This window comes from Thermobia domestica, chromosome 7 (assembly GCF_964235325.1).
Source record: "Thermobia domestica chromosome 7, izTheDome1.hap1.1, whole genome shotgun sequence".
Taxonomy (NCBI): Eukaryota; Metazoa; Arthropoda; class Insecta; order Zygentoma; family Lepismatidae; genus Thermobia; species Thermobia domestica.
The window spans coordinates 108730282-109883714 of NC_137460.1; the positions used below are offsets into that span (position 1 = coordinate 108730282).

General features: G+C 35.2%; 10 protein-coding genes, 1 long non-coding RNA gene and 1 other non-coding gene across 16 annotated transcripts; 4 read left to right on the forward strand and 8 right to left on the reverse strand.

The window, feature by feature from the left end:
• Positions 1–59554: 59554 nt before the first annotated feature.
• LOC145690326 (protein phosphatase 1 regulatory subunit 14B) lies at positions 59555–472768 on the reverse strand. Of its 2 annotated transcripts, none has more exons than XM_081765111.1 (5): positions 472360–472768; positions 294953–295228; positions 109873–109956; positions 80031–80072; positions 59555–63155 (listed from the first exon to the last, which is right to left on the reverse strand). In XM_081765111.1, the coding sequence occupies exons 1-5, from the start codon at positions 472435–472437 to the stop codon at positions 63114–63116; spliced, it is 522 nt and encodes a 173-aa protein (XP_081621237.1). In that variant the 5' UTR covers positions 472438–472768; the 3' UTR covers positions 59555–63113. The 2 variants fall into 2 exon arrangements, with proteins under 2 accessions (XP_081621237.1, XP_081621238.1); XM_081765112.1 differs by lacking the exon at positions 472360–472768 and adding an exon at positions 320555–320879.
• LOC145690324 (uncharacterized) lies at positions 348682–617018 on the forward strand. Of its 2 annotated transcripts, none has more exons than XM_081765108.1 (11): positions 348682–349215; positions 353777–353946; positions 359210–359334; positions 539280–539414; positions 567839–568231; positions 572227–572320; positions 582671–582795; positions 590422–590687; positions 599065–599212; positions 606783–606923; positions 609919–617018. In XM_081765108.1, the coding sequence occupies exons 1-11, from the start codon at positions 348919–348921 to the stop codon at positions 610050–610052; spliced, it is 2028 nt and encodes a 675-aa protein (XP_081621234.1). In that variant the 5' UTR covers positions 348682–348918; the 3' UTR covers positions 610053–617018. The 2 variants fall into 2 exon arrangements, with proteins under 2 accessions (XP_081621234.1, XP_081621235.1); XM_081765109.1 differs by having other exon boundaries at positions 348684–349215; positions 572227–572284.
• Positions 478577–478650, forward strand: TRNAQ-UUG (transfer RNA glutamine (anticodon UUG)). The gene has a single exon. It is a non-coding gene; the product is annotated as a tRNA-Gln (tRNA).
• Positions 617019–620512: 3494 nt separating the features above from the next.
• LOC145690327 (uncharacterized) lies at positions 620513–628690 on the forward strand. The gene is made up of 2 exons (XM_081765113.1): positions 620513–620843; positions 627936–628690. The coding sequence occupies exons 1-2, from the start codon at positions 620841–620843 to the stop codon at positions 628674–628676; spliced, it is 744 nt and encodes a 247-aa protein (XP_081621239.1). The 5' UTR covers positions 620513–620840; the 3' UTR covers positions 628677–628690.
• Positions 628691–643675: 14985 nt separating this feature from the next.
• LOC145690328 (uncharacterized) lies at positions 643676–648126 on the forward strand. Its single transcript, XM_081765114.1, has 2 exons — positions 643676–644120; positions 647211–648126. The coding sequence occupies exons 1-2, from the start codon at positions 644058–644060 to the stop codon at positions 647937–647939; spliced, it is 792 nt and encodes a 263-aa protein (XP_081621240.1). The 5' UTR covers positions 643676–644057; the 3' UTR covers positions 647940–648126.
• Positions 648127–671733: 23607 nt separating this feature from the next.
• LOC145688919 (uncharacterized) lies at positions 671734–675194 on the reverse strand. Its single transcript, XR_014132018.1, has 2 exons — positions 674927–675194; positions 671734–672555 (listed from the first exon to the last, which is right to left on the reverse strand). It is a non-coding gene; the product is annotated as an uncharacterized LOC145688919 (long non-coding RNA).
• A 27862-nt stretch (positions 675195–703056) lies between these two features.
• On the reverse strand, positions 703057–922678 carry LOC145690330 (heat shock cognate 71 kDa protein-like). 2 transcript variants are annotated; one of them, XM_081765115.1, is made up of 7 exons: positions 922487–922678; positions 898584–898804; positions 876002–876360; positions 785551–786308; positions 781395–781606; positions 770423–770781; positions 703057–706048 (listed from the first exon to the last, which is right to left on the reverse strand). In XM_081765115.1, the coding sequence occupies exons 2-7, from the start codon at positions 898795–898797 to the stop codon at positions 704780–704782; spliced, it is 3171 nt and encodes a 1056-aa protein (XP_081621241.1). In that variant the 5' UTR covers positions 898798–898804; positions 922487–922678; the 3' UTR covers positions 703057–704779. The 2 variants fall into 2 exon arrangements, with proteins under 2 accessions (XP_081621241.1, XP_081621242.1); XM_081765116.1 differs by lacking the exon at positions 703057–706048 and adding an exon at positions 748378–751064.
• LOC145688802 (heat shock 70 kDa protein cognate 4-like) lies at positions 710031–711052 on the reverse strand. Its single transcript, XM_081762976.1, has 2 exons — positions 710919–711052; positions 710031–710886 (listed from the first exon to the last, which is right to left on the reverse strand). The coding sequence occupies exons 1-2, from the start codon at positions 711050–711052 to the stop codon at positions 710031–710033; spliced, it is 990 nt and encodes a 329-aa protein (XP_081619102.1).
• LOC145688803 (heat shock cognate 71 kDa protein-like) lies at positions 730329–737683 on the reverse strand. The gene is given in 3 exon segments (XM_081762978.1): positions 730329–731585; positions 731588–732733; positions 737615–737683. Coding segments are annotated over 3 exon segments (1362 nt in total). The 3' UTR covers positions 730329–731438.
• A 26148-nt stretch (positions 922679–948826) lies between the features above and the next one.
• LOC145689280 (heat shock-related 70 kDa protein 2-like) lies at positions 948827–949252 on the reverse strand. The gene has a single exon (XM_081763420.1). The coding sequence runs from the start codon at positions 949250–949252 to the stop codon at positions 948827–948829; it is 426 nt and encodes a 141-aa protein (XP_081619546.1).
• A 30566-nt stretch (positions 949253–979818) lies between these two features.
• On the reverse strand, positions 979819–1108174 carry LOC145690331 (heat shock 70 kDa protein cognate 4-like). 2 transcript variants are annotated; one of them, XM_081765117.1, is made up of 3 exons: positions 1107958–1108174; positions 1094737–1095095; positions 979819–981757 (listed from the first exon to the last, which is right to left on the reverse strand). In XM_081765117.1, exons 1-3 carry the CDS (start codon positions 1108163–1108165, stop codon positions 980414–980416), a joined length of 1911 nt encoding a protein of 636 aa, XP_081621243.1. In that variant the 5' UTR covers positions 1108166–1108174; the 3' UTR covers positions 979819–980413. The 2 variants fall into 2 exon arrangements, with proteins under 2 accessions (XP_081621243.1, XP_081621245.1); XM_081765119.1 differs by lacking the exon at positions 979819–981757 and adding an exon at positions 1006086–1007914.
• Positions 1002157–1005354, reverse strand: LOC145688804 (heat shock 70 kDa protein cognate 4-like). Its single transcript, XM_081762979.1, is given in 3 exon segments — positions 1002157–1003396; positions 1003399–1003999; positions 1005199–1005354. Coding segments are annotated over 3 exon segments (1458 nt in total). The 3' UTR covers positions 1002157–1002695.
• Positions 1108175–1153433: the final 45259 nt, after the last annotated feature.

Below are 1153433 nucleotides of genomic sequence, written 5' to 3' on the forward strand. Positions count from 1 at the left end.
AATAAGACATTACTTTCATGATGGAATTGCAGTATGTATTAAAAAAAAAAACTTTAGAATTTAAAACCTATTCTTTTGACAGACATATATATAGTCATTGTTATAAAAGTTTAATTTTTGTAAATATTAATCTACTGGGTATGGTGTGAGAACTGCGATATGTCATATCTTGGAGAAATAGGAAAGAGAATGAAAGAAAGGATAAAACAATATAAAGATGTTGTAAGGAGGGAGAAAGATACCAATGCCATATACAAACATTTTAAGGAGACTAATCACGGAATTAAATGGGATAAGACAGAAGTATTGGAGATTGAGAAAAGAATGATAATAAAGAAGTGGAAAGAAGCAGATTGGATAAAGAAGGTAGGAAGAAATAAACTGATGAACTGGACAAAGGGCTTACCTATTAATGAATTATGGCAAAGAATTTTGGGTAACGTGGGCAAGAAGAAAATAAAAAAGGCCATTATAAACCCTGAAATCAAATAAATATACAAGTAAAGGAATCTTACATAAACAAAAAAATCTAATAGCAAACCCATTTGGTGGGATCGTCATTGTAAAAAAAAAAAAAAAAAAAAAAAAAAAATTAAAAATAAAAAAAAAGTCAACAATAGTCTCAACGCTTTTAAAATATATTACAGGTAATTAATCATATAAAACGTCAGAGTTGGCAATCATTCTGTAACTCTCTTTCCGAACAAACGCCCTCCTTCAAAATTTGGAAGAAATTTGAAAATTATCACGCAGGCCTGGATACGCAATTTCATTTTTATGATTTATATATTCCACCAACAATTAACACCATGCACAGTTAATAATGATCGGCTTTTAATGTCTGCATACCTATTTAGTAATCCTAATTAAGAATTGGATAAGGACTTTACCATGGATGAATTGAAAATAATTCTTAACAATATTCATCGAAATACTACTCCTGGGATGATTGGCATACTCCAAATTCAGGATTGCAATTATTTCTTAATTACTATATATGGAAATGAAATGAAATCTTTGAGTTTTACGTCCCACGGTTATGCCGGCTAGGCTAAAGGAGACGGTGATAATGAGTAATGAATGAAATGGTGGAATGAAGAAAGTGGGAGGAAACGGGAGAACCCCGAGAAAACCCACGCACACGGTGTTTGTCCACCACAAAGCTTACTTGGCGGGAGCAGGGTTTGAACCCGAGACCCCTAGCACCAGAGGTGAACGCTCTACCACTGAGCCACCGCGGCCCTCCTACTATATATGGAATACAGGTATCATACCATCAGAGTGGAAAAAAAAAGGTTTTAGTGTTGACAATTCCAAATAACAGAAAAACAATAAATATGACAGAAAATTTTCTACCGATTGTTTTATTATCCTCGGGCTATAAATTATTTGAACATTTACTACTCAACCGATTAATTTGGTTCTTAGAATACAATCAAAACTTTACGTTTAATATCACTCGTTTCAGAAAAAAAAATCTACTTATGATGCTCTAGCTTTGCTAATCATGAATATTTATAAGGTTTTTTTTCACAAGAAGTTCGCTTTTAGTAACATCATTTGATATCAAAGGAGCATATGATAATGTATTAGATATTCTTTTACAAAAAATGTTTCACCTCAAAATTCCTGGAAAAATGTTACATGTCATTCATAATACTCCTATTAATCGTAAAGTTTTTATAAAAATAAAAAATTCTTACACTTTGCAACGAGAAACTTCTTTAGGACTTCTACAAAATAGCAAACTCAGTCCTATATTATTCAATATATACACCGTTGACTTCTTTCTCGAAAATTGGAATTATAGTTCTCTAATTGGCTTTGCGGATGACCTAATCATCAGTACTCCTGCTTCTGACAGAAAAATGTCTACCAAAAATTTAAAATAATATCCACAGAATCAATACTTGGATCCAGAATAATGGTCTTGGAATAAAATGAAATTTATAACCTTTACTCGGAAAAGAAATATCCCTAAATGTTATCTACAATATAATAATATTAAGCTCAGTCAGAAAATGTCTTTAAATATTTAGGACTGTATCTAGGTCGAAAACTTAATTGGAATCAACATATTCATCATCTAATATAGAATTCAGACAAATACTTACGGCTGTTCAAATGCCTGCAGCAAAAAATGGGGTATTAACTCCTTTACGTTAGTCACACTTCTCAAACAAGGATGTCTGGCCAAAATAACTTATGGGAGTACTTTTTGTAATAACATTTGTAAACATTATAATAAGTTGAAACATTTTTTTTATAATTTAGCTAAAGTAATTTTCTCACAGTCATGATTTTGTCCAAAATTAGCTCTACTGAGAGAGACAGACTGTATTCCGTTACAAATACTACTACTTAAACTAGCATATAAGTTTATAATTAACAGCAGCAAATCGAAATCTCCAATTGTATACAAACTCCAGGAATTAGAATTCATCTTACATCAAAGGAAAATCCCTTATACTAGAAATAAACAATGGATTGTATAAGCATTTCTTAATATTAAAGATAAAAAATCTTATATACACAAAGTGCCGTCTCTTCCCTACTATGTTCGGCAATATCATGTTAATTTGGTCAATATGAAAACCATAATACCTGCTTATATCAAAATTGAAAATGTAGAACTCAAAAATAAAGTCTATCAAAATATCTGGAAGAACCATATTCAACAATTCAATCATGATTATACTTTTATATATACTGATGCATCCAAATATTTTAATGTCAATGTTGAGCAGCTATATACATTTCAGATAGTTCACTAACGATGAAATATCAATTACCTAAATATATGTCGATTTTTGACGGAGAAGCATTCGCTATTAGACAAGCTCTAATTTATACATATTACATATATATAACCAAAGATATCATTTGTACAGATTCATTAAATGTATTAATTTCCCCTCTACAACTCATTGGAATAACAGAACAACATGGAATTGACTAAATATTAAATATCTATATTCTCTCATGACAACAGAATTACCAAGTCATTTTTGCATTCATGAAGATCCATGTAAACATCGAAAATAGCAATATAATAAACAATGCTTTTAAAAAGGCATGTAATGAAGGAACTAAAATAGATTTTAAATTATCTCCCAGAAACCTCTATTATGACAAAGTAGATAAATCGAACTCAAAACTATCTATTTGGAGAAATAAAAATTAACCATTTTCAGGACAATTATATTGGAATGTCTCCAACAACAACAACAAACCTCGTAAATTCATTCAAAATTGGACAAGACGGAAGATAGTTCTTTATTACAGATTACTTTTGAGCACAGCATTAACACGTTTAAAACTATATCAAATCAGAAAAAAGAGACATATCATTGTTGGTGTGACAAAGGTATTGGAACAATCAATCATTTAATCTTCGAATGTGATCTCATCAATCTTCAAACTACAAAACATTTATGGTTATACTTCTTTGTCATATAAATGCATATTGGCTTCCTGCAACTGGGAAGCAATACTTATAATCAAGTTTTTATTAGACACTAGAATCAATTTCTATATATAAAAAATTATAATATTTTTCAAAAACTTCTCATCGTTAAACCTAATTATAATTTCAAATCAAATATTCAACAGAGGATTATCAGAAATAACTTATATACATACACATACAATAATTTAATTATCTCCTCTTCATAATTTTTTGTTTCAATGAAGTAATATAAAAATTACAATAAAGCAAAGTTCACTAAACGTCAATGTTATAATTTCATATCAGGTTTGATAAAGGAAATCTCAGTAAAGAATGGTTCGATGTCTGAATACGTAAATTAAGATCATCTACGGTGATTTCAATTTATATTACTTCAACCGCTTCTTGAATCATCCTAGTGATATATTTTTTTCAGTAATACCACTCTAACAATTCTTTTAATTGCATTTTTAGCACTCATGGACGATGTCTGGTGCACTTGAAGAACGCTAGTAATAGTGTGAAAGAAAAGGAAGAAACGGATTACTTCAGCAGATTATAGGAAAATGCTAATTGTTTTAATTACTAAGAAGGGTAGTTAAAACTTTTGAACGTTAAATGAAATACAAATAATGGTAATAGTATACATGAGAACGTCGTGATCTGCGTTTGTTCTGTGTTCTATTACCACTTCTACATGAAATACCATAAATTTTCTACGTAGTGCAATAGTAAGAAGTATTTATGTGCACAAGACATGCGATATGCGTTAAATCCCCCCCCCCCTTACACACACATAGTCATAGATAAAGTACAAGGGCAATACACATGCAGATATAAAGTACAGGTACGTTCTGTTTTATTTTCGTATCAGTCGATAAGTAAATCAAAGTCGCTTTGTTACCCCCTTGGTAAGTTCGTAGATACTCAATGAATAATCCCTGAAAGTATGAGCGTCCAGCTTCTTCGGGAACTGACGCGGTTTTACGTATACTATATCCCAAATAATTTTGAAGTGAAATAGAACTGTAATAGTTTTCTTTGTAAAAGTTATTTTACTTGTTTATCGTAACTGTAATTTAAGATGGTCTTTGAAATTACGAAGCTCTAGCAAGTGAATCCGTTCCGGGTTCTCGTTAACAAAATCCGACGATTTCCTACGAAATTTAAATCTTTATTGGAGCTTTGTCAAAACTTTAAGTGATGATGATCACGCATTATCTGACGCAAAATAAGTTGATGGCCTTGCAAGTCTTATCAATTTTTCTATTTAAGATGTTTCATGCTGATAAGGTCAATGATTGTAGTGAAGATGCCTTTTGTTAACTAGAAAATACTTACATATTTCATCGTGCCATATTGCTCTTGAGAATATTGTACTGGAACTGTCTTCTGTTTATTAAGATTCAGGTATATTTGTTTATGCATAGAATAAAGCAATTAAGAGAATCGAAAAGATGAATGTTACTAAAGATTATACTACAAAATATAATGAATGTTTGTCTTGTCTTCTTCACTATGAACAGTAATAATTTTTTGCACCAGGTTTTTTTTTTTTTTCTTTTTTTCACCCAACTGTGCTTCTAATGCTAAGTATTAAATATTTAGTAAGCTTATATATCCTTCTAACAGTGTTGTAGGTTGAAAGCTGGAAGCTGTATATTTTGAATGAAATATATCCTTTTTGTCTCTAATTTTATTGTTGTTCCCATTTTATCAGTAAGACCCTTGTCCAAATTCAATTCAGATTTCTTGAAGTAATTGTAACTGTCTAATTCATATATAGCTCCTTGAATGTTACTATTTTGAAGTAGCGGTTCATGGTCTGTAGAAGCACCGGTTGCAATGTTGCAATATCAAAGGTATGTAGTTACGCGCAAGTGTTCCTCTCCCCCCGCATTCTTGAGTCTTATCCAAAAAATATTCAGGAAGTATGAAGAAGAAACTCCTTTTAAGCTCCATTTGTATATTTATTAATTTAAGTATATTCTCTAATATTGATTTAATATATAAGTTATTTCCTTTTTTTTCAAACAGCCACTATCAATGTACGATTATACACTATTTATATATACAAAACTTCTACGTTCATGCTATGGAACAAGAGATAAATCGAATATATAGCATGTGCTATAAGCCATGAAAGATATCGTTAACCCAAAAAGGAGAAAAAAGCAAGAAAATTGCACATATTCATGCACGCAGTTAAACAAAATTATTTAATTAAGTAAACTATGCATTATTTTAAAATGGAAGTCTTTCTTCGTTCTTTTCGAGCTTCAACTTTTTCTATGACTTCATTGAAATCTGAAATGCTGCTCGCCAAGTTTTTCTGAGTAGAAAGCATCGCTACTGCAAGTATTTTCCGCGTTATTTTCTTTAAGGTACAGAAACACCTCTCTCCTCCGACAATATGCATTTTGTTAGCATTTCTTTGTCTGAATATAAGGGACAAAAAGTTCATTTTCAGTAACTACGTATTTTTGTCTGCTGTTCTATTATAAAGAAGCATGAAATATAAGATTTTTTTCCTTCGAAAATGAAAAAAAAAATAATAGTTTAACATTCCAGCAATTTAGGCTAAAGAAGACAGATGAGTATTGAAAGTGAATGATTTGAGATTAATTTTTTTTTTGTTCTCCGCCGGAAATTGAACACGGGATCATATGCACGAGCGACACACAGCTAGGAATTAGACCAGTGTTAAGACATTCTCTTCTTCGAGTCTCAAACGACCCCCCCCCCCCTCAGAATAGGATATTTTTTATTTTAAAAATAAAATCTATCCCAAGAATTTTAACCTTTGTATTATAAATGTAAAATAAAATCTATTGACTTCGAACGACCGCCCTCCCCCAAACATTCAGCCTGGATCCGCCCCTGCTACCACCAGACACGTATTTGTTCTTTGCGAGTTTCTGTTTGGTGAATAACTTCTTTCTTCCAAGCGTCTATATCTCACTTAACCTATCAATTGAGTCAAGCGCTGTCAAGCGGAGGAATTCGTAACTACTAGAGAAGCTGACTATATACCAGTTGTGAACGAAGTAGCAACTGGAAGAGCGCAATACGGGAGGATAGCAGCGATGCAAGAATAAATCCACTCCCTAATGTTAAGAGATAGGAACTCGCTGCTATATGCTCAACGCTTGCTGCCACTGGATTTGTATATCATTCTTTCTTTCAGTTTTTTTTTTTTTAATTTATTTTTTTAGATGCATCAATATGCTTTTGCGCTCAAGAGCAAAGGTTTATTTTTTACTGATACACTACTTTAATACTTAAAAATATCTTTAGTATTAAAAAATATCCGGTTTCAAACCATGCAACATATAGTAACAGCCACCGCTGCTATTTTGGATCTATATTTGATACTATCTTACATTATACCTAAGTATAATGTATCATGGTCCGTGATATTGTTGAACCACCTGTATATTTATGTTCATACTTAGAGTCAAAAGACAATCGAAAATTATTGTAAATCATTATTATATTTTAGGGTTTAGTTTGAAAAGTGTAATATTTTGTGAAAAAAAATAGTAATATAGGAGTAGTTGTTTCCATAAAAATTACATATAACAATATTTTATTATTATTGCATATTTTGTCCTTATTATTACATTATGTGGGTTCAAAAGCGTATATTTTGTAGTTCTTATAGGTTTTGTATTATTTTCAAGGGAATTTAGACGTAGGGAATCTTTGGAAGGAAATTCTTAAAATTTAATTCTGTAATTTCTTCAAAATTTCATTCTGAAATTCGGCCATGATGTCTTTTTGGCACATCCCTTTGTTTAGGTAGAAATTATTTCTCATTGGAGCAAAGAAATCTCAGTTTGGTTTGAGGCTCATTCCAAATTTTACCATTGGTTCGGCTTCTTTTGATGTGTCGAGATTTAGGTGCTATCCTTTTGTTGCGTCACCGAAGAACCAATTAGTTCTCTTCTTCTTGGTATTCTTTGTTTTTTACCTTAAGTCGTGTTGGAGATCGGACATACAATTCAATTTCTCGTCGAAATTGTGCAGAATGTGGAAAGTTGTGTCAAGGTCTATGATTATTATTGTGACAGGTGTTAAATGGTCTCTAATTTGACAAAATAAGAAATTTTTGCGGTGATGCACTGCTCAATGGACGGTAAAGTGAAGAGTTAAACAAATCAGCATCGCTGTATAGTGGCTGTCGAAGATAGGCTTGAAAATGGATATTTCTTGTTTTCGGATTTGGATATAATAGTGAGATCCAATTTATGTGAATACGGATTAAAGTCATTAAATATAATATTTTCTTGCCTAATTTTAGGTAGTCATCAAGTGAAATCGGAAAAGAACATTCATTATTAGTGGTATAAGTGAATTTAAACCAAAATATTGGTGCAAAGACATAAATTAATCTTATGTATGTGATGCTCACGGTAAAGCCGACAAAAAAACATCTCATCGGACTGGTCTGGATATCACAATTTTCTTCTAGAGGGTTAGCCCGTTCTATATATTTTTATCGTTAATATTATAAGTGGTTTAACGAGTGTTCTTTTTGTTTAATGGTTTAATTTCAGTGTTTCATGTAAAATGTTAATTAGCTTTATACTTAAATACTACTATTAAACAATAGATTACTTCTTAAGATGGCGGACGAAAAAATAAATACGCTGTCTTACAAAATGGATCAATCTGTTGCTATGGAAATCCAAATTCCACCTGATATAAATAATCAGGAAATGTCTGAAGTACATTCAATAACATCTGAAACTGTCACAGAAAAAGATGATATTTCAAATTATATTAATACAAAAGATCAAACAGAGGTTTATGCAAGTAATAAACAGTACAATGATATAAAATATGTAGAAAAAATATATACAAATCTTATCATACTGCACCATACATTGTATACATAAAGTCAAGTATAGATGATCTAGGGAAAAAACATTTTATGGTACTCAGTCGAAAATTTTATTTAGCAGACATACAAGGAATAACTGCATTTAATGTAATAGATAGAAATTTGATTAAACTCACATTTAAATCAGGGCCAGAAGCAAAAATGTTTTTAGACCATATCATTCTAAAACAGAACCAATGGGAAGCATTTATCCCAAATCATATTTTGTTTTCAACTGGGATAGTAAAAGATGTAGATCCTGATGTTACTATGGATGACCTATTAAAAGACATTAAAAGTGAAGTTCCTTTTATCTCAGCACGTAGGATATTTCGCTTTGACCATAAGAAAGGTAGAATTCCTACCCGATCTGTTGTACTTACTTTTGGCTCCCAACAACTCCCCAAATGCATTAAAATATATTATTTATCCATTCCTGTGGAAACTTACATACCAGATATTAGACAGTGTAAAAATGGGTGCTGGAAATTTGGGCATATTCTCCGTTCTTGCAAATTAAAACACAAACTACGCAAAAAGTGTGATCAGCCGCATGAGACAAAAAATTGTAAAAACACGCCAAAGTGTATCAACTGTGGAGCTTCTCATGAAGCAGATTCTGAGCAATGTGAGGAGAGGAAAAGACAAAAGCAGATTATGCAACTCTTGGCTCTACAAAAAATTTCGTTTAATGAAGCAAATAACAAAATAGGTAAATTATTAACTTATTCTTCTCAAATTCAATCCACTTCAGTCATGATACAAAACAAAGCTCACTTACAGAAAGAATTCCTTAAGCTTAACGCAAGTATAACTTCAAATAGTAATAATCAGTTGATGAACTCACAAATGAAGAAACCCTCTTTTCATAATGAATACGAAACTCCTTCGGAAAAAAGGAAGGGATTAGATCAGAAATCAAGGAGCTTCTCTATCCCAAATACTTCGCGTGGGATTCAATCATCACACTCCCTTAATTCTTTGAAATCCTTTCAAAATCTCCAGAAGGATAACTCCAGTGAAAGTGAGTCATTATTAACCCGTAAGACACGAAATAAAATGGATACTATTTGGAATACAGGGAACGATCATTCTAAAAATCTAAAAGACTCAGACGGGCATCTAGTTAGTTTTAATACAACTATAAAATCCTTGGAAAATAAGACTAACTCTTCTTTTTTCTGCTCAAGAAATCAATCTTACAAGTTCTGGCAAAACGGAAAATATTACTGATTTTAGATCAAAATTACAAATTGTTACTTGTAATATAAACTGGAATACATATCAATCTGTATTTGAACAAATAAGCGAATCTATGGATGTAACACAAAATAGTGACTTAGGAAATAATATTAATGTTTTTCATAATATGATCAAAAAACTGTACCAACATTAAAGAAAACTTCTCATAACAATCAACAATTCACAACAAATAAAGATGAAAAATCCAATTTCAATTACAAGATATGGTGGAATATAGAATGTCAAAGAGCTATAAATGCAGGTCAAAGATCACTCAAATTATTTTTACAAAATAAATCTAAAGAAAATTTCATAATATATAAGAAACAAAGCTATAGTTTAAAAAACCATATTATATTACAAAAGGAAAAGTTAAGAACAATTTTGTAAATAATATTTCATTTACTACTCCCAAGTATAAAATTTGGAAAATTTTTAAACATCAAAACATGAATCATCAGAATTCACAGACATATACAGAAGTTTGTAATACTGAACAAAAATGGATTATTGAATTTCATCATCAATTAACCCCGCCAAATGTGAATAACTCAAGAATAAATTTTATGCAATATATATTTAGCAAGGAATCTTCTACTCTTGAATCAGACTTTTCTTATGTGGAACTTAACAATGTATTCAAAATTTACATACCAATAGTTCTCCTGAAATTGATGGAATATATTATAAGACTCATAAACATCTATCAGAAAATGGAAGGACAACACTTTTAGGAATATTTAATAACATCTGGAAAACTGGCCATGTACCACCTCAATGGAAAAAAATACTTATTATTCCTATCATTAAAAATAAAAGACATATAGGAATTGCAGATAATTACAGACCTATTGCGTTACTTCCATGCTCGCTCAAAATATTTGAAAATTTGATCTTACATAGATTATTATGTTTTTTAGAGTATCATCAAATCTTACCTCAAAACATTACAGGATTTTGCAAAGCTTCCTCAACAAGTGATGCAATTGGACCCGTTATCCTGGATATATATCAAGCGTATCTGGAAAGGAAGTTTGTCATGGATGGCCATCAGCATTGACCTAAAAAAGCATATGAGACTATATGAGTTATTTTAGATCTTCTTGTTGAAAAGATGTATAAAATCAAGATATCCACTAAGTTCATTAGATTTATTCATAATTTACTTATAAATAGAAGAATATCTATTAAAATAAATAAAACCTATAGTAAATCTCGAACAACATCCCTTGGGCTACTTCAAGGTAGTAAGCTGAGCCCCATCCTTTTCAACATTTACATTTTGGATTTAATTTTAGAGATATCAAAAGACATTAAAATATTTTCGTATGCTGATGGCATAGAGGTACTTTTGGCCATTAATGATCTAAATAAAGGAAAAAATAAACTTGAACACATCCTAACCAAATTGATCAAATGGTCAATTAATAATAGGATAGAGATAAATTGGAATAAAACCATATTTTGTTTTTTACGAGGAAAAAACAATACACAATTCCAGAACTCATAATAGAAAGACATACTCTTTATCATAATAATCACTTTAAGTATCTTGGACTTTACTTAGACACAAGACTTAATTGGAATTAATTGGACACCACTTATCTTATTTAATGACAAATTTAAATATATATCAAAACATACTTAAAAGTTTAAGCTCCAAGTGTTGAGGAATGAATCCTATTTGTCTTCAAAAAATTATTACACAATGTATCATAAATAAAACTTTATATGGAAGTATTTTTTACACTGAGAAAATGAATTACTTTTATCAGAAATTAACAAATTTCATTTATGATATGCTCAAAATCATACTATCTCAACCTAAATTCTGTCCAAAAAATGTTATTTTTGAAGAAACTGGAACGATTCCTCTACAATACCAAATATGTAAACAAGGGGAAAACTTTATCTTATCCAGAATGGCAAAATCAAAAAAATATCATCATTCACAAATTATACCAAATCCATTATAAAGTTGGAAATAGAAGAAAGAACAATCTACCATGGATTTATCAAGCTTTTATCACTATTAAAAGATATGAAGGAATAATATTTAAGATACCTTCTTTACCTTGTTATATGATTGATTATTTTAGTAATTTAATACAAATAAACCTCATCACGCCGAAATATTTTACATCTAACAATATAGAAAAAACAAACAAAAAAATCAACAAAAATATTTGGAATATGCACTTGGATCAATTTTCATCTAATTGTACCTTACTCTTCACGGACGCATCAATATATAAAGGAAAAAATGTTGGTGCAGCAATATCAATTCCTAATTTAAACATCTTTAAAAAAATATAAACTTCCAAAAACATTTACAATTTTCGAAGGAGAGGCTTTTGCAATACGACAAGTTCTTATCTAAATTAAACTCTAAAACTATATTGTTCATGTATATGTTCAGATGCTCTCACACGGGAGAGTCCCACAAGTTATCGCTAAAGTCTGATTACCACTAGCACATCTGATAGAGCATCATGAGAAATGAAAATGAGCAAAATTTAAGGTGCTATAGACGAGAAGGATAGGAGCTATGGGGCTTCAAAATTTGAATATCCAAAAAATTATATAATGGATTATGGACGTTTAAAGTAAATATCTTAAAACCGTTAAAGCAATTAAAACAAAAGTTGCACAATATAATGAGAACACAATGCCCTATCGAAAACCGCAAAAAGTGTTGCCATAGGTGAAGCAGTGTTGCCAACTCAGCACAAACTTTTTTTTTAATAGCACCATATACAAGTGTGCACAGATTTGAAATGCACTATTATCACTAAACAAAACAGTGAAGTGTAGTGATACAGTGCTGCACACAATTGGAGCTACGTGTGCTGAAAGTGTACAATGGAGAAGTATTATATGTGGCAACAGATGGTAATAAAGGAATCTGGGTCTCATACTACGAATTTAGTTCAAATGCGTAACACAGATAGTATAACATAACAAAATGTCAGCAGTGTCACAAAATATTGATGGATTTGAAAAGCGAAATTGAGTGATGTCATTTTTACGTCCTGTGTCAGCTCCGAATCTATGTAGGAGTGTAAAGTGGGATCCGAATCACTACGAAAGAGAAAGATTACAATGAAATGTAAGGTGAAAAGTACAACAAAATATCCGAGGCGGGATTGGAACCCGCGATGCCTAATATGTTGTTTGTTTAGCCTTCTAGACCACACGGCTATCCTGGCCGACTACACAGAGAAAAATCCGTTCTCCGGACAGCGGTATATTGTGCAAATACACGGTATCCTCTTGCTTACTACAGAAATCAGTACAGAGCATACGTAATCCGTATGCTACATAGGCACTGCCCTTAGGTGTTACATTATGCTGTTGCAGGATGTCTGACATCTAAGAGTTTTCCGTATATCACATACATATACTTATGTTACCTTCGTCGGCTATATGTTATATACGTCCATTTGTATGTAGGATTCTGATCGCCTTCATTGTTTATACAGAAAGTAAGTATAGATGGAACACTTATACAGAAAGCAGTGGCGTATTTACGATTTTGTTTCGGGAGGGGCTTTGCTAACTTTCGGGGGGGCTTTGCCTGAAAATGTGAAAATTCCTCAAGATATTTCATATACTTGACTATAGTAAGTAAGATTTCGGGGGGGAGAAACCCCGGATGCCCCCCCCTAAATACGCCACTGACAGAAAGTATTATAAAACATGCGTTTTCAGTTATACGTCTGCTGTATGTTAAGTCCAAAAACTACAGGAATTACGCATGTAACCTATCTTTTCAAGTACGCCACCTACATTTTTATTCTCAGTGTAGAAACGAAATGAGGTAGTAATAAAATAATTATATTTCCAATGTGAATATGGTAATATTACAGTGTACGAACATAATCATATGGTATGTAGGAAAGGAAGTAAAAGAATATGTCACTTATCACGAAAGACAGAAACCGAGAAAGTACTCTTCCAAATATTGATAAGATAATCGAGAACCAGTTCACAGAATTACAAAACACGTGTTTCTTTCCTCGCGAGTCTGCTTATTCATCGGGGATTATGCAGAAGTATAATGCAAAATCCTACTTGTTTCTAGTGCATTTCTTTATTACCCTCTGTTGCCACATACCTTCTCTATTGTACATTTTCAGTACATGTAGCTCCAATACTGTGCAACACTGTACCACTATACTTCACGGTTATGTTTAGTGATAATAGTGCATTTCAAATCTGTGCACACTTGTATATGGTGCTATTTCAAACAAAATATTTTTATGCTGAGTTGGCAACACTGCTTCACCTATGGCAACACTTTTTGCGGTTTTCGATAGGGCATTGTGTTCTCATCATCTTGTGCAACTTTTGTTTTGATTGCTTTAACGGTTTTCAAGACATTTGCTTTAAACGTACATAATTCCATGATATAATTTTTTGGATATTCAAATTTTGAAGCCCTGTAGTAGCTCCTATCCTTCTCATCCATAGCACCTTAAAGTTTGCTCATCTTCATTTCTCGTGATGCTCTATGAGATGTGCTATGTGACAATCAGATTTTAGCGACAACTTGGTGGGACCCTCCCATGTCAATGTTACAAAAAACTAACTGGACTATCAAAACTACCTGGCTTCTACTCAATATTAAAATTTTATACAAACAATTACAAGGAATAGGGTATACAATTAAGTTTTTATATACAAAATCACACTCCAACATAAATTACCACGATGAAAGACCTGACTGCGAAGTCCGTATGTGACGAAGGACAACATGCTTTGATTAAAATGTCATTTAAACCTCAAAACAATTGTTTGTCTACAACAATCTCAATCAATAAATGAATGGAAAATAGTTAATCGACAAGGTCCAGGCAAATTCTACTGGCAGATCATGGATATAAATACACCTGAACCTTGGAACATCATTCATAACTAGACAAGATATCAAGTTATCCTGTTTTACCGACTACTCTTTAATACTGCACTAACATCCCATAAATTATACCAAGTAAATAAAATTTAAATTAATCTATGTTGGTGCAAAAAAATATATTGGATCTATTGACCACATAATTTTTGCTTGTGAAAACAAGAAAAAAGGAAGGAAATTTATAATGGATACAGTCTCTAGAAATCTTGGATAAAGAGATGGCGCTGTAAACCTAAGTATTGGGGAGCATTTGCTCTAAGTTTTTCTTCAATTTTTTACTATTTACAATTTATTACTTTTGACAATTTTGTTATTTAATACAATTTCAATACAATGTCTTTCTATTTTAATATCTACTTGCGCCGCTTATCTCACCTTATTACATTGAAAGTGTGATAAACAAGTCTATTTAAAACAGGCAACTTCGGTCATTTTAGCACGTGCCATTTTAATACAAATATTTAATTCAAATAACTTTTATTCAAAACAAACTTTAGTGAAACAGTCCACATGGCTCTACGGCTGAGACTATAAATCTCTCGTAAGGGAGAAAAATGAAAAGTGAAATCTTGGATACGGACCTTACTGGCAACAAAATCTTGTTTACAAAATCTTCTGGCAACAAATAATTGGAAAATCATTCACACCATTATAGAATTTCTACAATTAAATGAAATTCAAATATATATAAAATTCAAATATGAAATTCAAATTCAAATGTATATATAAAACACGGATAAATCTGATGAAGCATTTAGCGAAAACTCATAATTAGAAGATTTAATTTAAAATTTACCAAAATATGAAAAATTATTAATTTATTTCAGACCAGTCCGTATAATCAAATGTGATTTTTAAAAAAATCTTTTCTATATCCAAGTCAGATAAAATTTTAAAATAAAATAACTTTATGTATATCAACAGAGACCAACAAATTCAGAGAAGACCTTCCAATAATTTGGTTTCAAGGATTATACGGAATCTCATTGACAAGGAATTTTCACTCAGATCTTGAACTATTAAGACAGAATATACAACTCATATCAAGTAAACCAAGTAAAGTATAATAGGGAATAGTTTCAAGGCTCCCTAAAATAATACTTAAACCCTACGTCTGGGTTAAAGAAAGAACAGAAAGATAGGCTTGAAGATGAACGCTTCTCTTTAGATTTTTTTGAGAGCACAGTACCGGGGTTTCTAGATTGAAGATCTGAGCAAGAATTTAAGGTAAAAGCTTTTCCTGTTCTCTATCTAGTCAAATGTGATGTGAAGATATACGAAGAAGTCGGCAGTAAAGTTAATCATTGCATGGAAGCTTTAGGCTGTTACACTTTACCTCTCCACATGAAACAAAAATTTGTGGTTTAGTCCACGAGTCCTACGTGGATGAGTCGGGGGAAGGGGTTTTAAACAAAATGATTTGATTGTCGTAATAGACAGGTTTGTACTCCTTGTGAGTGCACGTCTCCTCTCAGTATTATTTAGTAACATTCCGATAATGTAATTCAACAGGAAAAATACTTCACCAGAAACTAGTTTATTCTGATGTAACAAAGATACTGCTCCTAACGTACATAAAAATTTAAAAACTTATTTGGACTTATAGCAGTAAATCCGAATGAAAATATTTAAGATTCCCAATTACGTACCATATTTACTCTGAAAACCTGGTGCAGGTATGCATTGTGGGTGCATCATGGTATCTTCTGGCAACAGAATTTCTTTTGGATAGCTCGTGAACATTATCCAATCCTGTTTAAAGAGAATATAACTAAAACATTTAATACCGTATTTATTAATTTCGTCTGGAATATATATATATATATATATATATATATAAATTTCTTCGGTCTGATCCGAAATGTTGACATTACTTACGTCTTTGTAACTCAGGTGTGATGTGGGGGCTAGGAATGTTATATGAGTGACAAATTTTCTCTTGTAATAGGTTAAGTTAGTTTAGATTAGATTAGGTTAGAGTAGGTTGGTTTAGGTGTAGGTTAAGTTTACTATGTGTTTATATATACTGCTTTTCCTGTGTCAAACTATGTGATGAAAATATAAAATAAAAGACATAGCAAAATGAAGATGCTCCGTGCATAGAGTGCAGGTAGATAAAATGTGTGAAAATCCTGCCGCCGGAGTCACTGTATAAAGACACGAGGTAAAATAAAGTACAGTAAGCATGAAAAGATCTAGCCCACCAATCAGCTGCTAAGTAGTTGTATAAAAAAAATTGATTACGTATACTGATGTCGGTTTAATGTTAGTCTATTATTAGTAATATTCATTTACAACACGTTTTATTATTATTATTATTATTATTATTATTATTATTATTATTATTATTATTATTATTATTATTATTATTATTATTATTATTATTATTATTCCTCGAAAATGTCATGATTCAATTAAAGATTTTGGTTACATTAGAAGAATGAAACATTAAATACATGTTGCCAGATTTCCTGTAAACAACCAAATCAAATATCAACCTGTGGAACCATCAAAATAAATTATATATATATTTTTTAAATTTTCCCTTCAATACTGTTCAAGATGTAAAAAAAATGAAAATGAAGTCTTTGAGTTTTACGCCCCACGGTTATGCCGGTTAGGCTAAAGGAGACGGTGATGATGAGTAATGAATGAAATGGTGGAATGAAGAAAGTAGGAGGAAACGGGAGAAGCCCGAGAAAACCCACGCACACGGTGTTTGTCCACCACAAAGTTCATTTGGCGGGGGCTGGGATCGAACCCGGGACCCCAAGCACCAGAGGTGAACGCTCTACCACTGAGCCACCGCGGCCCAGTGTTCAAGATGTAGCTGTAGCATTTGTATAAACTCATAAAATGCTTCTTTAATAAAATGTAGAAGTTGTAATCTGACAATTTTCCTTTCATGTAGAGTTGGGAATTTAAAAATATGTATTAATCTAGAAAATATATACAGTAAAACCTAGATATGTAGTCAAGGTGCAAAATATATGAGCAGTATCAGAGGTATTTTAACTTTCAGTGGAAAGTGAGATTTCACAAGTTTCAAGTATAAAAGTTTTCTTGGTGCGACCGACGTAAGAGACCACCGAATACTGTAAAAATATTTGTTTCAGTTTTAGTTTTCGTTTCTTTTACTTTATTTTTTTTCTTTCCCTTGCGCTAACATTCTAGTTAGAAGTTTTTTTTTTTGGGGGGGGGGGCATTACACACACAAATTTCAGTTCAGTAGTCATCATTGCCAACTCAACTAGGAGGTTGACATCCTGTGTCGGTGGTTTGTGGTTCGCAACCTTTCTCACGACGGGTTGCGGATAACAGACTGCAGGCATGGATGCCGGACTTCGAGTTGTGATGGAAGATACTCTGGAACCATCTTCTTTGGGCTAAAATTTGAGTTCCATTTTCCGGCGACTCTTGGTCTGGTGAATGAATTAGTGATTGTTGGTAGCATGCCTGCACGGGGTCCAGTAGGTGTTGCGGCTACCAGTCAGTAATACATTTTCATAGTCCATAGTCCATAGTCCACAGTCCATATATAACTTGTTTTGTACTTTATTTGTAATGCGTCTTACATAAGAAACATATAAAGACGTTTTTGATAAGCCTAACTCCTTAAAAGTCAATATTAAAAGGACAGTGTGTATGTTACATAAAGTTTTACCAGTTTCCATTACTGTTGTATGTAATGACTGTCGACATTTACACTATTACTGTTACTGAGTTATAGATGGAATGACAATGAATATGATATTATGAATACATCGTATTTCTTTTCACAGCGATTTAGGTGTAACATGTTGAAGGAGATTGGTATCGTTCTTTTGTAAATCTCAAAATGTGTTTTTTTTTTTTTTTTTAAATAAATAATTCTAGGAATTATCTATGATATTTTGGTACTATAGCTTGCTTTTGTCAACGTTAGTTAATAACCTATGCACTGATAGGTTTTAATAGGTAAAACATCTTATCAGCAAATCTAAAGATGTTAGCGCATCGCATTCCCTCATGACGTTCAGCATATCGCTACTTTATTCTGCTCTGCTGTAAATCTCGGTATTTTTGAGATTACGTTTATCGTCCAAAAGGCGATCATCCCTCCACTGCATTTTTGAAAACTTTGTTCTTATATTATAAGTACTTTTCATTAAATTACAAACCAGTTCAAACTGTGTTGCTGTGTTACACAAGCTCTTTCAATGAAATTACAAATAATTTTAAACTGTATATCTTCACGATGTAAAATTTGGAATAAAAAATACAATGCACTTTCAATTATCTAGCTACGTTGTAAGATTTTAAAATAAAATTAAAAATAGTTTTAAACTAATGTTACAATGTGAGTTTTTCAGTGAAATTACAAATAATTTTAAGTTATCCTATAGCACTATAAAATTGTTTTTAGTAAGCTAGCTATTTTTTTAAAAAATATATTTAGTTTTTTTTATAAAAATTAAAAATCATATTAAATTACAACCCGCCCCTTAGGCCTCTATGGAGTATTTTACCTTTTAATGTCTATAGGTAAATAGTAGGATTTAAATTAAATGATAGTGAAACCAATCAGCACGAAGATACGAAAGGGATCAGATATAAATTTGCAAAAAGCCCAACTTTATTTGATCCTATTATTTGTGACGTCTGTAGTAAATGAAACAAGAAAACACACTTAGTTAAGCAAAAAGAATCTACTTGACTGAATTAAAGAAGACTGAGTATCGAAAACTATAGACAAGTTCAGAGTATCCATTAAAGTATAGTACATAGATTGAATAAAAAGTGGTGGCAACACTGTTCTCACGTCAGAGAACTGTGTTTCAGTACTGCAAGAATTTGGTAGGAGATAAGGGAATGTGAGGCGATGAAACGTGACGAATGGTAACGATTCTGTGTTTTTTAGTCCAAAGCAACAGTGCCGTAAAGTAGAGGAGGAAAGTGGAAGTACCATAACAATGTTTCAGCAATAACAGATAAAGATAAAGATTGAAGTGGCAGTGCACAACAATGTTTTCGGAGACTTCGTGACAACCTTCTCGTCAAAATAAAGGAATCGCTTCGCGGGAAGCATTACGATATAAGAGATACTAGTATCTGTGCCATATGGCGATCCTGTAGGAACATCGACAAAGGTTGACGCACTGACAGTGTACGACGTCTTCCACGCGTGCGGCAGAAGGTGATAGAGATAGGAGGCGATTACAATGAAGGAATGTAACTCTTCTGTGCATAAAGCCAGGTGCGAACCCATTGCCCTTTATCCAGCCCTTGTATACACATCTTTCCTCTATCTTGCTATCCACTCAGAAATTTCGAATTGATTGACTTATTTTGTTCTATAGATGTTCAGTGCCTAAATTTACCCTTTCAATATTTGTGCATAATTCTTTTCTAAATTACTTACAAAACTTCATGACGAGAAGAATCTTTCACTTTCGCTTGTGAGTGTACCACGCATAAGATAATAGATACTGTCCACAGAACATACATTTTTGACTCGAATAAGACATTATTATGGATAAAGCTAAGTCAGAATTTGAAATAAAAACATTAGACTTAAAAGAAGAAGAAGAATGAACATAACTACGTAAGTCATTTGTGACTTTTAGAAATCTGTCAAATGATTGTTATTCTGTGCTGCATTATTTAAAAAAAAAAATGTATATTTTATGCAACAATATAACTTTATTTATTTGTTTAGTGTATTTACATAATGCAGTGTGATATATCAGCCTATCGTAGAAGTATAACTAAAATAATAAAATCAACCAAGTTTTATATATGAGGATGCATTATAGTATATGATGCAAAATGTTGCGTCAAAGCCCTATTGATAAACTTTCTATTACACATAACATGGCTGAGAATTCAGGTCGTTAAACATGAATAGTGGTTCCTTGTTTGTGTAATAATTTTACTCAGTGTTGTTTGTAAACAATATACATTCCTTAATATATATTTTTCTATTATTATAATTTCCAAGAAAAATGTCAACAACGTCATATTGGAACTATGTTGATTGTTTTTCCAGTGATGGGACAGTGAAAGAGTAGACAAAGTATAATAATAAAGTTAAATACATATTTTAAAAAAATGTTGTAAGTTTCAACTTGCAAGATCATGAAATCGAAAGGATCAGAAGGACAATGATCCTGTTGGTGCAAATAACTCCTTTTAATGCTAAAACTCTACGTTAAAAAACATTAATCATGTGTAACTTAAAACCAGTGCTAGATGTTTTAATCCAGTGATGGTCGGTTGGCATGCTTGAGCGGTCTGAGGCAGTAGGCTAGAGATCCCAAACCATTCCTGTTGCGAGTTTCAATCTCGCTCAGGGCACAGATATGGTCTTTCACCATCATCATTCATTTCTCGTAGTCTTCTTTACCATAAAGGGTACAAGGACCTAGGAACAAAGAAAGGCCAAAAATTACGCCGACATTATCTCCGACTTAGAAGGGAGAGAACGTGTGAAACATCAATGCTCCGTTCCGCTCGCTTCTTCTGCCTAAAGTACAACTTATTATATAGGAAACAAAAATATCCCGAAATGGGGATACTCTAACTGCTTTGTATTCCCAAATTACTTGCCAACCAGTGGTTTGAACTAATACATAAGCAATCTACAGTGCCACATTTTGGCTTCACGAAAATATACCTCACTGAACCGAGGAAATAATATATGCCTAACATGAAATATTTTCTAGCGTATAAAACTAAAGTGTGTCTAGGATTGCCAGAAACTTGAAAAACTCCCGGAGAAGCCGCAAGCTGTTATTACACCACTCAGCAGAAGCTATTTCATACGCTTGGGAATGATAAGATTAAACACATTTTAGTGGCTGTAGAACTAGTGACAAGATACATCGTCACAAAAATCATAAATTCAATAACGATAGAAAATGTGGAAAAATTCTTAGAAGAAGAAGAAATCTTACGCTTTGGAGCTTTTCAAAATCTTTATTTGGATCCACACCCCGTGCATAAGGCACGATCTCTTCAGAAATTAGCAGAGAAATATAATTTTAAATATAATTTTTCACCAATCTTTATCTATTTTAATACCAGCCTAGTAGAATCAGTAAACAAAACCATTCAAAATTCCTTTAAAATCTGTCCAGGAAAAGCAGACTGAATGGCAACGTTGGCTACCACACATAACGTTTACAGTAAACAGGTATGTACAGATAGAAACCAGCCTCTCGGCGTTTTTTTTTTTTTTTTTTTTTTTTAATTATGATTCCAGGACTCTTGTGGACTGCCAACTTGGAACATCTCCTCAAACACAGATGGAGAGAGGGACTCCATGGGAAAAATTAAGGACGTTGTTAAAACAAATCTTGAAATGTCTTTCAAGCAACAGAAGAGGAATTATGATAAGCGTTATAAACAAACATACCCTTCGGAGCAGGAAATTCTCTACTTCCCTTTCAGACGAAAAGGACAAGCAAAAGAATTTTTTTTTTTTTTTTCAAAATCTTTTTCACCGTCCAGCGAAAATAATTTCTAAACTAAATTCTAACCTTTACAGAGTCCAACTACCTGACACGTTCAAGACTAGAATTCAAGATGTTTTCGTCGAGCACACTAAACCATTTTTCCAAGAATAAAGAAAGTAAGAGAAAAATAAAAAATAATGGAGTACTTACTACTGAATGTATCTTCTCATTCCCTACTTGATACATTATAGAAGACTTTATGATCCGCTATCAACAAATTGCAAACTAAGCATTTTCTTCTTTCTTTCTTTATAGGAAGAGTACCATCGGTAAATCACCTTCAATATCAGCATTCGTTGTTCTGCTTACTCTCTTCACTGGATTAAATACAAATGAACTTGTTTTTAAACAATTGGGATTTTCTATTGAAATATTTAAAAAATTATAAATTATGAGAATATTGAATTTATTTCTTATCGCCTACACCTAAACTTCAGTGCCGTGAAATCAAAAACTGAATCATGCTCAGATTACGAACAAGTAATACAGATTCTCCACGAAAAGAAAGCCCAATTTATACAAAAAGTTATTTTCCTTATATGAAGTCTAAAGTTAAAATTGACAATTCCTCAAATACAAACTCAGAACGATTATTTAAATTCACAGAGACAGGAAATTAAAGAGAACTACTGCCAGTTAACCTCCAGTTAGTAGAAAACTTTACTATAGCTATAGAAAAACTAATTACGCAGACACACCATGAAATTGTCCAACTTATGTGTACAACAGCAACTAACGAGCGTTTCCTCATAACCATACTAAATTTTCAAATCTTATAACAATATTTCGACCTCATAATTCAAAATCTGTTTCAAAACAAAGTCAATGATGTCCTAATTAAACCTGCCTAGGCTTATATAATTATACAAAATAGTCCGAATCTACGAAGTTCTCTTATTGAAACAGATTTAGGTTTCTTCTATCAATGTTCTCAAATTTCGTGATCTTTGATCCAACCAGCGTTAACTTAGACATAATCATCCAGATACCAGTAATACAAAATAAAAATTGCCATCTTTTATATAAAATATATAACAACGGATTTCTCACCAAGACGGTATGCTTAAAAATTAAAACACCAGACTTTGCTAAATAGACCAGTGCCATTCAACCTGGGGTACGCGTACCCGTGGGGGTACGTAATCCTAAAATAAGCCTATTTCCAATGTTAATTGAATGATCATAGTTGAAGAAAATTTTGAAATTTCCCATCTTATTTTTTTTCAGATGTACTGTTTACCCCCTGTAAATAGTCTTTTAATTGGCACAATGATTGTCCTTTTGTTGGGCCTTTATTTGTCCCCCTTTTTAATCAACAGAACATGTGTATTAAGCTTAATAAGTTCATTTAATAAGTTTTTCGATTTAATTTGTTTTAAACAGCTTCAGCGGTACACAATTGGATGGCGAACTGTGTCTAGGGGTACGCGAGAAAAAAAGATTGAATAGCACTGATCTAGACTATCTTTGGTATCTATGAACTGTATATGCCACTTTGTGAAAAACATCAAATGTTCGAAATCTGCAAAACCCAGACACAGGCACATTCTCAATACACTGACTATCTTTATGATTTAATCTTCAAGAATTCAACTTCCAGTTGTCATATTAAATCTTCACTATCAAAAACGGAGAAATATTACTCATATACATCCACTGAATTATTATTAACTACAAGAAAATCTGTTATAATATCTCGACAATACAACCACATTATGGTGACGAATACCATCAATTCCTCGTTCACACACTTCTTCTCTTACGAGTAGTTCGAATTCGTCAAGACGGACACTTTAAATTTGCCCATCAGCAGTAACGTAGCATGAAGTTTTGAAATGGATAGGCTGAAATTAGATTCGTAGCTAGAGGGTGGCTAGGAGGGGCCCGATCCCCTGAAACTTGCAATTTTTGTTGTATGTATATATGAGTGTAAAGTGAATTTAAGTCCCCCCCCCCAAAAAAAAAACTTTCCCGCCCTTATTTAAACGATCACGTTTTAGTGTTCTGACTACGCTGTAATGCTTGATAGAAATATGCTAATTCATGCAATATATTTTTCATACAATGCAAGAAGAGTGGTTCTGCTTCATATTTCCCTTACACATACAATTTCCTTACATATGCAATACTCAAATATCACACATACCCTGTATTACTGTTTCAAAGAAACAAATAAAAACGGATAGCTATAGGACGATCTTAACTGTAACTTCCCCAAATCATAGACAAACTTAAGCACTTCACCCACAACAACACATATCAGCATACTAATGGAAAACAGTGGAACAGTAGCTTACAGTCAATTGATGATTTTTACAGAAAAAGCTATTTTTAGATTGAAAGTATGAAAAAAAAAGAAACTATAAATCATCTAAGGTCTCCTTCAGTATCGATCTTCGAAAAACTTGCGGATAGCAACGCAACGCAAAAAATACAACATAACTTCAATGTCAATTATCAAAAATTAAAATGTAAATTTTTCGCTGTGATAACGCAAACCAGTACGCAATAAGGTCCCTGATGAATTAATACTATTCATAATAACATAACATTTTTATTCTCTCTGTCTCTCCCTCTCTCTTTTCTTTCTTTTTTATTTTCTTGGTCAAAACTCGTTACTGAATGTGAGCTTCTAAATTTTTCATAGTCTCTGTTCTATAGTTTCTTACAAGACCGCATCCTGTCGCTTTTGTTTCGCCAAACACCCGAAAGACTAGCCTTTCGTCAACATTCGTCCACTTTCGTTGCATCATGTTGAATTTGTATATAGCTCAAGAAGTTTTCGTCTGCTGAGGGTGGCGGGAAAGTGATTGTCACCGCCCCATTCTCTTAATTCCATGAAAGAAGCGGAAGGCTATAAGTGAAAAAGTTTGTAAACAGAACGCTGCAGCCTAGTTGTTGCGCATCTAATCCTACATTTCCCCACTCCCTTCTCAGCGACGATGATGTTTTCCAGTGTTGCAATCTGGAGGGAGCGGAATGGTCTGAGGATTTTCTACGACATTTGAGTGTAAATGCTGTATATTGACTGCACTAAATTTTTAATGCATTTTAATATTTCTCTTTGAATATTAAATGAATTAAGCATGATTAGGGGTATTCCTTACCGACGTAATATATGAATTAAAAGGTGGAAAACTTCGCAATGAATCTTAATGAAAAATAAATAAATAAATGATAACAGAAATCACCTTCTAAATGTTTTCCATTTCTCCTTCAGTTTCACTCTCCCACTCATCTGAGTCTGTATCGGCCGATGAATCTGAGTCTGAATCGGTTTCGCCAAATCTAATTATCAGTTCATCTAAACACTCATTCATAAGTCCGTCTCTTTCAAAGTAAGAATCTTCAATTTTTTTCACGTGTTCACAACATTTTACTCATTTCTGTGGTGAATATTCATTAAATAACTTTCCCAGTAATTCTTTCTTTTCATCCAGTGAATCGGAAATGCATTGCCTTGCTTTGCTCTTGATTCCCCCCCCCCACACACACACACATACAAGTTCAACAGGATTTAAGTCTGCGTCGTAAGGTGGAAGTCTTATTATAGTGTGCCTCGCGTTTATAAATTTCTTGTGAATCGCGTATTGTTTCACATAAGGTACATTTTGAATTCTTAAGAAAAATTGTCTTCTGTTCATTCTCCACAATGTATTTACTCTATTCTCCGCTTCAATTTCGGTTTCGTTTATAGGTTTGTCTGTCGCTGATAGCCACTGTATCATGTCGCTTTTAAGTGAAGACATAGATAGTCTTTTATTGATTTAAACATTGTGATAACTGGCATTATCAACGACAACAACGCTGTTTTCGGGAAGATTAGGAAGTAGTTTTTTATCGATCCATTTTGAAAAATTTCTACTGTTCATGTCATCATAATAATCTCCACTTTTTTGCTTAGATTTGAACAATAATAGAGCATTATTAACAAACCCAAATTCCCCTCCTGCATGGACAATAATAAGACGAGGCCCTTTTCCAACAGTTTCTGTTGCACCTATTTCACTCTTACTTTGCCAATACGCCGGTACTGAATGTGATGCGTGAATGTAGGTTTCATCTCAGGCCGGGCCCGTGAATTAATAATGCGAGGCCCGACTCGAGTTAGCATTTAGACCCGACCCAAGGGCGCTGATTTCTCTCTAAAGTTGGGGGGGCATTCAGATGCAGAAGGTATATACATGAGGATTTTAAGACAAATTGCATTCAAATTATGCCAAATAATGTATATTCATAAATACAATAGGGGGCCCACATGACCTTTGGGACCTCGAACCTATAACTAGGGTGATAATTAAACCAAATATTTTAATTGCAACTATGCCAAATATTTTGATCCGCACTTCTGGAAGAGGAACTAGCTGAAATAAAAGAAATCGTTGAACAAAGTTTTCTATACTAGTTGTCAGTTGTTATAGTTTTTTTTTAACACAAGTTGTATCTTCGGCCTTGGAAGTTGAATAATTATTCATTCTTACTCAGAAGGATGGGGGGCGCAAAATGTTAAACATTATAACACTTGAGACATAGTTTGTACTAACAATAGACTGAAAGCAGCTTATTTGTTGTCTTATATTGACAAAAATACTTTTGTCAACTCGTCTCATTGAAGTAAGACAGAAATATTTCCCTTTCAGAAAGATGCGCCCCCCGTTCTGTATTCGCCCCTGGTTCAGTATCGTAATGTTCTAGTAGGCTCGGCTGTCAGTTCAATCTTTAATGTGGAATGCAGAAAATTAAGCCATTTGCCTTTTGGTTTCTCTTCGTTATAAAGCTTAATAACGAACATACGCAGAATATACTACCATAGAATACGAACCGCCGCATTTTCAAAAGCGGGATTAAATGAAATGGACCACTGATATGAGAATTACGAGTCGATACTGTAGGTATAACGCTACACGGTAATATTTCTCATTTATTTTAGCAGATGATATTTGTTGTAGCATAAGTTTGCTGAGTTAGTATCACTGGTACTTTCAATGCCAGATCAGTGGATGGAAGAGTAGTGGGGAGGGTGGTGGAATACGAAGTGCTCCTCAGCGATCTGCGCATCTTGGTTTGAAACTTGTCGAGTTATAGCCGCCGATGGCCTTCAATGCGTGCGTTCTTGCAGAAGCTTCGCTTCAACTCACTTGATGTTTAAACAGCGTATTATAAAATAAATCCATTTTAATAAAATGAATTGTATCAATATCCAAAAGCAACATTTGAGGCTGATGTATAAATAAATGGATAGGCTAAGGCTTATAGCCTTAATGGACACTCGTCCCTGCCAATCAATCATTCCACTAACTTTATAATAGATAGAACTTTGCCTGGTAACTTAAAATAAAGAAAACATACGTAATTTTTACCAGTTTTTGTCAATATAATATTTCGGGTTGCTCCTTAAACAGATAAAAGAATGTAAAAGGTCAAGCAATACTCTTTAGCTACTTTGTGATGTTCTGTAGTTAGAATGTTCAGAATAATTGGCCTTTATTGCAGTTTATGTGCTAAAAACAGAGACGAAAAATCTGTAGCTGCTGAGATTTAAATCTATAAAAAGACAGAAGATTAATATTGCACTTCGAATATCCTTTCAGTGGTTCAGAAGGAAAGAAGCTGTTTAGAACACAGCCTAAGAATTGAAGTAACGATTACAGAATACAAGTCACACCTTTTTCGTGATATTAATCGATTTCAGCTATTCAAGTTTGGGTGTTTCCTGATCCCTAATCTTTTTATGGAAACTCTTTACTCAAAGCTCTGGAAAAAATTGTAGCAGTATAAAACTGCATACTTCTATGGATACAGATAATTATCTTATGAATGAATTGGAATTATTTCATCACTGTGATTGCTTGACGCTATCTTTAAACACGGTGCAAAATATTTTGTTTCTTACGTTCTATATTTCATCTGAATGACTTCTTACATTCAATATTATCGCACACAATGGGGTAATTTGTGACTATAGTACTATCAGATTTAATGAAATTGAAAAACTTCAATGAGCACTTTTTGTTTTTGACAACCAATCATTAACGTGAAGTTTGCAGTCCAATTTTTATTCATCAAGAAGCTGTAATCTGCAATGCCAATATATTCTTCAAGTTCAATCATCAGCGCTAGCATCAAATTTGTTCTGCTACTATTGAAAAGTCACTTACCTCTCAAATTGAAAAATTTCCTTACACTTAGTTCTCACACAACCTTTTCTCTTCCGTTGTTGGTAAATGCCTCATCAAAAATATTCATAAACAGCATTTAGGAGTCCTGGAGACATTTCTTAGCAAATACTAGTAGATGAATGATCGTCGTTATAGGTTTTAAATATAAAAAAGTTTAAGTTTATCGAAATATATTTAAAAATTATAATGTTTATCCAAATGCGTTGAATTTTACTTTTGCGTACTTATAAATGAATGAAATTAAATATTTATTTTAACGTATTAAGCTTAAGCTCTGTGGATTACAGAAGCTGATAATGAATGTAAGTGAATGATGAGAGAACTTATGAAATGAAAGAAATTGGAAAAAACGGGAAAATTCTAAGGAAACTCACAGATATGAAATTATGTACTACAAACTCTTATAGTCTGAAATGGTTCCAGAAAACTTTTGAACTAAGAGTGAACAACTAATAACCAGACCAAGTTTTTTTTTTTTTTTTTTTTTTTTTTGGTATTTATTGTCAGTATCATTTTCTTTCATTTTAAAAAGCCCAACGATATATTCATTTATTTAACAAGCTTCTAGATATGGTTTACAGAACCAATTTAAAGTAGAATCATTAAATATCTACAATAGTAACTGCACTTGTCTGTTGGTTCTGAGAAAGTGTTAGCGGACAAAGTATCTACTTTACACATATCTTTGATTTATGTATGTGGTCATGTATAATAGTTTCCACAGAATCTAGTTAACATCTTGACATATATTTTCTGATAAATATAAGACGATCTTCTTTCATTAGGGCTTCAGTTTTCTTGATCATCGCATTATTTCCTGCTCTTGAAGGCCCTCGTATCTTTCTTCCTCTCTCATGCTCATACGATCATATTTAAAATATATATTTCTCAGCAACAACATTATATGATGGACAATTCTTGTAATATATAACTAAAGCCCGGAATAATGGCAAAACCATAAATGCCGTTTATTGCAATTTTCATATTTTCAGGAAGAATGCAATTTTACAATTTAGAAACAATTTTTTGGCATTTTCCATTTTCTTTTCCTCTTTTCTTCATCCACCCATATGTAACAGCATAGCAAAAATTTGGCACGCTCTTACCTGGTCAAGTGATCGTAGTATCTGATAATAACTGCAGTCTATTGTCGCTGGAATGTGGCAAGTGGAGGGAGATGCTAGTACGTCTTCAGTTCTTGGAATTTTGAATGACAAAGATAAACGAAGATACTTATTAAAAAAAAAAAAATAGCCATATATAGGCAGTTACTGTGAGTTGCTGGCGTGTGTGATACATAGCTGCTGTTGGTGTGCATTTCAGTATTTCAAGATGCCCTTCTAGGAAAGAGAAGATGAAAAAAAAATGAGTGTGTTTGTGTTTTCTGAGATAATTCTGTACTGTTCCGCAAATTATGTGAAACTGTTATCTTCTCTGAAAAGTATTATTTTGTCAGTTATCATATAAGTACTGCAAAACCCAAATCTGCAAGAACAAGCAAATCAACTGGTAAAAATATTCAGAATCTTTTTGGAATATTCACGAATCCCGCTTCGCGTACTACCAGTTTTGCGAATGATCTGTGTAAAGTAGTAATTAACGTAGACATTTCGTTATGAAAATTAGAAAATATTTTCTTGAGAAATACACAAAACAAAAAGTCCCAAATATATTGTCTTTGAGAAAGACTCACGTTGATAGCGCATACAGCAGAACTACTGATGATATTCGTAAAGTGTCGAGGACAAAAATATGTGGATTTCAGGTGCTGAAATATACGATATTCTAGGCCGTACCATTGCTAATGTTGTAATTGAAACTTTGGAAGGGGTAAAAGCCACACAGACTAATTTGAATGTGTAATAAGTTCTGAAAAAAAGAAAAAAAGAGAGAGAAAGAAATGTATTGGCAGGAAATGTCACAAAAGTATACACATGCAGATAAGTTAGAGAGTATGTGGATTGTAAGGTAAAAACAAGAGGTTGTCAAGATAAAGAAGATGTATCGAAGATTCTGATTATATGTCTTGAGGACAAAGAGTAATTAAGTATATGAATGTGTAAGATTCAAAGAGAAGTCTGTTAAGAAGTATTAAGAATAAAAGTGCGATTCCAAGTGAGAATTAGGTTTGATGATTTATATGTTGTGAACACAGAAGTTCTAATTACTTAAGCAGTACTATTCTTGAAAGTTCAAGTTAAGTATAATTTAAACCTACTGACACTAGCCAAATTCTCCTTTAACTCTTATAAAGTAACAAAATGGTAGGGAAATTGCATAACTGTTTACAAAATCGCTGACTATTCTGTTGCCAGAATGCGTAAAACGCGATAGAGTTCTTCTTTTTGTCACAGACGAAGCTGAATATATGAAGATCGCAGCAAAAGTACTTAAGGTTTTATTTCCAAGTGTGCTGTATGTCACTTGTTGTGCACAAGCACTACATAGATTTGCAGAGAAAGTACGTTTTTATTTTCCCGGCGTTAATCTTCTAATGTCAAATGTGAAAGAGGTTTTTTCTGAAAGCTGCCTCGCAAACCAGTGTCTTTCTTGAGTTAGCTCTTGAACTTCTGCTCCATTAAAGCCCGTCTTAACGAGACGGGGTACATGGATTACAACTGTTTTCTTTTACGCTAAGAACTTCAAATCCACTTAAAAAAAATCATTGATACTTATGATGAGGATGATGCGTCTTCAATTAAGATTGCTCTAAGTTTACTTAAGAAGAATTCCTGAAAAAGAGGTTAGCTTTCATTGCAACACATTTTTCAAAGTTGGGAGATGGTATTACCAACTTTTTAAAAGAAAAAAGAAAGAAAAAGGAAAAGAGAACAGATTTTTATCTAGTTCTATGAATACCTTCAATGATCTGCCAATGATATGAGTGTTGTGCCTGGTGAAAATGGCACTCACATTAAGCGAAAGTCTGATTATTTTAATTGCTAATCCAGAAGTAGAAAAATTGAAGAACATTGCTAGTGTTAATGGAAAATGATGCTGATGTAACTGTTGACAATGACATGAATCCTTTCTAAATTATTTGTTCCTAGTATACTCCAATGACATGACATCTGTAGATGTGGAAAAATTATATTCACATCTGTAGATGTGGAAAAATCATTTTCACATCTAAAATGTCATTCTTTCTGACAGAAGACAGGTTCTTTCCTTACAAAATTTTAAGAACTTGTTGATAATCAAAAAGAACAAACATATGAAATAACTTTTTTAAGTGAAAACAAACTGCTAGTGTAGTGCAAAACAACTTGGTGTGATAGTGCTATTGCTTTCATAATTTTGTTTCATTGTTACCACTGAAAATTGATGAATGGATAGTTAGATGTCGTCTCTGACGGGTTGCAAGTTTCCAGAAATTTTGGATTGTTTACTATCCGCAAAATGAAACATTTTATTTCTTAGGATCCATAGTTTTTATTCTATTAATAAACCAATTATTGGCTATTATTGTTTATAAATATTTTACTACCTATTTTTTCTTCAAAAGTTCTTGTTTGTTTATTTTGTTCTGTCATTTTACCTACTATTCTTGGGTTTTTGTTTCGCAATTTTGCTATTAATTCTGAGCTTATTATTTTGTTGTTGATTCCAAGCTCTATATATAACATATAGTTCTTCAAGATTGTCCATATCTGCACTTCCACTTGTTCAAAGATCTAGAAAAACAAAAGGCTTTGTTACAATACAATCTCATTTGGCACCTGAAGCACAGAGGTTAGTACTACTAAAAGCAGAATTTTGTATTTTTATGTGAATGTAAACTATATGCATATGGGAATTTTTTGAATGCTTCTCTATATATTTGGAAAAAGAAGACTGATATGACATTCTTACGTTAAAAGGAAAAAATGGGAATATCTCTTTTAGATGTCAGGGAAAACATCAAGACAGAAAAAAAAATGAATGGAAATCAGGAAAATACAAAAAAAACAAGCAAAAATAAAAAATAAAAACAAAGAAGAAAGAAAAGAATGAGTATTTCCAGTTCTCTAATCATCAATATTGCATCAAAAGATTGTCTTTGAAATACGAAGTGACACCTACCTTGCAAATTCATGTTATGTGTAAAATACATATCAATGCACAGAAGAATATACATTGTAGATCAAGGGAAATATACAAACAAGAATTAAGTAACATATCAGAGAGTCAAAAAATAGGAACACAAGAATTTCAAGGTAACCAAAACTCTTATTAGAAATGTGACATGGCGTTAAAGAAAAGTGCAGATTTTATATAATGCTAAAAGACAAGTTGAAAGAACTTGAAGCATACCACATTCTTACAAAGAAATCCATCATAACTTTGGACCAGAGCAATCTACTAAAAAATTGCCATTATATCAGAGTGAGATATACAAAGCTTACAGTAGATTACATTTAATGCAATAGAAAATTCATCAAAGTAATGTTTACGGTAATTACTTTTACTATAGGATACACTGACCACTAATTAAGAAAGGAATTTGGTTTGGTTAAAGTTTAACATGCCTTTTCAGCCCCAACCTATACAGGATGAAAGGAAGAAATTGACAATATGAAGAAAAATATAAACTGGCAACGTTGATTTACTTGACGAAAATAAATCCAAATGTTTATACAGTGAAACTTTGTAACGTTAATTCTTCCGTTACATTCCCTGGTTCCAAATATATTGAATATTTATAAAGTACACGAGATTACAATGAATCACACAATACAGTTATGCACTTTTGGATATAGATATATATATTTTTCAACATATACCGTATTTGTCACACTAAAATAATATACATCCAATTCTAACAATATGGTTCTTCGTTCTATCTTTTTCTAGTTACCTTAACAACAAGATAAACAAGTTGTCATAGCAACAAAAACAAAAAAATATATCGATATAATACAAAATATTTTAAATTTTTTCTTTATATATTTTCTTCTTCTTCTTCTTAACCGCTTGTGTTCTTTTAAATGGTACTTTTGCCCGTAAATAGTAACAATACTTAGAAGTACATGCAAAATATACATTATCGATTTAACTTGGATTCAATGGACCTCTTATTAAACGAAAATTTGTCTTAAACGGAAATATTTCTCGGTCCCATGAATTTAGAGGTGAAACACGTGTTAAATTCCCTTCAATAAACAAAAACTATGTTACGCGGAGACCGTAAATCAAAATAAGCCTTTTAACGGAAAATTTCCAGTTCCGAAAAGGAGAATTTAGAGAGTTTTTAGACATCCTATTAGAGAGCAGGTGTATATATAATAAACTACGTTGTCAGAGAAATAGACAGTGATGTACAAATCGAAACAAACATATCGGATATAGATGCCTTACTTGAGAATTATACGGAGAGTCTAAAAGAAAATAAAGTGGAGCAAGATTACTTGAGTTGGAAAAAGAATGTAGACTAAAGTCTTATCAAGATACTGTCAAAAGTTTGAAGGAATTATAACAATTTGCCTTAGTTGAAATAACACTGATCAGTATGGTTTCTCAGGATAGAGTGTTTGCGGAAAGTCGAGCAACCAATCAGTAATGTGTACAGAAAATCATCCTTCACTATTGGATAAAATAAAGTTAACGTAACGTCATTATTTTTTTCTATTGATTCTAAGGTTTGCGTGTTTTAATTCATAGTAGTAATAAATGTTGTAAATTAAAGAAGGCGCGTACAGTATCATATTTTATCTCAGTATGTCCATTATATGCGTTTAAACCTTCGTTAACCTTATCTTTAGTGGAAATTTTTACGAGACCCTTTCAATTCAGCTAAAGGCAAATTTTACTGTATACGCATCAAATATACATCGCACACATGTAAACTATAAACGCTTGGAAAGTATCTTTAACGGAAATTTTGCAAGTCCTGTTCGATTCAGCGAAAGAGATATTTTACTGTACATACGCCAGAAAAATATCGCACATATGTAAACAATAAGCGCTTTCGCTGTATGCTTTATCAAGTAGAGAGGAAACTAAGTAGAAAGCAAGTAGGAAAATTGCTGTTAAGAGTTCAGTTGGGGTGCACCATCATAATTCTATGTGTTGTCTTTATGAAACTATGAAACTGTATCCGCATTTTCTTTGTAACACAAGTGAAATTCTCTTAGAATATACAATATTGGAAATCAAATACCCCAAAACAGTAATTGATAATGGTGGTCCTCAGGCCGGAAACTGCCCGCGAATAAAAATGAAATAAATAAATAAATGTATTTTTTTTAATTCCATTCAGAATTGGAAGAGTGTATCTGGCGATTATAATACCCTTGTGTACCTGAATCAAGATTTGACTTTTTGAGTATTGTTGTTGTTGTCTGATTGGTTTGATTTGAATTTAGTACCCTTTTCAGCAATCGATCTGATGAAGAAACTTAACCAACTTAACTAATGATCGTTTTTTCATAGGCCCTCAATGGCTCGTTGAGACTTACATGAAAAGATTTTAATTAGGTAACAGTTTTTGTGCAATCTCAAAGAACTGATTAGCATAGATAAATGGTTAGTGCATTAAATTTTAACACAGAAGATCCAGACTCAAATCCCAGCAATTTCAAACTTTTTAAGACGCTCGAATTTCAATTTCAATCCATACTCAGTGTAATAAGCAGGCTAATAATCCCGTGAAGAAAGAAAGAGATGTTGGAATGACGGAGAATCGAAGTGGAACCATGAATGCAAACGAAGATTTACAAACTTATTCCCTTCAATCGTTTCAGATTTGATATTTTTAGTTTATTTCATCCATTATGTACATATGTATGATCAGTGTCTTTTCTTTCTTCTGATATGCAATATGTAGGAAATAATACATTATACATACAATGAGTTATAACGTTTTTGAATATGACACTCATTGGACAACACGCTCCAAACACACAGATTAATCTTAAGGTGGAGAAATGTTTCGTGCATCAACTGAACAGAAGTCTGTTCCAGTGTTCCGGCCACGTAATATATTTCTGCTGCTAAAATGAGTGAGTGACAAGACGCTGTGTATTCTTTTGTTTTTTTGTGTTTAGAGTATTGTTGTTTCCATTTTTTCTATTAAAGTGTTATTATTATTATTATTATTATTATTATTATTATTATTATTATTATTATTATTATTATTATTATTATTATTATTTTACTATTTTATGTATACAAATACACAAGTTTTGGATATCACAAAAATAAATATGCTAGAGAAAAATAAAGTTACGAAAAAGATTATTATGATTCTTAAAAGAATACAACTTTATCCTTCTACAGATTTTCTAACTGGTAACTGATTTTGACTGTGAGCTTATGAAGCTTTTAAAGTATTGATGAATCTGTAATACCACTAAGAAATGCTGAACTCAAATTATGCAGTCCACGAAGTCAACTATTCTTTTATGACGAAAGCACAATATATATATCTTAACTTAATTTCATACAAATATTTGTTTCCAAACTCATATTACAGCAAATTGTTACTCTGATACTGTCGAATCTATACTGAGGTCCGCTTTTTTTTCATTCTTTCAATGCACAACACAAGGGAGTAGGAAAATTAATATTTCTGAGTCAATATCATGAAACTTCTTGATGTTATTTATGAACCTTTTACCAGAGCTTGATACAACTGTAGAAAGATGAAAGGCCAGAAAAGAGAGCGCTGATTAACTCCTGTGGTTTTGCTACTAATTTTGCAAGGGTCCATCGAAAATCTTTGTTTCCATATGTATTAAAAAAGAAAAGCGTGCATGGACTTTTCGGCTTCAATTCTATAGCCAGTCTCCAGTAATATGCTGTGTAGTTTGTAGTGAATTGCTTTCTGCTTTTGAAAGCCTAAAGGACATCTAAAGTAATCATCTAGTTTCTGAGAGGTCATTTATCACTGAATTATAACTAGGCTATATGTGTATTCCAAAGTGAATCGTTCTATGTAAAAGAAACACAATAATATTTGCTTTTGTCACAGAAATTGTTCACTTCGGTATTTAAGTTATAATCATTAGATGAATCACATTTTAATATCCAATTTGTTTCTTTTCACTCCATTTCTATGATTTACATACCAATCTGCGAGCGATACTGCTTTGTTGCTTTGAAAAATTTTCTGTTGAATTAAACTTCATGTATAGCTCATTCTGACATGATTCCAAACTTTTGTTTAGATTGCTCTAGTTCAAATTTAATGTAGACTTTTTGTAAGAATATGATATGTTTCAAGAACAGCTGTATCAATTTATGTTTTAGCCTCATGTGAAATCTGTATTTTTTGCAATCCTATATCACTTTCTAATAAATATTTTGATAGTGCTGAAATTGTTGTCTTCTTAGTTTTTGACTCCCTGATATGCTTCTTAATTCTAGTTTGTATATTCCCTTTGGTCCACCATATATATAATTTTATGTGCATTGCTTACACTCTAGAATCCAATATCTTTTTCCAATTAGTATCTTTGCTTGTCTGAAAGTGAGTTTTCATATTGAAAAGGGGAAACTAAACTAGGTGTGACTTAGTACTTCAAAAACAATTTCTTTAATGCATTATTGACTATGGAAAAATTGAACTACCTGTTCTGTTTTCTTTTTTGTATTTCCTAATTTCTATTCGTTCTCTTGTTTAATTTGTCTTGGTATGTTTTCCCTGTCACTGAAAAGCATTTTCTTATTTTTTTCTTTCTGTTATTTATTATTCTTTTAATATTGGTATACCATGCCTATTTGCTTTGTCCAAATGTACAAGGATTCAAAACATTTATGTAGAATACATTTACACAGAAACAGAAATTTGAATGCCTTTAGCACAGTCAGTTGTGATTGTATTGCAACAAATTCTTTCTATTTGCCAGATTTTTCAACGAGTGAAAATGCATATATGGATTAATTGGAATACATACCAGCTATCTGCTTCCACTTTCTTCAAGACAAATGTCAATAGTAAGCTGATGAAAAAATGCATGGTGTAATGACAACAATTGTCCATGGTATTTTAAATATGGATGCACGAGTATCATAGGTGAGGAAAGGTTTGGGGACCCCAAAAATTGGTTAGATTAGAGTCCCGTTCAGCACCGAGACTATATGAAACGTGGTGCTGAAGCTTGACGTGGAATTCGATGCCCATGAGCTTTCGCCGAAGACGCGTAGGAGACCCTCAAGAGGAACGCCTGATGAGATGATCAAAAAAGTTGAAGCACTAACCAAAAAAGATCGTCATAGAAATCAAGAGGTTCACCTGAGTGAGACTCTGTGGAAACTATTGCAAATGGACAGCCTTATGTCAAAGATATCTTCATCTGCTAACACCTTTTCAACAGTAATAGATAATACATTACCACAACAATTGGTGGACCTACGTAACCAAGACAAAGATTTCTTTCTCACCGAATTGTGACAACAGATAAGATTTTGAGTCCCTCACTTTGATTCGGAAAGCAAATAATAAAGATCAAAGAACTAGCAACATTGTGATTCCTGCTACTAAAACTGACCAAGATGATGTTATCTTATTTTAAGATCTAAAAACCACACGATTACTGGAGAATATTACGGAGCCTTCCCAGCAAAGCTGTGAGATATAAGTAAAAATTTCAGACGAAAAATTCTTTTCAAAATATTGTTCACACTTCACGACAATGCATGTGGCTGCATTCCATTTTGTTTTCATAATAGCACGCTTGTGTAACTACATTATTTTGCCATATCTTTTATATTTCCCACATATTGCATCTTTGTATTTCTTCCTTTTCTTGGAAACTGCGGTGCCTCAGTGTATTGTAGTGTTTCTCTCGTGTATGGGGTTCTTGGTTCGATCCCACTTCGTGCCAAGTGAGATTTGTGGTGTACAAATATCGTGTGCGTAGGTTTACTAGGGATTCTCCCCGTTTCCTTTCACTTTCTTCATTCCATCATTTCATTCATTCTCATCATTACTGTCTCCTTTAGCATACATGGCATTAACCATGGGGCGTAAAACTGAAAGGTTTCATTTCATTTTTCTTTCTTTTCTGCAAAATAAACCAATTCTTAAAGGCTAATCATTTTCAAGATAACATTCATTATATTAGTACAGAGTTGTGGTTAAAAGAACAGTATGATATATTTTACAAAGGAGTCATTCATTATTGCTTACACCAGTAAAAAAATGTGTTACTGTAAATAGTGAATAAGTAGATATCACATAACCTTTCTACCAAGTTGCAAGATTCTAAGATATTTGGAACAAGGAGCATCGAAACTTTTTGAACTCTCTCTCCAATTTCTATTTTATCGACTTATTGAAACGTTAAAATGACTTAAAAAAAAAAAGTTATTCCGTGGATTGAATTTAATTTCCCAGAGCTGCCAAGAATTTCAGTGAATATACTAAATGTCTGAAGTTAAGTTCTATATGTGGACTTTGGTAATGCACTTCTTACTATCACTTCTCTAGTTTATTAAATCCAAGATATTTATTTTTTACTTTATTTATTTATTTATTTATTTTTATTTTATTTATTTATTTATTTATTTTTTTTTTTAGCCTATTTTGTACTATGTTTCTGTATTATAATTTTAAATCATCTTGATATAGAAAATAATATGAAATGCTTCTAAAAAGACGCCGTGTAGATTATTAAGTATATACAATTATCCATCCTTTAAAAAAAATCCTATCACCAACAATTGTTTCCACCTTACCTATACCCCTATCAGAAGAAAACATTTGTTAGTATTGAAAATTTTAGGTGAATTGAAGTTAGGAATAGAAAAGTAAGCAAAAATCCTTGATAAACTATTTTTTTAGTTTTGTATTTCCTAATCTTAATTTCTTAAATTTATTCGCGCATGTTAATTTCTAAATTTTTCTTGTTGGTCATAGGAGAAAAGAGCTTACCCTGTTAACTCTGTTTTACTGATCTAGAAGTTTTCGTCAAAGCTAGATTGGTCAAATGAAAGTGAGACTCTGTTTTATTTCTGTAATAGTTTATTTGATGGAATATGTGAATGTACTGGAGAGATAAATAGGTTACATGTTAACTGTACATAATTATCTTTCCTGGTTCAAGCAAGCGAGTGAATCGGTTGGTTATGGATACCGTAAGCCAAGAACGTCCTTTTTTGACTGTGAAACCAGTCTTCAACATCGTCATGGGTTTCAGCATTGTTGGCGATACGCTGGCACTTCAAAGCTTTCTTTTTTAGTGGTTCGAAGATGTGATAATAGCAGAATGGCACATCGAGGCTGTATAAGGAATTATAAAGAAACTCCCAGCAAAAGCGCCGTAACTCATTTTGACACATTGTTTAAAGAGTTACTACATCATCTGAACATTACACTGTGTGACAGATACTCAATCGTATGCAATATTGCTGAAATTAATACATGTTGTAGTTTTTCGAGATTCCAATCAAAAGTACCAATAGCTACAAAGATCAGAAAGCAATGAGAACTATTTAAGTTCATCTTTTAAAGTCTTCCATTCATTTAGGTATGTTGTGGAGCATAATACTTTGACTCATTGTTTTACACAAAAACAGTAGAAATTATTTATACACAATCGTGGGATTTTAGCAACATTCAGGAATTGTATTTGTTCCTTGACAATCACGAATACATTTTGTTATTGTAATATACCACAGTTTTCATTGTGGTCTTCCGTCATTTAATTACAGGGTTAATTGATTTCATTTACATATTGTAAACTCCAGAGTTTCTCGAACTTGATTTTGATTATGTAATAAATTTATTTTGTTATATTAGTTCAGGGAAATCTTAAAATTTCATATGATTATAATCCTCTTCTTTAAGAATAAATTTATGTATGCTTATTTCTTCAGTAAAATAATATCATTTTTCAGACAGGCTATTTCAACTATGCCACCTTTCAATTGTCAATTACCACATTATACTGTTTTAGTCAGTTTAACACTACAGTTCTATAGATATTGTAAAAAAATAATGTATCATGATGTTTAAATGGGAAAAAACATTCAATTTTATATTTATTTTAGATAATGTAGGATAGAAACGCTCGTAAACCAAGTATAATTTTATTGAAAGCTTGCTAACATACCATTTATTACCATTATTTAGAAAAATAATGGACATTTGTATTAAGACCTCACCAGCTTTCGCTAGACTTGGAAGCAGTAAAAAAAAAAAAAAAAAAAAAAAAAAGCAATAGTTTGTTTCATATTACATGTGTACATTTAAATAAAAAAAGACATCAAATTACTTACAAAGAGTGAAAAAATTATTTAACTGCATCAGGATTTGAACCCGGGATCAGCGGTATACCGTGCCGATGCGTTAACCACTACGCCACTCAGTCTGCTTACCAGAACCACCAAACATTCCTTTATTCCTGCAGTCGGTGCTCACCACTCAGATTACATGGTTAGTATTACAGCTTAGCTGCTGTGCTTGGACAATCCAGTGACCATATATTGAGAACACTTGTTGTAGGCTGTGGTACAAGTCATGTGATCTGAGTGGAGAGCACCGACTGCAGGAGTAAGAGAATGTTTGGTGGTTCTGGTAAGCAGACTGAGTGGCGTAGTGGTTAACGCAACGGCACAGTATACCGCTGATTCCGGGTTCGAATTCCGGCCCAGTCAAATCACTTTTTCATTCTTTGTTAAACTATTGAATTCACACCTACAGAGGATTTGGTGTGTAAAAATAAGTTTAAATCGGTTATTTCCTCCTTTCATTGACATAACACATCAAATTCTTACGATTTACTGATCAACTATGGCGGTGCAATAATTGTCAAAAGTCTTTTATAGTGATATCTCCATAGAACTTACAAGTAAGTGTCCTTCCCTCACTATTCTTATTTTAATTAAGTAAATAAATTAAGAATTGGAAATAGTCGAATAACAAAATAGAGGATGATAACTAGGGAAGGTCATTGTATCTATGTGCACAAGAAATTTTATGAAAGCTCGGAGCTTTTTAAAAACATTAGGCCGATTCGCTGAAAAAAAAAAAAAAAAAAAAAAAAAAAACAATGTATGGAGATCATTTGATGAGCAAAGAAATAAAAACTTTAAACTAGAAACTTGTAGCCGAATTTGAATCATCAGAATAGAAGAAATGTATGTTTATTCTAGAATTACCAAATGAAAATGTCTCAGCTGTCAAAAATGTAGAGAGCGCATTAAACCAAACAATTAATGCTGACGATAGATGTATGTTACAGATTGAAAAGGTCTCCAAATCAAACGAAATCTTAAGTTTGTCACATATTATTAAATTCCAAGTTCTCGTGAAGAAGAAAGATAAATCTAAATTTAAATTGTGGTGATTCAGGTTTATGTTATACTGGGATTATATATATATATATTGCAAGTAGAAGATACATTTTTTTTTAAGTATAGCTAAGAATGTTAAAAAAAAAAAAAAACATGAATTCTGATTTTCTATTGTTAAGAATTGGTCAGAAAATATTAAACTTAAGAAAATGCGAATGATACAATAACATTTTACTTTAAGATATAAGAAAACTAAGTAAAATAAAAAGATATGAAAATAAAATAGAATTCATGTTATTATCAAAATATTAGGTGATTTATATTCAAGTTCTCCTGACGCAAACTATGATATTATAGTGATGGCTTAGCCTTGATAAAAGGCACAAGTGTATGATAATGGCATTTTTTTTTTTTTTTTTTTTTTAGACAAGAAAAAGATCACGAAAAGAAGATGGTGTTTCAATAGCAACACAGAATAATACTTGAACATACAAAATCGATGTCAATATACAAAATATTAAAGTGATTTTTTTCTTAAAATGTTAGTAGAATACAGGTCTATTTAGCAGTCGATTATTTTTCACGCAGTTCTCCAATAAAAAATATTAATCTATTAATAAAACTTGAGGAAATAATTAAATCTCACCAAGATGGGTGAGTTTACCTGTAAATTTTAATCTTAATTTGTTTCGTAAGGTAGAACAGTGTATTTTAATTCTTGCTAGTTTTATACCATAATCTATAATTTGCATAAAAGAATTGATATGATTAAAAGGTTAGACCTAACAACAAGAAATCTTTGTAAAATCTGAACATATTTACGAAAAATTCTAGATTGTTTTGTACCTGAAGATTTGCAGCGTCCAGCTCTTTATCCATCTGTAAAACCTTAAATCACAAAGTGCAACTAGATTACAGTGCATAATCACTCTAAAGTTTGTAAACGTGGGTGAGTAGGCTCATCCTAACTTTAGAGAGATGTGAGTCTCATTAAATCTCAGAGAACAGATCAGCATGAAAAATATTTCTACCCAACTTATATTTCATTGATTTCTATCTGCGTAAAAAAATAAATAAATAAATAAAATAAAGTTAAATTTTAAAAGTAAAATATCTTCTTCTTCACTTTATCGACATCAAAAGTTGCCGGAAACTATCGGGTTCCTGAACATTGCGGGGTTTTATGTCACAGTTGCGGTTAGCAAGGAGCCAGTTAACTTTTTTTTTTTTTTTTTTTTAATAATTTAAAGTAATATACACTTGACTAATTTTTTTAAAGCTATTGTCCACTCCGATGTCCTATTGTCCGCTCTTCAGAAGATGGCGATGTTTAAAATATTTTTTTTCTTAGTTATTGTTTATTTGGAAAAGTGTAACACTTTTGAACTCCATTTATCCTCGGACCAATCTTACAAGAGAGGTAGGCGAGTTTGCCATGAAAGTGAGTCGATAGAGCTAATTGGGCTGTATAACATGTTGTAAATGAAAAACTGATCTCCATTGGATTTTCAAGAAAATCGCTCTTCAGCACTTCCCGCAAATTTCGAAAACTAGAGAAATATTCAACACTCCATATTAAAGCGCCACACTTTTGCGAGCCACAGTGAATTTGATTGCTATCCACATAACGGTTAATGAAATAAACTAATTTTTAAAATTTATGTAGACTATGATAGGAAACAAACTATTGGTTTATTGTTAACAGATACTCATATAAGGGTAAAAAAGGTGGACACGTCGCAAATGATTGTGGTATTTCGGAGAAAATGTTCAATATAATTAGATAAAGCATATTTCAAGTAATGTGCGCCAAAGACTACTAGATGATGCTGCATTACCAGACTGCAGTTGATGTTGATTTTATTGAATCAGTATTGCACTCCATGATGCATTGTAGTTTGGAATTATGCATTCGTTAAAGCTGATCACAGATTATATGGCTATATTCCGTTCCAATCACCTGTTAAATTTTAATTGATTTTGAGTATAAAAGTTATATTAATTGCAATACCATTTTATTTACCAAATGCTCTTGGTGCAAGGACAATTTCTCTCTCTCTCTTTCTCTCTCTCTCTCTATTTATTTATTTATTTATCATTAGACTAAATTATGCTTTTATTACTGCGAAAATTATGAAATAGACAAATTGAATAAGACAAATTGAGAATCTAATAATAAATCAACTGTTTGTTTCCAAACATAGTCTATATACATTTTAAGTTCACTTATTTTTAAACTGTCAGACAAACAAATATCAATGAAATTTGCTATGATTCGCAACGGCAAGAAGTGCTTCATTTTGCAGTGTTGGAAATTTCTCTAGTTTTCGACATTTGCGGGAAGTGTATGAGAAGCGATTTTCTCAAAAAGTCCAATCGAGATAAGTTTTTTTTTCTTTTACAGTATGTTATACACTTCAATTAGCCCTATCAAATCTTCGAATTAGTTTAACTTACCTTTGTACGAGCTCACCTACTTCTCTTGTTAGAAAAAATCCTTGTAGGAAGATAGATATTGTTAGTTTATGTTCTAAATGAAAATCAAAATGCAATCGCCGCGTTCAATGATTGTTGAATACAAAACTGTAAACAATTGCTGTGAAGTTGCGCTTTTTACCTTTTTCCCCTTCCCTCCTTATGTTTGATTTCTCATCCTTTGCTATATCAAAGAGAAAACCTTTAATTCTGACAGCAACAAGTCAACTACCGAAACACCAGCTACGTTTTATTGGGTCTTGGAAAGCAAATGTTTCTGGCTCTTATTTCAATATGTATAATTGCACTAATTGTAAAATTAATGTAAATGTTAAAAGAAAATATTTCCCTTTTTTGTGCTTATAATGTATACGCTTGTGGATGATTTCAGTCAAGTTTAGCTTATTTTCAACGACCATCCTTACTTGAAATTATATTATTTTAACAGGCAAACGATTGAATTAGCTCAATTGTTTGCTGCCGGTACTGATTTCAATAAGCGTTTCTGTAATATCTAAAAGCATTTACCACTTATGTTGGTGAATCCATGAGTAAATCACGTATGTCTTAACTTCTCTTCAGTTATTTAAACTAAATTGTAATAATAAATTTAATTAAAATTATTTATTTCATTATTATTTCAAAGTACTTTATTTTAAAATAGGTGTTTAAATTCATTACACAAATAATTTTAGAAAACACCAATTTCAGTTTTGTATGTATTTATAATTAGAAATGATAATGGCAACCATGCACTGTATGTGATAATATAAAATGTTCCTGCTTAAACTTTTTGAAATTTTTATAATTAATTTTTTGCTTTTATATTAATATATGTGATACTATTTATGTGTTATATTAATCAAATATGCAATAAATTGATATTTGATAAAGCACAAACTATTTACAACTTTCTTACAAGGCTGTCTATAACCCTTATTACAAATTAACTAGAAATGTTACAGTTTCGGAAGTATATCACTTCCTTTTTCAGATCCGAAACTGTAACATTTCTAGTTAATTTATAATAAAGATTATAGACAGCCTTGTAAGAAAGTTATAATTAGTTTGTGTTTAAGATGGACACAAGGCATTTTTATCATAATATCCTTGATAAAGCATATAAACAATGTCAAATACATCTTTATCATTATATTAATGAAAGGGGGAAAGCAACCGATTTAAACTTATTTAACACACCAAATCCTCAGTAGGTGCTAATTCAATATTAAACAAAGATTGAAAAAAAGTGCATGACAGGCCTGCGATTTGAACCTGGGATCTTTGGCATACCGTACAGATGACTTAACCACTATGCTGTGGAAGAGCACCGAAGACTGGAAGAGTGTATGCCTGTTCTCGGAGTGCATTGAGAAGGATTGTGGTTAACGTATTGGCACGGTATGTCGAAGATCTCAGGTTAGAGTTTCGGTCCAGTCATGTACTTTTTCACTCTTTCTGTATTACACTTTTTATCATATTAACACAGTGGGTCCTCATTGAGTTTAGCAGTGTGTATTATAGTTGCAAGTCCACCCCTGTCTCACCCTATGTCTTGCCCATTCGGGGAAACCATATTTATTTCACTATTTCGTCTCTCAACATCCTCATCGGCATCCTCCAATCAATGGTATTCCCTCATCGTTATCAAACATACAAAAAAAAAAAAAAAAAAAATGAAAGGTTTGCTGGAAAAGCGGCTTATGTTACAAATGAACAGAAACGGTTTTGCATGTATTATATATAAGTTGATACCATCTTTAAACTTTTTTTTTTTTTCTGTGGAATATTCTTAAACTTACCTAATTTGCTACGTAAAATTTGTAGGATCACACACTGTTACTTGTTTTGAAAACTTTAACTGCTTATACAGAGTGTTTCAAAACAACACCGAAAACGTTTGGGAGGTGATTCCTGCCGCCAAAATAAGACAAAAAGTATAGACCAATCTGGGTGCAGAAATTGGTCATTTCGGAGTTATAGGCTACCGAAAACATGAAAGAATGAAATTTAAAGGTCCATAGTGCCAACACTATGGGACCTACCATAGTCGGGTCAAGACTTCACCTAGGAACTAACATGTGCGCTATTCAAAAATACATGTTCCAGAATCCTGCGGTACTCACGCAACAATTTTTATAGAGGGAGTTTGGCTACGGGCATATAATTTGAAGCACTCTCACCAACTGTCTATATATATATATATATATACATTATAACGAAGTAGCAAAAGTGAAGTACATCCTTCAGTCAAAAAGGAAAAAGTCAAAAGCAAAAATCTTGCCACTGTAGAATGTAGAATCCTCTACTCCCAATACCTTCCCAGTGTCCACTCTGTACAAGAAACTAATAAATCTTGTTTACCCCTACTTACCACTTTACCTGAAACCGATTCCTCCGACCTACTGTAAGTTGCTTTATCAAAGGACTCCTACTATAACCTCTACACCTTCATGATAAGAAGTAGTCCCTTTAAAGATTCGATACCTCTACCAGGAATACTTATATGTAAAACTTGTTTTATATATGATACTAGTTCAACTCTTCAACAACATTCGATAGATAACGTACACTTTGTGTCATCGCTGTAGTTGCGATTCTCTCAACGTTGCTTACATCCTTAAATGTGCCCACTGTTCAGCCTTTTATATTGGCGAAACTCTTTAATGCTTTTTTCGATTCAGATTAGCAATCTGAAATTCATGCAGCACTCAAATTCGCCATCCACATGTCCTACAATACATAACTCATCGTAGCAGTACGTTTGATCCGACCGTCCGCGTAAATATCCTCAAAGTCCTTCTCTCAGATTTTTAAGGGATGGGAGCCACTAATATTACCATATTGTCCGCTAACTCTCGCTCCTCCACTCTTCTCGCTCCTACACACACACTTCCATTTTCAATATACTTTTTATTTTGTTAATTGTTTATTATTATTTTCAATTATCCCTCCACTTACTCTTCATTCTGAGTTATGTCTCATTTATTATTTATTTATTATCATTATTATTTATCTTTGTTCAATTTTTAATTTTTATTTTCAGTTCTTTTTCGCTATATTACACAAAGCTTTTTCTAATTTATTATCCCTTCACTGCTCGCATTTTTGCCGATCCCAAACGTTTCAGCATTCTTGCCAATTTGATGTCGAGAACATAATCCAAACAACCCCTGCGGGGCTTCTAACCCGTTCCTACTACTACTACATTAGCTGTGGATCTATATAGTACAAGAGCAAACGTACTACTACTACTACTACATTTGCTGTGGATCTATATAGTACAAGGGCAAACTTATTTTAATGAAATTTTTTTAAGAAATGATCGTTAAATCACTTTTTGAATATTATTTTTAATCTTATTTTAACGAAAGAAGTGTTATAAACATTTTTAAAAGTAGTAAAAAAAAAGTGTCCGTAGGCAGGATTCGAACCCTCGCCAAAAAACATTTTCGTTAGTAGCATGTTACGCAAGACCACTCGGCTACCACAGCCGACAACAACTTCCGTTTATTTTGTGCTATATGTAGATCATGTCTTGTGATATCGCATCTGTATCGACCAATCAGATCAGAGGATATGCTGAAACGTTTGGGATCCGCAAATATGCTCACTGCTCTGCACTTTTTACCGATCTACCCGTCCCGTTTGTCTTTTGTCTTCTACTAAACTATTCTCACTTTCAACCTAGGAACATTATCACGTGACAATGACTCTGCTTTTCAACATGGTGCCCAGCTGTAGGCTTCAAAACCTTTTCTCTCTGTTCTTTTAAGTTTGCCGTTTCTTTTATTTTCTCCCTCCTTCCCCTTCCTATCTAACGAAGAATCTAGCGAAAGTACTTTTTAAAGTATGTTAAATTATGTTTAAACTATTTTCTGTAAGCAACGGATTTGAGATGTGTAACTCGTGATTCGTTTCCAAAGGAGCAATGGACTATTATTCATGCAGCGTAACACTCAGTTGCGTCAACGGAGATGAAAGAAGAAATCTTCACTGGTCTCACTGCTGCCTAGATATTCAATAAAGATTAAATCGGGATATTGACTAGGCCAGGTAATGTTTTCATCTTAATGTTCCTCAAACCACTTTTGAATAGGTCTTGCTGTGTGTATTAATATACTCATTTTGGAGGACTACTTCGTTGTTAGGGAGGAACATCCATATCATACGAAACGTCTTGTCACCAACAATGTCTGCATATAATTGTTCCTCCTTTGAAAATATTAATAGAATCAACTTTACGCCATGAAACTGTAGATCATACCAACGCAGAGTCACCACCATGTTTAACTCTAGAAAGTACGTGTACTTTGCACTTTTGCCATGTACTCTTGTTTGTACCTGATCTACATGGTCCTTGTTGAGAATTTTTTAAATATAAATTTATCCTCGCCAAAATAGCTGGTCATTATTATTTTAAGTTCATCCTTCGATTAAACGATTATTTGTTATTAAATGTTTATATTATCTATTTAATTGCGATCTTTTTTTTTTTTTTTTTTTTTTTTTTTTTTTTTTTTTTTTTACTTTCGAATGGCGATAGGGGAGAAGAAAATACGGTGTTTGTGAAAAAATAAAACGAATACGAGATTTCAAAATGTTTACAAGTTTTTACAAGTTTTATGGCACCTACATACCAAGAAAGTGACTCTTCGAGATGCATGTCCGTTCGCTCGTCCTAATGTACACTCTCCTAGAGGCCATACCAATCAACACATCAGCACTAAATTTCAAATTCAAGTTTTTTAAATAAGATTTTTCAGAGGAGATTTTCTAATTTTCTTTGTACTCCCAAAAACAAAGGTAGTTTACAGAAAGTGTTTTTTTTTTTTTTTTTTAAGTTGTTTTCTCGGAAACGGTTCAAACGATTTTTTGTTCATAAATCAATAGTTCATTAATAACCTTATAATATACTATAAACCATTTCCTGGGAAAAATCCAGCAAGGGTAGTTTACGCTTTAGAATGAGCTTTCCTCGGACGATTTTCGTAAAAATGACTGAAACAATGTTCATATTTCATAAATAAATCTTTTATTAACAAACCTTTAATGTAGTATAAATCATTTTTCATATTTTAAAAAATTACAAGTGGTAGTTTTTGGCAAAAATTCATCGCTATATCAATGAGATGTATGGTCAAATGCTATAAGTGAAAGCAAAGTTCGAAAAATGGCTGAGATTGTTTAAGGAAGAGCAGAATAATTTTAATCATGAGTTTAACTTTCTCACTTACTTTAATATTGGTGTTCACAGAGTTTAACATGTTGTATAGATGTTCAACTGACCATCATTTGTATATCAATATAAATCAATCGTACAGTCTTTGAATCAATAGCATTATTGTATACTGTAATTCTGGAGATTTTAAAATTTCGTTTTCAAAAGATTGTCTCCTTTTGTTTACCTACGCTTCCTCTTGTTTACCTATGTCTTGATAATGCTGATAAAATTGTCAGAGAAAATTCGACAAGCAGTGATTTTTTTTTAAGTTATCCGTAACAGGATAACGATCTTTTCGAGTTTATCTATAAGAGCTGTTCGACTAAAATTATAACGGATTGGAGAATTTGATTGAGCTAGATAAACATTGATACAAATATCAACATTTTATGGATTTATGTTACCTCGGAAATTATCAATGGGTTGCATACAATAATAGTAATTTTATCAAAAAAACTTAGCAGATAGCCTTACCAAAAGAATGGTTTAGTTCTACATGACGTATAATTTTTCTACATTTTTATATATTATATTTACTTTATATTTCTCCTTTATTTAGATTTGTCTTAAAACTTTCTTTATCTCGATGACACTGATAATTTCACTACCGAAAATATTTGAGTAAAAAACTGTTAATACTGTTTCAAAGTAAGTGAAGAATCATTCAAGATTTATTTAATGTATTATAATTTGCCCGACTCTCATCGTTTAATTGATACTATAAAGGTAAGGTAACTAAGAAAGTTCTGTCGCTTTTTGTGGAGGTATATGTTCAATTGGCCTTCACACCGTGATATGAATGCGAATGGAGATAAGGCGAAGGTCAGTTGTTGATGTGAGTACATCCAACATACTACCTGGTTGTGGCAATTCAGTTACACCGTGAACTTGCGTAAGGACAGAGTGAAAATGGGACCTCCACTGAACATCATAAGGGCGTATATGCTGTACGAGTTTAATCTGGGGTCAAATGCCGCTGCAGAGGGGCGGAAGATATGCCAGGCTAGGTGAGGGTGAGGGTGGGGTGACTACACGAACGGTGCAGCGGTGATTTTACAAGTTCAAGGACGGTGACGAAACACTCGAAGATGCACCACGTGCTGGAAGACCAATACGTATACAAAATGAAGATCTTCAAGTAGCAATTGAGGCGTATAGTGTCCAAACATGTGAGGAATTGGGACTACAATTCAGTGTGAATGGATAAACCATTAAGCAGCACCTCCACCAACTTGAGAAGCACTACAAGTTGGGTCGATGGGTCCCACATTATTTGACTCAGGACGAAAAGGCAACGCGAGCAGACACCTGTGTTTCTTTGCTGTCTTGTCTGAGGAAGGAGCCATTTCTGGACAGGGTATTGAATGTGATGAGAAGTAGGTCCAGTACGAAGTTCCACGGCGCCGTCATCACTGGTTAGCATTCCATGACCCGGTTCCAAAACAGCCGAAACCAGCACTGCACCAGAAGGTCCTCCTGTGTGTTTGGTGGACTGTTCGCGGCATCGTGCATCGGGAACTGCTATCAGCTGGTCAGAGCATCAACGCAACTGTGTACTGTTAGCAGTTGAGCCGTGTTCAAGAAAAACTCAAAACTCTGGAACCAGCACTTCTGAATCGCAAAGGGGTACTCTTGTTACAGGACAACGATAAACCCTTCGTGGCTAGAATGACCCGGGACACCATTCTACGCCACGGATGGGAAACACATTGCTCGGTCCGATTATCACCCTTTCCATTCCTTACACAATCACCTTAGAGGACGACAGTTCAAATCCCTAGTAGAGGTGCAAAATGCACTTGATACCTTCTTCGCTTCACGGCCCACCATGTTCTGCTACGATGGCCTTCTAGAACGTTCGCAGAAGGTCGTAGATGATGGTGGGGACTATATTTGATCCTCCAGGTACGTCTTAGGTGACATATCGATGTTCGAAGGTGGTGGGTGAAAAAGCGACAGAACTTTCTTGGTTACCTTTATAGTAATCGAAACTGGATTGCCTCAGCGTAAAATAGGATCTAATAGCAGTTTCGTTTCTGCTGCGACGAACCTTCGGATTCCTTACGCCATATTCTAGTTGTGACGCAGTTAGTGAATCATCAAAATAATCGTTCAAAACAAAGAAATTCATATAGTACTCTCAAGATTTTTTTTTTTTTTTTTAATATGCAACTGTGCCGAAATTATGTGTGAATATATCCATAACATTACGAGGAAAATCGAAAAGTCTTTGAGACTACTTATTTATTGCCAGATTACAAATCATACACGGAAAACAAGATATACACATTATTATACGCAATATTCTATTTTTCCACATTATCACCACATCTGTTAAAGTACAAGTCTCGCCATACCACAAATTTCTCAATGCCCGCTTCGTAGAAGGCGATCGACTGATCATGGAACTAACGACAAGCAATGCTCTGAGCTTCAGTGTCGTTAGTAAAACCCCTGTCCTACCAGCAATTTCTTCAATGGACCAAGCAGATGGTAATCACTAGGGGCAAGGTCTGGGATGTAAGGGGGATACTCCATATTTTCCCATCCCCAAGAGTAAAGTTTGACGATTGTTTTGTTCACCACGTGCGGTTTTGTGTTGTCATGGAAGAAAACAACATCGTCAACATCCTGATTACCTTGACATCCATTTTCAAATTCTTTTCACCACCATCGTACATTTCGCACTGCTAAATACTTGTCCTCGTACACCGACTCAAGTTCCCTGTGGATATCTGTATCTGTGTCTTTATTGCACCATAGAAAACAAATAACACTTCGCTGTTCACATGTCGCGGACGTCCTAATGACTACGACCATCTTTGGCAATTGATAACAGCGCCATTCAGTCGAAGAAATCGGAAATTACACTTAAACGGCTTAAAAAAAAAAAAAAAAAAAGCTTCTATATCTTGTATTAAAATGTATTAGACGCTCAAAAGCAAAATAGGCGCCAAGAGATTTCGATTTTCCCACGTATATAAACGCGTCGAATTGAGATCCTTTTTTAAGTAGTCATTTTTCTTGAAATAAAACAGTATTAACCGGATGTGACTTGATGATAAGCGTACATGCCAATAGGCCTCTCGTAGTACTTTGTGTTTTAGTCGGTGTTTTTTCATTTAGTATATGTTATGCATCAGACCTCTCGAAGACTAATTGTTATTAGCATACAGAAGTACGAACAGACTAAATTCTTCGTTTTTGGTGTTTGGAAAGAGAAAATAGCGATAATATGTATTTAGATACAGAATTGTACTACCATTACGCACTTGTGAGTGAAAATATACATGGCCTCCTATTCTGCTTAATCCTTTTCTATATTACTTTTGTAATGTCATCTTTTGACCCAGGTAGCGACAATTTATTTATAGGGGAAAGGTACCAGACTTGACATCTAGAGTTAGGGATGACATGTGTTTTTATACGTTAATATAATTACTTATGTCTGAATGTAACGTAGAGCCGCTTCAATACTTTTCAAAGTTTTAAGAGGGTTCAGCGTCTCTTACAAAGCTCAGCTATGGGAATAATAATGAGTTTCGTGCCTATAATATAATAGCCTTCGAAACTGCAGCAACAACCTTCATTTCCTTTTATAAAAGCTTATATTGTGTTTCATGAACAGTATGAAGTTATTAAAGCTGAAGCACAAGCTTAAGGGGCAACATCGACTTTACCGTCGTTTAATTTTAAATTTTCGCTAAAATATTTCCAGGTCCAAATTATGTTTTAAGGTAATCATCGTGTACAACCACACATTGTTGTACACATTGCATTTATTGTCCGTAACATTATACGTTTGATTTTGTCACATTTTATATGTATTTGCGATAGTGAATTTATATTTTTTTACATTATTACGTAATTCACCGTTAAGTTCGAGCTTAGTTCCTTATTTTGTGTTTATTCACACAACACTTCATTGATACTATCTTAACCTAAAATTAAAATGATTTATTGCTCATTTTTACTGTAAAAGGACAGAAATAACTAAAAAAGCATTCATTTATATTAGAGAGGATTTCAAATGCGGTTTTCTATAATAGCTGTTTAGAAACTATAGTCTGTTTCATCAGCGTTTAAACTCATTTCCAATCCAGGTATATATATGCATATTTGAAAATTCATTTACATGTTTCTATATTTGCTCATGTATTTTATTGTCTTTAAATATTGGAAGTAATGATCTTTTGTTTTAAGAAAGTATTCCATTCAAACATTAGAATGAGCTATTTTATAATGTGATGTATAGTCAAATTTGCGTTTTTATTTAACCAAGGTACACTCATGTCCAAAATTATTGTCACATGTCTATAAATATGTTGTTGTACGAATATAATTTGATAACGAATTCGCTGGTATTTCTTATAATGTTAGTATGGATATAATCGGCAAAGACATGTATATGGCAAATTTCATGTCAAAAGAGCAGTAAATAAGAACAATAAAACGAAAATAAAACTTTCTTGTCCATTTAGCAACATTTTGTTTTACTCATTCTAATTTTCGTATTTATAATTCTTTTCCTATGAAATTTACCGCAAATATACATTTCCCGTTTATACACATAGTATCAGTATTAAAAGTACCCTGAAAAATCATTATCAAATTATATTCTTACAAGAAGACAGTTATAGAAATGTAACAATAATTTTGGACATGAGTGTACATTTATTATGTTTAAGATAAATTTAAAAGCAATGTAGTTTCAGGTGCAAATAACTCGTTTAATTATTCCTTAAGAATTTTTTCGATTAATGAAAGCCTTAAGCACAGTTTGCTCAACGACGTGCGAAAAAGTACTTTTTAAATTTCTTATATTGGTAAGTTTCAAATAGCAGTGTTCAATAATAGTTTTCAGAATATTGCCTATGAAAGACTAACATTGTTGAAAATTGATGTTTTAAAATGTAATCGCAAACATGTAAAATGTTGTAAAGTCGGTGGATTAGAATCTTTCCACAGTGGAAGTGTTGCAGCGGTTTTGTTGTAATATGGACTCTATTTCGTGGTTCTTAGAGGTGAAAAATTTGGTGGAGTGAATTCACAAACACAGTATTCCATACGAAGTTAGGTATTGCATGGAATAATACTTTCTGTACAATTTATAAAACCTGTTCTGTGTAGAAGTTTCAGTAGTGGTGAGTGAATTTTACTCTATTCCGTTCAAATAATGCTTTTCCCCACCTGTGGGCACGTTCATCCATTCATAACGTATGATGCCAACGACTTTTCCTGGAGAGGGGGGGATAATTTATAGACAATTCTGTAATATATCTTCTAACATGTAGCGGCATCCATCTAACACGTACCACATTTTCATTTTACACGTTTGGTTGATAGGGAACTATTTTATATTTGCACGATTTTTTTACCTTATGGTATTATGGTTTGACATATGTATAGTTTAGTCAATTTCTTCATAGATTTCATCAGTCAATGAAAGAAATTTTAAACATAGGTATTTCTTTATTTGAGATATTTCTTTACTTGATTTTCCAGAATTATATCATTCGTGTGTCACTACTCTAGCTTTCTTGTAGTAAAGATCTTCGCAATTACCAGGCTGTAAGATAAAAGCGTGATGTTTAAATTTTATGGTCTTTGTAATTTAAATTTAGCTAGGTAGGATTAAGTTAGCTTTAAGAATATGAATGTCGTATGTGTGTCGTGTCACTGAATCAAAAGTGTAGGTTGCCTTTCGCAAAATGAGCACGTGATCATGTCCTAAGAATTAATATAATAAAGTGCATGTTTTCCCTCTGCAGATTAAGAATAATTATGCTGCTTGGCAGGTCCGCAACCAGCCACAGAGGTTTGGGGGGGGGGGGGGGCATGTCATTAAACATTCTCTTCCCAATAGCTAAATTGTGTTTTTTGTATTAATAATAGCATTTTGTGTTAAGATTTGGAGGGGTTACGAAAAGTTTAGGGAGGGGCAGACCCCCTTTGGTTGCGAGCCTGCTGCTTGGTGATACGGTACACAATTAGACTTGTAACGACATTTGTATCTGGCTTGTTCACAATAAAGCAAGGTCAAAGTTTAAAAATAAATACACTGATGTAGAGTTCGTGTATGTGTAAACATATTATTCTTTTGTTTTATTACTCATGAAGAAATATCGTTTAATGTAAAAGCAAAATCTTTTGTAAATACCAGATTTTTGGATTAATGTTTCCAGAAGTTCATTGTTTGACAATACAAAATCAGAATTCATTACTAGTTATTTAGACATTTTACACTATCGCTAATACAGAATAACAGTAAGAGATGGAAGAGGGTGCGTTATACAGCAAAGATCTTTTAGCATCCACCAAATCCAAAATTCAGTAATAATTAACCATATTAAATTTTGGCTTTTATCTAAAGGTAGATTACAGATTTTCAGTCAAGCAGCTGCATCATCATCCCTATTTATCCTAGGATCATGGTTCGTACATCATTCTCTTCAGAATAGGACAACCTTTCAAACAGTACCATTTTCATTTCCCTATCATGTCCCTGAGGCGGGAAATTTTGAGAGAAATCGGGATTTTTCTTAATATTTTTTCCAAATTTTGAGCCCCTCTGCACCCCCTCTATGTTAACGCACAGACCTCAAAATCAACTGAAAAATTGTAAGGGGTACTAAATGTGTGTACAAGCTTCTATCTTGAATAATAAGAGCGGGGGAAAAAATATTTACCAATGAGCCCCACAATGCCCCAGATTACTCGATAAGACGCGAATGTAATATAAAATTTTCCTGAGATATCCCTAATTATCCTAGGGCCATGGTTTGTACATCACTCTTTCAGAATAGAACAGACTTTCAAACGGTACCATTTACATGTCTCAACGTATCAGTTGGGAAAATCGCGAAAAAAGAGATTTTTTTTAAAAAAAACAACTTTTTTTTACTGTTTTGCTCCTCTGGACCCCCTGTTTTAACGCAGAGATCTGAAGAAAAAATCTGAAAAGTACTAAGGTGGTGCACTGAATGTATGTACAAAATTTCAATCTTTAAGTTATGATGGCATTACACCCTATGTCTCGACCCCGAAAGATGTGAAACCATACATAACATGTTCTACAATGCCTCCAGGCTTGAAAAAAAAAAAAAAAAAAAAAAAAAAAAAAAAAAAAAAAGTAAAAAGCTTTTTGTTCTTTTTCTTTTTTTAATCGAATAATGAAGACACTACTCAATATACTAAAAATAGCATATATGATTTAAAAGGGTTAAGAGCCATGAAAAGTATAGAAAAACAAGCAAACGCAGTAATAATAAAAGTGCTAAGGTAAAATTAATAACAATGGAATATTAATCTTTCGTCGCGGCTACGCGGCAAGGGTAAGGAAAGACCCAAGTTAGCATTAAAGATAAAAAGTCAAAATACTTGTCGGGATCGTCAATTGAACTGAAAGCGAAAAATGCGTTAAGGGACAATAGATAGGGGACAGACACATAGGAGAAAGCAAGAAATAAGTATGAACACTAGGAGGACAATCAAATGTAGGTAAGACATGGAGGTGACGAAAAAACATAAAAACTTGAGAGATCGTTCGGTGGTCACCTCCAAGCAGTGTTGGAAAGTCTGCTGGTAGGGTAAAGTTAGCTCGAAGCTGAGCGTGAAGTGGACAATCCATAAGCAAATGTTCAATACTTTGTCTAGCTCCAGAGAACGCACACAATGATGAGTCTTCACCACGAAGTAGAAATACATGTGATAAGTGCGAAGTCGAGTTAGAATTAGTTTCTAGCGCTGAGATCTTGAGCTGCGGGTCCAGTCACCAAGTGCAAATTTAAGTACATGTAATTTATTGTTGACAGCCTTGTCTCATTCAAGTTGCCAGCGCTGATAAAACTGAATAGTGAATAGAGAACGCAGATCGTGCTGAATGTGGGGAGATGAAGCTCTCTTCCTTCATGGGCACAACTTCCGGTGCACAGTTTACCTCTTCATTATCAGTTATGCAAACATGGCTTGGAACTCAGCCGAGTTGGTTGTATCTCACATCCCTGTGCTAATAATCTATGACATGATAGGAGGATTTGCTGAACGAAAGGATGTTTACTTTGCGCATCAAGGAGGCTACTCTGAGCACGTCGAGTTTCACAATAAATTAAGATCCGCGTATATGACATGCAGACATATGACGAAGTTTGTAAAAATGCAACCAGTTCTTCAATGAATATTGAAGAAAAAGTGAGTAATTTAAAATCAAAAGTACATATAATTGAAAAAAAAAAAAAAAAGCATCTTTGGAACCATCAGTAAAAAGACAGTGGTCTTGAAACTGCTGTAAGAGGGAGCAGTACTCTTGTTGAAATTCGTGAGGGCTGGTTCTTGGCTTCTTGTACCGGGCCAGGTAAAGTATCTTCCATAGGGGTATTGGTAGAAAACCCAATTGACATGGGAGAACTACGGCAAGGTAATCCAAAAGTACCAGATCATGAATTCCAATAGGCCTGATAGCGTTGGGTATTGTTGATACAGGTGAAGGCTTGTCCGTACAATGCTGTTTCAATATATTTGAATTTTATTATTTTAACAGTATTATTATTATTATTAAATTACTCTAAGAATCCTTATAATGAAAATTTTTAAGGTCTTCAACAAATAAAATGTCAAATTTTATTATTTTCTTTTATCAGAAATGGTAGTTCTAGTGGTACTGGGTGTATATAAAGTTTACGATTGATGATAACATAAGAAATTTTGTTTCAGTATTCCATGTCGAAGTAAAATAATTTAATATTTTATTCATCTCATACCTTTTTAATACGCTAATAATTATTTACGTACTTTCGAGATATACCTAAAGGGCAATGTGAACATACGGAGATTTGGAATCTGTTGATACTCACTTTCAAAATTCAAAATTGTCAGATTGCGGATATTTATTTATTTATTTTTATTTTTTATTGATTTTTTTTAAAGATTTCTTTTCGCACTGGAAAAGAACTCTTTTCTTTTATTTATCCCTAGAAATTATTCCATTTTATTTTTATTTATTTATCATATGCTTCAAATTATCATGAATTTTCACTTTTTCTTTTTGGTTCGTTGTTTCCACATGATCTGAGGGTTCGGGTTTCTCTTATCTGTGGCTTGATGTAGATAATTCATTTAACTGTGAATTACTTAATAATAAACTTTAACCGAAGCTCTGGAGACCGAAGTAAGGAGGAGGAATCTGTCCCAAGAACGTCGTTGAACTACAGATTTGAGTTTTACTTTCTGATGTGAAAATACATGGCGCATTACTACATGCACAACAGAACAAGCTCATCTGTTTCGTATTAACCCTTGGACTACCAACGAGGGGGAGGGGGGAGTGGACTTCATGCCCACCACAGTATATTTTTTTGTAATTACTCTTCTAATCATTTCTTTAAAATTGTAAGAAAATATATTATTGCTCAACATGTTTAGCTAAAGCGAGTACTCTACGGTGGTTCAAATTGAACATTAATGTGTCTTATAAAATTTGCAAAAAATACCTCTCCCCCCCCCTTCCCGTTGGTAGATGTGACTGACATTTAGAAGTGTCACTCCTAGATGGCAGTATAATAAACAGCTATCTCGTCTTTCCTGAATTTGGCGGTTAGTCTTATCCTGTATACTATTTATTTGGAATTTCACGTTAGTGTGACTCATAAATTTGCTATAAGTTGTGGGCACAAAGTACCCCCCCCCCCTCCTCCCGTTGGTAGGAGATGCGGCCGACATTTAGAAGTGTCACTCCTAGATGGCAGCATAATAAATGGCTGTTACTCTTATTCTGTGTACTGTTCACTTCAGTATCTGTAGATTTTTGTGAGAGTTTCTAATTTGTTTCATTTAAGAGAGAGATTTAATCCTAACAGGTGAGCACAAAATGACCCCCCCCCCTCCTTGGCAGTCCACGTTACAAAAAAAAAAAAAAAAAAAAAAAAAAAAACCTAGGCAGTGCGAGAGTTAAGACAGTGCATAATGCATTTTCGCGATCCAAGCACTAAAAGAAACTGAGCATCATAGATTTATTTTATTTGGATGCGATTATTTGTCATATGTTTATTTATTCACAATTTATTTTATTTATTTATTATATAAAATTTATTTATTTACAACATTTCAGTCCATTATTTTCACTTGCACTTTTATTTTATTATTTATTTATTTATTTATTTATTCCCATGTTAGTTTAGGAAGTAACACAATCTTTTGACCAAAAAGCACAGAAGTTCTTAGCCACAGGACTTTGCCGAAAAAAAAAATCTAACAAAAACAAAATGACAGATTATGGAACAAAAAATGGTGCATATGTGGCTTCATAATGTTATTTTCGAATAACAATAAACACTTTTTAGACAACCTGGTATATTTTCTTGAACAGAATATTGAGGTGTCACTATCTTCTTCTGTTCACCAATATGAATGATTACTTCCTTGTATTAATCAATAAGAATTATTTTAAAAAGGACAAATAAAATAATATAAAAGTATTTTTTTGATTCTTTCTTCGTATTTTATTTTACTTTCACATGGTACATACAAAGACATGATAACACTACAGACAACACACTATGGATTCAACCATTGGATACAAATTAAAGATTACTATTATTTAAGAAAAAAATAATAAACACAAGATTAAAAATTAATAACTACCTGTACAATACAGATAAACGCCAGATATTAACATAAAATCTTCTTGGCAAGACACATGATTTTTTTTTTAATTATTCATAGTTTATATATATGTTTTTAATATACGTAGCCAGAAAAAAGAAACGAAAAATTCGTTCCTGACTCGTTTCTTTTCATTTGTAATAATATAACACAATGAAAGATCTTCCTATATATGTTATCCAGTATGTAATGTATATATGTATATACATGTGTGTGTGTGTGTGTTTCTGTGAGTGTATAAAATGGTCAACAAATGCGATCTGACATGTTTAGTCTTCCTTTAATTTTAATGTGCTAGTCATGGATAAGTAAGGCTCAAACGTTTCATTAAAAACTTTTTTTTTAATCCTTGTTAGCAAAGAATCTGCAATACTATTCTTAATTAATATGTTTTTTTTTATTTTCTGATTGTTTTACTTATTTTAATCCTTGTCCGGCAGTAAGCATCAAGCATATATATATATATATATATATATATATATATATATATATATATATATATATATATACAAAAAAAGATCGTTTTAGAGGAAAAATGCGTGGTTAGTTTTAAGCTATTGCTGCCAAAACCAGAAGCTCTAGTGTTAAAATTTCTTTTTAGTAGTTCCAGTATCAATGCATGTGATACAACAACAAGAACAAATCACAAGCAAGTAAATATGTTTCCAACAAATTATTACGGTGTAAGATAACATGACATAGCAGCATATTACTAAACACGATTCATTTCATTGACAGTGTAATTTAATAATAGTCCTTGACGACTTTGCTATCTCACAAGTGAATACAGTGTTCGAGCCTTTACTTATCCCTAACCAATAACACCCTATATTTCCTACCCGAAATTTCCACCTTCCTTTAAAAAAAATAAACACAATATGCACTGAGATCAACGATAAAAAATAATAAACAAAGTGAATCGAATTTTGTTAAGGGAGGGAACCAAACTAATACCGTCACATTTATATTATTTAATTAATAAAACGATTAATTTATTGTTAATAATATCTTTAAGACATTTAAAAACAGAAAGAGGAAAAACACTTCATACATTCATTCATACTTCACAATATTGGCAGCAAAAGTCAAATGAGTGTTACATGTATATATATTTGTCTAAGTAAATATATATATGTGTGTGTGTGTGTTTATTTCTAATACTTTTCAACAACCTAAGAATAGTTTCTTCTTTAAATCAGGCAGTTATGTGCTTTGTATAGTTTTTTTTTGTTTTCTCAGTTTAAAAATTCTTTTAAAGCTCGGAACATAGTTTTTTGAATAAAAAGATTTAACATATAGAGTATGTAGCATAACGAACAACTATGCATGCTGGAGCACAGACTTATAACACGCTACAAATTGATTCTGTTTCATTAGGCCTAACATAGTCTACGAAGATCGAGAAAAAAATATATATCTAATGGATACAATCAGCACATAAAACCCGCAAGTTGAGCTTTCTTTTTACTATAGTTTTCTGCTTCTTTCTAATAATCTCGGTTCAAAACTTATACAATTAACAATAATACCTGAGCCAATGTATTAATGCAAAATACACTGACTTACATTATATCAATACTTATGTCTATACCTTACAACAAAAATTTATTACAAAACGTTCTCATTTTCTGCAATTTCTCTTAGTTTAGTTTTCGAAATATATAACCAGTTGCTACTTAGAGTGTTCAACACAAATGTATTATTATTATTATTCACTATTACATGAACTCGCAACAATAAACAAAATTCTACCAACAATGTACATTCAACAAGTTATTTATAGAATCGAGACAGACAGAGAGATAGAGAATCACAAATTCCAAAGCTAGATAAAACATTTGCTTTTCTTTGTATTTGCTACTTCTTCCTTTCATTTTGAAGAAGCATTAGGTCAATGTTGTTGTGACATCATCAAATCCTACTCTTATGTGAGTGTAAGAGCAATTTGCAAGTACTTAAGTTTATCAGGTCGCAGTTGAGTAACTGTTGAAAAAAGGGACTCGAAATAATAGTAATTTATCTATTTTATTTTATAAAAGATAATATTACTACAATTTTTGTTATGTTCTACTGCAAAAGACTTAAATTATACACGTTTCAGAGACATACATACATATATATATATATATATATATATATATATATATATATATATATATATATATATATATATATATATATATTAATAAAGGAAAAATGAGAATATATTTAAAAGTTGTATTGAATTACGAGCATAATTAAAAACAAATATTTCAATTCAAGATCTAACAAATCTGCTTTATTCTAGAATCATATATGAAAAAGAAACTTTCTGATAAGGTAATTAAAATTTAAATTGAACTTCGAAAGTCGTCGTTAGTTAACACAGTAATTTCAGATTCAGAAATAGAACAGAACATGAGAAGTTACAAATTAAAAAACACTTTTATACATTTATGGATAAATGGAAGATACTTAATTTGACTTCTAAAGAAAATATAGGTTATATTGTTTGAAAAAAAAAAAAAAAGAAGAAGAAGAAGAAGAGAATTTGAGTACAAATTTAAATATCGTCTGCAAGGAATAATGGTCCCTCTATGAAAAAGAAAAATGGTCTATCGAAAAACTGCGTAATCTCTTAATAAGCACATCATAAATTATACCTTTTCAATATTTTTTTCTCCTCAACAACAAATTTTTAAAAAGCATTACAAAGATAGTCAATACAGAATTTTTTTTAAAAAAGCAGGATTTGTATTTAAAGGAAAGGACGGTTTGGTACACAATATGTTAATTACGGAATAAAACAACTCCCTACGACAGGAAACGGCATCTATTTGTTGTATCTATATGTGGTAATTTTTTCTTTTCTTTTAAAAAACAAGAATTGTTAATTTTTTCGGACTAGCTACATTTTTTTCGACTACCCACACCATTCTCAAACTAAAAAATAAAGAACTTTAAAAAAATTCTCGCGTAATAAGTTCTTAACACAACACAAATTAAATATGTGCAACTTTTATGTATATAATATATGTATTTGTAGAATATATATTATCTACTCACATGATATTTTAGCTGCAAGAGTCTTTAGAAACACCATATTTTTTTAAAAAAAATCCAACAAGATCTTTAAAGAAAACCCTTGCAGCAGCTCACCTTTTCTAATTTTTGTAAACAAAGAAATCGTCACAATTTTTTATTATCATTTTTAGGAGCATTCCCTCCCCTATAACATATTAGAAAAAAAAGAACTTATTTTCTTCCGGTTGTTTTGTTGTTGTTGTTTTTCAAAACAAACAATTCTTTGAATATGGACGTCAATGAGTGTATATCCCTGACGCTCTCATGTGTTTTCGTTTCTCTCCAACAGATGGCACGGGTTGGTGTTCTTCATAGAGTCTTAGCTCGTTCCAGTAAATCTTCAACAAATTTCTGAAACAAGAAACATTTCAATAAATTTTCAAAAATTATGGAAAGTATTATTATTATTATTATCATTATCATTATTATTATTATTATTATTATTATTATTATTATTATTATTATTATTATTATTATTATTATTATTTATGTATGAAACATTCATTTATTAAAAAAAAAATACACAACCATGACCAAAATCTTGGATACGCGCACGGTCTTATCTCTGTATCTAGAAGTATTTTTTAAATGATTAAATATGTATAAATCTACGTATTGATAAATGTCGATGTATATGAAAAGTAAAATAGTTAACATTTACCTATAGTCATATTTATGTAGCCTGAAGGGCTCTCTAGTTGAGTTTTTGAGTGAATAAATATTAATTACATATCTACGCTTACACTCTAACATAATATCGCAATTTACCTGCAACTTTTATTTTTGATGCAGATCAAAAATTTTGTTGAAATATTGGAATTCGTAATTACATAATATCAAAATAATTTGTATTCTTACTGTGATTATGTCGCAACGAATGTCAAAAATATTCTAATAATACTGTACCTTATTAAATCCAAGACAAGGTTTCTTTCTAAGTCGTAATTTATTTCGTTCTCAAAAATATTGAGTCGTTTTGCTTTGGCGACATATGATGTGGAGCTTTTATTTACTAAAGAGAACCTCGCCTACCGTTTTAGCCTTGAATATTCGTAGATTCAGTCGACCCTTCCAGTGAGAAAGATTACCGATTTGATTTTTATAGTATGTTCTGGAAATATACCCAGTATGCGCTGAAGATGTAACTCTTTAAAAGCCTTTGTTAAAAAAATGGGGTTGTCTTGGATTCAGAAATATACGATATATCTAGTCACCTGCTCATGTGTAAAACGAATATTTAGTGGTCGTTGCTATACCAGTTATTTAGCACTGTGTGTTCATTTATTGTACATTTAGGTCAAAGACTCAAAGTATAAACGAAATATTTCAAAAGAAGAAAATGGAATTTTGTATCGAACAAAGAATTCATCATCTACATACTTTTAGATTTTTTCTTTAAAAACTGTACTGGAGAGTAACACGAAAATCTGCAATAAACTATGATATAAACTATTCTGAAATATATAATTAGAAAACTTCTTTTTTATTATTTTTAAAATAATAAAATAATGTGATATGGTCATAATGATCACGATAAAATATGATCAATCTACTTTTTTAAAATTTTTTCTTAATTTCTTGAAAACACGAAATGCACAAATTATAACGAAGTTAACAAACTAAGTAATGGAAAATATCGAAAGAATTTGACAAGTAATGAAATCGAAAAGAATGATGTTCGCAACGTATCTTAGCGATATGATTTTCCTGATGCTTTTGAAAGATGTAATTAATGACACTACAACACTAAAACAGGTGATAAGTTTTGAGTACCAAATATGGTATTATACATGAATATATGAAGTGTACGGAAGAAGCAAAACAAAGGAAGATAATAGTGAAAGGTATTTACGACGCAATATATAAATAAATAAATAAATAAATAAATAAATATACGTTGTAGGTTACTTAACAAAAGTAAAGAAGATTTATCAAACGTTTTGTAAACTGTTGTCTAGTCTACAATAGGAAACGTGAAATCGACACTAGAAAAACTAAGACATGATCGAGTCATAGATATGCTAATATAAAGAAGGAATAAAGAAAGCATACTATTTCATTTTTTTTTAACGAAGAACTTTCTCAAAGAATAATCAAAGAGAGACGGAGTTTCTTTTCTTTTTTTTTTAAAAAAAAAAAAAAGTAAAAGAAAACATATAGTCAACTTTAAACCACATGATAGCACGTCGAGAGCGAAAAAACATACTATGAGCAAGCCTGAAGAAATGAAGCCTGTGCTATGAAGTGTTGTTAAATCTTTAGGTTAAAGAATCAAAAAACTTTTTTTGTGTGCGTGTGTGTGTATTTTTACCACTTTATTTCTGAGTTTCAACGAAAGTATTCTTTTAAAACTATTTCCTACTTTTTACTTATGCAGTACTACAACCTGATTCATTTCATGACTTGATTCCTGAATGTGTTTCGATAAACCAGAAGTATTGTTTGTGGCATTTCCAACATATTTCTTCATTCGGTGATGTATACATCATCTGTGATCGTGCATCGTAATTGATTCATGTGTTTTATACTTATGACTGACAGGAGTATTAGAACCGGGACTAAAGAATATGTTAGGGACGAGAGGAACAATACTTGTAGTATATCTAAACATCTACAAGATTCATAAGGTACTAAAGTGGTACTTCATAAATCAAGAACATACTATTCAAATGAAGAACACCCACAAATAATACAGGTACAAATTGCGAGCGATGATAAAAGTCAACATATAACAAAAATAAAATAAAAAGCTTCAATAATTCAGTTTTTGATAGAGTGTTTTTGCATGTGATACCTACTTCGACTTTTTTTTTTAATCCTTTTCACCTTCCCACATGTTTTTACCTTTATAACCTTTCTCAAATGTAAGTAAGTGGAAGGTAAGGACCATGTTTCTCGAAAGTACTACTTAATTTTTGGAACCTTTGCGATGAGTATGAAACTTTCTACTTTATTTTTGTTTTTTTATACCTAGAAATAATGTTTGTAAAATTAAATGCAGAACAAGGTTGCTTATAAAAAAACTGGGATTTCAAGCTCAGAAATTTTGTTATAAAACAAATGACAAAATTCACAATGGTTTGATACTATAAAACAAGGAATACACATACCATCAGACTCTTTCCGCGTATTCAAGGTCATTCACGGCATTATTTTAGTTTCTGACGTATCACTATGTATATGGTATTGAGTTGGTTGGAGGGGGCTATACCCCTTTTATTTTACCTAATCCCATCTTATCTTGCTAATCCTTTGAGAATGTCCTTCGATAAAGAATGATACAAAAATTTTTCTCTATGGTATCCTCAATCATTTATACATCAATTGTTTATATATATTTTTAACGAATAACTTAAAAAATGAACATCCTCGAAAAATAGAACATTTTTAGAGAGTGGAGCCAGACAGTACTTGCAAAATGCAAGTAGATAAACTAATAACGGTTTCCAGACCATCTCATACAAGGGAGAAATCTAGGTGCATACTGTCATATTTGTCACACTAAATTTCTGCACTACTAAAGTTTTTCAATACAAGAATTACTTTATTTAACAGCATTTCCTAGATATCTACCTCACTTTCTAAATTTTTTGATAAGCTTCATTGTCTTTAAATTGATTACTAAAATTCAAAAAAGTGTGAGTGAGCTCAGTAAATAATAATTCTCATTTTGGAAGCTTGATAGATTAAGTTTTGTTTTGATTTGGGATCGTAAAGGTGTTCTTTTGGTGGATGTCAAATGGCACTACGATCAATGCAAATCATTGTGATTTCCACCTTTTCCCTAAGCTGTAAGAGTTTCTGGGCGGTAAACGTTGTGGAAGTGCTGAAGAGTCGGAGAATCCAGTTACCACTTGGCTTAATGATCTATCAGAAGAAGAGTATAACATGGGAATTCTGAAGCTCGTGAACAGATACAATAAATGTTTCAATGAAGGTGGTGATTATGTAGAGAAGTGACGGAAGCTTCGGGTACGTAACAGAAGTGTTTTCTCCTATACATATTATGTTTTTTATCTTGTATAACTAAACGGTCTTTATTTGCTGGATGACCCTCGTACCTATACACCATAATATTTCATACTATGTTCGCATGTGTAGGAAGCTCATCAACGTCTACCACCGGATAGATTCTATCAGTCGTGATTTAATGAAATTTCCTCATTTCACTACTTCCAGACCCAAATTTGATGGCCAATTACTCAACAACCAATAGTATGCATACCATAATATTTCATGTACGTACTAAGCTACAGGAGGGTCTATTACTTGCCAAATTTGGTCAAAATCAGATTAGTATCGTCGATAGTGTACCACCCAAACTCGAATGGCCAATAACTCAGGAATCAAAGAACTGCACACCATACCAAGTCAGGTCAAATTCGAACGAATTTCGTTGATCGCATAAGATTTTTTTTTAAAATTTACTTACTTTTTTTAATCAAGTGAACGTAAAATAGCACAATAGTTCAAAGTAAAGTTAGTGCAGCTGTGTCCATGAAGTTTAATGGACATACTGAAGTTGTAATTTATCGGACTTGTAATAACCGATATTCTGGTGAAGTTTTTGACTATTAATATAGTAAATTAAACATTTAATATGCCCTATGAAGCTCTCATCGGTAGAGCATATCTGTAGCTTACATTGAACTACTGTGCCATTTTTGAAAAAAAAAAAAAAAAAAGTTCCAAGATTATATATATATATATATATATATATATGAATGGATCCTGGATTTTCTGACGGAAGATGCACCAATAACTACCGAGATAAAAGTGACATGTGATAGTTCTTTATCCCTGACAATGCTGATACATAGAATGGATGAGAATGGCGGTATGTTACAGAGGGGTCACAAGCGGCATATAAAAAAAAAAGTTCCTCTCTCCTGGTTTCTGTTTCCTTCCCTACTTGAAAAATGTTATATTGTTTTGCTTGGTGAATACTTTTCCTTCAACCTACAGAAAATCGACTTAAACTATTGCTTTGCAACACTCGGCTTTCTTTTAAGCCCCAAGCGGAAACATGATGACAAAGTTTCGGAAAGTGTTGCTAAACTAGCCATATATATACATATATATATATATATATATATATATATATATATATATATATATATATATATATATATATATATATATATACATACATATATGTATGTATATACATGTATGTATATATATATATATATGTATGTATGTATATATATATATATATATACATATATATATATATACATACATACATATATATATATATACATACATACATACATACATACATATATGTATGTATATATATATATATATATATATATATATATATATATATATATATATACATATATACATATATATATATATACATATATACATACATATATATACATATATACATACATATACAGACTGTTCCATAATTCGTGTTATTTTCTACAGCGCTGGGAGAAGATGAAGTTTATACATTATTAATGTAAAATTTGGCACTCTTATTGAGAAATATCTGAATTTTTCGAATTTCTAAAGAAAATAAGAGAAAATTGCTGCTTAGCCCCCCTTTCAAGGGTGTAAACACGAAAGTTCATTTTCCTTATGGGAGATTCAATGTTAAATTTTAGAAGCAGTTTTCTCCAGTAATTATTCGTGAAGATTTCGGAGCAAATGAGTTGCATTTGTTACAAAATGCAAAAACACTCATTTACAAAGCTAGTAAAGCCGTCTCGAACATTATTTTGCGAAGGTCCCCTTTTGGGGGCCAAGGGGCGTAAAAAGGTGGTGGGTGATATGTTACCAAAATCTCAAAATTTATTTTCGGAATGCCAGTAAGCGTGAGATTAATTACAAATGTCACAGAATTAATGCTCCAATGTCCTTACATGTAAGAGTGACTGATAATGGGGCTACAGCCCCCTTTCAAAAATAAAAAAAATCACCATAAATATCCTTAGTAGGGACACACGAGAAGAAGGTATTTTATTAAAAATTAATGCAAAATTAGGCGTCATTGTATCAAAAGAGTATGCGTTTTTCAAATATGGAATGTTATTTTGATAACGCACCGCCTTAGGGGGCCACAGGGGGCGAAGCACTCGATGATGGATATTTATAAAAATTCTAAATTTTGTTCCCGAAATGCCAGTGAGCATCAGATTTTTCACTACTGTCACAGAATTAATATTCTAATACTTCTTGCATGTGCCGGTGACTTATATGGGGCTATAGCCCCCTCTAAAAAAATCACCATAAATATCCTTTGTAGAGACATACGAAAAGAAGGTACTTTTTGTCAATTAATGTGTAATTTGGCGTCGTTCTAGCACAAAGGTATGAGTTTTTCACATCTGAAATGTTATTTTAGTAACCACTGCCTTAGGGAGGCACAGGAGGCGAAGCATCAGATGATAGACCTTTATAAAAATTCCAAATTTTGTTCCGGAAATGCTAGTGAGGGTCAGATTAATCACAAATGTCACAGAATTAATATTCCGACTCCTTGCATGTGTCAGTGACTGATATGGGGCTACAGCCTCCCTTCCAAAAATCATATTAAAAATTCACCATAAATATCCTTAGCAGGAACATACCGGAAGAAACTATTCTTTTTTTAATCAATTAAGTTAAATTTGGTGTTATTGTGCTAAAAAGGTATGTCTTTTAATATGGGATGTTACTTTGGCACCGCACCGCCTTAGGGGGCAAAGGGGGCGAAACATAAAATGATGAATGATTATAAAAATTCCAAATTTTATTCTGGAAATGCCAGTGAGCATCAGATTAATCATAAATTTCGCAGGATTAATATTCCGATGTTTTTTGCATGTGGCAGTGATTGATATGGGGCTACAGCCCCCTTCCAAAAAATCACATAAAAATTAGCCATAAATATTTTAGCAGGGACATCCAAGAAACCATTATTTCTTGTCAAATTAATGTAAAATATTTTGTTATCTTAGTAAAAAGGTACGCGTTTTTGAAATATAGAATGTTATTTTGGTGACACCGGATTAGGAGGGCACAGGGCGCGCAGCATAAGCATTTGAATCTTTATAAAAAAAATATCCAAATTTTATTCTGGAGGTGTGAATGAGTATCAGATTAATCACAAATGACACAGAATTAAGATTCCGATGCTCCTTGCATGTGCCAGTGATTGATGTGGGGCTACAGCCCCCTTCCACAAATCACGATAAATATCCTTAACAGGGACACACCGGAAGAAGCTATTTTTTAAATCAAGTAATGTGAAATTTGGCGCTGGCTTTTTTTTTTAATTCGGTATAATTTTGATAACGCACCACCTTTAGCGGCAAATGGGGCGAAGCATAAGATTGTGGATCTTTATGAAAATTCCAAATTTTATTTTGAAAATGCTAATGAGCGTGAGATTAGTCACAAATGTCACAGAATTAATATTCCGATGCTCTTTGCATGTCCCAGTGACTTATATGGGCTACAGCCGCCTTCCAAAAATCACAAAAATTCACAATAAATATGTCATAATTAATATGTAAGTTGTCATTGTTGCAAAACAAAAAAAAAATATACAATAAACCTGGAAATTACTGTAAATGAATAACTTCTGTCAGTGTAACTGATTGTGCATATAGCTTTGTTGTTATGGTGTCACTGGAATATAGTCAAAGAATTTTATATTTTTAAAAATCAATCAGGGCTGTTTTTATAACAGAAAATCTCACACACAAATCACCTACGTATTTTCTACGCACTTAAGCAGAACCATCTCGAAATAGAACACAAAATGACAATGGAAAACGTAGCAGGAAAAAAAATCTTAATGAAAAGTAAGATCTTAAAAATTAAAAGTGAGCTTTAAGTTTCAATATTGTTTGCTTTATTCGTAAAAAGAAAAAGCATGTATTTTCATTACTTCTTACACAATAACCGTATTATCCAACTTTCCATATAACAACTTACTCGTATGTACTGCAGACGTAATACACACGGACACACGGTTGTAGTAGAAACAAATGTTTCCCGAGGAATAAGAATCAGTTGTCCTTTGTTAAAAACAATTCTTTTTGGCTCTACTATCACTAATTGTTTAAAAATATCATTAACCTAAGTGTAAAACCCATAAAATCAACTTACTTTTATTCGGCATGCCCTCCTGAATGAGCAAGACATAAATTAATGCGATTTGCTAAAGAAACTGTGAACACCTTCTCCAACATATTTGGAGTGATCATCTCTATACTGTGGACAATCCTCTGTTTCAAGTCCTCTACACTGTTACATGATTTTTGGTAGACAATTTGTTTTAGGAATCCCCACAAGAAAAAATCGCATGGTGTAAGATCCGGACTTCTTGGTGGCCATTCGACACTTGACCCCATCGAAATAATCCGTTCCCCAAATTTCTCTCTCAAAAGATTTATAGTCGTATTTGAGCGATGCGCTGGCGCTCCATCTTGTATAAACCATAATTCATCACTTTGACCTAAATTTAAACGATCAAGTTCAGCAAATACTTTTTCTCTTAGTAGCTTTTGGTATGATGACGTTGTTACATTTTCATCAAAAAAGAAAGGTCCTATCACCTCAGTCGCAGTTATACCACACCAAACCATTATTCCTCGTTTGTCCATTGACACTTCTGATCGCACGTTCGGCTGTATCGATGACCAATATCTTGCATGTGATGAGAACACAAAACCACTTAAGAAGAATTTTGCTTCATCGGAAAACATCACTTGAAATAAGAACATAGGGTTTTCATTTAACTTCTCGATAAACCAGTCACAGAAATAAACACGATCACCATAATCACTTGCACACAATTCAGAAACCATTCGGACCTTGTATGGTTTTACCTTCAAGTTTCTTAAAATTCTTTGTAGCGTAGTTTTCTTAATATTTAAGCCTAAGCTTCGACGAGCAAGGGATTTCCGCGGTGAACTAGTAACAGATAACAACACCTGTCTTTTTGTTTCTTCTGTAGATACACTTGGAGATCTTCCTGCACTTTTTCTAGATGCAAGATGGGCAGTGTGAAAACAATTGCTGCGGAACTGTGTGCACAAACGGTGAATTTGCATATCGTGTACTTTTAATCCGAGTTCTTTAACTATACGGGATCTTGTTGCTCTTGCAGATTTTTCTGATAAAATGTACCATTCAATTACATTACAACGCTGATCCTGAGTTAAAGACTGCATGATCGAAGGATACTACAGTATGAATGCACTCTTAAAGTATACTGGAAACGACAAGTAATTATCAAATGATTAAGCCAGTCTATCCCCGAGATTCACCTAGTATGTAATGTCCATTTCCGAAGAAGTCAATCTAACCCAAGTGTTGATTACAAACACGAAATCCTATTGAACTGTCAACACGTTAACTCGTAAATCGTTGGTGTATTGCGATAAGAAAAGGTCTGAAACTGTTGTCAGCACACATGAACAAGAAGTTGAGTCAGGAATTAGAGGGTGTTTTATAAACAAAAGTTTGTTGACATTGCTTAAAATCAGCTTACAGTGGGACGCCAACAAATGATTCGGACGTGTTCCAGTGCTTCTTAAACACACATCTCTTAGCATGGAATTCTGAATAGGCCAGAGAGAAGCATGGAAGATAATAAAACAAAGTGGTGTGGTTCTTTAAATGATTTTGGGACCGGGAAGGGGGAATTGAATCACTAAAGTGGTCGCTGGCACATGGAGGTAGCTTCTAAGCATTAATTTTGGTATATTTCCAAATATTTTGACACTCACGGGAAGTAACGAAAAGTTTGAATTTTTCTTACTGCCTATCTTCCCCAATTTGGAGGTTTGGCGTAATAAAACTAGAAACGCATGTATGAAAGGGGAGGAAGAAGAGGAATGCTATCATATTTTCTATCTAAAACTGCTAATTTACAGCAAAATTCGTATAAATATAGAGCAAACTGCTTTCCGCATTTTACATTAAAACTCCAGTTAGGCCAATCAAATTTTGAGTTGACGCCACTAAAAGAGATCAATATATGACCATTATCATATTGTCGCTTTAGCTCTTTTCCTAAACAAACATTTTTCGACAATAATGCCAAATTTCACTTTAATAATGAAGAATATTTACCTTCTGCCAGTAGGTCTTTGCGTATAAGGAGATTCATCATAAATTTCTATTGTTTTATGAAAGGGGATTGTAGCCTAATATCAGTCACTGGTACAGTCCGCAGCAAAAAAACCTGCAACATGAGCATCTATGTTTATTGTGAAACGACGAAGTCTTTTGCTCCAAAATAAGTGTGCAGGGGAGGACGCCGACGTTTCTCCTGGCGTGATTCATGCCACTTAGACGTTATGTTGATTCCCTGTGCTGTTAGTCGTAGTTTAATAATAAACTTACATGCTCATGTTGCAGGTTCTTTGCTGCGGATTGTACATGGAAATAGCATAGGAGCATTAATTCTGTGCGCCTTGCAATTAATTTCATGCTCATTCGCACTACCAAAATAAAATTTGGATTTTTTTATACTTCTGCCCCTGTGCCCTCCAAAGCCAAAAATTACCAACCGCGCCCTTTGTCCCCTGTTATCAAAATAACATTTCAGATTTGGAAAATACATAACTTTTTATTACAATAACGCCAAATTTCACTTAATCGACCAATAGAAAAAATCTTCTTCTGGTATGTCCCTGTTACGGATATTTATCGTGATTTTTGGTGATTTGTGGAAGGTGGCTGTAGCACAACATCAATCACTGGCACATGCAAGGAGCATTAGAATATTAATTCTGTGACAGTGGTGAAAAATCTGACGCTCACTGGCATTTCCGGAACAAAATTTAGAATTTTTATAAATATCCATCATCCGAGTGTTTCGCCCCCTGTGGCCCCCTAAGGCGGTGCGTTATCAAAATAACATTCCAGATTTGAAAAACGCATACTCTTTTGATACAATGACACCTAATTTTACATTAATTAAAAAAATACCTTCTTCTCGTGTGTCCCTACTAAGGATATTTATGGTGATTTTTCTTATTTTTGAAAGGGGGATATAGCCCCATATAAGTCACTGGCACATGCAAGGAGCATTAGAATATTAATTCTGTGACAGTGGTGAAAAATCTGACGCTCACTGGCATTTCCGGAACAAAATTTAGAATTTTTATAAATATCCATCATCGAGTGCTTCTCCCCCTGTGGCCCCCTAAGGCGGTGCGTTATCAAAATAACATTCCAGATTTCAAAAACGCATACTCATTTGATACAATGACGTCAAATTTCACATTAATTAACAAAAATACCTTCTTCTCGTATGTCCCTACTAAGGATTTTTATGGTGATTTTTTTTATTTTTGAAAGGGGGCTGTAGCCCCATTATCAGTCACTCTTACATGTAAGGACATTGGAGCATTAATTCTGTGATTTGTAATTAATCTCACGCTTACTGGCATTCCGAAAATAAATTTTGGGATTTTGGTAACATATCACCCACCACCTTTTTACGGCCCTTGCCTCCCAAAAGGGGGACCTTCGCAAAATAATGTTTGAGACGGCTTTACTAGCTTTGTGAATAAGTGTTTTTGCATTTTGTAACAAATGCAACTCATTTGCTCCGAAATCTTTACGAATAATTATTGGAGAAAACTGCTTCTAAAATTTAACATTGAATCTCCCATAAGGAAAATGAACTTTCGTGTTTACCCCCCTAAAAGGGGAGCTAAACAGCAATTTTCTCTTATTTTCTTTAGAAATTCGAAAAATTCAGATATTTCTCAATAAGAGTGCCAAATTTTACATTAATAGTGTATAAACTTCATCTTCTCCCAGCGCTGTAGAAAATAACACGAATTATGGAACAGTCTGTATATACATATATACATACATATATATACATATATACATACATATATATATATACATATATACATACATATATATATATACATATATACATACATATATATATATACATATATACATACATATATATATATACATATATACATACATATATATATATACATATATACATACATATATATACATACATACATACATATATATACATATATACATACATATATACATACATATATACATACATATATACATACATATATATATATATATATATATATATATATATATATATATATATATATATATATATATATATATATATATATATATATATATATATATATATATATATATATATATATATACACAAGGGGGGAACCCAAAAGAAACCGGATTGAAAGAGCGCTGCCGTTCCTAAGCGTAGTAGAGAGTTCTCCTGCTAGGTGGGTCTAGTAGAGACCTTCCCAGATCAGTTGGCTAAGCGACGTCTGCGTAGGAGGTTAACGTTTGATCGTATTATTGTTTTTCTCAACTGTTCTCGTTTACCGCCTGCGAAATCGTTATGGCAGATTCAAAATAACAAGGAGTGTGTTCGCGTCCTACTTGGAAAATCGGAAACGAAAACTTACCAAATGCTTCAACAGGCTTTCAAGAAGGATACTATGAACCGCACACGTTTTTGAGTGGTGTGGGCTCTAAGTGTGGTGAGATGAGTGTTGAAGATCATGCTCGTTCTGGGTGCTCTTCATCATTTCGAAACGACGAAAACCTCGAACAAATCTGCCCCAAAATCAGCGAGGATCGTAGTTTCATGATCGATGAATTAACAGGCAGGAGTGAGTTGGAGCTCGTGCCAGCGTGAGGTTTTGCAAATGAAACATGTTGCCTCTAAATTTGTTTCTCGCCTGCTCACACAGCATCAAATCATTCGTCTGAATTTGAGTTAGGACTTAAAAAATCAGATTGAAAATGATCCAAACTTTTTCACCAACATGATGATATTTTCCGAGAATTAAACAAAATCTAAAAGGAAAGTGTTTTGATGATGTAGAGGCTGTAAAAAGAACTTTGCAGAGAGCATTGGACGATATAAAAGTTCCAGAGTTCCAGAGGTGCTTTAAACAGTGGGAAAGATGATGGGAGAAATGAATCGCATTTAATGCAGAGTACTTTGAAGGAGACAAAGAATTTTGTGAAAAAAATGTAATAAATTATTTTTTTAGAACGAAAGTCCGGTTCTTTTAGGTCCTCCCTAAATAAGTTGTATTTATTTTTCAAGCAACCCTCGTATGTGCGAGAGCACTTCTTAGAATCAGGGTGCACCCCAATCCCCTCCCCCTCATATTATATATATATATATATATATATATATATATATATATATATATATATATATATATATATATATATATATATAAAAATGGAAAGTGTTATGGCCCGTGCTAAATCGACTCTCATAATTCTTTTACTCCTGTTCTTTTCATTAAACTGTCCAGATGGCCATTTATCAACTTTTGGCTGCACGTGAGCGTTGCCCAACAAATACACTTTTTATATCTAAATAATATGAGACAAAAGTTTACTTTGCTCTTGAGACACATAACAGCTAACAGATACAGAATCGAGATACGCCCAAGAACTAGTAATGTGTCTATATCTCGCGAGGAGGAAAGAGTAATTGAAGGTGTGGTTTCATTCACTTGACTGAAGGAAAAATCGAGTACAGATTCCATATACTATTTACTTTCAATATTCCATTTCAAACAGATCTTTGCATATACAGTACATGTGAAAAATATGTTATCAAGTCAGTTGAGTGAAACTAAAACTGGCACTTTTATCTAAACACGATTGTCGCAGCATATTACTTTTACTTTTCCCTGGCTTTTCAGACATTTTATTAAAAAAAAAAAAAAAAAAAAGTTACCATGTTAAAAGTTAATTTTTACCGGTTACCATGAATCGGTCAGTATCAAATATGGAAGTAGATACGAATAAAGAAGAACAGCTGACTAGTTTTCGGAACCTGGATAGTATTATTGGTGAGGGCATGAAGTGTGGACGTGAAATATAAGTAAGGATAGGAATAGCAATAAATAGATTTAGGCAAGAGAAAACCCCTTGAATAAAGGAGTTAAGAAATTGATTGATATAATGTTTATATACAGCCAATCATTGAATATTGTACTCTATGGGGCAGAAATCTCATGGACACTACACAAAGCAACGAAGAAAGACTGAAGACAACCTAAATATGAGTGTGAAGTACAATAAAGAAAACAATAATGGAGAACGTAATAACGGAGGATGATGAGTTAGCTGGGTCGAGCGGAAAAACAAATGTGTCACGAACAGTAGGAGAGAAAAGGACAAATATTAAATTAGTTAGAAATAGGAAGAGAAATTGGTTGAAAAGGGCGCATATCATGAAGAACATTCTACAATGCACGGTGGCAGGAAAAAGAGGGAGACTACCAAAGAGATTAGCAGCTGATGGACGGTACGAAAACAGAAAATTACAACCTTCAAAATGAAGAAGTTAAGCTGAGGGCCATGGTGGATGGAAAATTTTGAGTTTGTGCCAACTGACCTGTCACTAATGGAAGAATATCTACGATGGTGATGATGACAACACCTATAAATTCATATGAAATTCCTTTCGATTATTTCATTTCCGTGTCAAATATACTGGAAATGTATCCTTAATTTATCTTTCAATACTTCTGTCTAATGATTTAATTACATGATTTATTTTTTTCTCCACTGGCTGAAAACAACAACTCCAAATATTAAAAAGAAATTTTACTAAGCAGAAAAGGATAATAGCTAATAATCTTTTTTTTTAAAAAAAAAAACTATTTTTATCGTTAAAAAAATGTATCTCACGAAAAATCTGCATTCTCTCGAAATTTCTTTCTTTGCATGTAGACATAAATGTATTCACTCAGACAATAAATGTCGTGCAGTAAGTTTGTGCCAGAGGAGTTTAAAAACATTCAACATGCTTCTTTTAAACAGAGTCGATCTGCAAGATGCTGTACAAAGTTTTGTATTTGTTCGTGTCAGTGTAAAACAAATAATATGCTAAAGTATCGAGTTCTTTATTTGAGAAATCGAAGAATGGCGATGCCTTACAAGTATTGAACATTTCAAGAACCCATTCCTAGTAACAAAACTTATATTTTCTGACAGGTGAATTGGTATGTACTCAAACATACAAAGGAATTCTATGTTTTCTATAGCTTCGGCAAATAAAATAGGAACGACAGGATCAGTCGAAAAATCGGATATACTAAGAAAAATCCTGAACATTATCGTTATTTTCAGGCACCAGCTTATTAAAATTTTCATTAAGTGGTGAAGAGTTTAGGAAAGACAGCTTGAGATAGTCAAGAGGCTAACGATTTGTACTAATTTCTTTACACAGTGAAAACAGGATACTCGCACCTAGCATCAAACTTCAGGGGAAGGAAACCAATGTTCCGTAGACCAATGTTTTGGACCAATATTCAGTACAATTTTCAGGGGTGGGGAAAGTTGAAGGAAATTTTTTTTCCTCTCTTTGACTGGAGATAAAGTATGTTCACATAAAAATATAGAATTTATATCTTTTTTCTAAATATATTTTTAGTGTTTGTAAAATTATTCGCGTAAGTACTAAAATATGCGTTATTTGAGTACTTTTCTTCTGCTCTTATTTGAATATTCGTTTTCTATATTCGAATAAATTAATTGTTTCTCGAATAATTGCTCCTTATCCGAATAACTGAAATGAAAAATAATATATTTAAGTTTTAGTTCCACGATTATGTTTTATAAGCTAAAGGAGACGATTTAAAGCCCGATGAAAATGAATAAAATATTCGATGGAAGGAAAGTGTGGGAGGAAACTATAAAATTCCGAGAAAACCCACGAACACGATGCTGTCAACAAACTCACTAGGCCTTGGATCGAACAAGGAGCCCCTAGCATCCGAGGTGAACGCTCCATTACTGAGCAACCGTGCGCCTCTTTACCCAAATAACAATTTGAACAATTATTCTTTATTCGTATAATTATTCGAACACTTATTATTTAACTAAATAATTATTAGAACGATTATTCTTTATTTCAACAACTATTCTTTATCCAAATAATTATTCGAACAAATATTCTTTTTTCAAACAATTATTCAAAAGACTATACGAATAAACATTGGAATAATCATTCGAACGATTATTATTTACCCAAGTAATTATTCGAACGATTATTATTTATCCAAGTAATTATTCGAACGATTATTATTTATCAAAGTAATTATTCGAACGATTATTATTTATCCAAGTAATTATTCGAACGATTATTATTTATCCAAGTAATTATTCGAACAACTATTTTTGATCCAAATAAATATTCGAACGATTGCCCTTGATCCAAATAAATATACGAACGATTATCCTTGATCCAAATAAATATACGAACGATTATTCTTTACCCGAATAATTATTCGAACAACTATTCTTTATCCAAATTATTTTTGAAAGATTATTCTTTAACGGAATAATTATTCGAAGTTATTCAGATAACGAATATTCAGCTTTTAACAGCGCTAATGTTTATATACTCTATTTCAAATTGTTCTTATTTAATAAGACCGAAGTATCGCCAACTTCTTCATTTAAACATATCATATAATGTTTCAGATGCAAAATTATATTTCTGTTACTAGATTAACGACATTATCAATCATACTGAACAGTAATTCAAAACATACAGTGGTGCTCTTTGTAACTAACATTGTTCTCTTTCCCTCTGAAGTTTGCTAGTGATATCTGAAGTTTTTGTGTTTGTCTTTTTCAATGCTATTCTGGGCCCAGGCTCCTGTGGCCCGTGCGTAAATACGGACTTAAAAGACAGTCCTTTCAGACATTTGTAAGTCATGTTTTATTGCTTGATGTTTTCCTGATTATAAATTAATATGTTAGTTTATCAAGTACCGCTTTCGATCTTTTCATATGATGGGAATGAATAATGGTTATTAACGCACGCATTTATAGCCAATAAATCATTACTTGATTAAACAGTTAATAAATAACTAATTATCGTTCATTTACCGCTTTTAACTTGTTGACATTCTTTAGCTACTCAAAATAACTTTGCGTATCTGGAAGCTACATATTTACAACATACTTTGTGATACAAAATGTTAAAGTTTTAACTAGAAAAAGTTAACAATGTCTTTGTAGCAGTTTGTGGTGAAATAGGCTTAAGAACATGAATCAATGAATGTAGAGTTATTTAAACAAGGAAACAAGGAACAATAAAAGTTTACCGCTTTGGTTATCTGCTGCGCAAATGACAGGTATGTGAGCAATGAATGACAAGCTATACTATGTATAAAATGCTGGACACGCGTTGTTAAAATTACTAACCTTCACGTCTAGTGGTGACTTCTTAGCGTCTGCCAGAAGTTCCTGCAAAGAAAAAAAGAAATTAAACCATTAACAACAAAACAATACAGTTATTGGTCTTCAGTTCTAACACTAAATCTGCACGATATATGTAGTGTAAAATTGAATTCGTGAGAATACAATACATTACACGATGAATAAAGTTTTAATTGCTTTTTTTCTTCTTAAAGTAAACAGAAAGAACATGGTTTTCGAGCTGCTTATTATTTGCAGAGACATTAATATTCAATCACAGATTCATTCGTATTTGCCTTACATTCAGAATGGACTGTCCAAATTAAATAGCCGGTAGTACAGAAATTGACACAGCGTCACATCATTTTGTCGGAGAGGGAGTGTTATTACCACACTAACAAAAATGTATTATTCCTATGTGCGATCAAAACTGGAATATGTATTGTATTGTATTAATTTCGTCCTTTTTTTTCATACATTTAGCACAGTATTACAGTGCATATGAAGTGGACAAGTCATGTATATATAAACCCAAAGTAAAAAGAACAATAATAATGAAAATTACACACACCAGATTAATACATATGCCTAACATCTTACATGATATTATTATTATACCTTACATTTTGCATTACATAATTATTAAAAATAAAGTTAAAGTAACTAATTATTACTTGCAGTGTATTTAGAAATCTTCAAACAATTACCTAATGCTAAAAACAAGTAATGACACTGGTTTACTGTACTTCATGTAAAATTTTTATTCAGTTAGCAATTCATGTATTCCTCTACCAAGTAAAAGCAGTTGTAATAAATATTTCTAGAGTTCTTTTTTAAATCTAGCAACAGAATCCTGAGTCTTTATATCTTTGATAAGTTTATTGTAAAGCATCATACCCGCGTATTTACACAGTTTTTCACATAATATTGTTCTGTGCTCTACAATAGAAAAGTTTTGTTTGTTTTTTGTATCATGATCATGATGTTCTATTCGCGTAAGGATACCTTGTAGGTGTCTCTTTACAAATGATTTAAAATAAACAAACATGGTTCTGGAAGTATATGAAGTTTTTTTTTTTTTTTTTTTTTTTTTAAATATTGGTTTGCATTAATCTTTTGGTTTAGCAGTTGCCATCATTATTATTATTCGTTTCTGTATTATAAAAATTACTTTGGATTTCCCCAAAATATAATGCCACCTGTTAAATTCGACTGGAATAATCCAAAGTAAGTTTTTAAAATAGACTCAAAACATTTTTAAGTACTTTAATTGCAAAATAAACAATTATTTGCACATCCCAAGAGAGATTTTTAACTATTAAAATTCCTGAGAACTTATTTCAGTTTACATAGTCTATTTCGTTATTTTCAATTACAATGTTCACAGGCTGTGTATGTTTATTGCGCATGTGATGAAAATTGATTGCTTATGTCTTTTCAATATTTAAGCTTATTTTCTTTAATCCACTGAGACAGTTTACAAAGGATTTCGTTTACACTACCTTCAACATCCTCATTTGTTTTACCTTTTACTATAATATTAGCGCCATCTGCATAAAGGGATGCTTCTGCTGGAGCAATATTACTTGGTTAATAAATATCAAAAATAATAACGACCCTAATACGAATCCTTGTGGCACTCCACACAGTATTTCTTGTTTCCCGTTATGTAGTATGTAGTTTGGTTTGTATCTCTCTTATTATATGTAATTTCTACTACTTGCTACCGATTCTTCAGATACGATTTAAACCATTTGGACGCAATGCCTCTTATTCCATTATCTTGTAGGTTTGAGAGAAGATTTCTATGTGACACTAAGCCAAATGCTTTGGAAAGATAAAGGAAAACATCTATACATTTCTCCTTACTATCTAAACTTTTATGTACAATTTCTACGAAGTTATATATTGTGGTTTCCATTGATTTCCCTTTTAGGAAGCCATATTGCTCGTATGTTATTAGTTCGTGTTTAAGCAAAAAGGGTGCTAGAAGGACACTCATTGTGGTTTCCAAGATTTTTGAGAAAGTTGAGAGAAGTGAAATAGGTCTACAATTTTCTAATGCTGATTTGTCGTCTTTTTTATATACTGGTTTTACTTTTGCCAGTTTTAATATACTAGGGAATTCTCCACTTGATTACGACATATTTATGAGGAAACACAGGGGGTCAGCAATATATTTAATGTTTTTCTTTACAATACTTGGCGGTATGTTATTGTGATTTGGAACCCATCACAACAGCAATACCGACACAAAATGGAAAAAGTGCAATCTAAATTTATCAAATACTTGGCATACAAGAGAACTGGAATCCATCCATCTTATGACAATTATCTACACTTGAACTTCCGTATCATAGACAACTTCTGTATCCCTACACTTGAACAAAGGCAAACTGTGAAAAATCTTATTTTTCTCCATAAAAAGTACAAGAACGAGTTTACTGTAAGGATCTCATATAGACACTAAATTTTCATGCCCCGACACTTAAAACCCGTGTTGACAACTCTGGCCTGTTCTTCTGCGAAAAAGCAAGGACCAATGTATTATTGAAATCACTAACCTAGAGAATATGCTGTTCTTATAACAAAATATGTATCGAACACAAAGAAATTGACATCTGTAATATGAACTATAATATGTTCAAGGAAATTATTGTAAAATTATTTTGTAATACACCAACACTATAATTGGGCTTATGCTTGTTGTGTTGATGACAAATAAATAAATAAATAAATTATATTATTTGAAGGTATTTAGCTAGGTAGTTCTAAATGAATTGTGTCAAAAAGGAAAACTTTCTTGACTTAGGTAACTTTCAAAAATTAATCTACACTAAACCATACCCCATGCATAGCTGTAGGATTAATAATTTCTGCTACATAACTATTGAACAATCTCCTTATTCTGTTTTACAGCATCAATTATCTCAATGTGTTTGTAAGTAAATTGTTTCTTGGTTAATATCCAAAGTTTTTATACTTGACCCTTAGCTTCTTCAGAACTAAACACATTTATTTATAGATGTGTGTGGCTATAAGCATCCCACATGTCTATAACCACATGATTTTAACTGAAACCTAAAATACAATTTTGAAATATTCTTAAAATAAAAAGCGCTGTTTTAGTTTGGGGTTTGATTACAGAATACAGTCGCGATGTCCCGGCAGGTGCACACCCTGAAATTGTTGTTCGGAGGAGTCCAATACTGCAAGCCACAACGTCTATGTAGTATTGGACGGGTATTATTCTGGACCCGAAAGGACGATAAGTAACTGTAAAACACTTCTACCTATATTTTCAGAAAAAAATGATACAACTAGATTGTTTCTTATAAGAGAAAGAGTACAGATGGAAGTGTACGATCAAATTTTCATGCTGCATCAGTCGTCTCCCTGTTAAATACGTATAATTTTATTGAGAAAGTGTACAAACGTATGTTGGAGTTGAGAAGTTTTATTTGGGGAGGGTCCGAACCCGGTTGACTCCCCTCCTCCATAGCTCCCGACAATAACTTCAGGTTAGCCAATCGTACACGCACCTTAAAAAGTTACTACAAAGATCCAGAAGTTACGTATACAAATTATTTTGTACATTGTTGAAGAAAAATAATGTAAATATATTTCAGGGAAATTAATTCATTTTATTTTCGTTCATAAATACATGTGTCTCAGGGAAGGGCATCGTAAGTCCACCTGTGCTAGACACAAATACACAAATTCTGTCTCGTCCCGTCGAAATCTCTTTCAATAGAAACAAAAACATTTTTTTTTCGAGACGAAACATTAGATTCAGTCGGTTTCGTGCGCACAGAGGCGTAGCTAGAACAGTAAAACAGGGGGACCGAGATAATTTGGGGTGCTGACCTGTTTCACTTTACATTCATAATTTCTTTGTACCCCTATGACAACAGGATAGCATTTTTTTCTTAACTCTGTTACCTTCTCTCGAGGAAACAACGGGATAGAAAAGCAGTATTAATATTTTAAATTGGATTCTTTATTCCGCCCAACAACAAATCACTATTTTTTTTTTTCAAAGACAAAAGTTACAAGAATTCCTCCACTGCTTATTTGAACATATATTTATCTAAAGAAACAACTTCAAGTTTCAGGAGGCTGAAGATGATCACAAGGGAGGGGGTGGAGAGCTCAATCCCTCCTCTGGCCACCTCCTAGCTACGCACATGCGTGCACATCACTACTCAGTATGTTTTGGCTTGCATTAAAATTAACTACAACTTAACAAAAGCTATTACAATTGAGGCTCACAGTCAATATACTCCCTATTGTTAATAGATTACTCGAAAGAAAAAGAGTACAAATTATTTCATGATCGCATGATGCTTCGACCGACCGACCACCTGATGGATATTGATTCTAAGAATTGGAGAGAAAAGGAGATCAGCATTTCTGTCGGTTCAGTGACACGCGTCTATCCTCCAACACATGTCTAGACTCAGAACAAGGAGCGGAAGAGAGACGGATTCTAATGTCACGCACAATAAAAGCTCTCTACACGCATGATATCGATGCGAAAATACCTTCAATTCTTACAGGCTTTAAATAAATGACTTCAACTTTAGTATCTATTTGAGTTTCACTTACATAAAATTATTATGGTTATTGATCGTAACTTTAATACTAAATTTCCCAAGACGATCTGTTCCAAGGTGGATTCTATCCCATTTACCTAATTTAAGGCCAATAAGCCAGTAGAGAAGGGTTTCGAAGATCACTCTCTTTCTCCTGTGATTTGAATACAGTACATTAAAATTTGGACGTCAAAATTGGAATGGATGGATAGACTGAGAAGTAGGATTTGCGATGCTGTGTATACAAACACCGAGAAACTAATAGCTTCACTACGCGATATTTCCCTGCACAAGTTAATATTCCTTAGGAATAATGCACTCTATTTTCCTATAGGAGTTAAATAATTAGGTCATTGACAAGAGTTCCGATGTAAGTACTCGATTCAAATTCGATATCCAACAGTCCTGATGTAAGTACTCAATTCAAAATCAATATCCAACAAAGTTCCGATTTAAGTACTCGATTAAAAATCGATATTCAACAGAGTCCCGATGAAGGTACTCAATTTAAAGTCGATATCCAGATATCTGCTTTACAAGTTAATATCAGCTTGCCTTTTGAGTTTTGAAAATACTGAAATTTATAAAAGGGAACTTTTATACATAGCGAACTAAATATCCATAATTAATCATTTTAATGATCTCTATTGGTAATAAGAGGGCATGATGGCTCAGTGGTAAAGCGTTCAACTCTGGTGTGATAGGTTTGCTGATGTGACCCCAAGCTATGTGGGTTTATGGAGGACAAAATCGTGTCTATGGGCTTTCTCGGGTTTCCTTCGTTCCCACCCACATTCTCACTCCAATTCCTTCCATAAACTTTCACTTTTATTAATCAACCATTTACTTTGCCCTACAGGGTATATATATATATATATATATATATATATATATATATATATATATATATATATATATATATAATCAGGATATGATCAAGGGAGGGGCTAAACCATAGTTTGCCGCTTTATCCAGTGTAAAACAGGATTGAAGTCCATTTCATCCATACCTGAGGGTCAAAGGGACGCCATAGGCCGTATAACCCCACTTGAATCACCCCTTATATATATATATATATATATATATATATATATATATATATATATATATATATATATATATATATATATATATATATATACATGTTGTTTCCTCCTTGCCTTCGGCTCGTTCACAAACTGCTTGCACAGTAGCGACATCTCTTGGTATCAGTAGGAGGCAGCACAGGTAGCAACAATTATTAATCTCCCCGAACTATTGGAAATTAGTGTGAAAAAAATTAAAGGAAATCTTTGAGTTTTACGTCCTACGGTTATGCCGGTTAGGCTAAAGGAGACGATGATGATGAGTAATAAATGAAATGGTGGAATGAAGAAAGTGGGAGGAAACGGGAAACCGCGAGGAGACCCACGCACACGGTGTTTGTCCACCACAAAGTTCACTTGGCGGGGACTGGGATCGAACCCGGGACCCCAAGCACCAGAGGTGAATGCTCTACCACTGAACTACCGCGGCCCCTGGAAATTAGTATGACTGGCAAACAAGAGTATTGCATTTATAATACGGATTAAGAATATATGTATAAAATATTCTCTTAGGTGCTTATGCAATCCGTAAATCTTAAGTGTTTTGAAGTTTGCATATCATCCGTACAGACCGATCCATTTCTTTTATTATTTATAATAAGGACATGTTCGTCTGCTTCCCAAGTGTAATCATTCTAGGATTTGCTGATGCAGTGGCGGATCCAGGGGGAGGGACGATTGCCTCCTTCCCAGAAGAGGAAACTTTCTTATTTTGTATATATAAATAAAACCCATCCCAGAGTTTGGACCTCTTAAAGGTAGCTCTAAGTAGCAGTATTCCAAGCCACCTCCCTTCCCCTAGAAGTCCGTCCTGGATCCACCCCTGTGCTGATGAGGCATAGCGAAAAATTCTCGATAATGGCATTGGAATTTGTCTATCTGATCATTTTCTTTAAATTCAAGTTTAAAATTTCCTTTTCAATAGTCAAGTTACCTGAGATGCCGATCTACAATTTATGATAAAGATCATGAATTAACGCTAGTAATAGAATCCAGATCTTAAAAACGGAAATTGGGCTGAAACGTCATCGCAAGCGTCACCAATCTACAGAGTTCTAATTCTTCTACTGTACGTACTAAACTTGAGCTAAAAGTATACATGGATCATATCCTTTTATGTAAATAAGTCTGCATAACAAACAGGTATTAATGGTCACATGCAAGCAAGGCATATATGGGAGAAATATGAAAAAATACTAAATGAAAAATAAACTTTTGACCCCTCCTGAGTAACTCCTAGTCGAAAATTGAAAAAAAAAAAAAAGTACGCGTTTAGATCTGATGAACTTCTGTGTACAAAATATGGTGGCTCTAGGCTTCTGATAAAAGTTGATTACAAACATATATATATATATATATATATATATATATATATATATATATATATATATATATATATATATATATATATATATATATATATAATTATAGATTGATTCCCTTATGAAGATTTTGAGCATGGCGAATGGCTCATATTAAATTGAAGCCAGCTGTATTTACTTCTGTTTCCTGCTAACAAAAGCGAAAGAATTATTCTAAGTAAATAGTGATCGTGTGCTTTCATATAAGACAGATATTATTAGTAGCAGTATGGTTGGACAGCTTTACAAAGAGAGAAAAAAAAAATGTGTATTCGCACGTTATAATCATCTTTCTACAACTGATTCATAACAAGCAGCGATTGAATAAAAGACATGTTATCCCTCTTCATTACAGGAAAGAAAAGAACACAATTTTCCAACAAATGTAGCATCAACTAAAGCGAACACTTTACCTCTTTGTTTCTACTTGGTGGATTTATCGGTTTTTCTGCAATGTTGCCAGCTTATTATAAAACATTTGTCAGAAATTTTGTAATGACGAGGTTTTGATTAAATATTAGTAGAAAACTTTTCTCGATAAATTTGATGTCTTTGCAGTACCATGGTTAAAATTTATGTTTTCACAGGGTGATTGCAACTTCAGAAACTTTTGGCATTGCAACTTATTATATAGGATGGGTGGGAATTAATTCCCTATTGAAAAAAAAATAACTCTTTTAATACTTCACCTAAACAAAAAGCATCTTGTTCCTTATAATGGTAGATGATATGTCATTGTAAGTATTGGTGGCGATTTTGGCATAATGTCTAACCTTGCTTAAGTGGGCTCAGCTGGTATCCCGGTACAAAATATGGCAGTACGTGGCACAGAGATGGTGACGAAGTATAAAAGAACCTCGTGCCTCAGTAGACGCAAACGCCACAAGGAATTGCCATTCGAAGCTAATGGACACAGATTCTGCAGTATATATTAGGAGACTCGGTCGTCCTTCAACAGCCAGGACGGACGAAAATATGCAAATGGTTCAGGAAATGTTTACTCGAAGTTAGAAATTGTAAAAACAGGCATCTCGGGAAAGTGGTTTAACCTGATACACAACCTGAACTGTTCTGAAGGAACAGTTGAATTTTCGTGTATGGAAACCACATTATTGCCATGAATTATCGCCAGAAGGCTGTGATCACCGGTTGGGTGATTATGCTTACTTAGCATGAAGACTGGTCCGATCTTTTCGGTAATAGCATGTGCCAAATTAAGCCGTGTTCATATCAGGGAGTTCGTTAACAGGTACAATTCTCATTATTGAACAAGAGGATCCAAGAGTGATGTTTCAAAAAGGCAACATTGTCCAAAGGTTACAGTGATGCGGCATAACACGAAAGTTGTGGATCCATATGTAACTCGGATCACAATGAATGCAGAATGGTATCTTGCTATATTTGAAGATTTCACGGTATTGTATCCACGCAAGACAATTACAACGACCTAATCTTTACGCAAAATGAGGCCCCGCTTCATTTCGTGCGTCCTATCCGTGCATGGCTAAACAGCCAGTTTCCAGAACGCTGGTTAAGACATCGTGATCTCCTTGAATGGCCAGCAAGGATTTCTGACTTAATACCCTGCGACTACTACTTATGAGGATGGGCGAAAGAGGCACTTTATCGCACAAAACTCATAGATGAATTGGAAGAGCGAATTCGCCAAGTTCTCTCAAACGTACAATTTGAGTATCTGTAAAAGTCTATCAGACACTTCTCCAGCCATTTACGAAAACTGGTGGAAAATGGTAATGCTTAAGTGAAATTTTAGTAATTTATAACAATTCGACTATTGCAAGGAGCAAAATGCTTTTTGTTTCATGAAAATTAGTAAAGTATTTAAAAATGTTATAAACAATTTTCAATGAGTTAATATTTGCCCACCTCGTATATGATATCACTAGGATCAGAAAGATGATAATAGTGACGGATCTTATTATGAAAATAACGAGAAAGTATACGTGAGTGAACATCATGTGCTAATAATGAGGAAGAAAACGTCGTTTATGTTGAAAATTACAGGCAAGATTGTGGTCGACAAGAATGATCCTCTAAAATTATATAAACCTCTGTACATTGTTCTGAACAATGTGTTTTTAAAACGGTAAATACTTGAAGTTTAGTGTTCCTAATTAGCACAAAGACAATATGAGACGTGTACTTACAGAATAGCATGACATTCGAAGCGCATGAGCTCCTGCCGGGAGCAGAACCTGAATATTCCGTTTTAAAGGCACGTATGCTAACAATATAGTCACGTATTAGTTTAATAGTTTAAAAAGAAGGCGTGTTTGCTTTATAATTTACACCTCTCCCTCTCCCTCTCCAAGTTCTGATTTTAGGGCTCAGGTGGGAACGGCGGAGGAAAGAAACTTCCTAAAACTTTAGTTATTCGAAAGCTCAAATCAGCGTTCGAGATCTCATTAAAATACTCCTCTTTCTTGCATACTAGTCAGAAAGATGAATTATTTCCAGACAAATTTTTATTAAGAATATGCTCTTCAGTCCCCTTGTCGAGCCCGCTGAACTAATTTCAAGGTCACGTTGTATTATTGCAAACGGGGCAAATGCATTCAAGTTCCGTCATCGAGCTCGTTGAACATTGTACTTTATCTGTATGTATAAGTAGTGCGAGTGTCGCTTTTCTTTTGTTCGTTTTGTGTTCGGGAGAATGGCTGGACGTCCAGAGAAGCGGGAAGCTGCATCGTACTTACACAAAGGTACGTCTATTCATTATAAAACCTATTTTAGGGAATACATTTCGCTTCTTTCTTATCAAGAAATGTCTGGTGTGTATTATTAGTATGAAATTTCATTAATATGAACTAAAGTTTGTAAATATAAGACGTCATTGTTGGCGTGTTCATCCGGCTGAACAATCGTACACAACTGATAAAATTCTGGCTAATCCTTGTACTACTGCGTCGTATTTCATTTTTATTGTTACTTCCTAGAAACATTGAACAATTGTTTGTATAATTGTTTAGGCTTGTAGTCAGGGTTGGGTGCTTAACTAGCTGGAATTGTTGCTGTACTTATTTAATGTTGTATGAATTATTTTAAATGTTAATTTGGCGTTTCTTTTCAACAAATTAACTCTAGAACTTGACAATTCTGGTTAATTAAAGAGAAAACTTGTTTCGATTTCTATTTCAGGTCGAGGCCTTGACCAAGATGATGTACTTCAAATCATTGATGAAAGCGATATTGACGCTTATGAAAGTGATGTATCGAGAATGAAAGAGTTAGTATTTAAGTATTAAGCTCTGAAGAGGAAGAGGAAAAAATAATGTTGCTCCACATTTTTTTAATTTTTGAATTTAGGCAGCATTCATTGAGGGGATGAGTGTACCCAGCTTATTAATATTTGTAATTTACCAGTTTAGTAATTTGTATGTATGACTGAGTTGGGGGGGCGTATGGGGACATCAGCATTGAGGCCGTATGTCCATGTCACGATCGACACGGCTGCTCGCACAAGTACTGTATCAATAGAAGAGCAAAGGAAAGCTAAAACGAATATATCAAAAACAAAAAGTGCTGCCAAATTAAAAACAAAAAATAATGATAAAAGAATAAATATATGGAATAAAAATAGATAACAAGAACAATAAATATAGAAAAAAACAAAAAGATAGAAAAATAGCTAAAAGCGTAGCAGCAATTAAAAGAATAGACTAGAAAGCACAGAGAATGTAAGCAACCTCAGAAGCATGAAAAAAATGAAGTACCAAGCTAACAATACCATCATCAACCACCAAAGCGCGGGTAAAGGTACAAAGCAATCCGTGACGTTCTCTGAGATCTGAATATTCAGGACATTCCACAAGAATGTGCTGAATACTCAGTGGGACAATACACTCCTCACAATATGGACGGCTCAAACCACGCAACAAATACTCATGTGTCAGGTGAGAATGTCCGATACGAAAACACGTCAGAAGACACTTCATCTAGATGAATAGAGTGAGAAGATGTATCTCACTTTCCTAGGAGCGGCTTAACTGCGTACATTTTCATTAGGCTGGTCCCAAACTGCTTGCCAATGAGTGCGTATCAAGGTGGAAAAATGAGTAAAGATCGCAGTAAGGAAGAATATGCTCCAATGCAACTTCAACCAAGGCGGCGTTCTTGGCGATTGTGGCAGCACGTTCGTTTCCCCGGATGCCAACATGACCCGGCACCCAAGAGATAACGATGACACAGTCCTGGTGTTAGAGCTGATGGCTGGATCTCAGAAGAATGACTTCAAAGAAAGGCGTGCTTAATGAAGACTTGTGGAGGCCCCTAATTATGCTCTGAGAATCGATGCAAACCAGCTCACGACGGAACGAGAGCGTAAGAGCATGTTCACAGGCAAGCATAATGGCAGTAAATTAAGCAGTATATACGGAACACATGCGATGTAAGCTATATTCTGAGTTGCTCTCATCAATGACAAAGGCACAGCCAACAGAATTTCCCTCTTTAAACAATCCGTATAGAACACATTAAAATTAGGGTACTGTTCTAAGAGTGGTGTAAACTGTTGCTGGTACAGCTGGGAATTAGTATGCTGCTTGGGGTGTGAAGACAAACGTAATTCAAACCGTGGTGATCGAAGCAGCCTTGTTGGGACAACAAAAATTGAAGCAACGAAAGAGAGGGCCACACAAATTCGTCAAAAAGGAGACTCTCACACACATGGATATACCATGGACGGACCATGTGTACAGCGACGACGTGCAGCATAGAGGTCGTAAATCCGGCCATCACACAAGAAAATCTACAGAGGTGATTAGAAATACAGAGCACGTGTTGGCTTCAACACAAGGGCTGGCAACAGGACTGGTACGAAGCGCGCCAGTAGCTAGTCGAATATCCAGGTAAAGAACTCTTTCTAGTTGTTTCACCAGAGAAGAGCGAGTGGACATATAAACAATAAACAAGGGTGTTCAAAATCAACAGGTCCCAAATGTATCTAGTGCAATATTATACTGCATTCAGGAAAACAGGAACTATTTCTATGATTTCTATGGAAAGTGAACCGGATAATGGAGTGCAGAAAGGGAAATGAAATGGAATGAACTAATAGTTCACAAATTATCAATATAAACACATTATAAATATTGTACAGATCAGGGGCGGATCCAGGGGTTCGATCGCCCCCCCAGAAGACGAAATTTTGTTATATATATATATATATATAACCCATCCCAAAGTTCGGAGCACTTAAAAGTTGGGGTATAACCTCCCACCGCCCCCTCAGAAGTAAGTCCTGGATCCGCCCCTGGTACACATTATATATTAGTTTAACATAGTCAACATACATAACTGAATGTACGATAAATATAAAAATAAATTTACTCAAAATTTAAGAAGGTGAATCTTACTGTTCTTCCAAAAATAAGTATCCGATTATGGACAGAAATGTAGTGCCTTGTTACAAATGTTCAGCCGGCTGAACAGGCCCCCCACCACACCCCGTCAACCCTACCCCAACGAAACTGTCATTTATGTGTTTCATAGCACCCCAATTTCATAATATATAAAACTCCTATCTCTGCGATTCCAACTAACAGCTTGGGACTGAAGAGGATATTATATATAGCTACGTCTGTATTCTTGGAATAAAATTCCCTTGGCCCTCTCCGCTTGTCTAGTGACTAGTGCATTCAGTGCATGTGGTCCCGGATTCGATTACCGAAAAGCATTAAAAATCTGGATGCACTATGAGGTTCGAATTCCATCTTAAAACTATAGGTCCACGTCTTGCAGCCTCGGTTTTGAATGGAACACTACGCTTCAAACAATAATGAATTCTCCAATTTTACGACACATTAAACGTAAAGACGGAAATTTTTGATCCATACATAGGCTAGTAAAATGAAAAAAAGAGAGAAGAAGAACTACAACTATTAGATCAGGATGTTGAAGAAATAATTAGCAGATAAAAAAGATTCAGTAATATGCTCCGATTATTTAGCAGTAAAGAACATTTAGATTACGTGAATCTTGTTTTGACTCACAAAAGTTGAATACGGAACTTTACACTATGCCTTATGTAATATAATTATGTTACAGTTGGTATCACTGATTTTCCTGTCTCACGTGGCATCGCGGCACCACTTTTACGTGAAGCCTTTCAGCTGGGCAATGAAATCTCGCAACTGTTTGCAGCACACGTGATCGCTGCAGTTGTGATAATGCGGTGTTCAATTCTCACACTCCGCTTCCCTCCGAACACACACACAGACTCACAATTTTACAGACCAGTTGAACTCTACCGTACCAACTACTTTCCGCAGATTTACCAAAAAAAAAAAAATTCTCATGGAGCCCCTGTCGCTATGCAACTCATTCTCACTACTCTGTATTCAGGGACGCAATGCTTAAGGATATCTCGAGCCCAAGACACTCAAAAATATGGATTAACATCTCTTCTTACAATTCCCCTAATCATACTGCTGCACTCTATCAGCTAAATCAACATCGTTGGTATCCTATGTGGTCACACTATGGAAGGTTTCCTATAGCCGCATGGCTAGCGTGGAGCACAGTATATCTCCGGTTAATGTAGGTTCGGGCTAGATTTCCGGGAAAAGATTTAGCAGATCGCGGAGAAATAATATTGTTCGGTGGGTGGTGGGGATTGAAGTCCGGTCATTTTATAAATGCTTTTCAGTAAGCTACCCCGAATATTGGCTTTTATAATACAGTAATTATTTTCTAAAGACTATCCATCTTATATATAAAAGAGAACGTACAAATCCTTTGTTCCCTCATCACGCTAATACGGCTGAACCAATTTCTTTCATTTTTGGGGGGTTATTAGGATTTGGACCCTAGATGGTTTTTATCATATCACTTTAATTTTTAATTACCAGTGTCTTGAGATAATTGACCATTCAAGTGTCCATAACGTACAAATCCTTTGTTAGTTCATCATAGGTAAAAATAAACGTATTTATATGCAACCCGCATGACCGTGTCACTCGGCGGGTTAACATAAATGACAGGCGATATAATGTTAACATTTACTGCAAGCATATTTCACGGGTATTAAACACATGAGATATGGAGTTGTGCATTTAAATTTTCATTTCAACCCAGCGAAGCGGGTAATATATGCTAGTTATTGTATAAATATAATGAATAAATACTTTTGTTTAAAGCAAATAGTACGTAAAAAATCGGAAGTTATAGTTTTTACGAGCGTTGGCTTCGCATTCAGGAGGTCGCGGGTTCGATTCCCGCTGTCGTCCATCCTGACAGGTTTTCCAGGGTTTTCCTCAGCCCTACCAGGCAAAGGCCGGGATGGTACCTACTAAACAGGCCCTGGCCGATACCTTCCCAAATCCTTTCCATTGTTATTGTTGTTGTTAGATATCCAGTATAAAATGGCCTCGGAGCTTTTATCTGGTGATTGTTAAATAAATAAATAAATAAATAAATAAAAATAAATACTAAATTTAAATATCATTGAACAGGACGAAAATCTAATCCTAGACCCCTACAATGTAAGGTTTTCAATACAACTAGAAGCAAAAGTACTATCACGACATTGTTGTTAAATTATGATCAAAATGTTACACAAGGAACATGGTTGATATTAAAACATGTGGGTTTCTTTTCTTTTCTTTCTTTTTCTTTTTCTTTTTTTTTTTTTTTAGTTTAACGCCCCTCGATTATGCTCTAAGATAAAAGAAGACGGTGATGATGACAATGAACGAACTGGAAGAGTGAAGAACGTGGGAGGAAACGGGATTTTCATTTGGTTTTCAGTTTAGTGTCCCTTTCAGCAGCGAGGCTCTATGAAACTGGACCACAGCTTAATGTGGGTTCCGAACCACAAACTCCCGCTGGGAATTAAACCCGGCTCTTCCACGCCAAAGGCTTGTACGCTAACCGTTTTAGTTCGGGAGAAAACTTATGCACATAATGATTGTCAACCACAATAAATCATTACGGGAGCTCAAATCAAACAAGGGACCTAACGCACCAGAAGTGAACGCTCTATCACTGAGCCAGATTGGCCCTTACAACTGGGTTTCGTTTCATATTACGGGACAATACTGAATTCGAAAGAAAAATATTAGTTTCGGTTTCAATTGAAGTATAAGGACGGAGACGGAACTTTTCTTGTAGCACTGAATCCAGAAAAAAAAAAAAAAAAAATCACACTTTCGGTTTCATTATTAGGACGAAGACAGAACTTTTCATGGAACATTTAAGTCACATCAAAACAGCATTCCTCTTCATAATTCACAGTTTTGGAACTGATACCTTTCAACAGAAAGACGGACATAGCCTTTCTATAAGTTTTTCCATAGCTATACATAGCGCAGTTTGGAAGGCTAATAAACCATGATTAAGCGTTATTAAAGCCTGTTAAATTATTTCGAATCAATACTATTTTAAAGGTTATTTATTTATTATATTATTGTAGACTGTAATTTAACAACAATATTAGAAAGTCTATCTGCGAATCCTTGACATTTCACCGCAAAAATCAATGTGATGCTATAGATACCCGTATTACCTTACTGAAATGTTTAACAAGGGAAAGGACGTTGAAATATTTACAACATGAGAGACCTACATTGTCCTTATTGAACCTTTAGAACTGCTTATTCTAAATGAATTTATCAAATTTGCGTAGTACCCGCTGGTCAAGTTCCTTGAGTGAGTGCCTTATGTCCCTTTCATATTATCCGGCGATTTTCCGGATCCGGTTCCGGCGAATTGCCGGACGAGGTAGAAAGACATTGCAAGCAATGAAGCTCTTCACATATGTGCGGCGGTCACCGGACATTCATCCGGCGAGCAAAAACAGCCGGATCTCCCTGCTAGAATCCGGCGCGGCAAATCGCCGTGGATAGCCAAGCGGAACATTACAAGCAATGACGCTGTTTACATATACGCGGCAAACTACCGGATGGGTGTTGGGGGAGGAAGCAAGTGTTGCCAGGAAAGAGCAGAAAGTGGCTGCTATAATATGGGAGCGTGTGGTTTTGTGTGTTATGTGGAGTGTGTGTGTGTATGTGGTTATGTTCTAGCCCAGTACATCTGGAGTAATTAACCAAACTTGTATATACAATATATGGGGAAAGATGACATGTAAAATTAATTGAAAACGACCAATACTACCGAAGTGTCGAAATCAATATAAATTATTATTTTTCTATGTAATAGAAGATTAGGAGATGTCCGGGTAGCACTGGACAAATGAGCTTCTATAAATTTGTGGTGAGCCAAAATTGAAATATACACTATCAAATATTTCAGCAATACAGTCTTTTGCTATATATTTATGTACTATTTTGCTACGCAAAGCAAGAGAGAATTCATGATGTGATATTTGATAAATATACCGTACTTTATATATTTTATGATTATCTGGCTGTAATTTCTTGAATAGTCCTCTGAATTCAGAGACTAGAGCAGTGCTTTAAAGAGAGTTGACTCAATAGTCGGACCGCTTAAAACAAAAGAATAAACCCGAAATAGTATAATAATAATAATAATAATAATAATAATAATAATAATAATAATAATAATAATAATAATAATAATAATCTAATATAAATAAAATAAAGAGTTTATGTGTCTGTCTGTCTTTGTGCGGCCTAGGGACCATACGAGTGGACCGAAAGTTACCAAAATTTGGTCACGGATACCTTGGTCCAGGCTCCAGATCAAACCGATGCGCTTTTTTCAAAATTCGAACCAGGAGGTCTCAGGGGGGCGTTTACCAGGACATGTAAAAGTAGTAGAAAATGACCGATATTAGTGTGAAATCCATAGTTTTCGCGGTCGCTGAGATCAATGGTAACACTACCATTAGCGATGACTTCAGCCACCATTTGTATGCGGGCCGGGGATCACCAGAGGAAGGGGGGATTTCGAGACATGTAAAAATAATCGAAAATGACCGATATTAATGTCAAATCCATAGCTTTCGGGGTCACTGAGCTCAATGGTGAAACTCAAGATAGCGTTTACTTTCACATTTAGTCCCCATCAGCTAAGAAACTTGGGCCAGGAGATCACTAAGACATGTAAAAAATAATCCACAATGACCGATATTAGTGTGAAATTCACAGTTTTCGCGGTCTGAGATAAATGGTGATACTTTCATTAGGATGATTTTCAAATTCAGCCACCATTGTATGCGGGCCGGGGGTCACCGGGCTGGAGAATTGCGAGACAGGTAAAAATAATCGAAAATGACCAATATTAGTGTCAAATCAATAGTTTTCGCTGTCGCTGAGATGAATGGTGATTCTCGCAAGGCGTTGACTTCCAAATACAGCCCCCGTCGACTGGGAGCCAGAGGCGTTGTTTTTTCAAAATTGGAACCAGAGGATCACAGAGGCGTTTACTTTCTATGTAAAAGTAGTAGAAAATGACAGATGTTAGTGTCACATTCATAGTTTTTGCGGTATCGGCTGAAGACCAGAGGCGATTTTTTCACAATTCGAACCAGGGAGGGGTCTCAGGGGGCGTTTACCGGGACATGTAAAAGTAGTAGAAAATGACCAATATTTGTGTCGAAGTAATTAAAGAATTTTCCTTCGTCTTCCCTTAATTGTGGAAACAGTATAGAAAAATCTCCTTCAAGATACCGCTTCTCTAAAAAAGGGTGAACCCATATGTGTCTCTGACTTTTTTTCTGCCTGTGTCTTAACAAGGCGAGTAGAAAACACATTTTGCGTCTGTCCATTACAACCACCACAACACGACAAGAGTCACTTAGTTTTGTTTCTTCAGTTGCACAGCAACCCTGCTCGCATATTTTTCATCCACGGCAAAACGCCGGATAATATGAAAGGGGCCGAAACCGGATCCGGCAAATCGCCGGATAATGTGAAAGAGGCATTAGCCACACGGGTTCTATTACCGGTGTGGGAAAGCCTTGAAATTTGAACGTTTTTAGGGCATTTAAGTCTTCTACCTTAAACTGTAGACCCACATCTCGTGTAGCTTCGTGCTGAAAAGGGACACTAAACTCCAACTAACTAACCTATCAGGTTCTTTTTCTTACAACTATGACCTGATGGTACACGGGGTCTCGGGTTCAATCTCCGGTCGGAGAAACTTAAAATTTGAATGCATTGCAGTGCTTCGGATCCAACTTTAAACAGAAGGTCCCATTTCATATTACCTCGATAATGAAAACAAACGTTATACTTCAATCAATTACAAATAATTCTTTTACATTAACTTTCTTTTATACAATAATCGTGAACATTGTCAGCAAAGAGCTGCCAATCATGACACTAGTAAAAGCACCCCAGCATAGATAAATTTCTAACTGTGCTTTTAATACTAATTTGAGGATTCTGAATTCAATCCGTCCAATGAGACCACAAGAAAAGTTATCTAAAAGTTGGTGTCTTTGAAGTACTTCTTATGCCAATAGTAAAATGGCCATGCTTCGATACATTTCAAATTGCGCTTTTTTTTTTCTTATACTAATTTGAGGATCTGAATCCAATGAAAGTATTTTCAAACATATCCGTTCATAGAGTCACGGGAAAAATTTACCTTAAAATTGGGGATATTTATATTTTATTTATATTTCAAATTTGAATTAGCTTTCTAAGCGCAACATAGTCAGGTATGTTTATTTTTAGTTCCATTTGATTTAGCCTCCTCACATTAGTATAAAAAATGCAATTAGAAATTTATTCCAAATTAGTAAAAAAAAAAAAAAAAAAGTGCAATTAGAAATTGATCCAAGCTTAAGCATGATTGTTAGTTTTCTGCTTCAATTCCAGAAAAAAAAAAAACTCCTGCGCGTTAGATAAGCCCGTTTCTCTAAGAGTAGAACTGGTTGCATACGATAAAGGCTTACATCGATTTTAAAATCGGAAAAACTATCTTTCCCAGTTCAGCGACTAAAACAAGTTGAGCAAAGTCAGCGGGGTTCCATTATTCCCAAGACATTTAACACATTCTGACCCTTCTTTTAAGCCACTAGACGGATCTTGGTCAAACCTTGCCATGTACGGTACTTATTTCGATTTTTGAACAGTTTTATTATTATTATTATTTACCACGTTTTGTTGTCAATATGTAAAATGTGTCATATTCGGCAAACATGAAAACAAAAAATAAAATAAAATAATAACATCTGTTGAAAAGATGCATAATTAATTTCTACAGATATAAAACATTACACTGCAGATGCTGTAAGATACGATTTTTCAATTTCTTTCAGAATTACAGAGTACATATCGTAACCAGGTAACACGAGTGTGATCACTTAAAATTTATTATATATATATATATATATATATATATATATAAAATAGTGTTTCCGCTTCCTAATATGTCTCAACCTGCAACAAACATTTTTTTTTTTTTAATGAGTTCCAGATCTTCAACTGGCTGATTTTTTCCTACATTAGCAAGCCATTAAGGTTTGCCCATGACACGAGAGAAAATTTTTGTAACGTGATAAGGAATCCAACGAAACAAAGCTCTTCCAACAGAAACTAATACATTTTCCGATTAAGAAAATCAATGTCACGATCACGACAATTTCTCGAGATGAGATGAGGAAAAAAATGGGGGGGGGGCACGGTGGCTCCGTAGTAAAGCGCTCACCTATGGTGTGGATGTTCCCTGGTTTGATCGCACACAATATGATTTTTTTTGGTGGACAACACTGTGTTCGTGGGATTTCTTGGGAGTTCTCCCACTTCGCCTTACAATTTCATTTCAACTGTTTCAATACTCAATCATTTCTACTAATCATCCGTCTTCTTTTGCCTACATAATATAATCGTGGAACTTTCTACAGATTTCTTTTAACTTTCATTTTTCAAGATGAGACATCTTCAACCCTTATTGTTTATTGAAAATCAGCATCCATTTTTAGCACAGATGACGCTATATGAAATGTAGATCTAAAATTAAAGAAGGAATCCAAATCACTGAAATACGTTCAAATAGCAATGCTTTTCCACCGGGAACACGTACATCATAAACGTGTTCTCTAAATACTACATCAGCGGGGAAGCCCTAAATTATTGAGTAAACAGGAACTCTACAAGACAGACATTCATGGATGCTTCTGAAGCTATAAAATTGGTTTCATGTTTCTTTTTGCGGCACCGCAGACTTGGGTATGTGACCTTAAACACAAGTATTCTCATCGGGATTCAAACCCAAGGACTTGCATACCTAAGGCGGGGGACTACAACTACTAAACTTCAAGGTGTTCAAAGTATAAAATAAACTATATAGAAACATACATATACCAGACGCAAAAGTTATTTAGACAATAGGGGGCACAGTTCCTAAATATTTAATAGACTTGTCGGATAGATGACGCTAGTGTTAAAACTAACTATATTTCTCAAGTAGTATTATTCTGAGAAACTGTTAAGATATCAGTTGTTGTACACATACTTTTAAAAAAAAAAATATTTGAAACAATTACATTTTTCCAAAATAAACATTTTTTCAGCCCATAGCTCCACTTATTAGCCGTTATCACATTGTTTTATAGTAACTATGTACAGGATAGCTCAATAAAATATTTGAAGCCTGTAACTAGCTCATTTGGATTGCTTCATGGTAGAAATGTACATAAAATGTTATTAGAAACTGTGGTGTAAAATCACAGAAACATTTCTGAACTAGATAATTTTTATTGGATGTTATTATTACGAAAGAATTGGTAGAATGAGAATATGCGAAGAAAGTAGACAATCCCGGCAATACACAGGGACTATGATGTCTACCATATACTCACATGGACTGAGATCGAACCTAGGACTCTTCACACCAGACATAAGCGCTCTACCACTGAGCCACACAAGTTAATCGGAGAAATCTGTTCAAAAATCTAGTCTCACACAGCCCACAGCCTTTTAACGTACAAGCTAGCATCATACTAAATTGTTTTAACAAAGGTTTGTTTTGTATTTGAAACCAACTAACGTACTCGTTTATTGTTTTAGAACCTTGTTAACCTCTTGATTAGTAGAAGTCAGTGCTATCAACATTAATATCAACAACCCTTTTCCCGAGAACTTTATCATATCTCCCCCTACATAGCAATTCGTGAACTGTTCCACCCCCATCCCTCTTAACAGTCTACCCTTGGCCGGGTATCGATCGAGGGTTAGCTAAATCGGCACACATATACACGTATATATATACATACAGACACACGTGTCGCTCTCCTCTCAAAACCCCTTAGAACTCAAGCACAAACACCCGCAGTTTTTCCACTCCACATACACTCAACTACGAAAAAAATGAATGAAAACGAAATGGTTGGAGAGGGATATTTTCAGACCGCAAGCACAGCCGGAAACTCTTTAAACAATAAAAGCCGCTTTCATTCCCAGTAGGTTTAGCAATAATTAAAGCTTCAAGCTATTAGCACCCCACGGGAAATGAAGCCCGTTCCTAAGGGATTTGTCTCTGCCGAATATAAATATTTTCAATATTCCATATTATTTTATTTTATTAAAAAACAATTATTTTAAAAACTAGATGTAAAACATTTTAAATTACCAGAGGAAAATAGGATTATAAATATAATAAAATAGTACGCAAATATTTTGTCTATGGTGTTGTTTTGTTAAGACTTTTCTTACAGTATAATACAGTACAAAGAATATTATCTTATTGTGCGCTGCAGACGAATTAATGGTTGATCTTCAGCTCAGCATTCCTCTCTTGACCAATCCGTTTAAGAGCTGCATTGTCAACATTGTGATGTAGGAGTCGGGATTCAGCCTATATGCTTGTGTCACAATATTTACCATTTAAAATCAACTTTCTCATTGTAGGTTTGGCAACAACGCTCATTGGTTTACGCTCATTGGCTCACGCTTGTGAGCTCATTGGTTTACGTGGAGCGCCAATTCAGCTGAGGTGTAGTATAGTATAGATAGAACAATTTGTCAGTTTTTCTTTTAAGCATTCGACTGACAATAAAAGACTGCAAACTTGTAAGTACTCTTGTCATTGCACTGGCAAGTCACTTCGGGTGCGTTAAGGTTGATGTTGCCCACAACACGAGAAGTATATTTTCAAATTTGAGACAAGATGATAAACATGATACACTATAAATTGATAAAGTAATTGTATGAACAGAATGAAAAGATTTCTCAATGTTGAAAAATATGCAAGTCACTATACAATACACCCCAATAATAAATATGGTTTAAATGTTGTTATATCGCACCTTTAGTGGACCTCTTGGGATGTGGAAGTATTCTGATAATTTATAGATCAAAATTAAGAACAAAATATCACGGCATACATCTTCTACATACGTTTACAAAACAAAACAAAAAAACAACTTTTCGAGAATCGAGACTAAATGAACTTTTTCCGAGAAACGAGACTAGAAGAAACTTCTACAAAATTAATGAGACGATACGAGAAAACTATTTCTTGTTTCGTAAGCATGTCTGCAGTTAGTTATGGTCTGCAAATACAAGTCAACCACTTTGATATCGCCCATCACTTGTTGTCTTTTCTGCCCATCCTTTCTTTCTTTCCACCACACTTTCTATCAGGTCTCAGGATAAAATTTGTTCTCAAATAATGCCCTAAATAGTTTCTTATTTTCAATTGCTTTCGATATATTCTTTTTTCAATATTCCTAACATTTTCCTAGTTTATAACACACTAAAATACAAATTGCTGGCATGGGCGGACCTATGGAGGCATAGGGGGTCATTGCCTCCAACTTTTTGACAAAATACAAAAATGATACTTGTAAGATCCTTCAATTCTGATTTGTATTAACCGTGCTCCCCCCCCCAACTGAGAAAATGTCTGCCCCCCTAGCAACCAATTCCTAACTCCGCCTATGTTACGAGCAAAGCAACGTTTATTATAAAATAATAAATGTGTGACAGTTTTGCCAACTAACTCGTCGACTATGTCTGTTGAAACCAATATCTTCAGTTAGTTGGCGAAACTGTCACACAGTTATTATTTTATAATAAACGTTGCTTTGCTCAGCAATTTGTATTTGTATTTAAGTTATTCAATATAGCAAAGCTAGTATGAATCAGTTATTTTCCTATTGTTTCTCCGTTTGCGTCAGTTTGTTTTTACCATTCTTCTTTATACTTACCGTTCAAAAATGTATAACTGTTTTTCGTATAGTTATAAGTCATACTATAAAAGTAACAAAGAAAGTTTTGTCGCTTTTTGTCGAGGTCTGTGTTCAATTGGCCCTTACACCGTGAGTTGAATGCGAATGGGGATAAGGCGAAGATCAGCTCTTGGTGTGGGTATATTCAACATACCACCTCGTTGTGGCAGTTCAGTTACACCGTGAACTTAAGTAAGGACAGAGTGAACATGGGACCTCCACAGAGCGTCATAAGGGCGTATTTGCTGTACGAGTTCAAACTGGGGTCAAACACCGCTGCAGCGAGGCGGAAGATACGCCAGGACTTTGGTGAGGGTGTCGTGACTAACTACACGGAAAGTTCAGCGGTGGTTTAACAAGTTTAAGGACAGTGATAAAACACTCGAAGACGCACTACATGCCGGAAGACAAACACATGTACAAAATGAAGATCTTCAGGCAGCAATTGAGGCGAACAGTGGCCAGGCAAGTGAGGAACTGGAACTACAATTCAGTGTGAGTGAAGAAACCATTCGGCAGCACCTTCATCAACTTGGGAAGCACTAAAAGTTGGGTCGATGGGTCCCACGTGAGTTGACTCGGAAGGCAAGGCGAGCAGATACCTGTGTTTTTCTTTCTCGTCTGAGAAAGGAGCCATTTCTGGACAGGGTATTCACATATGATGAGAAATGGGTCCTATACGAAGCTCCAAGGCGCCGTCATCATTGGTTAGCATACATGAACTGGTTCCAAAACAGCTGAAACCAGTACTGCACCAGAAGAAGGTTCTCATGTGTGTTTGGTGGACTGTTCGCGGCATCGTGCATCGGGAATTGATACCAGCTGGTCAGAGCATTATGCAACTGTGTACTGTCAGCAGTTGAGCCCTGTGCAAGAAAAACTCAAAACTCTGGAGCCAGCACTTATGAATCGCAAAGCGATCCTCCTGTTAGGACAACGGTAAGCCCCGCTTAGCTAGGATGACCCGAGACATCATTTTACGCCTTGGCTGGGAAACACTATTGCATCCGTCATATTTTCCTTACATTGCAACGTCCGATTATCACCTGTTCCATTCCTTGGACGATTACTTAGAGTACGCCAGTTCAAATCCCTAGTAGAGGTGCAAAGTGCACTTGATACCTTCTTCGCTTCACAGCGGCCCACCAAGTTCTATCGCGATGGAACCCATGCCCTCCATAACGGCAGAATGTCGTCGATGCTGATGGGGACTACTTTTGATCTTTCAGTACGTCTCAGCAGACATATCGATTTTCGAAGGTGGTGGGTGAAAAACCGACAGCACTTTCTTGGTTACCTTTATACTAGCATTTAATGAACAGTTTTTACATGTTTTTACTTAATGACCCGTAGAAGAACACTTTTTTTAAAGAAGTTTCTCTCGGCATTCTAATTCCTGCTTTTAGCCTACTCCGCTAGTGTAATTCTTAGCCTGCGCGACTTTGGTGTACAGGATCGCGGATTTGATTTTCGGTGGGAAAGTATTACGATGATTCGAATTTCACCTTAAACTATATGTCCACGTTCCGTATAGTCTTGGTGCTAAAAAGGACGCTCCATCCAACCAACCTACAAGTACTTTTGTGTTAATATTTGCATACTGCATAGGTAACGAAAACTTGTCATCTTTTCCATTGAATTTCAATGTTTACACTGGCCAGAGTTCTGTTTGTTCCAATGACGACTGCTTTTAAATTTTTACCATTTTTCTCTCTTATTTTCTAGTTTGGTAAGTAACGAAATTTAGTAAAGAAATTTGAATATTGTAACTTTATATTCAAGGATTAAGTCTCCGCAAACTTCAATACAAAAATATCGATAAGTCTAGGCGTGAACATTTGAACAAGTCTCAATTTTCGAATGTGTGTTAAAATGGCCAGTTTTTCTGCCCGAGTCTTTTGCCTGCTATAGATTAAAATCAGGCGTAATTACATTTGACTTCTAGCATTTACTTTTATTATTATTATTAGGGGTCTATTATTATTATTATTATTATTATTATTATTATTATTATTATTATTATTATTATTATTATTATTATTAGCTTGCTCTTCAACTACCCAAAACTCGATACAATATTTATGCAATTTTATCCAAGTATTTCGTTATCCAGAATACATCAAAGTAGGTGCGAGCCCAAAGAATACACATTAAATATATTTTTTTCACCCTGCATCCATGAACAAAACAAGAGAGGATGTAGTATAGTAACTAAACCAGGCGCGCACCCAGAAATTTCTATTGGGAGAGGACAAAGTTTTGGGGGAGGAAGTCCAACACAAAATACTACAAGCCGCTACGTCTATGTAGTACCGAATGAGCATTATTCTGAACCCCAAAACAGGATAAGTATTGTAAATTACTTGCACCTATATTTAAAAATAATGATAGAACTACATTATTATAAGAAAAAAAATACAGATGATCAAATTTTCATACTACATCAATGTTAAAGTATAGTTTTATTGAGAAAGTGTACAAATGTGTGTTGAATTACGAACATTTCTTGGGGGGTCCGGACCCGGTAAACCTTCCGTGGGTGCACCCCTGAACCAGGCCCGTATCCAGGGGGGTCTAGCCCCCCAAAATTTTCGCTGCCCCCCTAAAATTTTCCCTGTAGGCTAGCAAATGAACTATAATATGGTGATGAACTATAATATAATTAGATCGCCCCCCCCCTAACTTCGGCCGGGCCCCCTTACCTTTTTCGGCCTGCCCTGAACTACGGCATATCTATACCAAATACACGCAACTAGGTTATTAAGTAGCTAAACACGCGGTTAACACAAAGAAATGCTAAAATCTAAACATGGTTAATGTCCTTGTTCTATTTTGAAATAAGTAAATCAATGAGGCTTTTAAAGTTGCAATTAAATCGGGACAACAGTTTTAAATTAAAAGATTGCTGGCACAATTTAACATCCGATAGCGATGGGAGCGACATCTATTAGTGCGACTTAATTATGAGGAATCAGCACGGGGTCTGTCATTTGCACCTTTATACCTTTGATTAAAATAACTGTCTGTTAATAGACATAGAAGTCCTTTTTGCTCGAAGTTTGTTTATTTTGTCCTTCTTCATCAATGGTCACAGAAATTACAGACACGAGTTTCTGTCCGGACCGTAAAAAGTTCACTGGCCAGTAAACGAAGATTTAGAGAGGAAAAAGTACAATAGATGGTAGCACAAAACTGTCTAATGTCGCATCGTTAAGTTCGAACTGGACAAGTTCTGCCGCCATTAGCTAGCTACATTCTCAAAAAGAAATGCAAGAAAATAAACAAAAAAAAAAAGAAAACGCAACTTATCCTTTCGTTGTAACTAATATTGATTTTGGCTCAGGTCCATTATCTAAATAGCGGAATTTAAGAAGAAAAAAAAAATGAAATGTATAAAGAAACCTCGTTGATGCTGGTAAGTCAATATATATAGCTCTGTGTGTGTATATATAGAATGACTTAAAATGTGTGTTTTTATACAACTCAATTACCACCGTTACAAACAAAAGTATCGCTTTCTTTGAACACAATTTTCAGACCAAATTAACAGTAAGACTGTTTTATGAGAAAATGTTTCGTAGCAGACGTAACACTTTCAAGAAGAGTAAGGATTTTCTTGGATGAGAAATATGTATGGTGTGTACAGAGCTCTTAGCTCAGAAGTTTAATAGTGGGGAAAGGGAAGATGTACCTTTCGGATAGACAAGATGATGAGAAATACAAGGGTAGTATAGTAACAGTCCAGATTGGATTGTGTTTACATAGGGATAAATCCAACTGCCTGACGTTTGTTTCTATAACCATGAACTTTGGAAATCTTAACGGTGTGTTGCGACAATATTCCCAATCACTATTTATATAGGATTATTATTATTTACAATAAACTGAAATTTTGTATGTTTACTGATTTCTTCTTTAGATCTACTTAAATGTCACTTGCGTTTTGAAAACGAATTTTCATTATACAGAATGTTACTTAACTACAGCAACAAGCTTTAAAAATAAGATTTCTCACAAGAAAATAAGAAAAAGAACTGCATATGAACCTAACAGGAAGCATAATCTCAGCGCTAGGGCTGTCAAAAAGCGTGGGCAAAAAAATAAATTGCAACACGCGTTATTTTGAACACGAGGAACATTAGAATAATGGTCCATATCGGCGTAAATAAATCACACATACACCATCCAAAAATGCACATTTCAGTGACTGTATGCAACGGTTTTCCTATAGGGCATAATTCCCAGATTTCATTGAATCAAAACGGAGGCACCTCCAGAGTCTGCCGTAGAACTGATAATTCAGTTCGTGATGAATAGCAATGTTGTCGGGTTCATGTAAATAAAACTTTAATCATAATAATTTCAGTTCCTTTTTCATTGTTTTCAGGAACTGCAAAATGTAGACAGGTCCTTAACACACCTTTTGATGCACTGAAACATCAGCACTGTTGCCAATTCAGAATGTTAATTTATGAAAAGCACGTTTTCCCTAGTAACCCCTTACAGAGGCCTCATCCGATTAGTTATCGGTGGAAATGAAAAATTCTTTTTCCCATTCTATGGTTTCCAAACTACTCCAACTATACAAACTGAAAATTTAACGACAGAACATCTATACGTATGAGTTATGAGTCAATTTACGTGTCTTGTAAAAAGAAATTGATTTACACTTTCGGTTACATCTAACAACACTGTGTGGTTCCTAGTGTTCTTCGATCGTTGCTTCCTAGTTTAAAAACATATGCATGAACAAGGCTCCATTTTGGTATAACCATTATTTGTGTACCGCTTCCGGTTCAAAAGTTCTACTATCCCAAACGCCGGGTTGCATTGTATATTGGACACCCTGTATAATTTAAGGCCAAGCCACGAAAGCCTACAGGTTGGATTTGTATTATTGTGATGCCTGATTTTCAGAACTGGTGTCTGGATCAGAAGAAAATTTTTCGAGCCTTCTATGTATGTATTATCAAACATGCGAAGCACTGATAGTTTCTTTACGAATAGACTCAGCTGCTTTTTGACATCACTCAGAAAAAAATCCGAACTATAAAACTTACATCATCAAGCCATACGACAGGAGTAATAATTATTAATTACCTTGAGAAATGAAGGGAATGGGGAGGTTGATGGTATTGTAAACTGTCACCAGCAGTCTACAGCTACACTTTAACTTGGTGAATAATTTGGTTCAGCGTTAATTGTCAAGTACCTCGAGAGACTTCTGTAATTAGGCATAGATCAGATGACGGCGTTTTCCACCACCAACAGTTTTTCTCTATTGCTGCTAGACAAAGAGGATGAAATAAGTACAGCGGTTGCTAGGAGACAATGTAATTAGCACAGCTTCTTTTTCTTTAAGCATGACAAACTACTGGAGGAAAAAAAAATCCCGGGATAGAAAATTATATCCAGGATTTGATATATAAAAAGGTCGTATTGAACAGAGTAGAATCTTGGAAGTTGCTGACGTCACGACATAGAAACTTCAGCTAAACTCTTCTCTGGGGATATCAGATAATAAAGCGAGAAGTTAGAAATAAGACTATTAAAAGGAAAAAGGAATCGAACTTTCCGTTTATTGTTTAGAACTTCTTGGAACTTAATAAAGAGCGTCACAATAAGTGATGGCACAATTAATTACCTTGGAAAAATAAGTAAGAAGAGAGGAGATAACGTGATAACATGAGGTGATGTAAGTATCAAGATAGCTAGCTGTATATATACGATCTGTGGGTATCGAATAGCAAGAATCGAATGTCGATACAGAATAACAAATACAAGTGGGATCCTATTTTAGTTCTGTTAACTTTCCAGTGTGTTTGAATGTACTCTGTTTGCTTTAACATCCATTTTTTTTTTTTTTTAACTCCGACTATTATTAGCGATTAAACTCGACTAATATTACAGTTTAGCAACCAATCAAAATTACTAGAATATCAGAATTTTGTTTCCCAGAAGGACCTATTTTATGGAGATTCAGTTTTATATTAACAGTAAATTTAAAAAAAAAAAAATAAAATCCAACACCTGCTGCTTTGTACGGAGTTTACTATTTAAAATTCAATTATTTTTTGTATTATGGAACGGAAAAACCAGACCTGTTTTCAACTCAAAGCATCAACTTTCCTAATAGATAATAGGAAATTTTGAATATGGTATTTCAACTAACAGATAGTGTCACAAGCACCAAGCACAATTTAGTAATTGTTTTGCACTGATTTACTGATAAATAAAATTTGCATACTTACTTACCTATAAACTTTTTCAATAAATAAATAAATAAATATATAAATAAATAAATACATACATCTCACTCATGAGACCATGTTTGTGAAGAATTAATATGCACTGTATTACACTAAATAAAGCAATATATTTTGTTTTGGAACACATTAAAGAAGAGAGAACCTTATCTTCCTCCATTATCTTAATATGAACGAATTGATGATTCATAGACCAGTTAACAGATCGAATCGTCGCTCATAGGAGAGCTAACAGTTCCTGTCGCAAATAAGACTATCGCAAGTAGGAGAACACCTTCGTGAAATGTCTCATAATCATAAAGCTAAGAATTATTTATGTATTTTCGTGTTCCTTTTTATGTCTTGCCTAATTTTTTGCGACTAAAAAAATATTCTAATTTTGAGAAATAAAGAGAACTGATGAGTGTTTCAGAATCCTTACCTGAAGATGTTTCCGCCTTTGGTCATCGTCGTCCATATCCAAAAGCTGATCTAGATCAACTTCTACTTCTCTGGTGGGTGAGTCCTGAAATTATAACAAAATATACATGTAAATTAATCAATGATGAACAGCAAATACCGAACTGTAAAGTAATGCAAGAGTACATTTATTGTAACACTATATTCTGTATGCACTATTCCGTAATTGCAGTGTTTTACGCACCACTCTCGCTTTATTACTTGGCTCTATATGTATATTAGGCAGAGGTGGCGTATACGTCTACCTACTAACTGGGTTCGACACCCGGTGGGGACAGGATTTTTTCTTTTTTTTTTCGTTCTACTTGCGTTCCAATGTGTCTGAGGTGTTCACCCAAACGCTATAAAGTGGATGCCTGAAAGGAAAGGGCAGTTTTTGGCGGCTGAAGTGTGATTCCGACTAAAAACACCTCTGTATGTACCGAAATGTAGAACCTTACTCTTACATAACAATTGGGCTCTTGTACTTTTTCTTTTCATCTACAAACATACTTTTCTTAGACATTTTCTAATAATAATAATAATAATAATAATAATAATAATAATAATAATAATAATAATAATAATAATAATAATAATAATAATAATAATAAAATAAATGAAACTTAAATTAAGGTTACTTTTAAAACGATAAAAGAAAAAATGAAAGAAATGTATTTGAAAAAAATATGTAAAAAGCTAATACTCTAACGTTCCAATCATGGAGAATACGTATGCCAATTGAGCCCCCCCCCCCAACTTTAGAAAATTGAAACAATGACTAGGTCATTCGTTTGTACTACGTTTGTACCGTTTGTACCGAAAATATTTTCGTTTGTACCATTTTCTTTATAGGGTTACTTGAGAGGTCAACTGGGGGGCTATCTTGGCGCCAAGATAGCCCCCCGCACTGGACCTCTCAAGTAACCCTATAAGCAAAATGGTACAAACGTAGTACAAACGAATGACCTAGTCATTATTTCAATTCTTAGTGGGGGCTATCTTATTCTAAAGTGGAGGCGGGGGGGGTTATCTTGCCATACGTTGGAGAATGGCAGTCTCCAGATGCTTTAGTTGACTGATATGTGGTGTATGGTCAATACATTCGCTGAGTCGCAGTTTATTCAATCGTTTTTAGATCCGAGTTCGTAATCTCGACGTTAAAGTAGTTCAACTAATATTTAACAATGCTAAGCATAGACATCGAAAATTCTGGTTCCCCAAGAATCGCACCTCAATTCATGGTTACTAAAGTTACTAAATCATTGACTACGTCAATATATGTTTTGTATTCTTTTATAGTTAATCCAAACCTATTTCCTCTCTTACAACTTCGTTATCTACCGAATCAGTGAATAGTAATCTAGTAGTGATACAGTAGCTTAGAATAATACTTTATTTGTTCCTTAATACTGCGATATTAATTGTAACATTATCAAGTACTAAGAACTTTGCCCTGTATACGAAGTAACAGGGAACATCCTACCATTATGACACGTACCATAAACTAAAGATAATCAAGATACTGAGATAATCAAGAGAGCTCTAAAGAAAATAAGGAACGTTTCAACGTATAGGAAAGGGAGTAGGAGACTATTGGACGTGTTACGCATGAAGAAAAAGAAGAAAGAAGAAAGGAGGAGGAAAAGCGAGAGGTGCTGATGGAAAGAAGAAGAGTGGTTTATAAGATGAGGTGCAGTGATTGTAATAGTTGTTATATTGGTGAAACGGGGGGGGGGGGACTAAAACAACATCAAGATCATGTGAGATTGGAAAAAGAAAGAAATGCCATTTTTAAACACGTGAGAAACACGGGGCATAATGTTAATTGGTGCGAGATTGAAGTGTTAGCACGGGAACAAAGGACGTTAATAAGAAAGTGGAAGGAGGCCAGGTTCATTGAAAAAGAGAAAAGCTGTGTTATGAATTGGAATACAGGACTTAAAATTGACGAACAGTAGAGCAAAGTTACTGGAAAGATTTAATTTGTAGCTTAGTTTTCCACTGGACCAGGGAGGGAAATGTATCTATGAGGCCTTATTCATAGTAGTTTTGAAGTATGCTTAGCGTCATACTAAAACCTTGACTACTGCAGGCAACATATGTTAGTCGAACGATTTAGTATTGCACTAAACACGCACCAGAACGACTCTGCATAAGGCCCATTGTGTTTAGTTTCATTTTTGTCAGCTTTTGTTATGATTGGCTGTATCTGTTTTGATCAGCCAATCAGCGTTCAGAACCATTTTCTGGAATTCTGTTATGCAACTCTCTCTTGTTTCCACAGTGTCTGACGAAGCCAATATGTTCAGTTAGTTGGCAAGACTGTCACACAGTTATTATTTTATAAATAAACGTTGCTTTGCTCAGCGATTTATATTTTAGTATAATTTATTCAATATAGCAAAGCTAGTATGAATCAATCAAAAACTAAATTTTAGCGCCCCTCTTGTCTTCGTCCCCTCTCCCGACTGTCCCCAGACATATTGTACTGTAATGTAGGTCAAGTAATTTAAAGTAACTGCCCCTCCCCCCACCCAAAAAAAAAAAAAATCTCGGCCTCTCCGTAGGGTTGCCAACTTTGGAAAATAATAATAATAATAATAATAATAAACGGCACTCCCTCAAAATTCCCTATGATATAGTTCTAAGTGTGAAGTACCTCTGTTCAGAGCCATCCATGGAAAGGAAATGTATTATCGTGAACAAAAGTGCATTAGCACCTGTATTCTACATATCCTTAATACATTTCCTAATAAGCTTAATAGATTCATTGTGCTATAAATGAGAAACTGAAATCGGCGTGGATCATTTTTATTGTATTTACAAATTACAAAAAAATAAAAACGATCATAACGGGGTTGATAAGAAGTTTGTACCGGTCATCGGCTTTAATCAAAATAACACAATATTTCCGGCCAGGCCGGTGAAAAACCGACCAGTTGGCAACCCTACCTCTCCTCTTGCCTTCCCCTCAAGCAATTTAAGCTGGCTCCGTTACTGATCGCAATTACTATACACAAAGTTGTGATTGGTAATGTTCTACTCTAATATAACAAAACTGTCAAAAATAACTCTGTAGAAGAAATGACATATTTTTGAACAATTTAACGTAAACGTGGAGGTGAAACTTGACACTAATTACGCAGGATATTTTGGTAGTAAACTTGGAGACCCATTACCTTATGTGACATTCTGAGATATGTATATAATTACGTCGGTTTTCAAAAGTTTAACGGGATTAGATCTATCCCTATATAAATGAAGCTTGTTACATAGAGTTCTAAAAGTGGCCATAAGGAAGATATATCAGACATTCGCTCGAAGTAGAGAAGATAGATAACCCATCAAAAATATGCTTTTGGAAAAAGGAAACTTGTATCCTCATTTCAGCGTAATAACAACCCGATCATCTCTCTTAATGACACTAAAATGACGTGATACAATATTTAGTTTGTAGGACTTGTGTACATAACCACCAAGTTTAATGGAGTCTTAATCACCAAAACTTTTGCACCATTTTGTTAACGCATCATCCGGCCATTATAGCTTATTTTTCAACAGAGAGTAAGAGTCTTTCATAGGAACGAAACGGGATATTCCTTTCTTCTGTTTTTTTTAATAAAAAATAATGTATTTAGAGATAAGCCTAATTAAAATGCCAAGCAACCAAAGTTGGCTGAACTGCTATGAAAATCATCTGAACTTCAGAAATAATAATGAGAAGACGAAGAAAAGGAGGAAATCAGAAGAAAATGAAGAAAGCATGGAGGCTCCAACACGACGCGACGAAGTGAAGTGTAAAAGATAGAAGACGTCAGATAAACGCTCGGGGATTGTGAGTTATTACACTTCCAACCCAACAGTAATAGTAAAAGCAGCCTGCGAGGTAAGCACCACACAAACACACTTTATATATATAAGAAATCTTCTCCATCTGGAAAACTCGCCATTATGAGCCGTTCGCCTAATGTTTAAAAAGTCACCATTTCACACGTAGCATACCTTTTACGAGTGCAATTTCAGTTGTTTCAAAGTATTTTATAGCAAGTTTACTTTTTTTTTTTTTTTTTCTAAATGTGAGATCGACATACAGATACGTCTTCACCTCTATTCTTTAATGCCATGTGACATCGAACAACAAATTATTAGCTCTTGTTTGTTTGTTATCTTGTTTGTCCGTCTAGTCTAGTACTTCTCATCGCCATACGTGAGTGAACACAAACAAGATCTAACAGTGATGTCAGACACCTTTCAGACCCTAATTATCTTCGAAGAAAAAGCAACATCACAAAAATTTCAATTTTATCGCTACAAGGTATAACTAATTCTTGTACACTGCTTTCTCAAGCTACACGGAGTTTTCTTCTTTTAGCGTGTAGTGATCTATAATATATCATATTGAAAAAAAAAATGAAATCTTTGAGTTTTACGTCCCACGATTATGTCGGTTAGGCTAAAGGAGACGGTGATGTTGAGAAATGACTGAAATGGTAGAATGAAGAAAGCGGGAGGAAACGGGAGAACTCCGAGGAAACCCATGCACACGGTGTTGTCCACCACAAAGTTCACTTGGCGCGAGCTGGGATCGGGTCAGGGACCTCAAGCACTAGAGGTGAGCGCTCTACCACCGAAGCCCCAATATATATCACATTGAGATTCTACGTCTACGTATATGTTTGTGGTCAATTGATTTCAACAATCAGCGAAAAAAAAAAAAACACAAGTTCTAGAAACGTGCTGTTTTCGCTTGGTCGATTCCAAATTGTGAAGATTTGCCAGTTCTCATTGATAAAAAAAAAAAAAAAAAAAAAAAAAAAAACTATATTGTTCTATTCAGAGTTTTAATAGTCTTTTTGAGCAAACATCATACAAACGCTGTCGCTAAGGCGTTGCTAAAGTGAAATCTTTGTATTTGGCAACCATTACAAGAGCTCTGCATAGTGGGTTGACGAATATTGCAGGCGCTTTGGTTTACTCTGAATGACAACCTATTGCATGCTGACAACTTCAAAGGGCAAAGAGTATCGCTTCCTGCAACAACAACAATAAAATCTTAGATCTGTAGCAATTCACTTCTTTTGTGAGTCCTTCTGTGCTCCTCTCGTCTCTGTAAAGAGACATCTGCAGATACTGAAGAAGTAGGAAGATCATTCATGTTCATATTCGAGTGATATGAATTACATTCAGCTCATGTTCAGCTCGTATGTTCAACTTACTGATGTGACTTCCCTCCCGAGCTGCCACTAAAGAACACGAAAAGTTTGAAATTACCATCATAGTATTTTCACATTTTTTAGCAGGTCACTTGCCACAACTGAGGACTTTCTATGCACTACGGATTTCGACTAACTACTACATCTTAATTCATGATTTTCTGTTTCAATACCGTACATTAACTGTAGCCTCTTTCGACCCTTCTCTCTTTTGCTGCCACCATATCTTCTAGCATGTCCCTGATAATACAGCTCCTTCTTACCCAATATCCAAACCGGTTTATCTTTTTCTTTCAGATAATATCTACACTTATTATTTTCTTCCCCACTATTTCTAACACATTCTCATTCATCCTCCGTTCGACTCAGCTAATTCTCTACATCCATATTTCGAAAGCTTCAACTTCTTTTCATCGCTTTTCTGTAATGTCTATGTTTCTGTCCCGTATAGCAGAATATTCTACACAAAGCAACTTATGACTTTCTAAATTCTATATTCAGGGATCCACAAAATAGAATTTCCTTTCTCCTAAATGCTTATTTTGTCATTCCTATCTTTGCTTTCATTTCACGTTCGCACTTCATGTCTTCACTAATAATAATAATAATAATAATAATACAGATATCGAAACCTAGTCACATGTTCTATTTGCTCACGTTCTACTTCTGTATTTGACACCGACCGACAAATTTGAACACATTATGGTAATTTGGATTCTACCTTACATTGTTTGTTCATGCCTCATATGGCCTCGGTGCTGAAGTTGGAAACCAAAAATGCGGTTCGGATTCAACCCATGATGTACTGCTAGAATTATTGGTAGGCATGCGCTCTACTTTTTTTTTTTTTTTTTTTTTAAATATAGCGTATACTCACCCTTATACCCTCCATTACACCTTTAAAGTAAGTATACACTGAACAATAAAAATATTAGGTAGTATCGCATATCGACAATGTGCAATACGGTATATACCCCTAGGCCCCTCAATTGCATCCTTGGACTATCTTAACACTGTAGATCTACAAACCAGGGCCGCACAGGGTCCACCGGGTTCGGACCAGTGTTTCTTCCAAACATGTTTTGGGGAGCACTGCCCTCCGGAGCTCTGACAGTGCCCCCCCCTCCCAGAGGGAACCAAAATAACACGTATATAATATAATAAATAGAATAGTACCAGCAGTGAACCCCCCCCCCCCCAGAATACTAAGTGTGTCCCCGGAACATTGTTTCTGAAAGAAGGCCTGGTCCGGACAACTCAAAAAAAAAAAAAAAAAAAAAAAAAACCTGTCAACATACATTTGTGCATTTTCTCAACAAAACTATACTTGTAAAATGAAAATTTGATCTTACACTTGATCTTTTTACTCTTTCTTTTATGAAAATCTATAATAGTTCTACCAATTTTGTGCAAATTTAGAAGGAAGTAGTTTACAATTACTTATTGTTTTTTCGGGTGCAGAAATATGTCGGTTTAATACTATATAGACGTAGTGGTTTGAAGTATTGGAACCCTCTAAAGCTTGAACCCCCAAACAAAAATTTCTGAGGGGGATAAAACTCATTTCAAGGGTACACATCTGTTATCGTGATTTTCATCAGAAGATTTGCTTCTTTCCTGGAGATCGTTCCACCTTAGCAATTAGTCATACTTGATTTTCCTGCGCGAGATGCTACGTGACTCTACCCTCTCAGTTGTCATAGTTGTTATCAGCTACAACCCCTAGGCGGTAAGACTTACACGATCTCATTTCAAGGGTATACATTTTAATCAGTTGTCAACTAGTTTACAAACCAGTCAACATGGACACCTTTAAAAGCACTACAGGGCTATATAGAACTGTCGCCACTTATGGACTGAAACAATTTCTTTTGCAATGGTATCTGGTTCAAACTTTGAAGTTGTGTGGTACATGCGGAGGCAATAGTAATATTTGTAAAAATGGGAATGGTAAGTTATTTTAGATCTCTTAACATATATTAGTATTTATGGAAAAAATGAAATGAAATGAAATCTTTGAGCTTTACGTTCCACGATTATGTTTGCTAGGCTAAAGAAGACGCTGATGATGGGAAATGAATGCAATGGTGGAATGAAGAAAGTGGGGAGAAACTGGAGAACCCCCCACACAGTGTTCATTTGGCGGGGGTTGGGATCGAACCCAGGACCTCAAGCACCAGAGGTGAACACTACTACTGAGCCATCGCGGCCCTTTGAGTATTTATGGAAGTTTGTCAACGCGAAGAAATATGAATTATACAGTATATTTTCCTTAAGGTTATTCAGAACGTCCAAACAGTTTGTGTCTAAAACGATAGATGGCGCCACCGTCACCAATGTTAACTTATACAACTAATAAAATTAAAACAATCAAATATAAAATAAACAGTTCAAAAATTAAGCAAAACCGGATATAATCTGGTTAATGGACGTTACAAAATCTAGGGAATGGTACGTGTCGATTTCAAATATTGTTATTAGTTTCATTGTTAGAGGCCACCATTGTTAAGTAAACAATCAACTTTATCTGCCGTACTTTCTACCAGAAACTGACCAAACTTTGCACACCCATTTAAGATTGAAATATCTAGGGAATGGTACGTGTGGATTCCACATATTGTTGTTAGTTTCATTGTTAGAGGCCACCATTGTTAAATAAACAATCAACTTTATCTGCCACACTTTCTACCACAAACTGACCAAACTTGGCACACCCATCGGATTAGCACAGAGATATCTACTGAATGATACCAGTCGATTTCACATATTGTTGTTAGTTTCATTGTTCGAGGCCTCCATTGTTAAATAAACAATCGGTGGATTTCTCCATTGTTAGATAAACAATCAACTTTATCTGCCATACTTTCTATCACAAACTAACCAAGCTTGGCACACTCATTTACGATTGAGATATCAATGGAATGGTACGTGTCGATTTCACCTATTGTTGTTACTTTCATTGTTAGAGGCCGCCATTGTTAAATGAACAATCAACTTTATCTGCCATACTCCCTACCAGAAACTGGCCAAACCTTGCACACACATTTAAGATTAAAATATCTAGGGAAAGATAAGTGTCGTTTTCTCATATTGTTGTTAGTTTCATTGTTGAAGATCAGCATTGTTAAATAAACATTCGTTGGATTTCTCTATTGTTAAATAAACGATTAACTTTATCTGTCATAATTTCTACCACAAACTAAGCAAACTTTTCACACTTATGAACGATCGAGATATCTATGGAATGGTATGTGTCGATTTCACATATTGTTGTTCTTTCATTGTTGAAGGCCACCATTGTTAAATAAACAATCTTTGGATTTCTAAATTGTTACATAAACAATCAACTTTATCTTACACTCTTTCTACCAAAAACTAATCAAATTTGGCGCACTCATTTACCATTGAGATATCTATGAAACGGTACGTGTCGATTTCACATATTGCTGATAGTTTCATTGTTAGAGGCCACCATTGTTAAATAAAAAATCAACTTTATGTGCCACACTTTTTAACAGAAACTGACCAAACTTTGCACACCCATTTAAGATTGAAATATCTAGGGAATGGTATGTGTCGATTTCACATATTGTTGTTAGTTTCATTGTTGAAGGCCACCATTGTTAAAGAAACAATCAAGTTTTTCTGCCACACTTTCTACAACAACCTAAACAAAATTTGCAGACTCATTTAAGATTAAGATATCTATGGAACGATATGGGTCGATTTCACATATTGCTGATAGTTTCATTGTTAGAGGCCACCATTGTTAAATAAACAATCAACTTTAACGGCCATACGTTCTACCACAAACTGACCAAACTTTGCACACCCATTTAAAGTTGAAATATCTAGGGAATGCTATGTGTCGATTTCACATATTGTTGTTAGTTTCATTATTGAAGGCCATCATTGTTATATAAACAATGGTTGGATTTCTCCATTATTAAATATACAGTAACTTTATCTGTAATATTTTCTACCACAAACTAACCAAACTCGGCACACTCATTTACGATTGAGATATCTATGGAATGGTGCGTGTTGATTTCACTTATTGTTGTTACTTTCATTGTTAGAGGCCACCATTGTTAAATGAACAATCAACTTTATCTGCCATACTTTCTACAACAAACTGGCCAAACTTGGCACACCCATTTAAGATTGAAATATCTAGGCAATGGTACGTGTGGATTCCACATATTGTTGTTAGTTTCATTGTTGAAGACCACCATTGTTAAATACACAATCGTTGGATTTCTCCATTATTAAATATACAGTCAACTTTATCTGTCATATTTTCTGCCACAAACTAACCAAACTTGGCACACTCATTTACGATTGAGATATCTAGGAAATAGTACGTGTTGATTCCACATGTTGTTAGTTTCATTGTTGAAGGCCACCATCGTTAGACAAAGAATCAACTTTATCTGCCGTACTTTCTACCAGAAAGTGAAGAAACTTTGCACACCCATTTAAGATTGAGATATTTAGGGAATGGTACGTGTGGATTCCACATAGTGTTGTTAGTTTCATTGTTGAAGGCCACCATTGTTAAATATACAATCAACTTTATCTGCCACCAACTGACCAAACTTGGCATACCCATCGGATTACAACTGAGATATCTAGGGAATGGTACCTGCCGATTTCACAAATTGTTGTTAGTTTCATTGTTATAGGCTACCATTGTTAAATAAACAACTTTGTCATACGTTCTACCAGAAACTGACGAAATTTTGCACACAAATTTAAGTTTTAAATATCTAGGGAATGCTACGTGTCGATTTCATGTATTGTTGTTAGTTTCGTTGCTGAAGACCACCATTGTTAAATACACAATCGATGGATTTCTAAATTGTTAAATAAACAAACAACTTTACCTGCCATACTTTCTACCACAAACTAACCAAACTTGGCACACTCATTTGCGATTAAGATGTCTATGGAATGGTACGTGTCGATTTCACATATTGTTGTTAGTTTTCTTGTTAGAGGAAACCATTATTAAATAAACAATCATCTTTATCAGCCATACTTTTTTAGCAGAAACTGGCCAAACTTTGCATACCCATTTAAGATTGAAATATCTATGGAATGGTATTTGTCGATTTCACATATTGTTTTTGTTTCATTGTTGAAGATCACCATTGTTAAATAAACAATCATTGGATTTCTTCTTTGTTAAATAAACAATCAACTTTATCTTACATACTTTCTACCACAAACTAACCAAACTTTGCACACCCATTTAAGATTGAAATATCTAGGAAATAGTACGTGTTGATTCCACATATTGTTGTTAGTTTCATTGTTGAAGGCCACCATCGTTAAACAAAGAATCAACTTTGCTATATTTTGTACCAGAAACTGACCAAACTTGGCACACCCATCGGATTACCACTGAGTTATCTATGAAATGGTACTTGTCGATTTCAGTTGTTGTTGTTAGTTTCATTGTTAGAGGCCACCATTGTTAAATAAACAATCAACTTTATCTGTCATACTTTCTACCAGAAACTAACGAAACTTTGCTTACCTATTTACGATTGAAATGTCTATGGAATGGTACATGCCGATTATCAAGGGCTAACAAGCCCTAGCCAAATTGTGTGTAATACGTCATTATGCTTGGGATCAAACGATAATTATTCGTGATCAAACGAGCTGGCCAAATTCCGATTGAATTTGTTTTCATAGTGGCTGTGGTGGAGGGGCTAACAAGTCATCGGTAAATGTTATTGTTCGGAAAATGGAATAGTGCAAAAAAATAAACATATTTCATTCAGAACTTTGTTGTGCCTGCTTTGTAACCAGTGTGAATTAGTTATGTGCCGCCAGATTTTTTTTTTTTTTTTGGTCTCAGGTGGAGCGGGATGGCCCCCTACAGCGTTCCTAGAATTACACTCTAAAAGCCCACAGTGTTCCTAGAGCTGCACTCTAAAATCCCCTCCCATATAACTGACCTTTGTTTCACAGCAGACACCTCACATTTGAACTCTGTTGAGATTCTGTGTAAGTTTGTCGGTTGTACGCACAAATTGAGAGTATAAACATGTATTAGGGAATGAGAAGTTCTCGAAATAAATTTGCAAGCTGAATATTTTTTCGCGACATAAGTGAAGAGTAATTGTATATCCTTGAAGAGTACCCTGGAGAGTAAGAAAACTCTAAGCAAAATAATCATTGAATAAATAGCAATGTAATCACAGTAATGTACATATGGCATGTTGTATTTCTACCAGATTGTCAGAGCACTAATTCTCTCATTTTTTGATGTGAGCGGTCTCGCTATCGAATCTCCAGAAGAACATTAAAAAAAAAAAGATGTATTTAGGTCTATTCCATTTTAAACAAACGAAATACGTTGCGTAAAAGAACTTTCCATGTTAAAATATTTGATGGGTAGAGTAGTTTGTGTGGGATTTGATTGTTATTGCATGTATCTATTGCATGCTGATTGGGTAGCTGGGAAGGCAGCCAAGATATTCATTCTGACGGTTGCAAGCCCGTGAAAATACAGAGCAACAGTTACTCCAAGGGAGTAGATAATAGATTTAAAAAAAAAAAACTACCGTGAGGGAGAGAGCCGAAAAGAGTTTATAGTATGAAATTTTGTCCGCAACTAGGGAAGTTCCGCCAGGAACGCAGGATCACCTGTATATGGCTCTCATTGTTGAGACACTAAAATTTTTCAATTAATCGTATACGGAAGATAAACATTAATAAACTATTTTTATTTATTTACTTATTCCTCGGGGGATAGTCTATCTCAGAAGATTACGATTAGCATAATTCTATGTTTCAGGGGTGCGCTTCCAATCCACCTCCCAGAGGCGGTTTTTGGGTGGGCGAACCGGACCTTGTCCTTAGATCCACACATTAATTAAAGTATATGTAACACACATGTACATATGTGTGTGTGTGTGCGTATGATATGTGTATATGTATGTATGCTAAATGTAAAATATTTTTGAACCAATGTTTCCAATCCAAATAATAGAGCCCCACGGCTCCAACTCGCCAAAAACAAATTCCGCCTGTGTCACCTTCTACACATCAGCGGCTATGCCCATAGTATATTCTATGATAACAATTGACTGAATGTGCTTTTCAAGTTTCTAGCTCATTTTCTTGGAAAGATAATGCGTAAGACTCTCTTAGTGTTGCAACGAGACGAGACAGGACTCTTTGAAGCGAGACACGATACAATACGAAACGTTTCGTAAAACGTCTTGTCTCGTGTCTCGAAAAATACAAACACAGTTTCTGAATTTGCTTAAAAAATTATTAACTCGGAATAAATTATTTGCCTTCGAAATGTATACCATCTTTTATTATTTCAAATGATCCAAATGATTCAACGTTTCAAACCCTACAAAGAACAGGGAATACCTAAAGCACTTTTTAAAAATGATTCTTACAAACAGCTTTCACTTCCATTTTTCAATCGATTCAAGTTTAATTATTTTGTGATAGTGCTCCAGATTCAAATACAATGTAAAGCGTTCATTGAGATCAGTGTTTCAGAAGATTTTATTCCGGGGGCTGGTGGAGATATCTACGTATAAAAATCCTTTAATAGAAGTACAAGTATGCGTAGAAGTGGCAATTTTATCAGTAACTAACTATTGTTTCATGGTCTTTCTCGTTCCGAACCAAGACAGAAACGTGTCAGCCTTTCTCGACACTGAGTTTCGAAAAAGATTCTGATTTGACAATAAAATTTATCTTTTTTATCCTTTTATGATGTTATTCGAAGATAAACCATTTTTTAAATGGGAAAGTTACATAGGCCTCCTTATTTGTTGAAGTGGCGCCAGGGGTTCTGAAAAAAGGATATCAGAATAAATGGGGAAATCTTGCCTTTCGTCTGTACTGACGGTATTGACAAATGTTCCTATCGAAGTAATTACGGGTTCAGTCGAAACTAAGCAGTCGTTGCTGAAGGATTGCAGTCGTGTTTTGTGTTGTGCTCTGTTAACCAAACTAGGTTAAAAGTTATAATTTTAACCACTTGGTTTAACAGCTCTTTTGTGGGCCTCAGCCTTTCTGGTGTTGCCACGAGACGAGACGGACACATCTTTTCTAGACGAGACGACACAGCCAGAAGTCTCGTCTTGTCTCGTTTCGTCTCGTGGCAACACTAGACTCTCTAGATATATCAGTGCAAGGTGTGACAACGTTCCTCACGGAGCACATGTTAGCTCTCAGCCTCTTTCTTTCACTGATGTTTGTTTACGTAGTAGATGAATATATAGAGAGTAACAAAAGGATGAGATATACAGATTCTCTTGAAACCACATTAAAATTGTAGCAGTATTTGGAGCTTGTTATAAATGGATTTACCGGGGAACTAAAATAATTCTGGGAACTGATCATACAGTATTGATATAAATAAACATGGAAACAAGTAAATACAAAGAACTGAAATCGTGAATTGTTTTCAAAATACAGAAATCTCGAAGGAATATCTGTTTAGGCGGCTTTAATTGTAAAGGAATTTTGAATAAATTTGCATCCCCTGAATTCTTATACATAAAAAATTGAAAGCTTTCTTTTAGCGTACGAATGAGATGCTTTAGGAAATTAGGTTAAGATAATTAAAATGATACTGTCCTTTGCAAAATTTAAGAGGAATACCATGATCGAAAAAGCATGAGTCAAACTATAAAGGTCAGTGGTAGCTTTTGCCATTTCTTACGACCACTATACGCACCTTATTGCGAAAAATTTATTCGTATTATAAAACCGATATCATTCAATAAATGTCAAATTTAACAGATCTTGAGAGATGAAATGACAAAAATTGTCATTACCTCTGTCGCATAAGATATTCTAGCTTTGTGACCCATGTTATTATATGACTTTCACGATAAGTGACAAGGAGAATATAAATCCCAAGTTCAAAACGTAACGAAAGAAACCGGCTGTTCGCGCTTCAAATTATGAAAAATGTACCAAAATGGTTGAAATTATGATTTTGCATTTCTTTACGAGAAAGAAGAATAAAAATAAAAATTGGAGCAATTCTAATCATGTATGTATAAGTCCACTATCTTCTTCAAGTTACTAAACTAACTTCAAGTGTTTCAACCATTTTTGACACATAACTCGAAAACTTTTAGAGATATTAGAGGCAAGAATACGTGGTTGATAATGAGCTTTTTAATTATGTCACAATACTTTTGAACTTTACCTTATGAGAAATGGCATATTCCAAAATTAATTCAGTACCACTCTAACCTGAATTTTACCAAATGATTAGCGAAAGTGATACGGTGTGCATCGTCCAGGAATTAATTCCCGGTGTGGCACTCAAACATTTCTGTATTGACCAAATATCGAGAGAAAAGTTGGGAAACTAAAAGATAGCGGACTTCAATCTAGACAGCCGGCGAAGTTGGGTGTGGTTGTCCTTACTACTAACATAAGCCCGCTGCAGGCTCAGATCACAAGGGACTGTTGCGCCAGGATTATCTATATATCTATCTATCTATCTATACATATTATATATATATATATATATATATATATATATATATATATTGGTGTTATTATTTTACCTTACATTCTCTCAGTAGCGTAAGTAAGGACGAATGGGCCTCCCCGCAAAAATGTTAAACGGACCCCCTCTTTCGACATTCATGAGTCACGTAAAATTTACAGAGAACAGTTTTGACTTTCTATGTTCTATCTAGTGAGTCACAACTTGCTCGTATGCAAAAAAATGCACATTATTATTATTATTATTATTATTATTATTATTATTATTATTATTATTATTATTATTATTATTATTATTATTATTATTATTATTATATTGTGCTATAGTTTTCGTCTATTCTGCTATACCAAATTCGAGAGTCTACGACATCCGACATTTTTAATGAGGTGTGGTCGTCCCACTTTTTGTTGTTTGGTTCGATGCTGGTTTCACTGTTCTTTTCCCATCTTTGAAATACATAAGCACGGCGGATCGCGAAAACTCGACAAGTCGCGTTGTTTCCGAAATGAAGCTCCCAGCCACTTAGTCACCCTGATATATCGTCGTCCTTCCCCATTCAAGGCACAAGCATCACACTGACTAATCGAGTGAGATTCTTGCCGTGTTTGGCGCGCGGTTGTGTTATGCCTTGTAGCTCTTATCTCAGCCCGATGATTTCGTTCAAAAAGTAGCGAGTGGTCATAATGTTTTCGCTGGTCAGTAAAAGTTTTGTTGGCATTTAATTTACTAAATAATCGCTCAGGTGTTACCGTCTTCATAGGTAAAAGTGAGATATAGTTGGAACATCACATAATTTTTAACATCTTAACATTATAAAGTTTAACTTCGAAACTGAAATGGGCCTCTTTCTGTTCTGGGCCTCTCAATGTTGCGGGCCCTGCAGGCCCTTTAGTTGCGCCACATCATTCTCTCTACTCAGAAGGATAGGGACAAATAGAAAAGTCAAAATTCATTTTGTCCATTTTTCATGCATCATACACTTCAGAAAAAAAATCATATAATACTGATATGTAAGAAAATATTAGTATTGTTTGTCTGTTTTCTGTATACAAAGAACCATTTAGGTTCTTTTTATCTCATATTCTGGTAATAATCAAAAAAAGAAAAGAGTTTCATGTGATAAACGTACGAAAGATAATTTGTCAACGCGATGTGAATGAAACCCGTTTTTCGTACAAAACTCTATTCCTACCTGCAAAAAGAAAAGATTTATGTTACTCATCAATGGTTGAGGTTTTGCCCTGCGGCTGAACAACACGGCTTGTATAAATAGACTCTGACTGACTGCAGGTGCACGAAAAAAAAAAAAAAAAAAAACTGTTGGATTCCTCTCCCCGCCCACTTCAAGTGTGGATATCCTGGACACATTCAAACTGAGCGGTACGATCTTTCAGTTCTTCCCAGTAGAGGTACCAGCAGTGATTGCTAAATGAAAAAGTGAGCATCTGGTGGCGAAAAGGCGAAGTGCTCGGACAAGGGGGAGTTCACAGGAACCTTAACGTCATAAATAATGAAGAGTTCGATTTTCATGTAGAATATTACAAATTATCTTGTATTGATAAATGGTAATCTCTTTAAAAATCGAAAATTTTTGAGACTCATATTGTGCATTAGCATTTGCTATGGATGACACGTTCATAACAGGCGTTTACTTTTTAATTATGAACAGAAGATACAGGGAGTCCATAAAGTCCTGCAGGAAAGTAAAACTCTATAACTTGGAAACTACGTAATGTATTAACAAATACTTTATGGTGTACTTACAGAAAGGTTGACAGAATGTAGGCGCAAATATTTTTAGAATAACCTCGATATATATGCCTAAAATCACTTTAACATAACGATTATTATTTAAAACCGTTGAGACAACGAATCATAAGCTATGCTGACAAAGATTGTTTGCAATTGTTTAAAAACCTTTTTCTTCTCTTACTTCCCAACACTAAACAGACACCATAAAAAGTACAAAGAACGAACAGAAAAACAAAGAAAACAGTTTCTTTCTAACCAGAAACAGTCTTTCAGAGATGTTTCTACGCTGACGCTCGACGGGATGAAAAAAATTAAACAAAAAATACATTTAAAAACGCTTTGCTGCCATATTTTTCTCGTTTTTTGCTTAACTGTGAAGAGACACACAGAAGGCTAGACAGAAGTACGAATATACAATAAAGAAAGGGTGAAATGAAACAGGAAGACGGAGGCGGTGACTCCAAGATAAAAGAAAAAAATAAACATAAAGAAGAGCAGGTGTACGGGATCTGAAGTTAAAATTGATATTGCTGGTGGAGGAACTAAGAAGGGAAAAAAATAGTGTGAAGGTCTCTAAGGAGAAAATATACAGGTTGAATACATAAATTAGGGTTGGGTGTAGCACAGGTGAACTATATATTGTCTTCGTCGTTTTCACCGTACGCGCAGGAGTACAGAGTTTGATCCCCAAGAACAAATAGTTTGGATATTAAGTTCAACTAGAGTAGCTTTTATCCCTTTCCACTCGGACAACTTTAAAAAAAAAAAAAAAAATCTCAAAATTATAAAAGAAATATGATTTCCTAAGTTAGTATGATCTACTAATTCGCATAAATATGAATTAGGTTTTTTAACTAGTGGTTTTCAGGGAAAAAAGTAACCTGCACAATTGTGTATATTCGGCCGACATAGTGAATATTGGTGATAGTATCTACGTGCACAATTGTGTAGGTCAGGGCTGAACGGGGTGCTGCGAAAAAATCTGATGGTTTCTAATTAACAATACTGCACTAATTACACATTTGTACTTTAAAAAAAAATCAACATATTGGAGTATATGCGCCAGTGAACAATCATTTCTAAACATCTCCTGCCAAAGCTTTTAAAAACACACTATAACATTTGATTTAGTATGGCAGCGATTTCTTAGCGTATGGACCCTTTTAAGTTTGTCCAAGAGGATCATCAATCCACGCCCCTTCCCTCAGACCCACCCACTGCGATTACTCGCATTGTTGCACACCAATGAAAACCGACAGATTATGTTACTGCGTGACGAGAAATTGATTATAAATGGATAACATCATCTTCAAAATCTAAGATTTAGTTTTCAATATTTTTGTTTAATGGCTGTTAAATGGCAGATGTATCCAGCGATGATTTTAAGACAATTTTTCTCCCAATTCATTATTTCGTCACACTACATTGTATGATGCTATTTCCCTACGTATCTTCTCGTCCAGATCTAACCTTTTGATTACATTCACATTCAAAAGATTTGTTTTAAAAAATTCAGTACAAATTTCAAATCAGAGAGGGAAGCAATTATATTTATGCACAAAGATCAGGAAATTTAGAGTTTAACTTACTTTTACCGAAGGCTGTTTAAAAAAAAAAAAAAAAAAAATGTGCATACGACCCCAAACTACAGGTATTCACACCGAGAAACAGTCCACACTCTCCTTCGCCAAAACCGAAAACAGTAATCACTTTCCAAGACAGAGATATCAGATGGGGAAACACAGTAGTCTAGTGGTTACAGCGTTGGACACATGTCTGCATGGTACCGGCTTCGATATCCGGCCGGTGCTCCACTCAGCGTCGTGAAGCAATCTGGAGAGTCACTGAAAACAAGACGTGACGGCCTCTAGGTCTAAAAAGCTTCTGATGCGCCTGTTAGGCTGATCGCCGGTAGGCTGGACGTAGTTCAGCCAGTCGCTAGCGGATGGCGCTGGAGTAAGCTTAGGCTCACAAAATGGGCTGTTACGCCGTTTTTTTTTTCTTTCTTTTTTCTATCAGATGGAAAAAGTAAAATGCAACCACTTTTAAAAAGATGGACACTGAAAATGTGTTAACACTTGTTTGGTGCATTTAACTTCCTATACAGGTAGGGAAGAATAAGAGTTAATTATTCTCTGACTGTACACGGAACGTTTTGATTCTGGCAACATAATAACGTGGTGAATTCAAAATATGCACTCAAATGGAATCATATATGAAAACACTGATATCTATTCTAATCAATAGCATATTTTGTTAATCGTTCTTTTGAATGGTGGTTTTATTATTTTTTTATTAATTATTTGTCTTAAAGATTGAAAATCCTAACAATTTACTAGATCTTAGTAAATTATTGATCTTAGTGTTGTTTGTGGCATGCCCTTTTAGCGGCAACAACGCAAATTATTATTTTTTATAATATATATAATAAATAAATACGAATACATGCATAAAACAACCAACAAGTCGAATGCAATATTGAACTAAGCGTCATTCATATTAACAGCTTAACAGTGAAATTTGCAGGCCATTACACAAAAGGCTGGAAATACCCATAAAAAGGTAGTAATCACAAAATTAATGTCTATATTTATGGGAAATATAGTGCTTATATTTCCATTTCTCTTCTCTTTAATTTCAGCTTTCATTATCGAGAGTAGTTACAAGCTTTTCGTCACTTGGAAAAAAAAAAAAAAAACTATAATTTACTACTTTTCTTTATGTGATAGAAATGCTACACAGAGTCCATTCCGATACCTCTTAAAAAGCCCGCTTTTTACTAGCCGCAATGAAATATCACAAAATGGCCATTGAAGGCCCAGCGATATTGACAATAAATTGCTTTTTTTAAAAAATATATACTGCAGCGGCTTCCAGGAACTAAAGGCTTCGAAAACTCGCTGCGCTTTCAACAGATCATCATAACTGTTGGATGTTGTTGGCGAACGAACAAAAGGACCAACCAAACAAATAAAATTGTCACGGAAGAAAGAAAATGCATGCAAACACAGAACAATGCCAACCTCTTTTTACGATGACGTAACGTTAATTAGACCATATAGAAGGAAAACAGATAAAACGTTACGTACAAGAACAAATCTTTTGTGATCGGCTACTGTATAGGCCCAAAAGTTGAAACACAGTACAGTACATAATTCAATACATGACAAATATTGCAATAAATAATTTCGGAAGAATGTAAATTTTAAAAAATCAGTTTTTTTTTCTTCTAAAACATTATTTAATACTAGCAAATGCCTCCAGATGTTACTGTGGGCAATAGTTTTAAATTCTTTCTTTTTGCGTTTCATACAATTTGTCCGAAAAAGGTTCGCATGCACGAAATCCGAATACCTCGTATGGGCATCTTAGTGAATCACACCCTTGTCCCTTTTTCTTCCCTTTTAGATCGAACGTCAAAAAAGCTCATTATCTTTAATGAAAATTCAAAACACCAAACTTCATATCTGTAACCTCTAGAGATTTCGAGAATACGAGACATCTTATTGTAATAATTGCAACTGTTATTTCACCCCTTCCAAGTCGAATTGCAAACACTTTTTCTTTCCCTTCTAGGCTAAATATATATTTTTAAAATGCTGAAACACGTCTTTAATTTTAAATATAAAGTCTAAATACTGATTTTTTTTTTGTCTCTAAACAAGAGATCCTGAGATATGGATATTTTTATTATAACAATTATAATCCCGCCCTTTTTCTTCCCTTTTAGCTCAAATATTAAAGACACACGTACATATATTTAATTATTTTAAAATATAAATACCAATTTTTATATCTCTACCCTTAAGAAATTCCACGTCGAATTTCCAAAAACTCTTACTTAGTGGTAGCTTATATCACAAATTCTATGTGTTGTTCAAATTTCCAATTTCTAGCTTAAAAAGTTTTGTCTAGGCATTGATTAGTCAGTCAGAACTTCTTTTGTTTACAGAGACCGAGCGAGCGAGAGAAGAAAGGATTTTCATGTCAAATCAGATCAACGAGATAATGAAACTCAAAATTCGTACAAATTCTTCAATAGCTGAAACAATATGAGCATGCCTACATCTTCTCTATCATACCTGTTCCAAATTTTTACCCTGCATTTCAATCCACACTTTTACTAATTTTTGGTACACCAAGTTCACACTGGGGTCAGGCAGATCTCAAGAATGCTTGGACGATTTTACACGACATTTCTGAAAAGAATTAATTATACTGTTTGATTGAAGCATGTCTTAGTACATGAAGATCACAATTAGGATTTTTTTTCTAGAATAGTCATAATCAGAAAGTAGTTCTATCATTGGTGCTCAGTTCCAACTGGAATTTTTACACCTTCATGTCTCTTTATTCTGTTGGGCTTCAATGTATCCCCACAATATCAATATCCTAATTAACTATATGCATGTTCTGACAAATAGGCTACGGAAATTCTTTATTAAAACCACGTAGTGAGACTTAACAATATTATGTTCTAGTACGTACGTAAGTACATCTGTTACTCCGTACGATAAATCCAGATGAGAATTTAATTCCGTTTTTTGCAACAGATAAGCTAGAGCGAGTTCATTAATGGAGTAAATCCATTAATTGATTAACGGATAACAGCGTCATTGTAACGGTGGTTATCTACATCCCATATTCTATACAGACAAACTATTTTTTTTTTAATGTTTCTTGTAATAGCTAGCTAGAGAGATTATATCGGCCGAGTTTATTAATGGAGTCAATTCGTTAACGTAATAACGGATAAAGGCAACTTTAACGGTGGTTATCTATAACCATATCCAATACATGTAAGCGAAGTTTTGATTTTTTTTATAAGGGACAGCTATATAAAGTGATTATCTCGGACAAGTGCATTAACAGAATCAATCCGTTAACTCTTAACGAGTAACGATAACTAACGCTGCCTATCTATATCTCATACATGGAAATAGTTCGCGGGATCCTTTTTACTGCCTTCACCAGTTTATTTATTTATTTTGTACGAATTGGCCTGGGATTTGGATGGTGTGAGTAAGGAAAATCCAGGAGCATTTGCACTCAGGTCTGAAAAATCTTACACTTTTGAACCAAGTGCGCGTGCCGGGAATCGAACCCGGGACTGCTCACACCAACAGCGAAAGCGTTAGCGACTAATTTACGTAGGGCCATACCACGAAACTCAATTTATGACACCAGCGGGCGCGATGGCTCAGTGGTAGAGCGTTCACCTCCGGTGCCTGGTTCCCTGGTTCAATCCCCGCTCGCGCAGTTTGGACTTTGTGGTGGACAAACACCGTTTTCTTCGGGTTCTCCCGTTTCCTCCCACTTTCTTCATTCCACCATTTCATTCATTTCCCATCATCACCGTCTCCTTTAGCCTAACCGGCATAATCGTGGGAGTAAAACTTAAAGTTTCATTTCATTTCAATTTATGACGCCGTTCGTTATATGTATAAATTACATGTTGTAACAATTTCTCATGCTTTGCGGTTAGCAACTAGAACAATTCTTAATTGTCGGTATCGTTCTAGTTCCATCTTTACGGAAGGAAATCGATTAAAGTACACAGTTTAGTTCTTATACAGTTTAAAATATACGTCGTACAGGTTTTTCTTCTTCTTTCTGAAGATGAAGCGAGAATGGTTCCGCAAGTTAGCAAGTGTGGAAAAAGCATGTAAGGTACGCACAAAATATCTCTATTTCTGAGAAACAAAACCACTATATCGCATCCTATTCTGTGGAAACTTAAGCAAACCTGAGTTATTAAACAACATCTTTTCCAACTCCTGTTTTATATTACCCTCCCTGAGGGAAGGAGGCAAGGTGGTCGAGTGCTCATTTTCAGTTCAAGAAATCACTGACTGACCAATTTTCAGTCCAAGAAATCACTGACTGACCAATTTTCAGTTCAAGAAATCACTGACTGACCAATTTTCAGTTCAAGAAATCACTGACTGACCAATTTTCAGTCCAAGAAATCACTGACTGACCAATTTTTAGTCTAAGAAATCACTGACTGGCCAATTTTCAGTCCAAGAAATCACTGACTGACCAATTTTCAGTCCAAGAAATCACTGACTGACCAATTTTCAGTCCAAGAAATCACTGACTGACCAATTTTCAGTCCAAGAAATCACTGACTGACCAATTTTCAGTCCAAGAAATCACTGACTGACCAATTTTCAGTCCAAGAAATCACTGACTGACCAATTTTTAGTCTAAGAAATCACTGACTGGCCAATTTTAGGCCACGTAAGTTTGTGGTGAACAACGTAGTTTTCCCTAGGTTTTCTCAGAGTTCTTCCTGTTCCCCTCCTACATTATCATTCCACAAATTATTTCATAATCATTCATGTATTTTCATGAGTTTCCTTTCGCCAACGTTACTATGGGACGTAAAATTGAAATTTCAAAGAAAACAAGACAATACATTAAATTTCCTGCTCTGGAATCTTCAGCAACGAACAAAACTATAAGTAAAACTGACAGTGATATGGAAATCCCTTGTCCCCTTAGGATGTACTGGATCTTGCGCTTTCATTCTCCAAAAGACCTTCACTATCGACTCACTAAAAAACCTGATAAAAAGACTTCTCTACTTAAAAAAAAAAAAAAAAAAAAACTATAAAGATCGAAATAGTAAGTTAGAAGCTTTTCTCTTCATCCTTGGCTGTTATCATCGGCATTTTCCACAATCAAATTGCTTTCTAGCAAAGGAAGGAGCGAACACCTTGTTTGTGATGAGATGAATGTTGACACAGGAATAAACGTCAGGGAACGTTCTCCTAAGAGTTGGCTGGTTCGAGTCATTTTCACACCCTGTTCTGTTGGTCCAAGTGCCTCAACAGATCGATTGTCATTGTTTGCACAGGGATTCTGTCGTCTTTTCCTACACATTGGTTGCCATGGGAACTGAACTCTGTTCTCTATGTCTAACCAACTCTTCACCATCACAACATTAGAAATGTTCTTTTTTTTCTTTTTCTACAAAGTTTATTTTTCCAGTTTCGCACCATTTTTTTTTCTGATTGTCCAAACTTTCTTCAACTATATTCAAGCGTAAGGAGTTTTAAGTAGATACAAGTGCTGATAAAATTATTCAAATCATTTTCATTATTAAAATCACTTATTTTCATTCTTTTTTTTTTTTTTCATTATTGAAATATTAGTTATTCGAATTACATACCTTTTATTATTAAAATACAATCTTAGACTGAAATCCGTACTTAATTCATCCTACAACTCCGTCCGAATTCCAAGTCAATTTTTCCTCTTCAACGTACTAGAAACTGGATTAACCAATTTCTGTCCCATGATATCGAATTTTCAAAATGATTTTAACACTAAATACTCTGGATTCTAAGGTTACATATTAATAAGTAATACATTTATCATTATTGTGTTTGAAGAAAAATTTAAATTACAGTAGAACCCCTCTTGTTTGCCCTTGGCTGGTCCTCCACTCCGGTTGATCCGACTGTGCTCGAGCCGAATTTGTCCCGACTCGTCGGTGACTCACGAGTTACCGCTTTGTCCGTTTTAGTGCTCTGTCATCTCTTGTATCGTTTGTTTCGTTGTGCGTATTTTTTGTACTGTACTGTGCAGTTTTTAGTGCATACTGTTTGTTGGTTTTATGACAGTGTTGTTCTGTGTTCGTTACAATACACTGTTTCTTCAACATGTCAGGAGTGAAGCAATAACTTTTTCAATGGTTTTACTGTAGAGAACAATACAGTTAGTTTTGAGTTCAGATATTGTTTATTGTACTGTACATCGGTATTTTTAGGTTCTTTTTTTTTTTCCTGATAATTCGCCCTTTTTGCGTTCCGACCATATCCCCTGTCCCAAAGGTAACGGATTAGAGGGGTTCTACTGTACTAATAAAATTAAAAATATAATAATCCGAATGTTTAGAAACTAAGAGAAGAAGCACGAGAGCAAAAAATTAGGAGCGAAAAATTACAGGAGGTGCTATAGTAAAACTTTCGACAACGAATCGAATGACAACGCATATAGGTGACCCGAGCGCTGGGACGGCATACTATATACTCAGGAGCGTAGCAAGACTGGGGATAGCTGATCCCCAACTAACCACAAGAAATTTAATTTCATTGTAGGGCTTGGGACTACCGGAGTTAAGAGTACATAGAAGGACCGAATAATGAGTAATGACAACTAAAATTCTCACACAGTAGAATAATTAAAACGGTCCTGGATCTAGGTATGTATGCTACGCCATAAATCATTTATTTGCTTCTTTTTCAGATTTAATTCACTTCTCTTGATCTTTGGTGCTAGCTACCACATTTCGCTCATGTGAGGGCTCATGCCTCCATATTGTTCTTTCCGTAGAAATTAAAAAAAAAAAAAAAAAAAACATTGTAAGCGTACTGTCTGTCTTTGTTCGCAGTTGTGTTACAATCCTGCATGTACTTTAGAAACTTCTGAATTACTTTCATTAGCAATTTTGACGTTTCGTGGTCGTAAATTTGGAGAGGTCTCTACTCCATTCAACCGTTTTATCAAGAAAATTATGAAACATGTATTCCCTTATTTACATCTATTCTCCTATATATGGAGTATTGCCTTGTATGGTTCGGAGACCTGGACATTACGGAAGCTAAAGAAATATTACAAAGCTTCGAAATATCCTTGGTGTTGGAGGAAGATGAAGAAGATAAAATAGGTGGAGATAGTAACAGACGAAGATTTCTTTAAAACGGATAGGAGGGAAGAGGACACTTGTAGCAAGCATTCTTTGTAGAATGACCAATTGCACTGGACAAATCTTGCGAAGAAATTATCTTTTATACCGCCATAGAAGGAAAGATAGAAGGAAAGCAAGGAGTAGGAAGAGTATAACTGATCGATGCTTTGAAAAATAGAAGAAAATATTCGGAGTTAAAAAAGGACGCTGAAGATGGAGAAACGTGGAAGAAACATTCCCAGACTCGACCCCCCCCCCAAATCAATGAGTTTTGAGGACTTGCCGATAGGTGGAACACTTAATATCTGTGCCCAATTCCATTCGGGTCGGTCTACTTCTTCCTGTGCTCTTGGAGTTGATTTTCAGATTTTTGGGCGGGAGCTTTCGCAGTAAATAAATTTTTAAAAATCATTTTCGTTTACTTCACTTCTAGTATCTGCCTGCCAAATTTGGTCGAAATCTGCTTGGATCATTACGATGTTTCTTATAACCTTGGATTATCATGCATGAAACCTCAATTTGCGATAAGGACATGCCAATATGGCAGAATAGTTAATGATGACTGTAATGTGATTTCTCGTATGCAGTAGTGCCCACAGGCGAGTTTTAGGGCACATGTTAGCCCATGAGATTATTTTTGGAGGGACTTAATTGAAAATTGTACAATCAAACTGGACAATGGTAAATTTGGAAGCTTGCGTTCAAGTCCTTCATGGGGGCGGGGAGGACATCCCTGGTCGTACATCGTAACTGATCTGTGTGATGAATGTAATCAAAAGAAAATGAGTCAAGCACCCTTTCAGGTATCGGAGTAAGTGGAGTGGAGTAGAATCTTTCCCTTTTATTTCTGTTAGTTTGAGATGTGGAAAAGTAGTGGGCGTTACGAAGCCCATATACTTCAGGAGAAATAATTTCACTCTTTCCAAAGTCTGTCTGCTGTTTCTAGAACTTTTCTGTAAGAAATTAACTTTTTTTGTTTATCCCACCTCTTGCACTCTCTTCATTTCTTTGTTTTCTTATACATTGCTTTTATGCAAAATATGTCTAGGTTTATCAGCAGAAGTTTAATACTTCAAAACTCATTATCAGTCCAAACTTTCATAAGAAAATGGGAGTAAACAGTAATAAGTTCTCTCTCTCTCTCTTTTTTTTTTTAAATTGTGTCTTGCCTTTTGATTAATTATCTTTTCCCGTGTTATGACTGTTTCACATTCTTCTTGGAACAGAAGTTATTAAGTTCTGTCGAGGATATACCATGAAAAATTCTGCTATTATATGGGTTACCAACCCCAAGCGTCATTTCTTATATAATGACTATCCTCCCAACTGCGGGAGGCGAGGGGAATTGGTTAAAACAAGAACCATATTGGAGATAATTTAACAGTCACTGCAAGGAAAAAAAAGACTCGCCATTTTATATTTTTAAAGAAAAAATAATAATTATAAAAGGCAAAATTAAAAAAAATTGAAGGTCATAACATCTGAGAAATTGGAAAAGTATTATGAAGTAATGTGGCAAGATTTTTAGTTAGTTATTTAGAAAATATGCTTTCTTGTTTCTCACACCGCTAAGACATAAATATAATGATTATATTTCTTTGCGTATTGAAGTTCAGCGTCCCTTTTCAGCACCAAGGCAATATAAGACGTGGACATATAGTATAAATAGAATTCGAACCACCATAATGCGTTCAAACTTCAGTGATGCTTCACCGGTAATCGAACCCCGGACTACATGCACTAAAAGCGCACCAGTAGAGAAAACTATAAAATGATTGCAATATGACGTTATACTATTTGAAGTTTGAGGATTTAATGTCCTCCAAATTTGAATGTTTTTTTTTTCTGTTACTGTTTCTTTGAAAATGAAATAAAAAAGTGAAAAACTTTTTAAAATTAATTGGTCAGTGTACACTGCGTCTTAAGAACTTTCAATTTGCGGGACGAAGTAGGTGTGACGGATAGAACAAGGGGGAAAAGAGGAAAGTAAGTAAGTATTATTCCAGAGTATAATTAGTATAATTTGGCAAAGAAGTAAGCGAAAGACCGTTATTACGTATTACGTATTAAACATTACTTCATTAGCTTTATATTTTATTATATATATATATATATATATATATATATATATATATATATATATATATATATATATATATATATATATATATATATATATCGGATGTTCTCAAATTAGCGCTCGGTTGTTTGTGGACGCCATTGTTAGAACACCCGATATGTATACAGTATATACTCCTTTTTCACCCTTTTGCGCACACAAGAGTTTTCTATACTACCTTTTAGAAACACTGCTGCCCCTACAAGTTCAGTATTTATATCAATTATATATAGACAAATTTTTATTCAGTTTTGTTCTTCAGTAGATGTTAATTTCCTATGCAAAGAACTTCAGTTTGCTGGCTTCCCAAATAAAACCAATTGTTTATTAGGATCTTTATTTGCCGTTTTATTTGGGAAGCCAGCAAACTGAAGATCCTAATAAATAACTGCTAAAGAAATTAAACACACACACACACACACACACACACACACACATATATACGTATACATAAAACCCTTTCTTGTGCTTCAGTTGACTTAACTGAAGGACACAGTTTCGTTTGCAAAATAGAATACAACGAAATATAATAGAAAATTTAATTCTGAATTTGTTAATTTAATTTTACAGTCTTTTGTTCTTCTTGTTTCAATAAATTCAAAAACTTGCAATTTTAGTTTCCAAACTAAAAGGAAGAGCATAGGCAAACAGTATCTATACAAAACACAAGAAAGCTGGTTGGCAGTGGTTCATTGCAATTCAATGAAATTCAATGCAATGCGTCAGCAGGTTGCATTAACATCTGGTTTGGCAATCGTTTTGTAAACAAAATGAAAGGCAAATGAAATCAAACTCAAAATTGCTGCTTCGGATGCTGGTAGTGGTGGGATGTACTACCAGCACAAGTCTTTTACAACAGCTGACAATAAACAAAAAGTGTTCGTGTTCATTTGAAATGAACTTTCAAATGAACAAAAAGAAATACACAACTTTTCTTTTTTTTTTTTTATCTCTATTGAAGACTGCAACAGAAATTGGTGCAATATATTTCCTGCTCATCTCAGATTCCTACTTCAGTAACTCCCCCCCCCCTCTTGATTTCTCCTGACTCAAATGAAGTTGAATGAGATAGGAACACAGCTAAAGAGGGACGAAATTTGCAATGAAAATACACTGATACGGTACCATTACATGTAGTTCTATTTCTATCATATCTCGTTATTCTGTCTCCCGTTCAATGTTTAAAGAAAAGAAGAAGAAGAAGTGAAGTTCGAGACTACAAAACTCCTACTCAGCATAAGTGATGAGTAACACATACTGTTCACTGTCTGTAATAATGACATGTCTTGTAAGGATTTTATTGAAAAGTGTGTATTAAGTAAAACAACCTGCAGATAAAACATATGCAGACATATGCTTGAATATACATATGTGTGATTATAACCAAATAAATACAGATATTTTAATAAGGTTTTTATGTAATATTTGATTTCAATTAGCTTAGAGTTTCATTTACGTCATCGAGAAACTTTGCGTTATCGAATTCTGCGTAGGTTTTGTAATGGTAGACTGATGTTACAGTTATTCCAGACAGAGAGAATACGATAGACAGGAATTCAATGTAAAAGCACACGAGCACCAATGACAAGACAACAATAGTGGCATCAGTGGACTGGGCAGCTAATGAGTGAACACTGGCTTTACTAACATGAATAAACAGATGACTAACGTTATCCGGAATTTCACAGTATTCTACACGAAGAGGAAGAAGAGGATAGGGGGAATGAATGTTGGAAATGATTCGGCCAAGGTTAGCGTAACGGAGATATTATATTCAGGATACGATGCGAGAGTTATTAAAAAAAAAAAAAAAAAAAAAAAGAGAGAGAGAGAGAGAGAGAGAGAGAGACGGTGAAATATTGAATTTGGGAGATGAACATTTTAACCAATGAAGCAAGGTTCACACGCTCAGACAGGAACGGAGCGAGCAAACTTGTAACTTCACGCTTTCCAAGCAGTAGTAACACATCATTCAGTACGTTCGTACGATGACTAATAAAACAACAATTTTTAGGCAAAATTTGATTTTATTTACCAACAAAGTCTCCTTCAAGAGTGATACATTCACTCCAACACTTCTCTAACATTTCGAGGCCTTTTTTTACAGAACAATTAATCTTTAGCTTCAAAATAGGCTTCAGATTCAGCAACCCCTTTTTTGGACATTGTTTTTATATCTACAAACAGGTAGTAGTCACTGGGAGCCAGATCCGGAGAGTACAATGGAGGGGAAAGGAATTCAAAGTACAATTCGTGCAATTTTGCCATTGTTGCGATCGACTTGTGTCACAGTGCATTGTCTTGATGAACGAATACTTTATCTTCTTCATTTGGGGTTGATTTTTTTATCTCACTTTCTTCCTTGAAACGCACCAAAAACGCCACATAATATTCACTATTGATAGTTCTTCCTTTCTCTAGACAATATACCGTGCACATCACACAATACGGAGGCCAAAACTTTACCAGCTGACATTTGCGTTTTTGGTCACTTTGGGTTGCTTTCGCCGGTTGCTATCCACTCAACTGACTGCCGATTTGACTATGGAGTGTAGTGATGGATACGTGTTTCATCCATTGGCACATACCGTATGAAAAACTTTTTATTGTGCTAAAAACAGCTCCAAAGAGCGCTTTGAATCGTCGACGCGTTATTATTTTTGGTCGAATGTAAGCAAACGCGATACACACTTGGAGCAGAGTTCGAATAACACTTGTCAAGATACTGCTATGCTTGAACGGTATTTTTCACCATTAAAAAGCAATACTTTATCAACACACGAAATTCAGATTTTTTTTCATTGTTTTGAAAAGTATAAAAGTTATGTAACTAAAACCACTGTAATCTGTGAAGTAAACATCAAAATAGCTGTGAAATTGTGACATGTATCATTTGAAGGTTAGTACTTCCTAATCATCATATGGATTTGTGAATAGTCGCAACATCTTATATGTCATCCTGCGAACTTCCTGAGTAATATGTTATGAAATTCAATACGTATATAAAAGAACATATATATGTCTGTCACCAGGTTTTTTGTATTGAGGAGTTACCCAGAACCATCAAATTTTCTACATAAATATTTTTTGCCAGATCTAATAGCATACGAAATAGTTTTCTTAGATTTTCGACTCAAAGAGGACTACGGGGGGAGGGGGTCACACGTCCTGGAGGTCCGTAAGAAGTATAGAAAATTTCAGAAGGGCCTCGAATTAGACAACTCAAACTACTCTGCTATGTTGCAGGTTGCATATTATCCAGTCTATGAGAAGAACTAAGACCTGCTAGTGTGAAGTAAAGCTAGTATTTCAACAATCTTATTGGACTAACAGGATTTTCTCCTTCCTTCCTCAATCCCCGAAAAGTTATGTAGGCTCTGCTGATATCTCCATATTCCTTATTTACCATTTAGTTATTAAGTATGCTATGTGCAATTATGAAGTCTTTCAGAAGAGCTATGTCCGTTTGTCCGTCCATCTCTCTGTCTGACAGGTATCAGCAAAATCAGTAAGAGATAACGAGAAATATCGTTTTCAATCGATTGAACGTCCTAAAAATGTCATATATTCTCTATTAACACTCTGTTCAAGCTGAAAGTGGTAGAAATCGATTATTTCCGATTTCAATGTTATTCGCAATAGAACTAAAACGGTAGTAGGTGGCGAAATAAAAATTTTTAAAAAAAAGTATTCAGCGTCCCGCAAACTCATGTACACCCTTATCCGGAAACGGAAGTATTAGAAATTTACACTATACACTACTACTTCCGGTTGCAATATTAATGTCCACAAAGCAAAATATCAACAAGAGATAGAGACAAATCGCTTTTTGTTACGGGTTCAGTTTCAAGAATGTGTTTCATCTTGACCTATATATTCCTCTATTCAAACTGGAATTGGTGAAAATCTAAGACTTCTAGTTTCAATACTGATCTCCATAGTGAAAATTAACGGTAATAGATAGCGATAAGCAGGCCTTTTTTCCTTTTATGAATTCAGTACCACAAGAATAAGTTCCATTTTTAACCTTGTCCATCTACTGCAACCAGACGTTATAGATCTATTACTTCCACTTTCAGAATTGGATTTGCCAGTTGTTTCAAAATGTGATATGTAGTTCACATTTTTATATCCGGAAGGGTGTGCCAGAACGTATAGTGAAAGGAAAACAAGGGAGGCAAACAAGACTACCATATACGCCAATGGTACAGATTAGACACTTCTTTTCCACTGTGGAACATTAACGGTTACGACAACGACAGCATCATGGACAAGCAGGGTTAATCACCGATATCTTGATCCTGCGTTGTATACAATTATACACACATTTAAGCGATACTACGTAAGTACAGCATATAAATAATATTAGAGTTGTTTTGATAAAAGGAAAAAAAAGTAAGTATTACTTGGTTGGTTTGGAACTTAAAGCCCGTTCAGCACAGAGGCTGTGAGACTTTGACATATAGGATACAATATGAGGAACAAGAAACATTGAAAATGATATACTGTATTATAAAATAATTTATTTGAAAGGTACAACAACGAAATTCCTAAACTTTTAAATAAATTATCGTAATGGTAAATCGGGAAGTCTCAAATTACATTTTTTCTTCAATGATAAGGATTTTTTAAAGATTATAACAATGAAAATTTTCACTCCTAAAAAGACATTATATTCTCAGATCTTAAAAACGCTAATCAACTTATATATAAAAGAATGAAATCTACTCTAGGTTAGTTATAATATAATATTTTAAGAAATCGAAAGAAATTTACATTTGTTCGTAATTAAGTTCTCACCAAAAATGCTTAACACCACATCATTTCCATAACGAGTTTCAAAATGTGTAACAGCTCTGCTCTTCCACTGAAAGAAGCCTTTTTTATTTCTTTCTTTTTTATTTTCTAGACCTCCACTGGTGCATTATAGTCTGGAATTCCCTGTGTTTAACTATTAATAGCCAGGTTTTTAAGTTCTTACGGAGAGTCTTTAAAAAAACTTTCTTTGGTTAGGTCTGACGCCAGTGTCTGTGGATGTGTCAAAGATAAACACATAGATATATGTGCCATCTTTGGCATCCAACCAAGAAAGCCCTTTCAACATGTGTATTTGTACTGCACAATGGGAAACAGGTGAATGTGAAAATGAAATAGAAACATCACCAGACTGGTTATTAGCCTGAGTTTTACTTAGATATTTCTTTACTTGTTACATTTAATTTTACACGAAGGTGATAATTGGTTATTTATTTTAACACAATAAGCATTATACCTAAGCACAGTGTTGAATATAAGATTATAGATGTATAATACGAAGATAGTTTTAATAGATTTAAGATTATCTGTGTCTAATATCCAGTTTGTAAAACTTCTGAACAATATATAAATTAATAGTAGAGAGATATTGCCAGACAATACCCGTCACCAGTGCAGCACAGTGTCAAAGTGATGAAACGTACAGTATTGCCCTGAATATACTGGATCCGGCAAAAAAAATCAGTGCACTGAGAAAAAATCTGGCAGCGTGCAGTTGAGAAAAAAAAAAAGTCACTTGGCCGACCCAGGACCGTAACAACGCCGGAAAATATGGCGCGTGTGAGTGCGTTCATCCAGTAATCTCCAAAGTTTTCAACACTTAAACAGGTCGGCAAGGTGATTTTTCTTTTCTCAGTGCAAGACCTGTTGCTCTATAGTTTGATACCCATCTATCCGGAACAGAATCATGTCGGCCAAGTTCGAACCGAATGCGAAATGACCGCTGAGTAGTAATCATATAACAACCATTACGAATATCCACAACAAACGCACGATATTCACCACGTCACGCCATTGCGACTACTGGAAATAGCACGTATACCGCTATCAATCGATACCTCCTCCACCACTGTGTCCCACCAAAATTCTCACAGCACTCTTTCTAAATACGGGAAGTCTTTGTAGTACCCCGTAGTAGAAAAGTTTCGTGAAATTCATACTCTTGTTATAATCACAGCCTAGCTCTTTACATTAAATTTATTATTATTATTATTATTATTATTATTATTATTGATAATAATAATAATAATAATAATAATAATAATAATAATAATAATAATAATAATAATAATAATAATAATAATAATAATAATAAAGGAAGAAGCAGTAGTAGACCCATATGCCACGCAATAGTGTAGAACTCCTTCATGGGACACCGCGTTATTTGGGTCATATTTACGTCACGACTTTTGTTTTGGTGGTCTGGGCCTGAATGTCGCTTCTCAGACCCGGTTTGACCAACTGGGCCGGACAAACCCGGAAGCAGACAAAATATCAGATCTGTAGCATTTACTGCAGAATTTCTTAGTTGATTAACGATGTACACTACTCAAGCTAGAACGTTTATTTGTTTTGTTCTCTGTCAGACAGTTTTTAGCCAAGATACAATGTCTTGAATATTTGAAATATAATGTCATGTTTATTCGGCTTCCCATACTGAAAAATAATACACGGAGGTTTTTGAACGTAAGACTATCCCAAAAAAGATATAATGAAACACTGTTTGGGCCCAGCAATATGTTCTTTTTTAATATTCTAAACGATAAATTTTACAAGTTAGTTTGTTTAAACTGTGACAATCCTACATAAGGAAGGAATGTAGTTGACATTTTTGTGGTTCTGACGTGATTATACTCTGAAATACCTCGTAGTTATCTTTCAGTGCAAGCTTTGATTTAGAAAGACAATTATAGATTTTGTGAAAAGACGGAGAGAGACGGGGGGGGGAGAAAGATAATCGTATTCGTTCGAATTACATTAATAGCTTAACCGGGTGCGGCAGATATTTGGAAATCCGCGGTTACAGGTGGCATAAGTATTCTTTACGTCATAGTTACAAATCTTTTCTTTTGCAGGTAAATACGGAACAACCTAGGCTAACCCAGGAAATGAAGAGACATGCTATCATCGTCTCCTTGGCTGCAAGCCACTCCAATTCAAAGATCGCTGCATTCCTCAATGTCGCCTGGTCATTCGTCTTCAAAGTTTGGAGAGAACTGGAGGCTGCCAGGAGTGACGTGGCCATAGCTTCTCCACAGGAAACGACATTGTCGTGTTCGAATATTATAAGGACATCGGAATTTGTCTATTCTCGCTACGTCGGCACATGCTAGGGGATACCAAATTGATGAAGCCTCCATCCGAGGTCTGGTTTATGAGAATCTTCGTTACAAGTCGTACGTGATGTGGTGAAGACAGTTATTGTCTGAAAGAACCAGGGCAAATCGACTGAACACAGCCAAGTGCGTACTGAACAAGCTGAAACATTCAGGAGCCCGGAATGCTCCGGCTTTTCTCTGATGAGAAAAAATTTTCTCCAGGACCAGAAGGTGAATCACAAAAATTGTCAGTGGCTGTGTAGAAGCCACGGAGAAGTTCCACGGTCAGGCGCACCAAATTACCAACCTCAGTGATTGTTCTAGGAGTCGTGAGCAGTAAGGCCGACGTGGTTGCTCCACATTTTTTTCGTCAAGGTGTAGAAGTGAACGCCGCTGCGTACACCGAGGTCGTGAAGTCCTGGATTACTGCTGTAGCACGTTGAAAGGCGTATGCTTTTCAGCAGAACTCCGCTCTATCCCACACAGTCCATAACACTCAAGAATGGCTGGCCGACAATTCTCATGATTATACCACTTTCAACATGTGCTCCCTAGATGTTGATCTAATGGACCATTAGTATGGGGTATGGTTGAGAAGGACTCCACACAGCACTATTTCACCTCTCAGGGCAGCTATTCCCAATACACATCTCACTAGTCCCTGCAAGTGGTTTCGACAGCATATACAAGCTGTTATTGCGGCTGACGGTGGTGTCATTGAATGAGTTCGTATATTGTGGATGTGATCATCTGTACAGAACAGCAAGTTAAAATGTAACGAATGCTTTCTATCTAGAGTCTGTTCCTTACTGTCTGCGGACGTGAATTGGTTCTCGAATACTTGCCGTACCTTGTACTTAGTGTGTATTCGTCGTCTCTGGGTCATGAATCTGACTCTTTGTGGGTCTCTTGGGTCACTGGATTTCTTCGTGACCCGTTCCATCACTGCAACGCAGTAAAATACGATCTGTATGACTCGCCCGCAACCGTTCCATGTTTTGTCATGCTCAAAGTAGAGAGAGAGAGAATAGGTAATGATAGTTCATCATGTTATTGTTAATTTCCATTAACACCTAAAATTTGTTATTGATGTGTTTTCCCCAGACTTCTATGGTTATTCAAGTCAATCTAAATATAACACCAGATGGAGAGTGCTGAATACGGTGTGACAACCATCAAAGGTGCAATAAAAACTAGGATTTAAATCAAACTGGATAAATCATAATAGATAAATCTTTCCTTATTTAATATTTTCAGTGTAACATTTTACGCTGGGTACGTTTTGATTATTATTTCCTAGGAGCACGATGGATCAGTGGTACAGCACTTCTATCTCGTGCGTGGAGTCCCTGGTTCGGGTCCCGGCCAAGTAAGTTTGTAATGGACAACATCGTGTCCGTGGGTTTTCTCGGAGTACTCCCGTTTCCTCCCACATTATCATTCCACCGATTCTTCCATCATTAGCTTGCCTTAATCATCTGTCTCCCTTAATTTACATGCCACTATGGGACAAACAAACATTTCATTTTTTTCAAAAATCATCTCAAAACTATATTCAGACCAATGTAGTAGTAATATACGTACACTCATGTCTAAAATGATTGTCGCATATCTATGACTGTTTTCTTGTAAGAATATAATTGTTAGTGATTTTGCGGGGTACTTTTAATACTGATACTATGTGTATAATCGGGAAATTTATATTTGTGGTAAATTTCATAGGAAAAGAATTATAAATACGAAAATTAGAATGAGTAAAACAAAAATGTTGCTAACTGGACAAGAACGTTTTATTTTCGTTTTATTGTTATTTACTGCTCTTTTGACACGAAATTTGCCACATACATTTCTTTGCCAATTATACATATACTAACATTATAAGAAATAGCGGGCGAATTAGTTATCAAATTGTATTCCTACAACCACATATTTATAGACATGCGACAATAATTTTGGGCATAAGTGTACGTTACTATAATCTGTGGTAAGGATAATACTAAAGCACTGGAACAATTTTGTCAGCCGGATTATTCGTTGAAATTTACAGTTTGTTTTCACATTTAACTCCAAAAGGTACAACTTTAAAGATACACTATTTAAATTCCTCATTCTTGAAACAAATGAGGAAAAGAAAAAAGAAAGAATGAAAACGTAATTACTGGACATGAGGGAATACGAATCCCAATCTCCCATTAGTTAAGACTTGATGATTATCATTAAAAAAACACAAAGATGGTGTTTGCTGGTAGTTCTATTGATACAGCAACCGCCTCACAATAGTGAAATAGGCCTATACCAAATTGCTGTAAAAAGCATTATTGATTTTTATGTATATCGAAAACCATTTGCATAATTGTTATAACACATCGATTTTTTTAAGTCGAATTATCAATCTCTTGTAACTTTGTTAGTAATTATTGAAAAGATGTCGTTTCTTCATCACAGTATTCAAACAGAGGTAAAAGTGTGAGGGAACGCCGTCCCCCCAGTTTGTAAAAAATTACAGCGGGTAAAGAAAGGCAGGGGGACGGTGTGACGTCATGCCACTACCTACCGTCCCTCTACCTTTCCACGTCCACTTTTATCCCTGCATTCAACACTACGAAACTTCCGATATGCATTGCCCATGCATGTCACTTGTATTATTACTATTGTAGTGGCACCCAACATTTTTATGTCCCTGATACAGTAGCGTTCTTAACACGTGACACCGAATAACAATTGTCGTATTAAAAGTTATAGTTTAATATACAGATTGCAAATACGTAATAATCTAAGTAGAGCCTTTTGAAAAAAGACAAAAACACAACACACAAAAACAAAACACAACAATAATTGGGTTGCTGATGACAGAATATGCCAAGGTATTTTCCTTTGCAACAGTGACGCCAGGAGCTTTAGATTATTGAAGCGGTGTAACAGGATTTTTGTTTTGTCTTTCTTTCAGTTTAACATCCCATGATTATGCTCTTTTAGGCTAAGGGAGACGATGATTAAACGAAGTGAATGATGATGGAAGCATTGGTGGAATGAGAAAGGAGGAGGAAACGGGAGTGCCCCGATAAAACCCACGACACAATGTTCTCCAGCACAAACTTACTTGGTCAGGATCGAACCAGGGATTCCACCCACCTGAGGTAAGCACTCTACCACTTAGCCACCGTGTTGCCCTCAGGATTTTTTTGTGTGTGTGTGTGTGAGAGAGAGAAAAGGATAATTTTATATTATATTTCAATTTAACATTTATGGAGAGCAGACGTAGCCACTAGGGAGATGCCCACTCAGGTGTCGTCACCATGGGCGGCGATTAGAGGGGGCAAAGGGGGGCAGTTGCCCCCCCCACTTTTTTGAAACGACCCATTAATGTATATAGTTCAATTTGCAAATATAAAGTTTTGATTGCCCATTAATTGAGTTCCTAAAATGTCTTTTCTTCTTTCTAATAGTAAGGAATATTTTGATTTGATTTGATTTCTTTGAGTTTAACATCCCGTTCAGCAGCGAAGCTATATGAGACGTTAGTCTACTGATCAACGCGGAATCCGAACCACATGATCTCCCGCCGGAATAAAACCCGGGTCTACCACGCCAAAGGCGCGTACACTAACCGCTTAGCCATCTCAGTAAGGAATATTAATTAAAAAGAAAGTACCGTAATAAGAACCCCTACCTTTTCCGTTGTTTTGCTCTGTAATATGCGAGCGAAGTGGTGTGTTTAGGAGTGTGCCATTGTATATACAATTACATTTAGTGAATTCAACATAATTTTAGGTTTTGGGATTACAGAGGTTGTTCAGTCTACATTTGGCCAATTTCGACTTACGTAAAAATTTAGAAAAATCCATGACGTCAGGTATTTCCCTTGGTTCCTAACAATAGCCCGACAGCGTAATTTCCACTGTAATAGGCTTCTCTGAAGATGTGGGAGGAGAATCTTGTCTCATTCCCTTTGCACAGCTTTCCAAAGTCCTTCCACAGTTGTCACACGCCGTTTTCTCTAAGCCCGCTTCAGCAATCCAAATCCGTAAAAACATGGTCGCGAGCTTTCATGATTCTTTCCAGCTTGAGTTGATGGTGTAACGTCCGGCTCACAGTCCCCAAAGACACGTCAAGTCGATTAGCCATACACCTTTGTGTTGGCGGATTTTCTTGCATTGCCATTTTGCGAAGATTCCTCTGCATGGTAAAGGTGGCCTTGGTGCATTCCCGCTTCCTAGGCAACTTCGTTGGTGATCCAAATGGTGGAGCTTCGTTGCCCTTGTACTGTTTAATAACATTTTTATTCCAGTTAAACTGATGCTGCAACCATTCTTCTTGCACTGTTTTCTAATGACAGAAACACTAAACTGGGCGTCATAGAGAGCCGCAACATAGCATTCCCAAAACCGGCTTAGTTTGGGCGGCATTTTGGTCACAGAGCGGAAACCCACACACTTGGAAACAAATTTAACATAACACTCACAACAATGGTTCTCTTTTGTGCGTTATTATCGTCCACGCGGAAAACAACTCCGTTCCCAGGAAGCCACTGCACAACACTGCAGGACGCCACGAACCAGGTCGGGTGAGTCCATTCTGCCCGGGAGGAAGGAACGAAATCGGCCAAAAGTAGGCTGAACAACCTCTGTATTTTGTATAACTGAAGTGTGGAGTGATTCTAATTATTGTTGTGTTTTGATGCGTTCCAAGAAAGTGAAAACTGTACCTAATCACAATGAGCACGTTTCGGGAAGTTGCAAAAGTAAATATTTCTTTAAGTGTCGTAGCATATGCTTGTAGTATTTGCTGTCTTTCATTTTCTAAGAGTAATAATAAACATTTAATGGTATGTGAGGAATTACAAATATAAGTGTTCATTGATCCCCAGTTCCAATATAACTTCTACAAAACAGGTCTCATTATTCATTACTATGATTTAATATAATCCTTTCTATTTATTTGTTTTGCAAATTTGTCATTAAATAATCTGATCACAAAATTTTCCCGACAGAATTTTAAGATGTTCATGAGTAAGGAATTAAATATTTTCTTACAGTTTCGTTGTTTAATATTACAAAGGGCTAGTACCTACTTGCGTTGCTTTTGTCAATTTACTTAATAAAATATGAAATACGATATACGGTATTTTAACTGAAAAAGATAGTATCCTATTAGATATACAACCTTTCGTTAAACAAAGTGTTAGAAGCAACCAGAGAAACTAACATTGATATACAAATATTTAAATCATGTCTTGCCCCCCCACTTTTAACGTCCAATCGCCGCCACTGGTCGTCACTATCCTGCAGATATTTGTATCGTACGGAATTTCATAGTTTTTATCTGTTAGTTTAAAAAGTACAGTCAGATTCAAGTCACACGGGCCACATTGTACATAATAAACGAGAATTACTAAAATTTGTCAAAATCAAATTATATACAATAATCGAATAGTAACTTACACATAAAATAGCATACTCAAAGAAAAAAATGAAGAATAAAAGAAAACATGCAGCAGTAAAAATAAATTTAAGATAATGAAAAAAGGTCGAAGGTGTAAAAGAGAGAAAGTTCAGTCCACCTTCATTCAAAGTAGCTAGAAGCACGTGAGCAATGACGCAATGTTGGCTTCTACAAAATATAATCCTCCCAGGCATGATCAAATTATCAAAAGATTATGACGGAATTACGACTAACCATGAAGCAATGACGACTTGCTTTTTCACCTTTAACACCCGTCCAGGGTGTGTTTAAATATCCTCTGTACGTGGTTTTAAATACAATGTGAATGCAACTTAATTTTCGTGTTATAAACCTTTAATAAAAGTGACCGTTTCCAAAACCAGTATCTAGGAGTTTTGGCGTTATGCCGACGACACGAACATTTATATTTAGTGACGTTTGTGACATCTGATTTCTGGCTCTCTCGCCCTCGTGTTACGTCTTTCCGAGATGATAATAATGTTAAAAGGGAGAGCTGAATATGCTTTAAAGTAATAGTGGTGAAAAACTAACAAAATAACATATATCCTAATGCAGTTTGTTTCGTAGTAAGATCTTGGGCATGAATTGATAGAATTTGGGTGTCTCTTTCTTAATATTTTTGCCTGAAGGTAATTCTAGACCAGCGGGATCACTAAGTCAATCAGGGAAAGTGGCTGGTTCTGGGCTGGGAGAGTGGCTAGTTCTCCTCTGGTTCAAAATCGTATTCAGAACTAGAATGAACGGACACAATAATTAGAGTTAAGAAAACAAGAACTGAATAATTATTTACGCATGACTTACTATACTCCCAAGTCACCCAAATTGGCGTATGGCATCAAACAATAAGCTCGCAGTGCGCTGTTACAAAACCTTCTGGGAGGAATCTAATCATTCATAATTGATTTTGTTCGTATTTGTGGACTATTATGAATGATTCGATTCGTCAGGTTTGGTAACAGCGCACTGCGAGATTATTGGCTCACGCCATACGTTAATTCGGGTGACGCGAAGTATAGTATTATGTGTGTATGTGTTAGAATGCGTGTCATTGTAAAGAGTAGTGTGCGGTATACAGCACATAAATAAATGGTGTTTTCTCAGCAAAATAAATACTATCAATTGTCATTGACGACGAACGGAATACTTTCAGCGCCATATTTATTTTTCATTTTACCGAAAATTACGCTCATCCTCAACCATCACATTTTGTTTAGCTGGATGTGACCCCCCCCCCTCTCTCTCTCTCTCTCTCTCACACACACACACAGACACACAATATTATATATATATATATATATATATATATATATATATATATATATATATATATATATATATATATATATATATATATGTGTGTGTGTGTGTGTGTGTGTGTGTGTGTCCCAGCAGTAACGTGCGCAGCAGAGATTGCGTGGGTCAATGTAAACGACTCATGACTCACTCTGACCCACGTCCTAACCTGATCCACCATGGGGGGGTCATGGTGGGTAGTTAGTCACAGTGAGTCAAGTCCTGTTGAACCTCGACCCACTGACCCACTCCATCTCTGGTACACAGGGAATGGATCGTGGAGGTATCCCCGAAATCCGTATTTTCCTGAAAATTTAGTCGCATTTTTGGGATGATTTTACAGATTGTTACCCTCCTCAAATTGGACCCCTCGAAAAGTTTTGGACATTCTCCCTCCCCTCCCCCATGAAATAAATTTCTGCGTACGCGCTTGTGTCTTAGTGAATACTATAGTTAAACAAAAATGACAGTTTAAAAGTTAATAATTTTGTGTATTATATCTCACTAACCACATTATGTATTGTCATCATGCTAGTGTCATAATGACTAGTTTGATTGAAGTATCAATTTTATCTTAATTACAGGGCATGATTATCGTACAGCATGAATTTTCAGATTTACAAAATATAATTTTACTCGATTTTCTCGAAAACTGCGCATCAGAATTCGCACTCGTATAATTTTGTTCAACTACATTAGATCTATCGATTGGTGCGTGTCTAATTTTTTTTTTATTTCTTCGTTATTTGAAAATAATATTATAGGATTCACATAGATAATCCCTTAACACGCCGCAATTATTTCACCAAGCACTCAGATTTCTTTAAAAGCCAACAAGCCATATTCTTCACGGAGATTGGTCGCCGTAAGATTTCTTGTAATTCTAAGAGAACCAGATCCTCCTGTGAGGACACTTAACTAAATTACGACCCCATTCAGAAGATATTGAGTGCTCCCGGACTATAATCCACTTAAATAAATCCAGTTCTTTTTTACTAAAACTGCCTTAAAACATTAATTAAAATCAGCAAAAGTCGTTGACACTATCAGGTTAGTCTTCACAAGATTTATACGTTTCCAGTTCTTGTTTTCTACTGTTAAGGTGCTTATAAAGGACTATTACCACATAAATCAAAGCAAGAAAGTAAGCGAGAACAAGAGATGTGTTCTACAGTAATTCACTGTGATCATCTTAGGTCAGAATATTCAGCTTGCATTTTCAATTCTTTGAGATAAACAGAAAACTTACGTACTTTATTGAACTGAAGCAAATGATATGACTTTATCGTAATAAAGCACCAGTTAGCAGTTCACATAATTTCACTGTTATCATTTGGACCAAGAGACAAAAGGAAAGAAATTCACATTGGTAAAAGAGTAAAGGTTTTGTAGAAGGTTCCATGATTATACCTTGCTGACATATAGCGAAATAGCTCTCAATAAGCTTCTGGAGGAAATATAACACTAACTTTTGACAAGCAAGTAGCATTGTCTTTCTTTCTTTCTCTCTCTCTCTCTCTCTCTCTCTCTCTCTCTCTCTCTCTCTCTCTCTCTCTCTCTCTCTTCCTACGAGGGGTTTTAGCCACTTCTACATCAATACCAGTGCTACAAACTGCTCGTGGATACTTCCGACCAGATTAGAACTCATAATTCGCCAGAATGCCATTAGATAAAGATGACAAACTATGCTAAGGGACAGCGTTTACGGCGTTTCAAGTGGAGCTCTGACTTGCAATTTTAAACGCTGTTAACAAATGAAAGTGATGCGATGTTGTCAGAGAGCGAGATGTATCTGTTAGCTGTTCACCTGCTTGTACTGTAATATCCGTGCTTAGCCACATCCTTTTACTACAAGGCAACGCCTTCATTTCAATCGTCCATGCCGTCAATCATGTTCCATACTTCAGCATCATACTGCTTACAACGAGTGCTTTTGTTTATCGTCCAATCAGTGAAACCTCCGATTCTAAAGAATCTAACTAAAGCCTTCGCCCCCGACGATGAGTCAAGTCCGAACTTAGAGCAGAGTGGAATTGTCAGTGGAACATCGAGATATTGGTGAATAAAGACATTGTCAGTAATTACTGTAACCTTTCTGTCCGTACAGAGTTATGTGGAACAATGGGGTACACGCACAGACCGTCCTATGTGGGTGTAATGAGCTGAAGCCTTTTAAATTGCCCTACCTGCACTATTTCTACGGTGGCGCTTGTCCCGTTGTTCACTCACAGGCCTGAATTATTCATAAATGCACATATACAAACCCTAGGCTAAAGTTTACCTTTGAAAATCCAATCTTACAACAAATGGAAATTCTTCCCCCTCAATCCTGATTTTGGCCAATACTAAAATACCCAATACCAGTACTAAGAGTCTCTGGTTCGATCTCAGGCCATATAAATTTGAGGTGAACAATATCGTGTCCATACTTTCTCAAGATCCATCCCCCATTTCCTACTACATTATCATTTAAACAATGCTTCTATAATGACTTACTTGTGCAATCCTCTCGTTTCAGCCTACAGCACATAAGGATGGGACGCCTAACTAAATGGACAGTTGTCTCAAAATTAACGCCTCCGAAGTAATAACTCTTCAAATTTTCTTCGGATTGTAACGAGACTTCGCATACATGTAATACGCTATATTACTAATGCGCATATTTTATAGTATTATTATTACCGGTATTAATAATAATAATAATAATAATAATAATATTTTACTACATAAATAATAACATTACAGATATTGTCCGAGAGAGAGAGGCAAGATTGTCCACAGACAGAAGTTTCACGTTTATTAGGTACTAGCAGCGTTCACCCCGCTTCGCTGCGGTCACCCCGGAACGCAATAAACTTTGTTACTTAGATAATTTTTACTTTTTCGCTTTCAAGTGATATGATAAAAACCATAGAAGATTGCAGTAAATGTTAACATTATATCGCCTGTCATTTATGTTAACCCGCCCCGCTTCGCTGCGGTCACCCCAACCCGCCCCGCTTCGCTGCGGTCATCCCGGAACGCAATAAACTTTGTTACTTAGATAATTTTTACTTTTTCGCTTTCAAGTGATTTATAGCGCCTGTCAGTTATGTTAACCCGCCGAGTCACAGGGTCATGCGGGTTGCATATAAATACGTTTATTTTTATACCTATGATGAACTAATAACAAAGGATTTGTACGTATGGACACCTGAATGGTCAATTATCTCAAGACACTGGTAATTGAAAATTAAAGTGATATGATAAAAACCATCTAGGGTCCACATCCTAACAACCCCCCAAAAATGAAAGAAATCGGTTCAGCCGTATTAGCGTGATGAGCGGACAAAGGATTTTTTTTACGTATTGACACCTGATTGGTCAATTATCTCAAGACACTGGTAATTGAAAATTAAAGTGATATGATAAAAACCATCTAGGGTCCAAATCCTAACAACCCCCCAAAAATGAAAGAAATCGGTTCAGCCGTATTAGCGTGATGAGCGGACAAAGGATTTTGTGCGTTCTCTTTTATATATATAGACTAGCAGCGTTCACCCCGCTTCGCTGCGGTCACCCCGGAACGCAATAAACTTTGTTACTTAGATAATTTTTACTTTTTCGCTTTCAAGTGATATGATAAAAACCATAGAAGATTGCAGTAAATGTTAACATTATATCGCCTGTCATTTATGTTAACCCGCCCCGCTTCGCTGCGGTCACCCCAACCCGCCCCGCTTCGCTGCGGTCATCCCGGAACGCAATAAACTTTGTTACTTAGATAATTTTTACTTTTTCGCTTTCAAGTGATTTATAGCGCCTGTCAGTTATGTTAACCCGCCGAGTCACAGGGTCATGCGGGTTGCATATAAATACGTTTATTTTTATACCTATGATGAACTAATAACAAAGGATTTGTACGTATGGACACCTGAATGGTCAATTATCTCAAGACACTGGTAATTGAAAATTAAAGTGATATGATAAAAACCATCTAGGGTCCACATCCTAACAACCCCCCAAAAATGAAAGAAATCGGTTCAGCCGTATTAGCGTGATGAGCGGACAAAGGATTTTTTTTACGTATTGACACCTGATTGGTCAATTATCTCAAGACACTGGTAATTGAAAATTAAAGTGATATGATAAAAACCATCTAGGGTCCAAATCCTAACAACCCCCCAAAAATGAAAGAAATCGGTTCAGCCGTATTAGCGTGATGAGCGGACAAAGGATTTTGTGCGTTCTCTTTTATATATATAGAAGATTAGCATGTAATTTATTAAAATGCACGTGTGTTTCAAACTCAGGAGGGTAATTTCCTCTGCTCTCCCCAAATGACGTCCTGAACATAAACAACATGATTAGTATACGAAAAGTTGCGAATAGATGGTTCCCACGCTCCGGAGACCCATAAAATGCTGAACTGGTATATGGAGAAAATACAACTGACATTAACAACAGTCGAAGAAGATCCAGAAGGAGAAACTCAGAGGTAGATAAACATCGAAGTGACAACTAGCAATACCAGTGACCCATGAAAATAGAGGCTTGAAGCTTTTCTTTGATAATTCCGCTATGAAGTTCCAAGGATATGAAGTGATCGTCCTGCCATCTATATGTATATAATCGATGCTGTGAAATGATGCAGAGGATCTCAGCTGTTGAGGCACTGAAACATGTTTCTTCATGGCGTAATGGTCTTCCACGGAGTCGAATCTTGTCTGCAGAGCTAGCTTTTGAGTTGAGTTGATTTTGAGTCTAACGGTCCTTTCAGTAGCGAGGTTATATGAGACGGAACCAACTGATTGATGTGGAATCCGAATCACATGAGTTCCGCCGGAAATCGAACTCGGATCAGAACTGGCTTTTATCTGAACCAGTTGGCACATGGTAAGTGATTGACATTTGGAATGGTGGAAATCCAAAAGGGCAAAAAAAAAAATAAAATAAAATAAAATAAATAAATAAATAAATAAAATAAAAATAAAATAAAATAAAAAGTAGCTGATATCACCCGTTGAAGTGCAGGCGAAAGAAGGTACTGTTTGATCTAGAATTTAATCTGTTCCATAATCCAAGATGTCGACCACAATTTCAGTACGCATGACCAGTTTGGACAATTGATCCCTTTTCATATTTTAATCTGGGTAGTTGTTTGTCCCTGCTCCTGCTCTACTCAAATGACGCCACTGGTTAGCCCGTTATGAAGGATGACTTTCTTTGGCGATCACATTACCTGGAAAATTGGGGAAGGAAAGGGAAACAGCCATGGAACCAATATGTTAGGTACTATCCAGGCATTTGCCTGGTATGAATGAGGAAAACTTTCCTCATGATGGCTGATCTGTAAAAGCTTTTACATTTTTCCGGCCGAGTGTCCTCACCGGAAATTGAACCCGGGAACGCTTGCACCAAAGGCAATGCTGGTGTTGAAGAACGTATGTGAAGAATGGGGGCGGATATGTGAAGCATACTTTGCGTTAAGTAACCCCAAGTCGGCTCGTCTGTAAATTGTTTTTACGTTAATGACATCTCTTAGCCACTTCGCATGTCATGTAAGAAGCAGTGCAGTGCAGTTAACGACAACTATTAAGAATTACTCGGATTGGCAGACTGAATAGTCCTCCTTTTATGATTAGGATTAAAAATATATACTTATTTTCGCCTAAATGCTTATGCAACCCATACATATGAACATTACCTTTGAAGTTTGCATATTATCATGACAGATAGTACATTAAAGCATCTTGCTTTTATAATAAGGATGTGATTTTATCTAATAACTCTCCTTCTGGATACGGATTTTATAGTCATCCTATATCTATTAAGCAGCACCGGAAACAATCGTGAACGAAAACACTTGCTGAGGCTGTAACATTACTAAAGCAGGTGGCTTTTCAAGGTGATTCATTTCATGTATTATATATAATGTATTTTTTTATTTATTTTTTTTCTTTTTCCTGTTACAGCAACTTCATGAGGGTAGCGGACGCACTCATATTCGAGATTCTGACTCACATGGGAAATATCTCACATAAAAACCATGACCCCGAATAAAAGGACAAAAGTGAACAAACTTTTTCTTCTTTTTTCATTTGAAATCAACATCAACATTACTCATCTTACAAGAGAACAACATTATCTATCTGTAAAAGTCAGTGCCTCAAATACAAAAGTTTACATACACAGGGTGATGTTTTTTAGCGCCAAAGAAACTTGAGGAAATTAATTTAATTAATCCTTACACCAAGAGATGAAGGAAAATAGTTGTAGTAACATGAGTGAATAAATGCGTCACTTCGGAGCTATAAGCCACGGGAAAGTGATCGGAACATAAGCCTGCCATATTTTTGTCATGAGAATACGGGACACCTTCGATTACCTCCTTCCCCCCCCCCCCCAAAGAAAACAACTTTACAACACAATACATTTTTTGGAAACATTCTCATTACATTATTTGACGTGGATACAAAGAAGCAACGAACAATCTATAGTACAATCTGTTCTCAGGAAACTTTATGCTTCTGGAGAACTCTTATGAGTGTTTAGCATTTACATGATTGTTTTTCTTTTTCTTTTCTCTTTTTGTCTGAAAATGCTACCAAAAGAATATCTTATTATTAAAGAATCTTGCAGATGAAGGAAAATCATGAACACAATGTCCTACATAGACACACTAGTGCGCATTCTGAAATAAGAAAATTAAATATTGTTCTTACAAATAATAATAATAATAATAATAATAATAATAATAATAATAATAATAATAATAATGAAGGTTTCACCCCCAAAAAATTAGTACATGAAATGTTACTCATATATTGTTCGGAATATATATATTTTTTTCTTAAACACTGAACGTTATATCTTCCTGATATTGATACCGATAAGCTGATATTGAGAGCAGAAATGGGACGGGACTATACGGGACATATGCCTGTCCCGACTAAATTGACGGGGATGCGGGACATACGGGTCCAAAAACGGGATGGCAGGCTTATCAGAACAACAAAATTAAGGATCATGGCTCTCAGCTAGTTGTATATGTATATTAAATAATGTGTGTGTGTGTCAGTGCGCTGAATATTGAACAGAATGGCGCAACCAAATTTAGTACACACATGGATGTTTACCCGATCTAATAGTGTACGAAGCAGTGTCCTTCGGTTCGGGGGAGAGGAAAAGTAAAAAAAATTGTTTTTTTCTTTGGTTACTTCTAAGAACGCCTTGCATGTATGTGCCCTCATTAATTCTTTGTTCTACGGAGTTACATAACAGTACAGGATAAACATCCGGGCAATGAAACAATTATTCTTTCGTTTTCTTCTCTTATCCAGGAGTCCAGGTAACAACGGGTGCTTACAGTTTATATATAATATATACGGAAGTGCTTAAAATTGCTTTGGATAGCACGAGATCTGGAAATCTGGTTCCAACAGAAGTGTACTATTAAATTCAGGTGTGACGAATTTCCAAACTCTCACCAAACTCTGCAATAATACAAGTTTCACTTCCGCAATGTGAAGTTCAGAACAAAGAAAAAAAGAAAGTAAAGTGAACATGAAGATTTATCAACACAGGTGGAATACCTTTTTTTTTTCTTTTCTACTTTAATATTCTTTGTGTACCTGTTCATCTTTGGTGGTAATATATTAAAAAAAAAAAATAGTTTCTATGAGATTAAGTCCGAGAAACCAAAGTATTTTCGATTTTCACCTAAAAGGGCATGTGCTTTTCGTTTAACTACAAAAAATAAATCAATTAATTAATGCCTAACACATCTTATCACTTGAGGGTGGTTTATAAAGACTGTAGCCGGCTAGTCATATTTTTAATTGAATGTTGTGTGGTCAGTACGACTATTTTTCTTTTAATACTGAAATTTGCTACCTCTTAATAGTAGCTCTCCAATTCTCTCACATTATTTGGATCAACACTTGTAAGCTCGCATCAGAAATCCAATCTGAAACTATGTGCTAAATATTAATCTGCACGGATGTACGTACAATATTGAAATATATTTCAGAATTGAAAACACAGACTGCGTTCGCGATCAAAGAAAAAGGTAATGTATTAACTTCTATTGTCTGCTTCGCACGTGCTTTTATTAAATCGAAATATTTTCCAACAAAGCGACGCATACTACAAACAGTAAAAACCAGGGGGAGAGGAGACTCCCCAAAACTTTAGTTACACCACTAGGGGAGGAGAGGCACCACCTAGCTAATCCATAGAGGCCTTGACAAATTTTATATGCATAAATTTTGTTTCACTGAAGTGTGTACTCCTTCTGTTTCAACAGTCATGTTTGTATACAAAATGAATCAAGCATATTGTACATATAGTATAACAAAACAAACTTAATAAATGCAGATGCAACATTTACATGAGTTCGTTAATTGGAGACGCCGCAAGCTAACAACGCTCAGTAAACACTTAATTAAATTTAAACACACAAATTACTAATATTTTCTATCGGAGTACTTAGCGAGAAATATATGAATATTTAAGTGGGATCTATTTCGCTTTTGCCTACAGAAATTCTTTAACAAAGTCCGTATTGAGTTTATCCTAATATTTATTTCCTCTTCTACTGCAGTCAAGAATGCAGTTTGTTTACAAACTATATTAGTTTTTTTCTACCAGGATCTTGTTAAAGCAGAAGGTTTATGACACACCTTAAAAAAAAAAAAAAAAAAAAAAGTATGTCATAAAAATATAAGTAATATGACTTCTTTTAACACTTCTACACGAAACAGGATTTTCGTTTTGTTTTTGTTTGTAAGCCTTGCGTGATAGGAGGCAGAAAGAATATACAAATACGTACTACCACTACTATGAATCACATACAAACGACCAAGGATCTTGCATTTTTGTAGCGATTCAACAGCAAGTCAAAGGATCTTTTGTGGACAACGATTTTTTTTTTTCCTTCAAAGCTACACAAGTCAACTGATGGAAGATTTACATAAACAAATATCATTTCAATAAAGAAATTCAAGTGGCTACGCCTACACACTAACACAAAGAATTTAAGGCTGCGGCTTGTTGACATGTTTTTCAATAAATTATATATATGCCATTTCTTTATTTCGGGTTTTGTTTATAGATCTAATTGTGTATCTTGTTTTACTCAAGCCTAGCCTGCAAAATACTCAGCTTATAGGATGAAATGACAACCACAACAAAACTTTGTGCAAAATAAATAAATAAATAAAATAAAATAAATTTATTATTACGTACCATTTACAAATAAAACTAAAATTGATAAGAAGAGTGGTACACTACTTCTGCTCGATTATGTATATCAGTACATCAAGTTCTATTGTACATCTAAATGTGTTTCAGAAAACTCCACAACATGGGAAACTGTCTTTATCCAATTAATGTTCGATTTACTGGAGTGGACGGGCTAGGGATATTAATTTCTGGAAGGAAGAAAATTCACATTATTACGAAGCACCAGTGGCGTATTTAGGGGGGGCTTCCGGGCTTAAGCCCCCCCCCCCCGAAATCTTACTTACTATAGTAAAGTATATGAAATATCTTGCAGAATTTTCACATTTTCAGGCAAAGCCCCCCCCAAAAGTTAGCAAAGCCCCTCCCGAAACAAAATCGTAAATACGCCACTGCGAAGCACTCAAACACAATTCTTTGAATGTGATAATCTAAGCAGCGATATCGAGTAAGCACTTGTATTTCGATATCGAGTATTTCTTCGATGGCCCAATTAACCAGCAATTGAGGCGTTTGATGCAATAAGGGCGTAAGTCTAAAATATGCATTTGGACAAAAACGATATTGAAAATTTTAGTTTTTTTTCTTTCTTTCTTTCTTACATAAAACAATGTAATATGCAGCATTTTATTCCGGTATTGAGTTGAAATTTTGACAGGAGGCTAAACAAACAAGATAAAAGGGCGAAACCTCGCTTACGCTCTTATTACATCGAACTCGTCAATTCTACGTCGATATGAATTAATCATGATTTCAACAAAATGGTGCAACCTCCACTATGTCATCACTCTTAGAGAGCACCTGAATGACGCTTTTGGAAATAGTTGGATAGAGCGAGTATCAACTTCCAGCGCCTCTCGATTGGCTTCCCAGAAGACCAGATCTCACGTCTACCGAGATTTTTTTCAGTGGAGAAATGTCAAGAAATATGTTTCCCAAGAGCGAGAACAGACAACCCAACAGTTAAAAGACGTTTTCGAGGCAACCTCCGTAATAGATCACCAAACCAACGCTTCGTAAAATACCTCACAGGACATAGTTGCCGCATCATTTGTGCCACGTAAAGGATCGTGTTCATATAGATCTTCCGAATACGTGACAGTGTCAGTCAGTGATGATTCCAAGGGTGACTCGGGGAGAAATTCGCCCTGAAGCCACGAAATTTCTCTCCGGGATTATATATCCTATCGTGGTCAATGAGGATCCCCCATATTTTCGTAATACTACTTTTCACCCACCACTGTATTGAAATTAACCCCCTCCCCGCGGGGAAAATCCTCCCAAATCATCACTGGTGTCAATGAATGACAATGGCAGTGATCAACTAAATCCGGTAAATGTGTGTGTCTATTATTCCTAGGCTTTTCGTATGGGATAATAAAGATATCTGGACCATCCTGTTTATCTGATTCAAATATTGACCTAAACAACGAATATTGACCAAAAAAAAAAAAAAAAAACTTTCCACTTAAAGCTTTCCAAATTTTCTTAAATATGTAATCAGAAAGAACTGAAGTACCATCTCATCCAAATACATTTTTCTAAACTGCCCATCTACTACTTTTTCACGTTTGGCCTTTCCTACTCGGTTTCCCCTCTATAGGCTTATTCTACAGAACAAAGGAAATAGTATAAATATTTTTAATTAGAAATTATTATTTTTAAAAAGAAAAAAAATATATGAAAAAGGAAACCAGTACTTTAAAAAGAAAGAAAGAAAAAATCATATCTTCTCAGCCGTATCATGGATAACGATGTAAAGTTTATTACGTCACTAAATGTGTAGCTCCGAACAAAGCAAAACGCAACACTTGGGTGAATAACTCTATGAATTTTATCATGAAGAACAACACGCACTTTTTTCTTCTTCTTTTTCTTCAAAAAATCCTTTGTTTTTTGTATAGGGGTATAAAAAAGAGAGAGAATTCAAATTATGCAAATTTCAGAGATAAAATTTACTTCCTGCTAAACACCAAGCTTACTCAAGTGCGATTTTTTTCTTTTTCAGTTCTCTGAAAATGCATATATTCATTCCCGCAGCCTGAATAATAAAAGAGCAGTTTGAAATTTAATCAAGACATGGCACGTGCCATATTATTATATATATATATATATATATATATATATATATATATATATATATATATATATATATATATATATATATATATATATATATATATATATATAAACATTAACCCCTTTCCTCATTCTTTCTTTGAAACTTGTTGCACACAAGTTTCCAATAAACTGAAACAGTGGAGAACTGATACGGAAGAAACGAAGGCAATCACAGATGCTCCCAAGCATAATACCATCTTCCCAACGAGCATTATTCTGTGACTTAGTTCCTTTTTCTTAACGTGGCTCACTTGCAAACTCTTATCACTAAAGGCTCGTAACTTCACGGTATTCGCAATGGGAGTTCTTGTTCCGCTGGATAAATTTACTCCTAAAATCCAATGTAGCGTTTTGTTATCTGCTACAAGATCACATTGCTTTTCCAGCTTGCTTCTTTTATGATCCGGTTATAAGTAAAATTGTTAGCATTTTTATTGCTTATAAATATTTTTAGAGAAAAAACAAACAAACAAAAAAAGCTGCAGACAACTGTAAAAACAGACGCAACAAGCGAGTATCTTATTAAGTTTCAAAGCTCCAAAGCTGTTTCTTAAAATGTTTCAAGGCTTATAAATGTAATGCAATAGCCAATTTACCATATACAACAATATTCAAATTAAGTCAGTGATAATTAGTATAAAATTGAACGATACCCTCTAGATCAACAACGGTTGTCAATTATTATTGTGTCACGATATAAACTCTTGTTTAGTGTACCCGCGTCACATAGCGTACGAGTTGGCAGCACTGATTCACATTCTCATTAATTACCAGTGATCATTTTTGAACATCTTTGTATTTTTTTTTAAAAACCTTTCGAATATTTGTTTTGTTCATTTATTTCCCTTAAGTTAATTGCTTATTTTTCACCTTTATTGTAGAACCTAACATTGCCTCGAAAGTTCCGCGACACACATGCCGGATCTCGCGGCACACCGATTGAGAACCACTGCTTTAGATTAACCCTTCAACGCTAGGAGACCAAGTACTACTATTTATATGCCCACCATATGGGCGGAATCTCGAGCACACCCTCATTAAATGCAGAATATTAAAAAAAAAAAAAAAAAAAGCATCTCCTACCTACCATTTATGGAGTGTTCTTTAGACCTTAAATAGAAACTACTTTAAAATATTGCTAGCAGAGCATTATTTAAATACCACCAGGAAGGTAGGGAAGTATAGATTGAAACGCTGATATGAGGGGCTAAAAACCAGCAATATTTGGATACACTTGAATTTAAAGATATGTCAAAAGAGGGGCATTGTCCCTGAACTTACTCTTTCTTCCTTCCCTCCAAAACGATATTAGCATCTCCTTTTATATTGCCTTCTCTGGATTTCAAAAACACACTTTTCCCTCTCAGAAAAAGTCTGAATTCAATTCTGACCTTTTAAGAAAATTGCAACAGACATGCGTCTATTCTTAATACGAATTTCGAATATGTTTACTGATAGCAATCAATTAATCAACAACAATAATAATAATAATAATAATAATAATAATAATAATAATAATAATAATAATATTGAGACGAATATTCGGACCCAAGAGGAACGGGAATGGGGAATGGCGGAAACTTCATAACGAGGAACTACATAATTTATATGGTTTACCCAACATTGTTAGGGTCGTCAAGTCTAGGGTTAGGTGCAGTGCCGGATTTAGCATTTTGGCGCCCCTAGGCCCAATAATTTTTCCGCCCCCTTGTCTGGTTAAAGTTACTTTTCTAAAAACCTTTATTAAAAAATTATATCAGGCCTATATGTTAATTGCTTAAACACCACTCCACGATGCAACTTTATCATTGCAAGTTTTTTGAGGAATTTACTTGGTTCTGAGCTTAACAAAATACCGTTAATGTATTAATAAAAGATTGGTTAACTGGTTTTGTTCAATTTAACCATTTGGGCAAATAAATTAAAAAAAAAACTCTGTAATACATTATAAAATAGTTTTAATCTCAGAAACACAGCTTACATGAAGTATTTTGATAACGTGACACAAAAACTGTGTTTCAAAGTAAAACTAGATATTTTGTAAGTACAAATGGTAAATTGTATTAGTATAAAAAATGACATTTTTGAGATCAATGTTGTAACGAAGTTGATGCATAATGTTGAAAAATAGTTTAACTTTAGCAACAATTATTTGTTCCAATGAACTTCAAAATCAGAATGCTTTATTAGCCTGATTTTTAAAAATTAATTAAAAAATATGTTAAGTTATGGCTATTTAGTTTTATTTCTAGATTTTAAAAAAAATTCTCTCGGCCGTGCGCCCCCTGGGAGCTTGCGCCTATAGGCCCGGGCCTACCGGGCCTATTGGGAAATCCGGCCCTGCTTCGGTGGGCGGGTCATGTAGCTAGAATGGAAGAAAGTAGAAACGCTTTCAAAGTCTTGACTGGAAGACCAATCGTAAAACGACCATTAGGAAGACCTAGGCGCAGATGGGAGGACAATGTTAAGATGGATCTCGCAGAGATAGGAATACAAAGTAGGAACTGGATCCAATTAGCTAAGGATAGAAGTCAGTGGAGAGCTTTTGTGAACGCAGCATTGAACCTCCGGGTTCCATAGGCCATAGAGTTAGTTAGTTAGTTAGTTAATAATAATAATAATAATAATAATAATAATAATAATAATAATATGCAAAGTATTAGACTGACGACGTGGATACATAACTCGTCTATCAGATATCGATATATTAGCCTGTTGCCAAATTCTCATATATTTTTTCAAATTTTGGATATGACTCAACACTTGCGAAAACTTAACATTGCTACCATTTTTTAAAAATACATACCAGATTAATTGTACAATCTGATATACGTGTTATAATGTATTAAAATTTACCTTTTCTGCTACAGCCTACCCTTTCCCTTCTTTCCTCCTTGCGCTCCCGGCAACGAGAGATTATTGTGAATAAATTCTACAATGCCAAGTGAAGAATAAAATTATTCGTAATTTAAAACATTATTTTGTAAAATACGATAAATTCTTCCCTTTTTGGCTACGACTCAAGCGATTGGGTTGAACCAGATTAAATCAAAAAATATGCATCAAGTACAATGTGACTAAATAAAATATATAAATGCATGCACAGAAGTCGTAAAGATGGTTATTATATTTGATATTTTATGTGATGGGATTCTATTCCTTACGCATATTACTATAAGGAATTTAAAGTATTTTCAGTATTCAGTAAAGGAATAACCTTTTATATTTGGTCTAGGAATTAATTCGTGCGGGTGGACAAGAGATGGCGCAACGAACGGAGCGTCCCAGAGTTCCGTGTATCCACACATGTGTTGCAAACCCCTGTCATCGCGTATCGTTCGTAGTATAGGGCAGTGGATTAAAGCGTAAACAACACCAGTTTGTAGTTAAGTGAACATGGCGCAATTTGTGCCTGATAAAGTGTTTTTGCGGGGTGTCCTGCTGCATTACTTTAACATGCAGAAAAGTGCGACTGAAAGTCATCGTATTTTGGTGGAAGTGTATGGTGACCATGCTCTAGCTGAGCGAACGTGTCAGAAGTGGTTTGCACGGTTTAGAAGTGGTGATTTCGGCTTGGCAGACCAAGAGCGAGCTGGACAGCCAAAAAAATTTCAAGACGAAGAATTGACAGCATTGCTCGAGCAGGATTCGTGTCAAACGCAGGAACAACTTGCAGCAGCATTAGGCGTTGATCAAACAACAGTCTCCAAACGCTTGAAAGCCATGGGAATGATTCAAAAGATGTCACATTGGGTTCCACATGAATTGAAAGACAGAGACGTTGAAAGACGAAAAACCATTTGCGAATTGCTGCTTCAACGACAGAGCAGAAAGGGGTTTCTGCATCGAATTATTACGGGTGATGAGAAGTGGATCCATTACGAGAACCCTAAACGAAAAAAGGCCTGGATGAAACCAGGTGAACCAGGTCCATCACAACCAAAACGAGATATTCACTGTGCAAAGGTTATGCTGTGCATATGGTGGGATATGAAAGGTGTGGTGTACTATGAGCTGCTGCAACCGGGTGAAACTATGAATGGAGAACGTTATCGACGACAATTAATGCGTTTGAAGCAAGCTCTGGCCAGAACACGACCAGAATGGGAGAACAGACATGATAAACTTATTGTTCAACATGATAACGCTCGCCCACATGTCGCAAAACCGGTCAAAACCTATTTAGAAAATGTCGGATGGGAAGTTTTACCCCACCCGCCTTATTCACCAGACGTTGCTCCTTCGGACTACTACTTGTTCGATTGCATGAACAACGATTTGATTGGACAGCGGTTTACTTCTTCAGAAGATATCGAAACATGGGTCTCTGACTGGATCGCTTCCAAGGATGAGGACTTCTTTCGCCACGGAATCCGTACATTGCCTGACAGATGGGCGAAAGTGGTTGCTAGCGATGGACAATATTTTTCTTAAGGTATTTATGTATTTTGTGTTTGTACTACAGCTTCAATGTGTGCGTACCAACCGCACGAATTAATTCCTAGACCAAATATATATATATATATATATATATATATATATATATATATATATATATATATTGATTGGCTACTTGACTGGAATTTAACGTTACTGTTACCACCGAGGCTATGTGAAACTGGATCTATAGTTTAACGTAAAATGGAACTAGAATGGAGTACTCTCACTAGAATCTATATCCCTAGAACCCCACACCAATAGTGAGATAACACCACGAGTTAAGTCTGCAGCAATTGATATCACTGCCGATTTAATATTGTTGTGTTAATGCGGAACACGATGGCCCAGTGGCAGAGCGCTCACACCTGATGCAAGGGGTCCCCAATTCAATCCCAGATCATGCGAGTTCATGGAGGACAACACTCTGATCATGGATTTTCCCGTTTCCTCCCGTATTCTAATTCCATCAATTATATCATAACCATTCACTCTTATTAATCGCCCGTGTTCTTAAGCCTAAAAGGTATAACCGTAGAACGTGAAATTCCATTACTTCTTTAATGTTGATAAAGTTATTCTGAACAATTGTTTATTACGGGAGTACAAAAATAAATAAATAAAAATGAAATCTTTCCATTTTACTTCCCACTGTTATATTTTGTAAATCAAAAGGGAAGTGAATGACTATGAAATGAACTGATAAAATGAGAATGTGGGAGAACCCAGAGAAAACCCACAAGCACTACGTATGTTCTCCAGTAGAATATGGGAACAATTCCTTTGAATAGTTCCTCCAGTCATTAATCATTCAGTATTATGTTTAAATACGAGAATTACAAACATTCGGGGAACATATTGCCGCACTTAAAATACCGTAATTATTCAAATTTTAACTATACTATCTGGAATACACCACAGAGCCACAAAATAAAGGAATAAGCAGAATGACGTAGTTAAAAATGTACATGGTAAAAGAAAAAATGTTTTAACACCTGAGCAATTTATAAAACGAAGTAAATACAGGAAAATAAGCAAGACTATCCATGGCTTTGGATTGATTATTTTAACAACAGAAACACTGACCAAAGCTTAAAACCCACTGTATTTTAAATTATAATATGTAACGGTTTCGGATACCTAATATATCCTTCTTCAGACACTATCGAACATAAATGAAAATTTCAGGTATTTTCATTTATGTTCGATAGTGTCTGAAGAAGGATATGTTAGGTATCCGAAACCGTTACATATTATAATTTAGAATACAGTGGGTTTTAAGCTTTGGTCAGTGTTTCTCTTGTTAAAAGAAAATAAGCCTATAAGCTCGTCAGTTGGCAACGACGTGGACATAATAGAGATAATATAAAGCCAGGATCAGTTGCGTCCCTGGAACAAAATAATTTTGCTATCGACTTTGATATTGGCACCCAAAATGCAGCTGCATGTACAGTAGTACGTGCCACTATGACGTCATCAAGTAGTACTACTGTATTGTCACATCACCGACCTATGTGTATGCTTGTCGCCCCCGTTAAATGTTACAGGACAGGAAGCCGGATGCTGTTGGTTGTGTCCTTGCGCTTGCGGTACATTTCCCTCAAGGAGAACAGGATCATAAAGACAGCGAAGAGATAGAAGACTGCATTACGTGAAGAATAACTAACTACAGTGAAGAACAAGAAAGAAAGAGAGAAAGAAAGAAAGAAAAATGAGAGTACATGGGACATACTGCACGACATTTTCAAATTTTATTTTCAATAAAGGATGCTTTTTCTTTTCCTTTTATGTCTACAATACATGACACATTCCTGTCTGTACTTAAGAGACAGCAGAAGTAGATATAGCTAGTACGCAATTACGCATTAAAGAGTTTGCATTGTTACTCAATGTAAACGAAAAAATATGTTAATGTAGCTGTACAGATGGCAGATTCGTGTTCATTTGAAAGTTTTAATTTATTATATTAGTAACCGAAAACTTCATAAGGAAATATTGATTGATTGATTGAGTTTTACGTCCCGTTCAGCAGCGAGGCTATATGAGACGTGGACCTACTGATTAACGTGGAATCCGAACCACATGAGCTCCCACCGGGAATCGAACCCGGGTCTCCCGCGCCAAAGGCGCGTACGCTAACCACTTAGCCACGGAGGAGCTCGTCCATAAGGAAATATATTATTAATATGATAAATTATAACTAAGACTCTTCGTTATGCTCACATCACTTTTTGAATTTTCGTGCGTAACTTGAAGACAATGACGAATGTCAAAAAAAAAAAAAAAAAAATGTAGAAAGTAAGCCACGTAGTATCCACGGCACCGTCATACTGTACGAAGTTCCACGGCACCGTCATCATTGGTTAGCATCCCATGAACCGGTTCCAAAACAGCTGAAACCAGCACTCCACCAGAAGAAGGTCCTCCTGTGTGTTTGGTGGACTGCTCGCGGTATTGTGCATCGGGAACTGCTATTAGCTGTGTACTGTCAGCAGTTTAGTCGTGTTCAAGAAAAACTCAAAACTCTGGAGCCAGCACTTTAGAATCGCAAAGGAGTCCTCCTGTTACAGGACAACGCTAAGCCTCACGTGGCTAAAATGACACGGGACACCATTCTACGCCTTGGATGGAAAACACTATTGCATCCGCCATACTCTCCGGACATTGCACCGTCCGATTATCACCTGTTCCTTCCTTGGAAAATTTCATTAGAGTACGCCAGTTCAAATCCCTAGTAGAGGTGCAAATGCACTTGATACTTTCTGAAAGTCTAAGATATGAGTCTAGTGATATTAAATTTATACGTTAAGATAAATAATATTAGAATTCTGAGGAATACTCACGTATAGTAACAGTTTACAAAAGAATCGACAAGCATTATCAGGAAGTGAAAAACTTACCTAAAATGAGAAGAGAGAGAAATTAATTAGACATAAGAAAATAGTGATCGATACAATGATTGTTATAAGTAATTTACTTTATTCAATATATTATATCTCAAAAAGAAATAAGGATAACTACTTATTAGTACAGTTATTAGTACAGTTAACTGAATAAAAATATTGATAATTAATGATAGGCATTAAAACGCATAAGAAGTATTATAATCATCGTACTATTTTATATTTACTATTTTATTTTATAATCATCGTATTATTTTATACAGTGGCGGATTCAAGGGGAGCTATTGGGGCTATAGCCCTTCCCCCTTGACGCTCAGGTATACAGTGGATAAAATGGGCTTCAATCCTGCTTTACGCTGGATAAAACAGCAAACTATGGTAAACCCTCCCTTGATCATATCCTGGACTAAGGAACTGTGCTCTATCTAAAAATACATGCTTCAGAATCCTGCAGTACTTCCACAACAATTTTTATAGAGGTAGTTAGTGAGTACTTCAGATTATATGCCAGTAACCAAACTGGCTGTACAAAAATCGTTACGTGACTATCTTAGGATTCTGACACATGAATTTTTGGATAGAGCACATATTAGTTCTTAAGGAAATTCTTGACCGGACTACAGTAGGCCCCATAGTTTTGGAGTTATGGACCCTTAAAGTTCATTTTTTCATATTTTCGGCAGCCTATAACTCCGAAAGGAAGCATTTGTGCACCCAGGTTGGTCTATACTTTTCGTCATATTTTGGTGTCAGGAATCGCCTCCCAAACGTTGTCGTGTTGTTTTGAAACACCCTGTATAGATATGTAGATGGCGGTAATGTGCTACTACAGTAGCGCCGTTGCGGCACGATAAGAACTATGTGTGTAGTCGACGGTGGTACGGGAGTGGCTGTTCGATTCTATAGTAGATTATGTATAGTAATTGTAGATTAGGAACACTCGTATGTTAGTAACCGATTTTGGTCAGTTTCAAAGGACTTTTGTTTACCGACGCTCCTTTATATATTTATTGCCTGTCCGTGTGTCCGTCCGGAAGAGAAAAAAAAAATCTCAGACCTACTTGATGGATCACAATCATTAATTTTGACCAGGATGTAGAAAGTCAAAAAGTGGGTATCGAGTTCGTCGATGGAAATGATCCATTCAGTTGATACTAAGATATGGACAATCAAAAATCAATCCCCCTTTCTAGTCCCTTTGGAGTAATTATAGATGTCATCCTTGCATGATAGATTACCCGCAGTATTGAGATAAGCGGGTTAGTATAGTGCTCAGGATGCAAAATACTAATATATCCGTGGAATGAAACTGAATTACGTTCTACTCGAGAAATCTTAAGAACAGTGGCGGATCTAGAAGGAAAAATCTGGGGGGGAGCTAGAACCCAGACTGTCAAGGTATATCATCAAAAATATTTGACTATAAATTTTCAAAAATATAAAAATAATAGCTTCAATTATTTACTGGGTCGGCCTAGCCCCCCCACGGCCCTGGGTTAGATCCTCCACTTCCTAAGACAAATATTTTAAATATCCATTCCTTTTAATGAATACTTCACTTTATTGGAAGGAAATGCTACATTTAAACGTAGGGTTGGTAAAATTTAGTTTGTTCAGTTTGGAAAAACCAACCAAACTCCTTCATGTGGTGTACATTCTAACACTGCAACTTGTTAGAACGAAATAAGGCGAACATGAGCATGTTTCAATGGACTTACCCGTTTTACCTAGACATAATCTGTAACTATTTTTCTCGATTCTGTAATATAACGCAATAATAATAATAATAATAATAATAATAATAATAATAATAATAATAATAATAATAATAATAATAATAATAATAATAATAATAATAATGTCTTGATTTATAGAGATAAGTGTTAGTTATGATCCATAGGTATATCTATTCTTCATATCTTCATTTGCAGTACTTCGCTGTAGTACGTGTATCTACCTGTATATACATATGTATATAGCATTACTTTCGGCTACTTTCAGTTTCAAAATATGAAACGTGATTCATTTACTTTCTTCCAAACAGAAGGCTACTCACTCAACCTTATAATTTTACGTTTTAATATGCTGGACATTCTGACTCACTCGGCTGCTACTTGCCGCCCACAGATCGGTGGAGCAAAACCATTCAACACGTAACCCAGTATTTAATAATGCATAATGGATATCTTCTACGTATCTTGCAATGACATAATTAGTACAGTTCGACGACAAATGTTGTTCCATCTTGTTAAACAGGGAAGTTTCGACACGATACGCAAGAATAAGATTAGAAGTTAACAAAAGAAAGTCAATGTCCGTAATTCAAAATGAAAGGGGAAGTTACAAAAGAAAGTAGGAGTAAGTATGAATGTCATATGCAATGTCCTATTATGAGAGAAAATACACATACTATAATTACTAATTATTTTAATATTTTCTTATGTACACCTTGTCTCAAAAAGGTTGAGCGCATTCTTTATTGGTGTTTTGAGGCAAAAATTTTCTAAGTCCAGCTTCGGGTATCTTCGGGAAAAAGTAAGCCAGGTTCGAACCTCCAAGCCAGCCTTTGCAAAAGGGTAAAAGTTTGCAGATGTGTTTTTCTTCTTTTAAATATAATAAGACTTGTTACCAAGTGTTTAAAAAAGCAACATTGATTGAAATACTAAATGATACAATATTTCGAAACGTTTTTATTAATGTGAGCACATGCTTGTTTGTCATTTAGCTCTCTATACGTAATGGAACATTTAAATACGTTAAAGAATCTTTCCATATGTAAAAGAATGCTCAAAATTAAGAAATAGAACATAATTATCGCCTGAGTACTAAAATAAAAGTCAAAGTAGAACAGAAACTGCGTTTGTAATGGATATGAATGTCATAATTATCATGAGATCCGTTATACATCGCTAGAAGCTTAGTTCTAGAAGTCCTTGTGTTAGCTCATTGGTAAGCTGTCGGATTTCAAATCATATGGTTGAGAGTTCGATTCTCGTCTGGGCCAATACTTTTTTTTAAAATTATATTTTCCGCAATGCATGAAAAATTATATAAAATAATTACATTAAAATATATAAGTTGTTTATATATAACATAATAATTGCAGAACATAGTAAGTATTATGTTTAAAATATAACATCTGAGATAATTTTCACAGTAGGTCGGTATTATATGAGAATGTTAAATAAGTTATGAAAATCGTTGAATAGCAATAAATAAGTTATGTAGTGTATTTATTTGCAGCTATTTGTCATACAGATTTAACTTCTCAATATTCTCATTACAGTATGTTATTTATATTCGTGAAATACAGTATATTCCTACGGATATAGAAAGTGTATAAACAGAGTATCCAAAGTCGTATCCTGCTTCAAGACACATAACTTTTCCCGATCCCCTTAACGTCACGGGAAGAAACACAAATTCTCTTTAGAACGGAATGTCGTTACTTAGAGTCTCATTCGAATACGTTGAATATGCTTTTGTGTATTCATCTCTCTCTCTCTCTCTCTCTCTCTCTCTCTCTTTCGCTTTGTTTATGTGTGTGTGTGTGTTGCGGAATATCCCAAGTTGAATACAACATTTGCAAAGTATATGAGCATCATTGTCATCGAATACCAGAAATTGAAAATCGTGTTTCTTCAGGTTAGGTTTGCGTGTTCATGTTAGTTCACTGGTAGAGTACGGACTTGCCACTGAAGAGGTCTTGAGTTCAAAGCCTACAGCTAATTATCATTCTTTTGCTAGTAGGATTGCATAGAAATGGGATACAAGGAGTGGTTTGCTTCTAGAAATATTTTCAGAGGCGTTTAGGTAGCCCTGAAAAGGGCTTTTTTCGGGAGTTAAGGCGGGGACATTAATATTGTGTCCAAGACCCTTCTGAATTTATTACACGCCCCATTCTTCTGGGCATGAAATCTATTACATGGGTGACAAATCTATCTCCTTCCCCTACCTCCAGCCATGCTTCGGAAACAAAATGCCACAGGTCATCCTGAGTTCTTGGTGGATCTGCCTCAGGCCAACTTTCCCTTAGAGTACGCTTCACTTCTGCCCACATATTTTCCATGAGATTGAGGTCTGCTCCACGAGGCGACCAGTCGATTAAATCAATCTCAGGGTGCCCTGCGAACCATTCATGAACCACACGGGAAGTATGTATTGGCGACTGGTATTGCTGGAACTGAATTACACCATCAGGCTGAAATACTCGTACAGATGGCACCATGATATTACTGATAATGTCTAAGTACTGAGCATTGTCCAGATGTCCTTCAATTCTATGAAGCTGTCCTGCTCCGCGACTGGAAATCCAACCCCAACATAAAATAGATACATGGCCACTGCGATTGCAAGCAGCCACATATCCATGGTCATATCGGATGCCTCTCGGACGATACACAAAACGGCGTCCCTCCTTTGATGTTGTGAATATGGATTCATCTGAGAAAACTACGTTTTCCCAATTGAGACCCACATTCGCCTGTGCAAACGCGAGACGGTAAATTTTGTGGTCGTCTGAGAGTTTTTCCTTCACGGCAGCAACACGGCCACGTAACCCAGCATGACGAAGCCTTCGTAGAGCTGTATGCTTACTACCAGGAAAGAGAGAAGCTTCCCTTAGCTGTCCAGACGTCCTTAGTGGGTCTAACCGGGCTTCGTTTACTAATCCCGCATCTTGGGCTTCGGTTGACACATGCGGACGACCAGGAGATCGTAAATTACCAGTCTGACCTGTAGCACCATATTTCCGAATCCATCGCCTTCCTGTAGAGGCCGGGACACCTACTCGCCTGCTAGCTGCAGTTGCAGAATAACCTTCCAACTCCCATAAAGTAATTACTGCTGTACGTCTATCCATAGTTACCAATGTTCTGAGCTGTGAGAAGGAAGCAATAGGTAAAAGCTAGTACCTGGCGTGTGATTGGTTACTTGCACGACACGCCTATTGTGGGGAACAGCGTTGCCAGATCTAGCATAATGATGCTAGATCTAGCATAATTTGCATGTCTCTAGCATCTAGCATCTTGCTTTTAGCATCCTGCCCAAATCTAGCACAATTTCAGCAAGTTATCAAAAAGCCGTAAAACCTGGAGAAGTTGGTCGTGGGAAGAAAAAGAACGGCAGAAATGTATCCTCTTCCATTGATTCATACACTCGGTAAACCATACAGGCAGTCTTATTTTCCGAAGTAAGTTCGGAACGGCTTTGGGCTTTTTTTTGTGGCTCCACCCAGGGTTTTCTAATCCTTTAACTCCGAGGCATGGGCGGAGCTGTGGGGGCCATTCTCCCCCCAACTTTTTGGCAACTTCACCATCTTTATTTCTGACTTCATGATCATATTTATTCCTGAAATGACAGCTCCGAGACCGACCAAAAATCTGCCCCCCCCCCCCCAGCAGACGATTCCCAACTCCGCTTATGCTGCGAAGTAATTTTCTTTCAAAATATGTAAACAAAAACTTTGCATTCATTTATACGATATATACGCCATTGAGTCTGACAACGACTGCAGTAATTTAGTTGAGTTAAAATTTTGGTGCGTGAAGTATTGAGTTCTATCCATGCATTCTTGCTCTCTGTGTATTTTAAGTTACGTTATCGTATCTCAACTTCCTTTTTTTAAAACTCCTGAATTAGTAATTATCAGGATCTAGCATAATTTGACCGAATCTAGCATAAGTTCGATCAGGTTTTGGAATAATTCCGAGCTGTGAGTCTGGCAACGCTGGTGGCGAACGACTTGATCAACGACTCGCGAAAGAAATCTGAAAATGGTGCGCCGTAATAATAATATTAAAAACAGTTTTTATAAAGAAATATTAATACATACGAAAAGCTGTTTAAAGAATGAATTGTTATACTGACTTTACACGTATAAAAACATATACCATATACCAAACAGATTGAGCGATATGATGATAGCTGTTTTGAGACGAACACTTTCGAAGTCCAACTTCGGGTATCTTCGGAAAACAGTAAACTAAAGCTGCTGGTTCGAACCTCCAAAGCCAACCTTAGTAATCGGGAAAAGATGTACAGATATGTTTTTCCTTCTGTTAAATATAATAAGACATGTTGAAATGGTATTAAGTGTAGAAAAAAGTAACATTGATTGAAATACTTAATGATACAATATTTCGAGACTATGTATTCACACTCTCGTTTCGTCATTGTGATTTCCATACGGAAAAGAGCATTTACGTATGAGCTCAGTTATATTTCAGAAGCAGATTCCGAAAAGCGGTCATGTTAGCTCAGTGGTACACCACCGAGTGTTTAAATCGTGAGTTCGATACCCGTTCAGGTGAGATTCTTTTATGATATTCTACTTTCCTCAATGCATGAAAATTATGTAAAATAGTTACATTACAATTCATCAGTTGTATATATATTTTCATACCATCAGTTGTATATATGAGTTGAATATATATATTCATATCATTTCACGACATAAGTAATTCTTATCTTTAAAATATAACATCTGAGGTATTCACAGAACGTCGGTGTGTTATGTGTGAATATTGAATACAAATTTAAAAAATCGTGTAATAGCAATAAATAAGTTATGTAATGTATTTATTTGCAGCTACTTTCATCGCAGATAACTTCTCAATATTCGCATTACAGCATTTAGGTCGAGCATATCGAAAATCGGATCGTGGTTCAAGGCAAAAAAACTAGCTAGCCCCAAACTGTCACGTAAGAAATTCACGAATCGCAAAAGTAAAGTGAAGAGATTGTGAGCGGTAATTCCTTAATCGCTCTCTCTCAACTCTCTCTTATCTGCATTTATACATATAAAAGTGTATGTATGTATGTTCCATCATAACTCATGTGTGCCTAGAGCAGGGTTTCTCAACCTGGGAGTCGCGGCTCCTAGGGGATCGCGAAGATAGGCGGAAGAGATAAATATAGTTAGAATCTAATACCAGAAATTATTTTTAAATATTATTTTTAATTTTGTTCTGATAGGCATACTTTTATTTTTTATACACACTGTAAAGAACAATAAAAAAATAAGCCTACTGAACATTTTCAAAGGGTGTAGAATTCGTGTTACTATTCGGTTCAAAGTCTCTTGTCGTCGCGAATTCTGTCGAGAAATTTGAAGCTTAAAATATACAAAACGATAATCATGCCTGCTGTTCTGTATGGTTGCGAAACATGGTCACTTACTCTGAGGGAAGAACATAGACTGAAAGTATTTGAGAACAAGATCCTTAGACGAATATTCGGACCCAAGAGGAACGGGAATGGGGAATGGCGGAAACTTCATAACGAGGAACTACATAATTTATACGGTTACCCAACATTGTTAGGGTCGTCAAGTCTAGGAGGCTTAGGTGGGCAGGTCATGTAGCTAGAATGGAAGAAAGTAGAAACGCTTTCAAAGTCTTGACAGGAAGACCAAACGGAAAACGACCATTAGAAAGACCTAGGCGCAGATGGGAGTAGAATATTAAGATGGATCTCGCTGAGATAAGAATACAAATTAGAAACTGGATCCAATTGGCTAAGGATAGAAGTCAGTGTAGAGCTTTTGTGAACGCGGCATTGAACCTCCGGGTTCCATAGGCCATAGAGTTAGTTAGTTAGTAGAGTTGTTTAAAAATGAATTTAAATCAAAGAGGTATGATATAAAACTAATGAGAACTGTATATAGAAATACTAGAAAAATACACATGAAACAAAACCTGCACATTGAAATACAATTAAAATTAAAACCTAATGAGATACCTAAGCATGGTGTAATTTCACTAGTGCAGCAATGCCCGGTTCAATCTTCATGACGAACATTATCAAGCCATTTTCAACTGATAAGCGATTTCTTATCTTTGTTTTAATGTTTACCATAAAAAAAAAAAAAACTTTCGCACAAGTACGATATAGCAAATGGAATTATTACTTTTAAAGCAGCAATCACCAGACCAGGATATTCTTCTCTCCTCATCAGGCAGAACTTGTCCAAGTCTTCGTTACAGAAAACCAGTTGCAAAGACTTGTCGCATGATCATTCTATTATTTGGTCAAGAAGTTGTGGGCTTAGATCGGATAGGTTAATGGCCTCTTCAATGAAGGAGTTTAACATCCATCTTGAACCAGCACCTTCGTCGTTGGGAATATAGATATTACAGTTACTGTATCCACTGTCAGTGCCGGACGCCTAAAAAAGGGGCCACACATTTCGGAGAAAGTGTGTTACTCATGTTAGGAAAGTGCATGTGCACATGTGTAAAATAGAAGGAAAACGTAATAAAATGTGCTCAAAATTAAGGAAAGGTAGGGTTTATTTTGAAAATGTTATTGAGCTTCGTGCCAACCATGGTGGCGCTTCGTAGCTAGTCTGTCGACGTCACTCATATATACGGTGACATCGTACTATACTCTCGCCCCGGGCAATGATTTTCCATGGCACTGTTCACTATAAACAAAAAAATGGATTCTACTATTATAGAAATAGGTATGTTAAAAATCCCACACAAGCTTATTATAAAACAAATTATAAAAGGGTCGCTGGCAAGAGCGTGTGATAAAAGTGGATCGTGATAGGAATTAGATTGAGAACCACTGGCCTAGAGTAATTTTAACCACATTTCTTATAGTTTCAAAAAGAGTGCTGTCGGGTTACCTATGGTGAATGGGAGGGGGATACATATAAAAGATTGCTAGAAAATGATCGATATTAGATTCATAGTTTTCGGGGTCGCTTAGATAAATAGTGAGACTTTCAATTTCGCTTAACTCCGATTAAGCTCTCATTAGTAGGGATGGGCACGAACGACTTCTCTTTGAAACTCGACTCGACTCGAAACAGACATCTTTGAGGTCTACTCTTGGACTCGGCGCGAAAAATATCTTCCAACTCGACTCGGATTAGAGTCAAGTCGAACCAAAACGAGCCAAATCCTGTGTGTAGTCCTACCTAGACAATACATAGACAATAATTATTCTATCATCAATTATACTACTGTTACTACAAATAATAATAATAATAATAATAATAATAATAATAATAATAATAATTATTATTATTATTATTATTATTATTATTATTATTATTATTATTATTATTATTATTATTATTATTATTATTATTATGACAACACCGTGTACAAACATGAACGATAGATGGTTAATAAAGGAATACTAAAAGCTAGTTGACTGCCGACGTCGGTAGTCATGAAGTCTACAAGGCAAGGACATCGTTCATTACCCTAAGCTGTAAGCGTCGGTGGAGTACAGATCGTCAACTATTAACCTCTCGCCAGAAATTGGTGGCCCCGCAGCGACGATCCGTGATGGCCCAAGTTCAATTTTGAAAACTTTACTACCAGCGGCAGAGACGCGATGAAACGCCAACGAACCACAAAAATTACTCTCCCAAAATATGTTAAAATGCCTATATGTGTGATTTGTTTATATTTAGGTGAATCAAAAAAACACAAAACAAATACGCCGGGGTGGACGCGAACTATCAATATTACGATTACTAGACACGTGTTCTTCTGACTTCCCCACGGAAACGATCATAAAAAGCTTGGTTGTTGAAGGATAAATCATTGACGTCTTAATTTAGCCAATCAGACAAACCCCTACATCTCGAGTTCTAGGAGGTGATACCGTGAACCGTTTCAGATTTATTGCTTTCTGGTGGAGTACTATCCATGCGCAAAATTTGAGCATAATAGCCGACATGCATCTTCGGTGCCTCTTATCTTTAGTACAATTTTAACCAGAGATGGTGTGGGTCAATGAAAATTTGATCCACGACCCACCATGACCCACTATCACCCACCACCCAAATGACCCATTGGCCCACTCTGACCCATCAACCATCGTGATCCACTCTGACCCACCACCAACTATGAACCACTCTGAACCATTGCGACCAACTCCGACCCACCAAAACCCATCGACATCAACTCTGACCGATAACCCACGTCCTCCTCTCCATTGACTAAAGAGATTACACTTGTAATAAAACAAGACTGTGAAATTATCACTTATCGGAGTTTGAATTTCTACCGTCATTGGCTCAAGCACCTCTTTGTTACAATACTGGTGGGTCTGACCTTTACGATATATAATGGCAAAGTGTTTCTCATTTTCCGAATTAAAATGAATTTAAACTTATCATATGTAATTATTTCTTTGTTGCCTTACAGACACATTCAGTAGAAAATAGGGTGAAATTTAAAAGTTTCGAATCAAGGAAAAGTAGACCAACGTAAAAAAAAAAAAAAAAAAAAAAGAAAGAAAGAAAAAAAATTGAAAATGCCCATGTAATTACGTTTAGAATACAAATTTTATGGCCATTTTCTCTAACTTTATGGCTTGATTGCCTTATGCTCGGAACGCTCCATATATTAAACACCAGCTTCACGATCCACTTTTATCACACGCTCTTGCCAGCGACCCTTTTATAATTTGTTTTATAATAAGCTTGTGTGGGATTTTTAACATACCTATTTCTATAATAGTAGAATCCATTTTTTTGTTTATAGTGAACAGTGCCATGGAAAATCATTGCCCGGGGCGAGAGTATAGTACGATGTCACCGTATATATGAGTGACGTCGACAGACTAGCTACGAAGCGCCACCATGGTTGGCACGAAGCTCAATAACATTTTCAAAATAAACCCTACCTTTCCTTAATTTTGAGCACATTTTATTACGTTTTCCTTCTATTTTACACATGTGCACATGCACTTTCCTATCAATTTTTTATGATACATATCCTTATTTCATATGTTACAAATGATTCAAAAATATTTTTTCAAGCAGTTAGCTCCTCTAGAATCTCACAGGCTGCATCCCAAAATCCAACTCCTACTATCCTATGACAATCCAAAAGTGACTGAACTTTTTTTATTAGGAACAAATGACAAAAGAGAAATGGAGATCTTGAAAGTAAAATGAAGAAAAGCTCGGTGCCGCCAATAACTACATATTTCTCCGCCCCTTCATTCCGAACTTAAAAATAAAACTTAATTCGAATATGGTTAATTAGTGTATTTATTACAGTTAAATTCCACTCACTACATGCTATAGCTACAACTATGTAACAAAAAATAACAACTGTGAAACATGTTCTGAATTACTATTACATTTCTTACGCAATTATTAAACATATTAGAATAGTAAAAGAGGATTGTTCGTGAAATAGTATATTTGCTCATGATTTTTAACTTTTTCATACGGAAAAAATTAAAACATTATTCAAGTTTTAAAATTTGCACTCTGCAAATATGTTGCCCTCTAGGCAATGGGACTAATGTGGACTAATGGGAAATGCTACACTGTTAGCGGCGCTGAAAACTTACGATTCGATTCTAATATCGGTTGATTTCGATATCTTTATGTCGCTACGTAACCACCCTGGGTGCTAATGGGAGCTTAATTGGACTTGAATTGAAAGTAGAGCTATTCACCTAAGCGACCACGAAACTATGGATTCGATACTAATATCGACCCGTTTCTAGCATTTTTGATATGTATCCCGACAGTACTCTTTTTCCAGACTGTAAGAAATATAGTTAAAATTGCTCTAGATATATTAGAATTATGTTGAAACACACACATAAATCCACTTTTATATTTTGTATAAATAGAGAGTGAGCGAGCGAGCGAGCGAGAGAGGGCGACTCAAGGCATCACCACTTCCACATTGCAAAAGCATATATCAGGAATTGAATTGAAAATCTATGAAAAAACTTTCTGCTGTGGCATGCTTCATAAGCACAATTCCAGTCTGCTCACGTGACCATTGGGGTTCATGAATTTTTTTGCGAGAGTTCCGACTTTGGATTCTCTGTTTATACCCTCTGTTTATACATCGAATAACTTTTCAAGAACATAAATGACATTCTGTATTATGAATGTTGAGAATTACTCTCTATATGACAAATAGCTGCAAATAAATACACTACATGATTTATTTATTGCTATTGAACGAGTTTCTTAACTTGTATTTACATCCTCATATATAATACCGACCTACTGTGAAAATTATCTCAGATGTTATATTTTAAACATAATAATTACTATGTTCTGCAATTATTGTGTTATATATAAACAACTTATGTATTTTAATGTAATTATTTTATATAATTTTTCATGCATTGCGGAAAATGTAATTTTAAAAAAAGTATTGGCCCAGACGAGAATCGAACTTTCAACCATATGATTTGAAATCCGACAGCTTACCAATGAGCTAACACAAGGACTTCTAGAACTAAGCTTCTAGCAACGTATAACAGATCTCAAGATGATTATGACATTCATATCCATTACAAACGCAGTTTCTGTTCTACTTTGACTTTTATTTTAGTACTCAGGCGATAATTATGTTCTATTTCTTAATTTTGAGCATTCTTTTACATATGGAAAGATTCTTTAACGTATTTAAATGTTCCATTACGTATAGAGAGCTAAATGACAAACAAGCATGTGCTCACATTAATAAAAACGTTTCGAAATATTGTATCATTTAGTATTTCAATCAATGTTGCTTTTTTAAACACTTGGTAACAAGTCTTATTATATTTAAAAGAAGAAAAACACATCTGCAAACTTTTACCCTTTTGCAAAGGCTGGCTTGGAGGTTCGAACCTGGCTTACTTTTTCCCGAAGATACCCGAAGCTGGACTTAGAAAATTTTTGCCTCAAAACACCAATAAAGAATGCGCTCAACCTTTTTGAGACAAGGTGTACATTTTTTTAGTAATAACCACAGAACTTTAATTTCATTCGGGGCAATTCGACGCATAACCATATTCAAAGTAACTACCGAGGCCAGACCTGTACAAAACACGATACTACTGGTGAAGAGTGGATTCGGTGCACCTATTGCCTCCGATGGGCATATGAATTATGTGCTGACCGATAAATGAAAGACATACGTATGAAATATTTGTAAAGAATAAATTATGCTCAATAGTAACTGTGCGTAAAAATAAGTAGACATTTTGAAATTAGAACTTTACGTAACAATAATAATATGTAATTAATAGTATGTAGGAATAAACAGTCCTTTTGCAATACACGTAAAATTATTGAAATTTCAATCTAATATTAGGTGTATATCCATTACCCGACACTAGGACATATTTTTTAATTATTTTTTTCTTTTAAAAAATTCAGCATCAAGAAAGAGTAATCACGAGATAAAAAGTAAGGGATTCTACATTCGCATTATCAAGAATTATATATTTAAATAATTTCCTGTAAAATAATTACAGTAATTTTAAAAAGTACCCGATATTCGACCAGCTTACCCTATATATACACAATCTCGTCAGTCAAGTTTTTCTACAAAAATCACAAGCTTTCTCGTAGATAAATCATTACCATTGTCGCCCTTGATGTGATATTCTGATTCGACTCCCAGTAGCATGGGCCCTCGAAGGGCGCGAAGCCCTGCTCACGAAAATGTGTACGTAATATAGCAAACTATGTACATTAAATACCAGACGTAATATAGCAACCATTGAGATGATTGAGATGAAAATTTTCTTAGGGCGCCTCTGCCCAGTAGTAATATTCGTGATTCAAATTCTACATGAATTAAGCTGCAGATCTATACTTTATATAGCTTTGGTTAGGACATTATTATTATTATTATTATTATTATTATTATTATTATTATTATTATTATTATTATTATTATTATTATTATTATTATTATGTCTATTATTATTATTATTATTATTATTATTATTATTATTATTATTATTATTATTATTATTATTATTATTATTATTATTATTATTATTCACTTTACAACCAAGAATTTTCGCCTTAAACTATCTGATTTGAATATACTAAATTTAATCCCTTACACTGCACAACCACTTCTGAACACAGAGAAGGAGAAAATCCATGTTTTGGTAATTGAATTTATCCACATATCTGTTCCGCGACTTGTTTTTTCGTGTTATTGATTCAGGCAGGTGTTGTAACACAAGCTGATTTTTACATTGGCTCTCTTTGTATTACACTGAGAAAAAAATTGTAGGTGGCATACTTAAAAAGATAGGTTACATGCGTAATTCCTGTAGTTTTTGGACTTAACGTACACCAGACGTATAACTGAAAACGCATGTTTTATAATACTTTCTGTATAAGTGTTCCATCTATACGTACTTTCTGTATGAAACAATGTAGGCGGTCAGGATCTCACATACAAATGGACGTATATAGCATATAGCTGACGAAGGTAACATAAGTATATACATGTGATATACGGAAAACTGTTAGATGTCATACATCCTGCAACGGCATGATGTAACATCAAACGGCAGTGCCTATGTATCATACGGATAACGTATGCTCCGTATTGATTTCTATAGTAAGCAAGAGGATACCGTATATTTGTACAATATACCGCTGTCCGGAGAACGGATTTTTCTCAGTGTAAAATGGCTTAAAAAGGCATTGGAGAAAATAGAAATCACGTAATGTTTCAGCCAGGTGTATGTATCGAAACAGCTGACACAAAGTTCAACACTGAGAAGCATTACATAATTATGATCATTATTACTGTTTATTTATTTATTTATTTATTTATTTATTAAGTGCTGACACTAAGTATTAAGACAAAAACTTTCAACCTTATCATCGAGATGCTGACCAGAAATAAATTGATTTCATACCTACGTACTTTCTTAGAACATTTTTTTTAAAAAAAGATATTTAAATTTCTTTTGTTTGTTATAATGCTAGAAGACAAACCAGTTATAGGCACTATATCAGCCGAAACTTCATGTGAGTTACAAGCTTAACTATTGATACATGTTTCAGTACAAAATGGCGAATGTGCTATATCTGGAATTACACATGTAAATAAATAAATAAATAAATAAATAAATGTATCTTTGATGCAATCAGCGAAATACAGATCTACGTAAAAACGTATTTAATTGAATATTATTATAGTAAACTACTTAAATCAGACTACTCACTTATGACAGTTTAATGCTTAAACTTCAGGCGAAAACTACTAAATTTCCCTGGAGCGGACAAAAAAATTGTTCTTCAATGATATTAACAAATCTTTATTGTGAAAGTACAGTACATACTGCATTTAAAACATAGCTATTAAACCGTGTTTTCATTTACTTTCTTATGCTTCAAAGTAACATTTAATAACAAAATCACGCCAGTAAAAAAAAAAAAAAAAAAATGGACATACTGTAGACAATATAAAATATGTAAAGTGAGAACTGAGCTACGTGATGATGTTCATACACGTCAAACCCACTGTGCATCGTATCGCGTAACGTGTCAACACGCTCACGCTAATTTAGACTCGAACTCGCAATTCTCGATTATATCCGTATTAGCTCAATCTCGCGCCCAATAACCACATTGTGCTCGAAGTTGCTGTATTCACGTAGAGTCAACTTCGGTAAACTTCAAATACTAAAGTTAACCCTAGAAAGACCAAGCGGGGTCAAATTTGCCCTGAGTTCTTTTTTATTTAGTTTATATGGATTAATATGCATTCAGGATTCGGTTTTTTGTTATTGTTGCTTTTGAGGAAAGGTTCACTTTCGCTTTTTTTTTCAACTGGAATATACTGCGTTGAATTATTATTATTTACAAAAAAAAAAAAAAAAAAAAAAATGTTGTATGAGCCGATTTGCCCCCCACCTGGTCACAGGTGCTACCTATCTTTGTTTTCCCCAAAATTCTTTTCATTTGTTTAATATATCTAAAACTTGCATTACTTTTTTTTTAATGTTACTTTTCTCCTTTATATAAACACTTAGGCTTTCATAGAACTTGTCGAGTGTTAGTTACAATACTGGTTTTCTGCATAGTACCATAAGAAATTTGTTATAATATATAAGTACTTTTACGCACTGTATTTAGCCTCCTCTTTTTTATATATAAGTAAAAAGCACAATTCCTTGAAAAGCTTCTTTTAAAAATTTAGTTCAATACGTTAACCCAAACAAATATACTCTCAAACCTACTTAAAACCGGCACTGGCAAATTTGACCCCCCCTTCCCTTGGTCCTTCACGTAACAAATGCGAGCACGGACTTTCTAGGGTTAATAGGAATGTTTATGTTTTCTGAAGTTACCACAACTATCAATAAATTCTCAGCAGCGCCGTAACTTAGATTTTTTTTCTGGGGGGCAAGCATTAATACGCGTATTTGGGTCCCCTAGAAAAGTTGTTTTTCTCATTTTTGGGCTCCCTCTTTCCATTTTTCTCTTACCCTTTATGCGCCCCCTGGATCCTGTGGGCCCTCCTGCACGACAAGGTCTACGGGGCCGTTAGTTACGTCCCCGGGCCCGTTCCACAAATAAATTAATTAAGGGGACAATATTGACAAATTTCAAAGCAATTCGAATACATATTATTTCTAGGGCCTCTAATACTAGAAGTTTTTTTTTTCATTGAAATGGGCCCTCGAGCCATTTTTGTTTTATTGACCTTTGTGGGCTGTTTTTTTGATGTTCCTGTACCTGTTTGATGCTTCATTTATAATTTCACGTTCGTATCGTATATGGAGTAAGAAATTGTCTTAAAATGGACCCCCCCGTTCTAATGCTTCCCTGGGGCGCTTGCACCCTGCCTCCCCCCACAAGTTATGGCCCTGATTCTCCACTAAGATTCCTTTCTACTTAGATTAAATAGTTTCCACTTCACGAAAAGTTGCGTTAACAAGAGCTTATTTCCAGATACTGATGTGCTTTAATATTAGATGAAAAGGAACTTTACTATATATATATATATAAAAAAACGCCATAGTAGGGCGTGACAAACCTCGATTTAATTCCTCCCCTATACCTTCAAAGACAGAGAGATCTAGCAACCTGGTCCTCCGGAGCCACTTACAGGTAAAACCGCTCCAACTTATACGAGCCATACACTGACGTATTTTTCCGCCGTAGCCATAAAATTTCTTGCGCTAGTCTTGTTAGCAGCTGTCAATACGTTAGTGTATGGGGCCTGGCGTACGTTTACGTACCGAATTTTCATACGCTGGAAAAGTCTGGCTGCTTTTAACTTCGAGCGTAAATACGGCGCGTAAAAACGGCTCAGATGAAAGGGTTTTCGAGCAGCAGGTGGTCTCTTGCCCTTTCCACGGCCTTCTCCCTGGTCTGGTCTTATTGTTTTCAGAAGAGAAAACCTGTTCTTGTGTTGTCCTCGCGAATCGTTGCTGAGGTTTGCTGGTAGACTCACCAGAAATCATCATTCCAATCTAGTTTCAGTCTTTCCATACAAGATACGATTTCGGCTAAACTAATATTACCTATTGCACAAAACGAGACATTATTTCCTAATTAAAATTCATAATTCATTTTGAGTGCACAGAGAAAAAGGTATTTAAATCCAATACTTCCTAATCTGAATTCGCAAATTATGAGAGCTCCTCCGTGGCTATATAGTCAGCGTACCCGTCCTCTGTGCGGGGCGCCCTGTTCGATTCTAGGCGGGAGCTCATGCAGTTCGGGTTCTACTTCTCATATAGGCTCGCTAAACTTATCGAACCTGATGCCTTTCGACTAGAAATTTAAGATTTAATTTAATATTTGGATTTTTTTTCACACAGGTAAAGGCGCATATAAAGATGAAGTCACACCTTCAGAGTTACCCACGTAGTGATACTGAAATGAAATCTTTGAGTTTAACTTCCCACGATTATGCCATTTAGACTAAAGAATACAATAATTAAGGCAAGTGAATGATGATGAGAGAATTGGTGGAATGAAATTTGGGAGGAAACGAGAGTACCCTGAAAAAAACCCACGGACATGATGTTGCCCACACAAACTTATTTGCACGGGGATTGAACCAGGGACCCCACGCACCAGAGATAAGTGCTTTAGCACTGAGCCGCTGTGGCCCTCTGTTGTGATTTAAAAAAAAAAAAAAAGCATGACTGTCAATAGCATTTGGCCAATTCTTGCCGAATTGAAAATTATCTATAAATCATATGTTGCTCCCACTATTGAGTATTGTTCTCCTATCTGGTCTATGGCCTGCCCTACTCATTTAAAAAATTAAATTCCGTAATTAATTTCTTTTTGGCCATTGTATCCTACCGAGTACCTCACCTCCGAACACTTCCAAAAAATAACGTTTTAAAATCCCTCAATATCAAACCTTCCCTAGTGAGAAACAAAATTTCTGACCTAATATTTTTCCAAAAAATTATAAATGGCCACATATCATATGAACAGTTATTAAGTCAGATCAATTTTCGCGTACCCGCGAGAACAACACGGTCTAGTGATCTCTTTTACACTCGAGCTGTGAGAGGTAATATTATCCAAAGGTCTCTTCTAAACAAAATTAGATCAGTATCTATAATCAGTTACCAGAAACTGTAGACGTCTTTTCAAGTGAGTATAATTTCAGATCATCTATAAATAAGCTATTTTTGTAATGTTGCTGTTGTCTTGTACCATCTTGACCTCAAATTGTTATTAAATTGTTATCAAATTGTTAAAATGTTTCAGAGTAAAATGGCCTAGTGCTGTATCTGTAAGTTTAAATAGTAGTAATCCTGACCTTGAACAAGATACTATCCGATATTTCCCTGATAACATGGAGCAAATCATTGAGTTTGAATATCGAAATGCGATGACGATTCTTGCTATTTTGACAATGTGCTGCTTGTTATTTTAAATACTTTCTCAACTTTACACGAATTTATAGCGAAATAGGTTCAGAAAGTAACTATTTTTTCACGCGATCTTGATATTACTCGTAAAAAAATTCAATAAACCATGATATATAATGTTTCTTTCTTCGTATATTGTTCCAAACCTCAGTTTGTGCAAATATTTAAATCTAATAATAATCCTATTTCATCATTAATGCTTATATACGAAGTCAAATAGCAAATCGTTGTACAGTTTTTTTTTTTCTGTATGGTTGCTTCCCAGCCGTAAAAGTCCTGGTTCAATTCGAGGTGCCGGCCATGTTGAATATTTTTCAACATTGTATTATATCTCATCATGATGGGGATATGTTGACGAACACTTACCTGAAAAGTACAATAGATGTAAGCCCAAAAGAGATCATAACTAAGACCAGAATTGAAAATTACACCCATTTACAGGAAATACACTCATAAATTTATATTAACTTATTAAAGCATTTCTCAATCTCAGTGTTGGGAGTACTATCAAACCTTCCTAGATAAATGTCAACTTAAGGTATATTGCCATAAAATATTATGTAACACTCAATACTTGTCATTTAAATAATTTATTTCACGAACAACTCAATCGTTTTACCATGTTTGTAACTAGTATATGCATCATTATTAGGAGAATTGACATAATTGACGCAATCTGCTACTTAATAGTGTATATTTTTCATAGACATTACATATTGAACATAGTACAAACTCATCTTCAAGACTGCTTCGTATGGATGTTCCCATATTGCAGGCTATTAATTAAACATTTATTTATGAAATATGAACTATCACCTAAGGCGTTTTTCAGAAATTCGAAAAAAAATTCTCCCTCAAGAGTAAACTACCCGTTGTGGATCTTTTCAGGGAAAATTAGTTACGTCATATTGTCCGGTTATTAATAAACCATTTATTTATCAATTACGAACAAAATTAACTGACTCGTGTTTGAGAAAATATCTCGAAAAAACTCATAGACAAGAGTAAACTAACCTTTTTGTATTTTTACCACAGGAATAACTTATGCCAAATAGTAAAAGTGGTAATGAAATATTGATGTACGAGAAGAATCGTTAGTCATTTTCGATAAAATCGCGTTTGTCTTTTTATTTTCATCTATCAGTGAACTTCCTTTATTTTGGGGGATAGGAAGAAAATTCGAAAACCTTCCCTTGGAAATCTGATAAAGGTATTAAGTTTAGAAATTTATCACTCGAATTTAAAGAAAATTATCCGATGTTGAGTTCGCCCTTACTACTACTCAATTGATTTGTATGTATATGTGGAAACCCTCAAGTTCGGGTGGATTTTACCCTCATGTCACATACCCGACAGCAAGAACGAAGAAAAAAGTCATTAAGTTTAAAACATTTTTTTAATACAGTAAATTACTAAAGACTACATTTAAAGAAAACATGAAAATAAACAGTGATAAATTGGCAATAAACGAAAACCAGAGTAGAACTGAATTTAACCTGACCCCGCATGCTAACACCGGGCGACGGTAATTTTGTCACCGGAAAATTCGTCACGGTAATTTCGTCACCGGTAATTTTGTCACCAAAATATTACCATATAGGTAATTTCGTCACCGAAAATAATGTCACGATAATTTTATCACCAGTGTCTTTTAGAACATAATACAAGTACAATGAATGAACTCGAAAAAGGTTTTGAAATTGTTTTCTTTAATCTTCAACTGCCAAAACTATGCAGCATAATCAAAATATATTATTATTATTAAATAAAGGGTTACATATTTTAGATATTGTATTTGAGACAAGAGATGAAAGTTTTCAGTAATTCTATCACAGAAATATTGTCATATAGGAAATTTTGTCACGGTTATTTCTTCACCTTTGTTGAATTAAATAGAGACAAAGCAAACGACCAAACAGCTTACGTTATTTTAATAAAACTTAGAAAACAATTCAGTTGGTGTTGAACTCTGCAAAATTGAAGTTTCTGTTACTCGAAGCAAGAACAAATACCAGTAGAAGAAAATAATGTCTGCTTGAGCAAATGTTAAAAGCACAGGCAATATGGGGCACTAATGGGTTCATTATTCACTACTTACAAATATTAAATTTCGCGAATATCAAAATTTCAGAACAGAAAATAATAAACAAATAGGGCCTATGGGAAGATACGCCAATCTGTTAATTTTCCCGCAGAATAGACGAAAATTTTCATCGTTCTAGTACCGTTCTCTGAGCCCAAACTCTTGGACCTTCCAAGTTAACAGTCATTTGAAAAGAGTGGCTTTTTTTTTTAGGAGCCATTAAAAGAATTATATTTCAACTCCAGTAAACATTGGCAAATTGTTATTGGATATATGTGGAGACCAAATTTCTATAAAGGAAGAAAAACGTATAAATATTTCCGGATGTTTCCTTTAAATATAGCCTTATGAAGCTATTAAAAAGTGAAACATGGATGGTGAACGCCAACTTTTCAATGGCGCCAAAAAAAAAGTGTATGTTATTTGAGGTGAGACTTCCTTTACTAGGTATACGCCCTAATGTAGACCAAGACACAAAATTCATATGAAGAACTGTTTCGTGCGGTGGTGCATCAGTGCAGTGAATTTAGTGAATATCCGGACCTGTAACTATGGTAATGGATTTTGATATAGCGTAAATGCTGGCTGTAAATGCAACTTTTGGAGATTCAATTCGTTTATAGCGTTACTTTTTTCACCTGACTCAGTCAACATGGAGGAAGGTCCAAGAGCTTGGACTCTTAGAACGGTACAAAAGCAATGAAATTTTTCGTCTATTTTGCGAGAAAATAAACAGATTTGCATTTCTTCCAATAGCAGATGTGCATCGATTAATACAAGTGACTTCGGAGGAAGAGCTGGAACTTCTGGACTATTTTGATAGCACTTACGTGTCAAACACGTATCGCCCTGTTAAAGCTCGGGCTGGGAATATTTGTTTGCGTAATGTGCCCCGTCTATATCCCCCAGACAATTGGGACGTTCACCAGGCTACCTTTAGCAGCAATTCTAGGATAATTAATATTTGTGAATTGTGGAACTAGAAGTTTCATCATCTAGTAGGAATGTCCCACGCAACTATTTGGAAGCTTATTCATGAAATTCAACAAGTTGAAGCAACGATTTCAGCTGTGCTTCATCAAGATGCTGTGGGGCAACCACCCAAACAGCAAACTAGAAGAGTGTTTCAGATCTTTTAGAAACGGCTCTAGTCTTTGTGCTTAACGTATAACACTGGAACTAAATGTTTCAAAAAAAATTGCTTGTTGTTTCCTATAGTAGAATAAACATGTAAACCATTTATTGCATTAATACAAGTTATATTTTATTTGCTAATTTTCCGTTCTGAAATTTTAATGTTGCCAAAACTTATATTTGTAAATAGTGATATATAAATCCATTACTGGCCCATTTTGCCTGTGCTTTTAACATTTGCTGAAACTGACATTATGTTATTTTACTGCTGTTTGTTCTTGCTTCGAGTATCCGAAACTTTGATTTTCCAGAGTCGAACACTAAATGAATTGTTTTTCAACTTTGATTAAGATAAGGTCAGCTGTTTCGGTCGTTTACTTTGTTTGTACTTAGTTCAACAAAGATGAAAAAATGACCATGACAAAATTTCCTGCATGCTAATATTTTGGTGACAAAATTACCGGTGACGAAAATTTCGGTGATGAAATTACCCAAGTCCGCTAACACCCAACCTTTCAATAAATAAATATTTAAATGATTTTTAACAACTAGATAAAAACTAAATGGCAAGATAAACTTTCAAATAAAAAAAAGGTAGGTAGAAGCAGCGGGGAGGATCCCTTCAACTTACAAAAGCCGAGGTAACAAGGATCAAACTATTTCTAAAGAATGGGGCTGGACAGCGGCGTAGCGAGCGTTACAAGATTGGGGGGGGGGAAGAAATGAAACTTGAAATTGCCAAGTCTTGATAAAAAAAAAAATGCCACACTTACCAACCCTGTGGAAAACTTTACAGCAACCTTATTTTCATATTCGTCCCATTTCATGCCCCATCTGAGATATGAATATGAATAACCCCCCGGTTTCGAGTCCAATTTCACAGCTCAATTCAGGATCATTATCATCACCCATGATGCATAACTGTTAATTTGACAACTCATGGTTATCATAGTTTAGGTAATCCCCGCCAGCCAATCCTTACGAGACGTGCGCAGTTTTTTTTTTCTGTCCTCCAGTCTCCTCCCACTTCGATATCATGATTTCGCATTCTGATGAAAAGTATTAAATACCGGCAGGAAAAATACAAATATTTAACCTCCCTTTTAGGCGCCCCACCAGTCACGCGCCCGGGGCACGTGAATTGCTTTCTTCCCCATAGTTGCGGCCCTGTGAACTACGTAACATGCAATGGTTACGTAATGCTTTGACTTATAAATACGTACTATAAAGAAAGGAAGAACTTCAATTTTTGTTCCGAAAGAAGCAACTACGGGATTAAAAATAAGGTAGGAATGACAACTCATCTGTATCAAAATGAAGTGAAAGACACGCCGGTCTATGCTTTCACCCAGCAGACGTATTGTTTGGCCCTCCAGAATGTGACTTTTGGAATCATGCACTTAGGTTTACAAAATGACTCGACTCATCCATTGTAGCTTCCCCCCATCGAACGCCTGAGAAACCTACTGTGGCCCCCCAGTGCCGTGCCATGGAAATCAGCGCCTGGGGCGAGAGTATACGACGGCGCCCACGGACAATATGAGTGAGGTCGAAATAGCAACCGCGAAGCGCCATCATGGTTTGCGCGAAGCGTAAGAAAATTTTCAAAACTAAACCTTGCTTTTCCTTGATTTTGAGCACTTTTTATTACTTTTTCCTTCCATTTTATACATGTGCGCATATATTTTCCTCGGGGCGAGAGTACACGATGGCGCCCCCGTACATATGAGTGAGATCGACATACCAACCGCGAAGCGCCACCATGGTTGACACGAAGCGTAAGAAAATTTTCAGAAATAAACCCTGATTTTCCTTGATTTTGAGCAATTTTTGTTACTTTTTCCCTTCCATTTTATATATGTGCACACATATTTTCCTAACATGAGCAACATTATAGAACCACCTCCTAAAGCAGAAAGAGGATTTAAGTACATACTAGTAATATTCCTCTAATTTTTCATTTCTTTCTTTTTTCTTTCGTTCTCTTCTTTTTCTATCCCAATTTTGCGCCCCCTTACTTCGGCGCCTGGGGCTGTCGCCCCGCTCTCCCCCTTATACAAGGCACTGGCTATACCATTCCCAAAACACACTTCTGTTCAGTTCTCCCTACTCGAAAAGCCCTGTGAATAGAAAGTCTTACTGCAAAACAGAACTGAAACAAAAAGTTTATACTAACCAGTCACTGCCTTGTTCTTGTTTTATTAATATCAATTCTTATTAGTTTCATTAATCTCCACAATATGCCTGTTGTCTTGTATACGCTCTTGTATCAAATGCTTTTGTTTCCAATACAACTGCTACCGAAAAGCCTCTTCTATCTGTCTTTGTTTTAATTTTGTACGCCACCTCTATTGTGCTTTTGTCAGTGGTACAATTTCTCGATTTTTTTTTTATTGAAGATTCTTCAAAATGTTTAGGAATATCAAATGAACAAAAGTGAAGTGTGATCACATGCAACAAGTAAAGGAGCTTTAAACGAATATGTCAATTTATTTCAAGATAGGAAACTACAAAAAATTTATGCCAAATCTATAAAAGAACTGATAAGTTACAGCAACTGGGTATCTAAGAAAATGTTAAACCAAATAAGTCAATTGAATAAAACGGCATTCTTCAAGTTGCCAACTAGGTATTTTAATTTGCCAACTTGTCAAGAAATTGGTAACTTTGAGGGGGAGGCTCCCCCCTTACCCCCCTTAACGACGCCCCTGGGGTTGGAGGTAGTTGTATAAGTTTTGTTTTTCCTTTCTGGTCTATTTTGAGCTGTGGATAACATAATAAAAATTGGTATCCCGTGAGGGGATAATTTATTCTATTTGTTACTACTATATTCTTCGTTAATTTTGTAAGAAAAAAAAAAAACGAAAGCTGCAACCATTAATAAATTATATTTTCTTTAAATTGAATTTATCATTCAGTAGCCCACTTTTTAACCACCAAAGTCAACAGTCTAAAACATTGTATAACAAAAAAAAATCAATCAATTATTCCACTATCGGAACACTCCTTTACTCCCTTATTCTTTGTAAACTGCAGTTCCAAACAATAGGCTTATTTCGGAAGGTAAGAGGAAACCACACATCAAGCTCGTTCAGATTGTATTGAATCATCATTGTGCTTGTTTAGAAATTTAAATGTTTGCAATTTACATCGTAAAAAATTGAATATAACTTTTTCCCTGTCCTGTGTCCTCCTCCTTCGAAGTACGATTCATATAAATATTTAGTGATCTCAGATCACTAAGTACAATGATCTAAGATTGTACCAAAACTAGGCCAAGTGGATTGAGCTGCTTGGACGTAATATAGATAAATGTTAATTTTTAATCCTCTTCGGCGTGGCTCCCAGTCTGTTTCTTCTATGCTTTCTTTTTATTTTTTTTTACTTAACAACACAATGTTTATAGCACCTGCACTTAAAACCATGGCCTCAGAGATCCATCTTGTTCAAGCAACTTGAGTAAAGTGGGAAACGACCATGTGCTCAAACAACAGGCAAGAGGAAGAGCGAAAAATGACCGCTTCTTTTTCTTCTTCTTTTACGCGCCTATTTTTACGCTAGGTGTATGGGCCAACTTACGGACCGAAATTTACGACATCATTTTACGGACCGAAAATGCGCGCTGAAAATACGCTAGTGTATGTTGGCCTTTACTCAAACGACTCAACCATCATGAAAACTTTTGTGTCGCCGTGTTTTTCTTTCACCCTCGGAAAGCCAAAAAGGCAAAAGTTTTGCAATTAAATCCTCTCGGGTTAACTTTAGATATTGCAGCTAATCAAGAGAGAAGATGGTATCCTCTCCCACTCTCTCTCTTCTTTCCAACACCGCCCATCCGCCCGCAAGATGGAAGACACAAAATTAATTAAACCATAGTTCTTTTCTCCTCGAACGCCCATCACTGCAGCAAGACATCTGACAACAGACATATTATACAAACGGAAACATAAGACATGTTGCCAGCATGCTATTACAGCAAGAATCCGCATTGCGCTGCCATCTATGAAGCTCAATGAATAACAAGACAGGCTCCATATATACAAGAAACATTATACGTACATTACACAAATGTTTACAAGTTTGAGCACGTAAGTTGAAGTAAACTCAAAATGCTATTTCGTGCATTTCAAGATAGAAATCTGTCCCTATGGGAAGCATTAGATCTCTATTTTCAATCACTGCACATTCTTCAGATGTCTTAAAAAAAAAAATGTCAAATGAGAGCAGTAATCACAATTAGACATGACAATGATAATAATAGGCACGACCTACAGTACGAACCACACGCAATGAGGAAAAATTTAATCAAAATGAAGGTGTCATTTAGGGAAGGGCAATCGCAACTCTAAAAACGTGAAACTCGATTTCTATCAGTGGAATATCCCTCCCTCCCTTCTTTCCAAAAGCAAAATCTGAAATCAGGACGACGCGGTGGCTCAGAGGTAGAGCGTTCACCTCTGTTGAATGGGGTTCTTGGTTCGATCCCAGCTAGCGCCCAAGTGAACTTTAGGGTGGACAAACACCGTGTGCATGGGTTTTATCAGGGTTCTCCTGTTTCCACCCACCTTCTTAATTCCACCATTTCCTTCATTTCTCGTCATCACCGTCTCCTTTAGCCTAGCCGGCATAGCCATGTGATGTAAAATTGAGAAAGATTTCATTTTTGAAATCAGGGGCGAATTGGCAAACTTAAGTCCACCTGGCTTAGCTATAAAGTTGGCCCACCTAGAAATTTCCACTTTCGTCTTTATAATGTTTACTCATCCAGGAATGTTGGCTCACTCGGCCGGATAACAGTGTGTCCGCCCCTGTCCGAATGCTTCAAAAAGTCCTCCCTTCTTGGCTAACATTATGCAGTACTCATATCATTTTTACTATCAGCGCATTGATTTACAGGCGGGACTACTTAAATGCCCTCTGCTATGTGAGGGTGAAATTAGTTCGATTTAAGTAAATCAAATAAGATTTACAAGTATTACATTATTTATTCATCAATTTGTATTCTATTACAAAAATAAAAATAATAGAAAAGCAAAAGAGAAATTTTAGCTGTATCCACGATCTAGATACGCGTAATATAGTGAATACACATTTTTTTCCTTGGGTGTAATATCCCACGAGTATGCACCAAGGCAAAGGAAGACGATAATGATGATAATGAATAAAATGATGGAATGAAGAAAGTGGATGGAAACGGGAGAATCCCGATAAAAAGCAAGCACACGGTATTTTCACGTAACATGTGTAACCGAACAATATGATGAAAACAGGTTCGCACATCTTCTATATAAATGATTAAGCACTGAGAATGTCACAGTGTACTTCGGTCGAAGCAAAAGCTTTACAGATGTACCGTATGGTGTCACTACTGTCAGTAGTAAACTGAAAATGGCTTATGGTTGCGCAGCATGGTGTCGCTACTGTCAGTAATAAGTGTAAATGATCCACAGTTGCTCCGTATCCCGTCACTACTGTCGGTAATATATGTAAATGGTCCATATTTACAATTGAATAGAGGTACCAGTGACCATAGCTGAGATCTGAATTTTTACCATTCCTTATGTTTAACAACAATGATAAGTTACATGGACAAGATTAAAAGTTCTTGGCCAGACAATAAAAAACTTTCAGGGATCAAAAATGCACTTACTTGGCTACATATTGTAGTCCCTTTTTAGTTAAGTGCATTATGTCCAACGTTTCTCCAGTGAGTAGATTCCATCCCTGAAATGCGATTCTGCTAGGTCTAGGCTCCTGTAACCTCTTCATTGACTCATATTTTCCGGGCAAAAATTCTTTAGATACGAGAATGCGTGGAAATTAGAGGATGCCAAATCCGGTGAATAGGGTGGATATTCCAAAAATTCGTACTTCAAATTCTGTTTTCCCATTACCAAAACCTTTTTTACTGAAAAATTGAATTCTTTAGAAAGTCTATAGTTAGCGATGCGAGCCTTCAAAGGTGACGAGAAGTCGGGAATCGGGTGCTCTCAAACATCAGAGGCTCTCCCCCTCGTTCTTAATCCCTTAGAGTCGGATGTGACACACAAACCCACAGCCGATCGTTCTATTGAGTACGGATATAGTATATAATCACATTTGGACAGAGAGGGCTTGGCTTATAAGCCTCATCGGAATTTAATTTGTCAAATAAGTCATTCAATAGCCAATCATAGGCTTGGATAACTTTCAGGAAGACCATTTTTTTTTTTTTTTGTACCTTTTAAAGAGTTAATGAAACAACGATACAGAAAAAAAGTCCATGAACTGTAAGTTAAATATCGCTTGAGATAGAATGTCCATACTATTTCATGGACCTTCTAGCAAACCAGATAAAAATAATACGATATAAAAAAAAGAACATTTTTGTAGAAGTGTTTCTTTTCTCTTGCAACAAAACAAGAAATTTTTAAAAGAAAATGAAAATAAACAAAATTTTGAAAAAATAAACTAGTTTAATCTATTTAAATCTATTAGAAAAGTGTCAATCATCCTAAACTTTAATTAATTTAAATATTTCAACTGAAGAAAGAAGATTTCTGTTTCTCATTTAACAGTGTGTGTAAATGTATGGATTCTGAAAGAGTTCACTGCACAAGAACACTGGAGGCGCCAAAGATGTTTTTTCCCCTCCTCATTGCTGCATTTTCTACGCTTCCCGGAATGTTGTAATCATCTCAGGATTCTAGGAATTCCATTGACAGCCAGAATGTTCAGCCCGTATATACGGAAAGACAAGGAAGCAAGCAATGTATGGAGTTAGAAATTCAATTACATGTTTAGAAACTATCAACTGGCAATCTCTTTAATGTGATTCATGATATGAACCTTTTTAAAACAATTTTATGTACAGTATTTGCTTTACTATAAACTCCCTTGAAACTAGACATATGCTCACTCCTTCGAATTTAATTTACTTTCGTATTAAGGCACACAGACAACGTTGAATACATTAATATTATTTAGATTAAGTCCTTCTAGATTGTACAGTCTTGTTACAAAAAAAACTGCCCCCTATCTTTTAAAGAGTTTCTATTCACAACCACAGAATCCTTGAAACAAATGCATTTCACAGAATGCATTTCTTTGCTACAGATCCTTCTATAAGTGTAAAATACCCAGAGCCGTTCACAAGTCGATTTTAAGAGAAGCAAGAAACTTTTTCTCCCTACGACTGCACTTTTTTTAAGGAACAAGAAACTTTCTCCCTACGACTGCACTTTTTCTCGATTTTAAGAGAAGCAAGAAACTTTCTCCCTACGACTGCACTTTTTTTAAGAGAAGCAAGAAATTTTCTCCCTACGACTGCACTTTTTTTAAGGAACAAGAAACTTTCTCCCTACGACTGCACTTTTTCTCGATTTTAAGAGCAGCAAGGAACTTTTCTCCCTACGACTGCGCTTTTTTTTCGATTTTAAGAGCAGCAAGGAACTTTTCTCCCTACGACTGCACTTTTTTTTCGATTTTAAGAGCAGCAAGGAACTTTTCTCCCTACGACTGCGCTTTTTTTTCGATTTTAAGAGCAGCAAGGAACTTTTCTCCCTACGACTGCACTTTTTTTTCGATTTTAAGAGCAGCAAGGAACTTTTCTCCCTACGACTGCGCTTTTTTTCGATTTTAAGAGCAGCAAGGAACTTTTCTCCCTACGACTGCACTTTTTAAAAGTAACTTTGCATTAACTTGATAATAAAAATACGGTTTAAGGCAATTATCTATTTTTTTTTTTAAAAAAAAGCAGTTTGGTTTATAAAAACCAAAAACTCTTGTATATATTTATCCTGTTTCCGTGTGTCCGTTCGTCCGTCTAGAAAACAAAAACTTTCAAGGGCTATTTGATAGATAACTACGAATTTTGGCCAGAATGTAGATAGGTCAAATGTTATGAATCGAGTCCATTGATGGAGATCATCCGTCCACCGGAAGTGGTATAAATCAACCATTTCCAGTTTTAACGGTGAACACTATAGAACAAAATCTGTAATATATAGCAAAAAGTGGTTTCTTGCAATCGATTAAGCATCCCAAGAATACATTTCATGTCTGTCCTTAACTTTCAGTTAGAACCGACAAATTTAAAATTTCCGGTTTCAATATTGATGTATAAAGAGCAAAAACTACAAGACATACTGAGAAGCGTTCTTGGCATCGACTTTGCATTCTAAGAATAAGTACCATGTTCTCTCTTATCCCTATATTCATACCGGAAGTGGCAGAAATAAGATTATTTCCGATTTGACCGTTGATCGTTACATTATAAAACCCACAGTGATTGATATCCCACTTTTAGCAATAAAGCTTGTCTCATTTAGCCTCATTACTGGTTATACAATATCCAACTCTTATCAATAAGCTCCACTACTTCAGTCTATTTTCTTCCTGCTAAATCAATGATTTTTCAAACCCAAATACTAGATAATTCAAATTTCACCATAAAATTTAGGATTGTATCTCAAACTATAGCCTGCGTATATATAAAAGAAAGAAAAGTTTGTAGCACTTATTTTTAATTTATTTTTGATATATTCATTTTAAAATTTCAATACAGTTTGTTACACATTTTTAATGGAAAGTGCTGGTTGATAATTGTAAAAAATTCTCTGGTTTAATTTAATGCTCTTTTCATGCTTTGGTCGTATCTTACAGTGTTGAATTCAGGTGTTCAAGGGGGGGGGGGGGCTGAGCCCCCTAGAATATCTATACATTTGCATTGAAATATTTGTTTCTGTTTATTTTTTTCGGAAATAGTCTTAAAAGAAAAAAGAAAGAAAGAAAGGAAATTAGTTTCTTCTTTTGTCCAACCTGTTCTAATAATAAACCGTTCTCGTATAAAGTGGAATTATTTTTTTAAAAAACTTGGAAACTAGATACAAACGCACACAAACTCTTTACAATGTTAGTTAGGAAAAAATGGCAATATGTTGATTATTGCAATCTAGAGCAGAGCTCCCCTTAAAATTTTATTGACCCTCCTTGTACGTAAGTCTGAATTCAACATTGATATTTTAGTCCGATATTTCTGCTCCTTGTCTCCTCCAATCTGAAGAGTTTACAATTCGTTTCGAAGAAAGTTAGTACCACTCCTATATGAGTGGCTGGCAGTAAAACAAATTTAAAACACATTTTTCCCGGGACAATTCCTGAACTGTGTGAAAAAAAATGTTGGAAAATTAAAACTTTGTGCGCTTCCTTTATAATATTAGGTTTCAGAGTATACTGGCAATACTTTTTAGTAGTAAAATGACCGAGAAGAGAATAAAATATATTAAATACCAACTCGAAAGTGTATGTTCTTCAAAACATTTTCAGTATACCAGCTTATCTGAGGTGTCATTTGTTCCCCCTTCTTTCATGTATACGGCTATGTTGTTCCAGTATTGCACATGTATCTTAAGAAATCGAAAATTTTAGGTAAAGATAATTTCAGTATTTTTTTTGGTCAAATATTCAAGACGATACCGAAACTTTCGAGACTGAGCCTAGTCTCGTCCCGGTATCACCTCTATTTATAAACGTCCGTCTTTATTTCGTCTCGAAATTTCGAGACGATACGATACCGAGACTAATCTTGGTTTCGATAACAACATCAATACCACCAAATCCTTGTTTAGCATCACCAGATAAATTAAGGGATGGCAGTGGTTTTTACTCATTCTCACCTAGATCACAAAACAATGAGGAAACAAGAAAGATAGCGCACACAAATATACTGCCATGTTACAGAAAGATTTCTCTTTGTTCATCATATTCATCAAAACGATATTAATCATTTTTTCACCCATCAACAATATTGCATGAACGTAATTACTAAGCTCTAGATAATAGCTGAACGAAAAAATAAAAGAGGTCGTACAGGAACAAATTATGTTGCCTTAAGCACATCTAATAAAGTAGATTTTACAATGAAGACTTAGGAAGAGGATAAAACAGAAGTAAACATCTTGAATCGAGTTATTTTTTTTTCTTCCCCATATTTTACCTTTTGTCTCAGATAATGTTATATTAAAGGATCCATGGACATTTTAACAATTCACTTTGCTACACACAGCCAACTGACGTCACAATTTAATATGATTAACATAATGAAGTCAGCAAACAAATAATACTCCCTTCCCACCTCCCAAAGGAACGTCCTTCAGTAGAAATGCAAACAGCACAGTGGAACCATCCCTCCTTCAGGTCCTCATTAGTATTTAAACACACTGACTTACATCCACTTTGTATAATAGCAATAATTCTTCTTGGTTGTCAAGAAATAAAAAAAGGAAAAGTAAGACATTTTTTTAATTTTTTATTTCTTTAGTTATATATGTATCAGTTTGTGTAACGAAATTAAAGGAACGACGAGAAGAACAAATAAAAGGATACCGCTAGACATGACAGTGTTAGCAGAGCATACATACGACGTTTATCCAACGAGATGAGTGAGTCTAAGTGTAAATGTGTATACTCTCTCAGTCTCTCCTTTTTAAATGAGACTTTACAAATGGTATAACAAAAGGTAATTGCATCCTGCACTAATAAAACAGGGTTTTTAAGAAAAGAAGACACGTGATATATTGTAAACAAACCTTTGTACCCAGAAGGTAAATTATATTTGTTCTTCAACTTTAGGTTATGGAGAGTAAAGAGGGGTCGCGGTGGCTCAGTGGTAGAGCGTTCTCATCTCGTGTATGAAATCCATGGTTCGATCCCAGCCCATGCCAAGTTATCTTTTTTGTGGGCAAACACCTTCTGTGTGAGTTTTTCAGAGTTCCCCAGTTTCCTTCCTTCTTCATTTCGCCATTATCATATATCTCATCACCCTAACTTCTTTTGCCTCGGTGCTTAATCGTAGGACGTTAAACAAAAAGGAGAGAAGTAAAGAAAAACACTATTCTTTATATAATTAGTAAAAGTTTTCACTAAAATGAACATTTTCAACATTTAAACACAATTAAGCTTTGAATATGTCGATTATGCCTGCTTTCACTTGAATTCTACTTCGGTGATGTGTCGAAAGCCAATTTCCGTTCTCGTCAATACTTAATATGATAGGTAGATCATACAAACTTTAAGAATAGCAGAATATATTTGAGAACAAATGAACACAATTACTCTTCTATTATTACGTAAATGCCTCATAGCTCTAGTATCCCAAATACTGTTCATGACATTGTACTTTGGAAGTTTTTTTTGTAATAAATAAATAAATAAATAAATAAGAAAATAATAATAATAATAATAATAATAATAATAATAATAATAATAATAATAATAATAATAATAATAATAATAATAATAATAATAATAATAGAGCAAAATAAATACATTAAAGTTTTTTGCTAAGTTCGCCCTCCTCTTTTTAAAATGTTAATGAATAGCTTAAATGCAATAAAGAACCTCAAAAATGTAGAAAGTAAGTCATCACCAAATGTTTTTATATGAACTAATAATTATTTTCAGTATATTTCGTATAGTGTATAAATGTGGGTGCCCAACTGAAAGAATGAGCGACTGATTGACTGATCAAGGCCCAGGACAAACCGCTTAAGCTAGAAACTTCAAACTGGACAGCGCATAGAATTTGTGACGTAAAGTACCACTAAGGAAGTAATTTAGGAAATTCGACGAGGAAGGGAGTGAGGGGGAAATGGGTCTAGAAATTATTAGGCTATACTAAAATGTCTATATTATATATATCCGTATTCCTGGAGGCCAGAGATATAAAATTTGGTATATGGACTTTGCATTTAAAATAATAATAAGACACGTGTTTCAGCATTTTTAAAAAAGATTTGGTTTACCAAAACTCGTTTATATATTTACTATGCCCATCTTTCCGTCTGTCCGGGAGACAAAAAATCTCCAGAACTACTTGACCAATCATCTCGAAATTGGTAAAAAAAATAAAATAAAATAAAAATAAAAAAAATAAATAAATAAAAATAAAGGTTCAAAAGTTAGGATTCGAAGTTCCTTTTTGGAGCCGATGCTCAAATCGAAAGCAGCAGAAATTTAACAATTTCCGGTTTTAACAATCGCTATATGGCAAAAAACGATAATAGATAGAGAGATGCGGTTTCTGCAATCTGCTAAGCGTATTCATCCTTAATTCTATACTGAAACCGGAAGTGGTCGAAACACACTTCAACTTCCAGGTTCAATATTTACATGGTGCAAAAAACATAACAAAAAGCGGGAAGATTTATTAGAATTGATTTAGCGTTCTAAAAATGGATATCTTATCTCTCAATCCTCTATGTGGTGGACAAACACCGTCTGCATGGGATTCCTCGATGTTCTCCCGTTTCCTCCCACTTTCTTCATTCCATCATCACAGTCTCCTTTAGCCTAACCGGCATAACCGTGGGACGTAAAACTCAAAAGATTTTATTTCATTTCAGTTCGAACCGGAAGTGCCAGAAAACAACTTCTGGTTTCAGCGTTGATCCCCTTAGAATAAAGACCGTACTAGATAGCGAGAAGCTATTTTCTGCAATCTATTAAGCGTCCGAGAAATATATTCATTCTCTACTATAATCTTTACTTAAACTGGAAGTGGTGCAAATTAACCACTTCCGGTTTTAACGTTTATCGTTATCGAGTTAAAAAAAATATTGAGAAGTGATTTTCTGCAATCAAATTAAGAGTTACAAGAATATATCCGATCTCTACGCTAATCTCTGTATCAAAACAAGAAGTGGCAGAAATCAATCACTTCCAGTTTCAACTTTGATCTGTACAGAATGGAAAGACTAAAGAATACCGATAGGCGGTATTCTGGAACCGATTTGATTAAATGGATCAGCAATACATTTCAATTTCAGTCCTTAAATCTCTATTAAACAGGAAATGGTAGAAATTTACTTTGACTTCCGGTTTCAGTATTGATCTACGTAGAGAAAAACGCTGTGAGAGAGAGCGAGAAATGGTTTTATAGAATCGATTTAGCGTCCTAAGAATAGGCGCCATCTTCTGCCATAACGCCCTATTCAAACCAAAATTGGAAGAAATCAACAACTTTTCGTTTTAACGTTGATTTTTATAGAGTGAAAACTAGTAGATAGCGAGAAGCGGTTTTCTGTATTCAATTAATCGCCCAAGGACTCTAATCTATCTACTAAAATCGAAAGTCTTATAAATTTGCTGCTACTTCCTGTTTAAATAATAATTGAAAAAATATCAGACCATCCAAACCAAACTCTTTCGCGTGGTGTACACGTAATAGTACTAGTTGCTTTTACATATTTGATTTAGAAAGAAAGAAAATGGATGAGGATCTAAATTATTATAGTAAGATGTCTATATTTCGGAATCTTTTACAGAGTCATGAAATTAAGTATTTGGACTTCTCATTTAAAATAATAAAATGCATGTTTCAGATATTGTGATATTTGATCAAGAAGAGAGGAAAAAACGGTTGAGAAGGAAAACAAACAGATTACAATTATTAATATAATATGTCTACACCTCAGAGAAATTATTTGCTGAAAAGAGTCTTTAAAAAGCAAATCAAATGGTAAGCACGCTTGCAACCATGGCGTGTGGTGATGAATTTGAATTTTGATTGCAATGCAGTGCTTCAGTGCAGACTGCAGACTCTACATAAAGAAGAGATTGTCAAGCTATATGCTTGAATTCACCCAATAAAATTCAGAAAGTCAGAGGAAAACCGAAGTTTTCAATCTGAAGTTTCAAACCGTTCATTTTACATACGAAGAATGGTTGGGCTTGTGACAAGAAACCCATTTTAAAACAGTCGAACTTTATCGTAGAAACAAAGAAAGAAGTGGATGAACATTTTCATGGGATATTCGAAGTTGTGTCTGTTTACTCAAACATATCCATTTGTTGATTATCCACTTACAATCCCTTGCATCTCAACAAAAAGATTTAAAACAAGGATAACTTGAGACAACTTTTGACGATTTTGTGAAGATTTATTAAAACCAACAGATGGTCTGCATCAACTTCTTAATTAAATTTTATTATGAATTCAGTCTAATGCTTAAAACTTCCCTTGTTTTCCTATTCCGTAATAAAATGTTATCAGCTCTGCATCAGTGTTTCAGTCTATGTCTTATTTAAAATTATCTCGTTAGATTATTGAAAATCTTACTCTGTTACAGCCAATTTCAGATATATTCCAGAGGAAAACTTAGTATATATTAGGAAAACTGTGTTGCATTTCAAATTTTAAATAATGACTATTTTGTAACATTGTAGCTTTTTTTTTAAGACTAAAACCAGATTACCGTTGTCTTTACGCTTTCCAAAAAAGTGGGAATAATTCCGGGAAAAGAAACTTCAAAATAGGTCGAGAAAAGCTAACAGTATTTATTAAGATTATTATTTCATGGCATAATAACATGAAAATTATTCAAGTTCCTACAATCAATTTATAAAATAGCATGTAGTTATTAATCAATCGAGGAGTAAAAACTGAACAGGAGAATCCCCCTTTCTAGCGCATTACTAAAGCTAAAAATTTAAACATTAACGATATACAGGGTGAGCCATAACTCATCTGACAAAAATACATTATTAACTAGGATACAAGGGGTACTAGGAAAGTTTTGCAATACGACACAATCGTGTGTCGCAGGAGTCGCTTTTTGGCGCCATGCTGATATATATTCATACTTGCACAGCAACCTGCGCCAAGTAGATGGGCTGAGTTCATTACCAGCGATATACTCTAAAGTGCTTGCTATGGAATCTTCGTCACGAAATGAGACACGAGCAGTTTTGCGGTAAAATTTCCCGTGTTGTTTAAACATAGACCACTGTTTAGAAGAAATGACTCTTGCACTGGATGATGTCTGTCCACACCGCACGACTATATTCAGGTGGTACACAGAATTCTAAAAAGGAAATGTCACTCAGGAGAATGCTGAGATGGCGGGAAAGCCATGAACGTCAGTTACGGAGGAAAACATTACTGCTGTGAGGAATATGTTTAACGAAGACAGGCGAATGTCCTACCAGCAGATTGAGGATACCTTAGGTCTAAATGCACCAGCAATTCGTTAGATTCTGCATGGTCATTTGCACATGAAAAGACTTTGTTTTGTCTATGTGGCGGGAGATGCTGCAAGTGTTTGATAAGGGACAGTCTCGATGTCTGAACAACATCGTGATAGGTGATGAGACTTGGCTTACTATTATGATGTGCCGACAAAGACTCAAAGTTTGGGTCTTTCATGAGGAGGATACACCTGTAACTGTCAGATAATCACGATCAGTAAAGAAAAAAAAGATGATAGCTGTATTTTTCATATCGAGCGGAATTGTGGAGATTGTAGTTTTGGATACACAAAACACAGTCACAGCTAAGTCGCGCCCTAAACAGTGCCCACCTAAAGTCATCGAATCTATAAAGAACCTATGACCAAATTCAAGAGTGGACACCTGGTTCCACCCATCATGACAATGCTCCAGCTCACCGCGAAAAAAAGCCTGCACCGAATATTTGACCATTATAGGACAAACTTCTTGAGCATCCTCCTTACAGTCTAGACCTCATCCCTGCGACTTTGCTGTTTCCGTATGTGAAAATTAAGCTGAAAGGGATGTAGTTTTCCAGTGGTGAAGATCTGAGGGCTTGGATGCCCTACTCTCTAGTGAAAAATAAATCTTCTAAGATAAATCATGTTGTAAAATCTAAAAATATTTCTTTCAAAATCTATCATATGGTAACCCTGGTAATTTTCTTTCAACTATCCTAATTTACATTTTGCCAAACTTTTTATCAACTGTCATGCCCAAATTAAAAAATAAATCACATCCACCATCTTAGGCAAAATGTGAATTTACATCTCACCCAATTTTCAATCTACCTAACGATCCTAAGATATACATATCCCGTGTATAGAAGATCCCATAGGTTTTTTTTTTTTTTTTTTTTTTTAAATGAGAAACAAGCCTCTTTATTCTTTGAGTTTGTGATGTTGCAGTGTGTTTTGACAAAAGCTGACTAATATGCCTATAGCTGAAGGTCTAACTAAGTGTTTCTTACATATCGAGCCTCAAAATGAACAAGTGTATATTCATTTTGAGGCAATGTTCATTTGTTAATTTTGGCACATAATGATTTCTTTAATGTATATGGTTTCTTGTATATTTAAAATAATTTATGTGCTAGTTACGGTATCTGAAATAAGCGTGTACATATGAAATAATTAGTAGTATTTTTTCTTTACAAGCTCTTCACTAAAGCAGACTACAGGTTAAAAAAATAAAATAAAATAAAACACTCAGATTTAGTATTTAGCGGGTATTTCTTGCTTTAATAAGATCGTAGGGCGGAATGTGAATTAGGCCAAATACTAATTCACATTTCACGTAAAATGGCGCATATGATTTTTATCTTAAAATGATGGCTGATAAATTGTTAGATGAATTGACGAGTAAATCGGTAATCCTAATATTAAAGGACACAATATTAGAGCCAAGAATATTTACAAAAAAACAATACAAATACCCTTCAATTGCAGATGTCTACACAATATTATTTATTTTCATTTTATTGTTCGAAAACAATAGAAAAAAATAAAGCGTATAAAGTAATTTCGTGGAAAAGCAGCCATGCAGTGATAAAGAACGAGAATGCAGGGAAATATATATTTTCCTATTCGTCTCCTAACCGTACTAGCCCCGTTGTCATGGCAACGAAGACTGGTTTCGAAGCTCTCTTCAGTTCACTAGCAAAAGAGGCTGCAATTAACGACTGGGCGACTCAAGAGTAGTTCTTCTCAACGAAAGGGAAAAAAGAAGAAAAAAACTACTTCCACTTGGTGAAGTGTCTGTCCTTGAGTTAAAATATCTCAAACTACACGAGTTGAGTTCCAGAAGGATTTAGTCAGTGGTCAACTATCCTTTGTTTAGACAAGTTTTATAATGTAATTTCAAAACAAAGTTTCGCTTATTCTTTTTTTTTTTTTTTTTTTTTTTTTTTTTAATTGACTACTTTGTTGTACGTACAAGATACTGCACCATTTTCATTCTTAGAATCCATTAAAAGACGTCAAGATTGCGTCACAACTACAACAAGAAATAAAGTGGAGGGAAAAGAACTGTCCGTACTTGGATATTTTAACATTAAATTTTTATATTTCAGTCAATGTTTGTAATCAGAACAAGTTACTGTAATGATTATTTGTTCGGGACAAGGACATACACAGGGAGTATGACCTGGGGATCTAGAATTTGTGAAATTTAGTCTAATTTTTAAGGGGCGATTTTACTAATTTTTAATATAATTTATCCTTATATTAAATTTGTCTCACTCCCAAACAAAAATACTTGGACTCCTCCCGAAATAAATTCCTGCGTACATGCCTACTTCAGGACCTCGTTAATTGTTCCAGTCGCGAGATTGATTCCCGGCTGGAAACTATTTTTAAAAAATCGTGGTAAGGAACTTTTAAAAATTTAAAGAATATACAAGTAGGAGACCTTTCATTCTACGTTTCGAAGCTAACCCTGATGCAGCCCCTTTTCCACATCCAGTAGTACATGAATGGAACCTAAACTCAAACTAAGCAATATGATTTTACCCGACCTTGACCCGAGGTCTCACTCTTCAGTTCTAATCTTCTATTTCATTGCTGCGAACAATTTTCGGCGGGCTATAGCTTCGAAATGACATATACAGTATATATGCATTGTTTTCCTGTTTTTCATATATACTTAGAACCGTAGCTGGGAGGGGGGTGGCGAACGGGACCATTGGCTCGGGCACTGATAGCAAGAGGGCGCCGAACGAGCAAGAAGAAAAAATGTTGGAAATGAGTAAACAACGCGTCGCCTCAAGAAAGTACTAGCGCCCTATTAAATCAATATTGTTATAGGTTCACAAAGAAGTAGATTTATTTTTAAAAAATCTTGCTTGCAATCCAAATGTTTCAATAAGAGTCACAACAAGGCACGTTTTTCTACCCAATCGGATTAATCACAACGGTGAGAATGAAGGTATGGAAATGAGAGGAGTGTCGACACACACGCAAGCTGTTGTTTGCAAGGGAATATTAAAAATGAAGGTAGGCTAAATAAGGGGAATAACATTTTCGAACTTGAAGCAGTTATAGAATAGGAAGATTCTACTTCGGTCCGGGAACGAAATTTCTAGCTACGGCTCTGTATATACTAAGGAACGTTAGAATGGTCATTAATAGGAAAAATTAGCACAAGTATCTTTAAAATCTTTCTCCCGATTTGAACCAAATATCATTTTCAAAATCAACTGAGTAAATGCCAAAATTTTGTTCCTGAACAACCTTAAATAATAAAAGACATTCATTCGAAAGAGTGAATGGATGTAAACAAAGCAATGACCATTTAGGAGATAGTTGTAACTTGTAACAACGCTTGTTCCAACATTCTCAACTGAAAAATAAATAGTAGTGTGCGAATTATTTTTGAATTGCCGCATTCATTACGTATGAGGAAAAACTAGTTTTATAAATGACTACTTACATTTTATGCAAGCCAAGTTTTCATGCTTTTTCTTCCCTTGTTACATACCTTTTTTTTTTCTTTTTTATCATAAGCACACAACATTGTTGGGTTCTTGACCTTCACTTACGGCGGATTGTTGTGGGAGTAATTTTTATTATTTTTATTTCTTTCTTTGAGGTGACTTTTCTTCTGTTGCAAATCCCACGTATCAAGTTTGCCGATGTTCTTTTGTTTAGCGATGGGAAAAATGGAAACTCCTCCACACTACCTTTCATCCAAGCGGACGGTTCTCCACAAACGAGATCATATCTCCAATTTCTGCGAACCGCGCCCAAACTTGACCTTGCAGTGCAGTTACTGTATACACACAAGGCATATAATAATAATTCCTTTGTTACTTGTTCTTCAAATGTGCATTTCTAATGCACATTCTCTTGGAAAATTTCTGGTAGCACTGTACTTTGTTCAAACGGCTATTTTGGGTTTTCATTTCATAAATCCAGATTTTGTAAATAAGTTTCTTTTTTAATTTATTGCGAAAATTATGCTACACTTTCTGCATGCTTCAGAATGCCACGTTTCTTCAAACACATTGCAAAGTTTTAAGTAATATACCTATTTAGTTGCGTATTGGTTCAAATCATGCAAACGGATGTCATCGACCTTCACATATTTTGGTCCGCACAACATATGTACGTTCGCTCAGTTACTTGTGAATAATTCCAAAATATTTTGGAAAAGTAGGCAATGGAAGGGGAGGGATAGAAGGATTAGATTAGTCAGCCCCTAGCGGGTATGCAATCACGCATAGAATATTTTCTTAATACAGTGAAACCTCTCTAAAGCGGACAGCCGTGGGGAATCAAAAATTGTCCGCTATAGAGAGGTGTTCGCCTTACAGAGGTTTCAATATTTTCTTATGTAAATTAATAAACAAGGTAATATGCAATTAGAAAAAAAAAACATTTTTGCATGAATCATGTATTTATGAATATTACCAAAATGTTACTGTATCTGCCTTATCTTGCGTCATCCAATTCCCTATGTTCGAGGCACAACATGGGAATAAGATGTTATAGTTCTCTGCACTTTACATTTATCGCTACTTACTACGTTTTCGGTGTGTTGCTTTAATTTGTGAGTTAATTGCAGTCCAGTAATGACTTTTTTTAAAGACAATATGCGTACCCGTGGTCAAAAATACCAAATTTGTCTTCTGCTTGGTTAGAGATTCCAGCGGGACAGTAGAATGACGTGTCATCCCAAACAGTGGGCAACTGTCAATCACTTTTGTTTCTGAAACAGGTTGGGTGGGAGTGGAATGCAAGCAAAGGATATAAGAGTGTTGTGAAACAAAGACCCTTCCTCAGAGTTGCTGGACAGACAGTTTAGGAGGCAAAATGTTGTTACATCCTCATTTTCTTCCTTGGTGACATAGTATGAATTACTAAAAGTGTATTTTTACTGTACTTTTCAACTTGTTTTTAGAGAAAGTGTCCGTAATGGGAGGTAAATAATACCTATAAAAGACAAAAAAGACTGTCCGCGTCCGTACTAGAGAGTGTCCGCTTTAGAGAGGTTTGCCAATATGTTTTTTCCTATTACGGTGTTTGGGGATTACAAAATATGTCAGTTATGGGAGGTGTCCGCTTTATAGAGGTGTCCGTTAGTAGAAGTTTCACTGTATAAACAATAACAGTGATAGAAAAGTTCAACAAGTTCTGGTGGAAAGGTATTATGATCGTGCATGTTTCAGAGAACACTTTGATTATCTGTATTAAGAGGAAAAATGCTAACAAAATTGTGTGTGCAAAATATTAATGCCGTCTAAGTCCAAAATTCAAACTAATAGCATTTTTCAAATTGTTATTGTACTAAAATAACCAAAATATTACAGATTTTACATTAAAAAAAAGACCTATCTTGATACATGTATTTTGAAAATTTGGACATAAATAAAACTGGGGTTTTCCCGCAATAAACTTGTAAAATGGCTGTTTTTATCTGAAAACCTTACATTTTTCTTTGTTTTTAATATAAACATTAGAAGAGTTCTCTAAAATATGTATGAATATAACTCATTTCCACCAGAACTTGTTCCATTTTTCTACTTCTGCTCTGCTATTATTGTTTATATTAACGAAAAACAAATTTCTATGTAAAGTTGCATATCCGTCAAGGACTGACTCCTCTTCTCTTTGTACCTCCCCTTCGAGTGTCTACTTTTCCAAAATATTTCGGGATTACTCATTATATGACAAAGAATTTACACATGTTACGCAAACAAAATCAGTGATGGTCACCTGACACCACTTTCTACAATTTACATGATTTGAAATAGAAAGAACCCACTCTATTTTCCAGTTTCAGTATTCCCTCAAGATTCAAAGTTGATTGATTTGTCTTTACATCTTTCTTCTTTCATTAGCAGCGAGACTGCATGGGACAAGGCCTATAGTTTAAAGTGGGATTTACACCACTGTAATATGTTTAGGGCTACCATATGAGAGGCTTAAAGGAAAAAAAAGACACTTCTAGACAGTATTATCCAAGAAACGGGATTTGGGGCTGTCTCGTCTTTAAATAAGACTGTGAAAGTGTCATCTCATCAAGAAAATTCTGTCTCGTCTCGCTTCGTGGACAACGCTACTTTTAGATTTCACAAAAAAATTTACATTATTCGAGAATTTTAAAATGACATAGCAAAAAATATAATAATTGTATATTATACAATTAAACTTGAACAATATCAGTTACGGAAATATTAAGTTTTTCTACTTCGCTCTTGTGCTTACAGTTGGATGTATAGCGCCTGGAAATTGAACACTGCAACAATATCAAAAATAATAATAATTGGCATAGGTATAACGGATCTTGGGCACGATGGCTGAGTGGTAGAATGCTCACCTCCGACACGATGGATCCTCGATTCGATCCCGGACCTTGTGAATTTGTGGAAGACAACAACGCGTCCGTGGACTTTCTTGAGGTTCTCCCGTTTTTTCTCCCATTACCATTTCATCAACTATTTCACAATCCTTCACTTTCATTACCCATCTGTCTCCTTCAGTATACAGGGCATACTCGCGGATCATAAAACCATAAATTGCATTTAACCTCCTTTTATTTCAGGTTGAAACGGTTATTTGTAGACACTCAAAAAAGAGGATATTTACTCATTTTCTTAAAATGCCACCAATTTTAGGCTCCCTAAATAGTACGTCTGGTAACAGTAATCTCAGGCATGCATATGTTAGCCATTATAGGCCAGAAAAGACACCAATTAGAGAGTTGTTCTATATATAGTGTACAAAATCAAACCTTTGTTTTACGTTTCACGCTTATGCTGGCTAGGCTAAAGGAGTCGGTGAGGATGAGAAATGAATGAAATGGTGGAATGAAGAAAGTGGTAGCAGACGGAAGAATCCCGAGAAAACCCACGCACACGGTGTTTGTCCACCACAAAGCCCACTTGGCGCGAGCTAATATCGAACCAAGGCTCCCATGCACCAGAGGTGAACGCCCTCTATATAGTGCACGATTCGAAAGGCAAAATTATGAGGGAAATAGTAAATGAGTTTTTACTTTATACTCTTATACAACACCGCAATTACGAAATTGTGGTTAAAGTTATTCGAAGGTATTGTTAAAATACTCAAATATGAAATTATTCGAATTTGAAACAAACATTCTCTGAATGGCCTAACTCCGAATACGATTACTGAAAACGAGCGCTCTAATCATAAGTTACAGGACTGAACATATTATTATTATTATTATTATTATTATTATTATTATTATTATTATTATTATTATTATTATTATTATTATTATTATTATTATTATTATAAATTTACACAACGTAAACTGACTTCATACTTGTGATTGAGGTTGTGTCGGTGGTTTGTGCTATCTACATGTGTCTGCAGTGTTAGAACTTCAAAATACTTCAGAAACGCTAACTTTATGTGAATCTCTTCCTGCATAAAATGTTTCACTTAAGAAATGTAGATGCTTGTAAAACCTTTGAAATACAAAGCAATTTATATTTTTAAAAATACAAGTGGGAGATATCAAATGTTTATATCGTATCTTTTCTTGAGAAAATAAATAGTTTTACGGTTAGCTGTGGAATACCACGATTCTGTATACTATATTTGAAATAATTCTTGTCACTGTCAGTGCATCATAAAAATCAATTTTTTGACATTTATTTATTTATTTTATTTATTTATTATTATTTTTTTTGGTGTTCTACGAATATCAAATACCTTTCAATTCAAAAGATTGACCTGAGAATTTCCACTACGAATTTTTTTCTACATTTATTTATTTATTTATTTATTTATTTATGAGTTTTATGTCCTGCATTATTTTCCTCCATAAGCTAAAGAGAACGGCTGAACATGCTCTTGAAAATCACTTTTCCAACCTCTGGCGCTAGATGGCGCAAGATGAACCAGATCAGTAATAGTCAGCATTAACAGACTTTTTTTTTTTAACTCCCAAATGCCCTCACAATACAGAATCAACCTTCCCTCGCCCTACCAGAATCGAACAAGGACTAGTGCATCCTATTTGTTCTTCCAGAATTTTCATTAATTGTTAGCTTTTCCGGCCAACAAGTAAACCTTGGTTACCCAAAAGTACCTGCTTATACAAGTGGATGGGTAACAGTACCCATACCACAATATAAGCGATGAGCTGTTTGCTGTTAACACAAATGCTATTCGTAGAGGTAAACAGAAGAGAACAATGTTGCATAACATCTCTACAAATGACGTGCACACACTGCAAACACACTAAGCATACATAGACACTATTACCAGCAAATATGCCTTGACATTGCTTACCCGACTGCCAGTTTTCAGTTCGTTCTCTTAGCAATATATACATCCTCAGGATATTGGAACACGCAATACTAAACGGATGTAATGGAGTAAACAACTATACTAGAAAATTCAAATAATTATGGTATATGCTTTGTTACATTCGCAAACCAGGGTGTCGCGTTTCTTTGGCAAATATGTTCAAACCAAGATTAAAAACAACACTGTTTGATGTCTTATTTCGGGAGATTACGAAAATTTTCCATTTTCAGTCAACTACGTGAACACAGACCGACTTTATAATCAATTAATAAAAAAAGAAAGAAAGAAAGAAAAGTTAATACACGGAGTACCTGAGTAATGAGGGAAGTATACATTAATTGCATTTGCTAAGAAACAAATTAAGAAGCAGACAGAAAAATGAACAAAACATTTACTAACGATGTACGTTCTCAGTTTATGCTATAGATGGTAATCAAAACGAGTTCTTCGAAAGTCATGAGAACAAGTGTACACAAAGCATGTTAGGGAGAGACAAAACATCTCTATTTCTAAGAAACAAAACTACTTCACTGCAGTATATTCTGTGCAAACCAAAGCCAACTTGAGTCACTATTAGACACCTTCCCAAAATCCATTTTTTTATTATCCTTACTGGTAGATGAGTAGAGTGGCTCTGTAGCAGAACGCTCACTGGAATGAGGGGTCCCTGATTTAATCTCACGCCAACTGAGTTTGTTGTGAAGAACATAGCATCCGTGATTTCTCACGTTTCCTCCCACATTCTTCTCCCACGAATTATTTCACAATTTTCACATTCATTAATCATTCATTTTTTCAGTATAATCGAGGGACGTAAAAGTATTTTTTTATGCTTTCGAAAGTTTCTGAAAATTTTGACTAATTAAGAATACTATTTACCAAATATCGCACTTTCTCGATCAAGCATTTTGTTTTTAGGCTGTATTAATAATTAAAGTGTAACTATTATTAGTATGCGTTTAAAAAACGAAAATCTATCAGTATAAGAGTTCCTGACTCACTACAAATAATACAAAATTTACAATTTTTCTAAATAACATTATTATTTAAACGGCGTGACAAACATCTTGGCATTTGAAGGCGGCGCTCCAAGTTCCCTTTAAATGCTGCTAGCAAATGAGAGGCCAGCGGTATTGCCACGTTTATTTTGTACACATCCACGTCTATCCCGTCACCTGATCGCGCTGTAGTTTGTCTGCTTAGCCAAAGCCACACGCCTTTACCACTTGGCAACGTCGCGTAAGAGCTTGCGTTTCATTCGTTTAGCTGAAATGCCAAGATGTTTGTCACAGGCTTTAGTTTTAATAACTGTATGTTAAAAGTATTGTGTTTATTACAAACTAAAAACAACTACTATTTAAAAAGTAGTTCACAGGAAACAAAAAACAATATGATACGTAACCAAATGCAGTTGAGTTCGTTCCTCTACTCGCTGCCTTAACTTATATTTTAGGGGCGTTACTATTCTGGCAACACTGTAATTTCCACGGATGGCAACACTAAAGCTCCTTTACGTTGATATTTTTTTGTTGTTATAGAATAACATTATCTATATTTGTGGTAAGTTGCATTTCATTATCTCATTTCACTTATGAGAAACAAGCAAAAGAAACATTATAAAATTTTGTATTAGTTTTAGTAAGGCAGGCTCTTAACGTCCAACGATTACGCCGTTTTGGCTAAGGAAGACAGGTGATTAATGCAAATGAATGATGGAAGAACTAGAGGAATGAGAATGTGGGAGGAAACGGGAGTACCCCGAGATAACCCCACAGATACAACGATAGGTCCACCACAAGCTTATTTACCTGGCCGTTGATTGAACCAGATGCCCCACGCACCACAGCTAAACGGTCTACCAATGAGCCGCTGTGCCCTACTACTCCATCGCAAATAATGACTAATTCAAACCTAAGCTATATTCAATACGAGAGCATTTCAAACAGCATCAACCAGTAAGCGAGATATTCAGCTCGTAATCAAAAATTCCCTATTGCTTCTTCCTAGCAGATTTATGACCCAGATGATTTAATAACATTTACCACGTTTAAAAGGCAACGATTTTGTTTTCAAACAAGCAATATTTGATCGATATCACACATTCAATTTTTAGATCCCAATATAAAACGTAGATTTATTAGCTACGTATATATACACTAAGGTGAACTTCCAATAACCCGCGTAGCATAAAATAAATGTTCTCCAATCCACAAAGAACCAATACAAAATATTCACCAAATGATGGAAATATAGACGAATATATACGAACATATGTCGTCAGGTGGTGTTTCTAATCAGCATGAGAGGAATTGTGTGTCCATGGAAAGCGATGGATTAATTTTCTTTTTCACTCACTCTCTCTCTCTCTCTCAACTCTGTGAGCGAGATGGGTCACATTGAAACTCAATTTGCAGACAGCTGAACAGTATAGAGAGAGAGATACGCACAGCAATCAAATTAAGTCTATCACGCCTGCGTATTCTGCCAGCGTATCCTATCTTATTCTTCCTCTTTCTCACAGAAATGTGACTCAATAACCAGCAATTTCGTACATACGTACTTGTTTTGATCATTTGTATACATGAATCAGGAATGGATATTATATTAACATCCGTATTTGATAAGACTAGCTGCATAAATACTAATGATGCACCATCTTGGTGGTTCTAACTGCATCCTATATTGTTTCTTATCTGTAAACTTCAGGAACTTAAATAGAGAACTCTGGTCTACATGACAAGTATCAGACGTTAACAATGACATCGAGGAAACGATCGTCAGGGGTAAAGCACTCATTACTGATGCGTAAGAGAGAAATGTAGTCACAGTTCATATGCAGGGATTGTAGATTTTCAGACTGAAAAAAACGGACACCCTATGAAAATTTATAGTATGGTCATAAGTTATACAATTCCTTCTTGTTGAAATATCAAAATTAGTTAGCTTAAATACTGTAACAGGTAAACACTTATCAAAAACAACTGACAGAGAATAAACAATTCATATTAGCTGAGCATCGATTTGTAATATAAAGTGGGATTTTTTTTTTAAATACCGGCATTGCACCAATGATATTAACTTACGTTTCAGCGAAAAAACCGAGACATTCGGAATTTCTAACAACTTTTGAAGAGACAAGTTATAAAAATCCGGGATTGTCCTGGCTAAACCGGGACGTCTGGAGGCCGTATTCATATGGGATTTATGCTCAAATACAATAATATGATTATTTGGTTTACCAAGAGTTTCTCTCACTTTATCGTCGATTTCATGTATTTCATCGTCGTTAAATGTATTTATTTATTTATTTATTGAACACAATAGGAGTACCCCTTATTGCCTGTTCGATGTCCATAACTGCATTCAACAACTACGTTACATCCATCAATTGTATTGATATCTCTTAACTCAAAAGCACAATAACGTCACGTACAGTATTATCATATAAAATTTAAATTGCTTAACCCATTGCTGCCCCTTGGCAACTTAAGTTGCCATGGCAATTTTTCGTCATAGCGCAAAAAACTCATGGATTGACATTGCTAGTTGTAATCGTAAAGTAACTTTGGGGTCTGTTTCGTTATAGAATTGTTACATTTTCTTTGTATAATATATTGATGCGGGATTAGCACTGTTTTTTGGGTACAATGTGTTTTAAAGAGAAAGACTCAACTGGATTGATTTGAAAGACTCCAGAAGGAAAGATTAAGGGTCTGTAAAGGAAGGATTGATTTGATTTTAATAGTTATGATTTTCCAGTGTATTTTCTCCTCGAAAAATTGTAACTTTTCAAAATGTTCCCTTTTTCTTGAATATGTTGCCTGTTGGAAAATTAAGTTGCCGGGCTAAAAAAACAAGAAAAACTAAATATTTTTCAAAAATATTTTAATATATATTTTAGAGTACTAGTAAGACCAAATAGGCAAAAAAAACTTTTCAAAATATAAGTGGGAAATTCTGGGCACTTATGGGTTAATATAGTCCGTAAAATGCTTTGCAATTAACATTGCTACTTTCTTCTTCTTCTTTTTTTTTTTTTTTTTTTTTTTAAGTAGGAACACATTCTCGTTAGCAAGTCTGTAAGCGCACACAACTTACTATTTTCATGATTTCTTTTTTTGTGAGGGGAGGTACCTTTATGTCAAGTGAACAGTGTGAGAGAAGTTTTATGTTGCACGAGAACTCTTGAGGGAAGAAAGAGACAAAGGTTTTTCTATTGTCACCTAAAGCCTCAAATTTCCGCTCGTTCCACCCATGGACTTCCGTTGGTTGCAGCTTCTCAATGGTAAAGACCCAAATCATGACGTCATTTTCATGTAATTTAATGACAGGGAAAAGAAAAGAAAAAAATGAGAGAGGTATTTTGTTACTGAACAAACAGCAAGGTGCTGAAAAGAGGAACGAATGTCTGTCATCAAATATCCGGTATGTTCACGAAGATTCATTTTCTTCACAATACGCTTAAAACATCTTAATTTCGTCTACGGTAGTAAACAAGTATTCGATATTTTCTGGAAATCCATTACATGAGCATATTGATAAACTAAGGTTTAGATTCGGAAAATTAGTTTATTTCCAATATAGCGCAAAACAATGAAAATTAATACTTAACATCCCAAGCAGACGAGAAATTAATGAAATTGCTGGAAACGGATGATTATGAAAGACTACTGGAATGAGGATGTGAGAGAAGTGAGAACCCGGAAAAAATACGGACACAATGTTGTCGAACTTACACGGCCTTACATTTTGAATTCCTACTTAATTCGACAGCGACACACACAAATCGAAGACGCTTAAAAATGGTTATGCACTTCATTGGGACTCATTGGTTGTTGAATGAGTTGGAGATTACAGTTTAGCATTCCGTTCGGCAGCGGCGCTATATGAGATGTGATCTTACGGCTTAAATTGAAATCTGAACCACTCGGAATTCGAATCGAGCTCTGGTCTCCCGCGCTGTAGACGCGTACGCTAACCAACAACATTGAGATTCGATCGCATGATGAGTTTTGACTCAAGGGTCTGACGCTGTTGTTGGGTCTTAATTCAGAACATCGATTCAAAAAGACGTTTTAAAAAAATGTCTACTCTTTCAACGGTATTTATCCTCTGACGTTATGTGAGCCTGCACAACCACGGGGTAATACGGGTTGCATCTACGCAAGGGGATACCAGAAACGGCAAGAAACGTGCATACGTCATCGCGTACAATTTCATCACCTGAAATCTGCTTCCCGAGCAGAAAAACGAGAAAAGGGCTTCGTACATGTTTAGATCTGGTAGTATCTATCTGTGTACACAATTTGGTGTGTTTCTAGGTTATTTTTTCTATGCCAAAAGATGGTGACATTATTTTATTTATTACAGTATACAGTAGAACCCCTCTCGTCCGCCCTCGGCTGGTCCGCCACTCCGGTTGATCCGACCATACTCGAGCCGAACTTGTCCCGACTCGTCGGTAACTCATAAGGCTCATTGTCGTTCACTGCCGTCGCGGCATTATTCTTTACTTGCTGTTACCGCTTGTCCGCTTTGGTGATCTGTCAACTCTTGTATCGTTTCTTTCGTTGTGCATGTTTAATGTACTGTACTGTGCAGCTTTTAGTGCTTACTGTTCGTTTGTTTTTACTGTAGAGAGCAGTACAGTGACTTCTGAGTTAAGATTGTAAAAAGTTTCTATTTTTCTGTATTTTCTGATAATCCGACCTTTTTTTGCGTTCCAATCATACTCACAGTCCCAAAAGGGACGGATTGGAGGGGTTCTACTGTATTAGTATAGATGATGTATCATAAAGCTCCTTATCCATATTAAACTACCCACTCCTGCAACAATCTAAATTAGGCATTACGGAAATTATGGAATTATTATTAACAGTGAATTTGGTCATATTTGTCGCAATACTACGACTGAATTGTTGAACTAATGTGGTAGAACTCCTCATAAGTTATTAATAGAGCAATTACAAAATCGTAAACGATCTATTTTATAAAGCAAAACAAAACATTAACTGACTCAAATCAAATCAAGAGCTAGGGGTGGGGCCGTCATTTTGAAAGAAACAATGCTATTGTTTGTTTTAAAGTGAGCACTAAACTAACAGAACAAAGGCATTCCGGGAGGAGGGTGTTAAAACCATTGAAGACAGACAAGCAGGCTGTTGGTTGATTCATAACAATGTTGACCTTGACGAGAGGTTTCATATAAACTTTACGGACAATGCTCTTTGTTTCTGATCATTCGTCATTTGAGTTTTCCCAACGACACGACATCAGCTGATTAAACACGGAAGGTCACCCATTACATTTCCTTTTTGTTTGAACAATTTAAACAGTGCCTCATTACTACAGAACAATTCCGTCAGCTGCCCTCTACTATTTTTAGACAAAGTTAGAAGAGAGAACACTTTCTACAAATTGAATTGTCAAAAATTAAATATCAAATTACAGTACTTATAAAATATCCAATATCCAGGTTTGAACAAAACAGCTGGCAACAGCCAATGTCAAATAAACGGGAGAGGAGGCAAGGTTGTAGTCTAGAAACTCACTAAACGCAGTCTTAACACTTTTGTTATTATTCTAGAACAGTCTTTTCACAATTAGTAGTCTGTAGAACAAATTTTAAAAAGGCCCCTGATATTATTTACACATAATTTATAAAAGATTTAAATAATGCCAAATGCTTCCTGTGTGTATGCACTGTTCATTGTATGCTTATAAAATAAAGATTTGGTAATTTAATTGTTAGTATTTCTAACTAGAACCACTATGTAATATCAAAATTTAAAGGCATAAAGACCTTGCCTTAATAATAATAATAATAATAATAATAATAATAATAATAATAATAATAATAATAATAATAATAATAATAATAAAAGTAGTCCACAACTCAAGTAATCGGGAACCACTGTTCTAGAATATTGTGGGAAATTTCTGTCTCTAAAGAATGTCAGGTCAGCATTCTATCACTGAGCCACTGCGGTCTTATGCACAAAATCTTAATGACGTACATAACTTGTAAATTCGTAAAAATTAGCAGCATATTCATTTCATTGTCAATATATCACACTTACTATTTTTTTTTTTTCAAAATAACTTTCTTTTATTTATTCGACATTTGTCTGACGTCTATAAGTCGCTGTGTCTATATGCTTCGAACTTGCCAAGGGCTGATGACCTCGTGACATTGTGTTTATGGAGATATATAACAACAATAACAAAAAAAAAAAGTATATATCGGGGAATGGAGTGGGGTCGGCGGACGAAAAGAGAAACACTTCTCCGTTATCTAGCGTGACTAAATGGATACATGAACCAAAAATTGACTTTCGTGTCACGTCAGTGAAACGATGACGATTCTTGTGTTCCTTAGTTCATGGCCACTTTGCAAGTGACTCATTCAGTTACTATCCGATTCTTTCGTGACCTTGCAGCTTGCACTCGCATCTCCGAGAATACTGCATATACTATATTATATATGTATAGTATATGCAGTATATGAATTTCTGGGCGATGACTCTTGACTTCTCCGTTACTTTTCTCGAAACTTGTCTAAATTGCCATTTATTCACAGTAATGCACAAATGTGCTTTATAACCAGGGCTATCTCATTGATTTGCGGGGGCTAGGGCGAAAGTATATTGCAGGGCCAATGCCGTAGTTGACAATTTCATGCTTTGTCCAAAATTTGAGTTTTTAATATCATGATAGTGATGCCCTACTATTAGTGCACTTCACGACGTTAGGGCTTAAGAGGATACACTCGTAAAAATTTCGCACAAAACGATGATGGTCTATAATCCCTAACTGAATTCTAAGAATGAATAAAAGAGTCTTGTCACGTTACAAGAACTTGTAGCTGTCAGCAGAAAAAAAAAAAAAAAACTTAAAACTACCATATTTCACCATGCTTGTAAGGGACACAACATTTTTTTCCATCCTGCAAGGAGTTGAACAACATGCAACTTTCTGGGACGTCTTGCTTGCTACCTGCTATCGCCCTCCCACTGACATAAAAGGAAAAACAGTTTCGCCGCTTCCGAAACAACGGATTCTTTTGGACAGGGAGGGGGAGTGCGCCAAAATACACGTTTTTACTGAGGAGGTTCATTGTTTGTCCACTAGAATGCAGTGCTGCATAAGTCGAAATACCTTTCTTGCTTTCAAGAAGTTCTAATATGTAAATAGTAAATAGAAATATCGGGTTTCAAGATTTTTTTTTTTTTTTTTTTAATGACAGTTACAAGTTCTTCTAACGTGACAACATGCCTTAAGAAATAGTAAGGTCTTTTACGTTTCGTGAAGGAACCAATTTTTCCTCCTATGGTTGCGGGATTCATTCAGTCCGAGGCCTGGGGTGATTGGCCTACTTGTTTCACCCATAGGACGGTTTTGTTCATAAGAGATGCAAATAAAGTAGATATATTCGCTATCTCAGACACGGGACAAATGGACTTTTATAGTCATATTGTGACGTAAGATTCAGACCTTTAAAATTCGGTGGCGCTGTTTAGTAACGTCGTTGATGTTGCTGCTAGTCGATGCGGTAACTCATGATGTACTCTTTCATCTATAAATCTGCTCGATTGCCTGACTACAGAAATTCTAATTTATATTTGTTGCCCTAAATTATGCGACTCGATCTGCTAATCCACTGGTAAATGAATGTCTCTCAAGCATTCCCCCCCCCCCCACAACTATTTATTTTGGGCTTGGATAACTCTTTTATATATAGTATTACCTTCCAGTGCTTCTTAATTATCTTTTACACCACCTTGTATGATGATGTTCCGCAGATGTATGTCTTGTTTCTCGATATCCAATCAATGATTATTTTTGTCCATCGATCGCAATTTCTTTTTACAATATGTTCGCCCATTTACACTCGAAATTCCTCTCTTGAATCGAAAATCGAAAAAAAAAAAAATACTCCGTATTCGATTAATCTGGTAAAGATTGTGTGTGTACAAAATTTGGTGACTGTAGATAAGTATTTTCTATGCACAAATTTGTTACAGCGATAATGTTCGAGATAAAATTACAATTTTCGATTTTCGGCCACTGGTAAATTATTATCGCTGCTTTTGAGTGGAACGATTTTTTTTTTTTTTTTTTTTTTTTTTGTTACGGCAGTACAAGAGTACTGTCCTAGTTTTGTAGAACCCACAATATTAGAGGGATATTTTCGTCCCTCGTCCGTGTGGTTCATATTTCTATCGTTATTAATATCTTAAACACACAGGCTAAATGAGACGTGGACTCATAGCAGGATCGAAAGCACTTATAAGCCTACACGGAAATCCAACTTGTGTGTTTTTACCAAAGGTAAGAATGCTAAGCATTAGCCCAGTTATCCTAGAGTCAAAAAACGCTAATGGTAAGATGATTAGATAAGATGATTATCAAGAAATCATCTTATAATTCATTCAAGGTAGTAATAATACGAAAGAAGCATGAGTATTTGATAGAGTGCACGCATTGCTTTTGTTAGTGACTAAAGATAGCAGACGCACTTGAATGAACGGAAATATTCATGATGTGTCTTTACTTGGAACAAATCCATCTGGCGTTCGTCTGATGAAAGAGGAGCCGGACTCGCTTTCTTTGTCTTGTTCTTTTATGACGGTGTGGCGGGATCTCGCCTTGCATTGCAATTGAAATGAATAACACAGATTGCTTTAGAAGTCATATGCTATCTAATGTTTTCATTAAGATGCCGTTTCTATACACCGGTTGTATAGACTGTAAGCATGTTTTCTAACTTCTGATGCGGCATCTTAATTTCCAGTACTTTCCAGATAAAAAGTATTGATACGTTGAAGTTATTTCAGTGATTGTGAAGACGAACTAGTAAATTTTACTGTTTGAAGACTTACTACTCATCACTTTATAGAAACACTAAAATTAGACTTTACAGACAAATTATTTTAGCTGTCCGATTGATTAAATCTCATGGCGATTATATCAACGAGAAAGAGTTTGACATTTTCTCTCTTTCCTTAATTTTTTCTCATATTTTTCAGTTTCCAAAACTGTGTCTGTGATAATCGAACACGGAATGGATGAAATGTATTATTCTAAAGCATTATCTAATTAACGTGGCCATCCCCCAAATGATCATATTTCCGTGAAATAATGGAAAATAAAAGAATAAATTTTTACTTTATTTCATAGAATGATCACTTGTAGAAGTTAGATTATTCTCTCAGAAAACAAGTAGCTAAAAATTTCAAATTTAACTGAATCAGTAAAACTGGAAGATGTGGGAGAAAGATTACTGTTTAAATTTGTTTAAACTCTTGGGTTTCAGTGCATGTATTGCAACAGAAAAAATGCAAATATACTGTCAGATACTAGAGCTTAAAGAAAATTTGTTTTACTTATTTCTCTCGGTTTCGTTCAAGTTAGGATTGCATGTTTGGGAAAGAACATTCTTGTTTTCTGCTAAGCATATGGAATATTTTTTTAAAAAATCTAAGAAAAAATCTTTACAAGAAACTTCAAATAAATAAATTCTCAAGGATTTGGCTTATTTAAGATTGCCTTATGTCGGAGGAATGTTCATTGATTGTAATGTGGCCATAGTCATTAAATTATTGTATGTGTTGTATACTTAATTCTTTATCCATCCCTTTATTCCAGTTCCTTTCCATACTAGATGCTTTTCCAAGCCTTCGGCTCGTCAGCAAATCGTCTGCATGCTAGCGACATCTCTTGGCGTCAGGTAGGAGGCACGAACAGCTAGCGACATCTATTAGCCAGACTGAACTATTAACAGTGCGGGTGACAGACTGATGCCTCTTGCGTTCATAATAAGGTTAAAGAACACCTAAATCTTTTCGTCTAGATGTTCATGCCAACTCGTAACTTTTAAATGTTTTGAAGTTTGCAAATTACTCACAGATTAATATGATTTTGCATTATCAATGCAGTACCTTTATGAACCACAGGGAAAAGAACTAGCCACCACACATTTATTCTACTGGCTTAGTTACATTGAGTTGATAAATTGATTTTGAGTTTAACGTCTCGTTCAGCAGCGAGACTATATGAGACGTGGATCTACTGATTAACGTGGAATATGAACCACATGAACTCCCACCGGGAATCGAACCTGGGTCTCCAACGCAAAAGGCGCGAACGCTAACCGCTTAGCCACGAAGAAGCTCTTACTTTGAGCCACGAAGGAGCTCAATGTTAGTTAGGATTAGAAAGTAAACTGTTTAGCTACATTGAGTAAATGGGCTAGGAAATACCCGGTTTAACTACGTTAGGTAAATGGGGTGGCAAGTATTCGGTTTAGCTATATTGAGTAAATGGGCAAGGAAATATCCGGTTTAGCTACGTTAGGCATAAGCGTGGGACGTAAAACTCTAAAATTTCATTTTTCATTTTTAAATTTAAATATTCACTACCAAAAAGTTGCCAGATTGAGATCGGTGATCACGAGTTTAGTCAGAAATCTCAACTCACTCGTTTTCACCATCAGGAGAGCGCTAGTTCCAGATCATGATGTAAACGGACTATTGATGGTGATGTTGAAATGATTATTATGGGGTGTGAAATTGACTAAATCCAGACAACATACTAGTGATGTAGATATGAAGTCGAAGTGATGTTTTGAGCGTGATTCGAGTGAATGCGATATCAGACTAGTAATGTGAGCGTGAGATTAAATAACCGTGACGTCAGCATGATATTGAGTGAGCCTTAGGAGGAGAGTGTGTGATGTCGGATTGATGGCGCGAGCGTGGATTAGTCCGAAGTGGACATCTTCAGTCACTAAATATAAACTAAAGAATATTCATTGCATTTCACTGACTTGCAAAAAGTACCATTAAAGACTAAGCCTTTCTTTTATGTTAAGCTTATTTCGCAGAACACAACTGCAACAAACTTTGTGCTATTAGTCAATAAGTTGCAACAAAACAAAGTAATGCGATTTGATTACAAAAATTTTCCAAAGTAGTGTGGTTATTACGTTGTAAAGCAATAAAGAATTTTTTTAAATTAGAAAATTCCTTGAAATTTCAACATCAAATGTACGTCAAAGACAAATTCAAAGAAAATCTACGTTCTTGTTCGAAAGTTTCTTCTTGGAGTCCTGTAGCTGCCAGCTAAAGGTTCATTAACTGCTCTCTTACTTTCGATCATTTCAGCTGCACTCTTTGTTCTTCTTCTTCTCTGCCTTTTTCTTTCTTCCATTTACTCCGCAGCGATGAATTATTCGATAAAGCCACATTACGTGAGAGCGAACCGACCCCCATGAAGACGCCCAAGAACGCCTCTTCTGTCGGACATTGAGACTCGGCCACTCGCCGCTGTCGTTGACATTGAAATTCAGAAAACAAAAGAAATATTTACATGTGATTTCTGTATGATTTTTTTTTCCAAAGAAATATTTAAAAAAAAAAAAATTGCTGACACGAAGGCACAGTAAATAAATCACGAATAGTTTCCATGTCGTCAAAGTAGGTCTTTAACCCGTAACTTCTACAAATACGCGCGCACACACACAAAATACACAATATACGTATGTATGTACAGTCATTATTACTTTATAAAGCAATAGATTTAGAGATAGCTGTTTCAACATGCACAACCAAGGTTAATGACCAACACAGAAAAGGATGATCAATAATAATAATAATAATAATAATAATAATAATAATAATAATAATAATAATAATAATAGACTATTTTAAGATTAAAACCGTAATGCTAAAACATATGTTTCAAGAAGTCTAACAAGTCTCATATACGTTATCGTCGATAAGAAAAAATATAGACCTACTAATAACGCATTTTTTCTATTCGTTATAGCTTAACATTATTACCACCTTACATGTTAGTTAAACATAGGAGCGTCACTTCGGAAGTGGGAGGAGGGATTTTCCACAAATATAAATACAGTTTCACGTTTTTGATTAGAATATTACTGTTACTACCTGAACTTGCGCTATTTACACACCACAGAGTACTAATATGAACGTGAATCTCCTTCCCACTTCTCACTATATCTGTACAAGTCCCTTTACGGATACAAATAAAGGACAGGAAGACTCTCAAAGGATGTGAATTGCTATAGACAAACATATAAATATAGTATTTTAATGTATAGAATGTTGGGGTAAGTTTGTGGCGAACTTGGATTAGTGATAGATGATATCAAACGCAAATATGTTTTTCTTATAATTCCATATTCGAGTACACCTCATTCTGGGTTCATAAGCCTTCGAAGTTGCCAGCTTGCAATAGGTTTTGTCATCCGGACTTACGCAAAGTGCCTGAAATGTGAAACCCACTATACGTAGCTCCTCTACTGATTGCCTTTCACAAGGGTATCAACCTTAACATCCTAGTGGCAATATTAAACTAATAGGGTCAAAAACGACGCCTAAAATGTGGAATAAAAAAAATTAACAAGTTTTTTTTTTTTTTTTTTTGGAAAGTCGAATCAAAACTGGCAAATCTGCACAAAATTTGGAATCGATCAGCGAAAACGGCACGTTTCTAGCACTTGTGGTTTTCGAGATCTCATTGTCGAAAGGATTGGCCTCAAACATATAAACTTTTCATGACCACAAATATATAAACCTAACATTTTATATATAGACAACAAACTGCTTCTGTAATATCTATAAAATCTAATACTCCCCACTTAATCTTAAGAGAAGTGTCCAATGCTTTTAGTCTTATCCCGATATTTTTCATTTTACTTCATCAAAATATTATTTTCTCCACTTGTTTCTTGTTATTTGTTCAACATTTATGCTCTTTTAATAGTTAGATTTGCTTTCCTAAAGTTTTATTGGTTTTCACTATAAAATGTATTGATAACTAATGTCATGGATTTGTGTTCATTATAAATAAATACAAGTTTTAATTGCAGGATGTTTTAATTCAACCAGATGATGAAATCAGATTGAAAATAGTAGGTACTAGAGTGGACGCTACAGGAATCGTAAGTATATCTCTTATTTTAAAAGCAAGTAAACGAGCGAAACACGTATTTAACGACAAAAGTACTTGCAGGTTTGCAGGAAAAAGAGAACACCCAGTGAATCACCATTTAATAACTAATAACCGGTTTACCATAACGATTTGAACATAGTGGGTTGTGCAATTTGTATTCAGTATTCTAATTGTTTCTATGTATTATTCGCTTATTTTGCAAACTATAAAATCTGATATCTCAAACAGTTCTCAAAATACAAGAAATAAATGTGCAGTTTGCAACGCTTCTTTAATGGGTTTTTAATTTCATTACTGCTTTATCAACTCTTAATTTTGTCGAATAGAATGTGCGTCGTTCGTCCGGCCATTTTCTAGCTACGTCACAATCTATACCGAGCGTAGCATATCGTATCACCCAGCATCTGTACGGAGATTACCTGCCCGAACAAATGCTTGTGATGTTCGTTGTGGTTACACCTGGTAGTAAGATGTGTACTGTATACAGGGTGTTCATTTTATTATGTAGCCAAAATCCACTTGTGAAATCCACAACTAAACAATAATAATAATAAAAAAAGTCCATATGGACATAAGGCGAAAAACGCGTTGTTTCAAAGTTACAAGATGCCGAAATCGAGAAAATTGTAACTTTGAGACTGCCTAGCTCGAAAACTCTGAGAGATACCAAAGGCGGTTAAAGAAATATTAGAGGAACTAGTACGATGTCTATCTTAATAACCATGTTTCAGAGTTGGGACATACCGGCGCAACGGATTTTATAGAGGGAGCTGCGATATAGGTTCCGCTCTTCCTCCCCTCTCTCTAAAATCATATGCGGCAGTACAACCTAACTCTGAAACATGGTTATTTAGATAGACAGCGTACTAGTTCCTCTAATATTTCTTTAACCGCCGTTGATATCTCTGAGTTTTCGAGCTACGCAGCCTCAAAAGTTAGAACTTTCTCGATTTCGGCCTCTCGTAACTTTGAAACAACGCGTTTTCGCATTATGTTCATAGGGACTTTTTTTATTGTTTAGGTGTGAGGATTTCAACAGTGGATTTTGGCTCAAAATAAATGAACACCCCGTATATTTGAATACCCACACAACAGGGGTGGCCAGCCTCTAAGTTTGAAGGCTATTTTTTTTTACGTCAAAAATTACTGGTGATCTACTTATCTGTTCAATAGTCCCGCTAGGGGAAATGATAGTGATCGATGCGGACAACATGACGCAGACCACTGCGGGCTGCTTCTCGAAAGGATTGGCCACAAATATATAAACTTTTCTTGACCACAAACATATAAACCTAGCATTTTAACATACAGATCGACGAAATGTAAGTTATTTATATCAAACTCAAGAAAGACAGTTGCATCATTGAGATCCCTAGTAGCTATATGGCTAGCGTACGCACCTTTTGCGTAGGACACCCAGGTTCGATTCTCGGTGGAAGCTTATGTGGTTCGGATCCCCGTTAAGCTATAGGTCCATGTCTCATTTGGTCTCGCTGCTGAACGGAACGCCAAGCTCAAATCTAATCCAATCGAATCAAACTGCACCCCTAATTCCTTGAAATGACGCCCTGATACCTGGCTCCTAGAAAGTACTCGTCCTACTCAAATGGATGTTGTGAACGTCACATTATCTGTGTTATAAGATGATTTGCATATTTAAATTTTTCGTGAAATTATGAATAATATTTCAATTTAATTAGGAATTTGCATATAAAGAATTTTGAGATTTAAATAATTACCAGTGGGAGCATATAACTTTTATTAACATTTCTAGTATATTTATGGTTTATTGTGTTATGTAAATGAATAGTAATGAACAACAGGGCAGGACTTAAGCGAGAAGCAATGAGAATTTGATATTAATTAATATTAACGTCTAAGAAGATAGCGAATTTTGTATTTTGATATGCTAGTTTGCATGGATAGAGGCAGAGAAAGCTTCCCAGAGAAAAAAAAACTCAAAGAAAGCATGTGTACTTAACGGAGCGTTGGACACCCAAGTTGAGAAGATTTTTGAAATCAATATAACCATATGAATAAGGATAGAAAACCTATGAGATTCAGATTTTGCTTAGATGTATTGCTAGTTGAATTTCTTAGTGTTGTTATAGGAAGTAGCATACACTATCACTACCGAGACACAGATCCTACGGAGGCAATACTTGAAAAATCATAAAACTTTTAGCATGTCTATGAGAGAAATCCGAATACAAAGAGGTGTTATTTTTTTTTAAACACGCCCATTTTTAGCGTGTTCGACTTTTGAAGCGTCGTTTTGCCAACGGAACATTCTCAGAGAAAGAGAAGTTGACTATTTTAAAATTATTGACGAGTCCACTTGAACTAGAGGGGAAGCTGTCTAGAACGTTGTTTGTAATGGTTCCATGACATCCGCTAGATGTCTCTGTAAAAATATAGTTATCGTCTGCACCGCTGATATGATTTGAATGATAATATGTGTTATGTTATGTAAATAAACTTTCTGGGTGTTCCCGTAGTGTTAGACATAAGTAGTTCGATATATATATTCTGTTTTGTCAAATTGGCTTGTACTAATACCAGTTTAGGCCGAGTTTGTGGTTGTGGAAGGTATGCAGGGAGACTAACACATACCTTTGTTTTTTTTTTAAATATAACCGAGAAGGCAATACTGTTACAAAAGAAAAGCGACCTTCCAATCAGTAATATTATGTTGTTTATCAGGTGTCAGGCTACTTCAGCCTTATCTAGAGTCATTCTAATTTGTTTGCATTTTGCATAGTTCATTTAATTTGTTTAATTAACACCATTAATTTGTTCAGAAACCAAATCCTTCAATGCATCCGTTTCTGTAATTCATCATATTCAATGTCACTTGTTCAAGCAGTTCCTGGTGTCGCCGATAGGTGGTGTCACCTGACAAAGGTGTTTAAGTAAACATGTCAAGTGACAGAGTTTAAATAATGTTGGTGTTTGTGTTAATATTTCTCGTAATTACGGCACAGTGTGTGTGCGTAACAGATACTAAATTGAAGCTTGATTATTAAGCAAGTTAACAAACATAGTGACAGACAACGATGCCATTGAAGTGATCGACAAAGTGGAAAAGAACATGAACAAGTGTGTTTTTTTAAAGTTATTTAGGTCACTGGAAACTCGCAGGTGAGGGATGCACCTTCACCCCTATTCCAGTGGAGCGGGCTACTTTGGTTCGGCCCAACCCAGCAGTTGAAAGAAACAATGAAACTGCAAAGGAATATAACAGTACTCGGGACAACCAAAGAGTTAGTTATTCCCAAATCGCGAGACAGTGCATATCAAGCACTGCAAGTCGTAATCGTGTTGACCGTCAGCTATTTGGAACTCTTACCATTCAGAGATGTGTGTACAAGAATAGTGCGTTAGTTACACACTGATATTCTGTGCGTGTGTGCTGTAGAATGGGCAATCATAGATAGTTTACTTTCAGTATTTCCTCGTTTTCTCCGGACTAACATTCTCGTGGTGGAATGGGAGAGTAGGAGATACCGCTTATATATATATATAAAAGGGTGTTTTCACAAAAATGATATGAGACAAAGTGCGACATATATCACCATTTACTAGTGGGAAGAGACAAAGCTTTACATCATATTTCGTAAAGTGCTTCGCACCAGTATCAATTTTGTGCCATGTTTACGTCACACGCTATAGCACTTGTTCACGCTACTAACAGTGAAATCGAAAGCGAGTAACATTCTGAGTGAAGAAAAAGCATTGCCGTGTTCTGTAGGAAATCTCCAATGCTATCGTATAGTATAGTTTAATTAAAACCCATTAAATACAAGAACTGAGCTATTTTTGCTTGTATTAAGTAGGCGGGTTTTGTGCAAGAGAACGTCATGAGAACTTTCGCCAAATAACAAATGTATTTTATAGTTGTATCACACCAAGGACTACCCAGTTGAACCGCCCCTGGTGTTTACTGAAATTCCATGGCAGAGGAAACCTGACGGTTAGCAGAACCTAGGAAGAGGATGGTCCACAACTTTGGAAGAAACTCGACCCGGAAGTGCATTCAAGCGTGAAACTAGAGACACTTCAAGAAAGAAGAGCGCGGCGTGATAAATACAAAAGTGCACAAACAATAATAATTGCGAGCTCAAAGTGTGAGAAAGAAATATTAAGAGAAATATTTTTTTTTCTTTTGCTCAGGTCTCTTAGCGAGACCACGCGCGCGAGTGCTTTTGTAAATATAATTTCTGTGTGCCTCTGGAATTGCGGAAGTGGTGCATTAAAGCAGGATTACCACTGGAATGTTGACTTCTTTTATTGTTGCAGTTGGCCGCAAGGTAATGTGTTACCCTTTTGTCTTTCTTGTTTGCTTTTCAGGCCAGAAGCTGGGTCTATCAATGGATCGTAATTGCGATGAGCATATTGTGGGTATCTTTCGCATACAGGATGGGTGTTAAAACCATATTAACCTGTAAATTAGAGTGTCATGCTTAACAGGAATCTTATTTACTTTTTTTCAAAATTTTAACTTTTATTCATTCTAAGACTCTACCGACTGACTAAATTCACTAAATTAACTTTGTGGCAGGAGGTTACAGTAATTTAAAGTCAATATCAGTTTAAATATTACGATTCCTCCCACATTTGCATTTTTGAATATTAATGTTTTGGTAATTTATTCAGATTATGCAAACTCACAGTCCTCCCGCTCACAAAGAAATTGGCTGCCTTGCGCGTGGGGCACGACACACACACCATCCTGGATGTATGTTTTGTTTTAGAAATGTCCTTTGCTAAAATTTGCTTTTGATAGTAAATCTTGTGGCAAGAGAAATAAAGTAAAGTCTTGTTTTCTTTTTCATTTTCTGGTCAGTAAAGAATGTTGCCACAAGAAATGAAAGATACCCAACGTTTTTACGATATTTAGTGCAAGCCAGACGCGGGTAGCAGTAGATGTGTTTTTCTTTTAGGTTGTCGCGCTGCCATCCAGAAAGTTTATTATTTCTGTGTGTATTATTGTTGTGTTATATGCATTTATTTTGTTGAAGTGTATTGCCAAATTTTAAACCTTTTTGGAGGGGAATAACATTTAGCGAATCAAGTTTAGGCATATTAGAGAACCTACTAGAGTTCATAATCACTTGATGGTAGTAACGCGAAGTCAAGCTAGAGCGATGGAAGGCTTTGTAGGCGACAACATTATTGACGATCAATTTGCGCAAATAATGGAATTTCCATCGGAGTCTCAGGACACCGGAAGCGATTCAGTAGGAAATGTAAACACCTCTCTCCAGGAAGTAGTTCCGCCTGGAGAAGGTACAGTTAATAATGAGAGGGCTAATGAATCGGAGCAGGTTAGGGAACCGGTTCCCAGCACCTCAGCGCAAGTCACATCTGTATCTGACCCGTGTCTCGCGTCTTTGTTTAGCATGTTAAAAGAAATGGCAGACAAACAAGAGAAATCATTAAATGACATTTCGAATAAGCTAGAGAAACAAGAAAAGAAGTTAGAAAAGCAAGAAAAGAAGCAGGACAAATCACTTCTAGAGATTGCGAATAAGCTTGAGAACCAAGAAAAGATTCATGAAAAGTCACTTTCGGAAATTTCAAGTAAATTAGAAACCCAAGAAAAGACGCATCAGAGAACCTTTTCGGAATTAGCAAGTAGGCAGGAGAACGCTAGCAGAACCATGCTAGATAGGTTAGAGGCTGTTCAAGAGCAGATCACTGCCAGTTTCCGGCATGAGATGCTCCAAAATGTGACAGAGCTAGAAGCAAGGATCGATTCCTCAGCGGAAGCTCTGGAATCCAAGATAACAGCATCCTGCCAGGAACTAAAGTCATCAGTTGAGGCAACAGAGAATAAAATTAGTGAATTAGAGGCTCACACTGAAAGCAGGATAGGCGAGATATCTGAGGTCCTTGGTTCAGACCTCGCTCAGGTCTCTCGAGATGTCAACCATTTACGTGGTGACATGGAGAGAGTGGGGGAGAATGTAGCCGCCGTTTCTACTGAAATAGAGTAAAAGCAACAGTAGATAGTTCGGTGGGCCACTTACAATCTAAGTTGCGTAGAGCAGAACTGAGATGGGAGGAACAGCTGGAACTGTTAAAGGAGTCGGTGCGAGAAAATGGTTCCAGCTGTCAAAACACAGCCTCTGTCTCGCATGAGAGAATCGCAACGCCGGTCGCTGGACCGAGCCATGCGGGACAGTTCCCTGAGCTTCCCAGGCGTGAGAACTCAGACGAGCAGGCTGCCCCTCCCCCTCAACACATAAACAACGTCAGCAGTAGCAATAGTAGTGTTGCGAATTGCCAGGTAGCGTCAGCCTTAGGGCTATTACATCGAGATCTGTCACTTCCTGTTTTTACAGGAGTTGAATCAGAAATACAGGCCCATAATTTTCTAGTAGAGCTAGATAATTATTTCGATTTAACGGGTGTACCAGAAGAGAGACGGTTGGCCTTTTCCTCCCACTGCTTCCGTGGCATCTCACGCCAGTGGATGCAGGTGACTTTGAAGAAATGCGCTAATTACCAAGATCTCAGACATTTCAAGAACGCCTATCTTAGCGAGGAGAAACTTGCTAATCTCCGCGCCTCCATTTTGACGTCACGTTTTGAGACACGGGGAAGCAAGAAACCGACAGAATACCTGTTGGAATTACTGCATACCAACAGTATTCTCGACCCCCCGTTACCGCCCCAGGTACTTTTGCGAGTTCTTCCACGGCAATTGCCATTCTCAATCTATAGATGTATTGTGTCATCTAAACCTCGATCTATAGATGAATTGTTGAACATTGTTGGTGAGCTGCAGTCCACCTATCAGCCACCAAGTAACAACAACAGTAGGAGGGGAATAAGTACACTTACTGTAGAAGAAGAAGAAGATGTAGGACGATCTTCCCCCCCCCCCACGAAACAGTAGGCCGAGTAATCCCACCAGAGACAGGAGGTTCCACAGGGACAATGGGCCTTATTATAATAGGGGTTCACGAAGAGGCAATGTAAACAGAAATGGAAATAATAATGGAAATTGGCGTTCGAGAAATTCCAGTGGTCAGGAGCGTGACACTGGAGATTCTCGAACGAGAAATCAAAACAATCGAGGACAACGACGTGGAAGGAATAGGGGTCGTGCACAAACTCGCAATAATAATAATAGAAATAGTGACTATGCTGCGGAGGTTAATGAGCTCCGAGTTCATAACGATAGGACTGAACAGTCCTCGAGACAAGTCTCGTCTCGTGGGAATTCACGTGCAAACAGCCCTGGAACTAGTCAACGCCACTGAGAACTGTCCGCATGTTCTCAGAGCGGTTACTTGAATACTGGAGTACTGAATATTCAGGATAAACCGGCGAAATGTATTTCTGAGGATATGCGTAATTGTGTTAGTGCATGTAACAATGTTTTAGAAGAAGAAAAAGAAGAAAGTAGTGAGACATTTGTAAAGACTTTAGAGAGACTTGAGAATGGGGATTGTGAAACTTGTAGACGTATAATTAGCACGACACATTTCGATCGTGAAGGAAATAACGACATTCGTCATCCCGAAATTATGCTTTTACAGAGAAATGGGGACAAAATTAAAATAAACAAAAAGTTGTTTGACGAGACGAATGCGATGTTTAGGAACCTTTTAGATAGTTCGACCGAAAAGCTACCCAATAACAATTTAGTAACACTTCCGGAGGTAGAAGTAGGTCTATTTAATAGCAAAATTCTGGCATTATTGGACAGTGGCGCGAGCATCTCGGCTATCTCACTCCAATGTTGGGAAGAAATACGTAAGCGAGACCCCCCACCAGCGTTCATTAAGTCAGCGAACATTAGAGTCAGTTCAGCGTTCGGTCGCGCCGTCGCTTCGATCATCGGCCAAGTATTGTTAGAGTTAGTGATTGCAGAAAAGGAGTACTATACTTCAGCAATAGTAGTGAAAGGGCTGAACCGTGAACTCATTTTGGGTTCACAGTTCTTTGTAGAAAGTAGAGCGATCCTAGATTATGAGAGAAACGTCCTTTCGCTTAACCATCCCCACCATATAGAAGTTTCTTTTCGAGACATCGAAATAGAGGAAGAAGATCTTTTCATAAGAAAATTATCCTGGGAGTTCGAAGAGGATGTGGTCGATTGTGAGAATCCCACTCTTGGTAGTATGTGCGTGTCGAGGAGAGGACCGCTGACTACAGAGCAGTTCGAGCGAGCGTCAGCAGGCGGAGGCCACCAGGGAGAGTTGGCTACCCTGCGCAGCCAGTTGGACGATGGGAAGTTCCCAACTGCAGCCGAACTTGCAAACGTCGTTTACTCGCCACAGGAATGGGCGAAGGTTCGAACCCAGGCTACCCCAGAAGAAATCAGAGATCATGTCGAAAAGTATACTGATTTGAGTGGGGAGGAAAAGCAAAAGTTGTACGACGTGCTCTACAAACATCGAAGCATATTTGACGAGAAGCCCGGTACTATTAGGGATTATCAGCATTCCATTGAAGTGACCGATGATCGAACCATGAAGACGAGGATGTATCTTTACCCTCTGTGACCTAGATCCGCCGCTAATAATACGTTTAGTTGATAGATGACGTGGGGATTAGTACAGAAGAATACCACTTCGTTTAAGAGTCCGCTGGTTGAGTGCGAAAGTAGAATGAATTATTGCACCACTGTAATAGAAGAAATTAGCCAGTAAAAATTAAGTTTCCTTGCACGATAGCATAGCGTAGAAAATTGAAGAAATCGTTAAGAGCTTGAAGCCGTAATGAGCTTCGCTTGTGTGCGTGCCTCTCAACCATCATGGTTGATGAGTAAGATAAACGTCAATAAAGTATATTTGAAAATTAAGTCATAGTAGCTCCTCACAAATGAATATCATTAACGCATTTTCGTCGGATATGCGCAAAGTTCAGTACGCAGTATTCGAGATAGCATTGCCGTAAGATAAACGATCCTGAGTTGAAGGAAGTATTAATGAAGAGAAACGTGTTCCACCTGAAGAAATACGTTCAGCGTGAAGCCACGCCTCCTCAGGACACAGCTGACCTGATGACGTAGGAAAGCCAGGAAATAAACACAGCACGTCATACAGGATGGAGAGCTGAAGAAGAAAGATACACTCCCAGACGCACCTCTTTACGTCTGGCTTCCAAGAGAGTAGTTGCGCGGAGTGTAATACTACAGTCAATAATGATATAACATAGAGAGATGAATTTTGTATAGAATTATGATGATAAAGTGATTATGATAGGTTAGGGATTATTTTTATGTGTTATTAGTGTTTAGTTTATTATCTTATGATTGTTAGGACATATTGATGTGTTTAGGGAAATCTTGTATGAAGTTAGTATATACGGAATATGTATGTGATTTACGTAAAGTAGATTAGTACAACTTCTGAGAAAATGCAACGATTAAGCGATTAACGGTTGCATTTCCTTAGGAGGGGAATAAATGTGAACGTCACATTATCTGTGTTATAAGATGATTTGCATATTTAAATTTTTCGTGAAATTATGAATAATATTTCAATTTAATTAGGAATTTGCATATAAAGAATTTTGAGATTTAAATAATTACCAGTGGGAGCATATAACTTTTATTAACATTTCTAGTATATTTATGGTTTATTGTGTTATGTAAATGAATAGTAATGAACAACAGGGCAGGACTTAAGCGAGAAGCAATGAGAATTTGATATTAATTAATATTAACGTCTAAGAAGATAGCGAATTTTGTATTTTGATATGCTAGTTTGCATGGATAGAGGCAGAGAAAGCTTCCCAGAGAAAAAAAAACTCAAAGAAAGCATGTGTACTTAACGGAGCGTTGGACACCCAAGTTGAGAAGATTTTTGAAATCAATATAACCATATGAATAAGGATAGAAAACCTATGAGATTCAGATTTTGCTTAGATGTATTGCTAGTTGAATTTCTTAGTGTTGTTATAGGAAGTAGCATACACTATCACTACCGAGACACAGATCCTACGGAGGCAATACTTGAAAAATCATAAAACTTTTAGCATGTCTATGAGAGAAATCCGAATACAAAGAGGTGTTATTTTTTTTAAACACGCCCATTTTTAGCGTGTTCGACTTTTGAAGCGTCGTTTTGCCAACGGAACATTCTCAGAGAAAGAGAAGTTGACTATTTTAAAATTATTGACGAGTCCACTTGAACTAGAGGGGAAGCTGTCTAGAACGTTGTTTGTAATGGTTCCATGACATCCGCTAGATGTCTCTGTAAAAATATAGTTATCGTCTGCACCGCTGATATGATTTGAATGATAATATGTGTTATGTTATGTAAATAAACTTTCTGGGTGTTCCCGTAGTGTTAGACATAAGTAGTTCGATATATATATTCTGTTTTGTCAAATTGGCTTGTACTAATACCAGTTTAGGCCGAGTTTGTGGTTGTGGAAGGTATGCAGGGAGACTAACACATACCTTTGTTTTTTTTTTAAATATAACCGAGAAGGCAATACTGTTACAAAAGAAAAGCGACCTTCCAATCAGTAATATTATGTTGTTTATCAGGTGTCAGGCTACTTCAGCCTTATCTAGAGTCATTCTAATTTGTTTGCATTTTGCATAGTTCATTTAATTTGTTTAATTAACACCATTAATTTGTTCAGAAACCAAATCCTTCAATGCATCCGTTTCTGTAATTCATCATATTCAATGTCACTTGTTCAAGCAGTTCCTGGTGTCGCCGATAGGTGGTGTCACCTGACAAAGGTGTTTAAGTAAACATGTCAAGTGACAGAGTTTAAATAATGTTGGTGTTTGTGTTAATATTTCTCGTAATTACGGCACAGTGTGTGTGCGTAACAGATACTAAATTGAAGCTTGATTATTAAGCAAGTTAACAAACATAGTGACAGACAACGATGCCATTGAAGTGATCGACAAAGTGGAAAAGAACATGAACAAGTGTGTTTTTTTTAAGTTATTTAGGTCACTGGAAACTCGCAGGTGAGGGATGCACCTTCACCCCTATTCCAGTGGAGCGGGCTACTTTGGTTCGGCCCAACCCAGCAGTTGAAAGAAACAATGAAACTGCAAAGGAATATAACAGTACTCGGGACAACCAAAGAGTTAGTTATTCCCAAATCGCGAGACAGTGCATATCAAGCACTGCAAGTCGTAATCGTGTTGACCGTCAGCTATTTGGAACTCTTACCATTCAGAGATGTGTGTACAAGAATAGTGCGTTAGTTACACACTGATATTCTGTGCGTGTGTGCTGTAGAATGGGCAATCATAGATAGTTTACTTTCAGTATTTCCTCGTTTTCTCCGGACTAACATTCTCGTGGTGGAATGGGAGAGTAGGAGATACCGCTTATATATATATATAAAAGGGTGTTTTCACAAAAATGATATGAGACAAAGTGCGACATATATCACCATTTACTAGTGGGAAGAGACAAAGCTTTACATCATATTTCGTAAAGTGCTTCGCACCAGTATCAATTTTGTGCCATGTTTACGTCACACGCTATAGCACTTGTTCACGCTACTAACAGTGAAATCGAAAGCGAGTAACATTCTGAGTGAAGAAAAAGCATTGCCGTGTTCTGTAGGAAATCTCCAATGCTATCGTATAGTATAGTTTAATTAAAACCCATTAAATACAAGAACTGAGCTATTTTTGCTTGTATTAAGTAGGCGGGTTTTGTGCAAGAGAACGTCATGAGAACTTTCGCCAAATAACAAATGTATTTTATAGTTGTATCACACCAAGGACTACCCAGTTGAACCGCCCCTGGTGTTTACTGAAATTCCATGGCAGAGGAAACCTGACGGTTAGCAGAACCTAGGAAGAGGATGGTCCACAACTTTGGAAGAAACTCGACCCGGAAGTGCATTCAAGCGTGAAACTAGAGACACTTCAAGAAAGAAGAGCGCGGCGTGATAAATACAAAAGTGCACAAACAATAATAATTGCGAGCTCAAAGTGTGAGAAAGAAATATTAAGAGAAATATTTTTTTTTCTTTTGCTCAGGTCTCTTAGCGAGACCACGCGCGCGAGTGCTTTTGTAAATATAATTTCTGTGTGCCTCTGGAATTACGGAAGTGGTGCATTAAAGCAGGATTACCACTGGAATGTTGACTTCTTTTATTGTTGCAGTTGGCCGCAAGGTAATGTGTTACCCTTTTGTCTTTCTTGTTTGCTTTTCAGGCCAGAAGCTGGGTCTATCAATGGATCGTAATTGCGATGAGCATATTGTGGGTATCTTTCGCATACAGGATGGGTGTTAAAACCATATTAACCTGTAAATTAGAGTGTCATGCTTAACAGGAATCTTATTTACTTTTTTTCAAAATTTTAACTTTTATTCATTCTAAGACTCTACCGACTGACTAAATTCACTAAATTAACTTTGTGGCAGGAGGTTACAGTAATTTAAAGTCAATATCAGTTTAAATATTACGATTCCTCCCACATTTGCATTTTTGAATATTAATGTTTTGGTAATTTATTCAGATTATGCAAACTCACAGTCCTCCCGCTCACAAAGTCTTATGAAAGTCTTTCAATGTGCTACGTTCTTCAATATTTTTTCTTCAATTTTCGTGATTAATACAGACACAATTACGAATAACGGAAATCTACAACGTAATCCATCTAGTACCTACTTAAAAATAAATAAATAAATAAATAAATAGACAGTCAGAAGTGGATTATAACAAACCAGAATTCCTAGGATACAGTTTATAATGTCATGTCATGAAATATATCAAAAGCAATTACTAATCTATTTAATAATGGCGAGGAAAATTTTTAATAGTGTTACTAAATCTAGCTTATTAAGTTATAGTTTTGAAAATCAATACATTTTGTAGCATCAGAACAGTGTTCGTAATGTAATCTCTAACATTTTTTAATACAGAAAAAAAGAATAGAATTTCCTAATATCTTTTGTGTTGTGTATAAAGAAAGGATTAAGTTAGCATGAATAAACATATACATGGAATTTGCCTGCATGAATTCTATGAATGTAATCTCTCTTTCTGTTGGATATTAATATTACATAACGAAGACTACAAACAGAAAAATTTGTATGAAGTATACATTTCATAAAAGAAAGTAATAACATCTTGAGAACAGCAATTCATGACAAATTGCAATACTTCTCGTAATGATAGAACAATTAAAATAAATCAAAAGTGACCTTCAAATGGACTCCTCAGCTGCTTGCGCGAGACAAGAAATCCCACACGCTAAACAGCTGACAAGAGCTCAACTTCTCTAGCTGCAGATGGCAATGCGGTAAGAGAGAATAAATATTGACACACCATTGAATGGGCGACTTTCCCACAAGAATAAACTCTTCACAAGTATTGCATATAAGGTTACGGACAGATTGAAAGAAAGAAATAAAAAAAAGAGAGAGAGAGAAGTACCCCAATAGCGAAACCAGTAACCAATCAGCATAAACGTCTCAATTCACTTTCATCTCTGCAAGTCATGCATGATTTGTTCCTTATTCCACAATCATTGGGAATAATTTCAAGGAATTAGCAATTTTTGTAATTTTCGTTTAAATAAAAGAAGAAAAAGGAAGAAAGAAAGATCAATGAATTGAGAGCAGTTAAGATGTGATAAGGTATAACCTTTCATATTCAATTTCTATATACATGTATTACCAGAATTTTAGCAATGAAATCGTGATACAGCATCTATTTCGTATATTTACGTACTAGATCCGCTTTCATCAAGCATACATAGGTTTTGCAGAATCTCTAAAAAGCATAACGAAAGTCAGTAAAATATTCAGTCACTACTTGTTTTACATAACTCTGTAATGAATATTGGTCCCATCCCAATCATGTTATACCTCTTACTATGCAACCGCTTTGCACTTCTTCAACACACTTCCGAACAGTGTCTCTTCCAGACATGTTTTTTTGGAGGGCATTGTCCCCCAGAGCTCTGAGAGTCCTCCTCCCTCCCGGAGGAGACTAAAATAATACGTCTATAACTTAATAAATCATACCGAAACCATATGAAAATAGTAGGTGTCCCTTCGAATACTGTGTGCGCCTCCCGGAACTTTTTTTTTTTTTCTGAAAGAAACACTGCTCCGGAAATCTTTAATGTTCAGTCAGTGCACAATATGCTAGTTTGAGGTGGTCACAAACAGTTTTAGTATTTTGTTAGTCCTTGGCATCAAAAGGTCTCTATGTAATAACACGAATTTTATCATAATAAATTACGCAAATCCACGCCTCATTAAGGGTAACAAACTTCCACCGACCACACGCGAGATGACGTTCATACAGCCTCCTGGAGTACCTTTTTCGCTCAGCCACAAAACACGGTTCCAGAGCGTAAACACTTCTCTTGCGAACGACCGCGAGGCGGAAATTCCTATGGTTGGCGCAACTGATTTTGCCTGCGATGTGCGGCATTTGCTGATCATCGTGCGCTGTGTGGCGTGATTTTTGAAAGTCACTACACCATACGCTGAACCACACAATAACGTCACGGGAAGCCGGCTTTCTAGCTGCTCTCGAAGGTGTGGTAAGCCTAGAACTCTATGCCGCATATTTCCCTATAATACGATTCACAGTGGCACGATCTACACGAAAATTACGCACCTGACATTTCTACCATGCGCGACGCCGTGAACGTAGCATCGGAAAGGGACACAATTAACCCTTCCCAGCATCTGTTTAGTTTTGGCGGCATCAAGACAACGCTCGACCACATGCTCTACTGCGTGAATAATAAGATACTGTTGCTTGACTTGCGGCACTCTCACGACGACAAATTATGCATCTGCGGTACAATTGCAAATTAACTTCGGCTTAATTTAAATGAATCAACCTCTGTATTCGAAAACAGATTATTGTGAGGCAGAGTTGAGAAATCTTGTGGACTGACTGACAATGATAGACGACTGCCAAATATTTGTCTCAATTATATTAATTTACAGTCTACGAAAATGACTGAAGTTTAGCGTTCCTTTCAGCAGCGAGACTGTATGAGACATTGCACTACAACTTACCGTGGGATCCCAACTGCATGAGCTCCCACCCGGAATGGAATATGGGTCTCCAACGCTGTAGGCGTGTAAGCGAACCATGTAGCCATGAGAGAGAGAGAGAGAGAGATTAGGTCTATGAAATGTTTCAAACCATCACATACCCTATCTCTACCCTAAAAATGGTACTTTCGTTTCAACTCTATATTAATAAATACATAATTTAAGTTTTATTTTAATTTGCGAGAATGTTACTTACAATACAGCTTCCCACCACAATGGACAATATTATTTCCAGTTTCCACTAATGGTACTTACCTATAAAAAAATGAAAAAAATGAATCAATAAAAGATTTCATAACACATATACAATTTAAACATATTATTATTATTATTATTATTATTATTATTATTATTATTATTATTATTATTATTATTAATAATAATAATAATAATAATAATAATAATAACAAGAATAATCAATTTTGATAATAAACTGGCAGTAACTCAAGATTTTGCATAACGGATGCTGTACTTAACGAATAAAAATAGTATAGTATTAGTAAGCTATAAATGTTCTTGCTAGTTTGGGTGTAATATTATTGTAAACAAATAAAGTAATATGCGTCTCTCGTGCTTCGGGAAATAATTCCCTTTGGTTATACTGTAGATAGCAGAGATATTCCCAAATGTTGCAGTTTAATTATTCTTATCCCTCTACACCAGACATGTCAAATTCAGTATGTCTCAAATGTGTCAAATAATCACTTAGTTGTTTACTTGAAAAATAGAAGGAACATACGGAAATCCGGGCAGTAGATGGACATAAGAGAGAATCGGATATCTGGAGACATGCTGCTCGCACTATAGCGATTTCCAGAACAAAGGTCAGATGAATATCTAGGATTGTCTGTTAACCTGGATCTCTCTAGGGATTCGTTCCGTTTCGTAAATGAGACAGGCTATTCATACTGATATGTACTACCGAACATTGAAATGACGTACGAAGCAAACCACGAGGCAAAAATTCAATTGAAACAGATATCCCCAAATTTTACAGGTATTTAACTCACCGGTTCCCCAAAACCCTAAATTTGCATCGTACATGATTTCCACGTTCGATAGTACGTACCAGTATGAACAAGGGGCGGAATGCGGTTTTGAAGAGTTGCAAAAGGTAACAATCTAGATGTAATTCACTTTTTGCCAGTGCATGCTCTATAGCAGTGGTTCTCAACCTTTTTTGACTGACGGCACACTTTACTGAGTGTCCAAGACATTGCGACACACTCGTTTGATATTATTATTATTATTATAAATAATAATGTCTATTATAATAGTGAAACTAATTAGTTTTTATAATGACTCTATAGTATATAGCACTTAGTATTATTGCTACCGCTGGAGATGTTGACTGGTACAGTCTGTCTCGATTTTAACTATTAGTAAATTCATTATTTTTTAAATTCTAAAATTTCGCGTAATATATATACCAGGGGATTGTGTAACACACCAGTGCCGCGACACAACGGTTGAGAACTACTGCTCTATAGAATTGAAGTCTTAGAAAAAACGCTGGTCGAACTTTTAGGGTTGTGCAATATTTTAATATTTTTCGATGTTGTAATATTCAAGATTTCGAAATAATGATCAGTTTTTGGTATTTGATACCGATTTTCTATATGCAATCGCACACTCTAGTCGTACTACCTGCTAGGTTCTAGGTTCTGCTCTTTCTGAACCACGTTGTGAATGTATACATTTCTATTATTCAAACTAATCTTCACTATTCGAATAACTATATTTGTTCGAATATTGAATATCGAATTTCTAAGAACATATTACTCTCACAAGATTATTATTTGAATTTCAACAGAGCTACTTACTGTCCAGCAAACTATTTAAGATATGTATTATTGTAAATTAAAGACATCTAAATTGCGATAGTCTATACAATAAATTTTAGAATTAAAAAAGAATAGCACGGTGATTAATTAATTAAACGAGCTACAATATATTAGCTTTCTTGTAACTAACTTGGAGAGTAAGTTGTGTAGGGTGGGAAAATGATGCCAACGATGTTGAGGTTAATGATGTTTTGAAAGGCAGGAAGCACTTTGACCCAAAAAGTCATTCGTGATGGGATGGATGGCTCATGCGTCATTGTTTGATATCTCATGATTTCCGTCAATCTATTTCCGGCGCGACGACACTGTTGACAGATGAGTGAAACGTCTGAAAAGGCACTAAACAATAACACGTAAGGAAATTACAGCATTTCTCTGTTATTTTTGTGGGAGTAGGTCGGTATTAAAAAACAGAGGATGCCAATTGAATGCTTTCCACGCATCCTCTTGTATTTATACGTAGAACACAAAACAATTAAACTATTTTGCAAGTTATTAAATATACTGTTTTTCATTCTCTCTCTCTCTCTCTCTCTCTCTCTTTTTTTTTTTTTTTTTTTTTTTTGTGCATTGACTTGAAAATGTTTACGTCACACACACTGCGAGAAGCACACTATGTATTAAATATCACTGTTCAAGTTAAATACTAGGATATCTTAAATATATTAGGATATCTTAAATATCTAGGACATATTAATTCAGATTTTATTTTTAATTCTGTAATTCGATCATTCTCTAAAATAAGTTTTTGGCTATGATCGGGGCTTCAAGTTTCGCCTATTCAAGATTCACCTAATGCCTCCTAGCTATGCAAACATCAATCAAAATGATGACACAGAATTAATTTTCTTATTAGGCGAAAGTTGATTTTTTTTTTAACTTGGTTTAGTTCGCATACGTTGGTAGCCCTGCACCTCATGAATAGTTAACATTTCCTCTTGAAACTATTTTCGCACTCCTATTAAATAAAGTATGTAGGTGAAAATTTTGACAAACCTAGCAATAATTAGTAGCTTAATGAAACTTGCAGGATAGTTTCGAGATCTCATTGTCGCATTGTCGACAAACATATAAACCTAGCACTTTAAAAAATATATAGAGAAATAATTTATAGTACATTAAAGAGAGAGAAATTAACCATCCCTGCCACGATGCCCTGCTGGGACATAAGCGATACAGTTGTGTTGGATCTCTCTCACTGCTGCTTCAGATGAAAAATGTCGTTGAAACAACGAGTTTTAAGGAGAGTTTATATTTTCGTAATTTAAGTTTCACATAATAAATAGTGCTTCTTTCAGAACAGTAAAGATGCTTATTATACTGAAAAAGTAAAAATACAAAGAAAGAAAGAACTTCGACAGATTCTTAAAAGTAACGTATAATTCGAGGGTAGTTCAACACTAAGATAACGCCAAAATGTCACTTTCATTCTGTTGTCTTTTAATTCCCAAAATGTTATTTTCCTGCAATTAATGCACATGTCTGAGTAAAACAATCTCGAACATGAACAATTGGATTAAGTACATGAAAGTTCTATACATTTTCAATACACCAGCTTCAGAAAGGAGTTTGGTGCTGGTCAAGGGCGGCATTTGGGGATGGAAGGAGGGGGCAATTGCCCCCTGAGTTTGAGAAATACATATGTTTTAATCATTTGTATACTAACATACTAATAAAAACGCGTAATTCTTGTATGAGTAGGGGATTTTGCCCCTCCCCCTCAAGCAAAATCTGAAATGACACTACTGGTGCTGGTATGCCCAAATAAGTAACTGGATAGCATTCTTCATTTTCTCTTCCAATCAATTGCTGGAATATATTGCTCTAGCCAAGTTTTCTTCTTATGGTATACCTTCAATACGTGTCGTCTGTTCGCACTTGCCCTTATGGGTAAAACTGAGGGATGAGTGGCTAATGTAAAATAAATCTTCTGTATATGAAATATCGACAGAAAGCCAGTGTGTTACCATCATGCGATGTATAAAAGTGTAATTGGAAATGTTACCCCGGATTCGTAGTAGATTTCTTGAATATACTTACAACTTGTTGCAATTAACTGTCTATTTCCCGAGTAATTTCTAATAAGTTTTCTTTCCTTCCTGGAATAGAGACCAAGTCGTGTAACTTCCTGAAAATTCATGTAAAAACAGTATCACATGATCCATCTTTCCTCTTGTATTTTCATGTATTTAAACATTTTGGCTGGTTGATGAAATCTGTCTTCTTTACGAAAGAGTTTTAAAAAATCAGAAAAATACGCTTGAAAGAAAGAGATTACAAGATTAAGCGACACAAGCCTATTCTATCATTTATACTTTATATCTACCTAACCTATAGAGATGTGTTATGTATCATACGAAAGGAAATTTTCTTACAAAATATTTTGTTATATAGGTCCAAGACAGTAGAATTGAACCTAGGGTAAGAAATCAAGTAAAACATGATTTTTCTATAGACTGAGGCGTCCAAATTAGCTATGGCAGCCAAATTGGGTAAAGCTTAAGGAGGATATCTGGGCACTTTTAACATATGTCTATACTTGATGGAAAGAAGCTGTCCTGAAAATTTCATTAAGTTACTAATTTTTTTCAGGGTTCAAACCCCTACATACTGGACTCAAAGTTTGCACTTAATCAAAAATTAACATTTCTAATGTCGATGCTAAAGATATACTATCTATGCATATACCGTAATTGTGCTTTACTGATTCTTGGTGCTTTGTTTAATTTTATTTTAAGATTTATGCAAACTCTCGTAGAATTTATGTTACTTAATTTTATGTTTTCCGTAATACATTTTTTAACTTCATGTAACACTTTCATACTTCGAAGTCAAACATAATATCTTGTCATATACTGTAATTGTGCTGATACTGTTTTAATATGTACTTTTATTTATTTATTTATTTATTAAGTTTAGAAACGACAATTTCCATAACAGCACGTCTTCAGGAAGTAATTACCATCAGTTTTAATACTGTATATCAGTTATAAGTTCTTTCGCTCCTTCCTCTTTCTCTTTCCAATATATTCTATCAGGTCAATCAGAATTCAGTTCCCCCTTCCTCAGCCAATATCCGAGACAGTCTCTCTTCTATGCCGTAGTTTGAACTTTTCCTAGAGGGGGGAAGGTTGGCAAAAAAACATGTTTTTTTCAACTGCAAAAAAAAACTTTTTTTTGTTTAAACCCGTTTTCTAAACCAGGTTTTTTTTGGTTTAAATGTTTTGCTCTACGTATTTATATTTACATATGGATAGATATAAGTTTGTTTCGCCTTGGTGTTATGCAACAACGGAGTTATGCTGGAAGGAAGGAGTCACATAAGCATAAAGCGTAATCCAAACTGCTTCTCGACTTACATCCGAGAGAAATTGTCCTCCATTTGGACTCGACACCAGGACTAATTAGCCAAAAATACCATGAGTCTGCCGAATCACTTACGAAGCACTCCTGAGAAAAATACGTTGTTCTGATCTTCACATACTTGTAATATAATCGTAGAGTCACTTCAGAAGGACAAAAAGATAAACAGTTCCACAAGTGAAATCATATATAAATTGGGAAACTCCCGCCTTAGCCATTGGAAAACCCCCGTTATTGCTTGGTATGTAAAATTTCAACGTAAACGTATCAGTACGTTACACCTGAGGGATTAAATTACAAATTTAGTATGAAGATATCATTCAATAAAATTAAAACTGAAAGTCCAATCCACACTAATGTTGGAAGCTACGTAGGCAGTCGATAAATTTTGCCAATTTCTATCAATATATTTAAGCAACCATGGTTTCTTTATATAACAGGCATTCAGGCAAGCAAAAATATGCAATTTGGTGTCGTTTCGTATGTTTAGGCTTTACATCCTTATGTAACACAGAGGTTATCAAGAAGACTTTCGCTTAAAGTGACACCCGAACCGCTACTTGGTTTACACTTGAAAGAAATAATGTGGTTCGACCGAGAATTGAAAATGAAACACCTTAATTAAAAGGTGAAATGGAGATAAAACTAATGCAGATGATTTGATGTGTGGAAACGTAATAATGAAGTTCACGCATTTTTTTTTTTAATCATGGTTTAAACCAGCCGACCCTGGAGGGAGGGCAAACATTAACAGAAAAATATGAAATTTAAGCCCCCCTAGCATTTAAAACCTTAATAAATACTTCATTAGTTCTAAGACCTCAACTGATGTTTTGCTAAAGTAAGACCCAGATTACATTTATGCTCCATCTTAGGGGAAATATATTTTGTTCAGTTCATGGACAGCATTAGTACCTTAAATTATTTTCAGATCTTTTGGAGATAGTTTAATTTGTGAAGCATAGAATGAGTCCACCATACTGAGGTTATAATATTGGACAACTTTTGCCTTTCCTAACCTTGCTTATATTTTATATTCGCATTTGATGTCTTCATTAACTTTTACAGGACCGATAGGGATTTCAACAAAATCGTAGACCTTACGTTGGCGGTCCTAGTATCCCTTCGAATTGTCACAAGGACATGAAAGATACCTCGTTATAAAGCTTATGGAACGCAAATTCGAACGACGCAACTTTTGTGCCTTCAGTGTGTATGACAATAGTGTTGCCAGAGCCACACAAACTTCGAAAATGTGTACTTTCCGATTTTTTTTTTAAATTTTATTTTCTTCTTTTACAGGTTGGACTGGAATCTGTGTCCCATAAGCTTTTCAACGAGGTATCGTTCATGTCTGTGACAATTGGGGGCATTGCTAGGGCTATCAACGTCAGTGTAGATGACAATATATATCTATCTATATCTATATATATATCTATATCTATATCTATATCTATCTATCTATATCTATATCTATATATCTATATATATATCTATATATATCTATATATATATATATATATATCTATATATATATATATATATATATATATATATATATATATATATATATATATATATATATATATATATATATATATATATGTACAGGATGATTCTCGTAAGTATGATGTTCCGAATTTTTTCTCCTTTGCTACTGTATCTTCGCCTTTCAATTTTTATGATTGTTTCGAATGTCTGGCGTACATGTGACTTTTTTTTTTTTTTTGGTATATGGCAAATAATAGTGCTGCCAATTGCCCACAATTTTCAAGTAATATGTTTATCTTGTATTTAAAAAAAAATATCACTAAAAAATGGTAAATTCAATACCCTTCCCATTCACCTCTCGCAAGCCCAATGGCTATAGGTATACATAGGATATCATTAGTTAGTATGTTCATTTATTTTTATTGATACCACTTTTTGTGCTTGTACCTCCTTTAGGGGCGGGGACAGTGTGTCCCACCCCCAAATGCTGAGGGGGAGGGGAACTAAAAAATCCAACTTTAATCCTATCCTTCCCCTCTGGGACCACTGATGTGGATTAAATACAAACCGTTGGAAAGTTTTATCCTTCTTGAAGAGATAGAATCACTCACTAAATCACTCTACGTTAATTAAGAGCCGAGCTATGGAGGTTTAAACTGTAGACTCAGCCCTTGAGGCGTTGGTCCTGAAAAGGTTAATAAACCAAAAAATTAAGTCTCTCGTTCTCCGTAATTGATTCATACTTCGCTATTTGATACTGATCGCTTCGTTTCAATCGCCACTATTTTTCTCTTTCTCGTGTTTAGTTTCATGCCATGTTCTCCGCAGCTCGAGAGAAAAAATAAATAAATAACTGACTATTCAAAGCTTTGTGCAGATTCAACGAGAATATTAAATCAGAATATGAAATTACTCTATCAGTAAATATCTCTGCGTTGAATTCTCGTTTTAGTTAAAACTCCACGAAGGGCTGCGGACACTGGTGCTAAAAGAGGCTTCTCTTAAAAGGAAGTTAGTTAATAAATTATATATGAGCAATTAATGGTTATAGCAACTCAAACACTGGTTGCAACTTTACATCTATACTATTGCAATCAGTTCGATTTTTTAAATTTTATTTTTATTACTTTTTCTTTTATTGCAGTTTGCAGACGCAGCTCGATTAACTTTTCACCATAAAAATGCAGAACATGAAACGCACACTGTGAAAGATAGCGAACCATAAATCATTTTAGTGTCATAAAAGATTTAAAAATGACTTTGCAGTATATATATATATATATATATATATATATATATATATATATATATATATATATATATATATATATATATTTTCACGTTCTCGCAGTACTATAGCAGACACTTTGCCGTCAGCCACTTGATTATCGCCATGCTTTAGCAGTATCTATGTTTTACTTATTCTCTGTTTACCGGTTTCTGTTAATTATATATAAACTTTACACGAGTACGAAGTCTTGACTGACTGATCAAAGTGCTTAAGCTAGGAAGTTGAAATTTGGACAAGGAATAGGAATTGTGATGTAAGGTCCCACTAAGAAAGGATTTTTTGGAGGAAAGAGGGAAGGGGGGAAAGAAGGATGGCTATTATTACCTTAAACTTATCTCGAAATCTCTGAAGGTTAGAAACATGAAATTTGATATATGGACTTTAGAAAGGAAGAAAAAGGGTTGGAGAAAAGGGGGAGACGGGAAGAAAGCCATATCTCGAAAAACTCTTTAAGATCAGGAATATGAGCAAATGCAGGAGTGAAGTACTCAGCTAGCCGAGGGATAGTTATGCATGGACTAACATGTTTGTTTCTTCTAGTTTGTATGTATTAGTTTTAATACTTTTGTTAATGTTACAGTGGCTCTACAGTAGAGCGCTCACCTCCGGTGTGTTGGGAGTCTGGTTTGATCCTAGTTCGTGCCAAGTAGGCTTTATAGTGGAGAAACTTGTGTGTGTGTGTGGATTTTATCGTGGTTCTCCCGTTTCCTCCCCTTTCTTCATTCCACAATTTCATATATTATCATCACTATTTCTTTTACAGTCTACCGTGTATAATCACGGGACGTAAAACTGAAAAAAATTTTTCAATCTTTAGTTTGTTCCCGATTATAGAAAGGTGAGCTATTCCAAAAATCAGAAGTTTTATAAAGGCATGATATTCATAACTGCTAGAATCTTCAGTGTGAATGTCATTCTATGTTAGTTTTGGTTTTATTTTTTACAATAATATTAACGTTCAAAGATGCAAAGATGAGGCATATCCTAGTATAATTGATCGATCTAATCGAGTCGAAAAAAATGATATGTCTGAGTATAAATTCTCATGCGTAGTTTTCGAGAAAGTACAGAAAAAAACCATTTTTGTACATCAAATTTGATGCTGTGCGATAGCGACGCCAGCCACTAAGGTCAAATTGGCATTCAAGTATACCATTATTAAGCTTTTTATGATGATACTAGAAAGACGACACTAAAAAGTTTGGTTATTGTAATAAACCAAAATTATGATTAACCAAAAGTTTAGTGAGATGTTTGATGATTATTGTCACGCACACTTTTCGGGAAAATAGAGAAAACACCATTATGGTGCCAGCCCACCCTTCTATAACACGTCACGAAAGATTTTATTGGATGACAATAGTAATAAAGTAAGTTTATCGCACTTTAAACGAAGTGATTTTGTGTTGTATTTCTGTTTTGTATATTTTAATACTGATCCTACTTCGTCCTCCTTTTTTTTTCTCCTTCTTGCACACGGCTTTGAGAACCTGGATGTCCAAGTCGCTGCTACACCGTGATAGTGCGTATGGACTCTCAAATTGCGTCTTTCGAATCCAGAGATGAAACTTTAAAAATACAAAGAAGCGATGGGCTAGTAAGTTGTCAAACATAGTTCAGTCAAGAGCAATGGGGTCGGTGGATTTATTCAGAGTCGGTTGTTTACAAAATGAGAGGAAATTGACTTTTCGTGACAAGATATTCAGACGAGACAGTACTTTCACGACGATACAACCTTAAATTTCATCTCATTGGCAACATTATTCAATTATCAGAAGTATGACCCCCTCCCCCTTTAGAAAAATATTCTAGTTACGCCAATACTGTAGCTACATCACATCACTGAAATTCAATATTACTGGCTAACTAATCAGCATCATATTGCTTTTGCGTTAATCATAAACAAAACACTACACTCTCACTTTCCCTTTACATATTCGATTCAGAAAACGTCTTATTGTGTGCCAAGGTTAAAATGTCTTTTTTCAAAATCCAGGAAGGTGTTAACACGAACCCAAGGTTTCATTTAAGAAAGTATATTGTTGACACGTTTACACATGACTTCAAGACTAGAGTATTGCCTCACGTTGTTTTAAAATTAGAATAATATCTTGCACAATAATTATTTCACGTAACATTTGTGTGTGCGTATATAACTTTATGGTTCAACTTGTTCGATATTCTGCTGGAAGGCAGATTCTAGTCTATTTATCTAATCTAGCTAGACAAAGCCAATGATTCGAGATACCATATACAGAGTAGAAAGGTTATACTTCTATAATATAACACGTTTGACTTTTTAACAACACTATCAACAAATCGAATAAATTAACCGAGATACGTAGTTCGAAAGACAACTTATTATACCACTAAATTTATGCAATCTCTTATTTATAGCATAGAGGAATCTGTCTGCTTACAGTGAGGTATTTTTGATGTATTATAACAAATCAAACATTTATCATAAATATTATACTGGGGAATTAGGGACGTCATTTAGGAAGGATAGGGGTAATTGTCGCCCAAAGTTTGAGAACCAAATGCTATTTAATTAATGTATACTAATAAATAATAATAATAATAATAATAATAATGAAATTCTTATGTCGGAGTACAATTTTAACACCCCCCTGACAAAATCTGAAATGACGCTACTGCTGGGAATGCTGCACAAAATATTTTCTCGTATTGGTTATTTCTTTGAACAGATCAATATGGGCAGCATTTACAGTATTCTAAATGTATAATTCTTTATATTATTAAAGTTATTTTTGTTTACAGTGAAATGAAATGGAACTTTTAATGGTTTGATTTCACTTCTTCAAATTCTAAATTAAAATGTCCCTTACTTGGTGAAAATCAAATTTTGTTATATACGTAATATTGATATTTAATAGTAAAATGTCATCAAGTAACATTACATTTATATGATATAATGAAAATTCATTTTGAAAAAGAAAAGGACATTTCATTAAACCTAAAGAAGAAAAAAATCAGTAAAATTACATATTAAAATTCCAGATAATTTCTGGCTAACCATCTAAATCACTGGGCTAGAAAACAAAGATGGCACATGTACTACAGAAGCATATTTGAATTTGAATTACTACGTACTCAAAATTCAGTATTTTTCCAGAAATCAATTTATAATTAATGCATTTTTTTTTTTAAAAAAAAAAAAAGCTTGTTTGATACACTTAGATATATCCTTCTTTCAACTTAAATTTTTCTGCACCAACAGTTCACATCACATCTGCCGGCTAACAGTAGTTGAATTCGTGCGTGAGAGGCCGTCACAAGTTGCTGCACGCGGATTATATATATATATATATATATATATATATATATATATATATATATATATATATATATATATATATATATATATAAATCCATTGCTGTTGGGTCAGAATTGGTGTGTCATACGTTTCAGTAGATGGGACATATTTATTAAAAGAAAAATTGTCGCAGATGATGATTCGGTCGATTTCGATGTTGCAGGTTCCCAGCATCTCCACTTCATAAATACAATATTATGTATACGTACATATATTGGTTCATCGAATATGGATTTATTTACTGTATGATATTTGAAAGTTTAAACACAAAGATAGTATTATATACAGAATGATGGCTTCAATTGTTTCAGAAAAAAAATAATCCAATGATTTCTACATCCAAGACAACAGAAAGAAATACATACATCCTACATTATACTGAATGCATATAAACTGACGTATCACTTTCACCACACCCATAACAGAAAATATATTTGAACTCAAGGATCGTTAAGGTCGAAGGACTGGGACACCTACATACCAAAAGAAGATTACAAACTTAATACATATTCTTAACCAGTTGCAAGAAAATTCATATAATTCTGTTATTTATCAAAATATCTATAAAAAAAACGAAAGCAAAATAACAGAATTTGAAGAATACAGTGCACATATATAAATTTCACAAAGTTTCTCAGCTGAAAATAGAATTCCCAAGTTTTTTATCAATCATTGTCATAATGATTTCTATGTTGTAAGAGGTTGTTTTCAAATTTCTAACTCTTGTTTTATAGCTGCTTTGAAAAATATGAAAAGGTACGGATTTTATTTCGAATGTCTCTGAAAATGAAAACTGCAGGTTGCATCTGCATGTTTCTTAATTAAATAAATGAATATATATACCCATGTGGTTCAGCTCATGGTTTATGTGACAACATTGAAGCTTGCTAGTGGCTGTAGTGTTAGAGTACACCACTTATGGCGCCGGAGATCCGGGTTCAATTCCCGGTGACAGCTCCTGTGGTTCGGATTTCACATTAAGCTGTAGGTTCACGTCTTATATAGCCACGGTACGAAAAGGTACGTCAAACTCTAAATCAATTACCCAAACAATGTGGCAACTGTCTTGATTCGGGTGTTGAATATTGTGCACATTTCCATAAATTTTGTCTTTTTATCTGTATTTCGGCATTAATAAAAATATCAGAATGGAGAATATTGCGAAAAGTTTGGTTTTCAAATTTCCGAGAAGTCATAGACCTATTTAAAACCCACTATTGCGTCGCCAGAAGAGAAAAATGTTACTGAAAGTCCACGTGTATGTAATTGATGGTGAAAATTCTATGAATTGTTAAGACTCAATTATGCAACCAGAGAGAGGATGTCTTAATCTTTTTACTCATGTTGATGTTGAAACTGAATCAAACGAAGAGGCGTACCATATCTTTCTATCAGACTGTTAAAAGATGCATAGTCTATGAACAAATATCCTTGACGATACGCTTGCAGAAGAAAGTTGGGTGGTCATGTTTCCCGTAAATACGGCGTAGATCATTTGTCTCCAAAGTGCCTCTGGGTGCTAATTATATCCGTGCATTTCTTGTTGTTATGAAATTTAGTTGAGTTTACTAGCAAAATGCATGTGTAACTAAATATTATTTTCGTCGTATTCACTTTTTACATTCAAAAAAACAGCATATGAAAACAATTCAGTGAAGTAATGAAGCCTTGAAGCATTAGTACAAAAAAAAAAAAAAAAAAAAAAGTTAAAATATATTCGTTCCCATGAATTTAACTAAGACATTGTGTGACTAGTGCATTCGTGTTATTTGGTTGCTAATAACCCGGTTGACACTGTTCGAGTCTGGCAATCACGATTTGCACGCATCCTTCGAGCATGTGCTGATCTGCAAGTTCGTTAAGTTCCTTTGCACGTGTTATGTCTGCCACCTTGCATGTCTTCCCTCTTATTGTTGCATTGTTTCTCTCTGAATGGAACGTTGCATCTTATACGTTTTTTTTTTTCTTGTTCTTTCTCATGATATTTAAAAACCAGGCAAATTCATATTTTGAAAGTTTTGAATGAAGCAGGCCTATGAGATTAAGTTAGTTATTGAATAGTCCTGTTAAAAATTATTCAAACACTGGCAGGTAACTTTGGAGCTTCAGACGAAAATCAGTGAATCCTAATTATTCTTCTACGCTGATTACAAATATATTGACTAGTTTTCGATACCTGTGTGATTATTAATGATGATGCATATGAAGTGTGAGCGTGAAATAAAAGCAAGTTTAGGAATGGCGGAAGAAGTCTTTAGGAGGAAGAAAATACTATACTTTGTGGAACCTTGACGAGTTGAGAAAAACTCATAAAATGGTTCGTGTGGATGAGTCAAACATGGAAATTAACCCCCCCCCCAAAAAAAAATATGAAAAACGACTGGAAGCTTTCGAAATGTGGGTGTGGAGAAGAATGGAGACAATTAGCTGTGTCGAGCGGAAAGTGAATGAGAGAGTGTTAGAAATGGTGGGAGAAAAAAAAAACAACTTTAGATATTTTTAAGAGTAGGAATAGAAACTGGTTGGGACATTGAGTAAGAAGAAACTGAATCATGAGAGAAGTTTTACAGTATGGTAGCAGGAAAGAGAGAAAGAGGGCGAAGGAGATCACAATTAATGAACGACATCAAAACAGAGAAATCGTACGTAAAGACAAAGAGGTTAGCAGAAGACCGTGGAGCATGGAAGCTTCTCAGTTGCAGCAAGTGACCTGCCAATAATGGCAGAATACCTATGAAAGAATCATTTTTATCACGTACAGTTAACTCATTTACCTACGCGACTGGGACAGCCGTACCCAGTGTTTCAAACATATAGTCAAAAAAGAATGACCCAATCCGATCTGCTTTGAATACTGGTGAAAACAATAATCTGGTAAATTGCAACAGAGTTTTCTCCTACTCCTACATATTAGGTTTAGCGTTATAAAGTAATTTGTTAAGGCACTGAATTCAGACAGAAATTGATTTAAGTACATATGTTCCATGTTTTCGTTTTTATCTGAGGCGAAATCAAAGGGAGACATTTTCGTAAGCACTCAGACAACAACATTGATGGAAAAATGTATAATTTGAAAGTCCAATGACAGAAAAAGATAAAAGTGGCCTGGAGAGGATTTAGAAATGTGATGAACAGTTTCTTGTGAAGTAGGAGACACCTTCAAGAACATTACAGACAGTGTGTTGGCAGCTTTTTCAAGACAGCTTGTAATATGAGCATTAAAGATCATCACCTGAATTTCTTGCCTGACTGCCTCGGTGATTTTAGGGATGAACATGGGAAACACTCCCATCAATATATCACGATGGTAGAATGCCGTTTTCAAGCAAAATAGAATGAAATGATGACAAAGTATTTACGGTCAGTTGAGGGGACATTAGTTTCCAGAACATACGAGTCAATCTAAGAGACGCAACTGCTAAGTAAGAGAAAACGTCCTTGTGTAACGGAGCTGTACAGTTTAAAATTACTGCATCCTCCTGTATTTTATTGCACTACATAATATTCTCAGTATTTGTATTAATTAACTGTTACACAGTATTTATGGTTTCTGTTTTGGCAAAGAGCAATAGTTTTCGGATCTTTTTGATTCATAACATACAAGTGCTATAAATTTTTCTGTTCAGTGAAGTAATAATAAGAATAGTAAATCCTGACGTGTTAGGTACAATCTACCGTCATATTTGTAATTACCAAGCCAAGATCATTAAAGGCCACTTCGTTTCATTAAAAGCCCTCACTCGTATTATACAGGGTGGGGCAAATAAAAGTGGCCCGCAGAACAGAGTTCCAGGGTACAAAGAAATGCAGCAAAGGAAAAGAAATAGTACACTAATCTGCTTATAGCAGATGTTGAAAATTACTACCATTCATCTCTTGAATGACCACACGAATGAAAATGACCACAATTTCGGGTGTTTGGACAAGTTTCGGATTTTTTTTTTCCTTGTTCACAACAGATCCTGTCGGACACCATTTTTTGACTAATCGTTGCACTGCACTCTTTGCTGCCACTTTGACACTATGAAATTCATGAGCAAACAACTGATCACACTCTTTCCACGAATTTATTTTCACGTAACTTTCCATAACGAACACCCTCTGCTGCACTGAGTACCATCTACACCTGTACTCACACTGTGAGTACCATGTCAATTCACACTGACATAGCTCGCACTAAGATCTGAACCGGTGGTGTGCGTACACGTGTGTGCGCGTCACATGATGTGGTCTCATGCATACATTTACGTCCAATCGTATCCACTTGTCCGGGCCACTTTTATTTGAGCCACCCTGTATATACATAAAGGCGTTATAGCCTCCCCCTTGACACTTAGGTATACACTGGATAAAATGGGCTTCAATCCTACTTTCTTTACACTGGATAAAGCGGCAAACTATGGTTTAGTCCCTCCCTTGATCAAATCCTGGATCCGCGGCTGTATTATATATATATATATATATATATATATATATATATATATATATATATATATATATATATATATATATATATATATAAAATCTTTTTCACAGCACAGTGTAATTTTTCTCCTAATATTCGAGCACCCAAATATTTGAATAGTGATTCGTTACCCAAAGGATTATTCATTATATTACTAACTATTTTAACGAATTTTAATCGTATTTTAATAGCACTAGTAGTTAGACATAACTATTTCGACTCATATCATCCACTGCGTAAACTACAATCCTCAGTAGACCACAGCGAGAACAATATAGAAAAAAAAAATCCATTAATCATAAACTAAAATTTAACAGTCTATCATGAAGCCCCGAAGGGCTTAAGCAGACAAATGGCGATTTTAAGCTGAAGTGTGATAGGTTAACATGTTACGAGTACCACTATTGCTGCTTTTCCTGATTGAGGTCTTGTTACTTTCTTCACTCAAGTAGGTCTCCATTCGTCCTTGCAACGCTGAGTGAACACACCATGGGCAATCGAATAATTACTTGAATTATAACAAATTCTTTGAATAACTAATCATTTTAACACACAACCATATGACTAACTAATGTTTCCCCATCTAAACATTGACCATATCACACACTACTTGGTTTCAGTGACCTCACGATAATAAATACAGCGTTGTTCATTACTTTTCATCATAAATCTTTTTCCTAGAAAGGTCTTTTTAGTTTTTTCGAATAATACAAACAACAGTTCGTGTTTAAACAACATTCACTTAAAAGGATCGTACCTGAGAGACATTCTTTCCCTATTACATAATTTCACTCAAGAATTTTAAAGCAGCTTTATGGCTTCGAAAAATTTTGGAGACATTTCAACGAACTATATAGGCGAACAACATTCAAAGTTTGATTTTCATATTATATATATAATCACGTTAATTAGTTAAAATATTTAACATTGTGGTTTGGAAAGGAGATAGGAGTTAAAATCCCTAACATTGTGCTTTGGAGAGGAGAAAGTAGTTTTAAAAATCTAACCAGGGCGTTATTTGAGGTAGGAAGGGGTCAATTCTCCCCTCCTTGTGTTTGAAGAGCATGTGCTTTTTAATAAATTATAAGAAATGTGAAACTCATGTTGGTAGGCAACCTCTTCTCCCTCCTTGCTTGAAAAAAAAAAAAAAAAAAAAAAACTTGAAATAATCTACTGTATCTAGCCTTGTGCTTTGGAAATGACAAAGGAATTAAAATATCTACCATTGTGTTTTGGAAAGGAGACGAAGTTAATGTAATTCTAGTTATTTTTGCATTTACTTCATTTTAGGATTCCTATTCGTGCTTTAATTTATGTTAAAGCCTGCGTTGTATATGCGAAAGGATTTGAAAACGTTCTTTTTCTTCTATCGAAAAGAAAACTTCTCACAATCAGTTAAAGTCTTTTTTAAGCCCAGAGAAGCGAAACAAAGGATCATGGTGGCGATTCGTCAATCAGCTTCAACTTATCCAATAAATTTCTCTCTATTTCGTGAGAAATACGGTACAACAACATCCTCTAACAAACTATGACACATCACAAGAAAGGGTAAAAGCAAAAATTTTGAATTGCGTGTAACGAGCAGACGCTTAGCCCGCATGCAATGCACGGATTACATATTTTATATATATATATATATATATATATATATATATATATATATATATATATATATATATATAGAGAGAGAGAGAGAGAGAGAGAGAGAGAGAGAGAGAGAGTCGAAAGTTAGTTACATTTAGTTATATTGAAAATATAATTTCTTTTTAATAACGAAAGATCTGTGGAACAAAGAACAAAGCCCTACCTAGTTCGTGGCAAGTACCTTCTAACAAAGAAATAAAATTCTATGAATCAGCCACGGTGATTTCATTGCACCTTATCTGCAACATGTTGGTCTGCAATGTGATACACGATACGGAATCAATTAAATGAATATGGCAGAGCGTTATTTCTAGCGAAAACTAAGTATGCCAACACGGACGTGACTAATCGCAAATGTTTGTAGAATGTCATTGAACGAAGTACTGTGGTATGTGTCATCTACCACAAACAATAAGAAAGAATATGGACATTCAATTGTTTAAGTATAAATACCAAACGATCCTTGACCCTTAGGGGAATTGCTACATTAAAGTGAATAGTAGGCATTATCTGGGAAATTTGGATTGCATTAGTGGTTAGTTGAGAAAATCACTGGCATTTCTGTCCATTCCAAGCTCTAGCAACTTAGCTTTCTTCCTACTGAGTTGACTGATTTGTATTTATGTTCTCTATCAGCACCAAGGCTATACGGGGCAAGACCTACAGCTTAAAAGGGATCAGAGCATCAATAATGCATCTGATGCTCTCACAGAGATTTGAACCCGAGATTTCATGTATCAAAGACACTACACTACAACAAGGAAAATAATTATGAATTTTTGGTGTCCCCAGGGGCGGATCCAGGACGGACTTCTGGGGGGGGCGGTCTGTAGCAATACTGCTACTTTTAAGAGCTCCAAACTTTTTATGGATGGGTTTATTTATATATAAAATAAGAAAGTTACCTCTTCTGGGGGGGGCGATCGCCCCGATCGCCCCCCCCCTGGATCCGCCCCTGGCCGTGTCCCGTGTGTCAGAGTACTTGTGCAGTACAGTACACCACCAAACTATCATAAATACTGATTTGGAAAAATCAAACATGGACCAACTTTGGTGAGAAAGTCGAAGCAGGTAGTTAAAATGTAAAGCTTAACTTTTTTTCTTTCTTTCATTTAAACAAGACATGAAGGAAAATAGTCTTTTTCAGAGAACATCTTTTTGACTGTACTAACACGTTAGTCGCCGTACGTAAAATCAACAAAAATATCTTTGAAGATAGTGAAGTAGACATATAACAGATGTACCGGTATTCATATGAAATATTTAGAAATACGCAAAAGAAGAAGAGAAGTTACTGGGGGAAATTTGAGAAAGTTAAGATTTAGGGGAATTGGATGCCAACAGTAGTTCCGAAATTTCCTCTTTACTTCGCTTCCAAAGCCACCACTGCTACGTGTTGGAAAGGCCATTTCATCACTTTTCAAATGCGTTTCACAACCTGTAGCTCCTCAAACAGCTAATAATAGGACCTATTTTAATATGAACACTTTTTTTTTCTTTTTTCAAATCACCTATACTAACATTTTTAAAAAAAGGCGTTGCCGCTCCCTCCCGGACATCCTGTAATTGGTGATGAATATTTTGTAGAGCTCCCTATTCTGTGCACCTTTCTTGATATTCTTCTTTTTAAATAAGCAAATGTATCTTAATTCAGTACAAATTACTTCCTTATGCCACATTTCATCAGGCACATTAATTAACAAGTACGTGTATGAATGACATTGAAACTCGAGTAACAATAATAGAAATTAACGTTTTTACGTTTCCTCAAAAAAAAAAAAAAAAAAAAAAAAGTTTATAGTTAATTTTGATTCTACTTGTAATATGCAATCCACGCATTGCTTCAAGGTTTACAGTAATATACGTAAAGCCCACATGTGATTCAACTTTCCATTTAATTTAAAACTTCTCATTATTTACTTTTAAAATAATGCGAAAGTAACGAAGGAAACTAATACACGTTGAAGTATAATTTTAGATGAAATTCTTGATGTCAATGCTACCTTTCTTCCTTTGTTACATCATAGAGTGGATGGGAGGTGCTCCTTTTCATTACATATTGTATATATATATATATATATATATATATATATATATATATATATATATATATATATATATATATATTATGATTATTTTTAAAAAAATGTTTCTCTTGTTGGCAAATCCATATCATCACATGGTCACGGTCGGTAAACAGGGCGTGTTGTGCCCACTCTATGTGTGACACTATACGACTATAGCAGATGCATGCACCTGGAACGGACATTATAAAAGAAACGGCGCGGCGGTGGGGAGAGAGAGAAACAAGTAGGAAGGGGGATTAGCACCAACAATCTCTCTCTGTTGTAGCAAAGCCTATCATTTTCACCACAGCTTACTATAGAATATTCCTACTGCACAACATAATTCGGTACAACGTTCCGTACATAACCTGTCGTTACTAGAGTATACTGCCCTTGTGCAGCCATACAGAATAATTTATAGTTTTTAATTTTTTCTCTTTTGTTAAAAAAATAAGTAAAAAAGAATATTAAGGTGGGATTTTCTGCTTGCTTGTCTCTTATATATAAACAGAAAGAAAAGTGATAGTAATGCTGCATTAAAGTTGTGTGCTGAAATATACATTTTTTCTTTCTTTTTTCTTTCTTTCTTTTTTTTTTTTTTGAGAACATCGACTGTTATAATCTAGAATATTTCTTGGCGCAGGAGACCTGGGTTCGATTCCCGGCGGGAGCTCATGTGGTTCGGATTCCACGTTAATCAGTAGGTCCACGTCTCATACAGCCTCGCTGCTGAACGGGACGTAAAACTCAAAATCAACTCAACTCAATCTAGAATATTTCTTAAGTTTCTAAATATATATAGTTCTTAAGTTTTAAATATATACAATTGCTAGCATAATTCTTGTTCTTCGTACAGAAAGAATATTTTTTATGGGAAATATATTCACATTTATTATGGTTTCAAAATATTTGTTAATGTAAATCAATTTCACTGGAAATGACGTAAGTGTTCATGCCGTTTTCTCCTTTAGAAGTACATCACATAAAACTTCATCTCATCGTCACCCTAAACTTAATAGGAAATATTTATATGAAGTTCCAAGGTTTTCGAAGCTATGACAGACGTGCCTACAAACCATCACGCAGTATTATCTCCCACAGAATGGGCCTCTCCCTCCTCCAGATAGCTGGAGAACAGAACCACGGAGTGTGCCAAGTACATCTACAGCTCACAGATGACGAGAAGAACCCTAGCAGAAGTAGTGTGACGTAGGTATGGGCTCGCCCACTTTTCGCATGAAGGTTTCAAATAGCACCACGGAATAGCACACGGATAACTACCCGGAGTAGCAGACGACATCTAAGTATAGACCACAACTCAAAAACCGAAAATGAACTTGACCGTGTCGTTGACCTTTCCCTGCTTCCCCTGTTTTAGGGTTCTTCTCGTCATCTGTGAGCTGTACATGTTCTTTTTCTTTTTTTAAAAAATATGGAAACATCAAATACTATATATGTTAAGTACGATCTCGGTATCTCCCTCTTCCTAAATGATCTCGATTCAATTGTTGTGTGCATCGTAGTTTCTTCATATCCGTTCCAATTGCTACGTCCTTTGTGACTTCGGACAGAATTACAGTTTCTAGAGCAGTATTCGCGATCTTAGCTTCAGGTAGCCATAAGACACCAAGGAGATGATATTTTCAGATAGTTTCATTTTTATTTATTTACTTTTAAAGATGGTTAGATCTCAAGGTATGGAAGCTTATGGTGAACAATATCGTATTCTTGAGTCACCTCGGAGATTTTTCCTTTCTTCCCATTACCAACTCCATATCAGTTTTTTTAATCTATTAATCAACTTATCAGGAGGACGCAATGATAATATCTGTCCGTTATTCCACACAGTAACTCTTAAACATTAATTTTCCAATTCTTTTATTTATTTATTTATTATTTTAGCAATAGATAACTAGAGCGAATATCTCGGCCGAGTTCGTTAATGGAGTCAATTCGTTAACTTGTTCACGGGTAACGATGATTGTAACGCCGACAATCCATAACCCATTTTCTTACAATTTGAAACAAAGGCGTATAATTGTAGAATGCTAGAAAAGTTACCCATCGCGCCGTAAGATGGCAGCAAAAGGTCCTCTAGCAGCTGTTATACTGTGTATATCGGACGAAATTAAAACTTCTAGGCATGATCATCTTTTAGCTTGCATGATTATCTTTAAACCTTTCTCTGAAAAGAACAGTTTGCTGAAATTAGATCAGACAAATTAACGAAAAAAAAGTATTTCGACGGCCTATTCCTATATTATTTTTAAACGTGTTTTAAAAACAGAGGATATTCTTAACAATTTACTCGAGTAATTCTTCAGTACAAAGTAATCAAAAGTTTAGGTCACTGATTGTCATACCGTCGATCGCGAGCTACTAGTAACTCGCGGGGACATTTTCGGTAGATCGCGTTAACGCTCCGGTTGGCTAACCTTGATTCATCCTCTTGATAGGCAATAAACAAATGTTTTTTTTTTTTTTCATTCAATGAATAAGCCATTTAATGAAGCTCTTGGAGAGAGCGAAAGAATCAAGATTGAGGGAAGAAACTAAAATAACAACCAATTTGGTTTCATGTCAGGAAGGTCGACAACAGATGCAATATTCGCGCTTAGGATGCTAATGGAAAGTACAGAGAATACCGGATGGGCCTCCATATGGTTTCTATCGATCTAGAGAAAGCATATGATAGAGCGCCACGGAATCTTTTTTTTTTTTTTTTTTTTTTTTGATGGGGACTGAAGAAAAAGTGTATTCCAAACACATACATCTGTATAATTCAAGGTATGTATGATGGACGTAAGACATGAGTGAGGAGCACGTATGTAATAACCGAAGAGTACACAGTTAAGGGGAACTTCATCAGGGATTTAATCTTAGCCCATATCTTTTTGCAGTTGTGATGGACGAGGATATTCAAGAGTTAGTTAGCACTTTTGAATATATGCTATTTGTGGAGGACATCATCCTGCTGAATCAGACCAAGGCAGTTGCATGAGAAATCAGGTATCTAAAGAGAAAAATTGGAGAGCAAAGGGCTTAGAATTAGTAAAACCAAGGCAGAATATTTACATGTCGTTTCAGGAAAAATGTAATTGAAAAAACAAGAATACGACTGGACGAAGATAAGTTGGTAATGAGTAAGTACCTAGGATCATACTGGAGGAATAAAAGATTATATGAATAGCACAATTAGCAGCAGTTAGATGAAGTGAAAAGAAGCAGCAGGGGTATTGTGTAATCGTAGGATATCAATACGACATAAAGGAACAGTTTACATAATAGTGAGACCTGCCATATTATACAGAGTGGAATGTTGGACGACGAAGAAGAGACGTACAGAAGATACATGTTACGAAAATGAAGATGCTGCTGTGGAAGTGTAGAGTGATGCGGAAGGATAGAATTAAGAATGAAATGATTCGAGGAACAGTAACAGCGAGGCCAGTAGAACAAAAACTGCCGGAAAGTAAACTGAGGTGGTTTGGGCATGTAAGAAGACTTTCGAAATATGTAGCTTATCAAGTGGATGCTATAGAACTGAATGGGAAACGAGGGTGAGGCTGACCAAAGAAAAAGTGGGGAGATTGTGTTAAGATCGATATGGTGCAGTGTGGTGTCACATTCGATATAACACAAGATAGAAATAAGAGGAAAAGCGAGAAGCGGGGAAAAGGTTTAGAAGAATAATAAGAATATAATAATTACATCATAGATCTGATTTTAATTAAATGCTCTACTTGTTTGAAAAAAACATTTCACTTCCTATTTTAACACAAAAACACTTTCGTTTACAAATCTTTAATGCTGTTCCTTGTACTACTTAGGATCACAACCTACCCTAACGAAGTGGTGATTCGTTCATGGAAACAAATAATCGAAAACAATTACGTATTACATTGAATTCTGATTAGTTCTATATAGATTTTGAGTGATACTAATGCCAAGACACACAAACATTTTGCCCTTCCCTCTTCTACATAATACTCTTCCTGAAACACGTGACCAGCCAACCACAACTTGTTCTCTATCTTGAAGATTCCCTCCCTCCCGTTGTTCATAACTTATATCCATAATTTAAGCAGCTGCCTTGCTGCGAGCAGGGGGGATAGCATACAGTGATTTAGTGGTTCATCCAACCACAGCTATTGCTATATCCTACAACAACAACTACTACTATTACTACTGTTACTACACGAATGTTTCGAAATTCCCCCATACATATATAAAAGCACTTTTTCTTTCTTCTTCTCTTTTTTTTAAGGGTCTTTGCCCAGAAGATAACCACAATTTAACGCATCTTTCTTTCTCAAATGATAACATGAAAAACGTTTAATGCTTATGTACGGCCACCCATCTTTTACGTATATTCACTCCACCCAAATTAAAGCAGGTCTGTAGGATGCACTGATGTTTTGAAGGTTCTTTTTGATATAGTTATGCCTACAAGCATGAGTACATATTGTATAAAATCAATCCCATTCCATTGTAACAAGTATGTTTTTTGTCTAACTGTAACTATACGCTGAATATACAGGGTGTTTCAAAACAACAACGACAACCCTTGGGAAGTGATTCCTGACACCAAAATAAGACGAAAAGTATAGACCAACTTGGGTGCACAAATGCTTCCTTTCGCTTGCCAAAAACATGAAAAAAATGAAATTTAAAGGTCCATAGCTTCAAAACTATGGGTCCTTCCGTACTCGGGTCAAGACTTTATCAAACTAGTATGTGCTCTATCCAAAAATACATGTTTCAGAATCCTAAGGTACTCATGCAACAATTTTTGTACAGGCAGTTTGGTTAAGGGCATATAATCTGCAGTACTCACTAACTACCTCTATAAAAATTGTTGCGGAAGTACTGTAGGATTCTGAAGCATGTATATTGGGATAGAACACATATTAGTTCCTTAGTCAAGTCTTGATCCGACTACGGTAGGCCCCATAGTTTTGAAGCTGTGCACCTTTAAAGTTCATTTATTCACATTTTTGGCAGCCTATAACTCCGAAAGGAAGCATTTGTGGACCCAGGTTGGTCTATACTTTTTGCCTTATCTTGGTGTCAGGAATCACTTCCCAAACGTTGTTGGTGTTGTTTTGAAACACCCTGTATACTACGATGATATATGTTATACAGTGTTATCAAAACAATTCATCAGAGTCAAGTGCATATATTGCACTGATGTTTTAAGTTTATCTTTTCCATTACGTCTAAGACAAGCAAATATATGCTTGGTTATAAAGAAAGTTGAACTTCTTTCCAGTGTCTTCGGGTCTTCACTATACTCCTAACCAGGGGTAAAAGTAGATCTGAAAAGGTAGGGGGATAGATGACGTCACGCCGTAACTCGTGCCTATGTTTGCACATTGTAACATTTTAGGAAGTGAGGGAACGCCACAGATATTTTTGTGGAAGTGGGGTAACGGCTTTCTCCCGGGTTCCCCCTCGATTTTACCTCTGCTCCTTTCATATTTTTGCAATTCAATTCGTTGCCGTCATGTAAGTTCTGAATAAAATTTCTAGTTTACCGTCTACGATTATACGCCAAAACTAAGGGATGCGCAATGAAGTAATAGAATATAAAAAAGGGGGAAACTCGAAGAAAACTCACGCACATAGTGTTTATCCACTTAGGTAATATCTGATGTTACCACAAATTTTCTGTTTTTGCTGGTGGTAATCAATATATTGCATGACCTCCCTCCATTTTCTTTTCTTAAAGAACACTTTCTTGGATCCAAGATGGTGGAATTCTAAAATGGCGACAAACTTGACCATGTGTTTGAAAACTTTGCGTTTATCCACAATGGCCATTTCGGAGTTTGTGCGGTCAACATATGCAAAACATCATCCATTCACAGCATCTGTTCCAGACTTTTGGATTATCCTATATTGTGTATAATTAAAATTAAAATTGAGGATGGGAAGTCTGAGGCAACGACACTAGTATTTACAAATGAATTGTATTATTGATTTAGTGCTTTTTTTTTTTTTTTAAATGATACATTTCCGACTTCCAAAATATAATTCTCAACCTTGCAAATTTACGCTAAAGTACTTTGATATTAGACTAGGAGAAATTTAGAATGTTCAATTGAATTTTGTTCTCTAATTTTTCCCAATACTTCGAAAAGTACGATAAAAAAAAAAAGTATCCTTGAAACTGTGAACACGTCGCAGCTGAGATAGCTTTTCATATCTCTGAGAGTATATTTTATTCTTGTTGGATCTCTATTTTTCATATATACGTAAGTTCTTTCATTTATTTTTCGCTTTTTCTTTTCTTTTTTTCTTTCTTTCTACCACGACCTTACCACTTTCCATTCAATTCCTTCTTTCGAACTACTATTTTTTTCAGCCATTCACTCATAAGTTTCCATTCCGCTGAATCGAAGGAGAGGAAGAGAAGACTCCATTCCACTGAGAACTGCGGTATCATTTCTTATATTCTCAGCCCGGAAGACAGTATAGCCACCTGGTTTCGCAACGGTAGATTTTGAAACCAGACCACTTTGAATGATTTTTTTTTCTTCCTTTTGATGCATGCAGCTGTTACTCGCATATGTACACTCCTACAATACGTATATAGCTGACTGGTGTTGGACCCCTGTTGGGTGGTGAAACAAAAATAAAAGAACATCGCTCACACGCACCGAAATAAGGTCACCATCATAGCAAGTGTGTGATAGCATCACACTCACTAGTCCATCTCACGGACGAATTGAACAATGGATATCCGGGAGGAAAGATCCACGCACTGTGCACCCAGATTTACTGATGATATCTACAGGTAAAGAGAGGAGTCTTGTTTCAAATGAATACACGTATAATATAATTACGGAACCTACTACAGCTTCAAAAGCCAACGAACAGTTTAGGGGTTTCTGCCTTGTGTTTACTTTTCCTTTGTATATATTTATACGCTGACAATGTCTATTCCAACAAATGTTGTCTAATGACAATAAATATTCTATTAACTCCTATTCTAAAAGTTTTAAGCAGACAGTTTTCATCTCTCTACTGTATTTGTATTGCTTCTGTTCATTACAGTATATTGAGTTTTTCAGCAAAAGATTAAATTTTCATACATATCTTCTAATGATTACTCACAACATATTCTCATAAAACAGCAAAAATTTTACAACTGACGATATACGAATAATATTCATTCAAGATTTTTTTTTATATAGGTATGATACCGGAATCTCTCGCATAGCCATCCATACTGTTTTATAATTCCATTTTGAAATCTGTGTTCCGATATTGGACTTACTAAATTTTGAAATTAATTATGGTAATTCAATTTTGTGACATGCGTATATTTTAAATAGTTAGTAATCAAATATAATGTAAGTAATCTTCATGTTTTATGTAACGCAAATTAATTTCGAAAAAAAAAGTGACATTTAACTTACTACGAAAGGAAAAAAAAAAATCTGTAAAATGAAAGCATTATAATTTCAGTTTATTGTTAAAGAATTAAAAGTAGAGACCATCGCACTAAACATTCTCGCTCCAATTTCTTAGATGTTTTTGAAAAAAAAAAAAAAAAAAAAAACGGAAAAAATCCTCAAGAGTAAACTATCCTTTGTGGATTTTTTTAAACGACAAATGAGTTGCCATATTGACAGGTTATTAAGAAACATTTATCTATGAAGTACAAATAAAATCGCTTGATTCACTTTAGGGAAAATCGCCCAGTAAATCTTTGATAAGGGCTCAGAAACGTGGAAATCTGTTGAAGTCTCGAATTTGATTTTTTCACTATCACCAGGGGTAAAAGTGAGGGGGAACGCGGGCGAACGAAGTTTTCCCATTCCAAAATAGGGTGGTCCAGCCAGTAATGGGCACAGGTCCAGTAATGAGCTCTAGCTATGGTTTTTCGATGAGAAGTTTTCTATTTCAACAAGTACACGGAAAGCAATGCTCGGAATTTGAACATTGATTAGTCAGTTCTGCCCCATCTTTTTATTTACCACGTCTGTCAATCGATTGTGTGTTGGTGCGAGAGAGAAGAAGGTGACCTGGAACAATTTACGTGTTTTGCTTGTTTTCGGAAATTTTTCAAGTTCGAAGAAGATTATTTCAGAAGAATATTAAAGTTACTATTGTTAAAGGTAGGTGAAATACATTGTTTAACTTTATTTATGAAAGTCTTAATATGTGATTAAACGTAGAATTTCAAGTGTAGAACCATTCGTGTGCCGTCTGACCTGGGGTGCTCATTACTGGATGGCAATTTTATCTCCTGACAAGTAATGAGCCCCCCATGCTCACTTCTGGTTCAAATGCTTGGCATGCTAATAAGGCACAGAATTGTTTGAAAATGCATCATAATGTGATCCTTATTTGCCTACGAAATATCAAGGAAATAACTTAACTCCTTCCAGTATTGGGCATGGGGATGCTCATTTCTGGTCGAGAGGTGCCCATTACTGGTTTTCACTTATATTGAAGACGCAGGAGTTTTCTATTTCGAAACTTTAGGCCTAGAATAATATAGGCTAAATGTTTTGTTTTCCTTATATTATCATTACTAATTGTGGGTAATAGCTTTTCGCATAGCGCTGCAAGACCCAACTCATAGTCATAAATTTTTCTGTATAAAATTCTTTTTTCTCTCGTTATTTTGTAGAGCATATTCATTACTATGGCTAATGTGCACAGAAAACTAAAAGATTAATTTGTTTTTAACTATTCATATCTTTAACTAGTTGTCATAAAGTGCCCATGTAATTGAAATAAGAATAGCTTTTATTAGTGTGTAAATAAATCCTAAATTGTTTTCTTAATTTTTTCCAGGATTATTTTGGATCCCCAACTTTGACGATGGAAGGCACTAAGAAACGTAAATCCTTAAATTACACCATTGAACAATTACAACCAGCGTTATCAGCTATCGATTTAGGAATGAGCTTTAAAAAACTTAGCACAGAATTTAATGTTCCTAGTGCAACATTACAGAGGAAATTAAGCAGCCTACCGAAAATCAGTTAGAAAGATGGGTCCTTCTACTATCCTTACACATGCTGAAGAGGGAGCTTTAGAAAAGTGGATTTTAAAAATGGCAATATTTGTGTTCCCAATCAGAAAAGAAGAACTTCTTGACATAGTTAAAAGTCTTAGATGACGATGGAAGAGAAAATCCTTTGAATAACAACAGACCTAGTTGTAAGGCGGCAGGTATATTTCCCTTTGGTGCAAATGCCGTAGATTATACGAAGTGCATGGATGTAAGACAAAATCTTCAGGAAAATACAGAACAGGAAACAGTTCGTGCCCAAGGACTGAAAGCACTCATTCCTTCACGAACTGGAGAGTAAAATTGATATGGAACTATTGGAGTAGTTATATGCAGAGAAGGAAAATACGGTACTGAATGGAAAGAACTTGTTCTAAGGACTTGTTGGTTGTGTGGAAATCATTCTACAATAACGTGAAGCGCCAAGAACAGAAAAATGAACAGTCGATACTTATGGTCCTGATCCTGATGTTCCAAGTTGTTCATCAATGCTAGTGTTGAAGAAATAACTACTAAAGAACAATCCGAAAGTTCCCCGAACACAGAAGATCCTATGCGTGTTAATATTGATAATAGGATGTCTCAAAGCAACAACGGAAAGTTCACATTCTCGGAAGACCAAGCGAGTGATGCCTTTGCAGTCCATCTTTGCTGGAAGGACTTGAAGAAAGAAACTTTCCAGAAAACAAAGGCGCATAGGAGAATTCCAATGCCCAGTGCTGCGAGTTCTGAGAAGTGGCAGCAATACTACAAAGAAAAAGAATAGAATAAAAAAGGTAAAAGTAAAAACCTGAAACTAAGAGTCATCCCAGTGTCATTTGCAATTCCGCAAATAAAGTGTTGATTGAAAGTGTAAAAGTTCGAGCCCTTTCTCAAAAGAAATCAAAGAAGTCGCTGACAGAAAGTGATTTCTCGTGTGAGCATTTACCAAGCCGGAGACACAGATCTCGAAATTGACCGTGTTGAAGTTAGTGGGCCAGATGAAGATACCGGAAACTTGGTTAATATTAATGACTTTGTAGTGGTTAGTGTTGACCGTGGACACTCCAAGCAAGCAATTGTTTCGTAGTGTAGGTAAATTCACGAGCATTGCAACCGTTAAAGATAACAACAACACAGGAAACACATCATTCCAATTTCAAGTAAAATTTCTGCCCTATGAGGCTGGTAATACGTTCAAATGGCCTTATCCTCAAGAAACAATAGAAGTGAAAGTTTGTGATATTGAATTTACTTTGAATCAGCAATTTATTGATAAAAGGCGTAAATGTGTGTTTGGAACGGAATTCCATGGGATTTACAATCATAAATAAAGCATCATTGATGATGCTCTTTTTCATACAATATTTTCAATAATTAGTTAATTCTATTTTATACAATTGTACTGTTCTTTCCTTTAGCTTTTTGATAAGGGAAAAACTTTGGCGAAGAAACTGAGAAATATCCAAGCCGAACCAGTTTTTTTCTACTCCACGCTATACTTAAATGAGTAATATTTTGTAAGCTCTAGTAAAACAATTTAGGAACCTTTACACAAATATATAAATCTACATTAAATTGAAAGGTGCTCATTACTGGCATTGCACGTGTCCATTACTGGTATATGCAGTGCCAATTACTGGACTTTTAGTAGTTCTTTGGCTTTAGTTTCTACTGTGTCCAAATTACTTTCAAGAAACAAATGTTAAATAGCTGATCATGAAGAGGGATCACCAATATATGCGCAAAATAACTTTTGTTGAAATACATTCAATATTTAGGTCTATAGAGCTAAATAATTTTACATCTTTCGAAAAAGTGCCCATTACTGGATGGGTCACCCTATATCAATGGCGTCCCTTCACTTTCTAAAAATTTACATTGGGCAAAGATAGGCACGGGGAACATTGTGATGTCATGCGTTCCTCTACCTTTCCAGATCCACTTTTAACCCTGACCATCACCATACTTTCTTTTCTACTGTCGAAGCTCGAAAGTAAGAAAAAAAAAAGATAAACCTGAGGCTGTCTCGTCTTAATAATAATAATAATAATAATAATAATAATAATAATAATAATAATAATAATAATAATAATAATCATATAGTGAAAGTACGCTTCTCGAAAAGTATATTTGTTTCTATTGTAAGAGCTCCGTCTTGTCTCATGGGCAACACTACTGTAGATCCACGTCTTAAATGGACTCAGTGCTGAAAAAAGACGAAAAGTAAAACGCCTACCATACAGGCCGGTAGCCAGAACAAAAATATAGGGGGGGGCGGTAGAAGTTAGGGAGTGGGGGATCCAACCATACTATAGTTCATTTGAAAGCCTATCGTGAAAATTCTTGGGAGGGCCAGTAAAAATTTAGGGAAGCCCGGCCTCCTAGACCCCCATGGATACAAGCTTGCTACCATGTTTATGCCATTATTCACGTGTTAGTTAATAGCATAGATAGTGACATCTGTTAGCATGACTGTTTATTATTTGGGTTTTCTTGTCCTTTCTTAGCCTCATTTTGGCACCTTTTCCCTTCCTTTTCTCCTACGAAAACCGTTTACTAAACCCCCTAATTCTGGATATTACAAAGTGCGTAAGCCCACACAGCAGTGCAATAACGTTAAAGATTAAGAACAATCTCCGTTAGAAAAGATATAAAATATCCAGAAAGTACTGTATTTCTGAGCATATGTTTTTCCTCGTGTTTTTTATTGTGCGAAAGAGATGTAATGCTCAATTCTTCTCTTCATTTCAGGCTTCAACAGATGTAAGATCTCAGTTGGTATCATTTTTTACCACGGTCTAATTTCAAAATCTCTTTCTACCCACGTAAACTTCGTGTTTTACCACACAACATTAATGATCATTTCAACTGAGTGACATAGAAAAAATAAGAAAGTCTTTCTCTAATCTCTTGTAGCTTTGAATAAAAAGAAAAAAATCACAATGATTTCTTTTTCTGTTCTCTCAAAAACTTTCTCAGATGAAGCCGAAAAAAAAGACAATGCTTTTCAATGATTAAGAATTTTTAAGTATAAAAGTAAATCTGTGACCAGACACGCGACGTTTCCTGTTTTTTTTTTTATTTTATTTTATTTTTTTATTGTTTTCTTTTCTTAACACATCGAAACATCTCACAAAGAAACTACACAAATCTTTTAGCATTTCCAGTTGTATATCTAACAAAATGTTCGTGTGTTTTTAAAAGAATTAACATGTTTTAGTTTTTGGATCTAAAAACCAGATGAAAATCAACTTATGACCAAACTTCCAGTCCGTTGTACACTACAGCCAGTGGTTCTCAACCGATGTGTCACGACGATGGTGTGGAACGCTGTCCCCTAACGCGAAATTTTAGAATTTAAAAAACATGAATTTAAAAGTAATTAGTTAAAATCGAGACAAACTGTACCAGTCAACATCTCCAGCTGTAGCAATAATGCTAAGTGCTATATACTATAGAGTCATTATAAAAACTAATTGGTTTCACTATTATAATAGATATTTATTATTATTATTATTATTATTATTATTATTATTATTATTATTATTATTATTATTATTATTATCTAACCACCGCCCTATACCCGAACTGATGTTTCGGTTCATGTTAAATCACCGAAATGAACCACATATTCAGCCAGTACTTGGACTGCCGATTACTGACGAAAACTAGATGACGTCGGTACAGCACAGTAGAATAATTTCAGATTTTGCCTGGGGAGGGGGGCAAGAGTACCCGCCGACATAAGAATTTTACGTTTTTTTAATTAGTTTATTAGTATACAATTCATTAAAAAACATGTTTCTCGAACTCAGGAAGAAGAGATGTTTCCCCCATGCCCAGCTCAAATGACACCCCTGGTAGTGCGGCGCTTATTCAGCATCAGTGTTAGTCAAATACTGAATTAACTGGTAAATGCGACGGCAAAGGTTACAATGTTTAGTATTAGGACACTTATTGGCCACTTTTCAATAATGTCCTTGATCACTGGAATATCGGCGTCAAGTCATTCCTACCCAATTGGTTGCTTAAAAATGTCTAAGAAAGAAATTGATAAAGAATACGCAAATCTACACTCGCTATAAATAGTAATTAGTACTTTTCTTCCTGTCGGTATGCAACACTATGTAGTACGGACCCTTTTGTTGAAGTTTTTAAACAAACGTGATTTCTCTGGTTTTTTTTTTTTTTTTTTTTTTTTTTTTTGTACTGAGTATATACAATACTACATTCTGCAAATGTGTACATTACTGATATCGCAAGATCGGAGATGTTAAAAGTATGGTAGTTGTATAATAATAATAATGTATTTGAACTTTTAATTTCTGTGGGATGTGAAACCTACGGTTAAACATGCGTTTCCGTTTGGAATCGATAGACTGGTCCCCCGTACTAAAGAACATTCTAACCATTTAACCACAAGAGCTTTATTGTATTATTATAAATTATCATCGTAGTACTGATAATATATTAATTTAAAAATCACATCGTACAGCAAATAAATGCTACTGTTAAAGAAATTTCACAACATACAATAGTTTCGGGTCAGGCTAATGACGTGGTTCAAACTATTGAAAAATACAGTTCTGGATAAACTGCACATTAAAAAATTTAAGCTCAAGTTCAATACATTAATGAAAATATAGGTATTTATAAAGAAAAGTTATGAGTAATACATTAATCACCATTAATGATTCTGTAAACTATCTTATCTATACGATAATATTAATGCATCTCAGACAAAAAGAAAAAAAAAGTTATCCATAGTGCCTCTGCGACACTGCATAAAAGAAATGTTATTTCATGCAATCTTTCTTCTTTCTCTCTTTTCTCATTCATTTTTATTCTATTCCTGTGCCTTTAAAATCTTCCTTATTCATCTTTTTCTGGAAGAGAAGAGAAAAAAAAATTCTGCTCGTAACAACAAAATTATTGATTCTCTTTGATGCTTTTCTTCCTTTCTCTCTCTTTCTCTCTTTTAGTCGACTCAGCGCTTTCTACGACTTTTCCTTCATATCACAACAAACACACTTGCTCCATCTGGATGCTGAGCGACGTGGGTGCAGAGCAGGTCCGGAATGCCAAATGGAATACAGCTTGCAAGGACAAATGGCTCACCTCGAGAGAGAGAGAGTGATAGTGCAAATGTCACTTATGCGTATCTAATAATACTTAGTGCAATTTTACTGACTGAAGAATACAACTCAAAATTTTTACAATTCTTCTAGGAACATTGCCTTGTTGAAGCGGAAATTCTCAACGTTGCCTGGGAAAATTTCCGAACAGCCTATTGCCTCTCGATTTGCCCAGAAAAAAAAAAACTGCATTTACGACCATGCCTTCCTAAAGTAAACTTCGGTAAAGTCGGTAGTAAGATACGGTTTTATCGAAAAGACCGAATGTATGAAATGATTTTTATTTTATTTGGTGGATTGATCTTATTCTACTCTAAGTACCCAGGGGAAAAAAATTCAAAATACTCTAAATAAATACCTTACAGTTACCTTGAAGTATGCCAAACCAATTGTGTGGAGAATTTTATATGCGACAAACGAACCTTGAATATGGGGACACAGGAACAAATAAGTATTGATTGTTACTTTTAGTTTCCCTTATCACAAGGAATTTGAGCGAGGACAGGAAGAATTTTCAGCTTTGTGTACACTTTGCACTTGTTTTTGGGCACTTATTCCTCCTGAATATCAATATTGTGTTTTTAATGAACTTTCACTTATAATTTTTTTTTTCACGTTCAGCAGAACAAAAATCAAAATAAATGATAAATCATATGAGAAAGATATTACCTGACAAACTTTTCTTTTTTTCTAATACACCAACCTTCCAGAGCACCTCAAGATTATCTTGCTTTGTTGCATTAATGAAGATCTATAACTAATGCCACTTATCTATTCTTTTAGAAGCTATTTTTCTTATTTTGAAAATCCAACTTGGCAATCACGTGATCGGATGACACATGTAGGATCATGTATTATTTACAGTCTTAGTCACGACGAGAATCAAGAATGAAACGAAAAGAAAAAATGAAGGTAAAAAAAAAGAATGAACAAATCGATAGCAAATCTGTCGCGCTGCCCTTTCCAACTAGTGAGAGTTTGGACACCATTATAATAAAAATAAAATTAAATAAAAAAAATTAAATTAAATTTAAAAAAAACTTCCCAGCACAACTTTAATTTCTGAACAAGAAAGGAAATGACGTTTCATTATAAACACTTAACGGTGTTGAGTACCTACACCATCTTAGTTTTCTTTTATTAGCTCACTGATTTAAATGGGGAAGAATTTTTCCAAGGGTGTAGTTTAGCGGAAGGAGCAAGTAGAGTTTATTCTCCAAACAATAACCTGCCTTCCCTAATAAGAATAAGTATTCGTCTGTTGTGTGTTTATTTTAACAGAGAGAAAAAAAAAGAACGTTTATAACAGATTATCAAAGAAAAGCACTTCATTATTTGTATTAAAGATGAACGTTGTTACTTTCATTTGCCAATTTCGAATTTATTAATTTATGTACTATTGCATAAAAATGTTCCGAATTTCTTCGAGGTTTTATTTATTTTACTGTTCATACGCATGTAAATGTAGTCACAGAAATGAACTTTATAATAAACAGTTTTTGTTTCCTTATGAATGAGTCATTGATGCATTTCCTGTAACCTGTGACTCCATTTTCACACACAATGTCAAAACCAACGTTTCAATAAGGTAGAGTATTTCACACATAATAATAATAATAATAATAATAATAATAATAATAATAATAATAATAATAATAATAATAATAATAATAATAATAATAATAATAATAATAATAATAATAATAATAATAAATATGTATATGTGGTGAGTTTTTAATGGTTTCACATACCTAAACAAGGTTTTTAGTATGAACACTCTGCTTCTCAGAAAGTTATGGGCCTTCTAGGAAAGCTTGCTGACTACAGCTCTGTATTTTTCTTTGAAACTAGCACGAATTTTAATGTTATGATTTTACTAATTATACAGGTAATTACTACTGATTACAAATTACAGATAATACGACCCATTTGGCTTACTACTGTATATAAAAATGGAAAGATAATATTAGTCCAATGCCCCACGAATTGTGGCGGTTTCTGACACGCCACTGAGTGAACATCAATGTAGTGGTAGGGAAGCTACGCGGATTCAGCCAACACCACCTCAAATCTAGGTGGTGTTGATTCAGCATTCCTTACAGCTTCAGTAATCGTGAGTTCGTGACCAGTGGACCAATCCTAGTCCCGCACTAAAAAAAATAAAAAAAAATAAAAAAAAAAGATAATAGTGCAGTTGCGGGTTTGAAAATCTGCTTAACGATGCAGTGTGGTATGGTTTATTACTCTGAATTATTGGGTAATGTTTTCCTTTAAATCATATTTGAACCATATATACAGGGTGGCCCAAAAGTAAGTATACAGTCCCGTACTGATCAGCTCACTGCATTTTATATAATTTATTATTGTTATCCATAGTTTCTTTATTATTTGTTCTTAATTTCTTTTTACTTATATCTTAAGCTAGGAACAGACGAAGCAAATAAACCTATAAGCTAAGAATATATATATATATATATATATATATATATATATATATCTTTTTCCCTGATTTCAATTCAGCCGGTAAAAGAATTCTGAATCATCGTAAATATCGTTTGGGAAGTTACAGTAACAGTACAGGCCTAGGATTGCTCCATTAGGGGGACTCCCAGATTTTCAGACTAAGAAGCCGAGATATCCTATGAAGATGTACAATAAAAATCAAGAACACCCTACGAAAATTTACAGCATAGTCATGGTTCCGCACCTGCCCTTTATTGAAATATCAGAATTAAATATCTAAAACCCCAATCATCAAAAGCAAATGAAAACAGATTATTTCTATCTGTTGAGTATCAATAATTATAATGGAAGCTTATATTATATATAACATTACACGAAATTAACTTTATTTTAAAGAAAAACCGGGACATTTGGAGTTTTGAACAACTTTTGGAAAGCCAGATAATGTAAGACCGAGATAGTCCCGGTCAAACCGGTATGTCTGGGTGCCCCTATCCACTGGCCACGAACTCATGGACACTAAAATTACAGGAAATGCTGAGTATGCATACTCCTCCACCATTACATTGATATTCGCACAATCATGTATGAAAAATCATCATAAATCATTGGGTTCACCCAGTATATTTACCATACGCCATGATTTATTTTACTGTATGGTACCTGGGAGGTTTAGTGGTACTTTCAAAAAAAACTGCAGAATCATGGTGACTGTATACCTCGAGTCAGACAACTTCTACACTTCTGTTAACAGCTCTTATATACTGTACATACAGATACCGACACAAAATATATATAGTTATGGAGTGCGCTACGAATTGACAACACATGTGTCGCATCGTGAAATTGTTCACATGTTTTGACATTGCAAATGCAGCACTGATGGTTACCAAATGAAGACTTATTGCGACACATGACAAGAATACGAACAAAACACACACACACACGCATATAGATACATACACAATAGCGTAGTATGTGCGGAATGGTAGGAGAAGGAAATGGATCAACATAAATATTAATGCCAACGTCAGAACAATGAAAAAAACAATAGATTTATTTAGTGGATACGTTGTAATATGGTCAGCACCTGAGGAATCTATTAGCCAGCATTTAAAATATTGCGACAACACGTGTGTATCAAATGCAATATTACAGGGAGACAATCACGGAAATATCATTTATGCTAATGCACTTTATTATCATAACTGAGTATATGTAATTCAGTATAGCGTGAGATGAAAATAGAGGGCTCGATTCTTTCTCCAAGCCTAATGGATAATGTATTGTTTATACTTATTGTACTGAATTTTGATATATGTAAAAATGTGTACATCCATAACCCCCATAGTTGTCAACGCTATTCAAAGCTTGAATCTTCATTTAATTAAAAATACAATATTCTATTATTATTATTATTATTATTATTATTATTATTATTATTATTATTATTATTATTATTATTATTATTATTATTGATAAGAGATGTTTCGTTTGGTTTGGCATTACTTTCCATTTTCCCGTATTCTACACCAGTGGTTCTCAACCGATGTGTTGCGACGCACTGGTGTATCACGCAGTCCCCTAAGGTCGCAAAATTTTAGACTTTATAAATAATGAAGAACTTAATAATAATTAGTTAAAATCGAGACAGATTGTACCAGCCAACACCACCTGCGGCACCAATAATGCTCAGTGCTACATAGAATCATTATAAAAACTATTAAGTTTCACTATTATAATAGATATTATTATTATTATTATTTATACCTAGGTAATAAAAATACCAGACAAGCACGTTGCGATGCACTGGACGTTTAGTAAAATGTGTCGTCCGTCAAAAAAGGTTGAGAACCACTGTTCTACACCACACTCATCCATTTCTTTATACATTATCTTCCTTAAATCTTCTGTATACTTCAAATGTATCCTTGCTATGGCTGCTTATCTTTCCTTCTATGAGCTACTTCGTTGCTAAGCGATTAGCGTACGCGCCTTTGGCGTGGGAGACCCCGTTCGATTCCCAGTGGGAGCTCATGTGGCTCGGATTTCATGTTAATCAGTAGGTCCCGTTTCATACAGCTTCGCTGCTGAAAGGGACGTTAAACTCAAAATCAAATCAACTCAATTCAACTCCTCCTTTCCGTACCCGATAACGTTATTCCTCCATGTTCCCTAACGGAAACTCGTGCTGGGTGTCCCTGGTTTGATTACAAGTCATGTGAGTTTATCGTGAACCACATTGTCTCCCTGGGTTTTCTCGAGGTTCTTCACTTTCCTCCCACATTATGATTCCACTAATTCTTTCATAAGCATTTACTTTCATTAATCATCCGTCGCTTTAGCATGAAAAGCATAACCATAAAACATAAAACTAAGAGATTTAACTCTTTCAAAATACTTGAAGACTCCTAGGATTCTTAATGTTAATAAATGTCTTTAACCATTATGAGTTTTTACAAAAATTTCCCACTGTTAGATCAGTGTTGGCATATTTCCAACATTTTATTTTTTTATATTTGGTTTTATGCGGATAAGAACATTCAACCGAGAGGGCAAACCATAGAAAAAGATAATTAGTACAAAATTCTTATCAATCTTGTTCAATGTCCTTCACGATTTACTAACAATGAGAAACTAGTGGAAGCCCTCTTGCGAGGAAGTTGGATATAAATATTCTAATTAATTTTAAAAATTACTTGAAAAAGTGTGCACGTGTGAGAGAGAGAGAAAGAGAAAGAAAGAAAGAGTGAGTGAGTGAGTGAGTGAGAAATAGTAAGTATGTATTAGCATGGAGAAAAACAAGATTGCCATTTCACGAGCTTCAGCCGACGATAATTACGGTTATTAAACTCACAATAAGCTATGCACGTTAAAGGTAAAAGCGAACGTAAAAAGAACCATTAGGCAGGTACGCCTCATCTCGCTCATTCATTTGTTTGTTACTCGTCAAAATTTTCTCTCCTGCACCATACCTTCAACTGGTTTCATTTTAGTTAACGTGCTTGTGGTTAAATGTAATCTGAAGTGTTAGTCTATATATGACAAATAGAAAGATTTAGCACCATTTAGTACTGTGATGGGAGTGCGGGAAGTTTATATATAAACTTGCGTCCTTATCAACAGAAGCGTCCGAATAATTCTTCGGATATTCGAATAATGAATTACTCAAATTTTAACGGCACGATTCCTTCCCGCCCTTGAACACGTGAATGAGACTATTTAACAAGTGATTGCGCTGGCTGTCACTAGCAATAAGATGGATCGGTTTGGATAAGACAGCAATAACAATAATATATTTTTGTGGATGATACAGCAGATGATTTTGACGTTGTATCTAAAAGTAACATCTGGAAATACAAAAATTGTACTCACTCTCGTTTAGTACTATAAATGAAATACATATACAACAATGAGATTCATTAACTGAAAGAAAGTAAACGAAACAAATCAGTAAAAAAAAAAAAAAAAAAAAAAAAAAAATCCAGGGGGAAAAAGTCCACTTCAAAATTTTTGCTCGCTTCTTGTACTCTTCTACTATTTTTGCTCAACAGCTGACTCCTAGGGATTTCCATAAGAACTTGTGTTTCTTTTCCCTTCTTTTCTTTCTTTTTCTAAAGAGACATCTTGGCACTCTGCTTAAGTTTACTGATATATTACCTATAATACGCAAAATACAATAAAACTATGTGAAACTGGCTTATGCATTAGTTCATTCTTTATTTATTGAAGTTCAGTGTTCTTTTCCAGCACTTAAGGCTACATGAGACGTGCACCAAACTTAAATTTCTTAAAGAGAAACAAAATTAACCCTTTAGTACACAAGCTAATATTGTTTCTATTTTTTTTTTTTTTTTTAAGTTTGACGTCTCGTTATGCACGTATTGATTAAATAAAGTGGTGGGATGAAGACAGTGAGAGTAAACGGGGAAACGGGTGGTATTCACCACAAAGTCTACTTGGAGCGAGTAGGGAAAATAAAATATTTCAGTTTAACATCCCACGATTATGCCCTTGAGGCTAAAGGAGACTAAGATTACAGCAAGTGAATGATGCAAGAATTGGTAGCATTTTAAAGTGGGAGGAAACCGAAGTACTCCGAGAAAACTCATGAACACGATGTTGTCCACCACAAACTTACTTGGCCGGGATCGAACCAGGGACCCCACGCACCAGAAGTAAGCGCTCTACCACTGAGCCACCATGTCCCGTAGCGCGAGTAGGGATCGAACAAGGAACCCCATGCACCAGAGGTCAGCACTCTACCATTAAGCCACCGTGGCGCCAAATTCGACTGCGCTGTAAAACACAAATAGTCAGAAATGCGTCAAACTGCAAATCTTCGCTCACAGACATGAACAGCAGTATGCTAGGGTGGAAGCGCTATATTTTATGAAGTAATGAATCAACAAATTCATAACCTACAAATAACGTGATGCGCTAGCGCTAATTAAGTGTGTACTTGCAACTAGTTTACCGGAGAAGACTCCTCAGTAGTCGCCTATGTTGCTTATTAAAGAAGCAAATCGTAGCATTTTATCAAACGTGTTGGAAAGAAAAATCAGTCAGTCCCAGAAGTTCTGCTTTAGTATACACCTGGGAGAAAAATAATGAATTTTCCTAAATATGACATACCACGCAATGTATATCAAGTGCATGTCTTGCTGAAAAATAATTATGAGATACAGTTAATTTCATAAGAAAGTTAAATCTCCAATATTGATTTCTGCACGACATAATTTTGCAGAACAACGTGAACCAAACTACTGGACTTTTACATGTAATTATGATTTTTCATGATTGATTTAATAATACAATGTCGCAACTAAAAACGTTACACATGTGTTCTCAAATATGGTTCCTTTCAATTACACACTATGAACACATTACAATAAAAAAAATCGTATATATAATAATTTTAACTAAATAAAATTCAACATAAATGAAAATTGGCGCATTTATTCTATGTATATTTCGGCACAGACAGAAGAAAATGTTTTATGTATTTAAAATATATCTCCTTCAAGTAACTCATCCATTAACCGCCAAACGAAAAATGTTCATTACATGGAAAGTTATCATTATGAATGCCATCAATGTTTATATCTTGTTCCAACTAATTAGACCTGCGTGCGTGTCTAATACAGAAGTGTAGCATTGGCTTTTTAATCTAGCTTTGGAGTTGATAAGAAAATGATGATGATTCTGATAACGAAAGAAACAGTAGTGACGCCGGCAATTTTCAAAGTGAATTTAGGCCATGAGAAGTAAATATCACCACCACACAAAACCAACTGTTTCCAAAAGTTCTTTTCTCTCTCTTTTTTTGAAGTCATTGTCTTCTCAACTTTTTCTTTTCTTTCGTTCATGTCAAACTTGCAGATTCATCCGTTCTAGATAAAGGATTGCTGTTCTTGCAGAGATGGAGAAGACGCCTTAACTCCCAAAAGATTCTGATCTCAGATTCTCATCTAGAGATGTGTTTCCCACTGTCTGACCTGCTTTTTTTCTTTTTCGTTCTCTCTTCGATGCTCTTCTTTCATCTCCGAAAGAAAAAAAAAGAAGAGGAATGAATGAACCGAGCATCTCACAGAAACAAAAGAAATTTAAAAAAATAAAAGAATATAAAATATAGTTGACTATCAAAAGAACTTTCACTTGAATCTTTCATATCAGACAAAAAAAGAACAGTGTTCAGAGGAGAGATTCCGAAGCATAAAAGTGTATATTTCGAAGAAGCACCTGCAGCGAGGTTAACAACTTAATAGGTGAAACTTATTAGCAGCCATTATGAATCCAACGAAATTAATCGAGGAAAACAAGGTTTTTTTTTTCCTAGCACTTCCTATTCCTTTTTTCTTTTTTTTTTTAAAAAAAAAATTGTTTCTTCTTTTGCCGCTGCACTTCAAAGCTTAAAAAAAGGAAAGAAAAGAAGAAAAAAAAACTTTCTGTGTGCTCTTGAAAAATCTCAAAATTTCGTGTAAAATTGTTCACTTATTACCTTTTATGGCAGGTATTGTAATATTGTACACGCGAAATAATTTACTCTCAAGTGGAACAAACAACAACAATTAAAACCACACACACACACACACAAACAAAAAACGTTAATAGGCTACTATGATGTAAGAAGGATAAGGAAGGAGACTTTTAAGCGAAAAGTGGAAGTAAACTTCACTTGTGAATCTGAATATTTACCATGAGAAATCAAGGACTCAAAAGTATACAGTATTGTACGATCTTGGAACGAAACAATCACCGATATTAGAAAATGAATTTCACTAATATCTGGGAATTCACTTTTAATTCAATTTAAAAAATTGAAATTTGGTAGTTCTTCAGATACTATAACTTGATGTTCTTCGAAATATATATTTTTATACTCAAAACTACATCTACCTCCCAACGCCACTTGACCAACAATATAACAAGATTTGGCATTGGACTCAAGTTGAACAAGGACATGTGCACACGGTGATTTACACCAGTGATTATTTCCAACTGTATATCGAAATTTCTTAACGGTATAAATAAATCTTTCTTGAAACTTTCAAGAATGCCATCTCCATTCTTAACCATTATTTCTTGTGTGCATCTTCGATATGTACGAACCGATATTCGGACAGAGAAGGAAATACATGCATACAGAGTGGACACAATAAGGAGAACATGAAATGGCTGACGGGTATGCTTCTTGTAGACCATCAGATTCACCTTTAAACGGCAAGGTTCCTTTCCTATAGTTATGTTACTTAAAAAGAAAGGCTGAACTTCTAACCGACGGCAAATTGGTTTCTCGGTGGGGTCCATATTGTGATGATTTCAGAAAATTTCTCCCGTGGAGAGTTTCGTAGTTCCGGGAAGGAAATTCCCTCCGGGGCCACCCCTTGAAATAGTCACTAAGTACTTACCTTGAATAGTGTTCGGATCGCAGATACACCGATCTGTTCCTGTCTCATTGTCTCAGTATTGAAAAGGAATGTTAAACTCTAATATTAATTAACATGTGTTCTCTAAAAGTTTCGTTTACTATACTTGGAGCACAATAAGTAACAAATTGATATTTGGAAGAGCACATTTGAGCTGGTGCCACTTCGTGAATATTCCTGGTGTGCTCCTTTTATCTTGCTGAACATTTCTTCTGAACAGGTGTCATAACGTGCAATTGTCCCTTTCTACAGATATTTTCCACTTGTAACTACCACAACAAAGTTTCTGATTGGTCAATTTTTCGGTGACCTTAATACAGCTTCATTCCTCATACAAATATCAACGTCACTTTGAACTGGAGATTTTATATATTGAAACAGAATGAATATAGCCTATGTGAAATTATCCCATACCAATCCATATCCATTCAAATGAAACAATCTTTAAATTAACGTTGCACGTTTATTCCCATTTAGGCCAGGATGCGAAATTTTCTGTAACCAGGACGCCACCCGCACAATTTTTTGTTGTTTTCGGATAATCAAACAACATCCTGATTTGGGTACTAGACTCAAACCTGAAATTTCATGCCACGCCTAAGACTAAAGAAAGAGGGTGGTTAATGATTAATGTTAATAATGGTTAATAACAGGAAAGAATGTGTGCGATGCGGAAGAAAACAGGAGAGCTACTGGAAAATTCACGAATACGATGTTGTCCACCATAAATTCTCAGGGCCTGGGATCAAAACATAACGGCAATAGGGGTGACCACTACCACGTACTATCTACCGCACGTACCCCTATCGAGTAAAAGGTAAGTAGATAAAATCAATCATAAAATCTACTGGAGCAGAAAACCTTGTTAAGTGTTTCTTGAGGAAGGCAACGAAAAGAAAAAAGATAAAAAGTGAGCTCCGTTTCACATTTTGAAATAAAGACAGATTTTCAAGCTATTTGAATTAAATATTGCATCCGAAAGTGAAACAACTCTCTCTCTCTCTTCTAGTTTCAATGTAGAGTACTTGTTATTGGGACAATGAATCTACAAAATAAGGATCATAACAATCACAAATATTGATACCTCTAACCATTTTCGCTAAAACCAGAATCGTTAAATCCAACACTTCCGTTTGAATATAGGGAGATTAATTTTCTTAGAACGCTCTATATATTGAGGAAAAAAAAAAAAAAAAAACTCGTTACTTCTTCCCGGTCTTTGGTCTGACACCCATGAATGGAACAGAGTGGAAATTTTTTTTAATGCTTTTAGAGAGTTCAAACGCATTAAGCAATCCGGATGCAGACGAGTAAAATCATTTGCACTACATGGAAATTTAACTAAATTAATAATATGAACGTTATAATTCACATACAGTTATAAGTGTGAAACCGTGTGAAAAGGAATTGAACATATTCATAACGTAAGAATGATGTTACGAAGCAGGTTCTTAGAGAAGTAGATAATGATAATTATGAATAGATTGCCCTGGCATATGATAGGATCTAATATATAGATTTCATTTCGTTCAACCAATGCCTTCCCCTGGATATTATTTTTTTCTTTCTTCCATTGCCTCAATAGTCACCTATATAGTTCACCGTCTATAATTTTAGTAATTAGAGCTGAGCAATATTTCGATATATTTACATTTGGCCGATATCGGATTTCAATACTTAAATCTGGATCCTATCCTTGATCCCAGTCATATTATTTTGTTAAAAATTATGACACTAATTCACTTGCTGAGTTAATTTTTTCTTGCCAATGTAGAGAGAACTTATATACATGTACTCAAGAGTGTCTGTTAGTCCTGTAGTTATCGTCAAAAGAAAACTTTCATCCATTTGATAAGATGGGATCATATATTTTGACCGTATAGTTTTAAAGTAGTTTTTACTCCTTATAACCAGATTGTTGCATCTACGTTTGTTTAATTTTAATTTATTGGTGATTCCATTTTGACACCAGATATAAGTATTTGACTTCTCGGAGAGGTAGGGGGGATAGAGTTACCAGACGTTCTCTTTTTCGGTCCAGAGACGATCTTTTAGAAAAATACGAAAATGTGTTCTTTTTGAGGTATACAAACAATTGTCTCAACTCCCAAGATTTGCAATATATACAGTATTATTGAAACACAAAATGTTTAGATTAAAGGTGAAGAAATTGAAACTTATACAACTTGACCTGAAACACTGTATTACTTTCGGTCTTGTAACAGTTCAGCTGTATAAATATATACCGTATTCTCTTTATGCCATTACGAAATTTGCTGTATAATATGAATATTTTTGTGGAATATAAATTGTCCTCTTTTCCTAAAGTGTGTTATATAGTAACACTGGGCGGGTAGATGTCTTTTTCGAAGGAAAAAAAAAAAATGTTATGCCCTGTACGAGAACATATGTAAACAGCAAGGAGTTGTTTTGATGTCGTGATAGTGAATCTTTTCGCTGATTTTTTTTCTTTAAATAATGTGCGGAAAATCCCTCATAAAAAGTGAAGCGTACAGTAGGGTAGTTTCTCAGGAGCGATTTCAGTGTAATAACTTATGTCTCTGCCATAACTACTCACTATCTATTAAATCCTCTCATATTTCATTTACAAAATTGAATGGGCTCTACAGTTGTGTGTTTTTTTTTTTCGGACGATATTTTGTTGTAGCTGGTAGTTTATCTTTTTTTTTTTTTTTTTTCCTTGCAGGCAATTTAATATCTGATTGTGACGTTGCTCAGTATACACCGCGGAAAACCATCCATTGTTTGTTTCTTTTTAATGGTTTCCCGCATTTGAGATACAGCATTCACGGAAGTTCATATAGAGCGAATGCACATATGAATGTGTATCCACACACATAAGAGGGAAGAAGTAAATAATGCGTACTGGGAATTAATTGTTGTGTAAAATACCAGTTCAAACATTAGGTGTTATCAGAACACATTTCATTTTTTTGTCCATCTAGCTGTAAATAAGAGGAAACTTAACTGTCGGCAGCATTGTGTAGTGAATTGTGTTCAAACAGAGATTTTGCGCTTTGTTCTCCCATGTTTACATTTGATAAGGTAACCTTCGAGCAACAGTGCTATTGTTATACAGAAAAAGTAACTCTTCCTATGTACTTAAAAAAAAAAAAAATCTTTGTGAGATTGTAGATAAATTATAGCCTTCTCAGAAGCGGTTTCCCACAATATGCAAACCTGTTAGCTTGTAGCTTACTTTTATCTATGGCTTAAGGTCCCCACTATCAGGTATGAATTAAAGGAAACAAATTCCCTTTCGTGTAAATTATTACCATATGAATCAGATCATCTGTATCATATGGCTTCTCGGATAAAAATATTGGGATTCCATTGAACAAATTGAGAGGACTCGCATTCTCGCCTCGAAAAGTGTATTTTGGTTTTTCATCTCTCTGACTGCTTTCAACCAAATTGCGCATTGTCATCAAGAAGACAGCACGTAGGATAGAGAAATATTCAATGTAACAGCACCATAGAAGTAAATGGGTCTTTAAATGGATCGGAACGAAGCCTACACCTTATGCAACCGTTTGTGCAAGTACATTGCGCAGTGTTTCATAACCTTTAGAAGTTTTCATTTAATTCGCTGTGTTCTTCGAATATCTGACAACTTTCTAAGCGTATTCATACATACATACTCACTTAATCTGCCAAGAAACAGCAGTGGGTAAAGAATTTCTTTCATAGAAAATATAGGAAAACTTTACTCACAAAATTAATTCCACAAACGTAAGTAGAACTACTTACTAATCAAATACGATAATAGGTCCACACAGTTTTTCTTACACTCCAGAAATTTGAGTGCAACATATGACGCAACACTCCAGAAATTTAAGGGCAATATATGACACCACACTCTAGAAATTTGAGTACAATACATGAAGCCATACTTCACAAATTTGAGTGCAATATAATATGACACCACAAGTATAGAGTACTCACAGCCTATTACTATACTACACGAAAGGTCTCGAAAATAACTATTAATTTACTTTGTAGCATTTTTACAAGCACTAAGGTATCTTGTCCAAAAATACCGTATTGCTCAATTATTGTGCTATTAAGCATGCATTTTAGCCAGTCTCATTGCTCGTATATTATTTGAATAATTTACTGAACACAACTGCATTGCTGGTTGCTACAAAAACTATACCAACAAAGTAGTTCACTATCAGCACGAGAGTTTCCCTGGCTATATGGTTAGCAGATCGGGTTCGATTCCTGGTTAAAGTTTATGTGCTTCGGATTTCACATTAGGCTGTAAGTTCACTTCTCATATAGTGCTGAAACGAGATACCACAGATTCAAAACCTACAGCAAACCCATTCCGGAGATAGTGGCTAGAGAACAATTTACCTGTCATAATAGTATGCGAGAACAGGGCAACGGAAAAGAAATATTTAGTTTCACTGCACATAGTATCTTTCAATCCGGATTCTCGTAAATTCAGAAATAGTTTAGAATCTTTATAATTAAGCCTACACAATGGAAAAGACAGACACACATGAAGAAAATTTATGGGTTTTAATACAGTAACATTGACAGACTGATGAATTTGTACTTACGTATTTTGTCAGCAGCAGCAAGGCCTAAACAGAGCAATAGCTACAGTTTAAATTGGGATTTGAATCATACTATCGATCCTCTTTTATAAGAAAGAAGAAGAAAACTCCGATTGAGTTGGCTTGCTACATAATTGAGGTCTAAACCTTTCGAATTAACTTTTTTTTTAATGCATCATAATAATATTTCTTAGAAGTCAAGACGTAAAGAGGGGACCACGGTGGCTCAGTGATAGAGCGTTCGCCTTTGATGTGTGAGGTCCCTGGTTCGAACCCAACTCGCGCAAAGTGGACTTTGTGGTGGAAAAATACCACGTATGAGGGTTTTCTCGGGGTTCTTCCATTTCCTCCTACTTTATTCATCCCACCATTGCATTCATTTCTCATATTTACCGTTTCCTTTAGCATAGCTGGCATAACTGTGGAACGTAAAACTGAAAGATTTGTTTTCAAGGTGTAAAGAATGACCATCAGAGTTGTCTTTCTTTTATAGTAATAAGCTAATAAGGTCAATGATGGAAAGCATAGTTTCACACTTATCTACGGGACTTAAGATGTAGTCGGCAGAAACGGTCATGAAGTCTAGTCATGATGATGTGACTGATCGGATTGCTAACACATACCTTGGCAATTGCATGGAGTGGGTAGCTGCAGTTGCTGATTTGATGTCACTTTTGAACAAATGAACAAAAACGACCTGCGAGAAGAGGAAAGCGGAGGAAAAGGCATATAAAAAAACGTCCTGGTCCTTTAGTTAAAAAATCTGGGAACTTCTTACTTAATCTATATAGGAATCACGATCGATTTAAGAATATGTAAACTAGCTTCATACACATTATCTTAGTGAACGCAATACCAATTGTAAAGAATATCAGAAGTCCGCAGATAAAAAATCGCAACATCTTACTTAATATTAGAAAAAAATTGCGAAACTAGTACTCCGCATTTCTGTAAATATTTGCCTGCTATAATTTCGTACTATGCAATTAGAGTTTCTACGTTATTACAAGTAGTGAACGATGATGTTCAAGTGGGTGCGATGTAAAAAGAGATCTGTTGCCAGCATACGATGTGAAAAAGTTTCAAAAGGACAGCCGCACAATAATGACCATAATGTAAACATCCGTCAAAAAATATTATCATCCGGTGCCATATATTTCAGAAGATATCTTTGGAAATAGCTGTAAGATATTATTCTCGCTCAACGCTGTTTGCGAAGAACGGTACGTGAAGATAAGAACACATTATCTTGTGTTTGCATCACATAGTGTCTTTTTGAAAAGTGAGATAAGAGAAGGAAATTATCGAGGTCTGCTAGCTTTTAAACACTGCTGAAGACAATAGATTAGCTTCACATTTGTTGATCAGTTTTTTTTTCCTTATTATAATGTTACAATCTGTAAAAGGTTTGCATATAATCTCCGAAAAGTCTAGTTTTTACTTGCTCTTTTAGCAAAAACTACAGAGAAAATATCCTAAAATTTGCGGTATACTTCCCATTGGTGTTAGAAAAAATTAAACCAAAACTCATATACAAACTGAACAATTGTTATTTTAAGTAATTAACACAAAAATGTGCTCTGTTTTTATATATAGGCTACACAATATATATTTCTAACTTGGGACTGCAAAATATCTAGTGTCAGCCGAAAAAAAAAAAGTTCGAAATGAAAAGTTAATATTTTGGAGGAGGAAATTTACCTGAGACAAAATCAGCCCCCTCCCCCCACACACACCTCTGGAGGTGGGGTAAGGGAGAACTTTGAAAACTTAAATGGAAACTTTTTTTATTCTATTGCAGATTGGAATTATGCGGGAGGGGGGGAAGAATAAGTAAATTCTTTTCAGTTCGCGATAGATGGTGTTGCAATCAATGAAAATTAGTTTCACTAACGTTTGGAGTCCCACGTTTCATTGTAGAATAAATGTGCGATAAACAGAGATTTTTTTAAAACCGAAATCTATCATAGATAGATAGATAGATATTAGATAATTCTGTAAACCAGGTTCTCAGTCAAAATCAAGTGAAAAATATTTCACTTGCTTATCCTTGGAATACCAATATCGGTTTCAAATGATAGACCCTCTGAAATATCGTAATATTTCTGAATGTAGAAATATTGCTGTGATGCACACGCCTGAAATGCCATGATTTGTTCTTTCATCTTCCCAGATATTTCTTTTAAAGTTACATTCCTTATTTGGAAAGCAATAAATTGATGATAATGCTTTTAGTTTTGCGTTTCCTCTGTCTGTCTCCTTTTTCACAGCACAAGAATCAAGATTTAGGATCAAAAAAGGTTGAAAAATGAAAATAGGGAAAGTGCACCCTGTTTGACAAGACTTGTTATAAAAAACAAATAAAAAGATGTGTAGGTAGATCAAGTTGTCTCATTTCTGACAGCAACCTGTCTTGCCTCCCACAACCCTTTCTTCTTCCGAACCATATGATCAGGATGTCAACTGACATACTAGTAGTACACTACTGACACCACATTCAATTGAATAAATTCTTACTACGATTCGTTGAATTACCTCAGTTGTTTTGAACTGCGTTCATTTGTTGTTTTTAAACTAGTTTCACTTACTTTCATTAGTACGGAGAGATGCAGTCGATAAAATCCTTGGTAGCCAACTACGATTACCACTACACGTTTCACCGAATTGCGCTGTCACGTTTGAATTATCTGAATTCATGCCGAATGCTGAGCAATCTTCCATGTCACCTATTACCGATACGAGTCAAGAAAACATTTAAGGTTATTTTTTAAAAATGACACTGTTTATCGCATATTTATTCTGCAATGAAATGTCCGGACTCCCAATTGAAGAAACATTATTGAAACTAGTTTTCATTGATTACGGCGCCATCTATCACGAGTCAAAAAGAAATTTCAAATTTAATTTACTTATATTTTCCGCAGAATCCAATTTGCAAAATAATAATAATAATAATAATAAAAATAATAATAATAACGGTTCCCTATTTAAGCTTCCAAAGTTGCCCTCCATCAGGCAGTTCATTTTACCACAGATGAATATCTAACTCCAAAATACAATATTAACTATGTATTTCAAACACGTTTTCCGGCCTAGCTTGTTTCACCAAATATTTTGCAGTCTCGAGTTGAAAAAACTGAACCTTATATATAAATTGGCCAGCCACTCTAGCACCCATATATTGCGTAAATGTTAATACATTGGCTTACAAGAAGAGAAGCACAATTCTAGTTTGCTTCAATTAACTCCATCTATGAATAACAATCCAAAATTTTTTAGAGAGGGGTAGGGTAAGTGGCAAAGTTTAAAAAAATGCTCCTTTCTTAGCCACACAAATCTAACTCTCAGTCAACCAATCTACTGAATGAAATTTGTACTCACCGCTGATTCATAGAGTTTCTGCAATTCGTCGTACAGCCACATCTCGACGGCCAACCTCTTCCGAATCAGACTCATTTGGTGCGTTCCATATTTCGCTGTCAAAAATTTCTCTCTTCGTTCTTTCACTTCACCTTTGTCGATAAAGTTCACGTGTAAACCGGATTTTGCAGGACTTCTCTCACTGCGCACGTCAGCCATTATACCATTAGGTGCACCTCCATTAGTTGAAGGATACGACGCCGAAACACCACACTCCATCGGAAACGGCTGTTTATTCTGTAATCAAACGAGAAAATGCGTCATTAAAACTTTTGTTACACTTCAATATACTAAAGAAAGAAAAAAATAATGAATTATTAATTTTCAGTCATTGTTCTTTTGTCGTATACTTTTGTTTGTCTATATATGCCTAGTAGAAAACACGACTCAAGCGTATAATCACAATGCAACTAAAACAAACACAAAGCAACTAAAACAAACACAAAATTCCAATAAAAAACATTTTAAAACATAAAAACTGAATGCTGAATACATAACACAAAAAATATAAAGAAACAAAAGAGAATAAAAGATTAAACTCTTGCGATACTGCAAACTGTGAGCCCCAGCTCTCTAAACCATTTTCAATCTGTAACATATTTTACTACGAATTCGAACCGGTGAACAACATAACAACGGTTAAAAAGAAGAAACTTTATTAGTGCGGTAGTTTCTTTTTCTTTTTCCTTTGACCTACGACTCTGTATTTAAACTTACTTTCCCATCTCCCTTACTATCGTCTGCACTTGATCTCGACCTGCAGATTGAGAAACCTTCATGTACGGTATTGTAAAGACTGTACCGTCCTATAGTTTTTTTTTTTTTTTTTTTTTTTTTTTTTTTTTATGTCCAGACTGGCAGAACGTTTAAGACTGTCTAAAAATCTTAATTTAGGTTTTGACGGATTCTTTACTCACCAAATTCTCATTTTTAACCGTGAAATTGGAATAATTGACGTCATCTAAAGTTTTAACTTTTGCATTTTTCACGTTTATGTATTGTTATCCGAAAAATGTATTTGACAAATACCCGAAAAGAAATTGAGATACAATATCGTGGTACATCAATTATTTATTGATTTTCGGGAAAGGCATACGACCCGCTTAGAAGAGAAACATTGTACCATATTCTTACAGAATTTGGAATACCGAAAAACGCTAGTTAGATTAAAATATAAGTGAATCCCAAATAAAGTCCGAGCAGGAAAATTCTTCTTCACGAGCTTTCAGGTCGAGAATGGCCTGAAACAAGGAGATGTGTTGTTGCCACTATTATTCAACTTTGTCCTGGAGTATGCTATAAGGAAAATCAAAGATAGCAACCAGGGACTAGAGCTTAGTGGTATTTACCAAGTTAAGGCGTATGATAATGGTGTAAATTTAATAGGGGATAATAGAACAATAGAAAGAAATGCAGAGATCTTATTAAACGCTTGCATGGACATGTATTTAAAAGTAAATGCTGAGGAAACTAAATACTTGGAAGTTCGTCCGGATCGTAATACTGCAAATTATGGATGCGTTGCAATATCAAATAATACTTTCGATAAAGTGGATCCTTTCAAATATCTAGGATCAATATTAACAGACGAAAACCATATTGACGAAGAAATTAAATGTCGACTAAAAGCAGGTATTTCGTATTATTATTCAGTCGAAAATCATTTGTCGTCGCGAATTCTGTCGAGGTATTTGAAGCTTAAAACATATAAAACGATAATCATGCCTATTGTTCTATAAGGTTGGGAAACATGGACGCTTTCTCTAGGCGATGAACGTAGACAAAGTATTTGAAAACAAGATCTTGAGACGAATATTCAGACAAAAGAGGAACTTCATAACGAGGAACTACAAAATTTATACCGTTTATCGAACATTATTGTTAGGGTCATCAAATCTAAGAGGTTCAGGTGGGTAGGCCATTTAGCCAGAATGCAAGAAAGTAGGAACGCTTTCAAAGTTTTAACTGGAAATCCAATCAGAAAATGATAATTAGGAAGACCTAGGAGCAGATCGGAGGACAATATGTTAGATGGATCTTGCAGATATAAAAACACACAGTACAAACTGGATCTAGTTGGTTTAAGGAGAACTTTTGTGAACACACCATTGAATCTTCGGATTCCATACGCCAAAGAGTTGTATGGAATTATTAGTTGTTTTGTATTGGTAGTTATGTATTGTTAGTTTTTTAATTATTATTTTCTTATTGTATATTTTCTTTATTATTCTTTTAGATTTTTCACCACTTCATTCAGTTATATACGTTGTATTGCGTAAATCAGTTTCATATGGTTTAATTTTTCTTTTAATAAGAAAGAAATATTTATTTCAGAATAGGTCTATTAACAAACGAACTGTAAATCTGATTTTAAAAAAATATATATATATTCTGAATTTTGCATTTAACGCATTTTATAGTATTGACGGACACTTATGAAACATAAACAAATAACTTGAAGCTATCAAGCCACGTGAGATAGACAGTCAACTTAAGTAAAGTTCTATAAAAAAGGAATTTTTCTATACCACGAAAGATAACATGAAATACCAAAATGCCACTGATAAAATTTTCTTATCTTAAACTCTTATTAAAAAAAAAAAGTACTACAGAAACACAGCACTGCTTTCTTTAGCGCATACGAAAGACTACTCCTATTATAAACTAAATCCCTTAACTTCTAGTATTTTCTGAGTTCTCTCTATGAGACGTTATGCTTCAAGACAGATTCTCTAGACCATTTAACACTACTAGGCGATGTCACTAAACAAAAAAGGGTAAACGGTGGACAGTGCTTTTCCTTACAGTTTAATAGAATACCAGGATTGCCTATAATTATGAATATGATTTTTCAAAGATTGCGGTTAAGAAACTAACTACATGATTTGAACATAAATACATTACTCTCATACTTTTCCTTACAAGAACTTTATTACTATCTGTTCTCCATGACGTGGTCCAGCAATGCACCATCCAAAATGGATACATGCCTATAGACCAGAGTTTCCTAACCTTTTTCAACTTGCGGCAGGCAGCCTAACAGACACTTGCTGGTAACCTGTGAAACTCTTCTGTGATAACTTCTCGTAGATCGGCCATATGTGATGTAGATACACTGTGTCCTTGAAAACACCCTATAAGCAAAAGACAGCTGCCTACAAATCGGGAGATGGAGCTGGCCACTCCACAGACCCACGTCGACCGATCCAGCGGTTCGGGAATGTTTCGTTCAGCCACTCTCCTGTCTGGCACACGTTAACGGTTCTAAGTCCAGTGACCGGTATCCTCACTCTCAGGCTACATAGTCTTGTCATATCGAAACTTTTTTGTCCAGAATTACAAATACTACAGCCAATCAAACATCATATACATAATTACGGGCCACTCTATATGTGAAAGAAAATTGGCAATTATAGAGCTGGAGTAATTGGAGAGACTGGGAATTAAGGTTACGTTAAAGTATAATATTCGAAAACTGGGTTATAATAGCTTAATTATGAAGATACTTATTTATACAGGGTCTACGTCAATCGATATTCCTCGGATAAAAGTAACTTTGATTTCTTACAGAGCTAAGAAATCGTACCTACAGCAGAAGTGATTAAATCATAAACACTACTTAGAAATCACTATCTTACTAGTTTACGGGACGTAAACCTACAATTTAACTTGGAATTGGAACCACATGAGGTCCAACCGGGAATTGAAGCAAGATTTTCCACTCGAATCAGGAAGTATGTAATGAAGTTCGGTTCAGAATGAAAAAGAAAAGGCGTTGTCATTAACTTACTCCAATTTCATAAACAAATTAAATAAATTAACTCTTATTTGATATCTCGAAGTAATAATAGGTTTACCCTGAGTTATGTCTACTATGCGTCTTATCATGTTCTTACGTTATCAAAGTTACTGAAAATAATTTATCATTTACTGATCGTAATAAACCAAATCACATATGACTGTCAGTTTTTTCAAGAAAGAAAAAAAAAACAAATCACACATGACTGTTAGTTTTCTTCTTTTTATTTTAAAGAAAAAATACGTCTTGGTCAAAGTTTCGATGTATTTCTGCCCACTCACGGAAAATTATAGCACAAGATGATTTAATAAATAATTCGAGAATATAACAACCATTTTAAAAGAAAAGTAGGTTTCAGAATAACTTTCGGCTGGTAACTATACAAGTTAAAAAATGGAAGAAGGGTTACTCAGCATTTTTTTTTTCCTTTGCTGGGAGGACAGAGAAGGGCACAATTAGTGATGTCCACGAGACGAGACTTCCTGAATCTCGTGAGCAACACTAGATCACCCAAGCAGAGGTGGATTTAGGTTTGGTGGGGCCCTAATCTATTCAAGGTAATGGAGCCCTTTATGTGTCCAGATGAACGTAGGCATCCTATATGCAGAAATGAAGAAACTAGTGATATTTTAGGAAGCGGGTTACGAGTAGCAGGAGGGACCCCATTACTTACATCATAGGACTTACACAACACGAAGCACTGTTGTTATATGCAGATTTAACTTATTTACTATTTCTCTTATATTTTGGAAACGTAAATCCAGTTTTTCCCTCATCTGAGGGGGAGGGGGGGAGAGAGTGGGGCCCTAAGCTAAAGCTTGTTTAGCTTATACGTAAATCCGGCACTGCACCCAAGTCTAAGATCCCAAACTCTGTTTTAGAGTTACATGAATCATAGAAGAAGAGTATCAATTGACACAATGATTGTGCATAATGAAGAGCAATCAACGTTTAAAGATACGCAAGTCATCACACAACATACTCCAATAGTATATAGACGCTGTGATATAACACGATTCGCGGCAAACCTCTCGTGACGCAGAAGGTTTCAGATAACTGTGGAGTGCAGGGGAGGAAAAGAGAAATCTCTGTATGAAACTCATATGTAAATCTCTCTCTTACTACCCCTTTACTTACAGGAATGTTGTATCATCCAAATTTAAAGAAAATCAAAAGATATGCCAAATAAAATAATAGAAATTACTGAAATTTAGATAAAAGTCGGTAGAGCTAAGATTAAAAAAATTAATATATATATAATTTCTATAATGCCATTCCTGTAAGTGTGAGTTCCTTATTTAAAGTCCTGTAGCCCCTTTCGGACTTTCTTTGATATGTGGACTTACGCATGAGTTATCTGCCACCTTGGTTTATCAAAGAATAGGTGTGTGATTACCTTACTAGTTTCGAACATCTGATATTAAAGAGCATGGAATCCAGCAAACCTGCAAGAAACAAACAAATTATTCTGGTACTTACCATACCAGCCGAAATTCCGTTAGGGAAGTTGATAACTCCATGTAGTTTAATAAACACTTTTATTATAAACACAGCACTTAATCACTTAAACCACAACACTTAATTGATATCGATATAAGATATGCTCACAGTTGAACTAAAATAATTAAAAAAAAAAAAACTCTTATGATTTTTTTTTATCACTAGTTCATAGTTAATAATATGTATTTGTATCTATTGCACAGTTCATCTTCTTTAATTTCCAGGTAGGTGTGTCCGTTACTTCAAAGCATTAATCACAATTTTAGTGTCTATTCTTTCATGTTGATAGTATTCTTTTAAAACGGTTTCCGTAGCATCCTAAGGTAGATTAAGTCCTTGGTACCTGATTATAACTGAGTCCACCACTGTGTAACCACTTCAAACTTGGTTATAGTTGCACTTCTATCTCTCTCTATATATATAGATATTTTAATGATTTGTTGCTGCATACGTAAGATGTGTGTATTCATTTCCAGTAGTGTCAGATTGGATCTTTAAATGCATATAGTCTAGAAAACTGACACAGTTTATTTAACTTATTTTGAACACCAATGGTGCAACTTATCGCACTTAATTAAGTTCACTTTGAAAATAAAGGTATGCACCTATCTTCCATTGCAACTAACACCGTTGAATTTATAGTGTTCTGGAAAATAACTATTTTCACACGAGCAGCAACTTCACCGACCCGATCTAAACGCCAACTGCCTTGTTCTTCTCCAGAATTTCGGTTTTGTAAAAGGGGTTTGACGCCCAAGAGTCGTGCTTCGCCTCAAAGCTACTGGCTTTTCAATAGAGATAACCTTTTCTATTGTCTATCTACCTGCTAACGGAACTTTGCAAGGAAGTATGCTGATTTTTATTTACATTGACTTTATACGTAAATAATTCACTTCTTATAGACTGTCACCTAATTTCGAATCAAGCACTAAAATCTGCATTCTTTGGCCTTTCATTAGATACCAAATATGTTATAGTCCCCTTCTGATATAACCTTAAAATTTTGCATTTAAAATAGGCCGGTTAATATGTTTTCCACCACCTGATATGTTCTTTTCTTATGTGTGTCTAGTCACTGGAGCCCTCTAGCGGAAAGAATTAACAATGTCACGGACAACCATAATAGTTCGGAGTTTTCTGCTTCCGCGTGACAATTGTACAAATTATTAATTATAGAATGAAATTAAACATACATCTACTTTACTTACAAGTATATACATATCTTTGCTACCATATACATATGTGGTATGGAGTTGTCATCCTCTATTAACTTTATTTAAAACAATTTCTTAGGGTAAGGATTCCCAGTTCCGTCTGTCCCCAGCAGAAAGCCAAAACTCCACCCTCCAATACCAGATAGTACTTGTTATTTTTTTTTTCCACGGCTGAAAGAAAGTTTTATGATACGATATACGGAAGGACGGAAAAGGTAAAACAAAACAATAAGGGTACGCGTAGCTTTCCAATACATAATTGACTCTTAAACACACTAATTCCTACATATTTTAATTATTATTAGTATTTGATATTACAAACTGCTTCATCTGGTAAACCTGGAACGAATTCACAGCCTGTTTTGCTAGATTCGCTACGCCAGCTCGAATTCTTGTGAAATCGGCGGTCAACCCAAGATTTTAACACATCATTGTCCTTCTGTTTTTATATCTATGTGTTAAATTTTGACAATAGACAAATATCCGACTTTCTGTCGCCTTTTCGGTAGTGTTACAACTCAGAGGGTTTTATGGTTTTTTAGTTCTATACAGTATTCTTATAGCTGCTTAACAGAAATAAAACAGTAGTTTTTAGTTTCAACTCACAATATAGTTGGCTAGGCTGATCAAGCATAGGTGACTGACCTTTTGGAGCTTAGTTGTCTTCTACAAGTTTTCCTTAAAAAAAATCTCTAACTCACTAGAGTCTATCTTTCTATATACGAAATCCAATATCTATAGTTACATTCTCGATATAAACTATAATATTACCAATACTTAGGAAATAAAAATAAATATGATTCTAAGTTAATTAATAATATAAATAATATTTGAAAATAAAGAAAACCATTTCCATTTTGATATGCAAATTAATAACATTTAAATATACTACTATATAAACTTTATTATGAAACTAATGTGAGGCTGCGTCGTACATGTCCCCCCTTTGAGTTATATATTAATGGAAAGGACAATTAATATATTACTCACAGATACAATACTTAAGAACTATAATAACTATGTAATGACTACTTGACAAATTAATATTCTTAACTTATTTTCAATAATAACATTGACAATACATATATATATATAGCATACTGACGATACAGAATTCTTGCTACATATGATCGTTTTAAGATATGTACATAGACATTGTTATTTCTCTCTCTTTTTCTTTTTTTTTCTTTTTTTTATATGAGGCAAGACTATCTCATGTCTGTTGCTCGGATGTGTTATCTTCCTTTTCTTTGTCTTCTCTCAGATGGTATTTCTTTAAGAGAAATGTATTTCTTTTTATTCTCTCTTTTCCTGTGGCTACATCACAAAGTGTGTAGACATTTTTATCTGTTTTATCTACGATACGGAACGGTCCTCCATAGATTAACATCAACTTTTTAGATATTCCCCCTAAAGCATCGGATTTAGGGAATAGTCTGATGAGTACCAAATCACCTAAATTGTACTCGATTGTCTTATGATGCTTGTCAAAATAAGCTTTACGGGATTCAGCCTTTTTCTTCAGATTTCTATGTGCTACTTCAATGTAGTACTTCATATCTTTTCGTTTATCCACGTCTGGGATGTCAAATAATTTAGCGATATCACTAGATTGTGACAATCCTAAATGGACTTCGTACGGGGCTAGACCCGAGCTGAGGTGCTTTGCTGAGTTTAGACACTTTTCCACTTTGTTTAAGTATTTTGGCCAATTCTTATGATTACTATTCGTGTACTTCTTTAACATGCGAATAGTGGCTTTGACAGCAGTTTCAGCCATCTCTCCTTGAGGATAATACACGCTACTCATAATGTGTTTTATTCCTAAACTCTGGAGGTGATTTTTCCATTGTTTCGAATGGAACTGTGATCCTCTGTCACTTAAAATGAACTCTGCATTTGGGCATAATTTCAGAAAGTCTGTTAACTTCTGAATGGCAACGTGTGTAGTAGCACGCTTGCAGGGATAAAGTCCAACTAATTTCGAAAATGCATCTAAAAATACTAGAATATATTGGAATCCACCACTGCCTTTTACAAGAGGCCCACAAAAATCGATACAGATCAGCTTCCCAGGTCTATCTGTAACTACAGAGTGTAATTTTCCTGTATAATAGCATGTTGGTGGATTGGCCTTTTGGCATAAATCACATGAACCGCAATATTTTCGTATACTGTGCCTCATTTTTGGCCATACAAAGTTTTCACTTAGCTGTGGCAACAATTTACTTGCTGACAGATGGCCATTCTGATCGTGATAATAATGGAGTAAGGGATACACCATTACTTCAGGGATACAAATACGTACTCCTATTGTATCACGTTTACAAAGTTTTCCATTTATTAACTCGTATGAGTGATGTTTCCCCTTGATGCATTTAGATGTGTCGTTTGATTCGACTTTTCGTTTTATGTTTCCATAGAATGTGTCAGAGGTCTGTAACTCTGACAACATTGCTATGAAGTTTCTCAGTTCACCTGGCAGTTCCTCTATGATGCCCATTAGAGATTCTTTTATTACAGGCTTAGCATCTATCTCAGAAGTAAAATTTCCATCAGGAGGATATCTTGAATGGAAATCTGCCAAGTTATCCGTGGACCGAACATGTTCAAAAATAAAATCTAAATTTGCCAAAGATAAAGACCACCTAACTAAACGTTGGTTCGTTAACCTGCAATACAAAATAAACTTCAAAGCCAAGTGATCGGACCTTATTTTAAATTTTCTTCCTATCAAATAATGCTTGAATTTTGAAACACCCTCTATTAGTGCCGCTAATTCTTTTTCCGTTGTATTATAATTTCTCTGTGCTGCATTGAACACTTTTGATGACATGCCTATTATTCGTTTGTCATTATTGTCATCAATTTGATAGAGATGACTAGAACAAGCTACATTACTGGCATCTACCTCTAAAATCATCTCCTTATTAGGAAGAGGCTTCTTGAGTACTATATCTTCTTGAAAAATCAATTTAATTTTCTCAAGAGCATCTTGATGTTCTTTGGTCCATTTGAATTTAGTATTCTTTTTAAGCAAGTTAAAGAGTGGGTGTAGTACTTCTGAATATTGGTGGCTAAAACATCTATAGAACCCTAAGTATCCAATCAACTTTCTCAACTCTTTTACGTTGCGTGGTGCTCGAAACTGCATTACATGTTCAATTTTCTGTGGATCTTTCCCAATTCCTTCATGTGATAATTCAAAACCCAAAATTTTTATTTTCGGCTTAGCAAACTCGCATTTCTTTAGGCGTAAAGTTACACCACCTTCTTTTAGCAAAGTTAATACTCTATCTATATGTAATAAGTGTTCTTCAAAGCTTGTAGAAGCAATAATTGTATCATCTACGTAATTATTACAATAGGGCCTTACTTCTTGTCCCAAAATTTGATCTAATGCTCTAATGCAAGAGGCTAGACTAGTCTTAGTTCCAAAGGGTAATTTCATAAAACAGTATGAAAGGCCTTCATACACAAAGCCAAGGAGTGTTTGGTCTTCTTCTCTGACTTTCACATTCAAGAAAAACTCCACTATATCTAGCTTAGTAAAGAAAGATTTATCACTTAATGATTGTAATATCTCAAGTGCTGGGAGAGGTTTATCTAATTCGCTTTTTATCACTTTTGATAATTTACGGCCATCCAAACATAAACGAATAGACCCATTCGTTTTCTCAACGACCACCAACGGATGATTATACTCACTAGGTGCTTTCTTGATAATATTAAAAGCTAGCCACCGATGAATTTCATTTTGTATCTGATTTTTGTACTTAAGAGGAAAAGGATACATTTTTGATTTTATTGGTGTAGGATCTGTAAGTTCTATCTTATGTTCATAATTTTTAATTGTTCCTGGCTTTTCGTCAAAAATGTCTATGTGTTTTATTAACACGGACGCTAATTTACCCCTTTGTTCATCAGTGAGATCTTTATAGTTATTTACATGTTCATAAATATCTTTCTCAGTGGCCTTTGTGTTGATTTTCTCCCATTCTTCGGGAGACAACACTCTTTCTTTCAGTTCTGTGGGAGTTGGGAATACTCTTTTACCCAACTGCAGTGTGGGGTCACTATCAAATAGCCTCGCCTTTGAATTCCCCAATCCTACCTTAGGAAACTGTATACTTTCTACATTCTTTCCTATCTCACTTTTCTCACTTAACTCACTAATAATGCCACTGTGCAATGATTCCTCTAATTGTCTAAGAACTAAATCATCACTCGATATTTCTTGATCTCTAAAGTTAACTTCAACATAGTGGGGTCTTTGTAATATCAACAGCGCTCTTGAATAATCTAGAATAGCGGCGGATTCTACGAAAAATTGAGATCCTAATATCACATCTTTATTTAATCCTTCTACAATAATGCCAACTGTATAATAAGTTTTCCCCTGTACAATAACCTCAAGAAGAGTTTGACCTTTGACCGTGGCTATCTTCTTACCGAACGCTGAAGTAACTTTTATGTTATTTGCTTTTAAAAATGGTGGTTGTGTTTGGCTACCTAGTATCGTTTCAAATAAGTTGTTATTTATTGCTGATATACTCGCTCCAGAATCTAACAATGCATTTACAGATTGAGCATAAATATTTACATTTATCTCTGGTAAAACTACTACATTGTTTCTCACAACTGGGTCGTCTTTTGTATCTAACAGATTATCAAAAATTCCATTTGCCTCATTAAATATTTCCCTCTCTAATTCTACCTTTCTACCATCTTTCAATAACAATGAAATAGTGTCTTTAGTATTACTTTCAAAATTTTGAGTACTATTTATTTCTTCGCATTTTACACATTTATTTTCATTCTCTTCAATACTTTTAACATATGTTTCATTATCGTCTGCCAAGTCAGAACTATTGTTTGCGAGCACACACAGGGCTTTATTCGTCTGTTGGATATCAGATGTTCTATTCACAAGTACTACATCCAACTTTCCCGCTGTATGTGCTGGAAAGCATCAGTTATTATAGTGAGGACCCCCTGTCACACTGGGTGCATTTTGGTTAGTTTGGTAACCTTGTCCTTCGCTATTATGATAGGTTTCTAGCAGTTGTATTTGTTGCTCCGGAATGTAGTTGTTTTGATTTCTACTTCCATTCCGTGTACTGTTGTTATTTCCCCTTCTCGAACCTCGCTGTCCCCTGTGGTTTTGTCTATTTTCAGGTGAAGGGTAGCGCTCATTACGGGGTGATTGACCTCCTTCCCTTCTCCCGTTATGACCTGAATTTGGGCTCTCATTACTATTGCCTCTATTGTCTCTCCGTTGCTGTCCTCGTGTGTAAGGGACATTCCTTCTATTATTCCTACGAGGATGTGTGTCTACCCTCTCAGAGGACAGTTGCAACATATTCATATTTCTACGAGGAGAAAATCTATCTCGGTCGTAATGAGTTGCCTGTACTTCGTTCACAATCGCGAGTAAATCTGTAAGAGATTGTGGTTTCGAAGCCACTAAGGTCCTAAATATATATACTGGAAGTTTTCTCGGTAAGAGTTTCAATAAGCAAGATTCGTCTACAGGAGGATCCAATATTGAATTTTGATGTAGGATGTTCAACAGAAAATCAGAAGGATTTTTATGAACCTTATTGTCGAATTGAACTGTTAACAAATTAGCTCTTAGTGTAGCCAATCGTTCCTGACTTAAGTACGTTTCTCTAAATTTAATCACAAACTCTTCATACGTAACAATTTTCTGACGCATGACTTTGAACCACGAAAGGGCTGGCCCTTTTAACGTTCTACTAATGAATGACAAACGTGCTTCATTCGGTACACCTGTTAATGCGAAGTAATTGTCTAAGTCTAGCAAAAAGTTATATGTTTGGGGTTCATCCTCTGTACCTTGATAATTTGGTAGACTTAGATCACGATGAATAAAAGGGTTGATGACTGTCGACAACTGTGCTGTCTGATTATCGAGTGGTGAAACAGAGGATGCAGGTAGTGCTATACTCGGCAAAATTGATTCATTAGGAATAGTACGTGAACATGAGGGCATAGCCTGTTCTGGTGGAATGCTAGTGTGTGAGGAGACTTCTATGCGATTTGACTCAATGATATTTAATCTGGCAGAAATCATTTCTTCTATGGCCTCTACTTTTCCAGTTATTCTCGAATCTACACTCTCAATAGTGTTTCTTAATTCATCCGTTACATTCGCGTGAACAGAAATTATGTCACTTAATTTTGTCTCTACTTCTGCCCGATTTCTTTCAACATGACCAATAATATTATCACCTTGCTCTTCTAAAGATCCTATCTTATTTCCTAGATCATTTCTAACTTCTTCTAAATTTCTAGCTGTCTGGTCTACATTTTCAGAAACTTGATTTACTGTTACATTTAATTGTTGTACGGTGTTCTCTATATCGTTATGTAGTTGTTGCTCTGTATTTTGTAGTGACCTACTCAGCCTAGATTCAAGCTCTTTCTGTGAATGTTCTAAATCCCTTCTTGTATTTCTCAGCTCTTCATTTGTATCTTCTAGCTTACTAGACAATGCACTAATTTTACTATCTAACTCCTGGTGAGTTTGTGCTAGTTTAGAGCCTAACTCTTGAACCTCTTTCCTAATCTCGGTTTTCAGTTCACGCTGTAACTCTTGTTGCGATTTATCAATTTTGTTATGCAATTCTTGCTGCATTCGCACCAAGAATTGCAACACTGGGTCTGATGAACTCCTAGTTGTGTCTCCTATCCCATCTGTCTCATTACCTACTTCTATGTTTTCGTCTCTCATTTGAATTTCATCTCCCTGATCTCCTACTTCTGTAACTGACATACTTTGTGCTTGTTTTAAATCTCTAACTTCTTCGTTCATCTTTCTGCTTTTCAACCTAGTCAAGACCATTAATCCTAATTAATCTAATAAATTGACTAATAAAAAGAAAAGAATCTCTATTTTATGAAAACGTTATCTCAATAAATTTATCTCCCCCCTTCAACTTTACAACTTCTCAAGTATTATAAATAAACACATTTCTACACACATTTTACTTTTATATCAATTATGTTTTGGAAAGCATTTGGGACAAAATAAATTCATTACACGATAATTTGACTAATCTTTAAGTAATCACACACTCGGTTATACGCTAGGATGTGAACAACAGTGCGTAACCTGCACACTTCTTGCCAAACACGTAGGGTGTTAAAACATTTAAGTAAAGAAATGATCAACGTGGTTAAGCTCTCACACATGGACGCCAAAATTATGTGATTGTACTGCGCCTTTGCCTGTAATCCTAGCATATAATATGGCTACTACGCTAGGTGCCAAACTAATGTGTAAAATAACTATGCACACAAGCGTAGTAATTGCCCTTACGCTGGGAAGCCAAAATAATGTGGAGTGCAGGGGAGGAAAAGAGAAATCTCTGTATGAAACTCATATGTAAATCTCTCTCTTACTACCCCTTTACTTACAGGAATGTTGTATCATCCAAATTTAAAGAAAATCAAAAGATATGCCAAATAAAATAATAGAAATTACTGAAATTTAGATAAAAGTCGGTAGAGCTAAGATTAAAAAAATTAATATATATATAATTTCTATAATGCCATTCCTGTAAGTGTGAGTTCCTTATTTAAAGTCCTGTAGCCCCTTTCGGACTTTCTTTGATATGTGGACTTACGCATGAGTTATCTGCCACCTTGGTTTATCAAAGAATAGGTGTGTGATTACCTTACTAGTTTCGAACATCTGATATTAAAGAGCATGGAATCCAGCAAACCTGCAAGAAACAAACAAATTATTCTGGTACTTACCATACCAGCCGAAATTCCGTTAGGGAAGTTGATAACTCCATGTAGTTTAATAAACACTTTTATTATAAACACAGCACTTAATCACTTAAACCACAACACTTAATTGATATCGATATAAGATATGCTCACAGTTGAACTAAAATAATTAAAAAAAAAAAAAACTCTTATGATTTTTTTTTATCACTAGTTCATAGTTAATAATATGTATTTGTATCTATTGCACAGTTCATCTTCTTTAATTTCCAGGTAGGTGTGTCCGTTACTTCAAAGCATTAATCACAATTTTAGTGTCTATTCTTTCATGTTGATAGTATTCTTTTAAAACGGTTTCCGTAGCATCCTAAGGTAGATTAAGTCCTTGGTACCTGATTATAACTGAGTCCACCACTGTGTAACCACTTCAAACTTGGTTATAGTTGCACTTCTATCTCTCTCTATATATATAGATATTTTAATGATTTGTTGCTGCATACGTAAGATGTGTGTATTCATTTCCAGTAGTGTCAGATTGGATCTTTAAATGCATATAGTCTAGAAAACTGACACAGTTTATTTAACTTATTTTGAACACCAATGGTGCAACTTATCGCACTTAATTAAGTTCACTTTGAAAATAAAGGTATGCACCTATCTTCCATTGCAACTAACACCGTTGAATTTATAGTGTTCTGGAAAATAACTATTTTCACACGAGCAGCAACTTCACCGACCCGATCTAAACGCCAACTGCCTTGTTCTTCTCCAGAATTTCGGTTTTGTAAAAGGGGTTTGACGCCCAAGAGTCGTGCTTCGCCTCAAAGCTACTGGCTTTTCAATAGAGATAACCTTTTCTATTGTCTATCTACCTGCTAACGGAACTTTGCAAGGAAGTATGCTGATTTTTATTTACATTGACTTTATACGTAAATAATTCACTTCTTATAGACTGTCACCTAATTTCGAATCAAGCACTAAAATCTGCATTCTTTGGCCTTTCATTAGATACCAAATATGTTATAGTCCCCTTCTGATATAACCTTAAAATTTTGCATTTAAAATAGGCCGGTTAATATGTTTTCCACCACCTGATATGTTCTTTTCTTATGTGTGTCTAGTCACTGGAGCCCTCTAGCGGAAAGAATTAACAATGTCACGGACAACCATAATAGTTCGGAGTTTTCTGCTTCCGCGTGACAATTGTACAAATTATTAATTATAGAATGAAATTAAACATACATCTACTTTACTTACAAGTATATACATATCTTTGCTACCATATACATATGTGGTATGGAGTTGTCATCCTCTATTAACTTTATTTAAAACAATTTCTTAGGGTAAGGATTCCCAGTTCCGTCTGTCCCCAGCAGAAAGCCAAAACTCCACCCTCCAATACCAGATAGTACTTGTTATTTTTTTTTTTCCACGGCTGAAAGAAAGTTTTATGATACGATATACGGAAGGACGGAAAAGGTAAAACAAAACAATAAGGGTACGCGTAGCTTTCCAATACATAATTGACTCTTAAACACACTAATTCCTACATATTTTAATTATTATTAGTATTTGATATTACAAACTGCTTCATCTGGTAAACCTGGAACGAATTCACAGCCTGTTTTGCTAGATTCGCTACGCCAGCTCGAATTCTTGTGAAATCGGCGGTCAACCCAAGATTTTAACACATCATTGTCCTTCTGTTTTTATATCTATGTGTTAAATTTTGACAATAGACAAATATCCGACTTTCTGTCGCCTTTTCGGTAGTGTTACAACTCAGAGGGTTTTATGGTTTTTTAGTTCTATACAGTATTCTTATAGCTGCTTAACAGAAATAAAACAGTAGTTTTTAGTTTCAACTCACAATATAGTTGGCTAGGCTGATCAAGCATAGGTGACTGACCTTTTGGAGCTTAGTTGTCTTCTACAAGTTTTCCTTAAAAAAAAATCTCTAACTCACTAGAGTCTATCTTTCTATATACGAAATCCAATATCTATAGTTACATTCTCGATATAAACTATAATATTACCAATACTTAGGAAATAAAAATAAATATGATTCTAAGTTAATTAATAATATAAATAATATTTGAAAATAAAGAAAACCATTTCCATTTTGATATGCAAATTAATAACATTTAAATATACTACTATATAAACTTTATTATGAAACTAATGTGAGGCTGCGTCGTACATAACTTCTATATTAAATTAAGAAACAAATGAGAGCATTTTGTGTGTGTGTGTGTGTGTGTGTGTGTACATAAAAGTAGAAAACAATATGAGAAAATTTATTTTCTCGTCTCGTCTTCAGGGCAATTCTAGACACAGTACTTCAACAAAACACAAATGTGTCTTGCGTAAAGTTCATGTAGTTTTCAACAAGGTATCACGTTGAAGTGTGTTTTCAGTTTATAGTATAGTTAATCCACGCAGTTTCGAGATTGTTTTTCAATGAGGGCAGCATTTTGTTAGTAGCAAAGTAGCATGCTGACGGAGTATCGTGAGGCAATTGAGACACTATGCGTACTTACCTACATTAAGAGTTGACTACTCCGGTCCAGTGGGCCAGATATAATATCAGCAATGATATTGATGTGTTGATCACCCTCGAAATTTACATTCGATTGCTATAGAAGGTATCTGCACATATATAACGACATATTTAATATTCATTATTATAATAAAAACTACCGTTGTATACCGTGATAATGATTTTATCTTAGAAAACAAGACTCCCAAATAGGCTCCATACTTAACTACATCCTCGATTCTAGGTTAAAATTAATAGTATCTTATCTCTCCTCCAGTTGAGAAGTGATATTTTATAATATTTCCATTCAATTGTTTTCTATTATCAGTCACTGACCGAAACAAATGAGGTCGAAATTGATTAATTACCTAATTTAAATTACGAAAACGTCTCCTATAGAATTTAAAACTATAATTTACTTTGCTACTAACAAAATAAAACAGTAAATCAAGATTAATGAGAGATTAAAAAGTATAACACTTTTTTTTTTAAAGTACTAAATTTGAGTTGGAGACTTTACATGGATAGGGTGGACGGTGAAAATATATATTCATCGTGTGGTCCCTAACAAAAGTGCACCTCTCCATCTCCTGGATGCCCTTGTGTTAAGTTCTATAACTGTTATGCAACGCTTTATTTTTAAATAATAATAATAATAATAATAATAATAATAATAATAATAATAATAATAATAATAATAATAATAATAATAATAATAATAATAAAGTATTGCTCGAACAAGCGTAGTGTGAAGGGTCAATGCGTTGCAATTCATCTAATTAATACTTAGCTTACAAGCATTCATTCACCAGTTCTTGTAGGGCCCCTCGCCTTAAGCTCGCTTCAAGCTTGGATTATAAATTTGAAACTATTAATCAATAATTCACAGGCTTTTGCGGGATGCTACCAGTAAATTGGTTATTTGGTATGCATTTCAAATGTTAAAAAAAAAAAAAAAAAAAAAAAAAAAAAAAACGTAGAAATTAAGTGCTGATTTTAACGTATTCACGGAAGAGAACAATTGAAGACCCAAAAAAAAAAAAAAAAAAGTTTTGAAATGATTAGTGTATGATCCTCATAATGAAAAAAAAAAAAAAAAAGTCAATGTATTCGGAACTAGAGCTACTATGTTCTTCGTCAAATGTATTTTCAGTGTAGTAATAGTTCATAATTTGTTAAGATATCTTCTTCCATTCATTACTAACAACATGTATATTATCTCTTTCACGTATTCTCTCCAAAAATGTTATATTCAAGAAACAAAGAATGAAATAAAATCGGTGATTAGTTCTGAACTTTGAAATAGGAATTCTGCTGAAGCTAGCTTCACATTATAGGAATACATTACAATAGTCTTACATGCATCATATAACTTAGTAAAATTTTGTTGTCAAGAGCATTTTATTTAAATTTCAATTGATGCTGTGACAAGAACAGCATTTTTTTTTCAAGTATCTATGGTGATTATTAAAAGTATCATTAGCCTCCTCGTTTGTATAGTGGCTAACACGCGCGTCTTTGTTATACGTAGTTCTGGGATCGATTCCCCTCAGTAGAACATTTAACGCTTTACGGTAGTTTGGAGCGCTGTAAATACGTGCTAGTGTTCAGAAATACAAAGAAACACTTTAGTTAAGTCTCACGTATCCTCGGTGCTGAAAAGGGATGCAGAACTCCAACAAAAGTATCATTTTACGATGATCGGAGTTTGGGTCGGGCGGACCGTACAAAGTTAAAAATAAAATAAATACCCAGCCCGTCAATAGACCTCGTAGTTTGACGCCCATGTAAACACCTTACAACCTCTACCTTTCAACATTGTTCTATTTCAAATAGGTGTTAAAAGCAACAGTCATATTATTTCTCTGACCTCTGGTTGCAAGAAGCAATTTTAACGATTTCACTTTCAATTGCAACAAGCAGCAACAAGTATCAACCACCCACTCCTCCTCCTTTCATTCTTACGGTTAATGGATTTTCCTCCCTATCACGTAAAGTACCGTTTCATTGCCTCGGTTTCTTTCAACATTCTCCAGCGAAAACAACAAAGAGCAAGCGTCACTTGCTTCTCCCCCTCTTCACTCGCATTCAGATACTTTCTTTTCTACGAATATAACTGACCTTGCTTACAAAAGAAGTTGAGTCATACACAAGATAATTCTTATTACACTTGTATATTATTTTTTGTTTACTACTCTGGTTATAGCCGGGTGCGTCAACCTTCTGAAATTCAGTAGAAAGCTCCTAACACTGAGTCAACTTCATATTTTATAGATTCGAAGTTGCATGCCTGAGCTGACGTGGAAGAAAAAAAGGCAAAAAGGTATACATTGTGAATTCATTAACCACCTTATTACATTAACTTACACAAAACACACACACTGTCTACAAACCAAGGAACTGGAAAGTTCATCGCCGAAGAAAACGAAAAGTTGTGCAATGGGAATTATGTCTTGTGCCATGAGAATCAAGTCAAAATTTAAACCTATTTCTGCTTTCAATCATTCCTCCGTCTTTCTGCTCCACCCAAAGGTCTCTTAGTATTCAACCACTTTTCTACTCCTTTTACTTTCTCGTTCACTTTGTTCCTATTTGTCACAGGATTCCAAAATGTATATTTTATATACAAAAAAAAAAAAAAAAAAAAAAAAACCTGCGGAAGTCACGGGTTACCCTTACAAACTAAAAACTAATCACTGTTAGTGAGGTGCTGTTAAAGCGTTCGTCGCCTCAGCGATGATTACAGGGGGTGACCCGGGACATATACAAGTATTTATTTATTTACGCGTATGTTTAACACAACAGGCATGATGCCCATGAATTAGTGTTCCGTATAATAAAGATCACTATATAACATATTTATACAAGGAAAATTTGAGATACACTCAATTTACATGCATTAATTCGTTTGTTTACTGGTCTCCATTCAAAACCTTGCACACTGGTACTGTTTTTCTATAAAACAATTTCACTCATTCCAAATATACCAATATATTCAACTACGGATTCTATATTATTGTAGGAAGCACTCATTTGCTATATAGGGAATTTATGTGGCACATGAGTGCGTGTCATCATGCAGTAAAATATACTGCTATTGCAAATTCTAGTTTTGGATGCTAGAACATGGAATATTATATTGTAATTTAACTCAAGAAATTCGATATCATTGTTCACGATCTTATGAAGAAATACTAAGTCCTGGAAACAACTCCTTAATTTCAATGTTAAAATATTGAAGTTTATTACAGAATATGACATATATGCACGACATATGTTTTTCTGTCCATTAATAACTATAGAAATTCATACTGAACACTTTCTATCGTTTCACAATATCTTTCAGTACTCGTGTTCTAAATAACACAAGCAGGCTCCAATTGAGATCTAACATAGCAATTAAAAGTGCCGATCGATTAAGACAACCTTATTAAAAGATCCTTATCAAAACAACAGATGAAGCTAGAAATTTTTGTACGCAGTATTAAGGACATTTTTGATATGATCTCACGTTCTGAGACGAATAACACTACTAAATCTTTAATCGTTTCAGGTCTATGAAGGTTTATTTCATCAGTCAATATTTTTCTTTTTGTAATTCAATTTGCAGTTATATGTTGTCACCAATTGACTATTTCAGCATATAATTCCAGATCTGTAAATAACGTATGATAATTTTCAATATATTAAGTTATATCATTAATCATTATAAGCAGTAACAAAGGTCCAAGGTTTGAGCCTTGTAGAACACCTGATATTGTATTAAACTTTTGAGTGATAAAGCTTTTGTAAACCACAGATTGTTTCCGATTACGTAAGTAAGAAGCCAAAAATATTAAGGACTTTTGAGATCTTAACCGATCATACTGCAGTGTCTAAGGCAAGAAGAAATCGAGCCATATCCTTATCTTCTTGGAATGGGACTACTGGATTGAGGAAAAATTATTTCTAGGGAATAATTTCTAATGCCATTTTCGATCCCAACATTAAGACTTTCTAGTTTATTTCACGCTAACTGCAACATTTAATTCTTTATAATTTTCTTCCTTCGTGAGTTTCAAGGGAACCGATTCATAATTACTGAAATTTATGCATATTTCGTAATGTTATTTTTTATACTGGACTCATTTGTAAATATATTTCATGAACACCAAGCCTTTAGAAACGGAAGGAAATTTCAAAAGTGGAAAGTGATGCGGATGTGGTCATTGTTATAGGAAAATCCTTCGCATAGCTTTATTCCTTGAAATATGGAAATGAAAGTGATTGATCTTCGTGTTTTCGTTTTTTAAAATAATAAACAACTGCTATTTATATTCTTTATACTATTCTTGCTTCGACATATTGTTTAGTGTTTGCGTTAACGCCCACGCTAAATATGTCAACGTGATACGTGCTAAAAGCAAAATGATATTTCATACCTAACGAGTTACGTAATCTCGGCTTCTGAGGGGAGTCAGCCCGGTAATAAATAAATAAAATAAAATCACAATTTTAAAGCTATATACAAGTTATGGGAAGATAAATGTCCTAAAAGTCTTTTACACAACATATTTTTAATCCGTACATCCCCATCTTACTTTAAGACAGTGGTTCTCAACCTAATTCCTATCACGACCCCCATTTTATCTCGTCCTCTTGCCTGCGACCCCCTTATAATTTCTGGTTTGTAATAAGTTTGTGTGGGATTTTTAATAGGGCTATACTTACTGCGGAGATCTCACGATATCCATCTATTTCAATAATAGTAGAATCGATTACTTGTATATACAGTTAACTACTATAATAGCGAATGGATTAAAACCAAATTTGGTCAGTTCATTCATATTACAAATATCGAATTCGATCCGTCATACTGTTTCAAAATGGAAACGTTTGAAAATTTTAAAACTTCACAACTCCCTTAATTTGGGGCCATATGTTAAAAAAAAAAAAATAAAAAAAAAAGTTATTGAGCATTTTAAACTACTTGATAATGTGCGTCACGAAAATTGAACCTTACATTGCAACATTAGTGAAATCACAAAATGCTCAAATAGGCCTATTTCATTAGCTTTCAATTTTAATAGTATTCCAATGTACAGGTTTTGTTGCATTTGCATTCTTCTGGTAGTTCAATACGAAGTTCTCATTAGTTTCATTTAAATTGATTTTTAAACAATTCCGCCCTGTTGAAAATGTTTAGTAGACCTTTTTTTTTTCGTTGTTTTCAACGTACTATAAAAATAAAAATATGCCTATCGGAGCAAAATTCAAAATAATATATTAAAATATTTTCCGGTATCGAATTCTAATTATATTTATCTCTTCCTCTTATCTTCGCGACCCCTAGGTTGACAAACCCTGCTTTAAGATAAACTTCCTTACTTCAAAGACGTAACGAAAAAAAAAAAAAGTGACTTGGGGCCTATATATATTCGGAATCCCGATTTTAAAGTGGAAAGGCTAACTTCCCAAACATGAAATTATACGTACGAGCTTCTCATGAAATATCTTCGCGGGTTATCTCTGACTCCCTGTACTCTTTAATTATCTTCATTTCATACTTAATAAGGGTGTTGAACTCACTCTCTTTCCTTCCTCAAGTGGGGTTGGAACACGACCTTCGAAATAACAGAAGGCTGTGGGTCGTAACGTGGCAAATCGCGCCATTGGCAAGAAGTTCCAAGTTTTTCTACCTACAATTCTGCAAAACAATTATTCACGAGTACCTTTACCTTAGTGGCGGCGCTTAGGGGAAGCCATATTGCTACACATAAGGGAAGAAATCTTACCTAACATACCGATTCTTGTATAGTTTTCTGAAGCTTTCTTCCCTTCGATTGTAGACTTTTCACCCCTCAAGAATCGCCACTGCACTGAGATACAATAGTGTGATTAAAAAATATCTACGTTCGTCAAAATAAATTTCTCTGATTCCGGAGTATCCTTTCCATAAAAAAACTAAAAAAGATTGTGGAATTAACAGTCTTGTGCCCTAGTGCTGCTCGCGAAATCTAGTTCATCTGCACCATTTGCAGTATTGGATCGTATGGACCATGGCGAATTCGGTTATTGAAAATTTCTGCGTGTCCCTTCCCTTTATGTCCTAAGCACGTAGGTATTTTGCTTAACAATTAATCCATCCCTGTTACGGAGAATACGCAAATACAGATCGGGTCCAGATACATAAATAGTACCCAAAACTAAACAAACACGAAGGCCTAATTAACCATCATTCCGCAAACACCGAACAATCATGTCCAAAATGATTGTCGCATAGCTATAACTGTCTTCTTGTAAGAATATAATTTGATGATGATTCTGCAGGGTACTTTTAATACTGATAATATGTGTATAATCGGGGAATGTAAATATGTGGTAAATTTCATACGAAAAGAATTATAAATATGAAAATTAGAATGAGTGAAACAAAATGTTGCTAAATGGATAAAGTTTTATCTCCATTTCATTATTCTTATTTACTGCTCTTTAAACATGAAATTTACCACATGTCTTTGCCGATTATACACATATTAACATTATAAGAAATATCGGGCGAATTCGTTACCAAATTATATTCGTACAGCATATTTATAGACATGCGACAATTTTCGACATGAGTGCACATATAAAGATATATAGCCTATACGAAAAAAATATAGAAGACAGGGAAATAAATTGATTTTTCTTATTTTAAAGGATGTTAAAATTTAGAAAAATATGTATTTGTTTATACAAAGTATATCAAACTTTCATCAGCCTGAGACGCCAATTTATTCTGGATTTTATTAACAATGGGAAAAGAAGTCTTCTAGAGCCTATATTTAACGGAACCATCCTGATATTCGCCTGGTGGATCTGAGGAAAAACTCAGGAAGAACTAGCCAGAGTGGTTTGAATCCGGGACCTACCCTTGCGAAACAAGAATGTATACCAAAGGAGGGCACAGCTTAAATAACACCAAGTTTTGTTTTCCTTTTAGGAACAAAACAATGGAAAACCACGTAACCTATGCGAAAAGTTATTGTCAGCCTACCCTCTTAAATAAGGAACAGTACAACTTGTATAACGAAATATTCAATTTAATGGTTTATCAGGAGCCCAAGAGTACAGTATCGCTGATACCAAGCAGAAGCGTCATTTCAGATTTTGCTTTGGGAGGGGGGCGGAAAGACCCTTTGATATAGGCAAAATTTTGTGCTTTTCACTTATTTACTACTATTTTGTTGATAAAATCCATATAAATCTCAAGCGAAAGGGAGCGATTGCCCCTCCCTTCCCCCTAAATGACACCCCTGATATCAAGCCTGGCGTCGATTATCAAATGAAATTATTATTGATCAGTCCCGAATTCTTCTCCCATGCCTCACAATCTTCCTTCTAAAATAATAATTTTCATCGTGGCAAAGATGGAATTGAATTTGCAGAAAATAATTTTAAAACTGCCAAAACATTTTGGCTAACACAAATTCTGACGCTTTGACTCGATTCCTAAAACATGGGCTCTAAACAAAACGGTAGCCAAGAGGGGGTTGGGTGTCATGATTATTCACGGACATAACAGTACACAATTTATTAAAAATCGTGTCTCTCCCAAACTCATGGGGAAGGAATTGCGTACTTAACCCCGTAAATGACGTCCCTGACAAGTACTTCGATTTTCTCAAAAGACTTCAAAATCAAGTAGGGCTGTAGTTTCACCACAGTATACGAATAATTATCACGATACCTTCAGTAAAATTCCATGCGATTTTATTATTTATTACAGACATTATGATTTCTTTCCACTTCGTTCATCTTCTTGAATTACGAACCGCAGATACACTGTTTGTTTTAGTTTTCCGCGAACAGGTGACCGGCATTGTAACATATCCGGTTGTCAGAACTGGCTGGAAAGAATAAGCCTTTGTTTACATCTCTCGTGAAGTATTACAGGAAATGTAAATTACAGAAGATTTATTAATAGAATGTAAAACTCCCATAGTACAAATGTAACTAGCAAATTAAATGGCTTAACGAACCCCATAGGCGTTCAACATAGCAGCTAAAACCCAGACATAAACTTTCCAACTACTAATTATCCATTTCCGCAAGAAACCCTTGTAGTATCCTCCCATTTTTTCAACCCATCCAAAGATTTGTTCTACAGTGGGCTTTTAGAAAAAGATACCAAATATGAACATATAAGTACGCGCATTGTCGTAAATAATTCTCAAAATCCTTACTTAGCATATAACTAGTTCACACACGTCTTTATTCTGGGCAAAAAATAACACATAATTCGGCAAATTCACATCCTTATAGTGTGCAATGAACGCAATTAAAGCCTTGATGAAGCACTTTCCGCCATATAAAGATTTAAAAAAAAAAAAAAAAAAAATTCTAACAAAGTATTTCGTATTTGGACCAGGTCGCTCTTTCGTTGTCGAACATTCTGCATTAATTTTTTCTGCAAGTTTTCCTTGGCCCAAACGGCTTAAGCTAAGATCAAAATGTTGCCCATAGCATAGTCCTTACAGCCTGTGACAGACACTTTCCATTTTATATATACATAATTTTAGTTTTTGAGGTTTCTATAATGTAAAATGGCTATATCTGGGACTGTTAATATCACATATCAAAACCTAAATACAGTAACTAAACGTATGATAATACTAAAGATATACTCATGTTAATTTAGGGCTACTACATAAAATTTCAGTATGCAAACTGAGGTCAAGTGAAACGTGACATTGTGCGTACGGAGTCTTTGCCCCCAACAGATCACTTACCGGCTGCAGATGAGAACCACTCACTTGCCTGCTCTCCCAACGTGAACCAAAGTCAAAAACACAAAACACAGTGATATAAAACTACACAGGTTTATATTTCTTTCAGCACAGCACAAATATACCGTAATAGAAGCACACAATACTGCTTAGCCAAGAAACTAAAAAAATATATGTTGGAACTTCAATTTATTTTTACTTTCGTTATTAGCTCACATCACTTATTTCACTACAGCAGCCGTAGCAACGAAAACTAACTTGCACAGGTCCTGCTATCTCCCCGCTTGCCCCGCAGAAACACGACGACTGCTGCAACCAGCGATCAGCGTTCTACTGTTGATTCGAATCGCAATCACAGACGTGATTATTGAGTCACTTTTCAGAGGAATCGGAACTGGAACGTGTTTTCGGGCACGGGAATGGCGCATCCGAAAGTTGCAATACTTTGACACTTTTTCTACTTCTTCCATTTATTACCGCAACTTTTCAACATATTGCGTGTCTCATTTTTTGGTTGCTGCTGTTCTTGCAAAACCGTTTAAATACAATGAGGTTTCGAAGAACAGGTAAAGGAATTTAATTACGAAGTTTGCTGCGTGCTTGTTACCCAATCTAATTTTTAACATTGTTTTATAAACAAAAAGACATTGAGAGTTGAGAGTTAAACAAGCAGGAGAATAATTCCTCTCAATAATTCCAAGACCGGAAGGAAGTTATGTGCACACGATACTAAACACGGTTTCGTCATCTTATCCGTTTTTTTTTTGTTTTTTTCAGTTTAGACTTTTAGAAGGAAATTGAATTCGTTCCTTAATTATTCGACTTCAATAAGTATCGGAAGTCTCCCAGAATGACTATGTCCATGTCCATCTGTCTGTTGACAAGTATTATTATTATTATTATTATTATTATTATTATTATTATTATTATTATTATTATTATTATTATTATTATTATTATTATTATTATTTTGTGTTCTGCCTTTTGGTAGGTTCTGGGACTAATGAGGTATTTTTTTTTTTAATTTTAAATTTGGGCCTGGAAATGTTTCTTCCAAGTTTCTCGATCTTCAGCTTCCTCTTTTAATTCCCAATTTTTTCTTCTATTTTTCAAATCATCGATCAGCTGTGTTCTTCTTCTTCCTACTCCTCGCTTTCCTTCTATAGCGGTATGAAAAATACAATTTCCTCGCAAGATGTGTTCAATGTAATTGGGTATGCGCCTTAGGCATGGAAGACTCGGGTTCCCTTCCCGGCGGGAGCTCATGTGGTTCGGATTCCACGTTAATCAGTAGGTCCACGTCTCATATAGCCTCGCTGCTGAAAGGGACGCTAAACTAAAAATCAACTCAACTCTAATTGGCCTTCCTATGAAAAGTGCTGGCTAGAAGTGTCCTTTTCCCTTCTTATCCGTTTTAAAACATCGTTGTTTGTTCTCTCTCTGTCCATTTTATCTTCTCCATTTTCCTCCAACACCACATTTCGAAACCCTCTAAATATTTCTTCTCTAACTTCCGTGCTATCCAATTCTCTGAACCACACAGTCCAGTGCTTGACCAAAACAGAACATAAATAGTAAGAAATAGTGAGAAGCGGTTAGAGATAGTGATGTTATTATAGTTTTACTCCAGATGTATGTGCATGTATATGATACTTTATGGCTTCTGTAACTACTAGGTGGATCTGAACCAAATTTGGTGTGCAAGCAGCCCATATTCTGAGGAATATTTGATGGCTGGCCTCGGCCAAGGACGGGCTCGGCTCGCTTTGAATTTGTTTTTCGGTAACTACTGGCCGAATCTGAACGAAATTTTGGTGAGCAAATAGCCCATGGTCTATTTGGTGGCCGAGTTCGACTAGGGACAGGCTCGACTCGACTTGTATGTGATATTTTAGTTTGTGATACTTTAGTTAGTATGTGATACTTTACTTTAGTTTTCTGTAACTACTGGCCGAATCTAAAGCAAATTTGGTGGACAACTAGCCCATCGTCTAAGAAATTAAGATCGTGCGAGCGGTCCCGGGTTCGATTTCCGGTGGGAGCACTCGGTCGAAAAAGTGTAAAACGCTTTTTCAAGCCAGTCATCCTGAATGAGGTTGTGCTGGGTTTTCTTCATTTACACAAGGCAAATGCCGGAATGGTACCTAACTTATAGGTCTCAGGCCGCTTCCTTCCTTCCCAATTCTTTTTTCCTTTCCCCGGATAGTGTGCTCGCTGAGGGACGTTATCTTTCAAACTTGAAGGACTAACGTGGTCATAGATGCCGAAAACCCAGAAATCTAAATACTAAATCCCTAAATTAAGATCGCTATATTTGATGGTTGAGCTCAGCCTTAAAACAGGTTCAACTCGGCTGGAGTCGGCTTGTGTGGTACATTATTTCTCAGTAACTACTGGCAGGCTCTGAATGAAATTTGGTGTCTGAATAGCTCGTTCTCCGAGGGATAAAAATCGCTATATTTGGTGCCTGATCTGGCCAGAGACAAGCTTGGCTCGGCAACAGAGGCTGTTTTCTACACCTCTGCACGCTGGAAGCTTCTGAGTTCGGTTCACTTCGGCTTGTTAGAAATAGATTCGGCGTCCCAGGAATACGTTTGATCTGTACTCTTTACCTATTTTACAACTGAAAGTGGTAGAAATCTATTATTAGTTCCAATTTCAATGTTGAGTTTTCATACAGCAAAAATGGTCAGGAGTAGCAGGAATTTACTTTTCTCAAATGGCTTCAGCGTCTCAAGAATAAGCTTCGTTTGCATCTTTATATCTGAATTCAGACAGGAAGTGGTAAGAATCTAGAATTTCCGGTTTTAATGCTGACTCCATCAAAGAACAAAAACCGTAATATGTTGTGAGAAACTATTTTTGATGCAGATTCGTCGTTTCAAGAACTGGTTCTATTCTACAACGTTCTCTCTCTTTTGAAACTGGAAATCATAGTTAATCTCTTCCGGTTTCAGTATTAAATCTCCACAGTTTAGAAATTTATCGTAGTTTCAAAATGGAAACGAAACACATTTATTTAATTATTTATCGTTTAGAATTTAATTTCGAAAATGGCGTGGCATAAGCTATGCTTCTCTGTAGGCAGAGATGTATAAGAACCGGAAAATTCAATGTAGAAATATGGAGGTGCGCTCCAACTTTCACAGATGTAGAAAACAAGGGTTCCATTAATTTTGAAGTGTTTGAGAGTTACAGAACAAATTCTTAAAATTTGAATAACTGGTGTAATAGGATCCACCACAAACAACTGGGGTAATAGGTCTGCTGATGCTCTGTCCAAAATGCCGAAAAGAGAGAATTATTGAAAAAGAAAGCCATCCTTCACCGAGGAATAACCCTGAATTTGGTTGGTGATGTTGAAGGCAATCTTTAATAAGATATTTTTGAGTTTATATTATTGAATGAGAATTTAATGTTTAAATGTTATTATAGATTTGATTGTTTCAAGATTGGATGATTGAATCATGTATATCCTGAGTGACAACTTGTATTTAACCTCACTATGTGTGTATTACAGTATTTCTCTGGTAACCTAAGCCTGGGAAGGGTGCCGGAGTAGCTCAGTGGTAGGATACTCACCTCTGGTGTATTGAGGTTCCTGATTCGATTCCAGCTCCTGCCAAGTGGTCTTTGTTGGGTACAAACACTCTCTTCATTTCGCTATTTCGTTCATTCTCATTATCACCGTCTCCATTAGCTCCGGAGCATAACTCGAGCGGTAAGCTTTTAAAAATCCATATATCCATCGAACAATGTCATCAAAGAGCGAAGAATAAATATCAGATCATATCTGGTCGATAAAGCAGGATTTTGGAAAGGCGAGTAATGGAAATCCAGACTGGATTAGCTTGGCGAAAAAAAAAAATAAAATAAAATAAAAAAAAAAAAATGCAATTGACGGGTACTCAAATTTGTACACCACATGAAAGGTATTGACATTGTTAAATAAATATTAGTTTATTTAGTCTCATTTTGTACTATTAAATGGGTCTATTTTGAACAACATAAAAATATATTGTATATTGTTAGTAATTTATTAAAAAAAAAAAACAGTGAATTTCGTTTGAACACTTTGCGGATGAACGACGGACTATGTCCGTGGTCGATCTAATGACCGGTAGAACGAATGACGAACACAGCACATCCTATGCTTTACATTTCTATTGCGAATGAATTACTGCCTAAGTTTGCAGAGTTTCTTCTGTACATATTTTATCGTCTCTTCTTTGTTCAAATTTGAGTCGATAGGTAACAGGGTTACATTTTTATGTCTCAGAAAATGTTTACTTGAAGATACTCGTACGTTGTATTCACGTCTGTGCAGTTTAGAATGGAACCGAGCAATTTATAAAGATGCTGAACAGTATTTGGAACTGATAAGATTCTAACAATAAGTGAAAGATATGGGGACACGGCACTAGTCCTAAACGGCACAAGACCTAAAAATCATTTTGCGGCACAAGTCATAAACGGCACAAGACCTAAAAATCATTTCGCGGCACAAGTCATAAACGGCACTAGTCCTAAAAGGCATAAGACCTAAAATTTATGACTAGTGCCTATATATATATTTTTTAGAACTTATGCCGTTTAGGTCTTGTGCCGTTTAGAACTTTATACCTCTCTTGCTGGATAAACTTCTTATGCTACAATATAGAGCTGATAACGAAATACTGTATACCTATATTTATGAAATATGAACAAAATCATCTAAGTTTTTGATACTATAGTATATATATCAAGAATAAACTACCCCTTTTCGAATTTCTCAGCGGAATGGCTTATAGAATAATTAATTAAGTACTTATTTATAAAATATGAACATTCTTCTCATAAAATATGAACATTAACTTCGATTTTCAGATTTCCTACAATAATTCTTTCTATTTTGAATATTTTTGTTTCCTATGTTCGGATATATTTGAGTGACTTCTTTAAGTTTCTCATGAGTTATTTGCTATCATACCGTGTTTTCTTTTTTTTTTCTTTTTTTTTAAATATATAAACCAGAGATTAATTTTGAGATCTCAAGGCTCAACAGTGCAGAGCGTTCTGGCAACAATGTTGGGATGTGTTGTTCCATCCTAACCTGCACCCACATTACCAAAATGCTGGCGCCACCTACGGGTATTAATATGCACATGCTGACGCATCGTGGCCTCGGGGACCACTGAAAATTTACGGGAAGCCTAGTTTCTCACCCTTCTTGGTTCATTATATCTAAAACATCGAAAAAAAATGTTTAGTTCGCTTTGTCTCACTGTACCTTTGCCACGGTTAGAGATGGAGTGGGTCAATGGATCGGTGGGTCAAGTTTTTTGAGTGGGTCGTGGGTCAACAGCATGTGATCCACTGTGACCCATCACCCACCGTGACCCACTGTGACCCACCACCCACCATTACCCACTGTAACTCACCACCCACCGTGACCCACTGCGACCCACCACCCACCGTGACCCACTGTGACTCACCACCCACCGTGGCCCACTGCGACCCACCACCCACCATGACCCACTGCGACACACCACCCATCGCGACCCACTGCGACACACCGACTCAGTATGATCTACCGACCCTCTCTGCTCACTGCATTGTAGAGAGTATCTTCTGAAGACTGGTAAATTTGTCTCCGTTTTTACTCTCAAGACCTTCATTTCCCTTTCTTTTCCACTTGTTTCTGTCTACTTACCTGAGGTGAGTATATCTAACCAAGTGAAAAAAGAACTTCGGACATTTTTGGATATTGATATTTTTAATAGTAATAATAGCAATAGGACTTACACTACAACTTGGCTTTCGAGACCTGTGAGCTTTTAGAGCTAACTACTGGAAAAAATACATTTTTGAATCACTGTAATATATAAATACATTTATAAAAAATTGAATGGAACTATGTGTGCCTGATCATCACTGTCAAATTGCAAGGTCAAATGAAATTACTTTTGGTATATAGTTAGGCCTTAATCCAAATTGGGATGTTATATTGCTTTTATTATAATGCATAATATCCTAAGGAGGTAGTGAGGATCCGAATTTTTGAAAAAAAAAAAATGAGTATCTCGCAAGCCGTTAAACTTACGGAGCTGAAATTCAGTGTATTAACTCTTTATTGAAAATAAACAGAATGTGTTCTAGCATTTTTTAAAATTCTCCTTTATGTCGGGGGGAGGGGCACTTTCTATATATGGAAAATTGGTAGTGAGTTGGTTTGTAAAAATGATCGAAAACGATCGATATTATTTCAGAAAAAAAATCAGAAACAAAAAATACAGTGCTTGGCTTCATATATCCATTGCTTTCTGCTATAATAATTGCTGAAGCTTATGTTTATTATATGGAGGGCTCACAATACAAGGCAATCAACCCATAAAGTTGTGAGAAAAATAGGCATAAAATTTGTACTGTAAGCTTAATTACACGGGAATTTGAAGTTTGGATTGTACGCATAATTGTATGGAAAATTTTACACTTTTTTCCCCTTTAAGTTGGTCTACTTACTTTGATTTGGAACTTTGAAATTTCATCCTTTTTTCCACTGAAAAGTATTGATAATTCAACAAGGAAATAATTATACTATGATAATTTAATTGAAATTCATCGTAATTTGGCACATGGCAAACATCAGTGTGGTAATTGAAGTTGAAGAAGGAGGGAAATTCCCATTCACCTCTGAATACTTTCCAGAAACTTCGTTCCGTTTCGCTTTCTAGACGGGGGAGGGAACTTGGTAATGGTATCAAACCTTCATGTGTAATTACAAAAATTAAATTTATAAACAAATAAGAAATCATCAGTTTATCAGGATTTAATTGATAATTTATTCAAAAGATTCCCTATCAAAGGCGTGGTAGATGAAGTTTCTGTTCTTCATGGGTCAACATTGCCAACTGACATGGTCGATATGGAAAAGATGTTGTATGTTGATAGAGAGATGATACTTCTTGCTGAGTATTTCAAAACTGACCGAGAAAAATCGTTATCAGACTTAAGTCTAACAAGTAGATTGTCGATGAGAAGTTGCAGAAATCGGGTAGAAGTATTATCAATTTCCACGACAGAGTGCGAACGGGGATTTTCCCTTATGAATTTACAGATGACTGATATTAGAAATAGATTAAGTGCTCAAACATTGTCTAACTTGTTGCTCATCAATGTTAATGGCCCACCGCTAGACAAGCTCAAAGTAGACAAGCTAGTTATTTCTTGGCTGAAGGATGGACATCATTCCACTGCGGATGAATTACCGCCAAAAAGTTACCAACAGGAAATAAATCCGATTTCAGATTTGTTTTAAGGTGGAAAATTACGAGTTACGGAAAATGTATACTTGTATTACTAATGGCTTATTTGTGTTATTCAACTTTGTACCTACTTTTTAGTAACTCTCTTCTTTGCTTTAGGTAAACTATTTTGAATAAATGTTCATAATAATTGCAATTATGCATATTTGTAACTTAAATTTAACGTGGTGTTTTAGTGATTACACAAATTACAATTATGAGCATACTTTATGGAGATGCTCTCACGTAGGGTACCCGAGCACTTTTATAAACTATGAACAACTGATTTTTCAAGTCTTTTGTGAGAAAAAATACTGTGAACTGAGAAACCATAACCTTTTCCATATTGTACAGGGGTATTTTCCTGCAAATATAAGTTTCTTGTGGAATGCGTTCAGAAATTAACGCTTGCAAGAATACTCTCTTAGTACATTTTAGGCACACACTAATTTTCCCCCTACCTCGAACTGTTTCAATTTCCTCACTGACAAACACTATACCATTTTATATCGTAAAGGTCAGATCCACCGTTATTGTAACAGAGTGGTGCCTGAGCGATTGATTAGAAATTCAAACTCCGATTAGTGACAATTTCACAGTCTTGTTTTATTACAAGTGTAAACTCTTTATTTAGTTCAGAAGAGGCCGTGGATCGTGTTCCGAGTTGATGACGATGGATTTTGGTGAGAGTAGGTCAAAGTGGATGAGAGTAGTTCATGGTGGGTGGTGGGTCAGAGTGGGTCACGGTGGGTGGTGAGTCAGAGTGGGTGGTGGGTCAGTGGGTCGTGGGTCACGGTGGGTCAGTGGGTCGTGGGTCAAGTTTTTATTGAACCACGCCAACTCTGGCCACGGTGAACAGACACCTAATGTTAAACGAGTTTTACCAAAAAGTACATCTGAACTATCGCATATCTAACAATCTAATCTGCACTAAACTAAACATAAGGTTGTATTTATTTGAACTGAACTTTGGGATGCAGTGAGATGTCTCATTGTGCCCTTTTTAGTTTATATAACTTCACCCCCTCCCCAACGTCAACTCAAGGTAATGTGTTTTACTGCAAACGTAACTGTGATCTTAACGATTAACTTCTCTATAGGATACTGTTTTTTTTTCTTTTTAAATAATGTACTATAATGTTGTGATTTAAATTGTGACATGGTAAAGCACATTGCTAATTATTTGCTTTGTGAAAGAACACACACACATATACATAAATTAGTTTATCTACATACGAAAATTGTTGAAACGTAGCTACAAGTAACCTTTTGCCATCGATCGCACATCTATTGGAAAAACAACGCTAGTTCTTCTTCTAGTTACAAATTTCAAATTATTCAAAAACATTGTAATCCCATTGTACCTCAGTGTTTCATTGAACCTCCTTTCCCCCAACTCTCAGAGGGAAATAAACCCGGTATTATGCGTACAGAAACATGAGCCTCACTCACTTGCCAAAAAAGAAGTGAGTATTTATACCATAAAATAATAAAGACTACTTCCAAATTATTGTTAAAACAATCTATAGTGCAATTCTATGAAAAGGGGGCGTTCCTTTATTCGTGATGGAATCGTTAAAATTGTTACGTCCCGGAGCAGAACCAAATAACTTATTTGTAATCGGAACTGGAACAACAAGTACCATATGCAGGAATGGAACAGCAGTCGGTCAGTGATGTCGGAGCAGATGGAACTTGCGCACGCGCAATGTAGTGAATCATAGGAATATGGCGCTCTCCCGCAATGCACGAGGATTACATGGAACTCCGGAAGATTTAGAAAACACCGGCATGCGTTTCCCAAGCTAAGTACATTGTGTTGAGCGTTCTACATTTTTTGTTCTTTGTATTCAGAATCCGTCCCTGATCTCTTGTAAGATAGGGAATCCATAGAACACAAAAGGAGGCATTATTGTAACATAAAAAGAAAGATAGAGACGCTAGATTTTTCACTCATTTGTTGCTTATCAAATATACTGTATAGGCAACAAAGTGATTCTCAATCTGTAACACGTGTGTCTTTTGTCATCAACAGAAGCTCGATGGAAGAGCCTTTTGCTTGCTACTAAGTTGTAAGACTGTTTATTTCAGGCTTTCTTTTATAAATTGTCCAGGAGAGCAGAATAAAAAAAAAATAAAAAATAAAAGACGAGAGGGCTGTTCTGAGGGATACTATTTACTAAAGGAGTCCCTACACAAGAGTCCTCCCTCGGAATTATAGCTAGTGACACAGACAGTAGTTCCAATGGTGGAAAACTGCAGGGTAGCCAATTGCCAATGTTGGCCCTACGTTGGGGTAATTGGTAGCTTATCAGAGCAGTTGCCGGACAACTCAAATGTCAACGTTGGCCCTACGCAATTGGCCGCTTAGCGTAGCATTTGCCAACCAATTCAAATGCCAACGTTGGCCCTACATGATTGGCCGCTTAATGGAGCATTTGCCTACCAACTGAAATGCCAACGTTGGCCCTACGTAATTGGCAACTTAGCGGAGCATTTGTCAACCAACTCAAATACTAACGTTGGCCCTACGTTGTAATTGGTCACTTAAGCCGAGCATTTGCCAACCAATTCAAATATCAACGTTAGCCCTACGTTGTAATTGGTCACTTTAGCCGAGCATTTGCCAACCAATTCAAATATCAACGTTGACCCTACGTTGTAATTGGCTGCTTTGCCGAATATTTGCTAACCAACTCAATTGGTAATCTAACCCCTCTCGAAGTAGTAAGACTTAGATTGTAAGTGTGAGGTTGCAACTGTTGAATAAATTACGGCAAATGTTTGATTGGCCAACGTACACTTAAAGTACGTTGGGTCAATATTTTCCAGCTTCACCAATTACCAACCATACCTAACATTAGCCATTGTACCAAGCGTGCTGCTCGGGTTAGCTTACAGTTTAACGTTCTCTCAGCACCGAGACTACATAAGACGTGAATCCACAGCTTAACGTGGGTATAAACTCGAACCGAAAATTGAATCTGGCTTTCCCATGGCAAAAGTGAATATGCTAACATAATCAAGAGGGGGAGAGTTCTAACCAGGGTTCAAATTCACATTTGTCCATCCTTTCTAGATTGTTAAGCCTTTCCTTAGTCTCATCAGACGAATAACTGGAAGGTATTAGATTTAAATGATAAGTTGACATCTTTCCTAAGATTCTTACAACGTCCCACTGATAATGTCTGTAAATTGAGTATAAAATCGTATCTGGAACTTCATATTAAGATAGCAGAACAGATGATGCCCCTATTAAACACCTCTGAATCAACCACTAGACTAATGGATCATAACAAAATGCGATAATGATTGATACTGACTGTCTTGTACTACATATACAATCTATAACTATTTAAAATAAGTACAGCTCATGACGTTGACTTGCGCTAAAATCTGACGCGCTAACCACTTCGTTACAGCAGAACATTCAAAATCATCATGATAGTACAAAAGTGAAGCTCGCAAATCAGAATAGTAATAATAATGCACCAAACAGTTCGACTAAATCCAGACTTGGAGAAACAAAATGATGATGTACTTGCTTGATATTTTAGGGACTTATAAATTTGAACAATTACGGAAAATGTGTATTCGATGCTATTTTTGTTCTTATGTCAATATAATAAACCCAAGCATTACTGATAAAAGAAAGGAAAGCATACAGTGTGTGACTCACATAAGTAAGAAAATCTTTGGATCAACTACGGGTTTGAAAGAATGTTTTACTTGTTATCAGGTCCTCCTATCTACGTTGCACTGCAATGTTTGTCAAGTTTCATACAGCTTTGTTCTTCATTGATCTTGCACAGGGCGTGTTCTTTAATAAATATTGTCCCAGTGAAGCCCTCTCAGATTCCCCCGGACAACATTTTCTGGAAGAAAATCTGATCTTAAAAATAATCAATAATCAGTCAAGTCTTCGTCCGCCTCATATAGTCTCAGTGCTGGAAAAGGTCGATCGATACATCTCAAACAGATAGGAAAAACTACGACACAGAAGAGTGAAAAAAAGAATTTCAGAAGAAATTAGTAACCTGATGAAGGAAAGAGAAATTAAAGATACATAATTACATTGGCAATCCGACTTCTTAAAATATAGTATGTATAACTTTGAAAAACTAGTACGAATATGCACCAGGAAATTCACAAGCGGTTCTCGTAAAAGCAATTAAAGCAGAGTTAATGCATGGCACAAACACCGAAAACTGTGGATAAATAGCTCAGAAGATTGAGCGGATGTGCAGCAAGTTATTCAAGCAATGAACCGGATGAAAGATAATATGAAGATGTTGAAGAAATAGTTGTGAGAAAATGTTATACACAATATTAGGAACATGAATCGAGGACAAACACTAGGAGACGATGGAAAGTGATAACGGAGGATGATACAGAATTGGAAAAGATCCCGACGCAGTTTTATTCTAAATGTCTAAAAACTGGCATTATTCCCGAGAAATATTTGGTCTAGGAATTAATTCGTGCGGGTGTACAAGAGATGGCGCAACGAACGGAGCGTCCCACAGTTCCGTGTATCCACACATGTGTTGCAAACCCCTGTCATCGCGTATCGTTCGTAGTATAGGGCAGTGGATTAAAGCGTCAACAACACCAGTTTGTAGTTAAGTGAACATGGCGCAATTTGTGCCTGATAAAGTGTTTTTGCGGGGTGTCCTGCTGCATTACTTTAACATGCAGAAAAGTGCGACTGAAAGTCATCGTATTTTGGTGGAAGTGTGTGGTGACCATGCTCTAGCTGAGCGAACGTGTCAGAAGTGGTTTGCACGGTTTAGAAGTGGTGATTTCGGCTTGGCAGACCAAGAGCGAGCTGGACAGCCAAAAAAATTTCAAGACGAAGAATTGACAGCATTGCTCGAGCAGGATTCGTGTCAAACGCAGGAACAACTTGCAGCAGCATTAGGCGTTGATCAAACAACAGTCTCCAAACGCTTGAAAGCCATGGGAATGATTCAAAAGATGTCACATTGGGTTCCACATGAATTGAAAGACAGAGACGTTGAAAGACGAAAAACCATTTGCGAATTGCTGCTTCAACGACAGAGCAGAAAGGGGTTTCTGCATCGAATTATTACGGGTGATGAGAAGTGGATCCATTACGAGAACCCTAAACGAAAAAAGGCCTGGGTGAAACCAGGTGAACCAGGTCCATCACAACCAAAACGAGATATTCACTGTGCAAAGGTTATGCTGTGCATATGGTGGGATATGAAAGGTGTGGTGTACTATGAGCTGCTGCAACCGGGTGAAACTATGAATGGAGAACGTTATCGACGACAATTAATGCGTTTGAAGCAAGCTCTGGCCAGAACACGACCAGAATGGGAGAACAGACATGATAAACTTATTATTCAACATGATAACGCTCGCCCACATGTCGCAAAACCGGTCAAAACCTATTTAGAAAATGTCGGATGGGAAGTTTTACCCCACCCGCCGTATTCACCAGACGTTGCTCCTTTGGACTACTACTTGTTCGATTGCATGAACAACGATTTGATTGGACAGCGGTTTACTTCTTCAGAAGATATCGAAACATGGGTCTCTGACTGGATCGCTTCCAAGGATGAGGATTTCTTTCGCCACGGAATCCGTACATTGCCTGACAGATGGGCGAAAGTGGTGGCTAGCGATGGACAATATTTTTCTTAAGGTATTTATGTATTTTGTGTTTGTACTACAGCTTCAATGTGTGCGTACCAACCGCACGAATTAATTCCTAGACCAAATAAATATTGTTTCATACAAAAAAGGCACAAAAAAGATTACGTAATTTCAGACCTGCATGTCTTTTTCTACCTTCAATATATAATAACCTATGTTCCAAAATGTTGACTTAGCGATTAGAAATGTATTTAGATGTAGCACAACCAAAATAACAAACTGAATTTAAACACAGTTGATTAGAGGAATCCTAACTTGTGAAATAAAGAAGACTGTGTCCGCGAACACATTATTGTTCTTACAGTAACTCTCAATATAGTTTCTCCTCCCAGTGATGATTTCAGCGGTAGCCCAGGCGGAATCTCCCCGAGTGACGAAATCCCCCCGGGGACATATCTCCGATCATGCTCAACATAGGTTACCAGTATTTTAGTAGAATTAATCTTAACTCCTTGTGTGTTGAAATTTCCCCTGGAGGAAATCTGAAATTGTCACTGCACTCCTACATTTGGTTAGGTCTATCCATCAACGGGCTATAGAAAAAATATACTCATCTTGTGACTCACATGACCCGCCAAACAATCTATTGGTTGGTTGGATTAGAGATCAACATTCGTTTCAAGGGTGAGACTATATGGACCTACAGTTTAATGTGGGAACCGAAGCATATCAATTCCCATCGGGAATCGAACTCAGGTCTCCCCGAGCCGAAGATGCGTACACCAATGTATAGCAACGAGGTAGTTCCCAAACAATATATTGTAATGGCCACCCGTAACGTGAGGTAGTAGTCCCCCATCCGAATTTTCAAAGGGTGTTCAGTTCTTGAAAATACATATCAAGATATAATTACTTGCTCTCTCACACTACAGTACTTTACACTGTAATAGTAACTTATAGCCTATTAAATATTATGTACTATAGTTAATTTACTTTTGTTAATAACGACAGTGTGCGTAAATAATTGATGTTTTATGTGATGCATTATGTGTAGCCGTGCATCAAAGTATGTGTGTGCATTTGCGATTGTATTTGTGCGTCCGTCTTCTCCCCTCTTCCTTTGGGGATCCTTGATTGTAACTACGCTATATCGCATACAAAATTAACCTACCTAAGCAAAATTGCAGATGTTTTAAGATTTTGGACAGGAAAACGATTAATTTCAAAAGGTTCAGCCCAGATAACGTGATTTCGTTATTATCCTCTCGCAACACTGAATGTATTGAAGAATGGGTTTCTCTTTTGGACCGGATGTCGGAATTAGACAGAAAGAACTGCCATGATATTGTCTAACAAGCATGTAAAGATTTTTGTCGCTTTTTAAAAATGAACAAGAACATTATTACGTCCAAAGCTTCTTTGTTCTTGCATTTAGTGAGAAGAAAACTTTCAGCTGGGCAATCAATTAAACTACGAAAGAGGGGTTCCACGACTGGAAAGACTCAATTAAGAACCAGGGGAAGAGAGTAATTGTATAATTTCGTTATGGCCTTACTGCGACGTAGCAGTCGCTACACAATCAAAATGAACTACGTTAAAAAAAAAAAAAAAAAACTTCGTCCTCATCTGGCTTTTCGCGATTGCTCATTTATTTTTAAATTTGTTACTATTGTCCTATTTTCCAGTTTATAAACGTAAATGTAAATAGGTGTTGTGTAAACTTTTATTCAGAGTTGACATGCAAAATGAGTAATTGCAAATAATGGTAACATATTCGAATTATAAAGGAAAACATGTTAGTTTGTGAATCATGGTAATTCCTAATAACAAATAGTCATCACGGTAATACGAGTTGATAGCTGCGCTGTCTGTTTACTGACGTCAATACATGTCACTAGTATATAGACAATTTGTCGCATTAGAACTCGTGACGATCCATTTCCATTTAAAAATATGGCTGCAAGATATAATAAATATGGTTGCAAGATATAATAAATATGGTTTCCATTTAATAAATATGGTAGCCATATTTAAATTTTAGCATTACTACATTAAGACGATTTATTGCAATTTAAACTTTCTTCTTTCAGTTTATTTTCAAAAGGGATAGTGTTGGTATCGAACGTGAATGTGTTTTGTTGTTTATTATTAGGACCAGCGTTATAACCCCTTGAGGATGCTAATCATTTGGTTATTTCTAAACTTAATTGCTATCCATCACATGTTGTATCAAAGATTCCATCAAACAAAATTCCATCAAGCTTTTCAGATTTACGTCCCACGATTATGCCATGTAGGCTAAAGGAGACGGTTTGATTTGATTTGATAATGAGTTTTAGCGTCCCTCTCAGCAGCGAAACTATATGGGACGTGGACCTACAGCTTAATGTGGGACCGAATCATCATGAACTTCCGTCGGGGAAACGAACCTAGGTATCTCATGCCATACGCGCGTACGCTAACCGCTTAGCCACGAGGGAGCTCTAAAGGAGAATGAAGAGAGTGGGAGGAAACGGGAGAACCCGAAACCACGCACACGGTATGTGTCCACCACTAAGCTGGCATCGAACCAGGTACCTCATGACCAGAGGTGATCTCTCTACCACTGAGCTACTGCAGTCTCCTCTATCAAACTGAAGATTGAACAAGTACTATGCTAAGTTGTAAGGTATGCAATTTTGAGGTTCCATAAACTTAATGCAACGTTTTATTTTCTATCAACATTACTTCAAAGGAAACAAGCAAAAAGCACTACACGGTGACATTGATACATTCATTTTCACTTTTGAATTAGAATATCAACTCCTATGACCTGCATTTTCCATTATCCAAATGGCGGCTGTTATGTAGCAAAAATATAGCTCGCAAAAAACTATTATTGCTAGTAGTATACTTACCTCTTAGGTTCTTAACACAGATTGTAATACATTTCAAAACTAGCTAAAGTACCCATTCTTCCCTCGGGGAGGATAGATTTATGGAATACAACACATATCGTCAATTTTGGACATGCTATTACTCATCTCTTTTTACCCTTAATACCGATGGGTACTAAACTTCGACTTAAACACCATTGTGACATGTCATTATTCATATCAGCGGATCTAAAAACTATGGATTGGACACTAATATCGGTCATTTTCTATTATTTTTACATATCAACCCCTACCTCCCCATCCCCTCCCTTCTCATCCCTCACCATGTCAATGAGGCTATGGACTTGGACTAAACAGCATCTGGAGTGTCACTATTCATCTCAGCGACCACAAAACTATGAGTTGAATACTAACATCGGTCATTTTCTATTACTTTTACATGTCACCCCTTCCACCCCACCTCATTCTTTCACATCCCATGTTGATGAGGCTCTGAATTTGGACTAAATAACATTGGGATTGTTATTATTCATCTCAGCGCCCAGAAAACTATGGGCTGGACACTATTAAAGGTAATTTTCGTTTATTTTATTATTATTATTATTATTATTATTATTATTATTATTATTATTATTATTATTATTATTATTATTATTATTATTATTATTATTATTATTATTATTTACATATTACTCCTTCACCCTTCTCCCCCTTCCCAAAAACTATGATAAAACTTAAGTTAGGCTAAGGTCGACGCATATGCCTAAAATAATCAAAATCAGTGCAGCTAGCCTAGGAGGAGCTAGCTGTCAAATGTCGTTACATTTGTTTTTATTTAGATATATAGGGCCTTATGCAGAGTCGTTCTGACGCGTGATTAGTGCGATATTAAACAGTTCGACTAACATATGTTCCTTACTCTAGTGAGGCCTTTAGTATGACACTAATCATACGTCAAAACGACTCTGCATAAGGCAGATAGATTCTAAGGTTTTTGATGCAATCCATATGCATCAAATGTTATTGCTTTACTTCGGTACCCTGGATCTTTCTACTTGCATGGAATATTCGGAAACAACACCAACTTTGGAAATGAATTCTTACATGAAAACGAAAATAATTATAGGCTAACAAGAGTGCACAAATGCTTCATTTCGGAGTTATGCCCACCGAAAACTGGTCGAAACAATATTAAATGGTTATTACCCGAGACCGGAACGTCGATGAAGGTCGGATTAGGGATGCGCACGAGACAAGATTTGAGGCTGTCTCGTCTCGAAAATGTACTGTAAAAGTGATGTCTCGACTCGAAAAATGTATATTTTTCTATTGGAGAACTGTGTCTCGACTCGAATTTTCTCAGGAAAATTCTGTCTCGACTCGTCTCGTGAGCATCCCTAGGTCGGATAAAAGACCGTAGTCATTATTTTGTGCCTAGATTCCATTTAATGTACCAGTTGATATGAAATATGAACCAGTTTTCAGTTTCTGATCCACCATCTGTTCATTTCTAGACAATTCCATGATTATTATTATTATTTTTTTTTTTTTCTGTTTCGAGGCTAAGCCTGTCCCCACCGTTGTTTCAAATCTCCTGATACTAATAGAATCTAGGCTCGAAATAAGTATTACGTTCTTTTCCCAACAATTTGTTCTCAAGCTATGACCTTTTTTAATATTCTTTCGATCAACTTTCGGTGGGCTGTAGCTCCGAAATGATGCATTTGTGCCTTACGTTGGTCTATATATCCCACATCCAGTGGAAGACTCAAGAGTGTTACAAGTCAAAAATACACATTTGTGATAACATGACTTTCCAAGTTTGTTATTCTATCAAAATAGCTCCCTGCAATACTGGTATTTCTGCCATCTATAGGTTAATTTACTTAGTTACGTTTCTGCGATAATACCATCAAGTAGAGCTCGCTTCTCTCTGTCTATTCTCTTTTGAGCGACGGTAACTCAAAATTTCCATTTTTTAAAAAAAAGTTGTAACAGCCTTTCATCAGGTATGCGATATTTATTTTATCATGTTTTCAAGTGAAGATTCCTTTCCCAAATTTTCTTGGTGTTGTTTACGGTGGGGTGCTGACTGCCACGGGTGCTGACTGCCACAGCCAATTATTGGTGCTGATTGCCACGACTGGCGCTGATTGCCAATATCAAGGTGCTGACTGCCACGATGGCGTGCTGACTGCCACGAGCCTGAGAGAAAGTTGCTAGACGTAACATTACCGGACGCCAAGAAGCATGAAAGAAACTATATGATCCTTAGGATCGTGTTGTTCAGACCAACACCTAACAAAGGTAAACAGGTCTCTGTATGTACACTCATGTCCAAAATTATTGTCACATGATTATAAATATGTTGTTCTAGTAATATAATTTGATAACGAATTCGCCCGGTATTTCTTATAATGTTAGTATGTGTATAATCGGCAAAGACAAGTATGTGGTAAATTTCATGTCAAAAGAGTAGTAAACAAGAACAATAAAAAGAAAATAAAATTTTCTTGTCCGTTTAGTTACATTTTATTTTACTTATTATGATTTTCGTATTTATAATTCTTTTCCTATGAAATTTATCACAAATATAAATTTCCTGATTATACACATAATATAAGTATTAAAAGTACTCTGCAAAATTATCAAATTATATTCTTACAAGAAGACAGTTATAGATATACGACAATAATTTTGGACATGAGTGTACTTTCAGTTTTGTCAGGGAGCGGTGCGTACAAAATTGGTACGATTTATGTGTTCTCACTTGAACTCTCTATGTCAGCATGAACTGTGTACAGCTGTCCAAATTGTTTCGAGCAGCTCTTGAAAGTTCCATCAAAAAAGCACTGCTGGCTGTACCTCACAAGGGAAGTCCAGGAGAAAGCACTCGCCTGCAGAGAAACTAAGCATGCCATTTGAAGTCCCAATTCATGCTGATTATAACAAGCTAATAAAATTCCTGTACGGTAGAGAACGGTTCGAGATATTCAACTTGGAAGTTTACCGGTATATGAGAAAATGAGGATATACGCATTTATACGCGTTAGGTACAACATAATTAGTAACGAATATTGACATACGAATTGAAAGCTATCGGAAGTAACAGAAAAAAGTGTATCGCAATAACTAACGGGTTTGTTAGATATAATTAGTCATTACATTGTTCACAATAATCATAGGTTAGAGATGAAAATTGATCACTGTTGTTCTTCTGTTTTATGAAGAAATGACACAGGGAAAATACTCCCTTGCACCATAAACATTTTATATGTGCAATTGTGTTGCATCCATCAAGAGAACAGTTCGCAGAACCAAAGCAAAAAGCAAATTCGACAAGTGATTCAAAAGTTATAGGCCTATAATTTGTTCGTAACCTGCCTTGCAGAACGCAAACTGAAACAACCCAATGTATCGCGGTGATCGGAAGTGATTCGTATGGACATGAACTTTATTTGATTGTTTCGTTGGTACATTATAACGTCCAGATGAAGAAGATTCATACTATGTATATACAAATCTCCTGCCATAATTTTTGATTGATCGGAATCAAAACACATCAAATGGTTGCACAAATCGTGTGCAATTCTTTGGTATCTTCTCAACCATTAGGTCTTTGCCATCCGTCATGCAACTTGTAATGGACAATTTGTCTGTGAATGGACCCCAGTGATCAAGCAATAGCAAGTTCAAACCATCAGGCTTCGCCATGGGTGAGAATACTTAACGCATTGAAACATGCATCTACTCATTTTCTCATATAAATTTCCAAGCTGAATATCTCGAAGAGTTCTCAACGTACAGGAGCTTTATTATCTGTTGTAATCAGCATGAATTGGTCCTTCAAATGACATGCTTATTTCTCTGCAGGCGAGTGCTTCTCCCAAACTTCCCTTGTCAGCTGGCTTCAGATCATCATATCCATTAAATAATACAATAAAACGATTAATATAAACAATGAAATGTGCAAAATTGTACATATAACAGAAAAACAATCCCTTTATAAACATCCAAGTGTATGTCGTTCCACTTAGTGAGCAACTTTGTAACTTATAGGATGCCACATAGATTTGCTGTGATGATTACTAAATTAAACCCTACTAAATTAATTAATAATTATAAATTTAGTATGAGGGATTAATTCCTCTCTTTCCAAATACAGTTTCTCCCAGGCTCGTGGCAGTCAACACGCCGTCGTGGCAGTCAGCACCTTCATATTTGCAATCAGCGACAGTCGTGGCAGTCAGCACCAATAATTGGCTGTGGCAGTCAGCACCCGTGGCAGTCAGCACCTATCCTTGTTTACAAACACATTGTATGTAAAATCTATGGAATTATCAGTTTGAACAATCTAATGATGAAATACGAGCAATGAAGAATGAGTAACGAATTTTATTGCTATTCGCCATTTCAAACTTCCATACAAGAAAAATTAGGTAGGCTACAGTACAACATTGGTGGAAAAGTTCGATCATGTCTAACCATTCTAACGGAACATTAATATTATAGGGAGAAAAAGGCTTGTAATCAACATACAAAGAAAATATACAGATTCAACACACAGAATCTATTCTCGCAAGAGAAGAGAGAGAGAAAGAAATAGAGGAGACACGCAGAGAAATATGTGAATATTCTTCCTCTGTGCGTGTACGTGCATGCTGTATTCTTCATTAAGAATGGACAACAATTGTCTGAATTCAATGTGCTTGTGCGTGGAAATAAGTCTCACATAGCACTGTTCTCAGCGACGGACAAAACTCGCTAGATAACTCTCATTAACAATACAACATCAATTAACTAATTATACGCTAGTTCAAGGTCATGAACTTTTTTTTTGTTAACCTTGAGGCGAATAGCCAAAAGGACTGGACAATTATCTATGACAATGCAAAGACAAAATCTTGCAGAAAGAAAGGAAAAAAATATGCCCTTCTTGGAAAGATACTATTATTACTCACACGCTGTATTCTGTTTTTATATTTTTAAAAAAAGACAATTATTTCATCAATACGCAAAATTGGATGTTTTCGAACTAAAAGTTTTTTCTAACAGCCTCTAGGCCCAGGAAATGAGTAATGATCGATTTACTTTTTTTTTTTTTTTTATTTTTATTAAGGAGATTTGGGATCAATTTCCTTTAACTTCCCAACTTTTCATATGTTTCTTTTTAAAACCTGAAATTGATACGGAGTGTTATGGCAGAGAAATGAAAATAAATCCGCCACCTTTCATAATCATCATCCGCCATCATTTTCATAAAATTTTACATTTAAAATGACTATATTATAACAAAAGCTTCTAGCCAGAACACTAAGACAGGGGAGGCCGAGATCATTTGGAGAAGGAAGATAACTTGAGTTTACCTTACATTTATATATCTATACAGTATATAAAACTCAGTGACAAAGGTAGCCGGGACCTAGGTCTGCCTCTGAAGATATAGAATCTCAATTAAGATTAAAAAGGAAAAGTGGGAGAAAATGATGACCTGATAAGTACAACAACTTTCAACCTACGTTTAATACAGTTTTAATTCTTGAATCAATTTGAAATATAGACAATTTATAATATTAAGTGAATTTTAAAATATGTAGATCATATGGAACATATTCGTCGCCATAGTAAAAATACCTCAATACATGCTGCTTGAGTTTAGGTGTCCTCCCCGCTAGCTAGCGCGTGCGCGTTTAGTGCACGTGGACCCGGTAGTAGGAGAAGAAAGAAAATAATAATTGCACATAATTTAATTTTATTAATAATCCTTCACCTTTAACCTAACTATACCTGTGGAACGAAAAAAAAAAAAAAAAAAAAACGGCCACGTAGCTGCGGTTTTATGGTTGCATCTGCATGTGTAACTAATGAATAAGAATAAGAAAGAATAATAAAAATGTTATGTGACGAAATTTATGTAACGAGTTTAATTCAACAAAACCCTGTCCATCCATTCGTCTGTCCGGAAGAGAAAAAATTTCAAGAGCTACTTAACAGATCACCACCAAATTTGATTAGGATATAGAGCAGGCCTGTCCATGAATTGGCTCCCGGAGCCAAAGCGTGAGCGTGCACGAGCGAAGATAACAACAGGTGAGCACAGGTGCTGCTAGCTTCGCTTCTTCCACTGCATCCGATAAGTGTTGCCAACCACACATGATGGCAAAAAACCTATGGCCAAGCCTGGCCAGAAATGCGCACGATGATAAGCATTGAGCAGACGCAAGCGTGAAATGTGCAGGTGTGCCCTCCCCCTCCCCATTTCGAAAGCAGTGACGCGAAAACACTGCAGGAAATAAAATTGGTACGTTTTTTGGTCGAGGAAGACGCATGATAGAGGTTACAGTTAGCGTTGAAGTAACTAACAAATGAACAAGAAAGAAAGAAAGAAAGAAACTAATATTAAACATGTCATCTTACAGACGTAAAAACGACTGCAAAAATCGGAAACGAATTGTTTCAGACCTTTTTAGCTTGCTTACACAATTCGTGACGTTGTATTACATTAGCACTCGGTCTGTAACTTGTCACTCGCTTCACGTTTGCTAAGTTGTAAACGCCTTTCGTTGCTAGATTGACAGCAGAACGACGGGAGGTTAAAAATAATAATAATAATAATAATAATAATAATAATAATAATAATAATAATAATAATAATAATAATAATAATAATAATAATAATAATAATAATAATAATAATAATAAATAATAAGAATGCGTATTATTATTATTATTATTATTATTATTATTATTATTATTATTATTATTATTATTATTATTATTATTATTATTATTATTATTATTATTATTCGGACCAAAGAGGGATGAAAATGGGGATTGGAGGAAATTCATAACTAGGAATTGCATAGTTTATACCGCTCACCTAACATTATTAGGGTTATTAAGTGTAGAAGGCTCAGGTGGGCAGGCCATGTAGCCAGAATGGAAGAAATTAGAAACGCTTTCATAATTTTAACTGAAAACCCAATTGGAAGAAGACCACTAGGAAGACCTAGGCGTAGATGGGAAGACAATATTAAGATGGATCTTGCAGAAATAAGAGTACAGAGTAGAAACTGGATCCAGTTGGCTAAGAACAGAAGTTAGTGGAAATATTTTGTAAACGCGGCATTGAACCTTCGGGTTCCATAGGCCATAGAGTTAGTTAGTTATTATTATCTAAAAGAAATGTTCAAATGTTGTTAAGAGACAATTACACAGAAGAACTGAGTTCCGACCAAACACTAATTTGCCGGAAGGAAATTCCAGTGCAGTCCAGCCTACTTTAAGCGTTATCCGTGCAACCCACGTTTCATGTTCAAGACATTGGGAATAATTGTTCGTATCATTCAGTTGGAACGTTTCCTTCCGAATTTACGCTATTACAGTAGACCTACGCTATTACAGTAGGCCTACGCTATTACAGTAAGCCTACAACATTGTGACTTTCAAAATCAGTCAGTAACTATCGGAGAAAGACAAGCGTGTAGCTTCAGTCGTTGAAATGATTTAACATTCTTTTTCACTTTTAACAAGCCACCGGCAAGCAACCAGCCAGGGACAATACATTTTTCCTTATTAAAAAGACACTCCTTGTAAAAAAAAAAAAAAAAAAAAAAAAAACCTAATTGCAGTCACTAACGGTCACTCTTAAAAATGGAAAATCTCTTTGGCTCTCTTAATATTTTGTTTGATTCTTTGCGATTAAAGTAACTTTAAAAGTGAAGTAAGAAATACTATTCTTCCTATTGATAGTGTAATAGTGGCTTCTAATCTCCACAACCAACCCCTTGCTAAGCCTATTCGTACACACATACATGCATAAGCTAATTTTCTGGAGATAATACTTAGATAATTACAAACAAGTGCTACAGTTTTTTTTCGTATCAACAGATTCTCTCTTTTCCTAAAAAGCGAAACAACATAATATAACAAACCCACACTCGGATATAACAAACCCACATCCTTCTTTAACAAAAGGAAAGAAAAAAGAAGAAAAGGAACGTACATAGTTTATCATTTGATTGCTGTTACAAGTTTGTATTGTCTATAGTTAACGGTTACCACATTGTAAAAAAACACTTTACACTAAATGGCAATCAGTTACCATACATACTTTTTTTTTTTTTTTTGGTAAGCTAGTGATTACCGCCAAGGTTGACAACACTTCCGCTCCTCTAAGGAAGAAACCCGAAGATCCACGAAGCACGAACAATGGTATTTGCCCGTAGAATGCTCGTGAGCGTTCACGAGGAGAGTTTCCACTATCTGCTCGCCGTGGGCAGGGCTGATATAGAGGGTAAAAGGATAGAAACTGAATTTGTTGTTTGTAGACGATATATAAACTGTAAGTTGTAGAAATCAACTATTTCCGTTGTTTACGTTGATCACTATAAAGCATGAACGATAATAGATAGCGAGAAGGAGGGGTAGAAAGGGATCTGAAAAGGTAGAGTGACGGTTAACGTCACGTCTTCCCCCGTCCGTACCTATCTTTGCCCATTGTATTTTTTTTATTAAGAAAATGGAGGCCATAGATATTATTTGGGAGTGGGGGAACGACGTTACCCCGCATTCCCTCTCATTTGCCGAGAAGTGATTTTTTAGAATCGATTTAGCCATCTAAGAATAGGTTTTTATCTTCTGACTAAATCCTCTATTCAAACTGCATATGACAGAAATAAAATACTTCTGGTTTTAACTTTCATCGTTATAGAGTAAAAACGTTAATAGATAGTGAGAAACGGTTTTCTGCAATTAATTAAGCGTTTCGAGAATATATTCCCTCTCACAGAAAATCAACCAGTTATTATTATTTTTTGCGTAGCATTGTAATTTCAAATTTGTAGATAATAATAATAATAAAAAAAAATCAAACAAATTATTGGTTGCTTGAAATAAGAATATGTTTCCACTAACTTTACATCTATGTTCCCAAAATGGATCTTCGTCTTCTTCTGTTAATCATAGCTGTTTCTTTGGTTGAAAAGATAGGGTCAAAAAATCAAGAGGTATGACAATTTCCAGCGTCGGATCCAGAATTTTCTGAGGGGGTGCATCATAACTATCAAAATAATCTGTCTCATTGAAACTCTCCAAAGTGACATGTGATAATATTTTTTACACCTGACAACGTTGATACATAGAAGGAGGAGGGGTATTTTTAAAGAGGGTTCCAAGTGATGTGCAGGAAAAATTGTTTTTCTCTCTTCCTGGCTTCTGTTTTCTTCCTTACTTGACAGATGTTATATTGCTTTGCTTGGTAAATCTTTTTTTCTTCAAGTTTCAGAAAATCGACCTAAACTATTGCTTTTGCAAAATTCCTCTTTCTTTTAAGACCTAAAGGAAAGTATGACGGCAGAAAGTTTCGCTATTTTCACTGCTAGCTTCTCATTTTAGATAGTGTATATTTACGACAAAGGGGGGAGGGGTCCACGTGCACCGATGCACTTCCCTAAATCCGGCCCTGACAGTCTCCTCTTTTGTCACATGCACAAACACAAATTTTTAATTTCCGAACAGTCGAGGGATATTCTGCATACGATTGGCAGTAGAGTATACCGTATGATTGACAATACTGGTAGGCCTACTTAATATGCTCCCACCACAAGTGGAATCGTCTGACGTGATTTTATGCAGTGAACAAAATACTATTAACGCATAGTTAACTAATCAATATTTTTGAGATAGTCTTCAATATTGCGCAATCGCATAATAGAATCCTAGATGTCATAATAGATCTTGAAGACGTATTATTTGATAATGGGGAGAATATTGACAGCACAAATTATTTCGCTTAGTCGTATTTTCTCGGTGCTAGATATGAAATTACACACAAAAATTTAGTACATCATCACTCTTCAATTTCAGCAATATTTGAAAAATGTGAATAAATAGTTGCAGCACTGAGTACGTACTTTTCCATAACACATTATCACACTCTAAGCACTTATTCACAATCAATTCAGAATACAACAAACATACAAATCTAAATGTACTTCTTTTCTTCTTCTTCTTTGTAAAGAGTAAAGTCTAAATTCTCTGGTTTTGTCACGAAGACACCAAAAACAAATAAAAGCAGCATCCAATAACATAGTGCATATTTCGAACTATATAAAGAACACTGTACAATAAAAAAAAAAAAAAAAAAACTGAAAGCACAATGAAGGACACCACCAAGGAAAACGCGAAGATACAATGCAAAATAAACAAACAAAATAAGTAAATGAATCATTATGCTTGATAGATATTAGTTATCTTTCAATCTTTCGCATTCACAACCACGAAGTAAAGACTGTACAAAAGTAGTCTGGAGTCTAGAATTCTCATCCTACCCGTACGGAGGTATATGAGAACATCTTTACACTATATTAGAATGAATGTGAGTTATTATATACTCCGCCATTTCCGGGCCAGATGCTTCCCTCAGATTCAAACTTGAATAATTGATCCGGATCCCACTTTAAGCAGTAGGTTCGTTTCATACAATCTCTGTGCTGAAAAAACAATATTATAATGAAATCAAACAATTAATTTTCCCATATTTTACAAGTATGAAACAATTTTAAGTATATATAAGGTATATTTCTGCCCTTTTGTTTATTTCATTAATTTAGACATGACGTTACACACTACTGAGCGTCACTATAATATCAATGCTAATGGTTCCGCCTACATGTAGCACGAGCATTACTCAGAGAAGTATTATCTACGAGGCAGTTTAAACTCTCCTGTAGATCACCCAATGTTTGCAGAATATCTTTGAAACACTTACTTTTGCTTTATTATTATTATTATTATTATTATTATTATTATTATTATTATTATTATTATTATTATTATTATTATTATTATTATTATTATTACATACAATTCATTTTCAAGGAGTCCCATTTGGATAAAAGTGAGAAAGAACTGAAAAATACATTTTTAGTTTTTTCCTAGATCCCCCAATGTATTGATATATATATATATATATATATATATATATATATATATATATATATATATATATATATATATATATATATATATATATATATATATATATATATATATATATATACAGGGTGTTTCAAAACAACCGACAACGTTTGGGAGATGATTCCTGACATCAAACTAAGACAAAAAGTATAGACCATTCTGAGTGCATAACTGCTTTCTTTCGGAGTTATAGGCTCCAGAAAACATGAAAAAAATGAACTTTAAAGATCAATAGTTCCAAAACTGTGGGACCTACCGTAGTCGGGTGAAGACTTCACTTAGGAACTAGTATGCATAATATCCAAATATCCAAATTTCAGAATCCTGTGGTATTTCTGCAACAATTTTTATAGAAGTAGTTGGAGAGTACTTCAAATTATATGCCCGTAGCCAGACTCCCTCTATAAAAATTGCTTCGTGAGTAGGCCTACCTTAGGATTCTGAAACATGTAATTTTGGATAGTGCACGTGTTAGTTCCAAAGTGAAGTCTTGATCCGACTACGGTAGGTCCCATAATTTTGGAGCTATTAACCTTTAAAGTTAATTTTTTCATGTTTTCGGCAGCCATTAACTCCGAAAGGAAACATTTGTGCACCTAGGTTGGTCTATACTCTTTTTTGTCTTATCTTGATGTTAGGAATCACCTCCCAAACGTTGTTGGTGTTGTTTTCAAACACTATATATATTTTTTTTAAAAAAAAAATGAAATTTGAAAGTTCATAGCTCCAAAACTATGAGATTTACCGTAACCGGGTCAAGACCACTTAGAAAAGTAAATGTTCGCTATCAAATAATACATGTTTCAGAATCCTAAGGCACTCACGCAACAATGTTTATAGAGGCAGTTTGGCTACGGGCATATAATTTGAAGTACTCACCAAGTGCCTGTATAAAAATTGTTGCGGAAGTACCGCAGGATTCTGAAATATTGATATTTGAATAGGACCCATACTAGTTCTCCTAAATAAAGTCATAAACCAACTACGGTACGTCCCATAATGTTGGAGCTATGAACCCTCAAAGTTCATTTTTTCATGTTTTCGGCAGCCTATAACTCTGTAAGGAAGTACTTGAGGTCAATACATTTCATCTTGTCGGTGTTGTTGTGAAACATCCTTTATATTGGATCTTTTCATCCAAAAAGGATGACAGAAAGCAATATTGCGACGATTGTTTCTACAGCTTCTTCATTCACTCAACAGAGAGCGCAGGAGCAGTCCGAGAGCGAGTAGACTACTTGCAGCTTTCTCTTTCTCTCAACAGATGGCAGAAGAAGGATCAGAGCTACCAGATAAACTTTGCAAGAGCGTACTAAACACAGAAAACACTTTATATACATCTAAATATTTCTAATCAATAAACAGCATACATTAATCTGTTCAGCAGCTATTTAATCTCTGTTTTTACTGTAATATTTGATTGACAAAAATAAATTATTTTAATGTGACATTTATATTTGGTGGCAACTCTGTAATTTACAGCAGAAAGCCATATTTGTTTTGATGTAAAGTTGTGTCTGTTCTAGTAAAAGTGCGCTTGCTTTATAACTGTGATAATTTGCCTGTAAAACGCTTATAGACAGTGAGATACTGTGACCTTGTCAAAATGAAGACATTACAGGGCATAATTATATTGGTTTTATTATATAATGTAACATACGCAACTGACGATACTGTACACAATGTGTCAGAACAGGTGTCCCATCAGGGAATTTCAAAACGGTTTGACTATCTAACCTGTGCAAGTAATTTTAAAATTAGTGAAAATATAATAATCAGAACCCAAGATTCTAAAGCAATGGGAGCAGAATTTCTTAATGAGAGAGAAGTAAACTCCAGAGATGATTGCTTAAAATGGTGTTGCGATACCGATAAATGCGATGTTATTGTTTTTGAAGAAAAGGTAATATACTGCGTTTTGTAAATAAAAATATACTCAAGTTTACTGTAGATCGGCACAAAGACAATAGATCTTTATTTCACAAAAGAGTTTGAAACAATAATGTCATGAAATACAAATTTAACTTACGGTATGCTTTACACTTTACTGAAAGCCCATGAAGTCGCGACAGATTAATTTGTTGGTGCAGATTAAAAATAGTCTGTCACTTTTCTTGCCTTAAATAACTCTCTAAAACGTTCTGGACGTTTATTAACCTACCGCATGCCTAAATAATTTTGTAGAGATTGATAATATGTATACAAACTGATGTGCCCTGTAAATGATTATGTGCTATCCTATTACTATTATGTGCAATTATTTCATCGCGAAATTCACTCATAATAGCTTAGAAATTGTTTCTTGCGGTAGGAGCTGCATTCATTGGTGCAAATTCACTTTACGAGAACTTTCCCTTACGGGTATAAATAGGCATCTGGACATATGCCATCATATACCATAAAAGCAAGGGCGCAAAAAACAAACTAGCCTTGTGCTAGGCGGCCACTAAAAGGGAAAATGCTACCTAACTAACTCTGACCAGGAGCACAGCAGAAGGCTCATGCAGGGAGCAGGCGCGTGAGCGACGAAGGGTGTGCGCATAAAGAAAAATAGTGTGAAAATTGCTTGATATTGCATAAAATTACATAAGTTAGAGAATATGTAATGGCTTTACACTTGTCACTCTGTACTTGTAAACATAAAATATAGGATTCTTACATCGTGCAGAAATTCTCTACCAATGGAAATGAAGAGCTCCTTCGTGTGTAAACGGTTAGCGTGCACACCTTTGGTGTAGGAGACCCGGGTTCCCGGTGGGAGCTCATGTGGTTCGGATTCCACGTTAATCAGTAGGCTCACGTCTCATGTAGCATCACTGCTGAAAGGGGCGTTAAAATCAACTCAACTCAATGGAAATCAATATGTTATACAGTCATCTTTTATATACGATCATTCATTTTAACCCTTTAGTACTTGAAATAGTTTCACTTTTGTACCATTTCACTCTTGTACCACACTTGTAAACAAGAAAAACGGTACTAATTTCCTATCTTATGAATAATTCTTTTGATAGTGAAATTTAATATCCTACACAATCCTCTTTCATATACACTCACTCATTTTAATCGTTGCATTAATCATTTTTATAATGGGCTATTCTTAATCAGTATCTTTTTATTAATGATGGTATAATAGTATAGTGTAAGACAATAAGTTTATATAACATAGTAATTAATTATATGTAGTACTGAAGGCTTCTGTGCCACCGAGTAGGTCCAGCATGTTAAGGTTTAGGTTAGCTTAAGGTAGGGTTGTTTAGTTCATGTGAAATTCGGTTAAGTTCGATATCCTTGGACCTACTCTGCGACACCTAACCCGTATTCCGTACTGAATTCTCTTGCTGCCGCTGACTGAATGTCTCAAAATCGATTTTAACTTATTAAATGCATCGTGATTTTTAAATTCTAAAATTTCGCGACACACCCTGTGGGACTCCGCGAAACTGGGTTAGTGAGGCTGTTTCTAGATCTGTTTTGTGAAACTTACCCCAAAGGATATTACGTTGTTATATGCTTTTTTTCCTCGCTAAGGTTCCGCTAATAGCAGGCACATGAAACTGTTTTCAACGTTATGTTCATAATGAATTGTGGGTGTGTTAAAATACCTTACCCACATTACTCCTACAATTAGTCTTGTTTCATTTCTTTCCTGTACTGGTCAATGCTATTCCCAAATATTTGTTATTTTTATGCTTTCTTTCTTCTTCACTAATTGTATATGCATCCAGGGACGGATTTAGGGGTGGGTGGGTGCAAAGGTGCATGTGCACCCCGCTTCGTTATAAATATTTATTACTTAAAGTGAGAAGCTAGCAGTGAAAATAGCAATACTTTCCGAAAATTTCTGCTGTCATGTGTCCGTTTGGACTTAAAACAAAGGTAAGTTTTGCAAAATCGATAGTTTAAGTCGATTTTCTAAAAGTTGAAAGAAGAGAATTCACCAAGAATAGACACTTAGCATTTCCAAGGGCATTTCCTCATTTACACCACAGATGCCGAAAGGCATTTAAAAAAATCCAATTCAATTCAAATATACTGGTAGTTATTGGTGCACCCCTGTCAGAAAATCCTGGATCCGACCCTGTATGTGGGGCCGCGGTGACTCAGTGGTAGAGCGTTCACCTCTGGTGTTTGGGGTCCCGGGTTCAAATCCTGCTCCCGCCAAGTGAACTTTGTGGTGGACAAACACCGTGTGCGTGGGTTTCCTCCCACTTTCTTCATTCCACCATTTCATTCATCTCTCATCATCACCGTCTCCTTTAGCCTAACCGGCATAACCGTGGAACGTAAAACTCAAAAATTTCATTTCATTTTTCCGACCCTGTATGCATCTAGATTGTGTAACTGCACAAAAAAACAAAAATAGCACCTTTAAACAGTGGCGTCGGAAAGGGGGGGGGCAGAGGAGCCGCCCTCCCAAAGAGGTTCGACAATGTATTTGGTACTTTGATGTTTGTAATTTTTTTATATATATTTTTGTTTGTATATTTTTTGTTGGTAATTTTTCTATATGTACCTATAACAGCACTGCCCCCCCCCCCCCAAACACGTCCGGCTACGCTATTGTCTTTAAACTATTTAAGTGTTGTACAATCCGTACTATTCAGAAATAACGGAAACAGTAATTTATGTTAACAAATATCTGCAGGGGCATTGTTTGGCTTTGGCATACTCTGATACACAAGGTTAACAATTTTGCCAACCAAGCATAAAGTTTTATTTCTTCAAATGACACTACATAAGGTAATTACATATTTCAAACCTGCATGCAAAAAGAAAATATATCACACTTGTCATGCAATGTTGCAAACTAGGGACACAGTATCACAAATATCCAAATTTTGGTTGCCTCTAATGATGCAAACGAGAGTGACAGGGCAATGCCATCCAAAGTACTGAAGTGTCTAGCACTATGATCATAATATGACGGATTTCGAATGAATACATTCAAAGTCACAAGGTATTAAAATTATGACTTTTTTCAAAACCATTTATTTCGACCTACGCTTAGATAAGTATGTCGCCCAGTTGCTAAATGGTTTTCAATAGATTTGAAGACCACAATACTGATATCTCAAACTGTTCTGGAAATACGATAAAAAGTGTTAAAATAATTGCAACACTGCTTAAAGTAATGCAGTTCTGAGAACGTATTATAGTTACACCTACCGAAAAAGTATTGTAATATTACAGAAGTAAAGTAAATAAAAATTGTTTTAGAAAGTTCCCATAAATACGCCATTTTGAGCAATATATGAAATTGTAATTTTTTATATATATATTCCGAATGGTTTGAGATATGAAATTGCTATAAATGGCATTGTGATCTTTATGTCTTGGAAAGCATGTACGTAATTCGATGTGATACTTATCTAAACATTTCTTCCCGGCGGGAGCTCATGTGGTTCGGATTCCACGTTAATCAGTAGGTCCACGTCTCATATAGCCTCGCTGCTGAATGGGATGTTAAGCTCAAAATCAACTCAGTTCAATTATCTAAATATTTCTTTAAAATGAAGTTTTTTGACAAAAAAAAAAAAAAAGTCCTTGTAACTTTGTTGATACTTGTTCGAAATACGTCATATGATGACTGTAGTATTGGACATGATAGTACTTTGGACTCTTTGGAGGTGCATTACTCCGTCCATCTCATTTCGTTATTTGATTGTTTTTCGATGTTTGTGATGCTGTAGCCTTCTTAGCCTGCATGGCAAGTGTGATACGGTATTATATGTTTTCCTTTTACATGTATATTTGAAATGTGTAATAATCTGATGCAGTATTATTGGAAAATATACAACTTTATGTTGAATTGGGAACACTGTTAATCTTGTGGTATCATAAAATATGTCACCCTGCCGATATTTGCACGGATTTATTTTTTATTTTTATTTATTTATTTTATTTATTTTTTATTTTTTATTTTATTTATTTATTTATTTATTTATTATTTTGTCTATTAGGTTATACTGACATAGAACCAATAAAACACAGTTGCAAGTTCAAGTTCTTCACTTCAAATGATAACATCGAGAAAATAAAAGAAACATGTGGTAATAAATCAATTCTAAACCTAAACAGTGACAGTCAACAGTGCTAAATAATTTTTCACTGTATATCAAAATCTAGTACTACCAATACAACAATAACACATATATCCATTGTCATTGATCATGACATCAATAAAATAAAGTAAAACAAAATATAAGTGTCCCAAAAAAAGGAACAATGGTAAATAAAGGGCAAAATACATAATAAATAGTATTACATTGATTTAGTTAATAATACCTAAATTGTAGTTAAAAAAAGAAATAAAGGGCTGTACACGACTTTAATAAAAACTAGATAAAAGTTTTCTTTTTCTTTTATTTTGCGTATAGTTGATTGTATTTATACATACATATATGTTTTTTATAGTTGATGTTATGCTTCTCATATTATGTTACATGTTACTATATTTTCAGAGTCCTGGTAGTTGTTATTTGTTCAACTGCGGCTCTTCAGATGATTTCAAATGCAAATTTACACAACATAGGAACTACACAAGTGCAGTATTGAGCATAAATCGCCACATTGCTGAGTTGGAAAAGCAGAGTACGTTAAGCAAACATGAAGAGGAACTGACGAGGTTAAGGTACGAATATTTGTGCTCTATTTAAATTGAGAGGATATCATGGACGCCCCCCTGACTCACGAAAACAACTTTAATTTCTTAAGATTTTTCTTAATACAAATAAAAAAATACTAAACGTAATATAACAACTAGGAAGATGCCTCCCAAGAAAATTTTCTTCTGGCACCCATGGAGGATATCGTTAATATATATAAGCTAGAATTTTTTCAGAGTTTGTCCACAAAGGTTGTTAATTACTAGAATTAAAATTACTACAAAGAGTATATAAAAATGAAATGTGTTACAGATTTTAGTTCTACGCAACTTGTAATGAATTAAATATTATTTTGTCCTTCTTATGCGTGAGCTTTATTTCGCCCACCTTTCTTGATGTGGGTATCGTCGGAAGACCGAAATTCTTTAGGATAAAAATTGCGTTTCTACTCCTCTTTGATTTGATTTTTCAAATTCTATACAGTTAAATACATCTTTACTTTATATTGTGTATTCGTATCAAATTTAAATTTAAAAAAGGTAAATATTCAAATCTTTGTAAAAATCTGTGTAAACAATTGAAGACCGGCTTAAGTACGAAATACCAACTGTCTGAATTTAATGAATTAGGCCAGGCTGTTTCCAAACACTAATCCAGTTTGGAAAATAAGTCCAAAACTTATTTTATTTTATGAGACATACACGTAGAACTTCCAGACATGGAAATATGAAAGACATGCGAATTGCATTCCGCAATTTTATATAAAAGGACCACCTACATTCACTCAATACACACTTCAGCTCTGGACTTGCCATTCGCATACAAGTTACGTAAGTGAAGAAGAAGCGGAGCCTTCGAGGTTTACTTCAACAACTACAAGGGTCACAATGTAAGTGCCTTTTCATTTTAACCTTTTCTGATAGTTTCAGATTCCTTGCTTCGTATCTCAAGCACAGCCTATATATACGTTGTATGGGAAAGTATTGAAATTAAAACCTCTTTATTATCAATCATGAGTTTCCTATTCTCTTAAAATCATGTTTGTCTCTATCTCTCGCAATGTTTTGTAAGAAATTAACCTAAGATTTAGATTGATGAGAACCTACAATAAAGGTTGTGAAAACGCTTAAAAAAATAATTAAGAAATCAGCATATAAGAGGAGTAAGAACTCAAGTTTTATCCTATGGAATTTCGGTCCTTCCGACTAGCGATCAGCAACAGTTGTGAGCGAAATACATAAGGAAAAGGAAATAAAATACACGCAACAAGAAAGGTGGTAAAAATTAAATTTTTGAAGACCTATATAATCTTTTGTAAGTTGGTGTTTGGAACATTATGCACAAATGGCTGCTCATAATTAATTAGAAAAAGAAGCTTTGTACTTACAGTGTTTATTTAAACTGCAAGTAATATAGCGACGCAACAATAATAATGGAAAAGTAGCGAAATATGATCGCTTACTCAGAGGGAAGGACGCAGATTGAGCGTATTTGAGAATAGAATCCTGAAGCGAATATTCGAACCCAAGAGGAACGGGAATGGCGGAAACTTCATAATGAAGAACCGCATAATTTATACTGTTTACCAAGCATTATTAGGATCATCAAGTTTAGGAGGCTCAGGTGGGCAGATCATGTAGCCGGATTGAAATACACCTAATCACACATACTGGCACATGTTCCATTATATAAAATTGGAGGTTCGGTGCGCAAATGAAGGAACTCCCACAATGAAGACGTAAGATCTCTTTCCATTAGCCATGCGTAAAAATTGCCCATTAAACTCAAGCTGTGCAGGAAACATCGTTTAAATGTCAATTAGACTATGCGGCATTGAAGAACATACGAACATTAGATTATATTTTAATAGGAGTCAATTCTAAACTTTTCAACAGCCCTTTTTCCAAATTACATATTATCATATTATCATCTTCATTATAAACATATACAATTCTTATAGTTCATCATATTAAACTCATTTTCATCTCCTTTTTCAAGTTCATAGCGTCTGTATTCAAAATTAGAATTAATATTCTCACCATATTTTTAAACATAATCAAAATTATTAGCTATCGATCATTCTGTTCTCTATAAAGCTGCACATCATCTGTGAACAAATATCAATATATTTGCAACAGCTCGCACTGATTTGATATTTCTAAGCAATTAAATATAAATACATACATAATTTTACAGATGGATTAGCTTTTGACGTACAATCCGAGGTTTTTACTTATTACAGCTTCACATTTTTAACTAAATTAGTAGTTACAAACACAAACTCATACTGTGAAACCATTTATGAAATTAAACTGTTAACTAACTTTTTTTTCCGATTCGAAAAAGTTATCCTTTCAAATTTTAATCTTAATATCACAAGATGCGGACCAGACACCCCATCACCAAATGAATTTTATGTAATGCGCTTCGGAACAGCTAGATAATAGCGGCGCATTACAGGATTGAAAGAAAGTAGGAACGCTTTCAAAATTTTAACTGGAAATCCAATCGGAAAACAACCATCAGGAAGACCAAGGCGCAGGTGGGATGATTTCGCAGAAAAGGAATACATAGTAGAAACTGGGTCCAGCTGGCTAAAAACAGAAGTCAGTGGAGAGCTTTTATGAACGTGGCATTAAACCTCGGAGTTCCATAGGCCATAGAGTTAGTTAGCTACGAAGTTTCTTTTTCAGTTATTATTCCAATTCTCGCATGGAATCTTTAGGCATCATCAGGTAATTAAAAAAAAAAAAAAAAAAAAAAAATTAAAAACTACACATTAGGATTCAGGAAAGTGTAGAAACTAATAACTTACATTATGAACGGAAGAAATAACAGATTTCTTTTTTCTCACAGTATATCTTCCAGAGATATGAATTCAATGATCTACGTAGAATTTTAGTTCCCTTAGCTCTGTTTTCCCTGGCAATGCTAAAAATCCGTGCATGTTTTCATTTTTGTGAAGAAGTTGTAATGTAATAGTGACAAGACAATATGTAATGCACTTTTCTGGCGATTGCAAATGCATTGGACGAAAAGTTTACTCAGTTGGAGCTGCACAAAAGTATGCCAGACCTTAATTCGGGAACTGCTCTTCCAGCACGAAGTTAGTATGTGACGACTGTATTGGCTGCCTTTGGTCCTTGTAACATGACTGTTCAAGTGTGATTTTTTTTTTTTTTTTTTTTTTTTAATCCTTACGTTATCTACTGTGAGATGAACATGAAAGAGGATAACCATAAATTCGCTTTCTTTCTTAACGATTTTCAAAATAACAGAAAACAAAGGTCAGTTCCAAAATTTGGGCTATTTAGTGGTGTAGTACTTCAACATTACATTCATCATTGGTTGGTACACATACACACGTAAAGAAATTTGGTTTATATGGCGTGATATTTTCTCAATATTGAGACGGAAAGAGATAGTAGATTTACTACTTTCGATTTAGTATGGAGAAGGAATACATTTTTGGAACATTTAATTGATTTCAGAAAACTGCTTCTTGCTTTTCTTTCTTCTTCTTCTTCTTCTTCTTTTTTTTAATACCATAACAATCAACATTGAAACTGGCAGTGGTATTGGTTGATTTCTGCCACTTCCGATTTGAATACAAGGTTAAAAGAGAAGATAGTACCTATTCTTAGAACGCTAAATCGATTCCAAAATCAGCTTGTCGCTCTCTCTTATCGTTTTTGCTCTAGATAGGGATTTCTATCACTTTTTGTTGTTAGTAGAGAGTTAATGATGAAGAGAGAATGTATTCTGGAGACGGTTAATCGATTGCAGAAAACCATTTCTTGCTATACCATTTTTAATCTATACTGACGAACTTTAAAACCGGAAATGGTGGATTTCTACCATTTCTGGTGGATGGATCACTTCCATCAGCCGAACTCGATTCCAAACTTTAGACCCTCTATATCGTGGTCAAAATTGATGGTTATCCAGCAAGTAGTTCTTGGGATTTTTTGTCTCCCGAATGGACAGCAAACATGGTAAATATATGTCAGAATTTTGGTAAACCAAACTCCGTAAAACCTAATTACAGTCAGTACCTCACAGAAGCAAAAACGTCATTATTTATAAGATATTATATTAGTACGTTGGCCATTGTATGATGTTATAGCTGTTTCTGGTCGCTACAATTAAATGGAAATATCAGTGAGAGTAGGTCGAACATGGAAACATTCAACAATGTTATACGACTCTGCAGTCTTCTCGACTTTAGGTTGAGAACAAACGGGAATTATAAATCGGCAGAGGTGTGGTAAATAAGTAGACTGTACAGTAGGGGTTAACAAATTTAAGAACGACAGTCAATCTCTTGAGGATACACGACATACGTGTGTCCACAAGCTATAGATAAGAAGGTGCTCTAGACTGCTGTTAAGGTTCATAATACTCGGACATGTAATACATTTGGAACAATATTGAATGGGGTAGAGACTATTCACTAAGACTCCTCCAGCTTGTGGAACTGTATAAAGTGAGATGGTAGGTTTCGCATAAGTTGAGTGCGGCTCAGAAAACGACACGAACTAAATGTTGTTTCTTTGTTACCTCGTAAGGGTAGGAGGCGTTTTGGTGAGAATCCTGACAGGCGATTAGAAGTGGGTGCCTTACGATGACGCCACCATTCATCATTGGTTGGTACCACATAAACCTACTCCCAAAGAACCAAAACCATAACTGCGACAGAAGATTATTCTCTGTGTTTGATGTACTGCTCGGAGAAGCGGGTACCACGAACTGCTACTTAGACGATCAATACAGCTGTGTCAGCAGTTGGAATGTCCGCACGAAGAACTGATAATCATGGAACCAGTTCTTGGGTATCGCAGAGAACTACTCTGCTTCAGAACCATCCAAAGATTCATATTGCTAAGGTCACCTCTGACACCGTCACCCAACTTAATTGTGAAACGCTAATGAATTCTTCATTTTTTCTGGACATTGCATAATCTGGCTACCATTACTTAGCTTTTTGCGTAGACGAAGGTTCCCGAATCATCGACGAACGACTACCACGCGATGAACGACTTCTTTCGTCCACATTCTGCTGTGTTTTACGATCGTGAAATCCACATTAGGTCGAGTGATTTGAGATATGTTATTAATGCTGATAGGGACTATTATGATTTTCCAGGTACATCTTATTTCATGCTATCCTCCTCCTCCTTTTGGGGTCAAAATCCGACAGAGTGGATTTTGGATATCGACGTAATGTTTGTTTTATATTATGTACATAACGTTTTAAGAGGTAGTATTTTATTCTTTCTTCGATTTCAGGCTTTCGGATCCGTCAATATTTCTTCATAGTACTGCTTCAACTACTGTAACAACGACTGTTGCACCGCCTCCGGTTGTCAAGGAGACAATCTTCCAGCCTTCAGCGATCCGTACTACTGCTCCTAGTAAGTACAATGTTTTTTTGAATAACATATTAAGATGAAGATGCATGATACTGATATGTTTGCTTTTTTTTATTTCATGTGAGTGTGTGTGTGTGTCGGGTAGCTATATGTACGTCGATCCTATTCAAGTTGGTCGTATAATACACACAAAATTACTTAAGAAACAAAATGTTTCGGTTTTTGAGATTGATAAAGTATTAAATTGCTAGAATACAAACTTAAATATTTCAGAGTGCACTGAAAAAAATGGACGTTGCATTGTCAGGAACTTGAACTTAGATATCCTGCTGGTTGGACAGTTTCTCTACCTCTAAATACATGGAGGTCGGGAATTCAACCCGGGTCTTCGCGTCTTACCATGCCGATACAATAACTACTACGCCAGATCAGATGAACAGTTTCGTAGCTCTTGTGCATGAACAGCTATGACAGTTGAATTGCATTTTTATGAAAAATGGGAGGAATCAGGTAATAGAAAAGTTTCGAACCTTTGTTGCTATGATAAGTTTGTTTTTTAAAACTTATTTCAGCATATTAAAATGGAATAAAGGGGCAAATAAACAACACTTTTAATTTAACCATTGCATTATATAAAATTTGTCTCCTTTGGGAGAAATTTGGAAGCACTTATATTTGTTTTTATAATTGTTGTAAATATCGAGAAAATAAGAGCTTCAGGTGTCTAATGATTTTAAATATATCTTAAAACCATACCAAATTATTTTTGTTTCCTCGAAATAATAACTTGGATTGGTCACTGAGAATCATGGCTTAGTGCAAGAAGTTCTTTCTCATGCCGAGAGATGGCGTTGGTGCCAGCTTCTTATGTGACGATGTTCGAAACGATCATTCATTCAGTTAAATATCTTCTTATAACTACGTTTAGTAGTCAGAAACTAAGAGTGATATCCGTATTTTGAAATTTTGTATTTGACAAATGTGAATGAAATTTCAACAGTTATAAAGAGGAATACGTATCTGGCTGTAAAATCCTAATTATTTTATAGGAAACTAGGTGAAATCCCCGTTCTTCGTACGGGGAGAGTAGTTTTCTGGAAAATATTTGAAACTACTTCCCTCCTCTCCCCTTAGGATACGCATTTTATAAATACCCCTAAGATATTTTGTTATTGACATATTCGAACTGCCTTTCTCTTTAAATACGTATTTCATAAAACTTAGATATTTTGTTTTTAACAAATTTCACCCTTTAATCAAAGCGACATAATAAAAACTCAGGTTGAGGTAAGTACTAACTGTGTTCCAGAATTAAATTCAAACGAGTCAGCCGTTTTCATGTAATGTGATCGCATACAGACAACGCTGATTTCAAATATCGAAAATAATTATAGAAATTGACCTCTTTTCCTTCTTAAAACAGGAATTTTGGAAACGCTGGGGCTCATTTTCCTATATTTCTTACGAAGAATTTAGTTACCGAGTTTCATTGTCCAAACTTGAAGGGTTCATGAGATACTCAATTTTTGGCTTAAATTTTGTCTCCGTATCTCCCTTAGGATACGCCCTTGAATAAAAGCGATTTGATAAAAACAGCTCGAGATAGATATTAACTGTGTTACAAAACATAGATATCCCCCCTAAACCAGAAAATTTCAATCCAGGAACATGTCCGCTTATTTTTAACGAGGAGTTCATATACCAAGTTTCATGTTCCTAATTTGAGGAGCTCGTAAGATATTACATTTTCCCCATAAATTACGATCCCAGGTTTCCCCCTAGGAGATCCATTTTAATCAAAGTTTTAAAAAATGCGTATAATGGTCCCAAATTTAATTTGAACAATACGAAATTATTTTTGTTTCATCAGAAAATTATCTTTCATTGATTGCTGAGAATCTTGGTTCAGTGCAAGAAGTTCTTTTTCATGCCGAGAGATGGCGTTTGTCCCAACTTCTTGTGTGACGATCTTCGAAACGATCATTCACTCAGTTAAATATCTTCTTATAATTATGTTAGTAATCAGAAACTAAGAGCAATATCCATATTCTGACATTTTATATTTGACAAATGTGAATGAAATTGTCTTAAAGGCAAATAAATTTCAACAATTATAAAGAGGAATACCTAATAATTTTGTAGGAAACTAGCTGAAATACTTGTTCTTCGTACGGGGAGAGTAGGTTTCTGGAAAATATTTTAAACCACTTTCCCCTTCCCCATTAGGATATGCATTTTATAAAAACTCATAAGATATTCTGCTTCTGAAATAAGTTTTGAACTGACAAATTTTGAATCCCCTTCCTTTTAGGGTTACACCCTTTAATTAAAACGACATAAAAAATCAGGTTGAGGTAAGTACTAACTATGTTCCAGAATTAATTTCAAACGAGTCAACCATTTTCATGTGTTGCAATCACAAACAACGCTGATTTTAAGTACCGAAGATAATTATAGAAATCGACCTCCTTTCCTTCTTAAAACAGGAATTTTGGAAACGCTGGGGCCGTTTCCGTTTTTTTTTTCTTTCTTTTTACGTTCTGGTTACCGATTTTCATTCCCCAAACTTGAAGAGCTCGTGAGATACTTCACTTTTGGCTTAAATTTTGATGTCTCTCCCGTGGCCTTCTTAGGATACCATGATAAAAACTTAGGTATGTTACAAAACACCAGATAACGTTGCTTTCAATGTGGCAAAATAATTGTATAGATAATGCTTTCCTTCGTCCCCCCCCTCCTGAACCGGGAAATTTCAAGAACGCCGGAACACGCGTTGTCCACTTATTTTAACGAGGAGTTTATATATCGAGTTTCATGTTCCTAGCGTGAGGGGCTACTGAGGTATTCAATTTTTCGCATAAATTTTGATTCCCAATCTGTCCCTTCCCTCCCGTTTGTTGATGCACTTTAATCAAAGTTATCAAGAGTTCTAAATATAATTTAAACCATACCAAATTATCTTTATTTCATCAAAAAAAATATATATATTGCATAGGTTGCTGTGAATCTTGGCTCAGTGCAAAAAGTTCTTTTCCATGCCGAGAGATGGCGTTGGTGCCAGCTTCATGTGTGACGATGTTCGGAACGTGATAGAAACCTAGTTCAAGGTAGTTGATAACTTTATTGAAAAATTAATTTCAAACGGTTCATCTGTTTTGCAGTGATTCGATCACAAGCAAGAGCAGTTCATTTCTGTATATTAAATTTAGGAAAAATCTTTTTTCATCTATCTATCATTGTTTTAAAAATTATTTTTCCAAATTTTGAGAACTTTCGAAAGTAGAAGTGTCAAAATATTACTATTCGAAAGATGTAGATTTTTAATATTTTGTATCAGTATGGGTTCCATAAGTTCTGTACATCACAGAGTAGGTATAATTTTCGGTGAATCGACTTCCGTTCAGCTGATTAGATGTTCTTTTTTTTTTTTTTTTTTTTTTTTTTTTTTTTTTTTTTTTAAAGAAAATAATTGTTATACTTTTAACATTATATATAGTGGAATACTTGAGCTTGAAAATAAATAAATGAAACGATAAGTAATGACATTTTACGCTGTTTTGCACATTATTTACTTATTTTTTTAAGTCATCTACTTTTATGTAAAACCAAAAGGAAAAATCTTTGGTTTAATAAGATATTTATTTCAAACATGTTTGAGGTTTTCAGCATAACTTTTCTGAACTAAGGTGCACCGCGTTAGAATTTCATTTGCATGAAGACAGATAAATTAATTACACTGTAATAAAAGGAAGATCATATAAATTTGTTTTTAGCGAAAAATGAGAACGTTGACCTTACTATCAGATTATTAATTTATTTTAAATTATTATTATTATTGAAACTAAAAGTACAAATTATACATATATGTACTTTTCGGTATATTGTGATTCCTGAATTTCCTTGGCCACTGCTTGTGGTGGAATGTAATATTCAGTTCACAAGCGATTTCATTAGAATAAAAAATACGTTTAAACTATTTTTAAATATATATACGTAACAGAAAGGAACTAACAGCTTGTCATTTTTTTACAAATGGATTCCTCTTATTCTTTTCATTCAACTTTCGGAACTACATGAAATACTGCTACACTGCACTTGTGGCGGGTCTGGGCTAGTGATAAACGTATTTGATTCACAATTAGGTCGTCACAGTTCAAATATGGTAACATAACGTCCTTTTCTTTCGGATTTCCTTCAGTTGCACCACGCAAATGCCATGATGATACCTTTAAATATACGTATGTCCGATCGACTTCCTTTTCCGTTATTGTCACTGTCGTTAAGTGTTATCTATTTTAGTGTAACAGGTTACAAAACCGGAGTTTGAAGTTCGTGCGAAATTTACCTGTTCGATTAATTGAAAGTTCTTAGAAGGTGTATTTTCTATTTGTGAGGCTAAGATGAGGTGAAGTAAGGATGAGGCCTCAACATAACTTCATCGCCGATGAAGTTAGGTTGAGGTGATAGATATTTTTGTAAGAGCGGTGAGAGGACAAAAGTTACTTTGAGGAATGAGGTAAGGTAAGGGTAAGGATTGAAGTTTTCATAAGAGTGAGGTTAGTTTCACAAGTTTGCTTTGAAGGATAAGGTGAGGTAAGGGCGATTGATTCAAATCTACGTAAAAGTGAGGTGAGATGAACTTGAAAGGTCGAAGTTTTCGTGAGGGCAGGGTAAGATAAGGTTGAGATAGAATAAGCACTTTGGTAGTGTTGTAAGTCCACCAAGAACAGAAAATAGAATTTTTTAAAAATATTTTATTAATGTGAATGATAATGTAGGTGGGATATTATGTATACTAAAGAACGTAATTCTACTTAATCTTTGTGATCTATAAATGTAAAATGTGATTTTGAGAAAATCTATAACATCCGAGAGGTGTAAAGTAAATGAACATCTAATAGGTAAATAGCCTCGTACGAACAAATTGTCAGAAGAAAAGTGACTATTAACAAGAACGTTGAGAAAGGCGAATGAGATGAATATTTAAAATATAAAGAAAGTGAAATCATCGGGACAGCATCCTAAAACTTGGACTGATGCGTCTCTTGCATTCTCCACCTCAAAAGCTTCAATGTACGAATGATCTCAAACAAAGGACCAGCAATGGAATCAAGTTTATAACCACTGACTCTTTTATTTAACCATTTTACGTTTGAAATTCAGTGAACTTTGATAGCAAAAGCGATATGCCGTGAGGAGATATTGCTCGTAATTAAAAAAGGCAAACCTGTACTAAAATCCTGAAACTTTGAAACTAACTAAATTTTAATAAATCTTGTAGTGTACATTGTGACTTGAGATCTCTTTCTAAAACCTGTTACAGTTCCTAATTAAATTAAAGAGCTACTATATCGGTCATAAATTTATCAAAATAGTAGAGACAAGTGTGTAAGACTTCAAAAGTGCAGGTTAATGCTACCAATATGACACAATCCAGGAACCAAATCATCGTCTACATAATGTTCATGTTGTTCAAAATATTTCATTTTTTTTTTCTTTCTTTCAAACTGCTTAAAGGGAATATTACCGTGTATTACTAGGAAGTAATTATATTTCTCTTCACACTTTCTCTTGTTCTTTGTGGAACAGATTTTGGGTGAATCACTTTCTTTCTCGTTGGATGAAAGTAAGTTATTTTATGTCCCGCAAAGGGCACCACGTCCTCGTAATGACATGTGATTTTGTTCAGTTTCACTTCTCAGAGTATTCCATAGTAGTTATTACTGTTAAAGAAAGAAGAAGAAAAAAAGGAAGTTAAAATTCATTGTATCAGCGTGTGTTCGACAGTTCTTGACATTTTTTGTAGTAGTATCAGAAGGCAGAGCTCATCATTGTTAACGTGTTGGGTCTCAATACTTGTCATTTTGCTATTTAAATCATTTGTATTATTACTGTGGACCAGCAGATGTTAGATAATGCTACAATATCATTAGCGTTTATACAATCGATAAATGTCATTGCACTGAAGAAGATGATATGCATGAATGTAATAAAATCTCATATGTAATTTTCAAGAAAATGGAGAAAAAACAATTCGTTTGTCAATTTAAAAAAATAGCAAAATGCCTGTTCTTCGCACAGGGACAATAGTTTCATTTTAGACATTAAGAGCACCAATCAACTTAGAGACCCCAAAAACTATGAATTCGACACTAATGTCGGCCATTTTCGATCATTTTTATATATCTCCCCCTCCTCGAACTTCCGGTGATGAATTTGGATTTAAACGGCATCGGAAGTGTCACTGTTCATCTTAGCGATCCCGAAAACTATGGATTCGACACTAATATCGGCCACTTTCGATCATTTTTTTAAATACCTCCCCCATTTCCCTCCCGTAAGTTACGCAATCAAAGTGAAATGCTAAAAAACATCCCAGGCTCGAACCTTCTCTATGTTGAATATTTGATCGAGATCGGTCGGGTGGTTGAAGAGTCACAAACATAGTCACTTTCATTTGTATGTATGTAGATAGTTGGTGCTGTACAAGAACCATTGAAGTGAAATAATATTGAAGGATATCCTCGTTAAGCTCTTTGTTATGATACTAGTAAAACGGCAGTTCATAATATGGTTAATGACATGTAATCTAAAATTATCTTTTATTGTTAAATTTTGACTTTCGTTTAACTAAAATATTGTTCAAATATAAGGCATATATATATATGTATATATATCAGTCGATTGATCATATTGAGCTTAACAGGATAACGTGCTTGGGGCAAATTCTTATGTGTAATTTTTGACAAATTTGAAAAAACAAACTTTTGTGATGCTAAAAAGTATGCCTTCATTGCCAGTGATAATTGGTAAGTTTTATTTTGGTGGAAGAAATTGCTATTTATTTATTTATTTATTTATTTATTCATGCACTGTACATATAACAAAATAGACTGCTAACTATCAAATTGTTGTTTGCTTTTCCTAACTGTACTTTACGCTCATAGTACGTCTAATTTATAAATTTCATAAATATTATGTTTATGTTTAACGTTCTACTATTATTTCAGCCCCCGCCAAGTAAACTTTGTGGTGGACAAACACCGTGTGCGTGGGTTTTCTCGGGGTTCTCCCGTTTCCTCCCACTTTCTTAATTCCACCATTTCATTCATCACTCATCATCACCGTCTCCTTTAGCCTAACCGGCATAACCGTGGGACGTAAAACTCAAATATTTCATTTAATTTTTTTCTACTATTATTCCTCTAGCTTTTTGGAGACGCCGATAAAGGCAAAATATTGTTTATGAAGTAGTGCTTAACAGTGTTCCTTTTCGTGGAGGTAGCTTCTAAATCTCAGTTCATTTTTCTTCGATAGAATAGTAAAATTTGATAAAATGCGAATATCTCAGGAAAACTATAGTGTATCGACGACAGTGCCCGTATGACGCGACTAAATTATAAGCACGTGAACTGATTATCGAGCAGTGACTAGATCTTTCACCTCCTATTATGTTGTATTTTATAAAAGTGACTTGCAATCGCAATACGTGATTACATTAGCTGTTAAGAAGAAATGCTGTTTGTAGTCTACGACCCCAGGAAAGTCGTGGAGATATTTGAAGACGGTTACAGGTTAGATTTTTCTTGTAAGTAAAAGAAAATGTGTTCATTTATGGTGTGACATCAGGGCTGGATTAACCCATCTGGAGGCCCGGAGCTAGAAAAAATATGTGGCCCCTGCTGACTTCACCTCATACATTTCTGTGAAAGTACACGAAAGTTAAGGAATATGTTTCATATTTTTGGTCATATTTTATTTTATGATAATGTTTGTATCTTCATGATTCTTTTTAGATATCCAGTTGAGATTTTGAACAGAATGGAGGCCCCTTGTCCACCTGGAGGCCCAGGGCTATAGCCCCCTAAGCTCCCCCTTAATCGGCCTTGCGTGACATATCGAAATGATAATTTTTTCTTAACAATTAATAGTTATTAAAGGTATCGTGTAGGTCTGTCATTGCACTGAAAATGATATTGTTTTATTTATTTTTATAATAATAGTAATAAAAACTTATAAAATAATAAATTCAGTTCACATAGGATTGTTAAAAAAAATTAGAATACCCTTTGATTTTTAGCAACAGAAGCGAAACGGAAAGGTTCGTGTACTTTTTCAAAAATCAATGAACTACTTACCCCACAAAATACCTCCGCAATGTGGCTGTCGTCTTGGGATCAAGTTTTGTATTATTATTATTATTATTATTATTATTATTATTATTATTATTCAAGTCAATAAGTTCTTGAAATTTTAATCATATATATCGTATATATAAAGTTTTCGTTATCTTTTACCATTTTGCTCTATCGTTTTGAAATTGAAATGGGAAATGATTTCCCACCACTTCCGGTTACAATGGAGGATAAGGACGGAGATGAAACCTATTCTTGGAACACTGAAACTAAACTGTTACTCACTAAGTCGTACCGCTTACTGCTTTTGTTCCGTGTGGACAGAGAGACGAATATAGATTCTCTATCAGATTAGTGTGGAAGTCTAATAGACTATCCAAGATGGCGTCCATTCAGTAGAAATGTTCTTAAAGTTAGGCTCCACTCTCGTATTTTTTGATAAGATACTGAGATATTTCATTTTTCTCTCCGCTTCCAAAATATTAAGGTTTCCTGGGATCTCTTACTTTGTATTTTGTTCAGTCTGTTCCAAAATTTAAAACATTATGCAAGCTTTGGAGTATAGACAGTAATGTTGTATGCCTCTAACCACAAGTATGCAGATGTCTCATCGTTGACACGTGCGTTCTAACGGATTGTCACAAAGTTACCCATTTATTCATCATATTAAAAATAACGTACTATGTCGAACAATTCCACCTTTTGGGTTAAAGGAAACAAACTATATTTATGTATAAAAAAAAATGCTAGGAAAAATCAACACTGGGATTCCTCTGTAACCAAATGATAATAGTTATCCCGGAATATAATAAAAATAAAATCAACGTACTTAATAATGGGCTACTTTCTTACGAATTAAAATTCGGTGAAAGTGAATTACTAACGTATTCATGTAGTGTTATTTGCAAGTAATTACAAATTACTAGGCACACTTTCGTTTATTTTTGTGACGGTGAAAAAGTGGTAATTTTCCGCTTCTCGTATTACAATGAAGGAGGGCTGGGCCTTAATTACTGTCTCTGACGAAGACTGTAACAAGCGTTGTAATACGCGTGTAGATTGTAGGTGTGTCCTTCAGAATAGCATGAATTTCTGTATCAGCATTTGTCAGTTGCCACTTCTTTCTCCTTTTCTCTTATTGTACGATTGTACAGCTACAGAGTGAATAACAACTAAGAATTCAGCTCAGATTGTAGGATGATTCAAAGGCGTCATTCGTTTCAAATAGGAGCGTGGTCGAGGATTTACCGAACTAAAGAGTTGTTACATACAAAGGATACATAAAATATTGCAACTAAATAATATTGAAAATTGTAAAACAGAAGTTAAATTTCGACCCAAATCTAAAGTATTAGCCTACTCTTTGCTTAATAGATGCATTGCTATCCAACAGAAAATTCATTATAATTTATCTAATTAAAGATAAACTAATTTGTGATGCTTTATTTTTTATTTTTGGAAAGTGCTATTATATTTGAGATTTAGATTTATGTAAATTGTTTACCCACTCGATGTGTCGTTTCTTTTCAAACATACAGTTTTTACATAGCCGTAACACTATCCTCTCCTGCTTTCTATCGCGTACATAACCATGCCTTAACGTTTCTTTGTAGTTGAAATCCTGGGCGAAAAGTCGAAAATTAAATGTAAAATCAAGTAAATAATAACGAAACATGGCATGGTATGTAAGAATCGGTTTCGATCCTCGGTAGGAGAATGTATGTTCTTATTCCAATCCTGTGTAAAAATTTACATCTACGTCTCATATAGTCTAGGGGCAGAGTTTCTCGAATTGTGGTCCGCGGACCACAAGTAGCCCTTCGAGATTAGTTTTATGTTCCTCTTAGAGTGAGTGTTAGTCCAAAAAAGACAAGTAAAGTAGAATTCAAATGATTTTTTTTTAATCACACACTTTAGTTGAGAATATAAAATAGATGTAGATTATGCAACTAATAAATTATACAGTTTAATAAGATAAAAATAACAATAGCCTATATATTCCTGTAGCCTTCATTTATTAAAAAACACTAATATGTATTAATATTAAGAAAAATGAAGGGAAATTTAATTAATACAATATTAGAAATATATAAAAGTATTGGTGTATGCTCAAAACATATATATATATATATATAGGGGATGCAAAGAGGTGGTTAGACTCTCAATAAAGTATTAAACAACCATGAACACTGTGATTTAAGATTTTATTTTTAGTATCAGTTGTGAATTAAGAAATCTCACTATTCTTACAAGTAAGGTTTCCCAGGTGATACACGCCGATTTTAATCAAACTTCACAGGTTTGTAGAACAGCAAAAAATAAGCGACACGTATTTTTTTATAGCGGCCCATATGCATATTTAGGCGGTATAATAGGGCTATCAAATTGGGACAACAAAGCATACTTTAGGTAATAGCGCGAAAACGAGAAGAGATAGCCAAACGTTGTAAAAGAGCAAGTTGTCATGACACGATAAGCATTTCAATAACACATAGCGCTTCCACGGGGATAACACACAACATCCGTAAATGGACCAATCAGGGATGAAAAGCAGTCACAGAACTTTATCTATTACGCGGAATCCAAATAATGTAGGTAAGAATAAAGAATGATAAAGAATAAGTGATACGTGTTTTTTCGTTTTTGCAAGATGAGACAAAAAACGTAAATAGACGCATCGTTATCTCAATATCAAAAGATTGGAGAACTGGGAATATGAAGATGTGAACGCCTGTATGGGAGGCAACCTGTCAATCAGTGTTGTAGAACTGGTTGCAGGTGACAGGTAGAATCCTGCTCGAGAGATAAATACCAAACCTGGTCTTGTTGTTCAATGGTTTATATGTTATATCTATTAGTAGTTAGTGATTGCGAACAGTTCAATACTCATGATCAGTAATTTAAAAGCCACTCAGCAGTAAACGAAATCACACCCTTCCTGTAAGAATCGGCCGTATAGGATAGTAATACAAACATTGATATTGTTTTGCAACAAGCCCCGTTGTAGGGATAAATAAGCCCTTTGCGGGATACTAAACAACATGAATTGCATGTTCTTCGGCTTTAGTTATGCCCAGTTTTTTGTCAATGACACTAGACCTGTTTTCTAGAAGTTTGTGTTCGGAATGCTACGTTTAGTTCTATCTATTAATACAACAGAGGAATGGTTTCCAATATTGACATGTAACAAATTCAAACGCATTTGAATGGCCAAGAACGGTATTTATGTACTGTTTTCGTAAATGTATATCGAACTGTTTTGTTAGTTAGTTGTAGGACTTTTAATTTTTGTTCAATGGAACTGTTTTGTTAGTTAGTTGTAGGACTTTTCATTTTCATTTGACGTGCCATACTTTATACTGTTTATATTTGTATATTTCGAAACAAATACATGTAGCCACGAATCATTTAATATCGTTTTAATACTGCTTATGTCAAGAAAGTTCTATTAGGCTCATGTCCGACTTCAATAAGAATCATTTGTATGACTAATATTTACTGCAATTGCTTATATTCGTTCCATACAATATTCGACATTACGCTACATTCTGTTAAATAGCAGCCGGCTATGGTTCAATATACAGCATATTACCGAAAATAGTGCTTGTGTAACACATTCATGTGTTTTGGTTTAAATGCATGTTCATATGCATGTGACTATGAATTGTCTATTTTTGTCAACCTGTTCAATTGTGTTCAACATGTTTAGTATCCCGCAAAGGGCCTATTTATCCCTACAACGGGGCTTGTTGCAAAACAATATCAATGTTTGTATTACTATCCTATACGGCCGATTCTTATAGGAAGGGTGTGATTTCGTTTACTGGCTGGGTGGCATTTAAATTACTGATCATGAGTATTGAACTGTTCGCAATCACCAACTACTAATAGATATAACATATAAACCATTGAACAACAAGACCAGGTTTGGTATTTATCTCTCGAGCAGGATTCTGCCTGTCATCTGCAACCAGTTCTACAAAACTGATGGACAGGTTGCCTCCCATACAGGCGTTCACATCTTCATATTCCCAGTTCTCCATCTTTCGACATTGAGATAACGATGCATCTATTTACGTTTTTTGTCTCATCTTGCAAAAACGAAAAAACACGTATCACTTATTCTTTATCATTCTTTATTCTTACCTACATTATTTGAATTCCGCGTAATAGATAAAGCTCTGTGACTGCTTTTCATCCCTGATTGGTCCATTTGCGGATGTTGTGTGTTATCCCCGTGAAAGCGCTATGTGTTATTGAAATGCTTATCGTGTCATGACAACTTGCTCTTTTACAACGTTTGGCTATTTCTTATCGTTTTCGCGCTATTACCTAAAGTATGCTTTGTTGTCCCAATTTGACAGCCCTATTATACCGCCTAAATATGCATATGGGCCGCTATAAAAAAATACGTGTCGCTTATTTTTTGCTGTTCTACAAACCTGTGAAGTTTGATTAAAATCGGCGTGTATCACCTGGGAAACCTTACTTGTTAGTGTAAGGACAATCTGAACGCTAAATACACTATTTGAACATTGCACTACATATCGGTTTATCAAGATCAGACGTGAAAATAAAAGCACAAAAATATCATATTGAATACTATTGTCGTCAAATGAAGAGTTACCAGAGTAAATTACATGTCCATTCTGGATAATGAGGTGTTACCATTTGTCCAGTTTCTGCGAGATAGTCGCATCCGAGAGTCTCAATATCAAGACGACAGCTGCACTGTTCACCGAGCCAGGATTGTGCGAGAATGATTCGCTGAACGTTAGGTTGACATCCTGCATCTCACCTGTTCCGCGAATTCGCCTGATCTCAACATTATCGAGAAAATTTGGGACATGTTGGAATGAGGCGTGAGGGGCCAGTTGTTCCAGGAATGAACCACATTAGACTTGAACGGCATCCTCTCCCACATTGACAACATGCCACAGAAAATCAAAGATGTAGTTCGCACCCGTAGTGATGTAACGTCTTATTGATCAATAAAGTACGCACTTCATTTTTTTTTTTTCGGAGTGCTTATATGAAATAGTAACAAGAGCGCTCAGAGAGTCCAGAACTACGCCAAGGGTCATGAAATCGAAGGGGAAAAATCCTAAATAAACGCAGTAGATACTTTGTATGTCCATACGTCAGTGGAATATATACGAGGGCCGTTCGGAAAGTAACCTCCGGTTGGTTAAAAAGGAAACGCCAAAGTAAGAAAGAAGATTTACTTCTTTACTCTATTTTTTCAACATACTTTCCATAAACATTCAAGCACTTACATGTATCATATCTCTGCACCAGCTTAGGAATTTCACCAGCAAAAAATTCTTCCGCCTGTGCCTTGAGCCACAGTATTTCCTGTAGCCTAACCTCTGTGTCACTATGTTATACAACTCAGTCCTAGAAATTTGTGAAAATTCATCGGAAAGCTCCGAAATTGTGAAACGTCGATTTTTCACGAACTTTTCCATCAATTTTCTGAACGAGTTCATCAGTGACCGAGAGTTGGCTTGCCACTCCTCTATTCGTCATGAATGTTTGTTCGTCTACTTTTAAATGATTGAATCCATTCATGAACAACTTCTTCACGCATCACACTTGGTCCATACACGGCACCAAGTTCCCGGTGAATAGCTGCTGCCAAATATTGTTTTGCAATAAGAAAACGTATAACAGCTCGCACCTCGCACGTGGCGCAGTTGGGGTTTTCTATTGCGGCACACATTTTGAGACGCTACAAAAGTGGAACTAGTGAGCAGAGATGGTAGTGCTGCCCTCACTGCTTCACGCACAGTGACCAATCGGAGGTTACTTTCCGAACGCGCCTAGCATATATATATAGGGTCGGATCCAGGATTTTCTGAGGGGGGTGCACCAAATAACAGCCAGTACATTTGAATTAAATTTAAGTTTTTTAAATGCCTTTAGGCATCTGTAGTGTGAAGTAGGAATTGTCCTGGAAATGGTCAGTGTCTGCCCTCGATGAATCCTCTTCCTTCAACCTTCAGAAAATTGACAGAAACTATTGATTTTGCAAAACTCACTGCTAGCTTTTCACTTTAGGTAGTGTATATTTACAACGAAGGGGGGAGGGTGCACGTGCACCTTTGCATCCCCCTAAATCCGGCCCTATATATATATATATATATATATATATATATATATATATATATATATATATATATATATATATATATCGGAAGTTAAAACAGTAATGATAGAGATTTAGTAATTATTGGGAATCTGGTCAGGGACTTCACAATTAAAAACATAAGAGAAAACTTATCAAATATAAATAAAGTGAAAGCATGCAAAAATAAATATTATTTTCATCTTACTGTTTTGTTTAATTTCGAAAAATAAAATTTTATTTTATAGTTTATTATTATTTATATTTTGAATTACATATGTATGGTGGCACCAAAATTATTTTTAAGTGCTTAGAGCCTTTGTGGTTCATAATCTAACCCGATAGGTCTATCAATCAAGGATGATATCCATAATTACTCCCGTAGCAATACATGATGTACCGATTTCTGATTTTCCATATCTTGGAATCAATTGGGTGGATCACGTCCATCAACGGGCTCGATTTCTAACCCTTTACATTTCGGCCAAAATTGATGGTGGTCCATCAAATAGTTCTTAAGAAGATTTTGTGTCTCCCGGACGGATACATGGACAAAGTAAATAATCTGAGGAGTTTTTTGGTAAACCAAACTCCTTAAAAACTAAGGCAACCCTTCTTATTTATTTTTCTTTTTGTTAAATACCTCCTTTCTTTCAATAAACAAAATGAACGCACAGAAAAAATTAATTATTTGATTCAATTTCTATCCATATTACCATACTTCCAAATTTATGATGATGATGATGAATGATATATGTGTATTGATCCAGATCGCTGTAGATTAATGTGAGAGCGTAATCCTTTAAATTGTAATTTTCCTAGAACTTCTTTCTGGGCAGTATGCAGTGAGTGGGTAAACTGGTTATTTTGTAAATTTGTGCTACTTTGAATCCACTTGTTCTGATCATCAATTCGCGGGTGTTGTTTTTTCTTTCTTGTTTAAAACTTTACACAGGTGTGGGTGTACTACTGATGATGGGTATTCTATTCAGCACATGGTACACTGTTATCAAAGGTCAGTAATAACCCACAAAAGTTATTTGGCCTTAGTGAGTTTCTTTCTGTTTTTACGTTTTCTTCTACACCAGAAAATGACTGCATGAAAGTAATGTGTAGTTGGATAGAAAGCGTCTCCACGTTCTGAACCGCTATAATCATGCTTAAAACATTTGTTCCGGGCCTTGTTTAGCATCTCCGCCCAACCACGATTTACGTTCCGCGTTTCAAAAGTTTCTTTCTGCTTCGTGCTGTATTACCTGTTTAGCCGGGGGGATTGCTAATAACCTGTACTTCATCATTAGCTGCTAGTGTAGAGGAAAGAATTTTGTAGCATTGGTTGAACATTTCAAGTTCTTTATTAATGACAGCGTTTATTCTTATTTCCAATTTCTCTGTCAGCATTACTCCAGTTCTAATCTAATTTTATTATTATTATTATTATTATTATTATTATTATTATTATTATTATTATTATTATTATTATTATTATTATTATTATTATTATTTTATAGGTCATACAAGAATGTACCATTTATCTCGGAACGCGAGAACTTTTAAACTAATATATAAATAACGAAGAAATTTTGTACGATGCAAATATCCACAGGGAGAAATCTCTGCAATACTAGCAGATTAACAATATTGCTAACCCACTATTAGCTTCTTACACATTTCAAATCTATATATTAAGAGTCTGACACACCAAAAATAATACAAAATTTACCATTATTCTTTCGCTTCTTTTTCATAAATGAAATGAGATAATGAAATGCAACTTACCACAATCATAAATAATATTATTCCACAACAGAAAATATGAACCTGAAGAATTTTCAGTGTTGCCATCCCTAGAAATGAGAGTGTTGCCAGAATAACATTTCCCTCAAAATCTAAGTTAAGGCAGCGACTAGACGAACGAACCCAACTGCATTTGATTACGTATCATGTTCTATCGGAATCCAGTGAACTACTTTTTAAATAATAGTTGTATTAAGTTTGTAATAAACAAGATAGTTTTAATATACAGTTATTAAAATTAAATAATAATGTTATTTTAAAAATAGTTCACAGGATACCAAAACAGCATGATAGTTAATCAAATGCAGTTGAGTTCGTCCCACTAATCTCTGCCTTAACTTAAATTTTGGGGGAAATGTTATTCTGGAAACACTGTAACTTCTATGGATGACAACACTGAAAATTCTTAAGGTTCATATATATTTTTTTTCTATTGTAGAATAACATTATCTATGATTGTGGTAAGTTGCATTTCATTATCTCTTTTCACTTATGAAAAACACGCAAAAGAAAAATGGTAAATTTTGTATTATTTTTAGTATGTCAGGCTCTTAAACAAAAATTATACTTCCGCATTTATTATTCACTATTCAAATTAAGGACGCTACTGTATCAGAAATGTCCAAGTTTTGGAAGTCTCTTCAACATCTATAACGCGAGTGCAACCGACAGAGCAATGTACATCCGAAGTACTTTAGTGTCGAATATTGTTATCATAATATGACGTATTTCGAATAAATGGGAACAAAGTTACAAGGAATAGAAAATTTGATTCTCGTAAAAATTCTTTTGTTTTCCGGCTTCGAAAAACTGCTTAGACAAGTATCACATGTGGTAAGATCATAAATGCTGTTTAAAACCTTTGATATTTCAAACTGTTTCGGAGATATGATAAACATTGGCAAGATTTACTATACTATACTGAAAATTATTATTATTATTATTATTATTAATAATAATAATAATAATAATAATAATAATAATAATAATAATAATAATAATAATAATAATAATATACCTTCCTTAATGGTACTTTACAACACAAATCCTATGCACTATGCATTGGGTTTTGGCCTTTCCGTGATTAGGGCAAATAACTTTGGAGTTGAGGTACCTATTACATTTCCTATCAGTCAATCAAATTTCCCTAGGTTAGAGTTTCACATCTTAGGATTACAATTCTAAAAACGTACTCAACTCTGTAAGAGTAAAGATCAGATTAAGATGTAATCCTTTTTTATTTTTCATTTAAAAAAATAAATAAATGTGAATGCAGATGAGCAGGAAGTAATTTTCGTGACCAAAAGAATGATATTCTCAATCGGTAATCACCAGTTACATGTCTGCTTCATAGGTACCTGCATATAAATTGAGGAATTATATATCTCAACAGTTTAGCGAATTTTCAGATGTCAAAGGACTTTTAGGATAGGGTAGTAGCTATAAAGTGTGTCACTATTAATTCAAATAATCTATAGGTTTATACGAAAAAAGCGTATATGCTAAATTTTATATACTATTGGAATAGATTTTTTTACATTTAAATTTTTAGCTAATTTTGGTGGATTAATTTTTCTCTCTGGGTTTAATAAAATGTGTGACGGTAACGAGATTTTTAAAAAATTACGAGTCAGTAGAGCATTGGACATTGACTTAAATTTTACTTTCCTCCGTCCCGCTCCTAATATTACATGTTGCATTTGTACTTCAAAATTATAGTGTTTTTGTAAAAAAACGTGCAGTGTGTTAGCAATGGAAAGCATGGGTGGAACAGGATTGAACTTGCCGATGGCTTTTTGGAGTTTTATTCCCACGTTCGTGTTCGTCCAGTGCGCGTGCAGTATTTGACACGATATCATGCTCATTTTACATTGAGCACTTTTAACAGAAAAAAGTGGTCGTAATTAAATTGACCAAGTGTTATTATGTTTCTAAGTCTGGAAACGCTCATGAGGTCCCGTGGGAATCATCATCTCATGTGACTTTTTTCTTTTGTTTTCATTTCTACGTTTCGAGTTCATTGTAACCTCCGTATGTGGGATGATGTAATAGTAGACCATCCTTGGAAATAAGCTAATAATAAAAGAAAAGGTTTATTCAGTTCATATTTAATTATTTTAAACCTTTGTGAATCTTGACTATTGTTAAAAATACAAGTGAATATGATAATATGTACTCCCTCTGTCCCCATATAGCCAAACGTGTTTGCACTTTACATGGCAGTTCTGTAACTTGCAAAGGGATGCCGTAAACCTCCATTTTTTTTCTTTCTTTAAATTGCACCTCTTCTACGCCTGCACGCTTTTATTTGATGAGTTTTTGCTCTGGGAATAAAGAGAAGTTACATGGATCGAGATCGAGTGAATAAGCTAATTATTTAGATTATTATTATTATTATTATTATTATTATTATTATTATTATTATTATTATTATTATTATTATTATTATTATTATTATTATTATTATTATTATTATTATTAATGTCTCAAGACTTCGTGTGCTGATGCGTTATCATGTTGAATGTGGCTGCCATTCTTCACTTATACAGTTCGGACCATTTATGTCTCATCATGCTACGCAAACATTTCACGTCTTCCAAGATCAGTTCACGACTATCAATGATTATGTGGATATTTTAGGTGACCAGGTAGATTCGATAATACAGCACAGGTGTTGCTCCATAAAAGCAACCCAGTCTTCCAAGATGATGATGCACCAATACACCCAGACAGATCTGTTGAGACATGGTTTGAGGAGCTTAGGAATAAAGTTTAACGAGTGACTTCGGCCAATATTTTGTCCTCCATCTTCGCTTATGCAAGGATGCTGCACTGCAAGAGAAATGAACCACTGTTCTTCTAGAAATTGTTCATAAGTATGCCTCAGTTCAGTGACAAATACAAATTGTACTAGAGCATATTGACTCATAGAGCGTATGTAATATACAGGGTGTAACAAAAAGGTACGACAAAATTTCAGGGGTGGATTCCTTATGGGCAGATAAGCAAAAAAGTTCATATGACCATATGTCGGGAAATGCATCGTTACAGAGTTACGGCCATTGAGCCGCCTGATGGTGTAAAATAGTCACATTCTGGACGCTCCTTGATGTGACTCAATTTAAACCTCAATAACTGAGCCCCTAATTAAGCTGTGAAGATAATTTTGGTATCTATGTATTTCTGAAGAACGACACTTTCCGCCGATATGTATTTTATGAATGTGAGGGTACCACGGCGGACGGATGTGGGTAATTACGTGTGCGTCAGTCTTTTGGGGATGGCATTCCTTCTCCTCTTGGCGATACACTCATAAAATGCATATCGGTGGAAAGCTTTATCCTTCAGGAATATATTATTACCAAAATTATCTTCCTAGCTTAATTAGGGGCTCTGTTATTGACGTTTAAATTGAGTCACATTAAGGAGCGACCAGAATGTCACTATTTCACACCGTTACTCTGTAACGATGCATTTCCCGACACATGAACTTTTTAGCTTGTCTACCCACCCCTCAAATCTTGCCGTGCCATTTTGCTACACCCAGTATATTGCAAGATAAAAGTAATACTAACGTTTTTATATTCCTAGAAACTGAAGTAGTTATCAATATTTCGGGTACGTAAGCGGCAATCCAATTTAAAAGACCATAGAGGCTTAAAACATATTATACAGTAAGATTTTCACTTGCTCAACAATTCATAATTGAGTAATAAAAGTGCACTTTTCATTTAGTGTAATTTTACGGGGAGGGGGAGGATGAAACGTATCGTGAAACCCCTAGATAATAGTTGCGTAAAAAATCGTAACATCGTAGAAAAATGTTACTTGTAGAAATGAAAAGGCCCACTGATGTTGAAGTTAAAGTATGTTAAGATCTTACTGCATAAAACGTTTTAAGCCTCTATGGACCTTTAAAATGGATTCTTGCTTACGTATCCGAAATGCTGCAAACTATTTCTGCTTCTAGGAACATACGAGTGCAGGTTAGTATTATTCGTAAAAAGGTCGTAAAAAGGTTAGTATTATTCGTATCTGGTACTAGAGCACTCCAAATGCTAATTTCAAATTCTCCTGTCTAATGTATGTCGCTCGTTGTTTTACTGTGGAGAGAGTGTTTTCTTTGGTCGCATTTTGTCCTAGACATTCTTATATGTCGCATACTTTTAGTTTTTTCCCCATCACTTTTTGATTCTTTGTGTCAGGACGTAATTTATGCTATTTAGTGCGTTACATTCATTGTGCATATTAAATTCACCTGTAAAGCTAGAAAATCTTATGATGGAATATATGCAGATCTTGGCTTCTCTTTTTAAAAGCCAGAAGAAAGAAACTACTAGAAGAAAAATTACACACTTTCATTGTTTAGTGCATTGCAGATAATGATTCTTGAAAGTAAGTTCATACAGAAATTGTGGTTTATAAAGATTTATTCATTTATTTTAAAAATTCAACCTCGTGCTTTTCAGATTGAATAAACAGGAATAAGATGTGTCCACAGTAGATTATTTAGGTGTGATACCCAGCAGACGTATTTAAGAGTCTTTAAAATTGTGCTATTAGAGAGGTCAGCCAGGTTTGAGTTATCCTTCAACCACTCGCCTTCCCAAATACATCTTTATATAGTACGTGGTAGTTTCTTTTGTGGTCAACACCTTAGCCATACTGGAATACCGCTTGTTGCAAAATCAGCGAAGTCAAGCAGTCTGGTTCTGGTCAGAGAAAGATGGGTGACCGTTTGTACTCATTATATGGTATTGGCATTTCGACATCCACCCAGCGTCGTGAGGACAATTGGAGAGCTACTTGAAAGCAGTGAACTCTGGTCTAGAAAGCCACATTAACGGCGAGGGAAGTCGATGTGGTGACCACCACACGTCACCCCAAAGGCATGAGTGCCACAAGCTAGCTGGTACCCCCCCCCCCCCCGAAGTACTGTTGCGCCGGGAATTTAGCTTTTAGTTAGTTTCTTTTCTGTCATCGTTTAAAAATATTTTGCTACCACAAATACAACATAGTGTGCCACTTAAGACTTGAAGTGGATTGTAAGTATCTTAAGAAATTAGTCTCCTTGGTCATAAGAAAAAAAAAATGCTACCTCGCCATTTATGTTATACATATCTGGAACGAGGAGTTTATTTTTATGAGGGGAGCTGGGCGAAATAAAGTTGCATATACTATATGTATCATTTATCTATTATTTCATTAGCGTTTACACGCCCGAAAAAAGAAAAAGATTTTTAGTCCTTTTCACAGTTGTCGGGAATTGGAAATAAATTACTATCCCTGTGCTTGTAATTATAGTCCTGTCTTAGATATACTTTTTGAGAAGTTCTTAAACAAGTCATCACTTTTATTCAGAATGCTTTGCAATTCAAACGAGGAAGAAAGAAAAAACGAGAGAGAGAGAGAAATGGCAAATAAACTATATTATTGCAGTATAGTGGAGCTTATTTTATTTATTTATTTATAACTAATATGATTTTTGGCGTGTGAAGTCACTAACGGTATGCAATACAGAGTCATAGCTGCCCCTTCCACTTCTTATACCCTTTCATAAAAATTATTAGCTTTGTCAGCCAAACGAGCTTTCCGAAAGCGAGACATAGCTAGTTCATGTCTTAGCATCCCCTTTGGTTAAAATCGTTATTCCTCCCTTCCCTTGCTAAATGAGTTTCCCACAGTTAGTGGCGGCGATTGGACGTTAAAAGTGAGGGGGCAAGACATAATCTGAATATTTGTATACCAATGTTAGTTTTCCTGGTTGTTTCTAACACTTTGTTTGGCGAAAGGTTGTATAACTAATAGGATACTATCTTTTTCAGTTAAAATACCGTATATAGTATTTCATATTATATTAAGTAAATTGACAAGAGCAACGCAAGTAAGTACTGGCCCTTTGTACTCTTAAATGCAAGGAGAGATTTGATTCGTTGCTTATGAAGATCTTAAAATTTTGTCTGGAAAATCGTGTGATTAGATTATTTAATAACAAACTTAGAGACAAATGAATAGAAAGGATAATATTAATCATAGTAATGAATAATGAGGCTTATTTGTTGAAGTTATATTGAAACTGGGGATTAATGAAGAACTTATATTTTTAATTCCACACATGCCGTTAAATGTATGTTATTACTCTTAGAAAATAAAAGACAATAAATAGCTACAACACGCATATGCTACGACATTTAAAGAAGTACGCAATTGCAATATTCATTTCTTTGAATTGAACTTAAAAATGCAATACCTGTAGCTTTCTTAACTCTACGGGAAGATAACTAACCAATACGTACTCACGCAACGGCGAATACTACGTGGCATCATTTTTTTCTAGAACCAGTAATACAAACAAAAACTTTACATTTCCAAATGCAACTATATACATTAAGGCATCACTTAAAGAAAGTGGGGGGCAACTGCCCCTCTTTTGCCCCCTTAATCGCCGCCTATGCCCACAGTAGTATTCAACTAACACGTTTTCTCGTATCTGATTCACTCCACTTCAAGGATATTCATAATAGAATTTACTTTCAAACATAACTCGTTTGAGAGTGTATCTTACTCGATAGTAATGTGCAACTTTTTTTCTAAAATTTTCCCCACTGTTTCCTTTTACAAAGATAAATTAATGAAGAACGAAAAGTGACCGTTCTCCGAAACTGCGATCGCGTTCCAAAACATTTTTCGTAAAGCAATGTGTGATTGAGAAGGAGGGCATGGTGGTTCAGTGGTAGAGCGCTCATGTCTGGTGCTACGGGTCCCTGGTTCTGTCCTAGGCAGTGGCGTATTTACGATTTTGTTTCGGGAGGGGCTTTGCTAACTTTCGGGGAGGGCTTTGCCTGGAAATGTGAAAATTCTGCAAGATATTTCATTTACTTTACTATACTAAGTAAGATTTCGGGGGGGGGCTTAAGCCCGGAAGCCACCTCCCTAAATACGCCACTGGTCCTAGGCAATGTGAATTTGTGGTGGACAACAGTGTCTTTAGGTTTTTTCTGGTTCTCCTATTTCCTTCTACATTCTAGTTCAACCAATTCTTTCATAATCATTCTGTTTCATTAATCAAGCGTCTGTTTTTAGCCTACAGAGCATACCGTGGTACGTAAAACTAGAAATTTCACTTCTCAATGTGTAATTAATGTCTCAGCAATATAGCTTGATTCTTTCATTTTTTAAAAAAATCCAAGAAGTGTAGTTTACTAATGAACGAAAATAAATAAATAAATAAATAACAATAAATAACAGTTAGTGTGATAGACCTGAACCTTTATTTCATAGTGTCTTTAGGCATAGTCTTCCTGTAAGCGTGTAAAGTGCCCTGCAAAAGATGGTACGGTCATATTCAAGAGTAATTATTACATCGTCGTCCTATGCTGTTAACGTATCTTTTCTATTTCTTGCTTTTCTTTTTATAAAAGTATTCCGGTTGTGTTAATAATAACAATAAGTAAAACTCAAATTACTTTCATATGCTGTTGTGCTCATTGCCAATTAAAAGTAAATCAGCTATGTTCTTTTTTTAAAAAAAACAAATAATGAAATAATTCAATATTGCCTTTAGAAAAAAGACAAAAGCGAAAAAAAGAGGAGTAAGAAACGAAAAAGAAACTTGAAAAAGTGTAATTCTTTTACGTGCAGAGCCAGAGAGCGTTGGCGATGCGTGTCAGTAAAACGGTGGAACTGGAGAATTGTTGCGTAGCGGGTCACGCACGCACGCTTGCTTAAGGCTCTCTACCCAAACTGACACGCTCGCTTCCATGAAGTAAGTGATCGACTGACCGAACTAAACGATGCAAGCTCCTGGCCGCCACACATTTCATAGAATCGCATATATTCTTCCACTCCACGCGATAGTGTTGTGTTGTGTTTTTATTTTTTGCAATGCTTTTTCCCTCTACATCTGTAACATGAAAATGTTATTTTCAGTGATGAAGAAAGGAAGATGTAGTATGTATTCCTGAAGGCGAAGAACTTAGCATGCTTTCAGAGCCCCATAAAACCGCAATTTGCAACGGCATAGTTCACTGTAAAGATGTTATAAATCGCATACAAGTATGGTTTTAGTGAGTCAAAACTTATGTATCTACAATTTTACGATATATCAAATAATTGTCAATTCTTTATTCCTATTTTATATAAATGCGGAAGATTGAGCTTTATTTAGTGTGCTTGTGTGCCGTAATTCGATTGTTTTATCGTGCCTAAAGATGCTGAATGTACGCATTCGTCGTATTTTATGAAAATCGTTAAGTTTCCTAAATGCGGTGTCCCAAAGTCATTCACTTTCACATTCAAAAAGGATGCATTCACTTCACTTCATTTCATGACATGAGTTAACTCTTTCCCCAAATTATTCCCCCCCCCCCTAAATTTGGAACGTTTCTTAAATCGCAATGAAAAGACGTGTTTGGAAAGTTTCGAAAATTTGTCTCTTTAGAATATTTGATTCATGATTTAATATATTATTGTGTTTTCCTCTTGTCTGTTTCCGTTAAGCTTAGACTGTAAGACTAGAGAATACAATGATATGTAGAATTTCGATAGTTATCCAAAATAAATGTGTGTAATTATTACATATTTGTAAGTTATTGACTTCTTTAATAAAGAGGAACAATTTTGTAGCCAGTAATTGCTAACAGACAGTATTGGATTTATATTCAATTGGAAAAAAGAATACTTAGAGTATCCACAAAGATTGATTTCATAAACAATTTCAAGGCATAGTTGTCTCTTCTTCAGAGATACTGATTAAATTTCGTTGCTAAAGTGATATTATATTGTAGAGATTTGTCATTGTGGTAAATTTTGAAAAATTAAAAATAGAACAACTGATTTATTATTAATTTGCATTATCTGTTTTCACTCTCGTTATCGTGTGATGGCATGTTGACAAATTTTCCACCATAGGATTTAGTTTTTCAGGATTTATCACAATAATGTGAAACCTTTTTAGCAGCAAAATTTAATCAATCACACTGAAGAATAGGCGAAAATACCTTAAAACTGTTTGTTTAATCAATCTTTATAGATGAGAGAGATAAGATTTTTTTTTTTTTTTTTTTTTTGGCTATTTGAAATTTTATTGTCAGTTCAGTACAGTTATTTCGGCTTCATTTATAGCTCTGAACAAATCAAATCAATATTGTCACTTTTTTCTTTTCTTTTTCTTTTTCTTTTTTTTTTTTTTTTTTTGTAAAGTATACGAAGCGCTGGTTAACTAACATCTTCATCACTGTTATACTGTGTTAATTTCCAGTAGATTGAAATTCTTTAAATATGTAATTTTTCCTATATAACGCCGAGAAAAACTTCAAACATGATGTTATATAGTGTTATTTCATGGTGGCCTTAGATTGAACCAGGGATTATCGCACCTGATATGAGTGTTCTAGTACAGAACCACGTGTTTTCATAAAATTTCAATTTACAGGTCGCAATATATTACTAACATCAGTACAGTAATAATTAACTGCGTATAAACATTGCCACTTGTAATTTGTTGTATACAATTGCAATTTTATGATACAATTGTAATTTTCAATTTCTATACTACTGTCTGCTCTACACTCCCGATAATTCAGCAGATGGCAAGTGTTGGCTAACTGCCGATACTATTTACGGAAATTTTAATCAATTGAGGGTATAGTATTATTTATAAATGTGTTCGTTTTATAAAACGCATGCAAGGAAAGTGTCCAATGCTGTTGAAACATCATCCCTATTGATGTATTGGAATAAGGAGCTATAGCAAAATTTTGTAGCATTTCCAGTTAATCCTAACATTCTCAGCTACTCGAAAATTGTAGGTGTATGATTTGCACTTTTTTTTTTTTTTGTCTTAATAAGTACATTATTTTAATATTACATTCTTACGTTAAAAACACTAGTTCCTCTTCTCCATATATGTTTATAATCAGAAATACAACATTACTATTACAATTTCAAAACTTATATTCATGAGGGGGGGGGGGTCCAGTGAAACTCGTTCGGAGCTCATATATCCATTATCAGTAGGTGTATTGTTGCAAAATGCGTACAATGAAATGTGCATACATGGGAACTGTGTCATCATATTTGCAGTTCAGAAAAAGTTCCTGTAGGTATTCAGGCAGCACTCACTGTACCATTAGCTGACGAATTTCATCCAGGTAGAAATCAGTCGGATGTTGGGCGAACTACGCACTGACTGCATCCTGATCCGCAGCATCACTGAGGAACCGACGACCCTTTAGTGCGTTCTTAAGTGGATCGACCACGTGAAAATCACAGGCTGATAGGTCCAGACTGAATGGTGAGTGACACAACATCTCCTATCTAAACCGTCGGAGTAAGTCCTGCACTTGTCCAGCAACACAAAGATGGGCGTTATCGTGTAACACGATAACGCCTTCTGTTAGCATTTCAGGTTATTTGCGTTTGATGATCTCCCGAAGATAGATCAGCTTAGCACAGTAACTTGTAGGAGTTGTTTGTACGGTTCTGTAGCTCATATTCAGATCCTTGACTATCGCTTGAATGTTCACAAGCCCATTGTTGGGAATACACTGATCCACCGGAGTATGGTTGTGATCTGTGGCGACATACACCCGATCGGAACGGGGAACATCGCTTGATTGTTGTTGGACATGTGCTAAACATTCATGTGTAACGCACGACGGTCGTCTTCGTAGACGCCCTTCATCCGACGGAATATCTCAGCCCGTTGACATCCCTCTGCATTCTGACAATGAATGAATGCTCGCTGATCCGACTCGAACGGATTTGGGATGGTGAATGCCATGGTTCAAATCCTATTCGTGCAAAGACAGGAAACTTTTACAATGACTACTATTCTAATAATACAAGTATACATACCAGTACATATCATTACACTATGTCATCAGATGTTCTTACCAGGGTGCCGAACGGGTTTCATTTGATCATCCTTTGTATAAGTGCTAGGAAATTGTTATAAAAGTGTAATATGTTGTTTGATTTCTTGAGCTTTTTATTTTTTATTTTATTTTAATTTATTTTTGAAAATCGTGAATAGATGCAAGGCGAAAACGAACTCTCTTAAAAGTGTCCATCTTATTCTATCCGTCTTTTGTTTCATTCAAAATGATGTAAAATTTGAAGAATACTTTTACAAATAACTATTTCTGGATATTAACCAGGTGATCTGTTCGTTGTCCAACGTATCGAAAACAGACACTCCAAAGATGACCTCGATGATAAAAACGATGTCTGTTCTTGAAACGTTAAACAACGAACACATGAACCGTTTGATATCCATATAAAAATCTCAGTTGATGTAGAGGATGATAATTGCCTTAGGATGGTGTGCATCAACACAAAAACATTTGTGAACCAGAGACTAAAAGAACGCGCGTTAACGATCGACTACTTGGAAATATGATGAGCACTTCTTATTAAACATATAGTCGTTGAAATGTTGAACGTTTTATGGAAAAGTTTTGCTAAAAGTTTAATTAAGTAAATGTTTTCTTAGTAAACAATACATAATTTCTATGCTTGTAAACGTGTGTAACTAAGTTCTATATATCAAATGGTTGTAAAGGAACATTTAAATGTTTAATAATAATAATAATAATAATAATAATAATAATAATAATAATAATAATAATAATAATTTAATATAAAAAGTTTCAGATCTAGACACCCCGTTTTGTGTATTGACTTTGTGGGAAAATATTTTCACTGCATATTATAAAGATTGAAAGAAATGAAATACAAAGGGGTATTTTAGTGAAATATATATATATATATATATATATATATATATATATATATATATATATATATATATATATATATATATATATATATATATATATATGCGGAGCTCACATTGTTTAACTAAATGTACAATCGCATGCGCATCTGAGAACGTTTATTGTGATGTGCTTCCAAAGAGAAAGCGTATATACTGTGAAATGGTAACTAAACCGATTGCATCCAAAATAGATTTATCTATTCACTAAACTCTAGCTGTAATGCTGTTACACGCTGTAAGGAATCAAGAAAGACATCAAACAACATAAACTAATCGGGAGCACTTATTAAAATTGAAATATCAAAAGCCTCTGTGTATCGGCATATAAGACTTATTCAATTTTTGAACGTATTCTCAAAAGAAAAGAAGTATGTCTTAGATTTTTAAAAATATTTATTGAGGTTCATTATGGTATACTGATGACTATTGTCCTCTTTGATGTGGAAAACTTGGAGTTGATTCCCAGTATGAGTCCATGTAGTTCGAATTTGCTCAAAATTGTAGATTGGTATCATTACTGGAGTAAACAAGTACGCAAAATTACTCTTTATCAATCAGTTTAATTTATAGGTCACCAGATGCCTAGTTTTAATAATTGCAGTCTAATTGCTTTAAGTTTCATACAACCACCCACAAATAATAAAACCAAAGAGCATTATCTACTTGGCCTATCCAAGAATCAGATCTTTCCTTTGTATATCTGTAATCTAAGTGCATGTCGCTGAGTGTTAATGTTGCTGAGCATGTGACCTGCATTTTTAGTGGGCGGAGGCGAAGAAACAAAGACGTTGGTAATGACCATGTATTACTTCGTGGACTTCAATGGTGAAAGTGCTTTCGAGCAGTGATTTAGTGTACTGTTGGGAGGGAAACGGAGGGAGGACATCTTCATCGGGCTGTTTCGTAAAAATAAATAAATGAAAGTGCATTGCGAAACTATGACCCCAAATTTTTTTTTATTATTTGAACTTATTATAGCAACATTGACCAAGATTCTTAAACCACTTGAATATTACAGCTGTTTGTTATCATAAATTACTGCTTTACAACTCCGTTACGAAACTTAACTGTTAAGTGCTTTTCCAACTTTGGAGATTTTAGATAGATAGATTGTTAAATAGTATAACTAAGAAAATATTATTGCTTCAATTTAAGCGGTTTATTTGATTTCCTTGCGTACAGCAGCTAAGAATTGTAATCGACCAGGTACTCTGTTAATTGGGTGATACATATCCAGCACATCGGCTTCTGCCGCAGATTTTTCTATATTTTTAAACTTCCTAATATCGCCTACATTGCTCATAGGATGTAGATGAGCGTTCAAAAGGGATTGACTTGAGATTGATTCCCGCTGTAAGTCCATGAGCTTCGCTGAATCTCTTGTGAATATTCAGTGTTCATTGAAAATCGAACCCAGGCTTAGCCACATGTAAAACGTGTACCGACCACTCAATTATAGATACACGAAAAATTTAAAATTTAGTTGATACACGTGGAATTAATTATTTTCCCAAAAAATGAGCGTTTACTAAATTGAGAATATGAGTAATAAAATAAATGTAGTAGTCTAGAATTCGTTTTCTAAAATACACCTATTTTTATATTTAGATAGAATTGTATTCCCTAAAACATTCAATGTAATAGTTACGTAGTTTAATAGGATGCATGTTAACTCTGAGTGATTTTGGTAAGTACAACTTTAGTTAGTACTCAGTTTATGTAATTTCTTTCTTTACTTTTTTTTTTTACTTATTTATTTTTGTATATAGAATAATTATCCGAGAAAAAATTTGGTATGAATTTAAATATTGCTATATTTTTACTTTCTGACTTCCATATAACTTTATTAGAGAGTACTGTGTTAATATAAAAATACTTAAACCATATTACTGTAATTTGTGACACTTCTAAAACCTTTTGTAACGTTATTTTCTTATTTCTTAGTTGTTGAACTGAAAAATAAAAGTGTTGTTCTTTAACAATATTAAGAGAAACAATATGCGTTTTGACAGGTGGGAAAAGAATGGAAAAATAAATCTTTTCTAATGTCCCACAGTTATGTACTTTAGGCTAATGAAGACGGATAATTGATGAAAGTGAATGATTATAATAGAATTGATAGAATGAGAGAATGAAAGAAAACAGGAGAACCCCGAGAGAAGCAACGAAAACGTTCTCTACCAGAAACTCATATGGCCAGGGATCAAACTAGAGACTCCTTGTCTCAGAGGAGAGCGTTCTACCACTGAGCCATGAGAAAAATAATGGGATATCGTTTCTTGGTGTATATGTAACAAGATATTACGTAATATTTTTTTGCTTCAGTTTATGATATCATACGTGATCTACAGTAAATTCTGTATGAGTAGTCAAATATATCAATGAACCAAAAGAAATATTGAGATGGATTTTTTCTTTTTGTTTCCCAGATAAACATTATTTTTCACGCTAAAACAAATGCTAAGACAACTTTCTATTGTCACGAATTTTAGAATAATTGCGAAAACAAAGAAAGATACATCATCTTTGCTTCACCTCATCAACCTTGACAAATTATACTTTGAGACTTCTCTGATGCGACACAGATTTCAAAATACGACACTCATACGCAATAGACTTGCGTTCATCATGCACGCAAAATCTTGGGGAAACAGTGAAGTCCTGCAGCGATTTCTTCATACGGGAATTTCACGGTCTCCCTTTTGGACAAATATTGTTTCTACGCTTGTATAACGCAAGCGAAAATATTTTTATTCAATCGCCAACTATTTGAGAATTATCAAACTCAGATGCAGTTAGTTTCATTTATTTCTTAAAAATTGTAACTTTGTAATTCTTTCGAATTTTTAAAACTACAATAACGGTTCATCTATATTGAGAATATTTAATGTAATTAATTCATCAAAGAAAATATAAAAAATTATTGTGTACTTCATCAAACATAAAATCAGCAGTGTGCGCGCGTGTGAAAAGAGATCAGTTATATTTGAGCATAATAATCTTCAACAAAATCACCAGAGTGATCTTTTACGATTTTTATTTTATTTATTTATTTATTTATTTATTTTTTTACAGAATCACACTTTAAATAAGTAAGTATAGGAAATTTCCGTCCTAGCCATTTCATAGATGATTACCTTCTATAATTTTTTCATGCGTTTATTTTATAAATAAAGTAATTCATGTTTTTTTTTTAAAATATATTTCTTTAATATGTATCTCTTCCAGTAAGTGAAATTGCGTACAAACAGCACCTAATCAAATTTATGAAGAAAAAAATTCTGCGAATAAATAATGTCTGATGTTATATCGGTGCTTTTAAATGTTGTATCAATACTATATAAACAATAAGAAATTACTTTTTGTGGCAAATACCGTTCGTTGTGTGACTCCAGCCGTCGTGTTTTTCTTTCTTCCTATAAGAAGTATTCTAACATTTAATAATTGGCGATTTAGTAAGTAACACCAATAGAATAGTGAACTTAACAAATTTTATAGTTAAAGTTTCTTGAAAATTAGCAAAAAGTCGCTATGAACAAGGTGAAATTTCGCTGTTTACCAGAAACAGGTTACGAAATGCATAGAACATATTACCTGCGCCAGAAGAATTTAATTTAATTATTTGTACTGATCAATTTGTGATATATAATATTATTATGAACTTCTGCTCATCAGTTTCTCGCGTAGAGAGGAGTTATCTAGAGCTACCAAATTTTGTACAAAGATCTTCACCAGATCTAATCGCGTACTAAACCGGTTTTTCGATTCGCGGCTTGGAGGGATTGACGGGGAGGTTAAAATTTATGTAGTTTCTAGTTATCTCTAAAACGCCTTGTATGTATGCAACTAACATTACAAATTGTGGATGTTTCTATAACATTTTAGGATAAATACCCGAGTAATGGAATTGTGGGTACAGTCCTTCAGGGTCATTATTTTTCCTCTCGTTTTTATCCAGTTCTGAATTAAGACCTGACAACGACGAGCGCTTACAGCTAGTAAATTAATTATTATTTATAGGCCTTATGGGCGCGTAGTTTACAGTGTTATGACTGTCGATCATCCAAATTTCTGCATTATGCAAAAGGTTGAAAATAAGAATTATTCACTAAAACTTAAAAAGTGTATTTTGTTGAGGGGCGAAACAAACATTCTTAAACAGATTTTTAAATGTTGGTGGCTGTGTACGAACTTCAATCTGGAGTTTCTTTATAGTCAAAAAATACAGGAAAAGGAAATTAAATATTTTTGTCACATTTTTATTAAAACTCCTCTTAAACTAGAACCTGCAACTAGTAAGAGTGCACGGTGGCTCAATGATGGAGCCCTCACTTCTGGTGCAAGGGGTCCGTGCTTCGATCCTCGGCCACACGAATTTGGGGTGGACAACAATGCTTCTATGGATTTTTTGGGAGTTGTTACTATTTTCCTGTGGACTGACATTTCACCAAATATTTCGTTATCATTTGTTTTCATTATCATCCGTCTCTTTTAGCCTAAATGCTATAACCATGGGGTGTTTTCAGCAACTAGTCCTTTTCATGTGTAGACATACACATGTATAAGCTACAATTATTCATAATCTTACTAAAGCTTATTGTTAGTATTTAATTACATACTGTATTTGCGCTTTGAAAATAGGAAATGCTGATTTTTGTATTTATCATTAATATGATGCTCTCCAAACCAATTTAACGTAATTTCAAGAGAAAGCAAAACAATTTCTTATACCACTTACATGAATCAGAGTTTATGCTGAAATAAGCTGTACAGATTTGAAGACAGCAAATACCATGAAATAGTTTTATCTTGACAAACTTCCTGTAAAATTTACAATTTCGTAACAGTGGTTAGAAATATAAATGTGTAGGGTGTGGTGTATTTACCGTGATGGAATACTTCTGGTGCAGAGAGTTTAGAATAATGAGTTTTCTCCTTTTATTGAATATAAATTACCGATTTATGTTCATAGGGACCTCTTTTGTGTTATTTGCTAGTTCTACGTATTGCTTTTTAAAAAAAGTTTGAGAACATATGGTAAGGGTTATTGAACGTTAGTTGCAAGTGTATCAAGAAAGAATACTTGTCAGAAAGATAAGAGGGTCTAATTTACATCCAGCGTGACAGGTAGTGGTTCAACCCATATTTAACTTTGCAGCGTGGGTACAATTTTTCTTTTAGTTAAAAAGGAGCTATGGAGTGCTTTCCATTGTTGCGTGGGTATTTTAGTACACGGGTGGCCTTGTGGCAAGTAAAACTTGTGGGTGTTATCACCCACAGCACTTGTTACTTGTATTATTTATTCATTTTTTGTTAGATCAATTTATTGTTAAAGTATTTAGTATAATAAACTATATTCACTTTCAAAGTTGCTCCGTTAAGTACTTAAAGCAAGAAGTTATGTTAACTGTTGTTGTATAGTGTTAGATACAATTACTTCATTAAAGACACAAGACATCCTGTTCAATATCAAATTATTTTTACCGTTTATATATTTCTATTAGTACAGTATTATTATTTAAATCTTTGCTGTCTATTGGATGTTAACGTCTCTATTCACCGCCGAGGCTATACGATACGAAATCTACTGCTTTGAAGTGGCATTCAAAATGCTACTCGCCCATGAGGTCGCTCACATGAGATTTTTAAAATTATTATTGGAGATGGCACAGTCGAACTTTAGTTATACCATAACAGCATTATTTATTTATTTATTGTAACAACACAACAGACATTCTGCTCATTTACAGTGTTTGTTTACATACTGTATATAGTAAACGACATTAATTTTTGTACAGAAAAGATACAGAAATTTTTACTGTTTCGCTAACTAATTCAGCTTATCAGATTACAAATTGTATTCCTAATCACTCTTTCAGACATATTGAATACATCTATCACTTCACAATTTTCTTCAATATTATTCTAGTAAGAGCTCATTCTGCACAAACGGGCTTAATATAGGATATCAGTACGTGCTTTCTTATGGTACAGGACACTGCTATTGCTCGACCCCATTTTAGACGTTGGAGCATGCAGAAATATATTAAAACTTAGTTGTATGCAATCGATTTGATTTATTATTTTATACAGAAAAGCTAAATCAATAACAAATTTAAGTTGCTCCAATATCAGTTTATTGAAGTTATTGGCTAGTTCTACTTAGGTATGATATATATGTGGGGTACAATAATTATACTTTTAAGAACTCTAAATTGGATAGGTAGTCTACAAAGCCAGTTTTCTTGCTTTTATCACAACCAGCTCCAGTTGTATTTACTACTCTTTGGGGGAGGGGAGGGGGAGATGGAAATTTGGAGTGATTGTGCCCAAGCACTTGGAGGAAATGGGCACCATTGACCTGAGGTGATGTTCTCCCATTGGCGATCGAACCCAGTATGCATATTTCACTTTTTCTAATAGTAGTGCGATTAGGGCGTGTCCTAAGCTACAGACCAATTGCCTATCGAGAGAAGTCCTGTAACCTTTTAGGGCTTCCAAGAAATAGTTACGGAAAGTTGAAGCCACTAAGGTTAAGCTATTCGAGAATGCGTTTTTGATGCGTTACCCCTAGCAGCGAACGCGACTTAGATGGCTACTCGGTAGTTTTACTTTCGCCAGAGTTATAAATCATACTGTGAGCCAGTCAGGGTTTCCAGGTCTTTTTTGACGTGTCTAGGTCTATAATAGCAAAGTTCTAATACTCTGCACAAAGCATCTTCCAAGCAGCTGTTTCTTGCTAAAATCCCCTTGCCTGGCAACACGTCTTTCCTTTTTTTCCCACGCACCAAATACGCTTGAACCGACGTTTTCTGCGCGTTTTTATTGCTTTCGCGTTTGTAGCGCATTGTGATTAGCCGTCCACATTTAAATACATGTTCAGCGTATTCCAAGCGTACGCATGAGCAGTAAAAACGCCTTGCGCACGCTTCGAATAGCCGCCCAGTTAGTCGTTACAAATTTGTCTATTTGTTTTAGTAAACGCAGTAAATATTTGTTTCAAAATGTTACTTTAAAGTAAAAAGTTTCAACACTACTTGTAAATTATATCCGTAGCTGCTTTTACATTGTCACAAATATAACCACGATGAAGATTACTAACATCTGATAATTTTGTAAGTCTGCAATTTTAAGACAAATTTTAAGCCATGGAAAGGAACTTTGATAAACTTTCAGGAAATAATATGATAGTATGCTGTTAATATCTTTACTGCAGTGACAAAATTAAGAAAACACGGAAAAGCTCTTAGTGCTTTAAAGTGATACTTGATTTTTAGATATAGTATTCCGGTCACAATGCCATTATATCTTAGAGTGGCAAATTCTACTTTTAACCTTAGAAGGCTTTGAAAAAAAAACAGAACAGTACAATTCTCCACGTACCATTTGTAGTGTTACTATATTTATATAATTTTGTAATTAAAAAAAATCATCACATTTTTAATTTCGTTTCATACTGGTGAAGTACTTCATTGACGAATACGTATAACTTCAAATTGATTTCCATTACACCTTCAATCAATCAATATAACTTAAGAACCCTGAGGGAGATTATACCATTTCTTATACGATGAACATTTCTCTTTGCTTAACTTCGCTGAGTGCAATATATATCACAGCCTGATACTTTAGTAAATATGGATATCTTCGGACCTCCCTATTGACACTGTTGGTGATTCCGTTGATAAGTGGCTCGCCAGACTCCAGAATTCAGACTCAAGGTGAGCATTATGAAAACTGATTCGTGTTCTTCGTGCTCCACTTTTCCATGTATTATTTTGCAAAAGGATATTAGTATATCGTCAACACTGTGTCTGTGTTTCATTTGCAAACCTCTTGAGAGTATTTATGAAATAACTAAGTATACCGGTATTTGTTATATGTAAATTCTGATAATATATATCTTTCGTTTTTTCCCTACAAAATCGTAAGGTTTTCCTTTTTTTTCTCTGAAAAATATGACAACCCTATAATGGCGTTTGTAGAATTTCGTAAAGAAGGGGCAGGTTCCCAGTTCGTTTAATTTTAGGTGTTTGTATACATATCTTAACATGGTAAATGCTGATTTTTGCAGAATATCTTGCCCAAGGAAGAGGTTGAAACTCTGAATGCTCCCTTGCGAACGCTACTGACATGAACTATGTTATTTTCTTCTGTTGTTCTTTGAATGTACATAACGCTAATGGTGATTTTAACATACTGAATAGAATGACTCTGAAACGTTCATTTATTGCTTGTCTTTGGAACAGTTTATGGAAAATACAAAAGAAAAACGGTCTGTGAAAGCTCTGGTTTACCTTCCATTTAATCTTCGTGAATATCCAATCATATTCGAAAACCAGTTACCCAGAACAAACTCTTCTAAATTTCTTACACAGAAGCATTGATTTCATAAAATGCTGATAGGAATAAAATTTACCGTTCGTTCAAGAAATGATGCTTTTCGATCTTGCATGGACTTTTACCATTTCACAATTGAAGTGACCGCTATTCCTTATTCTCCCTCAACCAACATTATGAAGATGAGAATTCATCACGTGATTCTAACGGAATGGGCGGGGGTCATCTTCTTATGTAAGAACGGAATGTCTTCCGCCAGCTTTTGAAATAGAGAGACTAACTCTCGATTCATCAACAACTCTTGGTATATTTGCTACCAGGAGCAGCGTCCGTTGCTTAAACCGTTTCTCTAATGAACTGTCTCTTAAGATTATCGTGGCCTTGATCGTGACCAGTCTGTTATTTCTTCCAGACAATACTACGAAATTGGGACTTATTTTTTCTTTATTTCTTTTTAAAATGGACGTCAACAATAGTTGCAGGGCATTAATAAAATTTTATGTAATTATTAACGCACAGCTTTCTTGAAATTCAACAAAATTAGCTCGGGGCTTTGTCACTACTACTACTACTACTTTTTCAAAGCAATAAAAGTTGTTGGGAATATGTAAGAATTACAAAAAGTTTTGAATGTAAGTTTATTATGTTTGCTTAACAGACGAATGATTAATGTTGTCACACTGCAAACAGAAGTTCCTGAGATCGAATCTCTTAGTCGATCATCTTCAAATGTTTGTCAACGTTTCCACTGACTGTGAGTATTTCAAAAGGCGAAGGACGAAATGACATCTGACACCTGTGTTCAACTTACAAAATTCCGTCATGTTTTATTGTTTATAAAATTCATTCATGTTTTATTGTAAATTACTATAAGTTATATTGTTAATTACAATCAGTATAAAATGGCTTCATAACAGTGGGCTTATCTGTTACGTAATTATTAAATAGGTAAAGATCCTCATCACCATGGGCTCTGAGTCTGGGGAATCAAGGGTGTCCGTGCCCCTGAAAATTTCCTTGGGCATCCTAGGATCTGCATGTATTTACTTAGATTCTTGCTTCGATATCTAACAATGAAACACCCCCTCCACACCTGAACACTCCCCCTCCCAAAGTTACACGGAAGTCGGCACCGTTGTTTGTCATTAGGGGGCGGAAGTTCATGATCTGAAAAATATAGATATACAGTGAAACCTCCCTTAACGGACACCTCTCAATAACGGACACCTCTATAATACGGACACATTTTTTTGTCCCTGCAAAAATATATGTTCCCTTATGGAACAAAACCCTCTCTTTTACGGACCCTCTCAGATACGGACGCGGACAGTCCTCTCCCCCCTCAGATCTTTCAATAACCTCTTCATAGCGAACAGGAATTATTCTCGGTTCTGCGATATATTATTCCTCACAAGCGTATCTATCATAAGTCTAGACCTGGTGAACCATCAAACAGAACAGCTTCAAACTGAACTTGAAATTATTCTTTCTTCTGCCCTCAATAAACTGCTTTCTGGTGGAAATCCTAGAAAGCCTTCAATACGCGATACCACTCATGCAGAGTCAGTCGTATGGCCAAGAATTCTATACGAACTATCTTCCCTTCCCTAACAAATTTAGTCCTTTTGCCTCTGGGCCCTGCATCTTTCCCGACAGTTTCATAGGTAACAAAACATTGTTTGTTTTACAATAACATTTTCAACGAGCAATGTTTCCTCTATTACGTTTTTTTGGACAAGCAACATTTTTCTTTTACTGATGATACTGGAACAAGTCTGGGTTGGAGTTTTCCCGGCTTCCTTTTTCACTGTCTCTAAGAGGATATTCTTAGTGACTGGGACTGGGTCAATAAACATATGCACTCCCATATGCCTTGTCATCCATTTCGCCAACGAAGATACCGCTCCAGTACACAAACGCACACACACACACATGTTTTTTTTCGCAACCGTACCGAGGATTCTCAGAGGACACTTGCTAATGAGTTTTATTACCCTTGTAGAGGAGAAATTATGCCTTTTCTCGCTAAACAAAAGAGTTTAGCCGATTAGTTGATTCCTAACGCATCTTTTGAGAAGGTTCTGAGAATTTAAAATAAATGAGAAATGCTTACAGACTGATTACATGTACTTAAGAAAATTAGCATACACGCATTATCTTTTGCAGTACCAGTATACGAATATATTAACACATCCCCCAGCAATAATATTATTTAACAAAAATGAATTTCTCCTTCATCCCTCCCAGTAATTCAAATAGTACTAAATAGAGTATTTTCATATTGAATTTTACATATGTACGCTCATACATAATGAATTCACTGTATATTACTGCATACAATTACCGTTGTGAGAAATTAAATTTCTGAACCCCTCTGTAACGGACACCATCTCAATAACGGACAAAAATTCATGTCCCATTGGTGTCCGTTATTCAGAAGTTCCACTGTATTACCTTTAAAATGACCTTATAAACGTGGAAAAACAATCTAAACATTGTGAAAAATGGCCTTAAAATCCTGAAAATTAGTAAATTTGTAATTGTAATTTAAAAAATCGAACAAACGTATGAAATGATGGGCATCATGGCTGCGATACCAGAGAAAATAAGGTAGCTTCTTATAGTTGAAATACGTAAGTTTGATTTTGAATGAAAATAACCAAACAAAATATAAATTTAAGCAGTTTAATGTTTAAGATAAGTACAGCAAATTGTTCAGCGTAAAATGCAGTGGTACTTATTTCCCTCATCTCGGCCTTCTATGTAGCATGATGTGTTTCCATATCCTACGTATTACTGTAAAGATAAAGAAATAATGCTTCTACTAAATTGTGTAATTATTGTTTAGATTAACAAATTGTATAAGAGAAATCGGAAAGAAAAATCAGGGATACATTCGGGGATGAACATTTCCTAGAAACACTGCCCCTCTCCGCCAAGATACAGACCGTCGAAAAAGTAACAAATTGAAACGTAAGAAATGATTTTAAAAACATTATATACACACAAATTAATTTCGGAAATATTTAACGAAAATAAAATTCCAGGTTTTTCCACTTATCTTACATGTAGTTGTAGTATTTCACTATTGTCTTGACAACATAGAAACAGAGACTAGTGTCTATATAGTTCAGATCCCCTTTCTTTTGTTTGTAAATTATCATCGTATGAGAAAATGTGTTTACCTCAGTGCAAAGTCTTGAGCATGTTGCCCAAATCGAAAGAATAACAAAAAATAATTTTAAATAATGCCGAAACATACCAAAATTGACGAAACTTAGAGAAAATGACAAAAAATGACCTAAACACTAAAAATTGGCAAAGCATGCAAAGGTATGCACTTTAAAGTTACCATTTATTGTTTCAGTACGAAGCGTAATATGTGTATTTGATGACCATTATGTCTGCGATACCAGATGACATTTCATAAACTTCCGCTCCCTACTTATCATCATATTCGTAACTGTGTAGAGTGCGAAGTCAGTACTTGTCCTCTAAAGCATAGCATACCAAAATTGACGAAAAATTACCGAAACTTAGAGAAAATGACAAAAAATAACCTAAACACTAAAACTTGGCAAAACATGCAAAAGTATGCACGTTAAAATTACCATTTATTGTTTCAGTACGAAGTGTAATATGTGTATTTGATGAGCATTATGTCCGCGACACCAGATGACATTTCATAAACTTCCGCTCCCTAATTATTATCATCTTATGCGTAACTGTGTAGAGTGCGAAGTCAGTACTTGTCCTCTGAAGTATAGGATCGTGAGTTTTGTTTCTCATTGGTAGAACATTACCGTGAGCGTAGATGTTCCTGTTTATCCTGTGTTCATCTGCTTGTCATTTTACGAGTTATTTCTCCAGCATTTGTTTATAATTTGATAGACATATCAAAACATTCACGTATATAAACGTTTGAAAAAAAATCAAATTTGAGTGCAATTAAGTATGAGTCAACGGTAAAATACGTGTTAGTTTACTTTATTTCATAATAACTTCAAAACAAGGCAAAGGACACCACGTTGTAGAACTGAGGAAGCACGAAAAGAGAATGAAAAATTACTCCTTGCATTTTTTTCTGGCCAAAGTTTTGTAGATAACCAAATCAGAATATGTATGCACGAAGAAACTACATACCGTATCTAATTTTCAACATAAGCAGCGAAACTCTTCATACGTTTCTTCCAGAGTAGTTTTACCATTATCCATAAAAATCTGTTTCCCGAGCGTGCAAATACTTGTAGGCGACGGTTAAATTTCTTAAGCTGAATCAAATAGTTGACCAGCCATGAATCATATCAGAAACCAGAGATAAAAGTTTGAAAGTCAGTTCGGATTGTGTGGTGGGTGCGGAAAACACTAACATGTTAGCAGTTTTGGCATAATCATGTTAAGTAACATGGGATTGAGCGTTGTGAAGCATTCTTCACATTGGACGCGTGTTTGTTCTTGAATTTTTCATCAAGGACACATTTCAATTTCGTTAATGTATTAGCGAAGCTAGTAGTAATCACATTGATCCCAGGTGGGAAATGTCTTGCATATTCCATAACACTGTCAGTAGGACTTTTTGAACCGAGTTAGTGACAGTTTCTTAGGTGAGTCGGAATGTTTCCGTACCATACTGAACTGCTTTGTTTCGGGATGTAGAGGAACAGCCAAACAAAATACGTAGTTGTCCTAAGCTACATCGTTGTATTCTTGGTTCTGTTGTTATAGACTTTACAATGTTGTCAAACGTATAGATGGAGATTGAATTCGTACCAGTGCTTTTGCAAATACAACGTACTGGGGTGTACGAACACTTGCCACCGAAGGACAAACCCAGGGTGCGAATTGGCGGGGGGGATGCCAGGGATTTCCCCCCCTGACAAAAATCTTTCCTAACCTGGAGAGGAAAAATTTTATCCCTGGCAGGGATAACTTTTTCCCCCTCTGGAGTATTTTTAAATGGACATAAAGATAAGATAGAAAAATGGAACAATTCTTACTTTGGGTAGCTAACCTAAATATTACTTGAGTGAAAATTTATGAAAGATCTCACATCTCAACTGTTTTGTACTTGTTAATATATATATATATATATATATATATATATATGTGTGTGTGTGTGTGTGTGTGTGTGTATGTATGTGCGTGTGCGTGTGTGTGAGGACTGGGTGCGCATATGGGTGAAATTCATCCCCCCCTGGGAAAATTTTTCAATTCGCACACTGGACAAACCTCGTATGTTATTTCTACCATGCTACTCTTCCTCAACAGAATGTGTGGAATAACTTTACAGTCTCTTGAGCTCCCTCGTGGCTAAGCGGTTGGCGTACGCGCCTTTGGCGTGGGAGACCCGGGTTCGATTCCCGGCGGGAGCTCATGTGGTTCGGATTCCACGTTAATCAGTAGGTCCACGTCTCATATAGCCTCGCTGCTGAAAAGGGACGCTAAACTAAAATCAACTCAACTCAACTTTACAGTCTCCTTTGTTCCTTTGGTATCAGTGTGGATTGATACTCAAGCCGTTTCAACAGAAGTTTACCTTATGTACTTGTCGAAATAAAACATTTCCGATATTAGCCGAAGTTTATTCTTTCGTTGGGAGACGTATAGGTACGTTTAAAAAAAGTTACTATTACCAATTTACGAAAACAAAGAACTGTAAAGAAATATCTTTATAAAGGACGGATTTTTTAGTATATAAGAATTCAAGCCAGACAGGTGGTATTGTCAAAATATCTCATAGTAATTGTCAGCTTCTGCCGGAAGAGTTCGAGCAGGAAGTAATTGTCAGTGCTTGTTCACATATTTATAATTTCCACATGCTAAGATTTTTTTTTTAAAAGTTAACGAGAAGATTTCTGTATACATTTATAACTTTTTCAAATTAAAATACCGTCTGTTCTCCATGAAACTGGATTTGTTTCTTTCTGTATAAAACAGTACCTCAATGAAGTCAGGAAGCACAATTGCAACATATTAAATAAGTAAATTAATTATTATATGACGGAATTGTTATTGAACGGAAACAAGCAGAAAGATGGCAAATAATTATCTGCAAGCAGTGTACAATAAAGTGTATACATATTTTTGTTATGTTAAAGAACTACTAGATTTGCCACCAACACATCCTGAAGGAGCAACTTTTTTAAGCTTAGGCTGATCAGATAATGAACAAGAAGAGCTATTCGACAAGTGAAAAAAACCTTGTCCTGCCACTTTCACAATCAGTTGCTTTTTAAAAAAAGAAAAAAGAAAAAAAGAGCAACTAGGAAAGGCAGACTATTGCTTTGTGTTAGGAGCGCTGCTCCTATTTTTTCCTTTCTTTTTTAAAGCTTAGCAATATGTTTTGTTTGGTTAATTTATAACTGCGTCCTACGCACACGCCAACTATCACAGAATTCCTGCTGTAAGTTGCCGTCATTGAATGAATACAATTCTATGTACCTACAGGTAGACTGAAGTAAAATAAACTTAATAATACTTAGTTAATATTAAACGTAATGTGTGTGGTAAATGGAATGATTTCGTGCACCACCTAAAGAAGTTTACAACGGTAGTGGGTAGTTATAACCACAATAATCGTGTTTTTAAATAATAATAATAATAATAATAATAATAATAATAATAATAATAATAATGTTACAATTTCTTGGTTTAGAAACCCAAAAATTACTTCTATAGTAGCCATTGTGCTGACCATACTAAAATTCTTTTTGACCGAAGCATACTTAGAGCGATACTCCCCCCCCCCCCTAAACACTTGGAATTTCTTGATTTTCTTACGATTTTTAGTGATTTTTGCAGTGTTGCAGCTGAAAAGATTTTCGAGTGCCTTCCATCTCAATTCAGGCAGAGCACAGTGGCGTAACAAGACGGGGGGGCAAGGGGGCATTGCCCCTCCCCCAAAGCTCTGGTAGAAGTTATTGGGGGCGCCGAAGGCGCCTAATGATTACTTTGCCTTTTTTAAAGTCAATTGAAGAACGAAAAGTTTATGTACAAAAGCTGTTTTTTTTTTATGCACTGCCAAATCTTGAACAAAATATAGAGTTCAGTGCTTAGTATTATTATAACTAATGGGCACTTTTTTGTTCCTTTTATGTTGATTTCTAGGGCACCTTTGATACAATAAAATAAGGAAATAAAAGTTATCTATATGACAGTCAAGCAGCGATATAAACATTTTCTTAATCCTTTGTCGCCCCTCATTATGTACGGGCGACATAATGCTTCGATAGAATAAAAAAGGAAATAATGTTACAATGACGGAGCATTGTAAATATATTAATTATTCCTTTCGTCGCCCCTGATTGTATAGGGGCACCTTCGATAGAATAAAAAAGAAATAATATTGCACCAAGGGGCGCTGTAGATATATTATTCCTTTTATCGCCCCTAATTGTATAGGGGCGCCTTCGATAGAACAAACAAAGATGTAATATTGCGCCAATTTTGGTGCTGTAGATATATTAATTATTCATTTTGTCGCCCCTGATTGTATAGGGGCGCCTTCGATAGAACAAACAAAGATGTTATATTGCACAAAGGGCGATGATATTAATTATTCCTTTTGTCGCCCCTGATTGTTTTAGGGGCGCCTTCGATAGAACAAACAAGAATGTAATATTGCGCCAATTTTGGTGCCGTAGAAATATTAATTATTCCTTTTGTCGCCCCTGATTGTATAGGGGCGCCTTCGATAGAACAAACAAAGATGTTATATTGCACCAAGGGCGATTATATTAATTATTAATTTTGACGCCCGTGATTGTATAGGGGCGTCTTCGATAGAACAAAACAGGATGTAATATTGCGCCAATTTTGGTGCTGTTGATATATTCATTATTCCTTTTGTCGCCCCTGATTGTTTTAGGGGCGCCTTCGATAGAACAAACAAGAATGTAATATTGCGCCAATTTTGGTGCCGTAGAAATATTAATTATTCTTTTTGTCGCCTCTGATTGTATAGGGGCGCCTTCGATAGAACTAAAAAGGATGTATTATTGCACCAAGGGCACTGTGGATATATTAATTATTATTTTTGTCGCCCCTGATTGTATAGGGGCGCCTTCAATAGAACAGAAAAGGATGTGATGTTGCACCAAGGGTGCTGATATTAATTATTAATTTTGTCGCCCCTGATTCTTTAGGGGCGCCTTCTATAGAACAAAAATGGATGTAATATTGCACCAAGGGCACTGTGAATATATTAATTATTCTTTTTTCCGCCCCTGATTGTATAGGGGCGCCTTCGATAGAACAAAAAGGGATGTAATATTGCGCCAAGGGCGCTGTAGATTTATTAATTATTCCTTTGTCGCCCCTGATTGTATAGGGGCGCCTTCGATAGAACCAAAAAGGAAATAACATTTCACCAAGGGCGCTGTAGATATATTAATAATGCCTTTTGTCGCTCCTGATTGTATAGGGGGTTTCTTCGACAGAACAAACAAGGATCTCCTTAGTTACCGCGCCGGAAACAGACACCGAAAAGATTAGAACACCCGCAGACATTCGCAAAAAATTACCAATTCAACACCGCAGAAGAGAAATTACGTGCAACCTATTATGAATGTTTGGATAATATCATTAGCAAAATTTAGTCGATTCCATCAGCCTGAACTGAAGATGTATCGTGCAATAGAAGACGTAATTCTGGAAAGTAACTTTTCTCACGACATTAGTGACATTTTAGAAGAATATCATGTCAATCCGGACCGACTACAACTACAGATGCAACAGTTACTCACCACTATTCCCACTTCAAAAAATCTGAGTGTCCTGCTTGAGAATTTCAGGAAACTCTGTAAAGAAACAAGAGAATTTTTTTTCTGAAGTGTTGATAGTCCTTCGTCTCCTGCTTGTCATCCCGGCGACATCTGCAACTACCGAGAGAAGTTTCTCAATGTTGCGGCGTCTCAAAACTTATCTGAGGTCCACAATGACCCAGACAAGACTTAACCATTTTGCAGTTCTTAATGCATACCCAGACAGGCTTGACTCACTGAAAGTGAAGAAACTGTGTAGATAATTCACAAATAGCTCGTACCGTGCAACTGTCTTCGGAAAAGTGTGAATTCTGCTTTTTGAAGTGTGTAGTTTTTGTGTCGAAATGAGCTATAGGATCACAGTGGCTCGTTATTTTTTACATTGAACATTTAATCAAATTGAAACTATATTATTCCGTTCTTGTAAAATATATTAAAAGTTGGATGTTACGTACGCAAGGACTCAAAAAACGGCTTTTAAAAAAGTTTTTTCTACCACATTTATGCCTGTCTTTTTTTTTTTTTTTTTTTGTTAATATTTCAACTTTAATGAAGAAAGTACTTTCCACCTTTGTTCCCCATTATAAGAAGAAATAGAGACTTAATTACTGCATTCTGAAGAAAAATAAATATGAGAAGTTCAACAATCAAGAATAATCGATCACTCATAAGAAAAAGAAGGGCAAATATATTAACCCTTTGGGGACTTTTGGTACAGATCTGAACCATGGCATCGCCCTTAGGAATTTGCTTTATAAATCTCTAGTAAAGCTTTTACACGTGTTTTTTGCATTCATTCAAGCGGGGAAGCATCAAAGAATGTCTTTCATGGGCATTTTGCAGTCACGCTTGCGATGCCTGGGGGCAGTGACACCACAAACATGGACGAAGGAAGAAAGAAAAGGATAAATTTTAGAGCTCTTTTTTTTTAAAAAAAAAAAAAAAAAATCCTAACACATCGCTATTAATCCTAGGATCATGATCCATATCTAGTTGTGTTTGTAATAAAGAAATGTTTCCAACTGTACCACTCAAATTTCCCTATTGCGTACCAGAAGCGGGAATATCTCGCCCAAATTGGAAAAAAGGGAATTTTCACATGTTTTTAGTTTTTCGGGAATTCCTCCCCTCAAGGACATGTGAGTGGTATCGTTTAAAACCTACCATCATTCCAATTAAAACAAGGTACAAACCACGATCGTAAGGTAAATAGTGATTTTTTTTTTAAATCTGAATTTTTCCCCTATTACACATTTTTAATCAACGTTTTTAGTAAAGTAGCTACATATCATCTCTATTTGTCGTAGGATTATGCTCTGTACCTCATTTTGTTCCTAATGATGCACCATTCCCAAAGGTACCACTACCACTTCGCTGTCATGTACTTGAGATAAGATTCCGAGAAAGTTAATTTTTGAAAATTTGAATTTCCTGCTTCTCTTTATACATTTTGGGCGGAATTTCTCCTCTCAGGTACATGATAGGGACATGCAAGTGATACGATTTAAAACGCTGGTTCATTACAAGCAAAAAGGTACAAACCATAATCCTAGAATAAATAGTCTTGGTGCTAGAGCTGAATTACTAAATTTCCCTCCCTACTTTTGGGTAATAGTTACTAATGTATTGTTATTCAATAAGCTTTAGCGTCAAGAGTGTTCATTATAGAATCATGGTTCTTACCTCATTTTGTTTGTAACGAAGTAACGTTTCGAACTGTACCACTACCGTGGCGCTAGCATGTACTTGGGGGAAGAAATTCTCAAAAAGGTTATTTTTTCATGACAAAAATCTCTTTTTCCCAATTTGAGCGGGATTTTTTCACTTCTGGTACATAATGGGGAAATTTGAATGTTACAGTTGGAAACATTTCTTCATTATAAATACAAAGAATTACGAACTATGATCCTACGATAAAGAGTCTTGACACTAGAGCTTGTTGAATAACAATAGTAGATATTAGAAAAAATAGTAAATGAATTTTAGCACCAAGACTATTTACCCCAGTATCATGGTTCATACCTCGTTTTGTTTGGAGTGAAGCAAAGTTTTTTTTTTTTTTTTTTTTGTAACATTCGCATGTTCATGTTGTGCACCGGAGGGAAGAAATTCACAGGAAATGGGGACTTTTTTTTAAAAAAAAATCTTTTTTTCCCAATTTGGACAGGCATTTTATATTAGGGAAAATTACAAATTAGGAAAACACCGTTTCATTCCGAATAAAATGGGGTATGAACCATGGTTCTACGATAAATAGTCTCGATGTAAAAGCTGCTTGACTGAAAGTCTAAAATTTACCTAAAAAAGTGGAGTCTCAAAAGGGTTAATGTATAGGGTTTTCTAGTTCGAACGAATTGTTTCTACAGTTCTTAGAATAATGTTTAACGACAAAAAAAGTTTTAGTAAAAAGTTACTGGTGGGAACAATAACTGTTCTGAATAGTGGTTTAAGGTCTCGAAAAAAATGCTTTAAAAAAGGAATATCTTTTCCATGTTTTTTTTTTTTTTTTGTTTGGGATTCTTTTTTTCTTTTAACATTTCATATTTAGCGAAGAAACAACAGTGTGTTCTAGCTTTCTTTTCCCATCATAGTCTAACTAAAAAAAATACTGTATTCTGAAGAAAAATAAAAGGTAAGAGCCACCGCATTAAGCTTTGTTGCTCCAGTTCCTTAAACTAAATCATATTATGCTGCTGCTATTAGTGAAACATTTTCTTCTGAAATATGAACAAAATTATGCAGCCTTTTCGGCTCTAATATTAGGTATTGAAGAGTATCTGAAACAGTGTTTCTGGAACGGCGGTGATACTTTTTTCTTGCCTGCGAATTTGACTAAGCAACCCAAACAACACATTTCAAGATGTTTAAATTTCAAGAACTTGATATGATTAGGCAAGCAGTGTGGGACTTATGAGATCCTAGTTGTGTGAAAAGAGCGAAAATTTCCTTTTTCTTTCCAAAAGTCGCTTTTAAAAAAATGAAAATAAAGCACGTCTCAAAAATCCGGCTATTTTGCATCTCTAGTCCGTTATATCAATACAAAGTGCAGTGCAATCTATGTGCTGAAACATTTGAAGATTAATGTGGTGTGAAAGTAAAATAAGAAAAATGTGCGTGTAGATGCATTGTGAGAATCTGTTGACTACTTAAAAAAAAATTCTGGTTGAGATATGTCTTCAGCGTATGAGTTCTGGAGAGTAAGCATGTGGCTTTAGTGCCGAACGTATACGAAACAATGATGTCGTACTATTTAGTGATTAATTAATAGTAAACTGTACTTCATACGTACCCTGACGCAAATTAAATGAGGTCTACTAGTTTTACTAATGTATGACTATTGTGTTGAATGAATACATTGGGTGGGTGAAGAAGCTGTCTTTACTTCAAGCACAGAGGAAATAACTCTTGTTATTTCCTCTGTGCTTCAAGTAAGTTTAATATTTTAATTTTTCAAATTTTTAGCTATTTTCGTAAATTACAATTATTTTCCCACACACACACGGAAAAAAATACATAACAGTAATACTGTAAAGATTAGTGGAAATTACGCGCTGTGATGGGGGGGGGGCGCTGTTGAGAGAGGGGCGCAATAAAAAGACTTGCCCCCTCCTATATTCAAAATGTTGTTACGCGGCTGGCAGAGCATGTACCAGCACCATCTCAGATATTGTTGAAACATTTTTTTATAGCAACTAGACGTTTTTAAGAGACTCATATTTTTTGTTTTGTCGAAAAAAATTTTCCCGCCAAGTAATGGGCCATCAAAGACGGGGAATACAATTTATGAAGTGTAGAAGACATGGAAAATGGTCAACTTCGGAGCCCCACCATTCAGCTATGGAGACAGGCAGAGTTATAATTCTTGTTGTAGTATGTACATAGGTAGTATGCACATGTTGTAGTATGATATAAATAAGCTATATTTTATTATAGTTTGGTTTGCGCACGCGTATCTTTTTGTACATAAATTAACAAATGAACGTGAAAACAGAATTTTAAAATTCAAACCGGAAGTGCTCGAAAAAAATTCGCATACTTTGACTTTTCATATAAACTGACGTTCATCTGAAACCGACGTTCTTTATTCATGCATATTCTCTTTGGGTGGGCTATCGATCTCAAATTCCCCCCCGAAATAAATTAGTTATATGCACAACTTCACTAAAATTTGTCGGCACGCAGACCTTTTGGGAAGGGGGTGATTTTGCTCATAAAAATCTGGATTTTTGAAAAAACGGAAATTTTTGCTTTTTAAAACTTTTTTTATCCTTTTTTGGGTTCCAAGTACTACTTGGCTTCTATTATTAAGATGTAAGTTATGCAACCCACATATCCCGTTTGTTGCTTTGGTTGCCTGAGCATTTTATTAAGTACCTGGAGCAAGGAACATCTTTGACCTGGAAGTTACATATCCTCGGTCCAATGCCAAAACCGCGAATGTGCAAATTTTGCTATTTTCACCTAAGTGCAGTTTTATGTTATTTGGTGCACACAGATTCCAATACCGAAGTCCCATTTATGAAATATGAGTATATTAGAAGTTATCGTCAATTCCTAAAACATGTACCTAAGTCTATATATATATACTGATTTTTCGGGGTAAGTTGAATATTAAAATTCTTATAGCTCAAAGTCAAATTTAGCACATTCGCGGTTTTGGTATTGGATCGACGATATGAGTTTTACTGCTTTCCTAAATGCAATCTGCATGCACGGAAAACGTACAGTAAACCAAGAAACAGATACCATTTTTATTTTGGTATAGAAATCTTGCTTACATCGTGTTCTATTCGTTCGGGAAGTATTTTATGATGTGCTTCAGAGAGTTCAGTTCACAAAATTAAAACCATAAACTGCTATTTTAGGGATGATGATAGTTTTACATCATCACTCACAGAATCTCTTCTTTTCTTTCACTGTTATATCATGTTAAGATTTTTGAAATAAGAAACTTGTGGATAACATTTTAAATGTCCTCACCTGGAATTTTAACAGCTTCAATAAATGTTTTTATTATATAGTTACAATAAAGTTTCAGTTTATTCATAAATTTTAATTCATAAATCAAGTAGATTTTAGAACAGTTATTCTTAATACACTTAAACTTCACTAAAACTTTTTTTTTTTTTTTTTGTCGTTGAACTTTAATTTAAAAGCTCTGTAAACAAGTCATTGGAACTAAAATCCTACGTACTTTTTTCCCTTTCGAATGATCGATTTTCTTTGATTCTTGAATTTTTATCGAATTTTCTCTTCAGAATGAGTAATTAAACGTACTTTCGTTTTACAATGGTGGAACAAAGACGGAGCGTACTGTTATATCTCCGCTAAAATTGAAATATTTAAAAAAAGCCTGCAATTTCCTAGGCAAGAAAGTCATGGGAAAAACTTCATTTTTTAAAACGACAACAATAATAATAATAATAATAAACGGTTTGTGTCCGAGTCCTTGCATTTCTAGTTTTGAGATAAATGATTTTAAAGTTTTGTTTGAGTACACGAATCATTTGTAGACTACTTTCTGTAGACTGGTCTCCTGAGCTCATATTTAAATTTTACGACAAATATTAACTGAGATCATATGCGAGATCTGAAGTTTCGAATAAACTAATAGACGGAAAGGCTTTATGAGCCGGTTTCCTCAGTCACAGCTTAATTACAGAAGTATTAATTGATTGATTGATTGATCCTTTGTTAGTAGCAAGGATATGTAGGACGAAACCTACAATTTAGAAGTGGGATCTGAACCATTGTAATGCGTTCGATGCTAAAATGCAATCTAATGTCAATAATTCGGGTTTAATATTGAAATATTTTGTTTTGCTTTTGTGAATAGCTATCACATACGCGAATAGTAAAAGCGGGGAGAGTGACACGGTCTATTAAAGCTCTTGACCAGTCTGCATTAGGTGCTGACGTCATATTATAATACACTTAACAAATGATTCTTTACTTAAACTACAAACTGCACGACAAGCAAACGTTACAAAGATACTCAATGATTGCAAAACACTGACGACGACGATGATGATAATAACAATAATAATATGCTGAATGACATCACGTATGATTATTCTCGCGTGGCCATATTTCCCTGACTCCTTCAGATGTCACTTTTATGCTTCAAGTACTTTTATAATCTATATGTATTATTTCCGCGTTTGGAGGTTCTAAAGTAGTTTTTTTTCTGTTAACTTGTGAAGGCATCCGTGTCATTCATTCAAGGATTCCTGCATCCGCTTTTCTGTCAACATTAATATTATAGTTATAAAATAAAAGCAATAAAAAGAAACGTTAATTTAAAATAATAGGAATATTTACTTGTATTGATAGTTATGGCAATAATAATGAAACTTTCCTCTTCCTGTTCAAACTCTTTTGGTCTCTAGCTAAATGATCTACAATAGTACACGACTTTTCTGTATTAGTACTATATTCTTTTTCGTGATAGCGAACGTAGTGTTTAAGTTATGGTTTTATGATACCTTGCTGATCGACTATAGAAGCATTGTAGAGATATGATGACTCAAGACGTGTGATAATCATTGGTTGCTTGATTTGGTCAATATCAGTGACGTAACTAAGGGGAGGCAAACGGGGCTTGTGCCCGGGCGCTGGATTGAGGGGCGAAAAACTGGGCAAATATTTATTTTCACTATAAGACAAGGAAAGAAGTTTTCGCGAACTAAAGATCATTAAAAAAAATACCTTGGAAACTTAACAGGACGCCAACCTTAGGATCATACCCATAGAGCGTAAGGTAGCTTCAAAGCTATCTTTTAAGAACATTGCAAAAACCTTTGCTGCCAAAAGAGCCCGCAAAGTTAAACTTTAGTTCCAGCTTTTTGTGTTTTCATTCAACTTCCACCGATTTAAGAGATTTGTAAAATGTCCGAGTATAATACTCGAGACAAGAGTGTGACTGTCATAATTAAATATTCTATTCAAAAGCAACAGACTGTTGATTCGTTCTACATATATGCACATCCCGATATAATTCTAAAACAATGTGATTTGCAGTTATTATGATGAGACTATAAGAATATGTCAAGCATGCTACTCTCAGATTATTTGGAAATCAAATACTAATTAGTTTGGTATTTTATTTTGTATTAAAAATTAAATTATGTCCTGCAATTTTGAAATTAACCGTTACCACTTGAAGAAAAAATGGAATAGGAGAATTACTGTGTGATGCCAATATCAGGTGTAGTCAGGAAGTGTTTTTTGGTTTGGTTGTTCAAGAGGAGGGGGAGGCGCTGAGGTGAGTTCTTGCCCAGGGTGACAATAGCCTACTTGCGTCGCTGCTCAGCACAGAGCCTTATATGAGACGTGGATCTGCAGCTTAACGTGAAATCCGAACCACATGAGCTTCACCAGGAATCGAACACGAGTCTCGCCCACCGAAGGTATTTGTAGGTTTGAATCGTCGTATCGTGTTGTAGAGATGATGTGGTATCTCAGATCTTGCGATAATTATTAGACTTCCAAACTATGTTATGTATAAGTGTCCGAAGTCTTATAGGACGGTTATGTCCGTCAGTCCGTCCATCAACAAATATCACAACAAAGACGGTAAGAGATATCGAGAGGTTTTTTTTTTTCAATCAATTCAGCGTCCCAAGAATATGTTTATATTCTCCGTTAACCCTGTATTCAAACCGGAAGTGGTTCAAATTAACCATTTCCAATTGCAACTTTTATCATCATAGAAAGAAAACAGTAAGGAATAACGAGTAGTAATTTTTTGCGAACGATTCAGCATCTTAGGAGAACATCATAAGTATTCGCAACTCTTCACCGAAACCGGAAGTGATTCAAATTTATGATTGGGGCCGCGGTGGCTCAGTAGTAGAGCGTTCACCTCTGGTGCTTGGGGTCCCGGGTTCGATCCCAGCCCTCGCCAAGTGAACTTTGTGGTGGACAAACACCGTGTGCGTGGGTTCTCCCGTTTCCTCCCACTTTCTTCATTCCACCATTTCATTCATTACTCATCATCACCGTCTCCTTTAGCCTAACCGGCATAACCATGGGACATAAAACTCAAAGATTTCGTTTTTTTTTTTCAAATTTATGATTACTCCCGGTTTCGACACTGATTCTTATAGAACAAAACTAGAAAAGATATCGAGAAGCTTTATATATATCTATATCTATATCTATATCTATATCTATATCTATATCTATATATATCTATATCTATATCTATATCTATATCTATATATATATATATATATATATATATATATATATATATATATATATATATACTAGAAATACAAATCACTGAACATATTGGTTCCATCAGACAGTGTCTAATGAAGCCAATATGTTCAGTTAGTTGGCGAAATTGTTATACAGTTATTATTTTAAAATAAACATTGCTTTGTCCAGTGATTTGTATTTCTAGTTCAAGTTATTTAAGATAAGAAAGCTAATATGAACCAGTAGTTCTTTTAATCGATTCGGGGTTCCAAGAATCCGTTCCATCACCTCAGTTAATCCAATTTACAAACCAGAAGTGGTAGAAATCAGTTTCCGGTTTCAACGTTGATGGCCATAGAACAAAGTGATAATAGATAGCGAGAAGCGGTTTCGAGAATCGATTCAACGTCTCGAGAACATACCACAACCACCTGAAACAGTCTGCCAAAACCGGAAATTGATGAAAGTTATTAGCTCTTCCACTTTCAATACTTATTTTCGTAGAGCAAAAACGGTGACATATCGAAAAGCGTTTTTTTTTTTTTTTTTGGTACAGATTCAGCTCTACTTTTTTTTCTCTACGTTTATGTATCTGTTCAAATCGAAACTGGTGAAAATTTACAATTTCCGGTTATAATACTGATCGCGTAATGGATAAAACGGAAATAGATAGCGACAAGTTGTTTCAAAACAACACCGACAACGTTTGAGAGGTAATTCTGACATCAAAATAAGACAAAAAGTATAGACCAACCTAGGTGCACAAATGATTCCTTTCGGAGTTATAGGATGCGAAAACATGAAAAAATTAACTTTAATGGTCCATAGCTCCAATACTATGGGACCTACCGTAGTTGGGTCAAGACTTCACTTACGAACTAATATGTGCCCTATCCAAATATCCATGTCTCAGAATCCTGCGGTATTTCCGCAACAATTTTTATAGAGGTAGTTAATGAGTACTTCAAATTATATGCTCATAACCAAACTCCCTCTATAGAAATTGTTGCGTGAGTATCATAGAATTTTGAAACATGTATTTTTGGATAGCGCACATGTTAGTTCCTAATTGAAGTCTTGACCCGACTACAAAAGATCCTTTAGTTTTGCAGCTATGGACCTCAAAATTTTATTTTTTCATGTTTTTGGCAGCCGAAAGGAAGCATTTGTGCACCCAAGTTGGTCTATACTTTTTGTCTTATCTGGGTGTCAGGATTCACCTCCCAAATATTTTCGGTGCTGTTTTGAAACACCCTGTATATATGTACGAATGTATAGTACCACAAGAGCATGTTTTACCACTAATTTTTTTCCTCTGTTGCATCGGAAAATAATAGATGTCAATTAGCACTTCTGGTTTCAATAATAATGTCCATAGAGCAAAAGCAGTAAAAGATAGTGAGTAATGTCTTTTCGATATGAATTCAGCGATCGAGACAAATTAATAATCAATACGAGTATAAGTAGAATGGGGAGCGTAATTTAAGTCTTTGATTTTAAGTATAATAACGATACTGTCAAACGAAAGTTAATTTCGGATTTTTTTTATTTTTATTTTTATTTTATTTTATTTTATTTTTTTTGCAATAGATAGCTAGAGCATTTATGTCGGCCGAGTTCGTTATTGGAGTCTATCCGTTAACTTCTTCACGGTTAACGGTGACTTTAATTTATAAAACTATTGGTGGCTATCCATATCATTAATATAATCAATCCGTTAACACCTTCACAGCTATCGTTGGTTATTCATATCGTTAATGGAATCAATCCGTTAACACCTTCACATATATTAGTGGCTATCCATATCGTTAATGGATTAATCCGTTAACATCTTTACAGGTGTCGGTGGCTATCCATATCGTTAATGGAATCAATCCGTTAACATCTTTACAAGTATCGGCGGTGGCTATCCATATCCAGTTTATCCGTAAATGTACGTTTACGTGATCCTCTTTATTATCTGTAGCAAAGTTCATTTACTATTATTCTTCTCCACGTATTTATCAATTAAACCATTGCGTTTGTATCAATTTAAAACAAATCCAAAAGGTACATATTCAGAAGGAAACTGAATTCAAATTAATGTACGTACTCGGGTTTGAAATTGTTAATACAAGAAAGTGCATCTTATATGCATTTATTGAACTGAAATGTACCGTAACAAAACTACGTATCATATTTACAATAGGAAAAGACACAATATAATTATGAAGTCACTTGCATGGAGGATACATAACCTGTGAAAATTGTTATACAACCGGGTCATAAACAATTTTTTTTTACCTTATAAAGCAGTCCCACACGCTGTTGTGACTCAATAAGTCGTTCTCCTTACCTGGAAAGAAATAAAATATTAACATTTAGACCTGTTTATTGTTTAAGTACGCGTTCATTGTTAATTACACTTGTATCCATATTATTTAAACATAAAGAAAAACATGACAAAGAAAGAAGGAAGGAAAGAATATATACAGATGTGCGTAATATGACAATATGGAGGCATTCGGCACTATTGAAAACTTGCTCACATCCTTTTTTTTTTTTCACACCCCACGATTATGTACCGAGGCTAAGGGGAACGATGTGTACTGTACCGTTACCCCATATGCTAGTATTCACATCCTCATAAAGAAGACATTGTAATTATCACTTTTACAGTACGTTGCAGTGTAGATGCAGTTGTTTCAAACACCAACGACACAATATATCAGTTTGTTATTTTCTATGTAACACCGAATAACTAACTAACTATATGGTGTATGGAGCCCTTAGATTTAATGCCGCGTCTACAAAAACTCTTCATTGACTTCTATCCTCAGCCAACTGGATCCAGTTTCTACTTTGTATTAATATTTCCGCGAGATCCATCTTCATATTGTCCTCCCATGTGCGCGTAGGTCTTCCTAATGATCGTTTTCCGGTTGGACTCCCAGTTAAAACTTTTAAAGCGTTCCTACTTTCTTTCATTCTGGCTACATGACCAAAATGGAATAGTGATACAGTGAATATGGAATAGTGATACAATGGATACATTAGAGTTGATTTGATGGACATCGATTTATGAATCAGTACATTCCTGAATTGAAGCTGAATAACAGAAAACCTCAAATTGAGAATCAAAATGTTTCTTTTATCCCCCAGAAGGAAACGATTCCTTGACTCGTATACAAGAGATTCTCGTGTTATGAAATGATACATTTGTTTAAAAACGTTATACAGAATCTCGTTGTATATGAGTCAGTGAATTATTTCCATCTGGAGGATAAACGAAACACTTTGATTCTCAATTTGAGATTTTCTGTTATTCAGCTCCAGTTCAGATATATACTGATTCATAAATCGATTACCATCAAATCAACTCTAATTTATCCATTGTATCACTATTCCATATTCGTTTATAATGTGTAGTTGTTTCCTTAAAAAAAAAAAAAAAAAAAAAAAAGTACTCGGTATTACGTATTTTCCAGTATTCCGTAAGTCGCATGAAAAGCACACACCATGTTTCTTGAAGTTTTTAGGAAAGTTAAGTTGTTAAACATGTTATTTTTTTTTATGATGGGCTGAATTCACTGATTACTTCTGATTATTTCAACCCCTATCAACAGGTAATTAAATCTTATATACGTGAAAAGTAGAGAAGTTTCATGAGATTATTAAAATGAGTATATACCAGGTTTGATAAATATTCATTTGTCTAATAATAATAATAATAATAATAATAATAATAATAATAATAATAATAATAATAATAATAATAATAATAATAATTTTGTGCCTTTCAAAGTAGTTTCCTCCAGACATACTGCACTTGTCATAGCTTTTTTCAGTTTTGGAAGCACTCCTGGAACGCAATTTTAGGTACGGCGCTTAACTCTTTCAATGATTTTGTCTGTCTCCTCATTGTTGGCAAAACGTTATGCTTTCATGGCTTTTATCGGGAATAGGAAGAAGTCATAAGGGACCATGTTTGGCAAATATGGAGGCTAAGGCGTAACGGCTGTATTGTTTTTCGCCAAAAATTCACGAACAAACTGTGAAATGTGATTAGTCGAAATTCAGTATTTTTCGGAAGAAATTTTGCCGCCACACGTTTCATGCCCAAAACATCCAACTAATAATAATAATAATAATAATAATAATAATAATAATAATAATAATAATAATAATAATAATAATAATAATAATCGACATGACTCAATGATACGCCAGCATCAGCAGCCTGTCTGTTAGTGATTCAGTGATTGTTCATAATAATTTTCTGAACTTTTCAGCATTGTTATTGGTTGTTGAGTATTGGGTCATCATCTGTAACGTCTGCATGGACCCTCTTGAAAACATTTGTAAAGCTTGGAAACGCTTGTTTTATTTATAGAAGACTCATCGAAAGCAATATTCAACATTTTCAATACTCTGCTTCGCTTATTTTGTCCTTAGAGCAAAATTTAATGCAATTCCTTTTTGTTTTCTGTCTTTCCCCTAGTAAAAAAAAAAAAAAAAAAAAAAAAAAAAGTACATAAGTTTGATCTTATCGACAGTTAACAGTAAAGTAAGCACGCAACATGGCTACCAATGTGAAGATGCGTCAGTAACAAGTTTACCAACACACATACACACACGAGAAAAGTCACAATTGGACCCATTACAACAGCACACGAAATTCTAAATTCTGTGTATTTTTTGATGAAGTCTCGTATTGTTTACTGATTTCAATTTAAAGCATTGGGGAATTCAATGTATTTAGGAAGTTTGAAAGAAAAATATACGCCACATTTGAGCAAAATCGAATTATTTTTACGAAAGTTATCATGTAGAATGGTTATCATATTTCAGGAAAACACGATAGGTTTTACGAAAGTTCCCGCGGAATAGACAGACACAAATATGCATGTTCTATCAGGCAAGGAAGATCTCGTTTACGCTTGCTTCAAAGAGTTCAAGGAACATGCAAAGTGGATTTGTTAGTACGTATGCCTTCGTTCTCGCAAGAAGATTATTAGTGGCAGTCGAAGATAGGGAAAAAAAGTGAAGAAACGACATATTGGAAAGATGAATTCAGATAGTTTGAAACTGTAGAAGCACGTATTATATTATATGATGATGAGATTAATCTACAAACATCACAACGCAATTCCTTCTAGAACTCTGTTGAATATCCAAATAGTATATACGATAAGTTTACTTCATGTGGCATAAAGTGGGCAAGCTGAGTACGCTGTAAGGTAGTACATATTAGATTCCCAAAATGTAGACAGTTAACATTATATATATATATCGGATAGACCGACAAACATGTCATCGAATCGGTAATAAGATTACAACTACTGCAACTTAGTAATAAGGAAAAATGAAATTAAATCTTTAAGTTTACGTCTGACGGTTATGCTGGCTAGGCTAACGGAGACGATGATAATGAAAAATGAATTAAATGGAGTGAAAAAAGTGGGAAGAAACGGGAGAACCCATAGAAAACCCACGCCTGGTGATAAGGATACAACTGGCATGGTACTTTAGAAAATTTCAATTTTATGGAAAATATTATTTTATTTACTTTATAAAGAATTTTTTCCTTGAATTGATTCTTTTATATCAATCTAAAATAGATTTGCTGTTATTAAAGCAGGATAGAAATTGGAAATATGATCCTACAATAACTCAATAATACCAATAGAATTCAAGTAAGCATTTGTTTATTGCAACTTTACTTATAAAGTATTCATATGTCCAACAAATACAAATAAAGGTATCTTATTTTTTAGAGGAATCCGATCAGGAATCGAATCCCAGGTCTCCTAAACACTACTTAGCATTTGTATTTGAGTATATACAAAATATCCCAGAAATATGTAAATAGAAACTCGCTTATTGAAGAAAATATTGATCGATACTCTTACCATGTTAAAAAAAAAGAAAAAAAAACTGAATTAGGAATCACATGTGACTGAATTTTACTGCAACATGTGTTCTAGTGCAGGTGTGTGTAAGATATCACACAAAAAGTAGTAGTTGTGATTAGGTATATATATATTTCTTCTCCGAAAACGGTCCATAACAGCATCTGCTGAGGCTTAGGCTCAAGTCATGACCAAAAACTCCACCATCTCCTCCCACTGCTCATTGGTATCGCAGCTTCTCCGTCAAGGTCACGTCCTAAGCTCGCTCCGCCTTTACCACGGTTCCGTACTTCGAGGTCAATGTCCTTTGTTCCAACCAGCAAACTACTTCCTAAAACAATTCCTTGGCCTCGGATAATATGCATGATGATAATCTCCAAGTTGAAAATTGCTTCATAACAAGATGATATTTACAGCTTCGATGTTTCCCAAACATGGGCCCGGGATAATCTTTTAAACCCTGGTTGCAGTCACTTGTTTCGCGAACGCATATTAACTGATAGCTGCACTTTTTTTTGTTACACCTGGAAGATATTAACGAAGAATTACGTTATCTGTAGTTGAATAGTAAATGATATGCACGTTCTTCGCACGAGGAGAATAGGTTTGCCTTTCGACTCCGAAAGTGCAAAACCTTGTAACTCATCAAAACCAAACTTTCCAGTAAAGCTAAAGCACCGTTCTGCTTTTACATTATCTTATATGGGATATGAGTTGTTAAAAGTTAGTTTTTCGCAGTTTCTATTGGGTTTTCGTTTAGGAGCTTTTGCACACACGTAGATTCAGATGTGGGGAATTGAATGTAACCAAAATGTAAAATTCCATAAAAAATGGAGATACGAGGTTTTGCACTTTCGTCGTATTTCAGTGAAAGCGTAATGATAAAAACCCATAGTCACCCTTCACACCTCAGTCCCTCACCCCTTCTTATTCCCATGTCGATGGGGCTGAACTTGGATTTCAGCAGCATCAGGAGTGTTACTATTCATCTCAGCGACACTGAAAATTAGAAATTGGATACTAATATTGATCGTTTTCGATTATTTTTACATTTCAACCATTTTCTACCCTTACCCTTGACCCCTATGTCGATGGGGATAAATTTCAACTTAAAATGGTAATGGGAGTGTCTCTGTTCATCTCAGCGATCTCGAAAACTGGATTCGACGTTAATAACGGTCGTTTTTGACAATTTGTGCATGCCACGCCTCCCATCTCCTCGGAATGCCTTGCCCTACAGTACGGCACCAGGAATGTCACTTCATTCTAGTGGTGTCTTACCCTACAGTATTTGAATGAATGAATGGGGATTAATGGGGACGTCAGCAACGAGGCTATATGTCCCCGTCACGAACCTACAGTATTTGCTTCCTGATTGTAAGTCATATTATTAAGTATTCTGCCTGTTGACAGATTCTGGGATAATGAGGTTTTAATTTCTTTTATTCTTAGATTCAAGCCTGGAGATATTTCTTGCGCATTTCTCGTTCTTCCTCTTTTAACTCGCAGTATTTCCTTGTATTTTTCAAATCATCGATCAGTTGTGTTCTTCCTAACTGCTACTCGCTTTCCTTCCGTCTTTCCTTCTACGACGTTATGAAGAAGACAATTTCTTCGCAAGATATGTCCAATCCAATTGGCCTTTCTACGAATGATGCTGCCCAAAAGCGTCCTCTTCTCACTTATCTTTTAAAAACACCTTCGTTTATTGCAATCTCCGTCCGTTTTATCTTCTCCATCTTCCTCCAACACAACATTTCTGAGCTTTCTAAATATTTCTTCTCTAACTTTCACAATATCCAAGTCTCTGCACCATACAGTCCAATACTCCATATACTTGACCATTTCTTAGTCCAATATTAAGGCTGCTAGTTAAGTTATATTTCTTGTTGAATGCTTCTTTGGCTATGGCAATTCTTGACCTGATCTCTTGGCGCATTTAGCGTCTCTCGTCAAAATATTTCCCAGATATTTGAAATTATCGACCTCTTCAAATTCTCTTTGTTCTACTCTGACCTGTAAGGGCGCCTTTCCACGAAATATTCTCATAACTTTTGATTTTTGAACCTTGATTTCCATTCTAGATATTTTCCCAGTGTCAGATATTTTGTCCATTATCTTCTCTAGTTCTTCTTCGGTTCTAGCTATAATACCGTGTCATCTGCATACCTGATCTTGAAATCTCCAATTTCCATTAATGCTTCCTTCATTAAACATTTACTGTAAATATTGAATAATTGGGGTGGCATACTATACTCCTTGCCTGACTCCTCTTCCGATCTCCACTATTGGTTTCTCCTTCATTCAAGCGCAATTTCACTCGCGACCTGTACATAGGGAAACTTCACCCGTTTTCATATGTACAGGTCGCGAATGAGTCGTCGGTATCTCCAGTTGACCCCGATTTCTTTAAGTATTTCCAGAAGTTTGGTCCAGTTGACCCAGTCGAAAGCCTTTTGCTGGTTGATGAAGCAAAACACAACTCTTCTTTTACGTCAAGAACTCGTTCTGATATAATTCTCATCTATCAAGTAGCATCTCTGGTGCCTTTTCCTTTTTAGAATCCAAATTGATCTTCCTGTAAGCCATAGTGTACCAAGTTTAGGAAATTGGTCCAGCCAGAGTTATGCTGGAACATGCATACATACGTTTAATGAAGTTTCAAATGCAATTCAAATGCAATGATAAGATAAAACAGTGGAAGGAGTCGGTCAAGTCTATTTTTAAAGGTGTGATTTCAGTATTCGTCTGCTCGATCGAAGAAAAGCTCTGAAATATCCTCAGTCAGACTGCGTGGCAGTGGGACTCGAACCCGGATCCTCACATTTGCTAAGTGAGAATCTTAATCGTTTATCTCTGCCAGCTGTATTATTTCAATTATAAAATCAGTGCGAACAGCACGATTTGAATTCTGTCAGTTTGGAATCTGCTGTATTTGTTGAAATAATAAATGAGATAATAATCACAATTTACAGTAATGAACTTTGTTTATTTACTTGTTATTCATTATTCTAGTATAGAGATATGTCATAGAACATAGGTTAGACAACATCAATAAATATTATAATTATGCTGACGAGAAATACTGGATTTTAATTTTTATATATATATATATATATATATATATATATATATATATATATATATATATATATGGTTTTACATATAGGTTAATCTTAATATAGCCTGAGAAGTTGAATAAATGTTCTTCCTTTTTTTACATCTCTCTCAACCGTATATTCAGTTACATCCTCCAGTATGCCATTATCATTAGTGTGCAATAAAAAAGAAACATGTGGATGTTGAAGGTCATTATTATAATTTTTCCATGGAAGGTAGCTTTCAATTAGGAAAATGTTAAACATCACTCATTGTCTCTAAAATAGTGAAGTTAAGTATATGATGTCTCTAAATAACCATAATGATTTGACATATCCGTCGTAATGCTTCCACCGTACTTATTATTTAGTCGGTTTTTCTTTAGCGAGCTAATCGCTAGCATTAGTATTTAGAATGTATGAAAATGTAGAAGAATACTTTTTGAATACTTATCTGTATTGGTTTAGCGAATTCAAAGTAAATTGTAGAATTACAAGAGGCATTTGATAAATCCATGACTTTCAAATAAATAAAAATCGACATTATTTTATTTTTAGTTTTCTTTTAACTCAATACACTTTGTCCAACTTTTCCCAATATTTTTATGCTTTTCGAAAAAGATTAGTAAAATAAGATTTGTAAAATACTACAAAATCGGCATTTATGTCAAACATAATCGATCTCTTATGCATATCTTCCACCGAGTCGGTCTGTAGGTTTCTGAAGAGAAAAAGTAGTCAAATGTGGAGAATATGATGGATGAAGTAGCAGATCGTAATGTAATTCGATAGTTTTGGCCATGACAGTTACAGTGGTGTGAGCTGGGGCACTGTCGCTTGTCAGCGGAGAAGAGAATCAGTTCTGGAAGGGAAGTGTCAGTAAAATCATATTAGGATGCCGAAGTTGTCTTCCAGGCGGTTCCCAAAGTCTAGCCTAAGGCAAGAGCCTGCAATAAAAAAAAATGTTCCACGGTTGGAAAACACACTGATAAAATATTTTGCGGGCATAAATGACATCGTTATCATCGAGGCTTTATGAAACCAGGAAAATCCATTAATAGCAACGTACACATGCTTCCTCGTAAGTTATGACACAGTTTAAAAGAAGCGACCGTCCAAAGAGTAAAAACATATTTTCGCAACATGACATCGCGTGCACACAAGCCAGTCGAGAAATGAGTGCCACTGTTACTGAGATGGAGTTCCAGGTTTAGAACATCCATTGTACACTTCGACCTCGCGCCCTGTGACTATCGCCTATTAGAGACTTTGGATGAAAATGGTAAGAATATTGTTTGGAAGACTTGAAATATTGAGAAGAGTTTTCAGGCGTGTCTGGACGCACTCTGAAAAAGCAATTTCAAAAATATTGGAACTTCTGTCGAAGGTGCACAGCAGAAAGAAGATTACATTAAGAAAGTGGGTAACCGAGTTCTGTACCCGAGAGATCTGTTTTTGTAGAAAAAATTAATGGAAATTGAACAGTTCTTGCATAAACAGTATATGTAAAATCATGTTTTCTTAAATTGTAGAGGAAAATAATCAACAGCAAACATCAAATAACATTGTATATCACGCAATATTTTATCATTATATGGTAAAGTAAATATGATACATATAATAAAAATTATATATATAATTGATATATGGTAAAATATTTATCATTATTTTATCATTGTATGGTTGCTTATGTGAGTTTGGGGAGAGCAAATTCGTAATTCTAAGACTGTTCTTATCTTAATCCAATAATTTGATAGTATAGCCTGCATTTTACTTCATTTACACCATTTTTCTCGAATGTAATTATGCATCAAGTGATTGCATAATTTGCCCAGCTCGTAAGCCGCTTCTGCTCTTTATTATTAGTTTGTTTTTGATTACAAAGCAATAGTGGTTATTTTCCTTTTAATGGTTTCAAATGTTATTAGTAGTGTTCTCTAGCAGTTGTAGTTATCACACGTGTTGTTTTCTTCAATGGATTTTATTAAATAAAAAGCTGTTAGAAAGTTACAGTATATAGTATGTTAATCTATATTTTACTCTTATTATTGTTCGCCGGAACATTTTGGGATCTCATCAGATAGTTAGATTCGATTATTTAGAATGAAAAAGAAAGGGGAGAGCAGTATTACTTACAGTGGAAATAGCGAATGTTTTCCAATTTTTCTAGGAGTAATTCGCATCCAACTGAGGTCATTACCTTGGAAAAATTATGTATTCTAATTATAAGCAACTTGATATGAATATATCATTTAACACAATGTTTCGCTATTTATCATGAATCGAATTATGAGGTATATGCAAAGGCCAATTTACAGTTAGAATCAGGTTTCGTCAATAACATTTCGACAAATCTGCATCTTTTGCATTTGGCATAAGTTAACGATGCCTTTAAACGTTAAGGTAAGAAAGCACTTTGCATTTCATGTAAATATGAATCTTTTTAAATGCTCTGTCGAGGTCTTTTATATTTCCTAATGAGGCCACATGTCACATTTTATTAATAAGACCTTCTGTTGCTTGAAAAAAAAAAGCAAGGTCGAAGTTTTTAGCACCTTTGTTGTTCCACTATGTGAACTTCTTGTTAGCTCGCAGAATAAGGACGAGAATGTGCGTGAATTTCTGGCTGAAAGAAATGATACAAGATACACATCCAGAATGAGCGTAATTTTGATTGCTTCCGGTTGTAGAAAAAATATTGTCATGTCAACAAACACATTAATTGTGTAGGCTTATTTTGGTGAAACAGCAACTCATATAGCTAGTAATTATGTCAATTATGGCCCTTATCTTCCTGATGTAAGAATTTATAACTTCTAATTTATACGTTAGATGCCCATTTGGACATACGTTCAATTTATCATTTCGCACTCTCCAACATGACATCAGCAAGTTCAACAATACAGCGCTTATTTAACACTCGATAACCAATTTGAGAATTTTCATCTGGTAACTCAAATACAGGAATAGTATCCTATTGTAAACACAGGAATAGTATCTTATTGGTCTGTGGTGTTTCTTTGGACCTTAACGCCACTTTTTAACACTGAAATTAGATATACAAAATGTGGACCTTCAGTTTGACATAAAATTTGAACTAATATGAGTGCTATCTATTGGGGATCAAATCCCAGTCACCTGATCCTACGTATTGTTACTGACTACGTATCACAGTAAACATTTCAATACCTAAAAGCAAATCACACTTTATTGAGACACGAACCTTTCATGCATGTTTAAACTTAATATTATATCTGCTTAATCACTTGTTTTTAATGCATTTTTCCGTATGGTGCGGCAAAGTTTTACATATATTACAAACAATTATAAAAAGGAAGTTTTCGTTTAGGTAGAAATTTGAAATGTATCACCTCTAACACTACACATATTCAGCTTGCCAGTAATGCTTCCAGTTATTAAAAAGTAAAGAAAATCCAAAAGTTTCATTTATCCCGTAGATTGTGTGAGTCGCCCAGTTCCAAAACGGCTCTTGTCCATTTACAGAAAATCCCAGAAAACCGAGAAAAACTCCAGGATAGATGCGTTTTGTAGAACTGGAAATATTTGATGATGTTCTAGTTTTTCACATAAACACACTGAAGTATTCGCAGCTCTACAAAACAGGACGACAGATCATTAAGATAATAAGAAAAAGAAGAAACAGCATGTTTGGCCATCTTATTCGACACTCCGATTGGATCACTGTGCTGATAGAGGAAAAGGCAGAAGGGAAACCAGGAAGAGGAAGACCAAGGATAGAATATCTAGATGCAGTTACGTAGAAGAGGCGTTATCAAAGTATAAAACAGCTCTCCCAAGCGAGAGAAAAGGTTTAAAATTTCCATGTTACCCACCAACCTATGGTTGAGGTGGATAAGAAAACAAAACATGCAGATCCTGTATTTTTTTCTAAGTTTTCTGGGATTTTCTGTAAATGAACAATAGCCGTTTTAAAACTGGACAACTCATGAAAAAAATCTAGATTTTACGATACTTTATAAAAAGATTTAATTTGGTTCTGTAACAAGATATTAAAACTTACGAAAGGTGTGCAATGATGCATTCACGTTTTATTCGAAATAATTGGAAATGTTCTTGAACATTTGTTGTAAATTTTGTTTGATGTTACATTTAACGGCAGCGAAATCAATCAAATGCCCAATGAGTAGACTGTGGGAAATTGCATTGATTCCTGTGTGCTGATGCTATCGTTCTCAAGATGAGAAAATTGCTGTTAAATCCAGTTGCTTTACTTTCAACAATGACATCTGTTAACGTCATTTCCTAAACAGAACATGAAAATATTGAGGCAAAGTCTTGACAGGGGTAGAATGTTTTCCCATCGTAATATTGTAGAAAGAACAAGTTAGTTGCAGGATCACTTTTTAAAAGTTTTAACTGTTTGAGAATATTTCCGTCCTTATAAACTACACTCTGTAATAACACTATCTGTATTATAAAGAGAAATAATATTGTAGATCAATTTGTAGATTCTAGTTTTGAAAATTGTATTCGTAATTATGTAGGAAGCGTCTGTTTTGTCTGTTTTTTATTAATTAATATTTTCTTTAGTCTTTTGCATTATGTAGGGCCTACGTTCTAGTGTTTGGGCTCTTGAATACTATACTAGGCTTTTGACAGTCTTCTTATGATCACTTTTTTTGTTCGTTTCAGATAAAATGATAAAAATATAAAATATAAATCAAAATTAATACATTGTATTTTAGACTTCCGTGTTAGGTACTGGTTGATTGCTTCCAGCTGTTATTGCGGTATTGTGACTGAATAAAGCTACAGGAAAGAAATTTTTAAAAAAATGCCCTCAATCTATCCCTGTTTTCAAATATGTATTTTTTAGTGACTAAGCAAATGCTTATTGTTGTTACTATTATTATTAACTCTATGGGTGCTATATTATGCCTTACGTTCTTTTGTTAAATACTAAGGTAGACAAGCTGAAGTCTTCAGTAGATGTCAAGAATCTACTTTATTATGCATGTAAACTTTGCTTTGTCACGTTCGTAGGCCGCAAATTTGAATACTTTTTCCTCCCCCTTGGTTTTATTGTGGTTGAAATGTGCACCGTAAGAATGTTTATCGAAGCATGTTGGTAATTCACAAGAGCAAGTACAATGTATGATTTGAGGCAGTATATAAAAATGTTTCCAGCAGCTTCTTTATGTGTTGGAAGAAGTCAAGAGCCATAGTCACGCCAACTGTAAAACATCTGAGTATTTCGTTGCGGTTTTTGTTTCTCCAACTCTGCATAGTCCACATGTCACGTTGAGATTTTTATGAAACGCATTATATATATTACACACACATATTTATGCATACTCTGTTCTTGACGTCTTTCAGCCATCAACGTGGAATGGTAACAATATCAAAGTGTTCCGAATGTCATGTATGATAATTGAAGCAATTACTGTTCCATGTTTTATGGTTTCGTAAATAGGACTTTTTAGATTTTATTTAATATTTAAGACTTTAATCGTCAGATGCACTAGAGTGAGTTTGGAAGTTGTACCAAATAATGATGCATATTGGATTGAAAGACTGCACGTTGTGTGGCCATTATTTTTGTTGACTGTGACGAAAGTGATTAATTCGTATTTGTTTCGGATAACCTATTTATTTCTATTCAGTTGAATTGGATTATTATATGTGTAAAAAGAGAGCACTGGAAAATTTTAGTTTCATGTTCCATGGAGTAGGCCGGAGAATCTGTGCCGGGAGAAACCACGAACACAATGTTCTCCATCATAAACTCACAAGTTCGGGATTGAACCAGGGATCCCAAGGGCTTTGGGTGAGCGTCCTCTCACCGAACGTGGTGCATCCTAGATGTATTTATAGATTTCAAATCGTCATGACTAGTGTTATAAATGGTCGAAGAAACCTGAAATTTTAAAGAAAAAAAAAAACTCGTTTTTGTTCAATGTTTCCAAAGCCGGTAAAAAACTGAAACTTATGGAGAAAATCTATAGTAGTTTTAATCTTTTTAACGGTTCTTTTTTTATATACTGTAGTTGTTGTAAAATTAAATTTAAGTAGGAAACTTTATAAAATATCCCTTCCTGTTGCATGTTGTTGCGTCATCTGCATTTACTGCTGCTTGAGGAGGAGTTCATTTTTATCCTCCATCTTCCTTGGAATATACATATAAGCAAACATACTCAAAGAAAATAATAATTTGTTCTTAGAAGCAAAGACATAGGGCTATTCATTAACTGAGAACTTAATTATGTAGTCAAATTATTTCCTTTTCACTTGAAAAGTGATTAAATATTATAGCTTTAAATTCATTGTTTTTGCTGACGTACTGTTAAAATAGCTCAAGAGAGGTTAAAATAACTTACAATAACACAAATATATTTTCCTCTTATGGAGGGCGTACAACCTTTTCTAGATCTCTTCATTCGTGCGCAAAATAAATAAATAAAAATTCAAAAGGAAGGAGGATATTATCCGCTGTAACACTTGCAATTTAACACTTCGTATTAATGAAGTTTCAAGTGCAATGATAAGATAAAGCTGTGAAGTGACTTTACAGTAAAACATCAGTGAAATATGGGAAGGAGTTTTGAAGAGAACGGTCTTCGCCTGCTGGATCAAAGAAAAATTCTCAAATATCCCCAGACAGACTGCGTACCAATGGGACTCAAACCCTCAATGTTTTAACAACCTCTTCATAACAAACAGGAATTGTGTTTTCATTTCATTCATATTTTGCACAGAAAATACGAAAATACTTTCTACAACTTGAAGCAGAAGATCTCACAAACTCATATGTCAATGACCTGATAAAGCACCAACAGAACAATTGGAAGCTGAACTTGAAATTCTTCTTTTTATGGGGATGATACGAAAGGAGAAAAGAAAAATGCCACACATGCAGTGTATTTTGCTGTATATATGCTCATATAAAGACGTTCTCCAGCGATACTTTCATCTCTTTACTGAAGAGATTCCCCCTTCTCATGACACTTCGTAATTTGACTTATATTTACATTTATAGCCAATGTATCAAAATTTGTATAACAGATACCTCTTACTTACTGACAATTAATGTCCGGTGTCCCTTATTCTGAGTTTTCACTGTACTTGTTTCTTAAAAAAAGAAAAGAAAAAAGAAAAAAAGAAACACTATAAGATACTAGGTAGTGGAATTTCAAATGCAAAATGAATGTGAGCGAGCTTACCAGACATTGCTGGCAGTTCGTAGAAATAACCTAACAAGGGGTGGGTATTTCAGTAAGAAAGCTTAGGCTCCGAGAAGGGAGACTTTTTCTTATCCTTACCTAAAAGATTGCTCCTAAGTGTATTTTCACAAATTTGGGGACTTGTCGAAAAAAGCTTTTGCTTACCTAGAAACAAGAAAACATGATGGGAGTGTCAGAAAAATCTACACATTTCATAACACCAATAGATACGTAAATTCTCATGTCTTTCGCGTGTTTATGGAGATTTAACTTGTTACGTAATAAAATGGGTGTATTTTTAACTTCCGCGCAAACATGCGGGAGGTTATAGTTTACTTCAGATGTATGTGGTACTTTATTTCTCGGTCAAACACCGTGTATGTGGGTTTTCTTGGGGTTATCTCGTTTCCTCCCACTTTCTTTATTCCATTATTTCATTCATTTCTCATCACCACCATCTCTCTTAGCGTCGGTGCAAATCGTGGAATGTTAAACTATTTTGTTTTTTTATTTCTCGGTAACTGCTGGCCGGTCAGATTCGGTAGACAAATAGCCCACTGTCTAAGATCACTATATTTGGTGGCCGAGTTCGGTCAGAAACAAGCTCACCTCGCCCTGTATGTAGTACTTCTGTAACTACTGGCCGAATCTAAACGAAATTTGTTGGGAAATATAACGTTTAAGTTTTTTATATGCTAAATTTAATTTAATTTAATTTATTGACATATAACACGAAAACAAAGATAAAGCAGACAACTTTCTGTAATGCGGATGACGATAGACTTTCGTTGAGAAATGTCCTTTGAGCTATCATACGAAATGAATTGGTGACATATTCTAAATAAATAAATAAAAATGAAGTGTATTAGCTAGAGGCTATAAGTTCGTTGTCGTTTACATTAGAAATGCAAGGAGTAATTCAAATCTCTGTGTCTGCTCACTCCACCGTTGAAACCCATAAAATTGTTCCAGGCTCTAATTGAGCTTACGCTGTGAGAGAAGAAAAGAATGCATCATGCATGAAGTTACTTCATTTATTTCCTGTTTTGTCGTTTCCAGTCATCTGCATTTTCTTACGCTTAGAAAAAGAAAGAAAAGAAAGAACATATAAAAGAAATGGCTGAGGGAAGATGGACTGGAATGAGGTATATTGGATTGCAAATTGCTCTGTCCATCGACCTACTTAGCAGGGTAGCTTGTCCATCTCAGAGCTTCTTACGCAATAAGAAAATAGTGCATGACATAAACTGATCTTTTGTTCTTTACCCCCTTAAATATGAAAATCATGAGTATTTTGATTCTACATGTTGTAGTTGCTAATTTTCATGTGATTTTGCGTTTTATTTCAGTTTTTTGTTGTAGTTATTTTCGTGGCATGTTGGCAAATTACTGATCAATTTAATCTGTAACATTTCATTTGTGGATACTGTTTCTATTCGTGCTAGATTTCCCGAAATTTAATTTGACTATCTTTACGTCAAAGGGCTTACTGTACTGTGTAGTTTTTGGTGAAGACGCGTATACATGCTACTATAGTAGACTTGTCATTGTTGTTGTCTGTTGTGTGCATATGACATCAGTTAATTAGTCAATCAAATGTCACAAACATAGTAGGGAGTTCCATTGTCATGGATGCGCATGAGTCTTAAAGCGTTAAGCGAGCGAGAAGTTCGGTGTTAATGTTTGCCAGAATTATACAGGGTGTTTCAAAACAACACTGACAACGTTTGGGAGGTGATTCCTGACACCAACATAAGATGAAAAGTATAGACCAACCTGGATGCACAAATGCTTCCTTTATAGGCTGTCAAAAACATTAAAAAAAAAAGAATTTTAAAGGTCCATAATTCCAAAACTATGGGACATACCGTAGTTGGGTCAAGACTTCACTTAGGAACTAGTATGTGCGCTATCCAGAAATACATGTTTGAGAATCCTAAGGTACGCAACAATTTTTATAGAGGTGGTTTGGCTACGGGCATATAATTTGAAGTACTCATTAACTACCTCTATAAAAATTGTTGCGGAACTACCGCAAGATTCTAAAACATGGATATTTGTATAGGGCACATACTAGTTCCTATGTGAAGTCTTGACCCGACTGCGGTACGTCACATAGTATTGGAACCATGGAACTTTAAAGTTAATTTTTTTTCATGTTATCATGTTATTCTGAAAGGAAGCATTTGTGGACCCAGGTTGGTCCATACTTTTCATCTTATCTTGGTGTCAGGAATCGCCCCCCAAACGTTGTCGGTGTTATTTTGAAACACCTTCTATAGTCAGTAATTGTACAGCTTCAACATTAACGTGGTAACAGCATGTGGCAGACAACTCTGTATTTGTGCAGGAAGTTGATCGATTTAAGGCTTACGAATTCTAATTGAATATAAAACTATAACGTGCGTTGTTCAGGCAATTATAATTAGGCAGGTATGTTATATTTATTGTTTTATCCCTTTAACTATGTTATATACTTCCTTTTAGAAATTTAAAACAGGAATAATTATTGTGGGATGTCTTCATTAATGATCAGACAAATTATGCTAAAATCACATATCACCTTAAATAAAATGTTGATCTAATTCTTAATTATTATTAGCCGTGATGTGTATTTCGAGGTAATGATTAGTTCAAAGAATACACTTAATCAGCGGAGGAATATGCCAGGATTTGCCCTCTCCTGTGGCTAGAGCGTACTCGAAATCTGGAAATTTTAGTATGTGAGTAATATAATGCTCTTGAATGTAGCACTAAAATAACGATATTACGAATTTGGAATGTACATTTACATTATCCAAAACGATCTGATCTGGGGCCACGATGGCTTAATGGTGGAGCGTTCACCTCTGGTGCATGGAGTCCCGGGTTCAATCCCAGCTCCCGCCAAGTGAACTTTATGATGGACAAACACCGTGTGCGTGGGTTCCTCGGGGTTCACTCGTTTCTTCCCACTTTCCTCATTCCACAATTTCATTCATTTCTCATCATCAGCGTCTCCTTTAGCCTAGCTAGTATAACTGTGGGACGTAAAACTCAAAGATTTCATTCCAGCTGAGCTATACTGATTATGACTAAAAGCATAAACAATACTATACAAAGCTCCATATTTTTTGTACTTTTTAAAAAAACATTCGCAACTGAGAAAACAAGTGATTTATCCATCAAGGCGTGAATATAAGGAGCGCATGTTAGGCTCGTTTGATCACGCGGTTCAACTCTGACCCGAAGAGGACGTGACTTTATCGTCCCTCTCTTCGGATGCTTCTCGTACTTCCGCTTTACACCGTGACTTGGCGTTCCGGTTCAATCTCTTTCTTCCAGGTCAGGTCTTCAGGATTCAGAAATATATTTCTTATATTGACATATACTGGTTATTATTTTCACACTTATCTGAAACTGGAAGGTATTGTAAGACGTGCAGATTAATTTCATTGTTACTAATTGTGGAGATCATTATTGATTAACAAAATACAGGAATGCATGCAAGAATTTATTTCTGAAGGGGTCCAAATTCGACTATATATTGTAGTAAAATTTGTAAAGTCAACGCTAAAATTAAACTAAAAGGAAAGTCGGGATTTCGAAGCGATTCCGGACCCCACAGGACTCACCTCGTGCATACGTCTATGACAAAATATATTTCCCTTTGATTTCTCAAGAGTTCTATGTTCATGATGAACAAACTGAAATATTGAGGGATTATCTTTAGAAATTAACGTGGAAACTAAAACAGTTGGATACAAAGTGTATTTGGCCTCTTTCGATATTCTATTGTATACAACAAAAAGAATTGTAGGTGAATTATTTAACAAGACACAGTAGCCCAGTATAATACAGGTCTTGTGATATGTAGGATCTCAGATTCCATCTCAGAGTATGGACAATTTGTGAAGTGAAAGTAAATCTTTGCGTTGGAGTTCGATTCGGTTTGTGTTGTAAGAGACAACAAAATAATTGCTGAAATAATAAGAAAATAAATGTTCAAATGATAGGGGGGTCGAATTTGCGATTCTCTTCACCAAAGATGATCCCTTCACTCAACTTCCACCACAATGTAAGATTTGTCATTACACACTGAACACTCAAGTATGACATTAGCTTTAAAAGGAGACGGTAATAAACGCAAGTGATCGCGTTGGAAATAACTAGTATGATAATGTAAATGGAGGGAACGGTGGTATTCTCAAACTTAGAAACATAATATAGTCTCATCACAACTGTAGTGACCGCCAGGACTCGTGAAGCTTGGGTTCTTCACCAATAAAAGTTTTGCTTCACGTGTGATGCGTCAAAGAATTCGGTACGATTCGTGGAGCTGCCTCCCGAACGCACACTTGGAAAAACATGAAAGAACAGAAGTCAACCAACAATGTTGCCAAACTTAAAAGACATAGCGAACAAGCGACGAAGAAACAGCACTTAAGAACTTAGCACGAATAGTAATATCAAAAATATGAAACGGCAACAACAATAACAACAAATTAAACAAAGTGAAACTTAAGAGGCAATCCGAGAATACAGTACCTTTAGGAGATGTTCTTCGTATAACCCGAGAAACAACACTGGCAAAATTTTATGTATAGGAGTTGACGACTGGGACACATCCTCGCGTTTTATTGGATACTGAAATTGATAGACTAAACCAAGCTTCAGGACTCCTTGTGACCACTATACCACTTAGGTTGTCCACTAGACGAGACAAGACAGAGCTCTTCCACTAGGAACAGAGAGTCGTTTTCGAGACGAGACATCACATTAATTATATCTTTTTGAGACGAGGTAGCCTCAAGTCTTCGTCTTGTAGGCAACCCTATCTAGGATGGCATCTACAATCTGCGTAGCAAATAAGAATGTTATTACAGATAACTCAAATAATCTACAGTTATTTACCCCTCCTTGCTGGTCTAGTGACTAGTACATGTATTTTTGGTGCACGTGGTCCCGAGTTCTATTCCCGGTTTGAGAGCATAAAAACATTCACGATCATTCATTTCCATTAATCATCTGTCTCCTTTAGCCTAAAGGACATAACCGTGGGTTGTTAACCTAAAATTTAATTTAATTTCGTTTTAGAGCTATTTGGAGAGGTTTCAGGTGTTTTATAAAATCGCACGTGTAGCACTAGTGCTCTATTGCAATTAGAATAAGGATCATTGACAATCAACAACCATTTGGAAACTGTGGACTGAGAAATATATTTATTCTGGAAAATCTAATTGTTTTATTTTCTTAAAAAAAGAAAAAAGCGTGTCTGAAAATCTGAAAATTTTCAGAATAACACTATTATTTCAAAACTATACAAAAATTGGCTTTCTTTATAAAAAGTAGTGTAAAAGATTTGGAGTCTAGGAAATATGAATAAAAAGATTTTTTGGGATTTTATTTGTGTTTTGGTATTCTGATCCTTATTCAACACCCAAAGTCATGAAGGACAGAGCCTACTATTAAGATGAGCTTCGAGCCACGACTGGATTTCAATCGGGCTCACTTGGCAGGTATACGTATAGACAATTCTGCAAAGTCAACCCTTACAATATAGGCCGTTCCCCGTCACATTATCTCACCTCCAAGAGAGATTATGGGACCAAACCATCGGCTCAAGAAAATTTTGCTAACAGCGTTTCTCAAATTGTGGTCCGCGGATGTATCCTTGTGGTTCTCTTAGATAAACGTTAGACCGAAAAAGACAGAACATATAATTCAATATAATTCAAGCAGATTACGTGTCACACGCTATAGTTGACAACCAGTATAGGTTACAATTCAATAAGGTAAATATTATACATATTGTAATGCTCTTTATATATATATATATATATATATATATATATATATACGAGGGCTATCCAGAAAGTAGATTACGTTTTCGTCTGTGTCCGCTAGGGGCGGGGCTAGCGCGGCCATCTTGGGGTCAGAGCGTTGCGCAGCTCAGTCGGCATCTAGCCGTGCTAGTGAGAGGTTCGTGCTGTGCTCCGTTAAGATACTGTGACGGTTTGAAATGTCTGCGTTAATTGAAAATCCCGCGAGCTGCGAGGTGCGTGCAGTAATAAGGTTTCTGACAGCAAAAAACTGTAAACCGATAGAAATCTATCGGCAGCTGTGTGAAGTGTATGGGGACAATATTATCACTGAAGGTGGAGTGCGACAGTGGGTCATAAGATTTAAAAATGGCCGAACCAATGTTCACGACGAAGATCGAAGTGGGAGACCCAGCAAAGTGACTGCCGAACTTGTCGAAAAAGTCGATGTTAAAGTCCGTGAAAATCGAAAGTTCACAATAACGGAACTTTCTTTGAGTTTTCCACAAATTTCGCGAAGTTTGTTGCACGAAATCATCAGCGAAAAGCTTGGTTACCACAAGTTTTGTGCAAGATGGATTCCAAAAATCTTGACAAAGGACCACAAAAATCAGCGAATGGCTGCAGCGTTGCACTTTTTGGACGCCTACAATAAGGATGGTGACTCTTTACTCGATCGCATCGTTACTGGTGACGAAACATGGGTGAAACACGTGAACTGTGAAACGAAATTGCAATCAATGCAGTGGGGGCACACAGGTTCTCCCCAAAAACCCAAGAAATGCATGCAAACAATGTCGGCAAGGAAGATGATGGCGACTGTTTTTTGGGACAGAAAAGGTGTGATTTTGGTGGACTTCCTGGAAAGAGGCACTACAATAAACGCTCAAAGGTATTGCCAAACTCTGCAAAACCTCAGAAGAGCAATTCAAAACAAGCGCAGAGGAATGTTGAGCTCTAAGATCTTGTTGATTCACGACAACGCCCGGCCCCACACGGCAAATGTCACGCGTGAAGTTCTTGAATCTTTTCAGTGGGAGTTGTTTCCTCATCCGCCGTACAGTCCCGACCTGGCACCGAGCGACTTCCACATATTCCCAGCAATGAAGAAGTGGCTGGCTATGCAGCGTTTTGATGACGACGAACAGCTGCAAGAAGAGGTAACGAAGTGGTTGAAGTCGCAGGCGGCCGAATTTTTCGACGAAGGAATTTCCAAGCTCGTACATCGCTACGATAAATGCCTTAATTTGAATGGTGACTACGTCGAAAAGTAGTATTTGTGTGTGGCTTTCATCTGTATATAATAAAATTTGTTTCCTATACTTTGTTGATTTTTTATTCCAAAACGTAATCTACTTTCTGGATAGCCCTCGTATATATATATATATATATATATATATATATATATATATATATATATATATATATATATATATATATATATATATATATATATATATAATTCTGGTACACAATAAAAAGGAGTGGGATGGAATCTTTAAATTTTACGTCCCACGTTTATGCCAGCTAGACTAAAGGAGCCGGTGATGATGAGAAATGAATGAAGAAAGTGGAAGGAAACGGGAGAACCCGAGAAAACCCACGCACACGGTGTGTGTTCACCACAAAGCTCACTTGGTTTAAGCTGGGATCTAATTAAGGACTGAGCCACCGCGGTCCCACAATGAAAAGGAAAGGATTACGTATTACAAGTTTCAGTTTCGTCCAGTAGATGTCAACAGCTGAAAGATGTTTGCTACTATCTATCTGTACGATATGTAACTTTTACTATCTTTATTTTAACAGTAGAAAGTGGGTTATTTATACTACCGTTAAAGTCACGGTTACAAACAGATTAACTACGAACTTGGCTGAGATAATCGCTCGATCAATCTATTGAAAACCAATAAATAAATAAATAAATAAATAAATAAATAAATAAAGGAATTCAAATAATTGCTTTGTTCAAGAGTTATCGTGTGGAGTACACGTACGTACTAACATTACAATCTTATAAGGTCCATTTGCCTGATCCTAACAAACATACTTGGTGGTATATGCTGAAAAGAAGAAAAACTCGCTTTAGAAGCGGACAGAAATAGAGTGATCTGTAAACCATTCTAATTAAAATGTTCCCCACTTGACACAAGTTTGAGAAATGCTGGCTTGAAGTATTGGGAGATAAAGAAGGAAAGCAAGCATGGAAAAACTAAAAGAGGAAGCAAGTAAAAAGGAAAGAAGTTTAGAAAAAATAAGCAGGAAATATATAGTAATTAATGATTCATACTATATACTTCTTCATCATTTGTGACACTCCTTTTAGTGCACTCAAAATCTGGAACTAGAGGTGAATATTGAATTCTTCGATTTCGGAAGAAAGGATTTTTCAGCGTACTTCTTACATTGCTGTCGTCTCATTACCAAATATTATTATGTACTTTTACAGTAATGTCATCCGCACTACAATTTTATCAAATATTTGAAGATGTCTATCCTATTTATGTGGATTCTTTGTGGTGTTGTATACAATTGAGCTACCGCAATGCTGATTGTTAGGGAAAAAATTGGTAGCATAGACTGAATTCCTTAGACTTGAGTGAAGTATAAAATTAAAAATAATAACAAAAAAACGGGCAGCAGGATAAAAGATTCAATGAGAAGATGAAGCAGGTGTACGGAGGCAGTACTTGAGTACCTAACGGTTATTCCATCAATCTTTAAACGACCGTACTAATCTCCATATGAATCGTTTTGAACTCTTCTTTGAAGGCACAACTGTTAGATCTCCACAAGTGCGTACCACATTCATGCAAAGAAAACAAACATTCTTTATGCATACAATACAGCTGGTGGTGAATTCCGATTTTGTCGACGTATCAAACAAAATTAGAATTTAATTTGTGTCTGCAGTTAGTGTCCAAAGTTGATTAACAAATATTACGTTGTTATTAATTTTGTATTCTGTGGACAATTGTAATAATCTAGCTTATTTCATGTAGAATACGTTACAAAATAAAGATCATATTCTTTCAGTTTTAAAACGTATCGAATCGTTAGGTACGTGCTTTCGTGAACTAATCTTTGGCACATAATTTATGAATATCAGGAAAAAGTAATTTCACAATTATTTAAAATATTTAGAAATGTCACGTAACGAGGATTACTTGATTATGCTCTTTTAGCTTGGATCGAGAAATGTCGTGGAATAGTGAAATTTTTAAGACCAATGATTCCGAAAGAAACAGTAAGGTTAACCACGTAAGAGTTTAGTGTCTCTCGAAACTGCTTTCATTGCAGACACGCACTAAAAAAATTATTTCAAGAGGGGCCAAATTCAACATGAAGATAAATCACCCTTAAAATTAGACTAAATGTACAAAAATAAATAAATAAATAAATAAATAAATAAATAAATAAAAAATAAATCTGGACTTTGGGGAAGGGGTCAGGACCCAGGCCCTACATACATCTCTGTTTCATTAGACATCCTTTGTTTCCTTCATACCCTGCAATTACTTAATTTTAAGGTGGTCAATGCACACAAAGGAAAGAAAAAAGACCCACATCTTGGCTAATGTTTGGGTTCTTTGGGTAAATTTGTAATTAATCTAAAATAAAGAACTACTGAAGGATTTTAGTGCTTCTATGTACTTAGTTCAGATTGATACTTTATTCAATAATGGTCAAGCCACGGTCATTCGGAAAAAAAAAAGTTCACTGTTGTTATTATTTAGTCAGGATTATATCCAAAAATGTATGAAACTCGAAGAAATCAGTGAATATTCAGGATACAACTTCGAAGTAACTTGTGATTTTGCTTATTTGCTTTCGTATGTTTTATAGGAAACGTGAAAATAACCCATTTTTGTGGACCTTAATGGGGATGTCAGGCAGTGATGAGATTAATAATTTGGCACGATTTAGTTGGTGACATTATAAGAGAAAAAGCTCTTTCTCTTTGGAATTAAGAAAGAAAGGGAAAAAAAAGAGACATCCTGGCTCTCAAGAATTCGTGATATGTAGATTAAAATATTTTATGAGAGTCATTGACACCGACACTTTTATAATAATTTCATGCTCAGTGAATATTTAATTAAGTACTATTAATGTTCACTATGCACTTTATTCAAATTAATTAATCTCTCTCGTGACCAGTGTAGATAATATCGATTTTTTAAATTGTTTTTAATGCCATATGAATGTTAAGGTTTCTTTTCCAAATAGCCGATTGAGTAGTTTGTGATGTGTAATTTTAAGCTTGATTCTTAAGAGGACCAGTGTCACTTTTTGGTGAAAATAAAATTCAGTTGTAGTAACTATCGTGCAGCAATGTTTTCTAGTTTTTCTTATCTCACTTTTTTTAGTGCTCATGTAAGTGTTCCGCCAACATGAAACGTGAAACATATGATGATTATTTTTTTTTCAACACTCAAAATACATTTTTTAGTCAGGCAATTTTATCCAACCTTCGATTTGCACAAAATACTGTCATTATCATGTAGAAGATACACATTACTCCACTGTTACATACCACTAATAATAAGATCTTACAGTTACCGCTGATTGACTCACAAATACCAATAAACCTACAACTCTGGACGAATTAACAGTCTGAAGAGGTTGAAACACATAGATGACGACATATATCGAATAGAAAAATCTAATTAAAAGCTTTATAGAAATTTTACTATATTTACTAAATGTTGCATTAACAACTATGTGGTTTCTTTCTTGCATTTATGTTTATTAACGTCTTCTTTAGGAAGATACAGTACAGAGATAACTATGGTGCAACATAAAGTGGAATATTAATTTTGAAGAGAATAAGCTTACTGAATATGACAACCAGTAATTAATGAGTTCGCACTATAATGTAACACTTAATAATATCCAACCGCCATATTCGTTTCAGACGTTCTTTAAACACATTTTGTGTTCCTGTCTTTGTTTCTTTCATAACTTTATATTATAAGCCTTTATACCATAAACGTGCATATTCTGTCTACAGGTGTGAATAGAGTTAGGGTGAAGCTATAGCTTTTGTTAAGATCTGTAGTTACCAGATGTTAACGCACAGAAAGAATTGAACTTAAAAATAATTTTTTAAATGGTTATACCACCTTAAATCAGTTGATTATTTGTACAATTCTTGCATCTGTTTGAGGGATAAATTCTCCCATAAAGCTTATTAGGCTTGAAGGAAAAGTTTGAAATTTCAGTTAATGGTACTATTTTGACATTCGCCTTGAGTGACTAAAAATATGTGTCGAAACTAAAGATCACAGTTAAGTTGACCGAGAAGAGCAAGGCTTTGGTTCATTCGACTCTTTAAGACTTCATTGTAAATGCCGAATCACTTAATCTATGTTTCTATTGAGAATCAAATCTAGTTATTACTCTTGAGTATCAGAGAAAACTGTTGTAGTTTGTCGGCAGATCCTTGTTTGATGTGTTATTTTATCATAGATAATGTGAAGATATACTATGTATCAGAGTAGGATGAAGTGAATTAGGAAAATATACAACAGTACTTGTATAGTTCATGCCATCGTTAACTAATTCTTTTTTTCTTATTGTGACATCAGGGGCGGATTGTAGGGTGAAGATCGCGTTTTTTTTTTTTTTGTGCATATTCTGGTGTGAAGCGGGACAGTTTTTCATCTTAAACAGCATAATCGAGCTTTAATAATATGGCGTTGTGTGGGAGAACATGGCATGAATTAACTTTGGGTAGATAACTAAAAGTCTATCTTTACTATGAAGTAAAAAAAGTTCCGAAATTGAATAAAATTCTCTACAACTTTTTTTTTTTGGGGGGGGGGAGAAAGGAGGGGATGATAAATGTAGATGAGAATGTACCCAAGCCATGGTGGGGAGGAGGGCATTGCTGTTTGACATTGTTTAATTATATTGGAAATGGATACTACTGATAACTAATATAGGATATAAAGGACAAATATAGTATGTTTTTGATATTGATTAGAAATCCATTGTTGTAGTTTTATTCCCTATAATTTGTTTTATATTGTGGAATAAGGGTATAACTCTTCACTTCTGTCAGTTGTATGTAGTACAATCACGTTGTGAAATATTGAGATGCTGATGGTAAACATACAAAAGGGAATATAAATATCTGTAATTCACGAATTGTTGAGAAAGTAACAGGAGGGTGTTTGACACTGAAATAGTGTCAGACCTACAAAAACTTGTTCCAGCATCATTTTTCTTTTTTAAGCATTCCTTTTCCTTGACCTTCTTTGATGTTGCCTTTGACGAAAAAATGTACGTTAAAAAATTAAACGAACACTCTTGAGATATTTCTCCTAGTCTATTTTTCTTATAACGTGTCTTCATTTTTAATTGGATTTTGTATAGCACATTATTTATTTAACACGTATAGTACATTTTATTAAATGTATCCACGATGTTTTAAGTGGATATATTTGCGATTGAGCATCAATTCTCAGATGAAACATTTGACAGGCTATATTTTATAATTACATACTATTTAAGAATGCAAACTATTATAATTTTTTTTAAAAAGAAAATACCTCTTTTTAAATGATTGAATTAATATAAAAATTATGTATAAATCATGGGGAAAAAAGAAAAAAAAAACACTATGGTAAAATGTTGGAAAGTGCTTATTTTTGCACTTTGTCTTTCTTGTAAATATCTTTGTTTACTCTTATGTACCATTCTTTGCTTATATTTCCACATGTAAAATACGATAGGAAAATGCGGAGGCAGTCAGTGTGACCTACGCATATATTTAAATGTAAGAAGATTTGTGATGAGGTAATCACATTGTTGTATAGTATATGCTGAAATATTTTAGTGCTTTAATATTGGATTTCCATAGTGAAATTGTAAATAAGTTTGTTTTATTAATAAGACTAATACTATAAACAAGAAGAGTGCTTGAGGCTAGTGTAGCTTAGTAGTAGAGCGTTCACCTCTGGTGCGTAGGGACACTCTTTCGATCCCAGCTCGCACAAGTGAGCTTTGTGGTGGACAAACCCATGTGCATAGATTTTCGTGGAATTCCCAGGTTTCTTCCTACTTTCTGGTAACCATTTTATTCATTATGATGATCATCGCCCACCTTAGTCTCGTATTATAACATGGAACGTTCAACAAGGAAGTGCTTATTTCGAAACTTTATAAGACTTGCTATTTTATTGGAATTTTATCTTCCTATTCTGCATACAGAGAAACTATACGAGATATAGACTCACACTTTAATGTTCAATTTAAACCATACCCACCAGAAGCGAACTGAGTTTTATATTCGACTAAAGTCGAAAACACTAACTACTTTGGCACAAGTGAATTCTAATGAAACTTGCTAATTAGTTCAGTTGTTCGTTTAAATTATTTTCGTGGAGTTGTGTAAGAAAGGTAGATATTACAGTTTTATGTTCTTAAATACTGCCGTGAAGTTTAATAAAGATTAAAGAGAGTAATTTATTATTATGTGGCATTTAGAATACAGAGCTACAGAAAAAAATAGCGACATATACCATGTTCTTTTAATTGCTAATTCAAGTTTGAAGTATTGTGTAGTAAACTACTTAGTTAAATATATTCTTCAGCGAGTGGGAGGTCTTAGTACCGAGGATCTTTTCAAACAGTGAATTTCATTTGCTCATACCTGAATTATTCTCATCTTGAACTATACAGTATAATTGATGGAGAAATCAGGACTTCAAAGAAAGCCCATTTTATATGCCGGGAAGGAAAACCACAAATCATGCGAAGTAGCTGTTGATTTTACTAAGCGAAGTTGTTATTCGCTTGTGTTTAGCACGCTGGTGGATCCTGGATTCGATACTCAAATTTTGATACTTTTCAGTTTACTTCAGTGTTAAAGGTTGGATCATGGTGACTTAATTCTGGAATACTCATAGTCAATGCCTCCAGAATGTTCTGTATGGCGTTTTCTCGTGGTTATTGGGATCAACACAGGAGACTTACAAGATTATATTGTTAGTAATTGGAGCGGAGCTCCTATTACACGACTTAGGCATTCGTTCGTCCAGATATTCTCCGAGATGCCTGAATCGTCCTTTGCCAAATCTGACATGGTGATTTGAGAGCACGCGCTGAGTCTCGTAAAGGGTCGCATGTCCCAATCGGACATACCATTGAGGAGTAATCACCGAAAACCATTGTCTAATGCACATAGACTTAACCTTGGAAAAACATTTGGCGCGCAAATTCTCATTATGAACAATGGAAACTAGAATTTTCAGCATTAGGAATAGGGCGAAGCGCTTTTCGTTTAGTTCTGCGAACACAATTTTTCAAAGCTATTATGCTTTACGCTGATATGCCAAATCCAACTATTTGCATATCATGTTCGTTCACGAAAACTATTGATGTATTAAGAAATTCTATGAATAATCAATAAAGGTCGATTGAATCGCTTCACTTACTCCAGACAATAAATATTGAACAAAAGCAAATATTCGATTTATTTTTCTTTCTTTCTTTTTTTTTTTTTCATAGAGCGATCAGGCAGGTTTCTTTAATAGAGTCAATCACAGGTAACGGTGACTATCCATATAATGTTTAAAATCTACAACATTCTCTAGCTTCTATGGAACCTGCACAGTAGTAAAGAAATGTTGGTTGCCTATGATATACGGATATACACCAACAAGCTATTCATATCCCACATCCCACACATGGAATTGCACGATCCACTTTACTGTCTTTAGCATATTTTATTTCTACATGCATTTGCTTTCTGTTTATTTATTTATTTTTTAAAATATAAACTTTCTTTTTATTTTCTTATTCCACATTTTTTTTTTTCGGTAGAAGCTGTCCACTACAGTTTAGCGTTTGTAATCCTGATTACACAATCTAAATTTGAAGTGAGGTTAGTATATACATGTGTTTTGACAGGAAGCTCGTATTTTATAATTTCACTGATTATTTTATCATTATAAGGCGTCACATAGAATATTACTAGATTATGTAATCATTTATCACATCTAACGAATATCGAGAACAGAAAGAAACTCAAGAATGAGGTACACTCATGTCCAAAATTATTGTCGCATGTCTATAAATATGTTGTTGTAGGAATATAATTTGATAACGAATTCATCCGGTATTTCTTATTATGTTAGTTTGTGTATAATCAGCAAAGACATGTATGTGGAAAATTTCATGTCAAAAGAGCAGTTAGTAAGAATAATAAAACGAAAATAAAATTTTCTTGTCCATTTAGCAACAGTTTGTTTTACTCATTCTAATTTTCGTATTTATAATTCTTTTCGTGTGAAATGTACCACAAATATACATTTCCCGATTATATACATAGTGTCAGTATTAAAAGTACCTTGCAAAATCATTATCAAATTATATTATGACAAGAAGACAGTTATAGATATGCGACAATCATTTTGGACATGAGTTTACTTATTTTATTTAAACCTTATGAAATACGTACATCTCTGAGAACAATCGAAATACATTTAAATTGAAGTGTAAGATTTAATAATCACTTCAGATACTTTTTTTTTTTTGCTAGTGTTATAATGAAAAACTGAGAATATATTTTAGTATCAGAATCGTTCCAATAAATGGCGCTTTTCTGAAACTGTTACTGTTGAATACAAATGACGGCAGTGTATTTTAGCAACATAAAAATCTTTTTGGTTAATTTTCCCGAAAATTACGCACAAGGATATATCGTTTTGCTCAGCTTGATGAGATCTGGCGATTGATATACAGGGTGTAGCAAAAGTCCGGTACCATAGACCACCTCCGTTGTGAGTAATGATATGAACAAAATGGAAAGAGAGGAAAGTTGTTGGAAATAACGGTTTTCAATCTAAAATGGTGGAATTTTTTAAAAATCATACTATCGTTTGGGTTCCACACTAGTAAGGCGTCCTATGTTAACTTCTGATTCTGATAACTTCTAGATGAAATTAAGATGACGAGGCCATAAATTTTGTACACACTTATCTTTTTTATGGCCTTTTTTTTTCAATTAAAAAGTAAATTTCGTTCTGTAAATCGAAAACTATCATCCTTCACAATCTATCAACGATTAATATATTTTGTTCATCTGTTTAGATAATTTTAAATAGATGACAGGGACTTTTTTTTTTAAGGGAAAATATGAAATTTACTTGTGAGGAATTTTATACATTTATTGAGAGTGAAAAAGGACTTCTTAAAGCAATTTCCTGTAGTTGAAGTATAAGTTTAAAGAATAAATTTCATTTTCCAAATCCAGAATTGTCAGGTTAAGATTGATATACTTTTGTTCATTTGTTTCGATAATTTTAAAGAAGTGGCAGTTACTGGTAAATACAATAAAATGATCAATGCCAATTTCAGTTTCTCATTTATAGTACAATGTATCTATTAAGCTAATTAGTGAATGTACTAAGGATATGCCGAATACAGGTGCTAATGCACTTTTGTTCACGGTAGTACGTACATTTCCTTCCAATGGATGGGTCCGAACAGATAGTTTACACTTAGACCTGTATCATAGGGAATTTTAGGAGGGGTGCCGGTGTTTTTATTTTCCAGAGTTGGCAACCCTAATTTACCTTGTAGAGGAACCGATACTGGGTTTCGCCTATCCCCTTTTAGGAAATGTGTACCTGTCGAGGGAAGCTATCGATCAGTCTGGAACTTCAGCGTAAGCGTAGTTTAACTACAATCTAAATTCAATAAAGAACATATGCTGAACATTAGATATAATGAGTGATACCTGGAAACTCATTTAATCTAACTGTATCGCATACTTTTTAACGATATAAGTGTTTTGTTTTTAAAAGACTTATATTTTATTTTAAAACATTGTTAATTATTTCTGTTATAACAAGAAGACTGCCACGGAAATCAGCAATCCGGAAATAAAAATCTTTGATGAATATCAAAAGCAGTTAGTGGAACTGCTCTGTCGCGTATTATTAATCCATTAAGATTTACTAATGTGTACGATCAAATGATAGCAGTCATATGTATACCATTGTATATCTAGTAGCGTGGCAAGAGAATTGGCGTAGCATAATGAAAAAAAAAAAAAAAGTACCGTAAACAAAACTGGAAAAACAACATTGTAAGTTGTTTCTAATCTAAAAATAATTACTTTATGTTTTCAATTTCATGAGGTTCTTTTCATTTCATTTCACCTTTAAGTTTGGTAATATCATTAGTTACATGCTGTTAAAATTAAAATCTCGGAGGGCCCTAAAATAATTCAATTCAGCACATAAATAGGCGTTCCTGGACCAAAGGCATGGAAAGTTGAAAACGTCTAGTGTACTTTTGAACAAAATCTTTTAACTTAAAATATATGTAGTATCCAGGATGTTCAGATCAAATACTAGAGTGTTCGGAACCAATACCAATGAACTTTTTGAATGATTCCTTACACGAAAACATGAAAAAAAAAAAAAAAAACCTGTATGGAAGCACAAATGAGTCATTTCAGAGTTATAGCCTACCGAAGATTGGGAGGAATGATAAATTCTCAGTTTTCAGCTCCTGATTCATCATTTTTATCTCGCGGCGTAAGCCTACAGTTTCACTCCAGTTGCATGTGGTACTTTATTTCTCGGTAACTACTGGGCGGATCTGAATGAAATCTTGTGGCAGTAACTCATTGTCTAAGGCAGTGATGGCCAACTTCTTTAAACTAAGGGGCTGCATCATAGAAATTTCTAGGTGTCGAAGGCCGCAACTTCATATGATACTTTACATTTATAGTATGCACTGATGACACTTTAATCCGGAAATCTTCAAATTTATAAGTGTCTATTAAAACACCGACATTCAATATTGAGACAACGAAACACCGACACTCAAAACACCAACACAGCAAAAATCATATTTCTAAGAGAATCTAACCTAAACTAACTTTACTTAAATTAACCTAAACAATATTTTTGACGTGTCCCTGTTTCGTTGTCTGTTTTAAGTATCGGTTTATGGAACACAACTCCAAATTTACACAATTCAAGATTTTTCTCAGAAAATATTAGTTGAAGAAAGATAAACTTTATTCCAAAGAATAACACTATATTCAAATTTTGCGGTAGTTGACGAATGGGGACAAAGACTGTTGTCATATCGATAATAATAGCTATCCTAATTATAAAACTAGAAGTACTAACATCTCTAACCGCAATAAAGGCAGACAGAAGTTGACGTTGTCTAACCTGGGGAAAATGTTAATATCGTTAAGGTCTCAACACATGCTTTAAGACGTGTCCCCCGAGATGCTCGAGCTGCAGTTGCTCATGCACTTGCCGATGTGTTACTTTGAGTAACTATTTCAAACGACGAAAAAGATTGGATCAATTTGTTTCTATTTCCATTAGTTGCACTAACTGCTCCCAAAAGATCAGAAAATGTAAAATATCTTATCTCCTGGGTAAAACAAAGAGTTCGTCTTTGGTGTGATGTAGGTATTGACGCCTAAACCTGGCATCCAACAAAGATCAGGAAATATCTTCCAAAACAGAATGTTTCCAATCTTAAGATTGTAGAAAACAAACTTGCAGATGGTGATGTCCGTGGAGCAGTCCGTCTACTAATGTCAGATGATACTGTTGCAACCACCGACATTTCTGTGTTTGAGACGCTATTGGAGAAGCATCCAGCCCACCCTGGTGAATTTATTTAACGAATCTTCCTGATGACCCAAAGAGCTGTAAAGGAGTTTCGATTAATAAAGTTAAGGTAGCTATTAATTCTTTTCCATCTGGTAGCGCGGGAGGTCACGATGGTCTTCGCCCTTCGATTCTCAAAGATCTCCAATCCTGTCAAGTACTTGAATCGAAGGAAATATCGTAAAATCATTATGCGATCTGTTCAATTTAATTATTTCAGGAAAAGTTCCCTTGGAAGTTCGGCCATTGTTTTTCGGAGCCAAACTTACTGCTCTTAAAAGAAAATGTGGTGGAATTAGACCTATCGCAGTTGGCAATGTCTGGCGCAGAATATCAGCCAAAATTATATGCTTCAGAACACGGGAGAATTTTAAAGAAATTTTTGTCTCCCCCATCAACTTGGTGTTTGTATTCCCAACGGAGCTGAAGCAGCTGTACATGCAACCCGAGTTTATTTTTCCTCCATTCACAATGCTCCTAAGGCTATCTTAAAGCTGGATTTTCGAAACGCATTTAACGAGCTTCGCCGGGACTCCATGCTCACTACAGTGTTGAATGAATTTCCTTCAATCTATCCATATGTTTACCAATGTTACGCTCAACCCAGTGATCTATTCTTAGGTGAGGACATTATTTCATCCCAGAGAGGAGTACAAGGCGATCCCCTGGGTCCAGCACTCTTTGCTATAACCATTCATTCCTTAGTGAAATCAATCAACATTAAATTAAACATTTGGTATTTGGATGATGGGACTATCGCTAACGAACCTGATGTAGTTCTTTCAACCCTAGCACAAATAAATGAGAAGGCATCTGCACTTGGCCTACATTTGAATTTTTCAAAGTATGAAGTTGGATGCTCCTATGGTAAATGATTATACAACTAACCTATTCGAACTCCATTGCTAAGCGGTTAGCGAACGCACCTTTGGCATGGGAGACCCGGGTTCTATTCCCGGTGGGAGCTCATGTGGTTCGGATTCCACGTTAATCAGTAGGTTCCGTCTCATATAGTCTCACTGTTGAAAGGAACCTTAAACTCCAAATCAACTAAACTCAACCAACCTATTCATGCTCGTTGTTTACTCTAAATTTTAGAACATATTTATTAAATTTACATTTAAAATGATTTTGTTCTTAATACATACATTTTGTAATAACATAAACAATAGAAAATCGTTGGTATGATCGACTTTCCGTTTTTATTTTTTATAATGTAATATATAACGTAAGCGAGTTAAGATATAACATTTATTGCGTCAGTTAGCAGTGGAATTGTAACCAGCTTAATGTTAATTTCTGTGCGTATTTGTGTTTCAGTATTACTGTTACAACGAATATATATTACGAAGTATTTTTGAAAGATAAAATGTAATCTGTGTTAAGTACACCAAAGAATGTAAGATAAAAGATTCTAAAGCTATAAGAAACTCTGGATAAAGAAAAGAATGATTTCTTTGTTTTTGAACTAAGTGATGAAATTTATCTTAGATCAAATATGTTAAGATAATTTTGTTTTTTAAGTCCTTTTTTTCCTTCTGCTCACGCGTTTTTTTTTTTTAATTTGAGGATTGTATTTATTTATTGAATTTTTTTCGGGCTAAATGATTAGCGTTCTTATTTTCGTGTGGAAGCGTCGACTTAAATTTCTAGTTTAGTACAGTACTATGGAAAATAAATTAAATTTCTAGTTTCACGTTCCACGATTATGCTTTTTAGAGTAAAGGAGATGCATGTTAAATAAAACTAAATGATAATAAAATAATTGGTGAAATTAAAATGTGAAATAAAAACGTATCATTTATCCTTGATGCTGAAAAGGACACTGAACTTCAACCAACCAACGATATAGCCTCAGTACGGAATAGAATCTTAGAAATGCCAGTGAGACCAAAAGCAAAATTTATCGTTGAAATACACAGTAAATGTAATTCGTTACATATCAAAGTTACGAGGTAAAATTAATTGCATGTTTTATCGCTTCTATAAGCCCTAACTTAATAGAATTTACACTTAAAATGAAAGCCTGGCGAGCTAACATAAAGTAAGATTTTCAGTTGTGTTAAATTCAATGTCTAATAACTAGTATGAAAGATTCGAGATTCGAGTTTCTAAAGTTAGTTTCATAAAAATGAATATTACAAATTCTTAATAGCATTTGTGAAGTGAAACGAACGAGTTTTTCTAATAATTGAATTGGCAGTCGAAAGTTAAAAAAAAAAAAAAAAAAAAAAAAAAAAGAACCTGATCTCATCCATTGCTGCACCATGAACAATAAAAAGGAAAACAATGTATATATAACATTAATAGATATGTTACATGAACCTTACGAATCCCAAGTTACTTTAGGTTACAGTTCGTCTCAAGTGGGGGGCTCGTAGAACTCACTCAGTAATATTTTAATATAATAAAAAATAGAAGAGTTATTTTAAATTTTGTTAGCCCATACGTATACATATAATCTCGTACATAAAACACATACGTATGTTTTATTTCGTTTTCTTACAAGAAGCTACAATTTTCTTTGTTGATGTCGAGTTGACAAGGGAGTGTATAAAGACAGACACATTTTGCCATCAATAGTACAAAACTGTTTGCCTAGTTGGGCAGAGTGGTCAGATACATACTTTCTTTAATTCGGAGACATGGGAGATAAAGTTACCTTTGATATTTTGGCCAGATAATAGTCTGGCATTTAAATTAAATGTATTATGATGTTCAATCGAAACCGTTCTAGGTGGTTGCAAGAGGAGAGAGCTCTTTGGACCCATTCTAAGCTACGAATGAACTGCTGTATTTCCTTTTTTTAAAAACATCACTATAGCAAATTGTCTAAGTAACCGTAACTAGAAGATAACTGAAAAAGAACAACTGGCTGATAACATTTTGTTGCATTTTTTAAAACAAAAATTACCTTGTGGATTCGAGGAACCGCCCTTCCCTTGGAGTTCCTAAGGTTAATAACTTAGAAGTGCATTTTTTGACACTAGTAAAGCGTCGAGTTCTAGGGTAAAATTTAATCTAGATAAACTAAATAGCATATGTATGTTCTATTATCACTAAAGCAATGAAACAATCTTTTATGACTTGTTGTTGAATGAAAATAGTCCTTAGATCAGAGCAGGCGTTTATTGTATCACTTCAGTGATGCAACTACCATGTTTGTGATTCCCCTCCTCAAAGTGTTGTTCTGGCGCGTCTATAGATATCTATTCCTTGGAAGGCCTCTGGATCTGTGCGCATGGTTAGTATAAATTGAAACAAATACTACTTTAAGTGGATCTTTCCACAGTTTTCCTGAATAATAGTCTATCAGACAAATACTTAAGTAATATTTAACAAAATAACTAGAACTACTATTATCATTATTGCTTTGATATAACGGATTCATTAAGATGTATTGAACGCAGCATACTAGTTATTAGTTAAAATGTACACATTAATAGTATACGTAATACTAATTGGCATAAAGCAGATCAGTATTAGTTCTACATGTCTGAGTATATATTTATTTCCTTCGTAATAAATGATGTGGCTTGCGTGTAAACTAAATGATTTTTTTTTAAAAATGGTTTGTTTGTGCATAACTGTTGCTATCTTTCCTTTAAACACACAACTTCCTGTGTTAACAAATTATGAACGTGATTTATTCACATTTTAAATGCTCTGTTGTAGTTAAGTTGCTCCAAACAATGGTTTTTCGAGAAAAATGCGTACATGACGTCACTAGACTTGGGCGGGAAAAGAGGACGTTGGATCCAGGTCATCCAACTTCACACACCCGCACACTGGAACGAGATTTTCCCCTCTATTCTCCTCCAAATGAATATATATATATTAAATTGATACAAATAAATATAAAGATTAATCTGAGAAAGGAAAATGTTGCCATCTTGAAAAAGTGTTCTGTTTTGTTGTTGAGTGGGTATCATACTTATGAACCATAATGACTTGTTTCTTATGCCTTACTTAAAGAAAGAGAAGGGCATCGACATCATTAATTAGACTGTTAGGTTGAACATCTTGGGTGTAATGTGGGATCAATCTGAATGAAGAGGATCTTGATTCGCATTTAGAGTATCAAAAAACTATAGTTGTTAACCAATATCACTTTAGATAACGGGAGACTCAAATCCGATTCTAGGTGGTAACTTATTGTCACCATATCTCATGTAGACTCATTACTGATAGCAAGCGCCAAAGCGCCAAACTCCAAACAAGATAAAATAGAATATTAAAAGCATCTCGACTTCATAAATGATTATTACCATGTTTTTTATAAATGAAATATGTTAACTTTATACCAGGAATATTGAGCTTTTTCTCGCAGTTATGCTTGAGTAGGGGAGAAGTGCCGATTATCACACCCCTTCCTAATTCCGTACCCCGTTGGATTTCGGCCAGGGAGTGCTGCACTCTGGTGTTAACACGTGTACTATAATCGGCTGAGGTATCTACTCTAGTAGACGGAGTTTCGCCGCGCTGTGTGCACGTGGAAGAAAAGCAGGAACTGTTGTAATTTTGGTGAAGGCCAAAATATTTTGCAAGATTGTCGTCAACGATATATTCTGCAGTCAAAGGTATGATATAATCATATAATTAGTCCATAAATGGTATGTATAACTACCTAGTTATAGTGTAAAGTGTATATTGCGAAGTGGATACCAAATGTGTTGGTAGAATTAGGCGCCATGTTAGCATGCGCACTTGTGCCGAATATCGCACCCTGCATATGTTCCAAATACCGCACGGGTGCGATATTACGAATAGCACTTTTCACCTTGGAATGATGTCACATAAGGCTGTACAGGGCATGTTCCGTGTGGGTTGTGCCGAACAGGATATATATAAGCTAGTTTCCATTTGGTTAGGGCGAAAACCAACTCTTGGGTACAATCTGGAAAGTGAATTAGTGAGGTATTGTGTAGATATGGAATCTGTGTTTTTTGGTTTAACGGCCAAGCATATCAAACTTTTAGCTTTTCAACTCGCTGAAGTCAATTCCGCATCCATTTCCGAAGGACGATTAGTCAGCTGGTGCTAAATGGTTTCGTGGCTTTATGACTAGCAATCCAAAGCTCACTAGGAAAACATCAACCGAAAAGTCTTGCTAGACTTAAGGGGTTCACTAAAGAAAAGGTTAATGCATTTTTTGATATATACGAACCACTGGTTGACATTGTGTATTATGATCCAACAAAAATTTACAACGTTGACGAAACAGGCCTTACCATCGTCCAGCACAAAACAACAAAGGTGATTGCTCTTAAAGGGAAAAGGCAAGTTGGTTCAGTTTCGTCCGCGGAACGTGGTTCCCTAGCCACAGTGGTTTCATGCATGAGTGTGTCAGGGCATTTTGTGCCACTCCTTATTGTATATCCTAGAAAGAATATGAAGCAGGAACTTCTGGATGGTGCCCCTTATGGCACCATCGCTCATTGCCACAGCTTAGGCTGGATACAAATTGATAGTTTCCTTAAATGGTTCCAGAAGCAGTTCTTAACGAACGTCAGACCCTCCAAAGATAATCCAGTTATTCTTATTCTGGATGGCCATTACTCACATACGAGCAATGTTAGGTTGCTTCAATTGGCACGCGAGAATGGTGTTCACATTTGTTCTTTGCCACCAGACACGACATATAAATTGCTACCTCTCGACAGAGCTTTTATGCAACCACTGAAGACATATTATGCGCAAGCAATAGAAACATGACTCAAACATAACAAACACAGAGCAGTTACCCACTACGAAGTTGCAGCATTGTTTGGAGAAGCTTACAAAAAGGCTGCCACAATTGAAGTAGCTGCCAATGGATATCGAGTGACTGGTCTGTATCCCTGCGATCGCAATATATTTCCTGAGCATGAATACATTGCTGGAGCAAACGAAGAAGTCAGCAAGGAAGCAGCAAACGGAGGGACTGTGGCTTCCATACACGTGAGAACACTTAGGCCTACATCACGAAGAGAAGACCCCAAGACATCTACAGCATTAGGCCTGCATGAGTCACCTGCTGCTCACTCTTCAACGACTTTTGAAGGCAGTTATTTAGGAAACACCGATACGTTCAACCAGTCTTCGCATTCTTCAAATGGATGCACCTCCAGTGCATCGTCGCTCGTCTTACCATCGGTTGTAAGTCCAGTGCCTCATCATGTGCCTAATCCTGGTATGTCTAGAGGAAGACGAGGTGGTTCTGCTACTATTCTAACTAGCTCACCACACAAAAATAAACTCACTGAAGATTTGCAACGCGCATCTCAAAAAGGAACAGTCAAACAAAATGAAAAGAAAGCAGCAAAGCGAATTGGAAAGGACACGCGTCCGTACAGAGAATAAACAAACATTAAAGAAGGGGAAGAAAAGAACACGGGAGAGAAGCCCTGGCATAACCAGTGATGAAGATTTGTATATGTCTTTTCATTTAGTGTCAACTGATGAAGACAGTGAAAATGAAGACTGAGAATGTCCTTATTGTAACGGAACATTTTCCTGTGACAAAGGAGGCGAAAAATGGATCCGTTGTATTCAGTGTAGCTCTTGGTGGCATGAGCTATGCACGAGCACTGACTACTACAAGCAGTTTATGTGTGATTTGTGTTTGGAACATTAGAATAATCACTTTCACATTGAATTTGACGTGAAACACTGAACCGCATTAGCGGCATTGTTTTTTTTTTTTATTTTGCCTCTTCTATAACTACATCTTTTCTAATCTTTTCTCAAAGCATCCATTCCATATTTCATTGAATATTTCTAGCTGTGTAGCCCTATGCAATTTCGATGTTTCATTTGTAATTTGTAGCACACATGTAGGATATTCTGCAATGTCCATGTTCCATTTCTGGATAATTTATACAAGAATGTGTTGTATGCTTTAGAATGTAGACCAAAAATGTTTTTTTTTTTTATTTTAGCATGTAAGAGGCCTTAATAGTTGTAGCATATTAACATGTAAGAAGCCTCTGTTTAATTACATGCCTCATTATAACTTCTTGTTCTTGTTTTCGGCAACAAAGTCCTGCACATTATGCCCTTACAGAATGTGTTCTTAATATCGCACCGGGGTACGATATTATGCACACTTGTTTTCAACTCGGAAAATCGTAGACTTTTGTTTAAAACGTTATGTACAAGTATGTAATGTATTGAAATCCATTCTAGGCATCACACGAGTTGGCAAACACTCCATCCTTTGCCTTGTCCTTATTCTGTTTTCATTTTCAACTATTTCTGCTTCGCTACGTACGAAAAATAAAATGGGTGCGATATTCGGCACCTCTCCCCTAGTAGCGCAGCGAAATTTCTCCCTGATTCTGCTCTGTAATAATCGAATATATTGTTGAATAGATTTGATTTAATACTTCTTTTTTGTTGAGTTTAATGCCTATTCGAGGCTATATACGCAGGGGTGTAGTCAGCAGGTTTGTGTAGGGGGGGCGTCGTTTTTGAGGGGGGCCAGCTACAATATACAAAGCCAAAAAAAGTGTTGCTGCTAGTGTTTTTGAGGCCTAAAAGAAAGGAAAATTTTGGTTTTCTTCTGGAAAACTAAAAACACTATTTTAGCTGCTTCTTCTTCTTCTTCTTCTTCTTCTTCTTCTTCTTCTTCTTCTTATTATTATTATTATTATTATTATTATTATTATTATTATTATTATTATTATTATCCATAAATTATATTCAAGATAGTTTTTATTATGCTTAATCAAGAACTACTGCCCGGGACCAAACGCTATACTTTTGTGCATAACTATAAAGGTAACCAAGAAAGTTCTGTCCCTTTTCGGGGAGGTCTGTGTTCAATTGGACCTCACACCATGAGTTGAATGCGAGTGGAGATAAGGCGAACGTCAGTTGTTGGTGTGGATATATCCAACATAATACCTGGTTGTGGCAGTTCAATTACACCATGAACTTGAGTAAAGACAGAGGGAACATGGGACATCCACAGAGCCTCATAAGAGCATGTATGCTGAACGAGTTCAAATGGAGTCAAACGCCGCTATAGCGGGGCAGAATATATGCCAGGCCTGTGATGAGGGTGTCGTGACGACGCGGACATTGCAGCGATGGTTTAACAAGTTTAAGGACGATTATGAAACACCCGAAAACACCACGTGCCAGAAGACCAAAACATGTACAAAGAGGAACTGGGACTACAATTCAGTGTGTGGAGAAACCATTCGGCAGCACATCCATCAACTTGTGAAGCACTACAAGTTGGGTCAATGGGTCTCACATATTTTGACTCCGGGCCAGAAGGCAACGCGGCAGTCGCCTTTGTTTATTTACTGTTTCGGAGTCATTTCTGGACAGGGCGTTGACATGTGATAAAAAGTGTGTCCTATACGAAGCTCCACGGCGCCGTCATCATTGGTTAGCATCCCATGAACCGATTTCAAAACAGCCGAAATCAGCACTGTACCAGAATAAGATCCTTCTGTGTGTTTGGTGCATCGTGCATCGGGAACTAATACCAGCTGGTCAGAGTATCAATGCAACTGTGCTCAACAAAAACTCAAAACTCTGGAGCCATCGCTTCTGAATTGCAAATGGGTCCTCCTTTACGGGACAACGCTAAGTCCCACGTGGCTAAGATTACTCAGGACACCATTTTCCGCCTTGGATGGGAAACAATATTGCAACCACTATATTCCCCGGGTATTGCACCATCCGATTATCACCTGTTCCATTCTTTGAACAATCACCTTAGAGGATGCCAGTTCAAATCCCTGGTAAAAATCCAAAATGCACCTGATACTTTCTTCGTTTCACGGCCCACCAAATTCTACCGCGATGTATTCCATGGCCTTGCAGAACGTTTTCAGAAGGTCGTCGATGCTGATGGGGACTATTTTTGATCTTCCAGGTTAGGTGACATATCGATGTTCGAAGGTGGTGGGTGAAAAAGCAACAAAACTTTTCTTGGTTACCTTTATATTTAAATTTAAGGCATTGTGTACAGAACCTATCTACACAAGATTGATTTTCTTTGAAATTTCACTTAATTTCTTTAGTTTCCTGACAAAAATACGTATTTATTATTCGTGACTAAAAAACATAATTATTTTATTACACTGAGTAGAAATAAGAGAGCGAATGAAATCCAAATTGAATAAAAACATAGTTTCTCGTCAAATTTTCCATCCTCTATGTCTTTTAAAACACTTGTTAAAGCATATAAAAATATACTGTACTTACAAATCAGTTTAATACCTTTGTTTTATGGCTGTATTTGTAGTACCTTGTTAAAACGTTTGTCTTCAAACTGTCAAATATAAATCGCAGTAAATTGTGTAATCTGCTGCCACAAAAAAAAAAAAAAAAAAAAAAAAAAAAAGTATCCTATTTTTCGATCGGTATAAGGAAGATATACTATACTATTTTTCGATCGGTATGGAAAAAAACAATATTTCTTCTTACTATTTTACCATAAATTATTAATTGTCAATAAACTTTGTTACTTTTAAATGAATGAAGCGAGATAATTTTACTATAATGTTTTAAAAGCTGATCATTTGGGGGGGGGGCAGGAAACCATTTGGAGGGGTCCAGCCCCGATGGGCCCCCCCTTGGCTACACCCCTGTATATACGCCATGTGAACATGGAAATTAACGTGGTATCCGAACGTGGGCATCTGTTGGATCATGAAATCGAACTCGGATTTCCCATATCATAAACAGAAATGCTATTTAGGCGTGAGGGGTCCATACATTTTAATCTAATGAAAACATAAATTTTATAATTAACAATCGTAATAGGCAGAACAGAATAATATGCGAAATGCTAATCAAATAGCAGTTTTGGTAACACCGAAGCTAATGCGATGTGGACTTAAGAGTTTAGTTTGAGTTCCGGACCACCTGTGTGTGCATTGAGAATCAAACCCTTGCTCAGATTACAGTTGCTTAGTAAGTACATTGCTTTGCATGTAGTTGTTTTGAACATATTCTTGGTAACTCTTGGTACATTGAGTTCGAATTGGAATATGTTAAACATAGTTATGCCCACGAGACGAAAAATTTCACGACTTTCGTAGGCAATACTATTTCACCCATTTCACCGAGATCTATTTCACCCATCAGTAGATCTCAAACCCATTTTTATATTCCATTATTCATAATTTAAAAACAATAAATAGATAAAAGCATTTACGAGGTACGAATACAATGAATATTTATTAACGTTTAAAGATAGGCAAGTCATGAACCTCTCGTGATGCAGAAGGATTCTGATACTTCTAGATGAAACTGTGTACATAAATTTACTAAACGAGACGACAAAAGCTTATTTCTAATCTCGTGGCCAACACTAGTTAAACATCATTTCCCTGTGTTGTATGGAGAACATGACTTTGCGGGTAAACTTACATAAATATGACACTATTTTCTATGCGTATTTTTCTGTATATTACTCTACCTATGTAGCCTGGTAAGCATAACATTCCTATGTATTTTCCGCACACCGCACACATACAAATTATGTTCAATATAAATGTTAGATATTATTACATTTTTCGTATGCATAGCATAGTTTGGGCTAACATTGAGTAGCTCAAACCAGATACTTGTGTACGCAAACGATTTATACTTAATACAAGACGATGTAGAGTCAGTGCAAATAAATGCGAACTTCTTCCTGATTTCATGTAAGGTAGTTGGTCTGGAAGTGAGTTTAAATAACACGAAGTTGAGAATTACATGGTGACAGACAGATTAGACCATATTAACTGAAAGATATTTAATAATAATACTGTGGATAAGTTGAATATATTTGAATACTTACCGGTAGAAATACTGATAACATAATTATTAAGATCAAAGTCAGAGGATATAAAGAACAAACCTGTATAAACACATGAAATATGTAGTTAACGTTTTCTGAGGCGTTTCTTGGTTTATTATTATTATTATTATTATTATTATTATTATTATTATTATTATTATTATTATTATTATTATTATTATTATTATTATTATTATTTCAGTTGTTTGTTTTTCTCTTGTGTTATTTATTCTTTAGCTTTTCCCTAATTCTGATTTAATATTCATCTTTGGTAACTTAATTTTTATTCTGTTTTGTTTTATATTTCACTGATATTTTCTTTACACTTTTTTTTTTTTTTTTTTTACCTTACATTACATTATTCTAATGTTTTTGATCATTTTATGAGGTATATGTATGGACTGTTGGCTTTTCATGACAAAGAGAAATAGTCTCGGCGCTGATGCCCCAATTAAAGTCAATTAATCAATCAATCAGATAGTTAATTTATCCACACGAAATAGATTGAATAGGACACGGTAGGTTCGAATAGCCAGCTTATATTTTGCACAACAATGAACCTTCTTCATGTTCCTTAACTCATAGAGTAAGTAAGTTACAGCAAGTTGACCAGTTGTAGTCGTATTAGGTGGATGTGAAAGTTGGACACTATCTCAGAGTAGAAATAGAAATTTAGGATATCAGAGAATACATATTGTTAGCATATTTGTGACTAACAGCAGTGAATCACTACAAGAGGAACAGATTACGAGAATATACATGAAAAGAATGATAAGAGCAGCAGTATGAACATTAAAAATGAGAGTATATGAAATTTATAGGCAAAACTCAAGGGAGTCCAAAAATAAATAAATAAAAAATAAAAATAGTATATGTTAAAAATATATATTGGTACCACCCCATTCCCCTTATTTGATTGTTTTAGCATGTGAAATCAGTATTGAGGAGAAACAAATATTGCCCAATTTATATATGATTAAGAAGTACCGTATCTTATTAATATTACGAGTATGTGATACGTAAACTTAAATTCCTTAAACTGAGCTAGAATGGACTCGATTGTTTTTTTTTTTTTTCCTGAACACTTCACAATGTAGTTATTTAATGGGACAAATACACGTGTTTAGTCTTCTCAGAAACATTGATAAATGTAAAAGATTGTTGATTGATACTAATGAGGATATGTAGGTTTAATTACGAGTTAAAATGTACATGTTCATAATTGTATATATTGTTCTAAATATGTTGTATTGAAAGAAGGGGAGGGGAATTGAAAAGTAAAACACTTTCTCTGAAAAAGATCTAAGAAAAGAAAAAAAAGTCTTGTAAGTGGAAGTGACACCTTGGCGTGCGATGGGAGGAAACGTCGGAGCCTTCTTATTGTTTACAAGTTGATTGTTTCCGAGATTTTTTTCCTGTTTACCAAATCCCATCATTAAGAAAAGAAATTAATAGCTGTAATTGTGTAATTTCACAGCCACAGCAACATACTCAATCTTTCACATCTTCCTTCCGTATTTTCTGTAACTTTGGTGATTTTTTTCTCCCTCTTCAATTACAATTTCAAACATTTCCTCTCGTACCCAAACATTTCCTTCCCATTGCTTCTTGAGAGTTATATCTTCTCAATGAAAACAATGTTAAGTATTTCCGGTATTTGAAAACGGAAGGAAGCTATAACGTTTTAATTGGTTATTGAGTAGTGGTTTTCCTTGATTTATGACGTGTTAATGTGTTAGTTGCTCATATTATGAAACATGTAGTGTTATTTGATTATATTTATGCTCGAAATGAGTATTATTATCTTGTATTTTCTTCTCATCTTCATTCTTTTATATGTATGCTTCAATTTTGTCTATTTGGTACAAGAATACTGAAGTGTTAACTTCATTTGGACATTCTACATACTTTTATATTATTATTATTATTATTATTATTATTATTATTATTATTATTATTATTATTATTATTATTATTATTATTATTATTATTATTATTAAAGTATACAGGATAACAATCGATTTAAATCCAAATCTTATAGCTTTGTGGCAATCTATTAGGTTGCTGTAAATGAAATGTCCAGAACCAGGTGTGCCATTTTCAGAGTTAGAAAGAAGCTACAATACCTGGTTAATCAAAATAGTTACCGTTTGAATCCACACATTTCTGAGCCAGCAATTGAACTCTGTGGCGAAATAAGTCCGTAGTTTACGATGCGAAAAAGTCCTCAACCGCACGTTACGCCGCCCAATCATGAAGGAAAGTCTTCTTATTCAAGAAAAAATCGAGACGTTGGAGGAGGAGGTTGCAATCAGAAGGAGAGATGTCATCAGAATGCGGTGGATGAGAGTGAGGAAGGTTTTCATACTGTAACTCATGGGGATATGTGGACACGTATTGTCGTGCGAACATTAGGACAGCGTGTCTGTTGCCCATTTATCATTGATAGATGCTTGCGGATAAGTTTCGACTGCATTTCATAGAGTTGAGAGCCAGAACGATCCACAGAGATGGTGTTGCCTCGGCGGAAAAAGACATTATGGATCACATTTGTACTGGAAGTTGATCACAATCAAACCATTATCATGACCATTTACGAATGTCTTAAACTCTCTCTCTCTCTCTCTCTCTGTTAAAAAAATATCAGAAGTGACAATCCGGTGCAAGGAATCATCCAAGTTATTCCATTTATTTACTAACGAACATTATCACTATGTAAAATTTGTGTTTTATTAGTTTTGTGGTTCTCAAGTTATAGGTGGTAAACATAATGCAAATTGAATACAGGAATATCGCTTTACTCGACTCAAAATATATTTTATAGGTGTAGGGAATTTATAGATGTGTGTGTGTGTATATTAGATTTGTTTTTCATCTTAATTTTTTTTTACAAAAAAACTCGTCTTCAGAGCTACAGTTGAATTAGTGCAGCGAACGTGAGCCACCGGTTTGTTTGGATACTGCTTTCTTCTCGTGTGATCGAGAATTCACCTGTGAAAATCATTGGGCCGTGATCTGAGTTGAACTAGTCATTTGACATGCCTAGTGGTTAGTTATGGTTCTTTGTTATGGATAAATCAAAGTATTTTTATACGATACAACACGTTGGAGAACAAAACGATGTACGAGGATAATCCCAAAAGTAAAGTCTATGTTTTTAAAAGTACAAAGAAACGCTTATTTTCAATAGTGTGTACATCTGTTTAAAGCTTGTACATTTACCTGTTTTTCTACATAATCGCAATTTCGATCGATGCATTTTTGTAGACGCTGTCACAGTCTTTACCCCATCCCATACCAGCTCGCCGCTATTTGTTTAAGGAAGTGTTGAACCTCATCTTTCACTTCGTCGTCGTTGCTGAAGCGCGTTCCAGTCAAATGTACTTTCAACTTAGAAAACAGGTGCTAGTCACTGGGTAGCAAGTCCAGATTATAGGATGTGTGGGTAATGATGTCCCATCCAAACTCTTGCAAAAGAGCGACGTTTGACTGGCGACGACCAGCTGCAAACTTCCTACACCACTTGCGGACGTTTCTGACATCCATGCACAACTCGTCTTACATTTCCTTCGCGGGGGCGCGGGGGCTCAGTGGTAGAGCGTTCACCTCTGGTGCTTGGGGTCTCGGGTTCGATCCTAGCCCCCGCCAAGTGAACTTTGTGGTGGACAAACACCGTGCTCGTGGGTTTTCTCGGAGTTTTCCCGTTTCCTCCCACTTTCTTCATTCCACCATTTCACTCATCTCTCATAATCACCGTCTCCTTTAGCCTAACCGGCATAACCGTGGGACGTAAAACTCAAAGATTTCATTTCATTTTTTTACAATTCCTTCGCGCTAGGTTTTAGCACCAAGCAGGAGCTCCACTACTAACGATTCCCAGGACAAAACCCAGGATTCCATCTCATATAGCATCGCTGCTGAAAGGGACGTTAAACTCAAAATCAACTCAACTCAACTCAACTTTCGTATATGAAAAATATTCAATTTTTGACGTGATATGGTATATGCGCTTATTGTTTTTTTTTTTTTTTTTTTTTAATATAATTCCCACTTCTTGAAATCAGTGAAATATGAGGACTCGCTTAAATACTTCCCCTCATTGATGTAAAAAATGTTCTCTGATTAACTTTGCTCGAATAGGGCGTAAAGTTTTCTGAGGATTTCCAATCGTCTCAATTGCTTGGAGTTAAAATGGTCTAATAATGAGAGACTGTATCCGTCCGGATTTTATGTAACACATTTATAATGAAATTTTATTAGAAACACCCAGATTTTTTAAAATAAAAGATAGTGTGTGTTTTGTTCGAGATTAGAGATTCCTCCTGTAGTTTAGGTTTGAAACTAATGTGAAGGAAGAGGGAGGGTCGAATTGTTGACTTCAACAATGCATAACATCACTAGTATATAAGATTGTTAGATATAGTGGGCAACTACAGTAAAATGTTAATACATTATATTAGGAAGTAGTCTTTTGTAAGAGGTAGACTGGTGAATGCATTGAATACAGGTACCACTAGTACCTAAATGAAACTACATATTTCAGGTGGAAGAACTGAGGTTCAATTATCCATTGCAAACATTTTTTTTCTTCGTTGTTAGTGGAATATTAATTTCTATCGTTTCCCTTTTTTGAAAATATGGACTTTATGCTTGTATCATACGGAACAAAGCAAATTCATTAAGCTGTAAGGAAGTAGTTACGAAACAGGCAAAAAATGAAGTTTTATTGACGTATGTAATTTTTCAGATTATGCTGAGCTTGCGAGAAAGTGGGCAAAATTATCATAAAACATGTGGTAAAGAATGACTACAGCTATCTTTACTCTTTCTTTTGTAAAATGTTATGTTAATTGAACACTTCCGTTTTTGGTAAAGCTGTTCCGGATACGAGCAACTAAAAAAATGAACAAATTGTCTTTTATTTCATAATTCACTCATCGGTACTTTTTTTTTCTTTAAGTTAATCTAATTATTTTCGTTATTTTTGTTTTTAGCATTAGCATAACACTATGAACATTGAATTTTTAAAATAATTTGCGAAAGATGATCAAGAAAGAAAGTTTTCTTTTGTATAAAGTTGAGATTATCTTTAAGGAACTGTTTTAATACGTAAAGTAATTCCTATGGTATATTGCTATAGAGTTCGTTAGCATTTCATTTGGAAAGTGAAGAAAGATTTTTTGATTATTATTTATTTATTGAAATAGAATACAACAGGCGTGATTGTAGTGGGTGGTCCCAAATATAATGTTCATCTTTCGTGATAAATGTTGTATCGATCTAGTAAACACTAACTGCCTTTATATTACACATACCTCATGATAATTAAATCTGCTTAATTGAAGTTGTAGCAGTCTACTATTTAGATTTCACTTGGTTCTAATTGATTTTACGTGAGTATGTAGACTATCCAAAAGAGCGTATAGTAGTAGTTTATGTCCAGGTTTAATATTGAAGCTATTACTTTCATGATGAAAATTATATTCCACTGATTTTAGTTTCCAGTTCAGTGACATTGTAGTCATTACACATGAATCTGTAAATATTTTCGTGGTTTATTAGATTCTTAGTGTTACAGTTAGCACGTTCAACAATTTCATTAGAGCCATGATTGTTCAGTGCACATCTCTAGTGCGTGGGGTCTCTGGTTTGATCTCAGCTCTTGCCAAGTGTATTTGTGGTGGATGAACACTGTGTGCGTGGGTTTTCTCGGGTTCTTCCGTTTTCTGCCACTTTCGGCATTCCACCATTATCATCCATCTCATTATTACCATTTCTCTTATTCTTGGTGCATAACGTGACTTTAAACTAAAACAAAAATCATTAAAAATGATATAAAATTATCACTTGTCGTTTGGAGTCAAATATTTAAAAAAGAAAAAAATCAAGTGTTAACAAGAGTTTACAGTGGTGGTGGCTCCAGTTAATCGATCTCGGTCGGTTTATAAAAGATAAAACTTTTTCTTTGTGGGTGGGCATTTTTACAATATCAGATCGTTAGTTCAAAAGGTTACTTTTGTGCTACGAAGAAACTATGAGCATCGTAAACTTCAATTTAAACAAAAGGAAAAATATATAATAACTGGTTTCTTAAATGTATTGATTCTGTATTGTTTTTGTTTAATGTTGCAACTTTAAAACTCACCTATGTAAATATTTATTGGCGATTATCAATATTGACATACTATATATAGAGTTATCTATATTTTCACCCTAAAAAAGAAAAAAAACCTGCGTGAGTAAAGAATGTATTATTAAATAGAGTTCAGGAAGTTATTTTGTCCACCACAAATAAATTTACGACGAGAGGAGGGAAAATTGCGACGGGTTTTATTTTTTCTATATAATAGTCCTAAATTAACGTACGCATTAAGAAATACATACAATCATAAAGAGAATTACCAGTTTATTACTGAAAGCTGGTATCAGTTGAAATAAGAAAGCTTCATCTGTTCGTTAAAGTAACAGTAATTAGAAACTTACAACGTACTACTCTTTATATATATATATATATAATTTTGAAGAGGGGGATTGAATATAGTATACTGAGCTGTTTAATGTTATGCATAGTTTATTATTGTTTGTTGATATAAGAAATACATCATGTGTAGTCTTTCAAAACAAAACCTGCATTGATATATTTTCTTTACAGTTTCATCTTTCGTAATCTTTATTTGTTAGTGACTGTCGATTAAACAAAAGTGATGAATGATGCCGGTGTGGCTTGATTAAAGTTGTCATAAATGATGGATTAACTACTTACTACATGAATAGAATTTTTAGAAAACAGTTTGACATAGAAAGAAAGGGAAATTCAAACAGAATGTAGAGCTGAAAGAGTGTTTAGATGTAGTAATTGGCAATATTATCCCGTGAAAATGATAGATTAACAAACTATATAAGTTAACTGCATATGCGAAAACATTTATATATAGTAGCGTTGCCTAAACAAAGAGACATTTTCCAGAGTATATGGATGGCTTTATGGAGAAACTCCAGTGATTTTGAGTTTAGATCTCTTTCAGCAACGATGCTATATGAGACTTCGACTTACAGCTTAACGTGGAATCCGAATCACTCGAACACCCTCCGGGAATCGAACCTGGGTCTTCCACGCCAAAGGCGCGTATGCTAACCGCTTAGCAACGAGGGAGCTTTCTATATAGGGTCTATATGTGTGTATAGTATTTCAGCAGCATTAAGTTATATGTATCATATTATCTCGTAGTTTATAAACCATACATGTTGGTTGTTACGTTAAAGAGAAGATATAGGTTTGTGTATTTTAATAAGATATGTCGGTTGTGGTTTTCTAGTTGGAAAAATTGCATTAAACGTTCTTCCATTCTTAAAAGAGGCAAGATACAAAAATAGCTGTTGCATGCTGCCTCGCGTCAATGCACACTCTTTTAGATTTTTGGTAGTGGTTGTCTACTGTTTTTGATGTAGTTCCTGCATTCCCCCCCCCCCTAGCTTAGTTGTTATTCAAATTATTTCTAGTATCATATCAGACTGAAAGCACAATACGTTGTTCATTGTCAATTTAACAATAATTTAATGCGTGGTCTGCTATTTTCATGACATTTTAAACATTTTTTAAGTCTTGGTTTTTTACTGTGACTGATCTCAACCAAATAATCTAAATTCCCCAATCTGTGTAGAAGTTTAGGAATGAACTAGGCTTTTGGCTTTGATTGATGTCAACCAAACCAATCAGTATGTTCTAGAAGATTACAAAAGGATAGACGATCGGAAGGTTTTAGCTTTGACTGACCTGGGCCAAATTTGGCTGACAATCTAAGTAAACTATCAATTGCCTTCAAAATTCGCACCAATTTTGATTCAAATTGATGTAGCCGTTCGTGAGAAATGTAAGTTCACGGACGGAAAACTTGGATAAAAACTGCACGGATAAACGAAATGAGGGAAGACATTATTGTGATTTACCGCGGGAACTACCGAGAATCGGTAATTTGATTTCAGCCATATTATTTGAGTGGTAAGGTTCAATGATAGATGCTTTACTTTTTTAAAAATAAAAATGTTTGACTTTTTTTATTTTAAATAAAAGTACTTGTGGCGGTAGCACATTCATTACATAAGAAGTACGGTAGTATTTGGCATTTATAACAGACAAGTTTTAAAACAGTTTAAATCACGCAAGAAGATACTGGATGGTAAGTTTCGTATACAGTTCTTTTTACTGACTCTTTTTTGGTCAGGCCTCGTGTATGCTGAAAGCTCACGAGTTTCCGAATAATTAGCAAGCTACCTCGGATTTGATTTTAGGGCCGCGGTGGCTCAGTGGTAGAGCGTTCACCTCTGGTGCTTGGGGTCCCGGGTTCGATCCCAGCCTCCGCCAAGTGAACTTTGTGGTGGACAAACACCGTGTGCGTGGGTTTTCTCGGGGTTCTCCCGTTTCCTCCCACTTCCTTCATTCCACCATTTCATTCATTACTCATCATCACCGTCTCCTTTAGCCTAACCGGCATAACCGTGGGAAGTAAAACTTACAGATTTCATTTTTTCAGATTTGATTTTCAATAGAAATGATATTCCACGAACGTTCAGGGATATATATATACGGGATGTAAAACTAAATAAGTAAAATAGTTCACATTCCTTAAGTAACATCAACTGTCATGGGAGGGAATAATGCCTTAGAACCAGGAAACTTTGTGTAGGCCATAGAGTAGCAATTTTATTATTTTTTTTAAAGATAAGTTTGAGAAAAACATATTGGTATACAGTATGGGAAGTTATGTGGAAGAAACACAGAGAATTCTATAATAGCAATCTGCATACAATCATTATATTCTTTTATTGAAAATTATGTTGCTGGAATCAGATGTGTACGGGCCCTGCACAAAAGTTCTCTTAATATTCCCTTACGATCTCTCTTTTATAGATACTGAAACTCGATATGTGATAGCGCAATTGACGTATGTTTCGATATTTGCATTTTGTTATTATACCACGTATTCCTACAAATCTAACCGTGGAATAAATACAAGTATATGAGGTCCCTCGTAGTTATATGGTTAGTGTATGCTTCTTCGGCGTGGGAGGCCCGGGTTTAATTTCCGGTGGAAACTAGTGTGGGTGGTTCCGTCCCACAATAAGTTGTAAGTTAATGTCTCATATAGCCTCGGTGCTTAAAGGGACTCTAAATTCCAGTACAATCAACCAGTCGTAGTTTGTATTGATTTTATTTATTTAGATTTGTGTGCAAGTTTGTGCTATATGGATTAATGGAAACACTCTATAAGGCTGAAACGCCAATCCGAACGTCTCATGACCCGAAGACGAGCGTATTGACAACTTTGCTATGAAAACCTCTTTCGTTAAATTCCTTTTAGGATTCAGGAATCTCATAGGAATATCAAATGCTTGTGGACATATTCTCAAATAGTAAGTGTTACAAAATAACTTGCATTGAGATTTCACTATTCGGATTTCCTCGCGTACATCTTTGGCATTCAACATTGCGTATATCAAGTTGATATTTCTTTCACATGCAGTAACACTTAATATTAACTGTTTATGAACTCATTCTCGAAACACTCCCAGTGAACTTTTCTTTGAATCAGGTTAAAAAAACACATGTATTGCTCAGTAAAACTACAAGACTATTGAATTCTATAGTGTATGAGAAGTTATTGAGAAAAGTGAATGAGGAGGTGTAACATTCCTCAATTAGTTTCTGTGCGAGTCAACAGTACTTACTTAAGAATTGCAACACAGAAGGTTAAACGGAGTTACAGCGGTTCAATAGAAGAGCAGTCACGTTTCAGTAAAGAGCTTTTTGTTCGACTCCTAGGCATCATGTGTCCATTGTAGACAACTTGTGTTTAGCGGTGCTTATGAGATGAGAAATAAGGTTTTCACGTCTCGTCTCGTAAATTTTGTAGAAGTCTCGTTTCAATCCTTGAAAAATACGGTGTCATTTAGAATATCGAAAAACATTTCTTGGCTCGTTTTGTAAATGAATATACAAAATATATGTTTTTTTTTTCTTAATTTCACGTAGAATTTATCAAAATCCTTTCTGCATCGCGAGAGATCCACGAAGAATGTGATGTAAGAACACGAACTATATTTATTATTTGAGTATTGAGTAATGACTTGTATATCTTTAAACGCTGATAAATGCTCTTCATTGTGTCCGTACGGTTATTTGATCAATTCATAATTTTTATACTATGAATCATGTAACACCAGTAATGTATGTGGGTCCCAAGACCTGTGTAAACTTGGCTTATGAAATGCACTGAGAAAAATATGTTATCCGGACAGCGGTATATTGTCCAAATATACGGAATCCATATATTTACTACGGAAATCTATATGGAGCATACATTATGCCTTTTTCCCGTTTTGAGTTGAGTTGATTTTGAGTTTAACGTCCCGTTCAGCAGCGAGGCTATTTGAGACGTGAACCTACACATACATTAACGTGGAATCCGATCCACATGAGCTCCCGCCGGGAATCGAACCCGGGTCTCCCACGCCGAAAGCGCGTACGCTAACCGCTTAACCACGAAGAAGCTCTTTTCCCGTTTTGATGTTACATCACGCAGCAGTAGGATGTCTGACATTTAACAGTCTTCTGTATATTACATACGTATATGTATGTTACATATGTCAGCTATATATTATATACGTCCATCTGTGTATGAGATTCTTACTGCCTATATACAGTCATACGGAAAGTACGTATAGATGGAACACTTATACGGATAGTATCATAAAACATACGTTTTCAGTTATACGTTTGCTGCAGGATGTTATATATAGTCGCACTTTAAGTCCAAAAACTACAGGATTTACGTATGTAACCTATGTTTATACGTATGCCACTTTTGTTTTTTCTCTATATATCTCGCCTCGATTATCGTTCCGAAAGCGAGACGAAAATTGTCATGTTTCTCGTCTTGTCTCGAATTTGAAAAAGGTATTTTTCATCTCGTTTTCGAGATGAAAATCGAGTCGAGACGATAAAATTTTAGTCTCGTGGGTGTGTTCATATTTTGATTTTGGATTTCTTTGATTTTCTATTATTTCTGCGATTCTTGTATAATCGTTCACTTAGGTTTATCATGTTACATTTAGCCGGCTAGGTTTCAAGTACATTTATGTGATAACATAACAAAGCATGTATTCTACAAAATATTAATTGTAATAAATATAATACAAGAAGACCTTGTATAACGCAGTTAATTGATACTAATGTAAGAAACGTCCGCAGTGTCCAAAACATTTTGTCCGAGTTTTTTTTTTTTTTTTTTTTACAATGACGTTAAATTGATTTTTTTAATAAATAAGTTTTAAAATGAAGAGATCTGTTTTATAAACTGTATTTCAAACATGTAAAAGTAGTTTCTTCAATTGTAAATGAAAAATGGAATATTTCTGTTTTACGCCCCGCGGTTATTACTTATAGACTGAAGGAGACTGATGACTAAGAAAAGTGAATGATTGGGATAAGAATGTAGGAGAAAGCAGGAGAACCTCGAGAAAATCCACAGATATGATGTTGTCCACCACAGACTCACATAGTCTAGGTTCGAACCAAGACACCACTCAAACAAAGACTTCCACAGCTTTGCACGCCAGGAGTTTCTGACTAGTGAGTTCGATTTAGCGACTATGTTACCCGTATGGTTCTTTTTGAAATTGATCACAAAATTTGAAGAAAACAATGTACATTATTATATTCATTTGGCATTATCTGAGCAAAGTTAAATGTGCATAGGGATAACGTAATAGTTTGTAGAAAATTTTATTATTATGAATAATAGTATACAATATTGATAACAATAGACTCTGTGCTGAATGAGGTACTAAACAACAACAACAATAATAATAATAATAATAATAATAATAATGATAATAATAAACGAGGCTATAACGAGACGTACTTAGAACGTTAACGTGAAATTTAAATCACACGAATTTCTACCGGGAATCGAATCCTTGTATCCCACGAGTACGCTAATCATATAGTCATTTGGGAGTTCGATAATAATAATAATAATAATAATAATAATAATATAAAAGTTGAATCCAATGTTAGTGTTCATATTGCGATTCTGTGCAAGGTATTTTTTCTCACTCTAGATAAAAGAGAGAAGTTCAGTGGATGATATGAAAAGAAAAGAAATTCCTTCAAAGAAACATCCTATTTCGTGATATTTGTGTAGCATAAAATCCTGGGGCGCGGTGGCTCAGTGGTAGAGCGTTCACCTCCGGTGCTTGGGGTTCCTGGTTCGATCCCAGTTCGCGCCGTGTGGTCTTTGTGGTGGACAAACACCGTGCTCACGGGTTTTCTCGGGGTTCTCCCGTTTCTTCCCACTTCATTCATTTCTCATCATCACCATCACCTTTAGCCTAACCGGCATAATCGTTGGACGTAAAACTGAAAGATTTCATTTCTTTTCATTTTAGCATAAAATCCATATAGCGCCACCTGAAATCAAACTTAAAACTCTACGCTACGCATGTGGGAATTACACCATTTCGTTACCATAGGACCTGTAGAGTTTATTAAAAGGACGACAGTTGTTTCTGACTACAATGTAACTTGGAGAAGTTCAACCTCGAGAAACTCCTATAGGTTGTGTTTTTTGATTACTTTTTAACTTTGTAATGTAGAAAATTACCCAGCCATATATTACTATACAGTAGGCTGGATGAACAACGAAATAATAATATAATAGTTCAAAGAACATCACCAAAAATGTTTTAACATGTGGTTCTATCAATTCAGCTTGTGAGCTCCTCCGTGGCTAAGCGGATAGCGTACGCGCCTTTGGCGTGGGGGGCCCGGGTTCGATTCCCGGCGGGAGCTCATGTGGTTCGGATTCCACGTTAATCAGTAGGTCAACGTCTCATATAGCCTCGCTGCTGAACGGGACGTTAAACTCAAAATCAACTCAACTCATCAACTCAATTCAGCTTAAATTTGAGTAAAAGCAAGGACAGATATGAAAAGAAAGAAAATGAAAGAGCGGATTTCCATCGAAGTCAGTATGTTTCAGCAGTAACATTTAATAAATATTCAGATAGCTAATCTCCACTATTACCGCATTATGTTGCGTGACTTATTTCTTTTATTATGTATTACACATTTGAAACAAGTAGAGGCAAGCATTAATTAAGTTTTATTCCTTTAAATTAATTGAAAAAAATAGGGTGGAGGGCACCGGTATCAATTATGTACTTTTCAATGTGTATCTGAAGTGCGCCATACCCAATTATCAATACAATACGAAGTAAACATACTTTTCTTCAAAGTTCTTTTGGATTTGAGTAGAATATGGAAGCGTTTTATTAGCAACACAGTTATGTTGATATATTTCAATTTAACTTTCTTGTATTATGGATGGAATAGTCTTGGGTCTAACATATTTCAAATTAACCTTTTGTGTCGAGTAGAGATAGTCTTGGGTTGTAGCGCTCAAAATGAAATAGTAACATATAAAACTCTATCCATCACGACTGCGGAACTTACTACACGAATAACTAACACTTTCTGACCAGGGCTTAATACACTTAATACACTAAAATAAAGTGTTATAGTTTCAACAACTTATCTTCATCAGACGCTATGAAGACAACAGTAAGTTGTCAAAACTTCAACACTATTTTAGAATTATTAGTTATTGGAATTGCGTATAAGTAATGAAAACTCATTCATAAAGAGTGATGTGGCTCCGTGTAGCGTAGTCATTAACGCTTTGGTGCGAGCTGTCTCGGGTTCTATTGCCGGTGGGAACACTCGATGAAAAAAAAATGTTTTCAGGCCAACCATCCTGAGTGAGGTTTCCTTGTTTCCCTCATTCACACAGGCAAATGCTGGGATAGTACCTTACATAATGGTCCCAGGCCGATTCCCCATTCCTTTTCTTCTCATTCCCTGGGCATTGTGATTGCCGAGCAACATCATCCCTCATATGTGACAGGCTAACATGGCCATAGATGCTGAAAGCTCAGAACTCTTATCTTAATTCCAATAAAAAGTGATGTTCTAAGAGAGACATGAGACAGAAATGTGATGAATAAATTAACTCATCTACATGTTTCATATGAATATATTTCCTTTATTCAGTTTCGTGTGTTAATCAATTTCTTGTCTTGCGTTATCTGGAAACCTATTAAAAGATATTCGACATTAACAGTGGTTGATCTTGATTCTAGAAGTTAATAGGCCCCATTTTACTTACTGTAGTACTGTTGAGAGAATGAGCGCCGTGGCATAATATCGTAATAGTATTTCATCTCCGTAAATTTAAAGTGCGAAATCTGAACATTGGTGAACAGGTCACTAACATTAGAGACAATCCATTAGTTTTCTCGTGAGTCTATTCATTCACTTGCATTCAACATTAGCTGTTCGGAATTCTTCGAATCTCAATCAGATACGTTATAATTGTATGCATACCTTCCACAAAGGAAATTAAATAATAAGATATAACTGATGTAAACTTACCTTGCAGTATTGTGGATATGCGAGACAGAGGCTTCCATCATACCCAAACAGGGGCGCTCTGCGAAGTTTAGATGCCATAGCTTCTATAACCTATACACATACACACTACTTGTACGCACGATCACGAAAGTTAGTTTTCGTTTATTTATTTATTATTTTTCTTTTAACGATAAATTGATTTAGTTCTACGTTGTTTTCCGGATATCTCAAGGTAGTGCCAAAAATCACACAGGTATATCACAAAAATAATTATCACTTTAGAGAGTAAATTCGGTAACGAAAATCGAGTACACTGCTATATAATTGTCACAAGTAGTAATGGTTGAATCATTCACACACTATTATTGTTGATGAGTTTCATGCAACGGATCATACGGACACCTGTTTCGTGTGCTTAACGGTGGTTTAATGTTCTAAGTTGTGTGTTCTTGTTGTTGTGTGTAGCTGTGATCACCGGAACCGTGACAGTCACGTTGTGCTTTTTCAATTCAATGACTGCTGCTTCGGAATCAAAAGCACGTAGTAGTTCCGAGATGTTACTGCTTATTTTTCAGTATAAAAACTAGTTTCTTCCTTACGATGCTACGATGCACTATCACTTAACATCGTGAGAATTCTATCCATTTCTTTTCTTTCTTTCTTTTTCCCCTGCATGTTATGTCATGACAAATGAAATCTGAAATGGAAATGTTAAACACATAAAATATTCTTCTCAGGTCCTGGCATGAAGTCTAATTCATCCTGAAACTAGCTGTCTACCTATTATAATTGACCTATAGGATTTTAATTTCTTAGAAACTACTCTGGTAACTTAGAGCTCTTTAGAATTACAGCAATTTTTGTTTTATTTTGCGTAACTGCGCTTTATGCAAAATGGCTTCCGTCTTGTTTATTACAGCTATTGCCGAATTTTTTTTTTTTTTTTTCAATGACAGGTTTTAAACTTTTCGTGTAAAATGGATTTTACACTTTAGCAGGACATACGGAAGAAAAATAATTCCGACATTCTATGAGAAGTTTATTTGTGCTTACCCAGTGGTCGAAGTGACACGGTATGCGGTGGTTTTTCAATGATGAAGGCATACCGCCTCTGTTTTTTAGTGATCAAGACATACCGTCACTAAAGAATGGATGGAGAATACCTTTAATAAATCCATTTTTATACCCGGTAATTGACGAATAGTTTTGCACTTAAAAATATTATATTTTTTATGTAGAAATAATTTCTAAGTTGACAACACCGACATTTTTGTTATCTTTTCCCTACCTTTTGTTTATAAAATGAGGTGTCTTCAAAGAAATTCATGTATTTTATATTTTGATGTGCCATATTGAATTGTTTCTTTCTTATGTATGTGCGCGTCTTGTCTTAATGCACATGAATGTCATGTTTTGAGCATGGACGGATTTAGGGGCTGTCTGCTGTTGGGGTGGATCTTCCGGGGTTTGAAATATTCCTCAGTCGAGTTGGGGATCCGGGAGTTTTCCCGCAGGAAATTGTTAAGATAGAACTCGGTTTTTGAGCATTTTCGTGTTTAATTCTCTCAAATACAACATAAGGGGATTTTTTTTTTTTAGAAACTTGTTGGCTGGATATCAGAGTTTCTCTGTATTTCCTCCGCCGTAACGGAGAAGCTCTCCAATGATTTTCAGTCATTATGTAAATAGAAATGCAATCTTATAGACAACATACCCTCACTGTTCTTCAACATTTAGATAGCTGGTATGTCGAGTCAAAATCGTAATATACCATACCATCTCTGCTGTTTTCCCACTTCGAACACTGTGCTTACCAATAAAGAGAAGGATGGGGGACTCAAGTATCTCATTCACAAAAAAAAAAAAAAAAAAAAAAATTAAATCTTTAACTTTCATGCCCTGGAGGCTAAACGGGACGGATGATTAATAAAACATGAATATTTGACAGAACTGATGGAATGAAAATGTGGGAAGAAATGAAGGAAACCCGAGAAAACCAAGGACTTCTAGCATTAGAGGTGGGCTCTACCACTGAGGCACTGTTCATCCTAGGCAACAGGATTTGCTTACTAAATCATGTCATTTTTAGCTCTGTTTAGGGATGTTGTCGAAACTAGATAAGTCTAGAAATGTGACTACTAGGAAATACAAGATCTACAAGACAAAATACATTAATGGACAATCTTCCTGGATCTGTGTTGCATCGTTGTTGTCTTATGCTTTTGTTCCGTATTATACAGTATATATGTCATACCGGAGTTCTCACTGAAGTACCAACCTCATTAGATTTTAGTGCGTATCTATTGAACAAACGTAATTATTTAGCCGATTGAAAACTTTGTATTATAGAGTGACTACAAAGATTATCGAGTACAGTTGAAGTATCAAATCAATTCAACAGTTAAAAAAAAAAAAATGAAATCTTTAAGTTTTACGTCCCACAGTAATTCAACAATAAAGTACTGCCGAACATCCTGTAACTAGCTGTCTACTAATACTGATTTAAACTCAATACTGATTATTATAAACTTTGTGGAAATCGTTGTGGGTAATGTAAATGTCAAAATTAATGTAATTTCCGTTGAAACATTTTAAAGAGGGTTAAGCAGAAGCAGAGAAAATTGATTGTTTCGTGCTCTTAGCTCAGTGATGTACTATTTGCTCTGCAAGCGAGAAACAGGGTTCGATTCCTCTCCAATCCAGCGATCAGTTTTTAATTTTTTTTTTAAGTTCTAAAATTGCATTGAAAACTAAAAACATTAAAATACAAAGATGTGTTCCCTAAAGCTTGCTTTTTCTGAATTATTAGTGTAATAATCACAATTATAAGTTCAGCAGGACTAATTATAACTATATTGTACGATTTTCCATAAACTCTATATGCCAGAGTCTTATGCGCTTGGCAATAAATGTGGTTGGTTGTATTCAAGACGTAGACGCAGTACATTTCATAAATTATCTGACTAAAATTGATAGAGTAAGCTAGAAAGAAGATAGTAGATAATCACCATAGTTTAGCGATTGACCAACGTTGCATGCAAGTTTGTGTGGAAATGTGGTTTGAGTTTAGCGTCCCTTTCAGCACCGAGGCAACATGAGACGTGGACCTACAGCTTAACATGATATCCGAACCACATGAGCTCCCACCGAAAGTTGAACCCGGGTCTTCCGGACTAAAGCCGCGTACGATTACCATAACCGTATATTCACGAGGGAGCTGTAGAAAGCTGATGTAGGTCAGGGATGGATATTTTGCAAACGGAGCTCTTTCGGGCTCAGACTTACTGTTTTCAATGCGGCTGATATTCGCTCGAGCTCGCTTTTTTAATTGAGGCTCGCGTTAGCTTGATCTCGCTCTCAATAACTTCATCGAAGCCCCGGCTTTCTCTCATCCAGCGTCTGGCTCGCTATCTACTTATTGAGCCCGAGAGTCGGACTAGCGATGAAGGGCGTTTCTGGTGTAGATGAGAGACAGCTAGTGTGGTTCTCGTCCATGATCTTACTTTGGAACTAAAATGAGTCACCGAATAGTAACTTCAATATAGACCATAGTCTTCATTTACCTAGCTGTTTGGGAAGTTAGGTATTTGTATAGAACCTGATGGAAACTTATGAATGGAACTAAGAATTTTAAGTGGTGCATCTTAATTTTTCTACTAAAATTACCAAATTTCCTTGTTTTGCAAAGGAAACATTAAATAAACACTTTTAACTATAGTTTTGTTGCACCTTTGTATTTTTTCAATGTAAGCACCACCATTTTGCATTTTTAAAGATGTTTTTTTACGGGGGGAGGGAGAACTCATTTGCCACATGTTATTTCTATAATAATTAGGCAAGGAACGTGTGTGGGATCACACTACTTTCGCTTCAGTACAGTCGTAACTAATTAAAAATATTTGTTCACTCTATTCCTCCATATTCACTCTCTTTCTCTCTCCCTTTGTTCTCTTAGAAGCTTTTTGTTGTTGTTGTTGTTGTTGGAGCGTTGTTTGTAGCGTTTGTTAAGTTGTGCCATCAGATCCTTTATTGAGCTAAGATTAGCTTTGACACACAACTTGTTGGTTGTCCCTGATGGCTGTTGAAAGTTTTTTCAACCAAAATCTCTCCGTTGTGGATTATCTGTAGTATAAATATTGTATGCAAAAGCTGTTGAATAAGAAGTAAAGAGAGGTGGCAACATCAAACTGACCAATCAGATCTATCAGGAATCGGTATTATTAAGTGCTTTTGTACACACAAATATTTACTTTCTGACCAGCCCCACTGCCTCACTAAAAAAATGTTAAATGTTAACTGTTTTAACAATTTTCTGAACTTGTAAATTTCAGTGAAATGTTATAAGTTCTAATAGTTTTCTGGATTTGTGACTTTAATAACATTGTGTTCTTGTTATAGGCAGACTACGTAGACTTATACATGAGTGAATTTTGAGTCTTTATATATGATGCAATTACTTTCAGTGCTGTCTGTATGAATAATCACATTTGAAATATCGTTTTATTAAAAATACAATTTTACACTTTTTATGATCCTTTTTTAAAACCAAAAAGTTGCACCCGTTTTGCATCTTTTTACCAAACTTTTGCACCTAAAATTCCAAAGTCTACTTATAAATAAGAGCTTGATGAAAACGAGGAATGAGTTCTGATAAGCCATATGAATTTCCCAAAATATCCCCAAAATGAGTTTTCCCAAAGTTGAGACCAAGCTAAATAATATTCTTATTCCGAAAATGGCATATTTGTTCTATTTCGTGAAAATTTATATTCAAGATGAATTTTACAATTATAGTATACTTCCAAGAACTGCTGGGTTTATAGGGGTACTTGTTGAACAGTATGCAACCTGGAACTCAGTGTTGCTGTTTGGGTTGTCTAATATGAGGGGTTTCTGAGATTCAACATAAATTTTGAACTCTTTAGGATACGGAATTTAAAATTTCTAAATAGCCATTGTATCTTCACTGCAGTTACCTAGAAATATGCTAACAGTTTGAATTTGTATATAAAGGACAAACATACAAACTGATGAACCAATAGTCAGCTTCATATTTGTATATAAGATATCATTATTCAGATAGGTTATGTGTAGGCCTATACATGAAGTAAATATTCAATAATATATTATTCTAAATCTAGGGGAAATATAATTAGAGCACTGCTAAAGTAATACAATTTTGTTACCGTCTAACCTAGTACACTTTCTGTTTCCTTTAACGAAATCTGTTTTCTATAATAATCACTATTATTTTTGGTAAAAAAAAAAAAAAATGAAAAACTAATTAACAAGTGAAGTACATGGGTGACAATTTCACCACTTTCCGTATTAATTATAAGCTTCATTTTTTGCTAATGAAGAATTAGACACACACTCTTTTGCAAGAAGAAATCGGAAGAAGTTTTCGCATTTCGCTGACAGCATTATTATATTTCTACTGAACTCATTGCTTCGAGTCATCGTACAAACTAAAACAAAGATTTCCGTGTAGCATTCTTAGATATTTTTTTTTCTTAAAGCGTCATTCTGAAAATATTACTTTCTAGAAATATTTTACTGAAAACAAAAACGCTTTAATGTGTTTAAAAGTAGTTTGAAGACTGATGTGGTGGATCATTGTAATTTCATTCACAAGAGAAAAATCACAGTTCCTTTTTGCTAACAAAAATATTAAAAAAAAAAAAAAAAAAAAAAAACTGATTCTAAGAAGAATCACAGGAACTTTCATTTCTGTTTCTCTCAACGTGCCGTTCCGTGTTTTTGCCGTGTGATACCACATAGTCTTAACCAATGAGTGAAGAACCGACAAGAACCAACCAACCAGCAGTGATAGTAGTTAGTATCTTTATTGTTGATGCCCTCTAGCAGTGATCCGCGGCACTTGCACCTTGTGAGCGGTGAACGTGAAAATAGCTGGACGTCAAAACAATTCAGGCAACGACCTCAGAAGCAACAACTAAACATAATAATGCATACATTAAATATGATGACTGGCTGCTTAAACGGGCAATATTGCAATACTACTGATTTCAGGAATTCAGCAGATTGCTGATCAAGAAGAGTGTTTCAAGAATATTGAAATATGTGATGTAATTACATAGAAATATTTGTATGTGATTTAATGTTTGTATTATTGTACACGTGTATAGTAGACTCAAAGAATTGTTTCACACACACTAGCATACTGTCATATACAGCAAAATCTGTCTAAACTGATTATATTTTGTTTCACAGAGTGGCCCTGCGTGGCGTAGTCGATAACGCTCTCGCCTTTGGTGCGAGCGGTCCCGGGTTCGATTCCCGGTGAGGGCATTCGGTCCAGAAAGTGTAAAAGCTTTTTCAGGCCAGCCATCCTGAGTGGCGTTTTCCTGTTTTTTTTATTCACACCAGGCAAATGCCGGGATGGTATCTAATTTGCAGGTCCCAGGCCGCTTGCTTGCCTCCCCAACTCTTTCTTTCTTCCCTTTCTCGGATAGTGTGATCGCCGAGAGACGTCATTCCTTATACGTGACGGGCTAACATGGCCATAGAGGCTGCTGAAAGTCCAGAAATCTTATTCCTAATCATTTTGTTTCACAAAAATGGTAGAAATTATGCAAGTAGTCATCGCACAGACGCGTATATGACTGTTAAGCAGGTAGTCAAGTTATAGAGGTAGAGGCAGGGCCGGCTTTAGGATTTTAATTTTGGGTAGGCCCGCTTCCTCGCGTATGGATACGTATGCGCATTTGACTGATTAATGACAATAGGAAATTACTTTTACAGTAGTGGTTCATGCTGTTTATTAAATAACTAGCATCGATTACCCGCTTTGCTGGATTAAAATGAAAATTTAAATGCACAACTCCGTATTTCATGTATTTGATACCCGTGAAATATGCTGTTTTCGTTTTTAGTGACATCGATTTAAACGGCATCGGAAAGATCACTGTTCATCTCAGCGACCACAAAAACTATAGATTCAATACTAATATCAGTCATTTTCGATCATTTATAAATGTTCCTCCCCTAAGTTGCACCGTCAAAGTGATGTGACAAAACCATCACAGGCCTGAACCTCATCTATGCTGAAAATTTGATCGAAATCGGTCGGGTGGTTCAAGAGTAATTAGGTTTTATTTATTTTTTATAGATCTTTCCCTCCCCCTCCCTTAATTACTACCTTTAAAATGATACGATAAAAATAACCCTAGATGCAAACCTCATCTAGAGCTCCTTCGTAGCGGTTAGCGTACGCGCCTTTGGCGTGGGAGACCCGGGTTATGCTGATAAGGACCAGCATCCACAGTTTCTGGAATTTTAAATAGAGAGTGTTGAAATTTAGCTTTTTCGCGATTTTGGACAGTCCTAGCTCTGAAACTATGCACTTTTAACCACAGGTCCATATGAACTTTTTCTCTTATTTTGATGTGAGGAATCATCTCTTACAGTTTGTCGGTATAGTTCATTAACACCCTATCACTATATAGAAAGAGAGAGAGAGAGAGGTTGGACAGTTGGTGTGGGGCCAGTATGGTGGTACATATTTCCTTTTGCATCCAAAACAGCTTGGATCCGACGTTAAATGGACGTATACAGCTCCTGAATCGTGGTGTGTGGTGGAATTTTGTACCATTTTCCTCCAAAACATGCTCCAATTCCTTAAGGGATGCTGGTGGAGGGTAATGAGACCGAACACGCCTTTCTAACTCAGACTACAATGGCTCAATGACATTCAGATCTGGTGATTGTGGGACCCAGGGGAGGTGTGATAGCTCCTGGTCATGCTCCTCCATGATTTCACCGTTTTTGTAGCGTGACAGGGTGCAAAATCATCTTGGTAGATGCTATCCCCATAAGGGAACAATATTTGGGCCATGGGTAGAACCTGGTCCCCCAAAATGGCCTCATACCAGGGTGTAAAAAAATCATGATTTTTTTCAAAAAAATCATTTTTGTTGATTTTTTTGATTTAAATCGATTTTTTTGATTTAAATCAAATCTTTTTCTTCGTATAATACAAGTCGCGAACTGAAGAAAAAACATTAGGAATTAGTATTAAATGTTAATTATGCCATTTAAGTGAAAGTATTGGGTTTTAATTTTGAAATAATTCTCAATCGTTAACCTATTTCAATCTCAAACAACGTTTCTGAAGCATTAAGGAAAAAGTACAGCAATGTATATCAACATGACACTTTCCTTTTCACCAAAGTTTCTGATATTTGGCAGGTGCATATTTTTAAACAATTGGTACTAGCTAGCGGCACGAAATACATATAAAGTATATAAATTTCGCCCAAAATTAACTAACTCACTCTATGACCTATGGAGCCCGGAAGTTCAATGCCATGTTCACAAAAGCTCTCCTGACTTCTATCCTTAGTCAACTGAATCCAGTTTCTATTTTGTATTCTTATTTCTGCGAGATCCATCTTAATATTGTCCTCCCATCTGCGCCTAGGTCTTCCTAATGGTCGTTTTCCGATTGGACTTCCAGTTAAAACTTTGAAAGCGTTCCTAGTTTCTTCCATTCTCGCTACATGTCCTGCCCACCTGAGCCTCCAAGTTTTGATGACCCTAACAATGTTTGGTGAACGGTATAAATTATGCAGTTCCTCATCATGAAGTTTTCGCCATTCCTCATTTCCGTTCCTTTTGGCTCCGAATATTCGTTTCAGGATTTTATTCTCAATTACTTTCAGTCTGCGTTCTTCCCTCGGCGTAAGCGACCATGTTTCACAACCATACAGCACAACAGGCATAATTATCGTTTAATATATTTTAAAGCTTCCAAATTCCTCGACACAATTCGCGACGATAAGAGATTTTGAACTGAATAATAACATGTATTCCCTGCTTTTAGTCGATATTTAATTTCTTCGTGAATATCGTTTTCTGATCCTATATATTAGCCGATAGCAGAACTTTCTCTGTCTTTATGCGATGAGCTTTTGTAAGTCAAAAATTTTCTGCAGGAATTCCAAAATAAAAAAATCAAGATGATCAGTTCCAGCAGAAGAAACACTTGTGGTTGTTAAAATATGCTTTATGTGACGTGAAAAACAGTTCAAATACGAGTTGTTCGTGCATTTAAGACATCTGTACATAGCAGGCACGTTTTTATAATTTTCTGTTGGCTATTTTATTTCCTGCACAATTTTTCTTGCACAGGCGCGGCAAATTTTCTGCGATCACTCGCAGATCGCGGCATGTTCTGCAATGGGGTCAAGTATCCACTTTATCAAAAGTATTATTCGATATTTTAACGCATCCGAAATTTGTCATATTACGATCCCGAGGAACTTTATGTATTTGGTACATAAATTTCAGCCAAAATTTTAAAATCAATTTTTATTTTTTGTTTCGGAGGGGGATCGGACCCCTCTAAATACGCCCCTATTATCTGGAAACAAACAAATAGACGTGGACACAAAAGAGTTTTCATCTTAAATGTCCATGGTGATTTCCCCGTTGCAATGGAAATTTTAAAACCTTGTGTTACAAAGAGAAGAAAGCAGGGTTCACCCGTAACCCGTTCAAACGGGATTTTCCCTGTTCGTTCCCTACATTGTAATCGTTTTCATACTGTGCTTACATACATTTGAGTCTCATTGTATTATGATTATTGTCTTCCATAATCGAAATAATAGAAGAGAAACGGGATTTTACTTACTTTCACTTTAAATTAATTCATTTCGGAATTTGATTTAAATCAACGATTTTTATTAAAAAAATCAAGTGATTTAAATCTTGATTAAAATCGCGATTTAAATCAGAGTGATTTAAATCAATCCACCCTGCCTCATACGACTTAGCATTCATCATTTCATGCAGGGCTATAATGGGATTGCAGAAAACTACGATATCACTGCCCATACTGTAACAGAACCACCCCATGCTTTACAGTTGGGCGCAGACAGTCTGTATCATAGGTCTGCGACAGGTTCTCCATACGTAAACACGACCGGTTGTTGGAAATAAGATGAAGGTCGATTCATCGGACCACATTACATATTTTCACTGCTCATGAGTCCACGCGTTGTGGTCCTTGCACAACTGGATACGCCTCTTCGCATTTACTGCTGTGACCAGGGGTTTGGCGATAGCGGCCCTGCCATGAATTTTCATTTTATGAAGTTCCCGTCTCACTGTTTTTGATGAAACCGGGTTCTGTAGGCCGGAATAAAGTTCAGACGTAATTTTCATTGCAGTGGTTTTCTTTTTAGCTGCTACAATTCGTTTTAAATGCCCTCCGGTCCCTATCTGATAGGATTGTCTTTCGACCACTGTTGTGCTTTGCAGACGTTTTTTGCTCATGAATTGTGTATGCCCTAATGACATTGGATACAGTGCCTTTCGATACCCGAAGAATGTTCGCCACTGTTGCCACTGAAGCTCCAACCAGACGGGCACCAACGATCATGCCTCTTTGGAAGTCTGTCGGGACGTCCATTTTACCACACCACTTTCACACCACGACAGTCACAGGTGAACTGGTTACTGCTGACGGAAGAGAAAGGTCCACATGACACATTGAAAACAAACAAACAAAAAAAAAAAAAAAATATCGGCAACCGCAACACGTGTTGTACAGTGGAGGGCCAAACTTACGTGTCCTGTGTGAAGTGTCTTTAGTTTTTTTTTTTTGTCAAGCCCCTATATATATATAAAGATTAAAAGAAACTTAATGGATGCTTCCACAGTACACTTTGTTCATTTATTTCATGGAGTAATTAGAATTTTCTACCTGTAGAGGAATACAAATGAAACTGTCGTGCGAAAAATTTTACGTTTGAGTACCACGTACGTAGTAAATTAAGATCCTGCTGTGATTATTTATTTAAATTGGCAAAGAGTTAAGATAAGGTGATAAAAGAGAGAAGCATTTGTTGAGTCATTAGATTAAAAACAATAACAAATCAGTTTTGTATAGTCTTCCATTTTGTTTCGAGTTCCTCTCTTTATTCTTAGGCAGTCTTTCTTTTTTATCAAAGCATCATTTTCCCCTCATTGCTTCAGTTCAATTTTTATAGGTGCTAATTGTTACATACAGTCTAGGAATATCTTTGAATCTTCCTTTATATCAATTCGTACTTATTCCAATAATCCCCTTTGCGACTTAACAATGTCGCAGAAAATTAACACAATCATTATCTTTAATTGTAATGGGATTAGTTTGAGATTATGATGACAATCGTTGTACTTTTTTTCGTTATAGGTTCATATGTTATTCACGTGTTCCTTGTATACTAATAGTCTGAATATTCATAATATTAATATTCTGTTGTGTACCACTTTTTTAATGATTTAATTTATAACATGCAGACTATTTATATTTTACGGACTTCGGAAAAGTGAGCATGCTATCGTCACAGCTAGTCTAGAGATATAGTAAACTACCGTGAGAAACATCTATAATTAATAATAATAATAATAATAATAATAATAATAATAATAATAATAATAATAATAATAATAATAATAATAATAATAAAGCGTTATTGAATTCCGAACAACAGTGAATTAAGTTAAGTTGTTAAGTTGTGCATCTTTCTGACTATATGGGGTGTAATGAGCATAGTATATAATTGATTACAAAAATAACTTCACTTAATTTGAAATTCGTAGCTCTTGCGATCGCAAGATATTTCTGTGGCATGAGTCTAAAACGGCCAATGTAATTTTTTGGAAAAAATGAGACTCTTCAATTTTAACGTCTATAAATGGATATTTTCTTGTGCAAGAAGAGCAAATGTCAACACGAAATAGTTTGGAATATATACGATTCATATTAACATTTGCGTTGTCTTGCACAAGAAAATATCCATTTAAAGGCGTTAAAATTTGACGAACTTTTTTTTTTTTCTCCAAAAAGTGGCATTGGCCCTTTTAGACCCAAGCCACAGATTTATTCCCACCGATCACAAGTTGAATGTGCTTAGAATAAAATGAATCAATTCGATACGAATCGATCGTAAGATTAGGCCAAATGTAAGGCCCTTAAGCAATTCCCAATAACTTGGTTAGCAAATACAAATTTAAAAAGATGGGACATCTTTTCATATGATACATAGATGATTTATATACTGATTTTTATTTAGTTTTAATATGTATTTGTTCAACAACATTATTGATTATTTTTATTATTTATTTTTATGGTTATTTATTTGTACAAAGATTATTATTATATAAATATTTCCTGAGGTTGCGGTGGCTCAGTGGTAGAGCGTTTACCTCTGGTACCTGGGGTCCCTAGTTCGATCCCAGCTCGCGCCAAGTGAATTTTGTGGTAGACAAACACCGTGTGCGTGGGTTTCTTCGGGATTCTCCCGTTTCCTCCTACTTTGTTCATTCCACCATTTCATTCATTTCTCATCATACCGCCTCCTTTATCCTAACTGGCATAACTGTGGATCGTAAAACTCAAAGATTTCATTCCATTTCATTTTAAATATTTCCTTGTATTGTGCTCATTGTTGCACTTCACAAAGTCTGCTGTATTTCATTTAGAAAAGCTTCGTGAGAGTGCTGGTAGAAAGTTCAAACAATTCAAACAATTATTAAAATGTTATATTTCTTGATGAAATGTATCAATCACATGCAAACAAAATTTCTTGCGACACATAATTCCAGTATCTTTTTTTTTTTTTTTTTTTTTTTTTACGGTGTTCTAAAGCAGAATTTTCAATTAAAAAGTTGGTGACATTAAAACTACAACATATTCTGATAACTCTTTAATCGATTAATTTACTATTCTTTTACTATTCCTGCTGCCAAGTTTGTACTACTTCCGTGTTCCTATGTGGAGCCCTAAGGAAGAGAGGAGTGGGGAAGAGGAATGCTTAGTCTACTAAAGATCATAATTTTAATCTATAATTATAAAACGTAATTTTTCACCAAATAGATTAGCTTGAATATCATATCCCAATAGCGACAAAAGTTTGCATTGAAGTTTGAAATATTTTTAAAATACCATTTTCCTATGAATTTAAAATTTTTAAAAATAAATAAATAAATATATCTTATTCGTTACTATTTAAACACCAGAAATCCATTACTTCTTTTAGACGATATGAGATACAATACTCACCTCAAGAAAGCAACACGAGAGATCAGCAAGTTGCACTTCCAAATGCTGATAGACGCTTTGATTAAGCCTAGTTCTTCAAAGAGGGTCCATAAAAGCTGTAAATTTCAAAATTTACTTTGCAAAGTTGAACGCTTTGGCATATAGGTCTGTCATACGGATGAGCCTACATATCTCTGCCAATGATTACCATAAAAAAATTATCTGAAACTAAAGAAAATGGCTTGTAAGTGATTGCTACCTATATTCCGATAAATTATTTTACTTTATTTTTGTAAAATAATAATAATAATAATAATAATAATAATAATAATAATAATAATAATAAATAATAATAATAATAAAAGTAAACTTTCAGATTTACATCTCACGGTTGTCATGTAGGTTAAAGGATACGGTGATGAGAATGAATGAAATGGTGGAATGAAGTAAGTGGTAGGAAACGGGAGAACCCCAAGAAACCCCCCCCCCCCACACACACACGGTGTTTGTCAACCACAAAGCCTGTTTGACAGAGCTGGACCGCAGGGACCAGAGATGAACACTATATCGCAGACCCACCGCGGCCTCAAATTGAAAGTACATATTTATAGCACAATGGAGAGAGTAATGCTCAATCTAAAAGATACCACGGTCATATTTACTGTTAATAACTTCTATGAAATAGGTTAGATACAAGATTTTTTTTCTGATAAAGAAATGCGTATGTGTAATGGCATAGTTTACTGACAAATGAAGCTGACGTATTAAAGTATATTCCTTCTTGATGAGAATGCATCTTTACAAAGTCAAGTTTTTCTTTATTGACGAAATTTGTATTTTAAACTAACTTGTATGTAAGAAAACTGCCTTAAAGCATTCTTACAATGAAGTTAGTTATTTTGTATAATTATTTTGTATATTCAGTATTTTGTACTGAATAATAATAATAATAATAATAATAATAATAATAATAATTATTATTATTATTATTATTATTATTATTTTAATAATAATAATAATAATAATAATAATAATATAGCTGTTCCCTTGGAATTAGCTACGTTCGTAGCAGCATTATGGCAACTCCTCCATTTTCGCAGTTCTGTGTTCTGGTGGTAAATTTCACAACTAAAGCAAGTAAATGAAACAGGTATAAGCCTTAAACAGCAGAAAATCTAAAATTTAGGTCATATCTTTAGGTCGTGTGCCATTTAGGTCTTACGAAAGTTACTCATAAATTTAACATAATGATTAATTTAAGATTAGTATTGCTTCATTAAGAAGGAAAGAAAGAAATAAGGAGGAAAAGAAAACAGTTTGTAGACTTTTTTTTTTTAAATCTCAAAATGAATTAACTTACGTCTGTTTCGCTTCCACTTTTATTTTGTTTTGCTCGTGCTTTGTCTCTTGTGATAACAAATATAAATTATCAAGAGAATGTTATTTATTTATTTAGTTAAGATCATTATTTTGACTCGTAATCGTATTAAAAAATAAATGAAACGATGCTAAAAAACATATCGTGTTTGGTAGTTAATGTGTCAGAGAATGTCATTTGATAAATTACTTCATTTTATATAATATTTCCTTCTCAATCATTTACATAATACCAACCAATATCATGTGCACACACGTATAACTTTTATAACTAATCTGGAAAAACAAATATTTATTACTGAATTTGATATTCCAAATTTGTTTGTAGATTTAACTTTCAAAAACGTAATTTTCGCATTCGTTTGGCCTTGTTGTTACAGCTTTCAAGCGCATGAATGCGATTAAAGTTGGCTTTCACATCCAAGATTAAGCTACTGTTTTCAATTTTTTGTTGGTATACTTAAGTAGGTTTCAAAGAATGAGCACAATGCATATAATTATTGTCGCCAGAACGCAAGCAAAAATATATTTTGTAAGGTCTACATAACTAGCACGTGAAAGCAACTTTTTTTTTTCGTTTTTTGCATGTGGTGTTTATATGCAGTTTTCTGAAACTGCAATTGTACGATACAAACAGAAGAAATTAGAATACAAAGGCAAAGTACCGTTCTAGGCATGACATTGTTCAAAGTCGGAAAAATTAAATTAATTTTCAAACTACAGTTCAGGCCAAAAGTTTTGAAACACTTGGAAGAAATTTTTACTTGATTTCTGGACATAGTGTATACAAGAGGTATTTCAGATGTTTCAGATTGTTGCCAGATATCGTATTACTGTTTTATAGATTTATTAGGTTTCTCTTACTATGCTATAGCGGGGCCAACAGGAGATGGTCTCTGAAGTTTTTTTTTTTTTTTTTTTTAAACCACAGGCGCAGGTAAAATGCAGTCCCTACTTTGGTACTAGTGTTACCGGCTACGATCACTTTGTCGTACACCTTTACTTAAATTGCCATTATAGATGCACCGAGAAAAGCCATGATACGTGAGTAGTAGCAACGTCACTGCGAGCTGTCAGATACCTTCTCTTGCTGGCTTCTCTATAGTTTCTACAATTGAACTCTACATGTATTTGTGTGTTTGCTCCACGGTAACTTCCATAAAATTTACGAAACTTTAATGAAACGTAGTATCTGCTTTCTTTCTGGTTTAGAAAATAAGTTTATTAATTGGGATTGAAATTTGTCAGTAATAAGAGGGTAAACTCCAAGTTATAAACTTTGACATGCACGTAATTTAGTAAAAAGACAATTCCAGTTTTCGTAAAAGTTATTAAGTTTGATCGAAAATGATATTTATTTGCTGTACGGCTTCCCAATTATTCAAATTTCTTTGGGTTGAATATGATGACGAGTAAGTGGTAGATGTACTCCAACTTAGAAATTTTCGGCACGCACATATATAATAAATGGTTTATGAATAAGAACATCAGAACTTAAAAATGAGGCTGCTTAGAGCATCAATGGAGAAGAAATATATTAGGACTATGGTAGAAGATAGAATTTACAGTAAAGGAGAGGGAAAGAAGACTGCGAGTTTAATTCTTACGCGAGTCAAAACGAAGAGGTTAGCTAAGAATCGTAATCATGGGGAGGATAACTTGGCGGTAAGTGATCTACCAATGATGATAGATTACGATGACATTGACAGTGTGATTTATTTTAACATTCCTTCGTGTCAAATGCTTCTTAGTTTTGACAGCAACGCAACATGAAATTGTTAAAACCCGAAATAAGCTTTGTAGTATTAACCTGAAGCAGTGTTTGTTGGATTTTGTTATTAGTTCCATGATTGTTGTTTAAACTAATAGCAATCAGTTCTCCATGATCTTCTGACTTTGGCGAAATGCTTTTTTTATGTATCGTCTGGCTATTTGGTGAATTGAAATGCTGCTTTTTTATGTATCTTCTGGCTATTTGGTAAATTGAAATGCTCCAACGTTCTCAGCTATTATTGAAAAATGTTGCCTTCATTTCAAATCCTCTTGTTGAGTGAGAAAAGTATCAAGCATGAACGTGGTAAAGGAATTTTCTTCTTTTTGGAAGAAGAATATTTTGTTTGAAGCTATATAAAGTTCAAGGGCATGCTGAATGTGTCCTGTTTTGTTTCGGGCCATGCTAGCGTGACCAAGCGTACCTGAAGTCAGCGCCTATGGCCACGGTCATAACAGAGAAGACTGAGTGATGACTGTAAAATAATTTTTGAGGTTAAAATCATATTTCTTTTATTGTAATAGTAGTGTGATTTGGGATTTTTCCTTCCCTTATGGTTCTACGTTTGTCTCACGTTGCATGAAATTGGCTGTGTGATTATTATAAACGTGAAACTAGTAATTAGCAGAGTTCTTTAATAAAAATAAATGTGTGATGATGTGCTTAGAAAGAGATCTGTTTGCTCAGAAGAGCTTAGTGCTCACAGTTACTAAGAAGTCGAGGTGGTCTCAGAGCAGGCCAAGAAGGTCGGTGAAGAATTTGAAACTTAGGTAGCATCGCTACTGGACTGTTTAACGCAATTAGAAATGTTAGGTAATCGTAAGATATTGTGAAACATTAAGAGTTTGCAATATTTGCATGAAAAGTGTGTCATAGAACGAGCACGTAATTAGGTTTGCAATTCTCTTTATTTCATTTTCATCATTTTTGTCCTTTTTCTTTTTGCCTTCTCTAAGTTTTTTTTTTCTTTTTCTTCGTGAGCTCTTAAAATAATATGATTGTTCTTATATCACCTTGTCAGAAGTTTCAAAAATTTAACCTAGAAGAAAATTCTGGGAGAACATGTACAAAATTTGAAATTTATAATTAAAATTAAAATCGTATTTCCCTCTCACAGATGAGTGGGCGTATGATTTATTCTCAATCGAGGACGTGTAGTACTTTCATATAAAGCTCAAAGAATATTAAACGAAGTTTCGAAGCCCATCGATGTGCTGGTGCTGCATTATTAGACTTTCCTATTTAAAACGAGCATTTTTGTCGTTTTAGTTGTGATTCCAGGTAAACGGTTGTTCTAAATAAAAACAATATAAAGTACAGAACAAAAATGAACGACCAAAATCGTCATTAGTTTTAATGGTATTTTTAGTCGTTTATTTTTTCCCGCACTTTAAGTGAAACAATGTTATTTTATCAGTCAAATATAGTACGAGGTATGATAAAAAAAAAAAATATGGTGAATAATTTTATTAGAAAGTAATAAACTTACATGAAATTTGATTTAATTTCCTTCAAAGTACTGTCCTTGGGTAGCAATGCAATTATCCCAACGTTAAATCAATGACGGGAAGCATTTCTAGAAGGCTTCTTTTGGAAGAGCGTTCAGCTGCTCTGCTGTAGCTCTCTCAACGTCAAGAATCGTGTCAAAATGTTTTCCTTTGAGCACAGCGAATGTAGACAGACATGAGTACTTTTTCGGCCTAAGACTCGCGGATCAAAAGCAAGGTGTGGTACGGGCGTTTTAGTGGTGAAGAAGGAAGCTATTTGCCCATTTAATCGGCGGTTAAAATGCTTTTCACGGACCCATACGAGATGTTACTTTTTCGGAAAGCCATCGAATAGTCATTCGCCTGTACAAACAAATCATTTGTGCCACTGTTTGCACGTTTTCATTTGTTTTGACGTCGAAGGATGTCTCGATCGTTGCTCGTTTTCAACCGACTCCTTGCCACTTTTGAATCGCTCATACCACTTGTAAACAGTCTTCAATGCCACCGCTTCATTGCCATACGCTGATTTTGACATTTCGTGAGTTTCTTTGGCACTTTTTTGCAGCTTAGAACAAAACTTAATATTGGCGCGCGACAGACACTCTTAACACGTCCTCACTCTTCTGCCTCTGGAAGCCAACTAACATGTCACAACTCGTTCAAATTCAACACTGACTGTACAAAAGATTTAGGCTACCGGGCTTACTAGTTGAAATGGATACAACAGTAATAGATGGCACTGTGCAATTACATTCACCGTACTTTTTGATCTCACCTTGTACTTCTGTTACATAAAATATAATGCACTAGTGTTGTTAAAATTTGAATAATTCATTATTAGAATGAAAGATTCTTCCAGTAATTATTCAATCTGTTATCTCGCATATCGAATAATTATTCGAGCTTTGTTCGAATAAAAAATAATTTAAATAAATAGTTGATCGAATAATTATCCGAATATTGAAAACTAATATTCGGATATTTGAATAATAGCAGACAAATTACTCGAGTAATTTTAACAGCACTACTGTGCACCGATACAGTAACTACACACTAAAAAGCATCACTGGGCAGGCGTTCAAGTAGTTTTCTTTCAGTTGAGTTACAAATAGTTTTCATTGTACAGAAGTCAAAATTTGATCTTTGTGTATAACAAAATATGTAACTTTGAAACCAACTGAGGGGAATATCTTCCATTTCTGTGTATAATATGTTGTTTTATTATTTTAAAAACCGGAACTTGCTAAATTACTATTTCCGCATTGAGCCTTTTTTGTGATTCAGTATTCACTAAACATCCACTTGTTGACTGCCAGCACCCACAGTGATGTATGCTGAAGACGTCATTTGTTTTTCCGGAAGAGTAAGCACCATCACTCGTTCACATATAAAACAAAACGTTATTCCTGCTATTAAATTTACATAAAAAGAGAATTTTCCGCTCATTTTGCGGAACCAACTTCCTCTGCATATAAATACGTAAACAATGTGGGTTATACTTTTATTATCATTAATACTTCTTCGAAAGCTATCTGCATTAACTTCCTGATTTTTCTTCTTGTAAATGCTGTAGTTATTTATTAAAACGCCGTTTACTAGGACCTATTAAAAAGTTTTTTGCCAACTACCCTACAATAACCAATAATATTAAACCATTCTTGAATATTTTGTCCATAAGGTTAAAAGAAACTAAACTTCCAAAACACAAGCCGAAGAGCTTAAGCCGACTAACCAGCCATTTTAACACTGCAAGTTCACACTGAGGTCTATAGGATCCCTACCAGCTTTAAAAGAACTAATGATCATGCCACAAGTAATAAGTGCCAATGCTTGGATAAATTTCTAATTGTGCTTTTTATACTACTTTGAAGATGCTGAATCCAATTAAACTATTTTGAAACATATCCGTCAATGGAGTCGTGAGTAAAATGACTTCAAAGTTGGGATATTTGACATAACGCTTATACCAAGAGTAAAAGTGTCCAGGTTTTGATACATTTCTATTTCGTTTTTTATACTAATTCGACGATCTTGAACCAAATTGAACTATTTTCAAACATATGTGTCATGGTCACGAGAGAAACATACCTCAAAGTTGGAGTATTTATATTTATTTACACCCCAAATTTGATATCTCTCTTCTAAGCACCTCATGACATTTATGTTTAAAAATAATTCTATTGTTTTCCTGCAAGTAGTATAAAAAGTGTAATTAGAAATGTGACAAAGCGTGGACACTGTTAGAATTATGATACGCGGTACTTCAGTAATCCCAAATTTGAAATCCTTTTCTTCGTAACCGCGTAGAAGGATATGTTTTAAAATACGGTTGTTGCTTTGGATTCATCGTCCTCAGATTAGTATAAAAAGCGCAATTAGAATTTTATCCAAGCGTGAGCACTTTTTAGTTGTGTCATGATCTTTATACTGTGAGTTAATTTTACTAGATTGATGGACAAGACGTAATGTAAATCTCAGTATCATCTTCTAAAAACATTTTTCATAATTTTTGTATGTGGTATTATTTTTTAAATTTCTTTTCTTTCTTCAAGTTTACACCATCAGGTTTCTTACCGACCTGGATAACGTGGAAAATCAGAGAATTCAGCTTGTGGGAAATCCTTGGAAAAGCCAGGGAACTTGAGGAAAAGCTGAAAAAAACTGAAAAACTCAAGGAATTTCAAGTACGGATTTTTACTTCCCAGGAACCGTTTCTCCTTTTGCCTAACTCAATTATTTGGTAGGGGATATTTTATAAAATAAATGAATTGTTTTGCAAAACGTCTCTACCGATACATACGATACATGTATATTTCTCCAAAACATAATTGCGCGCGCAAATTTCACCAATTCTTTTAAAATTGTCGGTTTGACAACAATGCATTCGAAGTAATAGGAGGGGAAGTAATGAAAAACTAATAACGAGACTTCCGAACACAACATAGTTTACTGTTTGAAATACTTAACTTCACTTAATGTTCATTATTGTCATTATTGTCATTCACGGTAGAATTTACTTTTAAATTCACGGTAAGCAACCAACAGATCATGAGCATTTTCACCACAAAACACAGTCAACAAATTAAACAACAGTACAGTTTTGTTGATGTCTACATCTTTATGAAGTGAAATTAGTTTATGGATCTAATAACTCGCAGAGCTTATCGTAAACTCTCTACACAGAATTGTCGTCACTTGCTTGCGTGTAATTTTGTAGCTTCACCAACACTTTTTAGACGCAGATTTCAACTTTACTTCAACTTCAGCCTGGTGAGAAGCACTACCATTTTAAATTAACTCTGCAGTATCAGACCCAAATTTTCGTGCTTCAGCTAACTCTAATTTATTTCGCAAGTTTTTCGTTTTCCCGATAATAAGGTGAGCATAAGGATAATTGGACCTTTCTACTTATTTAATCAATTGAGCAACAACACTTCCATGTTCACTGACTAATGATGCCGTCACTTGAACCTTGCCTTTTTTGTTACTGCTCAAATTTTCTAGCCAGTGACTTGCATGAGATAATGGAATGTTAAATAATATTGGAAATGCGCTTTTTAGTTATTATTAACAACAATTAGCAAGAATTCCACTTTTTCACTTTTATTCGCATTTATCGCAAGTAATGCCGAATTTCGCAAAAAATCGCGATAATATAAACGCGATTTCTGGCTCTGAAACGAAACGTTTGAGGTTTCCTGAAACATTTCTAACTTGGTCTGCAGTATATGATGCCGGTATGTGTCCGCACTTATATCCGCAGTTAACGAGTTATCATATGCATGCAGCTTATTGGTTTTATGACAATTATGCTTTCAAAAATAGTTCCTGCTATATAATAATTGTAAACATGCCCTTTGTTGCTTTGTGAATCCTATTATTAAGTCAACTGTGCTAAATAAAATTCAGTCAATCCATATATACACAAATTATGAAATTAATGTTAGAAAATACGTATACTTACTTAAGCTTTCTCAAATCTAGATTTATGGCAAGAAAATTGCCAGTTGGTAATTTGCCAGATAGTTTTAAAGCACGTCGTTTTTTTTTTTTTTTTTTGCCCCTCATTACTCCTAAGGGGTGAAGATCCTTGATTATAATGCAAGTGTGAAACGGAGGTAAAAGTTTCTTGATAAGGAGATTCCAACAAATTCATCCCAAATCACATTGGCGTTTCATCTTTATGAGAGAATGTTAAAAACAATGAAATACATAAAATTCTGGGCTAAAGATACGATGGGGAATGAATTTGGTTTGAAACGGCATCTGGAGTGTCACTGTTCATTTCAGCGACCCTAAAAACTATGGATACGATACTAATATCAATTGTTTCCCATTATTTTTACATGTCAATCTCTACCTATGAACCTCCTGCCGATGGAGGTGAATTTGAATTAAAAGGCGTCTGGAGTGTCACTATACATCTTAGCGACGCCATAACTACGGATTGGACGTTAACATCAGTCGTTTTTGATTATTCTGATTTATCACCGTCTTTCCACCTCACCCCAATGCCGATGGGGATGAATTTGGACTGAAACGGAATCAGCAATGTTGGTATTCATCTCAGCGATCCCGAAAAGTATGAATTGGGCACTAATATCGATAATTTTCGATAATTTTTTTACACGTCAGTTTCCCTCCTTTTTGGTAAAAATGCTAAAACGTAAGTTAGGCGAGGGACCACTCACGTACCAAAAACAATCAAAATCGGTGAAGCGGTCCAGGAAGAGTTAGCTGTCAAACATATTTTTACATATCACCCCCTCATTTTTTTCCTTCTTGCCGAAAATGTGCTAGAAACCTCAGTTAAACCAGAGTGCACTCACACCAAAAACCAAAATCGGTGTAGCGGTCTAGGAGGAGTTAAATGTCAAACAATGATACATTAATTTTTATTAGACTCATCATGAAAATGATATTGCATGTGATTTATCCAAAAATTGACAGCACAGGATGCTTCACTTTATATATGTTATTCCGATGTTAACTCATGCGGTACTATTAACGCACTTCAAAGTGGAATGTGGATAAATTCATAAATATTTTGAAATAAGGTAAACTGTGAAGTTCTAATCTCTGTCACTAATATCAAAATAATTGTCGTTGAATTGCGTGGAGCAGCGCAATTGAGCGACCTGCCTGTTTTTATGTACTTCTTACGCCGAATCAAAATATACTTGATCGTTCATGTCTTCCTGATTCCCTCCTCATTAACTTGTGCTTGTACAGCAATGCTAATTCACTTTTCTGAAAGTAACGTAAAACCACACACACACACACACACAAAGCTTATATAGCATCTTCATAATCGTAAACTTCTACATTTGTTTTTTTTTTTTTCTCTGATATATGCCGATTAGTAAATAAACCCAACTCAAAATCACTTACAGATTACTGCTCTAAATTAATTATTTATTAATACAATTAATTTCAAAATAATTTTCGATGGTTCAAAACCTACCTTCGTGAAATCAATGTTGAAAAAGAAAAGTTATGCATACCCAAATGTATGGAGGATCACGGTAATCAATGTTATCGATAAACCATAATAGATATTATCGTATCGATGTGTTCGTGTCACCTGTGGTGCACACACGAAACCAGCTAATTTAAAATGCTGTTCCGGGAGAAAGGTAGGGTATTACTTACTATGATGGCACTTTATAGAAAAGTTTACTATTTATAGCTTTGAACACTGTAAGCAGTAGCGTACGCAGGAATTTATTTCGGAGGGGAATTCAGACTCAATATGAGGGTATTTTATATTAAAATTCCTAAAATGTCCCCTAAAATTAGGCTAAATTTACACAAAAGTTGACATTTCGGAGGAGGGTCCGGACCCTGCGTACGTTCCTGGCTGTAAGAATACTTATTTTTCGTTGTTTGCTAGTTCAGGGGCTGACGTACATTTGGCTTGCAAAATTTTATCAGAGTTTTTCTCTACTTATTTGTACTGGGATTGAGGCTTTGATGATGGAGTGAGATGATTATGTGCTTGCAAGCCGGTGACTTCAACTTTCGCCTATTCAAGATTCGCCTAATAATCCCAGGCAATGAAATTTACATATGTTAACTCAAGAGAAAGTGTAGGCGAATCTTGAATTCAAGATTCGCCTAATGCAAAATTATGTTGGTAGTACTGTCAAGAAATGACTTTAAAATGTGTGTATAAATTTTTAAAAAAATATTCATTTAAAAGGCACATATTTAAAAAGTATAAGCCCAATTACAGTATATGACTAGACTATGACAGTATATGACTGATATTGTATGTTTGACATCGAAATATGAAAATGTTAGAGGAAGTTACAGAATTACTACAGAAAACTTAAGCACAATTACGGTATATGAATAGGTACAATTAACATCGAGCTGTGATAATGTTACACGAAGTTACAAAATGTCTTACAGAAAACAAAACATAAAATGAAGTGATAGGAATTATACGAAAGTTTGCATAAATCAAAATAAACAAAGCACCAAGAATCACTTATAAATGAAATGTAGGGAGACACTGCAGCATCAAAGTGCTGTATTACGACTATTTCTTGTGATCCAACCCTTCTTTTGAATTTCACAATACATCGATAAAGGCGTCACCACTTCGCTTTCTTTGATTTAGCGACGTGTCCCATCTGGAGTTGATACATTGTCATTTCATTTTCTGCTTGCCCCTGTTTCAAAAGATCTACAAATCTGTATATATTGAAGCCGCGGCTGTTTATAGAACAACCATGTTTTCCTTGATTTCTTACCTTAGGTTCAATTATATGGTGTTCGAGCTTATAACAAAATATTTTATAAACAAAATTTCCTTTGTTTTATATATGTCATCTCTGTGGGTTAGGTAGATATAAAATTACAAATGATAGGCTTGTGCCGTTTAATCTTATTTGTTTCTTGCAAGTGTATTTTTCTGATTGCTGTAACTGATTCACAAAGAAGGCAAATTTCATCAACCAGCGAAAATGTTTAAATACATGAAAATACATGGGGAAATACGGATGATGTGATATTGTTTTACATGATTTTTTTAAGGAAGAGAGACAACTTTGTCTGTTTCAGAAAGGGAAGAAAACTTGTTAGAAACTACTCAAGAGATAAACAGTTATTTGGACGGTGTTATTCATCAATTGACCAAGCGCCAAAACACGATTCTGACAAGGGAAGAGAGGGAAATTATATATTGAAGTGGAAGATGGCTTATACACCAATCGAAAGCACTAATGACGCCTATTACGAAACTGTAATAAAAATTTTCCGAATGCATATACTGTGCGAGTTATATGAATATACAGGGTGTCCAGAAAATCCGTTTCCACTCCTAGAAATTGCAAACGGTGAACCAGATGCCAAAACAGGAAAGCACGTGTTTGATAATTTTAAAAGTACAAGGTATCAAAACAAAAAGTGTTGTCCCAGGGCCACTCGCAGGGGTCCAGGCGGGGCCCAACTCAAACATTGCAAATGGTAAGGGGGTCTAGAAGCATATCGTTGGAAACCTGTTGGAAAATGGAAGAAGATGGAACAAGCCTCGACTCTCTAGAATTATCCTGTGCAAAATAACGGCCGGTCAAAGGGTCAGCAAAAACGTCATTGTGAAGTCTATGGCAACATAAAAACAAAAAACAAAAACGAAACGGTGAGACAGATGTCAAAACAGGAAAACATTGTTATAATTTCAAAAGTACAGTGATTGAAAGTAAAAATACTTGTCCCAGGGTCCTCCATAGGGTCCCAGATGGGGTCCTACTCAAAATTTTCAAATGGCAAGGGAGGTCAAGTAGCATATCGTTGGAAACCTGTTGGGAAATGAAAGAAGGCGGAACAAGTCTTGACACTTTAAAACTATCTTGTTCAAAATGATGACCGGTCAAAATGTACATCCTCATTTCGATTCTCCAAGCACATTCGCTTTCCATTTAGCAATCGGTACTTGTTGTCATTGTGACACGATTGCACGTATTCGCTGTTCCTGATGCAAGAATTTTTTTTGTTTGAATCATTTTTTATTTGATAATCCAGACAACGAGCATAAGTACCACTATTGTACATTATATGTTAGCTAGTCAGTTCTATACTCAAATAAGTCAAATGTTATTTCTTTTCTTTTCTTTATTTCTTAATTTTCTTCTCTTATTTATTTATTTATTTAGATATTACTGGGCTCAAAGTGCAAAATTTCACAGTAGGGACATTTCCTTTCTTCTTGTTGAATAAGAATTGAAGTGAAAACAAACTAAAACCCGTCTACAGAAAGAAGAACTAAAATGCAAGATGGTTGCACAGTGTTATTGCAGAGCTCCCACACTTTTTCCATCTGCTTTCATTTAACAACAGCTTTCAAACGATATCCTTCTTGAGCCCCCTTGCCATTTGAAAATTCTGAGTAGGACCCCATCTGGGACCCTATGGAGGACCTGGGACAAATATTTTTACTTTCAATCATTGTACATTTGAAATGATTACACATGTGTTTTCCTGCTTCGACATCTGTCTCACAGTTTTTTTTTTTTTTTTTTTTAAGGTGGCCATAGACTTTACAATGACTTTTTGCTGACATTTTCATCGGTGTCCATTTTGCACAGGATAATTATAGAGAGCCGAGACTTGTTCCGTCTTCTTTTGTTTCGTTTCCCAGCAGGTTTCCAACGATATGCTACTTGACCCCCTCACTATCTGCAATTTTTGAGTTGGACTCCTCCTGGGACCTTGCGGGTGGCCCTGAAACAAGACTTTCTGCTTTGATACGTTGTATTTTTAAAATAATCAAACTGGTTTTCCCGTTTTGGCATCTGGTTCACTGTTTGCGATTTCTAAGGATGAAAACGGATTTTCTGGACACCCTGTATATTCATATAACGCGTATAATTCATATATTCATATGCATTCTGGAATTTTTTATTACAATTTCGTAATAGGCGTCATTAGTGCTATTGATTGGTGTACAAGCCATCTTCCACTTCGATATATAATCTCCCTCTCTTCCCATGTGAGATATTGAAGGAAATAGAAACTTTTCCCCTACGATCCAGTACTTGGCGCTTCGTCGAATAGCTTTTCCTGAACATTTAAACAAATATGTAGGGTTTCAAACAACTTTTTTAAACATTATTTACATTGTTTCCTACTCACTGATGTAAACATCTCGAAAATCGCAAAATGGCGCTTGGTCAATTGATGCATCTATTATGAATCCTGAATAACTCGTAAAAGTGGGATAATTTTTCTAATTACACCTTTATGCATCGCATGATAGTAAGGCATTGATATTCTGTCAGTATTTCACATACAGAAGACTTATTTCACACCAGTCACTCATCCCTCAGTTTTACTTAAAAAAAAGAAAAAGCGTGCGAGCAGACGACACGTATTGAAGATGTACTATCAGAAGCGAACTCTGCTGAAGTAAGATATTACAGCAATTGATTGGGAATCAGAGGAGAAAAAGAAGAATGCTACCCAATTACTTGTTTGGACATACCGCAGTATCAAATTCTTTTCTGAAGCTGGTGTATTGTAAATGTAAAACCCACATGCCCTTAGTTCAACTGTTCTTGTTCGAGATTGTTTTACTCAGACATGTGCATTAATTGTAGGGAAGTCACATTTTGGGAATCAAATAGCACGATGAAAGTGACATGTTGGTATTATCTTACTGTTGAACTACCCTCGAATTATACATAACTTTTATGAATCTTTCGAAGTTCGGACGTTTATATGTTTGTGGCCAGTCCTTTCGACAATGAAATCTCGGAAAGTACAGGCTCTAGAAAGATGACGTTTTCACTGATCGACTGCAAATTTTGTGTAGATTGTCCAATTCTAATTGAATATTTGAAACACATGACAATTATTTCTTTATTACATTTTTACGGGCACACTGGAAGTCTTGAAATTACAAAAAAAAAAAAAAAAAATCATATCCTATGCATTATACATTCCAACACCACATTGTTGTATATAGGGGTTGTATATGTCTCGGGCGTTTGTTTCATGGGCAAATAATAATGAAAAAGGAAGGATAACCATTTTTCCAGTCTAAGATGAATATTTCTGAAGTGTTTTGCTCAATGATCACTATATATTACTGACATTATAATTAATTGTGTATGTAATGTATTTCCTTATTATATACTGCATGCAAGAAGAAAGAACACACTGGTCATACATGAATTAGAAACTCCAACCGGAAGTAAGCTCAAATCTTGTAAACGTTGCGAGATATTGAGAAAAATAATCGAAAAAATCTCCCCTTTATGATACCCCTTGCCGATTTTTTTTTATCAAGACGTCTTTCACTTGTGTTGTAAAGGGACATGTACAGATGTTGTGAGGGATGAAGAGATTTATGCTCATATGCGAATGATGCACTGTGTAGAGAGCGCAGATTCAGATATGCTAGATTTATATGTTTGTCCGCAATCCTTTCGACAATGAGATCTCAAAAACCCCAAGTAGGGATGCGCACGAGACAAGATTTGTGGCTGTCTCGTCTCGAAAATGTGCTGTAGAAGTGATGTCTCTACTCGAAAAATGATATTTCTCTATTGAAAGAGCCGTGTCTCGACTCGAATTTTGTCAGAAAAATCCTGTCTCGACTCATCTCGTGCGCATCCCTAATCCACAAGTGCTAGAAACATGCAGTTTTCACTGGTCGATTCCAAATTTTGTGTAGATTGTCCAGTTTTCATTCAAATTTTCAAAAAAAATCGTGTCGTTATTGTTCTATTCAACATTTTAGGGACCGTTTTGAGGTCATAAGATTAACATTGTTGCAGGCCGAAACTACAGTGTTAATCAACCAGTAGACGAATTACGTATGGCAGATTGATGGATATTACAGTCGCTTTTCTTAAACCTAAATGGCAAAATGTATTGCATGCTGGCAACCTCGAAGGCCTCAAGAGACGCAATGAGACGTACTCGGCGGATATGGATTTATTAGGAAAAAATATTTCCATTTGATATAATGTTACTTCTATAAATTTGCTACAAACTCACTCCAACATCTATACATAGACATTCACTTCCTTTGTGATTCTCCTATCCTTTACTTGTGTGAGTAAGGAGACATACACAGTTGGAGGAGATTCATGGTCATAAGAGAACGATGCGCTGAGTAGACAGCGCAGGTTTAGCTAGTCTATATATTAAAATGCAAAGTTTACATGTTTGTCCTCAATCCTTTCGGCAATGAGATCTCAAAAACCACAAGTGCTAGAAACGTGCCGTTTTCGCTGGTCGATTCCAAGTTTTGTGTAGATTGCCCAGTTCTAATTGAATATTTTTTTTTTAAAAAAAAAGAAGGCCGTTATTTCTTTATTACATTTTTAAGGGTACACTGGGGTGTTGAAATTTTAGAAAAGTAAAGCGTTATATCCTGCGAGTTATATATTCCAACACCACATAGCTGTATGTATGGGTTGTATAACTCTCAGGTATTTGTTTCATGGGTAAATTATAAGGAAAAACGAAGGATAACCATTTCTCCAGTCCAAGATGAATCTTTATTGTTTGGAGTGCTTTGCCCAATGAACACCATATATCACCGACATTATAATTAATTGTGTGTATGTAATGTATTTGCTTATTACATACTGCATGCAAGACAAAAAAACACTAATCATACATAAATTAGAAACTCAAGCCGGAACTAGGTTTAATCATGCAAATGGTGCGAGATTTCGAAAAAATAGTAGAAAAATCTCCCCTTTATGGTATCCTTGCCGATTTTTATCAAGACGTCTTTCATTTGTATCTGTAAAGGGACATGTACAGATGTTGTCAGGACTGACAAGGAGATTCACGCTCATATGTGATTGATGCGCTGTGTAGAGGGCGCATGTTCAGCTAGTAGTTAATTATTTTTTAAGGTGTGCCATAGATTTTGAATTACACAGTTAGGGTGTCAAAAATAATAATAAAAAAATACTGTACTAAACAGGTAATGGGAAAATTCTTTGAACATTAATTTCCCTAAGTAGTTCAGGAAATTATTGTACTTGTAACAAGGTTTCGAATCGCCGGATATTAGTTCGGAACATCCTTTATTATCCACCAGTATCACATGCCATTATGAAAAACTTGGGCATAACCTTATATAGTGTAGTTTTTTTTTCTTTAAATCTGCAGTTCAAGTATATTTTATTTTATGAAAAGAAAATTTTGATCAAAGGTCTTCCTTCAGTAGATCATTTTTCTATTCTTACGACCGTGGATATTAACGAAGTTCAACTGAAGTATGAGAATCATAGCCAAGTTCAGTGAAAATGTTTGTTACACGTACAGTATTCAGCGTTAAGTCTCAATCAAGCGGTGAATGATCTATGTTTAAGCTTGAACTGCCGATTTTTGGGGTTTAACTTCTTGATCTTGGTTAGTCTACAGTACAGAACCAACTATATTGAACTTATGATTTTCAATGGCACAACAAAGTTCCTTGAACTATGTTGAAGTTAGAAAATTCAATTTTGAACTCGTTTACGTAAACGCTCGTTCGAACTTCGTTGGTGCACACAGCCGTTTATTGACTTTAAATAGGACCAGTAACAGACGCGTAATTTTGATAATGTGATTGCAGGTTGGGGAGGGATTAGACAGAGTAAAACAGAAATACAAAGATACACGTAATAAATGCCTTTATACTCATGCACATATGTAAAGAAACAGCATATATAGATACATGTACCTGTAAACTATAGATGTATTCAAGGAAATATCAGAGAAAATCTAAGTATGTAAGAATAAGTGTTTCATAATGTAAAGTACAATACATTTTTATGACATTCTTCTGTTGAATGGAACCATGGCCTTATATTCTTCAACAACATCTTCAAAATTTATGTTCAAAGAAATCGAGTTTTTAACAGAAAGCAACAGGAAATATAGAAAACAATATATATATAAGCTGGATGAATTGTAGGAAAAATGAGGACCGGAGTTGATGTAGGCGCAGCATAAGTTGAGTAGGACTCCTAATATTCACATGTTTTTCGAATATAAATTTAGACATTACTTGCCACTCGATATCGAATACCAATACCTGAGTTTTAGTCAGTTAGTCGTCCTTCAGCGTTGATCATGGCACCTGGCTTCAATGACCTTCCTTCCCTCGCATATTCCCGTTACCTGCCTGTGGCCATCAGCCGTTCGCTTTCAGTTCTTCGTCGTCTCTTTACCGGTTCGTTAGATGAGGATGAGGAAAGCAAAGCCTCAGTTGTCGACCAAACCAAGGTCTTACAGGGTTAGCAGTAAAAGCAACAAAAGAAATTCGCTGTTAGTTGTAAACATGACCTTTTGTCATTTTCTTCAGCGAGTCTGCTTCGTATTCAGGACATACGTTTATTTTGCATAACGGCGGACGGAACTCTTAAAGTATCACTTTTTATATCTGTGCGGACAGATCTGTTCTTTTCCATATATGTTAACTGCTTCCAAATAACAGCCCATTTTCACTTGAAATGATCAGCACAAGACAATGTAATCTCTTTTACATGTTTGTAAGGGCTAGCATATTCTGCATTATATTTATCTGTATAGAATATTATTTATTTCGAATATAATAAACTTGACAGATGTCTGTATGACATCTTATTTAATATATTTTTATAAAGCTATACGGAGTTTCTTTTATTCTTAATAGCCTTATTCTAATGTAATTTGGATATAAAGGACCTAATGGTTAAATTGAAACCCGAACCATTAAGCGGGTTTGTATCCGAGTCAAGCATCACCACCGAAAATAGACCCCGGAACCACTCACACAGAAAAAATATGCATTAGCTACTTGACCACAAATGAGTACTGGTACATAATGCAGTCCTAAAGATTATAATAATATATTTCGTACATAATAAATCGAGCTAAGATTTTTGAGTAAATTTACAACGGATCACCGGCATATGTGCTGCCATCCATAGTTGTGAATTGCAAACAAATTCACACGAAGTAGGAGTTTATATTAAGATAAGCAATGATCAATCTTTATATGAATATCACCCTATTCCTCGTCTTACGCTTGACTGTAACTGATTGATTAATTTGTATTTACGTCCTTTTGTCAGCAGCAACGCGATATAGAACGAGACTTACAGCATAAAGTGGGATCTGAGCTATTGTAATAAGTTTCCATGCTCTCACTGGGAATTGAACGAGGGATCTCGTGTACTAAAGTAAGGAGCGAAATTTCAAGTCGTCATTGGGGATCAAATATTTTAGTTCGGCAATAAATATTTGGCCTTTATTTTGTTTGCCTTTAAGAAAACAATGGCAATCAAACTCTCTGATTTGGCTGCTGCATCTCATGTGAAATTCCGTGCCTTTAGCCACTGGTCCAGCATGAGGGCACGTAACCGTAACACGATCACAATATTATGGCTGTTCACATTTGTTAGTCTATAGTATTTTACCATTAATCCTAAACTCTAGAAACTTGAAATTTTGTACAAATGTTCTCTTTAAATATAGGGTTTTACAATAATTTTGACCCCTTAATGGAGAAGAGAGGATTAAAATATTTTTTTCACTATTATTACGTGAATATTTATTTTGAACCGCCGGACCTACAGGCACAAAATTTGGTATATTGAAGTTTCTTTGGTCTATAGAATGCGAATATGTAAATTGCTTTCATAAAATTATAGTGGTTGACAGGAGGGACGTGGCGTAAGGGGTCAGAGGGGGTGTAAAATACTGACCGCACAATGAGACGTAGATACATGTTTTACTAATTGTATATACACAGAGTTTCCCGAAAGTAGATGTACAGACTTGCATCGATCAAGTAACATTTTAATTTGTTAAGACAATGAATGTATTTGCTTTGGTTCGTTCCGAGCTTAAGGCATAAGTGAAAATAAATTAAGAACAGATAAGAAAGAAACTAAGTCAATACCTGTGTGGATAACAATAAATAAATGATAGAAAATGCCATGAGCCGATCAGTACGGGACTGTATAGTATACCTAATTTTGGGCCACCCTGTACAGAAAAGTTGCCATTTATGGGGAGGTAGCTAATTTGAGGAAGTAGAATTCCTCAATAATAGGGAGGAGGCACGGTGTCTCTGTGGTAGAGCGTTCACTTCTGGTGCGTGGAATCCCTGGTTCGACTCCAGCACCAAGTGGGCTTTGTGGTGGACAGACACCGTGTTCGTGGGTTTCTCGAGGTTTTCCCATTTCCTGCCACTTTATTTATTCCTTTATTGCATTCATATCTCATCATCACCGTTTCCTTTAGCCTAGCCGGCATACTCTTGGGACGTAAACTGAAAGATTTCATTTCATATTTTTTTTTTTTTTTTCATTTTCAATAATAGGGAAACAGGAATAAGGAAAATTATTAGAGGGGAATTGTATAAACGGCTACTTAGTGTTTTGGTCTGACAATATTTGCTATGCTATTTGGCGAGGCTGTCGATTTCATTGTGTGAGTTGAGATAGTGTGATCTTCAACTGCTTGAATATTTTGAGTGTCTGTACAGAAATTACCATATATCCGTTTAAGGGTAACAAATGTTCTATTATAATATTTTAGGTGTTCAAGCTAATAGTACATACAAAGCAGATATGTAAGGTGGTTTTTGTTCCCTCGAATGGCCAGTTGTTGAAATACGAAAAGGGAAAATGTAAGTCAGAGTGACTAATATGAATAGTGACGACGCCAGCTTTAATTTCTTGGGGTAAGGGAGGAAGCGGAGGACAGAATATTTATGGGGCAGCTTTTTTTTTTTTTTGTATGTCGAAAATAATTGTTCGACATTACCTGACTTCCATTATAGTATATATCTAGAGGGCAGTCGAGGGGCGCTAGCTCCCTTGCTCCCCTGTAGCGTCGTGACCAAGGATCCTTGGTCGTGATAATCACCTATTATTATCCTTTGGGAACAAGCATGATTTTTGTATATATAGAGAATAATGTTTATTTTTCCATTATATTTTGCTCAAGGAGCAGGGATGAATTCAGGGGGTAGCCCGGAGGGAAATCACCCGCCCCCCGGAGAAACTCAAATTTCAATCATAAAGTGTAGAAATTACTTCACCCAATTTCCCGCCTCTCTTTCCGTGCACGTGAAGATGAAATCCCATCCTTAATATACATGACGCAGACCCTTTCTATATAAATATTAAGCACTGTAACATGTAAGATAGAATACCACTAAGTATATAGAAGCTGTGTTTCTTAACGCTATGGGAGAATTTGGCAGACCATGGAATTGTCAACTGTTGATAAAGGATTTGTATTTTAATAGGTACAAAATTACCCCTATATTACAGGTATGTATTAGTAGGTAGCACTAGTACAGATTGAGATAGGAAAGAAAAACAGGGAAGATTCTATTATTCCATATGATATCTGACGTCAACAGACTTCAGTTCTTGAAAATAAACAGTTTTTGCATTATTTGGAATACAGAGACCTAAATTCCATTTTTCACCTTAACAGAAGTAAGTGTTTTTTTACATAGGGCTACGCACGACACTAGTCGAGACAGAATTTTCCTGACAAAATTCGAGTCAAGACATCATTTTTTCAGCACATTTTAGGGACGGGTCAGCCTCAAATCTTGTCTCGTGCGCATCCCTAGTTTTATGATTGTTAAACCTTTCTTTAACTAAATTGAAGTCAATTAAATGGTGAGATTCAGAGGGCGTCATTTAGGGGGCTCAGGGAGGAACAATTTTTGAGATATATATAGATTAAGTTTGAGATGTATATAAATTTAACAATAGAATAGTAGTATATCAGTGAAAAACGCGAAATTTTACTTGTATCAAACGGTCTCCCCCCCCCCCCCCGCTAAATCAAAATCTGAAATAACGCTCCTCGTGAGACTGTATAATTTTAAAATTAATACTATTCATCAACAGTTGACCAATTCCATGCTCCGCCAAACTCGCCTTAATGTGAAGGGTTAAATTCACTTTTGTTGATTTTTTTCTATATATATACAGTGAAACCTGTCTATGTTGGCCACCATCAGTTCCATTGAAAACTGGCCAACTTAGACAGGTGGCCAACTTACAGAAAATAAGTGTGATTGGTGTATTTTTAGAATAGGATTTCTAGTATTACTTGATTTTAATAAACAATACCACGACAGCTACTTTTAAATAATGTATATAGAGTAATCATAACAATTGCTACACAGTACTAGAAAAAATACTACAGTATATTTAATATATGTACCTTTTTCTTCCTGAAAACTAGTCTGGTACACTGAATTATTCGGATGGAAAACACAATCACAGAAACAACCATAAAATCGAAACATATGTACGCAGTATATTGAAATTGATATAGCATACTGAGTTATTCAGATTGAAAACAAGAAAAGCTAAGGTATAAATTGGGAAATCCATATGCAATTTCTATGACTTCTTTTCAGTTGTTACTGAATGGTGGTTCATTCTAGACATATTTGCTTTATTCTTTTTGGCAGATATGCACATTCTAATATTGTAGTTAACTACCTCTTGTTAATGAGCTAGAAGTGTTTCCGTCGGAGCAAAAGATGTTTTGAGAAAATCTTGAGGGAATTCATATCTCAAAACCTCCGCTACCTATAGACAAACAGTCAGGTGCCAACAAATAACAATTCAGATGGTTAGCTTTAACCTTGAGAATTTTCCGGAATTACTAAAGCTCCCCACTGATGAAAGAAACCGATATAGCTAATGGTTTTACCAAAACAGACATGGTAAACAAATACGTACAACCATTTCCTGAATTCCTGTACGTGAGTTTTCTTATTCGCATCTTCCTTCACCACCCCTTTGTCAGGATAGTGTTCTGGCCATTGACCTCCAAGGACAAATTGTGGGAATCTATGCTTCTCTGTCTCCAGTAACAAATACAGAACATTTGGCTTTCATACGGGAATACGAAAGAGTTAAGAAAAATAACAAAGCGTATTCGTGTGGCCAAGATACGTAGGTAAATTTATCATTATCATCATAGGATAAACATTGCTTCAATGCGGCCAAATTCCAAGATAGACAGGTGGCCAACTTACAGAGTAATAAGTAACCAATTCCTTATGGGAAAATGCAGGTTCAAGACGAACCTGGCCAGGATAAGCAGGTGGCCAACTTAGAGAGGTGGCCAAGTGGACAGGTTTTACTGTATATAGAAAAGAATGTAAGCAACGTCTGGCAACTATGAATTGGGCTTGGCAACTTTATTCTGTTGTTTTTATCACCGGGTGTACATTGCACTGTATATAAGAGAAACGTTGTTTAGTTTCGGGCTAGTTCTTTCCAAATAGAGATATAATGTCGAAGCAACGATCTATTTTGTCTTTTGTGATGAAGAAAAGACACTTGGAAGGTAGTGATAATGAAAAAAACAACAGACGATTCCAGTGACACAGTGTGTAGTAAGAATCTACGTCACGATACACAAGATTCGTGCTTAACAAGCACTAGTGGCAATCATACTGCAATAAACAATAACAAAGACAAGGGTACGTTTAGATATCAAAAGACATGGGAAGCAAAATATGGATGGTTATACTTCGATGCAGTACGTGGTGGTGCATTCTGTACAGTGAAGCCATATCTAGCATCTTGGAGCTAGATCTAGCATAATTCATACGCATTTAGCATCTAGCATCTTGACTTTAGCATCTTGGCCAAATCTAGCATAATTTCATTCTTCCCTTTGGAGAACAGAAACAAAACGAAAATTTGGATGGTTCAACGATCGGAATCCCTTTTAGTTGTAGCGATAGTTGGAGCAATAAAACCAGTTAGTATTTCCGCTGTTGTATTGTTGAATTCACAGAAATGTTCAAAAACTAGCAAAACGTGACTCTGCACAAGATGTTTACTTACCCTCTGTCAACTGAAACCTGAGTGTGTGGTTATCTAAGATGTTTCTGTCCCTTCTCACTTTACAAGGTAGTCTTTGAGCCTGTCCTGGTAGTCTGTCCTGGTAGTCTTTGAGCTGTTCGGACGTGTTTTCGCGTCGCTCCGGAGTGCATTCACGTGTAACGGTATGGGTGTTGACATTGTAACTTGGAGAGGCCGGATAGGAACTTTTGTGGCCAAAGTGAAAATCAAGTGTAGCAAACTGTACGGGAATTCTGATTTTAGTGTCTCGGTCCTGAGAATGTTTTCTCTAGGGCTAATTATTGGAATGCTGTTAGTTATAGGTGGGATTGAAATGAATCCTGGACCCAAATCAATAGATGATCTGTACAAAAAACTTGAGGAAATGGATCAAAAAATCGGTAGTATTTTCAAAACGACTAGTGACCTAAGTTCGCAACTTGAAGTGGTAATGACAGAATTAAGTGCAGTGAAAAAGGAAAACGAGAAACTGAAATCACAATTGGCTTTTAATTGTGAACTTTTGGACAAACTTGAGAACCAATCGCGCCGAAACAATCTTATATTTCGGAATATTGGTACATGTAACCGAACTGAGTCATGGGAAGAATCAGAAGAACGTGTAAAGGAATTTGTGGCCAAACAATTAAAAGTTGATTTGGATAGCTTAGCAGTGGAAAGGGCTCATCGTCTTGGACGTGGACCCAACAGTCCTATCATTGTGAAATTCTCGTCGTACAAGAAAAAAAGTGAGGTGCTTAAAAATGCCTATCGAGCAAAAGGAACTCCTGTAATTATTACAGAAGATTTCTCAGCATCGGTCAGGCAAACGAAAAGACATCTCCTACGTTATTTGAAGGATGCTCGCTCGCAAGGGGACCGTGCAAGACTTCAGTTCAATAAACTGTGTATAAATGGGAAGTCATACACGCTAGAAGAGCTTCAAACACGCAAGGAAGAAATAACAGAACATGAGTTGAACCAAAATACGACAACAGAGGTTACAACATTGAGTGTGGACAATCAAAGTGCTTCCCCCAAAGGCTTGTCTATGTGGAAGGAACCGCCACCCGCTGAGAAGAGACAACAGAAGAAACCAACCCGCGCGACGTTGAGCCAACCAGCCAGATATAGGGATTGACAGAGGAAGGAAAGTGAAGAAAATGAATTGGCTGTGGGTAAGTCTTCTTTCTCTCAAAACAGTGAAGTGTACAATCAAGTGGTATGTGAAAACAGTGGTGACACTAGAACAAGGACTGCTTTACGAGTCTATTATCAAAATGCAAATAGTTTGCGTGGTAAAGCCAACATTTTTTTCTGCAATGTTCTGTCGCATGATTATGACATTATTACAATAACAGAGACATGGATAAATGAAAAGCATTATGATGCGGAACTATTTGATAATAGATATACTGTGGCGCGTCAGGATCGCAATGTTGATAAACTAGGCAAATCTAGGGGGGGTGGAGTTCTTGTGGCAGCTTTGCAGAAATACAATCTCAGTATAATAGACAGCTATGATGATGAATTTGATTGTGTTATTGTCAAAATCACGACTGGGAGTAAAACAATTTTTATATGTGTAGTTTATTTTCAACCAAATTCAAGTATAGATGTGTATAATATTTTTTTTGAACGTATTGAAAGTAAGTGTCCCCAAGGCTGTTCTGTTTTCCTGGTTGGTGATTTTAACATAAGAGAAATAGAAAACAATGAATTTAATCTGGAAAATAGTACCGTAAAATGTCAAAATTTACATAATTTCATGGTTTTTTATGATATGAAATCTTTTAACCACATACAAAACAATAATAATCGAACTCTAGATCTAGTTTTATCTACACTAGAATCTGTTGAAATTATCAGGGAATTTCTCCCATTAGTGCCAGAAGATCAACATCATCCCGCTATAGTAATAAATGTGCATCATGAAAGTCGTTCAAAAGTAGGTCATAATTCTAACATTTTTGGCTACAATTTTAGAAAAGCGAATTTTATGAAATTGTATACTAGTTTAATGTGTGTCGATTGGGAATGCCTAAGGGAATACAATAATGTTAATGACCTAGTGAGTAGGCTATATGATATTATCTATGAAATATTCGATACTTGCGCCCCTCGCAGGAAAAACTCTGCCTCGAAATTTCCGTGCTGGTTCACTAAAGACATAATTAATAAATTGAAGGCTAAGGCAAGTTATCGTAGGAAATTTCAACTAAAAACTAGCAATAGTACCTCCTATTACATGGAATTTGCTCGTTTGAGAAAAGAAGTTAAAAATGACATCAAATTAGCCTATGAAACATTTTTACATAATACTGAAAATATTATTACTAAGAATTCAAGTGAATTGTGGAATTTTATTAAAAATAGGAAAAGACATCTACCGTCCAAATCATTAAAGTTTCAGGGTCATAATCTGTGTAATAACGAGGAAATAGCCAATACTTTTGCGAAGTATTTTAGATCAGTCTATGTTTCCTCTTCAGAAACGATAATTGATCCCAACATAGATCTGGGAGATAACATATATGGTAGCATAGGAGCACTAAATATTTGCCAGATAGATTTGAATGAAATAGAAATGGCTATTAAGAACCTTAAGTCCAAAACGGCAGTTGGTTCTGACGGACTTCCCTCCTACATTGTGAAGGGTTGCGCTGATATATTTAAATATCCCCTATTAATTGCATTCAATTTATCACTAAGAACAAGCACTTTTCCAGACAAATGGAAAACAGCTTTAATTTGTCCAATTCCGAAGTCCAACAATAGTCAAGATATTACCAACTTTCGACCCATAGCAATATTACCTGCTTTTGCCAAAGTATTTGAGCATATCTTGTATCGACGAATCCTTAATCACGTCAAACCGGTTATCTCAATTAAACAACATGGCTTTATTTCACAAAGATCCACAATAACAAATCTTGCAATTATTACAGATTTTATAGCGAATTCATTAGATGTAGGCAGCCAAGTAGATGTGATTTATATTGACTTTGAAAAAGCTTTTGATAAAGTTAATCATAACATATTACTAGAAAAATTAAAGCTTTTCCACTTTTCTCCGTCCCTGATTAAATTCTTCTCATCATACCTATCTAATCGTAAACAATCCGTTCTTTTTAATGCATACAAATCTAATGAATATATTGCATCCTCAGGGGTCCCTCAGGGTTCAAATTTGGGACCATTATTATTTCTCTTGTTTATTAATGATTTACCTGACTGTATTCCTGACCATGAAAAATTACTATATGCCGATGATCTAAAAATATATGCTAAAATCAATTCTGCGGACGACAACATAAAGCTGCAGCAAGGTCTAGATCATATTGGTAACTGGTGCTCTTCGAATCAACTTGGGGTCAATGAAAGCAAGTGCAAAGTATTATCATTCACTAGGAGCAAATCACCTCGTCACTTTAATTATGAAATTAATAAATATATAGTAAATAGGCATGAATCAGTTAAAGATCTGGGTGTTACGTTTGATTCTAAGTTAACGTTTGACAATCATATTGTAAATATAACAAGCGAAGCATTCAAGCTATTAGGATTCATAATTAGAACGGGAAAAGAATTTAAGAACTGTTCAACATTACAGAAGTTGTACAATGCATATGTTCGCTCAAAGTTAGAGTATGCCTCTACTATTTGGAATCCGACTCACATAAAACATCGCAAGCAATTAGAAAGAATACAAACAAAATTTTTTAAATTTCTAACATATAAAGAAACTCACATTTATCCTACATTTGACAGCTGTAAAACCATACTTGCTAACTTTAATCTTCCTACACTAGAACAAAGGCGACATATGATGGACTTATTATTCATTCAAAAAGTAACGCAAAATATTTTGGATTGTCCTGATTTAGTTTCTTTATTGAATTTTCATGTCCCCACATTAAAAGTACGTAGAAACACTGGTCTTTATTACTGCAGAAAATCAAGAACAAATATAATGATGAAATCACCAATCTGGAGGACAACAGCTTTGTATAATAGAATATGTTCAAATAACAATGAATTTGATATATGTGATATGTCGCCTAAGAAATTTCGGAATGCCATTATCATGAGTTATCAAGAGTTGTGAACTAAAGTTATGTTATCAAGAGTTACGAACATGTAATTGTGTAATTTACAACACTGTAATTGGGCTATAGCCTGTTGTGTTGACAATAAATAAATAAATAAATAAATAAAAAAATAAATAAACAATTTGTGAGTGAAGAGGGTATAAACGTCAGGGGACCAATAGTAATAAACAGCTAAAAGAAATGCTTCAGTGCTGTCGGAAGCGGTATGTTTTGTATATATTTCTTAAAATTTTATCCGTTCATAAAATATAAATTCTCCCTTCCTCCCTGATTGTCTTTCCAATACAGAGAACCGATTCTTTAAATGAAGAAAGAACCCTGAACACTCCTCGAAAATGCTAAAAGAAATGATGCGTGCAAATGACAAATCTGTAGATGAATCAAATAATGCGGATACATGGGAAGATGATGACGAAGTTTGTTTGAGGATAACAGTGCTTGATACAGCGAAAGTTCACCAGATGTGAACAGATTTGAAGGGTTCATATTTGTGTACGTGTACGGTGCATATGCTTGTTTCTGAGTATTTACACGTGTGCCTTATAATTGTTAGATTAATATCCACTAGATTAAGTGAAAATATAAAATGGATTTGATGACTGCCATTTCACGCCATCACGGTAAGTCATTATTTTTTAATATTTAGTGATATTAAATTAGATTATAGTGTAGCGTCGCTTTCAGGAGCAAAGCTCTACGAGACGCAAACTTACAGCTTAACGTCGGATTTGAAACACATGAACTCCTACCGGGAATCAATCGTACCTACTCCGTTCGCAAAAGACGCATACTCTAACCACATAGCAACAGGGAGCTCAAAATTTAGTAATATGTATAATAAGTTGTAAAATTGCATTTGTATAACTTGCATTAATATAATCTTCACAATGTGAAGCCTTCGCAAGGCACGTTACGTTGATTAAAAACAAAGCCCATCTCTTATATTTCAGTCTCGGGTTGGACTGAGGGATGATAGAAATTCGAATTAGATGTTTTTATTATAGTTTGTTCAGTAATCTCCGTGTTTGATAAGAATGCCCCCCCCCCCTGGCTCACGAAAATGTATACGTAGTATAGGAAACCACCAGACATAATATAGCAACTATGGAGATGCTCCCCTAGAAAGTTTTCTTCGAGCGCCCATGTCTGGAGGTACACTATTTCGCAACTCAGTGGATACGATGTGAATGTATTCAAAGTCTACTGATTTACCCATGAAACTTAAATTTTGTAAAATATTCTCTGTGAATACTAACGTGAGGATAACATTCTTTTAATTCGATTGCTACGCGCAAACGGGAATTTTTGTTGTTTCCACAAAGTCGTTGTTGTCTGAAGTTTCCCCAGGCTGTTAACGAGGCAAGTCTTTTTGAGAAACGGGTCCTCCAGGAACTTTATTTAGGGGGTACTTAGGAAAGTTATATATATATATATATATATATATATATATATATATATATATATCCTTGGGGGCGGATCCAAAGGGGGCTATATCTCCCCATGACGTTCAGTTATACACTGGATAAAATGGGCTTCAATCCTGCTTTATACTGGATAAAACCGCAAACTATAATTTAGCCCCTCCCTTAATCATATCCTGGATCCGCCACTAGGGGCAGGTCTTTAAAATTAGTACCGAAAGATAATTTGAAAATCTGGCATAATTTGCAAAAATCTAGCACAATTCAGGCCCGTGTTTGGCATCATCGCGAGTCTCGAGTGTGGCAACCCTGATTCTGTAAAGTATGAAAAATGCATATGAAGAATGACTTGGAGGCATTGCAGAAAAGTGGTGGTATTGTTGCTGCTCCATTTACTAATTTTAAGAAAGCTACTGGACGTTCAGGTAAATTAGAGAAATATAATAGTTCTGACAAACATAAGAAAGCTCTAGATATGAAAAAATGTAGGGTTTAGGGAGAAAAGCATCCACTTCATATGCGAGTTATTCAGCAAAGTGAATCTCAGATACAACTGAATCGGGCATCGCTATCATTGTTAATTGAAACTGTATATTATCTTGTAAAGGAAGAAATTCCCCACACTACAAAATTTGAATCTTTGGTTTCCAGATTGATTAGAAAACAACAACACTCTAGACAGTTGGATTAACAGTAATAGTGACAGATCAACATACGTCAGTAAAGCAACAGCAAGTGAATTTTTGATTTGCAGAGGAGAAGTACTTAACAATGAAGATTCACGTGTTCTCTCAAATAGGTACTTTCCTTAATGACCGATGAAACAACAAACATTAACAATGTAAGTGAACTATCGTTAATGGTGCGCTATGTTACTGATTCAGGCGAAATAAAGGAGAGATTCTTAACTATAACAGAGTTGAATAACACATCTGCTGACACAATAAAAAGAAAAAATGCTATAGATGTTGAAATGAAAAAGAGAGATTTAAAATATGAAAATATGGTTTCATGTTGTTTTGATGGTGCTTCAAATTTTTCTGGTTTGGTTTCTGGTGTACGGGCTAAGTTGTCAGAAAAGAAAGGTTCAGAAATACCTTTCATATACATTGTAGAGCTCATGTCTTATCACTTGCTGTTACGAGTGCAAGGTGCAACTTCCCTCTTAAAGTAAAACGTACTCTTCATGTAGTTAAATATATTTATAATCTTTTTCATCGTTCTCCGAAGAGAGAGAAAATCCTACTTATTTCTGGAACTAATAGCCTGTACTTATTTCTGGAACTATGAGTCATCTTGAGGCTGTAGCAGAGGAGTGCACACCGTGTAACAAAAACAATAATATTCATCAGAAAGTGCAAATTTTATGTACTGCTGCAAACAGTGTAAGACATATGTGAGGATGAACCAGAAGAGTGTACATTCAGAAGTGCAAAACGATTTGTTGATTCAGTTGTGCAGCAAATGAAAGATAGGTTTAACCCTTTACCGGTCGAATTATTTAACAGCATCCAAAAAAAAAAAAAAAAAATCCTTTTTGTGTTTATACGATATAATTTTGTCCCTAGAACCTAAAAAAAAAAAAAAAAAAAATCATTTTGGAAGAAATGAATGCAGAGGTGCTGACTCTTGAAAGGAAATCCGTACGTTCAAGAATTCACGAAGAAACGCAGCAAATCCACCTCTAACACACTGTCAAGTGTTATGAAGTAGTTTGTGACTTCAAATACACAGTGGCCGGTAAATCTCAGTTAATAACATTATCGGCATACCTTGAATCATTTCAATCATTCTGTGATTTAACTCAAGACAATACAAAAGCTCTGTATAGGTATATTTTGGTCTATATGATGATGCTGTTTGGGCAGATATACAATCTTTCAAATATGTTGTTCGTAATAATGTACATGATAATGGTGTCAGCATAGCATCATTTCTTCTGAAAGGGAACTTTGAGTATCCGAACTTGAAAAAACTTTGTGAATGTATAATGTGCATCCCGTGGCTACAGCTGGTGTAGAAAGATCCTTTAGCACAATGAACAGAATCATGACCCGACTAAGAAATAGAATGAGACAGGATACCCTTCACTGCTGTATGAACATTGCTATTGAAGGTGACGAAGTTCCTACTGAAGATTTCGTGAACAAAGTTATTGATGTGTATGCAGCGAAGAAGCCAAGGCTAATACGCTTGATTTAGAAAAAATCAGAAGTGTGAGAAAGAATGAGAACTTTTTTAATTAAAATATTTCTGTGTATGTTTGTTTCAAGAAAATTAAAATATTTGAGTTATTTTAAATTCTCTTTTACCAAACTTCTACATTAATAACAAACAGTAACTACTGTAAATACGAAATTATAACAAATATAACTGTAAACAGCAATTAAAATTTAGTCTAAAATACATGGCAAGGATCTAGAACACAGGTCCCCCTTCCCACTTACAGTGACTCAAAAAAGTATTCATACACCCAAAAAATTCGTCGTGGATGAGTTATATGAGAGAGCAGAAAATTAAAAGTTATATTGAAAGAAAGAGACGGAAAAGCACTAACAGTTGCATAAGTTAAAAATCTGCCAAGACCATAAGGAGACGAATGCATTGTGAATTACTCAATTATAATACTCAAAAAAGTATTCATACAGAAGGACTGTTATCCTGTTCTGTGCCTAGAACACTTGTACTGTTCAACTCGAACAATCGTACTGTACCTGCATTGTCCGTTATCTGCAGCTCATTGCATGTCTGTTAGTCTGCTTTTGTTGTGAGTGCTAGTAGTCAAAATGGGGAGCGAGAAAGATGAACTTTCCTTGACACAACGTGACGGGGTTGTTTCTCTTTATAAAGAAGGTAGAAGTTATCGTGAAATTGCAAAAATTTTCTCAATTAGTTTTAGAACTGTAGTTCTATCATAAAGAAGTATAAAAAACTGGAACATCAGAAAATAGACTAAGATCAGTACGCCCAAAAGTGCTTAAACGCCGCAATCAACGGAAAGTAGTCAATTTAGCACGAAAATCACCCTTCAGAAGTGTTGTGTCTTTGGCTGAAGAAATCGCGTCAACATCTACTTGCATTGTGAAAACTCTATACTATATACTATATGTACTATATAGTGCCAATTTTCATGCTAGGACAGCCAAAATAAAAAACAAATCTCAGACGTAAACAGACAAAAGCGCCTAAAATTTGCCAATGAATACCATACTAAACCTAATGAATTTTGGGATACTGCTGTATTTTCCGATGAATCGAAGTGTAATATATTCAGATCAGATGACAAAAGATGGGTATGGCGAAAGCCAAACAGTGAATTGCAATTGCAACATATTATCCCTACAATAAAACACGGGCGAGGAAGTGTGATGGTTTGAGGATGAATGGCGTCTTCTGGAGTGGGAAACTTAGTTTTTATTGAAGGTTTCATGGATGCTAATAAGTATATTAGTGTGTTGCGCCATAACGTATCAAACAGTGTGCAGAAGTTGGATCTTGACAGAGTCTTTGTTACAGTGACAGGACAGTGAAGCTAAGCACACCGCTTTGAAAATTAGGGAATTGTTACTGTACAACGCTCCATAACGGCTTCTAACTCCTCCACAAAGCCCAGATGTCAATTTTATTGAACATTTGTGAGATTATCTCGACACCACCACCTGTACAGTACAGAAACGCCGTTCTTCGAGCAAGGAAGAACTACAAAATATATTTTTGGACGAGTGGTCTAAGGTTTCCTCAGAAATGACCAACACGCTTGTTCGCTCCATGCCAAGGCGTCTCGAGCCTTGTTTTAAAGGTATGCATACAGAGTATTAAAAACTTGATTTTCTAGTACAGATTGTTAGAACTCGTCGAGATTTGTAGTTCGTGTTGCTGTATGAATACTTTTTTGAGTTGAGAAAGTACATTTATTTATTTTTGTCATCTAAATATTTCTTCTTTTGATGTTTTTTGTAGAAACAAACATAATAAATTATGTACATTTTCAGATGATTGTAACATTGTTTTTATTTAACCTTTATATATAATCCTACGTCAAAAACTTTGTGTGTATGAATACTTTTTTGAGTCACTGTAGCTGTAATAAAGACTGAAAACAACATGCCTATGGGGCTCTAACTCGCCCTCACTCGCTAACGCTCGCTCGGCAATACTATGTGAATTAAATATTAAACTTTGGTACAGAAAAGAACAACCTAGCTACTAACCTATATGGGGGGACCTGTGTTCTAGAACCTTCCCAAAATACATTTTTATTAGTCTTTATGATTATGTGATGTTTCAGATAAAAGATTGTTTTTAATTACATTGAATATTGATGCGCAATTAGTGTTAGTATTACGTAAGATGAGCATGTAGATGGAATTGTTACATACGCTGCTTTCTTGCAAAAATACAGAAAAAAACCTCCTCCCCCGAAGAGTTCATATCCCCCCCCCGGGTAAAAATGTCTGAATTCAACACTGTCAAGGAGAAGTTCAAACCCCGAAACCCCCTTGATTGTGATTGGAATGATGGGTCTATATGAAGCAGCTATTGAATCAAGAGAATGTTGTGCTTGTAACCAAGTTAGGCAGGAAGCAAGTTTTTCGTCTATGCATTGAAGAAGTCTTTGTGAATCATTGCATTACCATGGAAAAACAATTCTTCGTCTTGTCTATGGCTGATGTGAGACGTTTAGCATATCAAATGTCAGTTAGAAATGGAACGCGGAATCGTTTATGAAGTCAGATGGCTGAAGCAGTTCTTTAATCGTCATTCCCATCATCGATTAGAAAACTGCAGAGACTTTCTCAAGCTGGGCGAAAAGCCCAAATCATCTATTCCTGGAACCGTAGAGAAGTTTTTTTTTTCTTTTTTTAAATTTATTTGAATCGGATGTGGATGAAATCATTTAATCTCGATGTTTTATTTTCTGCATCAAATGTGTCCATATTTGTCACGAATGTCATTATGGGATATTAAACTATTTTCAACCGTTAAATCTTCGTTATTTTAAGATTCAAGATGATATGTGTATTGTTATATTAGGACTTCCGTACCCCTAATATGAGGAAAACGAAAAGGAGTATTCGTGCTTTCCATTTTCATAGTCATTGTTATTGCTGTAGTTCATATGTTTCATTTCAACGAACAAGGTTCCAATGCATTATCATCATAGCTCCTAAATATCTTGCTATGAACTGCAGCAAGGTTAAAAGAATACCTTCCCATATTCGGTAATATTTTTCTATTAGAAATTTATACGCAGTATATCTAATTATCATGAGGCAACACTCGTGTAGCAGAAGATTCACTTCACTGCATTTGTTGTTGACTTTAATATTTTGAATAAGGTCACGGGTTCAAACCCTACTCCCGCCAAGTGAACTTTGTGGTGGACAAACACCGTGTGCGCGGGTTTCCTCGGGGTTCTCCCGTTTCCTCCCACTTTCTTCATTCCGCCATTTCATTCATTGCTCATTATCGCCGTCTCCTTTAGCATACCCGGCATAACCGTTGGATGTAAAAGGCAAATTTCATTTTCATTTTTTAATATTTTGAAGGGCGCACGGTGACACAATGCTGGTAAAGCGCTCATCTCGAGTGAGGGGTCCCTGGTTCGATCTCCGGGTACACAAACTGTGGTAGACAACATCTGTCGGTTTTCTTTGGTTTCTCCCATTTCCTCCCACACTCTTATTTCACATTTTAGTTCATAACCATTCACTTTTATTGATCAACCGTCTCTTTGGCCTAAAGGGTATATGTCTGGGACGCAGAACTAAAAATTTCATTTCATTTAAAATTTTAATAAAATTCATTTACAGCTTCGATTATTTAATTTCCTAATTCCCTTAAATAGTAACAAAAAATTCCCATAATAAGTCTGCTAATACGCTTCTTCATCTGCGAGCAGTGACTTACGCAGAATTTCATCAAGAGATTCACCAAGTTCAAACACTTAATCACATACCCTTTTAGGGCATGCGATACGTGATTTTTGTATAAATATCTTATTATAATACATTTTTATTTTTCTAGTTGGAAAGTGGAAGAATGATTACTTGAAAAATAAAACAGAGATGGAAAAATGGCACGTAATTTTGGTGCCACCTTCGTAAAAAGACATCTTCCGTTGTCATGTAAAGTATAAGAGAAACAATTCACCTACGAAGATTCTATACTGGTAATACAAAACAGTGTAAGGAGTTCTGTTTTTGTGTTACGTGTAGGCTGTATGAAACTTCACTTGCACTTTTCATGTAGGTTTGTGTTTAACAGTCGTGGACATTAACATATGGTTTGTCTTGCCGTCTCGCCCTTTGTGATTTTTATCCTTAATTATAGCGCATCAGACAGCCGGTTGGCATACGCTATTTCACGCCTTCGAAGAAGAGACCTCCATAAAAATGTCCACCTTCGTAGTAGTTACGGTAACAACATGCGAGAAATCTTCCACATCGTCTAAAATTTTAATCTTTATTTGCTAAAACCAGAAAGTAGAAAGCATAGAAACGGAATAAAGGAGACTTCTGCCCACTAAGCACGAAGGCTTGGTCCGGCTGCTTGAAAGAAAGTCATGTCACGCTTAATTCATATAGAAGTCGCATCCACCAAGCTGTGTTTGGAGTACAGTATTACACTACATGTATATGAAGTAGACAATATATGCCTTTGAATAAATATGCGATCATTAAACGGTAAATAAATATCCATTAACTTATACCGGCGCGTTGCTTAATTGTTGGTCCTTTTTTTTTTCTTCTTCGTATTTTCGTGAACAAGAATATACTACTGTATTTCTTTTCTATTTTAAATTTTAGTAAAGAAAGAAAGGAGAAAAGGAATAATTACAACAGTGCATGCTCTCTCTCTCTCTCATTCATTCATTCATATATATATATATATATTCATGCAAATTTGCATGCTTATCCACTTTAGTTTGTTATAAATCAAATTTTTAATGGAGCTAAAATACTTCTTCGGTTCTGGACACTGCTTGATTTGAACACAAACATTTTTTTGTGATTGAATGTTCAACTTTACAGAGAAGTATCGTAGGTTTGATCACAGGTCATGTTAACTTGCGGTAGACCTATATTAGGCCTACACCATAAGGTTTGTGGTGGTGAACTTGTTTCCTTTTAGTTCTTATTAGGGATGCGCTCGAGTCGAGTCGAGTCGAGATTTAAGCCTGTCTCGACTCGTCTCGAGAAAATGTTGTCTCGACTCGAGAGTCTCTGTCTCGACTCGACTCGAATTCGAGTCGAGACGTCTCGAAATTCGAGTCGAGACAAAATATACGAGTTAAAATATACACACACATCAGCCAGACCGTTATGACTACCTACTTAATTGTTAGTATGTCCACCTTTTGGCACGAATAACAACGGCAACGCGTCTTGACATGGTCGCAATGTTCCTCGGTGGGTCGCTGGAGAGAGTTGGCACTACATATGCACACACAGGTCATCTAATTTCCGTAAATTCCGGGGAGGGGGTGATGCACCCTCACGTTACGTTCAATCACATCCCAGATGTGATCGATTGGGTTCAGATCCGGAGAGTTTGGGGACCAGCACATCACTTGGAACTCGCTTCTGTGTTCCTCGAACCACTCCATCACACTCCTGGCCTTGTGACATGGTGCATTATTTTGTCGAAAAATTCCACTACCGATGGAAAATATGGCCGTCATGAAGGGGGTGTACGTAGTCTGCAAGCAGCGTGCGACACATCGGCCGTCATGGTGCTTTGCTCGAGCTCCACTGGACACATGGATGCTCACCTGAATGTTCCCTAGATAATAATTAAGCCGCAGCCAGTTTGTCTCCGTCCCGCAGTACAGATGTCAAGGAGCTGTTCCCTTTGAACACGACGGATTCACACCCTCACATCGTCATGATGAAGAAGATATCGGGATTCATCAGACAATGCAATGCTCTGCCATTGTGCCAAGGTCTAGTGGCGATGGTCACGTGTTCATTTCAGTTATAGTTGCCGATGTCGTGGTGTTAACATTCGCCATCGTTAGGAGTGTTCGGTGCACTGTGTGTTCAGACTAGTGTTGTGAAGGCCTGTGATAAAAACGGAAATTCTGGGTAAAAAAAGAGTTTTTTTTTACTGTTTTCCCGAGCTGAGGAAAAAACGGAAAATTTGGGTATTATCAGAATCATCATTTTTGTTAATCACAGAATCATTTTAGTTAATATGTTAAATCAAACATATATTTCATAGAGATATCTTCATTGTTCTATGTAAAATTCCGGAAATTTTGAAACCATTAGAAAAAATCATTTGTTCGGAAATATTGGCAAAAACAGGAAAATGTAGTTTAAAAACTATTTGTTGGCCTGATGCTAGTGATCTTACTTGCTGTAACATGTCTGCAACATATACAGTGGGAAGTGGAAAATCCGAACTAATTGGGACCACAGGTATTCGGATTTTCAAATTGTTCGGATTTTCGAAAATGACCAAGAAAATATCTTTTAGGCTTACATATACTGTACGGTATGTTCTTCTATAGATACAGTGGTTATTCAGTACATACAGTAATTACAATACCGCACGTAAGGCTACTTACATTTAATGTTTAAGAACTTGCTTGTACTCTAAGTCACACTTAAAACTTATAGGCCTAAGAAAAAATAAAAATAAAAATACATGACAAACAATTCCATATAAATGAACTTTTGTAAAAACACTGACTTCACAACGTCGATGGACACGCTGTTGTTTGTTTATCGCTAGCGTTAAGACAAAATGTAAAAACCTTCTAGGGCCCGCGTTCGGATTTTTGACGTTAGGATTATCGACGTCCTAATGTATATACAATGTTTTCGCTAACGGAAAAATACTTAGAGCAACAGGTTTTAATTCTACTTTACACACATATACCGCACAAGTGAGTAAAGTTGAGCAGCGAGAAATATATTAAATGAAACTTCCGTTAGTTATTACAGACTAGCAGAATATCTGTTCTTCGCACGGGGAGAATACGTTTCATTTTTGGACACGAAGGGCACCAAAACTGTCACCAATGAACTTGTGGAGCCCCAAAACTATGAATTTGACATTCATATCGATAATTTTCAATTATCTTTACATGTCACCATCCTCCTTAGAGTACTAATGGGGCTGAATTTGTGGATTTAAACGGCATCTTCTGTTCATCTCAGCGAGTATGGATTCGAGGCCATTTTCGATCATGTATATATATATATATATATATATATATATATATATATATATATATATATATATGAGCATACTGTATATAATGCTAAAAAAATTAGGGGTTCACCTGAAATATCACACAAGACCTTAAGATAGTGTGTGAATAAGCTTACAAGAAGAAATGCTTTAAGATACACGAGAAAAATGGGGCGTGTTGGGGCACGGAAAACCTTGTTCACATGGCTCATGACAAGACGGTTATGTCAGTGGCGTAGCACACTTTTGCGGGCCCCCCCGCAAAGTATAGAGAAGGGGCCCTAGTTGTAAAGTCGACAGAAGTAAGGTTGAAGTTCTACTCTTTAAATCTTTATTCATCACAAGACTTCGGGGCCCCTATACCTCGGGGCCCCCCCGCACTGCGGGGGTTGCGGGGGCAGCTGCTACGCCACTGGGTTATGTGTGCACCTCTGGAACTGATCACAAACAGGCAAGGTAACAAGACTGATTGTTCCTTAATATGTCATATGATCACTTCGAATAGCCAACAGGGCCTCGCACCTGCGTGGCATGGATTCAATCAGATTATCGATGAGTTCTTGGGGGATGTTGTGCCACTCATCCAGAAGAGCGACTTCCAGCTCTTGAATAGTTGTTGGATTTACTGGCCTAGCAGCAATTCGTCTGCCAAGCATTATCCAGACATGCTCAATTGGAACGAGATCCGGAGAGCATGCTGGCCACTTCATCCGAGCATACCCTCAGCATCCAGCATCTCATCCACTAACCGAGCTATGTGAGGACGAGTATTGTCATCCATAAAAAGGAACGAATCACCAATGGCACCAGCATAAGGAAGAACAAGAGTTTTCGTGATCTCATCCCTATATCTGAGAGCCGTCAAAGAGCCATTTCGGATGATGTGGAGCTCAGTACGCCCACCAATGCTGATTCCTGCCTACACCATCAGTACACCACCATGATACTGGGATGTTTCTCGCACAAACATGGGATTGTGTCGTGTTCCACACTCTCTCCAGATGAGAACACGTCGATTATCAGGCTCTACACTGAATCGAAACTCGTCAGAGAACAAAACATTGCCCCAATCATTGCGTCCCCACCCACGATGTTCTTCCGCCTACGCTCTTCGATCAACACGGTGTCATGCAGTTAATGGGACACACACCATAGGCCTACGTGCGTAGAGACCACCTTCTCGAAGGCGATTGCGGACCGTTTGAGTAGATACTGTGCGTCCTGTTGTTGTTTCGGAAGGCTCGCGGCAGCAGAGTTGTATTCTGACGCCGGTTTCGACGGGCTGTTAACAAGAGATAACGATCGTCTCTGGCTTTGGTTGCTAGTGGACGGCCCTGTCCTTGTCTTCTTTAAACACTTCCAGTTGTTTGAAATCGATTCCACAATCGGGAAATCACACTCTGTGCCACTTCTATGGCATGTGCCACCTCCCGCCATGACTGACGAGCTTCCAACCTTATTGAGGGCCGCGGTGGCTCAGTGGTAGAGCGTTCACCTCTGGTGCTTGGAGTCCCGGGTTCGATCCCAGCCCCTGCCAAGTGAACTTTGTGGTGTACAAACACCGTGTGCGTGGGTTTTCTCGGGGTTCTCCCGTTTCCTCCCACTTTCTTCATTCCACCCTTTCACTCATCTCTCATCATCACCGTCTCCTTTAGCCTAACTGGCATAACCGTGGGACGCAAAACTTAAAGATTTTTTCCCGGCCCGCATACAATTATAGCTTAATTTGCAAATCATCGCAAATGGAAGTGTCACCATCGATATTAGTGACCGAGAAAACTATGGATTTGACACTAATATCGGTCATTTTGGATTACTTTTACATGTCTCGGTATCCGACCCCCCCCCCTCCGGTGACCACCGGCCCGAATAGGGTGAATTTGTAAGTTAATGTGATCAGAGTTTCACCATTGATTTCAGCGACCGCGAAAACTGAATTCGACAGTAATATCGGCCATTTTCTACCACTTTTACATGTCCCTGTAAGCGCACCCTGAGACCCCCTAGTTCGAATTAAAAAAAAAAGATTCGTCTTGATCTGGGGCCTGGGCCAGGGTACCCCTGACTAAAATTTGGTAACTCTCGGTCCACTCGTCTGGTCCCCAGGCTGCATACAGACAGACAAACACAAACAAACAAACTATTTATTTTATTTATATTAGACTAGATAGATTCTTGCAAATTATGCCAGATTTTCATATTGTCTTTCCGAACTAATTTTAAAGACCCGCTCCTACTTATCTTTATACATATACACAGTATATCTATATTTATATCTATCTATATCTATATATGTATATAACAAACGCAGGAATTACACACTAAATAACGCTCCTGGAGGACCCCTTTCTCAAAAAATTTGCTGGGGAAACACTTGTAGAAACTTCAGTTTTCGTGCCAGACGATTACCGAGACCTGGTGAAAAAAAAAAAAACCTCCTTTAGCGATCGAATTAAAAAAATAGTTCTCCTCAGGTTAGTATTCACTGAGAATATTGTTATAAAATTTAAATTTTATGGGTAAATCAGTAGACTTTGAATACATTCACATCGTATCCACTGAGTTGCGAAATTGTGTACCTCCAGATATGGGCGGTCGAAGAAAATTTTCTAGGGGGCATCTTCAATGTTTGCTATATTAGTCTTGCATTTAATGTGCATGGTTTGTTATATTACGTATACGTGAGCCAGGGAGGTTCATTCTTATCAAACACGGAGATTATGAAGGAGCAGATCTACTGTACAAAATATAATAAAAACATCTCTTTCGGATTTCTATCATCCCGCAGTCCAACCTCGAGACGGAAACATAAGAGATAGGCTTTTTGTTTTTAAACAAGATAACGTGCCTAGCGAATGCTTTACATTGTGAAGATTGTATTAGTGAAAATTAAACGAATATAATTTTACAACTTAATATACATATCACTAAATGTTGAGCTCCCCGTTGCTATATGGTTAGCGTATGCGCCTTTCTCGAACGAGGTTTGATTCATGGTAGGAGCTCATGTGTTTCAAACCCGACGTTAAACTGTACGTTCACGTCTTGTAGAGCTTTGCTCCTGAAAACGACGCTAAACTATAATCTAATTTAATATTACTAAATATTAAAAAATAATGACTTACCAAGGTGACGTCAATTTGGCAGTCATCAAATCCATTTTATACTTTCACTTAATCCAGTGGATACTAATCACCGCCTCCTCGATTCACTTACCTGCCTGTTCATTCTTTTCAAAAACCATTGTCTCCCGCGTGAACGCTTGTTTTCTAATTTCGACGCTAGAGTGCAGCACGTACTGCCCATTTTTTGTGAGTAAATCTTTATGATTTGCATAGGAATGACCACGCTTTTCCAATAGTTTAGAAAAGAAAATGGTCTTATATTGTTGGGTATCATTCTGCAAAGCAAGAAAAGGCAAGTTGGAATACAATGGAGTGTTATTTCATGAAATACCATCCGATAATGAACTACGTAAGAACATTAATAGGGGTATACATGAGGGATACTAGATTTTCCGTTTTTTCCTCAAGCCTTTGGCAGTTGCATGTACGAAACTCTCTAACTCAATAAACTAACTGTATACTCCACATTTGATGAGTTCAACAATGGGGTATATTGACGAGGAATTATAAAATAAAAAAGATCTCCCGTATTAGACTTCCAAACTATACTATGCATAAGGGGATGTCTACCCACTTGCAAGTGTTTCAGGATCCCTATAAGATAACACGTAGATATTTCTATGTGAATATTTAACAAGATATTGCACTTACCGTCTCAAAATTTTCCATGATATTTTCCAACAGCAATACCTATATGTTCATGGTTTCTGTTTTTGATTTAATGCCCCAGATCAATTTAGATTAATTATAATGTATACTTCCGTTTACACTTGGCAACGTAGAGGATAGAATTTCTCCAGGAATTGAGAGCTCTCTGCTGAACCTCTAGCCCTAATAGTCTTCGCGTCACGTGGTAGTGATTTATGAGCGCTTCTGGCTAAAAACAAATGTTGTCTCTGTTTCTTCCTTTTTTTTTTTGTCAAAAACTTGTTTTGGGCAGCTTTGTCCTCAGTTTTGTCCACTGCCTCTATCGAGATAGCAGTTATACAATGGAGATCGTTTGCAGATCTCATAGCAGATAATGTAACATTCTTTGAAGAAACTCGAAGACTGACATACGAACCGCGTGACAATTTGGGTAGGGAATCTGGAGCGTTGCAATTTTGTGTTCTGAAGTCCGCCTTATCACACAAGATGAAATGACCATAAACAAGAGACTTGTGAAGGAAGAAGGAAAATGTTCTTAGTAATTGTATTCAATTGTTTCCACATTTTTCACCTTTCCCCCCGAAAGATCCCTTCGAAAAGGGAAAGAGGGGAGGGTGATTTTGTGACCCTTGAGTTTTAGAATAGTCTTGAAACGAAATGCAAAGTGCACTTACTGGAAATTCTACTGTCGTTGTGCTATAATATCTGTGTTGCAAGAAGTGTGACAAAATGAAGGAATCAAAGAGGAAAAGAATTTGGTACTCTCTCCTTCAAAAAAGGAAGTCTCGCCAAGCTAATTCATATGTGTGGTCGATCTCAGAGTATGGAGTTCAGAGACTGGATAGTTAATATTTACCATTCAGGATTACCTTACAACCAATTAAATTCCATTTTCACCTAGCTTGGGCTGGGTTTGGGCAACTCCCTCTTGTGCAGTCGCCTGGACCCAGATCAGGCTCGTATTTATGGACATGTGTCTATTTCCGGATCACTTCGGAATTGATCCTTCGTTAATAACCATTCAAGTTCATTACTATATTTCCTGAATTATCCAGTAAACCTTTCTCCTCCAATCCTTTATCTTTCTTCATTCTTTCTCATTTTCTTTTCTTCTCTGCCTCCCTCTGCTACTCTTCTTTCTCACTCTTCTTTTTCCTAACACTAACAAAACTGAAAAACGGTGTCGTGACGGGAAGTAGTCGCTATCAGCACGGTCAATAAGCTGTTTCGATAGTTTTTTTTTTTCTTCGGGAGTCCGATATGGAATGATTAACTCGAAAATGAACATATACAGAAAGAATAATAATAATAAAATTTATTCATGATTTCAATTATCAGATAGGAGAGTATTGTATTTCTTCCTTACTTCGGGCGACTCCTCCTTCCACCCACGAATAAAATTACCCGTATACATGACAATAGGAAGGTATTTCGTTGAAAAATATGCTTTTTGTAGAATCATTTTAATTTTAAGCATATAGTCATTCTACTCCTTTTCATAATGTAATTAATATAGATGTATGCACAGTATAAATGTAATGTGTTAGAGATGTAATAAACTATTTCGTTGATAATTGTTTTTGGTAGAATCATTTGAATTTCAAGCATAACGTCATACTAAGGGGTTCCATAATATTGTGGTTAGAACTTTTGACTCCTGTTCGCGTGATTCTAGGTTCGATTCCCTACTAGAATACTCAGATCATTGGCGTTTGCTCATCGTTGTGAGGCAAGCTGGGGAGCCACGTGATTAAAAGACGTGACAGTCTATAGAATTAATATAAATGTATACACAGTACAAATGTTGTTTGACAGTAGTAAGGTATTTCGTTGATATGTATATACTATTTCTAGGATGTATACATTTCTTTGTATACGACTTTTATAATGTATAATGTATTCTTATAATCAAGAACGAAATTTTAAAATTCTTCTTCTTCTTATTATTATTATTAAGTATTCTGCCTTTTGGCCGGTCCTGGGACTGATGAGATTTTTTTCGTTTCTTCTTAATTTTCAGTTTGGACCTTGAAATATTTCTTCCATGTTTCTCGATTTTCAGCTTCTTCTTAATAATAATTAATTATTAATGCTTAATAATAACTAGGCATAACAATGTTAGAAAACTGAAATATTTTAACAGAGCAGTTGATTTCCACGAATGTCTAATAACAAATTTTACCACCCAAGTGAGATTTATACCACTTGACACTATGGTTCGGAACTCATGACTATCATATTTGTGTTACAAGGTTATTTTCTAAAGACAGCTGTTTATTAGTCTAAAATATAAACTCAGCAATACAGCCCATAGGGGCCTGGACATGCCAGCTGATAAACATTCATAACCTAGAAGATCGTGATCAGTGCAATGACATCAAACAATCCTTTCGTCTTTCTTGGCCAGAGATCGCTACCACTTTATTCGGATAGTTCTCCATTTCTTTCACGATGTTGACTCAACTTCGGAAGTTGTGAGCTTACACTGGCAATCGAATCCTATTCTACGTACAATGGAGACACAATATAACGAGATTCAGCTAAGGAAAAACTCCTAAATAGTCATTAGTAGGAAAAGAAGCTGAGTACTATTCAGGAATGAATTGTTGATCATCTCTTAGGGGGAGGATATTTTCGAGAAAATGTACGCATGGAAAATAATAATAATAATAATAATAATAATAGTAACACAGCTACACAAAAAGAATAAAAGTTCTGTGCACCAGACCCCAGGGTATGGATTCAAAATATTTTGGTACCCAGAATCCAAATTTCGAAACCCCAGGACGATTGACCGTGATATTTTTTTAAATGGGCGATAAACATAAGCAAACGTAAAACAGCACTTACGTTCTCCGCCCATAAAACAAAGTTGACACGGTCAAATCGTCCTGGAGTTTCGAAATTTGAGTTCTGGGTACCAAAATACATCGAATCAATACCCTGGGGTCCAGTGCACAGAACTTTTATTTATTTTGTGTGGTTGTGTAATAATAATAATACTGTATAAGGAAAAGGAATGAAGACGTACTAAAGGAAGCTAATGAAGGACGACAGATCATGAAGATAATAGAAAAAAAAGAAACAGCATGCTTGGACATCTTATTCGGCACTCCGATTGGATCACCATGTTGATAGGGGAAAAGGCAGAAGAAAAACCAGGAAGTGGAAGATCGAGGATAGAAAAATCTATAAGTTTTACGTCCCACAGTTATGCCTGGTAGGTTAAAGGAGCTAGTGATGTTGTGAAAAGAAGGAAATGCTGGAATGCAGAAAGTGGAAGGAAACGGGAGAACCCCGAGAAAACCCCCACACATGGTGTTTGTCCTCCACAAAGTTCACTTGGTGCGAGCTGAGATCGAACTAAGGACGCCATGCATTAGAGATGAACGCTCTACCACTGACCCACCGCGGCCCGATCAGGGATAGATGCAGTTACGAAGAAGAGACCTTATCAAATTATAAAACAGCTCTCCCAGGGGAGAGAAAAGTTTTAAAATTTCCTTCTTGCGCATCAACCTATGATTGAAGTGAGAAAGATTATTATTATTATTATTATTATTATTATTATTATTATTATTATTATTATTATTATTATTATTATTATTATTATTATATTGAGAATGTACTTCTGGGTTTCCTCCTTAAAAAATACACACACTATTTCCAATTATGGTTATCCTACTTTTTACAAATTTGTCTTTTTTTTTCCTCTGTCTTTCATTCCCATCATGCGATGGGTGGGCCATAGAAGGTGACGCCTTTTCTGTGGCCAGAGTGATCAAATTTGTCTAATTCAATATTGGTTTAAATAGTATTAGTTTTCAAGCTACATATATGAGTTCTTTGACTAACTGAATAGTGCACGCCCCTTCTGACTCACTCGCCACTATTTAACATTAAATTTCAGATGCCTCGATATACTTGCATAAGTTTATTATTTCTAAAATAAACATTACGTAAAAGGTTATTCAAATTGATATCATGTTTTTCTGACATTTGTATATTACGCATATCTTTCTTAATTTGCATTACTCACATTATTCCAGAGAACGAACAAATTTTAGAGTTCTGGTTTGAACTTCTCTTACAATAATAAGCAAATATACGAGGAACAAATTTACCATTATTGACGATGCGGAGGGGAGGAGATTTTCTGGACTAGGAAGGAATGTGTGCGGGTGCAGAGCAGAGGTCTGCACGGGCCGGAATTTTCAGCCCGGGCCCGACCTGTGAATTTACAATGTGAGGCCCGACCCGAGTCCAAAATATGTCTTAGCATTTAGGCCCTAGCCCGGACTGAGCTCTGTGAGAATCAAATGAGCCCGAAATAAGCCCGAATTGCAGAAACTTAATTATTAATGCAAAATTGTATTTTTATTTACAGCAATTCGAGGTTTGATTTTGCAGTTGTGTTTTAAAAGTCCTCCAGAAAGAACGGTGCAATTTGTATCGTTTTACACTATATTTACAACGTTAGGCCCGAAAAAGTCCGAGAAATATGGTTGTATATTTAAAAATTCACAGCCCGAACCCAGGGGCGTCATTTAGGAGGACAGAGAGAGGTATTTGCCCCCCTCCCGAGTTTGAGATTTATAGAATTTTATCAATAGCATAGTAGTAAATCAGTGAAAAACGCGAAATTTTACATATATCAAGGGGTCTTGGCTCCCCAAGCCAAATCTGAAATGACGCTACTGCCCGAACCCCTCCCGGCCCGAAGTGATACATTCTTTGTAGGCCCGAGCACGTGCAGACCTCTAGTGCAGAGGCGTTTCAAGTGGTGGGCGACTGCCCACGGCCTTGCATCTTTAGGGACCTCGCAAAGACCAACGAGCCTAAATCGATTTAGCACTCACTTTTGTCGATGCAACAATAGAAACAAATATGAATTCGGACTTAATTACAGAAAAACAATACGCTTCAAACTAACTTTTCATCTATTCGTATATATTAGATCGCTAGCATACGCGACAGGCGGCGAGTTTATTTTAAAATTTTAATAATGAATGTGTATAAGTCTTTATCGTTGAGATGAATTGTTTTCGATAAATTTTATTATAATTAGCAATTTTTAAAAAAGGGGGCAAGAAGGACTCGTAGACCTTATTCGCCTTCTGTGCAGATGGTATGGTAAAAATCAATACTGGATAATGAAAGTGTAAGTGTAAAGGCTAATATGGAACAAAGAAACAAAAGAGAACTTCTTCAGAAGGGATTTGGGAGGGGAGGGGATGAGAGTACAATGCTGTGACACTTAAAATGCGTCTTGATTTGTATACTTCAACAAACTTTTCTTATTAGATTACGCAATTTCTAGTTTCTTACTCCGATTATTCGAAGTATTCAAATGTTCTCGGAGGGAGTGACCGCCCCTCCCTTTAATCCGTCCGTGGTGTCATTCAGTTTGGCTTTTCGCTACTAATTCAAAGTGCTTTCCGAAACAAGTTGTCTTCTTGTGACAGCAGGGGGTGGAAGAAACAAACAAACCGTGAAAGGAAGAAAGAAGAGGTTTTGGGCTCTTCCAGTCCAGACCATTCTAACCACTGAGAAGTGAGAATCACAACGTGATTTTTCTGGTAAGAGCGTCCTTTTAAAAGCAGCTAACAAGCAAACAGATGGTCAGCCCTCTCCCCTCTGCAGCATACTTTTTATTCTCTGTTGCCAAACTTACTGAAGAATATATTGCAATTAACCTAACGCATGTAACGTAAATTGGAGACCGTGGTTGGATTTATATGGGTCTTGTGTATTTGTATTAAAAATTTCAAGTTATTACCTGCAATACTTTGTTAGAAATTACCATATTAAATTTTACATGTTATCAAATGGAGAGTTAGAGACCTAAGCGGAGATGGTAGGAGATCCCCATAAGTGTTGTCAGTCTTACAGAACGGCTATGTCCTTCGGTTGACAGGTATCAGAGCAAAAACGGCAAGAGCTATCATCATACAGTTTTCGGGAATCGATTCAGTGTCCCAGGAATATTTTCCATCTCCTTAGACTACCTTTTACTTAAGCCGGAATGGTTGAAATCGACCACTTCCGGTTTCAACAGTAAAGCTTATAACTCAAAACAGTGATAGATAGCCACAAACTGTTTTCGGAAATTAATTTATGGTCTCAGGGAAATAACCCATCTGCACCCCTATATTTTAGTAAAACTGGAAGTTGAAGAAATTCAGTACTACGTCCAGTTTCAATGTTGATTTTCATATAGCAAAAACGGTAAGAGATTTTGCGAAAGGTTTCTCAGAAATCGATTCAGTTCCAAGAATGTACTCCATGTCTTCAATATAGTATTCAATTTGCATAGCTTGGAAGTCTACTGTAGTTTCACTGTCTGAAACTATACTCACTTGTATATTTTGGATATTGTTGCTCTCGAGACAAGATTTAAGCTATTTCATCTCAAGAAGCTGTTGCTATATTGTGAGACAGCTTTGTCATCTCGTTTCTCATAGACAGTTGCGGTTTCGTATCGTGGGCAACACTAATTTTAATATTAAAACAATGTACAATTTGGCTTAGAGTAAGAAAAAATTATATAACATGTTGTGGTGTGGTTTGCGATAGCCCAAAGTCTGGAAAGTGTATTAGAAAAGGTACAATTCTTTGTGTTTCACATTTGTATTAGAAATGACTAGTATTGGGGTTTAAACTTCCTTATTATATATATATGGTGGCCCAAAAGTAGGTATACAGTAACTTACTGACCAGCCCATTGCTTTTTATATCATTTCTTATTGCTATCCATAAGGTAGACTTAGTTTCTTTATTATTTATTGTTAATGTCTTTGTACTTATATCTTAAGCTCGGAACAGCCGAAACAAATGAACCCATAAGCTAGAATGATATACCTGATCGATGCAGGGATGTAGGCGTATACCTACTTTTGTGCCACCCTGTATAATTACAATTATAGTTAATGGTGCCGATTTCTCAGTAAATTTGGGAGGGGGGGCATTCAGATGCAGAAGACATATGAGGATTTTAAGACAAATGGCATTCAAATTATACCAAATATCACATATTCATAAGTACAATGCGGGGGTCGGGGCCCCCGCCCCCAGGATCGGCACCCTTGCTTATAGCATCACAGTTCCTTCCAGGCCCGTATCCAGGGGGGTCTAGGGGGGCGGGCCCCCCTAAATTTTTGCTGGCCCCCTTAAAGTTTTACAGTAGGCTTGTAAAAGAACTATAATATGGTGATGAACTATCATATGGTTGGATCGGGCCCCCCCTAACTTCAGCCCCCCCTAAGTGTTTGGGCTGGCTACGGGCCTGGTTCCTTCACACGAAAACATAAAATTACATATATTCTATTTAGGCCAATATATGATTGTGCGTATTCTTTCATTTTTGGGCGTAAGTCGTAACATCAACAAATGTGTTTCTATTTGAACATTTTTTTTTTTTTTTTGGTACTTCTTCAATGACTACCGCATATTATATCCTTTACGCAAACCATTTAGATTTCTTTACATTATTTCTATTAACATGTATTGTATACGTACAAATGTCAAACTGCAACGCTACAGGATTGACTGTCAAACGGTAGGATGCCATGGTAGGACCTGCCATCTAGTGGTGAATTCGTGATGAAATGTACACGCATTTTTTGGCTGATTGAGCAGGCAGGTAGAGGGAGCGGACGGATGTAGAAGGCAGTGATACTAATATAACAATTACAAGACACACGCGCATATAAATACTCAGAAACAAGTACATACACACGTACACATACACAAATATGGACCCTTCAAATCTATTTACATGTGGTGGACTGCGCTGCATCAAGCATTGTTATCTTCATCATCATCTTCTCATGTATCTGCATTATTTGATTCATCCACAGATTTGTTATTTGTACGTATCATTCATTTTTGCATTTTCGGGAGGGTTCAGGGTTCTTTCTTAATTTCTGTATTGGAAAGAGAATCAGAGGAGGAAGGGGGGATTTATACTTTAAGAATGGATAATATTTTAAGAAATATATACAAAACATGCCGCTTCCGACGCAGCACTGAAGCATTTCTTTTAGCGGTCATACCCCCTCCCCTCTCAAGTTGTAAAGTGAGAAGGGACTGAAACATCCCAGACACTCAGGGTTCAGTTGACAATAATAAAACTATGGGTAAGTAAACATCTTGTACAGAGTCACGTTTTGCTTATTTTTGAACATTTCTGTGAATTCAACAATACAACAGCGGAAATACTAACTGGTTTTATTACTCCAACCATCGCTTTAACTAAGGGATAATTCCCAACGGTCAGTGAGCCATCTAAATTTTCGTTCTTTTTCTGTTCTCCAGAGGAAAGAATGAGATTTTGCCAAGATGCTAAAGTCAAGATGTTATATGCTAAATGGGAGTGAATTATGCTAGATCTAGCACCAAAATGCTAGATATGGCTTCACTGGCGGGCTTCGATATCTACAGAACTTTCTGCCAAAGCATAAAAAAAAAAAAAAAAAACAATAGCACAATAGTTTCGATAACATATGTGTGGTCCTTTGGTAGGCTACACATCTGGTAAGAAACTCATCCCAAAGAGTAGTTTGGACAAAAGATTCGTAGCCGGCTTGTATAGGTAATTGAATTCAAATATTCAAGTATCCATTTACTGAATGCCCATATCGTGTATGCATGTATTTGCATGCATTTTTTAATAAGTAAATAAAGTACACACACAATTAATTATTTCAGTGATAAACGGTGTTTATTGAAAAAAAACCCTCTCCAAACAATGAAGATTAATCTTAGACTGGAGAAATGGTTATCCTTCGTTTTCATTATCATTTGGCCATGAAACAAACGTCTGACAGATATACAACCCCTATATACAACTATGTGATGTTGGGATATATAACTCGTAGGGTATGATGCTTTACTTTTTCAGAAATTTCAATACTTCTAGTGAAATGAAATCTTTAGTTTTACGTCCCACGGTTATGGCGGTTAGGCTAAAGGAGACGGTGATGATGAGAAATGAATGAAATGGTGGAATGAAAAAAGTGGAAGGAAACGGGAGAACCTCGAGAAAACCCACGAGCATGGTGTTTGTCCACCACAAAGTCCACACGGCGCGATCTGGGATCGAACCAGGGACCCCATGCACAGGAAGTGAACGCCCTACCACTGAGTCACCGCGCCCCCACAGTACTTCTTGTGTACCCCTATAAATGTAATAAAGAACTAATGGCCATGTTTTTTAAATATAAAAATATTCAATTAGAACTGGACAATTTACATAAAATTTGGAATCGACAAATGAAAACGGCACGTTTTTAGCACTTGTGGGTTCGAGATCTCATTGTTGAAAGGATTGGAGACAAACATATAAACTTTTCTGTGAGGAGAAACATATACGCGTAAATCTAGTATTTTAATATATAGATAATAATTGGAATAGTTTTATTTTCGAGTGCTATTTTTTAATATTCGCAATATTGAAATTTTTGAACTTAAATTTTTCGCGTTTTTGAAAAAAAAGAGATATCATTACTAGTAAAATTAACCTAATACAAACATATTTATTTTTTCAATTTTTCCGGAAAATCGAAAAAAACGGTTTTTTTTAAAAAAAAAAAAAACAGGTTCAAAATTTCCGGAAATTTGACAACACTAGTTCAGACACACTTGTATTTTGCCCAGCATTAAACTGATCTTAGTTCTGACGCAGTTCGCCGCCTGTTCTGTTTTACCAGTCTGCCCAGCCTACGACGTTCGACATCTGTAATGAGGTGGGGCACACAACCCCTCGACATTTGGACGTCTTTTCCCCTTGGATTCGCCACTTGCTGAAGACAATCACCATAGCACTCCTTGAACACCTGACAAGTCCTGCAGTTTCCGAAATTCTCGTGCCGAGTGTTTCTGATCGAGCACTTTCTTCAAAATAATATTAAAAATTATAGAAAAATTTTCGAGACATTCGAGTCGAGTCGAGATTCGAGACATGTCTCGACTTGAGCGCATCCCTAGTTCTTATCGTTGCTGTCGATATTTATTTGGGTTTTATTCACCTCCTTTCGCCTGCAAGACAAGCATTGGACTGAAAGAAAACATAGCCTATATAGTATGTATAGCCCTATATATATACGGAGAATCCTGGAAAAACACATGGTGTTTGTCCACCACCACAAGGTTTACTTGGCTGGAGCTGCGATCGAATCAGGGACCCCCACGCGCAAGAGGTGAGCGCTCTACCACTGAGCCATTGCGGCCTGACACTTTCACTCTCTCTCTTTATATATCTATCTATATCTATATATATATATATATATATATATATATATATATATATATATATATATATATATGAAGAGAGAGAGAGAGAGAGAGAGAGAGAGAGAGCAAGTAAAGTTACTGAGGGATATTTGGGAATCAGTATTACCATCTAGTTGTCTTAAATGATCTTAAAATAATTTTTCCAAATTTTCTACAATAGCTTTCTTTCCAAAGACACCACTGCCACGTACTGCATACCGCTGGAAAGGGCATTCCATTACCATTCAAATTCGTAATGTCCCTTCTCTGTAGAATAACTACAGGATGAGCAATAAGCAACGTATGGTCAAAAATAATTTACAACCTGTAGCTCTTAAACCGTTGAGAATATGACTTTTTATTTAAAATCACCCATACTACCATTTCCCAAAGTATTGCCACTTGCCCCCGTGACACCCTATATATATTTTCGGGAGAGATATGTAGGGTACTAAGAAAAAGCGATAAGCACATCTTGCGAAGAAATTGTCTTCTTTATGCCGCCATAGAAGGAAAGATGAAATGAAAGCGAGGAATAGGATTATATATATATCCCAGGACCTGCGGGAAGGAAGAATACTTAATAATAATTATATAGGGTGCCCCGAGAGTAGACAATGGTAAGAATCACTTCTGATGAGTTATTAAGTGGATTGGGCTGGGATCGGACCACACAGCAAACTGTAGGTAGTTTAATGTTTAATTTGGGATATTTATCTTCAGATGACATTTGGCGCAGGAGACACGGGTTCGATTCACGGTGGGAGCTCATGCGGTTTGGATCCCATTTTAAGCTGTAGATCCACGTCTCAAAAAGCTTCTTGCTAAAAGGAACGCTAAACTCTAATCAACAAACAAATAATAATAATTAGAGCTTGGTTAAGATTGATGAGGTCTTAATAAACCTAAGTATTGAAAGTAATGGGACCCTTCGTATATCAAGCTGTGCAACTTGTCCATACAGAACATAGAAACCCTATTTACAGAAATGAGAAAACGAGTGATATTTTCGGGAGCACGTTACCGGAAAAGGGCCTCATTACTTACATTATTAACAACACAACACAAACTATTGTTGCTATATGTTGGTTTTATTATTATTATTATTATTATTATTATTATTATTATTATTATTATTATTACTGTAGTACTGTATATTTTGGAATTGTACTTCCAGTTCTCTTTTCCTTTAATTTTTTTGGGGCCTCCAAGAGAGTGAGGCCCTAAGCTATGGCTTGTTTAGCTTATACGTAAATCCGGTACTGAAAATTATTGTCCACATAGTTAATATTTTTGTCTAACAAAACTTGTGAATACTATTGTATAGTATTTTTTTACTAGCTTTGTTTTTAATGGAACCACAGTCCTTTCACAGCAGTTATTTTGTGTTTATATGGTATTTAATTTAACACCTCTTTGTTACAACATTCGTAATATTGGTGATTACAAATGTAGTTTATTTCTTTCAGTATCTTGCGCCCTCCTTGGTTGGTCTACATTCCTCTAGTGGTAAGCACTGGTTTAATCTATACAATATACTATTCACAAAGATGGTCTGTGTTCCTTTCTCTGTTGCCATAAACACTCTTCGTGTGTTTCACTATTTACATATTGATTACCATTTTCTTGTATTTCAGGCCGCCACTGCAACAGGAATCAGTATGAATGCCGAACTTCTGGGGAGTGCATTGCTATTTACAACGCGTGTGACGGAATTCCACAGTGCGTGGATGGAAGCGATGAGGGCCCTGAACTTAATTGTCCTGGAACAGGTAAACTTCTTGCGTGCGTATACACACACGATGGCAATAAAACTTGAGTTCTTAGTACTTAGCATGGTTTGCATGTACTTTTGTTTGTCGTTGTTTACTGTGCCACACAAATTGCTGACAAAGTTGCATATTTCTAATAACACAATATATCATTTTTCTCACTGTGGTCCTCCAGGTCTGACCAAAAATATAGTAAAAAAGTCAAATTCAAATAAATTAGTGTAGTTTAGTTTAGTATCACAGTGTGGTTTTGTTTAATGGTCCATCAAAATATACTATGCATAAGCAGTGTTCGAATTAAACTTTCAGACGAGGGAGGATGAGTGTTATTGGGCACACACACACACACACACACACACACACACACACACACACACATACATATATATATATATATATATATATATATATATATATATATATATATATTTAACATTTATATATATTCTCTCCTGAAACATTTAACATTTTCAAGAGTTGTACCATGTTTGTTAGATTTTTTTTTATAGGCAACCACCTCTGGAAGTTTTGTGGTGGTGTTTTTTTTTCCGCAGACTGTATAATACCAAGAAATACCAACATTTGGCTGATGACAAAAGCAGTTTTCTTATGAAAGTACATGATTGTGTATATATAAATGCAATGCCTACGTAAGTTCTATATTTGTTACCAATAAATTAATAAAATTACAATGGTAATATCGATTTTCAACTTGGATGAAAATACAAACAAGAACATGAAGACAAGCATCTACATACAGACGAGGATGACATGAACATACAGACAAAAAGAAAAAAAAAACTTACCAGAAATATTATAGTTCAGATGAAGAGTCTTCTTGAATGAGATGACAGTTCTTCAGTTTCTTTCCTACGTGGAGTATCTACTGATGAATGATGGTCACTTCTTATCCATTCTACTACGAATTTTTCGGCGTCAAAGTCCTTCAAAATGGTCAATTTACAATTGTAAACATTGCAGAAGACAAGGTTTCTACTTCCATTCTATTACGTAGTTTAATAAGTGTATTGTTCATAATAGTGCTGTCGAAATCGGTTTTTGAAAAAAACGAAAACCGGTTTTTGAAAAAAGTGAAATTTCATAAAACTGAAATGTCGGTTTAGAAAACCGCTTGTGCAGTTTCGGTTTTGAAAACCGCATTTGCTGTTTTCGGTTTTCAGAAAACCGGTTTTCTCAAAAAACCGAAAGCCGCATATGTCACAAAAATTCGACAGCACTAATATTAACCCTTTTAAGTTTTTTCGGTCGTTTTCGACCGATATTGTAGTGTCTTAAAGATTCGATTAAAAGAGAACTAAGAATGCTATTTAGTTCCGGTTTTTTTTAAAAAATTATTTTCCAAGAGAGGAGGCATTCAAGAAAGCCTTGGAAGGGTCTATACGCTTCAGAGTGTCAGAACATAGGGGGGTATGACGTCATCATTTTACAAATTCCCTTTTTTTTTTTACTGAGGTCTAACTTCATCATTTTTTGGTGAGCTTCTCTTTAATCCTAGAATCCTAACATTTTCCCCTAAACAATCAGTGGACCAATTAGTTTTTATGAGAATTTTTTCGGATCTCTTCGTCAACATAGAAGGGGGGTTCAGAGGGACAAAAGGGTAAAAAAGGGATATTTTTGACCAAAAATCCCACTTTCGTGATTCTCGCTCCGCTCGGCTACATGATAGGGGCATTTCAGTAGTACTTTCTGAAAGCCTACTCGATTCTGAAGAGAACGACGTATGAATCACCATCCTACGATAATTAGGGACGTGTCAGGAAATTTTTGAAGTTTGTATGGTATCCTTGGGAAATTTCGAAAATATTCGCAGAAGAGGAAAATATTTTTCCCGCCCTTAGTATTGAAGATAGGAGATTGGTATTCGGCACAAGTAATTAGTACACTACGTAGTATTTTTGAAAGTGATTTCCAGATCTATGTTTACCCTGGGCCGCGCCAGAGGGCCTCAAAACTGGGAAAAGGGATTTTTTTCTGCAAAAATCCCTATTTCCTTCACTTGTAACCTCCTTAGGAACGTCCTAGGGACATGCGGGTGATACCATCTATAAGCCTACTCTATTCTAAAGAGAACGACGTATGTATCATCATCCTACGATAATTAGGGACTATCAGGAAATTTTTGAAGTTTGTATAGTATCCTTGATAAATTTCGGAAATATTCGCAGAAGCGGGAAATAATTTTTCCCGTCCCGTCCTTAGTATTGAAGATAGGAAATTGATGTTTGGCACAAGTAATTAGTACACTACGTAGTATTTTTGAAAGTGATTTCCAGATCTATGTTTACCCAAGACCGCACCAGAGGGCCCCAAAACGGGAAAAAAGGGATTTTTCAGCAAAAATCCCTATTTACTCAATTTTTCTCTCCTTATGGACGTCCGAGGGACATGAGGGTAATACAATCTGGAACCCTGCTCTATTCTGAAGAGAATGGTGTATGAATCGTGATCCTACGATAAATAGGGACGTGTCAAGAAATTTTTGAAATTTATATAGGGTTGAGTTGAGTTGATTTTAGTTTAGCGTCCCTTTGTAACGGACCAAAATTTCCGTTACAGAAGTTTTGACATTCTAATAATTAATCTTTGTTATCTCTTAAAAATTGCCAATTCTGTGAAGAGAAAAAGAATTTAAATATTATTTGTTTAGTTCCAAAGATGATTTATATCCAGAAAGGCTATAAATCTATACTATTTTAGGGGAGATTTTGATTATTTTAACATTTGAAAATTATATATACTATTGAATCTTTTCCTTAAAATTATTACTATCTATATATAGTTGATTATCGTAACATTGTACAATATAATTATGTTCCTAACTATTGTAAACATATGTATGATGTTATGCTTAGGCAGTAACTTGTCAGAAGAAAAGAAAGAGAGATATAGATACTGTTGTTGATTAGAAGAAGTAAAAATATATGGATCTAGTTTAACGACAACAAAATTGTAATTAAGAAAATGTCGTTGAAGGTGAAATAATTTGTTGAACGGGGATTCTGTTCATTTCTGTTAATAACTAGTGTTATCAAGTGTTGCAATTATATTGTGAAATGAATAGTTTTACCAATATGTTTGAGTAAATCAGCTTCGGGTCCTCTCAACGTTTTTTCCTCACCTCACCTTATAATACAATCATCTCTATCTTTTTGGTATGGTTATGTACAGGCGTTTAACCTTTCAAGAAATTTAATAAACTGTCATAATGAAGTTAAGTTTTGACGTTGAAGCTGTTATTATTTGATGGATAGATTTATGAAGTAGTGTAAGAGTATCTATACTTATTCTTTGACATGTACTGGATGGTTGATATATATATATGTATTAGAGTCGGCGTGTGGCGCTAAAACTGGATTCCACGTATTTATATAATATTTCAAGTTCGAGCCGTAGTATGCCGAGCTGAATAATGATTGGTGTTGAATCCAATGTAGTAGATTAGTAACCCCGTTGACCTTAGTTTATGATCGCTCCTGTACACAGTCATTCTGTTATGTGGCTACACACTTCTTATCAAGTCGATTTTATGAAAATGCTTACGTCGACTAAACCTGCCCTTTTTGAATTGCCTTGTAATATTGAATACCGTAAATACAGTCAGGGATTCCAGTCTGAAGCGAATCTGGAGAAGCGATGTCCTGAACCTACTGATTGATGTAACAATTCTCTATGTTGTCGAATAACATCATACATATGTTTACAATAGTTAGGAACATAATTATATTGTACAATGTTACGATAATCAACTATATATAGATAGTAATAATTTTAAGGAAAAGATTCAATAGTATATATAATTTTCAAATGTTAAAATAATCAAAATCTCCCCTAAAATAGTATAGATTTATAGCCTTTCTGGATATAAATCATCTTTGGAACTAAACAAATAATATTTAAATTCTTTTTCTCTTCACAGAATTGGCAATTTTTAAGAGATAACAAAGATTAATTATTAGAATGTCAAAACTTCTGTAACGGAAATTTTGGTCCGTTACACCTTTCAGCAGCAAGGCTATATGAGACGTGGACCTACTGATTAACGTGGAATCCGACCACATGATGAAATTTATATAGGGTATTCTGGGGCATTCTGGGAATATTCCCAGAAGAGGAAAATATTTTTCCCGTCCTTAGTGTTGAAGATACGAGATTGGTATTTGGCAGAAGCAATTAGTACACTACGTAGTATTTTTGAAAGTGATTTCTGGATCTCTATGTTTACCCAGGGCCGCGTCAGAGGGCTCCAAACCGAAAAAAAAGAGATTTTTCAGCAAAAATCCCTATTTTCCTCAATTTTTCCCTCCTTAGGAATATCCAAGGGACATGCGGGTGATACCATCTGAAAGGCTACTCCATTCTGAACAAAACGACGTATGAACCATAATTTTACGATTATTAGGGGCGTGTCAGAATTTTTTTTAAAATTTGTAGGGTGCATGTTAGGGAAATTTTGTGCGTTTTTTTGATGCTCTCTCAACAAGGGTAAAAAAATTTTCCCGACCTTACTATTCAAGACAGGAAATTCGAATTTGTCACAAGTAATTAGTACACTACGTAGTATTTTTCCAAATTTTTGGAGGTTAGTGCGCAGACCCGGTAGAGCCGCAGGGGGCCCCAAACTTTGAAGAAGTTTTCTTTGGTAAAAAAATAATCCCGATTTTCCCTCAAATAATTCTCTTCTGGCATATTATAGGGACATGTAAGTGATACCGTTTGAAAGGCTGTTCCATTCTGAGAAAAACGAGGTATAAACCATGATCCTAGGATAAATAGGGATGACGCTGTTGCTGATTATCTGAGACTCAAGAAAAACGCCTAAAAAGGCGAGAATTTAAAAGGGTTAAGTAATGACGAGAAAACAGCAAAGAATCTTTCTCCACTTCAGCTCTCAGTTGCCAGATGGAGGGAAATTTTCCTCAGCGTAGGGAAGAAATGCTCAAAATTGCAGATGGGAAAAGTTTTTTTTTTTTTTTTTGTTTTGTTTTAATGTCTTACAGTGTAGGGAAATTCTTGTTGAGTATACTTTTACAATTGGCAGAATAAAAAATAAGTTGCAATTTCTTACAAAGAGGCACGGCTATCGTTATTGGGAAGTAAAAAGATACAAAATAAGACATGATCGATGTTTCCTTCACGTATAAACTATTGCAGGTGTCTGGAACTTGAGATAAGAAACCAGACAACACATGCAAAACCACAACATTCACATTATCGGAGTGGCAACAAATCAACGATAAAATTGTGTATTGCGATCTAGATTTTCTTTCTTTCTTTTCTTTTTTTTTAAAAAAGAAAGAGAGGCGGTGGTTTTTTGTTAACAAAAGAAAGAGTGGCAGTACTATTTTTAAAAACAAGGGGAAAGAGTAGTAATAATATAAAAGATCTCAGTCTAACTGGATGAGATTTCAAATTGAATTTCATGAGTTGCATGTATAGTGGTCTTAAATAGGGATATACCTTATTTTCTATTTAGCTTAGTGTTGCCATATTACCTGATTTTAGCGAGTACCACCCGATTTTCAGGTTCTATATTCGTCCCCTTAAACATATCTTAATCACGAAAAACCACTCGCTTTTTGGGATTGGAGACAAATCTAAGACGACTTACCGTTAGTTGATAAAATGTTGGTATATTCAACGCAAACTGCTACATCTCTGACAATCTCAATCGCGATTGAGTTAAATTTGGATTCGCGCTCAGGCTCAGGCTGTGGGCTATCTGAGTAGTGCGCGTGTGCAGGGCCATTTGCTAATAAGAGATCTGCTCTAATACACAATGGTTTTCTTTGTGTAGTTCATGTGTTTTTAATGTAATGTATTGGAGGTTCTATACAAATGAATATTCGTTTGTAGATGTTGTGACAAACATACTTGAATTATTCATGCCTTCATAAGCTACAAGAATGCCGAACGACAATTTCAAGTGTAACTTTAAAGACTCTTATACCTGTAGAAGCGAATTTACGTTTGTTAGCCAGGGCAGAACTCCGTTTGAAGCAAAATATACACTCTGGAAAACTGTTTCGTTTGAAAAGTAGGCTGTAGGGAAGCAAACTGGACCCCACCTGGTTTTTATATATTTTGTAAATTAGACCACGAGGAACACGAATCTGAAAGAATTTTGACATTCCGAATTTCGGAACTCGAGATATTCGAACATAAAGTGAACAAGGAAGCAAACTGGACCCCACCTGATTTTTATATATTTTGTAAAGTAGACCAGGAGAAACACGAATCTGAAGGAACTTTGACATTCCGAATTTCGGAACTCGAGATGTTTGATCATAAAGTGACCACGGAAGCAAACTGGGCCCCATCTGATTTTTATATATTTTGTAAATTAGACCACGAGGAACACGAATCTGGAGTTTTGACATTCCGACTTCCGGAACTCGAGATACTAAAACTTAAAGTTTAATATAGACGCTATGTATCTATATGAAAAAAACACAATATTCTCTATACGAAACATATTATGTCCTGTGAGATATATATAAAGGTAACCAAGAAAGTTCTGTCGCTTTTTGTGGAGGCCTGTGTTCAATTGGCCCTCACTGTGAGTTGAATGCGAATGGAGATAAGGCGAAGGTCAGTTGTTGGTGTGGGTATATCCAACATTCTACCTGGTTGTGGCAGTTCAGTTACAACGTGAACTTGTGTAAGGACAGAGTGAATATGGAACCTCCGCAGAGCGTCAAAAAAAGAGTGTGTATGCTGTACGAGTTCAAACTTGGGTCAAACGCCACTGCAGCGGGGCGGAAGATATCTCAGGCCTTTCGTGAGGGTGTCGTGATTACGCAGACAGTGTAAGGGTGGTTTAGCAAGTTTAAGGACGGTGACGTAACACTCACGAAAGACGCACCACGTGCCGGAAGACGAACACATGTACAAAATGAAGATCTTCAGATAGCAATTGAGGCGAACAGTGGACACATGTGAGGAACTGGGGCTAACTTTCAATGTGAGTGGAGAAACCATTCAGTAGCACCTCCATCAACTTGAGAAGCACTACAAGTTGGGTCTGTGGGTCCCACATGATTTGACTCCGGGCCAGAAGGCTACGCGAGCAGACACCTGTGTTTCTTTGCTGTCTCGTCTGAGGAAGGAGCCATTTCCGGACAGGATGTTGACACATGATGAGAAGTGAATCCTGTACGAATCTCCACGGCATCATCATCATTGGTTAAAATTCCATGAAATGGTTCCAAAACAGCGAAACCAGTAATGCAGCAGAAAGTCCTCCTGTGTGTTTGGTGGACTGCTCGCGACATCGTGCATCGGGGACTGCTACCCGCTTGTCAGAGCAGAACATCAATGCAACTGTCTACTGTCAGCAGTTGAGCCGTGTTCAAGAAAAACTCAAAACCCTGGAGCCAGCGCTTCTCAATCACTAAGAGGTTATCCCGTTACGGGACAACACAAAGCCCCACATGGATAGAATGACCCGGGACACCATCCTACGCCTTGGATTGGAAACACTTTCATCCGCCATACTCCCCGGACATTGCACCGTCCGATTATCACGTGTTCCATTTCTTGGACACTCAACTGCATTAAATATATTGCTGACCCTCTGTGTTTCCTCATAAATATGTAGTTCTCAAGTGGAGAATTCCCTAGTATATTAAAAATTACAAAAGTAAAACCAATATATAAAAAAGGCGACAAATCAGCGCTTGAAAAGTATAGGCCTATTTCGCTTCTCTCAATTTTCTTAAAAATCTTAGAAACCACAATGAGTGTCCGGCTAGCATCCTTTTTACTTAAACATGATCTAATAACACACGAGCAACATGGCTTCCTACAAGGGAAATCAACGGAAACCGCAATATATAACTTCGTGGAAAGTGTACATAAAAGTTTAAATAGTAAGGAGAAATGTATAGGTGTTTTTCTGGATCTTTTGAAAGCATTTGACTTAGTGTCACATAGAAACCTTCTCTCAAAGCTACAAGATTACGGAATAAGAGGCATTGCATCCAAATGGTTTCAATCGTATCTGAAAAATCGGCAGCAAGTGGTGGAAATTACATACAATAACAGGGATACAAACCAAGCTACACACTACATATCAGAGAAACAAGAAATAACATGTGGAGTGCCACAAGGATCCGTATTAGGGCCGCTATTATTTTTGATACATATTAACGACCTACCAAGTAATATTGCTCCAGCAGATGCATCCCTTTATGCAGATGACGCTAATATTATAGTAAAAGGTAAAACAAATGAGGTTGTTGAAGGTAGTGGAAACGAAATCCTTTGTAAACTATCTCACTGGGTTAAAGAAAATAAGCTTAAATTAAATATTGAAAAGACACAAGCAATCAATTTTCATCACATGCGCAACAAACATGCACAGCCTAGGAACATTGTAATTCAAAATAACGAAATAGAATATGTAAACTCAACTAAGTTCTTAGGAATTTGGATAGGTAAAAATCTCTGCTGGGATGTGCAAATAACTAAGCTTAGTAAAAAATTAAACCAAATATATTTCGCAATGAAAGTACTTAAAAATGTTTTAAGAGAGTCTACTTTAAAAACAATTTAATTTGGATTATTCCAATCGAATTTAACGTATGGTATTATATTTTGGGGAAATACACACAAGGACAAAGTAATTTTTACGATACAGAAACGAATAATAAGAATGATGGCAACTGCTAAACCAAAAGATCACTGCAAACCAATATTTAAAAAACTTCGTATACTTCCAGTACCCTGTTTATATATTTTAAATCTATTGATATTTGTAAAGAGACACCTACAAGGTATCCTTACGCAAGTAGAACAGCAACATGATCATGATACAAGAAACAAAGAAAACTTCTCTATTGTAGAACACAGAACAGTATTATATGAAAAAGGGTTTAAATACGCGGGTATCATGCTTTACAATAAACTTCCGAAAGAAATAAAAACTCAGGATTCTGTTCCTAAATTTAAAAAAGAACTCCAGAAATATTTATTACAACATTGCTTTTACTCGGTAGAGGAATACATGAACTGCTAAGTGAATAGAAATGTTACATGATGTACAGTAAATCAATGTCATTACTCGCTTTTAGCATTAGATATTTGTTGGAGGATTTCTAAATACACTGCAAGTAATAATTGCTAAGTTTATTTTTAACAATGATGTCATGTAAAATGTACAGTGTAATAAGATGTAAGAAGTAAGGATTAATTATTAACCTAGTGTATGTAATTTTCACTATTATTGTTTTGTTGTTGTTGTTGTTGTTTTTTTTTTTTTACTTTTGTATTCATATACAAATCACGTGTCCACTTCATATGCATTGTATTACAGTGCTAAATGTATGAAAAAAGGACGAAATAAATAAATACAATACAATACAACTTAGAGGGCTCCAATTTAAATCCCTTGTAGAGGTGCAAAATACACTTGATACCTTCTTCGCTTCACGGCAAATCAAGTTTTACCGCGAAGGATCCCATGCCCATTCCGAACGTTGGCAGAAGGTCGTTGATACTGATAGGTACTATTTTTGATCTTCCAGGTACGTCTTAGGTGACATATCAATGCTCGAAGGTGATAGGTCAAAAAGCGACAGAACTTTCTTCGTTACTTTTATACATACTATATAAAAGTACTGTATAAGTTCTAGTATCTCGAGTTCGGGAAGTCAGAATGTCAAAATTCCTTCAGATTCGTGTTCTCCTGGTCTACTTTACAAAATATATAAAAATCAGATGGGGTCCAGCTTACTTCCATGGTCACTTTGTGTTCGAATATCTCGAGTTTCGACATTCGAAATGTCAAAATTCCTTCAGATTCGTGTTTCTCGTGGCCTAATTTACAAAATATATAAAAAATCAGGTGGGGTCCAGCTTGCTTCCATGGTCACTTTATGTTCGAATATCTCGAGTTCCGAAATTCGAAATGTCAAAATTCCTTTAGGTTCGTGTTCCTCGTGGTCTAATTTACAAAATATATGGCAACAAGGTGGGGTCCAGTTTGCTTCCCTGCAGCCGAAAAGTACATTTATTTATTTAACAATCACCAGATACAGCTCAGAGGCCATTTTACACTGGATATCCAACAACAACAATAACAATGGAAAGGATTTGGGAAGGTATCGGTCAGGGCCTGTTTAGTAGGTACCATCCCGGCATTTGCCTGGTAGGACTGAGGGAAACCCTGGAAAACCTCAGTCAGGATGGTCGGCAGCGGGATTCGAACCCACGACCTCCCGAATGCGAAGCCAACGCTCTATCAGTTGAGCTACTTCGCTCGGTAAATGGAAGTGTCATCAAAGAAATAACTAAAAAAAAAGTGCGAAGGATCCCAGGTTAAAAAAAGTTAAAACACACACATAAATCAAAACAATTGTCTCGATTGATAGATGCTTTCACAGTTGTTAAAAGGTGTAATTAAAAACAGCAAACATTGTTTCTGCTTTGAAAAGGACAAACATGGTTTCGCTTATAAAACCACAAACACGGTTTCGGACGTCTTTCGCGTTCGCTTTCCTGAGTTGTCTTACAAATTTTTAAAACGAAACAGTTTGTTTCCAACAATTTGGAATGTCTATCAGATTTCTGAAGCGTCTCTGCTTTTACCGGATGTAGTAGGGGAGCTTAGGGGAAGTATCCTGCACTTTGTGTTAAAAAGGTGCCACTCGGATATGTTGTTCCCTTGATCCAACTAAGCAGAAATTGAAGTGGCCCCACTCCGACAGGTGGCCAGAATCCAATATGGCGGCTATCAAAGATGGCCGCCTCTGCGAATTCATAGTGTTGGTTTTAGAGGCACATATCTCCTTAACTAATAGTTCAATCTTTACGATTCAAAAACTAAACGACGTAGAAGATAACAGGGTCAAATAAATTGGCAAAAGGTTTTACCTAACCCTGAAATTAACACCTACAGAAATTATTTAATTTGGAACTTTACATTTTTTATGATGGAGTTTACTCATAGTTTTTAAAATAACAAGTAAACGGCTGGGATTATCGAAAAAGATGTCGTATAACATTTTAAAGAGTGTTAAATTATCTTTCGTTTGCTGTATATTTCATTCAGATTGGTTAATAAACAACGAAGCTATGACAATTTAAAGATTCGCATTGAGTCGATTGATTTTCCCAAATGTCGAGCGAGAGTTCATTTACCGTAATAAAACATCACTGATGGATGCTGTATTGTACGAAACAAATCATTCTCTTGTGATGTATTCTTCATAAGTCCCACTTTCGCCAGAAGCACAAGGTAGCCTGATCAACAGGCCCGTATCCAGGGGGGTAGGGGGCCACCTCCCCCTAAAATTTTCACGGTAGGCTTGCAAATGAACTATAATATGGTGATGAACTATAATTTGGCTGGATCGCCCCCTCTCCCTACATTTTTGGTCTGGCTACGGACCTACTGACCAAGCCCGGTTATGAATCCAATATGGCGGCCATTAATTATGATTCATAAAAATTAGTTTCTTTCGAAATATTCACCCGAGTATCTAGATTTGTAAACGTATACGGAGAAAGTAATATCACCTATTCTACGTATTACTATTCACTTTTATACATGAATCAAGAATATCTTAAGGAATTACGTGCGTAGCGCAACGATAGAAAAGTTTTATTGTTTCATCTGAATTGAAAGAGAACTACACAGGAAGACTAAGAAATAAATTCATGTCTTTAAACCATAGACATTGACTTTATATCCTTTACAATATTATAAGAAAATTACATAAAGCAGTAGATTGTTATAAATTAGAAAGTAAATAATTTCTTTCGTAGTGTAAGAACAGCACAAACACTTGGTTCGATAATTTGAAATTCACAATATATCTTTTGGATTTTCTATGTGCACAAACAGTTTACATTTAAGTTTATCTATTTATTGGTGCGTTTCCAACGTGGTGTAAATTTACTGTGGATCAACTGAATTTTCATAATGAGTGTTACTTACATGAAAGTTCTATTGGTCTAGATCTTTGTTTTCAGTTTCCATCACCTTTCCACATGTTCCCCCTACACATAGAACAAAAAAGCAACACGGGACACTTGCACTTCTACAACGACACCTTGGGGTACATGTCTTGCAGGCACATTTCAAAAATAGTTCCCTACATGTTTCGTATACAACTGGAATGGAAGTCCATGTTGGAGAAAGTTCACTTCCATTGTCAGTCCATCCCCAGTTTACTGGTGAATGAATATGTGCTATCTTCTTTATTGCCTGGCCCCAGATTTGTCCAGCTTGGTATGCTGCACGCTTGGTGTGAAGAAGCAAGGCATCACAAGTTGGAGAAAGTGCAGTAAGAGGTCTGCCCTTTTCCGAAAAGAATTCTCGCCGGGCTTCATTAACTTTAAATTTTTCACTTGTTTTTGAATATAATAGGACAACATATCGTTGCAGTGAATTAAAACAATCTTTGCTTATGTTGATTACAGGGTGTGAAATAGTTAGGCAAGCTGTGGTCACCTCTGGATACAAAAGCCGTGTTTTCCATGCTTATAATTGTCCATGTCCGAGAAAGTATGACTGTATCACATCCTGTAAACGTGTGGAGGCCTCGTAACGCAGTTGATTTTTCTTTTCCTAATGCTTTTGAAATATGATGAACTGGGAAAAATCAATGATGTTTCTTGGTGCCGAAAGATATCCATAATTCTTCTAAACCGTGTCGCTCAAAGTCGTAGAAAAACGATACAGCAAGTATTGCAACATCTGTGTCTACTGTGCGGATAACTATCTTCTTGTGTGCATTTAATGCTGAATCAAAGCAATGTATCATGATCCTACTATCAGCTTCTTCTAAATGATTTCCTGATGATTTGTTTGAAAATGTTGAAAGATTTCTTGAAGTTTCTATGTGATATCCATTACTGGTTGCTACCTCAAAGTTACTTCCTTCCTTTTCACATATAGACTTTCCAAGAAAAAGGAACAGTTCTTATTTATTTGCGTCATTGCGAAGGAAATCGTTCCACTTGCTAGGAATTGGTGTAGTTGGTGTTACTTTTGTTTTTATTCCTACACCTTTGCTTTCTCTTGTGGAAGATTTTATGCTCTTTGAATAGTATCTATCCCATATCAGATCCACTTGCTTTGCATGGAATGTGTCTGCTTCTCTTTGAACATATTTGATGAAATTACACTGGAAATAATCACAAAATGTTTCTACTGGTACTGGTTGCAAAATGTGAACCAAAATTGCTCCATCAAATAACAAAACACCACAAAAATTAGGAAAGTGTTCTTTTTTGATGTTGGCTTCACTCTCTAGAAGCATAACTAAGTCGAACTTTTTTGAGGATTGTGAATTATGGCAGAGAGACTGTGGAATTGGTTGACTCTCGTGCTGAAAGAATTCATCCAAGTCAAGTCGTCTTATTTGACTGACGCGTAGTAAGCGAGAGAATAGCTCAACATCCATCTTAAGTAATTTTATATCACCGCTATAGATTATTCTGGAAGCAACATTAACAAGTCCATTATTTTCTTCAAACGGATTCCCCAATTCGACGAAAATTTCTTTCATCTTTTCAACGGACGATTTAAATCTTTCTTGCATCGACGAGTAATCTCCATGGTGGTGGTGCTTATTATCAGGATCATATTCATTATATGATATTTTGAATTCATTAATTAGTCTACTAATTTTTGGTCCCGCTGTCATCCATTTCACAAGAGCATTGTCGTCGTGTAAGAGACCAATCGCTCCGCCATCCCCTTTTATAATTTTGTTATTCTGTTCGTGAGCTGATCTATAGCTATTGTAAAGAAAGGTTTTGATGTCTTTCTTATCACAAAGTAACCCATTTCGAAAGCATAATCTCAGGATGTGTTTCTTCCAACTTCTTCAAATCAAATTGCGAACGGGAAGCCAACGAGCATAGTTAAGGTGGTCCATTGCGAAAAATAATTCTGCCATTAGTTTTAGTGTTTCAATGTAGAGCTTAAAATTTCCTTGACGTATGGCTCTGATGTAAATTAAGAGTAAACTCACGAGACTGTAATATATTATCCAAAACTTAAACGTGGGACACGAAGATTCCTTTTCAGTATACCAGTCATTGAAAGATTGCCTGATGAAGAATTCTGATATCCGTCACGCAGCAAATGATGTAAAACTATCATAGTAACCTGATGAGGAAAACGAGCTTTGGTAATGTGAGTTACTTTCAATATACTGTCAGCGGTTCCTGGTGTTGCTACATCTGACTTGTATAAAATTTCTGCCTAACCACTTCCATCTAACCATTTGCCTGCAAGATGCAGGAAGGCTTGTTCGATGTGCAATCCTCCCAGCATCATAATTTGATGATCTTCGCCATACATTTCTGGCCAATTCCATTGAATTCGTTTCTCCAAGGCAAATAATGATTGATCCATTACAAGAACCGGAACTTGTACTTTGTTGACTTTGTATGTAAGTTCTCGTAGAACATTCATTTCGTGTCGTATCATAGCAACATATTTAGAGTCTCCCTTAAACAACGGAAGCAGGCAGCATATACTTGGCACTTGCACAGTTTCAGTTTTCGAGGCATGGTGTACAGACCAAGTGCAAATAGTGTCATTTTTTAAACATGCTTCAAGCCAACACTCCCAGTTTTTTTCTTCTGCGAAAAATCCATTTCGCGGAAGAAATTACTCTACAAACTGCGGATTCTGTCCAGGTAAAATTGGTTCCTTATTAGTGATATAAGCAGGAGGTACTAGAGCAGGGATGCAAACAAACATCGGTGCGGGCGAGTATTTAATATCATAACCAAGGTAAGTAAATGATTTCTATTGTGGGATGTGGGCTAGTAGCTTTTTTCTTGGGTGAGCAAAATTTTGTTGCTTATTTGCATCTCTGTGCTAGAGCATAATTATCGGGGAGAGCAGAAGTTCTCATTTTTATATTTACTTATCCAGTGAGACATGGTCATGTCGAATGCCAGGGTTTCTTTAGAAGGATGCTGGAAAATAGAAATGCTCATACCATGAAAAGAATCCTTTGATGTTGTGCTAGAAGGATTGTAGTCAATATTATCTAATGCTGCAACCGTTAAAATACCTCGACGAAGATTGGAAGGACAAACCCATTTCGTCACTTTGATTTATCAAGCACTGAGAAAGACTTGAAGATATTTCCTGTACATGTGTAAACGAATTGCCTTGTGAATACAGTTCATTTATGAGAGATTTTTTTACGAGTTTTAGCATACACGCTCAGCACAACATAGAGAAGAAGAGGTGGCTCGCGATTGCTTAATGCCTTGCTGCTTCTGTTTCAATATCGCCTGCTTTCTGATAGAAGTTATAAAATATAAGTTGGCTTGCTATCAGGCGATAAACTTGAAGTTGCTTGACTTGCGTTGCTATCAGGGGTGACAGATGAATCATAAAGTAACATATTAACAGCAGCTATTAGTGAAGGAGTAACAGAATCTTCCTGGCAGTGATTATCAAATTTTCCTGCAAAATCACTCTTGTGGTTTGCCATATCCTTTCGAGGCATCTTAAGAACACGACTTAGTGCCATAGCATCTTCATCAATGTCCTTCTCCAGCTCACTTATTATGTCAGATCCTTCTGAAAGCAAAACATCTCTGCTGAACAGATGAGCTGTTAGCTCTGGTCTGTGACGAAGAATTCTTTCACGAAATCTTCTGCTACGAACTTCTATTTCTTCTGATTCAGGCTTCTTCAGAATCGTCATTAACCGTGTTTTGCAATTTAAAAACATCGCTCATTTTGAATCTACGACTTCTTGGTAACACAAGAATTGCGGTGGCGCCTCCAACTTTTCCTTTTTGTGTGATTCCAAACTATTCCCGCCGAAACATTACACGGGATTTACGCCATTGTTATTTCCAATGGAAATACTTCAAGAATAGTGCAGTTGTTATTACTCCAAGTTTTTTAAACACTCAGTTCTATCCGATTCTTTTGACGTATTTCGAAACATGATTTGGAGTTCATTCCTTCCCATACTTACTCTGTGCGGCAGAAGGATGGGGGAGAGAAAATGTTTGTTATTACTTTGTCGTACTTGTTTATATATCTAGATACTTTAATAAATATTTCGAAAAAGACTTATCTTTATGGATGATAATTAATGGCCGCCATATTGGATTCATATAACCGGGCTCGGTCAGGCTGTCTTGTGCTGTGGTGAAAATGGGACTTATGAAGAACACATCACAAGAGAATGATCTGTTTCGTACAATGCAGCATCCATCAGTGATGTTTTATTACGGTAAATGAACTTTCGCTCAACATTTGGGAAAATCAATCGACTCAATGCGAATCTTTAAATTGTCATAACTTCGTTGTTTATTAACCAATCTGAATGAAATATACACCAAACAAAAGATAATTTAACACTCTTTAAAATGTTATACGACATCTTTTTCGATAATCCCAGCCGTTTACTTGTTATTTTAAAAACTATGAGTAAACTCCATCATAAAAAATGTAAAATTCCAAATTAAATAATTTCTGTAGGTGTTAATTTCAGGGTTAGGTAAAACCTTTTGCCAATTTATTAGATCCTGTTATCTTCTACGTCGTTTAGTTTTTGAATCGTGAAGATTGGACTATTAGTTAAGGAGATATGTGCCTCTAAAACCAACACTATGAATTCGCAGAGGCGGCCATATTTGATAGCCGCCATATTGGATTCTGGCCACCTGTCGGAGTGGGGCCACTTCGATTCCTGCTTAGTTGGATCAAGGGAACAACATATCCGAGTGGCACCTTTTTAACACAAAGTGCAAGGTTTGGCCATTTTTTTGCCTTAAGCTCCCCTACTAATGCGGATAAAAGGGGAGGAGAAAGGTTGAAAGGATAGAAAATGAAAAAACGCGATTTTGAAAAGCTTGATACTTCTCTGCCTTACGGCTTCCTTCCGAGGCAGCGCTTCTTTAAAATCATGAGTCATACATATTCTGAACCATTGTTCTATAGTGAATATTCTGCTTCATGTTTTAAATACCTAAAACGGGTCGCGGTGGCTCAGTGGTAGAGCGTTCACCACTGGTGCTTGGGGTCCCGGGTTCGATCCCAGCCCCGGCCAAGTGAACATTGTGGTGGACAAACACCGTGTGCGTGCTTTTTCTCGGGGTTCCCCCGTTTCCTCCCACTTCCTTCATTCCACCATTTAATTCATTACTCATCATCACCATCTCCTTTAGCCTAACCGGCATAACCGTGGGACGTAAAACTTAAAGATTTCACTTAATTTTTTTAAATACCTAAAGCAATTAGGGAACGAATGAGGTACATACATTTGAAAATAAATAACTTGACGAAATCTGCATTTTTCTAAAAATCTGCTCGGCTCCAAACACCTTATTTTCGAAATGGGCTTGGTCCACAAAAGGTTAATTTGCGGAATATATTGTAAAGTCCGAAAAAAGAAGAACTTACACTTTATTTCTTAACCCTAAGAATTCCAAGGGGAGCTCGAATCCACAAAACAGTTTTTGTTTTTATAAAATCCAACAAAATGTTATAATCCAGGTGTTTTTTTTTTTTTTTAGTTATTTGTTAGTTACGTTTACTTGCGTTAGATAATTTGTAATAGTGATATAACAAAAATAGTTGATAAGTTGCTTTAAAAATGGGGTAGTGGTCCGAAGAGATCCTCCCGTGGAATTATCTATAATCATTTCATTTGAATATCATAACAAATGTAATCTAAGTACAAGATTATTATCTTCCAGAATATTAAAGGTAATTTTATCTCCCATGTCTCCGAATTAAATAAAATAGGCTGTCTGGTCATGCTGGTACTATTGACGTCAGCTGAGTCTGTTTTTATGTCATAATGGTTAACAAAGAATACTATAGTTTGCTGTAAAGAAAACGAAAAAAATCTTACGTGTTTCTTGTATGAGTTAAGAAAATTTAAAATAACTAATTTACCTTTGATTATTAAAAATTTTGCTGAGTGGTTTTGAGAAGTTGTCCCCTTGCATTACTTATAATATAAAATAACTTAGGATTCCTACGGTTAATATATTTCATTGAATAGCAGTACACATTATATAATAATACGTGTACGTACTTTTTTTGTTTGAATAACAAAAACGTACATGTTCACGCAATATGCAAAGTAAGCCAGCTAGCTTAATGGTTTTCCCGACTTCGCCTGTACCAACCACTGAAATATTTATTTTTTTCTTTCTTTCTACGACTGAACGATTGTCTAGAGTGCGATTACCTTCGAGCACATTCTCGTCGTTGAGTGGAAATGTCGCTGAACCTTCTTTCAAAATCTCTGTCTACCTTGCTACAATGTATGCTGTTCTTCCGAACAAGCCTTTGTATTGAATTGTGACGAAACACTCCGGCTTCATCTGTCACGAAAACTCAAAGGATCACTTAACTCTGCTGACAGAGAAAGTCGATATGTAACTCACATTGTTTCCAAGACAAATCCCACAATTCCGTTCGCTTTCGTTACATTTCCCACATACTACTAATATTTTGGCCGGATATGCGTGTGTATGTGTGTGTGTGTGTGTTTTTTTTTTCTTTCAGTCGGAGACATGAAGACCACAGACAGAAAAGAAAGTAATGATTCCTGTACATTAATTACTATTGTCGAAACCGGGAAACAAGTGGTGTACGCATTTCGAAACAAATTCTAATAGCTTCCACGTAGGTTTTCAGAGACCATAAAGGTTTAAAGTGAACTGTTATGGTATTGCATATGATACACGGTGAAACACTTCCAACTTAAAATATTAAATTAAACAAAAAAAAAAGTGTAATGTATATTCTAATATACCAAAAAATGAAGAAAAATAAAAGGATCTTAAAAGCAATTAACTAAATTATTATATTGTATTATGTCTAAATTACATTTACTTGATGGAAATTTCTCAGACGCTATTTAGTGGTATTTTTGTGAGATATCATTATTCAATAAGGAAATTGCTTCCAATCAAAGGTAAGGTGAAAAAAGGTTCTTACATGTTTCGAAAATTGAATACTTTAAAAATTTACATAAAATGAAAGAACTTTTAAGATTACGTCACTGTATTTTACACATAAAATTACACCACTTGTATTATGATATTTAAATTAGAAAAAGTGAATACAGAGCTCAGTGGTAGAGCGTTCACCTCTGGTGCTTGGGGTCCTGGGTTCGATCCCAACCCCGGCCAAGTGAACTTTGTGGTGGACAAACACCGTGTGCGTGGGTTTTCTCGGGGTTCTTCCGTTTCCTCCCACTTTCTTCATTCCATCATTTCATTCATTACTCATCATCACCGTCTCCTTTAGCCTAACCGGCATAACCGTGGGACGTAAAACTCAAAGATTTCATTTTCACTTCAACATACTGTAAACTAAAATACTTGATAAAATCACTTAAATTCAAACTTGTGGAATTAACAATTGTCGCCTTCATGCTTATTCACTGTCATCAGTGAATTGAGACTAAACTTTATATTATTATTATTATTATTATTATTATTATTATTATTATTATTATTATTATTATTATTATTATTATTATTATTATTATTATTATTATTATTTGTTTCATTTAAAAATACATTTGAAAAAAGATTGAGTTATTAGCACTTGGCGTAAGCATACAGGAGCTGATAGTTTTGCTCTAGGTCTAAGAAATAAAAATTGTCCCTGGGCGAGCCGGGCCATCAAATATAACAGTCTCGGCTCAGTCCTGTTCGCCTTGTATGTGGTATTTTATTTCTCATTAACTACTGGCCGCATCTGAACCAAATTTGGTTGTTAGGTAGCCTATAGTCTAAGAAATAAAGATCACTATATTTGGTGGCCAAATCGGCCAGACAGGCTTGACTTGGTTTGTATTTGGTACTTTATTTCTCGGTAAATACTGGCTGGATCAGAACCTACGGAATAAAGCTTGGTATATTTGGTGGCCGAGTTCGTTTCGGCTCGGCTCGGCTCGACTTGTATGTGGTACTTTATTTCTCTATAACTATTGACCGGATCTGAACGAAATTTGGTGGGAAAATAACCCATCATCTAAACAATAAAGATCGTTATTTATTTGGTAGCCGAATTCGGCCAGGAACAGGCTCAGCTCATCTTCTAGGTGGTATTTATCGGTAACTACTGGCCGGATTTGAACAAAATTTGGTGGGCAAGTGGCCCATTATCTGAGGAATAAATATCGGAATATTTGCTGGCCGATCTCGGCTGGAGATAGGCTAAACTCGGCAAAAGAGCCTGTGTTCCACAGTTTCGCAGACTGTGAGCTTCTGAGTTCTGTTCACCTCGGCTTGTTTTTAAACTGTCACACATTGTTGCCACTGGGATAAGATGACGGATGCAATTCAGATTAAGAATTAAATCAATATTCAATGCATAATTGATGATAGCGCTGTAGATTATAGACGTAACTTGAGAGAGAGGGAACAGTTTTCGCAGTATTTGTTTCTTTTATACATATTATACCTAGTAGACACGAAGATAAATAATGCAAGTAGTTGAAAATATCACTTAAGTCCCTTTTGCTCCCTCCTTAAATTTACTTATGCTTATTTAGTGAACTATGCTAATGTGTTTTTTGTAACTTGTAATTTTATTCACTATTTACCCACCTCTCCAAAAGCATTAATCATCTTTAGTATAGTATACAGTATTTGATGTTTGTTTCTAAACTTATGTACACATTCTATGAAATGTTGTGGTTTCACTAATTCATAAATGTGTTTGTTCTTGAAAATAATGAAGAAGAAATGAGTTCTTATGTGAATTAGGGCAGCAATTTCTCAGGAGTGGCCCGTTTATAATAGCTGGGGACCATCGTGAAGTATAAGTAATCATCATAAACAAACAGATCATTGACGATGATCATGGACTAAGGTGACTTTCGTGGTATATTTTCGTTGGCCTTGTTTTTTTTTTTTTTTTTAATGTTTAGAAACGTGACATTTTTATTGTTTAGTAGCAATTTTTCAACTATCTACTTCTCAATTTCGCAATTAAGAGTCGTCATTTTTCGTCAGTTAAACAAGGTTCGTTATTTCTGAAGACGAACCGCGAGAGAAAAAGAAGGAAAGCATAAAAAAAAAACAATAATAATAATTTCAATGTTTCAGGGACAGTGGCTGGAAACAAAAAGTGAAACAGAAAACTCACTTTCAGTAATGATTCAAGGCAAAGAAATTAGATTTGTCCTCAGCTCGGAAAATGTATTGGAGGACAATTGGAATTCTCATCCTCGTGGGAAGGACGATGAAATTCCACGTTTATTACGACGTAAAGACAAAAGTGTCATCTTCCATGTAATTTAGCTACGTACTACTACATGAATTGGGCGGTTTCATTGTTCCGAATATTTACTTCCAGAACTAGCGTGTGATTTTATAATACGAGGGCTGTCCAGAAAGTATAGGACGTTTTCAAATAAAACAAGTAACAGAATGAACAAATCAAATTGTATTGTACACATTTAAAAGATACACTCTTAAACTATTTTTCCACATAATCGCGATGCAAATTAAGAATACTTATCACACTGTGGCACAAGTTTTTCAATATCATCGCGGTAGAAATCTGCCGCCTGCGATTTCAACCACTGGCGTACACTAGCATGCAGTTCGGCGTCAGTATCAAAGCGTCATGTAGCGAGCCATGTCTTCACCGCTGGAAGAGGTGGTAGTCGCTCGACGCAAAATCCGGGCTGTATGGTGGATGATTGAACACCTCTCATCCTAAACCGTCCAAGAGCCAACAAAAACCTAATCACAGAACGTGCCACACAAGAGGTGAAATTTTCTATTGCAGCATACATTGCAGCACACATACACGTCACAGAAAGCACAGTCAGAGCGTCACGTCCGCAGTCGTCACGTTCACAGCTGGATGCGTACTAAGTATGGCAACGTTTTGACACCAAGATGAGGACTCTAGTCCCACCCACTGCCGCGATAGGCCAAAACGTCTGGTACTTTCTAGACAGTCTTCGCATTTATAATGTTATTTTTTTGTGTAGTTAATGTTTCATTTGGCAACACAACTTAGGAGAAAAATAGGATCTTCAGTGAAGTCTTCCTACAAACTTCACCCGCACTTTTTTTTATTTTAACGAATAACTTAAAGTCAGCGAAGAACTATAAACGTTTATAGAGTGAGCCACGTAGTATCTTCTAAATGCTGTTGAGCAAATTAAAAATTGTGTACAAGACGTTTCGTATAATGTATAAATTTGGGTTTCCAATAATTGTGACATAAACTGGCACCCAAATTTCTCGTCTTTAAGAAAAGGTTTGGAAACGGTTATTAGCATAGTAAACAGCATTTTGTGTACAGGGTTAAAACAGCATCGACAACGTTTGGGAGGTGATTCCTAAGAGCAAGATAAGACAAAAGTATATACCAACTTGGGTGTAGAAATCTGTCATTTCGGAGTTATAGGCTGTCGAAAACATGAAAAAATGAATTTTAAAGATCCATAACTCCCATACTATGGGACCTACCGTAGTCGGGTCAAAACTTCACTTAAGAACCAATATGTTCGCTATCCGAATATATGTGTTTCAGAATCCTGCGGTACTTACGCAACAATTTTTATAGAGGGAGTTTGGCTATGAGCATATAATTTGAAGTATTCACCAACTACCTTTATAAAAATTGTTGCGGAAGTACCGCAGGATTCTGAAACATTGATATTTGGAGAGAGTACATATTATTAGTTCTTAAGTGAAGTCTTGAGCCGACTACGGTAGATCCCATAGTATTGGAATTATGGACCCTTAAAGTTAATTTTTTTCATGTTTTCGGCAGCCTATAACTTCGAAAGGAAGCATTTGTGCACCCAGGTTGGTCTATACTTTTTGTCATATCTTGGTGTTAGGAATCACCTCCCAAATGTCGGTTTTGTTTTGAAACACACTGTATATTTTGTGGATATTACCTGGCTCACTTTCTGTCTTCTTTTGTATTCTTCATTGACTTTAAGTTATTCATTATTTTTTTAAAGTAGGGGTTAGCTTAGGAAAGATCGTTTAACTCCCACGATTATGCCCTGTAAAGTAAAGAAAACAGATGGCAAGTGCAAGTAAATAATATTAAAGAAATGGACAAATGGAAGGAAACTTGAGAACTTCAGAAAAATCACGGATATGTTGTCCACCACAAACTCACAACGATCTGGAATCGAAACAGGAGTCCTTGGCACCAGAGGTGAGCGCACAATCAGTGTGTGATCATACCATCTTACCTTTCAGTTCACAGATCTTTCTTTCTTTGTGGTGTCGCTTGAGTGCCAGAGAACTTAAGTTCGTAATTATTACTCAGTGGCATTTCGAAATTCAATTTGGCAGATCGCCACTAAATGCAAAATCGATTCGGAGATGGTATGAAAGGTTTGAAGAATTTGTCATCATACGTAAGGGAGACCTGTTGAAGACTTTTGCCTATTTACCAACGAGAAAAACCACTCTTCAGTTTTTGTAATGTTTCTTGGTATTTTCAAAATATTGACAATAAGTGTGAAATCTGAATAATTTTCTTCTATTTTGATCTGGAATTTAAACAAGACGAGTGATGAATACAGATGAATAATAAAGAAGTAATTGAAAAGCGCTAAAGTAGGATACCTATACGCTTTTGTTCTGTACACGATCCAGATGATTCCATTAGGATTCGAATATGCAAATGTACTCTCTGAAAGCGATATTTCAGGAGCCATTATGATTTTCACAAATAGAATTCAAAAGTACGAATATATATCCGTATTCCATCGCGTTTTCTTCTTTTTCTTGTTCTTTTTAAGGCTTCTCGAAATATGATAAGTTCACTAGATATTATGTCCTTTTTGAAATAGGATACTTGAACCTTGTGCAAGTTGCTGTTATACGGTTCTTTTCTATTAATTATCGTCTCAAACTTTGTAATAAATCAATGATATTAAGCATACAATTATCTATCAGGAGTGGGTGATGTTCTTACAGTATTTAAACCCATTATACATACGCGAGCACATTTCCTGCTGTCGAATGTTACGTCAGTATGTACGAATAAAATATGAGTACGAAAATTTCTTCTTGCATATTTATTTTTGTTTACATCCTGAGGGACACGGTGATTTAGTAGTAAAGTGCTCATCTCTGGTGCGAGGAATCCCTGGTTCAATCTCCGGCCATGCAAGTTTATGTGAAAAACATCGTATCCGTGGGATTTCTCGGGATTTTCTTGCTTTCCCACGCATTCTCATTCCACCAATTGTTTCATTATCATTCACTTTTAATCGTACGTCTCCTTCAGTCAAAGGGACAGTCGTTTCAAGTTTACATTCCGTATTATTGTACCGAGGTAATAATATTCAGTTACTACTCACTTTCATACATAATAAACAATTACTGGTCGACATAAGTTTAAAAAATCTACGTCAATGTTATTAAACACTAGTTAAATGATATACTGTAAAGCATGAAGTATAATTTAATAATTACATAATTCCATTTTACTTACGGAGTTGAAAATAAAAGCAATACTAAAGTTTCCAGCACACTTGCACTAAAATAAGAACAATGCATAGTACTTAAGATTTTATAAAATGTAGTCGAAACATTTAAAACAATACTTCCTCTTCCCTCGAGAAAATAACTCTCTTTCAATTGTATGTATAATCACCATGTTCGTAAGCTCCCTTGTGGCTATATGGGTAGCGTATGCACGTTTGGCGCGGAAGATCCGGGTTCGATTTGCGGCGGGAGCTCGTGTGGTTTTGATTCCACGTTAAGCTGTAGGTGTATGTCCGATAAAACTTTACTGCTAAAAGGGATGCTAAACTAAACTCAATATAATCCAACCATCAAGCTCTTTTTTTGCAAAGCGTGTGCGCGTTTTGTTAACAATACGTTCTCATCTTTTTTCCCACTCCTCCGTCACCTCCTCATAAAGCATGAAGAAAAAGTTGAACCAAGTGCTGCTAACTGGAGAAATTTGTAACTGTTATGGAAGTTACTGGACGGTTGTCAAGCGACTAGAGCCACTTGTGAGCCCTACGAGAAGATAGGAACTAGCGAGTTCCCCTTCTCCCGTAGAAACTCCCTGCTATATGTTCACTATTTCTGGATGTAGTTGCAGCCTGATGCAACCATTGGCGTATTTAGGGGGTGGCTATCGGGCTCAAGCCCCCCCCCCGAAATAAATTTCTTATATACATAACTTCATTAAAATTTGTCGGCACCCAAAAGTAAAAATATATATGCTTATTCACGTGTTTTGCATAGCCCCCCCGAAACAAAATCCTAAATACGCCACTGGATGCAACTTCTTTCTTAGTTGTTCCCTTTCTTTCAGCTTTTTTTTTTAAATATGAGTAATTTTTTTAGTAAGTATTAATATTTTGTTGCACTGAACAGCAAAGTTTATTTATATTGAAATACTTCTCTGACTACTTTAAAATCATTTTCTGAGAATAAAAACTAAACATTTGCACAAACGTGCAACTTGAGGGAGCATCTGCACATTCGATCTATACATCTTTCTTATCAGATCCGAATTAAGAATAATAAGAATAAACTTCAACTATAAATACTGGTATAATCCCAATTATTGCTATTATATTGATATTGCAACTTAAGTATTGGTTTTTAATCAGAAAGTACTGTATCAATTCTACAGCGCGTTTTATACTTCCGAACTATAGTATGCTAAGTATCGAGAGTCTTATAGAACGGTTATGTTTGTGCGTCTCTGCGGTCAACAAGTATCAGAGCAAAACAGTAAGAGATATCGATAAATGGTTTTCTGGAATCAATTCAGCGTTTCAAGAAAAGATATCTTCACCCGCACCTCTCTGTTAAAACTAGAAGTGGTAGAAATTTACTACTACTTTCTGACTTCACTATGGACTTTCTTGGAGTAAAAACAGTATGAGATAGTGAAAAGCCAGTTTTTGGAATCGATTCAACGTCCCAACAATAGGTTTCAGTTACTCTGTTAACTCTCTGTGCAAACCGGAAGTGGTAGAAATCAACTATTCCCTGTTTCAACGCTGTTCGTCGTAGAACATAAATGACAACAGCTAGCGAGAAGCGCGATTAAAAAACATTAATTCTCTGTGCAAAGAGCAGATTTTATTTCCACCTTATCCTTCTACTAAAACCCGCAGTGCTAGAAATCTACTACTACTTCCGGTTTCAATATTGATCTCTATAGAGTGAAAATGGTAAGACATAGCGAGTAATGGCTTTTTGATATGGATTCAACGTCCAAGGAACAGTCTCTACCTTTTATCGTATCCCTGTTATTGTAGTCAGAAGTTACAGATGTACTACTTCTAATTTCCTTCTTGAATTCGCATAGTTTGGATATCTACCGCAGTTTACCGTATCTACCGTAGTGCAAAAGGGAACTCACTGATTATACTTCAAATGCAGGTCACGTTTGTCAAGGATTTGGATCTTCACATTATGCAACTCAGAAATCGAACTTGCGTTACACCACAGAATAGTACAGGATATGTGCAAGTGAATATATGTGTAATAAAGTCCTAAATTACTCTTGTAAATGAATTACTATTCTCAATCTAGCCCTCAAATCCATCTTCTTAAACTCCAGTTGTATACGTTTTCAAATAAGAGAAAAACCTGGATACCGTACTCCTATTCCTACTCGGGGGGCTTAGTTGCTGCTAGGTAAATGAGCTGAGCCTGTCTTTGGGAAGAACACCATACAAATCATTCACATTGAAATAAGACTACGGCTACCTACAAGACAAGAGTCGAGGCTGTGTCGACTCGAAAAAAGTGTCGCAAAGTGCCGTCTCGGAAAATGCGTCTTTCTGTTGAGAGACCTCTCTCTCTCGTCTCGTATCTCGTAGCAGATATTATGTCTAGCCTCGTGGGAAACTCTAAATAAGAAGTTTACCATGCGCCTGTATGTATCATTGCTGAGATAAATCATGTGAACGTTGTAGAACCAAGAAGTACTTACAAATATAATTTTGTTGCTCGGATATTACAAGACCAATGTCGAGTATGGTTATTTCCGGGATTAACATATAGTTTGGCCTCTTAAAATTTATATTCATTTTTGTGTTCCTGTATGACATTAGCTGTGAAATAGTGAAACCGTGTCTTGGGAAGTATTGCATGTTAAATTTGACAATTTAGCACAATTAAATATTATTATTATTATTATTATTATTATTATTATTATTATTATTATTATTATTATTATTATTATTATTATTATTATTATTATTATTATTATTATCATCGGAAATACGACATTTTTCTTCTACAGCCAAACCATTAAAAAAAAAAAAAAACACAATATGTAGTTCCATAAAATGTCCAAGAGATATTATATAAATGTGAGTGTTATGTTAAGAGATTCTACCATGTTCCTAAGATATACTTGCGATGCTTGTGAATGGGTTTGTTCTGATCTTGATGTTACCATTGTCGTGCAACTGGATTTCTAAGTTAATTAAACAGTTTGATTTTTATATTATTAATTTTAAACTAACATGGGGAAACTTTGTGCTTAGTACCTCTTAACATGTTCTCTTTGTGGTTTGCAGTAAATAAAAAGTGTTGTTCTTGGAACACCTACGTCCTACTTAGTCTCAGAGCAGATTTCAATGGTTTTCTGTAGGAAAATATGGGGGTGGGTTCAAGTAGCCCGAATGCGAGTCTTACTTGGACCCATTTTTTTACAATAGTCGCCTGTGCTTTGTTTTCAATATATGTAACTAAAACTGTCCTCGATATGTGCAATAAAGCCTGTAGTTCCACTTAATATGGGTTATGACAATAACTTTCGAGTTTTCGTGGATGAAAACAGCCCTAAAGAACGAATTTATTGCAAAATTGGGTCCAAGTAGCCCGCATCTACGGTATATATACAGAGAGTTTAGTGCTCCACGATTATGCTCCGAGACTAAGGCAAATGGTGATGAGTTGGATGATAGTGGTGGAGTGACGAAAATGGGAGAGAACGGGAGAGAATCTCGAGAAAATCTACACACACAGTGTTTGTCCCGTATAAAACCAACTTGGTGGGATTTGGAATCTAACCAGGGACCCTATGCGTCAGAGGTGACTGCTCTGCCACTGAGCTACCGAGGTTTCTCTTTAAATACTTGTTACAAAAATTTTCCATACATTATTATTCCATATTGATATTCCATATAAGTCAAAACATACTGATATTTGTTTGATTAAAGGGGATCAATGAATTTAATGTGTGTATGTGAATAAATCACCGGCGCAAGACCCTAAAAATTTTTGCAGGTTCGGAACTTCAGTTCGGTACGTAATTTGATTAGTGAAATCAATAAATAAATAGTAAAACAATATCTGACTGATAAAACGTCCCATTTAATCCTTTCAATTTGAAAGTTGTGTATGTATTTTAAAGGCATAATTTTAGGTAAATTGGTTTAATCGTTCTATTTATGTATTTATTACAGTTACAACGCCTCGTCTCCCAGTCGTGGCAACAGAACAGCCAAAGGTTTATCCAGAAAGTATGAATCAACTTCCAATGCCAATATTTCCGCAACAGCCGCAGAAACACCAACAAGTGCCACTGCCTCAACAGCCGTATTCACAACAGCAACAGTATCAGCAGCAACTACAAGGTTGGCATCAGCAGGAACAGCAATACCCAATGCAACACTTGCATCAAGATAGTAAAGAAGATGTCGTCCCGCAACAACAACAACAGCAACAGCAGCAGCCTTCACAAATGTACTTTGGAAATGAAGGAGAAGTATACAATGGTCATTCAGATATGGAACAGCCTTGGAACTCTTATCAAGGAAACTTTCGAAGTAATCCTGTTAGCAATGATGAATACGATGGTAAGCTTTAGAATTTTTTTTATGTATTGCTTTACCACGGAACCGAGGTTCATAATCTTTCTTCATATAACAAAAGTAGACAGAATTCATTCGGAGAACAGGACTTTATTAGTTCGTGCAACTTGCTGCTGAATAAAACATCAGCGTTCTTTTTGCTTTGCATTATTCCATCCAGTATAGATATAGTCATTATTAAAAATGGTCTTTCCGATTAAAAAATAAAGACACTTAAAGATACAAGCAGTGTCAGATTTAGGTTTGATGGGGTCCTAAGCTATCGAAAGGGGCCTTTTATACGTCAAGTTTTGATTTTCAGCGACAAAATGTCGCCGTTTTTTAAGTTTGAATATATTCTATATACGAATTAATGGACCTAATGAGTATCTAAATGAAAGCAAGGTCTCATTACAAGCAGGGTTGGGAAACGGGGGCTCCATTATAAGCGGGGCTGGATAACAGGGACCTCATTACAAGTGGGACTGAGAAATAAAACCATATTACTTGCTTCATGAAAGCCTAGTACATAACAATACAAAACACCATTGTTGTATGTGCGTTTTATCTTATTTGTTTTTCTTGTTATTTAGAAATTACATTACAATAACTTTTTCTTTAAATTTTTTTGGGCCCCTAAGCAAGTGGGCCCTAAGCTATAGCTTGTTTAGCTTATACATAAATCCGGCACTGGATACAAGACACGCTTAAAAATTACACGAAGACACGCTTAAAAATACCCATAACTCGTAAACTTTACTAATACAGTTTCGACAGCAGCGTGTGTCTTCTTTAGTAGGTTGGAATTACTTACTGAAATTTCTTTTCACATCATTAATGCATGTAATAGCATCTTGTAATTTATTACAGGATTAGAACTGCAAGATGAGAAATAGAAACGTGAAACTGAGTTTCTGTTCATTATTAAAAATTCTTAATGTGGAATGTTGTTACTCAAACATGATTATCGATTTGTGGATTATCGATTAACTGATTGGGGTGACTGTTTACTTCATATCGACTATATTTACTTTAAAAACACGGAACTGTTTTGCATTAGTAAATCCGTATAAGTCATTGAATGCAACGTTTACTCCAAGAATCAACCTTTCCCAGTTGTCTGCGGTTTCGACAACGGTTTGTCACGTGCTCCTATTGACACCAGTGTTGATGACTGTTGTCGGATCCTGGCTGACGGTCATATACCGTCTCAGAATGTTCCGTACTTGCTCGATAGAGCTTAGTACTGGAGACCCAAGGGTACAAGGCATACACCAAGTTAGCCATGCTGGATTGCTTTAGAGATATAGGAAAGCGAATGATGTTGCTGGGAGATACGATTCAATAAAAATAAATCCATATAAGATCGAAGGACTGGATTAACCATATCATGAATGCAGGGGTATTACTCTCTTGAATAACGTCTATATGCGAGGTGTTTGTTGCTTATGGCCTCCCCTACCAGAATGCTATTTGTGAATTCTGTGTGGTGAGTGAGAATTTCCCACTTTCTGTATGTCTATGATTTCGCATGAAGCCGTAACTGTGGCTGACACAAATGACACCCATCGTAGAATACTATTGCCCTCCTTTCACCTCACCACTACAGTTCCTCTCGATATCACCGAACATGTCCTTGGCGATGAGGACGCGTCATAGATATTTATAGATCATGGAATGAATGGCAACATTACAAAATAAAAACCCAAAAATGTCAGGTGAAATAGAAAAATAAAACAAACAATGGCTTTTCGAAAAAAGTATGCACTAAAGTATTTGAAAACTATATTAGGCTATATATAATTGGTTTACTAATCGAATAAAAAATATGGGTCTTAAGAAATAAAATTTTTCATTTGCAGATAGTACTTGAAATTTAAAATTTCTGGAAATGTTCAATTGCGCAACCCGTAAGGTACGATAGCTAATGATCCATTCATCACTCTTCAGTGGTAACAATAAAACAAAACAATAAACGCAAAACACTACCACAATTTATTCACATTTCATTAGCAATTTAGAAAACATTCAGGCACAAGAAATACTAAAATGAAGTTTTCTTACACTACACTAGCAGTTTAGTTTCACTTATGAAAGTTTTTTCCTATTGTTGTACTCTGAAATTATCAACAATTTCTTAAATGCCATTAAAACTACTCGCTGAGCAAAACAATACATTTATTGTAAAAATTAATAATGTGTAACAGTTTCGGCAACTATCCACTTGGCTTCATCAGATAGTATCAAGAATAGTGTCTGATGAAGCCAAGTGGATAGTTGGCGAAACTGTTACACGTTATTAATTTTTACAACAAACGTATTGTTTTGCTCAGCGAGTAGCTTTAATGGAATTTAAGTTTACTAAAGCAATATACATTTTTTATGATTTTCAAGTGAAAGACTTTATTTCATGTCAAAAGATAGTTGCTTTAGATGTGAAAATGATCTTTCTACATTTACAAATGTCGCTGGAGCATATTAGAAACAAGCAGTTTGAGAAGGATTCATGTCATTGTCAACAATTCATCAGCATCACCTTCCATAACATTAGCAATGTTCTTCAGTTTTTCCAAATTTGGGTTAGCACTTACAACACGATCACACTTTCGCCATATGTGCGCGCTCTTGCCACCAGGTACAACACTCAGATCATTGATAGAATCATTGCAGGTTTTCAGAAAACTATATAAAATCTGTTCCTTTTTTGGTAGTAGCGTTTGGTAACTTTGCAAAATGTGTTGCATAAAAGCTAGGTCCTTTTTCGAGGAATTCTTCGTAAGTAAACTTGGAGCAATTTTAATTCAAGACATATCATCCTCATCAAAACTATCAATGATTCTTTTGATGCATTCGAAGTTCTTAGCATGATAGAGAACAGATGTAATTCGTGTATCCCATCTCGTTAAGATGGGCTGTGGTGGTAGCGGAATTTCGGGGGCTAATTCACGAAAGTCGCTGTTCATGATCAGGCTTTCAGAAATACTTTTTTATTTTTATTTTTTTATTTCTTTGCATTTGGCATGAGATCGACGTCGGAAAATGAGAACGTACTTCCTCTGCAATTGTATATAGTCCGTGTGCCAGATAGGTGACATGCAGCATACTTGGGAGTAGAACCTTCAGGGCTTTTGCTGTGCTTTTCGTGTATGCAGCTCCGTTTGTGGAAAAAAGAACCTTATTGTGTTTTGTAAATTCTGGCAACAGAATAGTCATCGATTTTGTAAAAAGCTATGCAATTGTCGTACCATTTACTTTTTCGGAACTTCTGATGCAATTACAGACATTTGTGTGCTTTTTTACCCCTTTCAAAGTTCCCATTACAACATTAGCAATGGAACTGATATTGCATGTTTCACCAATTGAAATCCACATATTTTTGTCACCAACAATTTTGTCTATAGTTACCGTATTGTCAGTAGTTCCGTTGTACGCGCTATCAACGTGTCCTTCTCAAAGAAGACTCACTGGAACTTTCTTGTTTTGTATATTTTCATGTCAAACGTGAAAAAATATCTTCGTGATAATTCCCTCGCAAACCAGCACCTTTCTTGAATTAGCCACTGTATTTCTGCTTTCGCTACAGCCCGCGCTGTACCCTCTTTGGACAAATGACACTTATATCAAAAATATTTTATAAAAAGTTTAGTATCAGAACGCAAATAAAAATTCAGTTGGCATGTAATGGGAGACATCTTGTCGTGAATTATTTATACTAATGTTGATATTTTGAACTTAGGTTTATTATTCACAGAAATTAGAAAATATTACAAATTACCTGAGATTTTATAGGAAGATGATTTTGTCACGTTGGATTACAAATCACAATAAGTGGTTCAGAGCTAATATACCATTATGTTCACAGTTTTGTAAGCAGCTATATTTAAAACACACACTTAACTAAAAAACAAATGCATGTGCATATTTAATATAGACAAGTGTAATTTCTGACATTCATTGTAAAATATTTAGTACTATTCTATGGCTTTTGTGTTTTCTTTCAGATCAAAACAGCCATATTTTCAATCACAAAGGCAATGGACTTGTAGCAAACTCAGACAGGTACAATTATAAGGGAATGCATCATGGTAAACACAAGTATGTATAGTATTTTTTTTACAGGAAAAAAGTAGGGAACTTCGCACCTGTAGTCTTCTTCTTTTCAAATCTTCCAATGCCCTGCTCTTCTGTGCTACTCTGAAGTACGTCTTTTCATAGTGACTCTCCTTCTAGCTACCTGACCATGTAGTACGTAAGTTATTATTTGTAATGTAGGTTTCATACTGAGCATGAAAAGCCCCACTGAATATTGAAGCTTGAATCGCAGTTGATTTCAAACTTGTATGAGAACAGGTAAATTCTTCTTCTACTTTAGTATTGTCATGTAAATAAATGATTTGAGAATGTAAAAGAGTACAAGACAAATTTTACCTTCACTATAAAATTGCAAACTAAACTATTTTAGTCGATATATTTTGAGTACACTATCGCTACTCATCATTAGGACAAAGAAAAAGAAAGTTTGAAAATTGGCTAAAGCACTAAGAAATTCAACAAAAACACGTAAAATAAATTAAACTGTTAGATGCCAAGGAACTTCAAAAAAAAAAAAAAAAAAAAAAATAAAATAAATAAAAAATAAAAATAATAATAATAATAATAATAATAATAATCTGCCATATGTTGGTCTTTTAAGTAGATGTTGGTGTGTTGGTCAATAGGAAAGCTACCATACGACAGCATTTGTGCGGACATGTCCACATTTTGGTAGTGAAAATTTCAGTTCACATACATTTTCTGCATTTTAGAGTACTATAATCGTAGTCAGCACGTTAGTTTTTGAAGTTCCTTCATATTTATTAGTGTACATTTTGTTAAATTACCTGAATTGTCCACATTTTCTAGGCTTAAGTGTATTATCTTCTTAATATCGTACTAGTAACAGTGCTCAATGAGAAATATAGAATTTGGCTATCTTTGAATGACAATGCTTTCGTAACGAGTCGCATCAGCTTCTTTGTCCGTTCCTCCCCTATCTGTGCTTCCGTTCTTTCTGCCGAGCTATGCTATGCTAGTATTTTGTAAACTTATTGCCATATTTAAATGATTATGATTAAGTAATTGGACATACTATGATTCTATTTCGTATTATTATGCGTATTACATGCTTTCAGCGTATGTGTCAGGTTAGGAGGACAATACATAAAGAGAAAATAGCATTATAAAAGTATACGATGTGGAGGACAAACACCGTGTGCGTGGGTTTCCTCGGGGTACTCCCATTTCCTCCCACTTTCTTCATTCAACCATTTCATTCATTTTTCATCATCACCGTCTCCTTTGGTCTAACTGGCATAACCGTGGAACGTAAAACTCAAAGATTTCATTTCATTTTCATATAAAAGTATGCGATAAAATAATTATTCAGCTTCAGCATTTTGGCATTTTAGAGTATTATAATCGTAGTCAGTACGTTAGTTTTTAAAGTTCCTTCATATTTATCAGTTTAATTTACTTTTAATTTATTTGTCCCTTTGTATTCCAAGGATATTTTCACCTTCTTTAAAAACCATTTTTGCATCTGGTCTTGATGATGAGACAGCAGTGTTCTGAAACATGTGGACTGAAAATTATTTCACGTATAATAGGAAAGCAGTATCCAGAGTGATTTTATTTTTTCGTTATTTTATTTTATTTTATTTTTTGTACGTTAATTACAAAGATACTGTTAGAAAGTTTAGCAGGTAAATCTGTACAACCTGTACACCTCACTGAACACAAATAAAATTATATTTATTTATTTAAAAAAATGTTCGAAAACCATGACAGTAACAAGTTTAGTCGACGAAATATATTTCCCTTGTGGAATTGTAATAAAGTTCGAAATTTTAAATACTTTACATGCAGTTTGATATGTTGTCTACTGATTATACGTATAACCGCAGAATTTCATGTAAAATTTATATGTTCAGTGACACCAATTTCTGTATAGCTTTGGGGTGATAGGGAGCCCCCTTATCCCCTGAAGATAAGTGCTTTTGGTGTCTTTCGTAAATACTGTGTGATTTATGAAGAAATACACTTTTAAAGACAAATAAACAACATGCCAATTGTTTTCTTAACAAAAAAAATCATGTTTTAATATCAAATAGTGATTGGGGTAAATGATAAAACTTACAGTGGTTAAACATATCATTTAGTGAGGACAAATGTGTCAGACGGTTTCTGTCGTTAGTGGTTGTAGCAGTATATATAGAAAACGATAACACTGGTTTTGCAAAGGGTCTGGTCCGAGATGTAACCGTAACGACAGGTGCAAATTGAATTAAACAGAGATATTTGAATGAACCACAAAGATGGGTAATATTTACTACACTATTTTATTTTCAAGTATATTTTCATTTTTAAAAGTAAGTATATTGAAACCAACACTGTGTTTGGGAGGTCCTGACTGGGAGACATTACCCCTTCTACACAAACACCATTGCAAATTGGTTCCGCAGCCGTTCTGAAAGGTTGAACCCGCGACGTACCACTTCATTGTAACTCCGAATTCGAATCACGCTTACAGATATTTCGAAGAACTGTGTAGGTGAACATTATTTGAAAATTGATCTTTCTATATATTTTCATTTCAAGAGCATTAGCTGAAGTAGAATATTTATATGTATCACCATCGAGAGTTCGAACACAGGTTAACTGGATGAGGAAGAAATAGCAAACGACATTGAAACACTCACTCAGAAAGGGTAGCCGTTGCGTTTAGCTAGATTATCTCTCAGGTAGAAAAACACGTTCCTTTCAGGTGCCTTTTGATTTTCGGAGACACCCGAAAGTCACATGGAACTATGTCCGGAACTTGACAAACCATGTTGTGCTATGTCAAAAAAGACAGTCACATGGTCTGCATGAACGGGAACATTATCGAAGTAAAGTTGCCGGTCTTCGAATTCTACATTTTTGGTCATTTTCAACGAAGATAGTGACGGAGAATGTCCAAAGAATAGTATTTGTGACTGTATATCCATCTTTTACGTGTTCCTAATGTAGAAACCCAGAGCAATCGAAAAACACAATCAACATTACTTTGATTTTACTACGCATCTGGCGAGCTATGATGCTTCCATTGAATCAATTGTGCCTTTGTTTTTAGGTGATTGTATTGTACCTGTGCTGAGACCATACAATAGTGCCCAACATAACCACTCTAATACAACAGACGCAAGTAAAAGTAACGCCACATATAGTCTAAGCACAAGTCCAAGGAACGCAGTAAAAAGAAATAAATCAATCAAATTCTATTTTGATTTCCACTTAATAGTGAACATGTATATACACCCACATTGTTACGAGTTAAAAGACGTTTCAACAACAAATTACGTCGTGTACATTAGAGTTTCAATACATCGACGATTATTTTAGTTTTTTGAAAAGAAGAAATAAAATAGTAGCTTCATGTTTAAATTAGGATTCGGAAGTAGATTTCTGGCTTTCGGCATCTATTCCAATGTTAACCCGTCACGTATGAGGGGGTCACGTCCCTCGGCGATCACACTGCCCCGGAAATTGGGGGAGAAGAAGGAATAGGGAAGGAAGTGGTCTGGGACCATTATGTGAGATACCATCCCGACATTTGCCTGGTGTGAAGAAGCAAGACCACTCAGGATGGCTGGCCTGAAAAAGTTTTTACACTTCGTCGACCGAGTGTCCCCATCGAGAATCGAACTCGGGACCACTGACACCAAAGACAAGAGCATTCCGTGTTTGAAGTCGTGATTGGCTTAGTTTAATATGAAGTATGTAAACAATGAACCCTTGTGATATATACATGTAAATATTAATGGTATTTAAAAGAGTAATTAACATCTTGAACAAGCACTCGAAGAAATTCTGAAAATAACTATTCGAATGGTTTTGTATCTTGAGTATGTTGCTTTAATAAGTTCAAGTTAGTACAACTTCGATACAAATCGATAGACTTAAAAATCTTAGTAGAGGTATATGCGCTGCTTACTTATCAAGGATATACATCAACTACCTAATGACGTGATAGAATCTATATTAATTAAAAATTGAAATTGTATTAATCGAAGCACTATGTATCAATGATAATTTGTGATGATCTAGATCAGCGTTTCCCAACCCTTTTCAACTTGCGGCACACTACGGGCGTTACTTGGATTCTCGCGGCACACTTATATATATTATTATTATTATTATTTGTAAATATAAAACACAGTGGTATTTTTTCTGTGATTATTGATCATCTTCTCTCAGAGAAGAAAGCTCTATCACTTGTTTTTTTTCCCCCGTTGTAAATCATTATGCTTATTTTTTCATTCTAATTTAAAAATAGAAAACAATTGTAATGAAAAATTGGACTCAGGTTTTTAAAAATACGCTTTCTTTTTAAAAACTGTATTCAACCTTTTACTAAGAAGGAAGATCACTAAATAACGAACAAACAAACAAAAAAAAATCTCTCTCACTTTTAAAACACAAACGTAGGTAATTTGTCGAAAGGATTGAATGATATTTTAAATTTCCAAGTTACGAAATAGTGTGCAACAATAAAGAAGCAATAATGGTCATAACAATAATAACCATTTTTTTCAACATTAGAAATGTACAGAACAGTAACCCGGTATGAAACTTAAAATTGTAGATGCACAGTAGAGATTCATAGTAATGTGAAATACAAATATACATTTTCCCCTAGGTTTTGCAATTTGATTGCTATAAGATTAATAATTTTGTTTCGATTCGTCGCGGCACACCAGCGGCCCATTCACGGCACACCAGTGTGCCGCGGCACATCGGTTGGGAAACGCTGATCTAGATGGATGCATTTTAGAAAAAAAGACGCTCCTTATAGAACTACATATTTTGATCAGTTTTCTCCGCTGTAGAGACAATTTCGAAGTTCCTTGAATCGCCGCTATTAAAAAAAAAAAATCCTCGTCGAACACCACTCACCATTTCTAACGCTTTTTCAAAAACACGTCAACAACCTTCAGTATATTTGAAAAGAGAGAAACAAGAACATATATTAAATCAGTGTAAAGAATATTAAAAAGGCAAAATTTTCAGACAGAGATATTGTAGTTAACTACACAGTCACTACTAAAAAGTCATACTTCTCTTGTTAGTAGATTCGAAACAAACTGAACATAATTCTGTGTACTCAAATCTTCAGAACTTATTGATAAGGAAATATCTAGGGATAAAGACCCTTCTACAATTTTCATCTATTTTTAAGGAGTTTGATTTTTTTAACCGAAATTCCTTTATTATATATTTACCCTGTCTGCCCGTGTCCATTTGTTTGGGAGACGAAATAATGTCAAGAACTACTTGATGGATCGCCAGTAATTTTGACCAGATGGATCGCCAGTAATTTTGACCAGATGGATCGCCTAATTTTAACCAGATGGATCGCCAGTAATTTTGACCAGATGGATCGCCAGTAATTTTGACCAGATGGATCGCCAGTCATTTTGACCAGATGGATCGCCAGTAATTTTGACCAGGATGCAGAGGGTCAAAAGTTAGAAATCGTGTTCGTAGATGGAGGTGATCCATCCAGTTGATCCGAAGATATGGCCCTACTTAATTTATTCCCATAGGAGGTTATTATAGATAAAGTACCCCTTTGATAGTATGCAATCCAATTTTACCTGTGCGTCAGGTTGGTTGCATACCATTCAATTACTTTCAATATTCTGACCAAACTCTTTTATGTGCTGTACACGTGACACTGTCACTTGTTTTCAACTTGGCTTTATTTAGAGAAAATATTTTTTCTTTTTCGGTAAACTTTTCCTAACAAAACTCTTGCTGCTTTAGATTTGCTTTCCGCATCTTTACTTCTGTCACATTCTATCTATACTATTATCATTAGAGACCGGATGTTTACGCACTTTCAACATAGAAAATAGGCAGACAAATAGATAATTTTAATGCAAAAATTAGGCAGTAAAATTTAAGTCAGATAATGATGGTATGAAATTAAGTCATAAATAATGTTTAAATAATCAAGCAATATGTTTGATGGTTGTTCGCAAATGACTTACAGTAGTTTATAAAAGAAGTTTGAAATTATTTTCCTATACATCAAATAAATAAATTACTTACAGAACTTTATCACAACATTGAAAAGTTTTTCTACAGTTTACACACAAGTGTCGGAAAAAAGCAGTTATTGATCACTATCAAAATATGTTATATATCTGTACCTAATTTAATACAGTTTCATAATTCAATAACTAACTGATTCATACCAGCTTTGTTATCTTGAATAACTTACACTAAAAATGCAAATCGCTGAGCAACGCAATGTTTATGTATAAACTAATAACTGTGTGACAGTTTCGCCAGCTAACTGAATATATTGGCTTCATCAGACATTGTAAAAACGAGAGAGAGTTGCATCTAAATATAACAGAATCCCAGAAAATGGTTTTGAACGCTGATTGGCTGATGAAAACAGATTCAACCAATCATAAGAAAAGTTGCCAAAAATCAAACTAAACACCGCACATCCATTTCCCTCCCTGGTCCAGTGGAAAAGAGATCACTGGATCAGGGAGGCAAATGGATCTGCGGTGTTTAGGTTTTTATACCATTTTGAAGATGCTGAATCCAATGAAATTATTTTTAAACATATCCGTCCATGGAGTTGCAAGAAAAATGGCCACAAATTTGGGATTATTGAACAACCGCTTATGCCAATAGAGTATTAAAAGTGCTCACGCTTCAATACATTTTTAATTGTGCATTTTGTAGTAATTTGAGGATGCAGAATCCAGTGAAACTATTTTTAACCCTTTCACTGTGGAAGGCGACGGAAAGAAAATTTCCCTAACCTGCGAATGTCGATTATAGTCGACGTGTTAAAATTTGTCTGTATCTTGATTTTGTCGATTGTAGTCGCCAAAGGTTTTCTGTGAGATTTCTATTGTTTATCGAAAACAATAGAACACAAAAAATTGAACGGTACAACTTTGGCGACTACTCTCGACAAAGCCAAGATACGGACAAACAAATTTTAACACGTCGACTATAGTCGAAATTCGCATGTTAAGGAAATTTTCTTTCTGTCGACAAAAGTCGATTTCCTCTGTGAAAGGGTTAAACATATTTATCCATGGAGTCACGAGAAAAATTACTTCAAATTTAGGTTATTTATATTTATTTCTATCCCAACTTTAAGATCACTTTTCTAGGCACTCCATTGATGCATATCTTTGAAAATAGAATAATTTTATTGAATTCGTGATCAAATTAAACAAAAACTCAAATTAAAAACGTATTCAATCGTAAACACTTTTACCATTGGCATAAACAATGTTTCATCCTAATTTTGAAGTAATTTTTCTCTTGACTCTATTGACGGATATGTTTAAAAATAGTTCAATTGGATTCAGTGTCCTAAATTTAGTATAAAAAGTGCAACTAGAAGCGTAGCCAAGCGTGGGCGCTTTTATATTGGCATAACCACTATTTCAAAAATCTCAAATTTGAAATCATTTTTCTCGTGACCCCATGGACGAATATATTTTAAAAAATAGTTTTATTGGATTCAGAACTCTCAAAGTAGTATAAAATCTGTATTTAGAAATTTATCTACGCATGGAGACTTTTTACCAGTAGCGTGAGCGTTAGTTCTTTCTAGCAACGACATTTTCTCCATGAAGTCTACCTGACTTGAACATAAATTAGTTTCTGTTATTTTTAAATTTCTTAGAACAAACAGAAACCTTTCTTGCAACAACAGGTCAATGTAATTATTTTAAAGAGGTCTTAATTTTGAAGATCATACAAAGAATATACAGTATTGGAAGAATATACAGTATTTAAGCAATAGTATGAACAATGTAGAGTAAAATAGGGAAAATAAACTTCGCTGAAATTGAAGCAGAGATCCGCAAATTAACTTTAGAGCGTTCATTTTTCTTATGTTTCTAACATTAAAGAATATTCATTTTGGCTAACATCCGGTCTCTAATTATCATACTGTTTGTCTGTCTCTTCATGCTTAATTATTATAGTAATCTAGTGTTATAAATCTGTTAGTCTCTAGCTTTATGTTCTTAAAAGCGCTCATCAGTCCTGTCTCTATTGCTTCAGACTTGTCAAAATACTGCAAAGATCAAAGAGAAGTAATTAGTTAAATTTTCTTTAATGAATTTTGTAATAAGTACAAAATGCTCTTGAGTAAACTAGTAAATGTTTTCTAGATAGTCTTCGTTCTTGCTAAGCTGTCCTCCAAACTTACCAGGTAGTATCGACTGATAGAAGCTATAGGACACATATTCATAATAAGTGATTTACTTTGTTCCTCAGTGTTGATTACATTAATTGTATATTTCTTTCCTCACTAAAAACGTCATCAGCACTAGTTTTATTCCTGTAGCATCGTATACTTACTTTCGCATCTATTGCAGTTTCAGTTTTCGAATAAAGAACAATCCGCATCGAGAATTCTGTGGATTTAATTTCGGTTTTTGATTATCTCTGATTATTGTCCCTGCATTTTACAATCCACTCGCTGTTTTTATGAATAACTGTTGTTTTAATTAATAACTTATATGAAATTCCATATTTCGGTGTATTGTTCTAATATGGTTGCACTAAATTAACTTTTTAAGGGTGTCGTCTACATCGTTTTCACTGGGAGATTTAACAGGTCTTAATGGTTGAATACTTATTTTGAAGTCAAAATAAAATAAGTGTTCATACATAGTCATAGTCAAAATATAGTCACGTAGTCAAAATAAGTGTTCAACCATATAAGATCTAATATTCACAATAATGTTTTCAAAGTGTTCAATCTGACGTGGAAAAAATGTTCACAGAAGTTTCAAAAAGTGAATTTACTGGCAATTACTTTAGAACAACAAATTAAAATATTGTGAAATTTCACTTAAGTTACTAATTACCACAACGGTTTGTTTATGAAACCAACGCGTGGACTAGGGACAATAATAAGGGCTAATCAAAAACTAAAATTAAATTCACGGAATCCATCGGTACAAATGGTTCTTCATAAGGAAACTAAAACCACAATAGGAGATGCAAAGGTAAGGATCCGGTGACGCAGTGATGAAACGTGCTGACGACATTCCCATTGAGGAAAGAAATATACAAGTAAAATAACAAACACGGAAGTGCAAGATAAGTCATTTTCTTACGAGGTAATAATTTGTTCGAAGGCTTTTTTTTTAAGAATGAGAAAAACAAATCTACAACACAAACTAGTATCTCATAAATACCAAATAATGGTGTAGATAAATATTAACCGAAGAAACTAAATGACGCGAACTAACTTTAATATAGTCTGTCATTTAATATAATTTCCGAAATTTTCAATGTCAATTTCCCATCTTCCTCAGCGCCGATTTCTTCAAGCATCGACGGAGAACTTCAACTTAATCTTACGACATCAGTCATTGTTGTATAGAAGTATCGAACATTTTTTTTTTCCTAGAAATAAAAATTATATTTGGAAATATCTCGCTGTTATCTGTAACGTAAATTGCACTCAGACACCTGAACTTTCACAGAACTTTTTTTTTAAAGATTTTGCAGAGGTACTATGTGGTTACAAAACTTGAGAAACTATAAACAGTAAACCTTCTACTTGTAAATAGTTTAATGCACTTAACAGATTTCCTACTATTTCGGCTTAACATAAATATCTACAAACTAATATCCTGTTATCACATTTTTTCGTATAATATAATCGATTCATACATTTCCACTTGTTATTTCTTTTTTCACAGTGCACTAATTAGAATTCCACTAAATTAATTTGACCGTCTATTTGACTATGATTCTGTAAAAACAGCGAATATTTAAACTAAGTTGTCTGCAATTATTAACCCAAGGTAACTACCGTGCATAAAATTTACGTGATACCGTTATGTTTTGCCCATCCTGTCTCCCTATTACTCAGCTTACAACTTACTCCATATAGTCTCTTATTTGCTGCCCTAATTTAAGTTTAGTACAATTGAATTACTTATTACGGCAGCAAATAAGATACTATATGGGGAGTAATAGAGAGACAGGATGGACAAAAACACGATGGTATCACGTAAATTGTACCCACGGTAGTAATCTAGGGCTAAATGACAGGCATATACCAAGGTTAGTTCAACTTTATATGTGTCGATAGATGAATTATTCTTTGATTTTCGCAATATTCGGTTGACAAAATGTGAAGAAAACAATATAAGCAGATAGATATTGCATTATTCTTTGATTTTCGCAATATTGGATTGAAAAAAAATGTGAAAAAGAAAATAGGGACGGGTCTGATGCTTTCATTTAAGAGAATAAAAATTGTGAACCATGTTTTCAAAGTTTATCAATTACTGCATTATAGCAAATTCAATCTAATATGAATTTATATGCTAAAACTGACAGAAATGCTTATATTTTCAGTGGCGTTCAACCCTATGGTGAAGGATCACAGAGTAAAGGATATTATGGGAATAACTATTACAATGGCGGATATAAGCAGAACGCTCAAGATGGTTGGTCAGTTCAACACTCCAAGCAACAGCATGGTAAGTTGATTGATAAATAACATAAATAGAGTAGAGAATTTTTGGGTTTTGGAAGTATTTGTGGTGGTGTTGCAGGTTCTTGTGTAAATTAATACGGAACCTCTCGGATAGTACGTTTGTGATGTATTCTCAGGATTAAATGTAAAAGCAAAGATGAGATTTTCAACTAAACGTATATAACAAATTTTATTAGAATAATTCAAAAATAGAAAATAAGCTTGAAAACAATTTCTCTCGAAAAATATTAAGAACACGTAGTATGATTTCAAGTTCAATGTCCGTAATTTTGAGTTCAATGTCAAACAAAAATGCCTATCCGCAAATTCAATAAATTTAATATCTGAATAGCATGTTATCCTATGAAATAATATATACCAAAAATAAATTGTCCAAGTTCTTCTGTATGCCAAAAGTAATAAAGAAAAGAATATATACCAAAGGTCCAAGTTTCTTAACATCTATACTTTCCTATTCGAACTTGTTTCCGGTACGTCAAACAGATATCCACACCAAATTTTCATTCTTAATTTGGTTTACAAAACAATTTAACTTCCTTTGTACTTTCATTTCATAATTTCAATGCACTATTCACTTTCGAAATTTTACGTAGCACAACCTTATAACGAAAATCTAATGATAACATGCTTCTGTTGAGAAATTGACTACAAAATATAAAAAGGTAGTCCTAACTAGCTTACCTTTGCTTCATAACTGAAGAGGGGAGGTTTGCTGTACAACCACGAAACCTCGTAGATGGCAGCACCTTCCACAGAACAATCAGTAAGCAAAGTAGCCAGCTCGTAAACACCTTGGACAGTTACCTATCCAAGAGGCTTACTTCTGCTGAGACTATACTTTTTTTTTTCTGAGAACAAATAAATTTAGTCACACAACAGTGGTTAGTTCTTCACAGACGATAAAGATAAAATAAGAACAATGAGAATGTATAAGCATGTTCAAAATCTTGAACACCAATCTCTCTCTTCCTCTCTTCACACTGTATACAGTATATACGGATCAATCGCTGAATTATGATTACCTCTCGGAATAAGGCATTCGATTTTGTTGCCACGTGAATTTCTTGACACTCATCTCGGTAGTACATAACTATGGTTCAGAGTAGTCAAAGTTTACGGATTGTGGGTAAATGTCAAGATTTATCAACGCTTGACAAAGGTCAGATCATGGGGTCCTGAAGGACGGATGTCTCAATCGCGAAAACGGCTGCTTCACAAGTGGAGTATTGGAGATCAGACTTATTCAAAATAGATGAAGATTGGTGTTAATAGGAGAAGGTGACAAACCGTCGGCAAAACTGGAGAAGACTGCACAAGGGTGTTTGCCAGGCTGAGCATCACATCCAGTGACGTTCTTACAAACGCAGTATAATGGAATAGCTGACTACCCAATACAATCGTGGTTAACTCGAAACCTCATGGCCATACGTCATACACTCGCACATATTGGTTATTCTAGCCGACGCCTCTGGTATCACCGATTTTCATTTGGGTTTAGTAACGACAACGACTTGTCTTGTGCAACGAACATCAAATTCGACGATAGAAGACTGGAAAGTCTGGTGGTATGATGGGTCTCTTTTATATGACTCTCCACTCCATGAATGGGCATGTACATGTTTGGCTGAAACTCCAAGAAGTTGATGCTTTTGTACATGATGTCAATAGGTGTAGACTGGTAACGATGAGTGTATGGTTTGGGATATGTGTTCATAACAACAAGTAAGTCCGCTGGTAGTTCTAGACGAATGCATGACTGGCGTCTTGTATCACGATCTCCTGCCAGACTGGGTAAATTTATCATGTTTCATTTCTGTTCCATTGCGGTGATTATAAAGTATCAAGCTATCGTATACGTCATGTGCATAATTGGTTTGAGGGACACAGTGCAGACTTCAACATTTTTCATATATCCAGTTGTCGAGTCCCCACTCGAACCTCATCTTTTTATTAAAGTCCACATTACACACAACTTGCGTGGGCATACCAGTGGACGCCTACCGAATCTAATCACATCCATAACAGGGATGATCGCTGTTGTACGGAAAGTAGAAAAGGGACCTATACGCTATTAAGTAGGTGGTCATATATTCATAGATGGGGTTGGTAGCAAACGAAGGCTGAATTGAATGTTATTGTTAACTTCCAAAATGATTGTTATCAACCCTTTGAAACAAACCAATATATTTGTGTCTTCTAACGTCATGTTTATTTACTTTCACGCTTTACTGGTTCTATGGTAGCCCCGTCTTAGCTATATTGTTAGTATACGCGCCTTTGACGTAGAAGATAAGTTTGATTCCCGGTAGGAACTCATTACTCATGTAGTTGAGATCTCGCGTTAAGCTGCAGGCTCACGTCTCAAATTGCCTCGGTGCTGAAAAGGTCATTCATCTGCAACCTAACCACGAATCACTGGTTCTACCGACAGAATTTGTTAGTGTTTCCCTGTTGATCCTGGTGATAAAGCTTCAGATATGATCATTGGAATAACAGTAAGTAATGGACGTTAAACCCCAAAAATATATCGATTTATTTGCATACAACAATCTGTCTTTCACACCAAACGGGTAAAAGTAGATAGCTTTTAGAAATAAGGTGGCATTTGTTTTTTAAACTTAACAGCGTGTGTTTGCTCTTCGACGGGAACACATGTGGCTCAGATTCCGTAATAGGCATTGCTCATCTTGTAAAATTTCGATTATAGAAGAGGACGTTTAACTCAAACAAACAATGACTGCGCAACACAAAATATACTAGAAATTACAAATATGTAGAACTCCAATACAAAACACACCAAAAATTATAAATATATACTGACATTTCAGAGTTATTTCAGGCTTCAGTTTCTTTCTCAATATTATCTAAGTTAAGTAATTTTTTTTCTTTCATTGGAGAACATTAACGCTTCTTTTACATTGAGGCGGCAGTCTGCCGCGTGAGAAGTGTACCCTTTCATATTACGCTTCGTTTTGCCGCGAATGAAAAATATGCGAGCAGGGTTGTTGTGCAACTGAAAAAACAAAAGCTTGTGGCTCTTGTCGTGTTGTGATGGTTGCAGTCGACAAACACAAAAAGTGTCTTCTACTCGCCTTGTCAAGACTGGTCAAGACAGACAGAAAGCAAAAAAGTGACATGGGTTCAATTTGTATATATATATATATATATATATATATATATATATATATATAAAGAGAAGTGGTATCTTGAAAGAGATTCTCCTATACTGTTTCCACAATTGATAGACTTGAACAAAATAGCGGCCAGGTTCTGGAAATTTAAAATACCATTCCGGTATTTACATGTTGTGACTGGGAAAACCAGGATAAAGTTCTTTCAGGATAGTCGGTGATTGAGATCTATCCCACAATCCAAGTCAACACTCAACCACTGAGCCCAAGGCTGGTCTGTAGGTGGTATTATTATTATTATTATTATTATTATTATTATTATTATTAATTTGGGTTTATTCTTTTGTTTTAAGCGTTTCGACTATTGACTCAAGTCTCTTTAAAGCACTGCTTTAGTCCCTGAATTCAAGGGAATATTCAAGGAATTACACCCATAGAAGTGTTAAGATAGTTATAAAATATGGTACATTACAGTATTATTACTAAAATCCGGATTACAAATTTTTATGTAACAAAATATATATAGCAAAATAGTTCATAAGTATATAGCAAAAGACTGTAAAATATGTAATATTATTGAAATATTTGATAGTATATATTTCAATTTTGGTGCACCAGAAATTTATAGAATTACAAGCTTATTTGCCCAGCGCTGCCAGCACATTTATCCCAATCTTCTATTACATAGAAAAAATAATTTGTATTGATTTGGACTCTCTTTAATCAACGACTTATGGATTCGACACTTCAGTAGTATCAGTCATTTTCAGGACCGTAACTTGGGGGGGGGCAACTGCCCTCCCCAGGGAAGCTCCCCGCCGGTCAAGGGGGACCCATTTTAAGACAAAATTTTCTTACTGTCTATACGATACGAACATGAAACAGAACACAAAAAATAAATAAACAAAAATGAGTCGTGAGCCCATTTGAGTAAAAATGTCTACTATTACGGGCCCTAGAAAAAATATTTATTCGTATTGCTTTGAGATTTGTCAATATTGTTCTCTCAATTAATTTGTCATGTAGGGAACGGGCCCAGAGGCGTAACTAACGGACCCGCAGACCTTGCATGAAAAAAGCCCACAGGCTCCAGGGGGCTCACAAAGAGTAAGAGAAAGATAGAAGGAGGGAGCCCAAGAATTAGAAAAACAACTTTTTCTAGGGGCCCAAATACCCGTATTAATGCTTGCCCCCCCCCCTTCCCCCAGAAAAAAATTCTAAGTTACGGCGCTGGTCGTTTTCGATTATTTTTACATGTTGTCTTTTCCCATATATTGTATGTAACAAGTTTGGTTAAAAGCACTCCAGGTGTCCTGAGCTAGAACATAATCACATACACAAACACACACATAGATGTGTGTGTGTGTGTTTAATTATGTTAAAATTAAATAAGATGGGATCCCAGGCCTGGGTAGCATTTAATTCATATATTCTGATTAGCATTAAGAATTATTATCAATATTATTATTGTATATATGTTTGTATATTCCATGTATTTTTTTTTTCTTAGAGCTTAAAATTATTGACAAAAATCTTTCTTCTTGTTAGTTTAGAAACCAGTTTATTTTTGGATTTAGCCAGACAGCTTTTGGAGAGGGGGGGAAGACCGTTGTCTCTTGGAGAATCAATGGATTGCTTGTAAGGGAGGTCAAAGCGTCCCTTTGAGTAGTTCCCTATAAATACGAGGAAGAACTGTCCTCCTCATCTTCGTTTTTGGCTAGACATTACGTTCGACGCCTCGAAGATCATTCTTTGTCACAGCTTTATGCTGGCTCCTTTGCCTTAGTGATGGCATTATAGGTTATGGTAAGTTCCTTAGAAGTTTAGCACTTTTCGAGATTCAGATGAGTGAGTGATTCTGAGACAGGAAGTTTCTCAGCAAATGGGAGGCTGTATTCCTGTGTAAGATAGGTTTGGTAGGGTAGTCCTTGGTTAGGAATTTCTTTTCTGAATTATAAGGATTTTAGTTAGAAGTTATTATGTTATTGTATGTGGTTTTATTCCTATCCTATTTTGGAAATTAGATTTTTCTTAAAGTTTCTCTGAGGCTTTGTAAGCTCTCAGTTAAGTCTGGTTTCTACTTGAGGGCCAGCAGCAGGCTAATTTGGTATTTACGGATCCTATGGTTTGGGGTTCGATTTCCCTTTCTGAAGGTAGGTGTCGTGATCGGCCTGCCGGATAGAGTTTATAGGTCTTACTCTTGAGCGATAGAGATTATGAGCCTATATCGTTTTGTTAAACGTCCTACAATTTAACCTGTTCCGTAGTGAGGGACATTTATTTCCTACTTGAGGAAATATTGCCTTACCTTAACCCTACCCAATCCTTGTAAATTGATTAGATAGAATCCTTATTTTGTAGTACTGCCTCTGACAGGCTGTACTACGAGTAGGCGTTAGGCCAGGTTTCTGAACGAGTGCTGAAGGAACCTTTGAAAATTAAGGGCTCACTGGAAGGCGTGTAAGTGAATGCAAAAAAAAGGCGAGTCCGCAGGTCCCAAGATTTAAAGTAACATTAGTTAAATTAAGGTTTCATTTAATGTTCTTTAAAGAGATATCAGAGTACGAGCTATATCTCGAATACGGGCTATAGTTTGGAATATATTTTTCGGAGAGCCAACGTGTGGACTCAATAACTCTTTTCGGATTAGATTGATTCAAAGTTAAGCCCGAAGATTTTCTTTCGTAAATAAAGCATAGAGAGGAAAGAATTTAAAACTTTTATTAACAGGATATGTTCCCGTAGTAATTTCATTAGATTATATTTATACCCCTAGACACAGCCTGAAACTGATATCCTCTGGGTTAACAGGATATTAGAGTTTGTATAATATCTTTATTATATACCTTTTAAAATATGAAAGAGAATTGGAGCATTTATTCTTAAGATTTCGAGTTAATTAATTGAGATTGTTTGTAAGGCGGGTTGCCTAACATAATTACTATCTCCCGAGCGAGATACGTTCAGTACCTATTATATATATATATATACGTAAAACACACCCACATCCATATTATCGCAGCCACTCTCTACTCTTTCCTGGCAACACACTTGCTCCCTCCCCCAACACCCAAGCGGCAGATCGCTGCCTATATGTGAAGAGCTCCATTGCTTGCAGTGTCTTTCTACCCTGCGCGGCAATGCGCCGCGGCCACTTTGCCGGGGTCATGAAGATAACGAATGATCTGGACTGTAAGGTAGAGATCGCTTCATAATCTCCAAGTGTTTGTCATCGGATTTGCCTCTATGATCTGGCGCTCGATCTCGAAATTCACTGTTTTTGGCATGGCCTTGGCTGATAAGTTAATTTTTTACAGCCTGAGGGAAATTTTTTGAACTCTGATGGCTTTGCTGTCACTGTGCTATCTTTCATACAACAAATGTTTCGGGTTGATTCCGCGATATTAAGGGTCAGTTCGCAGAAGACACTGAATTATGTTTCATTGCACTTCGATGTTTATGGTTGTCGAATTACAAATGGAATGCAGCACCGAATAAATTCCAGATAACTATAACCGTGCTAACGAGCACATTCGATGGCGTCTGCTTCAGTCATGTGACATACATACCGCAAACAATGCACTGTTGAAATACAAATAAAATTCCTAACCTAAAAGTAACTGAGGAATTAAAATTTCAAAGCCAATACGTTAAGCAGAATTATCTTCATCCAGGGACAGATAGATATGATAGACAAATACATCTTTTAGCTTTTGAGTCAGGAAACTCTTTAATAATTCGAGTTTGAATTCACTACTTAAGGACTCTCCTCCCTCCCCCAATGTTATCCTTACGTGTCTTTTCCTAAAGTCGAAACCTGGATAAACTGTTCTTTAATATTCGATGCGCTCCAATTCGTGAGAATCGTTAAATAAAATCGCTATTTCCTTTCGCAAAAAGCATTTTCACATAATCCCCTAAGTGACTTTTCTCCAAGTCAAGCTCTAGTTAAATTTCTTTCATGCATCCGAGAAAATGTTTTTACATAATTTCATGCAAATGTTAGCTAATTGAAAGAATTAATCGAAACGAAATAGTTGGTAAATTGTTCACATACTTTGCTCCAGCTTTCTTCGCTTGTCTTTTGGCTATATCGGAATATTAATGCTTTCCTGAGAGATAGCATTAATATTTGAACACATTATGATGTTCGGATTCCACCTTCAATTGTAGGCCCACGTCTTGTATAGCCTCGGTGCTGAAAAGAGACGCAAAATTACAACAGCCAACAAACCAACATATTTTTACTCCAAGTTTAGGAACTGTACTTAGTGGGCAGCTCCCTGGAACCTAAGCATTTTGATAGGTGTCGTATAGCCAATCTTGAAATCGATCAATAGTTTTTGCGTTAAATGGGACCAAACATACATATAGAACCTTTGCAAATACTGCACCTTAGTGTTATATATCACTGTGTATGACTTCTCTTTTGTACTCTAACATGTGTTGTTTTAAAAGAACATCCTTTTCCTTTCTAGGCATTAATCACGCGGGAAAGGTAGGAGAACCACCATATCATGGTATGAGAATGCAGTTGCCTTCTGATTCCGACATGCCATCCGAACAGCAACATGGGTCGTACGTAGGACAAGGAGGACCCGACTACTACTATGAGGATAACAGTCAGGAAGATGGATACCATAGTGGTGGAAGGCTGCCAGTTCATGATATGCATCATCCGATGGACCATGCTTCTGGACCCAAATTAGAGATGCAAGAGAAACCAGATATACCTCCAAGTAAGGTAGGCATCATAGGTAAAACGTATTTTACGCTGACCGAACAGTTAGTACTTGTGACAGATTTCTAGGAGGATGAAATCTTTTCCTGTGTTTTTGTATCAGTTAGCCAGTAGAGTTAATTTTCTGGCTGAGGTTTGTGCGAAACAATTTTTAGAAAAATATTTTAAGCAAAAGAAGAACAAACTTGTTAATTGTAAAGTGCACAAACACAGAATTCACAGTACGAAGAGCTATGCAAAAGTACTAACCAGCATGATACTAGTAAAAAGTGCCCACGCTTGGATTAATGTTTAATTGCACTTTCTGTACTAATTTAAGAATACTAAATCCAGTGGAACAATTTTTAAACGTATCTGTCAATGGGATCACGAGAAAAATGAGTGAAAGTTGGGATCTTTGAGGTACCCTTTATGCCAATAGTAAAACTACACACGCTTGGATAAATTTCTAGTTGCGTTTTATATTACTGTTAGGATGTGAATAAAATGAAATTATTTTTAAGTATATCCATCCATGAGGTCACGAGAAAAGTGACGTCAAATTTGGAATCTTTGAAGTAACGCTTATGCCAATTTTGAAAAGTGTCCACGCTCGGGTACACTCTAATTGTACCTTTTATACTACTTCAAGGAAGTTCAATTTAGTGAAAACATTTTAAAACACATCCGTCCATGAGGTCAGGAGGATCTCAAAGTTGAAATCTTTGAAGAATCGCTTGTATCAATAATAAGTAACCGCAGTTGGATAGCTTTCTAATTGAAATTTTTATACTAATTTGAGCACACTGCATCCAGTGGAACTATTTTTAAACATACGCGTCAATGTAGTGCCTAGAAAAGTGATCTCAAATTTGGAATATAAATAAATGTAAATATGCCAACTTTGAGGTTAGGGTGCTCGATGGCTCAGTGGTAGAGTGCTTACTTCTGGTGCGTAATCTCTCTGGCTGGATCCCCGGTCAAATAAGCTTGTGGTGGACGATATCGTGTCCAATGCTTTTCTCGGGTACTCTCTTTCCTCCCACATTTTTATTCCACGAATACTTCCATTATCATTCGCTTACCTGAGTAATCCGTCTCCCTTTAGCCTAAAGGGCATAATCATGGGACGTTAATCTGAAAGATTTTATTTAATTACATCAACTTTTAGGTAGTGTTTCTCTTGACTCCATGGAGATATGTTTAAAAATAATTCCTTGGATTCAGGACCCTCAAATTAGTATAAGAATCGCAATTAGAAATGTATCGAAGCGTGGGTACTTCTACTATTGGCAAAAGCGATAACTCAAAGATCCCAACTTTGAGGTAATTTTTCTTATTATCCCAATGAACGGATATGTTTAAAAATTGATTGACCCTCAAGTTACTATAAAAAGCACAACTCAAAATTTACCTAAGCGCGGGCACTTTTACTAGTGGCATGATCGTTAGTTCTTTCTGAGAATTTTAATATCCTGGCTAGACCAGTAATAATAGCAGAGCTCCACTTCTAGTTAGCTCTTGGTGTGTATTTCAACTGGCAGTCTGACAAGTGGCATTGTTGTGAATTCACGTGGATCTGCATTAAAATTTATTTCAAGCTTAAGAGTACTGCAGCTGAAACCCACTGAATGCTGAAGGCTTTTGGTGAGCATGCTTTAAGGCAAGCAAGAACATTTGAACGGTTTAAGGGTTTCAGAAATGGCTGAGAGGCTGGAGAGGATGGCAGAGATTCGGGTTGGCCGTCATCATGCACAACTCCGGAAAAGATCACGATGTGTCAAGTGTTCCTTCAGGACAGAAGGCAAACAATCCATGATGTTTGTAATAGAATTGGACTATCACATGGAGTATGTCTATACACTTTGGAGGATGAACTGAACATAAGACGAATTGCAGCGAATAGTGTTTTGTGTAATGATCAACAAGACCATCGAGTTCAGTTCAAAACAGAACATGAGCACTGCCATCCCATGCTTCTGATTTTCTGCTGTGTGTGATTAGCAGAGTGGATTTGTTTCTATTCACTTATAAACAGGTGTGGCACCCAACGAGCACAATGTTCTCTGTGACCTAAAGTCTGTATTAGTGTTAGAGTACTATTCACAGATAATCCAGTCTCTTCAACAAGCTGTCGTATGGTTACGCATTTGTCAATGTGGTCTTTCTTAACGCTGTTCATTGAAGTTGAAGATCAGCTGGTCCAGCAAACTGAAATCACCACTGTGGAACCTTTGTACTCATTATTGGATATTGCTGCGGTCCAATGTTTCATCCCCTTATACACGAAGCAATTTGTGTCGACTGCACGTGGCTAAATAATTCGCGGTCTTGTTTAGGAATTCAATGACGACCGACCGTTGGCGGGTGAGGCTTTCTACTTTCTTTTCCATTTTGGGCGTATCTGTAAATAGAGAAAGAAAATTTCCTACAGACTTCAGCAATAAAAGCACATATGCACATGCACACAAAATTTCATGGTCCTAGTGCAACTATTAAAAAAATCATGGCCCATTGTGTAAAACTTTTTGAACGCCCTTTGTACCTCTTCCCTAAATGGAACTCTAGTTGAAAGGAGGAGACGTTTTAACTTTATCGAAGAGAACCAATCGGAAAACGCAACAGTTCTTGAACACGGTACAGCCAGCGGACTTCCAGCAATGAGAGATGAGCAATACAAGTTCAAGGTGATTAATTTTAAAAAAGTATGGTTTACTAAAACTCATTTATATATTTATCCTGTCCGTCCATCCGGAAGACAAAAAACTTAAGAACTACATCATGAATCACCATCAAAGTTGGTGAGAATTTAGAGCATCAAAATTTAGGATTTGAATTCCTTGATGGAAGGAATTTTCAAATCGGAAGTGGTAGAAATCAATCATTTCCGGTTTTTATGTTGATCACTTGAGCAAATACTGTACTAGATAGCGAAAAACGGTTTTCTGCAATCGATTAAGTGTTCCAAGAATATATTTCATCTCCATCCTTAACTCGCTATTAAAACCGAGAAATTTACAACAACTTCCGGTTTTAATATTGATCTATATAGAGCGAAAACTAAGACATATTGAGAAGCGTTCTATTGAAATCAATTTTGCATTCTTAGAACAGGTACTATCTTCTCTCCAGCATTCAAACTGTGGTATAAATCAACCACTTCCGATTTTGACGTTCCTATAGAGTAAAAACAGTAATACGTAGCGGGGAGCTATTTCCTGCAATCAATTAAACATCCAAAGAAGATATTCCGTCCGCCACTCGCATATATCTATTCTAATCACAAGTGGCTGATATCAAACACTTCCAGTTTTAACGTTGATCGCCATAGAATTAAAACCGTAATAGATAATGATGAGTGGTTTTCTGCAATCAATTAAGTGTCCCAAGAATATATTCCATCTCTACTCTAATCTCTCTACTAAAATCAGAAGTGGTAGAGTGTATTCCGGTTTCAATGTTAATTTAGAAAATATCACTTCACACAAACCAAACTCCTCCACGTTGTGGTGTATATGTAACACTGCTACTAGTTAATAATGATATATTATTTCAATTGATTTATATGACTTAATATTAAGGAATATATCTCTTTTTCTTGATCCGTTGAAATATCCCGCACTTACACTGAAGAGCCAAAAACCCAGATGTAGAACTTACCCAATGTTTGATAACTTCCAGCATCCTATCTCTTTCTCTTATACACGCACAATTTCCACTAGTTCGGTAATTGCGATTCTTTCAATCTTATGTACGTACTTATATGCATCTACTGTCCAATCCTTTTATATTCTAACGCCCCTATAGATTCTCATTAACGGTCACTGATATCCAATACTCTTGCAGCGATCAAATTTCCCATCTACTTGTCCCAGAACCATGGGCGGCGCCACAGTGGGTGCAGCTGCACCCACATTAACTTCGATTTTCAGATGTACTACATGAATCCTTTCTATTTTGTATATTTCTTGTTTCCTATGTTTGAATATATTTGAGTGACTTCTTAAGTCTCTCATAAGTTACTTGTTATCGTACAGTGTTTTTCTAGCTTTTTTAAAGTAAAACTTAGGGATTATTTTTGAGATCTTATGGCTCAACAGTGCAGAGCGTTCTGGCAACAATGTTCAGATGTGTTGTCCCATCCTAGCCTGCACCCACATTACCAAATTCCTGGCGCCGCCTATGCCCAAAACACATTACCCGCTACAACAGTATATTGGATGACACCTTTCGTGTAAGTCTTCTATGACACCCTACTTTACTATGTTATACTACATGCAACTTGACAATATATATTTTTAATTTTAATTTTTTACGGCTATTATTCTTGCATGCTTTTTATTCTGTATTTTCTCCCATTTTCTTTATTATTTTTTCATTCATTGTCATCAACATTATCATCCTAGTGAAACATGCCTAAATAGCAGTTATGTTTAGCTTGATTTCATCTATCCCTTTAGTCATTATGAGACCGATAGATGACTAGATTTTGGGGTACCTTCTCCACCACCAGCAATTTACGCTGGAATATGAAAGTAAATTTCATCTGAAAGATAACTTCGACAACGAAAGCATGTGGGAAATGTAGCTCATAGGCACTTAGAAATCATAACTCGTACACAAATTTGCATTTTTAAAAGTGCAGCAAATAAGGAAAGGTAAAATTAGAATATTAACCATAAGTCTGGCGTAGTCACTTGATGTTTCGATGTATTTACTGTACCTTCATCAATGGTTGATATTCCATTCTCGCCTCTTTCTCTAGCTGGTTGCTCTTCTCACAACTCCAAACGAAGTACCCCGAGAAACACTCACCATCCAGTTTTGTTTCCCGGACTGAGGCCTCCAACCACACCTCCTGATTTCCTCAATACCAAATATGGTCACTCCATAACTCACCTCCTCCTAACACCGTATTCGTGACGTCACATAAGTCAAAACGTTTGAGAGTCGAAGACCTCACACGCTGGGGAATTCACCTCTAAATCCTGAGTTGTACTTTCTGAGGAATTCCAAGTGCGAAGCTAAACCTCAGCGAAAAGTAGAAAACACAAAATACACACTTAACAATAATCGTCAACGTAGTTACCAGACAATAACTTTTAGTTGAGGCAATCCATTGAGTCAGCTAGAGAAGAGCTAACTGGGCGCTCGAAATATTTACAAATAAGTTGAATGTGAGCAATGTCCTCAAATGCAGACTAGTGACACTGCCAAGAAATGGAAACGTAGCCAGACACAAGTAGAAAGTTGATAAATTGCACAAAGGTAGGAAAACAAACAAGAGTATTGACTTTATATGAGGTTAAAGGAATCTGCTATTGCACTTATTTTAATAAAACACAAAGGTGTACAAAAATGCTTCTAGGAAGCTTGAGACAACATAATTGAACTTTCCGAGGAAAGAAAAAGAAATAATAAAATAATCCAGCGAAGTAGATGTCGTGAATCCAAAAGTCCGTCGATGGAATCGAACCAGGGACCTCGACGTATAGTATCGTAACACTAGACTTTCCACTCATTATTTCATGAACCCTCTTTCGAGCTAGTCCTTTACATAAGTCTTTCCAACACAAGCTTTCTCCAGAATTTCATGTTTTTGTATTTCTCGTCTTCCTTTATCTCTTCCCGGTCTCCTCTTTTTCATACTGTTTCTACCACCTTATCCTCCCATCTGCTTCTTCGTCTTTCTCTTGATCTTCTCTCTTCTAGCAGCTTCTTTAACCACCCTCTTGCCAGTCTTCCCTCTTCCATCCTTTTCATATGTCCGAACAACTGCAACTGTTTCTCCTCCATCATCTTCTGGAATGATTCTACTCCTATCGTGGCTCTGATATCCTCATTCCTTATCTTATCCCTTCTCGTTTTTCCTGACATTGATTCCTGGAACTTCAGTTCTGTCTCCTGTAGCCTGCTTCTATCTTCCTGACTGTCCACGCTTCTGCACAATATAAACTTATTGGTTTGTAATATGACTCGTAAAGTACTTTTTCTCCACTTATGAGGACCTCCTTCTTCCATATTAGGTCTTTAACGACATTGTAAAATGTACTTTCTGCCTGTATCGTGTGTTATTTCTTCGTCTATACTGGTATCCTCTGTTATAAAGCTTCCTAGATATTTAAACTTTTCCATCTTTTTCAACGGCTTTCCTTCTGTCTCCATGTTTTCCTCTATCTTCTTATTTCTCGACATAATCATCACTTTACTCTTGTCCATATTAAATTTCAGTCCGTACTCCTTCGCCTTCTCGACCCATTTGTTTAGCAACCTCTGTACTTCTTCCAAAGAGGAAGAAATTTTTTTCGACTGTTTCATTATATTTTCACTTTTTCCGTATATTATACATTTTTTTCTCTACATTTATTATTCCTTAGCTCTCATATATTCCTACCGACACATTCTCATTATTTTATCGTCCTTCACTGAAAACATTTTGGTAGCACTATCATACGACTGTGCAGTCAGTGTGGTGCCCACCTAGACGCTGTCGTCAAATTTTCTGTTCTTTAATTCCTTTTTCACCGTTCTTGTTACCTTTTATATCTGATGAAGCATTTAACGAGAGCGTGTAATTATGTTTTCACTAATTTTCGAAGAATAAGGTGAATGTTGGAAACTGTGATACCTGACTTACTGTCTAAAATACATTGGTTCCGCATCGCTTAATGAAAGAATGTCTAAGCATCCTACGGGTGATAGGCATAAGAACTGTGAAAATAAATGTTTCTCGTACTCCCGGTAGGATGTAATTGAGTTTCCATATACTAGACACATAAACACTAGCGATAACGTGATTGATACAATTTAATGTCATTGTCCCTTCGTTATCATCTTTGAAGACAGCTCTGATGTAGATCATATGAGTGAATATACCTCATTATCGTATATTTATTTTATAAGTATAGTATAATTATTTTTACTCAAATGCAATTTATGTCCTTCTCAAAGACATTCATAATATACTATTTTGAGAATTTAGTTTAATGTTTCTTATCCTTTATTAACTTTATTGTTTATATTACTATAACAAATAAAATTCGAAAAATATAAAAATAATATACTGTAACAAAATACTATAATAGCAAAATGTTACACTACTTCCGTCCTACTGGCAAGACGTTTCTGTCCTACTAGTAGAACCACAGCATCGTCCTACCGAAAAGATAAATGCCTGGACATTTGCTCATTAAAGGAAATTCCATGGTCTTCTAGCTAGGATACTTCATAAGCAGATGTTTCGTACTTTCTGTTCCTTATGGCTCTAAAGAGGCGTTTTCCGACCCATTTTGTTAGAATATCTTTCTTCCATTTTATGTAAGAAATCGACTGCTGAAGTTTGTCATAGTTTTTCCGTATAGCATGTGGTTGTAAACAAAATAATGTGATCTATCATTCTTACAGATCAGAGACTTTATTTGGGAGCTTTGGTTTTCTTTAATATTGGTTGCATCATTTCTTTATCTCCCTGTCTGATGAACTTGAAAGGAAAAACCTTCCAATATACTTCTCATTAACAGTTTGTTTATATATTATATACCGGACAAACATTCAATAGGATAACTGGAATATTATGGGAAAACTCACTTTCTTGGTTCAACACAGACTAGGTCTCCCTTTGACATAAAAAAAATCGATAAAACATGATATGCATGCATAGGAATTTTAACTTCTGTTCAAAGGGGTTCGGAGCCATTCCACCTGCAGACTAAAATTCCCTTAGTGATGGCAGTGGAAAATGACTGCACACGAGACTCCATAATAATCGAAAGTGGTTACTAATATTAAGGTCATGTTACTGGGCCGGCCATGGGAGAGGTTGAACTTTACTTTCGTGCTTTATAAACCGTTACATGACATGTAGCTACGTGCACAAGTGCATTATCATTCTCAAACACTGTGTAATCAGTGGGTAACAAACTAGCGGATGTAATTAACATTTCTCACAGTTTTCACATATTTGGCCGCGGTAATACTTCTTAAGTGGACGACAAAAAGACCTAAGGAATTCTAGAAAATGGAGACGAAATCCATGATGGCACCGCTCCTACTCAACAAACCATAGTCACAACTATAAACGCTAATCGCTGGCATCATTGCAGACAGCGATTAGCGTTTATAGTTGTGACTATGGTTTGAATATAGTTATCCTACGTAATGTTCATTTTATTAAGTGTCCAACATACTGTTTTCACTGAAACTGTCTTGGTAAAAGCTCAGGGATGGGTTAGTCAATCAAAGTACGCAGGAATTAAGAATAACGGAAAGAGGAAAATAAATATGTAAACTATAAGAGAAATGAATAAAACAAATAAAAAATATAAAAATAACAGTAATAGTAATAAACAGAAGAAAAGATAATAAATAATAATTCTAATTTTTCGTATATATATTTCTGAAGGTAGCCCATCATAAAGGATCTCATCACAAGAAGGAAAAGGATGATTCACGAACATCGGTTAAAAAGGAAAAAGCTGAAAAAGTAGAAGTAAATAATGTAGAAAAGGAAGACACTGTATCATCAACTACTGAATCTGTAACTTCACAAGGTAAGTTGCTTTCTGTCTTTTTCTTCCCTCTACTTTGTTTTGACGTTGCGTTTTGCAGAATATCTTGCTTCGAAATATTTCCTTCATGCAGCGGACCATCATTGTGAGAAAGAGGATGGGGCTGGGGAAATGTCAACTTCATTTACATGTTCTTTGCCTGCCCTCTCAGTTGCAACACCGCTGCAGACGCTTAATAGTGGTTGCTGGGAGCCTTGTCCAGTGTTGTGTGATTGTGTGTAAGTCCAGTGTTCAGTTCATTTATTGTACATAATTAAAAAGTAATAATAAAAATAAAATAAAATTAAAACTTTTTAAAAAATATGTACCATTTTAACAAAAAATTGGCTACTTATCAATGAATCCTCCCTTGAAAAATTTAAAGATTTTGACGTTTCGGAACTCTCAGCTAGTTCCTTCCTCAGTGGCAAGGTAAAAAGGATTAAAACGGAAAGGAGATAAAATGAGTAAAACCAGGAATACATACCACTATATAAAAGTAACGTACAAAAAAGATCCTAAGAAGAACACAGCAGAGTGAAAAAAATAATGAACTGAATAAAACAGAACGCGGTGTCTATGTTAGGCCACTATTGCCAGATCCAAAGTATGCATCAAAGGTAGGTACCCAAGTTCGATCAATGTTGCCAGTATCAAGGTTCAATGCAGGTTTGTATTTATGAATAAAGAAAGATCCTTTAATTTCTTGTTTTTTTGGTTTTGCTGAACCTATTACCTTAACCTGTTTTATATTACGTGAATGTTGTTTTAGGTGAAGCGCTAAACCCGACATGCCTTCATCTTGTGACTTTTTTGATTGTTTATCATGTTCCTTCACACGCGTGTTAATATTACGTTTAGTTTGGCCAATGTATGAGGAATCACATTCGCAATGAACGCGGTAAATACCTGCTTTATTTAATGGATCGACAAAATAGCTTTTAAATCCAGAGAGATGTTTCTGTAAACTTTTGGGGGGAATACTTGAAGCAGATGTGTTATGCTTTGCAAGAATACGTTGAATTTTTGTTAAAGTTGTGGAAAATAAGGAATTCCAATCCAAGTTTTTGCTGCTTTGGAAGTTACCGTTTTGGGGGCTTGCAGCGATCTACGTGTTTGATTAAACCATTTTTGTAAAATACACAGCTTATAACCGTTTTCTTGTCCTATTTTATATAAAAACTGTATTTCTTCATTGAGATCTTTTTGACGGTCACAAATTAATAATGCTCTACGAAAGAAGTTCTTCCAAATATTGGCCTTGTACATTGGCGGATGAGCTGACTGTTGATGTATGTAAGTAGTGCCTACACTCAGGGCCGGATTTCCCAATAGGCCCGGTAGGCCCGGGCCTATGGGCGCAAGCTCCCAGGGGGCGCACGGCCAAGAGAAAAAAATAAAAATATCTAGAAATAAAAATAAATAGCCATAACTTAACATATTTTTTAAATTGATTAAAAAGATCAGGCTAATAAAGCATTCTGACTTTGAGTTCATTGGAACAAATAATTGTTGGTAAAGTAACACTATTTTTCAACATTATGCATCAACTTCGTTACAACATTGATCTCAAACACGGGAGAATTGGCCGGATTTTTTTTTTTTTTTTACTTATTTCTTTACTACAGAGTTTTTTTTTTTTTTTTTATTTACTTGCCCAAATATTGAACAAAACCACAGTTATTCACCAATCTTTTGTTAATACATTAATGGTATTTTGTTAAGCCCAGAACCAAGTAAATTCCTCAAAAAACTTGCAATGATAAAATTGCATCGTGGAGTGGTGTTTAAGCAATTAACATATAGGCCTGATATAATTTTTAATAAAAATTTTTAGGAATGTAACTTTAACCAGACTAGGGGGCGGAAAAAACTATTGGGCCTAGGGGCGCCAAAATGCTAAATCCGGCCCTGCCTACACTGGGTTTTCAGTATACTTTTGTAATAAATTTATTATGTGATCGGGTAATCAATAGGTCTAGAAATGGAAGGCCGTTATCAGATTCACGTTCAAGGGTGAACTTCAGTCCAGGATGCTGATTGTTGAAGTGTTCAAATATTAGTTTAAATGTATTTTCGTCACGAACAAGTAGTAAAATATCATCAGCATAACGGTAATATCTAACGTATTTAAATATCGTTTTAAATCAGATTAAAACGTCTATTTTACGGCAGGACACATTTGTGTGGGAAGAATATTATTATCTTCAAAGTATGTTAATTCGTTCTAATTTCTGCTGTTCATTTGTACTGTATTTTTACTGCAATTCCGTAAATAATTCGTGGCCCTGCGTTGCGTAGTCGCTAACGCTCTCGCCTTTGGTGTAAGCAGTCCCGAGTTAGATTCCCGGTGGGGACACTAGGTAAAAGCTTTTTCAGGCCAGCCATCCTGATTTTTTTCTCATTCAGACCCAGGCAAATACCAGGATGGTACCTAACATAAAGGTCCCAGGCCACTTCCTCCCTTTCCCGTTTCTTTCTTCCTCTCCAATTCCCCGCATAGTGTGATCGCTGAGCGACGTCATCCGTCATACGTGACGGGCTAACATAGCCATAGATGCCGAAAGCCCAGAAATCTAATTTCTAATCATAATCCGTAAATTATTCGTTTGCCTTTCCCTGAAGTCGTTTCAAATCTGAAAGTACAATTCATACTTAAATAAATAATAATAAAATTAGAAATATGCTAGAGTCAAGTGAGTCATATTTGTTGCGTTTCCTGTAGAATCAAATATGAACCAAACATGCATCAGTGCCCTTTCGAAGCCAATTTGGTAGGAAACATGCTTTTGCTGGGCGTGGTCTCGGATTCAGTTCCTGGAGGAGTGCCTACCTTAGATACAAATCCGAAAGTTGTGTGAATTCTACTAGGTTACGTCTTATAGCAATATGTCACCTTAGTGGGACTAACACGTACAATTGGATCCGGTAGTACACGTGGCACTTTAGCACGTAAACTTGACGTAGTCGGAACTACCTAGAAATAGGGAGATTCGGACTGGTTACCGGGAAGAAAGCTGTGGTTACAACCCTCCTCTCAAATGATGACTTACACGTGCCGTTGGATCCGGGAGGAAGCACATAGTACCTCAACGTGTTCGCGACACCTATGCGTGAGCTTAAAAGTCACGATAGGCAAAGCTTGAGTTCAACTCTGCCGGGCTGTGGTCATACAAGGGGATTTGGTAGCTGTTACCTATATCAGTGGGAGGAGAGCTTGCCTTACCACGCTCAAGCACCAACACTGCAGATGATGGTAGCCTCCTGTTCTCTAGAGGAATCCACTCCACCAGTAGATATAACTGGGAGAGAGACTGGCTTCGGCCTCTCGCACAATGGATGTATCCTGTTCCCCTGCGGGGGTTGCAAACGCATGAAAAAAACGTTCGAGGACTAACTTAAAAAGTGTCCACACGATAACCACCATAGTTTTAGTGCAAGTATGAGTCGGACTAGTGAAAAGTTACCGATCTTAAAGTAGGGCAACTGCTTGACTTCGTCCATGTGGCGTGCAAGCTTGTCGAACTAGACCAATAGCAATATGTGTTACTGAAATTATGTGCACTTAATATGCGTTTAAGCAGTACTTGCGTCTTATGTAATATCGGTGCTGAAAAGAAATGTTAAACACCAATCAACCAATCTAATGTGCATAATGAAATTTAGTCAACCAAGGAAATTTCACCTTGTTTTCTACATTCATGTTTCATGTAGGTATTGATTAAGATATTAAATAAGATGAACACTCAATTTTATAATTGGTAACTGACATTCTAAACTAATACTAGAGCTTTTGGTCTAGGGTTTGATTTCCAGTATATATTATCTTTTCTGTGATAACGTAGCAACGACAGGTATTAGAAAATGTTTTAATTCGAAAATAGATGATATCTATGTACATAGGAAATTTGCGGGATACAGTTATAAAATGTAACTTGGATTTATAATAATAATAATAATAATAATAATAATAATAATAATAATAATAATAATAATAATAATAATAATAATAATAATAATTTCTAAAAACATTAAGGGACTGAAGTTTAACGTTAAACAATATTATTCAACTTACCATGCGAATGAGTTTGGTAAGTGTGAAAGAAAGCCCAGTTTGCTGCAGAAATAATAATAAAAAATAACAATTGTAGCTAACAGTTACTATTATTATTGTTATAAATTGTTTGTTTTTAAAATTCTCGTGATGAAGGATGGGCAGTAACATCGTAGTACGTTAAATAATGTTCAAATTTACTTTCAATATATAGAATTGTGTTTCTCAAAAAGTAGTGAATGGAGCACTGGTTCCGGGTAAACGATGCGAAACATAATACTTTTCCAGATACATCTACAAGATGTATAAAATATATCAACTAGTAATATTCTTTGAATTATTCTTTTTATACTGAGTCAGAAAATTTAATTACTTCACGTTTGTAGAACAATTTCTGAAAAATTATTTTTGCATCTAAATACTCATAAAGCTTACTGGTAAGATACACATTGAAAAATAATAGAAATATCTAACGTTAAATATTCAAGTTGCAGTATTGGGTTTTGATTTTTTTCTTGTTTGTTTAGTTTACCATCCCTTTAGGCAGGAAAGGGATAATAAATGAAAGTGAATGATTGTAAATAATTTTTTGTGTTCTACTGGGAATCAAACAATACTTCACCAAAGACACATGCGCGAGCCACTAGACCAGCGGAGAGGGTTCAGTGTTGGGTATTAAATTCAAATATAAATAGAAGTATTTCTTTTCTCGTCCTCAGAAACATATAGCTTCATGTCAAGTGAAGAAGCACTGTACCGTAGTCGGTAAGGCGTCCTGATTTCAATCCCCATTGGAGACGGGAAATATTTCTCATCCTATCCCCGTCACTATGAGGCTCTGAGGTTAACCCAGCCTTTGTGAAGTGAGTACCTAGGACAGCTTGGGTAAGTAATGACGGCCGGTAGCTTTCCCTTCACACAGTCCGTTGGTCCGTTAGACCTATCCCATATAGGCCCTCCTTTTAGCTTTTACATTTCAAGTATTAAATGAACGACCATGGAAAAGTTTGTACAACTTCCAAATAATTTTTCATGATAAAACAGAACAGTTGTAATTGATGTTCCGTCTTTGAAAGTTTCTTCCTGAAAAAGAAAATACAAACTCCAGGAGTGACATGGATAAAAATAAATTATACGCATTGGTTGACTAATTGTTTTGGAGTTAAGCGTCCCTTGTAGTATCGAAGCAATACGAGATAAGATGGAATCCGAACCACTGCAAAGCGTTCGAAGTTTTTAATGCTCTCCCACCGAGACACCATGCACCAAAAGCACGCGCGCTAGCGACTGAATCAGAGGAAAGGCCTAATAAAAACTATAGTAGTGATGGTGAAATAGTAGTAGTGCTTAGAACTGTAATTATCTTGTATTAGCTTACAAAGCTTTTGCAATACAAGTGAGCCTGCTACATAATTTTAAGACTTGCCATATATTCTTTCATTTATAAGACAAAATACAAGAAATTACATATGTATGTAATGATTAAAAAGGTTAATCTCAGTCCTTTAAAAGCTTCTATTTCGTTATTACATTTCGTAAAAAAACTTGATCTTATTATGTTCCATTTTCCACTTAAAGGTTTGTATACTATATTTTCAGTCAAAAAAGATAATTTAAAATAACTTCATTAAGGAAATATAATTGTAAATCTTAACATTATAAAGTAAAATTATTATTATCTTTCCGTGTGTTGTGCAGACACGCTTTGTGATTTAGCGTCTTTCTCGTTCGATAGTTAGTAACTCCTTGGCACGTGATTGAACTACCTTACACGTGTTTCATTGCTCTCGCTCGAAGCACCGATGAGACAACGCTTAGCAGCCCAAACTGATGAAATTGCTCAAACATCTTAAATGTGGTTGTGTCTGATCTATCCGGTCGCCAAGACAGCGCACAAGAGCTAGGTGATACATGTTCAACGGATCAATCTTCTGTACCAGATTTCTGATCTACATCCTCACCCAGGTAGTCAGTCTCCACTTGCTATATTCGCTCGTGTTCCCAGAAGTTATACACTAGTGGGAGCCTATATTTTATATTAACTTTCACGTATATGTTGTTGAATGCCGGAGTAATAATCTATTAAAATCTCAACGAACAAATAGTATTCGGTATAAATAAAAGAAGTATATTAAATTTGGCAAGTAGTTCAACTGAAAGACTCTTTTCCTTCCCTTTTTTAACTCCCCTTTTTAGCACTAAGTCTGTACAAGACATGAACCTATAGTACCCCTCTGCGCTGGCCCAATGGCTAGCGTGTGTGCCTTTGATGCACGTAGTCCCGGCTGTGATTCCAGGTGGAAGAGCTTAGAAAATTTAATTTCACAGTTATTCACTTCCATTAGTCATCTGTCTCCTTTGGCCTAAAGATCATAATCGAAGGACTTTGAATTTTAAAAAAGAAAATGATCCTATGGTTTAATGTGAAATTCATCTACACGAGTTCTTAACAGAAATTGAATCGGAGTCTCCTGCATTGATGAAGGAAAGACAAGGTGGGAATTTTTTCTATTGTAATTTTAGTTGCTGTTTCTGTATCTCAGCTGTTAGTTTGTTAGAAGTAATAACAAATTACCGGAAACGTCCAAAAGTGAATTATTTTATGTTAACTTATACAGAGTGTATCAAAAAGGACTTTACAACTTTGAAAACTCATATTGATTTATTTATGTAGCTTATAGACATGGGTTTGGTGTCATTTTGTAGCAAAGTACATCAAGTTTTTAACCTTATACCTAAAGAGGTTTAATGTGGCTTTCATTGGTGATGCGGCACATATCCCATCTGAAGTCGATTTCTTACCAAACCCGCTGGAGCATGTCAGGTATGACTTGTTCATTTGCGAGGTAGATTCTAGCTCTGAGCTCTGGTAGAGAGCCGGTAAAGGTGGAACAAACACAGTATCCTTGATGAACTCCATAAAGTAGAAATCAAGAGGTGTCAGCCACCGGATTGATTTTGTAGGGCTGTTCACGAAAGTTTGTTTGACTTGCTGTACAACGTCTTCAGACACACGGGGACGACCTGAAGATTTGTTATGTCTTACCGAACATCCAGTTTCAATAAAACACTTATGCCATCGATAAATATTAGGCCCACTGGGAGGATCTTTACCATACTTGGTACGAAAATTACGTTGCACAATTGTAGCAGACTTGGATTCTTCAAACCAGAACACACAGCTAGCACGCTCGGGAGCAGTAAAGGCAGTCATCTTTGCTTCAGCTGTCGCTAGCGCTTGCGGTGGGCTGTTTTTGAACTAGTGTACTACATGATTCAAAGCTTGATGTATTTTGCTACAAAATGACATCAAAACCATGTCTGTAAGATAAATGAATAAATCAATATGAGTTTTCTAAGCTGTAAAATCCTTTTTTGATACACACTGTATAATAAAAGAGTTACTTCAAGGAAAAACAAGGACTGACAAAAAAGGACTTAATTGTGTATACAATAAGCTTATTGGACACTTAAAAATTTCCATGATTATTAGTAACTGCCTTTCCTTTTTTTCTTAAGCCACTGTTAGGAAACACGAGCATCCACCCCCACAACATTTGAAGGAGACAAAACTTGAAGCCAATGATGACACCGTCAGTCTTAGTGAAGTGGAAGGAGAAACTGCAAAACCAAGTGGAGCTATTCTAGCACTTGTATTAGGTTAGTATGATTATAATTACGTATTTTTTCTTAAGATCGTTAATTTCATTTCTCATAGTTTTTATTTTTTTACTACTGTTCGTTATTGAAAATGGTATTAAGGATATAAACAATGTGTTAAAAAATTTCTTTTTATTTTAGTTTTTCAAATGTAAAAACAATTCGTTCTTATTGTAGATTTTTCTTTAAAGAGAAATATATGTATTTCTTTATTGTTTCTTGAAATCCTCTGTGTTGGAAGCGTTAAGTTATATGTATAAAAGATGTTGCAGTTGTTGCCGTATGCTAGAAAGTTGAAGAATTAGCAGAAAATATAGAAATTATTTGAGAAGTAAGTTTGCATTAATATATACACCATATTTGGTTGTTTATCTTCTATATTCTTTGAGATAACCCCTGTTCGAGATTAATCTTTGCATGTTCATTATTGACAGCTAGCGAAATAGTACTTTGAGATCCAGTTTCCTGATTTTTTTAACGATAATTTCATCGCAGTCATTTAGATTCGAGGGACAAGAAGATACAAGTTTCACAATATTGACCAATGCATCTTCTAAAGAAGAGTTCAGTGAGTTCTAAGTCACATAAAAGTTCTGATCAGGTTACAAGAGTTCATGTGAATTGGTATAAAACACACTGTATTATTTCAAGAGGAATAGTGTCTGTCTTTGTTACCTGAAAATGAACGAACTCGAATAAAATATTTTCTTCTGATAAGTAAATCGTCATGTACCTGTTATTGGAAGAGATGACAGGTACATACCTGGCATATATATATATATAAATGCTCATTTAATTTAGGTGATAATGTAGTGCAACAGTTTTAAAGCATTCTAATAATAATTTATATCATGTACTGCTGTAGTTACTGTGCGATAGCTTAGTCACGATAGAAATAGTCGAGTTTCCTGATAAACGCTTTTAACCGCTGTTATGTCTTGATATATCACTGAGTATATCAGTTGAGCACAATCTGTGGAGTGATAATGATTAAAGTGACAGCAGCTTTCTGAAAGAAGTTCATTTGTCGATTTTCTGCTGCCCATTGTAGCTACTCAGCAATAGTGAAACGGTACAAAGAAGAGGGTTTAATCGTCAGCAAAGTTGGTGTGAGTCTCATCATTCGACGTTGTACCAACAGGCTCTGCTGTAGATAGTCGGCCGGAAATTGTGAGAACACGGCTCCAACCCACTCGAACTCTCGATACAGTGTGCGCCATTAAGAGAGCAGTGACAAAGGACAATGTCCCAACGCAAAGAACTTTGGCCTATGACATGATATCTCAAAAGGCACAGTTTCCATCCCCTACCTGTACGGTGACGAGACCAAAACGTTTAGATCTACATGGACAAGGTCTCCAGCCATACTGCTCTTCTCATCCCAGGTGGTTTATGCAAGGAAGGCAGAAGAGACAGGATCCCATTTTCATTCACCTCTGTGAAATCCCAGGACGCCTCATTAATGGACTACTGTGGGTTTGGACTCCAAAACAGGCACTTGCTCGATGCCATCCCGATAATTTGCAGGGTCTTCGGAAAGTTGTCAGGGGGGTATGGCAAGACATTTCCTTCCCATTCCACGCAGGAGTTCCCTACATTAGAAATTACGCTGCCAGACCATCAGCCAACCCGTCTCATTTCCAATCGTCCTCAACTCGAACATAATGGGTGGTAGTGAAAGGGGATTTGCTAGCAAGGTAATGGGTACAGTAAGTTATTTTTGTCGTAGGCAACCTTTTGTTTAACTACTTCTACATCTATTCCAATATTTTACTGTTCTTTCTACGCTTCGAACCAATAAATTAATTCGCAGAGTACAGTTTGTTTAATATTTTTCTTTGGTTACAATATTTTGATTAGTAAATGCGCACTTTTGAAATTTTACAAGCTGGCATGTTTATTATTATTTAACGGGCTCCTAGGTGTAGTCTATGAGGAAATTTGCGCTAATTATTAACAGTCAATTACAGCAACGACAATAGTGGAAAGGAAGTGGAAGAAATTCGGTCAGGGTGACCAGCTACCAGATTTGAAAAAGCGCTTCAGATTGTGAAACAGGAATGCTAACCATTATCGTATGCTTGCTCGGTAGTGCCACTGAATATGAATGTGGTATCTGTTTTGCTCTACCACCCACAGCTTCCAAGCCATAATAGGCATAACATTATAAGCGCTGTTGAAGTGCGTATATATTTTCTCCTCAGAAATAATAAAGATAGGAAAGCTACATTTTACATGATACCTAAATTTTTCTACATTTGCATGCGACATTGCATAGCATTACGGCTGATAGTATAAATGTGGTACTGTCTTAAAGTGGTATTTTACAAATAACAGTTGTAATTGGATTCTTGGTTGCAGGAAGGAAACTGATGAAACCTTTATGGAAGTTATTTATAGTGAGTAGGGTATCATTAATTCACTTGCAGGTGAAGAGATGGATATACAGTATCAAATTGGTGGCACTGTGAGTGTCTGCCTCATCTACCAATCTAAATATATACGCTGAACTGTGCTGATATCATTATTCTTATCAATCGGTAGATTATATATCAACAATTGATCCAACAACTTTCAACTAGAAATTAGTTTTACATTCACAAATAAATCATTTTGCAAGAAAAATAATGCAGCATTAGTTTCTGAACAAGGTAGAATATATTGTTGAAGTGTCTCGGGTATGTGCTATTTTGTATCAACTTACATTTTCTTTGTGGCAACCGAAATGACCTATATTTACACTGTATACTACTGTTCAAGAAACTAATGTAACGGAAGAAAATTGATTTTGGAGTCAGCCTATTGAATTTATTAAAATATCTGAGAAAAATGAAAATTTGTCCACCTGTGGTATTTGACACATTATATTTCAGTGACACTTCTTCGAAACAGTTTGAACATTCAAGCAACTTAGCTTGTTAATCATTGTATTTGGAAGAGAGATCTCGTAAATCTTACAAATAATTTGTTAATTGATTTACTTATTTATTTTAAGGTTTGTCAGTGACTGCTGTTCTGGCAATGATTATTGGTTGTCGATTGCGAGTAGTTAAAAGAAGAATGCGACGTGGTGGTAGATCACCATATGCGCACGATGCAGACTATTTAGTAAATGGAATGTATCTATAAAGAAGATTCGTAAGTTTAGTGTAGTTAACTATGCTATTAAATAACAAACAATGCAGAAAAATATTACTACATGTACAGGATTACAGTCTGATTGTAGTTGTGATTGTTGTAGGTAATGAACTATCTTAACAAAAGTAAAGAAAGAAAGAAAGGAAAAAAAAAAAAGCAGAAAAGCTGTTCAACTGTTGTAGTAATGTTTACGAATTGATATCTATATCTCAAGGAAATTCATAGAAGTTACCATTAGTTCCTTAGTAATACAATCAACAAATTCCATCTGCATGTATGGTTTGCTTATAAGATTATGTTGATAGAATATAATGTGATCTTATAACAGGCATTCATAATTTTATACTTCAAGCATTAGTTTTGGTATCTTCTTATTAATCTCATAATCTCAGTCTTATTATAAAAATGAATATTGTCAGTCATGTAAAAATATTTCGTCTTATTTTGCTTCAGCATCTTCTTTTTAGAAGAAGTTTTATGCCGCCTGTAAATCAATAATACTTTACGTAGAAAGATGAATTCTTTATTAGGTAGATCGTTAATCTGCATTAGAAAAACATAGGAGACCAAAGTTGTCGACAACATTGAGGGTGGGGTTGGGTGGGCGGTGGCTCAGTGGTAGAGGGTTCATCTCTGCAGCTTGGTTCGATCCCAGCTCGCGCCAAGGTAGTTTTGTGGTGGACAAACACCGTGTGCGTGGGTTTTTTTTTTTCAGATTTCTCTTTCTTCATTCCACCATTTCATCCATTTCTTATTATCTGTCTCCTTTAGACTAGTCGGCATAATCGTGGGACGTAAAACTTAACGTTTTCAGTTTTTAACATTGATGGGAGAAAAATCCGAGTCATGTTAAACCATCGAAGTACAATGTGTAATTGTGTTTAATTTTTTCCTCGATCTTCCTTAATATTCATGTAAAAAATATAATTTCTAATAGTTTTGCAAGTATTATTCTTTGATTTTTCATAGCATTTCATTACTCATGTATTCCACTCAGAGAAAACACTGTCGATTTTCTTTGTACTTTTTTATTTCTTTTTAAGGAAAAAGGAAAATAACTTTAAAAAGATACTGTAAATAATGAAAATTGAGAGAAATTTGTTGATTGTATTCATATTAAGTTGAAACAATACCAAATGACTGATTACAAATTTTAATTTCTATATATATATATATATATATATATATATATATATATATATATATATATATATGTAGAGAGAAATATTATTTTACCTAATTAACAAAATCATAAGAAGCGAATAATTATATGAATCTTTGGGCAGCTGTCCTGAATTTAATGCTTACGTGAAGAAATTTTCATAAGTACGATATTAACCATGAAGCAATACTACAAGATCAGGGTAGAAACAAAATGTAAAAATTGCCAACAAATTTGCTTAACTAATTCATTACAGGGATTTTTATGAAGGAATTCTCTAGCGAGGAGTTTGTAAGTTTGGAATACAAAGTTCATATTACACTTAACATGTTTTCAAATGTCAAAGAAAACTTGAAATGTAAACTCCAGTAACTCAAAAATAAATCTTTAATAATACAATGATTTTTTAAAACTTTTATTTATGATACTGTAATGTTTTTTACAAATTAATTAAAACGAACAATGTTGGACATAGATTATTACTAATTATACGAGAGAAACTTAAGAAGATAAATATTAGTATAATAAAGAGAATGTTTCCCATTATTCTATTGCTTTACTGCATATGTAAAACAAGTGAAAGTTGTAATAACAGTGACGATGCAGTAATAATTATTTTTGTTCCGTTTATTTATTTATTTTTTCTACGAAATACTGTACAATATTGTTTCCTATTAAATCGCAAATTCTATTCAGAAAAGTTAATTATCTACAGTTACTCTAAAATTTTGTACTATCTTCAATTAACAATCTGTATATTCTAAGATTTTGAAGTATAACAGTCTGTATATTCTTTCACCTAACTGTTAAAAAAGTTTTTATTATCATAAAAATTGTTTGTCTATTTCTGGCAGTATTTTGAATAAATTAAATTAGTTCAACCGAAAAGCTAAGGTTAGTGAAAATTGAACTTAGTAAACAGTTCATGAATTCAGCAGTTTTAAGCGTTAGTGAATTCAAAAGAAAAACAAACAATGAGAGTAGGGCAATAAAATCGAATATGCCCAAGATTAAAAGAAAAAGTATTTACAGATATGAAATGTTGGATACATAAAATCATGAGTTCGAAATCTTTTTGCTATTCAGGTGTATTTTTCTATGAACGTCCTAATAGATATTGACTTTTACATAAAAGCGTGTAAAATATTAATTTTGATAAGTACAATCGATAAAATTGTGAAATTTGGGGGCTAAATATAATGTAGTAAATATTTAGGTACTTCTTTCATCTTTTTCTTGTAAGCAGACTTCAGAACAGTAGCTCAAGGTGTTGTAAATCGTTTTCACATATGATCGATGCTTTATATTACGAGGTAGTTGTAATAATCGGTTAAGTTGTAATGTATGTAGAAATGCTAGTTGGACATTAATGCAAAAGATAATGGATAAAAGTTGGAGTGGGACCATCAGTACATGAGAAGTGCATATCTTGTCATTTGGATCTGTTAAAGAATTAATTCAGGTATGCCATTAGGTTGGCGTATCGCATGTAGTTTTATCCCAGGGTTCACAATATTGTAGTATTTTCTTTGCTAATCATGCCTGACGTGAGTTGCACGTTGATTTGTGGATGTTTGTTGATTAAAATAGTATGCACCAGATTCTAATTACATTAATGACTATTCCGTTCATAATGACTATTCCGTTCAGAAGAGAGTAAATTGAGATTTATCATGCTCATAGTTTCTTTTAAATATGGAAAACTCGTCTTTTTTCTTTAATGATCCTTTAATTTTAATTGTGTCAGTTAAACAAAGAGTGTTATCTAGCTTACATTTAACATTAGTTGATCCGAACTATTTGCTGATATATTCAATAACTAGCACTTTAATTATTTGGATTTTTAAAAAAGAAACCTTACAAAGTAAAGCAAAGCAGGCGCTTGTTGTAAGTTCGTCTGTTAGGAGAAATAGTACTTTATATGTATGAAAGTGCTGTATTTGTATGTGTAATGTGTTAGTAAATATGATGCATCAGATATATTTGTGAAAACACTCGTAGAGACACCTACGCATGACTGATTGTAGTAATTTTTTGTATGGAATATAAAGCTGATGTTTCTTGGTGACAAATAATATTTGGCCAAAGGAATTATTAATGAAAAATCAGTAAAGAAAAAGATTAAAAAAAAAGATTTAAGTGAGTTATGAATTTAGTGATAAAATATTTTTATGAGAAATTAATATCATTAATGCTTGTTTTATTGTAGCTACTTTTCTAGTCAATTGCGAAGTGATAGAATAATGTGATGCATGAGTTAGAGTTTGTATTTGAGTTAATGATCTGTTTTATGTGTGAGGATGATACAGGTTGAATACGAAACCTCGAAAGTGTAACCTTACTGTTGATCATATCTGTTTGTATGAATTTTATGTATATGTTTTGATGTATACGCTAAAGCTTCGATTTTTGTAGCTATATAATCGAATACTGACCTCTAATTACCGTTTATGAGGCATATGCCATTTTAATATTAATCACCTAATTTTATGTAAAAATAAAGCATATATTCCTGGGAAATTAACCCAACTAAAGAAAAGTAAAGTATGACGTTACCGTATGATCTTCTTCTTCTTCTTTATTATTATTATTATTATTATTATTATTATTATTATTATTATTATTATTATTATTATTATTATTATTATTATTATTATTATTATTTAATGTGTGTGATCGCTAGTACATATTAAATTACAAGCCGGTAGGGAATTTGTGTTTGAGGGGTTTAAACTACAGAGGACTTAAGGGTCTTCACTATAGCGAAATTAAACTACCGTTGATTTTAGAGTTTTTCTGCAATATCTTCAAAACAAATAAAAATATTCGTAAAGCAGAAACGTAGTGAACTAGATAATACGATTTTGCATGTGATATCGTTATCACAACTCATCTATCTGCTTTCGATTTGCAACTGTAGGTAGATTTAGCATTTTTTGCGCGTTCTGTAAATAGCGGCATACCAAAATTAGATAGGTGAATTGCGGTAAAGGTATCACATGCAAAATCGTGTTATCTAGTTCACTACGCTTCTGCTTTTCGAATATTTTTATGTTTTGAAGATATTGCAGAAAAACTCTAAAATTAGCGGTAGTTTAATTTCGCTGTAGTGAAGACCCTTAATCATGCAAAATGATGATAAAATTGAATACCCAAAATAACTTTAAATCTACGCTGTTCATATTTTATCTTATTAAGCTAGTCGTAGGCTGTTCCCAAGAGTACCTCGCAATGCTGACCTCAAAATTTGAAGTTGAAAGAGTCAATATTTTAGAAGAATCATATATCCATATAATTTAGAAAAGTCATTATAACAAATTTCAATCAATTTGGAATTTCATTCTATCATCTTGCCCTTGAGTCTGATCTGATTTCTTCTTCTGTTCGTAAATTCATAATTAATAAGTATTCCAAACGACTTACTATTACAGGAGAAATAATGCATACTTTAATACTACAAGTAGTAAGTATTTATTTTTTAAGTATAGAAGTGTAAAGGAGCAGTATGACCAAAAGTGTGATGTCTGTCACTTTAGATACATGTTATTCCATCTGCCATTCAATTTGATGTTTGATTTGGCATTGTGTTTCTGGGATATTTTGACGGAGCGAAATGTAAACGACCTATCCGTAAATGAGACGAATTTTTGTTCAATAGGCCTTACAAGATATTCTTTCCTTCAGTAAAGCATCACAAACAATGTTATCAAGTTTATCGTAAATCCTTAATTCTAGTTATTTTCGTTCAAAAAAAAAAAAAAAAAAAATCCATCAAATTTGGTCATCTGTAAAGGTTATGTAAAATTTTTTTCTAGAAAATTCAGGAATATCCTTCCGTCATCTCGACATCCTTAGAAGATGAATATGAAGGCGATAGCAACCTTGGCTTTAATTAATTTTAAGAGTGGAATTACTTATACAACACGGAAATATATAAATATATATAAAATACAATGGGCCATTTTGGGGAAGGTACTTTCAGATTTACACTTCTTAAGAGGTAAAGTATGGATAGGGTAGGAAGAGACTTGTAAAGATGTTCCTATTTTTAATTAGATAGATAACTTTGGAGGGAAAAAATCTCACAATTAGTAAAGAGGTCAGTATTCGATGATTTTATATATACCTAGTTATTTTATAAGATAGAGTTTGTTGTTATTGCACATTAGAACAGTTAACTTTTTCGTCATTATTGCGTATACGTTTCAGTGGGATAGAGTAGCTTCAGTAAGCTTTGTTGTGTGAATCAGATATGAATTCTATCTATTAGATAACTTCTAATTAATGAGAACTCAACTTATATTATCAGGCAAAATATTTTTTTTTTTTTAATGTTTAAATATTATAGTGAAAATGGTTAAATGGAAATAAAACTATTTTGATACAAATTAGTACTGGGGCTGTGATACTGCTGCTGTTACATGTTTACGCATGCACTGTGAGTGTTTTGCTAAATCATATTGAAAATATATGGGATAACTTGATCCAATAACATCGGTTTATTTCGTTAATTATTTAATATTTAATACTACAAAATCCATTGTACATGCCTCAATTGCTTAATATCTTATTATTACAATTGATATAATTAGATTGGTGAAACAATATATAGAGAAACAATAAAGCATAAAAACATCGCTTAAAAGAAAATGCAATATTGCAAAAACTACGATACAATAAGGCCAGTTATTACCTTTACAACAGTTAACTAAGTAAATTAGTATAAGAAATACTCGTATGAATAACAGTAGAAAACAAAGGATGTGCTTACATTAATCTTGAAACCAGCCCTTATAGATTAGACATTGCATCTAGTCAATGTTTTCAAATACTATCGCAACAACTTCTATTGTAAGAAATACATTAATCAATGTTGTATCCATTATTAATTTATTCTGGACTCTTGTTTTTAACTCCTACAATTAAAACGATTTCTGTTCATTCGTTTGTAACGTTGACATTTTTTTGTTGTATATTGAGATGATCTAAAAACATAATCTTCTTCTAACTTTACATATTAGTTTCTTCAGACTTGTTTCTTCAAGTACAAGTGTCCATTACACGTCGTAAAATAGGAAACAGATTCGTAGTTAAAAGTGCTCTTATCTCTAATTTGTCGTGCATGGTTTAATTTTATGATACATACGGTGAAAATTTGATTTTAGATAGCTCTACACTGGTATTAGAAGGACTAACTCCTTATATGACACAGGCCTCCGATCTCTTCATACCTGATTGAGTTCAGTTGGAATACACAGTAAAGTTTTGTCACTGGAAGTTGATACTGAGAAGAGTTACCTGCTATGCTAATATAGAAGTGTTAATGTAATGTTGACCGTAGTTGATTTACATCTTTATGGAAACAAATAGTCATGCTGCTGACGTTTCCATTAAAAGAATCACTCATTTATTCATAATTTATTTCTTCAGTTTGTATGTACTCTTTTATCTCTAATATTGGGTAAATAGCTAGTTGCGGATGATTTGAAGAAATGGTGTGTAACTTATAAAATGTGAAAATGGATTTTTTTTTTTTTTTTTTTTTTTTTGTACGACCTGTGTGTTTTTAATATCACATCACGCATAGGTACTTCTTGATTGAGACATCATAGCGCTTTTAAATTCTCCGAGCTATTCATTTTTTTTTTATCGCTAATTCTCTCTGTGACATCGCTAATTCTCTCTGTGACCAGCATTATTTTTTAATCCCTTTCCGCTGGTCTAGTGCTAGCGCATGTTCCTTCTGTATACGTGGTTCCTGCCTGGATTCCCGGTGGGAGAGCATAAAAAAATAATTTCATAATCATTCACTTTCATTGATCATCCGTCTCTTTAGCCTAAAAGGCAAAACCATGACATTCAACTTAAAAAAAAAAAAGTTATGTAAATCGTGCGGTATTACTACCTAATACGAAAACTTGCATTATGATGTTAAAATTCGTTCATTCTCACTAAACCATACTGCCGTGTTTATTGTTCCTACAAAACAATCGAAAATCAAACACCGTTATCTATTCTTGTACGATAAACGAGGAATTGTGTGTAGTAATAATGGGGAGTGACAATCTTCTCGCTTGGTAGTAAGAAGGTCCCAGATTCGAATTCTATTCTCAGCCATCCTCACTGGATTATTTCCAGTCCTTTTAGTAGAAAGTTTTTGTAGTGCCGTTAAATAGGTGAAGGTTTACTAAATGTTCAGAATTCCTGTTTCGTTCTTATAGGACGGGACGGACGGGAAACATGGGCCGTCCGATTGATAGGTAGATGCTCATCGACTACGCCGCAATGGTTATTGCATTTAATCCCTATATATATACAAATAAATATCATTGTAACTGCTTCCTCGTCACCCAAAACTACTGTACAGATTTTGACAATTTTTCATGTAATCTTAGGCCTTAACTTGATGTGTGTATCATTTTACTTCGGTGGTACAGTTATCTTAACAGATAGTAATCTACCACGAACCGCTCATTAAATATTCTAATGGGAAGAGTGGAAGTTTCTCATGTGGAATTTGAATTCATGATTGTGTTACGTGTATGAATTTTGAAATTTTCATCCTAAAGGAGTAATTTAAGATTACTCATGTCACTCCTAACTCATTGGACAAATAACACTACATTTGGTACATAGAGACTCTTTCCCTTAGAGGTTATGTATATGTTATTCACATGTATGGCTTCAATATTAAAGACAGGAAGTAGGGATATGAAGAGACTTCTGCGGTAGAGACGTGATGGTATTTGTTAATTAAATAGTAAAGCAACAAGAAGGATAAATGAACAAGAACAGCAGCAGGATAAAAACAGCTCGAAGTATGTATATTGTTCTAAATTAAACATATTTTTTACGTTTTTTTTTTCTAAAGTTTCCTTTTATAATTGTTTTGTATCTTCAGTTTCCACTGTGTAACATATGGGCAATATTTCTCTGTTTACAGCTGATTGGATTCAAATGAGAATTCGTATCTGATAGGAAAGAAGTAAATGAAGCCAAGTTATTTTTTAAGAAAACTTATTTGAGCGAATCTCATAACATATCACCATTGCTAGTCATTTCAGTGTTCTGTATTTAGTTATGTTGTGTGTTAACTGCAAAACATTCCGAATACGTCACATAATTTCGATTATTTTTTTTTAAATATATATTTTTTTTAATTTTAAAAATATTTTAAAATACATATATATTATTGTTGTTGTATGTTCTTGTATTCGTAAATAAGTTGTTATAAATATCTATATAGTTTTTTTGCTTTCAAAAAATAAATAAAAGAATATTTGAATAATTGCGTTGGATTATTGTTTAAAAAGTTATATTCTCTGTGCAAAGGCTGCGGAGCTGTATTTCCTAGAATCTTAGATATAAAGGAAGGATCTCTATACTAGAAATACGTACAATAAAGTCGCCACAAAAATGTATATCTCTTGTTTTATACTTCTTATTATCAATATCTTCGGAAGACATACTCCAATTTAAGTACGCTTTTTTTTTCTTTTTGCCAATCTTTGATCCAAGAGCCACATGAGTACGGATTTCAATAATAATAATAATAATAATAATAATAATAATAATAATAATAATAATAATAATTGAAATATGAAATATGTTTATTGGAAGCAAACAGCATTACAGCCACAAGTGCCCCAAAGAAGAAAAAAATGTTTTTACAAGGATAGGGCGCATGCAAATTATATTATTATTATTATTTTATTATTATTATTATTATTATTATTATTATTATTATTATTATTATTATTATTATTATTATTATTATTATTATTATTATTATTATTATTATTAATTGGAATCGAGAAATAATAACGGATGTCAGGATACCTGCAAACAAACCCGACATCAGTGTTATCAATAAAACTGACAAGAAGTAACCCTCATAGATGTAGCGGTACCATTGACTCATAACACACGTACAACATTCGGTACAAAAATAAGCAAATATAAAGATCTGGGACAAGAAATCAAGAAGTTATGGAAATATCAGAAAGTTACAGTAAGACCAATCATTATCTCAGCTACTGCAATTGTCCCTAAGAGTACTGTGACGCAACTTGAACAGATAAACGCAAAACATCTTCTAACAACTTACAAAAATCAGTAATACTAGACATTGTCATATGGTCAGGAAATAGAACAACTCTTCAAATAATCTGCACTTACCAGAGACGACCGTCAGATTATTAAGCTAAAACCGGTTTAAACGGAAATACAGCAATAATAATAATAATACCATGGAATGATGAATGTATTTAAGTATTTTGTGCATCGATTTGTATATACATACAGAAGTTATAATATACAGTGAAACCTACTGTATCAGACGCCTTTATAATACGGACACAGATAATCTTCTTCCGCCTCCCCCTCCCCCGCAATATTTTAGTACTGTCTACATAACGAACACGAATTATTTTCAGTTCTTACATGTTTAAGACGTTCTAACATGTTCTTACATGTTTACATGTCTTTCTGGAATTAGAAAATACTTTCTCCAATTTGAAAACAACTCTGCGATAATACAGTTCACAATAGACGGTATAGCAAATTTCGAACCTAAACTACGGTCCTCAGATTATGCACTGCAGACAGGTATTTCACACTATTACTTCCCTAGAACTCATTAACCATCATGATTTCTATTTTAATTAACGTGAGTTCTATTTAATTTGCAGTATTGAACAGTAATAATAAAATAATAATGTTGCATGTTCTTCTTGTGTTAATTTTACTTTTACTAAAGTCAATATGCGAATTAAGGAATTTCTACAGAGAATGACATGTACTTGAGAAGAAAATACATTTTGAATACATGCCCACACAAACACATTCCTCAGCAATACTTTTCTTTCTTTATGGCATTTCTCCCTGATCTCCTCAGTAATTCAAATACATAGTATACTTCGATGTCTGTATTCTCATTTATAGCTACGCTGTTACTTTGTATTACATATACAATTACCGCATGAGCTGAAAATAATCTAAATTTGTGTAAGCTACCTATAAGGGGCACTTCTCATAATGACAAATAACAATGTTCCATTCGCAGATTTCACTTTAATAAGTATTGAAATCCGGATTGAAAATTACTATTTCTTCTAATGCTACTCTATTAAATAAATGACTATCGAGTAGAGCGAGTGGAGAAGTTAAACTTGGCTGTACAGATGAAGTAGTGAATCTAACAAAATGTTTGCTGCACCCACTTTGTTAAATATTGGTGTTAGGTACAAAGACTACATTGAAATTTGAACAATAAAGCCTCAACTGTTCCTAAGCGACAAGTAAATTATTGTTAACGGCTGATTTCTGCTTTGTGTAAAATGACTATATAATTTTGATTCTTAACATGAATTATGAAGCATAAAATCCCTACGTGTAGTAATTTTAAATTAAAGGCTAAATTGATCAACGTCATTACTTCGTTTCATATGGAAATCTGTAATTGAGTTCAAATTTAGCTTGGAGGAAGAAGTGAAAAAAAAATACATAATAATTTTATTCTTATTCAATTATTGTGAAACTCCTATGTTTGGAAAAATGTGCTTTAAATATTCCTTAATATTGTAAAAATATTGAGATATGCAGATGATAAGGTGAAAATGGTGAGTATTATTAGAATTGCTACTTGTTGCGTTCGAGCCTTAGGCCCGATGCACACTCTTAATTAACAACTCTAATATAATGTTTTATTTCTTGTTATGTTTACTCACCAACCAACATGTGGCTAAACAAATATTAATGCTCAAATTTAAGTTGGATACAGCCCTAGTAATTTTCGATATCATCATCATCATCTTTGAAATAACTAAATTGTAAGAATATTGGTTAACACTTTGGATCCTAAACCCAAGTAGTACTCGAGGTATTTTATGAATGCAAACAGACGAAGCCCGAGTATAGCTCAGTAATATTATCGTTCGGAAACTATCTACTAAGGCTACCGATTCCACCCAATTATACCAATAAATATTGCATTCACCTTAAAATATAGTGTTTAAAAATGTATTTGCCATGTATTTTGTATTCTTCGTAATATTTCGTATTCGTATTCGTATTACCTTTTCTCTATTGCCTGATACACATCTTTTAAAAATGCAGTACAATGACAGGTAGCTGGAATTTGCTGTACAAACCTAGAGAGCGAAAGTGTTAAGATGCAATTAAATCGCCATTTTATATTACTGTAAAAATACACGAATATTAATGCTCAGTTGAGTTGAGTTGACTTTGAGTTTAACGTTCCGTTCAGCAGCAAGGCTGTATGAGACGTGGACCTACTGATTAACGTGAAATTCAAACCACATAAGCTCCCGCCGGGAATCGAACCCGGGTCTTCCACGCCAATGGCGCCTACACTAACTGCTTAGCCACGAATTAGCTCATATTAATGCTCAATTTTAATATAAATACGGCTGTTGTTCTATTTTGAAATATTTAAATCAAAACAATATAAAATAGTAAGTTTCAATTAAATCGTCAGAACAGTTGTAAATCGGTAAATTGCCTGCACGCTAGCGATCTCTACTAGCGTCAGGCAGGCAAGCAATAGTTTAGTTGAGTTTATCTTTTTGTACGTTATGGTTACAGGAGACCAAATATATAGAGCAAATCAAGAACATTAATATTTCCAATTAAAAGTATAAAAGGTAAGATACAGTAATGAACAAAGATACAAATTACAAATCATAATAATAACAGCATATACTACACAAAAATATGTATACGGTTTATGACTTAATTTCTAGATATTTAGAAACTATAAGAAGTTTTATTTACCGGAAAAAAGAACATGTCTCATTCTTGAACTTCTTCATGTTCTCTAAATTTTTTTTTTTTTTTAATAAAGATATTTAGTGATTATATAATCTTGTACATGTGGAGTACACACTATTTTTTTCCGAGATATAATTTTGTTACAAAGCATACATCCGTACTTTGCCTTATGAAACGGGATGTCAATTAATCAGATAAAATAGGAAAGAAACGCCAATTAATTTTAGTGAAGATAATGCTTTGTATGTGTACAAAGATGGAAGCGTTAATATCGTATGGAATTTAAATATCTCTCTACAAGGTGATCTTTATTTCAAGTTCAAAATAATTGGTATGACTTTTTTTTTCAGTGTGCAGCAGGTAGGTGAGGCAAGATGCGATGTTCCCCAAAAGATAATCCCAAAACTGAGAAGTGAATATATATATCTTGTCATAGTATAATAAAAGCAAAGTATGTCGTGAGGCAGTGCTTTTCATCCTATGTAAAGCGAAACTTAAACTGTATAGTTTATTGTTTAAGTTTAAAATATGTTCTTCCCAGATTAGTCTATCTTGAATAATTAATCATAAGGGTTGTGCTGAACACAAGTAATTTAAGGTTAGAAAATAGTTCTTTATGGATGGTGTTTTCGACATTCTGGGGTAGCGCAGGTGGTGACATTTATTAGCGTGATTGTTTTTTAATTAGGAATTAGCGTGATGCAGTGACATTTGCCTAATATAAACAGGATTTTCTTTCTCTTGTGAATAGCGTACGTATTAGTATATTGAATATGATCATTGCCTAAATTTCTGTCTAAAGTTGCTGTATAACTTCGGCATTTTGCCGCATCAGTTGTTTGAGTTTTATATCAATGAAGTGAACATGCTTACTGAAAGCTGATTTTATTTTGAACTTTATATAAATTGTTAAAGCACCATATTTCATGTAGGAAGTTCATTAACGTACATAACAGTCACTATTGGACAAATAAGGATTGCCTACAAACAGCTGAAAGGATACTGAGCAAGCGGAAAACTATATTCTGGTGTGGTATAAGTACTTCTTGCATTCTTGGACAGTATCTACTAAGGGATACAATGAACGATAAGTTACAGTGTTCGAAGTGGAAAATAAAGCAGAGGCGGTATGTTTAATTACGATTTTGACTCAATATACCGGCTATCTAACTGTTGAAATGCAGTGAGGGTATATTGCCTAAAAGATTGCATTTCAATTCACATAATGACTGGAAACCATTGGAGAACTTCTCTGTAGTAATGGGAGGGGGATATGGAGAAACTGATTCCCCGCCAACAACTTTCTGAAAAAAATAAAATAAAAAATAATATCCCCATATGTTGTATTATAGAGAATCATACACGAAAATGCTCAATAACAAAGTGAGGATATTAATTTCCTGCGGGAAAACGTCCGGTCCCCCCACTCGACTGTGGGGTATTCCAAACCCCTGGAAGGTCAGCCCCGCACAGCAGACAATTCTTAAATCCACCCATGCTCAAAATACGACATTTATATGCATTAATGGAAAAGAACACGTACATATACATAAAAAAGAAACAATTCAATATGGAACATCAAAATATAAAATAGATAACTTCTTTGAAGACACTTCATTTTAAAAACAAAAAATAGGAAAAAGATAACCAAAATGTCGGTATTGTCAACTTAGAAACTATTTCTACATAAGAAATAAAATCTTTTTATGTGCAAAGCTATTCGTCAATTACTGTGTATAAAAATGAATTTATTAAAAGTATTTAGCATCTACTCTCCAGTGACGGTATGTTTTAATCATTGAAAAACCAGAGACGGTATGCCTTCATCACTGAAAAAACAGAGGCAGTATGGCATACCACCGCAAACCGTCTCACTTCGACCACTGTTTGTGTAGCTAAGACTTTGAGCATAGAAAGAGTTTTGCGAATTGCTATTTATGAAAGACGGTGCTCCCACGCGTTTTGTCTAACGTGTTGAAAACGTGGTCAATAAGCCTTTTCCAGGTCAATGGACAGGCAGTCGAGGATCCACAAAGAATGGATGGCTTGTACGAAGTACAGACCTCATCTGCTGTGATTACATTGTGTTCGGAGTGACTAAAACTTTTGACAATTATGAAAACAATAACAGCAAAGTTATATTCAGTGTACTTTCCACTTTGCTTTTTTAAAAATTTTTGTCTATCTAGAAAGCTGTGCTGACTTTATTGTGCGTGACATCGTGATTTGATTTTAGAAGAAATAATAGCATTCAATAATCACGCGAGAAATTTTTGCGATTTTAATTTGTACGTTTTAGGAGATAATTCAGTTTTAAACTTAAATTTAATTAGTATCAAAAGAAATAATACACTGTGGAGAAATGTTATAATGCAGAACAAGTCAATATGTCCGTCATTTTGATTTTGAATTTTATTTAAGCAAACATGGATATTGTTGATAACCCGACGGCTTATGCTTCCTGTAATTTCGCTGCACGTCTGAGCAATAAGTCTTCTGAGCCCATCAAATTTTCTTTTTTCTTTCTTTTTTTTTCGGAAAAATTTTTTCCCTGAGGTACTCCCGCAGAAAAGTCACATGGGTTAAGATCTGGGCTGTAAGTGGGGCAAGATGGTTCGCCATGAAGCCGGTTTGCAAACCAACCTGAAATGATCCGTATGTTGAAAATCTCGTGCAAGAAATCCAACAGCATGCTTGCAATGTAAGCTCTTGCACCATCCTGCATAAACCACTACGAGTTGATGGGCAAAGCAGTAGCAAGAAGGAACTCCCTTGTGGTTAAGCGGTTACCATACGCACCTTCGGAGTTGGAGATTCGGGTTCGATTCCTACGGCTGTAGATCCACGTCTATTATAGCCTCGCTGCTGAAATTCCTAAGCTCAAGTGAATGAGAAATCAGTAACAAGAACCTATGGGACATTGTTAATGCGTAACATAGTATCACTTATTATTTCCGTTTCTTCGAAGAAGAAAGGTCTAATCAGTTCGTATCTGGAAACTGCGACCCATACTACAATCCTCGGAGTATGATTTATCACGAGGCAATCGCGGATTCATGGCCCAAATGCGTACAAGTTTGTTCTTAACCATACTATCCAAATGAAAGTGCGCCTCATTAGAAAAACAAACGTTCATAAAAGTTGTCGCTTACCCTCAGCCCACCGAACGAACATTATGCTATGCTGCTTGTGATCATGGATTCCCGCACAACGATGATCTTGTACGAATATGTGTGGAGCAGTAGCGTCTTCTCTGGGTGTGCAAGTCGTGTGTTAACGCCCAACGAAAAATGAAGAAAAGAGTATTTTAATTTAATTAAGCGGATCGTCAGAACTTGGATTTTTTTTTTTTTAATTTTCAACGAGACAGAATCAACTGTTGAAGTGCAAAAGAACAGAGAAGTGCTGTGCGGTCTCCGTCATGTTTTGAGGAGGCAACTCTGCGAGTAAGTCGTTGGCAACGCTTTGGCTGAATTTTCACTGCTTCAGGAAACTCCTATTGTGCATGCGCTTCGTGTTCCTCACCTCGTGCTTGTGTGATCCAAGGCGTTGATTAGGAAAGCAACGTCTTGAGTTTTCTGCTTCTTTCAAGCGTTGCCAAGTTTGTAGATTTATTTGTGGATGTACAGATATTTTACAACGACACGGAAAACATTTTTTTTTGGGGGGGGGGGAGAGGGAGTATGATCTACGCACTTTTTTTTGCTAAACATATCATTCAATTCAAAAGTTAATGGTGCAATAGACTTCTTCCTAAAATACGTGTAAAGAGTACGGTGAAAAGAAACATCATTTTTTTCTCGATCCAAGTTGTGTTGGAAGTGTCAGCTGATGCAAAAAAGAAAAAAAAAGCCTGGACGTTAAGCTACAGAACGGTTTTCCATTCTGCCTTTTTATTTCCCTAATTTTCATTTACTTTGTCGTTAGTGGGTCACCCTCAAGACTTACAGTTTCGGGCCCCTATTACTGTTTCTAAAGCAGTAATCCAGAGGTTTCTACGCAAAGAAAGACGACTTGAGCTGAAATTCACGTAATTGTAAGTAAATAATTGCTTGTTTTTGATTTTCAGTTTCATATTTTGAGGGTATATTTACTTATACTATAATTATTATAATTAAATGTATTCCTTACGTAATAACATCCTCCTTGATTGCTCTTTATAATTTCCAGACTAAATTGTTAGAAGTAAATTGCTATTTATAAGTTGGCGTAAATAGGACATTATGCAGTGACGATCATGGTTCCTTACTTTCGCAAATTGCGAGAACTTCCAAGTACAGAGTATATTCAGGAAATCGATGGGTGGGCAAAGTATAGTCACTATTAAATACTCGAATGCTGAATGCGAATGCCACTAAAATAATTATGCGTAAATTGAGGTAAATTTATCACAATATTTTTGATCAGTAAAAACATGTGGGTGGGCCCATCTTTGCTCCTAGGAAGAGGGGGTTCCCCCTCTAGTATCGCCTATGGTTGTGAGGGTTAATATATTTTTCCTTTCTTGCCAACGCCCTAACATCCATGTCAGGAGACGCTACTGGTGTGGAGGTCAGTTTTCATCCATCTTTGCAATATTAGCCTCTAGCGACAACATCGTGAATTAAGCTTCCTTTGGTTATTAATTTTATTTATTTATTTATTATTTTTTTAACAGACTCAGTTGCCCTGCTTCCTTTCTAGACGATTTGCCGGAACTCCTCTGTATTGCAATTTTTACCGCTTTGATATTCTGCGGCGAACACATAGACTTCTGTGGAAGACACCTTAGTTCTAATATTATTATTTCGCGGAGAAATTTTCTATGCAGTTTGCGGATGGTTTTGTTGGGAGGGGGTCCACTGGGTAAGAAACTGTTCTCAGAAACGCCTTTGAGTCACAGCAATAGTTTTTGCTTCATGAATAAAAGCACAATTGACGATCGCGGCGTCGTTGTAAGTCTCTTCTTCTTGTAGGCCATCTTTGCAACATTAGCCCTCTAGCGACATCATGAATTAGGCTTTCTTTTTAATTGTTCAATTATTTCTCCAAACTATACTACTGCTGCTGTTGAGGTGCAAAACTTGATTTCCTATCCATCTGAAACGATGATTTTTTTTTTTTTTTTAATCATGTGCTATCTTGATTATTGCTTAACAAAATAGGTATCATCTTAGCTCAATTTTTAAAATTCAGCATTGAGAAGTTAAAACGAAATTCTTCATTTCATTGGGAAATGTGTTAATTTCAAAATGGAAACAAGCCCTTTTCAGCACACCTTCCAAGTCCTAACAGTAACATTTAATCGAATATGAATTTTCTATAAAAATAGTCAATTATTTCATAATAGACACTTTTCGATGAGTGCACCAAGTTTGTGGTAGGTTTTCTTGATAATTCTTTACCTGTGCTGGTAATGCATACGTCTTTATTAAATTTTTATTTATTTATTTTATTTTGTGTGTGTCCCGCAATATTGGTCATTTCACTTTCCCTTTGTTAAACAATTCTTCTTCTTTCTCCTTCACATTAGCCAATTTATATATATATATTTCTTCAGTATTTATTGGTTTTGACTACATTCCAATTTAAATCATAGGTGAAGAGAAGAAAGGTCATAAGGTTGAACTTAAAATTAAACATTGCTTTGCGCTCGAAGCTCAATTATATTTGAGCTAAACTGCTGTTACTTCTTTTTAAAAAGTGAACTAAACTCAACTGTTAACTTATTTCTGAAAAGTGAACTAACTAAACTCAACTGCTACCTATTTCTGAAAAAGTGAACTACCATAACTAAACTGTTACTTATTTCTGAAATGTGAACTAACTCATAAGAATTCATAAAAATTGAACAAACTTTTTGTCACACCATATTTAACTAACTGATTGTTCTTTTAAAAATAATAATAATAAAATAAACTACCTATTATCTGTTGTTTCAGATTGTGTACAGTATTGTAGTTGCACTTGGTACTTTTTTAACCGTGATCACAACATATAGCATTTTGAAGTGTAATTATGAAAGCAGTTTGTCCATTAGTTGGAATGACTTAAAAGATGAGCTTGTTCCGCTACAAGAAAATTATCCACAACAACCAAAATACACGTGGGAATTATTGTTGAAGTGCATACTGCCACAAGTGAACGAAAAATCAGAGCAGCCTCTTGTAGTGTTTTTGATTGCCTCTCCTGATAGTAAGGGTACTACTCAATGTTTTGCAGACCGTCTAGGTTTCCTTATCAACAACTTGAAAAGCAGATACTGCCGGAGAGGTCCGGTGGAGACACTAACTGGATACTCCTTCGCCAAGGAAACATCAGTACCATATGTATGCGAAGCACTGGAAAAGGCATTGTATCATAAGGTGGTTGTGATAGAAGATTTGCAAGCTATGTACGGCATTGCAGGAATTAAAATTCTCAATCGTTACTTAGGTAAGAATGCGCCTAGAAAAGATGTAATGGTGATATTTACGGTAAATGTGGATAGGAAATTTGATTATAACGAATCCCCAAGCAAACTAGCAAAGGAAATTCTTTATGAAAAGTGGTTAAACCGAGTACCTGCTATGATGTTCAAAGAAACCTTTCAACAATTGCGTGCCTTATATCTTACTATTCGGCCTGAATCTCACTATCCGTGTAGTGTTAATTTATGTGTAAATTCCACTAAAGAGGAATAAATATATTTTCAGTATTCGCGTTCCACTTTATTTATCAAACATAAATTAGATGTAGTAGTAGTTGTTGTGTACATTTTTATAAATATATTTGCCGAAATATTTTCAGATTTACTTCCTGGTGAAAGCTTATACGGTTTTGATTCCATTATGCAGTAAAAGATTTAACTAAACTCCAAATTCCTTATAGGGGCCGCGGTGGCTCAGTGGTAGAGCATTCACCTCTGGTGCATGGAGTCGTTGGTTCGATCCCAGCTCGCGCCAAGTGAGCTTTATGGTGGACGAACACCGTGTGCGTGGGTTTTCTCGGGGTTCTCCCTTTCCCCTCACTTTATTCATTCCACCTTTTTATTAATTTCTCCTCATCACCGTCTCCTTTAGCCTAGCCGGCATAATCGTGGGACGTATAACTTAAAAGATTTCATTTCCAAATTCCTTATATAGGGTGTTTCAAAATGATTTGAACGATTTCAACTCTTTATAATTTTTTATTGTATAAATCACTTAAAATTCTAGACATAAGTACTATAACTGTGAGAGTTTTAGAGGTAAAAATTGTAATACCCGTTTCAGCGTGTTGTTATAAACAGTTTGCTATGCATTCTGTTGTCTTGAATTGTTAATACTACTTGCAAATAGAGTTCTTAAATAGTAGTTCTTACGAAATTTTGTACGAAATTCATGTTGAATACTCACAACAGATAGAGTAACGTGAAATTGTAAGATCCAAAATGCTTCATCTGCACCAACATCTTTCAACCTGTCACTTTGTCACCTGGTGGATGAATTTCGTAGTACTACGACAGTGCCAAACAAAACTCGAGGACTAGTCTTCCGCAAATAATACGTCATCACGTGGGGGTGGGGATGGTGGGCGAAGAAGGGACAAAAGAAAAAAGAATAAAAAAACCTGTGCAGCATTCAGGTGGACATCTTGCAGTAGTGTTACCAGGCTAAAAGTAGATGAAACTTAGTAGAGGAAGATAAAACTAATGAAACCAGTAGATCAATAAGAATGCAGGTAAGCGAAGGAATATTAAATGAAAGAGAAAAAGGTAGATAGTATAGAAAATTAAAGATTGAAAAATAAAACTTAATGAGAAAATGATAAATATAATTATTTAGAATTAAGAAATAACAGAATATAAAAATATAACGTAACGTCTACTGACAGAAGTTATAGGACATATTCATAAGAAAAAAAAACCCTTTTCTATAGCCCCATGTTTGTTACTTGTACGCGTAGTATATTTCTTTCCATGCTGGGAACGTCGTCAGCATCAGTTTTATTACTGTCACTGGATCCTTACTTTTATATCTGCTATTGAATTTTAGTTTTCTTATAAAGAACAATTTGCATCGAGTATTCCGTGCATTTAGTTTCGGTTTATCTTAAAGACAGACTACATATAATCAAAATAAGAGTTCGCCCATTTAAGACCTAATGTTCTCAATAATGTTCGCAAAGTCTTAAATCCACCAGTGATATCAGTTGTTCACAAGAGTTTCAAAACGTGAATTTAGTAGCAACTACATTAAAACAGTGGTTCTCAACAGTGTGTTGCGACACACTGGTGTGTTGCTCAGTTGCATAGGGTATATTCCAAATTTTAGAGTTTAAAAATGATGAAACAATTAATAATTAATTAAAATCAATTTTAAGACAGAATGTATCAGTCAACATCTTCAGTGGCATCAATAATACTTAGTACCACATAGAATCACTTCACAGAAACTTAGACTTACACTATTTATATTATTATTTTAAAAACAAGCAAGTGTGTCCCAAGGTCGTAGGCGTTCAGTAGTGTACCGTTATTCAAAAAAGGTTGGGAACCACTGCATTCATTAGAATAACAAGTTGAAATATTCTGGAATTTTTAATGCCTTTTAGGCAGATGATTAATGAAAGTGAAGTACTGTGAAATTAAACTCTTGTGTTCTCCCACTGGGAATTGAACCCGAAGTCACATGCATCAAAAGTACACCGGCTAGCCAGTAGACCACTGGAAGGGCATGGAATTTCACATAAGTTACTAAGTAGCACAAAAATTTGTTTAGGAAAAACAGCGAGCGTGGGCTGCTAAATACAGGGAGAATAGTCTGGGACAATAAAAAATCTAAATTAAGACCACGGAACACTTAGTGCAGATGGTTCTTTATAAGAAAACTAAAACTACGATAGGAGATGTAAGAATCTGGCGACGTAAGAAAACGTAATAAAACGTACTGACGACGTAAGAAATATACAATTCAAGTAACAAAATCCATAGGCATAAGGTAAGTCACAGTTTTTGTACTGGAAGGTGGTAGATGACTCAGAACGAAAAGTGTTTGGCAGAAATAATAATAATAATACAGCAAATATAAAAGCCAAAGATATGTTTTCCATGTTTTCCCTGACTAAATAGTTAGTATTCTTCTCTTCCATGTGGGAAATCAGGTTCTTTCTCTGTGTATAAATATAGTTCAGATTACATTAAATCCATATTTCGTTTTCCTTGCTACCGAAAAGAAACGTTGAAAAGACAAAATTACAATTTTCGTCACACAGGGCAACAGAAAGTACTGTAGAGCATTCTAGATCATCTACAAGATTTTAAAGAAAAGTACTAATTTTCTTATTTACCTCATTCTATCTTCAACAGAGAAAGATTTCTACATTTAAAGAGGATTTATATTGATTTTCATATAGTATTAAGATATACATAATACATAAGAAAGGAAGCGAAAAAAAGATAAAGGAAAGACAGTGAATATTGAAAAAGTAACATACATAACATGGAACAAGTAGCTCAAAATATTAAACAACATTTGTATAAGCTTTACAAGCTTTTCTAAGTAGTTGTAAATACGTATGAAATCCAAATTCTTGTATTGACATATTATGTTCTTGTAAGTACAATATATTCTTGTTACTTGCGAATATGTAACCAAAAGTGTTCTTCATCTTAACATAAGCTTTTTGTTATCATTATCCAATTTGCATAAGTAAGTCAGTGTTATAAAGGTCACTAGCAAAGAATTTAAATAAAAATATTTGATTAGCCAATATCTTTCTCTCCAAAAACTATTACATTCAAAATCAGTAACCTTTTATAAGAAATTCTGTTGAGAAATGATGTTTTCTTAAATTTTGGGAAATTTTGTTGTTTAATTTCTTAAAAAACAGGAGAACTTTGAATTTGTTCAATTCTCCCAATATACGAATTATTGACACATGACCAAACAAGTAATCCATATATAACACAATACTAACCTGAGGCCTATTTTTCAAAACTGGTAACCTTGTAATACTAGTGTATAACTTTTCAAAATCAAACATTTTACAAGTGTATATACCATAAAATCATGACAAATTAGAGGTAAGAGGCATTAGTATTTAGAAATGAGTTCTACCATAAAGGAAACAAGAAAGTTCTTTCACTTTTTATAGAGGTCTATGTTGAAATGGACCTCACACCGTAAGTTGAATGCGAACGGAGATAAGGCGAAGGTCAGTTGTTGGTATATCCAACATACTACCTGGTTGTGGCAGTTCAGTTACACCGTGAACTTGCGTAAGGACAGAGTGAACATGGGACCTCCACAGAGTGCCATAAGGGCCTGTATGCTGTACGAGTTCAAACTGGGGTCACATGCCGATGCAGCGGGGCGGAAGATATGCCAGGCCTTTGGTGAGGGTGTTGTGACTACGCGGTTAGTGCAGCGGTGATTTAACAAGTTTAAGGACGGTAGCGAAACACTGGAAGACGATCACGTGCCGAAAGATTAACACGTACAAAATGAAGATCTTCAGGCAGCAATTGTGGCGAACAGTGGCCAGACATGTAAGAACCTGAGACTACAATTCAGTGTGAGTGGAGAAACCATTCGGCAGCTCCTCCTCCAACCTGGGAAGCACTACAAGTTGAGTTGATGGGTCCCACTTGATTTGACTCCGGGCCAGAAGGCAAAGGGGTCCTCCTGTCCCAAGGCAAAGGGGTCCCAAGACACAATTCTACGCCTTGGATGGGAAACACTATTGCATCCGCCATACTCCCCGGACAATGCACCTGTTCCATTCTTTGGACAATCACCTTAGAGGCCAGTCCAAATTCCTAGTAGAGATGCATAATGCTACCTTCTTCGCTTCACGGCCCACCAAGTTCTACCGCGATGGAATCCATGGCCTTCCAGAACGTTGGCAGAAGGTCGTCCATGCTGACGAGGACTATTTTTGATCTTCCAGTACGTCTCAGGTGACATATCGATGTTCGAAGGTGGTGGATGAAAAAGTGACAGAACTTTCGTGGTTATCTTTATATTATTCGAGTATTTCTGCTTCACGATATTTTACGACTTGCAAAAAACATAACAAAACTTGTAGTTTTTGCGAAGTAGGCCCCTACTGGCTGTGTTCCTGTGATGATCAACATTTTCCTTAAATTCTCATCGATAGTTCCGATAACACCAATGAAGGAACACAGCGGGGTAAGGTGGGCACGGGAGGGCAAACAAGCCACTTCAGAATTTTTTAAACATTGTAAAAATCAAAACACATGGTTGAGGATGTCTCTATTATGCATCCGGGAAGCACCTCTCAAATGGAAAGAAGTGCTTGTGAGGTCTTCTGCATCAGAGCCAAGAACCTGGTTCTTAATGGAAAAAGGAAATCTAGATAAAGACTGGAATGATATTGTTAACGATTCTATTAACAAAGATTAAATTATGAAATACATTAAAACGAACTTTTGTCATGTGAAAATACCGTAAAACGGCGTTACTTTGCAAATCAGGGGTTACTTTGCACAAAATATGAAAAGAGTTGCATAGTCCTCTGTCGGTAAAACCATGAAAGTTTCAACTCCCACCTTAAGATAGAACATCTAACTGTATTTTGGCTATAATATTGGCGGTTAACATCAGTTCTAATTATCTGGAGGGTTTGTTGTTGTAAAGGTGTGGAAAACAGTCACTGTAAAGGCCGAATTTTTTTAAAATATATTACCTATAATAATTTCCGTCAAAATTAAGTCAGTTTCGTAGAATACTACTGTGTATAATGGGACTTTGGAGCAATAGTTGAAATTGAAGTGCGAAACGTTTTGAAGTCATATTAGATAAAACTAGAAGAAGGTGGTTTGAGCCTCTAATCAAAGTTACTTTGCACCAGTCCAAAGTAACAACTTAGATAGGAAATTACTATTGCTGGTACCTCCTGCTTTCTAATTTTAGGTAAATTTCCTATTGAGGTAGATGCCGAAATGGATTTCTTGATGGAAAATAAATTACGAACAGTGACAGTTCCAGAAAATTACTTTGAGAGGGGCTTCACTCAGAAAAGCTTATTTATTATTATTATTATTATTATTATTATTATTATTATTATTATTATTATTATTATTATTATTTTAAGAAATCACTGGACTTTTTGGGGAGGGAGTGAAATGTATAAATACTGTAGGGAAAACATTGCACAGAAACATTATGTTCATATGTTGAACATAATGTTTTGTATGTTGTGCAAAGTATCCCCACCTATGGAGTTATTTTGCACCCAAGTTTATATTTCAAGAACTATGGTCATACTAAATGTTTACTAATGCATTTGCACAAATGTTTTCCTTATATATCTACTATTATATGTTTAAAATACAATGTTGTAAATCATTACGTTTGTAAGTTATATGCGATTTTCTTTAAACTTGCTTAATTCTGGTGGAAAGTAACCCCGTCTTACGGTACAGAAGAGAAAATATGTATTTTTTTTATGAAAGCAGGAAAGAGAAAAAATGAACATCCAACCCTGTTCAGAAGATACATTAGCACGTGTCGAATCAGCTTGTTTGGTGTACATTGTTTTGCCTTCACGCGAACTACTGGCGATCGACTAGATAAGAGTCAAGAAAGAAAGAAAGAAAGAAAGAAAAAAGATATGCTTATTTCATAGAGATATGCTTACTTCTTGACATTAAGTGTTTGAAAACCAAAACTGTTCTGAATATCCATTTTCTAATTTCCATAATAAGAATAAAGAGAAATGTTAATTCTCATATATAAGAAAAAAGAAAGAAAAAATTATATTTCACACAAATAACAAAACAAAATATTTTACTTAACTACACCTTGGACTTGCGTGTTTTAAAATTATTCAGAATGTTTTTCCTAATTCCGCTAGAAAAATGAAGGAATAAAAAGAATTGTTAATTCCCATAGAAAAAGCAAAAAGATATAATTACACTTATTAAACAAAAAGAACAAGATAAAATACTTCATTCTGTCTTGGCAATTCCAAATGCTTTGAACTATTTTTTTTTTCCTTCTGGTCGTGAACACTTATTCAGAATGTTTTTCCTAATTTCGATAGAAAAATGAAGGAATAAAAAGAATTGTTAATTCCCATAGAAAAAGAAAAAAATATAATTAACTTATTAAACAAAAAGAACAAGATAAAATACTTCATTCTGTCTTGGCAATTCCAAATGCTTTGAACTATTTTTTTCCTTCTGCTCGTGAACACTTCATATCTTATGAAACTAATATTAGTCTTGAACAAAACGCTTTTCAATAAACATAAAAATCTTATAATTTTAAACCTAATAGCTTGTCCATGAACCATGATTATCTATCACCACATTGATTCGAGGAGGCATGGAGTCAATTAGTGACAAAGGAAGGAAGGAAGTGGACTGGGACCTGTATGTTAGGTGCCATCCCGGCATTTGCCTGGTATGAATGAGGAAAACCGAAGAAAAGCCTCACTCAGAATGGCTGGACTGAAAAAGCTGTTACATCTTTTCGACCAACCCAGACAGAAAATACAGGTGGTTTACAGGCGCCTGTGAAACATTCATAAACAGGCGTATTTTTACAGGCGCCTGTACATGCGCCTGAAAATGGAACACTCTTAAACGCATGAGACAGGTATCGATTTTTTTCACGATCATTGCATGTTCATTTCAAGGAAACAAGTAGTTTTCATGTTGATAGGGCTGCAACCTTGCAACGTAAAAAATGCGTGTAAACAACATATAGAGAATGGAAAGACATGTACTTAACCGGCATATTCCATGTAGTTGACATATACGTTACTTCATAAGGATCTGACGACAACTGCTTTTCATTTGATAAAAATGTAATTGACATGTTAAATACATGTGAAATACAGGTGTTAGCGAATTAGTGGGCGTGCTAACGGAATATACATGTAAAGTAAATCGTATTAAGCACTATACATGTCTCAGGACCTTGCATATGTGCATGACAAACTGGAGACTTCGTGCCTGAATATTACATGTTCCCTACACCTGTAATATTAATGATTCACTCCAATCAACCTTGTTCATTGCATGCACCTGCTTAACCCATTTATTGGCAATCATGATCATTGTATTTTCCGTTTACCTACACATTGCCTGTACATTGCATATAGGTGGGTTCACACTTCGCATGTACACGGAGATAATACAGGCAATGTATTCAGTTGTAATCCCATGTATTATACATGTGTCAGGACCATACATAGCGAATGTCGAATTGGAGACTTGTGCCTGAATATTGCATGTTTCCTGTGCCTATAACGTGAATGTTTAGCTCCAATCCACCTTGTTCACCACACATATCTGTTTAATCCATTTATTGGCAATCATGATCATTGTATGTTCCCGTTCACCTGTACATTGCCTATACACTGCACATAGGAGAGTTACACACTTCGCATGTACACGAAAATGATAAATGTAAAATAACATATTCTACATCATACATTTTTCATGCTATACGCTAATACATGGTATTTACATGCAATGCGAATGTCACACATGTATATTACATGTTAATAAACAGGCATCTTCCTTGTACTTTTCATTCTTACTGTATTGCGAATGTTATCAACAATTCATTCAATGTATTTTACATGCATATATTCCCTCCATTTACTTACATGTACAGTTCTCATTTTAATGTACAGGCTCTGTACAACGCTTGTTTCTTTGCAGAATTTCCAACAGAAGTTTAATACTTTTTCGACATGCACATCACCTAAAGACAACGTGCATGTAATATTTTCTTTACATGTGTTTTCGCCGAAACAGGCGCCTGCATAATGCCTGTCAAAATCTGACAGGCTTTCACAGACAGTTCCATGTACAAAACATTGCATGTTTCCTCAAAAATTTTCACAATAGTCTCCGTACACATATTGAATGAAACATCTTATTTCTTAACTCTTTCAATCAAGTTTTGTTGGAGCGTTTTACATGAGATCTGATTCTTGATTATTTAATGGAAGATGAAGATGTCTAGGTCATTGTCCATCGGAAAATAAAATTTTTCTTTGGTGTGGACTATTTTGACCTAGAATCAGATCATAGAAAATATTCAACTACAAAGTCTCTCTTATTCCTGTTACCTAAGGGTTTTTTACTACTACTTTCAAGACTAAGCACGATTCTTCCTTAACCTCCTAATCTCACTTACAATGAATTTGTGATCCAAACTTCCCACTTAATAAAGAGAAACAACAAAACCTGTTGACTGAAACGCTTGAAACAATATTGGTAAAAATGTCACTAGCAGCAATTACGCAATAGATGATTAGGTTATTTAAAACACAACCTATACGATAGTAGAGATGCTACAACTATATGATACTTTAATTGAAATGTATGAGGAGTAAAATAAACGCCATAATACTGAAAACTGATACACATGCTATTTACTTTTGTGTGTGTTATTGTTTGCACAAAGTAGTGTTGCTGAGGAAACGAGAAAAGACGACATTATCCAATATAAATAGTTAAACCTTTTTGAAAACGAACTTGAATTTCCATGATACTTCACGAGACGAGAGATCCCCTCCCCCCTCCGTGAACAACACTAGCAAAATTCACGAAGTTTATGTCGTGACCGTGGCAGTGGTGTTATTCTAATTTTTTAACAAGCGGTTATATATCTTGGAAACGAATTATCCTAGATAGGATGGTTGTAAAAATTATTGGAAAGACCTTAATCCAGCAATGGATCAAAAATTGTTGATAATAGTATGTATGCGTTCGAACATAAATAACCCTCACAAATATACTGATGTAATCAAGGATCTTATAAAATAGATGATCTGCCCCTATATATCTTCATCCTATTAAATCAATGAAGCCAAAAAACAACCGAGAATCGGCACGTCTGATTGGCTACTCTCGTTTATGCCATCGTCTGATTGACTACTTTCGTTTCCGCCATGATTGTTGGCTCAAAACATTGCGATCGTATTGGACGGAGTGGGCAGAGTAGGGGTGGCGAAACTATGACGTATGGCTTCAAGATTTTGTTGTAAGGGCAGATCCTCTATTTTATAAGATCCTTGGATGTAATCGCAGTTCTCATTCTTGATATCTGAGCATTTGAGATTAAGAAATAAACCCTTATACCTTGTTCTGAGAGATCATATGTTTAACCTGTAGCTGTAAGGGGTTCGTAAAACAAAGATAGTTAAATAAAAATTTACTGTTTCTTGGTATAACTGGGTAACATTTATTGATGTCTGGATATAACAAACGGTTCTGCGAACTGAAAATATTTTAACAACCGGTTCTAACGAACCGGTGCGAAGCTGCTGAATAGCACCACTGGACCGTGGGGAATTCCTTCGTAATAGCACTAGTCAACAAATTTTAACTTTTTTTCTGCCACATGAGAGAAAACACCTGATCTTAAAGGAACTTTGGCCGCTGAATTCGAATCTGCAATCCGTTTTTCTCTATCACGCACACTTTTCCCGTGACAGAGGGATTTTCGGGAAATTTTGGGAGAAATTTCCTTTTTTCTTCATTTTTGTACCTCTAGCTCGGGTACCCTTGGGCATATAAACATACAAATTATATTCTAGGTTAGCTTGATTTATACTTAGTAAACCCTGTAAGTTTCATCTGAGTCGCATCATTCTTCATTGAGAAATAAATATATTTCTATAAATATATGCTATGTGTACTGTCCATTTTACCATATACAATAGGTGCAGGAAAATCACATGTAACTTCCACGGGAATTACAATATAAGCAAGGTTTATACTTCATTGGATTTGTAATGAAACATACTTTACAATGATGTATACACCATGTCCGCCATTTTTATAAGAAGGAAATTCTAGAGAGATTTTTCGGGAAATTCCCTAAAAAAGTAGATTTTTTCTCATGTCACTGTTCATATAGTGATACAGAAGCGGGAATTGCGCCAGAATATAGATTTATATCAATTCAATAAATCAATAGCTCACTAGTAAACAAGGTTTTTGCCACATGAAAGAAAACATCTGATCCTAAAGGAACTTTGGTCGCTGAATTCGGAAGTGCAATCCGTTTTTCTCCATCACCCACAGTTTTTTGCGTGACAAGGGGAGGGGGCTGAGAAATTCCCTCAAAATATATCTTTTTTTCCAAATTTTCGTACCACTGGCCCTTGAAATATAAATACAAAAATGACATCATATAAAACTTTGATTTATACTTAAGAAACCTCGCAAGTTTCAGAACAATCGCATTATTATTTCTAGAGAAATAAATATAGCTGCATGTATGTTGTTTGTACTACTTATTTTAAGACGTGATGTTGCGTTCTTTGCACCGAAAGAAAAAAAAACACAATTTCATTTACCCATACAGGCACAAATACGAAAAATGAGAGTATACGACATGGAGTAAGAGGTCTGTGGTTTTCTACCACCTGGCATGTGATTGCATTGATACAGCTGTACAACAACACGTGTTTAGCTGATGCAATAAAGCTGCGCAAAATCGGACTCTACTGATAAATTGTCAGGTCCATGGCAAATAGATAAGGAAGTGTTGTATAACTGCATGCATATTGTAGGTTTAGTTTTAATTTGGATTTACCTGTGACAAGTGGTTGTAAGTGCGTGTGCGTGTTTGTTTTCTTTCTCCGCTATGAAGAGATCGCGGCGTGCGTGTATAAACTCACCGAACACTTTCTGTTACGTGTGTGGAAAATATACTGTGAAAAGTCAGCGCCGTGCATTAACAGAAACGTTAAAACAAGCTTATTATAGCTATTTTAGGTGTCATGTGGGTGATCAAGACAAAGTGTAGGCTCTCCATGTGTGCTGTGTAACATGCTATTCTACTCTTATTAAGTGGGAAAGTGGCGACAAAACTCGAGCTGTGCCTTTTGCGGTGCCAATGGTCTGGCGAGAACCAACCAGTCATGCTGAAGACTGTTATTTCTGTCTAACAAAAATTTGGGGTCATTCTAAACGAACAAAATCTAATATTGAGTACCCAAATGTTCCATCCGCTCTAAAACCCATACCACATAGATCTGAACTCCCAATCCCTGATCCATACGCACAGTCAGAAGAATCTTCTCCAGCAGAAGAGCAAGTAGATGAGTTGCCCGAACCATCAACTTCCTTTGATCCAAACTCTAGCCCAACCAAAAACACACCTCTTCTTGTTAACCAGTCCAGACTGAATAACTTAGTGAGGGATCTAAATCTGAGTAAGCAACAAGCTGAGTTGCTCGGATTGAGACTTCAAGAATGGAATTTACTGGCTCCTACCACCAGAATTTCAATTTTCAGAAACCGACATGAACAATTTTCAGGTTACTATATAATGCAAAATTCCCTCTGTGCATGTACAAATATAGATGGTTTAATGGATGCAGTAGGTTTCCAACACATCCCTGAAGAATGGAGGTTGTTTATCGACTCCTCTAAAACAAGCCTTAAGGCTGTTTTGCTACATAATGGGAACACTAAACCATCAATTCGAATGGCATATTCCGTAGAGATGAAGGAAACTTATGAAAGTTTGTCTGTGTTGTTAGCTGTGATACATTATAACAAGTACTGTTGGCAAATTTGTGGTGATTTAAACGTCATTGCTATATTACTGGGGCTTCAGGGAGGATTTACAAAATACTGTTGTTTTCTTTGCTTGTGGGACAGTAGGGCAACTGAATCACACTACATTCAAAATGAATGGTCCCCAAGAGAAACATATATGCCAGGGAAACACAATGTTAAGTATTCTCCCTTAGTTAATTCAGAAAAAATTCTGCTGCCGCCTTTACATATAAAATTAGGCTTAACGAAAAACTTTGTTAAGGCCATGGACAAGAATGGAGAAGGTTTTGCGTACCTTAGAAGTCAGTTTCCAAAACTTAGTGACGCGAAAGTAAAAGAGGGGATATTCGTCGGGCCCCAAATTCGGAAACTATTAAAGGACAACATCTTTGAGACAAACTTAAATAATGATGAACTATCCTGGAGAGCTTTCAGTAAAGTGGTGTATGGATTTTTGGGAAATCATAAGGCAGAAAATTACCGTCAATTGGTTCAAGAGCTTTTGGATAGCTATCAAAGGTTAGGATGTAGAATGTCCCTGAAAATTCACTTTCTTCATTCCAACTTGGAATTTTTCCCCGAGAATTTAGGAGTTGTAAGTGACGAACAAGGGGAACGATTCCATCAGGACATTCAAAAAATGTAGCAACGTTATCATGGTAAATGGGGTCCTCATATGATGGGCGACTACTGCTGGTTTTTAGTTAAAGAAAGTGACTGGCACTACAAAAGAAAGAATTAATTGTAAGTACAAATGTTTTATTTTCATACTTTGTAAAGCAGTTGTGCATTTGATCCATTGTGAGTTATTGATATTTGTTTTTGTAGGTCAATATTAATTTTTTGTTTACTATCTTGAATAACATTTAAAAGGCGTGGAAACTAAGAATTTTGTTGTATACTTTTGGAGTTAAAGATCAGTTTTTCAATAGGATTAATCTGGCGCAATTCCCATTTCTGTATCACTATATGAACAGTGACATGAGACAAAAAATCTACTTTTTTAGGGAATTTCCCGAAAAATCCCTCTAGAATTTCCCTCTTATATAAATGGCGGACATGGTGTATACATCATTGTAAAGTATGTTTCATTACAAATCCAATGAAGTATAAACCTTGCTTATATTGTAATTCCCGTGGAAGTTACATGTGATTTTTCTGCACCTATTGTATATGGTAAAATGGACAGTACACATAGCATATATTTATAGAAATATATTTATTTCTCAATGAAGAATGATGCGACTCAGATGAAACTTACAGGGTTTACTAAGTATAAATCAAGCTAACCTAGAATATAATTTGTATGTTTATATGCCCAAGGGTACCCGAGCTAGAGGTACAAAAATGAAGAAAAGGAAAATTTTGGGGGAAATTTCCCGAAAATCCCTCTGTCACGGGAAAAGTGTGCGTGATAGAGAAAAACGGATTGCAGATTCGAATTCAGCGGCCAAAGTTCCTTAAAGATCTGCATTCTTCTTTCATGTGGCAAAAACCTTGTTGACTAGTGTAGTTAGAGTTCTCATCTTCAGCACGAAAGACCCGGGATCGATTCCTGGTGGGAGCTTATGTGGTTAAGATTCCACGTTAAGATATGAATCCACGTCTTAAATTGCCTTGGCGTTGAACAGAATACTAAACTCCAAATCAATCTACCACCCAACCAATCGACGTCGGAATCGAAAGCGCCTTTCCGTCATATTTAGAGAATGGTGGCTCAATGATAGAGCGCTCACTTTTAGTTTCAAGGTCATAGGCTCGATTCCAGGCTATGCTATGTAAGTTTGTGTTGAACAGATTGTGTCCATTTGTTTCTAAGAGTTCTTTATTGCCTTCCACTTCATTCCTCAGTTCCTTTCATTATTCATTTTGTTCACTCATCATCTGTTTCGTTTAGCCTCCAGGACATAATCGTGCGTTGTTAAAATTCCCATTTCATTTCATAGTATTAGACCAATAATGCAGTCTTGAATTTCCGAAATCACTTTTCATTGTTCGCTCCTCAATCACCTATGAGTAGATCACGAGTATTTAGATACCTAAATTAATTATAATAGGTAACCTGGCACTTGTAAACTACTATGTACGAATTATTTGTTTTCCTGGAAAACAAATTTAAGTATTGTTTTCCTTCTTTGTCTAAAAGCACTAACCTTAGTATCGAAAAGAACGTTGCTTTACACCAGACACTGGATTTGTTTGGGAGAGCTGCTTACAGACCTCACGTGAAAGCAGCAAGTCTCTCGGAGAAATTAACTCACGTGAACAGGGTTGGGAATATTTTCTTCTGTTGCCCGGCTTACTTATTTCTTTCGTAACTGTAAGTAAACTTTCTTTCCTTAGCTTATAGCTATGCATGTGGTCCTTTGTTCGATCCCAGCTCACGCCAAATTAACTTTGTGGTGGACAAACACCGTGTGCGTGGGTTTTCTCGGGGTTCTCCCGTTTTCTCTCACTTTCTTCATTCCACCATTTTATTCACTTCTCATCATCACCGTCTCCTTTAACCTAGCCGTCATAACAGTGGGACATAAAACTGAAAATTTTCAGATTTCTTAGCTTATAGCTATAACATTTAGATTTTTACCGATGTGACTTCCTTCATGAGCCGCCCCTAGTCTATTTAACATTTCTTTTCTTTATGCCCTTAGCAACGTTCATGTAAAATTTCATGTCCATGTAATTGTTAGTTTTTCTTGTAGAGTCATTTAAATACCGAAAGTTTATTAATATCCTATATAAAATATATAGACTAAAGTGATAGAAAAATAAAATATCCGATCTCGGCATATAACAGCTTTTTAACTAAACGAAAGGGGCCATCTAAACGAAGGGTGGTTCATTGATAGATCGCTCACTGCTGGTGTGAGGAATCCCTGATTGGATACTAGGCCATGTGATTTTGTGGTGGACACAATGTCGTGTTTATGAATTTTCTCATTTCCCTCCAAATTCTAATTCCATCATTCTTGCATGGCATATTCATAGAGGCTTTAAAAAAAAGAGGAAAAAAAATAAAAAAAAGTAACTAAGAAAGGAGCAATCTATGTTTGCAGTCGAAGGAGGAAATGCGGTCATTTCCTACTTAGAGAAAAGATAATTACGATAAAGTTACGATGCATTTGTTAACTAAACAATAGATCATTATAGAAGAAGATTGTTAGATATGCATAGAAACCGAAAGAAATCCTCAAAATTCTTAGTATATTTATTCGATTAAAAATAACAGTAACAGTATTGTGGTTTCGAATATTAAGAAGAAAACAGTTTCTTTTTTAAAGTTTTTATTTTCCAATGACCAACAATACATAAAATTTATGAGAACTTAATGAATGAGTTAAATATTTATATTTAATAGGAAAAAAAGTGATGGTATTTAAATCTGCGTTGAAGTAATATCAACGAGTAAATACTTTTATATTCATTTTGTAGAGCCTCAGAAGTGCACTGCTTTTCAATGTATCGCTAATTTAATGGGAATATAGGACTGTTTTCCTCTTCCTCAAGACTTCTACAACTTCAAAAGGCTGAAAGCGTATCCAAGATGTCGCAACCAGGATTTTTCAGGCGATTGTTCGGATCAACATGTTGTGATTTTGATTCAGATGTAAGCACCCCATTTTTAATCTTGTATATGAAATGTAGTATTAGTTTTGTTAGGAACATAAGTAGTTTGTTCATTTTTATATTACAATGTTCGTTATTTCTATGATTTTAGCAACCAATCTTCTACAGTATTTCACGAAAAAAATTAACGATATTGAATGCTTGTGCCATTTGTGTTTCTATCTTGTAGATTCATATCAGATTTATTTTCTTCTATTTTCTTTGAAACAAGCTGGAATTTCAATGGACTGGTTTGGTTTCAATATTTTTACTATTTTTTCTTTAAATCTAGTAAATACTCGTAACTTTGTTAAAATTAAATTTGTTACCTTTAATTTTAATATTTAACCCTTTGTGTACCAGTGACATCCATGTGGATGTCATGAAAACGTATCCTTTATTAAGAGCTGTATTAATCCTGGAGTTGATGAAAATTTTTAGTGGATGCAAGACACGAGTTAGTTCTACTATTTCTCGTTGGGTGACAACACCTTACTGGCAGAAAAGAAAAAGAAGTTGTGTCTCAGTAGGTGGCAAGCCTAAGGGAGCATTCAATTACGACACACATGTGTTTGTTTTGACGATAAACAATTTGCAAATTCGGGATCGTATTTCGAAATCAGAAAAAAGGCCAGTGTTGCCAATCTGAAGCAGCATAAATTCCCTTCAGAACATCAAAATTTCTCTTTTTTAGCCCAAATATTCCACAATGCAAATATTTTTTAATCGGTAATATGAATGCTCGGTAAAGAATCATATTCTTTAAAATTTTAGTCCATTTAAAGGAAAACAGAAAAATAATTCTCTATACATAACCAATGGGTTAAAAAAAAAACAAAGATGGTGCAGATTGTCTACATCATTAATAAAACTTACTAATAGATTTTGTGGTTTCTAAAACACAAGTGTTCATTTCTGCACAGTAAGTTCACAGAATCATTCAATTATTTTATAAACATTTATTTGTAAATATCGTCAACTTCTTCAGTCTAAAGGACAAAGTTAGGAGAACGGCAATCATTTCACATTGCAATACTAAACAATATACTAACAAGAAAGGAATTGATAGTTATAACAATAACAGAGGCAAGATGGTAAAAAGCAACAGAAACAAGCGATAAGGGACACCAACATACAAGCAAAGTCCGAGAATATACACACCTTGATCCATATAATACTTAATGTAAAACAACTATTATTGACGTACCTTTCATAACTTATTACCTATAGTAAACATATTAAATTTAACAACATATCTGCTGGCTAAGTTTACATGTTCTAATAAATAAATGTTTTAACATGTACGTATTTCGAAAGACCGAACCCCTTTCAAAAATCAAGAAGGGCAATTGCCTCCTCTTGTTCCTCCCGCTGCGGGCTGTCATGTTTAACTTTTTTCTATATTGGTCTATCATCTTGACATGGAGATAAAATTTGAATTAGATATTAATGAATTTCGGCTTTGAAGGTCAAATACGGCAGATAGAGATGCTACTGCACCGGATCTACTAAAAAATTATCTAGTAAAGCTAATCTTCCGGCCTTGTATTGTTTATTAATAACAGTTATATAATTTCGATATTTACAAAATATCAACATTTTCTCTTTTTAATATTGTCACGGTAATGAATTATAATCTAAACTTCAAAGTAATCCCACGGTTCTAAGTTTTTAAAAGAATTATATATATATATATATATATATATATATATATATATATATATATATATATATATATATATATATATATATATATATATATATATATATATAGGGCTGGATTTAGGGGACTGCAAAGGTACACGTGCACCCCCCTTCATTGTAAATATACACTACCAGTAGCGTATTTAGGATTTTGTTTCGGGGGAGGCTATGCACAACACGTGAATAAGCATTAATATTTTCCTTTTGGGTGTCGTCAAATTTTAATGAAGTTGTGCATATAACAAATTTATTTCGGGGAAGGGGGGCTTGAGCCCATAACCCACCCCCTAAATACGCCACTGTACACTACCTAAAGTGAGAAGCTAACAGTTTAAATCAATTTTCTGAAGCTTGAAAGAAAAGAATTTATCGAGAGCAAACACTTAGCATTTCCAAAGGAATTCCTCATTCACATCACAGATGCCTAAAAGCATTTAAAAAACTCAAATTTAATTGAAATGTACTGGTAGTTATTGGTGCACCCCCTCAGAGAATCCTTGATCCGGCCCTATATATATATATATATGTATATACCACTTTCATATCTTAATGGGAAGGATCGTGTTTGAAGATTAAAGAGTAATCAGTTACCCACTATCGTTAATAAATTTTAATACTCTCGTGTTGAGAACTTTCCATTTTAAGTCCGTTTGATTATTTCAGTATTGGCGTACAGAGAAAATGTTTCATTTTTCAATTCCGTGAAAATGCGAAACCAAAATTCTTATTTAAAAAAAAAAAAAATGTGCAATTGATGCTGGTAGAAAATAGAGATATAAAAACCTTTCAATCGTAGTCAGTTTTGGCTTTGGGCATATACAAGTCACTTCATTTTTGGAATTTTACACGCGTCCTATTATCAAAAAGACGTAAACTGCATTTGCAGTTTGTCAAATTTGAGGATAAAAACAGACAGAAAGCCCAATGAAGTGGGAAAACAAACAATGTATTTTCAATCAGAATTCCCATTTTCGGACTTTTTTTTTTTTACCTTCAATTATATCGCACAGCGTTGTTAGTAGATATTTAATTAACAAATGTATATGTATATTGTTTATGTACGATTGTGGATGAACGAAGAAAAGAAAGACGAAACCTAATAGTAGCATCTCATGTGTAACTTGTCTACGAATACCTGTTTTTGATAGAATACATATATGCGTGTAAACTAATCATGTGCAAAATTCCATTCGCCGAAAGTGCTGTAAGGGGACGATGCCAAGAAATGCTAAAAGGGGATTTCTGCTAGTTATATATAATATTGGAATACAATGTAAAGACATGTAAAACATTTTAATGTAGCCGAAATGTAACCTTAGATTTATCTTACTTTAGGGTTCTTTATTTTTATGAGTGTTATATTAAATGGGTTCTTATTTTTTTTCAGCACCGTATTGGACCACATGTCATTTGCTTGTTGTGTTACTTCGCCTTCGTAGTCCTGCTAGTTATATTATTTTATAGTCTTTTGAAGTCATATTCTATACTGAAGCCTTTTACAAACAATGCCCAGAAACAGATATACGACTTAAAAATGAAATATCCATCTCAACTTCAAGAAACATGGTACACATTGGAACAAGCTGCCTCTGGTTTTGCAAGTAAAAAGTCATCTCAGCCATCAATAATATTCATTTTTGTGCCAAAGGAATGTGAGGAAACTGGCCTTAGGTTTGCCTGTTCATTGGCACAATCCTTGAAGAATCTTCTTGGATTAGAAGGTATAATGTGTACTGATAAATCTTTCTCTTGTGGTTCCAGAGAGACTGAAGTTATCTTTACAAAGAGCATGTTTTCAGTTTCGCAGAATGTCGCAGTTATTGCAAAGCTTGAAGATGTAGAATCGTTGCCAATAAGTGCTATTGGACCATTAATGCGGTCACAAAATAAATCTAAATCCGTATTCATCATCGTAAGCATACTCAAAGGCACCAATAAAACCTTATCGCTGAGAAATCTGGCACAAGATCAGCTGCTTAACACATGGAAACATTACTCTGAAAACACATTTCTTCAAGATGCTCTATGGTATTTCACAAGATACACTATACTTACTGTACCTGAAATCTCTGATGTTGTAGAAACACCCAAAACTCAAAGTAATTTAGGTATATAAAGCTTTGTCTTATGTTACAAAAACCTTGTGGTTGAATTGGTAAACGTTATTATTCTTACTAGTTGCTACAATTTATTTTTAGTTGCAGCCGTGTCTTGCTTTAGATGCACAAGTATTTGAGACACTGTGATTTAATACAGAATATAACCTTGTATTTCGCTTTTGAATAAGACAGATTTTAACAGAATAAATAAATAAATAACAAAAAACCTGTTTAATCTACTCCATAGTAACCTTGATTTTACCTAATCAACTAAGGTTAACAGATCTTATGTTTTCTCATAAATGTTACGTTTTTCCGACACATTTTACGTTATAAGTTTTTATTTTGTACGTAAAATGATTTCTTCCGTTTTTAATAAAGAAACTATTTTTTAAAAAAAGATTTTACAAATTGGCGCGATTTTTTAAAAACTAGAAGACCTGATTTCTCACACACACTGTTATCACTGCAACTCAACGATTTTAAGGTAGTATGTAGAGAGAAAATGGAATATGTGGCATTTTTATCTCCTATTTAACCTTCATTTTAGCATCTTATCCTTCGTCTGCCAACACCATCTCAATCTCATTGCAGTTTCGAGCGATCTTGATATTCTGATGTCAACAACAGAAGCTACTGTGAATTAATAATAGAACAACTCCAAATAGTTGTGAACTTTGATATGAGCTGTAAGAATTTTTTTAACGTATGAAAAAGAATGTGGGATAATTAAGAGATACAGTCTTCATTAAAATACAATTAAAAGGCAGATTGTCTAATATACATGTTTGGTTGGATTTGAGTTTAGCGTCCCTTTCAGAACCGAGGTTACATGGAACAAGAACTTACATCTTAACGACAGATACGGACACATGAGCTCCCACCGGGAATTTTAATATACTTTTGTGTTTTATGTGATGGAATTATTTTTAAGGAAACTTCCCAAGTTTCCAACTTAAATCATAATTCTGCTGTTAACTTAAATCATAATAAAACCTTTCAGGCTACACAATTCTGCTGTTAACACGTTTTCGACCATTTCTTGACTTTCTTCCTTTTTCCTCTGTGGTCTTCATATATGTTTGTTGTATGTACACTTTGAATATCATACACCTTCCTCTTTCCCTCCTTAAAAATCTTCCTTTTTGTCTCTGAAAATCCGGCTGCCACAAATGAACACAAACTAAAACATGGTATGAACTGTAAATGTCAGTGGGAAATTTCCCTCTACATGTAGTAATAATTAAATGAATGCTTCCCACAAATGTTCTTTCCAATTATTTTTTATTTAGCAACTTTTGACGTTATTAAAAACGCATATTATTAAAAACACATACATAAAAGCAAATGAAAGGAAGAATCTCTCAAAAAAAATTCCAAACTCTATTTTAGAATAATTTTGATACTTTTCTCTTTGACTAACTCCTCAAGAAGTCTGCAGAAGTGAAGTCTGCATCTACAAAAGTATATCAAAATAATCTCAGGAATCACAGGAACTCAAGAGGAACATTATCCTGGAAATCTGAAATTTCAATGTTATAACTCTAAACAGAATTTCAGGAAATATAATACGATATTCCAGGTAGATCCCTTGGGTATCTTCTGTGATTTTGCATTTTCAGGATTGGCAGCTATATGTGCATTATTAGATTTCCCTGAAATAATCAACTCTGACCATTTTCTTTGTCCAGATATGGAACCCATTTCTGTCTGGAACAGTAACAGTAACACTGGGGTCAATGATTCCTGTGTTATTGGAAAACTTAAACTTCCTTCATACACCATTTATGTCTTGTACTCCTGTACAATGTTTAAACGTTTTTACCTTGGTATTTTTGTAAAATTCCTTATCTGATCTTGCAGATTGCTCAGTATTATTGAGAAATATTGCAACCAGTTACATAAATCTGTTCTGTGTGAAAACATTCTGGACATATTTTTAACAATTATTTAATTACCAACATTAAATAGTGGATTTTTAAAAAATGTTTTGATGGTACAAGATTTTTTCAATATACAAGACAATCTTCACATGAAGAATATCTTTTCATACTCCGCTGAAATTAGATGCTTCGAGACACCATGTATCGTGACTCTTTGACTTACACAGTAATATATAGTTCAATTAATTATAAATGAGTAAACGTAAAAATGTAAAATATCAAAAATGTAAAATAACAAAAACTAAAATTGTGTTGTAACATTTGGGACAATACATCGCTGCTCTTCCTCTCAGAAAATAAAAACTGTCAAATGAGAGAAAACGAAATTACAGTGTTTATTTTAAATTACTCTTAATGTGATCGCTATATTTCGTTATATTAAAGCTCTTGCTCCTTTTAATAAACTAATAGTTAATTGAAACATTAATTGCAAGGTAATGTAATGTAAATCTCGTAGAAACGTTATTTTTTCCAAGAACAAATGAAATTTTGAAATTGAAGTTCAGAAATAGTAAATGAACTGTTTCCTATACATTCTTGTTTTCTTTATTTGTGCAGAATTATAAACTTTGAAAATAAAAACACAACAAAATCGATAATATTCAAAATAGGAAAATTGGATAGGATAGGAATCGATAATATTCAAAATAGGATTTGTGTCTTATCGATCTCGGGACAAAGTTTGGAAGGTAAAAAAACTATTGAAAGGCAGTGGACTCCTCCTTACCGAATCCCTTACCTCCAAACACCTGGACCTTCTGCGACGTGCCAAGGATGCATTTGGAGTACGAAGTGTGCGGACAAACGACGGAAAAATTGTGATCCTCATCGGCCGTGAAAAAAAAATCTGTGACAAACGAGCTGAGTTGCTTTCTCTAGTTCCAAAATGAAGCACATTTTATCACATGGTGTGTGTGTGTGTGTGTCAATATGAAGAATATGTTTCGAAAATACTGCCAAGTTGAATTAATAGTTATTCATTTGTCTAGTGTTACGTGTTTTTTCTTACTTCTTCCCTACATATTATAGTGTGGTTAGTGTTCTTCCAGTGTATGTTTGTATCTGTAACAATGCAATGGTCCTCAGCGTCTCCTCGCAGTTACAAAAGCAAAAGCAGGGTTAGCACAATTATTTTCTCTCACATTATTTTTTCGCTATTTTCCAGTTAAGTTATGTGAAACACAATGTATTCAATGTTATTAATTTTCATCATATAAGCAGGTTCAATTCTAATGCGTGGTAGAAAATGTCCTGCTTATTCAAAGACCTCACTAGAAAAAAAAACTCATAAGCAGTGCACATTACTGTCGTCGCTAATTACAGAATGCAGAGTAACAAAGTAGATAGATTTGAAACACTGAGCCAGGGGTCTTCATTCTTTGGGGAGTTGTGCGGCATCGACCTTGGTGTCAATGACCGCACTCTTCCCTCCCTCTCCTGCCCTTTTCTCCTCACCCCTGATCTCCAGTTAACCATCGAAATCCTCAAAAACGAGATGGCAAAGCAACCATATGATCTTCAGCTTCTGCACTTAAATGCATAAAGTGCCATAAAACACCACGATGAAATTACGGCCATTCTTAGCCCTCTCTCTGTGCATGCTTTGCTGGTTTCTGAATCTTGACTGAAACCTACCTCACCCGACTCATTAATAAACATACCCAACTACAGGGCTATAAGATGTGACAGAATAGGGAAGGGTTCCGGGGGCGTCTTGGTATATGTTAGAGAAGGCGTTAAAGTTAAAATACTAGATCAATCCTTCAGTTTATATTCTGCTTCTGCAGAATACCTCATGCTCGATCTGAATATACAAAATAAACATATTCTATTGATCTCCGTTTATCGCCCACCTAATACAAACTTTGAAAATTTTGAAGAAACGATCTCCCAAGTTATCCCCCAGTACAGTAACATCATAATTATAGGGGACATCAACCATGATCTTTTGACGTCTAAATCCGAGGCGCTGCGATATAAAAGCTATATTAATTCTCAAAATCTTTCTTTTTCTACGTTACAACCTACTTACAGAACTGAGACGAGCGAATCTTTAATTGACCACATATTAGTCTCTGATACTTGTAAAGTAACAAATGTATTTAAAAATAGGTCAAGTATCCGTGCCAGGTATAAGCCGATATGACCTTCTTCATCTAACTTATAAAATGTTCAAAATACGTTCCACGAGTAATATATAAACGGAACCTAAAACAAATAAATGACAACGCGTTGTACGAAAGTAGGAAAAAAGTGATCGATCTGGCTCAACATAGAACAACATTGGCCATATTAGAACAACTCAGGAGCCCCTGGTAAATTGAGCACCTTACACCGTGAGCCCACGGTCTTTTACGACCTCCATTTTAGGGGTGAATTTATTCCCTTTTATGAGCACTTTTAAGGGGGTGTATTCGTTCTCTTTTATGCCCACTTTTAAGGGGTGAACTCGTTCCCTTTTATGAGCATATTTTTCAACCCCTACGAACACATAACAGAACAAGGGTATACTCGTTCTCTTTCATGAGCACTTTTTCAACATAGCAGACAATGAACATAGCAAAGGGGTACGAACACATAACATAACAAGGGTGTACTCGTTTTCAACCCCTATTTTAACATAGGAGATAACACATAAGATTACGAACACATAGAAGAGAAGATAACACATAACACTACGTAACACACAGCAGAACAGATAACACATAAGAGTACGTAACATAACAAGGGTGTATTCATTCCCTTTTATGAGCATATTTTTCAACCCCTATTTTAACATAGGAGATAACACATAAGATTACGAACACATAGAAGAGAAGATAACACATAACACTACGTAACACACAGCAGAACAGATAACACAAAAGAGTACGTAACATAACAAGGGTGTATTCATTCCCTTTTATGAGCATATTTTTCAACCCCTATTTTAACATAGGAGATAACACATAAGATTACGAACACATAGAAGAGAAGATAACACATAACACTACGTAACACACAGCAGAACAGATAACACAAAAGAGTACGTAACATAACAAGGGTGTATTCATTCCCTTTTATGAGCATATTTTTCAACCCCTATTTTAACATAGGAGATAACACATAAGATTACGAACACATAGAAGAGAAGATAACACATAACACTAGTTTAACATAGCAGATAACATATAAGATTACGAACACATAACATAGCAAGGGTGTACTCGTTCCCTTTTATGAGCATATTTTTCAACCCTTATTTTAACATAGCAGATAACACATAGAAGAGCAGATAACACATAGCACTATTTTAACATAGCAGATAATATGTAAGATTACGAACACATATAAGAGCAGAAGACTACATAACATAGCAGGCCTCCATTTTAAGGGTGTACTCGTTCTCTTTTATGAGCATATTTTTCAACCTCTATTTTAACATAGCAGATAACACATAAGATTACGAACACATAGAAGAGAAGATAACACATAACACTACGTAACACACAGCAGAACAGATAACACAAAAGAGTACGTAACATAACAAGGGTGTATTCATTCCCTTTTATGAGCATATTTTTCAATCCCTATTTTAACATAGGAGATAACACATAAGATTACGAACACATAGAAGAGAAGATAACACATAACACTAGTTTAACATAGTAGGTAACATAAGATTACGAACACATATAAGAGCAGAAGACTACATAACATAGCAGGCTTCCATTTTAGGGGTGAACTCGTTCTCTTTTATGATTACTTTCTCAACCCCTATTTGAACATTTTAACATAGCAGAAATGACATAAGCATGTCCTCAAACTACTGACCATCGTGAACAAAGGTCAAACTCGAAAACGAAACAACATATCGAGGTGCTGTTTCCACATTTAGCAATTGGTCATCAAAAAAGTACTGACCATCAAGGTCAAAAATTAAAACTCGAAAACAGAGCCACATTTAGTAATTGGTTATCAGGTACTACATGTCCCAAAATTAGTGGCCATCGAGGTCAAAGGTCAAAACTCGAAAACGGAGCCACATACTCAGGTGCTGTTTCCACATTTAGCAAGAGGTCATCAACTAGTACAAGTTCCAAAATAATGACCATCGAGGTCAAAGGTCAACATACTTAAAACCAAATAACTCAAAACCAGAGCCACATATTGAGGTGCTGTTTCCACATTTAGTAATAGGTCATCAACTACTACAAGTTCCAAAATAATGACCATCGAGGTCAAAGGTCAACATACTTAAAATCTAATAACTCGAAAACGGATCCAAGTATTGAGGTGCTGTTTTCCAAATTTGGTAATTGGTCATCAACTAGTACAAGTTTCAAAATAATGATCATCGAGGTCAAAGGTCAACATACTTAAAACCTAATAACACGAAAACTGAGCCACATATTGAGATGCTGTTTTCAAATCTAGTAACTGGTCATCATCTACTACAAGTTCCAAAAATAATGACCATCGAGGTCAAAGGTCAAAGTACTTAAAACCCAATAACTCGAAAACGGAGCCACATATTGAAGTGCTGTTTCCAAATCTGGTAATTGGTCATCAGGTACTACACGTTTCAAAATAATGATCATCGAGGTCAAAAGTCAACATACTTAAAACCTAATAACTCGAAAACGAAACAACATATCGAGGTGCTGTTTCCACATTTAGCAATTGGTCATCAACTAGTACATGTTCCAAAATAATGACCATCGAGGTCAAAGGTCAAAATACTTAAAACCTAATAACACGAAAACTGAGCCACATATTGAGGTGCTGTTTCCAAATCTAGTAACTGGTCATCAACTACTACAAGTTCCAAAATTAGTCGCCATCGAGGTCAAAGGTCAAAACTCGAAAACGGAGCCACATACTCAGGTGCTGTTTCCACATTGAGTAATAGGTCATCAGGTACCACAAGTTCCAAAATAATGACCATCGAGGTCAAAGGTCATCATACTTAAAACCTAATAACACGAAAACAGCCACATATTGAGATGCTGTTTCCACATTTAGTAATCGACCACCAACTACTACAAGTTCCAAAATAATGACCATCGAGGTCAAAGGTCAAAGTATTTAAAACCCAATAACTCGAAAACGGAACCAAGTATTGAGGTGCTGTTTCCAAATCTGGTAATTGGTCATCAGGTACTACAAGTTTCAAAATAATGATCATCGAGGTCAAAGGTCAACATACTTAAAACCTAATAACTCGAAAACGAAACCACATATTGAGGTGCTGTTGCCACATTTAGTAATTGTTCATCAACCACTGCAAGTTTCAAAAATAATGATCATCGAGGTCAAAGGTCAACATACTTAAAACCTAATAACACGAAAACTGAGCAAAATATTGAGATGGTGTTTCCAAATCTAGTAATTGGTCATCAGGTACTACATGTTCCAGAATAATGACCATCGAGGTCAAAGGTCAGCATACTTAAAGCCTAATAGCTCGAAAACGAAGCAACATATTGAGGTGGTGTTTCCACATTTAGTAATAGTTCATCAATCACTGCAAGTTCCAAAATAATGACCATCGAGAGCTTGTAAACGGAGCAACGGATAAATTTTGTACAAAGCAGAAAAAGTGAAGGAGGAATAAATTTGAGTGGCCTATTCAATTTTGTACCAAGGAGAAATGTCATTTTAACTAGCTGAGAACTATATGTCTTCTTGTACTAATTAAACAAACGAAGGAATATTGTACCAATGAGAAATGTCATTTTTTCTAGGCCATGTTCTAATATTTAAACAAACGAAGGGGTGAATTTGAGTGACCTATTCAATTTTGCACCAACGAGAAATAATTGCGTATTTTAAACAATCGAATAAATTTAACCGGCTCAGAAGTTCAATACTATTTTGTACTCTTGAGTGAGCTTTCCAATTTTGTAGCAAGAAGGACCATTTTTTAAACTAACTCAGAATTTCATTTCATTTTGTAATACTCAAATTTGGATGGAGTGTTTAGTTTTGTACGAACTAGAAACATTTGATTGGATTATTTCCTTATGTACCAACTGGAAAAAGTGAAGGGCCATTATTCAAATAAACGAAGGAATACCAACTAGAAAAAAAAGAAGAAGTGAAGTATGAATAAAATTTAGGTGGACTATTTTCTTTTGTACCAACTGGAAAAGAGAAGAAGAGCTACTTTAACTAGCTCATTATGTACTGTTTAAAGAAACGAAAATTGACTCAGAATTTATGTAAGAATAATTTCGATGTTCTACTTTTTATACCAACGAGAAAAAAATGAACTAGCTGAATATTTAAATATACGAAAGAATAAATTTAAGTGACCTATTCAATTTTGTACCAATGAGAAATGGCTCAGCAAAAGGCGAAGAAGGACTATTTTATATAATTTTACTACTCAAATAAACAATGGAGTATTTAGTTTTGTACCATTTTGGAGTATTCAAATAAACAAAGGACTTATAATTTGTGTCAACTCTAAAATCAATTAAACAAAGTAATGCATTTGAAAAACCGAAGTTGAGTATTTTATACCGTTTTGTATTATTTCAACAAACAAAGGAATAAGCAAAAACAAAAAGGATCATTTTATATCGTTTTAAACTAGTCTAATAAACGAAGGCATAAATATGAGTGAGCTATTTAATTTTGTAGCAACCAAAGGATTTTCGCGAAAGAACAAAATTGTACTAATCAGAAAAAACCGAAGAAGACTCATTTTAACTAAATGAGAATTTCTGTACCTTTTTGTACTATTTAAATAAACGAAGGGATAAATTTGAGTGACCTGTTTTTTGTACTAACCAGAAAAATCGAAGAAGGTACCTTTATACTAGCTCAATGAACGAAAGAACAAATTTGGGTGTTCTACTTTTTTATACCAAACAAGGAAGAACTATTTTAACTTGCTGAGTATTTTATACCATTTTGTACTACTTAAATAAACGAAAGAAAAAGCGAAAAAAGACCTTTTTAACTAGCGTAGAATTTCTGTAACGCAAAAAATAATTTGGATGGAGTAACAAGAAAGAAAGCAAATATATGCCATATTAACTATTTAAATAAACAAAGGGATAAATATAAGTGATCTATTCCATTTTGTACCAAGGAGAAATGTCATTTTTATCTAACTTAGAATTTCTAGTGCATGTTGTATTATTTAAACAAAACGAAGGGCTAAATTTGAGAAAGCGAACATGAACCATTTTACTCAAAATTTGGATGGAGTATTTAGTTTTGTATGAACCAGAAAAAAATGTAAAGAAGAACCATTTTAACTAACTCAGATCTTTATACCATTCTGTACTATTTTTTGTACCAATCAGAAGAAAATCAAAGAAGGGTCATTTTAACTAGCCAAGCAGAAAAAAGGAAAGAATTAACACTTTGTACTAACCAGAAAAGGAGAAGGATCAGCATTCTATACTTTTTATGCCATTTATTCGGGTGTCCTATATCTTTTTTTACCAACGAGAACCATTTTTAATTGACTTAGAATTTTATACCTTTTTGAATAATTTGTATCAAATCGAAAAAAGCAAGGAAATACCATTTTAAATAGCTCAGCATGTTATAGCTTTTTGTGTTTTTGGTCTACCCAATTTCTTGACCATGTTGTACTATTTAAACAAACAAAAGAATAAATTTGTGTGACCTATTCACTTTTATAGCAAGCAGAAAAAGGAAAGAAAAATTTGAGTGGCTTAAGCAAAGGTCAATGGTAACTAGCCTATTGAAGAATGAATAAATTTTGTTTGCAATTAAAAAAGCGGAGAAGGTCTACTTTCTGTACCAACCATAGAAAAACAAATTTGTTTGACCTATTCACTTTTATAGCAAGCAGAAAAAGCACGAAAAAAAAGGGATGAAGGTTCATTATAACAAGCTAGGTATTTTTATATCATTTTGTATTACTTTATTTCATTTTTGTAACAATCAGAAGAAAACAGCTCAGAATGTTATCCCTTTGTGGTGCTACATTTTGTATTATTTTTGTGTCATCCAGAAAACAATTTAAATTGCCTCTCCCTGACAAATCAGTTGCCAGAGTCCAATGTTTGTAATCTATTAAATTCTTAATATTACAATACTACAAATTGATCCATTTATCAGTTCAAGTTCTTTTATTCATTCACAATCAAATGTATATGCTACTGTGGGCTCAGTGTTCATTTACAGAATTAAATAATTGTTTATCTTTTTTAAAAAATATTTCTACTATTTTGTTGATATAATAATCACACTCTGTAATGTATTCATATACCAGATTAAATTTTTTCTCCAAAGTATAAGTGTTCTTAATATTACAACCTTTAAAATGCTTCTTTATATAAAGTTTATAGATTTTCTCTCTCATTGCACGTTTAATTAAGATTGTCCACACCTTTTGTAATAATTCGTAATCATACTGCAGCAAACAGTTGTGATCTTTTTCATTCTCATTATGGTTAGAACATGCTTCACATAATAATACTGAATTTGGTGTATACTCATTAAATAATTGTATAACACATGTATCACTAATAATTTCACTAGTACAGTCGCACTCATTAGCTTCCAGTTCAAAACAGGTAATATTTGAAACACTGTCATCATCACTTTCCGGGAGTATTTCATCATTATATCTATTATACCGTCTAAAATAATACACTTCTTCTATTTCCTGTGTTGGATATATGATTCTCACTTTATCACGTAATTCATCTGGCAAATCGGGGTCAGAGGGGTGAATTAACAGTATAGGTTTTTCGTTTTCACGCTGAATTTCTTTTTCTCTAGGTGAAACATAAACAATCTCCATGCTAGTCATTTTTTCTGCTCTTCAGCAAAAACAAATCAAATAAATAATTTTATATACATACAATAAAAACATTCTATGTATTCTCCGTGTTTAATAATATATTTCAAGGCAATATAACATCATGATGTATGTCCTATTATTTTCCAAGTATACTCCATAAACTTATATTCCATTATAATAAAATACATAAATGCAAAAATATATATTTGTCTTTTTGGACTTAGACGAGGAAGGAAAGATCTAAAAATAATTGAATCGTTGAGAAATAGGCAGTACCTTACCAATACAAATGTTAGGTAACGCATTCATAACGTTGCTTTGCAGCAACATGGAACTTTGAAAACTTTTCTTACTTTGATATGAGTAATACAAAATGATATAAAAATACCTAGCTTGTTATAATGAACCTTCATCCCTTTTTTTTCGTGCTTTTTCTGCTTGCTATAAAAGTGAATAGGTCAAACAAATTTGTTTTTCTATGGTTGGTACAGAAAGTAGACCTTCTCCGCTTTTTTAATTGCAAACAAAATTTATTCATTCTTCAATAGGCTAGTTACCATTGACCTTTGCTTAAGCCACTCAAATTTTTCTTTCCTTTTTCTGCTTGCTATAAAAGTGAATAGGTCACACAAATTTATTCTTTTGTTTGTTTAAATAGTACAACATGGTCAAGAAATTGGGTAGACCAAAAACACAAAAAGCTATAACATGCTGAGCTATTTAAAATGGTATTTCCTTGCTTTTTTTCGATTTGATACAAATTTTTCAAAAAGGTATAAAATTCTATGTCAATTAAAAATGGTTCTCGTTGGTAAAAAAGATATAGGACACCCGAATAAATGGCATAAAAAGTATAGAATGCTGATCCTTCTTCTCCTTTTCTGGTTAGTACAAAGTGTTAATTCTTTCCTTTTTTCTGCTTGGCTAGTTAAAATGACCCTTCTTTGATTTTCTTCTGATTGGTACAAAAAATAGTACAGAATGGTATAAAGATCTGAGTTAGTTAAAATGGTTCTTCTTTACATTTTTTTCTGGTTCATACAAAACTAAATACTCCATCCAAATTTTGAGTAAAATGGTTCATGTTCGCTTTCTCAAATTTAGCCCTTCGTTTTGTTTAAATAATACAACATGCACTAGAAATTCTAAGTTAGATAAAAATGACATTTCTCCTTGGTACAAAATGGAATAGATCACTTATATTTATCCCTTTGTTTATTTAAATAGTTAATATGGCATATATTTGCTTTCTTTCTTGTTACTCCATCCAAATTATTTTTTGCGTTACAGAAATTCTGCGCTAGTTAAAAAGGTCTTTTTTCGCTTTTTCTTTCGTTTATTTAAGTAGTACAAAATGGTATAAAATACTCAGCAAGTTAAAATGGTTCTTCCTTGTTTGGTATAAAAAAGTAGAACACCCAAATTTGTTCTTTCGTTCATTGAGCTAGTATAAAGGTACCTTCTTCGATTTTTCTGGTTAGTACAAAAAACAGGTCACTCAAATTTATCCCTTCGTTTATTTAAATAGTACAAAAAGGTACAGAAATTCTCATTTAGTTAAAATGAGTCTTCTTCGGTTTTTTCTGATTAGTACAATTTTGTTCTTTCGTGAAAATCCTTTGGTTGCTACAAAATTAAATAGTTCACTCATATTTATGCCTTCGTTTATTAGACTAGTTTAAAACGATATAAAATGATCCTTTTTGTTTTTGCTTATTCCTTTGTTTGTTGAAATAATACAAAACGGTATAAAATACTCAACTTCGGTTTTTCAAATGCATTACTTCGTTTAATTGATTTTAGAGTTGACACAAATTATAAGTCCTTTGTTTATTTGAATACTCCAAAATGGTACAAAACTAAATACTCCATTGTTTATTTGAGTAGTAAAATTATATAAAATAGTCCTTCTTCGCCTTTTGCTGAGCCATTTCTCATTGGTACAAAATTGAATAGGTCACTTAAATTTATTCTTTCGTATATTTAAATATTCAGCTAGTTCATTTTTTTCTCGTTGGTATAAAAAGTAGAACATCGAAATTATTCTTACATAAATTCTGAGTCAATTTTCGTTTCTTTAAACAGTACATAATGAGCTAGTTAAAGTAGCTCTTCTTCTCTTTTCCAGTTGGTACAAAAGAAAATAGTCCACCTAAATTTTATTCATACTTCACTTCTTCTTTTTTTTCTAGTTGGTATTCCTTCGTTTATTTGAATAATGGCCCTTCACTTTTTCCAGTTGGTACATAAGGAAATAATCCAATCAAATGTTTCTAGTTCGTACAAAACTAAACACTCCATCCAAATTTGAGTATTACAAAATGAAATGAAATTCTGAGTTAGTTTAAAAAATGGTCCTTCTTGCTACAAAATTGGAAAGCTCACTCAAGAGTACAAAATAGTATTGAACTTCTGAGCCGGTTAAATTTATTCGATTGTTTGTTTAAAATACGCAATTATTTCTCGTTGGTGCAAAATTGAATAGGTCACTCAAATTCACCCCTTCGTTTGTTTAAATATTAGAACATGGCCTAGAAAAAATGACATTTCTCATTGGTACAATATTCCTTCGTTTGTTTAATTAGTACAAGAAGACATATAGTTCTCAGCTAGTTAAAATGACATTTCTCCTTGGTACAAAATTGAATAGGCCACTCAAATTTATTCCTCCTTCACTTTTTCTGCTTTGTACAAAATTTATCCGTTGCTCCGTTTACAAGCTCTCGATGGTCATTATTTTGGAACTTGCAGTGATTGATGAACTATTACTAAATGTGGAAACACCACCTCAATATGTTGCTTCGTTTTCGAGCTATTAGGCTTTAAGTATGCTGACCTTTGACCTCGATGGTCATTATTCTGGAACATGTAGTACCTGATGACCAATTACTAGATTTGGAAACACCATCTCAATATTTTGCTCAGTTTTCGTGTTATTAGGTTTTAAGTATGTTGACCTTTGACCTCGATGATCATTATTTTTGAAACTTGCAGTGGTTGATGAACAATTACTAAATGTGGCAACAGCACCTCAATATGTGGTTTCGTTTTCGAGTTATTAGGTTTTAAGTATGTTGACCTTTGACCTCGATGATCATTATTTTGAAACTTGTAGTACCTGATGACCAATTACCAGATTTGGAAACAGCACCTCAATACTTGGCTCCGTTTTCGAGTTATGGGGTTTTAAATACTTTGATCTTTGACCTCGATGGTCATTATTTTGGAACTTGTAGTAGTTGGTGGTCGATTACTAAATGTGGAAACAGCATCTCAATATGTGGCTCAGTTTTCGTGTTATTAGGTTTTAAGTATGTTGACCTTTGACCTCGATGGTCATTATTTTGGAACTTGTGGTACCTGATGACCTATTACTCAATGTGGAAACAGCACCTGAGTATGTGGCTCCGTTTTCGAGTTTTGACCTTTGACCTCGATGGCGACTAAATTTGGAACTTGTAGTAGTTGATGACCAGTTACTAGATTTGGAAACAGCACCTCAATATGTGGCTCAGTTTTCGTGTTATTAGGTTTTAAGTATTTTGACCTTTGACCTCGATGGTAATTATTTTGGAACTTGTACTAGTTGATGACCAATTGCTAAATGTGGAAACAGCACCTCGATATGTTGTTTCGTTTTCGAGTTATTAGGTTTTAAGTATGTTGACCTTTGACCTCGATGATCATTATTTTGAAACGTGTAGTACCTGATGACCAATTACCAGATTTGGAAACAGCACTTCAATATGTGGCTCCGTTTTCGAGTTATTGGGTTTTAAGTACTTTGACCTTTGACCTCGATGGTCATTATTTTTGGAACTTGTAGTAGATGATGACCAGTTACTAGATTTGAAAACAGCATCTCAATATGTGGCTCAGTTTTCGTGTTATTAGGTTTTAAGTATGTTGACCTTTGACCTCGATGATCATTATTTTGAAACTTGTACTAGTTGATGACCAATTACCAAATTTGGAAAACAGCACCTCAATACTTGGATCCGTTTTCAAGTTATTAGATTTTAAGTATGTTGACCTTTGACCTCGATGGTCATTATTTTGAAACTTGCACTAGTTGATGACCTATTACTAAATGTGGAAACAGCACCTCAATATGTGGCTCTGGTTTTGAGTTATTTGGTTTTAAGTATGTTGACCTTTGACCTCGATGGTCATTATTTTGGAACTTGTACTAGTTGATGACCTCTTGCTAAATGTGGAAACAGCACCTGAGTATGTGGCTCCGTTTTCGAGTTTTGACCTTTGACCTCGATGGCCACTAATTTTGGGACATGTAGTACCTGATAACCAATTACTAAATGTGGCTCTGTTTTCGAGTTTTAATTTTTGACCTTGATGGTCAGTACTTTTTTGATGACCAATTGCTAAATGTGGAAACAGCACCTCGATATGTTGTTTCGTTTTCGAGTTTGACCTTTGTTCACGATGGTCAATAGTTTGAGGACATGCTTATGTCATTTCTGCTATGTTAAAATGTTCAAATAGGGGTTGAAAAAGTAATCATAAAAGAAAACGAGTTCACCCCTAAAATGGAAGCCTGCTATGTTATGTAGTCTTCTGCTCTTATATGTGTTCGTAATCTTATGTTACCTACTATGTTAAAATAGTGCTATGTGTTATCTGCTCTTCTATGTGTTATCTGCTATGTTCAGAATAGGGGTTGGAAAATATGCTCATAAAAGGGAACGAGTACACCCTTACTATGTTATGTGTTCGTAATCTTATATGTTATCTGCTATGTTAAACTAGTGTTATGTGTTATCTTCTCTTCTATGTGTTCGTAATTTTATGTTTTATCTCCTATGTTAAAATAGGAGTTGAAAAATATGCTCATAAAAGGGAATGAATACACCCTTGTTATGTTACGTACTCTTTTGTGTTATCTGTTCTGCTGTGTGTTACGTAGTGTTATGTGTTATCTTCTCTTCTATGTGTTCGTAATCTTATGTGTTATCTGCTATGTTAAAATAGGGGTTGAAAAATATGCTCATAAAAGAGAACGAGTACACCCTTAAAATGGAGGCCTGCTATGTTATGTAGTCTTCTGCTCTTATATGTGTTCGTAATCTTACATGTTATCTGCTATGTTAAAATAGTGCTATGTGTTATCTGCTCTTCTATGTGTTATCTGCTATGTTAAAATAAGGGTTGAAAAATATGCTCATAAAAGGGAACGAGTACACCCTTGCTATGTTATGTGTTCGTAATCTTATATGTTATCTGCTATGTTAAACTAGTGTTATGTGTTATCTTCTCTTCTATGTGTTCGTAATCTTATGTGTTATCTCCTATGTTAAAATAGGGGTTGAAAACGAGTACACCCTTGTTATGTTATGTGTTCGTACCCCTTTGCTATGTTCATTGTCTGCTATGTTGAAAAAGTGCTCATGAAAGAGAACGAGTATACCCTTGTTCTGTTATGTGTTCGTAGGGGTTGAAAAATATGCTCATAAAAGGGAACGAGTTCACCCCTTAAAAGTGGGCATAAAAGAGAACGAATACACTCCCTTAAAAGTGCTCATAAAAGGGAATAAATTCACCCCTAAAATGGAGGTCGTAAAAGACCGTGGGCTCACGGTGTAAGGTGCTCAATTTACCAGGGGCTCCTGAGTTGTTCTAATATGGCCAATGTTGTTCTATGTTGAGCCAGATCGATCACTTTTTTCCTACTTACGAAGACACAAATCTCGTGCCGTGGTACGTAGTTTATTGTGCTCCCACTCTGGATCAAAATATAACACTTTCTAATTGTTTTGTGCAGCAACCGTATAATGAGTATGCCCCTTTGAGAAGGAAAAGAGTACGTAGACCCCGAATCCTTGGATTAACGATGATATACTCGCGCTCATGGCTCTTCGAGACTGTCCACAGACGTTACAGAGCGGCTTTAAAACAAAAATCAAACATCTCATTAATGCAGGAGGAATATAGAAAATTACGAAACCGTTTAATCAAGAAGTTCGTAAGGCAAAAATCGAATTTGCTAGAAATCTCCTGAGCCATATGACTCAACCACAAGAGCTATGGCAAAAACTGCTTGGTTCCTTGGTATTGGTGTCAAAGCTAAAATCGATAAACTTCCAGAACTTCATATAGATACCATAAATGAACAGCTATACATCAAATATCACACCAGATAAAATCAATACCTTTAAGAATATTAAAAAAAAACGAGCCCTGTAAAAAAATATATTTAACCTTCACTTCGTCACTGCTCCAGAAGTCATGAAGGCAATAAACAAAATCAAATCACCTGCTTCAGAAGCTGACGACTTGCCAATCATTCTTATTTAAAAAATATTACCGTTCATTGTATATGTCATTGAGCATATTTTTAATAGTTCCATCACAACTGGTGAATTTTCATCAATTTGGAAACTCTCTCACGTTCGCCCAGTGCCTAAAACTACAAATCCAACAAAAAGAGAAGATCTCCGCCTTATTAGTATACTCCCTGCACTCTCCAAAGCGTTAGAGCATATAATACATGACCAATTAACTAAGTTCCTCTAAAAAAGTAACATCTTAAATCCGTTTCAGTCAGGTTTCAGATTTCAGCACAGCACTTGCTAGAGATGCAAAAAAGCCGGCTTTTTTGAATCGATGGTTTTTTGCACATAAAAAGCCGGCTTTTTTGAAAAAAAAAAACGAGAATTTTGGAAATTTTGGCTTTTTTCGTTTTCATGATTTTTTTATTTGAATAGCTTTCTTATGGTATACTCTAAAGTTAAATAAGATTTCATGACCTAAATACCATATTTCGCTCTGGAATTCACCATCATGATGGATGGAGCACATGTTTTATGAATTAAAGTAAACATACAGTACGTAGTATTTGAGGGCAATTGCAGAGGATATTTAACTTTATTTTAACTTCTGAGTTATCGACATTTTTTTCTTCTCTACGTCATTTCTTTTTCAGTCATCCGTGTTTCATTTCTTAAAGATTAGCAGGCCTACTCTAGCTCCTAGTACATAAGTTAAAATTATGTTTTTCAATATATCCGTCAGAGCGTACGTTTGTCAGTATATTTGTCAGAGCGTACTTCCACATTTTGTTATACTGTAGCTGTGCAATGATTTAGCAATAATCTTCCGGATACAACCTTGAATACAGTTTTATTGAAATAATCAGTAGCGCATTTAGAAAAGTATTTTGGGAGGTGTTTCTCTGCTTAGTGTTTGTTTTTTCTAAACTTTCCTAATTTTTATTTGGGAGGAACTTGAAGTTTATGAGTATAGGCATAACTAATATTTCGTTTTATTTGTATCCAGCAATAATCTTTCGGATACAACCTTGAAGACCATTTTTTTCTGATAATCAGTGGCGGATTTAGAAAAGTATTTTGGGAGGGTTTTTCCATATTAATGTTTAGTTTTGCTAAAAATACCTAATTTTTATTTGAGGAGAGCTTGAAGTTTACGGAATTTCTAAAACAATCGAAATATTTGTTATGCCTTTACTCATAATTTCAGGATACAGGCTTCAATCTGTAAGACGTCCTCGCTCTAACCCCCTTCGCAAATCAGTCACTGTTGGTAATTAACAATAACAGCGATTTAAAAACGATAAAGGAAGTCGGCCAGGATTCACAGTACACGCATATCTCTACATTCACAGATGGATTTAAAAAAACAAAAAAAAAAAAAAACTATTGTCAAAATGCTCGAATTCGGGGTTGAATCCTGGACTTCCCGATAGAAGTGCAAAAAAAAAAAAAAAAAACCACTCACACATGGTTGTTGTGCAGTTGTGCTCAACTTAAATTATTCTCTCTATATACGGCTTATGGAATCCGAAGGTTCAATGCCGCATTCACAAAAGCTCTCCATTGACATCTATCTTTAGTCAACTGGATCAAGTTTTTACTTTCTATTCCTATTTCTGCGAGGTCCATCTTACTGCCCTCCCATCTGCCTAGGTCTTCCTAATGCACGTTTTCCGATTGGATTTCGGCTACATGACCTACCAACCTGAGCCTCCTAGACTTGATGACCGTAACGATGTGGGGTAAACCGTATAAATTATGCAGTTCTTCGTTATGAAGTTTCCCTCATTCCCGTTCCTCTTGTGTCTGAATATTCGTCTCAGGATATTATTTTCAAATACCTTCAGTCTGCGTTCTTCCCTCATCGCAAACGACCATGTTTCACAACCATACAGAACAACAGGCATGATTATCGTTTTATATATTTTAAGCTTTAAATTCCTCGACAGAATTCGCGACGACAAAATATTCTGAACTGAACAATAACACGAATTTCCTTATCTCAGTCGCATTTAATTTCTTTGTGGATATGATTTTGGTCTCTTAATATTGATCCTAGATATTTGAAAGTATCCACTTTGTCGAAAGTATTATTTGATATTTTAACGCATCCACAATTTGCCGTATTACGATCCCGGTGAACTTCCATGTATTTGTTTTCTCTGCATTTACTTCTAAACCAATGTCGCTGCAAGCGTTTAGTAAGGCCTATGCATTTCTTTCTATTGTTCTCCCATCATCCCCTATTAACTTTACATCATCAGCATACGCTATAGCCTGGTGAATACCATTCAGCTCTAGGGCCTGGTTGCTATCTTTAATTTTCCGTATAGCGTGCTCCGGAAAATGCTGAATAATAATGGCGATAGCGCATCTCCTTGTTTCAAACCATTCTCGACGTTGAAGCTCGTGGACAAGAATTTTTCTACTCGGACTTTACTCTGGGATTCATTTAAACACATTTTAATTAATCTAACTAGCTTTTTCGGTATCCCGAATTCTGTAAGAATTGTACAATACTTCCCTCCTATCCGAGTCGTAAACCTTTTTAAAATCAATAAACAGCTGATGTATTGGGTAATATATTCCCATTTCTTTTCAAGTATTTATCGAATAGTAAATATCTGGTCAATAGTTGATCGATTTCCCTAAATCCACACTGATAATCTCCAATAATTTCATCTGCGTATGGAATAAATTTTGTTAATATAATGTTAAGAGAAATGCCTCGCTAATTATTACAGTAAGTTTTGTCGCCTTTCTTGTGAATTGAAACAGTGATTTATTCTTTCCACTCTTCTTAAATGTATTCCATTTTTTTTAACAAAAAAGTTGAATTCCTGTCCTTAAAAATTCAGAAACCTTCAGGACTGGGTAAACTGTGATGGTGGTTATAAGCCTAGGAAACCACGCGATAAGATGAACAGTCTATTACGCATATGATCCATGAACAGAAAATTCGGTACTTGCCCGGTTCTAAACAAGCTTAAGGAACAATCAGTGCATTATAGAATTCGAAATTTTACCGATTTTGCAGATCCGAAGTACCTAATAGGTGGTAACAGATTGTTACGTATGTGATCAATGATGAAAAATTTGTTCGAAATATTCATACAATATATGTGAAAGTTAAAACTTAAAAGTTTCAAGAATGTGCAGAACCATCCGAAACCAAGCTTTTGATGTGCAGCCTGTAAGATTATCATATACATGTATTTCTTTCATGTTTAATTTTATTTTGTTTTAAAAAAAGGGTGTGATATATTTTGAAGTAAAAATACTACATACAATTTTGCTAGTTATTTGTGTATCATTTTTTTTTTTAAATAAAAGTACTTACTTTTGTGTATAAGATATTAAAAAAATAGTACATCTATTGGTTGATCCTTAGGAATTCGTAATGTAAATTTGTTAAGAATTTAAAAAAAAAAAATCTTTTCGAAATTCATGGTTTATTTTAGGTTTTATATTATTACTAGAGCAATCCAAAAGCATAAAAAGCATAATAGCAATTTAGACATATGGTTGGTACCTTGAACATGGTTGTGGTTATTTAAGGGTCCATAAGAAACTAATTTTAATCTGAGATTAGAAATGGAAAGGCAACCGAGATAGATAATATATCAATCGAATTCATTAAAAATATGGGAGACAAGGGAAAGAAAGAATTGTTCCGACTATGCAATGAAATACATGAAACAGGAGAGTGGCCAAAAGAATTCCTGAAGACGATCATGATACCGATAGCTAAGAAATCGAACCCAAAGAGATGTGAGGATTATAGAACTATTAGTCTCATATCTCATACAGTTAAAATTTTGCTCTGAATACTGAACAGGTTATATGGAAGAACAAATAAAGGCGTTGAGGAGGAGCAGTTCGGGTTTAGAAGAGGTAAGGTTACAAAATATGCTATTGGATTATTAAGGACGATCGGTGAAAGATTTATAGAAAAAGGGAAAAAGATGTATGTTGTATTTATTGATCTAGAAAAGGCTTTTGACCGCGTGAATTGGGAATTGTTGTTGGGAGTTCTAAAGAAGATAAGGTTGGAATGGAAAGATCGAAGACTCTTATACATGAAGCAACAAGTAAGTGTTAGGATAGAAGAACTGACGGAAGAGAGTGCAATTGGGAGGGGAGTTCGACAAGGATGCTGTCTCTCGCCAACACTGTCTATCTAGAAGAAATAGTGAAAAAGAGTTTACATGATTATGACGGCATTTCGGTAGGAGATAGAATGATTAGATGCATAAGATTTGCAGACGATATGGCGCTTGTTGCAGAATCTGAAAAAGAAATCAATAAAATGTTAAAAAACCTGAGGATGGGCTTTGAAGAATATGGGATGAAAATAAATGTTAGAAAGACAAAAGCCGTGGTGATTGGAACGAAGAGGTCTGTGTCAAAATTAAAAGTGGGAGGGGAGAAAATAGAACAAGTGAATAGATTTCGATATCTGGGTAGTATTCTTAGTAATGATATGAAGTGCGAACGTGAAATAAAAGCAAGGATAGGAATGGCGAAAGAAGCCTTTAGGAGGAAGAAAAGTCTGGTTTGTGGGACCTTGAATAAAGAGTTGAGAAAAAGACTCATAAAATGCTTCGTGTGGAGTGTTGTACTGTGTGGGGCGGAAACGTGGACATCACGTAAAAGTGATGAAGAACTCTGGAAGCCTTCGAAATGTGGATGTGAAGAAGAATGGAAAGAAATAGTTGGGTCGAACGGAAAACGAATGAGAGGGTGTTAGAAATGGTGGGGGAGAAAAGAATACTTTTAGATATTGTTAAGATGATGAAGAAAAACTTGTTGGGACATTGCCTAAGAAGAAATTGTATCATGAGGGACATCCTAGAGGGTATGGTGTCGGGAAAGAGAGGGAGGGGGTGAAGGAGACTACAATTAATGGATGACATAAAAACAGAAAAATCATACGTAAAGACCAAGAGGTTAGCGGAGGACCGTGGAGTATGGAAGCTTCTCAGCTGCTGCAAGTGACCTGCTAGTAAGGGCAGAATACCTATGATGATGATGATATACAAATGGTACAGGGAAAATGAACGTTATAGTGTACATTTTGAAAATATATGTAGATGTATATATTTTTAAAATTTTCATTATAAAGTACCTTAAAATCCAAAATAAATGTTAAGACGAATAATTATAATTTTATCTCAACTAAATCAATAACTGTCCCTAAAGCATACCTAAGTTCGATGTACAGTATACTGTAAAAATCCACGGAGGAGGTTAAAATACTATAGTTCCTTTGAATGATAATGTAATATCTTATTCAAATGTTGGTCTTAAATATGATTATTTTTTCCGCAGTTTTAATGGAAATTATAATCAGAAACTAAACTGATTATAATATCCTAAAGAATTACATAGTAAAGCCGTTTCAAAGTACTGTACACAGAATATATTGCATGTCATTTTAAGCATTTCTTTTCTTTTTAAGAGGGTTCATATCCCGTGTTATCGCTGAGATACTATATAATGTAAACCTACAACTTAAACGTGGGACTTGGACCACGATTATTTTCATCGGAATAGAATCCTGGCCTTCTATTGAAAATGTGAGAACACTATCCCTTGAGCTCAGATTTGATTTTGAGTCTTGAAAGTTGGAGAGGAAAGTTTATCCCATACAAGATAGTTTTTAACATGTTATATATTGATTTACCAACAAGTGTGTAGCTTCAGATTCCATATCTATTTCATACTGGAAACAATAATAATAAATATATATTTTTTAAATCATGTGCATTTAAACAAATTTAGTATAATTTGTATTCAGTATTAAACTTAATATAGCTGAATCCTGTTTATGAACCTTTATATATAAACCATATTAGAGAGAAGCTTGCGAACTTGTAAATGGCACGTCTATGTGGCAATGTGCTTAGTTTTACTAAACTATCCGAATTAAACTAATTATTAATAATAGTGATATCTCCTTATTCCCTTAAAGATTATGCTTTAAAATTGTTTGTCAGAAATTAGACTGCTGATGTGAAGGAAAAGAGAAAGCTTGTTGAATTACTTGTGAAGAGATCTGAAGTGCGATAGTGACTTGCTGAATGAGAAACCAAACTAATTATTCAGAGTATTTCTGAAGATTATAGAGATAATGTGCATCCCGTTCAGATGGTCTTTACCCGCATATCCAATTAAATAACTGTTGAAGAAAAATTATATATGTAATACGGCATAAACAAAACATCTGTGTTAATTGTGGTTGAAGAAATTCCAAAAGATGCTGATTACAACTTCCGAAATATAAGATATACTACCCGAAGGTAAATACCTGCTATGATGTAGAATTATCAGATACCTTATATAAATACGTGTAAAGATATCATTTGTAGATATCTCATGCATTATATTTTATTACAAAAGTACAGATTTTTAGAGGTATTTTGATCTGTATTTTGATAAAAATGATAGTAAATTGCGTTTATAATAAAACCCATCTCTTTCGTTGACAATAAGTAAGAAACGTATTTACAAGTCAATCTAAAATCAGTGTGTACTTCGCTTTTGTATCGTCGGAGTTAGAAATCCAGAAAAAGGGATTTCTATTGGGGAATTTCACATAATTGTCTCAATTTTTGTAAAACTAAAAGTTGAACTTCTTTAAAATTTAGTTGACATTTTTGAGTTAAATACAATACTTGTGATAGCAGAGACAAGCAATTATTAAAAAAATGCCTGCTTTTCGTCTATGCAAAATGATTTAATTTCACATATAAAAAGATGAACTCCATAATCAATGTAACTTATGCTATATATAAAAATAATAATATAGACAAAACTTACACAGCATATTTAATGTCAACATAAATTGTTACAATTTTAGTATCATCTTTTGAGTGCGAATTTGTTTTGCTATAGAATCAAGATCATTTTCTGGCGCAACAAACAATGAATTGTCGTCAGCTAACTCCAGTATATGTTCGAGGAAAAAGTCGCTTATATAGTTGCCCCATTTTTGTTTTAAGAAAAACCAAGCAAGTTGTTTAGGATATGACGTATCTCTTTCAATAAGTTTGTCGTATGGTATGGCCTGTGGGTTGCTGATATGCATTGTGAGAATTACAACTGACTCTCTCAAGAAAACATCAAATGGATTGATAACAGTATACAACAAAAGTCCTCCATAGAGATTAAGTTTGTCTATGTCCTCAATCAACAAGACCTTCTTGCCAACTCCCAATCGAGCAGTTCTGTAGAACTCTCCTGTATTCTGCAGGCTAGAAAAGTTGGACCCATGGACGAATCCAATTTCAGCGTTGCATCTTACTCGCAGCGCATTAGCTATTTTGTATGCGAGGTACTTGACTAAAAGACGACCTGTATCTCTTGTGTGCAGAGGTAAAACAAAAAGCAAAAGAGCTGGTCGTGGTGAACAGCCACGAAGGATGGGCTGCAGCTCATTAGTGATGGCAATCCAAGTCGATTCTGGTTGAGAAGGAAAAATACATTTCAATTCAGTCAGGCTATCCAGAAAGGTACTCTCTGTGAGCTCTCCACTGTTAGGTTTCAACATGAAGAAATATAAGAAAATGATAAACAAAATTTTGAGAGTAAACAACTTCAAAACCCAGCCACTTTTCAGTTTCTTTACCTGTAATGATATATCGCAGCTGATATATATATAAAACTCGTAGAAATATATTTAGGAAACTACAAACACACTAAAAATAAGAAAGTACGGATTTCACGTCATAAAACAACTTTCACGTCATAAAACAATCTTTAAAAGTGAAAGGTCGACGTAATTGATTAGAAGAAAATTAGAAAATTCCTTTATTCTTTTATCTGCTTCTTTCTTCTCTATATTTTATATATTGGACAAACTCACTGTTTCGTAATTAGTCAGATGATGAATCAATCATTCTTGATTTTTACAAATGTGACGACTTGATATATGGACAAAGTTTAAGCTGTGCTGGTTTTCTGCTTTTTGTTCTTTCTTCAGTAAGATGCAAAAGACCTTTTTTCTGATGTTTTTCAGAGAATTAATAATAATAATTTTCTAAAGATTATTCGAAAATAATTTTCAGAATTATTACCATTTTTCGCAGAAAGAGGCTTACGATTTCAAAAATCACCTTAAATCTTGTTTGTAGGGAAAATTGTATTACTTACAATGCAATCAAGAAACAGGAAACGTTATTTAAGATGAGTGTGCTAGAAATAAAGTTGAGATTAATGAGATTCGGAACCGAAGATTTTGATTTTGATTTTGAATGACTGAATATTCCTATACACGTATATACGAACATCGAGAGAATCAGATTTCAAATCTTAATAAAATAGTGTCAGTACCAAGGTTGTTCTTTATAGATGCCATAATGAAAATATATTGTCTGTTTTATACTTTTAAGTATTTATTTTAATACCTTTTGCATTTTAAAATAAGCTTATTTTGAAAATGGGTATTTATTATATTGTGCACCTAGAATTATTCCTGTAGTGTTTGTCAAATAAATAATGTCACCATTTATGACAGGAACCAATAGCTTTGCCACTGACGCCCTCATTACGCCTCGATCAACCAATAAATTGTTAGCATTATACATTGATATATTATAAATTACATTATATATATATATATATATATATATATAGGGTATAACATAAATGCATGAGTAAAAGTGACGAGGTAATTGCAGACATCAAATAAGAAAAAATGTTCCTATAAACATGGGTCCCATGCTGCTTCGTTTCCGAGATACAGGATGTTCAATTGTCGAGTCCTTGCAATGGCTCACTGTGGGAAAATGAATGGAAATGTTCAATATTACAGGAAATAATACAATCAAGTGGATTTATACCTGTGCAAATATATTAACACTAACATAGAGAATGAAACTAATCAATATTTGAGGTTATTGGGTTGTCAGTGTTGCCAACCTGGTACAAAGTATTATGGTTTCAAATAGCACTAGATGTCTACACGTTAGCACATGATTACTGATATCAAAACGTTCCCAAACACGGGAAACTCTCTTCCGAAGTTTATGTGTGGTATAAACGAACGCTGTGGCCTCAATCGAATACCTTTCTCAATTACTTATCTTTGGAAACATGCAATAGTTGTGATCTATGAACCGTTGTGAGCCGTTAATTGACTTCACACTTGGACGCCTTGTGTTTCGAAAATGAAGCGGAATCTGCCACATGTTTAGGAAGATTTTGATGTCACGACTCATATGCTAGCGTGTGGACGTCTAGTGCTATTTGAAAACGTAACACTTTGTACCGGGTTGGCAACACTGACAACCTCAAATGTTGATTAGTTTCATTCTCTATATTAGTGTAAATGTATTTGCACAGGTATAATTCCACTTGATTGTATTATTTCTATAATATTGAACATTTGGATTCCATTTCCTATAGTAAGCCATTAGAGGGACTCGACATTTGAATACCCTGTATCTCGGAAACGTAGGGGCGTCGGACTCATGTTTATAGGAACATTTTTACTTATTTGGATGCCCGCTATCACCTCGTCACTTTTGGCCATGTATTTATATTACACCCCGTATATATACCTGAAATTGTATTTGCAGAAAAAGGAATCAACTTCCCATGACAGTAACTCTTCGTTACGGTTCTCAAGTTTAAATAACGAACTGAATTGATAACTAAAATCGTTTCATTGACTGATACTATGTACATATTCATTATTAAATTACCTCTAGAGCAAAGCTCACGTTTGAACAATGCCAGCTCCATTTGGAATTTGTTATGAACAAATACACTGTATATGGTGTATGGGTTTCACTGTTATCTTTTGCTTCAATATTTCATCAACTGTACTTCATAATCGTTCATTTACTCTATCAACGAAAACAATAGAATGAACTTACACGATGTTTTCAGTACTCTTAATTTTTAATCAAAGAGGATGACATAAAACAATATTTTAACAAGTGCCTCTATCATAAAGTATCCTTTTGTTTCTTTGCCTAATAAACAAACTAACTTACCGACATACTTTGTGAATTCCTGCTATTCGCCTGCTGTTTTAATTTGAGGGCAAGACTTTGTCGCATTTTCAGTTCTCTGGTTAGAAGAGTCAATCTGTATCTGAGACGGTCCATATTGTAAAAAAAAAAGTGACAAAATTGTTATCCTTTAATATATCTTCTACATAATTCTGATGCATTTAACGATTTTTGTTCTAAAATATTTGGTTTACAGTCAAATTTTTATATTATGTTGTAGAAGGACGATTATCGTATGTTTAATATGGTTTCTATGATAAAAGCAATACATTTTACTCTAATTGTTGAAAATTTAGTTATTGTATCATCAATTCTACGTAATATTGGTTACAATTATAACTGACACATGAACGGTGTAGCTACGGGGTGTAGCTACGGCGTACGCTTCTGGTTCTGTAGGAATAACGAAAATATATGATTTTTATGTGGTGTCGGTTCTTGAAAAAAGCCACACCGGTAAAAATGTAAATTTTGTCGCTATAAGCCTAAAAATAAAGCTTACTTAATGTGCTAATTATTCTGTACATTCTTCTGTTCTTATATTTTGTACATATGAGTAACATACTAGAAGTTACAAAATTTATCACATTTTCTTTACTATATAAGTAGACATTTTAGTGTATTTTACATTGTATACATATATTTGGGTATGATCATCATTTCAATGTTTTTTTTACAAGAAAAGTTAGTATCTAAATACTTATTTTGTTGATTATTAGCGTTAAATACATTAGATAATCTATCTAATAAATTTTAGTTAAGTCATAGATGACACTATGTGAATCTGGAGCTTACTTTACGTCATTCTTCCTAATCGAGGATTTCGCTAGTTTATCTCTCAGAATTTTGATCGAAGATCGATTACATCGATTGATTACATCGTACTTTCACGTTTTTAAATAAATAAATAAATAAATAAATAAATAAATAATAATAATAATAATAATAATAATAATAATAATAATAATAATAATAATAATAATAATAATAAAAACAATGCAGATTTACAGCACTTATAAACTACTACGTGAAAGACGTGGTTAAATGTCTCTAGAATAATATAATTTTAAGTAACACGTCTGCACAACGATGGTGACATTTATTTTGTAACGTATTGCAAAAGGAAAAGAAATTTATAAGCAATATTAACCTTTTAATAATAAACTTTTCTTATAAGTGGAAACCTATGCTGTATAATACTTAGCAATGAGACATGCACATGATTCAACCAAGTCATTACAAAATGTAATTTCTTTCTTCTTCTTCCTCAGTACAGAATAAACTAAACAGGCATGGCGATTAAACAATTTATTGGTATCTACATATCGAAAAAGAAAATACTACTTGTGCTTAAATATGTATAGAAATGAGAAATATGTCTTAAAGATTATAACAAGATGTAATTTACAGATATTCAAGTTGTACTGCCTGGTGGAAATAATATGTAAATATTATTATGTTAAATAAACGAAAATAAAATTGTTGTCAAAAGTGATGACAATATTATCCTTCCAGGTCACTCATGGTTGCCCATATACGTAGCTCGATTGACGCTCCAAACCAATTTCACCAGAAAACGTTTTCATTTTTATTTACGTAATTGAACGTTAATGTAAATAATAATAAAGGAAAATAAAATTAAAATATTACACAATAACACATTTAGAGGTTTCTTCAATTCATGAAAAGGACTTCTTCATATGTGACAACACTGAAAAAAAAAATTGGATGCGAAAAAAATAGTGCCTTGTTTTATGTTCAAGTTCATCATATATTGGCTTTTAACGACTAGTTGGTTGTAGGGGAATTCACGCTGTATTGCAACGAGGCTTTTAACGACTGGCGAGTAAAGGATAAGGGAAGAAATTTACCCTAGTATTAATAAGATACCATCCCACTGTTTGCCTGGTGAGACTGAGGGAAAACCTTAGTTACCGCACTGAGGACTTTATCTAAGAATATGGGAAGGTATCTATCCTGGACTCACCAAGGTACCATCACAGCATTTGTCTTGTAAGACTGACGGAAACCAGGGAAAACATGAGTCAGGATGACATAAAATTGTATTTCTTTGCTAAGTTGTGCAGAGTTTATATATGCTCCCAAATAATATTAATACCCCACATTTTTCCTACGCTCAGTAGTCAGTTTTTTAGTTGTTTTTTTTTTTTTTTTTCATAGAATCGAACTCTAACTACTTGTTGCTGCCTTAAATAAAGATGGAAAATGAAATCTTTTCCCTAGGCGTATAGGAAAGGCATATTGTTTCCCTTATTCCGTCTCTTTATTTGGAGTTAGTTAGTTAATTAAAAACTATCTGGATGTGTCAGCAAAATGTAAAAATATGTATAGACGGAAAATATGTAAAGTGATTTTGATTTATGTGGTTCCTTACATCGTAATTTTCCAACATTTCTGATTTTCACCCTCGTACATACAAAGGAAAAGATATGTAAAAACAAAAATTTGGGGCTTAGTTATAAAATATCCTTAATACTCTGTGAATCTGTTTTACCTCAAACAGAAATTCCATCCTCATCAAAACTCCCTGTCATTCTCCTACCTTTCAGCACCTCTGTATATACGCCAATGACATTTATACACGAATTATGGGCAGTGTGTATGTTGTTGTTATATAGAACAGATGTCAGTAGCTTTAAAAATGATTAATAATTTTGAGCAAACAAATGAACTATGTTATCTCAGTACTAGGACGAATATATTGCAATTATATACAAAACGGTATTAGACTATGAAACTGAATAGCTGAACTATTGATTAGAGTGAATTGGGAGAAGGAAAAGAAAGTTTTGCGCATATGTTAATTGCAAATTGAGAAGTTAATCAATAACTTAAAGGTTCAAGTTCCAGTTGAACAAAGATGGAGTATACTTCGAGGTTATACATATCGGAAAGAAAGAACTTCGAGCGCCAAAACTCTGTAGAAGTGCGATTAATAATACAATTCAGTACAGAGGAAGACTTCATGTGCAAAATAATACACCAACGGTGAAGGGAGTGCACAGCCATGCACCTGATAAGACATCAACTGAAGCTAGAAAATGTGTTAATGCAATTAAGGAAAGAGAAAGCAATACAACAGAGCCTACAATTGCAGTTATAGTTGCAGCACCAGAAACAGTGAAACAGTATCTCTGTCACAGCAGGAGCAATGCCACGTGTAAGGCAATTATGTCGAATACTACGCAAATATCAACGGATCAATAGGTACCACCACCAAATCTTCGCGATCTTGAAGTGCTAGAAATACCAGATGAGTATTAAATGCTCGATGAGGGAAGATTTTCGATGTATGATAGTGGTCCGAGAAAAGACAGGTTACTTATTTTTACAACAGAAAGAAACCTCCAAATGATGAGTAAATGTAAGGAGTTGCACGCTGATGGGAGTTTCAACGCAACGCTTCCGCTGTTCAGGCAATTATATACTATTCATGGTCTACCCTGTGACAGCACTATTTCAACTGTATATTTACTTTTACCGAACAAACAGAACCTTCTTACATTTCATATGTTCAACCTTTAAAAGAATTGCACCAAGGATTTGTAACTTTGTAAAGTAACCAATAAAGTCAAGGGATTAAACTTATCTGTGGAAATCTGTTGAAAGGCTGGACTAAATTTAACCAAGCGAAATTCACTTACTTTTATATCGAAATCAGTAACTGTAATTGATTTTTATCGTTTGTTTTACTTCTTTCGTTCTATTATTTCTAAATGTTTGTGTTAAGCCGGTTGTGATACTTAGACTCTGTGATAAAGAATATTATGTTGTTAGACAATAAGTGTACTGTGATAAAGAGTATTATGTTGTTAGACAATAAATGTAAACTTTAAGGAATATTGTTTCGGCCATTTAATGTTTGTATACCAGCTTAAGTTGGGAAGTTAAAACTAAACGTGAACTACACTAATTAATTGTCTTCCTTGAAGTTCTGTTTAAAGATATTCTTCATTCAATAATTTCTTCCTCTTCTTCTCTTTCCTCGCTGCATCTTCTGGGGATAAGATCTTGGTTCTAATTATTATTTTTGAAGTTTTGTTGTTACTTTATTCGTTGCGCTTAATGCTGTCCTATTGGCTCCTATCAGGATTGCTAGGATTCCGAGTTAGAGGTTGATACGACGGGGCTAAAATAGACTACCACAGATTAGAACCCGAAACCATAATATTGAAGTTTGAAAGAAGTGCAATAAATGCATTTCAACAGGAATTTCCAACTGCTAAAATTAGGGCATGCTTTTTTCATTTCCAACAATGCATCTGCAGAAAAATGCAACAAACGGGTGAGTAGGTGAATAGATACGCAAACAAAGAGAATTTTGCATTACAAATTCGACAGTTAAGATCAATTGCGTTCGTTCTTCCTGGAGAAGTTTGTGCAGCTTTTGTAGAAGTAAAGCAAATTTTTTTTTTTTTTTTTTTTTTTTTTTTTCAGAAACGCCGATGAAGCCGTGGAAGAAGTGCTAAATTATTTTGAGGATACGTGGGTAGGACGCCCTCAGCTCGGAGAAAATCGTCGAAGAGTACCAAAATTTCATCAGCTCATATGGAATCAACGACAAAATGTAATCGACGGTCTGGATAGAACAAACAATTCCAAAGAAGGTTGGCATAGAAGTTTCATACATATTGTTGGTGCAGCACATCCCACAATTTGGAATTTCATCAATTATCTAAAAGAGGAGCAGAAAATCAACGAGGTTCGAATCGAGAGGTATATTTGTGGTGGTGAAATCCAACGGAAAAAGAAGTACAGTACAAGGATTAAAGATTTAGTTGAAAACTACCAAAACACTCATTTACCAGCGTTTCTGAAAGGCATTGCTCATAATTACAATTTCCAATTATATTTGTGATTATGACAATCGCAAGTGTAAGAATTACGGTTATAATACAGAATGAACGATCCGAAAGTTTATGTATCTCAGACTAATATTTTCGGATGTTAGTTAATTCTCATAAATACATTACAGTTTTCTTGTCACCAGTCAGTTTAATATAGTTTCGAGTATAAAATGATTAACTAGAAATATAATGTACTGTATAGAAACTGTGAAACTTAAATGAGGTAGAAGAAGAGAAAATGGTGTAAGTCAATATAAGAATTAGTTAAGTCCAAAAAAATTGTTTCTTCGCAGCAAAATATACATATTTGGTGGTGGAGCGAGTCGTATACCAGTAGTGCATGTACTATGAGTGAACTTACGAAAATACACTATTGAAAATTTCCTTACACCACTTTTCCTTCTACTGCCTCAAATTGAAACAATAATCCATATTTTCAATCCCCATCACGTAAACGAATTTGAGTGTGAAAATATATTAAGAAGAAATTTTGTTTCTTCGCGCTCAGTTGTACTTTCCGCATTATGACTGTCGGAAAATCAGTAAATGGCTTTATCATTAGTGGGAAAAACTCTCTGATTACAGATATAATTGGAAACTATGACATTAGCGTCTGTTGAAGAAGTTTCAGATTTCTTTTAACTTAAAAAAAAAGTTAAATAAACAACGTTTGTCACAGCAATCTATCCGCTTACAATGTGCATTAACAGTTTAGGGAGGTGCAGGCCCCAAACTCCTCCTCGCCCACTCATCCGCCTTCCCATTATTTAAGCATAGACCAAGGTTAAGCCAAATCAGGTTAACGTTTTTATTTCATTAATAAGCATTACAATCATCAAACTACTTAGAATGAATCTGGTCATTGCATTGTATGTGTAGTAGTAGTAGTAGTAGTAGTAGTAGTAATAGAAGGAGAAGAAGAAAAAACAAAGCAAACATACAGTCAGATTTGATTGCATTACATTTGGTTTTACACACTAAATTTATTGTTTAGGGGGCTGGAAGCCCCCTGCCCGATCACAGCAGCAGAAGCATTTGCAGTAGTAGAAGTAGAAGTGAAATAACAAAGTGAATGTACAGTTAGATTTGATTAAATTAGATTCGATTTCACTGACTACATTAAAGCAAATAAATATTTCCTTGCTTAGTGATTTCAAATGCCACGACGTCATCATCGTTTTAAAAACTAACTTCTGCATTGCAGACAAATAGTAAAAACAGGAAATGTTGACTTGTTTTTCTGTGAAGTCGGTGATATATCAAAGCAAACCTAATTATAAATTCAACTTTAAACAGTAATACATTCTTTGCAATATCTCCCATTGCTTAAGAAACGCATTTCAAAACCGAATTAACAATTAGATTAGGTTGCAATATTTCACCTACTTGACTTTGCTTAAAAATCAATATCCTCATATTGCTATTTCCTTGTATTTCACAATGAATCTATTTACATGTTATTCGCGCTGTTGCTAAGCACATTTAATAACGGTTGCTATGCAGAAAAAAAAAAAAAAAACTCACTTAAAGCCAGGTTAGATGTAAAGTTAGATTTGGTTTAAAATTTCACTTCCTTAACAGAAAATGATGAAACAAATTACATTTGCAGCGATAACAAAAGTCTGCATCTTTCTTGTTCTCAACACACTGCTACTGAAAAGCATTTTTTTTTTTTTTTTTTTTTTTACAACGACTAGTTCCCTTTAAACGTTTTGAATGTTTTATACTATCCATATTAGTAGTAGTAATCTCAAAAACACAGCATATAAAAATGTTTTAGTTTTGTAACTACTTTCACCACAAGATAGTCACCAAGGATAATGGACGTAGTTGTATCTGAAGGGTTATTTTCAACATCTTTGTCACTAAACATGTCTTGCTCCGAAGAGGCCAAATTTAGTTCTTTATCATTGCTATCCCGCACTGAATAGACACCATCGTCAGCTGATTATGAATCAACAGCGTTTTTCATTTTTCTGGAAATGTCCATGGCTTGGGTTGTTTGGAGTATCAATGTTCCGTTTCTATCCAACTCCACACTTTCTAAATAGATCTTACAAATGTGAAAATTCCTTCCGTTCGATATATTGAACTTAAAACTATGGCTGTGCGATATCCGGATTTGGATATGGAAAATCGATATCGACAAAACATCGAAACATGATCGATATATCGAAATATCTATAAAAAAACATCGATATATTGAAATATCGCACAGCCTTACTTATAACCACCAAACAGTGGTCTTTGCCTCTACGCTGTTTTTGTGCATGTGCAGTTTTCGTTAATGCGCTGTTTTTGTTCACGCTACATTTCCATACGCTGTTTCTGTTCACGCGCAGGTTTCGTCTACGCTGCATTTCCATGCTCTGTTTTTGTGCACGCACAGATTTTGTTCATGTATTGTTTTCGCTCATCGCTGTTATTGTTTGCGCGGTTTAGACCTAGAACCTTGGATCAGAAGGGCTATCGTATTTTCCGCTCGTGAAGTTAGTGGCTCACCGCAGACAAAATCCAATTCATATACTACAAGCAGGACCACCAGCCTCAATACTAGCTTCCATCTGATGTCTAAAGCAACAGCTATGGTTGAAGATGGTATTCGTTACCAATAACAGAAGGCAGAGTTCTTTTAAAATTCTAATGGGCACACTCACTCAGAAATATTCCCAGTGCATTAAAAAATAATAATAATAATAACCGCGGCGGACTACACCAAATATCAATATATACGCCATGTTAGCGTCTGCCCACACAAAAGCACAGTTGAACGATGAACAGTCTCTTGCACTTCTCTCTTAAAATCTCTATTCCAATCACAGAACCTCTATCGAAATCACTATTGTAGACATTTTTGCCATCGAAGTCCAATTTCTAACTTCATTTTTTTTTTTTTTTTTTTTGTTATTAAAGTTTCCAGAAAATTTTGTAAAATTCGAGAGTACAGAGAGCTGCCACAAGAACTTCTTGTACCGCCAAATGAAAATTGTAACTTTTAAGAATGGACAATATTGGTAAAAAAAAAAAAGGGGGATAGGCCAATCTGAGCAGCAATAGTTAGATAAAAGGGATCGCTCTCCAATAACAAGATGACACCTAGCCAGCAAATCGACAAAGGAACACATAATTGGTTAATTAAGTATTAAACGAAAAAGAATTGCATAAAGGAATTAAGGGATATACAGTATATATGATTTGTTTAAAATCCATGTAAAGTGGGTTCCTGTCACAACGGCATGGCGCGTCCTCAAGTTGCGGATCGAGGAGAAGGCCTCTAGAAATAGAGGTTAGCTGCGAATATACTGAATAAGCAGTCGCGGACAGACGACAAGGAATGGTCCTCCAGCTGGGGGGTTTGGGTAAGGCTAACAACCTCATCCTGTGTAAAAAAAACATTCACAGAAGCCTCGGACAAGGACCAATAACTTGGCGCGACCTCAGCAAAAGAAAATGGACATGAGATTTGGAACATGGAACATAGAAGTCTTAGGCGTGTTAAAGTCCATAACGAGTGAGTTAGAGAAATACAGGATGGACCTAGTAGGAGTTCAGGAACTTAAGTGGGAAGGAAATGGAAGTGTCCAGAAATTTTACGTTATTTTACGGGGAAGGAAATAAAAATCACCAATTAGGGACAGTGGTTTTCGTTCATAAAAATAATATCAGCAATTAAGGGGATGTTATACCTTTTGCCACTGGTTTCTCAGTCCCCATAAGATAACATGTAAACTTTATTTCATGAATATCTAACGAAATATGGTACGTAACAACTTAAAATTTTTCATATGTACACAGAAAAGCAATAGAAATGAAATGATTGTTTCAATTTCACGCTTAATGACGTAGATCAAGAGTAATGAACTTTTTAAAGTAACATTGTAATGGACTATATATTGAAGGTTGTGTGTTCCAATGTGATCTTCGCGAACAGATGTCCTGCTGACAGGCAGGTATTTCCCTCCCCCTCTTAAGTCCTTTTCCAATGGGTGTGGTAGAACGCCGCGGGGTGCCACCCTCATCCCATTTCTTTCCTCCGTTTCTGCAGAGCGGATAGATTTTCTGTAAATGTTACAAAGAAAGAATATTTGCTTCCAAGACAATTTGAAATATTTGCTTCTTGCGATTTCATGCTGTATGATGTATACTGCGAAAGCAAAGATCAGGTAGAGAACGCCAATTTCTTCATTACTAGTAACTCTAGTTAGATAATTATTGCTAACCACTAATTTCATATTAGTACGTTCCAACTCTTTGTAATAACACTGCCTCAACAGTAGAAAATAGGGGAGAGTATATACTTTGAAGAGGAGGATCAACAATTTGATACAGATCATGGTTCAAATTTAGCTTTCCTTTGCAGCACTAAGTTTGTATGAGACGTTTGCATGGATACAAACTACAGAATTCCCTGTAGTAACTGGGATTTGAAATTCGTGACAGGTAGTTACTTTTACTTTCTGGCAACATTAGCTATTCAACACATATTTTTCTGGATGTAATAAAAGAAATCAACTTTACTTCAAGCTAAATTCAACAGATTGAAACGATGGATTGAACCCGATGAACCAACTTTCCCGTGAATAAACATACATAAGTAACATTCTAAAAAAATACAATAACCCTTCCCTTCGTCTGTCTAGTGGCTAGCTCGCGCACCTTTGGATCACAGATCTCGGGATCGATACCCGGCGGAAGAGCCTTGAAATATCAACAGATCACTAAGGACTCGGATTCCACTGAAGGCTCACGTCTCTTATAACCTCGGTACAGAAAGGGACACTAAACTCTAAACCCACCAAACTAACCAAGCTAATGAAGAACGGACATAATAATGTCACTATAATTTAGACTACGTGAACGATTTTTTAAAGTTTTCATTATGGTAATAAATATAAGTGGAACTAGGGCCTCGAACATTTCTAGATCTTGTTACTCGAAAATAAGCAAATATAATATATACACATGGTGTCAGGAAATAACTTCGGGATGTGAATCCTCGGACGAAAACATGAAAAAGCCTATAGACCAACCTTGGTGCACAGTTGCGTTATTTCAGATATATTGTCCACAGAAAATTGGTCGTAACGGTACAAGAAAGCAACAACTCGAGCAATATTTTGGAGTTTTCCGAAAACGCCTTAAAGTTTTGTTGTATTTGACAGGAACATAATATGATTTAACCTAAGAAATTTAAGCGAGAATGTTTTTAGTACGGTGACCCGTAACTTTCATTTTATGTTCTCGTGTAAGGATTAATTTCCTTAAGTAATTTGATGTCGTTTTCGAACACCCTGTGAACATACATAGCGAGACCTCGGGTCACGAACTTTATACCTATTCCACTGTAGGGATGGATACGAGTGAATTTTCTTTGAAACCCGACTCGACTCGAAGCACACATTTTTGAGCTCGGCTAGAAAAATTTCCTCCAACTCGACTCGAATTCAGGTCGAATTTCGAATCGAGTCTATAACGAAATACTTTGGATAGATTATTAATTACCTGTACCTTGGGCAGAAAGTGCTCATACATGTGCACTATACTTAATAGAATGTTAATTTAATAATAACAAAAGAAGAATGTTTTTAATATATGTAAAAATATATATTATGGGATAGTGTTATGTAATTAGTTGCTATGTAGTTGTTGTTTATGGATACCTAATGATCTTGTATGTGCGCATGACAATTTGAATGAAAATACATAAAAGTGTATCAACTAATAAACCATTTGATACCGTTCATCGACTTTATAATTCTTATAGAAAAGGTGAGAATAATAGTATATATAATTATTAAAGATATTTTTACATGCAAACTATTACTACCACTCGAAATTCATATATCATCGATCGAACCAGGTTAACGACTACCCTTGGTGAGTCGTTATAAAAATTTTTGGTGCCGAAACCCGGGAACGAACCAGGGATCTTGATGCGAAGTGCCATCTCTTGACCTCCAATTACGTCTATCCACGTAGTTTGTTGTATTCCTGGAATTTCGCCATACATTACGTCTATTTTTAAACCTATTTTGATTATATGGTCTAACATAAGGATTGCTACGATTAATTAGGTTAGGCGGATTCCCTACATAACTTTGCCTATTTCGCTCGTTTTGATTGCTAGAATTTACTCGGCTTGGGTTGTGTTCCGTATCGTTCACACTTCTGATATTTAGATTCCGAACAGGTACAAAATGATCTGAATTATTCTTATTTTTACCTACTCCTGCTTGTTGACTCATAGCATGGTATTGAGTTTCATAGCATTGGACAAGCATTAATAAATGGTTGAAACTCATACACTGTGTAGAAAACAAGATCTGTTGTAACTTAAATGGGAGCAAATTTCGAATCGATGCTATTATTCTAGATTCCGATTGCAATGGATTAACGACTTTTAATTCGTTGTGTGTATTTACGACAAATTCAACAACAGATTTGTGCAAACGAGGATTGAAATGTTGATTTCTAATGGTGGCATCTCGATTTGCAAGCAAAAAGTCATTTTCATAATTCGCAATTAGCGCTGCTTTGAATTCCTCATAAGTATTGATGTGATCACGTACGGCTTTAAACCATAAAGAACATGGTGGGAGTAATACATGAGGGATTAATTTCATATATTGTGATCTATCTATACACATTATATTGCATTCGTCCTGAAATTTTTCCAGGAAAGAAGTAGCGTTTTCATTACATTTACCACTGAATTTACTCATAGCCCGTATTTCACTCATCTTAACACTTAACTTTACCTTTCTTTTATCATTCCGTGTACTTATTGGGTGACAATTCCTATCCATGACGTGATGTGTTGTTGCACCATCCCTTTTCCGCCCATCTGTCCTCTTCGGATGAATTTCTTCCAAAATAATATCCTCATCAGACACAGGTGAAGGCGAAGTCATCTCTGGTGAGTGGGGAAAATCCAAGCGATCACTACCCATATTATTGTGGTATGTGTTGTCCTTAACCTGTAGCGTTCTAATTTCTTCCTGTAGAGTAGCTATCAATTGCGTATTTGCACGTATGTTGTTAGAATTACTGATGACCTGAATCTTTTGCTGTTGAACAGAAGATTCTATTACTTCTAAATCCTTTTTTACATCACTGATTTCTTGGCTCAGGTGGTTGTGATTATCCTGGCATTCCTCAGATATTCCTTTTAACTTTTCCTCGAACTGCGAGGTGATATCGTTCATCGTCTGGATAATTAATTGTTTCGTTTCATCTGACTTCTGTTCCATTCGTCTGCTTAATTCCTCGTATTGCTTGTTGGATTCTTCGGAGTTTTGCTCTATCTTCTGCTCTATCGTCTGCTTCAATTCTTCGTATTGCTTAGAGATGCAAAAAAGCCGGCTTTTTTGAATCGATGGTTTTTTTCACATAAAAAGCCGGCTTTTTTGGGAAAAAAACGAGAATTTTGGAAATTTTGGCTTTCTTCATTTTCATGATTTTTCTATTTAAATAGCTTTCTTATAGTATATTCTATAGTTAGATAAGAATATCATGACCTAAATGCCATATTTCGCTCTAAAATTCACCAGCAAGATGGATGGAGCATGTTTTACGAATTAAAGCTAACGTGAAGAATGCAGTATTTGAGGGCAATTTTAGAGGCTATTTAACTTTATTTTAACTTTTGAGTTATCGACATTTTTTCTTCTCGGGATCATTTCAGTTTTTCATCCGTGTTAGTACTCTAGCTTCTAGCGCAAAAGTTAAACTTACGTTTCTCTATATATCCGTCAAAGCGTACGTTTTTCAATATATCCGTCAAACCATACTTCCACATTTCTGTTATACTGTAGCTGTGCAACGATTTAGCAATAATTTTCCGGATACAACCTTGAATACTAATTTATACAAATAATCAGTAGCGGATTTAGAAAAGTACTTTGGGGGGGGGGGGAAGGGGATTTCTCTGATTGTTTCGTTTTCTAAAATGTCCTAATTTTATTTGGGAGAAGCTTGAAGTTTAGGAGTACAGGCACAACTAATATTTCGTTTCGTTTATATATTTAGCGATAATCTTCCGGATAGAACCTCATTGAAGATCATTTTATACTGAGAATCAGTGGCGGATTTAGAAAAGTATTTTGGGAGTTTTTTCTTACTAATGTTTAGTTTTTCTAAACATTCGTAATTTTTATTTGACGGCAGCTTAAAGTTTATGAGTAAAGGCATGACTAATAGATATTTCGTTTGCTTTAGACATTAAGTGATTTTGGGAAACAGGCTTCAGTCCGAAAGACCGCCTCCCTAACCTTCGCAAAACCGTCACTGCTGGTAATTAGTAATAATGACGATTTAAAAACACTAAGAAAGGAAGTCGGACAACTCACAGTTCACGCACTATTACTACATTCACAGATGGAATGAAGAAAAGCTTTGTCAGAATGGTCGAATGCTGAGTTGAATCCCGGACTTCCCGATAGAAGCGCAAAAGCTCCACTCAGTCATGTTTGTTGTGCAGTTGTATTTATCTTAAGTTAAATATATTCCGTAGTCCTTTTTTTTTGGGGGGGGGGGTGAGGAGAGTTTCATAATGATATGAAGGGTGTGAGAAAAGAACATGATAACTAACAAATTTTCAATTGCTGAGTTATGCAGCATCAGATAGACACCAATGCATACTGCTTCGTTTAATCCTTCATGTATAATCTTATGTGAAAAATTAACTTTCCGACTTTCAAAATGGATTGTGCAGCAGAAAATCTCTAATTTTTTAAAATAGTAAAATTGTGGGTTACCATGTTCTTGCCTCACACTCTTCATATGTTGAATCCCTCTTGTTAAAAATTCAGAAAACTTGAGGACTGAGTAAACCGTGATGGTGGTTATATACAACTGTAGAATTTCAAGAATATACAAAACCAAAAGCTCTAGATGTGCAGCCTTTAAGTGTATCATATAAACCTAATTAGTTTTTTATGTTTTATTTTAATTTTATTTTGTTCCAAAAAGAGGGTATGGAATATTTTGAAAAATACTACATAGAATTTTGCTAGTTACTTGTGTATTTTTTAAAAATAAGTATTTACTTTTAGGGTTGGTTGGTTTACACCAGCTGTTTTTTTTTCTTTTTTAAAAAAATAAACAACCGGTTTAAACCAAAAAATAAATAAACAAATAAAAAGAACGAAAAATGCGAATCGTGTGAACTTCATGGTGACGTTTCCCCACATCAAACCATCTGCATTAGTTTTATTTCCGTTTCACCTTTTAATCAAGGTGTCCCATGTTCAATTCTCGGTCGAACCACAACCCTTCTTTCATGCGTAAACAAAGTAGCGGTTCGGATGTCACTTTAAGCGAAAGTCTTCTTCTTGATAACCTCGTTATTACGTAAGGATGTTAAGCCTGAACATACGAAACGAAACCAAATTGTATATTTCTGCATGCCTCACCTCGTTATTACGTAAGGATGTTAAGCCTGAACATACGAAACGAAACCAAATTGTATATTTCTGCATGCCTGAATGCCTGTTGTTTTATAAAGAAGCCAAGGTTACTTAAAAATATTGATAGAAATTGGTAAAATTTATCGATTGCCTACGTAGCTTCTAACATTAGCTTAGATTGGACTTTCAATGATATGTACGTACTAAATTTGTAATTTAATACCTCAGTTTTAGCGTACTGATTATGATATGTTGACCTTTAAATTTTACATGCAAAGCAATAACAGGATTTTTCCGTTATTGTTTTCATTTACAGTAATGGCGGGATTTTCCCGATGGCTAGGGCGGGAGTTTCCCAATTTAAGAAATTTACTGACCGGACTTATTTAAGCTTATGTGACCTCTTCCAGCACAACCCCATTGTTGCATAATAACACCAAGGCGAAACAAACTTATTTCTGTCAATATGTAATATAAATGCATAAAGCAAAATATCTAAACCCAAAAAAGCCTGGTTGAAACCAAAAAAACCTAGTTTAAACTCCCCCCAAAAAACGGAGTTTTGCCATTTTCGAAAACAACCACGGTTCTTGCCAACCCTGCTTACTTTTGTATGTAGGAGGTTAAAAAAAATCTTATTATATGCATTGGTTAATCCTTTGGAATTCATAATGTAAATATGTTGAGAAGTAAAACTGTTTGAAATATCTTTTCGAAATTCATGGTTTATTTTAGAGGTTTTATATTATTATCGACATCAACCACTAATTAAATGACTTTATGTGTTATAGAGAAGCGAAACAAAATCTCGTTTATCAATTTAAAACAGAATTTTGAAAAAAGCCCAAAATTTCCCAAGCAAAAAAGCGAAGCAGAAAAAACCGAATTTTTTTCCAAAAAAGCCGGTTTTTTTCCGAGCCCTTGCATCTCTAGTATTGCTTATTGAATTCTTCGGACTTCTGCTCTATCGTCTGCTTCAATTCTTCGCATTGCTTGTTGGACTCTTCGGACTTCTGCTCTATCGTCTGCTCTAATTCGGTAGACATCTGAATCAATTGTCGCTGTAAGGCTAGCAAGATTCGGTCTTCTGATGTCATTCCTAGTGCTACACTATGTTCACCGTCGTCACTATTATTGGATTCTTTCTCAATTGCCTCACCGTTCATTTTTCTTATAATTATTCTACCACTTCTTAGTCTGGTGAAATTTGTATTCATTAACTTTATTATAAAAGTAAATTCACCCTTACTTTGCTTCGGGATATGAATTTACAGCAAGTCCCGGGTGAGGTAAACCAAAATTTTTAGCTAATCCCGGTGTGAAGGCACCAAAATTTTTATTACCTGGATCTTGAAGTAATTCCTGTACAGAACAGTAATACGGGACATAATCACGATTGTGCTGTACAATGTACTTTATTGGAACCATACACGAGTATGAATTTAAACTAATTGCGGCTGATGTGGTAGGGGTTAAACCCATATCAGCTGTGGATTCTCATGAACATTTATCTACAAATTTAAGCGATAATTCTTATGAACATTTATCTTCCAATTTACATGTTCATGTTAATGATGAAAATGATCTTTCACATGACGTCTCTAACGACTCACCAAGGGTAGTCGTTAACCTGGTTCGATCGATGATATATGAATTTCGAGTGGTAGTAATAGTTTGCATGTAAAAATATCTTTAATAATTATATATACTATTATTCTCACCTTTTCTATAAGAATTATAAAGTCGATGAACGGTATCAAATGGTTTATTAGTTGATACACTTTTATGTATTTTCATTCAAATTGTCATGCGCACATACAAGATCATTAGGTATCCATAAACAACAACTACATAGCAACTAATTACATAACACTATCCCATAATATATATTTTTACATATATTAAAAACATTCTTCTTTTGTTATTATTAAATTAACATTCTATTAAGTATAGTGCACATGTATGAGCACTTTCTGCCCAAGGTACAGGTAATTAATAATCTATCCAAAGTATTTCGTTACATAAAATGTCGCCCGACAATTGGACTGAATATAAAAGTCATAAGAAAGCTTGGCTTTTATCTTCAAGAACCACTGGTCCGTTTACAATAATGGTCTTACTTTACACATGTTCATCACATTTTGATCGCCCCTCGTATGTATCTTCATTACATATCTATATATACATTTATAACGAATCTTTCATTTCATTAATACTTATTTTTGACAATAAAGTTTCAACACAAATTAATATAATGAAAACAATTTTTGTGTTTAATCAATCATGAATTAAATTATAATCCTCAACGTTAATAAGAAAGAATTAAAATCATTGAAAACTTATCGTTGGTTACTGAAAATCAAAGAAAATAAAATTGACTAAAAACCAAAAATTAAACATAACCTACGTTCGAATGACCAAAAGGAAGAAAATAAATCTATTTTTACATAAACAGAAGACACCCTTTTGTGATATATTTTTTTTTCAGTTTTCTTCATTCCTATTTATTTGAGCAAGAATGTCAGGCGCAACTAATTCTTTCACTAGATGCATCCATTTTTCTTTTGTATACTGAGTAGGTTTCCAAACCTTTAGCTCATCTATATTACGAAGTCCAATTGACATACCCGTTTTAGCGTTCAACAATTCAAAAACTTTAAAATTTATTTCCTTAAAACATAAATAAGGACCTGAGAAAACGTCACAAAATTTATAAATCTTCTTTAACAACATATTACTTTGTGGATGTTGTTTAACAAAAACTAAGTCATTGACCTTGATCCGATATTTTCCTTCTTGCCAAGATTCTACTTGAGAATTACGTTTCAAAAATTTGTTATGTCTTCGGATTTTTACCATATTCACTAAACTGGAAGAATCTATAATTGTTGAATCTTCTAATTTGACACCAAAATGTTGTTCCAGAGGGAAAATCAAATCAGAACCATTATGTACATTAGCAGGAGACACGCCTAAAGTATCTGATATAGAATGATTCAAAAGGTACGTGATTTGATTGACATGCTTGATCCATTCGGCATGTTTGTCTTTACAAAAGTGTCGAAACAACATACCAAAATTACGATGTACATTTTCTACAACAGAGCTACTAGGATGGTACGGAGTTACAAAATGAATTTTAATGTTAGCCTTGTTCATGGCTTTGATGAACACATCACTTTTGAACTGTGAACCATTATCGCATAATATGTGTTCGATAGGGCCACAATGTGGAATATATACATTCAAGATTTTATTTATGATAGCAGCGGAAGTTGCTCTACGCAGAGGATAAGCTACTACATAACGTGAAAAGATATCCATGGTTGTTAGTAAATAAGTTTCTCCAGTAGCTGCTCTTGGTAAAGGTCCATATAAATCGATTGACAGAAACGAATGTGGTCTTTCAGGCGTTATTCAGAGCATTGGTTTTTGTACAGCCTGGTAATTATGTTTAATTCGCATGCACTCAATACAGTCCTTGATATAATTTTTGATTTGAGTTCTCATTCCCTTCCAATAAAAGGATTTATTAATCAAAGCACATATTTTTAAATAACCAAAATGACCAAAATCGTCATGATAGGCCTTTAATATGCGTGTTGTTAGCGTAGGTGGAATACAAATTTTGTTTCTAGATTTGAATTTAAAATCTTTAATAAGTAGAATTCCGTTGGTCAATTTAAATCTGGAATTCCAATGTTTGGGACAATTACATTCCTCACTGCATGAAGATAAATGTTCCATAATTTGTTTATATTCATGATAATTCATTTGATGTTCTCGTAGATCTTCTATTGAAATGGTAGCTATTTCATCCTGTAAGATCTTAAATTCGTTGATGGACAAGATATGTTGTTCTTCTCCAGGAAACAGACGTGATAAGGTATCTACGGGTCCATTATCTACCCCTTTAATGTGTCGTACTTCAAAATCATAAGCTTGAAGATCTAACGACCAGCGAAGTAGTCTGTTATTATATCCTTGTACGCTGTTAAGGTATCGCAATGAATTATGATCGGTAAGTACTATGAAATGACATCCGCTAAGATATGGAGCAAATTTTTGTATCGCAAAACGTACAGCCAAAAGTTCGATTTCTGTCGTGGTGTTTCCTTTTTCAGCTTTCTTCAAAGTACGGCTAGCGCAATGAATGACAGCCGGTTCCTGAATAGTTGGATTAGGTTGCCAGAGTACTGCAGAAATTCCAAGTTGGGAACCGTCACACTGAACATAGAAAGGAACGTCATATCGGGGGTGATTCAAATGGATGTTTCGTTTTACGCACTCCTTCAACTTATTAAAACTGTGTTCTTGAATCGGACCCTATTGCCATGGTACTCCTTTCTTTATAATCATAAATAAAGGCTGGGCTATCTCGGCAAATCGCGGGATGGCTTTGCGAAACCAATTGAAGAGCCCTAATATTTGCCGTGTCTGTTTCACATTTAATGGGGCAGGCAGATCTTCTATGGCTTGTACTTTAGATTGACTGAATTGTAAACCTGAGGCATCAATTTGGTATCCAAGAAATTCTATGGAATTCTGCAGAAATTTTGATTTCTGTAGATTGATAGTAAGGCCCGAACTTTCCAATCTGTCTAAAACTATATCTAAGTACTTCAAATATTCATGTGGATTTTTTCCCATTATTAAGATGTCATCAGCGTAAGTTATCACGTTGCTACGTAAGTCTTGACCCAAGACTTTATTCAAGCAGGATGCTAACGCCGCACTACCATTGATAAGCCCAAAGACTACACGGTTGTATTCGTATAAGTGACCTTCAAAACTAAATGCCGTGTACGGTTTCGAATCTTCATGTAATTCGACCTGATTATATGCCATTACTAGGTCTAAATTTCCGAAGACAGCATTCCCTTGTAAAGAAGCTAGTATTTCTTCCACTGGAGGATACCTCACTTGTTCCAGATCAATGTGACAATTCGTGCGTCTCAAATCTAATACCACACGTAGAGAACCATTTTTCTTTGGAACAACATGTAATGGATTAAGATGCACGCTTCGTGAAGGCCTAATGATCCCATCTCTTAACATATCTGTAATTTGCTGACGTACATTTTCCCTGTATCTATATGGAATTATATAAGGCTTGGTTACTATGGGTTTGTCTGTTTTAACTTTAAAAGAATAAACAAAATCCTTGCAACGCCCAGGACGTTCTGAAAATACATTTTTATGTTTATATATGATATTCTTAAAGTCAGCTTTTACTGTATTATCTGTAAAATCAAGACTACTTTCGAGTGATTTAACACGTTCAGAAAACAATACATCGTCTTTTAAATTCACCAAATTTTGTGTGTCTTCCATTCGTTGATCATTTAATTTACCACTTTCTGCACTAACAGAGACATTATTCATTACATGAGAAATATTATTATATTGACAAGCACTATTATCTAATTTTGGAAGCAGTTTCTGAACGATTTCCTGAGGTATACCAGGTATAGTTAACGTTTGGTTTTTAAAATCAAGCATGACACGTAATTGAGATAATAAATCTAAACCCATAATTAATTTCTCGTTAAGTTCCTTTATTACCAGAATAGGGATTGATATTTCAAAATCTTGAATAGTTATTGTCACACGAGTAATTCCAGCTACTCTCTTTTTATGTTTACCGGTAAAATCAACTATAATAAGGTTCTCAGCCTTTTGTAGCTTAGGATTCGAATAATTACTAGTAATTGCTTTCCACAACGAATACGATAATAGAGAGGCATTTGCTCCTGTATCAAGTAAGGCTTCAGTACTTAACCCATTGACTTTAATAGGTATTTTAGCTGTACTATATGATTTTAAAAATACAAAATTTTCTTCAATATTAAAACCATCATTGACAGTATCATCTTCGAACCAACAACGATTTACAACAGGTATAAGAGTCGTGTGTAGTTTCAATTACTATTTTTAAGTATCCAACATAGATAATAGGTCAATGATACTACTACTACTTATATTATTATTATTATTATTATAACATTATGCATAACCAAGAAAGTAGGCGGGGTGTACCTGTATACTAAAAACTAGTTGACTTCCGATCTCGGTCGCCGAGAAGTCTTCAGGAGGCAAGGACATTGTTCACGAGGATCTGGGTTTGAGTTCCGGAGAAGCAAGTATTCAGGCTCGAGCCAAAAATTGTTAAAAGTTATAGGGCGCCGGTCAAACATGTTCAAAACTGCTCGGCTCGGGTCTAGGGTTGTCAGTGGCTCGAGCGGCTTGGTTCATAGCTCATTCATTATCGAGCCGAACCGAGAAGTGAGCCAAGCCAACAGCTCACCCAACCGAGCCAACTCGAGCAATCGGCTCAGTTGAGCCGAGTCGAACCGAGGTGATGAACTCGTTTAAACGGAGCTGGCTCGAGCCGATGGCTCATCTCAGCTGAGTTGGTGAATCATCTGCGCCGAGTCGGTAGCTCATCCCGACCGAGCAAGCTCGGGCCAAAAGCTCAATTGTGCCAGTCGACGGCTCGTCTCAACCGAGATGGCTCAAGCCATTGGCTCAATTGGGCCGAGCCGATGACTCATCTGAACCAAGCCGGCTCGAGTTGTTCGTTCAGTTGAACCGAGTGCCGAGCCGATTGACATCACCACTCGGGTTGGGCTTCTGCTTGAGCTCAAAAATTCGAACGTGCAGATCTCAGCTTTGATAGTAAGAGCTACAGTATATACTTATATTGATGCTCATGACACTTGAGGCTGTCTCGTTATAAAAAATAAAAAAATATTGTCGTCTCGTTATCGAGACGAGACGAGATGCAAGTAGTGTTCCTTGTCGTGAGCAACACTAAAAGTATTCCACACTACTGCTTACATTTCTCATGGCTTTCGCTTTCCAGTCTAATCAGACGATTATTTCAAAACGAGTTAAAACGAGCTGAACGAGCGAGCCATTTATCAAACTCGACTCACTCGAAACTCGACGTCAAAAACAGCGACTCGGCTCGGAACTCCACTCGAGAAAATTACCTTTGACTCGACTCTAAACTTGACTCGAGTTTCGAGTCGAGTCGAGTTTTAGTTCGACTGGTGCTAAAATTATCAAAAATTATCCAAAGATCCAAAATTATTTTCCTATTGAAGTTCATAGAATTTGTATGTGTATGTTAAACAAACAATTGATTTAAACCAATAAAATAATATAAATGGTTCAGAACCAGAGTGAACTCAATTGATTCATATCTTTATTCACTTCTTATATTTATATGCAAATTAAATTAGGTCGCTAAATTTTTGACTCTGTGAACTAACTTGAAGGAATAAAGTATATCTTCTGTACTTTGTACTGATTTCACTTGTGCAGTTTTTTTTCTCTTCTTGTAAAGTGATTCTTAAAATATTCACAAGTACAGTACATGCAAGATCAGTACAATATATCTTTATCAGGTGTTCTCCGTGGATGAGTCTGTAGAATTGTCACTTTTGTAATCAGGCAGAGGTCCCAGGTCTGAGCCCAGCTAGAGGACAATTTCTCTCCGATTCAAACCGAGTAATTGTTTGTAACCCACTTTAAACTGTAGGTCCCGTCCTTCATAACCCCCTGTTACATAAGAACGGGCTAGAAAAAACTTATTTCTATCCATATGTAATCTAAATAAATTAAAAGTTTTGTAGCCATGGCCCCTTCATTCGACTGATCTCGGTCTCAATCTTGAGAAGTGACCGCAAACCGGTCTAACTCGAGGTCAAAGGTCAACTAGCTATTTTCGCTCAGAATCAAGACTTTCATTACAAAAATGTGTTTTATACTTCCCGCTTTATCCCAACTTTGGCTCTAGCCCAATCTATCTTATTCTCTTATCAATGTCTTAACTGTAACTGTGTGAACCAAATAACCTCTCAGGTGTTTAAGATTTCTTATCCCTTATTACAAATCTAAAGTAGGTTTTATTCATGCAAATAATCTTATGTATTAGCTTCCCTAACTCACTCCTTTGTTCAGACACGCTACTCGGTTTGGCTTATTCAATCTTGAACAGTAATGAATGGGCAGACTAGTAAATAATTTTTGCTCTACTGGTAAATCATTTGTAAAACTAGTTTACATATGACCTTGAGTTTAACTTATTTTATTATTTAAAAAAAATAGAGGCCACGATTATCCACAAGATAAAGAAAATGGTTCAAAAACAAGTAGCAGTGCCACGTGTACATCACGCAAAAGAGTTTGGTATCTGTGGTACGATATTTTCACAATTAATATTGAAACTGGAAATTGTAGTAGATTTCTACCACTTCCGGTTTTAGTAGAGAGATTAGACTAGAGACGAAATATATTCTTGAAACGCCTAATAAATTGCAGAAAACCGCTTCTTATCTATTACAGTTTTTATTCTATAGCCATCAAAGTTAAAATCGGAAGTAGTTGATTTCCACATCTTTTGGAAGACAGAATATAATAGTTATTTTTAGAAAGCTGAATAGAAAGCAAAAACCCGCTTCATTCCTGCTCTATGGAGATCACTATTGAAACCGAGCTTTCAATTGAAGATCACAAGAGGAGATGAAAGGTACACCTGAGACGCTTGAGAGCTGCTCGATTGGAAGAAACCGTTTTCATCTATTTTTTTAACCGTTTTTGCTATATATAGATCAATATTTATTGAAAGCAAAAATTATAGTTGATTTGAACCATTGTAGGTTGTAGTAGAGTTAATAATAGAGATTAAATATATTCTTACGAAGCAGAAAACCGGATCTCACTACATATTGCCGTTTTCGATCTATGGTGATCAAAGGTCAAACCAGAAATGGTTTATTTAAATCACTTCCGGTTTGGGGAGGTGGTTTTAATGACAAATAAAAGTCCTTACTCTTGACTATATTTTGACCAAATTTGGTGATGATCCATCAAGGAGTTCTTTAGTTTTTTTCTTTTACATTTTCTTTCTTTTTTTCACACACGTGCACACATGGGTATGGTAAATATATAAAGGAGTAGGTAAACCAAATTCTAGTTATTCAAAAACCAAACAAGGAAAACTTGGTTTTTGCCACCCCTGCATACAATTAATCCATTCTAACCACAGAAACGTCACACTGTCTGTTTTCTATGATAAATAATATAAAATGAAATGAAACCTATCCTTCCAGAAATCAAAAGATAGGTAAATAAAAAACATTTAGACTTTCCTTCGTTGTATAGTTTTGAGTGGCAGAGAGGTGAAAGCTACTGCTTGGAAGAAGAATCCATCCGTTTCAAGAAAGAAAAAAAAAGAAAGAAAGAAAGAAAGAAAAGCAATCGGAAACATATGTTCGATACTGAGGTTTCAAAGATCATTATCTTTGTTCTACCAAGTATTTTGTTGACACTTGAGTCACTCCAGTTTCCATCGAAAAGGCAAATTCAGGTAGTTGCCGTCTGGGGCGGGGAGTGGTAAGGGAAACTGCTCAAGGCGTAAATGATTATGAAAATGGAGGGATAGACATGAGTTTCGCTGTTCATATTGCCACAATGCATCCTTCCCCAGCATGTTTTCTTCAAAGAATTTCACCTGTAGTAATTTGTGAAGTATGAAAGTGGTCTTTTGATCCTTTACCCGCAATAGTGATTACCTAATTACGGAAGTAATTTTTACAATTAATCTAAGTCATTAAGTTTAAAATTGAGATAACCATCTCCTTTGTATTGCTCTTTGGTATCCGTATAGAAAATTGCAAGTTTCTAAGTGCAGTATTTTGTAAGATATTTACGAATTAAATTTTACATGTTACCTTATGGAGATTCTGAAGCCTCTGATGATGGGTAGACACCCCCTTAAGCGGATTGAATTTGTTATTGACAGACTTTCTTTTATTACTCTTAAGGGTCGGTGGTGTGATATTGTTTCAAATGTACATGTCTCAACAGAAGATAAGAATGACGATATAAAAGACAGTTTTTACGAAGAAGTGGAACGGATATTTGACCAACTCCCGCGATACCATATGAAAATTCTATTAGGGGATTTCAATGGAAGGTAGAACGAGAGGATATTTTCAAACCGATTATAGGGAACGAAAGTCTGCATAAGGAAAGTAATGACAACGGTGTTAGACTCGTGAACTTTGCAACATCCAAAAACCTTATCGTGAAGAGTATAAAATTCCCACATCGCGAAGTTCATAAATACACTTGGACTTCACCAGATGGAGAAACACATAATCAAATTGATCACGTTTTAGTAGACAGAAGAAAACAATCTAGCATAATTGATGTCCGGTCGTTTAGAGGGGCTGATTGTGACACTGACCACTACCTGGTAGCAGCGATAATAAGAAAGAGATTATCGTTGAATAAAGGAAATATTCAATGTCTGAAAACGGAGAGATTTAATTTAAAGAAATTAGAAGAGAACCAGGTAAAACAGGAATGCCAGACTGAAATTTCGAATAGATTCTCGGCTTTAGAAGATTCGGAGTGCATTAGTGTTGAGGATACTAGGATTGAAATTAGATTGAATTGATTAACATTAAAATTTCAGCAAAAGAAAAATTGGGACACGCGGAAATACGTAGGAACAAACCATAGCTCGACCAGGAATGTATTAAACTAGCAGAGAAGATGAAACAGGCAAAATTACGTTGGTTACAAAATCCGAATGAAATAACTACAATAAATTTCGTAGATATCAGGCGAGAAACTTCCAAAACTTTTAGAACAAAGAAACGCCATTTTTTGAAAGCTAAAATTAAGGAACTTGAAGATAATAGTAAAAATAAAAACATTCGGGACATGTATAAGGGGATCAATGAATTTAAGAAAGTCTATCAACTTCGTGCTTATATATTAAAGAAAAATAACTGAACAGTTTTCACAGATACAGATAGCATCTTAAATAGATGGAAAGATTTCTTCGACGATTTGCTTAACACACGCAGCCCAAAACTAATGTGCGTGGAGAAAGAGAGATACACACCGCAGAACCGTATATTCCAGAACCTAACCGAATAGAAGTAGAAATCGCTAGAAAGAAATAAAAGAAACACAAATCTCCGGGTGTCGACGAAATTCCGGCTGAGTTAATTTTAGCTGGAGGCGAAGAATTGTGGAACAAGATACACAAACTCATTCTCCTTATCTAGAACAAGGAAGAATTGCCACAAGAGTGGAAAGATTCACAAGAAGGGGGACAACACTGACTAATAATTATTGATGCATTTTTCTTCTGTCAACATTCTATAAAATACTTTCAAATATTCTATTAGCAAGATTGATCTCATATGCAGATGAAATTATTGGAGAATATCAGTGCGGATTTAGACGAAATCGATCAACTATCGACCAAATATTTACTATTCGACAAATACTCGAAAAATGGGAATACAATACCCCGGTACATCAACTATTTATTGATTTTAGAAAGGCTTACGATTCGGTTAGGAGAGAAACATTCTTACAGAATTTGGAATACTGAAAAAGCTAATTAGATTAATTAAGATATGTTTAAATGAATCCCAAAGTAAAGTCCGGGTAGGAAAAGTTTTGTCGACGAGCTTTCACGTCAAGAATAGCCTGAAACAAGGAGATGCGTTGTCACCATTATTATTTAACTTTGTCCTGGAATACGCTATAAGGAAATCAAAGATAGCAACCAGGGCCTAGAGTTCAACGATGTTCACCAGGTTATGGCGTATGCTGATGGTGTAAATTTAATAGGGGGTGATAGGAGAACAATAGAAAGAAATGAAGAGGTCTTATTAAACGCTTGCAGGGACATAAGTTTAGAAGTAAATGCAGAGAAAACTAATGACATGGAAGTGCGTCGGGACTGTAATACTGCAAATTATGGATGCGTTAAAATATTAAATAATACTTTTGATATAAAGTGGATACTTTCAAATATCTAGAATCAATATTAACAGACGAAAATCATATTCACGAAGAAATTAAATGTCGACTAAAAGCAGGGAATTCGTGTTATTATTCAGCTCAAAATCTCTGTTGTCGGGAATTCTGTCGAGGAATTCAAAGCTTAAAATATATAAAACGATAATGATGCCTGTTATTCTGTGTGGTTGCGGAATATGGTCGCTTACTCTGAGAGAACATAGACTGAAAGTATTTAAAAACAAGATCCTGAGACGAATTTTCAGGCCCAAGAGAAACGGGAATGGGCAATGGCAGAAACTTCATAACGAAGAACTGCATAATTTATACGGTTTGCTGAACATTGTTAAGAGTCATGAAGTGGGTAGGTGAGTAGGGCACGTAGCTAGGATGGAAGAAATTAGAAACGCTGTCAAAGTCTTGACTGAAAGACCAATCGGAAAACGACGATTAGGAAAACCTAGGTGCAGATGGAAGGACAATATTAAGATGGATCTTGCAGAAACAGGAATACAAAATAGAAACTGGATCCAGTTGGCTAAGGATAGAAGTCAGTGGAGAGCTTTTGTGAACGCGGCATTGAACCTCCGGGTTCCATAGCCATAAAGGTAGTTAGTTAGTTAGATTTGTTTAAAATAATCTCAAAACTATTAATGAGGAAAAATACGAAATCTTAAATATGGACCTTTCACTCCCTTTTTATACAAATACAACATCGAAACTATGAAACCTAAGAAAAATAATAAACTTACAACCTAAAGTGTTGGACCTTTCCAGTTTTATACAAATACGATACAACACAAAACTATTTAAAGCTACGAAAAATAATAAACTTAGAACCTACGTTGAAGGATTTAGCTCAAATCGAAAAGAAATATATAAGACTTGAATTCTACCCTTAACCTAAGGTATTTCTACAACGAACATTTTACAATTATATATAGCACTAAATATTACAAGTATTGCGATATTTAAAAAAAAAAATAAATAAATAAAAATAAAATAAAATAAAAACTTATACAGTACTCCCAATGTTTCGAACTTCGAAACATACTTTTCTTACTTTTCGGTGGGAAAGTATGAAAAGTGTATTTTTAAAAATAAGTCCTACTTATCCTAATTTTAAATCAGAAATAATTATGTTCACGTATTATTTTCATAGAATCTACACTGTATTTTTGTTCAAACGCGGTAGTTGACTTTATTTTTACCTGCTGAAAGGGTTATAACCTAGTGGCCAGTAATAAAAAATATTTTACCTCAGTTCTTACCAAACGAGACCAAAAGTTACGACAAAATGACCGGTGTAAATGAATGGCAGTGTGTAAAAGACAGTGTGTAAAAGACTCTTTCGAGAACCCTTGGCCAGTTGCATTTTCCAGTACATGTCATCACTATTTCAGAAGATATTTAATGCTGCTTCAGAAAGAGGAATCACTCATTTATGTACTCCATGAAGAAGCTTGTACTCTTGATAAGAGTTTGTTAGATTGCTTCGTAAACGTCATTGAGTTTAGTTCAAAGTCTGTTGAAGAAATTATCAGACAAAAACTCGAGTTCATAAGACCATTACTTCACTGAAATGAGTGGAAAATACTACCAAGTGAGCAACTCCAAAGTTTTTATTATTTTAAAAGAGTTGAAGAGTGACAAATCCTCAAATATGGAGGCAGCACACGAACTTTTGGGCAAATACTGCAATTAATAAACATTTTGTAAATTACGGAACAAGCCACCTCATATTTATTAAAGAAAGAGTCCAGATTTGTAGGAATTTTGTACAAACGATGCATACTTATGATCATACTTACTCTCACTTTTTGACAAAAAATAATTCTTACTGTTTAACAGTAAAAGTCGTTTGATCAACTCCATTTACTTACTCCTAATTGACTCTTCATCATTGTAAAAAAAAAAATTAAAAAAAAAATAAATAAAAAAAATAAAATAAAAAAAAAATAAATAAAAAACAGCGAATGTAATATGTAATTTATTGGTTCAAACATCTACATATTGAAAACATTGCTATTGAATAATATGCATAGAAATAAAAAAAATACATTTTTTGTGAAGTGCACAAAATAGATGAAAAATTTACGAATGAACATTTCTCAAATCATTCTTGTAATATACATAAAATTTCTATTTTAAATAAGAAAGTTAATGCTAACAATACTGTCTAATCTAATAAACTCTACAATATAATAAGGAATATTAGTTTTGGTGTTCGTCTTTGGATATAAACAGAGTACTTAAATCAAATTTTCTGAATCAAATTATTTTGTGTGTTTATTCTCTTGTTTAACTACGTTACAAATGTCTGGTGGCCTACAATGTATGCTGAATTTTTTTCTTTTGCATTTCAAGTAAAGAAGTTTTTCAATCTAACGATCTGTTAAAAAAAAAAAAAAAAAAAAAAAAAAAAAAACTGCTCGTGAACGTATTCATGAGAAGCGCTTATTAAAAAAAAAGTCTTTTATCATTATTCCAGTACCGTGTTTTCCCGAAAATGTTACTGGGTCTTATATTAATTTTCTTGCCCAATATACCAACAAGGTTTATCTTTTACTTTCACGGAACACTGTGCCTGTCAACACGAAGCGTAACGGTTATTAACGTGCCTTCTGATTGTTGCGAGAAACGTGCAAAACAAGTTTTGTTCGGAGGTTTATTCGAATAATAATAATATTAATTTACGGTATTTAAAAATGTAACCAATGATAATCTATGAGTAAAAATATATCTTCTAGTAACTGTACACAGAAAAAAATAATCAACTCACTTATAAAGAACCCGTTTCGAGTCCTGCAACTACTGGGACATGTTTTGGAGGTAGGTGTTATTCTTGGAGTACGGGTTATATTATGAACAATTCGAAGAATTATGCTAGAGCTTGTTTTCTCGTTAGGTCTTATTTCCAGGGAAATACGGTATTGTAGGTAGTATAGTTATACATAGTATTATTTTTTATTGTATATGTTTTTCAAAACATTACTCACATAAATAACGACTGAGGCCCGACTCACAAAACTTAACAAGTTCTAAAAGTGCTTTTTCACAAACAGCAAAATATTATAAAGTTGGAACAGCATAATAATAATAAAATTCATATGTAAATACTGATGTCTTAGTCTAATTTATTATGGTTTTACGACATTTACAATTAATAAAATGTTGATTACCAGAGCCTATTTCTCGAAGCAACAAGTCTTGTAACATATTTTTTACAAGTCGTGAAATATTATGAAGTGGAAATTATACAATAATAGTAAAAGTCATTTCTACTACATGTTGATATATCTAATTTTTCACGATTTTATGGTATATTCAATTATAAAATACTTGATTTTGTAAAATTTTCACACAAGTATTACAACACTAGTAGTTTTCACAAATAATCTCCAGTTTTATATTAGTATTAAAGGACTAGCTCTTTTGTAAAATACACCCCTAGTGTGAAAATGATCAATACGTGCTTATATTTATACTTGTTTCGAAGACAATATGGTTAAATAGTGTGATAAATCTTTATAAACACTTATTCGTTAGTGATTCTAAAGTCTTATAGTAGCTTTCATCATGAAAAGTTCGTGGGGTGATTAAATTAGTTCCTCTTGGCTTTCTCATTTCTATGCCATTCGTGGTACAATATAATGGCAAAATAACCTATGTTATAAATAAACCTTATATCCTTCACTATGACACGCACAATGGTGCTCGTTTTACTACAATTTTGCCAAAATAGAATTGCATATTTCTTCAAGCTCCCTTTGCTTCGCCTGAATCTCTTCCACTACAACAGATTGATTGCATTCAAGCCATTCCATAGCCTCATTACAACTATCTATTATTTTCATTCTGTCGCTTTCTGTAAGGACATTGATTAATCTACCTTCAACGTCTGTCTTCATATTTACAGAATATAATTCCAACGCATTTCTTGCTAGGATGATTTTTTGTTGTCGTTGATCCTCAAATCTGTATTTTTCCGCTTCAGCGATTAATCGAGCTATTTCTTGTTCACTGAGTCGATTCTTATTTTGGACAATAGTAATACTTTTTTCCACTCCCGTTGACGTTTCAGCTGCTTTTACCTTCAGAATACCATTTAAATCAATATCGAAAGTGACATCAATTAACGGCACACATGCAGGAGCTTGAGGAATTCCCGTTAAAAGGAAACTCCCAAGCAGACGATTATCTCTTGTGAATTTCCGTTCGCCTTCAAATATCCTAATGGACACGTTTCGTTGATTATTATCCATTGTAGTATATCGTTGGGTTGCCTTCGCAGGAATTGGTGTGTTACGCTTGATAATAACACTCATGAAATCATCCGTTTCGGCTTCGATTCCTAACGAAAGTGGGGTAATATCACGAAGCACTAAATCTTTTATTTCATCTGATTTAACTCCTGTTATAACTGCTGCTTGAATTGCTGCTCCATAAGCTACTGCTTCATCAGGATTGATCGATTTATTTAACTCTTTCCCATCAAAAAAATCCTGAACTAATTGTTGAACTCGTGGAATACGTGTAGACCCGCCTACAAGAACGATGTCGTCAATTTTTGTTTTCACAAGTTCTGCGTCAGCCAAAACTTTTTCCAGAGGCTCTAAAGCCTTATTAAAGAGATCAAGATTAAGATCTTCAAAACGTGCGCGAGTGATAGATGATTGGAAATCTATACCTTCAAACAAAGAATCCACTTCAATGGTGGCTTGCTTAAAAGACGAAAGATGGCGTTTAGCTCTTTCAGAGGCTGAACGAAGACGATGTAACGCTCGCTTATTTCCACTTAAGTCCCTGTTGTGTTTTCTCCTAAATTCTTCTACAAAGTAATTTACTAATCTATTATCTATGTCTTCTCCACCAAGGTGACTGTTTCCTGATGTCGCTTTTACCTGAAATGAGCCTCCTTTTATGGACAAAATGGATATATCTAAAGTTCCACCACCAAAATCAAACACCAGCACAACTTTTTCTTCTGCGAACTGAAAAGAGAAAAAATCGTACGGAAGTTTATATACAGTATTCTGTTGAAGAACACAAGGAGAAATCGTTTAATGTATTTTTTTTTTCAATCTAAATAAGTTGTAATATTGTTAAACAAAATCAATCATAATATGCGCAAGACAAATGAGTAAATAATATATCATTATAATTCACTGTTGTATTTTGAACCTTTACTCATTAATATAGAAAATATGTATCGCCAATCATTATTAACATAGAAAATATGTATCGCCAACCATTATTAACATAGAAAATATGTATCGGCAATCAAAATCAACATAGAAAAATATGTACTGGAAATTCTAATTAACATAGGAAAAAGTATCGACATCCTCATTAGCACAAAAAGTGTGTATCACCAATTCTCATTATTATAGAAAATACGTACAGGCATTAATCGTTAACACAGAAAATATGTATCGGCAATCCAAAGTTAAGAACTCTATCAATAATAAATAGATATTATCTATCAATAATAAATAAGCCGCTATATAAGGGACTTCATAAGGGTATTTGTTTCAACTGTATTACAAGCAAACAAAACGCTGGTTAAGTATCACGTGCCTAATTAAGACATTTGTTTAAAATAAAGCAACACGGTCAAATTTATTGTTTAGTATTATGAATAATAACAAAGGATCCTGAATTAATTTTCTTCATCATTTAATATTTTTAAAAAATGTTAAGTGAAAAGGGTATTTCTCCCTATAAAGTGATATTAAGATATATTAAAAAAGTACTTTATATATTTTTAGTTAAATTAGAATCAAGGAACTAGAAAAAGTAAGAAATTAACTATTGAAAGATGGCCAAGATACTCTTAATGTACGTTTACCTTCTATTGCTGTCAGTAATATCTAACTCATCAATTAAGGAATCTCATATCTAAGCAGAATGGCAGGTCTCCTGCTAATTAGTACTATTGAAATATTAAATCAGATTGTATTGTAAATTGTTTTATGACCAAGGATATGTATATTTAATTTTCAGTAAGTTTAATAAATTTTCATATTTGTTTGGTGATGGAATTCATGCATTTTCAAGAATGGCTCCTCTAAATCAGTATAAGAATTAAGAAAAGTAAAAGTAGTTACACATTTTGAGACATTCTATACTACCTTGGAATTCGTTTTCTCTTTACTTTTAAACAATGACTACATACACTCTAACAAAATTAAATAGTTATCAAAAAATAATATTTTTAAGAGGGTTGCATTCTAAGATATTTTAAGAGGGACACTAAGAATATTTAAAGAGGGACGAAACAATTGTGTCTCCTTTGAACTAGTCTTAAAAACATAGTATAACAGAAATTGAATTCAGAAAAATTTGCAACAATATGTTATTTATTCGTCTCCCTAAAACAATGTCTTTACATTATCATTTCATTGTCTTCTCGCTATCTTCAAAACCTTTTAGCTCCTTAGATCTTCTATTGAACGCTCTATATGGATCCTAGGCAAGAAGTTCTCCGTTTATCTCACAAAAACATTCTGATCAAAATTCGAATTATATATTTTGGTGACAAGTATACATTATATATCATTTACTCGTTTGTCTACTTTTCCTTGAGAAAAGTTTCTTTCATCTTTTTTTTTTTCTTTCTTTCCGAAATACCTTAACTTCAGTACTATTTATAAAGAGATATTAAGGTTAGTGTAAAGGAACAAGTTTTGCCGATAGATGTCACTACAATCTTCGTATCTCTCCCATGCATTTTTTACCTTTCACGAAAATTTACAATTTCTTTTACAAATTTCAACCTAGAGAGTTCAAATTTTTAGAGAAGGAACTTCATATCCTATCAAAAGGAACAATCTGTGTCGATTTTTTATTTAGATTTTTTTCATTGTTGAAACAGTTCCATTGTTAAAGATTTAGATAACCATTTCAACAATCAAGCAATTTTAACAATGAACAAAATTCTAAATAAAAAATCGGCACGGATTATTGCCTTCCATAGATTATGACGTTCGTTCTCTAAAAATTTGAAGTCTGTAGGTTGAAATTTGTAAGAGAAATCGTGAATTTTCGTGAAATGTAAAAAATATATGGGAGAGATACGAAGACTGTAGTGCCATCTGTCGGCAAAACTTGTCCCTTTAAATCAACCTTAAGGATGTATCTTGTTTATTGCGACTTCGAGTTTTGCTGAACAGCTTCAGCCACTTACAATCTTGACCTTACTCAAGAGGCAAAATCACCAACATGAAGATCGAATCATTTCATGGAAAAATCTTGCTCTTTAGGTGCAAGGATTCTAAAATTGAAAATTGAACAACTGACCAACTGACTTCTTTATAATCATGTTTTTGTTAAAAAGAAAAAAAAATGCTGAAAGATTGGAGATTTTACAAATGTAATAAAAACACGACTAATATATGAGTCTCATTTATGCAGTATTTCTTTTCTTGAAGATAATTCCTTACCTATAAGTTCAAGGTATCGACGTGGAATCGAGCAACTAGCAGGACAGTGGTTGCAGTCATACATATATATTAAATATTTTATATATTTTTAAAGATAAAGCAACTTGTACCATTTTATCTGGCCGTAAAGATCTCAAGAGATGTGATTATTTTGTAGGAACCACGATCAGAATAGTGAAAACAAAATTATAGTTTGATAACACATAATAAGGGTAATGGAAATCTAATAAATGAACATAATATTGTTTCTTTTGTCTTTAATTTCAACAAAAAGTTTCATACACTGAACATAATATTACATGGCATAATACTAAAAACAGTTTGACATATTTATATTGAAGAATATAACTATCACTTTAGGTTTTTCACGTCTCAGAAATATCATGTGAACTGAAGATCTTGTTTCGTTAATAAATGTCTTATCAGTGATTGAACATTGGCGGTCATGGGCCAATTGCGGCGAAAAAACAATCTTTGTGTATATATATCTTAAATTTAATCTATATACAAGGCTTCTAGCACGACTGGCAACGATGACTTGTTATATGTACTAAATATATGAAGCGGAGTAGTAACACACTTTAACATGTTACTAATGACATCCCACGAAGACAAATTAATCACAATACTAGTTTTGAGATTACTTTGTTTAGAGTTACAACTCTCAGAAAAACCGAGAATTGCGAATCATTATTTTGCTCTAATGAAGAATATACAAATGATCCAGTTCTAGCGACTTTTACATTTTTACTCTTCTTTAAATTAGTTCCTCGCAATGGTCTCAAAACTACTATTTTACAGATTCGTGGTTTTATCGTGGTGTCTATAATTTTATTCTTATATTTGTGATTATATAACTATTAGATGTACTAATTGAACTGACGTACGCTGAATATTTGCTTTTCTGTAATAACATAACATATGGTAACAGTTAACATCAAACTGGAATTAGACTATTATTACTAATTTGTCTTGTTTTATCGTAGTACATATGCGCATGAAACATATAATGTATTTGTAGGATAATTTAATTAATTTACTCTAGTAATAAGTAGTGTGAAACAAAATTATGTAATTATTTACGTACCATTCTTTCTATAATCTTACTCCTATTAGCACTTTAGTAATCTACTAGAACTTGTATCTGAAATACTTATGATCGTTTCAGTGAAGGTTTCTAAAAAAAACGATCTTATCGGTAGCGTTAAAAATCCATATTTTTCCTATGAAACTATAGTTATAACGAAATTTGTTGCAATTGCAAGAAGTTTTCTTTTAACAAAAGTATCCTTATGTAGGGCTTTTATCCATCACAGCTACGCTGCTCCTTAACAAAACTGTAAAGTACAATATTTGAAATTTATTTTGTTTGTTTTGTTAATTTACTGTCCGTTTTTCAGGATTGAATCTATATAAGACATTAATTTACAGTTTAATTTATCATAAGAATTAAAAGCACTTCCACACTCTTATTGGAGATCAATCACAAAGTTTTAGCATTTATTTGTGTTCTAAAATTTGATTAATATGTTTATAGAAAGATAGCATTGCATATTTCCTCGAGTTCTCTTTGCTTGGTTTTGATGTGGTTGTTTGTTGGAGAATGCACACTTTCAAGCCAATGAACTACATCATTACAGCAGTCATGATTTTCTTCCGAAAGGATATTCTGGTTAGCTACAAGTACCCTCTTCATCTGTAAACAGCTTTCTTCTAAAGCTGCCTTTGCCAATATTATTTCCTTTTTCCTGTCATCGTGGGCTTTATATTTTTTTGCTTCATGTATCAGACGATTTACTTCTATCTCACTTAGATGATTCCTGTCGTGAGCGATAGTAATGATTTTCATTCTTTTCCTAGACATTTCAACAGCGGTTACTTTTAGAATGCCGTTCACATCAACTTCGAACGTTACGTGAATTCTCGCGTTTCCTTTTGGTGCTGGGGGAATGTCGGTTAGGTAAAAACGATCGAGTAAATGATTATGCTTTGTAAGTTTTCGTTCACCTTCATACACCTTAATATTGACAGACGTTTGATAATCATGTCTTGTTCTATAAAATTCAGCTTTCTCCGTAGGGATTCGAGTATTACGCTTAATTATAACGCTCATAAAATGTCCCCTTGTTTCAATACCCAATGAAAGTGGGATCACATTAAGAAGAACCAAATCCTTGATTTCATCTGATTTAACTCCTGTTAGAACTGCTGCTTGGATAGCTGCCCCATAAGCTATTGCTTCATCAGGATTAATGGATTTAACCAATTCTTTCCCATCAAAGAACTCCTGAAGTGTTTGCTGAACTTTTGGAACACGACTGGAACCACCTACAAGAACAACACCGTCAATTTGAGCCTTCTCCAATTTAGCATCAGCTAAAGCTTTCCTTACACACTTTAGCTAAAGCTTTCCTTACACGCTCTAGGAAAAACATCAATATTAAGGTCCTCAAAGCGTGCACGAGTAATAAAAGTATGGAAATCTATTCCTTCAAATAAGGAATCCACTTCAACAGTAGCTTGTTTGAAAGAAGAAAGATGTCGCTTCCACATCTAACGTTCCACCTACAAAGACAAAAATCAGTACAGTTTTCTTTTCCTCAAACTGAAAGCAGAAAACTTTATTAAGTATATCTGTATATGTAAATACTAAGAATTTTAACGATAAACGATATTTAAAGAATACTTCCACAGGTACATTATATTTTCAATAAACAGTGAAGAGTATAATTTCTCTTTCAATTAAGGTATAATGTTTGAGAGTAAAATTCATTATTAGTTTTCACAATTCTGAAATCATTCTAATATGTGCTGTCTGATCGAGTGATCTCACGAATATTCCTTTAGACCATTAGATCGTACGTGTAGTGCAAGTGCAAAGACTAACATTGTAAATTAATTACAATTTATACAGTATACTATATATACTTGGAAATAACCAGAAAGATGTTCAATTTTAGAATAACATTTACATTTTGTCTCAATAACCAATTTCATCTTCTGAATTTGTTCGTTTCAACCTAAAGAATGTTCTTTATTTCATGTTACAGTAAATATCAAAACAATTCTTTATAGACACGGAATTCGTTACGTCTCTTGTCACTGTTGGACTTTCGTTTTCTTTCTTTCGAACAAAACTAGTTCAAGTATGGTATTATATATATGACTCTTCAATAAGCATACAGTGTCAAGAAATGATACAAGCAAAAAACAAAGAAAACTTCTACCCTATCAGAAACAACTGTCACCTAATAGATCTGTCCTCAACTAGCTAACACTGGTGCCGACTTTTCAATAAATATAGTATAGCCTCACAGCTTATACTTGTTTTAGAACAGATCTACTCTTCTGTAATAAGTACTATACTGCCTTACGAAAATCCATCAATATACTAGTAGTGTTAATTTCCAAGATTAGATATGAGTTTTACAGTGTAACGGCAAGGATCCTATATTTTTGTATTGATCTGAACCTAATTTTGTACCGGCTTCTGCTTACACAATAAATGTCTTTTCTTTTCTTACATAATAAATGTCTACTAGAAAAGAATGGGTACAACCAAAAGGATAAAGAAAAGCAGACTAGAAGAGGAAAGAAGGAAGGGAAGGAGAAAAGAAAAAGGAAGAGAGAAAATAGCACGGGATAGAGAGCATTGGAGATAAGAGAAGATATACGGAAGTACTTATTAAGAAAGGGCGGTGTAAAGACATACAGAAAAGGAGGACGGAGAGTTCTGGAAGTGGTTAAGAAAATGAGAAACCAGAGGAAAGACATAAATGAAGAAGATGAAGCAGTAGTGTATAAAGTGTGAAGTGTAAGAATTGTAATATGATATACATTGGAGAAACACGGGAAAAGCTTACGAAAAAAGCGAAAAAACATAGGAACTATGTGAGGCTTAAAAGAGAGAATAACGCCATATACAAACATGTTAAAGAAACGGGGCATGATATAGATTGGGAAGGGGTGCAAGGTCTAGAAAAAGAGACTAGAACAATAATAAGAAAATGTAAAGTTTAGTCCCGAAAAAGATGCTTATCGTTCTAATGTTCCCTGGAAATGTTTAAATCAATTAATTCTTTTACTAATTTTACAATCCGAAAAGTTTACGCTTAGTGATTTATTTAGAAATGTATCAGTAGCAACCTAACGTTTTCAGGATATTATTGATTCATCAACTTATTTGGACGCGTTTCAGAATTATCACAAACATGTTATAGAAGAGTCTTTTAAAGATAGATTTCGAAGATTATAATAATCTCCATAATCAAGCAGTCCGGCAATTTATGTTAGTGTTATAAAATCTTGTTATAAGATTTGGAAATTCTCTTACCAAAATCTGTTATATTTCCAAGTGTTTAACTCTGTTGACATTATGCCTATGGATAATATTACACAAGAACTAAATATCTGTATGTTTTTTATTCTTGAGCTCTGAAGAGTGCATAAGTGTGTATTAGTGTTTTTTGTTCATTTTAAAATAGCATGCAGAGAAGAGTCTGTAGTTGGGTGACATCTTACGTAAATTTCAAGTACATAACGTTAGGGACTATTTTCCTACACTACGACGTCTAGCTGCCATATTAAGTGCATGTTACTCTTGCACCAGCGAGCTGAAAAATCATTTTCAAGTACAGCACGAATTTGTACGAAATTAGGATAACTTCATAGGCGGTGCCAGGATTTTGGTAATGTGGGTGCAGGCTAGAATGGGACTACACATCCTAACATTGTTGCCAGAAAGCTCTGCACTATTGAGCCTTAAGATCTCAAAAATAATACCTGTTTTACTTAAAAAAAAAACAAACAAAAAAAAACGGTATGATACCAAGTAACTTATGAGAGACTTAAGAAGTCACTCAAATATACCCTAGGAAACAAAAATATACAAAATACAAAGGATGATTGTAGGAAATCTGAAAATCGAAGTTAATGTGGCTGCAGCTGCAATAACTGCACCGCCTATGGACAACTTACACCTAGCCACTTGCTGGTTTAGGTATCAATGGAAGGGGAAAATGAACTGCAATCATCCCCATTGAGAAATATCAAGATTTGGTACGATGCATCCTCTAGAAGAATTGGAAAGCCTGCTTTTATATGCCAGGAATGACAACTTGAGAATAATTAATGCGTCAGGGCATATTGACTTGTTTACGTATGGGTCTAGTAGGTACCGTCAAAGTGGCTATATAAGACTTAACAGAAGAAACAATATGAAGTACTGCCAGGTGGATTAAGTTATTACACTCAATTTTATTTATTTATTTTGTAGATTTTACTTCTGTATTAAGCATATTTTCAGCTCTGCTACAGAATAAGATATCGAAAGTTATATATATATATATATATATATATATATATATATATATATATATATATATATATATATATATATATATATATATATATATATATATATATATATATATATATATACCTGTATTTTATTTTAAAATAAAAGAAGCTCAGATGCTTAGGTTTTAAAATTAAGACTGTCATTTCAGTAATTTCATAACAATGTCATACGGAAAAATGAAATGAAATCTTTGAGTTTTACGTCCCACGGTTATGCCGGTTAGGCTAAAGGAGACGGTGATGATGAGAAATGAATGAGATGGTGGAATGAAGAAAGTTGGAGGAAACGGGAGAACCTCGAGAAAACCCACGAGCACGGTGTTTGTCCACCACAAAGTCTACACGGCGCGAGCTAAGATCGAACCAGGGACCCCAAGCACCGGAGGTGAACGCTCTACTACTGAGCCCCACCCCCCAATGTCATAGGGAGTAAGAGTTCCTCGTGGCTTCCTCGACTTTCGGAAGGACAACTGCAGTTTGTTTGTTGTGGGTATACATGCTGTAAATTTGGGTCCCGCATTAACCTGTAAATCTGCATCTCATATAATATATTTCATGGTGAGAATAGATTCCAAAACGCAAACCAACATGACATTGATCTTAATACTTCTTGTGTTTTTAGTAAACTCCCCCTTCATTTGAGCGTGTTTTATTTCATCTGCCTCAGTTCTATAATTCTATAATATTGACACACATTAATTTTACGAGTGAAGGTATAATGGTAATATTGGGTTTCATTACGAACCAGCTGTAAGCATCCATTAATTTAGAACCTGGATAAAAAAGGGAGGAATAAGAATGCCCTTAAAGGAATGTCTCGATAATCATTCAATTGTCCGGGTATTTATCCTCTGCTGTTGTGTAAGCCAGCATAATGAATACAGAGTTTGTCCGGAAAGTAGTAGGACTATTTTTTTAAAAAGTTATTCACAATTTTAACACATCTACTTAATTTTCGAAATATGCCCATTCTGCATCAACACAGTTTCCATCGACTCTGCCAATCACTGAACGCTCCCTGGAACGCAGAAACTGCAAGGCTCTTCAACTCCCGCGTTACGGACTCTTGAATGGCCTGCACCGAGCCGTGGTGCCGTCCTTTCATAACCTTTTTCAGTCGGGGGAAGAGGAAGAAATCTGCAGGAGCGACATCTGGGCTGTAGGGTGGCTGGGGAAGCTGTGTGATGCCATGTTTGGTCAGAAAGTCCATGACAGCAAAGGCGGTATGGCTCAGTGCATTGTCGTGATGAACCTTCCATGATCCAGCCATTGATGGACGGACACGGACGACTCGATTTCTGAGTCTCGTTTTCTTAAACTGCACTACGTTTTCGTCACTTTTAGCCTCTGAAGGGTGTCCCGACCGTTGATCCTTTTCAATTTGCTCTCTTCCGTCCAGAAAGAAGTTGTCACACAAAAACACTTGATCGACCCATGGCATCACTTGCATAAGCAGTCTAGATCATGTCATGGGTCTCACTCGCAGTTTTACCCAGTTTGACGCAAAACTTCACCGCATAACGCTGATCTAACAAACGATTGATTGTGGAGATGACAAAGGCACCTTGAAAGGGGTTCACCTTAAACTCGATCTACACTCCGTGAAGGCTTGGAGACGACTGGTGCGCTGGTAGCTAAGACCCCCTACCACCTAACCAGCGCAGTAACATACCTCTCCTTCCCCACGTTTTGGCGAAAAAAAAAACATTCATACTATTTCCCGTCATACCCTGTAAATAATGTTGCTTGGATACATGCAAAATCTTAGAATCAACCAAAACCTTTTATAAATTTTGACCTCCTATCAACCTTTCCCAGATCTGGTGAGGATCTATCTGTATACAAAATCCGAAAGCTCTAGGTAACGTCTTTCTATACGGCAAGTTGATGACACACACACACATACATTTAATAATAATAATAATAATAATAATAATAATAATAATAATAATAATAATAATAATAAAGAAGTTATGTATTCAAATTTTACACAAGAAGTGTACGGTATTGTTCCTTTTTCCTCTCCTAGCCCAATATTTTATCGAAACTTTTTGCCTGACGTGTTTATTTATTTATTTTGTATAAGTTAGCATGTCAAGAAGTTTTATAAATAATTCGTAATTAAAAAAAAAATCACAGCAGTCTTCTGTGTAGTATATTTAATAATCCTTGTCCACATTGTCTCCTTTTTTTCTTTCTTCAAGATTTCACCTACCATCTTTATTATTTCCATTTATTTATATTTTTAAATTCAAAATATCAATAGCTAATACAACATTGGAAACTATTACCCTAAGGTAGTAAATACGATTACTCTAGTATCCATAGCTATATTATTAGTAGTAGTACTGACCACTGAACAAGTATCAATGGCCGGTTCTGTAACTAAAATGTAAACAGCAGTGGCACAAGTTAATTCGCACAGTTCTTACTATCCTGTTCGTTATAAAGTACGTCTCTCCTTTGTCAACATCCTATAAAACCCTCTCACACATATTGTGAGGAAGACACCCCAGATGCAGATGAAATTATTAAAGATTATCAGTGCAGATTTAGGCGAAATCGATCAACCATAGACCAGATACTTATCACTCGTTAAATAAGGGGGCCTACTCGAAAAGATATGGGAACACAATACTCCAGTACATCAATTATTTAGTGATTTCAGAATAACGTATGACTGTTAGGAAGTAAACTTTCTATAACATTTTCTATCGACTCTAGAATGCCAAAAAGACTACTTAGATTAATTAAGGTGTGTTTAAATAATGAATCCCGAAATAAAGTCCGAGTGGGAATATAATGTCCACAAGCATTCATGTCGGGAATGGTCAGAAACAGGGAGATGCGTTGTTTCAATAATTATTCAATTTATTCTAAAATACGCTACAAGGAAAATGAAAATAGCATCCAGGGCCTAGAGCTGAATGGCACTCGGTAATCAGGTTATGGCTTACGCTGATGATGTAAATCTAATAGGGGATGATATGAGGACAATAGAAAGAAATCCAGAGATCTTATTAAACAACTGTAGGGCCATGGATTTAAATGCAGAGAAAACTAAATTCATGGAAGTTCGCCGTAACCATAATATTGCAAATTATGGTTACGTTCAGTGGTGCTATTTCGAGTTCGCAGAACCGTTTGTTGTACTCAGACATAAACATACACATGCATGACCTAACTAAGAATGAAAGAAAAGAGCCAAAGAAGTTAGTGAAAACGCCTTTGTACTTTTCCCGCTTGCTTGTATTGTTGTGAAAACAACTTTCAGTTGTTCCAATTCAATGGGCAGACAGAAATTTGAATGGGCAGATAGAAATTTGAATATGAAATCCGGGATTTTGTCCGGGATACTAGGATCTGTGAGTGTAATGAATGTGATACGTATCTAAGGGGTCGTCGACATATTACGGGAGAGGGGGATCGGCCTTGTGTTACGAAGTATGACACGAGAGAGGAATGGGTTAACATGTTCGTTACGTAACGTGTTTTTTCTGTAATCTTTATTTTTATTCTCAGGTTTATATGCAATTTTTTAAACAAATAATGTTATTCAGTTCTTTTCGTTTTTATAAATAAATATTTATATTGTTTTGGAAAATTGAGAACATACAGTCTGTATAAATTGAATCATGCAGAAGGGATTTGACGACGCTACTAGACACCAGCATGACTGGTGACGAACCTTGCGTGTATTACAATACAATAAAGTTCTGTTTTGTGGCTATCACCGCAATGCATTTACGGTACACGCTTTTCTGGACTTAATTATTAGCAATCGTAATTACCGCTTGAAAATGCCCTCGCGTTCCTACTCATATCGCTATTTCTGAGAATAGACTTCAAACTTTTGATTTGAATCATTACCCACTCTATTCTTCCCAAGGGGTTTCGCATGTTAAACAGAAGAAACTCTTTCTCGTGAAATAATATTTTCCGCGACAGAACGATCCAAGCAAAATAAGATTAAAAACCGAATTCCTCGGATATTCATCTCATACTGAATTTTTTATCGTTAGATTTGAATTTTCCAAGAGAAATCGAGTTTATTCGCATTCTGACACTGATTTAGGACAAGAATAATTTGAAAAGGGAAAGAACTGAAGTCCAAAGAAGATGGCCGAAAAGCTTGTTCTCAAAACGAGATGTCCCTGCTCCCTCAAGTGTGCAGCCACGTCAAATCTGTAATCTACGGGGAAGAGAACTTCTTTGTATCGTCGACACTGAGAAACTTCAAATACAGGAAGCATCCTGGATTCCAGAAAAAGATATTAATGTCAATTCTCTAGATTCTGTTTCACCTGTATCTTCATGCAGCACTTTCTCCTTGTCAATACGGTGACCTAAAGAGGTTGAGTGCGATCTTCTTGCGAAAACGACAGTATGGAATTTCGAAGAATTAAGACTTTTTAATTAAACAACCTTATGGGGTTAAAATATTATTACGGTACTACAATTTTCTAATACTTTGATTTGTTGGCGAAAAACACTACAAGTATATTCAAAATACAAGCATTTTGTAATGAAAAGTTGTGCCATTAATTTTTATTATTGTGATAACTCCCAAAATAAGCACAATTGGTGAAAAACAAAAATCAAAAAGCGTTAGGGGTAACAAACGGGGAGGGTTCAGCCTTGTATTACGAAGTGTGACAAGGAGAGGGTAAAATTGATCAAAGCGTTACGTAATATGTGAACGACCCCTAATACCTATTAATTGTGCTACGTTTTTGCTATTTGCAACACGTTTTTGAATGATTCCAATATCTTCATTAGTTTTCGAGATATGTACCTTCGAAGCAATGTGTACAAAATAAAGTGTTTTTTTTTTTTCATCGATATCTCGATCAATTGCTTGTCATGGCAATACTATCATTCCTCAAAACATGGCACTTTCCTGGTGGTACATCATATACATATATATATATATATATATATATATATATATATAGAGAGAGAGAGAGAGAGAGAGAGAGAGAACCGGTTGTTAAAAGATTAGAATAGCACCACTGGTTACGTTTAAATATCAAATAACACTTTCGTCAAAATGACTACTTTCAAATATCTAGGATCTAAATTAATAGATCAAACCATATCTACGAAGAAATTAAATATCAGCTGAAAGCAAGGAATTCATGTTATTATTATTTAGGTCAAAATATTTTGTCTTCGCGAATCATGTCGAAGAATCTGAAGCTTAAAATATATAAAACAATAATTGTGCATGTTGCACGGTATGGTTACGAAAACACGATCGCTTACTTTAAGGTAAGAATGCAGACTGAATGTGTTTGAAAATAAAATCCTAAGATGAATATTGGATCCAAGATGGACGGAAATGTGGAATGGCGGAAACTTCATAGCAAGGAACTACATTAATTTATACGGTTTACTTAACACTGTTAGAGTCATTAAGTCTAGGAGGCTGTTGGGCAAGTCATGTATCTTGGAAAAGAAAGTAGAAACACTTTCACAATTTAACCTGGAAACCCAATCCAAGAAAGATCATCAGGAAGACCTAGGCGCAGATGGGACGATAACATTAAGGTGGATCTCACAGAAATAGGAATACGAAATAGAAACTGGATTCAGGGCTAAGGCAGAAGTCAATGGAGATCTCCTGTGAATGGGGCATTAAACCTTGAGTTCCATAGGCCATTGAGTTAGGTAATTATAAACTACGTCACGTATATGTTCAAGTTAAGACAAAATTTCAAAAGGATCGCAAGTAAATTTTAAAGAACATTTTAATTGTGTTGTCACCCCCAAAAATGTCTAAGTACCCTTAAAGTTCTAACTAACTAACTAACTCTATGGCCTATGGAACCCGGAGGTTCAATGCCGCGTTCACAAAAGCTCTCCACTGACTTCTATCCTCAGCTAACTGCATCCAGTTTCTACTTTGTATTCCAATCTCTGCGAGATCCATCTTAATATTGTCCTCCCATCTTCGCCTAGGTCTTCCTAATGGTCGTTTTCCGATTGGTCTTCCACTCAAGACTTTGAAAGCGTTTCTACTTTCTTCCATTCTAGCTACAACCCTTAAAGTTCACTTGTAAATAACATGAACAATTGACTTCAGTATTGTACACAAAATCAGGTTCTCTTTATGAATAAATAAATAAATAAATAAAAATCTGGCGTAACAGTCCTTAAGGGGTTATGAGTAATCATCACATCGTCTACTTACCATTAATGCTGGCTTTCTAAACCAGAGATCGCTAATTCTTTCTTTCAAGCAGCTTAACTATCCTCACGACACTGAGTGGACGCCGTAATACTAAACCCATCTGTTAAGTACGAACAGTCGGCAATCTTTCCTCTGACCGGACCCAGCACTGCTTGATTTCGCTGACCTCATAAGAAGCGGTATTTCAGTGCGGCTAGGATTGGCTCTCTATATGGTAAAGACAACTGGATTAAAAAATTGACTTGATTTGAATTATTCCGAAGTTTAACGACAGGACATGTCGACATGTGAATCAATTTTTGACATGTAGAGTGCGTGTACCCGTTTTTGCCCGTGACGAGAATTCTTGAGTCTGCAGAATATGCACAAAGACAAATCAAGGGGAAACCCAGGAAAACGTTTTTATCGAAGAAAAAAAAAAAAAAAACGAAGTCAGAGGAAAAATGTCTCCTCCCTTTGAAGGTTTATATTTCAATTTCTTATGAAAATACCTGAATTCACTACCATATGAATTAACAAAGTGTGTCAAACTTTAAATGTTCTACAGTTTAATTGACATTTGCCTACACAATGATAATTTGTTCCATTATGTTTGTATAGTAGACAAAATTCTTTCCAGGTTGCATGCGATGGATCTAAAATAATGTAAATCAGGGAGAAACAATCGCGTGTGACTTTTTATAATATGGACATTAATCTCTTTCGTGTAAGAACAGTGAAATCACATAGTGTACGATGAAGTTGAGGGGTGGATCTACAGCTGTTCTCTCTGCCTACGAACGGAGTTGGTGACATCTTGTGGATGAAGTCACATCATAAAGTACTTCTTGTTCTACTTGTATGAACTGTTCCTGCACGCGACACTCTTAGGTTAAAAATCTTCACTGTCCTAGCCACACCTATTACTATTATTATTATTATTCGTAACAACAACAGTGGAACAATTTTAAAGGTAGGTCAATTAGTACGTAGAAAAATCTTATTAAATGAACTAAACGTTGTTGTCAAATCGTACAGAAATTTTAAGTGCCCACAACTGTGTGCCTCCATATCTCTTGGCCTATATATATATATATATATCAACTCAACCCAATTCTTATTCAGTGATTAGTTCATTTAATAGCATCTTGTAGATATGTCTTGTCTTTTAAATTCTCTTAAATTCTTGACTCTCATGGATGATTCTCACTTGGCTATGAAGGAAATGTCAGAAGATTGCTACTGCAGGCCTCCCAGCAAGCCATTGAAAAAATATAGGACAGTTTGGTTTATACAATGAAGCCTCCCTTCACCTCAATAGGCAACTGGAAACAAGATTTAGTTTAATACAAAAGAATATATATAACTTTTTAAACTTACCAGACCTGCTGTAGTTTTGAAAAAAAAAAAAAAAGAAAAAGAAAGAAAGAAACCGATTGAAATAAACGACTTGATTTACTGACAAAGAGAAAAATTCTTGTGTTCCGAGTTGCCTATGCCTTTCCCTCGATCCACCACTATTATACATTTTTACTTTTACATTTTAAAGGTACAATAATGAACCAGTACACGTGTTACTTTGTTGAAGGTAACTTGTTACTTTTATGAAGAATTTTTTTGCATTTAATGTGAATAACTGTTGTTGCACCTTATCGACTTCTTTCGATGCCAACCGTGCGCCTTCATCACCGACATCAATTTTGTTATCTGGCAGTAGATTTTCTTCTTCTTTCACTTTTATATTTACAACATCAGAAGTTTTTTCATTGCACAGATCAAATACTACTGTTTACTCTCGGACATTAGGTGCCTCGACACTTCTGCGCATGACAGAAGTAGAAGAGTCCATTACGAAAAGTGGATATGTGTATGTACGGACAACATGTGTTCGTTTTCTTTTCTGGGAGCGAGAGAAAGAAGGTTGGAAGTTTAAACATAGTTGCCAGCCTACGTAAATTGGTCCCAGGTTAGAAATACACGTACATTCTTGTTAGGTGATGATGTCACGCAGTGAACAGAGCGCGCCTGGCATTGTGTTTTAGGGGCTTCGACATTTGGTGGATCGCGCCAACAACCCGCGGGAGAACTTCAGTTATTGTCTTTCTGTACAGTACACATGCGATTGTGCGTGTGGAGTTTACTGTTTTTTTCTACTTCTTTTTCTTATCTGTTTCGTGATTATGCTTGCGTGAGCGTGTGTGTGTACGCGCGTCCTTTTGTTATTTTATTATGATGGAGCCAATACATTCAACCAGTGAAAGCAAAGTATTGCGCTTATCCTCGCATCCAAATTTTGGATTCCTCTCTCTCTCTATATATATTTTTTGTTCATCTTGCACCGTAGATCCCCAGTCATGCCCTACGGACAATAATAATCGGTAATCGTGCTTTCAGTGCTGTAGGCCCACTTTGATTTCATTCTCATATTATTATTTATAAAATCTTATCAGGTATAGATTTACTGCGCCGGGTTGGTAACACTGCAAACAATACCTTTACCGCCGACATGAATAACCAACGCCTTCCTTCCTTTTCTTTTTCTTTTACAGTCCATTCCTTTCATTAAGATAGACTCTTCTTGGCACTCTGCCAACTAGAGGTCTCGGCCGAATGGGTAAACAGTACAACTCTTGCCATTATTCTTTGAGTTCACCATGCAAAATGTAGATAAGTGATTTCTGTTTTTGCATAATCACAAGGAATTTATCAAACAAAGTGTCTACACTTATAAGAAAATGTAAGTATGCAAATCTAACAGGAAATCTCACGTTCTGACAGATTCTCTTGTAGCATTCTGACTGTAATGAAATTTGATTTTGCTTGGGAAAGAAATTAAAGAAATATTCTGACAGTGGTGACCACAGAGAGACAATTCTAAAACAACCAGGATTTTCACAATCTTTCTGCTTTCCATGACCTTTCCAGGGCGTTTCTACGACACTTTTATTTCCAGGTTTTTCAGGACGCGTGAGAACCCTGCATATTATGTACAGCAATATTGGAAGGCTGGTGAATACCAATACACCTTAATGCCTAGCCGATACTGCTGCACATACACTGCTGAAAGAAAATACTAACACAGCTTGCGTTATAAGAAAATGGATCATGGCAAGGTTCCTCAGCTAAGCTTCACTGGGGAAGAATAAAGCACATAGCAAACAAAAAAGAAAAGAGAAAGAGGACATGGAAGGATAGGAAAAAGCAAATAAAAAAAATAATGAAGATTAGTTAGTAATCCCTCAGAAAAAATGCTAAAACACATTTAGCATTTTACTAATATGTAGCAATTTAAATCATCACTGGAAATACTCTTGGGTTGTATTTTTAATAATTCAATCACTGAAAAATATAGAAAATATAGGACAAGACTAAAATATAGGACATATATACACAAATTTCCAAAATATAGGAAAATAGGACAGCTGGGAGCCCTACTACTGAAATATACGGAGCAAGTAATAGAAGATAAAGAGAAGAAAATGCACAGTGCCTTTTTAAGTTCTTAACAACACAATTAATCTATTCAATACAGACCATCGTCACTAATCTTCACATTACCGGAAATAGCTGCAGAATTGAAGACAAAGAGGCAACTTGAACTTCGAATATTTGCAAGACTCTAGTTTACTTTCGGAAACTAAATTAACAAAAACACGGGACTATCAACATTTCCTTTTCTGTTCTATCTTTTCAAAGTTGTTTCAAGCTCTAGTAAAGGGTTCATAAATGATGCATCTAGTTGTTTCATAAAATTTTGTCCCAGAAAATATTCATATTGCTCTGCTCACTTGTTTTTCATTGTAACAGCGAAAGGAAAACGTGTTTGGATTTAACGTTTGCGTAAGTTACGAGTAACAATTGCGTGAAATTAGGGTATTGTGCTTTCGTAACAAAAATTAAGGTTCATTTCGTGGACTTCGCAATTCCAGTTCTCAGTTTGTTGACGGCATTACAGAAAAAGCTCCATACATCAACAAATTTATAACCAGTTACCAGCTTAGATAATCTGCAGAATTGCAGAATGATAAAATTCGTCCGTTTCCTCCCACTTTGTTCATTTCACTCATTTCTCATCATCGCCGTCTCCTTTAGCCTAACCAACATAACCGTGGGACTTAAAACATAAAGATTTAATTTTTTTCTCATTATTTTTTCTCTACATTTTCACCCAAACAGATCCGTTCATTTTAAGAGTGCTGAAATGAAAATACCAGTCGCTGCTTCATTTAGAGATTCCCCCTGCCTTATATCGCTGTTGGTTCGTAGTACACGTAATCTTAAATCTTAAAATTCTCTCTTATCCTATACCACCTACGTAAAATCAACATTGCTGAATATCTCTATCCGTTTATTCCACTCCCGAATTTACAGTTTTTCATTCCACCCTTAAATTACATAGGAGAAAAGCTGGCTAACCACTCCTGGTTTACGGGCCTAATAGACCATCTAGTTCTGCTGGCAAATAAACTTGAACCTCAATGCAGAACACCCACATACATATAAAAGTATAATGCAGACCTTAATAACTGAAATATTATTTAAAGAATTCTCATTTACCCTAAGAGTTCACTATAGTTACAGTATCATTTTTTCTTATTCAGGGATTCCACACATTTTTGTAAGCTGTTTTCCTTGACGTTCCTCAATTCTTCCTGACAAAGGTTTAAATATTTTCATGACAAAGTTTCTTTAATTTTTTCACTTTCTTGTAACTCTATTAGTTCAGTTAGACTAGTTGATATATATAAAATCAATCTAGATGATACGGAATTATACGTAAGCATATACAGGAAACTAAAGACTATCAACTGTTGTCTCCAAAGCTGGTCCAATTCCAGACTGTCCTTAAATTCTGATAAAATTTATGTGGAACCTATTATGTATCCACAAGTGTATGCAAGAAATTATATCTTTGAAACTATTAATACTATCAACACTGAAAATATTAACACTATCAATCGTTAAGGAGTTTCATGGTCCAGATTCGATGACTATCATCAGATCCTAATGACATTGCTATGAGACTGCCGCGAGAGCATACTTATTTAAACAAAAACTAAGTCATCAAATTGATGTACCTATGTCGAAATTACGAATGATCATCACACAATTATGCATATATCAACAATTTCAGCCATTGAGAAGTTTGTAGTGTCGTCGTGTTTTGTGGTGCCGAAGACTATCATTAGATCCTCATGAAATGTATGTGGAATAACCGGAAAAGAATACTCTTTCAAAAATAAATAAATAAAATAAAATAAAATAACTAAAAAATAAAAATAAAATTGACGCACCTACGTCAAAGAATTGTGCTTGAGCCTACCTACGCACAACATACATAGAAACGGGTCGAATTAAGAATCTCGTCTTTGTATATATATATATATATATATATATATATATACTTGAAGGTCAGAGACCACCACACTGTTTGCATTGAGGGATTCAAGATGCTGTAGCTCAACTGACTTCAGAGTTAAGAACCTAGCTATAAATCATAGCAGAACACACCTTGATATAACTTAATGCGTCTGTAACCTATCATTCTATACTGTTTTGTTGATTAATCTAAAGTTGCCTTCATTATCCTGAATGACTACTTTGTTTCTCTGACATTAAAGAAGTTTTCAATATTTTCTCGGCCAAAAATATTTTCCTGACATTCCCTGATTTTCCAGGTCTGTGGGAATCCTGTATTAGACCTTCAAACGATGCTAAGCATAAGTGTCTTATAGAATGGATATGTGAGTCCATCTGTCCGTTTGTCTACAGGTATCAATGCAAAACGGTAAGGATATCGAGAATCGTTTTTTTTTTTTTTTTTATCCACTTTATTCAGCGTCCCAGATTCCATCTCCTCCAGTAACCCTCTATTCACTCTGAAAGTGGTAGAAATTAACCATTTTTGGTTTCAAACTTGAGCGCCGTAAAAGGAATACCGTAACAGATAGCTACAAACATTTTTTAAATCGATTTCGTGTGCCAACAGAACATACCATCACCAAGCACAACACTCTATCAAAATCGAAAATAGTTGAAATTTACTGGTACTTCCGGTTTCAATACTTATTACTATACAGGAAAAAACGATAGATATCGAGAAGCAGTCTTTTTGCAATCGATTCAGCATCTCGAATATTATGTTTCATTTGCTTCGTTAACTCTCTATTCAAACTGTAAGTAGTTCAAATTAACCATATCAGATTTCAACATTTATCGCCATAGAACAAGAAAAGTACGGAATAGCGAGTAATGACTTTTTGATATAGATTTAGCGCCCGAGGAACAGCATCTATCTTTGATTTTATTACTATATTGCAATCAGTAGTTACAGATGTATTATTTTAAGTTTGAGTATTGAATTCGCATAGTTTGGAAGTCTATCGTAATTTTAAGCCGTGAAACGAAATTCCCTTGTTTTATTTTATTTATTTATTTTTGACTAAACCAATAACAATATGCAATATAGAAATTTGGAGAATAAGTCATGGAATGCTCATAAAATATTAATGAACTAATAATTATTTTTATGACCTTTTGTATAGAATAGGATTTTGAATTCCGATAATTACATCATAAAATGCACTCTCAGATTTTTGGCCTAGAAGCAAAAATGTAGAATATTTACACTTATTACTTTATTTAATAGAATTTCTTAGTTAATATCTGGGTTACTTTCTAGATTATTTATATTTTCTTTGTTGTCTCTAAGTTATCAGATAGTAATAATAATAATAATAATAATAATAATAATAATAATAATAATAATAATAATAATAATAATAATAATAATAATAATAAACTGATGGGATGTATGGTGTAAAGGATTTCAAGGATTGGGTTGAAATTTGCAGAATATATATATCCTTGTTTTCTTACAATGCTATAAACATTAAAATTAATGTTAATATTTTACAACGCTGATTTTTAGAGTTTTAAACTACACGAATTTTTCCAAGAAATTCTTTATTGTTGAGTAATACATTTTTTAAGTCAATTGTGATGATACACTTCGGTCAATGAAAAACTTTTCTACATATCGACTAATTTTGATTAAAACATTTTATAAACGCATGTGTCTTTCATTTGACATTGTAAAACAACAATTGACTTCCACATCACTACATAGGTATAGAAATTCCATACTAAAACCGTAGGTGGTGTTTTAATAGAGGGAAACACTTAGTAACATACTCTTTTTTATATCTCGAGAAAAAAATAATAATTAATTGGATGAGGATTAATCTTGTTTTATCTCGGTCATACCACATGGATACATGTATTGTTTGTATCAAATGCCTCGAAAGACATAAAGATAATTTTAGATAGTTATTTAAGATCGGCAATGTTTCATTAACGGTCTAGAGAATTTTCTGTTATACTCATAGAAAAAATAATTCTTCGTGAGGTTGCTCAATAAAAATGATAGAACTATATATTTTAAAAAAAATTATTCATACTTCTTATTGAGGTGTAACCATATATTTACATAGTAAACAACACTTGATCTTAAAGTAGTATTATTCAAACATTACATTCATCGTTATTTGTACATTTTTGAATCTAGGTGCCTTAACCCTTAATACCGCAAGGTGTGTTCTCGGATACACAGTGTTATTTTTTGGGAGTATCTTTATTATTTTCAAACTTTTCTTTTTCTTCTAGGTATGCTTCTAACTATTCAATGATTATACTACCAAGATAGCTTTGTGCTGCTTTCTGCTGCATACGGCAGAAATAAAAACTTTTAGTGTGCTAATGTTACAACGTGTGTCCAATGGACATATATTTAAAATATATTGAAATAGGCATTTTCAAATTTTTGTACTTACTAATCATTGATTCTTTAATCATTTCCTCGTTCTTTCTTGCATTAATTCATTCTTTGTTTCTTTATCCGATATTTATATTGATCATTTAGTAAAATATATGCTGAATGTAGTTGATTTCTTAACAGTTATCTGGCAATATTCTTATCAGCTTATATATATTCAGTTGTTTCCCCTGCTTATTGTGTTGGGAGAAGTTGTTCCAGATTATTTACGAAATAAAACACTTTCCATCGAGTTTATGCCTATACTTCATACATAAATATGGCAAAACTAAAACTGAATGATGCAGAAATCGAACAAATACTTGCTAATGATGAATCTTGTTCATATTATAGTATAAAGTCAGATGAAGAACTGGCCTGTGATGAAGAAGTTGAGAATAACTCGAGTGAGGCGAATCACATGAGTACTGAGTACGAAGATGAAGAAAGTGCTTCGGACAGTGATAATGATATTCAAGTGCCTTCTTGTTCAAGCGCAAATGAATATTAAGTAAAAATAATACCCACTGGAAGAAGGATGTTCCAGTTGCTACTAAAATAAAAGCGCGAAATATTGTTAGAAGCAGTAGAAATAAAGTAGTTCTTCCTCCTAACTGTGAAACAAAAGAATTTGAAGATGCGTTCCACTTACTCGTTGGAGAAAATATCGTAAGTGATATTGTCAGGCATATCATCCATATGTGTTGATACAAAGAAATCTACCCAAATGTAACCAGAAAAAGGAGAGAATACAGTACCGGTAACAAGTATGTGATATTTGCAAAAGGAATGCTTGCTCTGAGCACTCACGTGTTATAACGAAGAGTCTGAAATGATCCGTGTGAAACTGTTAAAGGAAAATGTACAACATATTGCATGTAATGTAAATGATATACCAAAATATATCTACGAGAAAAACATTTTAGTTTAGTTTCTCAAATGAGTCGTGTATCTTAGCCAGTACAAGTTGATGAAAACACTGAATATTGTAAGGGTAAAGGTATTACTCTTCTGTGTTCCTATGAGGGAAAGCCCTTTTTGTAATGGTACTGGGTTCTGTCTCTTGCTCGGGCAATACTTTTATAGTAGTGGTTAGTATTTCGAATATGTCTATCGAACTGCTGGTTCGGAATCAGTAATCCAGTTCCCGTTCCTAGTGAACGTAAATCCTATTATCCGCGTTCAATTCCAGTTTCGTCTCATAAACTGTTCGGAATTTTATTCTATATTACCACATTGGGATGCGAACCAAGACCAGGAATCATTCGGTGATCAGATCCTTCAATTGCGCGAACATGCTATGAATCAGCATGTGAATAACTGTACGAAATATCGTTATGATTTCGTTCGGTTATTCACATAAAAGCACAAACATCACAAAAACAGTATGCATGCAACTTACAACTAATCATGCAATGAGAGAAGAACACTTTTCATTAATGAACTCTGATTTCGTTAACATATATATTTCTAGGGCTGTCTTCATGACATTTCTTTCCACTGCCCTTATATTGTACACTGATACTTACATGAATTACATATTACTAAATATTACTAAATATATATATTAATGTAACTCATCACTTTTAACCTCTATTTTGTTAAAAGTAGTTTATTCACGTTTAATCACGAAACCGATGGGATCGCGAACGCGCGGATACGATCACTAATACGAATCGAAAATCGAATATGCTTCATATTTTTATACCGTGCACTTTTGCTAAACTTTATGAATGATTTCTAGATATTGCTTTCTTTTACGAATTGTTCATGTTTATGCTATTTTTCCACTAGGATGTTCAGTTCCTTCCTTTCATTTTCGCACTATCAGTCAGAGTGAGTGCCTATCTTGCCAAAATGTATTCTTTCGCCACTCCTAAACCGCTAAATCATACATCATGTACACGTGATATAACTAATTCACTAATTATATCTTTTGCCTAAAACTTGATGAATCAGTATCGAAGAAATGAATTGTTAATTTTAATATTTTTATAATTACAACACGATGATTGAAGATTCGCAAGGACTACCTTTTCACAAAAGCATTCTAGTCTTCCGCAAGTTCACTCACGGCTTCTTGACGCATACAATCACCATATTAGGGTATGACTTTGCACCGGAAGATCTACTCACACTAATGCACATCTTCACACAAGTTTTGCCACAGATAATAAGAAAGAGAATGTCTTGTAGTTAACCATAAGATGTCCTCATTTCGTACAGGTTTAAGATTTAAAACATTGTTTATATATATATATATATATATATATATATATATATATATATATATATATATATATATATATATAACATGTATTTGTACGTAATTTTAATGAAAAAATAAATAAAACATTAATGTTTTACAAACGAAATAAGGACAAAATTCGCTGTGTGTCCACCGACACACCTTGCGGTTTTATGTAACTAATATACTTTGCGGTATTATGGGTTACAAGCTACTAATTTGTCTCCAGAAGCTGCCAATATTTATACATACAAACTTATGTGTTTTCAAGTTTTTCAAAAAAAAAAGCCACTATTCAGGAAGTTACATTTACATATGCGATAAAATCGTAGGAGAAAAACTTTTTGTTGGAGACCCGTAATCCACAAGTTTTTATTTTTAATGAAATACTTTCGTCTAGCACTTTTATGTACAAATCCAGTGACTGTAAAACTGCAATTGTTTACAGTAATTAGCAACACTTAAAGGACTTAATGGAAAAGTAGTACGAGTACTTTTTTCCGTCAAATACGAGCTATGTATCAGAAATTATAGTTGATATCAGTACCAGTATTTATTTAAAGAGAGAAAGGCTAAAAAGGTTTCTGGTTCCGTTATTATTCCAAAATGATGTCATAATTTAGTATAGTAATTATTTTTCACTTTGACTTTAATAGCAGTTATTTCAAAACAACTATTTCGTAACTTCTACTACTTTCCCACTGAAACCCTAGTTATAATTTCGTAATGTATTTAGTTTTGTTATAACTAATGTTTCTCTATGTTGCGAAGAAACGAGGCTGTATTTCATGAAAAGCAGGCTTCAGACTTAAAAACTCAGTATGAAGACTCAATATGAGGTCAGAAACAGCACCAAGCATTACCAATGCTAGTTGGTATATACAATCATAATGGCAAATGACATCTATTGAAATTATATGAATTTACTAAAAACAGTTTTGAGAAGATAAGTTGTGCATACAATTTTACTGACGAGTCGTGCTCGACAAATTAAAAGTAAGCTGTGGACTACCATTTGTTAAGTTAATATACAAGGAATATATTACTACGAAAGCAGAGAACACTTGGAATGTTTAGACTTTCACTTGCAAAACAATATCAGGTTACATCAAATATCAACTACAGATGACAAAATAGTAAATACTATATTAAAATGAATACATTAAAAAAAACACTTAATACTTTTATTAACATTATGCTTTCTTCGAGGAAATTCTGAATTATGTCTATATTAATGATTTGATGCGATATAATTGCTTATATTTTGAAGGTTAACATTATATATAGAAACGAGATCAAAGTTACATTAAAAATAATATATGACAATATAGAGTATATTACTGTTGAATTAATATAGCTTTCCCAAATATCTTGATTTACGATCATTTGACAGTATAGAATTGCATATTTCCTCAACCTCCATTTGCTTGTTAATGATATCTTCGCTTTTGGCAGTCTCGTTCAATTCAAGCCACAAGAGGGCATCATTGCATATATATCTAGAATTCTTCTGCTAGTTTGTGAAATACAGTAACCTGATGTAGTTTTAACGTCCCCAATCATCTTTAAGCAATATGACTCCAAGCTGTTCTTTGACATGACTCTTCTCTTTTCTCTCATATCGTATGCTCTCATTTCTTCTGCTTCAAGGATTAATTGATCTACTTCGTTATCACTCAGACGATTCTTATCGTGGTTGATGGTAATACTGTTGCATGATCTTCTTGACCTTTCAATAGCAGTTACTTTCAAAATATTATTCAAATCAATATCAAAAGTCACATCTACTTGAGGTACACCTGCTCGAGCTGCAGGAATACCGTTAAGCACAAAGGAACCAAGCAAATAATTATCCTTTGAAAATTCACGTTCACCTTCATAGACTTTGAAATTAATCGTAGTTTGGAAATCCTTTACTGTTGTGAAGTCGCCAGTTTTTCTCGTAGGTATTGGTGTATTGCGCTTAACAACTGTTCTCGTAATTCCTCCTCTTACATTAATACCCAATGAAAGTGGGGTAACATCAAGAAGCACCAAATCTTTGATTTCATTGGATTTAACACCTGTTAAAACTGCTGCTTGAATAGCTGCTCCATAAGCAACAGCTTCGTCAGGATTAATGGACTGATTTAATGCTTGTCGATTAAAAAACTCTGCAACTAATTGCTGGATCTTTGGGATTCGAGTAGACCCACCAACAAGAACAACATCGTCAATTTGTGTTATACTCAACCCAGAGTCAGATAGAGCTTTTCGTAAAGGCTCCAAAGTGTCATTGAAAAGATCAATATTAAGATCTTCAAAACGAGCACGCGTGATCGAAGAGTGAAAGTCTATACCTTCGAACAAGGAATCCACTTCAATAGTGGCTTGTTTAAAAGATGAAAGGTGCCGTTTAGCTCTTTCACACGCTGAACGAAGACGACGCAACGCACGCTGATTTCCACTTAAATCTTTCTTGTACTTTCTTTTAAATTCGCCTACAAAATAGTTGACCAATCTAGTATCTACATCTTCTCCACCAAGATGAGTATTTCCTGTTGTTGCTTTTACTTGAAACGATCCTCTCTGAATTGAAAGAATGGATACATCTAATGTTCCTCCTCCAAAATCAAAAACCAATACAATTTTCTCTGCTGCAAACTGAAACGAGACGACGAAAAATGTAAGATTTGCTTGTTTATTCTAGATAAACAAACTATTTTAACAAAGAATGTGCTGTATTTTTATTTAGAACAAGATTGATTATTACTATTTATATATTTTCTATCCTTCTGTAGTCAGCAGTTCAAAATACTTCAAGATATTGATTTTTCATGAATTTTTTTAGTAATGGTTTTATTACACTGACCATTTCTTTTAAATTAACTTGGTTCTTGAATTTGCAATTATCCCTGCACATTGTACCTGCTTGTTCAATATTTGGTGTTGTCTAATAAACTGTTCAATGAAATGTATGCTAATAAACTTCATAATTCTAAATTGTAAACATAGAATTTCACAACAAGTAAAAGATACTTTAAATATACAGGGCATCCTTTATCTTAATACACCCGTGTAACTTTTAAACTAATGGATAAAACATGCTGAAATTTTCTCCCATGTAAATATTGGCAGGGAAACATTGTTTGGTATACAATCTGATAGCCTATAAGATTAACAGTGTTTCCCAACCCAACATAAAGTTGTATTTTCTACGCCAAGTTATTACATTTTTCAGATCTACATATAAAACGAAAACTTACAATATTACACTTGCCCTGCAGTGTTATAAACTGAAAGACACTACAGTGCACAAACATAGAAAAACATGTGTATTTTGGAGAGTTTTACGACAGTAACAACGTAAGTGAGAGGGGCGAGGAAATGCACATCCGAAGTACATTAATGTCAAATACACCATCATATGACGTAATTCGAACAAGTGAAAACAAACAAAAGTGAACAAGTGAAAGTTTGACTTTTTTTCAAAGGACATTATTTCAAAAAAGTTTCTAGAGAAGTTTCACGAATTACGTACATGATCTGCAATACACATAAAGATCATAATGCCGTTTAGAACAATTTGATGCCTCAAATCGTTCGGTAGATATGAAAAAATACTAACATTTAAAATATTACTTAAAGTGGCATGTTTATGGGATTTTTTTTATTTACTTCGCTTCTGTAACATTCTGACAATACTTTTTGGTAGGTGTAATTACAGTAATTTCTCAGAATTACATAATTTTAAACACTATTACAAACTAAGTTTTTACCATACCTAGAGAATGGTTTGTGATATCAAATTGCTGTAAACGGTACTGTGACTTTCACATCTATTGAAAACCATCTATGCAATTAGATGAGGTACTTAACTAGCTGTTTTTTGAAATAAAGGCTTTAAAAAAATCTAATTTCAATCTCTTGCAACTTGGTTGTATTCATTAGAAATCCGTTATATCATTATCATAATATTACACACAAAATACTTGCACTGTGTGTCTCACTTGCGTTATTACTGCTATAGAGGCTACTAAAATTCGGATGTTTGTGATATTGTGGCGTTCTTAGTTTGCAACGCTGAAATATTGTACATTTTCGTTTAACATGTAGAGTTGAAATATGCTGTATTTTTTAAAAATATAACTTTATGTTAGGTTATCCTTGCGGTATCCAAAACCATGTCCCTCTGCCCAGCGGCGCAAATCTGTCTTGGGAGGCACGGGTAAGACCGTTCCCATATTTCTTAAAGCGATGTTCAAAATATTTATGAAGAGGAAAAACAAATGCTGTGGAGGATCAGAGTTTTCTTCAACATTGGGAGACGGGCAGATTTGAGGCTTATTCTGGGTGGGGTGGGGGGCATCAATTTCATTTCACTTTCCTTTGTGGCAATCGGACACTAATCATTACATTTCTCCCCCCAAAACAAATTTCAAATCTGATTATTGGGAGGGTCAGTAGCGCGGTTCCAAGATTAGGGGGCACATGTCCCCTCATCACCCCGGGATTTGCGCCAGTGCCCTGCCGATATTTGCATAGTACGACAAAATTTCAACGTTTTTGTCCATTTACGTTAAAACGTTACAAGGTCATATCAAGATAAATGGTAGCATATTACATATATATATATACAGAGAGAAAGCGAGAGAGAGAAATATAGATAGATAGACTTAACTCTAGATTTTCGATTTTCTTTAGATGTATCCCGACCAAAGTAAACCATGAGAAAACTTTAGCTCGATTAATAATATTAAATGGTGCCTCAAGCGACCTAACTAAGGAACATACTCTTGTAATTTAGAACGGCTGAAGAGAATGGTACCAGATCTGGGATAGATATAGTGGACGTAGCATTACTCCTTGTAGTATATTGCACAATCCTGACGACCATTTTGAATTCAGTTATAAAATTACAAATCGAAGAGGATCATATAATGTATCGTTTTGGGGTAGCTTTTCGCAACAAAACATACATCAGACATTTAGAAGATACCATTAATTACATATAGCTGTGAAAAGAAGACTACCCCGTCCATTTCCCCTCTAGTCACGTGATCTAGTTTCTCCCTGCCAATCTATCTGAAACTTCTTATACATATAGTCTATGCATCTGCTGGTAATAAAACTCGATTATTTCTTTTTCAGGAAAACGAAACTGGACGATCCGGTCACTATTGGCTGCCGACATATTTTCATTTCTTACTTATATATTTTCAAATGAACATATTGTATTAATAATTTGAAGGTCCGTGGGATAAATTTCTTCCTTTCTTGGATTGAAGCATGTCCTTTCCTAAATTTATTAACTTCGAGCACTGTCTAATTCTCTGATAATGATAGCAGGTCTCCCAGCAGGATATTGAAAAAATATAGGACAGTTTGGTTTATAAAATAGGACAGTTTGGTTTATACAATGAAGCCTCCCTTTACCTCAATAGGCAACTGGAAACAAGATTTAGTTTAATACAGAAGAAGAGTATATATAACTTTTTAAACTTACCAGACCTACTGTATTGTTTTGGGAAAAAAAAAAAAAAGAAAGAAACCGATTGAAATAAACGACTTGATTTACTGACTAAGAGAAAAATTCTTGTGGTCCGAGTTGCCCATGCCTTTCCCTCGATCCACCACTATTATACATTTCTACTTTTACATTTTAAAGGTACAATAATGAATTAGTACACGTGTTACTTTTGCGACACCATTGTTGTCGCATTTTTAAGCCTTTTGGTTCCAGTTTCAATCAGGGCTTGTGCAGCTGACACGTCACCCATAAGCCGATGCGTTATTGTTTTCTGAAGCTGAATGTTTCCTTTCTGAAATTAATTTTTCAACTTCATGAACCTCAACACACGTGTTTCCTCCAGTCCTCTTTTTTTTTTTTTTTTTTTTTTACTTACTTACTTACTTTTGTCTTTTCTGCTGTGATCTTATGCTCACTTTCTTGCTGATCTAATCTCTGTCCATATCTTCACGATATTTCTTATGCGCTTCTTTGTAGTACATTAATATTTCTTTAGTGGTATTAACTTCATTTACATTTTTACCCACTGTTTTTAATCATTCATAGCCCATTGATGATTTCTTTATTCAGTCCTTGTCTCTTGGATGGCATCGTGTTCTTATTTGTCGAGAAATCACATTCAACAGATGCCTACCCGTGTGAAAGTGTTACCACTGCTTTCACAATTTTAGTAATTGTTGGACACCTTGGTTTCCTTGTGTTATTTTCGAGGAGCATTAATTTGTTCCAATACAGTCAATACTACAACCAACAAAAACGTCATCGTGTATGCTCTGATCACTGATATAAATTCGCTACTCGTCTACGACTTTGTCAATTTTCTGACTGGTCAACACCTAAATCACACAAGACGCTAATCGTTTGTAAGATGACAATATCTTATCTTGCTCTTCCTTTTCATGTCTAACAGCAGGGTGCAAAATCTGGCTATGTTTCAAAATCCAGTTGTTTAGGCAGCCTTTGTTGAAGGTAACTTGTTACTTTTATGAAGAATTTCTTTGCATTTAATGTGAATAACTGTTGTTGCACCTTATCGACTTCTTTCGATGCCAACCGTGCGCCTTCATCACCGACATCAATTTTGTTATCTGGCAGTAGATTTTTTCTTCTTTCACTTTTATATTTACAAGATCAGAAGTTTTTTCATTGTACAGATCAAATACTACAACTCTTGTCATTATTCTTTGAATTCACCATGCAAAATGTAGATAAGTGATTTCTGTTTTTGCATAATCACAAGGAATTTATCAAACAAAGTGTCTACACTTATAAGAAAATGTAAGTATGCAAATCTAACAGGAAATCTCAAGTTCTGACGGATTCTCTTGTAGCATTCTGACTGTAATGAAATTTGATTTTGCGTGGGAAGGAAATGAAAGAAATATTCTGTCAGTGCTAACCACAGAGAGACAATTCTAAAGCAACCAGGATTTTCACAATTTTTCTGCTTTCTATGACTTTTCCAGGGCGTTTCTACGACACTTTTATTTCCAGGTTTTTCAGGACGCGTGAGAACCCTACATATTATGTACAGCAATATTGGCAGGCTGGTGAATACAAATACACCTTAATGCCTAGCCAATACTGCTGCACATACACTGCTAAAAGAAAATGCTAACACAACTTGCGTTATAAGAAACTTGAGCATGGGAATGTTCCTCAGCTAAGCTTCATTGGGGAAGAATAAAGCACACAGGAAACAAAAAAAGAATAAAATAAATAAAATAAAATGCTAAGACACATTTAGCATATTACTAATATGTAGCAATTTAAATCATCACTGGAAATGCACTTGACTTGTATTTTTAATAATTCAATCTCTGAAAAATATAGGAAATATAGGACAAGGCTAAAATATAGGGCATATATAGGCCAAATATACAGAAAGTTTCAAAATATAGGGAAAAAAAAAAAAGAAAAATAGGACAGCTGGGAGCCCTGTGATAATCAAGTTTTAAGTCTTATATTACGTTAATACGTCTTTCGATCTCCAATATGCGCTTTATTATACTCACTCTCGAAAGTGATACAATTGGTTTGAATGATAAAACTTGGATAAACATATTAGTATTATAGTCCGACATTGTTAACATATATGAATCAGTTGAGATTTTTGTAGTCAAGCTTCACAAACAGAAGAGAATATGTATAAAAATTATATATATATATATATATATATATATATATATATATATATATATATATATATATATATATATATATAATGGGGAGCTACGAATACATAATGTCTCACTCACTACTCATTGGTACAACAATTGGTTAAACGTTACACAGGTTTTGAAACATTTGACAGCATATTTCACATGCAATGCTAATCAGAGTAACATGAATTTAGCATACGTACACAGGTTTTATTAACTTATATATTTTATGCAAAAATAATGCATATGAGTTGCCACAACGTTTATGTAATAGACTAGTTAGTAGAAGCTATGCTGACACAGTAAGGAAACAAGTTAATAAAAGCTATACTTACACATAAATGTACACTGCTCCAAACTCATGCAACAACAAGTTACCTTACAATCCTGGCAATTTCCATCTTGCTTACAAGACAATTCATTTCGCTATCACCAGAACGAGCGAGACTAAATTGAACTCATCAGGAATGGTTCGATTAATTTGGACACAAATAGCCACAAAGATAACTAACAGCATGTTTTAGAAGGGTGGAAAAGCTTCGCTGACATCAATACAGGTTTAATGCCAAACTAAGTCAAGGCTAAACCGGACTAATCTTAAGATTTTGGACCTTAAAGGTCTCCACGTTCTATTGCTGTAGCCAACTGATTTTAGCAGGGATTATTCGAGACCAACAACCAGATTTAGTCGAAGACAGACTTCAAAACGCAGAAATGTCTTTAAAATTATCTCAAAATACATACGATAATGTTTAATCGTCGTAGGGGTCTTGTAAAGTTCGGAGACAATGATTAGTTAAGAAAAACCGAAACTATCGTCGTGACAAATTAACATCGGAGGATATCGGAGGCCTAGGTACTGTACATACTTTACGGAAGTTGATTGAAATGCCCCAAGGCTAGACTAATTTGGCCAAGGTTTAAGAAGGGAAACTCTTTATCGGAATTAATCAATACAAGTCAAATTTAGTCAAATTCTAAAAATTGAAACCGTGTTAACAGACATTTTCAGGAATAATTGGTTGATTGGAAGTTGTCTTTTTTCTGTACCCTGGCTGTATGAGGCATGAATTCATAGCTTAACACAGAATACGACCCACACCCATTAGGATCAAACTCGATATCACACGTTCAATGCATGTAACCCAAAGCATAGAGTTAGGAGGATCATACTTCTTAGGGAATGGTTAAACCCATTTGGACCAGAGTTGACATGAAGGCCAGATATATTCTAGGTAGTTGGACCTAAAAAAAAATGTTAAATTATGTGTGATGAAAGGAAGAAAAAAAAAAATTGACAAATGAAAGGTATTAAGTTCTACAATAGTTTACTGAATATCTTACATATGGGAGTTCTACTTTGGGAAGAACAATTTCCCCCAAAGTTTATATGTCAATACAATTACATATCTAAATAAAATGCATTCACAATTCAAATTGATGGTGTGCATATCATAATTTTCGTACTCGCTTAAGCACCCGTATGTTTAATCTTCACCTTAGACGTTTCAGTGATCAGCTTGTCGTTTTCTTAACTATTACTTTGAGTAAATTTACGTTGCTTAAATCACATTACCGATAAAAGTTTCCACTGTAGAATAAACTATTCCTGCTCACTCTGAGTTTACTCTTTATCTTAAAAATAACACACTGAAGGGTTAATGACGTAGTTATCATAGTTTTATATCGTTCTCCATTTATGTTGAATCCTTTTTACTATTTCAAATTTAGGGGAAGACCAACGAAACAGATGGTTAAGTGGCTTTTACAGCTAGGAGATGATCACATTGTGTTGCTCACGCGGCCTGAGTTTCATTTGTTTACTTGTTAGCACATGTCGAAGTCAAAGAGTAAGGAAGAATGGACAGTTACAAAAGGTAAGCTAATATATTATTACGTAGAATTTCTTTTCTTATTTGTTTCACACAACTTTTTAAATGTAATAGAATGAATCTTCATTTTTTTTTATTTTACATAAACAGAAAGTATTTCATATTGACAGTAATTTTGTAGTACTAGCTTATTTTTCATTGAGCTCACATTTGTTAGCAGGGTACACAAATGACTAAATAAAATTTCATTCGAGATATTTATTTATTTTAGAAAGTTTGGAGCAGTAATTGGTGTATTGTATAGCTTCTATTTAAAATAAACATACTCAACATTATAATTCATAAAATATGAGAATAAGTAATTTTCAGTAAATAGTAGTTATCATCAATCGACTTTCAAATCTTCTTCTATTCTTTCGCATACAAAATACATAGACTCTACATTTAATTTAGACTCCTCATATTAAAGTTTACTACTCTACAACTATCACCTGGCGGACCGACATTTTTGTCAATTAGTGTGTTGATAAATGTTGATAAAATATTCGAAAAAAGTATATCTAAATATCTCTTTTTTTCATGTTGAACATAGCTGAAATTTCAACTATCCTTGAAATATATGATGTCCTTGATGCTGGGGTGCTTATCCAACCTCCAGGAAATGCACCGGCCAATGACAAGGATAGTGCTGCCAAAAAGTACTCTTGTCATAACACATCTATGCGTTAATCAGCTGAGAGCAGGTGCTGAAATTATCGCGAAAACAATAACTTCCGATGTTGGACAAGAGGAGGATGAATCAATAACTTCGGATACTGTTCCAAGACCTGATGGTCTAAAAACATCTAAGAAGGCGAAATTGTCAAATACATGTAAATGGAGTCTTTGTGATGTGCCATACAAATCAAGCGAGAATGGACAAGACCAGACTGGTTACAAAATGACTATGCTTCCACAGATCTATTAGGAAAGTTTGTGGATAATGATGTGTGATATCACACATCATCGAATGTACATATGTGTATGCTTTTAAAAGTGGTGACCATAGTCATGGATTATCATTTTACCGGAATTAACTGCAGAATTAAACACAAAGAGGCCATATGAGCTTCGATATTTGAAAGATTTCAGCTTACTTTTCGGAAACTAGATCATTAGCAAAAACACGAGACTGTCAGAATTTCCTTTTCTGCTCTTCTATCTTTGCATAGTTGTTTCAAGCTCCAGTAAAGGGTTCATAAATAAGGCATCAGGATGTTTTAAAATTTTAGCTCAGAAAATATTCCTATTCTTCTACTCGCTTGTTTTTAATTTGAATGACGAAATAAAAATGTGTTCAGTCTTAAACATTTAAAAAACTAAAACTGGACCTGAGTATTATTAGGTATAATATAAGTTCGGAAATGAATATTTCTATAAATTAAGGTATTGTGCTTTCGTAATAAAAATGAAGGTTTACTTCATGGACTCCAGTTCCCAGTTTTTTTGATGCAATTACAAATTCAGTACTTAATAATAATAATAATAATAATAATAATAATAATAATAATAATAATAATAATAATAATAATAATAATAATAATAATAATAAAAACTCTATATATCAATAAATCCAAAACCAGCTACCAGCTTAGATAGTTTGTAGAATGATAAAATTAGTACTTTCATTTAACAACATATATTAATAAAAATAGGAGAACAACAGAAATAAATGCAGAGTTCCTATTAAACGTTTGCATTGATTTGGGTTTCGAAGTAAATGCAGAGAAAACTAAATACATTGAAGTGCGTCGGGACAGTAATACGGCATATTATGGATGCGTTGAAATATTAAATATTACATTTGATGAAGTGGGTAGTTTCAAATATCTTGGATCAATATTAACAGACGAAAATCATATTTACGAAGAAATTAAATGTCGATTAAAAGCAAGAAACACAAGTCTTCGGGTGTAAACGAAATTCCGGTTGAGTTAATTGTAGCTGGAGGCGAAAAATTGTGGAACAAGATACACAAACTCATTCTCCTTATCTACAACAAGGAATAATTGCCAGAAGAGTGGAAAGAATCAATCATTGTTCCAATCCACAAGAAAGGCGACAAAACTGACTGTAATGATTATCAAGGCATCTCTCCTCTGTCAACATCCTATAAAATCCTTTCAAACATTCTATTAGCAAGATTGACCCCATACACAGATGAAATTATTGGAGATTGTCAGTGTGGATTTAGACGAAATCGATCAACTATCGACCAAATATGTACCATTCGCCTAATACTCGAAAAGAAGTGGGAATATAGTAGCCCGGTACATCAACTATTCATTGATTTTAGAAAGGCGTTCATTGACTTGGTTAGGAGAGAAACATTGTACAACGTTCTTACAGAACTTGGAATATCGAGAAAGCTAATTAGATTAATTAAGATATGTTTAAATGAATTCCAAACTAAAGTCCGGGTAGAAAATTTTTGTCCACGAGCTTTCACGTCGAAAATGGCCTGAAACAAGGAGATGCGCTGTCGCCATTATTATTTAACTTTGTTCTGGAATACGCTATAAGGAAAATCAAAGATAGCAACCAGGGCCTACAGTTGAACGGTATTCACCAGGTTATGGTGTATGCTGATGATGTGAATTTAATAGGGGATGATAGGAGAACAATAGAAAGAAATGCAGAGATCTTATTAAGCGCTTGTGGGGACATGGGTTTAGAAGTAAATGCAGAGAAAACTAAATACATGGAAGTGCGTCGGGATCGTAATACAGCAAATTATGGATGCGTTAAAATATTAAATAATACTTTTGATAAAGTGGATAGTTTCAAATATCTAGGATCAGTATTAACAGAGGAAAATCATATTCACGAAGAAATTAAATGTCGACTAAAAGCAGGGTATTCGTGTTACTATTCGGTTCAAAATCTCTTGTTGTCGCGAATTCTGTCGAGGAATTTGGAGCTTAAAATATATAAAATGATAATCATGCCTGTTGTTCTGTATGGTTTCGAAACATGGTCGCTTACTCTGAGGGAAGAACAGACTAAAAGTATTTGAGAACAATATCCTGAGGCGAATATTCGGACCCAAGAGGAACGGGAATGGGGAATGACGGAAACTTCATAATGAGGAACTACATAATTTATACGATTTACCAAACATTGTTAGGGTTATCAAGTCTAGAAGGCTTAGGTGGGCAGGCCATGTAGCTAGGATGGAAGAAAGTAGAAACGCTTTCAAAGTCTTGGCTGGAAGACCAATCGGTAAACGATCATTAGGAAGACCTAGGCGCAGATGGGAAGACAATATTAAGATGGATCTTGCAGAATGTCCAGTTAGCTAAGGATAGAAGTCAATGGACAGCTTTTGTGAACGCGGCATTGAACCTCCGGGTTCCATAGGCCATAGAGTTAGTTAGTTATTCATAAAAATATATTCATTGTGTAATGTGTTTTTTAGGAATGGGCAAAACTGGTTTTTAATAAAAACTGGAAACCGGTTTCTAAAAACCGACATTTCAGTTTTCTCCAAAACCGGTTTCGGTTTCTCGAAAAAACAGTTCTTTTCCGGAACCGGTTTCGGTTTTCACCGAACACACAAAACTATTTCTGTCGAAACGGAATCGGTTTTCGGAGAACAACGAAACACTAGTCTGGTCAGAAATAGAACCAGTTTTAAAAACTGAAACCGGTTCCAATCAAAAACTGAAACGGTTTTGAAGGAAACCGAAACCGTATTCGCTGAAAACCCGAACCGGTTTCGGAGGAAAGCAGGGTTTTTGGAAATTTTCAGAAACCAGTTTCAGTTTTCCTAAAACCGGAAACCGAAAAACCAGTTTTTGTGCCCACCATTAGTTTTTTCTCCACATTTTCACCCAAACTAAGCTTCGTACATCTTACAAAAAGTGCTGAACTGAAACTACCAGTTGATGCTTCACTCTACCTTCTCTTCCTATATTGCTGTTGGTTCATTTTAAAATACTACATATAACCTTAAATCTTAAAATGCTTCATGAGAGTTCCTCCTCCTTCTATATTACGTACAGAAAATCAACATTGCTGAGTATTTCTATTGGTTTATTCCAGTCATTTACATTTTTTCATACACATGGGGCCGTACAAGTAAAAGTGAGCAAGTGCTTAAAACTCACAAATTCGGAACAAATGCTCAGTTTCTACTCAAGTTACTCGTGAGCAAATGTTCATTGTCCTTGCCTGGTGAGCAACTGCTCTAGATTTGGTATAAATAAAACCGGGCAAATGCTCAGTTTTTGGAGCAAGAGCTTAAGATTTTTTGAGGATCCTCTGTACGTTGCTCAGCTTACTCAACAAAAGTTGTTAAAAGCGAAATGGCCGAGTTGATAGCGATTGCCGAAAGAATACGTTGAGTTGAATTGATTTTAAGTTCAACGTCTCTTTCAGCAGCGAGGGTATATGAGATGGGACCTACTGATTAACGTGGAATCCGAACCACAAAAGCTCCCGCCGGGAATCGAACCCGGGTCTACCATGCCAAAGGCACGTACGGTAACCGCTTAGCCACGAAGGACCTCTCCGAAAGAATACGTAACGAGTATAAATTGCGAAGGGACTCTAATGTTCTTAACTATAAAGAATTGTACAGATTTAAGAAGGAAAATGTTAAATGACTTGCACAACACTTCCTTCCCAAATCAACTGAAAGACGAGGTGGCGCTCTGACGAATTATGAAAAGATTTTTTTTTTTTTTTTTTTTTTTTTTTTTTTTTTTTTTTTTAAGGACGTAGATCATCCTGGTTTTTAGGTGGGTGTTGCAGAAGATACTGGCGTTACTCAGCCTTCTGTGTCAAATGTCTTCTGAAGTTGCGCAGGCAGTTAAGCAGAAAACAAAATTGAAGACCTCGGGAGAAAATAATGATATTCCACACTGACATGATTTTGAGATACAAGACTTTGAATGTTTGGGTACGTAGTGACACTATTAAGAAACCTGTAAGGAAAACATACATTAACGCTCATAAACTATCGTGTTTTGACTGTTTTTTTCGTAAAATGGACGAAGTATTCTAGCGCAAATAAACGTACGTTTTGTAAATAACAATAAATAATTATAACATAAAAGTTGTGAGTTATCACTTTTTACGATAATGAAATTAGAACACTATAGCATAACAACAACAATTTCCTGTGAAGACACTTTGCAGTTTTGGACTATTCTTTAGGTGTTTAAATTAGCACTCGTTGTGTAACCTTACCAAACTTAAATAAACTTTGATATACGTGCAACACGCGTTTATTGGGATCATTAACAATACTTCCAGATACGATACATTCAAAAGAGGCCATGTTATATAGTTTGTGCTAATGCAAATATGATAAAGGGAAGTAAAAACTAGTTAAAACCAGCGGCGTATTCTGTCTTCAACATTGGAGGGGGACGAGTAAGACCGTTCCCATAATCTTTCTTTTCTTTTTATTTTTCTTTTTTTTTTTAAAGCGATGTTCAAAATATTTATGAAGCTGAAAAAAAAAAATGCTGTGGAGGATCAGGGGAGCAGAGTTGTCTTCAACATTGGAAGGCAGGCAGATTTAAGGTATATTGTGGTGGAACTTCAATTTCGTCCCATTTTTCTTTGTGGCAATCGGACACAATCATCACATTTCTCCCCTCCCCCTCTCCAGAAGAAAAACACATTTCAAACCGGATTATTGGGAGGACAGTTTCCTCCAGTTCCAAGATTGGAGGGGACATGTCCCCCTCAGCCAGTGGTTAGGACATACTGAACAATAATTAGTTATCATATCAATGATACGTTAGTTAGCTATGAGCGTATTTAAAAGCTTATGTCGTCAATATTTTTTTCTGAAAAAATAATTTTCATTGAAACACAACAAAACTACAACTTTCTGCAAACCAGCTTACTGTGTAAACAAGCAAGTTATGCAAGTTACAAATGTTCCAAAGTATTCCTGAGACTTAGAAATGTAATACCTGTTTCTCATTCAAGTAGTTAATAATCTTAAAAAAATAGCTTTATGAATAAATGTCTTGTACACATTGCTAAGTATTTTGGAATTTGTATCTCAAAAATGGCTTTATTTGTAAATATTTTTGAATGTTTGAAATAATAATAATAATAAACTTTTCTTCCCTCTATTGCAGCGTTTCCCAATTGGTATGCCGCGAGGAATCGAAACAAAATTAATTTTATAGCAATCAAATTGCAAAACGTAGGGAAAAATGTATATTTGTATTTCCCATTACTATGAACCTCAACTGTGAATCTACAATTTTAAGTTACATACCGTGTTAGTGTTCTGTAAATTCTAATGTTGAAAAAAGTATTTGTTATCATTGTTATGACCATTATTGCTTCTTTATTGTTGCAGACTATTTCGTAATTTTAAAATTTAAAATATCATTCAATCCTTTCGACAAGTTACTTACATTTGTGTTTTAAAAGTAAAAGAGATTCGTTTGTTCGTTCATTATTTAGTGATCTTCCTTCTTAGTAAAAGGTTGGATACAGTTTTTAAAAAAAGAAAGCGTATTTTTAAAAATCTGAGTCCAATTTTTCATTAAATTTGTTTTCTATTTTTAAATTAGAATGAAAAATATGCATAATGATTTACCACGGGGAAAAACCAGTGATCGAGCTTTCTTCTCTGTGAGAAAGAGATCAATAATCACAGAAAAAAATACCACTGTGTTTTATATTTACAAATAATAATATCTATAATTGTGCCGCGAGAATCCAAGTAATACTCGTAATGTGCCGCAAATTGAAAGAGGTTGGGAAACGCTGCTCTATTGTATAAAGCAGACAAGACATTAAGTTCATTGAGCACTTGCTACTTGTCACGGAGCATTTGCTCAACGAGTAGAGGAAAGTTTTATTTATAACAAAACAAAGAGCAGGTGCTTGATATTCAGCTTACTTATGAGCAAATGCTCAGAAGCAAGTGCTCGTTTTTATTTATACGACCCATGGTTACATTCCAGAGAAGAAAAACTGGCTACCTCACTTCTGATCTACTGGCCTAGCAGATAATCTAATTTTGCTGGCAAATAGATTTCAATCTCCTTCGGACAGAACACCCAGATGGACATAAAACTATAATGCACAAACTTCTCTTCTTCTTCTTCTTCTTTTTTTAAAGGGAAAAAAAATTCCTCCAGTTAGCTGGGATAGGCTTTTCTTCACTTGTTTCTATTTTGTGCTATATTCACTGTGACACCACACTGTACCATATAGTTCTTAAAACAATCTTCCTACTTTTTCTTTAACCAGCCTCGCTCTCGTTTCTCATCAGTTCTATAGTATTCACTCGGTGAGCTACGTATTCCGTATGTCTTCTATTTACATGCCCAAACCATCTTAGTCTACTTCTGTGCAGTTTTTCTCTCCTTTACTGTTCTTCGAAACACTTCATTCTTAATTCTGTCCTTCCGCGTCACTCCACTCATTCACCGTAGCATCTTCATCTCCGCAACATGCAACTTCTGTTCCTCTTTCTTTTTCGTCGTCCAATACTCTGCTCCGTATAATATGGCTCACTACTGTTTTGTAATATTTTCCTTTAAGGCGTAATGGTGCCCTACGATCACATAATACTCCTCCCGCTTCGCTCTCTTCTGCAGTATTGATCCTAAGTACTTGCATTCCCTCATCATCACCACTCCTTGCTCCAGTCGTATTCTTGTATTGTCGATTACATATTTCCCGAAAGGACAATGTAAATATTCTGTCTTGGTTTTACTAACTCTAAGCTACTTACTCTCCAATATTCCTCTCCAAGTATCTAATTTCCCTAGCAGTGCTTCCTTGGTCTCTTTCACCAGAACGATGTCGTCAGCAAAAAGTATATTTTAAGGTGATCGCTCCTGGATATCCTTTGTAATGCACAAAAGCTAATCTCTGAAATATTATTCCAATTTACCGTAATGGATTTAACTATACTTCCAGCATCATTGTTCCTTATTTTTTTAAATGTATTTTTAACTAAACAAATAACGTTATTCAATATAAAAATCTGGACAGTAAGCCACTGAATGCTGATAAAACTTAATTAATAATTAATAGTTCATAATAATAATAATTCATTAATTAATTATTAATGAATTAATAATTATTTTTAGGACCGTCGATATAAAGCAGAAATCTGAATGCTCGATAATTAAGACAACATAAACTGCACTCTTAGATTTTTGGTCTAGAAGCAAAAGCCTAAAATACTCGTACTAATTACTTCAATTAATAGTATTTTGTATTGTATTGTTATTTGGGTTACTTTCTAGACGATTTATATTTTCTTTGTTGTCTTGAAGTTTCAAATAATAATAATAATAATAATAATAATAATAATAATAATAATAATAATAATAATAATAATATAAAGAAACTGATGGGATGTGGTGAAGACATTAAAAAGACTGGTTGAAATTTGCAGTATATTGCCTAATTTTCTTAAAATGGTGCAAAAATTAAAATTAATACTTTACAACTGGTTGTTAGGGTTTGTAAACTATTGTTGGGTAACATTTTTTTTAAAAAAAATCTATTGTGATTATATACTTCGGTCAATGGGATTTTTTAAAAATATATATGGAATAATTTAGATTATAACATTTTATAAGCACATGTGTGTTTCGTTATGGTGCACGAATACTATAATAATAAATACAGAAAGTTAGTTAAGATCGACTATGTTTCATGAACGTTTTGGAGAATTTTCTGTTACGCACATAGGAAAAAAAATCATCGTAAGGTTGCTTAGTAAAAATGATAAGACTGTATATTCTAGAAAATTTATTCATACTTCTTATTGAGGAGTAACGATATATCTGAATAATAATAAACAAGGCTTTATCTTAAAGTAGCACTACTCTCATTCAAACATTACATGCATTATTATCAGCATATTTTAAAACTAGGTGACATAAGAGAGAACCTGCCAACATCTGTACATACAAACACTGTGTATTATAATGTGAAAGAAACAGATACAAATATTTATGAGTGTTAAATTTTCATATCAGTTAAAATGGTAGGAACAAAAATTCTCTCACCGTATATTAAGAAGTTTCCTTTTTCTTTTAAATGTTAAGTTTTGCCTCTTTTTTTATGTATATATCAAATAATTGTAAAACCGTGACTAATTACAAAATCAGTAACAATTAACTGTCTTAGTGAAAAAAATAGTAGGTATTTTTTCTCAAATATGAAGTATGTATTGGAAATTATACTGATATCAGTACTACCAATAAAGAATGTATTTAGGGGAGAAAGGTAGAAGTGTTTTCTGGTTCCATTATCACTTTCTTTGTAATTTCATAATTTAGTACCGTACACATTTTTGACTTTGTAATTTGGCTTTAACAGCAGTTGTTCCAGAACAAATACTTCGTAACTTATCCACTTTCCCATTGAACCCTTCAATTATATTTTCATAGATTATATGAAACTAAAATTAGAGACTGTACTGTATAGGTATGTATTTAGTGTTATTAAAAATAACGTTTCTCTTATATTCCGAAAAAACGGGGTTATATTTCATGAAAACAAGAGTTTGTACTCAAAAACTGATATAGTCAGAATCAACTCACACGTTACAGATAATACTTTTTTTGTTTTGTTTATCTAAGCATACCTGCAAATAAAATCTTTATTTATTGAAATGATATGAATTTACTAAATATTGTTTAGAAAAGGAAAGCTGTGAAGCTGTCCATACACGTTTAACTGAGGAATCGTGATCGACAAGTCAAAAATAAGAGTTGTGGAATCTTCCTTGTTATGTTCTTAACACATTATGCATAGTTTACTACAAAAAAGGAGACCACCTGGAATACTTGAAGATCAGTCTCTCACTTACAAAACAATATTACAAAACAATATTTTTCACTTACAACAAATATCAACTATAAATGACAATATAGTATACTACTGTATTAGAAGAGTACATTTTCAGATAACTCTTAATACTTTTACTAACATTGTACTTTCCCCGAGGGATTCTGAATCATGTCTATATTAGTGATTTGGCATGATACATTTACTTACTAATACAGCTTAACAGCAAATGTAAAAACTACATCAAAGTTACCCTAAAAATTAAAAAAAAAAAGTCAATATAGGGAATAATACAGTTGAACTACTTTCACGAATACCTGATTTATTCTTTACGTGTTATGCTTCCTTCTAGATACTTCTGAATTATTTTTGAATTAATGATTTGACATCAAAGAAATACATATCTTCTCTATTTCTATTTGCTTGTTACTGATATCTTCGCTTTTGGCAGTCTCATTCAATTCAAGCCAACGAATGGCATCATGGCATGCATCTAGAATTCTCTTTCTGCTAGCTTGTGAGATATAGTAACTTGATGTGGTTTCAATGTCCCCGATAATCTTTAAGCAATATGACTCCAACTTATTCTTTAACATTATCCTTGTCTTTTCTCTGATATCGTCTGCTCTCATTTCTTCTGCTTCAAGGATTAACTGATCTACTTGTTTTTCACTCAAACGATTGTTATCATGGCTGATGGTAATACTATTGCATGACCTTATTGATCTTTCAATAGCAGTTACTCTCAGGATACCATTTCTATCAATGTCAAAAGTCACATCAATTTTACGAACTCCTGCTCGGGCTGGAGGAATACCCGTAAGCAAAAAGGAACCAAGCAAATAATTATCCTTTGAAAATTCACGTTCACCTTCATAGATTTGGATGTCAGCCTCAGTTTGATAATCGTATACTGTAGAAAACTCCTTAGTTTTTCTTGTAGGTATTGGTGTATTACGCTTAACAACTGTTCTCGTAATTCCTCCTCTTACATTAATACCCAATGAAAGTGGGGTAACATCAAGAAGCACCAGATCTTTGATTTCATTGGATTTAACGCCTGTTAAAACTGCTGCTTGAACAGCTGCTCCATAAGCAACAGCTTCGTCAGGATTAATGGACTGATTTAATGCTTTTCCATTAAAAAACTCTGCAACCAATTGCTGGATCTTTGGAATTCGAGTAGACCCACCAACAAGAACAACATCGTCAATTTGTGTTGTTCTCAATCCAGAGTCAGATAGAGCTTTTCGTAAAGGCTCCAAAGTGTCATTGAAGAGATCAATATTAAGATCTTCAAAACGAGCACGCGTGATCGAAGAGTGAAAATCTATACCTTCGAACAAAGAGTCCACTTCAATGCTGGCTTGTTTAAAAGATGAAAGGTGCCGTTTAGCTCTTTCACACGCTGAACGAAGACGACGCAACGCACGCCGATTTCCACTTAAATCTTTCTTGTACTTTCTTTTAAATTCGCCTACAAAATAGTTGACCAATCTATTATCTAAGTCTTCCCCACCAAGATGAGTATTTCCCGCCGTTGCTTTTACTTGAAACGATCCTCTCTGAATTGAAAGAATGGATACGTCTAATGTTCCTCCTCCAAAATCAAAAACCAATACAATTTTCTCTGCTGCAAACTGAAACGAGACGACGAAAAATGTAAGATTTGCTTCTTTATTCTAGATAAACAAACTATTTTAACAAAGAATGTGCGATATTTTTATTTACTACAAGGCTGATTATTGTTATTTATGAGATTCTCTATATTTTTTATCCTGTAGTCAGCAGTTCGAAATACATCAAGGTATTGATTTTTCATGACTCATTTAGCAATGGTTTTATTACACTGACCATTTCTTTTAAATTACCTTGGTTCTTGAATTTGCAATTATCCCTGCAAGTTGTAACTGCTTGGTCGATATTTGTTGTTGTCTTAATAACCTCTTCAAAAAAATGTATCCACATAAACCTCATAATTTTAAAGGGTAAATTGATAGAATTTCACAACAAGCAAAAGATTTTATATATAAATGGTGCACCATTTACCTTGATACGTCCTTGTAACTTTTAAACTTATGGACAAAACATGCTGAAATTTTGTACCATGTAAATATCGGGAGGGGGACATTGTGTGGCATACTGTGTGATTGTCTATAGGGTTAACAGTGTTGCCGACCCGACATAGAGTTGCGTTTTTTCTAATGGCACTACGCCAAGTTATTACATATAAAAGGAAAATGTACAATATTACACTTGCCATGTCGTGTTGGAAACTAAGGACGCTACAGTGCCACAAACACCGAAAATCAACTGAACTTTGGAATTTTAAAACAGTAACAACATAAGTGAGAGGGAGCACGAGGAAATGCACATCCAAAGTACACTAATGTCGAATGCTACATCATCATACGACATAATTCAAATAAGTGAAAACAAAGTTACAAAGAATTGAAAATTTGACTTTTCTCAATGGACTTTATTTCGAAAAACGAATTACGTATATGATCTCCAATAGACGTAATGATCATAATGCTGTTTAGGACAGTTTGATGTCTCAAATCATTCGGTAGACATGAAAAAATACTAACATTTAAAATATTACTGAAAGTGGCATATTTATGGGACTTTTTTAAAAATATTTTTTTCATTTACTTTGCTTCTATAATATTCTAACAATATTTTTTGGTAGTTGTATTTACAATAAGTTCCCGGAATTACATAGTTTTAAACAGTATTGCAAACTAAGTTTTTAGTATATTTCCAGAATGGTTTGTGATATCAAATTGTTGTAACCGGTACTGCGATCTTTACATCTATTGAAAACCATCTAGGCAATTGGATGAGGTACTTATCTAAGCTGTTTTTCGAAATAAAGACTTTAAAAAATCTAATTTCAATCCCTTGCAACTTGGTTCGTATTCATTAAAAATCCGTTATATCATGATCATAGTTTTAGACACAGAAGTACTTTAAATGTATATTGCCCCGTTTCACTTGCATTATTACTGTTGTAGAGGCTACTGAAATTCGGATGTTTGTGATACTATAGCATTCCTAGTTTGCAATGCTGAATAATACTGTAAATGTTACATTGCACATTTTCATTTAATATGTAGATTTGACATATGTTATAACTTGACGCAGTGTTATTTTTTAAAAATACAACTTTAAGTTACAAGAGCATATCAAGAAAAATAGTATCCTATATAGATAGATATAAATAGATAGGTCGAAATCTCGATTTTAGATTTTCTTTAGATGTATGCCCTAAAATGGTTCCATATCCGACAAAAGTAAACCATGAGAAAACTTCAGCTCGATTAAATGGTGCCTCAAGCAACTTAAGTCCGGACACACTCTTGTAATTTAGAAACGGCTGAAAAGAATGGCACCAGATCTTGAATAGATATAGTGGAAGAAGTAGAACCACTCCTTGTTCCATATAGCACCATCATGACGGCCATCTTGAACTCAAGTGTAATATTTTAAATCGGAAGAGGGTCATGTAATATATCGTTTTGAGGTAGCTTTTTGCAACAAAATTTGGAGTAGCTTTTCGCAACAAAATATTTGTATTAATAATAGTAAGAATGTACCTCTTGACGAAGCCATGAACACAGAGTTCTTACGGCAGAAAATGAAATGGATCAATAAATAAATAAACAAAATATACATCTGACATTCACAACTACCATTAATTACGTAAGAATTATTAGCTTGAAAAGAAGACTACCTCGTCCCATTCCCCTTTAGTCACGTGATCTACTTTCCCCCTACCAATCCATCTGGAACTTCTTATACATATAGTTACTCTATGCATCTGGTGGTGATGAAACTCGATGATTTTCACTTTTACAAAAACGAAACTGAACGATCCTTCACTATTGGTTACCGAGATATTTTCATTCCTTATTAGCATATTTTCAATCGGACATATTGTATTAATAATAATTTGGAGATCCATGGGGTAAGTTTCCTGTCTTGGATTGAAGCGTATCCTTTTCTAAATTTATTAACTTCGAGCACTGCCTAATTCTCTGACCATGATAGTCAAGTTTTAAGTTTTATATTACGTTAATACTCTTTCGAGCTCCAATATGCACGCCATTATACTCATTGTCGAAAACAAAGTGATACAATTGGTTTGAATGATAAAACTTGGACAAACAGGTTAGTAATCTACTCCGACATTGTTTATACAAACGTATCGCTTGATATTTTTCTAATAAAGCTCACAAAAAGAAGAGAATAAGCAAAAAATAATGGTGAGCTACGAATAAATAATGTCTAACTACTCGCTGGTACGATACTTATTGTTAGTCATACGTTACACAAGTTTTGAAACATTTGTCAGCATATTTCACATGCAATGCAAAACAGAGTAACATGAATTTAACAAATATAGACACAAGTATAATCTAAATACGTGCACAAGGTTATTAACTTCTACATTTTATGTAAAAACAATGAACATAAGTTGCCACAACTTATACGTAAGAGACTGGTTAGTAGAGGCTATGCTTACACAACAAGGAAACAAGTTAATACAAGCTATACTTACACATAAATGTACACTGCTCCAAACCCATGCACAAACAAGTTATCTTACAATCCTGGCAACTTCCATCTTGCTTACAAGACAATTCATTTCACAACCAATATCACAAACAGGAGCGAGACTAAATTAAACTCATCGGGAATGGTTCGACAAATTTTGACAAAAATAGGCACGAAGATGGCTGACAGCATGTTATAGAAGGATGGAAAAGCTTCGCCGATGCGCTTGAGGCCAAATTAGGTCAAGGCTAAACCGGAGGAATCTTACGATTAAAACAAAAACCGGAGTGGATTGAAAAGGTCACTACGTTCTATTGCAGTAGCCAACTGAATTTAGCAGGGATTATTCGATACCAAAAACCAAATTTAGTCAAAGGCAGAGATCAAAACGGACAAATGTCTTTAAAATGATCTGAAAATAAAATAACATTTAATCGTCTTATAAGTCTTGTAAGGTTCGGAAGCAATGATTAGTTAAGAAAAATCGAAACTATCGTGATCTTTTAGTTCTCAGGAACGATTTGTGGCAAATTAGCGTGAAGGATATTGGTGGCCTACGTACTGTACTCACTTTACGGAAGCTGGTTGAAATGTTCCAAGGCTAAAGACTAATTTGACCAGGGTCTAACAAGAGGAACTTTTTATTAGGATTACTCAATAGGTGTCAAATTTAGTCCAAATCTAAAATTGGAAACCGCGTTAACAGACATTTCTCTGGAATAGTTGGTTGATTGGAGGTTGTCTTTTTTTCTATACCCTTGCTATATGAGACATGAACTCATAACTTAACACTGAATACGACCCACACCCACTAGGATCAAACTCGGTGTCACACATTCAAGGCGAGTAAGCCAAAACATGGATTCACGAGGAACATACTTCTCAGAAATGGCTAAACCGATTTGGACCAGTGTTAACATGAAGGTCAGAGATAGTTTAGTTAGTTGGGCTGAGAAAGTTGTTAAATTGTGTATGGTGAAAGGAAGAAACCGAAATATGAAGAAGGAAAAAAGGGAGAAGAAAATTGACAAATGAGAGGTGTTAAGTTCTACAATAGTTTATCAAATCTCTTCTATATGGGAGTTCTATTTTGGGAAGAACAATTTTCCCCAAAGTTCACATGTCAAATGCAATTATATATCTAAATAAAATCCATTTACAACTCATATTGATTGCGTACACATCATAATTTTCGTACTCGCCTAAGCACCCGTATGTTTAATCTTCACCGCAGACGTTCCAGTGATCAGATTGTCTTTTTCTTAACTATTACTTTGAGTAAATTTACGTTGCTTAAATTACATTACCGACAACATTCTTGCACTGTAGAATACATTATTATCAAAACTACCTCCTTACTCACTCTGAGTTTACTTCTTTACCTTAGAAATAGCATTGAAGAGATTAATGACGTAGTTATCATAGTTTTATGTCGTTCTGCACTTGTGTTGCCTTCTTTTTACTCGTTTAAATTCAGGAAAGACTAACGAAACAGGTGCTTAGGTGGCTTATAAATTATTATTAACCCATTAGAGCTCACTGTTCACATTTGTTGGTAGTTATTATTCGTGCCGTAAATTAATATGAGTATGGGTTAATAGGGACGTCAGCATTGAGACCATATGTCTCATGGCCTATATTAGATATTTTATAGTCTACAGCTAGGAGATGGTCACATTGATAGTAATGTGTTGCTCTCGCGGCGTTTCATTTGTTTACTTTTAGCACATATCGAAGTCAAAAAGCAAGGAAGAATGAACAGTTGCAAAAGGTAAGTTGATATGTTACTACGTTGAATTTCTTTTCTTATTGTTTCACACAGCTTTTTAAATGTGATAGAATGAATCTTCACTTTTACATAAACAGAAAGTATTTCATATTAATAGTAATTTCGTAGTACTAGCTTATTTTTCATTGCCCACATTTGTTAGCAGGGGCACAAATGATTAGATACAATTTCATTCGAAATATTTATTGAGTTGGTTGAAAGTTTGGAGCAGAAATTCGTGTTTTACAGATTCTATTAAAAATAAACATATTCGGCATTATAATTCATAAGATATGAGAATAAATAATTTTCAATAAATAGTATTCAATAAATAGTATTTATCATCAATCTACTTTCAAATCGGGGCTTTTCCATGATTTCAAGCGCGCACAAATCTTGTTTCTATTCTTCCGCATACATAAATATTATTGTTATATAGATTGTGGAATTGATGTACTCTATATATTTTTCACAAGTTGTTAAAGAACAGCATTGTAATTGTTCCAAATATTGTACCTATTTTATATACTGACGAGTTGTATATTATTTTGTGCAAATGTACACGTAATATGGTCCACAGAATGATCAATAAATCTAAACCTAAATCTAAAAAATATATAGACTCTACATTTAATTTAGACTCCTCGTATTAAAATTTACTATTCTATAACTACCACCTGCCTGTCCGATATTTTTGTTCCATTAGTTTGTTGATAAATATTGATAAAGATTTTGAAAAAAAAGTATATCTAAATAGCTTTTCTTTTTATGTTGAACGTACACGAAATTGCAGCTATCATTGAAAAATATGATGTTCATGACGCTGCTGCGCTTATTCAAGCTCCGGAAAATGCACTGGCTAGTGTGAAGGATAGTGTTCCCGAAAAAGATTCTGATATAACACATCTATGTGCTAATCAGCTAAGACGAAGTGCCTAAATTGTCGCGGAGACAATAATTCCCAATGTTGGAGAAGAAGAGGATGAATCAGTAACTTCCAGATACTGTTCCAAGACCAGGATGCCCTAAAACATCTAAGAAGGTGAAATTGTCAAATACAGATATATGGAGTTTTTGTGATGTGCCTTACAAACCAAGCGAGAATGGACAAGACCAGACTGGTTACAAAATTATTATGTTCCCACAGATCTATTTGGAAAGTTTGTGGGTAATGAGGTGATAGAACACATCGTCGAATGTACATATATGTATGCTTTCAAAAATCGTGACCACTCATTTCGTGTATCAGCTGGTGATTATTTATGGCTGTTTTGTTTCTAAGTGGCTATTGTACTGTGTCTCGTAACCGAATATACTGGAAATCGCGTGCAGACAAACACCATTATGGCGTTTTAAGAGCATTTAACCGGAAGCGTTTCGAAGATATTCTGCGATACTTTCACGTGTGTGATAATTCTGTTAGATCAGAACGATAAATTTAACAAGGTTCGACCACTGTTCTCTATACTGAATAAATGTTCGATACAATATTTCTCTAATGATGCCAATTTGTACACTGACGAGTCCATAGTTCTATATTTTGGACATTATTCCACACAGCAACATATTCACGGGAAGCACATAAGCTTCAGCTATAAAATATGGTGCTTTCCAACTTGATTAGGATACCCCATTCAAGCAGAGCCTTATTAGGGAGAGTCAACGAAAAATACATTCCTAAACTGGAAGTAGGTAATTTGCTGTTATGAATTTAACTGGCAGAGTACCGAAGGGTGCTTAATTTACCCTGTACATGGATTTTTTAAACATCCTTTTTCTTGTTTGACTCAATAGAAAGATGGACGTAATGCAGGAATCGAGTAAATCGTACGGAAAGTGCTAGTCATTTTTTTTCATTTTTCGAAAGAGAAGCGTAGCTTACAATCAGCAGACACAAACAGCTCAATAACATTGGCGCGGTACAATGGTAATAGTGAAGTAACTGTAACATAAACAAATTGTGGTATCTTCCCTACAAAGGAAAGTAAGAGATGGAGTTGACCGGAGAAAAAGAAAATTTTAACTAATCAGCCAGTGTGCACTGCAAGATACAATACTTATATCAGAGACGTTTGATCACATGGATCAAAACATATCTACTTACGTATTAGTATTCGAAATTGAAAATGGTATTGGCCACTCATTTGCTTATCTTTTGACTGTAACAATGAATAATGTCTGGCAACTTTACCGATACTTTAGCACCAGCAAGAAAATAGCATGTCAGTCTTGCTTAGATCCACACGTTTCATTGTTCAGGCCAGAAAAGATCGACCAACACATTCACGAGTGACCAAAGTTGGCATGAGGCCAGTGCAGGGCAATGTTAGATTGGATGGATCTCTGCATGTATTAGAAACTGACAGAATACAAATTCAGTGTGGTGAGTGTAAGAAAAATACGTAAAACAGTGCAAAAACTCTAATGTAAGGTAACACATCAAATAATTCGGACGCTTCTACATGGAAAAGTAGAAATAAAAACTCTAAACTTGTGCTTTGTTTTTCTTCATTATATGCATATATTACATAATTTAAATAACTATATGTATATCTCTTTTGTCAATTAAAATATTTACTGTACCATTCATTATAATTACACAAATGAAAGGCAAACAGTTAACTTTAACGTTTCTATTCCGTAATATTAATTTGACATTGCAATTAAAATTTTTTATATTTAAGATAATTGACATAATGCTTTTTCCTTTTGAATTTTGTATTTATCTGATTATTATCAAAATATATTCGAAATAACATAATCTACTGTTTATTACCAATATTTCTAGCAGGTAAACGTTCTGGCATAACTGCATTTTCAATTTTTTCGAGTCCTTACACCTTTATTAGAGTTATTTTTGTACCTGAGAAAGAATCTGCTACAGTACTGAAACGTTACATTGTATACTTTTTTTTGTTTGTTTGTTTGTTTGTTAAAGTACCTTCTTTTATACTATTTTAAATATACTACCAGTTTTAAAACAATTTTTCTCAAAATACTCCGTAACCACTTACAGTTTAACTTATTGGAAGAGCTTTCTACACGTTTTTCCCCATTGTAGCTTATCGCTTTTCTACACGTTTTTCCCTCATTGTAGCTTATCACTTATGTACAAGATTTAAGAAACTATATTACAGTCGAATTCCGGAACATGTTATATTGATATCTGTGAAAAGTTTACTGTGACCTAACTACTCTGTTAATGTTCAAAAACAAATGTATTATTTATCATAATCAACTTTCTTTTCCACTTAACAACGTATTTATGTCGTCAGTTACTAAGATTGCTCTGGATTTTTAATTCAGCGATAGATCATTTACACACGTAAGAAATAATAGAGGCCCAGAAATGAAATTCACGAGAAGTTAATACTATATTTTCTTCACATGTTTTGTTTACACACCGTGTTCACTATAAAGTTGCGCACTTTATAGGGAATCTCATTAATTGTTTTTGTATCGTCATAAGTGCTAAATAACTGAGCAGCAATAGGCTATACACTGGACAGCGTATATTCATTGTAACAGAGTACATCCGCCACAACAGTTATGCAATGACCCAGACAGTCTACATAGTAAAATACAGAACAGACGCTCAAAAAACTCCATCAAAGTGGCTGTACGACAAGTTCCTGGAGGACAGTGCAGTGGACGCACCGAAAAGTAGTCGACCAAGGTTGTTAATAGAAGAATAGTTTATCGATGTGCAAGTTGCTTACGCTGTATGTAAAACAGTCAGTTCGAGCTATCCATTGGCAGTATCCACACATCTTTACTCAAGTATTTCAAATGTATCCCTATAAAGTTAGAAGAACCATCACTGTATTTATTCTCCTCTTACATAATTCCGTATGGTTCGTCCTCCCATATTGGACTGTATGGTTTAGAGACCTGGACATTACGGAAGTTAGAAAAGAAATATTTAGAGTTTCGGAATTTGGTATTGGAGGAAAATATAGAAGATAAAATGAATGAAGAAAGTAACAAACGAAGATGTTTTAAAACGAGTAGAGAAGATGATTTTAGCGAGCTAGGAAGGCCAATTAGATTGGACACTTCTTGTGAAGAAACTATCTTCTTCATACCGCAAGAGAGCGGAAGATAGAAGGAAAGCTAAGAGTAGGAAGAAGAACACAACTGATCGAAGATTTGAAAAATAGAACAAAATATTGGGAGTTAAAAGAAACTGAGATTGAGAAATTTGAAAGAAACATTACCAGGCCCGAACGTTAAAGAAAAAAAACATCATTAGTTCCAGGACCTCTCAACAGGCAGAATACTTCATCATCAATCATAATAATAATAATAATAATAATAATAATAATAATAATAATAATAATAATAATAATAATAATAATAATTGAGAAATGTTTATTGGGAACAAACAGCTTTGCAGCCACAAAGTGACCCCAAAAAATGAAGAGAGATTTATACAAATATAGGGCGCATGCATATAGACATAACATACAAGTGAAAACACACAAAAAATGCAATGCCTATTACAAATAAAAATACAATGAAAGTCATAAAAATAGTATATAAGCATAATAATCATCTCAAGTAACATCTCAAATAAAATACAGTCATTCGTAAGACTAAAAATGATAACAATAAAATGAGTATACAAAAAAGTAAAGAAATTGCATATGACACATTTAAAAAAAACAACCTCGTGACCAAGATAAAAAAGAAAGAAGTGTAGTATCCGAAGAAAAAAGAACAAGGATAAAAGAGAAGAAAGATGATAGGAAAAAATTTTAATTAATTGTGAACGGATTTTGGCAAAGTTACTACGAAAGATATCTAGAGCATAGTAATACTTGTTGGCTGTATCTATAGTTTTTTCAAGGTAGAAACATTCGAAACAAAAGGTACAAAATTTTTAACATTGCGATAAGGAATTCTTATGGACCATAGACCATCTATAGAAAAAACACCTTGAAGAATATTATGAAAGAAACTCAAAAATACACCGCTTATCAGTTAGAGGTAACAGATGAAGCTCTTTAGATATGCAAGACAAGCTCATATCTTTGAAATTTTTAAACTTCCATCGTAACCAGGCTACAAAATGTTTTGAACAGATTCTATAGCATCTACTATAAAGTACCTAGCTTCACCATTCCAAATAACAGTGCCGTACTCCAAATGAGAACGCACGTTGCAAATGTATAAAGTTTTACAGGTGTTGATATTCGAAAAATTACGACAAATCCATTTTAACGTAGCTAATTTTTTCCTAGTCTTAGAAGTTATTACCTGTAAATGCTTACAAAATAATAGCTTGCTATCTAAAATTATTCCTAAATCCTTGGCATAGGTTCCAAAATCAATTCTGTTTACCGACTGTGTAGTTATATAAAAGGTGATCTTGAGCAAGTTACATCTTTAGTTTTGGTAATATTCAAAGGCAAAAAATTGTTTTCAGACCACTTGGCAACTGATTCAATATTCTCTTGTATGGTAACTTGATCTTGAAGGGTTTTAATTTCCTTAAAAATTTTTATGTCGTCGGCATACATCAAATATCTACAAGTTAACTTCTCAGGTAGGTCATTTGCATACAGCAAAAACAACAAGGGACCGAGATTGGAGCCTTGAGGTACACCAGATGTTATATTATGAATAGAGGACATACAGCCGTTATACCTTACTTTGAATTTCCTATTATTTAAGTATGAATCTAGCCACTTTATTATTTGATTCGATAATTTGTACTTATACAACTTACTTATTACAATAATAAGTGATGAGATAATTTGTCAAAAGCTTTGGCAAAATCAAAGTAAATAACATCAGCCTGACCACCCGATCGAATAACAGACAACAAACTATGAACAAAGCGTGCCAAATTTGTAATAACTGATTTACCATTTATAAACCCATGTTGATTTATGTCTAACTGATCACATACAACATTATACAAGTAGTTGTACATTATTTTTTCAAAAATTTTAGGAATAACATTCATTATAGAAATTGGTCTATAATAATTAATGTTGTCACCCTTAGTCTTAGGTATTGGTTTTACGGCTACAATTTTCCAAGCTTCAGGATAAATATTTTCATTTAAACTCCAATTAAACAAGGATGGTGAAATTACCTCAGCCACACCTTTTACAATAAAAACAGGTATTCCATCTATACCAGACGCAGCTTTAGTCTTTAAGGATTTAATAGCATCTCTTACGTTTCTAGTTGTAATAGGAGGTATAATAATAATAATAATAATAATAATAATAATAATAATAATAATAATAATAATAATAATAATAATAAGAAGAAGAAGAAGAAGAAGAAGAAGAAAGTTAGAGCACTTCTCCAATTGCTCTCTGAAGACATGGCTGCCCGAAAAGACTATTGTCGTTGGCTCATGGAATCTTAAACGCCCCAAAGGAACGGACACGATAATTGGCATTGGAATGATGAGGTATAATTTCATCTGGATGGATACATTTATGTCCATAATTCTCAGGTATGGGTTAGTGACAACTAGAGATGCAAGGGCTCGGAAAAAAACGGCTTTTTTGGAAAAAAACTCGTTTTTTTCTGCTTCGCTTTTTTGCTTGGGAAATTTTAGGCTTTTTTGAAAATTCTGCTTTAAATTGATAAACCAGATTTTGTTTCGTTTCTCTACAACACAAAAAGTCATTTAATTAGTGGTTGATGCCGATAATAATATAAAACCTCGAAAATAAACCATGAATTTCGAAAAGATATTTCAGTTTTACTTCTCAACATATTTACATTATGAATTCCAAAGAATTAACCAATGTATATAATAAGATTTTTTTAACCTCCTATATACAAAAGTAAGCAGGGTTGGCAAGAGCCATGGTTGTTTTTGAAAATGCCAAAAACCCGTTTTTTGGGGGTAGTTTAAACTAGGCTTTTTTGGTTTAAACCAGTTTTTTTTTTTTTTTTTTTGGTTTAGATATTTTGCTTTATGTATTTATATTACATATTGACAGAAATAAGTTTGTTTCGCCTTGGTGTTATTATGCAACAACGGGGTTATGCTGGAAGAGGTCACATAAGCTTAAAGAAGTCCGGTCAGTAAATTTCTTAAATTGAAAAACTCCCGCCCTAGCCATCGGGAAAATCCCATCACTACTCTAAATGTAAAACAATAACGGAAAAAATCCTATTATTTACTTTGCATGTAAAATTTAAAGGTCAACGTATCATAATCAGTACGCTAAAACTGAGGTATTAAATTACAAATTTAGTGCGTACATGTCATTGAAAGTACAATCCAAGCTAATGTTGGAAGCTACGAAGGCAATCGATAAATTTTGTCAATTTATATCAGTATATTTAAGCAACCTTGGCTTCCTTATAAAACAACAGGCATTCAGGCATGCAGAAATATACAATTTAGTTTCGTTTCGTATGTTCAGGCTTAACATCCTTACATAATACCGAGGTTATCAAGGAGAAGACTTTCGCTTAAAGTGACATCCGAACCGCTACTTTGTTTACGCATGAAAGAAGGGTTGTGGTTCGACCGAGAATTGAACATGGGACACCTTGATTAAAAGGTGAAAAGGAAATAAAACTAATGCAGATGGTTTGATGTATGGAAACGTCACCATGAAGTTTACACGATTCGCATTTTTCGTACCTTTTATTTTTTTTCGGTTTAAACCAGTTGTTTATTAAAAAAGAAAAGAAGAAAAACAGCTGGTGTAAACCAGCCAACCCTAAAAGTAAATACTTCTTTTTAAAAAAATACTCAAATAAGTAGCAAAATTCTATGTAGTATTTTTACTTCAAAATATTCCATACCCTCTTTTTGGAACAAAATAAAATTAAAATAAAACACAAGAAAAATACTTAGATTTATATGATACACTTAAAGGCTGCACACCTAGAGCTCTTGGTTTTGTATATTCTTGAAATTCTACAGTTTTATATAAGCACCATCATGGTTTATTCAGTCCTCAAGTTTTCTGTATTTTTAACAAGAGGGATTGAACATGAAGGGTGTGAGATAAGAACATGGTACCCATAATTTTACTATTTTAAGAAATTAGAAATTTTCTGCTGCACAATCCATTTTGAAAGTCGGAAAGCTGATTTTTCACATAAGTCTATACATGAGGGATTAAACGAAGCGGTATGCGTTGCTGCCTATCTGATGCTGCGTAACTCAGCAATTGAAAATTTGTTAGTTACCATGTTGTTGGCTCACACCCTTCATATCATTATGGAACTCTCCCCACCCCACCAACACACACAAAAAAAGGACTACGGAATATATTTAAGTTAAGATAAATACAACTGCACAACAAACATGATTGACTGGAGCTTTTGCGCTTCTATCGAGAAGTCCGGAATTCAACTCAGCATTCGACCATTCTGACAAAACTTTTCTTCATTCCATCTATGAAGTAGAAATAGTGCGTGTACTGTGAGTTGGCTGACTTCATTTTTTATTGTTTTTAAATCGTTATTATTACTAATTACCAGCAGTGACGGTTTTGCGAGGGTTAGGGGGGGCGGTCTTTCGGACTGAAGCCTGTTCCCCAAAATTACGGAACGTCTAAAACAAACGAAATATCTATTAGTTATGCCTTTACTCATAAACTTTAAGCTGCCGTCAAATAAAAATTACGAATGTTTAGAAAAACTAAACATTAGTAAGAAGAAAACCCTCCCAAAATACTTTTCTAAATCCGCCACTGATTCTCAGTATAAAATGATCTTCAAGGTTGTATCCGGAAGATTATCGCTAAATATATAAACGAAACGAAATACAGTATTAGTTATGCCTGTACTCATAAACTTCAAGCTCCTCCCAAATAAAATTAGGACATTTTAGAAAATGAAACAATCAGAGAAACCCGTCCCAAAGTACGTTTCTAAATCCGCTATTGATTATTTGTATAAATTAGTATTCAAGGTTGTATCCGGAAAATTATTGCTAAATCGTTGCACAGCTACAGTATAACAGAAATGTGGAAGTACGGTTAGACGGATATATTGAAAAACGTACGCTTTGACGGATATAAAGAAAAACGTAAGTTTAACTTCTGCGTTAGAAGCTAGAGTACTAAGCTCTTAGAAATGAAACAGACGACAAACTGAAATGATATCGAGAAGAAAAAATATCGATAACTCAAAAGTTAAAATAAAGTTAAATAGCCTCTAAAATTGCCCTCAAATACTACATTCTTCATGTTAGCTTTAATTCGTAAAACATGTGCTCCATCCCTCTTGATGGTGAATTTTAGAGCGAAATATGGCATTTAGGTCATGGAATTCTTATCTAAGTATAGAATATACTATAAGAAAGCTATTTAGATAGAAAAATCCTTAAAATGAAAAAAGCCAAAATTTCCAAAATTCTCGTTTTTTTTCCCAAAAAAAGCCGGCTTTTTATGTGAAAAAAAACATCGATTCAAAAAAGCCGGCTTTTTTGCATCTCTAGTGACAACCCATATGGTTACAACAGGACAATGGCACAAGTAGTTCGTGTTCACTTATGAAGAACAAAACGGCTGTCAGTTTTAGCATTTAATGTAGAAAATGTACAAAATAATAATAAAAAATATTTTCCTATAATGTTCCGTAACTTTCTGTATTATACTATATTCCAAAACAATTAAAATATATGTTAAGTCACAACAGCCTTTCTTTTGCTTCTATCAATAAGTGAGTTAGTTGTTACATTGTATAAACTACTGTGTAAATTTTCTCTAATGCTGTACTCAACAGTGAGCATTTATGGCATTTTCTATTTTCTTTAATTTTGTCCTTTCTTTCATACTGGTGATTTTTCTACACTTTCACCACGACCATGCTCCAGGCCACGCGGCTCAATCCGTCCACCGGTTATTAAAGAACAATAGAGTGCTTGTATCACACATATCCTATTCACTGAATCTCGTTCTATGAGACTATTCGCGGATAGAGAAAACTCTCACAAAGAAGGCGATTCAGCAATGTGGATGACATGCAACAAAGTACGCTGCGGATATATTCGTACTTCGGGTCAAGAGCTCCAGACCGGTTTCCAGCCACGGGTTAAACATTGGAACAAGTACATCTGTTTAATATACTTTGGTAGTGGTGGAGAATACTTTAAAGGGAATTAAAATATGTCAGTGTAAAGTACTCAGAAAATAATATGTGGTATTTTTGGACACTCCTGAAATGTACTAACAGTACAAGGTGTTCTATGTTTTTCACACTAATTATAAAACTTTTAGCTTTCTTTTAATTTCCACATTTACATATGCTCTCTACAAATTTATGCTAGTGCGACCGAAATAAAATTTGAATTTGGATTTATTTTTTTAAATAAATCAACCGATGACGTAGTGCTGTAATCTTGGAGTCGAGATAATGTGGTGGGAAACGGCCTATACTGTGAGAGTTGATCTTGGATAATGGTTCGTGCAAACGTTAATTTGACAGCACTTGTGGTGCTGAGTCTACGTTAATAGTAGGTTCCGTTCGTCGTACCTCCAATGTTGTATAAGAACGCAAACTAGAAAAAATTCTAATGATTAATGATAATAAAAGTAAGTAGATTGGTTATACGAAGTAATACATTAGAAACAATAATAAACACATTTACAGCTGCGTTATCATTTTGATGTACTCTCTTCAAAACGATCTGAATTCCTAACACCGTACTTGGCTATGACAATGACCTTAATATCATAATCATGATAATAGGTACAAATTGAAAAATCTTCCACATATGACGATTCTAAGCTATTTTTTTTCCTGGCGTAACAATTCTGTTTTAAACTTATAATATTGTCCATCGATTGTAATCTCTTTCGCCGCTCAGCCCTCCCCGCTGGTGTAGTAGCTAGAGATTACGCCTTTGAAGCACATAGTCCGGATTTGATTTCCAGTGAGAGGCCTCAAAAAATTTAATTTCACAACCATTGACTTTCACTAATCATCCGTCACTTTAGCCTAACTGTGGGATGTCGATTTTTTTTTAATGTTATTTCTTTCGCTTTCCCCTCTCTTTTCTTTTACAGCACTTTGTACCACGTCCCTTAAGATTAATTTAATGCCTTCCCTGGTTGCTATTTCCCTTTCTCATTGCATCTATTTCTTCCCTTTTACATTTGGCTTAGTTCGACTTCGCTAACTTCCTCTACTATTCCCCACACCCATATTTTGAAATCATCGAATCTTTTATTGTCAAGGTGTCCGTATTGCGAAAACTGTATTGTTCCACTGATTATTCGGCACATTGTTGTCGAACGTCCAGAATACTCAGACTTGAGATCGTTTAGGAATACCTAGAATCCTTAACCAGGTTTTAGAAAAAGGTGGAGTCTACAATGACCGTATTCTCACTTTTATTCGTGAGATTGAAATATTTGTAACGCCCTCTGAGGTTTTTCTTTTTAAATTTTTCCTGGTATGTTTTATTATTATTATTATTATTGATATTTTGATTTATTTTCTTGTTTAGTCTTTCTGTGAGCTGTCTTTTAATTTTATAGTTATGTTTAAATATCTCATTTTGCAGAAATTTTGATTAAACTGTATCTTTTTAAAGTTTTACTTTCGACGTTTAATGTAGAGCATGTGCCAGCCATTTATTTATCCAGATCGGGACAAATAGCCTTGCTGCTGATGCCTCCACTAAACTATAATAATTCATTCATTACTTTTATCGTAGCTTTTGCGTATAGTCTATGTTTCTGCTCCACAAGTACAATATTCCATATGTAACATTTTGTGAACCTACAATTTTCTTTTTCCTAAATGCTTCTCTTCCCATTTATATCCTTAACTTTATGTCACGTTTGAACTTTATATCTTCTACAATAATACTACTAGATACCGAAAACTAGCTACCTGTTCTATATTCTGTCCTACTTCTAAATTTCATACCCACTGCTTAATCCCAATCACCTTTGGTGCTGTCTTTCCAGCATTTATCTTCATCCCTGTTCTTCAAACTTTTTCCTCAAGTTTCAAGTTTTTCTTGTAGTTTAACTAATATATGTATGACTATCTTCCCTATTTATACGTCAGTAAACTCAAAAAAGTGACCTATGATTAATTAGGATATTTTTTCTGAAATCAACATGACAGACAGAAACCCTGAACCGTTATTTGTATCTTGGCAAGTACAAACGTTGTTTTATCATTACTTGTATTTGCTAGCAGACTTATTTTCATGCCATTTACATTTTATCGGTAGTCTTAAAATAAAACTTACTCATTAACTTCAATGTCAGGGATGATCTTATCCTTAGTGCATAAGTTGAACAACCTGTTCCATATCACAATATTGCGAACGGTGATGATATTCAATGAGAAAAAGCAAAAAGGCTATTGCTCACCGCAAAAAATATGTAGCAGAATTTTCTTCTACATGCAACAGGTAGCGTTTTCGGAAGATGCTAGTTCCTTCTTCAGCCTGTTATAGACTCCAAAAAGGATAAAAAACATGAAGAAAGGGTAAAAAATGGTTAAAAGGTTAAAGAAATGTAAAAAACAAATCTTCTGTCAAACATTAAAACACCCGGGAATAGACACTCACTGACATTGTACACTGCTGTTCACTGTTTTCTGTTCTTGCTTTCTAAATGGTGAAAATATGTAGTGAAAAGATTACTCCAAATGATATTTATTTCTCCTCTATCTGGGTTAAGTGAGGGCCTTTCTTTGTGAATATAATATTATTCTTTAATTTTTCGTTCCGTTGCTGTTTTTGCTTTTTCAATTAAACATGATTCAACGGTATGATGGTTATAATTTCTAAGATGCGTCGCTAGACCGGATAACTGTTGCGGATTTCGAGATTTTGAGGTACGAACGTGTTCAGTTATTCTAGTACAAATGTTCCTTTTTTTTATTAGCTATATACACTTTATTTACACTGACATTTCATCCGATAGACGCCACTGCTTTGTAAAGAGTCAGTAAAAAATGCTTTAAAATAGGTTGTTTTTATCTATAGATTTTGGAAGAATTTCTGAAATTTTGATGTTGGGTCTTTGCAGAATTTTCTTAATTTTTGCTGAGAAATGTGGAACCAAAGGGACACCAATCCATCTGTCAGTTACGGCATCTGTTGTTGGTTGATGGTGGGTGCCGACGATCTCCTGTTGTACCTGTTTGTACCATTTTAACAATAAAGATTTTTGGAAACCATTTTCCTGTTTAATTTGTAATAAATACTGTATTTCCTTGTTGAGATCCTCAGAGAGGTCTAAAAGTAAAAGAGCTCTCCTAAAAAAGTTTTTCCAGACATTTAATTTCTGAAGCCATGAATGTGATTATTTCAAGTTGATATATTTTGTACCAGCAGAAGGTTTGCGGTATACCGAAGTAACAAATTTATTGTCAAGTCTTTTAATGGTAATGTCAAGAAAGTTAAGAGCACTATTTTCTTCCAGTTCCTTCGTAAATTTTATTCTAGGGTGAATTTGACTAAACTCATCGAACAGTTTATTTAATTCTTGAGGGTTCTTGTACAAAATCAAAGTATCATCAGCATATCGAAAATATCTAATACAAGGAAATTTAGGAAGAATATTGTTTTCAAACATGTCCAGTACCAAATTAGAAAGTATTGGAAAACGGGTATTATTCATAGTCAATCCATCGTCCTGTCAAAAAATGGTGTCTTCAAATTGGAAGAAATTGTTTCGTAGACAAAGGGCTACAGTATTAGTCGAGAGATTAATTGGATTTTGTGTAGGTTAACTTTTAGTTTAAGTAAAGCCAGTTCCACTGTCTGTAGAGCCTATTCTACTGACATTGATGGACACATTTCCACATCAAAATGTGCCAAATGGGTGGAATTTGCAGAACAAAGGAATTCAAGCATGTTTTCAACTCCAAATTTTTTCTAACCATGTATCTGACTGGAATATTATATGATATGAGTTTATTATACAGCAATTTTGAAAGTAAATATGTATGTAGGATGATGAAAACCAGCTACTATTGGTCTCAATGAAACATCAGGTTTATGTATCTTTAAAAGCCCACATATGATTGGTAAGGCTGGGTCATGGATTTTCAATTTTGTTTTGATTTCATTAGGAATTATAGGAGAGCCATTAATCAACCGATTGGTTGCTGTTATCAAGGATTTCAATGGGTTATCCTTACATCTAGTAAAACGAGACTTTCTGGCACATTCATATATTTTATTCCTGTATTGTTGCTTTGATATTATTACGTATTTATTGCCTTTATCGGCTCTGATACAAAAACGTTTATGTCTATGTAAAAAAGACCTGAATTTGAATTTAGTTTCCGTATATGTACGGTAGAATCGACAGAACCGAAGCACATTTTTTTCTCACTTCATTAGCATCCTCTTGATCAGGAATAAAGTATAAAGCCTTCTCAATTGAATGAACTGTCATGAACCATAATTTTACTGTTCCATAATTTTATTACTTTATTTTCGTATAAAGTGAAGGTTCCTTAAACATCTTTTGAACGTATCATTTTAATCACACCAAGTCAGTGTGTCACTACAGGAGTTTTTTTTTGTTTTGTTTTTTATTTACACGCAACGAGATCTTTAACTTCGCCCCGATCGCCCCCCCCCCGGACTCACCCCTGACTTCTTCCCTTAGTCTATTAGTGCCAACTTTTTCCTATTAATCAATGTTTGATTCAACGTGTATAATTACTTCTTAAAATTGACTAATAACTTGTACTCACCTTTTTGTCAAATCCGTAAGCGATAGCTGCAGCTGTTGGCTCATTAAGAAGTTGCAGTACATTAAGTCCACAAATTCGTGCAGCAGTTTTCGTTGAACTTCTCTGAGCGTCATTGAAATATGCTGGAACTGTAACCACAGCATCCGTAACTTTCTGTCCGATGTAAGTTTCAGCTGTCTCTTTCATTTTCTCAAGGACCATAGCACTTATTTCTTCCGGATGAAACGTTTTTATTTCACCTTTGTATTCCACCTGTATTTTTGGTTTTCCATCATAGCTGATCACTTGGAATGGCCAATGTTTTATATCTTCTTGCACAGTCGAGTCATTGTATCTACGACCGATGAGGCGTTTTGCATCTGAAAGTCAGGATATTAGAACTTAATTTTTTCTCTTCTTGTTTATTAATACTATGTCACTCGCATAAAAGATTATATATGTATTATCATTCACACAGTAATATGCATAATCAGTTTCTTATTCAGTCCATTGGTTTCGAGTGTAAGATACAAGACAGACTATTTAAGCTTCCTAATGAAGACAATACAAGATTTTTACGATTGAAGTTAAACTGACTAACTATTAGTTTGTACCTGCATTTGTATTTTTAATTCTGAATTAAGCGGTAGATATTATCTACAGAACGACAGGTAGGCAAACATATTATTAAATAAAACATAAAAGAAGTCAAAGAATACCATGAAAACTGTTCTCATCTCTTATGTAGCGGCTAGAATGTTTGCCTTTGGTGCACCAGGTCCCGGATTCAATTCCCACTGGTAAAAGATTCAAACGCACGACAGTGGTCCCACTTCCACTTTAAAGTGCAGGTTTTATCCTACATAGCCTCGTGTTGGCAACGATGTTAAATAGAAATCAATCAATCAACTACTGGAAAATCTACCTGATTTCCTCCTCTCCTAATATTCGTTAAAAATTAGAACTTGGAACACAAAATGTAATATAAATTATAAGATTCAGATTAGAGATGCTTTTACACCTACACAATTACACAAAATCAACACGAACCCCAGCTTTGCTAAATGTGAGGCAAAAGAAGCTTTCGAAATTCACTTTATAAAAGCAAATATTTACTTTTTCTATTGACCCTTAAAACATCACCAAAGTATAGCCAACCAGAATCTACAAATGTACCTGTCCAGCTCAAACCTTCTGTGACAGTGTCTGATGAAGTTAATATGTTCAGTTCGTTAGCGAAACTGTCACTCAGTTATTATTTTAAAAATAAACCAAGCTTTGTACATTAATTTCTTTCTATAGTTCAATTGCACAAAACGTACATTTTTAATTATATAGTCATCACATACTTTCCCTTACTTGCACTCTATTTTGAATTTTGGACTTTTGCACATTCGACAAACAGATTCTTACAACGCTGCTGAGTAAAGAGACAGTTGAAACATTTAGAAAAAGAGGAAAGAGGATTTCAGATTGAGAGAGAGAAATGTAATAGGAACGAAAACGAGATAAATGCAGAAGTATAGAATATAGAATAAGTTGTAGAGAATATATGAAGTACCTGAAAGGAACAGAAAAAAGAGTGGAAGAAAGAAGAAGACAACCAAAGATAACGTAAGATTAAGAAGACAGAACAACGAGATGTATGAGCACGTCAAAGAAAAAAAAAAACATTAAGTAGACTGGGACACAATAGAAGGGTTGGAGAAAGAAAAGAAAAATGTGTCACAGGAGTGGAAAGAAGCTCAGGGATTGAGAAACATAGAAAAGAGGTATTGATAAATTGGGAGAGCCGATTTACAATTCATGAATTATGGAATGCAATGCTGGAAGAAAGAAAAAAAGAAAGAAAAACGGAAAAAAACGTGGAGAACATTGTTGAATGTGCAGGTGTTCAGAATCCAGAAAAGGTGTACAAATCGGTAATCGGGGAAAGTAAGTTACGAGTATCTAATTAAAATTTTACCTTTTGCAGATGTGGATCTAAAAAGTAAAAGGAAACCTCGTTGACTCACGGTGAATAAGCGTGACCTCTTTTCACTTTCTGTTTATACTTCCGTAGCTATCTTTGAAAATTGAGCTTTCATAACGTGTCTGATGAAGACAATGTTACAGTACCGAAACTATTACAAATGTTATTAATATATTTGTTGCTTTGGTCATTTTAGTTTTATTAACACATGTAAAATAACTAAAATTTTTGTTCAGTTTTTCCTCATTGCTATACAGAAATAAATATCTATTTTTAAAAAAAAATGAATTATTATTCTTCGTATTCATTGGGAAGGAACGTGACCTTGTTACTATATTACAGAGCCGTCCATACTGATGGGTCGACCTGACTCGTACCAGTGTAAGTAATAGCTGCAATAGACATACTTAGGTTCAAGAAAATCCCAACGCAACCCTTCTCACAAGGTACCAAGACAGATTTTCCATAAACGTGTGGTGTGGCAGCATGGTTGGCGACATTAACTGGTTCTTATCTTTCATGAACGAATGAATGCACAGTGGCACCTTCATCTGTTACAAAATGACTAGACGGACTAATTAGACGATGTTCCTTTGTACAAGGTGACATCTCATCTTTCAGTACAATCGAGCACCGACTCATTGGTCATTCCCAGTTGATTGATCATTGAAACTTCGAATTCTACCTACTTAATCGATGGATTGGTCGTGGTGGTTTAGTTACTTGGTCACTTCGTTCTCCTAACTTTAACAATCTTGATTTCTGTTTAAGGGAGTGAAGTAGGACGTTTACCGGAAAGGGGTGAATACAAAGGATGAATTGCAAGTTCGCATTATGAATGCTGCAGTTAGTTAATCCGTAAACATAATCGGGAGATTCGTAGTGCAAGACAAAATGTCTTCCGACGCGCTAAGAAATTTATTGATGTTAGTGGCAACATTTTTGAGAATATGGTGTGATCTGCTATTTGGCCTTTTCACCTCCTTAGTGTTAACACTGTACTTTCCACCATTAATTACTTGCTTAATTACATAATTAGTATGTACTAACTGCTGCTACACCATAAATTAACGCAATAACAATTAGTACCAGCAGGGGTGCCCATCCCCCCCAAAGCTGATGGCGCACTCCCCCCCAAAACTAATAATCTCTTCCCTCCTCAAAACTCAAGTCCTCTAAAAACAATTGCCCAGTGTAGCAGTAGTTTTTATAGTACTAGTAATTGTTATTTTTGTTGTTTTTATTTCCTGTAGTAGTATTATAGAATGCTTGTAGTAGTAGTAGGGGCAGTAGTAATTATAAAAATGGCATTACTTTTATTAGTAGTCTTGGTAGTGTACAATACTAAATATGTTCTATAAGGATATTGAAGGGTAAAAAAAACTTCTACACACTGTGTATGGCACAGGTATTCTTTTTTTACAATTAGTAGACTATTTCTACAAAATATTGATATATTTCTTTTCTTTACAAAATATTGATATAATTCCCTTGTACATGAAAAGTAAGACGCAAGTTACAAGTTATTGAGTTTGATACCAAAAGAAAATGTTATCCTCGAAATTAGCCTACAAAAAGAAGTGATATCCAACAAAAAACATTCCTGTAAAAGAGCCAAGTACGAGTGGCCTTAAAAAGAATTGAAATCACAAAAATAGGCGCCAAGTTCTGGTGGACAACAGTTACAAACACTCACTGGCTCACTTCAAATTTAGATTTGAAACTTGGCTGTTGTCTGTATTATTACCACTAGCTCACAATTATGTCAAACTACTTTATAATTTTCAACAGACAACATAGGCAAGTTTCAAATCTAAATTTGAAAGTGATTCCTTGAGTGTTTGTAACTGTTGTTCACCAGAACTTGGCGCCATCCTTTTATATAGCAACTTGAGCGGTACTTCATTCATAGAGTTTTTAAGCACGGGGTAGGGGGATTCATTCTCGAGATTTAAAAAAAATCGCATCGTGTTCCAATGTTATTCTGACAACAGCAAAATTACTTATTCGACATTAGAGTAAAATTCTTCCCCAATTTTTTTATTCCCCCCAATTTTTTTCTTGATGGCACAACTTGCGCCATTCATCCCTCCTGTGGGCGGCCCTTCTCTCTTAAAACGAACCAATCTTTCCTTTCATACGGCTACTTCCGCGGTACTTCATTCATCGAGTATCGAAACAGGGGGTACGGGGGTTCACCCCGGAAAATTTTTGAAAATCAGTTTCTCAAAATCGTGTTTTAATGCTATTCCGACAGTAAAACTGCTAGTTCGAAAGTAGAGTAAAATCCCCCCCAAAATTTTTCTCAATGGCGCAGCTTGCGCCATACATCCCCCCTGTGGGCGGCCCTGAGTACCAGTATGCCTCTGTCAGGGTTTGCCCAAGTGGGCCCAGCCCCCCCCCAAAAAAAAGTGTTTTTTTTTCGGTTTGGACCCACCTGAAAAAAAAAACTTTAAAACCCACCTGGGCTTTTGAGCTTTTTGTTAGTATATTGTTGGAACAACTAAGGTGATTACATTGAAAGTGATTTTTATCAGATTTTGGTCTTCCCTTGGGCGAATTAGATGCTTTCGCGTTAAGGTATACAACACCTTTCAACATAAGACCTTTATAAGAAATCTTTATAAGAAACCTTATGAATGAATAAGAAATCTTACCTTAGCTTGAGATAACTATAGAGCAAATTAATGTATGGATTAAGCTTATAGCCTGTTTGAAGTAAAATATGCAATTTTATATTTTAGAAAATACTTTCCGTGAATAGTGTGCTTGCCGACTTGGCGACGCCGAGGGACGTTATGCCTCATTATGTTTGACGGGTTTAAGGCCATAAGTGCCGATACTGCTAATAAATATGTTGTGCATATTAGTAAAACTATTAGTTATTTTTTATTACATTTGATGGTAACACAAGTATTCTTCAGTAAAATTTGGTTTTCCAACAACAACAGTTTAGTTCAGTTACTTGTTGCTACTCTTCAAAACTAAGTAGCGCTTACTATTTGAAGTGCTCAATTCAAAATTCCGTACTAGTTGAAGTTTCGATGTACAGAGTGGTCCGAAAGTGGGCGTACCCCCCTTTTGTTTCAAGAGTATAGTGTTAGTTATGGTTGAATGTCTGTACACAGTTACCTTGAAGTCTTAAGAATCATAAACATCGGTATGATCACCATCCACGTCGTAACACAGCTGACGGAGATACTCCGGAGTCACGAGAGTGAAGACGTGTTCCACAGTTGCCCGTGATTCCTGCGTTGTGTGATATCGAGTGTTTCTTACTTGTTGCTTTATGAAACCCCAGAGAGCATTGCCTGGTGTCGTCAGGTCGGGACTTCTTGGAGACCAGACAAAGGGAGCTGGTGAAGATGGATAACCTCTTCCAATCCAGCGGCTAGGAAATGCCTGATTCAGGTAATTGCGCACGTGAAACGCGAAGTGCGCTGGTGCTCCATCCTGCTCTATCACAACAATGTCTTTCATACCATTTTTTTCCACTTGAGGCACCAACCACTCATTAAGCATCTCTAGGTAAGAATCTCCATTAACATCCTAAAACCGTCAGAAAACAGAGATTAAAGGTACGCCCACTTCCGGACCACACTGTACAGTAAAGAAAGCTGCATTTTTGAGGAAAAAAACCGTTGTGAAAGAAGTACTCGGGAAATTCCCGCAATTGAACACAAAAAGCATCGGAAGTGAATACTTCAACAATAAAACCATTTATTTTACGAAAATATTTAATTTCATTTAAAACATTTTGAAACACTTACTTCATAAAATATGAATTATATCTTTAATTGTTTTATATTAATTTTCTGGCAAGAACAGTCTTGCAACAAGTGCTCGGGAAATTCCCGTAATTAAATGCATAAAGTGTCGGAAGTGAATTTTAACAAAACATTTGGTGAATGTCACTGAGACTTCTGGGTTGATTCGATCTACATTTGTTCATTCGTCCTTTAGATCATTAGACGAATATTTCACTTCCATCAGCTCTGACCGCCCCCCCCCACTTAGAGTCTATCCGCCCCTGGTGTACCACACATAGTACAGGGTACCACTTTCGGTCTTTCAAGTTGAAATTTTCGGAGTAGAAGCACGAGATACTCTAAATTACCTGTACATATTTTGGCGGTGATCCAACGTAAAATTTCAAAATGGTGGTATTTTTTTTCAAAACAGCAGTGAATAGAAAATTGTTGCAAGTTGTGACAATGATAATCTTGAAATATAAATCACATTTTAAAACTTTTATCCCAAAGACATTGAAATATTAAAATAAATAAATAAATAAATAAATAAAAATAAAATAAAATAAAATAAAATAAACCTGAAAAAATTCCATATGGACCCAGGTGGGTTGGGCTTTTTTTTAAAAGGTTTTTTCAAACTCTGGCCTCTGCTAGTATTTATTTACACAATTACCCTTACATTTCTGTTTTACATGTTACTGTTCTTGGTTACGTTTTTATACTTAATTCTTTATCCCAGTTCATATCACAATTATAGTTCATAATCGGACCTAAGTTCATATGAACTTTCTTGCTCAGAATCAACTATATTACCATTTCCCACAATATTGCCTTTTACTTTCAAGACAGAAATAGGTTAAGCGTAGAAAACTGACAATTGAAACTACCAAATTTGCCGAGAAAAATAGGTACGCCAGTGTAACCTTTTTCTCTTTGTTCAATGTTCGAAGTCAAATGAGAATGATGCATTCCGAAAGAAATATGAATAAACATCACATATGTCTAGCATTAAAATATTTTATGATGTAATACGCTTAAACTAGTATAATTAATAATAAAATTATGCAATCCGTACTGGAATTTTAATGTACAAATTCATTATAGTTTTAGTATTAATAAACTTAAAGGGAATATGTACGTAATTACACCAACCTCTTCTTATAATAATGTATAAATACTGTTAGTTGTATTTCTCTCAAAATAATCACAATGAAAAATTAACATTTAAGGGCCATCGATCTTCTCAGATACTTACTGCGGTGTTACACATGTAGACATATTGCATTATATATTCATGACTCTTCTCTACTTACTATTATACTATAATGATTTTATTAATATTGAAGACTAAGAGATAATGTTGTGCAGTGATTATATAAAATGTTACTAACTGGAGATGTCTTGCACCTTATTTGAAAAAAAAAATCAATAACAGTTTTAGTTTAGCATCTGATAGTTGTAAACTGTAATAACTATTGAACGAGACAAACATTCATGCAAATGAGTATTGATCAATGAATGGTGGAATAAATTCAATAAATAAAAACTCTGACAGAAACACACAACACACAGACAAAACTGAGTCCAAATTCATAATGTCTGAGATTCAACCAGGGAAATTTCACACCAGAGGTACGTGTTCTATCCTTTGGATATTGTTGGTCGTCCGTATCTAATACGATGGAGTTCAGATGAAACATGAAACAGAAAACATTGCTCAAAATATGCTAATTGATGATGATAAATCAATGATTCGTGATAATAATGATCAATGATTGGTGATAACTCCTTTTAAATGCCGATAAAATCAAATGCTTATGATTTAAAAACTCAAAGCAAAATCACTTGAAACCTCTCAATATTCAACAATACTCACTGAATACACAAATGCTATTGAATTTCTCGGAATATTTATGAACGATAACGCTATGTGAAACTCTTGCATTAACATATTACGCAATAGTTTCATTCTCTATTTACGTAATTAGGACCCTAGTCTCTATACCGGAAATAAACGAATTGGCATTGCCTCTTTGAGCGTCTCTAAAGGTGTTAATAAAACCTTCATGTATCATAAATGTTCTTAGAATAATAGTTAAGAGCTGGAATCACCCTCGGAAGCAATAATAAGTTAAGCAAAGTTACTCGATTGATATTATAAATGGACAAAAACGATTCTCTTCCCCTGATGTTTATGCTACGAAAATTTAGTTCTTCTGTAGTACTGTCCGTAAACAGGTCTATTGATGGATTTTTTTTTTGTTTGCTTTTTTATTTATGGCATGGGCAGTTAATGATTCAAAGTATGCCTAATCATTGACAATACAAATAAGTATCGTAGACGACCTCCGTTCTATTACTTTTACATTTGCTTTATGAAAGATAAAATACTAAACTATATTGTAAGGTAATTCATGTAATGAAGACAGTATACTGCGCTCTACCGCTAGTAACACGACAAAACTGCAAAATCGTATATAGAACAGGTTAAAGAATACAACTACAAAATTTCTTTCTTACGAGGGAACCTATCCAAGTGCAACTCTGACTTCGAGTCGAGACTATGGTCGTTGGATACCTTGTAGCAAAAGAACATAACACGAAAAGTGATACATCCTCGATCGCAACCGTTGCGGAGATATAAGCGTGAAAAGTTAGAAATTGAGCTCCATACTATACATTACAAAGTCAGCTTCCGGGTCAGATTTTTCGGGAAACGGTCAGGTAACGTAACTCAGCGAATACATATCAAAGTAGTGTTGGGAGCCCACCACCTTTTGAATGAAAAAATGTTGGCTCCGGGGCACTCGCAGGGTCCCAGGCGGGGTCCAACTCAAAATTGGCAAATGGAACCGGGGGTCAAGTAGCATATTGTATGAAAGCTATTGTTAAATAAAAGAAGATAGAACAAATCTCAACTCTCTATGATGACCCTGTGCAAACGGGCAACTGGTCAAAATGTCAATACAACCTACATCAGAAAATATATGGCCACTCTTCTAAATCCGTTAAGTTGTGACAATAACAAAACAGAAAAACACGTTTAAAAGTGCAAGGTATTGAAGTTAAACAAATTGTTGCAGAGTCTCTCACAGGGTTACACAACGGACCTAGGTTGTATTGACATTTTGACCAGTTGCCCGTTTGCACAGGGTCATCATAGAAAGTTGAGATTTGTTCTATCTTCTTTTATTTAACAATAGCTTTCATACAATATGCTACTCGACCCCCGGTTCCATTTGCCAATTTTGAGTTGGACCCCGCCTGGGACCCTGCGAGTGCCACGGGGGCAACATGTTTTTCATTCAAAAGGTGGTGGGCTCCCAACACTAATTTGATATGTATTCGCTGAGTTTCCTTACCTGACCGTTTCCGAAAAATCTGACCCGGAAGCTGACTTTGTAATGTATAGTATGGAGCTCAATTTCTAACTTTTCACGCTTATATCTCTGCAACGGTTGCGATCGAGGATGTATCACTTTTCGTGTTATGTTCTTTTGGGACAAGGTATCCAACGACCATAGTCTCGACTCGAAGTCAGAGTTGCACTTGGATAGGTTCCCTCGTTAGTTTATTGCTAGAGCACATGCTTTTGGTGCAGTAGGTTCCTGATTCAATTCTCGAGTAAAAGCATCGAACCGGGAAGAGTGGTTTAGATCTCATTTTAAACTATAGGTCTTGTCTTACATAACCCTGTGCTTAAACAAATGAGCTAATGAATAAAAAGGATGTAAATACAAATCAATAACTTACTGGAAAAAATATACTCAACTACCTCCTTTCCTAAGTAACCAAAAATTGATCAGTAACAGATGCCTTATTATATAAGTTAAACTTGTCAAAAATTTAAGGAGGTGAACTGATTCAGTGGTACGGCGCTCATCACTGGCACGTGCTGTCCTTGCTTGTATTCCAGCTCTCTCCGACTGGATTTTGCGGTGGACAAACACCGTGTGCATGAATTTTCTCAAGAGTTCTCCCGTTTCCTCTCACTTTCTCCCAGGGTTGGCAAAAACCATGGTTTTTATTAAAAAAAACAAAAAAAAAAGTTTTTTTTTTTTTTGTTTAAACTAGGTTTTTATGGTTTAAATAATTTGCTCTATATATTCATATCATATATGGACAGAAATAAGTTTGTTTCGCCTTGATGTTATTCTGCAACAACCGGGTTATGCTGGAAGGGGTCACATAAGGATAAACCGGAATAAAAACCGCTTCTCGAGTTACATCCGAGAGAAATTGCCCTCCATTTGAACTCGGAACCGGGATTAATAGGCCACAAATGCGATACGTCTGCCGACTCACTCACGAAGGAATCCTGATAAAAAAAAATACGTTGTACTGATCTTTACATGCTTCTTAATATAACTGTCAAGACTAATTTCAGAAGGACAAAAAAATAAACAGTTGCACAAGTGAAACCATTATACAGAATTACATATGAACAATTTCAAAGTACTACGGAGTACAGAAGAACTAATTTAGTTCAAGTTAGTTAACAACGACTTTTATTGGTCCAAATTAAAGAAATACGACGACTTAATCTGCATATCAATAAGAAAAGTGAATAAAGATACGAATTATTTGAGTCCACTTTGGCTCAGACTCATTTATACATAAATAGATACTAAAGATACTTATTTCACTAAATGCCTCTCGTTTATGACCCCCCCTCCCACACACACACAAAAAAAGTACGGCATTTTCGATGTATTTTATCAATAGTAAACATTGAAACGAAACAATATTTAGAATTTTTCTTCGATTGCAATTACATAACAATAATAACAACTACAAAAAAATCACAGAATAAACATTTATAAACTTATATAAAAAAGTTGCTTTTGTAGTATAATCTTTTTGAGTAATGAATGGGGAATTTAGGTCTGAATATAATACGAATAATATACGGGAGTGAAACGTGATAACCCACAAATGTGTGTTCATCAAGATTTTACAAACACTTACACTTTTACGAACATTTTTTTGTTTTTTGGTTTAAACCAGTTGTTTTTTTTTTTAAAAAAAACAGCTGGTTTAAATCTTGGTTTAAATCATGGTTTAAACCACCTTGGTTTAAACCAGCCAACCCTGCTTTCTCCATTTCACTATTTCGTTTATTATTATCATCGTCACGTCTGCCTTAGCCTCGAAGCAGAATAGTCGTCGGACATTAAACAGTAATAATAATAATAATAATAATAATAATAATAATAATAATAATAATAATAATAATAATAATAATAATAATAATAATAAGCATACTTACCAAAGACTGTATTATTTGGATTGAGAGCAACTTGTTGTTTAGCTCCATCTCCAATCAGTCGCTCTCCTGCAGTAAAGGCGACATAGCTTGGAGTTGTTCTATTTCCTTGGTCGTTTGCAATAATTTCTACCTTTCCATGCTCAAAAACTCCAACGCAAGAATATGTGGTTCCCAGATCAATACCAACAGCTGGTGCTTTTGTTTGCTGCTCACTGCGAAAAAAAAAAATCCTTAATGTAGGTATTAACATGATTAGAACAGAATTTCTGCACTTAGGTTTATACTTATGTGTCGATTGGGGAAGATTGCATGCTAAAGTGAAATTTAAAGCTTCGTTGTTGGTAGTGATCTATCAGAACGACCACCCACTACCGAACTGATCTAAATGGAGTAGCCAGACGAAGAGTGTTCTGGGAAAAGGCAGCAGTTCTCCAATATCGAGTGAACGGAAACCATAGTAATTGATACAGCAACTTGGTCATTAGTCCCAGTAGTCAGTGTAATTTATGCAACATATGCTTATGACTTACGAACACAAAAGGAATTAAAATGCGCATATCTGAAATCAGAAGATAAAGCCAACTCATTAGGTTTACACATATATACAGATAACAAAAACTATGTACAGAGTAACAAAAGAAGGAAACAAAAAACAAGAAATTAAAATCAGAGAGATGATATTTAAAAGAGTTAACTGATTCCGATATCTACGCCTATGATTAGGTGACAAAAGCAACCCATTCAAACAATAGACAGAGTGGAAGTAGGAAATAAAGTGTATTGTGCTGACAAAAAGTATTAAAAAGCAAAAACATAAGGAGAACCAAAACCCAGAACACTAATTAGGCCAATTGTTACGTATGGTTCCGAGATTTGGATGCTAAAGCAAGAAGATATAAATGTAATACGGAGATCTGAAAGGAAAATAATTCGAAAGATGTATGAGCCAGTACTGAAGGGGAACACTGAATAATGAAGAAGTAAACAATACACTGAAAGGGAAGACAGATTAGTCAAATCATGAATAATTAGCTGGACCGGATATGCATTAAGAATAGATCGAAAAAGAATGGTATACGGACAAAATCTCGCGGCCGAAACATCGCCGCCCAAAATCTCGCCGGCCAAAACCTCGCGGGACAAAATCTCGCCGGGCCAAAACCTCGCGTGGCCAAAACCTCGCCGCCCAAAACCTCGCGGGACAAAATCTCGCCGGGCCAAAACCTCGCCGCCCAAAACCTCGCGTGGCCAAAACCTCGCCGCCCAAAACCTCGCGGGCCAAAACCTCGCCGCCCAAAATCTCGCCGGGACAAAACCTCGCCGCGAATGAAACTTTTCTTTAAAATTTACCCAATGTATTTCCTAATATGCAATTCCACATTACAAATAATAATAATAATAATAATAATAATAATAATAATAATAATAATAATAATAATAATAATAATAATAATATACAAAACATCGTGTGCGTGGGCTTTCTCGGGTTATTCCCGTTTCCTCCCACTTTCTTTATTCGATCATTTCCTTCATCCTGGTCATCTACGTCTCCTTTAACCTATAGGACATAATCAAGGGACGTCGTACAAACTCATATATTATTTCATACTTTCATAAATATTATTAGATTTTTGTTAAAATTTTAAGTTTTTGGATGTTCCAAAATTCACGAAACTAACCTCGTTAGTTGTCATTACTTTCCTTATGCAGACTTTCTTTCCCTATAACCAGTTTAAAAACATCCTGTCGCCCTACCTTCACATTGAAATCCTCTAATACAGAAATATAATTTTCATATGGTATCGCGGGACTTTGTCAAATACCCGTGATACTTCTTCTGAAACAGCGTCTTTTATACCGTCATCCTAATCATCTGTTGGAACATTTACATTTTGGTCAGGCGAGATTTTGGGTATGGCGATATTTTGGGGCGCGAGGTTTTGGCCCGGCGAGATTTTGGCCCGCGAGGTTTTGGGCGGCGAGGTTTTGGCCAGGCGGGGTTTTGGCCTGGCGAGATTTTGGCCCGCGAGGTTTTGGGTGGCGAGGTTTTGGCCAGGCGAGGTTTCGGCCTGGCGAGATTTTGGGCCGCGAGGTTTTGGGAGGCGAGGTTTTGGCCAGGCGAGGTTTTGGTCCGCGAGGTTGTCGCCGCGAGGTTCTGGCCGCGAGGTTTTGTACCCAAACCAAAAAGAATAGCAAAATGGATGGTGGAACGAGAAGTATATTCAGATATGAGAAGTGGAAGACCAAAGATAAAATGGGTGGACGAAGTGCAAGATGACCTCAAGGCGATACAGATCAGAAACTGGAAGAGGAAAACAACGAATACGACGGAATGGAGGCGACAGTATCGGAGGCCAAAGCATACCCAGTGATGTAGCGCCATGTAGTAAGTTCTTATGACTAGATTCATAATGAACAAGTTGGCATACATATAATAAGATACTGGCATTTATTTAACAAAATGAATTTACACATTGGCGGCTGACAGCTGTCAACATTCCCCATCCTTGCTGACCGGGCATTTTGAATCATCCAGTGAAACGTTCCTGTGTTGCTTTATAAACAATCTGGAATCGACGCGTCAGGTATTGGAGAATTGGTTTAATATTCTACAACCTATCATCGGCCCAACTAGTGTATTATCATTTAAATGCCAAAAATTCCAGATGTACAAAGCAATTTCTATTCATTAGTTTTCCAAAGATGGGGGTTTCTATCAAATATTTAGTACTGCAGTAGTCCGTAACCTTATCTTGATTTACTTGCCTCATCAAAATTATAACTGATGAGAATTCCTTTATTTCTATTACAATAATGCCATTTTACTTTATAGATTTCGGGTATGTTTTATAATTATTAGCATTCTGATTTCGAATAACTTCGATTCTTCTATAAAGAATAAAAATAGTTTATTGTCTCAAAACAATTTCATTGGATCAGGAACAGATAGATCATTGGCCGGGGTACAAAAAAGATCTTTTACTCCTTCAAAACGCTTATTTTTCCTTGGAGGAGCTATTTTAGAAAAAACATCACTCGTATCAATTTCCATTGATCGAATTTTATGAACGGAGTAGGCTTCCTATTCTTAGTGTCGGACTTTGAATTCCTCAAGACGTCTAACACACGAGGCCATTTTCTTTTACGTGAAATATCACAAATCAAATTCACTTTCACTATCACTATGTACATCATTAAGGCCTAACTCATAGTCACTAAATATCAACAATCTCACTGTCACGTAAAGATAATAATAAAAAATGTTTTCTCCCGTGCCTGTTGATACTGTCGTGCTAAAAAATCTAAATTCTACAACAATTTTGTAAAATTATGTCTGCGCTATAATTTCATGCAGGGGAAAATAGCTCAAAGACAAGTAGAAACTTTCTGACCAATGGCATTTTAAAGCGTATAGCTTAAACTACAAAGGCTAACACAACAAAACAACCCTGTAGGTAAAACCGGAAATCTCCTTGGGCCATCGCCTACTACATTGCTACTGGTATATGGAAATCCCCTCGTTAGTGCATTAAATAAGCATTATTGGTGTGTTGCTACTTTTTTTTATGTTTACAAACGAGACAAGAAGCTTTTTATGGCTAAAAACAGTAACAACCCCAACAGGATTCGCGATATGCTGATTACACATACCCCCCCCCCCCCCAGCTAAAATCGCCTACTGGTCGGCTTAATACAACACACTAGCAAATATGCTACAACAGTTTCGAATTGGAAGTATCTTTAGGATCAGAGAAAAACATTTCAGGACAAAGGAAAAACGATACTTTCTTCTTTTCTACCTCTCTTTCTATCTGTCCAGTGTTCACGCTTTACTCGTATATGTATATCACCTTATAGCTTGTGATAAACGGCCTTTTCGGAACAATTTGACTAATAATTCTAACTGAAAACATCTTTATAAAGAATGTTTTCGCGTAAATTCGTTCGCGCTAAAGCAGATCTTGCCTTATAAATATTCGACATATTTTGTTTGTACCTTTTTTAAAATCCTCCTCCTTACTAAGCTTTTAAGGCGCGATTATCTAGTAAATAATGATTGAATGATATTCAAGATTTTAAGATTATACAAAAAGGAAACTGCACTTCTCTTAATTTGCCTTAGTTTACTTACTTTTTTTTTTTTTCCGGAACTTACCTTGTATGAGGTTTCCTGTTAGAAGAGCTGGATTCATTTCTTCTGGAACTATGTTCTTCTCTTCGTTCCCGGTCCCGACGCTCATTTCGACGTCTATCTGAATGTGATGTTTCATCATCTGAAAATTGCGAAGTATTATCAAGAGGCACCAAGTCTTTAATGTTACTTGATTCAGTTCCCATTAAAGTAGCTGCTTTCGCAGCAGCTCCATATGCGACTACTTCGTCTGGATTCATAGATTGTGTAAGTGTTTTCCCATCGAAGAATTTGTCAACTAACTCTCGAACTTTTGGGATACGACTGGATCCTCCAACAAGAATAACATCATTAATATCTGTTTTCTTCAATCCAGCGTCAGTCAAGGCTTTTTCAAGAAGCTCTGGAATGCTACCAAAGATATCATTATTAAGGTCTTCGAAACAAGCACGAGTAATAGAAGAATTAAAGTCTATTCCTTCGAATAAAGAATCTATTGCTATCTGAGCTTGCTTCCAGGAAGATAGCTTTATTTTGGCTGACTCGCATTCCGAGCGAAGACGATGCAATGCACGTTTGTTCTGAGTTAAATCTTTTTTAAACTTTTTCTGGAATCTTTTCACGAAATGTTTTACCAATATATTGTCCACATCTTCACCACCCAGATGACTGTTTGATGCGGTTGCTTTCACTTCAAAGTTGCCATTTTCTATCGACAGAACGGAAACATCTAACGTTGCTCCTCCAAAGTCGAAAACTACTATATTGGTTTCCTCCTTGCACTGAAACGAAACACATGAAATGCTAAATTTTAAGCATAGAAAATAAGGCAATATATATTTATATGTATGTCTGTGTGTGTGTGTTTCTACACGCGTTCTGATCGGCTGCGAAGGGTGGTGTCAAAGTGTAAACAAGTTGAAAGAAATTCGGAGTTGTTCCCATTTATCGATCATATTCATGTTTTTCAAATTCATGTAACATACTCTTGTCAGTCTCCAAAATTTATTTAAATTGAAAAACTCATGTTGAAAAGTGACCAAAAGCACACGAAAAAGTGACCAAAATCTCATTAAAAGGTAACTTTACACCTTGCTGCCAAACCTTGATAAATTGAACTTTTTTTTTTCAATCAAAATACGGTGTAAGGCCGACTGGACCATAGCTGAAATACGTGATGTTTTAACATGTTAAGATTAAAAATTATTTTACTTAAGTTTCTCAGCTAATAAAAAAAATTGATTACTTGTGTTTAGAGGTTTCTTATTAATTACATACTTTGCATGGTTTTGCATTTCAACTTTGAAATGGATGGGGTAAGGCCAAGTTTCTATATTTTCATTATGTCCAATAATACAAAATTAAAGTAATTAATACATGGCATCTAGATTACCATTAACTGGTGATAAGATTTTGTCTTGTACGATTGGTTTGTTACAAATTTTGTCTTGGTACCACACGATTGGTAAATATAGGTATGGCTTCTACCAACATTCGGCATACAATGAAAAGTAATCTGTAAACAGGTAACATATGTCATTCTCCTGTAACACAATGAGATCAAAGCAAACAATATGGATTATGTTTATACCCTTATTATTTTAATGTAACGGTGCAACCCAGTAGGCAAAACTGGTAGTACTGATCGATCAGCTTCAAACTGATCTATGTAAAACTATCAGTGACGGCGGATTCAGAAATTTATTTGGGGAGTGCACTTCTGAGAATATATATATCTTGAAAGTTAACATTCCAAGTAGACTTTATATATATATATATATATATAGGGTGTAACATTAAGGAACAGCAAAATTTCACGAGTAGACAAGCAAAAAGTTCATATGACCATATGTCGGGAAATGCATTGTTATAGAGCTACGGTCATTGAGTCGCCTAACGGTGTGAAATAACACATTCTGATCGCCTCTCAATGTAACCCAATTTAAACCTAAATAACTAAGCCCCTAATTAAGCTAGGAAGATAATTTCGATAGCAATGCCTTCCTGAAGGATGACGCTTTCCGCCGATATCCATTTTATAAGTGTACCCCCAAGGGGGAAGGAATGCCATCCCTAAAATCCTGATGCAAAAAAAAAAAGAACGTAATTACCCTCCTTGTATGCCGTGGTACCCCCCACATACATAAAATACATACCGGTATCGGCGGAAAGCGTCGTCCTTCAGGAACGTAGATACCAAAATTATCTTCCTAGCTTAATTAGGAGCTGAGTTATTGAGGTTTAAATTGAGTCACATTAAGGAGCGACCAGAATGTGACTATTTTACGTCAGGCGGTTCAATGGCCGCAACTCTGTAACGATGCATTTCCTGACATATGGTCATACGAACTTTTTTTGCTTGTCTATCCATAAGGAGTCCACCCCTGAAATTTTGCCGTACCTTTTTGTTACATCCTGTATATATATATATATATATATAAAATTGTATGTGTGTGTGTTGTTCTACATGGAATATTAACTTTCAATTTCTATATCCTTTACATTTGACTTTTTTACATTTCTATTTTTTTTTTTTTTAATTTACCGTTTATTAACAGGCGCGTCTAGTTAAGTTGTATTTTTGTACGACTTCACGAATAAAAGAGAGTATTTGCATTTGATATTATTTTGTTTATTGTTCCCTCATTCGAGTCGTTAGTAATTTTAAATTTTCGAATAGCAAGGATGTATATGGCCTGTCAAATCACTTCCTTAAATAAGTAATAAATTATATTGCACGCTTACTCTGTGTATTAATAGATGCATTATGGAAGATATATTCCCTAATTCATTGAAAATATCTGATTGAAAATATCTGAAGTTGTATCGATATTTAAAAGAGGTGACCTCACATGTGTTTCCAAATATCGTCCAATATTCTTAATACTAATATTCTGCAAGGTTATTGAGACAGTAGTAAAAGAACAAGCTTTTAGCTGCTTAAATGAGTATAATATAATTAGTGGATGTCAGTTTGGATTTAGGGCAAGCAAGTCAACTGTTGAAGCCATAGATACATTGATAATATATATATATAATATTTAAAAATAATAATGTTAGACTTGCTACATACTGTGATTTTAGCAAAGAATTTGACTGTGTACAACATAATATTTTAAGAAAAAGCGAAAAAGGTTATGGATTTCAGGGTAAGAACTTGAAATTCTTCAAGACATATTTAGAAGGTCGTTCACAGTGTGTCTATGTGAATGGGGAGCAGGGTGGATTGATTTAAATCAGTCTGATTTAAATCACGATTTTAATCAAGATTTAAATCACTTGATTTTTTAAATAAAAATCGTTGATTTAAATCAAATTCCGAAATGAATTAATTTAAAGTGAAAGTAAGTAAAATCCCGTTTCTTTTCTGTTATTTCGATTATGGGAGATAATAATCATAATACAATGAGACTCAAATGTATGTAAGCACAGTATGAAAACGAGTATCGTGTAGAGAACGATCAGGGAAAATCCCGTTTGAACGGGTAACGGGTAAGCCCTGCTTTCTTCTCTTTGTAACACAGAGTTTTAAAATATCTATTCCAACGGTGAAATCACCATGGACATTTAAGATAAACTCTTTTGTGTCCACGTCTATTTGTTTGTTTCCAGATAATAGGGGCGTATTTAGAGGGGTCCGATCCCCTCTCCGAAACAAAAAAAAAAAAAAGATTTTAAAATTTTGGGCGAAATTTATGTACTAAATACATAGAAGTTCCTCGGGATCGTAATACGACAAATTTTGGATGCGTTAAAATATCGAATAATACTTTTGATAAAGTGGATACTTGACCCCATTACAGAACATGCCGCGATCTGCGATGTGATCGCAGAAAATTTGTCGCGCCTGCGCAGGAAAAAGTGTCAGAGGAAATAAAATAGCCAACAGAAAAGTATAAAAACGTGCCTGCTATGTATAGATGCCTTAAATGCACGGACAACTCGCATTTGAACTGTTTTTCACGTCACATAAAGCATATTTTTAACAATCACAAGTGTTTCTTCTTCTGGAACTGATCATCTTGATTTTTTTATTTTGGAATTCCTGCAGGAAATTCGTGTTATTATTCAGTTCAAAATCTCTTATAGTCGCGAATTGTGTCGAAGACTTCGAATATATAAAACGATAATTATGCCTGTTGTGCTGTATGGTTGTGAAACATGGTCGCTTACGCTGAGGGAAGAACGCAGACTGAAAGTAATTGAGAATAAAATCCTGAAACGAATATTCGGAACCAAAAGGAACGGAAATGAGGAATGGCGAAAACTTCATGATGAGGAACTGCACAATTTATACCATGCACCAAATATTGTTAGGGTCATCAAATCTTGGAGGCGCAGGTGGGCAGACATGCAGCGAGAATGGAAGAAAGTAGGAACTCTTTCAAAGTTTTAACTGGAAGTCCAATCGGAAAACGACCATTAGGAAGGCCTAGGCGCAGATGTGCGGACAATATTAAGTTGCATCTCGCAGAAATAGGAATACAAAGTAAAAACTGGATCCAGTTGACTAAGGATAGAAGTTAGTGGAGAGCTTTTGTGAACATGGCATTGAACCTCCGGGTTCCATAGGTCATAGAGTTAGTTAATTTTAGGCGAAATTTATGTACTTTATATGTATTTCGTGCCGCTAGCTAGTTCCAATTGTTTAAAAATATGCCCCTGCCAAATATCAGTCACTTTCGTGAAAAGAGAAGTGTCATGTTGATATACATTGCTGTACTTTTTCCTTAATGCTTAAGAAACATTGTTTGGGATTGAAATAGGTTAACGATTGGGAATTAATTCAAAATTAAAACCCAATACTATCACTTAAATGACATAATTAACATTTAATACTAATTCCTAATGTTTTTTCTTCAGTTCGCGACTTGTATTATACGAAGAAAAAGATTTGATTTAAATCAAAAAAATCGATTTAAATCAAAAAAATCAACAAAAATGATTTTTTTTGAAAAAAATCATGATTTTTTTCCACCCTGATGGGGAGTATTCACAGATAGCTGAATTAAGATATGGTATACCTTAAGGTTCTGTTTTAGGATCGTTAATTTTTATTTTAATGATAAATGATTTAACAATAAGTATCGGTGCCAAATGGATCCTCTATGCTGATGACACAACTTTTCTGAACACAGCTAACAATTTAACAAACTTTGAGAAACAAAGTGAAGATATACTGTTACAAGCTACGAAGTGGTTTGAAAATAATTGTTTCCTATTAAACAGATATAAAACTAACACATATTATTTACTCTAAAAAATTATTTACTCTAACAAAGCTGCAGATATTACAAGTTTTCTCTGTATTATGTTAGATAATAAATTGTCTTGGGAGCCTCATACAAAGTGTGTATGTATGTAGCAAATTGTCATGGACAATATGCTTATTACGACGCTTGAAAGTCACAGTACCAAAGAATTATTTACGAACTGTTTATTTTACATTTTTTCAAAGTATACTAGCGTGTGGTTTAATATTTTGGGGTAGAGCAATCATTTTAATGATGTGCTATTATTTGTGTACTAAAAAAAGCTATTAGAATAATTTATGGTATGTCCAACAATGAGCATTGTAAGCCACTGTTTGCTAAGTTAAAAATTATGACTGTGGTTAATCTATATCTTTATATGATATTGATCTACGTAAAGCAGAACGTTTCTACAGTGGTTTATACAGACAAAATACACATATATATAATATTAGATCGTGTACCGTAAACAAATTGATTAAGCATAGTCTAGACTATCTAAAATTAAAGAAAGCTATATAAGTTAGGTATAAGATTTATGAACATGCTAAAAATCTACATGCACCATTCGCCTATAGATAAATTTAAAACCAAGATATATAATTTAGTGGCAATGACTTTTTACAACATTAATGAATTCGTTGAATCTCAAAACGTGATATTGAGGTTCGGTGAATCTCAAAACGCTCACTGGTAGTACCAAAATGCACATTTTGTTGTTCGTAAGTACGTATACGACGGTTACTCTGAAAGTTTTGAGAATGAAAGTTGAAAAAAATTAGATACATTTTCCAAACTCTCACATCTGGAAGTATTCTCCATTACATTGTATGCAAAGTTCCAGCGTTTGAAACAATTTTTGGAATGTCGGACGCCATATTTCTTTAGGGATGGTTGTTAGGTGCTTCTCATGAGAAGCTACAGCACTTTCCAGTGACTCAAATCGATGGGCATGAATTTTTTCTTTCACTGTGGAGAAAAAAAAAGTCCCATGGGGCTAACTTAAGACTGTAAGGAGGGTGAGACAGTTTTCACTCTTGATTCATCGGAAACGTTGCTGTTTGTCCAGCAATGTGTGGAAATGTATTGTCATGGTGCAAGAGGAGGTCACGTAGATCTGACTTTGGACGTTTCATCCTCACCCCTTCAAACAATTTGTGAATGCATTTCGACATGTACCATCTTGCCGTCTGTTTTTTTGTTATTCCAGTAAAACTGTCATGATAGGACCACTGGTGAGAAGAAAGAGAAAATCATTTTCTTTCCGACAATTCGAGATCCCTTCATTTTTTGGAGGCAGATCCGCACCTGGAAAGACCTAAATTGATGATTACCACGTCGTTTCTGGATAGTACTATTCAGCTTTCGTCACCTGCGATGATGTAAAAAATGTTTTTGACACCCTCCGTCGAATCTATCCAACACTTCACGGAACAAATCCACTCGTGTCCTTTTCTGTTTATCGGTGAGTTGGTGTGGGATCCAACGACTGCAGAGTTTCCTGCCATTAAGTTTCTCATGCAGGATTTCTCTAACTTCTGCCGACCCAATGTTGAGAAAGTACTACATCTGGGCATGTGTGCATCTAGGATCTTCTCTTAACATCTGTTTCACTTTCAGCACATTAACATCTGTAGTTGCTGTTGTGGCCGATCAGAACGATCTTCTTCTCGGAGGGAGCCCCTCTCCTTCCTGAATTCTGCAAACCAGCGTTAGACAGTGAAAGTGACAAAACTACCCCAAATGCACGCCTCAATCTTTCATGGGATGCCTTCTCGTCTAACCCTACTTTAAAAAGAAAATCATTGCACGAAAATGTTATCTTTTCACGTCTATTGTTGTTGAACGCGCAACAACTGCTTCCACTACACACGTTGTCCTGACTCAGTCGTTTGTTGAACATTCTTCAAATTTAACAATGATCAAAGTTTCAACGAACTGCGTTAACTCATTGTTGCCATTCTCAAAACTTTCAGTGTTCCCCGTAAAATATGATATAGTAGTATGTAATGATTCATAAACCAAATATGTAGTTTTCAATTGACGTTCTCTATTGACTAATTATAGGCTTAACGACAATAAAAATATTCTATTCTATAAATGAAAAAGAACAAAACAACCGTTAAATTGTTATGTTGCTGTGTTTCTTCCTGAGACACAATCTGGAAGTCCCCTGGAGTTAATCAACTTCTTCCAATTTTCCTCGTTGAAGATAAGGTTAATTAAACTGCGACTACATGCCACTCTTATGCAAGATATATCCTTTAGTAACTAGTTTCTCAGTGCGATCCCTTCACACTTTTATTTTGCTCCCGGACAAAATATTCTGGAAGAAAGTCTGTTTAGCTGCTTGCAGGGACTGTTTTTAACTACATGTTATTGCTGAAACAGAAGGGACACCAGAAATTTTGAAAGGAGATAACTAGTGTTGAATGTTTTTTTTTATCTTGACGTACTGATTCATAGCTTTCGCTCTACAGTTTAAAAACCTCTGTATAATTCAATTTGAAGTCGTTGGCTTTTATTCTTGTAAATATGTGCGTATCTCTGCCCAGTCTGGAAAGGTTTTTGTTGATTTTTGTGCCAGGGATGATCACAAAAACGGGATCGAATAATTTTTTATATTTTTCCAGTATGTTAGACCTTTACACTCAGAAAGTTTATACCTCTTCGTTCTTGCACAAAAGGATGGTACGTTTGGAAGAGGTGCAAAATATTAACTGCTGTAGCACTTGCGGATATTAGCTAGTTTGTCCCTAACAACAGTCTGAGAGCAAATTATTGGTTTAATAAGCCTATATTGACAGAAAAAAATGCTCCTCTCTCATGTTGTTGACAAAATACAAAAGAAGTTACATTGTCTCTTGTAACCCCTTCGCACCCTTTGCACAAGCACTCGGGACATATTGACACAAAAATACCTTAGTCTTCTCATCTCATTGAAATAACACAAAAACGGTTATGTTTTTCTCTTGAGAAAGGCAGACGTCCTTTTATCGATCCGCCACAGGGCTATGGAGGGTTTTACGTATTTCCATTTATGTTCAAAACGATGTGAGGTTTGGAGAAGGCGCAAATATTACCCGATCTAGTATTTGGTGACAGAATATTAATTACTCTTCCTTAACAATAGTGAGATAGCAGATTACTGGTTGAACATACTGACATAAAATACTTTAGTCATCTTACCTCATAAATATATATATATATATATATATCTTTCCTTGAGGGAGGAGCGAAACCCCTTCTGAATCCCTCGGTTAGCCATAGTCAATATTATTTCATTTGTGTACAAAAGGGTGGTACGTTCGGAGGAAACGCAAAATAGTACCCGCTTGTAACTCCTGGAGATATTGGCTAGTTTGTACTAACAATAGATTATTGGTCAAATATATTTTGACAAAAAATGCAGGTACTTTGTTGTCTGTGAAAATATTAAGCGTTAAATTTTCCTTTGATGGGACGGGGGCTTTTCTAGATCTGCCACTGGGCTAAGGAAGGTTAATCTCTCTTCATACATGCTCAAAAAGATGGAAGGTTGGTGAGAGACGTAAAATATTACTCCCTGTAACACCTGGGGATATTAATTAGTTTTCTTTTCCTAACAATAGACTAAGAACAGCAAATTATTGATCTATTATATTGACACAAAAAATACTTTAAGAGGCCCCATCACGGCGAAATTAAATACCGCTAATTTTACAGTAATTATGTGATATCTTCAAATAGATAAAAAAGATAACCGAAAAGTGGAACAAGAGCTCGCTAGACACTATTATTTTACATGGGATACCGTTATCATGACTCACTTATCTGCTTTCGATTTCCAGCCATTTAGAAAATCGGCATTTATTTCAGTGATTTATTTGTGGATTTTGTAGAAAGAGGTGCAAGATTTATGCAAGATTGTGTTCCGTATAGCAGAACAACTTTAAAGTGGGGTTGGGACAACGTTATTTTTAAACCTACCTACTTTGAAATTATGGTACTAGTTTGATAGCCAACCCCCAAGTTCATAATTTTTTTTCACTTTTTTGAACCCAGTAGTGTATGAAGTTTCCTAGAGGTAACATTTGTGTACAGTTTGTTATTTTAAGGTATGTTTAGAGCACTTTAAACGACTGTAGCGGATTCTACCTGAAATTTTCGATTGTAGTGGGCGGTAAGAGCAATAGAAAATATCACATGCACAGGAAATACTTGACTAATAGACGACATTTCACCAATGTGTTTATTATAAATAATATTTTATTCTTCACACAACATTAGCACTTGAGTTCTTTGGTTAACGGTTTTAGTTATTGAGAACGAATTCACATTTCTTTAACAGTCATGTACTTGGACCATTATTGATATTTCAATAACAATGGCCGCCTGTGAAGGATTTGCCCTGTAAAACCAAAGGGACAGTTTTTTGAGAACAATAGCACCCTGTCATGATTGTCAAAGGATCGGGCAACAATGATTTGTTCGCAAAAGGTATGGATGTTAGGTTATAATGAATTAAAATGTAATTAACACAACATCTGATTTTTCGGATCATATGCACTAATGGGTTAATGCGGTCTATAATGCGGTTTCCGACGTTGCACTACCTTCAGACGAAAGCCTGTTACTTTGTATACCGGAATTACTTGCCTTTTCATCCTCAAGAGCTTTTCTTTTATTAAAATATAGTCTAATATCCATTTCCTTATAACGTGCTTGTCAACGAAGAAGCTACCAATTCACAACTGCAGTGACAGCTCACTGATACTGAAAATATTTATTGTTATTATTATTATTACTGTGCTACTCAGATGAAGAATGATAAGCAGGGGTCAGCTGCAAGATTTTCCTTCTAGAAACAATTCTATAAACAAGACCAACATAGTTCGAGACAATAAACATACTAAAACAAGTAAAAAAAAAAAGTTACTAAAACATGAAGTTGAATCATTGTACTTTAAAACAGATTGTATAGCCTAAGAAAGGTGGAAAATGTCTTCCCAGGCTGGGAAGACTAAATTAAACTTAGAGACAGGGAAACCAAAACTTAGAAGGGGGGAAATTCCCAGGCTTCCCTGGCTACAAATAAATCCCTGATTTATTTTCGAGTTTCTAAGTGGCTGCAAACGGAAAGCTACTAGCTGACTCGTGATAACGCGGTACCTCATGCAAATATATATATATATATATTGTCTAGGGGAAGGCGCTCTTGTTCCACATTTCGATTATCTTTTATCTATTTGAATATATCACATAATTACTATAAAATTATTTATTTCGCAGTGATTAGACCTTTTGAGTCATTTCATCTCTCTGAAATAACACAAAAGAAGTTGAAATATAACACAATGACATATATGAGGGGGCGCACGCCCCTTCCTAGATCCGCCATTGGGTTACTGAAGGTTTATATCTCTTCATTATTTCGCAAAAAGATGGAGGGTTCTAAATAGAGAGAGATATTACCCATTGTAACAATTGGAAATATTAAGTAGCGTATACTAGTAAGAGATTGAGAGCAGATAATTGGTCTGATATATTGAAAAAAAATCTTCAGTCTTATGTAAAAATAACACAGAAAAGATATTTTCCCTAGACCCGCTACTGGACCAGGCAAGGTTTATATCTCAATTTTAAAAAAAGTTACAAATATGTCCTCCCATGGGAAAATTAAATATTCTTCAAACGTACCGGAGAAATTAAAAATTCTTCAAACAAGCTAGTTCCGTCTTCAGTGAAAAGGTAACACGGATAAAATGGATGAAGGAATTATATGAAAAAAGGGATAGCTACCACCAAATAAATAAACGTGACGATGGATACTAAAAACAACGAGCAGAATACAGTGTACGAAAGAAAGGACGAGCTGAGTTGAAAGAAGCGCGGTGTCTATGCTACGTCACTCTCGCCAGATCCAAAATATACATCAAAGGTAGGTAGCCAGATTTTATCAATGTTGCCAAAATCCAGATTTTAAGCTGGTTTATATATATGAATAAAGAACGATCCTTTATTCTCCCGGTTTTCTCCCCTGAACCTATCACGTTAACACTATCACATGATCCTATCACGTGAAGTGACAATCCCGTCTTCTTGATTTTTTTTATTGTCTTAACCCCTTGCCATATTTTGACGCGCTGGATGCGTTGCTTTTCACTTTTCACTTCCGTATTTTGACACGTGTCACGCGTTTCGATGTTTGAGCGGCTGTATCCCGCTTGCTGTCAATAGAAGGCAGAAGCTTACAGGTTTCCGGTGATTTGTGAACATCTGTTAGTTTAAGTAAGCGCCAGAAGAGGCATAGATGTTTACAGCATTGCAAAAAAAATTCCGAAAAAAGTCATATGTGAAGGGGTTAATATGTTTTTTAATTCGGGTGTTAATATTACGTGTGGTCTGACCTATACGAGCTGCTATCCAAAATATTAGGAACTGGTGCTCCCACCTGGTGAAAAATGTACTTTTGGCCTAATGATCGCCATCACCCTCGAAATAGTTCCCTTCCGCATGAAGACAACGGTCCCGGCGATTCTGCCATTGGCCAAACGTATCCTGGAAGTCCTGTTCTTTGAGGGTGTGTAACACCGCCAGCGATGCTTCGTGAATTCTCTCAGGTGTGTCGAACCGACGGCCTTTCAACTTCTTTTTCAGTTTTGGGAAAAGAGCGAAATCACAGGGTGCCCAATCCGACGAGTACGGTGGGTGGGGTACAACCGCCATGTTGTTTTTATTTGTCAAAAAGTTCCTGGTGAGCAAGGAGGTGTGACAGGGCGCATTGTAGTGATGCAGCAGCCAGTTCCCTTGTCGCCAAAGTTCGGGCTGTCGTCTCCGTACGTTTTCACGGAGCCGTCGCAAAACGTCACAGTAATACGTGGAATTCACTGTTTGATTTGGTGGGACGAATTCTTTGTACACAGTCCCCTTGATATTAAAGAAAACGATGAGCATGCTCTTGACTTTGCTCTTCACCTGTCTCGCATTTTTTGGTCGTGGTGAGCTTGGGCTCTTCCACTGGGACAATTGTTGTTTTGTCTCAGGGTCATAACCGTAAATCCAGCTCTCGTCGCCGGTGATAACCCGTGACAATAAGGTTGGATCATCAGATGCGGTCTGACGAAGCTCCGTGCAAACTGCCACACGCTGTGCCTTCTGATCAGTAGTCAAGATCCTTGGCACAGATTTTGCGGCGACACGATGCATGCCCAATCCAACAGTCAAAATTCGTTGGCATGTCCCGTAACCAATTCCCACTTCATCAGAAAGGTCGTGAATGATTCAACGTCGATCCTCACGAACCAATTGTTGAAGTTTGCCAACAATGTCTGGCGTCGTGCGGCTAACGGGCCTTCCAGTGTGGCCATCGTCTTCGATGTCTGTACGGCCGGCCTTGAACCGAGCATGCCACTCAAACACACGCGTACGGCTCAATCTGTGTTCCCCAAACACCTGTTGGATCATTGCAAAGGTCTCCGTAGCACTTTTCCCGAGATTCGCACAGAATTTAATACACACGCGCTGTTCTTTTCGCGGATCCATCGTCAGATCGCCACACACCACACACAGAGTATCATGAAAAGCACTGTGGACACTCAACACATCAACCCAGCTGCATGAAACTGTGCACTCTCACTCATCAGATATTATAGTCTTGCCACCTATCGGTGCAAAGCTCTACTACTACTACTACTTTCCAGATGGCAGCACCAGTCCCGAAAATTCTGGATAGCACCTCGTATATGAAGTATCACATTCATACTGAACACGGTAAATACCTGACCTATTTCGTGGTTCAATAAAATAATTTTTAAAGCCGGTGAGATGCTTTTCTAAACCATTTTGGGGAAAAGAAGCAGACATGTTGTGCTTTGCAAGAACGACGTCGACTTTTGTCGATAATTGTGGAAAGTAAGGAATACCTATGACCAAAAATTCAACGTATTCTTACATTTACAATTTGATATTTCAGATCTGTGAATATTGAATTTATAAAGTAAATTTCTTGAAAATAACATTTAAATTTAATAGTAAATTATCTGCCTTTAAAAACATATAAAAATAAAATAATAAAGATACAAATAAATTTAGAAGTTATTTCTTGTTAAATAAATTGTGCTGTTTAGGTTAGTTTGAATGTAATAAGAAAACGAAAATCAATAAAACTACTATTTTTTTTTTTTTTAAATCACAACATGCCAAGTAAACATCTTTCTCTTTCCACAATTCTTAACATTTACTTTTCACTATTTCCTCATCTCCCAACTTTTATCTGTTCTCTATTTGCCCATTTATTAGCACCTGACTAACAAGCAACCACCAGGAAGGCGAAGATCCAGATGTGACAGACGTAATATGATGGTGACAGCAGCAGAAATCGTCATTTAAACATACTGAGATCATGAAGATCGGAGGATGATTTGTGGGTTACGAGACTATTGGAAGGTAGGCCAGAGAACACTCAGAGAAAGTGTCTTCGTGTTTCAAGAGAAACATCCCATCGTCTAGCCAAGCTGTGTCTCGAATGTTCGAATGAGCCGGAATTCGAATACCAGCAAAGCATTATCTTCTGTCTGACTTGAGTACCAAAGTTTTAGTAGCGACTTCGAATAACACGAAAATTTCCCAATGAAGCAGAACAGCATAATATCATGTATCACAAAAAAAAAAAAAAAAAAAAAAAAAAAAAGACTAGTCTATTCTTTTGCTACTGTCCTTTCTCTTTTCTGTGCTTCTCGCTAATTGAATTAGTTTGCGTTTTATTTCTAATCTGATCAATTATTATCTTTCCGCATTTTCTTCCATCCAGTTCTACGTTCTGTTACGCGCATCTGTAAACAGTTTTGCAAACTTCCTAAAACCTGTTTTCAATATGTTACATTAAACTTTAGTCATGTCTTCATCTGACACAAGAATGAATTTCAAACTTATGTTTGATGATGATAATACACTAATATCGAAACGTTATACTGCATACTCTTTTCTGTAACGCACATGTACTTTGTTCACAATTATATTCGTTTAATATTATTTCCTGTGTAATATGAACTTTTACTTTTTTTTTTTTTAAGATGGAATGCTAGAATTTTGAAGAAGTGATAGTTACACACGTATAACTGTGATGGTTAAATTGAACATCCCTTTTGGAACCGAGACTATACGAGACGTGGACATGGACTACGTAACATGGAATCCACAAAACATGAACTCTCAGTGAGAATTAAACTGTTTCAGGCCGAAGGTACGTGTGCTCAAGCATAAATATGGCAAAACGTATAGTGTACTACAAAATTGTTTAGTTTTAAATTATAATTACCGGTAACTCAAATTTTTTAATACTATAATCACAGCTTAAAACATTATAGTAGCACTCACAAGAATTCGAAGTTACATTCTTCAGTGACAAAGTACATTTTGCTTCAAATTCAGTGATTTAACTAATGCCAAAACAACATATGTGTAATTATTTTTATACAAAAAAAAATCTTTTAAGTTTTACGTCCCACAATTATGCCGGCTCGGCTAAAGGAGACGGTGATGATGAAAGTGGGAGGAAACGGGAGAACCCCGAGAAAACCCACGCACATGGTGCTTGTCACTGAACCATCACGAAGCTCACTTGACGCGAACTGGAAACTGAACCAAGGACCCCATGTACCAGAGGTGAACACTATCACTGAGCCATAGAAGCTCCGTATCTGTATGCAATATCATCTTATTTCCAATAATATATCGATGAAGAAAAGAAAATGTCAGTTAATTTGATTTTAACAAAACTTTATTACTGAACAATTATAAAACAAAAGAAAAACATATGGATAGGACAGTCACTCATAACATACTAATTAAAAACAATAAACGAAATAAATGACAGTAAAAGTTGTAATATAACTATTTAGGAGCATAATGTTTATATCAGAATAATTTTGAGATTTAAAATTCTTAACAAGTTTCACACTTGTAGTAAGGGACATTGTTTCAGATACTTTGCTAAATTTGCTTTGACGGTAGTCAAAACATTTATTCTTTTCTCTAAGTGCAATTACTATTATAGTTTTAAATAATAATAAGCTGTAATACTACAAAAAGTGAAATTGAAGTAAACACCGTGCTTACGAGTTAAATGGTACCCATCAATATAAATTCACACGCCAAATACATATTATCGTAAATACGTAATATGCTATCATTGCAATAGTATCACATTAAACACTGATCCTATCTCTTCCAAAGCTAAATACTAAACTGAGAAATAATGTTTTACGAACATCTCTGACTGTCAACGAAACATGTGTGTATACCGGAAAACATGCCTTCTTAAACCTGATTAAGAAATATAACTCGCAATGCTTTCGTGAACCAGTATACGATTATAAAGGGTGATAAAAAAATTACCTACGCACACAACACTCTATTTTGTTGTTCTAAGTAAGGAAAATAATAACATAGACGAAGAACGAACGCATGCACACAATCCTTCGGGCAGGGTCGTAGGACGAGGACGAGCACGAGCAACTGTAGGAAAGTCGTGGAAGATTATAAAGAAAGCATTTACACAGGAAAACGACCATACGTGACAGTGTAGACTAGTTAGTCGAGAAATTCAAAAAAAAAAAAACAGAAAATGTTGCGGAACAGCTAAGGAAGGCATAACATGAACAACAGCAGATAAGGAAACATCGAAAGTTATATCTGAAGTGATGGATAACGTAAGAGTTGGTACAATACCACCCACCGATTGTAAGCCACGTAAAATGTCTGTCAAGCCAGATAATTTGCATTACTGAGAGTAAGAAGTGGCACACACACATTTCCTTCCACTCCATTTTCCACTACTATTTGATGATGATTATTCCAGTGTAAACTGGCTTCACGGGCTGCATCTAGAATTTCGTTGGATAAGTAAGCAAGTTGCAGCTACTTGATCGCTCCGTGAGAATGATCCGGATAGATGAATGGAATTTTGTGAATATGTGCAGCGGAATTTCATTACGATACGACGTTACTCACAGCATCCGGCTTACCAACGAATCGAACATTTCTGTAACTGATCAAGTCAATCGTCAAAATTTGTTATTGGGGAGATACGAATCCCAATTCGACTGATCCACATGAAACACAAAGCAGCGGGGGGGGGGGGGGGGAAGTGAGGATATGGTGTGGGAAAGTAACTGTCTCAAAGACATTTCTTGAAATGCTCCAGGACGCTACCATGCCTTTAGTTCGAATCGAGAATGGTACATTTCCCATATCAACAATTCGACACCCCTTCCTACTCAGCTACTTGGGTACACAAATGACTGATGTCAAGTTCTCCAATTCACTGAATTTGTCACGCGAAATTACGGACATTGGGTAATTCACTGAATTTGAGGGAGATGTTGTTCACGCGAAATTACGGACGTTGGGCACTTGTAATGTCGTGTTCTTCATGAATATTCTTAGTTTCCTGCCTAGACACTGTATATCTTTCAATCTGAATGGGTCCAACACATTCCCATGCGCAATCACAACAACTAGTGCCGCTATTTACATATTTTGTCCCCAATTCCCAGGCCCGTAGGCAGCCCGAAAATGTAGGGGGGGGGGCGGTGAAAGTTAGTGGAGGCCCGATCAAAAATATTATAGTTTATCACCATGTTATAGTTCAATTGCAAACCCACTGTGAAAATTTTAGAGGGGGCCAGTAAAAATTTGGGGAGTCCGGCCCCCCTAGACCCCCTGGATACGGGCCTGCCAATTCCTAATTAAAAAAAAAAAAACTGTCTTCACTTTTGAATTCCTATGAATGATGACTTTCGAATCATTCTGTACATTACAGTAGGCGAATATACTATCTACATATTAGCACTTAGATATGTATTACAAATGACGAATTTGCATGTTACATATTACACAACGTATAAATGTTTACAAGAATAGCAACTTTTCAACATAGTGTAATCAATCTGTAATTATACACAAGAATTCTTAATATCATTATATATAACAATATTAGTAACTATACAATTAGAACAAGAAAAGGAAAAAAAAGAGAAAGAGAGAGAACAAGTCTGAAAGAATACGTTACGACTACACAAACTGTAAGTATGACGAATTTGTGTACTGGAAATTCATACTACGTACGAAGTATCTAAATGTTGTGTGCGCACACTTTTGAATTAAATTTAGAATTTTACATATATATTTGGTAGCGAAAGTTCATTGTTCATTACTTTCCCATATTACTAAAACAAGGCACTGAATTCTGTCAAGTGTGTTTACAAAGCTTATGTTCAATTATCAATAGTAAATGTATACCAACTTCACAGTTTTTCGAAGATACAGGTAAAAAAATTTCATTAACTAGTAACTAAAACAGTTCACAATGCAGCACTTCCTCCAGCTCTGCTAACTTTGTTTTCTGCTAAACATACATAAGGCAAACGTCTCATTGTATGTGTCAATACGACTTTGACAATATTCCATCAAATATTTGTTTCAGTTTTCTTTGCTTTGCTCTAATATCTTCGCTTGAAGCACATGGATTCAATTCAAGCCAGCGAATATTATCATCACAAATTTCGAGTATCCTATTCCTGTCCGCAACGGAAATCCTATTCTTTAATTTCACGTCTCTCCTTAACTTTAAGCAATACAACTCTAAACCATTCTTTGCCAGGATTCTTTCTTCCTGTCTTTTGTCATCATCTTTGTGTTGTTCTGCTTCAGCAATTAATTGATCCACTTCTTCTTCGCTCAGACGACTCTTATCATGGACAATAGTAACGCATTCTACTTTCCCCGTTGACTTTTCAACTGCTGTCACCCGCAGAATGCCATTCGTATCAATATCAAAAGTTACATCTAGTTTCGCTTCACCACGTGGGGCTGGTGGAACGCCACTAATTTTAATGGCTCCAAGCAAATAATTATCCTTTGTGAACGTACGTTCTCCTTCATATACCGGAAAATTAACAGTGGTTTGGTTATCATATAATGTTGTATAAGGACGAGTTTTTCGTGAAGGTATTGGTGTATTACGCTTAATAATTACACTCATAATACTTTCTTCCTGTATTTCTACACCAAGTGAAAGCGGAGTCACATCAAGAAGTACCAAATCCTTAATTTCATCTGATTTATCTCCTTTTAGGACACCTGCTTGTACAGCTGCCCCATAAGCCACAGCTTCGTCAGGATTGATGGATTTATTTAGATCTTTTCCATCGAAAAAATCTTGAATTAACTCTTGAATTTTCAGAATTCGTGTAGAACCACCGACGAGAACAATATCGTCTATTTGGGATTTTTTCAGCCCGGAATCATTCAATGCCCTTTCCAAAGTCTGTAACGTACTTTGAAACAAATCCATAGTAAGGTCTTCGAAACGTGCACGAGTAACGGAAGTGTAAAAATCAATACCATCAAACAAAGAAACAACGTCGATGTTAGCTTGTTTCATAGATGAAAGCTGACGTTTGGCTTCTTCACAGGCTGAGCGAAGACGAAGTATTGCACGATCGCTTTCAGTTAAATCTTTTTTGTATTTCCTCTGGAATTCCTCCACGAAATAATCAACCAGCCTATTATCTATGTCTTCACCGCCTAGATGAGTATTTCCTGCTGTTGCTTTCACTTTAAAAGTACCATTTCGAATAGACAGAATGGATACATCTAAAGTTCCTCCTCCGAAATCAAAAACCAAAATAGTTCTTTCTTCCAGCTGAAACGAAAGAAAGAAAGGAAGAAAACAATTGACGGTGTTACTTGAAAGGGAACAACTTCATACTTAGTATATGTTAAATTTGTCAACTAACCTAATACATTAGCAACATCCAAAAATATTTTTATATGTCATATTAGCTTTTAAGCTTTTCACATTTCTTTTCGACAAATCCATTGATAGTTAATCCATTAAAACCTAGGCCTTATATTTTGCACACCATAGTAATTCATCATGCAAACCCTAAGACGTGCATAGGCCCACAAGAAAAAAATTAAATTAACAATTATTGTCAATAATAATCTAAAAAGCACTTCCTTCCATAGTAAGGTTGCCACAAACTGTGGAACTGTACACGAGACACTTCTTAAAATAATCGGAACACTTGAGTAGCATGCATTTTCACTTGCTTAGACAATAGAATTCAGTTAGCCTTGTTCTTGCGTGTTACAAGCGTCACAGTACAAAGCAGTGAGAACGTATTTAAATTTTCTAAAGAATGATAAATAATAATAATAATAATAATAATAATAATAATAATAATAATAATAATAATAATAATAATAATAATAATAATAATAATAATAATAATAATAATAAGAAGAAGAAGAAGAAGAAGAAGAAGAAGGGAAGGCATTATAGCTTTGCAAATATTCAGCATGTATCAATAAAAGGGAACTGACCAAAGCGCTAAATATATTAATAACACTTGTGCAATTATTTCGGCTGTGCAACACCTCCTTCATGAGACACGTTATGGAAGATCATTCCAAGGAATAAGAAGATCTTTAAGTTGTTATTCTCCGAATGATCTTCCATAATGTGTCTGATGAAGGCGGTGTTAACACTGACGAAACTGTTATACAATTGTTATATTTAGTGCTTTGGTCAGTTTTATGTCATTAGTAAGGCACAAAAAGGAGGGCTATGTAGAAGGCTGCTTTCTAGTTCATGTTACTGATGAAAAAAATACATGCGACGAATGTTTTAACAAATAAAACACAATACATTCATAAAATAACATTGCCAAATTATTAACAAAATTATAATTACTTAATGTACCATTCAAATTAAGTGCCACTAATGCAATGAAAAAAAGACGCGAATAGAAAAGAAAGAATTTAGAAGTTCGCTTTCGTTCAGGAGTAATTTGTAAACTAATAGACGGCCTTAAGTCACCGTTATCACATCTCATATTAATAAATTGACTCCATTAACAAACTTGAGCCGAGATAGATAATCACTCCAGCTATGTATTGCAACAAAAAATAATAAAAATAAATAAATAAATAAATAAATAAATAAATATAAAAAATAGCTTTCGTTCAAGAGTTATTATGAGGACTAACAGATGGACAATGTTAGGTCGCCGTTACCCGTTAAGATGTTAACAGATTGACTCCATTAATGAACTCGGCTAAGATAATCGCTCACGCTACCCACTGTAAAAAAAAATCCCTTCCGTTCAAAGTAGAACGACCATACGTCCCGTTTTGTCCGGGACAGTCCCGTTTTAGGGGCATGTCCCGTCAGTAGATGTATAAAAGTAGTATTTATCCCGTTTTATACAAGTGAAAGAAATAAATAAAAAGCCAGTACGTTTATTTCTTGTAAAGGTATTAATAATTACTAATAACAAAGAGGCAAGAACTGAACTGAAATCCCCCAAATTAAACGTGATCTGTAGTTTGCAGTACTGCTCGAAATATAAAGTTTGATATTCTATTGAAAGCAGTAGGAATGGTATTGTGCCTGCCTGGTACATCCACTTCTGTCGAGCGTGTTTATTCAATCATGAATAGCATGTGAGCAAGTGAAAAATCTTCTTTAAATGTTGCAACAATGAAATCTATGTTACTGGTAGGTAAATTTCACAGAGAACTGCAGTGAATTTTATGAAAGACTAGTGAGGAATAAAGCTATTCTCAAGAAGATAGGTTCTTCTGAGAAATACTTCTTGCATTCTTCAGTTCAAGAGTCAACTTCTCACCCAATATAGCCTAATATCAAGGATTCGAACTAGGGCAATGGAGCAAGTGCAGGCAGCACCATTTCCCATTCTATTGTAAGTTAAATGCTGGTTATGTTTTATAGCTTATATATATTGTGTTATAGTCCAATATAAATGTATTAGTATTGCTAAAGTAAACAAAAACTAATTTACGCACTGACTTGTTTCTCATTTCTCGTGATTTTTAAAAAGCTGGAACATGTCCCGTTTTCAGCTGAAAATTTTATAGTCAGTCTAGTTCAAAGAGTTATCGTGTAGAGTAACAGACATATTGTCATCAGAATATTATAAGTCTCCTTTGTGTGATCCTAATAAATAAATAATCTGTTCCAGCGGAATACAAACCATCACTTATTATCTGTAATGATCGAAATCCTTTTACCGTAACAAAAGTATGTTATTCTCGATTATCTCGAAAACAATTAATGATAATTTAACCCTCGAGCATTTCACTTTGTTTATATCGATATAATCTATCGACTGATATGTATTTTATCTTTGAACAATATCACAGTTGAATAAGAATTAAAGTGCAAAGGTTACAGCTAATTTTGAGCTATATCTCATTAATCATATTGTATAGTGCTACCTTCCTAGTGTAATAATGGAAACAATAATCAGAGGCTACTCTACAATGTCAAGATTCATCCTAATAATTGGTGTGATTATCGTACAGCATCAATTCTTAGGTTCCGGTTTTCTCGAAAACTACATGAGTATTTACATTCCCCCATATTATTTTATTTAGCTTATGATATATATCAATTGGTATAGTCAGACATTCATGGTATCTATCAATTGGTATATGTCGGACATTGATGATATCTAACGATAGGTATATGTCAGACATTGATGATATCCAACGATAGGTGTATGTCAGACATTGATGATATCTATCAAATGGTATGTGTCGGACATTGATGATATCTAACGATAGGTATATGTCAGACATTGATGATATCCAATGATTGGTATATGTCGGACATTGATGATATCTAACGATAGGTATATGTCAGACATTGATGATATCTAACGATAGGTATATGTCAGGCATTGATGATATCTAACGATAGGTATATGTCAGGCATTGATGATATCTATCAATTGGTATGTGTCAAGATATTGATGATATCTAACGATATGTATATGTCAGACATTGATGATATCTAATGATTGGTATATGTCGGACATTGATGATATCTAACGATAAGTGTATGTCAGACATTGATGATATCTAATGATTGGTGTATGTCAGACATTGATGATATCTAACGTTAGGTATATGTCAGACATTGATCATATCTAATGATTGGTATATGTCGGACATTGATGATATCTAACGATAGGTATATGTCAGGCATTGATGATATCTATCAATTGGTATGTGTCAAGATATTGATGATATCTAACGATTGGTATGTCGGACATTGATTATATCTAACGATAAATATATGTCAGACATTGATGATATCTAACGATAGGTATATGTCAGGCATTGATGATATCGAATGATTGGTATTTGTCAGACATTGATGATATCTAATGATTAGTATATGTCGGACATTGATGATATCTAACGATAGGTATATGTCAGGCATTGATGATATCTATCAATTGGTATGTGTCAAGATATTGATGATATCTAACGATTGGTATGTCGGACATTGATGATATCTAACGATAGGTATATGTCAGACATTGATGATATCTAATGATAGGTATATGTCAGGCATTGATGATATCTAACGATAGGTATATGTCAGGCATTGATGATATCTAATGATTTGTATATGTCGGACATATTTTCTGTTAAACGCTAATGATATTGTGAACGATTTGAATGAAACGAAATCTTTAAGTTTAACGTCCCACAGTTATGCCAGTTAGGCTAAAGGAAACGGTGATAATGAGAAATGAGTGAATTGGTGGAATGAAGAAAGGGGAGGAAACGGGAGAACCCCGAGAAAACCCACGAGCACGGAGTTTGTCCACCTGTGAACGATTTGAATTACAACTCTTAATCTAAATAATTTTAGGATAACTCATTTCCAATTCTATCCTAATTTGTTTTATAACGTAAAGAACCGCATTATTTCACAAAGTTTTGTTATGAAATTCCTTAGCTCATTTTAAATATTATTCAGTTTGCAATACAATTATTACTCACTGTACTCGAACATAATATAAACTTAAATACGGAAGGATGTAAAGTTGTTACCTATATGCAAGTTCTCGTGTTTCAGAATAAATGCGTGTGATTTTCGTACATCCAATGAATTTAAAAACTATACTTTCGACTTTAATTTTGAGAGATTCCTATAACTTCGTACTGCATTATAGCAATATATACTATCTTTTCGAGAAAATATGGCATGTTGCGATGAGGTAGCACGAAGTTATAGGAATCTCGCAAAAGATACATTATTTCGTTTTTGAAATGCACATGTTTTGTATACCTGCATATATAAATCGTATTCAGAAGATATAATATCAGTTAACACGGGTATTATAGTAATATTTTCATATTAATATTATTCTAACTATTTCAAGACACTTATAAACCATTATCTGACAATATTTTCCAATATCACAGAAGCATATTTGTGCCCTAAAACTTAATTTGTTCAGAAATGATGCCAGAAGTATATAATTCTGAAGGCTCTATCGAACACTTTATTTCTAGATTAGCCTGTTGCTAAATTAAAACCTATAGGTATACTGACGATTATTTCATTACTTCTTCAGCAATATTGCTTATAATAAGAACACAAACTTTTCAAACCAATATTTAACATTTATTCTGCATTTACATTTATTTCTGTTAAACTCTTTTCGCCTACTTGACCACTGAATTCAAAATTTAATTCTAATACAACACGATTATCAAGTTTCACATCATTTTCAGCAATTTACAAAATGATTAGAAATTTTTTTCATACGACATATGTATTTACAATAATACTCAAACCACATTTTTTAGGCTGAGATGATTTACGTATGCCAGTGGCTATTTGTTTTGGTTAGTGTGATCAATCACAACAAAAGAAAATACTGTTTTTTAGCACCCTGACGAAAGGAAAAACCCTTACAATATGGTACATAACATTCAATTGACAACTAAAGTGAAATGGATCTTACTGTCATATTTAGATACATACTGCATTTGGCATACTACGTAAAAAAATACCAGAAGGAAGAATGCAATTTGCAAGTTACATAATATATAAATATTTGCAGAAGTATCTTATTTACTTTTTACTTAAATGTGCAAATTATAACAAATTTTATTAACAGAAGAAAACAAATGTTATTTTGATATGTTAACAGCTATAAAAAGTATGAATTATTGACATGATTAAATATTATGATACGTAATAAGATCCGCCAGCACATTCACTTACGTACTGGTAAAAATATTTTACAACAGCCACTACGAGTATTTTACAACCAAGTTCAACATACTAAGATCTAAGTGCAATTATACAAAATAAACCTTAATATTAGTTTATTTAACAGAATAATAACCCTATAATTTCCAAAAGCAAGTAAACAGGAATTTTCAGAAATCTTTTTTAAGTTTGCAAGGATACACTATGATTACACAAACACAAAATACCACCTGTTTGCCCCCTTTAAGTTCATACTATAACTTTATACGTCCAATGTATATACAATTTGCAATTAATGTGTGACTTCTACGTATATATATATATTAGGCAACAAAGTTTGTCTCATAGGTCACGGTGCTCAGTGGTAGAGCGTTCACCTCTGGTGATTGGGGTCCCGGGTTCGATCCCAGCCCCAACCAAGTGAACTTTGTGGTGAACAAACACTGTGTGCGTCGGTTTTCTCGGGGTTCTCCCGTTTCCTCCCACTTTCTTCATTCCACAATTTCATTCATTACTCATCATCACCGTCTCTTTTAGCCTAACAGGCATAACCGTGGGACGTAAAACTCAAAGATTTCATTTCATTTTCATTTCAAAGTTTGTGTCCATTTAACTAAACACTGATATTCTTCGACATTATAGAAACAAGCGAACTAAATTCTGCCGTATGTTGAGAGTTCATTTTCAATTATGATACACAGTGTAACAATAAGAAGTATTTGCTGTCGTTAAAGAACAAGATGCTGTCACAGACAACGTCAAGATTAAAATTAGCGTATGTAACAATGATAATTATTTTATATATGAATTGGGGAAATGAACTGAGAAAAAAAATTACACAATACTTTTTAATAATGGTACTCAAGGTTATAAAACTGAAATATACCGAGACTGATAAAACTGAAATTTATTCCTTAGTAATAGGAAGAACTTCGAAGTACAACTACTCGGCTATATTTATTTTTTTCAGTAAACTGAAATTAAGAAAGCTTCAATTTTCAATGAGTGTAAGTTTTGGATAAGTTTCTTTTGTATATATTAATGCAACTTTGAGATGATTGCATTAAACATTTCTTCCAGTTTTCTTTGTTTCACTCTGATCTCTTCGCCTGTAGAACTCAGATTCAACTCAAGCCAGTGAATAGTTTCATTACAAATTCTGAGAATCGTAGCCTTGTCACTAGACGAAATTTTGTTTTTCAAATTTCGTTCCACATCTCTCTTTACTTTTAAGATATATGACTCCAAAGCGTCGTTTGCCATTATTCTTTCTTTTTGTCTTTCATCATCAGCTTTATATTTCTCTGCTTCAGTGATTAGCTTATCGATCTCATCTTGGCTCAGTCTATTCTTATCGTGAATGATGGTTATGCTTTTTGCACTTCCTGTCGACTTTTCAACAGCAGTTACCTTCAAAATGCCATTTGCATCAATTTCAAAAGTTTCAAGAATATCTGGCACACCTTTTGGAGCTGGAGGTATACCACTAAGTGTAAAGGATCCTAGTAAATAATTATCTTTGGTAAAATTCCGTTCGCCTTCATATACTTTAATGCACACAGATGTTTGGTTATCGTGTAACGTAGTGTAACGTTTAGTATTCTTTGTAGGTATTGGAGTATTGCGCTTAATCACAACATTCATCAGTTTCTCCTCCATAACTTCAACTCCTAGTGAAAGAGGAATCACGTCAAGTAGAATCAAATCCTTTATTTCATTTGATTTATCTCCACTTAGTACAGCTGCTTGTACTGCTGCCCCATAAGCCACTGCTTCGTCAGGGTTAATAGATTTGTTTAGATCTTTTCCATCAAAGAAATCTTGAACTAGCTGTTGAACTTTTGGTATACGTGTAGATCCACCGACGAGAACAATATCGTCAATACATGATTTGTGCAGTCCGGAATCATTCAATGCACGTTCCAAAGACTCTAATGTACTTCGAAATAGATCAATATTAAGGTCTTCAAAACGTGCACGGGTTATAGACGTGTGGAAATCAATACCATCAAACAAAGCATCTACTTCAATATTTGCTTGTTTAAAAGATGAAAGGTGTCGCTTTGCTCCTTCACAGGCTGAACGAAGACGACGTAATGCACGACTGCTTTCACTTAAATTTTTATTGTATTTCCTCCTAAATTCTTCGACAAAATAATCAACCAGCCTATTATCTACGTCCTCGCCGCCTAGATGAGTATTTCCAGCTGTTGCTTTCACTTCAAAAGTGCCATTTCGAATAGAAAGAATTGATACATCTAAAGTTCCTCCTCCAAAATCAAAAATCAAAACAGTTCTTTCTTCTTCCAACTGAAACAAAAAGAATGAAAGAAGAAAGCTAGTTCACGGAACTACTAGAAAGGGAACAGCTTCATACATAATTGTAAAATTTGACAACAAACTTCATACATTCTCAACACCTAAAAATGTTTGTATATGTCACATTAGCAGTTAATATATTAACTTTCCTTTTAGAAAATACATAATCACTATTCTTTACTAATCTAAAGTCTATTTAATCAAAAACGAGGCATTATTTATTTCTTGTATGTGAGAGAAGCTTCTCATGTAGATCCTGGGCCAAGACTTGTACAAGGCCAAAGCAGAAAACCATTGAAATTAACTATTTTTGTCAAGAATATTTATCCAAGATTCCTCTAGACAACTGTAGGATTTTTTTTTTATCATATGTAAAAGGTGGACAAATATACAGTAACTGAGAAGATTAAATTATTCAGTTTATAGTTCAAATCGTTCGTTTAATCGAGATCAAATTTTGTGGCTACTAATGGGGAGGTTATATCGTGATCAAATTCGAAGCAGCACACACCGTGAAATAACACACATAATCAGAGAAAAACAACACTTCCACTCAGAAAGTTATATGTGAAGTGAAAAAATGTCGATCACATGAAATATATTTTAACAATAGGACAGAATTTTCGAAACAAAGAAAATAGAGGGAACTTTATCTGAATTTTATCTATTTATTTATCGTGAACATATTTCTTTTCTCATGGTAACTACGGGAAATATCTAAAGTATGAATACGTTACATCTAGACATGTTTAAAACGGCTAGTCCTGCGAAACATAGGATTGACTTACTGCCTTCCTACTGAATTCCTAATTTCAATAAATCTCTCTTCTTGTCTTTTTCTTTCACAGGCTCAAAGCAATTTGGAAGATTCTTCCCCTATCGTACTTTCAGTCTTCTGCCTTATTAGACTCAATGTGTTCGGCTGTTTGCATGATAGCTTTATCATACCAAGTGGTTCTACTGCTGCCAGGTACACAGTTGAATATAAGATTTTATACATGTATTTCTTTGAAATTTTACTATTTCATTCTTCAAAAATATAAATATTATCTAACATAAGTTTTAACTACCAACAAAATTTTAAGTGCTAAGTTATATCACATTAAGTGATTACAAGAGGAAGGAAAAGGAATAATGTTTCGTTCACGTTCCGCTAAGAAACAAACCAAGCTTCTAATTCGTTCCATCAGTAAAGAAAGGAATGTCTTCCATGGCTTCATTCTCGTAAAATAAACGAATTCCAAATAATGCGATCCTTCCAAACACTGAGTGTAAATACATTTTAGGTCCTGAAAGTGGAATATTTGGTGTAAAATGAAATAAAGATTAAAATAAATGAAAAGGAAGTTTTACGTTGTGAGTTGTGCCTTGTAATCTAAGGGAGGCGATAGGGAATTACTTACTATTAAACTAATTGAAAAATGATCAGATCATGTACTAATATATCGTACCTTGTGAGGAAATTAAAAGCTTTGAGGTTTATATTTTTAAGAATATGGAATCCTTTTTAATACTAATATTAATGAAAATTGTACGAATCTTCCACCTGTCTCACCTTTACTACAGAAGAAGACTGCACAACCATATTTGTTATGAGTCCCTATATGGTATTCTTGACCTTTGGAAACAAATTATATATATATATATATATATATATATATATATATATATATATATATATATATATATATATATATATATATATATAAAATCAGGGTTTGAAAAACCAACCCATCTGGGCCCATATGGGTTTTTTCGGGATTTTTTTCGAAATATTTCAATGTTTTCGGGGTAAAAGAGTGTTAAAATATGATTTATATTTCAATATTGTTATTGTCACATCTTGTAACAATTTTCTATTCACTGCTGTTTTGAAAAAAAAAAAGGTCGCCATTTTAAAATTTTACATTGAATTGCCGAGAAAATCTATACAGGAAATTTAGAATGTCTTATGCTTCTACCCTCAAAATTTCAACTTAAAAGTTCGAAAATTGCACCCAGCAGTGTGGATAAGCTATTTTGGAAAATGGTTGCCATTTTTAAATTTTATGTTGGATCGCCTCCGAAATATATATAGCTAATTTAGAGTGTCTCGTGCTTCTACCCTGAAAATTTCAACTTAAAAGACCGAAAGTTGTAAACTGAAGTGTGTGTAGTACAGGCAGATGAACAAACAAATGTACATCGAGTCATCGCAGGAGCCTCAGTGACGTTCGCCAAATGTGAACACCAAATATATTAATTTAAAACAACGGTATAATTCATGATTTATGTTTCAAAATGTCTTATATGAAATAAACATTTTCAAGGGCAAAATACAATGGTCTTATTGTTGAAGTTCACTTCCAATATTTTGTGCGTTCAATTACGGGGATTTCCCGAGCACTTGTTACAAGACAGGTCTTTCCCGAAAATTAATTTAAAACAATTAACAAATATATAATCCATATTTTATAAAGTAAATGTTTCAAAATGTCTTAAATAAAAGTAAGTATCTTCCAGCGTAAAATAAATACGCACTTTTATTGTTGAAGTATTTACTTCCGATGCTTTGCGCGTTCAATTCCGGGAATTTTCCGAGCACTTCTTTCACGAAGTTTTTTTTTCCCAAAATGTAGTTGTTTTTCCTGTACATCAAAACTTTCACTAGTACGAAGCTTGAATTCAGCACTTGAAATAGTAAGCGTTACGTAGTCTTCGGAACTCCGAGCATTGAGCTTCTTAAATTTGACAAGAATTTTTACGCTATTGCTGGTGTTGATTCTACAGAATGCTTATTTGAAGAGTAGCAACGAATGACTGAACTAAGCTGTACTAATGTATTTACATATTTACTGGTACAACCGGCACCTATGACCTTAAACCTATCAAACGTACGAGGGATAACGTTCCTAGGCGTCACCGAGCACACTATTCACGGAAAGAATTTCCTAATATAAAACTCCATATTTTGTTTCAAATAGGCTATAAGCATAATCCATTGATTCATTTGTTCTATAGTTATCTCAAGCTAAGGTAAGCTTTTTGTTCATTCAGTGTATTCAGAAATTTATGAAGGTCTTATGTTGAATGTTGTTGTATACCTTAACGTAAAAGCATCTAATTCGCCCAAGGAAAGTCCAAAATCTAATAAAAATCACTTTCAATGTCGTCACTTTGGTTGTACCAATAATATACTAACAAAAACCTCAAAACCCCAGGTGGGTTTAAGGTGGGGTTTTTTCAGGTGGGTCAAACCCGAAGCTGGGACCACTTGGGCAAACCCTGTATATAATAAACAAGCTTTGCCCTTTGGGTACGAATATATATTAAAAGTTTGCTTTTAGAGACCGGTATGTTAACAACACTAATAACAGGAAGGTGAGGCATGAATTCCTCTCTTTGAACATAGGGTAAGATTAGGTATATTGCATAAGTTTCACGACATACCTAATCTTACCCTATGTTCAAAAAATAGAACCCACATTCCCAGATACACAACTCTTTAGTGTGCCTGGGCAAACAGCAAACCTAGAAATTCATTCTATTACGAAACGTTTGTACGTTGTATATTTATAGCCGAGTGTGTGTATTCTTCCATATTTAACGTTGTCTTTTAAGTGATACTGTACTCAAGATATATTTCTGCTGCTTATTACTGTGGATACGCTAGTTGTATACCCTTATTTTGTAAATTTGAGGTACGTTTATTTATTTATTTATTTACTTGGGATTCTTTCTAAAATGCATATTTTTGAGCATTTCTTCTTGCAGATTTAGAATTAGGAAACCAAGCTCTAGATACGGCCTCAATGAAAGACGTAGGAAAAATTGAGGGCTGTTAAAAAAATAAAATTACACCACATATTTGTTTTCGATCCCGATCGATAATATGCGCCAATTTCGAAGTAATCTAAAATATTTTATTTCAATATTATGTGCCTTAAGGTATGACCAATTAAAATACTTCTAAACAGCGTTTTGATGCTTCTACGGGAGGAACTGTCATTTTTCTGAAAAATTATTTTATACCTTCTGTCCCTTCCCCTATTTGATCCTCAATTAGCAATCAGTGATTTTTTCCTTTGAAAACTGAACAAATGTGTGCCTCAAATTTGATGGACTGTAATTCAGGAAACAAACGCCTGTACATCATAATATTTCATATGTGTACTAAGCTTTAAACTTGCCATGATTCTTTAATCTTTTTATTTTTTTCCTTAACCTATAACAGTAACCTGTTTTATATTATGTATATGTTGTTTTAGGTGAAGTGCCGATCTTGACATATCCTCTTCTTGTGACTTTTTTTTGAGTGTCTAACGTGTTTTTTAATTCGAGTTTTAATATTGTGTTTGGTCTGATCTATATGTGCGGAGACACTAAGAATGAGTACGATAAATACCTGACTTATTTAGTGGATCAACAAAATGATTTGTAAAGTCGGTGAGATGTTTTTCTAAAATTTTCGCGGGGATATTGGAAGCTGGTAAATTATGCTTTGCAAGAATACGCTGATTTTTTGTCGATTTGTGAAAAGTAAGAAATTCCTATCGAAGGTTTTGCTTTTTTGGGAATTTTTGGAGGGCTTGGATCGATTTATGCGTTTGTTGAAACCATTTTTGTAAGGTACGGAATTTATAACCGTTCTTTTATCCTATTTGATATAAAAACTGTATTTCATCATTCAGATCACTTGAACGATCACAAATCAGTAATGCCCTACGAAAGAAATTCTTCCAAATATTGGCCTTGTACAGTGGTGGATGGGGGTTTTCGATATACTTTTATTATAAATTTATTGTGCGATCGGGTAATTAGTAAATCTAAATTAAGAAAACAGTTATCAGATTCATGTTCCAGAGTGAACTTCAGCGTATGATACTGATTATTGAACTGTTCAAATATTTGTAAAATTTTCAACACGTACAAGTAGTAAAATGTCATCGGTATAACGATAATAACTAGTATACTTAAATGTATCCTGTTGTAAAATAGATGTTTTTATCTAATTTAAAACAATGTTTCACATTATCAGAGATAGTGTGTTCCCCATGGCTAGACCATCATTATGGAAAAAGTAATGATTTTCAGATTGAAATACATTGGTTGCTAAATAGACCTCATGCAGTTGTAATAGAAAATGAGTTTCATAGGCAGATGCAGCATTTTGTAATAACCAAGATCATGTGCTATTGATAGTAAGTTCAGTAACTTCCAATAGTATGCACGGATACATATTAACAACGTCTATGAATGCAAGCAAAATAGTATTAGCATTTACAAGTGATGACAAGTGTTGTTTAACGTCAAGGCTATTTTTTACAACATATTTGGAACCACTGTTGAAATCATGAAGATTTTTGTATAGCCATTTGGATAGTAAGTAAACTGGATAGTTGAAACCTGATATGATCGAATGAAGGGGAATGTCGGGCCTGAGTACTTTCGGAAGGACATGAATAATGGGGAGGCAAGGTGCATGTATTTTTATATTATATTTTTCAGTCAGTCAACAGTGGAGAAGAATCAGTTATCGACTGTACTGTTTTCATGATCTATGGCAATGGATTGGGTGGATGTGAAACAAAACTGCATTTCTTTCGGAGCCACAGGTCATGAAAACGGTATAATTATTTATAGCCTTCCGAAAGCATATGATTACAAAATTAACATTGCTGCAGGATAATGTATGTATACAGGTGGGTGAGGGATTCACAATTGCTTCCTAGGGGGCGCGGTTACTTTCATCTGCAATGTTTTTACACAAAACACTTCTTTAGGACTATTGCCAACATCATATATAATAAAGATCATTTCTAAGTTGTGTCTTACTTTTTTAAAAAATAGATATTTTAGTAATCATGACAAAATAATCCTTGTTAATACTGCCGCAAATTGTGAACATTTTATTCTCCACGATTCATATTTTATTTCCCGACTAAATATTTTCGTCTTGACGGCTGCTATAATATTTCCAATCAATTGAGACTTCCCCTGCACAAAGAAACTGTACCATGAACTATATTAAACAGCTCCTGACCATCTGGTAGTTAGTACCATAAAGGTATTTGCCGCTTGTTATGTCTATAGTTTTCAGGTGACCTTCCCTGTAGGAGAAGGCTAACAAAGTCACGCTTAGCTCCCTTGTGCTATGGATTGTAGGAGTCTTTCCCACCGTCGTTTTGCCTCCACCACACCTGCCATGTTTTCGCGAATGCGATTTTTTTCTTAAAACAGTGTAATAATGAATTCTCTCTTTCTGTCGAGGAAAGATATATCACTATGAATACCTCTGCTTAACATTCCCAATAATTTGAACTCAGATTATTGGGCATTTCCATTTTATATAAATGTCTTTTAAGTTAGAAATCAAAATGTTTCGACTTACGTACTTTCTGGGAGTAAAATTTCCAAAATTGTAATAACTCTAAAACAATGTTTAGTGCTCTGAAAGCTTTATACAGCAGATATAGTATTTGTACTTCACTTTCCTATAACAAAATGAAGAACATCCAATGGCTAAATACTTAAAGCTTCGAGAGATTCAGGTTTGATTCCCAGTGGCACCTTATGTAGTTTTGATCCTTGTTAAAACTGTAGATCCACATAGCTTCGCTGCTGGAAAAGAATGTTCAACTCCAAAACAACCGAAGTAACAGAAGTTCAAAGTCAACGACCCATTCAACACTTCTATATGTAAGTAATCCCTTCCTTCCCAATCTAACAAATGTAGCATGACTTTATGGCATTAAGTGCTCTATGGACTTAGCCACCCAGTTACTGAATTATGATAATGGAATCATTTGAAATGGTTTGACACTGTAAACTATACTTTATTACTTCGGACTATAAAGAAAAAGCGTATAAACACATATTTTTAATAGTGTACAATACCTTCTTAATTTCACCATATAAAACAATCAATGATAGCTTTAGTATGTATATGTATACATATATACAGCGAGGATGTACGTCTGACATTTGAAACACTACCGCTAAAGCTGCGCCTTTGATGTGGGAGACCCGGATTCGGTTTCCCGTGAGTGCTCAGGTGGTTCAGGATCCCACATTCAGCTGTAGAGCCATATCTCATATATAGCCTCGGTGGTGAAAGGGACAGTGAATTCCAAACCAACTATCGTTAAAGATGAAACCGACGATGTAGTCTTGTAATCCAGCTCTCCTGGACGCGTGATAACGTGGTGAGGAATGGCCTATGCTATGCGGGTTGATCTTGCTTGACGTCTGTGTACCCGCCAAGTAGCAGGTTCCGAAGGGCATGAAAACTCACTCTCAACTAAAACTATCGCTAAAATTAGCATCATCATCCGTTACAGTACTATTGGAGCGGTCTATATTTGATAAGGACAGCCTTTTTTCTTTCTTTAAGAATTCATTCTTTGTGATATTTGTTACTGTGAGCTTTTCGTATTATTAGCTTCACGATGTACAGGAATTTTTTCACGCGCAAACTGGTTTTGAAATAAACTATCACCTTTTTTAATTTCTGAGAAACTATTTTATCAATAGAACGGGTATCCGAAGCCATGCTCTGCCCAACTCTTGAACTTATCTAAATTCAAAATTGATTATATCCGACAAAACACTTTTCTATTACTCGAATATTCCTTAATAACACTTGCTTCTTGCCTTTATTTAAAGTTTTCAAAGGATTAAAAAATTGCGAACTACATACATTGTTTCTAAAATAGCAGTGAATCGGTGGTGGTCTCTTCTGCTTGATTTCATTTGTCGTTTGTCAGTTAATGTTTGGGGGGATCCAGAAGTGGACAACCGTTTTTGAAGCAAGGTTACTACCATAATCACTTCAAATAGTTTAAATTTATGAAAGTTCATTTTATGTTGGGATGGGAGATGAATATTTACCTAAATATATAGGGGAAAATTGCGTTCGTACGTTTATTGCACAGCCGTAAATAGTGGCTCTTGCACTCCGCAATGCGGGAGGCATCATTAGGGAGCCTCCAAATCGTCAACAGTGAATTCAATCGAGTAAGTTTTTAATAAAGTGTTTAGTAGGAAGTGCTAGCACCACCTGATGCAACATACGACATATTAATACTGGTGACATTATAAATTAGATTCATGAACTGTTTCAGCAGCTACTCTGCTTTAGAACACTTGTGAGTGCAAACTTAAAAGAAAAGAACTTTTACCAGTGAGACATCTCACACGATTTCTGTTTGTTGAAAACACCTGCTTAGCAAGTAGTCTGCCTGACTTATGCACTTCCCTTAAGCTATATTTAACTTTACCTGTAACATCAGCAACTGTAGAGAGGTCTTTATCAAAGCTGAAAAATTAATCAAAACATTTTTAAGGAATACCATGACGCAGTGTAGGTTAAGTGCGATAGCATTGCTAAATATTGAAAATGAAGCGTGTCGCAAACTGGATTTGGACGATGTGGTGAACAGATTTCTAACCGTAAAACAAAGGCGATTTGGAAAATGTTGAATGTGTGCAAGTCCTACTCGATTGGCAATTTTTTTACCTGCAGAAGAGAGGTCGGGTTACTTAAGTGAAAAATAATGTAAAAAAATGTTGATTTTGAGAAACCGTTTGAAAGCTCTTAATACTTCTAATGTATTTGACATTCTGGTCTACGTGTGTGTGTTTTATGTCTCTTTCTCTCTCACACGAAATGACTTCATGGTGTTTGATTTCTTACAATCAAATACAATATCAAACTATATAGAGTTCAGTCCTAAATTAAGAAGCAGGTTATAACTAGAAATTATGCGAAAATGTGCATGTCTGAACTGTTACAGCAGAAGATTTCAAATCCAGCACATATTGATATCTTCTTAAATCGACTATTTATATTCTTCCTTTTTGTATGACCAAACTAAACATTTTCTCTGTTTGAATCGTCCAGCACCAAATCGGTTTTTGTCCACTGAGAAAAACTAGGATCTAATCAATATGTCTTGTAGAACTGGAAATTTTCGAGGGTGTTCCAAGTGATTCACATAGACACACTCAAGTATTCCCAGCTCTACAAAACATATCGGGACTAGTTTTTCTGTTTTCCAGGAGTTGCTGTAAATGGACAGAAGCTGGTTTGGAACTGAACGACTCATATAGGTAGGGCTTCCTTAAGACTGTATAGTGGTGGTTTACGATCTGCAGCGTAGTGATGAATTTTTACAAGTCATTGTAGGATCAGTAACTCCTCCTTGAAAGTTGCAATAATCGGCCAGTGTTTCGTCTTGTCTTTTCAACAGAAACATTGAGATTACCCCCTCCACGCTGTCTGCAGCGGACCCCTATCCTTTAGTTACGCAAATGGCCTATTGGTTTATATTTTTAAAAGGTAACTCACTATTTATTGAAGGTAGTGCTTATGTGCGAAACGGTTCTTTTTCTTTAAACTTCCTTAACAAAAGCAATCCTTCCTTTTTTAAGTATACAGATAAATTTGACGATCGCTCATGTTTCTTTGTACCTCAGCTCAGCTGTTTTCAGTAATAAACAATAGCTACAGTAAGTCACAGATCATGGAAGGTAGTGGGTAGCACTGGGTCAAATCTAATCTATAACGCACTCAACACTAGCTCAATATGTAACCTACTTGACTTAAGATCACTGATCCACTCAATCTCCAATTTGTACTTAACCAGACAGAGAAAAAAGAAAGCATGCTATAGATGAGATCCTTATTAGTGAATGAACATGGTACTTTTTTTTTTTTTTAATGCTCAGTGCACTGTATGTCAATTCAATTCCGAGAGTCAAACGATGCAAACTGATTTGTTTTGAACAGAATCTTCACTCAGTTTCTAAGTGTCTTCACTTACTTTCCCGCCACTGTTGAATTGGTGAGTATATATTAATCAGAAAGAAAGAAAATCTCAAAAATATTATTAAACAAACTAATAATGTTTCCAAGTCTTGTCTTATAAATCGGAAGTCGAATTCAAATTTGTGCACTAGATAAAAATTCTTGAAAACAGTTGTGTGAGTGTTGAAAACATTTATCGAATTGAAACGTACAACTGAGAGGTTTGGAAAATCTGCAAAAAAGAGGAATGATAGTACTTACTTCTGGCTTAGGTATTCACTACTACGTTAGGACAAAATTAATCACAAAAAGAAAAGCATACACTGACCTCATTGGTGGAGTACAGGAAGAAGAAAAGGAAGTGTATCTTCTCAATATCCATTCAGATTATTAAGATACAATTAACTATCCTAAAAGGTATCTTCAATAAGAAATTCGTTCTCCCTCAACTTCAAAGCCGACTGAAGCAAACACTTTTGAGTTTTGAAAGTTTTCCGGTGAATTGAAACAGAGGAGAAGCAGCAAACGGTTGATTTAATAGAATTTTGTATGTATTAAAATAATTCTTTCCAAAATGTTAATTCTTGTATGTCATTATTCACTTATTTACAGAAATACTAAAATAAATAATTAAGAAAAAAAAATACCACACCCCAGTTAAATTGTAGTATTCTTCTCGTGAAATAAGCGAAGACGAGCAATTGCGGGTCTGGTCAGTGGAAAGATGGGTGACTCTTCGTATTCACCAGATGGAGTTTCCATTGCGCTGTCAATCTGGCGTTGTGAGAAAGATTGACGAGCTATTTGAAAGAAAGAACTAGCGAACTCTGGTTTAGAAAGCTAGCATTAATGACGAGGGAAGCAGATATACCGACTACACATAACCCAGAAGGAGTACGTTTTAAAAGTCAGTTGGTAGACTCTTCTTCCCCTAAGCAATGCTGTGTTTAGTAAATAAAGAAAAGTGGGAAAAGCAAAGAAAGCCCTCAATCAGAATACTGAAAATAGTCATATTTGTAAGAAAAGATAACAAGTCATTCTTAACTGACAGATATTGGTAAACAGTCACAACACTACAAACAGTTAAATCTATTCGAAGCATTATATTTTTCTTTCTTTATCCATTCATTCATTCTAATTTTCAGGAAACAACCAGTAAACACTTAGTTTTCTTTAGTCCATCATTCAAAAACTCTCTCCTATGATAGGATAGAAAGAACAAATGGTGCTCATAAGATATGACTCATATTGAGCAAAATTCACAGCGCATATCCAGTAAAATGTCCATCGTTCATTGGTTAGTAAGCACAATATGGTTAGTAAGCACAATCCATTATCCATTGACAGAAAATTGCTCCTATCGTTGCAATACGTCATAAAAGAATGAATTTACTACGTGAATTCATCGCCCTTATATGAAGACTACTTGTCGCCACATGCAATAAAATTTATATACATGGAATGTGTCTATGCCATACAATTATTTGCAAACAGGTTGCACATGAAATCCTCCAACTTTTGAACATACATTAACACACATTTTCCTAATTTTGGGTATTGCTTTCCCAGTCTGTGTGCGTATCAAATACTTCAAAATGCGGTCACAGATAGATGTGTACCATAGCTTATGTGATTTGGTGTACTGCATACGTGAATGTGCTCTTCAATTCTTTAATATAGATGTTAAGTTTAAAACAAAAGGAAATGGGAATCCCAACAGCACTAGTTGACTGAATACATTAGAGCCAAAGTAGTCTATAATCAATCATTAAATTTTAGTTGATCTGTTGTCAAATTTTGACTTTCTTGGAAAAGAATCGGTCAATTCTTCTTTCCGTTTTAGATTGACTTTGTAATACAGTTAACGTAAGTAAATTGGTATGCACTATTCTGAATCCATCATGTATTAAATCATTAAACTATTTACTACTATTCCACATTATATCACCGTCAATAATATATCACAATATTTCTTTCTCTCAGCTTTTATAATATAGAATCTAATAAACAAGTTTCGGAAGAAAAGAAAAAACACCTTTGTTTCTGATTATAATTGTACTTAATTTAGTATGCCTACTGAAATAAGATCAAGATGCACTAATTGTCTTTGAAGATAAAGTAGATATATTGTTCACTTAGACAGACATTTCAACTATGCAAAATTTAGAGTTTCAGTTGATTTGGAATAATTTTCAAATTGTCTGCCACATCTGAAGACAGTGATATTAATATTTGGTATAAGTTATATATCAAGAATATACATGTGGCTCAAAATAGCTTATACGAAAAAGAGAATTACGCCTTTGATTGAAGGAAGGTAGCTAAAATAATTATACGGTGTATTAGCAAAAGCGCACAAACGTCTGATGCAAGATCAAAATTTAATATCTATACAGTTATACGGCATACAAGAAATTTTGTAGCGTACTGAAAAATAATAACAAAAAGAACTTAACATTTGGCATATATTACATAATTTTGTTATTCTACATTACTAATGTTTATATGAACACATCTTTCGATCATTACTTGTTTTAAAACATACATATTTATTTTACAGTGGCAACACATTTTATGATTCAAATTGGATTTCGTTTAACTACATAAAAAAGTATGAATATAAGTATCATACTGAGACTTGTAACTGAGATATAACATTTTTAAGTGAAATCAAACACACACTTGTATGAGTTAGAACACTACATTATTTCTGATTCATTAATTTGATTATCAACTAATTATTAGTTTACATACAAGCAATATAACACAAACACACTACTTTACTTTTAATTTATTAACATGATTAGTAAAGCAAATGTAAGCAATATAACACTTGTGTTGATTAGTTTAGGATTCAAGTTGTGTAGTACAACACTATATCAAAATTGATATATAAATAGTGCTGCCAACTAAGCATTACTCTGGAGCCTTAATTTCATCTCCGCATGAATTTGACCAAACTTGAGTGCAAGCGATAGCTTCCGATGCGTAGAACACGCCTGTGAAGGAACCAGAGTGGTCAGAGACACCGTTTCTGCGATATCGCGTTCCAAAGATGTGAAATGCGTCGAGATAGCGCCAGTATCGAGGCGCAGCTCCGAGATCGCCTCTTCACGGTCGGAAGGTATTTGTATAACACGTTATAGTGGTCACAGACATAACTCCGTATTGTATTAAACTCGTTGATCAAACTCGTTGTTTCTATCTTTTATTCTCTCAATGTTGTTTACACGTGGCCACCATTTTTTGGTATTTCTGTTACGGCTACAATCGTGAGTTTGTTGTAGCCGGTCATTGATTATCCAGAGCTTCTCTTCACATTGAAAATGTTTCCGAAGATGAGGATGTTCCCGATTGAGTTTCATAAACTGAAGTGCCAGGCCGATCATAACTTCGATGCTGGCGCCATCTTGTGGCATACCACACCTTTGGAACGCGATATCTCAGGAACGGTGCATCTGACCACTCTGGTTCATTCACAGGCGTGTTGTAAACATCGGAAGCTATCGATTGCAATCATGTTCGGGTAAATTCATGGAGAGATGAAATTGGGGCTAAATTTGGTCGCACTCTTTAGCACACTATTATTCAAATTTCAGTCGCATGCACATACTATTCATAGTCACTCTATTGTAACTCAGTATTCCGCATAATAACAATGTTTGGACAGAGCTTACTTCTTGTAGGTATTTATTGTATTTCTTATTTACGTGTTTGAATACCTAAAAACTTCATTTTACATAGGTTTTGTTGGAAATTTTGAAGGTTAAGTTTATTATTTCTGCTTCAAAATGTCGTTTATTATTTCCTCAAGTTCCTTATGCTTTCGTTGAACTTCTTCTCTTGTAACATTCTGGTGAAATTCAAGCCAAAGCAGGGTATCGTTGCATTTGTCACGGATTACACTCTTGAGTGAGTAAGAAATCTTTCTGTATTCAGAAACATCTTTCTTCATTTTTAAGCAATACGATTCTAAATCGTTTATTGCCTTAACCAATTCTTCACGCCTTTTCTCCTCCGTTCTGTATTTCTCTGCTTCGTCGACTAACTTATCTATTTCTTCCTGGGTCAAACGGCTTCTATCATGTGTAATAGTAATGCTATTTTCGTTTCCTGTGGACTTTTCCACTGCAGTTATCTTGAAAATGCCGTTGACATCAATATCAAAAGTAACTTCAATTTTGGGTACACCTCGAGGAGCTGGGGGAATATCGGTAAGTTTAAATTCCCCCAGAAGATGATTATACTTTACATACTTTTGTTCCCCTTCATAAACTCTAACTGCTACTACAGTTTGGTAATCATACAGTGTAGTGTAATTTTCTGTTTTCTTTACTGGAATTGGCGTGTTGCGCTTGACTATGACGCTAAATTTACTATCATAACTAATTTCAATACCTAATGAAAGAGGAGTCACATCCATAAGAACTAGATCTTTAATGTCATCTGATTTAACTTCTGTAAGGATTGCGGCTTGAACAGCCGCTCCATATGCAACCGCCTCGTCCGGATTGATGGACTGATTTAAATCTTTATTATCAAAAAATTCTCGAAGTAACTGCTGAACCTTTGGAATTCGAGTAGATCCACCAACAAGAACAACTTCATCAATTTGTTCCTTCTTAAATCCAGAATCATCTATGGCCTTTTTCAAAGGCTCCAGTGTGCTTAGGAAAAGATTAATATTAATATCTTCAAACCGTGCACGAGTAATGGAAGTATGGAAATCCACACCTTCAAACAAAGAATCCACTTCAATGTCGGCTTGTTTGAAAGAAGAAAGATGACGTTTAGCTCCTTCGCAGGCTGAACGAAGACGCCGCAATGCACGTGCATTTCCAGTTAAGTCTCTCTTATATTTTCTCTTGAATTCTTCGACGAAATAATCAACCATTTTATTGTCCACATCTTCACCTCCCAGATGTGTGTTTCCTGCTGTTGCCTTTACTTCAAATGTTCCATTCTTTATTGATAGAATTGACACGTCTAAGGTTCCACCTCCGAAATCGAAAACGAGTATAACAGTCTCGTTTTCCAACTGAAATAAGAAATATTTAATTAAAGTAAATAGTAGCACCTTTCTCTTTAATTTACAATCATTAAATACCTTATTATAGAAAGCTCTAATAAGCCTCTGCTAAAAGAGGATGATGTAAATCTATTTCATGCTTTTCGAGCTCAGTTAGTGATAAGAACACTCAAATTTAGTCTGAGATGAGGAGTGACATGCCTATAACGCTAACCGATTTTCATTTAATATTTATTGCTATGTAAACTAGACGACGATATCATAAGCACAAGACATCAGGAAAGCGGGAAAAGGGAAACGTACTTGATCATAGAACTGAATATGCAAATAGGAAATATCATTTTGGCTGAATGTCTTAAATGTGAGAAGGAAAAAAAATTAGAAAGATTAATTGAATTGAACTGAAAAAGGCTTTATTCAAGCGGGTGAGGTTCAGCATATTGCTGCTCTACCACCTAACCCTTCTCACGGAAGAACATTGAGTTATACAAAAAAACATACAATAAATTGAGTCAAAAGATTCGATTATATACAACAAAAAATAGGTATACAGTAAGATGATAAAAAGAAAAGAAAAAAGTGGTACTTTTAACAAAACAAACACACACACACACAAGTACGACAAGTGAAGAAAGAAAAATAAAGCATACAAACACGAAAACAAACACATACCACAGTGGTTTGCTTGAGTCTATAGTGTGGAATATCAAACGTATTTCTTTTGCGTGTTAAGTGAGTGTGAATAGTTGACCTAGCAGTGAGTTTCTTGTATAAATACGCGGGACGTGTTGTTTTAAGAATTTTATAAATGAGAGAGCAATAATGCAAATGTCGTCTTCTGGACATTGTCAGCATGCTATTGCTGTTCAGAATAGGCAAAATATGATCGAATTTTCGTATGTTGTAACAGAAGCGGATGCATGAATTTTGTACCTTTTGGATCAGGATGGCATTGCTTTTTGTTAGAAGCGGGCCATACACAACATCACAATAAACAAACAAAGACAGTATCAGAATCAGCGTTTGTGTCAGGAGTAGCTTGGTATCTTTGGACAGACAGTCTCGTATTTTGTATAAGTTTCTTAGTATTCCTAGAGCTTTTGAACACTGAGTAGAGACGTGGTTATTCATAGAAAGTTTATCGTCAATTTGTACTCCAAGACTTTAAACACCAGGTGAATAGCTAATGTTTGAGTCCATTATTTGTAATTCTAATTTGTCAGGAGCAATTTTATTAAGTTGATTGGCGGAACCTAGAACAGTATAAGTACATTTTAAGGGATTAATAATAAGACCATTATCAATACATCAGTTACTGATAGCCGTAAGATCTTGGTTAAGGAGTTGAACAATTTGTGGTAAGTCCTGATGCAAGGCTTTTATAAACAACTGAGTGTCGTCTGCGTAACAGTACAACTTTGAATGCTGTATAACAGATACCAGATCTGCAGTGTATAAGGTGAACAAAACTGGCCCTAAAATTGAGCCTTGTGGAACACCTCTATCAAGTACGGCAGCTTCAGAAGTTTTATAATGAGACGAACTACGTAAAGTAACTTGCTGTTTTCTCTTATCTAAATAGGATTCGAGCCATTTTATGGTATTTACTGAAAAGTTATAGTATTTCATTTTTGCTAAGAGAACACCATGCTGTACAAGGCCAAATGCCTTTGAGAGGTCTAATAAGACTAGTATGACCACATATTTGCCATTTAGTGCATGAAGCACGTTGTCTTTAATACTTAACAAAGCAGTAGAAGTGATGTGAAATTTACGAAACCCAGATTGTTCGCATGGAAGTATGCCAGAGCTATCAATATATGAAATAATTTTCTGAAGCACTAACTTTTCAATTACCTTTGAAAGAACTGACAATATACTTATTGGCCGAAGGTCAAGAGAAAATCTCTTTAACTTTCACGTTTGTAGAGCTTTGCGTCTTAAGACTACCAGAACACACAAAAATTCAGATGATGAATGAAAGAAATCACCACAACCAGTTCCATAGCTTGTGGAAAGGGACAATTATCCTCCATCCGCACCCCATTTGTGATTCTCGTTGCTCGAGGAGCCCTAATTCAACATGAAACTTTCTTACTCCATATAGTACACATGGTTGGAAAATTTTAACGGATTAAAATTAAAAATTTAGCCTATGAAAATATAATCGATTAAATTAAAATTTAATGTCAGGGGCAAAAAGTAATGATTGAAATTTAAACAACCTGGAAATTTAATTGATTAATAAAAAGATGCGTTTCACTAGCATGCAATGAGAATAGTCTTAAATTGTGAAAATTAATGTTAAATTTTATGAGTAAAGTTAGAAGTATGGGAAAATTATGAGAAGTTACTACTTTCCAATAAATCTGATAATAAGCAGCAAAATTAACATAGTGTAATTGTTTATTACTAGGAATCAGCATGTGGCACATAATGAAGAACTGAGATCTTTGCTGTTTATTAGAATAAAAGTATTATTTACATGAATAGTAAAAAGTAATGCAATGCAATAGATGTCTCAAAAAGAGCGCCGAATTTGAAAAGCCCATTATCTTGTATTTATTGTTGTTGGCAATATTGTGTTTGTATGTTTTGTTATCAGTGATCATTAAGGTCATGTTTTGATACTGTGCTTTTGTTTTCCAGGTCAGTGTTTGTAGAGTATTGTCATGGAAAGATACAGTAAGGAACACCGAGTGTTGACTGTTAAAACTCACTACAAGAATGGTGAAAGTTTAGCGAAAACTGTTCGGAAACTCCGTACGATTCTTGGACACAACAATGTGCCAAATGAATCAATCCAATGTTTATGAAGAAATTTGAACAAACCGGTTCAACAGTAGACATCAAAAGCCATGGACGCCCTCGAAGTGGCTGGAGTGAGGCAAATGTTGCTGTGCGTGATTCTGTTACAGTGAGTCCGGGAAAATCATGTTGCCGTCGTGCTCAAGAATTGTGCATGTGTCCAGAAACAATGCACAGAATCTTAACAAAAGATTTGCTCTTATAGTGGTTTTCAAAGCTAAACTAACTTGCCTTATCAGCAGTAAAACTGTCATATGGTTTTTAGCGGCCACGTGCGGTTTGTCAACCAGTTGGATGTTGCCGGTATAGACTGAAATAGTGTGACGTTACGTCCTTTTCGTTGCCATAGTGATCGCAGTTTTATTTTCTAAACAACTTGGCCTAAGAACCTAACTACAAAGCGAAAACAGTGACGTATTAACTTCTGGATTGCAAACATTAGATTAAAAGCAATACTTCTATACGTATATATATATATATATATATATATATATATATATATATATATATATATATATATATATATATATATATAAAAGGAAAAGCAAACAGTTTGGTAAATAATATGTTAAAATATGACAAGCGTTGAAAGTGAAATGTTTCCTTTGATACCGTAGATTTTGTGTATTTATCTATACATTTAGAGGTTACTGTAAGTGTCAAAATACTTGACTTGTTTATTATCGGATATTAAACTTAAATAATTCTGGAAAATATTTATTTAGTACCATCAGTATCACACATTACATTGCATATGTGTAGGGCTACAGAATTAGTGTTTAAAATTTAACCGATCAGAAATCGGTCCAGACTGAAAATTCTCAGCACGCATATGGCTACAAGCCTAGTGTCCTCTTTTGTTTTGATTGTTTGTTTATTTTGTAGCCACTGTAACTATGTACTCATATTTTAAAGTGTGGATGTAAGAAATCTAAATGCGCCAATGTAATTAACATTATATTCAAAGTAGACAGTGATTTTTCCTTGTAGACAAATCGTATATTTGTTCTAGTTTCATTGTGTCGACAGCTCGTTAGTCTCTACCTTTAGAGTTTCTACATTTCGTGTAATTGCTTTTGTTCATTATGGATTACGTGGTAATGACGCTAGCATTTCTTATGCAATTTCTATCTTATCATTTTACATAGAAATGTGGTCCCTCTAGAAGATTCCCTAGATGTTACATGATTTACTGAATTTTACTCGTAAATTTTCTAAATAGTGGCACCATATTCTTAGTCAGTACCTTTTCTTACTAACTTTACTGTGTCTTCAAAATATTTCACAATTGTCTAACAGTCTGTGATCATTAACAGCAGACTTAACAGTATTCCTTTCGATTCATATATTTGTTTAGAAAAACACATGATCACCATGGTAACGAGGAGGAAATGACGACATCACTATTTGTCTATTACAAAACTTAGCCGCTCTCCCCGTCGCCAGGGTAAACAATGAAGTCTCGAATTATTCTTTCTGAGTGTTGCAAAAAAATAAGCACATAAATAAAACAAGAATAACCATTTAAAATAGGAATAAAATATATACAGGTCATTCGACAAGTAATTTTCTCTCCTTTTAATATAATAATAATAATAGACTAATAATAATAATAATAATAATAATAATAATAATAATAATAATAATAATAATAATAATAATAATAATATGATAGTTTTTACGTCCGAGCCGTTTCGGGCTATTGTGCATTTTCGGTAATGCTCGGAAAATAAAATCGATCTTGGACCGCCCGTTGGACCGATATTGTATTTTTACCCTCTGAATCGGGTTTGTCCGATTGAACCGTATGAATAGGGTTGGCCTGATAACCCCGTTTTTATGAAAACAAGCTTAGTCTGTCATAACTGTAAATAGTGTGTTAGGAACTCATAACGAGTCTATCGGGTCAAACGGTCCAAACAGGCGAAACACGGGTCAAACGGGTTTATCAGGCCTAAGGATCGAGTAAACCAAACGCAATGGTTAGCGGGCGGATACTTTTTACCTGAAAAGTTCAAGCACTAATTATAGGTTAAATTCAATCTTAAGAGCTTTAATTGTTTGCATACACTTTTTTTTTTTTTAAGTTAGCCGACCAATGAACTTGCGGATACATAAATATCTAAATTAGTGCATTATATTATTGCAATGAGCATGAACGTGATTTACTATTAGGAGTTAGCGTGATGCACTAATGTTAGTCTTTTATAAATGTCCTTCATGCAATTTAGAATCAATGTCACATAAAGCACTATATCAGACCTGATTTTGAAAATTTTCACATAAATAGATAAAATAAACAATTGGAACTTGACACTTCAAGAGTTTAAAACATGTCCTCGTTTTCGTTATCCTCACTTTCTGAGGACGATTGATCTATCTCGATGACAACATGATCCTTGTCTTCATCAAATACATTTTGCAAGACACGATAACTTTGTTCAATGTCCTGGGAAAACTATTATTATTATTATTATTATTATTATTATTATTATTATTATTATTATTATTATTATTATTATTATTATTATTCGACAGACCATCTGTCTATAATGACAATTTAAAACTTTTTTTCTTTAAAAAAGAAATGATTAAAAAGCGTTCTATTAAGTACCTAGATCAGGGGCGTCATTTAGGGGGGCAGGGAGGGGCAATTGCCCACCCCTGAGTTTGAGATTTCTATAGATTTTATCATAATATAGTAGTAAATCAGTGAAATACGCGAAATTTTACTTATATCAAGGGGTTTTGCCCCCCCCAAGCAAAATCTGAAATGACGCTCCTGACCTAGATCCTCACATTTATTAATGTATGCAATTTAATATCTGAGTAATAAAGCTATCATTATTAATTTCCTATGTATAGTATCCTAATTTGTAGTTGGTCCAGCTTTTATACACGTGATGAATCACATTAGAAAGAAACTGACTAAATTACTGACCTGCGTAACTATATCATAAAGTTAGAAATAATGTACTTACGATCAGAGCAAAGATGCAGAATCTTTATTAAGCCTATTACTATTATTATTATTATTATTATTATTATTATTATTATTAGCAATAACAATAAGCCTAATGATAACTAAATTCTTGGCGCAACAGCCCTTAGAAGGCCTGGACTTAAGACACTCATTCCTATGGGGTGATGTGTTGTCAGCAGATCGGCTACCCTCGCCATTAATGCTTGCTTTCTGGACTGCAGTTCGCTACTTTTTTTCTTTCAAGTAGCTTCCAACTGTCGTCACGACACTGGGTGGACGCCGCAGCGTGAGTACGAATAGTCACACCTATCTTTCCTCTGACCATACCCAGGACTGCTTGACTTCGCTGATCTCATGGGGAGTGATATTCCAGTGTGGCTAGGACGTTGGTAATGAAACAATAAATGCTTATTGAAATAGTGAGAAAATTAGCTAGGAAATATGCTAAACTGACTCCCTGGAGCTATGGTCCATGAGGGGCAGTGCCTACCCAATGTCATAATACAACAAGCATCAGCTACGCACTGAAAATATTCAAGATAGCAAGATCTCAGTTTTTAAACTGTGTTGCTATTCCTTTATGCAGTGCCCGAAGTGAAAGATCTAAGAAAGTATACCCCGCATACTCCCCCTCTTCTATTTAGAGCATTGCCTTTACGTCATTTATGGAAAAACATAATGCAAAGGCTTGGATCGGGAGTAAAATTTAAAGAAGATTTGCTCTATTCGATAACATTTACATACTTCCCGTCCCGACATAATAAACATCAAAGTAATTTGTGTTTTAAGCTGTACAAAGTAGAATAAAATAGCTTTCATATATTGTCACATGATGTGGGCTGATTGCAAAGCCTAGCTATTTCTTCAATCGCGCTGTAAAAGCTACAGGTGCCAGACGGAATAAACGCTGTACGATGCTAATATGATAACCGTAATGGAGTTAGCCATACTGAGAGCTTTATACAGTTCTACCTGAGTTGGAACGGCAACACCGAAACCTAGTTACAATGAAGCATTTATGGTAGGGACAAATAAACCCTTAGATCCTGACCTTCGAGGAAAAAATTGGTTATGTTTTGTCGCGTACTATATACCCGTACAGAGTCAGTTAATACAGGAACTTAAGCCAGCGGATCATGGAAAACGACGGCAATTTGTGTACTGGATCCTAGAAAAGGAACGAGAGCGCTATGGTTTCACAAAGCGCATTATTTTTTCGGGGATCAGAGAACCTAAGAGTAATTCACGAAAAGGAAATGCATCCTTAGCGAGTTACGGTTTAGTGTGGGATTCGGAGTGGAAGCTTAATCGGCGCTTACCTTTTTGAAGATGAACAAGGAAGGTCTGTCACGGTGAATGGAGTTCGTTATCGTGCGATGCTCACTGTTTTCCTTTGGCCCCGTTTGGATCAAATGAACATCGATAATTTATGGTTCCAACAAGACGGCGCAACTTGCCACACTTCAGGAGACACAATCGCTCTGCTCCGTGAAAAGTTTTCGGAAAGACTAATCTCGTTAAGAGAAAACCAAACCTACTCATCTCGATTTTGTGACCTGACCCCTTGTGATTTTTTTTCCTATGGGGGTACGCTAAATCACAAGTTTACCAGAACAAACCACGTAATCTATTGGAACTCAAACAAGAAATTCGACAAAATTGATGGAAAAATGTGTGAGTGGGTGATGGTTAATGTCATGGACTGAGCGATCGCGTGTAGGGCTAGTAGGGGGTCATAAGCCCGATATGGTGTTTCACGTTTAAACTCAGTACTTCCTGAAGAGAATGGTGTGTTTTGTTTGCTTCTTTCAAATAAATAAATTCGATTTATAGTATCTTCAAATCCGGCGTTCTATTTGAAACATCCTTTAGTTGTCTTGCACTGTTGTATTAAAACATTTAATAATAATTTTCTTACTTCAGAATTGTATATATTTATCTCTTGATTTATTTCATAGTTTGTTGTAGATAATTGAACAGTTTAATGGATGACCGGAAGAAACAAAATATTTTTTTTTTAAAAAAAGAAAAAAAATTCATTTACATTACACATTACATCAAGGAACATCTTTAGTTTGTATAGTATAGCTTTTATGGTTATGTATATTTACAATTTTGAATATTTCTTGGCTCTGTTTCACGTACACGATACAGTTATTTTGAAGTTTTCTAAATAACGAACTGCAGTCAGGTCTTACAATGTCCATGTTATAGTTTTGATAATTTTCTTCTGGAATTTTAATACATCAAGTGATTATACAATTCTGATATTCCCCTTTCCTAGTTTTAACACATAATGCGACCTAATAATTTCATCAATTAATAGTTTTTTTTTTTTTTTTTTTTTTTTTTTGCATAGTTGGTTTATGCGTTTATAAAATGTAAGATTTTAGTCCAACATTACCTCTAAAACAGAACAATGACTCCTTATCTAACAAGCTTAATTTCATTCATTCTTTTCTAATCAGTGATAACAGAACTCATAATTTGTCTTGGATTGATTTAATATAAGCTTGTTATCTTCAAGTAGTTTTGGGAGGACATTTAAGGTTCTGCGAACATTTCATTTTATCTTTCCGTTTTATTAGCAAAGGCTGTTATCGGAAAAGTGTCCTGCTTCCACAGAATTTTCCTGCATTTATAATTTTATTTCCTGTGCATTTTAATTCCTTTGCTAATTTATCATGATAAAAATAAAATTTGTGTATGGAGAGTTTGAACATGAATATTCCAAAATATTTAATTTCAATGACTATCACAAGATCTTCAATATTACTTCCTTTTCACTTTCTCTTACTTGTATCCAATTCCTTTATGGTGTATGGTTGGATTTTCTGAGTAACAGCAAATCATTAGGAATGACTGGGAGGTCATTCCAGACCTCAATATTTCATTGTCCTATGGCTTCGCACCTCACAAATGCAATCCCATTCTTTTTTCCAGCCCGTCTTTTGTGCTTCTTCGTAGGGGAAATATCTAAAAACGCTTAAGTAAATCTAATTATTTTAAATAAATTTCTAAATATCAAATTTCATGTCTCTAATTTTAACGGATTCTAGATACAGCTATCTTAACAACTGTAATCCCGTCTCTTTTATGTACCCTCTCTTTTTTCGACCCTTGTAGGGGAAATGTCAAAAAAAGGTGAAACACAAGTCTAATTATTTTAAATAGGTCCATCTACCAAATTCCATGTCTTCATCCTTCGGAGGTTCGGATATATTGACATTATTTTATAATTATTGCCCCCCTCATTGTCCCTCTTGCATGCCCATTTCTAAAAATGCTTCCTACGTCACACACTGTCGAAATTTCAAGTTTCTAGCATAGTAGTTTGGATTGGGCGTTGATTAGTTAGTTACGACTACCTTTATATACACGAGGAGTGTCAAAAAGTAAAGGTACTTTTGAGAAAAGGTACATTTATTCTAATGATAGAAAACTGAAACATACATTATTTTTCTACATAATCTCCCTGCACTTCAACGCACTTTTCCCAACGTTCCACTAGCTTTTTTCTTTATTTTGTCGACAAAAAAAAATGTGTTTAGGTTGCATCTGTAACCAATTTTGCACCGCATCAATGACTTCTGCATTGTTGCAAATCATCTTCCGCTGAGAGCTTCCTTCAATGTAAGATGGAATACACTGAACCATGACTGATAAGTGAAGTAGTAGCGATTTCGTCCACTATGATTCGTCTGTTTTCCATCACCATATCTTCAAATTGTCCTCAAGTAGTTGACGTCGATGGCCTGCCCGATCTTTCCTAGTCACATAAAGAAGTTCTTCCTTGTTTGAATCGTTGTATCCATTAGTAAATCTTCCTTCGCGATAAACAGCTGTCACCATACTGCGCTTGCATTCGGCGTTCCGCAGGTTTAACACCTTCCACCAACAAAAAGCGAATCACTGCCCTCATTTCCTCCTTGGTGCAAATCGACAATGGAGCTGCCATGTTTAACGGTCTACTACACTCCAACGACTAACGCGATAATAAGAGTGATACGTTGCATGCAAGTGTTGCAGACGACACTAGTTCTGCGCTGGATACTAGCAGTGTTACCAAACCCTAGTGCGAGAAATTGCTAGTCCCTTTATTTTTTGACTTCTCCTCATATATATAGAGACTAGCCTGCGGCTATCTAGGAACTTCTTCCCCAGACCTTCGCATTTTTGCAGCTTACGGTTTTGCACATCTTATTTCCGCTACTGAACACCAAATTTCATGTTTCTAACTTTAAGAGATTTTGAGATATGGCCATCTTATTTTAACAATTGAATCCCCATCCTTTTTTAGGAGAAATAAAATAAAATAATAATACGCATCTTATTATTTTAAATGAAAAGTCCAAATTCCAAGTTTCATGCCTCTAACTTTATAGACATTCCTGGTTATGGACTCTTTATTATAATAATTGAAATCGGCCCGCACCTTCTTCCATCTGACCACATTTTCTTCCCTTGTAAGTCAAATATCAAGAAATGCTGAAACACGAGTCTAATTATTTTAAATGAGAATTCTATATACCAAATTTCCTGTCCCTAATCTTCAGGAATTCGGGGATGCGTATACTTTATTACAATAATTGTCATATTTCCCCCTCCCCTGCCCAGTCGAATTTTCAAAAATCCTTTCTTAGTGGTACTTCATCTCACAAATCCCATGCCCTGTCCAAATTTCAAGTTTCTAGCTTATTGTTTATATTATTATTATTATTATTATTATTATTATTATTATTATTATTATTAAGTATTGTGCCTTTCGGCAGGTCCTGGGTCTATTGAGGATTTTTTTTTTTTTTTTCAATTTTAGATTTGGGCCTGGAAATGTTTCTTCCACTTTTCTCTATCTTCAGCTTCCTCTTTTAACTCCCAATATTTTATCCTATCTTTCAAATCATCGATCAGCTGTGTTCTTCTTCTTCCTATTCCTCGCTTCCCTTCCATCTTTCCTTCTATGGCGGTGTGGCGCTTTCGTTCGTTTTTTTTTTTTTTTTTTTTTGATAAATTATCTCATTTAGGATGTGATAAATCACTAAAGAATATCTTACATCAAAACAGACAAATGAACGGGGAACAGCTACTTAATTTTGCAGCAAGTTGAAATGTCAAAAATAATCCTCATGAAGTTGAAATTGATGCTAATCTTGGTTTCTCTATTAGGTGACAGAAGCACTGCATTTCATATTGTTCACATGCTCATCCTCTTGTACAAGCAAAACACTAATAAAAGTAATATAGTAATAAACTCCTGAAGTTTTCACATTGGCTATACGAACTCGTATATAGAACAGTAAATATAATTACTTTTCAGGGCGTAATATTTTGTTCTTTTTTCCAATCAATTTCGATTTTACACATTTCTGAAATCGTCATCGGGTTCATGCTTTAGTAAGGGAATTCGAATTACCCTTTTAATATATCACATACCTTACTTGTATTCTTGACTTCGGGTTTAATGTTGAATATGTAGAAATAAGTGAAGAATTCCTGCGTTTTCCTGTTGTGTCTTAAATTTATCGTATTGAAAATATTATTGAAATTCCCTAGTTGAAAATATTATTGAAGTTCCCTAATTGAAAATATTATTTTTAATATTGCGTTTGTTGAACCTCAAACGCCAATAACTTTATCGCTGGCGGACTATTTTCAACATAAAACAGGAAGTCAAGAAGAGATTGAAGGATTCAAGGTCAAGGGCAATAAAAAAAAGGGTAACTCAAATTGTCTTGTAAAACCACATGACCGGATGAAGATTTCAGAAATTTGTGAAATCAAAATTGATCAGAAAAGGGACAAAATAAGACGCACAAAAGGTAATATTATTATATAACAAAATTAATAATAAGAATTCGAGCAAAAGTCAATCATTATAGCGAGACTAATAAGGATAGAATTTTTTGTGGGTAAACGGTGCTAACTTAGGCCCCTTCTCAATATTGACGATGTGTAAGACACGAACTGGGCAAAATCCGAACTACAGATATTTTTATTGAAATCAGAGATCCTGCCATAAAAGCCATGAATACAACCCATTTAGCCGCAAGTGAGTGAGTGATAGTCTCTGTCAAGTAGCAATCAAAATTGGCATACTTTTCCCCTGGATATTTTTTTCGAATTTACGAATTTCAGTATATTGTTTCTAGTGTTGAAGTATGTAAACACCTCTGTTCATAAACTGTATTGTAATTTATCCACTTCGAATATATTGCCTTTTGAAGTTGGGTAAGGAAATGATCTCTTTTTTCTTTTCCCAGACATACATCATCATCATAGGTATTATGCCATTATTGGTAGATCTCTTGCCGCAACTAAGAAGCTTCCATGCTCCATTGTCTTCAGCTAACCTGTTTGTCTTTCATAATACAGTTTCTTCTTAATCGATGTCCCAACCAATTTCTCTTCTTCTCAATAATATCTAAAATTATTCTTTTCTCCTCCACCATCTCTACCATCCCCTCATTCGTTTCCCGCTCGATTCATTAAAATTCTCTCCGTTCTTCTCCACACCCACATTTCCAAAGCTTTCAATCGTTTTTAATCACTTTTGCGTAATATCCATGCTTCTATCCCATACAGTACAATATTCTGCACAAAGCATTTTATTAGTCTTTTTCTCAATTTTTTATTTAAGGTCCAACAAAATAAACTACTTTCTCCTGAAGGCTTCTTTCGTCATTCAAATCCTTGCTTTTATTTCACGTTCACACTTCACATCACTATTAATACTATCCAGGTATCGAAAACTAGTCACCTTTCCTAATTTTCTCCTCCTACTTCTACATTTGGCAACACCCGCTTCGTTCCACACCATGGTTTTTGTTTTCCTAACATTTATTTCCATTCCATATTCTTCACAGTCCTTTCCCTTCCTAAAGTTTTCTAACATGTTATTAATTTTCTTTTGAGTTTTCGCATGAAGCGCCATATTATCTGCAAACCGTGGACATCTACCAGATATACAACTTAGCATATAGCCTATTTAGAACAGACCGGATAATTATATATATATATATATATATATATATATATATATATATATATATATAAAATAGTTCTCTTATCTCGTGTCTGTGTGCAATCGAATTGAATAAGCGAATGGAACATAATGGAATTTATTTACAGCACTGTCAAAAAAAAAAAAAAAAGTAAAAGCTACATCCAATGCTAAAGCTTCCTTTCATTTCTCTTGGAGCAGATCGAACGTATGGGCAAATCGAATATAATTTATAATCTACAACAGAAAGCCACACTTTAGTGTTTGAAATCCACCGTAACATAATTTTTGACTTAAGAACCAATATGATACACCAAAAGGTATAATATGCAGTACAAGCGGTCTATCCATATATGAGTAAGATTTAGATGAGACAGTATGTGTAAAAAAGCATTTTAAGATAATTAATACAGTTAACCCAGGCGGAAAATAAATTACGTAATATAATGTTAATGAAATGACACATACGTACATTTAGCCACTGGCTAAAATGCTCGCTCTTTCCAAAAGAGAAATATGTTTGTGGAAAATATTTGAAACCTCTTTCCAACCCTTCGCATAGTCATTTCACTGAAAATGTAGTGACAAACTCGCAAAGATAATCTATTTCTGGCATCTATTTTTTAAAACCCTTTTCATTAAGGTAAGACTATTGATCAAAGTGAAATGATAAAAATTCTAGCTCGAGGTAGCTACTAGTGCTGTTTCAAAATTCACTTCAAACTTGTTTATCCGTTTTCCCGACATGTAATCACAAACAATAAACAAGGTTATTTTCAGTGTGGCAAAAATAATTACAGACATTGCCCCTTAAAACCGGAAATTTTGAGACGCTCAGGCATGTACACTTATTTTTAACTAGCAGAATACTCGTTCTTCGCATGAAGAGAATACGTTTCATTTTGGACATAAAGGGCATCAAAACTGTCACCAATCAACTTAGGGACCCCACTAATTTGACACTAATTTGAAACTATGAATTTGACATTAATATCAATTATTTTCGATCTTTCATATGTATATACCGGTATGTGTGTTCCTTCCCTCCCCCAATTTGCATCTTCAAATGAAATTATATAAACTATCCCAGGTCCGAACCTCATCAAGAGGTATTAAGTCACAAACTTAATCACTTCCATTTTTATATATATATAGAAAATAAATAAGATTAAATAGAATAACGAATGTGCTTTGGAAATCTTGAAAGATTTTTGGAAAAACTCAAAGAAGTTTATAGAATTGTTTATACGCTAGTAACTGTTCGGACAATATGCTAATATACTAAGAAATCTTAATCATAATTTTACTTACTTGAAACTAATTTCTGAAAATAGCTTCTACTTCCTTACGTTTAGTTCTTTCCTAGAGCCTTGTATGAGGATAAAAACAAAAGGTAGAAAAAATAATAAAGGTGTAGGAAAAAAAACAGACTTGCCAGGGTCGTTCACTGTGAAAAGAAGCTGTCGATAGCTGCCAGTCACATATTAAATGGTATTGCAGCAACACTGTGTGAAAGACGAGCTATAAATATTATATCCTCTTGTTCAGGCAGAAAAGGTTGCCAGCTCATGTTAATAGTTATTTTTGTGCCAATGCTTTTTTTTTTTTTAAAAAAAATACTGTCTCCCATTCCCTGTTTAACCAACCCTTATCTATGCTAAGGTTTGGATTTTATTTTATTTTTTTTTTTTTTTTTTAGAAAAATAATTTTTCAAAAACAAATCTATTTTATTCTTGGCTACAAGTAAAATTCTTAACCCAACAATATTGTGTTGTGTTTTTAAAATATTCACAAAGACCTACAACAGGATGTTCTACTTTAGCGTATCTGAGTAGCCCTTAAATTGACTGACGTTTTCTTCCGAAGTTTTGGAGTGTTTTAAATCGGAACAACAGTTAGGGCTGTACGTAAACTATACTGAGTGAAAATATTTAATAAAGCCAGTGCAACTCATTTTCTGTCTGTAGTATCTGTTTCAGAACAATCGAAACGTACATTTCTTTTAACCTGATTGAGCCAACTTAACTAAGTGGAAACTGAATATCCATTCTGGTTACTTAGCTTCGATCTCTTTCTTTAAATCAGAATTCAATGAAGATAATCTTATACCACACAGAAAAAAGTGGTATAAGATCCTATATATTCACTTTGGTCAATAATGCATCTGCGAATCTGTAATAGACATTCATATCCGAAATTAAAGGGAATGTGCAGGTAACAGTGACTCTTGAAACGATTGCTATAAAAATGTTTGTGCTCACTTAGAAGCATGGAATAGATATCTATGGACGAAACAAACGCTTGCAATGAGACATGCACATTGAAAGATCTAACTGAATACATTTAAGTCATGTGGATCACCATTTATTGGCCGGGTTCTAGTTGGTAGAAATGTTCAATACGGAGTCTGGTTACCATGAACAGTTATGCAGACAGCACAGCCTGCACCCATACTACGGATTAGACCATTACGCAGCTCGTGTGGTTAAACATAACACTCTTGCACAAGCGATCTATACAGTTCAGCAATTGACCGTAGTGAAGGTGTTAAGGCTGCAATCTGTAGTCCGAAAGGCATCCCATGCATGCTTAATTGGGACTGAGGTCCGGTGGCCGCGCTGGCCACTCGAGACGCGTGAAAACTTTATGCTGCAGATAACCCTTCACCAACTGTACACTATGCAGACGTCCATATTATCCATAAAACCCTATGCACCTCGGAACAATCGAATATACTGTTCAAGAATCACGTTCCTGTAGAGCACAGCTATTTCCATCCGCTGCTGGAACGCATGAAGTGGTGAACTGGCTCTAGCATGATCCCACCTCAAACCATTACTCCAAGGCCTCCATACCTTTCCCTTTCAACAATTTGGCGATGGTAAAGTGTTCCTCGTGCTCTCGAAACAAACACGTGGAGAATCGCTCTTCAAACCGAATCGTGACTAGTCACTGAAGAGTATACTACTCCATTGTTCTGAGATCCACTCCCTGTTGGGGTGTCTGGCGCTGCTGCTGTGTGAGAAGAACGTACCTAGGCGGGTCGGCATGCACACACTGTGTATTTGTTACCGCCAGTATACAGTTTGATGTGATACATGGGCCCCCAAGGCAGCTGCAAGGTCTTGAGCTAGTGTACTTGCAGTGCTCGTTGGTTTCCGTCGGGCATTTAGATCAGATAACGATCTTCACGTGATAACCTTTACGTGTCTTTCACCCTCAATGTTTTTAGCAGACAGTAAACAATTCCACATTTGCTACACAACACTGCAAGGAGCGCTCAAGTCTCTAACCACAGCCAGTTCACTTTGTCCCATTTCTAATCTATTGGTGATCCGACCTCGCATTACATCATTTACATGTGTTCGCTGACCATCATGTGTTCCAAGGACAGTTCACTTAAACTAGAACTAATTTATTACGTGTTTCTCTGGCTACGGTCGTTCTTCGTGTTATCGCAGTCAAGAGGGCCCTTATGTCGCCGAATGCGCTAATACCTACATCATTTCAGTCAGACGTGCCAGCTCGAAATCTGGCGTTCATACGATGACGTAAGGGTTACTTTTCCAAATTAATATTCTTTTCTTTTTGAAATTAACATTCTTAGACATGATTATATATATATTGTGTAACTGCAGTGGGCTTATGGTGAACGCTAATGACAAACTTATTATTGTTTTAGACATTTTCAAAGCAAAATTCTTAGGAATTAGAATTTCAAGTACGCAAATTTACCAGTATTTCGTTTCGTTTTTCGCAAAGATGTTCTTCAAGCTGTTAGCGATAAATAAGAACTAATTAAAATTAGGAAAATTATATTTTGTAAACAATTAATTTGGATACATTGTGGATTTAAAATTTTTCCAAGTAAAAATATTTCACATCCAAAAATTTAAAACAGTAATTTCAAAGCATATTACAAATATATATTATAAATATATAATTGGCAAAATAAAATCTAACATTTCTTATTAGATCATACTTAGAATTTTACTCTTAATTAATAAGAATCACTATAAATTAATTATATAAATTAATTGCTTAAATGTAATTCAGAATCAGGAATGTTGAAATATATAAAAATAATGCTGGTACTATGAGTACGTTCACTATTTTTAAACTCTACTTAAAATGTTAAATTACTATTTGAAAAAAAAAAAAATGAACTCTTAGCAGATATATAAAACCAGAAAATTGAATATGCCATTTTACAAGTGATTGTCTTCTAACAAAAAACGTAACAGAAGTTAAAAAAAAAATTAAGATTTGAAATAACGGCATACAATTAATATCACAGCACATGTACTTCAGTAATCTAGGTTAAAAAAAAAAAGTAACATGTCTATTCAGATTTGGAAAATTTGGACTAGTTCTGTTAGTCTTCTGCATGAAGGTATATTATAATAATAATAATAATAATAATAATAATAATAATAATAATAATAATAATAATAATAATAATAATAATAATAATAATAATACAGTATTTTTCTTATGGAAGCTGATACTCACAGAACTCGATGTTCAACTTGTTGGTAACTAACCCGTAATTTTGTTCTTTTCACTCTTTATCAGATAGAACATCACTGACTTTATGGTTGGTTCAGAAGAGCGATGAATAACCAAATACGTAATGAACATGAAGATAGTCGAAAGGTGAGGTAATATAAGAGAATAGCGCTTAGTATTATAAGGGACAAGGATCCACATTTATTTTTTTCTTTTTGTAATACAAAAAAACGTAACCTGTACTGCTACAAAGAACAGAAGGCAACAATTAAAGTAGGAGAGAGAGAAAAAGCACAACAGCTCAGAAAAGGGTCATGCAACGATGCTGTCACTAATTTTGTTTAATCTCTACATTGAAGACACAATAAAAAAAAATGAACAGCTCTCACAGCACGGGAATAATTGTTCACGGACAGAAAATACGTCCGTTGAGATTTGCAAAGGACGTCGCGCTGTTGGCAGACAGTGAAAAATAAATAAATAAATAAATAAAAGCAAGTCTATGTGAAATGCAACAGGCGCTTAGCAGCAATTCAACATAAACATCAACAAAACCAAAACAAAAATTATGAGATGCATAAAGAAAGAAACAAGAAAATCAACCAAAAGTTTCTAACTTGTAACATCGACACAGAAGTAAAGAAAAGATTGATTAAACACCCAATACATTATTTGAAGTGGCGTTGTATGCATGTAAAGCATGAACTCTAGAATAGGAAAACGAAGAATAGAAACCTTCGAAACGTTGTGCCATAGAAAGATGTTGAAAATCAGATGAATGGATAATGTATAGAATGAGGGTGAATTGTAAATCGCATGTCAAAAAAGAGGAATACTGAATAATATTTCGAAAAGAACAGAGAGGCTAATTAGACACACATTTAAACATAGAGAAAACACACTATTTGCTACGAAGGGGATGACAGAAGGAAAGGTACCCAGAGGAAGACCGCGACTGAAATATGCCGATCGAATAATATAAGATATAGGGAAGAGAAGATGCATGGAAATAAAAAGTCTGCTCATGATAGGAAAGAGTAGAAAAGCTGCACTACAATATCAATCGAAAGACTGTTCATCCGAGAAGAAAAAAATATGTATCCTCCTTAAGTAAAAATATACTATCTTTGCATTAACGTGTTGATCACAAATGGAAAAGAAACGACAGGAAGGAAGAGAATAGCATATACAATGTTCCGAAAGTATTTATTTCTGTTGTTTCGATGGTAATACGCTGCGTTTGCTGAGAAACTAAAGTTATTTGAATTGATATATATCTTACTTAGAATCCTCTAAATCACGAAGTCACACACACAAGATCATTTAACTCATAAAATAACTACATCCTGAAAATTTACTTTCCTATATTTAATCCTTATTATACAAGCCATTTTGCTTTATCTAATCTTCAAGAGCCTAATTTGTAAGTCAAAAGATTTATAAAGGCAATAAATTTTAAGGTTTTACTCTATTCAGCTAAAATTTAGTTAATATTTGAAGACTTGTCATTAAATTAAAATACTTGAAAAATTATGCATTTATCAAGTCAAACTTGCCACATACACTATAGAAAAGTAAACATAGGAATGTAGCAAAATTTGCAAATAACTTTTCATATCATTATTATACGTATTTCTTTTTTTATGACAATGATTTGTGTAACTGAAATCCTTTCTGAGTTAATATTAAGGAAGCGAGACTCAAATTTTAGAGTCCTACCAAAATAATACTGAATAGTAAATCATACATTTATTCAATGACCAGTTGTCAATTATTCAACATTTGGATCGAGAAATTATTAAAACTAAATTGACTGTAAATTAATTGAGAAAGATTATTTCACATAAAAGTACCCGCATTACTTATAAAGCATATTTGTACACCACATTTACTATCAGTTTGCAAGAACACATAATTTGAAACCATCAATCAGAGTATTTGATTATACATTATCATGGATAACAAAGATCACAGAGAATCACATCACATCGTAAAACTTTTTATGTTTCGTTTGTATATTCTCATACAATTAAATCAATTACTATATTTAATTTATATTACTCTGACATAATTAAAGCATTCACTATGTCCAATTTGTATTATTCTAATATAATTAGATCATTAACTAGGTTAAACTGTATTACTGTGATAATCGATCATTAGGTTTAAATTGTATTACCCTGATACAATTAAATAAATCACTATGCTTAATTCGTTGTATTCTGATACAACTAAATCACATTCTTTAACTAGCATTTCTCTGATGCCATTTCATTATGATAGGAGTAAACAGTTTTTCTAGTTCTTTTTTCCTTTGTTCAATCACTTGCTTTTCAGCAAATTCATCCACATCAAGCCAAAGCAAAGTGTCATCGCATTTCTCAAGAATAGTCTTCTTGTCAACATCGGGAATATCTTTAAGTTTTCCTCCTACTTCTCTCTTCATGTTAAAGCAGTACATTTCAAGAGAATTTCTGATTTCTATACTTCCCTTTTGTTTCTCTTCTTCCGCCTTGTATTCCTCTGCTTCAGCAATTAATCGCTCAACATCATCCTTGCTTAGACGATCTTGATCATTAGTGATAACAATCTTGTTTTGCACTCCTGATGATTTCTCCACTGCTTTTACGTTCAAAATGCCATTTCCATCGATTTCAAACGTAACATCAATTTGTGGGACGCCTCGAGCTGCAGCTGGAATACCTGTAAGTTCAAAAACACCAAGCAAGTTGTTGTCTTTTGTGAACGTACGTTCCCCTTCAAAAACTTTAATTTCTACTGAAGCCTGATTATCAATGTACGTGCTAAAAAACTGAGTTTTCTTCGCTGGAATCGTTGAATTTCTTTTAATAAGTGTTGTCATAACTCCGCCTCTGGTTTCAATTCCTAATGAGAATGGAGTGACGTCAACAAGCACTAAATCTTTTATCTCTTCTGTGTCGTCTCCATGCATTATTGCTGCTCTCAAAGCTGCACCATAAGCTACAGCTTCATCGGGATTAATGGATTTGGTCAGCTCTTTACCATCAAAAAAATCCGCAAGTAACTGCTGTATTCTTGGGATACGTGTCGATCCTCCTACAAGAAGTATCGTATCAATGTCAGTTTTGTCAATTTTGGCGCGCTTAATCGCCTCCTTTACGGGATCAATAGCACTCAGAAAGAGATCTTCATTAAGACTTTCAAAGCGTGCACGCGTAATAGAACTACTGAACGGTGTACTATCAAACAAAGAATCAACTTCAATACTAGCTTTTTTCAGAAAAGAAAGATTTCGCTTGGCTTGTTCACAAGCTGAACGAAGAAGTTGTAATTTACGATTATCTTCACTGATATCCTTGTCGTATTTTCTTTGGATCTCGTCTACAAAGTAATCCACCATATTATTATCCAAATCCTCACCACCAAGATGCGGATTTCCAGCCGTTGATTTCACAGTGTACCTACCAGCTTCGATATTAAGAATAGTTACATCTAATGTTCCACCTCCAAAGTCAAAGACCAATATGGTATTCTCACACTCCAACTGAAAGCAAAAGAAAGAGTTCTGGGTAAGGATTAACGCCAAACTGAAAGATGGTTTGACATATTAATTTGTAAACGTACTCCTTTGTTCACTGTGTCTAATATTTAATGTACTGAAGTACAGTAACAATGCACCTATCACTTTAGATCATGATTTAGAAACTAGGTATCCCTAAAAAGCATTAGTCATGGTTGCTAGAGCACCAGGACTGTGTACGGAAACAAGAAGTTACTTTCGTTAATAGGACCATACAGCAATGCCGCTGACGTCCCCATTGAATAGTAATCAATCATAAATTACTTGAAGTTGTAGCCATACGACTAACAAAAGATCTTACCATACACAGAACTCTCTCTGTACATGACGGAATACTTATGCATAAATTAAAAAGGCTATTCTTTTAACTATTTTATTAAATATAAATACATTACTAAAGAAATTCGAAAATCATATATTATTCAGTATTTATTTTCCGTTTGATACCAAACAGAACCAAAACCAGTTAGTTTTCTTCTTAACATTTTTCGATAATTTATAGTGCAGTCTTTATGAGGTACCAGCAAGACACAATAACGCTTATATAAACTTATAAATAATGTCAGAGGGATGAGAGGCAAATATCTTAATTCGCACATTATTTCCACGTAATCTTTCGAATTACCGGTGACCATTGCTGTATCAAATATAGGTGTTTATGAACATAATATTCCTTACTTGAAAGCACCTATCTCACAATGTTACAACATACGGTTGAAACATACGAATTATTTAGACCACTGCTAAGTAATAAAAATATAAGAAACTCACAAATAAAAGATTGAAGAATGTAAAATGAATGAACAACTACTCAAATGTTTAATTTATTTTTTAATGTCCTAAATATCTACAATGAATATTGTTTTTATTGTTTAAGAAAAGATAAACTGATAATAAGAAACATAATCTTAAATATGATGTAATTCGCAACTTAATGGAATCAACATAAATATGTTATTTTCATACAAATGAATGTAACGATGTTTTTGTCTGCAAACTCCTCCTAGGCCGCTGCATCGACTTTCATGAGTTTCGGTATACGAAAGGACCAGATCACGACCCAACTTAGGACTTAATCGTACTTTGTATTACATTGATTAAACTACCTATCCTAAGGAGAGCAGAGGCCAGTATTTAGGTGAAGAATTAAGTATCTTACGACCCTGTCAAGATAGAAGAAATTTTATATGTAAACTGTTAACTTAAAAATAAGCGACACATGTAACAGCGTTTTGTAAAAGTTTCCGCTTTAAGGGGAGAATGAGGCATATATGTTGATATGTTTAAAACAAAATGTTTAAAACAAATGTTTAAATCATGTTTAAAACGAGGGCTGTTGTTTTATTCAGTTTGTTTTAAACGTGTTTTTTTTTCGATGCTGGTTGGACATGTTTAAAACAACTAAAATATCAGATTGAAGAAGCTAATTTAATTTTCTAACAAACAACCCATCCTCCGCAGGATTTGTGCATGGAGTAAATTACAAGCAGAGCTATATTCTTATTATAACAGCAATTACTGAACGAAATTCTGCACATCAGTGTGCGTATAACTAAACCAACAGAAATTCAAGTGAAGTATTTGAACATTTCTTAATTTCCAAGAATAACGGAGGTTAAACACACTATACACTATTCTAAAATCCAAATTCACAAATTTAAAACTTGGGTATTTTTTGATCACTATCATTTCCATAATAATGAACAGTTCTCACATCATAAGCTAGAAGAAATGCTGTGACAAATACAATACAACTCATAGGAAAGAAAAGTGACTAATCTACAAGGAGCAAATGGCATTTTAACTAAACAGTTTTCAAGATATCTCTATCTGCAACATGGGTAGCTAATAATATGTCTACGGCATAACAACACAATTAACTCTAGACAGCCGCCAGGGATTTTAACAAAATGGTAGACTCTCACGTATCGGGGCTCTGGTGATCCCTTTAATTATCACAGTGTCATAAGTTATACACCATTGGAAAGCTTATAGACCACAAATTCCAACATTCGTGAAATTCCCGCCGTATTCGTAGAAAAAGAACAGACATAAAAAAAATCATTAAAAATATGAAAATATTGACTTTGCGGGGCCCTGGCAACCCTTACAGTCACCCTACGCTGACAAAATGATGCTAATGTGTAAGCCACATACTTGTGACAATAATATAAGAAGTGGTAGCCATTGCTGCCATTGCGTAATGAATTCGTTTTATGTAGGAAATATTTTTTAAAAAATATGCGCAGAAAAACATTCATTGAATTAGACATTCTCTCCCCTCCCCCACTATAGTACCATGTCCATATGCAAATCATTTTTGCTGCACACATGATGTATACGAACAAGAATTATGCTTCTAGACCACTTCAGTGAAATATATCTTGTGTTATATGGGACCGTCCCAAAAATAAATGTAAATTAACCAAAGTTGACCCCCTCTTCTTCTATAAACAACAAGTACACATACAGGTTACTATCATGTAGGGGACTACTTCATTGCTTCACATACCAATTTTTATGATTGTACCACAAATGGGGGAGGAATACCCGCCAAAACCTGATGAAAAAAATTTGATGAAAAATTAAAAAAAAAAAAACTTCATCCTCGCTCTCTCGGCCGTACATACGTATCCCCTATATACATAAAATGCAACTGACGGAAAGCTTTATCCCTCAAAAATACTTTTGTACCAAATCATCTTTCTAGCTTAATTAAGGACTGAGCTATTGATGTTTGTTGTAAAAAATAAATGTAATTTACGTCAAAAAATCTTAAACTCCAAAAAATGGCTAACTTTGCCCCCTCCTTGCTACCTCATATAAGCAAGAAGTACAAATACACAATATTACCATGTAGTGGCCTACTTCATTGCTTCACGTTAACACATTTTATGAATCTATCCCCCAAGAGAGGGAATGGCCCCCCAAAAACTGCTGAAAAACAAAACAAACAAACAAAAAAGAAAAAAAAAACGATATTTACCCTCCTCGCATATACATAAAAGGCACATCAACAAAGCTGCATCTTTCAGGAATAAATTAGTACCAAAACCATCTTCCAGCCTTAATTTGAGGTTTAAGACTGAGCCATTGAGGTTTAAAGCCCTGACACAGCAGTTGCGTCAATGGGCGTTTAAAGATTAAGAATGCAAACGACCAGTAGAACGTAGCACAAAGAAACTAAACTACATATTCTGTGAGCGAAGATCGGGAAAATCCCGATTTCTTTCTCCGGAATTGAACATTTGGGCGGATCGAGATTAGGGAAGTTCCCGAAATTTGATCTAGCGGTTGAATATAGATGGCAAGCAATACCTAAGAGCGTATAAATGTAACACATATGCCTATTTGGATTATTGTTTTAAACGAAATAAACATTTTAAACATGTTTTTTTAAAACCAAGTACTTTGTTTTAAACGTTAAAAACGTTTTAAACAAAAAAAAAAAAACAAAAGAACACGTTTTAAACAAAAAACGTTCTTTTTGTTTTGTTTTTTTAAAAAGTTTTTTTTTTCAACCCTGCTTACTCCTAAACCGCTGTACCGAATTTGGCGGTTTTTGATACATGAGTACATCATGGCCCAACTTAGGTTTCTATCAAAATATCTGCAAAGAGGTGGAAAGGGGTGACATGTAAAAAATAACAGAAAATGACAAATGTGTTTAATCCATAGCTATCGGGACCGCTAAGATGAAAAGTGACACTCTAGGTGTCCAATTAAGTCTAAATGCATTCTCCATCGGTATGAAGGGTGACGGACGGGACAGAAAGTGGATGATATGTAAAAATAATCAAAAACGACCGATAGGACATAGTTTTCGTGTCGCTTAGATAAACAGTAATACTGTTGATATCGTTTACATCAACATTCATTCCCATCAGTATAGGAGTGAGGGATGAGGGAAACGTTCGAAGTATAGTCCAATAACAATGACCAGGAATCTCGCGCACCAAAGGTAAGCGCTCTACCACTGAGTACCGTAGCCTTCTAATACACCTACATTGTGGTAAAAAAAATTTTTTTTTCATTTTTAAAAAGATCAGAAAGAAATAGTTTACTCTTGAGCATAAAGACAATTTGCACATAAAATTGTTTAGTTGATTTGTTATTGTTTCATTAATATCATAAACACTTAATTCAAAATTCTATAAAGCAGTAATTCACAATTCTATAATGCAGTATAAATATTTTTGGGTGAAAGAAAGTACGCAACTGGTAATTTACTCTTGAGGGTTGTTCTTTTTAAAGGATTTTCTCAAGAACAACTTACAAAAAGACGATTTTGTTCGTATTTTACAAATATATATTTCTATAACAACCTTACAATATGGTATAATTTCACATTTAAAAAATCCACAAGATGTAGCTTGTTTTTGGAAGTATTTTCTTCGATAAAATTTTCCGGAAACGCCTATTATAATTTTGTTCATATTTCCTAAATAAACGTCTCCGTAATAGCTACAGAGCTTGATATAATTCAAAATTTAAAAAGTGAGAGTGAGAAAGTTTAATGCGGTGGCCCGTACATTTTATTGTAAATTGAGAGCGTGTCCAAAACACTAAGTCACTTAATTAAGAGCGTATCCAAAACACTAAGTCAGTTAATTGAGAGAGTGTCCAAAACACTCATTCAGTTAATTCAGAACGTGCCCAAAATACTAAGTCAGTTAATTGAAAGCGTGTCCAAAACACTAAGTCAGTCAATTGAAAGCGTGTCCAAAACACTAAGTCAGTCAATTGAAAGCGTGTCCAAAACACTAAGTCAGTTAATTAAGAGCGTGTCCAAAACACCAAGTCAGTTAAATTAGTTTTCATAGAATAGGGCTATTTAAAAAACGTATTACGCGTTTCAGCATAGAAAAACATTTCACTTTTGAAACATAAACAGTTGTTACTGAGAATTCTCCTCTAACCCTCACTCTAATCCACTCACACTCACTTATTACCCTCATCCTCAAGCAAATATCACACCCTCACTTATTGATGTCCTACTCACACTCACTCAACTCATCCAGACTATCACGTACCGATATGAATAAGTAAGAGAGTGCCCATCTCTACATACAATAAGCGTTTGAATGGTCCTGCCTGTTCCTGTATACCGTGCACTTTATACAGGTACACACGAGAACGAGGAAAGCCAGTTCCTCGACGGAAAAACACAAACACTACGACTTAACACTATTGTCAAAGCTCCCCTCAACAGCAAATCAGAGTTACTGACTCCGTATTAAAATGACTGGCAATGTTTGGTTTCCCTCTGTATGTATGCAAGGAAATAAATATTGTTCTAAAAGATTCGTTTTATTTGTAATTGAAAAAGGCATGTAATTGTGATTACATTGTAGACTCGCGCCTAGTCGTGACATGTCAGTGGTCCATCGGTGGAGCAGACAATGGGTAGCAGATCGGATAGCAACCACCCCACAACCTCCACCACATACCAAGCCATCAGTCAACATGCCCTCCGCTACCGCAATAATATACGTATATCACACTTGTATGTGACACTACGCACATGTTACTTAAAGTACTGTTCACTCATACAATAAAGGGCAAAAGTGAAACAAAAATTTCTTATATCAAACTAAGTAAAGCGCAGAATAGTTACATGTATATTGGACTGAGATTATCTAACTTACTGGCACCCAGAATTGGGGAACTGGAGATTAAAAATTTTTAAGTGTTTTTACCTCGCAAGTGAATATATACATAGTGTTACAGAATTTTAGGCAGGATTTTCTCAGTTCGAGTAGAAAGAATTTTGTACTTTTTTTCTTTCTGCATTCATTTTATACTATGCAAAATATAAGTATGGTAGGAATACTTATAATTGTAAATATCACTGATACATATATATGCTAATTTCAATCTTGTTGTTTAACAACAATAAATAATTCTTAAGTTTTGAGCATGATATTACATATTTACTTACCGATTAAAATAAGGTCCAAAAGTATACAGTTAATGTACGTAATTAAAGTTCGTGCTTGTACTCCATAATCAGAAAACTGAAATTTTGCTTCAACATTTTCAAGTAATTTTCTTTCATGACAATTGATGAGTCGGTCACGTTTCCAAGCTTCAGTATTTCTGTTTGAACTGGTGTTTTTAACCACACTAGTAAAGTATCCTATTCTTCTGACTGCCATTATTCACACACCAAACAAGCAATGCGTAACGGATACTACATATAGATTTCGTCGTTAGCTGTTTTCTGCTTTACTATCTCCGTAATAATATTTCTATAACGTTCTGCGCTAGGAGAACATTATAATTTAAAATAATATTCAATTTACTTAAAAATAGGTATGTAAGATTTCGAAATTAACTAAAAACCAGTTAATTTGATACAGAAATAAGTAGTTCACTGATTGGAGACTAACTACAAAAAGAATTGAAATTCAACGAAAATTTCTCTCTTTTAGTATTCCAATAGTTAAGGTGCAGTGCGGCTGCCTATGCCCATCGGCTTACAGTATTGTTCTTGCATTCTGTCTTGTTTTCTCTGAATTGTTCAATATATCCCATCTAATATTGAACTCGGAACCAATACACCAAGAACATAGGCATAGTAAGATTTGTTATATATATATATATATATATATATATATATATATATATATATATATATAAAAAAAAGATTGAGTCTTTCTATTATTGAAACCCGCAACAGTCAATAAAAACATCAACTGTGACTCGATTTAATGCAGAAGTTATGCTTACCCTACATATCCTATTGTATGCCAGCGTTTTTTAAAATTTTATTATTATTATTATTATTTATGTGTCATGGCACTACTCCCTATCCCTTCAAATGTCTATTTGACTTTACAGAAAACATGCTCCTGTTGATATAGGCCTATATTGGATTTCTTGGCTTGTCTGAAATCTTGAGATGAAGCTTCTCAATAATTACACATTCATTCCCAAAGATGAAATGATAATAATTAGCAACTTCAATTACAAATCATTCCGATTGTCTGACAATTTCTATCTATAAGTAGATTGGGTATTTTCTAATCAAGTTCAACTTTGTATTTTCTACTGAAATATCACAGAAAGTGCATATTTTCATTATTAGCGTCAAATTATAGCGTCAAATACGGATATTCATTATGTTCAAATTTACCTCCATCTTACAACCTTCTAAGAATTTGTACAGTAGAGATCTATCTTGTACTTGAATATATTATGAAGATACAGGTTCAAAAAACATGGCAAAAATTTGTATTGTAGGGCACGCAAATACACACATTCAAAACATTATTCAAGTATGTGGAGTTCTACATTAATTGTTTATAATTTAGGTGACTTACTGAACTGTCACCTTCATTACAGCAGCTAGACAAAATAGATTAGGAAATTTTATATACTAAGGAAGGGTAAATTTATTAGAAAGATCATTTCTATCTTGTACTTAAAGTTTTTGTTGTAATTCTGGCTAAATGACTGCTTGTATTACTGCACCACTTCGCTACATTCAATTATTTTTATTATTATTATCTAGTTTAACGCGTTTCACGCTATACTCTCAGGCTAAGGGAGATCGTGGTAATGATACTGAACAAAATGCTGGAGTAAAGGAAGTAGAAAGAAACGCTAACACCCCGAAAAACTACGGACTGCGACATTTTCCACCACAAAACACACAGGTGAGCGCTCTATCACTGAGTCACCGTAGCCGTCTTGATTTTTAGATTCAAATAGAAAAGAAAAAGGTTTCTTTTTCAATATGTGATAATTTATCTAAGATCTAGAAATGCCCAAAATTTTCCGGATTTCGGAAGAATTCCTTCAAATTGGTATTTTTTTTTCTAACTCTTAAACTACAACTAATTTAATGCATTCACTACCCAGCAGTTACAAAGGTATTTAAATCCCTATTCCAGTCATTACTAATTAAAATCTCTCTCAACTAAGATTGACTTTTACTTCTACATTTCAAACAAGAAAACTGTGAAGTTTTGTATATACCGTCAAATAATGATCTAGCATGATTTGACTTTAGTTCTACATAGTAAGCCACTTCAAAAGTTGGAGGATCTGTGCAACCTGTTTGAAATAAATAATTTTAGGTATCAACACACTCCATGTACGAGGAGGTATCGAAAAGTTCGTGCAATCACCTCCAAGAAATTCACTTACGGAAAACTCTTGACACCATCATGGTATTAGTCCTTCTCTATGTATTCACCGTGCCTAGTAACACATTTTTGCAGCGGTTCCTCACTTTCCGTAAGCCCGTTTTGTAAAAGTCTGCAGTTTGGCTTTGAAACCACTGTTCAATCTCACAAATGATGTCATCCCTACTGCCAAAATGATGTCCTAGAGTGGACGCTTCATTTCTGGGAAGAAAAAGAAGTCACTTGGTGCTTGCTCCGTTGAGTATGGGGGTGAGGCAATTTCAAATCTTAATTCCACTGCCTTCATCATGGATGCATTGTCCGCCAATAGCAACATCCCTTTTGTGACCAATCCATGACGTTTCTTCTTTCTGTTACTTCGTCAGGAGATGGGAATAATAGGTACTAGTAATAGTTTGTTCCTGTGGTAGGTAATCTGTCATCACAGTCCCAGACGTCGAAAAGCATCACTTTGGCGGAAGACGTCTGCACTCGTGCCTTTTTAGGGATAGAACGAGTGTTTCCATTGTTTGCTCATTTCTTTTATTTCTGAATCATAAAGATAAACCCAATTTTCATCAATTGTCACTAGTCTACCAAAAAAGTCTTCTTCATCCATCTCAGTGATGCATCATTTCTCATCTAGCGTTCTTGCCATTTCTCTTCTGAAAGGTGTGAGCAGTCGTGGCACCCATCGTGCTGACATTTTCTGAATATCATCTGGTTGTGAATGATACTCCAGTGAGATCTGTAACTCATACCTATTGCATACATTAACACTTTCAATGGTTATCCTCTTGTCTTCCATTCTGATCTAAACTTTATTCGTCAAGGCTGCATCATCAGTGAAAGATGGTCTTCCAGGTCTAGACGCGTCCGTCGTGGTCATGTATCCAGTCTGGAACATCAACGCACTTTCAGTAATTTACCCGAGAAAAAAAAAAAAAAAATGTTCAAACCAGAATCTGCATGATTAACATAAAAGGACCTAACTATAAAATGCATGTCTGAGGGGCTTTGTAGTTCGTCACCTTCTAGGTGAGTGCACGAACTTTTTGGTATCTTCTCGTATCGTTGATAGATTTAAAATAATATATATAATAATCGATAAAAGCATATAGAGCAAATATTATATAAATATGTATACATGTATTTTTTCATTCTTTGCAATGAGGCTAGAAAATACAAGTTGAAAACTTACGTTCAAAATCAAGGTTGTTTTCATCATCATCATCATCACAGGTATTCTGCCTTTATTAGCAGGTCACTTGCCGCAGCTGAGAAGCTTCCATACTCCACGGTCCTCCGCTAACCTTTTCGTCTTCGCTTATGATCTTTCTGTTTTAATATCATCCATTAATTGTAGTCTCCTTCGCCCCCTCCCTCTCTTTCCCGCTACCATACCCTCTAGGACGTCCTTCATGATACAATCTCTTCTTAGGCAATGTCCCAACCAGTTTCTCTTCCTCTTCCTAATAATATCTAAAAGTGTTCTTTTCTCACCCACCATTTCTAACACTCTCTCATTCGTTTTCCGCTCGACCCAGCTAATTCTTTCCATTCTTCTCCACACCCACATTTCGAAGCCTTCCAGTCGATTTTCGTCACCTTTACGTAATGTCCACGTTTCCGCCCCATACAGTACAACACTCCACACGAAGCATTTTATGAGTCTTTTTCTCAACTCTTTGTTCAAGGTCCCACAAAACAGACTTTTCTTTCTTTTAAAGGCTTCTTTCGCCATTCCTATCCTTGCTTTTATTTCACGTTCGCATTTCATGTCATTACTAAGAATACTACCCAGGTATCGAAAACTATTAACTTGTTCTATTTTCTCCCCTCCTACTTTTATATTTGACACAGACCCCTTCGTTCCAATCACCATGGCTTTTGTCTTTCTAACATTTATTTTCATCCCATATTCTTCAAAGCCCTTTCTCATTTTTTCTAACATTTTATTGATTTTCTTTTCAGATTCTGCAACAAGCGCCATATCGTCTGCAAATCTTATACATCTAATCATTCTACCTCCTACCGAAATGCCATCATCATCATGTAGGCATTTTCATCAAGTATCAGATAATCTTTTATGTGATGATTTCCACATGTACGTAGGGGAATAATTAATTCTATATGAAACATACAGTATATATATATATATATATATATATATATATATATATATATATATATATATATAGTTCTGAACAAGCACCAAAAGCATGTACTTCTGAACTTCATGGAAAATTTACGTGCATATCTAGACACATCATTATTCAACGAATCACAATGAATAGTTTTGGAACCACAAACTAAACGGACTACTAAACGGACATTCGTACTAAAAAGGAGACTACCCTTAATGTGAAAGGTTGTAAAGAACGTTTTCTTCAACTTAAAACTTACTGAGGTCCATAACAGGGTACAGATAGAAATTATCTGTATGAACATTGTGTACATTTGTCAGTGCATATTGCCTCAAAGCTCTTTGCTTCAAGCATTTCTTTTGTTTTAAACGATTACCACGAATAAAACTTTCAAATATTTTTACTTTAGTACCTCATTAGTTCTGTTGCAAGAACGTTTTGAATAATCAGCAACTATTGATAGTGTTATATATTTTACATATATAACATATATATAAATATATACTTTAAAGATTTTATTTTCCAGATACACAATAAATTGTTAGATTACATGTGGGAAATATCACCTTCCACAATATATCTGAGTTCAAACCTTAGTAAGTTTCCTTTAACAATCTTTCACTGATAATAGAACGTGGTACTTTATTTAACGTCTTGAAAGAAGTGTACCTGAACAAATACGGGATTCCAATGTAGAAAAGAGTCCTAAGACGGATCCAATAGAACAATGGATATAGAAGAGTCAAGAGTACTGGAATATGCTGAGTGTACTAAGAACAAGGTATTTTCACAAACTCTAATGAAACGTAGGTTCTAATATGAAGACTTTTTATCCTAACCACAGGTAAGATATTTTTGTAATCAGCTACTATATTACTCTTTGGTTGTATCATTATTACACATCTGACAGCTTTCTTCTAGCAATTGAAATAATCTTTCGATTATTCTTCCAATCTAAATACCGAAAAAAAAAAACTATTTTAATATTTCATGCATTCGACCTCTATACAACTCTAAACTACCGTGTATTTGTGTGTGTTACAACGCTTAAATGTAGTAAACTTATCTCGGCTTTCTAGTAATATTTATGGAGTACTTTCTATTCATTTCTATTCCGCACACTGATTTAAATATGAAAGAGACAAGAGGAAGTAATAACGAGAACGGTCACATTCGCTTAGTTGTAATAAAAAAAATTAAAGAAATCGAAATTGCGCTTGTAATGAGATGGTAAAAAATGACTGAAATACCATATTTGTAATAAAATCATTAAAATGGTTGAAATCATATAGTTCTAATACGCATACTTGTAACTTCTGTATTTCTTTTTATTTATTAAACTTGAATTTTTTTCTAGAATATATTGAAATATCAGAACATAATATTGAAGTGAGCAAAGTTGAATAGACGTTTCCATGTAATTCAGCAATAAGTCTATTTAAGCTAATAAATGTTATGATAAGGTACTGATTTTCATTCAGTGCAAGTATTTCAGAGTGAAGTATAATCCTGCCACTTTATAATGTATGAAAATAATAAGTGTTATATTTCTTGTATTACAAGCGTGAGGGGAGTATCTGTGGAGAGTGAAAAGATAGAATAAGTAACTGTAAAGGAAAGGATCTCATATAGAGACATATCTTGAAGATATGTACTGACAGTTCCAAAGCTACGGACTACGTAAAAGTGATCAGAGAAACCAATATCAAAATACCTATTTTAACGAGTGAGCTCTCTACCGTCTTGAGCAACCATCCTTCTTCAGTAGTTAATTTGATTTTAGCGTTTTCAGTAGCGAGGCAATATGAGATGTGGACCTACTACTTAACGTGGGGTCTGAATCACATGAACTTCCCCAGGAATCGAATCCAGGTTTCCCATGCCAAAGGCACATACACTATCCACATAGCCACGAGGTAACTACTTTCAGTACGTAAGCTGAACATTGCTAAAAAGCTTATTTTCTTCACTCGTTCATCCTGACCGTATTGTTGTTAATAAAGGTGGAAAATCATTCATTAAAAACTAATTATACTGTATGAGTGTGTTTCGGAAAATAAATTTCTGATTAATAGCCCTCTACATATTTAACTAGAATTTAAACAAAGCCTTTAACTTACCTTTCACCAGTAAAGTAGGGTGAATCCTACAAAATGCGTAAAACAACTATTGGCTTACACAGAATGTTTAACCTTCATCAGGTGCGCGATTTAAATGAAATGCAGTTAATCGTTGTGAGTCTCACGATCAACATGTAATAATTAAATGTAGCTATTGTTGTAAACTATTACACAATACAATTTTAGGTTCAAGTGTGCCCATTTTTGTATAAAACAGTATAGGTTTCAATACAAACTTCCGCTTTAGAAACATTAACAAAACCAATGAGAAGTATTGTCTGAACTACCGCATAATAAGTTAAAATATGTTGTTCATTCAAACCTTCTTTTCGAAGATCGAATTCGTTTTTACTAACTTCGAATATTAGAACAAAATTTCTAATGAAGAAATGGAATATAAGTCATCTTATAACGACTTAAAACGCAGTGAAAAGAAAAGAAAAAGACAGAAAAAGGGAAGATTTTTCAACTGTGAACTAGCGAGTGAAGTACCTTGTCGCGGCAAGACTACCATTCCTAATTGACACAAATACTCTCCCTAATAAACCTGGCGAAACCTATTCTTCAACTGAACAATGCCAACAGCAGAACGTGAGTTTTGAAATTGTATGATTGTAGATATAAAAGCGTAAGATCAGAATTCCATTTGCCACAAAATAAAAGACATCATGTACGACTGAAGGGAAGATAGTATTTTGTTTCCTATGAATTAGTAACAGTTGAACAATACTCGCAGAACTCCGTGGCGTTGTTACCCTTAAAGATAGAGTTAAAGACTCCGCAAATTAAGTGGAAGTCCCTTCCACCAATTCCCAACAAGAAAGTTTTAATCAATTATATTGTTACATAAGCGATTTACACACAAAATGTGGGAATTTGGCTGATTTTGAAAGTGTTATCCTATCGTCACAGTAAATAATTTTGTTCATTTCAAAACAAATATGTGAATTGAAAATCTTGACAGAGGTCTGTAGTTGTTCTGTATCTTATCCTAACATATCACACTTATTACACGGATAAAACGAAAAGTTTATTTAAAAACTTGTTACATATTCATTACAATACAGTCATTTCAGACAAAATCAAATTTCTTCGGGAACTTCAGACTCTCTCACTCTCTCTCTCTCTCTCTCTCTAATTTTAAATTTCCGGCAACGTCATTGAACGCTATCATCTACGTATATTCTATACTGTATTATTCTTTGCTCACAAGCATTTTTCATGTAGTTGTTTCATAAAGGAACATGAAGGTTATTACGGAAGCAAATATATAGAAAATCTACACTTCAAATTTGTTTTGTTCATACAAGGAAATAATCCAACTTATAGACTGATCTAAATTATCTTATTAATTAAATACTCGATCTAAATAATGGATGCTCTCAGATGATGATACCGATAATATCAACAATTATTATTATATTTACTTACATCGAAACGTCACTTAATTTATTAATTAGATTATTAATTGGGTAAATATTTATCTGTAAAAAAATGTGTATTCAAAGACCAATTTTCCGCACAGAAAAAATCCTTTTTATCCAATTTTATATATAGTAATGAATAACTTAAATTACTTTTTCATGATTTTTTCATTTTTAACATTTTTTTTTAATTCTATTTACTTCATATTTATAGTCATACTTATTGCACAAATTCGTCAAATGATAAAAAAGATCGATACATACATCTATAGTTAGAATTCACAATTGTTACTTTGAGAATATTAAACGAACTCTATGATATCATTTAAGTAATATATAAAAATAGAACTTTTCAATACTATCAACAGCTATACTGATTTACAAATTTAGAAATTAAGTGATAGAATAAAAGCAGAATTCTTATGGATAGCTTCTTTGTCAACTTCCTGACTGTTCGTATCTGTTTAGCCATTTTACTATATTAAGAAGAAGATTATTACATGAAACAGTACAAATATATCTTGAATTCTTTTCGTATAACGTTGTTTAACTTTGTTGTATGTATGTATGCTGACATGTAATAGTGATTTACTGTTGATTTCAACAAAAAGCAGCATACGCAATATATAAATATGATATAGGGTGCCTTCCATTCCAATTCAGGCAGAGCATGTACCATCACCATCTCAGATATTGTTGAAACTTTTTTTATAGCAACTAGACATGTTTTTAAGAGACCCATATTTTTTTGTTTTGTTGAAAAAAATTTTCCCGCCAAGTAATGGGCCACCAAAGACGGGGAGTACAATTTATGAATTGTAGAAGACATGGAAAATGGTCAACTTCGGAGCCTCACCATTCGGCTATGGAGACAGGTAGAGTTATAATTCTTGTTGTGGTATGTACATAGGGATATAAATAAACTATATTTTATCATAGTTTGGTTTGCGCATGCGTATCTTTTTGTACATAAATTAACAAATGAACGTCAATTTATCTGAAAAGTCGAAGTTTGCGAATTTTTTTCGAGCACTTACGGTTCGAATTTTAAAATTCTGTTTTCACGGTTGGTAAGACCTAGTTACCCGCTTTCCGAAACAAATTTTGTATCGCTTCTGTGTGCAACCGTTTTGTCGCAAAAAATTCGAGAAATTGTAAAATTTTCAAAAATCACCATTTTTGGGCGCCATTTTCTCGAAAACACCATTTTTTAAAATTCTGAAATTTTGTGAGATGGTTCAACTTTACATGAATAATAAACACACCAAACTCCATTCTCGACCAATGCTTCATGAATTAACTGCAGCCTTTTAAAGTTAGCGTAGTTTCGTTAACTTTGATGTCACAGTTAGCAACACTGGGAACAATAAACGTGCAATGATTTGATGATGATTGTGGTTCACATTCATTAAATGAAGAATAAAAGGTTTTCTTGGCTGTTTTTTTTTTATTATTATTATTTTGATCAAAAAGGCTCTCTGAAATAGTAAAATGAGCCTCCCCCTAATCCTCCGTTTTCTTAAACTGAAGTAATCTGAGGTGGACATTACGATTACGAAAAACACAAATTTTAAGTTTACTTGTAATGGACATCCAATAAATTCTGATGATCTATAAAAAGCCTAAACTATTACCTCAGTATGATTTGGAATGCTCCAGACAAAGTCTCAATTGAGTATGATGTCATTACAGTGATCGAAAAAGGACAAAATATTTAAAAAATCGAAACGTTTCCTTACGTTTTAAAGAAATTTACTGACTTTTTAAACAGAACAATCCCAACATAAGAATGGGTCACTCGGAATTTTATAGTATTCGACTAAAGTGGGTCAGTCCGAAACCTGCGAGGAAAGTGTGGGTGTGTGTATTGTGCAAATTTTAAGTTAGCTGCTACTGAGTTGCTACAAATCAAAGGTGCAGCCTGTATTGAAGCTGTCATGAGTGACCTATTTCCTTCAGTAGTATAATCCGTAGAAAATGACAGCTGTCTTCCTCAAGAATGTGGTGAATGTCCTGGAGTGGAAGGAAGAAGTGTGGAGTCTTTTAGTTATTGATCCTGATGAAAATGAAAGTGTTACGTATGCCGTATGGGAGAATAATGATCTCGTTAAAAAACTGTGCCACTTTCTGTTTTCGTATCGTAATTGCTGGTTTAACTGTAAGTATTGTAATTCATGACTACATCAAGAAAATCCAAATAGAATTAATTGCTACCGAAAAGCACCGTATAAAATTTCAAGATACAAATTCTATTTTACTTCATGTGGACTTCGTTGAAAACTGGACTGTTATTCTGCAAAGTGAAATTCAAGAGATATCACCGGAATATGAAACAACTGACAGTTTTGTTGTAATAAACGGCGATAAAACACACGATTCGGCTCATGTACTCATAGTCATAGACAAGATTCTAAAAATACTCGAAGAAAAGCGAAAAAATATTTTTTAGAAAAAGGTTTGAATACGTGAAAATAGGTATCTACAATTTCTCAAGCCGTGTCAGTGATTTCTGATGGTACTGTATCCCACTTTAAAAATCGCTTTCAGATGTTCGAGATGCAGACAGGACCGATAAAGCAGTGAAACCGACCATGTAAGGGTCTCTGCGACGGTATGGGGAAGGGGGGGTGTAAAGAATGTGGCAACGCGGCATAACCTTAGGCTAAAACAGATAAACAGTATTAAAACCACAGAAGAAAAAAAAATGAAATAAAATCTTTAAGTTTCACCATGTCCCACGGTTATGCCGGTTAGGCTAAAGGAGACGGTGATTATGAGAAATGAATGAAATGATAGAATGCAGAAAGTGGGAGGAAACGGAATAACCCCGAGAAAACCCACGAGCACGGTGTTTGTCCACCACAAAGCTCACACGGCGCGAGCTGGGATCGAACGAGGGACCCCAAGCACCGGAAGTGAACGCTCTACCACTGAGCCACCGCGTCCCCACTAAAACCGCAGAAGAATTCGTGAGTATAGTGCAAGTACAAACTGCGGGTATTACTCTCGTTTTGTTGCCTGGAACTGAATTCGACGACTTCCGGAAGAAAAAAGGGAAAAGTATGCGACCGGTAACTAGTATTCAACGAAGTCATATTTGGGATTCGGAAAATTGCGAAGTTTTTATGGCAGTAACGGGTCACCATGAACTAACTTCATGCTTCCCCCAAATTCGAACTTCTGCAATTCAAAGTGTAGATTTAAGAAATCTGCAAAAAGGAACTTTTGTTACATACATATATGTATGGTAACCAGTGGTGCGTAGCAGAAATATGAATAAATCATGAATTATCTGAAGTTTAAGTGCTGTTTATGCTTCTACATGGACCTTCAGCAGGATACAGGTTTCCAGAAGAGCATAAGAGAAGTGAAAATAAGTGTTTTCTGACTATCGACAATTTGCTACGCAGGGGCGGATCCACGACAGACTTCTGGGGGGGGGGTTGTAATACTGCTACTTAGAGCTACTTTTAAGAGCTCCAAACTCTGGGATGGATTTTATTTATATATAAAATAAGAAAGTTTCTTCTTCTGGGGGGGTGCGGGGCATCGTGCCACTAGATCCACTCCTGGATGACTTGTGAGTGAACCAACACCTATTGGAGCACCTGCACGGTTACATGCTATTACCGAAGAAGACAAACGAAGCAAATGATTGGTCCATGTAAAAAAAAAAAAAAGTGAAATTTTGTTTCCGAAGACCATTTTAAGTAAGTGAACTTGAAATTTATATGTTTCGTAATCGTAATTTCCATCTCAGATTATTTCGGTTTAAGAAAACGGAGGAGTAGGGGGAGGCTCATTTTACTATTTCAGAGAGCCTTTTTGATCAAAATAATAAAAAAAAACAGCCAAGAAAACCTTTTATTCTTCATTTAATGAATGTGAATCACAATCATCATCAAATCATTGCACGTTTATTGTTCACAGTGTTGCTAACTGTGACATCAAAGTTAACGAAACTACGCTAACTTTAAAAGGCTGCAGTTAATTCATGAAGCATTGGTCGAGAATGGAATTTGGTGTGTTTATTATTCATGTAAAGTTGAACCATCTCACAAAATTTCAGAATTTTAAAAGATGGTGTTTTCGAGAAAATGGCGCCCAAAAATGGCGATTTTTGAAAATTTTACAATTTCTCGAATGTTTTGCGACAAAACGGTTGCACACAGAAGCGATACAAAATTTGTTTCGGAAAGCGGGTAACTAGGTCTTACCAACCGTGAAAACAGAATTTTAAAATTCGAACCGTAAGTGCTCGAAAAAAATTCGCAAACTTCGACTTTTCAGATAAATTGACGTTCATTTGTTAATTTATGTACAAAAAGATACGCATGCGCAAACCAAACTATGATAAAATATAGTTTATTTATATCCCTATGTACATACCACAACAAGAATTATAACTCTACCTGTCTCCATAGCCGAATGGTGAGGCTCCGAAGTTGACCATTTTCCATGTCTTCTACAATTCATAAATTGTACTCCCCGTCTTTGGTGGCCCATTACTTGGCGGGAAAATTTTTTTCGACAAAACAAAAAAATATGGGTCTCTTAAAAACATGTCTAGTTGCTATAAAAAAAGTTTCAACAATATCTGAGATGGTGATGGTACAATTTTATATTTTTTTGCCTGAGTTGAAATGGAAGGCACCATAGGTAATATTAAGAAGAAGAGAAATCAGTTTTTTCTTCTATGGTATTACTAAATGTGTATCCCAAAAGTTGAAATCCCATTATATCATTTCTTGCACCAAAAACTAATTTATGCCAATTTCTATGATGACCGTTTGAGACATTTTGAACATAGAAGTTACACGACGAAATCAAGCGTTGCTAGCTTTAGGGTACAGGTTACTGTATAATTAATTTTTAAATATTACTAATGTATTCATAGTCTGTGTTGAATTTCGTGTTTTGGTATTTTGATGTTAATTCCTCCACCAATGTATATATAACAACCATATTGATTTAATTCAAAATACTGTGTGAAATTTCAGTTAATGTCTCACAGTATACTTTTCTTGTGAATATCATATTAACTATCTTAATTTTGAAAATTACGTCTTTCATACTATTTCGCGCCAGTTCTAAATGAAACTCATTAGATATTTCGTAACAAATGCTACAGGATACATCTCAAATACATTGCAGGTACTCTCCTTTTATCCAGATAATAATTGTAGTTTTATTTTATATAAATTATTTCGGTTCACGCTGAAACTTTCGTAAGGATCATTTCTTCTAGTTGTCCTATAAGGGAATAATTGTGGATAGTACTAAGTGATACTATGATTTCAGTAATGTCTCCGGATGATTCTGTGTTCTTAAAATCTTTGATAAAAATCCTCGCTGAAGATTATTGATTATGTGAGGACACAAGAACAATTAGAAAGAGTGTTACTTACGAAAGTTTCAGTGTGAAATCAAATAATATAAAAAAAAATAAAACTACAGTCACGTAATGTCTGGATACAACGTGTATGCCTGCTAGTCACGTAATGTCTGGATACAACGTGTATGCCTGCTATTTATCCTAATTCGCTCTTTTTCCTTCTAACAGAATGCTAACACGAATTGGTATCTTGTTCCCAGTCTCTAACGATTTGCTATACAAAAGCTAGCTTCCAACGCGAAAATGCTGTTTACATCAGTTTTATACATTCTTATAAGGTCAACTTGTTAACCCTGAACGTATATTTTAATTTAAAAAAAAAATGCATTTCTGCGCATATAGAAACTTATTTTGTTGGTAAGTCCACTAATTTTTTTCTACTATTCATTATTTTCATATTATGCAAGAGTGCAACTTCAATTTTCTTCGTTCTATTTGGGCATATATAAATAAAATCACATTTCCACAATGTCTTACAGCATAGTATGGCTAAAAATATCATGTTCTTAATGTTACAATTAGGACAAAATACTATTTATTTGTTCACGTTAGTTGATATCTTTTACTCAATTATTTATTCTGCGCGCTTTGCATTCTGAGCAAAGGTAACAGGTTAGTGTTGCTACTTAGCTAATCTGAAATCGTTATTTGGCGATGACTATTGTTATCTGATTGGGGAAAAATCTACAGAATCGGAAACTACATTAGTTATATAATTTCTTCCGTATTTCTGAGGTCATCGTGTTGTAATCTGTCACCGTTCGAAGAGAAACAACAATAGATGTAACCTGTCACCGTTAGAAGAGAAACAATAGATGTAATCTGTCACCGTTAAAAGAGAAACAACTATAGATGTAATCTGTCACCGTTAGAAGAGAAACAACTATAGATGTAATCTGTCACCGTTAGAAGAGAAACAACAATAGATGTAATCTTTCAACGTTAGAGGAGAAACAATAATAGATGTAATCTGTCACCGTTAGAAGAGAAACAACAATAGATGCAATCTGTTATTGTTAGAAAAGAAATAACAATAGATGCAATCTGTCACCGTTAGAAAAGAAACAACAATAGATGCAATCTGTCACCGTTAGAAAAGAAACAACAATAGATGTAATCTGTCACCGTTAGAAGAGAAACAACTATAGATGTAATCTGTCACCGTTAGAAAAGAAACAACAATAGATGCAATCTGTCACCGTTAGAAAAGAAACAACAATAGATGCAATCTGTCACCGTTAGAAGAGAAACAACAATGGATGCAATCTGTTATCGTTAGAAAAGAAACAATAGATGCAATCTGTCACCGTTAGAAAAGAAACAACAATAGATGCAATCTGTCATCGTTAGAAGAGAAACAACAATAGATGTTATCTTGTCACCATTAGAAGAAAAACAACTATAGATGTAATCTGCTACTTAATTTTTTTTTATTTACATATTCAGTACGTAAATATACAAAAAATATGTTACAGTATTAGTTATGATTAGCAACGAACGACATACGTTTTAGCGCTACATCAATTACTTTTTTTTATTTTATTTTCACGAAAACTACGCACGAAACTTTGCCGACAAGCATCTCACTTTGCTGAGCTTGATACAATTTATCAATTGCTATATGTCTTTCTTCTGACAATATTATACTAAAGAAAAAAATTAAAGAAAGAAAAAAATTAAAGTGTGGTAGTTAATTGCATCGATTGGTATTTAAGAGTTAAATAATAATTTTGGGCTATATCTCATTAACCATCATGTATACTGTCCAGTGGCGTATCCTGAAAAAATCTGAACGTGTTTACCCCTGCTTATAAAGGATAAAATCTTTTATGATACAGCAGCATTTCTCGATAGTTTACATGTTACATTTTGATATCTTATAAGCATCCATAAATACTGTCTTCGCAAAAATCGTATTTTTACTATAAGTTATAAATTTTACCTGAAGTTATCAAAGCCGAAGAACTCCGGAAATAAATTCCGAACGGATAAATCTGGATTAATAATAATAATAATTTTTAAAAAACTTTTAAACTGACTTGAGTTCTACACAATGTGAATTTGAGATTTTTTTTTTTTTTTTTTTTTTTGCAAGGTTCTTCGCGTAACATTCTCTCTAGATAAACCTTGGATACTTTAAAACTTATTTTTCTCTCGTCTTCTGAATAACATCAGAATACAGACAATGCAAAACCACGCTCAGAAATTCTACTTACAAGTTTCTGCAATTCCTGAATTTTCTTTAAACTTCCAAGCTTTCAACTCTTGCCTGGAATCTTGGTCACCGAGGTTAAAAACAGTAAGCAAAAGAATAGAAACATCAAGGAATAAAATGGAACGGACTTACCACGGAAAAGAAGCTGTGTTGTATGGAAACCTGTCGTCAAGTACGTCAGTAATCTCCAGACTAAAATATGGGGAGTGACGAATGGGAGGCGATAATCCCAAAATTTTCACAGCAATGGCATAACAATAAAAAATAGTAACATGAGTTGGCAACCTTCCAACAAGGAACAAGACACACACACAAATCGACTCCTCTATAATTTAGTCTTGTTGATTACTGACGTACTTGACCTCTTTCCATACAACATAGCTTTTCGCTTAGAAAGTCCGTTCCATTTTTACTCGTTGATGTTTCTATTCTTTTCCTTCCTATTTATAACCTCTGTGACCAAGACTCCAGGGAAAAGTTGAAAGCTTGGAAGTTTAAAGAAAGTTCAGGAATTACAAGATCCTGTAAGTAGAATGATAGTTTGAATTCCTGAATCGTCTCATATACCATCGTTGCTGATGCAGGACGTAAATACAAATCAATCAATCGTTTGTTTCGTTTCACCCTCTTGCACTTCGTCTGTTCTATTTTGGAGGGTAATATCCAGAAAGGAACCAAAGTGGTATGAAAACAACGCAGAAAACGCAAAATATTGCAGTTTAACTATTACATTCTTTCATTTATATTTTTGAGAACAGGAATGGAGAAATTTTAATTACTGAATATGATATAATATACTAAATACAATTAATTTTGTGTTGATGGAAACAAAAAAAAAAATCTACATCGTTACGTTCATTCGAACAGTTACGGAATGAGGCCCCAAATGTTTTCCAGGCGACCACCAAAACAACTTCCCCATTGCAGGAAAGGAAGCTTCTACCTCTGTATGATCAAGAAGAAAGCTTGGAGGTTCTCGCAGATACTTAACGGTCAACTTGCCTCCTATTTAGGATATGTTGTATTTCCTCAATGCTCTTCCGCAACACGTGAACTGATACGTATAAGATGGTTGCTTGCTATTTTGTCGAGATACACTTGATTGATTTATTATTATTATTATTATTATTATTATTATTATATTATTTACTAGAATGTGTTGGTGCATTCTGTTTTGGACTGAAGCATAGAAGACATCGTGAAAGCAAGAATGGATGTTTTAAGTTGTATTTTGAGGAATTTCCTTAATAAGTTATGCTTTAATTATTTGTTTACCGGTAACCCAGAGAAATCATCACTAATACTTTCATCTTCTAATGTCATAGTGAAGCTTGATGAGGGTATACAGGTACAGTACACAGGTCACATTTAACTGAACGGTTATTATAAAGCATAAATTTAAAATTTAGGAAACAAAAATGTTGATTTTGTTGAAAACTAAGCATGAGGATTTGCATTCACTCATGTCATTTCGTGTTATTAGTGATGATATGAAGTGCGAACGTGAAATAAAAGCTTGAATAGAAATGTCGAAAGACTTTAGGAGGTGGAAAAGTCTGTTTTGTGGGGTCCTGAATAAAGAGTTGAGAAAAAGACTAATAAAATGCTTCGTGTGAATGTGAAGTATTATACTGTATGGGGCAGAAACATGGACATTACCAAAAAATTACGAAACATGACTGACGCCTTCGAAATGTGGGTGTGGTGAAGAATGGAAAGAATCAGTTGGGTCGAGTGGAAAACGGATAAGAAGGTGTTAGAAATAGTGGGGCAGAAAAGAACAGTTTTGGATGTTATGAAGAAGAGGAAGAGAACTGGTTAGAATATTAGTTAAGAAGGAACTGTATTATGACGGACATGCTAGAGAGTATAGTGGCAGGAAAGAGATGGAGGGGGCGAAGGAGGGTACAATTAATGTACAATATAAAAACAGAAAGATCATACATGAAGACGAAGATGCTAGCGGAAGATCGTGGAGCTTGAAAACTTCTCAGTTGAGGGAAGTGACCTACCGTTAATGACGGAATATCTATGATAATAATGATGATGATATTTTGTTGAGCTCGATAAGATCTATAGATTGGTGTATATCATCTTTTGTCAAAATTTTCTCCATTTAACGCTAACATTGTACAATAAGTAAGACCTACGCAGGGATATATCGCAGTCAGAACCTCTCCCGAGATTCTCATATTTGTACTGGATAAAAGAGCATTGTAACATACTTTTCTGGTAGGTCTTTATTAGTCAAATGGATTCTCGTACTTAATTCATAATGTTACTCTGTAGTGAAAATTCGCACTCTTATTTATTTACTTCGGTATTTATTTGTTTATTTTCTTACTACATCTATTTATTTTAATTCTAATATCACAAAGTATTATGCAACTTTAATCTTCTGTTATATAATTTGGATCGCCTATCCTCCACGATTACGTACGTACATTTCTGATCGTACTACAGAAAGGGAGATACGAACACATTCAATATTTCTCCTTATGTTTAAGCTCCATTGAAGACATTTTTTTTTTAAATAAGTGATATATGAACTATAAAATTATGTGTACACATATACGTAAATCATGCAAGTACACTTTTTTTTATATATATATCCCTTGGGATTAATATTCTAGTGATTACTTTTCTGCTATTCTGATGATTACTTTCTTGCTAGTTTGACAATTACTTTCCTACTCTTATTACTTTCCTGCTATTACAACGATTACTTTCACGTTTCTTTACTTCCCTACCATTTCTTAAAATGAGATTGAAATTACTAGGAACGTCATCAAAAGAGCAGAAGGAAATGTTTGAATTGTATTACACTAAGATTAAACATCCAATGTTAAATTTAGATGAGTGCAATCTCTTACAAAAAATGGGACAAATATACAAAGCAGCTTCACTGGACGCGTCCCAGTAATATTAAAAATTAAATTGGTAATTAATTCACGTCAATTGGTTGCATGTTGAAGTAGTTTGTCTGTGAAATTAACAAGTGAAGTGAAACGAAGACTTGACAACGTTCATCACAACATCTAGGATTTCAAATTGTAAATAGTGTGCATTTAAATACAGTGGAACCTCTGAATAGCGGACACCGATGGGACATGTCCGTAAAAAGAGAGGTTACACAAATATAGAATACTCACAGCTCGTGCAGTAATCGTATGAAGTTTGCAGTAATTTGTATATTAGATATAAATGTAGATATAGATAATACCGAAATACTATGTTCAGTGTTCGAACTACTGAGGAGATGTTCGAAACAGTTTAAGAGGAGAAACAGTCTTTGTTGATTTTTTTTTTTTTTTTTTTGAAAATAACATTTGTTCGTTTATTCTTCGAAGGAATAGGGAAAGATGCAAGCCCCAAGTGAAAGAGGAGTTAATTTGTCGTAAGAATGCTTGCAGGGCCGGCGAGAGGGGAGGGAAGGAGGGGCCAGAGCCCTGGGGCCCGAGGCCCCAAAGGGGGCCCGGCGGCCGAGGACAAAGAATTACTAAATGTTGTATATTTTTACTCAGTTCGCTTCCAATCAGTGCGCTCTTTGTGTAACAAGTTTTCTGTACTGTGGTCTTGCAAAGAAATTACAGGTGACCAGATCCAAGAATAAGCAGCTGCACTAGTCCAGCGATACCCAAAAGATTTAGATGATCTTTCTGATGAACTGCATAGCCTGAAATTGATATATTGGGCCAATTTTGGTGAGAAAACTCTTTCACCATGGGATCTCCTAAATAACACCAAAAATTTGAATCTAGAAACTTTATTTCCAAATCTGACAGTGGCCCTTCGTATATTCGCAACAATCCCTGCTACCGTTGCTAGTGCAGAGCGCTCTTTCTCTCTGTTCAATAGAGTAAAAATGTTTTACTCTCTACAATGTGTCAAGACAGATTATCAAGCTTAGGCTTGTTGGCAATGGGGACAGAACTTATCAAGTGTACCAAACTGGACGCTATCATTGATGAATTCACCCTGAAAAAAAGCCAGAAAGGGAATTTTGTTGTAACTATACGTAGAAAAGGATACATTGTAACTGTAACAGTTGTCTAGTAGTAATACGTATAATAAATTTCTCCTACAGATAATTACTATTAATATCACATTATTAATCACACTATAGTTAATTTAAGCAATATTTCATTGAAGTAACTAAATTAGGCCTAATTCCTCATGTCTCTAGTTAAGGAAAACTAACTGCATAGCTTACTTCTATATAATTATTTATAGCAACAATTTGTGCAAAGATATGCATAGTACAGGTTGGATGGTTGAGAACATTTACTTTCTCAACTTTTATTAACTATTTAATACTTTCTTTTTGTATTTCCTTCACAAATTAGTTTGTTTTGAGCATTTGATTGAGCATTAGGGGAGAACTTTTGCTATTACAAATAGATAAGTTACTTTTTTTTCTATATTTTGATACCATTGTATTTAAATATATAATTTTTTTTATTCATTTTAGTTTTGAAGCCTTCAAAAATCTTAGAACCAACAAGTATAGGGTCTAAACAAAATCATAAATAGTGAATTAATGAAGTTTTTTTTTTCAGCGAACAGTGAACATAGGCTAGGTTCAGAGTTCTTATTATTCACTTATCTATATATATAGCAATACTGTTTAACATGTAAATTAAACGCATTAATGGTCTAATAAAGAGTTCAAAATAAGCCTTAATGTTCATTTTAGTTTGCCTCCGTCCTAAGTGGTAAGTACGTAAAAAGTCATAAGGAAACATGTAAGGGGCCCGGGATTGCTCAGCCCCGGGGCCCGCGACCGCTCTCGCCGGCCCTGAATGCTTGGCCATATGACTGGCTCTTCACAATTGTTTTTACTCATATTTATTGTGGAGAAAGAAAAGAAATATTTGAAGTTTAACTTTCAGCTGTTGCGTGTAGTGGTTCATTAGGTGACTTGACTTACGACAAAGACATTTTGGACAAAGAATTTTCTGTCTATATGTGTTAAATACATACCAACAAACAAATATTCCTGTCCGTTATGTACTAAAACATTCGTGACGAAAGAAAATTATCCGTGTCCGTAAAAGGAAGAGTTCTCTCCCTTAAAAATACCAATATATTTCCGAGAAAAAAGTCCGTATGCGAGAGGCTATATGAAACAGGAGCTACTGATTAACGTGGAATCCGAATCACATGAGCTCCCGCCGGGAATGGAACCCGGATCTCACACACCACAGGCACACGGTAGGGAAGTTTCACTGCACTTACGTCTTACATTGTTTATGTATCACTTTTACCTTCATCATCTTCAAGTTTTGGGCTCTTCCGTGGCTAAGTGGTTAGCGTACGTGCGTGTGAACTCCTACTGTGTGCCTGTGGTGTGTGAGATCCGGGTTCCATTCCCGGCGGGAGATCATGTGGTTCGGATTCCACGTTAATCAGTAGCTCCTGTCTCATATGGCCTCGCTGCTGAAAGGGACGTTAAACTCCAAATCACCTCAACTCATCTTCAAGTTTTGAGCTAGTATGTGTAGGTGAGAACCTACAGTTTTAAACTATGACTGATGTATGTGATTTCTTGGAAAATCATTAGTAAAAATCTTTAGAAACCAGTGTTCTTCAATTAGTAGTATCTAGAAGATTAATAGCAACAAGAATGGTTGCTGAAATAATAACAGAAAAGTAAGCATCAGAATAGAATTTTACAGGACATAAACAAGATCAGTTCTTGCTGATCTAAACAAACAAACAAACAAAAGTACCGAACTTTCTTAATATGTTGTTCCGGCACGTGTATTCTATAAGTAAGCGTATCTCGTTTACAAGTAAGCGTATCTCGTTTACATTATTGTTACACACAGCCGATACACCAAATGTGTCAAACATATACAAGCACAAATTTCCTATACTAACCCACATGCGCAAAACTTAAGTCTCCTTTTTTCTATCTTAATTATGGAACATGCTATCCAGTAATGTTAACTGGATCACTCCACCTAAGCATGCAATTTACCATTCAACATTTTTTTGGACATGTATTAATCCAGCCAATTTTCATACAGCATTCCTATATGTGTACATGAACCGCTACTTCTACGCATCGTGACAGCTATAATTTCAACTGTTTATAGCCAGTTCCTAAGTGGATCATATAGAGTTGCCTTCCCCATTTATAGCTGAGGTAATGCATTTTCAACTAATTCTTTGTTAAAAATATTCATCATAACAATTCCTCACAGGTGCAAGTTTACATTGCTATCGGATAATTCTACACAAATTTGGTTGTAAAATAATGATATATATTCGTAAATCTATCTGAATTAATTTTTTATTGAAGTCTTGTTGAAAACTGAGATATTCGTAATCCTTTAGTACGGATACTCTACCCTATTTAAAGATAAATTTAAACCATTTGCAAAATCTAAAGACAAGTTCTCCGTGATGCCTACCCCACACACTTAAACATCAATATTCTATATCCAACTAATTAACCGAAGTATTTTATTATTAATAAACCTAACCTAAAACTCGTTCACACAGTATGATGAATAGAAAGCCATTTTTGATGTTTTGTGTAAGCATCCCTACAACTCAACGTCTAGACCATACAACAGCAGAATCCAAGCTGAACAATTTGAAACTCTCTGATATAATTTTGAAGTCATCATCTTTAACTAGCAATTTTAAATTATGAATGCATTAAGAACAATAACAGATCTGAAATGTATACTGTACCTTCTTGTCGAATCCATAGGCAATAGCGGCAGCCGTTGGCTCATTGATGATCTGAAGAACATTCAATCCACAAATTTTTGCTGCTGTTTTGGTGGCACTCCGCTGAGCATCATTAAAGTAAGCAGGAACAGTTATCACTGCATCAGTCACTGTACCGCCGAGGTAGATCTCCGCAGTTTCCTTCATTTTCTCAAGAACCATGGCACTTATTTGTTCTGGATAGAATGTCTTTGTTTCGCCTCTATACTCAACTTTAATTTTTGGTTTTTCGCCATCTTGAATGACTTCAAATGGCCAATGTTTCATGTCTTCTTGAACAGTTGGATCATTATATCTTCGACCAATGAGGCGCTTTGCATCTGTAATTAAATAACATAAAATGATTAATTATGATGAGCCGTTGAGAACTCACTGGAATATTTGAGATTCTGTATTTTTGACCATAAAATTACGTACACATACAAAAAAGTAAAGTTAGAAGTGAGTTTCCGTTTATCATATTCCCCTTTGTCAATAAAATAACTAGTAGCAATGCAGATTGAGCAAATCAAGCATTCATAATTGACTTAATCATCACTAATTTTCAGGGTTGGCAAAAACCGTAGTTTTTATTAAAAAAAAAAACAACGGTTTTTTGGGTTTAAACCAGATTTTTATGGTTTAAATAATTTGCTCTATATATTCATATCATATATGAACAGAAATAAGTTTGTTTCGCCTTGATGTTATTATGCAACAACCGGGTTATGCTGGAAGGGGTCACATAAGCTTAAAGCGGAATAAAAACCGCTTCTCGAGTTACATCCGAGAGAAACTGTCCTCCATTTGAACTCGGAACCAGGACTAATTGGCCACAAATGCGATACGTCTGCCGACTCACTCACGAAGGAATCCTGATAAAAAGATACGTTGTACTGATCTTTACATGCTTCTTTATATACCTGTCAAGAGTCATTTCAGAAGGACAAAAAGATAAACAGTTGCACAAGTGAAACCATTACACTGAATTACATATGAACAATTTCAAAGTACTACGGAGTACAGAAGAACTAATTTAGTTCAATTTAGTTAACAACGACTTTTATTGATCCAAATTAAAGAAATACACCGACTTAATCTGCATATCAATAAGAAAAGTGAATAAAGATACGAATTATTTGAGTCCACTTTGGCTCAGACTCATTTATACATAAATAAATACCAAAGATACTTATTTCACTAAATGCCTCTCGTGGGGTCTGTATAATCCCTCCCCACACACACACACACATACAAAGTACGGCATTTTCGATGTATTTTATCAATAGTAAACATTGAACAATATTTAGAATTTTTCTTCGATTGCAATTACATAACAATAATAACAACTACAAAAAATCACAAAATAACATTTATAAACTTATAAAAAAAAGTTGCTTATGTAGTATAATCTTTTTGAGTAGTGAATGGGGAATTTAGGTCTGAATATAATACGAATAATATACGGAAGTGAAACGTGATAACCCACAAATGTGTGTTCATCAAGATTTTACAAACGCTTACACTTTTACGAACACTTTTTTGTTTTTAGGTTTAAACCAGCCAACCCTGCTAATTTTAACAGACGAAAGTCTGCTTACTTTTTGAGAAGTTCCTTTTTTGACTTCTGTGTCTAAATTTTTCAAAACAAGTAACGGAAAGATGTTGATTTTGAGTTTAACGTCCCTTTCAACAGTGAAGCTACATGAGACGGGACCTATTTATTAATGTGGAATCCGAACCTGCATGAGCTCCCACCGGGAATCGAACAAGTAACGAAACGAATCTGAAAATATACTATATTATATATATATATATAAAGACATTACCCATCTGAGAACAAAAGATTTGATAGAGAGGCAACTTCAGGTGCAGAATGATGAAAGGAACTGAATACTGCAGGATATTCTCTTGGTAACGTAAATAATATTAATGTTTTTTAATTAGTGATAAAGTGCACAAGAGCAGGACAGGAAGATCAAACGTATGGCTAGATGGAGAGAATATCGAAGACGTTAACAAATTCCCCTATTTGGGAAGTCTAATATCCTCGGACGGATAAAATGAAAAAGACATAATAAGTTCCAGAATAGCACAGGCTAAACAAGCATTCAATAGGGAAAGAGGACGGCTAACATAAAGAAATGTGTCATTCAACGTTCGTAAACGATTTATTAAGACCCTGGTATGGAGCGTGGCGCTTTACGGATCAGAGACGTAGACACTGACAAAAGCTGAAATATCCAAGCTGGAAGCATTTGAAATGTGGTGTTGGCGCAGAATGCTGCGCATATCATGGACCAAAAGGAAAAGAATTTAAGACGTATAAAGGAAGCTAATGAAGGACGACAAATCATGAAGACAATAGGAAAAACAAGAAACAGCATGCTTGCTTGTCTATCTTATTCGGCACTTCGATTAGATCACCGTGCTGATAGAGGGAAAGGCAGAAGGAAAACTAGGAAGACGAAGACCACGGATAGAATATTTAGATGTAGTTACGAAGAAGAGGCCTTATCAAAATATAAAACAGCTCTCCCTAGAGAGAGAAAAGTTTTAGAATTTCGATGTTGTTCACCAACCTATGGTTGAGGTGAACAAGAAAATTATTATTTAAGAAATCATCATTTTTCGAGAATGAACTGGACAATGACCTAATGAATCCATCTGTACTATATGTTTTGTTGTATAATATTTAATTGAATATCGGTATTTATTTTAGTATCAAATATAGTTTGCAGACAAGAATCTTTAGATTATCTAGCAAAAGAAAAAAAAATCCAAATTGTCTATAAATCAGTTGCCAACTACATGTATCAATTATCTGTATTTCAATGTCCAACTTCATATTAATCATACTACAAGTAACGATGATAAGAACTAGAGTCCAGAATCAATGGCAAAATAAAAAGCCCAAAATTCCTGGCAAAATTGCGAAATAAAAATCCAAAAATCACAGTTAAAATGGTACAATAAAATAAACAACGAAGCCTTTTAGCGAAACAAAACAAAACAAAACAAGAAAGAAAATAAAAAAGAAAGAAAACCTTTGGCAGAGAAAACAAACAACGGCTTTTGCGAACAAAATGGGTACTAAGAATATTTAAAAACCATAATAACCTCTAATTGGTGTACTAATCGAATAAAAGATATGGATCTTTATAGGTTTCATTTTGCAGTTAGTATTTAAATTTAAAATTTCTGGAATTTTCCAAATTGCGCAACCCGTATGGCCTGCTATACACTGTAGGATAGATCCTAGGAAAACTCTTACACGATTTTTCCTCGAGTCAAAATCTCCGCGTATATAGCATCAGATCGTATGTCATTTCCTATGTTCTGAACGAACCTATGAAATTTATCTTCTTTAGAGCACGCTCTATTTCGGAAAGTAAATTCGTAATATTTCGATTTAAGCGACATCCGGTTAGAGAAAGTATGCTATATATATATATATATATATATATATATATATATATATATATATATATATATATATATATATATATATATATATATATATATAAATTGAGGTATGCAATTTAAAAATTGACGAACATGGGCGTAGTTATCCTGAAGCTATCCTATTTTAGATTTCGCAAATTTGTGATGTGTAACATAATTTTCAAAGAACATTTCATAAGAAATCCAAATATGTGGACGCTGCACCCTTGAGTTTAATATTTCATGAGAAATGCACGTTGAACTTCTCAAACACATAATCAGGTCAGATAGGAAAAATCTTCACGTGTACAGCACAAAATGGTAGGATTTTCTTCGAGATATGTCGTAACATTTTTCCAAAGATAAATCCTAAGATATTTCCTAGGATTTATTTAACAGTGTATAGCAGCCTAAGGAACGACACCTAACCATCTATTCATTATTCTTCAGTAGTAACAATAAAACAAAATGATAAACGCAAAGAAACTACCTCACTTTGTTCATACGCAGTTCCATTAGCAGTTTAGAAAACATTCAAAGCACAAGAAATACTAATAAGCTTTTTTTTTTTAAAAAAAAAAAAAAACTACACTAGCAGTTTATTTTCACTGAAGAAATTTATTTCACATTTTTGTACCCTGAAATTTTCAACAACTCCTTAAAATTTTCCAACTAAAGACTTTGTCTTCTGTTACAAAGAATTCGTTTTAGATGTGGACATTGTCTTTGTCTTTTCACATCTACAGATATCACTGGAGCATACTGGAAACAAGTGATTTGGGAAGGATTTATGTCACTGTCAACAGCCACATCGCATCGCTTTCCAGAACACTATCAATGTTCTTCAATTTTTAGAAATCTGGATTAGCACTTATAACACAATCATATTTTCGGCAGCACTTATAATAACAGGTTCACATTTTTGCAGAATGTGCGCGCCTTTGTCACCATCAATAACACTTAGATGATTGACACCATCATTGAAGGTTTCCACACAACTAGATAAACTTTTTTTTTTTTTTTGTGCAAGATTGGTAATAGCATTTGGCACTTTGCAAAATAGATTGCATTGAAATTCTTTTTCAAGGTATTCTTCTGAAGTAAACTTGAAGCAATCTTAATTGAAGACATCATCCTCATCAAAACGATCAATGGTTCTTTTGATGGATTCGAAGTTTTTAGCATAACAGAGAACAGCTGTAATCTAGGTACACATCTCAAACTGACTGTAGTGGGAGCGGAAGTTTAGGAGCTAACGCACGAAATCACAGGTTACAGAGGGAGCTTTTAGAAATATCTTTTTCACATTTGATATGAGATCAACGTCGGGAAAATGAGAATGTACTTCCTCTGCAATTCTAGGTAATGTGTGTGCCAGACGGGTGATATGCAGCATATCTGGGAATAGACACAAGATCTTTCCTGCACTTTTCATGTATGCAGCTTTTATCTGTGACAAAAAGAATCATATCATGTTTTATGCATTTTATCAATACAATATTCAACAATTTTGTAAAAAGCTGTACAACTGCCATTACCATTTACTTCTTCTAACTTCAGATGCAATCATAAACCTTTATGTGCCTTCTTTCCTTTCCAAAGTTCCATTACAACATTGACAATGGAACGCCCTAAGATATCGCAGGTTTCATCAATTGAAATCTATATATTTTTGTTACCAACATTTTTACGGATATAGTTCTGTTCTACGCACTGTCAATGTAAGTCGTTCTCAAAGATGATTCATTTGGATTTTTGCTTTGTCTATTTCTCGAGAAAGTTTACCGAAAGTTTCTAAAGAAAACATTTTTTCTAACTTCCACAAAGGAATGTCCATGTTAATTAGAGCTTCACATAAATAATTTGCAGAAATGTTAGCACGCGAAGCAGGTTTCACATAATTGCAAAACAGTATAAAACCATGTGTTGTATGTAACCACACTACACCCAAACTCAAACTTTTTTCATTTCTCTTTCCTAGAAAGGCCTGCTTTTAAAATCTAACTCTTTCAATACGACTTCCGAAAGTGGCCAACACGGATGAGTCATGCATTTAATTCTCAGCTGTGTGAACACTAATTAAGATCCTGGGAAGCTTTTTTCTATGCCAAGTATGGTTGGACCAAAGTTTATCAATTCCCTTCCCAATTTGAGCCTGAATATCAAAAAATGGGAAATATTCGATTTTTTAAAAGTCTTTTCATTATAACTTCTTGGTTTTAGAAAGATTTACTTACGAGTCGTCAGGTATATACCTCATATGGATACCTAATTTTTTGGGATCATTTTGAACCACCCACAAATAGTGTTAACAACTAGGAAAATTATTATTTCCCTATTTTTGATTCAAAATTTCAAAATTTTCGAAATTTACACCGTATTTATACATACGAACTCAAGCCAACTTACGCTAATTGAACATCAGTCCTTACTGAACAAAATCAAGTACAGACTATTACAATTGAGTAATAATTGAGTAATAAGGGAGCTCTCGAAAAGTTCAAATTTAGGTTCTAATCATTGATTTTCTTTACTTTTTTGTTTACCATAATTTTTTTTTAATTACAAGATTCGTTTCATAGATATCAATATGATACTTCTAGGATATATTAGTGATGTACAAAAGTTTATTTTAAGATGGTTTGCATCTATCTAGTAGTAGTATTTTCAGTCACAGAAAATTTTAATTCTCGATTTTAGGTGAAAAATTTGAAAAAAAAAAAAAAATTCCCATTTTTTCTCTTATTGGCTACAATGGAACAAACGTACCAGCATCTGAAAGTCTATTATTGGTGCCTTCCATTTCAACTCAGGCAAAAAAATATAAAATTGTACCATCACCATCTCAGATATTGTTGAAACTTTTTTTATAGCAACTAGACATGTTTTTAAGAGACCCATATTTTTTTGTTTTGTCGAAAAAAATTTTCCCGCCAAGTAATGGGCCATCAAAGACGGAGAGTACAATTTATGAATTGTAGAAGACATGGAAAATGGTCAACTTTGGAGCCTCACCATTCGGCTATGGAGACAGGTAGAGTTATAATTCTTGTTGTGGTATGTACATAGGGATATAAATAAACTATATTTTATTATAGTTTGGTTTGCGCATGCGTATCTTTTTGTACATAAATTAACAAATGAACGTCAATTTATCTGAAAAGTCGAAATTTGCGAATTTTTTTTGAGCACTTCCGGTTCGAATTTTAAAATTCTGTTTTCGCGGTTGGTAAGACCTGGTTACCCGCTTTCCGAAAAATATTTTGTATCGCTTGTGTGTGCAACCGTTTAGTCGCAAAAAATTCGAGAAATTGTAAAATTTTCAAAAATCGCCATTTTTGGGCGCCATTTTCTCGAAAACACCATCTTTTAAAATTCTGAAATTTTGTCAGATGGTTCAACTTTACATGAATAATAAACACACCAAATACCATTCTCGACCAATGCTTCATGAATTAACTGCAGCCTTTTAAATTTATCGAAGTTTCGTTAACTTTGATGTCACAGTTAGCAACACTGCAAACAATAAAAGTGCAATGATTTGATGATGTTTGTGGTTCACATTCATTAAATGAAGAATAAAAGGTTTTCTTGACTGTTTTTTCCATCATTTTGATCAAGAAGGCTCTCTGAAATAGTAAAATGAGCCTCCCCCTACTCCTCCGTTTTGTTAAACCGAAATAATCTGAGGTGGAAATTACGATTACAAAACGCACAAATTTCAAGTTCACTTACTTAAAATGGTCTTCGGAAACAAAATTTCCCTGATTTTATTATTATTATTATTATTATTTTACATGGACCAATCATTTGCTTGGTTGGTGTCTTCGCTAAGAGCATGTAACCGTGCAGGTGCTCCAATAGGTGTTGGCTCACTCACAACTTGTCCAAGAGTGGATCAAGGGGAAGATTTTTTTAATATATATAAATAAAACCGATTTCAGAGTTTGGAGCTCTTAAAAGTACCTCTAAGTAGCAGTATTACCCCCCCCCTTCCAGAAGTCGTCCTGGATCCGCCCCTGCGTAGCATATTGTCGATAGTCACAAATGCTGAAGGTCCATGTAGAATCATAAACAGCACTTCAACTTCACGTAATTCATGATTTATTCATAATATTTCTGCTACGCACCACTGGTTATACATATATGTATGTAACAAGACTTCCTTTTTGCAGATTTCATAAATCTACACTTTGAATTGCAGAAGTTCGATTTTGGGGGAAGGATGAAGTTAGTTCATGGTGACCCATTACTGCCATAAAAACTTCGCCATTTTCCGAAAGCCAAAGATGACTTCGTTGAATACCAGTTACCGGTCGCATACTTTCCCTTTTTTTATTCCGAAAGTCGTCGAATTCAGTTCCAGGCAACAAAACGACAGTAATACCCGGAGTTTGTACTTGCACTATACTCACGAATTCTTCTGTGGTTTTAGTGGGGGCGCGGTGGCTCAGTGGTAGAGCGTTCACCTCCGGTGCTTGGGATATCTGGTTCGATCCTAGCTCGCGCCGTGTGGGCTTTGTGGTGGACAAACACTGTGCTCGTGGGTTTTCTCGGGGTTATCCCGTTTCCTCCCACTTTCTGCATTCCACCATTTCATTCATTTCTTGTAATCACAGTCTTCTTTAGCCTAACCGGCATAACCGTGGGACGTAAAACTTAGATTTCATTTCATTTTCTTCTGCGGTTTTAATACTGTGTATCTGTTTTTGCTTAAGGTTATGCCGCGTTGCCACATTCTTTACACCTCCCCCCTCAATACCATCGCAGAAACCGGTTTCATGGCCGGTTTCACTGCAAAACCACTGCTTTATCGGACCTGTCTGCATATCGAACATCTGAAAGCGATTTTTAAAGTGGGATGCAACACCATCAGAAATCACTGATACGGTTTGGGAAATTGTAGACACTAATTTCACGTATTCAAACCTTTTTCTATAAAATATATTTTCGCTTTTCTTCGAGTATTTTTAGAATCTTGTCTATGGCTATGAGTACATGAGTCGAATCGTGTGTTTTATCGTCGTTTATTACAACAAAACTGTCAGTTGTTTCATATTCCGGTGATAACTTTGAATTTCACTTTGCAGAATAACAGTCCAGTTTTCAGCGAAGTCCACATGAAGTAAAATAGAATTTGTATCTTAAAATTTTATACGGTGCTTTTCGGTAGCATTTAATTCTCTTTGGATTTTCTTCATGTAGTCATGAATTACAATTCTTACAGTTAAACCAGCAATGTACGATACGATAACAGAAAGTGGCACAGTTTTTTAACGAGATTATTGTTTTCCATATGGCATATGTAACACTTTCATTTTCATCAGGATCAACAATTAAAGACTCCACACTTATTCCTTCCACTCCAGGACATTCACCACATTCTTGAAGAAGACAGTTGTAATTTTCTACGGATCATACTACTAAAGGAAATAGGTCACTCATGACAGCTTCAATACAGGCTGCACCTTTGATTTGTAGCAACGCAGTAGCAGCTAACTTAAAATTTGCACAATACACACACACACACACATACACACTTCCCTCGCAGGTTGCGGACTGACCCACTTTAGTCGAATACTGTAAAATTCCGAGTGACCCATTCTTATGTTGGGATTGTTCTGTTTAAAAAGTCAGTAAATTTCTTTGAAACGCGTAAGAAAACTTTTTTTTTTTTTTTTACTTTTTGTCCTCTTTCGATCACTGTAGTGACATCGCACTTAATCGAGACTTTGTCTGCAGCATTCCAAATCATCACTGAGCTAATAGTTCAGGCTTTTTGTAGATCATCAGAATTTATTGGATGGCCATTTCAAGTAAACTTAAAATTTGTGTGTTTCGTAATCGTAATTTCCACCTCAGATTATTTCGGTTTAACAAAACGGAGGAGTAGGGGGAGGCTCATTTTACTATTTCAGAGAGCCTTCTTGATCAAAATGATGGAAAAAAACAGTAAAGAAAACCTTTTATTCTTCATTTAATGAATGTGAACCACAAACATCACCAAATCATTGCACTTTTATTGTTTGCAGTGTTGCTAACTGTGACATCAAAGTTAACGAAACTTCGATAAATTTAAAAGGCTGCAGTTAATTCATGAAGCATTGGTCGAGAACGGTATTTGGTGTGTTTATTATTCATGTAAAGTTGAACAATCTGACAAAATTTCAGAATTTTAAAAGATGGTGTTTTCGAGAAAATGGCGCCCAAAAATGGCGATTTTTGAAAATTTTACAATTTCTCGAATTTTTTGCGACTAAACGGTTGCACACACAAGCGATACAAAATATTTTTCGGAAAGCGGGTAACCAGGTCTTACCAACCGCGAAAACAGAATTTTAAAATTCGAACCGGAAGTGCTCGAAAAAAAATCGCAAACTTCGACTTTACAGATAAATTGACGTTCATTTGTTAATTTATGTACAAAAAGATACGCATGCGCAAACCAAACTATAATAAAATATAGTTTATTTATATCCCTATGTACATACCACAACAAGAATTATAACTCTACCTGTCTCCATAGCCGAATGGTGAGGCTCCAAAGTTGACCATTTTCCATGTCTTCTACAATTCATAAATTGTACTCCCCGTCTTTGATGGCCCATTACTTGGCGGGAAAATTTTTTTCGACAAAACAAAAAAATATGGGTCTCTTAAAAACATGTCTAGTTGCTATAAAAAAAGTTTCAACAATATCTGAGATGGTGATGGTACATGCTCTGCCTGAATTGAAATGGAAGGCACCTATTATAATCTTTAAAAAATAAGGTATAAGCGGTAAATATGTGATAAATAGTTTCTGAGATATTATTTTTAAAACTCAACAAATGAAAGCTGTACCTTCCGAGGTCATTTTTCCTCTAATCCCCACGAAGATACGTCGTATTTGCTTTCTGGGTTATTATCTGTAAGGTTCATATCCTTCAGATTTGAAATGCAAAGTTGTGTGCAAAGAAACAAATGTTTCTAATTTTCAACAGCTTCCACGAAGCAGAAACAAATCCAAACGAAATGAAATGAAATCTTTTAAAGTTTAACGTTCCACGCGATTATGCTGGCTAGGCTTAAAAAAAAAAAAAAAAAAAAAAAAAAAAAAAAAAAAAAACAATGATGATGATAAATGGATGAAAATGGTGAAATGAATAAAATTGGAGGAAACGGAAGAACCCCGAGAAAACCCATGGACACGGTGTTTGTCCATCACAAAGTTCACTTGACGCGAGCTGGGATCGAACCAGGGACCCCGTGCACTAGAGGTAAACGCTCTACAACTGAGCTACCGTGGCCCCAGAAAGGTCCACTCTTACATGTTAGGCATTTTTGCCTGCTCATAATTTACAAGCATATGCGAAAGAGGGGGTGGGAGTGGAAATATTTTGTCAATTCTGAACCTTGCAGCGCTATTAAGTTGTGTTCACTATTGAAGATAAGAAATTTATTGTTACTGTGTGCTTACTACAGCTCGTTTTCCTTCCTGTTGATTTTTCTTCAATAGTGATCAACAAGGCAGTCTTTCTTCGCAGTAGTGTATCGTATAAGTGCTTTGAGTGTTTAGGTGGTGCGATCCGCTTCTCGCTCGAGAGTGGGTTGTGTGAAGCGTTAGTTATTTTGGTGGCTGTCTTCCTGAGCACTTAGATCATATCAAGGTAATTCTTAACGCAGGCAGAGATCACCGAGCCTCTTAGGGTCGAAGATCCTAGTGAGATGGAAGAGGTGCTACATCTGGCAAGTGAACTGGATGAGGGAAACATAGTGGATGATAATGCTGAGGAGAAAGAAGAGGAGGTAAATGACAAGATGATAACTGACCCTCTTGTGGATGAACCAAGTACTAGTAATGGAAGAAGGCATCGTAGTAATTAGGGTAGGTATGGCTGAGGTTTACAGTGGACCTTGTTCTCTAAATGGAAGGAAAATTGTGATTTTTTAAAGGTAGAATATATCAGTGGCGGTTTCTCTTAATGTTTGCATGTTTGTACAAACCTCTTTCCAATATTTCCATTTTTTATTTATGCTAAATCACTTTTCCTTTTATTGTCAACATCAACTTTCCTTAAAGAAGTGCGTTTGAAACGGAACTGGTCAATAGCTTTCTGCTTGGGAGTTTGACAAACTCCCCTGCGTGGCTACTGCAGGGGTTGCGAGGATCCTTATAGTGCCTCGTAGGAATCTATATGTTTGCAGATCTTTTACAAGCAAGCCTAACAACAAAAACAACTTTTCCAAAACAAACGCTTTGGAACTGGAAATTCTCTACCGTCCCTCCCCCTGCAGTGTTGGTTGACACGGTTCTCGCCTGAAGGGGAATAGTCCGCTCCTCCAAGTCGTACACAGAGGAGGAAAAAAAAAAAAAACCTTGCGCCTTGCCTAAATGCGAGATTGCCAAGTGGTCATAACTATCGGTTCTGTCAACTGAGTAAGGTTAAGGCAGCTATGGAGACAGTTGAGTTGAGTTGATTTTGAGTTTAACGTCCCGTTCAGCAGCGAGGCTATATGAGACGTGGACCTACTGATTAACGTGGAATCCGAACCACATGAGCTCCCGCCGGGAATCGAACCCGGGCCTCCCACGCCAAAGGCGCGTACGCTAACCGCTTAGCAGCTATGGAGACAGTAAAGGCGACCCTGTAAAGAATGAAGACAGATTGAAGGTGTCAATAGTTAATACACGCGTGTTTGAATGAGTGGAAATTTGGCAGCATAGAGAGAATGTTTTCCTTTTCATATGCATGTGTGAGTGAATGAGTTGGAAAGAAGGTCTTTTTTTTTTTAAAGAAAAAGAGGGTTAATGGGGGAAAGGAGTGAAATTTTAAAGGGGACTGCAATCTCTGTCCTCAACTCGACTGACCAATGTCCAATATAGAAAACCCTTGTCTTTCTTCACTTTCCTCTTCCACCTACTATCACCCACGCCTTTGGTTGCTTAAATAGGGGGTAGCACCCCTCTCACTAAAAGGTCTTTAAGGGGGAGTATTTGGATGGTTTCTTTTGGCGCAAAATAAATCACGCAGAAAAAAAATCATGTATTTGGAGTCGGACGGGAGTATGTTCACGATCAAATTGTCAAATCTGTTCGTACTTTGTAGTGTTGTGTGTGTGTACTACACTACACCCCCCCCAACACCCCCTAACACCCCCTCCAAATTTCTTTACACACACCCCTGGATGGAAAAGGAATACTCCCCCAAATCCAATTGTATCAATCAGTATCATATAGGTTATTTATTACATTAAGTTAAAAAAGGTTTAGCGTTTAGGAAAGAAGGCAATATTCTTATTTATTTATTTCACTTCAAAATATGAAACGACCTCGTTCTCATGTACGGGCTTCAAGAACCACATGACCTCATTGTTTCGGGCGGTGTTTCGATCAAAACAATTGACAAAACAGACCCGCTTTATACCTACCCTCCTAGGCTCCGCGGTCGTTTCCGAGAAAAGAGATTGATGTACAGATGCAGATGACTGAAATTGGCAACGTCTTGAGAGGTCATTCACCTACCTCCTCCTCAACAAGGAAAAATGTGACAATATAGTAATAAGCCTATACCAGATTCAGTTGGTAAGTACTACTCTGTAACAGGCTCGCAACCAGAGGGGGCTATGGAGGGCCCGGCTCTCCCTTAATTTTTCATGTCCCCTCCAGACCTCAATACAACATGCACAATTTAGATATTTGAAAATAAAATTTTTTAATGACTTGGCCCCTCCTAACATATTCGTGGCTCCCCAAAGCTCTGTCGCTGGTTTTGAGCCTGCTCTGTAAGTGGTGTATCAACGGACGGACGTTAGAAGGGTGTAGCCAAAACGTTTTTAGAAATGGGGAGATCGATCGAATTAAGAATTATATATATATTTTAGACTGAGTCTAGTGTTATGCAGGAACGCATTTGGCGCTAGCTTAATTTTTGTAAAGTATATTTTTGTTCACGTAAATTGATTGAGTGGAACAGAGCTCATAACGAGTCGCTTTTTTAACTAAAATTTACTTTTTTTTGAAGTTGGTCACTAAAAGTTACTTTTTTCAAATTTGTCACTAAAAGATACTTTTTTGAGAGGAACGATAATGTCTAAGACGAAGAAATTCGGAATTAGGCCAGAACTGGTTCCACTTACTCAGGAGCTTTTTACATGTGCTAAGTCTGCTTACCACATAACTACAAAGCTTACTCTGAAAACCTAAGAAAGGAGGAAGCTCAAAAAGAAGAAGGAAAGAAGAAACAAACAAAGAGAGAGAGGTGATGGAGAAATTGACAAAACAAAAAAGGGGCATGATGAAATTTTGGTCACTTTTTCGTGTGCTTTGCCCATTTTTGGTCACTTTTCAAGTATTTACAAGAGACCAGACCACTATGAGCCCTGGGATTTTTAAAATTAGGGTATATTAAAGAAGACAAAACACAAAGATACAAAATATTTGTAAATGGAAAAACTGGATTTCTGGAAAACAACTAAATCAATGAATAATTTTCCTATGAAAGATATTCAGAGCCAATAACGCAGCCAGGAAGGGGCAGGAACGGACATTAAGAGATCAAATAATATTACAACAATTAACGTTAACAACAGCGTTAGAATATTAAAATAATGAAATTGGAACTATGTACGGTATAAATTACTAAACGAATGTGATTTCATCATGGGACGAGGGAATTTTTCCTAATTAATATTTTTGAAAAAAATCACCCACTAAAACTTGCTGGGGTGAAAAGAGAACCCTTCCTTTTAGGGACACCCATCATTTACGGGCAAATAATGGTGTTCCACCGATGTCCATTTTGAGAGGTTTCACTGTATTACTTAGTTTCATAATAATAATAAATGCTGAAATGTGTGAACTTACTTTATTGAACCTACCAATGCGAAGAGCTGATATTATTATTATTATTATTATTATTATTATTATTATTATTATTATTATTATTATTATTATTAGTAGTAGTAGTAGTAGTAGTAGTGGTGGTGGTGGTGGTGGTGTTGCAATAGTTGCGTAACAAAATATACTGTTTTCTTGTTTGAGTTTGTTTAAAAATTATATCACTATTCTGAGAACACCCCCCTTTTATTTTGAACACCCCCCCAAGTAAAAATTTCTGGCGTACTTACTGGTGCCGGTCTTTGATGTTCATGGTTGCTGTAATTGGGTAATTACGTGTCTGTCCCTGATATACGTGAAGTGACAATGAATTCTGCAACGTCTCTGTTGAATGTGCCGTTTTCCAAAAGAACTTTAGAAACAAAGTTACTTAATAAACATTTACAAGGAATTTCAGTCTCAACTTGTACGAACAGCATGAGTGGTTATGTGGATGTGAAATTAAAAATACTTTATATTGTTTTCCACGTTTGCTGTTCGGGGCAAGGGAAGATGCATGGAGTAAAAAAGGTGTTGCGGATATCCAGGATCTGCAGAACAAAATTAAAAAGAAAAAAAATGAAAATTCGTCAGCTCATATAAAACACGTTAATCTCACTTTGTTGGGAAATGCGACTATTGCTGCTCAACTAGATGCTGGCTATAGGCGGTCCATTAGAATCACAATGAAAAAGTGACGCAAAACAGGTACGTGCTCAATATAATCAATTCGGTTTTGTGGTGTCTTCGAACTCGCTTTAAGAGGACATGGTGAAACAGACTCTTCTTCAAATCCACGCGCATTTAGTGGATTAATTAATTTCAGTGCTGAAGTTAACAGCGCTCTTAAGAGTCATTTACAAAACGCAACAATTTTTAAGGGTAGGTCAAAAAACATACAAAATGAGCTTCTCCATTGCAAATCGCTATTATTGTTTATATTATTATTATTATTATTAAATTATTATTGTTTATAATAATATTAATAATAATGAAAAAACGAGATTATATATTGTGCACCACCTAGAATTCAAAGCACGAGCCGCCACATATATATATATATATATATATATATATATATATATATATATATATATATATATATATATATATATATATATATATATATATATATATGTCAGATATAGACATGATACTTCTAGAATACATTAATGATGTACCAAAGTTTATTTTAAGACAGAGCCGGCGCAAGAGGGAGTCGAGCCGTGCCACCGCCCAGAGCGGCAAAATCTGAATTGTTTCCAGCCATGAAAAAAAAAATGAAACGTCCCACGGTTATGTCGGTTTGGCTAAAGGAGACGGTGAAGATGAGAAATGAATGAAATGGCGGAATGAAGAAAGTGGGAGGAAACGGGAGAACCCCGAGAAAACCCACGAGCACGGTGTTTGTCCACCACAAAGACCACACGGCGCGAGCTGGGATCAAACCAGGGACCCCAAGCACCGGAGGTGAACGCTCTACCACTGAGCCACCGCGCCCCCAGCCATGAAAAATTATAATTCACGATTTTAGGTGAAAAATTACGAAAAAATATTCCATTTTTCCTCTATAATTTCCCACTTCATGGCTAGATTAGAACAAACATACCAGCATCTGAAAGCCTCGACACAACGCATCACAGAAAGTTTCAATAGGATAATTATGGAAGCTGCAGCACCTGCGTAACTTTTGATTTTTGTTTCTGAGGCGAAAAAACTAAAAAGTTCATGTGTACGACGTGAGAGAATTTTTCTTTCAGTCTTTGTATGGCAGTCAAGACTTCACGTTTTCACTGTGTGTTGTCGACAGACCAAAGAATATTTTTTAGATGACTTTGACCTACTGTATGTGGAAATAGTGGTGCCAGCTCCAAAATGGCAGAAAAAAAAAAACAACTTAAAATTGTGATGAGATTTTTTTTTTTTTTTTTTAATTTCACTCCTACATTTCCTTCCCTTTAGCAAGTCTGCGTTGAAACTTACGCCATGAAATTGCTACATCCTTCTTACAAGAAACAAGGTCTTAACCATAACCGCCCCGTACTGAAAGGGTTAAACAGTGAAATGCACACCATCAGTGCCTCTGTGTCACACACGCCATGGACTCACAATATCGGCCCATATATATATATGGCTATTTCCTTAAACTAAGAATGTTCGTTTATCTTCGTCATTCAGAATTCCAAGAACTGAAGATAACTCGCGTAGTGTCATCCCTCCTTCACTCGCCTCAATCTAACAGGAATAAACTGCAGTTATTATCAGACACTGCAATCGCTTACCCAGATAACAGCGAGCTAAATCTTTGGTTATGCTGTCATTCATGCGTGGATAAAGAGCAGTGAAACAGAAAATGGCAACAAATTGCGTCTAATTGCGAAATTGAACTATATCAGGCACGTAGCCAGGATTTCGTGAAGGGGGGGGTCCGTGACATGAAATACTGTGGTCATCACAAAAGGGGCTCGATCACTCTAAACTATTTTACTGGAACATGTATTGGTTCGTTTAGCCAGGATTTCGTAACGGGGGGGGGGGGGGGGAGTAACATGAAATTCTGAAGGCCCAAGAGCTCGATCAATCTAAACTACTTGACTATCAACATATATTGGTTTGTTAGGACAATAAAATGAGGATATGCTGGCAAGTATTTTAATAACAAACTATGAAGAAATTTCGAGCAAAATAATAATAAAAAAAAAAGTATTGAAAAAGATTTTGCAATATTTACGTCCTTCTCCTGTTTATTCAAATATAACAATTTTCCTTTCGTTATGACCTCAATTATTATAAAAAGTACATACTGAATACTGTCTTGTAAACTATCTTCTAATATAAATAAAATAAAGAGTTAGTTTGTGTGTTTGTTTGTCTGTCTGTCTGTGTGCGGCCTGGGGACCAGACGAGTGGACCGAGAGTTACCAAATTTTGGACAGGTGTACCTTGGCCCAGGCCCCAGATCAAGACGAAGAGTTTTTTTTTTTAATTTCGAAACAGTGGGGTCTCAGGGGGGGGGGCGTTTAACGGAACCGGCTTGGGAACCAGACAAATTGACCAAATTTTAGTCACGAATACCTTGGTCCAGGCTCCAGACCAGAGTTAAATTTTTTGTCGAAATTCGAACCAGGGGTTCTCAGGGGGCGTTTACTGGGACATGTAAAAGTAGTAGAAAATGACCGATATTTATTTATTTATTTATTTAACAATCACCAGATACAGCTCTGAGGCCATTTTACATTGGATATCCAACAACATTAACAATGGAAAGGATTTGGGAAGGTATCGGCCAGGGCCTGTTTAGTAGGTGCCATCCCGGCATTTGCCTGGTAGGACTGAGGGAAACTCTGGAAAACCTCAATAAGGATGGTAGGCAGCGGGATTCGAAGCCACGACCTCCTGAATGCGAAGCCAACGCTCTACCACTTGAGCTATTAGTGGTCATATTTACGCGGTCGCTGAAATCAATGGTGAAACTCCAGTCGCATTAACTTCCAAATTGACACTATTCGGCTCCGGGCCGGCGGCCACCGGAGGGGGGTGAGATACCAAGGCATATAAAAGTAATCCAAAATGACCGATATTAGTGTCAAATCCATAGTTTTCGCGGTCGCTGAAATCATTGGTGACACTTCTATTAGCGATGACTTACAAGTATGCGGGCCGGGAGTCAGCGAGGGGTGGATACCGAGACATGTAAAAAAAATAGCACAAAATGATCGATATTAGTATCAAATCCATAGTTTTCGCGGTCGCTGAGATCAATGGTGATACTCCCACAGGCGTTGACTTTCAAATGCAGCCCCTGTGCGAAGCATGTGTATATTCAACTAGTTTTACTATATATGCGTTCCTTTCTCTGTTGAATCAAATGCTAACAGAACTTTCTTTCAACATAATTTTTTGTTTTTATTATTCCGTCAACTACTGTCAGTTCCAAATGACAGGTTAAAGGAGCAACAGAAAATTGTCCTTGAAATAACATGTTTGATACTGCAAGGATGCGATGGCGAAAAGTTATGATTAAAAATGTCCACGCTGTTATACAACGGCACTTATGCTTTCGAAAGCTTGAAATCTCCCTGACTAGTAGCAGGAATTGTGAGAATTCCATAACTTTTCTTGAAATTTCAAATTCCCTGACACTTCTAGAATACCTCGATTACCTCGCCACCATATTGCAAGTAATACAAATCTCCTCATAAGAAAGAGTAAGCGAAAGCTTCCTGTAGCTTTCTTTTTAATTTTTGACGCTGATCCTTCTTTTTATTATTTCATTTTGTTTTATCCTTCCTTATTTTTTTCATTTCTGGTCTCGAAGGGGGGGGTCCGGACCCCCCGGACCCCCCCCTTGGCTACGTGCCTGACTATATATATATAGTTGAATTTCTGGTTTTAATTATAACACAAAATATAATACTATTGAAATCGTTAGATGTTCGATATAAAACTCTTTGGAGCTTTATCTCAAGCCAAGGGCTTTAATTTTAGTTGGCTTATATGTTTATACAATAAATACATAAACGATCGGAAGTTTAAAAATTCCTTAAATTGCGATCATATATGTATATTTAACTTACCTACATCCTACTCTACATAGTAATGTCTATAGACTTTCAAAATGAAATTACCTTAATTTATTATTAAACAAAAAGAGATACATGCAATGGGAAAAACAAAACAAAGTTCGTAAGTTTTGTTTCACAAATTTTCAGTTATTGTTATTTAAAAGAAAAAAAGTATGCCACATTTTAGTCTAAAACCACTGGAAAAACACAGAAGCAGTACTCTAAATTAATAAATACTACTTGTTCCGCCCAAGCATTAATTAAAACCCTTTTACTTTTATTTTTTTATTTTATTTTATTTTATTTTATTTATTTATTTATTTTTTTTTTTTTTGCTCAGCAGCCACGCCAAACTGCATACCATATTTATACGATTACTCAAGAACTTTGTTATACACGTTAGCGATACACAGGGAAGACAACTATTAGTGTGAAAATGAAATGAAATGAAATCTTTGAGTTTTACGTCCCACGGTTATGCCGGTTAGGCTAAAGGAGACGGTGATGATGAGTAATGAATGAAATGGTGGAATGAAGAAAGTGGGAGGAAACGGGAGTACCCCGAGAAAATCCACGCACACGGTGTTTGTCCACCACAAAGTTCACTTGGCGAGGGCTGGAATCGAACCCGGGACCCCAAGCACCAGAGGTGAAAACTATTAGTGTGACTAATTGTAATTAGATTTAACGTGAGACTGACACGTTTACCATTTATTATTAAGATGACACATTTGGCATCTTTATTAAAATGTAATATTGAATTGTTGGTGAGCAGGAATTGTTATTTTTGTTGAACTCAAAACTCTTAAGAAAGAACATCGTAATTTACACTTTATACAATACAATGAAACCTCTCAATAACGGACAATGATGGAACATTAATATTCGTTTGTGAATGAACGGTGTCCGTTACAGAGAAGTTTCACAAGATTTAGATTAGTCACAGAAAAATTTCACACATTTAGATTAGTCACAACCGATATGTTAATTGTGTGCAGCATACAGTCAATCCACATTGGTTATAAATGTAAATATAGGGAAATATAAAATACTGTACCCCAAAAGTCCCAATTACTGGGCGAATGAGTAGGAAATCATCCTCTGTAAAGAAACACAGCGTAAGTATCGCTGGAGGATGTGTTTATACAAACGTGTACAAAATATAATGCTTGTGTGATTTTTCCTCACGTACCAGTCATAATTCTATAAAATCCTTTCATTCGCTTATCACCTCAATTAGAAGTCAAATTAATCCAATAAGAACATGCTGCAACATCATCATCACTATTATTACCATTATTATGATTATTACTAAATACTGAAAGTGTAGACAGAATTAACCATCAGCACGATTTATCAATTTCTTGGGAAAAATTTGCCATACTTATCTACTGTGTAACCAGGAGATACAAATTTCTGACGGGATCTTACTTGTTACAACTGAAATCAGTTGAAGAGATCAATTAAAGATTTGTTTCGAAACTGCAGAAAGTATTTTCTGTGCTATACAATAATGAGCTGAGGATCATTCCTATCCGTGGTGAAGAGGTTTCTAAAATATCTGGGGGTAAAACAAGACTGTCAGTCTCTATACCTGTGTATCCGCAAAAGAGTGTTGATGTGATGCCAGTTGGAATTTACCGTCTCTTTCATCAGCGAGGCTATATGAAGCGTGGTCCTTCATCTTCACGTGGGATCCGAACTACATGTGCTTCCACCGAAAATCGAACTCGGGTCTTCCACGCCAAAGGCGCGTGTGCTAACAGAGCTCACCATAAACGAAGCTTTTCTCCATAATAATACATTTTTGCCAGGACAAAAATGTTTATCCGTATTATGAAGGTGTTTGCTATTAAATAGGTTTCACTGTATCACATTTCAGTACCAATATCGTTATGAATAAGAGAAAGTTATTTCTTCTTTATGAATTATTTGAACCGCTTCCTATAATCGGTACACGGTGTACGAATTCCTTCCCTGGTGAGGCCGGAACATTTTTAAAGTCAACATTCAGTCGGGATCTTTGTGCTGAGTACAAACTACGGTATCTCACTTTCAAGCCAACACGATACTGAAACTATATTTGTTACCCGTACATGTTCCTATAAGTAATATTTTGTATTCTTCCTTCTGCATCTTTAAGAGTTGCTCTGAATTCGAAATTGGCTTGCTGATTTGAACTTTTGTGTCTCTTTCAGCACCGAGGCTATATACGAGATGTGGATCTACAGCGTAACATGGAATCCAAGCTCTCACTGGAAACTGAACATACTCCCCTACGCCTTATAGCCACAAGGGAGCTCTCTGAACTTCAAGTCACGCACGAAATTCGAACACCTCATATGGTCATTTTAGTGAACAAACTCCAATAATAATAATAATAATAATAATAAATAATAATAATAATAATAATAATAATAATAATAATAATAATAATAATAATAATAATAATAATAATGCAATAGATCCTACTTTTCTCCTACTCTTCTCTTGCCTTCTACAGTAAATATTAAAACACACTGGAAAGCGTTTTTAATTATTTTAAATAGAAAGTCTAGTCTCAAACCTTAAGAACTTCCAAGTTATGGGCACTACTATAATAACTGCACACATACATACACATATACTCTTAATCCAAAAATCCTCCTTTAGTGATATTCTAGATGGCTGTATGTAATAAAACCTACGTGTACTGTCAAGTTTGAAGTTTAAGAAGTTTGGAATACGCACTGATCAATCACAACTTCTTTCATACTATACATAGAGATTATGGCAATCAACAGTAAATGGACACAAAACTCCTCCAGCAGAGATTACTGTCACTGTAAACTTTCCTTTCACAAAGCCAATGCTGAAATTCTGATTGTATATTATATTCTAGAAAAGAAAGAACTCGAACATCCTAAAATTTTCCAATATCTTCCCAAGGAGCAATAATATCTGTCTATACTTTTTAACACTATCACGATTTTCTTTCTTGAATAAAGGTTCAATTTTGCAATTTTTCACGTATCTGGAAATTCACATGTAAGACAGGAAGAATTTGCTGTGACCATAGGCGCCGACTTGAAGAAAATATTTGGGGGGGCCAAAACAATGAATAAATATATATCATTATATTCAGCAGTTTTCTATCAACTGCTTGATGAATGCCCCTTTCCCCTAGATCTCGGTCAGTTGCATCCACTCCGCTGGGAAATTCACGACCTAATTCAAATTTGCCTAAAGGCATTAAAACAAATTCAAGTCCAAAATTTGGGAACTTCACTGCAAGTCTGTGCACCACATTAATCTTCACTTATCATATCAGTGCTGGCAGAGTGTCGGTTGAAGCTTCAGTGCTCTATTAAACACAGTTTTGAAAATGGCGTTTCCTATCGAATAAGGTTGTTCCTAATATTGAATTAAAGGCACGACAAAGTTTACGACAGAAATTCTTGCTCCTCTTTGTTAGTTCTTCGTCGAGTGGATTATATTGGGGGGGTGGAGGTGAGGACCCCACCTTTTAATATTGATGGGGCCAAAAGTGTCCTGCTCCCCGTCCCCGCCCAAAGTCGGCGCCTATGGCCGTGACACAATGGTTTCCCTATAAAACTACATATCTTTTCCAATAAAGTGTTGGATAGTTCAATCATACATGATAACTTACTATTAAATTATATATACACACACATTTATTTACTACATACATACTTACCATAGACTGTATTATTCGGGTTTCGAGCGACTTGATTCTTTGCAGCATCTCCTACCAATCGCTCATCTTCTGTAAAGGCGACATAACTAGGTGTGGTTCGTTTGCCCATATCATGATTAGCTATTATTTCAACTTTTCCGTGTTCATACACTCCAACACAGGAGTATGTTGTTCCGAGATCAATGCCTATAGCAGGCATGGTTTTCCCCGCCATTATTTACCTGCAAAAGAAATCAAGTCTTAAAACTCTAGATACTGTTAACTGTGAGGATAAAAAAGTCAAAAATTCTCATCTGCAAACACAGTATTATTATTCTACTTACATATTTTTGTAATTCCTGAATTTTTATAGTTCCAATCTTTCGACTCTTCCCTGGAGTCTTGGTCACAGAGGTTAAAAACAAGAAAAAGAATAGAAACATCAAGGAATAAAAAGGAAAGAACTTAGAAAGGAAAGAACTGTGTTGTACAAAAAGCACGTTGTCTAGTGCGTTAGCGATCTCCAAATGAGATGAAGCGAACTAAAAAAAATAATAATAATGGAGGAGTCAATTTGTGCGCCTCTCTTGTTCCTTGACGGAAGGTTGCCAACTTATTATTTTTATTGTCATGTCAATGCGGTGAAAATTTTGTAATTACCACTTCCCATTTGTCACTCAACCATCCTTATCTAGATTTAATTTTTTTTAATGAATAAATAAATTTTCAAAAACCAGTCTCTCTACTTCATTTCTAACTCCAAATAATATTTTTGGATTTTCTACCCCGTGTTCAGTTTCTTTTAAATGTTTCGATAAACCTGACACCGGGTTTTCCGCTTTCGAATCTTTAATGTGTCTCTTTACTCGGATTTTAAATTTATTTTAGTTTTGCCTCTTTCTTGGCAACAAGCATTTTATTTCGTAAATACCCGATTTTTCATTAAGATACGTGTAACAACTCTTAAATTGGCTGATGTTCTTTTCTAAAGTATTGGGGGGTTTTATAAGGTTGCACGGAAACCGCATTGTGTATAAATTTATTTAATGCAGTTGTCAATTTGGGAAAAATAGGTAATCCAATCTAGTTTGTATCCTTGATGTCGGTTTCAGGTTTATCGGACATTAAATTCCTTTTAACCTGATTATACCAATTATTTAATAATGAAGTTGGGTACCCATTCAAACTACCCAGTTTCATCAGGTATTCAATCTCCGTTTGTAAATACGTTTTTACATAAATAAGACGTATGGCACAAACAGAAATTCTTCCAAATATTTGCTTTGGTATCTACAGATTTGTAATGAATGTACTGTGTACCTATTATTGGCTTGTGGTGGACATTGGTGATAAATATGTTTTAAGGCCCATATACGGCACAGGCCTTTTTATGTTACGGTCTAGATGATACGTAAGACTGCCGTCCTTTTCTTTATCAACAGTAAATCTCAAATTCTTGTGAATATTATTTAATTCTTTTAATAAGTAATCCAGTTGTGAATCGTCCCTGGTACAAGAAAAGTACATCATCAACATATCTATAATATCGGTTATAATAGCGTTATTAGTTGTCAGTCATGTAAATAGCATTTTTTAATCTATGTAAATATTAAAATCGAAAGTGATTATGTTTGTGACTTAATAGATGAGGTTCAAGCCTTAATAGATGAGGTCAAGTGGAATGGTTTTTATCATTTCGCTTTGACAGTGCAACTTAGGGGAGGGATATATATATATATATATATATATATATATATATATATATATATATATATATATATATATATAAAGTTCAAAATGCCCGATATTAGTGTCGAATCCACAGTTTTCGGTATCGCTGAGATGAACAGTGATACTTTTGATGCCATTTAAATCCAAATTCTGATCACAATAATAATATTTAATTTATATTTATATACATTACTTATTATTTTCTGATTTTTCATTATATTTTCTTTGTTTCTATTGATTTAAATTCTTATTTTAACCCAGTGAGCGGGTAATTGACGTTAGAAATACATAAAATAAAAACTGCTTCACATAGCTTTTGTTCTATCTTTCCTGCTCTTGAATGTCAGAAAAAGTGTTACTTTGACGCTATACTAGGATTGTCATACGTCCTGTTTTTAACGGATATGTTCCGCTTCGGATTAATTTTCATTTCCGGCAGGCATTTAAATTATGCCTGAATTGTCCGGCAGTTTTATATATATGTTTTGAATTTCACCTTTAAAAGTTACAAAAAATTATAGAGCTTCCTAAACTGCTTCCGTCACATTTTTTAAGGTCTTTGTTTGAGAACGAATTCTCAAAGCTGTATATATGCATTCTTTATTCTAATATGCATAAGTTTCACAACATAGAAAAAGTAAATAATTCTGTTGTAAAAGTCAAATCTATTAATTACTGCACTAAACAGTCTGGAAAAAAGGAGTAAAAGAATAAATTTATGCCCCTAAAATTAAAGTCATCTTTGAACTCACTTCCGGAGAATGGTTTTGAAAGAGAGAGTAATATATCTTCAGAAAATATAGTAGATTTTTATGAAACGTGCGTTCATTACCTACCAAAAGAGATAAACCATTTAAAAGGATTTGAGTGTTTCTAATGCGTTAAACTCTAGAATATTAAATACTGTACATGATGCTTGATAAAATTATCCCTTGTCCGCGCCATTTTGAAAATAAAGATGTAACTGTCAGCACTCAGTGGATAAAAATAAAGGCCTAGCTTCTTAATGAAAAAACTAGCAATTTCTAAAAAAAAAAAAAAAAAAAAATCTGCATTTGAACATTTTTATATAGTACCCACTGCCAGACACTTACCTTACAAAAATAAATAAAATAAAATAAAATAAAATAAAATAAAAACTTCGTTCTACTTAAATACTACTCCTAAGGGAAGGCAGATTGGTAATTTGATCACTACAAGCTACAAGAATTAGTATACATTTCGTCACTACAAGCTGTATACAGTAATTAGTATATATTTTAGGGATGCTGTGGAGCCATGTTTCGTCCCTCCTAAAATTATTTTAATTGCTGCTTTTTTAAAAAAATTAATTTGGTAATGAAGTTACTGTAAAAAGAGGAGACGAATTCTAAGGTAGTGTAGTGTCCGAAAATGTTAAACTGAATTTTATACTAACTAGTTTTACGTTTTTTAATTCTTACAAATTTAAAGGAGCCGTTTATGAAAAAGTACGACTTCCATCACCAAAATGAAATTTTATTAAACTATTGAATATCAATTTTTACATGATTTTGCCATAAAATTATTTACAATAAAATCTATTTTATCATTTCAAAATTTAAATTAGCAGGAGACCTGCCATTCTGTTTATATGTGAGCTTCTTTTCTGATAGACTAGATATTGCTGTTAACAAAACAGGTAAACTTATAATAGGAATATTTTGGCCATCCTGTCCCTTCTGAATCCAGTGATCGAGACTATTACTACGAGCAGCCTAGCGTACAGTCAATGCGAATCTGCCCGTAATCTCCCTTCCAAAAAACCTCTTCAATACCTCTTTTGAAAACTTATATAGGTCCTTCTTTTCACTTTTACATCCTTCATTTGTAGGACAGTACAGTAGGACAGTTTTCCTTTCCTTTCCTAACCTAAAACTACTTTGGAATTGGAAACTGTCCTGTTATTCTTAAAAAACATTTCAAACACAGGATCACAAATGTTAAACATGTCCTACATTTTGAAAGTTCTACCTCAATGAAAAAAAAATCATTTTTTTCTTTTTTTTTAAATAAACTACACAATATTGTTACATAGCAATAGCAAAATAATAGCAAGACGACATTACATAGTATGGTTTTACGAAATACAGCCCAAAAGTATGGTTAAGCCTTAATCTATTAATTTGTATTTCACTAGAATGCTATCTAGAGATAAAAGCATGTCCATCGATAGATCACATCGAGCTGAACAAAATGACTTGCTTTTGAGGAAAATTTTTTCATGTGTAGCTTTAGAGAAACGTGACAAAAAAAAAAGAATATTATGGCAGTGAAAAGTATGTCGTTCGTTGAAAATAATAATTAATATTTTTTTATTTTGCTCGTACAGATTATTTTTCACGTGTTCTTGATAAAAAATAATTGTCCACAATTTGACGAAGGGTTGTATGTCAAAATCTCACTTTTTCAGACAAAAAAAGAAATAATAACTACGCAGACAGGAAAGCAATTGAATATGTAATAACTCATCATCTATTCCAGATAATAATTAAGTGGAATTATTGATCAATTATTGGATATTTAACTTTTCCCTCCTTTGTGAAATTATATTTCTTCCTTTATGTTTAAAAAAGTGAGATTTTGAGATACGACTCTTCGTCAAATTGTTGACGATATAATTTATTTATTTATTATTTTGGAGTTTAACTTCCCACGTTACACTAAGGCTAAGCGAGCGAGAAGGTAATAAATAAGATGGAATGACAATGATGGAATGAAACAAGTGGGAGGAAACGGAAAACTCAAAGAAAACCCCCATACATGGTGTTTGTCCGCCATAACGCCCATTTGGTGCGAGCTGGGATTGAACCACAAACTCACATATATACTGAGCTGCAGTGGTAAGCAACAGATTGGTATATATACCTATATTGGTAAGTAACAGATTGTCTATTGTCTGATTTCTCTGAATACCATCACGCATTCACCAAATAGCGACGCACATAATACTTCTAAAGAAAGGAAAGAAAGGCGTCACAGAATTCATGTGTAGATATTAGATCTGATAGAATCATTAGAGGCTCTGTCATACCCGCTCCTAAGCCTGGCTGGGAAAGGAAGAAGGCTAGGTTCCTCCTAAGAGAGAAAGTAGGAAAGCAAAAGAATGAAGATTTCAGATGTGCGGAAAGCAGTCTCTTCAGCATGGTAGATTGTTGTAAGGTTAATTTTCTGCTTACTCGAATCTCTCCAAGATCAAAAGCAATGGTAGCATGCAAACTGGATTAACCAGAATTACAACGAATTGAGAGGACACGTTTCTTTATGTATTTGCACACGCAATGTGAAATATTCAATGGTAAGGAGAATCAATCTGATAAAATGAAACAACGGAAATGTACATAATGTGAGATACTTAATGGAAGATGAATGAATTAGTCTGGGGAAATGGGAGAACGGAAGTGTACGTAAAGTGAGATATTCAATGGTAAGGAGAATCAATTAGTCTGGGAAATCGGAAGTACTTGTATAAAATAATAATCTTTGACAGAAACGTAATAAAAAGGTGACAGATGTAGAGGAAATAAACGACCACATGTTCTGATATATATATATATATATATATATATATATATATATATATATATATATATATATATATATGAATAGAAAAGAATAAATGTGCAAGAGAAGAGCAACATACGAGATTTACGTAACAGCACACTTGGGGATGGATATATTATGAGATAAATAGTAATTACCGTAAAGATAGAAAATCACATAAATTCACACTGGTATACGCTCCGAACAAAGATGAAATTAGAGAGATAAGACTTCTACGGGATACCGCAATGAACTATTGAAGAAATCGACCCTCTTTGCTGTAAGACACGAATGAATTAGTGTGCAGTAACACGACATCAAGGGTAAGACACAAATTGGTAACAAAGAGGGACATTTGTTGAAGTTGGCCACACTAAACGACCTCGTATCGCAAATAAACTCATATACATTTCAAGACACCCATAAATTCAACATGAACGAACCAAGTAAAAACGAAAGAGCAATTACAGATTACATGATAATTCCAAGAAACATAAAGAAATATGTGAGAGACTCCCGTCTTCTTCGACATGGTTTTTCAGAGGAAATAACTGGAACATCGACAAAAAGCAGAAGAGAATGAGTACAGAAACAGGGTTAAAAAAAAAAACGGTCGATCATCACATAGGTATTGTGCTATCCTCTTAGTCTTCATCAGGGGCGTCATTTCGGACTTCGCTTGGGGGGGCAAGAGCAACCACCAACATAAGACTTTCGCGTTTTGTACTAGTATATTAGTAGGCAATCGATTAAAGTATATGTATTCCTCAAACTCTTTGGGGGGCAATTGCCCCCTCCTGCCCCCCCTAAATGACGCCCCTGGTCTTCATGTAAGATTTTCCAGTTTTGATACTGTCCATCAACTGTGGTCTCCTTCGCCCCCTTCCTCTTTACTGCCACCATAATTTCTAGTACCATATGTCCCTAATATGTTAGTTCCTTCTCAGTTAACCAGTTTCTCTTCCTCTTTTCAATTAAGTCTAAAACTGTTCTTTTCTCCTTCGCCATTTCTAACACCTCATTAGTTTTCCGCTTTATCCCGCTAATTCTCTCCAGAACCACATTTCGAAAGCTTGCAGCCGTTTTTCATCACTTTGCATAATGTCCATGTTTCTGCCCTATACAGTACAATATCCCACACAAAGTATTTTATAGGTCTTTTCTTAATATTTATTCAAGAACCCACACAATATGCTTTTCTTGCTCTTCCGTCTCCTTTAGCCTAGCCGGCATAACTGTGGGACGTAAAACTCAAAGATCTCTCTCTCTCTTTTCTTGCTCCTAAAAGGCTTCTTTCGCCATTCCTATTCTTACTTTTATTTCACTTCGAGCATTATATAATCACTAATAATACTATTCAGGTATCAAAACCTAGAAACCTGCTCTATTTTCTCCCCTCCTATATTTGACACCGACATTTTCGTTCCAATCACCATGGCTTTTGTCTTTCTAACACTTATTTTTATCCCACTGAACCCTTCCTTAAGTTTTCTGACATCTTACTGATTTTTTTTCGGATTTCGCAACAACCGCCACATCTGCAAACCGCATAAACCTAATCATTGTACCTGATACCGAAACGCGGCCTTGATTATGTTGGCTCTTTTTCCTGTATCTTCCTGATATATTTTGGCAAGAGACAAACACTCCTGTCAAATTTTCTCTTCCAATTGCTTTCTCCTCTGCCATTTCCTCCCCTGGTTCATATATAAGTTTCTTATGAGACTTTGATTCTTCCATTCCATTCCATTCCAATTCAACCTTCTTTAGAACTTCCAACAACTCCTGGTTCAGACGATCAAAACCCTCTTCTACATCAATACATACAACATACACAGCTTTCCATTTTTCTATAAATTTTTCCCTGATTACTCCAATTGCATCTCTTGTGTCTTTACCTCTCCTAGACTCAAACTCTTTCTCCTCATTAGTTTTTAGTTTGTTTTCTATACAACCTTCTGTTCAGCATTCGAAGCATATTTTTTGTTGCATACGACATGAGACTAATAGTTCTATAGTCCTCAACATCTCTTTGGATTAGATATCTTAGCCATCCGTAACATGATCGTCTTCAATAAGTATTTCGGCCGCTCTTTAGTTGCATATATTTCAATGTAGGGTCGAACAATTCTTTATTGCATCGTTTACCATATTGTTAACGAAGTCGATTCGTGTATTATCTATCCCGGATCCCTTCCCATTCCTAATCTCGTATACAGCTTTTCCAAATTCATCCCTCAGAACACTAAACCTTTTATCATCCTAGCGTACTTAATTTTCTACTTCAACATCTATTCCATACGGTCTATCCTTACTCTCATACAGGTCCTTAACATATTCTTTCCGTCTTCCTAAGACTTCACTCCTCTCGGTAACTGCCTTCTCATTCTTAGTTTCTACTAGCATCATAATACCCTCATGTTTCCTTCGCAGTGCTATAGATTTCACCTCTGTACATTACCTCATATTTCCTAACACTTTCTTACTCTTTTATGTCCTTACATTTTCTTTCGTAAAACTCTTCCCTTCCTCTATCTGCTTCCTTTCGTATTCGCTGTTGTATTCGCGGTAAACTATTATTTCTTCTACAGCCTTCTGTAACGTTTAATGTGCTCCTACGCCTGTTAATACCTGCACCTATGCTTTCCCCATTTGTATACTTTTCTTCCGACTTTTTTAAACAAAAAGAAAAAAAATCTTACTTCCTCGTTTTTCAGCTTTTCAGTATTCAAGTTCTTGCCGCCTACTTTTCTTCTGGTTACATTTTTCAGTTGAATATCAATTTCGGTCAGCAGACACAAAGTTATGATAAGAGAAAATGTCAGCCCCGGGAAGAGTTGTCACGTTCTTCAAGGTACTCCATTGCTGTCCTGAATCATAATATATTCTTATTTGATATCTTTGGTCGTCTACTAAGGATTTCCATGTGTATCTTTTCTTGTGCAGACTGAACCAAGTGTTCCCAGTTACTAGTGAACTCTGCCTACAAAAGCTCTCCTATTACTCTCCCTTTTCATTTTTTTTTCCGCCTAAATCATATTTGCCCACAACACTACCTTTCTGTCCTCCTACTATATTAAAATCTTCCATTATAATTACGCACGCACCTCTCTTTTCCCTGTCTATTATTTTCTTCTATTTTGTCATAATTTTTCTCTACTTCTTCAGTTGTATGTGATGTGGTTGGTGCGTATATCAGTATCACTACTTGACCCTTATTTTTTCCTTTAAGATTTAACATTATAACTATCATCAGCGAATTCTACTTTCAGTATCTTCTCTTTAAGCGCCTATCAAGAATTATTCCCATACCATTACGACCACCCTTTTCATTATCTGAGTATAACATTCTATATGCTTGGCTTCTCAACTTTCTATTACTTTCCCATCTTTACAAATTCCTATCAAGTCTGCAGTATTTTGTTTCATTTCTTCTTCGAGATTTTCTAATTTCCCTCCCTCTATCATGGTACGCACGTTCTGTGTCCTTAGCCTAAAATTTTTGCTTGCGTTTCTTCCTTTCTCTAGTAATTTTCCCCACATTGTTACTTTCTCGTCCAATAGCCCTTCCAAAGACATCCCCTTTTAGAACATCCAAATTGGGATATTTTACCTCCGGAACTATATTTTTATCTGCGGAAGACCATTGCACATACGTTCTCTTTCTGTTGCCATCAAACTAGGGAAAAACAGTGTGGTGACCTACCGTTGCTCTTCACCCCGAAGTATCCCAGCCGTTAGTGACTCTGATTGCGCCTGAGACTAATGTCCAAGTTGTTGTACCAATCACTATGATTTCCGCCAATTTGTCTTCTCCGAGAACAAGAGGGAAGTAAATATTAGGAACAACGAAGAAAACTAAGTTACTATGAGTATACAGGAAAATGCATTATCATTAAATATCGAGCAAGCCCCTAACATAATGAATGATATTAGAAGTAAGTTACATATATAATTATGATAATTAAAGAAAAAGATTAGGCGGGGACACGGTGGCGATGTGGTACAGCGCTTACCTCTGTACAGAATTCTACTATTTACATTATTTTTTCCCCCAGGAGAGATGAAGGGGGAGAGTAAATGTAATGATGGTTCATCCAGAGGTAAAACATGCCAGAGGCAAAACAATCCCCCCGTTTGGATTCCGGATGGGGACTATACCGGGAAGAATCATCAGAGGAGAAAATAATAGTTTTTATTACATTTATACATACGGGAAACAACACCAGCAAGAATGTCATTGGAATTGTCTTGGATAAGAATATAAAGGACAAATTGGTTGACGTGAAGAAGAATAAACAACAGAATTATTTTTCTGATTTCATCATTTTATATCCAACTTCTTTCTTTTTTTTAAGTATAATTCCTATTAAAGAAAAGATAGTCAGCGAGAGAAGTGAAGTCTTAGGAAGACGGAAAGAATCGCAGCTTCCACTTACGAATAGTAGAAACTTTTTTTGTGTGTGTGTGTTGGTTGGGGGGAGCTAATGAACAATTCTTTCTCTGTTTTTCCTTTAACTGTAATGAAATAAGTTATACTGTTTGTGTTGCATGAAAAAATTGAAGAGGAACAGTTCGCAATCAGAAATATCTCTCTGTCTTTGTGGAAAACACTATTAAGGGGAGTAAGGAACGACACAAAATTTGGAAATCAGGAAGTGGTAGTAAATGATTTATGTATATTCAAACTTGTTTTGATACAACAAAGAAAGAACAAGAGAAGAACAGCAATAGGGCAGAAGACGGATCAACTCTCTTATGTCTTCGTGGATATCTGGATATGTTTGTATTTTTTTTCTATCTCTATATGACGGGAGAAAACGGGCATATTCGCCCACGACAGTTACAAGGATCATAGTTCTTTTGACTACGATTGAAACACGAAGAAAACATTTTCTCTTTACATATACGTACAAGGGAGAACGTGGGCATACTCCTCAAATATTGTCCGGATGGATTAAAACTTGCAAAACCTAATCTCCCTAACGTCTTGAAAATGGAAATAATTTCTTTCTATTCTTTTTTGCCGGGAGCAGAGGGAACATTTTCTTCCTTAATACTGAATGGTTGTGTTTTGGGGTCTACCTGAGGACTGACGCGATTGAAGGTTAACTTGGAAAATCTGTTGTTTTTCGACCAACGATTAAAACAGAAAAAAATAAGATTTTCTGTTTAAAGATACAAGAAGGGGGCAGGGGGGGGGGGGAAGCAGTGGCATACCATTACAAAATTTTCCGAATTTAACCAAAATTGAATAAGTTTAAAAATCTCTCTGTCGCTCTGGCAGTGTTATATATATATATACAGACACATATACAGGATTTTCATAGTCTTGCCACCCCATGTATCTTCGGAACGACTGCGAATATGAGAAAACGCGAAAACACGTCCATCATTATTTTAAGAGGACTGAATTTTGAGCTATAAAAGGTCCACCCCAGACACCTCTATATAGGGATACGTGGGGTCAACTTGAAAATTTTTAATGGCAAAGGGTATCGAGTAATATATCGTTGAAAAGATCTTGACAATAGAAATATTTTGCCACAAGTTTCAAGTCCCTATGTTGTTCCCATCCAAAATGGCGGGGGCTCACATTTCGTGTCTATAAAGTCCGTTGCCACCCCATGTATCTTCAAAATGACTGGTAACATGAGAAAACGCAAAAACACGTCTATCATTATTTTAAGGGGCTTGAATTTTGAGCTATAAAAGGTCCACACCAGACACCCCTATATAGGAATGGAAAGGTCTTGACAAGATAAATATTTTCTAGAACCTTTCAAGTCCATATGCTGAACCCATACAAAGTAACGGAGATTCACATTTCGTGTGCATGAAGTCCGTTGTCACCCCGTGAATCTTCAAACAACTACAAATATGAGAGACCGCAAAAACACGTCCATGATTATTTTAAGGGGTTTGAATTTTGAGCTGTAGAAGGTTTATGAGCTACAGAAAATTTTACATGGATATGAAATGTGAACCCTGCCATTTTGGATGGGGCCAACATAGGGAATTGAAACTTTCGGCAAGTTTCTTGTCGAGAACTTTCCAACGATATATTAATCGACCCCCTTTGCCATTTAAAATTTTCAAGTTGACCCTATGTACCCCTATATGGGAGTGTCTGGGATAAACCTTCTACAGCTCAAAATTCAAGGCCGTTTTTGCGTTTTCTCATATTAGGAACAGTCCTCCCAGTTCCAAAATTGGGGAGACATGTCATTCTCATTCCCCGGGATTTGGATTAGGATTTTAGATTTCTGGGCTCTCGGCATCTAAGGCCATTTAGCCCGTCACGTTTTGAGGGATGACGTCCCTCGGCAAGCACACTGTCCGGGGAAAGGGAAGGAAGGAAGCGGCCTGGGACCTGTAAGTTAGGTACCACCCCGGCATTTGCCTGGTGTGAATGAGGAAAACCCAGGAAAACCTCATCCAGGGAGGTTGGCATGAGAAAGCGATCTTACACCTTTTCGACCGAGTGCCCCCCACCGGGAATCGAACCCGGGACCGCTCGCACTCCCGGGATTTGCGACAGTGCTTATCAGTGCAGATTAAATTTATCGAGTTTTATTCCATTTGGACATTTTTTCTGTGGTATGCCCACCGATCCCCTTGCGTGTATAAATATTGTTTGTTTTGTTTTGCGTTTTAATCGTAGAACAATGAGCTATAAATTTTATCAGTCACTTCAATTGTCCAACTTCTAGCCACACCCAAGACCCCAACCATTGGGTTTTATGGGGAAATATGCCCACTGTGCTACCGGCAAATATGGATAGAAATAAACTTTACAATTATTTGCGTTTTCAGGATGTTAGGAAGACCCAATTTTGCAAATTTTATCCCATTGGGACAATTTTTTAGGGTACTGGTACGCCTCCCCTCACCGTTGTATGGGTATATCGAAAATATTAATTTTTTTCTTGTTTTAATTGTATGTCGAAGAGTTTAATCCTGGTATTTAGTTCCAGCTCGCAACTTCTGGATTAGGCCCAAGAGCTGAATCATGGGATTTTATGGGGTTATATGCCCCTCCTGCTATTGCCAAATAGGGACAGAAAGATTTTTTTCAAATATATATATTCCCGTTCTCAGCACGTTAGGGAGAATAAATTTATGAAGTTTTATCAATCCAACAGTTTTTATGGGGTGTGCCCCCTGTCCACTCTTGTATGTGTACATAAAAAATGTTACTTCTTTGGTTTTTAATCCTAGACCAAAGAGCTATAATTCGTTTCCAAATTTCTTTATAATCGGCCAATTTTTAGGTAAGACCCAAGAGTCCAACCACAGGATTTTATGGGGGAAATGCCACCTCTGGTCCCGCCAAACAGTAAGCCTGCCATATGTCCCGTAAAAAACGGGACAGTCCCGATTTTGGGCCTGAGTGTCCCGCATCCCCGTAAATTTAGTCGGGCCAGGAAAATGTCCCGTATTTTAATCCTGTCCCATTTCTGCCATCAATACCAGCTTATTCGAAAAGTGAAAAATCAAAAATTCTGACACTGACTGAGAATCCTGTAATTAGTGAATGAACAATCAGCTGAAACATGTAACACCTTCGAACAAGTTATCACAACACTCTCTCCGATTTGATAACGAGCAAGCCAATACACTCACAGCACAGTTGCATTTGTCCGTTGGCAGTCAAGGGGATCTGCAATCTTTGCTAAAGTTAACGAGCAGCTGACCGTTTGTTGATAATACAGCATAGCCATGGTTGTCCGGCCTCGTTGATCCGGATCAGATTTGTAGACACTTTAAAATTGAATGTTCACATTGATAATAATTTCTAATTATGATAGGAATAACGTAACTATAATTACGATAAACAATTGCTTATTTTGATTAATATTCCGTTATCCGTGATCGTGCTTCATTCAAACGCCACACATAATTGAAACAGATTACAGTGGACCAATTCTTTGTTAAGAAATCATGTGAAAAGTTATCGTAATAAACGTTAAGTCTGCTTATTTAAGGATTTGTTTTGCCAGACTTATATTACCAGCATTGTCCGCATTGCCTTTGGTCCCAGTTAGTCCGGATAAATGAGGTTGTACTGTACATTACAAGTGGAGTATTCCAATTTTGTATCAACAGGAATGCCTAAACTGAAGTGCACATTTTCTTCCCATTTGAACAAGTACCCATTTCTGAAAGGAACGAATTTGAACTATGAAGTTCACTGCAAAATTCGCAATGCTCGAACACTCTCCAACACCAACGCTAAAAACATAAATAAAATGACCGCCGTATAAGCAAAGGAAAGAGGAGTGATTTTCTCCAGCAAGACATTAGATAAGTTAACAAGAATTATGAACAGAGCCATTTCTGCCATATGTGCAATACGCGAAAAAATAATTATCATCTTTCCTCTGCTGGTGTGTTTGCTTTATCTTTCATTGACGTAATAGATTATAATGAAAAAACAGACTCAACGAGATTGTATTTGAAGTGCTTAGGCCTTTTTGAGTGGGAATGCTATTTCTCTCCCTTTTGTTATTCATGATAAGATGGTAAACTTAAAATACTGGCTTTTAAGATTTGTTCTTTCTGGAGAATGGGGCAGCAAATTATGCCTTTGCATAAGGTAGTAAATTGTCTAGGGCTGGTCCTAATTATAATTAATATTTTTGAGAAGCTATGGGCACAGAACTGTGCTTTGGTCTAGGGCTTAGAAACATGGGCGCAAATCTGTCTTCAACATTAGGGGGGAGGGGACGGGTAAGACCGTTCCCATTTTATATATATATATATATATATATATATATATATATATATATATATATATATATATATATATATCCCACGAAATAAATTTGTTAGTTTTTCGCGTTCCACAAAACAACAATCCTTCTTACCATTTCTAAGAATTTCATTGACTCTCCATTTTCTTATGCTCTTTGTTCAGAAATAATACTGTATTTGTCAAATTTCATTCCATGTAAGAATTTCGCCCTCTTTCTCTTTCTTAGAATTTCGTACTCTTTTTCTTTCTTTCGTCCTTTCTACTTGTCTGTTTCTCTTTGGGAGTCACAGACTTGCGCACACTTCCTTCTTTATCAGCAAATGACAGATAAGAGATTGATTGACAGTATCTTTGGCCAGGATTGCGCACAGGATCGGGAAGCGACATTGCCAGATGATAAAAACAGAATTGGGCATAATATCTAATGAAGAAAAGAAAATGAGATTTCTGGATGCTAAATCTACATCTCAAATACTAGTTATTCGTACTTGGAAGGGAAACAACACCACCTACTTTTGTTTGTAAAGACAAATTTCAGAGTATCACGAATCAAAATTATTCTAAACGATTCTATTGTAATATACATATATATATTCCTTTTTTCTCTCCACGGAATGTTTCTGATGCTTTCTGTGATTTGATGGCAATTGCACCCGATGACTCAGGAAATCAGTTCTCTGATTATGTACTAGAAAACTACATCGAAGAGAGCAGCACGTGAGTATTCCGATAATGTTCTACTAGTATTTCTTAACTTGTAAACTTATTGAAGTTTCAATGTCCACTGGACGTGAGATGTTAATGAACATTTTTCAAAGAGTTGTTAATAATTGCTGATAACACAATGTGATCATCAAAATAGTAAAATTCTTGGAAAATTAACTTTTTGTTTGAGTCTTACTTAAAATAGAAATCGTTATTTAATTTTTCTTCTTATAATATCAAAACTTGTTCCTCATTTATCTATGCTTTTCACTACTTGTTCTACTACTTCTCTCCTAATTTTGATTTTTTTCTGATGTGCTAGTCTTGTTATTATCAAGAAAAGAGGCTTTTACTCAAATGAAATAACAGTATTTTCTTATATCATTTTCAGGTTTCCACCTGCTATGTGGGCTTCTGAGCCTTCAATTAGGCCACGGATGACAAATGGTCCAGAGGCCTTTCACAGACACTTCAACGAACAATTCTATGCAAGGTCTCCAGGTATTCATCGAGTCGTAGAAGTTGTACTAAGGATCCAAACGGAGACGGACTTGAAATTTAATTCTGTAGCCAAAGGTGAAATGTGTCCTATAAGGAAAAAAGAAGTGTCTAGACAAGAATTTGTTATCAAAAAGTTCGAGGCACTTAAGAGATGTACAACGGACATAACCATGGAAAGAATCAAATTTCTTAAATCCATTGGACATAGATTCCAAGAAAAGAAATTGTGAATGTAAAAGCTATTGTAAATTATTGTTGTAGAAGTAATTATATAAGCAAGTAAATTTTTGGCACATTCATTATGTTGTTTTGATCTGGGTAACACAAAAATAGTTTTCATTTTCATAACAATAAACATCTAAGTTTGGCAACGTTGTAAAAAAAAACTGTGCGCAAACCTGGATTTTTGGATCTTGATCTGTACAACTGAAAAGTGTGCGCAATCTTGGATCTCAAGAGTGCGCAACTCTGTTGCACCCTTCTCTTTCTTGATGTTAATTTCTTTCGTTTCGCCTATCATACTTTCGACCGTTGTCAGTTGTGATTCAAGTCGGCCCTCATCAGTAAAACCAAAACTAAGACGAGTTGATAAGCGAAACTGATGTTCCATACCAACTTGCGCGGATACCAACATAACGAGACTTTAGTTATTATAACAAAGGAAAAATGTTATCGTTTTGTTATTTTAAAAAGAAGGAAATATTTGAATTAAAGAAAATCAAAACGGGGGAATAATTAGCCCGGAATATTACGTAGACCAAGAGGATACTTCCTTTTTCTTCTATGAATAGAACAAAAGGTTAGATTCACTCCTAAATATTTGTATTATACCATATAGGATTTATTGGTCTGTAATTCTTGCCATTAAAACTTCAATTTATGCATAAATTAAAATACATTTAATTCTTAAACTCGGGTGGGCAATTGCTCACTTCCTTTCCTGTGTTGGGCATAGCCCCTCGAAACAAAATCCTAAATGCGCCACTGGTTATCTTCAACATTTGAGACTTATTCTACGGAAGGGGCCGCGGTGGCTCAGTAGTAGAGCGTTCACCTCTGGTGTATGGGGTCTCGGGTTCAAACTCTGCTTCCGCCAAGTGAACTTTGTGGTGGACAAACACCTAGTGCGTGGGTTTCTTCTGGGTTTTCCCGTCTCCTCACACTTTCTTCGTTCCACCATTTCATTCATTTCTCATTATCACAGTCTGCTTTAGCCCAGCCGGCACAAGCGTGGGACGTAAAACTCAAAGATTTTCATATTACAGTAGATGAATCTGATTTCTGAGGTGAACCTGTTGTGGAGTATAGTATATATTAGGCGATGTAGTTGAAGTAGTAATACATATCCGTATTACAAATCACTACCGTGAACACATTTTGAAATCTGAATACAAGCATATTTATAATTGGTATGTTTCCAATTAGGCATCCACAGTGACCCATATTAAAATTTTGGACACTTGTTTCATAATAATATAAATAATGACTTCCCCAAAACTATGCAGAAAGAAAATCAATTATGTATTTGCAACAATACTCTTATTTGAACAAAATTATGATAACCTCAATAGCATTACAGGAATCGTTACAGAAATCTGACTCATGTCATATACTTTTTTAGTTAACAGATGTAACCTTAAGATTACGGAGAAAAATATTCCAGCAATTACATTCTTTTCTTTGCGTAAGAAGCATGAGTAGATGCCTACGCTACTACAAATAGATAAAATGCACGTTTACTGAAAAGATGGGTTCTACTGATATAGGGTAGTTTATATACTCTTCGTGTGCTAGGGCCTAGGTGAGAGGAGGTAAGATTTCACATCAGATTACGTCACGCACAGCTGCACATCTTCATTTTCATTCCAAGATAAATCAATTTCATCTCCTTTCCTTTGTGGCAGTCGGACACAAATCATCACACTTGGCTGCAAAAAGCACTTTTCAAATCGGATTATTGGGGGAGATTCCAGTTTCAATGTTGGGGGGGACATGTCCTTCCATTTCCCCGAGATTTGTGCCCGTACCTACAGCTGAGACAATTTTCCAGCATGAAGAGAGGGGCATATCCTCCTCTGGCATTTATTGCAATTTGTGCCCAAGTAGTGGAAGTGGAATTAATACATATTGATGAGATTCCTAAACGCACCACAGCACTTAGTTCAGTTTAAAATACTAGAGAATACGCACTGGTGTCTCTGGCATGTAAAATTTGGGGGGCATATCACAGAAATGATTTAATGGTACTATCCAGCCCAACTTATTTATTATCTTCGATTCCATTTGTTACTTTTCTGCTTACCTTCACGGACTCCCTGAGGTATAGACCCCTATCAAGAACTCAGTTAGGGCATATATTAGTTTCACAGCCTGGAATATAATTATTATATTCCAAATAAATATAATAATAATTTAGTCTGTAGTTAGTGAATAAATTAAATTAGAATAAATTATTGAATGTTTTGTACTTTAAAATATTGGGGTGGACGCGTCCCCTTTGTCCCCCCGCCATAGACGCCTGTGAGAATACAATTCTTTTTTTCCAAAAAAAAAAAATGAAAAAGCCAAGAGAAATCAATTCCATCTCACATTCAGGGACGGCGTCAGAAACGTTTGATGGGGTGGGCGGAAAAAGGCGGACCTAGTTGCTAGGTGGGCGGACAATGAAAATAAGAGCTGGGCAATGTAGACATTTTTTTTTTTTTTGACAATAATTAAGTTTCAATCTTTAAACTCTTTAGTTAGCCAAGACTCAGACCGAAATAGGGGAGGGACAAGGATGTGGAAAACAGCTGTCTTGGCCTTATAGAAGGTACAATTCTGGCATTCGCCTGGTGGGACTGAAGAAATGCAGAATTTAGGATGGGCTGCGTGAGTTCGTGGCTATATGCTCGACCTACCGAATTCCGCGTAGCAGACACACTACCTCAACTTCCAGTTTTTTTAAAAAAAATAACAGTGTGTACTGTGTAGTCGATGAAGTTCAAGACAGCTTTACCTTCTCTCCCTCCAATAATGCACATGAATGCATAGAAATAAGAGAGGTTCAAACAACACAGACTAACAGATAACACTACCTTTCGTTAATATCATAAAATACACAATAAGTAAGTAAAGTAAAACAAGAATAAAATAGGCTATTACAAACTTTTTTATCTTTGAAGCATTTATTACAAAAAAGCAAGAGACAAAAAATATAAATCATTTATATTTTCTCTCGTATATCCTTAATTTGTGCACATTAGATTTTTTGACATGATCTCTATATGCAACAGCAAAGATTTATGTTACTAAAAAATAGGAGAATTCGACAGCATAATTGTTTGATCATACCTTACACAGAAATCTTTGAAATTGAAACTTAAGTTGAAAAAAAAAAATGAAACAATTATAAATTGGATAAAGATGTAAATAGCAATTAACAAAATTTCATCATGATTCACAGAAACAACAATGTATTTTAAACTATGAAGGGCCAGGCCCGTATCCAGGAGGGTCGAGGGGGGCCGCCCCCCTAAATTTTTACCAACCCCCTCTAAAATTTTCACAGGCTTGCAAATGAACTATAATGTGGAGATGAACTATATTTTTGGATCGGGCCCCTCTAACTTTTACCGGGCTGGCTACGGGCCTGTAAAGGGCTGATCACATGGTACGAACAAGCTTACAATAAACTTTTATACCTGCACTTTAATGGAGTACATTGCGTTGATTGTTATGTCCAACATCGAATAATTTTACCACATTCTCTACAGCGATATTCATTACAAGTTTTCTTTCTACTGAAAGGAAACAAAGATCGCTTAGGCGACAGTTTGCCATACGATTTCTTACACTCTGTAAAGACATTTGCTCGGATATGGTTTTCACAAAATACATTAACCAAACTTTTTTTTTTTTTACATGAATTCCTGATGACATTACAATGCACATTCTCAATGAGCAGTTCATCCTTAATACTTGCGCCAGAGATTTAGATTTCTGGGCTTTCGGATCTAAGGCCATTTAGCCCGTCACGTTTGAGGGATGATGTCCCTCGGGGATCACACTATCCGGGGAGAGGGAAGAAAGAAAGGATTGGGGAAGGAAGGAAGGGACCTGGGACCTATAAGTTAGGTACCACCCCGGCATTTGCCTGGTGTGAATGAGGAAAACCTCATTCAGGGGTACGTTTTTTTTTTTTTACAATTTTTCGACCGAGTGCCCCCACCGGTTAGCGACTACGCTACGCAGGGCCACTATTTAGGTTATTGAGATTAATATAATTAATTTATATGCATGTGTAAGTAGCTATGTGTGTTTTGAACCAGATCGTTTGTAGAAAGAGTTACACAAAAAAATAAGAAAGGTCAACAAGAGCAGACAAAAAAAAAAAAAAAATCTTAAGGGTAAGATATATTGTGTACAAACATCAGGAAATACAATACAGCAAACTAGTATTTTGTATGTCCAACAGGGGCTTTCTGCAGTGTAGCGAATCATCCAGGCATGTTGGTAACAAGGCAATTGCAAAATCCAGCGTCGATTTCGTGGAATCACCCCCGGAATACCTGTTTCGTGATTTCCATTCTATTCGAGATAATTGTCTATTCAATCTTCTGCTCATATTGATTCACACATTTTCGATTGGATTCATGTCAAGTGAGTTTGGAGACCACATGAGTCTCTGAATACTCATATTCTTGAACCATGTATTAACGATTTTCGCTCAGTGACGTGAAGCACTATCGTCCTGGAAAACGAAATAGTTCATATTTGCTTCACAAAAGTAATCTTTAACTGTTGTAAAAACTTTACGTATCAGAACTCGAAGATATTTTCGTACATCAACTGACCCTTCACATATAACAATCGTTTTGACACCTTTAGCGGTGAAACAAAGCTACACCATCACTCAGTGAGTGAATATTTGCACCTCCTAAATGCAATCCTTGTCAAGTTCCACGCTCGTGCGTATCCACAACTTCACACTATAATCGCTTGCCACTATTGTAAACTTCTTTTTGGCGGAGAAATTGACGTGTTTCCAGTTGCCTTAAGTCCAAGTTGCATATCGGCTCCCACACCTACGTGTTGATGCCCTCTGTGATTTTGTCAGTTTCAGGTTCTTACGAAGTTTCTCTTCGTAATATCCTCTTCATACAGTAAAGACAATACAGCTGTACGAGTAACTGCAGGTCCCAGGTCATCTCGAATTAGAGAAGCGAGTTGTCGGGAACTCATTCCTTCATTGTGCAATGCTATTGATTTTATTTGGCCATCTGCTGTGATTGATGCTTTCTTTTCTGTATCACATTGTTGACGAAGGGACGATTGTTACGCTGTCTTCGCTTGTGAATTACTCTTCCTGCTGTTAAGTGGTGGATTTTGAGTATTCCACCCATCTCCCTTCGAGATTTACCGTAGCTGAGCAAAGTAAGAATTATGCCTTGTTCACATGGCGACAAATCACATTTCTTACCCACCTTATTTGTTTACAGTCCATATATATATCAACAATATCAAACAAAAACAACGCTGCACGACAAGAATACTGCCACTTGACACTGTCCAAACATTGAGAAACCAAAGAACAATCACAAAATACCATTTACCTGGACCTACACATCTCAAATTCAAAGCAGAATTCTTACTACAATAACTTGCGAGATGCTCTCACTGCCATCTGAAGAGAATATTACTGCTACATAAAAAATTAGCAAGCGCCGTTTTACACCACAAGTATCACATATAACGGAAATGAACTATCCCACTGTTCGTTTCCTTCGATTTCTTTTCTAGCGGGTTGCAACTATGGTTTTCTGTATCAGTTACCTTGAACATTGAGGTGTCGCTATTTCATTGCTTTTCCTCCTCATAATGTTTCAAAACTTTTGGGAGAAGTTTCATTTCCACCTCTACACTATCGACATCACATCCATAATGACGCGTGCAAGTGGTTCAATTTTCTCAAATGAGAGGAAATGTTCCCTTTTAGGATGAAGACTGCTTATTCCAATATAAATTGGCGTTCAGCTGTATCTGGAATTATGTTTGTAAATAAAATCGTTGTTCCTTGCAGAGTTAAACAGGGTCCTAGAACCCATTACATTACAATCAGTAGTAATACCTATTGTTTTTGAAGTACAGGATGTTACCTTCATCATTTTACTTCTGTTGGGGTGGGCGGATGGGTGGGCAAGGCCATTCATCGGGTGGGCGGTCGCCCACCCCCGCCTACCCTTAGTGCCGTCCCTGCTCACATTCCTCTGTGGCAGAAGGACATAAATCATCACACTTATCCCAAAAAGCACTTTTCACGTCAGATTTTGGGGGGAGGGGGGACAGTCCGCCAGGTCAAAGATTGGGGGACATGTCCCTCTCAACCCCCGGGATTTGTGCCAGTGCTTAGAAATATGTAAATCCAACCCTGGCAGTTATACACGACACAAGAAGAAAAATCAGCTAAACTTTCACCAGATTAAACTGACAAACAATTTTTTTTGGGGGGGGGGGGGTAAATACAGCCATGCAAGTAAATTTTGCTAAACGCACGAAGGATATTGAAGGTAGATTGCATCACTGATTTAAATAAAACGAGATTACTTGTTAAATAAAACGAGGCGATTCTTTTGTAGTTGAATTGCAAATATCTTCACTCTGTATAATTAATTACAGGGAACGAAGAAAGAAAAGTAACTGTAGCTGAGGGAACTATTAGAGAAAATATACTGAGCTTCAATTCATTTGATTGTGTTGAAAAGAAAGGAAGGGGAGCAGGCGCATACCCACGGGGGGCCGGACCCTCCTAAATTTTTACTGCCCCCTAAAATTTTCACGGTAGGCTTGCAAATGAACTATAATATGGTGATAAACCACACGCATAATATGTTTGATCGGTCCTCCCTAACTTCTAGTTGCCCCCGCCTACATTTTTTGGGCTGCCTAGGGGTCTGGAGGGGGGATATCGAAGGTGTCCCGTATTCTCATGAAAACAATATGGCAAATTTACCAAACAGGTATAGAAATTTAGAATTTATTTCCGTTCTGAATATGTTAAGAAGATTAAATTTTGCAAGTTTTATCCCATTCGGACATTTTTGAAGGTTATTTCTCCCGCTCCCCTTGTATATGCACATAGAAAATGTTATTTGAATTTTAATTGTAGGCCGACAAGTTATGAATTCTATCAGTTTCGTTCCAAGCACCCAGCTTGTTCTAGGTTACACTCAAGAGCAGAGCCATGTGATTTAATGGGGGAATATGTGCCTCTGCTCCCACCAAATAGGATTGAAAGAAATTTAGAAATTATGTAGTTTCTCAAGATGTTAGAAAAATTAAATTTTTGAAGTTTTATCCCATTCGTTCAATTTTGAGAGGCGTTTCCCCGTCCCCCTTGTATGTGTACATAAAAAATATTTGTATTTTAATCGTAGGCTGACGAGCTATAAATCCTGTAAGTTTTGTTCCAAGCGCCTACTCCTTCTAGGTTAGGCCCAAGAGCCGAACCATAGGATTTTGTGGGGAAATATATGCCTCTTTGCCCCCATCAAATAGACATAGAAAGAAATTTATAAATTATGCTCGTTCTCAGTACGTTAGGAAGATTATTTTTTTTTTTTTTAGTTTTATCCAATTCGAGTAGTTTTTATGGTATGCTCTCGTCCTCCCTTTTGGTGTAAACAGAAAATATTCTTTACGTTTTAATGGTAGACCGAGAAACTATAGTTCCTTTAAATATCCGCCCAGTTGCCCAGCTCCTCCTCCTATAATATGTTTACAAATTTACACAACAAATTTGTGGATCCCTACTCACAATTGACCCAAATTACTTTTCTCGAAAACTGCGCACCAGAATTTAAACTCAAAGTACAACTCGATGACATCTATCGACTTTTATAGTCTAATGTTCGGAACTTTTCTTGGGGGGAGGGAGACTTTACAGTACACGCTTTAGTTGCGCATCGGTAAGTAGGGCCACAGGTCGATTAGAGTACGATAGGGGTAGGAACGGATTAGCTTAAACTTAGGCAAGTTTTGGTCCATTCTCCTAGAATTAACAGTGCAATTTCTCGCTTCTGAGAGAGTATACCAGCTGGAGCGGGCATTGTAAAGTTAATCTTTTTTCTTATTTTTTTTTTCGACAAATGAAAAAAAATGAAATGAAATCTTTGAGTTTTACGTCCCACAATTATGCCAGTTAGGTTAAAGGAGACGGTGATTATGAGAGATGAGTGAAATGGTGAAATGAAGAAAGTGGGAGGAAACGGGAGAACCCCGAGAAAACCGACGAGCACGGTGTTTGTCCACCACAAAGTGCACACGGCGCGAGCTGGGATCGAACCAGGGACCCCAAGCACCAGAGATGAACGCTCCACCACTGAGCCACCGCGCTCCCTTCTTCGATAAATGATAACATTGTAGAATACATAGTACAGAATACGATTATAGATTAAATTTGCAAGTCAAACGCAAAGGTAAACTATTGTGGTAAGTCTTTTTAGAGCTAACCTAAACAACCACCATAGCAACAAAGAAAAATTGCAATTCAAATCAAATGCTATGCACCTCGCTTCAATGTCGAAGAAAAAAAGAAAAAAAAAACGCAACAAAAAGCTACTGCACTTTGCGTCAATGTCACAGATATTTAAGCTCGCTATTGTTATTACTATGAGAAAGCAGTACTTACCTTTACGACTTCGTCTTCTTTAGGAAATAAAGCAGAAAATTATACACCATAAAGCTTAAAAATACGCCTCACTCTTCGACAAGCCGTTCACTTGCTACTACAACACGCTTACACCACGCACATTACAGCTTGTCGTAGTCTCGTGTTTATCACCCGACTAATATTCCCGTTCAAGAGAAAATTTCCCATCTGTTTTCATCGCTTGCATGTTGCGTTCTACGTTGAAGTAAGGTTGCCAGTAGTAGAAAAAAATCTACTAGTAAAGCTTACATGATGGAATGAAATTAAACTTTCTTTTGGTTCTGGTTGTTGCTTGTCTTATTAAATCGATTATTTTCAGGCCAATCAATTCCACAGTTTCCCCAAAATTTAGAGTATTTTTATGATATTTTAGTGCATTAAAAATATTAGTGAATTTACGTAGTATTAGAGCTAATTATTCACTGAGTTAAACCTCAAGCAATACTTTGGTTGTTTAGACCGGATTATAACGTCTCTTTCAGCAGCAAGGCTATATGAATCACGGACCTAAAGCTTAACGTCGCGTCCGAACCCCATGAGCTCTTACCGGGAATTGAAACCGGGTTCCCGACGCCAGGCGGCCTTATAGCTACGAGAAAATTTCCAAAGCAGTTGGGATTGCAAGAAAGTTTCATAGAACATAGACATCATATTCTATCAAAATCAAATAATCTTTAGGAAAACTATTTCTACTGGAGAACACAAGACATACCGTATTTCCCGAATTGCTGTCATGTATGTTGACAATTTGATCGAGATCGGTTGGGTGGTTCAAGAGTTAAGTTCTATTTATTTTTATAGACTATATTAATCTTCCCTCCTCTCCCCTAGGTTCTACCGTAAAAGTGAGAAACTATTCAGGCTCGAACATCATCTATGTTGAAAATTTGATAGAGATCGGTCAGGCGGTTCAATAGTTATTAAGTTTTATTTATTTTTTTTATATATATATCTCTCCCCTCCCCTCCTCCTACCCTAAGTTCTACCGTCAAAATGACAAAAACCACCCCAGGTCTGAATCTTATCTATGTTGATAATTTGATTAAGATCGGTTCGGTGGTTACAGCGTGATGAAATCACAGTATTATAGAGACAGAATTATACACGAAAATGCTCAAAAACCGAATGAGGATATTAACAATTTCCTGCGGGAAAACTCTAGGTCCCTCCCCGATTGTAGCGTATTCCAAACCAGAGCCCTGCACGAAATTATTTCTACATAAGGAATAAAATCCTTTTACGTGTAAAAATAGATTTGTTAAACGTATTTAACATCTACTTTCCAGTGACGGTACGTTTTAAGCATTAAAAAACCAGAGACGGTATGCCTTTATTACTGAAAAATCAGAGGCGGTATGGCATGCCACGCATACCGCCTCAGTTCGACCACTGGTCTTAGCGCAAATAAAGAATCATGTTGGTACGACTGTTAGTTCAATAATGCTGAGATGTTTTTTAAAGGTGATCGTGTATACGTTTATACTCCTTCTTTGATCCACCAAACACCAATCATTTGTGGAATAGAGCGAATTTCGGTAATAACTGGGAAACACTAAACCTACCCTTATATTGTTTATTGTCTATACATTTTATATTTTAAAATGCGTACTGCTGGAAGGTTTCCGTCCTTCCGGAAGGATAAACTCATATTCTTTAGACTGAGGAGGTGCATCCTGCCGGCAGGACGGCGGCTCATGTACAGAAGTCCTCCAGAAGAGCCCTCTGGCAGGACAAAGGTTTGTGTGTTCTTTAATTAAGGTAGAATATGAACCATCGTAATGTGTTCCAATTTCAATGCTTTCATACCGAGAATCGAACCGGGAACGGCGTGCAAAAAGACGCGCACGCTAGCCACTAGACCAGCAATGTCACTATGTGAGCATATGCTTCCTTCAGTGCAAAAACATGTAGGCTGTTACTTGCAATAACTGAAAATCTATTTATAACTTATTGTCATAAAAGTAAATATACGTATATTGGCATACTATGACAAATATTTAACAAAATAATAATAAATATAAAGCCTCAATTTCGGTTCATTTGGTCAGCATACCTTAACAACATACATTACGCTTTCACTGTAACAGCATATAAAGTTTTATAAAATATCGAAATAAAACATGCTTTCCTGGCAACCTTGATCTTTCATCGCTCTGTTTACCCTTCTTTGCTTAGCAACAAGTAGTGACGTCAGCTTCATGCGAGAACAATGTTTCCCGTAGACGGCTGAGCGACCAGAAAATTCCCTTTGAGCACTCGACGAAGAAAAAGGCAAGCGATACGTGTCGCCATGTCGGGAATTTCCCGATCTTGCAGTGGAAGAGTCATGCCCACACGTGATCGACTTCCTGTTGCTGCTTAGCCTCAAAACGGGATAAGGGATTATCTTTGTACTTTACGTATTTGTTGTCAGAAATATTAAAAAGAAAAGAAAATTATGTTGCTGTGGAAAGGAATATTTAAGTGAATGTCATTTTCATTATGGAGCAATAACAAGTTACTAAACTAGCCAGAAGTATTAGAGAGATTGTAGTAATCTGTCAATGGAAGAAAATAGCCTGTGCTGGAGAGTAGAACAAACATACAAAGGTCGTAGAATATCTTGCAGATTGATATTATTTTAATTGCAACGAGACCTATGTTGCCATATCTCCCAACTTCGCACTTCAGAGTGTTACGAATGACATTGTAATATAGGCCTAGTAAATGAGAATTACATTTTCTTCAGTGGCTTCAGAAGCGCTTATTTCCCATTCTTATGACGCACTTTAAAACATAACTATACAAATGTATGTTCAAAAGCACAATAATTCTGACTTACATTACTCCCCTACCCAGTGTTCGAAGTGGAAGAAAAGCAGAAGTGGTGGGCTATGTTTTATTACGATTTTGACTCGACATACGTCTATCTAAATGTTGAAATGCAGTGAGGGTATGTTGCCTAAAAGATTGCATTTCTATTTACCTGAAAACTATTGGTAAGCCTCTCTGTAGTAAGGGGGGATACAGAGACTTTGATCCGCCGCCAACAACTTTCTGAAAAAATTTTTAAAAAATATCCCCTCATGTTGTATGATAGAGAATTATACTCGAAAATGAACAAAAACCGAATGAAGATAGGCTATTAACAATTTCCTGCGGGAAAACTCCAGGTTTCCCCCACTCGACTGTGGGGTTTTCCAAACCTCCGGAAGATCCTCCCCCACAGCAGACAACCCCTAAATCCACCCATGCTCAAAACACGGCATTTATATGCATTAATGAAAGAAGAAACACACACACACATATACATACATACATACAGAAACAATTCAATATGCAGTGGTGCCCCCCCCTTATGTCCATGACGCACCCCCCGCAATTGTCTATCCATAGGTGTTCTTCCATGAAAAAAATATTTTCGATTAATTTTTACACCCCCTCAAACATATTTATATAGATTTTTAACCCCCCAAATATTTCAATGACGCAGTTTGCGTCATAGCCCCCTCCCTTGTGGGCACCCCTGCAATATGGCACATCAAAATACGAACTATATGAACTTTGAAGACACTTCATTTTAAAAACAAAAGACAGGAAAAGAAAACAAAAATGTCGGTGTTGTGAACTTAGAAATTATTCTTACATAAGAAATAGAATCTTTCTACATGCAAATCTATTCGTCAGTTACTGTGTATAAAAATGGATTTATTAAAGGTATTTGTCATCTACTTTCCAGTGACGGTATGTTTTAATCATTCAAAAAACGGAGACGGTATGCCTTCATTACTGAAAAACCAGACGCGGTATGGTATGCCACCGCATACCGTCTCACTTCGACCACTGTCCCTACCCCATGTCCCTTCGCCGATGTAGGTCTTGGTTAAAATATTTTGAAGCTTCTTTTACTCCAGTTATTAGTCACCAATTCGCCACAGGAGAAACTGATTGGCCATCCTACTCCGACTTTAGTTAGTGGTCGCACTAGTTACTTCAAGGTAAAAGAGTTAGATTGTGTCTTTGCGATGAAGATTTAAGACAGATAAAAACAATGGTGATTTCACGGATGACTCCCGGAGCATATCTTGGATTGTTCTCGATATGGGTTACCGGGGCAGGTGGCTCAGTGGTAGAGTGCTTACCTCTAGTGCATGGGGTCATTGGTTCAGTCCTTAGGCAAGTAAGTTTCTTGTGGACATCATCGTGTCCATGAATTTTCTAGGGATACTCTTTCTCACGTTTTCTTCCCATTCTCATTCCACCAAATCGTTCCATCATCATTCACTTGCTTTAATTATCGCATATAAGGACATAATCGTGGGATGTTAAATTGGAAGGTTTCATTTCATTTTTGATATGGGGTAACATTATTTTAGCAGTACTACTTTCATCCTCGGTGTATTGAAACCGATACCGTTTTCTCCTACATTCTCTTTCCATGATACCATGATACTTCCATCTCTTTCATTTGCTTTAAATCACGTATCTTCTTCCTTAGCCTAAAGGGCATAATCGCAGCACGTTCAACTGAAAAATTTCATTTAATTATCGTGTCTAGTGTTCAAAAATTGTCAACAGCGGATTGGCGTATAAAATATATTCTAAAGTTATCTTGGCTTTGCCACAATGAACTCCACTCTTCTCTATTACTATTATTTGGAGGAAATGGTAAAATTTGGGGGGGGGGGGAGATTACGTCTAAGGACTTAGAGGGGGAAGGCATGGAGACCGGTGAATATCATGTTGCATGTTATTTGTCGTGTACCGGAACTCTCTTATCTTATTTATTTATTTTGTATACGTGATTTTGTTCCGTATTTTGATCTTATCTGAACGCATTTGTGACTCAAATAGGCCTAGTTAAATTACTCAGATTTGAAGACGAACAGGAAATATTTTGATTTTCCTATTTACGTATTACGAATTGATTCAAAATGATAAACGGAACTTGCTTCACTTCACAAACTGGAAACAAAGACTCCTATGATTATTTAACACTGATTATACGCTACTCGTATATACTTTTGATTTTTGAAATTATGATTAAAATTAACTAAATTATCAACTATGCATCTTTCTTGGTAATTCAGAATTCTGGCAATATTTTCGAATCACCATATTCTCTGGCGATTTTGTACACACATATCTAGCGGGATTTTAAGTGATTTTGTTAGCAACACTGGTTATAAGACTGGAGCATAGGTTCAGTGGTGCCTACAGGCTAGTGTTCCTCATAGGACGTGACGAGACAAGAACACAAATAAGGGTTTAACGTCTCGCCTCGTAAATTTTGTAAAAATCTCGTTTCGATTCTCGAATAATGGTTTCTCGTCCCATTTCGTTTCCCGTCCCCTCCCAAATAATTGTTTCTAGAAAAGATTTTATCGTCTCGCCTCGTTTTGTAAATTTATGTATAGAATTTATTTATGCCATGATTTTAGTTTCTTAATTTCATCTAAAAGTTATCAGAGTCCTTTAAGCGTCACGAGAGATCACGAACAGTGCGATATAACAACATTTAAACCTATTTATTATTCGAATATATTGTATAATGACTTCTGCATCTTACATTGATAAATGCTCTTCATTATGTTTATACAATAAATGTATTAGTTTGTAATTTTTATACTAACCTATGAATTATATAACATTAAAACAGCGTTTGAAATCTAAGTCTTTGATTAAATAATGCTGCCAACAAAATTCATGAAATTTCTCGTTTCGTCTCGTGGGCAACACTACCTGCTGCTCGTATGAAGACTTTGTGTGATCTTATGCTGCATATCATAGTATCAGTGGGATTTTCCCCGATTTCTCCCACATTTCCATTCTGCCAATTCTTTGACAGTAATTTACCCCCCCCCCCCGACCTTTAGCCTTAAAGAAAAATCAAATGTTTCAGTTTAACGTCCCTCAGTTATGCTCTTTCGGCTAAGGGAGATGATGATTAGGGTAAGTGAATGATGATGGAATAAGAAAGTAGGGGAAACGGGAGTACCCCGAGAAAACCGACGGGCACAATGTTGCCCACCACAAACAACATTGGCTGGGGATCAAATCAGGGGCCTCACGGACCAGAGGTAAACGCTCTATCACCACTGACCCTTGTGTCTCTCTTTAGCCTAAAAGAGTTAATCTTGAGACGTTAAATTAAACATTTCATTTCAGTTCGACGGCAGACTATGAAAAATGATAGTCGATATTAGCTAGCGGCACGCGCGAGAATAAAATGCAGAGAAATTGATTTGGAACAGGAGGCGCCAATGGCAAGGACAATGAGGAAGTCTGCCCTTGACCGTCCGTTATATCCAGTTCCCACACAGCGATTATGCCTTAGTATTGATTATATAATTCACATGCGTTCAATAAAGAAGGACATTGAGTATATTTTTTTTGTTGTTACTGACATTCTGAATGTCATAAGCGTGTTTATCGTGACTTATCATACACTAATCTAAAAACAGTATAAGCGATCGCGTCAATACAAGTCGATGTTACTATTCGAGTGAACTATAGAAAGCCATATCTACTGGAGGAAAATACCATCGTCACACTTCGGAAGTAGACTTTTTTTTTTTCTTCTTCAGAAAATATTGGCCATGAAATGAGAGGGCTGCACTGGGACACTACTTAGTAAATGATGGAAAACGCAATTTAAGTTATTTTAGCTCCGTGGGAGGTGGTAATTACCCCTCCCCAGGGAAGTTTTGCTGGAAGAAACACTGTTCGCTGTGCTGTAATTCAGAAGTTCTCAACGTGTGGTACACGTATCATTGGTGGTACGCGAGACGCTGTTAGTGGTATGTACGACTTATGGTGGTAATAATTAATAATATGCTTTGGTGGTACGCTGTTGAAAAAGGTTGAGATACCCTATTGAAATGAAATGAAATCTATCACTTTTCCCCGTCGGTTTCCCGGATAGGCTACAGGAGACAGGGATGATGAAGAAGAATGAAAAGAGTGAAGGAAGAAAGTTGGAGCAAACGGGAGAATCCACGCACGCTTGGCGCGAGCTGGGATTGAGCCAGGGATCGAACGCTCTACCAAGGAGCCACCGCACCGTCTCGAAATGCTGTACTTCGAAAACTGAGACAGTTCAATTGGATCAAAAATTTAGTTGAGGTCGCTAACGAACACTGATTATAGCTATCATCGAGTGACATTTGTTCGAAGTACGTAGCTCAAACTGTTCCTGCTTAGTTTAGTATGGAAGGAATATAAATCATTATACAGGGTGGTCCAAAAATAGGTATACACCCCTGCATTGATGAAGTATAACATTCTAATTTGTAGGTTTATTTGCCTCGGCTGTTCCGAGCTTGTAAGTAAAAAAAAAAAAAAAAAAAAAAAAAGCATTAAGAACAAATAATAGAGAAAACAAGTCTATCTGATGGATAACAATAAGAAATCATATAAAATGCAATAAGCTGATCAGTATGGTACTGTATACCTATTTTTGGGCCACCATGTATAGTAATACTAAGTGCATTGACTAATTTATCAATCTCCACTTACCAAAAAGATCGATATTAAACATGTTGTTTCACAATCATAACCGTTATTACCAGGGCCATTCCGTCGACTTGCGTGGCCTAGGCCGAAAGTAAATTGCGGGACTAATGATATAGCTAGGTGACAATTTCATATTCAGTATGAAATAAATTACTTTGCCCCCTAACTTTGACTTTTCATGTCCCACTGAATGAGTGGACTTCGCTATATTCGTAAAGTTTCATAAAATGATACATCATCCTTAACTATTTTGAATCCCAAGAATGAATTATAATAAAGGCAGTGGTGCTATTCAGCCGGTTCGCCAGAACCGGTTGTTAAAATATTTCGAGTTCGCAGAACCGTTTGTTATACCCTGACATAACAGTAAATTTTACCTAGTTATTCCCAGGAACAGTAAATTCTAGTTTAACTATCTTTGTTTTCAGAAATACTTAAAGCTACAGGGTTAAACATATAATCTCTCAGAACAAGGTATAAGCGTTTATTTCTTAATCTCAAATGCTCAGATATCAAGAATGAGAACTGGGATCACATGAGTGTAGTGGTGATGGTTGTTTATATTTGAAACGCAAACAGGTGTACGTATCATTATCAACAATTGTCGATCCATTGCTGGATTAAGTCTTTCAAATGCTTTTTGACAAATACGTATCTATCTTGGATAAATAGTTTCCAAGGTATTCGCAGTGCTGCCTAATTTCGACACAACCGGCGCCGTAACTTAGATTTTTCTTAGGGAGGGAGGGGGGGGGGGCAAGCATTAATACGCGTATTTGGGCTCCCTAGAAAAATTTTTTCCTAATTCTTGGGCCCCTCTTTCCATCTTTCTCTTACTCCTTATGGGTCCCCGGAGCCTGTGGGCCCTTCCGCACGGCAAGGTCTACGGGGCCAAAAGTTACGCCTCTGAGCCCGTTCCATATATGACAAATTAATTAAGGGGGGCAATATTGACAAATCTCAAAGCCCTGCAAATAAATATTATTTCTAGGGCCCCTACTACTATCCATTTCATAAAGATAGGCCCCTGACTTCGAGGTGCTGCTGTGACGTCCAGTCAAAACTTATACTGCATTGTCGTACCTCGTTGGAATTCCTGAAATGTTGTCTTTTCAATACTTAAGACATACAAATTTTCTTTGTACTGTATAATGAGAAAAAAATAGAAATTAATGAAAAAGTGCGTATTTTTTCGTATTTTTTTGGTAAATCAATGTTTGTAGGACTATATCTCGGAAAGGAGTTAACATGAAATAATTTCCTGTGCAAGATATGTAGATGCATATATTACCTGCAAGTTCTGAAAATTTCATTACTCAACACGTAGTAATTTTCTTGTTATTCAGCAAAAAGTGAGACATCATTATCTCTGAATTGCGGCGGTGTATTAACAATCTGAAAAAACTTTTAGAAAGATCTTAAAGTAGCTTTTTCAACCAAACTGTTTTGGCTTGTTTTAAAAGATAAACAATCACAAATATGACATTATGATTTTCTCTGCTTTGCGCCCTTCGCTATCGCAGTTTATACGGAGTGCTATGTTGCCACATTTTCCTGACGCGTATACACTCTCAGCCGGACGGGTATTTAAACTTGTTACGCACTGTCCGTCACTTTTTAGAGATATTTTAAAAATGTAATGTCTCCACAGATTTTAAACCAATTTCTTAGAAATTAACAGGATATACAGTAAATGTACCAAGTGTTCAAAATTAGAAAAGCGAACTCTTATCTTGTTTGGATTTGCATGTGGTGGTCCTCGAAAATTTGTTGATTTTTGTCAGTTCTTCACTTATTGCACGCAGTACAAAATACACTTGCACAGAAACAAAAACACGCACAAAGTTTATTATATGATACAACCTTAGTTGATATGTAATATTGAGTTTACACTTCACAGAAAATCTGTTTTCAGATCTAAGAGCTCCAAGCTACATTAGAATCTGCCTTTAAATAGGAATGACGCGGTTTTTTTTTTTTTTCGTTGCAGCCTCAGGTTTACTTGAAACAGAGTTACTATCTTGTTCACTCCCGGATACGCCACTGAGCACAGAATAATCAATGTCCTTACTATTAATTACTAACTCATAACCGTCTGAGTCAGTCATTCATCAGTTCTGCAATTTCATTATCGCTAAACATTTTGCCTCTTCTTTTTGTAATACCGCCGCTCGTGAAGAAATATCCATTTTTTATATTTTTTTTTTAATCAAAAAGCACAAGATATACTCACGAAAATATAAATGCCCGTTCGTCCGTCTCATTGCAATGAACCCATATGATATGAATGCGTGTGTAAGTTTTTGACGCCTACGAACCGAAGGGAAGTATTGAAGACTTAGTGCGACGTGATTAGACGCAAATACAGCCCTCGTCACCTACTCATTGCATTGTTTTCTTTCGTTGAAAGAAAACAAAGGACCCATTCTGTGTTACTGTACATTCGGCAAGGGAATTGATCGCAGAACTTGGGTGAACACGTGATTGCCAAGGCACATTTCTTTTTAACCTTTAACATGTTCGTAAGCTGGAGAGTGTAGATCTTGAGGTAGAAATGGAGCAATTGTTTATAAATATTAGGGAAGATAGCAGGAGCAGCGAAGTCAACAAAGTCATGACGAAAGTGAATGAAGTAAATAGATTAAGAGATGAGTTTTTGGATGTGTTACTTCAACGTTTTTTTTTCGATTACATTGAAATGTGTACACTCATGTCCAAAATTATTGTCGCATATCTATAACTGTCTTCTTGTAAGAATATAATTTGATAATGATTTTGCAGGGTACTTTTAATACTGATACTATATGTAGAGTCGGGAAATGTATATTTGTGGTAAATTTCATAGGAAAAGAATACGAAAATTAGCATGAGTAAAACAAAATATTGCTAAATGGATAAGAAAATTTTAGTTTCGTTTTATTGTTCTTATTTACTGCTCTTTTGACATGAAATTTTCCACATAGCCTACATGTCTTTGCCGATTATACACATACTAACATTATAAGAAATACCAGGCGAATTCGTTATCAAATTATATTCCTACAATAACATATTTATAGACATGCGACAATAATTTTAGACATGAGTGTACATGCATTAATGTTTTTATGATGTTGTGAAAGGTTATAATAAATACCTTTTCCTATTACATTCTTATGAAGTAGACTTCGCGCTACAAGCTTCCTGAACGCGACAACACTGCACGACAGCGTTGCCGCACTTCCATTTACTGTATGCTGTTTCTTCATATAAGCGCGGGGAATTTAAAGATTGGGTTGCAACATGGCTCACCGCTTAACGCAGAGAACATGTTGAAGTAAACATATTTTTTTAAAAAATAAATACTCTACCAACTAAACCCTTTTTTGTTAATAGTTCCAAATATTTGGAACACTAGACTTCCAAATTTTCGAACAGTATTTTGTACGTTTCTCTACCTACCATGGTAAAGGAGATCAGAGCTTCGCACATTTGTTTTAATTACACAAAAAATATCAAGTGATGAAAATTGAACTTTTCACAACTTACAGTTAATGGATGCATCTACATATTGTACACAGGAAATTATTTCACGTGATCTCTTTTCTGAGATATAGCTCTATAAACATTGATCTACCAAAAAAGTACGAAAAAATACGCACTTTTTCATTAATTTTTATTTTTTTCTCACTACATAGTACAAAGAAAATTTTTATGTCTTAAGTATTAAAAAGACAACATTCCAGCAATTTCAACGAGGTACGACAATGCAATATAAGTTTTGACTGGACGTCACGGCAGCACCACGAAGTCAGGGGCCTGGGATGGGTCCATGACTAATTTCTGTTTTACCTTTTGCGTGCTATTTTGTTTATGTAATGTGGTAAACCTGTTTGATGCTTCATTTATAATTTCATGTTCGTATTGTATATGGAGTAAAAAAATGACTTAAAGTGTGGCCCCCTTGAATGGCGGGGAGCTTCCCTGGGGGGCAGTTGCCCCCTGTTCCAGAGATGGAGTGGGTCGGTGGGTCAGTGGGTCAAGTGGGTCAAGTTTTTTGAGTGGGTCAGTGGGTCGTGGGTCAACAGCATGTGACCCACTGCGACCCACCACCCACCATGACCCACTGCGACCCACCGACTCAGTATGATCTACCGACCCTCTCTTCTCACTGCATTGTAAACAGTATCTTCTGAAGACTGGTAAATTTGTCTTCGTTTTACTTTCAAAACCTTCATTTCCCTTCCTTTTCCACTTGTTTCTGTCTACTTACCTGAGGTGAGTATATTTAACCAAGTGAAAAAAGAACTTCAGGACTTTTGGATATTGATATTTTTAATTGTAATAATAGCAATAGGACTTCTACTACTACTTGCTTTCGAGATCTGTGAGTTTTTAGAGGAGCTAACTACTGGAAAAATACATTTTTGAATCACTGTAATATATAAATTATTTTATAAAAAATTGAATGTAACATGTGCGCCTGATCATCACGGTCAAATTGCAAAGTCAAATGAAATTACTTTTCATATAATATTAGGCCTTAATCCAAACTGGGATGTTATATTGCTTTTATTATAATGCATAATATCCTAAGGAGATAGAGAGGATCCGAATTTTTGCGAAAAAAAAATGAGTATCTCGCAAACCGTTAAACTTACGGAGCTGAAATTCAGTGTATTAACTCTTTATTGAAAACAAACAGAATGTGTCCTAGCATTTTTTAAAAAAAATTCTCCTTTATGTGTGTGTGGGGAGAGGCACTTTCTATATATGGAAAATTGATAGTGAGTTGGTTTGTAAAAATTATCGAAAACGATCAAAAAAAAAAAAAAAAAAAAAAAAAAGAAAAAGAAAAGAAACAGAAACAAAAAATACAGTGCTTGGCTTCATATATCCATTGCTTTCTACTATAATAATTGCTGAAGCTTATGTTTATTATATGGAGCGCTTACAGCATAGGGCAATCAACCCAAAAACTTGTAACTAAAATAGGCATAAAATTTGTACTGTAAGCTTAATTACACGGAAATTTTAAGTTTGGATTGTACGCATAATTATATGGAAAATTTTACACTTTTTTCCCCTTTACGTTGGTCTACTTACCTTGATTTGGAACTTTCAAATTTCATCCTTTTTTCCACTGAAAAGTATTGATAATTCAACAAGGAAATAATTATACTATGAGAATTTAATTTAAATCCATCGTAATTTGGCACATGGCAAACAGCAGTGTGGTAATTGTAGGGGAAGAAGGAGGGAAATTCCCATTCACCTCTGAACACTCCAGCAACCTCGTTCCCTTTCACTTTCTAGATTAGGGAGGGAACTTGGTAATGTCATCAAACCCTCATGTGTAATTGCAAAAATTAAATTTATAAACAAATAAGAAATCATTAGTTTATCAGATTTTAATTGATAATTTATTCACAAGATTCCCTATCGAAGGCGTGGTAGATGAAGTTTCTGTTCTCCATGAGTCGACATTGCCAACTGACATGGTCGATATGGAAAAGATGTTGTATGGTGATAGAGAGATGATACTTCTTGCTGAGTATTTCAAACCTGACCAAGAAAAATCGTTATCAGACTTAAGTCTAACAAGCAGATTGTCGATGAGGAGTTGCAGAAATCGGGTAGAAGTATTATCAATTTCCACGACAGAGTGCGAACGGGGATTTCCCCTTATGAATTTACAGATGACTGATATTAGAAATACACTAAGTGCTCAAACATTGTCTAACTTGTTCATCAATGTTAATGGCCCACCGCTAGACAAGCTCAAAGTAGACGAGCTAGTTATTTCTTGGCTGAAGGATGGACATCATTCCGCTGCGGATGATTTACCACGAAAAAGTTACCAACAGGAAATAAACCCGATTTCAGATTTGGTTTAAGGTGGAAAATTACGAGTTATAGAAAATGTATACTTGTATTAGTAATGGCTTATTTGTGTTATTCAACTTTGTACCTATTTTTTAGTAAGTCTCTTCTATGCTTTAGGTAAACTACTTTGAATAAATATTCATAATAATTGCAATTATGCATATTTGTAACTTAAATTTAACGTGGTTTTTTAATGATTACACAAATTACAATTATGAGCATACTTTATGGAGATGCTCTCACATAGGGTACCCGAGCATCTTTATAAACTATGAAAAACTGATTTTTCAAGTTTTTTGTGAGAAAAATACTATGAACTGAGAAACCATAACCTTTTCCATATTGTACAGGGGTATTTTCCTGCGAATAGAAGTTTCTTTTGGAATGCGTTCAGAAATTAACACTTGCAAGTATACTCTCTTAGTACAAGCATATTTTAGGCATACACAAATTTCCCCCCACCTCGAACTGTTTCAATTTCCTCGCTGACAAACATTTTACCATTTTATATCATAAAGGTCAGATCCATCGTTATTCTAACAGAGTGGTGCTTGAGCGATTGGCTAGAAATTCAAACTCCGATTAGTGACAATTTCACAGTCTTGTTTTATGACAAATGTAAACTCTAGTCAGTTCAGAAAGGGCCTTGGATCGTGTTCAGAGTTGATGACGATGGATTTTGGTTAGTCAGAATAGGTCACAGTGGATGAGAGTGGTTCATGGTGGGTGGTGGGTCACGGTGGGTCAGAGTGGGTCATGGTGGGTCAGAGTGGGTCACGGTGGGTCAGAGTGGGTCACGGTGGGTGGTGGGTCAGTGGGTCGTGGGTCACGGTGGGTGGTGGGTCGGTGGGTCGTGGGTCAAGTTTTCATTGACCCACGCCAACTCTGCCCTGTTCCCCCACAAGTTACGGCCCTGGGCACAACACTGTGTTAGGATGCTGTGTAGGCCTCTGCTTGTCACTTGTATCCAGAAATGATTTTGTTCAATATATATATATATATATATATATATATATATATATATATATATATATATATATATAGAGAGAGAGAGAGAGAGAGAGAGAGAGAGAGAGAAAACCGGTTGTTAAAAAATTAGAATAACACCACTGAATAAAGGCCTCACTCTTTCCTTCTATGGCCGCACGTGCTCCAGTTACAAGACGGTTCTGAATATCACTTAGGAATGTCTTTAGTCTGTTAGTGCCAAAAGAATACTGGTAAAATCATTCTTCTGACCATCGTTTCTCACCGATCACAATCGTCTTGCATTAAAGATATCTACGTCAAGACGATCATCAATGCAGCCGGGACTAATGGCATGGCGAAATAATGTGTACAAAGGCATATAGTGCAATAATTGGTCTTAATGATGGTTTGTGCACCTACCAAGCGCACCGGATTGAAGTTTTGGTATGAAAATGAAAATAAAATCTTCCAGTTTAAAGCCGTGTCTAACGTTTTGAGCTGAGATCATCAATCCCTATATAATAACATGGTGAATTTCTTTCCAAAATATTATGAAAACTATTTGTCTTATGCAGTTCAAACTTTTTCCAGATGTTAACCTACCCCAATACTGCATGTTCAATTTTTTATTTTTAAACTAGGTCTTATAGTTCATTACTATTACTTTTTGCAAATAAATGAGACAACGCTGAAAACAAATATATACACAAATGCAAGTACTGAAGAATCAGCAGAGTTTTATTTCCTGCTCATGGAGGTGAAGAAATAAACACGCTCTCCTGATCCACTCACACCATTGTTCCTCACTGATCTTCAAAACAGTTGGTAGAGGAGGGAAACAAGTTACGAAATGAGTTAAGATCGTTCATCTAATAATGTGGAGAATGCATATCTTCGAAGTTATGTCAGTTGATAACTGATCATATGGGCGGAAGAAGCAAGAGTTGCGAGAGGCAAGACTGGCTGCTGTCAGAAATGAGACAACCTTATCTACCTTCACATTATTTACTTGTATTTTATAATAAACCTTGTCAAACAGAATACGCTTTCCCTATTTTCATGTTTCAACCATTTTCGATCCTAAATCTTGATTCTTGCGCGGTGAAAAAGGGTGACACGTCAGAGGAAACGCAAAACTAAAAGCATTATCATCAATATTTTGCTTTCTAAAATACGGAAGTAACTTTAAAAAATAAAACTTTAAAAGAAATATCTGGGAAGATGAAAGAACAAATCATAACATAGCATGCGTGTGCGTAACAGTAATATACAACAGAAAGAAAGAAATATTACAATATTTGTGAGGGTCTAGATCATTTGAAGCCGATATCGGTATTACAAGGATAAGCAAGTGAAATATGTTTTACTTGATTTTGACTGAAAACATGATTTAGAGATTTACACACACACACACACACACACACACACACACACACACATATATATATATATATATATATATATATATATATATATATATATATATATATATATATATATATAGATAGATATATAGATATATATATATAGGGTGCGGCACGTAAAACCGGCCCGTCGTAATATTCTGGTATATTGTGTTTTTGGCAACACTTAAATAATCTACCTTCCTACCAAGAGATGGCGTGTCGAGGTCGGGTCGACTTACGTGATCTGCAGCAGTCACGTGCAGCCGCAGCCAGTGAAACTTGTCGAAACCAGTTGAGAAAAAGGCCTCGTTGTGTTAAGCCGGGTGAGTGTCAGTGTGTGATAATGCCGTATTCGATACCCGAGCGTGTTGCCATTGTTGAAGGGTTCATTCTCACTGGATCTTTTGTGAAAGCAAAGAATTTGTTTCGGGAGAAATTTCCAGGACGTTCTGTGCCAGCAAAAAGCACCATTCAGGAATTGATTGAAAAATGGCGGCGTACAGGATCGGTTCAAAATGCTCCCAGGAACAGACGACCATCTGTCTGTACACCTGAATTAAAGATGCAGGTGGAGGAGATAATGACAAGAAGTCCTCGAAAGTCAACCAGGGATTGAGTCAACTGGTTCATGCGAGTGAGAGAAGTTGCAGACGTGTTTTAAGGGGACTGAAGTTAAAACCGTACCGGATAAGTGTTGTGCAAGAACTGAAGGAGCCTGACCTGCAGAAGAGGGTGCATTTCTGTTCATGGCTGTTGAGCAATGTTGCCAGTGGTTTCTTGGATCCACTAATGCTCATCATGAGTGACGAGGCGTGGTTCCACCTGTCTGGGTACGTAAATTCCCAAAACAACCGGTATTGGTCGACAGAAAATCCACGCGCAATTCACCAGGTACCCTTGCATGATGAGAAGATTGGTGTTTGGTGTTCCATTTCCGCCACACGCGTTATTGGGCCCATATTCTTTGAGACGACAGTGAACAGTGACGTGTATATGGGAATCCTGGAGGAGTTTTATACACACTTGACCGAAGAGGAGCGTCAGTTATGTTACTTTCAGCAGGACGGTGCAACATGCCACACATCAGCTGCATCATTGTCCCTTGTGCATGAGATGTTTACACCAGAGAGGACAATCAGCAAAGGCTTGTGGCCTCCTCGGTCACCAGACTTGTCCACGTGTGACTTTTACTTATGGGGACTGTTAAAGGGAAGATTATACGAAACAAATCCACACACAATTGAAGAACTCAAGACCAGGATCTGTGAGGTGCTGGTAGCCAGAGTCGAAACTAAGGTTACCAAAAACACCAACACCAATAAAAATAAATAAAACAGGTGGAGTGGCTGGGAATATTCAAATTAAGCTTTAGGATTTACATAAAATGTAAATTACAGGCATCTACACACCTAATTCCCTGCTTGGAGATGAGGGATATCTCCTGTGGAAGCCGCCACTGCCACAATTAAATTCGGTAGAGCATGAAAATTTCAGATATTGAGAACAACAGATCTCAGGGTTATCTGTACAACAGTCATGGTCTTGAAGCTACTATAGTGCGTTTATAGAAAATAACAAAGGTTAGAAAAAAATCTACTTTAAAACAACAGGTAGCAGCCTGTATTAAAACTCACTATACTCATGACTGTTATCAATGGTTCTCTGGGCAGTGTACTCTCTGGGCCCCATTCAGAGAGCTGGTCAGACATACACACAACAAGGGAAAATGCTTCCTTGTCTCAACCTCCTGAAACAGAACATATTAATTAGTAGTAGGTACTCACCCTGCAGCAAATTGAGATCAAGACAAATTCTGGTTAGAGATGGCGGTTTATTTTCATGATAATAGGACATCAAGATGAGTGCTGATGTATGTTAACACTCTAATACACTGAGACTTAAACTTCCTTCCGTAGTGCACTACTAAACACATACACTATGATATATATTTAATATATATACACAACACTTCTTTCTTTCACTTTCAACAGAAAAATCTAACAGAGGGGGAGGACAAAACTTGATGTTTGAGGTCTGGTTGACCTCAGAAAATGCAAGGGAATTTTATTTACAAATTTTGTTAGCTCCTCATTTTGTAAGTTCACAGTCTCTCACAGTCTCAGAGAGGAGAAATTTCTATCACACACATTTTCATATTGAAAACAACACGTTAATGAAAATAAATTTTTAATAGAAACAAGATAAAACTGATCCAATATCTTAATATGTTCACTGCACTGTTTCTGGTAGCTAACAAACCACTCACGCGCACAGTTCTAGCTTGAAGTTACTCTGTCCTTTCACATTTCCATTCCACTGTGGAGGTTGAAATGTTCTTTTAAAATGTTTAATACGCTGGACGGCGAATTATATGGATGTGGACATGTTGAATGTCCGTGAAAACAAGCAATACCAATTACTTGTAACCTTGTTCAAAAAGTCCAAGGAAGGCACTGTGTTTGTGACGTTACAGGCCTTTTTTTTTAATATCTCAGCTTGAGATATTGAAGGTTCACTTTTCCACTAACAAACTGGAAGTGTGAATGCTTCCCCATGCTAAAGGTGGGGTTTTAGACAAGATGTCTACTTAGTTCTTCCTCATACAAGTTATGGATAGCATTCTGTCGTAAAGAAAAAAAAATAATCAACTTTAAAAATAACTTTCCATGGTAAATAGTGGTTACTATGTACGACTTAGCTTTCACTACTTCAGATATGTGCACTGTTCAACACTTTTCTGTAACTCACAAATGAAGGTGATAAGTACAAGCAAAGTTCATTACACACACGAGTTCCGATACATGTCGGTCATGTATTTCTCAACAGGAATCTCCACGGAGACCGATGTCCACACATTTCCTGGGTTATAACTACCCGATAAGTAAGGATGTATAGGTGACTTCCTTGCGTCGATTTAACGTGTTTTCTCTTCCAGAGCAAAAGTTCCACTTCTCCTGTTCACCCTCGAACAGGTATATTTACTGCACAAAAACTTCCGAAAAAGAAGGACTCGCTCCTTCTTGGGTCTAGCAACAAAGGTTTTGTTGCCCCAGGCAAATCTTCTGGGTGGTCTTTCGCAAATTCCAACTCGAAAAGCTGCCTCTAGTTGCAGATTCTCCAGCGCCCTTTTGACAAGTGCTGCCAATACTCCAAACGGTGGACACATTGGAAGCCTCTGCTTCCCACAGAAGTCTATTATGTTTTCAAACAACAAAAATTATTTTCACTTGTAAACAGTATTATGAATAATAGAAGAACAGGTTATCATACACAAAAATAAAGTAAAATATACATAGAATACATAGTTATAAGTGACATAAACTGTCATCTCTCTCAGTACTGAAAATAAGCCCATTTTCCTGCAGCTGCCTTTCAAAACGTCTGCTACTAATTGGCATCCATGTTTGTAAGGAGAGAGAAAAAGGAAAACATCTTTAGTTATTATTAATTTTGACAATTACAAGAGCCAAATGTCTTGTACGAAAGGGATACACGTTGACTACAATAGTCTTGAATTTTGAACGGTATTTCCAAGAACGAATGAGCGTAATACGTTAATATTAATATTTTACATAGAAAAATGAGTCAAAATAAAGTAAACATTTTAAACTAGTGGTGCATACTGGGTAAAACTATAGGTTCGCTCGCTGACGATACCGGTCATGGGTGAAAGGGGGGGCGGAAGAGACGCTTGAGCTTGCTGCACACAAAATCACACCTATAGAAATCCAAAAACTCACATGTTGACGCTAGAAATTTTATAACTTTTTAAACAATAGACGTTGAGCGTCTGTAGGCACTGTTTCCAATTCAGTGTAGCTTCACTACAGGAAGTGAGTTGGATTCTTTCTGTGTGTAATGAGTCTTATTCTGTTGCACATTTGGTGCTTTCTTGAAACTGTTAGCTGTGAAGGACCTCACAATCAGTATACTAGGCGACGACGAGTCGCGAAAAAAATCTCCGTCAGCGCTCGCTCTGTCTTCCATGTTCTAACTCAATGCATGATTCCCATAGAATATGCTTATTTCTTCTTTAATTAATCTTACGTAGAGTAATTATATTACTATCTTCCTTCATCCCCATGTATCACATATATAATACAATGACCCAGAAATAATATGCACGTAATTAAACTCAAATATAATCAACCTAAAAGGAAATAATGTGCATGAATACATACAATATAATACAATATTATATTAATATTTCCGTACTACGCTCGGTGTTTTAAACAATTTAATCATAATAATAGAATAATATTCACTATGCATACTAATTAATAAGCAATTAATTTGATCACAAATTAAGCTATTTACATATTGATAAGTAAATGTGCCCCTCATCTGCATTTTGATATGCAGATGAAGGAGAAGGACTTTGGCCTTCTACAGATCCAGGATGTCACCAATAGTATTACAACACAAGAACTGACAAGGGTATATATGAATCTCCTCAATCGTGCTCACATGTGTTGAAGTGGGCGGAGGACACTTTCAGCACCTGCTGTAAAGGCTGCTGTGAAGGTGAGTAGTCATATTCAATACATTACATTTCATTTACAAGTGTGTTGTAGTTAATCATATTCAATACATTACATTTCATTTTATGTGTTCACTTTACGGGCCGGTTTTACGTGACGCACCCTGTATATATATATATATATAGATGTGTGTGTCTGTGTAATATGTGTGCGTGTATTGTATAGTATTTTGACTCAGTTTCCTGACGAACGTTACGTTACATCTTAGGAATCTACAAACGATCTGTAAGTTTTATTTTCAATTTCCAATTATTTTCAGGTACGTGAAGTTGGCACCAGGCACCTCCCATTTTCTTCGTATAAATTGTTTATAAATCGTGAACAAACGAAAAATTTATGTGAACATTCGTGAACAAACGATGAACAAGCGATCTACATGGTTTATTTTCAATGTCCGAAAATGGGTTATTCCAGGTTCACGCACATGATGAACACTTCCCTTACTTCAAAGCAACATAGATTTTCTGAAACTTTCGTACGTCGTTAGTTCCAATATGTCTCTAGAGGGAACTATTCCCGGAGATCTTTTAGAATAAATGAAATCTTTTTACGATCTATGAAGAGAGAGAAAACAAACGCTGCTCTTATCTGCTGTCAATCTTCATTCCATCGGTTTCTTTATCTGCGGGGACAACCCAAAGTTCACGCACGTGACCTAGCGGGGGGCAGAGAATTAAAGAAACCTACCTGGTTAGTCTCCTATCTGCTGTTCTGCGTTGTTGGAAAATGTGGGACCGCTTTTATATGGAAAAAAATAATTCTTAATTAGCGTGTTCTAATATTACCTTAGCAAGAAGAAGTAAAAGTGAACATACAATATTAATACTAACAAATATTCGGACGAATTTTGAAATGTATAAAATAAATAGTTTTCATAATATTTTGGAAAGAAATATGCCATGTTATTAGATAGGGAAATCCCAACGTATTTCGAGTGTTGGACACAGCCTTAACGCCTCACGCTTATGATCTTTAGGGTAAGGGGGACGAAGGTTGCGTTCTGGTTTGCGTTTGGAGTCTACGTAGGGTTACCAACTCTGGAAAATAAAAAAAACGGCACCCCTCAAAATTTCCTGTGTGAGGTCTAAGTGTAGAGTATTTTTGTTTAGTCCCACCCAGTGAAGGAAATGTAATATCGTGAACAAAAGTGCATTAGTACCTGTATTCTGCATATCCTTAGTACATTCACTAATAAGCTTAATAGATACATTATGTATGATAATAAATGATAATAAATGATAAACTGAAATCGGCATTGATCATTTTATTGTATTTGCCAGTAACTGCCACTTCTTTAAAATTATCGAAACAAGTGTACAAAAGTATGTTAATCTTTACGTGACAATTTTGGATTTGGAAAATGAAGTTTATTCTTTAAACTTCAACCACAGAAAATTGCTTTAAGAAGTTCTTTTTCACTCTGAATAAATGCATAAAATTCCTTACAAGTAAATTTGAAATTTCCCTGATAATAGTCCCTGTTATCTCTTTAAAATAATATAAACAGATGAATAAAATACATTAATCGTTGATAAATGGTGAAAGATGACAGTTTCGGATTTACAGAATGACAGTTACTTTTTAAATCTATACTTCGAACTAGATGAAATTGCTCCGAACTAGATAAAAATTTGAAAAAAAAAACTGTCATAAAGGGTCTGGTAAGAAGTTTGACCGGTCACCGGCTTTAATCAAAATAACAGCAATATATCTGGCCAGGCCGGTCAAAAACCGGCCAGTTGGCAACCCTACGTCTACGTTAATAGTGAGGGCAATCCTTTTTGTTCTCAGTATTGCATGGTATGGGTTCGGAGCCTACATTAATAGTGTGTCCAGTCCTTTTTGACTTCAGAGTTGCATGGTATGGGTTCCGAGCCTACGTTAATAGTATATCGTCCTTCTTGACCTCAGTTTTGCATGGTATGGGTTCGAAGCCTACGTTAATAGTGTGTCCAGTCCTTCTTGACCTCGTGTTGCATGGTATGTGTTCTGAGCCTATATATTGTCTTGTTGCCTATATATTTGAACTTCTGACGAAGACTAACAGCTGTTGTTTCGTCCAAACTATACTTTTCGCATGAAACAAGTTGTTTTTTGATATATGTATGGCGACACTGTATCACTATTTCAATGTTGTTATTTTCAGGCGTGTCCGAAGCTTTTCCACCAACCATTATTCTTATAACCAAATTGAAAAAAAAGTGGGACTTGTTCGAATCTCTGATCTTTGGTTTTATTAATATTATTTTCTCGTCCTCTTATCGTTGGATTACTTTTTTTTTTTTTTTGACGTGACGACTATTTGACTAGTTTATAGAAGTGTTTCTAAACAACATCGACAACGTTTGGGAGGTAATTCCTGACACCAAGATAAGACAAAAAAAAAATAGACTAACCTGGGTGCACAAATGCTTCCTTTCGAAGTCATAGGCTGCCAAAAACATGAAAAAATTAACTTTAGTGGTCCAAAACTACAAAACTATGGAACCTACCGCAGTCGGGTCAAGACTTCACCTAGGAATTAATATCCAAAAATACATGTTTCATAATCCTAAGGTACTCATGCATTGTGCGTGTTAAGTCACCGTTTGGGTTTGATACCAGTCCCATATCTAGGAGAAATTCCTCCCTTCCACTGGGATCGGAAACCTTTACCCAGATACCTGGGATCGAAGCCTTCTCCTAATCACTGTTCAGTTTCTCCCCAAGCAGTAGATTGACATTCCCCCAAGTAGAATCGTCCAACAATACAAGACTTCCTCTAATTGCGATAGAGATACACCGTACATTACCAAAGCCAATGACTTATGTAGACCGTGTGCGCACAGACGTTGCCATTTGGGAATCCACCAAAGTTTTGTCCCCTGTATTCTCGCGTGAGCAATACGGGACTACCTCTTTTTTACACATTGAGGTACAACGTACATATAGCTCTGCTACCTTCCGAACCCAATGGTACGTGTAGCTCCCATGGTAGGATCGTCTAAGCAATACGACTCTTCCTCTATTTACGGTAGAAGTACATCGAACATTACCGGAATCAATGGGTGATGTAGACTATCTCCTTTAAAGACAATGACTATTTGGGAGCTGGAGCTACCTCGGTAGGATCGTAAACTTGCACCCACCAAAAATACTAGAAAAACCTGGGACGAAAATTTACTCCATTATCTCTTACTCTTGCTTTATGAAAGTACTGTTGGGACATTAATCCCATACCAGACCCAAGAGGATACCCTACACGCTCTTTGAGGGTTTGGAACCTTTCCCGAAAGAGCGTTGGATTCCTTCCCTGGGCATTCTCTTTTATACTCGTTGGGGTACCATCTGGTCTTCTTTCCTGGATCCAACTGCACGAATAGTTTTCCATTTCAGAGGATAGCTGAAGTCTGACCTCTGCTGGCAGGGATGGCAGTTCAAAGTCTAGTTCAAGATGTTTCAACTACCTCGATGAGGCTGGGACAACGTCTCACATACCCTTCCAGATCCAATAGCATGTGCTACTTGCCATTTAGAGATCCAGTCAAAGCATTCATTTCCCGTAGGTTATCGTGACCATTTCCAGTACCTGGAGAACAATCCAGCTCTTGGCACAGGATATAACAAGAGTAATGTGTTTTCACGCTCTTCCATAGTTCCGATCTCCCCCTTCTAAACTACAGAACACCTATTGAAGATGGGGCCAGCAAGAGCCAGAGCTTGTTCCTCCCACTTTCTGAGCACGGACTTGGGACTGGACATGGTGGGGTTTACCATTATGTACAGTGAGAAAGACGCAAAGCACTGCATGAATTTGTTCCGACTATGGGAAGAGGCTTTCCCGAAAGGGTTCATGTTTCACGGTGGTTATTGGCTAATATCACTGAGACAAACGGAAGATTCATAGGATTAAGAAAATCTAAAAAATGAACTCGCAATATTACCAGAACAACCTAAAACCGATTTAGGAGTATAAGCTACCAGAAATGTAAGGAAACGGTAACATGGTCACATCCAAGCTTCGTCATACACCTTAAGACTCTTCTCACATTCAATTACGATATAAAGAAGGCTGCTGGAATACGGGTCTCTACAGGCCTTTTAACGAGATACCTGTGAAGTCTCCAGATGCAAGTCCAATGAACTTTTCTAGATTTGGACTACTTAAAGAGTTTTGGGCAAGGGACGAGTGACAACTGAGAGTAAAGTCTGGAAAGCTATATAAGAGGAATTGAACAAGATTCCTCTTATATATATTCTCCAACGGAGCATTCTGCACTGGAAACTACACTTCGAGGACATTGTTCGGAAGGAGGAGAGACACATCGAGGACTGGTGCACCTGGCGTCATGGATTTTCGCAACTATTTGGTACAATTTGGTCACATATAGTCTACGCGGAACGGTCTCTATAATTATTATTGACGTTGGGAAACTAAAGTGTTGAAGTTAACATTAAGTTAAATTGTGAAGTAATGAGATGTCATGAGTTTGAGGGACAAGAGTGTGCAACATTAATATTTAGGAATCAATAGATACCATTAATTGCGGTTGAGTGAGATTTGGGAATGACGTGAACTTTTGATCTACGTTAATGGTGGTGCCATACATAGAGAACTTACCAAACTGCGTATACACATATTGTTTCAATCCTCACCAAATGCTTTCTCCTTGGATTAGTATGTCAGGCAAATTCTTCAAAGGTTTAATTTTGAATATAGCATCATGAGAGATGTTGAAATATTAGATCCCACAAAAATGTAATCATTGAAATCCATTAATACTCTTGCAACAGCATTTCCAAACAATGATATCAGGACAATTTCAACAGATTGACCTGAGTGATTGTGACGAAACAGTAGCATTCCAATAGCAAACAGCATAGTGTTAGAAAAAAACGGTGACTCTAAACAAATATTTCCACTTTTACCTAAAATTATTTGCAGCATTTTAAACTTTTTTTCATTCAAGTGAGCGGTGGAGCGTGTATTTTCTCCAGTCGCTGAAAACTAAAACAAACAAGAAATATAAAAACTACAAATCAAGACACTGTTTTCAAATTTCAACTGCTACTCGATTCCAGTTCAATGAGGGAAAGGGTAAAAGTTGACATGTACGGCAGTCAGAAAAAGGACAAGGAGAAGAAGAAAAATAAAAAAAAGTAGTAGCAATGATGAGAAAACGAATGGTGTGGAGGTATGAATAAGAAAGATAAATAATAAGACCTTCTTATCATCCTTAGAACTTTATTAAGAACGAAAAGAGTGTGGTTTTCAGTTGAGGATAAAATACACAAGTTAGTGTAGTGGATTTATACATTATAGTGAAAGTTCATTTTATTAAATAACTCAGAAGTTACATTAATATTTAGAAGATATTAATTACATTAATGTGCAGAAATTGCATTAATAGATTAGTTTTTTAACGATGTTTTACTAGTTTTTAAGATATACACTGAAATTTTAGAGTAGTTCTTACTATTGGTATTTTGGATCTTTGGGCTGTCAACGTTGAACAAGAGATGTGTCATGTTCGTTTGGCCGGAAGAATATGAGGTCAGACAATATTATTAGAGCGATAAGCAGCTTAGAAAGAGAAGAGAAGAACTGACGAAAGTTGTCGGTTCGATGATTTCATACCTTGCACTAGCGCGTAGAGTCAAGTATTTCCATCATGTGTCCTTGTACTCTTGGTAAACCAGTTTTAATTATTTTCGAGTGACGCGAAAATAAATATAATGATTTTCTTTTATCTTAAATAACATTAAAAATGAAATGATATTTTAAACATATATTTCGAAAGTCTTACTAGTTACAAGTGCTTGGTAAATTTAACATATTAAAATAGGAATAAATTGAAGTTCGTGCTATACAATGAACATGAGATTTTCCATACGTCGTAGTTTTTACCACAAAGACAAAGAGAACGTCTTTGGGACCTTTTAAACGGATTCGGTTTAGAGACATTTCTTTCATAAAATTTCACTAAAATAGGGTTAAATAACTCTTTAAGCTCGATTTGCTTATTTTCCATGTCTTCTTTCGTAAGAAATTGATTTATTTGAAGCTAACGAAGAGTAGCATCACAGTTTTCGATTATTAGATTCCTGTCGCGTTGAGATATATTTCGCCTTCCTCCTTCTTCCTGAATGGTTCTCTTTGTGTTGCAACAGTAATTCTCCAGAGCATACTTAGCTGCACACTTTTCCCTGAACATTTTGTCATCAAGCTTGAATCTTTCAGCTTCAGAAATCATTTTATCAATATCTTCCCTGGAGAAACTATTTCTATCGATCGTAATAGTAATAGTATTACTCATCCCAGTTGAGTTTTCAACAGCGGTTACATTAAGTATACCGTTTATATTAATATCAAATGTTACAAAAATCTGTGGTTGACGCATTGGAGCTGGTGGAATATTTGAAAGGCCACATGTGCCGATCATGTAGTTATCTTCTGTTCCTGCACGTTCACATGTATAGATCTGAACCATTACAGTATCTGATTATCTCTTGAGGTGCTGAAACATTTAGTTTCACTTGCTGGTAATGTCGTATTACGGGGAATAAACGCTACTATGTCACCGTCGGCAATTTTAATACGCGTTGAGAAAGGTGTCACATCAGCAACGGGAACCAAATCTTGTATTTCTTCAGATGTATCTCCCCCGAGTTGTTCTGCTCGAAGACATGCTCCATAGGCCATTGCTTCATTAGGATTTATATATTAGTGAGGCTGTTTTCCCGCACAAAAAAGTCTAGAATCATCTGTCTAACTTTTGGAATTAGACTAGATCCGCCTACAAGAACAACCTCCTCAATGTCTTTTTTCTCAAGTTTCGCGTCGTTCAAAGATTCCTTGATGGAATCCAAGATTTTATTAAGATGTTCCTTGTTGAGTCTTTCGAAACGAGCTCGTGAAATTGTGCTCTGGTAATCTTCTCCATTACACAAGGATTCGACGATAATTTGCGTTTTTATTATCGATTCAGATGACGGTTCGTTTCGATTCGTTTAGCGGTTTCGCAGGCAGTAGAAAGTCGACGTAATGCTCTTTTGTCTTGCGTTATATCTTGGCGGCAGGCCCGTAGCCAGCCTCGAAATTTAGGGGGGGCTAAATGTAAATTAGGGTGGGCACACACACAGATATATATATATATATATATATATATATATATATATATATATATATATATATATATATATATATATATATATATATATATATATATATATAAAGAAAGTTTCATATATAATGTCTGTCTCTGTGTGTGATGATGAATAATTTCTTATGCTCTTAAAACTAAAACTACAGCGTGAAAGAATTACTATTAAAATTTTCCCCTATAGCGTTAGTACAATTGTACCTGAAAGCTAGAATACTATGTGTTTCCTTTTTATTTATATGTTATGGCAACAAAATATTTCTTCCGTTTTTTCATCTTCAAGGAAATAAAAAATATTAAAAAAAAATAGTTGGCCGAACGAACCAATCATTAAAATTTCCAAAGAATTAGTACAGGAAATACGTTTCTAAATTTTTGATGGACTGAAAAAATATTTGTGAAACTCGAAAACATCTAGAGAGTAATGAGATTTAATACTATCTTCAGAGAGATTCTACAGAGAAGGGTCTCAAAATCTTAAATCAATATTTTGAAATACATGTGGCCTAAACAAATATATGCATATTGGAAAAATGAAATTAACATTTTACCTGTATTATTATTTACATGTTCTTAGATACGAAACTTTATATTTCTTCAAATATTACGCGCTTTTTTTTTACACTTGTACTTCTAAACATTTTTTGACCAGTTTTTTTATAAGTGTTCGAAAGAAATAATGATATGTTTATGGGTTTTTGCTATCTACAAATTTATAAATTTTATAAGATTAAGAAACACAAACACAACACGCATATATACTCTCCTCATGTTGGCACACTATAGTAGAAACAAGATGAACATTTGAACAATCACTAACAACACAATCACAGTATAAGTCTCCTTGTTCTGAATGCTGCCAATCTTAGAACAATTGTGTCCAGATCGAGATTTCTGGTGATGTCATTGTTGTAACTCAACAAAACAAGATCGGCACGGTGCAGTTAATGTACAACTTCTTTAGAGAAAAATGCCCTAAAAAAGAAGGAATTCCTCTCACCTAAGTAGTCCTATATAACGGTTGACCGGCTTCAGGGCAGAAATTTAGTAAAGAAAATATTCAAATTTACAAACGTAGGTATAATTTCTAATTGCTTTCTTTTTAGTAACTGAAAAAAATATATTTTGCATAACAGCTGTGAGTTCCATTTTATCACAACACATTTCAATTTTTAGACGTCGCGGACCCCGTAGCCAGGTCACGCGGACCCCTGGGGTCCGCGGACTCCAGTTTGGGAACCACTGTTCTAGACACTTTGGAACATACTATCAACAATCATTTAGGATGATTGCTACTAAAGTCATGTTTAAGTAAAAATAATCTGTTATGATCTGGTACCCGAGCATTCAAATAAGAAATAACTCTAAAAAAGTTCCCTGTTCTAGCGCAGTTACCTTCTTTCTCGAAACGAAATTGATAAGAGAAGTAACAATTCATTAAATTTTCTTTGTATAGTACAATTCATATCAAAGTATATATGAAATTCTTCTTTACGTTGTACAAATAAGAATTCGAGATCAGTTGCTTTCGTAGGTACTAAAAAAGTTTAAGTTAAGAACTAATGATTTAAACAGCTATTTACTTATTTCTATTGAAGATATCTCTTTTTCAAAATGAAACTACATTAACAAATTTTTACTTTTGTGGGTACTCAAGCCCCATGGGTACAGCGCTCGCCTTCGGCGCGTATGGTTTCGAGTTCAAACCGTACTGGGAGTCCTCGGATTCAAACCGATAGTGGTTTGGATGTTACTTTAAGGTATAGGTCCCGTGTCTATATAGCCTCCCTGCTGAAGAGGGATGCTAAACTCTCCAACGCACCCTGTTTTAAGTCAAAGGTCAAATTTCAAATTTATAAAGCATTATACATATAAGGTCCAATTTTTAAGTGAAAATTATGTTTTTTCTATAGGTGCAACTACTACCTCCGTTTAGTCCGCTGCATTTTTTTTGTTTACATACCAGAAGATTGCAAGGTATTCTTTTACAAAATAGTAATTTTGAATAATTAGGCTTACGTCTGATGATCTGCATGAACATTTGATTCTGGCACCAAAGATTGGCAACAATTATTAAAGTATGTTAATATAAGTATCTAATATTTCATCCCCGAGAAAAATTAAGTGAATCGAACTTATTTTTAGTTAAAGATATATTAAAAGTATTACTTATCTATTCCAAGTTATTTAACAAATAGTCATGTTACTGATACACTACAATTCTCATTCTTCAAGTCAACTTCGGTGCACCTTCAGAAACCAGCATCGATCAACTTTCAATTACAACCATGTTCAAGTCATAACACAACAAGAGTAAACACAATTCAGAAAAGGAAACTTTTCTTACTCCGTTATCACGTGAAATAAAATGTAGTCAACCCCCCCCCCCTCTCTCTCTCTCCATGTCCAATATACACAAAACAAACCCATACACCTGTGTGATGATTAGAGCGAAGCAGTTGCGACCCCCTGTTGAGGGATGCTGTCTTCTCAATCTCTTGCATATTGACCGAAAGCCAATGACTCACAGCAAAAGGATGTTTTCAGTTGCAAATTCCAAGAAGGACAGGAAGAAGTAAACTCTTCGTCCGCAGATTAAGGTAAAACTATGTTGTTTCTGAACACAAATACATGTTTGCCGATAGAATAACCATAAATTATTTTTCTCCTGCAGCGAGGGTCGTTTGCACATGAAGCATTAAAAAAAAAAGTCTCACGCTCAAAGAAATATTAGCAATTCAAAGAAGCGTAGCGCATAAATAGGCCAATACTTTAAATGAGGATGATAAAAGTAAAATTTAATTTAGCACTAAAGTACATTTGGAAATACAATTTCTTCCAACATTTCAGTCAGTGTTCGAATTAAACTTTCGAACGAGAGGAGGATGCTTATGTATTTTTGCTGTAAATGTAGAAGGCGAAAGTTTACCCCAGAAATGGATGTTATGTTACTTCTGTGATACGAGCCGGACATACATTTTTACCGAAGGGGAATTTCCCCGGCAACCCCCGTTAATTCGAACTATGACTTTAGTTAGGGGGCTGTAAAAAAATTAGGGGGGGCTGAGCCCGCCCTAGCCCCCCCTTGACTACGGGCCTGCTTGGCGGTGACTTCTCTTGATTTCTTCAGCGCAATGTTTCACCAGGGTATTAGATAATTCCTGTCCTCCAAGATGTGTATTACCTGCAGTTGCCTTAACTTTAAATTCTTTACCTTTTATTGTAAGAATAGATACGTCCAAAGTTCTTCTTCTGAAATCAAAGATCATAATGTTTGTTTTTTCTTGAAACTGGAAAAAATCCAAACAAATTTACTCATCGTTACATAGACTTTATAATGAATTGATATACTGTACATTGTACAAATTATGCAGAAAATAAAATTGACTTTCTAAATAGCATCCATACATAAATATTTAAGTTAACATGTTTAATAATGTAAACAATAACGCTGCTAATTGCGAAGACTCTTTAAAATCAAGAACAAGATATAAACAGCTTGGGTACTAAGGGTCGGCGTATATTTCATCAAGTGAGCAAACGTTCTTAGGTAGGCGAGGGTCAATAAACTAGGGCTGTATCGCCGAGTCTATGATCTACAGATCTATCTCCAAGTTAATGGCCTAGGGTGCAAAGGATCACTTCCTCTAAAATTTAGCAATGGGTGCATTGATCCAGCATCTCAAATTTCAGGTAAGGCGCAAAGGATCACATTTTACATTTTAGAAATTGCATTTTTTTAAAAATCGACATGGAGTATATGACCATAGTACGTTCCTCTATAAGTTTGCGTGGTCCATCTCGTACCTTTTATGGGTAAATTTCAGAGGTTTCTAAACCATTTTATCCTTTTCGACGAGGTTTTATCTCGTTATATGTTGTAAAGTTGATTATAGGGCCAATCGCTTTCGTGATATATGGTTATATTGATAATCCATTTACACATTTGGAAGGGGTACACAGAACTACCCTTTAAATTTGGGAATTGTCAGAAAATAAAATTTAGTAAATGTTTTCTAATACTCGAATATGTAACTGTAAATTTGGGTGATCTTGCTTATCCTCCTGTGTCGGTAAAAACTGCCAAATATTAGTATTGCCGCGTGGTCGATTATTGACCTAACTTATCTTGTTTGATGACGCTCTACTACAATATACGGTTGTGTGGTTGAGTACAGGGGTCAATTCGCTTTTCACACAACAGGGACACATTGATGTACCTTTCTTAAAACTTGAAAGGGTACTTAGGACAATCCCTTAAATTTGGTAACTGTCAAGAAACAAGAATTGGTGAATGTTCTGTAGAACTCAAATTTATAACTTCGCAAATTTGAATGATCCTGTTTATTGTCTTCTATGGGTAATAATTTGTCAAAATATTCATATTACTATGTTGTAGGCTATTCACCTAATTTATCATCTTACATGAAGCTTAACTACAACAGATGGTTACATGGTAGATTACAGGGTAAGTTCTCTTTTCATGGGACATAGACACATTAAGGCACTCCTTTTAAGTTTTGAATGGGGTACATTAGCTTACCTCTTAAATTTGGGAATTGTAAAGAAACAAAATTTGGTGGATGTAGTTGGTACTGCTTGTTCGCTTTTTATGGGTAAAAAATTGTCCAAATATCAATAACCTTTGATGGTTCCTTTGATGAGAATTAAGTGTATTATTTGTTTATATAGTGAGTATAGGAGTTAATTCTCTTTGACAGGAAATAGGTATTGATTTTTAAATTTGGGAGCGTGCACAGGCTAATCATTTTCAAAATCTTGTTAAATATTTTTCCAAAACGTTTTAAAAAGTTTTGTTTAAATATTTAGTTTGAAAAAACTTCAATCTGTTTGATTTTTACATTTTAGCTTTAAAATTTTTGAACCTAGTTTTACCGTTACAACTCATATTCTAAGGTTATTTGTGAAAAATTATTGTAGATGCAATTTGATTGGCAAATCAGTTTCAAATTTAAATTTTAAAATTTATAAATATTCTAAATAATTTTGTTTAAAATTGTTTTCACCAGTTTTAAATTTTAGCTTGAAAATTTGTTGAGTCTTAGGCTTGTACTTACAACTCACAGTTCATTTGTGGAAAAAAATAGGCCTTGAAACCTGATAGATTATTATTAACATCTTTTTATATGTAACAACAACAATTTTACATTTTGAAGTTTAGTCATAAGTCATAGTGGAAATTTAGTCATTGGTAGAAAGCTATGCTTGGTATAATTTGATTGGTTAAGCATTTTAGAGGATTTTGAAATTTTATGTTTACATTTATTTGATCACTACTTCAACTTTTATTGAATTTCTGTGTTTAAATTTTTCAGGTTAAAAAATTTCCTCGCATTAAGAGTTTCTGAAAGAAATTTGATATTTTTTTTATTTTAGTAGCCTATATTCTTAGAGTCATTTAAATATTTTTGAAAAATATATACCACAACTGTTACTTTATATTATTTTATTTCAGCATAACAGTTTAAATTTTTACGTTTAAAAATTTTTACACTCATTGTAACGTTTTTTTAAAGAAATGGCAAGGAAGAATAATAAAATTATATATTATATATCTATACATCTATCTATCTATCTATCTATCTATCTATCTATCTATCTATCTATCTATCTATCTATCTATCTATCTATCTATCTATCTATCTATCTATCTATCTATCTATCTATCTATTTATCTATCTATATATATATATATATTCGTTGCCATTAGAAAATGAAATAAAATCGTTGATTCTAATTTATAGCATTATTTCGTTACACACAAAGTGAAAGATCACTATTCTCTTTACTTGAACAAGTCATCAGACTTCCGAAGCTTTTTATTCAATTTAGATTAAAGGACCATGCATTACAGTACACGATTGTATCCACACAATTATCTTTCTTCTTACATTAGAATTACAATAGAAACTTAGGAAGAAGAAAATAAAATGAAGAAGAAGGAAGAAGAGGGAGAAGAAGAAGAAGAAAAACGAGTGACCTCTCAAAAGATAGTCTGTCACGAAAGAATAGTAGATAAAGGAAACAATGCAGAGAAAAGATTACAAGTAAGATGTTGAAATTATAGAATAATAGAGAACGGGGTAAGAAGGAAGGCAAAAATCAGAAAAGTATAGGATAATTACTGAAATATAGTTGGAAACCTAATAATGTATCGTATATATAGTATATTTCTATTGCTCTCTATATGAAAATAAAAAATCTAAGTAAACCTGTTTCAGTTGGACACATGTTAACCCACACATTTACACACACACACACACACACACACACACACACACACACACACACACACACACACACACATACATACATACATTTAAAGAGGCCCACACACGGTCCACGGTTTGCGCAAACATCATGTTTGTGCAAACATTGTGTTTGCGCAAACACTCGGCCATACACGATACAACTGTTTGCACAAACTTCAGTTCAATTTTGAGTTTAATCGCGTAAGCATGTCCACTGAAGCAGCTTGTTTAACGTTAATGTATAGTAGGCTATATAAATAACACCTACCCTCAGTGGCGGAACTTCAAAATCAGCCCTTCCCCCACACACACAGATACAGAAAAATCTTGCCAGGACTTATTAGGACCTATAAAACAATTTAAGCATTTCATGTTTCTTTCCAGTACATACATTCAAAGTCAGGCAATGAATGACACCATGTAAACACGAGTAACTACATGTAATAATCAGAACATTACCGCTACTTTGAATTAGGACTATTTACTAATTGTTTAAAACTGAATATAATATATGTGAATGGAGTTTTCATGATTGTTACACTGTTATAATTCAACGAGGATATGTATGTGTACACGGCTGATTGATAGTGACAGTTCTGGAAAAATATTATGTTGCTTATTTTCCTAATGATCTTTTGATTACGAGTTACATACGCATATACTGTTGTGAAACCTAATTTGATTTCAAATAAATTTTGTAATATATTAAATTTACCTCAGACTTGTAGCCAAACGGACTGTAACTGTTCCGAAAGTAGTTCTAAACTTACTCAGAAAAATAAAGATATCTTTTTCCCCAACTTTGATCACATCAGGAATGACAAAATCAGGTGTTATACCCGCTCAAAAACAATAATCTTAGGGTAAAATAGTGCGTACGGTATAGTTTTCAACGGAAGTAACAAAAATTATTTTTCTTGATTGCGATTTCATGTCTGACTAAAATAAAACACATATAATCAGGGCCTCCTTACGCCTTGGGCCTCCTTGCCGTTGCAGAGGCAGTAGCTCCGCCACTGCCTACCCTACAGTTTTTTTTTTTCGTAAGATTACTCTAATTTAGACTTTAGTCTGGCAATGTCAGCTTATGACCTTTGTCTGATCAAGTTTTTCACCCTGGCAGATGTTATTGGGTACTAGAGTAGACGAAATTTGTTGCTTGGTGTCGGTGAGCTCATTGCTTGATGAAATGACAAAGCGACTGTTTGTAACAAGCTGCTTGCAAAATGGGTCTGCAGTCATTCAGTCAAGGATTTTTTTTAATCTTATCAGCTAGAACACAAAACCTTTTGTACGAATGCAACAAAACTCCGCGTGCTGCTATGCTCAGTGGAGGTATGATCGGTGGCGTTGGGCGCTGGAAAATGCCTGTTACGTGATGTCATGCAGATTATCAATCATGTCATTGCTGGAACTCCCGCGCTTCGGTGTTGATCCCACCCCCCTTCGGCCCCACCGACGGCCGCGAAGGCGCGAACTCCAGAAACTATTGAAGTTAGCAGCACAACGACTGTTGTTACCAACATGCACGTTTAAAATGGTGCGGTGTGAAGAATGAAGACTATGTCTTTTTTTTTTTTTTTTTTTTGGGTTGAGAACAAGGTCATAAATGAAAATATCTATCATAACATATGCACAAATTTACCACTACTTATATTAAATGAAAGTGTTTCTTCCACATCAATTATTTCATCCAAGGTCGGAATACCGGATAATTGCATTTCCTGGTCCCTCAGAAAGTCCATATGGGAAAAATACCACAACGAGGGTATATACACGTCATCTGTTCCACTTCCAGATCTTGTACTTGCATTTATCTTCTTTAGTTCTCTTCGGTATACAGAACGAAGTGAATTGATTTTATTCCTCACTGACTCTCTGTCCGCCGTTTGATCTATTTCCTTCATTTTATTCACTAACTTCTCATATGCCGCATTTTTCAAATTCCTGTTTTTATAATCTTCACTCTTTACCTTCCACAGTTCAGGTAAATTTCTATAAAGGTCAATAAATTCTCGCCAGAATTCTTGATTCCTATTCATTGACGCCATAGCGCAAGAAATAATCGTCTGTACACTAGGCTTCCTACTCGGAAATAAAGCTCGTGTTTGCATACCATACACGGTCCACGTGTTTGCGCAAACATCATGTTCGTGTAAACAATTTTCGAACGAGTTCGATGTGGAAAATGTTTGCACAAACGTTTGCACAAACAGTTCATACATCGCCACACACGGTCAAACTGTTTGCACAAACAGCCTTGTTTGCGCAAACCTTGGACCGTGTGTGGGCCTCTTAACACTAAACTGGATCCGACTAAATATTCAACATTCCTTTACTCAGACCCAGCCCAGCTGATAAAAAAGATGATATGAGTTAATGTATTCATGGTTTCGAAGCAGATTTTCTCTTATAATGGATTTGCACTTCTTATCTGTAATCTGGATAAATATCGAAGATTAAAAGAGTAAAACAAATAATAAAAGAAATCCACAGTAGCCTAAGTGTCACAGCATTACGATGCAATCGAAGTTCTCATTAGATTCTCAGGACTCCGATGGCTATTGTCACTGTTTTCTATTTACTCACCTTTGTTGATATCGAAGAGCCACAATTGATCGACAACAGTAAGACTTATCTTTGATGAACTGTATACAGTTCAGTTCAATGTTCATTATTGATGACCTATAGCTTGTAGTAATATGGTAGGTTCTTTCTTTAGTGTTTACACAATAAACAACTACATTTCCTTAATACTAATTTAGGTTCCCATGCTTAAAATTAGGTCCAACTCATACTACCACTCATTCCACGTAAATATAAACATTTCGATATATTAAGTTAGTTACAGTTCAAAAAGAAAAAAAAATCACTAGCTACGATTTTACAAGACTTTTATTACAATAAATGGAAGAAAAGAATATATATATATATATATATATATATATATATATATATATATATATATATATATATATATATATATATATATATATATATATATATAAAGACGTTGCGCTATTGAAGCTTCTAAGTTAATTCCCTATTTATTACAACGAAAAAAATTTTGAAATTTCTTTAGTCCTTAACATTTTTAACCTTTGCATGGCCGAATCACCATTAGAGCAAGAAACAAAGCTCATATGATTCCTTTGCGTTCAAAAATTAGTTATATATATATAATTATATGCATATCACTTTGCGCTAGTGTTAGCCTCCATCTATCATTCGTATTTGGTAATTTGCATTCACTCTTACGTAGTTCTTGACTTTGAAGAAAGAAAAAAAAAATCACAAAGTTTAGTGCGGTGCTTGGACACAAAAATAAAATGCCATAATATAATAATATACAGTCACAAATTGAGTTGCTACTTTTTGTTCTTCCGGGATTTGAGTTCCGAGATATTTAAATTACTTATTCGATTCTAGGTAAGTAATTATATATGTGGGGGTAACTTGTCAGCTTCGTCAAGAAATTTCCAAATAACAGTTTTCCAAACTGATTTAATTGGGAGACGAACAATTATCCAAATAAGATGCTAATAGGAACGAATATCATTCGGAAGGTGTCTCCAACGGAGTAAATAATAGCTATGTTTTTAAATCAATTCACTGAAATTTTTTGATTCATTTTGTTTTTACCCTTAGTTTGCACTGATAAGAATCACAATTCGGCGATTCATTAATCAATGAGGAGAAGATTGGGGAAGGGGTAAGTTGAATAGTTCTGAGAATCAGGATTTTACTTTATGCTTCACAAGTATATTTTGCTAACCTGCTAATGCTTTTTAGTAGGTGTTAGTACGTTAAAGTTAAGACACAAGTACTTCACACAAAAACCTATTATACATTCATCGACCTGGGATACCTGGGATATTTTTATGCTTAACACAAACAAAGTTAAAAAAAAACAACATAAATATGGAACAAATACTTCAATCGGGTAGATACGAGAAGGGAAAAAGCACAATGGAGCATGTTGTTTCGTCGACCGATATGTTAACCCTTTTGCGATCATGGGTTTTGGGGTATTGTTTAGACTTTCAGTCAAGCAGCTACTGCATTGTCACTATTTATCCTAGGATCATGGTTCATACCTCATTCTCTTCAGAATGTAGTTGGATTTCAAATGGTACCACTTGCATGCCCATACCATATACCAGGAGAGGGAAAAGTGATTTTACGGGAGAATTTCTTTTCACACTTTGGGGCTCTGGAACGGCCCTGTGTGACGTAGAGATCTCAAAAAAATCTGATAAATAGTACTTGGTAGACTAAGTGTGTGTGCCAAACTTCAAGTTTCTATCTTCAATACTAAGGGCAGGAGAAATTTGATCAAGAATCCCCACAATGCCCCAAATTACCGCAAAAGACCATGGTCTCAGGTAAAAAAAATTCCTGAGACATCTCTATTTACCCTAGGACTATAATCCACCAATCATTCTCTTCAGAATAGAACTGCCTTTCAGACGGTACCATTCACATGTCTCCATCATGTATCTAAGGCGGGAAAGTCCCGAAAAAAGGGATTTTTAGTCAAAATATCCCTTTTTTCAACTTTTAACCCCTCTGGACCCCCTGTTTTAACGCAGAGATCTGAAAAAAATCTGATAAATACTACTAGGTGGGCTGAATGTTTATGCACAATTTCAATCTTCTAGGTGCAAAAGTAAGCCCGCCAAAAATATATATACCGAAAATGTCCCATATTCCCGTATACAGAAAGATATTTTGTAAAAATTCCCCTAATACCAAATTACCCTAAGATCATGTTTTGCACATCATTCTCTTCAGAATAGAACTGGCTTTCAGGCAGTACCATTCACATGTCTTCATCATGTATCTAAGGCGGGAAAATCCCGAAGAAATGGATTTTTTGGTAAAATATCCCTTTTTTCAACTTTTTACCCCTCTGGATCCCCCCTGTTTTAACGCAGACATCTGAAAAAATCTGATAAATACTTCTCGGTGGACTGAATGTTTGTGAAAAATTTCAATCTTCTACGTACAAAAATAAGCCCGCCAAAAAATAATGAACATAGGCTTAATAAAAGAAAATATACATTTTTAAAATTATGATGTCATCACCTCCTATGTTTCGACGCAGAAGGTGTGAAACTATACGTAAGGTCTTCTACAATGCCTCTGGACTTGAAAATAAAAACCCGGACGAAAAAGCTCAAATAGGAGAGTTATAACGCAATGTACCATGAAACACCCGAATGGTACAAATTGTGCCATAGGATCCCCAAAAAAACATATTAATCATACATTGTCACATTTACTTTATTTATTTATTTATTTGCCATCAACACAACAGGCATAAGCCCAATTATAGTGTTGATGTATTACATAATACATTTACAATAGTTTTCTTAAACATAGAGTTCATATTGCAGATGTCAATTTCTTTGTGTTTGATACATATTTTGTTGTAAGTAGAACACATTCTCCAAATTGGTGATTTCAATAATACGTTGGTCCTTGCTTTTTTGCAATGAAACAGACCAGAGTTATTAGCACGAGTTTTACGTGTCGGGACATGAAAATTTAATGTTGATATGAGATCCGTACAATTAAATTCGTTTTGTACTATTTTATGGAGAAAAATATAATCTGTCACATTTCTCCTTTGCTCAAGTGTAGGGATACAGAAGTTGTCTATTAATGTTAGATAATTTTCATAATATGGATAGATTCCAGTTGTCTTGTACATCAAGTATTTGATAAATTTAGATTGACCTTTTCCACTTGGTGTCTGTATTGCTGTTGTGATAGGTTCCAAATCACAGCAGCATATTCCAGTTTTGATCGGACATAGGCATAATACATTTTTGTTAGTGTAGTACTATTGTTAAATTCCTTTCCAGTTCTAATTATGAACCCTAACATCTTGAGAGATTCGTTAACTATGTTCTCTACATGGTTATTAAATGTCAGTTTCGTATCAAATATAAGTCCAAGATCTTTGACTGAATTTAATCTATTTAGTAAGATCTGATTCATTGAGTAATCAAACTCTATTTGACTTTTGTTTCTGGTAAACGATAAAATGTTACATTTGTTTATGTTTACATTAAGTTTGTTAAGAGAACACCAATTAGCAATATTTTCCATGTCACGTTGTAAATCGAGACAGTCATGGATGGTCTTTATCCTACCGTATATTTTGAGGTCATCAGCAAAAAGCAATTTGTTACTTAATAATATATGATCAGGGAGATCGTTAATGAATAAAAGGAACAATAACGGACCTAGATTAGAGCCCTGGGGAATTCCAGAATATGCAATATAATCAGATGATTTATATTCCTTGTAGATAACAGTTTGTTTACGATTATTTAAATATGATGAAAAGAACTTGATCAAGGGAGAAGAGAAATTATATTCGCCTAGCTTATGTAATAATACCTTGTGATTGACTCTGTCAAATGCTTTTTCAAAATCTATATATATTACATCAACCTGACATCCTACATCTAACGAATTTGCTATAAAGTCTGTGATAAGTGCAAGGTTTGTTGTTGTTGATTTGTGTGGGATAAAGCCATGTTGATAAGGTGAGATTACCGGTTGGATGTGGTCAATTATCCGTCGGTATAAGATTTGTTCAAATATCTTTGCAAAAGTAGGTAAAATTGATATAGGCCGGTAGTTATTTATTTCGTGTTTATCATTGGTTTTTGGTATTGGGCAAACTATAGATGATTTCCATTTATCCGGAAAAACGCATGTTTTTAAAGCGAGATTGAATGCAATCCTTAGCGGATATGTAAACGCATCTATACAACCCTTTATGATATATGGAGGTATTCCATCAGGGCCAACAGCAGTTCTGGGCTTTAATTTTTTGATTGCCATTACTACTTCAGATTGAGTGATTTCCTCAATGGTAAGCGACTCTAGTTTGTTACTTACATAAGTTAATAAATTGTTCGTAGGAATGTCAGTGAAACCTGTATCTGGCACATATACTGACGAGAAATACTGTGCAAAAGCATTGGCTATTTCATCATTATGATAAAGTTCGCGTCCCTCATAATTTAATTTCCCCCCAAGAAGATGCTTAGTCTTATTTTTTATAAAATTCCACAATTCATTAGCATTGTTATTAATGTTATTTTCAGAATCTTGTATGAACGCTCTGTATGCCAGCCTAATTTCTTTCTTTATTTCCCTACGCAATTCATTGAATTTATTGAGATAATTTAATTCTTTATTACATTTGTATTTTTTATGATACCTTGCTTTAGTTTTGATTTTTTTGATAATTTATGTGTAAACCAGCACGGATAAGCTGTTCTTGAGTTGTTTTTAAGTGGCACGCACTTGTCAAATACACTATAAATAATATAATAGATTATCAACTAGGTCATTGGCGTTTTCATATTTCTTTAGGCAGTTCCAGTCAATACATCAATAAAGTATCATCACATCTACAAGTTTAATTATATTTGGTTGCTTCGCTGTCGCAAGTTTACGCAATTTTTCAAAATTATTAACCAAGCACTAATAACATAATTCAACATCTCCGAAATACCATACAGTTAGTATACCTTTTACGCATTTTTTCAAAATTATTAACCAAGCACTAATAACATAATTCAACATCTCCGAAATGTTAGTATACCTTACTACCAAATATTTCTGGGACCACAATTGACAACAAAGGAAAAGAACAAAATAAAATTTCACCTCTGAGTTAAACTGTCAGAATTTAAAGATCATCAACGATACCTGCAGTAGGACCCGGATAGCTAAATGCTAAAACTTATTACTCTCGACAAGGGAACAGTAATCTAAGTTTGTCAAGATTATATATTGAAAAGAAAAGAGACACGAAACTTCAGCTCGGTTATACGATCGGGAATGCTACCGATCGAGAGAGGGAAAAACCACTGACTATGAAAATGAACTCCCCTAGACATATTGCGAAGGTGTCTGACCCGCAGAAATATCACTGTCCAAAAACGATCTTTTAAAACTTTCCCAGATGAAAGGTCTGGCTCAGAATAGCGAAGAGTGGAAAATTATGTCAAACTAGTGAAAAGATTGCTTACATGAGATGATGATTAAACATCTTTTGGAAAATATGATATTCTCCAAATTGCATTTTCCTTTTATATAAAAAGATTATGCAAAATTACCTTCTAAGTGTTCATAATATTTCTATCATTTACAATTTCATTCGCACTTCCGGTGAACTCAGAATGATTTAAAAGGGGTACCAATACAAATCAAGTGGCATTAGCGTGTCTTTTCTCGTATAGACCTTGCTGAATTTAAAGCTAAACTTTCTCCTTCACATCGAGGATTTCAGACACTGAAAACTTTAAAGGTCTAAATTTCAAATTAATATTTGTATAGACAACAATAGATGGTGTACGTTACAAGTTGAGTAGCAATCTGAGCCTCAAGCCTTATATAGAAGGTTGTTCTATATATCTTTGACCAAATGGGATTCCTTTCCCCCGCGCCCATCATGAACTCGTCCAACTTTCATGAGGTACATTTGTTACTGTAGCGTGTTAGAATTGGAACAATGTTTGTGTTTTTAGACTAGTGCAATTTTCACAAAAGTTAACATCCGTAGGCATTTGATAGTCAAAGTGGGCAGTGATGTTTTCTAAAGGATTTGGACATGCTAAATCCATTTTAACCGGTTGCCAAGCTTGATCTGTCCTCTATTTTGCTATATGACGCCATTTTGCAAAATGGCTACGAAGATTATTAAAACTTCAAAATCCATGAAAACTAATGATCTTTACGTCAAACTATATGTTTTTGAGGCTGGAAAATTCAAATCTGCAATCTATTTTTGCTTAGAAGTGACCAGGTTTTATGTTCAACCATATTTCAATATGGTTGCCATGATCATTCGAAATTTAAAATTAATGAAAATCATCTTTATATTAAATCATATATTTTTGAGGCTGAAAAGCTCAAATTTGCTGTCTACTTTTGCATACGAGAGATTGGTTTTGTTATTCAGCCATATTACAATATGACTCCCGTCATTATTCAAAATTCAGAAACCCAATTAAATGGCAGAAAAATTCAAATAAATATTCTATGTTTACAATAATACAAACATGTTTTGTTGTTCAACCATTTTACATTACCATTTCAACCATTATAGACTGATTCGATATTTCATATTTCAGCTTCTTTATGTGCTGTTTGCAAAGTGTAGTCCAAGTTAGCAAATTTTAAAAAAGGATTAGGGCATGCTATATTCATTTTTAATGGTTACCGGGCTATAATTTCATATCTTTTCAGATATACAGTAAGTACACTGAAGTACTGAAGGCAGCAGATTGAGTGTTTGCATGGACCTCTCCACTAATATAATGGTACATAGAATTAAAGTCTGGTGAATGAGGTGGCCAGAACATTTCTTTGACTTAGCCAGAATGCTCTTTGAAACCATTGAGGAAACTTTGGTTGCAATGACATATCCTGTTGTCCAGGAATCAGGCATATGTCATGGACACAATGGAGAGGTGAATGCATACCATATAATATCTTTAAAAATATTCCTTTATAAGTCCTGGTTCATGCTGCCGTTACAAGCAGCACTACATTTCAATTTTTCCTTTTTACAATTGCAGTTAGCAGATCTGCATTGTGTTATACAACTACAGGTGACAAATATAATGCAAGATTCTGGAACCGATGGCAGGGATGTTAAAGTCTTGGTTGTCATCTTTTGCCCAATGTAGTGTTGATCGAGATGCCTTGCAACTTGCTTGCACCTCAGAACAACAGTATGCAGCATATCAAGTTCATGTGCTGGTGTTTGAACAATTGACAAGCAACTAATAGTTGTCAATTCTAGAGATGAGCTGCTCTGAACCCGATTAAAATGTGATCATGTGTTTGTTTACAGCTCCTTGCTTGCTCTTCAAATCATTCCTTTTCAGCAATTATTTTTGGTTTCGCTTTGCTCTTATTACCCCTGCAGGAAAAATTTCTTCAAGAATTGCAGGAACATCAAGACTTGATTTTATTGAGGGCTCCAGTGCATCTATACCCATGTCTGCTTCAGGTCCTCTCTGCTATGCTGGAACTTGTGTAGCATGAAAACTGTGTTATTTTCAAAGTTAGAGTCATTAATATCAATATTGTTCCAGGCGATGTGTACAAATCTTTTCGATACAAAATTAGGTTGCACTACCGCACACGTTTCTGGATCCATTGATTTTAGGGTGCTCTCAGCTAATGCAAAATATTCCTGTAGCTTATGATATGACTTGCATTGTGGAAGAGGTCCACAAGCTTCTTTGGTCGTGTTGCTTGATGCAAGGCACTACCAAGTCCCACGTGAAACATTATACACCATATCTTGTCCAATATTTAGTATTCTGGTTTGGGTCCTCGCTTCCTTCTGGCTCAGTTCTTCATAGTCTTCATCTTCTTCAACAGTATCTTTTTCAAGGAGGGCATGACCCCCAAACATCAAATACATGGAAACAAAGACACTGTCAGGAACTGATGATATCATTTTGTCCTCACGGACTACAAAACCTTTGTATTTAGGAATAATCAAGGGTATCAGACTGTAATTTCAGTGTAATATGAACCATTTCAAGGAATTCATCAGTGGCTTCGTACTTTGGAATTAGTGTTCATTAATGTTCTTCATCTGATGTATGCTGAGAAAGTTATATGTATACAAACTGTGTCGGAACAAGCAGGACCTGCCCCTCTGGGAGTTGTAGAGGGAAACATTCATAAAGTTCACGAATTCGAGGCTGGAGCTTGGATTTGAAAGTGCTTCTACGAGTAAGAAAGGACTGAGGCATCACCTCTCCTGTCTCCTGCACCAGTTCACAGTATTCCCAGACTGCTATATAGGGATGGTATCGAGACGAGACGAGACGAGACTTTGTACAGTCTCGGTCTCGTCTCGGTTTAAAAATAGCTGTCTCGGTCTCGGTCTCGTCTCGAGTCAAAAATCGCCGTCTCGGTCTCGGTCTCGTCTCGGTCAACAAATGCTTGTCTCGATCTCGGTCTCGGTCTCGAGGGCCAAATCTCGGTCTCGTCTCGAAAGTCTCGAAATAAATAGGTGAAATTAAAATTGTAAAAGTATTATTATTGTAAAGTCTGTCGTTTCTGCTTCTTATTTTTGGCCTTATTCTTGACTTAGGATTATAGTATGGTGTACTTCTTCAGAGCTAATTTGCTAGCGCTGATGCCTTCCATGCGTGTGTTCCAGTTTCAATCATCAGTGGGTATATCATATCTGGGATAAAATTCTAATAGTAACCCATATTTCACTTTCAGCAAAAGACTTTCTCATATGGCCTCAGTACTGCCTATACAATTAAACTCTGTTAAATTAACTTCAGTACTATAGAGTAGTTTATTTCCTTCCTTAGAATTAGAATTGTTCAATACATTCTAACTTATAACGCAACACACAGCAGCGTCATTTTAGAAACATAATATAACGTTCATTATCTGAAAAAATAGGGTAAATTATTACTACAATATATTTTTTTTTAAATTGATCAAATGCTTTATTACCGTTTCACATCTACGTGTTTAATTGACACCTTATAACACGAAATTCCTGAACTTTGTGGTGGGAGCTACGGCACTCATCTTTGCTATGTGTGGCCTCGGGTTGCATCACGAAACAAGTTAGATTCAAAGTAAGATGTTTCGCATAGTTCGCGTCTAAATTTAAGTACATTCTGTTTCTTATACAAGCTCCTAAAGTTGTAATGCATTACATACGCATACGTATATCCACTACCGTAACATAGATTAAGCTTATTCCTGAGCTCTTAGCGGTGCATGTGATCTTTATTCGAGAAAACCAATTGTGCGTTCATCACGTTGAAATTTTATATTGATTGAAAATTACTTGCGAAACATGAACATACATATTATATAAGTATATAGGTAACTCGAGCTAGCTGTATCTATTTTCTTTCTCTCGCCAAAACAAGTGATTCTTACCTTTCTAGTTTTCTTTTGTATTCATTTTCGTAGTTTTGCAGCAACATGAAGTATTAAACAGTCAAAAATATTTTTTTTTTCGCTGTATGACTTTCGTTAAATTTTGGATCCAATTTTACCCTACCTTACCTAGTAAATAAATTACCTGTTAAGTCACTTTTTGGTCAAATTGAGTTAGAATACTTTTTTTAATAGACTATGTTCTTTCTAGTGGTGTAATAATGTAAGTCTAAAGCCATCTTACTACTTTGTAACTACTTAGTATAGTTTGAAAAACAGTATTATAGATCTTAGTTAAGGAACCGGTTTTTCGCTTCTCCTGTAAAATTACGAAATTATGACTTGGCTTAGTTTCCCTCTGAGGTCTTGATATACAATCATCACCATCATCATAATCAAGCATTATCAATCCACTGCTGGATGAAGTCTTCCCAAGTTTTCTCTACAACTATCTATCTTGGGTAATTCTTTTCCAGGTTACTCCCCAGCGGTTCCTGATTTTGTCACAATTTCTTGTATGCGGACATTTCCTAGGCTGTTTTTGTCACGCGGTATACAATCTAAAATTGTTTTCGTCTATCGATCATAATTTCGTTTTGCAATATGTCCATAACATTTTCCGATCTATTTTAAACATTATTTCATTAGTAACCGTCATTAGTTGCCAAATAATTCATTTCTATATATTTGGGCTAAAAATAGTTCATGTCCTCTACTTTTGGAACACAGACACGCTACTTTTTGATCTTCGGATCTGGCAACACTGACTCAATTATTTAAATCAACATGATGTAAGAACCCCCATTTGCTGTAAATGGCTAGTACGCTTGATTTTGGTTCGCATGGTCCCGAGTTCGATTCCCGGTGGCGGTAATGTTCAACGACCGAAGTTTTTCGAATTCCACTATGATCAGTAACTCCACGTCTCCTTTAGCCGCTCTAGCATAATCGTGAGACGTTAAACTAAAATAAAACGAACCAAAAATCAACACAATGTGTATTACTAACTGTAAGTCTTTGAATAATTGCATATAGCTATATGATATGGATCGAGTTTGAGGTGGTCGGTGGTCAAACTATAACAAATGAAATGCAGTTAGGGTGTAATTAAAATTTTAATAAAGCAGTGTTTTAATCCAAAAAATACACCAGGCCTAAGGCTTAGGGAGAACAACTAGTGCTACTGAAAAGTTGTCAGTTACGTTTAATTTCAGTTACAATTTGCTTTTACATGTATTGCTGGAACGAAAACTTTGACATTAAAATAGTAAGTAGCCCAAAGACTATGAAAAACATCGTGTTTTGAAAACATTCTTGCACCATAAAACAAATTACGAGTAATTTTAAAATATTTTGCACTTTAGCTACGTTATTTGCACTATATTTATAATAATATTTAGCATTTTTTTAAAGTTCGCAACATTGCTTAAAATAATGTAATTGTGACTTGTTGTAATTAAAACTACTGAACACTAATGTTACAATGTTCCTGCCATTTGAGTTATTAGAGATCTCCAAAATGTTGATGTTAGTGATATGTGTTGTCCTTTGTTACACTGAATAAGATATGTGCTTTTGTGGTTTAATTTAATATCTAAATTAGAAATATGTAGCGCTCTTTCGTGGCTAAGCAGTAAGCCTATGGCGTGAGAGACCCGGGTTAGATTCCCGGCGGGAGCTCATGTGGTTTAGATTCAACGTTAATCAGTAGGTTCAGTCTCATATAACCTCGCTGCTGAAAGAGGCGTTAAACTCAATTAAAAAATGAAATGACATTTTTGAGTTTTACGTCCCACTGTTATTTCGGTTAGGCTAAAGGAGACTGTGATGATGAGAGATGAATGAAATGGTGGAATGAAGAAAGTGGGAGGAAACGGGAGTATCACGCACGCACTAAACTAAATTAACTGAACAGAAATATGTAATATCAAACGTAGTGCAATTTGAGAAATTACAACTTTATGTTGCGTTGGCAACATTGCTTGTTTATCTAGTGGTATTGCAGAGTATCTGGAAGAATTTCCCCTTCCATATTTCACACAGCATGTTAAAAAATTCAGCATTTTTTATGTATATGACTATTAGATGAAATACAAATTTTTCGCATAGGACCAGTATTTGGAAGTCAAGGCCTGTGGAAGTATCACTATCTCAGCAACCGCGAAAACTACTGTATGTATTTGACACTAATATCGGTCATTTTGTATTATTTTTACATGCCTGGGTACCCCCTCCCCAGCAGGTGAACCCCGGCCCGCATGCACTGGTAGCTGAATTTGAAAGTCATCGCTAATGGAAGTGACACCATTGATCTCAGCGACCGCAAAAACTATACATTTGACACTAATATCGGCCATTTTGGATTACTTTTACATGTCTCGGTATCCCTCCTGTGAACTCCGGCCCGCAGCTGAATGCGGTGAATTTGGAGGTTAATGCGATCGGAGTTTCACCATTGATCTCAGAAAACGCGAAAACTATTTGACACTAATGCCTCTTTCACATTATCCGGCGATTTGCCGTGGATGAAAAATATGCGAGCAGGGTTGCTGTGCAACTGAAGAAACAAAACTCAGTGACTCTTGTCGTGTTGTGGTGGTTGTAATGTAATGTAATTATTATTATTATTACTAGCTGTTATGCCCGTTCTTCGCACGGGTCAGATAAAATATCAATGTAAACAAACTGAACAATGAGAAAAGAATTAAGAAACATTTCTAAAATTAGATACATTTTGTGTGAATATATATTCAACAACGTACATGTTTTCATTGGGAAGGCCGATGGGGGCTGAATTTGAACGTAAACACTATCGGGAGTATCAATATACATCTGAGCGACCTCGATAAATATGAATTCGACACAAATATTGGTCATTTTCTACTACTTTTACATGTCCCGGTAAACGCCCCCTGAGACCCCTCCCTGGTTCGAATTGTGAAAAAATCGCCTCTGGTCTTCAGCCGATACCACAAAAACTATGAATGTGACACTAACATCTGTCATTTTCTACTACTTTTACATAGAAAGTAAACGCCTCTGTGATCCTCTGGTTCCAATTTTGAAAAAACAACGCCTCTGGCTCCCAGTCGACGGGGGTTGTATTTGGAAGGCAACGCCTTGGGAATATCACCATTCATCTCAGCGACAGCGAAAACTATTGATTTGACACTAATATTGGTCATTTTCGATTATTTTTACATGTCTCGCAATTTTCAAGCCCGTGACTCCCGGCCCGCATATAATGGTGGCTGAATTTGAAAATCATCCTAATGAAAGTATCACCGTTTATCTCAGACCGCGAAAACTGTAAATTTCACACTAATATCGGTCATTGTGGATTATTTTTTACATGTCTCGGTGATCTCCTGGCCCAAGTTCCTTAGCTGATGGGGACTAAATGTGAAAGTAAATGCTATCTTGAGTTTAGCGTTCCAAGCACTGCAACCAAGAATTCCCAGGATGTGTCTGGACAGGCTCGAGCGGTATACCTGTAGGGCGCTATCAATTCTTCGGAAATATAAGTCCTTTCTCCAATCGGAATTTCCACGGGCGAATGCCGACATAGAACTGGAGTCGCAGGGCACACAAGATGGTAGTGATCCACTCAACTTCTTGAAAACTACGGTGGTGAAGCATTCAGTCCTTAGCAGGCGTGAAAGGAGTAGTGGTTCACATAGAAACCAAAATAGTAAGATAGATATTTGTAATAGATCGACGTCGACGAACGGCTTCTTCGGAGATAGTTTAAGATAGAATTTTATAGTAGGTGAGGTAGTAATTTTGAGAGGTTTTCAGGCGTTAGGAATAACTGGAACTCCGAATTATAAGTAGTATGAGTTTTATTAGATGTTGCTTGTGTGCAGCACAGAGGAGTTGGTAAGTAGTAAGTTTTTTTTATTTCGTACAGCAGAGGTAATGTTAGATGACGTCTAAGTTTGCAGTGGCGTATGCGTGAAATCGGAAGGGTCAGAATGTGACCAATCTTGAAAGAGAAATAAGGGGAGTTCAATGAAAAGATAGAAATGTAACTGCCGGCATCTTGTCCCAACGAATTTACTAGAATCAAAGTTCAGCGCAATATAAGAGTTCTTGTTAGAATGCACACACACAAGTAAAGACGTGAATGACTTGAAGAAGAACAAAGACAACGAAGTGAGGAAGTGATAACACTAGATCGTAAGTCACTTAATAATAAGCCTCAAGCTGCGATTCATGTCGGAGAACAGACGACAAAGTTCTTAGTGTAAGAGTAAGGAAAGTAGTTGCTCACTCTAGTCGCGCTTAACCTCGAGCCCCCATACCATAAGCATGTGTTGGAGCGAAGAGTAGCTGACTTGGCGCTAAGTCGACGGAGAAGTCCCCAAAGGGACGTCGAGCAGCAAGTCGTCGTCACGATGATAACACAGTAATATCCCCCAGAAATAGGCGTGTAGAGCCGTTTTGTATTCAGGGAGTTTTTCCACACGCCACTCACGTGGGCGTATACTAAAGAGGTGTCTTTCCGAAGGGAAGACACTCGTGTGCAATAAATTTATTCATTGCCTTTAAATTGGATGCAAAGTATCTAAACTACTATTTGGGGTCATAACTAAAATATTCACGCATGCGCGCTATTGTGAACAGCATCATCTAGTACATAATATCTCAATTAAAAGTTAAAGGTTAATTTGATAACATCGAGAAAATCGTGCTTTATCAGGATTTTATCGGTTTCACAATGATACCAGCAATACAAGTGTTCACTAGACTCGTAATTCATATAGTGTCAAAGTGAACATATTTAGCACCTAGAAACGTCAAATTTGGGTCAAAAAAGTTAATTATATATCTAGAGTGTTTTTAGTGAACATCTGGGTTTAAACCGAAACAACATAAGACTCTCAGATAAGACACAAGGGTTGGATATTCCCTTGCACATGCAACGACTCAAAAGTTATAGGTCACAAGTTCATGTTTGTTTCGATACAGTCAAAGAGGGGAGAAAAAGATATGAGACGGCATTCTTTTCCTCTTGCTAGACAAATAGCTAACTTTAAATTTTTGTTCTGGCTGAGAACTACACAGAGAGAATAAAAATATAAAGAAATAAATTAAACAATACACAAGATCTACATTAGTAAGATGACAATAAAGTAATTGAATGGTTTTTATATACTAATCATGCTTTTATAGTAACGAGAAAAGCACAAAGATATCCCGAAAATGACGTATGGGGTCGTCCATGCTGCAGAGATTTTCCCGAAAGAGTTCACGTTTCATGTAGTTGTCAGCTATCACCGAGACAAACTACAGATTCATAGGAGAAGAAAGAAAAACTGAAAAATCAAGTCGCAGTATTATTAGAAGAGCTTGATGCCGATCTAGAAGCAGGAACTACCAGAAATGTACTGCATCTATGAAGAGAAGTTTCGTCAAACACCTCAAGATTGTTTCTCGCATTGAAAAGATATAAAGAAGGTTTGCTAGAATACAGCCCTTTTAATGATATACATGTGAAGTTTACAAATCCAAATCCAATAGATTTGGATTACTTAAAGATCTTTGAGCAAGAGGCGTGTGACTAGTGATGGGTAAATTCCCGGGAAGATATTTTTCAGGAATATTCCCGGGAATTTTTCCGGGAATTTATAAACAATCACAAATAAAATTGCATTCTATTACTATATTATGATTTCAAATCTAAATTCGTTTTTTTTATCACAGTATATTATTACAATTGTCTTCAGAGGATTCTTTAAAATGTATATTCTGAACGGTACTGTGTTACTTTATTAATATTTTATTATATTTAGAGAGTATGCATAAATGTATAGTTACTTACAATATGTTCTATGAAAGTAAATATGTGGAAAAAATGGTATATTAAGTCCACATATTTTTACACCGCTAAACAGTTTAAGTTTATAAGTAAGTGGATTTTCTAAACTTCACTCAACTACTGATATTATAAAGATATTAATTTTTTTAAATGTTATAAACAAATTAGATTGGGTAACTGCCAGAAGATACACGTCTCACCAATTTATCAACATTTTTGCATACATATTTATGTTCACAAAATTTGCAAGGTACTGACTTATCTTTATAATTTTGCACAAAACATTGCCACACATGACCTTTCTTCCTACCTATTTCTCGAAATTTCATACGTTGATTCACATGTGAGAGAAGTCTTAGTACCTCTTCAGAAATCCGAGTCAGAGACAGGAGAGACACCGACGTCTATTACTAACGATGGTTCGGGGTGTATTGATTGTACTTCATCTCTATTTCTACATAATTTCATCTCTATTTCTTCATTACTGTACAAACTGGTTCATTTTCATCATTTGTAAATTAGTATTTTGCTACTTTTTAGTGCAAATGGAAATTGAACTAATAAATCATGTGATTAATTATACAAAGTACCGTCAACGAATTTTGTTTTTTAACATCTAAATTATTTAAAACCTGAAAATAAATCATAATAAGTGAAAATAAAGTAATTAGTCATACGATTCTTATAATTTGGAAGATAAAATAAAGAAATTGAAATAAATTCCTTCCCGGGAATTTATATGCCAAGGAACCATTTTTATTTTCCTTCCCACTGGGAGTATTCCCACTGCCCATCACTACGTGTGACAAGAGACTAGAGTCTGGAAAGCTATGAAAGAGGAAGGGAATAAGACTCCCCTCGTATTTTTTCCAATCGAGACTTCTGCAATGGGAACTACGTTTCTAGTGTCATTATTCGGAACCAGTAGAGACACACCAAGCACTGCCGCATTTAGCGCAATGGATTTTCGGAACTATTGAAATACAATTTGGTCATACATGCGGAACAGCCTCTATAATTAGTATTGACGTTGAGAAACTAAAGTATTGAAATTGACATTAAGATAAGTTGTAAGGTAAATAGATGTCATGAGGTTGAGGCACAGGAGGTTACAGCATTTATGTTGAAGGGTCAACAAATATCGTTGATTGTGGTTGAGTAAGACTTGGGAAAGATGTGTACTTTTGGTCTACGCTGTTAGTTGTGTCAAAGATGAACTTACCAAACTGCATGTATACATATTGGCTTTTTCTTCTCTAAATGGTTTTCCTTGGATTGAGATTAGTCCAGAGAATGAAGAAATGCTTAAGTGACAAAACATTGGTCGATGAAGATGTCTCGTGGCTGTCGCTGTGGTAGAATACAAGTTTCATCAGGTCATTATAAAGCTTTTCCAGAAATAACATCTTCACAACGAATTACCAGTTTAACGCCCCATACTGGGGCACCAGGACATGTGAGACCCACCATAAATCGAATATGGATTTCCCGCGCTGAAGGCTCGTAAGCTAACCATAAGCTAAGCTTCGAAGTCTGTCACTGAATTAGATTTAAAATCTCAAGTGCTATATGTAAAGCGGAAATGTTACTATATTGAAACATGAAAATATTACTTTTGGTCTGCTAGAAGTTTAATCAGAAAACTAGTTTGATTCTGTTAATACGAAAGCTAGAATCACTTTAGAGAAGTACATCCTGTCAGACCTTCCACTAAAATGAGAAGCCATGGTTGATTCAAGACTGGTTCCAGTATGTCTATTCATTATTGTGTGCGTTCATGAGTATCAATCGAGCTCTTCACATGAGCTGGGTTGCCAACCCTTCTGTTTTTTTTAGTAAGATCTACTGAATTTTCAAGATACCTACTAATCTACTGATGGATTATTTTTAAAAAATATTAAATCTTCTGAAACTTATATTCCAAAGTTCATAAGTTGCTATTATTTATCTATATTATAATCATTATGCAATGCTACGTAATATTCATGTGAAGGAGTTACTTGACGGAGTTGCCATACGGCAATGACAATCTCATTCTATGTATTTCGAATAAGTAAGAAAATTAACTTAAGAGTTGAGTAGTGACAGGTAGTTTGGTTCTTTTTGCGGAATAGTTCCCTCGATAACTTTCATTCAATTCCAAAAAGGATTCGATCATCCGGATCGATTCCTATGGTTTCGCAATGTTTACTGATTCCGAGTTCCTTGCCTTACCAATTTGATTCCTCCAAACAAGAATTTATCCTTATTTGGATCGAATCCTTTGATTACAATAAGTTGAACTCTTCCAAGTTCCCATATGGTTCGCCAGTATGATTTTTTCTTTCATGGAAAATAGTCAAACTACATTTACCAGTTAAGAAGTTATTGCCGTGTTATCCCTGTGGGAAGGGATATAATAATGCTTATAAACGTAAAGAGGGAAGTAAATAAAAAGAGATTGCCATGTTTGCAGACATGCGAAGAAGGTACTATTTCTTATGATAAAGGTAGTATTACATAAAATAACAAAGCAAATATTGTTTGTTCCTTTGAAGTTTCGTATTTATTAAAACCTTTTACTATTAGCATACGTTGAAACTGTTAAAAGAAGGAGTTCTATTATTTTAGATGACTAACGATATAACAAAGAAAGGTCAAGATAAGTACGAGTAATTTACTGTCATTTTCATTCTTCAAATTTATGCAAATATTAATATAAGCAACTACAGTCTTATTAATCTTGAATTCATTTAATTCTCGTGGACTCAAATAATTTCCGGATTTTATATTGACTATTTTCTAATTTGAACAAACAAGATGAGTATGGAGATCCCCATATTTTTGAGTTACGCTCAAATATTGCTTCTTCTTTGAGCACCATTCTTCACTGCTACATAAAGTATGAACACTTACAGAGTCGAAAGGTGGACTACAGGGGTCGAAAGGTGGACCATCGAATTAGTAGTATCTTCTTGCCTCTAGAACAAATGTACTTTGATGAGTGGGTAGAATCTTCTTCTACTGCAAATAAACCACCCGATACAAGATATATAAATTTTCGAAGCAATGTGTTTGGACTTAAGCGTAGAGTAGCATGTCAGGAAAATTCTTCGAAGGTTTAATTTTGAATATAGTATCATGACAGATGTTATCCATCATTACTCTTGCAACAGTTCCAAACATAGGGTACAGCGGGGTAATTTGAATAATTTCAGACATTTTCTCATATATCTTGGAAACTGTAATTGGTATTCAAATATAAAATTGTGAATAAAAACTTTGAACCTTACTATTACTTAACAATTTTTCTTAATATAGTATCTGAGATACATCATTGTGAAATTTGGGTATTCAATTTCCCCGCAGAAATTTCGAAAAACGTAAATGTGAGGGGCAATTTGAATAACAAGTGGGGTAATATGAATAACCAACAAAATAAACAAGTCTTATAGAAATAATGTATAAACTATTTAATAGTGAGATTGCAATTTCTACGGTAGTTGAAATATGCTAGTTTTGAATGAAAAGAAGTAGGCCTACATAAATTGTAAATATGCGTCACCTATAGCTATCTTTTTGAATGTAGGCCTACACTAAAAAAAAATGTTCAGAGCACTGTCTAAGGCAAAGAGCCGTAATTGGTTAATTCATCTTCCATCGTTCGTATTTAGCGACAACGACAACAGATAAACTGTTTCCGACCTTCTGCACCGACACAGACTTCGTAAAACTACGTCTTACAACACTGGCAACGAATCCAGTATCCTTTTCTAGCAGAACGTTCTGAATAGTAATTAAGAAGGCAAAAACAGCAATTCCTTGTTTGACTTTCATTGCCTGCAGCCATCTTTAGACTTAGGCCTACAGTTTCGTCACTGGAAGGTGTTGAGGACATCAGTTTCTTTCGAGCATTCATTTTTTTTCTTGGCAGGTTCTGTATTAGCACTCTTCTTTCTTGTAGTGTCTTTGGATTTTGTTGCACCCGATGCTTGCGTCTTTCCTTGGAGGTGCTTTATTCTCATTGCCCGAATATTTTCAGAAGTTGAGTAGCATGATTTTCCTGCGACACGACGTCTCTTCTGCACATAAACTTTTTCTGGGTTGGGAAGCACTTGTTGTATGGGTTCATCTATAGGCTTCGTTGGGACAAAGTTTTGAGAGCCATGACCGGAAGAAGAAGGCGCGTTTTTAAGATCTTCTTCTCGAGAAGACTGCTCCTCAAAATGTATAATGAGGCCATACGTTTCCGAAGGGGCGAATCGAAATTCTTCAATAGCTTGTGGACTAAACGGGTAGATACCAGTACATGAAAACCCATTAACTGCCAGTCCAACAGAAGTTGTCCACTTCTAGGGTTCACTGAACAAAATTCAGAACTGAGATTTACTAATCACTGACCTCGGGTTTTAGTGAATCCAGATAGTTGCCTCTTGGTAGTAATTGGCTTTAAGGGCCTTAAAAACAGAGCGATTGAGTGGTTATAATACGTGTGTTGTGTTTGGAGGTAGTAAAGCATTTCGATGTCATGACTTTGGTAGAACTCTAAGGACAAAAGTTGTGAGTGAGATTTTGCGTTTTAAAGTCCGGATTTAGGCGTACGCCTTTGAATATTACTACAGGAGGTATAAAAGACCTTCTGGCATTGCAGCATGCTATCACCGTTACATTTTCCCCTCGCTCAACAGATGTTAAACTTACCACCTCTTTTCTACCCTTTTCTGCAAAAATTTTAGGGATCTGTTATTTAGAGCAAGATTACTTTCGTCCATATTATAAATACGGTTACGATGGTTTATGGAGATCATACTCGTTCATTAATTTTCCCAGTAAGTCAAAATAAGAATTCGCAGTTTCCTTGTTAACACTAGAAGCTTTCACTTTTGGCGAACAAATATAAAATAGTAGGCCTATAGTTCTAATTTCACTGCTATTCAAATTGCCCCGTTTTGAATTATCCAAATTGCCCCGCAGTCGACGAATATTCCATTCAGAACGTGGTATGAAAACTGCTGATTAGTTGACGCCAGTGTACAGTATATCAAATCCCCACATGCTACTGATACGATTATAATCGAGAGCGATTTCATTTTATCCAGTTAATAATAAGGAAAGCTTAAGGAAACAACGTTGAAAATTATAACGACCTAAAATACACACATTCGTACTTACCTTGCAGCAAACAAAAAATCGAATAAGCCTTCAGAACCGAAGGAATAGTTTGTATTTCTGAGAGTGACTTCCGCAAACTACCACTTACAAATCCACCATAGGTTCACTAACATGGCGAGCCGCGTTTCCACTCCAGCTAGCAAAATGCTTAACATTATTCAAATTACCCCGCTGTACTCTATTAATACCTGAGCAATTTTAACAGATTGATCTGAGTAATTGTTACAAAATAGTAACATTTCAAAAACGCACAGTAAAAACAATTTTTGGCATTAGAAATAAAAATTAAGAGCGACTCTAAACCAATACTTCCACTTTTATCTAAAATTATATGGTGCATTTTCAACTCTCCTGATTCAAAGTGCAGCGATGGATCTGTATTCTCCAGTCAGCTAACTCCAACTGTTACTCGTTACAAGTTCAATGAGGAAATGGGTAAAAGTTAACAGGTACTGGAGGCTGGAAAAGGACGCGGATAAGAAGAATTAAACAAGTAGCAGCAATAATAAAAATGAGTGGTACAGAGGTATGAATGACAGAGGTAAACAAGATGGTCTAACTTACTTAGAACGTTATCCGAAAATCCTAATTATTCACTAACAAAAAGGGTTCTGTGGTTTTCAGTTTAGAATAAGTTAGTGTAGTAGGTTCAAATATTATAGCGGAAGATTCTTTAATTAAACAACTCGGAAATTACATTAATATTTAGTAGACATTAATTACATGAATGTGCAGAAATTACATTAATAGATTGGTTGTTCAACAATGTTTAACTAGTTTTTAAGATATACACTGAAATTTTACAGTATTTCTTGCTATTGATATTTTGGATCATTGGGTTATCAACGTTGAACATGAGATGTGTCATGTATGTTTGGCCGGAAGAAAATGTAGTCAGACAATATTGTTAGACGGAAAATTTGCTTAGAAAGAGAAGAGAAGAACTGAAGAACGTTGTCGATTCGATGATTTCTAGTCGCGCACTAGCGTGTATCGTCAAGTATTTCCATCACGTGTCCTTGTACTCTTAGTCAAACCAGTTTTAGTCATTTTCGAGAGACGTGAGAATGAATATAACGATTTTCTTTTATTTTAAATAAAGCTAAAAATGAAACATTACTTACTTTAAACATATATTTCGAAAGAAATATATTTTAAACATATAATTTGATAGTCTTATTCCGTGGCAAGTGCTTTGTAAATTTAACATATTAAAATATAAATGTATTAATGTTCGTGGAACACAATGAAAATGAGAATCTCCATATTTCGTAATTTTTAAGACAGAGAGCAAAGAAAACTTCTTTGGGATTTTTTAAACGGATTCGGATTAGAGACATGTCTTTCATAAAATTTTACTAATATAGGGTTAAATAACTCTTTAAGCTCGATTTGCTTTTCTTCCATTTCTTCTTTCGTAAGAAATTGATTTATTTGAAGCCAATGAAAAGTAGCATCGCATTTTTCGATTATTAGATTCATGTCGCGTTGAGATATATTTCGCCTTCCTCCTTCTTCCTGAATGGTTCTCTTTGTGTTGCAACAGTAATTCTCCAGAGCATTCTTAACTGCACACTTTTCCCTGAACATTTTGTCATCAAGCTTGAATCTTTCAGCTTCAGAAATCATTTTATCAATATCTTCCCTGGAGAAACTATTTCTATCGCTCGTAATAGTAATAGTATTACTCATCCCAGTTGAATTTTCAACAGCGGTTACATTAAGTATACCGTTTATATTAATATCAAATGTTACAAAAATCTGCGGTTGACGCATTGGAGCTGGTGGAATATTTGAAAGGCCGAATGTGCCGATCAAGTAATTATCTTCTACTCTGACACGTTCACCGGCATAGACCTGAACCATTACAGTAGTCTGATTATCTCTTGAGGTGCTGAAACATTTAGTTTCTCTTGCTGGTAATGTCGTATTACGAGGAATAAACACTACTATGACACCGCCGGCAACTTTAATACCTGTTGAGAAAGGGGTCACATCAACGAGAACCAAATCTTGTATTTCTTCAGATGTGTCTCCACCGAGTTGTGCTGCTCGAAGACATGCTCCATAAGCAATTGCTTCATCAGGATTTATGTCTTTGTGAAGCTGCTTTCCCTCAAAAAAGTGTAGAATCATCTGTCTAACTTTTGGAATTCGACTAGATCCGCCTGTAAGAACAACCTCTTCAATGTCTCTTTTCTCAAGTTTGGCGTCGATCAAGCATTCCTTGATAGGATCCAAGATTTTATCAAGATATCCCATGTTGAGACTTTCGAAACGAGCTCGAGAAATTGTGCTTTGGTAATCTTCTCCACAATACAAGGAGTCGACACTTATTGGCGTATTTATTGTCAAATCAGAGGACAACATACGCTTAGCAATTTCGCAGGCAGTGTAAAGTCGACGTAATGCTCTTTTGTCTTGTGTTATATCTTGGCTGTGGTTTCTCTTGATTTCTTCAATGCAATGTTTCACCAGGGTATTAGTTAAATCCTCTCCTCCAAGATGCGAATTACCTGAACTTGCTTTAACTTTGAATTCTTTACCTTTTATTGTAAGAATAGATACGTCCAAAGTTCCTCCTCCGAAATCAAAGATCATGACGTTTGTCTCTTTTTGAAACTGAAAAAAATCAAAATTTACTAGACGTTAAATAGTTTTTATAATTAATTGATATACATTATACAAATTATGCAGAAAATTATATTCTAAAAAGCATTCATGCATGAAAGTTATGCATTGTGTAAAGTTATTCTTAGTGCAATTTGCTAAAAAAAAAAAAAAAAAAAAAAACACTGTAAATGCCAAAGAAAAGAATCACTTCTATCTGGCAACACTAAACAAGAAATTGCATCATCATGAAGCAATCATACAGTCAGTACAAGTTTATGCAAAATTAGCAGAATTGTATCACATCCGCTATGACTGTAGATTCTTATTCTCATACATAAGCATCGTTCAAAAAGTATTCATCATAACGTCATCATGATAACTTGTTTACAGTTTCTAAGCGCATCTGATATGCTAAAGTCTATTACAAATATTACTACTTTATAGCAGAATGCACCTTATAGAATATTATCCAGCCAAATCATTTCTACAGAGTTAAGATTACTAGCAACTCTTGAAAACGATTAAAACATTATTCATAAAATAATAAGAACTATTAATTTTCTTAAACACAAGCTCTGTATGTTTATTCTAAAAAAGGATTAGTTTGATGGGGTCATCAATTCCGATTTACTACACAATCCCTTGAAATTTAATGCGTAACCTACTCTGTTCAGACTTTTAAGGAAATAGGAAATTATTCAAGAATTAAAGAATTTTTAATGCACCTGATTTAGTGAAACTTAATAAAAGATGACAGGAAATACTAACTTTTGAATACTAGTGTACCTAACAGGTTCTATATTTCGCGAGATTTCTATGTGAATACCACTTAGTTACTGTATGTGTTGATGTTTTTAGTTGATCTGTCTAAAGAAATTTAGTGGTGTAGTGCTTTGTCTAAACAAGTGAGACATTCAGTTCTGCTTGTTTTAGGAAAAATAGTCTAATTTAAATGATGATAGACAACAAAGATACCTAACCCTGTAAGTTCGAAGTACTCCACTGAGCCACCTTTAATAGAAAATTAAATATATGTATAATAGACATTATAAAATAGACATACACTAACTAAATAATTCTCTATGTAGGGATTACAAATGTTTAGTGGATCTGTTTTTATGTTCATTGGATCTTACAACATCACTACGACATTCCATTTTAATAACAACGATCATTTATTTTACTTTGCCAGCATGACATAATCAACATTCAAGGACTAGCAGTTTCATACATGATGAAATCATTTGAGCAAGAGCATTCTAGTTGGAAAGATGTGTACTGCTAACGTTAAAGTTTATAAAGAATTCTTGTTAGCCAACATTCTAAACGAAGAATGTAATTATTGATATAAGTACTATCTTGCTTGAATCTGTCCTAAAATTTGGGAAAGCAGAAGTGTTTGGTGTGCAATTGGACATTGAGGCGTGGAAACATTACTCTAGTTGACCGTAATAGTGATTATTTTCATGCTGAAGAGGATGTGACAATTGTGAAATTATTAGACACAAAGAATGAAGTGGTGATACGTACGTACTTATTGCTAGAAAATTGTGTTATACGTAAGAAAAGTACATTGCATGTGCCTCGCAATGTTGTTTACCTGTTACAAACTGAGCGGAACAAATTAACAAGTTCATTGTAGTGTCTGAAACATTCTGTTAAAGTGTGTTACAAGACAAGCATATTTCTAAAAATGTATTGAAAAATGTGTAAATTATTTAATTTATCGTTGTGAAGCTTGTCAACATCGTTCTTGAATACACATATGCATTAATAGACAGTTTATTTATGACAATATAGACATTGGTTTTCCACTTATAGATATTGCCATAAACTAGAAAAGGCTACACTTCGAATTGAAATAATACGCTCAATACAAACTGTATAAACAATAAATATTCAAATGTTTTAAATGACATGGGTATACGTGGTTAACCAACCAGTGTGTATGTGTTTATAGACAAGTAAGATATAAAATTAATTTATGTTTTTCATTTCATGTCCAACCAAAAGGTATCATAAGTAATTATATTGTAACAACGGTCGTGCTACAATTTTGCTGATGCTGCGTAAACTTCTGACATGTATAATTGCATGATAATTATATAATTCTTGTTTAAAGTATTGCCAGATATTTTGTTCTAAACTGTTCCGATTCCTTAGAAATGATTATCTTCCGCAGCATGTAATTTCCACCGAGTTGTAGATTTTCAGATAGTGAAACATTTTAAATGAAATTTACAAACTAAAATTTAAAAAAAATTCTTATACAAGTGCAAAAATTTTCAAACTAAATCATTTAGTTGAAAATTTTTCAAAATCTTTCAGTGAGTAAAAGAAATTTCAAACTTGAAACAACATGTTGAAATAAATTTTAAAAAATGAACAAAAGTTTTCAGAAAATAAAATTTTAAATGTAAATTTGAAAGTGATAGTTAAAAGATTTTCAAAACCTAAACGAGTGCAAGAATATTTTGAACTGTAAAAAATCAATTTTTCAAAAACTTTTAAAGTGTGCAAAAGTTTTAAAAATTGAACAAATAAACAAAGAAGTTCAAACAAAAAATTGAAAAAGTGATAAAAAATTTAAACATAAAGTTTCTAAAACTTCTTAAATGCTCAACTAATCCAATTGCACCAAGGATAGTTTTCCACTAATGACCTTAGACTATAAGTCATAATCTACAATCCTAAGGGTCAACACATTTTCAAACTAAAATTTAAGACTAATCAAAAGAATTTTAAAAGAAATTATTCAAAACACTTTAAAACTTTAAAACTAAAGTTTCAAAGTGATCAGGTAATAAAATTGTACCAAGAAAAGTTTCCGACGAATGACAGACCTTAACTTGTGACCAGCGGCGCAAATCCGTCTTCATCATTGGGGGAGATGGGTAAAACCGTCCTTATATAAATATATAAATATATATATATATATATTAAGGTTTTGAAAGTTTTGAAACTAAAATTTAAAAATTAAACTCTGATTGAAAAATTTCAAATGAAACTTTGAGGAAACTGTTTCATAAAATTTCGGAAAATTTTTAAAAATGTTTTAAAAGTGATTAGCTGATCAGATTACATCAAGAATAAGTTTCCACTTATAATGTTAAGACAACGAATTTCATTAACGTTCAAAGTGTTAAACTGATATTCTTTTATATTTATCGGTTTTAATATTAAAGCATCAGGTTCAACATCCTACTGATCTTGAGTTTCCTTAAATTTCAAGTGTTACGATTATATGTTAGGCCAACATCCTGAAATTTGAATTCTGGAAATTTTTACATATAAAAGGATACATGTTATACCATTCAAATTTACCCGAGTCTTAGAGAACAACTACTAATTATTATTTTTTGTCGATTCCAAAATTTAAGGGTGGGCTAAATGTACTCCTCCCGAAATTTACGAAGAATGTATTGAAGTACTCTTTTTCAATGAAAGACAATGGGACTTTGCGTTCATATGATTATATGCTCTCGCTCCTTGACCACCTATGACGTCATCACGAAATCTTTTTTCCTCTGTTACTCGCTAACGACTGAACGTATCGCGAACAAACAAACACCATTCCTTTTAGAATTTTCAACTCTACAAATGGAAATAAATTGTAAAAAATGCATTTCTAAGTCGAACTGTTCCTTTAATGACGCGCCGCACATAACGCCAAAGCAAATGATGTTCGGGTGTTCTGTGCAGTTGTGCTCCGAATGGAGTCGGACTTTTCCTGTGACACCAAAGAAATGTTACATATTTCGATTTTTACTAGTCTGGACGTCTTTCGCAAACACATGCGTAACATTAACCCGCACGCATATAGTTTCGATGTTCAGCCATTGAGTGAGAAGTAGCGCTTGCGTTCATCGATTGTTATCAACACTGAGTGTTCGGTGGAACAGCACAGATCCTGATTATCATACTCGACAATTTTTATATTGTCCGTTTACAGATTGAAACTTTAAGTCAGACAGTAAACTAGATCCACTGTACATGTGCCGATTCGCAAACTCATTTTTCATCCACCATACCAGTGTTTTCGGCTTCCTTTTTTATGTATGATGAATAAAAATAGCTAGAAGCAGCCAACTTCGTAGAGGAAGACTCTACTAAACTACCTAGGAAAAGACTCGACAGATGAAAAACATGATATGTTACGCGTTGCAATTCGGCCCGACTGTCTACACTTTTATGAATTCCCGTACTGTGAATAGAACATCATAACATCGTGTCGCACATCCCACTGTACGTGTTACGTTGTTGTGTACGGGTGTTGTTACAAGTCTGGTCAAAAATTGAGTATACTTTCGTCCGTCTGTCCGTTATTCCGCACAAATAAATCTTGAACGAAAGCGAATTTTGAATTCTATCTTTTTGCAATATATATAGCTAGAGCGATTATTTCGGCGAGGTCGTGAATGGGGTCAATCTGTCATGGGTAACGGTGACTTTATCGATATTCCATTTGCTATTATTGAAACAAAGTAGTAGAAGTTACACATTGCACCGTTAGGGGAAAGTAAACACACTTCAACGGTTGACTTCTACTAGACGTAATTAAAATTTCTATTTAAGACTTTAATAACTTAGCTTTTTAACAGGTTAATATTGTACCTCAAGTTAACATCTACACTGAGAAAAAAAATGTAGGTGGCGTACTTAAAAAGATAGGTTACATGCGTAATTCCTGTAGTTTTTGGACTTAACGTACAACAGACGTATAACTGAAAACGCATGTTTTATAATAATTTCTGTATAAGTGTTCCATCTATACATACTTTCCGTATGAAACAATGTAGGCGGTCAGGATCTCGCATACAAATGGACGTATATAATATATAGCTGACGAAGGTAACATAAGTATATGCATGTGATATACGGAAAACTGTTAAATGTCAGACATCCTGCAACGGCGTGATGTAACACCTAAGGACAGTGCCTATGTAGCATACGGATAACGTATGCTCCGTACTGATTTCTATAGTAAGCAAGAGGATACCGTATATTTGTACAATATACCGCTGTCCGGAGAACGGATTTTTCTCTGTGTAGTAATTTCGTTCCACGTATTTTCTTCTAAATGCTGTTCTAAATAATAAGAATGATTTTTTTTTCGAAAATTAGACAAAGTACAAACCTCAACTTCGGTCACCAATAACTCAGCAACGAAAGGCAGGAACAAAGTAAATATTTCACATATAACACCGTGATTCGGATTAGGAGGTCAGAAGAAAACGTGTTTCTAAAAGCTAAAGATGCTTAGAACTTTTCCAGAGGAGAAAAGAAAGAATATCATATGTATTCGACAAGTCTACAGAAGAGTTCAGAAGAGCAATATTTAAACAAGATAGTGTTTTAAGATAATCCTGTTGTTTTTCTAAAAGAGGTACTTAGTAAAATAAAATAACCTGTACTACATATATTGCTTCATAGAGATATAGGCATTGCTCCCTCTCCCTATTGTGGGCCACGGTGATGTTTTGGTCATATATTTTATACAGGGTTTGCCATCATTCAACGGCCGAGTACACAATATTGTCACTCTAGAATTGCACAAAGAAGCACCTAACACATAAAGTAGTGTTACCGCTTCCCTAACTAGACTCTATTTATCCTAATGCTCATCCAGACCAGCGGCCCCTTTTTAGGACCAACACACAGTATACAGATGCCAAGATCAGACAAGAAACTATCAGCAGAAATGACACAGTAAGAAAAATCTATATCAATACACGACTACACCCCTGAGATAGGGAGAAAAGAAACCCCACAGAAGACAAAATACTCCATGACGAATATAGTGACCCCAAACCAACAGAAATAATACCAAGCGAGAATCAGTTAGATCCAATCGAATGGCTGCAAATTGTATTACTGAAGATCATTAGAATAAGCAGGATATTTAACACATTAGAAGACGTAGAAAACTTTATATATATAACGTTGGCTCTGAAGGGAGGCTCAAACTTAGGATCTCGGGCTAAAATACTGGGAAAGGATCAAAAGAACACAGAATTCACACAGGAGAAAAAACATCGTAAGAAGACCTAGATTAACAGAAAAGATTAACAATAAAAAAAGATTAACATTCACATGTGTGGTCCGATGAATACCTATTAACATACAAGATAACAAAATAAATCAAGACCCCAAACTGAGAGGTGAAATTCACAAATGTAGTAGCTACGTATCCACTCTGAAAAAGAATGAACACCACTAATCAGACCCTTCTTTGAAGGTGCCAAAGAAATGAACAAACTAATTGAGTATAGAACAGGATGCAGATAGAACAGTACAGTCATCGAGAAGCGAAGCGAGAACCATGCCATACTCCTCGCTAATCAACCCAGGCACTTGAAATACAGATGCATAAACAAAAGAGTATGCAAACGCGGCGAATCACAATACATATGAATGCAGCAGACCTATCCAACAGGACAACAGATACCACCAAAAATACTAATAGACAATGAATTTACTTAACTATCAGATTCCGGCCGTTATCATGACAGGCGTACAACACCGGTCAAAAAGAATAAACAAGCGTTGCGACAATTGACTAGAAATCCACATCAGATATTAAGTGGACATTAAAAACTTCCGAGTGCAACATCAACAAACAATTCCAATGGACAACGACTTTCATTGCAGTATCAGAATAAATTTCCAACAAATAACAGCCCAGAAGCCCTTAATAGAGCAACAACAAAATTCTTTAGCATTGAAGTCAATGTAATTGTGACTGCTAAATTTTTTTTCTAAAAACACGCACTAGTACTACCCATCTTCTTATTATAGGAACAACCATTCGTTGCCCTAAGAAGACCTTAACTTTTATATAATTTGCATTTCGGACTTCCATTCCAATTATAACCAGTCGAGCAGGTCCGGATATCATGCGTGGAAGTAGATTCACAGCATTTAACAGTCATAACAATAATAATACAGATTCCAAATCTCGGTTCCAAAATTTTAATGCTTATTTCAATTACCAGGATAGAAGAGCCATATTACAGCTGTCTGCTTTTAAACGATCCGGATTGTAGGATACACCAGTTATCTCACCACTTTACTTCCTACAGCCAGTATATATATTATTTCAAGACAACGACGTATTTCCACATGACTGCGAAGCTTTATAAACAATGGCTAAGAACACATATAAAACATCCGTAACATCGATCTCGTGTTAGTACATAGGCTGTAATATTAGCATTCTAAATTCCGGAAAATCTATATTATTTAATAAAATAATTATCGCATACAAAATCAAACTTAATAATTTTACATTGGGAATCAACTGGGATACGGAAGTAGGCGGGGCTAGGCTCTTAGCAATTCATATTATGGTACATTTCAACGATATTCCACAAACACATCTTACCCTTTATATTTATTTACTGCAGAAAAGAATATAATTTTCAATATTTTTATGACAGTTCGATTAAATAACTCTTAAAATTACTTTAAACGTCAAATTAATTCGGTTTTACATTTACCAACTTTCACTGTTGGTTTATGTAGACATTTAGTGTATATCTTTCAATCGATCAATAATTAGAAAAAGATAAAAATGCATGTATACAGAATTTAAAGCATTTTCCGCCCAGTGATTCATTTAGTATCCCAGAAAACTATAATTCAAAGACTCGTTTTAATAAAAAAAATGTTTTGTAAATTAATATTAACGTATTAAAATTAGTAACAATAAGCTTAAAATTAAATGAACAAGTATTTAGAATAACATAAAACAATCAATAATCACAATGTGAACCAAAACAAATAAGATTTGAAACGATCGGTTTTCAGATCGTTACATAATTCCGACAACTATAAGATAAATGTATATATCAAACTCAAAAAAGATAAACGCTCAAAAAGGAACAGAAGAAGAATTAATGAACACCCAAGGACGACTTAGTTTCACTTGCAAACTGATGAAAACAAGATGAGCACAATGTACCAAGAAGACGGCCAGATTTTCATATTTAGAAAACAACAGATGTCCCATTAACAATGTATTCCGAATTTACAGGTATTTTAACAGACTAATAATTTAATATTAATTTATTGAACAGAGTAACAAATATCTTCACATATTTTTTGTCATTTCTTCCCAGTATGGTTTTGTTATGTAAATTGCCTATGTAAGCATGGCTAATTATGTCTTTTTCCTGGTTTCCTTCTTTCTGTCCTTGCATCACAGCTGCAAAAGCAAAAAATCTCGCGCTTTCCTATATTTATTCTTTCTTTTACAACTACTGTATCAATCTCAGACTCTTATGTAAATGTCTTCACATAGATAGAAAGCGCAGCCCATACCTACTGACATGCGCTTTAGTTTACTAATAGCAAGGAGGAGAAGCATGTTGACGCTTCACTCACTGTCAGAGGTGGACATTCCTGAGTCCCTCTTGTTTTTAGCTTTCCTGTTCACCTTTTTTTCGGTCTCTCAAGAGTAGCGGTCTTAACGGATAGCTCCTACAATCTACAAGATGAGATAGCGAAGAGAAAAAAGTATACATAACTGTGGTAATAATGATTTAGCTCCCTCTGCTAGGAAGATAACCAGGAAAAGAGGGATGTTCAGCAACAGTGACATCAGTTTACTCCCTGATGCAGATAGAGAAGGGCCAAAAGTTAAGAAAGCTGCACCCACAACATTCCTCGTTGGTCATTCCTAGTGGAAAATAAAGATCGTCTTCACCGTGGTGGCCTCCCAAAATAGTCATAGTGACTTTTGACACTCAGTGTTGTAAATCCTCTGGAGACAGTCGCCAGTAAAAGGCGTTTGTTTCCTTCACTGGGATTTTCAGCCTCACTCGCTCGACAACACAAGTAGATTGCGCCTTCTAAGGACCAGTGTACACAACAGAATACACAACCCAATCCAAGAATCCAAACACACAGGCTCGTTATAAGTAGAAGAGAAAAGAGAGACGATGAGAACGGAATAGCCACTACATCAGCATTCTTTCCTCTGAAGAAAATATATTTAGAAGCGGAAGATACAGCAGAATGTTGAGAATTGGCGCTATCAAGAACACATTTTAACAGGACTCCGGATAAAGTATTCTTCTTGCTGGTTAGGTTGTTGTGTACCTATAGGTCTCCGTCTGCAATGCTTATGGCGTTAAAGTGGATTTGGAAAATTGTTTTGAAAGCTTTTCGAGTTGCTATGGCGAGTGTTTGTTGTTTATGTGAAGGTTTCTATGGATGGAAGCCATTGCATTACATCTTCATTGATTTTTCTATTGCCTATTGGATTTTGTGTTTTATATTAAAGTTGCTTGTTTCCTGTGGTGTGAATTCTTCGTTGGGAAGTTGTGTTCATTGTTTTAGTGGGAAAGGATGGCAGGGTATATGGGAGATTGTGTGGTGCCAAGCCTGTAGCTCTAACAAGGACCAGCGTTGTCCTCTTTGGAAGTTAATGCTTATGTTTGGATGCTGCACACCCTCTTCAGGTTTCCAACTTCGGATTTACTGGAACAACAGCTGCTTCCTGTACAATATCCCGTGTTCTTTTACGCAGCACAGAAACACTTGTTGATTGGAAGACTGTATCTATATGAGTGTGAGTTGCCACATCTGTAGCAAACTTTGGCTTTACTGTATTGGTATTTGGAATGGCCATAGGAGTAGAAATTTCATAAGGGTTGTGATCTTGGGTTATGACGAGAAGCCTCCACTTTGTGTATTCTCTGCTGTATCTTGATGCCTCTGGTTATGAGCTTACTCTCTGCTGTCGGGTCAGTGAAGAAACATTTGACCAGTGGTATGGAAACCTTGCTGGGCGCTTAATATTTGTAAATGCGATTTCCTAACTTGGACTGTCAGTTAAATCTGTCTGTGGGCATACATCTATAATGACACCCGGTAAATTATAACGTCCCTCTTGCTGCGAGGGCAGCGTCTTTTTCCTTCCGGTGATAAAGATTTGAGGCAGAAGTAAATGGGCATTTTAGGGTCCTAGGTTGGTGGCTCTCATAAGGACCGGAATCGCTTTTATCTTCGAGCAACGAAAGGAGACAAGAAAGTATGATGATCGTGAAAAAATCGAATTCGAAATTTCAACGGATTTGCACATTTCATGGCCTATACATACCGAAAAAGTGATTTTTCAACATCTGACTGTCTGTTCGTTTCGATGATCATTAGTCTAGAGACCATACTGTTCAACATATCGAGATCAAATTTTAAACTTAAGGTGTTACGTGATTCTCCAGAGAGTTTTTCGAATTTTCTTCCCGTCCCTAAAAGTAAGGGAAGTATGCCGAACCGTGAAAATCAAAATTTGCGACTTTCTCAAAAATGACGCTTACAATTTTGTTCATATTTCATAAATTAAAATTTCAATAACAACTCTATACTGTGGTTTAAGCCATATCTGGGAAAAATTGAAAAGGGGTAGTTTACTCTTGGGGTTAATTTTTTTCGGACAGTTTTTTTTAATCGACTCAGGAGATTTTGTTCATACTTCATAAATAAACATTTCGTTAATGACTTGACAATATGACATAACTCATTTGTTTGAAGACATGTACAAGGGGTTCTTTTTTGGGGTGTTTTCATGATAATATGGCATAACTCATTTGTCCTGAAAAAATCTACAAAGGGTAGTTTAATTTAGAGGGTGAGTTGGAAGATTTTCTCAAAAACAACTCATGCGATTTTGTTCATATCTCATAAATAAATATTTCATCAATAACCCTATAATGTTGTCTAAATTACCTCTAACGAATAAATTTACAAGGAGTAGTTCACTTTTGGAGGGATTTTTAAAAAAACAGTTCTATGAAATACTTCTCTAATTTTATTTTATATACAGATATTTCATCAATAATCCCAACATATTGAAACAGTCATTTTCTTATGGAAAAATCTACAAAAGGTAGTTAGTTTTGGGTTGCGTTTTCTTTCGTTGAAAATTTCCGAAAACAATTTATATTTTTTTCGTATTTCACAAGAAAATGCTTCATTAGTAACTGCAGCACACAGGATTTAGTTAGAGAAATTGAAGCGAGAAATTTTAGTGTGGTGGTCCGTTCTTTTTAATCTGTTTTGGAGAGTGCTAGAGTATTCCTGGATTTGGCAGTTGTCAGCATCTCCTTCTTTATTGCTGAGAGAGGAAGAGTGGAGAGGGATCGGGGTAGGCTGTGAGACCTCTGTTCCGGTTTAGATTCGTTGTTTACTGTGTGGCTGAAGAAGAACGCCCCAGGGCCCAACTCCTCTCTTGGGAACTGAAAAAAGTATTCCTAATTTGAAAAGGAAAGCTTCACACTGTCTATGTAGTTTACCCTGGGAAGCCGGAAAGGTACTTGATCCCCAAACCGTTCCTTCATTTATTCTCCTAGTTTGCGTAGACCTGCGTCTTCATTCCGCATGTTGTGTAGGGAGGTCTTAAATCAGAGTAAGCTGCGGTGTTTCTTTTTTCTTCTGTAAGTTCGGGTCATTTATGGTGGGAAGCGGTTTGTGTATGATTTTATTGTTTTTCTTACGGACCATATTGGTGTGATGAAGAACTGATGCAGACAAGAGTTCCAAGAGGTGTATGTGTAATGTGTATAAATGTGCAAGAGACTCACCATTTGTAGGCTGAAAATAGACTCCTAGTCAGAAACTGTCCCCATAAGCTATATAAAAAGAAGGCCTCTAGAGGGGGCCACTAGATTGAAAAGTTCTTACCCAACTAAGGAATACCTCTTGTGTGTGAACTTGTAATACACACAAACACACACATTAACTTTCGCTAGTCCTGACTGCAGGAACTTTGCTTCAACTTCTTGCCTTCTCTACTGACTACGGAAGCTAAATCGCTACAACTGTAAGTCTCTTTCTACTTTCTGTACACTGGAGATCATGAAGTGTGTAGTCTTCGTTTTAACCATAACCACAGAACCAGCAAATCAACCACATCTACGCGTAAATAAACCCATTCTAAAATTTTCCCAACAATTGATGACATAACTATCCAAGTCCCAACTATCTATCACCTCCATCCATAGTGATTTATACATCACGTACACACAGTATTTGAAGAACACAATCACCATAAAAGAAGAGTACAAATATCAACACACAACTCCAAACAACAACACAGAAAGCTAACAACTATAACCCGAATACACATGACAAAAAAATCTACTTAACCTCCATTTCCCACATAATGTTTACCCTTAGCCGAATACGCAACTTATGTCCATAGCAAGGCAATGACGACCTTTCCCTTTTAGAGCCACTTTTGAACTGTACAAAACACACACACACATACACACACAAGAACACTGTTAGGCCCACTCAGTGTGACTCTCTGCCATCCGAACCTTTCTACAATACTTTGTTTGTTTAATAATCTCTAAACGAGAGACTTACCTTGCTAACCAACCAACGATTTAATAGAATCCTTTCTCACTGGGAAAGTGGCAGCAATGCTACACGCCCTCGGCTGACCTATTGCCTTTTTCTAGACAAGCTGTACTGCTGAATGATGCTTTTTTGACATGTGGGTCAAAGTACGCCTCGATTGTTTTTTACTGTCTTTGATAGGAATCGTCTAATTGGTGATAGTAGCAGAGAAAGAGACGTTTATTTGGGCCATAGTGATTGCTGTAGCGTTATGAAGACTACGAATTTAGTTGTAGGCTCTGACCTAAGTGATGGTCAGTTAAGGAAGGAAGAAACAGCTTCCTTTGGTCTAAATGGATGCTGAAATTAGTTTGTTCTGATTATAACTTCTTTTTAAGCAACTTGGACAGTTATTTCCATCAATTTTGTGTTAGTTTAACTATGTCTAATTCGCTTGAGTCAGGAGAGTTGTTTCGAATGAGAAGCTAGTGACGAAACATAATAATCTTTGTATGTGAATTTTGAATAAATTAATAATGAGTTTTTTTTTTACTATTTATATCCAAGTAGCAACAAGAAGCACTAAGTTAGAGATACCTGTGTGATGGTTTTCATTTGAGAGGATGAAAAGTGCCTATGGACATAAGTTCTGTCCCAAGACAACACAATTACTTTATTTTTTTAATTTATTTTTGTTTTAAAAAGCTAAAATCAGTCGTTCTTGATTGTTCAGATGTCGGTCGAAACTGGATCGAAGTGGGAACCAGTGGGTTTCTGACTTGGGTAACTAGTTAAGTATATGTAGTGGTAAGTGTTGCTCATAAACATTAGAGACGTGGAGTTCCGAAGTTAAAGAACTCATTACAGACATCAATTTCTTTTAAACTTGTATATATATATATATATATATATATATATATATATATATATATATATATATATATATATATATATATATATATATATATACAGTAAAATCTGTATTTAGTGGAATCAAATAAGTTTCCAGTTAACGAAGCTAGACATGATAAAAAAAAGTATATGCCTATAATGGACATTCTAAGATAAGATTTTGTACGTACCTTATTTAATTCACAGTACTTATTTTAACTACGAATTAATGCACGTAAAACAACGAACAGAAAAAAATACGGTGAAGACGTAAAATTAATTTTACAATAGTCAAGGAGAGTTTTCTAGATACATTACTGCTTCGCTTCTCGACTTTCAGCAAACACTTTAGCTTGTGCACACACTAAGCATATCAGTGTCATTTTGACGTAAACCAAATTGTAGCGGGACATTTGAACTTCCGAGAGCACCTTCTTAAGTGTTTACCCTATACTCTTCTTGCAACTCAATAACACATTCCTCTTCTCCTTTCAAACATTCCATATAGTTCTTAGTTAAGGCACACATATATACGTTTTGTCTGTTCACATTTCCACATTATCGTTTGTTTCATTGACAACGTACTTCTCTGTTAAATGGTTTAATTTGATTTCCGTTGTCTGTGTTTCCGCTTAATGAATACAATTTCAACACGTTTTTACTCGTAAATTCATGGGACCGTGAAATATTTCCGTTTAGGACAAATTTCCATTTAATAATGGGTTGAAGGCAGGTTATATTTATATAGTATTTAAAACCTTTAATGAATAAAACATTTTGTTAAACAATATTCATATCCAGTACCTTAATTTATGAAAAAGAAATTAAGTCCCTCCTACTACTTTAGGCTTGGATAGATTTGATTACTTTAGGCTTGATTTGCATATTTGAACTTTGGTTGTACAAGTAGAGGAAAAAACAATATATGTTAGAGGTAAGGCAAGAGATTATAGATAAGTATTAGTATAAGTACAATATGTTTTTCAATTAATAGAAACAACCTTCAAAGGACCTAATAATATAAGAAAATTAGGGTCTAACATTGAGATAAAACAATGAACGAAATTTGATAGAATATGTAGTACTACTTGCAAAATATCTGTCACAAAAAAGTTCAAAATAAGCCAGTTACAAGTTAGAAGGTATGATGTCATCAATATGACCGCTGGTTTAATTTATAGGGCAATCTTTGAATGAATAAATCTTCACATAGAGTGGAACTAGAAACGTCATGTTTGCATCAGTCAAAGATATTAATTGTATACACACGAGCGTAAGTGCATTCACACTTCCATTGTTTATATCCCGCAACGCTAGACAACCAACAATACAGTTAAGGTTGTTTGGTTGAGAACAACACAAGGAGTTTTACAAATGCAATAGTTTGTTCGAAACATGTCAGTGTAGCAAACAGAAAAAAATAGAAAAATATCCATGCCTCTGCGACGAATAAAAAATCGAGTAGAATACGCCTCTTAGTATCTACAGAACGATTGATATAATGAGAAAGTTACAAAGAAATCTTATCTAACCTTAGACATACCAAGGAGAAATCAATGTTGGTCAAACATTCATTTTATTTCACAGGTTACAATATTATGAAAAATCTCTGAATCTATTACATTATTCGTTTCAACGTTACCTTCACTTTTGTTACTTATCAGCTTTAATATCTCTCACATCTTTGTTTTGCAAGAATATCGTTTATCAGCAAAACCAACGTAGTTTTTATTTTTAAAAATGCATCATTATTATTATCTTTCATTGACAGATTAAAGCTAACAAGAATAGCTGAAGTTATATTACTAGTTTCCAGTGTGTTCGGAAAATGATACAAAAACAGAAAAAGAAAAAAGTAAAAGTAAAAAGAAAGACAATGTAAGAAAGTAAAAACAAGATATGTAGTTAGAGATGCAAAAAAAACCCGGCTTTTTTTGAATCGATGTTTTTTTCACATAAAAAGCCGGCTTTTTTTGGGAAAAACAAGAATTTTGGAAATTTTGGCTTTTTGATTTTCATGATTTTTCTATTTAAATAGCTTTCTTATAGTATACTCTAAAGCTAAATAAGATTTCATGACCTAAATGCTATATTTCGCTCTGAAATTCACCATCATGATGGATAGAACACATATTTTATGAATTAAAGTAAACATAAAGTACGTAGTATTTGAGGGCAACTGTAGAAGATATTTAACTTTACTTTAACTTCTAGTTATCGACATTTTTTGTTTTCTACATAATTTCTTTTTAGTCATCCGTGTTTCATTTCCTAGAGATTAGTGGCTAGTGTTTCAGTGGTACACTTCTGTTCACAGAAACTTGGAAGCTTGTTCAGACACTAAGTCCAAAAAAGTAACTCTCAATCCATCACAATTCCCGCAGATTTATACACAGGGAATTGCATTTTCCTTCTTTTCTTTGTATAGGCGCTAGCTGTAAGCCGTACATATACCGCCAGTAGATAAGCATCTTGAGCCGCTCTGTGTTTGTAAACAACTTGTGAAACTTGAAGATCGAGAGTTCGAAACTCGGTCTGAGAAGTTTCATTTATTTTTTTAACATGAAGATATGATGAAATAATTAAAAGAAATTTCTTTTTTAGAGGGTCTAAGGGTGAACTGTCTTATAAGAGATACTTTGGAAGAATTAGTGTCTAAGCCCTAAGAATGAGCCTTATGTATTCATGAATTGTTTACTAAACGCGTTACGTTCTCACTGTCAGACAGTACGAATAAAGGTTGTAGACATGTGTCGTCATGTTGTTAGTATTTCCTCTGTGAAGAAGGTCTTTGAAATTCTAAGACCCAGAGAAATGGAATATTTTTCATATTATACATCTGAAGTATCAATATTGTAAATGATAAAAATTTCCCTAATGACCTATGCAGAATCGAACCCAGTACCCTTTCATTACGAAACGAATGCTCAAGCCATTACTCTAAGACGGCTCTGTTAAGTGAGGCAAAACAAGCTCGGGTATGTAGCAAATTGCACACGTGTACGATTCAAAGGATTTAATCAGAACGAAACACACTGATTTTTGCCATGATAAAATACTATAGTGCAGAAAATTCTAATTTAAATTACAAACCAAAAGAAGACACAAAGACGCAAGGACAGGGAGAAAATAAGTCTTGAGAGTCATTCGAACCGTTAACTGGAACCTAATGCCTCAGACCACGTTCTTTTTAGTTTTTTGATTCACCAAAAATATCTCCGTAACTTATCTCTATTTTCTACTAGATTAGACTCGTTTTGTAGTTTTATTAACTTTGAACGACAGGTGCACGAACACAGACATCAAGAACATTTAAAATTTCAAAAACTCTCCCACAGGGAATCTAACCCGGGACCCCGGCTAGTGAACTATCTATGGGTGGGGTACCTGGTTCGTTCCCAAGGCAAGTAAGCTTAAGGTGGACAACATCGTGATCGTGGGTTTTGTTGGGACACTCCCGTACTCCCGTTTCCTTTCACTTTCTCATTCCACAAATTCATCTTTCAGAATTCACTTGTAATAATAATGGTCTCGCTTCAGCTAACAGTCGTAATCGCGGGACATTAAACGCAAAAAAATAATATTTCATTTCATTTTCAAACGGTCAACCGGAACCAAACCGATCCCAAGAACAGTCGTATTTTCCATTGCTCATTAACGTGCTCTCACAAAAATGTATAGAGAAAAAAAACTTGCGAAATCGTAATTCCATTCAAAAGTGAAACAGCAGATTCATAATAACTTAACCTATAACGAAAGCATTACATATCTTGTACAACTTTTACACAAACTCATGTTATGTGCACACAAAATATGATTATTTGTCATATTTGAAACATGACATGCTTTCTACTGATGTATTGGTTTTCGCAAATTGAACTGACACACACTACATACCTTGTTTTTACTTTCTTACATTGTCTTTCTTTTTACTTTTTCTTTTTATTTTTTTGTTTCATTTTCCGAACACACTGGAAACGTAATATAACTTCAGAAAATATTCTTGTTAGCTTTAATGTGTCAATGAAAGATAATAATAATAATACATTTTAAAAAACAAAAACTCCGTTAGTTTTGGTGATAAAAAATATTCTCGCAAAACAAAGATGGGAATCAAATCATCTCGACCGATTTTTTCATAAAGTTTTACTAGAGATCTTAAAGCTGATAAGTAACAAAAGTAAAGGCGACGTTGAAACGAATAATGTAAAAGATTCAGAGATTTTTCATAATATTGTAACCTGTGAAATAAAATGAATGTTTGACCAACATTGATTTGCCCTTGGTAGGTCTAAGGTTAGATAAGATTTCTTTGTAACTTTCTCATGATATCAATCGCTCTGTAGATACTAAGAGGCGTATTCTACTCGATACTGAGAGAGGCGTGTTCTACCCCATTTTTTATTCGTTGGAGAGGCATGGATATTTTTCTATTTTTTTCCTGTTTGCTACACTGACACGTTTTAAACGAACTATTACACTTGTAGAACTCTTTGTTTTGTTCTCAACCGACCAACCTTAACTGTATTGTTGGTTGTCTAACGTTGCAGGATATGAACAATGGAACTGTGAATGCATTTTTGCTCGTGTATATACAATGCAAAAATTGGACTGTTTTATTCATACTGGTTACATTTTGACATTTTATTTGTAATTCGCTCTAAGAAGTTTAATAAAATTGTTATCATTTGAAATAATGACGAAATTGTTTCAATATCACTGAAAATGAGAGTTTTGTTAGTTTTTGAAGGGAAATGTGGTTGTTTGATGACTTTCTAAATGAAGCTTTCTTAGGGCAGATTTAAACTGGACTTTCCATTCCATCATTTTTCATCGTTCTTTAGAGTAAATATTTTGTTTTCTGCGAAAGAAACTACAAAGAGTGAAATGAGACAAATTTCCATATAGAAAAGAACACTATAAAAATAATGCATGTAAAAAGTATAATTATGTTTAAATTAGACATAAGAAGTAATATTCAGATATTTTCTCAAATGATCAAACGATTTGCTCATAAAGTAAGAAGAAGACCTGAAGAAAACTTCCTGAACTTTATTAGACGCAGTGGTTGCCATTTTGAAACTAGTAAAATTTGGTGTTATTTATCCCATCTGTTGTTTTAGAATGTTTGCATACTTTTAGGTTCTTACGTAATTAAATTTTAATTAACAAGTACATTGCCATTACTATATGTATTTTATTTTTACACAATACGTGAGAAGTTATCAAGGATAAAACACAAAAAATCTAAATCACCTTGAGTAATAACAACTTAATATTCAATGTAATTTATTATAATGACGCACCATATTGATGATCTCATATATTCTAAATCTGCAATTGGATTCTTTGGAACTTCCTGTGAGAACCTCGCAAGCAGTACTATATAATCCAGCAAGTTTCGTTTTTTTAACTTTTAGGTTGACCCCAAAATACGCCTAATTTCCCTATACTATAACGCTTATATCTTCTTTAACAACAGATTTAGTCCCACATATTATTAGTTTTTATTGTATTAACTGCAAACACAAATCCATTACATTTCATATAAACACCACAAATTCAAAGGCTCATTGGTTACATCAAATCATGTGATTCTGAAAACTTTTGAATAAAGAATATCCATCTGCGACTGGCAGATAGATATTCTTTATGACTGACACTACTTAATAAAATACTAATAATTGTTCATTTTTATTACAACTGTCCATAACAAGAAAACTTTTCCTATGGGTCATCTTAAATGACCACTTTATTTGCAAGATCAAACACGCAATGTTTAAAATCAAGTTATATGATTACCCAGTGTTTTCTACAATCTGACTACAGATAATATTGCCATTTTTAGATTAGGCGGTTATCTTCGTCCACTCCATTGATAAGCAATTTATTACAACAGTCACTCTTATGCATAAACAAAATAACTATTTTGAAACTTTTTCAAACTGTAATTTCGATTACCATCTAAAAATATAATTGGCTTCAAAATTTGAATGAGCTTTGTATGACTATTACAGATTGCTCTGAATTTTGTAGAGATCATATTTCTAGAAACAATGGATTAAACACAGAAAATGTGATAATTTACTTAATACGCTTCCTTAGATATAATTGAAGCATACCTCCGAATAACACTGTATGGCACATTTTGGAATTTATTGCGTTACCAGTGAAATTATGTTCTACAGAATATAACTGACATATACTGAAAACTTCCTTTCTCCATTGTGCAAGATATGGTACTACCTGCTGGCAAACTCTCAACGGAGCATTGCTGTATATGCCCTATTAGTTTTTCTCGGTTTCACTGAAATGTGCTATATTGAAATATTCGGAGGAATGCTTCAATTCAGTAGCGTCATTTCATATTTTGCCAGGGGACAGGGCAAGATTTTTCCATAGACATAAAATGTTCACGTCTTTTTTGTATATTAGTATACTGTACAATTTATTAGAAAACATGTGTTTCTCAAACTGTTTGGGCAATTGTCGCCTCGCCCTACGCAAATGACGCCCCTGCCTATATATAAACTATATGAAGCCAGAGCGAATTAATTTCTTTAGTGGCGTCAGAAATTAACTCTTATGGTAACAGTGACCACTTGACTGTTGCAACAATTTCTACACTTAGTTTGTTGTGGCATATGGTTCGATATTAAATACGCGTAACTCAAATGATTCCGTGCCTAAACTCAGAAATCGGCGAGAATGAAGTGCAGTTGGGTTTCAGACAGCTCAAATGACAATAGGCGTATGCGCCTTTGGTGTGGGAACTCCAAGTTCGAATCCCGGCAGGAGCTCACGTAGTTTGGATTCCATATTAAACTGTAAGTCCACGTCTCATATAGTCTCGCTGCTGAACGAGATGCTAAATTCAAAATCAGATCAAATGATAAAAGTATAATTATTTTTAATAATAAAAGTGTAATTATTATTATTATTTTTTCCCGTTTTAAGTGGATATGAAATAACAAAACAATTTTATATATCACGTATAATACTTGTTTTTTTTCAGAAGTTCATGTCAAATTTTCATTTTCTTCCCTTCTTTTATTTCAAGGTCCCAGGTATATGCGCCGAGGCTAAAGGAGACGGTGATAATAAGATGGATGATAGTAATCGAATAACAAGAATGGAATGAAACAGGAGAACCCAGAGAAAACCTACTGACACTCTGTATGTGCACCACAAGACCCACTTGAGAGAAACTGTGATCGAACGAGGGACCCTTCACGCTAGAGGCAAGCGCCCTACCATTGAATTACTGCGGCCCCTTAGTTCGTGTCAAGTTGTAAATGCTTCCATAAGGGCTAATTTCCTTTAACACGAAAATGTAGTTAGCCAGACAACTTATGTGTATATATGCAACTACATATACCAAAGCAAACAGTAATTTTCTACAATCTTAGTATTTGCAAAATCAGTTTTAGAAATCACACACAATATTTGCTATTGTTCAGAGCGTGTGTTTACACTAGTACTCTTGTGAAGAATTACAAAACGGAATAATGCTTTTTTTTTTTTTTTATCTATCTATCAAGATCATATAAGATTTTAAAGCGCATTATTTTGTCTGCAGATTAGTGTACGCCTCAAAGTTAAATGCATATTGCAATTTGTTGAACGTGAATATAAAAGCTCTGCGTTTACATAGCAGTATGAGTGAATTTCTCAAGCATGTAATAATGAACTCTTATTCTTAGTAAGAATTTCAATCAACATCATGTATGTTTCTTCTCCAAAAACATTGTTGACTTCCACCCAATATAGGTTTGATTACTCGTTTAAGTTCCTCATGCTTTTGTTCTATTTCCTTTATTTCTGCCATTTTGTTCGCATCAATCCAGTCAAGAATTGTTTGACAGGTCTTAAGGATTATATTTCTGTTAGAATCTGAAATCTTACAAGACTGTTTATTCTCAGCTGTTCTCATCAGGGTTAAGCAATATGATTCCAATACATTCTTTGCTGCAAAAGCTTTTCTTTGTTTATCATCCTCAATTTTGAACTTCTCTGCTTGAGCAATCAGGCGCTCCACTTCTTCTGCGCTCATACGGCTCTTATCTTTGGTAATAACAATGCTATTTTGTCTTCCTGCTGACCTTTCAATAGCCTTTACGCTCAAAATACCGTTTTCGTCAATTCTAAATGTGACGTCGACTTGTGGTACACCTCTTGGGGCACATGGAATTTTCGTCAGGAGAAATGATCCCAGCAAGTAGTTGTCTCTCGTCATAACACGCTCACCTTCATATACTTTAAAGTTTATTTCAGTTTGATTATCGGACGTTGTAGTATATACTCTAGTTTTTTCAGCAGGGATTGTTGTGTTACGTTTAATAATAACACTCATTTCAACTCCATCTACTTCAACACCCAAAGAAAGAGGGGTTACATCAACAAGTACCATACTTGAAGATCATCTGGTACAGTTCCACTACGGAAAGCTGCTATTAACGACGCTCCATAAGCTATTGCTTCATCCGGGTTGATGGTTTTATTCAGTTGCTTGCCACCAAAGAAATCCTGCAAGATTTTCTGAACTTTCGGAATTCTGCTGGATCCTCCGACTAGAATAATTTCATCAATATTTTCCTTTCGTATCTGGGCATATTCCAATGCTTTCTTGACAGGATCCAGGATGGTACGAAAGATGTCTGCATTAAGTTCTTCAAAGCGTGCTCTGGTGATATCTGCAGTAAAGTCTTTGTTTTTAAAGAGAGATGGTATTTCAATTCTTGCTTTTGTTGAAACTGAAAGTTCTCTTTTAGCTTTTTCACAAGAGGAACGGAGACGACGCAATGCTTTTGGATCCTGTGTGAGATCCATGTGATATCTCTTCTGAAATTCATTTGCAAAATGATCCATCAAACAATTATTTAAGTCTTCACCTCCAAGATGAGTATTTCCTGAAGTCGATTTTACTTTAAACTCATCGTCTTTTATTGTGAGAATAGTGACATCTAAGGTTCCACCACCAAAATCAAATACCATTATAGTTGTTTCTTTGGAGATCTGAAATGATATAACAATTCAGTTTGTCTTAGGAGGAGCTTTTCTACAATCCACATGAGTATTGAAGTTTAGAAAAAAGGTCTTACAAATTTGCAAACAAAAATATGGTAGAACTCATTAAGGTCAACATAACTAGAATTGATTTATTTGATTTCAATATATGTTGCACAAGGTAAACCAAGGTCAGGAAACGATCCAAATTCATTAATTTCTTTTAACATTACATTAATCCCATGCGCATTTATTAAAAAGGCGGAAACATATGTTTTGATTACATCTCTTTTACTATATATTGACAACATTATATTATACATTCATATAAATCTATAAAAGAAATTTCAGTAAAATCTTACAATTTACTTTTATGTACGCTTAAACAATGTACTTTTAACATAGTTCTTTAGCCTCAACACAGGGTGTACGTAGAGGATGGGTCCTGGGTATACAGATCCCCCATAATTTCATCTTTCCTGTAAGTTAGTCTACTGTTTGGGGTGATTTTACAAATTTTAATATAATTTATTGCCACAGTAAATTTGGACTCCTATCGGAACACATTCCTGGATATGTGCCTGGGTTTGTACATATATTTTAAATATAAAAGCTGAAAAACGAGGAACAGTGTAAGAAAATGAATTTCGTTTATACGCCGCTTGTCTCGCTCGATGTATTAGCATTGTCTTTTTATTATAATAAAAGGAAAGACACAAATACGAACTTACCCCCAAATATCTATGAAAAAGGAATAGTAATAAATTCGGAAACAAAACAGCTATTTCCTTCATCTTCTACTGTCATCTGTTGGCTGTTGAATGAAGATCTGACTTTTGTTTTCTGTTAACAAATTGACTTATCTAGACCCGATTTCTTTAGCTGTCTTTCTTTTTAAAATAGTGGCTTACACCACTGTAATTTTAACCCGTCCATTTGATGTCCTAATACAATGTTTTCTTAATCTTTACTTATACACGGATACTTGTCTGTATATTACAGTGTTGACAGTGTACAGTATTAGTAGTAGAATTTCGTCTCACCTTCAACATGTAGAATGAATAACACTTGTTGAGGCACAAAGAAGATGGACATCACAGGGAAACGTTGAAATGAAGGTAAAGGTAAAATCGTTAAATAAATACTATACACATGTGTTGTCCAAGATTCTTGAAGACGAGTTGATAAAGATCACTGTCGTATATTACGTCGTATGAGAACCAGAGGAACGTAACTCCAAGAATGGAATTTTTCTTCACTTGGATCATGAACATAATTCTGAAAGCCCCACTTGGTGTTATTTCAGTGTTATTGAAGTTGACTTTGTCATTGACTTGTCTGCTATGCAATAATGTGTTTACCATCTTATTAAAAGAACATTTGTTTGAAAAAAAATCCTCTCTCTCCTGTAAACCTACGAAAATGGAGTTACGTTCCTCTGGTTCTCATACAACGATTATTTCGCTTCCCTGAACGGAAGTATCTTATATTTTTGGAATTGTTGATTACGAATTTAAAATCAGGTATTCTGTAAGAAATCTGGTTTTTCGGAAATGTTGAAACAAAATTTGGAGGAAACCCCATACATTAAAAAAAATATGTTTTAATAAATTGTTACTTTTATGTATAATGCAAACTAGGTGAAAAACAATATGTATATAATACAATTGGATATCCGAACGATAAATTTATAACTTAGTATCGCCCGCAGTTTTGCAAGAACAATATGCTGGCAAAAAGAAAGAAAAAAATGGAAATCGGTAAAAACGCACCTGTATGAAACCACTTGTATACGAATAAAGATATGGCTGAAATTAATGCATAACCAAACAAAAGTGATAGTCAAGTGACAAAGAAAGAAAGTGTCAAAGACACAGACATAGATTGATGTATGATGCATGTTAAGAAGCACAAAATAAAAAAAAAAACACCTACGAAGCTTCCTTTTTGTGTGCTATGGGGAGCATGTACGTACATGCCAAGTTTAACAGTAATCTGCGAGCTTAGCACACTACATTTTTCTTCGTATCGCTGCTCCAGGACCTGTATTAATTGATTAAACCTCCCACCGTACTCATAAGACAGTTCCTAGATTTTCAGGAAATAAAGACAGGTGGTTATGATTGTGTGTCAGTTTACAACAACATATTTATAGACATACGACAATAATTTTGGACATGAGTGTACATTTCCCGAGTCGAGACATTATTTTTAACACACCTTTACGGGACGAGACAGCCTGAACTTTTGTGTCGTAGGCAACTATACATGAGAATGTTTATATTTAATACCAAACATGTGCTTTCTATACATTAAAGAATACATGTAAGTTCTTACCACCGAAACAAGAAAATTTGTGTAATAAGCAATATGCGAGTTCATAACATTTTATAATATAGACTTTCATTTAGAACTTTTTTTTCATATCCGGAATTACTGTTCTTAATCATTACTAGAATTATCTGATGAAACAATTTTCAAGATTGCAAACTATAGAAATAAGATAGTTATAGTTAGGATACAATTGAGACCACTCATATTACCAATTACTTTATAAAAGTGTATGCATGAAAACAATTTCTTTCGCTTTGATCAGGATTGCAATTATGTTGTCGGTAGGTGACTACTCGAACATCGGAAGCAGTTCTAAGATTCAGCCTGGTACATCCTTATGATAATAAGATTGAAAATATTTTCTAGCTCTTTATGTCTACTTTCGAATGCCTCTGCCTGTGCAAACTGATCTACTTCAAGCCATAAAAGTGTTTGATTACAAAGATCGAGAATGGTGTTCTTCTCAAAATCAGATGTACTACTTCTTGCATTACTATTCATCATTTGTATTGTATTCAAGCAATATGATTCTAATTTATTCTTTGCTATAAACCTTTTCCTGCGAATTTCATCATCACGTTTAAATTTTTCTGCCTCAGCGATAGCTCTATCAATTTCTTCTGGACTTAAACGATCTCCGCTTGCAATTGTAATTCTGTTTTCTATTGCTGTTGCTTTCTCGACAGCTTTGACATTTAAGATTCCATTTGAATCAATATTGAAAGTAACTTCAATTTGAGGTTCACCCCTTCGTGCTGGAGGGATTCCAGTTAACGTAAAGGTGCCAAGTAAATTGTTGTCTTTTGTAAATGGACGTTCACCTTCGTAAACTTTAACCATAACCACAGACTGATTGTCTTCATTAGTGCTAAAATATTGCGTTTTTCTGGTAGGAATAGTAGTGTTGCGTTTTATGAAAACAGTCATGTAGCCTCCACGTGTTTCAACACCTAATGAAAGTGGAGTTACATCAAGAAGCATGATACTATTCGCTTCCTCTGATCCGTCTCCATTTAAAACTGCTGCACGCAGTGACGCCCCATAAGCTACAACTTCATCAGCATTGATTGATTTCGTCATTTCTTTGCCATCAAAAAAGTCACTAAGTACTTTCTCCATTCTTGGTATACGGGTAGATCCACCAGCAAGAACAATAATATCAATGTCAGCCTTTTCCATATTCGCATGCTGCAAAGCATCCTTGACTGGTTCTAACGTACTAAGAAAAAAGTCAGAATTCAGGTGTTCAAAACGAGCTTGGGAAATAGAACTGTGAAAATCAGTGCCTTCGAATAAGGCATCTAAGTCAATATTACCATGGGTTGCAGTTGTTAATTCGCGCTTAGCTCTCTCACAGGCTGTTCGGAGACGACGAAGTGCTCTTTTGTCTTCAGAAATATCTATACCATATTTACTTTTTATTTCACCAACAAAATAGTTCACAAGCCGACTGTCCAAGTCTTCTCCACCGAGATGAGTATTTCCTGAAGTTGCTTTCACATCATAAACACCATCTTGTATCACTACGATAGACACATCTAACGTGCCACCTCCAAAGTCGAAAACCATAACAGTAGTCTTTTCGGTTATCTGAAACAATCAGAAAGATTTACTTTTATGATGGAGATATACTCAACGTAGCTGAATTTTATACAATGTTTGCACCGTACAGATACAGCTGAAAACGACTGCCTATTTAATCTTTGTGAAAAGATTAAAACGAAGACAAATTAAACAAGAATAACACGGAAACTAAAATGGAAAGAGTTAAATAAAAATTTCATATCTTTCGTTTGCTTTCTTTTCACTTTTTTGTTATATTGATTCGAGTTTACCGCCCATTTCAATAATGAGGCTATAGATCTACAATTTCAGTTTAACATGAAATTTGAACCATTGTAAGGGCCGCAATGGTTCATTGATAGAGCATTCGATTCTAGTTTGATCCCAGCTCACAAGTTGATATTGTGGTGGACAAACACTATGTGTGTGCGTTTTCCTGGGTTTCTTCCATTTCCTCCCACTTTCTTCTTCCCAGCATTTCATTCATTTCTTATTACCACTATCTCCTTTAGCCTACACGGCATAATCGTGGTACACAAAACTGAAAGATAAGGGTTAGTGATCACCCTTTCATAGCATAAGAAAGTATCTTTTGAAGCAATTATAAAACTTCGTCAAAAGACTTAATGTTCACAAAATGAGACTTGTTACAATGCGTTTATGCAGGGAAGAATTTGTGATTAATATACAGAGGCATTTTGTTGTAATAGTTGGCTTTCACTTCTGAGGTATTTGAGATGAAACGACAGCAGTAGAAGTCACACGGGAATAACTTGGAAGAATCTGAGGAAAGTTTACAGCTTGACAATATGATAGCATAATTATCCAACTCCACTTAAGCTTTTTTTTTTCAAATGTTCATATTAATATAGTTCTAAAACAACTATATGATTAATGGTCGACATCACCTGTTTAAATTCTAGAATAATAGTGCACAATAATAGAAATGTTCAAAAAATATACGTATGTCAGTAAATAGACCCATTGGGCTTAATAAAATGCCATACATGAAGTAAATTCTCGAGAAAATCTATGAAAGCGAACTTCTATGATGCTAAAGAAAACGTTACATCCATAACTTACAACAACCGACTTAACAACACGCCCTATTAAAGCGAAACTGATAATAAAACATACATCATTAAACCATTCATCATGGCATTAACAAGAGGACAGTACATATTATAGCTAATGAGATAAGGTTACTGTATATGGTTTGCACTATGATGGCGATCTTGTTATTTATTGCAACTCTAGACACCTTAGCGGTCGCAGTAAAGGGATAGCTTCAACTGATACTAAATAAGCTTATTCGTTAGACGAACGAGACAAACTTCTGTTTTCTAGCCGAAAAATCTCAAAATATACAATTTTGTTGTTAGCGATCTTGTGTTGTTGGTCCAGATTGGTATCTTGGTGGCACTCCTCTTGGTTGTTGATATGTTTCTATTTGTTGGACTTAATCTTTGATCATTGCTTAACATGGGCACTGCAAATTCGTAATTTCAAAAGATACAATTTTGCCGGTAGCGAACTTGTGTTGTTGATTCAGATTGGTATCTTGGAGGCACTCCTCTCGGTTGTTGATATGTTTCTATTTGTTGGGCTTAATCTTTGATCATTGCTTAACATGTCCTCTTGTCTTCGAACCCTGAAATTCTTGTCTTCAGGTACTATCTCATCGCACTTGATATGCTAATCATAATTTTCTATCTGTCTAACTTGGATTATGGATGCATTGCTTACTTGCTAGGTCCTTCTTCTCTCCTGAAACAACTTGACACTGTCCACCATCTCAGAATTCTATTAGCTACTGATGTATTCCACACTAACTGTATTGTTTCCCTTTACGCTGAGACAAGTGAATTACCGTTAGCTTATAATCGTGAGAGACTTCTCAGAAAAGATGCAGCCCATGTGCGCTGTATTTCAGCCAGATTAGGAATTAATATGCAGCATGTCCTCAGCTTCATGTCCGTAATACGTTTGCGCTTACTAAAGACGCAGACGACTTGGTATGGCCGTCTGTGTGTTTCCTACATACAAAGTATTTGTGCTCTTTCATAATGAGAAGCCGCTGTGGCTCAGTGGTAGAGTGTTTACCTCTGGTGCATGGGGTCCTTGGGTCGATCCCAGCTCGCACCAAGTGAGCTTTGTGGTGGACAAACACCATGTGCGTGGGTTTTCTCGAGGTTCTCCCGTTTCTTCCCACTTTCTTCATTCCACTATTTCATTCATTTCTCATCGCCACCCTCTCCTTTAGCGTAGCAGGCATAACTGTGGGACGTAAAACTTAAAAGATTTAATTTTCTTTCATCGTGACTATTGGCTTTGCCAAGGCCTAACCTTCGGTTGTTGTCACACTTTGAACTACACACAAGTACACAGGAATTACAGTAAGAGTTTGGAGCGTTGCCAGAACAGTGCTCAGTTTTAACGTGTACGAGTTGAAAATTGAGAATTCTATTTACTGTGCCTTTGTCACAGACGAGCACAATTCGGAATTCAGTTTGCATCGCCTGTGTTCAATACTTACTGCTAAACTAACAGGAGTCAAGTTTACCCTCGATTACGCGCTTCAGGGCTGCAGCTTTTGCCGAGTCATGTACTTATTTCCACTGACTTAAAAAGCGTTATTGAGCTTCCAGAATGTGTTTAGTAAACATACCGTAGTGTAAGACATTCTTCTGAGATGCCACGAGCTGCAACAGTAGGGCTGTGTCGTCGTTGTCTGCTGGTGGGTACCAGGACAAGTCGGCATTTGGAGAAACAAGCGCTCCTACACAACAGCCAAGAACACCACCTCTTTTGCACGGGTTGCTAAATAGCACTCTTCCTCGGATCTCAGTAGGCATTTTCTCTGATGTATGCGCTCACACTGGCAAGCGGATTGCAACTAATTTAAGACAAATTAAAATAAGCTTCACTGAGCAAAACCTATTTTGGGCAATCGACAGACGTCATCGTGTATTAGTCGCCCAAATGTAGTGACCTTGATCCGCTTGTGTATCCCAGTGCGTGGTGGTAAACGCCTGTATCTTGAATACTGTTAGTCCAGGAACTTTAGTCAAAAAATGGGTGTTTCTTCGGAAAAAATAGAAGCCAAGGTTTTTCTTCACAAAAACGTTTATTAGCTCATTCTAAATAACATATCAAAAGTCCCCGACTTTCTGCTGTACGCTTCCCCTTTTTTCGGGGGGTGGAAGTGGGGGAGGAAAACGCAATTTAAAATACAATCAAATTCAGCTTATTTGCATGTTAACCTAAATATTCCGAATAAAAAAACAAAGTTTACCGGGAACGCTTAGCACACTTGCTCGTAAATGTTTCACAGGAAGTCCCAAAGAATATCGGGTCGGGTTTTGGAAATATGACGTCATCAAAATGGCCGACACCAGAATTTGTAGTGTTTTGTGGGAATGGTTATAACTTACCGCAGAATAGTGGTAAAACCGTCGTTTTTGTTTCAGATTGAAGATAATTAATTATCAAATGTAAGGAAAGAAACGTGCTGTCTGCATTGCTAATTTCTTTCGAGATACAATAATAAAAAATAACTAGTTTTTGAGTACCTGGTTTTAAGTGTAAATGCAAATAACTCAGTAATCATAAAATATTTCAAAATATATCTTCAAATAAAGGTTGTAGAACATTATAAAGTCTTTCCAACGGTACTTGTACCTGCATTTTTTTTTTTTTTTGTAACTAAAACCAACTGAAAGAGAGAGGTCCAACTGCACAATTATGGGACCAGTATTTAGACATGGTGTTAATCCTCAAAGAGTTTATTTTGGCAGAGAGGATGGGTGACTGGAAGGCACATCTGTCTGCAGTGAAGAGAATGATTCCGTGTTTCTACGCCGGAGGACATTTTTTGTACGCTAAAAGTGCCAACTTGTTTGTACAAGACATGGTAAAGTTGGAGGATATAATGGATGGAGACATCTATAGAAAATTTACTGCAGACTTTTTCACTGTTAAGCGATCAGACAAATTTTTTAGTGGAACTCCAACTGATATGGTAATAGAACAGTCACTCATGAAGTCTTCAAAGATACGAGGAGGCTTTGTGCATGGAAGTAGTACAAAACAGAATGTTTTAACTAAGTTTGTTGTTGGTTTGTTAAGTGCGAGCAATATTTCTGAAGGACTAGAAAACTTTTGTGGGATTTCGTTTGCAAGTGAAGAACAGCATGTAGATGCACGAGAATCTCGAATCAAACGGGACCAAGAAGATGTTAGGAAAGTATCAGAGTGGTGCAGTGCCACAACCCTTTCCCAAATGTACAAGTGATCATGTCTATAGCAACAGGGGTTACAGGTAATGTGGAGAAGATAAACTGCTACGATATACTGAACATTGGAGCAACCATGATGGAAAGAAAAGTGACAATTTTCATGACATAAAATATTCTCGTACTGATAGGGTTCTTTCTCTTCAAACAGTGAACAGTCACCTTACGGTACATGATGTTACTGTGCCTGTCGACTGCTGTTGCCTGTCGACTGTTACTGTGCCTGTCGACTGTTGCTGTCCACTGCTGTTGTTTCATGATTCAGCGTAATCAAAAGATCAGATGATGACCTTCAAGCATGTTTAAATTTCGAACTGGCTCCTTACCCAATGGCTCTTTTTGATGCAACTGGAATGAGAAAAACAAAGAAATCGTCCTTATTCAACATCTTCAACCCGACCAATGTTCATCCTGATTTCGGAAACTCAAACTACGTCTTTGATGGAGGGTTCCTTCTTCATCAAGTGGTGTGGCGTCAAAACGATTCTTTCATGGATATTTGTGATAAATATATGGCATATATGGAAAAATACTTCGGTCAAAACACTGTCATCGTATTTGATGGCTATGGTAACCCTCAGAAAAATGTAAAAGGCATGGAACAACTTCGACGGTGCTCGAAAACAGCATCAACAACAATTATATTTGATGGAAACATGGTTGCGACTACGAGCCAAGAAAACTTTCTCGCCAACGCAAACAACAAAAGTAGGTTGATTGGTTTGCTCACTGATAAATTCAAGGCTGCCAATATTGATGTCAAACAAGCAGAGAATGATTCTGATGTCCTCATTGTAGAAACCAAACTCACGATATCAAAAATTAATTCTAATTCTACAGTTATTGTTGGTGAGGATATTGATTTGTTAGTAATCATGACAGCTCGAACTCCGCCGAATTTAGAATTTTTTTTCTTGAAGCCAGGAAAAGGGAAGACAGAGCCGAAGATTTACTCATCAAGGAGTTTAGATGTATGCAAAAATCACATTTTATTTCTACATGTTTTTTCAGGCTGTGATGGAACATCTGCCATTTCAGGGGAACCGGTCAAAACCCCCACAGCCAAAACCCCCACACTCAAGAAATGTCAAAACGCCCACACGATCGGTCATAACCCCCACACAAATGGACAAATCCCCCAAACGCACGAACGGTCAAAACCCCCACAGCCAAAACCCCCACACTCAAGAAATGTCAAAACGCCCACACGATCGGTCATAACCCCCACACAAATGGACAAATCCCCCAAACGCACGAACGGTCAAAACCCCCACAGCCAAAACCCCCACACTCAAGAAATGTCAAAACGCCCACACGATCGGTCAAAACCCCCACACAAATGGACAAAACAGCCACACATAGCAACGGTCACAATCCCCACATAAATGGACAAAACCCCCACACAAATGGACAAAACTCCCACACAATCGGTCAAATCTCCCACACTCTGAAATGATCCTGGTTGTATGTATTGCCCTTGTACTTTTTAATAACATTTTTTATTCCACTTAAACCGATGTTGCAACTATTCTTCTTGCACTGTTTTGTAATGACAGAAACAATAAGGTGGGCGTCGTAAAGAGCCGCAACAAAGACGTGCAATCACGGTATTTTCAGAGTGTGGGGGATTTGTCCGATTGTGTGGGGGTTTTGTCCATTTGTGTGGGGGTTTTGTCCATTTATGTGGAGATTGTGACCGTTGCTATGTGTGGGAGTTTTGTCCATTTGTGTGGGGGTTTTGACCGATCGTGTGGGCGTTTTGACATTTCTTGAGTGTGGGGGTTTTGGCTGTGGGGGTTTTGACCGTTCGTGCGTTTGGGGGATTTGTCCATTTGTGTGGGGGTTATGACCGATCGTGTGGGCGTTTTGACATTTCTTGAGTGTGGGGGTTTTGGCTGTGGGGGTTTTGACCGTTCGTGCGTTTGGGGGATTTGTCCATTTGTGTGGGGGTTATGACCGATCGTGTGGGCGTTTTGACATTTCTTGAGTGTGGGGGTTTTGGCTGTGGGGGTTTTGACCTAGACCCTTTTTCAGAAGGGGAAATCAGCTTGTTTGAAATTATTACAAAAACGTCAAGATTTAAAACAGAAATTTTTAATCGAAGTAATGTTTCCCATGCAGAATGAATTGAAAATCGTGTTGCCACGTTTGGCCTAATCCTCGTTTCGCCTAACCAATTATCTGACACTTTTATGGCAGATAAATGATAAGATTTGTGTCCGCCATTTTAGGCGAAAAAAGGATCCTCGTTTGGCCTAATCCTCGTTATGCCTAAAATGACGGACAATAAGAAAAAATCGTGGAAATTCAACTAGAGGGAAATTATATAAGAGAAAATTCCCTAGTATATAAAGAATTAAGAAATGCAAAATATATAGATTAATATTATATTAACTATTTTCGAGGAGTTAGGATTACCAAAACTCCTTTATGTATTTACTAGGACCATGGATATATATATATATATATATATATATATATATATATATATATATATATATATATATATATATATATATATATATATATACGAATATATATATATATATATATATATATATATATATATATATATATATATATATATATATATATATACGAATATATATGAGTAGGCGAATAGCAAAACCTGCTAAATTCACATTTTAAAATTTGTGACAAATCGAGAAAAACTGTTTAAACACGTCATAATTGTAAAATAACATTAGAAACTAGAGAACATTAAAAACTTAAGAATAATGTGAATGTTGGTCTGTCGAAAGCTGTATAATCACACTAGTCTGTGAATTGCGTTATTGAAGAAAATAGTTTGGATTTAACAGGTTTTGCGTATGTAAATGGAAATAACAGCTTTTGCATCTGGACGAGCGACCATTTTTGTTGAGGCTCAAGATACAAAACCTATCAAAAAGAAAGGGAGTCAGAGTCAGAAATCAGTATTATGCCTACTAAAATATTGGGGGGGGGGGAGAATGTATTATCAACTATACATTGCAGAAGATTGGCACAAATGAATATGGATAAATAAATGCTACATTAATTTTGTTCTAAATTGAAAACAATGGATCCAAATGTGCAAAAAATTGAATTATGTAACCTCCTCTCCATCATCATCTACTGAATGGAAATCCATGTCGTCGTCGTCCTCTGGTGCATCACCATTTTCTCGGTTTTCTATTCCTCAAAAACCTCTTTGTAAAACGTGAGTTTTGAGCTGCTTTCAATCGTCAAACTCTTCGTAACTACAAGCGGAGTTAAGTATACTATCCGTACACATTTCTAAACTGAATGACTATATTTTGGAAGAGTTTGTAACCTTTTAGGGACTAACATAGGGTGAATATTAATTTGCCAATTATCCCAATATATGAATTTGAAATATAGCAAAACAAAATGTGCAAATGTTGAGTTTGAGCAAAACAGTGGCAGAAAGAAAATCAGAAATGGTAAATAAGTGACAAAATTTTTTAACATGTTGTACCAGAAGCATGTTATAATCTTGAATGATAATTGACACGAGACATTTTAAGAAAGAGGTTCTGCTGAAGCTGAAGAGACCGTTTAGAGAAGAACCTAATCCAACAATGTTCTGTTCAAAGTAAAGAGTTACCCTGAAATACAAAACAAACGACTTTTAACCATAGATAGTCCACTCACCTTGTCTTTTCGGCTACATTTTGTTTCCAGTTTTTCATGTGTCTTGTACGTTTTCTAGACAATTTTGGTGTTGTCTGATAACAAAATTATGATCATCGCTGCTTAGAGTATCGTTTTCTTTCGATTTTGCGTGCATTTGTCTAGTAATTATTAAAGAAAAGCAAATAAGCACAGAAAAGTTTCACGAACAGTTAGGTTAAGACGTATAGTGTTTCCATTTTCAGTCCAGGGTGCGCGGTGGCTCAGTAGTAGAGCGTTCACCTCCGGTGCTTGCGGTCCGTGGTTCGATCCCAGCTCGCGCCATGTGGACGTTGTGGTGGACAAACACCGTGTGCGTAGGTTTTCTCGGGGTTCTTCCGTTTCCTCCCACTTTCTTCATTCCACCATTTCATTCATTTCTCATCATCACCGTCTCCTTTAGCCTAACCGGCATAAACGTGGGACGTAAAACTAAAGATTTCATTTTTTTTTCAATTTTCAGTCCAAAAATTAAAAAAAAATAATGAAAGCACACACTTCAAATTCTGCCAAATAAAATTTCGAATGATTTACGAAGAGTTGCAATAAATATTCAGATTACTAAACTAATCCTATACAGTACGAAACCTCAAATTGTTTGAAATATGGAATTAACCGGGTTTGATTATGCTTTTCTCATGAGGTTATTTGCAGGTTCGGGATTTAACAGTTTATGAAACTGAACATGGAAGAGGGATTTAACTGGTTTTGCATGTGTTGCCATGATGGATTTAACAAGTTTTGGTAATTGGCACATATTTCAATCTCAATTTTCAACGAGTTAAAATGGCTTTTTCTACTGAATACTATTTGGAAATAATAGCTTTCCAACTAAGGTTTCCAGAGCAACCACTATCTCATTTTTTTTAAAGAGAATTTAACGGGTTTTGCCATTGGCCGACTCATATATCGTATATATATCGACACGTTCTCTAACGATCCGAACGATTTATGGTATGGATTCCAAATCTTAAGAATAGATTTCATCTCAGCTTGAGTCTTCTATTAAAGTAAGAACTAGTACAACTTTCGGTTTCAATATTGATTCCTAAATATGAAAAATCGTAAGAGATAATGAGAAATAGTTTTTGATGAAAATTCAGTTTCCGATAAACAGGTTGCATGTTTCACATTATCACTCTATTCCTGCCGTAAGTTATAGATATATTTCCGGTTTCAATATTGAATCTGCATAATTTGGAAATCTACAGTAATTTAACAATGTAAAAAGAAACTCACATGTAAGAGAACAAGGTATAAATGTTTTCATAACTTGGCTTACTGCACCGAACACCAGTAAACCTTAGCCCAACTGAATAAGGGGTTCAGCCGGATAGTTAGTAGATAACGTTCGCTTCATCGTATGGACTTCAGAAGCCGATAACCCACGAGATTACTACTTGTCATTATATGTCACTACGGTTAATGTTTTACACTGGCAACAGCAACAGAATGCCGTGACTGGATCATAGAAATGAGTATCATGGTGCAATGCAGGGTTGGCAAAAACCATATTAAAAAAAAAACAACAATAAACCCGTTTTTTTTGTTTAAACCCGGTATTTTTTGAGTTTAAACCAGGTTTTTTGTTTAAATAATTTGGTGTATGTATTTATATCACATATGGAGAGAAATAAGTTTGTTTCATCTTGGTGTTATTATGCAACAACCGGGTTATGCTGAAAGAGGTCACATAAGCTTAAAGCGGAATCAAACCGCTTCTCGGCTTACATCCGAGAGAAATTGTCCTCCAGTTGAACTCGAAACCGGGACTAATTGACCACAAATGCGATATGTCTGCCGACTCACTCATGAAGAACTCCTGGTAAAAATACGTTGTGCTTATCTTTAGGTACTTGTTAATGTAACTGTCAAGAGTCATTTCAGAAGAACAAAAAGATAACCAGTTGCACAAGTGAAACTATTATACAGAATTACATATGGACAATTTCAAAATGCTGCAGAGTACAGAAGACCTAATTTAGTCCAAGTTAGTTCATTACGACTTTTATTAGTCCAAAATAAAGAAATACAACAACAACAACAAGAAATTGACTTAATTTTCATATCTGTAAGAAAAGTTAATAAATATACGAATTATTTGAGTCCACTTTGGCTCTGACCCATTTATACATAAATAAATACCAAAGATACTCCTGATTTCAATAAATGCCTCTCGTGGGATTTGTATGAACCCTCCTCTCCCCAAAAAACTACAGCAGTTCGATGTATTTTTATCAATAGTAAACTTTATTAAAACGAAACAATATTTAGAATTTTTCTTTGATTGAAATTGCATAACAATAATAACAAACTATTTAAAAAATCACAAAAGAAGCATTCATAAACTTATAAAAAAATACAAAAGTTGCTTTTGTAGCATAATCTTTTTGAGTAATGAATTGAGTAGGGAAATTTAGGTCTGAATATAATACGAATAATATACGGGACTGAAACGTGATAACCCATAAATGTGTGTTCATCAAGATTTTACGAACACTTACACTTTTACGAACATTTTTCGTTTTTTGGTTTAAACCAGTTTTTTTTTTCTAAACAGCTGGTTTAAACCAGCAAACCCTGGTGCAATGAGTCTCGATTTCAATCTCATCACGCCGATAGTGATCTATAATTTGGTGCCAGCCCAACGAAATCATGTCAGGTTGGAATTGGACAAGATAACAGAGACCATGTTGATTTATAGTGTTTTTCTGTAAGCAATGTTTTGGACCTTTGGTATCTACTATTCACCCGTATTGTATCGAAGTACGAAGATCACCAGACTCAACTATATCTTTATTTCTGTCATACGAGTGGAAATGGAGTGTACCAGCAGGACAACCACCCTCGTAACAGATCCCGGTTGGCCACCATCTGTTTGGAGGAGCATTCAACTTCTTCCTGCTGAAACAACCACCGAGAAGCCCGGATTTCAATCTCATTGTGCATCTCAGAGACTTATGCTATGGACATTCCCGGTAGTATGTGAAACGAGTGGAAATTCAACTCAAAAGTTGTAATTTCAAAAGTAATAATAAGAAATGAAATATATTTTTCTTTCTTTGTCAGTAACACATTGAGATGTTTTAATTGCGGAATTATCCAAAGAGCAATTTGTCAGCGGAGCGATTTGTCATAAATCACTCATTTCGATCACAATTGTCCATTGTTAAGTTACGAGCAAATTTAGGAATCTTTTGTCAGATCTAGCTCGAAATAGTTACAAATTTCATACGAATTGTAATTACAATAGAATCACAATCGGATCTCTTATAATGCATTAACAGTTTCAAAAAAGCGTTGAAACTGGAATGAAATCGTCTGAAAGATCAACAAAACCTACAATAAAATAACTTTTGCACCTACATAAGAAGAAACACAAAAACTAGATTTCTTTTAACGTACCGATTAGCAGTACCATTTGACAATATCAGATGTTTGGAAACAAACTGCAAACTAAAAGTTACTTTTGAACAGCACTCACCTTTAAACAAAATTAATAACAGATGTAACTTTTTGTGTTTCTCTCATCTCAAATATATTCACTATACACCCTGTAGGGGCATTAATATTCTCAAAATGGAACGGAAAAGTAACTGTACAATTGTCGAAACATTTTTGCGAAAGCAAATAGTCCTATTACAAATTAGATATGGGAAAACTAATTTGTATTTCTCAGTTCTTCACATAGTAGGGAATATTTTTTTTCGAAAAATTTCCCTCCAGTTTTATCTCCACGATTTTTTATAGTCCACCATTTTAGGCAAAACGAGGATTAGGCCAAACGAGTATCCTTGTTTCGCCTAAAATGGCGGACATAAAGCTTATCTTTTATCTGTCATAAAAGTGTCAGATAATTGGTTAGGCGAAACGATGATTAGGCCAAACGATGCAAGATCACTGAAAATAACATACAGTTTTTTTTTTTGGGGGGGGGGGGTTACACGGTGCATCTGCAAATGACATTTCATGAAATGATTACCGTTATGATTATTTCACCAAATCAGTGAAGAGAAATAAGTCTGTCGATTTAAAAGCCCTACCACCGACTTCAGCTGAGGCACAACAACATTTGTTTCGGGTTTATTACCACGTACAAACATGGCTCGGAAACCAACTAAATCCTGAAGAGTGGGGTTGGGTTATGAAAGACAATTTGTTAGTACCAATTCGACAGCCACCTGCTCCACCGTCCCTTTTAAAAATGATTTTCTGTTCATGCGGCAATGGGTGTGGATGTCGAAAGCTAGGTCTGTTCTGCTCTCTTGCTTGTGCAAATTGTCACGGACAATCCTGTTTGAATGTCACTCCAACGGAAGGAATCTCTGAACGTGAAATATTCATGGACGCCGAAGAAATAGAAGTGACAAACCAGGTGGACCTGCTATAATTGCAATTATTATTTATCAATCAGCAAAGGAACTATAAGTAAACCATTTCAGGTAAGTTGAATAGTTTACATTTCTTGAATCAAAATGAAAATGAAATCTGTGGGTTTTACGTCCCACGGTTATGCCGGTTAGGCTAAAGGAGACGGTGATGATGAGTAATGAATCAAATGGTGGAATGAAGAAAGTGGGAGGAAACGGGATGACCCCGAGAAAACCCACGCACACGGTGTTTGTCCACCACAAAGTTCACTTGGCGAGGGCTGGGATCGAACCCGGGACCCCTAGTTTACATTTCTTATTCATTATTACTCTGAATTTTACATTTCCCATTCTACAAACGATAAGAATCTATCGCTGAATGTTGTAAATCCTCATTTTTGTATCTGTGTCTGGGATGTGTGTGACTTACGGATTCTAATGCGATATTGAATCTTATATCCATTTTTTAAATTTTTTTTAAAAAGTAGGCTTATATTGTCTTTACAAGAGTCGGTCTATACCTTCCTTACATTTCAAAATACAAAAAAATGCAGGTACAGGTACCGTTGGAAAGGCTTTATAATGTTCTACAACCACTGTTTGAAGATATATTTTGAAATATGTTATGATTACTGAGTTATTTGCATTTACGCACAAACCAGGTACTCAAAAACTAGTTTTTTGGTTATTGGATCTCGAAAGAAATTAACGATACAGACAGCACGTTTCATTCCGTACATTTGGTAATTAATTATCTTCAATCTGAAACAAAAACGACGGTTTTACCACTATTCTGCGGTAAGTTATAACCATTCCCACAAAACACCAGCGGCGTAGCGTAAGGGAACGCCGGTATGCCCGGCATCCGCTGTTAATAACAAAAATACGTATTTCATTGTATATAAATTGTTTACTTGTAATTATCACAATTATTTCCACTGCAATCTTCTGGATTTGCTCTCTCGCCTTACTTTGACAAGCGGAACCTACGCATGCGCGTCACTCAGATACACATTTTCAGTCTTTCCTCTTGTCGTATGCTATGTTCCTCGGGCATCCAGGCCTACTGCAAGCAACGGGGTTTTCGTCTGCTTTCTGTCGAATGCGCATGCGCAACTACTTGCTTTCCACTCCTCTACGCTGGCGTATTGAAGTATTTCCAACTCTATATATCTTGAACTAAGTTATAGTTTCTGTACAGAACGTGCGAACGCTAACATCAAGGAGATTAAACAAAACAGAAATGGTTACTTCAATGCCTTTTTGAAGCATGCCGGTTATGTAAATAATAGTATAAAAATAGTTATGTTTTATCGTAATTAAATACATCGTAATTTAATCGTAATTAAAGGCAAACTATTAATCTTTATCATAAATACATAATATGTCCAGTGGCCTGGCCAGGAACTCTTTGAGGGAGCTCACACACACAAGCATCACGGTCACCGATCTGGTAGACCAAGAGAGCCAGCATTCCCCGCCCCTCGCAAAGATTGCTTTGGCCCTTCAGTCATTGGCACATATCCCGGGGAGATGAGGGGGACATGTTCTCTCCATCCGATTTGAAATTGTGATGATTTGTATCCGAATGCCACAAAGGAAAGTGAGATGAAATTTAGGTCCGTTGACTTGTTTCATTTTTAAAAAAGAATCGTATTCTTTAATATTTCATTGTCATTAATTATTGTTAGTCTATTTTCAACTATTTGTTTAATTCCTGTAATGATTCCTATAATGCTACTGAGATCATCATCATTTTGCTCAAATAAGAGTCTTGTTGCACCATACATAGTTGATTTTTTTCATAGTTTTGGGGAAGTCATTATTTATATTATTACAAAACAAGTGTCCTAAAATTTTAATGTATATCATTGTGGATGCGTAAATAGAAACATATCAATTATAAATATGCATGTATTCAGATTTCAGAATGTGTTCACGGTACTGATTTGTAATACTGATACATATCACAATTTCATCTACATCGCCTGGTATATAATATACAACAGGTTCACCTCAGAAATTAGATTCATCTACCGTAATATGAGTCTCATCTCCCCTCCCCCAGAATAAGTCTCAAATATGCTCTCCTTCCTCAAATCTGCCCTTCTCCCAATGTTGAAGATAACTCTGCTTTTCTGATTCTCCAGAGCATTGTTTTTCAACTTCATGAATATTTTGAACATCGCTTTAAAAAAATGGAAACGGTCTTACCCGTTCCCCGAATGTTAAAAACAGATTTGCGCCCCTGCCTTCAGTATCTGGATATCTGACAACGAAATACATACACAGAAACAGGCCCCTAGAGTTGGTTTAAGTGCTTTCTATTTGCATCTTCAAATGATATACGTATACACTCAGGACCATATTCACGAATGGAGGACTGAGTTCCGGACCCAAGATGACAAATTTGTAGGAGCGACTTTTTTCAAGAATGAGATTAAAGTATGGTATGGGGAGAAAGAAGCTGTCCATGGGAGCTATGCTGGAAACAATGTTTATACAACAGTGGGGCCGAGTTTTCTCGTCACAACGGTAGTGGCAAGAAGAAGCTGAGATAATTGCTTATTGGCTTCTAACGTAATCCACGCATTTGCTTCTGTATGCCCCACTAGGCCACCAATTAGGGGGCCTCCCTTCTAAATTTTTTATAACCCTATGTTTCCCATCGGTAGGCCTATAGCTATGTATTGCTAATTTTAGTAGTATTGTATCGCACAAGTGACTAACTTTGGCATCCCCATTTCGGAATACCACGCTACGCTACTGCAAAACACTACAAATTCTGGTGTCGGCCATTTTGATGACGTCATATTTCCAAAACCCGACCCGATATTCTTTGGGACTTCCTGTGAAACATTTACGAGCAAGTGTGCTAAGCGTTCCCGGTAAACTTTGTTTTTTTATTCGGAATATTTAGGGTAACATGCAAATAAGCTGAATTTGATTGTATTTTAAATTGCGATTTCCTCCCCCACTTCCACCCCCGAAAACAGGGCAAGCGTACAGCAGAAAGTCGGGGACTTTTGATATGTTATTTAGAATGAGCTAATAAACGATTTTGTGAAGAAAAACCTTGGCTTCTAATTTTCCTGAAGAAAAATGCTAAAGCTCCTGGACTATGTATCGTCCCACTGAGTACAATTCTATAAAATGTCCAAATACTCAGATCCCAGAGAATGTTTAGGACTAATAATATTAGTTTGGTTCTGAGGAATGAGCCTATTTTTTGTTCTCGCATTTATATTTGGGGGATAAAAATATTTAACATTCTCTGAGAGTTTTTCTTTCAGTCTTTGCTGTTCGTTTTGTTTTTATTACTATTTCTTTAGTAATTTTAATAGTTTTATATTTAGTAGTTTACTTAGTCTTTCAGCTTTTTCGTGACTTCAGTTTTTATAGTTCTTTGTTATTTTAATAACCTATTGTGTTGAATTTACTGAATTTCATCTCTTAAAGTTTTTTTTTTTAATTTTTCATATACAGCATGTGTCGACCATTAGCCTTATAATGAGTAGGATATACATTATATTATCCATGATCAAGTCCTCATTAAACTGGTATAAATCGTTTACTGTAATGATAAATGAATGGAGAGTAAATAATGTCGAAGGTCTTAAAGAATAATTTTAGAATCTGTATTCGTAACTTGTTGTTCAGAAACTTCTAACAGATATTTGCTTTAGATTACTAATAAAACTCCAACTGACCAAAGCAGTATATATATTTTAAGATTGTATATACTGCTTTGGTCAGTTGGAGTTTTATTAGTAATCTTGAATTTTCCAAATGCTTTAGGTATATGAAGCGCAACTATAGTAGAAAGGAGGACAAAGTGAACCAGTTAACTTCAACAGCCTCAAGTGACAACTAAAATTAGGACAAGGAAACTAAAACTTTGAGAAAATATTTTATGATTATTGAACTCCAAAATGATAATATAATAATAATGATAATCCCATATACATAAGTGATATTATGTAATAACTGAACTATTGCAATTTATTCGCTTTGCCCCAATGGTCGGGCAAGCGGATCATGATAACGGGACAAAGTGAATAAACGAAAACTCACACATTAAAGGCCAGAGTTAGTACAAGTATGCAAAATATAAGGTATATAACATATAATAACAAATATTATATAGGCCTATATAATATATATAACAAAAGAACTACCACCTAAACTAACTGCTTGACATAGAAGAATACCGAAGTGCTTAACATTTTGTGAATGTTAATCTAATACAATTAAATGCGGAATTGGATCTACACTAGGCTTGCATACATGCTAGACCTAAACATATTAGTCTGGTCTGTTAACAACAAAGAAGGCTCGGATCGTGACGGGCCGGACACAAGTATGAAAGTTAGCAGATTGAAATTACTTCGGTATTCAATTCGTTTTAGAGTGGGGTGCCAAAATTTTCTGGCCACCATTTTGAAATATGCAACCATATTGCATTTTTTGGAATGTTCTTTTAAAAGATCATTATCTCAGTAACCAATGATCCGATTTTGATGATTCTTTTTCTTAATTACAAGTCAAGTCCGAATGTAATCGATTATGACAGTAATAAAGACACGAAAATATAATAAAAACGATAAAATTAGAAATATTTAAGATTTTATAAAACATATTTACATATAAATGAATTTTCCTCCAAAATGGTCTATTTTATGAAAACATGTACCCTACAATGTTTGAAAGAGCATAAAAAGAACTTTAATTTGGTATATAATATGTTAAACTCCGATAACAAATAGTCGAAATATAGTTAAATTAAGAAATCTGTACAATAGAATACAAGGGATATGCAGGGAGTCAACTGGACGAAACTTAGCGTTGTGTGATTACAAGCATACTCGGAGCCCGGCAAATTAATATTATTTTTCTCCACTTTTGTGAAATTATTCAAATCAACATTATTTAAATTACATTGCTATTGTTATTAAGTGAACATTATATTTTTATATAAATTATGTTGTGGAAAAGCCACATAAAAAAATACGTCTTTGCATATATGTCAATTTTGTCTATCTTATGCCTTTCTTTTCGTGGTGCTAATCTTCTGTCCAAAACTTAAAATATCTTAATTGACTTATTGTTAGGACAACTTGAGAATATATTTTAGAAATTTCTTCTATGTTAGATCCATAGAACAGTATTGAATGAAATTCTTTAGGCTTTATGGAACACTTTCATCTCGGCAGTTCTCTGTAAAGTATCCCGAAAATTTTTGGCACTCCCAGTTTATCATATCTCTTTAAAAAAAGGACTAAATAATTTAATGATAAAGAATTTCTGCCAGACACCGCTTACTTTCACTAAGTTGATCACTTACTTCTATTTGCGTTGGGTTTGTTTTCAAGACTTATATTTCGACTATTTCTCATCACATTTTAACGTATTATACATCAAATTAAAACTCTTTTTATGCTCTTTCAAACATTATAGGGTACATGTTTTCATAAAATAGACTATTTTGGAGGAAAATTCATGTATATGTAAATATGTTTTATAAAATCACATATTTCTAATTTTCTCGTTTTTATTATATTTCCTTGTCTTCACTGCTGTTATAATCGATTACATTCGGACTTCACTTATAATTTAAAAAGACAGAATCATAAAAATCGGAAATAATGATCTTTTAAAAGAATATTCCAAAAAATCCAATATGGCGGCAAACTTCAAAATGACGGCCAGAAAATTTTGGCACCCGACCCTAAAACGAATTGAATACTGAAGTACTTTCAATCTGCCAAGTTTCATACTTGTGTCCGGCCTGTCACGATCAGAGCCGTAACAGACCAGAGTATATTTAAAGAGCTCAAGTTCATATAGGTTTGATTTCTTATCAAATAGGCAGTGTTCTATGTGTCTAGTTTCTTTTAATTTAAAGTAATCTTAATGACAACAATCTGCGCAACAGCAAACAAACTGAAGAAATTAAATTAGAGCTTAGATTATCACATTACATGCTTGGTTTGCACAGATCACAAACAGTTTTGACCCTCATATTCGTCGCAATTTTCGTGAAACCACGATAGACAAATAGGGCATTGGATTCATCTTCGGTAGGCGAGTGTGAATAACATTCATGACAAAATTTGCACTGGTAACTAGCGCCTTCTTCTGAAGATTTTAGAAGTGAGTTTTTCTTTGTAATTCCAGATGTATTTGATATATCTATAGAAATAGCAAAAATATTTCTTCTGCAGAAGTATCTTGATCGGGACATTTCCTTCTTTTTTTCTGGTAGTTCCTTGAAGGAAAGCGCACTAGTACCTGCTTCGGTAGACTTGTTGGACTTGCTATAATTCTTCGCACTCTTCTTTTGTAGAGATTTTTTGACAGTGTATCCCTATTCATTTTTCCCCTTCTAAAATTATTCACTTTGACCTACATTGCCGCACGAAACAAAAGAATATCTACAGCATGTGGACAGCGTAGTTACGATTACTTCCAAATATGATAATAAAGGTAAGACCCAACACTATTCATGCATGCTATATTCTCAAACATTCCACAGCATAGTAGGAAAAGATTCTGAAAACCTTACCTTGTGATTTTTTTTTTTTTAGCAAAAGTGTATTTTTTTCTTCTTCCCTCTCGTGGAAACAACAACACGCAGACATCAGGCATTAACGTTCTTTTCTTCTTCCAGTAGTGACGTCAAAAACTTGATTAATCATTTTCTGCCATCTATATTCAATTGACTGTGAATTACGTTATTCGCTTTGAATCATATATTCACTTTGCCTCTCCTTCCCCTATCTATAAAACTGCAATATAACCTTAACGAACTATGGGTATTCATGAACATCTCAAGATTACTAAGAGTAGAAAGGCGACTATCCTTGCACAATCAGCTTTATTTTAACGTTTTTCTTCATAAGTAGTTTCTGATAGCAGTTTCTTTATAATAGTGTGTTACCTCAGACTAATTGCCGAACTATACTACAAAAATCCAGCGATCTAAGTCTTGTTTAACATAGTCCCCGTTTTTGTCTCAATACAAAAACTGACAATTAAACGGAGACTACCACGAAACAGTTACTTGTCCGTTAACTCAATATAACATTCCAATATTCTCAACACATACAGTACAAATCATCATAATCATAGGTATTCTGCCATTATTAGCAGGTCACTTGCTGCAACTTGGAAGCTTCCATGCTTCACGGTCTTTCGCTAATCTCTTCGTCTTCACTTACGATTTTTGTTTTGATATCGTCCATTAATTGTGATCTCCTTCATCTTCTCCGTCTCTTTCCTGTCACCATACCCTTTAGGACGTCCCTCATGATACTACAGTTCCTTCTCTTCCTCTTCTTAATAATATCTAAAACTGTTCTTTTCTTCCCTACCATTTCTAAGACCCTAGCATTCGTTTCCCACTCGACCTAGCTAATTCTCTCCATTCTACTGCACATCCAAATTTTGAAGGCTTCCAGTCGTTACCTTAAAATTTACAGTACGTCTGGTCTGCTTAAATATACAGCATGTCTAGTCTGGTAATACTTTAATGTTCTTAAAATTAGCGTCGGTATTTTGCTACAAAAATGATTCTTGTACAATAGTACTTTGATCCTTGCTGAAGATTAAGCTGGACATCATTATCTACATTCATGCAACGAACCGGTCTGGAATGTGCCTTTAGTGTTTCCATGATGTATAGGGTGACCCAAATAAAAGTAGCAGAGTCTCGTAATACAGAGAAAAGAGAATAATTATCACAGGCCTACAGAAAAAAAAAATTTTTCTTGGTGCCTAAAATTTTAGAGCTGATTTTAACTATGTGTGGGGCGCTGAATCCAATAATGTAAGCAGTTTTTTTCTATCAGCTCTACTTTGGTAGATACAGGCTACTGTACCAGTAGTGTTATTTACGTTACAATGTATGTGGAAGAAATATTACAATCCAAAATAAATATGTAAATTATAAATGATGTAACCACTATTTCTGCATGCTTCTTGCAATAGTATACAAAATAAGCAAAAGAAATACAAATATTCTCGTAATAACAAGTTTGAATATGATCTTATAAACTCTGCAACTCAAATAAATCCTACTGTGCTCTATAGAGATTTCTATTTGGAAGAACGGCGCTCTTTTCTCATTAGTGCTGCTATCTGTCGGTACTAAACGGAAACTAGTCATATAGTAGTTCCAGGAACGTCCACTAGATTGCATTGGTATTCTACTTGGCTAGTGGATCGTAGTTGTTGTCTTGCAGGTGGAGTGACATGTTGGAACATGTGAGTTTTGTTCTGAAATCATAACTTGTATCGCGTATACTAAGGCTTTATATTTAACATCCGTGTTAGTGACCTGAACATAAAATGAGTTCAAGTCGAAGAAGTTGTGTTAACCATCCTGATGTGTTTTGCTACATATGTGGTGAGTACACATTTAAAGACAATAGAAAACATATCAGTGACTTTGTAAAAACAAGCATATCATGCATATTTTGGTGTACGCCTAGGGGACCAAGATAAAACGTGGGCTCCACATATTGTGTGTAAAATGTGTACTGAACACTTGCGACAGTGGACAACTGGAAAAAGAAAAAGTCTTAAGTTTGGTGTTCCAATGGTTTGGAGGGAACCCACAAACCATGTTGATGACTGTTATTTCTGCCTGGTAAATGTTACGGGTATGAATAGAAATAACCGGAACAAGTGGACATATCCTGATCTGCCTTCAGCAAGACGTCCAGTTGTTCATTCCGATGAAATACCAATCCCAACGTTTCACCACTTGCCAGAGCTTTGTGAGACTGAAAACGAACGTAGTGAACATTCTTGTGACATGGATGATGGAAGTGACAGTGATTATGAGGGAATGTCAACAATTCCTCAACAGTTTAATCAAGATGAGCTAAATGATCTAGTTAGGGACCTTAATCTTTCAAAAGAATCGTCTGAATTACTTGCTTCCAGATTGAAGGAGAAAAACGTACTAGAACAAGGAACTAAAATCACATTCTACCGAACAAGGGAAAAGGAGTTTTTACCATTTTTCACTGAAGACACAAATCTCGTATTCTGTCACGATGTTAGAGGTCTCCTAGAACACATGGGTCTTCCAGAATACAATCCAGATGATTGGCGCCTGTTTATTGATAGCTCCAAGCGAAGTTTAAAATGCGTCCTTCTACACAATGGCAATAAATATGGCTCAATTCCAATCGCTCATTCAACACGACTGAAAGAAGAATATGAAGCAATTGCTTTGGTTATGGAAAAAATTAAATATCAGGACCATCAGTGGGTGATTTGTGTGGATTTAAAGATGGTGAACTTTCTTCTTGGACAGCAAAGTGGCTACACAAAATATCCTTGTTTTCTATGTCTGTGGGATAGCAGAGACAAAGCAAACCATTGGTCAAAAAAAGAGTGGCCGCAGAGAGACGACATGGTTGTTGGTAAGAAAAATATTAACATGCCTATTGTTGAGTGTGACAAAATCATTTTGCCACCTCTACATCTCAAGCTCGGTTTGATGAAGCAGTTTGTAAAGGCGCTAAATAAGGACGGGCCGTGCTTTGCTTACATGGGAAACAAGCTACCTCAGATCAGCACAGAAAAATTAAAAGCTGGAATATTTGATGGTCCCCAAATAAGACAACTCATGAAAGATCCGGCTTTCGTGGAGTCCATGAATGAGACTGAACGTAGAGCTTGGACCTCATTTGTAGAAGTTATCAAGAATTTCCTTGGCAATAATAAAGCTGATAACTATGTTGAGCTAGTGAACCAGATGCTTAATGCATTCCAAACACTTGGATGTAATATGAGTATCAAAATTCATTACCTGCACAGCCATTTGGACCGTTTCCCAGACAACGTAGGCAGTCTGAGTGAAGAACAAGGTGAAAGATTTCACCAAGATATTAAAACAATGGAGGACCGCTACCAAGGAAGATGGGATGCCCATATGATGGCAGATTACTGCTGGAACCTAAAAAGAGACTGTGCAAAGAAACATTCAAGGATGTCACGAAAACGAAGCTTCCGAAGTGTTGAATAGATCGTTTTGAACAAATTATTTGATTTTTTATTCATAAAAACTATTATAAAATGTAGTTACAGAGTTATTATGTACTTGATGTTTGTGTTTATATGGTTTTCATTATTTTCAAAGTGTTCCAAATAACAGATTTAAATGTCATAGTTTTCTTTTCACTTACAGTAAAACAGCACCTATGCAATTTTCAACGTTGTAGCAGGTCAGTCTTGCAATTCCTATATCTCAAAAACTAAAGCTGTTCGGGGAAAACTAACGCCATATTTGGATTCAGCGTCCCAATTCTACTTCAAATCAGCTAAGAAACACCCGGCACCAAAACCACTGTAAGCCAGTGTTATGTGTACTTCTCGGAGTAATTCTGGCTAACGCCAATGTGTCTGTTGATGCTCAGTTGTTTAGTACCTTGCGGAGTTTGTTTCTGTCTGTCATCATGATGGGGCGTCGGTGTCCCGCCCGATGTACAGTTGCATGGTTGGAATTATCTACCTATTCGGTTCCAGAAAAGAAGTTAAGTGGAGAAGATGGTGCAACAGTGAATTGTAATATTGGAATAATATTTGCGAACGGGATCAATCAGAAAAACACAAGAGGTCTTCATTGCCAGGTACTCAGGAACAAAACTACCTACGAAACACTGTGTGCAGAACCTGGAGTAAAAACGGCGTCAAAGCTTTCTGTGACGAATGTCAGCAGGCGGAAACCAAATGCTGTCCGAACACCAATGGTCACAGCAGTGGATAACACGAAGCCGGCAAGTCTACCCGAAAACTATCCTAGCAGATCGGTGTGTCACGAACAACGTGTCAGCCTGTACTGAAGTATATTAAACTGAAACCATACCGAGTAACATGTGTCCAGAAACTGAAGGAGCCGGACACAGGTAAAGGGTTGCACACTGTAATTGATTGCTGACAATGATCATTGTCAGATGTTTGGACCCTCTTCTGTACTTTATGACTAGAAAAGGGTGGTTCAATTAATCAGGTTACGTTGAGCGCGCAGACTTCGCGTCATTGGTCTGCTGTGAATCTAAACATCCTGCACGAAACACCTCTCATAACCAAAGAAATTTTTTGTTTGCTGCGCAGCTTCTAGGACACGCGTAGTGGATCTAGCGATGTTTGAATCAACAGTAAATAGTTAGTTTAATGTGGCTTCCTGCAACAGTTTTATGACGAATTGACACCATAAGAAAGACTATACTTCTACTTCCAACAAGATGGAGCCACATGCCATACTTCGAACAAACCCCTACAGTTGGTACCTAAACTGTTTACAGAAAAGATCACAATAAGCAAAGGGTTGGGCTTCGTTGTTCTTCGGATTTGTCTTCTTGTGATTTTTGTCTTTGAGGATTCATAAAGCAGATAGTGTATGCAAATATTTCCCATACTCTGGCTGAACTTTAACAAAATATTGCTCACATCATCCAGAGTATCACTCGTAAAGAGTTACAGGTGGTATCAGTCAATATACTACGACGTATGAAGAAGTCTCTCGTTGTTAACGGGGCCACTTTCAACATCTCTTGCAATATCAAGTAAGTCAATGTTTAAATTTTCGTATTCTCTCGGTTGGTATCCAGTATTACTACTCCAGAATACTTTTATATGGGACACCATATATTTTCATGAATGTGCTTACTATCAATATTAAATACAACTAGTGAAACCAGCATGACCGACCCATACGGATGTACTAACGTCTTTTCTATCCTTCTTGGCTACCACCCATTCGTTGTTGTGATGTATTCTATGCGGTAATTGTGGCACGAGTCACTTGGGTCACAACTTTTTCCGGGTCGTCCAGGTTTGGATTTCGCTTCCCATAATCAAACAGAACTAATGACCTAGATAGATGAGATGACAGGGAAGCAGCTGAAATATCGTAAGCACATTTCTATCTTACTTTTAATATTCTTTATTAACTACTTAACCAATTATTTGCAGTTAAGTAGTTAATTAATTATTTGCAAAACAGTTATTATTTGCCGATGACAATAAAATATATGTATAAGATATACGTAGATTAATTATCTCAGCTTTGCGGAGAATCTCCTCCATTTTAGTATGATTATGACAATTTTCTCCATTGTACATTCCCATGTTTCAGCTTCCTTTATACCAAAGAGCCTGATTTCTTTTTTTCTTCTTCATTCGTATCTACTGCTTTCTTTCTTCTTGCAGTGTTTCGGTCTCTCCTACCATGGATTCTGGTGCCTTCTCTTTCTTCATTCTTTTTAGCATAAATTATATCCTGGATTTACTCATGAAAATTCCTTGTCTCTGAATAACTTTGTCTGGAATTGGTACCTCTATATCTCTTCCCGATTCTTTGTGTCAATTTTTGTCATATCATCTTCGTGGCAGATGCCGGTGAATCTTGCCTTAGGAATATCAACCGCGGTTAGTTTGGGATTGACTTGATAATTGTCTTCTTTACTCGTTAGAGTAAGTTAAATTCTGAATTGTCTTTAGTTACATTTATTTAAGCGAAGCTCCTCTTTACTCGACTTAGACGTCCGTTTTTACAGATACTGCTCCGAGATGCCAGAACCTTCTTAAACAAATTTGACATGGTGATTCGATAGCGCGTGCTGAGTCTCGTAAGGAGTCGCATGCCCCGTTCGGACATATTACTGAGGAATAATCATCATAAAATGATATGCCCATAGACTTAACATTTAGCGGGAGAATTCTCATTGAAAACAATAGAAAATAGAATTTTCACCATTAGAAATAAGGCGAACCCCCCTTTTTTTGTTCTGCGAACACATCTTTTAAAAGCCATTATATTTTTCGCTGATTGTCAAATTCAACTATTTGCATGTTGTGTTCGTTCACGAAAATAATTGATGCACTAAAAATTCTATGAATAATCAATAAACGCCGATCGCTTCGCTCCAAATTTGCAATTATTGCATACCTAGTATATTTGCGCAGCGATTCATAATGTTTGAAGTTAAGGTACATCTTGATATAGAATAATATTGTTCTTGACCATACTCTAATAATCAATCTCATCCAATGATACCTTGTGTTAACTTTTCCTTGCTTAATTGTCCAGTGTAGAAATTGCCATATATTGAAAAGATTATAATTATTTTCCCTAGTAATTGTAAGCGTGTACTTTCACATGACATTGTACATTCATCAGTAGCTAGTAACTGAACATTAATTACATGGGCGAAAGTTAACACACAAAGAAGAAAGGACGTTATTACAGGCAAATTCATTATACAGGGTATTTCAAAACAACACCGACAACGTTTGGGAGGTGATTCCTGACACCAAGATAAGACAAAAAGTATAGACCAACCTGGGTGTACAAATGCTTTCTTTCGGAGTTATAGGCCGCCGAAAACATGAAAAAATGAACTTTAAAGGTCCATAGCTCCAAAACTATGGGACCTATCATAGTCGTGTCAAGACTTCACTTAGGAACTAATATGTGCTCTATCCAAAAATACATGTTTCAGAATCCTAAAGTAGTCACGCAACAATTTTTATAGAGGGAGTTTGGCTAAGGGCATATAATTTGAAGTACTCGCCAGCTACCTGTGTAAAACTGTTGCAGAAGTACCGCAGGATTCTGAAACATGGATATTTGGATAGGGCACATACTAGTTTCTAAGTGGTCTTAACCCGAGTAGGGTAGGTTCCACAGTATTGAAGCTATGAACCTTTAAAGTTCAGGTTTTCATGTTTTGGTCAGCTTATAACTCCGAACCGAAGCATTTGTACACCCAGGTTGGTCTATACTTTTTGTCGTATCTTGGTGTCAGGAATCACCTCCCCAACGTTGTCGGTGTTGTCTTGAAACACCCTGTATATTATATAAATATCAATGCAATGATAGAGACACTATTGGCAAATCATCTTATTTGTTACAATGCTGCATGAGATATGTGGTCTTCAGTTTGTCTTCATTTGCGGCGTACTTTCTTTACCATACTTTGGACGGGTCTGAAGTCCAAGTTCCGTAGCTTGGTCTTGATGCGACGGACAAGCTGTGGTGCAATTTGGCTTCCCAGTACCTATCATAGACGTCTGGAGCTAGCAGACACCAGAAACGCTCTATAGAGCGTGCCTGTGGGACATTTGGTGGATTGGCGTTCTATGGTATGAATGGTGCTGAGTGCGCCGTCAACCAGTCAGTTGTTTTCCTGGCATAATGGCTCATTGTGAGTTCTGGCTAAAATACATAGTTATCACAATGATGATGTGTGTTACTGAATTGAAGCAACTTTGGTAAATATTTCTCCGAGTATATGTTGGCTGTGATTGTTGGACCATTTATTATATTGATGAATGGTTGTGTGACACTCTTTGGTGCCTACCAGCACTGAAAAATGTCCTTGCTTTTGTAACGTACAGTAGCTGGAGTCTCCATAATATTGGAAGTATAATATCTGCTGTTTTCTGGCATTTCATCTCCGGCTAAAAAAAAAAACATTTTTCATCGTTCATGACAATCATTAAGTCAGGATGCGAAATGTCGCGACATAGCTTTCTACACTTGCCTGCTATTATAGCGAGTGCTTCGCTGTATACTGGGGCCTCTTTGATGCTTGAAATATTTCACATCTATTTTCTGCAAATTCCGAGCATTTTGTTTGTTTGAAGATGCGAAATACAGCCAATTTCTGACTACTTGTCCTAACATGCTTTCTATAGGTTTCATCTATAGGTTTCTTTAGTTTCATCTTTCACTTGTAAGTCAGTTTGCCAGGGAGGCTATCTTGATAGCGATTTATGATGGTATATACCGTGTAATTTGATTTCTTCTGCTGAAAATGTTTGGCAACTTTCACCACCGGCAATTGTCCAAGAAGGTGATACACACTTCGTCGTAATGCAATTCTCTCTCCTTTTTCAGCCGCACACTGCTCACATCTACTTGCTCAGTATGAAGCACATTATCTATGAAACTTTGATACCCAAGACTGCTTCGCACTGCTCAACGTGACCTTTAACAGCGATGACACTTTTATGTGTTAACTTTCGCCCATATCCTTACTTAAATATTCCTACATGTTTCCTGACTGTGAGATACCATGGAATATGATGCCGTATTCTGGTATTTGTTCTGAACGATAGTAGTTTACCATAAAATTTAGTGTATTAGGAACAAATTGTGGTTTACAAAATTCTTCTCAGTTGTAATCGCGGTAGTCCTCCACTTCAGCAATGTTGCTAGTAGAACAAATCGGATCTATCTGGACCAGGGAGAGACCAAGACCCCGCCCCCTGCACGGTGATTGGCTGTCACAGATCACATGACGATCAAGGACACGCTTCCTGCCCGCTGATTGGCTGTCGTGACCCCGCCCCCTACACGCTGATTGGCTGTCAAGATCACGTGATACGCAAGCGCACTAGCACAAAAACCCTATAGAACACTTGAAATTATAAAAGAAACGTGACCATATTGATATGCACAATAACAGAAACAAACGACCCGTGATCATCCATCATAAAAGCCGATGTCACAGAAACATCCGAAAAGTCGACATACTGTATTAATGTTTTCTCCTCTTTTATCCAGCATGATGTCTCATTGTCAAAAATGCAAACCCCATCTCAATATGTTGATTCGTTCTCGAGATATTGAAAGTTAAATAGTTGACCTTTTGACCTGGAGATCAACATGTTTGGACAAAGTCTATTGGTTGTCTCATTGCCAAAAATGGAAACCCCATCTCAATATGTTGATTCGTTCTCAAGATATTCAAAGTTAAATAGTTGACCTTTTGACCTGGAGATCACCATGTTTGGACACAATCTATTGGTGGTTTCATTGCCAAAAATGGAAACTCCATCTCAATATGTTGATTCGTTCTCGAGTAATCGAAAAAATTCTAAGTCCCTAAAAGGTTACTGTATCTAGTAACTTTTTAAGGCAACTTGGCCCATCTGTTGCCGTACAAGGCTGAAACATGGTTCCATATGTTTTTCATGTGTAAAAGCGATAAGGAGTGAGGTACGAGGAGATTTTTTGATTATTTTTTTAATATTTTTGATCGTTTTTGAGATATGGACCATTTTATGTATTTTTGACAGTCAAAATGAACTTAATTTTTTTTTAGCAATTTCTCGAGTAATGAAGTCCTCATATCTTAATCGTTTTGTTTTGGATTAATTTTATGAGCCAATAGTAAATATTTTTATTTTAGCCAATGATATACTTGATTTTCAGATTTTGATTCAATGAAAATGACTTATTTTAGCCAATCAGAGGAAAGCAGAAAAGCTATATAAGACCTGATGCTTGATGTTATTTTCAAACAGTTATTCGTTGGTTTGTGAAAAGTGAACATCTTGTTTCAGACGTTGTTGCCATCGAGTGTGAATTAACGGTAAGTATTTTCAAACTATCAAAAATTTTTATGGTGGTTTTTAAGTGTTCCTCATAACCTCACATATGTTTATTTCTTATAATATACGATGTGCTATTTATGTTCATGAAAACCAGAGCTTGCTACGGTAAAAAAAATAACCGAGATATTGAATTCTTTTTTAAAAATTGTATTTACTAATTCATATTTTTCTTCTTTTACAGTTTTTTTTAAATACCAACTGCATCAAAACAAAGTTTTTTGATTAACGGTAACAAGGGACCTCAGTCAGCTTCTATAGTTAGAGTTATCAAAATGAGTTTGAAAAAACTTCGTACATCGAGTAAAATTGAACCCCGTGAAACTGTTTTATATAATAATTTAAAACGACACGTTTTTACATGTAAAATGGAAAATCAAGACAGTAAGTGCTTTCTAAAAATAAGAAAAATAAGGATTTAGAAATTTTACAAGAAGAAATAGAAAATGGTGCTTTTAAAGTGAATTTTACGTTAACTACGACCTTTACAAAACCTCCCTCAAATCTGGAAACGTGTAGATTTTACATTAATAGTGGGAATGAAATAATTTTATCTACTACAAATGTAAATGAAATAATCGATAAGCTATTTAATAGACCTTTAGTTGATCAAGAAAATCGAGCTTTAAAAAAATCAGGTTGGACATTATGTTTAAAACCCAATCATGAATTAGATATTAAAATTAGTAAATATGGTCATTTATCTGCATCATCGTACATAAAATTACCAAAATGGTTAGAATCTAAAAAGACCGTGTTAAATATTCAAAATAAGGATGATAGATGTTTTTTATATTGTATTTTTGCAGCATTTCATTCAGCGAAAGATAATACAAAACGTGTAATCAATTATATAGATTTTGTGGACACATATTTGCAATATTCAATGAAATTAACATCTCTTCCCGTTTCATTATTAAATGTAGCTAAACTTGAAAAAATGTATAATTTCAAATTTCCCAATAAACAACTGCATATTAATGTTTACGGGGTAGATGATGAAAAAGAATCAATATTTCCACTACATATTAGTGATACTAATTCTGCTTGTAAAAATATTGATTTGTTATATTATCACGAAAATTCTAATACCCACTATTGTGTAATTATAAAAATAAGTTGTTTAATGAAACAGACTGTGTGAACCAAGTGGATCGAAACAAAAAAGCTGTATTAAATATACAAAGTAACGATAACAAAGAATTCTTGTATTGTCTTCTTGCTGCGTAGCACCCAGTGAAAGAAAACTCCACACGTGTTACCAAGTATTTACCGTATGTCAATGGAATTTTACCTATTTTTATAGAAAATAAAATATCCTTTCCTATGTACCGAAATTTGAAAAGATCTATAATTTGAAATTTCCCGATAAACAACTGCGAATTAATGTTTACAGGGTGGATTATGAAAAACAATCGACACATCCATTACATATTAGTGATAATAACTCTACTTGTAAAATATTGATTTGTTATATTTAAAAGAAGAGTTGAGTACTTATTTCTGTCTCATTAAAAATTTAGAAGGCTTACTTAGGAAGCAAATAACGCACGGACATAAATTATTTATTTGTAGATGATGTCTGATATACTTTTATAGCAAAGTAAAATTAGAGGAGCATGATGAATTATGTAGAGAGCATAAGCCAAAACAAGTTATTTTGGCAAAGGAAGGTGACACAATCCAATTAAAACAACTAAAATTATTATTACAAACCCATGTTTCAATAGTTGCAGATTTCGAATGCATTTTAAAACCAGTAAATGAAAAAGCAGGGGCTGGTACAATTAAAATACAACAACATGAAGCATGTAGTTTTGGTTATATCGTATGTTGGGCAAACCAATACATCAGTTCAACTCTAAACATTTATCGTGTGGAAAATGTGGCAAGTAATTTTCTATCTGCCATGGAAAAAGAACTAGAAAAAATATAAATATATTATATAAAAACATATAATCCCATTAAAAATATTCAATTACAGAAACATAATGGAATCTTTACAATGTCCTGTTTGTAATAATAGATATACTATTGAGAATTATAAAGTTCAGCATCACAACCACTTAACAGGACATTACATTGCCACTATATGCAATAATTGTAATTTGCAGATTAAGAGATAGAGCAATTTTATTCCCGTATTTTGTCAATTTATGTGGCTATGATGCGCACTTATTTGTAAAACAACTTGGGTGTACGCCAGGTAAAATTACTGTTATTCCTCAGAGTGAAGAAAATATATATTTCGTTTTCCCAAGAGTTTAATTTCAATGGTCGAAACATTTTTGATTTTTAGATCTCTATAGATTTTTGTTTTATAGCTTGGAGACATTAGTGTCAAAATTGAAGCCAAATCAGTTTGTCTATACCTCACAATATGTTGACCTCACAATGAAAGTAAACTACCATTATTGACTCGAAAAGGTTTATATCCGTATGAGTACATGACCGATTTAAATAAGTTTAATGAATCACAACTGCCGGCAAAAGAGGCATCCAATAGCACTCAAATGGATCAGAAATTAAAGATGAAGATTATGATTATGCCAAAATATTTGGGAAATATTAAAATGTAAAACATTAGGGGACTATCATGATTTGTATCTTAAATCTGATGTGCTTTTGACAGCAGATGTGTTAGAAAATTTTCGAAAAACGTGTCTAAATGCCTATCAAATCGATCCAATTAGTTGTTATAGTGTGCCTGGTCTCTATTGGCAGACAATGTTATACCTAACTAAAATTGAACTATTTTCTGATGTGAACATGTATATGTTTAGTTAGAAATCAATTCGTGGTGGAATTACGCAAGCTACATTGAGATATGCCAAAGCCAATAATCCATATTTAGAAGATTATAATCCTGAAAAAGAGAGGTCTTATTTGCTCTATGTGTATCAAAATAATTTGTAGGGCTTTCAATAATTGACTATTTGCAATTTGGAGGATTTGATTGGGAGGAAAATATCGATGACTTGCTAGATAAAGATAAAATTCTAAATTGGCTCATAGATTATGATTTTTTTTTTTTTTTTGCGGAAGTTGATTTAGACTATCCGGAAGAGTTGCATGAAAATCAAGATTTTTCTTTTGCTCCAGGAAATGAAATACCTCGAAATGGTAAACAGCCAAAATTGTTATTAACGGTAGAGTCGAAAAAATATGTAGCGCATTATAGTCCTTGAGCCAGAGGGGTTTGTAAACGACACATGAACTGTGTTTTGATTTAATTTACATATTTAAATTTTGCGTTAATGTATGAATATTTTGCCATTTAATTAGTGATTTGCATATGAAGTTTAATAGAATTTGCATACGTATCAGCGGGAGCATGTATCTTTTATTGGTATTTTATGTATATATAGTGTTATGTTGTTTATTTTGGATATGTAATTTGAACATTAATTAACAACAAGACAGGACATCGCAATGAAGTAATGATATTTTAATATTATTTTATATTAACTTCGAAGAAGACAAAAAATTCTATATTTTAGATACGCTATTTTGCTGGCAGAGAAGCAGCGAAGGGCTCGCAGAAAAAAAAAACTTTAAAGAAAGCTTGTGTTCCTAACGGAGCCTTGATCGCCCACGTCGTGAGAAAATATAGGAATCAAGGTAACCATCTTTATATGGATAGAATTCCTATGAGCTCCAGTGTTCACATATATGGATAGCTAGTCTCACTTCCTAGGGTAGTGGTAGGCAGGAGCATACACTGCCACGATAGCGACACGGAGTCGCAAAATACAATGCTTTCAAAATCATAAAATTTTTAGCGTGTCTATGAGAGAATCCAGAATACAAAGAGGTGCTAGTTTTTCAAGACACACCCCTTTTTAGCAAGTTTGGCTCTAGATGCGTCGTTTGGTCAACGATCTCCCGTCAGAGTAAGGGAAGTTGACAAATTCAAAATTGTGGACGAGTCCACTTGAGTATTAGTGGTAGTCGTCTAGAACGCTGTTTGTCGTAGTACGGTGACAGCCGCAAGATGTCTCTGTTTAAAAGATTGTTTCTGCTGCTCCGCTGATACATGATGCGTGTATAATAGTATGTGTAAGGTTTTGTAAATAAACTTTCTGGGTGTTCCCGTAGTTTTAGATATATTTAGATCGATATATATTTTTGTTTACAACAAATGGCTTGTACTAATAACAGTTCTGGGCCTAGCTGATGGTTGTGGAAGGCATTCAAAATACGAACACACACCTCAGTTTAGTTTTTTTTTAAACCTTGACAAAAGTCATTACTGTTAGCAGAGAGAAGAGAATTCTCAAATGGTTTTTATTATGCTTATTTAATGTGTCAGGCTACGTCAGCCTCATTTAGGGTTCATTTTATATATTAGTATTTTGTGTAGTTCATTTAAATTGTGTCATTAATATAAGTAATCAAAGAATAAGCATAATCCTTCAATGCATCAGTTTCAGAAATTTACAATATTCTATGTCACTTGGACAAGCAGTTACGGGGGTCGCCACTAGGTGGGACCACTTGTCAAGTTGTGTACGGAAACCTGCAAGTGATCAAGTGTGAATAATTTTGGTTGTTTGTTTTAATTTTTCTATTAAACACAGCATAGTGTCAGTGTGTGAGATACACTATGTGAAAGCTTGATAAATAAGCTATCTAACAAGCATAGTGACTGATAACGATGTTATTGAAGTGAATTATAAATTGCCAAACAATTTGAAAAAGTGTTGTCTATTGAAATATTTAGGTCATTGGGAGCCTACAGGTGAGTGACATACCTACCATACCTATTTCAAGTGAAGCGTGCTAAAATGGTTTGGCCCAACTCAATGTTGGGGCGAACAATGAACCTGAAGGCAAATATAACATTTCGGGACACCAGAGAAATGACAGTTGCTGCTAGGATCGTGAATAGTGTACATCGGACACGAAATTCGGAGTGAGTGTTCTAACCGTCAGTTAAATGAAAGTTTATCATCGACTTTCGTTGTGTTCAAACATTTATCGAACAGTGATATAGATATAGATTCAAATATTCAGTGATATAGATTCAAAACATATACATGGTGCGAGTGTTGTATTAAATGTGCACTAAGCACTCATTTACCATCAATTTATCTTCGTAACGCTGAACTCATATCCTTTGGTAGAATGAAAGCGTAGGAGGAACTATTAGCATATATCAGAGTGCGGTTTGCGGAATTGTCTGCAAAGTGATTTGTTATTATGTATACTAAGTGCACCATGTTCGGAGTATTGCTAGTGTGAAGAGACAATGCTTCACGTATATTTTGGGGAGGTGCTTTGCACAAGATTGTAACTTTTGACGTTCTACGTCATACGCCGTCAGTTAATACAAGAGACTGAGCTTTATGCTTGTATAACTTAGGCGCGGTTAGTGCAACATAACTCCGGTGCTCCATAGAATGACTGACTAATGTGAACTTTCGGAATAAATCCAGCTAGTCGATATTGTCGTCACACAGAAGTCTACACATAGAAGGGCCGCAGATGCAGCAGAACTCCAGAGTTAGAGGGAGTACGTCCTGTGGAAGAGTATAGCAGCACGACGGAGAATGGTCGCCGGAAGCGGAAGAAACACGACAAGGAGGTGGATAACGTGGTAAACAGGGAGAGACACTGCAAGTGTGAAGATAACGGCGCAATCAGCAAAACGTGCACGAACTATTAAACAAAATGAGAGCTCAGAGCGTGTGATTAAAGTTTTCAGAGAAATAATTTTATTAAAATTAAATTTTTTTTCTGGTCTCATTGAGAGACCATGCGCGCGCGTGTACATCTGTAAATTCTCAATATTATGTGCATTGAAGTGGTGCATTAAAAGGATATCACTGGAAATTTGAACTTCTATCTTGTTTGCAGTATTGGCCGAGAGGTATGTGTTACCCTTTAGTCCTTTTGTTTCTTTTTCAGGCCAGAAGCTGGGTTTGTAGATGAATTATGAAGGCGAAATGCGTATTTTGGGTATCTTTCTCATGCAGGATGGGTGTTAAAACCACAGAGTGCTTGAAAATTAGAGTTTCATGCTAACAATAATCTTGTTTTATTTTTCAAAATTTTCATTTAATTGAACTTAAGACTCTACCGACTGAACTCATTTAGTAAATTAACTTTGTGACAGGAGGTTGCATTAGTTTAACGTAATTTTCAGATTTTAGATAAAGTCTCCTCCCACATTTCCATTCTATCAGATTAATTATTTTGTTAATTTTATTCAAATTATGCAATCTTCCTTCCTCTTGCTCAGAAAGAACTTGGCTGCCATGCGCGTGGGGCTCGGCACACACACCATCCTGGATGTATGTTTTTTAGAAACGCCCCGTTTCAAAATTTTGTTTTCAGTAGTAAATGTTGTGGCAAAAGAAGTAAAGTTTTGTTTGTCATTTGTCTGTTCAATGGAATTTGTTGCCACAAACATGGAAGGATACCCAACGTTTTCATGTTAATTTAGTACAAGCCATACGCGGTTGTCAGTAGATGTTTTTTTCTTTTTCAGGTGTCGTGCTGCCATCCAGAAAGTTTACCATTTATGTGTGTGTTATTATTTTTGTGTGTTATATGCAGTTATTATTTTGAAGTGTATTGAAAATTGCCAAACCTTTTGGAGGGGAATAATATTTAGAGAAGTTAGGCATATTAGAGCACATATTTGTTTAATTGACTGCAATATCACATTTATGGTAATAACGCGGAGGCAAGCTAAGGCGATGGAAGGCTCTGCAGGCGACAGTGTTACTAACGATCAGTTTGCGCAAATCATGGAGTTTCCATCGGAGTCTCAGGACACCGTGAGCGATTCTGTAGACAATGTAAACACCTCTCTCCAGGAAGTTGTTCCGTCTGGAGAAGGCACCGTTAATAGTGATAGGGCTAATGAATCGGAGCAGGTTAAGGAACTGGTTCCTAGCACCTCAGCGCAAGTCACATCTGCAACTGACCCGTGTCTCGCGTCACTTTTTCACATGATCAAAGAGATGGCCAAACGTCAGGAGAAATCATTAGTCGAGATCTCTGGCAAGTTAGAAACGCAAGAAAAGAAGCAGGAAATATCACTTTTGGCAATTTCAGAGAAGTTAGAGAAACAGGAGAAAAATTTAGAAAAGCAAGAAAGGATACATGAAAGAACTTTAGCGGAATTAGCAAGTAGGCAGGAGAACTCTAGCAGAGCGATGCTAGATAGGTTAGAGGCTGTCGAGAAGCAGATCACTGCCAGTTTCCGGCATGAGATGCTTCAGAATGTGACAGAGCTAGAGGCAAGGATTGATTCCTCAGCGGAAGCTCTGGAATCCAAGATCGCAGCATCCTGCCAAGAATTAAAGACATCTGTTGAGGCAACTGAGAATAGGATCAGTGAATTGGAGGTACACACTGAAAACAAGATAGGCGAGATATCTGAGGTCCTTGGTTCGGATCTCGCTCAGGTCTCTCGAGATGTCAACCATTTACGTGGTGACATGGAGAGAGTGGGGAAAATGTAGCCGCCGTTTCTACTGAAATAGACCGTGTGAAAGAAACAGTGGATAGTTCTGTGGGTCATCTTCAATCGAAACTTCGTAGAGCAGAACTAAGATGGGAGGAACAGCTGGAACTGTTAAAGGAGTCGGTGAGAGAGAACGGTTCCAGCTGTCAAAACACAGCCTCTGTCTCGCATGAGGGAATTGACACGCCGGTCGCTGGACCGAGCCATGCAAGACAGTTCCCTGAGCTCCCCAGGCGTGAGCACTCAGATGAGCAGGCTGCCCCTCCCCCTCAAAACATCACCAACAACAGTAGTAATGGTAGTGTGGCTACTTGCCAAGTAGCGTCGGCCTTAGGACTACTGCACAGAGATTTGTCCCTTCCTGTTTTTACAGGAGGCGAATCAGAAGTTGAGGCCCACAATTTTCTCGTAGAACTAGAGAATTATTTTGATTTAACGGGTGTTCCTGAGGAGAGACGGCTGGCATTTTCTTCCCACTGCTTTAGTGGCATCTCGCGGCAGTGGGTACAAGTCACATTGAAGAAATGTAACACTTATCAAGATCTTGTTAGACATTTCAAAGACGCGTATTTGAGTGAGGAAAAACTTGCTAATCTCCGTGCCTCCATTTTGACGTCACGCTTTGAGACACGGGGAAATAAGAAACCGACGGAATACTTGTTGGAGTTGCTGCATACCAACAGTATTCTCGACCCCCCTTTACCTCCCCAGGTACTGTTAAGAGTTTTGCCTCGTCAATTGCCATTCTCCATCTATAGATGCATCGTTTCATCGAAACCTCGATCTATAGATGAGCTATTAAGTATTGTTGGTGAGCTGCAGTCAACGTACCAGCCACCAGGTAACAATAATAGGAGGGGAATAAACACACTCACAGTGGAGGAAGAAGAAGAAGAAACTGGACGATCTTCCCCCCCCACGAAACAGTAGGCCGAGTAACCCCACCAGAGACAGAAGGTTCCACAGGGACAATGGGCCTTACCACAATCGGGGTACGAGAAGAGGCAATGGAAAAAAAAACAATAACAATAATGGCAATTGGCGTTCGAGAAATTTCAGTGGTCAGTCTCGTGACACTGGAGGTTCTCGAACAGGAAACCAAAATAATCGAGGGCAAAGACGTGGAAGGAATAGGGGTCGCGGAAACACGCAGCCACGCGATAATAATCGTAATAGTGACTATGCGGCGGAGGTTAATCAGCTCCGAGTTCATGACGAAAGGACTGCACAGCCTTCGAGACAAGTCTCGTCTCGAGGCAACTCGCGTGCGAACAGCCCAGGAACTAGTCAACGCCACTGAGAACTGTCCGCATGTTCTCAGAGCGGTGACTTGAATACTTGCGTACTGGATATTCAGGTTCAACCGGCGAAATCTATTTCTGGGAATGTGCGTAATGATATTATAGAGTATAATATTGATTTAGAAGAAGAAAAAGAAGAAAATTATGAGACACTTGTAAAGACTTTAGAGACACTTGAGAATGGGGATTGCGAAACTTGTAGACGTATAATTTGCACCACACATTTCGATCGTGAAGGAAACAACGTCATTCGTCATCCTGAAATTATGTTATTACAGAGAAATGGGGACAAAATTAAAATAAACAGGGAATTGTTTGACGAGACGAATGCGATCTTTAGAAACCTGTTAGAAAGTTCAACCGAAAAGCTACCCACTAACAATTTGGTAACACTTCCCGAGGTAGAAGTAGGTCTATTTAATAGTAAAATTCTGGCATTATTGGATAGTGGAGCTAGTATATCGGCTATCTCGTTGCAATGTTGGGAAGTAATACGTCAGCGAGACCCCCCACCCGCGTTCATCAAGTCAATTAACATTAGAGTTAGTTCAGCGTTCGGTCGCTCCGTTGCTTCAATCATCGGTCAAGTATTGTTAGAACTTGTTATTGCAGAAAAGGAGTACTATACTTCGGCAATAGTAGTGAAAGGGCTCAACCGTGAACTCATTTTGGGTTCACAGTTCTTTGTAGAGAGTAGGGCGATTTTAGACTATGAGAAAAACGTCCTTTTGCTTAACCACCCCCACCATATAGAAGTTTCTTTTCGAGACATTGAAGTAGAGGAAGAAGACCTTTTCATAAGAAAATTATCCTGGGAGTTCGAAGAGGATGTGGTTGATTGTGAGAATCCCACACTTAGTAGTATGTGCGCGTCGAGGAGAGGACCGCTGACTACACCGCAGTTCGAGCGAGCGTCAGCAGGCGGAGGCCACCAGCAAGAGTTGGCTACCCTGCGCAGCCAGTTGGATGATGGGAAGTTCCCAACTGCAGCCGAACTTGCAAATGTTGTTTACTCGCCACAGGAATGGGCGAAGGTTCGAACCCAGGCTACACCCGACGAAATCAGAGATCATGTCGAAAAGTATACTGATTTGATTGGGGAGGAAAAGCAAAAGTTGTACGACGTGCTCTACAAACATCGACGCATATTTGATGAGAAGCCCGGTACCATCAGGGACTACCAGCATTCCATTGAGGTGACCGATGATGTGACCGATGACCGACCCATGAAGACAAGGATGTATCCTTACCCTCTTCGACACAGAACGGCTGTAACTAACACCATTAATCGTTGGTTGGCGTGGGGTATAATAAAGAAGCATCCCACTTCTTATCTTAGCCCACTTGTGATTGTTCCAAAGAAGAATGGGACCTTAAGAACTTGCCTGGATGCGCGCAAGCTCGGTGCCATTACGCGCTCAGAATTCGACCAGCCAATCCCTGCACTGTGTACATTACAAGATTTATGTGAAAGACGCTGGTTTGCAAGTTTAGATGCAGTGGATTCGTTTCAACAAATTCTAGTTGAGGAGAACAGCCAGAAATATCTAGGTTTCCTTCACGACGGAATTACGTATGTCTTTAAGAATCTACCATTTGGGACCAAGCAGAGCTTAGCTTCATGTGTGCGTGCGATCAATTCCATTCTCGGGGATGAGTGTCGTGAATTTTGTGGCCATTATGTTGATGTGACAATATCGTCATTTTCTTTCGAAGAACACTTACGTCATCTTGATATTGTCTTAGGGAAGTTAAAAGTAGGAGGCCTTACCTTAAGATTGAAAAAGTGTCAATTTGCGCGCCGGAGAATTTCAATTCTTGGCTATGACCTCTCGCCTGCTGGAATTGAGAAGTCGCAGTTGAAACTGGAGAAGGTTATGGAATTTCGTAGACCCAGAAATGTGAAAGAATTAAGAAGTTTTATTGGGTACTGTCAATTCTACAGAATATTCAGTACGCAGTATTCAGAAATATTGTATCCATTGTTTCAGTTGTTAAAGAAGGGAGTGAAATTTCAATGGTTGCAATGTCATGACGTAGCGTTTCAAAAGATACGTGAAGTCTTCAGAGAAAAGGTAGTGCTGAAGAAGCCGCTCCCTGACAGACAACTTATTTTGGAATGTGACGCTTCCGATGTAAGTTGTTCGTCACATCTTTACCAACTGGACGACAATGGCGAGGTCCGTGTAATAGGGATGACGTCACGCATCTTCAATGCAGCAGAACGTAATTATGGGATTTCAGAGAAAGAGATTAGGGATGGTATCGAGACGAGACGAGACGAGACTTTGTACAGTCTCGGTCTCGTCTCGGTTTAAAAATAGCTGTCTCGGTCTCGGTCTCGTCTCGAGTCAAAAATCGCCGTCTCGGTCTCGGTCTCGTCTCGGTCAACAAATGCTTGTCTCGATCTCGGTCTCGGTCTCGAGAGCCAAATCTCGGTCTCGTCTCGAAAGTCTCGAAATAAATAGGTGAAATTAAAATTGTAAAAGTATTATTATTGTAAAGTGTGTCGTTTCTGCTTTTTATTTTTGGCCTTATTCTTGACTTAGAATCATAGTATGGTGTACTTCTTCAGAGCTAATTTGCTAGTGCTGATGCCTTCCATGCGTGTGTTCTAGTTTCAATCATCAGTGGGTATATCATATCTGGGATAAAATTCTAATAGTAACCCATATTTCACTTTCAGCAAAAGACATTCTCATATGACCTCAGTACTGCCTATAAATTAAACTCTATTAAATTAACTTCAATACTATACAGTAGTTTATTTCCTTCCTTAGAATAAGAATTGTTCAATACATTCTAACGGATAACGCAACACATAGCAGCATGAATGTATTTAATCGTACCGAATTTGAAATTTTACAATTTCTCATTTATTATCCAATACATTCTGTTTTGACTGTCATTTTAAATGCATAATATAACGTTCATTATCTGAACAAATAGGATAAATTATTACTACAATATATTTTGTTTAAAATTGATCAAATGCTTTATTACCGTTTTACATCTACGTGTTTAATTGACACCTTATAACACAATATTCCTGAACTTTGTGATGGGGGCTACGGCACTCATCTTTGCTATGTGTGGCCTCGGGTTGCATCACGAAACAATTAGATTCAAAGTCAGATGTTTCGCATAGTTCGCGTCTAAATTTAAGTACATTCTGTTTCTTATACTAGTTCCTAAAGTTGTAATGCATTACATACGCATACGTATATTCACTGCCGTAACATAGATTAAGCTTATTCCTGAGCTCTTAGCGGTTCATGTGATCTTTATTCGAGAAAACCAATTGTGCGTTCATTACGTTGAAATTTTATATTGATTGAAAATTATGCGAAACATTTATATAGGTAATTCGAGCTAGCTGTATCTATTTTCTCTCTCTCGCCAAAACAAGTGATTCTTAACATTCTAGTATTCTTTTGTATTCATTTTCGTACTTTTGCAGCAACATGAAGTATTAAATAGTCAAAAATATATATTTTTTTCCCTGTATGACTTTCGTTAAATTTTGGATCCAATTTTATCCTACCTTACCTAGTAAATTTATACAGTATATATATATATATATATATATATATATATATATATATATATATATATATATATATATGAACATTATGAACATTAGTGGTAGAATTACGTAAAATTACGAAATTATGACTTGGTTTAGTTTACCTCTGAGGTCTCGATATAAAATCATCACCATTATCATAATCAAGCATTATCAATCCACTGCTGGATGAAGTCTTCCCAAGTTTTCTCTACAACTATCTATCTTGAGTAATTCTTTTCCAGGTTACTCCCCCGTGGTTCCTGATTTTGTCACAATTTCTTGTATGTTGACATTTCCTAGGCTGTTTTTGTCACGTGGTATCCAATCTAAAATTGTTTTCGTCTATCGATCATAATTTCGTCTTGCAATATGTCCATAACATTTTCCGATCTATTTTAAAAATTACTTCATTAGTACCAGTCATTAGTTGCCAAATAATTCATTTCTATATATTTGGGCTACAAATAGTTCATATCCTCTACTTTTGGAGCACAGACACGCTACTTTTTGATCTTCGGATCTGGCAACACTGACTCAATTATTTAAATCAACACAATGTAAAAACCCCACTTGCTGTAATGGTTAGTACGTTTGATTTTGGTTCGCATGGTTCCGAGTTCGATTCCCGGTGGCGGTAATGTTCAACGACTGAAGTTTTTCGGATTAAACTATGATCAGTAACTCCACGTCTCCTTTAGCCGCCCTAGCATAATCGTGAAACCTTAAACTAAAACAAATCAAAAATCAACACAATGTGTATTACTAACTGTAAGTCTTTGAATAATTGCATATAGCTATCGAGTTTGAGGTGGTCGGTGGTCAGTGGTCAAACTATAACAAATGAAATGCAGTTAGGGTGTAATTGAAAGTTTAATAAAGCAGTGTTTTAATCTAAAAAATACACCAGGCCTAAGGCTTAGGGAGAACAACTAGTGCTACTGAAAAGTTGTCAGTTACGTTTAATTTCAGTTACAATTTGCTTTTACATGTACTGCTGGAACGAAAACTTTGACAATAACATTATAAGTAGCCCAAAGACTATGAAAAATATCGTTTTGAAAACATTCTTGCACCATAAAACGAATTACGAGTAATTTTAAAATATTTTGCACTTTAGCTACGTTATTTGCACTATATTTATAATAATATTTAGCAATTTATTTAAGTTCGCAACACTGCTTAAAATAATGTAACTGCGACTTGTTGTAATTAAAACTACTGAACACTAATGTTATAATGTTCCTGCCATTTGAGTTATTAGAGATCTCCAAAATGTTGATTTTAGTGATATGTATTGTCCTTTGTTACACTGAATAATATATGTGCTTTTCTGGTTTAATTTAATATCTAAATTAGAAATATGTAGAGCTTTTTCGTGGCTAAGCAGTTAGCCTATGGCGTGAGAGACCCGGGTTAGATTCCCGGCGGGAGCTCATGTGGTTTAGATTCAACGTTAATCAGTAGGTTCAGTCTCATATAACCTCGCTGCTGAAAGAGGCGTTAAACTCAATTAAAAAATGAAATGAAATTTTTGAGTTTTACGTCCCACGGTTATGCCGATTAGGCTAAAGGAGACTGTGATGATGAGAGATGAATGAAATGGTGGAATGAAGAAAGTGGGAGGAAACGAGAAAACCCCGAGAAAACGCACGCACTAAACTAAATTAACTAAACAGAAATATGTAATATCAAACGCAGTGCAATTTGAGAAATTACAACTTTATGTTGCGTTGGCAACATTGCTTGTTTATCTAGTGGTATTGCAGAGTATCTGGAAGAATTTCCCCTTCCATATTTCACAAGGCATGTTAAAAAAATTTAGCATTTTTAATATATATGACTATTATATATAACTAGATGAAATACCCATTTTTCGCATGGGACCAGTATTTGGAAGGCAAGGCCTGTGGGAGTATCACTATCTCAGCAACCGCGAAAACTACTGTATGCATTTGACACTAATATCGGTCATTTTGTATTATTTTTGCATGTCTGGGTACCCCCTCCCCAGCAAGTGAACCCCGGCCCGCATGCACTGGTAGCTGAATTTGAAAGTCATCGCTAATGGAAGTGACACCATTGATCTCAGGACCGCAAAAACTATACATTTGACACTAATATCGGCCATTTTGGATTACTTTTACATGTCTCGGTATCCCTCCTGTGAACTCCGGCCCGCAGCTGAATGGGGTGAATTTGGAGGTTAATGCGATCGGAGTTTCACCATTGATCTCAGAAAACGCGAAAACTATTTCACACTAATATCGGTCATTTTGTATTATTTTTAGTCTCGGTACTCCCCTCCCCCGCAAGTGAATCATGACCCTCATGCACTGGCAGCTGACTTTGAAAGACATCGCTAATGGAAGTATCATCATTCATCTCAGCGACTGCGAAAACTATGTATTCGACATTAATATCGGTCATTTTCTACTACTTTTGCATGTCTTGGTAAACGACCCTCATTCAAAATTTAAAAAAAAAAAAAAAAAAAAAAACCGCTTCTTCTTGGTCTAAGGCCTGGGACATGATACTTGTCACTCTAATTTCGTAACTTTTGGACTCTCGTCTGGTCCCCAGGCCGCACACAGGCAATCACAAAGACAGACACGCAGACACTAGAGACCTGCACGGGCCGGGCCTGGCCCGAGGCCCGAAGCCCGGCCCGGCCCGCGGGCCGACTCTGTTATTTCTTTGGGCCGGGCCGGGCTTGGGCGGGCCGACACTGTTATTTCTTTGGGCCGGGCCGGGCTTGGGCTGGCCGACAGTGATTTCTCTTCAGGTCGGGCCGGGCTGGGGCCGATCAATTGCAATTCTTTAATAATTATTGACTCTCGTTAAACGATAATTGGAATAAAACCAAACGTTGAAGAAGTGTGTCCGTGAAAAATGTTAGAAAGAATGCAATAGCTATTTACAGTTTGTGTTGCTCCACTTTCACTATAGAGGATTGCAGGCATTTTGCGGTAAATTGAGCTCTGACCTTGACCTTCACTGAACTCAAAATATAACAAGAAGGGATGGGAATGTTTTGCCTGTCGCTAAACAATATTGCCATCTTCACTTTATGCTAAAAATCAATTAAGTTAGATTTTTGTTACAGGGAGTGGAGTTTTTGTTCTCTCGATGACAGGCAAAGTTCTAGGAGGCAATGGTACCAGGTTGCAAGCGTCAGGTTGTAAACCAGAGTTTAGTAAATGTTTCTGAGGTTAGGTCAAATTTAGTACTAAATTTTGAGAAAGATTGGGGCTCGAGCTAATATTTTTTTAAAAAATTATCGGGCCGGGGTCGGGCCAAAAACTTTTAAAATTTATCGGGCCCGGGCCGGGCTTGGGCCAAGAATTTTAAAATACTTATCGGGCCGGGCCGGGCTCGGGCCGAAAATCTCCAAAACTTTTCGGGCCCGGGCTGGGCCGGGCCTAGGTACGTTCGGGCTGGATTGGGCTCGGGCCGAAAAATTCGGCCCGTGCAGGTCTCTAGCAGACACACAGACAAACAAACTCTTCCTTTTACTTATATTAGATATGATATACAGGCAAGGATACAAGGGGAGTGTTAAAGGGGTTATACCTCCCCTTGACGCTCAGCTATACACTGTATAAAATGGGCTTCAATCCTACTTTTTCTTTACATTGGGTAAAATGTCAAACTATGCTTTAGCCCCTCCCTCGATCATATCCTGTATCCGCTAGTATATATATATATATATATATATATATATATATATATATATATATATATATATATATATATATATATATATATATATATATATATATATATATATATGTTTAGAGAGGGAGAGAGAGAGACAGAGATGACTATACACATCAGCAGTGGATTTTGTTTCGGGAGAGGCTTGAGAACGAGTAAGAAATATTTGTGTTGTACGTGCAATGCGAAAAAAATGATCACAAATCTATTTCGGGAGGGGCTTCAGTCCGATAGCCATCCCCTAAATACGCCACTGAACATTAGTCAACCGTTCCCATATTACCTAATACAGCAACGAAAGAAATTTTGAGTAAAGGTCAATCTTAATAGTTGTCTATATCAATATTCGAGACGAGACCGAGACTTTCGAGACTGACCTAAGTCTCGTCTCGGTCTCGTCTCGATTTATAGAGGTCCGTCTCGGTCTCGGTCTCGTCTCGGTAGATAAAAGGCCGTCTTGGTCTCGGTCTCGTCTCGGTATATAAAAGGCCGTCTCGGTCTCGGTCTCGTCTCGATAATTCGAGACGATACCGAGACGAGACCGAGACTAGTCTCGGTCTCGGTACCATCCCTAAAAGAGATGGCAGGTGTAATTGATGGCGTGTGCAAGTTTAAGCACTATTTGGTAGGCAACCACTTCAAAATTCGCAGCGACCATCAATCGATACGTTTTCTGCTGTTATGTAGGCTTACGTCACAGCGTTTGATGCGTTGGGTACTAACTTTGAACATGCTTTCCTTCGAGTTCGAGTATGTGAAGTCTAAGGACAATTTAAGTGATTACCACTCCAGGTACCCACCAAATACAGGGGTTCAATTTGATAAAGCCAAGAAACTAGTGTTCAATGAATCACTTATGACAATACTGACACACATTCCGAGTCAGTTAAGGGAACTCATTGCAGTGTTGCCAGAGCTGCAAACTTCTGACCCTGTATTTGGAGACGTCAAGAGAAAGCTGCAGAACCAGGAAAACTCAGGGAAAACAGCCAGTGAGAACCACCAGTACTTGCTCTCAAATGGACGGCTATGCAAACGTGACCGTTCTGGTCTACGGATTTGTATACCGGAAGTGCTTGTGCAGCCATTGTTGGAATATTACCACAATGAGCGAGGACATCTGTCTGCTAGCAAACTCGTGCCAATGTTGACTGAATATTTTGTATGGCCGAAGATGAGGAATGCCATAAAGAAGTTCTCAGCTTCCTGTGGTTTGTGCCAGAAAGCATCCCCCCTCACATGTATCGTTCGGGACCACTGAACCCTGTTTTAGTGCGTCGTCCTGGATACATGGTTTGCTTGGACTGGTTGGGGCCTCTCCCTGTGGGGGTAGGCAACGTGTCGTACATCCTTGTATGCGTGGATGCTTTCTCCAAGTTAATAGGACTGTATGCGTGCAGAAGGGCCACCACAGACACAGCGTTGAAGAAGCTGAAGGAGTTTCTGAAACTGTGTCCATCTGCCGAGATCATATTGACAGACAATGGGACACAGTTTTCAAGTGCCAAGTGGAAGAAGGAACTCTCGGACTTAAACCTTAAGCCCATCTATAGTTCTCCGTACTATCCCCAAGGAAACATGGCTGAGGTGGGTGTGAAATCGACAGTGAGAATGTTACGAAAATTGTGCCATGACAAGCAGAAGGAATGGCCCAAACATCTTGAGAAAATCGAAAAGTGTCTCAACTCAAGCGTACATCTGTCGACTGGTTTAAGTCCATATCAAGTTCACCTGGGAGAATCACCATCTAGAGAATTGGCGAGATTATTCGAGATCCCAGAAGTTGAGAGACACAAATCATTACAGTATTATGTCGAGCTAGCAGCGAGAAATCTGAAGAAGTCAGCACAGCGAAGAAAGAAGGCCTTCGATAAACGTCGCGAGCCAGCGCGTTTCGAGGTTGGAGATTTGGTACTGGTGAGAGCTTTTCCCAAGTCTGACGCTTTCTCTGGCATAACGAAGAAAATGCTTCTCTTATACACGGGGCCTTATATCACACTCTCCACAGCGCAGAATAATGTGTGCGTTCTCGGTGATCCTGAGACGAGAGAAGTGTTAATGAAGAGGAACGTGTTTCACCTGAAGAAATACGTACAGCGTGAAACCACACCTCCTCAGGACCCAGCTGACCTGATGACGTAGGAGAAGAAGAAGTAAACACAGCACGTCACGCAGGCAGGACAGCTGAAGATGTTTATACTCACAGACGCACCTCCTTACTTCTGGCAAACAAGGGAGTGGTTGCGCTGAGTGTAACACTGCAGACAAATACCGTTAGATAATGCAGAGAGATAAATTTCGTATAAAATGACAATTTAGGAAGTGATTATGATATGTTAGTGATTTTGTTATATGTTATTAGTGTTAGGATATATTCGTGTATTTAGGGAAATTTTGTGTTTAAAATATTGCATATACGGTGTATGTATGTTATATACGTAAAGTGTATTGGAACCCATTCTAGAAAATGCAACGATTATGCGATTAACGGTTGCATTTCCTTAGGAGGGGAATAATGTAAACGACACATGAACTGTGTTTTGATTTAATTTACATATTTAAATTTTGCGTTAATGTATGAATATTTTGCCATTTAATTAGTGATTTGCATATGAAGTTTAATAGAATTTGCATACGTATCAGCGGGAGCATGTATCTTTTATTGGTATTTTTATGTATATATAGTGTTATGTTGTTTATTTTGGATTTGTAATTTGAACATTAATTAACAACAAGACAGGACATCGCAATGAAGTAATGATATTTTAATATTATTTTATATTAACTTCGAAGAAGACAGAAAATTCTATATTTTAGATACGCTATTTTGCTGGCAGAGAAGCAGCGAAGGGCTCGCAGAAAAAAAAACTAAAGAAAGCTTGTGTTCCTAACGGAGCCTTGATCGCCCACGTCGTGAGAAAATATAGGAATCAAGGTAACCATCTTTATATGGATAGAATTCCTATGAGCTCCAGTGTTCACATATATGGATAGCTAGTCTCACTTCCTAGGGTAGTGGTAGGCAGGAGCATACACTGCCACGATAGCGACACGGAGTCGCAAAATACAATGCTTTCAAAATCATAAAATTTTTAGCGTGTCTATGAGAGAATCCAGAATACAAAGAGGTGCTAGTTTTTCAAGACACACCCCTTTTTAGCAAGTTTGGCTCTAGATGCGTCGTTTGGTCAACGATCTCCCGTCAGAGTAAGGGAAGTTGACAAATTCAAAATTGTGGACGAGTCCACTTGAGTATTAGTGGTAGTCGTCTAGAACGCTGTTTGTCGTAGTACGGTGACAGCCGCAAGATGTCTCTGTTTAAAAGATTGTTTCTGCTGCTCCGCTGATACATGATGCGTGTATAATAGTATGTGTAAGGTTTTGTAAATAAACTTTCTGGGTGTTCCCGTAGTTTTAGATATATTTAGATCGATATTACTAATAACAGTTCTGGGCCTAGCTGATGGTTGTGGAAGGCATTCAAAATACGAACACACACCTCAGTTTAGTTTTTTTTTAAACCTTGACAAAAGTCATTACTGTTAGCAGAGAGAAGAGAATTCTCAAATGGTTTTTATTATGCTTATTTAATGTGTCAGGCTACGTCAGCCTCATTTAGGGTTCATTTTATATATTAGTATTTTGTGTAGTTCATTTAAATTGTGTCATTAATATAAGTAATCAAAGAATAAGCATAATCCTTCAATGCATCAGTTTCAGAAATTTACAATATTCTATGTCACTTGGACAAGCAGTTACGGGGGTCGCCACTAGGTGGGACCACTTGTCAAGTTGTGTACGGAAACCTGCAAGTGATCAAGTGTGAATAATTTTGGTTGTTTGTTTTAATTTTTCTATTAAACACAGCATAGTGTCAGTGTGTGAGATACACTATGTGAAAGCTTGATAAATAAGCTATCTAACAAGCATAGTGACTGATAACGATGTTATTGAAGTGAATTATAAATTGCCAAACAATTTGAAAAAGTGTTGTCTATTGAAATATTTAGGTCATTGGGAGCCTACAGGTGAGTGACATACCTACCATACCTATTTCAAGTGAAGCGTGCTAAAATGGTTTGGCCCAACTCAATGTTGGGGCGAACAATGAACCTGAAGGCAAATATAACATTTCGGGACACCAGAGAAATGACAGTTGCTGCTAGGATCGTGAATAGTGTACATCGGACACGAAATTCGGAGTGAGTGTTCTAACCGTCAGTTAAATGAAAGTTTATCATCGACTTTCGTTGTGTTCAAACATTTATCGAACAGTGATATAGATATAGATTCAAATATTCAGTGATATAGATTCAAAACATATACATGGTGCGAGTGTTGTATTAAATGTGCACTAAGCACTCATTTACCATCAATTTATCTTCGTAACGCTGAACTCATATCCTTTGGTAGAATGAAAGCGTAGGAGGAACTATTAGCATATATCAGAGTGCGGTTTGCGGAATTGTCTGCAAAGTGATTTGTTATTATGTATACTAAGTGCACCATGTTCGGAGTATTGCTAGTGTGAAGAGACAATGCTTCACGTATATTTTGGGGAGGTGCTTTGCACAAGATTGTAACTTTTGACGTTCTACGTCATACGCCGTCAGTTAATACAAGAGACTGAGCTTTATGCTTGTATAACTTAGGCGCGGTTAGTGCAACATAACTCCGGTGCTCCATAGAATGACTGACTAATGTGAACTTTCGGAATAAATCCAGCTAGTCGATATTGTCGTCACACAGAAGTCTACACATAGAAGGGCCGCAGATGCAGCAGAACTCCAGAGTTAGAGGGAGTACGTCCTGTGGAAGAGTATAGCAGCACGACGGAGAATGGTCGCCGGAAGCGGAAGAAACACGACAAGGAGGTGGATAACGTGGTAAACAGGGAGAGACACTGCAAGTGTGAAGATAACGGCGCAATCAGCAAAACGTGCACGAACTATTAAACAAAATGAGAGCTCAGAGCGTGTGATTAAAATTTTCAGAGAAATAATTTTATTAAAATTAAATTTTTTTTCTGGTCTCATTGAGAGACCATGCGCGCGTGTGTGCATCTGTAAATTCTCAATATTATGTGCATTGAAGTGGTGCATTAAAAGGATATCACTGGAAATTTGAACTTCTATCTTGTTTGCAGTATTGGCCGAGAGGTATGTGTTACCCTTTAGTCCTTTTGTTTCTTTTTCAGGCCAGAAGCTGGGTTTGTAGATGAATTATGAAGGCGAAATGCGTATTTTGGGTATCTTTCTCATGCAGGATGGGTGTTAAAACCACAGAGTGCTTGAAAATTAGAGTTTCATGCTAACAATAATCTTGTTTTATTTTTCAAAATTTTCATTTAATTGAACTTAAGACTCTACCGACTGAACTCATTTAGTAAATTAACTTTGTGACAGGAGGTTGCATTAGTTTAACGTAATTTTCAGATTTTAGATAAAGTCTCCTCCCACATTTCCATTCTATCAGATTAATTATTTTGTTAATTTTATTCAAATTATGCAATCTTCCTTCCTCTCGCTCACAGGTTGTGTGGTTTCATCTCGAGGGAGTAAATGCCACCTGCATTTCTGAGTAGCTAATATTCTGAACTTTCAGATTTGGCATGATACTTCTCTGAAAGCGGAAGCTTTCAGGGGCTAAACTCCCCAATTTAGAATCTTACAGACATTTTTTACTTAGCTCAGTGGTCTTTTGAAATACCTATATATCTGTCCATTTTAGTCATAGAACAATGAGTTATACCTCTTTCGATTTGGAATTAAATAGGCTTTAAAGTGATGTAACACAGTTACCTATAGTACTGACGAAAGGGAAATAATATGGGAAAATTTAAGAGAAATTCCCTAAAAATTCTTTTTTTACCATTTTCTTCTCTTATTACGTGGCAGCACTGCATGAGGAGTAAAGGACACCTATATTTCAGAGTAGCGAATACTATAAGCTTTCATATATGGTATGATACTTTACTGTGGGTGGTAGCTTTCAGTTGCTAAAACTCCCTTTTTAGATTCCTAATGAAAATGGTAACGAAATCCCGTGATCTCTCGAAATTCCTCTAACTATGTTAGTTATGCTCACAGAAGGAAAAATTGCATCTCTTCAGTTTTAGAATTATATAGGCTTTTAGGTGATTAATACAGTATTCAATAGTACTGACGAAAGGGAAGTAATAAGGGAAAATGTAAGAAAAATTCCCTTTTTACAATTTTCTTCTCTTATTACGTGGCAACACTGCATGAGGAGTGAAAAACTTCTATATTTCTGAGTAGCCAATACTGTAAGCTTTCAGATATGGTATGATACTTCACTATGGGTGGTAGCTTTCAGTTGCTAAAACGCCCTTTTTAGATTCTTAAAGAAAATGGTAACGAAGTTCCGTGGTCTTTCGAAATTCCTCTATGTTCATTATGATCACAGAAGCAAAAATTATATCTCTTTAGTTTTAGAATTATATAGGCTTTTAGATGATTAATACAGTTTTCAATTGTACTTACGAAATGGAAGTAATGAGGGAAATTTTAGAAAAATTCCCTAAAATTCCCTTTTTACAATTTTCTTCGCTTATTACGTGGCAGCACTGCATGAGGAGTAAAAGACCCCTGTATTCCAGAGTAATCAAAGAATTGTTAAAAATTAGACTAAAAGAAAAAATAATTTGTAACATCCTGAAGATTATTTATGCTAGGTATGGATTCGAAACTTCTTGGTTAAACTTGTAGGCTATAATTTACCATTACTTTATAAAACTAATTGTGTTTGATGTAAAAGTAATTTAACATTTCTTGTCTTTTAGGTGTGGAGTGACATTCTAGTGAACAATGGAAAAGAATTATGAGTGTGACGACAGTCGTCAAAGAGTCAAAAAAATCAAGAAAACCGCCCAACTGGAAGAGTGTGTTATCTGTACAGGGGACAGAAAACCGCCCAACTGTACAGGGGACAGGAGTAGTCTTGTGTGTCCGAGAGACTTAGAATCATGGCAAACACTTCTGAATGCAGCAAAAATAAGAAATCACTCAGGCGTAATAGCAGCTTCAGCAACTGTAGCAGAAGGTGAAATCCCATACATTAAATATCATCGACAGTGTAGAAGTGAGTTCACCATGAAATCAAGACTTGATGTAATTATAAAAAGAAAACAGACTTGTGATATTGATTCAAAAGAGAAACTTTCTAACATATCCACAAGGTCACAAGCATCATTTGATTCATTGGATGTCCCTACTGGTCCACTTTTTGTATTTTTTGAATAAAGCAAGCAAATATAAAGCGGGGAGTAAGATTCGAGAACCACTTGTAAAATGTGTGGAAACACGAGCTCAAGAGACAATCAAAGCGTGTGAAACTGAAAAAAGAGATGCAGAACTCCTTAGTTTAGTGAATACAAGGGAATTGATAGCAGCTGAATCACAGTATCACTTCACATGCTATCGCAATTATACTCGTACATTTAAGCCTAATACCATGGAATGTGAAATAACATCAGTGAAAAAGATGATGAAGACTTAGTCTACACAAACTTAGTGAAATTCGTGCCTTGAGGATCTGCAAGAATATATCACCGAGCTTTGCTTTGAACCTTCAGTTGTGTACTTTGTTCATATTACTAATAGATATGTTGAGAGCATGTTGCAATATGGAGTCAAAGATGTAAAACCACACTAAAAAAAAAAAAAAAAAACTAAAAAGGAAATTCGAAAAAGTATACGGTTCACGTCTTCATTTCACTATGAGTAACAGTGGAAAGCTTCTCATGTTCCTAGATACCTTGTCAAGAGAAGACCTTGTCAGAAGAAACGAGGATCTGTTTTGTAAACTACAAGAATTTCAGAAATTATCAGAGCAGCAAGTGATATCTACTGCCAATCGACTGAGAACTGATATTCAGAATGTACAACAAAAACATGTACTGTCAAACATCTGACCTCCAACTCCAGATCATTTAAGAGCATGTGAAGAGAACAATGAATTACTACCAGAATCTGTGGCATTATTTTTGAAAGTTATTCTTACAGAAGACAATTCTAAATTAACAAGTGACAGAGCTTCACGTCTAATATGGTCATTTGGACAAGATCTTATTTTTGGTGTTACTGACGGAAAAGTAAAAACCTCAAAACACATTCTCTTACCTTTTGCGCTGAAAACATTGAATGGTAGAATTGTCGAATTAACAAAGATCTTAAACCGATGCGGTCACGGCTTGTCCTACCATCAAATAGAGGAAATAGAAACTGCCATCGTCCAGAAAACATCTGAAGAGAAAGATGATCGTGTAGCCCTACCTGGAAACATTGTGCCTAGTAAATTTACTCAACTTGCTCGGGATAACATTGATAGGTTGGAGGAGACCCTGTCTGGAGCGGGGACCAATCATCGTGTGAATGGAATAGCAATACAGTTAGAATTAAAGTCACAAATTAGTAGTCTGGTTACAACAAAAATAGCAGTAAAGACAAGACAACGAACTTTTGTTGGTGCCACAAAAGAGCTAACGCCTTACATTCCTGGGAAAAGAGTTGGTTCAGTTGTAATTGGGTATGATGATCCTATTTGTGAAGAGTTCGTTGCAGCGTCAAGGTCTAAGAATTTATTTTGGATTATGTTGCAGTGTATAGATCCCTAGAATCAGCTAATTCCAAGTTGGAGTGGATTCAACATCAATCTACTAGAGATCGTGAAATTCAACAAAACAAGCATTAGCTACCTACCAACAATAAATTCGCCAGCAACCAGTATGACTACAATACATGAGATACTAAATCGTTCACCCATCATAAAGAAGCAACTACAACTTCAATCTTTAGTTCTAACTGCAGATCAAGCTATTTACTCAAAAGCAAATTAAATTGTATGGAAGAATCCTGAAAAGTACCGGACAATAGTTTTAAATCTTGGAGGATTCCATACTATTTGTAACTTCATGGGCATCATCGGTCGACGATTTCAAGATTCTGGTTTGCCGGAGCACTTATCCGAATCAGGAAATGTTGCTGAGGGATCCATAATTCGAAGTTTACAAGGGAAGCACTATAACCGTGCTATTCGTATGCACAAGCTAGCATTTGAGTCACTGATGAGAATAATCCTCAATGAATTCCGGTTATGGTTACAGTCCAAGTACATACATATCTTTCCTGTTCTGCAGGAAGTTGAGTCTAACATATCTCAATTGTTCGAGGAAATAGGAGACGCCACTATTGAGCGGTTATCTCAAATTTTGTCAGAACAGTCTTTTGTAACAATTTGGAAAATGTTTGAAGCATATCTGGACCATCTAAGGCACGAAAATGGTGACCTATCTTCCTTTTGGATATCCTACGTCGATATGGTAGATGTTCTTTTAATGACAGTTCGTGCAACAAGAGAAGGTAACTGGCCGCTTTATCTGGCGAGTATTCGAAAGATGATCCCGTGGTGTTTTGCATATGACCATCTAAATTATACACGCTATCTTTCGGTATATTACAGTGAAATGTTAGGTCTCGAGAAAAATCATCCAACTGTGTATGAAGCATTTCAGAGAGGCGAGTTCTCCGTCCAAATGGGGACAGTCAATCCATTTGGGAAAATTCCTGCAGACCAAGTAATTGAAAAGACTGTCAACAAAGATACCCAAGGGCCTGCTGGAACAATCAAATTTAGCACTCAGCAGGCTGCTGTTGAAAGGTACTATTTAGTTTCAGATGTAAGGGCAGAATTTCTACGTATCCTTAGAGAAGCCACAAATTCTTCGCTAAAAAGTAAAATCACTCATCATGACCTTTCACCATCGAGAATCAAGAAGGATGAAAAAAATGTTTCGTCGATGGTTGAGATATTGACGAAGGAATGGACAAATCCTTTCAAGGAATCTAATCTGCTAAATATATCTTCTGGCATGGTAGCTTCTGTAGACATCACAAACGACTTACTTAATGCTTATGAGAAAGTTGAGAAAGCATATGAGAACTTTAAAGAGCAACGCCTCCAGAAAGGTGTGCAGCCAGGGGCATTCCAAGCTCCAATGTGTAAGCAAGGATTAAAGACGTTTGCCCATTCAAAGAAAAGTAAAACTATTAAAGTTAAAGGGAGAGACGTTATTCTGAAAGCAGACAGGGGTATTTTTGCCCAGATGGCTATAATAGCTCAAAAAAGGAATCTGAACATGAGGGAAGTGCTTGTTTATCCTCTTGGACCATTACCTTGGTCTCTGGCAACGCCACAGCGAACCATTAGGAAAACCGTCAAGTCAAAGCTGATGCATATGTTAAGTAGAAACTGCGAGTCAGAAAAAATACTGGAAGAGACTTCAGCATATATTTTTGACGCAATGAGCCAGGTCCAAAAATTAATGGAAGTACCTAAAACATTTGGCCTCCTAGCAGAAAAGTTACTTTCAAAAATATTACTTGATTCTGGTCGTTGCGCTCGTGTTGATATCATATTTGATACCTATAAAAGTAGGTCTATAAAAATGCAGAAAGAATGCGGAGAGTTTTTGAGGACAGTATGTATATTCAAAACCTCATGGCTGGACATCCAGTCAGAAACTGGAGAAAAAATTTGAGCAACACTAATAACAGATGTGAGCTCATTCACTTTCTGTGGAAAGAATGGCAGCTTTCAAAGTATACTCAAAAACTGGGTAACAAAATTGTGTTTTTAGCATGCGAGAAGGAGTGTTGTCAACTGTCTTCAACATTACCAGTGACAAACATTCCAGAATTATGATCGTCACAGGAGGAAGCAGACACAAGACTTGTGCTTCATGCGTTTCATGCTCTTAGATCAGGCTGCTCTATCATTATAATCAACAGTAAAGATAGAGATGTTGCAGTCATAGTACTGAGCACCTTTGACGAACTAACAAAGCATGGAGGACATATTTTCCTGAAGAGTGAAACATCTAACCGTCTTTGTTACCACGATATGAACAAGATATATCACGCAAATGGGGAAAACATTTGTGCAGCCTTAGCAGGATTTCATGCTATCACAGGCTGTGATACAGTGAGTGCTTTTGCTGGTAAGGAAAAGTGAAAGCTTTTACACTTTTTTAAAAAGGGAGAGTTTATACAGGCACTGAAGGAACTGTCAGAAAGTTTTGAACCCAAAAAAGAGACGTTGGATATAATAGAAAAGTTCGTTTGTAGGTTGTATGGTCACAACGTGAACTCTGTAAATGAATTAAGGTACTCGCTGTTCTGTGCAAAGAAAGGTTTAGTTGAATCCCATCTGCTACCACCATGCAAGAAGGCTCTTGAAAAACATATCCAGAGAGCTAACTACCAAACAACCATTTGGAAGAAAGCACTGGAAGCGAATCCTGACATACCAAGTCCCAATCTTCATGGCTGGAGGACAAACGCATCGGGTGAGCTTGACATCGATTGGATGGATTGTCGGCCTGCACCAGAAGAAGTGATGGAGCTGTTGTCGTGTACGTGTGCTAAGAACTGTGTGCCATCCGATTGTGAGTGCATGAAACATGAATTAAAGTGTACTGACATGTGCAAAATCCAAACATGTGCCAATTATCAAGGTGAAGAAATATCTGGATTGTCGGAGGAAGTTGTAGACTCAGATGAAGATGAATGAATCAAAATAAAGGATATAAGTATTCAACAAATACTGTGAATATGCAATTGGCTACAAACTATATCATAAGACACGCTTATTTTTCCATGTGATTATTATTTTCATGGCATATTTGAATGATGATCAACATAACTAATGTAATGTAAATAAAATGTTATTTAGATCTTGATATGTGAAGAATATTTCTAATTATGCTGTAAACATTACCATACTGAGTTACGAACTTCTCTTTAACTTACATACCGCCATGATATTTTACAATCAAAATATTTTCAAAGTTAAAATATTGTTTTCGAAATGTTTATAAAACATGTAGATCTACTCTCTTGCACCATTCAGTTCACTTCAAACATCAAGCAATTTACGAACGGTCTCTGAAAAAAAAACTGAAAGACATAACCCCCCTTCCTGCCTCCGCTTCTCTTTCCCTACAGAAACCTTAGAATTTTCTGATCTTTCATGGTCAGTTATTCAATTACATAAAACCAGGATCAGAAAACTTAATACAGTTTTTTTTACATCAACTTTTCTCAAAATCATTACTAAATTTTCTGCCTCTCAAGGACTAAAGAATCTGAAAAGGGGGCTTTATCCCTTGAAAGCTACCACCCAGAGTGAAGTATCATACCATATCTGAAAGCTTACAGTATTGGCTACTCTGAAATATAGAAGTTTTTCACTCCTCATGCAGTGTTGCCACGTAATAAGAGAAGAAAATTGTAAAAGGGAATTTTTAGGAAATTTTTCTTACATTTTTCCTTATTACTTCCGTTTCGTCAGTACTATTGAAAACTGTATTAATCATCTAAAAGCCTATATAGTTCTAAAACTAAAGAGACGTAATTTTTACTTCTGTGATCATAACGAATATAGTTATAGGAATTTCGAAAGACCACGGGATTTCGTTACCATTTTCATTAGAAATCTAGAAAGGGGTTTTAGCAACAAAAAGCTACCACTCACAAGTATCATTCCATATATGAAAGTTTATAGTATTCGCTACTCTGAAATATAGGAGTCCTTTACTCCTCATGCAGTGTTGCCACGTAATAAGAGAAGAAAATGGTAAAAAGAGAATTTTAGGGATTTTTTCTTAATTTTTCCCTCATTACTTCCCTTTCGTCAGTACTATAGGTAAGTGTGTTACATCACTTTAAAGCCTATTTAATTCCAAATCAAAAGAGGTATAACTCATTGTTCTATGACTAAAATGGACAGATATATAGGTATTTCAAAAGACCACTGAGCTAAGTAAAAAATGTCTGTAAGATTCTAAATTGGGGGGTTTACCCCTGAAAGCTACCGCTTTCAGAGAAGTATCATGCCAAATCTGAAAGTTCAGAATATTAGCTACTCAGAAATGTAGGTGGCATTTACTCCCTCTAAATGAAACTAGACACCCCATTTTTTGGGGTCTGGCTCAAGGACTATTACAGAATATTGCAGTTTTATTTAAAACATGGTTTAGTGTTTTAAAAAAGCACTCAAAAGTTTACGGTTTAAACAATCGAAATGGATGAGTTCATATAGCAATAAGAATAATTTAGGTCGTGCAAATGCCACCACTAAATTTGAAAACGGATTTTATAAAGGCGTTAACAACTTTGTCTACGGGAGAACTATGGAAGACGTGATGAAGCGAATTATTATTAAGTTGGTAAATAACGAAGAACAATGCAAAAAATTAGTGAAGCAACAACAATTTAAAAATTGGATAAAATTAAATGACAATTTGGCTATATTTGACATCAGTAAAAATCTCTAAAATTGGGTAGAACCATTTATGTGGGTGCAGCGGTTTTAGATCTCTCTAAATTGGCCATGTATCAATTTCATTATAATGTAATGAAACCCCGATATGTAGAAAAGATTAGTATTGCTTACATGGACACTGACTCTTTCATTTATCATATTAAAACTGAAGATATTTATAAAGATATAAGGCATGATTGAGTATTTTGATACCTCAAATTATTGTCAACCTAATCCGTATGATATTCTATCGAAAAATAAAAAGTTTTAGGGACCATGAAGGACGAAATGAAAGGAGTTCCGATCGATGAAGTGATTTGTTTAAGAGCAAAAAATTATGGAATAAAAACTGCCAATTCAAAGGAAACAAAAATGTAAGGGTGTAAGAACAAATGTGGTGAAAAATGAAATAATGTGCCGAAAAATGAAATTACTTTTGACGATTATAAAGGTTGTCTATTTGAAAATGAAAACATTGAAAAAACTCAATATCAATTTCACTCGAAACAACATAACTTAACAACTAATCGAATAACTAAAGTAGCATTACACCTTTATGATAATAAGGGATATGTACTCGACTGTAATATTCTTACTTTACTATGGGGTCACCAACAGGTAATAAAAGATAACCATTGTAACATACGTAAATAATTGTTATTTAAGTATTAAATAGAAAGGTAGGGATGCCAAGAAAAGAAATTGTAAATGAATTACACAAGCGTGCAAGACGGCATTATCCTAGAATTCCGGTAATCACCAAAGGTCTCCATGATGTTTGGCAAGCTGATCTAGTAGAAATGAATTCTGGCAATTTAAAAGCGTTAGGAAAAATTAATAAAGGTTATAATTATATATGTTAATTATTATATATACTTTTAGTAAAAAAGCATGGGCTGTGCCCGTGAAAGAAAAACAGGATAAAATGTTGCTAGAGCTTTTGAGTCTCTATTAAAGCAAACCCAGATTTAGTTTTAAATACCTACAGAGAAATCGAGGCATGGCATTTTGTAACACTCACTTCACTCAATTAATGAAAAAGTATGCTATTAAACATTATTTCACATACACTGAAATAAAAGCTGGTATTGTCGAAAGATTCAACAAAACCTTACGTAACCTTATGTGGCGGCCCTTTACTTTACAAGGTAATTATAAATGGGTGGGAATACTGCCAGAATTACTAAAACAACATAATAATACAATTCATTGTACGATTAAAATGAAACCTGAAGATGTCACCAAAAATGAGCAATATTTATTATCAACAGTGTATTGTAAAAAATTTTCACCATCTGAAAAGAAATCAAAATTTAATGTTAATGATTAGGTTCGAATAAGCAAGGTGAAGAAACAATTTCAAAGAGGATTTACTCGTTATTGGACTACAGAAATCTTTCAAATAGCGAAAGTATTTGCAACAAATCCAATAACCTACCACCCGAAAGATAGCAAACAACAACGTGTACAGGGATGCTTTTATGAGCAGGAATTGACGAAAACCCAATATTCTAATACATATCTTATTGAAAAAGTTTTGCGAAAGAAAAATAATAAAGCGTATAATAGTTAGATTTACCAAGTGAAAATTCATGGATTAATCTTTCCTCAACAGTGTAATTATATTATTTTTAAACGTTTCTATAATAGAGAAGAAATGAAATGGAAAATTACTTTTACATTGATGGTGGCAGGACCTATTGACTGAAGAAAATCCTATTTTCTTAAAACATTTCTTGAACATTATGGTAATTTATTTATAAATATTGTATGGTGTTATGGTGAATGGCAGCACTTGTATGATACTCTTTCATACTACAAGATTAGAGAAGGATTACCTCAACATGATGAATTTCAAGCACACGAGGGTCCACATCTTGTAATCACTGATGATTTAATGCGTGAGTGTGGCCATCGGATTGTAGATATTTTTACCAAATGTAGTCATCACAGAGATTTAAGTGTAATTTTTATAACACAGAATGTTTTTCATTAACAAAAGGGAATGAAGTATATTTCGTTAAATTTTCATTATATAGTATGTTTTAAAAATCCTAGAGACCAGGTTCAAATTAATTACCTGGCACGACAATTGTATCCAGGTAATACAAATGTTATTCAGGAAGTATATCAAGGTATAACTCGAATTGACCATGGTTATTTACTTTTTGATAGAAAACAAAATACGCCTGATGAGCAGCGATATCGAACAAATATATTTTCAACAAATTCTTTTAATTATGTTTATGTGCCTGTAAAAATAATTAATTGCAATATTGTTTATATTTAGCGACTATTTGTGCTACAATAGCAGTAAAAATGATTAGTAAGGAAAATGCACATTTACTAAAACTTTTAGCAAAGTCAAAACCTAAAGCACGTAAGGCAATATTACAAAATGCAGATCCCGATGTAATTCGATCGATCTGCGAATGTTCATATAACGTGTTACAAGGAAATGTTCCATTAAATAAAAAGAGAAAAATAGATTTAAAAATATAAAAAGGACTTAGGTATTTGCTAAAAATTTCCGTCATTGAAACAAAAGAAAAAAACAATAATTGTACATAAAGATAGTTTTCTTACTGTATGCTTGCACCTATTTTAGGAGGTATACTATCAAGTTTAATTAAGTAAAAAGTATGCAAAACGCACGAAAACTTATTTTAATCTCACCGAAAAAATTACATCATTAACAAACGATATCTAATCTTGATGATGAAATGAAAGAAATTTTAAAAATAAAAGTTTGAATGCAGAAGAAAAAATGGGTACAATGTAGAGAGGTATTACAAAAATATTTAAATATAATAGAAAAACCGGCAGTAGTTACAACAGCAACAACAACTACTATTATTGATAAAGACGATGAGGAGGAAGAAGAGGATAATGAAATAGTATCTACTCTCCCCGAAATTTGTAAATGTAAGGCAAGACCTCTATTACGTAAATTGAAACAGAATCATAATATTCAGTGGGATGATAATGATAATGCAAATTTGATAATAAATTAATTCCTGGTGTCAATATAGTAGATTTGGTATCTGATTTTGTTAGATGTCGTAACAAAAGTATTTCAGTTGCCCTTTGGAAACCCTTTGTTATATTATTAGCAAAAGCCAATATCCCCTCAAAGTACATCGGTAATCCTCAACGAATAGAATATATTAGCAAACTCACACAAGTAGAAGGGGAAGAGGATGAGGAGGAGGAGTAGAACGAAAAGGAGGGTCCTCCACCCCATAAGCGTAAAGCTATCAACCAATGGCGTACTTATAAGCAATAAAATGATTTTACATAGTACTAATAGAATATTATAAAATATCGTTATATTTGAGTATATAGAAAGAAAAAAGAATGATCCTTATTTGCAATATTATAATCATCAAGCAGTTAGTGGATATAATATATGTAGAGGTACACCATACCAAGACGGTTATGGCATTGGTAGTTTTCTAGGAGGTTTATTCCGTAGTGCATTTCCATTATTAAAATAAGGTGCAAAAACTGTTGGTAAAGAGTTGATACGTACAGGAATTAAAGTAACAGGATACTTACTAGATAATAATAGACATATTAAAGAGTCTTTACAAAATCGGTGGCAAGAAGCTAAAACTAATTTAAAAAATAAAGCTCAAAATAAATTAAATCAAGTATTGGTAGGATCGGAAAGAAAAAGAAAACTTCATTTCGCATCAACAGGTTGTGGTGTGAAGCGGATAAAAAATACAGAGATATTTTTGATTAGATTAATTACCGAGCAAAGTGATGGAGCACAGTTTTTTATCTCACACTTCCTAGCAACAGTTCTATGAAATATTTTCCTAAAAATACTCTTGCTTGTTATACTACTAAATTATTCCATCCTATTATACTCGAGAAGGTAGTGTGGGAAACAGCTGTTGTTGAAGTACATTATACAAGTTCATTTCAGAATGTTTCCATATATATTATTAATATTTATTACCGTATCATGAATACAGAAAGCTGGGACATAACTAAAATCTTACCAGGACACTATTATCATATTGACGATATTCTATCTCAAATTAATCATAAAAGTGATATATTAAATTTACAATTAAAAGCTAAAGCTTCGGTAAAACGAATTGAGGTGAGTAGAGTAAGAAGAAATCAGGATCAGAAGCATATAGAAGTACGCCAATCTCCCGAACTAGCCAGAATACTAGGTTTTGGACATATACAGCAGGAAGATATTGAAGTTGTGCATCATGCTCGTTATTCACCAGATTTCCAAAAATCGCTACCCACACTTCTTTTTATTTATAGCGATATTGAGAACCACAGTTGGTAGGTGATATCATAGCTCCTTTGTTAAGTATTATAAATAGAAATATTAAAGGGTATAGTATTAACAATGTACATATTTTTGAAAATCCTCATTATGTCCCGGTGCAACGTAAACAGTTTGATCAAATTATTATTGATTTAAGAGATAGTACAGGTAATTCACTTCCTTTCCAATATGGTAGTGTATGTGTTAAATTACACTTTCGCAGACGTAATACGGTATTGTAAAATTTAACTTGTGTGAATATTAATAGTAAGAAAAATACACTGTGAGTGTATCAAATCAGAATTAGATTTATTTGCGGGCTTACCCACTCAAACAAGTATTATAGGTAACAAAATAGTTCAATATAAACCTGTGGCTTCAATATCTTATAATACGCCAATAGAATTTGGAGTCCCCGGTCATGGGGATGACTATATTGATTTACCTCACACAATGTTACATATTAAAGGTAAAATTACTAAAACAGATGGTTCTAATTTAACTTCTGCGATAAGAAAATTGGTCCTGTAAATGATTTCCTCAATGCAATGTTCAGCGAGGTGCAAATATATTTGAGTAATCAACTTATTTTCTACTCTTCACATACATATCCATATCGATCGCATATTGACAAAATACTAAATTATAATGCTAATGCTAAATCAACGCATCTTCAAACATCAATGTGGTTTAGATACTGCAGGTCATATGGGCAGTATGGCCGATAGTAATTTAGGATTTAAACAACATTTTTTCTCACTACTTTAAGTCAGTCGCTTGAATTATTGGGTTATAACCATGCTAATATTTTCAATCAGGAGAAATTTTGACTGAATGGTGTACAACTGCGTATTAAACTAATTTAAGTTAAAACTGCATTTTGTTTAATAGGTGAGCAGATGCTGATGGAAATGTAATTACAGATACAACATTGCTTGTGAAAAAAAGTTGGTGTATCACCCGCGGTTAAAATAGCTCAAAATAAAGTATTACAAATTTCTAAATCTAGAATAAAATATTCTGTAACTAAAATGCAGGTGAAGACAAACTTTACCACAAAGAATTATGGTACGCTTCCAGATCTGTTTTCTGGCACAGTGCCTAAACGTATTAGTATTGGGTTTGTTACTAACACTGCTTTCAATGGTACATATCAGCATCCTTTTAATTTTATCAGAATCATTTTATATTATCAGAATCCTTTTAATTTTAAGCATTTTACTATGTCTTTCTTCACAATGTATGTTGATGGAACGCCTGTACAAACCAAACCGATACAACCAGATTTTGATAATAAGCTATATATGCAAGCATATTTTACGATATTTACAGGCTCTGGTATTTATAATTCTAATCAAGGTAATGATATTTCACATGTCGAATATCCTAATGGTTATACTCTGCTGGTGTTTGATTTAACTCCCGATTCTATTGCTAGTGTTGCATTTCATACTAGTCCACAACGTCAAGGAAGTGTACGATTAGAAGTTCGTTTTAAAGAAGCACTGTCATCTCCTGTAACAGCAGTTATTTACGGTGTATTTTCCTCAGAACTAGAAATTGATTTCCAGAGAAAAATATATTTCCAGTTTGTTTTTTTGTGCTAGTGCACATGCGTGTCACGTGGTCTGTGACAACCAATTAGCGTGCTGGGGCGGCCTCACGGCAACAAATCAGAGTGCATGGGGCGGGGCGTCAGGCAATCGGCGTGCAGAGGGCGGGGCCACGCGATCTGTGACAGCCAGTCAGCTTGCTGGGGGCGGGAACTTTGCTCATCATAAAGTTCTCACTTGGATTTGGATAACTGCAATCCACAAGTAACCACAAAGGTAGATTGTCTAATACACGAGTGTAGTCTATATTCGTATCAGTTCTTGTTTCGGTTTTATCTTGCCGATGAAATTTGGTGAATTCATTTACTGTATTTGTTATGGCTCAAGGAAACGTGTTAAAGCTTGTACAACAGTAGGATACATTGTTATATTTGGCACCTTTCTTGCATTGAGCCTCTTTGCTGGACACTGAAACCTTGGGTGCGTTCGTTTACACGTTGAACAATTATTTCTCGTAATCAGAAGTTGTTCTATTATTATTTGCATCGTACAGCAATTGACCAATGCTCTTGTCTTGTCTATAAAAGATTTCTAAAAGTTTAAGTTGATTAGCTATATCTATTCCTGTATCCAAGGTTAATTCTATTGTTGGTAACAGTTTTTTCTAGGTAGCTCACGTGCAATGCCGCATACTTTTTGGTCAGTATGGTGTATTTTGTGAACTCGCCAAATTTACACTTGCTAGCTTCTTTCTTTAGTTGTAGAATATATTCTTGACACGACTGACCTAGCTCCTGTTTTATACTTTGAAACCTATATTACTCTATACTAAAATTATATGTATGTATGAAGTGGTTTTTCAAAAAGTCTTTAATCGCTTGGTAGTCTAATTCTGCAATTCATTTGGGCAGCTCTTTTAACAGTTGAAGCACAGAATTTCCCATCACAAATACCAGACTGTTCAATTTTTGTGTTTCTAATATTATTAGGTAGACAGTAATGTTCGAAGCGATCAAAGCAGCTTTCGGCATCTGTCTCTTGGGCATAGAAAATATTAAAATAATGTAGATTCCTCGGTTCTGACATGTTGGATCACATCCTCTTAGCTACTTTTAAATAAACTCTAAATTTGGCAGTTCTTTGATCATTCCAACTAGACTTACACGCTACTAATACTCATTCTCTGGCAAAAATATTTTGGACTTTATAAGGATAACTTATCCTACTATCAATTTAATACCAGTTCACTGACTACTAAAAGACACGTCAACTTCGGAACGATTCTTATATTTTTACAAGTAAGATCACCAACCTGTTGCTTACATTAATTTAATCTACACAACTATGACAGCAACTCTCCTCCGAAATTACGGACTCTCATCTTACAATATGGCAATTCTAATATTCAATAATTGTGTCACAATTACTTTTCCAACTCTACATTTTTTACGATCAAAACCAAATCGACAACTTTTCGCAACTACTAATTTCTTATTTTCTTTAGCAGATCGTTTCCTGAAACATTTTTTACCCTATACTAATTCTTCTACAGTGTCATTCTGGGTCATGGGTCATGATGATGCAAAATATTGTTTCTATTTTAAAAGGCAACTAACAGCACATGATTACATTACTGTGTTATAAACTTTACTCTTCCACTGAAACATATAACGTTAATAACACTTTTCACCTGAAATATTGGAAAGTTTTTGACGGCGACCGGAAAGTATATGTGCAGACCATCCGCACTACATACTAATGAATCTGACTTGTAAGACAGACTCTAATAGATCATCATTTACACGGTATCTTCACTTTTATATTATTATTTTGTCGTACAAAGCAACTTCACTCTAATACTATAATTTTCTAGCAATATTACAAGCTTTCTAAAACTACTAAAGAGGTTTGAGGAATGCCTTCGCATCTCATCCTAAAGAAGGGAAAATTCCAACCTATATCTTCTCGCGGGAGAAATAGAGCAAAATCTTACGCGGCCAACACAGGTGGGGACCGGCTGATGTTCTGGATAAGGAGTCAACTTCTAAAAGGTACCAACGGCCTCCTCGGAGGGAGATGAGTGAATAGAGATCAGGGTACTTTCGTGTTCTTAGGAGGGTAAACTATTCTAAAAGGTGGATGGGTCATAAAGTGGTCAACGGCATGGGGATGTGGAAAGAAAATAGGAATACTACAGCATTATTTTTCCCAGGAGGGACGACGGGGGAGAATAATACATTGATGATTCTTTCTGACGTAAAACATTCCGGAGGTAAAATATTCTACTGTTCGGTTCTCTGGGTGGGGACTCCTCCAGGGAGAATTATTAAAGAAAAAAATAAAAACTTTCATTTCACCACATGTAGAACGTAGAACTTTACAACGTACGTGTAAACCGAAAAATTTAAAAATGGAAGTGGATACATGTTAAGTGAACATAGTGGGTTAGAGTGAAGTGCGATGGTCAGGAAAATGTGAGATATTATCGGGAAATTAAGAACATTCCATTCGAGTGGCGTTATGGCTGAGAATGATCAATGAGTCGCGATAGCAATTAGGAATTAAATAGCAAAAAGTGTAACTAAACTGGAATGCTGCAATGGTCGATTGATTTTAGTAAAGATAAATGCAAACCAGTGGATGTTGTGATAATAGAAGTGTATGTGCCAAGAATCGAATTTCATGACAATGATGTAAAGTAATATATGATGAGATTAGTGACATATTGCATTAGAAGGGACGAAGTAATGTGTAAGCCACAGAAATGGGAGACTTCTATAGTGGGAGAAGAAGCTGAAAATAAGGTAGTGGACCACTTGAATTAGGTAGAGGATGCTGATTCAGTTTTGTAGGCAACATGATATGGTGCTGACTAACACGTGATTTAAGAAGAGAAAAGCAAGCTGTACACGTTGAAAAGTTCAGAGTATAAGAAACGCTACCAAGTCGATTACATTGTTGTCAACGTTTCAGGAATAGTGTACGAGATGGGATGACGCTAGCTACAGCGAATTGATTCGGATCACAATTTCCTAATAGCGGAAGTACAAACGTTGTTGAAATCAATCAAGTAAAATGGGAGGAGAAATCTACAATGAACTTAGAGTGGCTAAGAAGTATGGACAGTGAAATGAAACAAGAGATTGAGGAAAATTGTGTCTAATTGGCGACATGGTAGGCAGTGTAGAAAATAGCTGGGTAAAGTTAAACAGATTCTACTAGACACACTCCACAAAAGATCGCTAGGGTGGAAAGAGCACCGAAAAAATATTGTGGAAGTGAAGATGTGTTTATGAAAATGGAGGAACGCAGAAGAGAGAAAACCACGGACATTAAAGAATACGAAGGCTGAATAATGAATTGAGAAGAGAGAAGGACAATGCCAAAGAGAAGTACAGCTCACAAATGACGAGAACCGTAGCAGAAGTAGTGTGACGTAGGTATGGGCTCACCCACTTTTCGCACGGGGGTTTCGGCAAGTCGTTTCCTAAGCGAGTTCTCATGTTACCTAATTAATATATCCTTTTTCTTGCGCTCAACGTGCAAGTTCTGTATTTAAATATGTATTTTACCAATATAGGTGATTAATATATCGTATATATGTATATATACATATAGGCGGATCCAAGGGGAGAATAGAGGCTATGGTAAGCTCCCCGTTTACCTCAAAAATTTACACGGCATAAATGACAGTTGAATTTACCCTTCACTGGACAATTCGAAGACTACATACAGTCTAGCCCCCCTTGATCATATGATGTATCCGCGGCTGTATATATTGTTAGAGAAGGAATTGGCATTATAATTTTGTACTAGTAGTTATCTATACTGTGTATTGCGAATAGCTCTTTTGTATTGTAAGTTAGTGTAAGAAAGAAAACAAGGCTGGCAACTCTGATTCAAGTATGGCGACGTCCATGAACGTAATAAACGAGTGCTAAAGCAGAAAACCGATTCGTTTTGATTGAAACGATTACGTGTCGATTGGCCTAATAACGTTTATAGGTTATAGGCCCAGTCATCGCTTAATAAGAAAAGAATATGGAAATCGGTAGTTGCCGTTTTCGTGGTGTACAGACCCGGTAAACTTTGTGTCGCTGGTTGTTGCCGCGCGGGTTCATGACTCGTGTTCGTTTTTTCTTTAATTTTCGGTTGTGTCATCGCAAGGAAAGAAAGTAAAGAGCCATGGAAAGTGTATTAAAACTTAGACTGAAAGGACAAGAGAACTGGAATACATGGAAATTTCAAACTATCGTTTTTCTGAGAGCAAAAGACTAACTTAATATAGTGCAAGGGGAAGAAGTGAAACCAGTGATTACAGGCAATAAAGAAGCGTACCAGAGGGAACTTTGTGAATGGTTGAAGAAAGGTAGCAAAGCACAAAATCTTTTAGTTACGTCAGTTGAAGAAAATGTAATCTCATCTTTTAAGCTGTACCAGTACTCATGAAATGTGGACCAAATTGCTTGCCGTATATGAAAACCAATCGGAAGTGAGTTTACACCTTCTCCAGCAACAGTTCTTCAGTGCAAAATTTTAGAACAGAAATATCGCCGATTTCGTGTCAAGACTGCAAGAAATAGTTATGAGACTGAAAGCAATAGACAACGTGCTAATAACGAAAATCTTGATGTCGCTGCCAGAAGAGTACCGGTATTTTTTTCTGCTTGGGGGTCTGTGCCGTCAGAAAAACAAACTATGAAGGAGCTAATTTCACGTTTGTCAATTGAAAAGGAACGCTGTAAGTCAACTGCTGCTTCAAATACTGGTGCGAGTAGTGCTTTTGTGGGGAAAGTGAATCAAGAGAAGAAAGCAGAAAATAACTCCAAAGGTACAAGGTGTTGTGGGTGTAATCGTTTTGGACATTTTACAAAACAGTGTCCTCAAAACAAAACAGTTATTTTTTATTATTGAAAAAACCAAATCATGTAATCAAAGGTTGGAAGCTGAGACTTGAAAAGGAAAAACAAGAACAGAAAAAAATTCAAATGCCTTTATCAGTAACACGTTTTGCAGTGAAGTGGTTAATAACCAAGTTTGGTTTTGTGACAGTGGGGCAACTGACCATATGTGCTGCAACAGAAGTCTGTTTGCGGATTACAAAGAACTTGACAAGGCAAAGGAAGTGAAAATCGGAGATGGTACATCAATATTAGCGGTTGGGAAAGGAACTGTAAAACTGAGTGCTTTTAATGGAAGCAAATGGGTTGATTCAACCATGGAAATTGTGCTTTTTGTTCCAAGTTTGAAACTAAACCTATTCTCTGTGTCTTCAGTTCTAGATAAGGGGTTTTAAGTTGATCTCTGATGACAAGTTATGTAAATTTGAGAAAAGGGGCAAAGTGTGTTACATTGCAATGAGATGTGGAAATCTGTTTAAAAAGCAGTTTAAAGAAAAGAGTAACAGTTTTGAATATGTGAATGCAAGTCAAGGTGTAAATCAAAAGAAAACATTGCAGATGTGGCATGAAAAATTAGGTCACCAGAATGACAAACAGGTGGTTAAAATTTTAAAAAGGTGTGGGGTTGAGGTTTGTCATGTAGATTATTTTTGTGAAGCATGTGTAAAAGGAAAACAGCATAGAATACCCTTCGCCAAAAGTGAAACAATCACAACAAGGATGGGGGAAATAGTTCATGCAGATTTGTGTGGACCAATGGAAGAGGAACCTATTGGTGGTTCAAGATATTTTCTTCTGTTCAAAGATGATCTATCCCACTATCCACTAGGTTAAAATATGATTATTGCCTATATACCAAATGCAACAAGAAAGAAAACCTGTATGTACTCTGTTATGTAGACGATTTGATTATAGTAGGGTCAAGTGAAAAAGAATTGAAAAATCTGAAAACTGAACTGAATGCCAAATTTAAGATGACTGAAATGGAGAATTCTATTTGGGTATAAGAATTCAACGTGATAAGAATAATGCTGTAATTAAGCTGAGCCAGTCAACATATTTGAAGACAGTATTAAAAACTGGAATGGAAGATTTTAAACCAATCGAAACACCTGTAGAACCAAACTGGAAATTTGTTGTATCGGAAGAAAATGAAATCAGCAAGGAACTTGAAGTGAAGTGTAGACAAGCAATCGAATGCCTGATGTATGCTATTCAAGGGCCACGACTAGATTTGTGTACAGCTGTTAGTCTTCTCAGCCGGTATCAACACTGTGCAAACGAAATTTGTGGAAATCAATTAAGAGAATGTTAAGATATGTTAAAGGTACTTTAAATTTAGGTTAATGTACAGAAGTGGTAGCCAGCCTCCTGTTTTAGAAGGTTATGTAGATGCTGACTGGGCAGGAGACATAACAGACTGAAAATCAACAACAGATGTTGTGTTCAATTTGAATGATTGTGTTATTTCATGGATGTCCGGGAAACAAAATTCAGTGGCATTATCATCAACTGAAGCTGAATACATATCCTAAGTAATGCTGCAAGAGAAGTGTGTTGGTTACAAGGAATTCTAAGTGACTTACAAGTAAAAATGAAATCCCTAATAATACTTTATGAAGATAAACAGTCTGCAATCCAGAACACTACAAGAGACTTAAGCATGTAGACATTAGGTATCATTTTGTAAGGGAAAATGTACAAGAGGGAAAATTCAAGTGAAGTATACAAGTACTGAAACCCAGATTGCAGACATTTTACTAAAGCTTTGGGCAAAAATAAATTTGAAGAATTCAGATAGTGTTTAAATTTGGAGTAAATAAGTTTGAAAGAAAAAATAAAATGTACAATTAACGGGGAGTGTTAGAAATGTAATTGTCATTATAATTTTGTACTAGTAGTTAGTTATCTATACTGTGTATTGCGAATAGCTCTTTTGTATTGTACATTAGTGTAAGAAAGAAAACAAGGCTGGCAACTCTGATTCAAGTATGGCGACGTCCATGAACGTAATAAACGAGTGCTAAAGCAGAGAACCCGATTCGTTTTGATTGAAACGATTACGTGTCGACTGGCCTAATAACCTTTATATATATATAATGTGCATGTGCCAGCATAGGTTTCGAACAATTCCAATCAAACGTAGTAGAAATATCACTTATACCCTAGAGAGAAATACTGCGAATTTAACACCCTGGGGCAGGAGAGGGACGTATGCGTACAAACAACCGAAAACGACCGATGATACTGTCGATTCCACAGCTTTTTTCGGAGACGTTGAGATGATTATTGATACCTGCGATTCCGTTTAAGTAACGTACACTAGGGTTTCGCTCGAAACGAGACGAGACAGAATTTTCGTCAAAAAATTCGTGTCGAGACAGAGTGCTTCCAATAGAAACATATTTACTTGTTGAGACGAGATATCACTTTCACGGTATATTTTCGAGTCAAGACAGCCTCAAATCCTGTCTTGTGCGTATCCCTAACGTCCACCTTCATGTTTTACCAAGGAATATCCTTGCATCGCCTGACACTGTAGCTAGTATAACAAAAATTAGAACCAAAACGAAATGAATATGGAACTTACCCTTTACTGTGATAATGGTTGTACCAATTCGTCACTGTCATCATCTGTTTCATCCTCGAAGACACCCTCTGAATCATCTGACGACTCACTGTCGCTATCTTCTGTTCCTCTAAACGAATCAAATTTTTTTCTACCTCATTTTCCATCAAGCGTTCCCGCTCCCAAAACTGTAATTTGTTGACACGATACGTTTTCTCACGAGGTTTGTTGGCTTGAATTATAGCGTTTAATTCCGACTTCCTCATGGTTTCATCACAGCTAATTTGTCGGGATTTTATTCAGGAAAGCATATCGGTTTTCAAGCTATAGCCCGAAGGAACGTTTTCTGCTTCTACTGAAAGTTAAGGAGCGTTATCCTTTACTATGACAGACCGAGGAGGAATATTTGGGATAAGTTTTTCTCTAACCCACTTCTGGAAATTCTCACCATTCATTTGACCGTGATAATTACCTTTACTACTACCTGCCTTATATATAAGACACGCGCTTGGCACAAATCCATTAATGCTTCCCGCATGCACAACTATGAGTCGATATGCAGAACTAGCATTCGCATGAACCCCTACGACATCGTCTGACTGCCTACACTTCTCTGTTGTAATGTTGCTGTCCACTCCTGTTTCATCAAGGTATATCACAGCGCGATTTTCTCCCCGGTATCTCTTGACAACTCTTAAATATTTACTCCTCCACGTTACAATATCTGGTCTTTCAATCAACACCTTTCTCCTATTGTTACATCTTTTCCAAATGAAACCACACTGTCTCAATCCCTTGCGCAGTGAGTCTATTTTCCAAAGGTAATGTATTTTTTTGCCGCACTACAGTTAAAAGCTTAGCACACGTTGGTTCAATGTGATCTGACACGTACATTTCATTCACAGCATTTCTTATAACACACAAATCAAAATCGTCTACAATGACATTTCTGTGATCGGGTCTTTTCCTGTGTTTACTAAGAGAAATCAATTTTCTTGTCGGAGAATGCACTTTCCGTGTAAGAGACTTGTTGCGAGTTTTTTATAGTTGATTCAGACAAACCTGTAGCTCTAGAAGCACGTTTTGTGGCTTGATAAAGAGGTACTAAACACTGTTTCTCTCTTGATTCGCGGTCACAGAATTCAACAATGTTGCTTATTATTTCTCGACAATCACTATGAATAGTCGCGCCTTTCTTCCTAGAGCTCGCCATTACACTAAAGCACAGTATATTCTAATATTAAAAAAAAAAACACTAATTCAAAAAACACAAGGAAACAAAACACAACGCGCGTTTCAAATGACACCACGGAATAGCACACAGATAACTTTATCCAGAATAGCAGACGACATTGAAGTTAGACCACATCTCAAAAACCGAAAATGGATTTGACCGTGTCGTTGACCTTTCTCCGATAACCCTGTTTCAGCGTTCTTCTCGTCATCTGTGAGCTGTACATGAAACAAATATATGAAGAAATAATCGAAGTTCATAGGCGCGGCAGATGTGATCTGATGTCTCAGAAAGTACAAGAATTAGGAAGGAAAGCTAATAAAAGTATACCCACGTTGGAATCGAAAATCAACAAGGTCACGTAGTCACTAACCATCAAAGAATCCTTAGAATCTGTGAGGAATACATAAAGGATTAGTTTAACCAGATTAATCACCCCAAAAATATTGCTATCGAAGCAGAAGAAGAGGTGGATGGTGAAGAAAAAGGGTCCAGTATATTGAAAAATAAAGTAGTGCAAGCCATCAAAGACATTCACATGAGGAAGGGTACTAGAGACGACGGCATACCAGCAGATTTGCCAAATGGATTCAGAGAGAATGCAGTGAAAGTACAAATTTCACTTATTAACAAGATCTACCTGAGAGGACAATGGTCAAAAGATTTTCTTGATGTTACAATGGTTGCATTTCCAAAGAAAAAGCAAGAAAATAAGTGAAGATCACAGAACCATTAGCTTTATTTCCTACACTAGAAAGATTATTGCGCAGCTGCTGAACAGGCTGATGGAAAGTAAGATGTTGGTGGAAGATCAATTAGGATTCTGAAAAGGAAAAGGCATCAAAGATGCTATCGGGTTAATGAGAATTATATCGGAACGAATTCTTGATATAAAGGTAGAGTTGTGTTTGTGCTTCATCGACTGGTAAATAGCTCTCCACCGAGTCAAACTTCTGAAAATATTTAGAGAAATTGGGATGAACTGGGAAGACGGACGACTCATCTGCAACCTGTACATAGATCAACGAGTGAAGTTGCACTTGAATCAAGGAGAAATCAATAGTGTGGAGATTCGAAGAGGGGTCAGACAAGGATGTAATATGTCACCTGAATTATTCAACATTTACAATGAATGTTTAACGAAGAAAGCATTAATGGAAATTGGATATTTCAAGATTGGAGATCATTAACAAGATCAGGTATTATAGCTAAAACTGAAGAAGGACTACAGGTGATGATGAACAAAGTAGTTGATACAGAGAAACAATGTGGAATAGATATCAACATCAAAAAGTTGAAAGCCATGAGAATATCTCATGGAAACGCGCTCTTACAGATCATAATAGACCAAAAAGAACTTGAAGAAGTAGACTATTCCAAACATCTGGGACGAGATACGCTTGCTGCACCAAAGGGATCAGGTCAAGAATTGTCATAACCAAAGAGGCATTTAACAAGAGAAGATCACTATAACTAATAGACTTAATATTGAACTAAGGAAGAAGTGCTACATATGGAGTAACTCGTTAAGAGTATCTTTTTCTTTCTTTTTTCTCCAAAATAATGAATTGAGGACTATTCCGGAAGAAGGGCACATAGGCCTATGTGTCATTTTTCTGGAAATCATTTAAAACGAACTGCCATGTTATACTGTAGGTGCTGTGAAAATTTCATCTCGATATCTTTATTTTTGGCCGCCTGGCAATATTGTTTTTGTAAGGCTTTGCACCACTGTTTTGGCGCACGGCTTACATTCAGACTTTAGCAGCGGTTATTAATGTGATCCTTGCAATGTGATTAATGTAATCCTTGATGTGATTATTAACCCAAAAAATGTGGTAGTAATTTAAAATGGATACTGAAAGTAAACTTGTGTATAAGACGGATGTAGTTTATAGTAACACGAATTTGAAACGTGAAGAATCAAAAACTAAGAGAGCTTGTGGTGAAAAATACTTCAACTCGAGTAAGAATGAAGTACCGGCTGAAGTGTTCTCCTTGATTACTCAGTGTTGTAAAAACAAGTGCTATGCGAAATATTCCCTTCCAACTCAGTCTAATTTGTACGATTCCTTTTATAGTTCCAAAGAAAAGTCTTTTCAAGATTCGTTCGTAGCATGGTGTATGAGTAAGTCGGAAAGCACAAAATATACCCGTGAGTAAAAGAAACCACGGCTCCATACATGGCAGTAATGTGTTAGGGATGGTGAAATGGCTACTGTGCTATTTGAGAAATTTATCCTTAGTTTATTTAATATTTCAGTGAAACGTCTGCGAGTGATTCAGTCCAAAATATGGATGGAGCTGATTTCCAAGAAAGACGAGGTACATATAGTAATCGTCCACACAAATTAATAAACAACATCAAAGAACTGATGGAGAGTCACCCGCAGTTATTTCCAAGTGATTACAGTCATTATTGTGGACATAAAGCAAAACTGAAATATTTTGAAAACTCACATCTTAACATCACGACATTGTACACAATGTTTCAAGGGTACTATAAGGATAAACCGATGAAGAATTGAAACTATCATATGTGAAGTACTTTAAAATGTTTAAGCAACAGTTTCGGTATGGGTTTGTTAAATCTAAAACTGACAAGTGTGACTTTTGTGCTGAATGTGATGAAAATCAGATTAGCTATCCTAGTGACCCATGCAAAGTTCATTATCAAGTTCATAAAAAGAAATATGATAGATGCAAAACTTTGAAGGACGAGTTTATATCCAAATCACAGACAACTAATAGTGAAGGTAAACTAAGTCCATCTCCTGTAGTGTTGGAGTTTGACTACGGTCAGAACTATCGAAGCCATGGTTAGAAGCCATCATTACCTGTCGACAGAATCCATGTCCTTTTGAACTGACAACGGATAAAAATTTTATTAAGGATTTGGACACAGCTCTTGCCCCTTCCTTTCGTTAAAACCCGACACCAAAATCTCCAAAGTATACCATTATTCAGTGTGTGATGATGAAGTACACTCTATCAGGCGTTCTGCTGTGTTCTAACACGTAGGCTACATACCGACATATATCCCATTTTCTTATCTTTCAAAAAGTACCCTTTTGTTGGAGTGAGCGAACATAAACAGAAAATTGTTCGATCCTTAATGAAGTTTTTGTCAGCTGAAGACAGCGACCTGATTCAATGTATATCGATTGAATACGAACAGGACTAGATCCATAACACATTTATTACCATGTGTAATAGCTAATATTTTATTTATTTAGAATAAGGTCATTAATGTAATGCATTAATAGTATGCTGTTTCTTCAACCAACCAGGTATTAAAAAAAAGGCACATAACATTTTATACAAATATGTTTATAAATAGATAAAATAGTATATATTTTTCATTTAATACTACCTATTTATTAGTCGAATATTTTTTATATTAAAAAACCTGTTATTGGTACTTGCAAGCGTATGTTATTGTTATATACTCTGATAAAATATTTAAGGCTCTTTTTCTCCATTCACGGAAACGGTCTATGTGCCCTTCTTCCGGAATAGGCCTCAATTCTTCTCTTTATCAAAATTTACAATTATCAATCTAACTTAGTATTAATCAACATAAATATTTTGTCATTACCGGCAGGTTACATGTTCCAAATTGAGTGTTTCCATGCGCTGCACTTTCCACTGAAAGTTTCCCTTGATATAACAATTATCATTATTAGTACAATTTTGTTCTTAAACAGTGTAATAAGCAGCTCCTTTTTCTGTTTCTAATTGTTTTAGTATTATCCCAATCTACCATTTTCACTACACTTCTTCACTGATTGAAGTGCTACCTAGCCAATCTTCTCTATTCTCCTTTGTGACCACATTTCCAAAGAGTCTTGTTTTTCTTACACTTTTCGTGTAATGCTTATGGTTCTATTCCGCACAGTACAGTAAAATTAGGTCAACAGAATCATACAACCTTTCACACTTGACAAGAAAGAAAAAAAATGTAGAGCTTTCATTTTGGAATCTTGTTTCCAACATCAAACAAAAAACAAAAATAAAATAATTGTGTGGAAACAGTAAATGATTTTGTTCCATGATATTTACCTAAACAACATAAAGTAGCTCTGTGATACTAAAGCACTACTTTTTCCATTTCTACTACAACAAATACTACTAATAATATTAATACAATAATAATAATAATAATAATAATAATAATAATAATAATAATAATAATAATAATAATAATATACTAAATGTGTGAAATAAATGAAGTGTAACTTTTGGAAATAATACCAAATTAATTTTATGTGAATTATCCAATTTACATGCCTTACCTCCATTATCTCAGTACCTCTCCCCTACTCAATCAACGCCATGCCTTGTCTGGGCCAATAGCCTCGGTACCAAGCAACAAATTAAAGACAAAAGTTCGTCTCTGGATATTTTTAGCCATAAAATCCAAAATACGTAACTGCATGAACAATTCAGAAGACTACGTTTTACGCAAAGTCTAAAAGGCAGTTTTGGGCAATCGTTTTGATCTTTCATCACTAAATTTCAAAGATGAGATCGAATGCATTAGGATGCTACATGTTCATCCTATGCTATCCTTTTGAAGTGTGGTAAAACGTGACGAAAATGTTTGTTTCTTCCATTGTTGAAATCATTACACACTAGCGGACATTAAAATTCAATATCAAGAAGAATACATCAGATTGACTTCATATGTCAAATTATGTAAAGGAGGGGAGGAGAGTAAAAGGATTAGCAATGCAGGTCCCAAATGCACCACGTATGACTACTATGTCCTCTGGAAATAGCAACCGCAGACAGCTAAGAGAGAGACATGTTTCTGTAATGGCCGCGCTGGTATTACATATGAGTACATATTAGTGCGACTGGATGCTCAAACAACGAATTCCTCATCTTCAAAAGCGACAACAATTTTAGCAAGTTTCCGATTGATCGTGGAAGTTTTGCGGCATATCCCTGCTACGAATTACTCTCTCATGTTAGATAAAATGTGTAGTGCTCCACTACGTGGGTTACAACAGTTAATTCTATGGCTTGATGTGCAATTCGCAGTTCATTTTAATGTTATGAAAGTTTGTTGTAAAACAGTTGAGAAATTTATATTGTTAATTAATTTTATCAGTAGTACCCAGATTATATATCTGTACTTAAGTTCATTTGAAAACATCATTATAAATAGACCATGAACACTCTTGAAGAAACTTATTCTCGGAAGTGAAAAAAAATAAAATATATTATTCTGTTATTGAAATAAATACGTTTTATATTCTGCAATTATTAAAACGTTAACGGAATTTATAAAATTTGTGCAGATAAAGAATCGTAATAAAACAAATTATTGAGGAAAGTCTATTGTTCAGTGGATTGAAGCAGATAACATTGCCCAAGTAAGAATTGAGTGTTTCGTAGTAGAAAATATGCCAAACACAATGATAGCTTAAACTTTTAACGCTTGAGGGTCCCATTCCCTCAACACCACCGAAGCCTTCAAACATGATATAATCTTCATATGGATGATGATGTCAAAATTATCAGTACTAAACATGCAATAATAGTTTATAAAATTCCTGTATTTCAATAAGTATTGCAGTATGTATTTTAAAATGATTGTAAGTTTTCTGATTATTACTGAATACGTCTTTCTTTTATCTGGATCTTTTGCAATGTATATCAGGTCAAGAAATATTGGATGTGCTACGTTGATTCATGGGTATCGAAGCGAATATATATATCTATCGAGGAATTTCATAGTTATTCTCCAGTTTTTCTTAAAGCTATCTAAATACAACACAAATATATCTTCTTCGAATTTTAAAAATGTATTAAAGGTGAAGTTAAACATTACATAGTAAATATGAAATACGAATGAATTACTTTGATATGACCGCAGAGGCATATCGCATCTTGTATGAATAGTAGATATTTATTGTATTTTGTGTTTCGTGGAGATAGTCATGACTATTAACTTAGGGAGAATAGGAACTGATTTACTAACGATGTTTATATTATGTTCTACCATCGTACTTTTGTTCGCTATCGACCTTAATAGCCCACTTGGATCAACGATGATAAACTTATAATCACTCATCATCGCTTTTCTGTTACTAAGAATAATATCTACCATCCTACTTCAACTACTGCTGCTGATGTTGTTACGTATCATGTTATGAAATCTAACCTCACATAATCTACCTTTTTTATTTTTTTCATACTAATATTCATAAATTAAATAAGAAGTATGGAAATTTTATACAAATTGAGATTCATCATACCGAAGTTGTCCATAGCTAAGAATTACATCAGAAATCCTTGATTATTTTCTTTTGTTTTCTTTTGTATCTGTTTCTTGTATTAATATTAGTTTGGTGATAATGTAATATCAATTCTATTCTGAATTTTGATTATTGTCTATTGAGATCTTTATTAATAATTTGTCAATAACGTGTCATGCTGCCTCCTGGATGTTGGCTCCAGTATGTCGTCTTTAAGTCCCAATCCGACGTGTCACACTCGATATCAACGAATCAGGAATGAAATAATCTACAGATGCGTATTCTTACGATCCCTGTCAAATAGAAGTTTTCCGTTGCGCAATACTAGATATCTCGAAAGACAGGAGCTACATACAGTGTGATGAACAGTGCTATTACAAATGCAACAACTCTGACACAAATATACAATCGACGGCTACAAGAAACCGATACACAACTACGTAAAGGAGCCAGAACGAAGCATCAACCAACGGACTGGGAGAACATACTTAATTGTGCTTATTCGATAGTCCAGTAGTCACATATCAAACTCTGTCGCACAAAGATGTTGCTGTGTAGCAACAAATATCCTCTCAAACAATTCGATGTTGGCATTATGGGCTATATTTGTTCATCGGAAATTGCTATGGTTTACTTTGCACAAAATAGGTATATATCCTGCGATGATCTAGCGAACTTTGCGTATGGAGAACCGAAAGTGCATAATCATGTTTGTGCACAAATCTGGTTATGTCAGTGGCACCATAATGACCGCTTTCGTGCCTACATAACCATCTCGTGAGCCTAGATGACCACGCTATGGAAAAGCACTGTAATAATTTGTGTAGATAGAGACAATGGTAGCCCGGGATTCTATCCCTTCACCTATTTATTTTATAAAAATACAAAATAGTCTTTGTGTCTACAAAGTTTGATGCATCTTCCTTATGACCAAAGGTGAAGAAAGTAATGTTTGATGTGGGAACCCCTTCGCTCATGGCAGCCAACGGGGTGTCTTGTAGCGACTTCAGCTTATGATCCTTCGGTAACTTACTCGGCTCATGGCAGCCTCGCGAGATATGGTTTCTGTTGAAGAATCCCTTTTGTTCCAAGGAAGCCTCTAACGGATTTAGGAAAGGTAGAGCTCCTTCGTCCAGTGCGATCTCCAGAGCTTATTGATGGTTAGCGATCAGTCGGGTGTCAACTGATGCTTTCTTCTTTGGCTCCACATTTGTACGCTCTCTTGAGATGGCTCATCCTCTTTCGGTTCCCATCGTGTTGATCTTCCTGTCTTCCTGGTCTGTGTATCGTCTGCTTGTTTATAAACAATAGTACGTGTCGTTTGTAAACATGTGTTTACGCTGTGATGCGGGGATCCTTACAATACAGATAAGGAAAATACTTTTTTAGATGGTGGAGGTTGATTAGCAGTTAGTGGTTGTAGCTTTTGAAGAGTGGCATGTTCAAGGAAAATCTCATAAAATAATTTATTGCGAATGCTGGTTACAAACCGAGGATCAGTAAATCGAATGGTAATGCTATTGCGGGTTTTAATAATTTTTAAAACATTTTCCTTTAGAATATATTTAGTGATCTGCTTTAGTAGAAGTTTCAGATTCTTGAATTTAGTATTGTAAGTGGTAAGTTTGAACGGATACCACTTCGGTTTTAGAGTTGATTCGAATGGTGGAAATTCCGACCGTTATCAATAGTTAAGTCATCGGAATCTCAGTTGGTGTGTTGACTTTTTGATGGGAAAACCAGGTTGTAATCTACAAAGTTATCGTTCACTCTTGATGACCGAGAACGGGAGCATACAAAATAAAACTCTATATTACAGGATGAAATGGATCCAGCAGAATTCCTTCCCCGAGATTTGCATTTTTTTGCTAACAGGTGGACCGGGAACGTGTGTAAGTAACCCTGGACGCCATAAGAATGAAGCAAAGGATTTATTGCCGTTGAGTTTTCTACTAGTAATAATACTGATGATGACACTGATAAAGAGGAATGAAAGGAAATTAAATGAAAACAAAAATACAGAACACATTTTTCACTGATATCAGAAGTATGTATTCAATACTTCTTCATCGCAAAGTGCAAAAACTGTTTGTAGACAGTACAAGTTAACTGAGAAAGTATGTCTAGTGTGCTATTTTTTAAGGCTAAAGGGTAAGGGTAAGTCCTTATTCCAAACAATAATTCTGATAAAGTTCTGGCATGTTGCGAATTGTATTCTTAACCCTAGCCATTAGAAAGTTTCGCCCTCTCTTTGGTACACTACTTACTTCATTTTACTTTAATGCATTTGGTGATGATCTATGTGCAATTGTAAAAAGAAAACGTTGAAAACATATCAAAAAAGAGAATTGATGTAGAAGAAAATTGAATATTAGTGCAGAAATAAACAAAACACCTGCATAAGTGGTGCAAATAAGAACAAAAGTAGTGATGATTTTAGTTATTTATATACTATTTTAAGAATAGAGTATATAAGCTGTGAGCTTTGCTTTGTGAAATAAACATGACAATGAAAGATGACCTGCAGTGCATGCACCCCACAATCACAGATATAGAGTTAGGTAGGCAAATGCAAGTTACTTGTTGTGTCGCGGGGTGACTCGAAACTGATGGAGACATGGGGAGAGTTAGTGCTGAAAGTAGGTGCAAAAATGGAAACAAATGAAAAAGATGATTAGGTATATGATATATATGAAAGACATCGTGCTGGTTGGCAGTAGAATGATTGTGGAACTTTCTTTTGCGTTTTCCTTCACCACGACCTCAGATACTATAGTTTTCTTGTGTGTCTAAATTGGAAGCAATAAGAGTAGCTTCACGCCAAATACTTTAGCAGCTACTCCAGAGATCAATCAGTTCTGAAATCAAGATTTTTATGTTATGTCCTATAATATCCAGTGTTGCATTTCTAAACTTAATAACTTTCATATGATATCAACTGGAACTAACATTTTGTACCATACAACAGAGATTATATCTGAAATGATTGAAGTCATATAAGCTCCACAGATCTCTGTTCTTGTTTTTGCAGTTAGGTTCAGCTTCAAAAGATCTCCTAATGCTAATTTGATGCTACAAAAGTCTTCACATTTTCACCACGATCTGACCACCGTGTACTAGATATTGCATAAAGAGAACAGCCAATATGGTTCTGCAAGATTTCCCATCGCTGTGCACTAGAGTTAAACAAAGAACAAACAGTTTGTACAGTTCCAAATATGTTATAGTGTGGTATCAATAATACATTATGTAGAATCATTTTCACCCAAATTAAGCTTGTGCCATCCGAATAGCGGAAATCTTTCTACAATTCTATAACGTGATCAATCCGGTGTGTAATTAACTATTCCTGAGAAGTATAAGGGATTTTGTTTTTTAGAATGTTTTTATTCTACAAAATGCATTGTTTTTGAAATTTAGTGTGCTAAACTATTCAAAAATTTTGAGAATATGCAGAGATAATGCACTTGCAGTTATTCCCTCTTCTTTTGTAACTTGAAAAACATGTTCTTATAGAATTGGATTTCCAACACACAATATCTCTATTAGCTCCAGAAAATTTCCATTTTCTTTGTCATGATTATGCTGGGAACAACCATGCAGAGTAAGTCCACGTTCGACTAAACAGTATAACATCAATGATTCGTTTCTTGATGTTGTTGCACTTGGCAGATTTTGTTTTAATGAATCTCTGTAAGAAACTTTCGTAGTACTTGTTGTAAGATACATGGCTTCCTAATAATCCCCAAGTCATATAGCATTGGAAATGACTGTTGTTTCTCTCACGTTCTGTGGTGCGACGACACAAGTTTCGCAACATTCCAGCAGGTGATCATCCTTCTGGTGATGCAAGCATAGACGTGGATATTTAGCTAATGCTGTAACACAGGTTATTCCAAAATAATCAGGAATGAAAATATTATGTTTGTTTAACACCACTGCAGAGAACCCAATCTTGGATATATTTCCTGCAATTCAAATTTCGGAATCTTAATAGGCTCTCCATTAAAAAAGGGTTATTAATTCGTTTGGGAAATGTATCAGAATATGCAATATGATCTTCCATAACATAGGATTATATATCCATTCGAGAAAAGACCTCTGTCACAAGAAATCCAACGTGAATTCCAGTATTACTCTTTCCTTCATCATGACCAGATTCAGTAGAAACTGGAGTACTCATGGTTCATTTTTCTTTTCGTCACTAACATTCCTCTTAATCTCCTCTTCTCTTTTATCACATATCTTTCAAATCGGCATATTCGTCATCAACTCTTTGCGCAAGAATCACATTAGAGTTTATTTGATCTCATTTTGATGTTTTGGGAAAATAAAATGGCTTCAAGGGATTCTGTTCTTTGTTTCAGTTCTGTATTTGGCTCACCTTCTTCTGAATCTGAAGTTCCGTTTTTTTTTCAGTTTTCTCAAGTTTCACAACTTCAAAAAGTGTTTGCAATGCTCTTGTTCTATTAGTCTTCTCACGCTTGTGATTTTTAAGCCCTAGATTTTTAAAACGTTATGGTTAAGGACATTTGGTAATTGAAATAAGATGTAGAACATAGGAATTTAGTGAAACTAAAAAGACTTGCAAAGTTAAATGAATCATATAAAACCTAAATGAATTTTATAAAGAAGTGTTCAGGTTAATAAACATTATGGAGTCCCTGGGAACTCATGGGCCCTGAAACAATGTACTGATTGCACTTTCCTCTTCTTGGACCTACTAATCACTTACAAAGGTAATTTTATGCAACACGTTTTTAAAGTGATAACCTTAATTATATTGGTCTAGTTTTGGGGATTTGGACGGCCTTCTTACGTTCGGCAGCGCCATGAAAAATATTGTGCCTTAAGGCTGTCAAGAAAGTTATTACAAAATCAACAAAATGTAATATTGCGTAATCTTGGTTCAGAGAATAAACATTTTACCGAAACAGGATATATTTATAAGTATGTTTATTACTAATTTAATGTCATTGAGTGCCATAATATTCATATATATTAATTTGATCATATAGATTTAATACGAATCAGACCTAATACAAGGCGAAAGAGAGTTAAGGTTTGACATTCGAGATTTCGTTTACAAATTCTATATTCCTATTGCTAGAGCACGTTGGTGCCGTTTTACGAGCTGTCGTCCACTTTATAAAAACATTTACCATCAGTTTTCTTGCTTTAAAAATTACGTTATACATTCTATGGTTTTATTTTTTGGTGCATGCTCAAGTAATTATTTACATATTGATAATGAGAAAATCCGGAGAGGCGAAATATAGCAGGATTCTGCATCATACACAACGTTTTCTCAAGGTGTCCTGTGCCAGATTTTTACAGAATTGCTGCGAAGCCAAGACCAATCTGCACAGCCGCAAATAGATGAAAATTATGTGCCTTCTGTAGCACGTGCAAGATACAGAAAATCATAATTATGTACTTTGATACACATAAACGATTTGTATATAGATACTATACATTCCCATTCTTGAGTACGATCTAGATCTTACTTTTGGAGGAAATAAACATACGTGAAAAAGAATTGAGGATATAGCAGCATCTAAAAACCCTAAGGAATGCGTAGGCACCATCTAGGTTGTTGTGGCTCCAATACATTACAGAAAACCTGCACCACAGTAAATTGGGGTTCTAATGCTGCGATAAGAGAAGCACCAGAAAACCGCATATAGCCGGAATCTATGGATTGTCCTTCCAAACGCGCTCGATTTTTCTCTCCGTGTATGCCGTAAAATTACTATTCTTTCGAAAATCATACATCAACCTATGATAGGCGGTTACTACATAGGTGGTGAATCATTTTCTGTTCAGATCAGGGTGAAACTGGTGAACCTGAGCGGGAAATGAGTTCGTAAATAGTTATCGCGTAGCGACTGTGTGCATACACGTAAACAAAGATCTTCACAAAAACTACAGCCACTAGTTATAATAGAACTTACATAGAATTTATTCTTCTTTTCCTATGCATGGTCTTCTGACTACCTGAGTCTTTCTAAACTACATTCGAAACGAAATGTTTAGGTGTCGACAGAACTACGCAGAATTTTGTCAGTGTGTATCGTACACACTGTTGGAATCATGGCGTTCGACGTGGAGTAAGTATACACTTCATTCATGGTTGTACGTTGTTATTACTCTTTTTTAAATATGCTTTTCATAGTATTTGAACGTGTATGACATAAAATATACGTTTTGTGACAAATTGTCTGCTGCATACATTAATGTAAATACTCAGAATTACGATTCCTTATAGCTAGTAGTTGTAATGGTTTTACACTAGTAACACTAATTTTGCAAACAAAATACAGGTAGATATAGAACCAGTGGTTCTTGATGTGCGTTCATTTATTTTAACCGTAAAATTTCCATTCATTTTTTGGACGACAGCTCGCTAAACTACAATAACACTCCCCCAAAAATATTTTTACAAATTCTATACTCGTATCGCTAGTTCACTATTTTTTTTTTCCATGAAACAAGCCCGTGAGTAGGGGAGACCGGGACTGGTTGGCAGCAGGAGCTGGTCGACGAACTGCATATAACTCCTGCATTAATTAACATATGAGCTGTTGCTGCTGTCATAAAAGAGCGACCTATGGATGCAGCTGCCACCTTCATATAGGATTTGTAACTTGCGGATTATGGCGTCTATTAGATAAAGAGTGTTTTTGCCAGTCTGAAGTATTTTTTTCAGTTCTCCGTTACAGCATCACAGAATCGTCACTACTTGGAGTACAGAAGTAAGTAATATAGCATTAGTTAGATCTGAACTTTCTTTTTATGAATATTCAAACAATAAAACGTAAATGCCAAACAATTGCTGAGTAATTACAACTTTGTTGCACAACATGGGCTTGGGGTTAGTTGGCGTATAGCATTTGGGGTTGGTTGGCAAGTGCGCCAAACAACCCCGTGTGGAATTTTATTTCATTTTACTTTTATTGTTACATTGTTTTATTGTTATGTTGTTTACAGTTCTACCAATCTTATACTTCAATGTTATAGAATAACATGCACGTATTGGATTACTGTCAAAATTCAGAAATCGAGATAAGACTGTATGCCGGACTCTGAATTTTCTGAATAGGCCTAATTCTCAGGACCAATAATATTTTGTATGTGCTCTTTTGTTACTAAAATAGAGGCCTAACTATTGTATTTCTTTCTTTGTGGAAAGTAGGAAATAAACTGCATTTCCCGATAATTCAGCTAAAACATATCTTAGTTTCTCTTAGCTACTTTGTGAACAGCGGGAAATAAACTACGTTTCTTGATAGTTCAGTTACTTAAATTACATTTTGAAATAATGTGAAGAATTAACCTACACCAAATCATCTTAAAACTGGTGTGGTTTGATAATCTTGTAGCTTCAATGTCATGACAACCAAGCTAGAATGAAAGAAAGAAGTTTCCATATTTCATAATGCTGATTCTTTTAAATGTTGTGAATAAAAGTCATTTTAAACTTCAAATAGCCTACTTCATTGCAATATATATAATGGAATTTAGAAAAATAACGTTTATTTCTAATAAATCCAATTTTTGTTTTTGTTTTGCTATATTTAAAAATTATGCCAACTAGCCCCACAATATCAGCGAACCAGCCCCTTACTAGGGGTCGGTTGTCATACTCCAATTTTAAAAGAAATAAAAATTTATTTCTGGAAAACTGTAAGCAACAAAACAAAAACAAAAATTTAATTTATTGGAGGAAACATTGGTCTGTCCGTACACATCCATTACATTGCAATACAGTGCACCATCTGCTCATAAAAAAAAAAATAAATGAAAAGTTCGCCAACCAGCCCCGGTCTCCCCTACTTACGTAAATAATTTAGTGTTTATGTTTCCACTCACCTTTTTGTCAAATCCATAAGCAATGGCTGCTGCTGTTGGTTCATTGATGATCTGAAGAACATCGAGACCACATATGGTGCCCGCAGTTTTTGTAGCACTTCTTTGTGCATCATTGAAATATGCAGGAACTGTGATTACAGCTTTCTTCACAGGCTTTCCTAGGTAAGCTTCTGCTACTTCCTTCATTTTCTGAAGCACCATAGCGCTTATTTCCTCAGGGTAGAACGTTTTAGTTTCTCCTTTATACTGTACTTCGATTTTAGGTATTTCGCCTTCCTTGATTACTTTAAAAGGCCAGTGCTTCATGTCCTCTTGAACTGTAGGATCCTCGAATCTGCGGCCAATGAGTCTCTTCGCATCTGAAATACATGTATATTTTAACATGATAATCCCGTGTTATTTAAATGATCATAACAAACTTCCTTACATTGAAAAAATACGGATTTTTTTTCTTTCTATTTCCGAAGTTGTTCTACATACATTGTATATTGGAGAGGATGGAATGTGCTTCTAAGTGTCCACGATGATTTAACTACACAGGCCTATATCATCTGATTATGCCGTCTATAGAAATATTAAAATTCATCAAATCAAGATTGAATTCTTTTGATGGTGTACACAGAAGTACATCGTCCTGAAATGTAGAGCACATGGTCAACCTTATGTTTAGAAAATGCAACATAGTGCGCCCTAAAGGTCATGTGTTGAAGTTCAGCCTTGTTCAAAAGATCTTGTCCACCAGTCGCATAACACAATTTCAAATTTAAGAGGACAGAACTTCTGTAGCGCCCCCAGCGCACTTCCACTAATCTTTACAGTAATACTGTAATGCATTTTTTAAGTGAGTGTGTGGAAATAGCTCTAATCTACGAAAAATTATATATCTGAAAAGTGAAAATGTTACAGACTTAAATGACGTAAAGATAGTTTCTTAATTCTTCTTATAAGTATTTAATACAGAGTTGCACCTTAGCAAAAGTAGTACATAAACGTTTGATTTGCAAACTGTCATACTAACAGCACTTAATATGTCGGCACAGGAGACCTGCTTGAAAAATATCTCAACATATTACTTATAGTAGTACCTGCGTTTCGATGTTATACAATTTGGAAGAATAGAACTTTCTATGTTTAAATTACACTGGGTAACCAATTTTGACCAACTTTATGTTTATCTGATTTCTTTTTTTCTAATATTGTTTGGTGGTACTAATAACGTGCATAACATTAGTTTTCCCGAAATATCAAAAATCGCCTTAAAATACGTCTTTAACAAATAGTAATCGGGTAATTTGTCGAATTTTTCCTCCATTTTTCGTTAAAGCGTAATAACTAAGAAACCATTTGCCCTAACACAACCGGTTTTTCCTTGCTTTTTAAGCAAAGGAAAAGGCTTTTAAATTGTCTAAGTTTATTTGCAATATTGCATGCGAAAGAAAATTTATTCAACAAATTTGGAGAAAATTCTTAATTTTTCCTCAAAATTAAGCATTTTTTATTTCTGGAGTTGGCAACATTGTACAGTTAGTCAAATTACATCAGATATTTTTTTGATCAGAAATTGATTCTGTAAGTTTTAAATTGGTATTCACGAGACGACACAAAATGTTGGGGAGAAAATTAGAAATTTGGTTATGAAATCAACTGGAACTTGACTAAGAAAAATTTTTAAAAAAGGCATTTTTCATTTCCGTGTAATAGTTCCTAACCTCTATTTTCAATTAAAATATATTACATTTCTAACACTTTTCGTATGTAGAAAAAGTGAATATTAAATGGCTAGTCTATATAAGCCGCAGTTTTTGCCCGGTTTTGATTTTTATCGAGAAATTTAGAACTAATTGCTATCTTACAATATGCTTCACTGAAGAAATTATGCAGAATTAACTTATTCACTCGTGCGAAGCTGATTTGTCATCAGAAATCAATGTCCAAATGAAATCTCCCATCATCGCGGTTCCCAGCGCCCTTGGTATCTTCTTTCCACTTGCTCAATGTCTTGATGAAAGCGTTCACCATTTTCTTCATTCACATCTGCTAAATTTGGTCGGAAAAAATCAAGATGGGAAAAAGAAAAAAATGCAATTTCAACGACATTCTACAACCCAAACTGCAATATAGGTCAATCAAAGAATCTATTAACTCCCTATAATTTTCATCCCTATTTTTACCGAGAAAACCTTGCACTACCGCCCTAAAAGCTTCCCAAGCACTTCTTTCCTCTCGAGTCATTCTATTCTGAAGTTCTTCAGACTGAAGCATCACACGTATCTGTGGGCCAGTAAATACGCCAGCTGTGATTTTAGCGTCAGATAACTGTGGAAACATTTATCTTATGTAAGAGAGAGCTGCAGAATGTGGATCTAATGCTCTAACAAACTGTTTTACAAGTCCTAATTTTATGTGGAGTGGTGGCAGTAAAATTTTTTCTCTTTCAACTAAAGGTTCATGTATGACATTGCGAGTGCCAGGAAGTAAATGTTTCCTTTCTGGCCACACCTTTAGTGTACAATGACTGTCAGTAGCTCTGCTATCCCAAAGGCAAAGAAAACACGTATATTTAGTATTGCCACTCTGCAAACCTAGAAGAAAAAATATCATCTTAAAATGTCCACAAATATCCCATTTATATTTTTGGTACTTAATCTTTTCCAACAATAATTTCACGTTTTCGTAGTCTTCCTTCATGTGCACTGAAAGTGCGACTGGTACAGAAAGGATTCACATTTCCATTGTGCAGAAGAACTGCCTTCAAACTTCCAGATGAACTGTCTATGAAAAGACGCCACTCCTCTGGCTGATATGGTTAACCGATAGCTTCATATAGACCACTAACGTCATGACAATATCACAAACTTTCTTCCATTTTTAAGAATTGTGAAAAAGTCTTATGCCTTTTTTATATTTTGATATTTTACATGTTGGAAGGAGAAAATCCCACTCATTTAAATGTGAAGAAAGAAGTTCTACCTTTGATTTGGGAAGATCTAAATCTCTTATCAAGTCATCAAGTTCTTGCTGATTAAGCAAATGTGGTTCCTTTTTCCTGGTTTCATGCGAAAAACTAATATCAAGATCGGAAGATTCCTCTGGCTCTCCTTCCAATGACAATATCTCTGGTGGTTTGTGTACAGGAGGTTCGTCACTGTGTGGAACTGGAGTAATGGATGAAGATAAACTGGGATATTCTATTTTTCTCCTATTCTTTCTGTTTTTATAGTCTGTCACGTCAACTGAACAGAAGTAGCAGTCATTATGGTGATTAGTAGGCTCTATCCAAATTCGAGGAATAGCAAATGGCATACACTTTCTGGTTCCCCATAACCAATCTTCTAATGTAGAGCGGCAAGTACCGCAACACACATGCTGAGCCCAATGCTTGTCTTGATCACCTACTGGCACTCGAAAGTAAGCTTCATATGCAACACAGAACTTTGTTCCAAGCACAATGTTATGTTTAAGTTATTTGGAGCTTATGTAATATCCACGAACATAACAAAATGAGTCTGCTGATATTTTAAAACGCCTACTTGTAGACATTTTCTCTTCCACACAGCACCTAGTGAAATTAAATCAAATGCCATTGATATAATATACTTACCAATGTAGTTAGTCAATACTGTATGCTGCTGGCCATCCAAGTGGAGTCATATAGAAATTTACTGACTTAAGTAAAAGTTAATATTTTTTGTGAAAGTAAGGGTAAAAAATAAGAAATTATATTTTTCTAGACAGTTATTTTCATTCAAATAAATGCTGTATTCAAAATGTGTAACCTTAGAACGCATATATTACGAAACGGAACTTGCCAATTAATTCACAAGAGTTTGTTCTGTGTTGCCATGTATGGACAGCCGAAGTAAAGGCTGAAATTCTTCCTCTAAAATGGCGTTCTTGAACAAAGACGATTTTGTAAAAATTTCTTCCAAACAAACGACATTTGAGGAACACTAATACCAGATTCGTAATTAGCACGTCAAAATCATTCGGTATATATAAAAACATTAAGATAAACAATTTCTTGTTGAGCAGTGTTATCTTTGATTGTTTGTTTAAGCTTATTCGTTTATTTCTCACATCAATTTTAAGAAGTACCTCGGAAACCGCTGTTCAGAATGCGCCAACAGATGCTTCAGCAAATGCAAATCGCTCACCGCACATCTTATTTTTCGTGAGTGGGGACAAAATAAAGACGTTAGATGTTAAGTCATGTGAGTACCGGAGAAATATGTAATCATTTACTTAGCAGCATTTCTCGACATGAACAACTTTTGTTACTTTTAGCTCACTTTGAAACATTCAAAGTGTATGTAGATTGCTGTTTAGTTTCAAGTTTGTATGAGTAAATCGAAGTTTAAGTAAGATGAAGTACACCTAATATGACTTACGTCGGTTGATTTTTTAGTATTTCTCTATACCAATTGACATGGGTCTGTTTTTGAGTTTCGGTCAAGTTATGTGAATCCTCTTGCAAGTGGCTTGCAAGTTTACGCACAATTAAGTGACTATGTAAAATCATATGTACTGCTTTCATGTCAACATACAAGAATGCCTGAATCTTAAGGTATGTTACATACCGATCTCTCTCAATCATATCAAGCGCATCACCAACGTTACTGCCAAAAAACAGGCGTGGATGAACGACCTTCACGAAATCCGTCAATGAAAAATGTCAACCACGCTGGAATTTCAAAAAAACAATTGAACACAATCCTACTGGATAGTGTTTCATCCCCAAAAGTCAAATGGACAAATGAAGTCACTCGGTGAATTGTTTTGCTGTACAAAATAATTGCTCCGTATATTTTCTGCACCAAAATCACGTTCTCACTCGCCAGGACTCATAGGATGAAGACATCTCACACACCCATGTTTTCTGTAGGTGATTAATAGATTCTCAAACGCGCACTTTTTCATAATCTTACTTTTGCATCATATTAATCTTCAAATGGTAGTGAATAGATGGTACGACACCTTGTGCTTATATGTATAACGTCCAACTTTTAATATAATTGATAACAACTGAATATAATAGTTTTGATTTGATTCTAGAAGTTAATTGTAAAAATAACGAGCAGCTGTGTCCTACAGCTCAACCCAACCCAAAAACTGCTCAGTTCCAGAAACAAAACTCAAACTTTTCTAACGTAAGGACTGTTGCACAGTAAAAATTATTTATGAATTTTCTGCACAGTTCCTTCACAGACAGTGAGTCAAGCATTTCCGAGTATTCATTAAGAATTGCAAATTGGTTCTTCAGTCTTGCCTGGGTTATTGTCTACCTGAGGTACGTTTTGAGATACCGCAACATTGAGAAACTTCTCTCGGCAGTTGCAGATGTCACTGGGATAACTATCAGGAGATAAAAGACTTTCAGCACTTCAGGAAACAACGCCCTGGATTCTTCACGGCGTTTTTGAAGATCTCAACCAGAACTTTCAGATCTTTTGAACTTGGAGTGGTAGTAATCAACTATTACATCTGTAAGTTCAGTCGGCCCGATTGACACGGTATTCTCTTAGAAAGTCGCTAATATCTTGAGAGAAGCCTACCGATATTTCAGAAGTAAAGACTGATAAAATCTAGAGTCAATTTTGCAAATGATATTGTCCAAATATTCGTAATAAGTTGCTCAAAATTTGTCTTCTGCGGTGTTAAATTAGTGGTTTTGGAATGAATTCTGAGAGTGTTCCAGTCTTTACGGGATCCTGCGCAGTAGCTAAAGAGATTTGAGTTCAAACCCTCGCAATCTTATTTACATTGTATCCCTTACACTCTGATACTCTTCCTTTGTTCCTTTAGCCTTTAACGTTTGGATACTGCATCTATGGTTTTTGTGAGTTGTTGTAGGCTTCTAACCTGTGCTCACTCACTCACAAAGTTAAAAAATAAATTTAAATAGCAATAAACCAAGCATCACCGTTTTGCAGTTGGTCTGTAAGGCCGTTGGTTGTACTTGCGGCCTGATCATTACTTTCTGACAACTCTTCCAGATACCCAAGAACATGAAAGTGCGTAATCAGAAGAACGGCTCCCTAGCCTGTCCTCATCTTGTTGGTCATAACAGGTGTGGAGATTAGATTTTTCTTCATGCAAAAATGAAAGTTCACTAAACTGGTGTCGTCCTTTTGGTGAACTTCGAATGGGTACACCAACATTGTTTGTCTACCGCATACAGTCTCGTATAAGGGACTTGACTTGAAGTGCGAGATTATCACAGTGAACGTAGAGAGAATTCTGTAATTCTTGTCTGAACTCTCCCTAGAAATATTACCGTCCCTGTCGTAATACTGTTTATGAGGTCCTGCAAGAAAATGTTGAATCAACTCAAAACGTCGAGAATAATTTGACAAGCTTTACTCATAACCGACGATGTCTGTAACTGTCCGAAGAACTATTCCTCGGCATCAAGATCTGGAGTAAAAATTCGAATGTTTATGGACACTTGCTTTTACAAGTCTCGCACTTGCTTTTACGCTGATGTTACAAGTCTCGTCTGTCAGCTCGTGCAAAATAGGTCTGAGGAATGCAAAAGCCTCAACCTTTGACGTCTCATTCTGAATGCGAATGAGAAATTCGTGTACAGAAACATGACATTCAAAGGATATATTCCGACGACAGGAACAACATTTAATTCTCTTCATTACTATCCTGTTGACAAAAATACAGAAAATGTTTACAGTGACCCCTTGAGTGCAATAGTACATCGCATTCTTTTTCTATTGACGGCGCCCCTAGATAACTAGCGGCGCAAGATTAAGAAGAAACACGTTTACATCATCCGTTGATTGTCATATTACATAGTTTTCTATTTTATCAAAGGCGTCCTCTAAAAAGCGTCTCTAGGTGACAAAAGGAACAGGGAAAAGCATAAATTGATTTTATAATACAAATATAAAGCACTTTATATCTTGTCGAATGCTCGTCAATTTATTCACATCACTACTTTCGTAAACTAGCTTTTTATCCTTGAGTCGGGTGTAAAATTAGACAGAATAAACATTACGCGCCTTTAGTACCTCCAATATTTTCTACCAGAATTTAGGGGGGCAATGCGCTCTTGACGCCTCTTCTTTTTACACCAGTGTTGTAATGTTTCGTACAATAAGGCGTCATCATATACAGTATTTCTGCAATATACAGTGGTTCTATTCAGCCGATTCGCAACGGTTCGCTAAAACCGGTTGTTAAAATATTTTGAGTTCGCAGAACCGTTTGTTATACCCAGACATAAACACACACACACACACACACACACACACACACACACACACACACATGACTTAACCGAGAGTGAAAGAAAGAAGCCAAACAAATTAGTGAAAACACATCTGTACTTTTCCAGCTATGCTGTGTTAGTTCAACACATACCCCGCGGTGTTGGCGTTTAACACAGGGTGTGTGTTACGTTTTTAATACACAACCGGTGTTGAGCAGTGCCGTAAGCGTTAATGAACCACAAAATTACTCCCCCAAAATATGTTAAGTCGCCTATATGCGTAATGTGTTTACATTATGCTGAGTCTAAAAAACACTTTAAACAAGTAAAAAAATGTACTGCAGTGGCGGGGGGGGGGGGACGAATCCCAACCTTTCAATTAATAGCCTCGTGCTCCTCCGACGTGGCCACGGAGGCGATGAAGAAAACGTCGCTTGTAGAGGGATAAATTGTTGAGGTCTTTTGAATTTGGCTAATCAGAGTGCTCCTGTATGCCGCGTATATTCGACGATAACCGTTCGGGATAAGATAAAATCTGCTCGCCATGTAGACCTAATTTCATAACATAATGACGACTGTCTATTTACTTTATTTTATAGTTCTTCCATATTCACTTTCAAATGATCGGCGATAGTTGCCATCTAATAAAGTTGATGCGTTTGTTGCTTCTAGTACACAATCACTTAGAAAAAGAAGCAATAAATACATCAAACGTGGGAGATGAATTTAGAACAGCTAAATGGCACATGCCTAACACATCTTGTGCTATTAGGGTTTCTTCAGAAACATTATGTAAAGCAATTGAAAACACATCGCGCGGTTTGCATTTTGAAATTTTCCGTATACCTGGATTTGTTTAATTATTTCTTTTTACTGTGTTTGTCTGTAGCTTCAATTCATAAGCTTTTATAATTAGATGCCCAACATATTTGGCAATCACGCAGAAAACAACACGGAAGATTCTACACTTTTGTTAATTTAACACACAGGCTGTGTGTCATTCCAACTACCGGCATTTGACACACAACTTCAAATGGAGAGTGAGTTGTTCTAACCACTTGTTTGTGTTATATTTTAACACAATCGTGTTAACACACAGGCATGTCGTTGAAATAACACAACGATTTTTTACAGTGTACAGTTTCTATGAATTGAATCATGCAGAAGGAATTTGAAGACGCTATTGGACACCAAATATAATAAATATAAATAAATATAAGTAGAAACATGGAGTGCGGAGGACCGTGTAAGAAAGTAGATAAAAACTGAAATGCAGAGGACCGCCAAAATTAGGAAGTCTACAGGTATGGTAATACAGGTGAAAACAAATTGGTATAAATAACTATAATAGAATAAGGTTTAAGGTGAAAACCTAAAAGTCACACAGGTGATGAACTAAAAATAAATAAAATACAGAATAAATTAAATGAAATGAAAACAGAAAATATAAATTCAATTCATAGAAAATTCATACAGTTGAGATCACCTATGTTAGTCATGTTGCAATTGTGGTATTATGTGTATTGTGTATTTGTAAATTGTGTTTTTGTATTTATGTTATTATGTATGTATTTAAAAATCTCTTTTATTTCCAGAGTAAAGAATACCTACATAACAAAAAGAAAACTAAGACCTGAGATAAGCATTTTAAGACTCAGGTCATAAAAGCCCCACCCCTTAGCACTTGGGTATACAAAACGAAAAGAGAGATGAGATAAACAAAAAAAGGAGAGAGATTATCACAGAGTAAGGGGCAGATGCGTCTGCTGGTAAGTCCGTAAGAAAACGGCAAGAGCAGGGGCAGTGGAGGAATAATAATAATAATAATAATAATAATAATAATAATAATAATAATAATAATAATAATAATAATAATAATAATAATAATAATAATAATAATAATAATAATAAAACTAGACACCAGCATGACTGGTGACGAACCCTGCGTGTATTACAATACAATAAAGCTCTGATTTGTGGCTATCGCCGCAATGCATTTACGGTACACGCTTTACTGGAGTTACTTGTTAGCGATCGTTAATTACCGCTTGAAAATGCCCTCACGTTCCCACTCGCATTGCTACTTATGATAGATTTAAAACTTTTGATTTGAATCATTACCCACTCTAATCATCCAAAGGGCTTCGCATATGAAACATAAGAAACTCCTTTTCATGAAATAATATTTTCTGCGACAGAACGATCCAAGCAAAATAACATATTATAAACCGAATTCGTCGGATATTCATCTCATACTGAATTTTTTTATTTTTAGATTTGAATTTTCCAAGAGAAATCGAGTTTATTCACATTCTAACACTAATTTGGGACAAGAAGAATTTGAAAAGGTGTAAACTGAAGTCCAAACAAGATGACCGAAAGCTTGTTCACAAACGAGATGTCCCTGCTCCTTCACGTGTGCAGCCACGTCAAATCTGTGATCTACGGGGAAGAGAACTTCTTTGTATCGTCGACACTGTTGAAACTTCCAATACAGGAAGCATCACGGATTCCAGAAAACAAGAGGCCAATGTCAATTCTCTAGATCCTGTTTCACCTGCATCTTCCTGCAGTACTTCCTCCTTGCCAATCATCGGTGACCTAAGAGGATGGGTGCTATCTCCTTGGGAAAACGACAGTATGGAATTTCGAAGAATTAAAACTGGTTAATTACAATTTTATTGGGTTAAAATTGATCAAAAACAGCGTTACGTAATATGTAAACGACCCTAATGCCTATTACGTGTGCTACCTATCTGTAACACGTTTTTGAATGACTCCAATGTCTTCATTAGTTTTCGAGATATGTATCTTTGAAACAATATGTACAAAATAAAGTGGTCTTTTTATCGATATCTCGATCGATTGCTTGTCATGGCAATACTATCATTCCTCAAAACATGGCACTTTCCTGGTGGTACATTATATATCTTTCTATCTATCTATCTATCTATCTATCTATCTATCTATCTATCTATCTATCTATCTATCTATCTATCTATCTATCTATCTATCTATCTATCTATATCTATATCTATATCTATATCTATCTATATATATATATATATATATATATATATAGATAGATAGATAGATAGATAGATAGATAGATAGATAGATAGATAGATAGATAGATATACCATCACTGGCACCACTGGCAATATATGTATGTAGAACCTATACATCTCGTCCAAGTCTGTATATCTGGGTGGAGTCGGAGGGGGACAGGCGGGCTTAATGGTAGACAGTACACCTCTGGTAAGCGAATCCTTGTTTCGATCGCAGCTTACGTCAAGTGGATTTTGTGGTTTACAAACACTGTGTATGTGGGTTTCCTCGGGCTTTTCCCATTTCATCCCACTTTCCACAATCAATCATTTTATTCATTATCACCACATTCATTATCACTGCCTTTCTTCACTATGATGCATAGACCGTTTAATGCTATTTGCAAGTGTTGCAACCAGTTACATGATTAAACTATACATACAAATATTTTCAGTTCGAATTTTTTCACTTCTGCGGAAAATCTTAACGAATTGTAATTAACCGATGATATTTAATTACTTACAGTTGCAAGAGGTTGTTAATATCAGATTTCAGAATTTAATCAGCTGAAAAAGAATTTACGTATTTTCATCCTATGTTCTTTATGAGTTGTATGTTTCGAACAGTGGTTTATCCAGTCTCCTTGATTACGGGGTTAGGGAGAGGATATAAAACTCTAAAGAGAGATCATATTCAGGGGCGGACTAAGGGCCGGGCAACTGGGGCAACTGCCCGCGGCGCCACAGTCAGGGGGCGCCAAAATGAGCCTCAAAAAGTAAATTTTGTAACGTGTTTTCTACTTACTTTTTGGTTTATATTCTTGTAATGTAGCGTCTATTACATCATTTTTTCCATTCCGCCATGGAAGAAGAGAGTTTCATAGTACTAGGAGGGCTGTATCGACAAATGGAAACATGGCATGAATAAAGGTGACCAAGAAAGTTCTGTCATTTTTTCACCTACCACCTTCGAACATGGATAGGTCACCTAAGACGTACCTCGAAGATAAAAAATAGTCCCCATCAGCATCGACGACCTTCTGCCAACGTTCTGGAAGGCCATGGATTCCATCACAGTAGAACTTGGTGAGCCGTTAAGCGAAGAAGGTATCAAGTGCATTTTGCACCGCTACTAGGGATTTGAACCGGAGTCCTCTAAGGTGATTGTCCAAGGAATATAATAGGTGATAATCGGACGGTGCAATGTCCGGGGAGTATGCTGGATTCAATAGTTTTTCTCATCCAAGGCGTAGAATGGTGTCCCGCGTCATCCTACCCACGTGGAGCTTAGCGTTGTCCTGTAACAGGAAGACCCCTTTGCGATTCAGAAGTGCTAGCTCCAGAGTTTTGAATTTTTCTTGAACACGGCTCAACTGCTGACAGCACACAGTTACATTGATGCTCTGACCAGGTGGTAGGAGTTCCAGATGCACGATGCCGCGAGTAGTCCAACAACTGTTTGTCACCTTCTTATACGTAGTAGGAAACCAAGGGGCAAGAATATTTTATGAACGTATTGTGATGATATTTTTAGAGTAGAATTCCATCTCCTTCAATTGTATTTGATTCGAGTATGTTAAATACTATTTGAATATACTAAGTTGTATTCGACGTCGAATAACGTAAGTACTTAATTCTAGGAGAGCCAGGTGGAATAGAAACTGTACGCCACTTATATTTTTCTATGATAGCTCTGTAAGTAATGACGGTTAACTTTGCATTTTTCTTATAGCTGACATTAAATAAATGAAGAACCTAGCAATGAAGTAACTTTTGTATAGAAAGTTTTATTTTTCGTGAAAATTATCATTGTTGATTGGATTCTAAAGTGTACCCCACCCAGCACTCCCTGAAAATAATTTAAATTATTGCAATGCGCATTCTTTTATAGTTAGGCTGCCACTAGTTCTTCGTAACATAATAAATTCTGAGAAGAATGATGTAATATTACATTAGTAAACATTGAACTTGTCACTTGGCATTGAATATTATTGTGTAACAGCTAGCTAAAGCTCCAGAATGAACTGTGCAGCCCTGACTGAACAAGAAATAGAATCTGAACTTCTTGGATTATATTGAGAATGTGGAAGAAGAAATTATCAAGCAAAGTGATGATAATGATAATATTATAAATTCTCATAACCAAGCACATATCACAACAATAATACGTTGGGGTCAAATTTGTACCCGGCGGGTGCTAAGTAACTTGACCCTCCAAGGGTTAAAGGACACGTTGGATTGCTAGTACAATTAAGCAAAGAGTTCAATTAAACAAAAAAATATTGTTTTACGGCAAATTAACTTAACGTCTGAGAAAGATTAATTATTTTTTCGATCTCCAGGATAGTTTGGAATTGTTGATTAACCTGCTCACTGCTTCGAATTACAACATACTTACAAAATGTGTTAATACACTATGGAGTACTTACAGCTGGAAGAAATTAATATAGTTTCATCAACAGTGAAACAAATTGATTCAGTGATTAACCATAAAGAAAAAACAACACCAACAACGTTTGGGAGGTGATTCCTGACACCAAGATACGACAAAAAGTATAGACCAACCTGGGTCCAGAAACCCGTCATTTCGGAGTTATAGGCTGCCGAAAACATGAAAAGAATGAACTTTAAAGGTCCATAGTTTTAATACTATTGGAGCTATCGCAATCGGGTCAAGAATTCAGTTAGGAGCTAGTACGTACCCTATCAAAATATCCATATTTCAGAATCCTGCTGTACTTCCGCAACAATTTTTATAAAGGAAGTTGGTGAGTACTTCAAGTTACAAGCCCGTAGCTAAACTTCCTCTACAAAAATGTTGCGTGAGCACCGCAGGAGTTACCCAAAGATTTACGGAACGCATTATTTACGTAAGCAGGGAGTTTATGTATAGTATGTCTTATAAATTTAAGTCTAGAAAACAGTAAGCGTGATTCAGAAATAGTATATACTCACCAAAAATTGTGTTCTTCGGATTTAGTGCAACTTGATTCAGCGCAGCCTCTCCTATTAGTCTTTCCGTGTCAGTAAATGCCACATAACTTGGAGTAGTTCTATTCCCTTGGTCGTTTGCTATAATCTCTACTTTGCCATTTTGAAAAACTGCTACACAGGAATATGTGGTTCCCAGATCAATTCCAATGGCTGGTGCTTCCTCTGCCATTACGTTGATTTACTGTGAAATATAATAATAATTAGTTATTAGACAATTATTATTACGTACCCATTTCTCATTGCATGATCTCAATATTAGTCAATAATTTTGACATGAAATTTCTATTTTTAACATTTTTCCCTTTTATTATGTATTTATTAGTTATAATAATTGTTATTATATTTCGTCTGGAAAAATGCATTACGAAAATCAATTTTTATGTTCTCAAATCGAGATTCAAAACCATAGCCTTTAGCGTTGTAGTCGCACGCATTATCCACTAACCCGCCGATGTGCTATCCAGTGAGACGATTTGTATGTGTATGGGTTATACAGGGTGGTCCAAGTGTTGAAACACACAAATAAAATCAAAACTGTTCAGAATTGAGAAAAAAGGAAAAGTCATGATAACAGACAAGGGAGAAAATCTTTTGAGACATATGGCACTATCGGCCGCCATCTTGAAATCGCGGGAAGTTTTTTCCAGTGGGAAACCCACCGTGTGATATATCAAACAGGATTGAAAATTTTCCAGGAATCCAGTGGTGAAATGCTTTGGGCTCTACAACTAACCGTTGCAAAGTTTTAGCTGATTTCCTTTTATTTTAGGTGGCGTAACACGGAATGGCACCAACAAGGGATAAGCACATAGAGGTCATGTTGATCTCAGGAGAGCGCAGCAGCAGACAGATCGCAGACGATTTTAACGCTCGTCACACAGAACTCGAGCCCATTTCGCATAGTGCAGTGTGAAAAGTTATAGCAAAATTTAAGGAAAGCGGGTCGATGGAAAACAAAAAAAATTAGGCAGGCCTCGCAGGTGAAGGCGACGTTCGAAGGTACACCCACTGTTTTGTTGGCATCATTCGCTAAAAGTCCCACCCGCAGTACCTGTCGCCTAGACCAAGAATGTAGGGTACCCCGTACGTCCATCCTGCGAATCGTATCTGTGCATAAGTTGCACTCATAAAAGATGAAGCTCTTGCAACATCTAACCGAGAATGATCCAGATTGCCGAGTCGAATTCTGTGAGTGGGCCGCGGAACAAATCAGACAAAATCTTCTATTCGCATATGACCTGCTGTTCTTGGACCAATTTTTCTTTTGTGTCAGGCGAGGTGAACAAGCAAAATCACCGATATTGGTGTGACAACAAACCATACGGATACGACAATTCTCGGGTCGTTGGCTCTGACAAGGTGATGGTGTGGTGCGGTTTGTGGGATACCCGTGTAGTGGACCCATTCTTTATCGAGGACAATTTAAATGCAATTTCCTACCTAACATGCTTGAAAAGGAGATCCTGCCGTCCGTCGCATTGCATGATGGTTCTTTCCCTTTGTTCTACCAACACGACGGAGCACCACCTCATTTCAGATTATGTGCTCGTGAGTACCTCGCTAAGCAATTCCCACAGAGATGGATAGGCCGGCGAGAATCTGTCGAATGGTCACCACGTTCCCCAGACCTCACTCCATTGTATTTTTTTCTGTGGGGCTGCGTGGAATCCGTTGTGTATGCTACGTAGATCAGGGACATTAACCACCTTCAACGCAGGATTATTGACGCGTGTCCCAGCATTCCAGAGGACATGCTGGGCAGGGTAATGGATGACTGGCAGCAGCGGATACATTTAGCGATTGCTCAGGAGGGTCGACACATTGAACAATTACTGTAACATTAGTCAGTGGGCCACACATTGCTTACATTATCTGAGGTAAGTGTAGAAAGTCTGTTATAACTTTGCAACGGTTCGTCGTAGAACCAAAAATATTTTACCACTGGATTTCTGGAAACGTTTCAGTCCTTTTTCATGTTTCACACAATAGGGTTCCTATTTAAGAAGTTCCCAGGTGGCATTTTAAGATGGAGGATTTCAAGATGACGACTGATGGTGCATATGTCTCAAAAGATTGTTACCTTCATTTTCTCTCTTTTTTTCCCATTTCAGAACGGTTTGAATTTTATTTGGGTGTTTCCACAATTTTGGATTAACGTGTACACTTTCTTTTACACTGCACAGTAGACTACTAATGCCACCTACTCGTGGAGCTTATTACTATGTCAACAAGAGAAACACTGGTGTTGGCGCCCCTAAGTAGCGCGACCCGGTACTATGGATGAAGACGTTTTGTTCCTAAAGAAATAGGATATTGGTAATACATGGTCGTATTACTGGATAGTAACGTTTGATATCTTCACCCGCCCTTATTATCTGTATTTCCCCACAATTTGGCCTCATGATAGAGGAGACACCTGAATTCGTTGTACTTGAATTCACTGTACGTATGTCAATGCTTTAGGGAAAATGGTCTGAATATAGTTTTCTCAATGACGACATTTTGAAATTCTTCATTTGGATGAAAACAGCTTGGTAAATGTGGAAAGTTATCTGATTGCCAAAATTGATAACCAGTTCTGAACCTGAAGATATTTTTCAGGTGAGAGAGGGAGAATTGGTCACAGAAATAGAAATTCATGCATTTGCGAATTTCACAGTTCGGGTTTTTCCTTCTTTTAAGATTAGAACTACGATGTTTGCATCAAGGCTTTCAAGTATAATTTTAACAGAAGCTAAAATGTTTGTTAAACTAATGTGTCTTTGCGACCAACCACAGCTCTGATCTATGGCTTAAATGAATGAAGATGATGTGACTATAATAAAAAATATATAAAGGATGCAATAGTTCGTTGTTTACAACACTTGGGAGGTGCTTCTAGACATGAAAACTAGAAAAACTGTCTATGTAACACAAAGTCGAATACCGCATCTATCCGGAGTTACGGGCATCCGAAAGTGTTAAGAAATAAATGTCCACTTGGAATTGTGGCAAAACGTCGAGTCATAGAACGGCGGCGATAATAGCTCACCAATAGCGCAGTACGCAAAGAATCCAAAGGTGAGAATCCAGAAACAGTACGCACACAATCGAAAGGTGCAGTAATCGGTTGTGTATACTAAGGGCGCAAGGGATTCCCAAAGGAAGAGATGGATTCCCCACACATTTTCTGAAGGACACATGGACCATAATAGGCGAAATGTACTGCTTGGGTGCAATACGTACCGCATGGTGTGATAAATATTGATAGTGTAAGCCGATTCAATATGGCGGACGAAACGTGATGTTCGGGGTTTGTATACCTACATGAAAGAAGAAGTACATGCGTACATGGAGCATGTAATTTACCACATTCGCAGTGTTGGCATTACAAATATTGCATACTATGGTATGCCGATGGTAATAGAAAGAGTATTATCAATTGGGTAAAAACATTTTCCCAGTCGATACACCGAGGTTCAATATCTTGCGGCGGCCGCTCTGATCAGTTTTTTCCAGTGTATCTCATCAGTCGCACTAGGCAATGCCAGGACGACATCTTTCCTGCATCCCTGTCTCCTTCCCTACCCTGGCATCGTCAAAGTTGCTGCAATGTCATAAAAAGCTTTAAGTAAATGAGGGCGGCCTACCGTCACCTTTCATGGACAGTTTGTGGGTGAATAAAGGAACATATGCATGATGTCAGTTAATTTTATCAGGTATAAGAGATACACTCATGTCCAAAATTATTGTCGCATGTCTATAAATATGTTGTTGTAGGAATATAATTTGATAACGAATTTGCCCAGTATTTCTTATAATGTTAGTATGTGTATAATCGGCAAAGACATGTATGTGGAAAATTTCATGTCAAAAGAGCAGTAAATAAGGACAATAAAATGAAAATAAAACTTTCTTATTCATTTAGCAATGTTTTACTCATTCTAATTTTCGTATTTATAATTCTTTTCCTATGAAATTTATCACAAATATACATTTCCCAATTATACACATAGTATCAGTATTAAAAGTACCCTGCAAAATCATTATCAAATTATATTCTTCCAAGAAGACAGTTATAGATATGCGACTATTATTTTGGACATGAGTGTCCATGCTTGAAGGAACACCATCATTTTCAATGCACAAGTTTACATACATTTCGGGGGGCGACGGAGTGCTACCAACCCACATACAAATGTCCTGTAGACGAACACCGAACAGAAAAGCAAAGAGAAGTGCTTTGTTTCTCATTTGTACCAAGTACGCCACATATACAGAGGGTTTGTAGGCAATCCGCTAGAAGTCTTACCAAGCTAATTTTGTGTGACGCTTGCACTGTTTCTCTTTGCAGGCAGTGTTTATACGGTAAATTGCAAGTTAGATCAAATTACGTTCCTGAGATAAAATGGCCAGTTGTGGAACGAGTGATTTGAAAGAATACATCAACTGGAAGACTGAGGTAGTTGTTTGTATGTGATATCACGTTGTGGCCAAAATGGCACATTTCTCAGTATCCGAGATGGCTGATATGCATTTCATGTATGAGGTGGCAAGGGGTAGTAGCCGAGAGGCGATACGGTTGTATAGTGATAGGTTCCTTAATCGACGAGTACTGTCACACGACTTTTTCCAACGACTCGATCTTCGTCTTCGAGAAACAGGATCCCTAAGACCTCAAATGGATATTGACAGAATTCGAGATGTGCGATCTGTTAGGTTTGAAGAAGAAGTTGTTGCTGCAATTCAGGCCCGTCCTCAATCCAGCACATGCAGTTTAGCCCAAACACTACACGCCAGTTATACGACAGTGGTGAGTTTTCCGTGAAGAACTTTTACTCTCCTCAATGTTTCTGTGTTTTTGTCCCTCTACTTAAAGAGTTAGTGGAAAAACTGTAAAAGTGAGTAAAACACGTAAAAATAGGAAACAAGGTACTGAGGAAGGTTCGTTAAATTAATTAACTTAAAAAAATAATCCAGTGCCCTGAAACACCAGATTCCAATCCATATAAGTATCTGTCGAATGCTGTGCCGTAAAAAATCAGGGGCCGAGTCAAGAGCATATGGCAGCGCCTCCGTACATATGAGATGCCAATTTAAAGTTGACTTCTCTGGACTATTCTTTCAGCATAATACTTTACTATTTTATCATGACTGAAATCAGAAAGGTTCAGTATTATTACACTGGAATCGTAAAAGTGTGTAATTACTGAATTCACTACAGCTCCATTTTTTCCTTCTCCCAGAACAGTGATGTCTTAGAGTAGTGGCTTAAGCGTAAGTTTCGTAATGTTGGGGACGTGAGTTCGATTCCGGGTGTGGCAATTCAGTAAATTTTTACAATCTACAAAACTGATATTCCTCATGTATAGTAACATGAAAAATATTCAATTTCTCTGGGTTTAAGAGTTGAGACGACCTCCTTCAGAGGTGAAATGCCAACAACACAAAATTACATCATCCGTATCAACTTCATTTGTAACCGTCTGGCAAGTAACGTGTTTGGACAAGAATTGATGGATACATAAGGGCTAAACACGTCCTTAATGCTGTAGTATGGGCCAAAAATGAGTTCCAAGGAATTGTGATCGAACTTACAACGCTAGGCACAAGAATGATCATATTTAAGATGTCACATCACCTTTCTACCTAGAAGAAGGGCGTAACAAAATGCATTACTCTTATCAGCTAACAAATCTTGTTGTCATAAAATGATAATTCTATCTGTAAATCCATAAACGTAATAATATTATTGCGTTCATGTGTAAACCTAAGAAACATCTGACATACTCTATATCTTTTCTGTTCCTATGAATATCTTCGACTATTTTACTTTTCTTTCCTTCTGTGGTAATAATAATAATAATAATAATAATAATAATAATAATAATAATAATAATAATAATATAAAGAATGATATAATTACAACACCAATTACATAAACATTATCTTCCCATTCAGAAAAATTAATAATTGCTACGACGGGATTTGAACCCAGGTAGCTACAATGAGAGTTTCTTGCTTTCACAATTTCTTTTAAACAAATCGCCCCAACCGGAGTATTTTTCGCCACTTGCACCTCATGTCCTTTCGACGTATTCCAAACACTACAGGAACACGAACAAGAAATACTGAGGACAGTTAAAATTCCGACCTTGCTCTTCAGAGGAATTCGAACCCCTAGTGGATTGCGCCTCATGATCAGCAGCCTCATGATCATGTGGCCTCAATTTGCCACAAACTTCTCATATGAATATAAGAAAATAAACTAGTAGTTATGGAACATAAACATAGAACTGTCTATTTCTACACGTGTTGATGCAATTTAAAGAATGTGAAAATAGTTTCTGTCGTCTTTTCTTCTTTGGAAATTAGAAGTTATGTAAAAGACGAAATGTAATGTAAATCGGGACAATCCCTGCAACCGATGAGCAGTGCCGTAACTTAGATTTTTCTGAGGGGGGGAAAGCATTAATAAACTTATTTGGGCCCCCTAGAAAAAGTTGTTCTCCTGATTCTTGGGTCCCCTCTTTCCAACTTTCTCTTAATCTTTATGGGGCTCCCGGAGCCTGTGGTTCCTCCCGCACGGCAAGGTCTGCTGTTCCGTTAGTTACTCCCTGGGCCCATTACATACATGACAAAATTATTAAGGGGGCAATAATGATACATCTCAAAGCCATACGAATAAATATTATTTCTAGAACCCCTAATAGTAGACATTTTTTTTACTGAAATGGGTCCAAGACTCATTTTTGTTCTATTTACCTTTTGTGTGCTGTTTTGTTTATGTAATGTAGCGACGCTATTTGATTCTTCATTTCTAATTTTATGTTCCTATCGTATATGGGGTAAGAAAATTTTGTCTCAAAATGGCCCCCTCGAACGACGGGGACGTTCTCTGGGGTGCAGTTGTCCCCTGCCCCCACAAGTTATGGCTCCGCCAACGGCGTAGCCTCAACTTTAAGAACTTTTCGTGATATTTTCCTCATTGAGGAACGTCTATATAACTTGTTTTTGACTTAAACAAGGAAATGTCGAGTAAGTCATTAAGACACTCACACAAGTTGCTTATATTTTCTTATTTATATTTTTATTTATATTTTGTTTATATTTGTTTGTTTTTGTTATATTAGAGTATCTTGTTTATATTTTTCCATGAAACGATTTTAACTAGTTATTAAAACCTGTGGCAAACATCTTGGCATTTCAGCTAAACGAATAAAACGCAAGCTTTGACGCGATGTTGCCGAGTGCTAAGGGGAGTGGCTATGGCTAAGCAGACAAACTACAGCACGATCAGGTGCCAGAGAATAGACGTGTATAAAATAAACGTGGCAATACCGCTGGCCTCTCATTTGCTAGCAGCATTTAAAGGGAACTTGGAGCGCCGCCTTCAAATGCCAAGATGTTTGTCACGCCGTTTAGTTTGGGTGGAAGTTTAAATGGCGCGGTGGGTGAGTGATTAGCGCATATATTTGGTGTACCCGGTTCAAGTCCCGGCCAGGCTGAAGCTTTTTCAAGTGTTCCTGTTTCAATTTCAATTTCAATGCATACTCAGTGTGATAAGAAAAATCATCTCTCCTCCAGAAAGAAGATGTTGGAATGAGGAGCATTGGAGAAGGTATCTCAGTGGAGGCAATCACTTACAAAGTTATTTCCAGCAGTTGTTCTAGATTTGATATTTTCAGCTACTTTCAAGCATTTTCTGATTCATATGTGATCAGTGTTTTTATTTCTTTGATTATACAGTATATAATGAAAAAATACATTACATACACAGCAATATTGAGATTAACATATGATGTTCATTGGACAATACGCTCTGAACCAGAGAGATTGATCTCAGAATGGAGAAATGTTTCGTGCGTCATCTACTCACAATTTTACTTCCATACAGACTTGAATCAGTGCTACCAACTGCTGTCAGTGCCAAGAAAAGTTACGTGTAAATTGGGTTGCATCTGCCTAGGCGTTCTCACAACCGCAAATGACCTGGACCCCAAGTAATGAATTAGAGCGCTTAGGGGGGGGGGAATTATTTTTGTGGCTGGCTGTACTAGTATATTAGTAGACAATCGATTAACGTATATGTATTAAAGTCTAAAGTATATGTATTCCTCAAACTCTTGGGGGGCAAATTGCCCCCTCCTGCCCCCCTAAATGGCGCCTTTGGAATTAATGCTATTAAGATAATGGGTGATATCAATAAAACGGAGAAGTTACTCATTTTCCCAATTTTGAAGTAGTTACTCGCATTGGTATCAATAAAAAGAGAACTGAGCACTACACGACTCGGTTGACCTCGAAGAAAGCCCCACCCTTTTGAAGTAACCACACCTCTATTCTCGAGCCGAGTAACTACTCCGCGTTTCATATCAATAAAAATCAAAGACTCCTCTGTGATGCTAGTAACTTCTCCAAATTTGTGGAGCAAGCTAAATAGGTGACTCCGTGCGAAATATGGCAGAGTATATGATTGTTTTGCTACGTAGAAAAATTTATAAACTGAATAGAAATGTTGCAAATGGAGATTACAAATATATATATATATTATAGATTCATGAAAGAAAATGTAGAGTAATTAGCACAAATTTTTTTTAGGAGTATCAACCGAAATTTGGGATGGTGTACTACGTAATGACGAAAAGATGCGGATTTTCTTGCGTTACGTGAGTCCAGGTCGGAATGTCAGGGGATTCTGGTGTGGCTCAAAGTACTGTGTCTATGACTACTACCAGGCACGTAGCCAGGATTTCTTAATAGGGGGGGTCCGAGACATGAAATACTGTGGTTATCACACCAGAGTTCGATTATTCTAAACTATTTTACTGGTAACATATATCGGTTCGTTTAGGCAGGATTTCGTGATGAGGGGGGCGGGAGTTTGATATGAAATATTGTGGTTATCACACCAGGGGCTTGATCAATTTAAACTATTTTACTAGCAACGTATGTCGGTTTGTTAAGACTTTAAAATTAGGACATATTAGCAAGAGCGCCGATTTCTCTGTAAATTTCAGGAGGTCCATTCAGATGCAGAAGGCATGTATGAGGATTTTAAGACAAATTGCATTCAAATATGCCAATATATTGTATATTTATAAATACAACAAGGGGTCCACATGACCCTTGGGGAGCCGGCCCCCCAGGATCGACGCCCATGCATGTTAGTAAGTATTTTAGTAACAAATTATGAAGAAATCTCGAATAAAAGAATATTTATAAAAATATTTTTTTTAAAAAAATTACAATATCTACGTTCCTTCTTCTGTTCATCCAAATATGACAATTTTCCTTTCATTATGACCTCAACTATTAAAAAAAAAAAAAAAAGTACGTATCCAATAACGTCTTGTAAAATATTTTATATCTGCGTTCCTATCTCTGTTGAATCAAATGTTAACAGGACTTGCTTTCCACATAACTTTTTTGTTTTTATTATTCCGTCAATTACTGTCTATTCCAAATGACAAGTTAAAGGAGCAGTAAAAAATCTTTGAGTTTTACGTCCCACGGTTATGCCGGTTAGGCTAAAGGAGACGGTGATGATGAGAGATGAGTGAAATGAAGAAAGTGGAAGGAAACGGGAGAACCCCGAGAAAACCCACGAGCACGGTGTTTGTCCACCACAAAGTTCACTTGGCGGGGGCTGGGATCGAACCCGGAACCCCAAGCACCAGAGGTGAACGCTCTACCACTTTTTTTTTAAACTTCCTGACTTATTTTCTACTTCAACCACTTTTTCAGGACTACTAGACACGACAGGGACACGAACACAGAAACATCGAGGACAGTTAAAATTCCACCCTTGCTACTACAGAGGGACTCGAACCCCCAACGGGCTTCACCTCACGATCATGAGCCTAACGCCTCAGACCGCTCGGCTACACCCACCGGCTGACTGAGCCACCACGCCCCCTTTAAAGGAGCAGTAGTAAACCGTTTCTGAAATAACATGTTTGATAGTACAGGGAAGCGATGACAAAAAAAAAAATATTTTTAGCTTTATTTTTATCTTTATTTTTAACGCTGATTTTTCCTATTTCTTGTTTCTTTTTGTTTCTTCCTTCCTTAATTTTTTATTTCTGGTCTCGAAGGGGGGGGGTCCAGACCCCCCGGACCCACCCCTTGGCTACGAGCCTGCTACTACAAGTGTAATGGATGCGATTATTGCGATATCTGAAAATTGATTGTTTCCGGAAGTGTGCGTACTATGCAAACAGCAAAGGCAGAGAGCCAAGAACAATATACATTTCCGTGTACTATCGGAGCACTTGACTATACACACATGGCAATAAAGAAACCTAGTACTTTGGAGACGAATACGCTAATAGGAAGAGCTCCTTCGTGGCTAAGCGGTTAGCGTACATGCTTTTGGCATGAGAGACCCGTATTCGACTCCCGGCGGGAGCTCATGTGGTTCGGATTCCATGTTAATCAGTGGGTCCCGACTCATATAGCCTCGCTACTGAAAAGGACGTTAAACTCAAAATCAACTCAATTTAACGTTGATAGGAAGGGTGTATACATGAAATGTATTTTTTTATGCCAAGGCGAAAGGGGACACGTATGGTGTGGAAAACGAAATCGGATGGACGTGCTTTATGATGTGACTGGCTAGACTTTTAAAAAAGGAAACAAAGGGGCTAAGTGTTTGATTTCGTTCTTAAAGCCAAACAATCTACAAAGACCTTGGACAACACGTGATATGCGCTTGTCGTGTTAATCTTGATATTGCTGGATTCGAACTTTCTTTTTCTTTCTTTTTTTCTTTTTTTCTTTTCTTTTTTTCTTTTTTTTTTTAAATTCTCGCTCGAATATTAAAGACTCTCTTTTGGATTTGTGTCAGTCGTAAATGTATTTGATATTTCATTGCATTTCACTGTACTTGCCTTCAAAGCTTCGGCTTTCCTTCGTTTACTTTCTGGTAACTGTGACTGAATGTACCACTGGAAACTCTTTTATAATATCCACAAATGCACTTTGATTGAAACTGTCGTTGCTACTTGTCCCTTCCATGGCGTTTAGGATACTGCGCCAGAAGTTACCCACAACGAAATGACCGCCCAACAGATGGGAGAAATGAGTAACTACTTCTTTTATTGATATGATTCAGTGCTACGTGCAGAGGAAGCGCGAGTAAACGTTCATAAATCTGGAGCAGACTAGACCTGAGTAGTGGCTTGTTTTATTGATACGAAATTGAGGGAGGATATTACTCCAGGTGTAGTTACTCCGATTCTCGAGCAGGACTTCTCAGGAGTAGTTACTTATTTTTATTGATATCACCCAATGGTAGGAAATAGGAAAATCCCAATAAACCTACAAACACGTTTCCATCACAAACTTGTAACGGTTTTAATCGGATCAAAGATTGTTATCATTAGAGATAAGTGCCTTAACTTGGCCACCGTGCATTCCGTATGTATATTTTATGAATTGGTGAATAACGTAGTTGTTTTCTTATTGTGAGACCTTCCTTTTCTCGGAATTTTAAAAAAATCAAAATGGCAGGGCATTGTTCTTTGGTTTACGAGCTCCTTAGTTTGATCCTCAGATGGATGTAAATGGGGTTATAAACGACGTACCTACCCAACTAATATCAAGTATTTGTGCATTCATATGCTTATCATGTCAATATTCTAAGCAAAAGAAATATAGTATTCATACCACATTAGTAACAGAAAATATTATTAATAAGATACCTACATTAATGATCCTATTAGTGTCAAAGTTTGTATTGCTATGATATACTGGATGTTGTTAGTGAGATGCGTACATTTGATACATGCAATATGAGAACTACAAGAGACTACAAAATTTTTTTACTAGAGATGATAAGAATATAGATTTCTCGAGCCCAAATAATATGTTTATATCTCAATTATATATATATATATATATATATATATATATATATATATATATATATATATATATATATATATATATATATATATATATATATAATTGAGACAAATAACAAGATACATAGCCTGTAGTATTATTCTGTACAATTATTTGCCTATATATATAGGCAAATAATTGTACAGAATAATTCTACATGCTATGTATCTTGTTACTCGGCTATATATACTCGTCTATGTCTATATTGTAATATCCCATGTGATGTTGTAAACAAACAATTCCACATGTCAGTGTTTACAAACACCAGCACGTGGTTCGGCAAGAAGACTTCACACCAGAGGGACCTACAATCCCTTGCAGACGACGGTTTCTAGCCCCTCACACGGAGCAAGACGACATCGGAGCAGCAGCGCCACCGCCACGCAAGGAACCCCTATAAATTGGAAAGCAATTCAGCACCAGTTTTCTGGTGACCCTCCTCTAGTCTGCTTCGGGACTTTAGGAGTAACCTAACCCCAGGGCCTCTAGTCTGCTTCGGGACTACGCCTATCCTTCCTCCTGGCTTAGCCTGCTTCGGGGCTCTGACTGGAAATCCTAACCTCAGCCGCTTAGCCTGCTTCGGGGCTCTGTTGGCCATCTAACCTATCCACTGCTTGCTTTGGGCACCCAATTCCACTCCGCTTAGTCTGCTTCGGGGTTCTGTTGGAGATCCTATCTGCGACCTTACGGTCAAGGACCACCTATAATTAGCCTTTCATATTAGAAAGATTATCTTGTATAGTATTTTGTAAAAGTACTTTTTATAGTGGAAGCTTTTATAATAAAACTGGTAGTGGGTGTCGATTCCGGACGTTCTTTTTATTAAATGCTCTACCTACAACCTATATGAGACAAAGTTTTATATGGTAGAGGCTTTGACCGGTTCAGTATCGATCTCAATACTCCCTTACCGGACAGTATTTTTATTAACTTGAAAGTGAACTCTTTTTTAAGGTATGTGATTTTCTTATGTGTACAATTAGTGAATCGGACTTGACTTTATTTTTAGTGCATGCCTCAAACTAGAATAGGAAAGAACACCTTCCCAGAGGACGGTACAAATATGGAGCAGAATTCGCGTCCTTCTTTTAATATACCGCACCTCACTAAATATTAGGGACACGTTACGGAAGACCCCGATCGATTCTTTATGCTTTTTGACCATTGTTGCATTCGTGGAATGAGCAGAAAAAGACAGAATTATTACCTATGTATTTACAAGACGTAGCACTTGATTTAGTCCTACAGTTAAACGTCCAGAACCAATTAGAAGCACTTAATTACGAACAATTAAAGGATAAATTAGTTGACTTGAGTAGACCTAAATTACCGACATATCGGGCTGAGTTTGAAATTTTTCAAGTCCAACAAGGTGAAAACGAGCCAATAGATGCGTATTTTCTCAGAAAATTGAGGGTCATTAGACAAGTTCTGCCTCAGGCCACCGAGGAGCAGAAAATAAATTATTTATCTTTAGGTTTAAAGAATTTTTTTTTTTTTTTTTTTTTTTTGCAAAAGATAGCATTAGAAACATTTACAACTGTTCACGCCTTACAAACACATTTACATAATCTGGAGAAAGCAAATGACCTAATGAAGAAACGTGATTACGTGGAATTACAACAGGCAATATATTCACTCTGTGATCATAATTCACCAGTCAGCAATTTACACTCATCAGCAATCGCTGGCGCTTCCTTCCTTGTAAATCAACAACTAATCTATCCATTATGTAACCAACATCTACACTGAGAAAAATCCATTATCCGGACAGCGGTATATTGTACAAATACAAGGATTCGTTATGTTTACTAAGGAAATCTGTACGGAGCGTACTTTATCCATATACTACAGAGGTACTGCCTTTTACCCGCTTAGATGTTATATCATGTCGCTGCAGGATGTCTGACATCTAACAATTTTCCGTATATTACATACGTATACGTATGTTAAATACTTCAGCTATATGTTATATACGTCCATCTGTGTGTGAGATCCAGACCGCCTATAGACACTCTTTCTTTCGAAATGGCTGACGTCATTGAACTACCGTCTTTTGCTTGCGAAACGAGGTTGTTTACAAACGGAAAAGAAGAGAGGAAGGAAACAAAAGCCTGGGTAAGTACAATAGTTAACTATTACTTTAGTTAAATATTCCATTAATTATATATTCTTTTAGTGTAACTTGCTTTAATATAGTACTAACTAAGTAATATAGTTTATGACTACAATTCTTACTGTTGTAACTCGTTAATGATTGAGGAGAATGGAATGGGTGAATCTGAATTTTGAGAAATCTTTGAATATTAATGTTTTGAAACATTTTACGTTTCAAGGTATGAAAATGAATGTTATGTGTTTATTCATTCCGTTTTATATGTGACGATTTAGTACTTGGTGCAGAGTTATTACAGGACTGCTTATCATAATTGCTAAGAAACCGTTTCCAGCGCGAAAATTTCCTTCTGTAGTGAAGATTTAGGATTTAGATTTCTGGGCTTTCGGCATCAATGGCCTTGTTAGCCCGTCACACATGAGGGATGACTTCCCTCGGTGAGCACACTATCCGGGGAAAGGAAAGGAAGAAAGGATTGGGGAAGGAAGAAAACGGCCTGGGACCTATATGTTAGGTACCACTCCAGTATTTGCCTGCTATGAGTGAGGAAAACCCAAGGAAACCTCATTCAGGATGGCTGGACTTAAAATCTTTTGATACTTTTTTGATCGAGTGCCCCCACCGGGATGGAACCCGGGACCGTTCACACCAAAGGCGAGAGCGCTAGCGACTACCCTACGCGGGGCTACTTGTGTAGTGTAGAAAACTCATTTTTACTAGGATATTTGCAAGATTTTTTTTTTTTTTTTTTTGCTTTTAGTTTAACACCCCATGATTGTACATAAATGTAAGTGAGAAGGTGACGATGAGATACATGATAATGGTGGAATCAAGAAAATGTAAGGAAACTGGAAAGTGTTAAGAATAACCATACCTACAGTGTTCACCAAAAGCCTATTTGTCGGGAGCAGAAATCGAACCAGGGACCTAACGGGTCAGAGGTAAGCGCTCTACTACAGAGCTTTCTTTTGTTTAAAGAACTTGTTTACATTTAAATATATATATATTTTACGAAGATATTGACATATTTTACAGCCTCACGGAATTTTTTAAAAATAAAGTAGTCAGGGAGAGCTTACTTGTCAGGTTTTTATTTTTTAATTTAATTTGATTTTATTTTTATTTATTTATTTATTTTTGCTTGTTATGTCCCCTAGTTAATCAATGTTTAGGTTACTGAGAATTAAAACCTTTTTTAGTATCATTATTATGTCATCACTTTGGAACCAAAAAGTTAGAATTTTTTTTCTTGTGTTTTCATATAGGAAGTTGGTGCCTTAGCGTTGGTTTGGTTTCTAGAACGTAATTGAAGGTTATGTTGAGTTGAATCTTGGCAGGTTTGAGTTCGTGAAGTGTCAGGCACTGCTTGTGCCCCTGTCTTCTGTCTGTGATGTTTCCTCGCTTCGGGCTGTGACGTATTTATGTTGAGGAGTACCAACGCAGGCCGCGTGATATAGCTACAACAGCTTCAACAGCTACGAGTGCCAGGGGTTTGAATTTCACCTTTGTTACGGCGTGACTAATGCAGTATAGTACTAGGTTCCAATTCTATGGCTGGTAAAAACGGTATATTACTTTTGTGGTGTGGTAAGAAACACAACGTTAGTAGTTATTAGTTTAATTAGTGTTTCTTCATAGTATTGTTTCACTATTTCTAGAAGGAATTAAGTATTAACGAAGTAATGAATAAGCAAAAGTACACTTTGATTGACGTTTACTATTTCTCATACTCCATTGAGAATGTTTTGATCCTCAGTTGCGCAAACATCCAGTGTTTGTTGTTGTTGTTGTTGCTTACACTGTCTTACAGATGAGTTCCCTAGTGGCTAAGTGATTAGTGTACACGCCTTTGGCGTGGGACACCCGGGTTCTATTCCCAGCCGGAGCTTCTGTGGTTCGGATTCCACGTTAATCTGTAGGTCCGCGTCTCATACAGCCTTGCTGCTGAAAAGAACGTTAAAATCAACTCCGCACTGCTTTACAGATGCAATTGTTCGATTCCGAGTCCGGGCAGGGGGCGACTTTTATATATACAATCCAAGTATTTTAGTTATCAGTCAGTGATGCTATATATATATATATATATATATATATATATATTACAAAATTGAAAGTGACTATGTTTGTGATACATAATCTCTTAGAGCCGCGGTGGCTCAGTGGTAGAGCGTTCACCTCTGGTGCTTGCGGTCCCGGGTTCGATCCCAGCCCCCGCCAAGTGAACTTTGTGGTGGACAAACCGTGTGCGTGGGTTTTCCCGGGGTTCTCCCGTTTCCTCCCAATTTCTTCATTCCGCCATTCATTCATTACTCATCATCACCGTCTCCTTTAGCCTAACCGGTATAACCGTGAGACGTAAAACTCAAAAATTTCATTTCATTTCAGCTCTCCCCGCAACCTGTGTTGCCAAAATGTTGACAATAAGTTTGCGAAACGAGAGGTGACGACTCCAATTTTGGGTGAAAAGTCGCTATAAAAAATAATCGAGAAATTCATTGTCTATAAGCATTGTTCTAAAGTTGTAGATGTAAACTAAACAATATGTTCTACTCACTGGCGCAAATCCCTGGGGGGGGGGCATGACGGATACATGCCCCCTCCAATCTTGGAACTGAGGGGGACTTCTCCCCAATAATCCGATTTGAAATGTGTTTTTTGGGAGAAATTTGATGATTTTTGTCCGATTGCTACAAAGGAACGTGAGATAAAATAGACGTCTCCCAGAATAAGACTCAAATATGCAGCCTCCCAACGCTGAAGATAACTCTGATCCTCCACAACATTGTTTTTCAACTTCATAAGTATTTTGGACATCGCAAAAAAAAAAAAAGTATGGTAACGGTCTTACCCTTCCCCCCCCCCCAATGTTGAAGACAGATTTGCGCCGCTGGTTCTACTCACATCTTTGTAAACAGAGTGCAACCAATCCTTGAATTCAGGGATCATTTCAGATTGTTTCGGGTACTTTTGTTCATATTGTGGAGTCAAAATAGTTCCGAAATAACTAACACTACAGTACTTACGTTAAGCAATTTTTTGTAAAAAAAAAAAAAAAAAAAAGCAGAATAATTAAAAGACCCCAAAGGACAAATATAACAAACACTCACTTCGCTTTTATTCACGCATCTACAGCTAATCTTGTTGCTATCGGTAATGATGTATTACGTGTGTCTTTCAACGGAAACTGGGAACTAAAGGGCATCAAGTTTGCAGTTGTTCTTCGTTAGAGGGCAAGGGTAACATAACAATGCAGGCTTGTGGGGTAGTGAGTACGCTGTATTTCCAAACTCATCACTTGCGCTGATTAAAATAAACAAACAGAAAAAAAGAACATAAAAACTGTTTTGAACTAATAATGCTTCTCTACAGATGAACATTTTGTTTGCAGCAAAAGGTCGCTAAATGTGCAAGTAACTAAATCGTCATTTAAAAATCACCGAAAAAAGTCTCCAATAGGAAAAAAAAATTTTGGTCGCTATCGTAGGGCGACCATACGTCCCGTTTTGACCGGGACAGTCCCATTTTAGGGGCGTGTCCCGGCCGTCCCGTCAGTAGATGGAAAAAAGTAGTATTCGTCCCGTTTTATGCAAATGAAAGAAGTAAATAACAAACCCAGTACCTTTACTCCTTTTAAAAGTAATTATAATTAATAACAACAAAGAAGCAAAAATTGAACTGAAATTCCCTATATTAAACATACTCTATAGTTCGCAGTACTGCTCGAAAGGCAGCACAGGCTTTAGCAGTTTGTGTGTTGAACAAACTTCAACGTGTCTTTCCTTTTTCATAAGTGCCCACTCTGTAACAACTGGGGGAAACTGATATCAAGGCACTGATAAGAACAAAGGTAGACCTAAGAACCAAAGGTCTAGGGTTGCCAGAACCTGTCCCATTTTTAACTGAAAATTTTATGGTCACCCTACGCTATCGTGGAGGTCGAATTCCTCTGATTTAGCGACTTTTCCCAAAATTGGCAACATTGACCCCCACTGAACAACACCCCCGACATCTTTAGCCTAGCCAGCATAATAGTGAGACGTAAAACTTAAAGATTTCATTTCATTTCGAACAACACCCCCAGAAACCTACCGTTATACCATCCCCAAAACACCCTTTTGTACAGTTCTCCCTTTTCGAAAAACCTGTAAATAGCAGGGTTCATACATAAATATGGAACTCAATTTCCCTGAATTTTCCAGGTTTTCCAGGTATTAATTTTGCAATTTCCAGGTATAGTGGAAGAAACTAACAATACGAGAACACACAAAGTTTAAGAATAATATATTTATATATTTGAGAATGGCCACCCTTCTCCCCAATGAACGATTGCAATTAAATATTGAGTCTCAAGAAACTAAATAATTAAAATAAATAAAATATAAGTTGAAAAATATTAAGTTGAGAAGCCTACTAAGGGAATTAATTAAATACTTTTGTTCCGTACTTGAATACATTCAAAATATACAAAAATATTGGGAAAGAAAAAAGGGCCCGCAAGATTTTAATTGATTCTTGTAGTATTCGACGACAGAAATCCATTATTGAAAGAATTATCAAAATCGGCGCAGGCAAACATGGAGAAAATCGTATTTTCATGTACCGGTTCAAAATGGGGAAGAAAAAAGGACCACGAGATTTTAACTGATTCTTGTAGCATTCGACGACAGAAATCGATTACTGAAAGAATTTTCAAAATCGGCGCAGGCAAACATGGAGAAAATCGTATTTTCATGTACCGGTTCAAAATCGGGAAGAAAAAAGGACCACGAGATTTTAACTGATTCTTGTAGCATTCGACGACAGAAATCGATTACTGAAAGAATTTTCAAAATCGGCGCAGGCAAACATGGAGAAAACCGTATTTTCATGTACCGGTTCAAAATGGGGAAGAAAAAAGGACCACGAGATTTTAACTGATTCTTGTAGCATTCGACGACAGAAATCGATTACTGAAAGAATTTTCAAAATCGGCGCAGGCAAACATGGAGAAAATCGTATTTTCATGTACCGGTTTAAAATGGGGAAGAAAAAAGGACCACGAGATTTTAACTGATTCTTGTAGCATTCGACGACAGAAATCGATTACTGAAAGAATTTTCAAAATCGGCGCAGGCAAACATGGAGAAAATCGTATTTTCATGTACCGGTTCAAAATGGGGAAGAAAAAAGGACCACGAGATTTTAACTGATTCTTGTAGCATTCGAAGACAGAAATCGATTACTGAAAGAATTTTCAAAATCGGCGCAGGCAAACATGGAGAAAATCGTATTTTCATGTACCGGTTTAAAATGGGGAAGAAAAAAGGACCACGAGATTTTAACTGATTCTTGTAGCATTCGACGACAGAAATCGATTACTGAAAGAATTTTCAAAATCGGCGCAGGCAAACATGGAGAAAATCGTATTTTCATGTACCGGTTCAAAATGGGGAAGAAAAAAGGACCACGAGATTTTAACTGATTCTTGTAGCATTCGAAGACAGAAATCGATTACTGAAAGAATTTTCAAAATCGGCGCAGGCAAACATGGAGAAAATCGTATTTTCATGTACCGGTTTAAAATGGGGAAGAAAAAAGGACCACGAGATTTTAACTGATTCTTGTAGCATTCGACGACAGAAATCGATTACTGAAAGAATTTTCAAAATCGGCGCAGGCAAACATGGAGAAAAACGTATTTTCATGTACCGGTTCAAAATGGGGAAGAATAAAGGACCACGAGATTTTAACTGATTCTTGTAGCATTCGACGACAGAAATCGATCACTGAAAGAATTTTCAAAATCGGCGCAAACAAACATGGAGAAAATCGTATTTTCATGTACCGGTTCAAAATGGGGAAGAAAAAAGAATCACGAGATTTTAACTGATTCTTGTAGCATTCGACGACAGAAATCGATTACTGAAAGAATTTTCAAAATCGGCGCAGGCAAACATGGAGAAAATCGTATTTTCATGTACCGGTTTAAAATGGGGAAGAAAAAAGGACCACGAGATTTTAACTGATTCTTGTAGCATTCGACGACAGAAATCGATTACTGAAAGAATTTTCAAAATCGGCGCAGGCAAACATGGAGAAAATCGTATTTTCATGTACCGGTTCAAAATGGGGAAGAAAAAAGGACCACGAGATTTTAACTGATTCTTGTAGCATTCGACGACAGAAATCGATTACTGAAAGAATTTTCAAAATCGGCGCAGGCAAACATGGAGAAAATCGTATTTTCATGTACCGGTTCAAAATGGGGAAGAAAAAAGGACCACGAGATTTTAACTGATTCTTGTAGCATTCGACGACAGAAATCGATTACTGAAAGAATTTTCAAAATCGGCGCAGGCAAACATGGGGAAAATCGTATTTTCATGTACCGGTTCAAAATGGGGAAGAATAAAGGACCACGAGATTTTAACTGATTCTTGTAGCATTCGACGACAGAAATCGATCACTGAAAGAATTTTCAAAATCGGCGCAAACAAACATGGAGAAAATCGTATTTTCATGTACCGGTTCAAAATGGGGAAGAAAAAAGGACCACGAGATTTTAACTGATTCTTGTAGCATTCGACGACAGAAATCGATTACTGAAAGAATTTTCAAAATCGGCGCAAACAAACATGGAGAAAATCCTATTTTCATGTACCGGTTCAAAATGGGGAAGAAAAAAGGACCACGAGATTTTAACTGATTCTTGTAGCATTCGACGACAGAAATCGATTACTGAAAGAATTTTCAAAATCGGCGCAGGCAAACATGGAGAAAATCGTATTTTCATGTACCGGTTTAAAATGGGGAAGAAAAAAGGACCACGAGATTTTAACTGATTCTTGTAGTATTCGACGACAGAAATCCATTATTGAAAGAATTTTCAAAATCGGCGCAGGCAAACATGGAGAAAATCGTATTTTCATGTACCGGTTCAAAATGGGGAAGAAAAAAGGACCACGAGATTTTAACTGATTCTTGTAGTATTCGACGACAGAAATCCATTATTGAAAGAATTTTCAAAATCGCCGCAGGCAAACATGGAGAAAATCGTATTTTCATGTACCGGTTTAAAATGGGTAAGAAAAAAGGACCACGAGATTTTAACTGATTCTTGTAGCATTCGACGACAGAAATCGATTACTGAAAGAATTTTCAAAATCGGCGCAGGCAAACATGGAGAAAATCGTATTTTCATGTACCGGTTCAAAATGGGGAAGAAAAAAGGACCACGAGATTTTAACTGATTCTTGTAGCATTCGAAGACAGAAATCGATTACTGAAACAATTTTCAAAATCGGCGCAGGCAAACATGGAGAAAATCGTATTTTCATGTACCGGTTCAAAATGGGGAAGAAAAAAGGACCACGAGATTTTAACTGATTCTTGTAGCATTCGACGACAGAAATCGATTACTGAAAGAATTTTCAAAATCGGCGCAGGCAAACATGGAGAAAATCGTATTTTCATGTACCGGTTCAAAATGGGGAAGAATAAAGGACCACGAGATTTTAACTGATTCTTGTAGCATTCGACGACAGAAATCGATCACTGAAAGAATTTTCAAAATCGGCGCAAACAAACATGGAGAAAATCCTATTTTCATGTACCGGTTCAAAATGGGGAAGAAAAAAGAATCACGAGATTTTAACTGATTCTTGTAGCATTCGACGACAGAAATCGATTACTGAAAGAATTTTCAAAATCGGCGCAGGCAAACATGGAGAAAATCGTATTTTCATGTACCGGTTTAAAATGGGGAAGAAAAAAGGACCACGAGATTTTAACTGATTCTTGTAGCATTCGACGACAGAAATCGATTACTGAAAGAATTTTCAAAATCGGCGCAGGCAAACATGGAGAAAATCGTATTTTCATGTACCGGTTCAAAATGGGGAAGAAAAAAGGACCACGAGATTTTAACTGATTCTTGTAGCATTCGACGACAGAAATCGATTACTGAAAGAATTTTCAAAATCGGCGCAGGCAAACATGGAGAAAATCGTATTTTCATGTACCGGTTCAAAATGGGGAAGAAAAAAGGACCACGAGATTTTAACTGATTCTTGTAGCATTCGACGACAGAAATCGATTACTGAAAGAATTTTCAAAATCGGCGCAGGCAAACATGGGGAAAATCGTATTTTCATGTACCGGTTCAAAATGGGGAAGAATAAAGGACCACGAGATTTTAACTGATTCTTGTAGCATTCGACGACAGAAATCGATCACTGAAAGAATTTTCAAAATCGGCGCAAACAAACATGGAGAAAATCGTATTTTCATGTACCGGTTCAAAATGGGGAAGAAAAAAGGACCACGAGATTTTAACTGATTCTTGTAGCATTCGACGACAGAAATCGATTACTGAAAGAATTTTCAAAATCGGCGCAGGCAAACATGGAGAAAATCGTATTTTCATGTACCGGTTCAAAATGGGGAAGAAAAAAGGACCACGAGATTTTAACTGATTCTTGTAGCATTCGACGACAGAAATCGATTACTGAAAGAATTTTCAAAATCGGCGCAGGCAAACATGGAGAAAATCGTATTTTCATGTACCGGTTTAAAATGGGGAAGAAAAAAGGACCACGAGATTTTAACTGATTCTTGTAGTATTCGACGACAGAAATCCATTATTGAAAGAATTTTCAAAATCGGCGCAGGCAAACATGGAGAAAATCGTATTTTCATGTACCGGTTCAAAATGGGGAAGAAAAAAGGACCACGAGATTTTAACTGATTCTTGTAGTATTCGACGACAGAAATCCATTATTGAAAGAATTTTCAAAATCGGCGCCGGCAAACATGGAGAAAATCATATTTTCATGTACCGGTTCAAAATGGGGAAGAAAAAAGGGCCCGCGAGATTTTAACTGATTCTTGTAGTACTCGGCGAGCGAAATCGATTAGTGAAGGAATTTTCAAAATCGGCGCAAACAAACATGGAGAAAATCTCATTTTCATGTTCCGGTTCAAAATGGGGGAGTAAAAAAGACTGCAGGATTTTAAATGATTCTTGTAGTACTCGACGAGAGAAATCGATTAGTGAAGGAATTTTCAAAATCGGCGTAGGCAAGCATGAAGAAAATCGCATTTTCATGTACCGTGTAATGCGCCCCTATTCTCTATCTGTTCGGGATGCATTACATATTACGTATTTCTTTTTTAAAGTTATTAATGTTCGAAGGAGAAGTGGACAGACGAGTTAAAACTCTGGAGGAAGGATTTCAAACCCTTGGAATAGATAAAAACATAAACAATACCCATGAACGTAGCGAAAATAAAGTTGAAAACATACTGCCACGTGTTGCTAGTGTCACCACAAGTTATACAAATTCCGTTGTTACAACGATAAGTCAATCACAGTCCCAGCCCATTTATGTGATGACATCTGCATTAAAAGATAATAAAATAGGAACTGATTCGCGAATTATAAGTAGAGTCGCAGAAGAACAATGTCAGCCACTTAAACAGCATGTGACACGAAGTTTGAATGATGCAACAAAAAGAACTGAGCCAGCGGTACAACCGATGGTTGAACCTTCCCCTATGTTCGAATTAAATGACAACGATAACGAAATTGAAGGACAAAGAATAAAGTTCGGCGACCTTCGTGATTTTCCGAAATTTGATGGGCAATTCAATGGCGCTGCCAAAACATTTCTGGATAAGCTCACAAGGACATTGAACTTGTTTCAGTTATCTGAAAAAAACAAGTTGGTTGTCGCATCATTATGTCTAACTAGATCGGCTGAAGCATGGTTTAGGAGTGTCGAGGGTGAATTGAAAACATATGAGGATTTTGTGCGACGCTTTGAAAGACAGTATCTGTCTCAACGAGTAGAGCGGGCCCAGAAAAGGCAACTACAACTTATGCGGTATGATAAAAATAAATATCAGACAGTTTCAGATTTTGCGTGGGCTCTAGTGCAGAAATATCAAAGTATAACAAGTGTTGTGGACGAAGAAGAACTCAAAGATTTAATCTTGAATAGCATTCCGGCTGATGATGCGAAGATTTTACGTGGTACACCCACTAAAAACGTGGATGATTTGCTCCTGCGCTTAGCGGAAATACAGGACTACAGTGACAGTGATTATCGAAGAGGCACTGTGGAAAGCCGAGACCATAATCGTAAAATGTATCAACGACCACAAGTACATTATGTGAAAAAATCTAACACTGATACTTCGGTTCAGACTGAAGTAACTGGTGTTCAGGACACACTGTCTACCCCGAGGCCTTTTGTTACGGATGCACCAATGCGAAATAGCAGCTATGAGAAGAGGAATACCACACCAAGACCAAGAAGAAAAGGATGGGGATTCCCAAATTATTGGCCTCCTCCTCCCTGGTACCAATATAACCCATATTGGTGGAGAAATAATAAATATCGACAAGATGCGACCGAAAGAAGAACGAATCCTAATATTATGAGAGACACGCCGACGGTTCACAAAGTCGCGCCTACTGCAGATTCGATTTCCTCGCCCTATTTACAAGGAAACTAGGCTAGCGGCCTACCAATATAGACGTCGAAGATTGCGAAAGTAAGAAATCCACTAATACGAATAAAATAGTAACATGTTATGTTGGACCCTACGTTGTAGTAAAGCTATTGAGGAATTCTGCTATATTAGAAACATTAACTCACAAAAATATGGGAACACATATCCTTAGAAACCTGAAAATATTCAACTGTACAGAGGACGAAAATCAAAGGATTTTGAATAAATATACTGTCTCATCTGACATCCCCGATGACAACAAAAAGGAGTAATTGAAATTTTATCTCAAGATAAAATTTTTTTCTCAACAAAGGGGAGAATGTAATGCGCCCCTATTCTCTATCTGTTCGGGATGCATTACATATTACGTATTTCTTATATTATTATTTATTTGTTCAATTTTATCTGTTTAATGTTTAATACTTTTAGTTTGAATTTAATGTAGGTAATAAGTCCGGTAATCTGTACCTGAAGATATTTTCAGTAAAAAGAAAACGAAGAAGAAAAATTGAATTGATAAATGTACTTCTATGAGATTCTATTTTGCGATTTTTCAAACGATTCTTTTTGTGTTTTAAATATTGGCGAATATAAGCGGTAAGATTACGAATCGACTAAATACTATTTTAAAATAATTAATTAAGTAACATTCGTGCTTTGGAGTGAAATTAGACATTCCAGCGTTTGCAGAATAAGAAGAAATTTTATATTACAAGGTAACCATAGGATTATAGAATAATTTCGAAACCAGGAGGTTAAGATGAAAATGATGCTGCTCTAAAAGTTTTAGGTTGGGAGAGATCTATCTCTCTCTCCCATATTCTTTTGCCACCAGGAATAACCAACATTATGAATTTCTGAACATAATAAATAATTGGACAAAATTTATCCAAATTTCATGTATCATCTTAAACAATCAATTTACAATATTCAGGCCGTTTTAGTTATAGAATACGCATTTTAAAAATTCAAATACAAGACTAAATATGCATCGACTATATTCTAACATAACATGCAACATAGATATGTGTTTTACATTTTATATTCTGTTCAATCATCCATCTGAGATATGTAGGATGTTATCTGTTATTTGATCAACCTGGTGTCTACATATTGACGATGTGTTCTGTATAACCGGTACTGCTGCCATTGCTAATGATTAAAATGAAGAAAAAATAAATATTATACAATTATATGATGCACTAAAGCAAAATAATGAAAACATAGGAAAAATAAGCATTGCTACGAAGAAACATGGAATGGGAAATTAAGCGAATGTATAACTAGAGAAGTTTAAATGATATAAAATAATTTAAATAGTAAAAATTAAAAAATATAAAATAAATTTGATAATAATAATAATAATATTCAATGTAAAAAAAAAGAAATAAATGTGGTACTTACCGACAACAGGGCATCATCATAATCATCTATAACAAAGATATCCAGGAACTCTAAAAATAACTATTTAGACTAGAACAACAATAAAATATGGAATATCAGCTAAAATATGTAAACACAAGTATATCTATGTATGAAGTTTTACTATTTATCTTACGCCTAACATTTCCAAAATAGTACTCTGAATTAAATACAATACTTACCTGTTAACAAATGGTCTTCAATATTACGATGTTATGACAAGTATTATGTTATGTATGATTTGTGGTATTCTCGGGTTTCGATACCAATCAGAATACAAAATGTAAATTGAAGAATTGTATACTCGAACTTTCATTTGTATATTCCTAGAAAGTCATGATTAAAGGTTTTCTGTATTTATTAATTATTTAGATCTGTATTTTTTTTAAATTATGAAAATACGTGAGGATTTCACATAAGTCTCACCTCGCGTTGTGATTTGTATTTTTGCTTCCATGTACTCACGTCATTTCCGCGAACCAAGAATTTTCCCCATTTTAGGAAAATGGGGTGGCGTATCCACTGGGCCACAGATGCTCACTTCTTCGCGGATGGAGACTAAGCCCGAAGGACGACACTGCATCTTCAATTTTGACAGTTGCGCATACCTGCGATATCGGCAGCTGAAGGTTAAATACTTGTGATTGGGTTGCAAATATGATGGATCCAGAAAACACCATACGGATTGACGCGCGTCTGCACCACACAAGTAAGACATCGGATGCTTGCCAGAGCAGGAGTATTACAAAATGGCGAACCAGCAACGGATTTGTTGTAATGGTAACAACCGTAAAAGGTGATGATGTTGAGAAGTTAAGGAAATATGGTGTACTGTTTGTGATCCTAAGTAAATTTTTCGAGAAAAGTGTTTAAGATAAATATTATATGAAAGTTTTATATGTACAATTTTAAAGTGTTCTCTTCAATTTTGGAGTGAATGGTGGCATTAGAAGAGAGGGGAGAAGAGAAGAGCTCTTCCAATCAAATGTTCAAAAAAAATGTCAAAAAGTGATAGTAGTGGTAGTGTACTCTGTGTATGTTGCAAGGACGAAAATGTCAAAGACAGTGCAACAGAACAAATGCTGAAAAACAAAAAACTAATAGCTTGTGACGACTGTGGTTCGTGGAATAATTTCAGATGTGTTAATCTAAATGAGGACGAATATGACTATTGGAGTAAGGCACAGGTCAAGTGGATTTGTGAACCATGCAAATTAAAACAAAATCTGAATGAAGAAAATGTAGTGGAAATGTCTGCAAGTGTAGTAACAGAGCCTGAAAAAGACAAGTCGCAAAGAGAAAGGAAGAAAAGAAGCGATACTGAAGAAGAGAGGTCAACGACAGAAAGGAAGAAAAGAAGCGATACTGAAGAAGAGAGGTCAATGACAGAAAGGAAGAAAAGAAGCGATACTGAAGAAGAGAGGTCGAAGAAAATAAGGAAGAAAAGCGATACTGAAGAAGAGAGATCGAAGACAGAAAGGAAGAAAAGAACCGATACTAAAAAGGAAAGAAGGAAGTCGAAACGCGATACTGATGACGAAAAGAAACATAGGACAGAGATGGAAGAAAGTGGGAATATAGAAACTAATAGTATGAAAACAAAACCCGTTCTGAAAGACAAAATTGAAGAAGATAAAAAGGAAAGAAAGAAGTCGAAACGTGATATGGAAGGCGAAAAGAAGCATAAAGGAGAAAAGAAAGGAAGTAGCAATATAGAAACTAACAGAGAGAAAATAAAATCCGATCTGCAAAGTAGAATTGAGGAAAAGGAAAGAGAAATAAAGAAATTGAAAAGCTATATTGAGAGTGAAAAGAAGAAGAGAGAGAAGAAAGAAAGTAGTAAAATAGAAGCTAAGAAGAAAACAAATTCTGACATTGAAAGTAATAAAAGCAAGAAGAGAGAAAAGGAAAAAAGCAGTGGTAGAAAAATTGGAAGCAGAGAGAAGAAATATGAAACAGAAGATGGGAAAAAACAAGAAGATAGGAAAAGTTTAAAAAAGAGAGATTTTGAGGACAAACATAAAAGAAGAGAGAAGAAACGTTTAGAGATTAATAAAGAGAGTGATGATCAGTTGGGAAAAAGCTTAAAAGAAATGAAAAACAAGTCTACAAAAGAGAAACTAATGAAAGTTCACAATAGGAAACATGATGAAGAAACCCCGTTTGTTAGTTTTTGGGAAGAGACAACAGAAGAATATGAGAAGATAGTGAAAGATATCGATGAGATTAATTTTAACGAGATGACCCAGAATGAGTTTTTGCGGTTTATCTGCAAACAAAATAAGCAGTTTCAGAAAGAACTGAATATTAATATAAGTCGTAGTTTCGAACAATGTTATTCCTACTGGCATAATAAGATGGACGAACTCAGACAGGAGATGAGTGAGTTCAAGATCGAAGTTAAAAAGGATGTAAATGAGAAACTGGAGAAAATGAAAGGGGAAATCCATGAAGTAAAACGAAAGGAAGAGGAAAAGAAGGAGAAAATTGATGAAGTTGAATCCACAATAGAATCAATGGTTACATGGCAGGATAGTATGAATACTCTAATTTGCGACATAAAGTCCGACCAGGAGAAACGGAAGGAAGAAATATATAGAACTCATGTAAAGTTATTAATGTTCGAAGGAGAAGTGGACAGACGAGTTAAAACTCTGGAGGAAGGATTTCAAACCCTTGGAATAGATAAAAACATAAACAATACCCATGAACGTAGCGAAAATAAAGTTGAAAACATACTGCCACGTGTTGCTAGTGTCACCACAAGTTATACAAATTCCGTTGTTACAACGATAAGTCAATCACAGTCCCAGCCCATTTATGTGATGACATCTGCATTAAAAGATAATAAAATAGGAACTGATTCGCGAATTATAAGTAGAGTCGCAGAAGAACAATGTCAGCCACTTAAACAGCATGTGACACGAAGTTTGAATGATGCAACAAAAAGAACTGAGCCAGCGGTACAACCGATGGTTGAACCTTCCCCTATGTTCGAATTAAATGACAACGATAACGAAATTGAAGGACAAAGAATAAAGTTCGGCGACCTTCGTGATTTTCCGAAATTTGATGGGCAATTCAATGGCGCTGCCAAAACATTTCTGGATAAGCTCACAAGGACATTGAACTTGTTTCAGTTATCTGAAAAAAACAAGTTGGTTGTCGCATCATTATGTCTAACTAGATCGGCTGAAGCATGGTTTAGGAGTGTCGAGGGTGAATTGAAAACATATGAGGATTTTGTGCGACGCTTTGAAAGACAGTATCTGTCTCAACGAGTAGAGCGGGCCCAGAAAAGGCAACTACAACTTATGCGGTATGATAAAAATAAATATCAGACAGTTTCAAATTTTGCGTGGGCTCTAGTGCAGAAATATCAAAGTATAACAAGTGTTGTGGACGAAGAAGAACTCAAAGATTTAATCTTGAATAGCATTCCGGCTGATGATGCGAAGATTTTACGTGGTACACCCACTAAAAACGTGGATGATTTGCTCCTGCGCTTAGCGGAAATACAGGACTACAGTGACAGTGATTATCGAAGAGGCACTGTGGAAAGCCGAGACCATAATCGTAAAATGTATCAACGACCACAAGTACATTATGTGAAAAAATCTAACACTGATACTTCGGTTCAGACTGAAGTAACTGGTGTTCAGGACACACTGTCTACCCCGAGGCCTTTTGTTACGGATGCACCAATGCGAAATAGCAGCTATGAGAAGAGGAATACCACACCAAGACCAAGAAGAAAAGGATGGGGATTCCCAAATTATTGGCCTCCTCCTCCCTGGTACCAATATAACCCATATTGGTGGAGAAATAATAAATATCGACAAGATGCGACCGAAAGAAGAACGAATCCTAATATTATGAGAGACACGCCGACGGTTCACGAAGTCGCGCCTACTGCAGATTCGATTTCCTCGCCCTATTTACAAGGAAACTAGGCTAGCGGCCTACCAATATAGACGTCGAAGATTGCGAAAGTAAGAAATCCACTAATACGAATAAAATAGTAACATGTTATGTTGGACCCTACGTTGTAGTAAAGCTATTGAGGAATTCTGCTATATTAGAAACATTAACTCACAAAAATATGGGAACACATAACCTTAGAAACCTGAAAATATTCAACTGTACAGAGGACGAAAATCAAAGGATTTTGAATAAATATACTGTCTCATCTGATATCCCCGATGACAACAAAAAGGAGTAATTGAAATTTTATCTCAAGATAAAATTTTTTTCTCAACAAAGGGGAGAATGTAATGCGCCCCTATTCTCTATCTGTTCGGGATGCATTACATATTACGTATTTCTTATATTATTATTTATTTGTTCAATTTTATCTGTTTAATGTTTAATACTTTTAGTTTGAATTTAATGTAGGTAATAAGTCCGGTAATCTGTACCTGAAGATATTTTCAGTAAAAAGAAAACGAAGAAGAAAAATTGAATTGATAAATGTACTTCTATGAGATTCTATTTTGCGATTTTTCAAACGATTCTTTTTGTGTTTTAAATATTGGCGAATATAAGCGGTAAGATTACGAATCGACTAAATACTATTTTAAAATAATTAATTAAGTAACATTCGTGCTTTGGAGTGAAATTAGACATTCCAGCGTTTGCAGAATAAGAAGAAATTTTATATTACAAGGTAACCATAGGATTATAGAATAATTTCGAAACCAGGAGGTTAAGATGAAAATGATGCTGCTCTAAAAGTTTTAGGTTGGGAGAGATCTATCTCTCTCTCCCATATTCTTTTGCCACCAGGAATAACCAACATTATGAATTTCTGAACATAATAAATAATTGGACAAAATTTATCCAAATTTCATGTATCATCTTAAACAATCAATTTACAATATTCAGGCCGTTTTAGTTATAGAATACGCATTTTAAAAATTCAAATACAAGACTAAATATGCATCGACTATATTCTAACATAACATGCAACATAGATATGTGTTTTACATTTTATATTCTGTTCAATCATCCATCTGAGATATGTAGGATGTTATCTGTTATTTGATCAACCTGGTGTCTACATATTGACGATGTGTTCTGTATAACCGGTACTGCTGCCATTGCTAATGATTAAAATGAAGAAAAAATAAATATTATACAATTATATGATGCACTAAAGCAAAATAATGAAAACATAGGAAATATAAGCATTGCTACGAAGAAACATGGAATGGGAAATTAAGCGAATGTATAACTAGAGAAGTTTAAATGATATAAAATAATTTAAATAGTAAAAATTAAAAAATATAAAATAAATTTGATAATAATAATAATATTCAATGTAAAAAAAAAGAAATAAATGTGGTACTTACCGACAACAGGGCATCATCATAATCATCTATAACAAAGATATCCAGGAACTCTAAAAATAACTATTTAGACTAGAACAACAATAAAATATGGAATATCAGCTAAAATATGTAAACACAAGTATATCTATGTATGAAGTTTTACTATTTATCTTACGCCTAACATTTCCAAAATAGTACTCTGAATTAAATACAATACTTACCTGTTAACAAATGGTCTTCAATATTACGATGTTATGACAAGTATTATGTTATGTATGATTTGTGGTATTCTCGGGTTTCGATACCAATCAGAATACAAAATGTAAATTGAAGAATTGTATACTCGAACTTTCATTTGTATATTCCTAGAAAGTCATGATTAAAGGTTTTCTGTATTTATTAATTATTTAGATCTGTATTTTTTTTAAATTATGAAAATACGTGAGGATTTCACATAAGTCTCACCTCGCGTTGTGATTTGTATTTTTGCTTCCATGTACTCACGTCATTTCCGCGAACCAAGAATTTTCCCCATTTTAGGAAAATGGGGTGGCGTATCCACTGGGCCACAGATGCTCACTTCTTCGCGGATGGAGACTAAGCCCGAAGGACGACACTGCATCTTCAATTTTGACAGTTGCGCATACCTGCGATATCGGCAGCTGAAGGTTAAATACTTGTGATTGGGTTGCAAATATGATGGATCCAGAAAACACCATACGGATTGACGCGCGTCTGCACCACACAAGTAAGACATCGGATGCTTGCCAGAGCAGGAGTATTACAAAATGGCGAACCAGCAACGGATTTGTTGTCATGGTAACAACCGTAAAAGGTGATGATGTTGAGAAGTTAAGGAAATATGGTGTACTGTTTGTGATCCTAAGTAAATTTTTCGAGAAAAGTGTTTAAGATAAATATTATATGAAAGTTTTATATGTACAATTTTAAAGTGTTCTCTTCAATTTTGGAGTGAATAGTGGCATTAGAAGAGAGGGGAGAAGAGAAGAGCTCTTCCAATCAAATGTTCAAAAAAATGTCAAAAAGTGATAGTAGTGGTAGTGTACTCTGTGTATGTTGCAAGGACGAAAATGTCAAAGACAGTGCAACAGAACAAATGCTGAAAAACAAAAAACTAATAGCTTGTGACGACTGTGGTTCGTGGAATAATTTCAGATGTGTTAATCTAAATGAGGACGAATATGACTATTGGAGTAAGGCACAGGTCAAGTGGATTTGTGAACCATGCAAATTAAAACAAAATCTGAATGAAGAAAATGTAGTGGAAATGTCTGCAAGTGTAGTAACAGAGCCTGAAAAAGACAAGTCGCAAAGAGAAAGGAAGAAAAGAAGCGATACTGAAGAAGAGAGGTCAACGACAGAAAGGAAGAAAAGAAGCGATACTGAAGAAGAGAGGTCAATGACAGAAAGGAAGAAAAGAAGCGATACTGAAGAAGAGAGGTCGAAGAAAATAAGGAAGAAAAGCGATACTGAAGAAGAGAGATCGAAGACAGAAAGGAAGAAAAGAACCGATACTAAAAAGGAAAGAAGGAAGTCGAAACGTGATACTGATGACGAAAAGAAACATAGGACAGAGATGGAAGAAAGTGGGAATATAGAAACTAATAGTATGAAAACAAAACCCGTTCTGAAAGACAAAATTGAAGAAGATAAAAAGGAAAGAAAGAAGTCGAAACGTGATATGGAAGGCGAAAAGAAGCATAAAGGAGAAAAGAAAGGAAGTAGCAATATAGAAACTAACAGAGAGAAAATAAAATCCGATCTGCAAAGTAGAATTGAGGAAAAGGAAAGAGAAATAAAGAAGTTGAAAAGCTATATTGAGAGTGAAAAGAAGAAGAGAGAGAAGAAAGAAAGTAGTAAAATAGAAGCTAAGAAGAAAACAAATTCTGACATTGAAAGTAATAAAAGCAAGAAGAGAGAAAAGGAAAAAAGCAGTGGTAGAAAAATTGGAAGCAGAGAGAAGAAATATGAAACAGAAGATGGGAAAAAACAAGAAGATAGGAAAAGTTTAAAAAAGAGAGATTTTGAGGACAAACATAAAAGAAGAGAGAAGAAACGTTTAGAGATTAATAAAGAGAGTGATGATCAGTTGGGAAAAAGCTTAAAAGAAATGAAAAGCAAGTCTACAAAAGAGAAACTAATGAAAGTTCACAATAGGAAACATGATGAAGAAACCCCGTTTGTTAGTTTTTGGGAAGAGACAACAGAAGAATATGAGAAGATAGTGAAAGATATCGATGAGATTAATTTTAACGAGATGACCCAGAATGAGTTTTTGCGGTTTATCTGCAAACAAAATAAGCAGTTTCAGAAAGAACTGAATATTAATATAAGTCGTAGTTTCGAACAATGTTATTCCTACTGGCATAATAAGATGGACGAACTCAGACAGGAGATGAGTGAGTTCAAGATCGAAGTTAAAAAGGATGTAAATGAGAAACTGGAGAAAATGAAAGGGGAAATCCATGAAGTAAAACGAAAGGAAGAGGAAAAGAAGGAGAAAATTGATGAAGTTGAATCCACAATAGAATCAATGGTTACATGGCAGGATAGTATGAATACTCTAATTTGCGACATAAAGTCCGACCAGGAGAAACGGAAGGAAGAAATATATAGAACTCATGTAAAGTTATTAATGTTCGAAGGAGAAGTGGACAGACGAGTTAAAACTCTGGAGGAAGGATTTCAAACCCTTGGAATAGATAAAAACATAAACAATACCCATGAACGTAGCGAAAATAAAGTTGAAAACATACTGCCACGTGTTGCTAGTGTCACCACAAGTTATACAAATTCCGTTGTTACAACGATAAGTCAATCACAGTCCCAGCCCATTTATGTGATGACATCTGCATTAAAAGATAATAAAATAGGAACTGATTCGCGAATTATAAGTAGAGTCGCAGAAGAACAATGTCAGCCACTTAAACAGCATGTGACACGAAGTTTGAATGATGCAACAAAAAGAACTGAGCCAGCGGTACAACCGATGGTTGAACCTTCCCCTATGTTCGAATTAAATGACAACGATAACGAAATTGAAGGACAAAGAATAAAGTTCGGCGACCTTCGTGATTTTCCGAAATTTGATGGGCAATTCAATGGCGCTGCCAAAACATTTCTGGATAAGCTCACAAGGACATTGAACTTGTTTCAGTTATCTGAAAAAAACAAGTTGGTTGTCGCATCATTATGTCTAACTAGATCGGCTGAAGCATGGTTTAGGAGTGTCGAGGGTGAATTGAAAACATATGAGGATTTTGTGCGACGCTTTGAAAGACAGTATCTGTCTCAACGAGTAGAGCGGGCCCAGAAAAGGCAACTACAACTTATGCGGTATGATAAAAATAAATATCAGACAGTTTCAGATTTTGCGTGGGCTCTAGTGCAGAAATATCAAAGTATAACAAGTGTTGTGGACGAAGAAGAACTCAAAGATTTAATCTTGAATAGCATTCCGGCTGATGATGCGAAGATTTTACGTGGTACACCCACTAAAAACGTGGATGATTTGCTCCTGCGCTTAGCGGAAATACAGGACTACAGTGACAGTGATTATCGAAGAGGCACTGTGGAAAGCCGAGACCATAATCGTAAAATGTATCAACGACCACAAGTACATTATGTGAAAAAATCTAACACTGATACTTCGGTTCAGACTGAAGTAACTGGTGTTCAGGACACACTGTCTACCCCGAGGCCTTTTGTTACGGATGCACCAATGCGAAATAGCAGCTATGAGAAGAGGAATACCACACCAAGACCAAGAAGAAAAGGATGGGGATTCCCAAATTATTGGCCTCCTCCTCCCTGGTACCAATATAACCCATATTGGTGGAGAAATAATAAATATCGACAAGATGCGACCGAAAGAAGAACGAATCCTAATATTATGAGAGACACGCCGACGGTTCACAAAGTCGCGCCTACTGCAGATTCGATTTCCTCGCCCTATTTACAAGGAAACTAGGCTAGCGGCCTACCAATATAGACGTCGAAGATTGCGAAAGTAAGAAATCCACTAATACGAATAAAATAGTAACATGTTATGTTGGACCCTACGTTGTAGTAAAGCTATTGAGGAATTCTGCTATATTAGAAACATTAACTCACAAAAATATGGGAACACATATCCTTAGAAACCTGAAAATATTCAACTGTACAGAGGACGAAAATCAAAGGATTTTGAATAAATATACTGTCTCATCTGACATCCCCGATGACAACAAAAAGGAGTAATTGAAATTTTATCTCAAGATAAAATTTTTTTCTCAACAAAGGGGAGAATGTAATGCGCCCCTATTCTCTATCTGTTCGGGATGCATTACATATTACGTATTTCTTATATTATTATTTATTTGTTCAATTTTATCTGTTTAATGTTTAATACTTTTAGTTTGAATTTAATGTAGGTAATAAGTCCGGTAATCTGTACCTGAAGATATTTTCAGTAAAAAGAAAACGAAGAAGAAAAATTGAATTGATAAATGTACTTCTATGAGATTCTATTTTGCGATTTTTCAAACGATTCTTTTTGTGTTTTAAATATTGGCGAATATAAGCGGTAAGATTACGAATCGACTAAATACTATTTTAAAATAATTAATTAAGTAACATTCGTGCTTTGGAGTGAAATTAGACATTCCAGCGTTTGCAGAATAAGAAGAAATTTTATATTACAAGGTAACCATAGGATTATAGAATAATTTCGAAACCAGGAGGTTAAGATGAAAATGATGCTGCTCTAAAAGTTTTAGGTTGGGAGAGATCTATCTCTCTCTCCCATATTCTTTTGCCACCAGGAATAACCAACATTATGAATTTCTGAACATAATAAATAATTGGACAAAATTTATCCAAATTTCATGTATCATCTTAAACAATCAATTTACAATATTCAGGCCGTTTTAGTTATAGAATACGCATTTTAAAAATTCAAATACAAGACTAAATATGCATCGACTATATTCTAACATAACATGCAACATAGATATGTGTTTTACATTTTATATTCTGTTCAATCATCCATCTGAGATATGTAGGATGTTATCTGTTATTTGATCAACCTGGTGTCTACATATTGACGATGTGTTCTGTATAACCGGTACTGCTGCCATTGCTAATGATTAAAATGAAGAAAAAATAAATATTATACAATTATATGATGCACTAAAGCAAAATAATGAAAACATAGGAAATATAAGCATTGCTACGAAGAAACATGGAATGGGAAATTAAGCGAATGTATAACTAGAGAAGTTTAAATGATATAAAATAATTTAAATAGTAAAAATTAAAAAATATAAAATAAATTTGATAATAATAATAATAATATTCAATGTAAAAAAAAAAGAAATAAATGTGGTACTTACCGACAACAGGGCATCATCATAATCATCTATAACAAAGATATCCAGGAACTCTAAAAATAACTATTTAGACTAGAACAACAATAAAATATGGAATATCAGCTAAAATATGTAAACACAAGTATATCTATGTATGAAGTTTTACTATTTATCTTACGCCTAACATTTCCAAAATAGTACTCTGAATTAAATACAATACTTACCTGTTAACAAATGGTCTTCAATATTACGATGTTATGACAAGTATTATGTTATGTATGATTTGTGGTATTCTCGGGTTTCGATACCAATCAGAATACAAAATGTAAATTGAAGAATTGTATACTCGAACTTTCATTTGTATATTCCTAGAAAGTCATGATTAAAGGTTTTCTGTATTTATTAATTATTTAGATCTGTATTTTTTTTAAATTATGAAAATACGTGAGGATTTCACATAAGTCTCACCTCGCGTTGTGATTTGTATTTTTGCTTCCATGTACTCACGTCATTTCCGCGAACCAAGAATTTTCCCCATTTTAGGAAAATGGGGTGGCGTATCCACTGGGCCACAGATGCTCACTTCTTCGCGGATGGAGACTAAGCCCGAAGGACGACACTGCATCTTCAATTTTGACAGTTGCGCATACCTGCGATATCGGCAGCTGAAGGTTAAATACTTGTGATTGGGTTGCAAATATGATGGATCCAGAAAACACCATACGGATTGACGCGCGTCTGCACCACACAAGTAAGACATCGGATGCTTGCCAGAGCAGGAGTATTACAACCGGTTCAAAATGGGGAAGAAAAAAGGGCGCGCGAGATTTTAACTGATTCTTGTAGTACTCGACGAGAGAAATCGATTAGTAAAGGAATTTTCAAAATCGGCGCAGGCAAACATGCAGAAAATAGCATTTTCATGTACCGGTTCAAAATGGGGAAGGAAAAAGGGCCCGCGAGTTTGAACCGCTACGACGTATGTCCACGAATGTGCCCGTCTTCTCAAATTTAGTTAATTACTGTGACACTGAAACATGTGACACAGAGTCACATTGTGGATGACTCTGCAATTGGCAACCACTGGACACATGCTCCTCCCGCCCTACAGTTTGATTATTTCGATCCATTCCTCACGTGCTAATGGCATCTGCAAGAAAGATGTAAGTGTAACGTTCAATTGGCAATAGCTTTTCACCAAATTAAGCTGCATGAAATCTGATTGTATTTGACATACTGAGAAAATTCTAACCGTTATCTAACCCGATAACTGTATCATATATCCCACCAGTTCATAATAGAAATTTTGAACACAAAATTACGGTCGTCCGTGTGACGTACTCCCAAAAGGCCTAATGTGTATCACCCACCTCACATTCAATGTAACCACATCCGTGTAGAATTTAGAAAGGAACTTCTTATGATGTAAACAGGATGTCTCAAAAGTTCCCTAACATAGGGTAACTCTGTTATCAGAGTTACAACAAAATGTAAGAGGAAAAAAAGTCTCGAAATATGACGTTTTCAATCTAAAGTGAACACTTTAAAAAAAATCGGACGAGATGTTTGTGCTGTATACTCTTTATGCACCCAATTTTAAATTAAAATGCAACGTTGCCATTTACCTGAACCCACAACATAAGTGAATGAAGTTACTGTTTGAAACGGAGGCTGGCCATCAACATGTTAGCGTAAAAGACAGTAACTTCACTCAATTATGTTGTGGGTCCAGGTAAATGGCAACGTTGCATTTTCATTTCACATTGGGCGCATAAAGAGTGTACAGCGCAAACGGGTCATCCGATTTTAAAAATTCCTTCACTTTAGATTGGACACATCATATTTGGAGATGCTTTCCCCTCCGACATTTTGTTGTAACTCGGATAATAACAGAGTTACCCTATGTCAGGGGACTTTTGAGACACCCTGTATATCTTATTTAATATATGTTTGATGTTACTATATCTGTAGTATAATTTAGTTTGTTTAAATTTACAATTTAATAAGTAGATTCGGATTTACATGCGTAGGATTTTGTATGCATCTAACTAATGAATTCTTTTATATTCATACTTAACTTAGTGACTTGGCTTTGGACTGCAACTGATTATTGTAACCCATTATTGCTTGAGAAGAAACAAGATATCCGAATCTTCATTTGGAGAAATCAAAGGTCTATTGGAAAGCTGGGAATTACAACCATTAATTTCTACATTTCAAGGTGCGTAAATTATATATTCTGTGTTTATTATTACTATTATTGGGTTTAGAATCAATCAAGCATTTCATGATATTTTAGGGGGATCAAGATGGGTGCCGGATAGATAAGTATTTGAGCGTCAGGCTCTTATTTCTTTTCAATTTAATATTTAATCAATGATTATTTTTCTCCCTCATTATTCCACCAAATCGTATTCCAAGATCATAAATTTTCATTACTCATTTGTGACCGTCAGCCTACATAACATATTCGTAGGACGTAAAACAAAGATTTCGTTATTATTGTTTCTATCTCTTTTATCCATAGCTGTGAAAAATAATGCCTTCAACATCATAAATTTGTATGCCACTTGCCTGCTTTCGCCTTCAGTCGTCTTACTCTTCGGACATCACGAAGCAAAGCAGGTACTTTGCAGTTTTCATAGTTTTGAAAGGATGTGACATAACATAATGATGTTGGTGTTGCGATGTTCAGTACCGTAGATAATTAAACAATGCTAGTAAACAAATCGAGTAGCAATTGTAATTTTTTAGCTTACATGCCTTTCAGACCGGCCATTTTTTTTTTTACAACATATTGTTATTTCTACTCTATATGAAATATATTCTGAGGTTGTGTTTTGGGGGACGTGGTAGCTCAGTTGTGGAGCGTTCACCTCTCCTGCGTGAAGTTCCTGGATCGATCCCAGCACGTGCTAAATGGGCTTTGTGTTGGAGAAACACTGTGTGTGATTTTTCTCGGGGTTTTCCCGTTTTCTCACACATTTTCATTCTACTATTCCATTCATTCTCATCATCATCGTCTCCTTGAGCATATCCGGCATAATCGTGGAACGTAAAACTCAAAAATTTCATTTCATTTCATTTCATATAAACTTTGTTGCAAAGTAACCTGATAGCTGAAGATACTTTGCAACACATACAAAAAAGTATTTTCAGCATACGAACATAATGTTTCTGTGCAATGTTTTCTCTCTTCTATTGATACATTTCACTTCCTACACAAAACTGCATGCAGTCTACAAATATTGAGGTTGGACTTACGGTACCGGTGTCAGTACTTAGTACGAATTATTGATATTTGTAAAGAAAATTATGTATTTTCTGGTACCGACATAGGAACCACGTTCTGATAGTTTAGTATGTCCCACAAAAATGGCAACTCAAGAACAGCAAAAATCTTCGAGATCTGATTTGCCTTGGTTGCTCTTTATATCCAAGAATATCATCCCAATCGTAATCAGTGGAAGATTTACGGGATTTGAGGCTTTCAGGCTGAAGCTCACCCAAATTACAGGATTTCTTTTTTACAAAAAATCTGATGTTAGTCATTCCTATGCGTCTACGCTTCAAGCCCTTCAAAAAGTCTAGTCGTTTCTAAATAAAGGAAGTCTTTCTGTGTGAAGTCACTCTCAAACTATTTTTCTGAATCCGCCGCTGTTCGTAATTTATTTTCCAACAAGAAATCCATCCCGACATTTACCTGAATAGGAAATTTTCCTAAAGTTAGATGGCAGGAGGTACCCGTAGTAATAATTTCCTATCTGAGGGGTTACGTTTGATCGGTGCAAAGTAGCCCCGATTAGAGGCTGAAACAACCTTCTCCCAGTTTTATTTTTCTATGACTTTAAAACGTTTCACACTTCAATTTCAACTATTGTCTCAAAGTCCCATTATACACAGAGTATTCTACGAAACTGACTTGACTTTGACGAAAATTCTTGTAGGTGATATCTTTCAAATTTTGTCGGCCTTTACAGTGACTGCTTTCCATACCTGTACAACAACAAACCCTTCAGGTAATTAGAACTGATGTTAACCGCCAACCAAATAGTCAAAATCCAGTTAGATGTTCTATCTTACGGTGACAGTTGAAACTTTCTCTTTACAGTCCATCATTTTACCGACAGAGGACTGTGAAACTTTTGCCGTATTTTGTGCAAAGTTAATCCTGAAGTGCAAAATAATCCCGTCTTATGGTACTTACAGAATATTAGTCAGCAATTTTCACATTAATTTTAAAGGTGACAACAGTTAGAGCCTAGGGTTGTGTGATATTTAAATCGAACGGTTGATATTTTCAAATATCAAAACATCGATATCGAAATTTTTGATCGATATATCCATATTTTTTTCTCTCTTTCGTATTTCTATATTTTCGATTTTTGATATTGTTTATATTTCGATATTGCTGTATTTTTCAATATTTCGAACAAGTTTCGATAGTTTGTCGATATCGATTATCTATATTTAAATTCGGATATCGCAAAGACCTATCGAACCCTTCGGAAATGAAGTTTTTGGCTATGGGCCTGATTAGGGATGCACACGAGACAAGACGAGACATAATTTTTGTTACGAAATTCGAGACGAGACAGAGCTCTTCCAATAGAAACGGATCCAGTTTTCGAGACGATACATAACTTTCGCGGCACCTTTTCGAGAGGAGACAATCTCAAATCTTTTCTCTTGCGCATCCCTAGACTTGATCACGAGTTCTCAAAAAAAAAAAATGTTAATGAGAAATAACATCTAAATACAACATCGGTAGCTAAAACATTTTTGTTTTCATTCTTCAGTAATGCATTGTTATTAATCTCAGTATTTTATAGTGTATTCTTAAGCTTAAGGTGATGTATAATTAAATTTTGAATTCAGTTAACTTATTTTGTTTCTTAGATTGTTTTCAAAATGTATGTACAAACGTTTATTTTCATTTTTGAGTGTTTAAAGTGACGTATAGTTATTAAACATAGTATTTAATATTGTACTCTTAACGTGAAAGTGATATACAGTTAACTTTAGAATTCAGTTAACATTTTTCTTTCTGAAATTGCTTTAAAAAGTATGTAAAAACGTTTTTATTTTCTTTCTTGAGTGCTAAAAGTGATGAAAAGTTATTAAGCTTACTACTTTATATTGTATTCTTAACCCTAAACTGATACAGTGCGTTTTTGAATAAATTATGTCAAGTTATTTGAGTGACGAACACTGATAGAAAATCCTGACTATTACTGGAACATTTTGATTTTAAGGTGAGGACTACTGGTGCAAGGATTTTAAAATATTGTTTTTCCTTCTACTCCTTTTTGAATTCTGACTACATGGTCATTATAGGAAGGATCAGTGAGTCTTTCCAACTACGGTATAGCTCCGACAGATTCACAATGGTCAGAGAAAAGACAAAATAGTATGTTTTCAACCTTAAAGTGAGAACCACTGGCGTTTTTACCCTGCTATGCAAAAGTAAGTGAGTACTCCAATGGGGTTCCAATGCGGTCCTAATTTCTGCATTTTAGATATATGGAAATACATGTCTCTAAAATGTAAAGAACTGATTTTTTTTTTAACTGAAAACTGCAATTCGGTAAGCCTTATGGATACCGAGATATGGGAAAATAAAGAGAGATACTATAGGTATGTGGGTCTTGCATACTTGACGCTACAATTCGGAAAATGAATTAAAATATGACTAACGGCCATCAAGATGATGTCAAATAAAGGGGGACCAACACAGTTAAGGGGTTTTCGTGTTAGATTTCGCTAAAATTTCCGAAATCGTTCATGGACAGTTAATAAACACCAGTAGCAATTTCATCTTAAAGTAATTAGATATATTCATGGGGTGTTAGAACATCATGGAGTCTACCAATATTAAATTTTAAAAACTTTTGAAAATATAATGTGACATTTGTAAACAGTATTTGAAATATGTGTTTACCCAAAACTTCCAGCTAGTACATCTAACATCTGGAGAAACACTGTGAAATAAAAGTGTATGAGATCTTGAAATTTCGGAAACAATTATTGGTCGCAACAAAATTAAATAAGATGGTACTTCTATGGGTTAAATGAGTACCTCAGTACAATTTCGATCGAAAGATTAGTTCAGTCCTAGGTTTTCTTCAGGCAATTCCAAGGGTTCATCGAGCTGTACAAAAGAATGAAAATTCGCTGTCAATATCTAAGATAGTAACCAAGATATAAGGAATTATATATTTTATGACGTAAAAATAGAGATCTTTATATATTTGTACTTTTGGGTCTTTCCTATAAGAAAAAAAATCAGAAAACTACTGTATATACCTTAATAGACAATTCAATGGGCGGGGACACAGTAGCTTAGTGGTAGGGTGTTTAACTAATCTTTTTTTTTTTTTGCAGAAACTATCGGAGTATTCACTTAACCCATAGAGATACGATCATACTTAACTCCCTATTTAATTTTAAATTAAATAAAAGGAAATATTTCAGTGTAGCGACCCACGATTATGCATTTCAGTCTCAGGGAGATTTTGATTAAAGCAAGTGAATGTTGTTGGCAGAATTGATGGAATGCAAAGGTGGGAGGAAAGAGAGAACCCCGAGAAAACCCACGAATACGATGTCCACTACAAACTGACTTGGCCGCGGATAGAACCAAGAACCCAATACACCAGTGGTAAGCACTCTACCACTAAGCCACTGTGCTCCCGCCAATTTAATTGTCTATTAAGGTATATACGGTTGTTTTCTAAAATTTCTTCTTCTTACAGCAAAGACTCAAAAGTACAAATCCATGTGGGTCTCTATTTTTACGACGTCATAAAATACACAATTCCTTATATCTCGTTTGCTATATTAGATATTGACAAAATATGTTCACTTTATTTCAGAGCCCGATGAACGCTTGGAATTGTCCAAAGAAAATTTAGAGCTGAATTAATCTTTCGATCGAAATTGTACTGACGAGTCTGCGGTACTCACTTAACCCATAGAAGTACCATCTTATTTAACTTTTGTTAGGATCAATAATTGTTTTCTGAAATTTCAAGATCTAATACGCTTTTATTGTATGGTGCCTCTCTAGCTGCTAGATGTACTAGCTGGAAGTTTTAGGTAAATATATATTTCTAATACTCTTTATAAATGTCAAAATATATTTTCCAAAGCTTTTAAAATGTAATCTTGGTAGATCCCATGATGTTCTTAAACTCCATGGAAATACCTAATTACTTTAAGATGAAATTGCTACTGATGCTTATTAACTTTCCATGGCCGGTTTCGGAAATTTTACCACCTAACACGAAAACCCCATAACTGTATGGATCCTCCCTTTATTTGACAATATCTTGATAGTCATATTTTAATTAATTTTCTAAATTGTACTGTCTAATATGCAAGCTCCACGTACCTATGGTGTCACTTTTTATTTCATCATATTTCGGTAACTGTTAGGCGTACCAACTTGCGGTTTCGGTAAACACACACCTCTAAGGTTCTTTAAAACGTTATTAAAACATATTTTAGAATGTTTAGAAATGAGAGTTCTGCGAATATCATGGTACCCGAAAGCCCCCATCAGGGCGTGTGTGTAGTGTATTTAATTGAAACTACTTTTGAGGTGGTTGTAAGCTCTCGTAATTACGTTTCCGAAACTGCCCATCTAGTACGCAAACCCCACATTTCTATGGTGTCGTTCTTTATTTTCCCATATCTGGATATCCATAAGGCTTACCGAGTTGAGGTTTTCGGTAAACAGATATCAGTTCCTTACATTTTAGAGACATACATTTCCATATATCTAAAAATACAGACATTAGGTACCCCATGGTACCCCGAACACCATTGGGGTACCCACTTACTTTTGAATGGTAATACATTTTGAGTTGTTGTTCAGCATCAATAAACACCTCATATTTTTTCTACGTGCAACCCAAAAGTCCATACCTGACCGAACAGATTTTTTCCATTTAATCTCAAAAAGGTTAAGATATTTTGTATTGTTAAGTACAACCAAATTAAACACACTGAATATAACATTTTAAATATTTTCTGATTTTTGTTGCAGGTATTTCGTGCTTCAAACCAGGATTCTGCTTGAAAGACAGTCAAAAGAAGCAGTGTAGGTTGTGGCTAAAAGTACGTCCTTTCTGAAGACAGACCCAGTTGTACTTACATTATTTTGTACGCATATATAACCCTAATAAAGATACTGTACTACAAATTATTTCTTTCTTCCATAAATTATAATAAAATATTATCTCTGTTTAAAGAAAATGATTGTTAATGTTAAGTCATTTTAATTCTTTTTCTCTGTAATAAGAACATTATCCCTCGCAATATTTTTTATCTTTGTGCTATTGCGATTGGATGAAGTAAAATTCTATACGAAGCACTATTATTTCAGACATGCATTAATAACTAATGTATTGTTCTGTATGTAAGACAATGTGTATACTGAACATGTCTAGCGAAGGTGTTGTTTTAATACAGAATCTATAACTCAGCTTTTCAGTAGTCAACTTTATTGGGAATCCGAAGAAAGAAGTAAAAAAAAAAAAAACAAAAACAAAAAAAAGTTGGACTTACGTGTTGTGTGTGTGTTCGAATTCTGGACTAATCCAAATTATCCAGAGAAATCATTATATATTTCTTTGTTGCTATTTCAGATGTATCCTTTATCCAAGTCGTATGAAACGGAGACTTCATACATCGCTATACTTTCTATGAACTATGTTCCGTATTTACTTAATCACTTTGTAACTTTCTCTAGTGTTGACAAGACCGCAGGTGTCAATCGAATAGTTTAGTGTTTCACTCATGTCACCTTGTGACTAA

Coding starts and splice junctions, on each gene's coding strand:
- LOC145690324 (XM_081765108.1), top strand. CDS start 348,919: ATGAAGACATTACAGGGCATAATTATATTGGTTTTATTATATAATGTA. Junction 539,415..567,838: donor ACTTAATTGTCCTGGAACAG/GTAAACTTCTTG, acceptor TATTTATTACAG/TTACAACGCCTCGTCTCCCA. Junction 590,688..599,064: donor CAGATATACCTCCAAGTAAG/GTAGGCATCATA, acceptor ATATTTCTGAAG/GTAGCCCATCATAAAGGATC.
- LOC145690326 (XM_081765111.1), bottom strand. CDS start 472,437: ATGGCATCTAAACTTCGCAGAGCGCCCCTGTTTGGGTATGATGGAAGC. Junction 109,957..294,952: donor AGAAACTCTATGAATCAGCG/GTGAGTACAAAT, acceptor TTATAATTTCAG/GACTCACCCACCAGAGAAGT. Junction 63,156..80,030: donor AGTCACCACTAGACGTGAAG/GTTAGTAATTTT, acceptor TTCTTGTTTCAG/AAATTTGTTGAAGATTTACT.
- LOC145690328 (XM_081765114.1), top strand. CDS start 644,058: ATGTCGCAACCAGGATTTTTCAGGCGATTGTTCGGATCAACATGTTGT. Junction 644,121..647,210: donor GTTGTGATTTTGATTCAGAT/GTAAGCACCCCA, acceptor ATTTTTTTTCAG/CACCGTATTGGACCACATGT.
- LOC145688802 (XM_081762976.1), bottom strand. CDS start 711,052: ATGTGGAAGCGACATCTTTCTTCTTTCAAACAAGCTACTGTTGAAGTG. Junction 710,887..710,918: donor ATTGATGTTTTTCCTAGAGC/GTGTAAGGAAAG, acceptor AAAGTGTGTAAG/GAAAGCTTTAGCTGATGCTA.
- LOC145690330 (XM_081765115.1), bottom strand. CDS start 898,797: ATGGCGGGGAAAACCATGCCTGCTATAGGCATTGATCTCGGAACAACA. Junction 876,361..898,583: donor CCCGAATAATACAGTCTATG/GTAAGTATGTAT, acceptor ATTTAATTACAG/ATGCAAAGCGCCTCATTGGT. Junction 770,782..781,394: donor TCCAAATAATACAGTCTTTG/GTAAGTATGCTT, acceptor CCTGACTTTCAG/ATGCAAAACGCCTCATCGGT.
- LOC145689280 (XM_081763420.1), bottom strand. CDS start 949,252: ATGGTTCAGATCTATACATGTGAACGTGCAGGAACAGAAGATAACTAC.
- LOC145690331 (XM_081765117.1), bottom strand. CDS start 1,108,165: ATGGCAGAGGAAGCACCAGCCATTGGAATTGATCTGGGAACCACATAT. Junction 1,095,096..1,107,957: donor TCCGAAGAACACAATTTTTG/GTGAGTATATAC, acceptor CATGTATTTCAG/ATGCGAAGAGACTCATTGGC. Junction 981,758..1,094,736: donor CTTATGGATTTGACAAAAAG/GTGAGTGGAAAC, acceptor GATTTTTTTCAG/TTTCAAAAAGAGACAAACGT.